Source organism: Rhinoderma darwinii, chromosome 9 (assembly GCF_050947455.1).
Source record: "Rhinoderma darwinii isolate aRhiDar2 chromosome 9, aRhiDar2.hap1, whole genome shotgun sequence".
NCBI lineage: Eukaryota > Metazoa > Chordata > Amphibia > Anura > Rhinodermatidae > Rhinoderma > Rhinoderma darwinii.
The window spans coordinates 90,593,122-91,493,530 of record NC_134695.1 but is presented as its reverse complement, the minus strand read 5'-3'; the positions used below and the strand labels follow the sequence as shown (position 1 = coordinate 91,493,530).

Below are 900,409 nucleotides of genomic sequence, written 5' to 3'. Positions count from 1 at the left end.
TCTTTTCAGGCGTAATTCGAGGCGTAAAACATCTTCATTACGCCTGAGAAGAGGTCGTGTGCAAACACCCTCAGGGTATGTTCAAACGGCCTATATTCAGAATTTTTCGGGCCGTAAACGCCCGAAAAACGGCCGAAAAATCGGAAGCAGAACGCCTCCAAACATCTGCCCATTGATTTCAATGGGAAAACGGCATTCTGTTCCGACAGAGCGTTTTTTGCGGCGTTTTTTTACGCGTAAAAAAACGGCAGCGAAAAAATGCAGGACACTTCTTGGGACGTTTTTGGAGCCGTTTTCCATAGACTCCAAGCTCCAAAAATGGCCGTAATAAATGCCGCGTAAAAACGCAGCGAAAATCGCGAGTGGCACAAAAAACAGCTCCGTATTTTGAGACGTTTTTGACTCTGCGTGTGAACATAACCTTATAGTACTGCATGTGCACAATTACATTGTAACTCCACAGAGCCTCTAGTGGCCAAACTGAAGATTGCATATTACTAGATTGGCTGTATCTTGGGATATCAGATGGATATTCTCCTGTTAAATTTAGCAAGAAGTAATATGTAAAAACACTTTTTTCTTCCCCAGTAACAACTTTAATTTGTTTCTTTAAAGTAATTTAAAACATAAGGAAACTATTCATTTATTTTAATATATTGGCTGGTGGAATCTTGCAGACATTTTCCTACTTTAATTAGTATTTCTGATTAAATAATATACACTTGGTAACATGAATGGACAAATTATTATATCTTGGTATATAGACCTATAGGTATGCTGACATTTTGGGATGCTGATACCCTGTGAAGCTCGGTCATTATCTCAACTCATCAAGTAACAGTAATGTTTCAAACGAAAACAATACCAAGTCTGACCACACGGAGTGCTGTTAAGAATAAATATTCGCATAAACAAAATGAAATGTAATGCATTATAATTCAAGCACATGTAGTACTATACTTTAGAGCTCCACCTAGTGGTCAGAATATTTATTACAGTCATTTAATTTTTTTGCTCTGCAAAACCAAATGATGCATTTAGCTCTTTCATGATAACACTGGATATTATATTATTATACTGTCCAATGTTAAATGACAATTTCTTACAATTCAACCTGTGCATTTGAGTTCACCAAAATATTCGAATATACTGTACAGCATTATGATCGTGGAATCTTAATGTGTTTAACTATGAAATTCATGCAGATGTAGCAGAGTTACTCATCACATGATAGTATGACAGCGAGTTGTACCACTTAACAGTAAGGTCTGCTGCATTGACAAACTAAGCTCTGCTGCAACTGCAGCTCTTCTGAATCTTGCCACCAGAGGATACTGCATTAACATAATGCAATACCATCTAGTAGACATCAAGAACAGCATGTGATGTCTACAGCGGCAAACTCCTATCTGTCTACTAATTCTTTAATTCTATGGCAATTCATATAAACAGAACAGATCTGTGAACCCCTAATAAAATATATTATAGAGTGATGAATAATAAAAAGATTGGTAGAAATATATGAACGTTTTCAGCCGAAGTTAAATGACAATCTAGTGTCTGCTATATCTGCACTGTAAGGTACTTTTTCCTCTTGTCTTTATGTTATTTTCCGTTACCTGGAAACAGTCAACAAGCTGCTATTGACGGATCTGTCATTTAAAAAAAAAAAAAAAAAAGTCTCTCTATTTAGTTCTCTAAGTCAATAAAGGTATTGTAAAGGATTTGCCAGACACAGCTTCTGTGTCGACGCCCGTGGGCAATCAGTCTGCACTTGCTCCTATGTCTGTGAGACTGACTCCATCTTCCACCACTCAGGATGGCAGGCTTAGGAGTGGGAGAGCCTATCACAGCCTGGCCAGACGGAGCTAGCTCCCGCCCACTGTCTATTTATACCGACCCGTCCTAGGCGACGGGGTACAACTGGGCGATGGTCCCTACGCTCAGTAAGTGCAAGACAGACAAACAGACAAGGGTACACAGAAGCTAGGGGAACGGGGCAGCTGCCCACGGGGACACTGTGAGCAACAAGAGTAGTGAACGAGCCAAGTCAAACCTGGAGTGAACGAGGTACAAAACGCTGAGCAGGAGAGTGGTCAGAAAGCCAAGGTCTATAACAAGCAGAGGATGAGTAGTACAAGCAGTAGCAGCAGAGCCAGGAAACAAGCAGAGAAGAATCACAGGCAAAGGAGGAACAGGAAAGGCAGGTATAAATAGACAGTGGGCGGGAGCTAGCTCCGTCTGGCCAGGCTGTGATAGGCTCTCCCACTCCTAAGCCTGCCATCCTGAGTGGTGGAAGATGGAGTCAGTCTCACAGACATAGGAGCAGGTGCAGACTGATTGCCCACGGGCGTTGACACAGAAGCTGTGTCTGGCAAATCCTTTACAGGTATCTTAGTGTAAATGGGTATTATTGGCTCATTAACAACTAAATACATTGTGCCATCTTTCTCATTACCAGTCAAATATGTGTTACAGTATCGGGTGTTCATATATTAGTTCTATTGTTTTATTAATCATAATATTTTGATCCTTATCTCTTTTGTTTATGTTTTACTAAGCTGAGCTGTCCTAGATTTTTGCCCAAGTCTATCAGACTAAAAAAAACAAACATAATGAGATCTGTCAACAGCAACTCATCTGCTTGTTGATGGTTTCCATAGAGCAATGGAAGATTTATTTTGAATGAAAATAGCAACAAATGTATTACAAATATTCTGGATTCTACTCAGTGACTATAGAACTCATGTTATTTAAGGGTGTAGGTTTTCCGGACTCCTTATTCTAATAATATTATTATGCATTGTATGTATAGCACGGATAGGCAGGAGAACATAAACCTAATATACAGCAAGAAAATATGCCATTAGAAAGGATCTTTTCCGCGAGAGGACAAATAATTTGGAGCCCATTATAAAGACTTGTCTGCTAGAGGTACAATGTAAACTAATGAGGATGGAGAAATGTGCGCAGTCAATGAATGGAATTCAGCGATTGCCTCGGAGAATATAAGTAACACGCCGTCCTATGGAATGCAGCAGCGGAGACGGCAGTGCGGTGGAAAACAATGAAGACAGACATTTCATGAAACCATAGATGGCATTGCTGTGGTATAAAATAGGAATGAGCGCGGAGGTCTATAAGGTTATTAATCCTGGCACTGAAGGCATTATATACACCCAAGGATTCTTGAAGGAAAACGGCCTTGGCTTCCATTTAATTTACTATTCAATTTAAAGGGTGTGTAGACTTTTGCAACTTTTTTTATTTTTATTGATCCAATGCTTGTAAATGTAACAGATAAAGCAATATGCAAATAGTTTTGTTTAGAAATATCCTAGGGTTTTGTGTAAACAGCCCTGTCTCCATGGTTCCAGACTACAAACAGACCCTTTGTGTAGTCTGAACCTGCAGTCATGTGTTATTTATTTCCTTCTGCCTCCTCTTCTACTGTCCATAGATAAGCAAGAAGAAGGGAGTGGAGTAACACATGGCTGAAGGAGGAGACTGGCCAAGGGGTTGCTTTGTAGTTTGTCAGTATGGAGACACATAGGTCTGCATAAGAGCTGTATACTCAAGACGGTAGGAGATTTTTTTAATAAGCCTTTTCGCAATGTTGGTTCATTTTTATTCTACATGCATTGGATCAACAACAAAAAATTGCTTAGAAAGAGGGTTGTATGCTAGAATTTCCACATTGGAGAGTTACTGGTGATTCTCCTTCTGTGATTAATATATTAGGGTTACATTTTGGATGCCTAAGGTGGAGTTCACACATTGCAGATTTGCTGTGGATTTTGTAGCCGATTTGATGCAGATCTCGCCCATTGGCAACAAAACCGCTGCGGCGCGTGACTGCAACCTTAAAGAGCAGGTCTTCCACACCATATTTTTTACTATAATCTAAATAAGTCCAAAATTCTGTGATGATTAATTTCTTGATATTTCTGTATAGCAGTCCCCGCTCCATTTTTCTGAAACACTGCTCCAAATCCCCTGCCTAGACATAGCGTTACATAACAAAATTCTGTCTGCCTGCAGCCACCACTAGAGGGAGCTCACGGTATACTGCGTTATCATTCATTTCAGTGAAATTTCCAAACACAACAGAGGTTCACACACCTAGACTTGTGCCAAACTAATGATAATGAAACAATATGGGGGGGAATTTATTACCTTTTCTACACTATCGAGCAGCTTAGGTTCATGCCCTATTGACGTTGGGAGGTGGAGACCACCCATTTTTCAATTTATTAATTAACAAGCATATCAGCCACCAAAACTGACGGGGACGATTGCAGTGTAGGGGGGGGGGTTGTAAAGAGATTAAAAGAAAGCAAGTCCGTAAGAAGGCAGACAGGAAACAAGATATGGCAGCGATTTAGCTTTTAAACTCCGTATTAACAACACAGTATACAGTAAGCTCCCCCTAGTGGTGACTGCAGGCAGACAGAATTGTCTATAGCGCTATGTCTATGCAGAGAATTTGGAACTCTGTTTTAAAAAAGTTGGGCTTTGTGTGCATTATGTCATTCTGCAGCAGCTGAGGTGTGTAATGTGATGTTCTGCAGAAGCTGAGGTGTGGATTATGATGTTCTGCAGCAGCTGAGGTGTGTATTCCGATGTTTTGCAGCAGCAGAGATGTGTACTATGATGTTCTGCAGCTGCTAAGGCATGTGTTATATAATTCTGCAGCAGCTGAGGTGTGTATTATGATGCACTGCAGCAGCGGAGGTATGTATTATGATGTTCTGCAGCAGCTGAGGTGTGTATTATGCTGTTCTGCAGCAGCTGGGGTGTGAATTATGATGTTGTGCAGCATCTGGGGTGTGTGTTTAGATGTTTTGCAGCAACTGATGTGTGTATTGTGATGTTCTGCAGCAGCTGAAGTGTGTAGTTTGTTATTCTGCAGAAGGTGATGTGATTATGGTCATGTTCTGCAGCAGCTGATGTGTGTAATGTGTTGTTCTGCAGCAGCTGTGTGTAATGTGATGTTCTTCAGTAGCTGAGCTGTGTATTGTGATGTTCTTCAGTAGCTGAGGTGTGTACTATGATGTTCTTCAGCAGCTGAGGTGTGTATTATTATGTTCTTCAGCAGCAGCTGAGGTGTTTACTCTGATGTTCTGCAGCTGAGGTGTTTACTATGATGTTCTGCAGCTGAGGTGTGTATTGTGATGTTCTTCAGTAGCTGAGCTGTGTATTATGATGTTCTGCAGCTGCTAAGGCATGTGTTATGTGATTCTGCAACAGCTGAGGTGTGTATCATGTTATTTTGCAGCAGCTGATGTGTGTAATTTGATGTTCTGCAGCAGCTGAGGTGTCTATGATGATGTTCTGCAGCAGCTGAGGTGTGTAGTTTGTTATTCTGTAGAAGATGAGGTGATTATTGTGATGTTCAGCCGCCTTTCAAGTTTTGTATTATGAAGTCCTGCAAAAACTGGCGCACAGAACAGTATAATACACACTGCAGCTGCTGAAGACCCTCACAGAGACCAGAGACACAACTGTACATGACAGTCAATTCAGTGATTAGCACAGGAGAATGTGTGACAGACATGGAGATAAGCAGTGAACTCGTAACGCTGCTCATTGCTGTATAATTGACGGGTCCTGACATCAGAATGTGATGTTTATACAAACATTATATTTACTGTATATAATAATAATAATAATAATAATAATAATAATAATAATAATAATAATAATAATAATAATAATAATAATAATATCAGACTTATCACATCCACATAGATTACAGCAGAGATCATACTTATTACATCCTATATAGTGGCAGATATTGAGCCGCGCATCAGTATAATGGATCATTGTAGTTGATGGCTATGAATGTGACCCCGTCCGCCCTCCGCTTTATGAATGCCCCCTCTTTCCTCTCATCCCTTCCCTCCACTATACATTGCGAGCAGCTGATGATCACACAGACCGGGCACTGAACGCCGAGGCAAACGTAAGATTTTTTTATACGAAGAAGGAGAATGAAACATTACACATCACCTCCCCCTCCTCCGAGGACTACTAATTATTCCTCTGAATACGATGTTTGCAAAGAAGATCAGTGAAATTTAAATGTAATCAAGTCTTGTCTCTGAGCTGCCGCTGCCTCCTCCTCGCTGAACCATCTGCTGCCAAGAGTGTGAAAACGCAGCACTAGGAGGCGTCGTAAAAAAAAAAATAATACGAAATCGGGCACTTGACTATAATGAAAGAAAACCTTACAACTTCACACTGCAGAATGTAAGGAGCAATAAACGCTTCCAATGATTCATGGCGTTCCTCTGTAGATCTGCTGAAATGTGTAAATGTCCAATTTCTTAAAGGGAACCTGTCACATTAAAAATGTAGTACCATCTGCGGGCAGCATGTTATAGAGCAGGTGGAGCAGAGCAGATTGATATATAGATTTGTGGGAAAAGATTCAGTATAACTAGTAATTTATTCCTAGAACCTTCTGCTCATTCTGGGCTAAGGAGTCCAGTGGGCGGTCCTACTCAGTGATTGACAGCTGTCTCTGTATTTACACTTATACAGGTATTTCTGCCAATCACGGAGTAGGACCGCCCACTGGACTCCTTAACTCCCAGAATGACCAGAGGTGTAAATGAATAAATTACAGGTTATGCTGAAATTTTGCCCACAAAAATTATATATCAATCTGCTCAGCTTCTCCTACTCTATGCTGGCCGCAGATTGAACTGCACTTATAACATGACCGGTTTCCTTTTATATATCAATATAGCAGTATGAGCTCCATTTCTTTTGATACAGAGCTCCAAATCCCCTGCCTAGACAGAGTTAAATAATAAAAATTGAGTCTACCTGCAGCCACCACTAGAGGGAGCTCACTACATACTGTGTGTGTTATTATTGAGGTCATTGTATAAATAGTATGCAGTGAGCTCCCCCTAATGGTGGCTGCAGGTAGACAGAATTTTATAATTTATCTCAATGTCTAAGCAGAAGATTTGGAGCACTGTTTTGGAAAAATGAAGGCCTGACGAATATAAAGATATATTATGAAATTTAACATGAACTTTTACTTTAAGATCACCACTACTTTATGAATATTAAGTTTTGCCCTTCTATACATTGTAACGACAGAGGATTGAAAGACCAGGGCTACATAATTACTCCAGATCTATGACTTCTGACTGTTTTAATATCTCTGCTTGCTGTCATTGAACGGGAACATCCCTATTTAGATGAGAGGCTATTACTCCTACAGACCTTATACTTCTCACAGCTGAGGATTATCCAGAATTGTATCCAGTCTAGACAATCCTCTATGAGCTAAGCAGCTTGGGCTTCAAATCTCTCTCCATCCATGGACTCCAGCCTGATTTTACCTACCTTTATACATTGTAACAAACTCTCAGCTGTGGGGACAGTATGAGCCTAGGAAGAGATTGAGCTCTGAATGTTAACGTGCAATGTTTCCACTCACTGACAGCAAGCAGAGATCTTGTAAATGGTGAGGAAATGAAACACAATGATGTATATTATAAAAATTGTCAATCTTTCCGTTACTCATTGATTAAAACGGGTGTCCTCTCTCTAAATGAGGATCTGCTGGGGATCAACTGTTATCACCGGAGAAAACTGTGGCATCGAGAGGAGAAATGCGCCATTATATGGCGGTCATTCATCTCGAATATGGAATACATGGTGGTGGTGAGCTCTCCAGTACAGGCTCTGTTCTCCGATCTGGTGGATAGAGGGGGGTCCTGAGCTGGGAACCCCTCTATGACGTCTGGGTACCCTCATAGGACTTAGAGAACGGAGTTGTGCTAATGGGAAAACCTGTTTGAACTTATTTTTTTTGCATACGAGACTGGACAACCTTCTACGTAGCGATCCTCATCATCTTCCCTCGCCCTTCACTTCTCTCACATTTCTTCAGTCTTTCCAGTATCCCCATCATTTCTCATCATCACATCCCTTATATCCGATCACATAACTGCTTAGACAGCTCGTCTTCTATTTTCCATTCCTCCTAAGACGTATCTAAGCTTTTATTTTATTCCGTCAGGGTTAGGGTATGTTCACACATAGTGACCAAAAACAGCTGAAAATACGGAGCTGTTTTCAGGTGAAAATAGCTCCTGATTTTCAGACTTTTTGTAGCAACTCGCGTTTTTCGCTGCGTATTTTACGGACGTTATTAGAGCTGTTTTTCAATGGAGTCAATGAAAAACGGCTCCAAAAACGTCCCAAGAAGTGACATGCACTTCTTTTTCGTGGGCGTCTTTTTACGCGCCGTATTTTAACAGCAACGCGTAAAATTACACCTCGTGGGAACAGAACATCGTAAAACCCATTGCAAGCAATGGGCGGATGTTTGTAGGCGTATTAGGGGCATTTTTTCAGGTGTAATTTGAGGCGTAAAACGCCCGAATTACGTCTGAAAACACTGCGTGTGAACATAACCTAAAACATCCCCCTCCCCGTCCCATGCATTGTCCGTCATTCACTTCCTTCCCATCCTCCTTCAGACTTTCGTCTCCGCATTGTTATCACCTGATGAGCTGTCCGTCATCCATCATCCTTCCCCATTATCATTTATCATCAATTATTATGACTATTCACATCAGCATTTGTATTTCTCCCAATCCCTCACCCATCTCATTATCCGTCCGCCTCTACACCCCTAGATATCCCCGTCCTCCCTCTTTTTCTTACCATAGTTTATTTTTCTTTCTATGGTGCCTGAAACTTCTGACCCCCATGCACAATTTTTTAACCTCTATCATCTATCTGTGCCCATATAAAATTATACTTCTCTCTGCTGAGATCTCTGCTTGCTGTCAGTGATTGGAAAAATTAATGTGTACATACAGAGGCTGAAAACTCACACAGACCTAATACTTGTCACATCTGAAGGTTTGTTACACTTGTATCCAGTCTAGACAATCCTCTGGGTGTTTAACAGTCTGGACATTTTTCCTGCACTGATACATTGTAGCAAACTATGAGGACAGATGTGCTGCTGATATATTTAGCTAACATAAGATCGTCTATACTGGATTCAATTGCATCAAACCCTTGAGGAACAAAACGTATATTAGAACGCTGCATGCCATTTCATGTGACGATAATTAAGCTTTCCAAGTTTAACCCCAAATGCATTGAAAAAAACATGAACACATTAAATAGTCTTCATTAAAAATATTCTTCCATTTTGAATCTACAGCTCCTATGCAGATCTATGTGTCTCCATGGTAACAGACTACAAACAAGCCCTGTGTAGTCTGATCCTTCAGTCATGCGTTACTCCACTCCCTCAACTCCACTTCTTGGTAGACTATAAGAGAGGGGCAGATGGAAGAGAGTAACAAAATTAAATATATGGCTAGTGCTGGCGATGACAATACATTTCTAAAATTATACTGCCCAGCCTGAATATTAGTGAATGGTCAGAGAAGCGAGAAAAGGGGCAATCACAGCTCTTCTACATCCCAAGCGTAATTATTACAGAGACAATGGGCAGATTTACTAATATTGTCCTAAAGATGACAGTAAAGAACTAAATAAGTCAGGCAAAAACTGCGCCAAATTTATCACAGTGGCGCAAACGTATATAATCCATTTGGCTTCTTTCTACACGATAGACAACTTTCTCCTCACTTTTTGGCTGCCGTACTTTGTAATTGAACTGCATTAATGACTATGAAGAGGTCTGTCTGGTTCCGAACTGCATGCTACTGCCCATCCCATATATTAGATCATGATTTATTTTTATTTGGTGCTAATAAATTTGCATATTGCATAAATTTTTGGTGATCTGTAAATGGACCATGGACATGCATCATAACAAACCATAAGTGTCCTCTAAGACCAGACTGTTGGGGCTCTACACAGGAAAAGGGGGTTAATCAAACCTGAAATCAAGACCTACTAATACTAGAAGGACACCCCACTGCAAGTATCATGGTCCCAGATTAATAAATATGCAAATCGCTTTTTAAAAAAAATATTAAAATGGCACCTAATATTATATTCACCCTTAAATTGGATCTGCCACCTCTAATGACACATCTATTTTGCTAAATACCTATATTCCCCATAAAATAACAACTCTGGAGCATTTTTCCTTAGAACTCTGTGTTGTGCCCTTCCTCTGTTATTCCTCCTACAATTTTATGGGTGTTACCAGTTGGGGGTGTGTCTGACATTGTCCTATCAGTGCTTACAGTCTGAGACCATATAGGGAAAACCCTTTGACAAGAGAAATAATAACACCCAGTTGTCAATTTATTCTTTAATTTCTAGGAGGAATAACAGAGGAACATCACAACGCAGAGTTCTTAGAACGGATGCTGAAGAATTATGATTTTATGGGGAATACAAGTATTTACTAAAACAGACATGTCAGGAGAGGTCAGCTTTTACCCATCAATGAAACAGATTTCAACAGCCCTAAATCCAGTTCTAATGGGTAATCCAATAATCTCCCTGCCAGACGTCTTCACCAATTTACCCAGAGATGGGCCAGTCACCCATCCACCCCTCTATACAGCGCAATACCTGCAGCTTAATGCCAAGTAGGTTTTATAAGCCAGTATAAACTAAAGACACAATTCATCCCTTGACAATGAGGATATGGAAACACTTTATGAACCACTGTGCAGCGTGTCCTTGCTACAATGTATCTATTTCTGTTTACATTGTATCAAAATAGAGTGATTTGTGTTTAGTTTATAGGATCAGGGAAGGAAATGCTCAGCACTGGCCATAGTGATTATAAAAGGGGGATTTAATACAATCTATAAAGGAGGTGATTGCTAGAGGCGTCTACCTAATGTAAAGCTTCACAATCTGGGGATATGCTGTGATGAAATGCACCTTGTAAAGCCATTGGCTCTGGTCACCAGCCTCTATCCAATGCTTTACTGATGATGCTGCTGATCTATTTGGGAAGTTGGTTGGCTCTGAACGAGAAGCCTATTCTCACAGTGCAAATATGCACAGAGCAGCCTTGGTGTATGTGTAATCCAAGCTCCAGTCTCTTCTAAACCTGGCAAAATGGATCACAAATCTCAAGTCACCCTGTCCCTGCTGCTGTCCCAGGTAAGAGCTGATCTTCCTTCACTGCCTCATACATTGTGCTGCTGTAGAAAATGTATTTTCATTGCTTTTCTTCTTCCCATTGATGCATTCACTGCCTATGTGGATGGCAAGTGAGGATAGTGAGCAAAGGCAAGCAGGACCTTACAGGGTGCTTAATGGGGTGCAGATTTTGCTGGATCCCCCCTCCCTCTTGGGAAAGGACTCTCCTTATTTTGAATCTCATGCCCTCTCCTTAAAGTTGATGGGATCTAAAGTGTGGGTGCTGTTTTTTTGGGGGTCATGTAACACCCCACCCTACTGTCTGGATCCCCTTTGGAGATGAATACCCTGTTCCCTGCTGAAAGCTGCATCTTATTAGTATGCCTAGGATACATTGCATTGGCATCCCCCAGAGTGGGGGGCACAGTCCGGTGTAGATTTCAAGTTGGCAGCATGCAGTGTGGTTATTTCTGGATTGCTGAGCCTGTGGATTGCAAGGACATCATTCCTACAGAAGTTTGCATTGGGAAGAATATCAGCATCACTCCCCTGGATCCCTGGAGATGCCAACATGCATTTTGCTATGGTCATGGTGTATTATGTTGCACCCCTCACAAAGTAGCTTGTTGCATAGTTATTAGCAGGGCTTTGTGTATTCTCCCTGCTCAGAATATTGTATATCCCCCCTTACTGCAGCAGTGAGAGAGACCCCCATACTCCAGTATAACAGCTGAGCCGCCTCCATTCACAGCACATCTCTCCCTTCCTTCCATGCTCAGCCCCCAGGTCCTCCTATTCCTGTGGAATAACATACACTTGTCATCTGAGCCTTTGTGCTGCTCAATCCTTATATTTTGGGTGGTTACAAAAATCCCATCACCCCCTCTTTGTAGATCACCCCGAAATGATCATGCAGATTGTATAGCTAATCAACCCTGCTGCATTTCGATTACATTTTACTTTACTGTGTAAGTTTGTGTCATCAAAATGTATAGAAAAAAATTGCAAGCTCCTGTGCCCAGTATATTGAATGTGTTCTACAATAGATTGCAAGCTCCTGTGCCCAGTGTAATTGTGTTCTACAATAGATTCCAAGCTCCTGTGCCCAGTGTAATAGCTGTGTTCTAGAATAGATTGCAAGCTCCTGTGCCCAGTGTAATTGTGTTCTACAATCGATTGCAAGCTCATTTGCCCAGTGTAATGATTGTGTTCTATAATAAATTGCAAGCTCCCCTGCATAGTGTAATAGCTGTGTTCTGCAATAGGTTGCAAGCTACTGTGCCTAGAGTAATGATTTTATTGTAAAAAAAAGTTTGCAAGCCCTGGTGCTCAGCGTAGTGACTGTGCTCTACAATAGATTGCAAGTTCCTGTGCTCAGTGTATTGATTTAATTGTAAAATAGATTGCAAGCTCCTTTGACCAGTATAAAGATTGTGTTGTAAAATGGACTGCAAGCTCCTGTGCCCAGTGTAATGACTGTGTTCCACAATAGATTGCAAGCACCTGTGCCCAGTGTAGTGACTATGTTCTATAATAGATTGCAAGCTCCTGTGCCCAGTTTAGTGACTATGTTCTATAATAGATTGCAAACTCATGTGACCAAGTATAAGGATTGTATTTGTAAAATGGACTGCCAGCTCTTGTGCCCAGTGTAATGGCTGTGTTCTAAAAGATTTCAAGCTCCTGTGCTCAGTGTATTATTTTTTATTGTTAAATAAATTGCAAGTTCCTCTGACCAGTGTAATGATTGTGATGTAAAATGGTCTGCAAGCTCCTGAGTCTAGTGTAATGATTTTATTGTAAAATAGATTGTAAGCTCCTGTGTCTAGTGTAGTTGTCAAACATAACTCCTGTGTAAAGTTTAATTATTTTTTTGCGTTATAAAATAGAATGTTAGCTCCTGTGTCTAGTGACTAGATCCATATAAGTAGTGTGACCTGCATTGGGGTCTGTGAATTGTATACTGTACATGTCTATGCATGCAGGTTGATATGGCATGGGTGGAGAAGGGTTAAGTGCAGCTCAGCACTGGAGATGGCATTGAAAATATGGGAAGATGTACAGATGAGTGGAATATGAAGCAGTCAGTCAGGTAACAGAGATTATTATTTATTGCTGGGAGCAGTAATGAAAACCATCAGAGGAGTCATAAGGAAAGCCAAGCGGTGCAGACATACAGGACGTGCTGGTACAGCCTATGGCACCCTGATTCTGGGGTCCTGCTGGGTAAGGAGGGTGCTGTCAGGAGGTACAGAGCAATTCTGAGAAACCGTCCTATGGACTCCCACCGGATCTGCACCTTTCTGTAGTATATTCACTACTAGCACGTGGCAATGAAAGGGTGAAATGGAATCATGTAGGAGGATACAATGTAGAGAAGATATGGAGTGTCAGATAACTTTCCCAGTCATATAGGGAATCTAGTGATAATCATATGCTATGTGGCTCTTAGGATGTGATATAGTCATATAATAGGTGGGTGTAATGGAGGGGAATGTAGGATGAACATTTACTGTAAATTTATTCCTAAGAGCTTCCATCTGGATGTAGGTAGCTGTCATGTTATAATCTACAAAAAGAACAACCGCCCATTGGGTTAAGTGTTCTGTAATATAGTAAAGAGCCCAATAGGTTGAGTGTTGGCAATCAAATACCCTGGCCAAGGTAGAGTGGTATGTTAATGCCACCCCCAGCACCCAGGTACATGCCCCACTAGCTTTGCCCCTGTCCTGGGTATAAATCTTTTGTGACATTGTGTCTTTGTCACTGGGAAGCGCTATCCTTAGGTGATCCCTAGTAAAGAACATAATACTGAATACAAGGGAGGGATAAATGGTCAAGATACGGGATATTGATGGAAGCTTAGTCATGGAAGGGTTAAATGTAACTTCTCATGGGACATGAAAATTCTAAGATCTTCCTCTATGTCTGAGCCCGATCCCAAAAGTATCCTAAAATATTTATGTAGCAGAGCTGAATTTGTCACTTTACTCGTTGGGGTTGCATTGTCCTTGCATCAGAAATCCTTGACGTAAAATATTGCAGCCGGTTTACCTCCAGTTATGTGCAAAGTGACACATTGTAATATCAAGCTAACTCAGCCCTGCTACACCTGACAACCTCAGCTCTGCTACGCCTGTGTATTGGCTTGCGTGCGTATTTACAGCAGTAACCCAGTTGTGAGCAGCTACAAAGTGGTGCATACGTTTCTTCCGTTTGGGAATTGTGAGGTCAGGCTTTGGGTTCGCCATCAATTGGGGGGGGGGGGGGTTCTGTAAGGAACCGAAGTGTTTATTCTGCGCAAATCTTCATGAGATTGCAGATCCCAGGAGCCAACCTGAGAGATTGTAAGCCCTGATGTGCAATTACGTGGATACGGAGAAGGTGCACCGATTATCTGTGAGTCGCCGTGCGTCTGAGTGTTCTGGCATCTTGGTTCTTCTGTAGTCACATAAAGCTTCTCATTACAGAGTTGGGTTGTGGCAGAGCGGCATATGCAGTGATATTATTAGTGTATGTACCCTTACTCGGCAGTTACACACATACTGGCACCTACCCATCACCCTCCTACAATATATATATCAGCGGAACATAAAACTAATCCATATACCTGTGGGTTGTACTTATATACTGCCCTAGGACGGTGCCAGGAATGCCAACATCTTACAACGTTTTATTTATTGATATTAAAGGACCAGTTTAGGCTACATGGGTTAAGTGTCCGGTAGCGGTTGTTGACTCTCTATAGGAACCTATAGCCCAGGAAAAACTGTCCAAGAGAGTATATACATGGTTCACAATGGCCAACTGATGGACATCCAGGGTGCCAACTCTCATGGTGGCTCCTGTGCTGTCCCATCAGTGAACTCACCCTTGACGTGGCTTCTGCCCCTTGACCAACAGTATAATGAAACAAGAATAGTGACAGCGCAGTGTGTACATGGCCTTATGGAAAGACTGTCACCCACAGAGGTCCTGGTGTTAAAGAGTAATAGGGAGGTTACTTGTATTGAAAGAATATAAAGTAGGACTAATAATACTAGACGATTGTTGGCCATAGACATACAACCATTGGCACCATAAACCTTGCCCTAGTCAAAGGATGGCCAAAAATATCTGTTGTCCGTCTTCTGTGCCGGATTTAGAATCAGTTCCTCATCAGTGCAATGATATATCTAGTTCAGTGGTAGGGAAATAGTCAACCTCTCCAGTCTACGGGCATGGGTCTACATTGGCTACGTAGAGTTGGTCATGGGGGCACTTTGAAACTGTCTTTGCAACCTTAAGTACGTCTACAATGGAACACGACTCATTGGTAATTGCACTTGGTTTGCTGGATTCCTCTTCACCTTCCAGATCCATTTCTCCTTGTATACAGACTTTGTGCCCATTGTATGTTGGCATTAGGCACAGCTGAAGGTTTGTCTCCATGAACCAGTGGTCTGCGATCGGTGGCTTTCTAGCTGTTGAGAAAATGCAACTCCCAGCATGCCCGGAGAGACGCAGCCATCCTAGTAAGTCTTAAAGTATAATGGTTCATTACAGATGTTGGAACAGGGCGTGGGAGCGTCAGTTCTTCTGCCCACCATTCTAGTAATGTACTGTAAACACAATTAGGATAATTTAATTGCTGGAAATCAAACCTTTCTGAATCAGAACATCCAGCGTGAGTCACTCCGCCGGTAAGGCATTCATGTGATCTGGATTTAACTCTGTATAACCTGGGATTAGTTATTACGCTCATACTTGTAATCAAGACTGGGACATGGATGTTTCACTGAAGCTGCATCCCCTTCCTCTCCCCTCTCCCTTGTTTTGTATTTATGGTTTTACACCACATGGATTTTTTGGGGGGACTGAGGAGGTTTACAGGGAGACTGCAGGAAGGGAAAGGTGAACTACGGGCTGCTGAAAACGGAGAAAGATGCAACTTTTTCCCTCTGTCTGTGCTTTTTGAGGAGACCAACAAAACATGATCTACTGATGAAGCCCAAGGGCGTGACTGAACTTTCCACCTATGGTTTATAATATTTGCCATGCAACTACTGTGGCATTGTGGGTGCTCTAGAGTATATATAATGAGTGATTTATGTGTTCTAATAAGAAGCACTGAATAGCGGAAACCAAGTGTATTACTGGAAGCTCAAATTACTACACCCAGTGTCTAAAATCCACTTTAATGCAACTTGGTAGAGGATAGTTTTACTATACAAGCCCCTCAGATGTGCACTCTCTCTATACACCTATTACCAATGCATTAGCGCTCCGGTAGCTATGAGACTTGAGGTTTTGCCTTCTTCTGATGTATCCCATTTCATATAAAGGATGATAATGGTGTATTAATATGACATATTCCATGTTCCGATAGGTAGGGTTGAGAAGGTAGAACTAGAAGTGAGCCAAATACTAAAAAATGATTCCAAAATAACCTCATGGAAGTAAAGGGCTATTAAGCTTTGGTGGGACTTTCTGACTCCTTGAGAACTTAACCCCAATATCAAGCAACCACTAAGAAAATGACTCCCAACCTCGTGGAATAGTCCTTCAATGGTGAGACTAATACAGGGGCAAATGTCGGACTGTAGTGTCATCAAAATGTATGTCCCCCGCTCAGCAAAATCTATTCTGTCCATTAATGATGTCATGGTTGATCTAATGGTGTATTGGCTGGTGTCTCTTAAGAAGTAGCAGAAAAGTGCTGGTCCTTAAGTAATTCCACTAGTCTCTGGTAAACTTTTGGACTGTATATTGATTGCTCTATAGATTATGGCTAGCCCATGGACCAGCGATGCCACCAGGACCTAATAACATTGCAGACACTTGTCTGAGGTCATTCGGTCGGCTGCTCGCCCAAGGGTTGAGGTTTAGTTGCGATGTCTTCGGTCAATGGTCAAACTTTGATAGCCCTTCCACCTATTACTTGTCCTAAACTTCTAGAATAATTACTATTGCCACTTTAGCTAATTGGCTGGTACAAAGTCTAGTCGGATTGTTGTGCCCTTTCTTAAAGACATTGGACCATCTATCTGCACTTTGCATTAATGAGATACTGGGCAATCTTCATAATTGGCGATGAGGTTGGACGCTCGTGGTAGAATCCTGTCCGCCCTCGTTTTGTTTGTTACTAGGGCAGTGCGAGTCAATTAAAACTTGGCAATATATGAACGGATCCGAGGGCTTTTGCTGATGTTCGGTAATTTACAGGCTGGCAACAAGCGTTTGGACTGTCCGCACATGTTCACAGCTCATCTTCATCCCACTTCTGAATTTCACTGTCACAAGGGAAGACATGGGACTCTCATCATCCAGAGTGCTACAGCTCATTCCTGACTGGACTGTTAATAGTTAAGCCAGTAAATGGCTTGAATATTCAGGAGGCGGATTATTCATCCCCATAAAGTCAATTGTTTATTAAGGGATTGTTGACAAAAAAGGGAACAGGGGCAAATCTCCCCCAGGGCCACTATTATTATGGATTGACAGGACTTCTTCCATGGCCCACATAGCATAGCGGGACTTTAATTTTCATTTTTACTGAGCTGGGACTATGCCCATAGAGCAGTGGTCTCCAACCTGTCGTTTTCCAGCTTTTGGGAGACTACAACTCTCAGCATGCTATGACAGAATTGCATTGCACCCATTGGTCTGACAGTAGCTATGAACAGACTGACTTGTGAGATCCTGAGCCTGAAGCAATGATGAATGAACCTGCCACCATGGCTGCCATGAATATTGTCTATCCTGTCATTATTTTTTGGGTGGAGTTACCCAAGACAAAGTCTCCGCCTTAAAGGAAAACTCCTTTTTTTGGAAACCATTTCCAGCATTCTAGAGTTAAAAATCGACAGAAAATATTAAGTATCTTTCCAAAATCCTTAAACGGACTTATCTTGTGGTCATTAAGAGATCCATATTTTCTTCTCCATTCACATCTAAAGAAAAATTTCAATTTCCGCATGTTCCAGTGAGCAATGCATTATGGGAGTGTAGATGACAGTTACGTAGTTAGACGTTATTAGGTCACATGTCTGACAGTGGGCGGAGCTAAACCGCTGTCAGTTTCAAGGGCAATAGCAGACAGCTCTGGATGTGAATGGAGGAAACTATGACAATTATGCATTAAATAGGGTACAGTCATTATTTGCCCAAAGCACGGGCACCTAATATTTTTAGTATTCTATTATTAGTCTGTCTTGACAGAGACAATCCTGAGACCCCACGGGACTAGATGTTATTGATTTGTGGTGTTGAAAATAAATGACCCCCACTAATAGTTTATGGGGATCCCCCGAGCCCATTTGGCCTTGGCATCTGCACCTGGTTCAGGGCAGACGGGACGCTTGGGTGGCCCCATGGGTGTCAGGCTCTGCTTACTACTGATTTTACCATCTATTATCTAACGTACATTGGTTGCAAATCTTAAAATTGCATTTGCTGCGGATGCAAATTCTCTTTAACTATAACTAGGGCACAAATGGGGGACATTTTTGCACATTGTTGTGGATAATGTTGGCGCAATATATAGAGAATGGACATGCTGAGAGTGGTAGTCATCAGAAGTTTATAAAAATGGACCTCAGATACATGAATTACACTGTTTGTTCCGTAATTGTCGCCTTATGGTAATTTACACCAGCGCGACGCTAATGTGAAATCTGGTATTTCTTTCGTGAAAGGCATCGGTGCCGCCAAGCACAGACCTTCATCCCATCAATCTCCCACAGAAAGCTTTCACAGCATTCGTGACTGTTTGTCCTGAGTAAAAGGTATATAATAAATTATGCAATTTCCTTATTTGAATATTTCACAGATCACTTGTCCCCTACAGCAGAAAGCTGCGCGCCTCCCATGTCAATGGCGGATAGCGCTCTATTATTTAATATCACCTGTACGGAAAATACATCAGCTGGAAAATTCCTCTCATCTCTTACATAATCAGACCCAGCGCTGCCATTATATCCAGTGCCCTATAGGAGAGGAGCGGGAAGATTTAATTGGTTGCTCTGGCTGCCCCCTCCTGTTTTATTTATTCAATAGTATTTTGTATATATTTTATCTTCTTGGATCTTATATGATCAAAAGCAGATAGAGGGAATGAGTAATGGGGTACAGATCACAGAGGGGTCCCCCGGTTGTCCTCATTCTCCTTGTCTGTAGGTGGCTGTGAACCTGTCTAGTCCTCCTCACCCGAGACACCAAGTACAGGAGAGAGGAACCAGCAAAGGATCACACCGCAATTCTCTACTAATCAGACCCAGTGGAAATATCTAATATCTATCAATCATTTCCACCTTCTAGCGATCCCACCATCTATCTATCTATCTATCTATCTATCTATCTATCTATCTATCTATCTATCTATCTATCTATCTATCTATCTATCTATCTATCTATCTATCTATCTATCTATCTATCTATCTATCTATCTATCTATCTATCTATCCTTCTATCCATCTATCTATCTATCTATCTATCTATCTATCTATCTATCTATCTATCTATCTATCTATCTATCTATCTATCTATCTATCTATCTATCTATCTATCTATCTATCTATCTATCTCTCTATCTCTCTCATATCTATCTATCTATCTATCTATCTATCTATCTATCTATCTATCTATCTATCTATCTATCTATCTATCCCATATCTATCCATCCATCCATCCATCCATCCATCTCCTATCTCTATATCTTTCTATACCTCACATCCACCCACCTATCTTTCGATCATAGTACACACATCCACTTTCTCTGGCTCTTACAATAATCAGCTCTCTATGGAGACATATCTGAGATACAAGTTTTATGGCCATCAAAAGCGGACACTCGGATTATCTTTTTCTTCCATCGCTTCATGATGTTATTTGGATACCAGTAAATTATAGTAAATATCTGCATCTCATAATGTAATGAAACGACTCCATTACTCACACTTTATTGACTTTATTAATCCCATTATGGGAGACACATTTACGGGTGAATTGAAAGAATCGCTGTAAATATTTTAGTAGACTCAAAACATTAAAAAAAATGGCGGCTTCAGACTCCAGTGAGGATCTGATACATGGTGACTCAGTGTCTCCTCATTCCCATTCAGTGTCCTCACCCCAAATTCCTTCCTTTGTACCGGACCCATCCCCTGAGGCCATGTATAAGATGCCGCCGTCTGTACTGATGTCTCATTGAATATCCGCACAGTTCACACTCAATAAGCCCTTGTGTCTTATTTATACGTCACCCACCCTTTTCTGGGCCCTAACAACTTTCACATCCAAGATGTCCGTGTCAAGTACAAAGAAATCAAGTGTTTCTCCTCGTGCCGACTTGTGAATTCCTACTTCCTCGCTTAATACGTACACCAGGTTACACGGCAAAGCTGCAAAAGGCAGAGCCGAAGGCTAAATTTCTCTGAAAAGCCAAATCTTTCTTCTTCGTCATCCTTTCGTTAAAAGACTGACTGCATGAGAATGAGCAGAGTCGGCTCTTCTGATGTGACATCTCAGGTTTTAAACACGCTCTGATGCCTGTGAGATGGATAGAATGTGCCATAGATGCAGCGTGAACCCCCACGATCATATATATCTGCCATACATGGGTTGTGTGACAATGAGGCCATTATGGGGAACATCCACTAACAGCCCTGACAAGGTTAGACAGTCACATGTAATGTAGTGGAATATTCCATTTCCTTACCGGAATAAATGGTTCACATGAATGACAGGCGCAGCAAGATCGGTCATGGTCACTTGGGTTTACACCTGGTTATCTGCACATCGTCAATAAAACTTTTGCTGTGCAGTGTTCCCATAGTGAAGCAAAGTCTTTGAAAGACACTGGAATACCTCCATACTGTGCCCAAATAGTATGCCATACTGATTTCAAACAATACCACCATACCGTGCTCAAATAATACCACCATACCGTGCCAAAATAATACCACCATACTGTGCCCAAATAGTATGCCATACTGATTTAAAATAATACCACCATACCGTGCTTAAATAATACTACTATACCGTGCTCAAATAATACCACCATACCATGCCAAACTAATACCACCATACCGTGCCAAAATAATACCACCAAACTGTGCCCAAATACCACCACCATACTGTGCCCAAATACCACCATCATACTGTGCCCAAATACTTTCATCATACTATGCCCAAATACCACCATCATACAGTGCTCAAATAATACCACCATACTGTGCTCAAATAATACCACCATACTGTGCTCAAATAATACCACCATACAGTGCTCAAATAACTCCACCATACAGTGCTCAAATAATACCCCCATACTGTGCTCAAATAATACCACCATACTGTGCTCAAATAACTCCACCATACTGTGCTCAAATAATACCACCATACTGTGCTCAAATAACTCCACCATACAGTGCTCAAATAATACCACCATACTGTGCTCAAATAACTCCACCATACTGTGCTCAAATAACTCCACCATACGGTGCTCAAATAATACCACCATACAGTGCTCAAATAATACCATCATACAGAGCTCAAATAATACCACCATACAGTGCTCAAATAATACCACCACACAGTGCTCAAATAATACCACCATACTGTGCTCAAATAATACCGCAATACTGTCCTCAAATAATACCACCATATAGTGCTCAAATAATACCACCATACTGTCCTCAAATAATACCACTGCACAGTGCTCATATAATACCACCATACTGTCCTCAAATAATACCACCATAATGTGCCCAAATAATACCAACACACAGTGCTCAAATAATACCATCATACTGTGCTTAAATAATACTGCCATACTGAGCTCAAATAATACCATCATACTGTGCTTAAATAATACTACTATACCGTGCTCAAATAATACCACCATACCATGCCAAACTAATACCACCATACCGTGCCAAAATAATACCACCAAACTGTGCCCAAATACCACCACCATACTGTGCCCAAATACCACCATCATACTGTGCCCAAATACTTTCATCATACTATGCCCAAATACCACCATCATACAGTGCTCAAATAATACCACCATACTGTGCTCAAATAATACCACCATACTGTGCTCAAATAATACCACCATACAGTGCTCAAATAACTCCACCATACAGTGCTCAAATAATACCCCCATACTGTGCTCAAATAATACCACCATACTGTGCTCAAATAACTCCACCATACTGTGCTCAAATAATACCACCATACTGTGCTCAAATAACTCCACCATACAGTGCTCAAATAATACCACCATACTGTGCTCAAATAACTCCACCATACTGTGCTCAAATAACTCCACCATACGGTGCTCAAATAATACCACCATACAGTGCTCAAATAATACCATCATACAGAGCTCAAATAATACCACCATACAGTGCTCAAATAATACCACCACACAGTGCTCAAATAATACCACCATACTGTGCTCAAATAATACCGCAATACTGTCCTCAAATAATACCACCATATAGTGCTCAAATAATACCACCATACTGTCCTCAAATAATACCACTGCACAGTGCTCATATAATACCACCATACTGTCCTCAAATAATACCACCATAATGTGCCCAAATAATACCAACACACAGTGCTCAAATAATACCATCATACTGTGCTTAAATAATACTGCCATACTGAGCTCAAATAATACCATCATACTGTGCTTAAATAATACTACTATACCGTGCTCAAATAATACCACCATACCATGCCAAACTAATACCACCATACCGTGCCAAAATAATACCACCAAACTGTGCCCAAATACCACCACCATACTGTGCCCAAATACCACCATCATACTGTGCCCAAATACTTTCATCATACTATGCCCAAATACCACCATCATACAGTGCTCAAATAATACCACCATACTGTGCTCAAATAATACCACCATACTGTGCTCAAATAATACCACCATACAGTGCTCAAATAACTCCACCATACAGTGCTCAAATAATACCCCCATACTGTGCTCAAATAATACCACCATACTGTGCTCAAATAACTCCACCATACTGTGCTCAAATAATACCACCATACTGTGCTCAAATAACTCCACCATACAGTGCTCAAATAATACCACCATACTGTGCTCAAATAACTCCACCATACTGTGCTCAAATAACTCCACCATACGGTGCTCAAATAATACCACCATACAGTGCTCAAATAATACCATCATACAGAGCTCAAATAATACCACCATACAGTGCTCAAATAATACCACCACACAGTGCTCAAATAATACCACCATACTGTGCTCAAATAATACCGCAATACTGTCCTCAAATAATACCACCATATAGTGCTCAAATAATACCACCATACTGTCCTCAAATAATACCACTGCACAGTGCTCATATAATACCACCATACTGTCCTCAAATAATACCACCATAATGTGCCCAAATAATACCAACACACAGTGCTCAAATAATACCATCATACTGTGCTTAAATAATACTGCCATACTGAGCTCAAATAATACCATCATACTGTGCTTAAATAATACTACTATACCGTGCTCAAATAATACCACCATACCATGCCAAACTAATACCACCATACCGTGCCAAAATAATACCACCAAACTGTGCCCAAATACCACCACCATACTGTGCCCAAATACCACCATCATACTGTGCCCAAATACTTTCATCATACTATGCCCAAATACCACCATCATACAGTGCTCAAATAATACCACCATACTGTGCTCAAATAATACCACCATACTGTGCTCAAATAATACCACCATACAGTGCTCAAATAACTCCACCATACAGTGCTCAAATAATACCCCCATACTGTGCTCAAATAATACCACCATACTGTGCTCAAATAACTCCACCATACTGTGCTCAAATAATACCACCATACTGTGCTCAAATAATACCACCATACAGTGCTCAAATAATACCACCACACAGTGCTCAAATAATACCACCATACTGTGCTCAAATAATACCGCAATACTGTCCTCAAATAATACCACCATATAGTGCTCAAATAATACCACCATACTGTCCTCAAATAATACCACTGCACAGTGCTCATATAATACCACCATACTGTCCTCAAATAATACCACCATAATGTGCCCAAATAATACCAACACACAGTGCTCAAATAATACCATCATACTGTGCTTAAATAATACTGCCATACTGAGCTCAAATAATACCACCATATAGTGCTCAAATAATACCACCACACAGTGCTCAAATAATACTGCCATACTGAGCTCAAATAACCGCCATACTGTTCCCAAATACTACCATATTGTACTCAAATACCACTATTCTGTGTTACATTTTATCCGCTGGAAACGCTTGCTTTAAGCTTCCCATTGACATCAATGGGAAAACGCATTGTAGTGCGTACGACGCGTTATTTTATGTCCGCGTGTTTAAAAAACGCAGCGTCAGGTCAATTCTTGCCGCTGAAAACGCGCCTAGTTCCCATAGCAAATGGGAGTCCTAATTACGCGCCCATAAACGCGTCAAAAACGCCTGTACTTTAAAAAGTGCTTAACAAAAACGCTAGCGTTTGACGCATTTACACGTCTTATTTTTTTAGCGCTGTGTGAACAAGGCCTTAGTGCTCCCATAATAAACCAGCAGGATCCAAAAAACACAGACTGACAAACAGCATTTCTGGCAGTGCCAACGAAGTGATTTGCTCCTCTCTATCCAAATGCTTCCTATTTGTTGTGATTATATCGTGATATCAGGGATTTGCTATAATGCCATTCAGGGTTGGTGCGGTCGCCACCTCTCCTGCTGAAGAGGGTGCCATAGAAGGTCTGACACCCAATGCCTATGACCACCACGAAACTTAAAGTGCAACTAAACTTTAAAAAAAACTTTTCACGTGTCATAGTGACACGTCAGAAGTTTTAATCGGTGGGGGCCCGAGCACGGAAACCCCCATCAATGGCTAAAACGAAGCGGCAGAAGTGCACGGGTGAGCGCTGTGCCACTTTGTGTCCGATTGGCTTTCCTCGGAGCGGTGTACGGGCTCAATAGAAAGTCTATGAGTCTGTACACTAATCGCTCGACTTTCCGAGGACAGCCGATCAGAAACTAAGCGGCACAGCGATCACCCGAGTGCTTCTGCCGCTTCGTTTTAGTGATCTGTGGAGGTCTCAGTGGTCGGACCCTCACCAATCAAAACTTCTAACATGTGAGAAGTTTTTTAAAAGTTTAGTTACCCTTTATTTTTAATTGTATAGCACAGTTGTTAGATTAGTGTTCGGAGCTGTGATTGGTCACTGTATGTCGGTATTATTTGAGCACTATATGGGGGTATTCTATACCACAGCTACTTAGGCATTGTATGGCACGACTACTTAGGCATCGTATGGCACGGCTACTTAGGCATCGTATGGCACGACAACTTAGGCATTGTATGGCACGGCTACTTAGGCATCGTATGGCACGGCTACTTAGGCACTGTATGGCACGACTACTTAGGCATTGTATGGCACGACTACTTAGGCACTGTATGGCACGGCTACTTAGGCATTGTATGGCACGACTACTTAGGCATTGTATGGCACGGCTACTTAGGCATTGTATGGCACGGCTACTTAGGCATTGTATGGCACGGCTACTTAGGCATTGTATGGCACGGCTACTTAGGCATTGTATGGCACGACTACTTAGGCATTGTATGGCACGACTACTTAGGCATCGTATGGCATGGCTACTTAGGCATTGTATGGCACGACTACTTAGGCATTGTATGGCACGGCTACTTAGGCATCGTATGGCACGACAACTTAGGCATCGTATGGCACGGCTACTTAGGCATCGTATGGCACGACTACTTAGGCATCGTATGGCACGGCTACTTAGGCATCGTATGGCACGACTACTTAGGCATCGTATGGCACGGCTACTTAGGCATCGTATGGCACGACTACTTAGGCATTGTATGGCACGGCTACTTAGGCATCGTATGGCACGACAACTTAGACATCGTATGGCACGGCTACTTAGGCACTGTATGGTAGAGTATTTTTGCAGTTTATGTTGGAACATCTCTCTATATCACTGTTTTATAGGACACTGGATGGAAGTTTTTTTTTGGCCAACGTACGGTACTGCAAGTCGGCGCTTACAATAAGACACTGTGACAGTTCACCATATGGGGGGTGCCAACAGCAGGTACTACACAGGCCATCATCCAATGTTCAGCTTCCCTTATGCTCATACTTTAGTGGTCACCAACCTGCGGCTCTCCAGCTGTTGCAACACTACAACTCCCAGCATGACCTGAGAGCAGGGAGTTGTAGTTTTGCGACAGCTGTTGAGCCACAGGTCGGAGATGACTGTAATATTGTATAATAGCATTCAAATGCTTGTGATATTTAACAAACCTCCAGAAGAGGGCGTCGTGCACAGCAGCAACATACAACAAAAAGGAAACATAAAAGTTCAGTATAACACACGACATCAATGCCGAAGCCTTGAAGAAAATCACAGGCGGCTTCGGATGTTAAAAAGGAAGGGTGACGCGGCCGGTATTCTGCTTGATCTCACAATCCATGCGGAGCGATCATTTTTAATGCATGTCAGAGTTTGTTTGATTTGGTTATTTGATGTCGGCAAAATGCAAAGATGATAACATTGCCAGCTCTGCTGAGTGCAGACGGCGGAGGAACAGTTCTTGTCGATCTTTACTGTAGGCCTTTTTATGTGGCGGGTTTGAAAGTAGTGGAGGTCACTGCAATTTGCTGCACTGTCATTTAATATGGGCGCTGATGCAGCAGAGCTGAACGTGTCATCGGACTGTTTCTGTGTGCACTGTGATAACTCACTGCAGTAGATTTAGCTGCAGTGCTTGAGAGGAACCACACGACACATTATGGTGATATCACCAGGAGTTGTGCCAAATGACAAACTCAGTTCTGCTATTCTGCAGGCATATAGAGATATTTTAAAGGAAAACGCCAGTCACATAATCGTAAAGTAATGACAATATTGATAGGGCTATTTTATTTTAATGTTATTAGGATACATCATTTCCAAGTTTGTTATACTCTGGGTGGAGTTTAGTCGTCACATGAATCCATATACCTGCCAACTGAATCCTGTATGAAAGAGTTAACTAAAGGGGCACATATTTATTTGATTTTTAATTTCTTATATAGCACCAACATATTCTGCAGTGCAGTACACACCTCCCTGTGCCATATCTTGACATTAAAACTGATTATGAGTTCTACAAAGGTGCTCTTCAAAGGGCATGAACACTTTTGCAACCATTTTTAATTGCTCTAATATATCTAAAATAAAATGACAACGCAACCTGACACAGTCTTGATTAAAAAAAAACTACTCCCGTTTTGTGTATACAGCTCCTAGGCAGCCTCATGTTTCCATGGTTACAGACTACAAACTCTACCTACTGTCTATATCTTAGTCATGTCTCACTGCCTTCTACTGTCAATAGATTTTCAAGAAGTGGGGATTCAGTGGTCTCCAATCTGTGGCTTTTCAGCTGTTGCAAAACTACAACTCCCAGTATGCTCTGATAGACTACAGGGCATGCTGGAAGTTGTAGTTTTGTACAGCTGGTGATGCACAGGTTGAATACCATTGCTCCAGTTGGTCAGTATGTTATTATAGCACTTTAAAAGTAACGAAACACCTCGAATCTGACAAGATCCGAGTATAATAAATGGTTAAAAGAACACTCTGGGCAAAACGGATACTGTGCTATGCCTAGTGCAAGGTCTAAAGAGGGAGGAGCATGACAAGTATTCTCTCGGTTGTATTTTGAATCCCTGTGTCATGCTCCTCCCCTTCAGGGCTGCACTAGGCATAGCACTGTAAAGGATCTGCCAGGCACTTCTGTGTATAAGCCCATAGGTAATCAGTCTGCACCTGGTTCTATGTCTGTGAGACTGACTCCATCTTCCACCACTCAGGCTGGCAGGCTTAGGAGTGGGAGAGCCTATCACAGCCTGGCCAGACGGAGCTAGCTCCCGCCCTCTGTCTATTTATACCTGCCTTTCCTGTTCCTCCTTTGCTTGTGATTCTTCTCGTGTGGCTTCCTGGCCCAGCTGCAGCTCTTAGTTATTTGATCCTGCTCCATACTGACCCTGGCTTACTGACTACTCTCCTGCTCTGTGTTTGGTACCTCGTACATTCCTGGTTTGACTCGGCTCGTTCACCTCTCTTGTTGCTCACGGTGTTGCCGTGGGCAACTGCCCCATTTCCCTTTGCTTGTGTGCCCTTGTCCGTTTGTCTGTCGTGCACCTACTGAGCGTAGGGACTGCCGCCCAGTTGTACCCCGTCGCCTAGGGCGGGTCGTTGCAAGTAGGCAGGGACCGAGTGGTGGGTAGATTAGGGCTCACTGTCTGTTTCCCTACCCCCCTGTCATTACAAGCACAGTCTATAAGTTTTGCACAGACTGTTCCTTTAATTACGGATTCCATATATTTTGTATATCTGCCCGCACTGGTGCTGTAAACCGTCATATTTTGTGCTGGTATAAGATATATCTCACCCACCCCGGGACATAACAGACAGCTGCGTGCCATCTTACTGAATATTTATGCACATGCCGATGCCGATTGTAATTCCTCTCTCGACAAAACTTTTACACAATCTGTTCCTTCCTCCCTCAATTCCAGATTTTTTCTGTTATTTACAAACCATTAACTTTTTTTTGGTTTTTATCGTTGACAAATAATGTTATATAAGACTTGTTTTATTAATTATGCCGCAGCTTAGAAAGCATTTGTTAACCATTTTCGCTCCTCAGCTGTTTCGCTCGCTCTATGTACGCTTTATACACCCACATCCTCTATTTCATAGCAGCCGACAGATTTTTTTTCCCAAATTTTTTTTCCCAAATTTTGTCATTTTTGGCAGTAAAATGGGCTGTTCAGAATTAGAAAAACACGGCGGCTTTCCACCAAATACACCAATCCACAAGTTCTATGTGGTACTGCAGCTCAGCCCTATTCACTTCAATGAAGTTGCAATACCACACACAACCCATGGACAGGTGTGGCACTGTTTCTGCAAGAAAACTGCAATGTTTTTCTAAACCTGTACAGCCCCTTTAAGTCAGCCATCTTGGGCAGATTATTTATAAATAATGAGATGAGAACAACCCACATCCCGGCACATGGATGCTCAATGTCTTCCCAATAAGACAACATGATATCATGGGGAAACCTAACACCTCAAAGGATTTATTTTTGGATTTATTTTTAGCAAGCACATGAGATTAACTTCACAGTATTAGCCCTTCAACTGACATGAGCATGCTCAATGATGATAAAGAGAAAAGTCATGTGACATTCTCATAGCTCAACCGGTGTACTGATATGAGCATGCTCAGTGATGATAAAGAGAAAAGTCATGTGACATTCTCATAGCTCAACCGGTGTACTGATATGAGCATGCTCAGTGATGATAAAGAGAAAAGTCATGTGACATTCTCATAGCTCAACCGGTGTACTGATATGAGCATGCTCAGTGATGATAAAGAGAAAAGTCATGTGACATTCTCATAGCTCAACCGGTGTACTGATATGAGCATGCTCAATGATGATAAAGAGAAAAGTCATGTGACATTCTGTGTTTAAAGAGACTCTGTCACCAGATTATAAGCGCCCTATCTCCTACATAATCTGATCGGCGCTGTAATGTAGAGAACAGCAGTGGTTTTTATTTTGAAAAACGATCATTTTTGAGCAAGTTATGAGCTAGTTTAGATTTATGCTAATTACTTTCTTAAAGACCAACTGGGTGTGTTTTTACTTTTTACCAACTGGGCGTTGTACAGAGGAGTGTATGAGGCTGACCAATCAGTGACCAATCAGTGACCAATCAGTGACCAATCAGTGTCCTGCACTTCTCATTGTTCCAGCCCAGATTCTTTCACTGCACAATCACATTAACAATGGGCTGGAACAATGAGAAGTGTATGACGCTGATTGGTCACTGATTGGTCACTGATTGTTCACTGATTGGTCAGCGTCAGACACTTCTCTTCACAACGCCCAGTTGGTAAAAAGTAAAAACACGCCCAGTTGTCTATTAAGAAACTAATTAGCATAAATCTAAAATTGCTCATAACTTGCTCAAAAATGATCGTTTTTCAAAATAAAAACCACTGTTGTTATCTACATTACAGCGCCGATCAGATTATGTAGGAGACCGGGCGCTTATAATCTGGTGACAGAGCCTCTATAACCTGTGTACTGCCCTGGGCATGCTTAGTGGTGATCGAGAGACAGAAGGGGGTCCCCTAATTAGCCCAACCTAGTGCAGAGATGCTGCCAAGATTGGGCTAACGCTCTGGAGGACCCAGTGCGTCCGTTGAAATCACAGGACTTTGTGTAACGCTTCTTCTACAGGGGGATGAACATTTAGTGCATGGACATCTGCTGATATTAGCGGATGATGATGATGGTGATGATGGTGGGGGGGGGGGGGTTTACCAGCAATGGGATGTCTCGTGGAGTTTTTGGATTAAAAAACGCACTTGAGGACAAGACGTATCCAAGACTAGACGGAGAAGAAGAAAAAAAAAAATAAAAAAAAATCTGCTCTCTTATCCCGACTATCAGACATTTTTTACGTTATTTGGCTAATCAAATTCACAGTAAAGATAATACAGTTACTAATTGATGCCCCCAGAAGTACGGCGCCATAGGCCGCTGCCAAATTAACCTCTCATGAAAAACTAGTCCCAAATGGGTTCAGCCGTTATAAAATCTTATAAAAAAAAAGTGTTCTTCTCGCTATAACCTTGGCTCGGTCACTTTGTAAGACTTTAGCGACTACTTGGTAATCATTACAACTCCAGGCATAGAGAATCCGCTGTAAATTGTGTTACGAGTGGCAATATAGAGTACATTGTCTTCGACCAGCGTGTAATTTCCCACCAGTCTCGGGAGTGCAGCAGGTGGAATCTGTCGCATCCTTATCAAATAACAAACACAAAGGGAAGGAAATCACATTAAAAAAAATGCTAAAATGAGAATTTCTCTCAGTCCGAATTTATTACGTTCATGTTGACAAATTGTGATTTCACAGATGGAAACTTCAGACGAGTAATAATCACAAACCTCATTGTTTCTGCGTCTTCTCGGGTCAATGTCATTATTATTTTCCATTAAGCGAAGTCACAGATAAACTTCTTACTCTCGCTTCAATCTCTTCCCGGGAAACTTTATAGCATTTTTTTTTATTTTATTTATTATTTTCCTGCACTCCAATTTACCCATAACCTGAATCACCATTTGCAGAGTGGAATATTTCTGTAAAGGATCTGCCAGGCACAGCTTCTGTGTATACGCCCATAGGTAATCAGTCTGCACCTGAGTCTATGTCTGTGAGACTGACTCCATCTTCCACCACCCAGGATGGCAGGCTTAGGAGTGGGAGAGCCTATCACAGCCTGGCCAGACGGAGCTAGCTCCCGCCCTCTGTCTATTTATACCTGCCTTTCCTGTTCCTCCTTTGCTTGTGATTCTTCTCGTGTGGTTTCCTGGCCCAGCTACAGCTTCTATCTATTTGATCCTGCTCCATACTGACCCTGGCTTTCTGACTACTCTTCTGCTCTGCGTTTGGTACCTCGTTCACTCCTGGTTTGACTCGGCTCGTTCACCACTCTTGTTGCTCACGGTGTTGCCGTGGGCAACTGCCCCATTTACCTTGGCTTTGTGTACCCTTGTCTGTTTGTCTCGTGCACTTACTGAGCGTAGGGACCGCCGCCCAGTTGTACCCCGTCGCCTAGGGCGGGTCATTGCAAGTAGGCAGGGACAGAGTGGCGGGTAGATTAGGGCTCACTTGTCCGTTTCCCTACCCCCATTATTACAATTTCAGAGAAAGTTCGAGCGCCTGACCTCATAGTAAATAAAAATAGTTTTATGTCGCTTTTCAACTGGTTTATTTTTTTTAGGCTGGGTTCACACTGAGTTTTTTGCAGGAAGAAAATCTGCCTCAAAAGTCTGTTTGGAATTTTGAGGCAGATTTTGCTCTGCCTTCACGCTTTCTCTGCTTTCTCTGCCTCCCATTGATGTCAATGGGAGGTCAGAGACGTAAACGCCCGAAGATAGGGCAGGTCACTTCTTTTTCCCGCAAGACGGTTTCTCCGCTCGTGGGAAAAAACTCCTCCGCCTCCCATTGAAATCAATGGGAAGCATTTCCGACTGTTTTTTGGTGCGTTTTCCGACGCGGTTTCCGCATAAAAAAAAAGTATAAAAAAAAACTCTGTGTGAACTGACCCTTAATCTCATCTATTTTTGTTTGTTTTTATTTAGTTATTTCTGTTTGTATTTTAGTTTATTTTTAGATTATTATTAGTAATATATTTGATTATTTTTATTATTGTATTATATATATAAATATTTGTTCATTATTTGTATATTTTATTATATGTAGATTTGATTAGTTTTATATTTCATGTTTATTATTTTATTATTATTTGTGTGTTTTATTTATATTTCATTTGTTTATTTGTAGTTTTTATTATTTTAGTATTTTTTCGATTTAAATTTTACAAATAATTGTTATTTTTTACGATTTTTTATTTTTTTTTTAATAAATATAAAGATATCTTTGTAATTTGGGCTTTGCCCCTTCAGTGGTGAAGAGCTGGGTCCAGAGTGAATTTTTTAATTTTTTAAATATTATTCTGAAGAATCTGAGCTTTTCGTTATAATTCTTCATCGGACCGTCTTGTGTGCTCTATAAAATAGGTGGTGATAAAAAACCCTGTAGCCAATAAGATCATGGGAAAAATAACAACAGCGGTGGTAGATGCTCAGCAGAGCAGAGTATTTCAGGACATTATTATGCGGAGACGGTGACGCGTAGATATGTCGGTGAAGACAGGAACAGTAGAATGGAGAAAAGTGGGAAGTTACATAATAATGGTGGAAGGTGGTGTGTCCCCAGCAGTGCAGAGTATTTCAGAAAAGAGTTGACCTGATCTTATAGGATGCAGTGACTTGTCTATTCTTATGTTAGTAAGGACAAGGACAGTGTAACAATGCGAGTAGTGGGATTAATACAAGTGAGAAGTTACAGAATAATGATAAAAAGAGGAGGCTCCCCCAGCAGCGCAGAGTATTTCAGCAGAGCGTTGACCTGATCTTATAGGATGCAGCGATTTATCTATTATTTTGTTAGTAAGGAGAAGGACAGTGTAATGATGTAAGTAGGGGGGTTGATATAAGTTAGAGGTCACAGAATAATGTTGGTAGGAGCAGGTTTCCCCGGCAGCGCAGAGTATTTCAGGAGAGGGTTGACCTGATCTTACAGGAGGCAGTGACTTGTGGTTTACTTATGTGTAATATTCTCGCTATAATTAGTGAACATCTTTAAAAATAATAATAACTTGGAGCAGCGGCTGCGGCTTGGGATTTAATGGGGCGTGAATAGTTTTAGCTTCATCCTGTGACTGCGTCCCAAAAGACTAGTACAACATTGATTTTTGTAAAGTTTCATTTAGTGGCACATTAAACCCAAGTACATACGGCAAAGCTCTGAAGAGGTTCCCGAGATGGGGAATATTTCATTTTTTTTTTCTTCCTTGCCTACTTAATAAAATCTATCATTGGCGGGTCCTGTCACGTTCTCTCCGTCTCCGGTACACACAGCGAGTAATAAATCTGTCAGCCCAACTCTAATGATCAAATGAACGAAATCTAATTATATACAAACTTTGCTGAAGCAATTGCGGTTTATATATCATTCCCAAAGTGTCAAGAGCCAAATCTACATCTCTAGTGTTTCCAGCTGCGAAGCGAGAACTTAGGTCAAGTAAAAAAAAAATATTTTCTATTTTTGGGAGCAGGGAATTGGCAAAAAGGGCTACAAGACCAGTTAGGAGCCTCCACTACCTAGCCCCCACCATGGTCTTCACATTTATCATGGTACTATCTAGAAATTGCATAGCATTTTTATTTAAGGCACCATTTTTATATATGGCACCATTATACCGCGCCCACCAAAAGTTCCGGAACACCCTCATAACTTTTGAACGGCTCGAGGTAGAGGGTTGAAATGTGGTGGGCTTTAATGGGGTCAAAAATATCTACCAGTTAACGCGGTACATTTTGGTTAATGCTAACACCGGCGGTAGCCAATAATGAAGATGATAACTTTAAAGTTAAAGGGAATGTGTCGCTTGAAATTATTTTTTTTTTTTTAGTTAAACAATTATTATTTGAGTGATTACAAATTGTTTTAATTTTTTTAATTTTTTCACAAGTCAGGAAATATAAATTAGATTCTAATTTATAACATTTCCATGTGCTGGGCACTAGAGGGAGCAGTTCCCAAAATTGCAGCATGGTCACTGTGGTAAAGCAACCTCATTGCTTTATGCTGCAAATTTGGGGTAGACACACTCTCTAGTGTCCTCACACAATCCCCCCTCCTTTATTCTGGCTAGTGCCAGGAGAAGGAGGGGTTTGAATCTTCAAACCTCCTACACTTTGTGCCACCATTTTCTGAGTGACTGCACAGTGTAGGAGGATTAGATACAGTGGTAATCAGACAGTATAACACGAACATAATACACACATCACATACACAAACCTGCTCCAAACCTCCGCTCCTATGCCTTGCGCCTTCGCTTCCTTGAACATATGGCCGGAAGTCGTCATCTTACTGTCCAGCAGCGGCTTCCGGTCCACATGAAAATGGCGCCGGATTTCGCTCTGTGAACGAGCTTCGTTTTGGCCTGTGTGGGAGCGTCGCATGCGCCGTTCCCACACAGACGGCGTGACCTGCAGAGAATGGAACGGCTCCCGTTCGCATTTCCTATGCGGTTGTATGTGCCATATTCCATCTCTGTATGTGTCGTTATTCGACACATGCAAAGATGAAAAAAAAAAATGGCAGCCCCCATAGAGAAGTAAAAGTAAGAACACAGTAAAAAGTAGAACACACGAACACAAATAAATAACATTTATTTTAATATCGTACTAAAAGCAATATGATAAAAAAAAAAAAATCATGACACCTTCCCTTTAAATATCTTAGTGAAAAAAAAAATAGATTGCGGCATTGTTTTTGTATTGAAAATAGCTGTGGCATTTAAGATTTTTCTGCCCCCGCCCACCACAAGGGGGTGGGTGTGCTTTTTTGGCGTTAACTGGTAGATTTTATGACCCCATTAAATCCCACCAAATGTCAACCCTCCACCTCGAGCCGTTCAAAAGTTATGAGGGTGTTCCGGAACTTTTGGTGGGCACTGTATAGGCTCTATATGGCTCCATTATATAGGCACTATATGGCACTATTACATTGGCACTATATGGCACTATTGCATTGGCACTATTGTATTGGCACTATATGGCACTATTACATTGCCACTATTATATATGCACTATATGGCACTATTGCATTGGCACTATTGTATTGGCACTATATGGCACTATTACATTGCCACTATTATATAGGCACTATATGGCACTATTGCATTGGCACTATTATATAGGCACTATATGGCACTATTGTATTGGCACTATTACATTGGCATTATTACATAGGCACTATATGGCACTTATGTGGGCAACGTATAGCACAGTTATTGGTGCTGTGTTATGCCAGTAATGTCTGGGGGCCACCACATATCTTAATCTGGCCCTGATACATTATATATGTATATCCATTATATGCTTTATTTTAATTAGGCTAAATTAAGAAGAAATACACTAAGGCTATGTTCACACAGGGTGAATACGCTGCATAAAAGCACACAGCATATCTGCCCTGGTCCCCGCAGGGAATTCCGGCCAAAAAAACGCACCAAATTGTGGTGCAGTTTTTCGGGCGGAATGTCTTCTGCGGAAAACGGCACCTTAAAAAAAGGTTTATACTTATCCGTAGCCATGGAGTCTGGGCTAGACACAGAAGCAGAGAGTTCTGGGTAAGTTTTGTTTTTTTCCCCCCGAGTAGCAAAATCGTAAAACATTTGCTATTTGTCACAGGTTTTACCTCCCCATAGGGAAAACCTGCAACAGAAAACCAGCGATTACACAGCAAAAATGGACGTGCTGCAAATTGAAAAAACGCACCGCAGGTCAATTTATGTTTTTTTTTCCGACAGGCTTTTTAACGCAGCGTGTGGTTGCGATTTGCTGCTACTTTAAATCCTTGCAGATATTCCGTAATTAAGTCAGTTTTGGAAAATCCGTAGTATTTACGCTACATGTGAACCTGGCCGTAGGGTCTCATGTATCAAGTGGTCAACCAATCAGAGTTTGGCTTTGATTTTCTAAACTGCGCTGCAAAAATGAATCGTGACCTCCGATTGGCTGCTGTGGACATCTAGGCCACTTTTTGCTCACAGCTTTGATACATGAGGCACAATGGGAACAAAGCAAAGCAGAGCCGAGAATCATCAAGAACATCTCACGCCACGTCATTAATTCTCTCTTTGCTTTGCTCATATCCTACAGGGAAAATAATCGTAGAACGTCGTCCTTTTCTTTCGCGCGCCGGCAGACGTTCCATGTATCATCCATATGTACCTTTATATTTTCAAAGATTGATTTCTCTGTCCGTTCTGCATCTGCCGCCCATTAATACAAGATTAAAGCTTACGTGACAACCAGGTTCCCGGCACAGATACTCATTCGATCTTATTAATATATCACGTGCCCGTCCTGTTAATTTAGGACAGCGCCGCCATCTGTACGTACATCCGGCCACTTATTACTAGAACGCGTCATACTGTGCAGCAATCTCATTATCTTTCACATGATTGAGGCATGTAGCATCTGCACAGACTTCTAGATTTCAAAGCGGAGGCTACACTTAAAGGGATTGTCCAGTTTAGAAAACCGATTTCCGTACATCCTATTAGGGAATTCTGAGTTAATAGGGGGGGGGGGGGGTCTTTTATTCAGGATCCTCATCTCTGGGGCAGAGGGGAGGGCGGTTACAAAGAGTCTCTCTCTTTGGAGGACCTGTCCTGTCCAGTATTACGCAGACATTCATTGTTACTGTGTAATACTTTATTTATCCTGTGGTGGCGCTGCAGGGAAATTGAACTCTTACTACCATGGTTCTCCACAGATTACAGCTGATCGCCGGGGGTCCCAGCACGGGGACACTGATCTCCTTATTGTTAAGGGATCTTCTAACAAGTAGGGATTGTCCAAAGCAGAGTTACTGTATGTTGGTAGTGTTTGAGCACTGTATGGCGTTATGTACCACCATCCAACATAAGGCCGGCTCTGCATATACCACCCATGCAACACAATCATGTATAGACCCCTTTTGTAACACAGCATAATGAGGGATGTAGTACCGTGTGGTTCTCTGAGACTAGACCACAACATCTCAGCAGACAGTATCACATGTGATCGGCTTAGATACAACAACTCCATGGATATTAGTTTAAGGGTCAGTTCACAGGTTGCGTAAACACTGTGGATTTTCCAAAATGGAATTTGTGGTGGAAAATCCATAGCAACAAAGTTGCTATGATAAAACAAATCTCATCCACACGCTGCGTAAATAAGGAGCGGAAAAAACGCTCAGAAATTGACCTGCGGTGCAGAATTTTATTCCGCAGCTTGTCAATTGTATTTGCGTAAACGCTGCTTATTTGTTGCGGGTTTTCCCCATTGTATTCAACGGGGAGGTAAAACCTGCAACAAATAGCAGTTGCAGCGAACACGAGCAAAAAAACGCAACGATTCCGCCGCAAAAAAACGCAACTCAGGAAAAGAGAAAATCCTATACTTATCCAGGAGTCTGTGTTTCTTCCTCCAGGCTGGGGTCCTGGGATGACGTTTCATCCCATGTGACCACTGCAGCCAACCACAGGTTGAAGCGGCGGTCACATGGTATGAAACGTCATCCCAAGAGGCCGGTCTGGATGACGTCAGGGGGCCGGTCTCCTGAGATGATGCTTCATCCCATGTGACCGCCGCTGCTGCCAATCACAGGCTGCAGCGGTCTCCTGGGATGAAACGTTATCCTAGCAGGCCGGCTAAGTGTTGGAGTTTTCTACAGCGGACATTCCTGGCGAAAAACTGCACCATAGTTGTACCCATTAACCCACATTTACTAGGACTGGTGTTTTTTACACCATTCTGAGTAAAGGGGCAATTGGAGTGATTTTTGGCAAACCTATTAAAATTTGATGCATTTTGAACTCTCGGCCATCCAAAATGTGCGCCATTTCATTTTATCCTTACAAATAAATCCAGCCTGGACTATATTAATGTGGGCTTTGACTTATTTATCGATGTAACTTTTTGTTCTATGGAATAGTCGGTGTCTCTCACTTTCTGGCGCTGCACATTTTGACACATTTTATTTGACAACTTTTATGTTGAAAATTGAGACGAGGATTGTCTAATGTGCAAAATACCCCAGAAGTCATCATTACCGGTAATTCTTCCAGAAAACAGTTAGAAATTACAGAACCATTTTAGCGGCATTGGCACATCAGTGTGATCGCAGCACATGGGCCCAGAGGATCTGTTATCCCACATTTACTGCGCTGGTTTTATTTGTCTGGGTGGTGACAGCTGTAAAATCCAGATGGCAGAAAGTGATACTGCAGAACGTACAACGTGCCGCTCAGTCTACTCTTCGTTATAGGTTGGCACCTCCATTCTACTCTCCGGTCTCCACAAGTCTTGTGCGCTGCGGTACTGCAGAACATCGCGGTTATATTGTAAGGGACCATATCCAGTGCGAAGTTGAAATATTATGGATGACACCATACTCTTCCATCTTATAAACTCCAGTAAAGAGGTTCACATGAGTTCTAACCATTGCTTGGTGCTATTTGTACCCCCGTTGTCTTCAGGTTTCTGGACAACCGCTGGACCTGCCCATGCCATGTCCATTCTACCTGACGAATGTTCTCTAGACCCTAAGTTCTCAACCTGTGGTACCAGGTTCTAATGGGCTGTCCAACACCCAGTATGTGTATTTAGATCCTATGCGGACTTACGTGTCTCCATGTGCCTCCTGAAGTCATGTCTTACTAGGGGCGGAAAAAGACAACTGAGAAACCCCGTGCAAAAAACAGCATGTGGGCACCTTCCGCCAAAATACCTAAAACTCACATCTTCGCAATGTTAAAATAAATAATGACGGTAAAATATATATTGTTTGCAGTTTTTCTATGGAAATTTAGGTTGTTTGACATTCCTGGTGGTCTAGGGCAGTGGAGGGATAACGGTAACATCCCTGGTGGTCTAGGGCAGTGGAGTGGTAACGGTAACATACCTGGTGGTCTAGGGCAATGGAGGGGTAACAGTAAAATTCCTGGTGGTCTAGGGCAGTGGAGGGGGTAATGGTAACATCCTTGGTGGTCTAGGGCAGTGGAGGGGTAATGGTAACATCCCTGGTGGTCTGGGGCAGTGGAGGGGTAATGGTAACATCCCTGGTGGTCTAGGGCAGTGGAAGGGTAATGGTAACATCCCTGGTGGTCTAGGGCAATGGAGGGGTAACGGTAAAATCCCTGGTGGTCTAGGGCAGTGGAGGGGGTAATGGTAACATACCTGGTGGTCTAGGGCAGTGGAGGGGTAAAGGTAACATCCCTGGTGGTCTAGGGCAGTGGAGGGGTAATGGTAACATCCCTGGTGGTCTAGGGCAGTGGAGGGGTATAGGTAACATCCCTGGTGGTCTAGGGCAGTGGAGGGAAGTGAGGGCTAATGGTAACACAAAATACTTGTTGATAAACCCCCCTGTGGCCAGACTTGCCCCCCCGAGCCCCTATGCAGCTGAACAGCCTGCGCAGGTTGTATATCCGCCCCGGCCCATAAGAAGATTATATATTTCATATGATACCCCAGCAGCCTGTATAAATATAAATACATCAATCGGGAAAATCTTCTCATCCGAACAAGCATCGTTCCAAAAATTCCTTTCCACAAACGAGGTTATTGTAAGTAGATGACACGTCGCACCTGATTCCCCGCAGTCCCCGCATTATCTCACACTTTAAGGCCTTATTTACACGAGCGTATTTAACGTCCGTGATACGCGCGTAAAAATCCTGCGCATCGCACGGACCTATGTTAGTCAATGGGGCCGTTCAGTCGGTGATTTTCACGCAGCGTGTTCGCTGCGTAAAACTCACGACATGTCCTATACTTGCCCGTTTTTCGCGCATCACGCACCCATTGAAGTCAATGAGTGCGTGAATATCACGCACAGCACATGGAAGCACTTCCGTGTGTCGCGCGTGATTCTCGCAACAGTAGATCAAGAAATTAAGGAAAAAATAAAACCACTTCCTTCATTTTTTTTTCTAAACATCAAAACCGCGTGTCATAAGGATGGCATATGCGTGAAAATCACGCAGCCACGCACCAAACACTGATGACACACGGAACTGCAACGCGCGCAAAACGCACCCGCTCGTGTGAATCCGGCCTAATTGTGATGTGGACCTTCAGTTCTCTATATTGCTGGCAATTCCCAGCTGGCAAATGGATGGCGTCCTACAGAGGGTAAAACTGGGGCAAACTGTATGGGCATGTATCAGAATAACAGGGACTGAGATGTTGTCCTAATACAGATCTGCACACCTCTGACAATTGAAGTGGTAACACCTAGTTGTCAATTTATTCATACATTTCTAGGAGGAATAACAGAGGAAAAGCACATTGTAACAAAAAATGCTCCTGAATTGTTGTTTCATGGGGAATACAAGTATTTACTAAAACAGACGTGTCCGGAGAGGGACTGCAGCTACGCACCATAAAAATGAACGGAGCCAGTCAAACATGCAGCTAAAAGGAGACTTCCCATCGGGTCAAATCCTTTCCATGTACCCCATTAGGGCATATGGACGACATAGAGGAGGGTCCCCAGATTGGATCCCCCTCTATGTGCCAAAACCATGAGCTGCTCTGGAAGATCCAGCGTGTCCTTTCATTACCCGAATGGCCAATCATTTGATGTAATTCTACATTTGTTCGGCGGCGGCTAAAGTCGGACCGGAGATAATCAGAAGATCGCCACACCGGCTTTTTTTTTTTTTAAAGGGTTTGTCTTCATGAGACAACCCCATAAAGACATCAATAAAGGTTTTGGAGACTTTTGCAACCAATATTTATTCACTGCTCCAAAGCATCTAAAAGAAAAACAATTAAGGCAACATTGCAAATAGATTTCTGCAGATCTATGTGTCCCCATGGTTACCTTGTGTGTAGTCTGATCTTACAGTCATCTGTAACCATGGAGACACATAGGTCTGTATAGGAGCTGTACGCACAAAACACTAGGAGATTTTTTTTTATCAAGACTATTTGCAAAGTTTTTTCTTTTTTCATTTTAGATGCATTGGAGAAATAAAAAAACAAACAAAAATAAAACTTGCAAAGTGTTTATAGCCTATTAAAGGGAATGTACAGGATTAGAAAAGCATGACTAGTTTCTTTCAAAAACAGTGCCATACTTGCCAGCAGGTTGTAACACTGTTTCTGGAACAAAGCAGTCATGTTTTTCTAATTCTGGACATCCCCTTTAATAGGTGTGGCTATGTGTGACTACTTAGGGCATGTTCACACGTGGCGGAATTGCTGTGGAATTCCGCTGCGGACAGTCTGTCCTTTGGTTTCCACACCTTTTTAGTTATCTTCGTGCAGACGTTGCGGACAACTCTGCTGCGGACCATAGGCTGCGGTGCGGAATTTGGTGTCCGCAGCATACACTGGCTGTTGCGGACTTGATGCGTACTTGTGGCGTAATTTCTCCATTGACTTCAATGGAGTTGCAAAATTACGCCATGAAATCCGCAGATGTTATGTGTGTTGCGTTGCGGATTGCTTTCGCAGACAGGATATTTCATCATTCTGGCTGGACCTATGTGTGTCGAGGTCTAGAGCCAGACTGAGATGGAATGTTTGAAAGAGAGCAGGGTGTGATCTGCACCTGAGGGCTTATTTCGATGAACGTGATATATGTCCGTGCAACACGCGTGATTTTCACGCGCCTCGCACGGACCTATGTTAGTCTATGGGGTCGTGCAGACTGTCCGTGAATTTCACGCAACGTGTGTCCGCTGCGTAAAACTCACGACATATCCGATATTTGTGTGTTGTTCGTGCATCACGCACCCATTGAAGTCAATGGGTGCGTGAAAATCACGTGCAGCACACGCAAGCACTTCCGTGGGACGCGCGTGATTCGCGCAACAGCAGTAAAAAGTATGAATGAAAACAGAAAAGCACCACGTGCTACAAACATCCAAACAGAGTGTCATAATGATGGAGGCTGCGAGAAAATCACGCAGCCACGCATCCTATGTGATGACACACGGAGCTGTTAAGTACCTTTCTCGCGCGCAAAACGCACATGCTTGTGTAAATCAGGCCTGAATCCGCAACGACTAATCCACAGCAATTTACTGCACATTTTAGGCAAAGGTGCAACGGAATCTGCAACGCAGGTTATGTGCGGCATTGATGTGGACAGTGTCTGCAGAATTCCGCCACGTCTGAACATGCCCTTATAGTGTCCTGTCTACATCAGCTATAACTGACTTATATTAGGCGCCAATAAACCTGCATTTCCTTCTCGTTTATACAGTTTATATCCGTTTCTGCAAAAGCTGGGTGACCCCCAATGCGGCCAGCATCACAACTCTGACATGGGGTAAAAGTTCCAAAAATCCTAAATGGAAAGTGTGCCTACATATAGTGACGTAGGAGTGGCAAATCTATATAGTTAAAGCTGCTATTCAGAAGTCTAGGAAAGCTGGGTGACGATATGACCATCCTATATATAATTGATACCACAGATTTTCAAGACTTCAAAAGCAGGTAAAGCCTAAAAATGCTTAGAAAAGTGAGCATCACATTCCAGATTTGTCATTCAGGAGCCTAAGAAAGCTGGATGCCAATATGGCCATGCTAGAATTGTTGGCGCTAATCTTTTCAAGCTTCCTGGGTAGCAAAAATGCTTAGTTGTAGGGAGCAAGGTCATAACGATACAGATTTGCCATTCAGGATTCTAAGAAAGCTGGGTGGAAATATGGCTATAATGCGTCCCCATAGTTACTATTTAGGAGTCTTGAAAAGTAATGACTAGACGTGCAGAAAAGGGTGGGATGTACTATAAAGATTTGCCATTCAGGAGCCAAGGAAAGCTGGGTGTAAATATGTAAATATGGCTATGATGCGGCCCCTTAGCTTTTCGAGTCTCCTAGATAGTAACTATGCCTAGATGTGCAGAAAAAGGTGATAAGTACTGTACATATTTGCCATTCAGGAGCCTAGGAAAGCTGCATGACTATTTCAATTTTTTGTGAAATAATCCATTAGTTTGGGCGGCGATTGTTTTATCCAAATTGAATTAGATTCCTTTATCCCAACGGTTTGCCAGAAAGTCAAATGAACACAAATGTAATAAAAATCACTACAAGACAAATTGCCGTTTTCAGTTCATGCGCCGCTCCCACACAGTCCAAGTTGAACTGTGCGACGTCCGGCGCCATTTTCCTGTGGACCGGAAGTCGCGGCCGGACAGTAAGATTACTACTTCCGGTCGCGGCTTCCGGACTTGTGCACTTGGAGCGGCGGCAGCAGACGGAGTGGACGGACCGGAGGGAGCGGCGGCGGCTGGAGCAGGTAAGTTATTTCTGTGTATGTAAGTGTTTTACTGTGTGTTTACTAGTGTATGTAAACCTAATACACTGTGTGTTAGCTCAAAAAATGGCGGCACACAGTGTAGGAGGTTTGACCGTTCAATCCCCTCGTTTCTCCCGGCACTAGCCAGGATAAAGGAGGGGGGATTCTGAGAGCTCACTAGAGCGAGTGAGTTTTCTCAAATTTTGCAGCATAAAGCAATGTGGTTGCTTTACCACATGCAATGCTGCAATTTTGGGAATTGCTCCATCTAGTGACCAGTGCTGGTAAATATTATAAATTAGAATCTAATTTATAATATTTCCTGACTCGTGAAAAAAATTAAAAAAATTAGAACAATGTTTAATCACCTACACACTAATTGTTTAACTAAAAAAAAAAAAAATATTTTTTCTAGCGACACTTTCCCTTTAAGAAGGACGTTCCACATTATTAAGCAGGCCACAGGTTTCAAGCAATATGGGAAAGAAAAAGGATCTCTCTGCTGCCGAAAAGCGTGAAATAGTGCAATACCTTGGAGAAGGTATGAAAACATTGGATATTTCAAGAAAACTTAAGCGTGATCATCGTACTGTGAAAAGATTTGTGGATGATTCAAAGCACAGACAGGTTTGTTCAGATAAAGGCATAATGAGGAAGGTTTCTGCCAGACAAATTAATAGGATTAGGAGAGCAGCAGCTAAAATGCCATTGCAAAGCAGCAAACACGTATTTGAAGCCGCTGGTGCCTCTGGAGTCCCGCGAACCTCAAGGTGTAGAATCCTCCAGAGGTTTGCAAGTGTGCATAAAGCTATTATTCGGCCACCCCTAAACAATGCTCACAAGCAGAAACGGTTGCAGTGGGCTCAGAAATACATGAAGACTAATTTTCAAACCGTGTTGTTTATTGATGAGTGCCGTGCAACCCTGGATGGTCCAGATGGATGGAGTAGTGGATGGTTGGTGAATGGCCACCATGTCCCAACAAGGCTGTGACGTCAGCAAGGAGGTGGCGGAGTCATGGTTTGGGCTGGAATCATGGGGAGAGAGCTGCTAGGCCCCTTTATGGTCCCTGATGGTGTGAAAATGACCTCTGCAAAGTACGTAGAGTTTATGATTTACCACTTTCTTCCGTGGTACAAAAAGCAGAACCGTGCCTTCCGTAGCAAAATTATCTTCATGCATGACAATGCACCATCTCATGCTGCAAAGAATACCTCTGTGTCATTGGCTGCTATGGGCATAAAAGGAGAGAAACTCATGGTGTGGTCCCCATGTTCCCCTGACCTCAACCCTATTGAGAACCTTTGGAGCATCCTCAAGCTAAATATCTATGAGGGTGGGAGGCAGTTCACATCAAAACAGAAGCTCTGGGAGGCTATTCTGACATCCTGCAAAGATATTCAAGCAGAAACTGTCCAAATACTCACAAATTCAATGGATGCAAGAACTGTGAAGGTGATATCAGAGAAGGGGTCCTATGTTACCATGTAACTTGGCCTGCTAAGTTTTTTTTGATTGAAAGAGCTTTTGATTTCTGTAAATATGACCTCCTGATGCTGCAAATTCAACAAATTACCATTTTAGTTTTCTTTACAACCTGTAAAATGTTCTGATCTCTGTTGTGCATAATAATGTGAAACAAAACAAATCTGTTCTCATTAGGAGATTTGTTCAATAAAATTTGCATTATACTCCAACGGTTGATGGCTTGAAGATTATACTGACTGTCATTTGCATCGACTATTTAGGAAAATCAGCGAAAAATCACATTTGCATAATAATTTGGAACGCTGTGTATAGCTGAGCATGCTCAGTTCACTTTTCAGAATCCCCTGGCAGAGCGCATGGCTGGTTTTTACACACGATCTCCAGCATTCCCTGTGTATAGTGAGTGATTGGCTGCCCCTCCTCCACCACAGATTTAGACTGTACAGGGAAAATAACCTCTTTGTGGTCAATACCCATGAAAAATAGACATTTGCCATCATTGTGTTACTGCACTGGATACATTGTATCATTATAATGATAGCAGCGCGCAGGTGTAGCAGAGGCGAGTGTGTTCAGTGAAGGCTCATGGCCATTGTCTTTCATATTTCAGCTCCAGATCTTTATCTTATGATAAACCCATATTTATTCCCTATTCTGCCACCGCTGAAGGCTTATCCTGCGGGATTATGTCCCCGAGTGCTGCTCATAATTCACCTCTGGTCTCTTTAGGGAAATGTTTTCAAACTTGTCTGTTTTATAAAAGGTGCCGATGCCGAAAGCAAAATCCCCACACAAAAGCTCAGTTTTAGCTAATAGTTCTGCTAAGCGTCGATGATAGTCGCTCCGCGCACCTGAAAAAGCGGATCCCGTTGTTAGTATACAAAGTGCCTCGAGCGGAGATGTGTAATGTATCCAAAGTGTCCAAAGCTCCATCCAAAAAAACAGAGTAAAGCCTTTCGTCGGAAGTCACGCTGGTTTTAAATATACTGCGGCAAAATAATAGGAAACAACACTATATGCACACCCGGCGTATTCACATGTATCCAGATGTAGCAGAGCTGAGTTGGTCAACGTTATAAGATTGCAGGGTTTTGATTAGGACTGTATGGAGTGTTATCCTGATTCACAAAAGAACCGAAGTGTTGAGCGTGTAAATAGACATCGCATTCTGGCTGGAGGCAATGTCTATTCACTCTGAAGACATTTTGGTAAAGTTAATGTGGGAGTATGTGACGGCACAGCATGATCTCGCGAGATCACGCTCTGCTGTGAGTACAGCTAAAAATGAATTAAGAGAGCAGTGTATGAGGCTGATTGAATACTGATTGGTCAGCGTCATACACTTCTCTTTACAACGCCCAGTTGGTAAAAAGGTAAGAAATGCCCAGATGTCTATTAAGAAACTAATTAGCATAAATCTAAAATTGTTCATAACTTGCTCAAAATTTATCGTTTTTCAAAATATAAATCACTGTTGTTATCTACATCACAGCGCCGATCAGATTATATAGGCGATAGTGCACTTATAATGTGGTGACAGAGTCTCTTTCAGTAAAGAGATTTTCGGGTACTTGCAATGTTGTGACCGTGTATATTTAAGACCTTTTGTAGTCTTGCCCAGGTCTAATTTATCCGATTTTGTTTATGCAGCCAATACCCGTTCCTTAAAGGGGTTCTCTGCTTCGGACAATCCCTACTTACTAGATGGTTCCCTTGACAATAAATTAATCACAAAATGTTGTGATCTACAGCGATCATCTGTAATCTGTGGTCTGTGGGGAAACCAAGCAGTAAATGATCAACTTCCCTGCAGCACCACCACAGGTGAAATTAAGTATTACACAGTGCCCATTCATATCTGTGTAATGCAGGACAGGATAGGTCCTCCAGGAAGAGACGCTCTATGTAACCACTTTCCACTCTGCCAAAGATATGTGGATCCTGAATAGAGGACCCCCTTCTATTAATTCAGGTAACATTTTAAAATGATAAATGACAATATTCAGAAGCAGAAATAAAATAGAAATTCCTCGAGAGGCAAAGCAGAATTTCCTCATTTTAATTCTGAGCTATTTTTAATACTCTCCCATATAAGATAACGCCTTAAGTCTTTCAAATCCGCTCGGCTGGAATATTTCAAGTGGCGCGTGGATCTGTCTCATTAAAAAAATCTTTGTAGATGTCTTAATTGGACAAAGCCTTCAACTCCACTGATGAAATTATGGAAGGAAGCACAGAAAGTTCTGTGGAAAGTGCAGAGATATTTCATAGAACGTTCTGCCTGGCAGCACCCAGCGTCTATAATTATGCCAGCACTCACATGGAAATTTAGGGACCCTTCAGGCAATTCAATATATTAGCCGAGATCTATAATAACTGAAATATTAACTCAATCCCGATGACATTTCTTTATATTATTCAAAGTGACATTAAAGACAATAAATACCGAAATTATTGCTCCCTCCCGTGTGGCAAAATAAAAGTGAACCCCTATATTTCCCACAATGCGAGACAATGAAATATTTTAGAAATACAAATATATTTTCTTCCCTGAAATAAGTCATTTCACTTCATCTTGTATCAGAATCCCAAGATCGTGTTAAATTTAAAGGAACAGCTACATGTTGTCATAGCCCCTCCCATTTGAAGCCGTTTTGGATGGGAATTGATGGAGCTGAATTTCTGTAAAGTGTCGTTAAAATTGGAAAATAAACACAGACATGTAAACAAAATCCAAATAGGCCCCCCTGCCGTACTGGAGAAACCCTTTCCTACCCCCCCTCCATGACGTAAAATGCCTTCAGACGGCTACTCACTCTCTCTTCTTAAAGGAATTCTCAACTTTATTTAAGTAGATGAAATTTTAAATAACTTTGTCACTACTTTGTCTTACAAATTGTGTTTTGCTTTTGTAAATATATTCTGTCTAAAAAAAAAAAGTTCATAATTCTGGTGTAATTCCTTTTCCTGGGGAGAAGTTAGCACTAAAGTGTTTGGTCACATGTCTGTCAGCAGGGTAGAGCTAAACTGCTGTCTGTTTCCAAGGGCAACCAAATGACACATGTCTGGTGAGGTTTAGCGCATTTTAAATTACACGTCCCTATCCCGCTGAGCCTTGACCGCTTTTTGGAAGCTTAAACAAAAAAGTGTCCGGTGAGGTGCAAACATTCAAATTGTGCCAATCTTCGACCAAATTTTGCGAATTTTAAAACGCTTTCTAGACCCAGACGCAGTAGTAAATCTGCCGGTGTGTCTGTGTAAAGCAGGAAAGGACAGGTCCTCCAGTGCGAGAGACAAGGATGTAGCCGCTCTCCACTTTGGCAAAGAGATGAGGATCCTAAACGGGGGACCCCGCTCTATTATCTTCCCTAATAGGGTGTATGGAATTGGGCTTCCTAAACAAGTCAACCCTTTCCGGCCTATAGTCTTTTACGTCGTCTGTTTGGGGTAGTCCTTCTAAACGCCGCCTTTTCATGTCGGCTCTTCAGAAGAACTTTTTCCACATTGTGCGAGGTGCTCCTGAAGGTCAACAATCGGAGACCAGTAGCAATAGCGAGTGCCGCATCTGAGTAGTTTTAGAGGGAGGGAGCTGCCTCTCTCACCCCACTGGCACCCTGCGTGCATCGCGGGGTGCAGATGGTTTGTATGGCAGCCTGGGGTCCTAACAAAGGCCCCCAGGTCTGCCTTTAGTGATTGCCTGTTAGACCTAACAGGTGCCTGTCAGTTTTACACTGACAGGCAATAATACACTGCAATACAGAAGTATTACAGTGTATTATAAAAGCAATCAAAAAATCGCACAGTAAAGTCCCCTAGTGGGACTAAAAATTTTTTTAAAAAAGTTTTCAATAAATAAAAGTCACAAGTAGAAGAAAATTAAGAACCCACTTTTTTCCCTTACAAAATACTTTATTATGAAAAAAGTAAAAAGTTACTCGTATTTGGTATCGCCGCGTCCGTAGCAAACTCAACTATAGAACAATTACATTATTTAACCCACACGGTGAACGCCTTAAAAAATAAAATAATAAACAATGCCAGAATTGCTGTTTTCTGTTCATCCCACCTTCAAAAAACATTAGATAAAAAGTGATCAAAAAAATCACATGTACTCCAAAATGGTACCAATAGAAAGTACAAGTCGTCCCGCAAAAAAAAAAGCCCTCGTACAGCTGCATCGGTCCAAAAATAAAAAAGTTATGGCTCTTAAAATATGGTGACATAAAAAAAAACCTATATAAAATCGCCGCAATCGTAACAACCCGCTGAATAAAGTTATGTTATTTCTACCACACGGTAAACGGCGTAAAATTAAGACGCAAAAAAGAATGGCGAAATTTCTTTTTTTTTTTTTTTCAGTACCTCACTAATAAAGTTAATAAACGTAATCCATAAATTCTATGTATCCCAAAATTGCGCTAATAAAAAATACCACTTGTCTCGCAAAAAAAAAGTAATGTTGACGGTAAAAGGAAAAAGTTATAGATTCTTGAATGCGACGATGGAAAAACGAAAAAAAATTGGTCGGTCATTCAGGTTTAAAATACCAATCGATATTAAGGGGTTAATATTGGAACTCATCAATCAGACCAAGAGTAATGTCCCCCCCCCCAAGCTGCATGTCTTATTGTAATCTCATCCCGGGATGTCGCCTTGTTCGAGCGTTCGTTCCTCCCTCCGTGCAGTTGTCCTCAGCAATCTCTCTCCTCGCCTGAGCACCTCCTGCAGCGCAAGGGGACAGGTTGTGACATTTCGGGAAAAAGATGATGACAGAGAAGCCGGCAACAGGTTTTTAATGTACTTCAAGCTTGTCTGATCATTTCTGAACCATAAACGGCGTTACAAATGAAATCTGCGGGGGACGGTATGTTATTGTGACACTTGGTTTAGAATGACGGTAACGATATAACGTTTTTGACAAGGAAAGAGAACAAAAAATTTAAATGATTAATGATGATGAATAAAATGATGAAGCTTCACCACTGTTTTTATCACAATTTCTCAAAGCCCTTCTACGGCCAAAAAGTTAATTTTTTGTTTGTCATCCAGTCACTCCGTATTCGTATAAGACGGCACAGACTCTTCTCTGCTCTCTCTCTCTACTCCCCATCGAAATTCTTTTGTATGCCCCTTCCATAGAATATTACATAAGGGGAAGGCACACCAATGTTGATGGAATGTCCACGTAACAGCCCACATGTCGAGGTAGCAATACAAATTGTTTCAAAGAAAAGCTGTGACAACCAATGTGACCACCATTATAGTTAATGTAGGACTTCTTACTCAGAAGGCCAGTCGTTACTAGATGTTTAATGAATAAACATTACTTTTTAGAAGATGGACTTAGGCCATAATATGTGTCGCTTACACCATGCCCATTCCCAATAAGGTCCATCATCATCAGCCAATAGCAATCTCCTATGCCTTTCAAGCCTGGCACTGTCCACTACCAGTTTGCTGGCGGCTCATACTGAAGAGGTGCCATCAGGACTTCTACCCTGCCAGGAATATGGCTAGTGGCTACTTAGAAGAGAGGAGCAAAGATCAATATGGCCCTTTGGCCAAACAGGACAGAAGCGGTCTGGTCTGGTGTTGGACTCTTGGGCCAATTCCCACCATCTTGTTTACTAACACTGCAGTTCCTCTGGGAGGGGAGCAGTGGAGTAACATGAAGCTCCAGGGCCCCAATGCACAATATGTAATGGCAAATCCCAACCATGGTGTCCTCTTATGGAGCAGTGATACAATTGGGCATCCTATGACACCAGGGCCGAGGTGTGACCGCAACCTCTGCACTTCCTATTGTAATGCCCTTGGAGGGGAGTTCTGCACAGGTTCTCGCCACTCTTTTTCAAACGGCATGAGATATACCTGGGCTGAACCCTCTCTCTGTCCAAGCACCCCATAGCAGCTGCATGGGCTTACTCTACAGTACGTAAGCCCAACTCCCATCTTTAATGGATTGTTATTTTTACATTTGGGAGTTAAGAAGAGGTACAAGTTTGGCCCAGTTGGAGTCATTTTGACACCGTGTCGAAATTGTTCTTCAAAACTACACCAGACAGGTGCAGAGGTTGCGGTCACACCTGGTGTCCCAATCTCTGCTCTATAGCAGGACACTAGGGTTGGAATGTCCCATTACATATTTTTTCATATTTTGCATTGGGGCCCTCGAGGTTCATGTTACGTCACTGCTCCCCTCCAAGAGGAACTGCATTGTTAGTAAACAAGGGGGTGGGAATTGGCCCGAGAGTCAAACAATACAGATGCATTAATTTCCAGACTGCCAACTTCTAAAAACATCCACCCCATAATAAATCATCAAGTCAAGAAGAGCCCCGTCTGATCAGATCATAATTTTGTAAAAAGTTGAAATTGAGCATAAGATTGAATATAATTTTAGAACATCTGTCTCCAGAACCTCGGAGCATCTGCTAAGTATCTGATGTATAAACAAAACATGAATCCCTTCCTCGCTGTCACGTTAATGCTTCTTTGTGAGGGTGCTGGAGTATTAAGAACCATGTGCTTGTTTTATGTCTGTCTTAGAGAAAACCTCTGCAGAACATAAACCAGGAATGAAAGGAGCCACTTCTGGGACAAAAAACACTCTACCGTGTAAACAACAACAGGCGACTGTATTTCTCTTCAAAACTCTGAACGCCTGTTGGAAATGTGGGCTGTCAGCGGAGGCATAAAGAAAGCGCTCTGGTCCACGGCACAAAATTGATGCAGTTCCAACATATATAACTCCAGAGATTTATTTTTTTTACCTCCTCGACAATCCTGACCCAACAGAGCTCGCAATTTTTTTTTACGGCAAAGGTGCAACTAAACTATGCTGAAAAAGTCTCCTATTGACCCAGAACAGAAGATGGGGACCCTCACAGCTAAAAAATAGTAGGGTAACTATATCATGGGGCGTTATCCCAACTGTATCATAAGAACATTGATGGTGACTCCATAGATTTTTTGGGGTCTGGTTCATGAGAATCTTTTTGGAAAAAGGACCATGATATTATTACTTCGGCTTTAGGTGCCTTCAAACTCATGGTCTACATTGAACAACTCTACATTCCTCATCCACCCAGTTCTGCCAGAGCCATAACATATGTTAATTATCATGCTAATTAAAGTGAACTAATACATATCTGAACCCGGTCACCAGCTTTACTTTAGTGTTTGGGTTGGTGTATTGCGTCTATAACCGTTAAAACATTGAATTCCGAAAAGTGTGTAGACAACCAAACATCACATCCATATGTACTTATTGAACAACGCAAGACCATGGGCATCAATATAGAGTTGGTTCCCTTTTTGCTCCACTCTTCTGGGAAGGGTTTCCTTTAGATTTTGGGGATTTTGTCGGGTTACGACGGCTGGCTTACTGTTGATGTTCCAGTTTATTTCAAAGGTGTTGAGGTCAACGTCTGTTTAGGTCAACCAAGTTCTTCTACACCACCCCAAACTATTTTCCAGAATGTCCTTTTATGTAGGGTCGTTCGTTTCTCCAAATGACCTATAGGGCATATGGATTTCATAGAGGGTTCTCCAACTCCAGCTGACCATGTATTACGGGGGGCTTACTGCCCACAACTTCCCCTGTTTGCTGGGGGTGCCGGGAACCGGACTCTGTTCTGAAAAGGGATTATCCAAAGAGATTAGAAAACCCTATTAAGGAGTCAAAGCTATGAAAACCAGCACTAGACCATGGTTCCACCTGTGGGGTGTGCAGGGGCGGATTAAGGGTACCATGGGCCCCGGGCACTTTCCAAAGTCCGCCCCCCCCCCACCCTGAAGTCACCTTATGTTATTTTTTCAGATTTCTCTTCAGGCGGCCGTAGATCTGGTACTGGCACGGCTGAAAAAACGGCCGCGTAAAAAATGCCCTGTGGGAACGGAACGCAATTTTTCCCATTGAAATCAATGGGCACATGTTTATAGGCGTTCAGTCCCCACAATTTTAGCCATTTTTCGGGGCGTTTACGGCCCGAAAAACAGCTGAAAATAGGCCGTGTGAACATACCCTTAGGGCTAAGGGTGCATTTACACGGTGCAGTTAAAACTGCATCAAAACAGTGTCGCATGCAGTTTTGATGTGGTTTTCACTGCCTTTGACAGAATTTACGGGTGAAACCTGTTACATAAACGTGTTTCACCTGTAAAATAAAAAAACTGCACCAAAAACTAAATCAAAACTGCATGCACTTTTACATGAGAGGCGGGGCGAGGCACTGAGAGGCGGGGCGAGGCACTGAGAGGCGGGGCGAGGCACTGAGAGTCGAGGCGAGGCACTGAGGGGCAGGAATCAGGATGGAAGACACAAATTGCTTCAGGCTTCAGCGTCATCACTTACTGCTGGAGGGGTGAGTGACCCAGAGCAGGAAAGAAGGGTGGGCGGGATTTGAAGCTCCTCTTAACTTCACATTGGATGCAGCAGAGATAGGGGATGGCGTTAGAATCAGGAGATGCTGCATAAAGCCACCCTATTGGCCAGCCTTAGTTTCCATCACTTACGCACCAATGATCATTGCTGTGTTCTGCCCGGGAATGAGCTGAAGGTAGTGATAGGAGGAGAATATCCACTGGAGAATTGCGGCCCCATTAATTTCTATGGGCCCATGCACACGACCGTTGTTTCCACGGTCCGTGCATTGTCCAAGAGCCTGGACCGCAGAAAGAATGGACATGTCTTATTACGGCCGTGTTCTGCGGTCCGGGCTCATAGAAAATAATGGATGCGGCCATGTGCACGGCCAGCGATTTGGGGGGCGGCTCGCGGGTGACACTCCACTGCTGGCCGACCCGAAAATCACTGCCGTGCACATGGCTACGGTCGTGTGCATGAGGCCTTGTTAACGTAGAGTAAATCCGTGTGGCGGCCCTTAAAACAACGGTCGTCACACGGACGCATGAATTTCAATGGGGCTGTTCACACGGCCGTTGTTTTAACAGACGGTGTGAAGGGTCCGTTGAAAAATAGAACATGTCCTATTTTGTTCCGTTTTCACGGATCCCTCCATGGACAAGTCTATGGGGATCTATGAAAACGGGGGCAGCTTGGATGTGAAAAACGTCACGTTTCTCACATCCGCGTTTTCCCACGTTCGTGTGGATCTGGCCTTAGGAGATGTCATTCCACTCAACTGATTGGCAACGTCTCCCGAATGGCAAATGAGAGCCGTGGAACGCACAACCGGGCATATATGCCATGTAGGAATCTGAAAAGAGATGTAATGGGGGCCATTTAGTTTTGTGGTTGCTCTTCCATAAGCGTAAGATAGAAATTTGTAACAGGGCCCTTTAAGGTCTTTCCCCATAAATAACGACTTAGATAAGTATTTTTATATTTGTTTGTACAGGGTAATAATACACAATTTAATTTATAGGAAGACGCAATAAAATTAAATGAATTTTATTCCGGATAACGTTGTTATTTGACACGTGGGTCTCTGGGGTCCAAGGTTTAATGTCACCACAATTCAGAAGAACCTCATTAATATTCAGAGCGGGGTTTTGTAGCTTCCCCGGGAACAGCTGCTGCATCCTAAACTATATAAACTTTCTCCACTGATGGCGGGTAATTTAGTAGCTCGTGTTTCCAGACTTTGCTCTGTTTGCAGTTCTCATAGTTGGTAATGAATAGTTTTCTCACTCACCTTATTACAGTCTATGATAACCTGGGAAAGAGGAGAATCGGAATCTACAAGCCGCTGGTCTCCGGCTATGACATTAATGTGGTGCAGACCTCATCATGTTTGACACCTGTGGCGTATGTTCACACAGGCCGAATAGGCTGCGTAAAGGTACACCGCGTATCAGCCCTGGTGGCCGCAAGGAATTCCGGCTGAAAAACAGCACCAAATTGCGGCACCGTTTTTCAGGCAGTATGTCCTCTGCGGAAAACAGTGCATACTTGCCCTCTGACGTTCTGTAGACCGCCCTCCTGGGATGACGTTTCATCCCATGTGACCGCTGCAGCCTGTGATTGGCTTGAGAAAGGTTCCTGTTGAACCGAAACGTTGCTGCTGTGTTTGAGGTGAATAAATCCACTTTGCTTTCATCTACCTTGAAGTCCTGGTGCCGTTACTGTGTTCTACGTTTTTCTCTATCTTAAAAAAAGGGGAATTGATTCATCCCCTGGTGACGTGCACATGGCCTGATCTCTTGTTATTGTGGAGTGCTGTGTTCATCTATTTCTGGACTGTGTGTGTGTGTGTGTGTGTGTGTGTGTGTGTGTGTGTGTGTGTGTGTGTGTGTGTGTGTGTGTGTGTGTGTGTGTGTGTGTGTGTAAAATGGGGAAAGGTCCCTTGATGTAAAGGTGTTGGGTCGGATTTGGCACCTTTCTCCAAGGCCACGCATCCATGTAAACAAATTGCTCGTGATTATCGCACTAACGCGTTTCGCAATGTGATAACTTATGTGATGTATCCTCATGGCGCAGCATAAAATCGTACTTATGTACATGCGATTCTTGTAACCACGATTATTGCAAATTGCATTTTGTTTCCCCTATAGTGTTCCATCGTGCGGTATTATGCAGTCACAATTTTAAGGCGCCCCTCTAAATCAGAAATTCATGGTTTTCTACCTGCGACTTTCTGCAATATCGCAAAGAATTGCAATGTACTTATCGAATTCGATCTTGCACTGCAAACTTGATAAGTCGTCGCGGAGCACAATAGTCTTAATTGACCCTATAAATGGATCATACTCCAGCAAATGAAAAACAACGCGTTTCTTACAAGCCAAAATAAACTGCAAATCTAAATATTTCCTTTGGAAAATCCCTACAGTGGGGACATCTGCCTTAATACATTGCACCATAATATTGTGCTGTGAACACAAAATGACTGCTGTTATAATTAGCATTTACATCATTTACTGAAACGTAAATTGACACATTTGCTTTAGATTTTTTTTCGCTCTCCATGTTGGCGTCTATAAAGCGAGACGATGAGGGCAGCATTAGCCGAGGAGCCTCCATGTCCCACGCCGTACCTGCCCGGGAGTCCACGCTGATCATTTGCGAGCCTTGATTCCCTGTCTCCCTGGTGACTACATGAAAATGACTATCAGCTGTGGCAGCGGCTCCTTACAGACCAGGAGAGAAGCCGTAATATGGTACAAATTGCAAAATATAATCCATATCAAAAATCAAATCGAGTTTACAGCACTGCCAGCTGTTTAAATTGTACATGCCGCAATTGGTTTTTATCTCCTTGGCTGTGAAGTGGCTAATACACTATTTTTTTATAATAGGCGTAGTGTGGAAACATGTTTCCTAACATGCCCATTACAAGGACTGCACACTTCACTGCTCCTTCTAATCTTTGCCCAGCAATTTTCACACCCTAGATACACACGCAGCAAGCAGAGGTCTGTGTAACAGAATTAAAGCGCACCTGTCTCCTATACGTCTTGTTATAATGTAGCTTGTTAAATAAACTCCAGTTGGCAGCCAGTATATTATAATAGGGAAGTGTATTAAAAGCAAATTTCTATTGTCATTTTAACATTGGAATTCAGAGGCGCACCCAAAGTCTCATGGGCCCTGGTGCAGAAATTCTGCTTGGCAATCCCCTGCCCGTGCAACTTCCCTTCGGGATCCCTGTCTGTCCATAACTTTGAGACCTCAAAGCCCCTCTCAGTGCCCCCTTCTCATTAATAGTACCTCTCCTTGTGCCCCACGCAATACTAGTGTCCCGTTGTGTGCCCCACAAAGTAACAGTGCCCCCACACAGTAGCAATACCCTCTTTGTGCCCCAGAAAATTATATCTGCCCCTTTGTGCTTCTACACCGTAATAATGGCCCCTTTGCTTCCTCCACAAAGTAATAGTGACCTTCTTTGTGCCCCGCATTAATAGTGAACTTCTTTGTGCCCCGCAGTAAGGCTATGTTCACATGCAGTGGTTTCAGACGTAATTCGGGCCGTTTACGCCTTTAATTATGCCTGAAAAAACTGAACCATTACGCCTCCAAACATCTGCCCACTGCTTGCAATGGGATTTACGGTGTTCTGTTCCCACGGGGCGTAATTTTAGGCGTCGTTTTCAAAATACGGCACGTAAAAAGATGCCGCGTCAAAAGAAGTGCAGGTCATTACTTGGGCCGTTTTTGGAGCCGTTTTTCATTGACTCCATTGAAAAACAGCTCCAAAAACGGCCGTAAAATACGCTGCGAAAAACGCGAGTTGCTACAAAAATGGCTGAAAATCAGGAGCTGTTTTCGCTTGTAATGGTGATCTTCTTTGTGCCCTGCAGTAATGGTGACCACCTTTGTGCCCTGCAGTATTGGTGACCTTCTTTTGCCCTGCAGTAATGGTGACCACTTTTGTGCCCTGCAGTAATGTGACCTTCTTTGTGCCCCGCAGTAATGGTGACCACCTTTGTGCCCCGCGGTTATAGTGACCTACTTTATGCCTCCACAAAGTAACAGTACCCACTTTGTGCCTCCCACAAGGTCATAGTGCTTATAAAGCATCACCGCCTTTCTTAATGAGACCCCAGATAAGACATGAGATAATAAAATGGAAACACACCGCCCCTGCATTCTCTTTGCAGGGCTGTTCTCCCTCTTCAGGTATTTCAGGGCTGGCACTCCCGGGATCACCACAGGCTGCCATATCGGGCTAAATCTGTGCTGTGGCGACGTTGTGTGCTACATCGTATAAAACGTCTTGACCTTGTCTGATGTGGCAGCATGTGGGAATCTGGGGCGGGTTCCCTTCCGGGATTGGTCGTACCCACTGCGACTGCAATGAGGCCCACTCAGTGGCCTTACAGTAACGCCACTGAGTGGGTGCCACCATGGAAGTGGGGACGGGGGTCACCTTCAACAGCTAGCTGCGTCTCTGTTAGAATGACTTCCATTATGAGCAGGAGTAATAACTATAATCCGCCAGCTGGGATACAGGGGTAAATCCAATGACCTGTTACATGCCTAGAGGTGACGCCTACAGAGTATAGATGCCGTTTATGGCAGCCAGGTTATATTCACATACAGCAGATTTGCTGCAGAAATTTCTGCAACTTTCCTTTTCATCTGAATCAGAGGTGCAAAAATCCATCCACATGTTGCAGAAACTACCCCATTCAGTTCTATGGAACACAATTTCTGCAGCATATCGGCCGCATGTGAACATACCCTTACAGCCTCCCTAAGCCATAGGCTTAACTACCAGGGGCATAGCTATATAGGGTGCAGAGATAGTAACCCTGGGTCTTGGTGTCTCAAGGGCCTCTGCCACATAAGTAGACACCAGTATTATATATGGCACATGGTAAGTGGGGACCCTGATGCAGATATTGCATTGGAACCCAGGGCTTTTAATCGTTGTCTTTGGTACCTACCATTGAGGCAGCCCATGCGGCTACAATGGGGCCCTGGAAAAAGGTGGCCCAGTCCAGGTTGTCCTCATTCTTCATTTTCATGGGTGGTGAGAACCTGTTCAGCAAATCCAACACATATTTAATGCAGGATCTGCTGCAGAAGACCAAGGCTTCTTACGAATTTCTGCCCCGGATGTGTAGTTGATGAATCCATGGGAATAAGTAACATGCTATTCTTGCGGATATTTCTTTTGTAAGCTCTGCGGACAAAAATCTACGCGGAAATTTTCTGCAGCATGTTGCGGAAACCCCATTCACATGCATTGGTTGCGGATTGGGTGGGGAATCAACTCAAGGACCATGGAAAAGAGATGGGGTAGACAAGCATCAAGTCCTCCTCTCTCAGCTCGTTCGGAGCGGGGTGGGGTTAAATCCTTTCTTCAATCCTTGCTATGGGGCCCCCTTTCTTTGATGTAGGCATGTGTCCCCTTCTTGCTAACATATATATGGTAGGTTAGCAAGAACCAGTGGACAGATCAAAGAGAGCATGACTGCAGGATCAGACTACACAAGGCTCGTTTGTAGTCTGTAACCATGGAGACATAGGTCTGTTTGGGAGCTGTAGGCACAAAACGGTAGGGGATTTTTAATGAAATCCATTTGCAAAGTTGTTCCTCATATTATTTTAGAGACATTGGAGTGGTGGACATACATTTAAAGATCAGCATTTTGACCATAATTGTTAGGCAATTGCTGATACTTCAGTGCCGTAATATAATATATAAGGTGGCTACAAACTGGAGCTTCACTTCAAGGCCTAAAATGCTCAGGATTGGTACTTACTTGGCACCCGCATTAAACCCAATAAATGTGAGTGTATTAATGACTTTTCTGTTGGTTTCCAAGTCTGTGTGCAACTGACTGCAACCATGAGACGTAATGAAAAGTTCTCCTGACCTTTGCAGTAATCCCGTTTTCTTTGCTACACGCTCAGATCCCCAGTGGCTGCTCTACATATTTGCTGCTCCGGTTACAAGCTGTCTCAAGCTGTTTTCAGACACTCTATACATCCCCAAACAGTCTGGCACCTGTCCAAATATTGGCAGTGTTGTCTATGCGCCCTTAACGCTAATTCATTATAAAAAAAATTCTCAATGGCCAAATCCTAAAACTATTCTGCCGATCCTTTTCAATAGGTTTATGGGGTATATAATTGTATTCCTAAAAAATGTATCACGGTATTTAACCCCAATATTCCTCCATATCCCATCGGCAGGGGTCCAGGAAGCTGAGATACGTGGAGCTGTTTGGGGTACCCAGTGGCGGACACAGACTGCAAAAGGCCCCTGTGCAGATAATGTGCCAGGGCCCCCCCGCCCCCCCCCCCAATACCGACAAAGTTACCTAAACATATATATGCATATAAAAATAAACCTTACTAATAAAAATTATGAAGGAAGATTTATATTGTACATTTTATTACCAGTTTAGAACACAAGTAACACATTTTTTTCCGGGTTAAATTCTTATCTAAACTAAGTCCCTAAATGTGGGCAAAGAAAATGAAAAACCTATACTCACCTCCTCCGGCGCCTCCGTTCCCCCTCCGCAGCCCCTATCCCTTTCTGTGTTTACAAAGCTGCTGTGGTGACGCGCGGTCGATGGCACATGACCGCTGCAGCCAATCAATGCCCTCAACAGCGATTTGCTGTGGAACTACTGTCCTCAGCAGCACACCAATGAGGAGTTATTGGCAGCAGCGGTCACGTGCCATCGGCAGCGCGTCACCAGTGCAGCCTTGTACACTTGTAACACAGACCGAGACAGGAGGATGGGGGCTGCGGCGGGTGAACGGAGGCGAGGGAGGAGGTGAGTATAGTTTTTTTATTTTCTTTGCCCACATTTTCTTTGCCCAGCTACTGTCCACGGGGGGCCCGCTGATGGGCTCGCAGCTACTGTCCACGGGCCTCTGTCTCAGTCCTCAGCATCGCGCAGCTGAGAACTGAGTCGGCCAGCAGAGGAACGGGCCCCCTTCCCACGCGGGGCCCTTGTGCAGCTGCACCGGCTGCACATGCGGTATGTCCGCCCCTGGGGGTACCCACATTGTAGAATTGATTGATTTGGGTAAATATGCCCAAAGCCGGCCCTAAGTGCAGTGCTCCCCCTGTTACAGGCACAGGGACAATGTGAAGACCCCAGCAAAAAGCTTCTCATATCTCAGCTTCCTTTGTGAGTGTGACATGGTGGTGGAGGAGGGATATTGGTGTTACCAGTTGTGGGAATCGACATTGAAACCAATTTTACCAAATTTTGAGAGGGGAAAGGGCCACAAAGCAATGCTGTCCTACAAGAAAAGGGGTTAGGAGGCAACAAGCTTGGTGCAAACCTGTTGAGGGATGACATGAACTGTCACCAGCAGGTGGCCCCGTTTTGGATTTTGCTTTTACCATAAAAAGTCACGCGTCGATCAGTGATCACAATGGCATCAGATCTATTCCTTGATCCGTTATCTCCGTCGTATAAAAAGATCACTTGTGCTTTATATGTTCTCTGTATTATAATATAATGTCTTCACTCAGACTGTAACGCAGATCTGAGGCTTCGGGAAATGTTTATTTTGCTGTAACTAACTCACGGTGATCTTTACATGATCAAACACCCGACAGCGCAGCAATTTATTGTGTACGGCCTGTCATCTGCGTTCTACGTCTCCTCACATTACTATGCTGATGCCGAGCTCAAACATTCCTATGAATCATTAAGTATGGGAACATTACAGAGCAGCATGGACCCTGCATTCTAGGATTTGTCGGAAGTTTACAGACCCCAAACCCCATATATACCAACATTCTTGTGGTTTGTTTTTTTGTAGGACTGAACAACAAACCCCCAAAAGGGTATGTCTTATGCAAATTTGCATACGATTTGCATAAGGCTGGATCCACACGAACGTGGCGTTTTTGCGGACGCAAAAACGCGGCGTTTTGCGCGCGCAAAAATCACTTGCCAGCTCCGTGTGTCATCCGTGTATGATGCGCGGCTGCGTGATTTTCGCGCAGCCGCCATCATAGAGATGATTCTAGCCGACGTCAGTCACTGTCCAGGGTGCTGAAAGAGTTAACTGATCGGCAGTAACTCTTTCAGCACCCTCGACAGTGAATTCCGCTCACCATATCTAGAAACCTGTTAAAAAAAAAAAGAGGTTCGTACTTACCAAGAACTTCCCGGCCGTTGCCTTGGTGACGCGTCCTTGGTGACGCGTCCTTGGTGACGCGCCCTTGGTGACGCGCCTCTCTTGACATCTGGCCCCACCTCCCTGGATGACGCGGCAGTCCATGTGACCGCTGCAGCCTGTGCTTGGCCTGTGATTGGCTGCAGCTGTCACTTGGACTGAATTGTCATCCCGGGAGGTCAGACTGGAGGAAGAAGCCGGGAGTTATCGGTAAGTTAGAACTTTTTTTTTTTTTTACACGTTCATGTATATTGGGATCGGAAGTCACTGTCCAGGGTGCTGAAACAGTTTAACTCTTTCAGCACCCTGGACAGTGACTATCTCCTGACGTCGCGTACCGGATATTTTTTTGCCGGGTTCGGCCAAAACGAGTTCGGCCGAACCCGGTGAAGTTCGGTTCGGTTGTCCGGGTTCGCTCTTCTCAAAGACACTCCGTTTGGATGTTTGTAAACAGAAAAGCACGTGGTGCTTTTCTGTTTACATTCATCCTTTTGACAGCTCTTGCGCGAATCACGCAGTTCGCACGGAAGTGCTTCCGTGCGGCATGCGTGGTTTTCACGCACCCATTGACTTCAATGGGTGCGTGATGCATGCAAAACGGCCAAAGAACGGACATGTCGTGACTTTTTTTCAGCGGACTCAGGGTATGTTCACACGAGGGCGTCCGTAACGGATGAAATTACGGGGATGTTTCAACCTGAAAACATCCCCCTAATTTCAGCCATAACGGCATGTGCAGGCGCTTGAACGCCGCGTCCATTACGGACGTAATTGGCGCTGCTATTCATTGGAGTCAATGAGTAACGGCTCCAGTTACGGCCAAAGAAGTGACAGGTCACTTCTTTGACGCGGGTGTCTATTTACGCGCCGTCATTTGACAGCGGCGCGTAAATTATGCCTCGTGTGAACAGACAAACGTCTGCCCATTGCTTTCAATGGGCAGATGTTTGTCAGCGCTATTGGGGCGCTATTTTCGGACGTAATTCGGGGCAAAAACGCCCGAATTACGTCCGTTAGGAGTCCCTGCCTCTCCGTGGAACTACTGTCCCGTACTGAAAACATGATTACAGTACGGGACAGTTGTCCGGCAGCGAGGCAGGGACTCCTAGCGTCGTACATAACTATGATGCTAGGAGCCCGGCTCCCTGCAGTGTGTTCGGTCCGGGACTGGTGGCCGAAATTCGTTCCGTCCTTTACAGACGTAACATGCTCGCGTGAACCCAGCCTTACTATGTTACATTCTAACATATCTCCATGACATATTAGCAGATAAATTTTGGTGGAATTAACACAGCTCTGCTGCACGTGACAAACTCATCTCTGCTAAATAGGACACATTATTCTCTACTACACCTGACAGACTCAGCTCTTCTACATGTGGTTAACGCAGCTACAGTTTTTTTTTTTTTTATTCCAAAAAGATTTGTAAATGTAAAAAAGTAAGAATAATCTGCAGTTTATCTAATTAACCTTCCAATAACGCGCCGTCTCCTTCCCTTCGCCAGAGACGTGTGAAAATTGCTGAGAAGTAAAGGAAGTTTTCAGGCCAGCGGAAAGTTCTCAGGGTTCGTACAATTAGGTCTGACATTTACAGAGCTGAATCCTTTCCAAATGGCTGCAGAAAATCATTGGCTGAGAAAACGTTCTTCACATTTCCAGGGATGGTAACAGATGCAGAACCAGCGTTACCTCTCTACATGTCCTGACTGTGAATGAACCGCAACGTCACCAAACAAAGAAATCCATCACTATGCAAAGAGCCTTGAATGACTTATTACTACAGAGGTAGCAGAGCTGAAATTGTCACTGAGCACAACTCACCCACCAGGGTTTTACATAGGACTGCGGATAAACCTACTACATAACCTGTGGCCTCTCCTGACATGTCTATTTTAGTAAATAAATGTATTCCCCGTGAAAAAAAAAATTATGGAGCATCTTTTCTTAGTATTCTGCGTTGTTGTTCCTCTGTTATTCCTCCTAGAAATTTATAAATAAATAAATTGACAACAGGGCATTACCAGTTGTGGGTGTGTCCCTACACTGTCTCAGGCATCATTTAGACGAGCGTAATAGACGCGCGTGCTTTTCACGCGTGTCGTACGCACCTATATTACTCTATGGGGCAGTGCAGACAGTCCGTGAGTTTTGCGCAGCGCGAGTCCGCTGCGTAAAACTCACGACATGTTCTATATTTCTGCGTTTTTTGCGCAACACGCACCCATTGAAGTCAATGGGTGCGTGAAAACCACGCAGGTCGCGCAGAAGCACTTCCGTGCGAACTGCGTGGTTCGCGCAACAGCTGTCATCCTCTGAATGTAAACAGAAAAGCACCACGTGCTTTTCTGTTTACAAACATCCAAACGGAGTGTCAAAATTATGGCGGCTGCGAGAAAATCTCGCAGCCGCGCATCATACACTGATGACACTCGCAGCTATTAAGTGCCTTTTGCGCACGCAAAACGCAGCGTTTTTTGCGTGCGCAAAACGCAAACGCTCGTGTAAATCAGGCCTCACTGTGAGCACTAATTGGACATCGTCAGTCTGTGTCGGGACACAACCCCCAACTGGTAATGCCCAGTTGTCAAATTATTTATACATTTCTAGGAGGAATAACAGCGGAATGGCACAACATAGAGTTCTAAGATCATTTTTATTTCATGGGGAATACAGTTATTTACAAAAACAGACATGTCCGGAATGGTGACCGTTCCCCTTTAATAAGTTAACATGCTGCGCACCGGAAAGTTACATGACAAAATCAGCTCTGCTGCATCTGTTCAGAGTAAAGTTTTTCATGTGATATCTATAGTGTTCTATAGGACTCTAGGTAATGTATATACAATATGACAGCCATAGCCTGACATCAGATCCAAGGTTAAACATCGACAATAAGGATCCCCTACAGACTGACCAGGAAGATATTGAGGAAGGAGTGTACTGTACCTTTAATCGACACGGGGCGACTACTGCTTATGGTCACAGCTTGGTTGGGGCGTCATGTATACAGTAGCTGATGTTGCTATACGATTCTTCCTTAGATATTATTAGATATATATTGACCTAATTCAAATTGGGGGTCTCCCTGACTGGCATTGAATGATTGGGGGGATGCTTGTCCCTGCAGTGCTGTTTTTATGGGCGCCTATACAGCTCTTGGTGTTGGCCAGTGGGGGTCCCAACTTTGGAGACCCCTCTATTAGTTCTTTAAAATCTGTGGCCCGTTTATACAAAGAGTGACCAAGGCTCTGGTGCATGATCAGTACCTGGGCCCCCGACGGGTGTAACCATGGGGCCCCCATCAAGACATGAAAGGCTTGCTGGGCATCATAGCGGCTTTAATGCCGGCTCATACAAATGCAAATGTTCCATGGTTGGAATAGAACCCATGGCTGCCATGCTGCAAGGTGGCAGTGCCAACCCCTGAGCTGCTGTGCCAACTTCATCTAGACAATCTAACATAGAACAACACTCACTGGAGGTGAGAATCCTGTATATGGAAATTGCAGTTATGTAACGTGTTCGTCTCGTAGCACCCGCTCGTTCTGCATGCAAATCAATTCACTCAAGACGGTTTGAGAAAACTTGAGACTCGGCGGCAGAGACTGTAATTTGGCGAGACTGTAACAAATCTGCTGCTCGGTATTATAAAGAATATCACATCTTATTTCAAAGGGATTATTGCAATCACCATTAAAACCCGGAGCCTGCAATTAGCCGCAAATATTTGTTTTACTAGTTTCACCCTAAAAAAAAAAAAAAAGAACTGTCAACGGAAATGAAGCATTCAATTCCAATCAGTGGATTAAGACGTAAACATCGGGGCATAAAGCGAGTGCCACCCTCAACCGTATCCATAATCAGGGCTTCCTGCTGCCGCCAATCAGCCTCAGCCCCGTGCATCACAGATGAATTAATTTGTATATTGACAAAACATGAAATGTCACAATACCACCAGGATCTACTCCTTTAACCCCTTACGCCATTTGGCGTACCTGTTATAGTCGGTAGGAGTGGAGTATGGAGCAGTCTCATGAGCCTAGTCCGTTCCATACGCCGTGGGCGTCAGCTGTACGTTATAGCCAACACCCAACTGTTATCTCCGATCCCAGTTATTTAACCACTTAGATGCTGTGTTCAATAGCCGCCACGGAATCTAAGCCATTAGAGAGACAGGACAGCCCTATGTGCTTCAGCTGTAAATACTACATAGCTAAAAAGCACATCACAAAATGTTGGCAAAATTTTTTACAAATCAAATCGTTTTTCACAGTAATTATGAGCACATGAAAATCGCAACAAAACTGCAATAGAAATGCAGTAAAACAGCCTTACAATATAACATTATTTATCCCAAATTTCTGGGGATTTTTTTTAAAGGGGTTGTCCACGATCGGACAACTCCTATTCACTTGAATAGGAGCAGAGCTGCAGTTCTGCAGGACGGCCGCCATGCAGTTCTCGGAGCCATCTTCTTCTGGCTACGAATACTGCATCCCTCGAACAGGGGCAAAACTGTAGAGCGTGCATCTGCCTTCAAGATTTGCTCTTAGGGACTGAAATAAGACTTAAGAAACACAGAAAGACCATATAGGTCTTGAGTAGCCAGGACTAATAGTCCCCACTGGGCTTCAGTAAATGTCACTATCAGGGCATGACCACACATGGCGGAATTCCTCCGCAACTGTCCGCATCAATGCCGCACAGAATCTGCGTTGCAGATTCTGCAGCGGATCTGCACAAAATGTGCAGAAAATTGATGCGGACTGGCCGCTGCGGACTGCAGGAAAAGTGCTTCTCTTCTCCCTATTCAGTGCAGGATAGAGAGAAGGGACAGCACTTTCCCTAGTGAAAGTCAAAGAAATTCATACTTACCGCCCGTTGTCTTGGTGACGCGTCTCTCTTTCGGCATCCGGCCCGACCTCCCTGGATGACGCTCCAGTCCATGTGACCGCTGCAGCCTGTGCTTGGCCTGTGATTGGCTGCAGCCGTCACTTACACTGAAACGTCATCCTGGGAGGCCGGACTGGAGACAGACGCAGGGAGTTCTCGGTAAGTATGAACTTATATGTTTTTTTACAGATACATGTATATTGAGATCGGTAGTCACTGTCCCGGGTGCAGAAACAGTTACTGCCGATCGCTTAACTCTTTCAGCACCCTGGACAGTGACTATTTACAGACGTCTCCTAGCAACGCTCCCGTCATTACGGGAGCCCCATTGACTTCCTCAGTCTGGCTGTAGACCTAGAAATACATAGGTCCAGCCAGAATGAAGAAATGTCATGGTAGTAAAAACAATACGCTCCGCAGCACACATAAGATCTGCGGACTTCATTGCGGAATTTTGACTCTCCATTGAAGTCAATGGAGAAATTCCGCCATGAGTCCGCAACCAGTCCGCCACTGCTCCGCAACAGACAGAGCATGCTGCGGACACCAAATTCCGCTCCGCAGCCTATGCTCCGCAGCGGAATTGTACGCATCGTGTAAACGAACACTGCTAAATTAAAGTGAAAGTCAATGGAGAAACGGCTCCGCTGCGGATTAACGCTGCGGAGTGTCCGCAGCGGAATTTAAGTGAAATTCCGCTATGTGTGAACCCGCCCTCACCTCCCATATACACAAATAACTTAATAAAATGAATGCAAATAAATTTAAACAAGACGGCGAATGAGAAGCTGATTGTGATTGATTGCAGGAATAGGGAGGAAAATTGAAAACTTGGTATCTGATTTCTCAGTTGTAGAACTATTTAATCACTTGACCTGCTAAGAGCATAAAAGCCACTGGCTTCACTTAATTCAGGATATTTTTATAGCATTGGTAGAAATTTGACAGAAACTGTTTCACAAGATGATTTACTTCATTATCCTCTAATATGACTAAGGCCGGATTCACACGAGCGTGTTCAGTCCGTGATATACGGTCCGCAGGCCGGCTGCATTTCCCGGACTGAGCACACTGCAGGGAACTGGGCTCCTAGCATCATCGTTATCTATGACGCTAGGAGTCACTGCCTCTCCGTGGAACATGTTTTCAGTACGGGACAGTTTTCCTGCAGAGAGGCAGTGTCTCCTAGCGTCATAGATAACGATGATGGTATATACTCCTCCTATATACAAGAATATAATTACTATAATACTGCCCCTTTATACAAGAATATAACTACTATTATACTGCCCCCTATGTACAAGAATATAACTACTATAATACTGCCCCCTATGTACAAGAATATAACTACTATAATACTGCCCCCTATGTACAAGAATATAACTACTATATTACTGCCCCCTATGTACAAGAATATAACTCCTATAATACTGCTCCTATATACAAGAATATAACTAGTATAATACTGCCCCCTATGTACAAGAATATATCTACTATAATACTGCCTCCTATATACAAGAATATATCTACTATAATACTGCCCCCTATATACAAGAATATAACTACTATAATACTGCCCCTATATACAGGAATATAACTCCTATAATACTGCTCCTATATACAAGAATATCACTAGTATAATACTGCCCCTTTATACAAGAATATAACTACTATTATACTGCCCCCTATGTACAAGAATATATCTACTATAATACTGCCCCCTATATACAAGAATATAACTACTATAATACTGCTCCCTATTTACAAGAATATAACTACTATAATACTGGCCCCTATATACAAGAATATAACTACTATAAGACTGCCCCTATACACAAGAATAGAACTACTATAATACTGCCCCTATATACAAGAATATAACTACTATAATACTGCCACATATATACAAGAATATAACTACTAATAATACTGCCCCCTATGTGCAAGAATATAACTACTATAATACTGCCCCTATATACAAGAATATACCTACTATAATACTGCTCCTATATACAAGAATATAACTACTATAATACTGCTCCTATATACAAGACTATAACTACTATAATACTGCCTCCTATATACAATAATATAACTACTATAATACTGCTCCTATATACAAGAATATAACTACTATAATACTGCCCCCTATATACAGGAATATAACTACTAGAATACTGCCCCCTATATACAGGAATATAACTACTATAATACTGCCCCCTATATACAAGAATATAACTACTATAATACTGCTCCTATATACAAGAATATAACTACTATAATACTGCTCATATATACAAGAATATAACTACTATAATACTGCCCCCTATATACAAGAATATAACTACTATAATACTGCCCTTATATACAAGAATATAACTACTATAATACTGCCCTTATATACAAGAATATAACTACTATAATACTGCTCCTATATACAAGAATATAACTACTATAATACTGCCCCCTGTGTACAAGAATATAACTACTATAATACTGCCCCCTATATACAAGAATATAACTACTATAATACTGCCTCCTATATACAAGACTATAACTACTATAATACTGCCTCCTATATACAAGAATATAACTACTATAATACTGCTCCTATGTACAAGAATATAACTACTATAATACTGCTCCTATATACAATATAACTACTATAATACTGCCCCCTATATACAAGAATATAACTGCTATAATACTGCCCCTATATACAAGAATATAACTACTATAATACTGCCCCCTATATACAAGAATATAACTACTATAATACTGCCCCCTATATACAAGAATATAACTACTATAATACTGCCCCTATATACAAGAATATAACTACTATAATACTGCCCCTATATACAAGAATATAACTACTATAATACTGCCCCCTAGATACAAGAATATAACTACTATAATACTGCCCCCATATACAAAAATATAACTACTATAATACTGCTCCTATATACAAGAATATAACTACTATAATGCTGCTCCTATATACAAGAATAGAACTACTATAATACTGCCACTATATACAAGAATATAACTACTATAATACTGCCCCCTATATACAAGAATTTAACTACTACAATACTGCCCCCTATATACAAGAATATAACTACTATAATACTGCCCCCTATATACAGGAATATAACTACTATAATACTGCCCCTATATACAAGAATATAATTACTATAATACTGCTTCTATATACAAGCATATAACTACTATAATACTGCCCCCTATATACAAGAATATAACTACTATAATATTGCCCCATATACAAGAATATAACTACTATAATACGGCCCCTATATACAAGAATATAACTACTATAATACTGCCCCCTTATACAAGAATATAACTACTATAATACTGCCTCCTATATACAAGAATATAACTACTATAATACTGCCCCCTATATACAAGAATATAACTACTATAATACTGCCCCCTATATACAAGAATATAACTACTATAATACTGCTCCTATATACAAGAATATAACTACTATAATACTGCCTCCTATATACAAGAATATAACTACTATAATACTGCCCCTATATACAAGAATATAACTACTATAATACTGCCCCCTATATACAAGAATATAACTACAATACTACTGCCCCTATATACAAGAATATAACTACTATAATACTGCCCCCTATATACAAGAATATAACTACTATAATACTTCCCCTATATACAAGAATATAACTACTATAATACTGCCCCCTATATACAAGAATATAACTACTATAATACTGCTCCTATATACAAGAATATAACTACTATAATACTGCCTCCTATGTACAAGAATATAACTACTATAATACTGCCCCCTATATACAAGAATATAACTACTATAATACTGCTCACTATATACAAGAATATAACTACTATAATACTGCTCCTATATACAAGAATATAACTACTGTAATACTGCTCCTATATACAAGAATATAACTACTATAATACTGCCCCTATATACAAGAATATAACTACTATAATACTGCCCCCTATATACAAGAATATAACTACAATACTACTGCCCCTATATACAAGAATATAACTACTATAATACTGCCCCCTATATACAAGAATATAACTACTATAATACTTCCCCTATATACAAGAATTTAACTACTATAATACTGCCCCCTATATACAAGAATATAACTACTATAATACTGCTCCTATATACAAGAATATAACTACTATAATACTGCCTCCTATGTACAAGAATATAACTACTATAATACTGCCCCCTATATACAAGAATATAACTACTATAATACTGCTCACTATATACAAGAATATAACTACTATAATACTGCCCCCTATATACAAGAATATAACTACTATAATACTGCCCCTTATATACAAGAATATAACTACTGTAATACCGCCCCCTATATACAAGAATATAACTACTATAATACTGATCCTATATACAAGAATATAACTACTATAATACTGCTCCTATATACAAGAATATAACTACTGTAATACTGCTCCTATATACAAGAATATAACTACTATAATACTGCCCCTATATACAAGAATATAACTACTATAATACTTCCCCTATATACAAGAATATAACTACTATAATACTGCCCCCTATATACAAGAATATAACTACTATAATACTGCTCCTATATACAAGAATATAACTACTATAATACTGCCTCCTATGTACAAGAATATAACTACTATAATACTGCCCCCTATATACAAGAATATAACTACTATAATACTGCTCACTATATACAAGAATATAACTACTATAATACTGCTCCTATATACAAGAATATAACTACTGTAATACTGCTCCTATATACAAGAATATAACTACTATAATACTGCCCCTATATACAAGAATATAACTACTATAATACTGCCCCCTATATACAAGAATATAACTACAATACTACTGCCCCTATATACAAGAATATAACTACTATAATACTGCCCCCTATATACAAGAATATAACTACTATAATACTTCCCCTATATACAAGAATTTAACTACTATAATACTGCCCCCTATATACAAGAATATAACTACTATAATACTGCTCCTATATACAAGAATATAACTACTATAATACTGCCTCCTATGTACAAGAATATAACTACTATAATACTGCCCCCTATATACAAGAATATAACTACTATAATACTGCTCACTATATACAAGAATATAACTACTATAATACTGCCCCCTATATACAAGAATATAACTACTATAATACTGCCCCTTATATACAAGAATATAACTACTGTAATACCGCCCCCTATATACAAGAATATAACTACTATAATACTGATCCTATATACAAGAATATAACTACTATAATACTGCTCCTATATACAAGAATATAACTACTGTAATACTGCTCCTATATACAAGAATATAACTACTATAATACTGCCCCCTGTAGCCATAATATAACTACCATATTACCAATGCATCATTATAGTCTCTGTTAACTTTCTACCTATTAATATTCCCTTTGTACTCAGTGATTTAATGGTATATAAAAGAAGTCTAGGCTGCAGAATGTATAAAGCATGACCCCAGAAAAGATATAACCTCTTTAGACAGCGGCATGCCATGGTGGCTCAGATCAATCGACACAATCTTATTGCCCTTCCTCCCCCGCCATCTGCACAGGAATGGACTGCAATACAATCCGCTGGTCTATTACTGACCTGGAACCTGAGATCTTGTCATGTCTTTTAATGTACAAAAATATCAGGACTACGGAACATCCCAGAGGCTGAGCTCCTCTCCGGCCAGTGACTTGTAGTGAAGTCAAGGCCATTATAATGTGAGAATTACGAGCATCGGTCTATTTCTATGATAATCACACCTAAAGTTTTGCAGCAAAAAAAAAAAGAAGTGTTGAGTTCCTTCTCGCTGGTGCTACATTTTTGTTAGTGGGAAAATCAAAGACTCCGTGTCGGCATGTGGCGTAAACTAAAATGTAGCTGTAACTAGTGCTGGATGTGGCGGGGAATCAAGGAGGGTAATAAAGCTAATGTTTTTGGAATTTAAAGGAACACTGAAATACTGTCAGGCTTAGTGCAGGGTCTGAGAGGGCGGAGCATGACACAGGAATTGTCTCTTTGGTATTCTTTGCATTTTTGTCATGCTCCGCCCCCTCAGACTCAGCAATAAAGGAGTTATCTCATGAAGAAAAGCCCTGTCCATATTCCTTATTCCTGCATATATATGTAAGTATCCATGTCGGAATCAGCCGTTATCGCCCCCCATTGAAATGGGAGGCAGAGGCATTCTTTTCCTGGGCAACTTTTGGCTACTCGCAGGGAAAAAAACCGGTATGTCCTTTCTTGCCACGGTTTCCGCCTCTGACTTCCCATTGAATCTATTGGAGGAAGAAAAAAACCTGCGGCGCTAGTTTCTGAGCGTTTTTCGCTGTTTTTTTTGCCTGCGGTCTTTACATTAGCTTCAATGGCCTCGGCCGAAAAACGCTGCGGAATAATACATGCAGGTAGTTCAAAATCTGCCTCAAAATTCCTGAAGGAATTCTGAGGCAAATTCTTTCTGCCAGAAAAAAACTGCGTGTGAACAGGACCTTAGTGAGGCACCTTCTTCTTCTAGAGAAGTGGTCTAGAACCTGTGGCTCCCCAGCTACAGCAAAACTACAACTCACAGCATGCCTTGACAGTTGTAGTTTAGGAGTTGTAGTTCTGCAACAGCTGGAGAGCCACTGTTCTCGGACATCCTATTCTTCTTCTCTAACACGGCATGCAATGAAGCAGGCCACCCTATTATTTTTTTTTCTTCCAGAGATTCATATGGAATCCGTAAGAAAAGTCCTTTGTGTTCCTATGTGCAAATCTGAGCCTTACGGAGGTTCAGTATAGAATTTTATGGGCACCAGTTTCTCGATCCATAACCCGTTCTTATGCATGAGTTCTTAGATTTACCCAGTTGTATATAGATTTTGTTGTGTTGATGGGATGACCTGAAATGCGGCTACTCGTCAATCCAGGGTCAACCCACCAAGACAACGTTACCCATATAATCCATACTCTAAAGAATTTTCTTGGCATTAGATAAACTGAGACACAAGGTGAATGTTAAGACTGAGTTGTGCCTCATTGTACACGTTCCCAACAAGCCGATCCTCTTTCCCTGGAGATTTCTTGTTTTCGAGACAGACACTTGAACTCCCAGTTGTGAATGTATTACGCGCTGCCTGGCGCACTACCGCTGCCTCTTCACAAATTCACAACTAATTGCAATGTCATTTGCATATCAAAGTAAATTACATCCTAATCAAACATTCGACTGCCAGACACTTCCTTCTTCTAATGAAAATAAGATTTCTCCTGGCGTCCTGAACAAAATACTGGTTTATCTTTTTGTTTTGGGGTCTTTTTAAGTCACATTCTATTTAACACTGGGGCAAATGTGATCGTAATTGGATTTTCTCTCTTCGGCTTCCAGGATAATATTCGGATTTAATGTTGTAGATATTTACAGCGCGGAGTAAAAGAAAAGAAATAGATAATGAGTGATTATTAATATTATTCAGTCTGTGATGTCGGGAGTTATGGCAACAACTAAATGGTGATCCTGGCATAAGTTTGGAATCTGGTTGGGGCTACATGGGCATTGCCAGCCAATATGCCAACTGTAGTGATCCTTGACATGTAGAATGGAGTAGGTGGCAGCATCATGACAGCCTATCAATGGCGGGGGGCAGAACGTAAATGACCCCTGGATATCAAAGTTTGAAGTACTAACATCTAGGGAATGGGAGAAAACCCAATAGACATCAAGGGGTATTAAGGCCAATGGGCAACAAAGTGTGGCATTATGTCTTTGGGAACCAGGAACTGGGCAATAAACCACAGGACGCTAGTGACAGGGGCGTTAAATAATTGAACCCCATAGAGTAGGGCTGTAAAACCACTAAGCTCCCTGCGACTGGGGTACTAAACTACTGACCCTAGGGGGCGCTAAACTACTGACCTTAGGGGGCGCTAGGCTGCTGACCCTGGGGGGCGCTAGGCTGCTGACCCTGGGGGGCGCTAGGCTGCTGACCCTGGGGGGCGCTAGGCTGCTGACCCTGGGGGGTGCTAGGCTGCTGACCCTGGGGGGTGCTAGGCTGCTGACCCTGGGGGGCGCTAGGCTGCTGACCATGAGAGGGGGCGCTAGGCTGCTGACCCTGAGGGGGGGGTGCTAGGCTGCTGACCCTGGGCGGACGCTAGGCTGCTTACCCTGGGGGGGGCGTAAGGCTGCTGACCCTTTGGGGAGGCTAGGCTCCTGACACTGGGGGGGGTGCTAAGCTGTCGACACTGGTGGGGGTACAAACCCATGAACATCATATTTAGTGATTTAATCTTATTAGGGACTAAGGCACTACACCATTGATCATCAGGGACTAGTTCACTAAACAAATGGAATCCAGGTACAATGCCTGGGGCAAATTAGAAGGACATTAGTGGCACTAAAGCATTGGACTGGTGCATGACAACCAGGGACTGCTCTAGTCCCCTAATCCTCTGGGCTTATGTGACTAAGACACTAAACCACTAGAAACCAGGCACTATGGCTCTACACGTCAAGGATTATGGTTCAAACCTTTATAAAACCAGATACAGGGGAACCTAATCACTGGACTCACAAGGCTGGGGCGCCAAACCGCTCAATGCTAAACCACTGGGCACAGATTAAGAAGGACTCGGCCATACACATTAGACCAAAGTCGGCCGAGTACATGTTTATGGCGAAAATACTGTCACTGACTGCCAAGTCCTATCTTATGTAGAGTATGACCACTTTAAGGCTCTGGATACCCACAAGGGAAAGTAAGATGGGGCGGTAGGGTGCTAGGGGGGCGTCTTGCCAGCTTTGTCTTGGCTGTCAGAGAACTTGCTTTGCTACGGACTACTCTACTCAATATCATTAGGGTGGAGGTAGTGATCTAAAATCCAGTGTGGAATATAGTATAAAGTTTGACGAGTATAAAATACTGTAATATGGGATTTCCTGATAGCGCCATCTAACAATATCCTCATACACCCCAGATTTTTCATGGTCCTTTCGGGAGCTAAAGCTGCAGAGAACAGTCCACTGCGCCGGCTCATCCGAATCCAAATATTTTTCTTCCTGTTTATTCATTGCGCTGTGTGAATTCGTTTATTCCTCTGTTTACGTAGCGGTAGATAAAGGCCGATTTATTGAATTTCATCTATTCCAGCAAATAAAGGGCATCCCATCCCCCAAAACCAATTGGTAAGTGAAATCTGCAGAGTAAAGGCTTTTCTTATGTTCACGGCCAGAGCAACTCAACGTCCTGGTGCTGAAGCTTGACTTGGATGAAATTATTTGTATAGTATTTCTGATATTGAATTCTGCACCTTCCTTGAAATCCCAGCAATATTATATTTACCAGAACCAGTTCCCTATATTATAGGGGTATCTATAGAATCAAAGCTAAAATAGTGGGCACAAATGGCCCCTGCGTGGCAAAATGACCAATGGAAGCAATGCCCGGACTACTTGACCATTCAGCTATACAGAAAAGGTGCATGTCCCCTTTAATTGCATTGTAAGATCCACTGGACCTCATGGGCCTTATGTCATGGCTTGGGCCCTCTGACAGATCTTCATGTCTTCTGGTGGGCTAGTCCAAACCTGAATGGAAGACGAGGAAGCTGCCATGGGCTCCTTAGCGAATGTAGTATACTATTATCCAGGCAGAAGGCATTTAGTGGATGTAAGTGCGCCCCCTATCTCAGTATTACTGGGGACAATTCTATTTTTTGAAGGGGCAGTGGGCTTGTGCTAAGACACAGCAGCCTGTCATAAAAAGCAGATCTGCAGTGCAAAGCAAGGAAAAAAAGACAGGAAGAAGCCGTAGGCTAAAAACCCATCAAAAATAAGGCCCCATGCACACTACCGTATTTTTTATCCGTAATTACGGACCCATTCATTTCTATGGGCTACAGGCACCTTTCCCTATTTTTACGGATGGGTGTCCATGCTGTAGAAATTATAGAACAGGTCCTTTTCTTTTTACCGTAATTACAGCACGGACTCTCCATAGAAATCTATGGGCGTTTCCGTAATTACGGATGTGCATCCGTAGCTGTCCGTAATTACGGAAAACGTTGCTATGCAACACCAGGGGATTACCCTAGATTCCTCCCTGTTTCTTAGTGGATCTCTAAATACGGATGCAATACGGACCGGACACCCTTCCATGTATGCGGGTGATTTACGGATGACTATAAATGACTACGGATCCGTATTTCCAGACATTATTTCCGGATGGATGAAAAATATGGTCGTGTCCCTAAAGTATGGGAGCACGGTCCGTAAAATAAAAAATTTTTGGGCAAGTTTCTAAGGCACGGACACCTTCCCGTAAATATACAGGAAGGTGGCCATCGGCCATAGAAAGGAATGGGCCCGTAATTGTGGACCGTAATGCATGGGGCCTAAGACAGGAGGTGAATTTATGACTCTCATAGACTACAAAAGACAATGTAGCGAGATGGTCTTCGCACGGCATGTTATGCCTCATTCGATAATGATTTCCTTTAATTATTGAGCTTGGAAAGTAATCAAAGTTTTCTGAAGTGCCGCTGCGAAGTCGTTCTTCTCCTGGCGTTATCTGGATGAAATGGCGGCTGCACTATAAAGAGATAAAATACAACATAATGTTCATTTTCGATGACAATTCTGAATAACGCGCCCCGTTAAGAAGGAGCGCTCATTTAAAAGACATTGTATCGCATGGCCTGTCTAAAACAGCGCCGATCCGTCACTCAATGGGAAAGAAATTTAATACAAACGCTGATGGATATAATTCCCTGACACATTGTAATAAGCGGCGGGGAAGCAGCATTTTCGTTTTTTTTAAACAATGCATTAAATTTTTTAATTGCGAGCTCGGGAAAATGCGCAGCTTGTAAGAAAAGCAAGTCGTACTCATCGACAATTGAATAATCTTTTATATAGATTGATTCCTGCTAAGCTTTGGCTGGAAATACGTAGACGGCACAGATCTGCCGGAGGTGGAAAAGGAGAAGTCTTAAAGGGCACCAGACATGTTATTAAAATATCAACCCAGTTTTCATGGTTTAGAAAGAATTGCTGGTAGGTTTTGCTTGTAGGGATTCCCAATGCGCCCAATATATAACCTTTTGATTGTACCAGATCAAGGTTTCTGGAGGTCCCTGGGCAAACATGGAGATGGCTACCAAATTTTTGGGGAAATAGAGAGTACCATGTGGTGCATAAATAATAGCGCCAGTTAGTGCCCATATATTGATTACATAATAGTGCCATACAGTGCAAATAATAGCACTATAGAACTCCTCAATGTTACTTTGTTGATATCAAGGTGGGTGAGTATATTGAAGACCCGAGGGCAATTGCCCCATTTGCCCAGGCTTTAAATCTAGTCCCACATTTCAAAAACCAGTTGAGTAGGATATGGATTTGTCTTGGGTCAGGGGGTAAACTTTACTAAGTTTTTGTTTTTTTAAAATTGGATTCCCCTCTTAGGCCCCATGCACACGACCGTATTTTTCTTCGGAGAACGTGATTGGTTTATGTGCAGGGTAATGAACATACAGACAAGCAGTAGAAGACTTCATTCAATGAAATGCTCAGCCCTTAGTCAGTCTTCTACTGCTTGTCTGTATGTTCATTACCCTGCACATAAACCAATCACGTTCTCCGAATATTCACAGCGCAACCAATCTGAAAGTTTACAGTGCTTGGGAATAAGTGACTGGGGCAGAAGAGGGTGGAGGCGCAGCCTTATATAGTGGATCGAGCGTGTTCCCCAGCAGCATTTAAAAAAAACAGGATCCTGACCTGTCCACAGAGTTTAAGGCAGCACAGAGTATTTCAGGAGCCGCGTTCTGCTACCGTAGGTAAACGGGGTAGCAGCACTGCGAAGACCGCACGGAGAATTCACCGGCGGTCAGGATAGAACGTAGCAGCTAGATGAGGGGAACACACCCAGCTGCTAAGTGAGACACAGCAGGGCGCGCTTCTATACAGCTGACGGCTGTCAGCCGTGCAGTAGGATCTTGTGCGGGGTGGTGACTTGCCAATCATGTGAAGGTGTTATTGAGGACAGGAGTGGAGGAGAGGTAACAGACTGAGAGCTACGTAATGGTAAGAGCAGAGTTCACAGCAGCACAGAATATTTCAATAGAGGAGCGTGCAGATGTTGAGGAGTGTATGACGTTGACTGGTCACTGATTGGTCAGCGTCATACACATAAACACGCCCAGTTAAAAACACAATACACGCCCAGTTGGACATAACGAAAAAAAAAACGCCCAGTTGTCCATTTCAAAGCTCATTTGCATAAATATAAAATAGCTCATAACTTGGCAAAAAATGAAAGGTTAAAAAAAACAAAAAACTTTACTGTTATCTACATTGCAGCGCCGATCACATGCAATAGGAGATAGGGGTTTGAGAATCTGGTGACAGAGCCTCTTTAAATAGAAGAGGTCCCCCATTATGACCTTCATTAACCAGAGCAGAAAACAACTAAAAAGAGCATCTCTCCCTCTGGAGGACCTGGAGTGTCCTTGCATTACACAGACAGCCCATTGGTTTCATTGGGATTTGTGTAATACTACAATTCCCCTGTGGTTGTGCTGTAGGGAATTTCAATACTTGATGGCAGGTTACCCCACAGATCACAGCTGATCTCTTGGGGTTCGGACCAGTGGGACACCCTGTGATCAGCTTTTCATCAGAAGACCTTTTTCAACAAAAAGTGGACCACCCCTTTAAATATCAGTGTATTTTCCACTGTCTGTTTAGTCACCCAAGGTCTCTGTGGGTCGTTTACATCAGCAAAATATTTAAAATGAGGATGAATAAATACAAATGACAACCATTGCAAATTCCTAATAGCGCTGAAATAACAAGTCCGCATCCAGATTTCAGCTCTTTGATGCCAAAGGCTGGATCACCCTGATGAATGGAGCCCATAGAGGTGAAGATTGTGCAGATAAGCCTCCATAGAGGAAGCCGTACAATGAAGCCTCCCTGAAATCCAGCTGACGCTGCGTGTTGTGTGTGACAATGAGCTAAACACAGAATTCGCTTTCCACGGCTCTGTCTTCCACGCCGGTGATTTACCGCGCCAAGTAATGGTTCCTGAGAATGGGCTGTGATTCTATTCTCATCAGCTCCAGGGAGGAAGAAAACCTACAAGTGTGTTCTGTTCTTATCATTCAAGGACGAAACCTCTCACGTTCTTGTAGACCAGAGCTGTCATACACCCCGTGAAACCATAAGGATTGTCACCCTACAGAACTCGCACGTTATTATTGATGGCCCCTCGGGACATGGAGCTCAGGCTTCATACACTGTAAACTCCACCAGCTACAACTAATGACAGAAGGTTTCTTTAACAAATGACTACAATATACTATAAATGACAGTACAATATGGATATGGCATCTGATAATCTACCAAAAGCCTTGTCCGGTCAGTCAGGGCTCGGGGAGGGCATCTCCGGTTGCCATTCATATTAACTTGTATGGCACAGTACACATTGCTAAGTGATATGGAATAGATATTTTGAAGATAGGGTTTTCTAAATACCATTTTTTTCTATTTTGAATACTACTCCCATCAGGCTTCAGGATTGAGTTCATATTCTTTTAACATTGGGAGGAGCTTTCTCCTGTGCTCACGGTCGCCCCCTCAAGTGGGCTGCTCTAAGCACATTTCTGGCTATTATTCATCAAGTCCCCTGAGCCAACTGTTTCATGGACCTGCTATGAAAAATCTCCTATGAAAATTGAAAAAACACTTTTTCTCTCCTTTTCTTTCTTTCTTTCTTTCTTTCTTTCTTTCTTTCTTTCTTTCTTTCTTTCTTTCTTTCTTTCTTTCTTTCTTTCTTTCTTTCTTTCTTTCTTTCTTTTTTTCTCTCTTTCTCTCCCTCTCTCTTTCTTTCTTTCTTTCTTTCTTTCTCTCTTTTCTCTCTTTCTCTCTCTCTTTCTCTCTCTCTCTCTTTCTCTCTTTCTCTCTCTCTCTCTTTCTCTCTTTCTCTCTCTCTCTTTCTCTCTTTCTCTCTCTCTTTCTCTTTCTCTCTCTCTTTCTTTCTCTTTCTCTCTCTCTTTCTCTTTCTTTCTCTCTCTTTCTCTCTCTCTCTCTTTCTCTTTCTCTCTTTCTCTCTCTCTCTCTTTCTCACTCTCTCTCTCTCTTTCTCTTTCTTTCTCTCTCTCTTTCTCTCTCTCTCTCTTTCTCTTTCTCTCTTTCTCTCTCTCTCTCTCTTTCTCTTTCTCTCTTTCTCTCTCTCTTTCTCTCTCTCTTTCTCTCTTTCTCTCTCTCTTTCTCTCTTTCTCTCTCTCTCTCTCTTTCTCTTTCTCTCTCTCTTTCTTTCTCTTTCTCTCTCTCTTTCTCTCTCTCTCTCTTTCTCTCTTTCTCTTTCTCTCTCTCTCTTTCTCACTCTCTCTCTCTTTCTCTTTCTTTCTCTTTCTCTCTCTTTCTTTCTTTCTCTCTTTCTTTTTCACTCTCTCTCTTTCTTTCTTTCTTTCTCTCTCTTTCTTTCTTTCTTTCTTTCTTTCTTTCTTTCTTTCTCTTTCTTTCTCTCTTTCTTTTTCTCTCACTCTTTCTTTCTTTCTTTCTTTCTTTCTTTCTTTCTTTCTTTCTTTCTTTCTTTCTTTCTCTCTATTTATTTATTTCTTTCTCTCTCTTTCTTTCTTTCTCTTTCTCTGTGTTGTGCCATTCCTCTGTTATTCCTCCTAGAAATATATGAATAAATTGACAACTGGGTGTTACCAATTGGGGGGGGGGGTGTCCCTGCTGTGTAAGGACATGCCCCTTTGACAAGGGGAATAGTAACACCCAGTTGTCAATTTAGTCAAAAATATTTTAGGATGAATATCAGAGGAATGACAGTGTAGAGTTTTTTTTCATGAGGAATAAGTATTTACTAAAATAGACTATATGGTGCCTAAATAATGCCAGCTTACAGTTCCAAACAACAGTACCATACACCGCCCTAACAATACTTCCATATAGTGTCTACATAATTGTGCCATACAGTGAACACATAACACTCCTATACATTGTCAATATAACAGGGCACTCAAATAATAACCATTCCTAAACAGCTGGTATCAAGGGCTAGAGGGCCATGGGCGACAGCCCTTTCTGCCCGTCCCATAGTCTGGCTATCTATCTATCTATCTATCTATCTATCTATCTATCTATCTATCTATCTATCTATCTATCTATCTATCTATCTATCTATCTATCTATCTCTCTTATAAAAGAGCATCAGTGGGGATCAGCCTTCTTAGGTCAGTAGTATTCGGTATCATATATGAAATTCCATAATTATGGAGATGAATCCATGTAAATGAAGACTTTAGACTCTTGTAAATAAGCAGTTTATCTGCACCCCCTGCCCCTGCGCTGCCGGTCTCCCGGATCATTACATGGCAGCCTCAACCTTGTTCCTGCTAAGTGAATGTTGCAAACACATTTAATGGTCATGCATAATGCAGTTCTCCCATGAATATTTACAATGAATGTGTGTGTGGCATTTGCTTCACTTAGACAAACACTTTTCATCTTTAACACCTTGCTAGCTTTTCTTTTCATTTTACTTGATGGCTTTTAAATGACCACAGCGTGATTCTCCAGACAGGACAACTGGTGATAGTAGGGTTTGGAAATATTAAGGTTTGACCAGTGTATGAGTCTATTGGCCTATTTTGAATGGGACTGAAACCATCCAGGATCAGTGGTGGTCTCAGGAGTTGGACCTCTACCAATGTTTTATGACCAAATCTGTCAATATTGTCATCAGTGATCTCCAACTTTTGGCTCTCCAGCTGTGGCAGTACTACAACTCTCAGTTGAGAGTTGTAGTTGTGCAAAAGCTGGAGAGCCATAGTTTAAAAACTACTGCTCTGGATTAAGGTCCATAAATAAGACATGGAAGAGTAATTTAAGATGTTTGCTTTTCACCAAGGAATTCTTACAGTAGTGTGTAAGGGGTATATGCTACACTGCAATTGAATAATTATGGCATGGTGCTTCACAAGTCTGTTGGTTTTTGTGATGGATGGTTCCATTATAACATACTCTGTATACATAGCAAAGGATTCAATAAGGGTCTAACCAAAAGAAAACTACAAATCCATGGTGAAATTTTAATGTCACCTCGAAGATATTTCTTGGTCTTTCTTGTTGGGTCAATATGTTCCTCTCCAATGAAAGGCCAAAATAAGGCAATTAACAAGTCGCTATATCTGGTTAGCCATGGTACCTAACTTGGTACATTGAATTATTTAAATTGGACTTTGGTTTCCCAACCCAAACAAGTTCTAAGATCTGATGATGGGGAGAAACAAGAGTTCTCGATACTACATGCTCAATGTTGTCTCCCCATGGCCACCACCATGGGCAGGTGGAGTAGTGTAAGGACTACACTGCCCTTATTCACTACAGAGGATGGATATAAATGGGGCAATACCATGGACCAGCAGTTTGAGGATGCCCTAGATTGGTTTTGCTGTGGAGCCCCCTCTCCTATGTGATTATCCTGACTTATGAACACCATTGGAAATAATTTGATCGACTTAGAGATGTTCTTTAACGTTCTTCAACATTCTTAACAAACTATTTGAACCCTCTCGAAACCCCGAATAGAATAGATATGAAAAATATCCACAACATATGGAGGGACGACTCTAAGACCGTTACTGATCCTATTTAGAATAACTTCCTTGCCTTTGTTTTCTGTGTTATTGTCAATCCTTCTTAATGGACTATAAAGATAAGTGGTCAGCCTCTTCCCGAGAAAATAATACATTTCATTACACACCACTTATCTGAAGATCAGTATGACTCCATTTTTGCCGCCACTTTATGAGAATGTATTTGTTTCTGAACGAAATGCACAGGATTGTTATTTCCAAGTGGATACTTATGTTAGAAATGCGTATTTCAAGAAAGAAATGCAACTTGACGAATATTCAAAGTGATAAAGGAATGGTGGGATAGCTCTCCAGAGGATATATACTTGTCATTAACCTAGCCATTGTCAAGGTCACCGCTCATGCAGAAAAATCTCCGGAGGCTGATATCTAGCAGAATATACCTACAGATTAAAGGCCAGACGGGCTTGTTGAGAAGATTCCTAGCATCTCTCTCTCTAATGAAAGGTCTGCCTCTGCCCTGTGTTGACATATTCAATCTTCAAGAAGGACGCTTTATGCGCAAAAGTCGGACAAATCATCAAACATATCATCAAACACTTTAAGAATAAATCATGTTCTTCGCTGTCTCATCGTCAAGGGCACAGTACACGGTAGTTGTTTTTTTTCTTCAGTCCAGATTTTGGATAAACAGAAATCTCTAGTGCTTGTCTATGTATTAAGGGTGGAGATTATAATGCAAAAAAATAGGAACTTATTATTTATAAAGTGTGGTTATCAAGGTTGTCCCGTTATGATAACCATTGTCCATATGCCGTATTCGAGTATATGGATGTCATGGGGGAGGTTAGCCCGCCCTAGACCTCGTCTATGAGCCAGAGTAAAAAGTCGCTAAGCAAACGTGTCTCCTGCTTTGGTGGATCCGGCTTGTCCACGTACTATACTATTGGCCATTCATATGAACAGCCAGCGTGTAAAACCACAATGGAAATGTATGGTCAGCCACATTTTTGCCGGGCTGGCTTCAATGTATATTCTATATCTTTAGTATTATATTAATTTGTGAGACAAGACCAAGGCAAGAACATCCAAATTCTTTGTAGCAACGCCTTGGTCAGGAAAACACTCCATAGACTCGGGTCTGCAGTCAGTATTTTTAGTCTATGAGCCACTATTGTGTAGCCAACACAATACAATTATAAGGTTATAATACCTTTTATTCCCCCACAAATAGTCCATTATATCCATATAGAGCACGAATGGTTATTTTTGGTTTTGGGCATTATTTTGGAGAACCTTGTTTTCTTTATAGATTCCTCAATATCTCCAGTATACTTGTGTCTACAATCCTCGAAGCTCAACCTTCAGTGGCTTCTTATTCCCCCCATAAGGACGTGGTATGCCCAGAGTTTCCATTTGGAAAGCCACTGCTTTTCACTATGACTCCCCAGGTACCGTATATTTTTTGGATTGCCACCAAGTAACATCCTGTTGCTGTCTTGACACTATACATAACATAATATATTTGTTCTTATACCTTGCTTAGATTGTTGATACATGGATTGATTGTTGATCCATGATCACTTAAAGGGATATCTGTCATTCCTTTGAGATTTGTTGAAAGATGACATGAGTGGAAAATACCAACCTCATTTGTGTAACTACCAGGGCCGCGGTCGTAGTAGCTGCTATGGGGCCCAGAAGCCAGGGAGTCTGCCACCATTGGTAAAGGAGCCTTAGAAGTGATGGACAGGAGAAGTAATGATGGTAGATAATGGAATGCAAAGAAGCCAAGGAATGGAGGACAAGGCACAGCGGAGAGAGAACGAGGACCCAGATAATCATGACCTTGGCATGTCCTAACAACTTTAGATAGCGATCATTGAGTAGTTTCAATTTTTGCTTTGGGTAACTTTTATTTTTTCCCCAAATTAGATAACACTCTATAACATGCCCCCAACCATTCAGGTTGTGTTGGAGATTTATGTAGTTGGAAAACCTCAAGTTTATGTTGTGACTAACCGGAATGGGGCTTAAGTGTACGGTCTGTAGGCTCTCCATGCTTAGTACAAGTATAGTGACAAAAACGTTTAGAAATCAATACGAAAATGAAGATGATATTATACATCACTAAAGAGGGTCCCGCACCCTCCTAACTGGTCAGGCAGATGTACGTCTTGTCTCTGTTTACATATTTTTAATGGCCACTTGATATAAGAGACTCTCCATTATATCTTGATTGGATCTGGTTTTGTTGGTGTAAACTGAAATATAAAGGGACATTGTAGACACTTTAATGGGGTTTTTCCATAATCAATATTAATCACCTATCCACAGGATATATGATAAATATTTGATCTGTGGGGGTCCGACCCCCACCGATCACGAGTACAGGCTTACTTTGCCATTCCTGGGAGCCTCATAGGAATGGAGTGGTAGTGTGAATGCTTGGCCACCGCTCCATTCATTTCTATGGGGCTGCCGAGCGCTCTCTTCGGCAGCCCCTTAGAAATGAATGGAGCAGTGGTCGAGCATTATGGGAAAACCCCTTTAACCCCTACTTTTTGCTAGAAATATTTATATACCATGTCTTTATTGTAGACAAATAGATTTTCTGCCAGAATATGCAAAGTAGAAAATGTTGTGCATTTTATAGCACTTTGTCTGTGTTAGACTCTGTTCACATCACATTTGAGCTCTACGTTCCACGGATTAGTCCTCCTGATGTAGATGTGTAATGCTGCAACCCCTTTAAGGTAATAGTCCAACAACTGATATTGTGACTCCGCTTGGAAGACAACCATTGTGTTTTTTTTTCTTGTTTTATATAGTAGACAATGATCACATGAATATAAATGGCCTCGGCACCTCGATGTGGAGTCAGTGGCGTAACTACCGCGGTAGCAGCAGTAGCGGCTGCTACGGGGCCCGGGGCTTGAGGGGGCCCGGTGGCGCCGCTAGCAGCCGTTATGGCTACTACAGCGGTAGCGTCGTTACTGTGGGGCCCGCGACGCCGAGCCTTACACAGGCCCTCTCATGCCTGTAGGTGTCGCTAGCACAGGAGGGGGCCCCAGTGCTAGCGGCAGCCAAATACATGTATTAGCACTGAATGTTCGGGCATGTTCCGTGCCTGACCATCCAGTGCCTTACAATGACACTGATTGGCTAGCGGCGCGATGACATCATCGCGCCGCTTCCATGCTTAGAAGGTGCTGATTGGCGGGGCAAGTCATTCTGCCCCGCCAATCAGCGTCATTGGAGGACGCTCGTTCAGCTCCTGCAGACATGCTCAGAAGAGAGCATGTCTGCATCGCCAGTGAACAGCGTGGGAACCGGAGAATGTGAGTATGTCAAGTTTTTGTTTTTTCCCCCTCATAAAAATGTGAATGGCATTATCTATAGTGGGGGGGGGGGGGTCATCTTTATGTGGGCTATTATATATAGGGTTCTACATGTGGGGCAGTAGCTACAGGGGGGTCTATATGTGGGGCAGTAGCTACAGGGGGGGTCTATATGTGGGGGTGTGGGCCACTATATACAGGGGGCTCTATATGTGGGCCATTATATACAGGGGGCTCTATATGTGGGCCACTATATACAGGGGGGGTCTATATGTTGGCCACTATATACAGGGGGCTCTATATGTGAGCCATTATATACAGGGGGCTCTATATGTGGGCCACTATATACAGGGGGGGTCTATATGTTGGCCACTATATACAGGGGGCTCTATATGTGAGCCATTATATACAGGGGGCTCTATATGTGGGCCACTATATACAGGGGGGGTCTATATGTGGGCCACTATATACAGGGGGGTCTATATGTGGGCCACTATATACAGGGGTGGGTTACCTGTGGGGCACTAGCAACAGGGTGGCTATATGTAGTGCACAGTCTACAGGGGTGGGCTATATGTGGGACACTATATACAGGGGGAGCTATATGTGAGACACTATGTACAGAGGTGGGCTATACGTGGAGCAAGAACTATAGGGGAAGCTATATGTAGGGCAGCACCGTGGCTCAGTGGTTAGCACTATTGCCTTGCAGCTCTGGAGTCCATATGTGGGCACTATCTATAGGGGCTTCTATGTAGGTCACTATCTACAGGGGGCACTGTGTGTGTGTCAGTTATATTTAGATGTGTTGAGAATTTTAACTTTGTTTACAGGTGCAGAAATGTTTTAAAAGTGAGAAGCTGAAGACATCTGAACGGAAAACTGCAGAAATGGGTCATGCCCGGGAGAAATCCATCATAGATGTCTGAACCGGAGGGAGAAGAAAAGAACTAGAATCTGAGACGTCACCGGTGAGTCACTTAATGTAAATGTTTATTCTGCCTCTAATCAGTAATGTAGTCACTGTATGATCTGCAGCGAGATGATGGTGATAGGATTTTTTTTGTGAAACCGCATCTCCCAGCATATCCTTATCATTGTTCAGGCCATGCTGGGAGCTGTAGTTTTACGCCGTACAAACCTATACGCAGTGGCGTAACTACCGCTATAGCAGCCGTAGCGACTTCTACAGGGCCTGCAGCATGAGGGGGCCCGTGCCACCCGCCGGCACGGCCCCCTCCCATGGCAGCAGGCTCCGCTAGCAGCCGCTATGGCTGCTACAGCACGACGCCACTGAAGGGGTTGTTCCTACATAAGACATGTATCCCCTAATCACAGGATAGGGGATACATGTGTGATCGCTGGCAGCGATGAGGAGAACGGGGGACCGAAAGTCCCCCCTAAGTTCTCCATGACAAACCTCGGACTTCCGGGGTCTGTGTCGGCAGCTCCGTAGAAATGAATGGAGCGCCGGTCGCGCTTGTGCGCATGCGTGACCAGCGCTCCTTTCATTTTTATTGAACTGCGCAGACGCCGGAAGTCCGAGGTTAGTCATGGAGAACTTCGGGGGACTTTCGGTCCCCCATTCTCCTTATCGCTGCCAGCGATCACACATGTATCCCCTATCCTGTGGATAGGGGATGCATGTCTTTTGTAGGACAAACTATAGGCCGTTTTTTTTGGGGGGGGGGGGGGGGGTACATTGCGTTATCTACAGAGGGGTTCTGTATGGCATTTTCTAAAGGGGGGGCTGTATGGCATTCTCTATAGGGGGGACTGTATGGCGTTATCTACAGGGGGGCTGTATGGCGTTATCTACAGAGGGGGTCTGTATGGCGTTATCTACAGGGGGGCTGTATGGCGTTATCTGCAGGGGGCTGTGTATGGTGCTATCTATAGGGGGGCGCTGTGTGGTGGAATCTATAGGGAGGCACTATCTACAAAGGGGGGGGGGGGGTTGCGTGATACCCAGCAGAGGGGGGGCCCTAGTCAAAAGTTTGCTATGGGGCCCAGTCTTTCCTAGTTACGCCCCTGTGTGGAGTCAACCTAGCTCAGACCTCATAGCGGCCATGTGGCCTTCATTGAAAATACTCTACTGCTAGAGAGAAGGCCATTTAAAATAATTTCCTCTGGTCGACTAAGGGTATGTGCACACGATAACGTCAATTACGGCTGAAATTACGGAGCTGTTTTCAGGAGAAAACAGCTCCTGAATTTCAGACGTAATTGCATGTACTCGCATTTTGTGAGGCGTCAATTACGGACGTAATTTGGAGCTGTTCTTCATTGGATTCAATAAAAAACGGCTCCAATTACGTCCCAAGAAGTGTCCTGCACTTCTTTTGACGAGGCTGTTATTTTACGCGGCGTCTTTTGACAGCGACGCGTAAAATGACAGGTCGTCGGCACAGTACATCGGCAAACCCATTGAAATGAATGGGCAGATGTTTGCCATCGTATTGGAGCCGTGTTTTCAGGCGTAATTCGAGGCGTAAAACGCCCCCATTACGCCTGAAAATAGGTTGTGTGAACCCAGCCTAAAGGTACGTTAGCCTGACACTGAAGGCACACTATTTTATTATTAAATGCTATGTAAACCTTTGAAAGGGATTTTTTTTTATTTTTTAAATAAATGTGTATCAGTGTGATTGGTGCAACTTTATCATTCGTTTTTATTAAAAGTTATTTTTACTTTCTGAGATACAGCTGCTCTGTCTGTATTCTGTATACATATCAGCTGTATCGTTCTCGAAGACCTGAATCCATCAGTCCCGAGGACCTGTCAGCGGGTCCTGCGTGATCCACCTGTAATCGATCACATCTAAGTTATGTGGATAACAGATGGATCCTGAGTGTCAGACACGCAGGACCCGCCAACACTAAACCTGTCAGGTCCACGGACCTGACAGGAACAGGATTTTGCGAAAGATACAGCTGCTTTGTATACAGAATACAGAGCAGCTGTATCTCAGAAAGTAAAAATTATTTTTAATAAAAACAAATTATAAGGTTGCACCAAACACACGGATGGACCTTTTTTTATTTGAAAAAATAAATAAAAATGCCTTTCAAATTTGTATATAGTCTTTAAAGGAGCAGACGTAACTTAAAGCTCCTATCGTGTGGCATGTATAATCCTGGTGTCTTATGCATCAGAAGGGCTTTTAGGTCTTTTTGGGGCTACTTCTGTACCCCCTACAGCTAAGTCTCTGTAAAGCAATACAAGACTAACATACTGTGTTTTGCCTAGTGCAGAGACTTAGTGGGTGGAGCATGACACAGGAATTGTCTCCCTGTGTCATGCTCCGCCCCCACAGAACCTGCAATAAGTATAACACAGTGTATCCGTTTTTCCAGTCCAGAGTGATGCTCTGAATCTAATTTGTAAGCTGCTTTAATGTTGCACAATAGGTGGCATCTGAGAAGATAGCCCATGGCTTTTCTCCAAAGTATAGTTTCCCTTTCAGTACCCAGTTCCCTTTTCCATACGCCACTTTATATTCCTGTTACGTGGCTAATAATATTCATCAATGGCTTGTAAGTCTCAATATCACATAAAACAAAAAGCTGGAGCGTCGTCTCTGTGTGAAGTGGAGAGATGTAGGAGCATTTGTCGGGTTTTATTCAACGCCTCAAAGCAACGTCTCCCAGGACCAGGATTCCTATGAAGGTGGCGGAGCTTGGCTGAGATGAGAGAGCCGGAGATGTGTGCAACACTGCCAAGTGTGAAGCTTCTAAAAGCAGCGACCTCATCCTAACAAGTGTATCCAACAATAGTACGAGTTCACCATTCACATCCCGCTCCTCAGTGCGTTTGATGTTCTTTGAAAGTTGTTTCAGCTGCTCAGGTGCCATGGGCAGAGGGCACGATTACACTGAGGTTCCCATTCATCTGAAATGACTGAAGTAAAATAATACCGCGTGTTGAGTGGTCAGTCTCGCCATACAGAAACTTTCATTACTGTTTGTAACGGAGAGCATAAGTCACAGGCCTCAAATGAACCCTTCACGCCTTCCCGGGCCAAAATAGTTCATATTTTTAGCATGATTTACTGGAAAATGTCCCTTCTGTACAGTACAACTACAGTGTAGACAATCCAGCAAGTAGAATAAAGAGGCTTCAAATCAGAAGTCAGAGCAAACACTCGCACAACTCGGCAATATTATAGTAGTTATATTCTTGTATATAGGGGGCAGTATTATAGTAGTTATATTCTTGTATATAAGAGCAGTATTATAGTAGTTATATTCTTGTATATAGGGGGCAGTATTATAGTAGTTATATTCTTGTATATAGGGGGAAGTATTATAGTAGTTATATTCTTGTATATAGGGGCAGTATTATAGTAGTTATATTCTTGTATATAAGAGCAGTATTATAGTAGTTATATTCTTGTATATAGGGGGCAGTATTATAGTAGTTATATTCTTGTATATAGGGGGCAGTATTATAGTAGTTATATTCTTGTATATAAGAGCATTATTATAGTAGTTATATTCTTGTATATAGGGGCAGTATTATAGTAGTTATATTCTTGTATATAAGAGCAGTATTATAGTAGTTATATTCTTGTATATAGGAGCAGTATTATAGTAGTTATATTCTTGTATATAGGGGCAGTATTATAGTAGTTATATTCTTGTATATAGGGACAGTATTATAGTAGTTATATTATTGTATATAGGGGCAGTATTATAGTAGTTATATTCTTGTATATAGGAGCAGTATTATTGTAGTTATAATCTTCTATATAGGGGGCAGTATTATAGTAGTTATATTCTTGTATATAGGAGCAGTATTATAGTAGTTATATTCTTGTATATAGGGGCAGTATTATAGTAGTTATATTCTTGTATATAGGAGCAGTATTATAGTAGTTATATTCTTGTATATAGGGGGCAGTATTATAGTAGTTATATTCTTGTATATAGGAGGCAGTATTATAGTAGTTATATTCTTGTATATAGGGGTCAGTGTTATAGTAGTTATATTCTTTTATATAGGGACAGTATTATAGTAGTTATATTGTTGTATATAGGGGCAGTATTATAGTAGTTATATTCTTGTATATAGGGGGCAGTATTATAGTAGTTATATTCTTGTATATAGGGGGCAGTATTATAGTAGTTATATTCTTGTAAATAGGAGCAGTATTATAGTAGTTATATTCTTGTATATAGGAGCAGTATTATAGTAGTTATATTCTTGTATATAGGGGACAGTATTATAGTAGTTATATTCTTGTAAATAGGGATAGTATTATAGTAGTTATATTCTTGTATATAGGGATAGTATTATAGTGGTTATATTCTTGTATATAGGAGCCATATTATAGTAGTTATATTCTTGTATATAGGAGCCGTATTATAGTAGTTATATTATTGTACATAGGGGCAGTATTATAGTAGTTATATACTTGTATATGGGAGGCAGTATTATAGTAGTTATATTCTGGTACATAGGGGCAGTATTATAGTAGTTATATTCTTGTATATAGGGGGCAGTATTATAGTAGTTATATTCTTGTATATAGGGGGCAGTATTATAGTAGTTATATTCTTGTATATAGGAGCAGTATTATAGTAGTTATATTCTTGTATATAGGGGCAGTATTATAGTAGTTATATTCTTGTACATAGGGGGCAGTATTATAGTAGTTATATTCTTGTACATAGAGGGCAGTATTATAGTAGTTATATTCTTGTATATAGGTGGCAGTATTATAGTAGTTATATTCTTGTATATAGGGGGCAGTATTATAGTAGTTATATTCTTGTATATAGGAGCAGTATTATAGTAGTTATATTCTTGCACATAGGAGCAGTATTATAGTAGTTATAGTCTTGTATATAGGGGGCAGTATTATAGTAGTTATATGCTTGTACATAGGGGGCAGTATTATAGTAGTTATATTCTTGTATGTAGGAGCAGTACTATAGTAGTTATATTCTTGTATAGAGGGGCAGTATTATAGTAGTCATATTCTTGTATATAGGGGCAGTATTATAGTAGTTATATTCTTGTATAGAGGGGCAGTATTATAGTAGTCATATTCTTGTACATAGAGGGCAGTATTATAGTAGTTACTGTATATTCTTGTATATAGGGAGCAGTATTATGGTAGTTATATTTTTGTACATAGGAGGCTGTATTATAGTAGTTATATTCTTGTATATAGGGGCAGTATTATAGTAGTTATATTTTTGTACATAGGGGGCAGTATTAGGCTATGTTCACACGGAGTATTTTGGGGGAGGAATATCTGCCTCAAAGCTCCAAACGGAATTTTGAGGCAGATATTCCTCCCCCAAAATACTCCGTGTGAATAGCAATTATCTCGCCGTTTTTCGCCCGCGGCCATTGAGCGCCGCGGGCATAAAACACGCTTTCTCCTGCCTCCCATTGAAGTCAATGGGAGGTCGGACGCGGAAGCGCCCGAAGATAGGGCATGTCGCTTCTTTTTCCCGCGAGGCAGTTTTACTGCTCGCGGGAAAAAGACGCCGACGCCTCCCATTGAAATCAATGGGAGGCGTTCTCGGGCCGTTTCTGCCGAGTTTTGCGACGCGGTTTCCGCGTCAAAAAACTCGGCAAAAGACCCCGTGTGAACATAGCCTTATAGTAGTTATATTCTTGTATATAGGAGCAGTATTATAGCAGTTATATTCTTGTATATAGGGGCAGTATTATAGTAGTTATATTCTTATATATAGGGGCAGTATTATAGTAGTTATATTCTTGTATATAGGGGGCAGTATTATAGTAGTTATATTCTTGTATATAGGAGCAGTATTATAGTAGTTATATTCTTGTATATAGGGGGCAGTATTATAGCAGTTATATTCTTGTATATAGGGGCAGTATTATAGTAGTTATATTCTTGTATATAGGGGCAGTATTATAGTAGTTATATTCTTGTATATAGGGGGCAGTATTATAGTAGTTATATTCTTGTACATAGGGGGCAGTATTATAGTAGTTATATTCTTGTATATAGGGGGCAGTATTATAGTAGTTATATTCTTGTATATAGGGGGTAGTATTATAGTAGTTATATTCTTGTATATAGGGGGCAGTATTATAGCAGTTATATTCTTGTATATAGGGGGCAGTATTATAGCAGTTATATTCTTGTATATAGGGGGTAGTATTATAGTAGTTATATTCTTGTATATAGGGGGCAGTATTATAGTAGTTATATTCTTGTATATAGGGGCAGTATTATAGTAGTTATATTCTTGTATATAGTGAGCAGTATTATAGTAGTTATATTCTTGTATATAGGAGCAGTATTATAGTAGTTATATTCTTGTATATAGGGGCAGTATTATAGTAGTTATTCTTGTATATAGGGGGCAGTATTATAGTAGTTCTATTCTTGTATATAGGGGCAGTATTATAGTAGTTATATTCTTGTATATAGGAGCAGTATTATAGTAGTTATATTCTTGTATATAGGGGGCAGTATTATAGTAATTATATTCTTGTACATAGGGGGCAGTATTATAGCAGTTATATTCTTGTATATAGGGGGCAGTATTATAGTAATTATATTCTTGTACATAGGGGGCTGTATTATAGTAGTTTTATTCTTGTCCATAAGGTTTTTTTTTGGGGGGGGGGGGGGGGTTTACATTCAAAAATTACATTTATTTTGAAAATTTCACTTTCTGATGATATATTCTCTTTAAGTTGCCATTTTTATACTCTATCAATACTCAGTTGTCTTCGCACATGATTTTAGGGAATATACTGTATATACCCTCAGTGTTGTATATTTAGTGCAGCACAATAAAAAACAACCCGCTATATTTACCATACTCCATTAAGAGCCTTACATGTTGAGATGAAGCTTTTACTATATAATTAGTAGGATTGCTGAAAGTTGCAAAACGTCCACCAGAATAATGTCTATGGATTATCACTCTGAGTTAATTGTATTGATGAAATGCCAGAGTCTTTGGTCACTGTGTCCATCGTACTTGGGCAATGTTTTATCTCATCAGATGCTATTTCTGGCCTGCAGAGGTAGCGAAACACAAATCACTTTTATATGCCAATTATTTTGTCCCTAGACATTTGCATTATCAAGAATTGTCCTGCTGGGACTCTTGTAGGTTTATGGGATTGGGACTTCACTTTAACCTTGCATAAAACAAATATTGCCATATTATATCATATAAAATACAACGCAAACATGGAAACCCATAAATGTATCCTGATCGGATGGTAAAAAAAAAAAAAGAAGTGCAAATTATTTTCCTAATAAAGTTCATGTAGCTAAAGGGAGTAAAATGTTTTTTTTAAGTTTCTGTAAATAAATTCAGTCATTGCATAAAGAAAAGGAAAGTCTGCAACTTTCTAATATATTTTGCATTTCAATTAGTCACCATTTTCAAGATCTCAGCTTGCTGACTGTGAATGGAAAAGTAAATTCATGTCGGGTTGACTTAAATACATGGTTTATTACAAGAGAGTTTTGATATACTGTCACAGGCTGTGCAGCTGTAGAGATTTTCAGACCCTGGATGTTAGCAATGAATATTTCTATTCACTGGCATCAAGCAGAGATCTTGCAAACCTTCCTAGAATCGATCCTCCAGCACTGGGGACTGACTACCTTCTTCCATGGTGCTTAGAGTACATACTTGGGCGCTGTGTAACAAGTTATTTTCTTGCTCAATACTTCCCTTTAAGGAATTCCTTTCTGCGTAGATTTTAATATATGAGATGATGTAACTTTGTACTGTAAATTCTAAGAAGGAGCCGAGTAATTATATAAATCCACAAGACTGCAGGACATTTTGAGGACTTCTAATATTCTCATAAAGTATAGTAGGATGGTACATTATCTTTCTATATAATACACACCTCAGCTGCTGCAGAATCTCTTAGCAGAGGAAGAGGTAGCTTCACGTCAGTCACTGATTCAATTTTATGAATCACCTATTTAAAAAAAATGTTCTGTACCAGCTGAGGTGTGAATGACCGTGCAAAAAAATAGTTCCCCCATGCCAGCCGCAATGCCCCTTATACATTGCCCCCAGAAATAGTATTAGCCACAGTGCCCCTCAGTGTCCTTTACAAATGACCCCATATAGTATGACACAATGCCCCCTTACATTCAGTCAGGGCCCCCAAAATAGGCAGTCACAGTACCCCCAATATACTGCCATCCACAATCGCCCTTATAGAGTGCCAGGCACAATGTCCCTCATGTAATTTTAAACAGTGCCCCTAAAAGTGCCAGCCCCTATGCCCCGTATACAGTTTCATCCACATTGTTCACCCACAGAAACAGTGCCACCTGCAACTGAGGCATAGCTCAGGGAAGGTTGGTGGGGCATGCACCCTGGGTATTTGATGTTGTGAGAGCGCCAACAAGTCGGGGTATATCAATACAAGGCTAGGGCAGCGATCTGAATCTTTGCTTCAGGTGAAGAAAAGCCTCTGAACGACAATGTGCCCTCAATATACAACAGTCGATGAATACTCATGTCCCCAATGTGCCCACTTTACTGCACTCCACTCACTTATTGATTGCTCTGGGAGAAGTTGGCACAGGAGGAGAACTTTCGCAACAGAACTCGATAACAGATCAATTCTATAGGGAGAGATAAGCGGCGCCTCAACTCTGCATTATCTAATTATAACTTATATGCACATCATAGATGTATATTATCCGTATATATGTAATACATCCTATAATACGTCCTGTATGGTACAGACCTGTTGGTTTCCAAGTTAATTCATCCCTAACAATGCAATTTCAAGGCTTTTTAACTTTTAGCTTTTCTTCAAAACTGACGTTTATGTAAGAACAGAAAGGAATCGGCATTTTATAATTAGATCTAACCATTGAGCAAAAAGCAACATTAACCCCCTCCGGACAAAATACATTTCAATGAAAAATAATGATATCTCTGAGTATACGAAGTGACAAATACAACCATTTGTGGAGCCGTATGTATCGGAGGTAATAATTAGCTCTTTCCGTACTATTAACCAGAAGGAACGCTTACGTTTTGTGCCATCTATAATCTGTGTTGCCCAGGGAACAAAGCGGAATATTTGCATGAAATAACCCCTAATTTCACAAGAGCCGTCTGCCGTATTTATGGCTCCTACTGGCCGTTGGTATCGAAAATTTTGGAATAAACGCGTGGATCTTGCTGCTTAATATGTTCTCCCCCTGCCAGGCAAAGTCGAGCAGGGAGCGGGCCAGAAGTGAATGCTAATGAGCAAAGCAAATCATTCAGATCTCAGATCGGCACCTGGGTGATGCCATTTGCATCAAATTAATAAAACAATTTGAGAGTGATTTGGCAACTTCTCACAATTTCCGTCTTCGCTGTGAAGGCTGCGGCTAATTAAAGGGCGCTTGACGCTTTTATTCACGGAATTTATAAAATGGATAAAGATCTATGTAATAACTTTTCAGATTGAAGTTATGAGATTATTGTCAACATCAAATTAATCAATTGAGATGAAATCGACGTGCACGTTTTTTTGTTTTTTTTGGGGGGAAAACTTACATTCAAAAAGTTACACATTTTTCAAGTGGTGTCAAAAAGCGCAATGATCTTTTTTTTTTTTTTAAATGGGAATGTGGCACCTTATAGGCCCCTTTAAATAAAGCTCCCAATAAAGCTAAACTAGTGGGTGCAACGGCAGCCACTAAATGGGTTCCCTATGCCCTAAATGAGTTCCTCATGTCCTAAATGAGTTCCTCATGTGTAAGCATTTCTCCAGGGCTGGCATCTGCACCCGGTATACCTGGGCGGATGCCATAACTCACTGGGCTTGGTCTACGCCTGTCAGGCCTTATTCACAGGAACGTGTCCGTTTTGCGCGCATAAAGAACGCAGCGTTTTTCCTGCGTTGCAGTTCCGTGTGACAGAGTATAATGCTTGTCAGCGGTTTTTATAGGGGACACACGCTGCGTGAAAAACACTGAATGTCTGAATGGCCCCATTGACTTGCGTAGGTCCGTGTGACGTTCGTTATTTTCACGGACGTGAAATACGCTCGTGTGAATAAGGCCTCAGGCCGAGAATTGGGTAGTCAAGGGGCCCACTGTGACTTTGATCGCCCAAGGGCCAACTTGAACCTAGAGTCAGTCTTTCTAAGACTCGTTCGTAGAAGAGTCTAAGGGTAAATTCGGACGTGGTGGAAAAAACCTTCATAATTTCCACGACCAAATTGACATGTTGCAGATTTTAAAAAGGATTACCATGCGGCGTGCACTTAATGTAAGCCTCTCTGATGGCACCTCGGTAAGGGGACGGTTATTAGGTGCAATTAATGATGTCCTTATTTAATCTGTGTTGACAACTTAAAAGTTAAAAAGAATATATTATCTACTAATATTTCATTGCGTTAACTTTACTTCTCACTTAGGTCACAGTTTCTACTTAATTAATGTATAAGAAAATAGTTTGTAACTCTCTTGTGCTTTATGTTTCCGTTTTTCACCATTTTCAATAACTATGCTTGCTGTCTTTGCATGGAAATTATATTTTTAACATTCAGAGGGTAAAAACTGATCCGTACCTAGTCCCACTTTAGATAGAGCAGTCCATGAGATAAATAACATAACTGGATTCTTCGTATTCCTGCCATTGTGTAATGCACTGACCATTTCCTGCCTACAGGTGGCAGACTAGAGTAACAGGGTATTGGGTAATATGAACAAGATACTGGTAACACAATAACAGAATGCTCTATATACTCCCTTGAGTACATTTTGATCTATACTTTGCTTGGCTGGATGCAATGATTTATTATGTGTTACTTCTTGATATTGGAGCCATAACCCTGCGCCTGATAAATGAAACATGTGTCTTACCTCTGCAAATACTCCAGAGATGGATCTCCCGTTGCCGGTCTGCAGGCAGCCGCAGAATCATTCATTACGTTCTTTCTGAAGGACATCACGCATCAACATCAACAGCTCTGCACATGACCGATTACATTTGTTTCATTCCTAAAAGATATTTACAGGGGAAACCATAATATCGTTCATAAGATTATGGGAAAATATCATCAAGAAATTTGTGTTTAGTGCTGGGCTTAAAGGCCCATAACCTTTGGCAGTCTTACCCCTGTCTCATCTATGGGCCATTCCTAAGTTCACAGGAAAAATCTTTCCTGCTGTCCATAGACCTAAACCACCTCTTAAAGAGGCTCTGTCACCAGATTATAAGTGCCCTATCTCCTACATAATGTGATCGGTGCTGTAATGTAGATAACAGCAGTGGTTTTTATTTTGAAAAACGATCATTTTTGACCAAGTTCTTAACAATTTTAGATTTATGCTAATTCGTTTCTTAATAGACAACTGGGCGTGTTTTTACTTTTTACCAACTGGGCATTGTACAGAGGAGTGTATGACGCTGACCAATCAGTGACCAATCAGTGACCAATCAGCGTCATACACTTCTCATTGTTCCAGCCCAGCTTCTTTCACTGCACAATCACACTGTAAGGGTATGTGCACACACACTAATTACGTCCGTAATTTACGGACGTATTTCGGCCGCAAGTTCCGGACCGAACTCAGTGCAGGGAGCCGGGCTCCTAGCGTCATAGTTATGTACGACGCTAGGAGTCCCTGCCTCGCTGCCGGACAACTGTCCCATACTGTAATCATGTTTTCAGTACGTGACAGTTGTCCTGCAGCGAGGCAGGGACTCCTAGCGTCGTACATAACTATGATGCTAGGAGCCCGGCTCCCTGCACTGTGGTCAGTCCGGTACTTGCAGCCGAAATACGTCCGTAAATTACGGACGTAATTAGTGTGTGTGCACATACCCTTACAATGGGCTGGAACAATGAGAAGTGTATGACGCTGATTGGTCACTGATTGGTCAGCGTCATACACTTCTCTCCACAACGCCCAGTTGGTAAACAGTAAAAACACACCCAGTTGTCTATTAAGAAACTAATTCGCATAAATCTAAAATTGTTTATAACTTGGTCAAATATGATAGTTTTTCAAAATAAAAACCACTGTTATCTACATTACAGCGCCGATCAGATTATGTAGGAGATAGGGCACTTAGAATCTGGTGACAGAGCCTCTTTAAGCTTTGTTGCCACATATACTTTGATATATCTGGCGTCAACGAATAAATTGTACCTGATAATTTTGTAAACTCTGGTAATCCATCATTGCGCAAGAGACGTTCCAATGCTGGACTGCCAAGAATTTGCCAGATGGTTTGGTATCAAGCCTTGGTGACTACCATCTTTCTCCTACATCCCAATCTGTAGTTAGGCAATAGAGGCCATCAAACTTGACATGCAACGCATTAAGACCTTCCAGAGAGGACTTTGGTATGTAAGTTTTGTCCACTCTGGTTTGTCGCCTGGCCCTGCATTCGAGAGCTGAAGCTTCCCTCAGCTAAATTGGCGGTGCATCGGGTCAATGTAATAGTTATTGCCAGTGGCGTAGCTATAGGGGTCGCAGCGGTCGCAATTGCGACCGGGCCCCGAAGCCTGGGGGGCCCACGGCCCCCCCACCACATTTTCGGGAGGTTACTTATGTAAAAACGCTGCATAAGCAGCATTAAAGCTGGACAGATGCCGTTTTCTAAAGGACCTTTAATGACGTCATGCCCATGTGACCTGATTCGCCTTTGAGGAACAGAACCCACGCCCACCGATCAGGTCCTTCTACCACAGTATAGCAGCAGCAGAGTCGGCAGAAGAGAAAGCACGTCCACCTCTCAGGTCCTGGTGAGCGCTTCCTTAACCCCCTCTCTCCCTGCATCCCCCATTGTCTCTTCTTTACTTGTCTCTCCTGACCCCAACTCCTGTAGGGTTTGTTAAGTTTTTTAATTCACCATGCGTTTTGCTGCGATTTTCGTAATTGCGGCAAAAATGGCGCGGTTTTGCCGCGATTTTCGTAATTGCGGCAAAAATGGCGCGGTTTTGCCGCGATTATGAAACTTGCAGCAAACCACACCATTCATATCACAAATTCGAAGATTGCTTAAAAGTAGTACAAGATGCATAAAAACATTAGGCTTAGGGCTTATTCAGACGAACGGGATATATTAGTCCGTGCAACGCGCGTGATTTTCATGCACGTCGCACGGACCTATGTTAGTCTATGGGGCCGTGCAGACAGGTGCGTGATTTTTACGCAGCGTCAATCCGCTGCGAAAAACTCACAACATGTCCGTTCTTTGTGCGTATTTCGCGCATCACGCACCCATTGAAGTCAATGGGTGCGTGAAAATCACGCGCACCACACGGAAGCACTTCCGTGGGACGCGCGTGATTCGCGCAACAGCAGTGAAAAGTATGAATGAAAACAGAAAAGCACCACGTGCTTTTCTGTTTACAAACATCCAAAAACGGAGTGTCATAATGATGGCCACTGGCCTAGCTATAGGGGTTGCAGCGGTCGCAATTGCGACCGGGCCCCGAAGCCAGGGGGGCCCACAGCCCTCCGCACCACATCAATAAAAAGTTACTATAGTAACTCGGGCCGCGGGCCCCTGTTACTATAGTAACAGACTTTACTTACCTTCCTGGTTCCGGATCGCAGCGGAGGTCCTGACGTCAGGCGCTGTGCGCAGCACATGACGTCACAGCGCTATGCCGCCGCGCACAACATCGAGAGGACAGAACTTCCGCCGCGGCTGAAGAGGAAGGTAAGATTAGTAGCCCTGACTGGCGGAGTCCGACTCCCGCGAACCGCCAATCAGCTGTTTTGAAGGGGCCGCAGCACTCGTACGAGAGCTGCTTCCCCTTCATTCCGTTCACACTGTGAATCGGTGTCGGCGATTCACAGTGTGAGCGAGTAGTGAAATGAAAGGGAAGCAGCTCTCGTACGAGTGCTGCGGCCCCTTCAAAACAGCTGATTGGCGGGTCCCGGGAGACGGACCCCGACACATCAGCTATTGATGGCCTATCCTGAGGATAGGCCATCAATGTTTAGGGACTGCACAACCCCTTTAAGCCTACGATGTAGCAGGCTTAGCGGGCCCATTAGACAGGATCACAGATTGTGTGATACTGTCTGCTGGGCCCTGTATCTAAGCCAATCACATGGTAGGCTTAGATAAATGGCCCATGCGTGATACTGTCTGCTGGGCCCTGTATATAAGCCTACCACACTGTAGGTTTAGATACAGGGCCCCAGCACACAGTAATCTTATACTGTATAAGATTACTGTCTGCTGGACCCTGTATCTAACCCTACCTTGTGGTAGGCTTAGATACAGGGTCCCACAGACAGTATCACACATGGGCCCTTTATCTAAGCCTAACACGTGTTGCTAATCGTTTTTTTTGTATGTTTTCTTACAGGTTCGGTCGTTGGACTACGCCGGATTCCAGGACTATTTCGATGACGGCTTTTTTTTTTTATTATCAATAAAATGGTTAATGAGGGTTGTGTGGGTTTTTTTTTTATTTCAATAAAATATTTTTTCTATGTCTTTGTGGTTTTTTTTAAAACTATATTACTGCCGCCTTAGTAATGGCCGCCGGCTGATTGACAGCATCCATTGCTAAGGCGGGGCTTAGTGTTAGCGGATGCAGAGGCTAACACTAACCCCCTTTATTACCCCGGTACCCACCACCACCAGGGGTGCTGGGAAGAGCCGGGTACCATCAGTACTTGACCATCTGTAGTGATGGTCGGCCACTGGGGTGGCCTCAGACTGGTATTATCAGGAGGGGAAAGGCCAAAAACAGTGGCCCTTCCCACCCTGGTAATGCTTTATTGTATCTGGCTGGTTATGAAAAATGGGGGGGACCCCATGTCATTTAAAAAAAATTAAAAAAAAAAATTGGAAAGAACGATGTCGGGTCCCCCCCCAATTTTCATAACCAGCCAGATACAACATAGCAGCAGCAGGCAGCATTACCAGGGTGGTAGGCGCCACTGTTTTTGGCCTTCCCCAGCCTAATACCAGCCTGCGGCCACCCCGGTGCCTGCCCGTCACTACAGATGGTCGGGTACTGGTTTGTACCCGGCTCTTCCCAGTACTCCTGGTGGCGGTGGGTACCGGGGTAATAATGGGGGTTAGTGTAGCCTTTGCACCGGCTAACATTAAGCCCCGCCTTAGTAATGGTGGTTGTCAATTAGCCAGCGGCCATTACTAAGGCGGTGATAATAAAGTTTAAAAAGATACAAGCACATAGAAAAAAATATTTTATTGAAATAAAAAAATACAACCCTCATTAAACATTTTATTGAGAATAAAAAACCGCCGTCATTGAAGTCCTCGAATGCGAAGTCCAACAACCGAACCTGTAAAAAAACACAAACACACAAAAATAATCAGTAACACATAAAGAAGCAAAATTATTATTCTTAGCTTTCCTGGGTCCAGCGCTGGAGACACAATGTCAGCGAGCTGAGTCCTGTATCTAATCCAATCATGTGTGATACTGTCTGCTAGGGCCTGTATCTAATCCTATCATGTGTGATACTGTCTGCTGGGCCCTATATCTAATCCAATCATGTGTGATACTGTCTGCTGAGCCACTGTATCTAATCCTATCATGTGTGATACTGTCTGCTGAGCCACTGTATCTAATCCTATCATGTGTGATACTGTCTGCTGAGCCACTGTATCTAATCCTATCATGTGTGATACTGTCTGCTGAGCCACTGTATCTAATCCTATCATGTGTGATACTGTCTGCTGAGCCACTGTATCTAATCCTATCATGTGTGATACTGTCTGCTGAGCCACTGTATCTAATCCTATCATGTGTGATACGGTCTGCTGAGCCACTGTATCTAATCCTATCATGTGTGATACGGTCTGCTGAGCCACTGTATCTAATCCTATCATGTGTGATACTGTCTGCTAGGCCCTATATCTAATCCTATCATGTGTGATACTGTCTGCGGAGCTGTGTATCTAATCCGATCATGTGTGATACTGTCTGCTGGGCCACTGCATCTAATCCTATCATGTGTGATACTGTCTGCTCAGCCACTGTATCTAATCCTATCGTGTGATACGGTCTGCTGAGCCACTGTATCTAATCCTATCATGTGTGATACTGTCTGCTCAGCCACTGTATCTAATCCTATCATGTGTGATACTGTCTGCTCAGCCACTGTATCTAATCCTATCATGTGTGATACTGTCTGCTGAGCCACTGTATCTAATCCTATCCATAGTTTATAGGGTCGTAGTGCTATAGATATGCTATGCTGTCTCCTATACACACATTTTTTTTGGGTGGACACATATGTATTGGGGCTATTTCCCCTGACATTTTAAGTCCTTAGTGACGCCCCGGCTGCTAGTGCTGCATTGTTGGGTCACTTAGGAGACCCAGCGATGCAACTGAAAGCTGCGGACCGTCGGCCATGAGAAGTTTGCAGGGGGGGGGGCCCAATAAGAACTTTTGCATCGGGGCCCATGAGCCTTTAGCTACGCCCCTGGTTATTGCTTATTTGATTTGTAGCTCATCCGATGCTGACAGATGGCATGGGGTGATATCAGGTGCCAGATGACAACTTGATGCCTGCTACATCAGTATAGTATAATAAACTAAAAATACAATCACTACAAAAAAACTATGATACTGTTATGTGTGCAGAAGCTCTCAAGTCTTCACCTGGGACAAGCCCAGAGCCTCACCAGTAATAGATGACTTTGCTTTCTTTAATATTATGATGACACCCCCACTAGGCTTTAGGAGAAGCCAAGCAAAATGGCCTTGAGACATAGCACCAAAAGACAATCTGTGTATGTAATTGGCACTTTTTGCATGTACCACCAACCATTGGTTGCAAAAAATTTTATTGAAGGATAATGAAGGTCGCCTTTCATATTTTACAAATCTGAAATGTCCCGTCCCCCCACCCACTCTTTCCGATTACTATCTTATGTCACCTGTTAACACCACAAATAGAAACATTGCCAAAAATACTTTTTTCTTTTTCGTCTTTCCTCAATCCCTATTTATTGATGCCATTGCCACCCAGATATCAACTACTGACCTACAAAGCACACCGTGGAAATTTTTCAGAGACTTCCCAAACTGCCCTATAACTACTGGACTCAAACTCACGACCCACATGACTTCAGTTTCTGGCCAGGAACAGTTATCTATTGATGGTTGGTTACTTTTCAGTTTCCTTATAGGTTTCTCCCAGGGTCAGCTCCAGGGGCATATGGGCCCTTAGATGACAGAGGTACAGTGGGCCCCCTATCTCCCATACCCTTAACTCAACAAGGACATAACATATTTACCTAGACCTCCATGGGTGGCCCAAGCCCAGTTAGCTCCTATATCTGCTCAGATTTTCCTTTTTGCTGATCATGACCTTGGTTTCTCCCACCCCATTTTACCCTACTATTGCCCTACCCACCTCCCTTCCAGGGGGGGCAGCTATAGGTGGTGCAAAGACCTTAAGGGTGCCTAAGAGGGCCTTAAGGCCTTACTCCAGTATTATAAATGGCACTTGGTTGGTTGGGGGCTCTGTTATAGATTTGCATTGGGGCCTAACAGCTACAAGTTACTCCTGGGCATTGTTCCCTCTCTGTCCCTTTAAGGCACAAATTGATGATATTCTACAAGTATATGAGAGTCAGTACATAAGTTCTGCCTGACGGGCCTTGGATACCTGACAAACCTTGGTTCTTTCGTTTTAGAAGTCCCCTAACTATTCAGCTCAGCTAACAAGTATTTGATTTAACAGGGCCATTAAGAAAAATTATTCTTAGGAACAGCGGTGTAGCAGTAGATTACTACAATTTACGATTCCATTTCAAAAACCCATATTAGGTACCTGTAAAGGAAGTGGGAGGAGGGGGGCACAATTATATTTTGTAAGATAAGCTTTTAAGAGTGCCCAGTTTTCTAGCCATTGTTACACTCAGTCCCAAAAGAAAACGCTTATTATACTTAAAGGGAAATGGGGCCTGAAGTCATCTAAAGGGTGATTTTTCAATTGTTGCTTTATACATATAATTTTATATTGAAGGTCAACCCTTTAAGTAAAATAGTCTGCAAAACATTAACTATTTCAGTCTGTGGTTTGATAAATAATTTTGTTTTTGCAATTTATCCAAACTAATTTCATAATCCGTCTACTTCCATTTTTGGGGTCCTGTAAAAACAGATATTGACTAAATGATGCAAACTACTAGGGAATTCTGCGTGAGAGGTGGTGGTGGGGGGGGGGGGGGGTGGTCTGCTGCTCTGGATCCTCATCTCTTGTCCAGAGTGGTTACATAGAGCGTCTCTCGCTCTGGAGGACCTGTCCTGTCCTGCATTACACAGTCAACCCATTGATATGAATGGGCACTGTGTAATACTTTGTCTCTCCTCCGGTGGCACTGTGGAGAAACTAAACACTTTCTGCCCGGTTTCAACACAGATTACAGGTGATCGCTGGGGGTCCCAGCAGAAGATCACTCAGTGATCAGCTTATTGTAAAGGGAGCCTTCTAACTAGTAGGGATTGACCAAAACAAAGAACCTCTTTAATTCACAACCCTCCCTTTCTGTACACCAATATAAACGATTTTTCTATATATTTTTTTTTTGATATATTTTTTTTTTTTGGGGGAACACAATTGATTTTGGCTTCTTTCCTTTTAAAATATAATTCTTTAAATAGAAGTCGCCAGAGTTGCAACTTTTGTTCAGCCCTTATTACACAGTGCCCACATTACTTCTCCACTACAGGTGGAAATAGTGATTGGTGGAGGCAGTTCCCATGGAAACAGTCTAGTCCTCTCTTTCCATCAAGAAAACTTCAATTCATCACATTAACGTCACCCTGTCACATCTTGTCGATCAGTACCTTCTGCAGGCCAGGACCTTGACGCTTTTAACATCGCCTCTATCTTTGCCTGGAAGACGCAGCCTGACGTCAGGATTTCTGTATTTTATTGTATTAGAGAGAAAGGAAAAAAAAATTGAAAATCTCATGGAAAAGTATACAAATGGGCCGAAATGCTTGCACCGTTCTCCTGCTCCCACTTTCCATTTTTCTTAATATAAGGAGCTGATAAGCCGACGTGTCCGCACAGAATATGGATGGGATGGTCACTCAGCTGTAAAGAATTGAAAGTGTTGAAATGCATGTGATCGAGAATCCTATATCTACGAGTGCAGACCCTATTGACTTTTAGATTTGTGCATTTACTCTCTCATTCCTTCTGTAAAGATCTTCAAGGTCCATACTTGGCCGCTTCCTGGGCATCTATAGATCATTACATGACAAGCAGCCGGCAAATTAACTATTGCATGACCTCGCTCAGGGCTAACGCTGCTTCATTTTTGGCCGCCCCCTTTTCATGTTTTTTTAATTCTTTAATGACCGGGCATGAAAAGGCCTTAATGACCAGCTAGGTTTTTCCGTTTTTGCCTCTCTGCCTTTCAGCAGCCATAACTTTTTTATTTTTTTATTGACGTGCCCGTATGAGGCCTTTTTATGTGGGAGAAAATATTTTTTTTTTTGCAGTTTGGAGGTAGAAAAATAATTATTTTTAAGGCGTGATTATAGGAAAAAGCGATTCTCTGCATAGTTTTTCTTGTTTATTTTTTAGTCCGTTCACATTTCACGCTAAATAACCTGTTCGATTAATTCTTCAGGTTATTACGGTCGTTTAGATTCCAAATAGGTGTTGGTTTTTTGTTTTCATTTAGTGTAGGGGCAATAAAAATATATTTTATGCAAAATATGACTTCTTTTGGGGACATTTTTATTTTATATATTTTTTCAACTTTTTTAATTTAATCCCATTAAGGGATAACTTTATTTACTACTCACTGTTTTACTTCTATTGTATTAGCATGCTCTTGTATGCTAATGCATTACACTGTGTTACTATGACATCACATAGTGTCCCCTAACAGCAGGCAAATTGAACAGACAGCCACTGGGTCCTTCCTAGGTCCCCATGGCTGACTGCAGAGGGATTCCCCGGTCTTTGATCACATCACCGGGTTCCCGATGACGCGATCAAACAGGGAAGTTCCCTTTGATCATGCCGTGGTCAAGGACAACAGCGATCAAAGGGTTAAACAGCTGGGGTCCGAAAGTTTTCCGACTCTAGCTGTATTCAGGAGGCTTCTCTAAGATCAGGAGCTGTTAGTTACAGCGCTCATCAGCCTCTTCTATATAGACGCCAAAAGACGTCGCTGTAGACTAAGCACCTGCACCGACTGCTGTCAAAAGACGGTGGGCGGTGGTTAATGAGTTACGGTATATTGTAGTCAAAAGCTCAAGGAGTACTGCACTTAAGACCCCCATCAATGATCACAAATTCATCTTCTGTAAACAATAGGTGGCATGGACTACCAGTCATGTCAGGGTTTCTTCAATGAGCTACCAAGTTTACAGTTGTCTATAGGTGTGGAGAGGAAGAGGAGCCACATATTGGGTCTCAATTACGTCAATTTGATGTCAAGTCAGTGTGACATTACCAATCCTCAACCACGAGTGAAGGAACCTAGTTTTTGGTTTTTGACAACTTCCTTCTCCAATATTCAATCTTTAATGAATATTGCGTAGTTGTTTATCGTGAATGACCTGGGATATGACAAACGAGAACTGTTGTTCTCTCCACTGAATATGAATGGGTTTGAAGGAACTTTTGTGCTCAATTCCAGGCAAAGAAAAAAGTCATACAAGACCCATACAACAAAAGTAATGCAAGCGTTACAGACCTGTATATTGGACCATCTGTGCCACAATTGCATGGGTGCAGGCCAGACCTTGTTGCACAAAATTTGGAGACTTTTGAATAGTCACAGATTGCTGACATGTACCAGGACATAGGAATACCAGGAATAATTCTGGTACATAAGCTGGATTTATTACCAGGAGACAGAGTGGTGGCAAACCCAAACCAGTAGATGAGAGAGGAGTCACCATATTGAAGCTGTAGTTATTGGCAGAAGACGAACCAGAGTTGACCAAGGGACCAACCAGAACCAAAGCACGGGACATAACCCAGTCATAACCCAAAGACAAAGTGATGTCAAAGAGCAGATAGAGTTAAGCTGGAGAACATGGAAGCTCAGGGATAGAATACACAAATGGAATGTGATTAAATAAACCATCACCTGATGATTAGATCAGTCCATGCTGGTTGTAACTATCTCTATATAGTGCGGAGGCACAGCGCCGAGCTAGGGGAGTTGAGGGATGCTCCACTCATTGACATCATGGGTTGGGAAGAATGTGTCTGTAGATGGCATTAGGTGGTAGAGATTAGAACATCGGAAGGTACGTAATAGAAATGTTTATGGTAAAAGTTGTACTATGCAAATTGATAAAGGTGTTAATGAGGTCACTTCTAAGAATCGAAAAAGTACCAATTTGTCAAATCTGTCAACATGATTAAAACCTTCCATCTTGTTGATTAATGAAGACAAATGAAGGCAATGAAGAGAAGAAATATTCATTCGAGTAAAATAAAAATGTGACAAATAATGATCACAGCCCAAAAAAAATAATTTCTCTTTTGAAGTAGAGTCCATGAGTAATTATCTATCCAAAGACTGTCCAAATCATCTGGTCACCTGTGGATTTACAATTACCAACGTACTCTGGGAGCCAGGTTCCTGTTAGGGCATGCTGGGGGTTGTAGTTTCCTAAGAACTGAAGAGCCATAGTTTCAGATCACTTGAGTAAAGTATTTCACACTTTGAAAATTTGCATTGTGCCGATGTTCTTTGCCGAGCTCAACATTTACCAAAATTAGAGCGCGCTACGAAATTTAAATTGTTATGTACAACAGAAAGTGGAAACAAATTACCCAACACTTCAAATTGTTCTGAAAGCTTTTAGATTTTTCGATCGTTCTTTTGTGGTTTGAGCAACAGACAGAAACTATTTTTTTTTCCTTTTCAGCTTTTAGGGCCTGGAATTAATTTTGGTTGCGAAAAGTTATTTCAAGTGAATAGAAAGAATAGAAAACATGTTTGGACTTGTGTTTCAGGTGCTTACAAAAGTAAAATTGCATTGTTAATAAGAATAGGCACGCTGTGCGAGTGAATGGCGCCGTCCCCATGACTCTCAGAATGAGGCCCACAAGGGAATAAAATATCTCGTCAGAGCCCCGTACATGATGGAATATTATTATTGTACTCATTCCATTGAGACCTGAAGATGTTTACATACTATAACAAAAAGGTTTGGTATTTCATTTTTTTTTTTTTTCAAAACAGGACTTTTCTAAGGAATATTTGAAGATTCTTAACTATGATCTTAAAATAAATTTTGGTTTGGCAAATTTTTATTTTTTTTACAGTGCGCCCCATCTGGTCCAGGCTGTGTGATGGATAGTTCTTCTCAGAATATTGCATGCTCTATCACATCATATTTGTCTTATTACTTTTGAATAATGACTGGTAAGCAGGGTTGGACTGAGAGGAATCAAGGCCATTGGGCATTAAAAGTCATAGGCTCTTAACCAACCACTATAATCGTCTTCCTCTGCTAGTAACCAGGTTGGGCGTGCAGATCTGGAACCATTGTGTCTACTGCGTTGAGGATCCCCAATGGGTTGACCATGTGGGCATGTAATGTGTTTGGAGTAGAACACAATCATTGGCCATAGACACAGAAGATGTATTGATGGATGTAGCCAACCTCCGCAATCCCTATTGCCCCTACCAGAGACCCAGTTTAAGCTGTCATCACGGTCATCCCTATAGTTCCTCTACAATAAAGATTTTCTTGGCAAAATATTTGCACCCCTCAAACACGTAACAACATGTACTACACATAACCAAAGTAATAACTGCTACCACGCAAAGCACAAATCTTTTCAACGTGTAACCAAACCTTTCATTTTATGGATCCATTAGAAGTCGGAGGTAGCATTATATACTGTGGCACAAACAATCCCTTCTCAGCATACATAGAAGTCAACTGCCTCCATATTGGAGCATGTGGCATTATACACACTCAAAAACTTCTGATCGGTTTTATTCTGAAAGTCAATGCTTCTCCATTAAGCGCTAATCATTGACTCAAACAAAAAGCTATTTTTTATATTGTGCTGGAAAATCACAGAGGCAACTGCTCAATCAAAATGTAATTGTCGACATGAGAAATCTCCCCTGGGGGCCCTTTAATGCATATGGGGTCAGGGCAAGTCAATACAATCTATTCTTGCTACATTAGGCATATTATATTCTAGAGGTTGTATTATAATAACTTTGCTTGTCTTACATATATTGCTTGCTAACATGTAAAGAATTCCATGAAGTCCCTTGCTTGTATTAGATGGTAGTATAGCTGTGATTTGGGCGATTTTGAGTCTTGATATATGCATAGGATAGTTGGTGCAAATCTACCAGGATCAAAAACATTTCTGTACATTCTTGTATATAGGGGGCAGTATTATAGTAGTTATATTCTTGTATATAGGGGGCAGTAATATAGCAGGTATATTCTTGTATATAGGAGCAGTATTATAGTAGTTATATTCTTGTATATAGGGGCAGTATTATAGTAGTTATATTCTTGTATATAGGGGCAGTATTATAATAGTTATATTCTTGTATATAGGTAGCAGTATTATAGTAGTTATATTCTTGTATATGGGGAGCAGTATTATAGTAGTTATATTCTTGTATATAGCAGCGGTATAATAGTAGTTATACTCTTGTACATTGGGGGCAGTATTATAGTAGTTATATTCTTGTACATAGGGGCAGTTTTATAATAATTATATTCTTGTACATAGGAGCAGTATTATAGTAGTTATATTCATGTATATAGGGGGCGGTATTACAGTAGTTATATTCTTGTATATAGGGGGCGGTATTATAGTAGTTATATTCTTGTATATAGGGGGCAGTATTATAGTAGATATATTCTTGTATATAGGGGCAGTATTATAGTAGTTATATTCTTGTATATAGGGGGCGGTATTATAGTAGTTATATTCTTGTATATAGGGGGCGGTATTATAGTAGTTATATTCTTGTATATAGGGGGCGGTATTACAGTAGTTATATTCTTGTATATAGGGGCAGTATTATAGTAGTTATATTCTTGTATATAGGGGGCAGTATTATAGTAGATATATTCTTGTATATAGGGGCAGTATTCTAGTAGTTATATTCTTGTATATAGGGGGCAGTATTATAGTAGTTACATTCATGTACATAGGGAGCAGTATTATAGTAGTTATATTCTTGTATATAGGGGGCAGTATTACAGTAGTTATATTCTTGTATATAAGGGGCAGTATTCTAGTAGTTATATTCTTGTATATAGGGGGCAGTATTATAGTAGTTACATTCATGTATATAGGGAGCAGTATTATAGTAGTTATATTCTTGTATATAGGGGGCAGTATTACAGTAGTTATATTCTTGTATATAAGGGGCAGTATTATAGTAGTTATATTCTTGTATATAGGGGCAGTATTATAGTAGTTATATTCTTGTATATAGGGGGCAGTATTATGGTAGGTATATTCTTGTATATGGGAGCAGTATTATAGTAGTTATATTCTTGTATATAGGGGCAGTATTATAGTAGTTATATTCTTGTACATAGGGGGCAGTATTATAGTAGTTATATTGTATATAGGGGCAGTATTATAGTAGTTATATTCTTGTATATAGGGGGCAGTATTATAGTAGTTATATTCTTGTATATACGGGCAGTATTATAGTAGTTATATTTTTGTATATAGGATCAGTAGTATAGTAGTTATATTCTTGTATATAGGGGCAGTATTATAGCAGTTATATTCTTGTACATAGGGGGCAGTATTATAGTAGTTATATTCTTGTATATAGAAGCAGTATTATAGTAGTTATATTCTTGTACATAGGGAGCAGTATTATAGTAGTTATATTCTTGTATATAGGGGCAGTATTATAGCAGTTATATTCTTGTACATAGGGGGCAGTATTATAGTAGTTATATTCTTGTATATAGAAGCAGTATTATAGTAGTTATATTCTTGTACATAGGGAGCAGTATTATAGTAGTTATATTCTTGTATATAGGGGCAGTATTATAGTAGTTATATTCTTGTATATAGGGGCAGTATTATAGTAGTTATATTCTTGTATATAGGGGGCAGTATTATAGTAGTTATATTCTTGTATATAGGAGCAGTATTATAGTAGTTATATTCTTGTATATAGGGGGCAGTATTATGGTAGGTATATTCTTGTATATGGGAGCAGTATTATAGTAGTTATATTCTTGTATATAGGGGCAGTATTATAGTAGTTATATTCTTGTACATAGGAGCAGTATTATAGTAGTTATATTCTTGTATATAGGGGGCAGTATTATAGTAGTTATATTCTTGTATATAGGAGCAGTATTATAGTATTTATATTATTGTGCATAGGGGGCAGTATTATGGTAGTTATATTCTTGTATATAGGGAGCAGTAATATAGTATTTATATTATTGTGCATAGGGGACAGTAAGTTATATTCTTATAGGCGGCAGAATTGCAGTAGTTATATCCTACTTTATGTGGAAAATTGTTTTAGATATTTCTTTAGCATGCAACTTGTGAATGTTTACAGCATTACTGATGGTAATATCCACTGTGACTGAACCTGCCTTTTAATTGTTATGGTGACAATGTTCCCTCCAATCTCTGATTGTCCTCATTACGGTTGACAAGCTCATTCTTATAGGCCTGTGTTAGTATATCATTACTTTACATTATCATAGCCTTGTCTTGGGGATAATTGCACTCCTGACGTTTTAATTAGTTTTGGTGACCTACCGTTACCGGTATCTGCGGACGGTTTTGCAGTTCAGCTTCTGTCGTTTGACTGCTGCAATCAATCTAGAGTCATGTCCTCATTTCTTACTTTACAAGGTCAGTTTCGGATATGAGCACAAAGTAGTCCTTTTTTCTTCTACATATATCTTTCCACAAATATAAACCCTAATAGATGGTAATTCTGTATCAAACAGAGATACGTGCGTACATTGCTTACCTCCAAGTGCGCTGTGTACTGCGACCTTTACTTTGTACAATTCCCTGTCTCCGCACATAGCCAGATATTGCTCATCCTATGAAATTTCTTACAGCTAATAAAATAATGTTTCCAAGGACAATGGGTCCCAGCCTCGTCTAGCAGTGGTGTGGAGCCGTACGTCTGACCTTTCCCTACAGTTTTATTTTATATTCAGGTTTAATAAACACAGAATCCTCCGACTGCCGATTGCTCTGATGTTGCCTATAAACTAATTTGGAAGTTTAGAATTGGAGAGAGACTGATAGAAAGACTTAATATTCACAGACGGTGATTACATCTGAAGGAAGGGGGGGATTAAATTGGTTTATCAGGTTGGTGCGACTCGTTTTCTGCATATTACTCACCTTTCCAAGGACATAATCAAGAACAAAGACCGTTTTGAACAACAATAGTTGAATTAAACATTTTTTCCTTCTCTCGTGAGGTCTTTTAATTCTATGCTTAGCCAATTAGAGTTACAGCTGTTTCTTGGAAACTTGGATGACAACAAGTATGGCTACCGAAATGTCTTCCATAGGGGTTGTCAGCCGGACCCCTGAATGGCAAATCTATGTGGCTATGCAATGAAATGCGTGCTGGGGATGGAAGTGGAAAACCAACTAAGGTTTTCCTGCTGAATATAAAATTAAAATGATCTTAGATGAGACAACTTAAAGGGACATTCGAGCCGATGACGTTAATCACTTCTCCAGAGGAATGTTAGATTGGTGGTGGTCCAATGTTAGGACCGACACAATTGCAGTCGAGCGCAAACGCTGCCACTCTAGACAACTCTATGGGAGCTACAGAAACAGCTAAGTGACAGGTCTCTGCTTTTTCCGAAACCCTTATAGAGTTGCCCCACCATCGCTATGTACAGTCTTCTCGCTATGGTCTTGCTGGTTAAGAGATTGGTCAGGTCCTGGACGTCAACTTAACATTTACCACCTATCCAGTAGTGATAGGTGATGATAAATATCTTTAGCTTTAATTCTAAGGGTAAATTCCCTTTTTAAAGTTGTTCAGATGTGGGCATAGATTTTTATAGGGATGCCAGTTGGGATAGACATACATAGAAACGGCAAATTGTATGATGCCATATTATGTAGTTAACATGCTAGAGCAGAACATATGAAGAATAGTTTCATACTTCTTATCATCAATGATATATAGGATTTGCATACATTTCGCAGTAATTTTTCAGGATCATTGAGGCATTGAAGATGGAAAGTCTATATCTGAATTCCTATTACCTTTATTTGCAAAGGTAAATGGATAAGTAGAAGCTTATGTCCTATGTTATTGGTATTTCCAATAGCAAAAATTCCTTCTATGCTATACAATCTCGATACGGTTAATAGGTCAACTCAATGGGGCTCTGTATTGATGGCCTTCATTGACCTCCTGCTGGGAGTTTTCTTAGAAAGTTAAATTTTTCACATCATTATTTTGCACATAAATATCCTTCGGTTTCTTCTTGAGTACTCTCTGCACTGTGTTAATGCCTAGCATAAAGCGTATGGGTCACCAGGATCGATCCAGCATATCAGAAGACCAGAGGATCTTCAAGTAGGACCAGGGTTTGACACAATGATAAGGCACTTGCTGCTGAGGTTTTTTGACTTTTTGGTTCTTTCACAAATACAACCACAATACTTGATATTATGATCCATGTGTATTGTATGTTTTTTGCTGGTGGGCCCATTATGCCCCAGAGTAACATTGGGTACTGTGATGACCATTGATGGTAGGTTGTGAGCTTGTATGGACCTACTTGTAAGGAGGATGGGCATCTAATTTGTGGTCAGGACCTGGTCATTTGCGGAACATTGAGGCCATTCTTATACTGGACTATAAGAGGAATTTTTGGATTGCGCAGGCTCTAACATCATCACGGGACCTGCCACAACATGGCCTATGGAGTCGAGCAGTTGACATCCCAATCTGATGCTGACAGTAAAGTAGAAAGCTTGCTGCTGTCCTGTGAGTGTAAGGATAACGACAGAGTTTACAAAGAAATTAAAGAGGGACTTGCCCTTACTCCGTAGACGGAGGATTAATGGCCCAATACTGAACCAGGTGTCCACCTAGGGTCAGTGCTGGATGAAATGTTGGTGGACAGTTGGTTTTTAATCTGTCAAATTTGAGTTACTTTGCAGCTTGATTAACATAAGTTTAGACTAAGTTCCTCGCTGATTCAGTGTAACAATTGGTAGAGCTCGTGTCAATCATTGGTTGCTCAACCAATCAATGCTTCCCTTCCCTTAGTATGGGCGAGAAGAGCATTGGCTGCCGAGCAGAGGCGCACTTGAAGGTGGGCAGGCCCTACTATTTATAGATGAAGGATGGGTCCTTCGAATAATTTCCTTTAGAGGACCCAATACTATCTACCTGCTGTCAATGTTCTTTGGTATGTTGGTATATGGGCCTAAATTATGTTAAATTGGAGGTGCCCGGAGGCTGGATTAGACTAATGTCAAACCCCTTTCCTTTCATTCACATGGATGAGAGCAATGATTGGCAAAGTATTTGTCAATCGTTGATAACTCCAGGGGCGTAGCTAGGGGGTTAGGTAGGGATCTTGCCACAGGGTCTCTGGAGGTCGTTCCCCCCTCTTCTGCCTATGTTGCTTTAAGTTACAGCAGCTACATGTTATGTTCTAACTTGATCCAGGCAGCAGCTCTGACGGATGGACAGGAGAGGGAGGAGGACGAAATCTGCAAAGAGGCTCTGTTCTCTGCTCCGCACGGCCTCCTCTCCACTCCTGGTATATGAGAGCTGTGCAGGAGATGTAAGAATGTGTCATGTGTACGACTATATGTGTGTGTAATGTGTGTGTGTAATCTGTATTTATGTGTAATGTATATGTATAGGGAAGAGGGTAAGGCATAGGGCATAAAAGCAACTTTCCCCTACCCCCATTAGCCATTATTGGAAACCTTTTTTGTTCTTTTCCATGCCAACTTTTTTGCATGATTTCTGATGCGTTTTATTTAGTACATTTTGTTTTGTACGGTGTTTTATCTCTTCCTGACAATCGCCAGCCGCTTAGCCGAATAGAACATTAGCCTCCATCCCAAAAATAGCACTGAGAAAAATGCAATTCTCGCTTCTAAAGCAGAAGGAGAAATCCCATCCCCATAGATCTTAAGCATAGCAATTCTTTGATATCTTCTTATATTAAAACAAATGCCCGACGACTGATATCTGAAACCTGTGGTGTCACTTTATTGTAGCATTTGATGAAACGGAGAGGGATTTTTGGCAGATTCCTGGAAAGCTGAAAATTTTACTGTGTACAATTTCCATCAGATTCCTGAAGAGATGGACGCTATAACTTTTGCCTCTTTCCTGCAGGTCCTGGTTTTTGCCATTGCTAGAGACTTTGACTGCATCCCAGGATTTCAAGAGAAGATTTACTATATTGAGCAGCAAGGAGAATTTTTGAAGGACCAGCTTCTTCTGAATGGTAAGAACGTGCCTCTTTCGTGGCACTATATAGATGTAGTACTTTAAAGGGGAATTCCATCTTTAGTCATTATGTATAGTACAGCTCCTTTACCAACAATAATGCTTCCACAGAAGGGGTACATCAGATATTTGAGGTTATGGAGGTCTCCTACCAGTGTCAATGATCTTTCTATTGAAGGCTGTAGACTCATGTACCTTTAGGAATCTTATCAGAGGATAAAGAATTGTGGAGTTCCCCTTTAATACTGTTATGATTGTTACTGTAAATCATGAGGCAACAGCTCTATACCTGCACAGATCGTATGTGTAGAATATTTAGTTCATTAAAGGGAATGTCCATAGATATTAGATTACTAGATAATGACAATCTGACGTCTCATATTTATGGGAACATCTTAACTGCATGATAAAAATGATGTGGTATAAATATAATTGCCGTGGAATGAAAGTAGCAATAATAATGTGGTTTGACTGGTCCCCTTAAAATAAGATGATCATAGAGTGATCATATTAAGCGATCAGTTGCAATCTATGGGAAAACCTGTCGGCAAATGTTTAATTCTCCTACAGCGCCACCAGAGGGGAAAATAAACATTACACAGTGCCCATTGACATCAATGGGCCAATCGTGCAATGGATGGACCTCAAACAAAACAATTGACCCTTCTCTCCCCCGAATCTTAGTCGGTACACCTCCATACACATTAGACGGTCTGCGGGCCCGCTGAGATCGCCCGGTTTGGGTGACATGCATCTGATTTGTTTGGTCACCTTATGTGTATCATGCTTCTAGTGGTTGGCCCAGGGGCTTATGACCTTTAGCGCCTGTGGGCTTAGACCACTCTCTACCCGGGTGGAAGGTAGTAAGTAGTTTACTTTGAAAACAGTAGCAATATTGAATATTTTTAGCTTATCAGAAGGATGTATTTCCCATCTAGTGATTCCAGACCTACTGTATTCTTCACCGTGACGCTGTCTCCACAGTACATGACACTTAAATGGTCTTTAGTCTTCTAGTAATTGGCCACCGAAGACCTAACGATCGTCTTCTGTGTGTTTGTTTGCAAAGTAACAATGTTACAAGTCGTGATTGACAACCCAAGTGCTGTAAAATACCCGGTTGTTTAGTGCCCAGCTATGGCATACATCTGTGGTCTTTCCAGTTGTTGTGCAACTACAACTCCCAGCATACCGCATACTGGGAGTTGTATTTCCACAGCAATCTGGAGGCCTCAGATTGAGGACCACCCGCGTAAATGAATACAAGTACAATAGTTTTACAGGAGGATTGTCAGTGAATGAATGGAAAAATCCTATGCTATGGATTTTAATCTATTACGGAGGCCCAGAATGCAGTTCGGGTAAAATATTTCTTATTAAATAAAATGTATGTAGATTTCTGAGAAATGTCTCTTTGAGGATCTGTGTCATGCACTGAAAGTAAATTACATTACCCAGAAGTCATCTTCCATAGATAAAACAGCTTGATTTACATACGTAAGGGTGGAAATTCACTGTAACTTAATAACTCCAGATATAAGCTATATATGATGAAGTTAAGTCACTCCACAAATTCTTAGTTTATGTTATACTGAATTTCAATTTCATTGTCTTGTACTCCAGTCACAGCCAGAGCTGCATTCAAAATTCTAATTCCTAGTAGATCCCAGGATGCAATAGTTCACATTCTGATTCTTTTCCAGAATCTGTATTTTTAATGGAATTTGTAAGAAATCCATATGTATAATAAATGAAAGGCACACAGAGGTACAGTATAGACCAATATCAGGCTGTGAATGCCATATTACAGTCCATACAACACGATTCCAGCGCCTCGTGCATGAGCCCTAAAACAAACAATAGGGAGATGCCATTCTGAGTAGTCAGGTGGGAATTCCGTCATCTTATCAAACAAAAGGAAATAAGGACGTACGCGGATAAGGGGGAAAATACTTCATTAGTATTGAAGATCAATCATAGATAACGCTACAAGAGAAGAACATCCAGAAACCTGTCCCCAGGTGTTATATATATATATATATATATATATATATATATACATATATATATATATATATATATATATATATATATATATAAAAAAATGATATAAAAAATTAAAAAGTTAAATATTAATAATATTAATAAGAACAACAATAATAATAACCAACAATTTGACGCTGGCCATTTGCTTGAGTAAAATTTAAATATTTGTATTTGTTTTTTATTTTTGCACAAGTGTAATTCAGTAGCCTAACAAATGTAGCGTTGCTGTGCAAATACAATTTTATGTTTTTAATAAGCGTCTATATCGCCTCTGTCCTCCGACATAATAAACTCTTCAGCCTAAAAAAAAACAACAAAAACATCCCCATGGGTCTGAAGGGCTTTACAGTTTTATATCTATGTGAAAAAGAAATGTAAAATGCTCAGACAGTGGTTTACATTGTATTGTCAGCAGAGGATACAGACATAATATATGCTCAAATAAAAATCCAATCAGCAGGCTTCGTGATATTAACCCAGCTTTACAATTTAATACAAAAATGACCGCCACTTACCCCAGAGGAACTAGAGTAAAATCAATGAAAATTGGGCACATATAAAATGATATAAATCCAAATTTTTACTATTTGGATGAGGGTATAAAGGAAAAATCGTCTCACTTTTTGAATTGTCCTAAGGGGCTAAACAACGAATGAAATCGGGAGCAAATGAATAGTGGAACCCCCAGCTGAAGGAAGAAGGTATTAAACCCACACAACACCCTTAAAGGGACTGTCTCGGCATGACAACCCCTTTTTACATTGAAGCCATCCTGTTGGTCATCGCAGCTTTGGCTCCAAAAATTGCAGGGTTGATGTAGCATTACATAGCGGCTATGCAAATGAATGGCCAACTATATAAAACAAGGACAGGTTAGAGCTACCAAAGTAAGAGCAGCTCTTAGTTGGCAGCTCCTCTCTCTGGCTCATATTGGGGATCCTGACTATGAGACCACCCTCTATGACATACATATGCTGTAATAGGCATATGAAATGGGTTAGTCTTTGTAAAAATATTCACATAAACCTCAGCGCGTAGCACTGTAATGGTGGAATGTCAATAGGGGTATGTTCCCGCACCGCGCTGTAATTTTAAGCTGTTGGGGCACTGAGGCTGTACCTATGAGATCAGGAGAAGGCATGCGATTGCCAATCATAGCCACACTTCCGATCCAAGGAAAGATTTAACCTCGGATCTCCGCTAGGTTGCCCCTTCTATACTGCAGTCAACGGTGACCAAGGCGCAGAGGAGAAGACATGAAGTGGGGTGCCCCATTGTAAACACCACAGGGATTCCCTGTGACACGATCTCTGCCCATATCTTGTATGCCCATATAAACAAATTCTGTGTGTAGTCTGATCTGACTGCAGGATCAGACTACACAGGGTTTGTTTGTAGTCTGAAACCATGGAGACAACTAATGGTAGGAGATTTTTTTAATCAAGATTAATTAATTGCAAAGTTGCTTATTATTATTATTATTTTTTTTACATTGGAGCAATAAAAAAAAATTGTTTGCAAAAGAATACATACCCAGATGTCACATAAATGTCAAAGTTTAGGCTACTAAACCGCACCCCAATTGGGTTTGGGGGGACACATGGTGCAATGCCTATCTTTCTAGATGTATCTCTGTTGTATTTCAGTCACATTCAGATTTCCTAGAAATTTAATAAATGACGATCTAATGCGCACTTGCATATGTCTTGCTGATGCACGTGATTTGAAGCTGGAAATATAACATATTTCGTTTGGTAAAGAGTGGCCTCTCAACATGTCATGCTCCAGCTAGAAAACAGTGTGGGACACTAATGGTGCTATTAGTATGTCACGGGAAACATCATCTCTGGTATCCGGGCTAATAAGGCCGTTCTCAGTACAACAACACAATTTTTAGAAGGTGCCATTAGCTTGCTGAGCTTCACATTATAAATATCTGCCATCTGTGGTTAATGTACGTATTTAGCTTTGGTTTCTGCCATCGCAAGTCACAACATATTTTGGTCCTGTCATGGTGTTACATGCCCCAAACACATTGTTACTGTACATATAATTCTTGTAGAGCGTATAGTTTTTGATAAAAAGTGATCAGGTTGGTTCCTATGCGTAGGATCAAGGTGTGTGAGGTGGGGAGATCTTAGGCCACATGAGCCCCAAGGTGGTTTGGTCAATCTCCGCTTCATTTTCAGCAGGGGGTGGAAGACCTGATGATACAATGGACTGAACTTTTTTGTTCGTCTTCTTTCCATTGATGGAAAAAGGGAAGGTGGAGCAGATAATTCTTATGTGTATGCAGCCTTAAAACATTGATGGTGGTCATGGGGTAGAGGTTGCAGAGCAGATAATATCCACAAGCCTTCGAGTTGCCTAAATGCTCCACTAATCATACCCATTGGCCATTTTGTCATTAAAGAAACATGTTACTACGAAATCTCAAGCAAGGGTGTATATATAATAGTGGCAGATCATGCAGGTGCAATAGGGGCCTTGGAGAGTCCCATCCCCTTTGCTACGAGATGGAGAAAACGTGTAGGACCACCCTTTCTAGAGGAACCGCGCTGGTAGCAAGTACGTTTTGGGGAATTAGCCCAAGGGTCATGAAGGGACGAGAAGGGGAAAGAAACACCTGGCCATTGTGTCTTGGGTTAGATAATCCAGCACCTTGATGGGGTAACAATTTCGATTTTTTTTCTTCTTTGTATGTCACTGATCTCAAGTCGAAGTATTCTGCTATCAAAAACAGTCTTTATTTGGACCTTGAATCTTTTATATAGGAGGTTTATCAACGAATCTGAACAATATTCAGTCTAGTCATTGTTAAAGCTAGTACCGTACTGTAACAGGATACAAACCCTTCTATCTAGTTGTTATGTACATAGTCAATGACCAGTCAATAAGCAAAAATCATTGACTATAGATCATGGTTCTTACCACTAAGGGGTTGATCTTTTGACTGGTGGTTGGGCACAGCTCCATTCCTGCCATTTAATTTTAGAGATGAGTGTTATGTGGAGAAGTGTTTCTTAACATGGTCCTCCGTTACCCCCAGAAGGTCGGGATCTCCCACCTGTGGCAATTATGGATGTAATGACAAAAAGTACATCACTAATAAAGGGTCCCTCGAAGCATGGCCTGCTCTGGTTCTTGAGAACTGGATGTAGAGTACAGCATCTCCAGACCAATTTGCAGAGTAAGTATCTCCTTAAAGCCCTTGAACATCATGTTCAGGAGATCTACTCTCCCATAAACAACTCCCTCTTCCTTGTGCTGAGATCCGGTCCTCTTTATGGTAAAAAAAAATACATAAGGGAGAAACACGTCAATACGACAATGGATGAGCTCCATCTTTTGTTGATGTGTTTCATCGTTATGACTTTCGAAGGAACAAGGTGAGTTGGCTGCTTGAAGATCTAGCAGATTGTCCGTCTTATAGAAAGGGTGGAGGTCATCAGTCTTATGGGAGGTAATTGAAATTTGATTATATATATACACACACACATGTCCTATCCAGGAAAAAAATAATTTTTCTACTCTAGACTAGGAAACACCTGTGTGGGGTGGGTCAAATTCCATATTAAATGTTGGCATTTTGCTTGCCATTCTACTTTCAATCATAAGCAATTGTATCTTCAATGCAGCTTAAAGGGGTTGTCTAGTTTAGAAAGACAATTTTCATACACCCCATTAGTGAATTCTGTGTTAACAGAAGGGGTCCTCTGTTCAGGACCCTCATCTCTTGGCGAGAGTGGTTAAAAAGAGCGTCTCTCGCTCTGGAGGACTTGTCCTGTCCTGTATTACACAGACAACACATATATGGATATGTCTATTCATATCAATGTATGAATAGACACTGTAATGCGTAATTTCTCCTGTGGAGGCACTGCAGGGAAACTTAACACTCAATGCAGTAAGAAACGGATCACTGGGGGTCCCAGCAGGGGGACAATTTGTGATCTTATTGTCAAGAAGCCCTTCTAAAGGCCCTTTTACACTGGCCAATTTTCGGGAAAACGAGTGTTCAAAGAACGCTCGTTCCTGATAATTGCCCTGTGTAAACAGGGCAGTGATCAGCAGATGAAGTAGCAAACGCTTAAAAAAACCGAAATATTATCATTGTCGGCAGCACATCTTGGTGTGTAAACAGGGAGATTCGCTGCCGACATGATAATAATGTAGGGGGACGAGCGATCGGAGTAACGAGCGGTCGTCTCCATCCATAGCTTCTTGTGAAAGGAGCAAACGAGCACCGATCAACGAGCTGTCTCGTTGATCGGCGCTCGTTTACATGGCCCAGGAGGGCCATGTAAGATGACTTTAACACACAGGGATTGTCCAATGCGGACACCCCCTTTAAATTCTACTTCCTGCTCATAACAGTGAACTTCCTCAGGCTTTCACATAACGGATCTTAAAAAATATAAGTCATGTATGTATCTTATCCAGCCAATCATATATTAGATTCCCTCTATCAATGGACTTGTATGATGTATATCAACTATTTGTGTACATTTGAAAGTCATAGCCTAGGTGGAGCCCCAGTCATGTCTCTCCATTCCCGACAGTCCTCCATCTAACTACAGTACACTGCGATGCTAGTACCTGCGTGCCACATGCGGAGGAGACCTTCCAAAACATTAATCTTGTTTATTCGTAACATGATTTTGTGGCTTTTCGGGGGATTTTTAATTGACTATAAATCAAACGGCACACGTGAAAAATGAAGGCAATTAACAGAAAAGCATTTTGCCATACATCCTGCATACCGGAGTGGAAAGTGCCCGAGCAGTGATTTAAATGTCAGAATGAAGGGTGCTTTGACCCTCACTGAAAGGCTTTAATTCAGAGTCTAATTAATGACTGACCCTTTGTTCTGCTCCTTGATGGATTATAGGTTAGATCAGAATACAGAATATCTCCAATGCTCCCGTATTTTGTATGCAGCATTGTCGCGTTTAGCACTATTGTAATTTAATGTAAATTGTTGTACCTGCACTTTCACCCATCTTCACCACTTCACATTGATTGTATGTAGACCACATAGGGTTAAACGGATGATCTATCGGTCGTCTGCCGTATCCCCAAGATGAGCACTAATTTATTTAAAGGCCAGCAACATTAATATAAATTGCATAGCTATGTCTGAAACCTAGGATATTAATATTATCTTTCAATATCTCTAATGGGAAAATAAGAGGCTCAAGGTTTCCTAAAGATAACCATTTTAATGGATTAGAAGTAAAACAATTAGTCTAAAGGGTGAATAAGACCTTTGTTATAAATTGAATCTTAAAGGGTTTGTAAAGGATTAGAAAAAGGAGGCTATTTTATTTCAGAAACAGCGCCACACCTGTGAAGTGAAAACATAACATTTTTATATATTCTAATCCATGGTAACAGACTACAAATGAACCCTGTGTAGTCAGATCCTGCAGTCATTCTCTCTTCTATTTCCCTTCCATCTGGTAAATTAGCAAGACGTAGCGGACAGAGTTTAGGGAATGTGACTGCAAGATCAGACTACATAAAGGATTTGGTTGTAGTCTGTAACCACGGAGACACATTGGTCTGCATAGGAGCTGTATATACTAAATGGTAAAATATATATATATTTTTTTCATTTAAAACTATTTGCTCTTTAGCTGATGGCATAACCCGACAGACGCAGGTCCGGCACCGCTGTTCTACTGTAATAAGACTACAATTAAAACAGGTAGATTTCCCTTAGTAAAGACCCATAATAACCCCTCGCAGGTGTCATATATAGATATAAAATTTATTTTGAAATAATCAAGTATTGTTTGTGGAAGTCTGTCGCCTTTTCTAAACAGTTGTTCCTCTCCGGTTACCTCTGTCTAAATTGGATGCAATACAGAAGTCAATTTAAGGCTTCCCTAATTTTTGGATAGGCGCCAGGCACATTATAGTTAAATATGCTACTGACTCCAATGTGTCACATTGTGGTTGGCTGAAGTAGGCCAGCTGTTTTTTTAATTGGCTAAATCAACGGGCAACTGTTCAGTAAAAAGCTAATAAGTCATTCTTCCTTGAGCTGGGAGCTTTGTATTACCTACAAGATGTGCCGAAAATCTTCAAAAAGATTTAAAGGGGACAAGTCATTAAGAGGGAAAGAAAGTGACAGCCCTTATAATGAAGCCCTCTACTAACTGGAAATGAGTCCATTATTGCCCTTGGTTGATAGGAATGTTATACATTACTTATAAAAAAATATTTTTACTAACTTTGGTTTAGTCACTAGTATTTTAGATTTTCTTTAGTACAGAGCATTTATTCTTCTTTCCGAAAAATTTAAAGGGCCAGTGGCTGTGTCCTCTACTCAATATATAACTGTATAAGGGTCGTATTGACTTGAATAGAAGCCATATACAACTTTATAAAATTTGAGCCCCCGATGGAAGCCCACCAGTGGAAGTGGTAGCCGTCATTTTTGGATAGGAAAGGAAAAACTTCAATTGCCATTGGAAATTTTGCAATTATTCACTTTAAATTGACAGTGACTAAGCCTGTAAATACTTCACTTGACTTAAAGGGTAACTAAACATTTGACAGACTTCTGACCTGTCAGAATTTTTGATTGGTGAGGTGTCCGTGCACTGAGACCCCCACCAATCGCTAAAACAAAGCGGCAGAAGTGCTCGTGTGAGCGTTCAACCGCTTCGTTTCTGTTCGACTTTCTCTGGAAAGCCAATGTATCGGAGTACGGCTCATAGACTTTCTATTGAGTCCGTACTCCGATACATTGATTTCCGGAAGAACTAGAACAGACACGAAGCAGCTGAGCGCTCATACGAGCGCTTCTGCCGCTTTGTTTTAGTGATTGGTGGGGATTTCAGTGCTCGGACCCCCACCAATCAAATCTTCTGACGTCACTATGACATGTGAGAAGTTTGTCAAAGGTTTAGTTACCCTTTAAGTTGTATCATTTTTTTAATTAACATCCAAAACTTAATTTAGGATTTCCTGATACCAGAGCACAGTGCATTGTGGGAGCTAAGGTGGCAATTGCTCAGAGTTAAAAAAAAATAAATAAAAAAAAATACACTTCTGTCAAAACTGATTCACTATGTTATGCTTAATGTGGGGACTTGAGGGGAGGATGCATGACACATGGATTCTCTCTTTGGTTTGCTTTGAATCCCTGTGTAATACTCCGCTCCCTCAAGCCCCTGTACTAAGTTTAGCACAGTGGATCCGTTTTGCCTGGTGTCTTCCTTTTTAAATTGTTAGGTCACATGTCTGACAGCAGAGTGAAGATACATTGCTGTCTGTTTCCCAGGGCGACCAGCAGAATGTAAAATTTCTCTTCGGGGGTGACTAAAGTTTGCGTGCCAGATTTAGGCATCCATGCTAATGTTTTTGGGAATAAATTATGCTGTACCATCATTGACAAGTTACATTCGGCTAAGAGCATATTTCGTTGTATTTTTTCTTTAAAGCACAGAATTACAGGATATAAAACGAGCTTTTATAGTTCCTATTCTTTTGGAAAACAAGTCCAACGTCTTCAAACTGAAGAACTAATTTGCGTTTGGTCATAGGATTTGGCCATATGAAAAATACTCAAGAATTGCTAGAATAGAAATCTTATATGAAGATCTCTCGGGAATGATTGACCCATAAGCTAGTGGTGAAGATCAAGGGCGCTTATGTATGTAAAGTATTTTCTTGCAGTCATCTTATGTTCCCTGTAGCATTTAGTGCAAACGCCTCTTTTATTGTTACGTTAGAATTTTATTTTCCAATCCAAGTCTTTCTTCTAGAAGAGTTCCTCAAGGAAGTACAAAGATGGATGCGATGATCTAGGGGCATACGATAAACAAAGAGACAAAAAGAGACATCCTTCTTACAGAACTTCTGACTATTTTTGGCAAATTTTACTATATTTGATTGTATTTGGAAATTATTTTAGTATTTCGGTCCTTTACTCAAGATGATTCAAAGACACCCACAAATGAGAATGATGTAGGGATGAATTAAAAGATGACGGCCTATTGTCTTTATAAAGATAGTATTTGCTGCCTTGAGACTTCCCATTGAAGGAACAGGTGCTTTTGGAGAGCACAGTTTCCAACATTTTTCCATCCACCACTATAGTTATCATTGGTAATACATACTCTAGTATGACATTAGAGTTTTATGAACTACAAAAACTATAAACCACAATTAAGGACCTGGCCTTGCTCCTACAATCCCATCATGAACAGGTCACTGCCTCCCACAGGATCAGCACACTCCTCTCCTGCTGTCGTGATCAGTCCCATGAACTAAAGGCGTTTATACACATTAGACGAACATTGGCCGAACATCTACTGGGTGTCCCGTCTCTACCTCGAAGGCAGATGAAGGGAGAAAGAAGGATTGGGCATGTTTGATATTAACATGCCCGATACTTTGTTCTCATGGTAGATAGGAGAGGTCTCTTGCAGCGGCTTATTCCCTTCTCCCATGGAGAACACATGCATGCTTGACCGAGCTGAGTATGCATTTGCATTGGGTCAGAAGGACTAGCTGTCAGCTGACAGCTATCTAAGATGTATAGCCACCTTAAGTTATAGGATGTTCTGTCCCAGCCAACTTAATAAGAGACCATACAAGAGAGGAGATAAAGGATGTCAGGATAGGATACTTTGAATTAAGGCCCTTTTACACGGGCCAATGATCGGGCGAATGAGCTTTCATATGAACTCTCGTTCCAGATCATTGCCCTGTGCAATCACGGCGACGATTAGCCGATGTACGAGCAAACACTCGTTCATTGCCTGATCTGTTCTATTATGCAGCAGTAAATATTGTCGTTGTCGGCAGCACTTTTACCGGTGTAAACCGGGGGATGTGTTGCCGACATGATGGAAATGTATGGGGACGAACGATCGTAATAACAATCGCTCGTCCCCATACATAAAGCATTGCTCCTTGTGAAAGGAGAAAACGAGCGACTATCAACGAGCTGCCTCGGCGCTCGTTTTCACAGCCCATATCGGGCCATGTAATGGGACCTTTAGACACTGTCCGACTAAAGTTTCTTGCGCCCACCAGAGAATATTGTTTTGAGGGTCCTGACATATCATCAATAAGGTCTTCTAGGTTATTTTATGAATCATCCCATAAGAAATAGACCCTAGTGACAAGTAATTGGTTCCATAGTTGGCTCCAAATGCAGTTGTTGTCTGCTGGTCCTTTGGGGCCTATTATTGTATCCGAGCCGGAGCCCACCTGAGAATGCTCTGGTACTCTGGTGGGCCAATATGACCCTGTAATTAAGGCACAAGGAGATCGTGGTGCGTGGTTCAACCACTTGGGATCCCCCTGGATGAGCCAGAACGGAGAGACAGGATCATGTATTAGATGGTATCCAATTGTTTGGCACCATGTGTTACCACAATTCCGGGGCAACGGCCGTTCCAGGAGCAAGTTGATTGCTGGGTGACTGTTTTTAGAGAAGGGCTTGTCTTATCCAGTGATGATTCATCTTGTGCCAGTATAATACCCCGGGCACCTGTAAATCAGTGAATGTTTTTGTATTTCCCAAGTCTCCTCTGTATAATTAGATATTGTATAAATCCCATGTATCCGTGCATACATTTCACACGAATATCTTATCTCCTAAAGCTGTCAATCATAAGGACAATTACCATTATATGTGTTGGAAATCCAGTGCAGCATTTCATATGATCAGTTACAGACACTTCTGAAATAAGCAGATAGCATTTCTTATAAATGAGGCCCATCTTTCTCCACATTATTACTTGATAATGCCAGGGAATCATTCTAATGTCTTCTGATGATAATGGAACTACTGAGAACACCGGTTTAATGCATCTCCAAGATTACATTTTCTTCTCATAGCTGAACTCCGATGCCATGTGCAGCGACCAGATAGAGTCATGAAAGAAATAGTAAAAGTTTAAGATCAATTTGTAACTTATAGCCACAATTGTTTTTTTTGTTTTTTTTTTACTTTAAGACCCCATATCTCTGTAACAAATCTAGACTACGATGTAGATTTTTTTTTTTTGCACTGTAAGTGAATGGGGTTTATTAAATCCCTATTCGCTTACATTGTACTGTATTTCAGTGCCTATTCTGCAATTGAAATTCCCTAAAAAGTAGTCAATGTGTAAATTCACCCTTAGGGATTGTCATCAACACAATTCTTTTACAGATTGAAGACAACCCAATGATCAACTGTTACCACCAGAGGATGATGTGGCTAGTCTTAGGGTCCTATTACACGGCCCCACGTGGGCCGTATAAACGAGCGTCGATCAACGACACAGCTCGTTGATCGGCACTCTTTTGCTCCTTTAAGAAGGAGTAATGATTGTTTATGTATAGGGAGGAGCAATCGTTATCCCGATCGCTCGTCCACATACGTTTTCATCACGTCGGCAGCACATCTCCCTGTTTACACAAGGGGATGTCCCGCCAACAACGATTGTTTTTAATTTTGCAAAAAAGAGCAGATCAGCCGATGAACGAGCTGATTACGATGCAATTAGAAGGGTATCCTCAAAATAATATCTTCTGGTGGGCCCAAGAATCTTTAGTCCGACAGTGTCTAAAGGTCCTATTAAAGGTCCTATTAAACGGTTCGATATGTGCCGTGAAAACTAGCGCTGAGGCAGCTCGTTGATCGGCGCTCATTTGCTCCTTTCACAATGAGCAATGATTGGTTATGTATGGGGATGAGCGCTAGTTACTACGATCACTCGTCCCCATACATTTCTATCATGTCGGCAGAGCTTCTCCCTGTTTACACCGGGAGATGTGCTGCCCACAGCGATATTTACTGCTGCATAAACAAGCCGATTAGCTGATGAATTGTAATAAAGTGATGGGCTGGGGCCCCCACTTTATAAGCCAGAGATCTGCCAGCAAATGTACAGGTACATTGGTCACGCTGTCCTTCTCCCCTCCAAGGGTAGTTAAGTATTGAATGAAATTTAAAAAACGTGGCTGCCTGAGGATGTTTTTTTTTTTTATATATATATCTAACGCAAGCATTTTACGGAGGATCCTCCATAAAATATTAATTCTGGAGCATCTTTTCCTTGAACTCTATGTTGTACCGTTCCTCTGTTATTCCTCCTAGAATTAAATTAATTGACAATTAGGTGTTACCTGATTGGGGGGGGGGGGTGTCTCTACTGAGTCTTACAAAAAAGGGGACATAGATATACTCAAAAAACCCCACAAAAGGCCATAATTACTAAATGGGCTTCCCAGCAGAAACTACAAAGTCTGACACTGTCCAATCAGTGCTGACAGTCTCAAACTGCATGGACACACCCCTTTGACCATGGCAACTCCCAGATGTCAATTTATTTGTACATTTCCAGGAGGAATAACAGAGGATTTTTAACAAAAATGCCCCAAAATTCAGATTTTACAGAGAATACAATTCTTTTTTTTACAAAATACATTTCAGGAGAGGTAACAGATCGTCTTTACTGCACCTTACAAGAAAGCTGACAGGTTTCTATTAAGGAATGGGATGAATAAGCATGTAGGGGCATGATTTGTCTGAAGATATACCAGGATGGGGGCGCTTTTTAGATGGCCATGGCCTTAGCCATTATGTGACTCCTTTATGATAGTAGAAGACTAACAATTGTTGGGACCCACCGTACATGGGATAGGAGTTTGATCCTGGAGGCTCCCCAATTTTGGTTGCTACTATCGGGGCCCTTCTGTATGTACAGAACCTCTCTGCAGCCAATGTGTGGTCTTAATGTAGAAACAGTAGAAAGTTCCCAGAATATTGCAAAGTTTCTGTTTTCCGTGTCGGCTATAATAGATATTATGGTCTAATTCGTCTAGTAAACCGGTTTAGTACAGGACAACATCTGAATACTTATAACTCCATCATAATCCCTACAATTGTGCCTGCCATAAATCTGAGCAATTTCTAAATACCGTATGAGATCCGTTTTATTTCCTTATATAAAATAAAGTCTCGAATGTTCTCTGTAATGTGTTGGGTTTATCAGACGGGACGTTGTCAAGTGGCGGTATGAGCCGTGGATGGGGTTACAAGAGATCCTTAATCAAAGATTACCAGATCCGGATCCTGTTCCATTCATCTCCATCTACATCACTTTGTACCCGACAGATGGAAATGCCATCAATCTAAATGTATGAGTGCACGGTAGAAACATCTAAGACATGCACATTCTTCCTGAATACTCATGTAACATAGAGGACTGTTATCTTCTAGCAGCGGAAATGTCATTACTAGGCTCTGAAGTGTTTGCATATTTGTATCCTCGCAGCGTATGGATCATTTATTGTCTTCGTTTTTAACACTTTATCCTTCTCTCAGAAACGTAACACCGGCAACCAGACGCTTGAATACAAACTAGTGAAATTGATCATTTATAAGGGGGGCATTTGGGGCCTCCACCACCTTGGGGACCTAGAGGGCCTTTACCTATCTATCTACCTACCATTTAAGTGCTTAGTGTACGCAACCTTCCCTGGAGAGTGCCACGGACATACGTGACTACCTCTCCTTTTTGTGGCTGCTATAAGGGGTCAGGTGGTCTTGGTTACAGATGGGGTCCCCACCAAATATTTTGTCCCCGGGCCTCCACCAATCTTGATTCAGCCCTGTCTGGATGTGCTCCTTACTATAGAGGCTCCTGTATTCACTGTTTCAGTATAGTTTCTACAATGTGGCAGCTTGTGGCTGGCAGCCCCATGATATGTTTCTCCACTCTAGTTAAACGCTTTGGATCATGAACAACCACTTTCCATATACCGGATTAGGGCATATGAAGAACATAGAGGGGGTCCCCTTCTTAGGACTCACAAAGAGCTGCTCCTTATCTAGCCGATAGATAGATAGATAGATAGATAGATAGATAGATAGATAGATAGATAGATAGATAGATAGATAGATAGATAGATAGATAGATAGATAGATAGATAGATGGATAGATGGATAGATAGATAGATAGATGGATGGATGGATTAATGGATGGATAGATAGATAGATAGATGGATGGATGGATTAATGGATGGATAGATAGATAGATAGATAGATAGATAGATAGATAGATAGATAGATAGATAGATAGATAGATAGATAGATAGATAGATAGATAGATAGATAGATAGATAGATAGATAGATAGATAGATAGATGGATGGCTGGATGGATTAATGGATGGATAGATAGATAGATAGATAGGAGTCTATCTATCTATGATAGATAGATTATCTATCTATCTATCTATCTATCTATCTATCTATCTATCTATCTATCTATCTATCTATCTATCTATCTATCTATCCATCTCATCTCATCTCTCTTTCTCTCTCGTAGGTCTCCTTTAAAGAGGTTGTCTGTTTTGTATTAGCTCTCCTTAGAAGGGTCCACTGGCAATAAGCTGATCACAGGCTGTCCTACTTCTGATACCCCCAGTGATCAGCTGCAATCTGTGGGGAACATGTCAGCAAGTGTTTCATTTCCCTACAGCACCACCACAGGGTAAATGGAGCATTACACCGTTTCTATTGTAATCAATGGGCTGTAATGGACATGCTGGGTCCTCCAGAGCAAAAGACGCTCTCCCTATAGCTGGATAAATAAGTGTCTATAGACTTTCACCGATTTATTAGCTTAGAATTCCTTAATAGTGTTTTTGGAATCTGCTCTTCGAAACCAGACAACCCCTTTAAGTATACAAGATATGAGTCCAGGCCATCCTAATAATAATTATTTTGGCGTTTGGACCTGTTTTTTCATGCCTCTCTCATCCTTAGCTCTCAAGCCGACATTGTTTCGAATCATTCATGGAATTCCGACTTGTTCATTAAGAAAACATCAGAAACGTGGAAATTTCCTTTAACAGCCTATAACGTGATTTTGTTTGGGTTGAGAATATAGTAACAGCATGAAGACGTTAGCATTCACAACAAGCCTTAGGTTCATCTGCCGGAGTCTCCTCGCGTCTGATGGAATAACATTAACGGCTATGCATTTATTTGCATCGAGCCGTTCCAAATAGTGAATACTACAAAAATTATGCTAATCTACGAGGTGTTAAATGTGTCTCGAAGGTGTAAGTGCAAAGGCCATTAAATCTCATCATGCCTCCAGCTTCAGATGATCTGCGAAATACCAATCAGGTCACATCACCCGTACTGTTGGCGAGCCCGGCAGCCTTGTCCTCCTGTGTACTGCAGTCAATGGAAAACCTGACATTATTTTGCTAGTAAGTTAATGCATAGAATTATCTATTTATGAATAGAAGCTTGTGACCTGGTGTAGAATAGTAATAGAGGTCACAGAAGTCCGAATACTGACCATTGCTGAGAGATCATGATGGCTGCTAACAAATTTGTATCCCTTTTGTCAATCATTTACTCTTATTTCTATCATCAGTGATTCAGAGCCTGGAAAATATAAATTCTTGACTTGTCCTCTTCTGTCATGTTGCTAAGAATTCTATTTTGCTGTTCCTTAGTTATATCTGTTCCTGGGAAAGCTGGGTGGCAACCAATAGGACCGCCTTGCCATGTCTTGATCATTTGCTTCTGACACAGGTTTACGGTTCGTTACAAGAGAATGCTCGGATACATTGTAACGAGCTGTGCACCTTCATGAGCAGGATTGGATCCAAGCAGATTTTTATCCTCTGGATGTTAGGAGTATTCACTGGCAGAAAGCAGAGATCTTGAAAAATGTGGAGACATTAAGATACAACATATGATAAAGAATTGTAGAACTTTACATTATGCAAATATTGAGCTTTATTAACATGAGACCCCTTTAAACCCTTTTGGTACTGCTCAGAGATTTCTACTGTTATTGATATGAATGATTCTTTGCTTAGAAGTTAGAGTCAGAGTCTCTGAGCAGTGCCAAAGGGGTAAAATCTTTCTATAGAGTCCTAATGTTCTGGAAATCAGCGACTTCACCCATTTCTTCTTCTTCTTCTTCTTATTCTGTATCTATGACATACCAGAATTTCTATACGACTGGATTTGCCCTTTTAAAGGGATTGTCCATATATATATAAAAACTTTCCTAGTTACCTGTTCCTTGATGATGAGCTCACCACCAAAGTATATACCTATTAGTTTTTCATTAACACTATAGCCAGGGCCGGCCATAGGGGTGTGTGACCTGTGTAGCTGCCCTGGACACTTCAGCCATCCCTGCTTAAGAAGATCTTGGCACTCAAAGGCTTGTGACCACCCCAATTCTTAAAGGGGTTTTCCGCTTTGGACAATCCCTTCTAGTTAGAAGGATCGCTTGACAATAAGCTGATCACAAAGGGACCCCCAGCGATCACCTGTAACCTGCGAGGAAACCTGGAGTACGTGTTTAATTTCCCTGCAGCGACACCACTGGCAAAACTAAGCATTACACAGTGTCCATTCATATCAATGGGTTGTCTGCGTAACACAGGACAGGTCCTTCAGAGCGAGAGGCGCTCTTTATCTCTTGGGCAGAGTGGAGAGCGGTTATAAAGAGCCTGAACAGAGAACCCCCCCCCTATATTAACTTGTAATTCCCTAAAAGGGTGTTTAAAATTGGGTTTTCTAAACTGGACAACCCCATTAATATTGTATGGCACTATTATTTATATATAGTATAGCACTTCTATGAGGTTAGTGTGGCTGTTATTTGGACACCGCATGTTGGTAATATTTGAGCACTATATGGTGGCATCGCCTGGCACTGCTATACTTTACATTATATTTATTTTATGTTTTATAGCATTGGTATTTGGCCAACGTAAAGTGTTATGATCATTAGGCACTATATCGGATTAGTTATTTGTATATTACGTGATAGTAAATAATTTGGGGGGGGGGGGCACCAACAGAAGATAGCGAAGAGGGCACATATGGCTGGCCCTACTAATAGTAATCATTTCACCAATGCACAGTAGTCTCCCCGATTTTCCATTGCGTCCTTATAAACATCATACAAGCCTCGCCACAATAGGACGCATAGCGGAACTTCATCCTGCTTATTATAGTCTGAGGCATAGCTGTAAATAATATTAGCTGCTAGGAATGATGTGACCCAGCAGGCAGGGAACGCCACCTCTCCATCTGTGCTCCATTACGGCGAATCTCAGCCGAAGATCTTATTATGAAAATGGATGGGATCAGATTAACCAGGCAGTCACAATAATTTTCTGCTCCAGGCAGCTTACCATTCAACAAATATGGGGAACACTTCCAAGACGCTTCTCTCCTCATACATTTTGTGTCGGAGAATACGGCGGCCGCGCTATTATGTTTCGTGAGCCTCTCCCGGTAAACAGTAAACTGCAGTTTTCTTTCCCTCTGTAGTTGGATTTCATTGCAGCTGCGGGAAATGAAGGGAACAGGTGATTTGTAGCCTGAACTTTGCTGAGACGTTCCCAAAATTCTAATTGACTACGGTGGAGAATATAAAGGAGACGAGGAGATACACAAAACCTGCAAAACTTGGCTGTTCTTTATTTCAGGTTTTAGTGTAAAACGATAAAAAAAAATATTTTTTTACATTTGCATTTTTGGAAGCATTTAACCATGTTTTTAAAGCTAAACGGCAAAATCTGATCACACTTGAGTTGTGGTAAAATCGCAAGATTAATATCATCTCAATGTTATTGGATGGGAAACAAGGTCGCTCAATGTCACAAAAAGTCCATCTGTTGTAATTCTGGGGGTGATTTTTATATCGCCACATGACAGTTCCTACAGTGGTTGGCGTTCCCAGAGTTCTGAATAGAAAACCTGCTCTGATACATCCCTTATTTCTATATTGTTGCATCACCAGTAAGATGGGCCGTTGACGATCCTTTGGGACCTGTCATGGAAACCACTTTCTTGTGACCAGTTTTACCAAAAAAAGGTATTGCAACAAAAATAGGTGGTTCTTATAAAAATAAAAAAAACATGCTGGGTGCCGGACCACATATATCTGGATTGTGTTTTTGCTGGTAGTGCCCTTTGAGAAGTTAGCGCAAGTAAAATAGAATTCTCGACATGGTGATTTAACATGGTGGGTTTCTTGATTGTCAAACTTTAGATCTCAGATCCATCTTTTGAAGGCATTTTGTTATTGAAGAATGCCAAAAATACAAAAAATTTTGTAAGGGAAAGGGGCACACCTCAATGTAACGGTATGATAATGCTTCAATGGTAGATCGACACATTTGCAGTATGGATGGACGATGTGGAAAGATGATCGAGAGGTTAGGGCATGGACCTTGAGTTGAGGTTGGCGGTCATCATTGTAATTTCATTGATCGGTGAAGAGCTGGCTGTAGTCACGGTTAGCTCTGGGCTCCATGCCATTATTCTATGTGATTTATGGATTTTGGCCCCAAGTGCTGTAACACCCAAAAGCAGCGTCTGTAAAGGATCTGCCAGACAAAGCTTCTGTGTCGACGCCCGTGGTTAATCAGTCTGCATCTGCTCCTAGGTCTGATAGAGTGACTCCATCTGCTACCACTCAGGTTGGTAGGCTGAGGAGTGGGAGAACCTATCACAGCCTGGCCAGACGGTTCTAGCTCCCGCCCTCGGTATATGTATACCTTCATTTGCTTCTTGTCTTTGCCTGTGATTCTCTCTTGTTTCCTGGCTCTGCTGTTCCAGCTATTACTATTGACCTCTGCTTCATATTGACCCTGGCTTTACTGACTACGCTCCTGCTCTGCGTTTGGTACCTGGTACACTCCTGGTTTGACTCGGATCGTTCACTACTCTTGTTGCTCACGGTGTTGCCGTGGGCAACTGCCCCATTTCCCTTTGCTTCTGTGTACCCTTGTCTGTTTGTCTGTGGGGCACATACTGAGCGTAGGGACCGTCGCCCAGTTGTACGCCGTCGCCTAGGATGGGTCGTGCAAGTAGGCAGGGACTGAGTGGCGGGTAGATTAGGGCTCACCTGTCTGTCTCCCTACCCCGTCATTACAGCGTCAGACTGGGGTCCCTTAGGCCCACCAGTGGGTATGATTCTGAGTGCCCACCCATCATCTCTACAGAATATCTGAACATCCACCTTTTAAAACGCATTATTGGGTCAAAATCTGGGCCGACCTCTGGTGCTCTGGTGGACCAGCCCAAGATCCCTAACTTTGAGCCAGGAGTATAGTCTCCAGAATCGAGTGTACATTCATTGCCATCACTAGAATTTACTGCAATGAGTAAGACACAATTAGATATATTTTTTTGTAGCATTTGCTACGTGCTCCTGGGAAATGTTCTCCTCCAAATTAAAAGCTAAGGCAACGTAAATGCAAAATGCAACGTTGCCATCTTTGATCTTAAGACAAATTAACAAGCCGCAGAAGTTTACTAATTATAACCATCGCTTCTTTACTGACATCTGCTCAGCGTTGGCCTATGTGCTATGAGCAAGACCTATTCAGTGGCATTACCCATGGACCTACTTGTATCATTCAACAAAACCATTGAATCCCATCTGCATAAAATTATTCTCATTTCATAAATGGTTATAAAGTTTAACATTAGTAAAATCAGCAATGAATCCTATGCCCCTTGGGACACAAAAGTCGGAGTTGAGGACTTACCAACCAGCCCATTCAGCACCTTTAATCCCAAGTGGAATCAAACAATGGGTTGGTCTCATCTTCATTACCTATGGACTGTGTGATCCTACACCACAATCACTGCAAAAATGCAAAAAGTTAGCAAACAAGTGAGGGGTAAATGACCAGACGGGCATGACATCCTTCTCTCCTGCAAAAGATGGGAGAGCGTATCAAACACCGGGCTATGCTGTCTTAAGGTGGTAGGATGTGATGGAAAAAATATTTCACCAGCAGGGGGCTTCATTTTTTGGGAGGGTATTGTGTCCTCTCTGCATATGTCCCACTACAGCAATATTACCCGATTGCGTTTTTTAGTAAATCCTGTGTATGAACTTTATTTAAACAGGACCTGTCAGCTCTCCTGACATGCCAGTTTTAGTAAATACTTGTGTTCCTCATGAAATAACAAATCCAGAGCGTCTTGCATTCCTCCTGGAAATTTGTGAAAATTTTTTTATTCCTCCATCTTTATTCTTCCTGGAAATTTATGAATAAATTGACAATTGGATCTTACCATTCCCCTTGTAAAAGAGGCGTTTTCCTACAGTCTCACTCTGTCAACACGTATTGGACGGCGTCAGACTTTGTATGGACACCCCCCCAATGGTAACGCCCAGCTGTCAATTTATTCATAAATTTGTAGGAAGAATAACAGAGGAATGCATAATGCAGAGTTCTAAGAAAAGATGTACCAGAATTGTTCTATTATGGGGAATAGAAGAATCTACTAATACTGGCATGTATGGAGAACTACAGGTGAACAGACACAACCTCTTAGATCAGGAGCTCCTCGTAATACAACACACTGAAGAGAAGTTGGGGAAAACTACTTTACACAATGTTTTGTTTTTTAGTGCATTTTATGTGTGAATATAATTGTATATTATGCAGTGAAATTATTCTTCCCGGCCGGAAGCCTTTCCAATTTTTAGACTCACCTAGTTTTCTAGTATCTACTCGAAAATTACATTTCAATTGTAGTGGGAATAAGTGTTGACACTTCTCATTCGGCAGCAGCAAAAATTGTGGTAAAAAGGCAAAGAGCTCTATAGAGAAACGTTTGATGTCTAAGAAAAATGGGAAATTATTAAATCGATGTTCCTTTTCATCCAATTTCCAAAAAGCTGTATCATTTACGGGTGTTCATATCCGTGTCGCTGGTGTATTTTAGACATTGGATTGCATGGATATGTTGTGCTGTAGAGAAACTTCAAAAAGTTGCGGCTCTGAACTAGAATACACAAAACGATGTTATTTAGAGATTAAGAACTATTTACAAGAGATATGGTAAACTACCAAGCCGAGGTAACTGAGACCTCGTGAGCCCCTTGTTTGGAAGTAATGACTACTCCTTTCGGCAAAGTACCACTGGTTACATGTAAAACACTTGAACATCAAAAAAAGGTGGAGCAAGTTCTGGAATATTTCCACCTCTGGTTGGAGGAGAAAAGTAACTCTCTGGGAACCCTGACCCCCACAACTCATTGCAAGAGTTCTCAGTTATCCTGTGCTACCAAACATTAAAGAGGCTCTGTCACCAGATTTTCAAACCCCTATCTCCTATTGCAGCTGATCGGCGCTGCAATGTAGATAACAGTAACGTTTTTCTTTTTCAAAAACGAGCATTTTTGGCCAAGTTATGAGCATTTTTATATTTATGCAAATTAGCCTTTCTTATGTACAACTGGGCGTGTTTAAAGTTATGTCCAACCCAACTGGGCGTGTATTGTGTTCGTTACATCTGGGTGTGTTTACTTGTTTTACTAGTTGGGCGTTGTGAATAGAAGTGTATGATGCTGACAAATCAGCATCATCCACTTCTCTTCGTTACCACCCAGCTTCTGGCAGTTCACAGACACACAGCGTGTTCTCGCTCATCCGACGCGATGAAGTTCCTGTGGGAGGAAGTGAGTGACGTCACAGCGTGATCTCGCAAGGACACGCTGTGTGTCTGTGCACTGCCAGAAGCTGGGTGGTAACGAAGAGAAGTGGATGATGCTGATTCGTCAGCATCATACACTTCCATTCACAACGCCCAGTTAGTAAAACAAGTAAACACACCCAGATGTAACGAACACAATACACGCCCAGTTGGACATAACTTTAAACACGCCCAGTTGTACATAAATAGAGAAGCAAAAAGCACGGCGCCACATGGTGCAGGTCAACAGGGCTAGAAAAGAGTAGAGAACGTAGTTCGTTATGCACACCACGTAGAGAATCGATACAGGCAATAAGTAAATCCACTGGTGCTGCTGCCAGGATCCAAAACCGGTAAACCGAGTGGTCACCGCTAATTGAAACACATGAAGGTAGTGAAAAAAGGGAGGATCCTATAGGGCGCTGCTGCGTGGCTGTAGTAGAAAGTCAATGATGGTAAGAAATGTATGAATAGATATTTATTGAAACATGAATGGCTACGCGTTTCAACGGCCTGAGGAAGACGCTGGTACAGCGTTGAAACACGTAGCCATTCATGTTTCAATAAATATCTATTCATACATTTCTTACCATCATTGACTTTCTACTACAGCCACGCAGCAGCGCCCTATAGGATCCTCCCTTTTTTCACTACCTTCATGTGTTTCAGTTGTACATAAGAAAGGCTCATTTGCATAAATATTAAAATGCTCATAACTTGGCCAAAAATGCTCGTTTTTGAAAAAGAAAAACGTTACTGTTATCTACATTGCAGCGCCGATCTGCTGCAATAGGAGATAGGGGTTTGAAAATCTGGTGACAGAGCCTCTTTAACATAAAAGGCATGTCCTCTTCACAAATTAAAACACACCATTCACTAGACTACATGTGGGCTAGAAGTTTGCGACATCATTAAGAACCTTGGGCCTTTCCATACGTTGAGGGACGATATCCATTAATTCTTTGCATCAATTGTTTTAGGTATTTGTTAAATGATGCCTACCAACCAACAGGGTCATCAAAGCTAGCCCTTTGATAGGGCAGGGTTCTTTAGTTGAGGGTTTCTTTCAGATATCTTTAAAGTTTGATGGTGCTAATTGTCCCTTCTTAAAGGTCTATCATGCCAAGGTGCAATGAAGGGTTTGCCATTTCTGCTTACCAGCCATGCTTCCAATCAAATGGTTGTGTAATAGCCCACTAATTGTACAATATGAAGAACATCTAAAGACCTCTTCTCTGTTAGTAGCCCCTTAACCATGCAGATCATGGTTATGATCTCAGCTGTAGAAGAAGAGGGTGTTAATCTTGTAGAAGACCGTGATCAACCCACTTATGTCATTGACCAGGGGACCAGTAGCATCAACATATCAGATGGGGAAAGTGGTCATGTAGTGACTCAAGGGTCGAGAAAAAGATAATGGGTAAGTCTCGACCATATCTTGGGACACTCTAGGATCTGTTGTTGACTGCTCATTGATTGAAGTTGACAACTTAGAATTTATTTTCTCAATACAACAGAGAGTGCAAGTATTCAGGTGTATGGATAATCTCTATTTGGACTTCTTTCATGGTCCAAAAATTTTGGAACATGCTTCTTTATGGTGAATAATGCTAAATTCAGTCTTCTTGTCTAGATCTTTCTTTTTCCCATCTTCTGTAGGGACTCACTTGTATCTTCCTTATCTATGTAAATAACCCTATAGGGGGTAATCCTTTTTAGACCACCCCTACTCACAATGCATGATTGTCCCTCAGAACTGCTGATTACAGGTGGTCTTTATGCCGGAAACCCTTTGGATCAACTATTATCTGTAGGAAAACTTACATACTAGATGAAGTATTATAGAGCTACATTGAAATCATCAAACATTATCTATTAGCAGTCCATTATCTAAAGATGTTCTAATAGGACATGGGTTGTCTATAGCAGAAGACCATAGTAAGTCATGGAATATCTGTAAGACGTGCCCTTATTTACTGAGCAGGCCAGCCTTACTGTAGGGACTCCCACCGACCCCTGACTTGTGGTTCCTCCACATTGGAAATGTTGCCGTGCAGAGAAAAAACTAAAGGAACCTCCTTGTTCTTGGGATTAGTGAGGGTCCTAGAGGTCGAACAGTGATGTCATATCCTAGCTTAATGCCAGGACTGTGAAGACCTCTATAAATGTAGGCTCTTGTCTTGACTTTTTGGAGAAAAAAACTCATCAAAAGAACTTCACAGCTCTTCAAAAATATTTTGAGCACAATTAATCCATAGCAAGTCACATTTACCGCTTCGGTACACGCAGATCTCAGGGATTACTGTAGTTTTCCAAACTATTGCCTTCTCCTAAAATAGTCACCTGGGAAGTATTGTTTTGAAAAATACATCTCTGAAATGAGACGATGCAGTGCGCCAGCCGCTGCGTCAAGCCTTAGCACAAATCTATACGGTTTGTCAACCACATCAGTAACATATCTCCTGCCAGCTGTCAGGACCCCAGAATCACACACATCCCCAGATCTGAATTCCTTATTCTACCTCTCAGTTAAGGTACATGATCCATGCTGGATAAAATCAAGGCACCGTTATATGCTCTGTTACAATATACCAGTATCTCCATCTAGTACTACATTGTTCTAAGGATATATTACCTGCATATGTGGGTTTGTACAGTATATATATATATATATATATATATATATATAATTTATTTTTTTTGTAAATTCTTTATTTTAAGACACAGTTTTTCAAGATTTAGTGATAACAAAAAACAATATATAAGCAGTGCATAATACACAGTCACTTCCGTAATACAAAATTGCAATAAGGCAAATCCAGCATAACACAATTCCAGTAGTATAAGTACGCACGAAAGTGACCACTGCCAAATAACTAGTCATATGAACAGACAATCAGACAATAAATCATAAATGAGAACATAAAATAAGAAAAAAGAAAAACATAATAGGCCATATCTCTATCACATAAACTTGGAGATATATGGTATGATTACCAAGGCAAAAGAATAACACAAAGAAAATATATACATCTCCAAGACAAACGCAATCTCTCAGATGTGGTCAACAACTAGATCAGGTCAGTAAAGACAATTATAAGTACCGTTTAAAGGTACTGTGTAGAGGAATCATAAGTACATGAACACCACCCAAATGGATATCTCAGAAGGATACCTCCCCCGAGCCCGTCAATCAGACAAGTATATCAGGTACCAAGACACCACGATCCAAGTCACATCCCAGTTCCTGCTCCCCTATGAAAATCCCTCCATGGCTTCCAAACTTTCAGGAACAAGTCCCTTGAGAAGGTATGCCATCCCAAGAGTTCTTCCAATGAATGGAGCTGGCGAACCTTAGACCACCACATGTCCATCCAAGGAGGGTCCTCACTGCGCCTCTTCAATGGTATCAACAGTTTAGCCGCCGAGATCATTAAGGTGGTCAAGTCCCTTCGTACAGGGGTAAAGTCTCCCAATGGAAGCCATAAAAGGATCAGTTCAGATTTCAATGTTAAAGAGCAACCTACAATATCATTAATGGCTCTTTCCACCTGAACCCAAAAAGGTCTGATTTTGGGACAAAACCACCAGATATGTGACAAGGATCCAGGAGGCAGTATATATATATATATATATATATATATATATATATATATATATATATATATATTTTATAATCTTCTTTCTGTCTATGATCTACGATATTAGATACCTACGCAAAGTCGATGAGATTTACTGTACATTTATAGGATAAATATAAGCTCCGTTTTCCATCTAAAACATAGTGTGGCTCCACCTTCGAGACATTTTGCAGAATATATTACAGAATTGGCTATGTTTCTTCTGTCACTGTTCTGTCTACAATGGAGACCAAGCAAGACTAAAGGGATTGTCCAGGATTGAAAGACAAGGTGTTCTTTTCTTCTAGGAACAGCGCCACACATGTCCATGGGCTGTGTCTGGTATTGCAGCTCATCATCACGGCTTTAATACCAGACATGGCCCATGGACAACTTTGGTGTTCCTAGAAAAAACAAGTAAACTTTTTTTTTTTTCCATATCCTGGAAAACTTTTTACATCTGATCTGGATAGCCAATTCCGAACTTTTGGGGGTATTCCAAGAGATGGACACATGTATTTATTTATTTTTCTCCCCTTCTTGGTTTTACAATTTATTTACTGATTCTTTGTCACTTTAAGAGATAACACCATGTAAATGACAGTGGGCCACATGGTACACAACACAATGCCCTAACCAACTGTCCGTGGCATAAACCCAGTATACTGCATGTAGGACCTGCTTCCAGGTTGACCTTGCCACTTTACATAGCGAGGGTATGGCATGCGCCACAGGTGTTGGCTTCCAGGGGGCACCAAAAATCCTCTCTGTTCTACCCAGGGTATTTACATGCAGGGCCAGGGCAACAAAATTATTTTTTTTGCCCGGCTGAGGGAAATCCGAGCTGCAAAATTTGCCACTTCGTTACTAAGCATTTACTTGTTCTATTTATTATAAATTGATAGCCTGACATGAATGGAGACAGATGATCTTCCAGTCACATCACTCCCCCCAGTCTTCGGTTTCTCAGATAAGAAGACTTTTTGAAGCCCGCCAGATTGGTTACATTATTAAACAACCGATTGAAGTTGTTTTCTGCAACTTAAAGCTTTGCCCATAGGAATAAACTCTTCTTGGCTTGTATCATCTACTCAGAGTATAGTTTCAGGTAACTCTTACTTCAGTTTATCTTCCCTGCTGTTTTTCCTCTGCCTCCAGATGCTCTCAAATATTCATTTTATTCTCTTTTTTTCTCTAAATCGGCAGATTAAAGAAGACCAGCTGTTCTGCTCCTTCACACCACTGACTGGTCTACTGTATGTCGAGCAATTATCTGTCTTTTGTTTCTGGTGTTTTTGTCTAATACATTACTGGCAAAGCTGTCATAGTTATCTCTTACTCCCAAGTAGCCAGAGAATAAGTAGATGTATTCATAGGAGGGCTGTTCACCAAGATGCTCACAACAGCAGGAGAGGATTGTGCTGATTTTGTGGGAGACAGTGACCGTTGGTTAGTGAGGCCAGGGCAGGATATGATGGGCAGTGTCATAAACTAGGTGCGACTACTGTGAAACCAACCAGATAAGTTGAATGTAGACAGCAGAAGAGGAGTTTTGACATGGGTAAGGACAGAATACCCATCAGGTCACAAATGATGAAAGCAGCAGTTGAGGAGTGTGCTGAACCTGTTGGAGGCCATGACCTGTCCATTCATGCGATTATTCAAGTGAAAAGGAGAATAGATACAAGCTGGACATCATAAACTTATGCTTGTAGGAAAATGGTATCAGCTTCATAGAGTTTTTTGGGAGATGAATATACTGACCTTGTAGGAGGCAGTGACCTTTCCTCTTGTGATTAGTGAGGACCGGGCTGCATGTGTCAATGGCAGGGGGATGAAGTAAGTGGGCATAGATTACTGGGTAACCAACTTCATATTTTGAATGATGGCTGAAGCAGAAGTAGAGTTTTGATGTGGGTGGTGATAGGACACCATGTAGCCAATCAGATCACAGCAAATTATGAGAGCAGCAGGAGAAGAATGTACTGATCTTGTGTTAGGCACTGACTTGTGCACTCATGTGATGATATTAATGAGATGGAGAATAGTGGAGACAAGTGGGAGGTCCTGGATAAATGGGGTAGGAACAGGAGATCAACAGAACAGTATTTCAGGAGAGGAGCATGTTGATCTTGCAGGAGACAGTGACCTGTGAATATATTAATGACTACAAGGACTGCAAGTAGAATTAATTAATTCATTATATCAACTCATAGGGTTAATACAGTATACAAACGGTTCAGCGTCACAGCATTTAATTACAAACCCAGCTCTGCACAAGACAATTTATGATTTTTTTTAGACTTGGAAGATTTGACTTATTATTATTTTCCATTCTACATTTTAAATGGTCTGGTTTCTTTTAAGTAAAGTTGTAAATTTCAACTTGCGGATTGGTTGGATACAATAAAGACGGGTGTTTCAAAAAGTTTCCTATATTCCAAAAACAGCAAACTTCCATTTTGTCCAGAGTTACTTGAATATCGGCAGATGAAGTGCATATGCTGAGACAGATGGCTTTCTCTGGCAAAGCTATTGACATCTTGTATTATATTATGTAATATCATTGTCGATGTCTTGTATTCCTACACAACCTCTCTGGTTGAATCCCAGAGTCACATTTGTCGTTAGTGAAGAGATCGATGTCACTTTATACTGGCAGGCCTACTTCTGAAATCTAGCCAAGAAGTACTGGTATTGAAGATATAAATATAAATTTATGGCTACAATCCACCCGTCTGTTTTCTCTTACACGTAGCCATGCCGAATTACATTGGGAACCCCTAGTATGTGCCCATGAGAGCTCCGGGACAGATGCAATGTATTCCTATCTGAAAGAGCATTTCCTCACATCATATGCCTGGGATGAAATCCACATCTATGTTGAGGAACAATTTTTAAATGCTGGCAAACTTTTTTTTTTTTCGTGGTCCCAAGGGTTTGTATGAGATTTTTTTTATTTTTAAGAAAAAAAACGCACCTCCATGGTCTATGGCACTTTCTGGTATTGCAGCTTAGTCCTATTCAAGTAAATGGGAGCTGAGCGGCAATATCCTACACAGTCCATGTCAAGAGCCGTGCTTTTTTGGGACAAAAAAAAAAACAAAAAAATTTTTTTCCCCCAATCTCATGCAACCTCTTTAAGGGATCAAGAGCTACATCTATACTTTTTTCTATTTTGGATGGGTGTTTGGAGATCTCCATCTTCTCTCAGCACCGGCATCTACTGCTCTAAACGAAAAAGAGTGCCACTGTTTTTAACCTATCCCTTTGCCCAGTATGAGTTAGTGAGAAAATACCTATTAAAATATTTACTTGTTGGATATATTCTTCATCATATTGTCACATTTGTGCCCATTGAGACATAGCCTATTAAAATAGTATGTATGGACCAAAGAGCCCCATGGGTCAAACTCAGTCCCTCAAAAAGAGCTACAAGAAGGGAATCCATTCCATAGAGGCAGATTGTTAAGTCTTCTATGGGGTTTTAGTGGGAGGGCTAAGTTCAGGTTGACCTAATACCCTCTCCTCATGGGTGGTGTGAATGTGCATATGGATTCTACTTCCAAAAACATCATCGAATAATGAAAGGGAAAACGAGTCCATAAGGCACATTGCCTCTCTCTTCAATGAGGGATGTGAAGGGGAAAGGGTGAACAGACAGCCCCCTTATTCTAGGATGTAGCAGTCTTGTAACCATCTGGATGGCCCCACATCAAGGTTGGGTTAAGGATTCTATCTGATGGATATATTTTTGTAAAAGAAGAGCGGAAAATGGGCGGAGTTTCTTTTCAATGCCAATGAAATGCGCTGCGGATATTTTTTTGCCCTCACTACCAGAACGCTGCTCATTAATCTGCCATTTCATTGAGTCAAAAGCCATAATTACTGATAAATCTAGCATTAAGTTTTTAATTAACCGTCGGGTTTGTCAAGCCGGGATAAATTGTGATGTTCAGCTGCAACTAATTAAGCCTGAAGTCCTGACAAGCAAAATATACAGTATCAGATCTGACATTTCAACATCCTTCTAACTTTGTCTCCTTATATCCTTAATTACCAAACTCATTTGTAACTAATGCAGTCATTATTAGGGCCGGATCTTGCAAAATGTTTAATATCTATGTAAATATTGAGGAACAGCCATTGCGGAGTACGGTCAACTGTCTTACCGCTGCCATTTAGGACCTCCTTCATCAAGAGCCAGGGGTCTAGTGTTTCAAAAAATGTATAAGTCAGCCGGCTGCTCCATGCTCTTCAATAATTAGATTAGCACTCAGATATAAATGAAATTCATTGGCCGTTTTGTGTTCCCAATACATAAACCAAAAATATCTGTGATGTCCTCGGAAAACATTGCTACAATCTTGGCAGCTAAACTTTAGCTAATTTACAATTCTGGGCTGGCTTGGTAATTCAATTCCTTCCAGAAATAATCCTCTTGAAGGGGTTTTCCACCTTCAACTATTTCCGGTCATATCTTTATAAACATTGGTGAAGGTTTGTGGGCTGGGACCTCTTTATCGATTTCCAAAATGATGGACTTATGGCCAGAGTAGAGCACACAAAACTATTCTGTAACTTTGATATCAAAGACTAAAAAGCCACTGAAATGAATGGTGTTTCTGAAGAAGAACATTGTTTTTTGAATGGGTTTTCCAACATTGTCCATGGGTTGCTTCACCATATGCCATAGGATCGGGGGCAGGAGCAGCCTGATCGCCAACAATTAATAGCATACATAGAAAAGCAGAGGCCCCATGATAAAGATAAAAATGGGACCAACATTGTGTTGCCAGTATTTACCACCAAGTACAGAAGCATCTGGTGTTAGTTTTCCCCTTGGCACCTTTTCCATGTCCCTTGGGCCAAGTGCCCCCTCACATGTTTGTTCCTCTGGAGAGGGGAGTCCTGCCCAGGCTCTTGCCACCCTGTAGCAAAGGCGATAGGACCAATAAAAGGCTAGTACACCCTCACTGCAAGTGCCCTGTAGCAGCTGCATATAGTAGCTCTATGGTATAGACGGCCTTATCACCAATGTTATCTACAGCCATGACTCTGTGATGATTGACATATATAGAGGAGAATTCAATGTTTAACCCCATTAAATATTTTATTTCTGTTCAATAATTATTTTTTTTTACTTGTCTCCCTTTCCTAAATCTATTTTGGCCCCTTTATTTTGGGTTAACTGTCTCATTAATAGAAAACAGAGGGTGGTTATTAATGGTACATCCTCGGAGTGGGACACAGTTACACGTGGGGTACCACAGGGGTTAGAATTGGACCCTCTTCTTTTTATTGTGTGTATTAATAACCTTATAGAGGGTTTACATAGTATAATTTCAGCATTTGCAGATACTAAGATTTGTAAAGTAATCAACACAGAGGAGGATAATGTAATACTACAGAGGGATTTGGGGAAGCTGGAGATTTGGGCAGAGAAATTAAGTTTAATGTGGATAAATGTAAGGTTATGCACTTGGGCCGAGATGTTGCAATTATGCATTATATGGTAAAACACTAGGTAAAAATACCACAGAAAAAGATTTGGGGATATTGGTGGACAGTACATTTACCTTTAGTAACCAGCGCCAGGCAGCTGCTGCCAAGGCAAATAAAATCATGGGATGCATGAAAAGAGGCTTAGAGGCTCATGACAAGAATATAATTTTGCCTCTATACAAATCACTAGTCAGACCACACTTGGAATATTTTGTACAATTTTGGGCACCTGTGTATAAGAAGGACATGGCTGAACTAGAGCGGGTGCAAAGATGGGCGACCAAGGTAATTAAGGCAATGGGTGCATTGCAGTACCAAGAAAGGGGATCAAACTTGCCGCTATTCAGTTTAGAAAAAAAGTCGGCTTAGGGGCGATCTAATTACATTGTACAAATATATAACTCAACAGTACAGAGATCTTTCTAATGATCTTTTTACACCTAGAGGAGAAAAGGGTTCACCATCATCACAGACTGGGATTCTTTACTGTCAGAGCAGAGAGACTATGGAACTCTCTGCCACAGGATGTTGTGAAGGTGGATTCTTTGAACAAGTTCAGGAAGGGCCTTGATGCCTTTCTTGAAAAATACAATATTACAGGTTATGAGTACTAGATTCTAGTAATTTGTTCTCATTTCCATATTTGGAGTCGGGAGAATTTTTCTCCTATTGAGGCAATTGGCATCAGCCTCATGGGGGTTTTGCCTTCCTCTGGATTAACTCGGTAGGATTATAGGTTGGACTTGATGGACCTTTGCCTTTTTTTCAACCTTATCAACTATGTAACATGTTGATGGTTATACTCCTTACCAGGACAAACTGCTTATGTCCTCATTCAGATGGCCGTGTTCGGTCCGTGATATACGGACCGTGTGTCAGCTTCATTTCCCGGACTATAATGCTAGGAGCCTTGCTTCCTAAACTGTGATCGATCCGGGAAATACTGCTGACATACAGTACGGTCCGTCTATCACGGACTGGACACGGCCATCTGAATGAGGCCTAAGGCAGTAAGAGAAGAAAGGTAGTGAGCGTTGGCCAATGGCACCTGAATGCTTATGGCACTGAAGATCCAAGTGAATTTTTCTTGTGAAGGTGTTAAAATGGCGGCAAAAGAAATATGCGATAGATGGAGACTTTTTTATTTGATTTTTTGATTTTTCCAAATGTAAAATCACATTTGTAAAACATACGAGTTGCCTCCTTGGTAGACCTTGTCATTTCTCGAAGTCCATTTTCATGACGTTGATCAACATCTCCCACCACCTGCCTTATGTCCTGGACATTTTCACAGAACGAATCTGTATTTATGTGGAAAAATCTATAACAATCTTCCCACACACATCTCCAGCCTTCCTGCAATGGTTGTTCATCATTACCAGTGTTACATAATGGATTAATGATTACCGCTATGTGTTCGAAGCACTCAACGGGCCAAAAAAAAGAAGTGGTCCATCCTTGGTGTAGATTGATTTCTGCTCAAAATTGCTTTAAAACATCCCTAATGGAAGTGTTATTGTGTGATCTATAGCATCTTTTCTTACAATGTGTATTCATTATCATAGGATGAGGCTTTATGGAGAATCTAATGGTTCGCAATATCTAAAAAAAAAGATAACTTTTTCACCATGTAAGTTTTTTTTTCTTCGTTTTTCTTGTATTCTCGTATAATCTCCAGTTTACATACTGTGAAAAAGCTTCAAATGTATAATAAAGTGTAATGTAATACTAAGTATGGAGGTGCTTCAGTAAATTGCTGCTTGTGCCCGCCACTTTCTCCAGCTGTTAAGTATCTTTTAAGTGCCCTTTTAAGATGCTTAGGAGAATGGGCAGAGTACAATGGTATCAGAAGTATCTTGTACTGATATAGTACTTTAATGGGAATCTGTCACTAGATTTTCGGTCACTAATCCACCAGCTTTTCGTTATACTACTGGGGTTTAATATCCTAAAGATGTTCCTCTCAAAACTTGTCCTTTTAGCATTTAAGTTCTAATACAGCATACACTGTCTGTAAATGACCAGAGAAGAGTCCGGAGAAGAGTCCAACGGCATCCTGCACATGCTCAGTGCTCAGATGAAGCGGAGGCCTGTACACCCAGATTCGTCTCAGGACTCTTCTCTGGAAACACCTTCAGCTCAGACTATATTTTATCTTATTTTTAGAAAAAAAGGCTCAGACCGTGTTAATAGGGTGATGTTTATGACGCTAAACCCCAGTAATATAACGAAATGCTGGTGGTTTAGTGCCCGAAATTCTAGTGAGCAGTTCCTTTTAACTCGTAAACCTTGACACTGATTAGACTTATTCATAATAAGGTACTTTCTATTGACTTTTCTGTTTCTATTGCAAGCGGTTTAGTGCTGCAGTCCTTGGCGTCTAGTTGCAGTCCTTGGTGTCTAGTTGCAGTCCTTGGTGTCCAGTTACAGTCCCTGGTGTCTAGTTGTAGTCCCTGGTGTCCAGTTGTATTTGACCAGTCCCTAAAATCCAGTCACTGGGTGCACCAGTTCAGTCTGCAGTAATTTGGTGCCCAACTCCTTGACTTGAAGTGGTGTGTTGCTTTAGTCCCTGGTGTCAAGCTGTTTGGCTATTCCGTCCAATGAATAATCCCCCTGTCCTCAATGTTTAGCAATTCGATGCCCAATCTCTTCTATCGTGTAGTTGATGCCCTAATCTCTTGTGTCCAATTGTTGGGTTCCTCTGTCCGTAGTGCTACGTCATTTTTTCGTTTCGGTCTTTGGCCAGCTACTATTTTAGCTGCTGCTTCTAATGTCCAATGGTGAAAAACCTCAGTCTAGAGTTGGGGACGTGAAGACAATGGAATATTTTGGTGGAGCCATGAACTCACAGAATAATAAAACCCAGTAACAACGGGACCCATAAAGTTAAACGTAGACAACCCAAAGGGCAAATCACTCGCTGATCGAGTCTATAACTTTCTTGTGTTATTTTATAAATAAGAAGGTGATGGTTGGGACATAAGAATACTTTAGTTTGGCGGGCTCCATGTACACCCAGACTGATACTGCCTCAATACCTGGTGTCTAATCGTTCGGGGCCCCTCTCTATATCATTGAGTGGTTCAGTGGCCCTTACCATGGTGCCCATTGGTTTGTTGTCTGTCACTTGTGCCTCCTGGTTTAAAGACCCAGTCTATGGTTCCCAGTGACTTAATGCCCAAGTTCTGGGTACCCGGTAGTTCGGTGATGAAATGTTTTAGACGTAATGATTCTCTAATGAAGTCAAGTTTGTCTTATCATATGGATCATTTTAGTCGGGGTCTTTTAGACCCGTTGTTACAGCTGTTTTCATTCTGTATGATGTGGTGATGACCGGACCCCACAGCAGACACTCTTCATTACCGGATCATGATCATGTCCTGAACGCTACAAGTGTTTTATAGTCAATTGCTGTAATCTATGCATACGTCAATTCTCCCTCTTTGCTCCATCTCTCCCAGCTGTCACTTTCTGCATCTCAATGAAACATGGCTGTTATATTTAATATTTTCTTTCATCCTATTTGCCTTGGCACTGCATGAATTGAAAGCTCTCATCTTTCATTTATGGAAAGGAGTTACGGGAAAGTGAACGAAATGATAAAAAATGGGAAAAAAAATCTATTTGTGTGCAATCGGAGGTGCTGTCTGGTCATGTTCAAGTAATCCCCCCATCGCTTTACTATTATCTCACAACACTTATATGGCTTGCGACAATCCGAACTGTGATACGTGCGTACGTTGTGTTGCCTTTCAAGTATATGTATTTATTTTTGTCTGTTTTATTAAATACTTTGCGTTTTCTATTGCGATTCCGAACACGAGTCTTACGTGGCACGGCTAATATGAAATCTACTTTGTTACTTCCCTTGTCTTATATGAAGGTATGGTGCCAAATTGGCAATATAACTTTTCATCTGATGCTTCATGGCTTCCAAGGCAGTCCCACATCAGCCAATCAGAATGCTTATGTTATATTCAAAGGGTACGCTGAAAAATGACAGCTGAAATCTGACTGGTTGCTTTGGGCAACTGCCCCTATTTTCCTTTGCACCAGTTTTATTAAATCTCCCCCAATAAGTTGCATCCAATGTGTTGCTTAATGCACTGCTATGGGATATGGTTTTGTAGTCACTTAGTGATAGCCTTGGATGTATTTTTTTGCTATGATATGTTAACATGATTTACAGTTTCTGGGTCAGTTCACACATAGCGTAAATACTGCAGATTTTCCGCAACAGATTTTGTTGCGGAAAATCCGCAGCATAATAACAGTAGCAGCAAAGTGGATCCGCAGCATGTCAATTGTATTTATGTAATCGCTGGTTTTGGATTGTAGGTTTTCCCATTGAATTCAATGGGAGATAAAACCCGCAATAAATAGCAGATGTTGCCTTTTTGTGCACCGGAAAAGTAGCGGTTCCGCCGAAAAAATCGCAACTCAAAAAAATGTATAAACCTTATACCCACAATTCAGCGTTTCCTCGTCTAGGCCGGCCTCCTGGGATTACATGAGATTAAACGTCATCCCAGGAGGTCGGGCTGCAGGGCGTCAGAGGGTGTTTTTTTTTTTTTTTCTATGTGCAGTTTTCCGCAGTGGACATTCCAGCCAAAAAACTGCACCACAATTTTTGGTGCGGTTTTCCACCGGAATTCCCAGGCAGATACGCTGTGTCCTTTTACGCAGCGTAACTGCCCTGTGTGAACTTACCCTTCGGGTATGTTCACACTGCAAATAGCAGATTTGTTGCAGAATTTCCTGGGACTGTCTCATTTATCTTAATGGGATTTGCAGAAATACATACACATGCTGCCCAAAAAAATAACCTTAAAATATATGGAACATATTTTCTGTAAAAGAAATGTCTGCAATTAATCTGCGGCATAGACAAGGAATTCTCCGCGTTGGACAATCTCTACTTGTTATAAGGGTACCTTAATAATAAGCTTATCACAAAGTTTCCCCCTCCTGGGATCCCAGCGATCAGCAGTAATCTGGCAGTAAGTGTTCAATTTCTCTGCAGCACCTCCGAAGGGAAAAGTAAGCATTACGCCTATTCATATCAATGGGTTTTCTGTGCAGGACAAGACAGGTTCTCCAGAGCAAGGGACACTGTTTGTAACCGCTCTCCATTCTGGTCAAGAAATTAGGATACTGAACAGAGGATCCCCCATCTCTTAACTCAGAATTCTCTAATAGGACACATGGAAATGGGTTTTCTTACCTGGACATACCCTTTAAAGATAGTAAATCCTTAATAACATTATTTTCAAGGGTCCAAGGGATCATTATTTTGCTGGTGGCCTTCAGTGATCATGTTTGACACTAGGAAGATTGGGTGTAAAACTTCAATTCTTAATAGGGATCTACAAAGCTTATTGATAAAAGTATATGTGTGTGGGTGCATATTTATATTGAAGATCTAGACAAAGTCCTCTTTATCAAGGGGCATCCTCGACATCTCCAGGAAACAAGGTTTGCCTGTTACTGTAGTAAAGGTTTATTTTACTGTAAGAGCTGTATTGAACTCTCCGTCACCGATGTGGTTATCGGATAAGTGGTTAGTGCTGTCATTTTGCATCACTGGGGTCTTAAACCGGTCATACACACGAATGGGATCCACCAAATTACAATCTATGACCTCATGTTTGGAGAATTGGTGGGGTTCCCTATATATATATATATATATATATATAATTTAAAATCACTGAACAGGCCGATAATTACTCATGAAGGCAGGTACACAGACAACCTCCCCTGGTGGGGTTCCCGACTCATAGACCCCAATGATGTTGTCTTATGAGACATGCCAGTATGACATATCCCTTTAAATAGTATTTCTCCGTACAGACATTGATGGCAGATCTCTAAGAACACGTCATGGCTCCTGTTGGCTCTGATTGACTGTACCATATCCTCCGAAAAAGTTGAGTTCAGCTACCAGGATCTAAGGTGGCACTTTTCTAGCACTGCTGGACTTTAATTATAGTGATCGGCATGGGTAACAACAGTCAGACCAGGAACAAAGGATCGGGCATAGTAAAATTCAACTTGTCTGATCCTTACTTTCCCGTCATCTGCCATTTGGGGGACACTCGTCCTGCTCCCATTCAAATTAGATCATTAGCCTATTCTGCCAATTTTATGTAATGTGTATGGACGGCTTTAGGTTTGAATCTGGCCGGGGGTGAGTTTCCTCCATACTGATAATTAATTGGCTTCCTATGGAATGGAAAAACGATAGATATTATATTCCTACGATATGTGCTAGAGATTGAGAGACTTACTTTAATATAGAATGCTATTTGGGTTCGGGAGAGATTGTGCCCAGCTTGATGTGAATACATGAATTTTAATTTGCTTATTCTGGATCAACACAATATGACAATAATAGGCTGGACTTCTCAGACTTTTGTGTTTTTCCTTTCTTACTTTGTGGCTCTATAAAATAAGTCTCTTTGAAGCTGTTCTGAGCCCACGAGAGCCTGCGGGTCACTTTTATCAGCACCGGTCATGTGTAACACTTGAATTGCGTTGCATTAGATGAGGTTATGCTTTCCTTTTTCCACCAATTACCGGATCGTCTGCAGATAAGAGGACCAGGTCTGCGCTGTCACAGAGACTATTTGTATTTTATTTGGCTTCCCAAGGAATGATTAAAGTCCAGACAAGATGTTCCTTACTTTCTAATCTAAGATTAAAATCGGCAGCAGTCCTTCCTTTTATCCAGTTACCGGCTAAGTAAAGATTCGCACTGAAGTGACTGTCCAGGACGAGTAGGTCTAGGATGGGAATTTAATAGCTGAAGAATTATCTCTTCTTGTTTATCTTACCTGTTCCCACAAATTTCTTCATGAGAAACATTTGAGTCCTTTATGGAATGAAATTGGTGTAACTCCGAAAAATGTGAAACGCCTAAATCCGTTATGTAGATTTTGGATCAAATTAGTCATTTACATTTTTGACGTTTGTTGATAACGATTTTTAAAGGCAAAGTGGCACCTTAATTTATCTAAAAGGGATTATCACAGATATCACAGAAACCCCCTATCACGTGTGAGCCGGCTTCTAACACAATCAAACAGCTGATTTTTTTGACAGAATAAGCTGTGGCCGGCCATTTTACATGAATGGCCATTCATTTGAATGGCAGCCATGTAATACTATGTTTTCCCTGCAGTGGCCACTGCAGGGGAAATGTAGTATTGCATGTCTGCCTTTCAAACGCGCGGCCATCCTTGTAATACATGGACAGCTCGAGTCCACCAGAACGGGACCCGATCTTTTAGTTCAGCTTATAGAGGGAGGTGCCAAATGAGACCCCCTAAATGACGTACATATACCCTAATGGGGCATACGGACATGGGCCGTCTTCATAAGATAACCCCTTTTATTGTCATACAGATCTGTAGGTTTCGTTAGGTGGCATAAATCGTTATGTATCATTAGATGTGTTGGGATTCTACTTGATGGAAATCTCTGAGCTGTGCCAAAAGGGGTCAGATCATTTTTAAGTTTGACCTCATGTTTTGGGAATTGGTGGGGTCCTTAACTCAAAGACCCCAAAGATGTTGTCCTATGAGACATATCAATATCCCTTTAGAGTGGTTGTCCCACTTCAGACATTAATGGCGTATATGTATGGAGAACGTTGTAATCGACGTCCAAACAGTGAGACCCGACTGCTTGAGAATAAAGTGCCAATGGTACTAGGAAATGATTTAACTACCACCGCTCCTGTCCTATGCGCTCAGCTTTTTCCGAGGCAGCATAGTCAACCTATCATAATCAATGGTTGACCATGCAGCTTCCCAAAAAACAACAATCGGAGCCGTCAAGCCATAGTGGTACGACGTTTTCCATACAGATATGCCATCAATGACCGTAGTGGGGCAACTACTTTAAAGGGATAGTGTAGGTCATGTTTACATGTCTAATAGGACAAAATCATTGGGGTCTCTGAGCTGGAAACCCCACCAGTTCCCAAAACATAAGGTCACTTCTTAATGACTTATCCAAGGAAGGTGCCATCAAGGTCTGACGTGAGACTGCCCCTTTAAAGTTCTATAGCTATGACCATTAAATATATCCCCCATCCATACAGATGTATATTTACTGAATAGAACACTGTAGGACTGTATTGTATCTGCAGTCCTATGTAACAGATAACACGTCGTGCTATCACAATGGGTAGGGCAAAATGACAAGTTTAGCTCTGCTACATTTGTGTATGATCACACATGAATTGGACTTGGTTGTTATACATCTGAGGTAATAATTGTAAGTGTAAGTTCCTGAATTAAGGGCCCACGTGGCCCCTAGGGCTTCTGGGTCCCGTCGCTACATTTCACATTTTCTGTCCCCCTTCCCCGAGCTTCTTCTGACAATAATTTATTCTGCTTTTCGACAAATCCTGAGCTGCAGAATAGAAAATAATTATTGACGTGAAAATAAATCACTTTGATGATAAACTCTCAGCTCCGGTAATTTAAATTAAAATTCAATTTTATTTTCTCTTGCAAAACACGGCAAAATTAATTTTAATGTAAATCTTAATTTCAGGATACAAGAGTGGTAAATGTAAAACAGCAGTGACTGGAAGAGTGAGCATTGTCCTACTGGAATCACAGGACCCGCTTAAAGGACTTTTTTGGAGAATTGTTTGGGATGCTATAAAATTGTATCTAGATGTAGCAGAGACAAATAAGCCATCTAACTCTTGGGGGTGTTAAGATAATGTAGTAGAATTATGCGCGGTCCTATGTAAAACTACAGAGAACATGCCATGATATCCCATTGGGATGTGCAAAATGACAAACTCGGCTCTGCTACAGCTGTGGGCTTGAAACTACAATAGTGCAGAAAATACAACATTATATCCGAAGACAAGAACGAGTCTAGTATAGAATTTTGTACCAAACCTGCCACTTAATGCTTAGATCTACTGTCTCGATTAAAGGGTAATTCCCACATTGAAATTTATGGCATATCCAAAGGAATTGCCATAAATAATCTGATAGACCCGAGCTCTGGGACCCCTTATCTATCACTAGAATGGGGGTCACCTAAACCCTGCCATGCAGAAGTAGAATGAATGGAGATGTGGCCGCACACGCACGCGGGACTCTCTATTGATTCCTGTGGCAGTTACAGAAACAGCTGAGCCCGATCCCCGTTTTGGAGATAGCTGGGACCCACATCTATCTGACGTTTATGGCAATTTCCATGGATATGCCATAAATGTTTAAGGTGGGAACTACCCTTTAAGGTCAGGATCACACACAGAGTTATTGGTGCAGTTTTTGGCTCCGTATTTAGAGCCAAACACAGAAGTGGACACAAAAGAAAGTAGATGCATCAGTCTTTTCTTCATACCTTTCCTTCTTTTTGGATCCATTTCTGACTAATTGAACTGAGCCAAAAATTTTACCGAAAAACAGCACCCAAACTGCATGTGTGATCTGGACCTCAGGCTGAATTTTAGGACAATTGTTAGTTATCCTATTAAAATCCTGCTCTCACTCACTAGTTTGTGTCCTCCGTTAACCTCCAATGATGCCACATATAATATTTGATATAATTTCCTTGTAAATCTGAAATAAAATTGGGTATTTTTGGGAATTTGTGAATACAAAAAGTTGATATTTCACGCCGTAAATGAATCAATGGCTCCGCACCGCAGACCGGATTATACCACATGCAAAGGTCAAGCACAGAATGAAACATTATTGGTATTTTTTATCCAAAATATTTGGAGTCTCTTCTGCCTCTTAAACTATTGCGGCTACTTTGTATAGCGTTGTCTGCTTTATTGTCCTATTTTACAATGTCCTCTTATCCAATTCACATGACATTCAGAGCCTCCATTAAAGAAGCAAATCTTTGTGCCTCTTCCGTGACATTTGATTTGAATCCCCAAGGATATCGTAAAACGCTACAGCACAAAACTCATTCTGCCTATGGGAATTCAACTAAAGTTTAGTCGAGATTGCAGACTGACCTTATTGATGGACTCTCCATGTAGTGAGTCGATCAGGGTTAACCAATCACCTATCACTTGAACAGTTGCTATCATTTTTTAATGATGTGATTATGAGGATACATCTCCTATTTTATGATAAACTTTATTATGGAATATATACCGCACTCTGTATAAAGGAAACGGTAGCAAAAAAATCTGCCTGCTAAAGTGTTTCAAGTTGTTGCCTAGCAACAGATGCCACCGGAGGAGGGTGACCACGCTGGATCTCCATGCTCGTGTGAAGATTCATCTGTATCACCAGCTTTACTTGTGCAGGTTTGGCACATGGATGTGCCACCCATCGTTTCTGAGTTCTGGCAAGCCATATAGTTAGATGGACACCTGTACTGAACACTGGGGCGTTGACTGCTAGGTGAGTCGATATTTTTTTTAACTTAGTAATATTTAAATATACCTGGAAGGGGGACATGGTTCCCGTCCTGATGGTTTCTTTCCATTCATAAATATCTCCACTCCAACTAAGCTGTCAAAAAGTTTCTCAGGATTTTATGGGGCAAATCTGACTAGTTATGGTTGAGGTGGGTGTAAGCGTGTAGAGTGGCCCCTCTCCAGTGAAGACAATACTGTCACTTTAAGAGCATAGATTTATGTTGTTTGACTTGCTTTCCTCCAGAGATCCAGCACCTCGAGAAGGATCATTTCTATATTATACCCGTAAATATTCTATTAAATTTTGATGCGTTCTTTATTACAGGCGTTGGTGGCTCTCTTGATGCTTTTGTGGTGCGGGGCCCGGGAGAAACGGCCTACATCCACAACAGTGTGGGGACGCAACAAGCGGGCATGAGCGTGCCTCACACTGGGCGTAACTTATAGAAGATGGCTATTCCCAAGTATCAGAGCTCAATGCGCAGGCTATGGCTCTAAGATCAGTAGGGTGTTGTCGCGCTGGCAATGTAGTGACGATGAAGACCCTAGAGATAGTGGGTTCAGTAATGGCGGTTCGTGTTGCCAGGGAGCCTCCCTTCAAGCAGCAAAATGGATACGGCGGGTGGGGCTGTCAGAGCCTCTGCGCAAGAGTGAATGCTATATGGTGGGTGGAATTACCAGGGACCTCCTGCAAGAGAGGAATAATCGAGCCTGGAGATAAAGAGGACGCTACCTCTTATCAGGGAGGAGTTGCCTGCATTACCGCCATTGTAAGAGACCATAGGTTGTTTACACCCCTTGCCGACATTTCCGTAATACCTGGCTGGGAGTAAAATGGAATTTTTGTTTGCGTCATATCTGCGCTTCTGTCATTATTGTGACTAAACCTCCCTGCCTTATCGATACTAGGCCGGTCATCTGTCTGTAAACTTCACCTCATGATTTTATGGAGTAGGCCAATGACCTACAACCAAAGTCTACACCTCCATTGACTTACGAGAAGCAAAGTTTGGAATTGGCCTTGTCTTGACCCCAAATACTGTGACCTGTCCTGACATGGGCAGTCCAAACAAGAAAAGCTATCGATATGTAAGCATTCAAGTAGTTCAGCAAAGAAGAACGAGATAAAACTCCTCACCAGTTTCTTAAATAAATGCAGTAGTAATGATTAATTTTATATGCGTGGTGGTATTTATGGCCTTGGATCTCTGAATAGAAGCAAGAAATACCATTTCCATCTACTTAAATGTTCTTCTTTCTCCAGTATGAACCCCCAGCCTCCCAGAGGTGATTTGTTGACATACTCTGAATGATATATCATAGGATATTAATGCAGGAGCTTGAATCAACATGGTCAGGCCTTCTATCTGCAACTCGTTGTGTAAGTAAATAAATAATGATAGTGCTAAGGATCTGTGAAATGTGGCAGCGACGGCATCTGTAATGTGAAGTTGTTCTCGGTGCATTATGTGTTGCCGAGCCTGTTGTCTTGACCAAGGTGTATCGACAGCACTGGTAATCCCATTTCACCCTCTGCTCAGAGTCTGATACTGTAGGTGTTTCTTTAAGAAGTTCTCCACCCAAATGTTATTGAAAAATCTGATTAATATGGCAGTGAAATAGAGAGAAAGGTGTAGTGTCAGTTTTTCCCAGCCCCCTGGCCCCTCTTCTGTCCTCGGACCAGTGCAATATCAGCCTTAAGGGGGTTCTCCACTTTGGATAATCCCTACATGTTAGAAAGATCCCTTGATAATAAGCAGGTCACAGTGATCAGCTGTAAACTGTGTGTTCAATTTCCCTGCAGCACCGCCACAGGCGATATTAAGCATTACACAATGTCCATTCAAATCAATGGGTTGTCTGTGCAGGTCCTGCAGAGCGAGAGATGCTCTGGCCAAGAGATGAAAATCCTGAACAGAGGACCCCCCTGTATTAACTCAGAATTCCTTAATAGGGTGTATGAAAATGGGTTTTCTAAACTGGACAACCCCTATATAGATATTGGCTTTATCCATGTGATCAGGTATCTTCTCCTCTTTCAATAACTCATTAAACTCTGACAATTAGGCAAACTTAGACCAATGGAAGTTACCATGCAACAATATTTCTACCACTAATTGCAATTCAGAGTGTGAGATATGGACGGCGACTAGTCATTGTTACCTAAACTAGAGCTCAAATCCAGGCCCATATACAACCTATATAACAAAGCCAGATAGTGACTATATGATTATACCTTAGAGTGCTGAAATAACATTGTTTTACAGTACCCACATAATACCACTATACAGTGCCTACGTAATACCACTGCTACAGTCACTAGGTTCGTTTACAAAGAGTCACCATGGAGGAAGAGCTTGGTGGGGATGTGGTGGTGGCGGTAGACCATAAATGGTGAAGGCCCTAGTGCAATGACCCCTTTTTCCTGTGATACAATGGTGGGTTCTAAATGAAAAATTTCCTTACTTGCATGACATGTCAAAATATTGGCGCCATTGGCTGTATAATATATCATTATTGTGTCCTTGACATTCCTTAGTGTTTTCCTGTTCTTACTGAACATCCTCTTCAAAATGGTTGAGTTCTTTAGGCTCTGTTCATACTTGCGTCATAAGTTTAATTTACAACAGAGAGCTCGACCCAGCTGGATCCATCATACCATTGACTTACAATGGGTTCTGTTGAGGTGTTCTTTATTTTGGTGGGAAAATAGCGATACAACCAGCACTATTCTTACCTTAAAACCTGACGTTACTCCTTCTGATGGCAGTGTGAACATAGTCTTAGATATACTCCATGAGGACATGCTGAATTTAATTCTTAAAGCCCTTCTTTATTAGCTAAAGCGATCAACCTCTTCAAGGCTTCTCACAGCTCAAGATAACTACAAGAGTCAAGGACGCCCAGTGATGTCGCTCACCTGGTAATACCAGATAATCATTGGATTTACAGTACGAGAAACCGCATTCAATTAACTATTCTCTGGAGGACCCACAAGCTTAGAAAGGGTTGTCCAAATAGTACAGCTCCGCACATTAGTCAAGCCTCTTCTCATTTGTATTGGAAAACCGGACCTTCCTGTCTTTAGAGTCTATGGCTGACAGTAGGCTTGTGGCTTCGAACCTGGTGGTTCATACCACCACATCCCGATCCATGGTCCAGAAAGCTTCTTAGCCCCAACCTCCTAATACTTTGTAGACCCTAAGGATCATATTGCCCTCTAGGTGGTTCCCTTTTGTTCATTGCTAACATGATGGGAAGCCCTACACATGTTCCCACCTCTATTTAGGAACATGACTAACCTGAGCTGGCTACCACTCCACGCGTTATAGTAGCTACCAGGACTATCCAATCCGTATTCTCTAAATTCTCTTCTATTTTATGTATAACTAAGGTAAAAATCACTTAAAAAAATTTGTTTCTACTCACTTAGGCCTAAAGCGATCATCTTAAATCAAAATTTCCCTCCTGCCTTAACAAAGTGTTCATTGTTTATGGCCCCAATTTATGACCCGTGTGCACTGATCTTCTAGTGTAACACCGAATTTAACATTTTTAACCCCTGGTGTTTTGCCTTCATGCGCTTTAATTATCATTTTATTTTGCTCAAGCCCCGTTCTCCAAGAACGGTAAATGAAGCAACAGCAGGAACGGGGAACATGGAAGTTAATTAACATAAAAACGATTTCATTGCTTATTCCTTAGGCACACGAACACACACTACAGCCTTATTAATATGCGGAGAGAGAAAATAAAAACTTTATTGATCTGACGGGCTTCCTCCCGCATCTGAAAACCAAACTCAACTTCCCATAAATGCTCGTGACTGACACTGCTTACTGGCCCCTGCGGCAATGTCTTTGTAGATGATGCCAGAGCCCGTCTTTATGTGAAGTTTTGATAGAACTGCGTTTGATGTGGAAGCAATGACTTGAGGAGTGCCTGTATATGGCTTAGATTACATCACGCACTTTTAATGATATTGTTCTCTGCCGCGTTTCAAGTCAGGTCTCGGTGTGCGAGTCAAAATTCTAATGGAGATCATTCAATTTTGAAACCATTAGTCAACTTCTGATCATTCGAAAACAAGATAAGAGGGGTACATAAAACAAATAATCTCAAGTCCCAAATGAGATTGTGTCATAAATACAATGATGAGTTGTGATATACTGCAGTTACTTCACTTTTATCTTGAAGTTCATCTAGGGATTTGAGGACAATCATCGTCTCCTATGGAGCTGCAAATGGTTATTGACGGTCATTACTGAGAGACCACCAACAGCCGTTCTGCTGCCGATCAATAAGCATTAGCTCGTAAATAAAGTCAGCATTAAGTTATTTAAGAGGAAAGCTGAGGATTTTATTGTTGGATTTACTGTACATGAGTCATTAATTTCTGGAACATTTTGAATTAAGAACATCTGATTCGAGATATAAGGTTTTATGACTTGTGGTGAAGATGTCGGTAAGGTAGTTGTATCTACAAAATACGGTTCATCCAGGTAGATGGTCACAATGTAGTTTACCTTCGTGGCATTTAACGTGGGTGAGAAACAATAAAGGTGTCCTAAAGGTCAAGGACATTTGAATGATCTTCAATGTGGCCACCATCTTGGTGGTACATACCTCCACATCCCAATCAATGGGCAAGAAGACTACTTAGCCCCCAACCTCCTAATCCCTTTTTAGAAAGAAGGATCACGATGCCTTCGGCCTTGTTGTTTTCGTTTTTTTACTAAGATGAGATGGGGAGCCCTGCACATGTTCCCACCATGAAGTGGAGCATGACTAACCTGAGCTGGCCACCCCTACAGTCAATATGACACCAGGCCTGCCAGCAGAAGTTTCCTGGTCCCATAAAGACCAATGGTCAGGGTCCCTAGGGCTTCTTTCTTTCTTTATCTTTAATCCTGAATTTTGGACCCCATGTACTTTTGATTGGCACCTGGGGGAATAACCGTATACTGTTCCTGCATTATATCTGATCATAATGTCCTCCTATATATAGCATAGTGGCTCATGGATTTTGTGATCTGTGGGACCAATACCACTAGCTAAGGCCTGTGCAGTTTTAATTTAAAGTAAGTGGGCTCAATTTTGCTTATTAAATATTACCGGTTACCTCTCCTGACATGCCTGTTTTATTAAATAATTGTATTCCCCAGGAAATAACTGTTAAGGAACATCTTTTATTAGAACTCGATGTTAGTCCCATTGGATGATGACTAGGCGACAGGTGGGAGTTGACCAGTGATGGCTTTGGACTCATTTGCCTGGGCTACCGACAGCAATACCGTCTTACTGCCCTGATGGTGAGCCTCTATGGGCTCCCCTTTTGTACTAATGCCCATTTCGACCCAAACTGTTATGGGTGGACCAGATGGGTAAATTATTAATCCTGGCAGTGGTCAACATTTTTTGCTTGACTGCAGCTTATTCTAAGCTACGGGCCTCTTCTCTTTTGTATATATGTTTCTAAATTTCTTTATTCCCATTATTCCCTTTAGAGGGTGACGACTTTGTTGTAATATTATAAAGAGAATGCGCTCATGAGAAGCAATGAAGATTGCATGAGAACTGACAGATTACACTTAGTAAAACAGACCTCAAAGACAAATTGTTTTAATTGTGAGCTTGTTAAAAAAAACAGTGACCCACAGCTAATTGGTTAAATGAAAGTCGATCTTCAATTAATTTGTTACTCCACTCTCTCATTCAGAAGAGGCGCTGACAATTTCAATTTTTCTCATATGAAAGCGCGAGTCATTTCTTGACAGCAATTGTTTTCTGCTGATTTTGACACTTACAGATGACAGTTTATTTACTCGTGAGGTCCCGTAGGACGATGTTTGTTTACCGATAGCTGTTTTACGATAATTTTTATATTTTCTGGAATTCTTCTTCATACATCTGAATGATAGGAGTATATTATAATGTTTGCCATCTCTATAGATTTACTAGGTGGTATTGTGACTGGGAGTTGAATACTTTCCTTCTAAAACCTAATGGTATATGTTGTACCTACTTCCTGAACGGCGGAGTTGGCCATCTAAGAAGACCAATCTACAGTGTCGGACTGGGATTCCTTAGGCCCACCAGAGGAGATGATCGTGAGGGCCCCTTCCATCTATACAGAACATTATTTTAATTGCCTTATAATTTTTGTTGCTATCATTGCGCACACACTACTACTGTACTGTACTGTATAATTAATACTGTATAATTAATAAGGTGTAGTAGATTATTTGTGATCATCCCATAAGAAACAGACCCTAGTGGTAAGTGATTGGCTCCAAAGTCATCTCCACATGGGGTTGTCTTCTGCTGGACCTTTAGGGCCCATTATTGTGTCAATGCCAGAGCCCACTGTTACCCTGATGGGCCAGCCTGACCCTGCCAACCTATATCCCTCATAGATCTATCATTACATCAGATTGTGATTAGCACTAAGCTCAGCACAAGAAATAGGAAATTTGCTCCTCTTAATTCGAGAATGTTCTGTGATCACCTTAGGTGAGAAAAATGAGAGCAAAGCAGGAACGGACATACTTATGCCACCTGGGGCATAAGAAGGTAAGGGGCCCGCTGCCACCTTAAACAAACCTCTATACTGTCTTTTAGATTGTATGTCAGGGACTGAGGTCATGAATTTCATAGCTCACAATTACTGTTCGAGAGATATGAACGCTCTACGCTGAGCCTTTTGAGAGCAAGCGGCCCAAATTCTGTTGTAGCACATTTGCCCTTTGCGGTTTGTGATTGCCCAAGGGCTAAGGGTGCACATACCATAAAGACAGACCAGCCAGCTACTATGGAGTTTATAGAGAATAGAGGACTCCAATTGAAGATGATCACCTCCTGGTTCCTCATGGGTGGTTAGAATTTAAGCAAGGACCACCTCCTAAGGGCACTGCAATGTTATTAATGGGAGAAGAACCTGTCAGAAGGTTGTGCTACCCTATTCTCCTGGAAGGTATGGGGAGGGGGCAAACAAGCACGCCTGCCTTAGATGGGGGGTGTGGTGGTATGAGCCAGCTGCAAAGTGATGCCATGTTAGAATACTTGCTATGAGGTCCTCTCTATTCTTGTTTGCTTTCGAAAGTGAGAATGACCTGTGGTGACTCCATGTCATTGATGGTTACATCTTTAATATGGCACAAGTGGACATACACTGGGATATATATTGTCGAAATGTGCGTTTCTATTTGACAAGGTGACCCAACTAATATTGCTGAAAAAACGTTTTTATGCATAAGTATTCACACGGACGTCTTAATTGTATTCGCTCCTCTGCTGAGTGCACTGTCAGCGGTCGCAAAAAACAAAGATATAATTAGTATTACAAATTACCTGTCCGAGACCAAGCGAATACGCTACATTCATCTCCGCGCTGTACTCATACGTGGACACGGTTGTACGCTATATGGCTGATTGAACACTGTAATGACGCTGATTTGACGGTCAGGAGGTAAACAGAAATTGGCTGCACATTCGATAAGGTAGGAGAAGGAGCAGATTATGTCCTCTATAACCGTCCTCTCTACTCATTGAGCTCTAATACAACACTTCATAGGTGGAGTTTCCTCTTAATTATATACATATAGCAGAGCTGAATTTGTCTCTCGGAGTTTAGATAACGCGGTAGGTTTATCAGAACTGGAGTGCATCCATGAAAATATTTGCTTCACAGCGTCTTACCGATGGGTGACTTTTCTATCACAGAGCTGAATTTTCCACGTGTAAGACCTATAATGTGCCATTTATAATACTGATGTATTCTCAGTGGCGGATTAAGTGTACCATGGGCCCTGGGCTGTTGACACAACTTGGGCCCCCTCACACGCAATCCAACCCCCCCAACCTGCTGACACTGTACCCGTCAGTGTCACTGACCTGACGGATACAGGTTTTTGCACTAGATACAGCTGCTCTGTATTCAGGATATAAAGCAGCTGTATCTCAAAAAGTAAAAATAATTTTTAATAAAAAGTATTTAGAAAGTTGCACCAGACACTCATACACCGTTTTATTAAAGAAAAAGTAATACATAATAACAATAATAATTAAAAAAAATTAACACCTCTCTTTAAAGTGTAACTAAACGGTTAAAATTTTTTGGACATGTCATACTGATATGTCAGAATTTTTAATCGGATGGTGGTCCGAGCACTGAGAACCCCACCGATCGCTAAAGTGAAGCGGCAGAAGCGCACGATTGAATGCTGCGCCACTGATCGGCATTCCTAGGAGTGGTGTACGTCCATACACCGCTTGCTCGGCTTTCCGAGAAAAGCAGATCAGAAAAGAAGCGGCTCAACAGTCATCTGAGCGCTTCTGCGACTTTGTTTTAGCGAACCATGGGGGTCTCAGTGCTCGGACCCCCCACCGAGCAAAACTTCTGACATTTCACTATGACCTGTCAGAAGTTTTTTTAGAAGTTTAGTTTCACTTTAAAGGTGTTTTCCCATGAGGGAAATTTATGACATATCCTGTGGATCCTGTCAGATAGAAGTGAGTGCCACCTCTGGGACCCGCACCTATCTCCAGAACCGGGTCCCCTAAACCCTGTTCTACCTCTTTCTGCTATCGCTGCCTCCCGGCCACTTCCTGACTTCATGGACTTTCCATAACTTTCATTCAGTTCTTTGGGACTTACGGAAACAGCGTAGCTCAGCAAGCTACGCTGTTTCCGTAACTCCCGACCATGTAATCAGGATGGGGCCGGGAGGCAGCGAGAGCAGAAACACGTAGTAAGGGGATTAGGGGGCCCCGTTCTAGAGATAGGTGCGGAACCCAGAGGTGGGGCCTACATCTAGCTGACATGTATGACAAATTATGTGGTCCTGTGGATATGTCATAAATTTCTCTCATGGGAAAACTGGAGGCTGTATGGGGGGATTATATTGCAAGGGGAAGTGAAGTTGTCTGACTGACTGCTGGGGGCTCTAAGTGTCTGATTCTGACATCTATGTGGGGGGGGGGTAGCCCCCCCCCCCATAGAGCCCGTCGCTCAGACCCCCCTATACAGCCCCCAGAAGTTAGTCGCTCAGACAATCTGACTTACCCTTGTAATATATTAGTAACTAGTGAGGGCTCTATGGGAAGGGGGGATTATACTAAATGGGGGGGGTCTAACCATCTAAGTGACTCCAGAGGACTCCATGAAGGGGGGAATAATCCCCCATCCCATCCCCCATAGAGCCCTCAGTATTTCAGTATTTATTATACTGCAGGGGGGGGGGTTGAGCGTGTAACTGACTGCTGAGTGTCTATGGGGGGAAATTATTGTCCCCCCATAGAGTCCTCTGCGGTGAGTTACACACTCAACCCTCCCTGCTGTATAATAAATACTGAAATACTGAGGGCTCTATGGGGGATGGGATGGGGGATTATTCCCCCCTTCATGGAGTCCTCTGGAGTCATTAGATGTAAATGAAGATGGAGACGAACATGAACACTAACCTCCTCGTCGCTCGACCGCCCTTCTCGTCTGTTCCTCACTGGCGGTACGTGATGCGTCAGAGGGGCGTGTTCTACCACGACTAGCAGACGCACGTCTGCTAGTCCTATCCAGCAATTGATATCCATCCCCCTCCTCCTCATCAGCACTAAGCTGGCGGCTGCATTCTGTTGCAGTCCGCCCACCCCTCCCTCTCAACGGCCATTAACGGCGCTACTTTTCAACGTCCATTAGCGGCACTTCCTCTGAAACGGCCATTAATGAGTCCTTAATAAAAATGATGTGCGGTTCGGGCTACGATGGGCCCCCTGGGAGCCTTGGGCCCCGGGCGGCCGCCCGAAACGCCCATATGATAATCCGCCACTGTGTCTTATTTGTCAGATGGGTATTTGTGCCTCCTCAGGCATTAGAGCCCAGTTGCAGCTTCTACTACTGTACGCCCTATAGCTACACCCCTGATTTCTGCACCCTCCCTATCCCCACACACTCATACTCAAGGGTGGGGCTGTGACAACATACACAGTTGCCCCTCCCCCTTAAAGTGCAATAAAAAATTTCTGTATTGCAAATGAATGAGACCAAATTCAACGAATGAGTGCAAACTCGGACATGAAAAACGGCTGTTTTTCACGACCGAGTTGCCTCCATGCGGGTCCCGTTATCATGGATCCCCATAGACTTGAGTCTATTGAGGGATCCCTGAAAACGGAAGAAAATAGGACATGTTTTTTTTTTCATCGGACCCTTCACACAGTCCGTTAAAACAACGACCGTGTGAATGTCACCATTGAAATACATAATGACAGAAGTTGTCTCCACCCTCTAGATGTTGCAGAACTACCACTCCCAACATGCTCTGACAACTGCAAGATGTTGAGAACCAACGTAAATGTAAACCAATGTAAAAAAAAGTACAAGATTAAATAATTTTTTTTTTTTTTATAGTAATCCAAAATATGCAAATTGCCGGCGCCTGGATAACGGTCCTCGTGGTTGGGCACAGTTGTAATCCGTATGGCTGATTAAGCACAATCTCCATGTTCATTTGCAGGTCACTAATGAATAAATTCTTAATTCAATCATGCAGCAAATTCCCACTTGTGAATGCGATGACATCATTGTCCTGTCTGTGCCTCAGTGACAGAATGTCCTGGATCTCTGTGACTGCCTCTGATTCTCCAGCCTCCAATACATTAACACTTAAGGCCCTTTTACATGGACCGATGATCGGGAAATCGTGTGTTCATATGATCGCTCGTTCCCGATCATTGCCCTGTATAAACAGGGCAACGATCAGAAGATCACGAGCAAACGCTTGTTCATTGGCTAATCGTATTGTGTATGCAGCATAAAATATTATTGTTGTCGGCCGCACATCTCCCTGTGTAAACAGGGAGACGTGCTTCCGACATGATGGAAATGTATAGGGCTGAGTGATCGTAGTAATGAGCGCTCGTTCCCATACTAGCTCCTTGTGAAAGGAGCAAACGAGCGCCGATCAACGATCTATCTCGTTTTTACGGCCAAAATTGGTCGGTGTAAAAGGACCCTAAGGCCAAAGGCACATGATGAGGGTTAGGTGCGGATTTACTACTCTGAGTTTTCTGCAGTGTAATACAGTACCAAAAAAGTAAATGAGACACCAAGAAATCTTATCCACACGTTTCAGAATTTTTCCGCATGGAACTTGACCTGCGGGGCATATTTTAAAATACGCAGCATGCCAATTTACCTTTCGAATTGTATCTGACAATTTTTATTTAAAAAAACGCACCAAAATTCGCATCATAAAACCGCATCTATTTCTGCATCAAAATAAAAAAAATGCAACTCAAACTAAAAGTTTGCAGATTTTACCAAATTGCATATGCATGTAGCCTGTGTGCCAAAAACACATTGGCATGGGCCACACCTCATCCAAGAATCCGGTAAATTAGAAAATCCTGCATGTGTTCTTCCAAACACACCACTTCATTGGGTGTGTGTTGTATTCATATGAATGCGACTTAGCTGCATTACCAGGCACATCCCATGGACAAGTGTGGCGCTGTTTCTCAAAATAAAAACAGACCCTTTTTTTCTAACCTGATTCATCTTGTTTTGTTCATAAAGGAACCCAATAGATGGTGAATTCTAAAAATATGACACATTATCCATAAATTATGGTGGGTAACTTTTAAAGATCCAAAAGGAAAACCTACATTTCCTGAAATTTTCCGCATAAGTGCACATTGGTCATGGATTGTGGCCAATTTTTACATCTCCTTTGTTTAATTTTTGCTACCTGCTTTCTCTGACGTACATGAATGTGGAGCTGCAAGTTCAGAGCTCAGGGGTCTGATGATTCTCATCGCTCCAGTCTGTATCTTCTGCCGAGTTCACACTGACAGGGCTGTGATTTCTGTGAGAAAATGCAGCTCAGAAGTCTCTTCAGGGATATCTAACATGTGCAAATAATACTAACTTGATCTGATCACAGATATAGCACTCAGTAGTAGGTAAGTAAGGGTCTATTACACAGCCCCATGTGGGCTGTGTAAATGAGCGCCGATCAACGAGACAGCTCGTTGATCGGCGCTCGTTTGCTCCTTTCAAAATGAGCAATAATTGCTTATGTATGGGGATGATCGTTCATTGCTCCGATCGCTCGTCCCCATGTATTTCAATCATGTTGCCAGCACGTCTCCCTGTTTACACACGAGATGCACTGCCGACATTGATGAATTTTAATGCTGCATAAAAGAGCAGATCGGCCAATGAACGAGGGTTTGATCTTTGCCCTGATTACACAGCGCAATGATCGGGAACGAGCGATCATATAAACGCTAGTTTGCCCGCTTATTGGTCTGTGTAATAAAGCCTTAAGAAGCAGAATATTAGTAGATGACCTGCATAAAGGAACAGACGACATACAGGGGTTGCTTGTACTCTGTAAGCATAGCGACACATAGGTCTTCATAGGAGCTGTATACACAAAACAGTAGATTTTTAATCAAGACAATTTTTTATAATTTGCTTTATTTTTATTTTAGATTCATTGGAGTATAAACAAAGTTTATATGCCCTTTTTTGTACATATTCACACATAAAAAGAATGAGGTTTGTTAGTGTGGCTTCTATAACTTTTTTTTTTTTCTGGACCAGAAGGTAGTAGTGCCAGGTTGACGACTTGGCACATTTTCCCCCGCCAGGGCACTGTTTAAAGGGTAGAGTGGCCAAATACAGTGAGATGTCTCGTTGACATTTTAGCGTGTGACACATCTCCCGTTTCCTGACTCCCACCCCGTTTTCCCAGCTGTACTAGCAGCCTACAGACACAGCAGGGGTGAGATCTTATCCATGTTATTACTGCAAGAACACTGAGACATTTTAGAAAGATTTCATCGTGTGATTATTGAGAGTTTCAGATCTCTAGAAACACTGAAAAGCGGATCATATGCAGAGCTCTTATCTGTCTGATCACTGTATCCATTCACCGTGGTCAGTTTTAAATATCTATCCTATCTATCTATCTATCTATCTATCTATCTATCTATCTATCTATCTATCTCATATCTATCTATCTATCTATCTATCTATCTATCTATCTATCTATCTATCTCATATCTATCTATCTATCTATCTATCTATCTATCTATCTATCTATCTATCTATCTATCTATCTATCTATCTATCTATCTATCTATCTATCTATCCATCCATCCATCCATCCATCCATCCATCCATCCATCCATCCATCCATCCATCCATCCATCTATCTATCTATCTATCTATCTATCTATCTATCTATCTATCTATCTATCTATCTATCTATCTATCTATCTATCTATCTCATATCTATCTATCTATCTATCTATTTATCTATCATCTATCTATCTATCTATCTATCTATCTATCTATCTATCTATCTATCTATCTATCTATCTATCTATCTATCTATCTATCTCATATCTATCTATCTATCTATCTATCTATTTATCTATCATCTATCTATCTATCTATCTATCTATCTATCTATCTATCTATCTATCTATCTATCTATCTATCATCTATCTATCTATCATCTATCTATCTATCTATCTATCTATCTATCTATCTATCTATCTATCTATCTATCTATCTATCTATCTATCTATCTATCTATCTATCTATCCCATATCTATCTATCTATCTATCTATCTATCTATCTATCTATCTATCTATCTATCTATCTATCTATCTATCTATCTATCTATCTATCTATCTCATATCTATCTATCTATCTATCTATCTATCTATCTATCTATCTATCTATCTATCTATCTATCTATCTATCTATCTATCTATCTATCTATCTATCTATCTCATATCTATCTATCTATCTATCTATCTATCTATCTATCTATCTATCTATCTATCTATCTATCTATCTATCTATCTATCTATCTATCTATCTATCTATCTATCTATCTATCTATCATGTCCACCATCCAGCAGCACCAGTCAGGAATATAGGTGGGTGCACGTCCCAGGAGCCCGATCACTGCTCCCAAATACTCAATATTCGTCCAATAAGAGACAGCACTCCAATTTGTGATAGAAAAACGGCTTTTTATTAGCCCCTGTGCGACGTTTCGGCTCTTTACATGGAGCCTTTCTCAAGCATGAGAAAGGGCCATGTGGGCTGAAACGTTGCACTGACGTATGGATGAATAAACCTTTTTTTCACTGAATTGGAGTCCTGTGTAGTGCTGCCTATTAGTTTGGAAAGATCTATCTAAATAGATCGATCGATCGATCTATCGTTCTATTGATCTACCTATTTTTTCTTTCTATCCTTTCTTTCTTTCTCTTTTTTCTTTCTTTCTTTCTTTTTTTTTTTTTTCAAATGTTTGCTTCTATTTGCCAATACTCTCAAATTAACTATATAAGAAATTTAGAAAATTGTTATGCGCATATTTCTATTGCCACACCATCATTAAATGAAAACTCCAATCAAAAAACAAAAAAATTGGCTACTAAATAGTATATGTTTGTGCTCCCTCTATTTGATGTTACAGTATGGTTTCTACACAGAAGCAACTTATGGCTGTTTATCTCCATGACACATTTTTTTCCTTGCACCAGGTCAGGACAATGTTAATTACATTTCCATTCACATTTCTTACGATTTGGATGTGGTGGTTTATAGCAAAAAAATAAAGCACATAATCAGCTCCGAAATATAGACCTATTTAGATTAAAGAGAGAAAACATTTGATTTAAAGGAGTTCAGGTTTTAAAAAAAACCAGTAGTAACAGCGCCACAACTGTCCACAGGTTGTGTGTGGTATTGCAGGTCCGCTCCATTGAAGTGAACGTGACTGAACTGCAATACCACACACAATCTGTGTACAGGTGTGGCGCTGTTTTTTTGAAGTGGCGCTGTCTTTTAAATCTTGTACAACCAATTTAAGTAGTGGTTTTCCAAATCCTTGCCAATACACAGTATAGAGACAAGGATGACAAGACGCCAGCCGCCATAGCTACATAATATATAACGTCTGTCACAATTGTTTTCAGGTTGTGTCCGTCTCATACTCTGTATAATTGGGGAGCCTAGCGAGATCCACATGTGAAGGTATATTGCGGCTATAGAGAACCTATTGTGTATATCTCAGTGGGTCTTTTCTATGTACTTGCCTGCTGCAAGTCAGTGAAATGCTTTTTTAGATCGATGTTCTTTGCCGCTGGCCATGATATTTAACTTATTTGTCAAAGCACCATCTGCTAGACAACATGTGCTATATATTATTAATTTACCAACTGTTACTGGCATCTTAACTTTTTGTGTTTTACAGATTTATAATGCTATTCATGCCGAAGGGGAGAAAGTTAGAGGGATCACTAGGCACATAGATGTATCATTTAAATTTTTTTAATAATGATATTTGTAGGAAGTTATCACCTGTGGATTGGAACTATAATCTCCTCTTCATATTTAATCTTTCTATTATATATAACGACATAGATAGGGTTAAACTGTTTGAGACCACCAGAAGAGATTAGTCCGCACCCACCATCCAGCTATATAGAACAGGTGCATATCCCAGGTGAATATCCCCTTTAATTGCATTGTAAACTGTGCTTTACTCCCTGGGCTCTGTTGTGACTGGTGTCCATTATCATGTCAGGGCCTGGGCCCACTGGCGGATCCTTCTGTCTTCTAGTGGACCAGTCCGAACCTGGGGGTAAAATGACTTTTAGAAATATATTTGTTTACCTGGGTTAGAAGCTTCATTGACATCATTTCCCAAAGTGGTAACTTACTAGAAAACAGCATGGGCGGGGCTAGAGCCTCCTAAGCCAATCATTGAATTGTAATGAATTTAGATAATTCCTGCACACCCATGAGAAAATAACAATGACCTTAGAGTGGTGAGGCTTTCATGTATCCCATTAGATCATCAAAATTCTATTAGAATGGAATATATTTTCTTGGAAGCATTCACTGCTTTAGTTGTAAGTCAGGTTTGTTAACTGATCAATTCTTTTTTTTTTTTTTTTTTTTTTTTATGCTGTGTTTATGAATTTGTGATTTCATCAAGTAAAATGATCAGGAAGGGATTCATACCTATATATATTCTAGAGCGATGCCAGTTTGTACTATAGATTTTTATTCTTGAGAAAAATAGATATTATTTAATAGAAGTGCTAGTAAATAATTCGTAAAAAGAAATAAAAAAGATATATAAATATATATATATAATATATATATATATATATATATATATATTCATTCACCTTTTTGGGGGTCTCCAGGTTTGTGTGTTCTGATAACTCACTGATTTAAGATAATATAGTCTTCTTTGGTGATGATACGGTTCTGCTCCTGCTTGTACATCGAGTCCAGCGGGGTCGGTCACATGATGAAGAGTCGTATCGTCATCAAAGAAGACTGTGCAACTAGACTTCCGGTCCCCCAGCAGTGCTATGAAAATCTCAGAATCAGCGTGACGGGGGACCGTAATGTATATTAGCGAGTGTATCACTCTAATGCTAATAATTTTAGGTCCCCACATAACCCCTTTTTAATGTATTTTAACAGGTAGGGATGTCCTAAATTACACTCCAGGTTTTATCTCCCATGAATTGTATATATGATGTCATCTTACTAGGACTGTTAGAGATAATTTATAATAATACTGTAGGTTGCTGAGTTGGTGGTGGGACCTTTTCAACCAATGTAACCTGTTGTTTCTGGAGAAGCCAATGACATAATTGAACCAGTATTACTAAGAAGGTCCAATCACTTTTAATGCAGAGTTGTCAATATTAGTTAAACCAATAAAACCGCTTAACATTAATATAAGCGTAAATTTTTTTTAAAAAGTCCTTGTCTACATTATTATGGGCTTTTCCCTTCTGTGGTGCTTGAAGACCCGTGGTTATGGCTACTAAAGTAAATTTCTACATTGGCCTCAAAATGGTCTAAACTTCCCGTAGAGTCTAATTGCCTCGTCATTATGAGCCTAATGGTTTGATTATTAGATATTGTCTGGTTTAATTAGTGCCGGCACAATCCTTACGAGGAGCAGAAGGGATCAGATATGGATAAGTAAGTCTGGTAATTGGCACCATATAAATGCAATGTATTAGAAGAGCTCAGTTTACAAAGTCTGCCTTCGAAGGACAAATTAAGAAGCCAGAATACAAAAAAACAACGGAAATAGATGTCATCACCATAAAAAATACCCATAGTAGATGGTAATAGTGATTGGATCTTATTAAAACCAACATGTACAATGGCTGGACTGTAAACTAGACTGTTGTGTGGGGTGCAAGTTCTGGCTGTGGCCTATAATATAGGTACAATAAATAAGACTCTAGGTATGGTCTCATGGTCTCCACCAGGGCTGGTAGCAAACCTGGGCAGATGCCAAGGCCAACTGGGCTTTAAAGGGTCATGGTGATCTGGAGGAACATGCTCTAGGTTTGTTAAGCCAAATGGTGTAGACAAGGGACACACTTTGGCTCTGTTAGCCAAAGGCCTAGCAGCGGCTTTGGGGGCCAAGCAGCCGGGAAGGCCCACCTCTACTGATGGATAAAGTATAGTTAGTGATATCTATGGATAATGGAAGGGGAGAGGGAAGGAGGAAAGACATGGGGAACTAAGAGGGCACCAAAAAAATGTCAGGGTTTTGTGAAAGTGATCATGACAGAGTGGGGCCCCATTACAAGTTTTGCTACGGGGCCCCATGGATCCTTATTAAACCTCTGACCCAACTATACAATACAGCCCTATATTTTGATTCTTCCACTTCCATTTTAGATTTTTAACACAACTTTGTGCTCTTTTCATGATTGACATCTATTGTTTGAGCTTTTACGTTTGCTTTTAATGTTTGTTTATATGTCATTGATATGTATTGCATCAATATGTAAAATAAAGAGTAGCTATGTGTTTAGAATTAGCTCCAAGCTCCCTGCTTCCTTACATACTGCCATAGAGTTAAAGAGGAGCGGTCACCTCTCCTGACATGTCTTTTTCAGTAAATACTTTTATTCCCAATGATATAACAATTCTGAAGCATCTTTTCTTAGAACTCTACGTTGTGCCGTTCCTCTGTTATTCCACCTAGAAACTTATAAGTAAATTCACAACCGGGTGTTACAATTGCCCTTGTCAAATGGGCCTGTCCTTACACAGTCCACATTGATTGGACATTGTCAGTATGTGTAGAGAGACACCCGCAACTGGTAACACCCAGTTGTCAATTTATTCATAAGATACTAGGAGGAATAACAGAGGAACGCCACAACTTAGAGTTAAAAGAAAAGATGCTCCAGAATTGTTATTTCAAGGGGAATACAAGTATTTAGTAAAACAGAGGTGTCAGGAGCCTTTCTAAATGATACAGTTCTGGTTACCGGCAGCTGCCCCTAGAGGTTACCAAACATAGATATTTAGAGTTCAATGGAAACTTTTCAGTAAGTTCCCCCTAGTCTTGACTCGTGTGAGCACTGAGCCGCTTTGTTTCTGTTCGGCCTTTTCCATAAATCGATGTATCGGTGTACGGGCTCAATAGAAAGTCTATGTGCCCGTACACCGCTACATTGGCTTTCCTGAAAAAGCTGAACAGAAACGAAGCGGCTCAGTGCTCACACGACGGCTCGCATCGGTCGCTCGGACCCCCACCAATCAAAACTTCTGTCATGTCACTATGACATGTCAGAAGTTTGTTGAATGCCCTCTGTTGAATTGCCCCTTTAACTATGGCTGTGTGAAGAGAAGCGTGGGATTTGGAGATCTGTACAGAAAAACAGAGCTCTGACCCCTATAAAGATATAATATGAAATGAACAGCACAGTCATTTGGACCTATGTAGATATTAAAAGAGAAAATCATAGATGTACTTTAATGTTTTATCCAGTTGGAGACCATTCGACGTGTGCAACATTTGTATGTTTGCTGTTTGTTTGCTTTACCGCACAGCATTGACTGATTGTTGACATGGCCATGTCAGGCCCGTTGATAACATCTTATTAATTTTTTCCTTACAGTGCAGTTTGATGACTGTCAAGGTAATGAAGAAGTTCAATATGACGTCTCCAACCCAGATTTCAAAGTGGAACCTGATGGATCATTAATTGCTTTGAGAAATGTGACAGAGAACATCCGGGTTTTGTTCATCAATGCTCGCTCCCTTCACTCTGATGATATGGCAGAAGTAAAGATTCTGGGGAAGAAGGACAGACACAACTCAATAAAGGTAAAACATATTGTAGATACCTGTCTGAACCTCACTAGTCAACGTTTGTATGAAGTCCTGGTGCCAAGTTTGAGGGTGCCATTAGATGTTTCCGGACAGGATCTTATATAAGCTCGGGAGATGTTTCCTCAATGCAAAGTCGTCTTCTGGTTTCTATGACCAAAATATCATCTTGTTGTACAGTCTAATAATTTACCGAAGAAGCTTAAAAAGATCTTGACTTGGTGGAACTTCATGTATCAGTGACGTCCTATCTTTTGCGGAGGCTTTCTACGGCCCGGACACCTTCCCGCAAATATACGTGAAGGTGTCCTTGGTCAATATAAGTGAATTTGTCCGTAATTGCGGAAAAATTATGCAGTCATGTACATGGGGCCTTATAGAGTGGAGGAAAAGAAGAATACAACTGATATAAGTGTAGATCAGTAGCAGACGGCATTGTGCCAGTTGGCTCCTACTCTCTACCCTGTATCCCAGTGATTCCTAACCACATTACTATGGAGGAACCCATTAAAGGGACTTGTCAGAGCTTTCTTTATATATCTCTTTTAGTCAACACTGGTGTCCCCCATAAAATAACAATTCTTAAGCATCTTTTCTTTCACGTCTGCGTTGGGCTCTGTTATTGCTCCTACAAATGTATGAACAAATTGATAACTGGGGGTGTGTCCCTAAACATTCTGAAGTTATAAAATTGGTGTTTAGTCTCAGGCTGTGAAAGGACACGCCCATTTCACAAGGGTAATGGTAACACCCAATTGTTAATTTATTCAGACATTTCTAGGAGGAATAACAGAGGAATGGCACAACGTAGAGTTCTAAGAAAACATGATCAAGAATTTTTATTTCATGAGGAGTAGAATTATTTACTAAACTAGAGATGTCAGGAGGGATGACAGGTCCTCTTTAAAATGTTTCCACTTTAAGGGTACCCCTACCTTGATTCTTATGTTTATTGAGGTGCAGGGGCATGTGCAGCGTCCTATAATTATTGTCCATCACTATATTCGGGTTGCGATTTGCTGCCTGCTTTGCCAACCATCCCTTATGTGAAAGTGACCTGGTTTTGTTACTGATGTATTTAGGGGAACCCCTGAACGGTTTTCGAGCCCCAGAGGTTTAGGCAACACTGAGTAATTATATTTTAAGGGTCACAGTTGTTCACCCTAAAGCTTGGACTCCAGGCCTTGGGCTTTGGTTGTCTGTAAGTTGCAGTAAAGTTACGGAATTACCACGACTTGGTTTTAATTCCTGTGATTGACACAAGTTACCCGCATAGGGGAACATTGAGGTCGGGCATGAGTCGTGTTAATTCTGCAATTTTACCGAAAGTCACCATAGAACCATAGCCTTAAATGTTGTTACATTTGTCCTCACACATTCACCTTTTTTCGATTCATGATCAGATTTAATTAGATTTATTAGTATTTCAGATACATTCCTCTGTGACGGCTAATTCACTCGCTATGGTCTCTGGGAGTTGTAAATTTATGTGCGGTGAAATTCCAGAGCTTCCCTTTGACATTTTAATCTCTAAAATACTAATTTTTCCTCGAGTCGAGTTCTCTCCTCTGTATCATTTTATCATTTTATCTGCAGCAGCTTAAAACAATCCACAGAGCCAGTATTTAAATCATTTTCTAAGAGATTATGTCCTGCCGAGTGTAGAGACGACAGTAACCTGTACTTGTAAGAAGAAGGAATGAAATCGTCGTCTTCCACCAACTGTGCGACGTGAACCATAGCGCCGTGGTGGCCGCAGACAGCAGAGGGCCCGTCCCAAAAACAGTATATGAGCCTTTTCTCTCCAATAGCTCATCATATATCACCTCCTTATGTCTTTCTAACAATCCACCAATAACTGTGAGCAATGTAATTCATTAGCCCAGTCCCTTACATACAATCTAATAGACAGTAAGACTGGGTTCACACGAGCATGTTACGTCCGTAATGGACGGAACGTATTTGGGCCGCAAGTCCCGGACCGAACACACTGCAGGGAGCCGGGCTCCTCGCATCATAGTTATGTACAATGCTGGGAGTCCCTGCCTCTCCGTGGAACTACTGTCCTGTACTGAAAACATGATTACAGTACGGGACAGTTGTCCTGCAGCGAGGCAGGGACTCCTAGCATCGTACATAACTATGATGCTAGGAGTCCGGCTCCCTGCAGTGTGTTCAGTTCCGGGACTTGCGGCCGAAATACGTTCCGTCCATTACGGACCGAACATGCTCGTGTGAACCCAGCCTAAGAAGCTGCTTCTAAAAGGGCTGCTCAGGATTAGAAAAACATGACTTGTTTCCAAAAACAGTGCCACACCTGTCCACAGGTCGTGTGTGGTATTGCAGCTAAGCCCCAGTCACTGCAATAGAGCTGAGCTGCAATACCAGACACAACCCATGTGTTGCGCTGTTTTTGGATGAAAGCAGACATATTTTTCTAATCCTGGACATCCCGTCTAAGGTAGCATTGAGACCACTTTATCTGCTAGGCTCCTGTGCCACTGCACAGGTTGCACATATTGTATACCTGCCCCTGCCATGGAGGATGTCAGGCAGCCTTTCAACTCTGACCTGGCCAGGGTATTTAGATACAGGGCTAGGACAGCAATATGAATCTTTGACCTAGGTGAATCAGAGGCATCGCTAAAGGGGTGCACAGGTAACAGTTGCACATGGACCCTGATGCCTAGGGGACCCCTCTACCACATAAGACACTAGACTTATAAAAGGTTCATAATAGTTGGGGGCCCTGTTATACATTTTTCCATGGGGCCCATCAGCTTTAAAGGGGTTGTCCACGAACGGACAACTGATGACCTATCCACAGGATAGGTCACCCGTGTATGATCGGTGGGGGTCCGACACCCACACCCCGCACCGATCAGCTGCCTCGAGGCGCTGGATATTATTCAGGGTATGCAGTAGTGGGAGCCGGAAGCAGGTGGCTTTGACTACTACATAGTGGTCATGCTGCAGAACTGCGGCTCTGCTCCTATTCACTTGAACACAGTACTGCAGCTCTGTCGCTATTCTGTGACCGGAGCCATCTGCTTCCGGCATGGACATCCGATGCCTGGAGGCAGCCGGATTAACTGATCAGTGTGGGTCCGGGTGTCGGACCCCCACCAATCATAATCCTGTGGATAGATCATCAGTTGTCCATGCGTGGACAACCTCTTTGACCAAGAAGTCTACGAATATTGATCAACAAGTCTGTAGGAGGTTTGGTGGCGGCCATATTGGTTGTCAGATAGGAAGAACAGTTGGATAAAACTTTTATAAACTTGATAGAAGAAAACTGAAGGACTTATTTTTACAGATGATTTTCTTGGTTTTCATTTTATTTCAGCGGGTTACAAGCCACAGAGGAATACTAAGACATGAGATAATGTGATTTAGAGGCTCATCAGTGCAGATGCCACAGGGCACAGATATGTTATTGGCACCAAAGCCGAGACAGGACACGTCATGCCAGTTTGTTATCATTGAGCGATAAGTCCTTGAAGAACCCAGTGAGACACAAGACAATAAAACAAGATAATTCTGTAAACTTCTCTACTACAGGATATATTGTATGTACCACGCACAATGCGAGCAGAAATAAATCAATGGCTTCTACCAGGCCCCTGGAGGCACTTGTGGGATCCAGATGGCGGTGGCGAGGCTGAGATTATAAGGATAGGGAGCACCTCGAGGTGGCATGGCATGTGCTTGCGGAATTGTTTGCATAGACAAAATCCAGCGATTTACAGGTGGCATGCTGGGAGAGATGGAGGGCATCAACTTCTGAGCAGAAAAGTATTTTATTTCACGCCATGCTGGAATTCTCTTCTACTGCTGTGTTGGTTTAGTGTCTCTCCATAAAGGGATTAAAATTCATAGGGCCCCATAGCAAACTGAGGAATGAGCCCCCACCTTGTCAGTAAACTATAGAAATCTAGAATGAGTACTAGTGTTATATCAGATCTTGTCAACCTACGTAATAGAGCTGGACTAAAGAAAGTCACTCAATTGCTCCCCCTTCTCTTCCAAAAAAGAAAAACTTTACTGACCCCTCAGCCACTGGTTCCCATAGTTATAGCAGGCCCTCCAAGTGTATCTAAAGTATTTATGGGGTCACTATTATGGGGACTCTGGTGCTGTCAATGTTATGGGGGCACTGTGGCTGCTGCTCATATGGGGACACTCTAAATGTCACTTTTATGGGAGCAGTGTTGCTGTTACGGTTATGGTCACTGTGGTGGAACATAACTGGCGCTTATGGGGACAGTGACTGACATAAAAAAAAAGAATAGGAACTCTTCGGCTGGGGAGCTGTGATTGGCACAATGGGGCATTCACTGTCTAATGGTGGCACAACAACTGTCTTTATTATGGGGGCATATAACTGATATGTCAACACTGTGGCTTTCTCTCTCATTGAGACTAGTGGGGGTGCTCAAAATGGGAATTTGTGTATGTCATGGGTTGGGGGCTCTCTGTAATTTTGACTGCTGCAGATTCCGCTATAGATATACCCATTCATGTCAGTCATGCAATTCTCAGGTTTACCGAATGCCCTACATTTGTCATTTTTGCTGTCAGGATGTGATTACAGTTCTATGTATTTCTTTATGGAGCTGTTCCTATTGAAATCAGATGTGTTTATTCCAACATTATCTATTTTTCCCATTGAAGTCAAAGCCACATGATGTATAAAGAACGCTGCAGTACTATTCAGAAGTTGAAGTCGTCTATAATGTAACGTGTAAATTAGAATTCATGCGTTCCCATTCACTATTATTGCACTTGAAACACTCAGTGTCAATAGGGTGGCGTAAAGTGACTTCTCTCTAGGAACTTTCTGCAGTTGTCAGGAGCAATAATGAACTTGTCAGTAACAGATGAGTCTGTAGTGTAACAAGCCTGCGGGAGAAGTACTTGCTCGGTTTGTGCTCGTCTTTCTTTTTTTATCCTCATAATACATTGCTATTATTTGAGATCCATACGTTTGTATCTTGCGATGTGCCGCATTGTCCAGCTGTGTGGTGCTATCACTTGTGTGCTGTAAATAGCGAGTTCTCTCCAGGTTTCCTTTTCATCCTTCTAGAAGATGTAAACATTTAGCTCAGCAGCATTTCCCAGCTGGGTTTTCAGATCTGTAAATGGACCCTGCGTAGTGAGCAGATAAAAACGAAAAATATATCCATTGCAAATTCGAATAGAGCGCAGTCACATTGGTTTCACGTGTTTCTTGTTTCACTGCTTTGTGCAGCTGGAGAATTTGTTTTGTCCACATTTGTGTAATGATAATAGTCCCCATATCCCTTGACAGTTCATGACAATGCCTGAAGCAAGATCACACTCTTCTCCTAAAATACTCTGTACTACTGGAATAACCATGTCCTTTCCACAATCAGTCTGTGAGCTCTAACTTGTCTCCACCCCCTTCTCATATCATGCCACTGCCCCTGTCCTCACTGACATAATCACATGGAAAGGTCACTGCCTCGCTCAAGGTCAACACATTCTTCTCCTGAAATGCTCTGTACTACTGGGGTAACCACATCCTTTCCACAATAAGTCTGTGAGCTCTAACTTGTCTCCTCCACCTTCTCATATCATGTCACTGCCCCTGTCCTCAATAAGATAATCACATAGGAATGGTCACTACCTCCCTCAAGGTCAACACACTCTTCTTCTGAAATAATCTGTACTACTAGGGTAACACCTCTCATCCACTATCAGCCTGTGAGCTCCTACTCTTAGTAATTCCCTTCCTCCTATTATTCCACTGCCCCTGTGACACACAAACTTGTCCTCACTAACCTCATCATGAGTGGACAAGTCACTACCTACTACAAGGTCAGCACACTCTTGTCCTGAAGTACAGTAACCTGTACTGCTGGGAAGAACCCTGTTCAGAATTGTAGCTCCTTTCTTTACCCAGGACAAAGGCTCAGTTCGCTGGCAAAACACTGTCTACACAAAACATTTCCACTGGCACCCCCCCCCCCCCCATGATACGCCCTTGGGCCTGCTACTTCCAATATCAATCTGTATCTCCCACTTCTCTCCACTAACATCATCATGAGTGGAAAGGTCACTGCTCCCCACAAGATTAGCACACTCTTCTCCTGCTGCTGTCATTTTGAAGAACTTAAGTACACAGTTTTCTACCTCTAATTAGTTCACAACCCATCCCCTGCGGTTGCTATAACCATTTTCATGATCTGATGGATATGGGATATTCTAACCCAACCAGCTTAACATAAGTGTTCAGCATGCACCCACATTGGTGCCTTTGCCCTCATCAGATTTAATTCCAAGGCGGCAGGCCACAGTGCTGCAAGTCACCTTTCCATATCCATATAGATTGTTCCTGAAGTTCATCAGTAAAGATTGTAACCTCATTTGTGTATACTCTACAATGAATGCCCTGTACATATTATATTTAATTCAATTACTCAGACACCCGCTAGTGCCAGAGCTTTAATCCTATATATCAATCAGTTGTTTTATGGAGCAGCATCCAAAGCGTTGATGAAAATCCAAATAAATTCTAATAATTGCTTTGCCAAGATCTCATTTATTACTTAATATTCTCATAAAAATGGATCAGATTAGTTTGGCACGGTCGCTGTCTCATAAAACCATGCTGACTCTATTGCCAGTTTACTTTATATCATTTATTTTTATATTATATCACTAAATCTCAGCAACATTTTTACCCATTGCTTTTCATTCTTTTTGTTTATTCTTGGCTTGCTGGTTAGAGAATATAGAAATAGAAGAAATAAAATTACTAAACTTAACTCCCTGTGGGCCCATGGGTGGATGACATTGGAAGAAGGTTTTTCATCACTCTTTATTATAGTCTATTATAATTATACATCTCCATCTTTTGATTTCTTTGGATTATTTCCTAATACTATTTTTAATTTGGAAACAATTCAAAGTAACAGATGGGGCGATCATTTTCTAAAGCACTTTAGTTGATTATTTTAGTGATAGCGCTGCGGTGTAGTAAAGGGGGCCTATGATTTTAAATCTGGTCAGGGTAAGATCTCCATTAAAGGGATTGTCCACTACTGAACAACTGATGACCTATCCACCGGATAGGTCATCAGTATATCAACGGTGCTGGTCCGACACATGGACCCCGCACCGTTAAGCTGCTCTGGCTGCCTCCGAACACTGGATGTTATGGCCCATTATACTTTGACGGAGCTGGAAGCAGTTGGCTTCATACATATCATGCCGGCCGTGCTGCCGAACTGCAGCTCTGCTCCTATTCACTTGAATAGGAGCAGAGTTGCAATACGGCGGCTCACCGCTATTCAGTGGCCGGAGCATCTGCTTCTGGCATGTTTGTCCGGTACTCGGAGGAAACGGGAGCTGCTTAACTGTGCGGGGCCTGGGTGTCGGACTCCCACTGATCATGTACTTATCCGGTGGATAGGTCATCAGTTGTCCAGTAGTGGACAACCCTTTTAAGTCTTCTTGTGTCCCCTGTGGGCACACTTGGGGTTTGCTCCAAAAACTCACCTTTTATAGTTCGATACCAATGAAACTCATCTTTATTTCATTATTTTCTTAGAATTCTGTCTTTTCCTGTCCCTCCTGTTATTCCTCCTAGAAATGTATGAATAAATTGACAACTGGGTGAGGCCATTCCCCTTGTCAAAGGGGTGGGTCCATACAGTCTCACTGTCAGCACTGATTGGCAGTGTCATTCTGCATAAGGACACACCCCCAACTAGTAACACCCAGTTGTCAATTTATTTAGAATTTCTAGGAGGAATAAAGAATGGCACAATGTAAAGTTCTAAAAAAAAAAAAAAGAAGATCCAGAATTTCAATTCACTCCCACACCCCAAAAAACATACTGGCAGGTTAATTTGCTCCCTATGATAGGGAAATTAGACTGTTAGCCCCATTGGGGGACAGGGACTAATGTTAAAGGGTAACTAAACATTCGACAAACTTCTAACATGTCATAGTTACATGTCAGAAGTTTTGATTGGTGGGGGTCAGAGCACTGAGACACCCACCAATCGCTAAAATTAAGCGTCAGAAGTGCTCGTGTGAGCACTCAGCCGCTTCTTTTCTGTGTCTGATTACGGGCTCGTAGACTTTGTATTGAGCCCGTACTCCAATACATTGATTTCCGGGAAAAAGCCGAACAGACAGGAAGCGGTTGAGCGATCACACGTGCGATTCTGCAGCTTCGTTTTAGTGATTGGTGGGGATCTGAGTGCTCGGACCCCCACTAATCAAAACTTCTGACATGTAACTATGACATGTCAGAAGTTTGTCAGACGTTTAGTCACCCTTTAAATATAACAATGCCTTACAACAATATGGAATATGTTGGTGCTATATAAGCAACATTAAATAAATTAAATCTGCTCTGATTTGCAAAAAAAAAACAAAAACAAGGCAATGTTCTTCTTTTGAAAGCACAACCCTCATCATAAGCATTGCATTGACTGTTGGCATCTGGCTTGGCCCCAGCTATACATCTACACACCTTAAAGTGTATAGATGTATAAATTAAATATTACATTTCTGTTAGATCAAACATAAAAATGTAATAAAAAATTTTCGCAATCATTTTCAAAAATTGCTCCTGTGTGTAGATATTGCTATTACATACTTGTTGTGGCGCCCCCTGGTGCTCTTATGGTTCTCTCCTAGAACATCCATCTATAATTCCAAATAAAAAATTGTTCTATTTTGCCGGATCAAAAAGAGAAATGCAATATTTAATCGTAGGACAATTTATTATACAGTAGCATTTTCTTTATAGAGAATAATAAAAAAAAATTCTAACCATAGTCCTTTTTAACTGGAGATGATAAAGGGATTCAATAGGAATCGGGATAATTTGCGTCATTGAGAATCAATTGAGAAATAGATTTTTAAGCATCGACCCATCTGTCTTTCTTCCAGACCTTGTAGCTGTGCAGGTCTCCAAGATGTACAATCCCCCCCACTCATGTCCGCTGCTTCTGGAGACAATAGCCTGCCCTGTACACTATTAGATATGACACGGGTCTGCATAGCTTCTAATTCAGAGAGAACATTAAGACGTAGAAACACTGCAGGAACGCAGACGTTGAGGCATATGTGTGTGGGTTTGCTGCCTTCGCGTTTTCCGCTTCCAAAATGTAATTTTTTAATAAGCTGATTTATTTCCTTTCATTCTATTGAGCCGGGGAAAATGCAAAAGCAACATACAATCCGAGAGCCGCTCTGAAGTGCTGTGGATATACACAATGAACTCTTTTCAAAAGACCACCCCTTTAAGAAGACCCCTTCTGATCGACACCAGATTTTTTTCATTGATTTTCATTTCTTTCATTCATAACTCTCAACATTTAAATACTATATCAGAGGATATTTTAGACCTCCCCTTTCTGCCTGGGAACGTCTCAAAACTGCCTAGAAATGTCCCTTTTATTCAAATTTGCATAAGCCCGTCTCTTTACATTTCAAAAAGACACACCCTATGTATATTGGTCCTCTTCTTTAGGAGGACCGCCTCTTTAGAGGACAATTTTTACATGTTTTTTTTTGGTGGTCAGCTCAAAAATAGTCGCAAATATCAAAGAGAATGAAATTTTGGCAAAATTGGCAACAATTTTATACAATGGAAAAGATCTTTTTGTGTAAATACCCCTCCCGACTATTTTTTGGAAAAAAAAAAATATTATTAGAATCTCCTCTTTGTTTTATAGCAATGTCTGACACATTTGTCCATAAGGGTCGGTTGTGATCAAGACAAAAAATATAAACAGTGATCTTTTACATTTCCCAGAACATAATATGGCTGCAGTTGGCCCCTTGGTTTGACTCCTTAATTGGCAGGTGTTTTTGATTTATTTATATTCCGCTGTAATAAAAAAGAATGAAGCCGCGGACCAAATGACCATTAGGCTCCTGTTATGGTTACAAGGAAAGCAATCAGTCTTCTGCACCTAGATAATTTTCCTGTTATATACGTAATTGCTGTATCCAAGAATCGTACAACAGCCCTCGGTGTTCAGACGGCCCTTTCCCTCTTCCCATTACATTTCCAATCACAGAACTTAATGCTTAATTTTATAGAGACAAATGCATTTTAAATAACTGCACTAAAGACACTGGATAACCATAAATATTTCATAAGAAGACATTTTCACTGATGAGACTTTTAATACAGGGTTGCAATTGATGGAGTATATTTGCCGGTCCTCTGGAATACGGCACATAGGCCGCAGCCAGGTGAGATGGGAGTCTGTTCCCGTTTCATAATAAGATTGCCTGTTTTTATTCTCTTTGCCCTCATGCCCCTACGTTCTCGGATTGCTGTCCATCGGGGCTGGTATATTCAGATCAAAGGGTAAAGTTCATGAATGGTTCTATATGTGGAATCGGTGACTATTTTTTTTAACTTCATGGGAAAAGAAGTGTTGAGATGATTGGAATTCCTGCTGAAGTTTTACGTTGGCCCAAGAGAGCAGTTGGGGGCGGGGGGGGGGGGTTAAAAAATTTTTAATAAAATTTGTTTTTTTTCTTGTGCGAAATAACTTTTGTACTTTTTTGTCAAACAAAAATAAATAATCTGATGTAATTATTAATAAGGGGAATATGATGAGGAGGCACCCAAATATGCTTGGGCAGTCACCTCACAACTGAACAGATCCAGTGCTAGAGTCTGAAATATTAGATGAGAATTTGAGGCATTATTTTACGGCTAAAAGTCTTCGTTAATTAATAATGATTTTTTTATTATTAATTATTTTTACAATTTAAATGTAATTTTAATTTTGCATAATTTCTTTGACTTCAGAGAAGACAATAATAATAATATTAATTATAATGATTACTATTCTTATAATTATTAGTAGTAGTTATATTTATTTTATTTATGCATAATATAAAATGTATATTTTCAAAAATATTAAATTATGTATTATTTATTATTATTATTATTATTTTTACTACTATTTTTATTATTATTATTACTACTATTATAATTAGTAGTAGTAGTACTAGTTATACCATAATATAAAATTTCTAATTATAAAAATATTAAATTATTTATTTATTTCGTTTTTATTATTATTACTACAGGTTGTTTGTTTTCACCAACCACAAATAAATTGTATAAAAATTTAAATTACATTTAAGTTAAAACTACATTTAAATTTTTCATTTCTCCCCTTGCACCACAATGTTTTAATTGGTGCTTGCATAAACTAAACAGTTACTTAAATATGGTTAAAAATAAAAAACCGTGTGCTATGTGTGTGATAACCAGCAAGCTGCCTGAGGAAATGTTTTAATTGAAAAACCATTAAAGTTGTCCTTAACATAAAAAAGACTTTTAATTAATCCCCTGGCTGCCAGAGCGACTGTGAAATGCACGACTTGTCCTTTTTTGGAAGTTAATGAGTTAAACAGACTTTTTGAGCCAGTATAGGTCTTGGCAGAGGATTCTTCTGGGTTGGTATAATGCAGTGGTATATTAAATGTGAATCCAAATATTGTAAATTATAGTGTACCTACACTTTTTTTTAAATCAATTTGCATAATTACAAGATAACTATGTAAATAGATATGCAAATGGAAATTGGTGCTAGATGGATAGATATGTGATGGATGGATATGTGATGGATGGATATGTGATGGATGGATATGAGATGGATGGATATGAGATGGATGGATATGAGATGGATGGATATGAGATGGATGGATATGAGATGGATGGATGAATATGAGATGGATGGATATGAGATGAATGGATGGATATGAGCTGAATGGATGGATATGAGATGGATATGAGATGGATGGATGGATATGTGATGGATGGATATGTGATGGATGGATATGTGATGGATGGATGGATATGAGATGGATGCATATGAGATGGATGGATATGAGATGGATGGATGAATGGATGGATATGGGATGGATGAATAGATGGATATGGGATGAATGAATGGATGGATACGAGATGGATGGATGGATATGAGATGGATGGATATGACATGGATGGATGGATTAAGAGATGGATGGATATGAGATGGATGGATATGAGATGGATGGATACGGGATAGATGGCTATGTGGTGTTAGATGGATAGATATGTGATGGATGGATGTGCTAGTTGGATGGATATGTGATGGATGGATATGTGATTTATGGATATCTGATGGATGCATATGTGATGGATGGATATGAGATGGATGGATATGAGATGGATGGATATGAGATGGATGAATATGAGATGGATGGATGAATGGATGGATATGAGATGGATGGATGAATGGATGGATACGAAATGGATGGATATGAGATGGATGGATGGATGTGAGATGGATGGATTGATATGAGATGAATGGATTGATATGAGATGGATAGATGGATATGAGATGGATGGATATGTGATGGATGGATATGTGGTGCTAGATGGATAGATATGTAATGGATGTGCTAGATGGATGGATATGTGATGGATGGATATGAGATGGATGGATATGAGATGGATGGATATGAGATGGATGGATATGAGATGGATATGAGATGGATTGATGAATGGATGGATGGATACGAGATGGATGGATGGATGGATGGATGGATATGAGATGGATGGATATGAGATGGATGGATACAAGATGGATGGATATGTGGTGGATGGATGTGCTAGATGGATGGATATGTGATGGATGGATATGTGATGGATGGATAATTGTACCCCCCTGTCCCTGATACTGAATGCTGCCCAAACATACAGATGTGCCCACCTTTACACTAGCTTGAACTTTAATAAGGACTCCAATTTCTCAGGTTAAGAAATGTAATACATTCTCGCGCCATCCAGTTAAAAAATGTTAACCACACGGTATACTTTTTTTTTAAAAAATGGGGGATTATGGGCGACAGGTGGTCAACGGATGGCATCCGTAAATGCATCCGTTAGAGGTTTACATTTGTTCAATCCAGTAAAAAAAAAATTACAGTTCGCTATATACTTTTTTTGTAACATGGAAGCCTATTGGTGATGGATGGCATTTGTTGGGGCATTGGTTGGAGGTATACATTTGTTTTTGTTTTTTTTCTAAAAACAGCCGATCTCATTTCGAGCCATCCATGTTGGGATATGTCAATCTAAGAGAAAAGTTAAGGGATGACATATACTGTATGTGTAATGATGGGGGTAGGGAAACGGACAAGTGAGCCCTAATCTACCCGCCACTCTGTCCCTGCCTACTTGCAACGACCCGCCCTAGGCAACGGGGTACAACTGGGCGGCGGTCCCTACGCTCAGTAAGTGCACGAGACAAACAGACAAGGGAACACAAAGCAAACGGAAAGGGGCAGTTGCCCACGGCAACACCGTGAGCAACAGGAGTGGTGAACGAGCCGAGTCAAACCAGGAGTGCACAAGGTACCAAACGCAGAGCAGGAGAGTAGTCAGAAAGCCAGGGTCAGTATGGAGCAGGATCAAATAGATAGAAGCTGTAGCTGGGCCAGGAAACCACACGAGAAGAATCACAAGCAAAGGAGGAACAGGAAAGGCAGGTATAAATAGACAGAGGGCGGGAGCTAGCTCCGTCTGGCCAGGCTGCGATAGGCTCTCCCACTCCTAAGCCTGCCATCCTGAGTGGTGGAAGATGGAGTCAGTCTCAGAGACATAGACTCAGGTGCAGACTGATTACCTATGGGAGTATCCACAGAAGTTGTGCCTGGCAGATCCTTTACAGTATGTACATATATCTCATGCTTCTTTTGGAATATCATCCTCTATAGATATGAGTCAAACTCTAAAAATATGTTTCTTCTATGTTACATCTAAAAGTCCTACAACAGAATTGTGTTTGACTTTTATCAGACAATGGAGGCTGAAATATGGATCCACATTCCAACTTTTTTTTACCATAATTGTTTAGAATGCGGCATATACAACTTTATAATAAGATATTTACCAAGGGTCCTAGCTAGGTTTTTCTTCACTCGGGGCAAAGATTCAGTTCACTGTCCTAGCCCTGAATCTAAATACCCTGGCCAAAGCAAAATGTCTGCTTGTTGCCCCCTTCCTGGCACCCAGCACCAGGGACACACATCCTGGCAGCCCCATCACCAATCTACGACCCCAACTTTGTCGGCAAAACACCATGGAAGCTGGTTTTTAGGGTCTCGCTTGTCTCTACTCCCATTGAACTGTATGTGTAATGAAAGGACAGGCAAAGTTATTTAAGTGCAACATTTAGCCAGCCTTTGCTGTCAGACAGAACCTGCAATCATAGTTACTTTTACTTCAATAAGCCGTTCTGGAAATGTTCTCTTCGCCCTCTTATTGGATCTCTTCATTATGATCAATCTATGTATGACAGGCAAGGACATAAGTATGCTTTCCCAACTGATAAGTCTTTTTTGGTTGATTGACATTAAGTGGCACATTTTAACATCTGTCTGTTACACCAAGTGAACAATAAATACATACAATAAAATAAAATTACAGTTTCCAAACATCATTCAACTCAACTGTGTGTAAATTATACGTGTTTTTTTTTTTTTATGATAAGTAAACTTTTTGAAAGATAAATCAATGTTTTACCAAGGTTGACCACCATTATAGTTCCCATCTAAACATAACACTTTTATTACACTCCATGTCATTATATCGTGGTTAAGAAGACCTGTAAAGTGTTATGGACTTGTTAGCCTCCATGACCTGGGTAAGAGATCTTCCCCTTGAAACCTATATGAAGGTTTGCATCATTCAAGATAACAAAGGCAGTAAGTCATAGCCTTGAATGACCCAGAAGAACATCTAGGGGACTTAGGCTAGGAGACACTGAAGAGGAGACAGTAACTCATAAGTTGTTGGGAAGCACATACATTTAAAAGGGTATTCATCTAAAATAGAATATGAAGCAACTTTGCAAATAATTTTTATTCAAAATCTCCTACTGTTATGTGTATACAGCCCATACACAGACCTATGTGTCTCCGCGGTAACAGACTACTAAAAAAAACCCTTGTGTAGTCTGATCCAGCAGTCATGTGTTACACTCCTTCTTCTGCCCACTTTTTACTGTCCGTAGATCAGCAAGAAGAAAGGGCAGATGGAGTGGAGTAACATATGATTGCAAGGTCAGACTACACAGAGTTTGTTTGTAGTCTGTATCCATGGTGATACATAGGCTTAGAAACTCTATGCACAAAACAGTAGCAGATTTTTAACAGAGACGATTTACAAAGTTGCTTCCTTTTTTTATTTTTGATGAATTGAAAGAAATAAAAGAAAATTGCAAAGCTATACATAGTCTTTAAGTAGCTAGACTGTAGAATTTTAGGGCATCTGTAGAGCATATGGTGGGTTACACTGATACCTGTATGAACATGTCTGGAAATTTGAGGTGTCTAAAAATTATATAACTGTTAATTTGAGGTGTTTATTGCAACAAAAAAACTAAAATGTTGTCCTCCGCAACCAATCAGATTTCAGATATAACATTACTACTGCAGCTACAGGCTGTCAGGGCATTCTGGGAGTTGTAGTTTTCTTTCGTGTAGCCTTTTTCTACTAAATATATATTGAACGTTATGCAGAAAAGCAAACAATGTAAGCTTATACTGTATGCTTAGACCTAAACCATTCCATACCTCAGACTTCATTGTACAAGGGACAGTCATGGCTCCATTTCCCACCAGCTTTTGTTTTTACTTGTTGCCAGCTGGATTTTCGCCAGTCAAATCTAGGCAGCGTGGCATGAACCTGCGCATGAGGACTCATTAATTCATTGTGTATTTATTCAAAGTAACCTAGGCAGCACAACATCTAAATGAAAGCTTGACACTGTGTACAGGCGGATTATCATAAAAACACTAAAATTATGTTGTTAAGTGTCATTTAGACTCATGTAAGGGTAATTTTGTCTTTTCAGCTTGCCTGAGGCCATGCAGTGTCCAATTTAGAGGTGTGAGATGGACTTTGCCCAATAATGCCAGTATTCGGGGAAACAAGTAGAGATAATATATTAGTTGATTACATTTTATTCTGTGTATCACGTGCTTTTTCTATATGACTTTGACACATTAGATGGAGTACAATGTGACTTAATAGTAAGAGGGCAATATATATATTGTTTGTATTATACCCAGTTGGTGGCGCTGTTTATTTAAAGGGAAACTCTGGCTAAACACCTGTAATCATGACGTCTAATGTCACTGCAGTCACCTGTGGGTTTCTGTGTCACAAAATAACAAAATGTGGGCAGGAGGGTGGTAGGTAAGATTTAATTTACACTATATGGACAAAAGTATTGCGACACCTACACATTACACCTACAGGAGCTTTTATGACATCCCATTCTAAATCCATAGTCAATATGGTGTTGGTCAATAAAACATCGTCCACTCTTCTGAGGGCTTTCTACATATTTTGGAGTGCCTGTGGGAATTTTAGCCCATTCATCCAGATGATCATTTGTGAGGTCAGAAACTGATGTTGGTGGAAAGGGCCTGGCTCACAATCTCCATTCTAGTTTGTTCCAAAAATGTTGGAGGGGGTTGAGGTCAGGGCTCTGTGCAAGGTCTTCCACACCAAACTCCCCTGACCATGTCTTTATGAATTGTGCTTTGTGCACTAGGGCAAACCCAAAACTGTTCCCACAAAGTTGGAAGATACAATTGTCCAAAATGTCTTGGAATGCTGATGCATTAAGATTTCCCTTCACTGGAACTGAGGGACCTAGGGCAACCACTCAAAAACAACCCAATAGCATTATCCCTCCTCCACCAAATGTTACAGTTGGCACAATGCAGTCAGGCAGGTAACGTGCTCCTGGTATTCACCAAACCTAGACTCATCCATCAGACTGCCAGATAGAGAAGCGTGATTCATCGCTCCACACGTTTCCTCTGCTTCATAGACTAGTGGTGGCGTGCTTTACACCTCTCCTTCCGATGCTTGTTTCATCAGTGGCATATTGTTACAGGACCACACTAGAATTCAGTGAGCTCTTTACAATGACCCATTGTTTCACAAATGTTTGTAAAGGCGACTGCATGGCGAGGTGCTGGATTTTTACACCCCTGTGGCAATGGGACTGAATGAAACACCTGAATTCAATGATTCAACGAAGAGGTGTGTCCCAATACTTTTGTCCATTTAGTGTATCTGCTGGAATTTCTCTTTAGCTTATTTAAAAGCAATCTTTGTTTTCTGTGTTGTTGATGCTCCCATTTTTAATTTGAAGCCAACTTAATAAAAAGTCTATTACAAGGGTGTAGCTAGGTAGGGGCTTACTAACTCTACTTGACTCCCCAGCTCTCCTATTCACTACAAGAAAACCCTCCTGTATTAAAGATATCAATAGCAATCAGAGCAGTAAGACGTATACTTTTATAAGATCAGCTGTTATTTTCCGGGGAACTTTTGTCCGGCCACACATTTTCCCACTAGAGGCCATTCAAATGAATGGGTGACTATGTAATGCATGGTTTGGCCACTTACTCCAGAGTGGGAGTTGCCCTTAACTTAGCGGCTGGTAGAGGCTATCCTGAATGGAAATTCCATCTATGATGTCCATATGTCATTATAGCGCATATAGACAAGGGTTGTCTTGACCAGACAAGCCCTTTAATGCAACTGAAGATAACTGTATAATATAAAGCATGTAATAATAATCTAATATGAAGCAAACTTTAACTTATGTGGTAAATAAAACTGTTTTACTTTGAAGTTTTTACGTTTGTAAAAAAATAATTCCATTAAGTATAGAAAAACTTGTATGTTCGCTTAATCTGAGATTTTAACTTTGGCGAGCCAGCCAGGATGATTATATCTATTATTACAAAAGTTCTAACGTCTGATTAATACACATCACAATTATACATTGTTTGCCTTATCTCTGCTGGTTCAAAGAAGAAGAAAAAACAACATCATGCCCCATTGGTTGTTTGTAACATCGTTATCTCCTAATTATAATTGTGGTAAAATATTTATAAAGGAATTATCCTGTTATTCAGATTCTTTATTTTTCGGTTCATGTATCAATATCAGCCCGTAAAGATGATTACCAGGGATACCGACTCTTGCTAAGATGAAATCGCCTCAAAGGACCCTGCCTAGATCACAAAAACGACTTGTTCTACATGCTTTTGTGGGCAAGTCATTATTTTTATCACACTGCGGGGTTACAGCATTGGTAAAATAAAACAAGAGACATTCTGCCCTAAATCCCCAAAGTGACTAAAATCAATTTTCAAATGCAAATGAAGATGGCATAGGTGAGGTTGTTTTATACGCCATAAATTGCTTGTCTACGGTTTGATCTAATAATCGTATAAACAAGAAGGATTGGTATCAGAGAACGGCATTATAGTCACAAAAAAGTTTTATGAAGCTTATAACAATAAGTCCAAAGTAAAATAAAAATATTCCAGTTCTTTACTGAACAAAGATTTATTAGAATATATGGGAAAACTCACTCAGAACAAGATGAGAAATTTCAGGGATGAAACACAAAAAGTGGAAGTCTGCCTGTTTGTGAAATTAAAGGGGTGCTTCAGTTTCAGCGAATTAATGTTATTTTTTTTGTATAATTAAAGAGTAACTAAATGTTCAACAAACTTCTGACATGTCATAGTGACATGTCAGAAGTTTTGATTGCTAGGGGTCCGAGCACTGAGACCCCCACCGATCACTAGAACAAGGCGGCAGAAGCTCTCGTGTGAGCGCTGAGCCGCTTAGTTTCTGTTTGGCTTTTTCCGAAAAGCCGATGTAGCAGTGTACGAGCCCATCGACTTTCTATTGAGCCCGTACGCTGCTACATCGATTTCCGGAAAAAGCTGAACAGAAACTAAAGGAAACAATGAATGTTCCTACTAAAAACAGCAAGCAGTGATCTTGAAAATTGTGAGGAAGTAAAACAGAGAGTATATTGGGAAATTGTATAACTTTTAATTATACAAAAAAATAATATGAATTTGCTCAAATTGGACAACTCCTTTTAACTTAACTAGGAATGCTGGTTTTATCACCAAGTTTTTCTCCACTACACAGTAAGTCCTATAAGGGTTGTCATCGAGCTTGTGGGAAGTGTATTGCTACAAATCTCGTGAGATTCAGGAATCTAGGAAATGTAGATGACAAACCAGGTAGGAACCATTACGACAGCCATATTTGCAAAAGCTGAAAATCCTGATTTTACCCACCCCTAAAACTAAAGTCTTAACTACATAGTCTCTATTGATCGGGATTGCCATTACCCACCTGGGAACCCATTCCTTTCACCATATTTCCAGTAGTAGTAGTAGTAGGCATAATTACAGTAGTAGTAGTAGTCATAATTACAGTAGTAGTCATTCCAGTAGTAGTAGTAGTAGTAGTAGCAGTAGTAGTAGTAGTAGTTATAATTCCAGTAGTAGTAGTAGTAGTAGTAGTAGTAGTAGTAGTTATAATTCCAGAAGTAGTTATAATTCCAATAGTAGTAGTAGTAGTAGTAGTAGTAGTAGTAGTAGTAGTAGTAGAATAAGTAGTAGTAGTAGTAGTAGAAGAAGTAGTAGTAGTAGTAGTGGTAGTAGTATTAGTAGTAGTAGTAGTAGTAGTAGTAGTAGTAGTAGTAGTAGTAGTAGTAGTAGTAGTAGTAGTAGTAGTAGTAGTAGTAGTAGTAGAAGTAGTAGTAGCAGTAGTAGTAGTAGTTATAATTCCAGTAGTATTAGTAGTAGTAGTAGTAGTTATAATTCCAGAAGTAGTTATAATTCCAATAGTAGTAGTAGTTATAATTCCAGTAGTAGTAGTAGTTGTTATTATTACAGCAGTAGTAGTAGTTATAATTCCAATAGTAGTAGTAGTTATAATTCCAGTAGTAGTAGTTATTATTACAGCAGTAGTAGTAGTTATTATTCCAGTAGTAGATATAAATCCAGTTGTTGTTGTTATTATTCCAGTTGTAGAAGTTATAATTCCAGTAGTATTAGTTATAATTCCAGTAGTAGTGGTTATACAGCAGTAGTAGTAGATATTATTCCAGTAGTAGTAGTAGTTTAAGTTCTACTAGTTATAATTCCAGTTGTAGTAGTCATAATTCCAGTAGTAGTAGTTATTCCAGTAGTAGTTGTTATTATTACAGTAGTAGTAGTAGTAGTTATTATTCTAGTAGTAATAGTTATAATTCCAGTAGTAGTAGTAGTAGTAGTAGTAGTAGTAGTAGTAGTAGTAGTAGTAGTAGTAGTTTATTCCAGTTGTAGTAGTAGTAGTTATAATTCTAGTAGTAGTTATAATTCCAGTAGTAGTAGTAGTAGTAGTAGTAGTAGTAGTAGTAGTAGTAGTAGTAGTAGTAGTAGTTTATTCCAGTTGTAGTAGTAGTAGTTATAATTCTAGTAGTAGTTATAATTCCAGTAGTAGTAGTAGTAGTTATAATTCCAGTTGTGGTAGTTATAACTCCAGTTGTAGTTGTAGTTAGAATTCCAGTAGTAGTTGTCATAATTCCAGTTTTAGTATTCGTCATAATTCCAATACTAGTAGTCGTCATAATTCCAGTTGTAGTAGTAGTAGTCATAATTCCAGTAGTAGTTATAATTCCAGTAGTAGTAGTCATAAATCCAGTAGTAGTAGTAGTTCTAATTCCAGTAGTAGCCATAATTCCAGTTGTGTTAGTAGTCATAATTCCAGTAGTAGTAGTTATATTTCCAGTAGTAGTAGTAGTAATAGTAGTAGTAGTAGTTATAATTCCAGTTGTAGTAGTCATAATCCCAGTTGTAGTAGTAGTAGTAGTAGTAGAAGTAGTTATAATTCCAGTAGTCACGGTGGTCGTTATAATTCCAGTAGTAGTAGTAGTAGTAGTTATATTTCCAGTAGTAGTAGTTATAATTCCAGTAGTAGTGGTTATAATTCCAGTAGTAGTAGTTATAATTCTAGTAGTAGTAGTAGTAGTTACAATTCCAGTTGTAGTAATAGTCATAATTCCAGAAGTAGTAGTTCTAATTTCAGTAGTAGTTCTAATTCCAGTAGTAGCAGTAGTAGTAGTAGTAGTAGTAGTAGTAGCAGCTGTAGTAGTAGTAGTAGTAGTAGTTGTAATTCCAGTAGTAGTAGTTATAATTCCAGTAGTAGTGGTGGTCGTTATAATTCCAGAAGTAGTAGTCATAATTCCAGTAGTAGTGGTTATAATTCCAGTAGTAGTAGTAGTTATAATTCTAGTAGTAGTAGTTATAAATCCAGTTGTAGTAGTAGTTATAATACCAATAGTAGTAGTTCTAATTTCAGTAGTAGTTCTAATTTCAGTAGTAGTTCTAATTTAAGTAGTAGTGGTAGTTATAATTCCAGTAGTAGTAGTAGAAGTCATAATTCCAGTAGTAGAAGTCATAATTCCAGTTGTAGTAGTAGTAGTTATAATTCCAGTTGTAGTAGTCATAATCCCAGTAGTAGTAGTAGTAGTAGTAGTAGTAGTAGTCATAATTCCAGTTGTAGTAGTCATAATTCCAGTTGAAGTAGTCATAATCCCAGTAGTAGTAGTAGTAGTAGTCATAATTCTAGTTGTAGTAGTCATAATTCCAGTTGAAGTAGTCATAATCCCAGTAGTAGTAGTAGTAGTAGTAGTAGTAGTAGTAGTAGTAGTAGTAGTTATAATTCCAGTAGTAGTAGTTATAATTCCAGTAGTAGTGGTGGTCGTTATAATTCCAGTAGTATTAGTTATAATTCCAGTAGTAGTAGTTATATTTCCAGTAGTAGTAGTAGTAGTTATAATTCCAGCAGTAGTGGTTATAATTCACGTAGTAGTGGTTATAATTCCAGTAGTAATGGTGGACGTTATAATTCCAGTATTGGTAGTAGTAGTTATAATTCCAGTAAAAGTAGTTATAATTCCAGTAGTTGTTGTTATAATTCCAGTAGTAGTTGTAGTAGTAGTAGTACTATTCATTATAATTCCAGTAGTAGTGGTGGTCGTTATAATTCCACTAGTAGTAGTTATAATTCCAGTAGTATTAGTTATAATTCTAGTAGTAGTAGTATTAGTTATAATTCCAGTAGTAGTGGTTATTATTCCAATAGTAGTAGTTATAATTCTAGTAGTAGTAGTAGTAGTAGTAGTAGTAGTAGTAGTTATAATTCTAGTAGTAGTAGTAGTAGTAGTAGTAGTAGTAGTAGTTATAATTCCAGTAGTAGTAGTTATAATTCCAGTAGTAGTGGTGGTCGTTATAATTCCAGTAGTAGTAGAAGTTATAATTCTAGTAGTGGTAGTTATAATTCCAGTAGTAGTAGAAGTCATAATTCCAGTAGTAGAAGTCATAATTCCAGTAGTAGTAGTAGTAGTAGTAGTAGTAGTAGTAGTAGTAGTAGTAGTAGTAGTAGTAGTTATAATTCCAGTTGTAGTAGTCATAATCCCAGTAGTAGTAGTAGTAGTAGTAGTAGTTATAATTCCAGTAGTAGAAGTCATAATTCCAGTTGTAGTAGTAATGGTCATAATTCCAGTAGTAGTAGTAGTAGTAGTAGTAGTAGTAGTAGTAGTAATTCCAGTAGTAGTAGTAGTAGTAGTAGCAGTAGTATTAGTTATAATTCCACTAGTAGTAGTTATTATTCCAGTAGTAGTAGTTATAATTTCAGCAGTAGTGGTGGTGGTCGTTATAATTCCAGTATTATTAGTAGTAGTAGTTATAATTCCAGTAGTATTAGTTATAATTCCAGTAGTAGTGATATTAATTCCAGTAGTAGTGATATTAATTCCAGTAGTAGTGGTTATAATTCCAGTAGTAGTAGTTGTTGTAGTAGTAGTAGTTATAATTCCATTAGTATTAGTTATAATTCCAGTAGTAGCATTTATTACTCCAGTAGTAGTTTTTTTAATTCCAGTAGTAGTAGTAGTTATAATTCCAGTAGAAGTAGTTATAATTCCAGTAGTATTAGTTATAATTCCAGTAGTATTAGTTATAATTCCAGTAGTAGTAGTTATAATTCCAGTAGTATTAGTTATAATTCCAGTAGTAGTATTTATAATTCCAGTAGTAGTTTTTTTAATTCCAGTAGTATTAGTTATAATTCCAGTAGTATTAGTTATAATTCCAGTAGTATTAGTTATAATTCCAGTAGTAGTATTTATAATTCCAGTAGTAGTATTTATAATTCCAGTAGTAGTTTTTTTAATTCCAGTAGTATTAGTTATAATTCCAGTAGTATTAGTTATAATTCCAGTAGTATTAGTTATAATTCCAGTAGTAGTAGTTATAATTCCAGTAGTAGTATTTATAATTCCAGTAGTAGTTTTTTTAATTCCAGTAGTATTAGTTATAATTCCAGTAGTAGTAGTTATAATTCCAGTAGTATTAGTTATAATTCCAGTAGTAGTATTTATAATTCCAGTAGTAGTTTTTTTAATTCCAGTAGTATTAGTTATAATTCCAGTAGTATTAGTTATAATTCCAGTAGTATTAGTTATAATTCCAGTAGTAGTATTTATAATTCCAGTAGTAGTATTTATAATTCCAGTAGTATTAGTTATAATTCCAGTAGTATTAGTTATAATTCCAGTAGTATTAGTTATAATTCCAGTAGTAGTAGTTATAATTCCAGTAGTAGTAGTTATAATTCCAGTAGTAGTAGTTATAATTCCAGTAGTAGTAGTTATAATTCCAGTAGTATTAGTTATAATTCCAGTAGTATTAGTTATAATTCCAGTAGTAGTAGTTATAATTCCAGTAGTAGTAGTTATAATTCCAGTAGTAGTATTTATTACTCCAGTAGTAGTAGTTATAATTCCAGTAGTATTAGTTATAATTCCAGTAGTAGTAGTTATAATTCCAGTAGTATTAGTTATAATTCCAGTAGTAGTATTTATAATTCCAGTAGTAGTTTTTTTAATTCCAGTAGTATTAGTTATAATTCCAGTAGTATTAGTTATAATTCCAGTAGTATTAGTTATAATTCCAGTAGTAGTAGTTATAATTCCAGTAGTAGTATTTATAATTCCAGTAGTAGTTTTTTTAATTCCAGTAGTATTAGTTATAATTCCAGTAGTATTAGTTATAATTCCAGTAGTATTAGTTATAATTCCAGTAGTAGTAGTTATAATTCCAGTAGTAGTAGTTATAATTCCAGTAGTATTAGTTATAATTCCAGTAGTATTAGTTATAATTCCAGTAGTAGTAGTTATAATTCCAGTAGTAGTAGTTATAATTCCAGTAGTAGTAGTTATAATTCCAGTAGTAGTAGTTATAATTCCAGTAGTATTAGTTATAATTCCAGTAGTAGTATTTATTACTCCAGTAGTAGTAGTCACAATGATATTCCCATAGTCAGTCGTAGTCAGGGGCATATATAGGTTTTACTTCAAATGGGGCAGAGATTTAGTTTACTGTCCTAGTCTCGTATGTAACTACCCTGACTAAGGCAGAGAGGCTTGTTGGTGCCCCCCTGGCACCCAGCACCTTGGTGAATATGTTCCATTAGCCCTCCACCGTCCCTGGTAGTAGTAGTATTCTGATAAATATTTATTTTTGAACATATTTCACTGTATTGAGGTGACAGGACTGTACGTTGCAGTTTTATTCTAGATCCTATTGTTTCTTGTCGGCTTTGCTTCCACTCCAGATCCTTCTTTTCAATTAGTTCCAGTCACATCTTTTGGTTGAAGCAATTTTGCGTGACACCATGTCTGTCCACTGGGGAATCTACATGACAACCTACCCTTCTGTTGGCCAAATACTTGGGAAGTTCTGCCCTCATAATACCCAGCTTGAGATGACAAGTGCTAACCTGCTTACAGGCATGGCATCCCCAGAGTGGGTTTTTATGATCTATGGCGAGAACTCGTCTCCTGCTTACACCATTGAGCATGGCTTTTCATTATTAATATGCAGAGATTTTAGACTAAGTGTCACAGCTGCAACCTGGAAATACTCTGCAGTAATGTGGCGGATATTATATGCCTGTCGCAGGTGTGCGCGCTGCATATTAGCCTCAGCTGGAAATCCAGGACTGATGGAGTGTGATGCTACTAACTTGGAAGGGAAATCTGATGCTGAGAACACATATCTTTGAAACAGTTGAGGCTCAGTTTTTCAATACAGAGCTTTAGGTTCCCAACTTAGATAAATTATACATTTCTAGTTGCCTTTAGTCACCACTAGGGGGAGCTTAAGAACTTCCTGCATACATATGCTCCTAAGCGCCCTCTAGTGAAGCCTGCAGACAGACAGAATTTTCAAAGCTGTGGGTAACATTTCAAGAAGAACCATGACTTCAACATGGATCCCAATTTCGCCCAATGCTCTGTCGAATTTTTAGACATAATATATTGACACTTTCACATAGACGCGAACTGTAACTTTAAAAGCAAGTACAGTCAAACTTCTTTAATCTGGCATCTGATAATTCAGAAAGTCTGAGAATCTGGTGCTTGTTTCCAATACAAAATGCCACTATAATGGGCACATTCCGCAAAAAATTTCTTATTGCATTATTTCTACTTATAAGTGAATTTTATATTATTTTCTAGGACTATCCAATAATTCGGAATATTAGAGAATCTGGCACACATCAGATTCCATAGATGCCGGATTAAAGGAATTTTACTGTATCTGTAGAAGTGGTCTATTGTAACTTTGCGGCACTAAAAAAAAAAAATAACAACTGTAATCTCATTGGCTGGTTTAGATGGCAACTTTCTGTACCAGTTTTCGGGCATTTTCACTATATACAATGTATAATATAATCTACATAATATTCAATTTACAGAGTGACCCCTACAAAGGGTGCTTGTCCAAAAGGCTCCCATTCCATAATCCAGAATAACCTGCCTGTCATGTAGTGTGTGGGTTAAGGACGGCACGTTGCTTCGATGGTCTTTCTGGTATGACATGTACTTGTTGGTGACAGCGTGTCTACAAGAGGTCCTTGCACCTATCACTCATGTCCGACGGTGGTTGCCCGGTGCATTTTAATGTCTGTCTTCTGAAAGAGCTGATCCTTGCAAAGCGAATACATTTATTCACTGGCAATCTGTGACACCACCGTCATCTTCAGAGTCCTCTTAACCCTCCGCTGTGCTGAGCAGATCATTCTTCAGCGCCTGGTGACCTTCATGTAACGCTTTTACTGGAAAGTACACTCCGGTAATTACATTAGTTTCAGGACTTGTAGAATTTTCAAGGGTGAGCGAGTAATAGAAGATAAGGCCTCGCAGACTAGTCGTGAACTGTAGAAGAATTTTGTCATTTTGTTCCCTGTCGTTCTCTAAATTAGAACTTGTATGATAGACTGGATGGATAGTAGGGTCATATATCAGATCTTCAGCATAAAGGGGAACCTATATAGTAGAGCCAGCATTACAGGTAAAACATGGCTGGGGCTACTATGGCAGCAGCTGTTACAGGCACTTTATGGGCATATGTGGCACGTACTTTATGGGGGTATCTATGGCAGACACTATATAGGGGTATGTCGGACAGGCACTTATAGTGCCAGCTGTGGCCGGTACGCTCTTAAGCCTGATTCACATGAGCGTTGAATACGTCCGTGTGACGGCCGTCGAAACAACGGCCGTCACGCGGACACATGTTTTTCAATGGGGCCGTTCAAACTGCCATTGTTTCAACAGACCGTGAATGGTCTGTTGAAAAATAGAACCTGTCGTATTTTGTTCCGTTTTCACGGCTCCCTCCATAGGTTCAAGTCTATGGGGATCCGTGAAAATGGGACCCGCATGGAGGTAACCTCGGATGTAAAAAACGTCACGTTTTTCACAACCATATTTCCCCACGCTTGTATCAATCTAGCCTTATGGGTTATACTCTTAAACGATTTAAAGAAGTCCTGTCATCTCTCCTTGAATGTCTGTTTTACTAAATACTTGTATTCCCCATAAAATAACTATTCTGGGGAACCTTTTCTTCGAACTCTATGTGGTGCCGTTCTTCTGTTATTCCTCCTAGAAATTTATGTATAAATTGATAACTGGGTGTTACCAGTTGGGGGTGTGTTTCTACACAGACTGACATTGTCCAATCAGTGCTGACAGAGTGAGACTGTGTAGGGGCACGCCCCTTTGACAAGGTAAATTGTTACACCCAGTTGTCAATTTATTCTTCTATAACAGAGGAACGGCACGATGCAGAGTTTTAAGAAAAGATGATCCAGAATTGTTATTTCATGGGGAATACAATTAATCACTAAAATAGACCTGTCAGGAGAGGTGACAGATCCTATTTAACATATTCTTATGCCTCTGTCTCTTACTCTCGAGATCTTCGGGAGTAGTAAAAAAGGTTTAAATGAACATGTTACAAGTCTCACTTTATATATCTTTTATATATGTTGCAAAACCGGATGTTTAAAATTGTTGTAAGGTCTGCGTGCACCTAAAGGTATTAAAGTGGTTCAGAAAGGGTTACTATTATTTCATGTAGATGGTTGGAGACGTGCCGAAATTGTCAATTAACCGTATGATGCCCCAAATCTCTCGGGCGCCGCTTTCATTAAAGTGTAATTCCCTAGGATATGCAATCACTTACTAATGAGTGGGTGACCGACTGCCGGGACGCCCACCGATCCTGAGAATGAAGGGGCTGCAGCTCTGATTTTGTGTTTTGCCCTGCACAGCAGTACTCTTGACCAACCACTGTGCACGGACCTGCCGCACAATTGCAATCAAGTGAATGGTGCCATGCTGCAATTCCTTGCACAGTCGGGTTGGTAGCCGGGAGCACCAATGTGCGAGGAAAACTCTGAAGATGACATGGCACTCAATCAGCGCTCCAGTCATTTCATTCTCAGGATCGGTGGGTGGATTGCTCAGATCCAAGAGATAGGTCTTCACTGGAATAACCCTACAATTAGAATAGGTGCTACACAGAAGAGGCTTTGGCTATAGTAGGTTTGCCTTGGCAACTGTACCACCCAACATGGCAGCCACATCTATCTCCGTCACTTAAAACTTTGGGTGGGAGACGAAGAAAACATGAACGGATAGTGACCCTTTAGGCATATCTCCCCCATAAGCCCAGTATTCTCAATTAGATTGTTTAGTGGGTACTCCGACATATGTTACTATATTTTTTCTTGCTTATGTTGTTGCCTCTGGGAACATAATATATCTTCACACTTGCTCTTGCGTGATCCTCTGTGTATTTCAATAAGACTGTTGACTCACTCGGCATGTTTGTTGCTTCGCACCATTTGTAGAGACTAATCAAGGTGATCTCCTTTGCCGCAAAGTCTCCGATTTACTTATTCATTAATGACTGCCACCAGTTAGTGAGAGCACAATATTTACCTGTGAATGTGAAATGTGCCTAAAGCAGACTGATTACCGCCAGACAGATGTTAGGGACGTCTCGAAGCTTATCTCGCGGTTTCTGCTCGGAGTCATTATCTTGTCAGTCCTAATATCTCTCTTTTTTTTTGTTGCATCCAAAATGAGGAAATTGCATGCAAATCAATATAGGCGCCTGAGCGGCATTGCCAGGCTGTGGCAGGAGATATCAAGTTGGGATAAGGAAGATTAGAAAAGGGGATTTCTTCAAAGTGCAGAATGTATTTTGCCTGTGTTGTCTTTCCTTGGATAACTCCTTAATAAAATCCTTGGCATGGTGGTTTTTGGACAATGAGAATCACCGGTCATTGTTTCAAATCTCGCCATTTGGCAGACTTGTATAATTCATTCCGTTTATTTTGGCTGTGTTTAAAAAATGTGTCGTAGAGAGATAAAATTCTCGCTTTCTACGTGGGCTGAAGCCGGCTCTTATAAATAAAATATTCTAGAGGTACGGGTTCCTGCCGTTTCTTTATTTCAGTCAGACAGAATTTACATAATGTTAGGAAATTTAAAAATGTTCTTCCGTTTTCTGGAGCTGTCAGGCTTATTTACCTCTGGGGTCTGGGCCTAATTCGTGCCTTGGGAAACACTATTTGCACACAACTTCATCTTCTACAGGGCTATATTTTTATTCCTCAGTTTAACCCATCAGGTTTTATTTCACCCTATACAGGACAGATTTGACTTTCTTTTAATACCATGATAAAGGCTGTTATTTCCAGTTGCTAGGTGCCCAAATTTTAAGGTGTACCCAACCCTTCCATTTACTTTTCATCATAAGTGGTTCTATTTGTGTACAAGATTAACCCTATTTCTGGCCATTATATGACTTGTCTATGGTATTTTTCACCTGTATTCCCCTCTGTATGCCCTCACTCTACTTGTTAATTTTCCCTGCGCTACGCTTCAAAGGGGGCAGAGACTAGCTGCTATGATGTCTCCCATACACAGCACAAAGAAAAGCGAAGATCCTGCTCCCCTATTGCTTTGTAGCACACATTCAAAAGCATCAGCAGCGGCATGGAGGACATTATACAGCAGTAATGAGCAGTGTTGCTGTGACTCTAGCACTGGGGTGAGAATGAACACTTACTAGAAGCTGCAGCAGCGTCTCTGTTTGTCCCTGCCTCGGTCTCCCTCCAGAAGTTCCCTCCTCCCTCAACTCTCCATAGACTTCTATGGGCAGCTGTAGTCTGATTCCTCAGTGAGCTGATATTTCATCTCGTCTCTCAAGACGGATTTTAGTCGTGAATTGAGAGTAAATGATCAGTGCATAATGCAGGGGGGAGGGGATAAGTGGAGAAAGGTGCAGTTTTTAGATATTTTTCAAAATTTCTTATATTCACTTGTACTTTTGATTTATGCAAAGTTTGTTGAAACGATAGTCACGATTTAAAGTGAATATCTTGGCACAGGCTAAAGATTTAGTCCACTCGCAATTATAGTTCTAGCACAGCTTACCTGTATGCTCAGATTCCTGGCAGTGGTTGTTATGACCCACCCTGAGGGCTGCCATATTGGGGACACACATCCTTCCTGCATTGTCTATATAGAGTGCAGTAATTTGTGTGTGCTTTATGGCAGCTGCAATACATAGAAAATAATGGACAGAAAAGCGTCCACAGACTTCTACAGTCTCCAGTACGAGATAAAGTACTACCTCTCCCACAGAGACTAATGGCAGAACTGGCTGCTATTTTATCAAGCAGAACTGAGGAGGGCTCGGAGTTCTGCGCATGGAGATATGAAAGTTTGTGATAAGAGCATCCATGGTATATATGGTAGGCATATGGTAGAAAAATCTAAATATAGCATAGCAACAACTGGATGTATCTTAGAGAACAAGAAAGAAACAAATACGCTGATATCTAAAATGTACTATAATAATATTTTGCCTCCTTACATTTTATCTTCCAGCTAAAGAGCCCCCCACTGGCATTGTGCATACAGCAACTTCATGACTCATCAGTACATAGACTTGATTAATGCGTCCTGGACATTACACCTGCTCCCACCTCCCACACTCTTCCTGTTCTCTTTCCACTTTTTTGTAGCCTTCACCTTCCTCAGTCTTGTAACTGTAAGGCTTTTCTAGTTCCTTAGGGAAAGTATATGCTGAACAAGTAGAGCTAAATTTATATATTATTAATAATTGCTTCTATAAAAGAAGCAAAATTTCTGATCTCGTCGTAAATGTTTACGCTGCAAAATATAATATTTGGAGACTTATTATTAAAAAAGGATGGTGTGTTCAAGAGAATGGACTTAACTACAGCACAGGGAACTTTTCTTCTTTACAAGTTTACTTTCCAAGCTTTAGACCATGATCAAGCAGTGGGACTACAATTCCCATCTTACTATGCTTGAAAGATGGATTGTATAGACTCCGCCGTACTCCGTAAAATCCGATGGAGCATGCCACAATTTGTTTTCTGTTGGATTTGTCTGGAATCTGACAGATAAAACATCCGTATGCCTCTGTATGAAACCGGAGGCACAGTGAAGACCCTACGTACATCTATGGAAGCCCTTTTGCGGCTCCGAACAAAACTAAGCCGTAATACGGCCGTGTGAATGAACCTTTTGCCCCAATTTACCTTTTGGACGAAGGTTGAGTCTGGCAAACACAGCGCCACGCAGCCGCGTGTGATCAATTTACTTATGTCAAGTCATTTAAACCTTTTAATAAACTAGTCCATCTCTCCAGGATCTTAGATTGAGGTCAGCCAACCGTCCCCTATAGAAACGCTCCCTCCATTTCCAAGAGTTTACAAACAACCGAAAGAAAGCTGCAAAAAGTTGTCTAAATTTCATAAACAGAATAATTGAATGTTTCGTAGATTTTTCTAGATAAGAAAAAATCCTAATTGAATATTTATTGCTGCAAGAAGATCCCTAAGCAGGATTGATCATTAGTGAGGAAACGTTCCTAAGGTTATTTTTAAGAGATCAGAAATTTGGATTTAACACCATGAGAAAATGGTCTTATATGGGTTTTATTTTTCTTTGTTTAAAGCATGGGAACTTTGGGATACATGGGTATTTAACACAAAGTTGTACATAGAATGGACCCCCTGAAAATAAAAGGACCTCCCTTGGTTATGGTTCATACCACTCCCTTCTAGTGTTGGTTCACACATCCACCTAATGGTGCTGGCTTCCCTGGGAAAGGAGAACCTGGTAATTGTTTTCCATCCTCTTGTAGAATATAAGGAACCACATCCCCCCTTTACTAATGTTGGAGTACTTATCAAATAGGGGGAGCCCCACACAGATTTACACTATTCATGCCGAAGCTACGTGATGCCAACATGAGATGTTGCCCCCTCCTCACTAGCCACATAGAAGCCACTTTGCTTCATTTGTCCTTGCACATTAATCTACAGAATGAGCAATGTTCCTCTATCAAAAATGTTTTCGTTCTACAGGTATTAAATTCTGGGTAGATTATTTGCGGCGGTGGATTACTATGCATGGGATGTTTGGCCAATTTGAAGAGGTTGCCTCATGAAGACAACCAATATGCCCTATTAGGGCAGATGGATGCCATTGGGGCGTCCCCTGCTTTTGCCCCTCTTCTATTAGCCAGAGAACGGCTAAAAATTAATTTCCCACTCTGCCAGTCTTGGCCATGTATTACGTGGGTGCACATTCTTTTGAAATAGTTTTTTGTAATATTACATTTCATCTGTAGTGGCCACTACAAGCGATAAATGTGGTCAGCCGTCAATATCTGCTGTTTATCGGGGGTTCAGAAATGAATATTTGATTGCTGGACCATTTTCAAATGAAACATGGTTGTTGTGAGAGAAAAAAATTTTAGTAGTAGAACTTTCGAGATGATTTCTTTTAAGTCTTATACAAAAAGATCCATTCGGTCCCATTGGGTTTCTGAGATAAAGGAAACTTTTTGAACCTCACAACCAGTCAATAATAAGTCCACATTTTGTCTTCCAGTAAATTTTAGAAAAGTTGCGTTGAATGAATGCTATGTGTACACCAAGGTAACGATCCCTAGGTCTTTGAGTTTGGTTAGTAGCAGTCAAAAGAAACATTACAATGTGCCGGGCATTGCATATTCAATTTGAAAATTTGAGATTGGATATTGTACCTTTACGTTTGACGCTTGAGGCTGTATACAAGATATTGAGATTGACCAATAGCATGGTAGGACCAATGTCTACTTATCGAGATAAGCCGAGCCTTAGCATTTTTTACTGTGTATTTTTAAAAGGTTTTCCATTGTACTACCAAAGCTTTCAAAGAAGTGATAAGAATCCTACTTGATCCTTGTTTACAATTTACAAGAAGAAGAAATAATGCAATCATCTGCGGCTCAAGCGGAAATTGAAAGGGTTGCTTGGCCTCAAGTAGCAATAATAAAAGAAAATTAAGACGGACCATGTCTGTAGGTATAAAGACACATTCCTGATATTTATATTATAAGCTTATACACGGTATACCGGCAAGCCGGCATTTTTTCTAAGTGTCATATTCGAGAAGAATCTTTTTTCCCAAAATTAGACAATTGGAAACTACCTTCTAGGGGATATTTTTGCCTTTGGGTCAATCTTGTAGGAGAATAGGTTAAACTTAATGGGCTTGTGTCTCTCTACAACCTTAGTAGGTTACCCTGTGTCAATATCTAGACTATAAATATTGTAAGACCTAGTGACATCATATAAATTTACAATACATTTACAAGGTGCCTACAAAATGGTTGTTATCATGGTAAGCAGCCAAGGAAGAATCATTCAGGGGTCATTGACACCTTCAATTATTGTCTTTGAAAATAGTATGAAGTGTGAAAGGTTAATTTGGTATATGATAAATCTTTCTTTTTGAAAAAATGTATGTTGAGCTAGAAGAAAAACCTTGATAGTCAGTTTTCATGAAGTGCCACCATCCAAGGACTTTCTCAGTGAAGTGAAATATTTCATTCAGCAAAATCATGGAAAGTCAGAAACAACTCATTCGGTGTTGTACCATTGTCCTTGATGTTGGTGATAATAGTCATCAATAAATTTCTATGGGTAATATGAGGGCTAGAACTTAGAAGTTTGGGATTTTATTTACTGCTAGAAATAGTTAAAGGTGTTGTCCATTTTGGACAATCTCTTTTTATTAAAAAGGTTCCCTGAGAATAGGCTGATCACAGGGTGTCTCGCTGTTGGGACCACCACAAATCTGCTGTGAACTGTCTGAGAACCCTACAACTTGTTCAATTTCCCGATAGCTTCACTACAAGGAGTAAAGAGACGCTCTTTGTAGTTGTTCTCTGCTCTGGCTAATAATTGAGGGTCTAAAAGAGTTGTCTCAGGGGTCCAGCTTCTCACACACCCGGGAATCAGCTGTTTTTGCTTGGAGAAACCATGTCACAATAGGCACGCAAATGAAGGGCCACCCATGTTATGCTAGGACGCACTGGGTCCGCTAGAGCGTCTCTCTAGACTTGCACATAGAGTGAGGTCCTGAGTCGGGACACCCCTTCTATGTGGGAGCCTAATTGGGTATATGGACAGAGGTTGTCATCCTGAGCAAAACCCATTAACCTAAATATTTGTAAATATTAATGATGAATTTTTTACATTTTCAAATCAGAATTTATATTGTAATGTAAACATCTGTGAAGTCAATGTTGGAATTGGAAAGTGGTCTTCAAATCTACCGGTTATATTCGAGTAATCTCGATCACATTAGGTTTAATCAAGTTGTCCTAATTTTTCAGTCAGGTCTTGTTTTTGGGACAGTCAATAAATTCTTGAAAATTCTTCCTCAAGCTCAATACAGACTTGGAAATAATTTGACTCCTATCCACCTCTAGACAGGTTGACACCATCAAGACTAATTTACTGAAGTCTCTAAATGACCAGGAAGGCAACATCTACTCTTGTAACTAATAATGAGCCCCGGACGGGCTTACCTTTCACATATCTTTAAATGTTTCTAGTGACAGATCAATATGTTTACAACATTCTCGCTTATTCCCATGACAAAAATTTAATGAAGTTTTCAAGCACAGAGTAATGTGTGAAGTCTTCACATACAGATTGGATCATTTGACTATTCGAAATGGACAAAATCCCCGAAGATCTCTATAAAAATGATTAAATATTGAGGTTGTAGACAAGATGAGGAAATTAAATTGCTCAAGAAAAAGTCATCTGGCTTGACTTTATTTCCACTATTGTAGATGGTACTGAATTCCATATTCGTTATGAAGTTGGTCAAAAACTTTTTGTGTTCAAAAACATTAAGTATTTAAGCTTTTAAAGGAACACTCCCGAAAAAATGATAAACTATATTATATGCCTAGTGCGGGGCCTGAGGGGGAGGTGCATGACATCAAAGAATACCAAATACATGTACCGACCCTGCAGGACTTGCAGCAGGCATAGTACAGTGTATGTTTTTCTTTAACTGTTCCTTTAGGTTGTTTTCTAGACATTTTATGGAAAAAAAAAAATCTAAATTTTCTTTAACTGTTACTTGTTTTTTTTCCCTTACAGAATATGGTCAAAGCACCAAGACATCTTGCACTATTGAGACATAGGAGATCAATTGTGGCGCCACCTATCTCCATTCCAGAGAGTCAGAGATTACCATTTCCAAAAATTGTTGGCAGGGTAAGTCGTCTTCATTTTTTTGTCTGCTCCTTACTTCCTACTACAGCATTTCTCTATCCAAAAATTGTCTGTATGTGGTATGAATTTTCCTCTTTTTTTGTTGGATTAGTATTCCACTTATAACAGCAGTTTGTACTCCACAGTGGCACACATAGAATAGAGGGGCCGTATAGCAAACATTTGACACCCACAAAAGAAGGGTCAGGTGTTTGTTTCCCCCTCTATGCCCATTTCATGACCCTTAAACCAATTCCCCCTCGTTTGCTAAAGATGCAATTCCTCTGTTGAGCGAAGTCCTACTCAGGTTCTCACCACTCAGTAAGCAGCTGACCCCCGATCTCCAAGGGCCTCATAGCAGCCACATCGGCTTCCTCTATGGTACGTATGCCCCTTGGCTCCACAGCTGTACATCCTACTCGGACTTTACACAGGAAGTTTATTCTTCAACTTTTTGAAAATTATGCAGAACTGCCTTTAGTCACCCAGTCACTGATTTGATACACAGACTCTGCCCTGCTTCCCTTTCCTTTCACCATGTTTTTGAATCTTGTGTATTTTACTCCTATACCAATCCCTCTCTGTCTGTTTGGGAGACACTCCAATATTAGGTAGAAACACTCACATGCACATAGGAGAGTAATGTAACCTCCTCTTAATATAATATGGCAAGTCATGCAATTTTACCAACACACAGTGCCTTACATATGGTTGTGGCTGTGCCTGGTACTATAGCTTAGTGCCATTCACTTTATAGGCTAGGAACTGCAGTGAGCTGCAGTACCTGGCACAGCCACAACCGGATATAAGGCGCTGTCCCCGGTTAAACAATGAAGGGGGAACATTGCTTGCTTCGTTCAGCCTCCTTACAATATCACATTTTAAAATGACGGAAAACCCTTTTGAAATGACAAATTAGGCACTGCTACATTTGTATACAAGGTATGTATAAAAGAATAGCAAGACCTCATTTAACCGGTCTATGGTTTGATTCTATATCAAGACTCACTTGCGGCTGCTTATTAACACATTAAGTTCCAATACACATCAAGCAGTATAACGTCACACTGGCGGCATAAACCCTTACACTGCCCAGACATGCCAATTCTCATCCGTAATTTGGATTTTTGCTTTTGCTAATGACGAGGTCCAATTTTGGCTTAGTAATTGCGGGGGATTCATTGTCGAACAGCCTTTCAATTAAACGCTGCTCGGTCGTACGGTTATCATCTAAGTCACTATAATTGACACGACGATCATGGGAATGAATTGACTCGCGAGGCAAAGCTGTGTTGAGCCACTTAACGGCTTGTCTATGGATTTCATTAAACAGCGATTGCTCGCGCTCCGCGGGCCTCTTGGAGGACGTACAGACCTGTTATTTGACAAATCACATAGGATATGCAATCTTAAGGGATGACAATGAAATTAAAATGTTTAATACACTCTTGGCAGCTTCCGGCTTTGTGTCCAGATGGCGCGGGTGACAAATGGCGGACGTTATTGATGTGCCTTTCTCTTACGTCTGGCTCGCCAACGCCAGCAAAGAGGATATTATATTCCATTTTTTTTGGTCCCAGTCCATATGCTTCTCTTCCGATATATTTGTCCACATCAAGTAGAAAGCAGCAGGGTATACGATTCGGCTTTAATTACAATGATGGGCTATTTGTCAGGGCTCCATTAACAATGATGGATATGTAGTGGCTTTCTGTGAGAAGGTAAAAGCTGTACAGAAATTTACTTACTGGTCGTTGCCCGTTGTCCTTCCATAATCGCGAGATTATTTTTTTTTCTATGTCAAGTTCAAGTGCCTTGACAGAAAACAAATATTCTATAAAAAAAAAAGGGAAAATTGAGGGTTTTGGGTAAATGTGTGTTATTACACCGGAGAGACGGTTTTTATGAAATCTGCGTTTAGAGGCTGCAGAAAATCGGTTATTGATGTTCCAAGACGTGTGGTGCTGGTGATGGGGGCTGGGGAGGAGGACTCGCTTTTACTGCTGTTGGTAAATCTGATGTTCTTGTCGTCTTCTTTATCTGTACATGTTCCTGCTATGGGCGATCTATCTCATATCTATCTATCTATCTATCTATCTATCTATCTATCTATCTATCTATCTATCTATCTATCTATCTATCTATCTATCTATCTATCTATCATCTATCTATCTATCTATCTATCTATCTATCTATCTATCTATCTATCTATCTATCTATCTATCTATCTATCTATCTATCTATCTATCTACAGTGAAGGAAATAAGTATTTGATCCCTTGCTGATTTTGTAAGTTTGCCCACTGTCAAAGGCTTTAACAGTCTAGAATTTTTAGGCTAGGTTAATTTTACCAGTGAAAGATAGATTATATAAAAAAAAACACATAGTCAAAATTATATATATTTATTTGCATTGTGCACAGAGAAATAAGTATTTGATCCCCTACCAACCATTAAGAGTTCAGCCTCCTCCAGACCAGTTACACGCTCCAAATCAACTTGGTGCCTGCAGTATAGACAGCTCTTACATGGTCACCTGTATAAAAGACTCCTGTCCACAGACTCAATGAATCAGTCTGACTCTAACCTCTACAACATGGGCAAGACCAAAGAGCTTTCTAAGGATGTCAGGGACAAGATCATAGACCTGCACAAGGCTGGAATGGGCTACAAAACCATAAGTAAGACGCTGGGTGAGAAGGAGACAACTGTTGGTGCAATAGTAAGAAAATGGAAGACATACAAAATGACTGTCAATCGACATCGATCTGGGGCTCCATGCAAAATCTCACCTCGTGGGGTATCCTTGATCCTGAGGAAGGTGAGAGCTCAGCCGAAAACTACACGGAGGGAACTTGTTAATGATCTCAAGGCAGCTGGGACCACAGTCACCAAGAAAACCATTGGTAACACATTACGCCGTAATGGATTAAAATCCTGCAGTGCCCGCAAGGTCCCCCTGCTCAAGAAGGCACATGTACAGGCCCGTCTGAAGTTTGCAAATGAACATCTGGATGATTCTGAGAGTGATTGGGAGAAGGTGCTGTGGTCAGATGAGACTAAAATTGAGCTCTTTGGCATTAACTCAACTCGCCGTGTTTGGAGGAAGAGAAATGCTGCCTATGACCCAAAGAACACCGTCCCCACTGTCAAGCATGGAGGTGGAAACATTATGTTTTGGGGGTGTTTCTCTGCTAAGGGCACAGGACTACTTCACCGCATCAATGGGAGAATGGATGGAGCCATGTACCGTCAAATCCTGAGTGACAACCTCCTTCCCTCCACCAGGACATTAAAAATGACTCGCGGCTGGGTCTTCCAGCACGACAATGACCCAAAACATACAGCCAAGGTAGCAAAGGAGTGGCTCAAAAAGAAGCACATTAAGGTCATGGAGTGGCCTAGCCTGTCTCCAGACCTTAATCCCATCAAAAACTTATGGAGGGAGCAGAAGATCCGAGTTGCCAAGCGACAGCCTCGAAATCTTAATAATTTACAGATGATCTGCAAAGAGGAGTGGGCCAAAATTCCATCTAACATGTGAGCAAACCTCATCATCAACTACAAAAAACGTCTGACTGCTGTGCTTGCCAACAAGGGTTTGCCACCAAGTATTAAGTCTTGTTTGCCAAAGGGATCAAATACTTATTTCTCTGTGCACAATGCAAATAAATATATATAATTTTGACAATGTGATTTTCTGTTTTGTTTTTTTATATAATCTATCTCTCACTGGTAAAATTAACCTAGCCTAAAAATTCTAGACTGTTCATGTCTTTGACAGTGGGCAAACTTACAAAATCAGCAAGGGATCAAATACTTATTTCCTTCACTCTATCTATCATCTATCTATCTATCTATCTATCTATCTATCTATCTATCTATCTATCTATCTATCTATCTATCTATCTATCTATCTATCTATCTATCTATCTATCTCTCATATCTATCTCTCATATCTATCTATCTATCTATCTATCTATCTATCTATCTATCTATCTATCTATCTATCTATCTATCTATCTATCTATCTATCTATCTATCTATCTATCTATCTATCTATCTATCTATCTATCTCTCTATCTCTCTATCTCTCTATCTATCTATCATATCTATCTATCTATCTATCTATCTATCTATCTATCTATCTATCTATCTATCTATCTATCTATCTATCTATCTATCTATCTATCTATCTATCTATCTATCTCATATCTATCTATCTATCTATCTATCTATCTATCTATCTATCTATCTATCTATCTATCTATCTATCTATCTATCTATCTATCTATCTATCTATCTATCTATCTATCATAAAGAGATATGATAAATTGAGATCAATATACAGTGCAAATATGAAGTTCTCTGCAGTTAAACTTTCATCCCACATCAAATAACCCAAAAAGACTGATAATCCGGCACCTGAACTGCAATAAAATGATTTAACAAGACTGAAAGCCGGAGACTGAGCAGAGAGAACCGAATAGGATATTCCTAACCTTTTATGCCCGGATTTTTTCATCAACAGCAAAGTTGTAGTTTTCAAACAGCTGGAGAGCCCCGGGTCAGAAACCGCAGCCATAGAGCTTTATAGTTGTTTTGTCTAATGGATCCAATTTTAGTCACATGAAGAAGACTTTGAGTGATTTTTTTCTATATTTTGTATAATTTTTATGATCCGATCATTTGCTTTTTTCTTAGGTAGTCCACTAGTTTTTTTTATTTATCCATGATAAAGAGAGCTTAGCTTAGGGCAACCACTGCTGTCAGATACCACAGAAGATCTCAGCATGGAAGATCTTCACATAGACCAGGATTTCTCTTCCATAACTTACAAACAAGCTCTCCTGGAACATCACCTTTTATTTCCCTTCACTTTTATGTGGACCGCTTGCAGCTTATACCTGCTGTATACCACCACTTTTAAGACCGCTTGATATAAATGTGCGGTCTACCACAAAGTAACACAGAAAACTGGAAAAGTCTGTAAGATATTGTTGTAGGATATTTCAACATCTGGTACGAAAATAATTAATGGTGGCAACAGGGGAAAACTTGATAGATAGACAGATAGATAGATAGATAGATAGATAGATAGATAGATAGATAGATAGATAGATAGATAGATAGATAGATAGATAGATCTAACTAACTATCTATCTATCTATCTATCTATCTATCTATCTATCTATCTATCTATCTATCTATCTATCTATCTATCTATCTATCTATCTATCTATCTATCTATCTATCTGTAATGTCCATGGTCGCTGACAACTAACTCCTCTCATCCTGCAGACGCCTTCCTCTCCAGAGATGCCAGCATATGTGGCCGTCCTGTTCTGCAGTGACCACTATGGTGCGCTCGCGAGCTCAGTCCAGCCTTAAAGAGTCAGTGTGCACACATATGTGAGATTGAGCGGATTGCATCCCAGATCACCCTGGACTATAAGAAGGGCCCTGCCCCTTCCTTCATTGCCTGAGCGTTGTTTGTACCTACCCGTGTCAGTCTTGGCAAATGGTCCCTTGAGTGTACTCCAGTTCCCAGTGTTCCCATTCCTGCTACCTGTATCCTGTATCCCGTGCTTCCGTGTTCCTGTGCTGTACAGAGTTGGAATCGTGTTGTGTCGCCTGCTACACCCGCTGTATTTCACCGCACCTGTTGTCTGCCTGCTACCAGAGTTCCATCTGAGCCTAAACCACCGCTACTGTCTGAATTGCCACAGGTACCTGATCCGAACTATAGGCATTGACTTTGTACCCTGTTTGGCCAGCTGCTATACTGCTACGGCGGTACGGCCCAGTGGGTCCACATGCCCACAGATCATGACACTATCTATCTATCTATCTATCTATCTATCTATCTATCTATCTATCTATCTATCTATCTATCTATCTCATATCAAAATTCAAATGAAGAGACAGCACTCCAGGGAAATAGGTGAAAAAGGTGATGTGTTTATTCATACCCACAGGCTGGCTACGTTTCGATCTGTCTCAATGGAATATTTGGCTTGACAAAGATCCCATTGAGACGGATTGAAACATTGCCTGCCTGTTGGTTGAATGTACAAGGGTTCTTAGCCTCAAACCAGGAGGCCTGCACCCACCGCTGTAGCTGTGCTGCTTTATTCTTTTTTTTCATTATCTATCTCAAATCTATCTATCTATCTATCTATCTACAGAAATGCAAAAAATAGGCAGCACACCATAGATAAAGTGAAAAAAAGAGGGTACTTTATTGGCCCCAAGTGCGACGTTTCAGCTCTATCCACTAGAGCCTTTCTCAAGCCAATCTATCTATCTATCTATCTATCTATCTATCTATCTATCTATCTATCTATCTATCTATCTATCTATCTATCTATCTATCTATCTATCTATCTATCTATCTATCTATCTATTTATCTATCTTCTATCTAACGTCTTAATAAGATCTTGCACCAGAAGCCAAAAAACTATGAATAAAGACATTTGGTGTCTGAAACGCGTCAGTAGTTTTTTGTTCAAAGTTCTATGTAATGTCATTTTTTATGGAAATAAGCACTTACTGTATCTTATAGCAATTCATCTAGGTGCTCGAATTGCTCCTCCTGATATCTATCAGTGTTAGATTCCTTATTGTTATTTTTCTTAGACCAGTAGTTGTATCTTTCCCATATGCTGACCTGCCTGAGGCTGCCCTCAAGGCCATCACCATGAATACACTTCAAAATTTTTGTCAAAATTGAAATAGAATTGGCTGACTGAAATGTGACCAGTGGCCATGTGACTTATTGAACAGGTTTTTTGAAGCTTGACTACAGACTCCTCTTGCGTGTTTCCTCCCCCGCTGACTATACTTGCTTTTGCAAACTATCAACAGATAAAAAATGTGACTGAAGCTGTTCCTGCTCACCGTTCTTGTAATCTACGGGCCCTACTAATTAAGAAAACTGGGCATCATCTCTGGGTGATGATTGCAGACTAAGAAAGTTGTTCTGCTGGGCATGAAATGAACTTGGCATTAGATCAGAGTAAACAAGTTGTTTACCAAAATGTACAGCTGCTGGTCGGATCATGACTGGTATGTGCCGTGAATCTGGGCATCCTCTAATCATTCTGCCTGTTTATGTCCCATCATTTTGATATATAGAAAAAAACACAATATATAAAGGAATTGGCTACCTCCGCTTATCAGAGGGTTGACCAACTGGTGTCTGGTGTTCAAGCAGACTGCATACCACCTTATTAAGTGGGATTATGCCCAGGGTACCAGTTTATTTAGAAGATCCCGGATTCTGGTGCTACAGTAATACGGGTTTTATGTCTAAGATTCGAAAAAAGTTTTTGATTTTGTACCAGAAACAGCGCCACTCTTTTCTATCATCGGTGTCTGTTCGCTCAGCCCAATTATCTCGAATGGGGCATAGCTGCAATATGAAACAGCCCTTGGACAGGAGTGATGCTTTTTCCAGAAAAATCCGACCCTCCTTACGTATCTCAGACTTCACCTTTATACTTTTCTTCAACTTTTTCATGCTTGGATTTGCAGCTGCTTTTCTCAGCCTCTGGGAGGGTCAGCTTGCTTTCTTGCCTGTGTCTAACCCTGTACAAACCGTGATATAACATAAGCGAGATCTCTTCACTCACATTCTGTCACTGTGCTTTCTATTTCATACACTCTAATGAGTGAATCAAGTTCTGTCTGAGTGGAGCAGGATACATGACCTGCAGGACCTGTAACAGACACATCACCCATGCTACTTCATGATTGGCTCAAAGAACATGAGTGACGAGAAGGGGTCTGTGCAGGAAGTAAAGAATAATCTGTACATTGCTTTGGTTACAAGGGGTGGATTATGACTGATATACAAGGAACACCACTTTGGGAATAATCCAGTCATTGACATGTTACACGTAGTTCTGACAAATTGTGAACTACGAACTTTCCCGGTGCATATGCTGAATATATCTGTAGGGTCCTATTCACCTGGTGTAAACCAAAAGAGCGTCCATAAGGCATACTTTTTTGTTTTGTTGTATAGAATAGCAGAGTAGACTACGCTTTTCTATACAGGGGCATACAGTAAAAAAAAAAGTATGCCGTGAGGAGTTTTTTCTTTACATTGGGAGTCTATTGGCGATGTATGCATATGTTACAACCTTCCGTTGCAAGTTTACATTGGGAAATTCTCCAGTCCTATACCTCCTACAAAAGCCTCAATCGTATTGTGAACAGAGCCTTACCCATGAAAACAAAAATACGGAGAGAAAGTTAGGTAGGTTCTGTGGGTACTGCTTAAAGTTTTTTAGGTTTCCCGCAAATCCCATTTAAGAAAGAAGAGAAAAAGATCTTACATTTTGTGTAGACTATTTATTGACCACGTAAGAAAGGAAATAGCGCGGGGGCATAACGTCAGCGGGAAGTGTTAAAATGTGTTTTAACTCTCGAGTCAACCTGGGTATTATGTAAAAGCATTTGGTTAGTAGAAAACCCAATGATCCCGTAACTCTCTCGTCCGGAGCGTGCTGAATTATCAGACACATAATGTAAAATGGGAAGTGGTTCATCACGAGGATCAAATCCCCAGTAAATATTCTTAATTAGTCAATTCAATCCATTTGCATGTCCCTCTCTCCCTCCGCATATCTTTGCTCAGTCATTCCGCATAATTAGATGGCAGAGGATTGTCAGATCTGCAGCTGACCATAAGATTCAATATCTGCAGAACTCAATTGGATTTCCAGACTCTCCGTGCCCTGCGGACATTGATCCGGAGAGGAATGGTACATAGCAATCAATACATCTGAAAGGTACATGACATTTGATAGAGCTGCAGACCGTTCTCTTTCAAATCTAAAAACGTACATGTAATTTGTCGAATCAAGAATGGCAAAGTTCAGATTTTTACATAAGAAAATTAGAAGTGACTGGAAGTCAAGTGTTTTTTTCACAGTTAAAACATCTTTGGAAGTTCTCAAATTGCTTTTTCTCTGGTAGATTTTGTACATTGATGCCTCTGCCTGTCATGTGAAATAGAAATAGACACCAGGGCAATTGCTGGGATGAGGTTAGTTATCGGACATGCTCATCATGGCAGTACAGGTGGTACTGCTGTTGTGGGCACAGCTAAATTAGGGCTCCAACTCACCCATGCCACCTACCCGCTAACCATCAGTCAATGCATGGATCTATGAAATTTCTGTTATAAAATTAAGGGGCCCCATTTGATAGGCATCATGTGCAAACCTGGTGTCCAATAAAGTGGCCACTAATAAATGTAAATGCACACACACCAGCTAGTATTCTGTTCCCCCTTCCCTAAGGACCCACTAAATACATGTGAGGCTGCATAAGAACATATTATTTCACTTTTTTTCAAAATCAATGGGACACTGAGCTTGAGATGAAGTATAATATTCTTCCTCATAAGCCCACAAAATATATGCACTAGGTTACAAGGTAGAGGTTGATAGACATAATAATAGGGTGTTCAGCGGCCCTGGCCATTTGCCTCTATGGGGCCCAGGTCATTTTGATGGTAGCCCTGCAGATAGCAACCTTTTATATAGAACAATCATTTTGTGCAATCACAAAGCGAGGTGAGGCTGTAAAATTATGGTGCCACCATCCTCCCAGTCTTACACCCGCCCCCACCAAATTTTCACCAATCTTTCACCATATTGCCGGGACCAGCGCAGAAAGAGAACGTTACATGCAATATTAATCAAAAAACCCCTACACTATCAGGAATATTATTACCATCAGGAATATTATTATTAACACCTAGACCACTAGCTGTATTACAGTTAATCTATAGACCACCAGAGATATTGCTAAAGTCTAAACCCCTAGAACTTCAGTGATAATAACTCCTAGGCAATGGTAGATATTACTTTTAACCCATAGGCCATTAAAGACTTTACTAAAAGTTAGACCACTAGCCCACCAGAAATATCACCATTTGCTCTTAGCCTACCAGCTATATTACTTTTAAAGGGGATATCTGGGATTAGAAATTGTGTTTTTCCATAGACAGCACCACTCTTGTCCATTGGTTACGCCTGGTACTGCAGCTCAATCCCATTCACTTGAATATGTTTGAGTGCAATACCAGATACAGCCATAGACCATTAAAGATCTTAAGCGGGAGACCAACAGGGATATTATTAAAAATAGACCTCTATATCACCAGGGCTATTACTATCAACCACTAGACCTTAACCAAGGATATTAAAGGCTATGGAAACCTTTTAAAGACGTTTTTTTTTTTTTGTTTTTTTTACTGAAACATTGTATTATAGTGTTTAGTGCAACTTTGTCATTTGTTTTTATAAAAAAAAAGAATAACTTTTGAGATACAGCTTTTATGTATTCTGGATACATAGGAGAAGTATCTTGCGCTGAAACCCAAACCAGTCAGGTCAGCGGGACTGACGGCTTCAGCGTGTTTCTGACATGCAGGATCTAACTTATCGGTCACATCTAAGTTATGAACTTCAATGTGATTGATAACAACTGGATCGGACCCACTGTCACCGAAGCCGTCAGTCCCGCTGACCTGACAGATTCGGTTTCAGCGCAAGATACAGCTGCTCTGTATCCAGGATATATAGAAGCTGTATCTCAAAAAGTAAAAAATTTCTTTAATAAAAACAAATTACAAATTGCACTAAACAATATAATATATTGTTCTAGGTGCACTAAAAAGGTCCTAGATTCCTTCCACTAATAAGCCTCCTGCCCCATGATGAACATTATATTTCATCCAATATAATAAGATAATACTAGAGGCCTAAATTAGGATTAGTGCAAAGAAGTAGTGGAGGGTAAGGTCAGATAAAATACGCCTCCCAACATCTCCAAGGGTCCCTCTGTTTAGCATCTAAATCTTCATTAAAAAATGTTACCAAGTCTGAAAATGTCCCTAAAGTATCTCGTCTTGAAAGTCAATTACTCTGATGAGCCTACAATTAAATTAGAGGTTTTGATAAACTGACATAACAAGCAGAAATAACTAAGAAAAAACTTTTTTTGACCTTTTTATCTTTCAGTAAAATTGTGCACAGTACATCAATCGCGGCGCGCTCTCAGTAGGCTCTACAAGACAAAAATTTATTATCTCGGTAAATTTTTTTTTGTACTGCGTTCAATGTCAGCATTTCCATGCAGGCTGGGCACGAGATAATGTGACAGAAATGCAAACAAGAGATGAGATTAAATCTTATTTGCTTTATCTGCGAATCTGGTGGAAAAATGGTGACACTATCTGATGACTAATCGAATCAGCAAAAGGAAAAAAACATAACAAATTTATAGAGGCTTGGAGTAGCAACAAGAGGTACAAAATTTGCTACCTGGCCCTTTTACTTAGGGTTTATTTTGGCCTCTGCTTCCACCATAAGTGTTATCAAAGAAGGTGTCATGACATCAGACAATTATATGATGATGTAATAAGACAGAGTTGGCCAACAACATAAGTGAATACTTCATTTTTATAGTGTATATTGAGCCTTTATAACATGATGACATCACATACAACAGCTCTGAGGTCATCAGAAAATAAGTAATGGGTACAAGTACAGCTTTTACACTAGGGCTTAGAGCTTTAAACTATATATCTGATCTAGAGCTAAGGAGGTAGGCAGGGGTATACAGTGAAACCTTTCCAACAGACTATCTGTTCGAGAAGGCGATCACTGATCTAGACCAGTTTTGTTTCTTTGTTACAGGCTTTCTAGTTCCTCCATATGTATATTGGCCTTCGCTTTGAGAGGACAACACCCATAGAAGACCATTTTCCACTGCAATTTTTGGCAGTTGCGATAAACAGGTTTCACTATATACGGCGAAACCTCTCGAAAAGACCAACTCTTCGAGAAGTCCACCCCTGTTCTAGGCCATATTTTTCTGTGATGATTTTTTTCTCTCACTTACACCCTATGTACCTATTTGAGGGGACAACCCCTTTAGAAGACCATTTTCTTCTCCAGTTTTTGGTGGTCATCTTCCTGGGGATTCATGGTATCTTTGGTACGTTAAAAGATTTGTGGCTTTTAATAAATATATTAAATTGAATTACCACTAAGTTTCTCCAACAGTCGCTTGTCTAGTTCGGCTTTGTAAACTGGCTATAGTATTTTCCAGGATTCAAACACTGTCTTTTCCAAGTCAACTAAAGATTGTTGACAAGCCATAATAGGTTACATTTTCTTGTATGCCTACAGTAAACCGACTATGTTCAGCCACTACATGTTTTGGGCATCAAGGTAGATGCCACTGGTGCCTCATCCAGGATATAAACTGATGAATAAATTTTTTTCCTACCTTGGTCCACTCCACCAAGTACCATCCGATTATTTTTGTGTAATCTGTCTTTAAAGGGAACCTGATAACATGTGCCCTGAATACCTAAAATTATGTTTTAATCAGAAGCACTGCAGCAGGGGAGAGGTGTCTGCTGGGCAGATCTCGGCTTCTCCCCTCTCGGGTTAGTTTGATTGACAGGTCTCTCTTTATTTGTGCATAGGAAGATAGTAGTCAATCAAGCAGACCCAGGACAGTAGAGGCCTGAGTGGGGCCGCCCAGTGGACACTTTTTCCCTGAGCCCGACACTTATTCAAACTGAAACACTGCGGTACTTCAGAGTAAAACATAGTTCAGTGTAGTCAGGGCACTTGTTGCAATTTTCCGCTGTCCATGGCTAGGGCAGCTTGAACCCGCTGACGGGTTGGATTTAAAGGAGTTGTACGAGATTAGAAAAAAGGGTCTGCGATTTATACTCCTGTCTAGAGGTGACCAAATAGATTTTACTATAGTCTAATTTTGGTGCAAATTTCCAAAAATTTTAGGATTCAATAAAATCTTAAACTTTTGATGTTCGCAGTGCATAAATTGCTTCCCCGTAATTCCTTGCATGCAGCTTTCCCAAGATGCACTGGGGTTATGCCTTCCTCTAGCACAGCCAGCCAATCATAAGGATAATAGTTTAAGACATTACTAATGCTGGCTTGACGTTAAACAGTATGAAAGGGGTTACATACAGTCCTAGAAGACCTCAGAGTCAGACATGAATTTTCAGGGAAATCAAGGCACTTACGATTCGTGAACAATTTATTTGGATCGAATCAGATGGTAAATTCGATCAAATTAAACCTGAAACTAATTTCGAGAGAATCGCTCATCTCTAATTACTGTACATGAACGGTGTCTGGTATTACAACGTCACCCCATTCTCTTGAATACCAGACACCGCCAATGGACAAGAGTGGAGATAATTCTAGAAAAAATGCAGACCCTTTATCTAATCTCATACAAACAACATGTATTATAGACAGTCAGTGGCTTCTCTAACTCCAACTCTTCATTAATTCATATTTCCCGATGTGAAAATCCCCCCCCCCCTCCAAATTGTTTTCAGAGTAGATTTATCCTGCATTATTAGATCAAAGCTGGAAAATATCGATGATATTTGGAGAATGACTTCATTATGTCCATACTTAACTCCATTCCAAACATACACAGCGATAATTATTAGAACAAGGTTACTTCTAATTACTTCCAATCCAGTGATAACACTTCAACAACTCTTAAATGAACACTTGTACTAATTAACAGCGCTGACGCCAAATACCCGTGCCAAGAAATATTGAACGCTTGATACAATTCGTCTGTAGCTTTGCCAGTGACAGGCACAAATTTAGCCAAAATACTGTGGTATCTTAACACCTGTCAGGACCGCTAAATGCTGGCGTTTGTATTGCATTTTTGCGGTCACGCTCATGTCCACGTTTAAGCATCATTTTAGAGTTAACGTACTGTAGATAGAGATAATCTACATAAGAGTCACTGTGCACATACATGACATTCTTATTCTTGTACTGGTCATCAGTTACAACCTGTATTATACTCCAGAGCGGCGCTCCCTATTCTGCTATTGGAGTCACTGTGTACATACATTACATTATTTGTCCTGTACTAATCCGGAGTTACATCCTGTATTATACTCCAGAGCGGCACTCCCTATTCTGCTGGTGGAGTCACTGTGTACATACATTACATTACTTATCCTGTACTTATCCTGTGTTACATCCGGTATTATACTCCAGAGCTGCACTCACTATTCTGCTGGTGGAGTCACTGTGTACATATATTACTTATCCTGTACTGATCCTGAGTTACATCCTGTATTATACTCCAGAGCTGCACTCCCTATTCTGCTGGTGGAGTCACTGTGTACATACATTACATTACTTATTCTGTACTGATCCTAAATTACATCCTGTATTATACTCCCGAGCTGCACTCACTATTCTGCTGGTGGAGTTACTGTGTACATACATTACATTACTTATCCTGTACCAGTCCTGAGTTACATCTTGTATCATACTCCAGAGCTGCACTCCCTAATCTGCTGGTGGAGTCACTGTGTACATATATGACATTCTTTATCTTGTACTGGTCCTGAGTTACAGCCTGCATTATACAATGGAGCTGTAATGATACTTCTGCTGCTTATTATTGGAAACGGTCAACAAATTTGTCATCAGACACACCCCTAACATCTTAGCTGATCTCCTACAAGTCAGGGGGACAGTTAGTACCTAGCATACAGATGAGACTTTCCAGAAGGCACATCAGCAGAGAAAGCGTGATGCTTGGATATTTCTACCCTAAAACATGAAGAATTGTGAATACAGCTCTGGAGCATAATATAGGCTGTAAATAAGGATCAGTAAATGCAATATATTTACAAAGTGACTCTTTATACAGATTAATTCTATGTATAAAATGGTGATCAAAGGTGGGCAGTCACTTTAAAATATAAGGCCTTCCTTTAAGAGTCCGTTTTTATGGATTTGCAGGGAAAATATAAACTTGAGCTGATCTTGTACTGACCCTTCTTTCCTGGTCAAGTTACGTAGTTACATGTCTGCTTTACATAGTAACAAATACATCGGGAATGGGAATGTTGCATCTTTAACTGGACCCTTAAGCCTGATGGGCCCACAGGTCTCCTTGCCACATAAGTAAACAGTAGCGGTATTGACCTAACATAGGTGCATTGACATTGTTAATAGACTGCGCTGACTTATTATACTAAGGAATAGTCATTGATACATTGTAACACATGGCAGGACATATCATTATTGGCAATGAAGTCGTGGGCTAGGATGAAACAATTGCATGGGGGCCAAATGGCCTCCGCTAAACCTCTCACTTCCCATCAAGAAGGTAACCAAATGCCAGATACATTGTCCTCTTTGAATTTTTTTCTTTGTTTCGGGGAGAGGGTATACGGGACATATAGCAATACAATATATGTATTTTAACAGGATGGGACATTTTCTGTCACATCTTAACTTCTATAGATATGTGACAAAAGGTTGGGTCAAGGAGAATTCCATGAATGGACCAAATACCAACCCAGAGAAATATTTGAGTTCTACTTAATGTATTTCTATCATTCAGTCTTGGGGCAATCTCATTGGCAAAGGGCATCTAGTTGGTTTGTAGCCAATAGTGGACATTGCAATAAATGGGACTAGGGATTTAATGTATATTTTATAATAGGAATGAAATATACACCTTATATATGAATGTTTACTAATCCATACAACCAGGCATAAATATTATATCTGTTTAAAGACGAGGATTCATATACAGTAGCTCAATCATCTGGGACCAGATTATCCTACAACATGATGTGTTCTGTATTATAGAGATTGAAATAGAAATATCCTATAGAGATTTCCCCTACAAGCTATTGTAGAGTGGGTTTTGCTAAACAGTCATATTGCTTTTTCGAAAACAAAATCAATAAAGTGTAAAGGTTGTGGTAGACTGCGCAGCAAATCCCATGGATGGATCCCAAACCTAATAATACAACATACATCATGTAATCTGCTGAGGACGCATACTAGTGGAATCGTTAGTAGAGACCGGGCTTACATGGGGTGTTCAGATTTGGAAACACTGGGTGGCTTGTCTAACTAGTTCATGGTAGCGTGGTGTTGCTTTCTCTGGGATGGTCCCCTCATGAGCTGAAGGTTGAAATTGATGGACGTGTGTCTTTTTTCCAACTAACTATGGAATTGCCATGGGTTCATGTGTTGACCATGGTAGTAAAGCTATAATACTGCTCAACCGGATAGAACAGTTGAATGTTACTTATTGACTCAATGGAGGTTTCTAGGGCAGGGGACCATGTCCCTAAGCTTTAGCTATAGGAGGAAGGCCCTTGGCAAAGGACGTTTTCTTCCAAGTTTGTTATAAATACATCTAAAACCAACTTCAATAAGGGTTTTGGTGGGATCGAGGTCGGGATGGTGATGGCACATTGTGATTTGTACTATCGTTACTTCTGTAATGCTGTGTATCAAACTATAAGCCCAAGAGCATACCTAGATGCCAGTCCCCAACTAGCGTGGTCAGAACTTGGATGACGTCTCGAAATCAGAAGCAGAGTTGCACAGTGCAGCAGGACGTCTCGGGGACGGTGAAGCAGAGTGGCACAGCGCAGGAGATATTTGGCAGCCGGAAAGAACAATTAATGAATGACTGAGACCATTATTTAGATTGGTGCAGGCTAACTTAGGGTACGGAGTCTAAGAAATCTTCCGCTCTTCACCATTCAACCCTGCGAGTAGGAATGGACTTTGCCGGAAACATTCCCATGTCGCGGTCCCCAGCATAGTCCCCACCCTGAATGATCATTTTTATTACCAGAAGAACAGGAATCCTCTGGCCATAATCTTTGATAACCAAATGGAGCAAAATCTAGCCAATTAGGTCACTGGGATCATTGCCGGGTTTGTTGCTGGAACCATTGTTGCCTCTAAACATTTAAAAGTGTACACAACCTAAATTATGGTTCATTACATAACTTATTAAAGAAGACCTCTCATGGTGGAATGGCATAATTTTTTTTATGAAATGTGCTTCACCATGACCTAGGAGCTCCTACTCTCACCGGCGAAGGCATTGGTTTAGGGCAGTGGTCTCCAACCTGTGGCTCTCTAGCTGTTAGTATACCGGTATAAATCCACCAGATAGGTCATCGGTATATGATCAGTGGAGGTCCGACACCTAGACCCCACACCGATCTGCTGCCTCCGGGTGGCAGATGTTTTGTACAGTATGCAGTAGTTGGAGCCAGAAGCAGATCGCTCCAGTCACGGAATAGTAGCATCTACATTACTGCAGCTCTGCTTGTTCAAGTGAATAGGAGCAGAGCTGCAGTTTTGCAGAACGGCCGATATGCAGTGGTCGGAGCCATCTGCTTTCTGACTTCAACTACTGCATACCGTTCAAAACATCTAGCAGCCGGGGAAGCTCATTGGTGCGGGGTCGCACCAATCATATACTGATGACCTATCTTGTGGATAGGTCATCAGTTGTCCGGTCGTGAAAACCCCTTTAAGGGGACAAGTGCAACTAATCATATATACGATCATTTATGTTATGGTCATCAGATAGACTGGGTTCAGCCTATACGATTGATGGGAGGCCGTGCAACATAAAGGGGGGGCGGCATGGTTTAGTCTGTAAACACTCTGGGTCCTGGCTACTGCATACGGCTCTAATCGTGGCCGACTGAGTATACAAGGCTGACTCCGGTGACTTAATCTCTATTGTCTCCTGCTGTGCCCGTAGACTACACTATGGGCGAAATGCGTTGAGATACGAATTGCATTTGTCTGCATTTAGCAGAGAGAGATAAGTACAGATATACAATGGCGCCAGTTGTGGCCAGTACGGCAGGTGATTACTGACCGGTAGCGTGTTCCCAATACGGCCACTTTACCATTGGAGTTAATTTTCATCTCCATGTAACAGGACTATTAGGGCTAGACAGAACCGTTCACCTATAACATTGTAAAGTATCACATACCTTTTTACAGTGTGTGGTTTTTGATGTTCTTATTTTAATTGTATTAATAAAATGTAGTTTTATATTTTATCCACCAATCTCTGTGATGTCTACTTTGCAGTGGAAACCATACTTAGTTGAGAGCAGTGATAATCGCTTCCCTTGTTCACCCTCATTGGCGCGATTCAAAATGTCGTACTGCTCAATAGACTTTCCCCTATTCCCGGTGAAGTGAGCCTCTGATTCATGAGCGCCGTTTTCCCGTTACTTCATGCAATGCCTCAGATCCTATTTTAAGGCTAATCCTTTCCCTCTCATAATATTGTTTGTGTAAATTATTACTGCCCACAGGCTGCAGACCGGCCGCTGGTGTGAGCGGAAACGCACTGAGCTGATTCACATCAATTTCCAGTTCAGTGACCTGGAGCTAACTGAGTTTGATCCTTTCCTAGGTAGAAACACTAATGGATAGGTTTGATTTTGAATCATGAGCGGAGCGCTGTATGCCTGAAAACCCGTTCCGGCCCTTTACTGATAAATCTCTGAAATCCAGGCACGTCGTTTAAGAACACGTATTTTACAGCCAGGATGATGTAGAGACAATGTAGCATTTCATGAACATAGAAAAACACTCAATAGGAGCTGGAACTCCATGAAGAAAAGTTGTTGTTGTTTTTTTACAAAAATTTATTTTAAAAAAATTCTTAAAAAATTGGCAAACATTAGTAATAATCCAGATATACAAACCAACAGAGGCAATGATGTACATGTTGAGGTGCTGGTCATGACCCATGAAGAAGAAGGGTATAAACCTCTTTGAATTAACCCTTAATAAACTTTAGGCTAGCAGAAGTAAAAGTTCCCGGTGAAGGTCCCCTTAAACTCCAAATGAGGGGATGGATTGAGGATCCTGTGTGTAAAGAAGTACATCCCTCTAAGCTTATTGGCTAAGAGGAATCAGCTGACCAGTCATTCAGGAACTTTATTGAAAGTTGAGAGCCAGCCTGGATATCCCTCTCAGCTATACAACCAATAATAAGTGTTATTTTATATACAGTGTGTTCTTTCTGTTAAATGGGTGGTCGGCTTAGTAGGTTCTATTTCACAAGCTTTTAGAAAACAAGTTTGAAAATAGTCTTCATTAAAATCTCTTAGCATTGAGTATATGGCTCCTATGCAGACCTGTGCGTATCCACGGTAACAGACTACAAACGAACCCTTTGTGTAGTCTGATCCTGCAGTCAGGTCTTCCATCTGCCCCTTATCTTCTGTCTGTATATGGCAAGAAAAGGAGGCAAATGAAAGAGAGTAACACATGACTGCAGGATCAGACTACACAGGGCTTTTTTTTTTTTTATAATCGGTCAGCATGGACATACGTCTGCATAGGAGCTGTGGACCCAAAACGGTACGAGATTTTTGCTTGAGAGTTTTTGCAAATGCCTTCATTTTTATTTAAAATGCATTGAAGCAATAAAAACAATGCTTGCAAAAGTATACGTACCCTTATTTGCTATAAGAAGCCCTTATTTAACGTGGCCTGTCTACTTACATATTCCATTTCTAAGCCTTGTTCCTAAACCAGGATCAGCAGCGCTATGGGGGCTCATCACACAGTACCCATTCTTGGGGGTCTCAATGGCATGAACTTACTCCGGGTAGGGGCTCTCTCATTAATGTGAGTTGGAGTGCAGGTATTCTTGGCAAAACTGAATTTTTCCACACATTTTATTATCCTATTGAGTTGGGCCATATAACGAACTTAGCTCTGCTACATCTTTATGTAGTGTTGGGCTCTAGGGTACCTCACATTGTAGATCTCTGGTTCAGACTATAGTCTATGCTATGAAAATTGTGCAAAAAGGCCATAAAAGAGATTGGCACAACCTCTCACGTAAGAGATGGCACTCTATAAAGCCCAAAGCCCGGTTTAATAATTCCCAGAAGATGTGGAGCCGGTCGATTTTAACACAGTCCTCGCTTATTGTTCTTGAGATACCACTTCTAAGGCATTTATTGTACCTTTCATATGATCCAACATCTTATAAGTTCTTTGCCAAGTTTAGACATTTTACGGGAATGTTTAAAAAGACCCAAAGTCAGAGAAAGGTGGGGGAGGGGAGTGGCGGGGGGTTGAGGCTCGGGAGTTTTCTTTTTGCTTCTTTGTGTGAAAGCGAAATGTTGTAGAGACTGTTGTTAATTTGAGATATTCCCAGCGGTGCTCGTACTGAACATGAGGAGACGGTGCACCTGATCATTGTGCTGCTCACAGCCGGCAACACAAATACAACTTTTTGAAGCGAAAGAGAAAAAGAAATCAGTTTATTGGTTTTGTAAAGTTCCCCGCGAGAATGAAGAGAAGTCATCGTGAGCCGCCGGTGTCTATTATAGATGTCACCGGGAACACCAGCCTTTCTTCTTATTTTTAGACTTTCAGCCGCAATCTGCCGTCACCTCCGTCCTTCTGCTCAGCCACTCAGGTTCTAATATAAAATAGTATTTTTTATTTTTTTTAGGATATATTTCTGAAAATGTTTTATTAAAGGGGGAGCCAAGTCAGTAAATAAAACGTAATCATTGTGTAATGAAGTTGGGCCACTTTCTAATATACTTTGTGTTTCAACTCATCACCATTTTTAAGGTACCTGCTTGCTGTCAGTGAATTGAAGCATATTTTTTGTTTACATTTAAACGGATTACAAGCCCGTCCTTACCGAGTGCAGCTTAGTTTGAGGTGTAACTTCTGGGCCCTGATGCACAATCTGTACTAGGATCCATCAACCATCACGTATTATTTATAGTACTGGTCTCACGCTCCTCATATAGGGCAATGGGGTCTTTTGGGCCTTCTCAGACTGTAGGGCCCAGGTGAAACCACAACCACTGCATATCCTCTAGTAACACTCCTGGTTACAATGTATCAATTTAGACAATCATCAGTGAACTAAGTCTTTATCTATCTTATCTATCTATCTATCTATCTATCTATCTATCTATCTATCTATCTATCTATCTATCTATCTATCTATCTATCTATCTATCTATCTATCTATCTATCTCATATCTATCTATCTCTATCTATCTATCTATCTATCTATCTATCTATCTATCTATCTATCTATCTATCTATCTATCTATCTATCTATCTATCTATCTATCTATCTATCTATCTATCCATGCCTTCCAACCATCCCGGATCCAGCGGAACAGGCCTGCTCTATTTCAATTCTATCCATCCATTTATACTAACCTCCATAAGGCCTTGTTCACACAGTGCAGCTTTGCATGCATTTTTTAAGCCAAAACCAGAATTGGATCCAGAAGAGCAGACCTGTAAGGCCTTCATTTATATATTTTATTTCTTTAGGTTTCGTTCCTTGTTTTGGCTTAAAGGGGTTGTCTAGGCACGGGTTGGTATTTCATGCTGATGACCTATGCACAGGACCCCGCACCGATCAGCTGTTCTGGCTGCCTCCGAGCTCCGGATGTTATGCAGCGGACGGTGATGGAAGCAGAAGGCTCCGTACACTGCATAGCGGCCGTGCTGGGTTACTGCAGCTTTGCTCCTATTTACTTGAATAGGAGCAGAGCTGCAGTACTACGGCATGGCCACTATACAGTGTACGGAGCCTTCTGTTTCTGGTGCACCGACCCTTGCATATCTTCCGGTGCCCAGAGGCAGCCGGCACAGCTGATTGGTGCGGGATCCGGTTGTCGGACCCCCACCAATCATATACTGATGACCTATTCCTTTTAGTCCGACATCTATCAAAAATTAGTCCTGCGTTGATTTGGGGAAGCAGGGGGCATTGAAGACAAAATTGAGCCTCTTTATTCCTAATTTGAATATTCTTCTATGTGAAGATGCAGGTATTGGTCTTCACATTAAGAAGTCCTGATCACACAGCGCTCATCTTCAGTTTAAACACTTGTGTTACCCCAAATGGCCATAAAACCGGATTTCTATGCACCCGATATCCAATTATCTATTATAGATGATCCGGCCCGTGCAGTGGAAGAAGAGCTGCTGTTTATATATCTTTGCTTCATCACTCTCCCATCTTTCCCATTAAACTACTAGCGAGCACATTTTTACATAGCTGCCTGTTCCTTCACCAAGTCTTATTTAATTTCCACATGACAAGTACAGATGGCCCAAACCTCCATTTTGATAGATGGCAGCCTGGATGAATAGAAAAACAAGATAAAGTGATGGCTCGGAACTTGCAGTGTCTGACACAGGCCATAAATAATAGATATGATGACATCTCCACATATTCACTTTGCTTATTATTTTCTCATTTTTTTTCTTTCCACTCGGTTTATTTATTCCCAAAAATATTCAACTTTTTCCTTCTCAAATCATTGTCAAGATTTAAATTGGATGAATTCTAAGAAGGTCGTCTTAGGATTGGAGAGAAGTCTTCCAGGACAGACACTACTGAGGCCGCCCCTTCCACTTCTGGGCCTGAAAGAGGGGCCGGGTGCAGATATTCCCCATCCAACTTCTATATGGGCTGTGTTCCCCTCTCTCCACCCTAATGTTCAAAAAACATGGAGGACCTGCGAACCAGTCAAGGGCCATATAACCCTTGTGACCTACAAGACCTATCAAATACCCTTCTGCCGTAAGATGAAGGGTGTGATGGTATAAATTGGGACCAAGAGAGAACCCCCTTTTTTTGATTTTTCATATATTGCCTGCACATGTCCAAGGTAACCAAAACGTTTCATTCGACCTATGGAAATCGGTAAGAATATTTATTGGACATGCTTTAAAGTTGTTGATATTTCTACTGGGGCTATGTCAGCGCAAATGTTCTAATAGTTTCCCGTGTAAGGTAGAGCCAACATTAAATAGGTGACTTTGGCACGGTATACTGTAAGGCTCATAATTTGACAGTCTATATAATGTTCTTAAAGGTATAAACTTTATTTATTCAAATCATGTCCCCTTATTATTTCTACAAGCCGTGAGACATCATAGCATGCAGGAATAAGGGAAAAGAGATGGCAATAATAGGAACCTTGTTAAAATAAAAAGTTTCGAGCAAGGTCTTAGGGCAATGAAAAAAATTGGAAATTCCTAGGTGTGTAAAATTGGACCTCTACATTTCCCTTTACGTGTTTTACAGTATGAAATCATGACTATTATAATGATTGTCATACTGTTCTTCCCCATGACTACTTAAAGGGTTATTCCAATCTTGGCGTTTTTTGTTTTTTTTTGGCTAGCTCCATCGCATAATTAAAAAGGATTTTACGGGTGTTGTCAATTCAATTTTCTTACATTTTTGTTTTTATAGTGTTTCTTGGCCGCTTTACGTTCCCACGATCAGGTCCATTTGTGGGCAGTAAAATTCCCCTATCACTCACTCCACCATGCGTGCTCCCGATGCTTCTGTATGCTTTGGGAAATGCTGCTTACATGTGACAACCAGCATGGTTGGCGTGGTTGCCACGATCCCTATCTTTTCCCCGATCCACTTCGCACAGTGGCTTCCTTCATCCGGGCTCGTTAGCTATGTGCCGTATGCAGCACTACAGAACGGCTCCCGGGCTACTGTGCATGCTCGGGAGCCGTCTTATAGATTTGAATAGAGTTGCAGTCAGGTGGCCGGGCAGGAAGCTGCTCCAGCATGCGCGCACCCGAGTTCCCGGCCATCGTCTATGTAAAAAGATGTTAGAACAGCGCAAGTGCAGCCACCGCTGCTAGACTGCTGGTCGTAACCATAGACAATGGCTGCCAAACAAAGAGGAGACTGGGTGGAGAGGAATCTTCATCTGGATAACCGTACATTTTTTTTAAAATAAATGTATTTGATAAAAGTAAATATATTTACATTATCTATCAGATTAAATAGGATTGGCGAGATGGGAATACCCCCTTAAGATCGTAAAGGAAGCATTATTCGGGAGATATTTCAGAGATGCTGGGAGATCCAGGGGGAAAGGGAACCACCACCTCTACTCTACTGGTTTATCTTTGCCCTCATCTTGAGGGGCAATTTCCATGACTTGTACCTTTTCAAGGGTCCTTTATGAGTCTTGGACACAGAGTAATTTTTATCTAGAACATTCTTGTTATTTTTTGACTTCTTCTACCACTGAGTTTAAACAAAGTAACCGTGATATTCTACCGTGATACTTTCAGGAGAGATACTTTAAAAGGTTATTATGAGGAAGTTGGAAAAGATCTGTGTAAGTACAAAGAACCAAGTGACCAAAAGGAAAATAACGAGCAGGATGACAGCAGGTTTGTTGTGAGCACTGAATATTTTTTCTATATGATGGAAGATCAATGCTCTTACTGGAATTCTTTCAATTGAAAGACATTGTAGAAAATTGTGTTGTGATAACGACCTGTTGTGGTAATTGGTGGAGCTGTAAGACCAAAGAGTTCAGTGCCGTGAACTGACCGGGATGAAGTCGCCAGATACAATGAGACAAATAGGACACTTGTTAACTTGAGAGGAAGGAGGTTCTGTTTTTTTTCTCCACCAGCTCTTCACGGGAATATTGAGTTGGACACCAGATAATTGTTTGCTCTGCTTTGGAAGCCATGTTGTCTTTTGATAGTTGAGTGATTTGTCTTAAGCCTTGAAAAGAGAAAATAACAAGAAAGGTGTAAGAACAATGCTTGAGAATTGTTCCTTTGTAGCCATAATATCAATCGTTTGGATCTAGTAGATAGTTGTATAGCTACGGGCATGTAATTGGAGTTAGGGTAGATATTGACAGATGGTCTTTGATATTGACATTAGTTTAGAGATGGATTTTTGATGCTAATAAAGCACAACTCTTCCAAATGCTCCATTAGCTGATAACTCCATATAGTTTTACATCCATCTGCTATGGAGGGGGCTGGTAAGGCATGTTCCCCAGGTGCCTGGGTGCCGGGGTGGGGCCGCAAACATAATCTTCACCCCAAGTAAAGGACAAAAATATTTGGAGTGTCCTTCTAACTGTCAAATTCATACTGTGTGACCTAAGAAAACAAGGTTCTTCTGATCATGTAGTTTAGATTACACCTACTCTCATTTTTTTTTAATTCGGTTGAAATCATACAATGACATGTGTAGAAAATTGGATTGTTGGTGGACATCCCACCAGTGATATAATCTGGAATATAATCTTGTTTGACGATTTTTTTTTAGAGGAGGTTGTCCATGCAGGACAACCTCTTGTCCATATGCTGTAAAGGATCTGCCAGACAAAGCTTCTGTGTCGACGCCCGTGGTTAATCAGTCTGCACCTGCTCCTAGGTCTGATAGAGTGACTCGATCTGCTACCACTCAGGCTGGTAGGCTGAGGAGTGGGAGAACCTATCACAGCCTGGCCAGACGGTTCTAGCTCCCGCCCTCGGTCTATGTATACCTTCATTTCCTGCTTGTCTTTGCCTGTGATTGTTTCCTGTTTCCTGGCTCTGCTGCTCCTGCTATCATTATTGACCTTGCTTCATTTTGACCCTGGCTTTACTGACTATTCTCCTGCTCTGCGTTTGGTACCTCGTACACTCCTGGTTTGACTCGGCTCGTTCACTACTCCTGTTGCTCACGGTGTTGCCGTGGGCAACTGCCCCATTGCCCTTAGCTTCTGTGTACCCTTGTCTGTTTGTCATACACATATTGAGCGTAGGGACCGTCGCCCAGTTGTACGCCGTCGCCTAGGACGGGCTGTGCAAGTAGGCAGGGACTGAGTGGTGGGTAGATTAGGGTTCACCTGTCTGTCTCCCTACCCCGTCAGTACATATGCCTTATTATATTTGGGCTACATAGAAGGGGGTTCACCTGCCAGAGCAGAGAGTTCCTTCAACGATCGGTAATCTCTTTCGAGGACTCATTGGGACCATATGTTACATGGTCGCTGTTTGACTTCAGTGAATTTTGTGTAATACCACATTGACGATGCCGTGGTAGCTTTCCTCGGTGATAGCAGCTGGTCATCGGGGGTTGAATAAGTTGTGGCCCTGCCAATCGGCTCACTGGATGGAGAGCTGTCTCATGAAAGAGGGTTGTTCTGCCTCAACAACCTCTCTCTTGATGATATTTGAAGTCTTAAGCCTGACGTCATTCAATTACCCCTTAGAAGAGTGCCCACATAAAGTTCTGGTAGCACAACAGTCATGGAAGATCAAGAGACAATATATACCCTGAATAAAGATATCTTTAGTTTCTTTGATTGCTTTTCACCATATGTAATGGGGCCAGCAAGAGGACACAGTAATGACCATCTGTCTCTTAGTGTTCTTGGCTCCGAATTACTACTTAAGAAAAAATATCAGTTGCTCAATTGAGTGGAATACGACAAGTGGTCGGCTTTCTAGAGGGTATTATAGGTTCAGCCTGGAGAGTCATAGGGTCATAGGCATGAAGACTAATGTAATGGAAGCATTTATTGGTTTTCATTAATAGAAGTAGGACGCACTCATCACTATCCCCTTCCGAGCTGCCCCGGTCATTCAGTTGAAAATAGTAATTCAGTCTTGGGATTAAATGTGCTCTGTTGCCAAATTGTTTCTTTTCAGTGACTTGTATAGGAAGAATTAACAAAGAGATGAAAATTCTGGAATGTCAAGGCAAAAATGTTCAAATCTTTGGCTTCCTTTCCAGTCCAAAAAGGTTTAGAAGTAGTAAAAATATTGCACAAGTTCACTGAATGAGCAGGGGGCGTGCTAAGTAGGGAAGAGATGTAAGTTAAGGGTTCTTGAAACTTAAACAGGTTGTCCCATCAGGACAACCCCTTCTCAAATTAAAGCCCCTCCATCTGCCGGTCCATCTGCTGAACACCCAGGTTGTCTCTCCATGCTACATAGACCAATTTTAGGTTCCTCCTACTCGGTCAAATGGAAGATTTATAAGTGGATAACCCCATGAATGAGACATAACAAAACATATAAGAACTATTGACCAAAGACAAATTTTTAGGGCACAGTCACACGTGCTATATTTGCCTTGTATTTCCGCAACGTAAAAATACAATCCAATGGGAAAAATATTCTGAAACTCAGATTTCTCAATTTCTTGTGTTGTGAAATATTTTCACGTGGGATTACATTGTGAAGCTTTTGTGACCTATTTTTTACATTGCAGAAATACAAGGCCAATACACCAGGTGTGACTGCACCTTTAGGCTCCATAAATCTTTACAGTGTTCATATATAGCAAGCATCAAAGCATTATTGAACATTGGGCGTCACCAGTTATTTTATACAATCTGACACCGCAAGGACATTCACTGGGTTTAGATAAGCAGGAAATGCACTATCACTACCACCAGGTGTCACTATAAAATATTTGCTCAAATGAAAGCACTCTGTGTTTTGCTTGCCTATGGGCATGTTTTGCCATAACAGCACACCACAAGGTCAAGAAAGGTATTACAAGAAAAATGTATAAATCGTCTTCTACTTCGTATTGCACCCCCACACCTGTTTACTCATTAAGTGGCATCATGGGGTTTCACTTGTGCCTTACAACCCTGGGAAATGACACAACATTTAATCATTACAATATTATATACAAAGCTTTAATGAGAGCAGTTATACTATTTTACTGTAGAGAATGTTTCCTTAAATGTTTACGTCCCCTCTCTACTGACATTTTTTTCCATTTAATTATTGCTAGCATATTTTGCTAACGCGAAACCTGCGATTTTAAATCAAGCGACGGCACAAAAATGATGAACGACCCAATAATACGTTCATCAACAAACCGAAATCACTCTCCATAAAGTCTAATTAAACTGATTTTTCTTCCACCAAGCAAATAAAATCAATCTGAGAACTGCCAAAGACCCAGGATAGCAGAAATCTTTAAAACTCCTTACAAAAAAAAAAAAGAAGGAATGAACAAGAAGCTCGATGCAGCCCGGCTTGATCCAGCATGAAATCAACTAACTGCTCCTTAATTCCTCCACTGCCAGCGGGACCTGGATATGTCGCACAATGGAAATTTGGGATTAAAATATAACTGCTATGCTTCCAGAACCCGAGGTGTTAATAGTCCTGTCCCCCATTCATTGGCTACAATAAATTGGATAGGCTTCAGGCTCTAACTTTGCATGTCATTTCCCAATCATGCTGCAACTTTATAAATCCCAGTCCCAATCCGAAGCAGTGAAAGGCATCAACCTCACGTCAGTCAAAAGTCAGGTGAAAGAAGAGAACGGAATGATTGTGCATTTACTCCATCTGCCACTAGTTATTCTTCATTTCAGGATCTTTAAGGCTGTCCTATGTATTTATCAGCCCTGCAAAACTTGTCACATATCCTGCGCAATAAAAGCTGCCAAGTATTGATGTAACTGACAAAATGTACGAGTGGTGAGAATTTACCAAAAACCAACATAGCATGAAAGAGTTTCAGGATTAAAAGAATCTAAGAGAATGTATCTACAGGTAGAAGTGGACAACCTATAGGAATATTCTCCTACAGTACCTAAAGTAGTTATATTCTTGTACATAGGGGGCAGTATTATAGTAGTTATATTCTTGTATATAGGAGGCAGTGTTATAGTAGTTATATTCTTGTACATAGAGGGCTGAATTATAGTAGTTATATTCTTGTACATAGAGGGCAGTATTATAGTCGTTATATTCTTGTATATAGGGGCAGTATTATAGTAGTTATATTCTTGTATATAGGGGCAGTATTATAGGAGTTATATTCTTGTATATAGGGGGCAATATTATAGTAGTTATATTCTTGTATAAAGGAGCAGTATTATAGTAGTTATATTCTTGTATATAGAAGGCAGTATTATAGTAGTTATATTCTTGTACATAGGAGCAGTATTATAGTAGTTATATTCTTGTATATAGGGGCAGTATTATAGTAGTTATATTCTTGTATATAGGGGCAGTATTATAGTAGTTATATTCTTGTATATAGGGGGCAGTATTATAGTAGTTATATTCTTGTATATAGGGGGCAGTATTATAGTAGTTATATTCTTGTATATAGGGACAGTGTTATAGTAGATACATTCTTGTATATAGGAGGCAGTATTATAGTAGTTATATTCTTGTGTATAGGGGGCAGTATTATAGTAGTTATATTTTTGTATGTAGGGAGCAGTATTATAGTAGTTACATTCTTGTATATAGAGGGCAGTATTATAGTAGTTATATTCTTGTATGTAGGGAGCAGTATTATAGTAGTTATATTCTTGTATATAGGGGCAGTATTATAGTAGTTATATTCTTGTATATAGGAGGCAGTATTATAGTAGTTATATTCTTGTATATAGGGGGCAGTATTATAGTAGTTATATTCTTGTATTTAGGAGGCAGTATTATATTAGTTATATTCTTGTATATAGGAGGCAGTATTATAGTAGTTATATTCTTGTATATAGGGGAGCAGTATTATAGTAGTTATATTCTTGTATATAGGAGTCAGTATTATAGTAGTTATATTCTTGTATATAGGGGGCAGTATTATAGTAGTTATATTCTTGTATATAGGAGGCAGTATTATAGTAGTTATATTCTTGTATATAGGGAGCAGTATTATAGTAGTTATATTCTTGTATATAGGAGGCAGTATTATAGTAGTTATATTCTTGTATATAGGGGGCAGTAGTATAGTAGTTATATTCTTGCATATAGGAGCAGTATTATAGTAGTTATATTCTTGTATATAGGGGGCAGTATTATAGTAGTTATATTCTTGTACATAGGGGGCAGTATTATAGTAGTTACATTATTTTATATAGGGGGCAGTATTATAGTAGTTATATTCTTGTATATAGGGACAGTGTTATAGTAGATACATTCTTGTATATAGGAGGCAGTATTCTAGTAGTTATATTCTTGTATATAGGGGGCAGTATTATAGTAGTTATATTCTTGTATATAGGAGCAGTATTATAGTAGTTATATTCTTGTATATAGGCAGTATTATAGTAGTTATATTCTTGTATATAGGGGCAGTATTATAGTAGTTATATTCCTGTATATAGGAGCAGTATTATAGTAGTTATATTCTTGTATATAGGGGCAGTATTATAGTAGTTATATTCCTGTATATAGGAGCAGTATTATAGTAGTTATATTCTTGTATATAGAGGCAGTATTATAGTAGTTATATTCTTGTATATAGGGGCAGTATTATAGTAGTTATATTCTTGTATATAGGAGCAGTATTATAGTAGTTATATTCTTGTATATAGGGGCAGTATTATAGTAGTTATATTCTTGTATATAGGGACAGTGTTATAGTAGATACATTCTTGTATATAGGAGGCAGTATTCTAGTAGTTATATTCTTGTATATAGGGGGCAGTATTATAGTAGTTATATTCTTGTATATAGGAGCAGTATTATAATAGTTATATTCTTGTATATAGGCAGTATTATAGTAGTTATATTCTTGTATATAGGGGCAGTATTATAGTAGTTATATTCCTGTATATAGGAGCAGTATTATAGTAGTTATATTCTTGTATATAGGGGCAGTATTATAGTAGTTATATTCCTGTATATAGGAGCAGTATTATAGTAGTTATATTCTTGTATATAGATGCAGTATTATAGTAGTTATATTCTTGTATATAGGGGCAGTATTATAGTAATTATATTCTTGTATATAGAAGCAGTATTATAGTAGTTATATTCTTGTATATAGGAGCAGTATTATAGTAGTTATATTCTTGTATATAGGGGGCAGTATTATAGTAGTTATATTCTTGTATATAGGGGCAGTATTATAGTAGTTATATTCTTGTATATAGGAGCAGTATTATAGTAGTTATATTCTTGTATATAGGAGGCAGTATTATAGTAGTTATATTCTTGTACATAGGGGTAGTATAGTAGTTATATTCTTGTATATAGGGGCAGTATTATAGTAGTTATATTCTTGTACATAGGGGTAGTATTATAGTAGTTATATTCTTGTATATAGGGGGCAGTATTATAGAAGTTATATTCTTGTATATAGGGGCAGTATTATAGTAGTTATATTCTTGTATATAGGGGCAGTATTATAGTAGTTATATTCTTGTATATAGGGGCAGCATTATAGTAGTTATATTCTTGTATATAGGAGGCAGTATTATAGTAGTTATATTCTTGTATATAGGGGGCAGTATTATAGTAATTATATTATTGTACATAGGAGTCAGTATTATAGTATTTATTATTATGGTAGTTATTTAGGTGTCTTAGATTTAATTTTTTTTCCTCTAATTATCACCCTTTCTGTCTATTACCAGAGTTTTATGCAGGGGTAGACCCTTGATATGTTTTCCCATCTGCACTATGGTGGGAACTTGTTAAGACTCACATTTCTAAGGAGCGCAGGAGTAAGATGCGCCTAGTTTATTAAGAAGCGCATGCCTCTTAATAAGTTATATGCTTCTCTGGCTGTCTGTGCGTCAGATGTGCAGTATAATAAATGGCAGTTTCTGGTGTCATTTATAGTCAAGTTGTTGGGCTCTATCCCTTTTGCTAAGCACTTTTGTAAGGTGGCGTGAGCGGGTCAAGTGCCTCAATTTTTTGCACAAATTGCGACTTTTGCAGCTTTTCTACGCCAGAAAACTGGTTAAAGACTGAATGATAAATTCCCCTCAATGTTTTCACTTCGTAGTGGACATTTAGCTAATCAACCAACGTCCAGCTTAATCAGTGGAGTGGAAGCTAGCGGCGGGTCTACCTCTGGACCCAGTTGCTTTTGAAGGGTGCGGTGGGCTTTATGGGTTTTACTCCAGTCGCTACTTTAGTCCACCTGCTTCCATCCTTTAGATGTTTTTTTACAATTATTATTACGTTTCTCCCTGGCGTCAAATGTGTTATAAACTGTTTTGATAAACCTGAGATCTAGCAGAAGAAATCAGTTAGCCAGGAATAGACTTGGATTCCTCTAGTAAGGATCTGGTGGGAATCAGAGCTGTCACCTTCAGATAAATGTCTCCACAGTCAAGAGAAATGTTTATCTCTGTCCCCTGACCTTCCATGCACAGCGCTCCAGCCGGAGTTTGTTTCCAATGGGACCAATGGCTGAGAAAAATCTATAATTAGATCTCAGCAATATACACTGTGTTTGGAAAAGGGTGTAAAGCGGATTATGAAAATGTTGCAAGCTTTCAAGTGGTGCGCTTAACTCTGCCGGCACCGCCGGGACCCGCTCCTGTGACATCAACCCTTTGGAGATTCGGAAGATGTTGTTTTTCACATTCAAAATTAGCTTCCTGGGGACCCTGTGATGGGCAGGAAAAGGAGATTTGGAGGTGAGAAGTGACAGAGACACAAAGCTGGTGATAAATGTCCCCATTCTTTGACCGCTCCGCCTGTTACTGCACAATAGACCAGGTTGTCTCGTTCTTTTCCCATCCACAAGGGACAATATTTGTGCCATTGGGGTTTTTGTGGGTACCATAAATCATGTTGGCATCTTCTTAAAGTCGTGTTCTTCTTTTTACTTGCTACGGACTACAGATGAGCAAAACTTTTAAAATTTGCTCCACTGGATACCATTTTTTATATGTGCTGAAATTTTAACCAGTGGAATTTTTGTAACTTTTTTGTGCTTAATTTCCTCTGATGGTTTGTATTTTAGTACCTGGAAGAAGTTAGGCTCCGTTCAGACACTAACCTTGCAGGAACCCCAACGGACATAATTAAAAGTCAATTGGTTTTTACAGGCACCATTTGGATCTGTTGTACAAAGAATCCCGCACAGCAGATTCTTTGTACGCAGATGTGAACAGAGCCTTAAAGGAGTTTCCTACCTTTGATTTGTTACTGTGTGGATTTTTTTTCCAAGTCTCTACATTTAGAAAAACTCTGGACAACTGTAATATTTGGGGAAGGGAGGAGTCTACATTTTTGGGAAAGCCATGGGCACCCAGGGATAAATAGTGCAGAAAAATGCTTAAACTTATGTAGTTGGATGGGAGTTGGATGGGAGTTGGATGGGAGTTGGATGAGAATTGGATGGGAGTTGGATGGGAGTTGGATGGGAGTTGGATGGGAGTTGGATGGGAGTTGGATGGGAGTTGGATGAGAATTGGATGGGAGTTGGATGGGAGTTGGATGGGAGTTGGATGGGAGTTGGATGAGAATTGGATGGGAGTTGGATGGGAGTTGGATGCCACCATTAGTGAGTTGGATGCCACCATTAGTGAGTTGGATGCCACCATTAGTGAGTTGGATGCCACCATTAGTGAGTTGGATAGATAGATAAATATGAGATTGATGAAAAATATATTATATCTATCACTTTTACAGACTAACGTTATTCTCTTGCTCATTTTCACAACATCACATACCCATATCAAGGCTGTTTGCCCAATAACATTTTCCCATTTTATTAAAGCCCAGGGAGAGCATGACCCTCTGTTTACTTACATTGCAGTTCCTTTCTATAGGTTTCTACCATCCACTGGCAACTACAATGAAACAACCTGAGCCCTTCCCCTTGCTACGTGGGCCCCATAGCAGTTACATGGTCCGTCTCTATGGTTCATTCAACCTTGTGAACTGGGGTGTCCTTGAGGGTCTGCTCATGGAACAAAGCAGCCACCTCTCGAGATTACATTGCTTCAGATAAGAGGCTCTCCCAATGTTTAAACACATATCATAAATATTAATTGAATCCATTTATCAGCAAACAGCGTAACATTAGAAGAGTGGATGGTGAGAGATCTCACCAAAAACTTGAAAGCTCAGGAATAAAAATGCTCCTGTCATTCTATAGTGTTACTAGGAGAGGATACATATATAATGTAGGTAATAATCTGTTTCAGCTGCTTCATTTTACATAGGATTGTCCTTTAGGGTATATTTACATGCAGCAGATTTGATGCAGAATTTTCTGCCACTGTTCTATTCATCTAAATTGGCCTTAGAGAAACCCTTGCACCTGCTGCAAAAACAACCACATTAACATCTATACAACAAGTTTTAGGTGCAGAAATTTCTGCAACAAATTTGCCATTTATGTTTTTTTCATAATACACCCTGATGCACTACAACCCCCAGCTGCTGTGGATCTGCAGCAGATTTCATCACATATGGTCAAATCCATGGCAAATGTTCAACATGAAAGATGGATAAATGTGAGATGGATAGATATGAGATAAATAGATTTTAACAGTCATTACTATACTGGATGCAGATGTTGTCACACCTGGGCCCTGACACCTCCAAGAGCCCAATTGCCCCTCTACCCCATAAGAGGACACCAGTACTGGCACGGACATGTCATAGTTTGGGAGCCCCGTTAAAGGTTTTGCATTAGGTCCCTAGAGCTTCAAGTTACGCAGATGGATGGATAGATAGATAGATAGATAGATAGATAGATAGATTAGATAGATAGATAGATAGATAGATAGATAGATAGATAGATAGATAGATAGATAGATAGATAGATAGATAGATAGATAGATAGATAGATAAATAGATAGATATGAGATAGATAGATGGATGGATAGATAGATAGATAGATAGATAGATAGATAGATAGATAGATAGATAGATAGATAGATAGATAGATAGATAGATAGATAGATAGATAGATAGATAGATAGATAGATAGATAGATAGATAGATATGAGATAGATGGATAGATAGATAGATAGATAGATAGATAGATAGATAGATAGATAGATAGATAGATAGATAGATAGATAGATAGATAGATAGATAGATAGATATGAGATAGATAGATATGAGATAGATAGATAGATAGATAGATAGATAGATAGATAGATAGATAGATAGATAGATAGATAGATAGATAGATAGATAGATAGATATGAGATAGATAGATAGATAGATAGATAGATAGATAGATAGATAGATAGATAGATAGATAGATAGATAGATAGATAGATAGATAGATAGATAGATAGATAGATAGATAGATAGATAGATAGATAGATAGATATGACATAGAATAGCCTGAGACTGTGATATAATAAATGCATGCTATTCTATGGAGCCTGTGACAAATAAAGCTTAGTCACCTCATTTGTTCTCAACATAATCTTGAATTTAAATTTCTTTTCTACCCTCGGCCCATTCAGCAGGCTAATGAGCAAATGTACGGAGTCGTTTCTACCCGTGTCCCTGGAATACTGCTCAGTAGCTTATGTAAAAAAAAATCACCATTTTCTCTTCTAGAAGGAAGACAGGGGCTGCTATAGTCCATTGTACACAGTCCGCAGTCCTAATTGACCTTATGAGATGAAAGAAGTTGGGTTGTCTTTTGTCTCAGTTTCGCCGAATGCATTTCTCACCCCCTCCCGCTCTGCACCCTTTGCCTCTTAGTTATCACTTATTCCACCAACCTTCCCGCAGCTTTGTATCTATGAATGTGATAAAAGTAACATTAAAGTTTCCTGACACTGCGTATTTAATGCATTAAGGGCATGACCACACGTGGCGGATTTCCTCCGCAACTGTCCGCATCAATGCCGCACCTAATCCGGGTTGCGGATTACGGCTGCGGATCTGCCCAAAATGTGCAGAAAATTGATGCGGACTAGCTGCTGCGGACTGCGGGAAAAGTGCTTCCCTTCTCCCTATCAGTGCAGGATAGAGAGAAGGGACAGCACTTTCCCTAGTGAAAGTAAACGAATTTCATACTTACCGGCCGTTGTCTTGGTGATGCGTCCCTCTTTCGGCATCCAGCCCGACCTCCCTGGATGACGCGCCAGTCCATGTGACCGCTCCAGCCTGTGCTTGGCCTGTGATTGGCTGCAGCCGTCACTTAGACTGAAACGTCATCCTGGGAGGCCGGACTGGAGACAGAAGCAGGGAGTTCTCGGTAAGTATGAACTTATATTTTTTTGACAGGTTGCTGTATATTGGGATCGGTAGTCACTGTCCCGGGTGCAGAAACAGTTACTGCCGATCGCTTAACTCTTTCAGCACCCTGGACAGTGACTATTTACAGACGTCTCCTAGCAACGCTCCCGTCATTACGGGAGCCCCATTGACTTCCTCAGTCTGGCTGTAGACCTAGAAATACATAGGTCCAGCCAGAATGAAGAAATGTCAAGTTAAAAAAGCAAGACGCATCCGCAGCACACATAACATGTGCATGACAGCTGCGGACTTCATTGCGGAAATTAGAATCTCCATTGAAGTCAATGGAGAAATTCCGCCATGAGTCCGCCACTGCTCCGCAACAGACAGAGCATGCTGCGGACACCAAATTCCGCTCTGCAGCCTATGCTCCGCAGCGGAATTTTACGCATCGTCTAAACGAACACTTCTAAATTAAAGTGGAAGTCAATGGAGAAATTCCGCCATGAGTCCGCAACCAGTCCGCCACTGCTCCGCAACAGACAGAGCATGCTGCGGACACCAAATTCCGCACCGCAGCCTATGCTCCGCAGCGGAATTTTACGCATCGTCTAAACGAACACTTCTAAATTAAAGTGGAAGTCAATGGAGAAACGGCTCCGCTGCGGATTAACGCTGCGGAGTGTCCGCAGCGGAATTTAAGTGAAATTCCGCCACGTGTGAACCCAGCCTAAAAGTCAAGATAAAGATGGCTACATCTGTATCAGTCTGGGAAACATCAGCCATTCTTGGATATATAGAAACATTAACTATTTCCTGGGATAGAGAGGATGCCAGACTGCACGAGGGCACCGTGTTTATAATAAATACCCAAAAATGCCCCCCTGTGCTGAATACTTTACCCAAAAGAAAAAAGAAAATACATTATTTAACCAATTATCCAATTATCCGAGTTTTTCTCTAATTATTAATGATTCTTGGAATACATCGTTTGCCAGCGTCAAGGCTTTTCTTACATTTAATAAGGACTCCCACCAATTTTCCAATAACCTCACATTAAGTGTTTTGTTTTCTGTCATAGAATATTGCGCCGCGTGGATATTTCTTGCATCTGAGTGGCCGGATGGCGGTGAACACGTTTTGTCATTTTGTATCTTAGAGCTTTATCGATCTGCAGACCCCTAAACGCCTTCCTTCAGCTTTGTTCCTCGGCGTATTGACTGATTAAATCCATGGTTTAATGATTGGAAACATTGGGTGAAGAATCTCTTTCATGACCAGCCGGGGCTTCTAGCCTCATTGCTCTTGAGAGATGAATGCTACCTTTAAAGCTTAAAATATTTATGAAGTGAGCAGATAAAAGCGGCAGGGAAGAGAATATAACTCTGTGTTTAAAAGTAATGACAATTTTCTACCCATTAAACATTAGATAAATAGCGAGCTGGAAACCTAAAAGCTCACCTTAAGTAGTATCAAATGTGAGACTGTAATTCTTCATTTCAATGTGCTGATTCTTCACTGACCGATAAAGAAATCAGCGTCCTCCTTCCACTTTGTTTTCATTTGGAATTTGTGTCTTTCTAGAATACAAAGTTTCTTCTTCTTTTATGTATATTTATTGTTAGGATATTGTTACATTGTTGCTGGCTATTATAACTCATGCTTAGGAACAATGGACAGACTAACCATTCAGTCATTAGGATAGCAACACCAGGCACCAGCAAGGGGCGCCATCTTGGTTTTCACATTGGGGCTTGCTTTTACAGGCTCTGCGGAGTCCAGGAGAATGTGGGGTTGTCCAGTCTTAGACAAAAGGAAACGTTTTTTATTCTGGCCACTTTTGCCCATGGGTTGTGTCTGGGATTGCAGCTCAGCCGCTTTCATGTGAATACCAGCCCATAGACAAGTGGTGAGTGGACCGTTTTCTAACCCTGGACAACCCTTTTTAAATGGTACATTGGGTGGACTGAGACTATTCTGGACCACTGGGCTGGGTCTAGTGATGTTCACGGCCCCTTAATCAGTTACTACACTCCTTAAAGGGGTTGTCCACTACTGGACAACCGATGACCTATCCACCGGATAGGTCATCAGTACATGATCTGTGGGGGTTTGACACCCGGACCCTGCACCGTTAAGCCACTCAGGCTGCCTCCGAGCACCGGATGTTCAAGCCGGAAGCAGTTGGCTTCGGCCACTAAATAGCGGATGAGCTGCAGTACTAATAATGGGCCATAACATCCAGTGCCCGGGCGGCTGAACAGTGTGGGGTCCAAGTGTCGGACCCGCACCAATGATATACTGATGACCTATCCGGTAGGTAGGTAGGTAGGTAATCAGTTGTTCAGCAGTGGACAACCCCTTTAATGTTTAGTGATAAGTGCTCCTCAAATGCAATTTATTACCCCGAACCAAGTGTATTATGGCTATAGTGGTTGGTAAAGGGGACATGACCTCAAATTGCGCAAGGACTCAGGCAATTCTTAGTGCACCCAGCTAGGCATAGCTTGAGCAATATACATTATGGTTCAAGAGCTGATGTCATACTCAGACTTATAGTGTGATGTCATGCTGCATAGGATGTATATACTGTACACTATGATGTATCTATGCATAAGTCAGATAGTTCAGGCTACATAAATGACATTATCATGCTGTCAAGTGTATAAGTACCAAAAAAGATACCAATGTATGGAACCCATGAGAAGGAGGGTATTTTCTGCCTAACGCTATACACCTTTTCTATGGGCTGAGTGGACCTGCACAGTGCAAACAAGAAAGGCTGGGGGGACATCCAGGGAGTCAGTTTTACTCTTGGGAAGTGGGTGGGAAGGCAGCAAGCTCTGTCCTCCTGTCCTTGGACAAGTGGGTATGATAGCAACACCAGGCACCAGCTAGGGGCGCCATCTTGGTTTTCACATTGGGGCTTGCTTTTACAGGCTCTGCGGAGTCCAGGAGAATGTATTTAAGTGGGGTTGTCCAGTCTTAGACAAAAGGAAACGTTTTTTATTCTGGCCACTTTTGCCCATGGGTTGTGTCTGGGATTGCAGCTCAGCCGCTTTCATGTGAATACCAGCCCATAGACAAGTGGTGAGTGGACCGTTTTCTAACCCTGGACAACCCTTTTTAAATGCTACAGTGGGTGGACTGAGACTATTCTGGACCACTGGGCTGGGTCTAGTGATGTCACTAAGGTTTTTGCCATGATATCACTAATCAAATAAGTGTCAATGAAATGGAAACTAATCAGCTTTAGGCGTCAACCAGGCGTCTTACCATTGTGTAGATGGTCCAAGTGCCAGTGAGTCTTCTTGAGATTTTTGTTTCTCGCAGTAGAAAGTCTTCTAGTTTCCATGTCCTGACAAGCTGTGTAGAATTCAATACAACAAGTAAAGTTTTTATAAATTCTGCATGTTAATATTTTAAGCCACTTGCGTCTAAATATTTAGTCAAATCTAGAAACAGCTCTCCCATTAGGGTGATGTAGACAGCGGCAACTCTGCACCCTCCACAGGAATGAATAACTTGGCAGCCATCGCGCTGCTTCTCAGAGGTGATCCAAATGGATGATTTTGCCTGGTGGCTTTAAATACAAACAGCTGGGAAGAAAAGTCCATGATTCAGGGACGAAGTTTCCACTTGGATAGTGATGTAGCTGCAGAGGACAAGGTCTTAACGCTCATTCCCCAGAAGCCACGCAGCCGGGCCAGCTACAGAACAAACAGCACTGGAGCCGAACCAAACTGTAAAAATAGCCGTGTATTTCATATTGAAGGCGGCACCGTGTTTCCCAACATTCATACTAAAGCATATACTGGGCGCTGCCAATTGTGGTGACTGGGATTCAAACACTGTACACAAAATTACTCTATGTAAAGAATGGCGACAGCACATTGAGAACAGCAATGCCACCTAAGCCACTAAATATCTATCTATCTATCTATCTATCTATCTATCTATCTATCTATCTATCTATCTATCTATCTATCTATCTATCTATCTATCTATCTATCTATCTCATCGCTCTCATATCTATCTATGTATCTATCTATCTATCTATCTATCTATCTATCTATCTATCTATCTATCTATCTATCTATCTATCTATCTATCTATCTATCTATCTATCTATCTATCTATCTATCTATCTCATCGCTCTCATATCTATCTATCTATCTATCTATCTATCTATCTATCTATCTATCTATCTATCTATCTATCTATCTATCTATCTATCTATCTATCTATCTATCTATCTATCTATCTATCTATCTATCTATCTATCTATCTCATCGCTCTCATATCTATCTATCTATCTATCTATCTATCTATCTATCTATCTATCTATCTATCTATCTATCTATCTATCTATCTATCTATCTATCTATCTATCTATCTATCTATCTATCTATCTATCTATCTCATTTCTATCTATTTATATATCTCACTTCTGTCTATTTGTCTATTTAAAACCTGCATTAATACATTTCTCGGATTATTTTTTTTTTTATCTAAAGTTTTATAGATATTTTATAGATGTACCCCCCACTAAAACGTTAAACTAGATATACTGTAGGATTAATCAGAATAGTGAGTGCAGCTCTGGAGTATAATACAGGATGTAACTCAGGATCAGTACAGGATAAGTAATGTAATGTATGTACACAGTGACTCCACCAGCAGAATAGTGAGTGCAGCTCTGGAGTATAATACAGGATGTAACTCAGGATCAGTACAGGATAAGTAATGTATGTACACAGTGACTCCACCAGCAGAATAGTGAGTGCCGCTCTGGAGTATAATACAGGATGTAACTCAGGATCAGTACAGGATAAGTAATGTAATGTATGTACACAGTGACTCCTCCAGCAGAATAGTGGGTGCAGCTCTGGAGTATAATACAGGATGTAACTCAGGATCAGTACAGGATAAGTAATATAATGTATGTACACAGTGACTCCACCAGCAGAATAGTGAGTGCAGCTCTGGAGTATAATACAGGATGTAACTCAGGATCAGTACAGGATAAGTAATGTAATGTATGTACACAGTGACTCCACCAGCAGAATAGTGAGTGGAAGCTCTGGAGTATAATATAGGATGTAACTCAGGATCAGTACAGGATAAGTAATGTAATGTATGTACACAGTGACTCCACCAGCAGAATAGTGAGTGAAGCTCTGGAGTATAATATAGGATGTAACTCAGGATCAGTACAGGATAAGTAATGTAATGTATGTACACAGTGTCTCCACCAGCAGAATAGTGGGTGCAGCTCTGGAGTATAATACAGGCTGTAACTCAGGATCAGTACAGGATAAGTAATGTATGTACTCAGTGACCGCTCCAGCAGGATAGTGAGTGCAGCTCTGGAGTATAACGCATGCTGTAACTCATAAGTGATATAGAGAGAATTTTCCTTAGAAGAGGAAGGATGACTGATGTCAGGGTAAATTCTTAGGGACATGGGCACTTAGTCCCAGCTCTTGTAATCAGTCCTTTGTTATACTTTCTGGTATGTTATAAATAAGACGCAGTATGCTGCTGATGAATAGGCTGAGTCTGAATAAACATGTGTAGGCTTCACAGAGGCCGTCATAAATAGTCTTTTTCTTCCTAGACCGCTCCTTCTGCAGTTCTTTGCCCGTTCTGTTCTGTAAATGTATTTTGTTGTGTCCCACAAACAAGAGACTGAATCAGAACTATACAGTAACTTGTCCTCTATGTGTGGAATGAATGGCTCTATTATCTCCATCCTCCGTCTATGATGCTGCTGCGCATTATCACACATTTTCCTTACTGGTCCTTGAAAACTTGTTTTGTAGTGAAATTTGATTGACATGTTGTAGATTTACCAAATTCAATTTGTTTCTTGTATAGTGCACCATTCAGCGCTTCAATCTATAGACTACAATGCTAATCATCCTCCAGGAGATCAAGTCACTGATGGTTCCTGAAAAACTTGTACTAATATTGGCGTATATAAATGTCAATAATTAAAGGATAACTCCACTCAAAATATCTATTACATTGCAGGAGAATAGACTGAACTGGATGAACTTATGGAGTCATTATCTACTTTGTTATACTATACGTGTGTGTGTGTGTGTGTGTGTGTGTGTGTGTGTGTGTGTGAGTGTGTGTGTGTGTGTGTGTGTGTGTGTATATGTATGTATGGATATATATATATATATATATATATATATGTGTGTGTGTATATATGTGTATGTGTGTGTATACATGTGTGTGTGTGTGTATATATGTGTATGTGTGTGTATATATATGTGCGTGTGTATATATATGTGTGTGTGTATTTATGTGTGTGTATGTGTGTGTGTGTGTGTGTGTGTGTGTGTGTATATATATATATGTGTGTGTGTGTGTGTGTGTGTGTGTGTGTGTGTGTGTGTGTGTGCATATATATATGTGTGTGTGTGTGTATATATATATATATATATATATATGTTACATTTTTAGAAGGTGTTTGAGATCCATCAATTGTATTTTTTCACCTTGTCTCGTCAAGTGATGAAGTCACATAGACATCATATAGGGTATGGTCACCAAGTAAGATCAGCTCCTGCTCAACCCAACCATGTATGACACAGTCACTCAGTCATTTGGATGGGCACCATGTACACCTACATGAATGACAACACCAAACTTCCCCCGACTATAGCAAGTGATCGTCGGATCAGCTGGTTTTAGACAAGGGGTTATCTTAACGAGACAACCCCCTTTAAGTAAACAACCTCTATCATCTTCATGTAAATGAATAAGAAGTTGTCACAGCCCAGCCCATATGACATCATTGCATGTAATAGTAATATGATCCATCAGGGAATTAGTCTTACAGTAGGGACTGATAAATTTAAACTCATCATCCTGAAGCTACAAAGCAGCTGGGTTGCCCATTGAGCTACCATGATGAATGTTGGTAATATTCCCGTTGTGATGTGTTGAGATTTTATGTATTATATTAATGTGCTGTTTTTAAAACTGGCCACTAAATTTTCCCTTCCAGGTTGTGGTGAGTGACAGGATACAGGGATCCAAGTTCCGTCTGTATGGAAAAGGTGTTGATGAGGAACCCAAAGATACATTCAACATAAATGAAAATACAGGAGAAGTGCGCGTTACCAAAGCTCTTGACAGAGAGGCCATTGCTTCCTACCAGGTATGTATATATGAGTGGACAGTCAGTGAAGTATGGCTTGTATCGCTTTATAGTTAACGACACGCTTGAGAGAGAACATTCCCTATATCATTATAATTCCGTCATTGACGTCATGGTTTTAAAGGGTAACTAAACGTTTGGCAAACTTCTGACATGTCAGACGTTTTGAATGGTGGTTGTCCGAGAACTGAGACCCCCACCAATCCCTAAAACGAAGCGGCAGAAGTGCTCGTGTGAGCGCTCAGCCGCTTTGTTTCTGTTTGGCTTTTTCCAGAAAGCTGATGCTATCGGAGTACGGGTTTGTAGACTTTCAATCGAGCCCGTATTCCGATATATTGACTTCTGGAAAAAGCCGAACAGACACAAAGCGGCTGAGCGCTCACATGAGCACTTCTGCCGCTTTGTTTTAGCGATTGGTGGATTGGTGGGGGTCTCAGTGCTTGGACCTCCACCAATCAAAACTTCTGACATGTCACTATGACATTTCAGAAGTTTTTCAAACGTTTAGTTACCCTTTAAGTATTTTGTGATATAAATGATGTAACATATAATATTAAGACATTGCCATAGTATATTGTTTGTGGTTCCTATGGGTTTCCCAGCACTTCCAAGGCCTTAGGCCCCATTCACACGACTGTAGATTTTCGTAATTACGGTCCGCAATTATGGACCCTTTCATTTCTATTGACCACGGACACCTTCCTGTATATTTTCGGGAAGGTGTCCAGGCCTTAGAAGGCCTCCGCAAAAGATAGGACATGTCCTATCTTTTGCTTTTATATGGACCGTGCTCCCATACTTTATATGAGAGCACGGGCCGATAATGCGGGTGGCTGTCCGCAGCCGGCCATGACCGTAATCGCGGACCGTGATTACGGGCATTGGCATGAGGCCTTACACAAGTTTTTGGTCTAAGTAGATGGAGTAGTGAGAAGAAGAACCTTCTTGGCTGTAATTGAGACTACTTTGAGCCCACTGAGGTCTTCTTATTTGTTTAGAAGAAGCTTCTCCCTCAACTGCTCCACCAGCTTTAACAAACACTTGAGTAGGACATGTTGAGTATGATGAATAAGTCTTCTTACCCCACACATTGGGATGCAATGTCTGCACATAGAGATATTTCATCCTGAGGTAGCAGTCTGCATTGAGGCTCCGACCTTCTATTGCGTCAAGGACAACCCCAAACAATTGGTAGATTGTCCTTTGCCTTCTACCTTTGGCTGCCATTGAGGTTGCAGATGACTATTGTGTAGTCCTAGTCTATTGGTTACTCATGTTTAAAGAGGCTCTGTCACCAGATTTTGCAACCCCTATCTGCTATTGCAGCAGATAGGCGCTGCAATGTAGATTACAGTAACGTTTTTATTTTTAAAAAACGAGCATTTTTGGCCAAGTTATGACCATTTTTGTAGTTATGCAAATGAGGCTTGCAAAAGTCCAAGTGGGTGTGTTTAAAAGTAAAAGTCCAAGTGGGCGTGTATTATGTGCGTATCATCCACTTCTCTTCAGAACGCACAGCTTCTGCCAGATCACGCTGTGACGTCACTCACAGGTCCTGCATCGTGTCAGACGAGCGAGGACACATCGGCACCAGAGGCTACAGTTGATTCTGCAGCAGCATCGGCGTTAGCAGGTAAGTCGATGTAGCTACTTACCTGCAAACGCTGATGCTGCTGCAGAATCAACTGTAGCCTCTGGTGCCGATGTGTCCGACACGATGTAGGACCTGTGAGTGATGTCACAGCGTGATCTGGCAGAAGCTGGGCGTTGTGAAGAGAAGTGGATGACACTTCTCTTCAGAACGCCCAGCTAGTAAAAGTAGTAAACACGCCCCGATGTACGCACATAATACACGCCCAGTTGTACTTTTACTTTAAACACACCCACTTGGACTTTTGCAAGCCTCATTTGCATAACTACAAAAATGGTCATAACTTGGCCAAAAATGCTCGTTTTTTAAAAATAAAAACGTTACTGTAATCTACATTGCAGCGCCGATCTGCTGCAATAGCAGATAGGGGTTGCAAAATCTGGTGACAGAGCCTCTTTAAATGGTGATAACACCACACTTTGTACAGAGTGGTATCCACTGCTGCATTGTTGACTTGGGATCTGGGTTGAGCCCAACCCAAGGTGTGGAACTATTTTTGAAAGAAAGCAGCCACTTCTTATCTATATCTAATCCTAGTTAACGACCTTCATTCAGCAGCGATTTACTTTGAGTTGAAGATCTGAGTAATCCGTCTGTCTCCAAAAACCTCAGTTGCCCAGCTCAAACCTTATGCTGACAGCAGAGAAGGGGTGTTTGGCAATAATCCTGGAATTTTATTCATTCTGCATTATTAATCAGATTTTTCTACAAGCATATTTACTATAGATGGAGAATCCCTTTACAACTCCATTCCATTTCTGAAATATATCTTGCCGCCCCATATTAGGACCTACCCTGCATAGTCTATTATATTTGGAAGCTATTTGGCGGCTGTCTGTCTGGGTACTGACCTTTTTTTTTTGGCATATAACACTGCTGAATAACATAGTATGAAAATCAAGAAAACGCTCATGCTTCGCCAATTGTCCCATTGTCCGTATAGTTGTATTGCTGTTTTATTTTCCAGGAGTTATAATTTAGCTGTGGGAGTACTTCAGAATATGTATAGGTTGTTATGCTTTTTTTATTTTTTTTATTTCAAGCACAATGAATTGTAACATATAATTATATTTTCATGACAACAATGAGAGAGGCATTGGCTGCAATTACCACAATGTTCCCTGGAACTTCTCTGTTTAAGTGCAGTTTACTTGTTACAAAAGTTCTATTGTTAAATGCAAACAGTGTGTGAATATTAAGAGTTGATGGATTTTACAGCCCTATATAAAATGTGGAGAAAGTCTCTAAATGTAGATCTACAGCTCCACTTAAGACATATCCGAAGAAGTTGGTGATAGGAAAACTCTGATTTGTATACCACAGTTGACGTTCTTCCATGTGGTTGACATGTTTTCCTTCCATGGGGTTGACGTATTTTTTTTCTGTGGGGTTGACGTGGTTTTTTTTCCGTGGGGTTGCCGTGTTTTTTTTCCATGGGGTTGGTTGACGTGTTTTTTTTCTGTGGTGTTTACGTTTTTTTTCTGTGTGGTTGATGTGTTTTTTTTCCGTGGGGTTGACATATTTTTTTTCCGCGGGGTTGACGTGTCTTTTTTCAGTGGGGTTGACGTGTTGTTTTTCCGTGGGGTTGACGTGTTGTTTTTCCGTGGGGTTGACGTGTTTTTTTTCCACGTGGTTGACGTGTTGTTCTGCCTCGGGGTTGACGTGTTGTTCTGCCTCGGGGTTGAGGTTCTGTTCTGCCTCGGGGTTGACGTGCTGTTCTGCTTCGGGGGTTGGCGTGCTGTTCTGCTTCGGGGGTTGGCGTGCTGTTCTGCTTCGGGGGTTGGCGTGCTGTTCTGCTTCAGGGGTTGACGTGCTGTTCTGCCTCGGGGTTGACGTGCTGTTCTGCCTCGGGGTAGGCGTGCTTTTCTGCTTTGGGGGTTGACGTGCTGTTCTGCCTCGGGGTTGACGTGCTGTTCTGCCTCGGGGGTTGACGTGCTGTTCTGCCTCGGGGGTTGACGTGCTGTTCTGCCTCGGGGTTGACGTGCTGTTCTGCCTCGGGGTTGACGTGCTGTTCTGCCTCGGGGTTGACGTGCTGTACTGCCTCGGGGTTGACGTGCTGTACTGCCTCGGGGTTGACGTGCTGTTCTGCCTCGGGGTTGACACGTTCTTCTATGTCAACAGGACTTGATCAAGATCTGTGGAGGTACCTAGGTAAAATATGTATAAAGATCCATTCCCATTTCATTCCAAAAACGCCAATGCAAAATTATAGCGCCATATGGTGCCTACATAAAATACATAGTGTACCCACATACTGCCATACTAATAGTCATATAATACTATAGAGTCCATGACAAAGGTTTGAAATGCCGCACCAGGGAGGAAGCTTTGGGTAGGTCTTTCCTTTTGAAGACTGGGTAGTGGAGACCCTAAATGATGGATGCTATTTTTCGCCTATGCATGGCAGAGTCCTGTCTTTATACTGGCCCTTGTCTGTAGAAAAAACTCCTGAACTTTGTTGGATCTAGATATGCAGATGGTCCTCTCATGATATTAGTTATTTGAGGTGTCACTCTTTTAAAGTTTTACGATTTTTTGCTCCTGTACACATTACTACTCTCATCTATATTCACGATCAGCCCAATAGTTGGGTACTAATAGGGTAACCTATAGGTTCTTTTTAATTGTGGAGCTACAAGCTATCATTAGGCACCAATAGTTGGCCTCATATGATGGTGTGTAAGACTATATTTTCCTCTGGTCACCCATATAAGTCACCACCGTTGGCTGGTTAGACAATCTTGGACTCTTCTTTTGTCATCCATATGAAGGATGGGTAAACCATCATGGGAGAGCATTGGGTTGCCCTATGTCATTATATTAGACCTCTAATTTTTTAACGTAAAGCGGAGATAATATAACGGAGCTACAAGTTATTCTGAAATGTCGCTCTTGTAGTTACTCCACAAAAGTTTTTAAAGTTGAACTGGAAAACAATTCTTCGAAATGGTTTTCCTAGGGCCATCGAGTTGCGGTTAATGTCAACTATGTTTAACCGTGTCCCTGACTCTATGCCACATGGAAAGTTCTTTACTGATTTGTGATGTTAAATTGTATTCACAAGTGCAATATCCAGTCTGGTGCTGGCACATAATGAGTTGTTAAACCATAAATACCTAGAGATACAGAATCCATTTAGTCTTGTAGACATACATTAGATCACCCGAATGAGTCATGGCAGACAAGTCAGCATGGTTATGTACATTAAAAGATACAGTATAATGACATTGTCTCTGGGTTTTATGGAGAACACATTAACTTCTCCTGAGTCTGTTCCATTAGATACATTGCCGTACGATATGTCGTGCAGTTTATTAACATTGAAGGTCATATGGACAAAGCAGGTCCCCTGTAGTGTGAATGAAACGAAATTGTCCTCTAACGCTGGGGGGCATCATTTATCTTTCTATATTCTGACGCCTGAAGGAAGCACATCAAATACCATCATGTTGTATAAGAGTTAATATTTCTAATGGTTTAATATGTCTTCCTGTGTCCCATTAACAGCACACCATGTGGTCAGGTGTGGTACTGCAAGTTGTTAGGTTTGAAACTTATAACTCTAATATATTTTATGTTATCAGTAAAGAGGTTGTCTGCATTAATCAATACCCAGTTAGGAAATCCTGAGTTAATAGGGAGCAGGGTCCCCTGTATATGATCTTTATTTATTAGCTAGAGCAAATACAAAGAACATTTCTTGCTCTGGAGGACCCAGAACATCCGTTCACTCCACAGATAGCCTATTGCTTTTGAGAGGAACTATGTAATTCTTTATTTCTCCTGTGGTGGCGCTGCAGAGACATTAACATTTGCTTCCAGGCTTCCCCACGGATTATAGCTGATGGTAGAGGTTTGAGGAAAACTCTGTCATCAGCATCTTTCTAATAAAGATCATCCAAAGCAGACAACTCTGTGGTTAAAATGTTTCCCATTAACAGCAAACCCTATGGTCAGGCATGGTATTGCAGGTGAAACCCATCGAGTACAGGTGTTTCCAATATGTTACACTTACCCTCTGACCACAGAGAAAGAGAGTGTCTATATATTAATATTACACTAGTGGATGCTGCAAATCCCTACCAGTTGTATATTTGGCAGGGTCTCAAACCTTGGCAATTGCTTGGCATAAAGGACAACTGGATCCAGGCTTAGTTTCCATCTTGTTGCTTTCAATGCCGAATACAGTTGTAGCCATCTTTATCTTGACTCTTAACGCATTAAATTCACAGAGGCCAGAAACTTTAACTTGACTTTTTAATCACTTTTGTTGTGTGATCTCACGCTGCAGCAAGTTATCAGAGTCAAGATAAAGATGGCTACATCTGTGCAAGCACCATGAATTTGTTTTGAAGCCTATGCTAATTTATATATAATCGCATGCTGTATACTACTATGTTGTATTACAGCAAACTTTAGTGTATTGAATGTCTACCACTGTCTTGTTTTTCACTATAAAAGGAAGATAATAAGCAAGTGACACTGTCCCTTGCTAAATATCACATATATATCACATTACTTATTATCTATTTTATGTTGCTTATATATTGCCAACATATTCCATAGAGAGGTTGTCGCCATTTACAATAATCCCTCTACCTAAATTTCTCAATCTTCTCTTTTAAACACACATAAGGGCAGTATGTTTTTGGAGCATAGCGTATTGAAAAGCGTAGTCACCTACATGCGGTATATAAATATTTTTTTAATATGGAAGTCAATGGGGGATATATGCCATGCAGTGGCATCTATCGGAGGCTTTCGTCGGAGGTACACTATTCGTCTAGGATATTTCCCCATGTAAACATCCAACGTACACTGCGAATGCAGTGTGAATAAAGTCTTGGGAAGATATATTCTGACACTACTCTACACCTTTTCTTCTATAAAGTGGTATTGAGGGTTTATTCATAGGGTTATGTAAGAGAGAGCAGTTCTCAGGTTACATAAGGAAACCTTTATGGGGTCAAAAAAGAAAGGATAAGATGTCTATATGACCAGGAGGAGAAGTATAGTATCTTAGTCGGTGCTATATGGCTTTTCAATACTGTGCATTGATTATTAAAGTAGCCTGAAGGTTCTGTATTGATCCTCCCATACATTAATACATCACTGGTATAAGTAGCCTGCAGTTCCTGCTGTCATCCCTGACCTTCAGCTCCGTAATATTTTACCAATAGGTATATGAATGGTTACATGGTGTGTTAGCTGCGTGCATGAAATGGAGGCGGTTATTCTATTGTGCACGATATTCATAAAAATCTTTACTATTGAGCAGAGACAAGTCATAACTTAACTCTTTCCTCATCTTTATATCATAATAATCACATTTATGACCATTTGCTTGTCCACTTTTTAGCAATATGTCATTTTTAGATTCATAATTCTGTGCTGATTAATTTCTTAATATATCTTTATAGAAGTTGGAATTTAATTATACTGGCTGCCTATAGCCACCACTAGGGGGAGCTTTGGAGCTTACTACATACGCTTTTACTGTTGAGTTTAATGTATAAATTGTATACACTTAGCTCCCTCTAGTGGTGGCTGCTGGCAGACAGAAGTTTTTTTTTATTCATTTGTATGTGTTTGGCATTCTAAACATTTTTCTAATAGTCTTATTAAAAATGTTGTTTCATTTTAGCGTGCAATGTAACTACGATACATAAAAGCTGCAGAACAGCAGTCCTTTGTGCCTCTGACACACAATCTAACCCTAATACCAATTAACTTATGGGGTGAAGGTCATAAAACTCCTCTGGCATTGGCTTATCTCCTGAAAGAACAAAGGATCGGGCATGTTGAAGTTCAACTTGCCCAATCCTTCTTTCCCTCAACATCTACTGTCGTGGGAGAGTTGGGAGGCACTCATACACATTAGAACGTTGGCCGATCCTTCAAAAATCGTTGGGTACAACCGAACTTTGTCTAATGTGTAGGAGCACATTTTAATGGTCACTAACTATTGAACAAACTTTGCATAAATCACTAGTACAAGCGAATATAAGAAACTTTGTAATATATCTTATTAGAAAAAAATGCCCTATTCTCAACTTATCAGGCTCACCTCATCCTCTCCCCCTCCCTCCTAACTCCCCACTAATTCTGAATTCAGTGCTAAATCCGTCTTCTCAAGAAAAAACTGATTATCAGCTCACTTAGAAGTCAATGGAGAGGGGAGGGAGAGTATGGAGTAGGAGAAGTGTGAGAGGCAGAAAGACAAACAGAGACGCTGCTGCAGCTGCTTCCAGTAAGTGTTATTTCTCACCCCAAAGCTGGATCCACAGTTACACTGCTCATTACTGCTTTATGATGTCCTTCATGTTGCTGCTGCTTCTGAGGGGTTGCTATAAAGAGATTGGGGAGCAGGATGTTCTCTTCCCTATGCATGCAGTGTATACAAGACATGATAGCAGTTAAGTTTCGCTCACTAGCTCAGGAGAAACTGATAATTAGATATAGAGACTGCAGAGGGGAAAGCTGACAGTATATTTTTCAGAAATAGTGTTGTTCCTCATGTACACCCATATGACCGCTTATTCTGAAAAATCACCTGAAAAGTTCTAAGCCTTCCCTCTGACTATACATATGTACAGCAAGTGGATGAAGACACAATGTGCAGGAGACTATAGAAATCACACAGGAGAGGATTAAAGAAAGTTGCCAGTGGATTGCAGATCAATGGCGCCTCTTATCCCAGCTTAACAGATTTCCTTTAATTCTAACAATTGTTCACTTTCTCCTTTTAAATCCCAGAATATAATCTGTCTCAATTAAGACGTAACCGATCACAATAAGAATTTTCTAGTTTCCAGTGGAGCCAGTATATCTAATATATCATCATCCTTTAAATCATAGCTTATTATTGCTCATGAGCTCTGTATATTGCTTATTATTTTTTCTTAGGAGGGGCTTCACATTTTGTATTTTTTTTTTTGCACAAATATTTGATTCTACGACCTGCGTCTGCAGGGAAGAGGGGGCAGTGTTGATTCACATGCAGGTTGTCCTAATAGACTCATTTCTATAGTGGACTACACTTATACAGAACAATGAACATATCCCATATATATGTATGTAGATATACAATTCTCCAATCAGGACCTAACTGATGCCCGTGCTATTGATCCTTTAGGGGTCCCAAAAGCCTGTCTGCCATATAAGAAGACCAATACCATATATGACACATGGTGCCATTTCTAAACTAAATCTATTATGAATACAGTTTGTAGCAAAATTGCAACATCTAGTAAACATGGCAGTGCAGCATCAAAGAGCAGGGGTGTACATATTTATAATTTTATACAGACGTCTCATTTAAATATTAGATTAATCGGCCGTACGGCAGGAATAATAAATCCATATGTCAGGGAGAGGACTGGGCAGCCACACAATGTATATATGTGATGGAGCTTGCACTCAGCAGCCCCTTCCATTAATCTTCCCTCTCCAGCTAAGCTGCCTCCACTTTGGAATTTAATTACTTAGATAATATCAGGAGATTTTTAATCTCGGCTCCAGGTTGATGAGATATTTTTTTTCCCCGAGATGATGGAAACACTTATTTTCCTGCACCTTGCGTCAGACGAGACCATCATAATTAATAACGATAATGGCCGATGCTTTCATGTGATAAACAGAAGCTGCCTACTGCATAGTATTCCCCTTAAAGGAATTATATATAGAGTCTGATAAAGCCTATGGAGCTGAAATCTATTCCTAGACCCCTGTCTACCTATGACATGCCTGTATTGGACTTTTGCAAACCTTTTTTGGATTGTTGCAACACATCTAAAATCCAAAATATAGGAACTTTGCAATTAGTTTTGATTTAAAAAAGAAACTGCTTCCGTTTTGTGTAGACGGCTCCTATGCAGACCTATGTGTTTCCATGGTAACCGACTACAAACAATCGTGTTACTCCACTCCCTCTGCCCTATTTTCTTGCTAACATACATACAATAGAAGAGAGGGCAGATAGAAAGGAGTAAAACATGACTACAGGATCAGACTACACAAGGTTTGTTTGTAGTCTGTAACCATGGCAACATTTAGGTTTGCATAGGAGCTGTAAACACAAAATTGTAGGAAGCCAAGATTATTTACAAATTTGATATACTTTTTTTTTTCATTTAGATGCCTTAGAACAGGGGTCTCCGAGTGACCTTTTTGAATGGAGCAGCACTGCACATGTTCGGCTACCGCTCCATTCACTTTCAATGGGACTGCTGGAGATGGCGCTCCTGTGGATAGTTCTTAAATGATGATAATGGGAAAACCCCTTTAAGGTCTTATAAGGTTTGATAAGTAGGGGAACAGTGCTTGACCCTCTTGTCCCTGAGTTGGAAAGATGGTGGCATGAACCTGAACCAGTTGGCGTATATTTCGATTTTAGCTATAAGTTCACCTCTATGTATACCCAAGCCTCCTATGTTATCTTAAAGGGGTTATTCTAAACTCTATACGCGACCGTATGTTTCGAACCGTAATTACGGACCCGTTCATTTCTATTGGCCACAGACACCTTTCAGTATTTTTACTGATGGGTGTCCGTGCTGAAAAAAATTATAGCACTTGTCCTATTCTTGTCCGTAATTACGGCACGGACTCTCCCATAGAAGCCTATGGGCGCTTCCGTAAATACAGACGGCTACGTATGTGCATTCATGAACCGTCCGTATTTATGGAAGCGTCGCTATGCAACATGTTGGTGACATCATTTGCAGCCTCCCTCTTTTTTTACGGATCCGTATATATGGATCAAATACAGACCGTATTTACGGACACCCTTCCTTATATACAGATAAGCTACGGATGACTACGGACAGTATTTACAGATAGATGACAATACGGTCGTGTGCATGGGGCCTACTGACATCACTGTTTGATTGTGAGGGTCCAACCTCTGGGACCACCTCCGATAAGGACGGTGTAGGTGATGATTTGCTGTACCATGCAGAGCCACCCATATGCACAGCCGCTGTGACTATACAAACAATAAAGGGGACGTTGTGTTCATGCGGGCGCTGCGGCCCCTGCACTGTGCTGATCAGCTAGGGTCCCAGAGGTGGGATCGATCCCCACTGATCAAACATTGGTGGCCTATCCTAAGGATAAGCCATCAGTATTAATGTCCTGGAAAATTCCTTTAACTCGGAGAGTTATCACTATGCACGAAAGAAAAATAGAATGACATGTAGAGCTCTGCTACATCCGTAGAACAGCGACATTGCCCATAGCAAATCTATAGCAATGATGACAGTTCCTGCACATTAATAGTCAAATATGTCAATCTGCCTAATCTTAAAATGACTAAATAATGGAAGTACGCGGAGGTTTATCATTTTGTACATGTCACCTGCTGCATTGTAATGTGATCCATCTGATCAAAGGGTTTATCCCACCGACTGAAGGCGTTTGTAGAACAGACACACAGAGGTTTTCCTGCAAGCGTTGATTGTACCGTCTCTCGACCTCTAATTCCATATAATCATCTGCTCGTACCTGGAGTGATTGAGGAGTGTCTGACCGATTAGTAATCATTGTCTTCTCAGATCTGCGCCCGTTTGATGTGTGTGTATAGTGGTTGCTGCTTTTCTTCCGCCATCTGAACACATATTTTATGTGGTCTATGCAGAAACAGTTGGGTACAGCAGAGTTGAGTTTGTGATTTGCCACAACCCAACATGAAGTGTTTTATTACACAAAAATGATGCAGTCTTTAAAAAGTGAATGGAGAAATTCAGCTCTGCTACATCTGTATGTGATGCCGGTGAATTGAGTTGGTCCTTCCATCGTTGGCTTAGTGGCTAGATATTTCCGTGGTTTAGCACTATACTGGAGCTCTGCTGTTTTTGCATATTCACAGTACACCTCTAAGGATCTATCAGACATTTTCATCACCATCAACAGAACTTTGGAGATATAGGAATCTCCAAACTCAAAGATGAAGAGATACAGGGCTCCACCATACGATCGGTGGAAGTTCCTGCTCATGGATTCCTAATAATTCTACATACTGAGGTCTCCATGAGCTTTCAGAAGATGGTTGAAAACAGAGTAGAACGTATAAATCCAATGGGTCACAATTTTGCAATTTTTCAGACCCCAGGCCCCTGTGAAATTAGTTGATCATGGTGGTCCTCAAGTCGGGAGCCTCATGATCATAGGGAAATCATAGTGTCAACACTTTACAAGGCAATTATTGAAATCATTGAGTGTCCAACGAGTCCCGACAAAATCACTGATTTCAATCAGTCACATGCTGGATGAGGTTCTCTTCCGGATGCTGGATCTGAGACCCTTGGCGGACCCATCTTTATTAGTTACTTGTGATGAATTCGATTTAGGAAAGCTGCGTGGTTTCGAAGACAAGTGTATCTCAAACGTGAACTTTTATCAAAGTTTCACAACTAGTCGAAAAACAACCAATACGGGTATATTGCTGAAAAAGCCCCACTTGGCCAATACATTTTTTCCTAGATATGATATTGTCCTTGTTAATGGCCATTTTTACAAGATTGTTAATCACCTTATCCCGATTTAGCATCCGCTCCCTGCTCACAGCAGTCGGTCATATCAGGTGTCCATGACAACCAGCCCACTCTGATGACGTCACACCCGGCGGTAGATTTAAAGGGACCATCTGTAAAGAACCACTGCCGGTGTATTGAAGTACATTCCTTAACACTAGCTGGTTTGTCCTATGTCTTGACCCTGACCTGACTCTGTTGCATTAGGAGGACCTACATGGACTTACCTTCATCTATGTAAGTCATCTCCATCCCTATGTGTGTTCCACACCGGAACATGGTCATGAAATCGCTTCTTTTTATGCCTATTTCTAACACAATGTCCTGCATGATTAAAGGGTTGATACAACCCAACAACCTAGGTTTGGAGTTGGGCTACTGGACATCATGGATTCTGGCGGTACTGGTCTACGTTTTGTGTTAGAACCTGTCATTTACTAGTGGAACCTCTGGTCCTCTCATGGCCCAAGGGAAGGGGGCTGGTGGGGTATGGGGCCCAAGTGATGGATGTCGGGGAGGGGGACCAAAAGCCACTGCACCCTTGGCCAGGGTATTTCAGAAACAGGGCTAGGGTAGTACAGTGAATCTTTTTGTGGACTATCTACGACTCTGTTGTTCCCCAGTCAACACCTGAATTTGGTACAACTCTAGCTTTGAACTGGACTTGGAGAGGAATGTATAGGTACTATTCAGCTCAAGTTTTCATTGTTCCATTTTGCATATATATATATATATATATATATATATATATATATATATATACATATATATATATATATATATATATATATATATATATATATATATATGTGTATATATATATATGCAAAATGGAACAATGAAAACTTGTGCACACACAGTATATCGTAAGTTAGGAAGGAAGAGAAGGGGAGAAAGTAGAAGAGAGCAAGTAATTTTCTGTGTTTACTGTATGTACGTAAGAGGGTAACCAGAAGGTTTAGCTGTTCCAACATGGATGTCTATGGTTGCAACTTCATTTCCCAGTAGGAATAACAGCTCTGGAGAAAAAAAACTGCTGCTTTAACAAGAGCATTCATGAGCACATGGAAGTTTTATTATTTGGGTTGAGATTTAAACAAGCACCTTGACTATTAAAGTGAGTTTCTCATAAAGATGGAGTGTTGGTGGGGATTGAAAGAAAGGTCCATGCTTATTATTAACCGCAAAATCCTCCACAGAGTAAACTGCAATATACTATATCCATTTGAACAATTCCCAGCAGAATTTAGAGAAACACGAAATCCGTTTCCAGAAAATGTAATATAAATGAAACTTGTCAGAATAGAGCGCAGCCAAAGTTGCTCCAGGACAAAGCAGAAGTTTTTACCGATGCCGGACATTAAAGTCTGTTATTTTCTTTATCATTTCCACTTGACTTCAGGATACAAGGACACTAAGACAGACTTATAGAAACGTTCTTACCCTTCAAGTCTCCTCTAGTGAATCTCAGTGGAAGTTGTGTTTCTTTATACAATTTATTCAGATTCTAAGCGCTAGCATTGCTCTCAAGTTGACTTCAAGAACGTCTTCAAGAAATCCATCCATGTAAAGCAAAGGGTTCCACAAAGAGCTCTTAAAGGGGTTGTGCATGACCGAACAACTGATGACCCATCCACAGGATAGGTCATCAGTATATGAACGGTGCGGGTCCAATACCCGGACCCAGCACCGATCAGCTGCTTTGGCTGCCTGTGGGCACCGGATGTTATTGCACAGTATGCAATGTACGGGAACAGGTGGCTCCATACACTACATAGTGGCTGTGCTGCAGAACTGCGGCTCTGCTCCTATTCACTTAAATACAGTACTGCAGCTCGGCCGCTATTCTGTCACCCGAGCCACCGGCTTGGACGTCCGGTTTGGTCAACATGTCCTGCCCCTTATATAAGTATAGGCTTAGCAACACTTCAGAATTTCTCAAGAAACAAGAAGGTTCAGTGTTGTCATCCATCGGCAACCGTGCCTCTTGCTAGGAAGCCACCTTTAAAGGGAACTCCACCTAAATGTATCTTCTGACAAGGAGCTCTATATTGGACTTTAAGAACGTACTCCAGAAATCCATCCATCTGAACAATAGATTTCACCTCTCTTGACATGTCTATTTTATTTGCATTTCCCATGAAATAACAATTCTGGAACATATTTTCTTAGAATTGTGCATTGTGCTGTTCATCTGTTATTCCACCTAGAAATTTATGAATAAATTGACGACTGGGTGTTACTATTCCCCTTGTCAAAGGGGTGTGTCCTTACACAGTCAGCACTGATTGGCCATTGTCAGTATGTGTAAAGTCACCCCCCCAACTGGTAACACCCAGTTATCATTTTATTCATAAGTTTCTAGGAGGAATAACAGAGGAGCGGAACAATGTAGAGCGCTAAGAAAAGACCCTCCAGAATTGTTATTTAATGGGGAATGCAATTATTTACTAAACCAGGAGGGGTAACAGAGCCTGTTTAAAGGGGTTGTCCCAGAATCAACAATTATCATCTATCCATAGAATAGGTGATAATTGTCTGATTGCTAGGGGCCCCACAACTGGGACCCCCAACGAACCCCCAAACCCTACTCAACTGCAGTAAGGATGAGCTTGAATGGAGCATTAGTTGAACATGTGCCCACAGCTCTATTCAATGTCTATGGGATTGACTGAAACAGCTGAGCGTTTCCATCATACTCATAGACTTTGAATGAAGAGGCAGCGCGCATGCTCGACCTCCGCTCCATTTAATGTCCATGCTCGACCTCCGCTCCATTCAATGTCCATGCTCGACCTCCACTCCATTCAACGTCCATGCTCGACCTCCGCTCCTTTCAATGTCCATGCTTGACCTCCTCTCCATTCAATGTCCATGCTCGACCTCCGCTCCATTCAATGTCCATGCTCCACCTCCGCTCCATTCAATGTCCATGCTCGACCTCCGCTCCATTCAATGTTCATGCTCGACCTCCGCTCCATTCAATGTCCATGCTCGACCTCCGCTCCATTCAATGTCTATTCTCGACCACCGCTCCATTCAATGTTCATGCTCGACCTCTGCTCCATTCAATGTCCATGCTCGACCTCCACTCCATTCAATGTCCATGCTCGACCTCCGCTCCATTCAATGTCCATGCTCGACCTCTGCTCCATTCAATGTCTATTCTCGACCACTGCTCCATTCAATGTTCATGCTCGACCTCTGCTCCATTCAATGTCCATGCTCGACCTCCACTCCATTCAATGTCCATGCTCGACCTCCGCTCCATTCAATGTCCATGCTCGACCTCTGCTCCATTCAATGTCCATGCTCGACCTCTGCTCCATTCAATGTCCATGCTCGATCTCCACTCCATTCAATGTCCATGCTCGACCTCCACTCCATTCAATGTCCATGCTCAACCTCCACTCCATTCAATGTCCTCCTCACTCTAGTAAAAAAGGGTGATCTGGAACCCCCGTTCTTGCGATCAGTGGGGTCCCAGTGGTGGGGCCCCCAGCAATTAGACAATTATCACCTATCCTGTGGAAAGGTGATAATTGTAGATTTTGGGATTACCCCTTAAGTGTGGTGAAAAATGTTCCTTCTTTGCTTAAATATTTAGTGTTGTCACACGTTGGTTGCTCTGTCTGTTTTAGGCATGTTCCTTTAAAGGGGAGTTCCACCTAAATGTTTCTTCTGATGTTGAACTTTCAGAGATTTCCCATGTCAACCCTACCGCAGTATAAGAAGCCGTATTAGACTATTGCGCTCAAGCTTTCTGTTTTTAGGCAGTCATCTCTAAAGGGGAATTCACTTAAATATATCTTAGAGTAAAATTGCCAATCATGAGCCTTTTGAGATTTCCTATGTCTTCCCTATCCCATTATCAGAAGCTCCATCTGGATAATGCTCTCCAGTTGATAGACGTAAAAAAAACAGCCCAAAAAGATCCTTCAATGAAAACAATATGCCTCTTCTTTAAGTGCGGTCCTATTGGTATTCTGCTTATACAATTATAGACTTCGCAACATTGTTGGATTTCTTAAGGAACAAGGAGATTCTGTCTTGTCACCTGCCGGCAGCTGTGTCTGTTGCTAGGTAACCGCCCAGACCTTTTTTATGATGCTGTAAAGCAAACAAAGCACATGCTGAAATCTTTCATTGGGGAGTATCCCTTAAAATTTTCTGTTATGAACATGAAGTTATATTATTAATTAGACAGATAACAGCAGTCGAAATGTGTGGGGGATGGGCAGGGAACCTTAAATGTGTTGATAAACAACTTCTATCTTATATTTCTTATTTGCTGGGATTCTCCTGTGCATGGTCTATACCTCAGCTCAGTGTATTGATGGTGATTGTGTAGTATAGTCAAGCTGAGATTTGTCATTCAGCCGGTGGCACACCACATTGTAAAATGAAACGGCAAAAAAAAAAGAAATCATTCAGAGAAGTCAGTAGAATTGATTCTGTTTCATGCCACAAAACAACACAATATCCAGTGACCACACCGTATAAATAATGATATCAGTGCCAAACTTCAGAGGTGGACTCCAAGGTGACGGAGAAGACTGGTCGTCTTTAAGATCGGCCTTGTGAGATGTCAAAGGTGTATTCATGGGTATCCACTCCATACTATTCTATTAGAATTAGTATGGATTTTTATCCTATGATGCAGTCTAGTTTTGGCTTGAAACGTCTTTGTTATGACAGGATGATACAGCAGAAAAATAGTCCATGAATCTACAGATCGAACCCATGCCCAATGGTCAGGGTGCCATTGTTCTGTGAATTTAAGCCTCAATGTGCCGGCATGCCGTTGCTCTAGAACCCTCAGTGTCAACATTTTTAATAACTACTTTGCTAATGTTTTAGAACCCTGATTGTCTTTGTTTTTGGAACCCCAATTCTCGGCCTGCCCTTGTTCTTGAACCCTAAATGTTTGCATTCAATGTTATGTGACACAGATTTTTTTTGTCTGATTTGTCCTTGTTTTTAGAGCGCCTGTAGTCATGGTTCTTCAAATCTCAATTGTCAGGGTTTCATTTTTCCTGACCTCTCTATTGTCAATGCATCATTGTTCTTGATATCACAATTCTGTCATTGACCTTGAAACCCTCATTTCCAAACCAGACCTCAATGTGCAGTTGTGTCAGTGTGTCAATGTTCTAGAACCTTAAGTGTTATCATATGATGTTCTTGGACCCTAAGTGTTTTTGTGCCATGGTTCTTGGAATGCCAACTATCAGTGGTCATTGTTCTTGAAATCTCAATTGTCAGTACCTCATTATTCTTCATATCGAAATACCCATATCCCAAACCCGGTCCCAATGTGCTGGTGTGCCAATGGTTTTAGAACTAGTATGTAATCATTCTAGAACTTGAGTTTTAGTTTGCTAATGTTTTGGAATGCGGATTATCATTACTTTTGGGAAATCCCAGTTCTCAGTATATCCTTAGGATCTCACGATCTACAAGGCCAAATATCAGTATTCCATTGGTTTAGGAACCCAACAGTCTATGTATCATTGTTCTGGGACATGAAATGTAGATCTGTGATTGCTCTTGAGATCCATGGTGTCAACAAATAATTTCTTTATATCTCAAGTCGCATGGTTCTAGGACTCACGTGTAATGTCAGGATAGGGAGACAGACAGGTGAGCCCTAATCCCTGCCTACTTGCACAGCCTGTCCTAGGCGACTGCGTACATCTGGGCGACAGTCCCTACGCTGAATATGTGCACGACAGACAAAACAAGACAGGGTACACAGAAGCAAGTAAAGTGGGGCAGTTGCCCACAGCAACACCGTGAGCAACAGAGTAGTGGATGAGCCGAGTCAAACCAGGAGTGTATGTGATAACAAATGCAGAGCAGGAGAATAGTCAGTCAAGCCAGGGTCCATATGAAGCAGAGGTCAATGGAAACAGCAGAAACAGCAGAGCCAGGAAACAGGAGAATCACAGGCAAAGGACAAGCAGCAAATGAAGGTATAAGTAGACCAAGGGTGGGAGCTAGAACCGTCTGGCCAGGCTGTGATAGGTTCTCCCACTCCTCAGCCTACCAGCCTTGAGTGGTAGCAGATCGAGTCACTCTATCAGACCTAGGAACAGATGCAGACCGATTAACCACGGGCGTCGACACAGAAGCTGTGTCAGGCAAATCCTTTACATCAGTCTGCGTAAAAGACCCAGCAGTCCCTGGTACTGATGGTATACTGTTAATATAACGTGATACTGGTTATATTTAGTAATTTTTTTTACATTTTAGTAGCCAGAATTGAGCAAAATGGCTGGGCTCCATGGAAGAAACCACTGTAGGCCATTGTGTACTGGTTTAATAAAGCTCCTATATAGGAACATCTGTTAGAATTGTAGTTTGAATATTTTTGTTTATTGAATTGTACTTTTCTCCAGGGGAAGATTCAATTATTTCACAATTTCCTTCTCTTCGTTTGTATTTTCCGTACGCTAGCCTGTGATTACCGGATCACTTAAACACAATTTGGTACGCTAATATATTGTCAGGACTATAAATTGTTTTGTGCCAGATACTAAATGCATTCTTTCTTTGTGCGCTATTGCTACATCAACACTGCGAGCAGACTATTTACACCATGTAAATAACCGAGATTCATATTTTTAGCCCGGCACACAATTAAGCCGGCTTCAGCACTTACAATAATGGAGCTTTGACTGTGTGACTTGTTTTGTTACATTACTATAAATTTGTGAAAAGCCCCCACTTGTAGCAATGGTAATGATATCTTTACAGATCTCTAATATTCTCTGTCTGGAGCCTCAATGTCCTAGGTTTTAATTTTATTTCCAACCATTAGCTTTTGCATACAATAAACATTACAGCACCGAGACCTAATCTTGTTTCTGCTTTATTAAATCACAAAATTAGAAAGTCCGGAATTATTTTGTGTTTAACTCATTCATGCCTGTTGGGTTTTGTCAAGTTGCTGGCGCTACAATGCCAGGGTTTGTATTCATGTGTTCACAGGGGTTTTGTTTTTGCCTTTTTCTGGATCAACAAGCTGGTAAAGACTAGGTTGACTTTAAAGCCGATATACAACTTCACAACAAATCAATTTTATTCGTCCCAATGTATCTAAAATTGAAGCAACTTTGCAAAACGTCTTGATTAAAAATTTCTTAACATTTTCTTTCTAAAGTTCCTAGGCAGATCTAGTAATATACATGGCAACAGACAACAAACAAAACCTGTGTAGTCAGATCCTGCAGATATGCTATATTTAATCTGTCCCTTACTTCTTGATACCCTGCCTGTAATGATGGGGGTAGGGAAACGGACAAGTGAGCCCTAATCTACCCGCCACTCTGTCCCTGCCTACTTGCAACGACCCGCCCTAGGCGACGGGGTACAACTGGGCGGCGGTCCCTATGCTCAGTAAGTGCACGAGACAAACAGACAAGGGTACACAAAGCTAAGGGAAATGGGGCAGTTGCCCACGGCAACACCGTGAGCAACAAGAGTGGTGAACGAGCCGAGTCAAACCAGGAGTGTACGAGGTACCAAACGCAGAGCAGGAGAGTAGTCAGTAAGCCAGGGTCAGTATGGAGCAGGATCAAATAGTTAGAAGCTGTAGCTGGGCCAGGAAACCACACGAGAAGAATCACAAGCAAAGGAGGAACAGGAAAGGCAGGTATAAATAGACAGAGGGCGGGAGCTAGCTCCGTCTGGCCAGGCTGTGATAGGCTCTCCCACTCCTAAGCCTGCCATCCTGAGTGGTGGAAGATGGAGTCAGTCTCAGAGACATTGACTCAGGTGCAGACTGATTACCTATGGGCGTATACACAGAAGTTGTCCCTGGCAGATCCTTTACACTGCCAAATGTAAGTGAGAAATTTTGACTGTAGGATCTGAGCACACAAGGTTTGCTGTCTGTAACCATGGAGACGCATAAGAGCTTTATGATCTATGTATCTCCATGGTAACAGACAACAACAGACAACAAACAAACCCTGTGTAGTCAGATCCTGCAGTCATAATATCTTACATCTGTCCCCTACTATTTGCTAATTTACCTTTTGGTAGGTTTGCAAATAGTAGGGGACAGATTGAAAAAAGTATGACTGCAGGATCTGACCTGACTACAAAAAGGGTTTGTTGTCTGTAACCATGGAGATGTATATATCTACATAGGATCTTTAGAATCAAAATAATAAGACATTTTAATCAAGAATGTTTGCAAAGTTGCTTTATCTATTTTTTATGCATTGGGGCAATAAAAAGTAGGAACTGTCACAAAGATGTTTTTTGTAAATTACGGTATGTATATTGTGCACTATGAAAGATCAGTCAGTTGAAAAATATGCTAAATGTTCCACCCTCCCCAAAGTGCCAGTCAGGGTGTCGGAAGAAATGGGCCAAATCCCTCTTTTAAAAGGGGTTGTCTCATAAAGACATAACTTTTTTGATTGATGCTGACCTTATGATCAGCTGATCACTTCAGGTCAAGATCTAGAAACTCCCGATCAGGTTTTATCAGCTGCGGCTCAACATTTATTTCCCCTGTAATCTTACATGGCATGGCCATTACTGCGATGGTGTCATAATGGAATCCTAGCCTTAAAGAGGCTCTGTCACCACATTATAAGTGGCCTATATTGTACATGATGTGATCGGCGCTGTAATGTCGATTACAGCAGTGTTTTTTTATTTAGAAAAACGATCATTTTTGACGGAGTTATGACCTATATTAGCTTTATGCTAATGAGTTTCTCAATGGACAACTGGGCGTGTTTTACTATATGACCAAGTGGGCGTTGTATAGAGGAGTGTATGACGCTGACCAATCAGTGACCAACCAGCTTCATACACTTCTCTCCATTCATTTACACAGCACATAGCGATATAGCTATATCGCTATGTGCAGCTGCATAAACACACTATAACGCTACTCATGTGTCATGACAATGAATATACATTGCTTTCAGCCAGGAAGTGATGTGTATTCATTCTCCTGACCACTTCTGTAGCATCTCTGTGAGTTACACTCCATAACACTTTTTTCCAATCTTCCTCTGTCCAATGTCTGTGTGCTTTTGTCCATATTAATCTTTTGCTTTTATTAGCCAGCCTCAGATATGGCTTTTTCTTTGCCACTTTGCCCTGAAGGCCAGCATCCCGGAGTCGCCTCTTCACTGTAGACGTTGACACTGGCGTTTTGCGGGTACTATTTAATGAAGCTGTGAGTTGAGGACCTGTGAGGCGTCTATTTCTCAAACTAGAGACTCTAATGTACTTGTCTTGTTGCTCAGTTGTGCAGCGGGGCCTCCCACTTCTCTTTCTACTCTGGTTAGAGCCTGTGTGAGGTGTCCTCTGAAGGGAGTAGTACACACCGTTGTAGGAAATCTTCAGTTTCTTGGCAATTTCTCGCATGGAATAGCCTTCATTTCTAAGAACAAGAATAGACTGTTATGTTTCACATGAAAGCTCTGTTTTTCTAGCCATTTGGAGAGTTTAATCAAACCCACAAATGTAATGCTCCAGATTCTCAACTAGCTCAAAGGAAGGTCAGTTTTATAGCTCCTCTAAACAGCAAAACTGTTTACAGCGGTGCTAACATAATTGCACAAGGGTTTTCAAGTGTTTTCTAATCATCCATTAGCCTTCTAACACAGTTAGCAAACACAATGTACCATTAGAACACTGGAGTGATGGTTGCTGGAAATGGGCCTCTATACACCTATGTAGATATTGCATTAAAAATCAGACGTTTACAGCTAGAATAGTCATTTACCACATTACCAATGTATAGAGTGTATTTCTGATTAATTTAATGTTATCTTCATTGAAAAAAACTGTGTTTTTCTTTCAAAAATAAGGACATTTCTAAGTGACCCTAAACTTTTGAACGGTAGTGTATATATGGTGCAGTATTATTGTATTTAAGACTGCGGCAATAAAAAGAAAAACAGCTTAGTCATTCGCCTGAAGATTAACAACAGTTTTTGTGACCAAGAAATGTGCCCAGAGCAGTTATCATTTATATTTTACTCTTGACAAGTTCTATATTATACGTTACTCAGCAGGGAGGGGGGGGGCCCAAAGATCCCAGGTGAAAGCTCCTCCCAGCATATAGAGAAACCTTTGTTCTGTTCTGGGATATACTGGGAAAGACATTTAGAGTGGAGAGAGATATATTCACTAGTACTTTTAATACTTCTTTATCATTCTACTTAGGGATGACCACTGCACCAATAGTGTTAATGTCCCTGGTGACTGGAACATCCCCATAAATAACTTATTCCTCTGCAGAGCCTCTGCTCTTTTACGTAGTACAATAACTAATGTTGTCTGTCACTAGTTTTTTTATTGTGCTTTTAGATTGGTCTGTAGAGAATTAATGAATATTCCATCTTCTTGTGACATGTCAGTGATTGTGCTTCCTATACTTATATAATAGAACATAATTAATCAACACAATGAGTAGACGCTTCATAGCTGATTCACTCTTTTTCTTTTTGTATTTTTCAAACATTACAAATTGCTTTATTGATATAAAGGGAATCACATCTAAAATTAATATAAGACCTAAATTATCATTACAAGAGGTCATCGACTACAGAAGTAGCTTGAGACAGCTCTGGATGACGGCTCTGAACCCATAATGGCCTTTGTCAAATTATGGAAATATAGGAAAATGAAAGCGCTGTCATACAAATGGCAGCCAAAAACACCTTCTAATTATGCACCGCAAAGTAAATTAGTTTCTGCAGTTGTTAAATGCAAAAACAGAATAATTTGCTGTTGCTTTTGCCTATATGCTGAGCTCACGTCTTCCTCCTATGTACGGGACGAGTCTTACGTGACTGTGTATTTCACTATTGATTTGCTGTTAACAAGTGAAAATCGTTCCATCAATAAAGCTTATAATTCAAATCCGAACAGCAAAACAAATTCTGGATTGTGCCTAAAATTGAAAAAAAAATCCCCAGCACATACACTGAAACCCCCGTAAAAAAAAATTTTTAATGTGGTCTTTTGGAGAGCTTTGTAAGTCCATTTTTTTCTGCAAACTAAGATTTATGGGTGTCTAACCGTGTAATACATGGACAAGCCAAGTTTGTCACATCCGAAGTTTCTCTCTGTAGTGGTTTCCACTCTAGCGTTCCTGAGCGGGAAACCTCCTATGATGTCCATATACCCTACTATGGCATATGGAAAGGGTCATCCTGATGAGACAACTTTAAAGGGAGTTACCCATTATCCCACTATTTCTCACAGTATAAAAAAAAAAATGTCGGAAATGTGAATTGGACCACTGGGACCTCTACCGATTCTTGAGATGCCCATCAAAAATTCTTGTTAATGAGGGGGCCATGACCATCACTCTACCTCAAACAAGGGACCAGACAATTCTCCATTCCCAAGATATTAGACTCCAACCGATAAAGCCTAAACGCTAAATCCAATAGATATGGACAGAAATGTCTGTAAATTGAAGGTCAGCTCAATGGTTTCTTCTGTAGGTCAAATCTATGATTTTGAAGACACATTGGGTCATGGGTTGCCAATATAAGTTTTCAGTGGAGAATCTAAATGGTCTATAATAAGTAGATTCTATATATAGAAAGACTTTACCATCTGCAAGACATGCGTAAGTACATGAGCCAACTTTTGAACTTTTCAGCCATATTGGTACAGATTATCTTGGTGGTTTTAAAAAAAATTAAAAAAAATTCTAGCCAGATACTTGTACTATTTTATGGATAATATAGTGTGGATACTTTGCCACATAAAAAACTGTTTTGTGCCGTGTGCTACAACACATCTCGCTTCATCTGGTCAACTCTAAAGGGGTGTCCTAACTATATGTGTATCTAGGGTATGTCATAAGGTAGGAAACCAACACAAAGCTTTTGTTGCTGTATCAGGTCAGAGAGGGATATTCACTTGACTCCAGTTAGTGAGCCATACACCCAGATATAAGACAGATGTGATGTTACGGTCCATGGGTATGGGGAACCACTAGACCGCACCGCCGTAGCGGGGAGCAGCTGGCCAAACAACAGTAGGCCCAATCAATTCATAATCCAGCACAAGGGTACCTGAATAGTCCAGACAGTGGCAGAGGCTTTAGCATGGATGGAGGTAGGTGCAGCAGGTTTTGATAGACATGGCGGATGACAGCAGGTGCAGCAGGTTGCGCCAGACGTGGCGGATGACAGCAGGTGTAGTAGGATGCGCCAGACGTGGCGGATAACAACAGGAGCAGCTGGACATGACTCCAATCCCTAACATCCTCAGGAACAATAACACAGCAAGGGATACAGGTAGCAGGGCACAGGGAAAACACTAAGGGACCATTTGCAAAGACTAACATGGGAATTACTAACAACGCTTAGACAAGAAGTGAAGGGGCAGGGCCCTTCTTGTAGTCCAGGGTGATCTGGGAGTAATAGTCAATGCTTAACATGTGTGCACGCTAGCCCTTTAATGCCGTGAATGAGCTCGTGCGCGCACCATAGTGGCCACTGCAGGAGAGGACGGCCGCATGTGCTGGCATCCTCGGGGATGAAGATGTCGGCAAGATGAAAGGGGTCTGCGACCGCAGCCGTTACATGTGATAAAGACTGGGATGCAGAGTGTCCAATTTGTGCTTTTAAGAGAGAACGTCTTGACTGGGAAGGAAGAGCTTTATTTGAGTTGTCGGCGGTGACAGGTTGATAAGAAACCCTATAATGTAGTTTCATTCACTAATCTGTTGCTGACGGCAGGGCAAAAGTTCAATGATCATCCCCTTATCGTCTTGACTTAGAAACATTATTTTCATTCAACTAGGTAGCATTTACTCTTAACCTGTCCTCTTCACATTGTTTGTTGGAACAAAATAGACATTAAAAATGATGTAAAGTTTCGTATGAACATTTAAGGTATTTGATGCCTTTGACTGGGATCAAAATGTGTATTGCATTTCCTTTCAAGCCGCATAGACATCAACAGCAGCTCAGTCAAATATTGTCCATGTAGATAATGATGAAATTTGAAGGGCAAAGTCAACATGGGGCCAATGAATAGATAGTACTACATAGCTAAGGCATCTCAACACTTAACAGTACCGGAGTTGGAGAGTTGAGGGCAGGGGCAAACTGACCATTTAGGCATTAAAGTAGTGCTTGACCCATGACCAGTGGGAGTGCTAGTGGTTGGAAGGGAGAGGTGAAGGCTTGATGAATGTTACAGGGCCCAAACCATGGTCCGTTTACCCCTAGGTAAAGGGAAGGGGCAGGGAGTACAAATTTCAAAATAAGACCGGAACCTTTTTTTGAGAGCAGTAGGAGGAACTGGGCTATGATGAAAGTTGCATGAAGAGGAGACTTCAATCAAAGAAGAGGAGTCAACTAGAACCATGAGTTCCATAGTGAAGTTTCTGATGAGCTATGCAACAGAGCCAACATCATATTCCTGACCATAAAGTATGACCTCATATGGAGCACGTGAAAATATATAACTGTTTTTTTGTCCCCATTTTTTCAGTAGATATATCTCTCCATCATAGATATTCCCCATGATTTCCATTAACCTTTATGAGGTTTGACTATTTCAGCAAGCCTTGAGTAGCATTAAACAACGATGCACCCAATGTATGGAGCAGCCTTAGCCTTTGAATTGCAACCTATGAGCATGGGTACACTTTGGCATTGCTCTGCTCAAACCAACTGGCCAGGTCATGCAGCAGAGTAGGCCAGATAAAGAAAACAGGTCTTGCTAAGATCTATTTAAGTAGGTAGTTCTATATAAAACCTATAAGAATCCGTATATGATAACTATGTTCTTTACAAGACAGACACCAAGGATTAGACTGATCACCAGTCTACTGAAGATCCCCTGCTGGGACCAAGCTTGGACACAAAAATAGGCCCCAATGGAACAGCAGAAGACAACCCCATTTAGAGCTGACATTGGAGTCAATCACTTACCACTAAATGTGTAATGTTCTTCATGGATGGAGGGTGGTCCTTAAAATATTTTCCTCTGATAGGTCCAAGGAACCCCAGCCTGATGCTGCAGACGCCCAAGTCATTTTCATCCGATCTCTTCTGGCCCGTAGCTGAAGTATGAATTGATCTGAGCTTGTTACCAAGAACTATTTAACCCAATCTGACAAAGTGATGAGACACAGAGCACTTCTCTTTCTCACATAATCTGTCACCCTTGAATAATGAACTGTGTGACGTCAATATTTGTCACCTTCCATGCAGGGAAGACTCTCGATGATTATCCTAGAGGGACATTATGTCAGCACTCTCGGCCACCACGTATCAAGTGTCTTTTTAAAGGGCTTGTTAATTAACAAACACTATTAAAATGATCAATATACCACAAGGCTAATTAACTTGCGTAAGATGCCAGCAAGAAGACAATTACTTTTTTTTCCCATCTCATCAGCAGTTTGTTGTTCTAAGATTTCAACCATAAACAATTTTTTCTTTAATTTGATGCTTAGACATGACGCATCAAAATATATGCATTATAGCGGGTAGTAAACATGCTATTGTATAATTTGGATGGAGTCTTTCAACAGAGCACTTACAAGACTATACTAGAGAACAGCTTGTGCCACTGTTGACTGTATACTAGACTATATGGTAGCGAGCAAAGTGAATCGGGCTAGGGTGAGACATAGGCAGGCGAGGCAGCAACATAAGGGGCACATGAAGGAAAATATGCTATGAAATATGATCAGGCAATAACCCTCAGAATATTGAGTGCTACTTCATAAATATAGAAAATGGAGAGGCTGTCATTTGACAGCCTCTTAAATTTCATTATTTTTTTTAAGACAAAGTAATATAAATCTCATCAACCAGGACAATAAAATTCAACAAGAATCATACCCTTACTGATAAAGTGGTGAAGCATAGAACCATTTAGTCAACAGAAACTGGACACAGAACCCCTGAGTCCTCAGAAGGTAAAAAGAGCAGAGTTAATTATTAGGAAGCTAAGTGAAAACCCTTGGGTCACCCGATTGGACATTGTAATTAGACCTACACCAGAGAATTGATACTAGTCATGCCCTTAGGTCACAAAGGAATAGGTATTTTTGAACAAGAGTCCCTTTTTGTAGTGACCCCTGAATAGTTTTAATTGCTCATTAAAGTTGCTAGGTAGAGGAGTGATATTTTACCAGCTATTATTTTTTTTATAATTAAACTGAGTATTGAGATAATAACGTTTGAAAGCATACAGAACATTGTTGACTTGGTTCATATGTGAGAACTGATCTTGTGAATTCCTCTTAAATTTGCACTGGAATATTGACTAGAACATTCTCTAATAGAAATGTAATATTTATAATATTTGACTCGGCTTGTAATATTTAGAGCAATCTTTATTTTAAGAATTCCTGTATCTCAGAATAGCTAGAGGGGGTTCGAATGAAGTTGGCCATGTGTATCTATGGCAGCTCCCTCCCCCTCAAGAAGCTTTCTTGACCATTCAATAGTCTCTAGATGGATCAAATAAGATGTTCTGGGACTCTTTTGACCCATGTTTTAAAGGTGTCTGAAATTGAGGCACATGATCGTTCTCATGCTCTTGACTGGTCATGGGGTCTTATTAAGTGTAGAGGAGCCACCATAGGCCTATTATTACACCTGGCCGGCTTCACTCCAGCCATCCCGTTGCCCATTACTGTACCATGATGCTACCAGAAAATAAATATTATTCTATTTTCTTCTTCCAACAGTTACGAGTAGAAACCATAGATGAGAATAGCAAAACCATTGAGGGACCTGTTGATCTGGAGGTCGTGGTTATTGATCAGAATGATAACCGTCCAATCTTCAAAGAAGGCCCATACGTTGGACATGTTCTAGAAGGTTCTCCAACGGGTGAGTGTACCCCTATTTATTGACGATTTTCTTGTAACTGATTTCAGTGGTTTGAACTGAAAAATGCCAATTTTGAAACAATTTTGGTACTTTTTGTAAATATTACAATTCCGGTTTGTAAATATCTGTATCCAGACAGAAATTTACATTGACACATCAGCGGCGGATGTCAATTAATACTATAATTTGCAGTGGATTATTTACTCCTTAGGTGCTTTCAAAAAGATATCAAAGAATGTTTCCTAATTTGTATACACGCAACCTCACACGGAGTGGGAAATTATCTGGAGGTGACGAGAGCCGTGGCAGACTTTAAATTATATGCGTTTGACTATAAAACGCCCACAAGCCATAGACAGATATTTATGGCATCTTATAGCCTTCAAGTGGGACTGAGTACATCGCCAGTTAAAAGGGGTTTCCATACTAGACAGATTTTTGTTGAACACGTTCTTTGATCAGCTGATCGTGCAACCTCTTGGGGGATCTTGATCAAAAATAATCTACCTCCATTAACTCCTTATCTCATAATTGGGAATATGGGAAGGGAAGTTCCAAGTACATTATTTAAAGGACCTCATAAATGAAGGTACAATCGCAATCCAGAGGAAAAGAGGCAACACTCCAATATTATAAAGATCCAAAATTTTTATTCACCCAACATAGAGGCTAGATGGAAGGTAGATGTTCTGTTTAGAATAAGGTAAGTGGGTTGGAACACTTTACATAAAATGTTATCTCCTACACAAGATAATCTTCTTATAGTATTTTAAGGCTACATTCACACGAGCGTAACAGATTTATGCACGTAAAATCTGTCTGTGTGCGATGCATTTTATTTTTGCGTCAGTGTGCTTTGCTTGTGGCATCTGTTTTACACGCACTTGCAAGCACTCCTTTTTTTCAATGTAATTTATACGTAAAATGCATCAGTGTGCTGTCCGTGGTTTTCACGCACCCATAGACTTCATTGAGCGACTAGGTACGTGAAAATGCTTCAATATAGGACATGCAGTGAGTTTCTCGGCCTTTTGGCTAAAATCAAGTGTAGTACCTGCTCAAGCTGAGGTTAGTAATCATCCCTGCCGGTGGAATTACGGGCCATCGTAGAGGGATGACGGAACGCCGAGGTGAGGGCAGGGAACCACAATGGTCATCGCTCTGGTGTATGCATTTGGTTTAAAGGTACCATTTGTAGGTGACCGCCGGATCGAGGTCAGGAAGTCGGGTAGTTTGGAAGCCTGAGTTGCTATGTGCCCCAGGGCTGGTGACCCTGGGGTGCCCTAACTCACTGGGGGTGGGATCCCACTGAGTGAAGGCACATTTGCACGCACTCCTCTTTCACACTTCTTAGCACACACCTTTATTCTCCCGGCCTTCTGGCTGGGAGATGAGGAATTTTTATACCTGGCGGATGTCCAGGCTGTATCACAGCGCACATCCACTTCTTTAATTTTGTTTTTTTCACTGTGTGTTTGTCATATTTGTCACAAGGATTTTGGGATGCAGTGCCCTTTTGGGACCCTCCTGAGGTCTGGGGGAAAATGTGTGGCCATCTGGTTCCGTTTTCCCCTGCAACCCGGCCTACCTTCTTCGGAGGGGAGGTGCGACCTTGATGCAGGTTCCTAGGTGGACACTGGGGTGGCAGCCCAGGTAGAAGCCCAGGAGTGTGTTTGGGTCTCCCTAAGCTTTGGCGAGGGGGGATCATCGATCCTCGATCCTCTAGGCCTATGGTTTGGTGGGTCGGGGAATGGTTATGTGGGGCCTCTCTCTTTTAAAGGGAATGTGTTGCCAGCAAAACATGTTTTTTTTTTTTTTAGTTAAACAATTAGTGTGTAGGTGATTAAACATTGTTCTAATTTTTTTTATTTTTTTCATGAGTCAGGAAATATTATAAATTGGATTCAATTTATAATATTTCCCAGCACTGGTCACTAGATGGAGAAATTCCCAAAATTGCAGCATTGCATGTGGTAAAGCAACCACATTGCTTTATGCTGCAAAATTCCTCGCTCTAGTGAGCTCTCAGAATCCCCCCCTCCTTTATCCTGGCTAGTGCCGGGAGAAACGAGGGGTTTGAACAGTCTAACCTCCTACACTGTGTGTCGCCATTTTTTGAGCTAACACACAGTGTAGAAGGTTTACATACACTAGTAAACACACACTGAAACACGCACATACATAGATATCACTTACCTGCTCCAGTCGCCGCCGCTCCCTTCGGTCCGTCCGCTCCGTCTGCTGCCGCTGCTCCATGTGCACAAGTCCGGAAGCCGCGACCGGAAGTAGTAATCTTACTGTCCGGCCACGACTTCCGGTCCACAGGAAAATGGCGCCGGACGGCTCGCATTTCAAATTGGACTGTGTGGTAGCGGCGCATGCGCCGTTCCCACACAGCGGCGTAAACCATAGTGGATGGAACGGGCCCCGTTCGCATTCCCTATGGGACTGGGGCTGCCGTATTCCATGTCTGTATGTGTCGTTAATCAACACATACAGAAATGGAAAAAAAAAATGGCAGCCCCCATAGGGAAGAAAAAGTGTAAAAATAGAAAAAAGTAACACACAAACACACAAATAAATATAAACGTTTTTAATAAAACCCTAACATAAAACTGATATAAAAAAAAAATATTTGGTGACACTGTTCCTTTAAGAGAAGGGCTTCGATAGACCGCATCCTTGTGCACTTTTTGTGTGGCACCTCTGCACTTTTTATGCACTTGGGTGATAAAAAGCACGGCTTGGGCTTTAAAAAAAAAAAAAAAAAAAATATAGGACATGCAGTGAGTTTCACGCAACAAACACTCGCTGCGTGAACACTCACGCATGTGTGAATAGCTCCGTTGAAACCAATGGGGCTATATGTTGTGCGTTGTTTCAACGCACAGCACACGGACGAGATTCACGCTCGTGTGAATGAACCCTAAGAGTTCGAAACAGAGTAGCAGGTCCACTTTAAATTGAACCATTTAAACATTTTATAAAAAATAAAATAAAAAAATATATAAAAAATAAGTTCTATCCGCCTTTCAAAGTGAAGTAGAACAAGCACTTAGAAACCATTAAGAAACCTACTCTTGTACTTATTGCAGTTCTATAGAAAGATCTGTTGTAGTAATGATCTGACAATGTGCTGGAGTCCTCGTCTGAATTGCCTTTATGAACAATTGTAGAGAGTATTGATAAAAAACAGTCTCACTGGGGTTTCCATTTCCTTGACAAGTAAAAAAGGATTTGTGAATTTTGGGCAATCAGCCAGAGTTTCTAAGAGATGTCTGTTCAGTGTTGTTACACATGATCCCTCTTATCTCTTGGCTTGTACCCATAGAAGGAGCCTCCATGGCTACTATGCGGTCGATGAAAGTCGAAGGGACAGCTCTTGGCCCATATACCTACCCCATGAGTTGTATGAACTTAGGGCTTTCCCTCTCCACAATCATCGCACTATTCAATAATATGGTAATGGGTAACTGACCCAATTGTCACACTGCCCTTATCTCCTAAAAATTAAGAGGTTAAAAGGTAGGAGATAAGTGCTAGGTCTTCCTGAACCCAGTACTAATAGTGTGTAATGGCATGGACTGTCTACAGGAGACCCCGGTCATGGGAGATCTGGATCTGATTAGGCAAGAACTACATGGTGACATAACATCACCGGTGAGTCGTGGAAAATCTTGAATACGAAATAACTTCAATAGTTCACTACAGAGGAAAAAAGTTGCAGTCCGATTTTTCGTGATGCTCCCAAAATCGATTATCAATTTCTTTGCTTACGGGGAGAGTTAAAATTGTCGTTTGATCCCGATTTTTCCGGCATTCGTTGTGTCACCTTGAAGCCTGAGTCCTATCATAAAACTATTATAAAATAAAATATGTCCTCCTGAAAAAACAATATATCACTGGTTAATGCTTGTGTTATCATCTACTGTCAAATTGTTAAAAATTGGAATGAGGTAATTCTTAGTAAATCATCTCCGGCGTGGCTCGTCACATGGCTTTTACAGTCTCTGGAACTGCAGATATGAGAGGTTGGGGGCAAGTTTCCGATACAGGACCCTAGAAAAGCTGGCAGATAACCCTTGTGGCATATGTCATGGGAGCCATTATTAGCACCATTCATTTAAATGAGATGTAATATTAGACACATTGTATATAAATATAATATAGTTTTATAAAAGAAGGATTTTAAGAAAATAAACCTAAGTGGATAAAAGCAGTTTCCAATAGTAGAATTGCCGGAAAGCGTTCATAATAACTAGAGAGTAGCTTTTATGGTATAAATGTCTTCAGAATTATTGAGTACAGAGAAAAAAATTACTTGTAAAGAATACGTTTCATGGAATTTGGTGCAATAATTTGACCTTTTTAGATAAATACATCATCACAGGTAAGTGTCACAGCCCATGAAGGAAGATGGCGGCCGAGATGCCCACACAAAAGCTATCGATAACCGTTCACGACACATAATTATATATTGTTTTAATTCCCAGTCAGATGAATGGGCAGTGGATTGAGTTGCGTTTTTTTCTGTGTGCAAACACTTAATTAGTGACCGTATGTTGGATCTACATTTCTGCTATAGGCGCACAAGCTAAATAATAGCTCCATCCATTAAAGCAGCAATCGCCAATGTGGCTCTCAGCTGGTGCAAAACGACAACTCTCAACATCTCCTTTCACCTTCCAGACTATTCAGCCATCTCTTGTTTCTAGTGGCTGCTATTCCTGTACCCCCAGGAGTTGTCACTAAGCTTGCCAAGATATACCTAGATGCATCCCCCTGCTCCATAATGCTTCATAAATAGGATGATTTGTCATATAGCAATCTTGCAAAGCTGGGATACAAATACTACAGAAGATGTGATGGTGGTTGACACTTCTGGAAAAAAAAAAGTGAGGAAATAAAAAACTAGCAATAAAGGTTGACATAGACATGAGGTATTTTTGTAGATCCAGCCAGAGGGTGCGAAGTGGGGACATACCTCTTGTCCTGTCGCACCAAAATTGTCTGGATGTGCCAAATAAAGGGGGTTTTACTCTGGGAGATTATCGTGCAGACGAGTGTTCATGTAACGATCGTTGCTGATAATTGCCATGCGTAAACAGGGCAGCGATCAGCAGATGAGCGAGAAAATGCTCGATCATATGCTGATTGTATAGTTTAAAAAAAGTTAAATATTATCGTTGTCGGCAGCACATCTCCGTGTGTAAACAGGGAGACGTTTTGCCGACATGATAATGTATGGGGACAAGCGATCAGAGTAAAGACCACTCGTCCCCATCCATAGCTCCGTGTAACAGGAACAAATGAGCGCCGATCAATGATGTCTCGTTGAATGTCGGCCGGTGTATAAGACCCTAACTCAAATCTAGGACCAGTGTAAAGGGCCTTTTACACCTACCGATATTCGGTCGGTGCAGTGGGCGACGATCAATGAGACATCGTTGATCGGTGCTCGTTTGCTCCTGTCACAAGGAGCTATGTATGGGGATGAGCTCTCGTTACTCCGATCGCTCGTCCCCGTACATTATCAGATCGGCAGTGCGTGTCACTGTTTACACCGAGATGTGCTGCCGACAACGATAATATTTAACTTTTTTAAAACGATATGACCAGCAGATGATCGAGTGTTTGATCGTTCGTCTGCTGATCGCTGCCCTGTTTACGCAATTATCATGAACGAGCGTTATATGAACGCTTGTCTGCCCGATAATCGCCCAGTGTAAAAGGGCCTTAAGAAATAGATGAACAAATCTTTTATCAAGTTGGGAAGAGAAAAGTGAATTACTTAGCAGAATTATGGGTTTAAGATAAGGAACATGCCACTCCTCGACGATGATGCCACAAGAGAGCAGTGCCAACCACAAAACCAGTGAAATCCAAAGTAATGGCACTTACTGTACATGGCTACCGTGTTAGTCATCACCTTTTTTTCTAGTGGTTTCCAATTTGCTGGCACAGAATATTTACCAGTGGACCTATCCATTTTGGCCTATTTGGACTTATAATACAGTGCAGCTTGCTAGGCGTAGCATCCAACATGGAGACATGGTAGAGTTTACTATGGCTAGATTGTGAAATGCTCATCTCGCTCCATCTTCATGTATTAGCTCTGTCTGGAATCACCCAAAAAAATTATTCTCTGGTCTGTATCTGACCAAACCTTTAAAGTACAGGACTTCACACAACCAGAACTGAACTACAACTCTGGCACCATGGACAATTTGAAGTGACCGCATCCTTGAAAAGGGCTTTGAATATCCAGGGCTTTATATTGTATCCATAGGAGCTACTTACCATATAATGTCTTCAGGCACCACAAAAGTGGAGGTTCACTTTAATAAGATTCTCAAGCATAGCGTTAACTTTGTGAATTTGGTTACCAGATGTCCTCTTCATTTTTGAAGGATATTCCCAGGTATGGAGTTAGAGCCTCTGGCATGATTATTCTTCTTCAGATTCTCCATGTGTCTTCTAATAAGCTGATGATTGTCGTTCTCAGTACTAGAACATGGCAGATGTTATCTTTTACAATCTGTTCTTTTTCTACCACGCGTGGTATAATTCTTGATGTCTTTGCGCTAACTATAGCTCAATACTTGGAATATTTTCTTACATTGAGTTTTTGCTTCTCGTTGTTTGTAACATGATATTAAGCATTGAGTCTAAAGTATTAACTATTGAAGCCAAAACATATTGGACTAAAGTTATGGGTTCCAATATAACCACAGCAACATCTGTATGGGGTTCCTGTCTTCCGGTGGGATTCTCTTTGGATGCTCTGGTTTCCACCAATGGGTTTCCTACATTGGTTGAAATTTAGCATTGCTAATATTGTGTATGTAGGACATTACTTTATAGCAATTCTTTGTGTTATTGCTATAGCCCCTTTTATGCCTTATTCTGGTCTATGGTTATGGGAGTCCTATCACCACATAGAGCAATGAAGCTTCCATGAATTAGAGATCCACCATATGGTGCTGCCTATCTCTTTAACCGACATGTGGTATATATGTAGATATCAAGCTGCTCTTCAAGCCATAAGGATAGTAATTGGCCACTATAAAGACTCCATAAAGTATTGGATGACCTGAGAATTCCTTTCGAATCTGTTTCAATACTTTGACAGTTTCATTATATACCACTGGCATGATACTCACCAAACCATGGATAAATGCCAGCGGCCAGGGCAGGAAATTGATGAGCCTTAGTGGGGGCATAGCTGGGGGAGGGCTTCTGGAGCATGTGCCCCGGGTTCTGGGTGCCATCAAGCCACAAGCCATCTTGCCTTAGCCAAGATATTTAGGTACAGGGATGGGGCACCAAATTGAACCTTTGACCCGGGTGAAGATAGGCCTGGATACAGCTCTGAGCCTTAGTATGATCTCCATCGTATATCTCATGCAAATATATTGATATTCATTAGCTGAACTCCGGTTACAAGAAACTTTCTCAGAAGACAGGACACTTCCAATCAGAAGGTTTCTATGTCCATAATTGCAGGTTTTTCTGACTTCTATGGTCACATGCTCACCAGAAGACCATCACAGGTCTTCTCCAGCACCTTCAAAGAAATTTTAAACTTCTCTCTGATGCATCCTTCCACCGAGTCTATACCTACATTGCTTTAATTCCCATATTTGGACCCTGAAGGTTCCAGACCTTCTAGATCATAATGTCCTTTTAAAATATTTTAATGACTCAGAAGTGTTTTTGGACCACCAGGTACTGGAATAATGGAGAGGTGCTTCAGGGAGACCAGCGCTGTACATCATATCCTAGTTTGATCCAGCTCAGTGCTTTACGGGGGTTGTGACCTTACAATACAATATAATTGTCCCAGACAGGCTTTATAGATGCTTTTCTCACAGGGCTCCATTATTTCTGCCCTTCCGTTTGGCTGAGTGTAAATTCAACCACAATCTGAGCAGATATTAGAACTCTAAAACATTTCCCTCTTTGACAGGAATTTTATTGAAGACCGTAAAGCAGACGTTAATTGCACAATGACCTAGTATAGGTGAAGTGGTTATTTCCTTTGGCTCCACGCTTAATCTTTAAAAGTCATTTACCCAGCCTAAGCACGAATATTTGTTTTATGGCTAGAAGTTCCCATGATGCTCTATGAGCCCACTCAGAAAATACCTCCAAAGTACTATAATAGTATAATAGATAAATTGAGGCCACTAGATTGAAGGGCTTGTCAGACTATAGACATTAATACTGGAAAATACTAGTTTCATCATTACAATTTAATGCTAATTTTATTTTATAAAACTCATAAAATGGCTAAAAAGAAATCCAGTAATGGATGATGAGTGGTCACATGTATCGAGGTTGGAGGCAGCAACGTTGTTCAATTCATGTTGTATTGCATGCCGTTTACGTGATAATTGCTGGTGGGTTTATATAAAAGGGGTTGTCCAAGATTAGAAAAATGGATCTGCTTCTTAACCAGAAACAGCGCCTCTCCTGTCCACGTGCTGTATCTGGGATAGCAGCTCATTAGCTGGAATGGGTTTGAGAAGCAAAAACCGGGACTACACTAGTGGTGTAAAAATGGGACTACACTAGTGGTGTAATCAAGGGACTACACTGGTGGTGTAAAAAAAGGGACTGCACTGGTGGTGTAAAAAAAAGGGACTACACTGGTGGTGTAAAAAAGGGACTACACTGGTGGCGTAAAAAAGGGACAACACTGGTGGTATAAAAAAGGGACTACTGCTGGTGTAAAAAAGGGACTACACTGCTGGTGTAAAAAAGGGACTACACTGGTGGTATAAAAAAGGGACTACTGCTGGTGTAAAAAAGGGACTACACTGCTGGTGTAAAAAAGGGACTACACTGGTGGTATAAAAAGGGGACTACACTAGTGCTGTCAAAAAAGGGACTACACTAGTACTGTAAAAAAAAAGGGACTACACTGGTGGAAAATACTAAACTAGTAGTGAAAAAATTGACTATACTAGTGGTGAAAAGAGACTATGCTGGTGCTGTAAAAAGAGACTTCACTAGTGGTGTAAAAAAGGGACTACACTGGTGCTTCAAAAAGAAACTACACTGGTGCTGTTAAGAAGGGGCTACACTAGTGGTGTAAAAAAAAAAGTGAAAACACTTGTGGAAAATACTAAACTAGTGGTGTAAAAAAGGGACTACACTGTTGTCCACAGATGCAAAGATGTCCAGCATGGTCATCTCTGACTAGGGACGTAGCTATAGGGGTGTAGAGGTTAGAATTCCAACCGGGCCCTGGTGCCTAAGGAGGCCAATTGGCAACATAAGCAGACACCAGCATTATAAATAGCACATGAAAGGTGGGGGGGGGCGGCCTGTTATAGGTTTTTTTGTGGTACTCAAGGGCTTTAAAGGGTAACTAAACATTCAACAAACCTCTGACGTGTCATAGTGGCTTTTTTCGGAAATCAATGTAGGGATGTACTGACTCAATAAATAGTCTATGAGCCCGTACACCGCTACATCTGCTTTCCGTAAAAAGCCGAACAGAAATGTAGCGGCTCAGCGCTCATGCCACTTCGTTTTAGCGATCGGTGGCGGTCTCAGCGCTCGGACCCCCACCAATCAAAACTTCTGACATGTCACTATGACATGCCAGAAGTTTGTTGAACGTTTAGTTACCCTTTATGTTTCGCCTCTGTCTCTGGCCAGACTCATACACACTCTACTTAACAAGTTCCGGACCTGCAGTGATTATTCTTTGAAGAGTCCATAATAAATAATTATAATGAGAAACTTCAAAAAGCCCTGGAGTTTTTCTTCAACCAACAATAGATAACAATTTCATCCGTTCCCTCCAGCTTCCATACAAATATTCAATATATGTCTTTTTAAATTACATTGTCCTCGCTTAATGATCCACGTATATTTGTATATACGCAGCACATTTTATTTTAATCATGTTTTAGTCGTAGTCATCCTTAGGACATTCATCTCCCTCCTCCTCTACCTTGTTGTGCCCGATAGGTGAGGACACACATCTGATTAGCTGCAGGCTTTCCCATGACAGAATCCGAGACATATTGCTGCTTTATTTTTCGTTGCAGAGTTTTCCTCAGGAAAAGGTAGAAGGGGCAGAACCGTCTGTTACACATTTCTTTTCCTGTACACTAATTTATAAATGTTTTCTTCACCAGCAGTAAATGAGTTTCTCAAAAGGTTTTCTAGATAAATGTTTACACCTGTAGCTAAATACTCTGCATGAAGAATTTCTTATTCTGAGCTCGTATAGATCCCTTGTCTTGTTATTGTAAGATTTTTTATAATGGGTTGTTTGCAAGAAAGAGGGTTGAATGGGCAGCGCATTGATCATCTAGTGTCATGTGCAAGAGAGAGCAATAATCCAGCGAGAGGGTTCTGAACAATTTCTAGTAGAAACATTAAAATATCCGAAAAGATACAACAGAAATCAACCAATCTGCCTCCTACAGACTAGAATATTACTACTATAATACTGCCCCCTATATGTGCAAGAATATAACTACTATAATACTGCCCTCTATATACAAGAATATAACTACTATAATACTGCCCCCTATATACAAGAATATAACTACTATAATACTGCTCCTATATACAAGAATATAACTACTATAATACTGCTCCTATATACAAGAATATAACTACTATAATACTGCCCCTATATACAAGAATATAACTACTATAATACTGCCCCCTATATACAAGAATATAACTACTATAATACTGCCCCTATATACCAGAATATAACTACTATAATACTGCCCCTATATATAAGAATATAACTACTATAATACTGCTCCCTATATACAAGAATATAACTACTATAATACTGCCCCCCTATGTACAAGAATATAACTACTATAATACTGCCCCTATATACAAGAATATAACTACTATAATACTGCTCCTATATACAAGAATATAACTACTATAATACTGCCCCTATATACAAGAATATAAATACTATAATACTGCCCCCTATATACAAGAATATAACTACTATAATACTGCTCCCTATATACAAGAATATAACTACTATAATACTGCTCCTATATACAAGAATATAACTTCTATAATAGTGCCCCTATATACAAGAATATAACTACTATAATACTGCCTTCTATATACAAGAATATAACTACTATAATACTGCCCCTATGTACAAGAATATACCTACTATAATACTGCCCCTATATACAAGAATATAACCACTATAATACTGCCCCTATATACCAGAATACAACTACTATAATACTGTCCCCTATATACAAGAATATAACTACTATAATACTGCCCCCTATATACAAGAATACAACTACTATAATACTGCTCCTATATACAAGAATATAACTACTATAATACTGCCCCTATATACAAGAATATAACTACTATAATACTGCCTCTCTATACAAGAATATAACTACTATATTACTGCTCCGTATGTACAAGAATATAACTACTATAATACTGCCCCCTATATACAAGAATATAACTACTATAATACTGCCCCCTATATACAAGAATATAACTACTATAATACTGCCCCCTATATACAAGAATATAACTACTATAATACTGCCTCCTAAATACAAGAATATAACTACTATAATACTGCTCCCATATACAAGAATATAAGTACTATAATACTGCTCCTATATACAAGAATATAACTACTATAATACTGCCCCCTATATACAAGAATATAACTACTATAATACTGCTCCTATGTACAAGATTATAACTACTATAATACTGCCCCCTATATACAAGAATATAACTACTATAATACCGCCCCTATATACAAGAATATAACTACTATAATACTGCCCCTATATACAAGAATATAACTACTATAATACTGCCTCCTATATACAAGAATATAACTACTATAATACTACTCCTATATACAAGAATATAACCACTATAATACCGCCCCTATGTATAAGAATATAACTACTTTATAAGACTGCCCCCTATCTACAAGAATATACCTACTATAATAGTGCCCCCTATATACAAGAATATAACTACTATAATACTGCCCACTATATACAAGACTATAACTACTATAATACTGCCCCCTATATACAAGAATATAACTACTATAATACTGCCCCTATATACCAGAATACAACTACTATAATACTGTCCCCTATATACAAGAATATAACTACTATAATACTGCCCCCTATATACAAGAATACAACTACTATAATACTGCTCCTATATACAAGAATATAACTACTATAATACTGCCCCTATATACAAGAATATAACTACTATAATACTGCCTCTCTATACAAGAATATAACCACTATAATACTGCCCCTATATACCAGAATACAACTACTATAATACTGTCCCCTATATACAAGAATATAACTACTATAATACTGCCCCCTATATACAAGAATACAACTACTATAATACTGCTCCTATATACAAGAATATAACTACTATAATACTGCCCCTATATACAAGAATATAACTACTATAATACTGCCTCTCTATACAAGAATATAACTACTATATTACTGCTCCGTATGTACAAGAATATAACTACTATAATACTGCCCCCTATATACAAGAATATAACTACTATAATACTGCCCCCTATATACAAGAATATAACTACTATAATACTGCCCCCTATATACAAGAATATAAGTACTATAATACTGCCGCTATGCACAGGAATATAACTACTATAATACTGCCCCTATATACAAGAATATAACTACTATAATACTGCCTCCTATATACAAGAATATAACTACTATAATACTACTCCTATATACAAGAATATAACCACTATAATACCGCCCCTATGTATAAGAATATAACTACTTTATAAGACTGCCCCCTATCTACAAGAATATACCTACTATAATAGTGCCCCCTATATACAAGAATATAACTACTATAATACTGCCCACTATATACAAGACTATAACTACTATAATACTGCCCCCTATATACAAGAATATAACTACTATAATACTGCTCCTATATACAAGAATATATCTACTATAATACTGCCCCCTATATACAAGAATATAACTACTATAATACTGCCCCTATATACAAGAATATAACTACTATAATACTGCCCACTATATACAAGACTATAACTACTATAATACTGCCCCCTATGTACAATAATATAACTACTATAATAATGATATGTAGAAGACCTCACCTTTCATACCCAGTAAATCATAGAATGCATTAAAAGTGTTATTTGAAATAGACCCGCAAAACAACCTTTTCCACAAACTATTATCCTGCCCTTATTCTATGTCAGATCTTCACAGTCCTCCTCTACATAGTGTGGAATAATCATTTCTGTCAATTATCTATTCTCTGTGACTATGTGAGGAATGCTTTTATCTTTTCTTTGCTGAGCCCTGGAACTTTGTACTTTCTGCTGTGATATTCTCAGATTGTCATTTTTTTGCCAAAAATTGTAAAGATGTCTGTCAGTGACAGGTCCCACAGGAAGCATTAGGTGAGGAGATGTTTAGAGTGTGATGGCGAGGTCGCTTCACATGTACTTCAGGACACCTTATTTCTGTAAGAGACACTCATGTCTGTCAGGTAATGAACATCTCGGCAACTTTAGTGACTTCTGCTGCATTTACAAAGCCATATATGAATTTGTCCATTGGAGATTTTGTCACTTAATAAGGCTCCTTATATATGTCTCCGTCTGCTAGCCGTGTGGGGGTGATGCTATCACCGGTAGGCTTTCAGAACTTTTGGTGGAGTTATGACCACACATGTGAAACCACTGCATTCATAAAAAATGACCTGTTCATTCTCCACACAACTGGGGGGCCAAGTACTCGCTGATGTGACTCCATCTCTAGCAAAGTTCAATTTTAAGCAAAAAGAAAACTTAAAGTTCTGGTATCACACCTTCTGGGCAAACTTATTTTTCTAGCCAATGGATTAAAGTAAACGTCTTGTCTAGTCCTCTGCAAGTCTTCCACCGGGCAATCTACAATCTAATGCTTGGTCAAGGTGACATTTGACTCTCCTTGGCAACGAAAACCAGTAATTTTGATGATGACTAGGAATAGGCACCACCCTTCTAGTGAATGTAGGGTGACATGTTCTTCTGCAGATTATGGTGTCACCCACCATCAATGACTGCCGTTGCTAAAGCACAACCTGAACCGATTTGGGCCACTGTATAGCAAACAATAACGCCAAGAAATTATTTATTAGGGAGTCAAAAAGTCTGTTTCTTGGATTTCCAACATTTCTTTTTGTATAAGTTGGCCCCAGATATTTAAAGGAACACTCCAAGCAAAAGTGATATGTTGTTTTATGAAGGGCACAGATGTATAACTTAAAGCGTCCTCTGGTCTCAGGACAACATTTCTAAATGTGATTGGGTATATGGACTAATATTACCTGGTGCCCTCTGTCATGGATCTGCTCTGTCAGGGTTCCCTCTGTGTTGTATCAAAATGGGCATAATGCTTTTCAGACTGAGCCTAAGACACGTGAGCAGCTCTGGCCAATCCGAGAACAGTGGGAGTGTCTCAGACTTGTAGTCTACGAAGTGCTGTGGCCATTTTGAGACAACAAAGAGGGTACCCTGAAACGACGGATCCAGGGCAGAGGGGCACTATGTAATATTACTCCATATACACCATCATATTTAAAATGTCCCGGGACCAAAGGTTAGATTTAAAGCTCCTGGGTCCCAATGTAAAATCTTTAATTGGGCCCCCACCTGCCATTTATAAAACCGGTGACTTCCTATTTATCAAAGCGGCCTTTAATCCTCCTCATGCACCATGGCTCAGGTCCGACTGCTACCTCTGACCCCCTATACATACACCCACGGTGGTGCATAATCAGAGATTCTCTCTTTGGTGGTCTTTAAACCCTTGGGTATTTGCTGAGCCACCATCAGGCCCTGCTCTAGGTATAACAAAGTGTATAATTTTACCCCCAGAGTGTTCCTTTAATACTGTTTTATGGAGTCTAAACAAACTCAAAAACTTCAGTCATATGATGAATGCCCCTTAGATAATGGAAGACATCTCCGCAGTTAAAACCATAGAGAAGTCGTCTACCGTAAGTGACATTAATGTAAATGGTGCGTTTCACCTTGTGTGTACGGTAACAGATGTGCATTGCGGACTCTGCTGCATGTTGAGGATGAGGAGGTTCATCTGACATAGACTTCTGGGGATATTATTTGAGCTTATGGAGACATAAATTACCGGCAGATACAGATATTACGGCCTTCTAATCTCTTAAGGGTTTACAAAGCGGCATCAGCGGTAAATCACGGGAAGTCGCAGGGCATTACACCGACTTATTCTTTTTTACAGTAGGAAGATTAGCTGACAGGATCATTTCATCTTTATAGATGAATGTAATAGGGCATGTTGGACACTTTGGCGTTGTTGACTCATTTTCTAGGGAGCTTAGTGGTATTTAAGGAACTCTGTTGTATAATGTACTGACAGTGTCGCTTGTATGTCGATATTCTAGAAAATGGTGCAGTCTATAAATGTGGCAAAGTATTGAAGGCAGTTTCAGAAAAAACTTAAGTGGGTACAGAGGTGTCACAGGGGCTGTAGCACCAGGACCCAGGTAGGGCTGCTATCTCTGCACCCCTATAGCTATGACCCAGAATGGCTAAGGAGTGAAGAAAGCCAAATGTAGGTCTGGTATATAGGTGACAAGACTTCTGCTGGACCCTTGGAGCCCGTTATTGTGGCCCACTGGAGGATTCTTTGCTACTCTAATGGGCCAATCCAACCCTACCGCTATTCATAATATTAGAAATCACTGCAAGCCCTAGCTCTCCCCTTTAAGGTCAGCCATACATGGCAAAGATCTCACCAGAATTGACAGGAGATTTAATATTTTTGGAAAGCAGATTATCATGACATCTAAGCGAGATTTTCCAGAAGGTTGCACATCAAGCTCTTATGAGAATGACCCAATCAGATTATTGGACAAGACCAAAAATTAGACTGTGTTTAGGAAACATGATTGTATGGAAGGATATATCTTTTGAAAATGAAAATAAATTAAAGAATCTTCTGACTTTGAGTCTATGGAGGAGTTTTTATTTTGCAGCTTAGATGTGATCTGATTGGTTGCCAACAATATTCCTAATTTATACTTTTGCAAATTCTTTCAGTATAACCATTCTGGATCTTTAGGATTGCTGTAGTAAAAATACAGATGTATAAACCTTTCTTCGAGCTCAAATATTTAGTTTAGGCGATCTGGAGTTTTGGTCATTCCAGTTGCCTTTTTGCATGGTTTTACCAAAGGTCATTCTGTTTGGCCAAAAAGTCTGCTCTATATGCGATGTTTGAGCATTAATTAAAAAAAACTATGATTGTTCCTTATATCTCTAGTGAATTGCTATGTTCTGTGATTCTATATTCAATATATAAGTAACCCTATTTCTCATTTAGAGAGAATGTTTTAGTTTTTTTAAATCTATATATTAGAGATGAGCAAATTTTCTGAAATTTGAAATTTCAGGTCCAAGCAGTCGTTTCGATTCAGTCAGAATAAATTCCTGTGATTCGCTAGTGCCCCGTTTGCGCTGCAAACTCGTGTCTAACCCTCTGATGACTTCTAGGACAGTATCCAACCAGTAGAATTTCCTGGTTGGGCTTTTTATAGTGGATATGAGTCATTCACCTATACCCCTCATGATTGGCTGTGGGAAAGGGATAACCGCTGTGCATTTTAAGAAGACTTTCTGCAAGGCATTATGGGGAAGCCCGTCCTAGATCATGTGATCCTTTTTCTAATCTGTAAAATGGCGGTCGGGGCTTTGGCATGATTTCTGTGCCGTGAACCCTGGAAGTTTTGGATTTTGCCAAATCTGAAACTTTTGAGAAATTCAGACTGAATTTGATTTGATTATTGTAGAATCGATTCGCTCATCACTAGTAGCTATTTATTTCTCATTTTTAAAAAATGTCCTGGCAGTCACCACATTCTCTTACTTTATTGTCTGTATAGAATGAGAGGTAACAGCAAAACAAGCGTCCGTAGATTAATACAGTCTTCAGAAAACAGTGGACAACCGCCCCTAACACAGAGATCATGGAGTAGTAGGGCCAAGGCAGGGAACTGAACCTTTGCACCTGATGACGGAAAGCTTAGCTTCCACTTTGCTGCCTTATTGAGGCCTTCACTAGTACTAAAGAATAGTTATTTAGCATTAAATCCACTGCCCTCTAATGATAATGACATGATTCTACGGAGCCAGCCCTCTAATGATAATGACATGACTCTACCGACCTTGTCCCAGTCTATACAGCAAAGCTGGAAAAAAAAGCTGCAGAAAACAGGAAATGTCATTCTATACTGTGCGCTCTAGTGGCCAATGGGAAAACTGGACTTTTTCTAAATTTTTATATTGATATTCACATAAAAAAATAAAAGCAAATGTCTTATTTTTTTTGTTTTTGTTTTTTAAACGAATGGCTGAATATAATTTTTTAACAGCACGAAAGCAAAGCTCAAAGATTTATATTTATTTATATATATATATATATATATATATATATATATATATATATATATATATATATATATATATATATAAAATTTTAGAAGAAAGTGCTCTTTAATATTAATTACAGGTGTCTCAACCTAAATGATCACTGCTGTAACGTTATAATATAACTAGACAGAATCCAACGCTATTTCATGTTTTTTAAAAGCTACTTTGAATCTAAATGAACTGTGAAGAAAAAAAAATATAAAAAAACTAAAAGCTTGAAATTAATCTTGGGAAAAAAACGTGCCTGCAAATATTTCCACTGGCACAATTAAATATGTTTAGGGGAAGCCAATTATACAGCTAATCCTTTTTTAAGCATATGCCTGTTTTATGACCGGCTACGTGGGATTATTCCTTTAAAGTAAGCATATTTCTTTTTTCTAGACGTCTACCCATTTGTCTTATTTTCATATAAGAAGTCATGCAGATACAAATAAATTGAGCCAGTCAAGTTTCGCACATTAGGGAGTATATTCTCTTTTTTTAATTCTAACGGTGGGATAAAAATCCTATTCATTTTGTTGAATTACATTTCTTTCATTAGTCAGGACAATAAACTAATCCAATGAGTATTAAATTGTTCCATTTTAAATACATTACCTGGAAGCTGCGGTCTGACTTGGTGAGGATTTGAAGTTTCCTTTGTAAGATGTTCCTATGAGCGGACAAATGGCCAACTTCTACTTTTTTCTTTATTTTTTTATTACAAATCTGGTTACCACTCTGACATTCGGCTAGACAAGGCCGTATAGCAAAAATTAACATGGAGTCTTTGGATATGTTACAAATGTCTAAGACGGAAAAACAAATTTGTGTCATGTCATCTGTTACTCCCTTTCTCTGCCCCCTCTTCTGTTTTCTGTAGGTTAGCAAGGAGATGGGGCAAAGAAAGTCATGACTGCAGGATCTGACTACACAGGTTTTATGTGTAGTCTGTAACCATGGAGACACTTCCTTCAAAGCCTGAAGAGTACTGCCACATGCCACATTTACATCCCTTTAAGGATCTAACAGTTGCATGATCATTGGGCCAGTTGCCCCATCTCATTCTACCTATCCTTTACATGATTATGATGAAGGGGAGAAGGTTAACACAAACCTTGATGAAGGTGAATGAGTACAACTTAAGTTGCCCTCTTCATTACTTACCCCAAAGGAACAACGAGGGGTCCCTTGCATATTGTCCCTCCACTTTTTTTAAACCAGGACGACTCCCATACCTAGACCATGATTATACAGCCCTGATGCACCCACATTCAAGGGTATAGCTATAGCGGGTGCACAGGTAGTAAAAGCACCCAGGCTTGACCACGCTGATGCAATTTTAAGTTCCCTTATATCCCATGTACACTAACCTACTTCATGGAGAGGCCCACCCCTCTTGAAGACCAGCGGGTCTTACTACTAAAAGAGAATGGCAGAAAAGTATTTTTTTCGGGATGCCTCCACTCTACGTGACCAATGCAGGGCACTCAAAGAATGAAAAGGTGCCCATTAATATTGACAGACCACCATTGGTCAAATATCAGAATCCGTTTTGGCTGGAGTGTTCCTTTAAATGAAAGGCTCCGTGTATATGTCTTTGAAAATGTTCCTTATTATAGGTTATTACCAGTTGACAAATCTTAAAATGTATGTGCTTGTCTCTTGTTTGAGAAAAGAACAAATCTAATGTTTCTTATTGGATTGTAATATGATATTTGAGGACTAACAACTTGATAAATTTAGAGTAACTTGGCAACTAGAGATTGCATCTAGAGCTAAACCATTTATCCTGCCTAAAGTCTCACAAGTCATGATCTGGCCCTTGAACATCTGCACCTGAGTGCTACTTGGCCCAAATATCACCTATTGCCAATCATAGATCAATGTAAGGTATAACTGAGTCACATTACTTTCAGGCTCATAATAATCATCCAAAGTATATAATTTGCAGTTAACTTGTTAGTTTTTGCTTCTCTGGTCAGTGGTAAACCGTAACTTGGTTCACAGCAAGTACTGATTTGTAAGTATAAAAATACAAGCTTGTTCGGCTGTTTTCGTAGCTCCCATAGACTTGAATGGAGAGAGCCACAAACAGTCAACTCTCCATTCAGAATGTGCCTGGATGTAGCCATACCAAGTAGATCCCAATTTTCTGGCTTTGCGGTGGTCCCAGAGGTTGAACCCCCCATCTTTCAGACATATATGGCGTAGCCTGTGGCTATGCTATAAATGTCTAAGATGGGAACAGCAATATATATATACTTACGCAATGCATCTAAAATAAAAAAACAAAACTCAAAGACTTGTCTCCATAGATACAGACTACAATCAAACCCTTTGTAGTCAGATCCTGCAGTCAGGTGTTACTCCTTTTCTCTTCCCCCTCTTCTTTTATCAGTAGGTTATCAAGAAGATGGGGCAGAGGAAGTGAAGTTCTACATGACTGCAGGATCAGACTACACAAGGTTTATTTGTAGTCTGTAACCATGGAGACACAGGTCTGCATAGGAGCTGTACACACAAAACCGTACATTGTTTTTGGTAAAGATTATTTGCGTTATTTTTTTATTTTAGATAAAATAGAACAATAAAATGGTTGCAATGGTTTATAGAGACCCTTTCAGTGTCTCTATAAATTGATTGCTGTTTGACAAGAGCACTATCTCCGTGCTTATATTGGATCTTACCTGCCATTCAATTTCTCATTTTTCCAGCCTGCTTTGTCTCAGTTGACACATTAGTATTCCTGTTGTATAAGCGTTTTAAATAGCCACAATATGTTTTCCACAAACACTGAGACTTTGTGGGATTTTTGCATATTTATGCCTATTTTGCATTCCCATTCCAAAAAAAAAAAAGTGAAGGCGCCTTTCTTATCTGGAAATACATTTCGAAGAAGAAAACTAATTGTCTTTTCATTAACCTGCACAAACAAATATATGAGATCAAAGACAACAAATTAGCTTTGTGTTCTCCTAAACAAATACATCCGCATATGCTGAAGAATGATTTTCTTTCTTCTTTCGAGCCAACCATGGGGTTTCTTTCTTGACACCAGCACCGAGATCTAAATTTTTTTTTTTCCTGCCACTTCAAGGAATGCAAATGGTTATCTACGGCTTACCATACCTCTGGCAAACCTACTTTACTTGCAAATAGGAGGCAGTTTTAAAGAAAATAGATGCCGCAGAGAGTGTACTTAACAGACATTGCAAGAGATAATGAGGTCTAGTTTGCAAAACAGATGTATAGTGCATCCTATATCAGACAGAGTCTATCAGCAGGAAAATAAACTGGAGGCTTTCTGTGCAGCATCGTACCTCATTGTAGAAGGGAACACTGGAGCCCCTCATTCAAATGCATGTCCCGTTTGTGGTATTGGGGACAAAGACAGTGGGACAAATGAGACCTTTTTATTACTGTTTGGCCGGTCCTGCCTTGCCCAAAGCACAAACTAATCTTGCCGTGCTAATGTTTTACTTTGCTGCTTGTCTTCTCTACTGACAAAGTTCGAGGAGCTGAGGAAACATTAAAGAGTCACAAATCTTTGATCCATCATTTAAGTGAAGCCAATTAAAAGGGACAGCGGACCTTAAAGTGAATGTCCGCCCAGGAACAGCATTTTGTTATCTTTTTTTAATCCCAACAGGTTTAGAATTTTTAACCTAAAATGACAATGATAAAAGGTGGAGATTTGCTTTGACTCTCTTTTCCGTGCCCCTATCGCCACTATTATAACTCGTAGAACCTCCAGTAAAATGTTACGCTTTTTTTAAGGTTTGCCCGTTAGGTTAAGAGCTCCTTTAAAGAATATAGTAGAGTACTGCATATCATGGACAGATTTATTTATTCTGCATGTGTTGCCATTTTCTTGTAGGTTTATCTTATAGCTGGATGATTTACCGTGCAATCTACTCATATGTGTCCTCGGCGGCAGCTCTTCTCATTGAGGGACGGTGATGCTAGACATCCCCAATGCTTAAACTATTGTCTAGGTTTTCTTGATTCTTGCCTCTTGAGATTTCTTGCCTTGATTATCTGATTAGTCTCACCCTTTTGGCTTCCTATATTAGCCTGGACCTTGCACTCTCTCCTTTCCAGAATAGTCTATTTTATTGCTGCCTTACTCTACAAACTATTGCCGCCTATATGTGTACTAAACTTGGATTGTTTCCTGACCACGTCTCTACCTTACTCTACAAACTTTTGCTGCTTATCTGTGTATCGAACTTGGGTTGTTTTCGGACAACGTCGCTGCCTCACACTACAAACTGTTGCCGCTTATCTGTGTACTGAACTGGACTATTTCCTCACCACATCTCTGACTTACGCTACAAGCTATTGCGCTTGTCTGTGTGCCAAACCTGGACATTTACTTGACTACTTTTGCTATTCTCACTCACCTTCCAAATTGTTTTAGCCACTTGGCTGTCAAATTAGCTTCCAGATTTTGACAATTACCTTATAATGGAATTTGATTTCGGTCATGGTGCCGTTTTTTATGGTGTCAAGAATAGCGCTGCAGACTGCCCGTTCTTTCACCAGAAATATCAGAAAGCCGGATGGAAGCCTTAAAACAGTAGTGTAAACAAAACCTAAACCAAGTCTGTATAGCATGGGGAAGCAATCTCTTGTACAGCGGTTAAAGTTACCCGTTATTTCAATAAACCTTTCCTCAGAGAGGCAGGGTTAACTATAGATGCTGATCGAAAAATCTAAAAAGAGTCAAGGAAGAAATATTGCTCAGCCAATCATTTATTCCCTTTTGATTGCCGTGATTGGTGGGGTCCCAGTGCCCATAACTCCACTGATATAAACTTCTGACATGTCTCTGTGACATCTGTAAAGTGTATTGAAATGCTAGTGACCCTTTTAAACTCACTGTGACCACTCGAGTAGCTGTCTGGTGGTCACCTAGACAGGAAGTGAAGTCGTTGCTATGCAACCTGAACTTATACATTATGAATACTACACTAAAGATGAGGAGAAATAAAAAAAAATGTTGCAAACATCTGTAATGAATTAAACGATGTGCAGTAGAAGCAAAAACCTTTTCGAGGAGTTGGTGGAATTCTGCTCATCACTCTGTCGTATTCTGCAGCAAACACTGAGCACTTTGCTGCTCTTCCCCTCAGTATGAGTTCAAGTAGAACAGGGATTATTCTGCTGTGTGACTGGAGGCTTTATTTTACCAGTGGATATTCTACATTGCATTAACTGTGCTTAACATGCACTAAAGCACTCACTGCACTTGGTGAGAGGCTCCTCGTTCAGTGTTTCATTGTCAAGAGGAAGACATTAACTTGATATATTCCCATCAACTTCAGAAGCTGTTTTGTTTAACGGCAGAGTAAACGTGGTTCTTAAAGTGACACCGCTGCTCGTATACAGCCGAAACGGGTACCTTTAATTCATTAATATTCATGATCATGCTGCCACTAGAAGCCAGTGACATTATCATAGAGGTATATGGCCTGTACACAGCAATGGTATTATGGGCTTGGGTGTTTGTGTGATATTTGATTGGCGCTGTGATTTACATATAGATCTAAAACCGTAATACATTATTCATTTCTAGTCGCACAGGGCAGTTGTGCTCTGTCTGTGATTTTGAGCTTTTTTCAAACATTGACGCAAATGCAAAAGGGCCAGCCCCCCGCCCCAAAAAAAACAGCGCCACCCTTGTTCTTGGACCATTTTCATTCAAATTGTTCAACAAATGTGTTTTAGATGAATAGACCATGTAGGGTTTATCAAGGTTTCCAAGTAGCCCTATCTCAAATTATACTAATGTACCCCCAAGACTATGATCATACACTGTTTTGCACCTTTAAAGGTACGGTATAATGATAGAGCAAGTACCCGCTGCGGAACACATACCGAAGGTTGACACATTTGTCACTAGAGCATTTACAATTATAATCCAGCCAAACGTGATGGTCCAGATTGTTCAATGTCTACGTAAGGAAGTAGCAGCACTAGAGATATTGAAGGGGTTCTCTGGGTATTTTATATTAATAGCGTATCCTTGGGATAGGTCATCAATATCAGATCGGTGAGCGTCTGACTCTTCGCACCGATCAGCTGACTATCCATGTTTATCAGGCACAGCGCCGTACACAGCCATAGTGGCTGTGCCTGGGATTGCAGTTCACTTGAATGGGACCGGTAAGCTATGAAGAGTCTGTGGCATTCGTTACTGTGGCCCCTTCAGTTAGCTGATCAGCAGGGTCGCCTGTAGTCAAACTCCCACCGATCTGATATTGATGACCTACCATAAGGATAGTCCATCAAAATAAATTATTCAGATAACTCCGTTAAGGTATTCGAAGTGGGAGCTGCAACATTGGGAAAAAAACATCTATGGAGGGATGGGGATGATCTGTGGAGTTCTTTTTTTCTGGAAGACACAATTTCCTCCCCTCAAGTCCTCAAAGTCAGCTAGTCCAGTATCCCTTAAGCCTTTAGCACATGAACCAAGGCAACGTATCAATGACTGTATGAGGTAATGACTCTATCTACCCTCCGTTGGTGGAACCAACCAACTCAAGAAATGTTCCACATGATTTAGTGGTGTGGAGCAACTCAACTTAGGAACTTCAGACAACTTCCATGGAGTTTGTTCAAAATGAACAACTCATCTCAAGATACATTGCATTGGGTTTAGTGGATAGTGAACACATGAACTGGCTCCTCAAGCCATGCAAGATGTCCTTCTCTTGTGAAACATAACACCTCTAGACATCCAAAGGTTCTCAAAGTCATATTGACAATGGAAGAAGTTAGTCACCTCCAGGTTTACAGCAATAAGAATCTCCACAGGAATAAGTTATCAATAGAGATGAGCTAATCGATTCTACACTAATCAAATACAGTCAGAATTTTCCCAAAATTTTGAATTCTGTGAATTCCGAAACTTTTGGGGTTTGTGACGTATGGATCTTTGCTAAAAGGCGACCATTTTACAGATTAGAAAAAGGATCACATGACCTCAGTGTTATGCCCACGGTCGCTGACCGCCGGCATATCCCACCTAACGGCAGCCGCGACCGCAGGCCTCTGGATCCTGGCCGGCGTCTCCTCCCACTGAGACACTGCTCTCCTCCTGCTGTTGCCTGTAGGGTGCGCGCACGCTCGTTCCCGGTCTTAAAGGGCCAGCGCACACTAGGAAGTTCACCCCAAGCCAATCCCAGCATACCCGGGACTTTAAAAGGAACCCTGCCCGCTTCCACTTTGCCTGAGCAATGTTGTGTTTTCCCAGTGTTTGTCATGCAAATGGTTCCTTAGCTGTATCCTGTATGCCGTCACACGTATCCAGTATCTGTGTCCATTGTCCAAAACGACTTCTGTGCTTTAAGTTCGTTGATCCGAGACGACTTCACCTTCTGTGTCCAGTGTGCTTGCCAAGTCCATTGTCCGAGACGACTTCTGTGTTCAAGTCGCGTATCCGAGACAACTTCCGATAGTCAGTCCGGCACCAGCCTGCTTCTGATTATCCAGCACAAGCCGGCAACCCAGGTACTTTCTCCCTAATGACTGTCGTTGACATTTTGTTTAATCAGCCGCTACTCCACTACGGTGGAGCAGGCCCAGTGGATCCACATACCCCATAGCCGTGACACTTCAGAAGTGCTTTCCCATAATGCCTTTCAGGCAGCCTTCCCAAAATGTGCTGCCTCTTCCCATATAAGTTGGTGTCACTTTCATATTGCATGTTACCTTGGCTTGAAAGGAGTTGGATTTAACTTGGATACAGTCATAGAAGACATCGGAGAGTCAGATACGAGTTTTCAGGGCAATCTTGGCACTTTAGATTAATGGCAAATTTATTCAACATGAATTGGACATCTGATTTGACAGAATCAGACCCAAAATGTGTTGTTGTTTTTTTTTTATCAACAATCCTCCTATAATTCCTCCTTTTGCTTATACGTGAAGTTATGTATCGGCCCTTGTAGGCATTAAAATTACACAATTTGTGAACAAGCTTCTTATATTAATATCATTGAAAAATAATTTGCTGCCAAAAATACTTGAAAGCTTTGTTTTAAAAATAAAAACTTAAAATAATGTTATTTTCCCAAAGGAAAGCGAGTGTAGCCAACTCCATGCCATAAATGAAAATAAACCTTTAATCTTGCCCAGAACTAATGTACAGATCCTGCCGGATAATTCTACTGCTCTGCCCATAATTGGTTGTGCACTACGTAATTAAGTACCATGTTAAAGAAGCAGCAAATTGTAATGCCCGTGTAAGTCATTTATAATTGAGTCCTTAATGTCACTTGAAGGGCCAGCATTACCGCACAGGGAGCGCCATCTGCTCACTACTGCCCCTAGTGTCTTATGATTGTAATTGCAGTGCTTGTGTGTAACAAATCACATGCATACAAGCTATAGGGTAGATTACTTTCTAACTTACCAATACTATCTAATATTCAGTCAGTGGGTTCCTGCGCTTAGTCATATAGTGTAATGCTGCTCACATTTTCTAGAACAATGACACACTTACACTTGGGGTACAGGACAATAAAACACTGACACTTGCGGTACAGGAAAATGACACTTGGGGTACAGGATAATGATACACTGACACTTGGGGTGCAGAATAATGACACTGACACTTGGGGTACAGGACAATGATACACTGACACTTGGGGTACAGGATAATGATACTGACACTTGGGGTACAAGATAATGATACACTGACACTTGGGGTACAGGATAAGGATACAATGACACTTGGGGTACAGGATAATGATACACTGACACTTGGGGTACAGGATAATGATACACTGACACTTGGGGTACAGGACAATGATACACTGACACTTGGGATACAGGATAATGATACTGACACTTGGGGTACAAGATAATGATACACTGACACTTGGGGGACAGGATAATGATACACTGACACTTGAGGGACAGAATAATGATACACTGACACTTGGGGTACAGGATAATGATACAATGACACTTGGGGTACAGGATAATAATACACTGGCACTTGGGGTACGGGATAATGATACAATGACACTTGGGGTACAGGATAATGACAAGCTGACACTTGGGGTACAGGATAATGATACTGACACTTGGGGTACAAGATAATGATACACTCATACTTGGGGTACAGGATAATGATACACTGACGCTTGAGGTACAGGATATTGATACACTGACACTTGGGGTACAGGATAATGACACACTGACACTTGGGGTACATATAGCCTAATATTCAGGGTCTCAGAGCAATTTCTTTTTTCTTATCCTTGGGGTTCTGGACTCTGGTTTGCTAGCAATGAATGGAACTTACAAACACGTAGTCCAAAAAACAGCACTGTAAACTCTGGGGTCTCGGCTGTCCACACACTAGAGCTTCCTAATAGACAATATAATTAGGCACCGTCCATCTCTGCATAGTGTAGACTTTATTACATACATTACAAGCTTTAGATAGAGGAGACTTATTAAGGTTGTATTTTCTGTTTCATTCAGTGCATCTCTACAGAACAGCCCCCCCCCCCCCGTCCCCTTTCCCCCCATGTTCTCTATAAATATGTATGAAATCAGGGAAATATCACGACCTACCTCTATTCAGTTAATATGAAAAGCGTGATATATGGCAGCTGACCCCGGAGGGCTCTGCACCAACCACTAACATAGTGCACAGAAAGTATCATTTTCTATCAATTTATTTCTATATATCACTGAGAATATTGTAGGTAATAGAATTTACAAGCCACGTACCCCGACCCTGGGAATTCATAGAATACAATTTCCTGCCTGAGACATTGGCAGGAGCCGCATCTTCCCCGCACATCCCCTGACATTTAAAATATGTGTTGTGATTTTGACTCTGGCCAGACACTTTCTCCATCCCCCAACACACATTTTATACCACTGGCTTTTTAAAATGTCGGATGCGATTGATTCTGAATATATGATCAGGAATGCAGATGAAGCAGAGTGGAGTTTATCAGATGTAGTCAGATAGAGAAGAACTGGATTTCTTTTTTGGCACTAGCCATTATGAAATTACTTCCAGAACCAATGATCTGTCTCTCTGGTGTCACCTACAGGTGGCACCAGAGAGACAATTTTCTTGCTTCTGAAGGAAAGCTGCTTTGCATAATTCTTCCCAGGGGGCATTGCACTAAAGACTTCCTGGCTCTCCACAAGGATAATCAGTAGCTTTAGGTAGGCCCCACACTGACATGGCAGCCAATCAGCAACCTACCCTACGCTGACTAGGAGCAACAAGTTGGAAACAGTGCTGTCTACAGATAGGAGCCAGTGGTTTGGCTGATGAGCCTCCTGTAACGTGAGCTCATTTTAGCATCCATATTACGTACACAATTCCCGGACCGCCTCTCTTCTTGTAAGCCAAGCTCAGGTCATTATAGAACACTATGTGAACTTAGTTTGGTTCACTTTAACCACAGGGAGTCCATCTAAACGAGCCCATGATCCAAGTCATGTTTAATGTGTTGGGTATTCCTTTACATGGTAACCACCTATAGGTGCACTAGAGACAGTTTTCTTCCGGATAAGAGATATTTTGCATTTTTTTTTCCCAGGAAGCATTTCCCCAAAGAATCCCTATTACCCTGGTCTCCACAAGGGGAATCAGTACCTTCCATTAGACAGTTTGTAGTTTTATATAAGACTGAAGCTCAATTTTTGTCATTATTATATAATCACGTCGTGCATCCCCAAAGAGTTTAGACACATTCAGCTTTGCTTCATCTGTATATCAGTCTTTTATATAACAACTTCTTTTCATCTCACCCGTTTTTAAATGTTTTTGGTCTTTTTCTTTTTCTGTCACCGTGAAATCCAAAATGAGTAGCGGTTATTAAAATAATTGCCAGCATTTTCCTGAACCTTGTATTTAGATGGCGTACAATATGTGCAATGCTTCTGCCGATCTTTGACAAATTGAGCTTAAATCTTGAGAAGTGTTTAGAAGACGTCTTTCACAGTTCTTCCAGAGAGCAATGCGTTTGATTCATTCGTTCTTTGAGCAACATCTACTGTTCTATATATTTGGAGTTTAACAATTTCTCTTCTTACTTATGATTCCCTGGATTACAATGTACAGTATACAAGATATGGGTAGGGTCGAAGGCCAAAAATGACTAGCCTGAATATGCAAAAATGCAGTCACCCTGATTGAGGTATCCGCCTCATCCCTTTATCTAAATACATTGTCCAGGACAGCGGGGCATTTGATGCCCCTCCAGCACCCAGGGCAAGTACTTTGCCAGCCCTACTATCTATGCCCCGGGTACAGGTTCCGATGTGATGCGTTTTTTTTACTTACATCTCATCCATAAATACATACACACAAACACATATAAATGAATTCACACAAATACATACACATAAATAAATAAGTGTAAAAAAAAAAAAAGTGTTGTATACACAAAAATATACTCATCAATGCAAAATCATTTAAATACAAACACACACACACACACACACACACACACAGATATGCAAATACACATGTACACACAAGCACATATACATATACAAACCATAAATTCATAACACTCACATATACAATAGACAAACCGTTAAATAGACAAATACACATTCATTCATACAAATTCAATTACACACCCACATACAGATGTAGCCATCTTTTAACACAATAAATACAGTGTCAGGAAACTTTAACTTTTCTTTTTCAATGGCTTTTGTTGTGTGATATCAGGCTGCAGCAATTTTAGTCAATGTAAACTTGGCTACATCTGTACACACAAACTCACGAATACATGCATACTCATACAAATACAGTACATACCCATAAATACACACATATATATATATATATATATATATATATTAATACACACACATTTCATACACACATACCCAAAAACACAAATAATTATACTCACGCACACACCCCACCCGTAAGCACATAGGTAATTATACGCACAAATACAAACATATACTCCCATATACACACAGATAAATACACAGACATTCATACATACAAGTTCAATTACACACACAAATAAATACACCAAGGTACATACATACACACAATTGCATAGTTGAACACATGCATACTCAAACACACACATATACATATCCATAAATGCATACTTATCTATACTCACAAATATTAGGATACGCGCGCACACGCAACCCACACACCAGTAAATACATAGATAATTATACACACAAATACAAACATAAACTCACATATATCTACACACACGGACATGCATACATACAAGTCTAATTATACACACCTATATACATACACAAATAAATACACACAAGTACATACTGCACATTTCACCTTGAGAGCCATGGGGTCTTGTTTGGCCACCAATTACCCTACTTTTCATCCTCCATATACAGAATGCAAACATCACAGGTAGCGGTGACAATCCCACCTGGTGCTACCTGCATTTGGTGCTGGTTATATTGATATCAGTCACAAGAGTGTTGTTTCCCTGACTGCTCTCCTGAAATGTGGCACACACTATAATCTCGGTGAAAAGCCTTCGTACTTAGGTTGGAAGGTAGAACCCGTAATTCTCATTGAAGTTTAATGGTATTTGCATGCCATTTTGGTGTTGTACTTATGTGGCACGTCTCATTTATGTAGACAACATTCAAGAGTGTCGCAAACTATAGAAGGCGCAGAGGTTACAGTCACACACTAGCCCTGGTCAACGATTGGCCCCAAATGCCCACCTACCACATAGGACTTTGCATTGGGCACCAGGAGCTACAAGTTTCGCCTCTCTGTACAGCTGTATGATAAATGTGGCGCCTGTGCCAGTATTTACCTCACACGAAATTGAATCTGCCCACAGAACAACCGTTAGAAACCGCTTTATTCCGAGTGCCGTTTCCTTTTATTCCATCTCTTACAGTTTTCTTTTTTCACTGTACTTAAAATATCAGACAATGAAAGCCCCAAATGAAATCTAAGAGGCAGATGAACAGCTGCAAGTCTCGCCCAACCCGTTATGAGCCGCCAAATAAAATCAATCCTTCAAATATTACACATAGATCGGAAAATGGGAACACAGCGCTTATTAAAATATAGTCAATATGTTTCCGCCTGATATCCTAATTGTAAAAAGCGTCTCTGCTTCCAGTCCCAGAGCGAGAAGAAATTTGGTTAGACGCTGTAAAAGAATTAGGCGGCAGGATTCATGTAGAATAGGAGATACATGTCAGGCTCTCCCACGTGCTGCACGTGTGTTCTCTCAAGCAGTCTCATGTATATATAAGGAGGTCTGTGTACTAGGTCAGATGTATTCTGTCAATAGTCACTTCTTGATTTCCAAAGCGACGCTAACGTGAACAAATATCTAATAAATAATGAACAAAAATGCTATCTCATAGCCGATGCTCCATACTGAGTCTTAATCTCTTCAATCCATGTATAGATGTTACCTGATAATCTTCTTTTTCTCTCTGGTTTCGTTTCTTGTAGTTTTTTACCAATTTGTTTTTGCTGTAATGGAAATGAAATGGTGGGCTCGTGCTTAAACACAGCAGCCAATCTGAACAAACAGAGCTGGATTTTTTTTGTATACAAAAAAGTTAATTAACAAATTCAACTCCACTATATTCCCCCCGTTCAAGACCCTCGTATATTAATCAGAACGGAGAGCTGTTATGAAGAGTGTCTCTTGTGCTGGAAGACCCAGTACATCCGTGAATTACATGGTTAGCTCTTAGATTTCAATGGGCATTGTGTAATGCTTCATTTCCCCTGTGGTGGTGCTGCAGGAAAATTGAACAATTACCCAAATTACAGTTTATCATTAAGAGTTCCAGCAGGAAAACACACTGTGATCGACTCCAAAGTGGACAGGAAAAAGCTGGTAGCCGCTGCTCCGTCCTGTTTTAATGGAATGTTTTTTCTAAATGTATAACTATAGCTGATATTTCCTAATGCGCTACCATGAGGTTTCTCTCCGTAATTTTCCCCTGTAGGAGTTTAACATCAATAGTGACCCTGGAAGCGTTTCGTCATCTGTTATTGCAGCACCACCATGTGTCGCTCACTTTTGCTTTGTGAGTTCCCATAATTTTTATGCCACAAATAAAAGTTTTACTGTGCTCTAGATAACTAGCGAAATGTTGTAAAATGTTCATGAAGGGCTGTTCCATTATAAGCTGTCGGGGACATTGATTTCCATATTGTTTGTTGTGGTAATTATAATATCATATTCTGTTGTATCCCGCTGTCATGTTACCCGCTCATTACAGAACAGAAACCATTTTACGCATTTGTTGTAAATTCCAAGTAGCAAATTGGGCACATGAACTGAATAAATTTTCTGCAAATTGTTTAGAAATTACCCATGTTAAGTGATGTAGTAACAGTGACTCCTACAGGCAGCATTAGGATAGTACAGACATGTAAATTAGTGCATAAGTTTTGATTCTATCTAAAATAACCAGAAACATAAAGTAAATATATCCTTGACTTGTCCTCTTTTGTCAAGTTAAGATGTTTCTTAGTTATATATGTTTTTGGGCAACTGGTGTGATAATTAATATGTCCGCCATTACAGCAGTGGCAAAGACATAGGCCTCCACAAGAGATGGGGGGACGGACAAGCCATGGTCTTCCTTTTGTCCAAGTATGGTAGGGTATGAACCAATACCAGTAGGACCCTCTGTGCTCTTTCTATACGCCTTTTCCTTAAACATAAATACCCTGGAGTCCTGTTTACGCTTCCACCAGTTCTACCATCTTCCTCAGCCGTGCCCCACAGATTCAGGGGTTCAACCCATTGATGTTGCCGTAAACCATTATTGAGACCAAAATCTACTGCTGGCTGCATTGACATATTTCCTCACAATAACCACCAAATTCATAGCAGGACACTGGAAATCCTTCAGCGGAGGGGACACCTTTTTACACAGACATCCCCTGCGGACCCGCGCATCTACCAATCAAATAAGACCCTTACTAGGTTTCCTAACTCCTCACTCAGTCCATAACATAATGTCCTAATTAACTTGCATCCTACTTATCTCTGTACAAAGGTGTCACTATAGGAGGTGGCAGTTCTACCTCGACCCTGGTGTCCACATAAGAAGACACCCATATTATGAATGGCACATGGTAGTGGTGCGCTATGTTACAGATTTTGCATTGGGGTCCAGGAGTTTCAAGTTACACCACTGTTTCTGTAGGGAATAGATCAGAGACAATTATACAAAGTAAAGCTTATCATCATGTGACCTATGGCCAGTAGATTAAAAAATAAAATTCCCACAAAACTTATAAAAAATATCCCCAAGTAGATGTGAGTCCTTGTGTCGTCCTCTTAATCAGATTCTTCAAAGTTCTACTCAATCATTTCTCAGTTATATCTGTTCCTGAAAAAACTGAGCGACAACCAATAGGGCCACCAATACAGGAGTTGTAACCCAGCTTTCCCAGACTTCTGAACTGGAAATCGGTCAAACTATGCAGTAATCTGTCTGAGCAATCTAAATGTACTGCAGGCCTGAGAGTAATTCACTTTCCACCCAGCTTTTCCCCCTGTTCATCAACAGAATATATTCTGATTTATCCCCCACCCAACCCCAATACCTGTTTGCAGACTATTTTCAGTTGTCCATTGTACAAAAGCTGCAGATCTGTTTTTAGGATAGCTGGCCTTACATTGGATGGTGCCTTGCACAGTACCTTCTATTGACGCCTCCCCAACCCCATAATGAGCACTGTTGTTCAATGTGCAAATAACCATACCACACACACTATAAGTGTTATACAGTATGCTGCCTAAATAAAAGCACCATACATTGGCTACATAACACTTCCATATAGTTAACTAAATAATACTGCAGTATATTGCTGCTGCTGCTGCTGCTGCCACCACCACCATACACTGTACAGTGCCCAAGTAGCAGTGCCATACAATCCCTAAGTAAATGCTCAAATAATACCACCATACAGTGCTCAAATAATACCACCATACAGTGCTCAAATAATACTAACATATAGTGCTCAAATAATACCGCCATACAGTTTTCAAATAATACCACCATACAGTGCTCAAATAATACCACAATACTGTGCTCAAATAATACCACAATACTGTGCTCAAATAATACCACCATAATGTGCTCAAATAATACCACCATACAGTGCTCAAATAATACCATCATACAGAGCTCAAATAATACCATCATACAGAGCTCAAATAATACCAAAATATTGTGCTCAAATAATAGCACCATAATGTGCTCAAATAATACCACCATACAGAGCTCAAATAATACCACCATACAGTGCTCAAATAATACCATCATACAGAGCTCAAATAATACCAAAATATTGTGCCCAAATAATACTATGATACAGTGCTCAAATAATACCACCATACAGTGCTCAAAAAATATTATACAGTGCTCAAATAATACTACCATACAGTGCTCAAATAATACCTCCATACAGTGCTCAAATAATGCCTCCATACAGTGCTCAAATAATACCTCCATACAGTGCTCAAATAATACCACCATACAGTGCTCAAATATTACCTCCATACTGTGCTCAAATAATACCACCATACAGTGCTCAAATAATATTATTATACAGTACTCAAATAATAACACCATACAGTGCTCAAATAATATTATTATACAGTGCTCAAATAATACTACCATACAGTGCTCAAATACCTCCATACAGTGCTCAAATAATACCACCATACAGTGCTCAAAAATACTAACATATAGTGCTCAAATACTACCACCATACAGCGCTCCAATACTATCGCCATACAGTGCTCAAATAATACCGCCATACAGTGCTCAAATAATGCCACCATACAGTGCTCAAATACTACCAACATGCCGTGCTCAAATAATACCACCATACTGTGCCAAAATATTATGCCATACTGTGCCCAAATAATACCACCATACTGTGCTCAAATAATACCACCATACAGTGCTCAAATAATACCACCATACAGTGCTCAAATAATACCACAATACTGTGCTCAAATAATACCACAATACTGTGCTCAAATAATACCACCATAATGTGCTCAAATAATACCACCATACAGTGCTCAAATAATACCATCATACAGAGCTCAAATAATACGATCATACAGAGCTCAAATAATACCAAAATATTGTGCTCAAATAATAGCACCATAATGTGCTCAAATAATACCACCATACAGAGCTCAAATAATACCATCATACAGAGCTCAAATAATACCAAAATATTGTGCCCAAATAATACTATGATACAGTGCTCAAATAATACCACCATACAGTGCTCAAAAAATATTATACAGTGCTCAAATAATACTACCATACAGTGCTCAAATAATACCTCCATACAGTGCTCAAATAATGCCTCCATACAGTGCTCAAATAATACCTCCATACAGTGCTCAAATAATACCACCATACAGTGCTCAAATAATACCACCATACAGTGCTCAAATATTACCTCCATACTGTGCTCAAATAATACCACCATACAGTGCTCAAATAATATTATTATACAGTACTCAAATAATAACACCATACAGTGCTCAAATAATATTATTATACAGTGCTCAAATAATACTACCATACAGTGCTCAAATACCTCCATACAGTGCTCAAATAATACCACCATACAGTGCTCAAAAATACTAACATATAGTGCTCAAATACTACCACCATACAGCGCTCCAATACTATCGCCATACAGTGCTCAAATAATACCGCCATACAGTGCTCAAATAATGCCACCATACAGTGCTCAAATACTACCAACATGCCGTGCTCAAATAATACCACCATACTGTGCCAAAATATTATGCCATACTGTGCCCAAATAATACCACCATACTGTGCTCAAATAATACAACCATACAGTGCTCAAATAATACCACCATACAGTGCTCAAATAATATTATACAATGCTAAAATAATACCACCATACTGTGCTCAAATAATACCATCATACAGTGCTCAAATAATATTATACAATGCTAAAATAATACCACCATACTGTGCTCAAATAACTCCACCATACAGTGCTCAAATAATATTAAACAATGCTAAAATAATACCACCATACGTGAAGAACCTAATAACAGTGCTTTACAATTAATAGTAAAATGATTGGTGGTTGCAAGTCTTGGGTGCCAGGCCATCAGTGGCGCCCACATCAGCAGATCTAACATTCCTGTTAACCCTGTGGGAACCATATTAGATGCCCCCCAGTCCCTGTGATAGTTGTAATGGCAGCCATATTAGTTGTCACCTTGCTTTCCCAGGATTAGATACAACTAAGAAATGTCAGAATATAACTTTTTATAGAAAAAGTAAGAAAAACAAATAAAATATGCGTAAAAAAACTAAAATTTGCAACCACATTACACAAGAGGACGACTCAAGGACTTGGTGAGGTTCTGATTTTAAGGGGAATCGGGGTTCCTATAACATCCTGCAAAGTAACTCCAAACAGTTAATTGCTTATAGTCAATCGCTCCTGGACAATCCCTGCATGAGCAACTAGTATGTAAACGGCCGTATGTCGGAGAAGCTTCCAATGAATGGGGGAGGAGCGGAGAATCATCCGTGATTAGCGGATATTATAAAACTGAGCATCTTCTGCATCTGTCGTGTGCGGGTAATTGAAATCTGTGTGTTTTCCTCTTGACGCTGGTGACTCGCGTTTTACATGTTCGCTTTTTTCCATACATACATTAAAAAGTAAAGTATTATCTATCACTTATTTATTCCTTGTTTTATTTGGCTGGAAATGTGCTGACTTTTTAACATAACAGATGTCAGTATAAAGAGGACATCTGCTGCCTTCTAGAGACTGCGATTATTAATACGCCGCGCTCACCTTTTAAAGGCGACATCACGTGCACGACGCAGCGAGGACCGCCATTCTTTCTAGCGTCTTTTTAATCAGTTTTCTTGTTGTGAAGGAATATATTCCCGTCTCATTCATAAGAGCAGATCGGCCCCAGGAATAGGGAGGGAAGGGATTACCAAGGAACTCAAGATTTTTGACAAAGTTGAACCCAATCATAACCTTCTATTCATTTGTGGCCTGCTTGGGATTTATAGGGAATGACCTATTTGTCTAGTTTAAAAAAATAAATAAAAAAGGACAAATACCCTCTTAAGGAATTCTGACTTTAAGGGGTGTTCTCATGACGACAACCCCTTTTTAAAAAGAAGCCGGTACGGCAATTGGCTCTTATGGGCGGGGGGAGCCTGCCGGCCATTCAAATTTATAGCAAAAGCGTCTCTCCGCTCTGACATATAGAGGAGCGGTCCTGAGTGGAGGTTCCCACGCAGATTATTAGGGGCCCCAGCAGCAGGAGATCCTGTGATCAGCTTAATTTCAATGGACCCTTGAAACAGGGATTGTCCAAAGTAGATAACACCTTTGAGGGTATGTTCACACACACTAATTGCGGACGTAATTCGGGCGTAACTAGACGCCCGCGTCAAAGAAGTGACCTGTCACTTCTTGGGGCGTAATTGGAGCCATTATTCATGGACTCCAATGAAAAGCAGCGCCAATTACGTCCGTAATGGACGCGGCGTTCAAGCGCCTGCACATGCCGTTCCAGCTGAAATTACGGGGATGTTTTCTCCTGAAAACATCCCCGTAATTTCAGCCGTTACGGACGCTGTCGTGTGAACATACCCTTAGGCTTCATGCCCACTTCAGTCTTTTCCTTCAGGGTGCTATCCGTTTTTGTCACTAATAGCACCCTGATCCCATTCATTTCAATGGGCCCATGCACACTTCAGTTATTTAAACGGATCCGTTGTTCCGTTCCGTCAAAAGTAGAGCATGTCCTACTTTGGTCTGTGATTCAGTGACCGTGTGGCCCATAGAAGTCAATGGGTCAGTCAAAAAAACGTATGGCACACGGACGGCTTCCGTGTGCCGTTCGTTTTTGACGGATCCGTTGCCATAGCAATGGCAAGGTGTGCCAAAGTTCACAGACTACAGTACACATTCATTCCTGAAGATGGATGTGGAGAGACTCATAGCATTGGTTCATGATCACCCAGAACTGTGGGATACGCGGGCAGAATGCTACCACGCTATAAAAAGGACGCCGCGTGGGAGGAACTTGCCAAGGAGTTTTTGACGCACAGATGATAGCAGGGAACTAGTGCCCAGCGTCACAATATAAGTAAGTAAATGCACACATTTCACTCCAAAAATCCCAAAAAAAACAAAGCCAGCCAAGCAGAGTAACATCAAACTGTTCTCTATGCTCCGAAAGCTGCAGAAAACCACCAAAAACTTCTTGTAACCTTTCTATGGGTGTTTCCTGGGACATGTGACAAGTTCAAATGAAGTTTACCTTCCGTTTTTTAAATGGAAAAACAGAAGCCAAACGGAAGCACAACGTCCGTGTAAAACGGAAACACGGAACGGAAACGGAGTGCACACGGAAACAAAAACGGACACACGGATCCGTCAAAAACGGCCGATAAAACGGTGATGGAAGTGTGTATGAGGCCTTAGCCTGGGTTCCCACGGGTTCGATACGCTGTGTAAAAGTGCAGCGTATCCGACCTAGATACCACAAGGAATTTCGCCCGAAAAAAATCGCACCAAATCTCTGCTGCGGAAAACAGTGCAGGCAAAAATGTTTAAAAAAATAACTTTTCACTGGGTGTTGTCATAGCGACGCGTTCCTCTGTTGTGAGTGCAGCCCGACCTCCTGGGATAACACTGCAGCCCATGTGACCGCTGCAGGCTTTGATTGGCTGCAGCGGTCACGTGGGATGAAACGTTATCCCAGGAGGTCGGGCTGCACGGAGAATGGAAGAATACGTCGCTATGACAACACCTGGGTTAAGTATTGGCTTTTTTTAATTAATTGTTAAACAAAAATTTTAACAAAATCTCGGGTTGCGACGGTCACATGGCTTTTTTTCAAGCACTCTTCTCCGCAGTGGAGATTCCGCATGAAAATCTGCATCACTACATGTGTTGTTTCGGCCGGAATTCCCTGTGTGTAATAGGACTGACTAGCAGCGTATCCGCCCTGTGTGAACACACCCTTAAAATGACTGAAAGTTCCATGTTTTTAACCTATTGGATGCTGGAGAACTACGAGTACCATTTGCCTATGTCGTGTTTAAGTGCAAGCTCACCAATTCATTCTTATTACAGTAGACTGGTAAGAAAGTACAAAAAAACGAAACCACCAGAGATTATCAAGTGACGGCCCCACGTAGACTGCGGCCGGTGCACGCTGATATTTTATTAACCGTAATCTGACAATATAAATAAAAAGGAAGAGATTTCAGCCCACTGTCAGCCCCCATCCTATCTGTTGTATGAAAATACAAGACCCTCTCTATAGTGTAAAATAACTCACACATAGGAAGGTAAATGTTGCCGTGTAACATATGGGATGGGTTTACTTCAATGACCCTCAGGCCTGGTGAAACAAAAAAAAAGTGGGGGAGGACGGGATGAGGGAGAAAAAGTCTCTTTTCTAATCAATTTATATGAAAAAAATAAACTTCAATTGTGATAATTTAGCAGTGGTATTGTTTAAAATATCATAAGAATTATTACTACTACAAGTACCATATAAAAAATAGTAGAGGTAATAATAATATAATAATACTACACAGGCAATGCAAAAATCATATTAAAGGGGTTGGGCAGCAACTGGAAGCAGCACCGCACTAGATTGTGTGTTCATTTATTGATGGTTAGATTGTGTGTGACCCCATTGATGGTTAGATTGTGTGTGACCCCATTGATGGTGAGATTGTGTGTGACCCCATTGATGGTTAGATTGTGTGTGACCCCATTGATGTTTAGATTGTGTGTAACCCCCATTGATGGTGAGATTGTGTGTGACTCCATTGATGGTTAGATTGTGTGTGACCCCATTGATGGTGAGATTGTGTGTGACCCCATTGATGGTGAGATTGTGTGTGACCCATTCATGGTGAGATTGTGTGTGACTTCATTGATGGTGAGATTGTGTGTGACCCCATTGATGTTGAGCTTGTGTGTGACCCCATTGATGGTGAGATTGTGTGTGACCCCATTGATGGTGAGATTGTGTGTGACCCCATTGAGGGTGAGATTGTGTGTGACCCCATTGATGGTGAGATTGTGTGTGACCCCATTGATGGTTAGATTGTGTGTAACTCCCATTGATGGTGAGATTGTGTGTGACCCCATTGATGGTTAGATTGTGTGTGACCCCATTGATGGTGAGATTGTGTGTGACCCCATTGATGGTTAGATTGTGTGTGACCCCATTGATGGTGAGATTGTGTGTGTGACCCCATTGATGGTGAGATTGTGTGTGACCCCATTGATGGTGAGATTGTGTGTGACCCCATTGAGGGTGAGATTGTGTGTGACCCCATTGAGGGTGAGATTGTGTGTGACCCCATTGAGGGTGAGATTGTGTGTGACCCCATTGATGGAGAGATTGTGTGTGACCCCATTGATGGTTAGATTGTGTGTAACTCCCATTGATGGTGAGATTGTGTGTGACCCCATTGATGGTTAGATTGTGTGTGACCCCATTGATGGTGAGATTGTGTGTGACCCCATTGATGGTTAGATTGTGTGTGACCCCATTGATGGTGAGATTGTGTGTGACCCCATTGATGGTGAGATTGTGTGTGACCCCATTGATGGTGAGATTGTGTGTGACCCCATTGAGGGTGAGATTGTGTGTGACCCCATTGATGGTTAGATTGTGTGTAACCCCCATTGACGGTGAGATTGTGTGTGAACCCATTGATGGTTAGATTGTGTGTGACCCCATTGATGGTGGGATTGTGTGTGACCCCATTGATGGTGAGATTGTGTGTGACCCATTCATGGTGAGATTGTGTGTGACTTCATTGATGGCGAGATTGTGTGTGACCCCATTGATGGCGAGATTGTGTGTGACCCCATTGATGGCGAGATTGTGTGTGACCCCAAGATTGTGTATGAACCTATTGATGTGAGATTGTGTGTGCCACATTGATGGTGAGATTGTGTGTGACCCCATTAATGGTGAGATTGTGTGTGACTTCATTGATGGCGAGATTGTGTGTGTGACTTCATTGATGGTGAGATTGTCTGTGACCCCATTAATGGTGAGATTGTGTGTGACTTCATTGATGGCGAGATTGTGTGTGACCCATTTATGGTGAGATTGTGTGTGACCCCATTTATGGTGAGATTGTGTGTGACCCCATTGATGGTGAGATTGTGTGTGACCCCATTGATGGTGAGATTGTGTGTGACCCATTCATGGTGAGATTGTGTGTGACTTGATTGATGGTGAGATTGTGTGTGACCCCATTGATGGTGAGCTTGTGTGTGACCCCATTGATGATGAGATTGTGTGTGACCCCATTGAGGGCGAGATTGTGTGTGACCCCATTGATGGTGAGATTGTGTGTGACCCCATTGATGGTTAGATTGTGTGTAACCCCCATTGATGGTGAGATTGTGTGTGACCCCATTGATGGTTAGATTGTGTGTGTGACCCCATTGATGGTGAGATTGTGTGTGACCCCATTGATGGCGAGATTGTGTGTGACCCCTAGATTGTGTATGAACCCATTGATGTGAGATTGTGTGTGCCACATTGATGGTGAGCTTGTGTGTGACCCCATTAATGGTGAGATTGTGTGTGACTTCATTGATGGCGAGATTGTGTGTGACTTCATTGATGGTGAGATTGTCTGTGACCCCATTAATGGTGAGATTGTGTGTGACTTCATTGATGGCGAGATTGTGTGTGACCCATTTATGGTGAGATTGTGTGTGACTTCATTGATGGCGAGATTGTGTGTGAATTCATTGATGGCGAGATTGTGTGTGACTTCATTGATGGCGAGATTGTGTGTGACTTCATTGATGGTGAGATTGTGTGTGACTTCATTGATGGCGAGATTGTGTGTGACCCATTTATGGTGAGATTGTGTGTGACTTCATTGATGGCGAGATTGTGTGTGACTTCATTGATGGCGAGATTGTGTGTGACTTCATTGATGGCGAGATTGTGTGTGACTTCATTGATGGTGAGATTATGTGTGACCCCATTGATGGTGAGATTGTGTGTGACCACATTAATGGCTAGGTGGAGGTCAAGGGACATTGGCAGGGACATTGGCAGGGACATTGACATTCTCATGCTCTGCTTAGGATCTATAGGACTATGGAGCAGTAGAGTAATGAGTTAGAGAATGCCCAGAGGTGTGTAGGACTGGTGCCAGCCCATAGGGAATCATTATTTCCCAGGGCACGATGAAAGGTCACATGTCAGAATCACTCAATCACGTAATGTGAAGAGTAGAAAGTTCTGGATGTAATTATTTCTAAGGTGTCTTGTTAAGAATCCTTGGGTTGTTACGAAACCCTTATAATGTAGGTCACTGTATTTTTCATGATAATCTTTTGCAATGGATCATTGTTAAATAAATGTATCGGAATTAATGGCCATCCCTCACCTTACCCTCTTTTATGACCATAATCGTAATTCCTATACATTACCAAGTCAATATAAATTTTTTACATATTTTATTTTTATCTATCTATTTCTATCTATCTCATGTCTGTCTGTCTATCCATCCTTTGAAAATGGTCTCACTCGTCTCCTTATTGATAATTATTGGTGATGGAGCCACATGTCCGCGATATAATGGGACTATTTGGATTAAAGTTGTTGAATTACATAAATCTGTGAACCTCTTAAATAAGATATGAAATAATCCCCTTCTCCATCCCAGATCTGCGGTTTATTTCCATTACTGTGCATTACTATAACTTGTATATAATATACAATCAGCCTTACAGATGTGACATTATATCATACAAGTGTCAAGGTGTTTATCAGGGTGTCACTTTTATGTCCGGCCAGTCCTATGTGTGGTCTCAACGCCGGTGACATCAGAGTCCAGGAGTAATTCTCCATGGATCACAAGGGGTCACCGGCAGCACAGCGACTCCATCCATTTCTAACGAAACACAAAATGAGTCAAAGCAGCAAACAACAGGAGCCTTATTCCGAACCCTACATGAGGCTAATGTGATACTTTGTGTAAATGTACGTTTGCATATTAATCAGCCTTGTTAAATAAATGTGCTGTATCTGTGTATACCGCTACACACTGCGCCGCTGTCCTGTAATCCTTCTGAAAATAAACTTATAATTAACAAACCTCTTTATGGTCAAATAACCTTAATAAAAGGCCATTATCCAGCAGGAAGGAGCGGAGGAGAATGCCAGCGCTAATCATACTTCTCCTAGCCTGTGTTCTTGGAGCTGTAGGATCTTGGAGATGCCATTGTGTATCCCAGCTAAGTGGTTTCCTGTAAAAGTCATAAATTCTGAGTCAAAGACGGGCAACATGGGGCTTTTCAACTGGCGTAGAACAGTCAACTTCTTACAAGGAGTCTTGAGGTTACATTATTTTATAAGCTGGAGATTTCTGAAGAAAGTCAATTACGTAAAGGACAGGAATTAGCAGGGTTGAACTGGCCCATCAGAGTACCAGAAGACCCCCCGATGGGCACAGCTTCGAAAACAATGGAGGTCCAGCAGAAGACAAACCCATTTGGAGCTAATTTTTGAGCCAATCACTTGCCACTAGGGTCTATTTCTTATGGGATGTTTCACAAATAACCTATTAGATCTTAATGATATGTCCTGTGGGTTCATCTCCTCTGGTGGTCCCAAAGAACCCAAGTCCAACACCGGGAGTCAGTTTTATAGCTTGGAGTGATCCGGTGCAACACTGCTTTGAAGTTCTTTGTACTAAATAAAATCCTTTTATACTTACCTTGTCTACATGACTGGGATGAACAAACAATTCTAACTGTGGATCATCCACAAACCGGCTGCGCCAGAGAAGTATCTGCTTGTTTCTTCATTACTCCGACATACCTTATATTGTCCCGCAAGTTCAAGCCCAAAAGCTCATTTGAAATCAATTGACCATGGCCTCCATTGTTCTCAACAGATGCACTGTGGTCCTCCAGAGATGACTCTCAACTTAAAGGTGCTGTCTAGGATTAGAAAAATATGGCTGCTTTCTTACAAAGACAGTGCCACCTCTATCCACAGGTTGTGTGTGGAACTGCAGCTCAGCCCTGGACTCTTCAATAGAGCTGAGTTACTATATCATACACCACCCATGGACAGGTTTGGCGCTGCTTCTGGAAGAGAGAAGCCATGTTTTTGTCTAATACTAGACAACTTTTTTGAACTAATGGTGTTGGTGGGTCATGTTGAACCGCCACATGTAGATAATAGAGAATATCAAGTGTAAAGTCTGCAATTGGCTATATACCACTTCTTCATACGGGTGTATGGGTGATGTGACCCTTTTTCCTATGGCTCCCCATCTCCAATGATACATCTCCAATGATACATAATGTAAGCAAAAAAAAACATGGGGAGACCGGCCCAGGGGCCTCAAAGTCTTCTCGTCTAAGAATAGGAAAGGGGAAGTGAAAAGGGGGACATGTCCCAAGATGGCCTAGGTATGGTGGCATGAACCTAGAGTTGGAGGAGGCCACATTTTTATTTGAGGTCTTCTATGTCTTCCTTTGGTCTATGGGGTTAGCAATAAGTTTTTATATATTGTTTTTGTTTCTTTTTGAAAATTAACAAACAAAAAAACTTACCTGATGATAATGCAAATTTTTGCAATTTTTTTCCTAATTTTAGGAACCATCGTAATGAACATGTTGGCATTTGATGCTGATGACCCCACAACAGATAACGCCGTTCTACGCTACAATATTCTCAAGCAGACGCCCGATAAACCATCCCCAAACATGTTCTACATAGACCCGGAAAAAGGTGACATTGTCACGGTGGTGTCTCCAACTCTGCTAGATCGTGAAGTGAGTAACATATTTATTGATTTCTCACAAGAGCTATTGTCTAGAATTTGCCTTACAAATGAGAGACGTGAAAAGATGGCATTACTATCATAATTTATTCAGTGCGAGAGATTGATGGTGTAATTGCATTAATTAAGATTTCCATTAAGATGAATTTGTGAATCAGCACCTACCGGCATCTGCAAATGAAATCAGTCAAATGGCAAAATGTGTTTGATTTACTTCAACTTGATATCGTAAATCACTCTCAGGCGTGAGGACAATCCCATCGTTACGAAGTTGTATGGTTGAAAAATGTTTTCTTCCTAAACCTTTCATGGCGACAGATTATCCCTTTTCAAGAGCCAGTGAAGTAAGGAGCACAATGCTTGAATACATTGTCCAAGATTAGAAACAGAAACAGCGCCACACCTGTCCATGGACAGTGTATGGTATTGCAGCTCAGCCTCATTCCCTTCAATGGAGCTTAACTGCCAATACAAGACACAGCCCATAGATAAGACCCTGTTTCTGGAAAGAAAGGAGATTTTTTTTTTAATAATCTTGGACAATCTTACAGTTAAGTTGCTCTGCTCCACTAAACCGAAACATGTCCTAAGTGGTCTGTTCCACCAAAGGAGGATAGGTAGAGTCATTCCATCATCCAGTTATTGAAACGTTGCCTTGGTTTATTTGCTATAGACTAAAACCCAATGAAGTGATACTGGACTAACAAAATTTGCCTACTTGAGGGAAGAAAATTGCATCTTCCCAACGTTCCCAACGAAGAGACTTTCGTTCTGAATATCATTGGCAGCCTGAGATCATAGAAGTCACCAATGTGATCATCTCACATGTATCTAGGACCTATCCGAAGATTACTTGAACTGGACTTCCCCTTTAAATATGCACATATTTCACATGTCCAGTGTCAATGTTACTTTAAAACAGCTATGCTATGTGCTTGACTGATAAATCCGCAAATTACCCCTCAGTTATAATTATATCACCAAGCCACGTACAGTGTAAAATCGTCTATGAATGCAGAATAATGCCGACCCGCCTAGCAGCCTATCCTAGGGAGCCAAGGGCTGATAACCATCTAATGGAAGTAAATTAACATTTATGCAAATAGCAGGCTCTCCGCCGGCTCTGTGAAGTTGTCCTGAAGGGGGCGACCTGTTGTCCTTACTAATTAGACCCCGCAGTAGGTTTGCATGTTAAACATCAACTTACCTACGTTTTGTGCTAAAACAAAGCTTCGGGGCTTTCCCAGAAGAACTTGCAGCTGAATTTCACTTTCTACCTCAGAAGTATATTGTTCTTTGTAGATAAAACTTTTTCCATCCCAGCGGGCGACCGTAATGAAGTATAAACAGCCGGATTGTTTGAGTTCTCCGCCCTGACGGATGGACAGAATAAGAACTCCGGTTCTGTTTCATTTTTCTTTTTTTGTGTGTTGTAATAAGCATCTTTAAGCAGTCAATACACTTATTACTTGACTCCATCTATATGCAAATGTTAAACCCGCCGCGCCTTCTCTTTTTTTAATGAAAAGATATTAATCTTTACAGTGAGCGATCTCGCATTTTATACGTGCATTTTAACTTTGAAATATTCATATTTACAGGGATGGCAGAGAATGCAAGCAGCGCATTGACTCATTTCTTTGCATGCGGGTTTTTATTATTAGGACCCCTGTTGAAATCCATAGAATTATTCTGACTATTGGCGTCTGGCGTCTCCAAGTACCTAGAACTTCTTAAAGTATTTCATGTAAAATGTGATGGAAGGCTTTTAGTCTTAATGCACTATATTAAACACCAGGTAGGCATTTGTCCTAGGCCAGTTTGGGGCTCAATTTTGGGCTACATTGGTCTGTTTCTATTTTCTTGCCTTCCGTTTTCATCTGTTATTGGATCCATTAAAATCCAATTATTAGTTTATCGTTTCATGACATCATATGGTTTCCTGTGGAAGAGGGTGATTCTGAGAGTGCTTTGAATATGTAATCCATCTTGCCATTACATTACTGTCTGACTGTGCAGGGAAGACAGAGATTGTCTTCCTTGCATCCCTGTCTTCACAGTAAAGGGAAGGGGATACTAAATTAAGACCTCCATTATAGGGTGTCATAGTTAGACACAGGGTTGAACTGTGCCACCAGAGTACCAGAGAATCTTCTGTTGGCCCCAGGCTCTGACACAATAATGGGCCCCAAGCCCCAGCAGAATACAACCTCAACTGGAATTGACTTTGAAGCCGCTCACTTGCTACTAGAGTCTATTTCTTCTAGGATGATTCACAAATACCCTATTGATAACAGTAAAAACGTTATGATCCAATTAGAAGTGGGCATGCACATGTTCTGTATAACTGGAGGGAAGCCATAAGAATCATTTGCTCTAGTTAACCCAAGGACCCCTATTCCGATACTGGTTACACAGCTATAGGTGCTCCATACACAGGAGAAGTCAAGTTTCAGTTTTCTCTCGAGCAAGAGCATAGAGCCACATCAAGCTCATCTCACGGCTCTGGAGTATTGGGAGGTATGGTGGCTCAGGGGCTATCCATGTTGCCTTCCAGCACAGAGGTCCAGATTTTTAATCCCACCAGCACAAAATCTGCATGGAGTTAGCATGTTCTCCACGTGTTTGCAAGTTCCACCAGGTTCACTTGTTTCCTTCCATAATCCAAAAATATATTGGTAGACAACTTACCTCCTAGCTAGTCACTGGAAGGCTAACAGTTTGTAAAGGGGTAGTCCAAATTGATCAGTCCCTTTAAAAAGAGCAATTCCACTTTGCATCTCTTCTCTTACTGCATTATGAAACTTCATCATGAGTATCACTCCGGCTGTGGGCACTACAGAAGGTTTGATACTATGGGGACTAATACTCTGAGGTTGAAACTCTAAGGACTATGCTGAGATTGCTTAATACAGTTTATATTCTTGCAGATGACACCAAGCTGTGTAGTATAGTTCAGTCTATGGAAAATATTCATAAATTACAAGTCGACATTGAGACAGTGTTTGGACATGAGTTTTAATGTGGATAAATGTAAAGTTATGCAATTGAAAACGAATAATCTGCAGGCATCATATGTCCTAAGGGGAGTTAAACTGGGTGAGTCACTTGTTTTGAAGGATCTGGGTGTACTCGTAGATCATACACTTAATAACAGCATGCAGTGTCAATCAGCTGCTTCTAAGGCCAGCAAGATATTGTCGTGTATTAAAAGCCATTAACTCGTGGGTAAGAGGGCATAATATTACCACTTTACTAAGCATTAGTGTGGCCTCATTTAGAATATGAAGTTCAATTCTGGGCTCCAGTTTATAGAAAGGATGTCCTGGAGGTGGAAAAAATACAAAGAAGAGCAACGAAGCTAATAAGGGGCATGAAGAAACTAAGTTATGAGGAAAAGTTAAAATAATTAAACCTATTTAGCATTTAAAAGAGACGACTAAGGGGGGACATGATTAACTTATATGAATGGCCCATACAAGAAATATGGTGAAATCCTGTTCCATGTAAAACCCCCTTAAAAAACAAGGGGGCACTCCCTCTGTCTGGAGAAAAAAAGGTTCAATCTCCAGAGGAGACAAGTTTTCTTTACTGTGAAAACGGTGAATCTATGGAATAGCCTACCGCAGGAGCCGTCACAGCAGGGACAGTAGATGAGTTTAAAAACTGGGGTATACGGGCACGTCATCGCTGCATCTATGTCAATAAACAACGGTGGGGAGGAACGGAGTGGCGCCACTGGGTCAATGGGAAACTGAGGTGAGTAATGGCTTCCTTTTTTTTTTGCATCCCGCCTACCTTGGCCAATTTTTGAAATAACTCGGCAAACCCCATTAACTATGAGGCACTATGGGCACATTTCTGAGTTAAATGATTAATGTCTTGTGGGAATGACCATAGATTTTGCATTGGGGTCCAGGAGCTTCAAGTAAAGTCTCTGGAGAGGGAAGTCCTGCCCAGGTTTTCGCCACCCAAAGAGATGAGAGGAACCCGGACTGGGCCTTCTATATCCATGGGCTCTATAGCAGCCACGTTGTCTGCCTCTATGGTACGTAGTCCCTCTAGTCCCTCTTTCCCATCTCCACTTTGCCGTCTCAGGCCCTGAGTGCTCGCCTACTCTGAATGCAGCTCACATTATCAGAATGTTTTACACAATATTCTCAGTTCCCTACAGTAAGTTTCTCTCATCCCGATCATAGAGCATTATCTTTTTGTGTCCTATATCTATTTGATGTCAGCCATCAGAATGCAAATAGTCTTCCCATTCCAGCGACATTATCATTTTGAAATGGACTGCGGGTTGATTCTTCGCAGACATCATTCTGAGCTTTATCACTGTTTGCATGTAAACCAATTAATTATTTTACAGCCGGCCTATTATAGCTGGAGACTGACCATAATAGCAGACATATTCTTATTCAATTAATGAGTAGTTGATGGCTGGAGTAATGCATGATGACTGTAATGACTTGTTGTACAGAGAAGCTCGCGGCTTCTTCCTGTTGATGGACAAAGAATAATTCAAGAAACCGTATAGAATCAAACCCTAAAATCCGCCGTAGCTCTGGGGTAAGTGGGATTCTTAGGCCCTGTTCACACTGAGTTTTTTTTGACGAGTTTTTTGGCGCGGAAACCGCTCCGCATAACTCGTCAAAAACTGCCCGAAAATGCCTCCCATTGATTTCAATGGGAGGCGGACAAGTTTTTTTTACCGTGAGCGGAAAAGCCGTGTCGCGGTAAAAAGAAGCGACATGACCTATCATGAGGCGGGTTCCGCCTCCGAAACCCCATTTCAATCAGTCAGAAATGGGAAAAAATGCCTTGACGAGTGTTTTGACGAGTTTTTTGTCAAACCACTGTGCAAAAAACCTCTGGAGCAGTTTTTGCAGGAGGAATTTTCATCCTGCAAAAAAACTCTGTGTGAACACAGCCTTAGAAATATTGAGTTTTCCCAAATTATATACAGTCTAGGTGGCCCGACCCAATATGGATCAAAATCCGGATCAAGTGAAGATTATAGCTCCCCCTAGGACATAAACTTCACTTGACACAAATGTTGTTAACACAAATGGAGTACATGTCCCCTGTCAATATTTTTAGTGATAACTATTTATTTATAAGGAGAAAGCTCTTCTTCAAGAACAATTTCCATATACCCAATAGCTGGCGTTGTTGCCGTGTCTACAATCCCAAAGACCCATATTTTGCGATCCGGGGTACGACCATGATGGTATTTTATGACTAAAACAAGACTCATCAACTCGAACGTAATGACCGGGGCATCGAGCAAAACTGGGTTAGTATGAAAATAGACACGACATCCGTCATGGTACAAGTTAAAAACGTCAACTGTGGCGCGTTCCGATATTCCAGTCAGTTGTGCAGCTTGTTTTCCAGAGGTTTCCATACACCAGAGGTAAGGGATGTGTCGCCACTTCTTCAGGGAGATGTGAGACTTTTCAAAGAAAGTGACGCAGTTCCTGTAAATACATTTCCAAGAATATCGATCCGAACATTGGCGACGAGCGAATCCAACCCAGTTTTCACAGTCCAGATTGTTTGCAAGCAAATAGCGCCGTTTCATGAATTCGATGACATCGGTTTTCGTCGTACCAGTTATAATAGGCCGCAGCGTCTTCTCAAAGAAATGTCCATCCATTTTAATTTAAGGGCAACAAAAAATTGCAATTAATGGCGGAGATTTATGAAGCGGTCTTATAGTAAGAATGTCATTGGTTGCCCATAGCAACCAATCAGAGCTCAGCTTTCATTTTACCTCAGCTCTTTAATATATGAAAGCTGGGGGGTTGCTACGGGCAACATAGGACATTTTTTTCTATAAGACAGCTTGATAAATCTCCCCCAATGTCACTGAGGCAGAAGGGGGACATAATCTTCACTTGATCCCAAAATCCTTAGTGATGAGTATTTCCTCTAAAATAAAAAAATAAAAAAATGATGGTACATTTTTAAAAACTGTTTTAGACTTCGTTCACATCTACGTCAGGGCTCCATTCAGGGGTTCCGTCGAAACTTTCTGTCGGGGGAACCCATGAACGGAACCCTGACTGAAACAAATGGAGACCATAGGTTTCCGTTTGTCACCATTGTGTAAGGGTTCCGTTGTTTTGACGGAATAGCGTAGTCGACTATGGTATTGATTCCATCATAACGACAGAACTCCCACACAAGGGTGAGTGCCTGTTTACAACACCGTTCATTTCCGTTCCGGGGTTCCGTCGTGTTAACCCCGCAACGGAAAGTGAAACTGACAGCACAGCTTCCGTTTCAGTCACCATTGATCTCAATGGTGCCGGAAACATCGCTAATGCTTTCCGTTCGTCACCATTCCGGCTGGTTTCCAGTTTTCCGACGGAATCAATAGCGTAGTCGACTAGGTGACAACCAATATAGCTGTATTAATAGCACCACAAAGGGTTGTAACTCACTTCTCTCACACTCTTGAGTGGCGACGGTATATTGCTACATCGATGTGCCATCTGTGATACCAGAAAAGGTGGGTGACAACTAACATGGTGGCCAATACAGCACCCAGAAGAGCTGTTACCTCTCCTTCCTCACACTCCGGAGTGGCAATGATCTATAACTACATGTATATGCCATCTGAGAATCTAGACAAGGTCGGTGACAACTAATATGGCGGCCATACCTGCACCCACAGTTGTTACCCACCTTTCTCACACATATTTGCTCACTGAGAGACTAGGAACGGTGGGTGACAACCCTCCTGGCAGCCATATTGTTTGTCAACCCGTTTTAACAGAGCTGATTATGAAGATACATGATGAACTCGGACATGTGTACAACATTGGATCTACCATCATGAATGGACTGATATAGTTTAGAGCGCAGAATGTCTTTAGGTTGCACCCTACCGTGCGTCATCCTATTTTTAGTCTCACAGAAATCTGCCATTGACCATGTTCTCCTCTTAATCACCACCTAGTTTTGTACGGTTGGAATTGAAATAATTGGATGTTAGCGGCAGAATATAACATAATCATTACAGTCTGGATAATTATCATTGTTAAGAAGTGAGACATTTGCACCTGTTCCACAGACGGAAAACAATTCATTTCCATTTCTATAAAAAGGTAAATGAAGCAGAACAACCCTGGTATCTATTGTAGGAGCCATCAATGATTCACAATCTATGAGTCTGGAGGCACTTTTTGTTACTTTGTGGCACTTTTTAGGTCCTCATTTTCCTAACTTTCAAGGTGCTTTCAAAAGACAAACTCCTCTAAAGCCTGTCTCTATAAGCTACACAATATTTATTGTAAGGCCCCATACACATGACCGTCATTTCGATCCGCAATTACGGATCCGTAATTGCGGATCAAAGTACGGATCCATTAATTTCTAATGCTCACGGATACCTTCCCGTATATTTACAGGAAGGTGTACGAGCCGTAGAAAGGATCCGCAAAAAATAGGATATGTCCTAGCTTTTGAATTTACGGACCGTGCTCCTATATTTTATAATGGGAGCACTGTTCGCAAATCTGGATGACTGTCCGCGGCCGTCTGTGCCCTTAATCACGGTCCGTAATTACGGCTACGACCGTGTGCAGGGGACCTAAAGCAGTGATTCTCAAACTGGTGAGGTGCCCCACAGTTTTTGATGAAGCCCACTAGGCATCCTAATTTCCCCCGATTCTGCAGGACAGTCTGGCTGTCCCAGGGCATGACACTTCTATCCCAGCTCCTTGCTTCATCTAGGAAGACATTTTCCTGTACATATCAGCAGAGGAACAAGATTTTATAGGTATAGCGCACTTGTAATTTCCTTCTTGCGCTAGAAGAGGTAGAAACATGGAAAAGTAAGTGTTGTGCTGACTGGAGGCACAATGGATTTTACTGGGGGCACAGTAGCAGTTATATGGGGGCTGTAGCCAGCACATTGGTCACTCCGGCTAACTCTTGGGTACCATGGCTCACATCGTTCCTAGTACTGTGGGATCTAGAGAACTTGCTGCAGCCCATTACCCATACTGCATTTACATATTCCTCTTTTGGCATGTGCTGTATATCGACTGCTGCGGAGACCCAAATGTCATCAATGTTTGGCTGGTGATGCCAAAAAATGTATAAAGCCTTGCATCCTTCTCAGCACTGATCTTGTTTTTGCTCCTTTTTCCCCTTTCCTTTATTGTGTTTCAAATCCTGAAACACAAGTCTGTGGCGCACAGAGGCAGTCCACAGTATGGCAATGACCAGTTCCATTTCAGTACATGAAGCTATGGGTATTGAAGTCACACAGACTATAAATAAACTAAGAAACTTCAATGAAAAGTGCCTGCGGGTAATCATAAGGGGGAAATAAAAGCAGTTTCTGAAAATATATTTAAAACTAATATTACATGTATGTGTATGTACGTACTTGTATGAATGTATTCGGAGAATTGTGTTAGGCTTTAAAGGCTATGTACACCTTTGAAATCATAAGGGCGATGGGCACTGCTGCGTGCAACCTGGGAGGGGGGGGGGTGGATGAAGGAGCTCAGAATGGACAAAATACTTCTCGAAGGTCAAAATGGTTGTTTATAACTCAAAAAGTTGGTCAACACAACCTAACTCTGACATAAATGTGCTGGTGTATGTAAACTATGGCTACCTAACCTAAAAATACACCACTCTCCTGGGCCTAAGGCCCCATGCACACGACTATAGATTTCTTCCGTAATTAGGACCCATTCATTTCGATGGCCGACAGACACCTTCCGGTATATTTACCGGAAGGTGTCTGGGCCGTAGAAATGACGACTATGTCATTGAGTTAGGTTGTGTGGACCAACTTTTTGTGTTTTTGTGTTCTACATAACCATTTTGACCTTCGAGAAGTATTTTGTCCATTCTGAGCTCCTTTATCCACGCCCCAGGTTGCATGTAGAAGTGCCCATCGCCCTCACATCTGCAGCTGTTTCTTAAAGGGGCCTTCCAGGATTAGAGAAAAGTCGACTTTCATGTTTTTTCAGATAAAGCTCCACTCTTGTTTTTTTTTTTTTGCTTTTTTTTACTATATCTATCACTTAAGTACGGTTGATGTGCAATATCAGAGAGAGCCTATGGACGGGAGTGGCGCTGTTTCTGGGATAAAAAGCAGATCCATTTACTAATCTTGGACAATCCCTTTAAAGGAAACAACTCGTCATGATAACCTCTTATTAAATTGAAATAGCCTGGCGATCAGATGATTTCCACAGGTCTGGCTTCAGGAACCCCCCCCCAGCGATCAGATGACATCACAAGAGGAAACTACTGCAGGGCAATGTGAATGATCCTGGGAAGGGAACCTCCTTCAATGACGTCTTTATACCCTGAAACAGCATATGGAAAGGGGATGTCTTCATGAGTTAACCCTTTAAGAATTATCCAAGTGCTTTCCGCTAATTTTCCCCCCACGAGAAGTTGTTTTTTTATGATTACTTTTGGACTTTAGAAAATAATTCCTTATATTACATTCCCAGTCTTTTGCAGCTCTAAATACACAGAGAGAAGGTTAATTGTAACGTTCCATAATTTGCAATCATTATTGCTTTTTCTGCAATCATAGCGGTTTTATAGTGTCTGTATGTGGTCAGTAAGGGCCGTATTTCCATCTGAGCCACGCGGTGGGATCCCTACTTTTGTAATTCTACTTCCCACTCATAGTACTTAAAATGTATCTCATTAGGATTGCATTCAGTATTTTACATTCCTAGTCTAACTAGATTAAATTACCTTTTAAATGTGTTTGTTCAAGGTATACAGTTTAGATTGTTACCAAGGAGTTTTTGCTTGTTAAGAAAAAAATGACTGCTGCATAATATAATATTAAGAGAGCACATCTGAGAAACAAAACAATTGATATCTTATGAGATAGTGGAGTGTGTGGTGTTTCCAAAAACTTCAGACCCATGAGCTACGGACAGCTTTAAACTGTAACCTCAAAATAAATTCAGACTCCAAATCAGACCCCTAAATACAGACCCACGAGACTAGACCCAAAAATAAATTCAGAGTCCAGACCAGACCTCTAAATTAATTCAGACCCCTAAAGTAATTCAGACCCCAGACCAAATCCTTAAATTAAGATACCAGACCTCTAGATTAATTGATCGGCGTTCACTTGCTCATTTCACAAGGAGCTAGTATGGGGACGAGCGCTTATTACCCCGATTGCTCGTCGCTATACATCTCTATCATGTGGGTGTCAGGGTAGCTTCCTTCTCCCTGTTATTTCACACCGAATAACCACCTCCGTAAATTGGAATCTGAGTGCATGCATGGAAAAAATATACCAGGAGACAAGTTGGCACAGATCCTCCCTCAGTGAAATAGGAAGTAACAACTGAACTTTTTATTAAACAAAGAAACACAAAAGTTTTCCTCCCTAGAGATGTGGGACGTGCTTAAGCCCCATTGGCTCTATTCAGCTGTAAGTTCATCTGTACACTCCTCTTGCATTCCAGGGGCGGTGTCTCCATAGGCGTGTCCCTCATGCAGGATCCTTTGTGTTCCATAGATCCAATCTCTTTGTGAAATATACTGATATATATATATGTATGTAAGGATAATATTTTTGCAAACAATATACATGGTAATGATCCCTGACATGGGCAGCACGTCTTTCTGTTTACACTGGGAGATGAGCTGTCGCCAACGATATGTTCAGCTGCATAAACTACACAATCAGCCGATGATGCCGGGCTGATTGTTGCCCTTGATCGGAGACAAGCGTTCCGTGAACGTTTGTTTGCCCGATAATTGGCCTGTGTAAAGGGGCCTTAAGTTAATCAGATCCCAAACCAGACCCCAAAATTAAACAGACCCCAAACTAGAACCATAAATTTATTCAGACCCCAGAGTGAAAACCCTGAACTAATCAGACCCCAGACCAGACAAAAGAAAACAAATTCAGACCACAGACAAGATAAAAATAAACAACTATTTCAGACCCAAGACCAAATGAAAAAAAGAATAGACCCCAGACCCCAAGGTCTTTTTGCCCCTTCACTGTCGGGCGCCGCCTCGCTCAACCTCCTGATACAGGCAAGTATCAGGACATTGTATGTGCCACTATACACTGTCTGTTTGCTGGAGTCCGGACTGTGTGTTGGCTCCCTTTAGTCCATGCCCAGTAACATTTAGAAGATGTGAGATAAGTGGGTGCCAGACACAAATGGTATCACTTATCTAGCATAGAAACAAAAAATCAATCCAACCCATCTCACCCTTGCTTCTCATAAAGTTAGATATAAAAAAATAAAATCTGTGCTTCTATCCTCATACACATTTGATAGTACTGAGTCTTTAAAAATTCTCTTCTCCTTTGACTGACCAAAGTGTAGATCACCTTGATTGGTTGTGAATATTAAATTTGGCAAATTGACTATACCATCTCTATAGAGTAACAAATCTTAAAGAAATCCTTTGATTTTCCACTGATTGTCCAAAATATGTCAATTTCTCTGATTCGCTGTGAATCAATTTTACCATCTCTAATAATAGTAAAAAGTCACTTAAATAAAAATGTATATTATTTACTAGCAGTACCATGCCTGACCACCTGGTGTGCTGTAACCAGCAGACATATCCATGAGCAGCAAGAAGCAGAGAGCTCTTTCTTTCAACCACATACTCAAGCGCCACCTAGTGGGAAAATGATTTAGTCAAGCTTTTTGGGCGCTTTTAGTTTTGCATAACCTGAATTGACACTTTGTGATGTTTCCTTTTCAGAACACAGAAGATAAATGATATCACTCGGTTAGATGACAATTTGATTTATGCCACATCTGCACCTAGTTCTTCATGTGTGATAGATACCTTGTTATTCACGTGTAATAGATTATTCTTTGCATGTCATTAGTTATATACATAATCACTGAAGAACAGCTTTGTGTACAGAGTTAAAATAATACAAAACATAGAAAAGCAAAGTATTCATGAACTCCTACAAACAATATGGCAAGCACAGAAGTATTTGTAGAAAAATATTGATTATTTTTACAATTAACTAAACACTAGACCCAAACTTGACAATTCATAAGCAAAGAATGTTAGAGCCTTGATATCTAATGCCATACGTCTTGTGCTTCGCTTTGCCTGGTCGGTGTAGCATATAGAGGCAGTCTACTGTATAGCAATGACCAAACATGCATCTCTATGTACTGAAATGATAACCCCCTTTCCATATGCCCTATAAAGCATTTGGACGGAAAAGAGTTGATCCCTTGCTTGGTACACCCTTTTATTACCTAGAGCCGCTGCAAAGAGCTCCCTCTGGAGGAACCAGCATGTGGGTGCATTACACGAACTGTCTATTGATTTCAATGGGAGGTGTGTATTTATTCATTGCTCCTGCAGAAGATCAGATCATCGTCAGGGACTATTAATGAGACAAGAGGTAGTCAAAAAAAAGAGCATTTGCAGCTGCCGTTTTTGCAAAATTGTCAATATAATAGGCTGCATTCACACTGTGCAGTTTGGGATTCTTTTTTTCCTGGGCTGATCCTAAAAAGGGGAAAGGTGTATATCCTTATTTCTTCTTTTGCACTTTTTTGGGATCCACTTCTGGAATAAAAACTGCACGGAAACTGCATTGTGTGAATGAGATCCAGAAATGGCACAATACAGTCTATGGCTATCGAAGGTTTGCCATAGCTTACGATTAGCTGTTATGAGGTCATCATTAGATACACTTGGGTTTACTTGGTTTCCCATTCAGTGCGGAGTAGACAGAAGACTCATCAGGGCTGGATACAAAGATTCAATAAACATCTGTCATGTATATTTAAAAATGCCATTACAGTGTTTTAATTATATTATCTGCGCGCCAGTCCTTTCCACCAGAGAATTAAAGTGGCACTTCAAGGGCTGGAAGAAATAAAACATGACATTGCTCATCTTTCTCCCATCCCTCCGCTAACATTTAAATTAATTTTCTTTTATCACAACAAAGTATTTTAATTGGAAATTAGTTCTGATTGCGCACACATTTTTGTTACAAGGATCTTTGATACAGCAGCAAGAGATGTGGTGGGGAAGAAGAGCGGCTTGTTTATTTCTTCCTTGAAGACATTGTAACAAAACAGACACAGGCCATTGTCCCTGTTGACTTGGACCTGGACCTACACTTGACTAGTGCTGGCCATAGACGCGAAGATTAGTGCCCCTATTCTGTTACAGTATCAGAATATTAATTCATCAGAGGGTCTACTTTTTTTTCCCAGAAATAGCGCCACCCGTGTCTGTTGGCTAACTCTGGTATTGCAGCTCAGCTCCATTCACTTGAATAGGAATCAGCTGCAGTACCAGACACAATCCATAGGCCAGATTGGCGCTCTTTTGAAAAAACAATATCTCATAAAAGTCTATGAGTACCTGATATTAATGATGGCAGCTAATAGTTTGGATATAGTCATATATTTTAAAAAAAAAGTGAATTTGTTCCGGGTCCGATTTGGTTGAATGTGCCATTCGATTCGGTGCAAAGAAATTTGTTGTGTATTAAAGTGGCCCAATTGCCCTGAAAACTCGTGTCTGACTTTCTCACCTCTTCTAGGACAATATCCAAGTAAAATGCAACCATTTTCAAGCTCTTTAACGCCAGGCCAGCACGTAATATGAAAGTGACTGAAACATATATGGGTAGAGGGACAGATAACCGCAGTCCATTTTGGGAAGGCTACCTGCAAGGAATTATGGGGAAGCTCTCCTGAGGTCATGTGCTCCTTTTTTCTAATCTGTAAAATGACGGCCGGCTCTGAAATCGGTTTCGCTCATCTCTAGTCATCTACATCAAGGCTGTGTCAGGACCATGTAGGGGTAAGGATCAAGCCCAGGTTATCTCCATAATAACACAGTATGCAGTAAGCTCCTCAGCTCCCCCTAGTGGTGACTGCAGGCAGGCAGAATATCATCATTTAGCTCTTTGTCTATGCAGGGGATTTGGAGCTCTGTATCAGAAAATTGGATCTCAAACTGCTATAATAATATTTGAAGAAATTATTATTTAAACAATGTTAAATCTAAAAACGACAATGATAAAAGGAGAACATTTATTTGAAGCTCCACCTTTCTCTCTCTTATGTGTAGTAATTATATCTTGGTAAAACATTTTATTTCTTTTAACCCTTTGGAACTAGTGAGCTGTAAGAATGTATTCTCTTCCATTATAATGTGTTGTATATAGAATATTTTACAGGTCGGTTTGTGAACTATTATATAGTGTAAGCACGGCGCCGCAGATCTCTCATATTTGCAGTATATTTTACTAATTTTTTTTTACCCCTTTTGCAATGTCCAGAACATGGAGCTTTCTACTTGGAAGCATAAAAACTTAGGCAGGTCACAGCCTTCCTGATAATGACATTGAGATGGCTCAATCTCTTAAATGTGGAGCGTGATTGATCTGTGTTTTGCTCCCAGCGCTTTGCTTGGGGGCCGCCCTAGTTCTCCCTCTTCTTCCCTTTCATCTTGACCTTTTCCGTTTGCAATCGATACTTTTGTTTGTTCAATGATAATCGTATCCAGTCTTTGTGCGCTTCGCCCATGATTGCTCCTCTTTTACTTTTTGCTTCCACAAGGTGACTGACGGCACTTTAAATATTTACAATGAATGCAAAAGAGGTTTTAATGTCACCTCCGAAATGTTAGAATAAACCCAAACAACGACTTTTGACACTACAAAGCAAGACAAAGAAGCGCACCAGCCAGAAAAAGTTTTTAGTGGTGTGGGTGTCATAAGTAACAGTACAAAAATATATCCAGTGGCAAACACAGAAGAGAGGGTGGCCCATATAGTCACAGTAAAGCTGGACCCCCGTTATGTGCCCAAGCCAGTTGTATCAGAATGTGCCCGAACACCCTCAGTCCCTCAAGTTCAGCATGATATCTGTCGGATGGACAATAATTTAATTTTTAATTCAGGATTTGCACTCATCCCCTTAAAGGGGCTTACCAGCCCCAAAAAATGTATGGCCTATCCTCGGGATAGGCCATCAATAGCTGATCAGGTCGAGGTCTGTCTCCCAGGACCCCCACCGATCAGCTGTTTTGAAGATGTGCAGTGCTTGTACGAGCGCTGCTTCCACTTCATTTCTTCTCGCTCACTGTGACTCGTCGACACATGTAGCAGCGATTCACAGGTATTGCAGCCTTCTTCTCCCATTGAAGTGAATGGGCTGATGAAGGCTACAATACCTGTGAATCGCCACTACATCCGTGTTGCTGATTCACATTGAGCAAGAAGAAATTAAGGGGAATTATTGCTCGTACGGGCGCTGCACCCCTTCAAAACAGCTGATCGGTGGCGGTCCCGGGAGTCAGACCCCAACTGATCAGCTATTGATAGCCTATCCCTGCTTGAGAAAGGTCCTGTTGGACTGAAACGTTGCACCTATGGGTGAATAAAATTCCAGTTTTCTTGGATGTGCTCCCTTGCTGCTTTTTTCTTGTATCCTGAGGATAGGCCATACATTTTTAGGGGCTGGAAAACCCCTTTAATGGTGCCCTAGGCAGCCGCCCACTGTGCCTACCCCTTGTCCCAATCCTTTGTTTATGCCTTCAACCACTTACTATGACCTTTGGGCCAATTCCCTACACCCTTTGTTTACAAGTCCCGTCCCTTTGGAGAGTGGAATCCTGCAAAACGTATTCCCCTCTCCTCATGGGCCCCATAGCAGCCACATGGGCTGCCTTTATCATAAACATGTTCTTGTTTAAACTTTTATTTTTATTTTTGAGATGATAACCGTGAGATACATTCATTGCGTTCATTGGCATTCATTATGTAATGTTCTTTTCATGGGACTTGACTGCTTGAAAAGCTCAAAGAAAATGTTTATTTTGTTGGACTTTAGCCAGGACTCCAGCATATAATCCTCTTAAACTTCTGTAATGAAGGAAGATACATTTCACGCAAAATAAATGTGACTTTTAACAGCCCCAGGCAGTTTTCACATCTTTTTAACTTCTTAATAATATTCTACTTCATGAGCATTGGTTAAGCACTCAATATTAACTACAGATCAGCCAATTACATTGAAACCTGTTCATATACTTTTCAGCTGTGTCCAAGTCTCAATGGAGTTAGTAATAGGATTCTTCTCCTTTATTCTGTCATTTTCATGTGTTTTTTAGAGTCCATGGTGGACATTTCCTTCACTGGGAGTAAAATCAGTCACATAAATAGACATTCAACGCAACTTTCTCACAGATGCCACCTATAGGTTGATACTCTTTGAGTCAACCCCACTGTAATGATGGGGGTAGGGAAACAGACAAGTGAGCCCTAATCTACCCGCCACTCAAACCCTGCCTACTTGCAACGACCCGCCCTAGGCGACGGGGTACAACTGGGCGACGGTCCCTACACTCAATATGTGCACGACAGACAAACAGACAAGGGAACACAGAACCTAAGGGAAACGGGGCAGTTGCCCACGGCAACACCGTGAGCAACAAGAGTAGTAAACGAGCCGAGTCAAAGCAGGAGAGTACGAGGTGCCAAACGCAGAGCAGGAGAGTAGTCAGCAAGCCAGGGTCAATACGAAGCAGGGACAAATAGTACAAGAAGCTGCAGCAGGGCCAGGAAACCAAACGAAAAGAATCACAAGCAAAGGAGGCACAGGAAAGGCAGGTATAAATAGACAGAGGGCGGGAGCTAGCTCCGTCTGGCCAGGCTGCGATAGGCTCTCCCACTCCTAAGCCTGCCATCCTGAGTGGTGGAAGATGGAGTCAGTCTCACAGACCTAGAAGCAGATGCAGACTGATTACCTATGGGCGTTGATAAAGAAGCTGTGCCTGGCAGATCCTTTACACCCACGTTTCCCTACATTTATGCTTTATCTCTACAAGGAGATTAAAAATCCATGTGAGATTCATTTCTCATTGTTCCTCTAGATCCATCCATATTAAGATATGGGTTAAGTGAATTATTGAAAATAATAACGGACCTTCATACCACCCCACCATCGTCTAGACGTTCTTAGCTCTCACATGCTGAAATGCTTTATATTTTCTAAAGACATCCCAAGTATGTCAACTTTCCAACCTGGGTCAAGCATTAATAATTGTACTTTCCTTGGATTTGCTCCCGATGTCTTTGCTACTCACCTCTACATAGTCCATGGCTTTCCTCTTGCTCCCCATGGAATCTGGTATTGCTCTGCTGCCTTGATGTCCTCTGTAGTGCACCCGTTGTCTTATGGCAACTCAACCAGGGGCTGGGACCTGGGGACCCAACTGGAAAGTCCATGGTAAGGGTGGGGGGGGGTTAAGGATGAAAAACAAGAGGGTTCCTTAGACTCCATGCCTTGATTCAGCCAGTTCCATAAAGGCTCCACTATCTTGGTTTCTGTAGACCATAACAGTCTTTGTCTTCTGTCCATGGATGGACAAGGTCAATAAAAATTACTTTAGATAAAGGCAAGCAAAGTTCGGTCAATCATCTTCTATTCTTCTATATCTAGATGTAAAGTGTCATAATACCAGTCATATATGTTATAAATCTGGCCTGAGTATATAATAAGTAGATATTCATCCTCCCTTTATATTTACGAGACTCATTAGTTATGAGGAATTTACTGATCTGACCCAACAGTCCCTCATTTTTTTTGTAGATTGTTTCTCTGAGGCTTTTTATAGCTTTGGGAGCCCAAGATAAATGGGATTTGAAATTGCATCTAAGACATCAGTTACAAATGGATGTTATTAAGGATCCTTGTCTTGCGTATGACTGAAATAAGTGCTTGGAAAAATGCAAGTATTAGTATGCGGCAGAGTTAATTTATCTATAACATCAGTGACGCTCCAGTTTTAATACAATTAGCTCAATAACTTTGTAGATCAATATTTACATACATAATTCTTGCATTCATACACATAGACAATATGTCCATTGCACATTTTGTAGGCATTGCTTAATTATGGCTGCTTAGTGAGAAGAATTTAGGAAGACAGATGTGCAAATGTGCTACCCTCCCCGGAAAAATCCTGAATTTAATGAGTAATTGTGCGCTCGCCGCCGTGTATAGGAGCTGTCTGTTTTCATGGATTGCTGCTGAATTAGCCTGGCAGAGTAGACTGTATCAGCTTAGTCTATTTTCCCTGTCTATCATTTGATTATGGAAAACAAACAAGAACCGAGCCTGAGAGACAGGAGTCAAAAGATTGCCTTGACCCCCGATTCTGAACAATCAATGGAATCCAGGCTGTGTGTGGATTGTTTCTCGCTTCCAATGTACGGAAAAGGCGTTTTTATCTATTTATTTTCTAGGGAACTTTTACCCCGCTGTGTCCTATAAGTACATCTGTGCCGTTTCCCTGAAGATCCCGGACAATTTCATTGTAAATTCCCTAAAGCTTCTACTGTCATATCACTGCTATTTTTCCAATTATTCCCTCGGTAGACGAGGAGTCATGATATGGACAATGGACATTCACAGCTTCATAATGAATTCCTTACCAAATGTTTATGGCCCAACAAAGAGGAAATTTCATACCTATATCCTACAAGAGGCGCCACTGTAAAGAGATAATAAAATACTTGTGTAAAGTGACGCTACACTTTTTATAACTTAAAGGTGTTGTCCAGTTTAGGAAACCATTTCCATAGACCCTATTAGGGGATTAATAGAGGGGGAGTTCTCTGTTCAGGACCCTCATCTCTTCGCCATAGTGGAAAGCGGCTACAAGGAGTTTCTCCCGCTCTGGATGACCTGTCCTGACACAGACATCACACTGATATGAATGGACACTGTGTAATACTTAATTTCTCCTGTGGTGGTGCTGCTACAAGGAAACTGAACACTTACTGCCGTGTGTCCCAAACAAATTACTGATCGCTGGAGGTCCCATCGGGGGACACTTTGTGATCATCTCATTGTCAATGGACCCTTCTCCCAAGAATTGATTGCCCAAAGCGAAGAATCTCTTAAAATATTTTATTGCAGTTGCTACCCAGAAACTTTCAACAAGTTGCTGTTGATGGATCTGTTTTTCTTATTATGTGGATATAGTAGACAGTACTAAGAGTTCGTAATTGACTGTTAAACTGAGCAAGTGGTATGAGCTGTATTGCATTGTATATGACAATAAATTGATCATAATTCGATTAAAGCTAAATCCATTATAAGATCTATGTACAACAACTGGTCTATAAGCAAATACAGGAGATTTTTCTACACTGCACATAAGTTAAATTAAATCATTGTGTTTTATATCTGTTGATTATACAGGCAACATTTATAAAAAGTACAGCTTTACTACCTAGCTCAGCTCTCCTGTGTGGTGTATTATAGAGAATTTGTCAGTTCTTCTGTGTGGTGTAGTATAGAGGATCTGTCAGTTCTCCTGTGTGGTGTAGTATAGAGGAGCTGTCAGCTCTCCTGTGTGGTGTAGTATAGAGGATCTGTCAGTTCTCCTGTGTGGTGAAGTATAGAGGATATGTCAGCTCTCCTGTGTGGTGTAGTATAGAGGATCTGTCAGCTCTCCTGTGTGGTGTAGTATAGAGGATCTGTCAGTTCTCATGTGAGGTGTAGTATAGAGGAGAGGTCAGGTCTTCTGTGTGGTGTAGTATAGAGGAGATGTCAATTCTCCTGTGTGGTGTAATATAGAGGATCTGTCGGCTCTCCTGTGTGGTGTAGTATAGAGGAGCTGTCAGTTCTCCTATGTGGTGTAGTATAGAGGAGATGTCAATTCTCCTGTGTGGTGTAATATAGAGGATCTGTCGGCTCTCCTGTGTGGTGTAGTATAGAGGAGCTGTCAGTTCTCCTATGTGGTGTAGTATAGAGGAGCTGTCAGCTCTCATGTGTGGTGTAGTATAGAGGAGCTGTCAGTTCTCCTGTGTGGTGTAGTATAGAGGATCAGTCAGCTCTCCTGTGTGGTGTAGTATAGAGTAGCTGTCAGTTCTCCTGTGTGGTGTAGTATAGAGGAGCTGTCAGTTCTCCTATGTGGTGTAGTATAGAGGATCAGTCAGCTCTCCTGTGTGGTGTAGTATAGAGGATCTGTCAGCTCTCCTGTGTGGTGTAGTATAGAGGATCTGTCAGTTCTCCTGTGTGGTGTAATATAGAGGATCTGTCGGCTCTCCTGTGTGGTGTAGTATAGAGGAGCTGTCAGTTCTCCTATGTGGTGTAGTATAGAGGATCAGTCAGCTCTCCTGTGTGGTGTAGTATAGAGTAGCTGTCAGCTCTCCTGTGTGGTGTAGTATAGAGTAGCTGTCAGCTCTCCAGTGTGGTGTAGTATAGAGTAGCTGTCAGCTCTCCTGTGTGGTGTAGTATAGAGGATCAGTCAGCTCTCCTGTGTGGTGTAGTATAGAGGATCTGTCAGCTCTCCTGTGTGGTGTAGTATAGAGGAGCTGTCAGTTCTCCTGTGTGGTGTAGTATAGAGGAGCTGTCAGCTCTCCTGTGTGGTGTAGTATAGAGGATCTGTCAGCTCTCCTGTGTGATGTAGTATAGAGGATCTGTCAGTTCTCCTGTGTGGTGTAGTATAGAGGATCTGTCAGTTCTCCTGTGTGGTGTAGTATAGAGAAGAGGTCAGCCCTTCTGTGTGGTGTAGTATAGAGGAGCTGTCAGCTCTCCTGAGTGGTGTAGTATAGAGGATCTGTCAGTTCTCCTTTGTGGTGTAGTATAGAGGATCTGTCAGTTCTCCTGTGTGGTGTAGTATAGAGGATCTGTCAGCTTTCCTGTGTGATGTAGTATAGAGGATCTGTCAGTTCTCCTGTGTGATGTAGTATAGAGGATCTGTCAGTTCTCCTGTGTGGTGTAGTATAGAGGAGCTGTCAGTTCTCCTGTGTGGTGTAGTATAGAGGAGAGGTCAGCCCTTCTGTGTGGTGTAGTATAGAGGATCTGTCAGTTCTCCTTTGTGGTGTAGTATAGAGGATCTGTCAGTTCTCCTGTGTGGTGTAGTATAGAGGTTCTGTCAGCTTTCCTGTGTGGTTTAGTATAGAGGAGCTGTCAGCTCTCCTGTGTGGTGTAGTATAGAGGAGCTGTCAGCTCTCCTGTGTGGTGTAGTATAGAGGAGAGGTCAGCTCTCCTGTGTGGTGTAGTATAGAGTAGCTGTCAGCTCTCCTGTGTGGTGTAGTATAGAGGATCTGTCAGTTCTCCTGTGTGGTGTAGTATAGAGGATCTTTCAGTTCTCCTGTGTGGTGTAGTATAGAGGATCTGTCAGCTCTCCTGTGTGGTGTAGTATAGAGGATCTGTCAGCTCTCCTGTGTGGTGTAGTATAGAGGATCTGTCAGCTCTCCTGTGTGATGTAGTATAGAGGATCTGTCAGCTCTCCTGTGTGGTGTAGTATAGAGGATCTGTCAGCTCTCCTGTGTGGTGTAGTATAGAGGATCTGTCAGTTCTCCTGTGTGGTGTAGTATAGAGGAGCTGTCAGTTCTCCTGTGTGGTGTAGTATAGAGGATCTGTCAGCTCTCCTGTGTGGTGTAGTATAGAGGATCTGTCAGTTCTCCTGTGTGGTGTAGTATAGAGGAGCTGTCAGTTCTCCTGTGTGGTGTAGTATAGAGGAGCTGTCAGCTCTCCTGTGTGGTGTAGTATAGAGGATCTGTCAGCTCTCCTGTGTGGTGTAGTATAGAGGACCTGTCAGTTCTCCTGTGTGGTGTAGTATAGAGGAGCTGTCAGCTATCCTGTGTGGTGTAGTATAGAGGATCTGTCAGCTCTCCTGTGTGGTGTAGTATAGAGGATCTGTCCGCTCTCCTGTGTGGTGTAGTATAAAGGATCTGTCAGCTCTCCTGTGTGGTGTAGTATAGAGGAGCTGTCAGCTCTCCTGTGTGATGTAGTATAGAGGATCTGTCAGTTCTCCTGTGTGGTGTAGTATAGAGGATCTGTCAGCTCTCCTGTGTTGTGTGGTGTAGTATAGAGGATCTGTCAGTTCTCCTGTGTGGTGTAGTATAGAGGAGCTGTCAGTTCTCCTGTGTGGTGTAGTATAGAGGATCTGCCAGTTCTCCTGTGTGGTGTAGTATAGAGGATCCTTCAGCTCTCCTGTGTGGTGTAGTATAGAGGATCCGTCAGTTCTCCTGTGTGGTGTACTATAGAGGATCTGTCAGCTCTCCTGTGTGGTGTAGTATAGAGGATCTGTCAGTTCTCCTGTGTGGTGTAGTATAGAGGATCTGTCAGCTCTCCTGTGTGGTGCAGTATAGAGGATCTGTCAGCTCTCCTGTGTGGTGTAGTATAGAGGATCTGTCAGCTCTCCTGTGTGGTGTAGTATAGAGGATCTGTCAGTTCTCCTGTGTGGTGTAGTATAGAGGAGCTGTCAGTTCTCCTGTGTGGTGTAGTATAGAGGATCTGTCAGCTCTCCTGTGTGGTGTAGTATAGAGGATCTGTCAGTTCTCCTGTGTGGTGTAGTATAGAGGAGCTGTCAGTTCTCCTGTGTGGTGTAGTATAGAGGAGCTGTCAGCTCTCCTGTGTGGTGTAGTATAGAGGATCTGTCAGCTCTCCTGTGTGGTGTAGTATAGAGGACCTGTCAGTTCTCCTGTGTGGTGTAGTATAGAGGAGCTGTCAGCTATCCTGTGTGGTGTAGTATAGAGGATCTGTCAGCTCTCCTGTGTGGTGTAGTATAGAGGATCTGTCCGCTCTCCTGTGTGGTGTAGTATAAAGGATCTGTCAGCTCTCCTGTGTGGTGTAGTATAGAGGAGCTGTCAGCTCTCCTGTGTGATGTAGTATAGAGGATCTGTCAGTTCTCCTGTGTGGTGTAGTATAGAGGATCTGTCAGCTCTCCTGTGTTGTGTGGTGTAGTATAGAGGATCTGTCAGTTCTCCTGTGTGGTGTAGTATAGAGGAGCTGTCAGTTCTCCTGTGTGGTGTAGTATAGAGGATCTGCCAGTTCTCCTGTGTGGTGTAGTATAGAGGATCCTTCAGCTCTCCTGTGTGGTGTAGTATAGAGGATCCGTCAGTTCTCCTGTGTGGTGTACTATAGAGGATCTGTCAGCTCTCCTGTGTGGTGTAGTATAGAGGATCTGTCAGTTCTCCTGTGTGGTGTAGTATAGAGGATCTGTCAGCTCTCCTGTGTGGTGCAGTATAGAGGATCTGTCAGCTTTACTGTGGGGGGCATTACAGATTTCCCATGAAATAATACTGGAGCGTCCCTTCTTTCTGCCATTCCTCTGTTATTCATCCTGAAAATGTTTTAATAAATTGTCAGTTGTTTGTGACCATTTTCTTATCAATAGGTTGTGACCCTACACAGTATTACACTGTCATGGCTGATTGAACAGTGCCAGACTGTGTAGGAACACACCCCATTGACAAGGGAAATGGTAACCGTTGTCAATTCAATTATACATTTCCAGGTGGAATAACTGAGGAAAGGCACGATATAGAGTTCTTAATAAAAGATGCTCCAGAATTGTTATTTTATCGGAAGTGCAAGCATTTACTAAAACAGACCTGTCAGGAGAGTCAACATATCCTTTAACTAATGCAATAGGTTTGCCAAGAGTCTTATGGAAAACCACAGATAACACATGGTGATAATAAACTGCTCAGCTCTGCTACATCAGTCCATTACTCAGTCCTTTTAATCCTACTTACTAAATCACAGTGCAGTTTAATGGTTTGCCCCCTTGTATTGTTGAGTGCTATGTATTTTATATTTCTGGAAGAGACGCATTGAGTTACTTTCTGTCTTGAATCCCAGTACATATGGAGATCTCACTGTCTACAAACAAATGTCAGTTCAACTTTATCTTGGAAGACGAGGAAGCGAGTGTTCAGGAATCATTCCGATTGAATGGAAGGCGGTGGATGTTATACAGTATCGGCGTTCCTTATTAGCCATGCAATGATAAGCATTCAGTGTATTTTGTCGAAAAGATTGCAGCCTTCTCATTTCAATCCCGGGAGGCGACCCATAAAGTATTTTTGCCTCTGGTTATAAATATCTGTATGCAACACAGCTGTTCGGCTGAACAATACGTAAGATCCCCTTTCATGAGATTTCTACACTGGGATTTTAGCCGCAGCAAATTTTGGCAGAAACCGGCACATCAAAACAAGTGAGATCTTTGTATGGTCTGTTCACATTCACTCTGTTCTCCTGTCATTCCTGGAGTCAAGCAGGAGCTCTGGAGACTTTACATCCGAGAGTTCTAATCCAATTTAAAGACAGTTGTTTAACAAGCAAATCCTGGAAGAAGCGACGCATATTCAAAAAAAAAATAATAATAATAATGAAGCAAGTCCCCTTGGCAACTATTGTCAGAAGCAATCTAGCGAGGAGAAATAAAATTACATTGTAGGCGCTGACTGTTCAGATTGTTCTGCACGGAGTGGTAGAAATTGTCTGTAAGACTTACAAGTTCCTAATGTTAAAAATGTGCAGGCTCCACTTATTGAAATGTCCTGTAGATGGCGCCACTTCTGCTCTATTCCATCGGCCAGGGTGGGCAACTATTTATCAGGACGTGCTAGCAGAAATCTGGTTTACAGGTCATTAGACTGTCATATTAGACCAAGAGAAGGCACCATGGATATGACTGTACCTTACACCTCTGCTCTCCATATAGGTCTATGACATCCTGGATTCTAGTGTTCTTGACCCAAAAATTTAACAAAATAGAGTTTCCAGCCCGTTCTGCAAACTACTGCCCATCCGTTCCATGTGCACAGAAAAGAGCCATTGATACTACAGATGTAGCCATCTTTATCTTGACTTTTAACGCATTAAATACACAGTGTCAGGTAACTTTAACTTGAGTTTTTTGAGGTTTGTATCTCTTACAGCTGAAGGTGACAACTGAAATAATAGAAGACATTTGAGGTACAGTAGCAGAGTTTTATAAGAGCATCTCTATTAGCACGCTCGTCTCCGTTCTGGATGTTCTGAGCATCATTTACCGCCAGCGCGTGTTCAGGTGAAGCACAATGTAGTCTTAGCTGAAATAAAACAAAAAGAGGAGAAAGGCAGCAACGTTACACCCAGCATAACGGAAAAGAAAACTACTGCTTCATATGGAGCTCTCCCCTGCCAAGACTGCTCCAGTGCAGCAAAGAACAGCAAATTATTATATCTGCAGAAATAAGAGAGCGAGATATGAGAGAGAGAGATATGAGAGAGAGATAGATATGAGAGCGAGATATGAGAGAGAGATAGATAGATATGAGAGCGAGATATGAGAGAGAGATAGATATGAGAGCGAGATATGAGAGAGAGATAGATAGATATGAGAGCGAGATATGAGAGAGAGAGATAGATATGAGAGCGAGATATGAGAGAGAGAGATAGATATGAGAGCGAGATAGATATGAGAGAGAGCGAGATATGAGAGAGAGCGAGAGATATGAGAGAGCGAGAGAGATATGAGAGAGCGAGAGAGATATGAGAGAGCGAGAGAGATATGAGAGAGCGAGAGAGATATGAGAGAGCGAGATATGAGAGAGAGCGAGATATGAGAGAGCGAGAGATATGAGAGCGAGAGAGATATGAGCGATCGAGAGAGATATGAGAGAGCGAGAGAGATATGAGAGAGCGAGATATGAGAGAGAGCGAGATATGAGAGAGCGAGAGATATGAGAGCGAGAGAGATATGAGCGATCGAGAGAGATATGAGAGAGCGAGATATGAGAGAGAGCGAGATATGAGAGAGAGCGAGATATGAGAGAGCGAGAGATATGAGAGAGTGAGAGAGATATGAGAGAGCGAGAGAGATATGAGAGAGCGAGAGAGATATGAGAGAGCGAGATATGAGAGAGAGCGAGAGAGATATGAGAGAGCGAGAGATATGAGAGAGCGAGATATGAGAGCGAGATATGAGAGAGAGTGAGGGAGATATGAGAGAGCGAGAGAGATATGAGAGAGCGAGATATGAGAGCGAGATATGAGACAGAGCGAGATATGAGAGAGCGAGATGTGACAGAGATAGAGAGATGTGACAGAGAGATGTGACAGAGGGAGATGTGACAGAGAGAGATGTGACAGAGAGAGATGTGACAGAGGGAGAGATATGAGAGATAGATATGAGATAGGGATATATGAGATAGAGAGATATGAGTTAGATAGATAGACAGACAGACAGACAGACAGACAGACAGATAGATAGATAGATAGATAGATAGATAGATAGATAGATAGATAGATAGATAGATAGATAGATAGATAGATAGATAGATAGATGATAGATAGATGTGAGATAGATAGATAGATAGATAGATAGATAGATAGATAGATAGATAGATAGATAGATAGATAGATAGATAGATAGATAGATAGATAGATAGATAGATAGATAGATAGATGATAGATAGATATAGGGATAGATATGAGAGATAGCATTACATGAGATCAGATCCTCTCTATTATTACACATGATTACTATATATCAGCAGCTTCCTCCCCTAATACACTATAAATCCCGCACTATGTAAATCCTGAGTTAGTAATGAGCCGCTCAGCAGATTTACCGACCATCTTCAGATACATTATAATTATTATTACTTTTATGTCTTTATTTGTCAGCTCTCCTGCCCGCAGAACATTCACACAATATCTGACCCAGGGCACCAATTCAGAATTACCTGTCCGCACAAGTGGTGTGTGGCTGATAGAAGACAGGAGATGCCAAGTGAACGACGAGAAAAACACAATAATAGTACAAGTGTAAAGCATTCTGCTTATAAATGGCGCAGTCAGCGATGCCCAGAGAAGGCCGTTAATAAAAGGCTGTGTGGGTGGGCATAATACATCTGCAGAGCTCCAGACACCCCGGACATTTTCTATTATCTCCTCTCCTGTAAGGGCTTTGACCAGTCATTCCGGCAGCGTGATATGACGGATACAACAGATTCTTTAGATCTTGTGTTCCTGTATGCGGTAATATGTGCCCGGTGTCATTCCTTGGGCATTGTGCTCGCTGCCAGGTACCTGTCTGTTGAAAAGCAAGCCTTAAAGCCCCGCGTTCATACCGTTTCAAGCCGCCACCTGGATTCTGATACTATGTTATTATTTTTCCTATTTATGTGGCTTAAACTTAAGCAAAGCAATAAACAAATTGATTCTACACTAATCAAATTTGTTACAAATTTCCCAAAAGCTTTGGATTTGACTGTATCCGAAACTTTTTGGATTTGGTTCGCATGAATCGCTCAAAATGGCAGCCGCTGTTTTGCATAGAAGAAAAGAAAACATAAAATAAGGATCACATGACTTCGGATGGCAACCCAGCGGGCTTCCTAATAATGCCTTGCAGGCAGGCCTTACTCTAGCACAGCCAATCATGGGCGGTAAAGGTGTGAGTGACTAGTGACTCAGTGGATGACAGTCATATGATTCATAGCCACTATAAACAGCCCAAGCAGGAAATGCTGCTGCATTGTGGGGATGCAGATAGGAGAGAGAGGACGTCAGAGAGAGAGTGAAAGATCGTAAAACACAGAATACAGATAGATATAGTGGACTAGTGTCAGTAAATGTGAGTTTCATAGTGAGGAGAAGAGAATAGATAGTTAGATTTGCAATAAACACATTTAAATAAGAAATATCCTTAGAAATTACAAATACAGTCAGAGATGCAGGGATGGGCAGATGGCGGCAGGGCACCACATGGGGGGTTATGGCGATCTGGTTAAACATGCCCTATGCTTGTCAAGCCAATGGTAGGGCAGACGGTGACTATGTTGCTTCAGGACCCACACACCTGGTAGCGAGCAAATCCCTTTCTTTTCTATGAGAAAATTGAGCAATATGGTGGGATCCCTCTGTATGGCTTTGTTATTGTCCGATCATGTGATTGGAGTAAAAGATCAGTTCATGTATGTTGCTGCCCACTTTTCATTATCTGTATTCTCTAACAAAATTATGAGTTGACAGGTTACTCTCATAAGGTTAAACTCTTTTCTGAAATACTCTGTGCTGCCAGGGAACCCTGCTACTACCACCATCAGTCTGTGGCCTCCCACTTGCCTCCATTGCCTTCCTTATATCAAGATATTGTCCCTGTCACATACAGCCCTGTCCTCACTGACATCATCCCATAAGTGGAGAGGTCACTGCCTCCCACCAGATCAGCTCACTCCTCTTCTGCTGCTGCTTCAACTGTGTAACTCAGAGACCTTTCACTTGTCTCCACCATGATGCTCCCTCTATCACATGCAGCATGTGACTAATATAAACTCATGAGTGGACAGGTAATTTGCTCTAACAAGATCAGCACACTCCTCCCCTGAAATACTCTGTGCAGCTGAGGGATCCTCATCCTACCACTATCATTCTGTGACCTCCCACTTGTTTCCATTTCCTCCTTCTATCATGACACTGCCCCTGTCTTATACAGCCCTGTTCTCTCTAATATGATCACATGAGTAGCCACAGATCAGCATACTGTGCTCCTGAAATACTATGTGCTGCTGAGAATTCCTCATCCCTCTACTATTTCTCATTCTGTGACCACTCACTTGTCTCTATTTCCTCCCCACTTCGTGAAACTGTTCCACTTGGTCTTGATGGTGCTTCTGTATTGCAATAACATGGATGACATGGCCTTGTAAAGATATGTATGTGGTTGCTCCACAGCCCTGGTGGCAGTATACGACAGTGGCGCCAGCAACAAATTACATTTTAATAGATATGTCGCAGTCCTCACCTTTCTGACATCTTAAAGACCATGCTGAGACAATAAATCCCCGCTATTATGTAAGGAAAGTCCTGAGAACAAAGCAAAACTAGTAGATTTCAGCTCTATTAATCTCCTGCAAAGTTATGGAAACCTCGAGAGAGAAGCCTTCTCCGGTGATTTGCTTTATTTTCCCTTCATCCATCATGCGGAATGGTTTTATTTTTGGGAGGGAGGTGTTAATTGACGGGATAATAATTCAGCCGCTACCTCTATGGGTTTTTGTATCTGGGTTACAGCGCAGGAATTACAGACGATACACTGATATTATATTAGGGGATTATAGGCTCTGCTTTTTTTTTTCTTTTCAATTTTTTGCACTTTATTATTCTCCCTAACTTTCGGTCATTTAAAATAAATCACTGGGTTCATTTTGTGCGGCCTCATGATACAGGGGGCCAATTATTTCCCAACTGACCTAAGCAAACCGATATCAGAAGAGCAGAGGGAAAAATATTAATAAAGACGAGGCATAGAGTTGGAGCCATTCATTTGTTAAGTGGCGTAAAACAGTGTTCCCCGACCTATCGCTCTCCAGCTGTTACAAATTTAGTATCTCCCTGCTCCACCATTTACTAGGCTACAGGCAGGACAGGACCCCTGCGCAGGCCAGTGCGATGACGTCAATGGATCACGCCGGCCTACACAAGGATCCGGTCGGCGTTGTGGTGCAGCTCTGTTCGTGGTGGGAACGGTGCCTAGGTGAGTATAATTTCTTGGTTTTATTTGTTTGGGGGCACGGTCTACGAGGGAGTGGTGGGAGGCTGTATGGCACTATCTACAAGGGGGAGGTGGGAGGCTGTATGGCACTATCTACAAGGGGGAGGTGGGAGGCTGTATGCCACTATCTACAAGGGGGAGGTGGGAGGCTGTATGGCACTATCTACAAAGGGGAGGTGGGAGGCTGTATGGCACTATCTACAAGGGGGAGGTGGGAGGCTATATGGCACTATCTACAAGGGGGAGGTGGGAGGCTGTATGCCACTATCTACAAGGGGGAGGTGGGAGGCTGTATGCCACTATCTACAAGGGGGAGGTGGGAGGCTGTATGGCACTGTCTACAAGGGGAGGTGGGATGCTGTAGGGCACTATCTACAAGGGGGAGGTGGGAGGCTGTATGGCACTATACAAGGGGGTGGTGGGAGGCTGTATGGCACTATCTACAAGGGGAGGTGGGGGCACTGTCTACAAGGGGAGGTGGGATATTCAGCACTATCTACAAGGGGGAGGTGGGGGCACTATCTACAGGGGGCTGTATGGCACTATCTACAAGGGGGTGGCTGTGTGACACTATCTACAGGGGGGCTGTATGGTACTAGCTACAGGGGGCGCCGTGTAGCACCGAGGGGAGGGGGCCCAGTCAAAAGGTTGCTATGGGGCCCATTCTTTCCTAGTTACTGCCCTCACTGTCACGTAACTATTTTGTATGCTCACCATGTCTCCTAATACTCAGCCATTGTGTCAGTGTTCATCTTATTTCTGGAATTCTATTCATGAACCTGGATGCTCAGGATGAACCATACTATAGGTCCTACAGAGATAGGAGAGTGGTCTTCTGCTTTTGAAACAACTCCATCATAAGTGGTACATTTAATCTAGTTGTCTACTATGGACAGGTCCCGACTCCCTAGGGAATATCACATTATTAGGAGTCCTGTTGCTGGGACCCCTGCGATCCGCAACTATATCCAGGAGAACCGGTTGGTAAATGCTCCATTCCCCTTTAGTCACCACGCATAGACACCAGTGTTCCTGCAAAGCAAGAAGCCACAACTTATTGAAAGGGATTCCTGAAAGGTAGCGTATCTATTATTTCCATGTGCCCCATAAGGCATGGAAAGGAATTGCCCAAAGTGTATAACCCCTTTAATTTATAGAAGATGATCCTTCTCTGGACCCCAACATTGCTCGCTGGGGGACCACAAGGCAATTCTCTGTCCATGGGGTACAATAAGCTTCCTATTATGGATTGGTACAAGCATACCCCTGCCTCCCCCCAGTGTGGTCACCTACATGGAGAAAAACCCGCAGAAGCTGTTGACACAAATAAACAAGTAAAAAACTAAACAAGTAGTTAACTAAAAAACACAGGTCAGTCATAGTAAGAATTCCCAATAGAAGAAATAATCTCCTAGGTTGCTGTTACCAAGATAAAGTTAACAATCTTCCATAAACGCTCCAAGGTTTTCCACACTACCGATAACAAAGAAAGTTCTGTACAAACCAACGCCGTCTTACAATCGATGCCCCGTTACTATAGCAGTGTCCTCCATTGTTGGCCCTTTGTCCAGCTATTCAACTAAGTCCATCACATACTGAACACAGGGCACAAACAAAGTAAATGCTGGAGATAAGATGCTTTCTTCCCTTACGAATTGTTCCTGACCTTTTCCTCATGTGAACGACGGCTTTGGTAGCTGATATCTTTTTAAAATGTGCGGAAATAGTCATTGGTCTGTAAGCAAGAACCTAACCGTTTGGATTTTTTACTATCTCCAAGCACTATTCATATTTGCTCGGCCCATATGCTTAGTTCAACATCATTGACTGACGTCTGAGTTTTACTGATTTTTTTGCCACTTTACAAATACCTTTAAACCAAGGAGAGCTTGATTCCGAGGGCACCAGAACCGTGGAAAGAAATCTCAACATGCCAGGAGCATTGATGTCACTTATTGTTAGATGTTCAAAGAATGAACTTGGGTGACCTTCAAGAGCTTCAAGCGGAGGTCCACCTCTAGGTCTCATTCAGACTCCTTGGTTCGATGGGTTTTCCTGTAGGGCTAACAGAATTTCGTAACCATTCATTTAGGGGAAGGGAAGTGACAATCACTCTGGGAACATTTGGTCACAGTGGTTGTCTCTTTGACTTACATGTACCCAATTTTTTTGTCGGTGTTAAAGATCATAGAGTATGAATTACAATTTTCTGATGAAATGTTTTAGTGTGATGTCATCAAACGTACTTGACATCATTGTTTGCCAGGTTATGGCATACATGATGAAATGATGAGGATCGGTAGATGGGCTGGGTGCAAGAGCAATGGCAGAGGAGATCATTTGACGTATTTTTCTGGTCATGTAAGGCTTGCGGAGCTAAATGCAACTCTTCTTGAGGCATGAATAAGGTATGAATGTATAACAGGCTTGGAGATGAGCTCTTCTTGGCAGTTGACTGTGATCAAAAATGTGAAACCTAAATTTTTGGCAACTTTCCACCAAAACGTGAACAAGTGGAAATGGAGATATGGACTTATGGACTGGTGGCAGAGACTGCTAGAATCGAGGTGCTCCAGTAATCCTCTCGATGCCTTGACCACTAGCTGACCATTCTCATATCCCAGCCATTTTTAGTTTGGCAGTGTGGCATTTGCTAGATGCTGTAGTGCCATGCTACCACCACTAGTCTGTAGAGCTGGTGTCATGCGCAATTCAATCTGACCTTCTCCTTGGTGGTGAGCTTCAATCCTTCTAGTGCAAAGAAGAAAGAATGACTGCACTAGAGCTCCATAATAGAGCTCCATGTAGTCACTTCTACCATGCTGTAAATTGCTCATAGGACTGGGAGCGCCTTAAAAGTGAAAATTTACTGTACATTTTTGTTGTCTGTGAAGTTACATAGTCCTAGCACAATGACATAGAAAATGTTGCTTCCGAAACAGTACATTGGGTACAATATAATAGTTGACAGAATGGTAAAGATTTCATAAAGCAACGTCTTGAATCTACCGTACATTCAGTTGAAGGAAGTCGGCGCTGGAGCATTATTTTACCCATTTCCTTTTATCACGGAATATTCTTGCTGCACCATTATCACATTCTCCTTGTTTGAAATACCTTTCTTTCATTTCCAAGGGAGCAATAGGACAATTGAAATTCTTTTTACTTGATTTCCCTCTGATGATTTAAAATTAGCTCAATTTATATTCAAGAATGATATCTCAATAACAACAAAGCCCCAGTCTTGTGATTTCCTTTGCTTGTCCGCGGGAAGAGTCAGTATCATTTGCCGATTCATTTCAGACACAACAGGAAGTCTTATTTCTAAAACTACCTGGATTTAACTATGGTGAGAAAGCCTGATACCAAAAATAATCTCTAGTAAAAATCCAAAGGCACAAAAGCGATGGAGCTCTATGTTTAACCTCTTCTAAATGGGTCAGACTGGCCCATGAGGGGAACCCCTGGTGAGTCCAGGTACTGAAGCAATCCAAAGGCAGGCCACCAAGGTCCATTAGGTTCAGCAGATCACAATCCCACTCGAAGATCACTTAATGCTGAGGTTGATGACTTTTGGGTTGTTTCAGAGACTCGTGTACAAAGAGCCTTATTCCCCATAACCCATAAATGCCTATAGTGTAGCTACATGGGGTGCAGAGTCCCCTTAACCACATAAGAAGACACCAGTGATATAAATTCCACATGGTAGTTGAAGGACCTTTTACAGATTTTGCCATGGGGCTTAGGAGCTTCAAATTACGCCTTTGACCCTACGTATAATGTAGGAATTCACTCCGTACATCTATAGGGACTGAATCCCTACATCTTACACATTATACCATGCAAGCATATGTCATGTCCAATGGAGGAAACCTGCTTGTCTTAAAGAACCCCTTTATCATCATCCAACAATAAATCTATCTCAAAGACAATAGTAAACTATTATTGGTAATTGGTTCTTTTTTTCCTCTTTTGTGTCCTGTGAACATCTATTTTTCAGCCTTATTTTCAGCTTTTTGACATTTGTTGAAGTTAAATTATGAGACTCAGCTGTCATATTGATTTCTTCAACAGGGTACAATGAAATATTATCTGATAAAGCTCAGATGAGGAAATAAGAAAATACTTGAATGGCATTGTAGAGGGAAAATGTCATTAAAAAAAATACTCCGATTCCAGTTTACAAAAAGTTTCAGAAAATGTATTAATTTCTACAATCAAATATAGTGTCCATATAATAGAATTTTATATGGGTCACCCATTAGTAATGGGGAGGGGACCAACCTCTTTCCAAGAGTCCCATAACATCCGCCTCCATGGTATGTATGCCCTTGAGGTTCAAATAGTTGCATGCAATGCACCATATAATAGTTCTAAATTTTCAAAAAGTTTACTATTTCCGGCAGGAGCATCGGCCAACAATAACAGCGACTTTCTAAACAGTGTCGCATTTCGCATTACCGATACACAATTCACGACTCCCAATGCATTCGCTTTGAGTGATTATTTACAATCTACTTTGCTCTTCTATTTACAGACATTTAATATTAACTTTTTTTCAACTTCGTTGTCACCTTGCGTCTTACCCAAGTTTACTGTAATTGCCTATTTATGGGCTCAGCGATTTTTATTTTCTCCTGTTACAATTGTATCCCACTGACTTTGCCCGTAATCTGGCTCAGTACCTGGAGATGAGCCGTGGATAACACCCCCTTTCCAAACATTTTGTACATTTGCAACAGTAGAACCCCAGCAGGGGGCAAAGGTAGGATGATGAATTTGATGCAGGGTGGGGGGTGGTATTTCTAGTCATCTCTTGAGCATTTCATGTGTGGTAAAAGGAAAGCATAGGTGTTATGTCTGCCTCACGCTGTCTCATTTTCTGCACTTTGAAGGATTATATTTTATGTGTCTGCATTCCGCAGAAATACGTGCACTAGATGGTATATGTGGTTTTAACTACTATGATTAACATTTATATACCTTAGCGCTGTGAATAACAATCTTTTTAGCTCTGCATTATGCCAAAGGAATTACAGCATACAAGACAGTATTTCTGGACAATACTCTAGAGCACATTGCCTCTGGGGAGCAAAAGTTAGAATATCTTGTGTATCATGGGAATATGGCAGGGAAGGCAATTACCTCTCGGGGATTTGGAACATACTAATGCCATAGGTCATAGAGTTAGCTGTTGAACCTTACAGTTATCAAGCCTACCCTACAGGAAAGTGAAGTTGATGGAACTGTTCCAATGGCGTAACTATTGATAGCACCCCCCATGGGCTACTAAAGAGCCCAAGGTAAAGGGGATACCAAAGCTTTGCCCATCTTCTTCCATACCTCATTCATCATTAAAGGTTGGCAGAACGCAGGATGGAATGAGTGGAGATCTCAAACTCCCGAAACTCATGGGTCTCCATTTTATTTGCACTATGGGGCCCCATGACTAAGAGTTACACCCTTGTACCTGGATATCTTTAGAGTCCCTTACATAGCAGCACATCAGTCTATCAATGCATCCTATTCTACAATATATGGCTATTTTCTTCTGCTTCCATTCCAAGCAACAATGACTGGACAGTATACTGTTTAGGAAAGTTCTAGTTTAAAGGATCTATTAAACTCTTGCTAAAAATCCTTTAGCATCTTATGAGAGTCAATGTTGTGTAAGACTGACCACTGTCCATATCTAGACAACCCATTCCATTTTAAGCCATCTCTTTTTGCGTACATACAAAAATAAATTAACCCACAGTCCATAGCCCAAAAACATTTATTTTATAGTATACTATAGCTACTAAGCCGGAAAATAAATATGTTCATACATAGGTAGATCAGACAGTATCCTTTTCAGTAGTTGGTGTTCCTGCAAAATATTTGGTTCTTCTTTAATGTGATAGATATGGAAGGATGGTCCTTGTCCAGGTAGGTGCTCTCATCCACAAGCTGAGTTTGAGGACCCTAAGCAGTCTGTGCTCATACTCTTCATTTATACGCCCAGCCTAAGCATTTTTAAAACCCAACCAATGCCCATCCCCCTCCCAATGTCCTCTACTCTCCCAATTTCCTCCTTATCAATGTCCCTACAATAGAAATAATTCTTCCATTCTTATCCAATTGAGAGGACTTGTCACATTTGCGTTGCACCATAGAGCCGAAAGTCTGACTTCTCCATTTTTGGCTATCTTAAAATAAGGAAGGCAGTAATGTCACTCCATTATATTAAAGAGGCTCTGTCACCAGATTTTGCAACCCCTATCTCCTATTGCAGCAGCAGCATCGGCATTTGCAGGTAAGTCGATGTAGCTACTTACCTGCAAACGCTGATGCTGCTGCAGAATCAACTGTAGCCTCTGGTGCCGATGTGTCCTCGCTCGTCTGACACGATGCAGGACCTGGGGCAGGAAGTGTCGTCACAGCGTGATCTCTCGAGAACACGCTGTGTCTGAACTGCCAGAAGCTGGGTGGTAACGAAGAGAAGTGGATGATGCTGATTCGTCCGCATCATACACTTCTATTCACAACGCCCAGCTAGTAAAAGAAGTAAAAACGCCCAGATGTAACACACATAATACACGCCCAGTTGTACTTTAACTTTAAACACGCCCAGTTGTACTTTAACTTTAAACACGCCCACTTGTACTTTAGAAAGTCTCATTTGCATAAATATAAAAATGGTCATAACTTGGCCAAAAATGCTCGTTTTAAAAAAAACAAAAAAAACGCTACTCTTATCTCCATTGCAGCGCCGATCTGCTGCAATAGCAGATAGGGGTTGCAAAATCTGGTGACAGAGCCTCTTTAATTACACATCCTATTAAGCTGCAAGGCATCTAAAGATTTGTATAAGGAAAGTCTGAAGAATGGCGTTGTGGTGCTTTATTCACTTCTGGAAAATCCAGCTTGTTCACTCTCCAGGTCTTCTAGTGAATGCGAACGGTCCAAGCTCAAATATTCCGCCCACGAGGATCTTTAATCTATATGTGGTCCTGTCTACAAAAAAAATTGAGTGTCCCTAAAGGTTTTATTTACAAGTATCATAGGAAGGATGGCAGGGAAGGCAATTACCACTCAGGGATTTGGAAAATACCAATTTCAGGGTTCACAGAGAGAAAGCTGTTGAAACTTATGGTTATCATGCCTACACTACAGGAAAGTGAAGTTGATGGAACTGTTCCAATGGCGTAACTATTGATAGGACCCCCCCATGGGCTACTAAAGAGCCCAAGGTAAAGGGGATACCAAAGCTTTTCCCATCTCCTTCCGTACCTCCCTCATCATTAAAGATTGGCAGAACGCAAGATGGAATGAGTGGAGATCTCAAACTCCCAAAACTCATGGGTCTCCATTGTATTTGCACATGACTAAGAGTTACACACTTGTACCTGGATATCTTGTACACCCTTGTACCTGGACGTATACGTATATACGTATACATATATGTCCAGCTTAGGCTCACTTTCCAGGTCTTATAGTGATTAGTAACGGTCCAAACTCAAATGTTGCACCCACGAGGATCTTTAATCTATATTTGGTCCTGCCTACAATAAAAATTGAGGCCCCCTAAAGGTTTTCTACTTTCAGAAATCATTCACATCTACAAGGTGTTAATCTGCAAATCTATCATTTTCTATTTAAGATGCTTGGCAGGTCTCTTGGTAATATATGCAAAATAGAAATAATTAATTTCCGAAAATAAGTATCCATGAATGACAGAACAGTAGTTATGATTCTTTTTTATGTAAAACCTTAGAGATGATCTTTTTAGTAAATTTGTTATTAATTTACAATTTTTCGATTCGAATCGCTAAAAAATAAATAATAGAAACAACAAAGTAAAATAAAAAAGATTAACAGTACCCCCCCCCCCCTCCCATAAGACACGGCCTATGTCTAAGCTTCCTTTCTAATTTTCATGCAAAAAGTCACACAAGATACTATAAAGATGTAAAAAAAAAATCATAACAGACTGTTATGTGAAATTCTGGGCAGTGCTGATAAATACAACGCCTTTACCCAATCCTTTTTATGTAAGGGGGAAATATTTAGCTGCTGCTTTGGAGGATCATGAACCAGTAGAGGCATTATCTTGATGTCCTCCTAAGTCTTAAGGGGGTATTCTCATCCCAGAAATTATTGCATATTCACCTTATATGCCATAAATGTCTGATAGGTGGGAGTCCCTCCTCTGAGACCCTCACTTATTAGGAACGTGGGTCCCCTGACCCCTGTTCAGATGAGATCACTGGCAGAACGCAAGCCAGCTTGTTGTAACTCCCATACACTTGAAGGAAAGAGCTGTGCACGTGGGTGGCCACCTTCCCGTTCAGTCTGCCGTTGCTTCGTCTGGTGGAGTGATAGACACGGGACCCGTTTCTCATAAAGACTAATAGACAACTGTTTGTTCATACCTCAGATAGGACAACCTACCTCACCATCATTAAGTTAGACAGCATTATTTGGTGAAGATAATTGATGATGCTATAGATTTCTAAGTAAATATCAGAACGTTTGGGCAATATATATAAGCTCCACCAATTTTAATTGAGTATACCCGTTTTACTGATCGGTAGTCTTTGATAGGCTGGAAACTCCATGAACATTATTCAAGTCAAAGTCAAAAATATCCAACATATCCAGTCCAGCTGTTCTGCAGTTTTTGATGACTAGGTTCAACACAAATGGTCACAACTTCTAACAATTTTTCATAGACATTTGGAATCTCCAGTGGTAGACAACAGTCCGAGAATAGGACAAGAACACCATGGAAGCACCAAAAGAAAACCCAATTATTAAAACTCATCTATTCTAAGTGAACTCTCCAGTAAACCCTCACATGACCCGTCCAACCAACATCTTTTATTTGGAGCCCATTTAATTATTATCTTCTGTTGAGTGCTGGCTTATATTTTGACTTTTAAGATCACAGTCATAGTTCATTGCTTAGTTACTCTTTGTTCTTTTTAAAGACACTATTATTACTCAACACGGCTTCTTGTTAATGAGAATTATTCGTTAACCGGTCAGAATCATTACTTGGAATAAATATGAACTGGTCCATAGCAGAATGACAGTATAACCTTTTAGCTGTTGTTTCATGTTAATCAGCCACTTGTAGCCCCTTCCTTTTATGTCTCGACTTTATCAGTTTGTCTGTTGTAATTGTGGCTTTTGTAGCTCTGTCCAAGGTCCTGAAATGCAAAACTGACTTGGATTTGAAAAAAACAGGATTTATTGGAAAGATCTCTAATGAGATGTTAGTAATTGGTCAATGTGGAGTTGTATGAGCTTAGAAAAATGTCTACAGGGTATTTTTTGTGTTGTTTTTTTTTTTCATAAACAGCATGAGTCTTATCCATGGGCTTTGTCTAGTGTTGCAGCTCAGCTCTACTTACTTACTAGAAAACTGGTAATACTTGGATTTGCACACTAAACTCTTTTACCAGATAAATAAGCACTGGATGTTACCATAATCTCCAGAATATAACTACTATAATACTGCCCCCTATGTACAAGAATATAACTACTATAATACTGCCCCTATGTACAAGAATATAACTACTATATAACTACTATAATACTGCCCCCTATGTACAAGAATATAACTACTATAATACTGCCCCCTATATACAAGAATATAACTACTATAATACTGCCCCCTATATACAAGACTATAACTACTATAATACTGCCCCTATATACAAGAATATAACTACTATAATACAGCTCCCTATATACAAGAATATAACTACTATAATACTGCCCCTATATACAAGAATATAACTACTATAATACTGCCTCCTATATACAAGAATATAACAACTATAATACTGCCTCCTATATACAAGAATATAACTACTATAATACTGCCCCCTATGTACAAGAATATAACTACTATAATACTGCCCCCTATGTACAAGAAAATAACTACTATAATACTGCCTCCTATGTACAAGAATATAACTACTATAATACTGCTCCCTATGTACAAGAAAATAACTACTATAATACTGCCCCCTATGTACAAGAATATAACTACTATAATACTGCCCCCTATATACAAGAATATAACTACTATAATACTGCCCCTATATACAAGAATATAACTACTATAATACTGCCCCTATATACAAGAATATAACTACTATAATACTGCCTCCTATATACAAGAATATAACTACTATAATACTGCCTCCTATATACAAGAATATAACTACTATAATACTGCCCCCTATATACAAGAATATAACTACTATAATACTGCCACCTATGTACAAGAAAATAACTACTATAATACTGCCACCTATGTACAAGAATATAACTACTATAATACTGCTCCCTATGTACAAGAAAATAACCACTATAATACTGCCCCTATATACAGGAATATAACTACTATAATACTGCCTCCTATGTACAAGAATATAACTACTATAATACTGCCCCTATATACAAGAATATAACTACTATAATACTGACCCAATTGTGCAAAAAAATATAACTACTATAATACTGACCCCTATGTGCAAGAATATAACTACTATAATACTCCCCTTATATTCAAGAATATAACTACTATAATACTACCCCCTATATACAAGAATATAACTACTATAATACTCTCCCTATGTACAAGAATATAACTAATATAATACTGCCTCCTATGTACAAGAATATAACTACGGTACTATAATACTACCTACTATGTACAAGAAAATAACCACTATAATACTGCCCCTATATACAAGAAAATAACTACTATAATACTGCTGCTATATACAAGAATATAACTACTATAATCCTGCCTCCTATATACAAGAATATAACTACTTTAATACTGCCCCCCTGTATACAAGAATATAACTACTATAATACTGCTCCTATATACTAGAAATAACTACTATAATACTGCCCCTATACACAAGAATATAACTACTATAATACTGCCCCCTATGTACAAGAATATAACTACTATAATACTGCTCCTATATACAAGACTATAACTACTATAATACTGCCCCCTATATACAAGAATATAACTACTATAATACTGCCCCCTATGTACAAGAATATACCTACTATAATACTGTCCCCTATATACAAGAATATAACTACTATAATACTGCCTCCTATATACAAGAATATAACTACTATAATACTGCCCCTATATACAAGAATATAACTACTATAATACTGCCCCCTATATACAAGAATATAACTACTATAATACTGCCCCTATATACAAGAATATAACTACTATAATACTGGCTCTATATACAAGAATATAATTACTATAATACTGCTCCTATATACAAGAATATAACTACTATAATACTGCTCCTATATACAAGAATATAACTACTATAATACTGTCTCCTATATACAAGAATATAACTACTATAATACTGCCTCCTATGTACAAGATATAACTACTATAATACTGCCCCTATATATAAGAATATAACTACTATAATACTGCTCCTATATACAAGAATATATCTACTATAATACTGCCCCCTATATACAAGAATATAACTACTATAATACTGCCCCCTATATACAAAAATATAACTACTATAATACTGCCCCTATATACAAGAATATAACTACTATAATACTTCCCCTATATACAAGAATATAACTACTATAATACTGCCCCTATATACAAGAATATAACTACTATAATACTGTCCCCTATATACAAGAATATAACTACTATAATACTGCCTCCTATATACAAGAATATAACTACTATAATACTGTCCCCTATGTACAAGAATATAACTACTATAATACTGCCCCCTATATACAAGAATATAATTACTATAATACTGCCTCTATATACAAGAATATAATTACTATAATACTGCCACTATATACAAGAATATAACTACTATAATACTGCCTCCTATATACAAGAATATAACTACTATAATACTGTCTCCTATATACAAGAATATAACTACTATAATACTGCTCCCTATATACAAGAATATAACTACTATAATACTGGCCCTATATACAAGAATATAACTACTATAATACTGTCCCCTATGTACAAGAATATAACTACTATAATACTGCCCCCTATATACAAGAATATAATTACTATAATACTGCCTCTATATACAAGAATATAATTACTATAATACTGCCACTATATACAAGAATATAACTACTATAATACTGCCTCCTATATACAAGAATATAACTACTATAATACTGCTCCTATATACAAGAATTTAACTACTATAATACTGCTCCCTATATACAAGAATATAACTACTAGAATACTGGCCCTATATACAAGAATATAACTACTATAATACTGCTCCTATATACAAGAATATAACTACTATAATACTGCCCACTATATACAAGAATATAACTACTATAATACTGCTCCTATATACAAGAATATAACTACTATAATACTGCTCCTATATACAGGAATATAATACTATAATACTGCTCCCTATATACAAGAATATAACTACTATAATACTGTCTCCTATATACAAGAATATAACAACTATAATACTGCTCCTATATACAAGAATTTAACTACTATAATACTGCTCCCTATATACAAGAATATAACTACTATAATACTGCCCCTATATACAAGAATATAACTACTATAATACTGCTCCTATATACAAGAATATAACTACTATAATACTGCTCCTATATACAAGAATATAACTACTATAATACTGCCCACTATATACAAGAATATAACTACTATAATACTGCTCCTATATACAAGAATATAACTACTATAATACTGCCCACTATATACAAGAATATAACTACTATAATACTACCCCCTATATACAAGAATATAACTACTATAATACTGCCACTATATACAAGAATATAACTACTATAATACTGCTCCCCTATGTACAAGAATATAACTACTATAATACTCCCCCTATATACAAGAATATAACTACTATAATACTGCTCCTATATACAAGAATTTAACTACTATAAGGGCGGGTTCACACATAGCGGAATTTCACTTAAATTCCGCTGCGGACACTCCGCAGCGTTAATCCGCAGCGGAGCCGTTTCTCCATTGACTTTCACTTTAATTTAGCAGTGTTCGTTTACACGATGCGTACAATTCCGCTGCGGAGCATAGGCTGCGGAGCGGAATTTGGTGTCCGCAGCATGCTCTGTCTGTTGCGGAGCAGTGGCGGACTGGTTGCGGACTCATGGCGGAATTTCTCCATTGACTTCAATGGAGAGTCAAAATTCCGCAATGAAGTCCGCAGATCTTATGTGTGCTGCGGAGCGTATTGTTTTTACTACCATGACATTTCTTCATTCTGGCTGGACCTATGTATTTCTAGGTCTACAGCCAGACTGAGGAAGTCAATGGGGCTCCCGTAATGACGGGAGCGTTGCTAGGAGACGTCTGTAAATAGTCACTGTCCAGGGTGCTGAAAGAGTTAAGCGATCGGCAGTAACTGTTTCTGCACCCGGGACAGTGACTACCGATCACAATATACATGTATCTGTAAAAAAATATAAGTTCATACTTACCGAGAACTCCCTGCGTCTGTCTCCAGTCCGGCCTCCCAGGATGACGTTTCAGTGTAAGTGACGGCTGCAGCCAATCACAGGCCAAGCACAGGCTGCAGCGGTCACATGGACTGGAGCGTCATCCAGGGAGGTCGGGCCGGATGCCGAAAGAGGGACGCGTCACCAAGACAACGGGCGGTAAGTATGAATTTCTTTGACTTTCACTAGGGAAAGTGCTGTCCCTTCTCTCTATCCTGCACTGAATAGGGAGAAGAGAAGCACTTTTCCTGCAGTCCGCAGCGGCCAGTCCGCATCAATTTTCTGCACATTTTGTGCAGATCCGCTGCAGAATCTGCAACGCAGATTCTGTGCGGCATTGATGCGGACAGTTGCGGAGGAATTCCGCCATGTGTGGTCATGCCCTAAGAATGCTCCGTATGTACAAGAATATAACTTTCAAACAATTGCCTTCTATGGATTAGAAAATAAATACACTAATACTGCCCCCTATAAACTAAAATATAAGTACTATAAGGGCATGACCACACATGGCAGAATTCCTCCGCAACTGTCCGCATCAATGCCGCACAGAATCTGCGTTGCAGATTCTGCAGCGGATCTGCACAAAATGTGCAGAAAATTGATGCGGACTGGCCGCTGCGGACTGCAGGAAAAGTGCTTCTCTTCTCCCTATTCAGTGCAGGATAGAGAGAAGGGACAGCACTTTCCCTAGTGAAAGTCAAAGAAATTCATACTTACCGCCCGTTGTCTTGGTGACGCGTCCCTCTTTCGGCATCCAGCCCGACCTCCCTGGATGACGCTCCAGTCCATGTGACCGCTGCAGCCTGTGCTTGGCCTGTGATTGGCTGCAGCCGTCACTTACACTGAAACGTCATCCTGGGAGGCCGGACTGGAGACAGACGCAGGGAGTTCTCGGTAAGTATGAACTTATATTTTTTTTTACAGATACATGTATATTGAGATCGGTAGTCACTGTCCCGGGTGCAGAAACAGTTACTGCCGATCGCGTAACTCTTTCAGCACCCTGGACAGTGACTATTTACAGACGTCTGCTAGCAACGCTCCCGTCATTACGGGAGCCCCATTGACTTCCTCAGTCTGGCTGTAGACCTAGAAATACATAGGTCCAGCCAGAATGAAGAAATGTCATGGTAGTAAAAACAATACGCTCCGCAGCACACATAAGATCTGCGGACTTCATTGCGGAATTTTGACTCTCCATTGAAGTCAATGGAGAAATTCCGCCATGAGTCCGCAACCAGTCCGCCACTGCTCCGCAACAGACAGAGCATTCTGCGGACACCAAATTCCGCTCCGCAGCCTATGCTCCGCAGCGGAATTGTACGCATCGTGTAAACGAACACTGCTAAATTAAAGTGAAAGTCAATGGAGAAACGGCTCCGCTGCGGATTAACGCTGCGGAGTGTCCGCAGCGGAATTTAAGTGAAATTCCGCCATGTGTGAACCCGCCCTAAGGGTATGTTCACACGCAGTGTTTTCAGGCGTATTTACGACTCGAAAAATGCCTGAAAAAACGGAAGCTGAACGCCTACAAACATCTGCCCATTGAAATCAATGGGAAAAACAGCATTTAGTTCATATGGGGCGTCTTTTTACGCCTCTGTTTTAAAAAACGGAGCGTAAAAAGACGCTCCGTAAGGTTTTCAGGTGAAAACAGCTCCTGAATTTCAGATGTAATTGCTCGTACTCGCGTTTTTCGCGGCGTATTTTACGGACGTAATTGGAGCTGTTTTTCATTGGAGTCAATGAAAAACGGCTCCAATTACGTCCCAAGAAGTGCCATGCACTTCTTTGAGGCGGGCGTAATTTTACGTGCCGTCTTTTGACAGTGGCGCGTAAAAATACACCTCGTCTGCACAGTACATCGTAAGAACCATTGAATTCAATGGGAAGATACTTGCAGACGGTTTGGAGCCGTCTTTTTCAGGCGTAATTCGAGGCGTAAAACGCCTGAATTACGTCTGAAAATAGGTCGTGTGCACATACCTTAAGGGTATGTGCACACTCCCTATTTATGGACGTAATTCGCGCATTTTACGCCTCGAATTACGCCTGAAAAAATGGGCAGATGTTTGGAGGCGTTCTGCTTCCGATTTTTCGGCCGTTTTTTGGCCGTTTACGTGTGAACATACCTCCCTATGCCTAAGAACATAACTGCGTTTAAATTCTGAGTTAAATTCATCTTAAAATGAAAACCTCTTATTATATTTTCTTAATTTTTTTTTTTTAAATAAATCCCATAGAATTAAATCTATCTTTACAGAATTTGCACTTTTTTAAAGTCTTTATCTTGGAATTCTTCGTGCACCTGCAAAGAAACCATCAGAGCGTCTATGTTCAGCCACTTATGGAACTGTTCTGCGTAAAACAACATTAGCTGGTAAATTGGCACAGAAATCATCATATTGAAAACCACCCTTCTATGAAGAAAGCAGCAATCTATTAAATACAAAAGACGGTGAAAACAGCCAGTGAGGGGGCACTTTTATTCTGCTATAGTTGGTATTTTCTGGCTGTAGAATTTTCTTTTCTTGAAGAAATAACCATGTCTACTCTGCGGGTTTACACATCCCCTGCTGGGGAATAGGACTAATGTTGCCTTGATGTTTCCATTGTAATTTGAAAACTAATGTTTTGGAATAGCTGAGATAGCAGATTTTTTTATGGTTACTGAGCGTGAACTGTTTCCATATAACTTTATTTTTCTCCCCAAATTATACCTGTTTCTCAAATAACTTTGAAGACAGAATTACTGTGAGAGCCCTGTGACTACAAATAACCTCAGGCGGCAGCAGCAGCTATGGCTATCCGTGGTAGAGGGTGTAGAAGTGCCAGCTTGCAGTCTCTGGCTCCCCAATGGACTCCATTCTTCTCTTTACATTATGATCATGGAGCTGTCACACAGTTCTGTCATTTTAAAATGCCATGCCTCTCACATGAACAGCACACTCCTCTCCTGAAATGCTCAGTGCTGCTAGAAACATTACTGCACCTTCTACTAGCAGTTGGTGCCCTCCCACATGTCTCTATTTAACCTCTTGACACCATAACTTTGCCCCTGTCAGATGCAGGTGTCACTAATATGAGCAGAGAGGTCACTAACTCCCACAAAATCAACACACTCTTCTCCTGCTGGAGATCCACTCTCCAATTTCTGTCACCTTGCGTCCTCTGCTATTTGTCTCTATTTTTCATTGAGTGCTGCTGGGGGTCCCCTCTTTTTTTCACTCTATATGACCTGCCAAATGTCCCTTCCATTTCTCACATCATGACACTGCCACTGTCACGTGTAGGCCTGTCATTTCTAATATAATCAAATGAGTAGCCAGGTCACTACCCCCCACAAGATAAGCACAATCTTCCATTGAAATACTCTGTGATGCTGGGCACCCTGATACTCCCACTATCAGTCTGTGATCTCCAACTTCACCACACCATCCTGGTCTCCTCACATCATTGCACTGCCCATGTAACATACATCCCTGTCCTAACTAATCTAATTGCACAAATGGATGGTCACTTCCTCCCCCAAAATCAACACATGATCCAATTGGCTACAGGGTGTTACATGCTTACCATAAAGAGACAAGATGCTGCAATGTATCAGCTCAGCCATGGAGAAGATGCTAAATGTCAATGAAATTCAATATATCTCTACTGTATAGGGGAAAAATCGGGGGCAGCTTGCCATGCTCATAATAATTTCAACCATTTATCTCCCATAAGGTAAAATTAAGATACTACAGTGACAGTCACTCAACCAAAAGTCACCATTGAGCCCTAGTCGAAGTTGCATTAGCAATTCTGCTCACTTCAGAGCTGAAATCTCCCAGCAATCCATGTCTCCTCAGTGCTGCAGTTATTTATTAAATGAAGAATCCTCTTTACAGAAAGTGCTTAACATTAAAAGAAAATAAGTACTAACTCTTCCATTGCATTATAGGTGATCATCTAAGCTGTTGGGGGCGTGTTTGTCAAATAGTTTGTTGACTGTTTCCTATAACAATCTGTAGGAATTTATTATCCTGGATAGTAAAATTATGACTTAACACTAAATGGTTTGACCGTTGCTAAATACTCTCGAAATTCAAAGATAGTGTCTTTTCAGATATTTATTTATAAAATTATGGGTAGATGTGTTTAATTTTCCTAAAATGAAAGCAACCTACAAGGGTATAGTAATGGCCCCCATCTCTGGCAAACAATAGGCATCATATACAGTCAATTCTACTATATTATGTACCAGGCAGCAATATATCCTCTATGTTACATCATCATGTATAATAATAATAGTAATTACTGATATGTTTTCCGTCACAGACATTGATAGCCCCCCAGTATGAGTTGGTCGTGGAAGCTAAGGACATGGCGGGCATGGATGTGGGATTAACTGGTACAGCTACAGCCACCATTGTCATTGATGATAAAAATGACCACCCACCTGAATTTACTAAGAAAGAGGTAAGTGCTTGTTTAACACCTGTTTTTTTTTACATATGTTTGAATTTTTCAGTGTATACATTTTGATATATTTTAGAACATTATTCTTATTAACCCCTTTTTGCAAATGGAAGTGTATGTATATGTCCTAGATGTGGACTATCCCCCACAATAGGGGATAGATAGATAGATAGATAGATAGATAGATAGATAGATAGATAGATAGATAGATAGATAGATAGATAGATAGATAGATAGATAGATAGATAGATATTAGATAGATAGATAGATAGATAGATAGATAGATATGCGATAGATAGATAGATATGCGATAGATAGATAGATAGATATGCGATAGATAGATAGATAGATAGATAGATAGATAGATAGATAGATAGATAGATAGATAGATAGATAGATATGAGATAGATAGATAGATAGATATGAGATAGATAGATAGATAGATATGAGATAGATAGATAGATAGATAGATATGAGATAGATATTAGATAGATATTAGATAGATAGATAGATAGATAGATAGTGTAAAGGATTTGCCAGACACAGGTTCTGTGTCGACGCCCGTGGGCAATCAGTCTGCACCTGCTCCTATGTCTGTGAGACTGACTCCGTCTTCCATCACTCAGGATGGCAGGCTTAGGAGTGGGAGAGCCTATCACAACCTGGCCAGAAAGAGCTAGTTCCCGCCCACTATTTATACCTGCCTTTCCTGTTCCTCCTTTGCCTGTGATTCTTCTATGCTTGTTTCCTGGCTCTGCTGCTGCTGCTTGTACTACTGATCCTCTGCTTGTTATTGACCTTGGCTTTCTGACCACTCTCCTGCTCAGCGTTTTGTACCTCGCTCTCTCCTGGTTTGACTCGGCTCGTTCACCACTCTTGTTGCTCACGGTGTCTCCGTGGGCAGCTGCCCCGTTTCCCTAGCTTCTGTGTACCCTTGTCTGTTTTGTCTGTCTTGCACTTACTGAGCGTAGGGACCGTCGCCCAGTTGTACCCCGTCGCTTAGGACGGGTCGTTGCAAGTAGGCAGGGACTGAGTGGCGGGTAGATTAGGGCTCACCTGTCTGTCTCCCTACCCTGTCATTACTGATAGATAGATAGATAGATAGATAGATAGATAGATAGATAGATAGATAGATAGATAGATAGATAGATAGATAGATAGATAGATAGATAGATAGATAGATAGACAGATGGATCCAGGAGCACCGATATAATGCGGGTGCAAGCCCAAGAGATTAGACCAAAATCCCAATCATATATAGAACAAAAATAGGCAGCACTCCGTTTGTAAAGGTGAAAAAAGAGGGGAAGGGCAAGCCTCCAGGGGAAGGAGCTGAAACGTTGCTTATAGGACATTAAAGTACCCTCTTTTTTCACCTTTACAAACGGAGTGCTGCCTATTTTTGTTCTATCGATAGATAGATAGATGATAGATAGATAGATAGATAGATAGATAGATAGATAGATAGATAGATAAATATGAGATAGATAGATAGATAGATAGATAGATAGATAGATAGATAGATAGATAGATAGATAGATAGATAGATAGATAGATAGATAGATAGATAGATATGAGAGATAGATAGATAGATAGATAGATAGATAGATAGATAGATAGATAGATAGATAGATAGATAGATAGATAGATAGATAGATAGATAGATAGATACAGTGGCGTAACTACCACAGTAGCAGCCGTAGCAGCTGCTACGGGGCCCGTGTCGCCCTGACAGGCACATTACATTATGTGCCAGGCCTGGAGGCACGGGCCCCCTCATGCCTAGTAGCATCATCACTAACGTGACACTAGGCATCCGGGGGGAGCGGGCCGGGGGCCCGGTGATAGCCGCAGGGGGGGTGTCCGGGAGCCCGGTGATAGCCGCTGCACTGCACACTGTGCAGTTAAATAGGACGGCGGTAGGTGGTAGGAGGAGTGCTCAGGCAGGGGAGAGGACAGGGGGCGAACGACGCGAGACTTCGGGCGGAGGACAGTACAGTCAGGACTGCCGCTAGTCTATGTCTTCTATGAGGGACGGACCAGAGCTCCCTCAGCCATTACACACAGCGCTGACACTAAGCTCCTCCCATCAGCCTCTGTGTAACTCGGATCCAGGAAGTGTCCGGACTGACTGTGTCTTCAGCTACAGTGGTGGAGGGGGAGCCCGCTGCTCCGTGAGGGCGGTAAAGTACCAACACAACCAGCTCTGTGCCAGTGCATCCTGCCGCCGCCGCCGCCATGTTATAGGTGCGCTTACTGCTGTGTGTAATAAATGCACTAGTTGCCTGTGTAACGCTTACAGGGGGTGTTTGTGTTTAGCTTGGCATAGAGGACGATATTATACAGGGCAGACCAGAAGTTGGTGCAGGCTTTGCAGTGCCTGATGTTTCTATCCAGGTCAGGGCCTGCGTTATGTGGATATTCTATCTTATCCACAGTGTGTATGGTGATGCCGCTGTGTCTGGGTTATAGAGGGTTAATAATCACCTGCTGCATGAAGTCCAGTGCGAATGTTCCTTTGCTGGACCTGTTACTGGAATGATTGCAGGGGTCATGCATGACTATGTAACTAAGGGCTGATTCAGACGACCGTGGCGTTTTTGCGCACGCAAAACACGCGGCGTTTTGCCTGCGCAAAAGCACTTACCTGCTCCGTGTGGCAGCATCATATGATGCGCGGCTGTGTGCTTTTCGCGCAGCCGCCATCATTATGACACGCAATTCGGATGTTTGTAAACAGAAAAGCACGTGGTGCTTTTCTGTTTACATTCATCCTTTTGACAGCTGGTGCGCGAAAGAGGCAGTTCGCACGGAGGTGCTTCCGTGCGACCTGCGTGGTTTTCACGCACCCATTGACTTCATGTACGTGAATCCCAGTCATGAGGTGGTGTAAGAATGACAAATGTGTCTAGCAAGTTGGGGAATATATCTAATTCTATGTTTGCTATTTTGGTTAGGCCCCATGCACACGACTGTAAAAAACACTCCGTAATTGCGGACCGCAATACAGTCCGCAATTACAAACCCTCCAGGTTCTAGCGCTCCGAAAATGTGTCAGTGCCGTATAACCGCGCTGGGAATTGTGGAGTATGTCCTACTTTTCTAATTTTGCGGGCCGTGCTCTCTAAAAAGTGGCCCGCGGGTGTCGGCGGCCGGCCGTGTGCATGAGGCCTAAATTTGTGCACCCTACAGAACTATTTTCAAATCTCCCTTATTTGTCTCCTAATGTACATGATAAACTATATTAATATTTCCAGGGGGGTAGCTAAAGGCTCATGGTGGTCAGAGCTGTAGCACTTGAGTTAAATGATGAGCATGTTAAGTCTGCTCCGCCGGCCCACAAGCTGCTGTTTGACACATTTTTCCCTATTAGGTCGTTCTCCCATAGGTCGAATAAGTTGCGTAAAAATCATGCAGCGTATCCGACCTGGAACCCGCAGTACATTACGTGCGAAAAATCTCACCTTTTTTGCTCTTTTTTCCGAACGTAATTTGCGCTGTGAAAAATAACGCTAATACTTACCCCCTCCGTCTTCTCTGCGCGTAGTCCGGCCTCCTGCGATGATGTTACAGGCTATGTGACAGGCTGCAGCGGTCATATGGGACGAAACGTCATCCCAGGAGGCCGGACTGCAGGAAGGAGAGCATTCTGGGTAAGTATGTTTTTTGGGGTTTTTTTTACATTTTTTTCCTGAGTTGTGATTTTTTTTTTTTGCCGCGTAGTTGCTGCGATTACGTCGCAAAGGTCGCAACACTTGGCCTTCTGTTGCGAGGTATCTCCCCGCTCTGCCATTAAACGGGTTGTTCCTACATAAGACATGTATCCCCTATGGATAGGGGATACATGTGTGATCGCTGGCATTGATAGGGAGAACGGGGGACCGAAAGTCCCCTGAAGTTCTCCATCACAAACCTCGGACTTCCGGGGTCTGTGTCGGCAGCTCCGTAGAAATGAATGGAGCGATTGTGCGCATGCGTGACCAGCGCTCCTTTCATTTATATTGAGCTGCACAGACGCCGGAAGTCAGAGGTTAGTCATGGAGAACTCGGGGGGACTTTCAGTCCCCCGTTCTCCCTATCGCTGCCAGCGATCACACATGTGGATAGGGGATACATGTCTTTTGTAGGACACTATAGGTCGGATTTTTTTTGGGGGTTGGGGCTGCATGACGTTACCTACAGGGGGGGGCTGTATGGCGTTACCTACAGGGGGGGCTGTATGGCGTTACCTACAGGGGGGGCTGTATGGCGTTACCTACAGGGGGGGCTGTATGGCGTTACCTACAGGGGGGGCTGTATGGCGTTATCTACAGGGGGGCTGTATGGCGTTATCCACAGAGGGGGCTGGCTGTAAAAAAAGCACTATCTACAAGGGGGGGGGGGTTGTGTGACACCCAGGGGAGGGGGGGCCCCAGTCAAAAGTTTGCTATGGGGCCCAGCCTTTCCTAGTTACGCCCCTGGATAGATAGATAGATAGATAGATAGATAGATAGATAGATAGATAGATAGATAGATAGATATGAGATAGATAGATAGATAGATAGATAGATAGATAGATAGATAGATAGATAGATAGATAGATAGATAGATGATAGATAGATATGAGAGAGATATGAGAGATAGATAGATAGATAGATAGATAGATAGATAGATATGAGATAGATATGAGATAGATAGATAGATAGATAGATAGATAGATAGATAGATAGATAGATAGATATGAGATAGATAGATATGAGATAGATAGATATGAGATAGATAGATAGATAGATAGATAGATAGATAGATAGATAGATAGATAGATAGATAGATATGAGATAGATAGATATGGGATAGATAGATAGATATATGAGATGGATAGATAGATAGATAGATAGATAGATAGATAGATAGATAGATATGAGATAGATAGATAGATAGATATGAGATAGATAGATATGAGATAGATAGATATGACATAGATAGATATGAGATAGATAGATATGGGATAGATAGATAGATATGAGATAGATAGATATGAGATAGATAGATAGATATGGGATAGATAGATAGATATGAGATAGATAGATAGATAGATAGATAGATAGATAGATAGATAGATAGATAGATAGATAGATAGATAGATAGATAGATAGATAGATAGATATGGGATAGATAGATATATGAGATAGATAGATAGATAGATAGATAGATAGATAGATAGATAGATAGATAGATAGATAGATAGATAGATAGATAGATATGAGATAGATAGATATGAGATAGATAGATATGAGATAGATAGATATGAGATAGATATGAGATAGATAGATATGAGATAGATAGATATGAGATAGATAGATATGAGATAGATAGATATGAGATAGATAGATATGAGATAGATAGATATGAGATAGATAGATATGAGATAGATAGATATGAGATAGATAGATAGATAGATAGATAGATAGATAGATAGATATTAGATAGATAGATAGATATTAGATAGATAGATAGATCGATAGATATTAGATAGATAGATAGATAGATAGATAGATAGATATGAGATAGATAGATAGATAGATAGATAGATAGATAGATAGATAGATAGATAGATAGATAGATAGATAGATATGAGATAGATAGATATGAGATAGATAGATAGATAGATAGATAGATATGAGATAGATAGATAGATATGAGATAGATAGATACATACATACATACATACATACATACATACATACATACATACATACATAGATATGAGATAGATAGATAGATAGATAGATAGATAGATAGATAGATAGATAGATATGAGATAGATAGATAGATAGATAGATAGATAGATAGATAGATAGATAGATAGATCGATAGATATGAGATAGATAGATATTAGATAGATAGATATTAGATAGATAGATAGATAGATAGATAGATAGATAGATAGATAGATAGATAGATAGATAGATAGATAGATAGATAGATAGATATGAGATATACTCCAAAACTGTCTAATATTCTACAGGCTGCAATGACGGTGATAAATGTGAATTAGAGAATGTTTCTATCTTAATACTCACAAGTAAACTGTGTGTCCAGGGCAGTACACAAGTAATAATAATACGCCTTTATTAGTATCCTCGTGTCTCAGATAACTGCACGCTCTTTTCATGAATACAACGTGACAGCAGCCACACAGGTCCATAAAACTTTCAATAAAAAATAAAATAAAAAAAAACATAACACGGTATAGCTCGAATGTGAGCAGTGTCTTATTTTTCTTGCCTGAAAGCAACACTGAAAGACTTTACTTTGCCGTGCGAGGTTATGAACTACATAAAGCAATATTCAATTGCAGAAGACAACCACTTTTCACCGGAGACAAAATGGTACAAGGCCTTAATAAAGAAATCTGGGCTGGGGAGCTGCCCCGGAGCTATGGCACTACAGATATGAATCACTGCTCCTGCCGCGTGTTTGACTCAGTATTAATCACCGGGCTTTGATTTGTGTAATCTGCTTCGTGTGAAGTCTTTGTCTACTGTACTATTGTTATATTTGTTCTTGTGAAGATGGAAAACTTCTCCTCATTGCTCCCGTTTCCATGTGCTGAAATTAAGTATTTTAAGCCTCTCTAGACATCTCACCCAGATTTTCCCCCTAAAATAAAAAATAAATCTATTTTACATATATATTTATATATGTCACTTGGTTAAAGGGATATATCGCCTAATGTGTTATGTATGATAAAGGGGGGTCCCTCACCTTCCAGGAGAACAAGTCTCCTGTGACCCCGTTGTGTCAAGCAAAATGGCCAACGATGGTCAAGAATGAGAGAAGCAGAAGACAGCCGTCCAACCATGTGCATTGCTCTCTATGGTAGTTAAAGGAATAGTCGAGCTAGAGGACCCCCACCTATCAGCCGCACATGTCTTATTTTACTGATACGCCATAAATGTCAATGGTCGGAATATAACTTTTTTAGTTATTCAAAAATCTATTCCAGTTCTTTTCTTAGTTTAAAGGGGTTCTCTGCTTTAGGCAACCTCTACTTGTTAGAAGGGTTTCCTTGACAATGAGCTCATCGCAAATTGTCCCACTGATGGTGCCCGCAGCGATCCGCTGTAATCTGTAGGGAATCCTGGAATAAGTGTTCAATTTCTCTGCAGCGCCACCACAGGGGAAATTAAGCATTACACAGTATCCATTCATATCAATGTGTTGTCTGTTTAATGCTGGACAGGACTGGTCCTCCAGAGCGAGAGACGCTCTTTGTAACCGCTCTACACTAGGGCCAAGAGGATCCTGAACAGAGGACTCCCCTGTATTAACTCCGGATTGCCTAATAGGGTGTTTGATAACAGGTTTTCTAAACTGGACAACCCCTTTAATCTGAAAAAGCTGGGTCATTGTCAATATTGTCAGTATTACAGCCCCCACAGGTGTTGTCACTCACCTTTTCTATTGTCCTGAATGACAAATCTGCCTGGTGACATAGTGATAGCCATGCTCCTTACTGCAGTGTATACAGATAGAATTGCCATTCAGACTGTGAGCAGGTTTATAACCCCTATGGGAGCTGTGATGGCCACCAAGTCCTCATCCTAAATAATACATATTTTTTTTTCTGCTTTTTAGCTGTTTTTTTTTTTATTTCTAGTTTTTGCAACATGGCAGAGATAGGATTAGACCGGGGACCTGCTCAGAGGTTCTCTTGGGAATCAAATGTTATTGCCATGTTCTATTTCAAGGAGGAAAATTCCAGTTCCATTCGGTGTCATGTGTCGGAGTCGGACATTAATCTTCATACTGAATGACACCTGAATATGTTCCTCATTGGACCTCATTTGTCAAAACTGTCCAACGGAAAAACTGGCCTTATAGCCCGTAGCAACCAATCAGAAATCAGCTTCAATTTCTGGACAAATGAAAACCTGCACTGTAATTGGTTGCTATGGGCAACAAGGCTAGGGTTTTTGCTGGACAGTTTTGATAAATGAGGTCCATTATGTTTACTACCCAACAATCCGAGACAGGAACATAGGAGATCGAGAGTCTTCCAAGAAGTATACATTTGGTGTTGATACTCTGTTAGTCCTAGTGATACTATACACATCCACTACAGTTTACAGGACTTGTAATATTTTTTTAATCGGGTTTCTCGTGGAAACCAAATAGTTCAGCGGATCCGGGCAGACAGCTCGTGCATCAATCTGTGCAATGATGAACAAGCATAGGAGGATAATAAAGTTATAAAGTAGGGATGCGAATGGAGAGGAACTCAAGAACTCGGAAACAAAACAATTCCCGACTCGTTTCCTCACAGTCCTCATTACTCAAAAATTCTTAAAACATAGATCAGGGCAGGGACACAAACCGAGAATGTACGAGTTGATGTTTTATGAATCCATGTTCTGCCTCCTATTTATAGAAATGCATGCATTGCTTTTTATATGAATTTAATGCTATAAAAGTGAGGAAATAGAGAGTCAGCAGAATTTTGGTGGAAGACTATAATGTGATTGCACCTGCTCTCCACATGCGGTTATGTCCCTGAATTGTATTGCTGGATAACTCTTTTTTTCAGTTTTGAATTTAGATCCTACTCAGGATAAAAGCTGTGCAAATCAGAAATGAATTGGGGTATATTTGACTTGTAAAGCATTAGTAAATACAAAGCTATCTGCCCCCCCCCCCCCTCAAAAATATATATTGATACACGTAATATGTATGGGCAAAGTTCCCAGTACTGTGCCAAAACATAAGGATTTTCTGTTACTAACAAGTATTTAGCATTTACTAAAGTAGCTCTCTCTGCCCCTCTCCCAGTGGGAAGTCACAGCACAATTTTTAGCAACAATCTAAATCAGAATTACATCCAATCCGCTGCTGTTTGTTTAGGTCTTTAAAGCTGAGCAATTACTAGGGAATACTTACCACCTAACCCTTTAAACAAGCTTGAATGCACCAAATAATTAGTTACTGAGATAGGAAGTTTAAAATCACTGCTCATGAGGGAGGTACAACACCTCCTGGCAGGACGCAGACAAACCACAATGCTACATAGAGGGATATCACTCAGGTGCAACATACTGATGAACAGGCACTCTGAGGCTGGGTTCACACGACCATGTTACGTCCGTAATGGACGGAACGTATTTCGGCCGGAAGACCCGGACCGAACACACTGCAGGGGGCCGGGCTCCTAGCATCATAGTTATGTAAGATGCTAGGAGTCCCTGCCTCTCTCCGTGGAACTACTGTCCCGTACTGAAAACATGATTACAGTACGGGACAGTTGTCCTGCAGCGAGGCAGGGACTCCTAGCATCGATACTAGGAGCCCGGCTCCCTGCAGTGTGTTCCGTCCGGGTCTTCCGGCCGAAATACGTTCCGTCCATTACGGATGTAAAATGGTCGTGTGAACCCAGCCTCATGCCTACTATTCATGAAGCGGGTGGCTGCTGGGTTTCAAACCTTTGACCAACAATAAAGTAATTTTTTTTTGCACAAAAAGTTAGTTTAGTAAATCTTGGCAGACTGCTAATAATCCATCATATTCCATTTTAGCAGATTTTTAGACCCAGCAGCAGCTACATGACCTTAAAGGAACACTCCTGGCACAACTGATACTCTGTGTTATGCCTAGTACAGGTCTTGGAGGGGCGGAGCATGACACAGAGATTTAATGAACACCAAAGAAAGAGAGAATCCCTGCCTCATGTATCTCTCCCTCAGGCCCTGCACTGGATATAACACAGTTTATCAGGTTTGCCAGGAGTGTTCTTTTAAGGCCTTATTCACACGAACGTGTCCGTTTTACATTTGCAAAAAACTGACACGTTTGTCGTGCGTTGCAGTTCCGTGTGTCATTAGTTGTTGTTTGTTTATGAACACATTTCTTTATTTTGAATTTTTTGTCACTTCATTTCTTATGAACTTGTGATTTTCACACACCCATTGATTTCAATGGGTGCGTGATGTGCAAAAAACGCACAAGAATAGGACATGCAGTGAGTTTCACGCAACAGAAACACGCTGCACAAAAAACAACCATGTCTGAATTGCATAGATCAGTGTGAATAAAGCCTAAGTCTTGGTAATTATTTGTTTTAAAATATGTATTTTTATAATACACTAATAATAAAAGTAAATCAAGTAAGTTAAAAAAAAAAGTAAATCCTGAAGGAATTTTGAGGCAGATTTTGACCTGCCTGCACTTTTTTTCAACGTTTTTCGCTGCGTCTTTCGCCTGCAGCCGTTGAGGCACGCGGGCAAAAAACGTAGCGAAAAAAGCTTTTTCTGCCTCCCATTGATTCCAATGGGAGGTCAGAGGCGGAACTGCGGCAAGAAAGGACATGCCGTTTTTTGTTTTTTTCTGCGAGAGGCTAAGAGCCGCCCGGGAATAAAAACGCCTCTGCCTCCCATTGAAATCAATGGGATGTGATATCGGACGTTATTTGGAGCTGATTCCGACACGGTTTCCACGTCAAAATCGGCGCCAGGAAACTCTGTGTGAGCTGGCCCTAATTCTTATGCCCTGCCAAGTAAGCAAGGTGCCCCTAGAGCCATGGTCCCATCCTGTATACGAAAACCTGTGCAGGACTCCTCTATTGGCCCATTGGTCATGAAAAGGCTGTGGAGGGGGAAACAAACACCAAGCCCTTCTGTCCTGAGCGGTAAAATCTATCACTATATTGGGAAGCCCATTTTGATCCTTGTTATGGGGGCACTCCTCTCTTATTTATATGCCACTGCAAGCAACATAAAGTTTTGAAGGAGCTGGTGAAACTTAATTGCGCTCCAGACTGTCTGCAGAAACTTTACTATGGATCTTAGCAGTAAACAGACAAAGCTAGTTCAAGGGATTATTCCGTCTGACACGTCCTTACCTTCTACAAGCAGAAATATACAGAGTGCACCTTATTTTAAGTATCCTCATGATTTCATTGGTGTTTGTTCTGCATATGATGACTTGTATCTCCTACTAAATAAGAATGGAGATCAGTGGAACATGTAGCAGAACAGCGGTATGTAAAGTGTTATTGATGGGGCAGACAGCATGAGATGATGTAGCAGCAAACACATCTAAAGAAACTCGGAGTCGAAAATCTGACCCCGTCGGAGAGTGAAAAGTCTTCTGTACATCAAACGCTTTAGTATTCCCTGCAGGGATTGCACAGCCCTGTATGAAAACAGAATTTTGTTGAGATCATATTAACAAAGGGCAACTTGTGACTTTTTGGGGGAGGTCAATGTGACATTGACAAGCATTTTGTCTCCAATGCTGTCCTACGTCCCGGTGGCCGGTAAAAAGAACATTGGACGAGATGTGGACAATGGTATAAGACAGTGATCTTCAACCTGTGGCTCTCCACCTTTTGCCTAGTGCCAGAGGCGAAGCTTAGAGCTCTTGGACCCCAATACAAGATCTGTAAGAAGGTCCACACCTGCCAGGTACCATTTATAATACTGGTGTCTTCTCATGGGGCAAAGCGGTCATTAAGTCCTCCATAGGCACCAGGGCTCAGGTACAACTGCTACCTCTGCACCCTCTTTAGCTAAACCCAGTCTAGTGCAAGGCCTGAGGGGACGGTGCAGGACTTGGGGATACAAAGAACACTAAAGATATTAGTCATTCACTATCCCCTGAGGACCTATAGATCTGAGGCCCAGTATATCAGTTTTGCATGGGGTGCTGGTATGCCATATGCCTTGATAGGGCAACTGAACATGATAAGGGCAGTCCCTTGATCAGGACTCCTCTCTATGAACCAGAACTCAGGGCCGCTTTATGAATGTGGAAGATTTGAGCCATGGTCGGCCATTCATCTAAATAGCTGCCGTGTAATATTACAATGTAGTATTTTCAATATACTGACCCCCGAATGCATTCCCTCTTGGTAGAGCTTTTGGACTAACACCTAACCAAAGCATGAAAGGTCATCTGGAATGGACCAAGAAAAGCATGGAAAATCTGACCATTTATTTGTCCCTACCTTGAGAACACATAGAAGTATCGGTTCAATGAAAAGACTGGACTTGGACAAAAGAACATTTTACACCGTTGTGCTGATAAATTTGGGAATATTAAATTTTCTCCTTAAAATCTCAGAATTATATTAGACTTTATTGTAAATTCTTCCGCTGCCTCACTGGTTGGCCTCACTTGGAGTAGAAGATGGCAACATGTGAAGAACCTCTTGGGACAGCATTGCAGCGATTGTCTCTTCTGCCTGATGAAGCGCGGCATTCAGTCGCTCTGCAGCAGAGGATAGAAAATGTTGTTAAAGAATAACTCCATTATAATATATGTCAGCCTAGCTGGAGTGCAGAATGGGGGTCAAATGTCTGTGAAACGCAGCCAAGTGCTCAGCGCCCCTGGTAGAAGTCTATAACCACATGGCCTTACAACCCTGCCATTGGCGAAAGACCTGAAATCTAAAGTCATTGTACTAATTGCCTGAACAAATAGTTTTTTTAATGTTTATGGCAAAGATCAGAGCACTGAGATATCTAATACATGCAAAAAATGGAAAGTTCACGCTCTCATATCAGTAGTTATATGTGACGCTTGTTGTCCTCAACTTCTGATTTTTGTATCGTTACTCTTCATACCCAAATTAAGTGTGAAATGTTTTAGATGTCAAAAAGTCAATTCTTATTATCTGGTTTAACAGGCATTTGAAATATACATATATGGATTTTCATAAGAATATAACAAAGGGTAAGCTCACCTCTGAGCTCCATGCAGTATTTATATATAGATTATATATATATATATATATATATATATATATATATATATATCAGCACGAAGTTGAATAACTTTGAAAATTCATTACATTATCTTGTATTGATCCTAAGTTACAGCCTATATTATTTTCTAGAGTTGCATTCACAATTTTGTTGGTTGTCATTGTCAACAGTCAACAAGCTTGTTGTCAGACACACCCCTGACAACTTATCTATAGATCCTAAAACATTTTTCTCTATTAGCTTGTAAAGAATACACTCGAAAAAAAATCACCAGAGCAAGCTTTGTGCGGAAACTTAGACACCAAGGTATCCCGGATCATTTCAGCTCTAAAACCTGCAGAATTGGGAATTCAGCTCTGGATTATAATACAAGCAGTTAGAAATAAGTGTATTTCCCAAAATTTGCTTCGATATTCAAATTGAAAGAGCTCCAATTGCCCTTAAAACTCGTGTCTGACTCTCAGATGTCTTCTAGGGCTTTATCCATGTAAGACCAAACCCTTTAAAGCTCTCAAACGCCAAGCCAGCCTAGTTCACGTCACATTAAATGGCCTACGTTCAACGTATATGCTGGGAAAAGCTTCCGACATATATGTTAAACGTAGGTTTTGATGGATGACCTAACATGGGTATCCTTTACCATAGTTTGTAATATCGTCTGCTAATTGGATACGTCATGAACCCATTTCATTACTTATCCGTTAAATGGATATCATTAGTGTCTGCAGGTATCTACGGGCAAGTAGATCTGCCATGTTGGATTTTTTGGTTGTTCTTGGGTGCAGTCTTAACAATACTTAGAACATCATTTGTGCCATACCATAGATATGCACCCTATCAATGGCCCAGCCAGGTCATAGGTCAAGGCAGAGACTTATCGGCAAATTGTCTCTAACTTATGGCAATGTCATGCAGAATAGCGAACTTCACAGACTATCCATGAACGTCACATTTTTCAGGAAATGGCCATCTGAAGTCTCTAGCTTATGGCTAGCTTATAACTATGGCTCCATGTTGACTTTTCCTAGTGCAATGGTTGCAGATAAAATTGTTGATTACGGCAACCATCGCACAACCTCAATCTTTTATGGTCAGAATTCTTGCGATCTTGAAGTTGTGGTTGCGTTGCATTCATTTTACCCTGACTTACAGGTGACCAGATATTGCTATATATCCTAGCCTAAAACCTAAAAGTGGAAGAAGACTGCAAAGCAGAGCTTTCGAGAACCCACATAATACTCCAAGGCAAAATGGAAAAAATAAATATTAGGCTCTGACCGGAGCAAAGTATTTCCATTCAACTTGTGTCAGCAACACGGTGTCAGACACGGAGACGTAGCACGAGTCTACAGTGCCTGAAGGACCTGCTCCTTACATACAATTCATTTCCCTGACTATTAATTTCTTTACACACGTTTACTGAGAAATTTTGTTCTGAAGCCGTAATTGATTTCCTGTAGAACTGCGGTAACGCAATATAACATTTCCATATTGCGCGCTGGTGAAGCACCTGACCAAATGAAGATAATTGTTTTCTTTAGATAATGATTAGAAGGAAATAAATGAGAATGTTGATGTAATATCACTGGTGTTTTCCGAGACAATGATGAGTAACAATGGGCTTTTAAATAGGAAAGTCATTACGTAGTTAATTTACTCTTCAGAGCGTAATGTTAGCTATAAATATAGATTTTATATGACTAAATGCAAATGGCATTATAAAGTTGGCTGGCATGTAGCATGAAAGGAGTAGGTCCTGACCAGTTTTGGCACACAGTTAATGGAAAGTGGCTTGGCCGGTGTGATTAAGGGCATTTTTGGTCTAACTTGGCGAGGCAGACCAGATCTTTCGGAGTCTTGTGTTCCCATTGAACGTAAAATATAGTGTATCATTGATGGGATAGGGATCAATGATCCGAAAGTGTTTGATAATTTAGCATTGATGGTTATGTAGTTAGAATACTCTACAAAGGTGCATTTGTGTTTATATCAATATCACGATCGGTGTTACATACTTTTGTGGACAACCCATTCTATGTTCTGATGGACAATAGTGATTGGACAAAATGAATTCAATTATAATGCAATACGGCTGTATCGGTAATAGAGCACAGAAAGACAACCCATGCTACTACTATTGGTTCTTTTGGGTCAGAAAACGGGAAGGGTAGTGCCAAGGTCTGGTTAAGACCACTTATGTCTTTATGGGTGATATGAACATATGTAGGGTATTCTCATCTGTCCGGCTCTACAATGTCAAACAAAAAATGGATCAAGAGTCAAGCCACCATTACCTTCTGCATGGGATTTTAAGGGGTCTACAAAACAGGACTAGGTCTTCGGCTAGGAGAGAATGGTGGCATTTACTGGCTTTTATTTTTTAAACTTTTACTGGTCTGTCCTTTATCCTCTATACTCTTAATTATAGGGACATGAATGAAACTATTACTGTATCGTCAGATGAATTTTCCGTATGTATCCGCTCATGACAATGAAGGATCCTACTATCACCCTAGCAACATCTGAAGCTGCCATTGTTGAAAGCAATGCTAATTTCCATCAAAGACCACCATAAAGCTCAATGATATTTACAAGGAATTTAAGTTGCGGATCTTGCCATGTTGAAATGACATGTAAATACTTTCCTCAACCATTTTTAATTCCCAAGGTCAAAAACAGCCATCAAAGGTTGAGGGATATGTTCTTACATGGAGTGTGGTCAATGGTTAGCACTGAGGATCGGAGTTCAAATCTGACCAAGATGACATCTCCATGATGCCCATATAACTTCTCTACGTGTTTGTGTGGATTAACTCCAGAAGATCCTCTCCCCCCTCACTCCAAAAACATAACAGACACCTTTTTTTTCTATATTGGTGTGCCGGATACTCTTTTATATAACAGAAGGTCTACTTGTTTCTAATGTATAAAAATCAATGGCTACAACTCCTAACATGCTGGGAGTTGGAGATTTGCAACACCGTAAGAGCCAAAGGTTGAATACCATTGATATACGTGGATGTTTTTGTGTGTGTGAAGGAGGGAAATGAACTTCTGGACATATCTGCTTAGGGCCGAGTACTGATGTGAACTGTGGAATATGTCGGCTCTAGATAAATATCAGGAATGAAATAAATCAATATATAAAATATCAGCGGAGACATCGCCAGACCCAAAATGTCTCCGGAAAGGACACGACCCGAAAATCTCTCAGTAGATGTCCTTTCATTGACCAGTTTTCTCTAGTTTCATAATAATAAGCAAACTTAAATACACTGAATCGTTGCATTCGCCATGGGGGCAGGTCTATTTATTTAATTTCCACTTTCCAAATTTGCTCTTAGAGATCCAATTATATAAAAAAAATTCTAGTTCACTTTTGGGAAAAACATTCATTCGAAGGTTTTTCTGTGTCCTTTTTGTTTTGTTGCACGACACAAAAAAAGATATTAACGGAGTTGAGGGCGAGAACAAGGCTTTCAGTACAGCTACAGGTGGTCCACGTATCGATACAGCGGGAATTCATTCTCTTACTTGGCCCATTAACCCTTATACTTCTGAACTTGATGTGAAAGTAGAATCCCCAACATATATTTTCCCTGACTTGATATTCTAATTTGCAGAAGGTAAATCATAAATGGCTTCACTTGACTGCTACATCCCACCAGTGGGCCGTAATTATTCTCCAGTACATTACTCTTCCACTGTTCTCGGCTTCTATAAAGGTCTTCTGATCATACTAGGCGGGGGATTGTTATGTAATGCTCCATTTAAATATTCCTTTCAATAAAGGAGCTCTTTGTGTTTATACTCTTTGTATTCTAGACAATTCTAGTCTTCGTAAATCGTAGGTTTTACCATGGAGGTAATAAAAATAGACTTTTTTTTTTTTACTGCAAAAGAAAGATTGGTGGGAATCATCAGATTTTAATTATTGCTTTTTTTTATCAAATAATTCCAATTAGAGTTGAGTGAGTGAATCTGCCCAATTTCAGTTTGATCAATCGCCAAATCTATTCACAGTCCAGGACATATTTGGTTAATCAATATACTGTAAAGAATGTATTCTCCTTGCAATACTCTTTTACAGTTCACATATAGATATAATTTGCAGAGAGCTGTATTCACAATTCTTAATGGTTTCTGTTGGAAACAGACAGCAAACCTGTTGTCAGACACGCCCTTATAGAATGACTGCGCTCCTATAATGCAGGGAGTGGTTGGTTTTTCTCATTAGATTACTTTATAGTGCCTGTTGTAAAAATGAGTCTTTCCAGAATGCAAATCATTAGATCAAGCTCTGTACAGACACTGAGTCAGCAGGGAATGCTGGGAGATTTCAGCTCTGAAGCCTGCAGTATAGTGAATACAGCTCTTGAGATATAATAGAGGCTGTAACTCAGGATCAGTTCAGGATAAGTAATGTTATATCACAAAGTGACTCAACTTTCTATATTGATTAAAGGGGGTTGTCAAAGAATACAAAAAATTGACTGCTTTTTATCCAGAAACAGGACCACGTCTGTCTATGGTATTGCATTTTAGCCCAAGTGAAGTGAATATCAGATGCATCCCATGGGCAAACATACCACTGTTTCTGGAAACAAAAGCAGTCACTTTTTTGTATCCTGGACAACACCTTTAAGTCTGTATTTAAACTTGGAAGAGTTTTTCCATCATAATTTATGTTTATAATGAAAAGCATGTAATGTACATCAGTTCTAAATGGGATGTAGGGTGGTCAGGTCCATGGTTATAGGTTTAGGTTCACACTCTTAAGCTGGATATAAATTACATAACTAAAGGCTGAAAGTTTTTTGTGGTCGTCAACTTAGATCCCTCAGGTCAATTTACTCAGCAGGCCATGGATGTTATTTTTTGGAAGGGAGGAGGCACAGCTGCAGAACATAACTGGTTGCTGCTAGTCTTGGGTTAGGCCCCATGCACACGACTGTGAAAAACTCCATCATTATGGACTGCAATACGGTCCACAATTACAGACCTGCCCGGTTCTATTGGCTGTGGATACCTTTCCGTAGCGCTACGGAAAGGTGTCCGTGCCGTAGAACCGTACCGGGAAATATGGAGCATGTCCTACTTTTCCCATTTTACGAGCCGTGTTCCCAGACTTCGTATGGGAGCATGGTACAAAAATGCGTCGCACGGCCCACGGGCGTCGGCGGCCGGCCGTGCCCACAATCACGGGCTGTGATTACGGGCACGGCCGTGTCCATGAAGCCTTAGGGTGCAATTTGAAAAAAATAATCCAATAAATCCAACATTAGTAACACTTTTATGAGTAGGGAGTGGCAGTCCCAATACACATACGATCTGCAATGGATCGACTCCCCAGATCAGCCATCGTCAATCACGTGTATCAGTAGATGGAGCAAAAAATCTTTTGACTAAAATGTTACATTTTAATATTAATTTTGAAGTAGATTCTCCAAAGCATTTGACAAGCTACATCTAGAGCCGTTTGTTTTGTAAGTAAATCTCAGAATTTTTTCTTTTTTTTCTTGTTAAATAACTATCCACTTGGGGTTTGTGTCGGTACGAAAATCAATTAATTCCGAGACACGTTTAATTAGTTATTTTAAACCCTGATGGATCTTTTCAGTCTTCATGTCTCTTCTGTGTGCAAAGTGCAAATTAAACTTTCTCAGGGCTGACAGATAATAATCCAAAAAGTTTCCATTATTGTAAATATTTGAACGTAAGTAATAAAGTTGGCCAAAGCTGAATGATTTAGTTCATTTATTAACATTGTACAAGCCAATAATGGAACTGACCCAGTCCTGCATCAAGAAGGTCCACAATGCTCACAGGATTGCCATATAGTTACTGAAATCTGATTAATAGCAAAATTGGCACTTGTCAGATGCCTGTGGGCAATAGATGAAGGTGCCTGTGGGCAATCAGAATTAATGGGTCCATACTTTGATCCGCAATTACGAATCAAAATTACGGCCATGTGCATGGGGCCATATTTAGCACTATTAATCAGATTTTTCGAACAATACACTTGGAGCTATCTAATGTGTATGAGTGGCCTTACTCCAATATCTTAAAGCCAATGAACTTTCCCAATGCACAAAATAAACAATTATATAACAAATATAGCTCTGCCAGATCCTTAGATTGCATCCAAGGGTTTATAATAATACCATAGCAGATGTTAGAGGGACTTTTTACCGCCTTACATGGAGACAATGGTCAACATCCTCATAGGGGTTTGTTGTTGACTTCCTTTGGGTCAGCCCTGCCTCGTAATAGGTTGGCTAAATGGACTTGCATCTTTTTTTGAATCCTACTGACTATATATCTATATGATTTAGGAACTATGATATGGCTAATGCACATTTCCCATAACACAATGTAACAATCTTTCTCGAACAGGTCGGCTTGGCTGACCGTATGTATTTATTTCACCATGGAGAGGAGACTCTCCTATGGGAAAAAAGCTTTAGGCAAGTTGAAATCCAACATAACCGATCATTATTTTCCTCAACATCCGTCGTCGCGTTGAGTCTGGTGGCCCCTATACACGTTAGATCGTCAGCCCACATAAATTAGCGGGTTCGGATGAGCTTTTTTTAATGTGTGTGGGCACTTTTATACATGTTCTCTGTCTAGATCAGATCACACGTACAGTAGTAAACAATAGAGATATATTTCAGTTTGCTTTACGCCATGCTGACAAACAAAAATTGCAGTAGACCACATGAAAGAGCAATTTATTACCGGGAGCCGAAAGCAAACAGAGTTTAGATAAAGACACCATATAGTAACATGAAACAAGAATGGCATCACCGGAGACATTGACGGATTACCCAATATGTTACTGAATTTACTTTCATAGGCCTTTTTCCAGCTGGCCAAAGCAGATTGTGTATCATTACCTGTCTTTTTCCAGCATAGTAAAGGGTGCGATACTCTGCAGATACATCCTGTTCTAATGAGATGCCAATGAGATATTCCTGGAAACACGACTGAAACTGTTTCATATTCATTTCACTGTTGGAAGCATCTGTAAATTATCAGAATGACTACCTCTCATGCACATAATTATATTCAACACAAAAAGAGGAGTATAATTTAAAAGCCATCTATTCCAAACGTCCCACAGCCTCAAACTTCTGTGTTCGAAAATCCCTTTTAAGTACTTTGCAATAAATCTTATTGTTATCCATAAAAAAAAAATTATTTCCCATTTAGATCGCTGCCCAAACCCGTATGTTGAAGTTTAACTAAAAGTATCTGGGTGTAGAAATGAAAGGTGTAATTAACGTTTACCACTGAATCAAATCCATCTCCGAATTAAAGGAAGCGCCCATGGCCTGCGTACCACGGAGCCCGTCATTCTGCCACTAGAACAAATGCGCATTTGTTTACTATCAATTATATAGAGCCAATTTTGGTCATGTCAATTTAATCTCCCGAGGGCAAACACACTCTAGGGTTAATTTCTGAGAAAGCCAATTGGCCCCATTAGGATGTTTTTGGATTGAGGTAACCTGAGTGCCAAGGTGAAGCCCAGGAAGATCATTAAAAATGTATGTAGATATTTACCTGCTGTGATCACTGAGGACAGTATGCATGAGTGGAAACCCATGGAGAACATAGAATATATATGTAGATGTTAATCTGGATTGAAAATCCATGTAGATCCTGGTTGTATTCGTAACCAGATCTAAAGATGCTAATCACTGAGCACGATATTCACGAGAGGAAACCCATGGAGACCATAGAATGTCTATGTAAATGTTGACATGGATTGAAATTCTATGTAGATGTTTCCCTGGTTGTATTCGAACACAGATCCAATGGTGCCAATCACTAAGCACAGTCTGCATGAGAGGAAAACTATGGAGAGCATAGATTGTCCACGTAGATGTTGACCTTGGTTAAAAATCCATGTAGATGTTTACCTGGTTGTATTCGAACCCAGATCCAATGCTACTAATCACTAAGCACAGTATGCATGAGAGGAAACCTATGGAGAGCATAGAAAGTCCATGCAGATGTTTACGTTGTTGGATTCAAACCCAGGTCCAATGCTGCTGATCACTGAGTACAATATTCATGAGCGGAGAACCATGAAGAACATAAAAAGTCTTTGCAGATGTTTAACTGGTTGAATTCAAACCCAGACCCAACGGTGGTAAACATGGAGCACAGTATTAATGAGAGTATGCATGAGAACATAGAAAGTCCATGAAGATGTTTAACTTGTTGGATTCAAACCTGGATCCAATGGTGCTAAACATGGAGCTCAATATTCATGAGAGGAATCCCATGAAGAGCATAGCAAGTCTATTGAACAAGATTGAAAATTCATGTAGCTGTTTACCTGGTTGGATTGGAACCCAGATCCAATGGTGCTATCACTGAGACCAATATTCACGAGAGGAAAACTATGGTGAAGATAGAAACTCTATGCACATGTTGACCTGGATTTTCAATCCATGTAGATGTTTACCTGGTTGGATTCAAACAGAGATTCAATGGTGTTATCACTGAGCACAATGTGCATGAGAGGAGAACATGCAAACTGGAGACAGCGTTTATGACAGCGATCACTTTTAGGAACAAGTGATCTTGCTGATCAATCTAATAAGGTCACCACTGTGTAGGACTTTCCTGATCTGACCACTAAATAAAAATGGGAAGTCTATTAGTGGAATTTAAGATGGTAAAGATTATTATAGCTATTTTAGTATTCTTGGGCCAACAGAGGTTTATTCCATTCTATGGCAGAACATACAAAGTCCACTGAGTTATTGATTAGGTCTTTTGCAGCAGAAGTGTCGCTATGAGGGGTTGGTGGGCATGTGCCCCATGCGTAGGTACAGGTTGCCAGAACAAGCCACTATTCCTGAGGTAGATATGATCGATAGATAGAGAGATAGATAGATAGATAGATAGATAGATAGATAGATAGATAGATATGAGATAGATAGATATGAGATAGATAGATAGATAGATAGATAGATAGATATTAGATAGATAGATATTCGATAGATAGATAGATAGATAGATATTCGATAGATAGATAGATAGATAGATAGATAGATAGATAGATAGATAGATAGATAGATAGATATGAGATAGATAGATAGATAGATAGATATGAGATAGATAGATAGATAGATAGATAGATAGATAGATATGAGATAGATAGATAGATAGATAGATAGATAGATAGATAGATAGATAGATAGATAGATATGAGATAGATAGATAGATAGATAGATAGATAGATAGATATGAGATAGATAGATAGATAGATAGATAGATATGAGATAGATATGAGATAGATAGATAGATAGATAGATAGATAGATAGATAGATAGATAGATAGATTGATACATTTATCTGAATTTGGACTAATCTGTTTGTTTTTTTCTTTATAAATTTGAATTGAAAGTGTTGTCTTTAAATAATCCTGATAAAAGAGAGAATATCTGTGTTATTTTGGACTGACTACTTTTATGTGTTTCCTATAGGTGATTTTTCACTGCACTTGAGAGATTTACTGTTTCTGAATACTATTTCTCAGCGTAGTCATTCCTGCAATCTATCAAGAGTGGCTGTTGTTCAGGAGTAATATCTCAGCTATTTTCTCTAAACAAATCCATTGTTTTAGGCGCAGGCAATGAGCTCCCTGTCAAGAAGCAAATATGTTCTTTTGGTTGTTTTAGGTGTTTTGTATAATGTATGCAGATTTTATTTACTTTGTTGAATTGTGAAAAAGAAAATGTAATGTCTTGTGATTTCCTTAGTTTCAAGCCACAGTAAAAGAAGGAGTGACCGGCGTGATGGTTAACCTGACTGTGAATGATAAGGATGATCCCAACACGGGAGCATGGAAAGCCGTCTACACCATCATCAATGGAAACCCCGGGCAGAGCTTCGAAATTCACACAAATCCCAACACAAATGAGGGAATGCTTTCTGTGGTTAAGGTAAGCGTCCATACACACCAGATAGGTATCGGTCCAAACACTATTATTCAACTAGAAGCTACCCGCACCTCCCCATTACTGTGCCCATTTGGCCCAGCTGAATATATATATATATATATATATATATATATATATATATATATATATATATATATATATATATATATATATATATATATATACAATTATGTTAAAGACATTTTTGGGGATTTGTCAATCATTAGGATAGGCCAACAATGTGTGATTGGTTGAAGTCAGACCCCACCAGTCATTAGAACTTGACTCAGTGATGGTCTTGTCCGAGTGGCTGTGTCTACTACTACAACTTATCCATAGGATATGGACAGGAGTGTGTTGGGTACTTCCATGAAGTTGCCCTTTATTTATGATGATTAGTTGTGGTTCCTGGGTCAGATTTTCATTTATCACACGTTGATGGTGTAGATGGCATAAACCATCAATAAAGAATCCTAGAAAACCCTTTGAAAAGGATCTGTCAGCTCTTCTATTAAGACTGTTTTAATAAATAATTATATTCCCCATAAAATAACAAGTCTGGAGCATCTTTTCTTAGAACTCTACGTTGTGCCCTTCCTCTGTTATTCCTCCTAGAAATTTATGAATAAATTGACAACTGGGTCTTACCAGTTGGGGGTGTGTCCCTACACAGACTGACACTGTCCAATCAGTGTTGACAGAGTGAGACTGTAGGGACACACCCCTTTGACAAGGGGAATGGTAACACCTAGTAGTCAATTTATTAATCGATTTCTAGGAGGAATAACAGAGGAACAACACAATGTAGAGTTCTAAGAAAATATGTTCCAGAATTGTTATTTCATGGGGAACACAAGTATTTACTAATATAGACATGTCAGGGGAGGTGATGGGTCCTCTTTAAATAGAGGAAGGGAGACTGTTTTGATGCACTTACTCTATGATGAGGGGACAAATGTCAGAACGTTAAAATCTGAAAAAAAACATATTTCCTGATGGGGAAGAGGGGGTAGTCAAGCTATTTCCATACACATTAGATTGAGCCAACTGAGCAATAACCCCAAATATACTAGTGATCCTCGTGACTAATAAATCAAACCAAAAAAGAAGAAGCAGTCACGACCATATACTTCAAAAAATACAAAAAATCTTTATTGTAGTCAATTAGACACATACAAACAAACAACATAAAACACAACAAAAAACATATAACCAATATTTATATGTTTTTTATTGTGTTTTATGTTGTTTGTTTGTATGTGTCTAATTGACTACAATAAAGATTTTTTTGTATTTTTTCCAGTATATGGTCGTTACCGCTTCTTCTTTTTTGGTTTGACACATTAGATTGGTGGATTCTATGAAAGTCAGTGAGATCTATTAGTAAATATCTAATGTAATGTGTATGGCCAGTTCTTGCCTACACAGATATATTATTTTGCACAGATATTTGTGATTTTCTACCTAAAACTGCTTGTTAAAAACCCAGATTCGTACTCTTTTTGCTCTAGGTCAAGACTGTGAATAATTGACATCTCTGTGAAGTCCACGCAGTGTTTCTAGCTATTAAATTAGGTTAGATATTGACTTGTCCAAGGGCAGCGGTGGCAGTGTGTTTCATCGTTTTTAGTCGGTCATTTTAGGCACTTGATAGTTCAAGTATTAGAAATCTAGTATTGCGTAGCTTACAGGATACATGATCTACAAAGTTGTGATGGGGGTCTTGGCCCAGAGACTTGGACCTCCAGAACTTTTGTGAATGAGGGCTTAAACCCAGTGGTCAAAAGGTCCAGCGTATATACATATCCCTTAATGAATCCTGAACTGTCAATCTAAAATTACATTGCCAATTGCAGCAGCCAAATATCCGGTTCTTATATTTTAAGAAATGCAGATTTTACGTTCCTAAAAAGACAACTATTTAAGATAATTCACCCAAAAAGTTATTTGGAGCTGCTACCGAATGATTTGCAGTAATTTCTGAGTTTTGTTTTTCCTTTCATGGGAACCTGGCAATTATTTTGTTAAGGCCGTTATTTGCTGTGTCAAAAATAGAACCTGCTCGAAAATGCAAATTATTGTGCCGGGAACGCTCTACGCTCTAAGGTGAAATGTACAAAGTGACAATTCTGCTGAACGGCATTAGATAACCTTTACTAGTCTTGTACGTCATCCAGAAATAAAAAATATTGTCCCTAATAATTGATTTTTTATATATATATAGTTCTCCATTGGTTAGGCAGTCGCTTCCTCTGTAGGAACTGCAGTGAAGAGGTTTCCTGGCATTGAGCATAAAGGCCCTATTACACCGGCCAATAATCGTCCGGTGCAGCGAGCTCCGATCAACGAGACATCGTTGATCGGTGCTCGTTTGCTCCTGTCACACGGAGCTATGGATGGAGACGACCGCTCGTTACTCCAATCGTTCCACCTCATACATTATTATCATGTCGGCAGCGCGTCTTCCTGTTTACACCGAGATGTGCTGTCGACATCGATAATATTTAACTTTTTTAAAACTATACGATCAGCAGATGATTGGGCGTTTGCTCGTTCATCTGCTGATCGTTCCCCTGTTTACACAGGGCAATTATCGGGAACAAGCGTATTATGAACGCTCGTCTGCCCGATAATCGCCTGTGTAAAACCCCCTTAACTCTACTGGATGCTCAACCAAGGGTTCAACTCAAGAGCAGAAGTCTTGTTTTGGGCAAAACTTAAGCACTTGTCACTTCAGTGTTAGACTGCGGTTCCTTGGGCCTACCAGGGATAATGATTTTAAAGGGTCCACACTATTATTGGTATCATTGCACATGGAGGACAGACTATGTCGGCACCAAATGGAGTGTTTTCTGCTGGATCTTTGGGGTCCTGTTGTATTAGGGGCCCATTATTGTTCCGTAGGATGTCCTGGTACTCGAGTCAATTGAACCCTTCTCATGATCCTAGCTGCATGATTTCGCAGTAGTAGTTTCTGTGGTGCCCAGAAGACATCTTGCCCTCCATCTAGAATAATGGGATTCCATAGAATGCCTCATGTGTTTGCTATGCATCCCGGGCATTATACCCCATATAAAAAGCAATTTACATATAGTGGGAGAGATCAGTTCGCCGGTTCCATTTAACTTCTTTTAAGAAATGGAATCCTATATAGACACTGATATTCTCATAAATTGTTTCAACTGAAGACAATAGAGAAAAATGAATTGTAACACTACAGTAGGAACTCACAGAAGTTATAAGGGGTGTGACTGATGGTAAACTTGCCGACTGTTTCCAATGACAACCAGCAGAATTTTGAATTCAGCTCTGGGGTATAATACAGGCTACAACTCAGGATCAGTACAATATAAGTCATGTTATATATTTACTAACAATACAACTTTATATGTAGATATATATGATAAAGTGGTGCTCAAATGTGGACATATCCTTTAAGAACTTCTCAAACTTGTCTTTATGACAAGTTTCCTGGCATAATATCCTTTAAATGCAAGAGTGTTCTCTTAAAATGACAGCGCAGGGTTAGTGATGGATGAGTTAGATGTCGCGAGTTATGAATGCATGAATACTTGTCATTTATATTCATCTTTCCAAATTAAATAGAATTTTGTATTTAGTCTAAACTGCATGCTACAAGAATTTCGCTCTGCTGATCGAGAGCAGTAGGATCAGGCCGCATACAGCCCCCTCTGCTATGACACTGACAAACGGCAGTGAATTAAGAATGGGACTTCTTCATGTGACAGATTATACAAAATATATGAAAAATCCCGGCTTTCATCTGGAGGCTCATTCATTTTTAATAAAGTTTTGTTTGTGTTTGCCCTGCTGAGCCGGGATAAAAATGATCATGTATAATGCAGCTCATGCACAGTCCCGTGTTATAATCAGTGCAATGCCGAGATGGGTTTTCATAAACTTGAAGAAGGAACACAAATCAGACATACGATACAATCTTCGAAGTGCGGCTCGTAGACCTAATAGCATCGATCAGCCATTTGATTTTTCACACGAAAAATAGATAATTTATTGCGAAGAACAACTTTGTACGGCGTGATAGGCGCAATATTACTATAAAAAGCAGGGGCACAATACTATAAAAGAGCACAGACAATTGTTATAGACCCCTACATGCAGGGACCTTGCTATAGGGAGTGCAGGGTTGCAGTCGTACCTAGGCCCTGGAGCCTGAGGGGGCCCAAAATCTCCCTATGCCCCAATAACATAGGATAGTTGGGGGCCATGTAACAGATTTTGCATTGGGGCATAGAAACCTCAAGTGACACTTCAGCTTACATGCATTTCTTATATATTTAGGATGGCAGGCACCAACACATATAATAGGGCCAAAATGACCTATAGTGAACATTTACGCCGATGGACTGTGCATCCATGGTGGTAAAAATGGATTCCAACCAATCGAAATTTGACTTTGGAAAATGTTTTTGAAAATGTCTTCACTATAGTTTTCTTAAATATAGTCATCAGAGACCCTTAAAGTATTTAAACCCCAGTGGTGATAGTCAGAGGACACGGAATGATGCACCATACATTGCCATTGGAATCTATGACCCTTCTAAAGATCAGTGCCAAAAAAATTTGTTCATTATAGTGAGTGCCTTGGCCCCTTCATTCTGGAGCTCTTGATCTCCTGCTAATATAATATTCTGACATGGCTCTGAGACATGTAGGAAGATAATCCTAATGCCGGTTTTTGGAAGAAGGCCGCCATGTTTTTCTAATTCTGTACAACCCCTTAAAGTCACATGTTGTTTTCACCAACCTTAAGCTTTAAAGAGTAACTGCACTTTCAAAAAGCTTTTGATATGTCATAGAGACAGAATAGAAGTTTTGATCGGTGGTGGTCCGGTGCTGTGACCCCCACCAACGCTGAAACAAAGGTGCGGAAGGGCTCAGCTGAGCGCACTGCATCTTTGGCTGTGGTCGGCACCCCCTTTAAGGCCTCATGCACACGACCGTAGCTATGTGCACGGCCCGTGATTGCTACACTGACGGCCACAGAGTGTCATCCGCGGACCGTCCGCAAATCACGGTCCGTGCACACATTGATTTCAATGCAAACCCGGACCATATAATGACTTGTCCTATCTTTCTTCGATCCAGGTTTCCGGCCAATGCATGGACCGTGAAAATTACAGGTGAATTGCGGCCGCAAAAACACGTTCGTGTGCATGGGGCCTTAGGCTGAAGACGACTCACATAGAAGGTCTATGAACCCGTCTTCAGCCTAACCAGGAGAATCTGATCACAGCTAAAGGTGCAGGGTGCTCAGCTGATACAACACCGGACCACCACCGATCTAAACTTCTGATATGTTTTTTTGAAACGTTTTTTGAAATTATAGTTACTCTTTAAGGTGGAATTCCCATTGTTATAGGTAAATGTTAGTTGGCCAAAAATATTCTAAACAGAAAATGTGAGAGTTGTGTAATAGAAGTGATAGATTGGGAAACAAAAATGTCCTTTAACAGCAAAAATATGTATATGGTAATAAAAAAAAAAAATGGAATCCTTAGTTGGAACTGAATAAAATCATACGTAATAACCTCCCATGTAAATATAGTTACACGTGTCTATTTTCTGATTTGCAGCCACTGGACTGTGAGATTTTGGCGTTCCACACCCTGCTGATCAAAGTTGAGAATGAAGATCCTCTTATTCCAGACGTTGGATATGGGGCAAGCTCTACAGCCACAGTTCAGATCAATGTAATAGATGTGAATGAGGGTCCAGTTTTTCAGCCTGATCCGATGAAAGTGTCGACGCAAGAAAACATTCCGATCGGATCTATGTTGTTTACCGTGAGCGCTACAGATCCAGACACTCTCCAGCACCAAACTATACGGTAAGTTCACTGCTAAGCATCTGTATCAGCTTTGTGCTATTTTTGGTATTTTTTGCTTTTATGTTACATATGAATGAGCAGTAGGTTAATGGAGAGAAAAATGGATCTATCTCGGCGCTGCTTGGTGGTGCAAGACGGTGGAGAAACAAGTAGTCTCTTGTAATATTGATGAAACGAGTAGTCTCTTGTAATATTGATGAAAGTTTTATTGCAGTAGCAACGCGTTTCGACACCGAACTGGCGTCTTCATCAGGCATCTTTTATTTCTCCATCAGTTTACCATACTGAATTACGCTATGTGGCGCCGTGGTCTTTTTTCTATACCCCGCACATATGAATGAGCGAAACTGTTTAAGATCTTATATGTGTGTGTGGTCAAGGATGGACCAAACCATTTTGCTGTATGAGGGATGTCCAAAATGGCATCCACATTTTTCTTATGATAGAATTGGCTTTAAGGAGTTTATTATTATTATTATTATTATTATTATTATTTATGCTATTAATGTGATTTGATCTTCTGACAACTATGGTGTTTCTGTTAACTGTAGGCAATTGGGAAACCTGAAGACCCAAATAGAAAGTTCCTACTTGGGTCTTCAGGCTTCTCAATGGCTTATTCCTTATATTTGTGATTGCCTCCATCCAACTTGATGTTGCTCCTTCATCTCTCGAGCATAATTTTCTTTTCGGAAGAGTTAGGATTTAAAATAATAAACCAAAGATGAGATAACGCTTCAGTCTAGTCCTTTGTTTCAGCTAAGAGATTGAGCTCAATTTGGCCAGTGAGGCACTTGTTAGATTTTCTTGCCACCCATGATCTTTGCCATTTCACGTCTTTACCAAAACCACATTGAACAGTACAATATTCACCTAGTTGTATGTCTGGATGACTTGGTTATGGCCATCTCTCAATGAATGGTCAAATGATCATAGAACAGTTGAGTTGCTCTGTGGCTCCATGTTACTCATGTACATTTGGTTCTAGATACTGGTGTCTTCTTGCTGTATTTCTAGTTTGACCTGAATCATGGAGGTCATGCATGTACATATATTGACATGGGTATTGTTGGTGTATATTTAAGTGGTTCGTGAAATGCATTAAGAGTAGATTAACTGTGGTGTGAGTTTGGATCAGACTACACTTACGAAAAGACCAGCAATACACAAGTACGGAATGCTGAGATTCTTGATGGTTGGTCTTCTTGACTTTCAAACGTTCTTGAAATGTTCTTCTTACAGTCAATCAGTCAAATAACCAAAAAATATTTCGGTGGTAGCAACGTTGAGTTTTTGGTTGGCTTTCATGGGCTGTCTGGCCTGCTGTAATTCATATACACAATATACTGTGTGTGTCCTATGTCAATGCCAAGGCTGAGAACCATCAGGAAACCTCATAAACCTCTGCAATGAAGGTGAAATGCTCAACTACATCCATAACTAACAGATTGTGCTGTTCAATTGTCTACATTTTCTTAAAACTGTAATCTGAAGAACAAACATAAAGGGAGAAATTAATATTCTTAACTAGGTGGCAATTCCAGGGAAGGCATTATGACTTGAAGTCTTCTCTTTACACTGAGGCGGTATATCCAATGAGGAGAACCTCCAATAAGAAGGGGAACGGGCTGTAGTATTTTAGCCTCTGCTTAAAGCCACAGTATGTCTAGGCACTATGCTTGTTATTGCATCCCAGCCCCATTAATTTTGCAGCACACAATGCAGCATTATGTTGTCTTGTGCAGTCATTTCTCATTGTTTTCTATGGAAAAAAAAAATGCTTCATTAGTTCTATGGGGGAAGCCTCAAAGATTATTCTAATGGATGTGTCATTGTTCCTAGAATAAGTAGATGAAATTAGTTTAACCCCAATGGAGATATTGACTTTCTAGTCTGTGTATGCCCATTAATTTCATTTGACACCCTGTCAATGGGAACCCTGACGACCGTCACAGGAATCAACACAGTTGACCCACAATATATGATAAATTTGTCCAGCCCCGTTTCAATTCAGAATGACTCAGTTAAACATACTGTAATCATAAATAAATATTGAATAGTTGCTCTTACTCCAACATGGCTGCCTTCATTCTCATCCGTAGCAGACAAGTATATTTTAAGGGGTTGTCCGCTGGTTATAAGGATCTGTGGATAATAAGCAGTTTACAAGCTGTCCAGCTGATGGGACCCCTAGCGATCAGTTGTAGTCTGTAGGGAAGCCTAAGTGTTTAATTTTCCTGCAGTGCCACCACAGGGGAAAATAAGTATTACACAGTCCTCAATCAAACTAATGTGTTTTTTGGGTAATACAGGACAGGTCCCCCAGAGCGAGAGACGCTCTTTCTCACCTCTGTCCACTCTGTATAAGAGATGAAAATCCTAAACAGAGGATCCCCCTCTAATAGGGTGAATAAAAATAGGTTTTCTAAACCAGACTACGTTTTTACGTATAGCGTATACAAATTATAAGTTTCTAGAATGAAATCTATTTTTTATTTTTTTTTAAAAGCATTATGTAGATAATTCACAAGTTTTTGCCTTATAAAATAGATTTCAAACACAATCTACTGTCAGAGAGTCCGGGTATTTAGATTGAATTTTCCGTGTTACTTTGGGGAAGCGTGTGAGCTATTAAGCGCCACTGTATACATATATTTAAGAATACAAAATCAATTAAAAAGCTCATTTAGTGACTTACAATTAATATTCCCTAATCTAAGACTCTGGGGGACGATTGTCATATTCATTATTATAATTTGTTAATCCCCCTGCATTAACATTTCTGTCACACAGAATTTTATATGAAACTGCAGCTCTGTAAAAAACCCTTATGAAGAATGGCTCAAGAAAAACCCTTTTTATACTCATTTGTGATGCCTTACAAAGAGACGCCGTCTTTCTCTTCAATAAGGAAATCGAAGATACTCTAAGAACATGTTTACATTATTAAAGGGCGTATATCATTGAGGGCAAATAAGACCGTGCCCCGCATATATTGATATCAACCATTAGTATTACTTTGCTAAATACTGTAACATATATGAAGTGCTGGAGATTTGATATTGCAATACTGTAAATTATAGAGATCACTATGATCGCTGTTACTTTTGGGCGTAAACTGAGGAGGAAGGGCCCATAATCAGAATTAAAATGGGGGTGGATCGTCCCCTGGTACACACATTACTACTCATGCCCCCCTGCATTAAGTTAGAAAGCCGCTCTTTGCTAGCCTTTCTTCACTAAAAGAGCCCCCCATTATATCCCCAATGTTTTAATGAGACAACCACTTTAAATAGTTTAGTAGTTATAGTTTGTTTCCTTTCATGTTTAATATTTATAGTTTGTTACTTTTAATTGAAAACTAAAGTGAATTAAGGCAACCGTCTGGTCCCCGGGACAACATTTTAAATATGATGGTGTATATGGAGTAATATTACCTGGTGCCCTCCAGTTGTGCCCCTCTGCCCTGGATCCGTCGTTTTATGGTCCCCTCTGTGCTGTTTCAAAATGGCCACACGCTTCTTAGACTACAATTTTGAGGGACTCCCACTTTTCTTGGATTAGCCAGGGCTTCTCACATGAGCAGTTCTGTCCAATCCGTAAACAGAGGGAGTGTCTTAGACTCGGAATGTGAATGTGTTTAGTTACCCTTTAATTAATTTTTTTATTTTAGAAGGCAGTAATGTAATATTACAATAGTAACTATAGTACTGCAGAGGTCTCAAATATCTGAGGGGACCCTCAGAATCACTAAGATTGCTCACATGATTCCCATTGACTTTGTCATGTCAGTCGTCTCTCCTATAAAGGATGGGAAGGAGGAATTGAAATGGGTAAACAAGTGTCAGGCCCTCCTGTGCTATAACTTGTACCAGCAGGGGGCATCATTTAGCTATGGGGTCGCCTTTGCTCTATCTATACCAATAGTGCAATGTCCTCATATACAATGGACTTGCTTTTGCAACAGAGCAGTGATGTGGCTATACAGAGCAGTGATGTGGCTATACAGAGCAGTGATGTGGCTATACAGAGCAGTGATGTGGCTATACAGAGCAGTGATGTGGCTATACAGAGCAGTGATGTGGCTATACAGAGCAGTCACAGAAGGGGCCAAAAAGAGAGTCTAGTACTATAAATAATGTCTGATAGTTGGGGACCTTGTTGAATTTTCTCTATTCGGGCCCAAGAGCCTCTCGTAACACCTCCACATTAGAGCTTTAAGTTAAGCCCATTGAATGGAGTTCGCCTACTTGCTGAGAAAGGTCCCATCACAAACTGACAGATGAAACCGGTCTTCACTATGAAAACCAATGTGACAGCTTCCTTGCGGAGTGACACTAATATTCCCTGTCATGCGGGTCACAGTCTGTCCTGAGCAATAAGTCTGCAGGAATTCACTATAAGAGCAGTTCTGAAATGTTCCATTTTAATAACTTGTATCATAGCGGCAGATTTAATTCTCAGCTTGTCTGTTCCAGGTTTTTTTCTTCCTACTTTAACCCCTTCCCGCTCCTTGACGTACTATTACGTCATGGCAGCTCTATCGTTCGCGCTCCATGCCGTAATAGTACGTCTTGCAGTTAGAACAGCGGTGCGCGCGCCCGGCGCGTTCATGCGCTGTGATAGCTGCTGTTTCTGACAGCAGGCTATCACGGCATAATGGGACGGGACCATTTACTATGGTCCCGCCTCGCCGATCGCCGCTATTGGCTAGTCAGTGAGTAACTAGCCAATAGCAGCGATCGGTCTCATTCAGCACAGCAGTGCTCGAGCCCGGCGTTCCTGAGCTGTGATAGCTGCTGTTTCTGACAGCATGCTATCACAGCATAATGGGCCGGGACCATTTACTATGGTCCCGCCTCGCCGATCGCCGCTATTGGCTAGTCAGTGAGTAACTAGCCAATAGCAGCGATCATTCTCGTCACTTCCTCTCTCTGACCTCACATCCTGCTGCAACCGCCCTGAACGCCCTGTTGGAGTTAGCGAGGCGTTGAGATCGGTTGTGAGCAGAGAGTCAGAGAGAAAAGAAGTGAAAAAAAGTGAAAAAAAGTTTCTAAAACAACGTTTTTTTTGCTTCCCACCACCCCATCCACTACCCACTCCTGTTCCCTTCCTCTTTGAGTTCTACCCACGTTTTTTGGTCAGTGATCTCCTATCACTGACCACTTTTCAGTCTTCAGGACCACATTTCTTGGTCCCTGGGGATTTTTTTTTCATTTTTTTCTATATAAAACATAAAACAAAAAAAAAAATATAAAAAGAAAAAAAAGAAACAAAAAAAAATAGTTAGTTTAGCCAATTTTGAAAATTTAACTGGTTAGTTTAGTATTAGCCCCTTCCCGCTCCTTGACGTACTATTACGTCATGGCAGCTCTATCGTTCGCGCTCCATGCCGTAATAGTACGTCTTGCAGTTAGAACAGCGGTGCGCGCGCCCGGCGCGTTCATGCGCTGTGATAGCTGCTGTTTCTGACAGCAGGCTATCACGGCATAATGGGACGGGACCATTTACTATGGTCCCGCCTCGCCGATCGCCGCTATTGGCTAGTCAGTGAGTAACTAGCCAATAGCAGCGATCGGTCTCATTCAGCACAGCAGTGCTCGAGCCCGGCGTTCCTGAGCTGTGATAGCTGCTGTTTCTGACAGCATGCTATCACAGCATAATGGGCCGGGACCATTTACTATGGTCCCGCCTCGCCGATCGCCGCTATTGGCTAGTCAGTGAGTAACTAGCCAATAGCAGCGATCGGTCTCATTCAGCACAGCAGTGCTCGAGCCCGGCGTTCCTGAGCTGTGATAGCTGCTGTTTCTGACAGCATGCTATCACAGCATAATGGGCCGGGACCATTTACTATGGTCCCGCCTCGCCGATCGCCGCTATTGGCTAGTCAGTGAGTAACTAGCCAATAGCAGCGATCATTCTCGTCACTTCCTCTCTCTGACCTCACATCCTGCTGCAACCGCCCTGAACGCCCTGTTGGAGTTAGCGAGGCGTTGAGATCGGTTGTGAGCAGAGAGTCAGAGAGAAAAGAAGTGAAAAAAAGTGAAAAAAAGTTTCTAAAACAACGTTTTTTTTGCTTCCCACCACCCCATCCACTACCCACTCCTGTTCCCTTCCTCTTTGAGTTCTACCCACGTTTTTTGGTCAGTGATCTCCTATCACTGACCACTTTTCAGTCTTCAGGACCACATTTCTTGGTCCCTGGGGATTTTTTTTTCATTTTTTTCTATATAAAACATAAAACAAAAAAAAAAATATAAAAAGAAAAAAAAGAAACAAAAAAAAATAGTTAGTTTAGCCAATTTTGAAAATTTAACTGGTTAGTTTAGTATTAGGGTTAGTTAGTGTCAGGGAACCGTCAAAAAGCGTAGTTAGGTATAGTGTCAGGGAATTTAGCGTCAGGAATCGGTCACCGTAGATAGGCTTAGCGTTAGGGATCCATCACCGTAGTTAGGTTTAGCGTCAGGGAAGCTCGGAATAATTAGATAGGTTTAGTGTCAGGCACCCGTCACCGTAGTTAGGTTTAGTGTCAGGGAAGCTTGAAATAATCTAGATAGGTTTAGTGTCAGGGAATCGTCGCCGTAGTTAGGTTTAGCGTTAGGGAAGTCCACATAAAATTTAGTTAGGTTTAGTGTTAGGAACCCTCGCCCTAGTTAGCTTTAGTGTCAGGGAAGTCCACTTGCTCTCTAAAAACAAAACACACATTTGTGCTAGTTGTGCTATCCTATTGCTCCCAGTTAGGGATTTATTTTTTTGCAGTATATAAATTTTGTCTTCGCACAACAAGCATGTCCCAACGGACATTTACTGCTGAAGAGGCGTATGCATTTCTGGCCTCCGACACAGACTCGTCGGATGGCGATACAGTATTTTATTTGTCTACCTCCTCATCCAGCGATGAAGAGGAGGGACCCCCTAGGAGACGCCCCAGGACCACCACCATAGTAGAAATCCCTGAGAGAAGTGACCCCACAACAAGTGATACCCCTGAGCGAAGTGACCCCATTTGGACACCCACACCAGACCATTATGAACCCCAAATCCCTGAGTACACGGGCAGCCCAGGCATCAAATTTAACACGGCAGGGTTCAGTGAGATGGACTTTTTCAAGTTCTTCTTCACTGATAACTTTATAGAGCTAATGGTCACCCAGACTAATTTATATGCCCAACAGTATATCACCAAGAACCCCAACTCATTTTATGCCCAATCCCAGAGGTGGACTCCTGTAAACGCAGCAGAGTTGGGCAAGTTCTGGGGACTGCTCTTGAACATGGGGCTTCTAAAAAAGCCATCCATTAGGACCTACTGGAGCACGGACATCCTATACCACACCCCGATGTACCGTATGGCCATGTCCAGGATGCGTTATGAGGCAATACTTCGCTTCCTACATTATGCCGATAATGAGCAGTGCCCACCCCGAGATGACCCCAGTTTTGACCGTTTATATAAACTGAGACCCCTATTAGACCATTTCAGTGCCCGGTTTGCCCAAGCATACACCCCCGAGAAGTGTATTTCCATTGATGAGTCCCTGGTACATTTTAAAGGGAGGCTTCAATTCCGCCAATACCTGCCAAGTAAGAGGGCAAGGTATGGCGTGAAGTTGTATAAGCTGTGCGAGAGTGCATCAGGGTATACATATAAATTCAGGATATATGAAGGGAAGGACAGCAGTATTCAGCCCCCAGAATGCCCCCCCTTACTGGGAATTAACGCAAAAATTGTGTGGGATTTGGTGCACCCACTGCTGGACCAGGGTTACCACCTCTACCTGGATAATTTTTATACCAGCGTCCCGCTCTTCAAGTGCCTCGCTTCCAGAAGGACTGCGGCATGCGGCACTGCTAGAAAAAATCTTAGAGGCCTCCCTAAAACACTGCTTGGGCAAACACTCAGAAGGGGTGAGAGCAGGGCACATTCTAGTAGCAACATATTGTGTGTCAAGTACAAGGACAAGAGAGATGTCCTTGTATTGACAACAATACATGGCCACACCAGTACCCATGTACCTGTACGAGGTACCAGTACAGAGACCCCCAAACCAGATTGCATCCTGGACTACAATAGGTACATGGGAGGGGTGGACTTGTCAGATCAAGTCCTGAAGCCCTACAGCGCTACGCGGAAATCGAGGGTGTGGTATAAGAAGCTGGCCGTGCACATCATACAGATGGCATTGTACAATGCGTACGTGCTACGTCGATGTGCAGGCCAGAGGGGAACTTTCCTGGAATTTCAAGAGGTGGTTATAAAGAACCTAATTTTTGGCGACCAGGAAGGAGGGGCACCCAGTACTTCTGGAAGCGAGGCCACACGCATCGTACCAGGGCAACACTTTCCAGGAGAAGTTCCCCAAACTGGCAAGAAGGGAAAAAGTCAAAAGAGGTGCAAAGTGTGCTATAAGAGGGGGATAAGGAAGGACACAACATACCAATGCGACACGTGTCCCGAAAAACCAGGGCTCTGTATGAAAGATTGTTTTAAAATTTACCATACATCCCTTGATTTTTAATTTACCCTGATGCACTCCGCACAGCTTATCCCCCTCATCTTTCCCTTTTGAGCCCTGCCATGTGCCCAAGCAGCAAATAACAGCCACATGTAGGGTATTGCCGTACCCGGGAGAACCCACATTACAATTTATGGGGTGTATGTCTCCGGTGGCACATGCTGGGCACAATATATCGGACACTGAAATGGCATATATGTATAGGAAATTGCAAATCTCACTTTGCACCATCTACTGCGCATTACCTTTTACACAATAACTGTTGGGTCAAAATGCTCACTACACTCTAGATGAATGTCTTAAGGGGTGTAGTTTTTAAAATGGGGTCACTTCTCGGGGGTTTCAACTGTACTGGTACCTCAGGGGTTCTGCCTACATGACTTAGCACCAGAAAAGCTCCAGTAGGCTAAATGGTGGTCCTTCCCTTCTGAGCCCTGTCGTGTGCCCAGGCAGCTAATAACAGCCACATGTAGGGTATTGCCGTACCCGGGAGAACCCACATTACAATTTATGGGGTGTATGTCTCCAGTGGCACATGCTGGGCACAATATATCAGACACTGAAATGGCATATATGCATAGGAAATTGCAAATCTCACTTTGCACCATCTGCTGCGCATTACCTTTTACACAATAACTGTGGGGTCAAAATGCTCACTACACCACTAGATGAATGTCTTAAGGGGTGTAGTTTTTAAAATGGGGTCACTTCTCGGGGGTTTCAACTGTACTGGTACCTCAGGGGTTCTGCCTACATGACTTAGCACCAGAAAAGCTCCAGTAGGCTAAATGGTGGTCCTTCCCTTCTGAGCCCTGTCGTGTGCCCAGGCAGCTAATAACAGCCACATGTAGGGTATTGCCGTACCCGGGAGAACCCACATTACAATTTATGGGGTGTATGTCTCCAGTGGCACATGCTGGGCACAATATATCAGACACTGAAATGGCATATATGCATAGGAAATTGCAAATCTCACTTTGCACCATCTGCTGCGCATTACCTTTTACACAATAACTGTGGGGTCAAAATGCTCACTACACCACTAGATGAATGTCTTAAGGGGTGTAGTTTTTAAAATGGGGTCACTTCTCGGGGGTTTTAACTGTACTGGTACCTCAGGGGCTTCTGCATACATGACTTAGCACAAGAAAAGCTCCAGTAGGCCAAATGGTGGTCCTTTCCTTCTGAGTCCTGCCATGGGCCCAAACATCAGTTTATCACCACAAATGGGGTATTGCCGCACTCAGGACAAATTGGGCAACAAAATGGGGTGTTTTTTTCCTTGTGAAAATAAGAAATTTTGAACAAAAATTACATCTTAATGGAAAAAAATATCATTTTTTTAATTCACAGCCCAATTCAAATAGGTGCTGTGAAAAAACGGTGTGGTCAAAATGATAACAACAACCATAAATGAATTCCTTGAGGGGTCTAGTTTCCAAAATGGGGTCACTTCTGGTGGGTTTCCATTGCTTTCATACCTCAACACCTCTTCAAACCTGGCATGCTGCCTAAAATATATTCTAATAAAAAAGAGGCCTCAAAATGCACTAGGTGCTCCTTTGTTTCTGAGGCTTGTGTTTTATTCCACGAGCGCACTAGAGCCACATGTGGGACATTTCTAAAAACTGCAGAATCTGGACAATACATATTTAGTAGTATTTCTCTGGTAAAATCTTCTGTGTTACAGAAAAAAATGGAATAATATTGAAATTCAGCAAGAAAAATGAAATTTGCAAATTTCACCTCCACATTGCTTTAATTCCTGTGAAATGCCTGAAGGGTTAAAAAACTTTCTAAATGCTGTTTTGAATACTTTGAGGGGTCTAGTTTTTAAAATGGGGTGTTTTATGGGGGTTTCTAATACATAGGCCCCTCAAAGCCACTTCAGAACTCAAGAGGTACCTTAAAAAAAAGGCTTTTGAAATTTTCTTAAAAATATGAGAAATTGCTGTTTATGTTCTAAGCCTTGCAACGTCCAAGAAAAATAAAAGAATGTTAAAAAAACGATGCCAATCTAAAGTAGACATATGGGAAATGTGAACTAGTAACTATTTTGGGTGGTATAACCGTCTGTTTTACAAGCAGATGCATTTAAATTCTGAAAAATGCAATTTTTTCAAAATTTTCTCTAAATTTTGCAATTTTTCACCAATAAACACTGAATATATCGACCAAATTTTACCACGAACATGAAGCCCAAAGTGTCACGAGAAAACAATCTCAGAATCGCTTGGATAGGTTTAAGCATTCCGACGTTATTACCACATAAAGTGAAATATGTCAGATTTGAAAAATGGGCTCTGAGCCTTAAGGCCCAAACTAGGCTGCGTCCTTAAGGGGTTAATCCGTAGAGAGGGCTGGGAAGAAGCAGCGGCTTCGGGCTATAGTTTTCTTATCAAACAATCTGCTTTCTTCTTTACTATTCCGTTGGCCCTCATTCTGCGCTCTTCCTCTACCCTGCATACAGGATGCTGCATTAGAAAACATTTATGCTGTACCTTGAAAAAGTATATTTTGCTCTACAATTTCTGATGTTTTAAAGGGAAATTCCAGTGACCATTCACAATCAATGATACAGTAAATATGCAGAACATAACTACTGTTTAACTGCCTCCTATCTACAAGAATATTACTACTATAATACTGCTCCTATATACAAGAATATAACTACTATAATACTGCTCCTATATACAAGAATATAACTACTATAATACTGCCCCTATATACAAGAATATAACTACTATAATACTGCCCCCTATATACAAGAATATAACTACTATAATACTGCCCCCTATGTACAAGAACATAACTACTATAATACTGCCCCCTATATACAAGAATATAACTACTATAATACTGCCGCTATATACAAGAATATAACTACTATAATACTGCCCCCTATATACAAGAATATAACTAGTATAATACTGCCTCCTATATACAAGAATATAACTACTATAATACTGCCCCTATATACAAGAATATAACTACTATAATACTGCCCCCTATATACAAGAATATAACTACTATAATACTGCCCCTATATACAAGAATATAACTACTATAATACTGCCCCCTATATACAAGAATATAACTACTATAATACTGCTCCCTATATACAAGAATATAACTACTATAATACTGCTCCTAAATACAAGAATATAACTACTATAATACTGCCCCTATATACAAGAATATAACTACTAGAATACTGCCTCCTATCTACAAGAATATTACTACTATAATACTGCCCCCTATATACAAGAATATAACTACTATAATACTGCCCCCTATGTACAAGAACATAACTACTATAATACTGCCCCCTATATACAAGAATATAACTACTATAATACTGCCCCCTATATACAAGAATATAAGTACTATAATACTGCCCCCTATATACAAGAATATAACTACTATAATACTGCCCCTTATATACAAGAATATAACTACTATAATACTGCCCCCTATATACAAGAATATAACTACTATAATACTGCCCCCTATGTACAAGAACATAACTACTATAATACTGCCCTATGTACAAGAATATAACTACTATAATACTGCCCCCTATATACAAGAATATAACTACTATAATACTGCCCCTATATACAAGAATATAACTACTATAATACTGCTCCTATATACAAGAATATAACCACTATAATACTGCTCCTATATACAAGAATATAACTACTATAGTACTGCTCCCTATATAAAAGAATATAACTACTATAATACTGCCCCTATATACAAGAATATAACTACTATAATACTGCCCCCTATGTACAAGAATATAACTACTATAATACTGCCCCTATATACAAGAATATAACTACTATAATACTGCCCCTATATACAAGAATATAACTACTATAATACTGCCCCCTATGTACAAGAATATAATTACTATAATACTGCTCCTATATACAAGAATATAACTACTATAATACTGCCCCTATATACAAGAATATAACTACTATAATACTGCCCCTATATACAAGAATATAACTACTATAATACTGCCCCCTATGTACAAGAATATAATTACTATAATACTGCTCCTATATACAAGAATATAACTACTATAATACTGACCCCTATGTAAAATAATATAACTACTATAATACTGCCCTCTATATACAAGAATATAACTACTATAATACTGCCCCTATGTACAAGAATATAACTACTATAAGGGCATGACCACACGTGGCGGATTTCCTCCGCAACTGTCCGCATCAATGCCGCACAGAATCTGCGTTGCAGATTCTGCTGCGGATCTGCACAAAATGTGCAGTACATTGATGCGGACTAGCTGCTGCGGACTGCGGGAAAAGTGCTTCCCTTCTCCCTATCAGTGCAGGATAGAGAGAAGGGACAGCACTTTCCCTAGTGAAAGTAAACGATTTTCATACTTACCGGCCGTTGTCTTGGTGACGCGTCCCTCTTTCGGCATCCAGCCCGACCTCCCTGGATGACGCGCCAGTCCATGTGACCGCTGCAGCCTGTGCTTGGCCTGTGATTGGCTGCAGCCGTCACTTAGACTGAAACGTCATCCTGGGAGGCCGGACTGGAGACAGACGCAGGGAGTTCTCGGTAAGTATGAACTTATATATTTTTTAACAGATACATGTATATTGAGATCGGTAGTCACTGTCCCGGGTGCAGAAACAGTTACTGCCGATCGCTTAACTCTTTCAGCACCCTGGACAGTGACTATTTACAGACGTCTCCTAGCAACGCTCCCGTCATTACGGGAGCCCAATTGACTTCCTCAGTCTGGCTGTAGACCTAGAAATACATAGGTCCAGCCAGAATGAAGAAATGTCATGGTAGTAAAACCAATACGCTCCGCAGCACACATAAGATCTGCGGACTTCATTGCGGAATTTTGACTCTCCATTGAAGTCAATGGAGAAATTCCGCCATGAGTCCGCCACTGCTCCGCAACAGACAGAGCATGCTGCGGACACCAAATTCCGCTCCGCAGCCTATGCTCCCCAGCGGAATTTTACGCCTCGTCTAAACGAACACTGCTAAATTAAAGTGTAAGTCAATGGACAAACGGCTCCGCTGCGGATTAACGCTGTGGAGTGTCCGCAGCGGAATTTAAGTGAAATTCCGCCACGTGTGAACCCAGCCTTATACTGCCCACTATATACAAGAATATAATTACTATAATACTGCCCCTATATACAAGAATATAACTACTATAATACTGCCCACTATATACAAGAATATAACTACTATAATACTGCCCCTATATACAAGAATATAACTACTATAATACTGCCCCTATGTACAAGAATATAATTACTATAATACTGCTCCTATATACAAGAATATAACTACTATAATACTGCTCCTATATACAAGAATATAACCACTATAATACTGCTCCTATATACAAGAATATAACTACTATAATACTGCCCCTATATACAAGAATATAACTACTATAATACTGCCCCTATATACAAGAATATAACTACTATAATACTGCCCCTATATACAGGAATATAACTACTATAATACTGCCCCTATATACAAGAATATAACTACTATATAATACTGCCCCCTATATACAAGAATATAACTACTATAATACTGCCCCCTATGTACAAGAATATAACTACTATAATACTGCCCCCTATGTACAAGAATATAACTACTATAATACTGTCCCTATATACAAGAATATAACTACTATAATACTGCCCCTATATACAAGAATATAACTACTATAATACTGCCCCCTATGTACAAGAATATAACTACTATAATACTGCCCCTATATACAAGAATATAACTACTATAATACTGCCCCCTATGTACAAGAATATAACTACTATAATACTGTCCCTATATACAAGAATATAACTACTATAATACTGCCCCTATATACAAGAATATAACTACTATAATACTGCCCCCTATGTACAAGAATATAACTACTATAATACTGCCCCTATATACAAGAATATAACTACTAGAATACTGCCCCCTATATACAAGAATATAACTACTAGAATACTGCCTCCTATATACAAGAATATAACTACTAGAATACTGTCTCCTATATACAAGAATATAACTACTATAATACTGCTCCTATATACAAGAATATAACTACTATAATACTGCCCCCTATATACAAGAATATAACTACTATAATACTGCCCCTATATACAAGAATATATCTACTATGATACTGCCTCCTATATACAGGAATATAACTACTATAATACTGCTCCTATGTACAAGAATATAACTACTATAATACTGCCCCCTATGTACAAGAATATAACTACTATAATACTGCCCCCTATATACAAGAATATAACTACTAGAATACTGCCCCCTATATACAAGAATATAACTACTAGAATACTGCCTCCTATGTACAAGAATATAACTACTAGAATACTGCCTCCTATATACAAGAATATAACTACTATAATACTGCCCCCTATATACAAGAATATAACTACTATAATACTGCCCCCTATGTACAATAATATAACTACTATAATACTGCTCCTATATACAAGAATATATCTACTATAATACTGCCTCCTATGTACAAGAATATAACTACTATAATACTGCCCCTATATACAAGAATATAACTACTAGAATACTGCCCCCTATATACAAGAATATAACTACTAGAATACTGCCTCCTATATACAAGAATATAACTACTAGAATACTGTCTCCTATATACAAGAATATAACTACTATAATACTGCTCCTATATACAAGAATATAACTACTATAATACTGCCCCCTATATACAAGAATATAACTACTATAATACTGCCCCTATATACAAGAATATATCTACTATGATACTGCCTCCTATATACAGGAATATAACTACTATAATACTGCTCCTATGTACAAGAATATAACTACTATAATACTGCCCCCTATGTACAAGAATATAACTACTATAATACTGCCCCCTATATACAAGAATATAACTACTAGAATACTGCCCCCTATATACAAGAATATAACTACTAGAATACTGCCTCCTATGTACAAGAATATAACTACTAGAATACTGCCTCCTATATACAAGAATATAACTACTATAATACTGCCCCCTATATACAAGAATATAACTACTATAATACTGCCCCCTATGTACAATAATATAACTACTATAATACTGCTCCTATATACAAGAATATATCTACTATAATACTGCCTCCTATATACAGGAATATAACTACTATAATACTGCTCCTATGTACAAGAATATAACTACTATAATACTGCCCCCTATATACAAGAATATAACTACTATAATACTGCTCCTATATACAAGAATATAACTACTATAATACTGCCCCTATATACAAGAATATAACTACTACAATACTGCCCCTATATACAAGAATATAACTACTATAATACTGCTCCTATATACAAGAATATATCTACTCTAATACTGCCTCCTATATACAGGAATATAACTACTATAATACTGCTCCTATGTACAAGAATATAACTACTATAATACTGCCCCCTATATACAAGAATATAACTACTATAATAATGCCTCCTATATACAAGAATATAACTACTATAATACTCCCCCTATATACAAGAATATAACTACTATAATACTGCTCCTATATACAAGAATATAACTACTATAATACTCCCCCTATATACAAGAATATAACTACTATAATACTGCTCCTATATACAAGAATATAACTACTATAATACTGCTCCCTATATACAAGAATATAACTACTATAATACTGCTCCTATATTCAAGAATATAACTACTATAATACTGCCCCTATATACAAGAATATAACTACTATAATACTGCCCCCTATATACAAGAATATAACTACTATAATACTGCCCCTATATACAAGAATATAACTACTATAATACTGCCCCTATATACAAGAATATAACTACTATAATACTGCCCCTATATACAAGAATATAACTACTACAATACTGCCCCTATATACAAGAATATAACTACTATAATACTGCTCCTATATACAAGAATATATTTACTATAATACTGCCTCCTATATACAGGAATATAACTACTATAATACTGCTCCTATGTACAAGAATATAACTACTATAATACTGCCCCCTATATACAAGAATATAACTACTATAATAATGCCTCCTATATACAAGAATATAACTACTATAATACTCCCCCTATATACAAGAATATAACTACTATAATACTGCTCCTATATACAAGAATATAACTACTATAATACTCCCCCTATATACAAGAATATAACTACTATAATACTGCTCCTATATACAAGAATATAACTACTATAATACTGCTCCCTATATACAAGAATATAACTACTATAATACTGCTCCTATATACAAGAATATAACTACTATAATACTGCTCCTATGTACAAGAATATAACTACTATAATACTGCTCCTATATACAATATAACTACTATAATACTGCCCCCTATATACAAGAATATAACTACTATAATACTGCCCCCTATATACAAGAATATAACTACTATAATACTGCCCCTATATACAAGAATATAACTACTATAATACTGCCCCTATATGCAAAAATATAACTACTATAATACTGCCCCCTATATACAAGAATATAACTACTACAATACTGCCCCTATATACAAGAATATAACTACTATAATACTGCCCCTATATACAAGAATATACTGCCCCCTATGTACACGAATACAATTGTTATAATACTATCCCCTGTGTATAAGAATACAGTTGCTATATGCTCTTCTTAAAAGCCTCAGTGACCCTGTATTGAAATGTTTATGAAACTCTACATCTTCATGTAACTGCTGCTGCGCCTCTTTTCATGGCATGGGCTCCATCTCCTATTGTTACAAAGACTGAGATGGGGTGGGCACTGGACACATTCACCTGACCCAAGTATTGTGAAAGAAACTTCTGGGTCGACTATACAAAGGATCTCATGCCAGCTCCACAACTAGGCTACTGGGAACACTATGAAGAACGTGGTGGGGGAGGGAAGTTCACTTCGAGCCAAACTCCGTTTTTGCATTCATTTTAAAGCCTCCCTGTATTTTTTTTTTTACCACCCAGTGGCATTTTATGCAAATGAGGACATATTTTCCTAATATAATCCAGCAGCTTAAAAATGGATATGTCCCCTGGTCTATCTGGTATTATATTTTTAGAAAGAAAAAATCCCCCCCACTCATTATCACTTTGTATAATATATTAATAGACTCATGACTCTGTTTTCCTCACATATTAATACACATTTGCGCCCACATAGAGGGGCAGATTTAAGAGTTTAATACTTGGAGCGTTCTGAAATTTTAATTAGCAGCTTTAAGTCTGGATGTCAGCCGCAGCCGATAGGACGATGTTTAATAAAATCCTGCACTCTGGGAAATTAAGAGAGGCCGAGTATGGCAAACTATATGAATAACTGTAGATCTTAATTAAACATGAGCATCATTATTGGTGCTAAAATCTCGCCCTGTCTCATCGTTCCCTCTTTTATACCAACGGGCTAATTATAGCTAAGCTAATATTTTTAACAGTGTATATCCATATTGTGGACAGCTGAAAAATGGCTTACATTACCAATCCCTGGCGCCTGCAATACATTTTACGGCGAACGTTTCTACAAGAGCGCGGCATGAACAGATTACAGGGAGGAGAGATTGCCCATTGTGTATAATGGGGCTTATATAAATTACAGATGAGCAATCGTAATAATTACAATTTTGGCATTTTACAAATATAGTCACAGCTACGAAAAATATCTTTAATTGTTCCTACAGAGTTGCTTTTTGGGATACAAATTCCTGGTAAATTCTGTCATAACCAGGCACAAGGACAGCCAAAGCCCTTCTATAGTATGAAGACCCTGCAAACAGTTCCTCGTATCTCAGCTTCCTGGATTCCCAAAGGTGTTATATGGGGTCAAGATGGTCACATGGGTTTTTTAAGTTTTTAGATCATTTGGGCTCTCTTTTTTTTATTTTTTATTAATCGATCTGTGATTTAGGTTTTTTTTCTGGGACCTAACCACTGATAGTCTATTCTTAGGATAGGCCATACATTTTTCATTAGTGGGATCCGACCCTTGGGACTTTGGTCTGTGGCCAGTTCATTGTTCTGAATAGTTGGGTCCCGGTGGTTAGTTTGCCACTTCTCAAACATTTTATGAACAGCATAGATAAGTGTCCGCTGCTTGTGACCCCCACATATTAACAAGACCAGAAAGAATATCCAAGAGCAGCTCTAGTTTTAGAGAACTCAATCTATCCATATATTACATGGTCACCCATTCATTTAAATGGGCACCAAGTCATACCATCAAACGCTAGTGGCCAAATGTGTGGCCGCTTGTAGTTTACGACGGCGATATCAGCTGATTGTAAAAACGATATGTAAACTATATGTATATGAAAGTCAGTTTGTTTGGGTACTGCTTACATGCTTTTCCTTTTCTTTATTGTTAGCTGCAGTTTTACAGGGCTGGCCTTTGGTTGGATGATGCCCTGTGAAATACCTTCCATTGGCACTAAGATATAGTGCCCAATAATACCACCATACAGTGCTCAAATAATACTAACATAGCGTCCAATTATACCACCAAACAGTGCTCAAATAATACCGACATATAGTGGCCAAATAATACTACCATATAGTGCTTAAATATTACTAATATATAGTGCCCAAATAATACCACAATACAGTTTTCAAGTAATACTAACATATAGTGCCCAAATAGCAACACCATACAGTGTTCAAATACTGACATATAGTGCCCAAATAATACTACCATATAGTACTTAAATAATACTAATATACAGTGTCCAAATAATACCGCCATATAGTGCTCAAATAATACTGACATATAGTGCCCAAATAATACCGCCATATAGTGCTTAAATAATACCAACATACAGTGCCCAAATAATACCACCATACAGTGCTCAAATACTGACATATAGTGCCAAAATAACAGCACCAAATAATGCTTACATAATACCAACATACAGTGCCCAAATAATAGCTCCATACACATCAACAGTAATCTTATAATAGTGCTCTATAATTTATAAATAAAACTACTTTACAATTAATATTAACAATAGTTGTGATCGGAAGTCATTAAGTCAGGTAATCAGTGGTGCCACCTTCAGCAATTGGGGACACCTCCTTCAGGTATGATCAGTGACTCCAGTTTTATCGCATAGTTTATTGGGAATCTCAAATCCACTTCCTGTCTTATCACTAGCTTCACCATGCTTTAAACTGCAGCACACCAGGATGTCAGTTCATTTTGAGATTATTTCTACTACAACAAGGATAGAGTGATTATAAACTGCAAGCATCTCAGCCTCAAGTACAAAACCTGTCCTATATACACACTAAGCCTGCGGGTGCGAAAAAATAATGTACGTACATATTAAAAACACATACGTATCTTAAAGGCAGCTCATAAAGCAAATTGGGTCTTTAAGCGACTGCGCTAATTTAATTAATTAGTGTTGTATGTTGTTGAGGCAGGCTTGTTGTGTTTTATTAATGGGTGTTATATGTTGCCGAGGCAGCGTCGCTGAGTTTTAGATCTGCTGCAGCTTGGATTGCTGTTTATTCCAAGAAGTAATTGTAGATCAACCATAACTCATTGACGCCGCGCCAAATGTGGTTAAATGACATTGAGTTCTTTCAAGGGGAGTTTTCTCCATGATATAAAATGCAGATGAGTTATGTGTGGTCAGATCTTTAGAGTCAGGAACACATTGACATTCACAGGAGGCGCTTGAGGACCATAATGTCTCGTTATGTAAACTTTACTGGAGTATAGGTCGGGATGTAAAGGACAGAATTTATTCTCTTATAATATATTTACTTAATCATTCAGAGGGGAGACGATAACTTAAACCAACAATATTCCAATCTTATAATGTTATAGCATATTATTAGGATATCTGTGGATGAACAAATCCTGGGACCCCCAATGATCCCGGGAATGAAATGACTGAGCTGCAGAGCAGCGCTCCCATCCATCCACTGGGCAAGGACCCACAACACAGCTCCATTCAAGTGATTAAGTTCGGTAGGGGTCTGATAGGAATCTAGTAATGCAACTTTACATAAGTTTAAAATCTATCAAATAAAAGCAAAAAAACGTAGGTGTAGAAAGAATCGGTAGGGGTCTGATATACCGTCACTTCTAATGGTCGGAAAGCACCATTAAAGATTCCTAGTTCTGTCTATTGATGATGGACGGGCAATACTTTTTGTTACCTGTCACGATGATAGACCAAAAAAGATCAAAGGGTAGGTTCATTACTACCTTAAAAGCTACAATCTCAACCTGTGATATATGCCAGGTTTCTAAGGAATACTTACATAGTCCACAAGCTTCGACCTAGGTGGTACTTTGATAAGCTATTTCATTTGGGGGTACTTGGCATGGAAACACAAAAAAAAAACACTGCTCTAAATTATGGAAATCAGAGCCTCAGCAGATGAATTGGGAAGTAGCCAATCAGATCACAGGATAATGAGAGCAGCAGAAGAGGAGTGTGCTGATATTGAGGGAGGCAGTGACCTGTCCACACATGATGATGCTAGTGAGGACAAGGCTTCATGTGACAGGGGCAGTGTCTTGATAAGGACAGAAATAGACAGGAGAAAGAGGCCAAGATTTATAGCGGATTAGTCAGGATCCTCAACAGCAAGCAGAATTTCAGGAGTGTGCTGATCTTGTGGGAGGCAGTGACCTACCCATTCATGGGATTATGTTAGGACAAAGGCGATATCATGATGTGAGGAGAATGGAGAGATCGTAGACTAATAGTGGGAGGAGCAGGGTACCCATTAGTCCTAAAACTCTGTGAGGACTAATGTACTGATGGTCGTTGTTGTCACATGTGAGGAGATACTTCATAAGCTGACACATATAGGGGAGTGGATGTGTGACACAAGGGGTTTATTGTAATTTTATCCTTTGTCAAGTCTTACTTAGGTTATTCTTTCAATGGTCCTAGAGGAATTGATCAGCGCTGACCTTAGCTTGTAGTCCTATCATGAATTTCCGATGAGATAAGTGTCAGGTCTTGCGTTACGTCTTTACTTGGTCGTTCCATTTTGATAGCCGTTTGACGACAGCGACGTTGTCATATTTCTGAGATGGATCGTCTGGCATTTTTATCAGTGCAGATAATTCATGAATACTAATGACCAGTCTGGATAAGTGGCATTCATTGTGAAAAGAGAAGCTTCTATCTCATCCAGTTCTTTTCTTCTATCAAGTCAAAATAGACGGAATTATTCGGAAGATTATCAGTAAAATTTAATACATCTTTATCTTTGCCGAGAGGAACCTTTAATTCCTCTATTGTAATATAGAATGGATTTTATGTCATTATAAGGAAATGTCGCGCCCATGGAATAGATATTGCAGAGCCATCTCAATCGGGTTTAATTTTAGCCCTGTGTGTGTCCTGTCCATCACAAAGGTGAACGGAGCTTCTGCTGTTTATTAAAAGGTTATCCAACCAATCTCTACAATTAATATCCACAGTTAAACTTGTCTTATTTCATCTGTAGTCACCAGGTAACTATGTTGTTCTAAAACATTGATACATTTTGTTGGACTGGACTTTAAGGGGTTGTCCCCTGTCAACTAGACTGATCATATGATCGGTGAGGGCCCGACCTTTGGTATTCCAACTGAGAACTAGCAGGTCCAAGTCCTGGCTCTTATCTATAGAAGTGGCCATGCATGACTATCCACTCTCCATAAAAGTGAATGGGACAGTCGGAAACACTCACATTTGTAGACAACTCTCCAGTCAAGAATGAGGACCTCATCATCCTTGGTAACAGTTGGGTCCCCTCCTAATTGACAGGTCCTAAAAGTAAAAAAGAAATTAAAAAAAGCCAATATTTGAAGTATCTAATCATATCTATGAGTAATAAAAGTCTTAATTTTTTTTGTCAGGTACTTCATTGAATGAGAGGTTGTCACACCACCTTCCTACACTCAGATTTCTGGACAACTCTCCAGTCAAGTACAAGGACTTAGGGCACCTCATTCTCTGTAACGGTGGAAATCCCAGCAGTTGGGTCCCCTCGTAATTGACAGGTCATATAAAAGTGGAAAAAAGGTCACGGGACAGGCAGTATCTAAAGTATCCAGTCATGAGTGATAAAAGTCTGAATTTATTTGGGATTCTTCATTGATCGAGAGGTTGTCACCACCGCTCTCTACTATCATCAATAAAAAGGAAATTCCTAAATGTTTCCTCAGGCCTCATGCACACGTCAGTATTCTGGTCAGTATTTTGCTTCAGTATTTGGTAGCCAAAAGCAGTAGTGGAACATAAACAGAAAAAACCTGTTTTCTCTTCCGTATTTTGGACCCGCTCCTGGTTTTGGCTTCCAAATACTAAAGCAAAATACTGACCAGAATACTGACGTGTGCAGGAGGCCTTAAACGTTCTCAAAGTCCATTGACGAGGCGTTCACCAGAATATTATAAAAGATACAGTATATAGGAAAGTGGGCCTGGGGCAAGGGTACGTTGGGTTCCACCAGAGAAGATTGTATCTAAGAACCCACCTTCCAGCCAAAAAGTCTACATTAAATTGTAACCCCTGCAGTTATTATTGTAAACACACACCATTTCATTTCATTTTTTATTAACCCCAAATAGTCGGAAACCCCTGCAGTGAGTGATCTACAAGTAGGGTTGTCCTTTGCTAAATCTCCTGAGCCCTGCTGTGGTTGGACCTTGGGTTCTTTGGTGGTTTTCCTAGTTTTGTGGTGGGTCAAATAAGCCCCAACCTCTGTTCTAGTTCTGTCTTGCCCTGAAAAGTAAAAAATTCCATTCCTCCTGGATTGTAAGCTCTTATGGGGAGGCATTTCAGTCCTAATGTATCTAGTTTTAACTTGCTTTACCTTTAAATGTTTTACATTGTGCAGCACCATGAAAGATGATGGTGAATATAGCAAATATGTTGAGAGAAGTCCCATTTTGAAAAAAGTATTTCGCTTGGTAATGACATTTGTAGGTGGCCACACGGGGCTGTAGTGATTGACAGCTGTGGCTTCAACATCATTGCATGACCTCTAAGAGAAAATATGTTTTCGCACCTTGGCTATACATGTACTGCAAGTGTGAGGAGCACTGACAATTGGGGACCAAAACCTGTTAAAACACAGCCGTCCCCTGTGAGACACCAATAAGCCTTTACCTGCAGCCGGTGCAATGAGTTCAAATGTATGTGAGATCAGGAGACACCAGAACCCCAGTAACATAATTGATTTCTGGGACTTGAATGAACCTCAGTGTTATAGCTGCTTCTACATTGTGACACAGTGTGAATGATCGTACAGATAAGTATTACCTGGAGATGGCAAGTATCGTGACCTGCAATGTGTCATTAGATAGAAAATAAAGGGAAAACGTTCTCTTTAGTTGCAATTTCTAATGCATATTAATTATCAGATAATACAGTGCACAATGTTTAAAATGCAGTTAATTAGTAGTTCTATTCTTGTACATAGGGGGCAGAATTATAGTAGTTATATTCTTGTATATAGTGGGCAGTATTATAGTAGTTATATTCTTGTATATAGGGAGCAGTATTATAGTAGTTATATTCTTGTATATAGGGAGCAGTATTATAGTAGTTATATTCTTGTACATAGGAGCAGTATTATAGTAGTTATATTCTTGTATATATGAGGCAGTATTATAGTAATTATACTCTTGTATATATAGGAGCAGTATTATAGTAGTTATATTCTTGTATATAGGGAGCAGTATTATAGTAGTTATATTCTTGTATATAGGGAGCAGTATTATAGTAGTTATATTCTTGTACATAGGAGCAGTATTATAGTAGTTATATTCTTGTATATATGAGGCAGTATTATAGTAGTTATATTCTTGTATATAGGGAGCAGTATTATAGTAGTTATATTCTTGTATATAGGGGGCAGTATTATAGTAGTTATATTCTTGTATAAAGGAGCAGTATTATAGTAGTTATATTCTTGTATATAGGGGGCAGTATTATAGTAGTTATATTCTTGTATATAGGGGGCAGTATTATAGTAGTTAAATTCTTGTATAAAGGAGCAGTATTATAGTAGTTATATTCTTGTATATAGGAGCAGTATTATAGTAGTTATATTCTTGTATATAGGGGGCAGTATTATAGTAGTTAAATTCTTGTATATAGGAGCAGTATTATAGTAGTTATATTCTTGTACATAGGGGGCAGTATTATAGTAGTTATATTCTTGTATATAGGGGGCAGTATTATAGTAGTTATATTCTTGTATACAGGGGGCAGTATTATAGTAGTTATATTCCTGTATATAGGGAGCAGTAGTATAGTAGTTATATTCTTGTATATAGTGGCAGTATTATAGTAGTTATATTCTTGTATATATCGGGTAGTATTATAGTAGTTATATTCTTGTATATAGGAGGCAAAATTATAGTAGTTATATTCTTGTACATAGTGGCAGTATTATAGTAGTTATATTCTTGTATATAGGGGCAGTATTATAGTAGTTATATTCTTGTATATAGGACAGTATTATAGTAGTTATATTCTTGTATATAGGAGCAGTATTATAGTAGTTATATTCTTGTATATAGGAGCAGTATTATAGTAGTTATATTCTTGTATATAGGAGCAGTATTATAGTAGTTATATTCTTGTATATAGGGGCAGTATTATAGTAGTTATATTCTTGTATATAGGGGGCAGTATTATAGTAGTTATATTCTTGTATATAGGAGCAGTATTATAGTAGTTATATTCTTGTACATAGTGGCAGTATTATAGTAGTTCAATTCTTATATATAGGGGCAGTATTATAGTAGTTATATTCTTGTATATAGGAGCAGTATTATAGTAGTTATATTCTTGTACATAGGGGGCAGTATTATAGTGGTTATATTCTAGTACATAGGGGGCAGTATTATAGTAGTTATATTCTTGTATATAGGGGGCAGTATTGTAGTAGTTATATTCTTGTATATAGGGGCAGTATTATAGTAGTTATATTCTTGTATATAAGGGGCAGTATTATAGTAGTTATATTCTTGTATATAGGGGGCAGTATTATAGTAGTTATATTCTTGTATATAGGGGGCAGTATTATAGTAGTTATATTCTTGTATATAGGAGGCAGAATTATAGTAGTTATATTCTTGTACATAAGGGGCAGTATTATAGTGGTTATATTCTAGTATATAGGGGGCAGTATTATAGTACTTATATTCTTGTGTATATAGGGGCAGTATTATAGTTGTTATATTCTTGTACATAGGAGGCAGAATTATAGTAGTTATATTCTTGTACATAAGGGGCAGTATTATAGTGGTTATATTCTAGTATATAGGGGGCAGTATTATAGTACTTATATTCTTGTATATAGGGGCAGTATTATAGTTGTTATATTCTTGTACATAGGGGGCAGTATTATAGTAGTTATATTCTTGTATATATCGGGTAGTATTATAGTAGTTATATTCTTGTACATAAGGGGCAGTATTATAGTGGTTATATTCTAGTATATAGGGGGCAGTATTATAGTAGTTATATTCTTGTATATAGGGGCAGTATTATAGTAGTTATATTCTTGTACATAGGGGGCAGTATTATAGTAGTTATATTCTTGTATATATCGGGTAGTATTATAGTAGTTATATTCTTGTATATAGGAGGCAGAATTATAGTAGTTATATTCTTGTATATAGGAGCAGTATTATAGTAGTTATATTCTTGTATATATCGGGTAGTATTATAGTAGTTATATTCTTGTATATAGGGGCAGTATTATAGTAGTTATATTGTTGTATATAGGGGGCAGTATTATAGTAGTTATATTCTTGAATATAGGAGCAGTATTATAGTAGTTATATTCTTGTACATAGTGGCAGTATTATAGTAGTTATATTCTTATATATAGGGGCAGTATTATAGTAGTTATATTCTTGTATATAGGAGCAGTATTATAGTAGTTATAGTCTTGTACATAGGGGGCTCTATTATAGTGGTTATATTCTAGTACATAGGGGGCAGTATTATAGTAGTTATATTCTTGAACATAGGGGGCAGTATTATAGTAGTTATATTCTTGTATATAGGGGCAGTATTATAGTAGTTATATTCTTGTATATAAGGGGCAGTATTATAGTAGTTATATTCTTGTATATAGGAGGCAGAATTATAGTAGTTATATTCTTGTACATAGGGGGCAGTATTATAGTAGTTATATTCTTGTATATAGGGGCAGGATTATAGTAGTTATATTCTTGTATATAGGGGGCAGTATTATAGTAGTTATATTCTTGTATATAAGGGGCAGTATTATAGTAGTTATATTCTTGTACATAAGGGGCAGTATTATAGTGGTTATATTCTAGTATATAGGGGCAGTATTATAGTAGTTATATTCTTGTATATAGGGGCAGTATTATAGTAGTTATATTCTTGTACATAGGGGGCAGTATTATAGTAGTTATATTCTTGTATATAGCGGCAGTATTATAGTAGTTATATTCTTGTATATAGGGGGCAGTATTATAGTGGTTATATTCTTGTACATAGGGGGCAGTATTATAGTAGTTATATTCTTGTGCATAGGGGGGGGCAGTATTATAGTAGTTATATTCATGTATATAGGGGGCAGTATTATAGTAGTTATATTCTTGTATATAATAGCAGTATTATAGTAGTTATATTCTTGTATATAGGAGCAGTATTATAGTAGTTATATTCTTGTATATAGGGGCAGTATTATAGTAGTTATATTCTGGTACATAGGGGGCAGTATTATAGTAGTTATATTCTTGTATATAGGAGCAGTATTATAGTAGTTATATTCTTGTATATAGGAGCAGTATTATAGTAGTTATATTCTTGTATATAGGGAGCAGTATTATAGTAGTTATATTCTTGTACATAGGGGGCAGTATTATAGTAGTTATATTCTTGTATATAGGGAGCAGTATTATAGTAGTTATATTCTTGTATATAGGGGCAGTATTATAGTACTTATATTTTTGTATATAGGGGCAGTATTATAGTAGTTATAGTCTTGTATATAGGGGGCAGTATTATAGTAGTTATATTCTTGTATATAGGAGGCAGTATTAGGGCATGGCCCCACGTGGCGGTTTTCCTCCGCAGCTGTCCGCATCAATGCCGCACAGAATCTGCGTTGCAGATTCTGCGGCGGATGTGCCCAAAATGTGCAGTAAATTGATGCGGACTAGCTGCTGCGTACTGCGGTAAAAGTGCTTCCCTTCTCTCTATCAGTGCAGGATAGAGAGAAGGGACAGCACTTTCCCTAGTGAAAGTCAAAGAATTTCATACTTACCGGCCGTTGTCTTGGTGACGCGTCCCTCTTTCGGCATCCAGCCCGACCTCCCTGGATGACGCGGCAGTCCATGTGACCGCTGCAGCCTGTGATTGGCTGCAGCCGTCACATAGACTGAAACGTCATCCTGGGAAGCAGGACTGGAGACAGAAGCAGGGAGTTCTCGGTAAGTATGAACTTCTATTTTTTTGACAGGTTGCTGTATATTGGGATCGGTAGTCACTGTCCAGGGTGCAGAAACAGTTACTGCCGATCGCTTAACTCTTTCAGCACCCTGGACAGTGACTATTTACTGACGTCTCCTAGCAACGCTCCCGTAATTACGGGAGCCCCATTGACTTCCTCAGTCTGGCTGTAGACCTAGAAATACATAGGTCCAGCCAGAATGAAGAAATGTCATGTCCAAAAAGCAAGACGCATCCGCAGCACACATAACATGTGCATGACAGCTGCGGACTTCATTGCGGAATTTAGAATCTCCATTGAAGTCAATGGAGAACTTCTGCAATGAGTCCGCAACCAGTCCGCCACTGGTCCGCAACATCCATTGTATGCTGCGGACACCAAATTCCGCACAGCAGCCTATGCTCCGCAGCGGAATTTTCAGCCTCGTCTAAACGAAGCCTACTAAAAAGAAGTGGAAGGCAATGGAGAAACGGCTCCGCTGCGGATTAACGCTGCGGAGTGTCCGCAGCGGAATTCAAGAGCAATTCCGCCACGTGGGGCTTTGCCCTTATAGTTGTTATATTGTACATGTGGGACAGTTTTATTTTAACTATATTCTTGTACATAGTTTGCAGTATTGCTGCGGTTATAATCTTGTCCATAGGGGGCAGTATTATAGTAGTTAGAGCCATGAGGCATGATGTGAGTGGCATTCAGACTTAATAGGTAATAAATATCAGTTTGAAGATGTATACTATGGTGCATCTTGTTATTTACAAGACAAAGAAGTGAAATCCTCTTTTTTTGGCCTGTATGCCAAGATGTAATATTCTGTAAATCGTCTGGCATCTTGTTGTTTACACCAGTCACTCACGTCAGCATTTGGTATTAAGGTGAAATAATACAATTTAATTTACAGCCTTTAAAAACCATGAATACATTCACCTCCCCTTCATCAGAGGCTGCTGCTTACATGGGATGCTGCGTTACAGCGCTGCTAAGCTCAGGTTCTCGCTTGTCTAATTTAGGGGGGTGTGGGGGCGTATTGTCGGTTTCTCACAGCGCGTTTAATTAACCAGTTCCTGGGGATAGACGGTTGGAGTTTCTTTCCCTTTGATGAGGTCTCCCACCAGGTAGTGTTCAGTAAATCAAAGTAAGAGATTTATGATGAGCAAAGTTGTCCTACTTGTAAAGTGTCGCAGTCTCCTCCACTTTCTCGCACACATTAGTAGACCATGCAACCTTCTATCGGCCCCTGGATAAAGGGGGCCCGGACTAGATTGGCAGCATCCCTTATCTTAATGGGTAGCGAGATGATGATCTCCACGTATCCTACAAACAGTGGTGCGATGAACTAATCGAAGGATCATGGAAAGAAATGGGAGAAAACAGGCACCAAATTCTTCTGTCACAAGTGATTAGGGGTGTGGTGGTGTTAACCAGCACCAGAAGAGGGCGCCATTTTAATTTTTGCTATGGGGTCCCCTCACTTTTCTATTCCAACGCTCCTAATTGCATTTGTACAATAAACTTTATTTGAGTTAATTCCATTGTATGTGGTTTACTATTAACAAAATAGTAACATAGCACAAAAAAAATCCCATTTGTCTCATATTACAATTAAAATTGAGAAATCTATAAATAAATCTTCTCTGTGTGTTTTATTAGAGCAGCCGTGTCTATCCTCCTCCTCCTTCTTCCCTGCACAACCATGTGTTTTTCTGTAAGACAACTGGCTGCAGCAGGAGCCTTCCACTGTCTGCAGTAAACAAAAAAATCTGCTAAGCCTCACCCCTTTACAGTTCCCCAGCTAAAAATGGAACAGATCCAGCAGAAATTAACCCCTGTTCTGTGCAGGATTGCTACAAGACTGTTTCAGGAACATGCAGACAATCCTGCAGACTGACAAACAATGGGGGAAATATGTCTCCTGTCTACTTTTATTATTCTAGGTGTAGTGTTCCTTTAAATGGGTATTTCAATAGTTTTCTTATGGCTGCCATACATCAAACTTATATATTCTCTTTGTTCTCACACTTCTGTCTTCTAGTTCCCCACCACTATCTGGTGTGATTATTTTCCCTCTTTAGTGAGTGCACGTCATGTGATCACGGCAGTCAATTTGTCCACTGTAGTCATGTGTGCTGTTGTCCCTATGGACAAGTCATTAAGCCAGAGTTGGGACCGTCCACAGCAGACAATAACTGTCTTTTTGTCACTTTTTATTTCCAAAATCTGTACTTGCTGTCAATGAATGGAAACATTCTTGTTTACACCCAGAGGATGAACTCCCGTACAGATCTACTACTTCTCACAGCTGAGAGTTTTCTACAATTCTATCCAGTCTCAAACCCCAGTGAGATAAATACAGTAGCAGCACAAATCTCTCACTTGACCTGATAGTTTGCTACAATGTATCAGTGCAGGATAAATGTATCAGCCTGGAGTCCAGGCTGTTTATCTCATAGAGGATTGTCTACACTTGATACAATTTTATCAAACCTCAGCTGTAAGAATGTATAAGGTCTGTATGGGTTTTCAGCCTTTGAATGTAAATAAGAATGTTTTTCTTCATTGACAGCAAGCAGGCGTCTTGATCATGATAAGAATGTAGAACGCAAAGCATATGAGAAACGTTTCATTATACATCAATTTAAGCTTTTCTGACAATGAAAATGTTATCACTGACGAAGTCACAAAGTGGAGGCCTTAAAGGGCCAGTACCGGTAATATCCATTTTTGGAGTCCAGACTGTTCATCTCAGTGAGGATTGTCTAGACTTGATGCAATTTTAGCAAACCTCGGCTGTGAGAAAGTATAATGTTTGCATGTGTTTTCAGCCTCTGAATCTAAGCAAGAATGTTTCTGTTCATTGATAGCAAGCAGGTGTCTTGATAATAATAAGAATGTAGAACACAAAGCAGATGAGAAACGTTTCACGTCGATTAAGCTTTACTGACCATCAAAATGTCCAATCAAAAAATTAGCACTGGCAAACTCACAAAGTGGGGGCCTTAAAGGGCCAGTACCAGTACAGTCCATTTTTTTTCTACTAGACATGAAAGATAAACCTTCATTTATTTATTTTTTCACTTTTAATTTTATATTTTTGACTGATTTCAACAACATCTAAATTGTCATCAAGAAAACAAGAGTCGCCGCCGTGCTCTGAATACAAAGCCTCCGTGCATGTCAGGGTCTAATATATTCAGCATTTCATCTGTCATGTTCATAAGAAGCCACTTTTGTGATCAAAATGAACACGCTGCAGGTAAATCAGGCTGATTTTTCCCGTACGGTTTCTGCCAGGCTAATTTTCAAGTGTATAAGTGTCGCCTCTGCTTACGAGTCCTTTGTATTACTGTATATCATTACAGAATAATCTTGCTAACATGCAGAATAACATGTTTTATCAATTACAACGCTCACCGCATTCATATAGACTTGTAGAAATTCTACCACAACACAAACTTGAAAGTAGTCTGACATCCTGCTGGAGTGTTGGGAGGCCCCAGCATGCACAAGGATGCGCGTGCTGTGCGCTGTGTCAGCTCTCTTGCTGGGGGTGCTAACTAAAGGTTTGTTGTATCACTTTAGCAATCTGCTCTCTTGCTGCTGTTGTCAAAGAAGACAAAAGTGCAATATTATAGAGAAACCCTGATGGTAGGGGGAAAAAAACCCTGAATATGAACAGAAGACGAGGTGGAAAACTAGTTTATAAAGTAACCGAGTTCTTGTATAAATAGATTTTCTGTAGATGCAGAGTAGATCAATAATGCTTTTCATCAATGCCCTGGACCATGATCTATGTCATATCAAATACACTGTCACAGCAGTGACCAGCAGTCACCACTAGGGGGATCTCCCTGCATCCAACTTTATATAGCTCCCATTGACCATATGCAATTTGCTCCCCCTAGTGATAGCCGCCGATAATCAGAATTATATAATTTATCAAGTGTAAGAAAACTTTGCCAAGTGCCTTCTACCAGTGCCCGATGCCCTCAACTCCTGCACAGGTTCTTCTCTCCCTGGCCTCATCTTTCAGCCATTTTCAGCGCCAGAGCTCCCTCCAGTGGTCGGTGTGTAGTATGCTGAGAAAGCGGTCAAAATGCAGTACTACACCCAAGAACTCCCTCCTGGTCCAAATGCAGTACTACACCCCAGAACTCCCTCTAATGGTCCAAATGCAGTACTACACCTCAGAACTCTCTCTAATGGTCCAATAGCAGTACTACACGCCGAAACTTCCACTAGTGGTCAAAATGCAGTAGTACACACTGGAGCTCTCCCTAGTTGTCATCCTGTGGAACTACTTTCAAATTAAAATACCGCCCTCTGTATCACATTCTTCACTTGAGCTGCCTTTATAGGCCTCTTTCTGAGCACCCAAAGGTGCCAGAGTATTAGGTCCCATTCTTGTTCCAGTAACTGTGATTGACTATTTGTCGACCTGACCTTGGCTAGTGACTCTTTTTCTGCACCATTGCTCATGACCCTGATCTCGGCTTTGCTTGACTAATCTCCTGGTTGTCGCTTTAGCGCTGTCACCTGTATACTGTATCTTTAACTAGCCACATTTCGGGGGCACTTAGAGGGTGTGACCTTCAGTTCCCCGGCAGCTAAGTCCATACCACCTTGCAGTGGTCCCTGGTGAAAACCGCAGGGCCTGTTAGTCTCTGCGCCTCAACACTTCCAGCGCTAACCCTAAACCGGCATAAGGAATCCTATATGTCCTGTCAGGTTCATAACATCAAATCAGTAAACAGAGCTCCCCTATACAGGTATATCCTGAAAGTGAGAATTTTAGAGTTAAAAACGCAATGGTGGACATTAACATTAATAATGGTGTAGTATATTTGTAGGAGTCTAAGATTGAATTCAATGTATAAACCGTATACAGTAAGCGCCCCCTAGTGGTGGCTGCATGCAGACAGAATTTTATTGCTTAACTCGTTGAGTAATATCCTCCCTTATGTATATTGAGCTTCAATGGGCACAGCAAACCACATTTTTTAATTCTAGCAAATGCAGAGGAGCTTTGTAAGGTCATCATATTATAATATATTCATATCAGTAGGTTTTAACACATGGAGTGTAAAGAAGTCATTTTCCATAGTGCAGGCGTAACAGAAAGCCCAATAAGATTTCAATTGTTAGAGCTTTTAGAGGGTCTATACAGCTCCTATAATGTTCCATACCTGTGAATAGGCATATCATAGTCATTTCAGCCTTCACAGCGGCGCTATCGTTATACGGACATTGCCGATTACACGTGCCGCTTGCCTTAGGGCCATAACCTGATTTAAACTTCATTAATTCAGCAACCAAGTCATTTTTTTTTTCTCCCTTTGAAGAACTCTCCAGCCGCCCAGATTTCTTTAGCTAGCACCGACTCGATTTCGTTTATATTCGTTTAACAGGTCATGAAGAAAATGAACCGGTCATAGGCGCGGAGCCTGGTTGGACATCAGGAATGGCTCGTGTGGCACTTCTGATATAGACTTTACCCTTGATAATAATAATAATAATCTATCAGCAGATAATAATTCGTTGTCTTCTATTATTACTCACATGTTTATATTGTTTTTTATTCATCTGCAACAACCACCAGTTCCCATCTTTCCTAACTAGATTGCGATATAGCAGAGATGTAATAGTAAATGAATGAATTAATTTATAATTATAATATTAGATTGCTGCATATGCTTTTATTATTCAGTCAAATGTATATTTAGTATTCACTTAACCCCTGAGCTCCCCCTAGTGGTGACTGTAGGCAGCTCAAACTTTATCTTTTAACTCTGTCTGTGCAGAGGATTTGGATCTCCCTATCATAAAAAAGGAGCAACGACCACAATAAAGATTTATGAAGACATTAATCTTCACAAATTAAGTTTGTGCGTGGAAATTCCCTTTAAATAAGATGACACATTGCACTGCTCGTCCGCCTGCATGTTCATATATCCCTGTGCTTTCCTGCAGTACATTAACCTCATACATCACAGCTGTACATCCTGACTGCTCTGCTCATACTATTCATTTCTAGCAGTGATTATTGAAGGTTATCATATCTTAGTATTCATTTCCTACCTTGGCCTCTTCTGTCCTTCTAATAGTCCCTAATGTTCTCCCTACATGGGGAACTATGGTTAGCCCATTTTTCCTCCCTATAAAGAGACAACCGCTGAATGTATCTGCTTGCAGCTGCTTTGGTAAGTGCTTTCCTGCTGCTTTCATCCTGATTTTTGGACGTACAACTGGCCATCATTCTGAATTTTGTATTGATGCAACTGGCAAATGTAATTCGTGTTTTCTAGTTCCTATTTATTTCCTTCCTCTGTGATCTGCAACTCCTGGATATCATATTCGGGAACTATGAGTACAATTGAGTATTATGCTTCAGGGAAAGAAATATATTTTGTGTGACTGATATAACAGTATGGAGGGACGCAAGGGTTAATGGGTTCCTTCCGTTGTCTTTTTTCCCAAAAGTTATGACCACCATTGCATGAACAGCGCTCGTCTCCATGTTGAGTGCTGGCCAAAAATAATGATCTCCAGTCTGGACCAGCAAAGTGTTTGGCACTTTACCCGTACAGGTTTGTTTAAAGTCACGTGATGTTGGCTCTACCAATGTGTCCTTCCTTACCTTTCCTCTTATCTCAACATATCCTAATGTGTGGCGCAAGATGACCACCAGCTTTAAAAAGAAAAAATATATATTTTGTGATATTCTGTCACGTGATGTTTATGCTGTATGTGTCTAATTGTGGCCACCCAATGGTTGTGATATGAATTGCAACCTGTAAAGGGTTTTGCTAGTATGTCGCGATATTGTATTGAAATGGTTTCATGATAAATTTGAGTTACTAACCAAATTTAAGCAAAGGTAAGGGTGGACACATCTGTAATTACTGTGTACCATTCCTTGAGGACAGCTGTGAAAATAGATGGAGAAGACCATTTCCTGTTCCATCGTGACCATGCTCTCACACTTTAGTCAGGGCCATTAAAAAAAAAAAGTGGTTTGGCATAGAAGATCTGCTCCGAACTTGGACTTGAATTCTATCAAATACTTTTTTAACGAACTTGAACATTGACTGTAGGTCAGGAAAAATATCAGTGACTGAGCCGTGTAGTGGGAAACCTTTGCAGAAAAGTGGAGACTACTAAAACAACAAAGACGTAGCCAACTCAATAATAATCGTTTTGGAATAAGGTATTCAACAACTGAGTATGGATGTGATGTTTTGGTGCCTCCTTACACCTGTTAAAACACCTGCATTGCCAGTAAATAGGTTAAAGTGGCCGTCCTGGTAAAGACTTAAAACCCTAGAGCCCATTAGGAAGGCGCCCACCCTACCGATGTACAGAGAGTTATTTCCTGTACAGGTCCTGACAACCACTGCCCATGACCTGAACATACAGCCATGTCACTAGTTTAGTCATGGCCTATCTCCAAGATAATCTAATAGGCGCTGTCACACTGATAATTATAGTGAAAATTGTGTCCCAAAATTTTTATTATTTTAAAGGTTATGAGCATTTTTCTATATATGCAAATGAGCCTATACTTTGACAAATGGGCGTCAACCAGCGATTCTCCTGAGGTGGAGCCTCCTCCCAGCTTCCTGTCCTATCAGCATGAAGCTGCTTCAGACAGTGTGAGAGACTAAGGCTGGAGGGAAGGGGGGGATACTTCAAATAGCCATATATCGGGCTGTGGACCACCTAGAACAGCGGTTCTGGTGTTAAATGAATGGTGAGATTCTAATCTCGCAGTTCTAGCTGTGAAACAAGCGGAGATGATATGAGTTGAAAACATAGTCGAGAATGGAAGCTGTATACTATAAGTTCACGCTGTGTTGCCGGGCAGGGAAGGGGGAGAAGCTGTATGACGATTGGACAGCATCATACAGAAAACATTACACCGCCCAGAGAGAAAAGAGTCACCTCATATTTGCAAATTATCATATATAGATAAATGCTCATAACATTGCAAATAATAAACGTTTTTGAAAATGAATGCAACTGTAGTTATCAGCATCACAGCGCCTATTAGATTAGTTAGGAGATAGGGAATTAATAAACTAGTGACAGATCCTCTGTAAACGAGTGATTGGGGACCAGTTAAGTATTACTGGGCACCTCTGATTTGGGGCATAAGTGGGATTTTCACGGGTGTCACCAGTGGCGGATTAAGAAGACCATGGGCCCTGGGCTGTTACCCAAACTTGGGCCCCCCTTCTCCACCACCACCCTGCCGCGCCGTAACTATTGCTAACACTACCTAAACACTAGTACACAAAGTAGGCACATTATGCACAAAGTACGCACATTATGCACAAAGTACGCACATTATGCACAAAGTACGCACAGTACACAAAGTAGGCACATTATGCACAAAGTAGGCACATTATGCACAAAGTAGGCACATTATGCACAAAGTACACAAAGTAGGCACATTATGCACAAAGTACGCACATTATGCACAAAGTACACACAGTACACAAAGTAGGCACATTATGCACAAAGTACGCACAGTACACAAAGTACCACATTATGCACAAAGTACGCACATTATGCACAAAGTACGCACATTATGCACAAAGTACACAAAGTAGGCACATTATGCACAAAGTACGCACATTATGCACAAAGTACGCACATTATGCACAAAGTACGCACATTATGCACAAAGTACACAAAGTAGGCACATTATGCACAAAGTACGCACATTATGCACAAAGTACACAAAGTAGGCACATTATGCACAAAGTACGCACATTATGCACAAAGTACCCACATTATGCACAAAGTACACAAAGTAGGCACATTATGCACAAAGTACGCACATTATGCACAAAGTACGCACATTATGCACAAAGTACACAAAGTAGGCACATTATGCACAAAGTACGCACATTATGCACAAAGTACGCACAGTACACAAAGTACCACATTATGCACAAAGTACGCACAGTACACACATTATGCACAAAGTACGCACAGTACAAAGTATGCACATTATGCACAAAGTACGCACAGTACACAAAGTACACACATTATGCACAAAGTACACAAAGTAGGCACATTATACACAAAGTATGCATAGTACACAAAGTACACACGAGTATGCACATTATACACTAAGTAGGCACATTATACACGAGTATGCACATTATACACAAAGTACACCTTGTAAACACATGAATATGGACATTAAACATACATGAATATGGACATTAAACATACATTAATATGGATATTAAACACACATGCACTTACCTTTTATGTCTTCACTGCAGCTCTTCTGCTCACAGCACAGAGCCCGCCGACAGTCTCCCCTCCCCCATGTCCCGACAGCTAGCAGCAGAGATGTTTAGAGCAGGGAAGGGGGGCTGGAGGGGGAGCTTCTAAAGCAGCACAGACCACGGCTGCTAAGTAGAAGCAAAGCTCCCCTCGCCTGACAGGTGCGGTCCTGGCACCGGGGCTCCCTCCGGTGCTAGCGACGCCACTGGGCATGAGGGGGTTCGGGCGGTCATAGGCTCCCTGGGAGCCTTGGGCCCCCTGGCAGTCTTGGGCCCCGGGCGACCGCCCGAAACGCCCTAATGATAATCCGCCACTGGGTGTCACTTAAATGCAAATCATGCTCATCTGTTACCAAAAATACCAAAGACTATAAATTCCAGAACAATAAGACCTGACTTCTTTTTTACAATTGAGAAGGATTTCCAATCTGTTGTTTCCATTTCAGTCAGGCTGCAAATAATAGCGGCTATCAGCCCTGATCTGCCTTTGGTCTTAGCCGATAAGGAGAACCAGTTATTTTATCACGTATTGTCTCACGTTCCGAGCTGACATATTTCTACTTTATTTTGTAAGAAAACACTAAATCTTTTTAGTTGCATTAAGTTAAAATGGCCGAGCGTTGTGTTTTATACCTTTTTTTTCCTTTGTCTGCTTTTACTTAGATCGGCCCAGGAACAAGTGCCTTTAATCAACCCAGTCAGCCGAATATGTTATCTGTGGGCATTGTGTAAAGATCTGCTCATAGAAAATGACAATATCTTTCTTGTGCTACCAATTAAAACCACAACAAATGGGAATTTTTTTCTTTTAATTCATTCCTGGCATGTGGATAGTAAAGAAATAAAATATTTTAATAATTATCACTTAAATTTTTTTATACAGGAAATTATCCTCAGTCTGTAAGGACCCTGATGTACCTTTCTCAGCGTTACTTTGCCTCTTTTATCCCCCTTCCTTGGCGTATGGACTTCTCTGTTCGATGTAAACATTTTCTAGCATGATCCTTGACGTCATAGGGGGGAGTGGTCCTGTAACTGAAAAAGTGCATTAACAGTTTACCGATCTTACCAAATACAACCTACTTGTCTATTGATCTCCATAATCCATTCATGACCTGACTTGTTCTATGAGACCATGAGATTGTCTTAGAACTCAGCTCGCACTGGCCCACCAGGGTACCAGAGACCCACCAGGGTACCACATAATTGGCCCAAAAGGTCAAGCAGAAAATAACCCCATTTTAAGTTGCATTTGGAGCTAATCACTGGCCTCTAGGGTCTATTATTTAAGGGTTAAATAACATATCATTAATAAGATCCTATGTGTTTAATAATAACAAAGTTTACGATGCAATTAAAATTGGACGGGTACATATTCTGTAAAAATAGTGGATGAACCCTAACAATCATCTCCTCTCTGAGCCCAAGGAACCCCAATCTGCCTATGCTTAGGGCTGGGTGCCCACCTAAGACGTGGGCCTTCTTAGCAGCAGTTTCCAATGGGGTCTACTCTGGGAGTAACAACTAGTATCTTCCTTGGGATTCGAGGAATAAGGGTGAAGAATGGGACTCCACACCCTTATAAAACCAATGCTAATCCTATTTAGACACAAGGAGTCCACATTCTGGTACCTGACAATATCCTTCTAAAGACAGGCAGATAGAAATACATACAACCTGGACATTAGGGGTTAATTGGAAAATAACCCCCACTTAAAAAAAAAAATTTCACCAGGGATTACATTTTGGAAGATTGGACTCCGGAATAATGTATTGATGATAAAAGTGGACGTGAGGGAACAAAAACCAATCGCAGATTTGTTTATATAGTAGTAAAATATCTGGGGAGCTTATAAAACATGAAATAATAGACAGGGACGCTTATTGGGAACCGCTGGAGTTTATATTACAACCTCTACCACTAGAACAATATATCCTGCAGATGATATAAGAATTATTTTACAAGAAAAAATGTAATTTGCGTCACGGTTATAAACACACTGTTTTATTGTTATTTAGTCAATAAGATCGGATACAAATCCGAAATTATAGTTTTAGGCTATGTTCACACGGAGTATTTTGGGGGAGGAATATCTGCCTCAAAGCTCCAAACGGAATTTTGAGGCAGATATTCCTCCCCCAAAATACTCCGTGTGAATAGCAATGATCGCGCCGTTTTTCGCCCGCGGCCATTGAGCGCCGCGGGCAGAAAACACGCTTTCTCCTGCCTCCCATTGAAGTCAATGGGAGGTCGGAGGCGGAAGCGCCCGAAGATAGGGCATGTCGCTTCTTTTTCCCGCGAGGCAGTTTTACTGCTCGCGGGAAAAAGACGCCGACGCCTCCCATTGAAATCAATGGGAGGCGTTCTCGGGCCGTTTCTGCCGAGTTTTGCGACGCGGTTTCCGCGTCAATAAACTCGGCAAAAGACCCCGTGTGAACATAGCCTTATAGCTACTAACAGTCCATAAAGGAAAAATAGGCTGTGTTTATTGGATATAAACGTGTCTATCCATTATGCCAAAGCTACTATATATATATACAGAACAATTATTTAAAAAAAAAAGCAAAAATTATTTGTAGAAGAAATTATTTAATCCAATTTTAATCCGACCCTAGTCTTGTATCAGTTATATATGTAATTGGTATAGATTGGTGTCATGTGCTGAAGATTACTCCAACCAATAGTCCTGTAAACCTGATAATCCATGTGCCAAATTATTGGAATACGTGCATGGGGAAAAAAATATAAAAAATTTAACAGGTCCTCAAAACCAAATTCTTCAATAAAATTGAATAGGAAATTTCTATTCACTCACTGGTAACATCTTGCCATAGGGGCAAACACTATATATTTTCCCAGTGTTCACCCTGCCCAAAGAACTATAGGTCCAGTAGATAACATTTTTTAACTTCATAAACTGATCCTTATGCCTCATGCACACAACCGTTGTGCCACTCGGACCGTTTTTGATGGCATCTGTGTGCCACCCGATAGTCTCCACGGACCCATTCACTTTAGCGGGTGAATCGGGTCAGTGAAAAATGGTCCGTGTCTCCAATCCGAGGAAAGATAGAATATGTCCTATCTTTCCTCGGATCACTGATGGGATTCGGATGGCACACACGGTCGTGTGCATGAGGCATAAGAAAAAAAATTTCCTCCTCTAGGGGAACTGGAGAATAATAAACTACGGAATATCTCAGCTTCCGTGTACAATATAATAAAGAGGGTCTTTATAGAGTGATGATACACCATGACATCAATGAACATTCTGTGTGTTACTGTTATAGGGACCCCAGGGCAACCATGAACATATAACAAGTGAAGCTGCACAGGGCACCTAAAGCAGTGGGGCCACGGACATCTTAAAAGGAACTGTGATAATAATTCCCATAACCAGAGGTGTAACTTAAATCTCCTGGACCCCAAAGAAACATCTGTTACAAGGCCCTACCTACAATGTGCAATTTATAATACTGGTGTTTCCTTATGGGGCAAATGGGCCTTTGAATCCCCTCTGGAACCAGGACCTGTGTGCGACTTCTACTTCATACCACCAAAAGGGGATCACTCAAGTACAAGGACCTGGATGTGACTTCTACCCCATACAGTCATGAGGGGAACGCTCAAGTACAAGGACCTCACTTTTATCAAATTGGTTGGATAGCAGGGGGCCTACCATTTTGTTCCTAAACAGGGGCCCCCTGTTGTCCATGTCCACTGCTGCCTTTGCGCCCCATAGAAGCATATTGAGTTAACCCAAGCCTTTAAAATTTTTGACCTTAGGAAATTTTTGGAAAAGAACAGTGTAAATACTTTAAAAATAAAAAATTCCCAATTATTTTGTACATTCCAGTGAAAATACCCAGCACACATCCCTCATTATTTGCAATGGACTGTGGTAATAGGGGATTGACATAGATGAACAACTCCAACGAATTGTAAAATGGTAGAAGAATGCAGTTGTCTTCTGGTATAAACCTCACGCGTTCCAGAAACCACCGTGTCACAGTGACAATGACTTTGTAACGAGTGGGATTTTGGCAAACAAGTCTGCAGTTTTTGCATTTCTCGGTGATGGCGGATGAGCATGACAGGGGGAAGTTTACCGTTGTTATGATTTCATTAGCCGTGTGTCTTTTCTCTCAAGGACAGGATTTGAGTGAATAATTGAGCATTGTTTTAGGATTCTTTGAAGACAAACTTGTTGCAAAATATATGATAATCTCCTTGTTTAAATCACAGAGAAAGACAATGAATAATTATTGTCTTCTTACGATTCAACAGTTAAATGTCAGCTGCCAAAAGGGTGAAAAACGGAAAACAGATCATAATACGGTTGACAAAAGATGTTTACACGACGTGCTGCGTACAAAGATGACAGCCATTTTGTAAACCATTCACCATTTATAAGAATAAAGTTCACTGATGACATCACTGGTAACAAGATAACAGCCAATTGCTTTGCGTCCCAGTTTTCTCCCTGCTCTTATGAATTCTTCCTTCTAAGCTAGGACATACATAACATAGAGACTGACCAAGCCGCGGTTATAGGGTCCATGGAGAAAAGAGGGCCCAGCTATGGTTGGTCTTATCCCCTTTCCTATTGGGTAGGAAGAGCTTGTGCAGGCCTCCAAAGGCTGAATTGTTAGCAAACATGGGGTAGGGGAATTGGCCCAAGGGTCATGCTATGGATGGAAAAATAATGAGGTCCTTCTGTCCTGGATAGAAAAACTGATCACCATAACTAAGGGCCCATTTTATTCTTTGCTATGGGGATCCCTCTCTTGTCCCTATTTATGCCACTGCTTCTAGAACCTAAAAGATCATGGTCCCGACTGCAAATATCCAGCACAATCCTGTGATGATATCATCAGGGTCTCCTCATATTTTGTTGTCCATATATGAACATTGAATATCTGTTTCCTGTTGACCTGGTCTGAATCCGACATTTTTGTACAATATCCACTTTTTGGACTTATGACAAAAAATGTTCTTCATAGTGTGAACTGAATGCAATTATTGAGTCCACTTTATGCCGGCAGTGATAGCCTTTTTATTATCTTATCATAATGTAAAATTCTGAACCCCTAATCCACTCTTAAAGTCTTGACCCATAATGCACAAAAATGAACTGCACTTTTTTTTTTTGTCAAACTGAGCAACTAAGGATAAAAGGCAATGCCAGGAATTAAATACCCCCTTTCTTCCAGAAACCGCTCCACACCTTTCCATGGGTTGTGTCTGGTATTGCAGCTCAGTTCTATTCACGTGAATAGGACTGTGATTCAATACCACACACACAACCCATGGACAGATGTCAAGCTGTTTTTGGAAAAAAAAAGCAGCCATGTTTTTCTAATCCTGTACAACTTCTCTGAATAAATCGTTATGTTTTTGAGTGATCATAAACTCAATCTTTTTCTCGCAATATGAAAAAAATCCCCAAAACTCAGGATCAATTTCTCTGGATCAGCAGCCCACAAGCTGCAGAATATTACTAATTAAATTGGCAAATGCCCGCAATTCAAGAATAATTTGGCGGCCATTCTTGCCGCTGACGATGAATTCATTATGTTCAATATGTTTTGCTTTGCTGTGTTTTGTCCCCCCTTCTTTTTCTACTGTATTGGCCAAGTCTGATGGTTTCAAGCAGGATGTGCCTGGCAGTTTCCCCTCTCTAAAATGTAAATCTCTGATTCTTTTGGTCTCATGCCTGGCTGTTTGGAGTTTTCCCTCTGACCTTCCGGCTGAAGCGTAGCCACCAGCTTTCCGATCTAATACACACCGTCCTTATATCAGTCCAGCACTACTTACAAGGCTGGTTATCCTCATCTTGTATCCCATTTTGTTGAGCTTCTTTATGTCGCTAACTAACATATCTGGCAACAAATTCAGTATTAGTATTTTTACTTGTTTTTCCACAGCCAAAAAAATTGCACTGATCCTACACCTCCTAGGTAGAGACTAATAATGTTCTCTAACCCATCTTAACACATAGTATTAGGTCTTAACGATAGGAGGTGCCGAAGTGGCAGTTGCATCTGGGGCCTGAGGAGGTCCTAATGCCCTTCTGCCCCATATGTGGACACCAGTAATTTCACAGACATGTTATAGTTGGGCTGTCCCATTACAGATTTTGCATTGCGGCCCTGGAGCTTCAAGTTACTCCTCTGCATAGTATAGTAAGAAGTTAAAGCACTTCCAAAAATTTATTATTCGACCATTTGAAGTAGCACCTAAGATAGACTTTATTAAATATTTTTGAATTTGCCCATTTTATTTCATACACGAAATGCATAGTTATATATGATCGATGAGATGGCTGTTGTATACACTGTACATGCCGCTTTACCTCAGCTTGCGGCAATGATCTCTTTTTAGCCCTCTTAAGTATTTTAAAAGATCTTGCAGATTTATTGAAGACGATTAATGACACATCTGACACGAGCCTCCAAGAAATTTTCCTTTTACTTACAGTGAAGGAAATAAGTATTTGATCCCTTGCTGATTTTGTACGTTTGCCCACTGTCAAAGACATGATCAGTCTAGAATTTTTAGGCTAGGTTAATTTTACCAGTGAGAGATAGATTATATTAAAAAAACAAACAGAAAATCACATAGTCAAAATGATATATATTTATTTGAATTGTGCACAGAGAAATGCACGCACCCTATGGGAAACAGCAGAGCGGAGCGGTAGTGAGTGCTGGCGTCTCTTGGGGAAGAAATGCGGGCCAGCGCTCACAAGTCCATGGCTGTGGCCGTCGAGGGTGAAGTAACCCCGACGGTCCGCGGCCGTGTATGCTACACACTGTCTCCCTTTGCCTTCATCTAGCAACATAAAATGTTTGTTGTGGATCCCAGTTTTCCTATGAATTTATTTTGTCCACTTTTTGCCAAAGGGGCCAAAGATCCATCAGCTTTGGGCAAGTGCTTGGATTCATCTATAGTCATGTAAATTTCTCATTGTTGTTTGTCTACATGAGACATCGAGAGCTCAGCAGATAAATATTTGGTTGGTTGGTTGGTTGGTTGGTTGGTTGGTTGGTTGGTTGGTTGGTTGGTTGGTTGGATACATCGATAAATCGTTTTTATCTTGCACAGCTAACTCTTTATAAAGTGTGGTATGAAAGTTGTTTTATCTTTATGGCAACCTTTTCTTACTCTAGGTAATTGTGGTTCCTACAGTGGGGTAAGATTTATGGAGTCTGATTGCCGACATTGCATATAATATATTCAGTCATAAGGTTACTTTGTAATATTGTGCAGCCCTGTGATAAACGGCTTGTGGTTTTATATTGCAATCATTACCTCTAGTGTCTTGTTTTTACTACATAATAATCCAGTCTGGTTTTATGGAAGTCAGTGCATTTGCAGGATTACATTTCCCATTTACAACCCACATTCGGGGCTCAGTGCCACGTGAAAATGTGAGGTGAGGACAGAGCTATCGAGGGTGCCAAACGCGGATAAGAGAGTATGTGGTGACCTATGGAATTAACTAATGTTCCTGATTGGTTGGTGACTTCATTTATTGCATATTTGCTGAACTATACTCTTCGGTGTATAGCATTGTCCATATCTAACCATCATCCATTAGAGTTTTTGAAACTATAAGGGTACTCTAATGAAGAGGACATTGGGTCCCATACCCTTTTTATAGGATTGACCCTAAGGTCGCTATTCAAATTTTCCAGACCCCATACAGTCAAATGGCCAGGGCTCAATCCCATATCTGTTATCCTTCATCTTGTACTCCATTAAGGGTGTTTTGGGAAAACAACACTATCATAAAGCAGCACAAAGGTCATGATATACCTCTACTTAAACACACCGTGGCCCACAGATTTTGTGATCGGAGCATCCCTGTGAGGGACATGGACAAGAAGGAATAATATAATATTTATGCACCCTTTCAGGCCCATATCATGTGGGTGGCTCCCTTTAGGAAAGGAGGCTAAGTGGGGCCTGGTAGTTATACATTATTGCCTATTCAATGGAGTCCATGGGGCAGCACGTGGCAGCCAACCAAAAAATATTTTATTGATATATTAGCCTGGGCCCCTGACTACCGTCCTGCCTGAACTGCCCTGGTGGCTGCCCTGGTTGTTTTCAGGATACCATATAACTTCTGTGTGAGCTTGGTCGACTGGTACCATCTTCTGACTTCTGCTTTGCAATTTACTACTCTATGGATGGACTATTTTCCTGCTTTTTCCTAAAATACTTGATCTGCAAAAATAATTTATTGCATGAGTAGAGATGTAAAAATGTGTCTGGTCTGTTGTTACAGGTTCTCCATGTTAAAGGATGATGCAGGCTGGCTCTCCATTAACCCAGTGAATGGAACGGTCAACACAACGGCCCCACTCGATCGGGAATCCTCATTTGTACATAACAACACTTACACTTCCCTGATCCTAGCAATAGACAATGGTGAGTACTGAGTGTCCTGGTTTTCTTTTAAAAGTTGGTCAGAGTTTGAAACATTGTTCATGTATGCGCCTAGCTAAGCTTGCTACCTTAAAGGTTGTCTCAGGTTAAAGCCTGTGAGAAAAGGGTAAAAAAAACTACTAAAAACAGTTACTAATCGTTGACCGAGAGGTCAATCTAGTCTTCCTTTTACATGTTTGATTTTGTGGTTTTAATCTGGGACAATTGTTCAGTCCAATTAAGAAGCAAATTCAGATATCTCCTAGTCTAAGGGGCTTTGGGAAATTTGGTACAAGCTTGAAATTGGCCATTCTCTTTGGTTTCTGTGTGGAAGAAGTTAAGTGAACATCTCAAAATTGAGCCCAAAGAGTACTTTTTCCTTCTCCAATTTTATGTTAGAACTGGGTAGAATATCTGTTCAAAGTAAGTCAGGGCTCTGGTAGCGTATGACGTGAAGCCTTGAGATATTATTAGTTGAGAGACCAAGAAATATATCAACTAATGTTCTTATTCTGTCTTGGTGCCCCAATTCAGCACTTGGGTATAGGTTCTTCGAACCCATTGCCAAGTTTCAACCTTTAAAGGTCCCCTTCCAACCAATGCAGATGGTAGACCCAGTGATGGACCTTTTCTTGAAGTTCTCCATACATCGTATTATTTTACACCAGTGACATCAATGTGCCTGGCTCTGTGATGTCATTAGCCCTGTGCTCAAGGTCCAGGAAGTTTTCAGTCCATTGGCCTCCCATAGAGTAGCCACTCTTAGACGGAGCATGCATTAGGATGGTGCGTGTTACCAGTCTTCCCACAGCACACATCTCCTTGCTGTTCACGTTCTTGCTCCTTCTACTCTATAATTCGTCAATTTGATTCTGTACAATTGTTCACATTATGACCCTGCCCCTGAATTTGTAGGACTATGAGTCCCAGTATGTCCATATTGTACTCTGCACTGGTTTGCCACCAGTTGCCCCAGCTTGATTTAACTAGTGCAGATTCAGCTTTCCCGAAACAGAAGCCAAGCAGTGAGATTGAGGTCAGAATGCCGTAGCAGCACATTATAGAAAGTATTGATGAATATCACTGCAGCTTACAGCAACTTGCTACATCATGCAGATTTACCAACACGGCAAAGACATTTGTATGCAAATAATACAAAGCTGCGCATCTGCAAAACTCAGACAAGCCCCCGGAGACCAAGCGTGACCCTAGTGAAATTACTTGACTCAACTTTCATTAATGATGCTGCAGATATGCGAGCCAAAATACAATATGAGCAAAGTATTAACTGCATAATAAACAAAACATCAAGTGCAGAATATACATTTTGTACGCAAAAAAATAAATCACAAATTGTTAAAGGGACCTGTCACCAGGCTGACCCCACTCCAAGTCCAAAGAAGCTGATACATGAGCATTCTCTGCACTTCTGATTGGGTGACATGTGCACTTCCATATCTTTTAACATTCCCAAATCACAAAGAGGAGGGGCTTGTGTGGATTTTCATAATACAGGGTAGTGCTTATACGTTTTAGAGGTGTTTCTTGGATAAGCGGGGGTGGAGCTTAAATGCTTTCCAATTGGAATTCAAATTTTTTTGAGGTCTCCTACCATTCAGTGGTTACAGATGCACCCAGACAGCCTCTGCCCAGACTGAAGTGGCTGATAACAGGGAATAATAAACGGGATCTAACTGGACAGAAAATGGAGAGAAGATATATTTTAGTTTTAGCGTTCCTCTATAACCGTGAGATTATAGAACATATTCAGCCTTCTGCACTGTAACCCAGAGCCTCTATCTTTTTATGTAATGCGATTGAGAATCACAGCTGTGCACGGGCACTCCAAACTGTTTCAGAAGCAAGAGGTTTAAAATGTGAAACCCTTCATTAAAATGTATAAAATTCTTTATTAAATTTGTTTTTATGCACAAGTGGCACTCCAGTAAAGGTCACCTGTGTCACTTATACAGAATATGAGTAAGGATATTCCAAGCAGGCGCAGGTATGGATCATACAGGGTCATTATTAGAACTAGTTTAGAATTGAAGACTTCTGTTTCTAGAATTGATTGGAGAGTGTGCAGATAAAGGAAGGCGAAGGTTACAGCTTAAAGGGGTTTTCCAGTGAGAAGAAATGGATGGCCTATCCTCTTATCGGTGGGGGTCCGACTCTCGCCACCCCTGCCGATCAGCTATCTTGAAAGAGCCATAGCGTTCATGCGAGCGCTGCTTCCCCTTAATTCCTGTCGCTGCTTCATATTGTGAATCGCCGACACCCTTGTAGGGGCAGTTCACAATATTATAGTTTTCTCCAATTAAAGCGAATGGGAGTAGGCTGTAATACTGTGAACGGCCGCTACAGGTGTGTCCGCGATTCATAGTGCGGAACAGTGACAGGAATAAAGGGGAAGCAGCATTCAGATGAGCGCCGTCGCCCCTTCAAGACAGTTGATCGTGGGGGGTGCTAAGTGTCGGATCCCCGCCGATCAGATATTGATGGCCTATCCAGAGGATAAGCAATAATTTTTTTCTCACTGGAAAACCCCTTTAAGGACTCATGCATATGGCCTTATTGATTTCATACATAGGCTTTTTCTGTTGAATTCCATATGAATCCAACAGAAAAAAAAATTGTAGCATGCCCCATCGGATTTAGCACGTATGAAGGTATAAAGAAGCATTGCATTTAGGGAAGAATATCTCTGTACATATAGCATCTGACCGGGCTGCTAAAGATCCATGCATCTTCTGTGCACTAAAGATCAGACTCCATGCACATGGCTCTTCCCTAGGGGCCCATGAACATGGCAGGGCCGTATGCATGAAGCCTGTACGTCGGTCCTTATGGGTCCTTATTAGGTTCTTTAGGCTGCTTTTTGTAGCCTCTAGGAGACACCATATTCTCCACTAGATGGTATAGAAAAATAATACACTTTCCACAATATAATGTATCTGCATTATAGGATGGCAGCTAAGCTTTTAAGGGGAGTGTCTGTCAGCACAGTTGTGACAAATTCTAAGTGGAAACCAGCAGAATTTTGCATGTAGCTTTGGATGTGTTTGATGTACAAAACAGGATGTAACTAAATTTTAGCACAAGTTAGATAAAGCAAAATATGTGCCAAGTTACTCAATATTATATGTAGATATAAACTGTAAACTCAGGCTAAAAATGGAGCAATGCTCTAAGGGCAATGTGATATTTCCTCTTTACAATGTAACATCAATAAAAAAGGAAGCAGAAAGCTACAATATGCATTGGAGCGTTTGACAATCGAATATACAATGTGAAAAAACATCTATAGAGCATTAAAAAAAGAAGATATCATTAACAGAAAGGTTTTCCATTTAAAAGAACACTCCAGGTAATGCTGATACACTGTTTGCGGTCTAGTGCAGGTCCCGAGGGGGCGGAGCATGACACAGGAACTCAAAGAACAACCAACAAAGAATCCACCCCTGCGGACCCTGCACTAGGAATAACACAGTGTATCAGTTTTGCTCTGGAGTAATCCTTGCATAAATAGACTCTACAGCAAATTTTTGGTAAGAAAAAAACAAAACTGTGTTTGACATTCACTTTAAGGGAATCAGGACATACTCATTTCTAAATGCAGACACCCTAACGATCATCTGATATCACTGGGGGAAGTTACAAATGGGAGACATTTCACCTACAGTGGCCAAATGAATGGGTGACCATGGTCAGCCGGAGTCTTCCAGTGCAAGAGTTACTCTTTGCGGTGGGTCTCCACCCTGGCTTATAGATGGGTCCATAACATCCAGATGCCCTAATTGAACGTATGTACAGGGGTCGTCCTGATGGGACAAGCCTTTTAATATACACCACCACAGCATCGCCTCACATTTCTGATCAGTTCCTTGAACTTTATTGTAAAATAACTTTTTGTATTTTTAATATTTCAGAACTACATACAATGTAATTGCCGTTTTTAGCTGGGGTTAGAAGCAGCGCCAACGTCACAGCGGCTGATTTATTCCAGCAAGTCCAACATTTTTAGTGCTCGAAATGTAGATTAATTGGCACATTCTGCTTCTACCTGTTTTGGTAGAAAACAGACAATTAGTTTTGATGGCAGCACAATTATGTCCTTATCTTGTACTCGCCACTGCCATAATTAACAATCCTGCTCCAGATGCAGCTCATTTTGCTATTTAAATCTCATAAATTGCCGGCAAAATATTGCTTTAATATGTCATCGCGCCGTCTTGATTAAAAATTAAAGTGATGAAATCAGTGTTTAATACAGCGGCTGTGCTCCGGTGCTTAATACCAGATCTGAAGGAGATTTCCTATCTAAAGTCCAACGTACGAGTATATGATTACAATACTAGCAACATATACTATATTTACTTACGTGCAGAATTTTAATAGTATGGGACCAGAAATGTCATTAGCAGGTGTTACGCTAACCCTTCATCTGCCAGGAGGGAGCTCAGGATCTCTTTAAATTAGGGCACCAATAAGATGCCCTTATAAACTAGTGGGTGAAATTGCACCCACTTCCCCAGAGATGCTGAACTGGGGACAGAATATAAAAATACCCCAAAGGTTGTACAAGTTGAACAGGATCAGAAAAACATGGCTACTTTCTGCCAAAAACAGCGCCACACCTGCTTGTGGGTTGTGTCTGGTATTGCAAATCAGCTCTATTGAAGTAAATAGGGCTGAGCTGCAATACCACGCACAACCTGCGGACACTGTTTTTGGGGAAAAAAAAGTAGCCATGTTTTTTTCCTAATCCCGTGCAACTTCTTTAATTTAGTTTTCACCTTAATGGCTTCAATGAAACAAAAAGACTACCTTAGTGCTTCCTGTTTCTAATTAAAATAAGTCCTTTAACACATAGAAAAATGCACCAAGTCTGTACAGCGTTATATGGAGTCCTTACAGCTCCATACTACAGAGACAAGGGTACTCTGTGTGCCACTGTATGGTGCATCTGTATGCGGCCATGTTTCGGAGATGTTCCCTCCTCAATGCTCAGAGGTTAGAGGAGCCATTATATGCCCACGTGCATGAGCCCTAAATAAGGTGCCAGAACTGGCACAGGAGTCTTTTTAGGGTTGCTAATTGACCAAGACGGATCATTCACAAAGATTCAGCTGCACCAGAATATGGGGATTCATTTCGGCACTTTAGGGATCATCCAGTAATTGCAATTTGCAAAACTATAAGGGGGCTTTCTGGTCATAAATCCTACCATAAAAGGATTATTTCTTTAAAAATATTTGTGGGAATGTTCTCATGAATACTGAATTTAAAGGGATTTCCCTACTAAGAAATTTGGTCAGCAGGGGGACTGACTGCTGGGAACCCCATTGAGAATGGGGGTAGGTGGGTGCTAGCTTCTTGTTCTCCATGAAGAAGCGTCCCGTATGTGTGGCCATGGTCCTTCTAAAGTCAATTGACGATACAGATAGGGTCCAGCCTGCTCTCTAGCCTGTTTCAATATCTCTCATTGACTTTAACAGACTTAGCATGAAAGGAAAAGGCCAACAATGAGTGGCATCAACAACTGCTTGAATCAAGCCCCGATGGACTCTAGCTGTGGTCTCCAACCTAGGCCTCTCGAATTGGTGGAAAACCAGTAGTAGAGTAGTAGACCTGGAGAGTCACAGATTGGACCTGACTGGACTAAAGGTTCAATAGAAAGATCTGATCCCCCATGACTTACGATGTGCATGCATACATATCATGGAGGTAGCTAACACAGATGCTATACAGCCTATGTAGCTTAGAATAGTCCTATCTTCATTGGACTGTGTTAACCGGCAAAGAGCTCCCCATCCAAAATCGCTGCAAAACTAGCAGACAATTGAGGGGTAAAAGGCCAAAAGATCATGTTGCCTTCCACTCCTACAATGTAGGTGAATTCTATGTTCGGGACAAAACTTTGATGCCTACTGTCCTGGGATGAAAGGAGAAGATGGTGTGGCCCAGCACCAGCAGGGGCCCCATTTTGCTCCATGTAGACCTCTAGCTATGAGTATTGCTAAATAGGGCATTTATCCAGTTGGTTGACCCCCAGGTAGAGTGGTAGACTCCCGCTGCGTACAGACATCTTCAATAGAGAGAAAATAATGGTTAAAAGTAGAAGCCATTAATTGACTTTTTCATTATGTTTCTATTAGATTACTGGTCCCTGAATAATACAGAGATACATTTACATGGCAGGGCAAATAATACATTATCAACAGTGGGGAAAAAAAAATCAGGTCCTACGGTTGGCAGATTCTTAATTCGAATATATATATATTTTTTTCCATTTTAATATCACTGACTAGAAGGAACAGGAAGATAAAGACACTTTCAGACACTATCAGTCCGGCCTGGAAATAATGCATTCAGCATTAAAGACAGCAATTTAATTAAATGCATGAAAGGCCGACTTTTGTGATCATATTTCAAATACGCCATTGTGTTTTCAACCATTCCGTCTCATGGCTTTTCTTAATAATACATCAAGATCCAAGAATGTGTTGGATATGTATTACAAATTCAATTAGTCCAATCAAAATTGAAAAATAATTTATTTTTCATTAAAGAGACTCGGGAGCGGAGTTGGTCGGGAAGTTTCAGACACAATAGGAAGCCGTCTGTGTTCTCTGCTCGGCTGGTTAAAATGGATGGCGTGTCACTTGTCATATCAAGTTGTTTTTACGTGCGCTCGCTTAATGGCATCGAAATCTGGTGTTCATATATTGTAGTTAAGAATGCAATTTCTTCTAGATGCTATCTCTTCCCAGCCAAAATTATTATGGAGAGAAGGCTTGTTCTAATCCTCTATGAGTAATTACAGGATGGCAGATACAGATAACGGACTGAGACCCTCACTATTTATTTATACTGTGCTTGGCTGATGGTGTGGTGCATAGGAGAGCTTGCAAAAAAAATGTTGTTCCTGTCGTAGCAAAAATACAATGCTTCTTTTGCCCTCTTGGGAAACTCTGGGCCGACTACCATTAAATTTGGAATTCCACCATTTTATCTTAGCTGGAGAAATGTCTTACGATAACGTCTGTGGAGGCCAGTAAGGCCCTTTTACATGTGCCAATGATCGGGCAAACGATCGTTCATATGAACGATCGTTCCCGATCATTGCCCTGTGTAAACAAGGCAAGGATCAGCCGATGAACGAGCAAACGCTTATTGTTGTCCGCAGTACATCGCCCTGTGTAAATGAGAGGACGATCGATCGTAGTAACGTTTGCTCGTCCCCATACATGACTGATCATATCTCCTTTTGAAAGGCGCAAACGAGCGCCGATCAACGAGCTGCTTTGTTGATCAGCACTAGTTTTCACGGCCCATATCGGAGACCACGTTCATTCCAAAAATGAACAGTTTATGGTGTCGTAGAAAAAAGTATAAACATTTGATCATTACAGGGTTGGACTGGCCAAACAGAGTACCAGAGGATTCTCTGGTCGGTCCAGGCTCTTTCACAATAAAGGGGTCCTAATACAACAGAGCTCGAAAGATCCAGCAGAAAACAACTCCATTTGGAGGTGACCTTGTAGCCAATCACTTGCCACTGGGTTTATTTCTTATGGGATGATTCACAAATAACCTATTGACCTTATTGATGTGACCTATGATGCAATTATAAGTGGACGTGCACATGTTCTGTATGGATGGTGGGTGACCTTCAAAGTCATTTCCTCTGGTGGACTCAAAAAACACCAGTCATAATATAGACTTTCTGAGAAATGGATATATGAAATAGACACCATCTACATAAATGCCACTTCCAAATAAGTTCTGTGTCAAAGAACCTATAACAGCATTCAAGGGTTTCAGGGCCTTGACCATATCGTGTAACCCCTTCTTTTTAGGAGACCGTGAAGGTCCCAACTCTAAAACCCCAATAATGTTGTGTTCTAGCATGTGTCTACGAGTTATGGTGGAATTAAGAGTGTCCTGAATATTTTTATAACAAATAGTCCAAAATGATCATTTTGATATCCTAGATTCACAGATTATTGGCAGAAATTGTCCTATTTATGGTTCAAATATCTTGCGTATATTGCCAGTCTAAAGGGTTTGTATGCGATTAGAAGTTAAAAAAAATTCTTGCAGAAACAGCGCCACGCCACACTTCTCCATGGGTTAACTCTGGTATTGCAGCTCTGCATCATCAAAATAAAGCTGTAATACCAGAAACAACCAATAAACAAAAGTGGCGCTGTTTCTGGAATCTCGTACAACCCTTGTGATATTTTAGTTAGTCAGATAATCAGAACAACATATACCAATGGAGTAGTCCCAGTGTTATTTACTAAACTCATACAGACTGCGTATGTAGCATATAGCATATGAGAAATAATGCAATGACTGCTTAGGAATCAATTCAATTCCACCATTTTTGCTTCTCCAGGCACCCCTCCAGCAACGGGCACAGGAACACTACAAATAACATTAGAAGATGTTAATGACAACGCACCGTTCATCTACCCAACCTCAGCAAAAATGTGCGAAGACTCAAAAGACCTCAATGTTATCACTCTCGGAGCATGGGATCGAGATCTTCATCCGAACTCCGACCCATTTAGATTCGAATTGGGGAAACAATCCGTGTCCGATAAATCCTGGAAAATGATACAACTGAATAGTGAGTATAATGACTGCACGTCCTACCATGTCAATAACCTCCTGTCCTGCGGAGAGACCAAGAAAAATTGTGAATGCAATGTTTTGCTCTCTGTTCTCAAACTTTGGAACTTAAAGGGGGCACCGATTTAATTATTTTTTTTACGTAGATGCTAGTTGCATCCATGTGTCAATCTCTTTTGAGTGAAACTGCGCTATAAGGGTATATTCACACTGTGCGGTCATATCTTGTTCATTGCCGCAATTTTGAGAAAATTGCTACCAAAACAGACCGCACCATGTAACTATACCCTATTGAGTGTCTGACAAGATTTTTGAATCTCCTACCCTCATGTCTTAAAGCATAAATATTGCTACAAAAAATATCCCTACCCCTCCTTAGACAGCTGTAGATGTGGTGCAGCCTGAAATGTTGAGTCTAATTTTTAGCCTTTTTCCTTCCACCTGATTGTCTCTGTAAACGATCATTTCCTCGCTCCATGCTTCCTCAGGGGCGGGGCTCTTAATTGTTTGATATCATATCTGTACTGTCTGCTTTGAGCCAATCAGATATCTTACCCCCTCCCCTCTCTCTCTTATGCGGCTTTAATGAAGCATTGAGTAAGAAGCTGCAGCTGCATCCCCCTCTTCCCTTCTATCTATTCATTGTATTACACTAGAAGGATTTTTTGGGTAACTCAGGTGGTTTACAGAGGGGGAAACTACAGGCTGCTAGATAAGGAAAATGCCTCTTTCCCCTGATAAGATATATTAAAAAGCTAATTTTGGCTTGGCACAAGAGTTTGGAAGGGGTTAGATACAGTCCCAGAAGACGCCAGAGAGTTAAATCCGAGTTTTCAGGGCACTTTCAAATTGTGGTGAAATATTCGGACCGACTCCAACCCAAAAGGAATTTCATTAAATTCGCTTATCTCTAGCTGTGTACTTTGGACAATCCTGTTTAATCAAAATGACGCCCTGATAATAAGCTGATGATAAGTTGTCCTGCTACTGCAATCATGATCTAACCCTGCAACAATTCCCTGCAGCGCCACCACAGGGAAAATGAAGTATTGCACAATTTTCATGAATGGCCGGTCTCTGTAATGCAGAGAAGAAGATTTTCCTTGTAGCAAGTCTCCTTTCTGGCTAAGAGATAAAGTTCGTAAGCGTAACAAAAAAAAAACTAAGAAAATACTTGCAAATGGAAATGGATTTTCTAAACCAAACAAAAGCTGGAACACAACCCTCTAGTGAGATCATTTCCATCACAACGTCAATACCCCCGAAAATAAGAATACCACCTTATAATATAGAGGGGACATACATGAATGTGATCTGCATTCAGAATATACTCTGGATTATTGGAGGTGTCATCGTCCACTGCAGCTGGTAAAGGAAAGTTCTTTTTTCACATCTTCTCCAGTAAAGCACGGCGAGATTCTCATTTGGCCAGTGTAGTATAATATATTACAGGTAAAATGAGCCATGGCATGATTTACAATGTTAAATAGAATTCAATATCTGCTATGGTCTGAGCTCCACAATATTAGTCATTTCTAATCCATCTGCAAGAACTTTTGTCAGAGAATTTTTATATCTTGGGAATTGCCACCTCGTTACATAAAGCAGTTCGTTTTTAGTCTATTTTTGGATTGCCTTTTTTTTAAGAAGTCTTGTTCTTACTTGGGTTTTAAAATAAGTCACAGAAACTCACGTCAATTAAAAATCCTCCATGAAGAAGACAAAAAGAAGAGATAGACTAAGCTGAACTCTTGTTTTTGTACTTGGTGTCATCTCCCGGAAGAGGTGAAAGTATACTTGGCAGAATAGAGGCCCGGGCTCTAGACGTTTTGTGATCAGTCTTGGAGATTCATTGTGCACTTCTGTCAATTTAATTCTTCCTTTGTATCCTTTAAAATATGACAGAGAACAGGAGAGGAAAGATAAGAGATACAAACGGTTTTCAGTAATAAAAAGTTGCACCATAAGGAATAAGGAATCTTATGTGAAGTCTTTCAGAACTTCCAGTTGGATTGCTGAACATGTAGGACATAGATAGTGTCAGAGTCTATACGGAGATTTACAGGAATGGAGGGAAATGATTTTGACATGGTCATGTGTGGTGATTGGTGAAGAGTTCAATGGAGAAGGACTCGTGGAGACACAAAAAGTTGATCTCATTGAATTATAATGATCAGGAGTATGAAGAGGTAGGAGCAGAGTTTTGCCTAATGCCAGACAAAGACTATTACTACTAATATTATAGTAAAAAATGTATTCATAGAAGGCAGTATTATATTAGTTATATTCTTGTACATAGGGGGCAGTATTTTAGTAGTTATATTCTTGTATATAGGGACAGTATTATAGTAGTTATATTCTTGTATATAGGAGCAGTATTATAGTAGTTATATTGTTGTATATAGGGGGCAGTATTATAGTAGTTATATTCTTGTATATAGGAGGCAGTATTATAGTAGTTATATTCTTGTATATAGGAGACAGTATTATAGTAGTTATATTCTTGTATATAGGAGACAGTATTATAGTAGTTATATTCTTTTGTATAGGGGGCAGTATTATAGTAGCAATATTCTTGTATATAGGGGGCAGTATTATGGTAGTTATATTTTTGTATATAGGGGCAGTGTTATAGTAGTTATATTCTTGTATATAGGGGGCAGTATTATAGTAGTTATATTCTTGTATATGGGCAGTATTATAGTAGTTATATTCTTGTACATAGAGGGCAGTATTATAGTAGTTATATTCTTGTATATAGGGGCAGTATTATAGTAGTTATATTCTTGTATATAGGGGGCAGTATTATAGTAGTTATATTCTTGTATATAGGAGCAGTATTATAGTAGTTATATTCTTGTATATAGGGGCAGTATTATAGTAGTTATATTCTTGTACATAGGGGGCAGTATTATAGTAGTTATATTCTTGTACATAGGGGGCAGTATTATAGTAGTTATATTCTTGTATATAGGGAGCAGTATTATAGTAGTTATATTCTTGTATATAGGAGCAGTATTATAGTCGTTATATTCTTGTATATAGGGGGCAGTATTATAGTAGTTATATTCTTGTATATAGGAGGCAGTATTATAGTAGTTATATTCTTGTATATAGGGGGCAGTATTATAGTAGTTATATTCTTGTACATACGGGCAGTATTATAGTACTTATATTCTTGTATATAGGGGCAGTATTATAGTAGTTATATTCTTGTATATAGGGGGCAGTATTATAGTAGTTATATTCTTGTATATAGGGGGCAGTATTATAGTAGTTATATTCTTGTATATAGGGGGCAGTATTATAGTAGTTATATTCTTGTATATAGGGGGCAGTATTATAGTAGTTATATTCTTGTATATAGGAGCAGTATTATAGTAGTTATATTCTTGTATATAGGAGGTAGTATTATAGTAGTTATATTCTTGTATATAGGGAGCAGTATTATAGTAGTTATATTCTTGTATATAGGAGCAGTATTATAGTAGTTATATTCTTGTATATAGGAGCAGTATTATAGTAGTTATATTCTTGTATATAGGAGGCAGTATTATAGTAGTTATATTCTTGTATATAGGAGCAGTATTATAGTAGTTATATTCTTGTACATAGGGGGCAGTATTATAGTAGTTATATTCTTGTATATAGGGAGCAGTATTATAGTAGTTATATTCTTGTATATAGGGGCAGTATTATAGTAGTTATATTCTTGTACATAGGGGGCAGTATTATAGTAGTTATATTCTTGTATATAGGGGCAGTATTATAGTAGTTATATTCTTGTATATAGGGAGCAGTATTATAGTAGTTATATTCTTGTATATAGGGGCAGTATTATAGTAGTTATATTCTTGTATATAGGGGCAGTATTATAGTAGTTATATTCTTGTATATAGAAGCAGTATTATAGTAGTTATATTCTTGTATATAGGGGCAGTATTATAGTAGTTATATTCTTGTATATAGGGGAAGTATTATAGTGGTTATATTCTTGTATATAGGGGGCAGTATTAGGGCATGACCACACATGGCGGAATTCCTCCGCAACTGTCCGCATCAATGCCGCACAGAATCTGCGTTGCAGATTCTGCAGCGGATCTGCACAAAATGTGCAGAAAATTGATGCGGACTGGCCGCTGCGGACTGCAGGAAAAGTGCTTCTCTTCTCCCTATTCAGTGCAGGATAGAGAGAAGGGACAGCACTTTCCCTAGTGAAAGTCAAAGAAATTCATACTTACCGCCCGTTGTCTTGGTGACGCGTCCCTCTTTCGGCATCCGGCCCGACCTCCCTGGATGACGCTCCAGTCCATGTGACCGCTGCAGCCTGTGCTTGGCCTGTGATTGGCTGCAGCCGTCACTTACACTGAAACGTCATCCTGGGAGGCCGGACTGTAGACAGACGCAGGGAGTTCTCGGTAAGTATGAACTTATATTTTTTTTTACAGATACATGTATATTGAGATCGGTAGTCACTGTCCCGGGTGCAGAAACAGTTACTGCCGATCGCGTAACTCTTTCAGCACCCTGGACAGTGACTATTTACAGACGTCTCCTAGCAACGCTCCCGTCATTACGGGAGCCCCATTGACTTCCTCAGTCTGGCTGTAGACCTAGAAATACATGGGTCCAGCCAGAATGAAGAAATGTCATGGTAGTAAAAACAATACGCTCCGCAGCACACATAAGATCTGCGGACTTCATTGCGGAATTTTGACTCTCCATTGAAGTCAATGGAGAAATTCCGCCATGAGTCCGCAACCAGTCCGCCACTGCTCCGCAACAGACAGAGCATGCTGCGGACACCAAATTCCGCTCCGCAGCCTATGCTCCGCAGCGGAATTGTACGCATCGTGTAAACGAACACTGCTAAATTAAAGTGAAAGTCAATGGAGAAACGGCTCCGCTGCGGATTAACGCTGCGGAGTGTCCGCAGCGGAATTTAAGTGAAATTCCGCCATGTGTGAACCCGCCCTTATAGTACTTATATTCTTGTATATAGGGGCAGTATTATAGTAGTTATATTCTTGTATATAGAAGCAGTATTATAGTAGTTATATTCTTGTATATAGGGGCAGTATTATAGTAGTTATATTCCTGTGCATAGCGGCAGTATTATAGTACTTATATTCTTGTATATAGGGGGCAGTATTATAGTACTTATATTCTTGTATATAGGGGGCAGTATTATAGTAGTTATATTCTTGTATATAGAAGCAGTATTATAGTACTTATATTCTTGTGTATATAGGGGCAGTATTATAGTAGTTATATTCTTGTATATAGGAGCAGTATTATAGTAGTTATATTCTTGTATATAGGGGCAGTATTATAGTAGTTATATTCTTGTATATAGGGGCAGTATTATAGTTATATTCTTGTATATAGGGGCAGTATTATAGTAGTTATATTCTTGTATATAGGGGGCAGTATTATAGTAGTTATTTTCTTGTATATAGGAGCAGTATTATAGTAGTTATATTCTTGTATATAGGGGGCAGTATTATAGTAGTTATTTTCTTGTATATAGGAGCAGTATTATAGTAGTTATATTCTTGTATATAGAGGCAGTATTATAGTAGTTATATTCTTGTATATAGGGGGCAGTATTACAGTAGTTATATTCTTGTATATAGGGGCAGTATTATAGTAGTTATATTCTTGTATATAGGGGGCAGTATTATAGTAGTTATATTCTTGTACATAGGAGCAGTATTATAGTCGTTATATTCTTGTATATAGGGGGCAGTATTGTAGTAGTTATATTCTTGTATATAGGGGGCAGTATTATAGTAGTTATATTCTTGTATATAGAGACAGTATTATAGTAATTATATTCTTGTATATAGAGGCAGTATTATAGTAGTTATATTCTTGTATATAGGGAGCAGTATTATAGTAGTTATATTCTTGTACATAGGGGCAGAATTATAGTAGTTATATTCTTGTATATAGAGGCAGTATTATAGTAGTTATATTCTTGTACATAGGGGCAGAATTATAGTAGTTATATTTGTGTACATAGGGGTCAATATTATCATAATTAGGGCTACTATTTAGTTAACCTAATCCTTGTGATTTTTTTCCAGGTACTCACGCACAAGTCAGTCTTCTTCACAACTTGAAGAAAGCCAACTACAATCTCCCGGTGGTAGTGACAGACTCGGGGAAACCTCCATTGTCATATAGTGCAGATGTCACGATTCAAGTGTGTTCCTGCAAGAAAGGAAAAATAGACTGCAGTTCAGCAGATGCCCCACACATCAGCATGGCCGTCGTCCTCATGTTTACACTCTACAGCCTGTTCTGTAAGTTTTTGGTTTAGTTCTACATTTCTGTGACAGACTCCTGCAAGTGTTTAGTGCTTGGTGACCACCTATATAGTAGACGGCTGTCACCCAGCTTTTCTAGACGTCTAAATGGCAAATTTGCCTATTTATGCGCTTTTACCCCTACTCGCAGATTGCTACATAACTAAGGTTTTTCCATTCAGGACTCTAGGAAAGCTAGGTGACAATCCTTGTTGTAGTTTAATGAAAGACATATGGGTCATCACCCAGCTTCACCAGACACAGCTAAATAGAATCTATAATAATTTGGAAGCAGAGAAGGGAAAATGCTTTTCAACGTTTGACACGATCAGTTCTTGTGTTTAGTACCAGGTATTGTTTCTGCCCCTTTGCGATATTGCATGTAAAAAGTTTTTTATATGTGTATTGGACCAAATATATTTCTTAATTCTTCTCCTAAATAGAGAAAAACTATAGCGGTGGGCTTGAGATACCTCTAATCATTTTCTGTACGTGAACAAAAATGTTCCCATTCATTGGCAGCAATTAGAGATTTTGAAAATGGTAACAAGAATTGATAAACAAAATAAATTAGAAAGTTGTATTTCTCACCTGAAACGTACAGCAGCAAATAAGTGGTTAACAGAACAGGCAATAACAGGAGATGGCTCATTTCATTTATCTGTGCCAACCAGATTTCAATTCAAAACGGAAAAAAAGAAGATTAAAAAGTATTTTCCTGCGGGAACCATGTCCTGCTCCCCATTAGAAAGACCAGTGTCTGCTTTAATCTATTTTCCAATATGAGACTCGCTTGAGTGGCACTCGTGGACCTTATTTACAAATTTGAACTCGGACACCGGGAGAGCTACCGAAGGTGCAAATCACAGGGCAGCAACGTGGTGCGGCACCAGGGACCTGATTCTCCAGGATGTTTTTGACTATTCAAGAGAGGAGAGATAAGCAAAGGACGAATGTTAGTTCCTTCAAGGTCCTTCTCCTGTAAGGAAAGACATACAAGTGACAGTGTATTTTTTTTTTCATGCTTAAAGGGTAACTCCACCCATGACACATAATTCTCCCATTACCTTGATAGTTTATTCCTGGTGTACCCTGAAAGCCAGTGAACATTTTCATCAGAATTCACATATTTCATTTGTTCGAAAATTTTATTTTGTTTTTAATGGTAACAACCAAGAGGTTGTCACAGCCCCGCCCTTGTTACAATGGTCACTGAAATGTGATACTGACCTTAAATAAATGATAACTCCAACAAAAACATGTCTCAAATCACCTTGCTTAGAGTAGAAGGGTTGTTCCCAAGAGGTTTTGTGTAGTCAAGATATTAGGTGTAATTCCTTAAAGAGGTTATTCCTGGACAACCCTTTTCCATATGTCCTAATAGGGCACATGGATGTCTTAAAAGGGGATCCCCCATTCTGCACCCCCTATCTGAGCCCGAACAGAGTGCAACTAATAAAGAGCAGCTCCCACACTGGCAGATTCATCCTGACCATGGCCAGAGGAATGCTGGGGCTGCTTTGTTCCATATGGACAATCCCTTTAGGAACAGGAAAGGTCAATGAATCAGCTATAGCATTATGGGACTTCTTGTTACTGCTGTATGGCTATAAATTTGAGGGCAGGTTGTTCTCCTAGCTCCCTGATTAACTTTAAAGGGGCAATGTTGCAGTTATTTATTCAATATTTTATTTTTAAAACCTTCCTTTGGGCAGTTATATAGGAGATACACACTTCCTTCCTGAATTGTCTATACAGACAGAGGGGGGTGCTTTATGGCAGCTAAAATTGATCGGAGCAAATTGTCAGAGAATTGTCATAGATTAATACGGTCTCCAAGAAGTGATGGAGTACAGCCCCTTCCCCAGGCACCAGGGAGTGGGAAGGGAGCTGCATACAGAGTCTTATCTTTGTGTAGAGTGTTACTATGCTGCCTTATCTAGGCCTCCATCAATACAACAGAAATGTAATTAATTACCCTGTACTCTAATGATAATGAGATGACTCTGCTCATTATGCCCCAGTCTATACAGCAAAGCTGACAAGGGAGCTGCAGAAAACATGAATCAGAAGTATATTGTTACTGCTCTAGTGACCAGTGTGAAAACTGCAATATTGCAAGATTTTTTTTATGTGGAAAATCACATTAAAAAAAAAGGTAATATAAAAATCTGATTTAAATAATAATGTAATTTTCTGCTAATACATTCGCTTTAAAGGGATCCTACCTTGGTGACTGGTTCCGTTTTCTGTCTGATCCATGACACCGATAGTATTTATAGTATATATGCGACGGTCGCATGAGAGTACAAGCTGTTAATTAAAAGCCATCAAACGTCCACCACTAATTTCCCTTTTAACAAACACCTCTGTCTCCGGAGGTTATTCAACAAGAACAAATATCTAATAATATAAAAAAAGAGCAAATGAATTCCTCCCCATCCAAACCACTAAACACCGGCTGAAACCAAGGAAAATATAATGACTGCATAGGGAAAAGCAAAGCGCAATAAAACACTCCGCAATGTAACCACAATTATACTCTGTACTTGTTTAACAAGCATTAACTCCGCTGATAAGAGGTAAGATTATTACATATAGCTTCATTTCACAGCAGGAGACTCCGACACACACAATACACAATAAACTCAAATACTAGATCACTATTAATAGGCCAGACTTTCCGGATACTTCTATAATTGGGCTACAACCATATCTGGTGGAGAAAAGAATACAATTCAGATTTTATTCTTCCTTATAACGTAGTGTCTTAAAGGGGTTGTCTGTCTTGAGAAAAAAAATTTTTGAATACCCCATTAGGAAATTGTGAGTTAAATGATAGGGTTGGCTATTTAGGACCCTTGGCCTGGGTGGAAAGCAGCACAAAGAGCATCTCTTGCTCGAGAGGACCCAACACATTCATGTATTACACAGACAGACCATTAATTTCCATGGAAACTGTGTCATTCTTAATTTACCCTGTGGTGGCGCTGTATGGGAATTAAATACTTGCTGCTGGGTTTTCCAAAAGATTACAGCTCATTAGTGGGGAGTACATGGATATGAGACAGATGGATGGGTAGGAGACAGATGGATGGGTAGGAGACAGATGGATGGGTAGGAGATAGATGGATGGGTAGGAGACAGATGGATGGGTAGGAGACAGATGGATGGGTAGGAGACAGATGGATGGGTAGGAGACAGATGGATGGGTTGGAGACGGATGGATGGGTAGGAGACAGATGGATGGGTAGGAGACAGATGGATGGGTAGGAGACAGATGGATGGGTAGGAGACAGATGGATGGGTAGGAGAGAGATGGATGGTTAGGAGACAGATGGATGGTTAGGAGACAGGTGGATGGGTATGACACAGATGGATGGGTATGAGACATATGGATGGGTAGGAGACAGGTGGATGGGTAGGAGACAGATGGATGGGTAGGAGACAGATGGATGGGTAGGAGAGAGATGGATGGTTAGGAGACAGATGGATGGGTAGGAGACAGATGGATGGGTAGGAGACAGATGGATGGGTAGGAGACAGATGGATGGGTAGGAGACAGATGGATGGGTTGGAGACGGATGGATGGGTAGGAGACAGATGGATGGGTAGGAGACAGATGGATGGGTAGGAGACAGATGGATGGTTAGGAGACAGATGGATGGTTAGGAGACAGGTGGATGGGTATGACACAGATGGATGGGTATGAGACATATGGATGGGTAGGAGACAGGTGGATGGGTAGGAGACAGGTGGATGGGTAGGAGACAGATGGATGGGTAGGAGACAGATGGATGGGTAGGAGAGAGATGGATGGTTAGGAGACAGATGGATGGGTAGGAGACAGATGGATGGGTCTGAGACAGATGGATGGGTATGAGACAGATGGATGGGTATGAGACAGATGGATGGGTAGGAGACAGATGGATGGGTAGGAGACAGATGGATGGGTAGGAGACAGATGGATGGTTAGGAGACAGATGGATGGGTAGGAGACGGATGGATGGGTAGGAGACAGATGGATGGGTAGGAGAGAGATGGATGGTTAGGAGAGGGATGGATGGGTAGGCGACAGATGGATGGGTAGGAGACAGGTGGATGGGTAGCAGACGGATGGATGGGTAGGAGACAAGTGGATGGGTAGGAGACAGGTGGATGGGTAGAAGACAGGTGGATGGGTAGAAGACAGGTGGATGGGTAGGAGACAGATGGATGGATATGAGACAGGTGGATGGATATGAGACAGATGGATAGATAGAGAGATAGAGATGAGATATGAGATAGATGGAGATGGTTCCTTCCTTGATTTATGTCAACCTGATGTATCTCGAGATGTTTGGTGCAAAATGTTAAACAAACATATAATAGAAAACACCTACTTTTGACGGATGCAATTTATCAGATGTCTGTCGTCTACAGACCCTTACGTTAAAAAAATGTATATGTTTAACAAATACGTTTTATTACTGGATGGCATAAGATTGAATTCAATTGGTTGTGTTCTCACGCTATAGCGACTGCATGCAGCTAAAATCATGCCCACATGTGGTAGCCAATGGCCGCACAATTTTGCCGGTAACACCACAGTGTTAAATCATATATTTTCATCCTAAGGCTTATTAGGTACATATATATAATGATAAATAATGTAGACCTATCTTATAGCTGTCAGGATCTATGTCAAGCCCACCCTCCGCGTGACAAACATAGAACATATTTACTCAGATCACTATGTGACCCCCTCCCCAACCTAGTTGAAATAAGCCTTTACATTAAGGAATTAGAATTTAAAAATTTTGCATATCATAGCTGTAATTTTTATGCTACCCACACCGCTGTATGTAATTTGTCACAATGAAACTCAAGATGATTAAAGGAAATAATTTCCATTTAGTCCCAAGTATAATATAATCATTAAAAAAAATTAATCTCTCTTTAAGGCAAAATTATGCTTTATAATCTAAGACACTGAATAAAATGAAGAAAAATGGGACCCGTGTAACACAAAACAAATTATTTCTTTCCATTTATCCGTATTCCTAAATTAATAATATAATATGTGAGTCTCAATACCTGTTATTACCCCGCAGCTTTACTGTACAACATTAGGCTACAACATTTTCTTAAAGGGATTGTCCATTTTTGGCCCCCTGCTCTGGGATGGGTTTGAATTAAGTTACTATGCTGAAAAAGCCATGCAACCTGCAGAACCAACACTACATCCTTAAAGGTGTTGTCTAAGTTACGATAATGTTTAGTAGGATGGATCTAATTCTTGAACACTGAAAGGGGTGGAGCTTTCCTTTAAAGGGGCAGCTCCTCCATAATATGGTTGTGTGTTATTTATATAAAATGAAATGATGGGAGTTATAGTATCTAATAGTATTTTTCATGTGTTGTCCTGACTCGCACTAGAAGTTATGAATCTTATAAATCCATTTTACTGTACTGAACTACAGTTTGTGTTGCACCACAGATTCTTTAGTCTTTGCTGACTAATTTAAGTCATTATACCTCTTTAGGGTTTACATAATCCGGTTATGCAGAAAAAAATCTTAGAGACATAGAAACCTTAAAGAGGTTGCGCTGGATTAGAAAACATAGCTGCTTTCTGACAGAAACAGCGCCACACCTACACTCAGGTCGTGTCTGGTATTGCAGCTCAGCTTTATTAAAAGGAATGGAGCTGAGCTGCAGTACCACACACAACCTGAGGAAAGCTGTGGCGCTGTTTTTGGAAGAAAGCAGCCATGTTTTTCTAATAATCTAATCTAATAACTCCTTTAATGCAGACCTTAGGACTTTTAGTCCAAATATTTCATAGACATTGGCGATGTTCCATCCTCGCCAGCCCATATGTCAATATCCCTTTAAAAAACGGATTATTAGACTGGTGTCTCAATGCGATTAGTATTCATGACCCTATAAGATCAGCATACAAACCGTTTACAGCCCCTTCATTATTTGATATGGTATTGTCTTTCTTGTAACCTCCAGACGTGTTCGGTAACAAGTAACGTTGCGTTTGTGTGCGGAGTGTAATATCCTGAACAGGGAACCAGGCACATACTGTATATTTCTAGGTAGGAAATAAAACTATTCAGTGACACCATGGAGGGTGCCATCTGTGGAAGCATGTTGGCAGATAGCAACTAGCTCATCAGTGGCAGAGGCAAGGGTGGTCATAGACTTAAAATGAGTGTCCACCTTTTAATACTATTTAATATATTCTGCGCTAATTAATTTTTTTAATATATCTTTATATCTGTCGGAGCAAAGTTTTTCTGATACAGAGCTCCAACTGCCCTGCATAGACATAGAATTGAGAGAGAAATTCTGGCTGCCTGTAGCCACCACTAGGGGGTGCTTTGGAGTATACTTTGTTATTATCGATCTCAATGTATAAACATGCAGCAACCAGAATTTTATAATTTAAAGGGGTTGTCCAGTTTAGAAAACCTATTTCCATACACCCTATTAGGGAATTATGATTTAATAGAGATGGGGGGGGGGTCCTTTTTTCAGGATCATCATCTCTGGGCCAGAGTGGAGAGTAGTTACAAAGAGCGTCTCTCACTCTGGAGGACCGGTCCTGTACTGTGTTACACAGACAACACATTGATATAAATAAGCACTGTGTAATATCTCCTTTCTCCTATGGTGGTGCTGCAGGGAAATAAAACACTCACTGCCAGATTGCCAACAGATTTCAGATAATCGCTGGGAATCCCTGTAAGAGGACACTATGTGATCAGTTTATGGTCTAGGGACCATTTAAAAAAATAGTCATTGTCTAAAGTGCAGAACTCATTTCTGTGCAGGAGATTTAGAGCTCTGTCTTAGGCCTCACGCACACTTCCGTTGGCTGTCGTACGGCCTCTAATGCTGGATCCGTGAAACACGGACCGCACACGGACCAAATGAATGAAAAGGCCGAGACTGTTCCATCAAAAACGGACATGAGTAGGAACTGTCCTATTTTCAGCGGAACGACCACACGGTTCCGTTAAAACAACGCAAGTGTGCATGTCCCATTGAAATGAATGTGTCAGTGTGCTATTAAAAAAACAGATCGCACCCGGAAGAAAATAACTGAAGTGGGCATGAGGCCTAAAGCTGGTATTGCACGGCCCGTCCTGAGCCGTGTAAACGGGCGCCAATCAACGAGACAGCTCTTTGATCGGCGCTCGTTTGCTCCTGTCACAAGGCGCTATGTATGGGGATGAGCGCTCGTTACTCCGATCGCTTTTAAAATGATATGATCAGCAGATGATCGAGCGTTGGCTCATTCATTGGCTGATCGGTGCCCTATTTACACAGGGCAATTATCGGAAGCAAGCGTTCTGTGAACGCTCGTTTGCCCGATAATTAATTGGCCCGTGTAAAGGGAACGAACCTCTGACAGATGAAATGATATATTAAGAAATAAATAGGCATAAGATTTTTTTCTTTATTGGGATTAAATAAGCAAAATGGGTGGACAAGTATTGGGAATATTCGGGGTCAAGGCTCCATGATGTAATGCTTAGTAAATTAGTGTGACCTCTGAACTTCAGCACTGAAAACCACTAATTAGAGAAAAACGTAACCTCTTCTATTATATGCTGTTAAAAAAAAATTATGTTTAATACCTCGGAATAATTAGTTATATCTGAAGGAGAAAAAGGAACATAGGGCGCCACATAGTGCGGTATATTAAGTCGGATGAGACATGGGGGAGCGTCTGAAGTATAAGCGCACATCTTGTTAGGACTGATCCAGACGAACGAGTGTAAACTCGGATGTGGAAAACTGCAGTTTTTCACGTTCGAGTCGCACCCTTACGGGACCCGTTTTCGCGGATCCCTCATAGACTTGAGTCTACTGAGGGATCTGTGAAAACGGATGAAAATAGGACATGTCCTCCTATTTTTTCACAGGTCCTTCCCACAATCCATTAAAACAACGGCCGTGTGAACAGCCCCATTGATTTGCATGGGTCCATGTGCTGTCCGTTTTTTTAACGGACAGCACACGGACGTATAATACGCTTGTCTGAATAAGTCCTTAGGTTGTACAATCCAATTAATTGACTCAGGTCTGTGCGGGTCGACAGTTTGATGTCAGCTGCTGCTGTCCCCGACCGGTGAGTGAATTCTGACCCCGCTATGATATGCACATGATTTCCAGGCAAGGAAAAATGGTGATTCCAAAGAAGCGCTGCTGACATTGTCAGGGCCACTACCGCTTTTTTTTACCCATGCATTGCTAATATATTTATATTTTTAAGACCAGGTCGTTCTAGCTGCTGTTTCTATTGGTTATCTCAACGGTCAGTCAGAGGTTTTTGTCTTTTTCCTGACGCACATGATGCCATTTTAAGTGATTTGGGGTTTTTGTTTTTTTTCAATGAACTCTGTATTTAATTGCACCCTGTTTTTTACTGTTGTAAGTGGCCTGAGGAAGATGCTCGACCGGCATTGAAACGTGTAATCACGATAACTATTTAAGGGGTTTTCCACTTTAAAAAAAACTATTTACTGACACATAATAAATATCTACTATTAAACAAACTTTGTAATATACGTACCTTTTCAAAGATCTTAATTTCTTCTAATCGAAGTCTTCGTCTGGTCTGCACCCTGAACGGCGCGTCATCAGTGACGTTCGTGGTCCCAGTGGGTTGTCCCTGTCGATGAGGCATCAAGCTTGCGCATGTGCGTCTCATATAATCTCTATTTGAACCACGCATGCTCTGTACAATGATCATCCATTCTGCGCAGCCCTTCCACTGGCTTTTAAAGCTAATGAAAGGTATTATCCATGCCTAGTGGGACCGAAAGACGGCTCTGAAGAAACGGAGGGATGTAAACAAACAGCAAGAGGACAACAGACACGTTTTAACGATCGTAAATACGAAGAAAAATAAAAAAAGGGATTCAGGGGGGGGGGTTATTTATGGGCAAAAAAAGCGTCAGGAAAAAAAACTTAGATCTCGGAGAACTCCTTTAATAAATGACCTTTTAACACAATTTCTGGATGTTAGCAGCGCTACTCTGGAATCCTCATTTTTTCTTTTTCCTTGCCTGGAAATCATAGGAGTAATTAGTGTCCCGGATTGCCTCCCTATACTCCGTGCACCAGCTCTAATATTACATGTGTCTGGGGTATGTAGCCTCCAGGTACAGGTTAGAGGCCACTTTAATTGATTGTGTCGTTTGCCCTGCGTTCTGGAATCCTCCATGTAAGGCCGTTAAAAATTACCACACTGATGAAGGCGCCCCTAAACTGGAACTTTTTCCTAGTAGCATCCATAGAACAATTTCATCATTGATTAGTAGAACTTAGGCTGAAATATAGTGAACAAACGCACCACAAGTTGGAGGCGACAAAAAAATTCCGCCGTGCATATTCGTTCAATTGGGTAAAGGAAATAAGTGGCTGTCAGATACCTCTGGTACCACTTATCTCCAGGAGGAACAAAAACTCATAAATGTTAAGGGGTTGTCCAGTCCCTAAAAATTGATGGCCTATCCTCAGGATAGTACATCATTAGCTGATAGGTTGGGGTCCTGGGCGATTCACAGGTATTGCAGCCTTCTTCTCCCATTGAAGTGAATGGGAGAAGAAGGCTGCAATATCTGTGAATCGCCGCTTCATCCATGTCAACGATTCACAGTGAGCAAGAAGAAATGAATGGGAAGCAGCACTCACATAAGCGCTGCACCCCTTTCAAAACAGCTGATCAGCGGGGTTCCCGGGATTCGGACCTCGACCCATCAGCTATTGATGGCCTATCCTGAGGATAGGCCAGCAAATTTTAGGGACTGGACAACCCCTTTAAAATCCAACCTATCCACCCCTTGTGTCCTTCAATATCTCAGTCTGGCTCTCCTGTCCTCATACTCATTAGATTGCTGGTGGATCCCATCAAATTTGATCAATATCTTATCTGCATGTCTATCGTTCGACTATACATGTTTATCTTCTAAGGCACGATACCAATGGATTGCAGTCATTGCTGATTGATGATATTGGCTAGCTGACAACAATTATGTGTACAAATGGATAACCTGCCAATCTGTAGCCACCCATAGTCTATGTTCCCCTAAGAGCTGCTCTAAGAACTACACAAGGTTTTTCCCTCATCCATATGAATTAATGCTTCCCCGTTCCTAATAAAAAGTTAGTTGGAAGAGGGGGTACCTGTAAAGGATTTGCCTGACACAGCTTCTGTGTCGACGCCCGTGGTTAATCAGCCTGCATCTGTTCCTAGGTCTGCTAGAGTGACTCGATCTGCTACCACTCAGGCTGGTAGGCTGAGGAGTGGGAGAGCCTATCGCAGCCTGGCCAGACGGTTCTAGCTCCCGTCCTTGGTCTACTTATACCTTCATTTGCTGCTTGTCCTTTGCCTGTGATTCTCTTGTTTCCTGGCTCTGCTGTTCCTGCTGTTACCATTGACCTCTGCTTCATATTGACCCTGGCTTGACTGACTATTCTCCTGCTCTGCATTTGTTACCACGTACACTCCAGGTTTGACTCGGCTCATGCACTACTCTGTTGCTCACGGTGTTGCCGTGGACAACTGCCCCACTTCCCTTTGCTTTTGTGTACCCTTGTCTTTTTTGTCTGTCGTGCACATATTGAGCGTAGGGACCGTCGCCCAGTTGTACGCCGTCGCCTAGGATGGGCTGTGCAAGTAGGCAGGGACTGAGTGGTGGGTAGATTAGGGCTCACCTGTCTGTCTCCCTATCCTGACATTACGGTACCTATATGACCCCAAGTTAACGTATTTGAAGGCCAGGCTGGGAACCGCACCATGTATACCCAGCTGAAGGATACTTCTGGTTTCCAAAGTGCTCAATATTGGACAATCTGATTCTCCAACTCAAGGAACATCATTTTGTATTCTTGCAGGAAAAGGATCAAGCCTATACTTTGCCATTAATGGTCAACCTCAAGGCTGTATTGTTAACCTATGAGACAATCCTGTGCATGTGACTGTCATGGCAAGAACGCGGGGGGGTTGACTTTTCTGAAGACTTGATAGAGTTAACTACAGGATTCAGATATCCATGGTGTATATATAAGAGCTTCAAGTCTCCAGGCACCCAGGAGGATCTACTTATTTTGCTGAAAACCAAGATTCCTGCATTTATTTAGAAGCCTTTTGAAGGCCTTTTAGTGCTGATCTGTATTCTTTTGATGTTTGAACCGTGGAGTAAATTTCAGAAGTTCTGACATCAAAAGAAGCACAAGACAACTGGTGAGAGTGTAAGTGGCTCTTGTGCAGATTCATTAATATAAATTGAATTTTTACTGTATAGCTGTACAGGAGAGATGCCACAGACATTAGCCGAGTACTTTCCATCAAAGTTATTCCGCTCCAGTCTCCGGTAAAATACATTTATCTTCCTGCCAGGCTTTCTTCAAAAGCCGTTGCCGTCAGTCAGTCTGAGCACTTGTGTTCGACAACATATTATGTAAATAGGGTTATACATTACCAGACAATATACTGCAATACTCCAGCATGCACAGTAACTCTATTCTCTCTGATCTATCAAGTGAATTGGGTTCAGATAATTCTGCAGTCTAAGATGACCGCAGAGCAAATCCATGTTAGCGCTTCCCTCCCTTCTCCTTATTGCCAAGGGATATGCAATACTGTAGCATATACAGTGGATATAAAAAGTCTACACACCCCTGTTAAAATGCTAGGTTTTTGTCATGTTACAAAATCAGTCCAAGATGAATAATTTCAGAACGATTTCCACCTTTAATGTCACCTATAATCTGTATAATTCCATTGAAAAACAAACGGAAATATTTTAGGGTGAAAAAATTAAAATAAAGAACAAAAATATTGGGATTGCATAAATCTGCAGATCCCCAAACTAATATTTGCTTGAATTACCCTTTGAATTTATGACAGCGTTCAGTCTTTTTGGGTAGAAGTCTATCAGCATGGCACATCTTGGACTTGGCAATTGTTGCCCACTCTTCCTTGCAAAAGTGCTCTAATGCTGTCAGATTGCGAGAGCATCTCCTGTGTACAGCCCTCTTCAGGTCGCCCCAGAGATTTTCAATTGGATTCAGGTCTGGGCTCTGGCTTGGCCATTCCAAAACTTTGATCTTCTTATGGTGAAGCCATTATTTTGTTGATTTGGAGGTTCTGCTTTGGGTTGTTGTCGTGCTGAAAGGTGAAATTCCTCTTCATTTTCAGCTTTTTAGCAGAGGCTGCAGGTTTTGTGCCAATATTGCAAATCTTTGGGGTTTGCCACGCACGTATCTACAAAATCGTGGCCGTAGACTCATCTAATCTCTCCCCTCCTGAGATGACGTTGTTTTGTCCCATGTGACCGCTGCTGCTACGCGTCCCTGGCAGGCCTCCTAAAATGAGGTTGTTTTTCCCATGTGACAGCTACAGCCATCACATGAGCCAAAACGACATCATGTCAGGAAGCCGCTAGGGACACATTACCACAGGAGACCAGGGAATGGGAGGTGAGCATGGTATTTTATTTTTTTGGGGGTGGAATCTCAAGTGCCCCGATTGCCGTATTTGAGACTGATGTCTTCTAGAACTGTATCCAACTTAGATCCAGTCCTAGAAGACATCAGTGAATCAGAAAGTCTCTGTATGCACTCCAATTACACTGGACACTCTGACCATGAGTTTAGCTCCAGCCTTGCACTGTTCTCATGCGGCGCCACGCTACTACGTTGTCACTCCTGACTAGAGAGCTCGCAGCCCTCCATGCCCGCATGTAAACAAAGTAAACATCATAAAATATCTTAAAGGCATCCCCTTAAAGGTCCAGGACTTGACACATGAACAAGGTTCAGCCACAACATGGGCCATATGGTTCAGCATAGATAACCCTACAAAACATTATTGATGATATGCTTCATGTGCAAAAAAAGACCCAATGGGCTTGCACTTTTTACTGTATAGCTGGAGGGTGGATCTTATAAAAGATTTCCTCTGGTGGTCCAAAACTGGGTACCTGCCTCCTACAAAATCAGCACTACTGCTGCAATATATCCTGTTCCTTCCTGAACTTATCTGTGACCTTCTACTCTCCTCACATCATGACACTACTCTGTTACAACCATTACTGTCCTCAACAAAATGAGTGGACAGGTCACTGCCTCCCACAAGATCAGTTCACTCCTCTCCTGCTGCTATAGTCATTCTTTTGGTATGTACTATCTCCGCCCCCGAAAACAACTCATCTTCTGGTGTTGTCATCATTCCCATGATCTGATTGGTTACACAGTGTTCTATTTCCACCCCTGCTCAACTTATCTTGTTCTGCTGTCGTCATTTCTATGATCTTGTTGGCTACACAGTGTTCTATCTCCACCCCTGCACAACTCATCTGCTTCTGTTATCATTCCTATGATCTGATACATCTCTGTGACTGGAATATTAGATACAACTAAAGATCAATACAAGACTCAAAAAAAAAAAAAAAGCCATGTTACTCGACATTATACATTGTAAGAAATTTAAATTACAAAAGTCCAAAATCATAGCTTTGCTTTAAGGCAAACTTCACGTTTTCTTAGATTGCTACCCACTGGTTGAGAAGTCTTATTCTTTCGTCAAAAATAATAATTCATTAGTCATTATTCTGCAACTAATCCAACAATGCCAGCATCTTACAGTAAAGGCTTTTAGGCAGATAGCTCAAACATGAATTACCACTCTTTGGAGAGAAAGTAATATTTTTCCTAAATTTGTTGCGCACTTTGCCACTTAGCAATTATTTTCAAGTACTAACACATCTATGCATGATGTAGAGCACACTTCACTGGCTCTTAATGTGCTTGTTGATGACTAAAAAACAAGGAAAAAAATACAATAAATAAGTGTCATTGTTCCAAAGTACTATTATACCATACTATGTGAGCACATAGTAATCTATATAAGTAGCTGATCGCTCAGACTCGTGTAAATGGCCACAGTGAGTGATGTTTGTACAGATGTAATATGCCGTCCTTTTATAGATTCGGGTTCCAAAATGTCAGTCTTTTATTGGTACCATGTATGTACCAGGTTGCAAGATTGGACTGGGGCTAAATACAGTCCTGGCTATCACAAAACTGCTGCTATGAGGTAGTGGTGCGTTACCATTGGACCTCCCTGTAGCCCCTTATTCACACACTTCCATCTATATACTGTACAGTATGTACAATACAAAGAGTAGTAGGGCAGAAAAGCTCTCGCCCGGGCCTGTGTACACAACGCTCATTCAGCCGACAGCTGTTCCTCCCGATCTCCCCATACACATGCACACTTGGTATGGTCCATTGTGCATGTGATCTCAATGAAGATAGGGCAATAAGCCAGACACCACGGCTCTTCTTCCTTGAGGAAAAAGGACCGGGAATGTTGAAATTCAAGATGCCCGTTTTTTTCCCCCCGTCATCTGCCGAACGAACGTTGGTCGAATATCTAATACACATTAGATGGTCGGCCGTTAGAAATCTAATGTAAATGACCTCTAGTTCAAAGAGTGGTGGCCACACATGCAAATTCAACCTTCGTTATAGATATGGAAACAGATGAGCATGCTTACTGTGTTGTTTTCTTATCTCCCATTGACTATAATGGAAAATGATTACATAATTGCACCCAACTCTCCACTGCAAACTGGGGAAGCAGGAGAGTAAATGTAATGTAAGGCCCCCGGAGAGGTCAGTGGCCCCATATGAGATGCAATACTGTACTAGGTTTTGGGGTCAAGAACATCGATCACTGCAATAAAGAGCAACAGTAAACATGGAAGCTAGAAAATAAATGTTGTAGAACATATGTGAGGCTATCTACTGGACCATTGTCCGTTTCCACTACTCCATATTCCATCTGTGAATTATTACCTGAAAAAGGACAAATAAAACTCCAATTATTCTTTTTTTCCTTTTAATCCCATCATCCATCTCTCATGAGTGACACAAGTTACGCTACATTTAATAAGATGTCCCCAAGAGAAGCTGTTGTGTTCTGAACAAGGATTGTGCTGTCATACAATGACCTTAATTTTAAATGCTTTATTGAATTAATTACTGTTAATTATGTTCCCCGGCAGCAGGAGATACGGGGAATTGGAGATACATTGTTCTGCATTTTGGAAACTAACAGATTTTTTAATTGTAATTTTGTTGTACTGTTTATTGTTTCTAAGATGTTCCGTATACTACAAGGTCAGGAAACAAACACCAATGGACCCCCGTGCACAATAAGTCAGAAGGACCCTCTTAGTGTAATAGTTTTGCCCAGTTTTCCTTTGTGTTTTGCCTGTTGCAGGGCCTGAGGAGGTGGTGAAACATGACCAAGGAATTCCCCCTTTGGTGTTTTGTGAACTTCTGTGGTGTCGTTTTTGCTCAACTCTACTATTCGCTACCCAATAGCTTGGCGATCACTTTGTAGAGTTGGCAGCTTCATAGTTCTTAGGGGGATTAATTTGCTTCCTTTCTTCATATGAGGATTTACCCTCACCCTACCCCATTCCGCTTCATCAACCATTACAATATCTCGGTTATGGCCTTTGACAGTGGGTTCCACTACCAAACAATCCCTTCGTCTCCACTATATAAGTTTTTCTCCTCTTCTTCTTCCTCTTCTCCAATCCTAATTCTTCTTTCCTCCTCTTCTTCTTTTCTCTTCTTCTATATTTCTTCTTTTTTTCTTCATCTTCACTATGTACAGTATGTTACTATTCTCTCTCCTCCTTTTTCTCTCTTCTTTTATCCTTCTCTCTTCCTTCTTTTCTCCGCTCCACCTTCTTCTCTTCCTCTTATATTCTCTGCTCCTCCTTCTTCTCCTTCCTCTTCTTTTTTCCGCTCCTCCTCCTTCCTCTTCTTTTCTCTGCTCCTACTTCTTCTTCCTCTTCTTTTCTCAGCTCCTCCTTCTTCTCCTTCCTCTTCTTTTCTCCGCTCCTCCTTCTCCCTCCTCTTCTCCTTCCTCTTCTTTTTCCTCTTCTTTTCTCTCCTCTTCCACCTCTCCTTCCTCATATTTTCTCCGCTCCTCCTTCTTCTCCCTCCTCTTCTCATTCCTCTTCTTTTCTCTGCTCTTCCTCCTCTCCTTCCTCTTCTTTTCTCCGCTCCTCCTTATTCTACTTCCTCTACTTTTCTCTGCTCCTCCTTCTTCCTCTTCTTTTCTCAGCTCCTCCTTCTTCTCCTTCCTCTTCTTTTCTCTGCTCCTCCTTCTTCTCTCTCTTCTTCTCATTCCTCTTCTTTTCTCTGCTCTTCCTCCTCTCCTTCCTCTTCTTTTCTCCGCTCCTCATTCTACTTCCTCTTCTTTTCTCTGCTCCTCCTTTTTCCTCTTCTTTTATTTTTCTCCCTCTTTTTTTTTCTCCACTCCTCCTTTTTCTCATTCCTCTTCTTTTCTCTGCTTCTCCTTTTATTCTTTCCTCTTCTTTTCCCTGCTCCTCCTTTTTCTCCGTCCTCTTCTTTTATCCTCTTCTTGCCTTACTGTTTTCTTCTCTTCTTCAAGTCTCAATCCTCCTCTTCAGCATGGTTTAAGTAGCACCTCAAGCAGTCTGCTACCGTAAGCACTGCTATGCCAGCTCTTCACCACTACCTTACATTCCGAAATCGCTAAGACACATCATGCCAAAGAAAGCAAGTACAGCAAATCCTAGCTCATGTCCTATCGCCATGGTGGGTCCAATCTGCCCACCGAGCCCCTGGTTAGCTTCACCTCTGGTGCTGCACGAGTTGTAAAGAATTACTTGAACAATAACTACTTTGCCCTTTCTCTCATCACATCTCCACAGTAGCTGACACAATGGCTTATCAGGTTTTACGTAAGGGATTTATTTAATGGTGGATTTATTTTTACCTAATGCGCTTCAAGAAGAGGCCCCTGACTGTGCGCACTTGAGTCATGATATTCACCAGCCATGGTGTTAAGAGAAAATGTGTCATTGATTTATATACACATTAAGATTTCCAACCTGTAAGACTGCATCCACATCTTTTCACACCATAATAGAACGTGTGAATATTAGCATTAAATCCTTAATAAAGTATTCGTTATAATTTAAAAAGGTCAAAACATTTGGGAACAGATTTCTATATTGCACTTAGAGAAGTGCTTTCTTATTACTGATCAGTATAAATACATGAATGAATGGGAGTTGTTGTCACTGTGGACCTTTACTCATGCAAATAACCAAACCCTTGTAAGAAGTCGATCATGTGCTTCATATCCTTATAACTATCACATTAGAAGACGGACGTTAATAATTTCTCTATCCAAAGGGTAGAGGCTTGGAAGACCAAATCCATGGACTTTGGTTTTTACCCAACGCAGAAGCTCCAAAGTCAAGACATGACTTACTTTGTTCTTAAATAAGGTTGTCCCTTCACATACTATCTGGACCTGCTCCAGTCAAATACCTATGAGTTGTTCAAAATACGCCCCAAACTGTAAAGGTTAAAAGCGGCACACTCCTCAGCAAACTTGTAGCTAGGCTTTCCTGAGCGTTACATGGATTACCGACCCAGATTTTTAACTTAATGGAATAAAGATTTATATTTTACATGAGAATGTGCTGGATTTCACCTTTCGCTCTGCACTACTTCTTCACCTGGCACAAAGATTACATTCCCAGCTCTAGTCCTGTATCTGAATTCTAAGGCAAAGTGGCTTGTTAGGGCCACCCCCCATCTGGCACTCCGCAACCAGACCAAATGCCCAAGCCACCCTCAATCTAGCTACACCCTTGCCCTTCTTTCTTCAGGGTATGTTACAGGGAGAGGAGAAAACAGTATGTGCCAACTTTTGATTCCCACAGCAGTTATAGAACTTTCCTTCCCCTACACAGAAGTGGAAAAGACTAAAGATCTCCCAGCCAGAGCAGAATACCTGTCCTACTGACAGGGTTGAACTGTGCCATGGTCTTTATTGAAGAATCTAGCCAAAAATCAGGACAATGAAGAAAAAGCATTTTGGGATGGTCTCTGTACAAATCTCCTAAAATTCTGTATTTGTACTTGGATACTGATTGTATATATGTACATATACTGTTATGGGGGGGGGGGACTACTCTTTACATGACCAGATCAGAGACCTGTTATGAAGTTGTAAACCTTATACCCAGCTTTATGTGGTAGAAATATGAAATCAATTTACAAATATAAACAGTATCAGATCAGATGGTGCCCTTCTTTATGATGTACTATAGAGTGCCCAAATGATGCAATCATACTGTGCCCAACTACCACTGCCTAACCAATAAACTAGGGAATGTAGATGCCTTTCCATAGGTTTGGGCACCGTGTGTCGGATGGAGACCGCAAGTGCTGGAGGTCTACTGGTGCCCCTTTGAGTAGTGACCGGTGATGAGTAGGGTTTTACACCCCTAAGAACATCCATGATCTGAACCAGTGGGGTCCCAACTGGATTTGAACCAGTAAAGATTAAAAATGAACACAAAGAAATAATTTGTTGTCACGGCCAACACTATTTTTTTAATTTTCGCCTCTAGACTTTCATTGTAGCTTTTCGGAAACAGAATGAGTTCCATCATGCATGGCATTGAGGGGTTCACACCTTCTCTCTATTGAAAAGATATTCGTCTTATGACAAGAATGTAACCTCATACCCCTCACGAACGCTTAGCATGAATGCAGTCTGGATTCAATTCACACGCGCCCGACGCTGATAAACGACTCTATTGACATTGTTACATAAGAAATTTTCACTTACATTCGAGGCTTTTCATCTTTAATAACAAGTCATTATTTTATTTTTTTGGTATCACATAGGTCTGTGAGCACCGGGAACTTTCTACACTGGCTATCACATCGCCATGGAAACAAGAAGAGGGGAAAGTAAAAAATGTTTATCTAAAGATTGCAGTATACAGTTCCTTCAAGATCAGGCCTCAACTTCTCCAGACTCTTTAATTTGCAACCTCAATTAGTCTATAAAATGGTGCACCAGTCCTTGACAGCCTCAGATTCTGCATTCTTCGTATTAATGGATCCTTGCTGAAGATACCAGCGCTTACAAGATTTTTTTGTCGGAAAGACAATGAGAACATTGTTTGGACTCTTCCTGCTCAAGGCTGAACACACTGATCATATATACACACATACACACCGTTTGTTTTTACTTTGTTGTACTGATTACCGAACCTAAAACAGTTTGTCTGTCAGATTTGTGTGTACGTGTGCTTAATTTGAATACAGATCCGAGACCACCGCCCCCTAGACCAGACGCGTTTCGAGGCAGCATGTTGTGTGCATTGAACCGAAACACTTTTAGAGAAAAACAGCGAAGGATTCCTTAATGGGTTCATGTTAATAAGATTACCAATCAGTATTTGACAAGAAGGCAGCAATGCAAAGCTGGGATGGCGAAATAACACATTAAGGATACATCCACATTGCAAATAAAATGTAATAAGTTGCCACTTAAACACATTGTAAGCCTGTCAGAAGTAATTAGAGGATATTAACCCCTTCCTTTGCAGAGGACGATTGTATCAATTACTCAGCAAACCAGTTATTAATGACGGAAGGGACTGTTCTTAAAGGTATATGCGCCACATTGTTGCGAAACTTGCATCGAAGCATTTCATGCATCATAGTCATGCGTTTTTTTTTTTCTCTGCAAGGGTATCCATGTCTGCAAAAAAATGCGGCCTGGCTTTGGAAATGTTAACGCTCATTTTGGTGCTTTAGGGTCTATAAAATATTACTTCTTAGTGGTCTGTGCACTTTTGTGAGATAGAAGGTGTAATAAGAATATGCAAAGTTTCTTTGAAAAAAAAATTGTTTAAAAAGCGCTGTTTACTAAATGAATATATATAATATAGACGATAATATATACAGTTTATATAGAATACAGCAAATTGAATATTTTATAAGGAAAAGCTTAAAACGAGTCTGTCATCTGAATCTACTTCAGCTTTTAGTTTACTACATAGGTGCCTCCGGCCTTTCTTCCCCTATCGGAGAACTTATAATTGCAAAGTTTTTTTTTTTCTTCCTGGGACCGTGCCACAAATTGTGCTGGAAAAGGGGTGGAGTTTGTGGTAATTTGCATTAAAATGGGAGTTACTGTAAGTTCTTAGGGCGTTCCCAGCGGAAAAGGCGGGGCTTAAAGCTTCATGGGATAATGGATTCAAATTATATATATATTTGTAGCAATTTATTATTTTATAGCTGACTCGAGACAGACCACTGCCATTCCAGGGGCATGGTGTATACACAGAGCCCTGTATGCCTGCTCTCTTCAGTAGAAGCTGGGGAAAGTACCTGGTGATGGCTTCTCTTTATTGTTCTTTTTATTATCTTTATGTTATTTTAATCAGAAACAGTCTCTGCAAGAAACAAATTAAAGCTTAACTCCAAAAAGGGTCGTAGCTAGGCTTTCCTTCACCTGTGGTAAAAGCTTCAGTACATTAGCCTAGCTCTGTATTGCATACTATAGCCAAGGCAAACTGGTTTGATGCCCCCCCCGCCCCCCTTGGCATCAAGCAAGCGGGATACAAGCACCACCCCCTTATCTACACCCCTGGGTAGGACAACTGTTGCTCTTCATGCCATACTCCAGGAAGCTGAGCTATGAGGAGCTATTTGGTGGGTTTATTGTCCCTGCCTTCACGTGTGAATGTTGTTTTCTTTCCTTGATAAATAAAACAATTACACAATGTCAAGAAGTTACAATTAGATTTATTTGACCCTCACGAGCCACTGTTTTTGTATTTCGGTCCAAGAAAAAAAAGATCGCTAAACAAGTTCTACAATATGAGGACCCCCAAAAACAGCTTCCCATATCCCAGTTTCCTGGAAATCTTTGTTGCATGGGGGTAGGATATTAAGGTCAACAATAGAATTTTTATATTTTTGTTGGAGTTAGGCTTTAGGATGGGAGGTTCCATAACGGAGGATTTAGCTGTACGTTAAGGATGGGCATAAACTGATGTTTGGTAAAAAAAATAAAAATGACTGTCTCTTGACTTCCCATGCACTAGAGGCATGGAGGGGTTTGAGCCTTCCTTTTTTGTATGTCAAATGGAAGGTTTGGGCCATCGCACAAAATGTCTGATAATAAGTGCCAGCCATTACCAGAAGCATTTCATATTTCTCCATTATGAGGCTTAATAAAAAACTGCAAATAAATTGGGAGTTTACGGTTTCCGTATAGTTTCTACATTGCAGCAGCTAGTGGCTGTTATCTCCATGACACATTTTTATCCACTCCGGTAGATTAATTGTCAATTTTCATCTTTTCTATTGTTACTTTCTTTTCTCTATACAGGCGTCGGTTGGCGCCAGTTGGCAGGTGGTATAGTCACATGAAACTTAGGTCTGCACACAGTAGGAAAGGGTCTAAAAAATTGCTGATGGTAACGATGCATCATGGGGCAAAATATGTTTTTAAATCCATTCTACAATGCCCTATCTTTACTTCTTCTGCCAATGTTGGAGGACATACTGGAGCTTGAGTTCCTGGCGTCATTTGGCTACATGCACTACCAGACTCTAAAAATCTTGATGTCCAGAGTGTCCTTCTTGGCAGCTGGTTCTCTAATGGCCCTGAATAAAGTATAGTTGAAGTCAATGAAGCACAATTTTTTCATGCTATATCATTTTGTCTGTCAAAAAGTACAACTCAAAAAGTTGAGTGCAATCCTTCTCGATCGGCACCTACATACATTTGACCTTCTAATATGCCCTCTATTGTGTTTTTGATGTCATATATCGTCAATGGTATTATACAGGGTGGTCTTCCATCTAAAAATATCTAATGTTTGACGTTTTTCTTTCAGCTCTTTATTACCCGCTGTGGTGTGAGGTCTGTCTTTGCCTTAGGTTTCATTTCCAAATCAATCCACCATGTTAGAAATTTCCAGCTATGCAAATGATACAATTTCATTTCTTCACAAACTGCAGAGTGTTTAGATCATTCTTGTCACCACAGAAGTGCTCGGAACGTTCTTTTATTAACTTACATTTTTTTTATTATTTTTTTTGTCTTCCGAAATTGTGCTTAGTTGTGAAAAGAAAAGCACTTGAGTCCTAAGTGTATAACTCTAGAAATATATACACAGATGAAAAAAGAAAAAAATGATTTTTTTTTATCAGTCTTTAGGAAGTGAAATTTAATTTTTTAAGTGTCAGATAAAAAAAATAGAGGTGAATTTTTTTTATCATTTCATGATCTGTAAAAGAAACCATTAAAGCTCCAATTTTTTTATAAAATATTCTACTTGCGATGGACAGTGTGATTGCTTTAAAAATGACTAGTAACTAGTAACAACCAATCGCCTGCCAGCTTTTATTCATCTAGAATAGTGAGATTAATTCAAGCTGATCCCTGATTGGTTATTATAGGATCCCACCAAATGTTCTATGTTGTTTTATTAAGGAGATTCATAGAGTCCTGTGGGGCAAGTAAAAACAGTGGTGTCCATGACCACCAAGAAAATGGAAGAACTAATTTTTGCAACATTAGAAAAACCATTGGTTTCAATGGAAAATTCCTTCAAATTCCTGTGATACTTTTTATCAATATTCTCCAGTATTGTCTTTTAACTTATTTCGACCTAATCTGCACCTTTCAAAGAAATTTTTTTGGGAAACTTTAGGTAAAATCGTATTATGCAGCCTTTAATAAGCAATGTGCAACTTTAATAAGCATTTCTACTGTGTTTTTTTTTTTTTGTATGGTTATATCGTTTTTTTCTTCTAGCAAAATACATAGAGCCTGATGTATCAAAATTGACTAGCCCTTGTGGTCAAAAGCAACCAATCAGAGTTCAGCTTTCATATTTTGAATGGCACTAAAAAATTGAAGTGTGGACTCTGGCTGTTATTGGCAATAAAACCCAGTTTTCTCTTAGCCCAGTTCACACTGAGTTTTATTGATGCTAACTTTGACGCGCAAACCACATCAGCGGCAAAAAACGGACAAAACTGCCTCCCATTGATTCCAATGGGAGGCAGAGGTTTTCTTTTCTATAGCGGTTTTTAGCCGATCGCGGTAAAAAAAAAAGCGGCATGTTCTTTCTGAAATCAATGGGAGGCAGAGAAAGCTTTTTTTCCTATTGCAAAAAAAACTTAGTGTGAACAGGGCCTTAGACAGTTTTGATGCAAGTGGGTAAATTAGCCCAAAATAGTTTTTCTGTAGTGGCCTAAATAGAAATACTTATATTTAACGGAGGCATACAATTATATATATATTTAAAAAAAACATGTATTTTGGTGTCTTAAAACAAACTGTACAGTAGCCAAGTCTTATTTGAAATGTTCCAAAATTTAGATTAAAAAAATTAAATATTAAGCAAATAAATTATAGATTTTTTTATATTATTATAATATTAATGATATTAGCAAGATCCTCTGGATACACGGTAAAACATTGTTTATCTAGACCATTGGGCTGGGTAGGTTAAGTGGCAGGCAAAACCTAAAATAAGTTTTTTATGTCCTTAAATTTGTGATCTTGAAATATAATTGTATCGAGTTATTAAATATTAGGCCATAGAACTAAAAATACTAATTTAAGGAGGAAAGAAGATAAAGTTTTGAGAGTCACATTGATCATTTGATCCCAAAGTCCTCTAAAATGCTAATATATATATATATATATATATATATATATATATATATATTCGGTTCTTTTTTTTCTTCTTTTGGCCGTAAACAACCAAATTCTACAGCCATATCTGATGGAAAATAACAAAGTCCAGTGATTGGTATTGGGATTATCCAACATGTAAGAACATGATCCTTCCCTTTTCTCAGAGAAAAATGAAGGGTAATCCAGTTGCCTCTGCTATTACACATCTCATAGAATTCTGTAATTAATATATTTAGAAAGTGCAAGGATCCTAAATAATATTAGTTCCATGATATTAGCTAATGATAGGGAACCAGAACACATTGAGCTTAAAGTGATATATCATATGCCATGCACCATGAAAAAACTAAAGAAATAAAAAAGACCCTTTACCTAAGAGGTCTTGAAAACGACAAAAGCATCTGGTATGCTTAATATGGCATTAAGACACAGAGAGGAAAGGTCACACAGCCTGGCACAGTGCCCGTGGAAACAATATTCTAGGTTGCTTCCTAAGGCTTAAAATAAAGTGATAAGAAGTTGCTGTAATAAATGGTTAACCACCCAGAAGAAGAAATGTCTGTAAGGATATCCTGGAAAATTCTGGTTATAATGTCTTCATCCAGCATGTAAGGTCTTCAAAACACAGTCCAATCTGGTATATTACATGAGAAGCTAAATAGGAAATGCTCTTCCAACAGTCGAAATAACTCAACGCTTTCCATTACGTTGCAAAATCTTTCTGCAATGAGCCAATCCATCTATTTTAAAAGAATAATATTGGCTCAGGACATGTCAATGATTGATTCTGACTAGGGTCTGATGATCGGCATGATTCATCTGAGGACTTGATGACCATTGGGATGGTGACCATTGAGTTAAATTCACACCATCCCAATTATTGCCAACCTAATGGTCCCCAACCCAGTAGTCTTGATGACCATTGGGTTGGTAAGAACTTAACTAATTACTGTTAACACAAAGAATATAATAAACCACATGTCTCCTCCATTTCCTAAAATCTGATATAGCTAAGCTTCATGTAGATCCTCCCAAATAACATCCGAATCCACTCAATCTCATTTACATGAGACCATGCATCTTTCTTAGCAACCGCTAGCCCTTTTTATATCCAAGGAACAAGACCATTCAATGGGTGATTGGGAGAGGCGGTACATGAACCACATCTGTGTAAGAATTCCTAGCTAAAAGTTACAGCTTTCCTTAAGGTTTATTGACCCACTTGTGTGCTCCAATGGAGGTCATTATAAGTGTTGAACATATGCCTGTCCTTGTTTTATGTAGAGTAGAGGAAAGAAATACAAATTACTTTTTTGGGGTTTATTTTGTAGATATGTAATGCATAGTATTGGAGCCATAACTGTAAACGGAGGACATTGGCAAAGGGACAGTTGTTCCTGGATGTATTTCGGAGAAACTGGAAACACCATTTTTAGATCTTACAGAATTACGTTCATTTAACAGTATAGAATTTTATTCCTTTTTTTTTCAAAAACAAAAAACTGGTAAATAGTCCTCCAGTGCTACGGGTTCCAGGCACTATGCATCTGCTTTAAAGAATTACACTTTGGTCTACAGTGTGTAAATGTTCTAATGACAATAACAATTATGCATGTGGGAATTTTAGGAATTGTTCGGATGTTTTTGGGAAAGTTGTGATTGGTTATTTTTTCAACATTTCCTAGAAGAACTTGAAACGTATTAAGTTCTAAGTCATGGAAAATTTATGTTTGTGAATGCTAGTAGTAGCTGTCTGATCCAACCATCCAACATTATCAATCTTCATGTTTCAGGGGGGTCATCTAGATTCTTGGATGTTGAAATAAGCTCAAAGTACAGGAATGTTGTTGAGGTTTGAAATTTGGTGACAACTTGTTCACCGAGAGTCTATGAGAACCAATAGTATTCACCCAAGTTATTTCTTGAGAACATTCACAGGTAAGACCATGAAACCTCTCTAAAAGTTCACCTCTTTAGGAAGACCACTCCTGATGTAGACCACATTTTTTTGGTGATCGATTTTCTCAAAGAGGTTTCGATATTTTTGAATGCAGTTATATGCTTAGTTGTGACATGAAAAACATCTGGTTCTACTGTAAGGTTGCTGCTTCATTATCATGCAAGTAATAACTGAGACATCTCTTCCTCACCTTATCAGCTAAAGGACATCATCATTTTATTCTTAACCTAAAAATAGTGCAATTATTATTTCCATCTGCCTGAAAAAAGTAGATCCTATGAGAAATTGAGGCATCTAATTCTTGACATATGGTATTGTTGACCATTAATTGATCTTCTCACACTAATGTGGATGCACCCTTTCAGTGAATTGAATAAGTATTGAATACATTCAGTAGTCACTAAGATACAGCTGAGGCATTAGGTGGTTTATTTAAAGGGGAAATCCTACAAAATTATCTTCTGACATGTCGTGGATATACGTTAGTGAAGTTCAGACTGTCACCAGTTTCAATAACGAAAGGCTGCGAAGTTCTAAAAAGTGCCAAGACCAAATCAGCAAGGCTATGGTCTTCAGAAATTTTCGATACAACATTTGAATCAAATCTTCATTCACTTAGATGGCCATTTCTTAAGAAGGTCAATGTATCAGAGATTTCTGATGATGGAAACTTTTCGTGCTACCAAAAGGGTTTGGTTGCTCAATAGTTGTAAAAATCCATGGAGGTCCAAGCTAATAGACTTGACCTATGTGATCCTCTATCCTATGTCTATGACCTGTTAGAAGAGCATTTTTGGGTGGATTCACTCTTTAAAGGATCCCTCATAGTACTAATAATCCATGGGTTACATTCTCTTATAGGATAAACCCAAAATACGGCTGCCTCTATGGTAAAAAGGCAAACTGAAGAGATCTGTAAATTCTGAGAAACTTTTTTACGTTTTCTTTTTCAATTGTTGTTTTCTGATATTGTTTACAATAAAACAGTCAATATATTTTCCAAGCACATGTGGTTTTGACATCGGTTCCAGGCCCTAGTTGCTGAACTGCTTGCTGTTCCTGAGGTGTAAATAAGCATTTTTTTGATTTATGATGTGGTTGCAAAGAAACTTGTAATTTATTTGTGAAATGCTAAAAATAAAGGAAATCTGGACTTTTGCCTACTTGGTTTTAGCAGATGTTTTTTCTTTTTCTCTACTGCTTTAATTTAAAATAACAGGTTGCAGGCAAAGCTAAGTCACAAGACGCTGCCGGCATTTTGGATTACTACATGTCAGTTCTCGCAATCAAAACATCACAGTGTTTTTATAGTTTCAACAAAAGTATCAAGTGCCATCGATGTGGTTTGTTTAAGTGACTGTCCGGTAGCCAGCTTAAAAATTATATTAAGTTAGTTCCTACTTGTGATTATTAACTGCTATTTTCTTCCTCAGCTTTTGCTGCTTTGCTGCTTTTTTAGCTCTGCTCCATTAGGGCAGAACTGTGATCTGTGACTTTAGTTTAGCTGCAGGGCCAACAGGAAGTCAGAAGTAGTCTGAGACACACCTCCTGTCTCATCATTGGTTCAGGCTGCTGCTGGGCTCCTCCCACTGCAGCTCTGCCTCTTCAGATTGGCTGCTGTGTATGATTACAAGTCCAGTACAGGTTCACCAGGAAGTCAGTGCATGGAGAGCTGATTTCTTTTACAGCAGCGGTAGACAGATTATCAAGTAGAGACTATGAAACCACCAGTGAGGCAAAGATGATTACCAGAAAACTACCACACATACACTGTGCCAAATAAATCTTTATAGGGGGGAAACTTGGAGAGTCACTTTAAAAGCGTTACCATAGATTTTAAAATTAAATGCCTATCATTAGGCTATCATACTAGTACCGCTGCCGCTTCAAACAGCTGACCGTCGGGGGTGCCAAGAGTTGGACCCCATCCATTTAATATTGATGGCCGAAGTATAGGCCATGATAACCCCTTTAATTAAAATAGTTGCATAATCAGATAGTGATATGTCGGGTCTCATATCCATGTGTATAGACCCCGTATGACGACACACACATCCCTACAGATCCATATTATAGACCCATAGCAAATCCATGTGCCCCTTGCTGGTGACTTCCATGGTGGATTCCATGTAAAAATTGAAGAACAGGTCCATAGCAGACTATTGGTGCCCCATTCAGGATCCATGTAATACAGATCACAAATTTGACCATGTGCATGATGAGGCCCTCGTTGGTCGATTATTCCTGGTAATAGCATGTATCATTCATATGCCTACATTTATTGTCTATTTAGCTAGGGCATATGGTGGCCCGGCAATAAGCCAGTGACAAACAAGCCAGTCTATCAGGGTTTCGTCCTTTGCAGCTTCATCGTCCTTACCTGTAATCCAGTATACATAAGATGTACTTTTTTTTTATTCTTTGAAGGGGTCGTCGTTTTAGATGATAAATGTCTGATCACTGGAGGCCCCACCGCTAGGATCCCTACGATCACTAGAATGAGAGATGGTCTTTGTGGTTGTCCTTGTTAATAGGTGAAGGTCCTGAATGGGGGACCCCTCTAAAAATTCTAGTAGGGTATTTGAAAATGGGTTCAAAATAAGATGGAAAGGAGGTGCGTTTCCAGACTTTTGAGCTGAGATAGTCTTTTACTAGGCGTTTACTGGACCGATCAGCCCATGTGCAGAATACTATATGACCTAAAGATGAAAAGTCTCAGCGAGAAGAATCCGTTTACTATTGTTTATGGCAAACTCCAGCTATTTAACACATTGCAGCCTCATTATAATGAACTGCTTAGCAATTCAGCACTTTATGACCCTGACAGAACGGAGATAAATCCTTCCTGCGATTTCCCTGACTGTGGATACAGTGCTCCAGGTTCTGCTCACTCCGCTCAATGCTTTGGTTTAATTGGTATGGCTTTCACGCATTATTCCCTGGAAAAAGGGGGTCAATTATCGTAAATCCTCAAGTTATCACACAGCCCGAGTCATATTTTCTATTAATGTGGCCGAATTAAATCCGTTTAGTGACTTAATTACTGCTGGTGGAGGATTTTCATTATTCACCGGCATAAATACTCTAAATAAGGTTTATTATCCACAGATAAAGTCATTTTTTTCCAATCGGCTCAGTCATTTGTACTTCATTGCAAAACATGTACATCATCTAGTTTTATAGAGGTAAATACTGTGCTAGAGAAAGGCAACACATCTATAATAAATGTCGGTAGAGTCAATTAATTGGGCTAATTCATAGACATTGTATTTATTTTCTCATTGCCTAGAAGTCTATAGCCTAATGCACACAGTCATATTACAGATTAGTAAAATGGCGCCCGTAGAGTACCTTCACGGAGCATGGGTCTAACTCTCCATCCTATGACACTGGCCCTTTTGATGCTGGGTCAGTCAATGACCAACATCTTCCATTAGTCCCAAAAAAGTGCCCTCGTCTTTATGCCCAAAGCTGTATATAAACATTGTGGATATTGGTCCGCAGGTAGCTAGCAAGCCCTTACATTGTGGAAAGGTCTGTCCAATGCATTACAAGGTCTTGTGACCACATCCTCCGATGGATCTATGTAAGAGAGGGGCATAGTAGGGGCACTTAGGTTACTAGGGCTTTACAGTCCCATAAATTGCATGTCTCCTCGTAGACCACTAGCCGCTGCCCTAGTGGCATCAGTGAGTAGTGCATAAGCAAGATGGAATCTTGTTGTTTGGATTATTCTGCCCAAAATATTCTAGACGATTTGCAGCCAGCAGCAATGGCATAGGACCAACACATCATGGCTACATTGCACTGCACTCCAGGGTGGGTGCAACACAAAATAAGGTTACTATTCAGAGGTAATGCCGTGTTGGGCCAGTCATGTATTCCAAATGACCATTTTTATTATATTTAAGTTTAAGGAGTTAACCGTTTGTATTTGCTCTTTAAAATTGCTTTCTATTAAAATCCATGACCACAGGTGCACTTGTCAGGCAAGGTGAGTACAACACAAAATAAGGTTAAAGTCACTATCCAGATGCCGTGTTGTGCCAGTCATGTATTCCAAATGACAATTTTTTAAATATTTAAATCAATAAGTTTGCTCCTTAACATTGCTTCTGTTAAGTCCCATGACCACGGGTGCACTTGTCAAGCTCCCATATCTGAGTTTGCAAAAAATATTGTCATGAGAAGTGCACAGGAATTGCGCTAATTATTTGAAATGGGGCATCAAAGGCAGCATTGTTACAGCGGCTAGGTACATGGCAATTTGATAATACAGAATCTAATTCTTTTGTAGGATTTTAGTCCATATGGATCTTTTATAAGGTAGATATGAGAACAGGGACTGTAAGAGATGAATGTGCTTTTCCATTCCCTATATCTTATATGTTATTCCTTAGGCTAAGGGGACTGCACTAGTATCTCTCTGCATATACAGCCTCTATGGGGATTATTGACTTAAGATGTTGGTCTTATTCTAACATATTTTGACATATACAATAACCTTTAAAATAATGCACAGTAAGTGAAATCTATTCCAGACAAACACAATGGGTTTATATAAATAAAAAGAAATGAGTACGTTTATAAATAAAGTTCATAATACTCATGTTAAAGAAAAAATCCTGGAAGAAATTATACACTGTTATGCCTGGAGTTGGATCTGAGGGGGTGGAGCATGATAAAAGTATTCAAAGAACACTAAAGAAAAAATCGGTGTCATGCCCCGCCCCCTCCATCCCGGTGCTGTTACTCATTTCCTGCTGTGTCTGCTATAGGTAACTGCCTAAAAAATGTTCTATCAAAAGTGCAAAAAATGTTTTACATAAATATTAACTTTGTAAATACATTACTGATCCAGAGTTACAGCTTGCATTATAATCCAGACCTGCAATCCCAATTCTACTGGTGGAGTCACTGTGTACATACATTACATTACTTATCCTGTACTGATACTGAGTTACATCCTGTATTAAACTCCAGAGCTGCACTCACTATTCTGCTGGTGGAGTCACTGTGTACATACATTACATTACTTTTCCTGTACTGATCCCGAGTTACATCCTGTATTCTACTCCAGAGCTGCACTCACTATTGTGCTGGTGGAGTCACTGTGTACATACATTACATTACTGATCCTGAGTTACATCCTGTATTATACTCTAGAGCTGCACTCACTATTCTGCTGGTGGAGTCACTGTGCACTGTACATACATTACATTACTAATCCTGTACTGATCCTGAGTTATATTCTGTATTATACTCCAGAGCTGCACTCACTATTCTGCTGGGGGAGTCACTGTGTACATACATTACATTACTTTTCCTGTACTGATCCTGAGTTACATAATGTATTATACTCCAGAGCTGCACTCACTATTCTGCTGGTGGAGGCACTGTGTACATACATTACTTATCCTGTACTGATCCTGAGTTACATCCTGTATTATAATCCAGAGCTGTACTCACTATTCTACTGGTGGAGTCACTGTGGAAATACATTACTTATCCTGTACTGATCCTGAGTTACATCCTGTATTATACTCCAGAGCTGCACTCACTATTCTGCTGGTGTTGTCACTGTGTACATACATTACATTACTTATCCTGTACTGATCCTGAGTTACATCCTGTATTATACTTCAGAGTTGCACTCACTATTCAGCTGGTGGAGTTACTATGTACATACATTACACTACATTACTTATCCTGTAATGATCCTGAGCTAGATCCTGTATTATACTCCAGAGCTGCACTCACTATTCTGCTGGTGGAGTCACTGTGTACATACATTACTTATCCTGTACTGATCCTGAGTTATATCCTGTATCTCTTTATTTTATATAAATTTACAAAACATAAACTGAAAAACAAATACATAACTAATTCCATATAACCAAAAAGTCACAACCCAATTCTTATAAACAAATTTTCTTATATACATCTCTGTATATGAGAAGAGAAAACTATACCAGACCCGGCCACATACACCCCACTCTTATATGCTTACATCTACACTTCATCCGAAACTAAACAATAACTAGAATATATACAAACATCATATAAACGTAATCAAAAGTACCAACAAAAAATCCCCCGACCCGCGTCAACCAAGGGCCTAAAGAAACAACATAACATAATAATGATAATAATGATAAAACAACAATAAAATAATAATAATAATAACCCAAAAAATCCAAAATATAATAATACTAATCCCAATTTTTTTTATTTTTTTTTCTAATTTTTTATTTTTATAATATTTTTTTATTTTATTTTTTTTTTATTTTTTTAAACACACTATACACATCCTGACTTTCCCTAACCTTACCCTTCTTACCTAAACTCCACCACCCCAGCCAGCATCTCGCCTCATGTCCTCTCACGTCCGCATAGTCCAGATGCTGGCCCCAACCACCACACCCAACACCCCAGCCCAGCCCCCCGCCCCATGTCCTCCCATGTCCGCATAGTCCGGGGCTGGGTCAGGCAATCCCCCCCCCCCCCGACCCCCTCCCAACCTATCTATTAACCCCCTTAAGTCTATCCCTATTCTAACAACATTTCTACAATATAATACAATACACGTCACCAACTTGTCCAAATACCAAACCATATACAAAATACACCGTACCCGAAAGCACCAAGTTCGGTCGCTTGTAAACCTTTTTCCTGCCATTTCAATCCTAAACAAAACAAAAATCTTCCAGTGCTTACCTAGCCCATCACCAGATAGAGAGAAGGGAAAGCCCCCCCCAGCACCCCCCCCAGAGGCCAAGGTACCACGTCCACCGCTGCACCCTCCCTATCGCTTGCCCTATCTCCTTACCCTATTACTAGCCCTTTCTTGACCCTATTGAAAGCTGACCCTATGCTGAACCTCACCTTTCCCTTATTCCGAGCCCTATCGCTATATTTTTTATTTTATTTTTTTGGTGCCTCAGCGGAACGCAGACCCCCACCTCCAGTTGAGCACCGGTGACGACCCCCCCCCTCCCTCATGAAGGCAGACACATTAAGGCACCCTAAAGGAAAAGCCCCTCCAAAGACGAGAGGCTTTGGATGCTCCCAATCTGCCAACCTCCAAAGAATGCACCTTCACCAGGTCACCCATGATATTGCTAACAACCTCATCCACTAGGAGGATTTTCTTCTGGGTAGAAACTAGACATCGTGCATTCCACATAAAGTGCCTGACCACTATACTGACTAGAAACAAGGTGCAATGGTCCCTACCACCGAGGTCTCCGAACACTCCATAGGCCCACCCAGCATAGGAGAGGCTGGTTAGGCCTGGCCAACCAATGGAGGCTCCCACCCTTTTGTATACCTCTGTATTGAAAGGGCAATGAAGCAGGAAATGCTCCATGCTTTCCAGCACTCCGCCGCACTCCTCCCGGGGGCAATCCCGATCATCGGAGCTTCTGCACTTTAGATTGTCCCTCACATACAGTCTCCCATGGAAGCAACGCCAAGCCAGATCCCAAAACTTCTGGGGAATACTCGCTGAATTTAAAAGTTTTAATCCCACCCCGAGGTCACTACTTGGGCAGTCTTTGAGCGCCAGGGGCTTCTGGAAGTGGGTCATCAGGACCCTCTTGTCAAGAAATTTTCTCGACATGGTCCTGATCTCCCACACCTCCAGACCCCACCGGCGAACAATCTTCAGCGCCAGGGTGGCATAAGCCGGGAGATGTCCGTGAGGTGTACGCAGGTCTTTCACTTGCCCTCCTCTCTCCCATTCCTGGAAGAAAGGCCGAAACCACCCCCTGCAGGAGGATATCCACCAAGGAGCCCTCTCTTGCCAGAGGTTTGCCAGGTTGATCTTAACAAAGGTGTTCACTAGGAACACCACCGGGTTAACCATACCTAACCCGCCTAGTGTCCTTGGTAGGTAAGTAACCTCCCTCTTGATTAGGTTGAGCCTGTTCCCCCATAACAGCTGGAAGAACAGGCTATAGACCCGAGTCCAGAGAGGTTCTGGCAAGATGCACACACTGCCCAGGTAAAGCAACATGGGCACCAGGTAGGCCTTGGCCAAGTGAACCCTTTCCCTCAGGGTTAAGGACCAACCCTTCCATTGGTCGACCTTCTGGGCAACTAGATTCAGCCTATCCTCCCAGTTCTTCTTGGGGTAATCACCCGGGCCAAATTCGACTCCTAAGATCTTAGCAGACCCCTGAGGCTCTGGAAGGGTGTCCGGGAGATCAAAACCAGGATCTCCTCCTCCCAGCCAGATACTTTTGCACTTATCCCGGTTGATCTTGGACCCAGATGCCAATGAGTAACGCTCTACTTCCGACATCACCCACTCTGCCTCCCCTCTCGAGGAGACAAAAATGGAGACGTCGTCTGCGTACGCAAGCACCCTCTGAGTGGCCTCCGGCCCCTCCAGGCCGGCCCTGACTCCCGCCAATGGCCCACGATCGATCCTTTTAAGAAAAGGATCAATTGCGAACGCATATAGCAAAGGGCTCAAGGGACAACCCTGGCGGACACCAGACCCAACCTCAAAGGGGGTTCCAACCCAACCGTTCACCAGCGCAAAAGTCTCAGCCCCAGTGTATAAGGTCTGTAGCCAATTGACAAACCCCCCCGGTAGGCAGTACCTCAGAAGGACCGACCAGAGGTACTCGTGGTCCACCCGGTCAAAAGCCTTGGCCTGGTCCAAGGACAGGATGTACCCCTCCCACCGACCAGAATTTCCCTGCTCCACTGCCTCTCTGACACTGAGGACAGCACTAAATGTGCTGCGGCCTGGAACAGAGCAATGCTGGACCGGCGAAAGGAGCCGGGATGCAAACTTCACCAGCCGATTAAACAGCACCTTTGCGAGAACCTTTCTGTCCGTATTGAGCAGCGCTATGGGATGCCAATTCTCAATACGGGTCGAGTCTTTACCCTTCGACAAAACGATCAAGGCCGACCTCCTCATTGACATTGGCAAAGTACCCGAGGAAAGGCACTCATTAAACACCTCAGTCAAGAGGGGAACTAGGGTTCCTTTAAAAGTCTTATAAAACTCGGATGTTAAGCCATCCGGCCCTGGCGATTTTTTGAGGGCAAGCCCATCAATCGCCAATCCCACTTCCTCTTCCTTGATCGAGTCTATCAAAACACCGAGAGAGGGGTCTACCCCTGGCTCAGGGATGGTTTCAGCCAGGAAAGCCGACATCTCGTCTCGGTTTGGATCTTGCTTCCCCAAGAGGTGCGAGTAGAAGGATCTGACGACCTCCAAGATCCCTGATTTGGATCTCTTCAGAGATCCTGTACTATCAATCAGTCCTGTCACAACCTTACGACTCACTGACATCTTACAGTTCCTGTAGGGGTCGGGCGAGCGGTACCTCCCGAAATCCCTTTCAAGAACTAAAGATGTGTGCCTATCATACTGACACCTCCTGAGCAAAGCTTTCACCACGGAGATCTCCTCCCCACTACCCCCGGTTGAGACCAGATGTTCGAGTTTCCTCCTCAGTTCCTGATATAGGCGGTACCTACTCATGGACCTGAGGCTCGAGAGCCTGCGGAAAAATCCTGCCACCCGGACTTTAAACAACTCCCACCACTCAGACTTAGTACCACTGAGATCCAACAAAGGTACCTGGCTCTGAAGAAAATCCTCAAAGGCCTGTCTTATCTCCGCTTCTTCCAAGAGAGTAGAATTCAGCCTCCATATACCTCTTCCCATCTGGAGGGACTCTGCAATGTTCAAAGAGAAAATAATCATACAGTGATCGGAGAACTCCACCTCAACAACGGACACTGGTGAAGAGATGGCTTCCTCCTTCAAAAAAAACCTGTCTATCCTAGACCTACAACTACCTCTACGATAGGTGAAACCCGAGTGGCCTGGGGTATGCCTGATGTGGATATCCACCAGGCGAGCATCGCTAACTATATTTTTTAATGCTACACTATCATAGGTCAATTTTTTATCTCCGGAACCTCCTCTATCTCGGGGCCTCACGACAGTATTGAAGTCCCCTCCAAAGATAACTTGTCGACCTGAAAAAAGGAAAGGCTTAATCCTCATGAAGAGACTTTTACGGTCCCATTTGCTCTGGGGTCCGTATATATTGATTAGTCTTAATTCCTGTCCCCTCATGAGGACATCTAAGATCAAGCACCTCCCCATTTCTAACTCAATCATCCGTCGGCATGTTACCGGTGCGGTGAAAAGGACCGCCACTCCGCTATAGGGCTCAGCCGCAAGAGACCAGTAGGAGGGCCCGCGTCGCCACTCCCTCCTAGATTTAACGACGTCTGCCAAAAGTGACAGCCTGGTCTCCTGCAAAAACAAAATGTCGGCTTCAACTCGGCCAAGAAAATCAAAGGCTGCAAATCTCGCCCTATCTGACTTAATGCTGGCAACGTTAATTGATGCCAGCGTCAACGGAGTGGGTGCCGCCATCATGGATGTTTGAGTTAGACGGCTTTCTTCTTCCCACCCCCCCTCTATCTGATGAGGACCCCCCTTCTTTGCCTCGCTTCTTGCAAACTGAGGAGTCCATACTCACCACCCTATTCCCATCTTCATCCCCAAGTACCGGGTCAACCTCCCCCTCTGGGGGCAACGGCCCCTGCAGCAGGGGAGGCTCAACGACTCTAGGGTGCCCTACCATGCCCTCCCTCTTAGTATGAGAGGCTGGAACGTCCACGAGAGCATGGTATCGATTAGTAGAGCGCACCAGGGGGGTACAGGATTTACCTTCCTGGGCCAGGGCGGGGCCAGATGTATTTGGCCCTTGGGTTTTGCCCGGTGTCCCTTTTGCTGTAGGCTGAGTCCTCTCTTCCTCTCCCACACTTTCATAGTGGGAGGACTGAGAGTCCTCAGCCCTCTGCTCCCTTTGGATCCTCCTCATCTCCTCGTTCAATTCGACCTCCCCAGGGGCATCAGCTTCAAGGGGGGCATCCAGATCCGAATCAGAGGTCGTCCCAGTTTCCTGGAGCGCCCTCCGAATCCTCTCCTTCCTTCGCTTCTCCGCCCTTCTCTGGCGAGAAGGGGGACCCTTCTTTGCATTCTTCCCTTGCCCCTGTGCCCCATCATCCCTGCCCGCACCCTCACCCACGGAGGCCTCCCTCCTCTCATCCTCTGCAGGTTTGGAACAAGCATTGACAACAGAGCGAGGACACCGACTGAACGGGTGACCTAAGTCACCACACAGGTTGCAGCGAATACGGTCACACGATGCGGCTAGATGACCAATCCCCCCACAATGAGCACACTTCTGCACCTTGCAGCCTGCACTCAAATGTGAGGGGTCGCCACACCGGTGACACAACTTCGGCTGCCCCTGGTAGAAGACAAGGATCCGATCTCTTCCCAGGAAAGCAGACGATGGTATGTGGGACACCGTCTGTCCCAGACGCTTTAGTTTAACCATGAACGTCCAGGCCCCTGACCAGATGCCAAACTCATCCATGTTCTTCCGTGGCATCTCTACTACCTCTCCGTACCTTCCCAACCAGGTCATGATATCAATACAAGAGAGTGACTCGTTACGGGTAAGAACGGTCACTCTCTTGGGACCACTTTGGCGAGATATTGCTTGTGCAGCAAAGTCTCGCCAGCCAGGCTCGTCCTTCATCAGCTCGTAGTTCCCCCAGAAGACCTCAAGGCCCCCTAGGTGAACAAAGCTGATGTCAAACTCGACCGAGCCATGAGGATGTATCAAGGCAAAGATGTCACTCGCCTTGAAGCCCATCCCCAGCAGCAGCTCCACCACCCTCTTTCTGGGAGGGCACGCATCATTGCCACGCCACCGGAGACGGACCACATTCCTCCTGGCTACAGCCTGCCCGGCTGTTGGGAGCGACCACTGATCTCCTCGTTGCTCTCGGAAGGCATTTAGACCATATCTGTCTATCCAGAAAGACAGGTCCTTCTGCACTCCCCCTATGGTTAGGGTTTGCTTTCCCTCTCTTAAAGCGTCCAAGAGACGTTGTTGCAAGTTACCGTCCCCGGACCTTGAGGATGAAGATGGGTGGGCCCGCTGTCCCCCCGCTGCGACACCAGCATAAGACCTGCCGGATGTCACAGCAAGAGGAGCGCCAGGCCCATTGCCCCTGGTTGATACCCCATCCCCACCACCCACCACCTCACCACCTACAGACACAGCACTCAACACCCCATTACCAGCAGACACTCCAGCATCTTTATTTACAGACACCTGCATACCCCCAGCAGTTCCCACATCCACAGCCGCAACTTTTTTATTTAACCCACCAGGTCCCCCTGCAGTCATCCTTCTGGCCAGGCCTGGTCCTATGTTATGTATTTTTTCTGTACATTTTGTGTGGGTAGACACTGCTTCAGTCTCCGCATCATCAGGCACCTTTGCAGGGACGCCACCAGATGTTATAAGCGGTGTCCCCGCTGTGCCCTCCGCCTCATTAACCTCCATCTTTTCTATGTGCGGAACATTTTTGGGAAAGGGGCCACCGCCGCCCCCGACGCCAGCAGCCCCCTTCTCGCCTACACCACTTTTCAGTGATGCGGACGAAGGAGCCACTGACGTCACTGGAGCCGCCTCCGGCGCCGGACCACTCCCCCCTCCCACAGAGGAGTGGCCAACAGAGCCGGAGCCCCCTCTGTGACCGCCCTTGTCCGGAACGTCTGACGGCTTGACACCGACAGACTTCCGGCTTTCAGACACCACATCCGGTTTCTGGTTTACCCGTTCTCCAGACCGCTGACTCGCATCAGAGACCAGTTTCCCGGGCTCGCCATTAACCGGACACGGGGACACACCCCCTGGCATCACCAGGCCACCAGTACCGCCCCCTTTGCAGGGGTTGGCGTCAGGCGCCATTTTGACCACCACGTGTTCTAATGCCGGACCCGTAACACTCTCCCCGCATTCCCGCTCCAGCCCCACTGCAGAGGCTTGAGCTGGGGGTCTTGCGGGACCTGCGCCCTGATCCTGACTTGCATCAGGCTCAGAGCACAGGAAGGATCTTGCTGTGTACACCATTTTAAATGAACCTTCAGCAGATTTTTTTTCCTTTGTCTTTTTTTTCTTCTTAAATTTTTTTTTCTTTTGCTTTTCCTCCTCTGCGGGTAACTCTGCACCGAAACAAAATCCCTGGAAGGATACCGGCGACTCCACGTTACGGATCTGTGTAAGTAATCCTGGAGGCCGCTCACTGTCTGTATCAAAACTCTCCTGATTTCTCCCAGCTGTGTGTCCACCCTCCTCCTCCTCACTGCTCCTGGGTGCCTCAGAATCTGAGCCTTCTCTGGACTTGGCATTCTCATGCTCCATTTTCTCCCCCACAATTTCCTTTGCTGTGTCTGGGGCTCTGCTGTCTTCCTCCACACATTCTATTTTTATAGGTTCTGCCATCTCGGCAAACCTCTCTTCATTTTTTAATTTTTCACCAAACACCCCTCCGCCTGCCAAAATCTCCTCACGTCTCTCTTCCACTTCTTTTATTTCCTCCAACAAGGATTTCACATTTAAAAGGTATCGGGACCTCTTACCTCCTGAGGCTTTTGCAGCTCTTCCTCTGGCGACCGCCAAGTCCCCACGGAGCCGTTGCAGCGACTTCCTGAGGTCCCGATACTCCTCCAACCGCATAGCCAGACGGGAGCTGAAGTTCTCCACCGTCTCTCCGGTCCTCAGCTGTCCCCATTCCTCCACACGACCGTCATCCAAATGTCCGGACGGCGCTGGTCCTTCTCCAGATGACAACACCTCGATCACCCTGCCGGACCGCGTCTCCATACCCTTATCCAGGGTTCCAGCCTCAGGGGGAGCCAGGACAGCCTTGCCCCGAGATGATCTCCTCACCCCCGCGACTGTTTGCATATTCCCAGCCAGCTGGGATGACCCTCTACCCCCCGCTGGCATGCTCCGGGAGGTAGAGGTCTGAGGCTCCATCCTAGGATGGAACCCCCCTCAGGGTACTTTCCAAGCCCAGGCAGATGGTATGAGGCCTGGGCAGATAGAATAAGGAAAGTCCCTGGATCCAAGGCCTGCACGGTAGTCTCAGCAGCTCTCTCCACACGTCCTACTCCACCCACTCCAGAGCTGCACTGACTATTCTGCTGGTGGAGTCACTGTGTACATACATTACATTACTTATCCTGTACTTGTTCCTGAGTTACATCCTGTATTATACTTCAGAGCCACACTCACAATTTAACAGGATCAGAGGTGAAATCTCCCAGCATTCTCTGCGGTCTCCCAGCATTATCTACAGTACATTTCAACAGAGGACTGGAGAAATGATACTAGTGTGTTTTGAAGACCCACTTACTGTGCGTGAGGCCATTGTTGGGTCTAATGTGTCATTGGACATGAATACACGGGAACCTTAAAATATCCCCAGAGATAGTAGCAGGCACCCCTCCCCCCTATATGCCAGAATGGAGAGATTCTCAGTAACTGCAGTTCCCGCTTTGGCAGACCTAGCGTGTTCATTACATTACATGTGTATGGCCTGCATGTAATGCTACAGGAAAAATGTTTTTCTATATGCGGCTTCCCCAGCAATAACAACTGATCATTTGGGTGTTAGGGTATGTTCACACGCTGAGCCAAAAACGGGAAAACAGCACCTGATTTTCAGATGTTTTTTGAGCAACTCGCGTTTTTCGCGCCGCTTTCGCTGCGTTTTTTCGGCCGATTTTGGAGCTGTTTTCAATAGAGTCTATGAGAAAACGGCTCCAAAAACGTCCCAAGAAGTGTCCTGCACTTCTTTTGATGAGGCTGTAATTTTACGCGTCGTCTTTTGACAGCGACACGTAAAATGACAGGTCGTCGGCACAGTACATCGGCAAACCCATTGAAAGCAATGGGCAGATGTGTGCCGACTTATTGGAGTCGTCTTTTCAGGCGTAATTCGAGGCGTAAAACGCCTCCATTATGCCTGAGAATAGTTTGCGTGAACCCAGCCTTAGGGAACCTGTTTGCCATGTCGGCTTCTTTTTAACAAGGCTTTGTCTACATACACAACCCCTTAAAGGGGTTTATTAATTTTGACAACCCCCTTTAGACTTGAGTCCACCATGGTTAAGCTATTTTCATGGGTCCCCCTGCTGGGACCACTCATAAGGAATTGATATTTCTGGGAAAGCCGTTGATTTACCAATGCATATCAGGGTACCCATAAACTTAAATGGGTGTCCATAGATTCTGGAGCCCCCCACTACCACCACCTTCTCAAAAAGCTGTAATATACACATAAAAAAAGGGTTTGTCTATAGCAGATAAGTCCTATAATGGACACCACATAATTATACCGCCATTAAGGTAAATTAAAACATTTAGCATTGATACTCTGTAATTTATGACTTTCCTTTTGATCCCGGAGTATTCAGACAGCGCAAGGCCAAAGAACAGATTATTCAATGACATGACAAGGACACAAAGCTCCACCACCCACCAGCACTAGGCTCGGGTTTGATCACACAGTACAAGGGTGTGGGTCACTAATGACTTTATTTTTTTTTTATTCTACGTATTTCACTTCTACAAATTATTCTCTCATTTGATAAGCATTATCATTAAATAGATAAGTATTGTCATTAAAAGTACAAAGTGAATTTAAGGAATAATCACAGAAAGTAATTATAAAGAGGTCGATGAATACTAAAACATACACCACAATTAATATGCAAATGGCTGAGACAAATTAACACTTATGTATATGTCAGATGGAGGTATTACCAGAATCCATAATTGGGCATTTGGGGAATATTGTATATGGGGGTTCAGGCCGAGCAGGAACACGCTGTGACCTTTACAGCACCAGTTAATCGGTTGTGATGGCTGAATTTAGTTTCTTTATGTACGGTACATGGAGAAAAATTTCCTTATGGTCAAAAACAAAGATTTAACTGTGGTTGGAATTATTCATTTTTACCAAGGGTTAATTAAACAAAAAGCAGAGAGAAAATGAAAACATGTGCCTTATAGGTGCAATTCCACTTCAACTGTATTTATACATGGAATAGGAATAGAACATGTATTGCCTGTTTGTTTTATAACACCAACATATCCCGCAGCGCGGTACAGATATTGTCTTCACATCAGTCCCTGTCCACAATGGAGCTTACAATCTAAATTCCCTCTCTTAGACGCACTTTGGCTAAATATCCTAGTAGTATGTTTTTGGAAACCGAAGTCCCCGGAGGAAGCCTATGCAAACACCCGGAGAACATACCAACTTCCTGCAGATGTTGATCGTGGTTTACATGTAATTTTAGCAATGTCATTGAGCAAAAGTGTCAAATAAATTATAAAGTCATGTGGCAATTGGTAGACATTTAAGCTGATCTTTTTTGGTTTGAATTGGGCAGGACTGTCGGTGGGCATTTGAGTGTTTTTGGGCATTAGAGTTAAGCTGTCGGGTTGAGTGTTCTTAAGCATTTGAATTGAGTTAGCAAGTTGAGTAGACCCTGGTGTTGGGGCATTAAGTTCAGCTGAAGCTGGTTGGGTAGTTAAGATGTGTTGAACATTGTTGGGCAGCTCTTTTGAGTGTTGTTGGGCAGTTGCATCGAATGTTGTTGGACAATTGAGTTGAACTGAAGATTGTTGGGCAGTTCTGTCGAGCGTTGTTGGACAGTTGAGTGTTTTTGGGCCATTGAGTTGAACTGAAGGTTGTTGGCCTGTTGTGTTGAGTGCTGTTGGACGGTTGAGTGTTGGTGGACAATTGTGTTGAGTGCTATTGGACAGTTAAGTGGTTTTGGACAGTTGAGTTGAGCTGAAGATTGTCATGGCAGTCCTGTCGAGTGTTGTTGGACAGTTGAGTTGAACTTAAGGTTGTTGGCCTGTTGTGTCGAATGTTGTTGGACAGTGGAGTGTTGTTGGACAGTTGAGTTGAGCTGAAGATTGTCCGGGCAGTTCTGTCGAGTGTTGTTGGACATTTGAGTTGAGCTGAAGATTGTCCGGGCAGTTCTGTCAAGTGTTGTTGGACAGTTGAGATAAGCTGAAGATAGTCCGGGCAGTTCTGTCTTGTGTTGTTGGACAGTTGAGTTGAGATAAGGATTGGCTGGGCCGTTCGGTCAAAAATGTTGTTGGACAATTGAGTGTTGTTGAGTTGAAAAGAAGGTTGTTGGCCAGTTTTGTTGAGTGCTGTTAGACAGTTAAATGCTTTTGGACAGTTGGGTGCAATTGGGCAGTTGAGTTGAGCTGAAGATTGTTGGGCATATTGTTGGGCAGATGTTGGAAGATTGTTTGTATCGAGTGTTGTTGGAAAGTTGGGGGATGTTAAACAGTTGAGTTGAACTTAAGTTTGTTGGCCAGTTGAGTTGAGTGCTGTTGGACAGTTAAGTATTGTTGAATAATTTGGTTACGTGTTGTTGGACAGTTGAGTGTTTTTTACAGTTGAGTTTAGGGTTTTTGCGTAGGTTTGAGTAGTTTGTGGTTGGACAGAATTCAATATAAATTTGCTATATTGTTGCTACAATACTCTTTAACAAGCAGTGACAGTTTATGGGTCCATCACTTGAGTCTGATAACTACTACAGGACAATTATTGATACATCTGTTCCTTACAAACACTGTACACAGTCTTCAGGGGAAACTTTTAATTGGCCAAGACACTCGGCTAGCAGGACATGCGTCTGCTGCTCCATGAAATGATTAGTGCAATCACATTACATGCTTTGTCACTGACTAATTAATTTTGCAGCTGACATGACTGACCCGGTGAAGCCTGCAGATCAGATGTAGTGTCTGTTCCTGTCTTCTGCTTGTACAATGTGCAGATTATATCTTCTTAAGTGATATCACATCCCTTCCAAATGGTGGAGCTGGATAATAATAGGATCATCTCATTAGCTCTAGAAACAACCATTTTCAACTTAGTCACTAACGAACTCCGTTTCCACATCTCTGCCGATTTTTATGCATATACAGGAGGAGGAAGATAGACCGGAATGTACAGTATAATGGCCCTTTTACAACGGCCAATTATCGGCTAAACGTGTGTTTACAGAGGGCAATGATCAGCCGATGAACGAGCAAACGCTTGATGAATGAACAAACGCTCGTTCATCGGCTCATTGTATAATTTTAAATGCCGAAAATATTATCATTGTCGACCGCACATCTCCCTGTGTAAAAATTGTGGTGCCGACATGATAGAAATGTATGCGGACGAGAGATCGGAGTAATGAGCGCTCGTCCCCCATACATAGCTCCTTGTGAAAGGAGCAAACGAGCGCCGATCAACGAGCTGTCTCGGCAATCGGTGCTCGTTTACACGTCGGAATCAGTGCCAAAAAACGGCCGAAATCGCCTCCCTTTGATTTCAATGGGTGGCAGAGGCGGTTTTTTTTTTACCCCGGGCTGCTTTTAGCCACTCGCGGGGAAAAAGGCAGCATGTCCTTTCTTGCCGCGGTTCCGCCTCTGAGCTCCCATTCAATGGGAAATCAATGGCAGGCAGAAAAAGCATCTTTCACATCGTTTTTTTGCCCGCTGTCCTCAATGGCCCCAGGCGAAAAACGGTGTGGGAAAAAAAAGCCCTGGCAGGTCAAAATCTGTCTTAAAATTCCTAAAGGAATTTTGAGGCAGATTTTTTTTTTTTTATTTTTTTTTTTTTTTTTTTTTGTGTGAACTAGACCATAGGTTTGTATGGGGTTGTCAGCCTCTGGAAGTAAACAAGAATATTCCCATTCACTAACAGCAAGCAGTGATCTTAAATATGGTGAGGAACTGGAACACAACCTATATTAGAAAGTTGCAGAACCTTTTAATAAACAGTGATTATGCAGAAAATTCACGTAAAACCTTTCCAAAATATAAAAAAGGTACAATTTAATATCCCTCCATTTTCCAGTGTGCTGAATCATTGGGCTGTAAATAGTTAAATGTTGGTAACTCCTATCTATATGCCGCACTATTATGGAGGATGCCCCTCTATTAACCCTCTGGAGTATCTAGCTTGTCTTTACATGACATGGACAGCCCCTTGATTTAATTTCCTAGAGATAAGATGAGCACGGGGGGAGCCCATTATTGGGGGGCACATGTATGAGGTTGTCCAAATGAATTATTTCCACTTAAACAATATTGAAACTTGTGATACAACAATCCGTTTTAATGGTTCTGAAGCTCAAGACCATGATGCTTTGTTAGTGGCCCCACATTTAAAGAAGACCTGTCACTAGGTCATATAAATTTAACTGTTATACTGACCTGAATAACGCTGTCTCCCTGATTCCAGCTCTGTTTTTCTTTTTTTTCCTGGACCTCCCCGTTCCAGAAATATGGCCCACTGTTGGGTTGGCTCCCTCTATGATAATTTGCTGTAGTTAACTAACAGGGCGTAAACTACCCTCAAGCTGCCTCGTGCTGATTGGTCAGCATCAGAGGCAGAGAAGCTAGCTCCACCTCATTGGCTAACTACAACAAATTAGCATATAGGGAGCCAACATAACAGTGGGCCATATCACTGGAACGAGGAGGTCCAGAAAAAAAAGTAAAACGGAGCTGGAATCAGGGAGACAGCGCTATTCAGGTGAGTAAACCATTTCAACTTATGTGACCGAGTGACAGGTCCTCTTTACGCATGTTGTTCATTTTGCCCATTTCGTGTCCACAGCTTGTCACTAGTATATCCTCTCCCTCCACTACCAGGGGGTCCTTGCTCCAAATTCAGACAGTGTAGTATAAGAGTATGTGTCACTTTAATGAACCTTCTGTTCGCTTTCACTCAGATACAGACAAGGACCGCGGATACAGGAGATGGAATACGTTTCCAATATATCACCAAGGGATCGTGAATACTCATGTATCACTATCGGCATATATTTTAATGATAGTGATTAGCACATATCATGCACAGTGTGTATCCCAGTTCACACATTATTACAGTCCACTGAGCGTTCATCCAACCAGAGCTGAAATAGACCGGAATAATTCAAGGTATATTTAAAGAAATATTAATATCATATAATACCGACTTTAATCAAATTAGAGGAAATTAAGACTCTGTCCATCAAACATGTATCCACCGCTTCCAATCAGGCAGACAGGCTATAATTATTACCTAGTACTTTATAATCCCCGAGCCCTTATTTATAACGTGATAATGTACGCGTCACTTTTCGGTAGTCTTAAAGGAAAAGCTCATTTTGAAGACCATTTATTGAGTAATATTGCAAATATGTTCCTTTATTTATCATGTATTGGCTTTGAGCTGCAGGAGCTAAATTCAAAACTCTGCTGGTTTCCGGTTACAAGAATGCAATGTATTGTGGGAGATCAGGTGACAGGAAGTAGGCTAAGCCGTTAAGTCACATGACCTTAGACAAAGGGAGGATGAACAACAGGTGCATTCCAAGAAGTTCCCGTTTTATTTTTGCTTGGCATGTGTCTGCAGAAATCTCATGCAACTTTTATAAAATGCAAAAAAAAAATTTCAATTGCAAACACTTCTATCATGAAGATAACTGACAATGTAGCTATATATTAATAATTGTAGTATAAAAACCGTGCTGTACGTGTGAATGCAAAAAGTGTGAGTTTTAAACGGCCTCTCTGAGTGAAGTTGTTCTTTAACCCTTTCAGGACCCAGACGATTTTTGAATTTTCATTTTCATGTTTTCCTCCCCATCCTCCAGAAGCCATAACTTTTTTATTTTTCCATCAATATAGCCATATGAGGGCTTGCTTTTTTGCAGGACGATTTGTAGATTTTAGTTGTACCGTATAATGTATTGGGAAACTGTGAAAAAAAATATTTGTGGGGTGGAATAGGAAAAATACAGCGATTCCTCACTATTTTGAGGGGTTTCGTTTTTATGGCTTTCACCATACGATAAAAATGGCATTTTAACTTGATTCTACCAGTTAATACGATTACGGCGATACCAAATTTATAAAGTTTTTTTAAATGTTTTCCTACTTTTACAAGGAAAAAACGGGTTGTTAAAAATAAAATTTGAGTTTTGTTGCCACATTCTGAGCCATAACTTTTTTATTTTTCCATCGATTGAGAGGTGTTAGGGCTTATTTTTTTTCGGGGCGAGCTGTAGTTTCTATTGGTACCATTTTGGGCTACATGAGACTTTTTGATCACTTTTTATTAATTTTTTTGTGAGATATGAAGTGACCAGAAAACAGCGATTCTGGCGTTTTATATTTTTTTTATTTTTACGGCATTTACCGTATGCATGAAATAATGCTATAGTGTAATAGTTCAGACTTATTGTATTTTGTTGTTTTTTTTCTTTTTTACATCAGAAGAAAAATGGGAAAGGGGGAGTGTTTTTGAACTTTTTTATTTTTTTTTTATTTTTTTTTACACTACTAAAAACTTTATTTAACTTTTTATTTACACATTTCATTAGTCCCCCTAGGGGACTTGAACCAGCGATCATTAGATGTATTGCAGTATATTGTCATTTTTACAGGCTCCTGTTAAGCCGTGCCAGAGACACGGCTTAACAGGAGTTGAAGAAAGTCAGTCCTGGGGGCCTTCATTAGGCCCCTGGGCTACCATGACAACCATTGGCAACCACCGATCGCTTTGCGGGGGGGGGCAATGAGCTGTCATAGGTGGGCGCCCCCCTGTTTGTAACATCTTAGATGCTGCCATCGTGCTTGATCGCAGCAGCTAAGGGGTTAAACAGCCAGAGGTTAAACTTAGACATTGGAGCAGATTTACTAATACTATCCTAAATTCAGATAGTTTAGACTTAGACTAGATCCGCCAAATTTATCACAGTGGCTCACGCTGGCTGATGAATTTTGCCCATCTTTAGACACTACTTTCTAACATTGTACCACCTATTGGTTGACTTACTTTAGATCACCTTTTTGCACAATCCGGTGCATCTTAAGCCACACCCTCTTACCAATTAAGCCACCCCCTGCTTGTCGAATAAGTCGCAAAAAGTGTTGAATAAGTCACATCAGAATTCTGGTGTATTTAGAATTGTAAATCTGCCGCACAGTGTATATATATTGTGCAGGGACTGAGGGGCGGAGCATGACACAGTGAGAAAAACCCCAAAGAGAGAATCTCTGTGTCATGCACCTCCCTCTCAGGCCGATCAGTTTTGCTTGGAGTTAGGCCTCATTTACACGAGCGTAAAGTACGCGTGTGTGACGCGCGTGCTTTTCACGCGTTTCGTACGCACCTATATTACTCTATGGGGCAGTGCAGACGATGCGTGAATTTTGCGCAGCGCGAGTGCGTTGCGTAAAACTCACGACATGTTCTATAATCGTGCGTTTTTCGCGCATCACGCACCCAATGAAGTCAATGGGTGCGTGAAAACCACGAAGGTCGCACAGAAGCACTTCCGTGCGAACTGCGTGATTCGCGCAAGAGCTGTCAAACTGAATGTAAACAGAAAAGCACCACGTGCTTTTCTGTTTACAAACATCCGTTTTGACCGAACCCGGCAGGAGACAGTCACTGTGCAGGGTGCTGAAAGAGTTAAACTGGTTCAGCACCCTGGACAGTGACTTCCGATTCCAATATACGTGAACGTGTAAAAAAAAAAAAAGTTCTGACTTACCGATAACTCCCGGCTTCTTCCTCCAGTCTGACCTCCCGGGATGACAATTCAGTCCAAGTGACAGCTGCAGCCAATCACAAGCCAAGCACAGGCTGCAGCGGTCACATGGACTGCCGCGTCATCCAGGGAGGTGGGGCCAGATGTCAAGAGAGGCGCGTCACCAAGGACGCGTCACCAAGGACGCGTCACCAAGGCAACGGCCGGGAAGGTCTCGGTAAGTACGAACCTCTTTTTTTTAAAACAGGTTGCTCGATATGGTGATCGGAATGCACTGTCGAGGGTGCTGAAAGAGTTACTGCCGATCAGTTAACTCTTTCAGCACCATGGACAGTGACTGACGTCGACTAGCCTCATCTCTATGATGGCGGCTGCGCGAAAATCACGCAGCCGCGCATCATACACGGATGACACACGGAGCTGTCAAGTGCCTTTTGCGCACGCAAAACGCTGCCTTTTTTGCGCGCGCAAAACGCACACGCTCGTGTAAATGAGGCCTTAGTGTTGAACTGACTAGAGGACATGATTCTGGGGGCCTCTCCTCTATCTATACAGAACATGTGCACATCCACTTTTAATTGCTTTGTTGTTATCATTGTACACACAAGACCTGTCATCAATAAGGTCTAATATATTATTTTGTGAATCAAACCATAAGAAATAGAACCTAGTGTCAAGTAATTAGTCCCAGAGAGCTCCAATTGGGGTTATCTTCTCCATGAAAATGAATGCCAATTAATGAGGCAGCTCATTGATCGGCGCTCGTTTGCTCCTTTCACAAGGAGCAATGATCGGTTATGTATGGAGACGAGCGCTAGTTACTACGATCGCTCGTCCCCATACATTTATATCATGTTGGCAGTGCATCTCCCTGTTTACACCGGGAGATGTGTTGCCGACAATGATAATATTTATTGCTGCATAAACGACACGATCAGCCGATAAACTAGTGTTTTCTCATACATTGGCTGATCGTTGTCCTGTTTACAAAGGGCAATGATCGGGAACAAGCATTCATGTGAACGCTAGTTTGCCCAGTAATTGGCCCGTGTAAAGGAGACTTATAAGCCTGGGTCCACCGGAAGATGGTTCAGTCTGATCCAACGCTCAGCAAAAAGATCTCGTATCCTTAGACGTTGTAACATAGGGTGAAATACTAGAGAAAGAGCAATTGGAAAATAGTTAATACGGGATGTTGGCTTTCAAATGTCTCTTTAAACTCTATCAGATAAAAGTAGAACCTCGGCTTTTACTGCTCAGATTTCATAAGCCAGACAGGCAGCTAGACATAGTCGGAAAAGAACAGTAGGAAAAAGGGCACATTCATTCGGCAGCCAGGAGTCTTTTTCTTCTACTTCAATCATTGTCATTTTTCTCTGAATGTGGGTTCTTAAATTGCTTCATTTTAACCTTATATTGTGAGTTTTAAATGGCCTCTCTAAGACTGTTCCCAGACAAAACAATGAACGGCTCCCACTTGTTAAGTCTGGAGCTCGTGACGGTCACAAGTCTTGTTTTAGTAAGAATTTGTGTTCGGCAGTCCTATCCTCCCTTTATTTATTTTTGATACTCCCGTAGCTAATAAAATAATTGCATGACATTTAATGCTTGATTTAAGTTGTAATTAAAAATCAACTGTCCGGATATCAAGGTCTTCAAGCCAGGCCCGTTGTAATTCCTTATCTTGTTTACCGAACCTGACAATTGGGGGTGACAGAAGAAGACACCAGTCTAAGTTCTTGGTTATAAGAACAATGCGGGTTGTACACTGACGGATGCCTTCTGTATTAGCGCCAGTTATAAACCCATTTCATGTCACTTTATCATACTGTCTTTCACTCACAAACCTGCATTTCAATGAGCAGATGGAAAGTGTAAATTAATTGAGGGCTTGCTGTGCACAGCTTGTGGTGAGGAGAACATGGAAGGGAAGCCATGTATATCAATTTGCTACAACGATGTGCTATGTTATGAGTCCGTAATAGCCAGGAAGCCATGGGGCTTATTTAAAGACCAACATACAAAGTGCAAACTCTTTACTTCTTACTAGGCAATCAGCACATTGCAGATAACATATAGATAAAAATCTTAATACTTCTTCACAAAATGGATGATGGCAATAAACATCCAGGCACACAGGGAATTACAGTATCTTCCTAATGCAATGCATGGTCATTGGAACTGGAAGTCAAGTTCTTCGTCGTCTTCTTTTTCTACTTCTCCTTCTGCTTCATCATCATCATCATCATCTTATTCTTCTTCTTCTTCTTCTGCATCCTCTTCTAATTCTTCATCTCCTTCTTCTGCTTCATCATCATCATCTTCTTCATCTCCGACTTCTGCATCATCATCTCCTTCTTCTTCTCCTACTTCTGCTTCTTTATCTCCTTCTTCTTCTTCTTCTCCTACTTCTTCTTCTTCTCCTCCTACTCCTGCTTCTTTATCTCCTTCTTCTTCTCCTACTTCTTCTTCCTCTTCTTCTTCTTCTTCTTCTTCTCCTATTTCTTCTTCTTCTTCTTCTTCTTCTTCTTCTTCTCCTACTTCTTCTTCTCCTCCTACTTCTGCTTCTCCTTCATCTCCTTCTTTGATCTTTTCTTCTTCTTCATCTCCTTCTTTTGTCTTTTCCTCTTCTTCATCTCCTTCTTTTGTATTTTCCTCTTCTTCATCTCCTTCTTCGGTTTTTTCTTCTTCATCATCTCCATCTTTTGTCTTTTCCTCTTCATCTCCTTTTGTCTTTTCTTCTTCTTCATCTCCTTCTTTTATCTTTTCCTCTTCTTCATCTCCTTCTTTTGTCTTTTCTTCTTCTTCATCTCCTTCTTCGGTTTTTTCTTCTTCATCATCTCCATCTTTTGTCTTTTCCTCTTCTTCATCTCCTTTTGTCTTTTCTTCTTCTTCATCTCCTTCTTTTGTCTTTTCCTCTTCTTCATCTCCTTCTTCTGCTGCTTCTTCATCTACTTTTTTGTATCTTCCTCTTCTTGATCTACTTCTTCTGCTTTGTCTTCTTTTACTTCATCATCATCTGCTTCTTCTTTTTCATAGCATTGGAGGAATGACCATTTACAAAACGTTTTGCGTGATGTCCTGTGGTGTGGATGAGTAAGGACTTATTTCATACACATACATAATGAAAAAGTGGACAAGAGAAGTCCACAACTATTACATGGAAAATGTTGGTCAGACAAGACTAGAGTGTAGAAAGGAATAAGAGCTGGATGAAGTCTTGAAGAGAGAAAGAACCACCGCATAGATAGATGAGAGAATGTACGATGGTAGAACACAACATATGGAGAGCAAGAGAATGACTAAAGAGGATACAGATAGGAGGCTTGACAGACAAAGCAACAGGGTTGGGGTTGAGGGGCTACAAATAAGATATGAGCAGGAGGAGTGATAAAAATAAAAGTAAGATAGTGGACAGAAGAGAAAGTTAAGGGGTACAGACATTGTAAGAAAGGGTTACAAGTAGTGTTAGGGGGCACAAAATAGTGAAAAAGGAAGAGAAGCTAACAGAGAAACAGGAGAATAATACATAGACCTAAAGGGGTGACATAGGAGAAGCAGGGATAACAGACCATTAGAAGGATGTACAGAGAGTTAAACAGAAAAAAGTAGAATAAAAGAGATGAGGATGAGAAATAGAGTTATGGGTAAAGCCGAGGAAGACTTTCAAACCTATGGAGGATGTAACATGAGATCAAGATGGTTCCAAAGGCAGCTAAGTCTTAGGATGAAGGGAAGAGATTTTGTGAATAGAAAAGAAATGTATGGACGAGATGAACTGTAGAGAGACTAACACAAGTAAGTTATTGAGCATATAGTCACAAGAAGCAAAAGACTCGAGATTCGAGAATACAAAGGACGCACGAAGTAAAAGATGTAAATGCAATTGATTGGCTTGATTTCAATTTTGGACTGCCGTGCCTTGGGCCCACCAGAGGACACAAATCTGAAGGCGCAATATCAATTTATGCTGAATAAATGTCTGTCTACTTTTAATCTCTTCCTAAATAATGCTGTGATCATTGTCAAGTCATAAAATTCATAAACTATTCCTAGCAGCACGTGATGGGCTTCAAATTGGGTTGTCTTCTGCTGGACCTCTGTGCCTATTTGTGTCAGAATCGAGGACCAAGGGACCAAGGGAGGAACCTCTGGTGCGCCAGTCCGACCCTCAATGATAGTTTGATTAACAGATTTTTCTAATTTCGTAAGAAATCCCTTCATTGTTTTATAAAGAAAAGCATAACCACAGGAACACTTAAATTTAGTAGTCCCTGATCTAATTGTATTTTTATCAAAGCACTTGTCTATTTCCATCTCCAACCATCCAGCTCTCTAAAACACATCATAAATAATGAACGAAACGCATTAACCTCAATATAAAACAACAAAAGACTTGTCTACCTTCTTTGAGCTCAATGTCAATAATTGCAAACTCTTAAGACATCAACAAGGAGTCTTGATATCTTTCAAGCCCCTTTTAAGAAAGCCACCCGTGATTGTCTTTTATGTGCCGTATTTGTATGTATGACACGGCTTCATCTCTCCTGTTCACATCTAGTTTAATGCTGTATTTAGGAATTCCTGTCGACATTTTTTATGGGAGACCCAAAGTCCTTTCTCGAGACATTTTAGATCACTGTATTTTACGGCTAGCTTCCAGGACATTCAGCTCACCTTGAGGTTAAACTATCGTTAATTACAACTATCTCCTAACATAAGAAGGTTTATTATATTTGTGTTATTAAGGTACCAGCCTGAAGCTTGTGGAAAATGACATAGAATTGAACACTTATGGCTAATAGAATGTACCAGAAAACAGCTCTATTCATTACAATGGCATGTTTGCGTGTTGATTTATTAATTTTAGAAAAAAAAAAAAAAGTTGATGGTTTGTAGAAAAAAAATTAAGAGAAAATGTTCTAAAACATTAGAAGAAAGGTAATATCATTCTCCTGGGGTATGTGGACCCGTTAGGCCGCTCTGCCGTTGCGGAGTGGCAGCTGACCAAGTCACAGTCTATGCAAAGTCCATACTAAAGTTTCTAGCACAAGGGTACCTGAGAAAGTCCAGACAGTAGCAGAGTTTTTGACACTGATGGGACTTGACATGGCGGGTGATGCCAGACGTGGCGGATACCAGGAGTGGCAGATGACACCAGACGTGGTGTAACAGCAGGCATGGCTGGTGACACCAGATGTGGTGTATAACAGCACGATTCCAACACTAGAAAGGGACAAACCTGCACAGGATACAGGATACAGGTAGCAGGGTATGGGAACACTGGGAGCAGGATACAACTAAGGGACCATTGGCAATACAAACATGGGTAGACAACAACAATGCTCAGGCAAGGAGTAAAAGGGCAAGGACCTTTTTATAGTCCAGTGTGATCTGGGAAATAATTAATTACATATGCGCACGCTAGCCCTTTAAGGCTGGGAACAAGCGCACGTGCCCCCTTCTGAACATTATAGGACAGAGCGGCCGGATTCTCTGACATCTCCAGGGAACGAGACGCCGGCCTGACGAGGAAGGTTTGTGGTCGCGGCTGTCAGCAGGTAAGGGGAGGCGGAGGTCAGCGACTGCGGCCATTACAGGTAGAAACCTTGATAAATTGGGTACATCACCCAGCGACAACTTATTTTCTTAAATGCATTCCCCACTGTTGCCCTTTCCAGCCTTGCGGGCAAAGGAAACTGGATCTCCATTTACACCCTATATATAGATACAGCAGAGGAAGCATAGCAGCATTTTCTTATTCCCACACTCTCCCCCAGGGGGTTCTATAGAAATATTTACTATGGGACCCTTTCTGTTGGGTCAAACGTTCCCAATTACTTGCTCACACGCTATGGTATTACAATTTCGTCAAAACGACAGAACCCTTGCACAACTGACACAAACGGAAACCATTGGCACCGGATCCGTCACCATTGAAATCAATTGTGATGGTAATGGAAACCTATGGGTTCCGTTTGCGTCATTCAGGGCTCCGTTCCAACGGAAAGCTCCGACTAAACGTCGAAACGGAGCCCTGACGCAGATGTGAACATAGTCTAACAAAAATAAACCGAAAATTTACAAAAATAAGGTCAAATAATCATTAAACACATTATCCTAGAACTGTGAGACGAACCAACTTCCAATCCCATTATCTTTCTGTTCTACTCTCCGCCGAATACAATCAACTTTTAATGGTATGCAAATCGCATTTTCCAAAACACGTAACATTTGTTTAATAAAATCAAATTAATCTGAAACCGTCAATTTTTAATGCTAAGCAGCCACTCTTGTCATTTTTTTCTGTTGTGCCTATGGGGAAAAGACGGTAAAAACAGCAACATACCGGAGATGCTCAATGCTGTACAGGAGAGCCGATTGCGTAGGCAATTTTTCATATTTGTAACAGATTAATATGTTAATTATGGTGAATATTTTTCAAAAAGATTAAGTCAAAGCAAAGTACAATAATTTATTTATTTCGAGGCCTTTTTTTTTTTCCTATCTCGCCCGTTACAGTCCGTAAATTAGCCAGTGGAATACATAATGAGAATAGAGACAGGAAGATTGCTAGAGCATTATACAAACTCTTGCGGCATATGAGAGATAATGTCTTTTATTTCAACTAAGCACATTATTAAATAGAGCCCTGGTTTTTCCTGTAACACCTGTTATTTTCTTACAAATTGTCTGCCAGGAAAAAAAAAGGAATGAAATGTGAAGCTATAAATGTATTATCATAACTCAAGTGTCCCTGAATTCAGCAATTATTGTCAAATTGAATGCCCTTCTATCTGTAAAATCCAGGGAACAAATGGCAATTTTCTTTAATATTCTCTTTCTTATTTTTTACATTTTTATGTTTATTGTTCATCATCATTGTTTATGTATTTGTATTAAGTGTTTAAGAGGCATTTTATTGTGTAATGAAGTTTTTGCTTTTTTATTAGTTTATTTCATATATAAAGGGATTACGGATTAGCAGGATATGACTTATCTATACAAGATAACACAGAGGTCAGATGTCAAACCAAAAAGAAAATTTAAGATGATATAATAGGACCAAAGGCAAGACAGTAAAGGGAAAAGAGGAAGAACAAGAAAGAAACTAAGGCAGGACAGTCACTGAAAGGAAGAAGAACAAGGAAGGAACAGAGATGAGACAAAGAACAGAGACGTAAAAAGTAAACAACAAATATAGGGCAGGGAAGGAACACAGACAGGTCAAAGAAAGGAAGGGACCTGCCAAACAAGGAAGAAATGGAGGAGGGCGGGCAGTGAAGGAAGTTGGTGCCAGAAAAAAAACAAAAACCGGAGTTAAGACATAGTGTCACGATCTGTGGGTATGTGGACAGCCGTACAGCCATAGCGGGATAGCAGCTGGCCAAACAGTGTACCAAGTCAATGTATATATAGTCCAAGCACAAAGGTACCTGTAGTAGTTCAGACAGTAGCAACAGCTAGGCTCAGATGGGACCTTGGCAGCAGACACCAGGCGTGGTGTAACACAGGTGGCACAACACAACTCTAACTTTCTAAGGCACAGGAACAAGATAGCATGGGATACAGGATACAGGTAGCAGGTACGGAAACACTGGGAACAGGATAACACTAAGGGACCATTTGCAAGACTAACACGGGTAAACACAACAACGCTCAGGCAATGGGTAAAAGGGCAGAGCCCCTTTTATAGTCCAGGGTGATCATGGGCTAATTAGAGATTATTTTCATGTTTGCACACTGGCCCTTTAAGGCCGGGCGCGAGAGCGCGCACGCACCCTATGGGACCCAGTGAAGCATACCGGTTAGCACTCACAGAGTCATGGCCGTGGCCATCGAGGGGTGAGTAGGAACGACGGTCTGCGGCCATGGCCGTTACACATAGTAGGAACAAAGACAGGACAGAGAAGGAAAGGAGGCAGAACAGAAAGGAACAGGGAGGAACAGATCAGAACAGAGACAAGACAGAAACTGAAGAATGACAGAGGCAGGGCAAGGAAGGAACAGAGATAAGACAAGGGAGGAACAAATGCAGGACAATAATTGGAAGTAAATACGGAAGGAAGATACAGTAGTTAGGACAAGAAAGGAACAGAGACAGGACAGCTATAAGCAAGAGTTGGAGAGAGTGTTTTTTCCAGTAGTCCTTTAAATGGGTTATCTTTTTTTGAAAAATAATTAAAAAGTACCCTTTTAGGGCATTCTGAGATTATAGAGGGGGATTACTCATGCAGGACCTCCCTTAATTAGCCAGAGAGTGAATACAAAGAACATCTCTCTCTCTCTCTCTCTCTCCCTGGAGGATCCGACATGTCCCTGCATTAAACATACAACCCATTGATTTTTAATGAGCACCATGTAATGCTTAATTTCTCCTGTGGTGGCACTGCAGGATAATTGAACCCTTGCTGCTGGGTTCCACTGCCGATCACAGCTGATCAATGCAGTGGCAAATACTGTGTTTATCTTATTTTTAGAGGATTCTTAGTACAGGAAAAGAAATTAGCTGAGCACTTGACTCTCACACACATCACTGGACAAACATATAATGCCATTGTCATTGAAAATCACAATGTTTTCATACCAACTAGACATGATATAAGTGAAAGACGTATATTATTTAAGAAGTATCATAGCAACTCATTTCTTTGGAGCCTGATCCCATTATTGGCGGATAGATCTCTGTTATTATCAGATGGCTACTGGGTATGCTAAATCAGCCATGAGGATATTTTGTCTATTGCGCAAAGAAAAAAGAAATAGCACAAAAGGTATAGCATTAAGGAACAGAGGGATTATCAGATCCATAATAAATTACGCAGGATGAGAAAGGACATAAAATAGAATGCTTGATCATCTGAGCAGCATGAATGATTCAAATATTATTTTAAGCAGAGTTTTAGATATGCTGGGGAGTAGATTATATTTATAAAAGAGATTAAGGGAAATGGAGCAGTTCTATCAGAAATGGTAAAAAATAGAAGCTGTAGGATGGAGTCTCGTTGGGGTTATGATCTTGAACAGAGATCTCCAACCTGGGGTTCTACAGCTGCTGCAAAACTACAACTCCCAGCATGACAGGCTAGCAGGGTATGCTGGGAGATATAGTTTTGCAACATTTGCTGAGCCATTGTTTGGAAACCGCTGATATTGACATTGATTCATGTCAGATTTGGACCAAAATCCATCAGAGTCTACTCATCATACTTCACTTCTTCGTGTCACGACTTTGTTTGGCAACTTGGGTTCTCAGTGGTCACTTACTTTTCAAAGCCTTCTTATTTAACCTCCTATAGGGATTGTCTGGATAAGATATTTGTATTTATATTTTTTAGTACCCTACTAGGGTCCTCTAAGTTCATGGATGTCAGTCCTTAATTAAGGACCTCCATCAATTAGGCAGAGTAGAAAGTGGCTACAAAGAGCATCTTTGGAGGACGCGGCCAGGCAATGAATTACACAGACGGCCAATTGATTTTAATGGGTACCATGTAATACTTGATTTGTCCTGTGGTGATGCTGCAGAGAAAGTGAGCACCTGCTACCAGATTCCCCCACAGATTACATCTGATCGCCGGAGGTCTACAGTGATCAATTAATTTTTGAGGACCTTTCTAATAAAAGGGAACTGCCCAATGTGGATAACCCATTTAAGTGAAGGCAGAAGGCCTTGCGGGGCTTGTGTAACCCGGCAGTTCACCATCCTGAGAATGTGTCAGACATTATATGTCAATGATAAATATAACAAAAATGCTTGGATCTAGACATTATATCGCTGCAGCTAAAAAATATGGATCCTCTATTTCACTATACCACTTTTATCGACCAAAATGGGGAGAGAAGTCTGAGAATATCTTTTGTTTTTACTCTAGACTCATACAACGTATTTCCCTTCGCGTATTTCCAGGTTGTGCACCACAGAGTAGTCGCTACTACTGTCTATAGATAATAGAATACTTGTAAGAAGAACAATGAAGACCAAGCAAAGGCACTGTCAAAGAATCAATAGAAAGATGGCTGGGACTTTTAGAGTCCAGGCAAAGTCGGCACTGACTATGGACAGGCCAGGCAGGAAACAGGATGCATTTAGGAGACTAGCCATACAAGTCATACTTAAAGGAACCACGGAAGAAGTCAACAAAGCATTATAAGGACCACAAGCCCAATACCCAGGCACTACCAGAATATCCTAAACTGGATTTAAGACTAGAGTTCTCCGATAAGCTAAAAGAGACTGTCTTATTTAGAATACTATGGGGCACAGACTAGGCAGGAAACATCATCTAAATACTGTAGGTGACCAACCATACAAGTCATACTTAAAGAACCCACAGAAGAAATCAACAAAGCATTATAAGGACCACAACCCCAGTACTCAGGCACTACCACAACATCCTAAACTAGATTTAAGAGTAGAGCTCTTCGAGACGCTAGAAGAGACTGGCTTATTTAGATTACTATGGGGCACACCTCCCAAATCCTATATCTGGTTACCAGGAGAAGGAGTTAGACACCAGGGAACTATTGGAGAGCTTCCGACCACCACCAAGGGGTACAACATCTATTTCGGATGCTCCTTAGGTGCCACCATCTTCATTCCACATCTTCTCTGGTCAGACAAAGGACTTCAGTGTCCACTTTAAGAAGTGTAATAATAGTCGCCTTGAGTATGGTGAGATTATTGTCTTCAGTACAACACTACCCTTATAGACCAAAAACATTTCCTTCCCTAGTGGGCAGTTATGGAAGCCAAAAACCAATCACAGCGACTCCTCAGCCCATTATAATTTCAGATTCTTGCCTATAAAGCTTTTAACCCTTCACATTAACATCCATTACAATACAGGTGGTGTTGTGCCCTGTGTTGAGCTCTATAAGTAAACTTAATAGGTATACAAAATCTGCCGAACTTCAAAACTTTAATCACATATGTTAACAAAGTGCTACCACAGATCAATTTCGACATGAGTTTTCTTTGCTTGAAAAAATCGACAGAAATTCATTTTTTTTTTTCCATTGTAAAGCAAAATTGTAAGAAAACCAGTGTGTGCCAGCCTTAATTATGCAGGTTTGAGCGCTCCCCTATCTCAGTAGAGTATTGCTGTTGAATGCTTTCAAAGTACATCTATGAATATACAAAAGATGTGTAATTAAAAGAGAAAAAAAATCCTTATTGCTCCCAACTTCGGGGACATGCGATTCTACTGCTATCTCATTTCAAAGTCATTCTTCCAGGCGTCGGTAAGAAAATTGAATGAAGTCTGTATTCCTCTGATATCTTTACACTTCAGCTACTGTCTCGTACATCCAATAAAGTTATATCGTTGAGACAGCAGAAGGAAAATCAAGCAATATCCATTACTGGAGCTTCATTTGCCAACCTGAAATAGACAGATGCTAACCTCCTATTTTGTCTTATTTTGTCTAATTTTCATCACTGCCAGTTCTTTACATTACAGAGGGTGTCGGATAGAAGGCAGGAGATTCTTTAAGAACATTTGAAGACTCAATAAAGATGTGTAATTCAAAAAGCCCGTCAGTAGGAGTTGGCGGCCTCCGGTGCCAGTTAACCCCATATCATTTTGGGCTTAAGCATTTTTCAATTTTTCTTTAACATTATACTGTTTAAATCTACATGAACAGATGAGTAACTTTGTAAATACTTTGCTTTACTGTTTTTTTTTACTGATTTTGAGTTATTCTACATACACTACCGTTCAAAAGTTTAGGGTCACTTAGAAATTTCCTTATTTTTGAAAGAAAAGCACAGTTTTTTTCATTGAAGATAACATTAATCAGAAATACACTCTATACATTGTTAATGTGGTAAATGACTATTCTAGCTGCAAACGTCTGGTTTTTAATGCAATATCTACATAGGTGTATAGAGGCCCATTTCCAGCAACCATCACTCCAGTGTTCTAATGGTACATTGTGTTTGCTAACTGTGTTAGAAGGCTAATGGATGATTAGAAAACACTTGAAAACCCTTGTGCAATTATGTTAGCACCGCTGTAAACAGTTTTGCTGTTTAGAGGAGCTATAAAACTGACCTTCCTTTGAGCTAGTTGAGAATCTGGAGCATTACATTTGTGGGTTCGATTAAACTCTCCAAATGGCTAGAAAAAGATAGCTTTCATGTGAAACTCGACAGTCGATTCTTGTTCTTAGAAATGAAGGCTATTCCATGCGGGAAATTTGCCAAGAAACTGAAGATTTCCTACAACGGTGTGTATTACTCCCTTCTGAAGACAGCACAAACAGGCTCTAACCAGAGTAGAAAGAGAAGTGGGAGGCCCCGCTGCACAACTGAGCAACAAGACAAGTACATTAGAGTCTCTAGTTTGAGAAATAGACGCCTCACAGGTCCTCAACTGGCAGCTTCATTAAATAGTACCCGCAAAACGCCAGTGTCAACGTCTACAGTGAAGAGGCGACTCCGGGATGCTGGCCTTCAGGGCAGAGTGGCAAAGAAATAGCCATATCTGAGACTGGCTAGTAAAAGGAAAAGATTAATATGGGCAAAAGCACAGAGACATTGGACAGAGGAAAAAAGTGTTATGGACAGACGAATCGAAGTTTGAGGTGTTTGGATCACACAGAAGAACATTTGTGAGACGCAGAACAACTAAAAAGATGCTGGAAGAGTGCCTGACGCCATCTGTCAAGCATGGTGGAGGTCATGTGATGGTCTGGGGTTGCTTTGGTGCTGGTAAAGTGGGAGATTTGTACAAGGTAAAAGGGATTTTGAATAAGGAAGGCTATCACTCCATTTTGCAATGCCATGCCATACCCTGTGGACAGCGCTTGATTGGAGCCAATTTCATCCTACAACAGGACAATGACCCAAAGCACACCTCCAAATGATGCAAGAACTATTTAGGGAAGAAGCAGGCAGCTGGTATTCTATCTGTAATGGAGTGGCCAGCGCAGTCACCAGATCTCAACCCCATAGAGCTGTTGTGGGAGCAGCTTGACCGTATGGTACGCAAGAAGTGCCCATCAAGCCAATCCAACTTGTGGGAGGGCCTTCTGGGAGCATGGGGTGAAATTTCTCCCGATTACCTCAGCAAATTAACAGCTAGAATGCCAAAGGTCTGCAATGCTGGAATTTCTGCAAATGGAGCATTCTTTGACGAAAGCAGAGTTTGAAGGAGAAAATTATTATTTCAAATAAAAATCATTATTTCTAACCTTATCAATGTCTTGACTATATTTTCTAGTCATTTTGCAACTCATTTGATAAATATAAGTGTGAGTTTTCATGGAAAACACAAAATTGTCTGGGTGACCCCAAACTTTTGAACGGTAGTGTGTTTTTCTTCATTCAATACAGAGCTGGGTTCTGAAATGTTACTGGTTACCCTTGGAAACTGACAGAGCCTTAGCTCCACCCTGCTGTCAGACATGTGACCTAACAGCTGAGCTCTGTGTTATTGTGATGTGTGTAGCGCTGGCGGCCGCCATTCGTCGCTATCCAGTATCCTACAGTGGCTACTGGTATAATTTACCTTTGTGCCGACGTCGTCCTCCTCCTCCCCGGGGACGCCGGCTTGTACTGCTCCCGCATGTGGCTCGCTCCCATAGGGTATGTGCTCTGGTAACCTCTTAAAGGGCCAGCGCACACCACTATAACCTTCCCGATTCCTATCCCTATCCACCCTGCCCTACTTAAATCCATCCTGCCCTCCTTCCTGTGCCTGAGCGTTGTTGTGTCTACCCATGTTCACTGTTGGAAATGGTCCCCCAGTTGTATCCTGTAACCTGTGGTTCCTGTATTCTGTATCCTGTATCCAGTAACTGTGTTTGTTCCTGAGCGAAGTCTAGTGTTGGAGTCGAGTTCATCCTTTGTACCAAGTGTCATCTGCCACGCCAAGTGTCATCACGTCTAGTCACTGCCACACTTCCTAACCAGGTACTCTTATCCTAGAGACTTCTATTGACTATTGTTTGGCCAGCTGCTACTACGCTACGGCGGATCGGCCTAGTGGGTCCACATACCCCATAGCCGTGACAATGTGAGCTTCCACAATGTACTGTTCTCTGGTAACAGCAGATATCTGATTGCAACTTTGGACGTGAATGGAAAAAACGCCACTCAAAGCACAAGATCAGTAAAGTATTTATAACGTTTTTTTAGCTATTGGCAAACAGAATGAAACAAAAAAATTTCCTTGGATGAATTTTTAAAAAACTGGGAATTATATTATAGCACGGATGGTGTGATCAACCGCGTAAGAATTGTTCCCAGGAGCAAATGAGAGGCTCTGAATGTGTTTTAAAGGGGTTGACTTCTGTTGGACCACCAAAACCTGGGCCCACCCAAGGATCCTCCTAGTGGGACAGTCCACGCTAAGCACAAAAATGAATTCATGTTGTGGGGAATTAAAAATCTTGTCTCTGTCCGTGGAAAATGCCCATCCCATTGCTCCAGGACAATCTAGCAAATGTTTTTTATTAGGGTCTTTATACATGTTGTAGTGTTTTTTTCCACCAATTTTTGTAAATGAGACTGCAACGTATGACACCCTAAGGAGCTGTAATATAAAATATGATACATCTGTCTCTTGTCAGTGAGATTAACGCTGACAATTTTGGGCCAGGTGGGTTAAACTAATAGTTAATAAGATTTTGCAGAAAGCAATAAACGAAAAATAGAATTCTGCCGGATTTGAGACGCATCACTGGCGCCAATCTTTTTTATTTATTTTTTTCTCTTGCTCCTTTTTATAAATGCAAAGCATTATTCCTTAGTGCCATGCAAAGTAGCTTAGTGATAAATGGAGAAAAACGATGCTAAACTGCTTTCAACTCTCCAGAGACCTGTCAGTCTAAAAGGCGGAAGCCTATCGAGATAGGAAAAAAATGGCAAAAACTGTAATCGGAGAAATTGGGCAGTGTGATAAATTCTCAGAATTACATTTGGTCTTCAGTGATGGGTCAAACATTACATAAAGGAGAGGGGGTCCCATAGTAAACATGAAAATGGACCCTTTGATATGGTGCCAGGTCTTCCAGACCAGACAGAAGTCTAGTGCCCCCCCCCCCTACTCTCCATGACTCTTCAGCCAATTATTTGCTGACAAGTTCTCAACACTCAGTAGTAGAGCGGATGGGACACATACGGCTGGGCCCCCTCTTCCCAAGGGCCCCATAGCAGCATGTTATGTACGACATTGTACAGGTTTTTCCTGCATTATATCACCTTGCCTTGAATGTTGTTATTCTGAAGCAGCGTGATTAATTGTGCAATCATGATGAGAGGGAACGACCTAACAAGTCTGTGGAGGCAGTGTACTGTATAGCAAACAGAACTCCTTTTGACTTCAGTACATATAGATACATGTGCTGAGAAACTCTAGCTTTTACTATGCAACCTGAATTGACACAATGCACTAAAATGATGGGGGGTACAATTTGAGAATTAAATTTAGAGACTGCAATAATATATTATATGTATGCAGTTTTCACAGTGGTGTTCGGCATCAATGCAATTTAATATACATGGACCACAAAGTCGGGGGTGCTTAAATGAACCAAAAAAAGTCAACCCTACAACTTGATTACTGAAAGTGTACATTTTCACAAATGCTGTAAAAAACAAGGAAAAAAAATGTGGGCCAAAAGGGAGGGTGCTTACTGGAACTAATCCTGCAAAGGTGGCATACGGCATATATACCATGGACTGCACTACCAGATTAGCAGCCATTAAATCTGCTACAGGAACCAAGGAATCCTCTAAGAATTGAAAGCATTATTTATTTGAGTTACTTCGACAATATTTACACATAGGTGGCGCTATACAAGAAAATATATGTATATGTATCCGTGTGTGTATGAATGACTGCGCATGTATGTTGGGCTATGAACCTACTTTCTGCTGATGTTGGCATGGCTGTGGGGGCCCCATTTAAAAGCATACTATGTGGCCTCATGACTATTTATTATACCCCAAATCTACTTTAATAAAAACATGAACACTTCTGTGAGGTTTTTTAATCTAGGAAATTCAAAAATTCCCATATCACTTCATTCTAGGCAGCAATTTTATAAAGAAATTCAGCCCTTGACGGACCTTACCAATTTATTTATAAGACGGTATAAGAGAAATAGAAGAAACATATAAAAAAACTACTTATATTATTATGTTTCAATCCCACGGCTGTTCTAAAGCTATTTGAAACGGCATCTGTTGACAGCCCCTGGGGAAAAGTCATTTTCATTTGTGATGCTCACAGCGAGGGGTGCAAAGGAAAATCAATTCCCCAACAGGGGTTGCAAACAACTCTTGTGATTTAAATTAATTTCATACAATGACAGTCGGCCTGAAAAATAAAGAGACTTCTGTGTTGGTCGAGACCCTTTCTTGGCCCCAGAATAAAATATCCCATAGAACCCCTTTCATTTATGCCATGTCCGTATGGAGTCATATAATAGTATATAATGGTAGTCCAGCATAATGCAACATATGCTATCAGAGCAAACACATATGCTAAATTGCAATACCAGACACAGCCCAAGGCCAAGGGTGGCGCTGTTTTTAATTTTAGACAACTCCTTAAAGTACCCTTATTTCACCTATAAATTCGCGTATATGTGGTGTGCCCTGTGCTTTATCTAGAATAGGTTTATATAGGGTGACAAGGGTGGTGTGGGAGGATATATAAATTCTTTGCAAATGTTGCCCATTGACCAATGTAGAATTTACCAGGGGCTTGATCCAGAAGGGTCAGACAGGTGTCGAAGTAACTACACCTAGGAGGGAAGGTATAGATAGCCATGTCTGTTTCCAAGTAGAGCTGGATATAAATTACAATTTATCCTTAGAACCAGTTGGGTTTTGCTTGTTGACCTTGGCACCAGGTATTGCTCTATTTATTTTACCCGAGAATCAGATAAGGCTATACATATTAAACTTTACTCGGAATATGAAAGAATTTGAACTGAGTCAGATGTGGATCTGCTTAATAAAAATTGGCACCAGGTATAGTTATGAAACACGACATGTGTCTATGTATTACCCTAGTCACCAGCTATAGATGGGCACAGTACCAATAATAAAATTGACACAAAATATAATTTAGCAAACTGAGATTATTTCCATTCTTAGAGTAAAACTTTGCACCTTCTATATATTACCCTGGTTACCAGATAAAAATGTGTTTCTTACTCCTGCCACCATATATAGCTCAGCAGATTGAACTTGAATATTTGTAATATTCCGGTTACATGTACCATAGAGTTAGACTTTTTACATATTGTCTCATTGCTATTTACTAGGTAGTGTGGACTGCATTTCACTATATGGTGGTAGCAAAGTATTGAGGACTATATGGTGGTAGCAAAGTATTGAGGACATGCTCCAAGAGGTGACATCCCCCCATTTAGACAGACATCTTTAATACCCAATGACCTTGTATAACATTGAGTTCAAGAAAAAAATAACACTTAACAAGGGAAAAAAATGAACAGTACTCAGGCGTCTACCACTGCGGACAGGACCTGATGAGGAGACGTGTTCAGCTCTCGATGTTTGCTGATGTCTTCATTTTTGTGATTGGGCCAGATGATTTCAATGTTCCAATCCATTTCCCAACAATTAGGGGACATTTTGCTGCCAATCCATCATCCTGACTGCAGCATAAATATCATATTCATCACAAGTACACACTCTTCATAAGGACAAAAAAGATGACAATAAAAAGACTGCGGAATAAACACCATATACTTAGCCACAAGCCCCACCCAATTTATTCTTAGCCCCGCCTACTTTATAAGTAATTTGCACTTTTTTTTGTAACTTTGACTTTAATTTACAGTAATATTAGTAACTATGCTGTGCACAATACATGAAAGCATATAAATGTAGCAGAGTTTAGTTTATCATCTGGCACAGTGCATGGATTTTTCATGGTTATATGCACACGTCTGGCTCTTTGCTGGAGCATTCATAAGCAGACCGCAAGCAGGATAATAAGTGTTGGTAGAGTAAAGAAACAACCAGTAGATTCATGGTATTGCCATGAATGATCAGCAAGAAAGGAGGTGAGGGTGAGTGCACATTTAGCCCCTTTGCTCCCCTTCCCCATTCTATAGGTCTAACCACAATTGTCATTGCCCAATTTGGCTGACATCACTGACATGAGGCTGTTGATTCTGCACCAATTGAAGGAACAAGTTGGGCGGTGGGGTGTGTTCTCCAGACCCGCCCCGAGTTCATCCTTTCACGATGTTACTATCAGTAGCAGGACTGCTGATAATCAATGATTTCTGTAATCTCTGTGTTTGGGTATTGCAAGGCAATGTCTTTGGATTTATTCACCATTTAGCTTTACCTGGTTAATTAGGGTGGAGTACTTTTCTTGGGCTTATATATTTCAGGCCTGGATTACTCAGGTGCTGGTTATACTGTTTCTGGCATGTGCTAACTCATTTCAGATTCTAGTTGGTGACTTTGTTCTTGTCTCTGTGTTTCTCTGTACAGTGGGACCTATTGGTCCTCTGAGAGATCTAGATTTTGTGTAGTGGTTTTATATGTATCCTGGGATCAGTAGTTCCACTGGTTTGTTAGCCTTTCCTTTGCGTTTGGTCTGCTGCCAATCTGTTGTCTTACCCTGCTGTGGGATAATTTCCAGATAGAGTCTTTAAATGCTGCTTATTCTTGTCCAGTGTCTATTCATCTGTTAACTGCTTGCATGTTATTCATCTGCCATCCACTCCATTTATGCATAGTCTCCATCTTCTACTACCCTCAGTATTCGGTTCTGCTAATCCACTGGTGAGTTACTTGTGCCCTTTGCTTTCTGTCAGCATTGATGCATGCTTTACCCATGTGATAGCAATTGTCTGGTATTGCAGTCTTGAGCACCACCAGTAGCGTAACACACAATGGTCATGACTCAGTATGAAGTTCTCTAGCCTCTATTCTTCTTCCTTGGTTGCATAGAGAACCTCTATAGGCAGAACAGAGATATCCTGCCCTACTATACCCTCCCACCACCATCAGGAGTCAGCCGCTAAGCCACAGCCCTCCCAATGCTAAACTTTCCACCCAAACCCACCGTTCCATAATTCCCAAGGCCCATGTTACAGAAAATGTGGGAAATATTAGTAGGTCACTGACTTTTAGCACAACTATAGCAGTCAGTCTCTTTTCCAGTCTAAGGGTAGCCACTGGGGGATGACGAACCTGGAAATTGATGACGATAACCTATAAAACTGAATAAATATTATTAGTTATTATCAAGGAGATGTCTGTTTTTATATGCACCGTCTGAACTATGCCCACCCCAATGTACGGAGGTCCATGCTTGATAGCTACCTCTACAACCCCTCTAGCTATAACACTATGGTAAACTTAAGTCTTCGAGTGACTTTTATTTGCTTAAATTCTAAAATAAAAATAATTAAAGTCACCTACTTTGACATGAAGCAGCCATCTCCTCCCAGTCTCTCTATACGCTGTGACAAGGGCATGTTCTCTGATTTTACAGATGGGTATAGTTTTATTTCAGTACGTCTAAATAGAAACCCTGGTTAGATCAGCATTCTGTATCATGCACACAACTGTCAAATAGAGGACTCGGTGGCACATCTTTGATCATTATCCTGCTGCGGCATCAAGCGAGAGGGTTGAGATTTTATTCCAAGGTCATAAAGGCACATAAATAAAAACATGCTGATTTAGTATAATTATGGTTATTGGGGACAGGCTGCTCTCTGTGTTGTCAAACTGTGAAATTTATGGTTTTCACACTTGAAATTCCTCTCATCTTTTCAATATTTACAACCTCTATATTTGAAGGCAATGGTCTAAAATTATCTATGTCAATACATTAGATGTGGCATTGATTGGTACAGAGTTGTTTACATGTGGTTGAACTTTTAGAAAACTTTTGCTCAAAATGTGGAGCATAAAAACACAGGAGAATATAATAATTTATATTTCACTAAATGGCTTTGTCAGCTCTTTTTGACCTGTTAGACCAGGAGCTGTCAACACAAAAAGCCTAGTATCTAAGTAGACACATTCCTTAGTGCTTCTTCTAAGTATGTGCAAAACTTGACCCCCCCCCCCCCCAAGCAAATAAAGCAATCTAGTTTGTCTTTCCAGCCATGAGTATTTTCCCTAGTGCCAGAAATCTTTAAAGAGGCTCTGTCACCAGATTTTGCAACCCCTATCTGCTATTGCAGCAGATCGGCGCTGCAATGTAGATTACAGTAACGTTTTTATTTTTAAAAACGAGCATTTTTGGCCAAGTTATGACCATTTTTGTAGTTATGCAAATGAGGCTTGCAAAAGTCCAAGTGGGTGTGTTTAAAAGTAAAAGTCCAAGTGGGCGTGTATTATGTGCGTACATCGGGGCGTGTATTATGTGCGTACATCGGGGCGTTTTTAATACTTTTACTAGCTGGCCGTTCTGATGAGAAGTATCATCCACTTCTCTTCAGAACGCCCAGCTTCTGGCAGTGCAGACATAGCCGTGTTCTCGAGAGATCACGCTGTGACGTCACTCACAGTTCCTGCATCGTGTCAGACGAGCGAGGACACATCGGCACCAGAGGCTACAGTTGATTCTGCAGCAGCATCAGCGTTTGCAGGTAAGTAGCTACATGGACTTACCTGCAAACGCCGATGCTGCTGCAGAATCAACTGAAGCCTCTGGTGCCGGTGTCCTCGCTCGTCTGACACGATGCAGGAACTGTGAGTGACGTCACAGCGTGATCTCTCGAGAACACGGCTATGTCTGCACTGCCAGAAGCTGGGCGTTCTGAAGAGAAGTGGATGATACTTCTCATCAGAACGGCCAGCTAGTAAAAGTATTAAAAACGCCCCGATGTACGCACATAATACACGCCCCGATGTACGCACATAATACACGCCCACTTGGACTTTTACTTTTAAACACACCCACTTGGACTTTTGCAAGCCTCATTTGCATAACTACAAAAATGGTCATAACTTGGCCAAAAATGCTCGTTTTTTAAAAATAAAAACGTTACTGTAATCTACATTGCAGCGCCGATCTGCTGCAATAGCAGATAGGGGCTGCAAAATCTGGTGACAGAGCCTCTTTAAGTAGTATGTTTGAGGTTACCACAAATACAGAGCGCTCTATGGAAAACAGTAGCCAAATATAACCATGGAAAGGTCTCCGTAGAGAACAGAGGTGAAATATAACCATAGAGAGGTCTCCATAGAGAACACAAGACAAATATAACACTTGGGAGGTCTCCATGGAGAACGGAAGTGAAATAGAACTATAGTGAGATCTCCATGGAAAACAGAAGACAAATATAAAAATGGAGAGGTCTCGATGGTGAAAACAGAAGCCAAATATAACCATAGAGAGGTCCCCATGGGGGACAGAAGCCAAATATAACCATGGAGAACAGAAGCCAAATATAACAATGGAAAGTTCATCATGGAGAATGGAAGCCAACCACAACCATGGAAGAGAAACAAAGACTGAAGAGGGGTCTATTGAGACCAGAAGCTGAATATAACCATGGGAAAATCTCCATGGAAAACAGAAGTCAAACATAACCATGCAGAGGTCTTCATGGAAAACAGGAGCCAAACATAACCATGCAGAGGTCTTCATGGAAAACAGAAGCCAAACATAACCATGCAGAGGTCTTCATGGAAAACAGAAGTCAAACATAACCATGTAGAGGTCTTTATATGGAAAACAGAAGCCAAACATAACCATGCAGAGGTCTTCATGGAAAACAGAAGCCAAACATAACCATGCAGAGGTCTTCATGGAAAACAGAAGCCAAACATAACCATGCAGAGGTCTTCATGGAAAACAGAAGCCAAACATAACCATGCAGAGGTCTTCATGGAAAACTGAAGCCAAACATTACCATGCAGAGGTCTTCATGTAAAACAGAAGCCAAACATAACCATGCAGAGGTCTTCATGGAAAACAGAAGCAAAATATAATGGAGAATTGAAGTCAACCACAACCATGGAAGAAGAAACAATCAGAGGCAGGACAGTGCAACACTGCCTCCTATAATATATTTGTACATACCCCATTGCAGTGCTATCCTGAATTGTTTTGTTTTTTTTCTGACTAGCCATTTGATGCCTGTTCCTCTGGATTGTCTTTGTAGAACATTCAAAAAGAATCCCACTTTGAACTATGACATTTCCACACCAAGGAGGAAAAAAATGGGAACTCAAGTCTAGAGATTATGTCCTGGTCAGATATGAATCCATGGCATCAGTGTGGCAATATAAATGAACTATGGTGGTGACTGGTGGCAAGACTATGGCTCAAAAATTGGATTTTTTTTTTCACATTCAAAAAATCATCAAAAACTGTGGACGTAAAATGTTTTATGACCTATCAAAATGGACTTGTGGTAAGGATACCAGATGATTGCCACGCTACTGTTAGGACATTTTACATGAGTGTGTTTTCATATAGAGAAACAATACATTCACCCATTGTGCGCACATTTTGTAGTCATGTTATTCATGCAGATACCGTGAATGTCTTTTTTTCTTCTGTAATGTCCCTATTGTCACAGTCCTCCAGACTATTTACAACTCTAAGCTCTGTGGAAATGCGCTTTGAAAATAAAAGTGAGTTCTGCAGCAAAGGCAAAAATGATGTAACACTAAATAATGAAATTTAACTTGCAAAAAATCCAAAGGGAACAGATGAAAAGAGAAAGTGGGTAATAAGGAGATTTAAGCTTGTAGGACATGTCCCGGCTGATTCTTCTCAATAAGACGAGAGCCTGTCAGGGTAGCCGGTGCCTTAATCCTCTTTCTAGTTTTCAAAATACACAGCACATATTTATAGGTATTTGCTGTCATGCCGGTATTACCCAGAAAAAGTTTTATTATTGGTAATTTTTGAATGTTTTTGTGCAAATTTTTTATATTAACCGATATGGCACCTTTGATTTTTCAAATCTTTAGACCAGTCTATGTCTATTTCCATTGTGCTCTCTACAAAGAAGTGTTTTCCAAACACCAAGATTGTCGTCTGTGTTGGGTACCATGAATGTCTCAACAACTGGAATGCCAAACGGGCAGTTGTCCCCTTTGCAGATCCTCTCTGTTTGAAAAAGATTTTTGAAAGAGATAGTATACGTTTCTGTGGGCAATTCCTACATTATTCCACCTCGTTTCTCTGCTCTCGACTCCTGACCGCACCCCGTTGCTCGCTGGCCCTCCAGACCCTGTCCTAACCTCGGGTTAGTGTTTTTGACTGCTGTTCCTATTTGTATTGTATTTCCTGATTTCTGGTTAGGAACTTTAGCTACTGTATATCCTGCCCTTCATTCCCTGCTCACTTCTATGGATTCCTTCCTGGTGCCTTGCTGGACTCCCTGATATGAACCTTGGCTTTTTCTGTTTTGTATTGGATTTTCCCTTTTACCACCTTTCTGGCATTAACCCTTGGCAAGGTGACTAGTGTGAGGGCCACGATTTGACCACTCTCCATGAGCAGATTACGGATGAAGAACAGGGGGTCCCTCAGGCTCCACACTCGAGGAGGCAAAACTTGGAGCTTCTGAGTCCTGATGCAAAATCTGTAGCAGGTCCTTCCACCTACCATGTGCCTTTTATAATACTGGTGTCTTCTTATAGGGCGGGTGGGCTTTTGGTCCTCCTCAGTCGCCAGGACCTGGATGCGACTGTTACCTTTGCACCCCCTATAGCTACTCCTCTGGTCACACTTTCGATGAGTTTTGTAATAGCATTGCCTTTTTTCAAGGGCCAACGCTTCAAAACGTAAAAATGATCATATATTAGTAAATCAGACGTAAAAGCAGTGGCCACATTTTTGTAATTATGTTTTATGGGTTTTTTTTTTAAATTATATTTATCAGTCTGATACAATACTTGAAGGTGAGATTGGAAGTTTTTCATGTTTTTTTCAAGCAAGTAGCCATCGAAATGCACATTTCAACATTGAACTAAGTGCCTACATTAGAATTCGCCATATATCGGAGCCGCATCCATCAGACAACAAGGTGCGTCACTCAGCATCCATGGGAATTTATTATTTTATAACCCTCACAGACCATGTGCTCTTAATGTTCTTGAAAGGGAATTGTAAAAGGAACATGAAGGATTTATGATTGCTGTCTTTCTAGATTTTATGTGACTGAAAATAAATCAATACAGTTAGAAAGTGACTTATTGAATGCTCGCTGTAGCCCAAAATCCGATTTTGACTATATTGAAACCTATGATGGGAGCGTAACAGACAATTCCATTTCTAGACAGAGACAGAATCGTCTCCGGGGTATGGAGTATCTAGATAAAAGGGACGTTTCCTTTCATATTTTGTACAGGAAATATTGACGAAAATAATTTCATTTCTTAAAAGACATTTGCACATAATTGGGTTATATGGACAGTTTGTGTCTACACACAGGAGAGGAACTACTCCCCCAGCAGCCATAGAGAAGAGCTATGCAGCACGCCATTGGCGGTACATCAGTGCGTTGGAAAGTCAAACAAGAGTCATGTGATCCTTTAGCATTTCAGTTAAATACAATTCTCCTCTAAAAAATTAGATTAGGAAAAAAAAGTGGTTTTATTTCTTGTTGTTGTTTTATTTCAAGAAACAGCTCCACTCTTTTCTATAGACTGTAACTAGCATTTCAGCACAGTCCCATTCATTTGAATGAGGCTGAGCTGCAATACCAGACACAGCCTCTAGACAATAGTGGCGCTGTTTCTAGAAAAAATAAATCAGACCTCTTTTTTTTACCAATTTAAAAAAAAACATTGTGGTTGACTTACTGTGTGAATTAAGTTGATTCCTTAATATATCTGGAAATATGTATCTGTAAAAGTTGGGGGGGACCAATATGGCCACTACTGCATTTATTATAGGCATTTTAATCTGCTTTCTGAGACGCCTAAATGTCAAAACTGCCTATTTATAGCTACTATGATATCTGTACTGGTGGTCCTATTGGTTGTCACACAACTTTTTTTAGAAACTGATATAGCTATGAGATGTCCGAATTGAAGCAACTCAACAGAATATGGCATGGTCTTCCCAATTTTAATGGGCTTTGGTACTATCAATTGATTATGGGCCCCTAACCATAATGATCCCACTCTAGGAGGGTCAACTATAGTATAAGAAGTTGTTAAAATGTGACTACTCCTTAAGATGTAGTGAACAGTCCTCTCCAGGTAATTCAGAACTTAGTATAAAATTCCTTTGGCAGTCTAATGATTCATAACAAGTGAATACAAATTTCCTGAGTTTATTAAATAGCGTTCTATTCCCATCATGCTCTGATTTTTTAGATCTCCACTCTGTTTTTATAGGCTGTAATTAGAATTGCAGCTCAGCCCCATTCGTTTGAATGGGACTGAGCTGCAATACCAGGCACAGCCTCTACACATTAGTGGCACTATTTAAAGAAAAATAAATCTGGCTCCTTGATTTCTAATTCCAGGAAACCGCTTGAAGTTGACTTACTTTGTGAATTAAGCTGATTCCCAGTTATATCTGGGAATATGTATGTTTAAAAGTTGGGGGAAAACCAATATGGCCACCACTGCAGTTTGTATAGTTATTTTAATCTGCTTTCCGAGACCCCTAAATGTCAAAACTGCCTATTGTATGTCTAACTAATATGATATCCCCTATGAGGGATCTACTGGTGGTCCTATTGGTTGTCACCCGGCATTCTCAGAAACTGATATATCTTTGAATGTCTAATTTGAAGCAACTCAACAGAAGATGGCCTGGTCTTTCCAGTTTTAATGGGCTTTGGTGCCACCCATCGATTGTGGGCTCCTAAAAAAAAATCTGCCTCTAAGAGGGTCAACTATAATATGAGAAGTTGTTAAAATTTGACTACTTCTTAAAATGTATTGAACAGTCCAAACATCCTCTCCAGGTAATTCAGAACTTCGTATAAAATTCCTTTGGAAGTCTAATGATCCATAACAAATGAATACAAACTAGATTTTTTCCTGAGTTTATTAAATAGCGTTCTATTCCCATCATGCTCTGCTTTTCTAGATCTCCCCTGTGATCTCTCGTCTCTGTGCAGGAAATAGCGGATAATTAAACTGTAGGCAAAAACAAAGGCGCTCATCAGGGGTTGCTGATATTAACCTTCCGTGCCCCCGGCCGGCTCTCTCGCCCATGAGTCACCCCCCAAAGGGGAATCAGTCTGCATAGGGTGAGGACTGAGGTTCCTTCTCAGAAAATAGACACAAACATCCATATTTAAGGACTATTCATTTCATACACAGCGGCATTAATTGTCTGCACATCACTCCTGTAGGCAGACGTGTCTATTGTTTGCCGAGTGACATATGGTAATGTGGCTATTGGGGATGACAGTCTCTATGGAGCAGATTTGTTTACATTAACGGGTCATTAGAAGTCAACTATTTAATTCTCCCCTTGAAATCAATTGTCCCCACGTCAAATTTCCTTATGAATTTCTCAATCCTGTCAAGAAGGTTTGCCATGCCAAGGCAACGTGTTTCTAGACCTGCCCTCACTTTATAAAGTAGGGTGAGACTCTACAAAACTGACCGGACTAATGCCGAGGAAATGCTGAAGAGAATATAAAAGTTTTGTACGGTTCACTAAGCAAAATTATAACTTTAACTCGGTCTTATATATTTAGTTTTTTTGGGGGGGAATGGATAAATTTCTCCAAATGTTGGTTTCTTGAGCAGCGTTCATAAGTACCATACAGGGGCTCCCAATCTCCCGTCTTATTTACTAGTCAAGGAGATGTGTTTATACCAGTATGGTTGAAGAACTTGTCCCCTTTGGACGATTCCTTTTTTGTTAGAAGGACTCCCTGAAAATAAGCTGATCCCGCGGCATAGATAGAGGGGGTGCAGAGGTAGCAGTTATACCTGGGCCCTAGTGTGTGAGGAGTCCAAAGGGTCCTCTGCCACACATAAGAAGACACCAGTATTATAACTGGTAGGTGGGGGCCCTGCTACAGATTTTGCATTAGGTCTCGGGAGCTTCAAGCTACGCATCTGAACTGATTATAGGGTGTCCTGTTGTTGGGAACCCTAGTAGTCTGTGTGGGAACCTGGCAAGTGTTCAATTCCCATGCAGTGTCACAACAGGGAAAATTAAGAATGCTATGCGCCCCATTGAGATCATTGGGCTATCATGGACATGCCGGGTCCTCTAGAGGGAGAAAGATGCTTTTTTAAGGCCACAGAATATGCATTAAATGTCTGATAGATGCGGGTCCTAGCTTTGGAACCTGTATCTATCCCTAGAATTGGGGTCAACTGATAAGGCAACCGATTGCCGCAGCATCCAGCCAGAAAAGTAACGGAGTGGGGGCCGCTTGGCTGTTTCTGTAACTCCCATAGAAATCCATGTAGAGAGCCATGCACACCTCTACATTTACTCCCTGCCTGGTTATGGTGGGTAGCGACCATCTCACCAGGCGAATGGAGGTCGTGTGAGCCCGTTCTCGAGATAGATGTGGGTCTAAGAGCTGGGACCTGCATTTATCAGACATTTATGGCATATGTCATAGTGGTATTTTTGGGGGTTTTCAAAAGATAGGGGCCCAGACATTTCCCTAGTGAGTGGTTCACTTTGGACAACTTCTGTTCACGTAGCAGTTCCTCTATGTACCACGGAGATGTTAACTTACTTGAACCCTTACAATCAGCTGTTTTTAGTGGAGAACCAGCCACTGGGTACAAACAGCAATGTTGCGGGGGCATTAAGCATTTTATGCGTCCATTGGAATCAGCGGTCATCCATGTAATGCATGGATGCAATGGGGTCCCCCAGACAAAAAGCCACTATTCCAAGTGACTCTGAATTTTGGCTATATTATTTTCCATATGCCCTAAAAAGACATATGGGAATGGGGTTATCCAAAGAGGTCAACCCCTTTATTCAAGCCTATGGTTGAAAAAATTATCACAATATTTCTGTAAAAAAAATTATACAATTCTTTGAGCACTACTGTATATTATCTGAAACACCCACCTATGTAATTACCAATAAGAATAATAATGCAATCCTTGCATATGATGCATATAAGTGTTTGACTTTAAAAGTCAACATGGAGATTGCCGTATTAGCTCTGAGGCTTATGTTGTCAAACACATCCGTAACCTATTATTCCTCACCCAGCTCAATGGTATTTTTGTCACTTCTTGATAGGATCCACATCAGCTGCGGAATGGTTTTTCTCTTTGCAGAGTGACATCCTGGATAATGAGATTGGGGCACTGCATAAACCGAGTGAGACTGGAGACCCCATGTCAATGATATATTCAGAATGGAAAGTCTTGCCAATATTTTATGGGAGGTGAGAACCGGCGTGTCAATACCAATAACAATCAGAAGGTCACAGACCCGGTAAAATAATTCCATCATCTTGCTCGCCGGATGGTGTCAAGAGAACAAGGGTCTTGATGTAAAACATCACTGTTGGGTCACTGACTATATAATGCATTGGATGATATAGGGCAATTCATAATAGGATCCTACTGCAGTAAATGTATTTGTATCATTGGAGCCTGTATGATAAGAAACATATCCTGGTTACTTTTAGAGTTAATACTTACAAGATCTGGTGACCATGTAGAAGGATTATCATAATTTATTTTATATATATATATATATATATATATATATATATATATATATATATATATATATATATATATAGTACTAAAGGATCCTGTGGTGGGCTATTGACACAAAAATGGGCCCCAAATGTCCAGTAGAAGACAATCTCAAATGACCTTGGAGCTAATCACTTGCCGCTAGGGTCTATTTCTTATGGGATGATTCAGTAATAACCTATTAGAATTTAGGAATGATATGTGCAATGATAACAACAAAGATTACAATGCAATTAAAAGTGGACGTATGTTATATGATAAGGATTTTTAAAAACTTGACGGAGGAAAAAGACAACATAAATACTGATATCTACATTCGATTTTTCTGATTATATAGAAGTATTTGTATGAATTTATAAATCCTCTTTAACCGGTTTGGAGATTCGGTGTGGCCGTGTTCTTCATTCCTCTCTCTGTATAATTTAAATCATTTCTGGGTAATTCTAGGTGTGGCAGGCAGGACATCTGCACCAGGCGCTGGGTGTGGGGCAACACTAGCACCAGCAGCAAGACTTGATATTAGAGTTGTAATCTTATTGGGTACACATACAATTTTTCCAGCAGACCATTGGTGGAGTAGAACAGTGTTGCTATGTCGCTGAAAATTGGGCTTCTGAACTGAAAATCTACAGCAGCATATAAGGATTTATATATATATCACTTAGTGAGGGAGGAGCACCAGAATACACTTTTGCCCCAGGTGAAGGAAAGAGTATGTTACACCGACTGTATCGGACCCAAAATAAAATGTTGAAATTTTGCTCATCTCTAGTTATTACTATAAAGCAGACAGTATTTGTATCAATTAGAGAAATTTCACTTTCCAAGTCTCAGCACCATGGAGAGCGTTCTGCCGCACATTTCTCTACTCCGGCTGCACACGCAGTGGGGGGTCATAAGGCAGAAAGTGAGAAGTGTCAATCATTATTATGTGTAAAGAGTCTGTTACATGATCATGATACAAAGTAAGGGTCCTCTTACACCATCCGATGTGGGCCGTGTAAACGAGCGCCGATCAACGAGACAGCTCGTTGATGGGCTCCTCGTTTGCTCCTTTCACAAGGAGTTATGTATGGGGGAGTGCTCATTAATACGACCGCTCATTCCCATACATTTGTATCATGTCGCAGCGCGTCTCCGTGTTTACACACGGCAATGATCGGGACACACGGCAATGATCGGGACACACGGCAATGATCGGGACACACGGCAATGATCGGGACACACGGCAATGATTGACCGATAATTGGCCCGTGGAAAAGGGCCCTAACGCAGAAGACATAGAGACCTCCAGAGCAGCTGCTGTATCCTCGGCCCACTGTCTATTCCCAGCCTATGCGAGAGACCACTGATCGCTGCCATGCAATGATGAATATATTTGGCCATGACGCTTGTTTCTCTGCAACATAAAATACAACTTAAAAAAATGCTTCACGGATTTGCAGTAATTAAGCAATGTTTTCTCAAAATTTCTTCTCTCTGCTTGAAAGTCGATGCCAGAATTTCAATAAAATTAAAGCCTGTGTAACTTCAAGGATGATTTGCCGTACACAGAAAGTTGCCTGCTGCAGTCAATTTGAAGTATTAAAATTTGATAACTCTTTAATCACTTTATTTAATGAGATAGAAACAGCAGGAGAAGGGGAAATTCATCATGTCAGTTCGAGTACCTGGCTGTCTTCCTGCTGTGAATATTTAACATGACACCAACTCCTGAGCCCTCCTTTAGCCGCTGCTGTTGAAAGAGACAATTCTTTATCTACGAGAATTTTATGATTTCCCTCCAGAATCCACGTCAAGTCGGATCCTAGATCAAAAAGTCCCTCTGGTGCCTTAAAGGAAAAATCATCATAGACACTGAGACTGAACGGAGTGTTTAATCCTCAAAGTATTCCAAAATGGGAGCAAATTAAAGAAAAATCAAGGTATGTGGAGTGTTGTTTTTTTTTGGGGGGGGGGGTAATTTTTTACTTTGATAGTTCGAGAGAGCGTTGTTTAAGTTTTGACTTTGGATAGATACAACATAGGCCATGGTGTTCTCAGGAATATTAGGAGATCTGGTGCAGAATGTAATATCGGGGTGATGGGCAACCTGCCCATGTCAACAGACTAGATAACGGTCTAAATTTTTGAAGGATTGGACAACAAAAGCCGTGACCTGATTGGCCGATGTTGAAAAATTCCCCACATTTCCTTTGCGTTAGGTCTTATGCTATGATCATGTATGGTGGGGCCTGGGTGGTGAACGGCCCAGCAGAGGTGTGTAGCGGCAAAGATGATAGGAGACAGGAGATTTTTAGCAAACTCAACCTTTCTAGGCCGGTGTTCAACCGGCCACTACAGGAAAAACAAGTAATTCTTCTCAATATGAGAGGCAAAGTCGTACTCACAGCTCGGACAAGCAGAGAATGGCCGCGTGGCTCACAATTTTGTCAAGAGCATTTTTTGCTGATACAGGGGTTGGGTAAAAAAATTTAGGCCTAGTAGGCCGCCACAGGCTTACTCCTATGCTTACACACACCACAGTTCGCATGACTCTTTCACACCACAGGGAGACTCTTGGCCGTCACCCACAATCTGACCCTCAGACTCAGGCCCAACGAAAGTGCCGTCGCTCCTCCAGCAGCTTTCCACTACTTTCTTTCACAGCTCTTGGCTTAGCATGAAATTGAGCAAATATGGCGTCCAGACCGTATATTCTGGCGCCACCCAATGCACACCAAGCCAGGAAGCCAAACATAATTTGCCTGTACAACTGCCTGTTTGACTGTTTGGACACGAGTCGACGTTACAATTCTGGAAACATGAGCAGCGCAACATAATAACACAGGCCGGACTGGCCACATTAGTAGGACAGGAGTGCAACAGGACGGGCAGGTCTCTCAACCTGTAGAACGCCACCTAGGGGTAAAAACAGCATAAAACAAGCAACTCATCAGCACAGTGCATAACAAAAAGACCATATATTGCATATGCATATGTACAAAATATTCAAGAAAATAACGCAAAGTCCCCTTTAAGAGTTGAGGAATTCCCCCCTCACTCTAAAATTCACAACTACGTTAATCATTTCTTTTGTTTTTCTCTGTCATCCATCAAATTGCGGACATCAACAGCGCCTGGCACCTTGAATAGGTATCTGGTGGACTTTTGTCATGGTTTCCATATATTTTACTAGAAAAAATCATGCTGCATGCTGGATTTTTTTAATGAAATTTGCGACGACAGTTGTGAACACAGTCCTACAAATCTTCTTCCATTGGGTGTTGCCACAAGTAAAACTCTGACCAAATCTGGTCTATTAGATCACCCAACTCAAGCCTTAGGCCTCATTTACACGAACGTGATATACGTCCGTGCGACTCGCGTGCTTTTCACGCGGGTCGCACGGACCTATACAAGTCTATGGGGGCATGCAGACAGTCCGTGAGTTTTGCTCAGCGTGAGTGCGCTGAAAAAAACTCACGACATGTTCTATAATCGTGCGTTTTTCGCGCATCACGCACCTATTGAAGTCAATGGGTGCGTTAAAACCACGAAGGTCGCACGGAAGCACTTCCGTGCGAACTGCGTGATTCGCGCAAGAGCTGTCAAACTGAATGTAAACAGAAAAGCACCACGTGCTTTTCTGTTTACAAACATCCGAACGGAGTGTCTTAGAGATGAGCGGACCGAACTTCACCGGGTTCGGCCGAACTCGTTTTGACCGAACCCGGCAGGAGACAGTCACTGTCCAGGGTGCTGAAAGAGTTAAACTGGTTCAGCACCCTGGACAGTGACTTCCGATCCCAATATACGTGAACGTGTAAAAAAAAAGTTCTGACTTACCGATAACTCCCGGCTTCTTCCTCCAGTCTGACCTCCCGGGATGACAATTCAGTCCAAGTGACAGCTGCAGCCAATCACAAGCCAAGCACAGGCTGCAGCGGTCACATGTACTGCCGCGTCATCCAGGGAGGTGGGGCCAGATGTCAAGAGAGGCGCGTCACCAAGGACGCGTCACCAAGGACACGTCACCAAGGCAACGGCCGGGAAGTTCTCGGTAAGTACGAACCTCTTTTTTTTTTAAACCGGTTACTCGATATGGTGATCGGAATTCACTGTCGAGGGTGCTGAAAGAGTTACTGCCGATCAGTTAACTCTTTCAGCACCCTGGACAGTGACTGACGTCGACTAGCCTCATCTCTATGATGGCGGCTGCGCGAAAATCACACAGCCGCGCTTCATACACTGATGACACACGGAGCTGTCAAGTGCCTTTTGCGCACGCCAAACGCTGCGTTTTTTTGCGTGCGCAAAACGCACACGCTCGTGTGAATGAGGCCTTATTTTGGACATATAATGGGAAAACACAGACATTTATTCCGATTTGACTAAGCCTGCCAGACCTTTAGGGGATTCTGATCCTTTCATACGATAACCCCTTGGGGAACAACTAAAAGGTGTAAACAAAGAGAGAGGTTCCTTTATTTCACCACCATTAAGGGCGTGGCAGTCGCTAGTGCTGATGCTTTATACTGACAACCTGGACTGTCCAATGATATTGACTGCTAAAAAGAATGGCATGGTCCTTAAAGAGAATCTGTCACCTCTCCTGACATGTCTGTTTTTGTAGATCATTGTGTTTCCCATGAAATACGAATGCTGGAGAATGCTGGAGCACCTTTTGTTAGAACTTCACGTTGTGCCGTTTCTCTGTTATTCCTCCTAAAAAAGTATAAATAAATTGACAACTAGGTGTTACCAGTTGGGGGTGTGTCCCTACATAGCCGGACAATGTCCAATCAGTGCTGACATTTTGAGCCTCTGTAGAGACACACCCATTTGACAAGGGGAATAGTAACGCCCAGTTGTCAACTTATTCATAAATTTCTAGGCAGAACAACAGAGGAACGACAACGTAAAATTCTTTGAAAATATGTTCTAGAATTGTTATTTAATGGGGAATACTATTATTTATTAAAGTAGGCATGTCAGGAGAGGTGCTAGATCCTCTGGTTCGTAATATTTCTTGCTGTTGAATAGACACTAATACACTTTATACAGTAACAGTAGGGCTTGGCCAAAAGTGATTTCATGCCAAGATAAAAGGGTGGCCAAAAATATTTTCACATGCAATTTTTGGTGGGATTTGCAAACAATCGAATGTCTATGGACACCATCAGATACCAACAGCCACGGCAAGATTGTCTTTTTTTTCACCCAATGTTCTATTGTTAATAATGGGTTTGGTGGTCTCTAGAAACCGCACCCACCGTAGAAGGAACATTAATATTCCACCACACTGAACAAGCTTCTTAATGGCTGATCAGGAACGGAAACATTTACTTTGTGTCTATGGCCTAAGGAATACCATTGTAAAGAGCTTTACCCGGCACCAGACTACTAATCATGTGTTTATAGAACTGGCACAAGAGACAGTGGCATGACTTAGCTCTGTATTTTTCCTACAGAACGTCAGCGTGGGCCCTGGCGATCCCACAGTACTGCAATTATACTACATCATCACCGGTAACATATGCTCCTCTTGAATTGTACATTAGAGTTCTTAAATCAGAAGACGCAGGAAGGAGTCAAGCTTCCAAATAATCCCCTTTCTGCAATAGTTGGAAAGATCTATGTGTATTAGAAGGAGCTTTTCTGCCAGATGAATTCATTAGATTTTACCCTGCAGCTTGCTCCTACTGTGGATTTTGCATGAAATCAGCTAGGAGTCAAAATCAAATGCACAGACATCTGGCGACGAAAAATGAATACAAAATATTGGACATTAGCAAAACCGGCAACGGCGACTATTGACACACTAGAGAGCGGATCATACAGAGAGATGAATATCTTACTCTACAGACACGTGTCTGATCTTCAGAGCAATAACAGGATCAGACGTCTTTACAAATATACATTATAGAGACAAGTAAAATCTGCCTTCTTCTCTTCAGCGGGAAATACGTATATTGAATATCATGAATATTAACCTGCCCGCCATTGCTGTCACTTTTATATAATGACAGACTTGTGGTGGTTTAGTTGCTTGTAGTTTCTAATCATTAAAAGGATTACGATATCCTTAGGAAAGGTCATCAATATCAGATCGGTGGGGGTTTATTTCCCGTCACCACCACTGATCAGCTGATTGAAGGATCAGCGGCGCTCCGTGAGTGGCTGTGCCTGGTACTGCAACTCAGCTTCATTTACTTGAATAGGACTGAGCTACAAAGAGCTGCAATACCAGGCACAGCCACTACGGTATGTATAGAGCTGTGTCCATGAATACTGCAGCCTCTTCAATCAGCTGATCGGTGGAGGTGCCAGTACTCAGTCCCCCATCGATTTGATATTGATGGCCTATCCTAAGAATAGGTCATCAATGTCTAGGAAAACCCCTTTAAGACTTTGTGAGCTTGTTGTGGGCTTGTGCTTACAAAGCAGCAAATCTGAGTAGGCAGAGCTGAAATGTAAAGCATGGGGGAGGGACAAATCAGCAACCTAGGCTTCTGATGAGACAGAAGGTATATTTCTGATTACCTCAGATTCCCAGTAGACAATACAGCCAAGCAACAGTCTAATCATAATTCTTCTCTAATGGAAAAGAGTAAAAGCATCGAAGTACTCAGCACTGAATAGCAGGCAAGCAATAGCCTATGTCTAAATGATAAGCCCACAACTGGACATGTATGATCATGAAATTATTATTAGAATTTATCATTTACTATTCGTGTTGACCTTTATTGAGAATAATCAAATCGCAATGAGCGAATCTGTGAAAATTCACAGAGTAGGAGATTCACAAACCAGCAAGTTTTTATTATAGAACTGTATCCCCCCCCCCCCCCCAAATATATACCAATGGAGATACAATACACAGGTGTTAACTTGAAGCTCCTGGACCACAGTGCAAAATATCTTAAAGGGTTCCCCACTCACCAAGTGCCATTTATAATACTGGCATCTTCTTACGAGGTAAAGGAACCTTTGGGCCATGTCCGGCACCAGGAAGGGCCAGGGTGCTGATACCTCTACACCCCCTATAGCTACACCCCTGCTACAATATAGATCCATGTTGTAGCCTCCATTGTCTTGAATGTGGAGAATATGGTTACAAACTAGGAAATTCACCAGTCGGAAATTTGCTGATGAGACAAATTTTCACCGTCTCACTCATGTCTAGAATCAGACTACACTAGCAGCACATAACAATAGAAAGTAATGAAGACAATTCTAAAGTATCTTCCAACTCATAAGTAAATTAAAAAGGAAAATGAACTAAACAAATTTTGATAAAACACATAAAACTAGACTTATCGAGGTCAAGAATCTTTCGACTTACAGATCTGAAGATGTCTCACCCACCATAGGTCTTAAGGAGACATCTCACCATGTACGATTGAATGTAGACATCTCCTCATACTACATCTACTTACCGCAAGAAATTGTTCGTAAACCACCAAAAGAGATGGAAATTGGAGTAAACATGTAGCGGTATGTCAGCATTATCCAGCACATATGAGCATGGTGGGGCATCCTGTTAACTATAGACTCAATAACATACATATTGTCATGAACTGTGGGTATGTGGACCCACTGGGCCGTACCGCCATAGCAGGATAGCAGCTGGCCAACAGAGTACCAAGTCAGAATATAAATAGTCCAAGCACAAGGGTACCTGTAGTGGTTCAGACAGTAGCAATGGCTAGGCACAGATGGGACCTTGACAGCAGACACCAGTCGTGGTGTAACACAGCAGGCGGAACCGGTGGCACAACACGACTCCAACACAGGGGCGTAACTAGGAAAGACTGGGCCCCATAGCAAACTTTTGACTGGGGGCCCCCCCTCTGCTGGGTATCACACAACCCCCCCCCCCCCACTGTAAAATAGTGCCTCCCTATAGATTCCACCACACAGCGCCCCACTATAGATAGCACCATACACAGCCCCCTGTAGATAACGCCATACAGACCCCCTGTAGATAACACCATACAGCCCCCTCTGTAGAGAACGCCATACAGACCCCCTCTGTAGATAACACCATATAAGCCCCCCCCAAAAAAACAAAAACGGCCTATAGTTTGTCCTACAAAAAACATGCATCCCCTATCCACAGGATAGGGGATACATGTGCGATCGCTGGCATTGATAAGGAGAACGGGGGACCGAAAGTCCCCCGAAGTTCTCCATGACTAACCTCGGACTTCTGGCGTCTGCGCAGTTCAATAAAAATGAAAGGAGCGCTGGTCACGCATGCGCACAAGCGCGACCGGCGCTCCATTCATTTCTACGGAGCTGCCGACACAGACCCCGGAAGTCCGAGGTTTGTCATGGAGAATTTAGGGGGGACTTTCGGTCCCCCGTTCTCCTCATCGCTGGGCGTCCCAGCGATCACACATGTATCCCCTATCCTGTGGTTAGGGGATGCATGTCTTTTGTAGGAACAACCCCTTCAGTGGCGTCGGGCTGTAGCAGCCATAGCGGCTGCTAGCGGAGCCTGCGGCCATGGGAGGGGGCCGTGCCGGCGGGTGCCACGGGCCCCCTCATGCTGCAGGCCCCGTAGAAGTCGCTACGGCTGCTATAGCGGTAGTTACGCCACTGCGTATAGGTTTGTACTGTGTAAAACTACAGCTCCCAGCATGGCCGGAACAATGATAAGGATATGCTGGGAGATGCGGTTTCACAAAAAAAAATCATACCACCCATCATCTCGCTGCAGATCATACAGTGACTACAATACTGATTAGAGGCAGATTAATTTACATTAAGTGACTCACCGGTGACATCTCAGATTCTAGTTCTTTTCTTCTCCCTCCGGTTCAGACATCTATGATGAATTCTCCCGGCCATGACCCATTTCTGCAGTTTTCCGTTTAGATGTCTTCAGCTTCTCAGTTTTAAAACTTCTGCACCTATAAACAAAGTTAAAATTCTCAACACATCTAAATATAACTGTCTCACACACACACACACACACACACACACGCACACACCGTGCCCCCTGTAGATAGTGCCCACATATGGACTCCAGAGCTGCAAGGCAATAGCGCTAACCACTGAGCCACCGTGCTGCCCTACATATAGCTTCCCCTATAGTTAGTGCTCCACGTATAGCCCACCTCTGTAGATAGTGTCTCACATATAGCTCCCCCCTGTAGACTGTGCACTACATATAGCCACCCTGTTGCTAGTGCCCCACAGGTATCCCACCCCTGTATATAGTGTCCCACACATAGCCCACCCCTATAGAAAGTACCCTAAAAAATAGCTCCCCTATAGATAGTGCTCTACATATAGCCCACCCTTGTATAGTATCTCACATATACTGCCCCACATATAGACCCCCCTGTAGATAGTGGCCCACATCCCCACATACAGACCTCCCCTGTAGCTAGTGCCCCACATATAGACCCCCCGCCTGTATATAGTGGCCCACATATAGACCCCCCTGTATATAATGGCCCACATCTAGAGCCCCCTGTATATAATGGCCCACATATAGAGCCCCCTGTATATAGTGGCCCACACCCCCACATATAGACGCCCCTGTAGCTACTGCCCCACATATAGACCCCCCTATATATGATATGCCCCACATAAAGACGACCAACCCCCCCCATTATAGATAATGCCATTCACATTTTTGAAGAAAAAAATTAATAAATTGCCATACTCACATGATCCCGTTCCCACGCTGTTCACTGGCGATGCAGACATACTCTCTTCTGAGCATGTCTGCAGGAGCTGAACGAGCGTCCTCCAATGACGCTGATTGGCGGGGCAGAATGACTTGCCCCGCCAATCAGCACCTTCCAAGCATGGAAGCGGCGCGATGATGTCATCGCGCCGCTAGCCAATCAGTGTCATTGTAAGGCACTGGATGGTCAGGCACGGAACATGCCCGGCCATTCAGTGCTGACACATGTATTTGGCTGCCGCTAGCACTGGGGCCCCCTCCGGTGCTAGCGACACCTACAGGCATGATGAGAGGGCCTGTGTAAGGCCCCACAGTAGCGGCGCTACCGCTGTAGCAGCCATAACGGCTGCTAGCGGCGCCACCGGGCATTTGGGTGGGCGTGTCGGCTGGCGGCACGGGCCCCCTCAAGCCCCGGGCCCCGTAGCAGCCGCTACTGCTGCTACCGCGGTAGTTACGCCACTGCTCCAACAGGTTTAAGGCACAGGAACAAATAACACGGGATACAGGACACGAGAAACAACGTGAACAGGATAACACTGAGGAACCATTTGCAAGGCTAACACGGGTAAACACAACAATGCTCAGGCAATGAGCAAAGGGGCAGGGCCCTTCTTATAGTCCAGGGTGATCATGGGCTAATTAACGATATTTTACATGTGCACGCACTAGCCCTTTAAGCCCGTGCACCCTACGGGACAGCAGAGAGGAGTGGAAGTGAGCGCTGGCGTCTCCTGGGAAGGAGATGCAGGCCTGTGCTCACCAGACAATGGCTGCGGTCATCGAGGGGTGCGTAATCCCAACGGTCCGCGACCATGGACGTTACACATATACAATGGAGATATTTCCTTGCAGACCCTAATCTGTAAGCCGGGCTATACTGCTACTTGTAGCCCCCTGTTGGCTGATGTGACCTCCATAGCTTTATATTGTGTAAAACTCGACATATAGTGAATGTAATTACTTGTGACTGCCATTACGTAATATTATGCTCCCATCGGGCAGTCCACAAATACAATTCTTGGATAAAGGACTTCAATCAAATTTATTTACATGGCATTGTCCACTTTAATTAGCGCTTGTAAATGGTGCCTGTGGACTAGACTGGCAGGCTGCATTGGCAGGGGTATAATGCACAGAATGACCCAAGTGACCAGGAATGATCCCATGCCCATTACAGGAGATACAGCATAATTAGACTCATTTACCTTCTCTCGAGTTTATGTAATGAGGCTGTAACGTCAGTACAAGAACATTGGAGTGGAGATCTGTCCTGAGTATTAATCTAAATTCTGTTCTAGCAATAAAATCAGTATTAGTCATAAATCAGTAGTATATATATATGAGTAAATAAAACTTTGCAATATATCATATAAGGGCCTGTTCACATCAGTGTCGGGCTTACGATCATGGGTTGCGTCAGACCTTTCCGTCTGAGGGACCGATGAATGGAAAGCCAAACCGAAACCATAGCTTCCATTTGCCTTGCCATTGATTTCAATGTTATTGCTTCTATTTCAACTGATTTCCGATTTTTTCCGTTCAGTAAGGTTTCGTTTTTTAGCAAGAACAATAGAGCAGTTGACTGCGCTATTTTTTCCGCAAAAAAACGAAACAAACGGACAACAATTGCAACGGAAGCATTACCATTGAAATCAATGGTAAGGCAAATGGAAGCTATGGTTTTTGTTTGGCTTTCCGCTCATCGGTTCCTCCTCCGGAAAGATCGAACAGAACCCATGAACGGAAGGCCGACGCTGATGTGAACAGGCCCTAGGGGGGAAGTGACATCTTCCTCACCTTCCAGTAGCATGAAGTTCCCCTTTCTCTGCCTATAGACTCTCTATAAATGTTGAAAAACCTCCTGAATACTTTTTGAGAAATACGGTAAATAGAAGACAGGAAGAGGGGAGAGGAGGGGGATGCAGCTGCAGTCTTTTTCTCCATTTGTTCTATGAAACCACATGCTTTAAGAGCGGGGATGCATGAGGAGATATCTGACTTGAGTGCTAAGAATTACACCAGGAAGGGCCAGATGGTCATAGAGAGAGAAAATATGCATTTTCAAAAGTTAAGGGGGGGGGGGTGGAAAATGGCCCCAAAGAACAGATTGGACAATAATATACATCTACTACATCTGCCAAAGGAGTGAGGTTGAACATTATAGTGTTTCCTGATACTTATATAATATATAATACAGTTACATGTGATTTTCACAGACTCGAGACACATATTGGGCTTCAAGGATAGCAACATGAGAAGACAATGGCATTGCCCATAGCAATCCAATAGCCAAAATCTATTGTTTTCCAAAGTTACCCTCATTAATTCTATTTGCATTGCATTTAATATATGACCCCCCCCCCCCGTGTCTGACCGATCCACATGCTTGTGCTTGCAATAAAGACTCCTCCCACTTGCATGACATCACACGCTTTTGCAATATTGCATTTTGCCATGTATAACCAAGCAGCCGGCTACAACGCAATGAGGATTTCTCTGACTATTGAAAATGAATGATGCCCCATAATAGCTCTAGTTTATTCATGAAGCCAAACAGATTGCTTAAGTCAGGGAATTGATATTTCTTTTTAATCCCGTGCAGAATGAAATACACAACACCATATTGACTCGGTCTATGGCAGATGTTACTACAGGTAGTAAATTCACCGCCGCAGACCTTAATATGCCATTTCAGCATAAAAACTTCTCATTGGGTTATAGTATTCGCGAATGATGAAATATTTAAAAGCTCCTGCCAGCACATTGTTATTTAAAGTATCAAGACAGAGACGTACATCCAATTCAGCATAATGACTGATCTTATCAGACATGTACTTTCAATCAATAGCTATTAGAGGTAATGTATACACTTCATTATTTTCCTTGTTCCCGATTCTGCTCACCAGCCTATCAGTCAGATCAGTATGTCATATACTATGTAAGTACAGCACAATTAAAGGGGTATTCCGGCTTTAAATAAGGGCATCCCACCATTTGCTCTACAGCCACCACTGTCTACTAATGTTACGCCGTGATTGTGGAAAACCTTATAGTGCTGGAGGTTTCATGGAAATCCTTCCACCTAGTCAAGGGTGTAGCTATAGGAGGTGGAGAGGTAGCAGTTTTACCTGTGACCACTTGCCTGAAGGTGACCAAAAGCCACATAAGTAGACATCAGTGTTATTAATGGTATATGATAGATGGGGGCCCCATTATGGATTTTAGATTAAGACCCAGGAGCTTCAAGTTGCTTCTCTGTACATGAAAAAAATCAACATGGGACCTCCTCCAGGAGGTCCAATGTTCCTCCTGGAGGTCCTATGTGCCACACCACATCTCCTTTCTGGAAGAAGATGGACCCAGCACTTGTTCAGTCTACCCTCCCTGTCGCTTGTATGAGAAAAGGATAGATTGACAATTAGACCAAACCCACCTTTCGTTGTCTAACATGATAGTGACTTTCTTAGTGGTGGCCTTGTGTAAGTTCAGGGGCCAACTTGAGTTTGGCCCCCCATCTTGCCCATACCTCCTCTAAAGTTACTTCTCTATACATGAAAAACATCAACATGGGACCTCTTCCAGGAAGTCCAATTTTCCTCCAGGAGGTCCTATGCTCCACACCATATTTCCTTTCTGGAAGAGGATGGACCCAGCAGTTGTTCAGTCTACCCTTCCCGTCGCTTGTATGAGAAAAGGGTAAAATGAACATTAGACCAAACCCACCCTTCGTTTGCTAACATGATAGTGACTTTCTTAGTGGCGGCTCTGTGTAGGTTGAAGGACCCCCCATCTTGCCCGTACCTCTACCAAAGTAAAGGCCAATCCGTTAATACCCACTCTGATAGGTCTGAGTTGTCATCCAAGATGCCCCGTCTTGCTAACATAGTAGAAGTAGAGCAAGGGAGTGAAGTAACCCATGACAACAGAAAACAGAGGGGGTTTGTTTGTAGTCTGTAATCATGAAACCACATAGGTTCATATAGGAGATGTATACTGAAAACGATGGAGTTATAATCAAGACTATTTGCAAAATTTCTTTATTCTTATTTTAGACACTGAAGAGCAATAAAAAAATGTCATTGAAATCCGCTTTACATGATATATTTTAGGGATTGAGCTCTACCTCACTTGGATAGACTCCTCTTTAGGACCCACGTAACTGATAGGCTGACGTTGTCAGTGAAGAAGTTTATGATCTACTCTGCTGACAGCTTATATCAGCAGATCGTCTCACAATAAGTGATGTCATCGCCCAAGTGTGATGATGTCACCAGTCCCAGATTGGGGCCTCCAGTTGCTCTGAGTCGTCCCACTCCCATGTATTTAATTAACTAACATTTTGCTGAATATACGATAAACTGGTAACAGGGAATGATGAGGATAGGGATTACAATCTGTGTACAGTGCAGCAGAATGTTAGAGCTATATCAGCCGCAATACATAAATAAATATTTGCAACCACCAAAATAAATGTTTTTGCAACTATTTGGTATAGGTTTTTAGAGTAAAAAAAATTCTAGATTTTTTTTCGCTGTTTTTTTTTTCTATTTCACAACCCCTCACGCAAATCATGAAGTATCAAACTCAGGAAGGGGATGGGGGTGTCACGGGAAGCAAATCAGGAGCAGAGCGTTGTGTTTCTACAATCACTTATCATATAATAATAGCTGCTTAGGACAAGTTTAATGACCGACTAAAAATGTAATTATCCATTAAAATGAATTATCTTTAAATGAACGAATAAATAGATGAGTCATTAATGCACAAACATGGAAATCAGCTGATGAACCGTCTATTCCGATGGCTTCTACTGCAGTGGCGTTGGATGACTTTTAGGTATTTTTGTGCCCCAACAATTGAATTTTGTCCTTCACTTAAAGCTTCCATTTTACTGGTATCACCAAGTTCTGTATTGCTTGTTTTGTAGAGCAGATATATTGTTTTTAAATGTGACTTTTTGCCACTGAGAAAAATATTTTATGATGAACTTCAATGACTATTTTATTGAAGGTACTGCGAAATATAGCAACATGACTGAATAATACTTGGTATGGGATCGTTCAACACAGAATCGCCATATACAGTAGATATACTCAGTGTGTTACAATAAGATCACACCTGGAGCACTTCATCACAAGGCTACAGCCTGGCAATGTTTCAAGAATGGCAAGAAGTAATGGTAAAGACTTCTGTATTCAAGTCTGGGCATACATTATAGGGTGCATTGTGGTAGCAGTTTGTTGCCCCCCCCCCTTTTTTTGTTTGTAGGCACCCGGGCGATCAGCTGATCACGGTGGACCCGTATTCAGAAACCACTGGCGAGCAGCTATTTTTGCCAGGGGAAGCTGCGCCTTGCCATATAGCGACCACTGCAGGGGAAATGTAGTATTACATGCTAACTATTGGAATGAATAGTTGTCTATATAATACGGGGACGGGCCAGGTCCATAAGAGCTTTTTGTCAGCAGTTTTCTGGTCGTTCTCAAGAGCTCACTGAATTCGAGCGTGGTCCTGTAATAGAGGTTAGTCTGTGAAATCTCTTCCCTCCTAGATATTCCACGATCTACTGTGGGTGATATTATTGTAAAGTGGAAGCTTTTAAAAACCAAAGCAACTCAAGTCACGAAGTGGAGAACACGTAAATTTACAGGGCGGGGTCACTAAGTGCCGAGGCGCATAGTGCATAAAAGTCGCCAAAGCTCTGCTGACTCAATAACTGCAGAGTCCAAACCTCCTCGGTCATTAACATCAGCACAAGAAACTCTGCCCCCGTAGCTTCATGGCATGAGTTTCCATGGCTGATCAGCTGCATGCCAGCCTTACATCACCAAGCACAATGCCAAGCGTCGGATGGAGTGGTGTAAAGCCGCCGCCACTGGACTCTGGAGCAGTAGAAACGTGTTCTGGGGAGTGATGAATCACGCTCTATCTGGCAGTCTGATGGATGAGTTTGGGTTTGGCGAATGCCAGGAGAAGGTTCCATGTATATTTTGGTGGAGAAGGGATAATGCTATGGGGTCGGCCTAGGCCCTTTAGTTTCATCGATGGGAAGCGAAATCTTAATGCGTCAGCATACCAAGACATTTTGGACAATTGTAGCTTCCAACTTTGTGGGAACAGTTTGGGTTTCATCCCTTCTCTGTTCCAGCATGACTGAGCCCCAGTGCACATGGTCCATAAAGACATGGTTGGTTGGTTGGTTGGCTGGTTGGTCAGGGGAGTTTGGTGTGAAAGAAATTCACTGGCCGCACAGAGTCCTGACCTCAACTCCATCCAATACATTTGCATGAACTAGACGGAAGATTGTGAGTCAGGCTTTCTCCTCCAACATCAGTGTCTGACCTCACAAATGCTCTTCTGGATCAATGGGCAAAAATTCCCACAGACACCCCAAAAGCTTGTAGAAAGTCTCCCCATGAGAGTGGAAGATGTTTATCTGCAAAGGTGGACCAACTCCATATTAATGCCTATGGATTAAGAATGGGATATCATAAAATCTCCTGTAGGTGTAATGTGTAGGTGTCCCAATAATGTGCAGTTGTCCCAATAGACACAGAACACCCATATAGTGTATGTTCTTGTTTACCCCTTTCATATGAGTGACCGTTGGGACATTCGCCTCTCCTTTGCATATTAATGTTACATGGGGGGGTTCAGAAACTCATCGGTGAAGGGTGATAGGCCTAACAAGAGCCCGACAACCCTTCCCCTTCGACCCCATGTAGTGGAGGCCTCTACGATATGTAGACCGTTACTTGTTGAAAATAAGAACTCCGTTATCATACGCCTCAATCTGCTAGGAAGCACTCACATAAATGTATAATTTTCTTACTGCAAAACGCATTTCAGGTTTTTTAATACCTAATTCTCTCCTGAAAACCTCACGCGCTTCTTTTCAGATTCATTAACCATCTACTTTATATGAGATCGTTATGATGTGCCTTTTATTGAAAGCAAAACAAGCCACTCTCTGACACGAGCAATGCGCCTCTGGCTGTGTACGAAACGGGTTTGTAGGAAATATCTTTATTTTTTTAGATACTTGCTAAACTTTGTCAGCTTACTTTCAAGATGCGCTATAAATTATATTGTTCACTTATACCTGTGATAAGCCTAGCGCTCCAGACAGGAATAAGCCTTTGGCATAAAGAAGAGAAATATTGAGGCTTAGATGAAATTAAATACATGTGCCACAATTGATATAACTGTCCTTCCTGCTGTCACCAAGAATTATATCTTACAGAATAAGCCGTCTTCTGACACCTCAAGTAAAGATCATCCATGGTTTAACAGAATGTGTTTTATGGGACGGGGCTGGAGATACAACTATTGAGACATTTGGTCTTATAAATAAGGGCTACGCTTCAAAATAAGTTTCTGGCCCTGTCATCACTAGAATGTTACCCACGAGGTGAGCTGAGGATGATGTCATTCATTCTCGATACAAAGGGCCAGAACATAGAGAGGGAAAAAGGGGCAATTGCGTCCACCACATAAGCAAGTTTCCTCAAGTGCTCCCCAAATATTACAAGGATCGGGCATGTTAAAATACCATATGCCGTACTTTTTACCCAATGGCAAACATTGGTGACAGTCGTACATATTAGATTGCCGGCAGATCCTGACATCATCGTCATCTAGTGTGTATGGTCAGCTGAAAGTGGATCTGCCACCTCTCCTGACATGTCTGTTTTAGTAAATACTTATATTAGCCCAAGAAATAACAATTCTGGAACATATTTTCTAGGTTATTCCTCCTGGAAATATATGAATAAATTGACAACTGGGTGTTACCATTCCCCTCGTCAAAGGGGCGTGACCTTACACAGTCTCACTCTGTCAGCACTGATTGGACATTGTCAGTCTGTGCACAGACACACCCCTAACTGGTAACATCCCGTTGTCAATTTATTCATATATTTTTAGGAGGAATAACAGAGGAATAGCACAACACAGAGTTTTAAGAAAAGCTGCTCCAGAATTATTATTTCATGGGGAATACAATTATTTACTAAAACAGACATGCCGGAGAGGTGATCGGTCCCCTTTAAGTGATGCACAGTGACCTTTTTGGTTTACTCTTACATTGTGTCACTTGACATTGGCAGAATTCAATTGAATTGGGCTGTGTTACATTTCGCAACATGGTTCCTTGTTGGGATTGGCAGTGTAGGACAGTAGCCAAAGGGGCACTTCCTTTTGGCATCAATATGGGTCCCAGCAGTCTGATCCCTACCAATCAGAAATTGATGGCACATCCTAGTGATATGTGTTACCACTACAGATGAGTGAATTTCCCAAAAATTTATTTGAGGACTTATACTGTCTAATCGGCCATCCAATTAAACTCCAAAAGTTTTGGAATTTGCGGAATCAGAATTTTTGGGGAAATTTGGACTAAATTTAATTCATGTAGAATCAACTTGCTTATCTCTAGCTACCACATGAATCACAAAAAAATACAAAAAGCGTAATACTGCAGAAAATCTGCAGAATAATTTGAACAAATCTCATCCACACGCTGCGTGAAAAACGTTTTTTTAATCTGCAGCTTGTCAATTTATGATTCGGAATCACTGGTTTTCTGTTGTGGGTTTTCCCCATTGAATATTGCGAATTTTGCGACGGAATCTAATCACAACTCAGAAAAAATGAAGTTATACTTCCCCAGATCTCTCTGCATCTGCATCCAGTCCGGCCTCAGGGATGACTTTTCATCCCATGTGACTGCTGCAGCCAATAACAGGGTTCAGAGGGACACGTCGCCATGGCTAGGAGTAAGGCCGAATTCAGACAAACTTAGGATACGTCCGTGTGACGGCCGTTAAAACAACAGCCATCACATGGACGCATGTATTTCAATGGGGCCGTTCACACGGCCGTTGTTTCAACAGACCTGTGAAGGGTCCGTTGAAGAATGGAACCTGTCCTATTTTGTTCTGTATTCACGGATCCCTCCATAGACTCAAGTCTATGGGGATCCGTGAAAACAGAACCCGCACGGGGGCGCTTCGTACTTGAAAAAAACTTCACGTTTTTCACGTCCGAGTTTCCCCACATTCGTGTGAATCTGGACCTAACTATTGGCTTCTTTTTTTACCTGCTGTTTTTCGCAGCGGACATTCCGGCCAAAAAACTGCACCACAATTTGGTGCGGTTTTGCGGCCGGAATGCCTTGCAGGCTCCAGGGTGGATACATTGCGTACCTTTACGCAGCGCATCCGCCTGGTCTGAACTTACCCTAAAAGTGGAAAAGCCTGATCATCGGCACGATCATTGTGCCTGCTGCAGTCAATAAGGGGTTAAATAATCCTGTACTGATATTAATAGGAGTAAATTATCTATGGAATCACCGGATCACCCCACATAATCTGGTTTCATGTTTGCATTGAGCGTCTTCTTCTATCTCCGAGTTCTTTCTACTTCTCCGTTCTTTTTTGCTTTCCACCGGCTGAGGGAAAACTTTGCCCATTATTGTCTGAGGATCGTACTGACACGTGTGACAGCTCGCTGGAGCGTGGCATTGTGGGACAGTTGTAGGATCCTCGCAGAGACAAATCATAAATCATCCTATCATAAAGTTTGTCAGGGCCCGGGATTTATGCTGCAAACATTGGCAGTGAAACAAACATGGAGCCGTATTTTAGAGACTCGGAAAACACTGACCTTGAGAAGGGCTGACCTGAAGAAAAGTGATATCTCAGACTCCCTGACATCTCAGCACTTTATATCTCAAGGAAAGCAGCGTTTTATATATATATTTATTTATAAGACACGAGGCAAGGGATTAGTTCTATCTGGATTTAGTTTTATATTTATATATTCTTGAAAAAAAGATCAAGACCAGTCGTATATTCCATTAGGAGATATATCAGATATTTTGGTCTGGGTGACAACCACTAATAGGTGCGGTTCAGGATCCGTGGAAAGTTGGGTGACAACGCTATTGGCACTTTAATGTCTGTAGGTAAGAAAAACAAGATAAAATAAATGGAGATAGATAGATAGATAGATAGATAGATAGATAGATAGATAGATAGATAGATAGATAGATAGATAGATAGATAGATAGATGAATAGATATGAGATAGATATGAGATAGATAGATAGATAGATAGATAGATAGATAGATAGATAGATAGATAGATAGATAGATAGATAGATAGATAGATAGATAGATAGATGGATAGATATGAGATAGATAGATAGATAGATAGATAGATAGATAGATAGATAGATAGATAGATAGATAGATAGATAGATAGATAGATAGATAGATAGATAGATAGATAGATAGATAGATATGAGATAGATAGATGATAGATAGATAGATAGATAGATAGATAGATAGATAGATAGATAGATAGATAGATAGATAGATAGATAGATAGATAGATAGATAGATAGATAGATAGATAGATATGAGAGATAGATATGAGATAGATAGATAGATAGATAGATAGATAGATAGATAGATAGATAGATAGATAGATAGATAGATAGATAGATAGATAGATAGATAGATAGATAGATAGATAGATAGATAGATAGATAGATATGAGATAGATAGATGATAGATAGATACATAGATAGATAGATAGATAGATAGATAGATAGATAGATAGATAGATAGATAGATAGATAGATAGATAGATAGATAGATAGATAGATAGATATGAGAGATAGATAATAGATAGATAGATAGATAGATAGATAGATAGATAGATAGATAGATAGATAGATAGATAGATAGATAGATAGATAGATAGATAGATAGATAGATAGATAGATAGAAGTTTCCAGATGGATTATTAGAAGCTCTTGATTTTTTTTTGTCTTTAATTTAATTTTAAAGCTAAATATTTATGAAGCCGTTGCCGTTACTTAGTGAATTTTAATAAAACCTGTTGAACTTCAGCGCTGACAGAAAAGACAAGTTCATGACATCAGGCAAATATACAAGAATTCTGTTTCAGGTACAAAGCAAACAAGTACGTTGGGCGGTAAAGGGCACGTCCCGGCGGCAAACTCAATGTGAATGTGATTCGTGGCATTTAAAATCATTTTGAAGCCTTGTTGAGAATAAATCAGAGGAGTGCGATCTGATCGACTGCTGGACTCTTCTCATCACAGACCTTTACTACCTAGGAGGACATTAACCTTCAACCCTACATGGATAAATAGAGAGGTACCTAAAACACAGTTCCTGAGGAAGCTACGGGGTCCATAGAGGGGTCACAGCTCTGGTGGCACCCATCCAACTTACCAGGAGTAGTGTAAACCTTCATAGGGTTCTCAAAAGTTGGGGGGGGGGGGCCTTATGGTCATCCGATCATCCCCTTTAAGAGATGGGAGCCAAACATTAATCTCTCTTGTCCTGAGGGAACCAAATTTTGATGTTAACTATGTGATCCCATTTGACTATTTTAGCAGCCATATTGTGATCTGACCAATGATATAGAAGCCCCATCGAAAGGGTCCCCAAAGTGCTGATCTGAATCCTATATAGTATTAGAACTCCTTACTCCTTATTGAGCTCTTTTGCCCAGTCAACTGCACTATTTTGGCAAATTTTGGAGTTTCTTCAGGCATTTCTGTCTCTGACCTCCCATTGACTTCAATAGGAAACAGAGAAAGCGGATTTCGCTGCGTTTTTTTGCCCACGGTGCTCAATGGCCTCGGCTGAAAAACACGGCGAGTTTTCTTCCGGCAGGTCAAAATCTGCCTCAAAATTCCTAAAACTCTGTGTGAACTAGGCCTTGAATGGGTTTTCTTGGAGTGATTCCCTTTAATGGCTCTCGAGGGGTCATATTCCATGTGTAAAGGATCTGCCAGACACAGCTTCTGTGTCGACACCCGTTGGTAATCAGTCTGCACCTGCTCCTAAGTCTGAGAGATTGACTCCATCTTCGACCAGTCAGGCTGGGAGGCTTAGAAGTGGGAGAGCCTATCACAGCCTGGCCAGGCGGAGCTAGCTCCCGCCCTCTGCCTATGTATACTTGCATTTCCTGCTCCTCCTTTGCCTGTGATTTTGCCTGTTTCCTGGCTCTGCTGCTGCTGCTTGAACTATTTGTCCTCTGCTTCATTTTGACCCTGGCTTTACTGACAACTCTCCTGCTCTGCATTTGGTATCTCGTACGCTCCTGGTTTGACTCGGCTCATTCACTACTCTCCTGCTCTGTGTTTGGTACCTCGTACACTCCTGGTTTGACTCGGCTCGTTCACTACTCTCATTGCTCACGGTGCTGCCGTGGGCAACTGCCCCATTTCCCTTAGCTTCTGTGTACCCTTGTCTGTTTGTCTGTCGTGCACTTATTGAGCTTAGGGACCGTCGCCCAATTGTACGCCGTCGCCTAGGACGGGCCGTTGCAAGTAGGCAGGGACTGAGTGGCGGGTAGATTAGGGCTCACCTGTCTGTCTCCCTACCCCGTCATTGCACCATGATACATGATATATACAGAGTATATTTTTACCTCTAGGTTTGTAGCCTAGAGGTAAAACAGTCTACAAAGTGTGACAGCGGGCGCCATGTGTTCTTAACTGATTGAAGTAAACACAGTCTTAGGGTCAGTTCACATGTAGTGTAAATACTGCGGATTTGACGCAACAGATTTTGATTTGGAAAATCCGCAGCATAATACAGTAGCAGCAGAATGGATGGGATTTGAACAAATCTCATCCACACGCTGCGTGAACCATAAGCAAGAAAAACGCTCAGAAATGTCAATTGTATTTGCGTAATCGCTGCATTTTTGTTGCGGATTTTCCTCACTGAGTTCAATGGGCAGGTAAAACCTGCAACAAATTGCAGAAGTTGCGATTTTTGCGATGAAAACTGCGATTCCGCAAAAATCGCAACTCAGGGAAGAATTTTTTTTTTATACTTACCCAGAATTCTGTTCAAATCACAGGCTGCAGTGGTCACATGGGATGAAACGTCATCCCGGGATGCTGGGCTGCAGGACGGAAGAGGGATGCCTTGCCGAGGCTACGTAATTATGAAACTTAAGAAAAAAAAAATTACGTGCAGTTTTCCGAAGTGGACATTCCCTGCGGCGACCAGGGCAGATACGATGTGTGCTTTTACGCAGCGTACACGCCCTGTGTGAACATGCCCTAAAAGTTACAAACATCTGATAAATAATCAGAACAAGAAATAAAATCCTGGCTTCCTTGAATCAATAAGAAGGGGAGGATTTACAACACAGATTGCCAGACTAAAAGACTAAAAAAGGAAAATTCAAAAATTCTACATACGTGTTAATCAGATCTAATAGACTGATGGACCTACGTAGATGTAATAACCCCATGATAAGCTGTGGATCTATATACGGAAGGTATCACACCGGGCCAACGTCAAAGGATTAATCAAGGTAGATGTGATTGGTATGGCTGGCAGACGCAGCCGCTGCTGCCAAGGCTACCCCTCCTGCGCCAGTCATCCCCTTGTATGCGCCTGTTAATATCGGCACAGACAGGATTGAAGCACTTCCAGGTGCAGGCAGGCTGCTCACGGCAGGACATCACAGGGAAGTTACAAGTGCCGTTTAGTGTTCGGCAGGCAGGGCACAATGATGGGTGCCGTTTCCTGCTCAATCTTTGTATACTGCTAGGATTTAACCTCTTACTTATCCAAAATCTCACAAACAAATATAAAGCAAGACAGGGACTTTTAAAATAAAACGCTTCAAATGCTTTCTAGAAATTGTTAGAATTTTTAGAATATTTGGGAAAATAGAGCGTTATGTCTATATACAATTGCACATGTTGTGAGAGCGCAGTCCCCGAGCTTGTATACATCAGTATCTATTGACGTGCTGTGTACAAAAAACATCCACTAAAGCTGCTGTTATACCTATAAAAGGGTTCTGCTGGGTAGCAGGGTGGTCCGATCAGGGCAGCCCCATTCAAACCCCTTTCTATTTGCCATCGTGGGGAGTAGCTGAAAAGAGCAGCTCTGGAGGACTAGGCGCAATGTAATTCCACATATGGTCAAGTTCTGTCATGATTGTAGTAATAGTCTATCTCCATTTTGGGGGTCCATTGGTAAAACTATTGGGGGACTGGATTATATTTAATACCCTAAGAGTTTGTGAAGTTCCACTTTATACATTGTATTCCCACTATAACTGCAGTGATTTTGTATATATATATATATATATATATATATATATATATATATACACACACACTAGTCCTTCTCAATGAATTAGAATATCATCAAAAAGTTAATTTACTTCAGTAATTCAAAAAGTGTCTCTCATATATTCTATAGATTCATTACACACAGAGGGATCTATTTCCAGCATTTTCTTCTTTTAATGTTGATGATTATGGTAACAATTAATGAAAACCCAAAATTTAGTCTCTCAGAAAATTAGAATATTATATAAGCCCAATTTCAAAAATGATTTTTAATACCGAAATGTTGTCCTACTGAAAAGTCTGTCCAGTAACCGCCCTCAATACTTGGCCGGGGCTCCGACTCTGCATGAATTACTGCATCAATGCAGCGTGGCATGGAGGAGATAATCCTGTGGCACTGCTGAGGTGTTATGAATGCGGCATGGCATGGAGGCGATCAGCCTGTGGCACAGTTGAGGGGTTATCAATGTAGTGTGGCATGGAGGCGATCAGCCTGTGGCACTGCTGAGGTGTTATCAATGCGGCATGGCATGGAGGCGATCAGCCTGTGGCACTGCTGAGGTGTTACCAATGCGGCGTGGCATAGAGGCGATCAGCATGTGGCAATGCTGAGGTGTTATCAATGTGGGGCGGCATGGAGGCGATCAGCATGTGGCACTGCTGAGGTGTTATCAATGTGGCGTGGCATGGAGGCGATCAGCATGTGGCACTGCTGAGGTGTTATCAATGTGGCGCGGCATGGAGGCGATCAGCCTGTGGCACTGCTGAGGTGTTATCAATGTGGCGTGGCATGGAGGCGATCAGCATGTGGCACTGCTGAGGTGTTATCAATGTGGCGTAGCATGGAGGCGATCAACCTGTGGCACTGCTGAGGTGTTATGGATGCGGCGTGGCATGGTGGTAATCAGCCTGTGGCACTGCTGAGGTGTTATGGAAGCCCAGGTTGCTTTGATATCGGCCTTCAGCTCGTCTGCATTGTTGTTCTGGTGTCTCATCTTCCTCTTGACATTACCCTATAGATTCTCTATGGGGTTTAGGTCACGTGAGTTTGCTAGCCAATCAGTCGCAGTGATACTGTGGTTATTACACCAGGTATTGGTACTCTTGGCAGTGTGGGCAGGTGCCAAGTCCTGCTGGAAAATGAAATCTGCATCTCCATAAAGCTTGTCAGCAGAGGGAAGAATGAAGTGCTCTAAAATTTCCTGATAGACGGCTGCGCTGACTCTGGAGTTGATATAATACAGGGGACCAACACGAGCAGATGACATGGCCCCCAAACCATCGCTGACTGTGGAAACTTCACACTGGACCGCAAGCCACTTGGATTGATGCCCCTCCACTTTTCCTCCAGACTCTGGGACCGAGATTTCCAAATGAAATGCAAAATTTACTTAATCTGAAAACAGGACTGTGGACACTGAGCAGCAGACCCGTCCTTGTGAAGGCTTAGGAAACCTTTGCAGGTGTTTTGTGTTGATTTATCTGATTAGAGTGTCACACCACGAGTCTACAATCTTCAACTTTTACCCAATATTTAAATTTACTGAGAGACTAAATGTTGGGTTTTCATTAACTGATAGCCATAATCATCAGCATTAAAATGTAAAAAAAAAATGCTGGAAATAGATCATTCTGTGTGTAATTAAGTTATATAATATAGGAGTTTCAATTTTTTAATTGAATTACTGAAATAAATTGACTTTTTGATGATATTCTAATTTATTGAGAAGGACTAGTATATATATATATATAAATGTATCCGTAGCTGTATGTTGTGTATAACTCGCGGGGCGATCACTGCTTGACTTGCATTTTTGTTCTTTATTAGAAATGACAAGGGTAAATGAGATACTCAAGAATCCAGCTCAGGTAAAGTGATCTGCCTGCGGCTAAGAAAGAGGCAGCTGCCAAGGCAAAGACTCAACCTACAGCCACGAAACAGACAGCTGTCCATGGTCCTGAAATGTCTCAGCTATAGAAACGCTTTACACTCTGTATTATCCTAACTCTACTTATTCCTATATATAAGTATATCCTAATGAGACGTCTTTCTGAAGATAGACTACTTATTAGGAGACACTAATATATAGGATTATGTAGAGATAGGATAAGGCAGAGACGGGGTCTTGGGGTCTTTGTAATCTACTTCCATATTAAGTTTTTTTTACACTGAATTCTGAGACAATATCTTGGGTAAGTGACATTCCAAATGAGATTTCCATCAACAATCATTGAGAAAATTTGTGCATAAGGGCATTTTCCTATTGGCTCATAATACGATACACAAAACGGGACCGCATGGCATTTGCATATTTCTCACGATTAATTTTTCTTCTAAAAGCACTTCATTTCGTGCTTTATAGGAGAACTTGGTCTGATATACGGCATGCAATATAGCATGCTGACACTTTTCTTTTTACACGTTCCATGGAGGTACGCAACGCCCCATTGAAATGCACTGTGATATGTGATACGCATCCCAAATACGCTCATGTGCATAAGGCCTATGGTCAAGGACACCTATGAGGTGGATTCTACAAAAGTGGTAAGGGTCTTAGAATACTATAAATGGGTGACATGTAATCTGTGTGAGACATCCCAGAGGATCCCAACCTAAACAGATAATAGATCACTGATATACTCTCAAATTAGGGAGACTGCAGAAGTATAAGAGGATCGCAATGTTAGGACTTTAACTCTCAATATATTTATAATATCACTCGAAAATGATTGTGCCAGCATTTTGATAGTCTTTAATATAGCCTCGAGATGATGTAATGACCAATACTCTATTTGCATAGCCACACCCATCCGTTGCATAGCCACACCCATAAGCTAATATCATTTCTATATTGTACACTACAATAAGGCAAAAGTTCTTCCAGATCATGAGTCCACTTTAAGACCTTCACAGCTACAGAGAGGACTCCAACAATACTATATTGACTTCCAACGTACCGCCGGTTCGGAGAGGACAGCTATCAGCAGCATGTTAGCATTAGTAACGAGGATCCCGGCACCGACAATTACACGTGCACGATTCTGCAGCTCTTCAAGGGAACATTCATTCTGAGCCTGTCACTGATTTGCAGAACTTGTAAATAAAATTGTTATTTTGCTCGTCTTCTACAAACGGCCACTTTATCAATTTCTAACACATTTTGAATATGCTTCACTACATCAACCACCTGCCAAGACATTAGCTGAATCCGAAGGTTCCAGGCCATTGGCATCTTAATCATCGTGGGCTCTAGAGGCCCTCGAAATTGCAGAAAATTGTGCATTGATTGTTGGCAAGCACACACTGGGCAGGAGACCTGGGCTTGGTTGAGTAAATCTAGGTTCTGTTAATTTATTTTTCCATTTTCTGTTTCAGCAATTAAAATAGTCACAGTAAAATGTGTGCCGTTTTTTTACCACCAAACCTCAATGTGACTCTAAAATAATCCCGTCTGGGCATTTTAATTCCAAGACCTCGCATTATGAGACGTTTTAATTTTGCTCTTTCAAGGCTGCAGCTCATCTTTACACTAAATTATGCTTGCAAAAGGAGTTCAGATTCTGTGGTCATTTGTCTATTTAACTGTATAGGCATGAAATGTCCATTAGGCACGCTGCTACTATGGAATTAGTTATGTAGAAATGAAGGTGACTAAACTCATCCAAGGTCATTCTTTGAGGTTTCGGAACCATGGTTCTGTTATGTATACTGCAAAATGACTATAGGGGCTGTTTTCTCCTCCACCCAATATCCATAAATCAACATTAATGAGATTAGAATGGGACTGAGCTGCAGTACCAGACACAGCCCATAGACAAGAGTGGCGCAGTTTCTGAGAATTTTTTTTTCCTCATCTTATACATCCCTTTTATCTGCTTTTAACTTTTGGATAGATAATGGGTTTCAGCTTTTTGTTTTCGGAAGAACTATGTTTTTCAGTGCTATGGGTTAATAGTTCCATTAAATCCTTCTCTGGACAATCCTTTTGTCTTAAAAGGGTCCTCCAAAAAAGGGATCAAAGGGTGTACTGCTGCTGGCACCTCCATCCATCACCTATAATTTTTGGGGAAACTTGTGTCAGCAAGTGCTCAATTTCCCTTCAGCACCTCCAAAGGGGAAATGAAGCATTACATGGTTCCTATTGACATCAAAGGCCTGTTTATCTAATGCATCGACATGCCTGGTCCTTCAGAGATAGAGAGAAGCTCTTTGCAGCCACTCCCCACTCTAGTTATTTCATGATGTTCCAGAATAAGGGACCCCCACTTCCAGACTATCCAGTAACGACATTCCCAAGCCCAACTGCACAGAGCCATACCTTTCATATATTACACTAATATGACCTAAGAAACTTGAATCAGCCGGCTTTATATTTATACATCTTATATTCCAGAAGATTATTCAAACCCCAACCTCTACAAGCCGGTACCCCATCATATTGCTTCCCATTTCCTTGCAATGCCCATTTTTATGACTACCATCTATTCCTATTACCTGCTCAGAAACCAATGGTAGTAGTATTAAAGGTCCCTCTCTGTAATCATAGTCCCCAAAATCAGCAATTTATTACAAAGTTAGAGCACTACACATACTATTTTATTCATGGGTAACAGAAAAAAAGGAAAGGGGAAAGTGTAAAATGAAAAAACAGGGGCTCCTCTAATAACGTAATGTTATGGCTGTGGTCACGAACCGCTGCCGCTCACCCTCGGCGATCGGCCACGACCACAACATCCTGGCCACCTGCCGACGTCCTCCTCCCCGGAGACCACGGCTGGCACGGCCTTCCCTTCCTGTAGTATTTGATGGAGTGCACACAACTTGGATTGATGCCTCTCCACTCTCCCTCCAGACTCTGGGACCGAGATTTCCCAATGAAATGCAAAATTTATTTTCATCTGAAAACAGGACTTTTGGACGACTGAGCAGCAGACCCGTCCTTGTGAAGGCTTAGGAAACCTTTGCGGGTGTTTTGTGTTGATTCACTGATTAGTGTGTCACATCATGAGTCTACAATCTTCAACTTTTACACAATATTAAAATTTTCTGAGAGACTAAATTTTGGGTTTTCATTAACTGTTACCATAATCATCAACATTAAAAGAAAAAAATGCTGGAAATAGATCACTCTGTGTGTGATGGATCTATAGAATATATGAGCTTCACTTTTTGAATTGAATTACTGAAATAAATTAACTTTTTGATGATATTCTAATTCATTGAGAAGGACTAGTACTTGCCTATGGTTAATGACGCTAGGGTCAAATAGTGCAGGTCGGGGTTGAAAAAGGGAGGTGGTTAACTCCCGTCATGTGAACATACATTCGTTTGTATACTTAAAATATATATAAAAAGGAAAGGAGAAAGAACATTTAGTTGACACTTCATAACATATATGTACACAGTTGAGTCCCATTATTCTGACCAGCAGCTAATATCCAGAGTAACCACCGTGTGCAGCACGGACAACAGCTAGACGGGCGGGGAGTGACTCAATAAGGTGCTGGTCGGTGGTCTTAGGTATCTGGAGCCATGATGACTGCGGATCATCCCACATTTGCTGAAGGGTGCGTGGGGGAGGATCCATAGAGCAGGTAAGACAATCGAGGTGGTCCCACAGATGCTCAATTGGCTTCAGGTCTGGTGAATTAGGGGGCTAGGGAAGTACTTGGAAGTCTTGGTCGTGCTCTTCCAACCACTGTTGGATGTTTCTAGATGTGTGACGTGTAGCATTGTCTTGCTGGAAGATTCCATCTGCCCCAGGGAAGACAAATAGCATGTATGGGGGGGACGTGATCTGCAACAATGGATTCATATCCAACTCGGTTCAGAGCCTTCCACACGGATGAGTGGCCCAGAGAATGACATGAAAAAAATCCCCCAGACCATAACGCTGCCGCCACCGGCTTGTTTTCTTCCAGCAATGGTTGCGAGGTGTTTGTTCTCTGATATTTCTCGCCTGACACGCCAACATCCATCTGTTCCATGAAGAAGAAAACGTGACTCATCGGAGAAGGCAACCAATCATCGGTGGTCCAATTCCGATACTGCCGTGCAAATTGAAGCCTTTTTTTCCGATGCACCTTTGTTAGAATAGGAGCAGTGACCATCCGTCTTCTTCGGAGCCCCATACGCAGTTGGGTTCACTGAACTGTTGTATTAGACACACGTCTGGTAGCCTCCTGGTTGATTTTCACGGTGAGCTGCTCCACTGTAGCGTGTTGTTCGGCCCTCGCGCGCGTTCCTAGCTGACGTTCACCTCTCACATCAATGGCACGTGGTGCTCCACAGTTTCCACGTCGGTTATTCCCAATGGTGCCATTTCTCCACTCACGATACACTGTCACCACAGCAGCCAGCATGTTCACAAACTGCGCTGTGTGAGAAATACCGCCACCCTGGGCCAGAAAGCCAATAATCAGCCCTGTTTGCAACTCTGATAAATCGCCCCTTTTACCCATGGCAAGGAGTGATATGTGCTCAGACAGCCTATCACACACCTTATATACCCACCAAGCCCCCGACACATCACTTAATTCATGGGCTACGCGCTGTCGATATTGAAAGTAGGAGGTGGTCATAATAATGGGACTCGACTGTGTAAGTCTACACAAGAGATCAAGATTTAAAAAAATTTGGACTGGTGCTCTTCTTTAGCTCTGTGGTGGTTTCTATCAGTGTATTCTAGGTTGTCACAGTATCTCCAGAGCATCCGCATTGCTAGGAGATGGGTAGCTAGGAGCTCATTGATGGTGTTATTCATATAATGCTATAGAGCCCCCTTGGGCCGGGTTCCCACGTAGCGTAAACGCTGGGGAATTTCTGCATCGGAATTATGTGTGGAAACTCTGCAGCATTTACAGTAGCAGCGAAGTGGATGAGAATTAGGAAATCTCATGCCCAAGCTGCAGAAAAAACCGCACAAAAGTCGTGCGGAAAGTGTTCTGCGGTGCGTTTTTCAATTCCGCAGCATGCCAATTTATTCTCCGTGTTCTATGCGGAGATGCTGCGTGTTTGGCCCATAGACTTCAACGGGGAGCAGAAATTCCGCAACAGATTTATGTTGTTGCGGTTTTTACAGCGTTTACACAGCGGAAACACAGTAAAAACCGCTGAAAATCCGCAGGTGCACATATACTTTGCTATAACCAATGTTTAACACTAAATCCGCAGTTAAAACCGCTGCGGAAAAAATAGCATTTCTGCAGCAATATGTGCAGGAAAAATGCACTATTTGGTGCGGATTTCCGTGACAGATTTACCAGCGTTTTTCTAGAGATACTGTTGCAGAAAATCTGCAGCGTATCCTGTGTGTGGGAACAGAGCCTTAGGCGTATCCGACCTGCGATTTTTCGGGCCGAAATTCCGTTGCGGAGCAAAGCCGTTCATACTTACCCCCTCCCTCCTCTGACGTCCGCTCCTGCCTCCCTGGATGACGTTTGAGGCCATGTGACGCTGCAGCCTGTGATTGTCTGCAGCAGTCACATGGGACGCAACATCATCCCAAGGAGGCTGGACTTCATGAAGAAGGAGGGCGTTCTGGGTAAGTATGTTAATTTTTTTCTTCAAGCGTTGCGATTTTTGCGGCGTAAACGCTGTGATTACGCCGCAAAAAAACGCAAGCTTGGCTTTCTGTTCCGGGTTCTGCATCCCCATTGAATTCAGGGGGGAAAACCCGCAGCAGAAAATGAACAAAAACACAGCATAAATTGACATGCTGCGACATGCCTTAACATTTACGCTAAGGTTTTTTTTCCGCAGCGTGGGCATGAGATTTTCTAAATCTCATCCACTTTGCTGCTACTGTAAACGCTGCAGAATTTCCGCACACAATTCCTTTGCGGAAATTCCACAGCGTTTACGCTACGTGGGAACCCGGCCTTAAAGTTCTCACCAAGCTTTTTTAAGAACATTTTCCCATAAAAATGTAAATAAAAAATTCTCAAAGAGTACAAAACAAGATTTTAAATAAATCACCTGCTTATCTGTAGGCATTTGGCATGAATTGAGAAACCGACCACGTCCAATATGTTCATGTGGGTGACTTGTATAGCAATGACAATAAGTGTATGTCAGTAGGACAAGTGAACATGAGCCCCAATAGGGTCACCTTGATGTAGAGATTGTCTGTGAAGAAGAGGCAGATGATGCCCATTACACTAGGTTATAAAAAATACTTTAATGCCGGTTCCTACAATCCCCAAGTATATGTAGGGTTAGTCCCAGTTGTGGGTGTACGTGCAGCGTAGGTCCCCACCTCATAGAGGTCGCCTTGTCGTGGCAGGTGGGCTCACACAATTTGATCAAAATGTACGCTAAGAACCTCCCTATTGTAAGTAGATTTAGCAGTAATGCATATTTATCTATATTTAGTGGCTTAGGTGACATTAGGGTTCGCAGTGTGAGGTCGCCATTTTCTTGTGTGCTATGTTATAAATATATCAGTCGCTCATTTAGCAGAGCCGTGTTACGACCGCTCTGGGCACTTGGAACAAGAAGTCGAGATTTCCAGTTGTGATCAGCTGGTGCACAGGGTAAGCCAGTTTTTCGTGGTAATTCTGCTTGAAGCCTGGTGTACAGCGCAGTATATACAGAGAAAATTGCATATTCGAGTTGCAGATGCCGAGAAGTGATTTGCTGGGAATTGATAGAGGATCTTTTAGTGGAGGAAAAAGTTGGATTGATTTATTATCCAGCATCAGAACAAGAATAGCAAAGATGAGGCCCAGCATCAAGGAAGCGACAATAGATATCTGAGAGGGCCATGGCCTCCATGTTTGCTCTGTGCCCAGAGGGATGTAGGGTACTATTGGTAGTTTATGGGTAATATAGCAGATGGAGGACATCAATCTCCCCCCAGCAAGACGGAGAGGCAGCTGGTAGTGACAAGACTGAACACACAGCCGGTGAAAACAGACATCTGTCCGTGGTGCTTTAAGATACCAGCGCCCAACTATAACCAGCAATCAGTGGTCTCCAACCTGTGGCTCTTTAGCTGCAACTCCCAGCATTGAGGTTGCCAGGGCATGCTGGGTGTTGTAGTTTTGCAACAGGTAGAGGGCCACAGGTTGGAGATCACTGATGTGTTCGCTGCATTTCCTATCTAACATACGTTTTGATCCATTATTTATTCCATATCTATTAACATGATTCTCTGCTCAACATGGGATTTTCTTTTTAGCATAGTTAATATTTAATAATTTCTACAAGACTTTCCTATGTCTAGCGCACGTTTTACAAGGGAATGCACCTAAGTGCAGGAGCCTCTCGTTTCTGACCTGATCTTGTCATTTAACCCCTTATGGCTGCTCAGATAGTTAAAACCACGCAGAAGGTCGTCCTTCAGCGCTATGTAAAGCCAAAGCTAACTCAGCTCTGCTACATTTGTGACAACCAGATACAATTTTATATAGACAAATTGGTTAGCAGATTTCCGCTTAGACTGTGTACTTTTTGCAAACATTTCCTGGCTTTGATGGGGGACCTGGTAAGAACGTGACCAGCCCCTCCCAGTGGACACTTATTGACTTTTCTGCATCTTCCCCAGCGACTGTCTTCCAGAAAATTAAATTATCCTTTTTAAATCCGCAGTTAAATATTAAAAGTCACAATTCATGTCAGCGGTCTAATAAACCTTGTTTCTCTATAGAAGCGATGGAACTAATTCAGCCTCCTGTGCCCCACCCCCACCCCATGTAACCGTAATCTCCAGATATAGCGGACATAACAAGGCATCATAACTTATTATGGACATCAGTACATTCATTTGCTTTTATTGAGGTCACCTTCATGGAAATTATCATTCAGATGCTGCCTTGATCACATGCACCGTTTTATTGGCGCTCCATCAATCTTTACATCCCAATTCTACTAATAAAAGTCGTGATGAGCAGCGAAATAACAGATTTATGTTCACACAGATTATTTTGGCGCTATTCTTGATGTGGAAACCATGTCGGAATTAGCGCCAAAAATTGAATTGCCTCCTATTGATTTCATGGGAGGCGTTTTTTTTCCCACAAGCGGTAAAAACCGCTCGCGGGAAAGAGAAGCGACATGCCTTATCTTCGGGAGTTTCCGTCTCTGACCTCCCATTGGCATAAATGGGAGGCAGAGAAAGATGTTTTCGCTGCTTTTATTGCCCGCGACGCTCAAAGGCTGCGGACAAAAAAAGCAGTGAAAAACGCTACCGCAAACAGCGTGCAGGCAGATCAAAATCTGCCTCAATATTCCTGAAGATATTTTGAGGCAGATTTTTCCGCCTGCAAAAAACTCAGTGTGAAAAGGGCCTTAGGTTTCAGATGCACAAACTGTGGATGCAGATCCCCAATAGGGACCTAAAATTAGCTTTTTGGGGTTCTATGATTGTTAAGGTTTTTTTTTGAGGAACACTTCTTTTGGGGGTCAAAAAGTAGTTGTGAAAGTTTACTGGTTATGTGTGTACAGGTATTGACTTTAGCAATGCACCTGTACTATATTATCAGGTAACTAGACCCTATAGGAAGGTGACGCCACCTGCTGGCTGCTCGGCTACTATTGTATTATCGAGCCCTGGATATCACTGAGAAGATGCTAAATAGATAGGAGCAGGTGCCAAGGGTTAAGTTGTCACCTGCTACGACATTTCCCTTCATTACTGAATCCTACGAGACAGGAAGAGTCTTGCGAGTCAAGGGGATGATCTCACTTCTGGTCCCCGGGTTGGCACGTCAAGGGTCATTTTATAAGGGGTTAATTTGTGAGTACCAATAAGGTCCCAACTCCACTCAAATCCTTGAGAATTCATATCTTCATACATCACATTCACAGGGATCAAGGAGGTTGAGCTATGGAAAGTTCTTTAAGATGGACCTCACCTTGAAGAGCTGGAGGTGGAGGTCACATGGATTCGTTATTTTCTTCAGAGGCTAATTTAAGGGTCAATGAATCAATTGTCTTTTCACTGTCAAGAGCTGGCACTTTGTTAGAGAAATATCCAGATATTGCAAGTGACGACTGCTGTCCAGTATAAGGAGCACTACGCCAAATAGCCCTCCATAGCTCAGCTTCCAGGACCCCTGTGAATGTGACAGTGATAATGTAATAAACTGCAGCTAGGTACCTGCCTTGTTTCTAGAAATAGCGCCACTCTTGTCCATGGGCTGGGTCTGGTATTGCATTTCAGTTACCTTTACTTGAGTAGTTGCAATACCAGACCCGACCTATGGACAAGAGGGGTGCTGTTGCTGAAAAAAGCAGATATCATTTTCTAATCTCCTACAACCCTTTTAAGTTTGATTGGACGTCATACAGATACCGTAAACTAGTGACAGGTTTTATGTAAATCAAAGGTATATTTTTAGATGATTGAAAGCTATTACAATTATGCAGTTATCATCTCGGCTGCATTCCTGATTTAGAAATCTCCAAGAACTTTGCTGCATAATTTCTCTAATATTGCCAATAAACTTTTCATTCCAAGACTAGAGATTTGAAAATCAGAATAATTTATAACTTTCCTAATGGGCAAGGAAGAGGTCAAAAGTAACATCTCAATTTTATATATAACTAATAAAGACCTTTCCAAGTGTTCAAGGCTGGAAGAAGTTCCTCTTGTGCCTGTATTTATTACTGCAGAAATTGAACTGTCTGCCATCGTCTCAGTACCTCGGAAAAGCTCCGCTAATTAACCCCAAGATCCGGTTCCTTAGGAGACTGGCTGGTAAGAGGATGGTAAGGGGCACATACGATACCAGCAAAGCTTGAAATGCTCTTTCCCCTGTAATAAATGTGATACTGTATACTGGGATTCTGCTTTACAGAGTTTGTTTTCTAGACAACCCTTTAAAGGGATTTTCCCATCAGAGACATTTATGACATATCCACCGGATATGTCATATATGTCAGATAGATGCGGGTCCCATTTAGGGGGAACCCGTTCTAGAGATAGGTGCAGGTCCCAGAGGTGGGTCCCACATTTATTTGACATTGATGGCATATCCTGTGGATATTTCATAAATGTCTCTGATGGCAAAACCCCTTTAAGGACATATTGAGGTAATACAGGGGCGCCAACTCTATTAGCTAGAGCAGAGAGCCAATGCAAAGAGTAGTTTACGATCTGGATCATAGGTCCATTCATCACACAGGCATCATTTACCCTGCAGCAAGTTAACAACGTCCAAACGGTTCTGCTAGGAATAAAAAATGATTGGGTGTCAGGATTCTAACCCAGAAATTCCTATATCTAAGGCCCCATGCGTACGACCGTTAAAATCCTCCGTAATTGCGGACCGTAATATGGTCTGCAATTACGGACTAATTCTCTTCTATTGGCCGCGGACACCTTGTCATATAATGCTACGGATAGGTGTTCGTGCCGTAGAAGTGTACCGCAAAAAGCAGGACATGTCCTATCTTTTGCTTTTTACAGGGCATGCTCCCATACTTTGTATGGGAGAACGGCCCGAAAATGCGGGTGACGGCCGGCCGTGCCCGCAGTCGTGGGACCTGATTACGGGCACGGCTGTGTGCATGAGGCCTAAGGCAGCAGCTCTTCTCATTGAGGGACGATGATGCTGGACAGCTCCAATGCTGAAACTATTGTTTAGGTTCTCTTGGTCCTTGCCTTCTTCCTCCTTGTCAGACTATTGAGCTTCCTGTTTCTAGTCTAGTTTTTGCTGCCTCCCTACAAAATGTTGTTGCTTATCTGTGTACCCAGCTTGGATTCTTTCCTGACCACATCTCTGCCTCATGCTACAAACTTTTGCTGCTTATCTGTGTACCGAACTTGGATTATTTCCTGACCATGTCTCTGCCTCAGACTACAAACTGTTGCTGCATATCTGTGTACTGAGCTTGGATTGTTTCCTGACCATGTCTCTGCCTCACACTACACACTATTGATGCTTATCTGTGTGCAGAACATGGATTGTTTACTGACCAGGCCTCTACTTTATGCTACAAACAACTGCTGCATATCTGTGTACAAAACCTTGACTGTTATTCTTGCTATTATGAGCCCCCTGATTGTTTCAGCCACTGGATCCAAATCTGCTACAGATCATGACATAGGGATTCCCCTCACAACCAGCTTTTCGTCAACTGAAAAGGGATTGTCAAAAGTGACAACCCCTTTACCTAGCTTTGTACATGAAGAGTCGGACCAGTCAGTTCACAAGGTCAATGTCTGTCCCACACATGCTATGACATAAAAAAAAATCTATAAATCTACTGATACACTATGTTATACCTAGGGGGTGGTGCATGACAGATTAAAAGATTCCCAAAGACAGCAGTCATGCACCTCTCCCTCAGGCCCTGCACTAGGTATAATATATTATCTGTTTTTCCTGGAGTGTTCCTTTAAAATAAGATGTTACTGATATAGGTAGAATTTCTTGACACAATGATTAATGGAACATTGTCCATGGAGATATCATAACAATTGTCCCCATTTTCAGAGATAGACCTGAAAGGTTCGCTAAGCTCTTCTTCAAAGCACCTGTCATACACGACCCGCTCCAAAAAATTCCAACTCTCAGCGAATCGCTAAAACAACTGTTGCCCTTCACCCCCTTGTAATGAAGTTATGCTATCCGCTGGTCTCTTGCAGTCCCGACTGGGAATTATTTGAAATCAAGGTAACATTTTCAAACTTCCAAAGCTTTGAAACGCAAAGGCAGCAGGGAGCCGAATGTTTAAGCCTCAGTGCGCCATGAGATTGCTTTTGTCTGGGCACAACATCTTATTATCTGTACTGTGACTGGATGTGTTACCTGCCTTGACCTTTCTTTGTTTCACTGTGGATAAAACGTGTCTTCACAAGCTGAGTATGTTTGGATTGCTGTCTTTATATTCATGCCCGGCTTTAAAAGATATAATCCTGGAACCCGAGCCAGAGACGATCTCCACATTTGTGTAGGATCCTTATCATAATTCACATCATATTCGTCCATTGCTATTTTTGTAACAATTTTTGGAATATAAGTAGACAAAGAAGATTAATACTAAGATAAAGAAATAGGCACATCCTCAGAGATGTATTTGGTAGGCAGAAATATATGTCCAGAAGTGGCCTGACCCACCAGAGTACCAGAAGATCCTCTAAGAAGTCAGGTTCTGACACAATATTAGGCTACAAAGGTCCAGCAGAAGACAACCCCATTTGGAGTTGACTGGAGTCAACCACTTTCACTAGGGTGGATTTTTTTATGGGTTTGATTCAAATAACCTATTAGACCTTATTCATGATATGTCCTGTGCGTACAATAATAACAAAGACTATGATAGAATTACTGTAAGGATGGAGGATGAACCCTCAGAATAATTTCCTCTAGTGGACCCAAGGAATCCCAGACTGACACTAACTATGTCTACACTATTTCATGTACATATGGAGTTTAGAAGATGGGAGTTTTTCTCAGTTTGCCCCTAAGAATTTCATGGACCAATACAATGATCAGCCCGAGAAGAACTTCCAAGAACTTAAGTTCTTTCAACATGTTGGACAATCCTTTGCAATAAGATCATCTCTCTCTCTCTGGAGGACCTGTCTTGTCCTGCATTACACAGACACTGTGTAATGCTTAATTTCTCCTGTGGTGGCGCTGCAGGGAAATTGAACACTTACTGCCAGGTTTCCACACAGATTACAGCTGATTGCTGGGGGTCCCAGTAGGGGGACACTTTGTGATCAGCTTATTGTCAATGGACCCTGTTAACAAGTAAGGATTGTATGAAAGCGGAGAACCCCATTGGAGGACTCAAGCATGTTTTGTATTGAGTTGTCATTGGGCTACTATAGTGGTCCATGATGTCCCTACAGTACAAATAAATACAATGTTTTTTTTGGGGAGATTCTTTATGAGTCTCACCCAAAAATTTTAGTGTCATGTGCATACCCCATTGGGCTTCATATATTTGGAGGTATGCTCCCATAAAAGCATTGCTTCTAGCAGAGAATATCTCTGCATATCCAACGAAGACTGTACGCCACTGCATGAGGGCCATGTAGTGCAATCCTAAGGAAGCCATACAGCCTCCATGCATTTCACTTTTTAGTTCTTCACCATTTCAACGCCTTTGCTTGTTGGCAGTGAATGATAACATTCTTGTTTACATTCAGGGGCTAAAATCCCATCCTGGTTCTATCCTGCTAATACTGGTACACAGCTTCTTACAAGAGAAAACTGGATACTAATTAGATTGCTCTTATTCACTGACAGCAAGCAGAGTTTTTTAAAAGGGTTTAAGCATTTAGGGACACACTGAGAAAAACTGATACACTGTGTTATTGTCAATGAAGGGTCTGAGGGGGCGGCGCATAACACAGGGATTGAAAGACCACAGAAGAGAGAATCCTTGTGTCATACTCCGCCCCTTTATACCTGCACTAGGCAAACCTCCCAACATATTTTTATAGGCTCCACCCATTTTGGGATCCATTTCGGGGGAGAATCACTGGAAAAAGGGGACCGTTGGGACGTATGACTAGGTGCAAAACAGTGTTTCAGTTTGGCACTGAGTGTTCCTTTAAGAACTGTGGGCTTCCATGCGGTTGCTAAAAACTTTATTTGTAACCGTTTCCCTTTAATAACAGTGACATGTTTATCCGTCGCAGCGGAGTCCAAATACCATCGGGAGACATCACTCATGTCGCTGGCGTCTCATCACTAGAACGACTTCCACGCATTTTCCATTTATCATTTCTCGCCCGCAAATTACCATAGTGGAGTTTAAATAAACCTCAATATCAATGCAAATAACAAGCGAGTACAAATGGGGTAAAGATTTTCTCCTTCTTCTTCCTTCATTATTAGTACATGGTTATTGATAGCAGCTGCATCCATGTAATGGCCACGGGATTTATGATTAGAGGGTATAAAAGAATAATGATCTTCTGGGGACACATCTGGATCTCGCCTGAAATATTGATGGAACAATTACTGGTGATCATCCCGACGCTGGAGATGATGGGATTTATGCTGTTTTATTTATATGTTGTTGTTGTTGTTTTATGTATTAGTCAAAGCAGCACAGACAGATCCACATCAGCTCATCCTCTTCTGCGAGAACTCTACTTAGTCGTCTCATAGTTAGATCTTTTCTTCTGGGTGATGATCCAGCTGGTACAAGAGTTGTCACACAGCTTTCCAAGCACCCTGACTGGCAACTCCGCCTTCTCATAATGCAATATAGAAGTAGGCTTTTGTATCAAAGCAGATTTGTCATTCAGGAGCCAAGAAGAGTTGGGTAGCGATCAATATATTCATCATTAAAGTGTCCACAGGTTGCTCACCTAGCTTTTCAGAGCGCCTGAAAGGCAAATGGTCGACTCACAATACAATACAGAAGCACGGGTTGTATCGTTGCGTTACCAGGCAGATGTGTCATTTAGGGGCCTAGCCAAGGTGGGTAACAACCAGGTTCGGTTTTATAAAAGAAAAATTACATTTTTGACAGTTTTTCCTCAATATTTACAAGTAGTGAAAGGGTTAAATGTAAATTCCCTGCTGGTCCTGGGCACTGAAGGGGTCAATGTTACATTCCCTGGTAGTCTAGGTCAGTGACGGGTTCAATGGTAAATTCATGTTGCTGCCAAGAGTAATATACTTTGGGGATACCCAAGAAAATGGGGGCCCTGGGCAACTGCCCATTTTGCCACCATGTAAAACCAGCCCTGATAATAACAGATAGTCAACATTACAGCTCGAACAGGGGTTGTCACCAAGAAAAGATGGAAAAGGGACAAAATATTACGTCCTTAAACAGCGCTATATAACTTTAGGCATCACGCAGGCGGCATAGCTGTATGTATGGAGCCTGTACGGCGGCACGTGGAGTCTCTGCCGTTACTACATAGCTAATCCAGAGTAATCATGTGACATGCCGCCTTTTGTAGCCTCCATATGGCACCAAATCACAATAATATCTCCATGGCAGCAGCTCATACTGTTCCCTTGCAGCGCTGGGGCCCTGGGTTCAAATCCAACCACGGTTTCCTCCCATACTCCGAAAACATAGGGAATTAAGATTTTGAACCCCAATGGGTACAGTTAGTGACGCCAGGTTCCGTACAGTGCCGTGGAATATGTTGGCGCTATATAAATAAATCTTCATGTGACATCTCCTTTAGTGGCATCAAAAGTTCTCCATGTGGCCATGGAACTATTTGTTTCTTTGTGGGGACGAGTCATTTTTACTTTACCGCGTCCATGATGGTGACAACTTAATCTAGGGCTCAACCATAAATTTTGGTTGCGATAAAATCACAGATGACAACGGCCGTCATACAACCTTAGGCCCTGTTCACACAGAGTTTTTCTGAGCTGATTTTGACGTGGAAACCCCGCATCGGAACCAGCACCAAAAAACTTCCAAAATCAACCCCATTGATTTCAATAGGAGGCAGATGGGTTTCTTTTCCCGGGCGGTTTTTAGCCGCTTGCGGGAAAAAAGCAACATGTCCTTACTTGCCGGGCTTTCCGCCTCTCACCTCCCATTGAAATCAACGGAAAGCAGAAAAAACCTGCGTTTCTTGCCTGCGGTTCTTGCATTCGTTTCAATGGCCGCGGACGAAAAACGCAGCGAAAAGCGTGACAAAAAAGTGCAGGCAGGTCAAAATCTGCCTCAAAATTACTATAGGAATTTTGAGGCAGATTTTTTCTGCCTGCAAAAAACTCAGTGTGAGCAGAGCCTTAATGTTCCCATATGCGAGAAAAAGTCACGAGCGGCCTGCAACGGTTGCAAAAATTCAAACATGATGAATTTTTGCAACTTTTTTCCCATAGAGTAACATTATAAGTGCTGATGTTTCATTCCTAATGAGAGATGTGATCAATTCCTGCAGCAGCCGCTCCACGTTTTCGCTATAACTTGGGGCACAATCCACACCACATTTTTGTTACAACCCGGGAATAACCTTTTCCCCAAAATAAGGAAGTGATTGTGTCATTCTCACATGGCGACTGGGGCAGGAGGTGGAATCTCCAGCTGACACAATGGCGCAGGCGCCATGAAGATGTACCACTTGATATATACTTTTACTGTACGATATGTATACGCTGAGAACTGCCCCCATTTTCATGTGGCAGCAGTGAGTGAACTTTTACTGGCAGCAGATCCGGAGTTTTGCTGTGGCGCCCCCCTGGTGGCGGAGCAGGAGATGACAAGCCGGTCTGTCATATTATCTGTATATCGGGACTACGCATAATATATCTGGTTCCAGGATGGGAGGACGTCTATAGATCCGGGAGTAGTTCCACAAACTGTAAGTAGCAGTATAACCCTCAGCAGGATATATGTGGATAACTATAATTTCTGATATCTGCGTCCTGTATTATATCGTGTGCTGCTAGTTTAGCAGTTGTCCCCATTGCGCTCTTTTTGCAATTGCTAATTTATCGCTTTACTTTATGTGGTGTCTCTTCATTATCGATTTGGCTCAGCCTAAGGCCTCATGCACACAACCGTGTTTTTGCGTATACAATTTATCCGCGTTTTTGCAAATTAATTTTGGACCCATTCATTTCTATGACCCCGTGCACACGACCGTGGTTTTCATGGATAAGTTCTGGGACCACAAAAACTCAGGACGAGTCATTCTGCGATCCGGATTTGGGAGTTTACAAACTGGTGAAATCATTTTTATTTGTTGTGGAACCGTGAATCCTAAAGACCCACGGATGCACAACACCGTTTTTTTGTGGCCCGCAATGGATCCGTAGTTCTGAGGCCCGCGAGACCACTACGGTTGTGTGCACGGGGCCTAAGGCCGGTCAAACACAGCCGTATAGAATTTGCACTTTTTTGTCCATGTAATGGTTAAAAAATTAGGAAAAATCTGACGTGGATTTAGCTTAGAATCTGTATTCGAAGGGTTTGATCTGCATGTGACCACCAAACGTGGTTTTCGTGTCTAATCCGCGTCACTTCTACTTTTTTTTTTTGTGATGGGCACAAAGAAAATTCTGTATGGGGCGGTTTCCCAATAAAATAAATAAGGAGCTGTTTGTCATTGGCTAAGGCTTCGTTCACATCTGCGTTGGGGTCCCGTTCTGACATTACGTCTGAGCTTTCCGTCAGAGCGGGACCCTGAACAGACACAAACTGACACGTTCCGTTTCCATCATCATTGACTTCAATGATGTGGGTTCCGGTGCCCATGGTTTCCGTTTCTCTGTTGTGTATCGGATCCGTAGTTTTGCCGGAAGCAATAGCGTAGTCGACTACGCTATTGCTTCCGGCAAAACAACGGGTCCGGTGCACAACAGAGACAAACGCAAACCATGGGCACCGGATCCGTCACCATTGAATTCAATGGTGATGGAAACGGAAACCTCTGGTTTCCGTTTGTGTCGGTTCAGGGTCCCGTTCTGACGGAAAGCTCCGATGGAACGTCAGAACAGGACCCCAACGCAGATGTGAACGAAGCCTGATACTGGTGCCGCTTATTTCTTCTATTTCTATTAACTTTTTGAATTCACATAACGAGATACATTTGGTATTCAGTAGACTGGTAAAGCTGGATCACAACCTGTGTAGGATCTGTAGCCAGTGCCAGACCGGGACCACACAAGGGCTTTCATGTTCCCTTTTTTTTTTTACATTTTTTTTTTTTGGGTCTTTTTGCAACTTTTGCTCTCATCGTACACACAGGACATATCACCAATATATGAAAAAAAGGTTATTTGGGAATCGACCCATAAGAAATAGACCTTAATGGCAAGTGGATCGAGATAGGGCTCTCTTCTGCTGGCCAATTGGACCCTGTTTTATTAGGGGCTCAATATTGTATGTCTAAGGCCAGTTTCACACGTAATATGGGCACAATTCGATGACCGTATTACAGCTAAAAATTTAAGAACTAACCGCAGAACAGGTCCCTATGATGCCGCTAGTTCAGGTTATTAGACACACGATCGTGCCGGCATTTATGGCCGATATGACCCCCCCGTATTATCCTTGTGTGGAACTGGCCTAATATTTTCATTATTATATTTATTTTATGTCTTTTGATTTTAATATGGTTTTTGTAATTGTTGTTGTTTGCGAATGTGTCACTTAGCCCCAGAGGATGATGCCAATAAACGGACGAGCGCCGCGCTAATATATGATGATTTATTTCCATTCCCTGTTCAGACTGCGCCAGGAGGAAGCCTCCATATCTTTGCTGACATCAATCCTTCGATTCTATTCATTAGTTGTCTCCTTTGAATAATAAATAATGACAAGACGTCTCCTTATTATCATCCCCGAGACCATGTGATGGGCGATAGACGCTCCGTGAGTGATACCTGTCATCTGGTGAGGAGCCAATGGAGAGCCTGGAATATGTAAATCATGTCATCTCCGTTATTGTTTATTCAAATGATATGTAAATAAAAGAGAAGAATGGTCTTATGGGTAGGCTGACCGTTTCCTAAAAAGTTCTCAAGATTGGTTAAGTTCCACTCAATAAGCTATAAGAGTCAATGGTGAGTTCTTTACCTCTAAAGAAATATGCTGTGCATAACTCGAAAACTTAGATCTTCTGCATAAGATGACCATACGCTACCTCTGCCCGCCCCTGTGTGACCATATAGAGCGGTGTTCTTCTACATGTGGGCTGGCATGGAAGCTTTTTCTAGGGTGCTCAGAGCATTCTGAAGGTGATCGTGTCATGCTCCACCCCCTCTAACGCCTAGTGCTAGAGTGCTGCTTTCTTCCAGAAATAGCGCCACCCCTGTCCATAGGTTATGTCTGGTATTGCAGTTCCACTGAAGTGATTGTGGCTCAGCTGCAATACTACACACAATCTGTGAACCAGGGAATGGCACAATTTTTTTTTTTCATAAAGCAGCCATGTCTTTCTAATCCTGTATAAACCTTGACTCCATTTTCCAGCCTTAAAAAATACAAGTTCTGCGAATCCCCACAGCTGGACAACTTAAAGCATAAAATGTTCCAGCAGCTGACGGCAGAGCGAGGAAATGCCAGACTTGTAGCGCATTTTGATGTTCCATTTAAGAGTCCCTTCTGTTTATTAAATTACTCCACGCCGGAGCAGGGCGCCGAATGGTAAATGTGTACGAGACAAAGTGTGATAAACACAGATCTCACTTACACAGAAGGACTATTGCCCTTATTCACTGATTAATGAACGCTATTCTCACTGGAAGTGATGCCACAAAAAGTATCCCCGGCAAAAACAGATGTACGGGCGAACTTAGCTCAAAGGGCAGAGTATTAATAACACAGCGAAGGCATTAACACTGACAGGGAGATATCCGCATAATCGCTCCATGTATATGTGCAGGGAAAAGCTCTGCGCAAAAGTGCAGGATGTTAAAGGGGAAGTGTCATCTCTTATGGGAACTTCTAGGCATCCTATTCCTTATGCAGATTAAGAGGGATCAACCATGTGTAGGGGTGTTCTCCAAGTTGGAACAGTCCACCAGTGCTCCTGTCCCTATTGTTTACCATCCCCTGGCCTTTCTCCATAGCTAAGCGAATAAAAACATAGCACAGGCCCGTGAAAGCAGCAGCATAGAAGTCCTATTCTTAATGTAGGTGCATTTTCTGAGGCTTACAATACAGTGACAACATTCCTGTTTCTGACCATCTACTGAATTGACTTTGCCTTCCCTGATTTTTTTTTTCTCCAGAAAAACGATCTGACTCTTTCCGTAGAAGAAAGTCGTTGTATTCCTGTATACAGGGTGCAATATTATGGTAGTTATATTTTTGTATATAGGGGGCAGTATTATATTAATTATATTCTTGTATATAGAAGCAGTATTATAGTAGTTATATTCTTGTATATAGGGGCAGTATTACAGTAGTTATATTCTTGTATATAGCGAGCAGTATTACAGTAGTTATATTCTTGTATATAGGAGCTGTATTATAGTAGTTATATTCTTGTATATAGGGGGCAGTATTATAGTAGTTATATTCTTGTATATAGTGGCAGTATTATAGTAGTTAGATTCTTGTATATAGGGAGCAGTATTATAGTAGTTATATTCTTGTATATAGGGGGCAGTATTATAGTAGTTATATTCTTGTATATAGGGGGCAGTATTATAGTAGTTATATTCTTGTATATAGGGAGCAGTATTATAGTAGTTATATTCTTGTATATAGGAGCAGTATTATATTAGTTATATTCTTGTATAGAGGGGCAGTATTATAGTAGTTATATTCTTGTATATAGGGGGCAGTATTATAGTAGTTATATTCTTGTATATAGGGGGCAGTATTATAGTAGTTATATTCTTGTATATAGGGGCAGTATTATAGTAGTTATATTCTTGTATATAGGGGGCAGTATTATAGTGGTTATATTCTTGTATATAGGAGCAGTATTATAGTAGTTATATTCTTGTATATAGGAGCAGTATTATAGTAGTTATATTCTTGTATATAGGGGCAGTATTATAGTAGTTATATTCTTGAATATAGGAGCAGTATTATAGTAGTTATATTCTTGTATATAGGGGCAGTATTATAGTAGTTATATTCTTGTACATAGGGAGCAGTATTATAGTAGTTATATTCTTGTATATAGGGGGCAGTATTATAGTAGTTATATTCTTGTATATAGGAGCAGTATTATAGTAGTTATATTCTTGTATATAGGAGGCAGTATTATAGTAGTTATATTCTTGTATATAGGAGCAGTATTATAGTAGTTATATTCTTGTATATAGGAGCAGTATTATAGTAGTTATATTCTTGTACATAGGAGGCAGTATAATAGTAATTATATTCTTGTATATAGGGGCAGTATTATAGTACTTATATTCTTGTACATAGGGGGAAGTATTATAGTAGTTGTATTCTTGTATATAGGGGGCAGTATTATAATAGTTGTATTCTTGTATATAGGAGCAGTATTATAGTAGTTATATTCTTGTACATAGCGGCAGTATTAGTTGTATTCTTGTATATAGGAGCAGTATTATAGTAGTTATATTCTTGTACATAGGGGGCAGTATTATAGTAGTTATATTCTTGTATATAGGAGCAGTATTATAGTAGTTATATTCTTGTATATAGGAGCAGTATTATAGTAGTTATATTCTTGTATACAGGGGGCAGTATTATAGTAGTTGTATTCTTGTACATAGGAGCAGTATTATAGTAGTTATATTCTTGTATATAGGAGCAGTATTATAGTAGTTATATTCTTGTATATAGGAGCAGTATTATAGTAGTTATATTCTTGTATACAGGGGGCAGTATTACAGTAGTTATATTCTTGTATATAGGGGGCAGTATTATAGTAGTTATATTCTTGTACATAGGGGGCAGTATTATAGTAGTTTTATTCTTGTACATAGGGGGACGTAATGAGAACAATAGAAATCACATTTCAGACTCAGGGAATGTACACACCGTTTTGAGGCGTATTTCGGGGCGTTCACGCCTCGAAAAATGCCTGAAAACACTAAGCAGAACACCTACAAACATCTGCCCATAGATTGCAATGGGAAATACAGCGTTCTGTTCCGACAGGACGTTTTTTTACGCCTCATTTTCATTGACTCTATAGAAAAAAACGCTTCAAAAACTATGGTAAAAAATGTTGCGAAAAACATGAGTGGCTTAAAAAACTTCTGAAAATCAGGAGCTGTTTTCCCTTGAAAATAGCTCCGTTATTTTTAGATGTTTTTGTGTGTGCACATACCCTAAAGGATTTGAGAAGCCACCAATTTTCTTTAGTCCTCCAACGCTTGCTGCCTCGTCTCTGCCAAACGTTAATAGGTAACATCTTTTGTGACTTGCTTGTATTGAGAGATATATATATATTACACTGTATCGCTCTCCCCAAGAATAGTGCCATTTTTCAAGAGCTTTCCATTATGAAGGAATAACAGAAGTTTAACACCTCACACTTTAGATTGTTTTATGATTCTGTAAAAAGTTAAATGATGCCATCTAGCGATGTAATAATATCTCCCCAAAAGCAACAGATTTCTCATCTAAACCTAAAACTGTGTGCTTGTTTTGTGAACCCCATAAACCATACAGTGTCTTATATTAGTCTTGCTTAAAATGGAGCTTGTTATAAGCCGGGCTATAGATCATGATGTATCGCGAGGAGGCCGCGTCCATGAATTCCGTATAAGAGAAACCGTTTGTCATATCTATATAGTCCAAGCCATTTCTTGTCATTGCTCATAAAATGTTAGGACTTAATGGCTGTTGTACTTGATGTTGAAAAAAAACGCATAAAACAGCAGCACATTATCTGTAGTAGAACTGACGTTCTGGTTGATGGATATTTGCTATCCTCGTATCTTTCTAGACCTCCAGAATTTATCATTTCTATCAAGTCTTACAATGCCGTTTCTTTCTTTTTTTTCATCAGGATGTGTACTTATAAGGATATGTTCACACAGGGCATGTGCCGCAGGGAATTCCGGCCAAAAAAATGCACTGCGGAAAACTGCACCTGTAAAAAAAAAAAGCCTCATACTTACATATCCATAGCGACGCGTCCCTCTGCCGTCCTGCATCTCGGCCTCCTGGGTTGACGTTTTATCCCATGTGACCTCTGCAGCCTGTGATTGGCTGCAGCGGTCACATGGGCTGAAGCGTCATCCCAGGAGGCCGGCCCTGAGGAAGAAACACAGAATTCTTGGTGGTAAGTATAAGATTTTTTTTTTTCTTTTACGTTTTGTTGCAGGTTTTACCGCCCCATTGAATTCAATAGGGAAAACCCGCAACAAAAAAAAGCAGCGTTTACGCAAATACAATTGACATGCTGCGGATTTAAAAAAAGCGCACCACATGTCAATTTCTGAAAGTTTATTTTTTGCTCATCATTTATGCAGCGTGTGGAAGAGAATTGTTCTATCTCATTCACTTTGCTGCTACAGTAGTATGCTGCGGATTTTCCGCAATGAAGTCTGTTGCGCAGTTCCGATCCTCTGATGGTTTGTTTCTACCATCATGGCAAGCAGTTTCCTCCATTTAGTGATTGATCAGAATTCTTATGGTATGTTCACACGTCTTAACAAATTACGTCTGAAATTACGGAGCTGTTTTCAGACTAAAACAGCTCCTGAATTTCAGACGTTTTTGCAAGTACTCGCGTTTTTCGTGGTGTCCATTATGGACGTAATTGGAGCTGTTTTTCAATGGAGTCAATGAAAAACGGCTCCAAAAACGTCCAAAGCAGTGACATGGGCGTCTTTTTTTAGCGGCGTCTTTAGACAGTGACGCGTAAAATTACACCACGTCTGAACAGAACATCGTAAAACCCATTACAAGCAATGGGCAGATGTTTGCAGGCGTAGTGGAGCCGTCTTTACAGGCGTAATTCGAGGCGTAAAACGCCCGAATTACGTCTGAAAATAGGCCGTGTGAACACACCCTTAAGTATCTCAATAGGAGCCATGGACGAGTGTTTATGAATTGGACACCAAAGTCGTGAATCTTCACCCTTAAACCCTATACTTTGTTTTTTATAATCTAAATTGGTCTGAAGTTCTGTGCTAATTTAATTTCCTAACATATTTTTATAGCAATCGGAGCACAGTTTTCCCGATACAGGGTTCCTAATCCTCTGCATAGACCTATAGGTAAATTATAAAATTCTGTTTTCCTGCAGCTGCCACTAGGGGGAGCTTACTAGATGCTGTTTTATTGAGTTCGCTGTATATGCAGTAAGCTCCCCCTTGTGGTCGCTGCAAGCAGTCGGAATTTTATAATTTAACGCTCTGTCTATGCAGGGAATTTGGATCTCTATATCAGAAAAATTGATTTCTGACCATTATAAAATTATATTCAGAATTTAATCCGCACAGATTTCTGAACCTAAAAATGATGTGATGATAAAAGGTGGACATTCACTATAATAAAATCAGCGATGAAGACTGAAGGAGGATATTGAGAGAAGGCTTCTATTTTTTATATCCTGTAGTTTTCTTTCTGGTGGGGGTGTACTTATTAAAGCCTGTGTACATGAAATGATGATCATTCGGACAGGTACAGATTACAAGCACTCGTAATGATAATTGTCCTTAGTAAATGCGCTTGCTTTCTTAAAGAGAACCTGTCTCTATAACCGGCCAATGGAAAAATAGATTTAACAGTTATGCTAATTGGTACCATTACTCCCACTATAATGCTTCCACCCTAAAGTGCCAAGTTGGGGCACTAACAAAATAAAAAAAAAGCTCTTTCTGCTTCTGAGGGGTCACATGTTCCCTCTAAGCCAGTCAAAAGCTCTAAAATGGATCACGTTTTTATTTTTGTTATCTCCCATAATGCATTATTTTTAGCTTTATTTTTTTAATTGGTTCATCACTGTGTGTAACATAAGCATACTTGACAACCGTCTCAAATTTCAGGGGACAGTATTGTAAACCGAGCCACCAGGGGGTGGGGATTCTATAAATTTTTATTAAAAACTGGCATTTTGGGGGCGTTCCGCATGGGACTTAAAATTTCCTGCAATTTGGGATTCAAACGTTGGTACGTATGAATAAATGGGTGGAGTCTTCTATCTCCTGTTTAATATGTATAGAAATAACAGCCACAAACTGCTACATTGTAGAAACCATACTGTTACAGGAAACACAAAGCCTTTACATGGTCAGATAACCAATGCATTAAAGGATTACTTTGGCAAGTTTTTGAACAAAATTGATGTTTGACGATGGCTGCTTTTAATATAAAAAAACAACCTAAGCATATAAACGCGCCAAACAGTACCAGGAGCAGACCTTTTGTCATACGTTCTCCTCCTGCACATTGGATCATAAATGTCCCGTATTTTGGAATAAACTGCTTACAAACTACGCGGCAGTCCTTTTTCAAGCACTTTTAATTAGCATTGGTGACAAATTGTATTTCTTCCACAGATGAATCGCAAACTTTACACTTTTTAATTCAGGTGTTTAAATTATCGCGACCGTTTTGTAATTTTCCTTGTTGCTTTATTGCAGGTCCAGAAACACAAATTGTAAAGGAAAACGAAGCAAATTTTAGAATTGTGTTTTCTCATTTTTTTTTTTTTTATTTTTTTTTCCGGTTATTTGTAACTTGTTTGTACTTAGGTGTTTTTGTCAGTGAGAATGAACAATTATTCCAATAATCGAGCGGAACATGATCTTATGGAAACCTGACGTCCTCGCTTCAAAATTAATATCGTGTGTATTATTACTATCATTAATATGTTCAATGCAAGGATGTTGTTTTGTATAGAGGTGAGGTCCGTATCATCATCATCTTCTTCTTCTTCCATTATCTGTCTGTGACCTTCTCCCCTCTCACATCATCACGGCCATGAACATTTAAAATAAGTGGTTGAAAAGCTCAATGTTACTATATATGTGTCCTGGTAATGGAACTTTCATGTATTTGCTCATCCACTTGCCCTCTAACATAACGTAATCTAAACAATAGCCTACCATGAACTGATATCCGACGTATCTTCCACAGTGTAGCTTCTATGGGTCCATCTGTGAAAAGGATTCTGAGGGCCCATCCTCTATCTATGCAGAAAATGGGCACATTCACTTATAATTGTAGTGTAATCCTTATCATGGCACATACTGAACCTATTAGGAAGTCATTGGCTCCAAAGTCCACTCCAAATGGGGTTGCCTTCGGGTCTTCTACTTTGGTGGGCCATTCCAACCCTGGGTCCAACTTTACAAGACAATATCAATGTGGTCATCTCTCTGTCTCTAGTATGTCACCTTCTTATGCCCATCTGATGGCATAAGTACACCATGAAGAGTATCTAAGATAATGACAATATTAACGGTTCCGAGGAGATGATGAGGATCGGGTTGGACTGTCCTAACAAGAGCCGAAAGGATCTATGATTCCAGAGTCCTACTGAATAACAAGGCACCTCAGGGTTCTTCAGGTTCAGTAGAGGACAGTCCATTACCCACTGGTGGAAAAACTTGCTGCTGGGGTTCGCAGGTCCGGTTCTTGAAAGCATATAAATATGACAAAGAAATTGGACAAGCTGGGTGGTGGGTCCTTAGAGTCCTCTACTTCAGTGGACCCTACGGACCCCCAATCCAGCTCTGTCTATGTTGAGCTGTTGTTAAAAAATTTCATGTATGTTCTTTTTGAAAAATAATAATAATATTATTTTAAAGTATTTTTTACTGGTAGGCTTGATACCAACCAATTAATTCTGTCCTGCTGTGTAACATATATCTGCCAGGGAGGTTGGTTATCCAGTAATTTGTGGGGTTTAGCTTCTCATGGACCCAGCCAGACGAAAATACATAGAATTGAGAAAAACCCAAAATAATCTGTGGTCCATTCAGGTCGCCACTGTGTGTCAATTCCTATTTAAAGTGAATAATTCCTGACCTTACATGCTGATAACCCTGTTATGATGTTGATTCTTGCAGGGAAAAGTCTTCGGGAGAAAGCTGCTAATAGAAGTTGTCACTAATCCTTCTATTACCTCCGCTCCACCATCTCGAGTGTTAAACCATTCCCCGAAATGTGACTTTACAAATGGGAAAATCTGCCATTTGCCACGTTAATCTGATCAGCTGTCTGGGGGATATATCTCTTGTCGGTGACTGTCGTAAATGATTTATGCTTGTAGCAAGATACAGAGAAGTAGGGGAGGTCGTCTTCCCATAGGGCCGCACAAGAGTCCTAAAGGTACGGAAGCAATATTTAATTTTAAATATGGATATTTTTTTTATTTTTTTTAAATGAATGTGTTTCCACTACATTTTATTTTATTGGCACAATAACTAGAGCAGACTTTCAACATTTTGTTTTTGAATTACAGTTTGAGGCCCCATGCACACGACTGTGCCCGTAATTACGGCCGCGGACAGCCATCCCTTCTTACGGGCCCTGCTCCCATTATAAATTATGAGAGTACGGTCTGTAAAATAAAAAAATAGGACATGTCCTATTCGGCAAGTTCCTACGGCACGGACACCTTCCCGTAAAATACGGGAAGGTGTCCGTCGGCCGTGGGAAAACGAATGGACCCGTAATTACAGGCGATTTTACAGTCGTACGGGGCCTAAAGCAGTTGTCTAGAAGTATCATATACTTGAATCGTAGTCTGTCACATAATAGTAAAAAAAAACAAAACAGCAGTGCGGTTAAAGTACAAAGTAATCGTTACTTTGTTGCCCCAATGTTTATACTGATGAGCAGCTCATTATGGGTGGGACTGCAAGGGTATGTTCACACGAGGTCATTATGTCTGTAATTGACGGACGTATTTCGGCCGCAAGTACCGGACCGAACACACTGCTAGGAGCCCGGCTCCCTGTAGTGTGTTCGGTCCAATACTTGCGGCCGAAATACGTCCGTCAATTACGGACGTAATGACCTCGTGTGAACATACCCTAACTCTGGAAATGTGTGTTTGGATATGACTGAGTTGTAATACCAGATACAGCCAATGAACAATAGTGGCGCGGTTTCAGAAAACAAATATCTTTTGTTTTTATAATCTGGTACATTTCCATTTAATGATGATGCTATGTTTGGCTGTGGCGCTATGTTGAGGAGAAGACTTGCCTATAAAACATCTTCTGTCGTGTCACTGAGACCTGTTAGAAGACGTCATTAGTGGGGGACCTATCCTTTTTGTCTTCAGACACTGAAAACTTTGGATTTCTCAGGCTGTAGTTGGAAATTTTCCACTCACTAGAATAAGACTTTTTAAAGGGGTTGTACAAGATTACAAGAAAACAAGAAAAGATTGTACAAGAAAATATGACTGCTTTCTTCCAGAAACAGCACCACACCTGTCCATTGGCCTGTATTATGTATTGCAGCTCCACCCTATTGAAATAAATAGGGCTGAGTTGCAAGACCACACACAACCTGTGGTCAGGTGTGGCATTCTTTTTGGAAAAAGCAGCCATGTTTTTCTAATCCTATACAACTCTAGTGTGTATGTGCCTTGTGACCGCCACCTATGGGAATTTCTGTCTCCGTGACACGTCAGAAGATATTTAAAGGTGGACCTTCCCTTTAAGAGTGATCCTAAGAGATGGAAAATCATGGGGGTCTTTGAAATGGGTACAAAAGTTTAGAAAAGTAACAAAACCATAGTCAAGTTCTAATGGTCCACCAACTATAAAAAAAAATAAAAAACAATTTTAATAAAATACCCTTGTGTCTTGAATTTTGACAGTGCAGGGGAAGAAATATACAGTAACACAGGGGGGGGGGGGGGTGAACCACATTGGCAGCTAAAGGTTGACCTGTTCCAGACTTCTGGAAGAATGAATGTGGTCTTGGCTGTAGTTGGCTAAAAACTATTTTACTATTCTGCTGGTTTCACATCGATCTGTTCCAGGGGTGGGCAAAGCCAGCAGAAGACCCCTGTGCAAGAACATCATATGGACCCCTTGATTTCTAACTGCTATTTAATGAGAACAGGGAACTAGTCCTAGAGCAACTCCAATGTAAGTCTTCAGAAAATCCCTCACCAGTGATGGACCGCATTGAGGAGGACCTCGAATGGATCGGTGGTCGAGCATGCGCCCGTCGCTCCATTCAATGTCTATGGGACTGACGGAAATATCCAAGCAATGTACTTGGCTGTTTTCGAAATTCCCGTAGAATTCGAACGAAGCAGCAGTTCTCATGCGTGGCCGCCACTCCATTCAATGTCCCGCTCACTGCAGTCGAGCAGAGAGGAGGAAAAGAAGGATCGGGACTCCATTCTTGCAATCTGTTGGGGTCATCGATCAGACCATTATCGCTTTTACTGTGCATAGATGATTATTTTTTAATCTGGGAATACCCCTTTTAGGGTCTAGTGCCACATGGCAGATTTTTCAGCACCCTTGAGATGATAGTGGGGCCCCCTAACCTACAGGGCCCCTTTGCAGTTGCATCATTTGCTCATATGGTGTGTTTGCCCCTGATGGTGTCAAGATATTCAGGGTTTTTTTTTCTGTTCAATACTTTTACAGCCAAAAACTAGTCTGTGACTGCTGCTACAAAAATTTCCAACATTTTTTTTTTTTTTTTGTTGCAATCACCAGTATGGGGAACAAGCTGGATCCTACTGCCCTGGTTCTATCTCCGATAAGAATGGGAAGTATTGGTGTACTTCGCGTGCCTTTTTTATCAGAAGGAAGAACAAGCGTCAGTTCACACGTAACATAAATACTGCAGATTTTCCACAATGTATTTAGTTGCGGAACATCCGCAGCATAATACAGTAGCAGCAAAGTGGATGAGATTTGAACAAATCTCAGCCACACGCTGTATAAATGCTGTGCGGAAAAAAAGCTCAGAAATTGACCTGCGTTGCGGTTTTTTAAATCCGCAGCTTAACATTTGTAATTGCGTAAACACATCTTATTAGTTGCAGGTTTTAATTCAATGTGGCGGTAAAACCCACAAGAAATTGCAGATGTTTCCATCGCAAAAAACGCAACTCAGAAAAAAACAAAAACGTATACTTACCCAGAATTCTGTGTTTGTTTGTCCGATTCGGTTTTCTGGGATGACGTTTCATCACATGTGACCGCTGCAGCCAATCACAGGCTGCAGCGGTCACATGGGATGAAAAATCATCCCAGGAGGCCTGTCTGCAGGACGGCAGAAGGACGCGTCGCCAATGTAGCATGAATACAGTATGAAGCTTTGTTTTTTATGTGCAATTTTCCGCAGCAGACATTCCAGCCGAAAAACTGCACCAGAATTTGGTGCGGTTCTTCGGCCGGAATTCCCTGCGGCGCCCAAGTCTAATGCGCTGTGTGCTTTTACGCAGCGTATCTGCCGTGTGTGAACATAGCATAAGACTGGAAAATAAATCAGCAAATGCATCTGAAACTGGGGGTGCAGAAACGTAATAAATTTTCAATTTAAAGTGAAACTCCGGGCAGAAAATACAATTCTATCAAATTAACCCAACTCCGGTTAAAAAACAAACGAGTAGTCTTGTTGTAGAGAGGATTGCGGTGGTTACTAAAACCTACCCCAAGTCAATGCTGTGGAGGGCACTAATTGCTGGTTGTACACATTGTATGTCCTTAAAGAGCGGGAGGTTTCTTGCTACAGCAATCGGCATGCTTGCTACTACATTTTTCTGTTCCTTCAATTTGCTGGCTGATCTTTAGAAGGAAAGACGAGATAAGGGGTAGGCATAGTAGGCAGCTGCTTAAGGCACCATTAGGAGGGGAGGGCACCATTAAATACTGTTTTGGATGACTGTGAGTGACATAGGTGCCGAGGTCTTAGGAGCAATTCCCTTTATTCCATTTGTGAGGGGTTGACATCGGTCACGCATGAGTAGAATTTTACTGTGTGACACCTGTAGCAGGATGTAGCCGATTGAAGACAGCGAGCATCAGATAATGGTGTGTATATAAATGACCTCACATGTAAATTAACGATTTTCCCTCCTCCGGTTGCATTGCTGAATCTAAAAGGGTTCTCTGCTTTGGACAATAAAAGTCCCTTGACAATGAGTTGATCACAAAGTATCCCCCTGCTTGGACCCCCAGCGATCAGCTATAATCTGTGGGAAAGCCTGGATAAGTGTTCAATTTCTCTGCAGCGCCACCACAGGAGAAATAAAGCATTACACAGCGTCCATTCATATCAATGGGTTGTCTGTGAAACACAGGACAGGTTCTCCAGAGAGAGACACTCTTTGTCACCGCTCTCCATTATGTCCAAGATATGAGGATCCTGAACACATGACCCCCCTCTATTAACACAGAAATCTCCAATAGGTTGCAAGAAACTGTGTTTTCTAAACTGGACAACCCCTTTAAGGGACTGAGGGTGGTGGAAAAAGGGGCTCATTCTGAAACCCATGCCTTACACACCAAGAAAGAGTCCTGCTCCTCTTAGGAAGATTTCTGGCCTCCCATTCAAGTGAATGACTGTCATGTAATACCAGACACAACCCACAGACTAGACTGGCGCTGTTTTATTTTATTATTTTTTTTTGTCGGAAATAATCTTTTCATTTTATCTAATCCTTCACAACCCTTTTTAAATGTGTTGTCCAGGATTAGGGAAACGTGGCTCCTTTCTTCTAAAAACAGAACCACGCCTGTCCACAGGTTGTGTCAGGTATTACATCTCAGCCTTATCAGGGTAGGTACACACGCAGAGTATTCAGGGCGGATACACTGCGTCAAGCTAATCGCAGCTCTGCCATTGAATTCAATGTGGTGCTTAAACCCGCAACAAAGTGGTGTGTGTTGCGACATTTGCGGCGGAATCACAGTGATTCCGCTGCAAAAATAGCAAGTAGGAAAAAAAATTGTTATACTTACCCAGCGTTCCCTGCTTCTTCTCCAGTTCGGCCTTCCAGTTTGACACAGCAGGCCAATCACAGGCTGCAGCGGTCACATGGCCTGCAACGTCATCCAGAGAGGCCAGAGCAGACGTCAGAGGAGGGAGGGGATAAGTATGTGCGATAATACGCAGTGGAATTTACACCCGAAAATACGCACCGCACTGGCAAAACCCGCAATGGTAGAGCTGCAATTCCGCAACATTAATTGACAAACTGCGGTTTAAATACTTAAAGTGAATGCAATACCAGACACAACCCATGGACCGGTGTGGCACTGTTTCCCCCAAAAAAATAATCAGCCATGTTATTCTAATCCTGGACAACCCCTTTGTATCAATGTGATGCACTACTCTCCGTTTTACAACTTATATATTTTTTGCGGTCTTTATGTAATTATACAAAATATTTCCAAAAATCCAATAAGACCTTCATTTGTTCCTTATTGTATCCAGAAAATGTTAAATGTCCTAATATTCCACAAGAGGTAAAGCAGATTACCTATTACATTCAAAACAGAATATATTTTATTTTGGATTACGATAATTCGGAGGATAAATGTTACGCTGCATGAAGGTCATCGTCTGCTTTAAATCGAATTGCAGAATGATGTTTGAATTCCATTTAACATTCATTAGCTGTAAAGTTCACGTTCAGATCTGCACATAAGCCAGGTAAATGTGTTTTTGGATTTAATGAATGGGGCCATCTGTGACCTACATTTCTGGAGAGACGCACTGTCCCTAGACATAAAGATTGGAAATGGGACCACAGCGTTCTTCTACAAGGTCTTGTTTGTTTAATACAACAGAATCCAACCCAAAACTGCAGAGCAATATACAGGAGGCTCGTCATACCATAGAGGCAGACCATGTGACCATTATGGGGGGCCCTAAAAGCCCTGGTTAGATCCAAGCCCTGTGCTATTTGATGACGGGAACCTGTGCAGGACCCCTCTACATCATTATGGGTGTGGGGAATTTGCCCAAGAGTTATGGGAACCATTATGATTGTCGTCTCCAAGCTATTGTTCTTTAACTGTTGTACAACTACAACTCCCAGCATACCTCAACAGCCTAGTATAGTCTGGTAGCACCATTCATCTCATGAAGGCTGGCCTACCCAAACATTGTTAAAGAGTTCCGTGCAGCCACATCTAGTTTCTGATGTCCCCAATACTGTGCCTATTGTTCTTTGCCAATTACCGGCCCTGCTCCCCCTTCAATGCTGCACTGCCCGGTGCTCTCCAGTGCTATGTCTGCTATGCTATTTAAGCGCTGAAGTCTGCAGAGTTGTGAATGCAGCTCTGGAGTATAATACAGGATGTAACTCCGGATCAGTACAGGATAAGTAATGCATGTACACAGTGACTCCACCAGCAGAATAGTGAGTGCAGCTCTGGAGTATAATACAGGATGTAACTCGGGATCAGTACAGGATAAGTAATGTAATGTATGTACACAGTGACTCCACCAGCAGAATAGTGAGTGCAGCTCTGGAGTATAATACAGGATGTAACTCAGGATCAGTACAGGATAAGTAATGTAATGTATGTACACCGTGACTCCACCAGCAGAATAGTGAGTGCAGCTCTGGAGTATAATACAGGATGTAACTCGGGATCAGTACAGGATAAGTAATGTAATGTATGTACACAGTGACTCCACCAGCAGAATAGTGAGTGCAGCTCTGGAGTATAATACAGGATGTAACTCGGGATCAGTACAGGAAAAGTAATGTAATGTATGTACACAGTGACTCCACCAGCAGAATAGTGAGTACAGCTCTGGAGTATAATACAGGATGTAACTCGGGATCAGTACAGGATAAGTAATGTAATGTATGTACACAGTGACTCCATCAGCAGAATAGTGAGTACAGCTCTGGAGTATAATACAGGATGTGACTCAGGATTTGTGCAACTTCTATTGTAGATTAATTTTATATATATATAATGGGTATGTTCACACAGTGTATTTTGGTGGGGTAAAACGCTTGTATTATGCTCCAAAATTTACTTGAAATGCTCCTGCGAACCGTTTCCCATTAAAACACTGTGTAGTTCATATGAGGTGTGTTTTTATGCTGCTGAATTTTTAAAAAAAACTCCTTGGGGCTGATATTCCATTGACCCTACAAATAAACCCTCCAAAATATGCTTAGAAACACCAACACTGAAAATTAGCTACAAACAGACGCCTGGAATTGAAGGCAGTTTTCTCTTGAAATCAGCGTTATATTTTTCCGCCTCATACATATGCTGTGTGAACATAGCCTGAAATGGTGCTGAAAGGTGAACAGGAAGTGTGGCCCCTCTGTTACTGGACAGCGCTCCGCTTTGTAATACAGTCTCTGATACACAATCCATTAATGTCACTTTAATAATTTAATTTTATGTCTTGAAGGAGTAAAAAAAAAAAAAAAAGGAGCTAACATGCGATACAACACATGAATGATGTAAGAGAATGTATTACTAAAAGGAGATAACGTATAGCCTGGAGGCAAACCAGGGAGGGTGGGGGAGGGGCACACGCTGCAATGCCGGCTAATCCAATAAATAAAATGCACTGGGTTTATCAAATGGAGAATGTAAATTAGGAATGATATTTTATTCATGACATTGAGGGGCATGTCTCCATGAATTTATATTTTCTGTTACAGAAGAAAAAAAAAATCATTTGTACAGAGCTCCGATACAGAACTCACAGCAGTCTATGAGCCCGACTCTACCTCTGTGTCTTATATGATTTGCAATAATAAACAATCGTGCCGTGCTCCATCACATACCGTATTATGGAGCGTTAGGAACTCGATGGGCCTTCATACTTGCTCGCCTGCGTGTTTGCAGTCTAACTTTTAATGGGATCAATTAATCGATTAAAGGAGATGAACACTTTTGCAAATCATTTCCTTGCTCTACTGCATCTAAAATAAAAAATGAAGCAACTTATCATATGGTCTTGATTAAAAAAAATGTACCGTTTTGTGTTTACAGCTCCTATGCAGACCTATGTGCTTTCATGGTAACAGACTACAAATAAATCCTGTGTAGTCTGATCCTACAATTATTTAAGGGGGTTTTACACTGGGCAATTATCGGACAGACAAGTGTTCATATAACGCTCATTGATGATGATTGCTGTGTGTAAACAGGGAAGCGATCAGTAGATCGAGCAAACGCTGGATCATCTGCTGATCGTATCATTTTAAAAAAGTTAAATATTATCGTTGTCAGCAGCGCATCTCCCTGTGTAAACACGGAGACGCGCTGCCAACGTGATGATAATGTATGGTGATGAGCGATCGGAGTAACGACCGCTTATCCCCATCCATAGCTCCTTCTGACAGGAGCAAACGAGCGCCGATCAACGATGACTCGTTGATGGACGCTCGGTGCAACGGCTGATTATAGGCTGGTATAATAGGGCCTTTACTCTACTCATTCTGCCCCCTTTTCTTGATAACCTAAAGACTGTAGTAAAGGTAGCCAATGGAAGAGAAACCTGTCACTGAAGGATCAGTTTACATACAGGATAGTCTGGACACATAGGTCTGCATAGGAGCTGTAGACACAAAACGGTAGGAGATTTTTAAACAATGTTGGTTATTTTTTTATTTTCGTTGCATCTGAACAATACCATAAAAATTTAATGTATCAGCGTGTGTGCCTATAAATGGGAGAAATTCGCCCAGAACAAACCTATAAATACAGACATATCTCTATGTAAATACGTTGTATGCAAATAATTCACCTCTTGAGGCTGAAAAACAAAACCTCCATAATGAGCTCCTGGATTAGTCCCCTCTTTAATGCAAACGTGATGTTGAGTATTGTAGTCCTTGATATATGCACAAAAAGAAATGCAGATAATCCCCGGGAAGAATATTATCGAATAATGTGCAAATAGTCGGGAGGTAAAAGTGTGACTGAGCAATTCTTTCCAGCTCTTTTCTACATTCAATCAATTCCATTTCTTAGAAATCCATAAAACCTGCATTGGATATGTTACGTAGGTGTAGAGTTTGTCATTCAACAATTTTTAAGTGCTGTAGAATAATTTCAGGTATACGGTGTTCAATCCCTTCTAACCACGCCATTTTCCTTTTATCTCCAGGCCTTATTCATATTTATGGAGGACCTGTCAATAGGTCATAAAAGTTGAACTGGTTAGCTAACCTGAATAGTGCCGTCTACCTGATTCCAGCACTGATTTTTATTTTTTTTCTGGACCCATCTGTTCTAGAGTTATGGCCCACTGTTGTGTTGGCTCCCTATATGCTAATTTGCTGTAGTTTGCCAACAGGGTGGAGCAAACTTCCTTGCCTCTGACACTGACCAATAAGCACGAGGCAGTTTGAGGGCAGTTCATGCCCTGTTGGCTAACTACAGCGAATTAGCATATACGGAGCCAACACAACAGTGGGCCATAGCTCTGGAACGGGGGGTCCAGGAAAAAAAACAAACGGTGCTGGAATAGAGGAGACAGCGCTATTCAGGTCAGTAAACCAGTTCAGCCTAATATGACCTAGTGACCGGTCCACTTTAACTGTCCATATTCCAGATGTAACACGTGGACCCACCCGCAGTTCTACTAAGCTGAACCTACAGAACATTTGTTGCTGTCAGTTCGGTTCAGCAAAACCACAGGGCTGTGGCGTCTGGGTGTTAAGTTCGGGTACAACATGGTTACAATAAACCTGTCTAAGGCCCCTTTCACACTGCGTTTTAGCCCTATGTCTGGAAAGCTTTTTGTTAAATTAGGGGCTTATGGGGGACTGTTGCCATTATTTACAGGACTCGGTTAATCGTCTGCGTTGGGAAGTTCCAGTGACTTATAGAGGCTCTGTCACCAGATTTTGCAACCCCTATCTGCTATTGCAGCAGATCGGCGCTGCAATGTAGATTACAGTAACGTTTTTATTTTTAAAAAACGAGCATTTTTGGCCAAGTTATGACCATTTTTGTAGTTATGCAAATGAGGCTTGCAAAAGTACAACTGGGCGTGTTTAAAGTAAAAGTCCAAGTGGGCGTGTATTATGTGCGTACATCGGGGCGTTTTTACTTCTTTTACTAGCTGGGCGTTCTGAAGAGAAGTATCATCCACTTCTCTTCAGAACGCCCAGCTTCTGCCAGATCACGCTGTGACGTCACTCACAGGTCCTGCATCGTGTCAGACGAGCGAGGACACATCGGCACCAGAGGCTACAGTTGATTCTGCAGCAGCATCGGCGTTTGCAGGTAAATCGATGTAGCTACTTACCTGCAAACGCTGATGCTGCTGCAGAATCAACTGTAGCCTCTGGTGCCGATGTGTCCTCGCTCGTCCGACACGATGCAGGACCTGGGGCAGGAAGTGAGTGACGTCACAGCGTGATCTCTCGAGAACACGCTGTGTGTCTGCACTGCCAGAAGCTGGGCGTTCTGAAGAGAAGTGGATGATACTTCTCGTCAGAACGCCCAGCTAGTAAAAGTAGTAAAAACGCCCCGATGTACGCACATAATACACGCCCAGTTGGACTTTTACTTTAAACACGCCCACTTGGACTTTTGCAAGCCTCATTTGCATAAATACAAAAATGGTCATAACTTGGCCAAAAATGCTCGTTTTTTAAAAATAAAAACGTTACTGTAATCTACATTGCAGCGCCGATCTGCTGCAATAGCAGATAGGGGTTGCAAAATCTGGTGACAGAGCCTCTTTAAGTGTCCATATATGGACCGTAATGGCTGGGGCTTCCCAATGCAGCAGAGGCTGCCTGCGCACAAAGCAGCCCTATATCCACCGCGACGTCAAGCACTTTAAAGCAGCTGGAGTTCCAGGTTACTAACTCTGCCCGGGGAAGCTACATCACTGGAGCTTTTCTGGTTTAGGCCCAGTAACGTAACTGGCCCGCTACATAACTGAAGCTTTCCTGGTTTAGGCCCAGTGACGTAACTGGCCCGCTACATCACTGGATCTTTCCTGGTTTAGGCCCAGTGACGTAACTGGCCCGCTACATCACTGGGGCTACTACCAGTGTAGTTTATGCTTTACTGTTGCTAGTGGGAACGTTCTTACAAATAATCCCACAGACGAACATTGTCTTATGTGTATAGTATGACTGCAGGATCAGACTACACACAGGGAAGGTTAATGTGTAGACCTATAAACCGTTCAACCATGACGTTAAAACCACCTGCCTAATATTGTGTAGTTTAACGCATGTCCCCAAAACAACTCTGACCCACAGATTCATAGATCGAAGATTGGACTCGTTTTTCCAGTACATCTTATAAATTCTCGATCGGATTAAGATCTGAGGAATTTGGAGACAAGTCAACATCTTGAACTCTTTGTCCTGTTCCTTAGACCATTCCTGAAAAATGTTTGTAGGGTGACAGAGGAATACCGCTGCCATGTAGGGGGTACATGTCTGCAGCAATGTTTAGGTCGGTGGTACGTGCCACATCCACGTGAATGCCAGGACCCAAGCAGAACATTGCTCAGAGTATCGCGCTGCCTCTGCCGGCTTGTCTTCTTCCCATAGTGAATCCTGGTGCCATCTCTTCCCCAGGTAAGCGACGCACACGCACCCGGCCATCCACATGATGTAAAAGGAAATGTGACTCATCAGACCAGTCGCCACCTTCCATTGCTCCATGCTCCAGTTCTGATGCTCACATGCCCATTATAGGCGCTTTTGGCGGTGGACAGGGGTCAGCCTGGGCAGTCTGACCGGTCTGCGGCTACACAAACTCAGCAAGCTGTGATGCCCTGCGTGTTCTGACACCTTTCTATCATAGCGAGTAATCATTTTTTCAGACACTCTTCTGTGGGATCGGACCAGAAGGGCTAGCCTTCGCTCCCCACGCGCATCAATGATCGTTGGCCACCCATGACCATGTTACCTGTCCACTGGTTGTCCTCCCTTGGACCCTTTTAGGTAGCTAATAACCACTGCATACCAGGAATATCCCACAAGAAAGGACATCTTTGAGATGCTCTGACCCGGTTGTCTAGCCATTAAAATTTAGTCCTCAGTCGCTCAGATTATTACACTTGCCCATCTTTCCTGCTTCCAACCTATCAACTTCAAAAACTAACTGTACGCCTACTGACTAATATATCCCCCACCCCATCAGGCGCCAATGTAACCAGATAATCAATGTGTATATATTTTTCATTTGTTGACATGTTTTAGATATCATGTACCACCACTATTACTGCTCTTCTAGTAGGTGTCAATGCCCGCCTGGCCTTGAGGATAATGCACACGGCCGTATTGCTAAGTCACTGATGCCCATTTTTCCCATACAAACACCTGTCTTATAATAAATGTAATCTCGATGTGGAACATTTAGTAGCTAAACAAAAATAGCACCGTGATATTAATATTAGTTTGCATAAAAATCTCATAAAATTCTTTACATCTTTTTCCGTAAGAAAAGAAAATAAACAAAGAGCAAACATGAGAAGGATCAGGAACAGAACATATGTTTCCATAGAAAAGATACAAATCCCTAATCCCAAAAACTGCTAACGCTACATTTATGCATCATTGCATTAAAGATTTTTGAGACCTTTTAATAATGTCTCCCCGGGATCATTAAACGTTGACTCAACTCACCAGGGACCATGTTCTGTAGACTTAGACGGTAGACACAGCAACTACGTTTCCTGCAAACGACAAGCCAAGGTTCTGCTGAGTTTCTCAGATCTCAAGGCTTTATATGGAAACACGGCTTCTCCATGTAGCAGAGATCCCCTAGGGGAATGAAGACTGCCGAAGATCCAGATCTAACACGATTAGACTTCCTGGCAATGGTGGTCCAGTGTAGACTGCTGGAAGCAACTCTTCGGTTTGGGAAGGTTGTGATCCAGCCATTAAATAGTCCATATATGAGAAAACTGCCAATGGAAGTCCATGTTACCATCGTAAAAGGTCTTAAAGGTGACAGGTCATATATGGGGGTGAATAAATGGCATCTGAACTCTTGTGGTTCAAAGTCCGGCAAAGTTCCTGTGCAGGAGATGCTTTTAGTGTTGTACGGTTGCTTAGGCTGCTCTTCGCTCTCCCGTCTGCGTCTCCCACCATCACTTCTAAAATTCTGGCAGGGAAAGTGGTCAGCTGCATGACCAGAGGTAGCCTTCAGGACCAGGCACAGTTTACTCTTTTGTAGCATGCATTCGTTAAACCACTGTAACTATTTATTTATTTTTATTTGTTGCGCTAGCGATGTTATTTGTGGGATGTTTTTTTCAAAATCAATGAAGGTCTCATCATTTTTTATACAATTAATTTTTGCTTTGTTTTAGGTTATAGTGAAAACAAAGTTTTTTCTTTTTTTTTTCTTTACATGTCTTTTTACATGCCCTTTTACACCGGCCGATGCAGCGAGCGCTGATCAATGAGACATTGTTGGTCGGTGCTTGTTTTCTCCTGTCACACGGAGCTATGGATGGGGACGTGGGGTCGTGACTCTGATCGCTCGTCCCCATCCATTGTTATCATGTTAGTGCGTCTCCATTTTTACCCAGGAAAATGCGCTGCCGACAACGATAATCTTTTACTTTTTTAAACAGATACGACCAGCAGATGAACGAGCGTTTGCTCGTTCATCTGCTGATCGTTCCCCTCTATGGCAATTATCGGCAACGAGCGTTATATTAACGCTGGTCTGCCCGATAATCGTCCTGTGTAAAACCCCCTTTAGGGTAAATGGTCAGGAATAGTCATAGTGTTACAACAATGATTGGTGGGGGGAGCGTTTTTTTTTTTTTTTTTGATGGGGTATTTTAGGAGTCCTTTTTTATTTTTATCTATTTTTTTCTTTTAGTTTTTTTTTTTACTTTTTTGTTTTTATTAGTAGGACCTGTCCCTCAAACTTCAGAAAAGAAAAAACCCTGTGCTGGGTCTAGTTAGATTAAGCAACAGCCTCCTATTATCGGCGATCATGTGACTAGTCACATGATCACCGGAACCAATAGCTGTCGCTGCCTCTATTCTATGCACAGAGCGGTATGTGAGTACAGAGAAGACAAAAGCGTTAAAAATCACTTCTGTCTTCTCTCCAGGGTCCCTGGTGACTGCCAGGTACCTGACATTCAGCTGCCCAATTGCGCGGGCAGCAAGTTTAAACCCACGCCGTACATATACAGTGGGCGGTCCTCAATCAGTTAATTACATAAAACTGGAAAACCCCTTTAGAAGTCTAATAAAATCAAACCCTGTCAACGTGCCCCACTTAGGGATGAGAGTAGCCAGACTGCAGAACCTCCAAAAGCAGCTATCTCTAGTGGACTCCACTCTGCCTTGTATAACATGGCATTTATTTGATAGCGTGCTATGTAATACCACACTCCACCTACAGGGGCTGCTCGGCAATCAGCTGATCTCCAGGGCGGCTTTTTATTAGACAAGGGGTTATTTGGTAAGACAATTCCTTTTTAGAAAAAAAAAAAAGTGCATTTCCTTGGGGGGGGGGGGACATGAAGGTGATAATTATACCTACGGTGGTTGATTTATTTTTTATTGTGTTTTTTATATTTTTATTATTAGTTTTTATTATTATTTTATTATTTATATATATATATATATATATATATATATATATATATATATATATATATTTTTTTTTTATTTTTTTTTTAATAGCCATTTTCTGACCTTACAATAAACCATTAAAGTGTGATCAGTGGGCAATCGAATCAAAGTAAAGAGCGATGGCACTCACGTTTGTTCATGTGGCATTGCTTGGTACTGCAGCTCTTCTTCATTCACTAAGGCAAAGTTCACGCTAGCTTTAGTACACTTTTCCTCTCTTCCATCAGAGTAAGAGAGGATCTAAAGATTAAACGGAAAGCAACGGTTACGTTAGAATTGCCATTGATTTCAATGGCAATTCTTTTGTTTCAGTTGCTTTCCGTTTGTCTCCGTTCGCTAGGTTTCTGTTTCTTTTCACAGAAACAAATTATGCAGCCTGTTCTACTGCCGTCAAAAAAACGGAAACCTAATGAACGGAAACGGAAAGTAACCGAAACAAAAAAATTACCATTGAAATCAATGGTAATTCTAACGGAACCGTTGCTTTCTGTTCAATCTTTCGATCCTCCCTTACTCTGACGGAAGAGAGGTAAACTTATAATAACGCTAGTGTGAACTTAGCCTTCGTCCTGCATATCACCATCAATGTATATTCCTGGAAAACTCTGTAAATTGCTTTCTCTACTAAATACGTAGTCGATATATTGCCAGCTGTCATCCACTATCCAATCATATCGGAGTATTGAGCTGCTATCCTCAATCAGTAGGATAATGGAGCTATTGACAATCGCTGTATAGCTTTCCTCCTCCGTAATGTGTACTGATAGGCAATTGACCAAGGGTGCTTTTCGTAGCATGTACTTTAGGCCTCCGATTTCACCCGCGTTTCGAAATAGACTCATTTAAAAAAAACTGCACAAAGAAAGGTCAGCGCCATTTTCCGAGAGCTTATAAGTATATATCCTTCAATACTGGGATGAAACTGCGGATCTCCTGATTATTGAGATGAAGTGGAGGAGTAAAGTCCCGAGCCGCCATCTAAACACTCGAATAATACACTGCATGCTAAGCACATCATACAGTTCAATGGAAAGGTTAATGTTAAATATTTTCATTGCCATACACCTAAGAATGAATTCACAATATTAATCAAATGCAAACCCGGCACTTTGCTTCTGCTTTACTTGCTGCAGTAATTTCACCGCTGTATCACATTCGCCACAAAAGGTCTTGGCATTTAAGAAACCGATAAAGTTTAATTTGTCTGTTTGATAAACAATCTTGGTTCCTCCAGGGGGAAAAGGGAGAAAGGACAATTTAAAGGGAAACCATTAATATATTTGTATTTCTTACTGTGTTTGTATGTAGTTGAATGTTGTAACAAGAGATATATATATATATATATATATATATATATATATATCTCCTAGGCAAGGTTAAAGCATATGTTCACCATTAGACACCATGTTACAGTGTTCATATGGATATATTCTGTATGAAAAGGTGAATCACTGTGTACATACATTATTTATTCTGTGATGATCCTAAATTACATCCTGTATTATACTCCAGAGCTGCACTCCCTATTCTGCTGGTGGAGTCACTGTATACATACATTACTTATCCTGTACTGAGCCTGAGTTACATCCAGTATTATACTCCAGAGCTGCACTCACTATTCTGCTGGTGGAGTCATTGTGTACATACATTACTTATCCTGTACTGATCCTGAGTTATATCCTGTATTATACTCCAGAGCTGCACTCATTATTCTGCTGGTGGAGTCATTGTGTACATACATTACATTACTTATCCTGTACTGATCCTGAGTTATATCCTGTATTATACTCCAGAGCTGCACTCACTATTCTGTGGTGGAGTCACTGTGTACATACATTACATTACTTATCCTGTACTGATCCGGAGTTACATCCTGTAATATAACATGACACTGCTTATCATTAGTGATCCTGAGTTATAGTCTGTATTATGCTCCAAGAGCTGCACTCACTATCTGGATGCAGCTGCCTCACAGGGGGGAGGGGGACAGGGCTGGGAGACCTCCGCTCTTGAAATCGGTGCAGGTATCAGAGCTATCATACATTTATAGGATAGCCTGTGGACATGCTATAAAATTTCTGAAATTGGGTATCCCCCTTTTAAATTCAAAAAGGTAGTTTATTTGGCAGAGCTCTCAGTTGGGCCCGTTCTGAGTGACCCAAACAGAACAAGTGAACAAAAAATGGAGCAATACTGTGGCCCCTGAGGTCTTTTATAAATCCTTAATCCGAGGGGACTTGCAATATCAAGAAAATGCAGAACACAGCACATTTTTCCCCTTTTGTCCTTTTTCTCAGAAGACCCGGTCTGGCAGACTTCCAGTGCAGATCTATACAAAACTATTTTACTTTGAAACAGCCATACATTAAATCTTTATCTATCTAATGAATCTTGGAAACAACCACGGAACTTAATTTTCTGGTAATGAAACCCTTTGTAATAATAAGACACCCCCCCCCCCCACACACACACACACACACACACACACACACACGCACACGGAACTACTCCGATATTTATTGTGCTTGTTGCTCTAAAAGTTATTACCCAGATAAAGAAAGATGATTCCACTTGAATTAACTTAGTCACTTTACGTCTGCCTTGATATTGGAAATTTTGTACAGTGTAAAGTGTATCTATTGTGTGTGTACAATGAAGGCGGACAGTGCGCAGACAGAACCAATATTCGTCCTATCCTTTCACGTTGACTTTAAGTCAAAAGGCCAAATGATGCACTAAAATCTAGTGTCCACTTATTATATGAAGAAAAAGGGATATACATACCCAAAAAACTTAAAATGGACAAAAGTTATATTACACTAGTTTCTCATACCTCTATACTGTTTCTACAAAGCCAGATGACTATGAACCATTTATCTTAAGGTGGATCTGTCAGCTCTCCTGTGTGATGTAGTATAGAGGATGTGTCCGCTCTCCTGTGTGGTGTAGTATATAGAGGAGCTGTCAGCTCTCCTGTGTGGTGTAGTATAGAGGAGCTGTCAGCAATCCTGTGTGGTGTAGTATAGAGGAGCTGTCAGCTCTCCTGTGTGGTGTAGTATAGAGGATCTGTCAGCTCCCCTGTGTGGTGTAGTATAGAGGATCTGTCAGCTCTCCTGTGTGGTGTAGTATAGAGGATCTGTCAGCTCTCCTGTGTGGTGTAGTATAGAGGATCTGTCGGCTCTCCTGTGTGGTGTAGTATAGAGGAGCTGTCGGCTCTCCTGTGTGGTGTAGTATAGAGGATCTGTCAGCTCTCCTGTGTGGTCTAGTATAGAGGATCTGTCAGCTCTCCTGTGTGGTGTAGTATAGAGGAGCTGTCAGTTCTCCTGGTGTGGTGTAGTATAGAGGATCTCTCAGCTCTCCTGTGTGGTGTAGTATAGAGGAGCTGTCAGTTCTCCTGTGTGGTGTAGTACAGAGGATCTGTCGGCTCTCCTGTGTGGTCTAGTATAGAGGATCTGTCAGCTCTCCTGTGTGGTGTGGTATAGAGGATCTGTCAGCTCTCCTGTGTGGTGTAGTATAAAGGATCTTTCGGCTCTCCTGTGTGGTGTAGTATTGAGGATCTGTCAGCTCTCCTGTGTGGTGTAGTATAGAGGAGCTGTCCGCTCTCCTGTGTGGTGTAGTATAAAGGATCTGTCAGCTCTCCTGTGTGGTGTAGTATAGAGGATCTGTCAGCTCTCCTGTGTGGTGTAGTATAGTGGAGCTGTCAGCCCTCCTGTATGATGTAGTATAAAGGATCTGTCAGCTCTCCAGTGGGGTGTAGTATAGGGGATCTGTCAGCTCTCCTGTGGGGTGTAGTATAGAGGATCTGTCAGCTGTCCTGTGTGATGTAGTATAGAAGATGTGTCCGCTCTCCTGTGTAGTGTAGTATAGAAAAGCAGTCAGCTCTCCTGTGTGGTGTAGTATAGAGGATCTGTCAGCTCTCCTGTGTGGTGTAGTAAAAGTAGAGGTCTGTTACTCCCCCTGGAAATGTATGAATAAATTGACAACTGAGCATTACCATTCTCCTTGTAGGACCCAGTTGTCGATTTGTATTCCTATAATTCCAGGAGGACAGCTTTTGTATGGGTGAATACAGATAGTATCGGAGAAGGATGCCTGCTCTGCCGGTCAAGGGCATAAGAAGGTCGGAACAGAAGTTTCATTGGAATAGCACCCTAAGTATTATATTTTGAGTGTCCTTTCGCAGTTTGAAGGTCTGTGATCCCGGTAGTTACGGTATTTATGTACTCGGCGCCATCTGTTTTTATTCATATAGCACTGATATTGTGTTTCCAGCCCTTGACAAGTAAATTATCTTGGCAAATGATGTAATGATGATTAACACTTGGTACAATGATACCTAGGTGGCAGCAGGTGCCACATAAGATTTTGGCGTTGGCGCATGCTATATCTGTATGTGAGAGAAGGCATCCGTGGCCCGTTATAGGAGGTTAGGACTATATCTGAGGACAATGTAGAGCATATTCCTGCCACCAATGGTCTAGGCCACTTTTTTCTGCAATATCTTCTTTACTTTAACCCTTTCTAAGGAGAACTATATTTACCAAGGTTGATTATTTTGCTCTGTTTGAGGGAAATACAGATATAAATCCTGTGCGCAGTTTAGTATCTGAAAGGGCAGCGCTGCATTCTTTATGCTGTCACTCACCCAAGAGCTTCATAAACAAAAATATTTCGGGTCTGGACTTGCAGATTTTATTTTTTTTTATAATTTTTAAGGAAAAATAAAAAGTATGGACTTGGGAGCATCTGTCACTGTCAGGAATGGCGCGAGGAGTCCTGTAATAGAGATGACTTGGATAAGGATGATTTATTGGGGGTAAGCGGCTCTATCCAAGCAACATTATCATGCAATGATGGCTGCCGTGCAAGATCATTAGAAAATCTCAGCTGAAGACATCAGTCCGTTAAATGGACAACTATTGGCAGCTCGACAAGAAACACAAACAAACAAAAACCAGAGCGAGGAAAAAAGGCTGAAAATTGTAATTAACCAAATCTTTCCAATTCATTAATCCGTCCTTTGTCACTCTGTATAATCCAATGCCAAGGAGACTCCACAGTACGGATCACTCGCAATGGAAAAAAATACTAATAGTGACACGAAACACAAAGGGCAGCAGGATCATCTCCTGAAATGCTCTGTGCTGCTGTAGCGCTCTGCTACTAATACTAAACTGCCATTTGCTTGTCGTCCCTTCCTTTTATTATGACGCTGCTGATGTCCCGCGCTGTCCAGTCCTCACAAATAGAATCTCATGGGGGACAGGTCACGGTTTTTCACAAGATCTGCACATTCTCCTAAAAATACTCTGTGCTGCTGGTCAGTGGCGGATTAAGTAGACCATGGGCCCTGGGCTGTTACCCAAACTTGGGCCCCCCTTCCTCACCGCCGCCCTGCCGCGCCGTAACTATTTTTAACACTACCTTTTTGGGCAAGCATTAACAGTGTTACGATTTCCCTTGTCACAGCGCGGTGTCCCTACATACTGACAGTATCACACTGTGCAGGGACACAACCTCCTGACAAGGGGAATTGTCTATCAGTCCTGGACTGCAGAAAGACTTTTTGTGAAATACAAGGATTCCTATAATAAAAATGTCAGGAGAGGTGACAGATTCTCTATAAATCTAGTGACTCACAGGTGACGACGTCTCAGATTCTAGTAGTTTTTTTCCTCTTTTCTTCTCCATCCGGTCCAGCGCTCATGACGACTTCTCCCGGCCATGACTCATTTCTGCAGAATTTGCCACTCAGACGTCTCCTCACTTTTCCAACATTTCCACACCTATAAACGAAAATAAAGTTATCATGGTGCCACATACTGTACCCCTAAATATAATAGCACCAAACACTGCGCCTGAATATAATAATACCACACACTGTAAAACACCACATACACACAGCCCCCTGTACATAGTGCCACACACAGCCCCTGTAGATATTACACACCCCCATAGATATCGCCATACACAGCCCCCTCTATATATATCACACATCCCCCCCCATAGAGAGCGTTACACACAGCCCCCTATAGATAGTGCCAAACAGCCCCCCTGTAGAGAGCGCCACACAGCCCTCCCCCTTGTAAATAGCACCAAAAAGCCCCCCCTATAAAGAGCGCCACACACATACCACTGTGGATAGCACTACACAGCCCCCCCCCCTTGTATATAGTGGCACACAGCGCTCCCCCTTGTATATAGTGGCACACAGCGCTCCCCCTTGTATATAGTGGCACACAGCGCTCCCCCTTGTATATAGTGGCACACAGCGCTCCCCCTTGTATATAGTGGCACACAGCGCTCCCCCTTGTATATAGTGGCACACAGCGCTCCCCCTTGTATATAGTGGCACACAGCGCTCCCCCTTGTATATAGTGGCACACAGCGCTCCCCCTTGTATAGTGGCACACAGCGCTCCCCCTTGTATATAGTGGCACACAGCGCTCCCCCTTGTATATAGTGGCACACAGCGCTCCCCCTTGTATATAGTGGCACACAGCGCTCCCCCTTGTATATAGTGCCACAAGGTTATGTACACATTTAAAAACTTTATATTATAATTATATATATATATATATAAGTATGTGTGTGATTGATTGATTTCATTAAAAAATATTTTCACTTTTTGAGATACAGCTGCTTTGTATCCTGTATCCGTCAGGTCAGCAGGACTGACAGGATCAGTGACACGCAGGATCCACCTCAAATCTATCACATCTAAGATTATAATTTAGCGCAGGGCCCGTTTCACTGATCCCGTCAGTCCTGCTGACCTGACGGATACAGGATACAAAGCAGCTGTATCTCAAAAAGTGAAAATATTTTTTAATAAAACGGAATTACAGGTTGCACCAAACACACATTTTTATAAAAAAAATAAAAAAAAACGACGTGATTTTTGCGACGTTTTTTCCGTAGACAATTGCTATTTTAGAATTTTTATTCATAAAGTTTGAAAATAATAGTAAAAAAATAAGCTTTTTTACGTTTCAGCTATTTTTTTGGGTAATAACAGTTTTACCCTAAAATAGACCTTTTATTTGTAATCGTCATTGTTTACCGTAAATTTTAATATATTACATGTCTATATTAGGGTAATTGGGTCAGCGCTAGCGTTACAACAATGTTTGGCGGGGGGGGGAACGTTTTTATTTTGGGGTGGGTATTTTATGTGTATTTATTATTTCTTTTTTTTTTGCACTTTACTTTACTATTTTTTTATTACTATGGTCTGTCCCCCAAAGGTCAAAGAAGACCTTTGGGGAACTTTATATATATTTTTTCTTTATTTTACACCAGGTTTTTCCACTGTAACTGGTGCTGCACAGCAGCCCCAGTTACAGGGGAAATCAGCCCTCTCATAGTGACGATTGTCACTAATAGGGCTGTGCTGGGTCTAGTTAGACCCAGCAACAGTCTGTCACTAACGGCACCCGGTGATCATGTGACCAGTCACATGATCACCGGGAGGAATAGAGACAGCGCCGCTGCTGCTGTCTCTATTCCTATACACAGCGTTCATTGAACGCTGTGTAAGAAGACATCGGAGAAGACAGAAGCAGCGAAAGCTGCTTCTATCCTCTCCTCAGGGTCCCCGGCAGTCACTGACAGCCGGAGACCCGACATTCAGCTGCCCGATCGCGCGGGCAGCAAGTTAAAACCCGAGCCGTAGAAAGTCTATGGCTCGGGTTTTAAGGACCCATCCCTGACCGCTGGCCGTAAAAATACAGCCAGCGGTCGGGAACCAGTTGGGTAGGAGGATAACTAACCTCAGCGCCGGTGACCGCCCGGCTCTTCTCTTCTCTTGCAGCTTTGGAGTAACAGAACAGCCGTCCGTCGCTGTTCTGTTACTCAATGGCGCACTTGTCAGGGAGGCGTGTCCTACCCCTTTCCCGGCCAATTCCCTGCTCCTCCCCTCCTCATCTTCGGAAGTTAGCAGCGCTAGCGCGCTGAATAGGTTTGGAAGATGTGCGGTTCGGGCTGCCATGGGCCCCCTGGGAGCCTCGGGCCCCGGGCGGCCGCCCGAATCGCCCATATGATAATCCGCCACTGCTGCTGGTGGATTCTGCTAAGAATGCTGTGAGCTTCTACTTGCTTGTCATTCCCTTCTCTCATCACACTGCCGCAGTCCTGAACGCACAAATAAAATCTTATGAGTTAGATAGATAGGTTAGTGCCTAGGAATAGTCAGTTGTCTAGGGCGCCATTGAGGGGGGGGGGCACAATTTGATGAATTTAAAAAAAGTGCTTTTACATTTTTACCAATCTATTCTCCTGTATTAAGAACACCCAGGGATTGGTTGGAAAAGGGGCAACAGGGGACAATTAAATTAATGATTGTCCATGAGATAACCATCATGCTGAACTTCATGGCACTGAGGGTGGTGGTGGGCTGCTTTCTGAAACCACCGCCTTGGACAATACCAGAATTTGTCCCTCCCTGATGCCTCCCACAAGAACCGCATGTCATAGGCGGTGAGCAAACTCTAGCCCACTGAGATCATTGGCCTGGAATAGCTTTACATCATCTAGGAAACCGGAGGAGATTCAGTGACAACAGCTGAGCACAGATGGCTAAGAGGGTTTGTGGTAGTCACCCACTGCATTCCTGGATTGTTGCTATGCAACGGCCCATCACATTCTGCCAGTCATATTATAATTCAGAAGACATCAGGATTACAGGTGACAATTCACATAGGAAACTGTTATTCCCTGAAGTTCCACCTGATAGGGTTGCTCTCACGGGTAGATCCATTTCCAAATAAATATATATATATATATATATATATATATATATATATATATATATATATATATAATTTTTTAATATAATATTATACGGCCAGAGAATAACCCACACACACACACACACACACAGATTCTGCAAAACCATGGGTTTTATTAATGATCATTATTTTGATACATTAATTTAAAAAAAACTATACGCGTAATAACATTTTGATCTCAATTACTCTTACACTCCCTTTTAAAGGGCTTGTCCAGAATTAAAAAAAGATGTCTGCTTTCTTCCAAAAACTGCACCACAGCTGTCCATGAGTTGTCTGCTATTGCAGCTTGGCTCCATTGAAGTGAATGAAGATGAGCTACAATGCCACATACCTGTGGACAGGTGTGGTGCTGTTTTTGTGTAACTACTTTGTTCTAATCCTGGACAACTCCTTTAACATATTTGCAGATTTTGCATTGATCTCAGTAAAGACATCTTTTCATGCTGTCTGGGTAATCTTCTTCTTTCTTCTGGTGTCTTTTCTACCTAATATCCACTAATTAATATCCTGATTATATTATAAATGCCTGTCTGAGGAAAGGACTTAATTATACGATATTCATATACACGGATCATGGCGAGGGGGATTGTACACACTGTTCTGGTAGAAACAATGAATTATGTATCAGATGTATTATTGAAATCATATTTTATCCATTATTAACAAGTTACAGGCAGCAAATGCGACTTGAAATCCCTGTCGAAGGTCACAGCCGGGGCGACCTTATCTCAAACGCGCTGCGGTGCCGGTATTAAGACTGGATTTTCTCTTAATTCTCAAGTCAAAGAGCACAAATTGAATATTCGCCTCTTTCATTAGGGTTCCTATTCGGGATGGGCATGAAATATGTCTTTGCTAGTAAAAATGTTAACTGAAAAGGGATTAAAGTGCTGGATCTGCCTCGTAATTGGCACAGATCTGGCGTCTTAATTCTGAAATTCTTCTGACATTACATCTGCTCTGGTGAAGAATAGATAAGAGGTGCAGCTTCCAGACCTGACACACGTGATATGGTGAATGCTGATGATATATAAAGGCCGAGTAACACTTGTCCTGTCACCTCTGGTCAGACCGGCAGCAAGTACATAGTGGGGGAGGGGACATATGGATATTTTAATATACATACAATAATCCCCTCCCCCACTTTCCAGCTGAGGAAGATCCGAATGCTGGCCGGGACTGGCAGGATCACCTATACTCATACTTAAAGGGTAACTAAACGTTCAACAAACTTCAAATCCAACCAAGGTTTCCTCCCATACTCCAAAAACATAGGAAATTTCGATTTTGAACCCCAATGGGCACAGTTAGTGACGCCAGCTTCTGTACAGTGCCGTGGAATATGTTGGCGCTATATAAATAAATCTTCATGTGACATCTCCTTTAGTGGCATCAAAAGGTCTACCTGTGGCCATGGAACTATTTTGTTTCTTTGTGAGGACGAGTAATTTTTACTTTACCGCGTCCATGATGGTGACAACTTAAAGTGTATCTAAACGTTTGACAAACTTCGGACATGTAATAGTGACATGTCAGAAGTTTTGATTGGTGGGGGTCCGAGCACTGAGACCCCCACCAATCGCTAAAACTAAGTGCTCAGAAGTGCTTGTATGAGTGCTGAGCCGCTTTGTTTCTGTTCAGCTTTTTCCGGAAAGCCGGTGTATCGAAGTACGGGCTCATAGACTTTCTATTGAGCCCGTACTCCAATACGGAAAAAGCCGAACAGAAACAAAGTGGTTGAGCGCTCACACGAACATTTCTGCGGCTTCGTTTTAGCGATTGGTGGGGGTCTCAGTGCTCGGGCCCCCACCAATCAAAACTTCTGACATGTCACTATGACCTGTCAGAAGTTTGTTGAACGTTTAGTTACCCTTTAATAAGAAATATGAATGCCACCCATCCACACCCTATCTGGCGCCATATTCATCAAAGTCTGTTGTCTAGCCCTAGAATATTACATTGAAGTCAATTATAATCTACATCAGTGGTCTCTAAGCTGTGGGTCTCTGCAATGTTGGGAAACTATTACTCCCTACATGCACTGAATTCTAGCAAAAAGAGATAGTCCAAAGCAGACCATTCCTTTACCAAGCACTTTTGGTCTCTGCTCAACTCAAAGGATATACCGGACGGGTCTATGCTTCCCCCAATGTCTGAGGGACCCATAGACATTACAAAGTTGGAGGTTCCCATAAAAATTGTTGTTATCCAGAGTGGAGAGAAGTTACATAGAGCGTCTCTCTCTCTGGAGGACCTGGCCTGCATTACACAGATATCCCATTGATATAAATGGACACTGTGTAATGCTTCATTTCTCCTGTGGTGGCACTGCAGGGAAATTGAACAGGTTTCCCCACAGATCACAGCTGATTGCTGGAGGTCCCAGCAAGGGGAAACTTTGTGATCAGCTTATTGTTAAGGTACTCTCCTAACATGTAGGGATTGTTCAAAGTGGTGTCTGGCAGGAGATAAGGTTATCTAATTCCTTCAGTACTAGATGCGGGGAGAGAAAAAAAAAATATCCATTTATTTGTTCATAGCCCTTTAAACGAGTTGTCCACAATGATCTAAGAAGGTTTAATTTTTCTTTTCCCTAAATAATCGGCAATACACTTGTCCATGGGCCGTGTCAGATTTTGCGGCTCAACCTCATTCAAGAAAATACTGTAATACCAGTCACTGCCTATAGACAAAAGTGGCGCTGTTTCTATGAAAAAATCTTATTTTTTTTTTTCCTTTCCTAGACAACCCATTTAAGGGCAACAGAGTCTGATATTTACAGATGTCTTAATTTACATGAACCGAGGGATATGATTTTACCAGCGTGATATGGTTTCCTATATCGTAAAATAAAAGCAGATAAAAGAGCCCAGTTCCATTTTCCTTTTTGGAAAGTTTTTGAAAATTTCTGTTCGGCTTCTTGCCTGTATTCGTTTTGAAGCATTGGAAATGTAATTAAACTATAGATCACTGGTTATTCTTTAGCAGAAAGAAAAAGTAAATGAAGCGTTCACAATGTGGCCTGATCCGGAGCATTTAACTTCAATGAGAGGAGTAAGCATGTTCCTTAATGAACAGAACTGTGGGAACAAAAGACGTTTTCTAGAGGGATTCTTGCAGAATGCAGAATAGTTGGATTTCCTGCCAAACAAACGCTCCGTCCCATCTTCATCAGTCCCTATGTACCCAGAGCGTCTGTTGCATCTATTCCAAAAAGTAGTAATGTGACTGGTTGCCTACACAAGTGCCCACTCTCCAAGAACTTTTTTATGGAAATTGCCATGAAGACACCTTCCAGGAGAGGATGAACAAAAAATCGTCCACGGAAGTAAATCATTGCTCTTCATTTGTTATCTATATCTCACAAGAGAAATGTTTAGTCCACAATGCAGCAGCGATACAACCAATAAGACCCCGTTATGCTATTGATTTGATCCTTGTCCCCCCTACAATATTGCAGTCCCCTGACATTGAATTATACCTCCTGTATCCAACATGTCCTACACAATGCAGTGGCAATGGATCAGAATACTGCATGGAGGAAAGCTTACAAACCATACAATACTATGGGGGCAAGTGGAGAATGGGATCAGGTGAAGTTGACCCTATACCGCTTTTTCATAGTTAGTTTGAATCCTCCTCTGCACAGACACTATGTTAAAATGAAGAGGAGAACCAACCCAAAGTTTTACATAAACATTTCCCCCTACAAGGGATGGGATGAGCAAGAAAGGGAATGGGTGTTGTGGCAAGAAGCTGTATGAGAATTTTGCTCTGTACAGGTAAAGTAACCTTAAAATGAATAGGAGAACCAACCTAAAGTTAACACGACCCCTCTATTTTACAAAAGATGGGGGGGGGGGAGACAATGAAGGTGGTGTGGTGGCAGGAACCTGTAAGAGAATCCTCATCTGTAAAAGAACCGCAAAATTACTAGGACGAGTCAAACCAACCTAAGGTTTACACCAAACTTCTCTCAAAATATAGAATGTTGTGATGGCAATCCTTGAAGGACACATCCCAGGTTCACGCCAACCATCTCTCCTACAAGGTATGGGGTGAACAAGATAAAGAATAGGTGTGGTGACAGGAAGAAGGATAAACTAAGGTTCACGCCAACCTTTTCTTCTACAAGGAACAATGGTGGACAAGAGAAGAAAGACGGTGGGGTAGACGGAACCAGTTTGCGAATTCTGTGCACAGGCACCAAAATATTACAACAATGAAGAGAACCAACCTAAGGTTTACACCGATCTTCTCTCCTACAAGGAATGGGGATGAACAAGACAAGGAATGAGATGGCAAGAACCTGTAGGAGAATCCTTTAAAAGTACTACCAACCCAAGGGTAACACCAACCTTTTTACTCTACAATGGAGGGTGGTGGACAAGATAAGGAGTAGGGTATTGTAGCAAAAACCTGTTTTAAGAATCCTTCTCTACACAGGAACCACAAAACTAAAATAAGGAGCAGGACCAACCCATTACAATGAAGTAGAGAACCAACCTCAAGTTCACACCAACCTTGTCTTCTACAAGTAATGGGGTGAACAAGACAAGGAAAGTGTTTTTGTGATGACAAGAAGTATACACAACCCAACCCAAGGTTCACACCAACTTTTTCCTCTACAAGGGATGCTGGTGGACAACAAAAGGAATAGGATGTGGTAGCAAGAACCTGTTTAAAAATCTTTCTCTGCACGGGCACTAACACATTATGATCAAGAGCAGGACCAACCCACAATTACAATGAAGAAGAAAACCAACCTAAAGTTCACACCAACTTTCTCTTTTACAAGGAATGGAGTGAACAAGACAAGGAATAAGATGACGCGGTGGCAAGAACCTATAAGCATTCTTGAAAAGTACACCCGACCCAAGGATCACACAAACTTTTTCCTCTACAAGAGAAGGTAGTGGAAAAGAAAAGGAACCGGGTGTAGTGGGAAGAACCTGTTTTAAGAATCTTTCTCTGCACAGATACTACAACCCTAAAATCAAGAGAAGGACCAACCCATTACAATGTAGAGAACAACCTAAAGTTCACACCAACCTTCTCTTCTACAAGTAATGGGGTGAACAAGACAAGGAATGAGATGATGTGGTGGCAAGAACCTGTGTGAGAATCCTTAAAAAGTACACCCAACTCAAGGTTCACAACAATTTTTTCCTCTACAAGGGATGGTGGTGGACAAGACCAGGAACAGGATGTGGTAGCAAGAACCTGTCCTTCCCTGCACAGGCACCACAACATTAAAATCAAGAGTGAGACCAACCCAAAGTGCATACCACCTCTTTTTATCCTACAAGGCATGGGGTATGGTGGCATGAATCTGTGCCAGGGATGTTGGTCCTTTTTAAGCATATGTAAGCCAAACCTTATGTGTGTGTATATATACAGTTAGGTTCAGAATTATTGGGACAGTGACACAATCTTCATGATTTGGGCTCTGCTGCCACCACATTGGATTTGAAATGAAACAACTGAGATGCAATTGAAGTGTAGACTTTCAGGTTTAATTCAAGGGGTTGAACAAAAATATCCTGTGAAACGTTTAGGAATTGCAACCATTTTTCTACACAGCCTCCTCATTTCAGGGGCTCAAAAGTAATTGGAGACATTTACATTACCATACGTAAAATGTTTTTTTTTTTAATACTTTGTAGAGAATCCTTTGCCGGCAATGACTGCCTGAAGTCTGGAACCCATGGACATCACCAAACGCTGTGTTTCCTCCTTTGTGATGCCTTTATTTCAGTTGTTGCTTGTTTGTGGGTCTTTCTGCCTTAAGTTTTGTCTTATGCAAGTGAAATGCTCGATCGAGTTAAGATCTGGTGATTGACTTGGCCATTGCAAAATATTTCACTTCTTTGCCTTAAACTCCTGGGTTGCTTTTGCAGTAGGATTTGGGTAATTGGACGTTGCTTCACAGTACAGATGGACAATCAACCTTGCTGCATTTGGTTGAATCTGAGCAGAAAGTATATCCCTGAAAACTTCAGAATTCATCCGGCTGCTTCTGTCTACAGTCACATCATCAATAAACACTAGTGACCCAGTGCCTTTGGCAGCCATTCATGCCCATGCCATCACACTGCCTCCACCAAGGTTTATGGAGGATGTGGTGTGCTTTGGATCATGAGCCGTTCCAAGCCTTCTCCATACTTCCCCCCCCCCCCCCCCAATCATTCTGGTCCAGGCTAATCTTAGTTTCATGCTGTTCCAGAACTGGGCTGGCTCCTATAGATGTTGTTTTGGCAAAGTCTAATCGGGCCTTTCTATTTTTGAGGTGAACCTTCTGTATTTGCTCTCATGAAGTCTTCTCTTTATGGTAGACTTCGATATTGATGCACCTACTTCCAGGAGAGTGTTCACTTGGGTAGATGTTGTGAAGGGGTTTTTCTTCACCATGGAAAGGATTGTGCGATCATCCACCACTGTTGTCTTCCCTGGACGACCAGGCCTTTTTGGAGTTCACGAGATCACCAGTGCGCACTTTTTTTTTTTTTCAAGAATGTACCAAACTGTTGATTTGGCCACTTTGTGCATCTGATGGATTTCTTCATTTTTTTTTCAGCCTAACGCTGGTCTATTTCACTTGCATTGAGAGCTCTTTTGACCTCATGTTGTGGGTTCACAACAACAGCTTCCAAATGCAAATGCCACACCTGGAATCCACTCCAGACATTTTACCTGCTGAATTGATGATGGATTAACGAGAGAATAGCCCATGAAGCCCATTAAATAGCAATTAACATAATTGTCCAATTTCCTTTGGTCCCTCAAAAAAGCGGCAGCTACATATTTAATAGCTGTAATTCCTAAACCCTTCCTCAAATTAGGATGTGAATACCCTCAAATTAAAGCGGAGTCTGCACTTCAAGCCCATATTGATTATATAACTGTATATTCAATATGTTTTGGTAAATCGCTAAAAAGCCAAAACTTGTGTTACTGTCCAAATAGTTCTGGACCTAACTGTACATTCACCAAAAGTAAAATCTGGATTATCGTAGGTCTCCGCTAATTTCAGTAGATACACAAGCTCTGCGTGACCGTCCCCTTTAAATTAGGCCATAAAGATTTTAAAAAAATTGCACATAAACCTAGAACTAAAAATATTTCCATAAACTTTTTAACGCCCGACGTTGTAGCTGCCATTCGAAACCTCAAACTGTTACCCAGATGTTAATACGGCTAAGCGGAATTTTTTTATTGCTACGATGTTTGCACATGAAAACTTAGAAACAAATATATACCATATAATCCACGCGGCTCTGAATATACCGACAACCCTCTCCGCCCCCAGGGACCAAGCACAACGTGCAACTGCTGAGTGAATAATTAGTTGCAATTAGTCCTAGAAACTGATGCCTTCAGAGATACTCTGCCAAGTTTTTAAGCACTTTCATACTAATGGATTTTTTCACTAGTATAAATCTTTACAGAGGAAGCAAGTGCAAATTGATTTTTAAAGAGCCTGTCCAATGTGGAATTTATCTTTCGAAAAACATTACATTCGAAAACAATTACATATATCTTCTAACCGTTTTATGCATCCTGGTAATTTTCATACATTTTATTATCATAAGGTTGTTATCCATAAGAAGGTAACACCAAGAGTTACAATGTATGGCAAAGATCGTGGGGAGATACTACGTCATGAAGACAAGTCAACCAGTCCTCCAAAGTTCCAACAAACTTTTCAAGTGCAGATCCATTTCTATAATTGCATTTTCGGCCTAATACCTGAGAGTATTTCATTCCAAACTCCTTCTGGGAGCAGCTGGCAGGAGTCTTGATGCATCTTCTTGACGTGACATATCCAGTAATTAGTCAGTTAATAGCGTGGCATTTACAGACACGCGCCATTATTAATGAGCGCTCTCCGTGGTATTGTTTCTGGTGGGTTTATTCCAAATTGGAAGTGGATGTTGTCTCCTCTGCCAAAACAATGTTTTATGTTATGTTATTGCATGATCAATGAAGTAACGAATGTTCTATAAACTTTTTGGGTGGTTTGTTTGGCTGCAGATCTTATAGAGGTTGACACTGCTTTCTTCCAAAAATAGCGCCATCTCTGTCCATGGCTTGTGTCTGGATTTTATACTCGGCTTCATTGAAGTGAATACCAGACGCAACCTGTGATCAGCGGTGTTGCTGTTTTTGGAAGCAAGAATCCATATTTTCTAATTCTGTACAACCCCTTCAACAGTCTGGCAGTGGTCAAAAAGTTGTTGGACCTAATGTAGTCGCTTCACGTGACCAGTAGACTGTTCCTGGATGATGCACAAACTCGATACAATTAAACTACGGCTTGTGTGTATAGGGCAGAGGTCTCCATCCTCTGGCTCTCCAGCTGCTGCAAAACTAGAACTAATAACTATGATTGGAACACTTTTTTTTTTTTTTTTTTTTTTTTCTAGGGAATAATTCCAGTTACAGCCAAAAGAAAACCTACATTGGTCCAGTAGGAAATGGGTTACTGGTCAAACACAAGGAATTCATCCACAATTACCATCTGTAGAGAAGGCCTTTGCAAAATGGACAATTGTGGGAAGGCTTTCCACTTGGTATTCGGACATGGCTGGGGGGAATCACATCCATTTAGCCAAAAAAAAAAAAACATTGATCAGGTCGGGTAATGGTGTTGGGTTAAAGGCTTGGCTTTCAATCAGTATTTCAATAGAGTTGAGGTCAAGGTTCTGTGTTGTTCAGTCATGGCCTACTAAAGCTGACCATAGAGAGATACCTCACCAACTGCCCTGAGATCTACTGGCCACACCAGCGCCAATCCTTCAACACCTCAAACAGCTTCTCAGTCAATGGAGTTATGGTCAAGACTCTGTACAGGACAGTCAAGTTCTTCCACACAAAACTCTACAAACTCTTATGTGCAGTTTGTCACTCAAGCTGACTATAGATGGGTAGATGTCTCACCAACACCAATTATCCCCAGACCTTTTGGTCCACTGGCAGCACCAGGTCCAATCCTCTTATCGGAAGTGCTCGATATACCAACCTTCAAGGTCAAATCATTGCCAATCATTGGATCAGGCTGAGATCAGTATATTTCTTTTGAGACTTTCCCATTCATTTGGATGGTCCTTGCATAATTCAATGCACCTGCTGAAGAAACAACCCAATTTAACATATACGGGACAGATTTTCAGTTGCAGAAATTTCTGCAACAAATCTGCCTTGTGTGACTATACCCTAAGTGCTCTTGCACACGATCGAGAGCGGGCTGTGAAAAACTGTCCGAGTGTCGGCTGGATTTCTTGGCCCGACCGTGGTACAGGTGAACGGGACTCCTGGCATCATAGGCATTTTATGATGATAGGAATCTCTGCCTCCCCGCGGAACTGCTGTTCTGTACTGAACAAAATTATACAGTATGAAACAGCAGTTCCGTGGTTAGGCAGAGACTCCTATCGTCATAAAATGTGCATGATGCCAGGAGTCCCATTCACCTGTACCGCGGTCGGGCCAGGAAATCCGGCCGACACACGAACCGTTTTTCACGACCCGAACTTGGTCGTGTGCAAGAGGTGTAAGCAACTCTTCTGTGGGTGGTCTCTGTACTTTTTGTTTATTTCATGAGGCAGGTGCACTTTAAGTGGTGAGTTTTGGTATTCGGTGAGGAGTCCAGGTATATACAGTGACTCTTTGATCCTAGGACAATGTTCACATGACGTAATGGATTCTGAAAAAAAGTGACGGACACTGCACATCAAAAACACACTTTTTTAAGCTATTTTTTTTAATGAATGCGTGTGGTTTGATGTGTTTTTGACAGGTTTGTTTTATTTTATTTTTTTCACTACCAGTGAAATTCATTGGAATACACCACGCATAAAATGTGGAAAAAATGTACGTTTTTTTTTTTTTTTTTTCACAACACGTAATTCAGTTACGTACACATACAAAAAATCGGCAAATTTTTCTATCAAAGTCAACAGGAAGCTTTAAACAGGAATATTGTGGTGCGTAGAACACGTCAAAGAAACGGCGTGTGAACAGGGCTTCACTTTGGCTTCTGACTCCTAATTCCAGGAGTACACAGTGGGTTAACTGTCCCGCATTAATTATCTTGGTGATGAAAAAAAAAAATTCCTGTTCTGTTTTTTTCTGCCGCAGCTAAATGAGAAGTGACTGGTGTTTAGAGATCAGAGCGGAGGTCTTGCTTGATTTTTGCTTCCAAAATAGGAGTCTGGGCTGTTAGACATGTCCAGAGTGGCACCGACGAAATTAGAATTGGTAATTGCAAAATGGAATATGTGTAGCATAGTGAATCCCAATTATCAAAAAGCCTAATAACTGTATCCAAAGCCCTAATCTACTGTACTGGAAGACTTGGTCAGCAGCTGGGTCACTGCTCCGCCATAAACATCCGCACCTAAGAAAGATGAAATCGCTTCTGGTCTCCATCGGAGATTTACGAACCTGAGACTCCGAGCACCATATGGAAATCGCTCTGTAATTTTCCTTTCCTCCTTAATAGACACAAAGATGTGTCAGGGAGTTGGAAACTAATTACTTTATGTTGTAACCTGATGGAAACAAGAAGCCCTCTGGATCTATTCCGCTTCAAAAGTAAAAAGTATTATGAGGTGGGTCGACTTACAAAATTATCCCGGCCCTTCAGAGCAAAAAAAAAAAAAAAAGATTTAATTAAAAGCTATTGTATGTGTTTTGGCATTATGGGAAATCTGAGTGGAAGATTAGGCATTAATATAGTATAGATCTTTTGGGAACCGATGGTGCCGCGTTTAAAGGGGCGCTGTCAGCAATGTAAGGAGGACACACAAGTTTTTTTAATCAATTTATGGCTTATCTGGGATTAAACACTCTTCTGTGTAGGGGGAATTTATAGCACTGTACATCCAGGTCTACCTAGTACATGAATATAAAGCCAAAATTACAGTGAAGACTGACATTATACACAGCCAGAGCGGAAGAAGGGGATGGGGGTGAAGATATGTTGGGTAAATGCTATTTTGGATCTATGGAAAGTCGGGTGGCATGAAATGGACAGTCATCTGGGAACAAAGTTTGGTTCTGGTCCTACGGTATCTGCTATTTCTAGATGTTAGTAAATATTACTGCGCGATGACTTAGGAAAAATTTTCTTTTGAGAGACCATTTACATTACATATTTTGTACGGATTTTGAGTTGCATGACATATTTTTCTCTTACCCCATTCAAAGCTAAATTCAGATTTCTGCTGGTTTCAAAAAGACCCATTTTCTTTAAGGAATAATAAACCTACAAAATTCACACAAAAAAAAAAAATGCCATGCTTCCCCAATAAGACAGCTCGTTGATGAGCGCTCATTTTCTCCTTTCTGATCGCTCGTCCCCATGCATTTCTATCATGTCGGCAGCGCACCTCCCTGTTTACACAAAGAGATGCGCTGACAATGACGTTTCTTGCTGCATAGACTAAACCAATCATATGAATGCTCATTTGTGGATCATTGGCCCGTGTATAAGGACCTTTAAGACAACTGGCTGCAGCAAGAGCCTCCCCCTATGCCCTGTCTGCAGTAGAATAGGACAAAAATATGAAGCCTGCCTTTTTGGATAAACCGCACCCTTATCCATTCCCCATTTTAAAATGGAACCGCTCAGCAGGACACTAAGGCTATGTTCACACGGAGTATTTTGGGGGAGGAATATCTGCCTCAAAATTCCGTTTGGAACTTTGAGGCAGATATTCCTCTCCCTGCACGCCGATTTTCGCGGCAATTATCGCGCCGTTTTTCGCCCGCGGCCATTGAGCGCCGCGGCCATAAAACAGCGAGAAATACGCTTTCTCCTGCCTCCCATTGAAGTCAATGGGAGGTCGGAGGCGGAAGCGCCCGAAGATAGGGCATGTCGCTTCTTTTTCCCGCGAGGCAGTTTTACTGCTCGCGGGAAAAAGACGCCGACGCCTGCCATTGAAATCAATGGGAGGCGTTCTCGGGCCGTTTCTGCCGAGTTTTGCGACGCGGTTTCCGCGTCAAAAAACTCGGCAAAATACCCTGTGTGAACATAGCCTAAAGGTCCTATTACACAGGCAGATTTTCTGCCTGTAATTACAGCCGATCAACGACATAGCAAGTCGATCGGTGCTCGTTTAGCTCCTTTTACATGAAGCATTAATCGGTACTGTGTCTGACGGGGAGATGTGCTGCCAACCGATGATTATTGTGCCCGCATAAAAGATGCAATCGGCTGACAAACGAGTGTTGTGCTTATTTGTTGGCTAGTCGCTGGGCATGTTTACACAGGGTAATGAGTGGCCACGAGCGGTCGAAATCGCGATCATTTACCTGATCATCGGCCCGTGTGAAAGGGCCTTTACCTCTGTTCTCTGCAGGATTTCTACAAGTCGGTTTATTTCAGAAACAGGTATAAAATCCTGCAGACTGACCAACGGGGGGACAAATACATCTTCTGTTTTATGTTTATAAATAATTACTGATGTTTTTAGTGTTCCTTTAAGGACTGTTCCTTGAATGGGACTATAAAAACTGGCAATTTGGGGCATTCCTTGTCAAAACAGTTGAAGATTAAATGCTCTACAATTACTGATTCAAATTTTTTTTGGGGCGAGGTATACTGATTTCTTGTTACCAGAGAGCAATGCATTGTGGGAACTCAGATAACCGTTACACCGTAAGAGCTCAGCTGTTAGATCACATGTCTGACAGTGGGGTAGAACTACACTGCTGACTGTTTCCAACGGCAACCAGCAGAATTTTGAAAGCCTTTCTGTGTGTGAATGGAAAAATTACATGTATTAACTGAAAAGTGAAGTATTAATAAGGTTTCTTGTCTTTTTAGGTAGATTTAACCCTTGAAATGTAAAAGCCGGAATGAAGTCTTAATAAATCTTTATAGTGGTCGGAGCTTTAAATTAAGAGTTAAATGATAACATTTTGCTGCCTGCTGTCACCACTAGGGGGACCTTACTGCATTATACATTGAACTCCTAATAACACAGTATGCAGTAAGCTCCCCCTAGTGGTGACTACAGGCAGCCACATTTTTTTTTGAATTTGGAGCTATGTATCAGAAAAACTTGATGTCCAGTTTATAATGGTTAGAACTTAAAGTATCTGTGAAGTTTTCCTCCATGATTCTGTTCAAATCTGAAAAAGCACGAATAGAACTCGCATCATTCCAGCAGAGAAGTGCTAATGTCCACTACGAGGAGCGATTAGAGAAGATGACAGAACTGTACGAACCTTCCGATTTAAAGTTTTCTTTCCCGCAATTCAAAGTTATCTCCTTTCCACTGCCGTAATAGATTTCACCATGAAAAGAGACTAAAATGTTGAAATTGCAGACACCGAGTCAAAGATGAGACAATTCAACTGAGATTTATTACATGTCCTTAAAAATGAAAATGGAAGCGGTATTCAGGGGGAGGGGCGACAGAGGAGATCCGGGAGGATGTGTATGCAGCTCCTCACACATACAAGGCTCTGGAAATCGAAATGTAATTCCACTTCTATAGCCATAACTCTTAAGGATGCTGTCGCTGGCAGCTTCCCAGAGAATATATTTACATGATAACTGAGATGGAAGGTAGGAAAAAACAAACGGCGTTCTCCATTATAATTCCCGGCATTGACTTTATAAAATCCCACAATGGTCTAAGGCAAAGAGAGAGTTTATTATTTATGGTTAAGACAAAGTGACTCAAATCCATCTGGTGCGGAAGCAGACCGCTGAGGTGTTCTTCTAACAAAGGGGAAGGGAACACCTGCAGAACTTCAGCTCCTGAGGATTACTATAGAGACGCAACAAACGATCCAGACAGTAACGACGATCTTTTAATTTAATCCCCAATTTGAAAATAACAGGACATTTCTTAAAGGTGTTGTCCAGTTTAGAAAAAGTATTTTCATACATCCTATTAAGGAATTCTGAGTTAATAGAGGGGTGGGAGGTCCTCCATTCAGGATGGTCATCATTTGGAAAAAGTGGAGGGCGGTTATAAAGAGCGTGTCTCTCTCTTTACTGCCAGGTTTCCCCACAGATTACAGCTGATCACTGGCGGTCACAGCAAGAGGACACTTTGATCAGCTAGTTGTAAAGGGAGCCTTCTAACAAGTAGGGATTGTACAAAGCAGAGAACCACTTTAAGTAACAATTCCCTAATGTAAAGTCATCGGAGTAATCAAAATATACTGAAGGGACATTTCCAATCTGAAGGGAAGGTGCATTGGATTTACTTTCTCTCCAGTCCTATAGTACATGTTGTTGACTCCTGCAGCTGATAAAACCATTGTATTTTGGAATTGTCCAAAAAGGTATAGGATCTTGAGTTTTCCTATTTTATTTTGAGAGATCCTCTATACTACACCACCCAGGAGCGCTGAGAGATCCCCTACACTACACCACACGGGAGATCCGACAGATCCTCTATACTACACCACACAGGAGAGCCGACAGCTCCTCTATACTAGACCACACAGGAGAACTGACAGATCCTCTATACTACACCACACAGGAGAGCTGACAGCTCCTCTATACTACACCACACAGGAGAACTGACAGCTCCTCTATACTACACCACACAGGAGAACTGACAGATCCTCTATACTACACCACACAGGAGAGCTGACCGCTCCTCTATACTACACCACACAGGAGAGCTGACAGCTCCTCTATACTACACCACACAGGAGAGCTGACAGATCCTCTATACTACACCACACAGGAGAGCTGACCGCTCCTCTATACTACACCACACAGGAGAGCTGACAGATCCTCTATACTACACCACACAGGCGAGCTGACAGCTCCTCTATACTACACCACACAGGAGAGCTGACAGCTCCTCTATACTACACCACACAGGAGAGCTGACAGCTCCTCTATACTACACCACACAGGAGAGCTGACAGCTCCTCTATACTACACCACACAGGAGAGCTGACAGCTCCTCTATACTACACCACACAGGAGAGCTGACAGCTCCTCTATACTACACCACACAGGAGAGCTGACCGCTCCTCTATACTACACCACACAGGAGAGCTGACCGCTCCTCTATACTACACCACACAGGAGAGCTGACAGCTCCTCTATACTACACCACACAGGAGAGCTGACAGATCCTCTATACTACACCACACAGGAGAACTGACAGCTCCTCTATACTACACCACACAGGAGAACTGACAGCTCCTCTATACTACACCACACAGGAGAACTGACAGATCCTCTATACTACACCACACAGGAGAGCTGACCGCTCCTCTATACTACACCACACAGGAGATCTGACAGATCCTCCTTACTACACCACACAGGAGAGCTGACAGATCCTCTATACTACACCACACAGGAGAGCTGACAGATCCTCTATACTACACCACACAGGAGAGCTGACATATCCTCTATACTACACCACACAGGAGAGCTGACAGCTCCTCTATACTACACCACACAGGAGAGCTGACAGATCCTCTATACTACACCACACAGGAGAGCTGACCGCTCCTCTATACTACACCACACAGGAGAGCTGACAGATCCTCTATACTACACCACACAGGCGAGCTGACAGCTCCTCTATACTACACCACACAGGAGAGCTGACAGCTCCTCTATACTACACCACACAGGAGAGCTGACAGCTCCTCTATACTACACCACACAGGAGAGCTGACAGCTCCTCTATACTACACCACACAGGAGAGCTGACAGCTCCTCTATACTACACCACACAGGAGAGCTGACAGCTCCTCTATACTACACCACACAGGAGAGCTGACCGCTCCTCTATACTACACCACACAGGAGAGCTGACCGCTCCTCTATACTACACCACACAGGAGAGCTGACAGCTCCTCTATACTACACCACACAGGAGAGCTGACAGATCCTCTATACTACACCACACAGGAGAGCTGACAGATCCTCTATACTACACCACACAGGAGAACTGACAGCTCCTCTATACTACACCACACAGGAGAACTGACAGCTCCTCTATACTACACCACACAGGAGAACTGACAGATCCTCTATACTACACCACACAGGAGATCTGACAGATCCTCCTTACTACACCACACAGGAGAGCTGACAGATCCTCTATACTACACCACACAGGAGAGCTGACAGATCCTCTATACTACACCACACAGGAGAGCTGACATATCCTCTATACTACACCACACAGGAGAGCTGACAGATCCTCCTTACTACACCACACCTTTTAGCACTGACAGATGATCTTTAAGTATAGCTTTTAGTCAGTACTACAGATTAATCTTTTTCAAAATTATATTTTCCACAACTTTAATCTTTTTGATGGATTGTGATTCTTGGAGCTGGTGAGTTTAATATTTTTGACTATAGAGATGGCAAAATCTTCACAAACCTAACTTCTACCCTCCCTGTTCTAAACTTTGGGAAAGCTGGGGGGCTATGGTGGCCATTTTACTAAAGAGGTTGACCGTGACTTTGCCACAGCTGTCTTTAGGTTGTGTGTGGCATCTCAGTTCTGCCTCATTAGCTTTAATGGACCGGAGCTGCAATACGAGTCACAACCCACAAACAGGCGTGGGGCTGTTCCTTAAAAAAAAAAAAAAAGCAGTCCTGTTTTCCTACCCCTGTCCCACCCACCCCTGTATACACTGCCTTTACATTCTTGTCCATTACTGATATTTTGCTACTTTTCTGAATGTAACTTGCACCATGTTTACTGCAGAAGAGTCGGATAATTAGGTTTCACTAACAAGGTGAACAATAGGTCTCTAACAGAAAACAAAAGCAGCCTTATCAGATTCAAGGGCTTCTTAGAAAACAAAATCAATTAGCTTTGCAATGCAAATTAACAAGAGAAGACACTGGTCTATTACAAGTTTGTTAGTGAACCTCGCAATCTCTGCCAGACAGTCGGAGAAAATGGGAGTTCAGATAGTACAGGCTGAAATACAAGATAATAGCTGTCCGCACATCTGCCGCACACACACAAATGTTTTACAGATAAATGATTGCCTCGTTACAAGTTGTGTTAATTACATAATGCAGGGGAGAGGACTAGGATCTGTGATGGCTCTTTTGCTGCATACACTTGGTTTATACTAAGGAAAATTATGTGGCTTTCCAGCTGTTGCAAAACTCAGGCTGCCGGGGCATTCTGGGAGTTGTATTCACTGCGCGCGGTGAACGCTGTAAAGAAAAACAAAAACATTTAATCTGCCAAAATTGATGTTTGGTTAACTTGGCTCTTAAAAAAAAAAAAAAAAAAACCCGTAATAAAAAGTGATCCAAAAGTTGTGTGTACCAAAAAAAATACCAATAAAAACTGCAGCTCGTCCCGCAAAAATTTAGGCCCCACACCGCTCAACGTACGGAATAATAAAAAAAGTTATGGAATTAAAACACACATTTTTTTTTATTTTTTTTTTAAAGGCGTAAAATATAAAAAAAACTATATAAAGTTGTTCTCACCGTAATTGTATTGAGCCACAGAATAAAGTTAAGTTGTCTTTTTTTTTAACACACACAGCCGTAAAAAGAAAACCCAAAAAACAATGGAGACATTTACGTTTTTTCCAACTTCAGCCCGTAAATAATTTTTTTTTTCAGTTTCCCAGTACATTATATGGTACTTTTAAATGCTACTAATAGAAACTACAACTCCTCCCGCAAAAAAATATGTCCTCACACCAAGTTCTGGCTCTCGGAAGGCGGGGAGTGTAAAACAAAAATCAAAAATGGTCTCAGTCCTGAAGGGGTTAAAGGGAATGTGTCGGTAGATTTTTTTTTTATTATTTTTTTTTCAGTTAAACTGTTAGTATATAAATGATTACACATTGTTTTAATGTTTTTAATTTTTACACAAGTCAGGAAATATTATAAATTAGATTCTAATTTATAAAATTTCCATGTGCTGGTTACTAGGGGGAGCAATTCCCAAAATTGTAGCATTGGCAATGTGGTAAAGCAACCTCATTGCTTTATGTTGCAAATTTGGAGTAGACATACTCGCTCTAGTGTCCTCACACAATCCCCCTTCCATTATCCTGGCTAGTGCCAGGAGAAAGGAGGGGGTTGAATGTTCAAACCTCCTACACTGTGTGCCGCCATTTTCTGAGCGAATGCACAGTGTAGGCTTAGATACAGTGGTAAGCAGACAGTATAACACTAACATGCACAAACATAACTTACCTGCTCCTGCCGCCGCTGCCGCCTCCGCTCCTAGTCTTTGCGTCTGCGCTGCCTTGAACATATGGCCGGAAGCCGCGACCGGAAGTCGTCCTCTTACTGTCCGGCCGCGGCTTCTGGTCCACATGAAAATGGCGCCGGATGTCGCTCTACCAAAGACCTTCCTTTTGGTCTGTGTGGAAGCGGTGCACAGACGGCGTACGCTATAGTGAATGGAACGGCCCCCGTTCGCATTCTCTATGGGGATGTATGTGCCGTATTCCATCTCTGTATGTGTCGTTAATCGACACATACAGAGATGAAAAAAAAAATGGCAGCCCCCATAGAACAGTAAAAGAAAGTAAAAAGTACAACACAAATAAATACAATTTATTTTAATGACATACTAAAAGCAATATTATATAAAAAATTGTGACACCTTCCCTCTAAGATGCATCTGATGCTACACTCCTACACCTGTATCTGGAAAGGCAAGAGCCCTTAAAGAGATTCTTAACTCGACAACTCCTTTCCATATGCCCTGTATGGATGTCCCACTTGGGACCCCCTCTAATAGTCAGAGCACCTTTTCAGAAATTAAACTTCACAGAACCAAGTGCTGTCCACATACAGAATATATAAGCACCAGTGTTGTCAACACAGCATGATTTCTTGTGCTCTGGCCCTTTTACATTTTCAAAAATTGAGGCCACAAAAAGGAAATAAATTAAGGATCTGGAGACCTAATCCAACAGGTTACAGTTCAGTTTTGAACAGAAGAGAGAACAGTTTCATTAGAGAATAAAGAAGACCATCTCAACTAGGATAGCCGCCACAAAACAAATAGGGGTGGGTTATCGACCAGACATGCACATGAAGCATAATTTTACCTCTATTCCTAAAATCAACAACGAACACCTTGATGGCAGAATTATGTTGAGCAAAGTTGTTGACACCTATCGGTTAAAAAGTTTATAGATGGTGGTTTGCATTTCAGGACCTCTATCAATTATCCAGCGTGAAGAGTAACTACAAAGAGCATCTCTCTCTGTGGAGGACCGAGTTCATCCATGCATTACACACAGCACATTTATTCCTATGGTCAATGTGTAATACGTAATTTCCCCTGTGGTGGTGCTGCAGGAAAACTGAACACCTGCTGCGGGCTCCTCCCACAGATTACAGATGATCGCTGGGATACTCTGTGATCAGCTAAAACAAGATTTATTAGAAAATACTACACACTAGAAAGTCCTTTTGAAATAATTAGTTTCAAGATCATTTGGTCATCAATAATGTGTGTGTGTGTGTGTGTGTGTGTGTGTGTGTGTGTGTGTGTGTATAGATAGATATAGTGTAATATAAAGATCTCTCACTGGGCCTCATTACTGTTATGTGAATAGTTGCAATCTATTATTAATGTGTAGGATTTATACATTAATATCTATTTAGCGGTGATCTTTCCCGTATTATAATATAGAATAATCATATTTATATTTCAATATAAGAAATCCTTCTGTGCGCCAAATTTATTATGTGTTTTAAAAAACTTTTTTTACACCTTCAGTTTTGAAAAAGTCTAGAAAAAGGTGTGTGGTCATGAGAAGTCGTAAAATGTACCAGATTTATTAATAATGTGTGACCAAATATTGGCGTAAGGTAGCCAGCCAAAGAAGAGAAAAGTGTATAACACGTCTAGCAAGATGCGCCAAATTTCTTATACAGCATGCACCGTTGTGATAAATTTGGCGCAGTTAACGAATTGCTAATCGGCACTCGATATAGCAATTTTAGCTTTCCATATAAAAGAAACTTTACTAGATATGAGGATCAGAACTGCAGTAAGGTTGGGTGCTCAGTGACCCTTCAATCCAGTTCCATATAAGGGATTGATCTACGGCACGTAATCGGTTATTTTTGCAATTCATGTTTTTGTTTTATTTTGCGTCAATGTATCGTCATAGCGGCGGTTACTAAAGGCCCTATTACATCGGCTGATTTTTGCCAGTGCAGCGAGTGCCAATCACTGAGACAGCTCGTTGATCGGCACTCGTTCGCTCTTGTCACACAGAGCTATGGATGGAGATGAGTGCTCGTTACTCTGATCGCTCGCCCCCATACGCAATGAGTGTTTGCCCGATAATTGCTCAGTGTAAAACCCTCTTTACTGAATACATCTCTTGAACTCCTCCAATACCTTTGCTAAGGTCCGAATAGGACGAAAACATAATTTCTGGGCTAAGTATCTGATCTAATTGTTGGTTAAAAGAACCTTAAGGCTGGGTTCACACGACCATGTTACGTCCGTAATGTACGGAACGTATTTCGGCCGGAAGACCCGGACCGAACACACTGCAGGGAGCCGGGCTCCTAGCATCATAGTTATGTACGACGCTAGGAGTCCCTGCCTCTGCGTGGAACTACTGTCCCGTACTGTAATCATGTTTTCAGTACGGGACAGTTGTCCTGCAGCGAGGCAGGGACTCCTAGCATCGTACATCACTATGATGCTAGGAGCCCGGCTCCCTGCAGTGTGTTCGGTCCTGGTCTTCCGGCTGAAATACGTTCCGTACATTACGGACGTAATGTGCTCGTGTGAACCCAGCCTAAATCTTAAGGTTAAAACAAAACACAGAACAGCAAAAATGACCAATGTTGTGCCGTAGATTCGTCTCTTCTTTTATAGTGGACGTGTAGTTTCCATATATCCGGTGCCCGCTGACATCACCTTTTACATCCCGAAACCTGTTGATCATTTTCATCCTTATTTTAATTTCTAATCTACGTAATTTCAATTCTGCCACGAAAACTTCATTTTTGGATTGTACGGAGGGTCCCCAGAGTTTAGATATCAATTTCAATTCAATTTCAGCTCTTATGTGGAGTCTCCCTCCTCTGAGTTCTGAATAACACTGACATTACCAGTCCCACAAGTGATTAATCAAGACAAACTTTAATTAGATAATCTGAAAAAGTCACATTTGCCTGATTGTATTTTTTTTTTCTTTTAATTTTCAAATCTCTGGCCTCATTATTCTCAGGTTGAAATAGAGTAAAAATATCAGAATTTTACCTGTTCACGCCAGGAGAGTGCATTCATTCACTTACTTTATTTCATAGACTGAACTGTTATTAAAGGGGAACTCCGCATTTAAAGCAAATCTTAAGGACCCATAATCCTTTAATAGCTTTCAGCTCTCAATGCAATGACTTTGGCTGCAGTTTATAAACGCATCATAATCTGGGAAAGTTGAACTGCAGTGTAAAGCATGGGGTTGGGTTGCATAGCAGAATCCTGAGGTTTACGGACCTTTTTACAGGGCGAGCGATCGGAAATCCCTGCCCCCCCATGATCGTTACTTTCTCCGGAGCTGAGAACCTCCAGATAAATTATATTAATATTGGTGTCTCCTTCTATATGCAGCAACTAAACAATGAGGAGACTTCATGTTTAATTATGCTTCAAAACATATGTGCGTTTTATTTCAACCAATTATTTTTATTGCTACATCTAAAATAAAAAAATGAACCAACTTTTCAAATAGTCTTCAATACAAATCTTCTACCGTTTTGTGTATACAGCTCCTATGCAGACTTCTGTCTCCATGACCGATAACCTTTATGTAGTCTGATCGTGTAGTCATGAGCTACTCAACTCCCTCTGCCCCTCCTTCCACTGTCTGTAGGTCACCAAAAATAGGGAGTCGAGTAACGCAGGACTGCAGGATCTGACTACACAAACTGTTGGTTTGAAGTCTGTTACCTTGGAGACACATAGGTCTGTATAGGAGCTGTATACACAAAACCGTAGGAGATTTGAAAGACTTTTTGCAAAGTTGCCTCTTCTTTTTGAGTTGGAGCAATAAAATAAATTGGTTGCTAAAGTCCACATATCCTTTAAGGGTAAGTCCAAACAGAGTGGCACTGACCTGGCTGTGACGCGGCCAACAACCGCGCCGGCACCATGTTCGGTGCAGCTGTCAAATAGCCTGTTGTTGGCCACGCGTTATTACGGGTAAAACGGACCGTTTACCTTCAAAATCGTGCAGCCATAAATGGTGTATTTATTAAAGGCCGCACGATTTTGCAGGTAAAGTGCCGTTTTACCCACAATAACACGTGGCCATTAAAAGGCTATTTGAAAGCCGCGCCGAACATGGTGCCAGTGCGGTTGTTGGCCATGTGGTGGCTGGGTCAGGACCGCTCCATTTGGACTTACCCTTATTCATGTAATCTTAGGGGGAGATGCCCCTTAAAGGGTCCAATGCCTCTAAGCTTGAAAGAAAAACGACCTCAGACCGCTACTCCTACGTAAAAAAAGAAAGTTATGGCTATGAATGTGGTAAGACAAAAATAAAACCAAATCTTCTGGCTATCTGAACACGGTCCACATCCACATTTTCCGACAGTAAAAGGTTTAAATTCCAATGCTGCAACGTACCTTTAAACTCAATTATGTAATTTTTAGTGTAAAAAAAAAAAAAACTGCTTCAAAAACTTTGCAAAAAAAATCACCATTATTGTCTTAGGGTTACATTAGGTCTCTTTATGCCTTTTTATCCACTCGGTATACTATCGCCCGACGGCAAATATATACCTGGAGCCGGCCCTGGTTCAGTATGTGTGTAATCTTTTCTATTCTGTTGAAAAGTTATTGTACTAAATAAGATTATTAAAGTTTCGGTACGATAAATGAGTCTAAATGTAATTCTATAAAATCTCCATCACCGGGGAAATCGCAGGTAATGCAGCTTCTGTGTTCAGATTTCCACTGGTAATGTCTAGTTAAGGGTGTTAAGTGACGGGTGATGAACGCCGCTGCGAGCCGGTCCTCGTCTCAGGGAGGAGATTAATTCCTCTGCTCGTTCCTTTAAGATTATTTGCTGTATCAATTTCCTCTTCAATTTAATAATGCAGACGGCAAATTTAGCGATTCCTCCTCCACTAATACTGGTTTAATATTCTCCCTCTAATTTTAACTTTAGTCGTTAATATTAATGTCCCCTATTACTCTACTGATTTTCACCTTTGGCGCATGTCACATTTTAGAAGGATCTCCCTTTCTGTTGCTTAGTTTTGCCCTCTAATGGCCAAGACGGCGACTTCATACCAGATCCGAAACTGTTTCTTGACGCGGAGAGGCTTCCAATCTTTCCCACACTGCGTTGCCTGCCTCAAGAATTAGTAAGCTGCTTCTTGGTGGAGTTCTCCTTATGACACCATACTATGTGACTGGCTTAAAGGATAACTCCACCTTTGCTGACGCTTTCTGTTTGACCCACAAATCCATATAGTGCCAAACTAGTGTTCAGCTTGGTGCGGGGGCCGCAATTCCGGACCACAAAAACTCACGACTTGTCATTTTACGGTCCGGATTTGCGGATTCACCAATACTGGTGAATTTGTTGTGGATCCGTTAGTCTTGATGACACAAGGACGCACAACTAGGGTTTTTTGCAGACCGCATCGGATCCGTGGTTTTGCGCACCGCCTTAGGCTTCCTTCACCCGCTGTTTTTGTGCTTAAAAACACATCGAAACTATTTTTCTGGCTTTTTTGTGCCATTTTTTTTGCAAATAGTGTGTTCTCCTACCAGCGTGTTTTTTTTTAATGTGGCAGATCATGTAATGTAAAGATTTCACATACACGATGACATTTGCAATTTTTTGAAGAGGGATGAAAAACCTATGGGAGAAAAATGCCACATAATGCTGCAATTTTGTAAAAACGACACTGATCCAAAAAAACGTAAGACAGATCACCTAAAGAGAACACCATAAATGTCCAAGTTGGACATTAGGTGGACAACCACATCCCCATAGAGAATGCGAACGGGAGCCTTTCCATTCTCTGCAGCGTACGGCGTCTGTGTGGGAACGGCGCATGTGCCGCTCCCACACAGACCAAAACGAAGGTCATTCGCAGAGCGAAATCCGGTGCCATTTTCATGTGGACCGGAAGCCGCTGCCGGACAGTAAGATGACGACTTCAGGCTGCAGCTTCTGGCCATATGTATCAGTCGGAGTTAGCTCCGCCCCCTGTCCATTTATACCTGCCATTTTCTCTTCCTCATTGCTTGTTATTCTTCTTGGATTCCTGGCCCCACTGCTGCCTTGCTCCAGCCTGCTTCTGCCGTGCTTCTGCCTTGCTTCAGTTCCCGCTTATCCTGCTTCGCTCTGCCCCTGGCTTGCTTCCTGCTCCGTGCTCTGCGTTTGTATACTCCACTACATTCCGATCCTGACTGGCTCGTTCACCACTCCGTTTCCTCACGGTGTTCCGTGGGCTACTGCCCCTTCTCTTGCTTGTTCCCTGTTTGTATCCCCTTGCACTTAGTCAGCGTAGGGGCCGCCGCCAAGTTGTACCCCGTCGCCTAGGGTGGGTCGTTGCAAGTAGGCAGGGACAGGGCGGTGGGTAGATTAGGGCTCACTTGTTCCCTTCACCTCCTTCCTGCCATAACACCATGTTTGAGACAACTTCTCCACTGTCCTTTTCATGTGAGGGTCTACCAACCTAAAGACCCTTGTGTATTTAAGGTAGAAGAAGGCTCAGGTATAGGCCTGAGGCAACTTCTTGGTTCTCCCCTGGAACATTCCTTGGAAGTTACCTAAAAAGTTGTAGAGACTTCCTGACCAAAACTTACTTTCGAAGCCCAAGTATCTCTGTAGACATGCAGCATTTTGTCAGAAGGTGTCTTAGCCCACTAGAGCTTATAATTTGAGCTGCGAGTGAATTAATACAATAGTCCCACACTTATTAGATTCTTAGAAGCATTACAAGCCTGCCGTCTCACAAATGACCCCTTTTTCTCCTTCCCGTTATAACCAAATGTTATTTCCGACAGTAATAACGTTTTGCATTTGTACAAATTAATGATGCATTAAACGAGCTTACAGAAGTGGCAAAAAAAATAAAAACACTAAATGTTCTAAAGTGGGCACATTTCAGAGAAGAATGAAAGGGAGGAATCCGGGGAAAAAAATCAAGGTCGTGACATTAAATGCAACATATTCTGTTATTATTAAGTGGGAAAACTTCATCCTTTCTGCAGAATTTCACCCGTGGGACTCGTGATACACAGATTACATTAGAGAGACCTCGAATATGATACAATATTTATCTTCTTAACGGCATTACACCAGCATCTCCAAACACCTCTTCATTTCAGCTAGATGGAGAAGTACAAGTAGTCGGAGTCTGTAGCATGGAATTGAGAATCTCTGATATATATGTGCACAAAGATAATTCCACCAGCAGATTCCCAGGGCACGGACTGTTGAATGGAGGACTACTCATGAAGGGATTTTCCACCAAAGCAGCAATGTCATCTGAGGAGGTCCACCAGATGAGCCCCCTACCAACCTCCAGAGTGAAGGGTTGCCATTCTTTGTTTTTAATGTAGAGGTGGCTACCCTCGGACTGGCACTGACCACAGAAGACCCCTGTGCAATAACCGTACATGTGCTCCTTGTTTTCCAACTGCCAATTAAATGACATCAGGCTGCCATCTCACTCCTGGCTCTCCAGAAAATCCCACACTGTTGTGCCAATCCAGGAGTAATGGGGCATGGAAGAGGATGAGTGTAGTCCCTTATATGTGATCTAATAGACACTAGGGATGACTATTATTGTTTTTAGGTAGCAGTGGGCCCCATTGCCAACATGGCCCTTGTAAGTGGTGGGTAAACTTGCTGCGAGGCTCCCAATCATGTGATGTCATTGAAGTATTTTGGTGGAAAAATCTTATTGTTCATCTATAAAAATCCGGTTCCAGAGATCAGAAACTAATTTTCCTTCTGAAGATCCACCTAATGGCCTAGTTTTTACACAGTTGAGTCCCATTATTCTGAGCAGCAGCAGCTAATATCCAGAGTAACCGTCGTGTGCAGCACGGACAGCAGCTAGACGGGCGGGGAGTGACTCAATAAGGTGATGGTCGGTTGTCTCCAGTATCTAGTGCCTTGGTGACTGTAGTACATCCAACATTTGCTGGAGGGTGCGTGGGGGAGGATCCATGGAGCGAACAAGACGATCGAGGTGGTCCCACAGATTGTCAATTGGGTTAAAGTCTGACAAATTAGGGGTCCAGGAAAGTACTTGGAAGTCACTGTCGGATATTTCTAGTTGCGTGACGTGTCACATTGAATCTTCCAGAAAGACCATCTGCCCCAGGGAAGACAATCCACATCTATGGGTGGATGTGATCTGCAATGATGGATTCATACCCAAATCGGTTCAGAGCCTTCCACATGGATGGGCCAGAATTCCATGAAAAAATTCCCCAGATCATAACGCTGCCACCACCAGCTTGTGTTCTTCCAGCAATGGTTGCGGGGTGTTTGTTCTCTGATGTTTCTCACCTGACACGCCCAACATCCATCTGTTCCATGACGCAGAAAACGTGACTCATCAGAGAAGGCAACCAATCATCTAGGTCCAATTCCGATACTGCTCTGCAAGTTTAAAGGGAAGGTGTCATGATTTTTTTTTTTTATTATATTGCTTTTAATATGATATGAACATAAATTTTATTTTTGTGTTCTCGTGTTCTACTTTTTACTTTGTTCTTACTTTTACTTCTCTATGGGGGCTGCCATCTTTTTTTCATCTCTGTATGTGTCGATTAACGACCAATACAGAGATGGAATACGGCACATACATCCCCATAGAGAATGCGAACGGGAGCCTTTCCATTCTCTGCAGCGTACGCCGTCTGTGTGGGAACGGCGCATGTGCCGCTCCCACACAGACCAAAACGAAGGTCATTCGCAGAGCGAAATCCGGTGCCATTTTCATGTGGACCGGAAGCCGCTGCCGGACAGTAAGATGACGACTTCAGGCTGCAGCTTCTGGCCATGTGTTCAAGGAAGCGAAGGCGCAAGGAATAATAGCGGAGGCGGCAGCGACAGGAGCAAGTAATTTATGTTCGTATATGTGATGTGTGTATTATGTTTGCGTATGTTCGTGTTATACTGTCTGCTGAGCACTGTATCTAATCCTCCTACACTGTGCAGTCACTCAGAAAATGGCGGCACTCAGTGTAGGAGGTTTGAAGATTCAACCCCCTCCTTCTCCTGGCACTAGCCAGAATAAGGGAGGGGGGATTGTGGGAGGACACTAGAGAGAGTGTGTGTCTACCCCAAATTTGCAGCATAAAGCAATGAGGTTGCTTTACCACAGTGACCATGCTGCAATTTTGGGAACTGCTCCCTCTAGTGACCAGCACATGGAAATGTTATCAATTAGAATCTAATTTATATTTCCTGACTTGTGAAAAAATTAAAAAGATTAAAACAATGTGTAATCACTTAAATAATAATTGTTTAACTAAAAAAAAAAAAATTCTAGCGACACATTCCCTTTAAGCCTTTCTTTCCGAAGCACCTTTGTTACATAGGAGCAGTGACCATCCGACTGCTTCGGAGCCCCATAAGCAGCAGGGTTCACTGAACTGTTGTTTTGGACACTCGTCTGGTAGCCCCCCGGTTGATTTTCGCTGTGAGCTGCTCCACTGTAGCGTGTCGTTTGGCCCTCACGCACCTTCGTAGCCGACTTTCACCTCTCACATCAATGGCACGTGGTGCTCCGCAGTTTCCACGTCGGTTATTCGCAACGGTGCCATTTGTTCGATACAAATTATACACTTTCATCACAGCAGCACGCGAACCGTTCACAAACTGCGCTGTATGAGAAATACTGCCACCCATGGCCCGAAAGCCAATAATCAACCCTTTTTGTAACTCTGATAAATCGCCCCTTTTACCCATGACAACAAGGAGTGATATGTGCTCAGACAGCCTATCGCACACCCTATATACCCACCAAGCCCCCGACACATCACTTCATTCATTGGCTACGTGCTGCCGACGTTGAAAGTAGAAGGTGGTCATAATAATGGGACACGACTGTGTAGTTTAGTTTAAACTTCCAGGAATGTCAAATCACCATATAAATACAACAAGAAAACACATTTATTCACATTCACTCCCTCACACTCTCTCTTGCTAACTCACTCCTTCACCCACGATCACATTTACTCACTCATTCCGAACGCATTCTCAAACTTATTCCGGCACTTCCTGACCCATTCTCACCTTCACGCTTGCTCCCTCACACACACTCACATTCACCCACACACCCTGCTACAATTCTTCACCCACTCTTACATTCACTCTCTCACTCACCCACTCACATTCATTCCTACACTCACTCCCACACTCTTACATTCACTCCATTGCCCACTATCACACTCACGTCTAAACTCTCACTCTCTCCTACACTCTCACTCATTCTTGCACTCACTCACCCACTCTTACATTCACTCAAACTCCCTTGCTCACATTCACTCACCTATTTTTACATTAACTCACACGTTCCCTCACCCACTCACTCACTCCTACACTTCCTTACTCTCTCTTTCTCTCTCACTAAAAAAACACTTCCTCACTCCAACACTTCCTCACTCCAACACTTCCTCACTCCAACACTTCCTCACTCCAACACTTCCTCACTTCATCACTCACATAATTCCTTTATATTAATTTCCTTCTATAATCTTGGGAACCTTTTGGTAAGTGTCTTTTATTTGAGCCACTTCTGCCGATACCAATATTGAAAGGTTAATAAATCACCAACGACTTATGTAACGCACGGCTATTCACGTGAAATCTACAAAGAGAACAAAAATAAATTCTGTGTAGGGAAGGTAATATGTGTTTGCCACAGCAACCTACGCGGCGTCTCTTTATAGTGCGCTGACAGACTGCACTTATACATGATGTCCTAAATACAGCGGACGACACTGCAGCGGGGCCCTATTCTTCCTCTTCTAATAGATCCCATTAAAGGTTTAGGACTTGCACGTTGACTGCGCAGATGTTTTACTTAATAACCCATTGCCATGCCACTTTGTAGCTCGGAGTTGTTTTTTTTGTTGTTTTTTTCCTGCATCTGTCCTCCATAGGAACACAGTGGTGGCTTACCCACTACAATTACCACTACGCTCCTTCTTTGACTCGGTTTAATGGAGAACCTTTCCACAGTCATTTTATTTTTGATTGAAAGCTTCAGTTACACAACTGCAAAGTGCTTTTCATTTGTCAAGTTATTTTTTATTTTATTTTATGTTTTGAACCTATAAATCTGGACACTTTAACTTAATGGTGGATTTTTATTGATTTTGTATCATTAATGGAACATGGAAAATAATAAAGACAAGACTTTTTTAATAAAGGAATCACAGTGAAATGTGTAATGCAGCCTCTTAGCAGAAGAGGATTGTGTGCTGGTAATAATATTATGGGGTAAATCGTTGTTTGTCACGAGATGAGGAAGTGCTTCATTAATTACTGGTAGTTTTTAAAAAAAAATTCTAGATTTTATTTTTTTCTTCAATAAGCAATATAAAAATATTTTATATTGTATATTATGTTGGGGACATTTACTAAAGTGATTTCTCCAGTTTTCAGCTGTAAGTGTGTTTTAAACAAAATGGTTCTTGGGATGTTTATTTTGGTGTTTTTCTGAAAACTTTTGCCAATTTTACACCAACTAACCTGCCCCCCCCCCCCACCCCCAAACAGCAGATCTGAGGGAAAGAGGAGGGAGAATAGGTGCACTGTCTCATCAAGCGTTTAAAAAATAAATAAATATTTAAAATTGTATTTTTATTTTGTTAAAAGCAGACTTTTATCTAATTCATGTAATCTGATTCTTACCTAGCACTGCTCACAGCTGAGTGTTTGTTGCAATGTATTCACAGTCCGTTATTCTGATACAGGGCTCCAAATCCACTGCATAGACCTAGAGTTGAAAGATGTCATGCTGTCTGCCTGCAGTTGCCACTAGGGGGAGCTTACTACTTACTGTGTTGTTAGTATGCAGTAAGCTCATCGGCTCCCTCTAGTGGAGGCTGCAGGTAACCAAAATAGTTTTTGTATTTTTTTTAATTTTATGTCTATGCAGGATATCTGGGGCTGTGTATCCGACCGCAAGAAAGATATATTAAGAATTCAATTAGTAAACATTTGGACATTCCCTTTAAGCTTTATTTATATAAAATCTTAAAATCCCTTTCTTATGGGTCTTTTGCAATGTCCCTGTTTTTAAAGTGCACCTGTGCCATAACAGGTGGTGCACTATAAAGTTATAAAGTGTAAAGATCAACTGTACAGGACAGAGACGGTTAATCTTTCCATGGTCTGTAGGTTTTTTTTAAACGACGCCATGATATTTTTGTATTCTGCTCACATAGACAAACAGTGCAAGCAGCAGTTTGAATATATTACAATCCACAAGAGCCTACTTCCTTACCATAATATACTTGCTCTTCGCTCTAATCTCGACTACATGTTTAAGGCAATTAATTTATTATTTCAATTTATTTATACAATGCTTACTTCATCCAAAATCAAACCGCTCATTAATGTTAATGAAAGGTGCAATTCATAAGTTCTAATTATTTTCAGCAGAAACATCGGGGAAACATTACGTTCATGTCAGAGAGGATTTTGCTCGTCTGCAAAATTCTAAATATCAAAGTAAATTAAAGCAATGGAAGCAAAGGATTCCTCTATCCAAACGACCTAACCAGTGGCGTAACTACCGCCGTAGCAGCAGTAGCGGCTGCTACGGGGCCCGCTGCATGAGGGGGCCCGTGTCGCCCGCCGGCACGGGCCCCCCCCATGCCTGGAGGCTCCGCTAGCAGCCGCTATGGCTGCTACAGCGGGACGCCACTGAACAGTACGGCAGAGCAGGGAGGTATCTCCCCGCTCTGCCATTAAACAAAAGACATGTATCCCCTATCCACAGGACATGTATCCCCTCTCCACAGGACATGTATCCCCTCTCCACAGGATATCCACAGGATAGGGGATACATGTGTGATCTCTGGCATTGATAGGGAGAACGGGGGACTGAAAGTCCCCTGAAGTTCTCCATCACAAACCTCGGACTTCCAAGGTCTGTGTCGGCAGCTCCGTAGAAATTAATGGAGCGCCGGTCGCGCTTGTGCGCATGCGTGACCAGCGCTCCTTTCATTTTTAGTGAGCTGCGCAGACGCCGGAAGTCAGAGGTTAGTCATGGAGAACTTCAGGGGGACTTTCGGTCCCCCGTTCTCCTTATCGCTGCTAGCGATCACACATGTATCCCCTATCCGGTGGATAGGGGATACATGTCTTTTGTGGGACACACTGTAGGTCGCATTTTTTTGGGAGGGGGGACGCTGTATGGCGTTCCCTACAGGGGGGGCTGTATGGCGTTCCCTACAGGGGGGGCTGTATGGCGTTCCCTACAGACCCCCACTGTAGGGAACGCCATACAGACTCCCTGTAGGTAACGCCATACAGTCACCCCTGTAGATAACGCCAGACATCCCCCTCTGTAGATAGCGCCATACAGTCCCCCTGTAGATAACGCCAGACATCCCCCTGTAGATAACGCCATACAGCCCCCCTGTAGATAGCGCCATACAGCCCCCCTGTAGATAGTGCCATAAAGCCCCCCCTGTAGGGAACGCCATACAGTCCCCCCCTGTAGGGAACACCATACAGTCCCCCCTGTAGGGAACACCATACAGTCCCCCCCTGTAGGGAACGCCATACAGTCCTCCCCTGTAGTGAACGCCATACAGTCCCCCCGTAGATAACGCCATACAGCCCCCTCTGTAGATATCTACAAAGGGGGCTGTATGGCGTTATCAAAAGGGGGGTTTGTAAAAAAGGCACTATCTACAAGGGGGGGGGGGGTTGTGTGACACCCGGGGGAGGGGGGGCCCCAGTCAAAAGTTTGCTATGGGGCCCAGTCTTTCCTAGTTACGCCCCTGGACCTAACGCATATCATAGGGATGGTGAGCTGTGGATTAAAAGATCAGAAGCCCAAAATGATGAGTTACTGTCTAATGGGGAGAAAAGTTGCATTGCTATAGATTGTATTTGTCTCTAAATTATCCATAATTCTGCTAAATGCACAGGGAGACGCGCTGCCGACATAATGGAAATTCATGGGGACGAGCGATCGTATTAACAAGTGCTCGTCCTTATATGCAACCAATCATTGCTCCTTGTGAATGGAGCAAAAGAGCGCTGATCACGAACTGTCTTGTTGATTGGCGCTCGTCTTCACAGCCCATATCGGGCCATGTAACGGGACCTTAAAGGGAACCTGTCACCAGCATTTCACCTATCAAACTCTCCTCACCCCTCGCTGGCCGCTGCTGTCAAAAGTTAATTGCCGTTATCCGTTCTCCTAAACTCCTCCGACTGTAAATAACGGTCTGCAAACATTTTGCGCCTTTTATGCTAATAATCCGTCTGTCTCGTTTGTTCCTCCTTCTTATGCCGCTATGGTGTCACGTTGCGCGCACGCACGCACCAGGACACGACATCGATGCGCAAGCGCAGGATTTCATGTGTGCTGGGGGAGGCGAGGAGCCGTCAATCAAAAGTAAGGAGACGGGGTTAACTCGGAAAGGCTTGAGGAATGAAGATATATCTATGTTTGAAAAGTGTCATGACTCATTAGCATACGACGCGGGGACACTAAAAAAACAAAATACTAAAGGTACAGAGCCGACTTAGAAGATAATTATGGGTTACCTAAAAATGAGTTTTTGTTCACCAACTTCCACCAAGTATTGCTGGTCTAATAGGTGAAATGCTGGTGACAGGTTCCCTTTTAAGAGGGACTGGTTGTTTGGGACTTGCTATCCAAGTTATTAGAGCATCAGACAGTAGTTGATCTTAAAGTAAATGAGCAAAATTCTGTGCTTAATAATTAATATATCTTAATAGCGGTCAGAGATCTTTTCTGAAACAGAGCTCCAAATCTCTTGCATTGACCTAGAGATAAATTATAAAAAAATCTAGCTTCCTGCTGCCACCACTAGAGGGTGCTTATGAGCAATAATGATGTATGCACTAAGCTCCCCCTAGTGGTGGCTGCATTAAGCTAGAATTTTCTCAATTATCTTTATGTCCATGCAGGGGATTAGACAGTATAAAAAGATATTATGAAATGTATCCGTATAGAATATTGATGTTAAAAGGTGGACATTCACTCCAAAGCCTCATTGTGCTCACCGCAGAGATGAGGGAGAGTAGCTTGGCAGCAGTCAGGCCACGTCACTCTCCAGCTCCAATATTACATACAAGTCCCCTTTTAAAGTGTAACCCCACATGATTCCTGTAGCATTATAACATGTAAATATAATCAATGTGCGAACAGCTCAGCACATGGTGTGAAACCAAACCTCATCCGGCCATGTTATCTGAAGGGGAAAAAGAGCGCTTTGCAATTTTCGAGCTATGATTTACTTTTCCATTTGCTGTGAAATGAACATTGCATTTTGCACAACAGGTCGTCCTTCAGGAGAAATCCACTTGAGAGTCAGTCAGACGCTGCGTAGAGAAAAAACCCTTAAAACAATTAGTCGCTTGTGCATTTAGCTTTGTGCATTAATTATTCAGCGCTGGCGCGGGGGCTGCAGTTATTACATAGGAGGCTGTTAAATATTAATCCTGACAACCGCTTTCTAAAGTATTTATGACGCAGGTGATTCTGTAATTCCTGCCTGGAAATCCCTCGCAGGCCATACAAGTAAATCTATCTGCGAGTGCTTTGCCTTGTATCTCCCAAGTGCCAACTTTTTGTAAACTTCTGAATTTGTTCCCTTTTAATGCAAAAAAAATTATTTCTTTTTTTTTCCGTCTTTTTAATGATGCTGTGAGAGTAAAATGTATGTGGCGATGAGGCTCGCTGGTTTATTAGAAATCTGGGGCCGTCTGGTTACTGTCTGGTCTTTTATAGTAGTCTCCGTACAGACATTAACATGTCGCCAGGATGTGCCATCAATATCTTATCGGTGGGCGGCCGACAGCTGCGAGTTCCTCCGATTTACTAGAATTAAGTGGCAGCGGTGGTAAAAAAAAGCTTTGTGCCATATCATCACCTGTTTCTCTGGAGACCACATGGGTGTTATATTTGATGGTCTACCATGCCGACAGGAGATGAAGTGACCATTCACATTCTATGCGCCACTTTGTTCTACCACCGATTTGGATATTGAGGACGTGTTATTCCTTACATTTTCTCCTATCTCACATATTCTGAGATATTTGGCGCAAAATGATCAACTTTGGAAAAAAAAAATGATTTTACGGTACTCTGTCACGAGATGTCTAAGCTGTAGGTGTCTACGTGGCCACCCAGTGGTTGTACTGTGGGTTGCAGCCTGTCAAGAGTTTTGCTAGCGTGTCGCGATATTGAATTGGTTTCATCAGAAAGTGGAGTACTTGATCAGATTCAAGCAACGGTAAGGGTGAAAACATCTGTATCCTATAGGTGGAAACCCCTGAGGAAGCTGTGATGGTGGCCCTATAGGTTGTTGACTAGCATTGACTTACCTGTTCTTCCTCTATAGGGATCAATATGAATATTTCACCAAGCTAAACACAATTTGAGGATAAGTAGTTTTCAAGAGGATTAGAAAAACATGGGCAGGGAGGCACTGTTTCTGGAAAAAAAAGACCAAAATATATTTTTTTCTAATCTCAGACTACCCTTTCAACTCTCACTACTCAATTACTATTAAAGGCTTGTACAGGATTAGAATAACATGGCTGCTTTCTTTCAAAAACAGCGCCACACCTGTTCACAGACTATATGTGGTATTACTGTACGGCCACATTCACTTCAATAGAGCTAAGCGGCAAAACCAGACACAGCCCATGGACAGCTGTGGTGTTGTGTCTGGAAGAAAGCAGCCATGTTTTTCTAATCTCGGATAACCCCGTTAAAACCATCTTTGATTGAAAACCCATAACTACAATGTGTTGCCCAATGATCTAGCGATAACCAAGTCCATAGGACAACCCACCGTGCTTTCTAATCATCCCGGATGGTGGCACCAGTTCTTCATCTAAGGAGCATTGGCTTCTAGTTCATGACCGCCACATCGCGAGTTAATAGACTTTACTGCGATGTTACGTTGTTTCATTTCTTTTGTCATAATGGAAACAGACTGTCATCCAGACTTTATTAGTCTCTTTTACTCACATTTCAAAAATAGACCTAGAAAATGCAAACTCAGCAGCTGAATTCCAGACAAATGGACCTAAAACCCGGGCGGTGCACAGAATCCACAAAGCTATAAAGAGCTGATAGATTATAGATATTTATGATGAATGCGGGAGCCGGATACTTATAGGGTCAAGGAAAGCGTCGTATTCAGACAGTTCAGTCCTGCATTTTGTAGGTCGTTGTATTACAAAAGTATCCTGAAATATTATAAGTGCTGGACGAGGCAAGTGACTGAGGTTGTTTTTTTGTTGTTTTTTCAAGCGTTATTGTAACCCCCTCCCACAGTGCAATGGTTTGGTCCAAGAATACATTTAGAGGAACCACTTATATCTGCAATAAGGCCCCTGTAGAGAGGATTTGTGAACTTGTTGACCCCATCCCCTGTTCTTGATGGATAATATGAAGGTGTTCTCTACCAGCATTGCAATAGCAGCAAACACAGGGTCAATTGACATGAAGGTTGTCCTCTTCTCCAGGGAAGGAAGGGGTGCGCACATGCCCCGCTTGCTCTGGAAATGGGGAGGTGTTATCAAGTAGAACCAGGAATGTTTTCTCGATTTCGGGACCCGTTGCCCTTTTGTAAACCTCTGCTTGGGTCCACTTTTATGTTGTTTGTGGGGGGAAATAAAAACACTCTGAGGGGCATTGTGTGTGGCACGAAGAGCATTTTCTTCTCCGCTTCCTCCGTATAGAAATACCAGAAAGCACAGTAGTTTTTTTTTTTTGAGTTGCTCATTTGCATTATGATCCCACATTTCTGTATTTGTTTCCATGTAACATACCAAGCGGGTTGCATTGCTCTTTGAGGAGGGTATCTACCCAAATATTTTTCTTCCTATTGACAATAGATAATATTGCTACAAGATTGAAGAGAGTGTATATCTACGGTCATTTACTTATTTCACCAGTGATACTAAATCTTAGGACCAGAGCCAGTATTCACGATGGGGGTAGTAGTTTCTAGGTCACAGGGGTCAGATAATGAATGAGTTATATCAGGGGCATTACCTGGTAGAAATTCCTAAGGTTAAGCCTTTGGACTCCATATACAATATTATAAAACCTTGTGATGTATGACAAGAATCCAAAATTTCAATCACATTTTTGAGTGTAACATACGGCATTTCCTCACACGGCCTCGGGTCTTTCAATGTTCTTTATTCATTCTTCAGCCACCGCTTCCAATGTCTCCGGTTTTCATCCTCAGTCATATTATTGTCTTGCGGGAGGAAAAGAACAACAGATAAAGCTATGAAGAGAGTTGCCCGTCCTGACCGCGGATGCCCCCAGAGCGCAGTATCTTTGATATATTCTGACACCGAATTGTACACTGTCTTCCTGACGGATGTCACAATACGAGGGGTGAAAACAAAGTCTACTACTTCTCTAGGTCGTTGCTGAATAAAAAACAAGTTCTTTATCATTTGACACTTCCTCAGAATATAATGTTTCCATTAAAAATAAATCCGAACACAAAATTTAATATCTAAGTTGTTAGGCCTGGGTCGGTTTTCATCAAATGTTACAGTTGGTTGACATTAAAGGAACACCGTGTTATGCTTAGTGCGGGGCCTTGAGGGCGGGGCATGACACAGATTCAAAGAACACCCAATAGAGGATCCCTGTGTCATGCTCCGCCCCCTCTGGCCCTGCTCTAGTCAAAACCTAGTGTATCCGTTTTGCTTAGCGTGTTCCTTTAAGATGCAAGCCTGTTTCTTTTAATGCAGAATACTCAGAACTGAGTAACAACTAGTATGGCCACATTCTAGCTCCCTTAGGGGTGCTACCCATCTGCCCAGAAAGAAATAACTGTGAAAAATCATTTTTATCCTTGACGAGACTGTGTGCAATTCAAGGAATGGATTCACAGGATTATTTTTTTTTATTGCAGGGAAAGTGCTTTTTACTTATCTGAAACATATTACAGGGGTGCAATTTCTATATTAAAGAGTCTCTGTCACCAGATTATAAGTGCCCTGTCTCCTACATAATCTGATCGGCGCTGTAATATAGATAACAGCAGTGGTTTTTATTTTGAAAAACGATCGTTTTTGAGCAAGTTATGAGCAATTTTAGATTTAAGCTAATTACTTTCTTAATAGACAACTGGGCGTGTTTTTACTTTTTACCAACTGGGCGATGTACGGAGGAGTGTATGACGCTGACCAATCAGTGACCAATCAGTGACCAATCAGCGTCATACACTTCTCATTGTTCCAGCCCAGCTTCTTTCACTGCACAATCACACTGTAACAATGGGCTGGAACAATGAGAAGTGTATGACGCTGATTGGTCACTGATTGGTCAGCCTCATACACTCCTCTGTACAATGCCCAGTTGGTAAAAAGTAAAAACACGCCCAGTTGTCTATTAAGAAAGTAATTAGCATAAATCTAAAATTGCTCATAACTTGCTAAAAAATGATTGTTTTTCAAAATAAAAACCACTGCTGTTCTCTACATTACAGCGCCGATCAGATTATGTACAAGATAGGTCACTTATAATGTGGTGACAGAGCCTCTTTAAGTATCCCTTTAATATCTCCCTAAATATTCTCCTCTCATTTTGATCCAATTCTGTCTTAAATCTGAGCGAAATATGTGTCTCAGGAGATCATCCATTTTTTTCCACAACTTTCTCACAAACTTCAGATCAAAGTGGTTTCTGTAAGGCAACTGGCTGCAGTAAGAGCTCTCCCCATTGTTCTGTCTGTTATAGCAGACCAGGACCACTAACCCCAGACCTACTCCCTACTTTTACCAGACTAATTGTTTCAAGAGTATGCAGAAAATCTTAGACTGACAAACACTTTTTTAATGTGTCTGTGATATAGTAGAATATAAACCAATAAAACACACGGCCCGTACGGCCAATTTACCATCAAGAAAATTTGGTAATGACGTCACTTGGCATAAAAAAAGCGAGGCCATCAAGATGTACAACTTGAATGTTAAACTTGTCTAAAGTCTTCGCCCGCAGCCTCTATGGCAGGAACAAAGGGCTGCAACTAAACAGAGGAACATTGGGTAATGGTTCCTGATTTTGACGGATCGCTTTCCATTTGTTGAAGATTCCTTAGCCGGGGGCTATGACACTTGCAGTTTTTCAAGTCAAATCATTTTTCATTCTAAGGAGAAATGCCCTGGATGTTTATCCATGGGTAAATAGAAGATGCGTCTCAATTAATTTGCTTGACTAGAGCTGAATTCATTTCAGATACTTTACAATTAAATACGTCCAGATTGTGCTTTTCGTAAGACAATTTGCCTGCGAGACACATGATTCATATGACTGGGCTAAATACATGGCTGGTGCGTCTTAAGTAATAGTTTCCGGCGGTTCTATCCTCTTATTGTGGCTATGAGACAAATGATTGCTCCTTGTTTCACACAATAGGCTAGCTGGCTTAGATAATAGGATAACTCACTCGATCATAGACCAGAGGGATATAAGAAGAAACAATATATTAACATAGGTAGTTCAGTGACCAGTGGGGTCGTTTTAGGGGATGTAGATGTTTCAAATCGGGCCCACGTATCTGAATGGCCCCAAAAACCTATATAAAAAAAATGGAACATTCCAAATAAAAGTCTTCTACATGGCTCCTTAACGTTCTCCCCTCTTGATTTTTGAGCATAAGAGTAACTCCATGACTGGGTCTACGCCTTTAAGGGAATGTCCACCCTAATCCATCTAAATAGGTCCAACTTTCTTTACTAATTAATTTCTTAATATATTTTTGGTTAGTCAGGCTTTATGGTTTTTTTTGTACCATACAGAGCTGCAAATCCCCTGCATGGACATCGAACTGCCTGACTACAATTCTGACTGCCTGTAGTCACCACTAGAGGGAGCATACTACATATTGTGTATACATTGATCTCAACAGTAAGCTCCCCCTAGTGGTGACTGCAGGCAGTCAGAATTCTATCATAAAGCTCTGTCTATGCAGAGGATTTGGAGCTTTTTTTTTTTTCAGAGAAACCGAGATCCAACTGCTATAAAGAGATATTATCGGCACAGGATGTTGTTCCTAAAAATGACATGTTAAAATGTGGAGATTCACGTCTAGGGCCTCATCAGCACGAGGCACAATATGAATGACCTTTATATGCGGTCCTGATTGGTAATAAGACTTAAAGGGGTATCATGACTACAGGTATTTATTGCAGATTCTGCGGTCTGAGCTAGGAATACCTCTTTTTGAATCCCTACTGTCATGAGACTGGTGCCCTTTAAAGAGGGATAAGTACGAGGCCCCAATAAAGAGTAAACCTAGTAGACCATGAAGATTGTTTTGCGCATTATAATTCTTTATTCTAGATATATATCTTATATTTGTATATATATATGTGTGTGTGTGTGTGTGTGTGTGTGTGTGTGTGTGTGTGTGTGTGTGTGTGTGTGTGTGTATGTGTGTGTGTATATATATATATTTTTTTTTTATTATTTTTTTTTTTGTATACATTTTTGGGGGATTTATTTATTTCATTACTTAATTTACTATCTTGTCGTAGTTGTTTCTCGTTCTTTTTGGTTTCATAATGCTCCTTGAAATAAAATCTGATTTAAAGCTGGATGTCAAAGCTTCCTAATGTTCCAGTTCATTTAGATATAATTGCCTGTGTAAATATGTACAACATTTAAATACAACGATAATGATGAAGATACATAATTATACTGTGGAGGGAAATGCATCACTGCTACGCTGGGTATAATAAAAGAGGAAACAAAATATATCTTGTAACCAATCAATTTTACATGATATAAAAGCTTACAGCATCCATTACACTGGAGCGTTCACTGTATGGCAAGAACTTGAAGAAATTGAAGTTCTATGTGTTTTGGATTGGTCATGATTCTACGGGTCCTCTTACACGACCCGACGTGGGGTGTGTAAACTAGCGCCAATCAACAGACAGGTCGTTGATCGGCACTCGTTTGCTCCTTTCACAAGGCGCTATGTATGGGGATGAGTGCTTGTTCCTACGATCGCTCGTCCCCATACATTTCTATCATACCGGCAGCGCGTCTCCCTGTTTACACCGGGAGATGTGCTGCCGACAACGATAATATTTTTGGCTGCAGAAACTATCCAATCGGCCCAGGAACGAGCATTTGCTCATTTATCGGCTGATTATTGCCCTGATGATCGGGAACGAGCGGTCTGTGCGCGCTCATTTGCCCGATAATTGGCCTGTGTAAAAGGGCCTTTACAGGTACAGGGATTGGTTTTCATGGTGACAACTTTGTTCTCATGACCCAGGTAGAGGTCAATGATGGCTGTGGTTACATGCACCATCCATGAGGCAAGGTGAGAACTTGGCTTTAGGCAGCACCCTTCCCTGGCGGAGCAGCATTTTGGCAGAGAAAGCTGAATACGGGGTGACACTTTATTTTTTGCTTCAGGCTGCAAAAAGTGTAGATGCGCCCCCTGTGTAGTACACCTCAATGTAGCAATGATGACCACCATTGGAAAGTTGCAGTTCACCAGTCTCTGACTTTGAGCATCTCCTGCTATAAAGGTTGTGGACAGTTTTTTGTTTGACATGGTAAGGCCTCATGCACACGGCCATGCCCGTCGACAAAGTATGGGAGCACGGCCCACAAAATCCAATAAGTAGGACATGCTCCATATTTCCGAGCACGGTTGAACCTTTCCATAGTGTCCGCAGCCAATAGAACCGGACAGGTCCGTAATTGCAGACCGTATTTCGGTCGTAGAACCGTGGCAGGAAATATGGAGCATGTCCTACTTTTCGTGTTTTGCGGGCCGTGCTCCCGTACATTGTCGGCGGATGGCCGTGCCCACGATCACGGGCAGTGATTACGGACACGGCTATGTGCATGAGGCCTTAATCTGTTAAACTCAATTTGCTGGCCAATGGGTAGCCAGAGACAAGAGGCGCAGGTGAAACGAGGGGAGAGGTAGATTGACCTGGCAGCAGAGTGGAGGGTGGATTGGTGGGGTGCAAGAACGTTAGATGAGAGGCCACAGTGAAGATTGTTGCAGCAGTCTAGGCGGGAGATGATTAGGGCATGTCGGTCATTTTTGTTGACTCGAGGTTGAGAAAAGAGCAGATTCGAGAAATGTTTTTGAGGTGGAGGCAGCAGGAGGTGCTAAGGGTTTGGACGTGCAGTTTGATAGGGTGGAATTAAGGGCAGATACAGACGGACGTTGCGTTTTTGCGCGCGCAAACAACGCTGCGTTTTGCGCGCGCAAAAACCATTTGACAGCTGCGTGTGTCATCCGTGTCTGATGCGCGGCTGCGTGATTTTCGGACAGCCGCCATCATAGAGATGAGGCTAGTCGACGGCCGTCACTGTCCAAGGTGCTGAAAGAGCTAACTCTTTCAGCACCCTCGACAGTGAATACCAAACACATCCTATCGAAAAACCTGTTGAAAAAAAAGAAAAAGTTCGTACTTACCGAGAACTTCCCAGCCGTTGCCTTGGTGACGCGTCCTTGGTGTGTCCTCTCGACATCGGGCCCCACCTCCCTGGATGACGCGCCAGTCCATGTGACCCCTGCAGCCTGTGCTTGGCCTGTGATTGGCTGGAGCTGTCACTTGGACTGAATTGTCATCCCGGGAGGTCAGACTGGAGGAAGAAGCCGGGAGTTAGCGGTAAGTCAGAACTTCGGTTTTTTTTCTACAGGTTCATGTATATTGGGATCGGAAGTCGCTGTCCATGGTGCTGAAACAGTTTAACTCTTTCAGCACCATGGACAGTGACTATCTCCTGACGTCGCGTACCGATAATTTTTTTGCCGGGTTCGGCCAAAACGAGTTCGGCCGAACCCGGTGAAGTTCGGTTCGCTTGTCCAGCTTCGCTCATCGCAAAGACACTCCGTTTGGATGGTCGGAAACAGAAAAGCACGTGGTGCTTTTCTGTTTACATTCATCCTTTTGACAGCTGGTGCGCTGTTTCAGTCGGTTCGCACGGAAGTGCTTCCGTGCAACCTGCGTGGTTTTCACGCACCCATTGACTTCAATGGGTGCGTGATGCGCGAAATACGCAGAGTTATTGAACCATGTCGCGCTTGTTGCGCAGCAGGCAAACGCTGCGCAAAAAGCACGGACTGTCTGTACTGCCCCATAGACTTGTATTGGTCCATGCGTGCCGCGTGAAAACCACGCGGCCCGCACGGACCGAATACACGCTCGTGTGAATCCCCCCTAAAGGTGATCCAGAGGGAGCAGACTTTGTGGAGCCATTAACTAAGTGATCCTTCTGGTAAGGGGGAGCGGGACCATTATATACAATACTCTTGCTGTTTATAAGGTATCCGACCTGCAGAAAAGGTTTTTTTAGATCACCCTTTTCTATTCTGCTGAAGGAATTGGCGGGATCGCGTCTATTTCCATTCACCAAAGTGGCACTTTTGGAATCTTATTTGTGCCAGTGTGTAAAATGCCTTAATGTAAAAAAAACCTAAAAATTAGAGCAGGTCCCCTTAACCTCCCCAAACGACTGTGAAACAGTTAACAATTTAACAAATACATTTCCTTGAATTTTAATTTCCTCCATACCGAGCACAGCACGACCAAAGTTAAATAATGAAAAAACAGGGAAATTAAAGAAGAAAAAAAACAGGTGACATCTGTAGGAAAGGATTATGGAATATTTGTAAAACATCAGCACAATGCCCCGAGGCCCAAATTATTTTATTTTATTATTTTTCTCTAAATTGCGGAGTTACTTTTGGTTATTTGGTGTTTTTGCAGCGATCGGTTTACATTATGAGAACAGGGCAGTGTAATTATGGAAATTAAGTCGAGATTTCAGTTCAATGAACTCATCAGATAAAATCACCGCCTTTTCTAGATCGGTCGTCTGGCTTCATGTCAGCTCATTTACATAAAGCATTTAGCTTAATGAAGAGTAAACAATAACGCAATGCGGGATGTATTAACGCAAGGGGGTCTGCTTGTCATAGAAGAAATATTAGACTTCTGCTGTCAGCATTGCCTTTTCTGTTCCTCCTAATAAATACACCAGGCAGAATGAGGCACGTCCCCGGCTAGAAGTCTTTCTGAAGAGGATATTTCATCACCTGTGGAACAGAGTCATTTTTCAGGTTTTATTTACTTTCAGTCCCCTGTAAGCAAAATGTGACATAATCTAGTTACCCAACTTGATGGGCTGTGCGGCTGCAAAACACGCTGAGAAAAATCTTCCAGGTCGGCTGCAACAAGAGTGTTCTCTTTGGGTTCAAGCACAATAATAGTTGGCAGTAACATCATAACTTTAGGATTATTACTACTATTATTACTATTGTTGATATTATTATTATTATTATTATTATTACTATTATTATTATTATTATTATTATTATTATTACTATTGTTGTTATTATTATTATTACTATTATTATTACTATTATTATTACTATTGTTGTTTTTACGCTTGTTATTATTATTACTACTGTTACTATTATTATTATTATTATTATTATTATTATTAATTTTAATTGTTTATTGTATTCTATATTCATTATTTATATATAGATCATGCTATATTATATGTAATCATTTATATAATGTAATTCTTCAAATAAAATATTATTTTATTAAGTATTATTATTATAATTTTATCATTACATATAATCTATATATCATGTTATATGTAATAATTTTTTACAATATTATTATTATTACTTTTTTAAAGAAAATGGAAAGAAATATAATATAAATACAATTTTAAAAAAATAGGACGTAAGCGCACAGCATACGGAGACATAGCCTTTTTCTGCCATCTGGTGACTCCATGGTACACCATATAACGGAGACATTCTCCCCTAGAAGCAATGCTACCCTCCATGATTTGGCGTTCAATGGAACGTTGCACAAAATCAGAGGCCCGCATGGCTACGCTATGGCTCCAGGGTACTCAGGACTTGTATGGTGCTATGATGGCCCTGGTGCATCACCATTCGAAAAAGCCTTCATTAGATTGCCCCGGAGCTTAAAGGAACAGTGTCGCCACAATTTTTTTTTTTATATCAGTTTGATGTTAGGGTTTTATTAAAAACGTTTGTATTTATTTATTTGTGTGTTTGTGTGTTACTTTTTTTTATTTTTACACTTTTTCTTGTCTATGGGGGCTGCCATTTTTTTTCCATTTCTGTATGTGTCGATTAACGACACATACAGACATGGAACACGGCAGCTACAGTCCCATAGGGACCCGTTCCATCCACTATGGTGTACGCCGTCTGTGTGGGAGCGGCGCATGCGCCGCTCCCACACAGTCCAATTTGAAATGCGCGCCGTCCGGCACCATTTTCCTGTGGACCGGAAGTCGCGGCCGGACAGTAAGATTACTACTTCCGGCCACGGCTTCCGGACTTGTGCACTTGGAGCAGCAGCAGCAGACGGAGCGGACGGTCCGGAGGGAGCGGCGGCGACTGGAGCAGGTAAGTGATTTCTATGTATGTTCGTGTTTTACTGTGTGTTTACTAGCGTATGTTAACCTACTACACTGTGTGTTAGCTGAAAAAATGGCGACACACAGTGTAGGAGGTTAGACCGTTCAATCCCCTCGTTTCTCCCGGCACTAGCCAGGATAAAGGAGGGGGGGATTCTGAGAGCTCACTAGAGCGAGGGCTTTTTTCCCAATTTTGCAGCATAAAGCAATGTGGTTGCTTTACCACATGCAATGCTGCAATTTTGGGAATTGCTCCATCTAGTGACCAGCAATGGGAAATATTATAAATTGAATCCAATTTATAATATTTCCTGATTCGTGAAAAAAATAAAAAACATTAGAACAATGTTTAATCACCTATACACTAATTGTTTAACTAAAAAAAACAAAACATTTTTTGCTAGCAACACATTCCCTTTAAAGGAGCAGATAGTTTGTAGGTCTAAAACCAATGACTTTTGGAGGTGTCACTGGAATATATCCAATAGATAATGTTTTGGGTGTGTGACTATAAATTAAATGAGGTTTTGCCCAATAGAACAAATAATGAGACCTTGATTTGATACTTATTGTTGATCGGCGCTCGCTGCACCGGCTTTTTGTCAGCCGTCTCCAACCTGCGGCTCTCCAGTTGTTGGAAAAATGCAAGTCCCAACATGCCCTGACAACCTGTGACTGTGAGGGTATGCTGGGAGTTGTAGTTTTGGAACAGGTTGGATGGTTACCGAGGGTTGTGTGGGGGAGTTTTTATTTCAATAAAAAAGTATTTTCTTGGAGTGTATTCACACAGTGTAGTTTTGCCCTTTTTTTTTGCCGCACGGCCGAAAACCGCATTGAAAAATTGTGGTAAAAACGCATTAGTTTTTCGATCATGCTGGAAAAACCGCACTGTGTGACTACAACCTTGGCCCCTGTTCACACTGAGTTTCTTGCAGGCAGAAAAAAAATGTGCCTCAGAATTCCTTCAGGAAATTTGAAGCAGATTTTGACCTGCCTGCACTTTTTTGCCGGAAGTTTTCAGCTGTGGACATTGAAGCTAATTCAAGAACAGTGGGCAAGAACGCCACGAAAATTTCTCGGAAGCGAGCGGCGCAGGTTTGTTCTGCTTCCCATTAACTTCAACGGGAGGTCAGAGGCAGAAGCTGCGGCAATGATGGACACATCGCTTTTTTTCCCCCGCGAGCAGCCAAAGCCACCTGGGGAAAAAACGCCTCTGCCTCCCATTGAAATCAATGCGGGGCGATTTCGGGTGTTTTATGGCGCTGATTCTGACACGGTTTCCACGTGAAAGTCAGCGGCAAAAAACTCTGTGTGAACAGGGAGTTATATTTCTGTGTTTTAATACTTTATTAGTGCCTTGGTATTGGCAGTTGTCTATTTGATGATGATCATTACTAAGGCGGGGCTTAGAGTTAGCCAGTAAAAAGGCTGCAACTAACCCCCATTATTACCCACCAGGGGCATCGGGAAGAGCCAGGTACAATCCAGTACCCGACCATCAGTAGTGATGGTCGGCCACTGGGGCGGCTCTACCCAGCTCTTCCCGATACCCTTGGTGGCGGTGGGTAATGGGGTTAGTTGCAGCCTTTTTACTGGCTAACTCTAAGCCCCGCCTTAGTAATGAACGTCATCAAACAGACAACTGCCAATACTAAGGCGCTAATAAAGTATTAAAAAACACAGAGACATAAGAAAAAGTTTTTTTCATTGAAATAAAAACTCCCCCACAAGACTCTTTGACCGTTTGTACTTAAAATAATAATTAAAAAAACAACGTAGATCATCGAAGTAGTCCAACGAATCGACGACATAGTCCAAACGGTCCAGCGGAAACTGCAAAACAAAAAAAATAAAGTTAGTAATATGCCGCTGCTCCTACATTCCTTGCTCCTACTGTGAATCGCAGTGTAACTACACGCGTTTCCCCGTAGAAGCGGGGAGTGAAGGTGAAGCGGCGGCGTACTAGAGATGCTGATCCATGAATGCCACCGATCAGCTGTTTTGAAGGATCAGCGGCGCTCGTATGCTGCTGCTCCTTCATTTCTTGCTCCTACTATGAATCACTCTCTAGCGGCAGTTCAGGGTACTACAGCCTTCTCCCATTCACTTGAATGGGAGAAGGCTGTAATACTGTGAATTGCCGCTACACGGCGATTCACAGTAGGAGCGGGGACTGAAGGGTACACTGGCATGTTAGCGCCGCTTTTCCTTCAAAACCTGAATTGCCGGGCAGTCCTGCATTCACAGCAGGTGGGGCCCGACAATTTTAATTCGCAGCAGCTCCTGCAATGACTGCAGAGGCTGCCACTCTTAAAATGGCGCCCTTCCCTCTTGAATATGAAGGTCGCTGTATACTGCATATGCCACAGAGCATGCACAGTTCACAGTAAGAAGGGCACCAGCATAGGAGATAGGGTCGGCTCCCTTCCCTAGTCTCCTATGCTCTGGGTATGCCGTATAGCTATGAGTAATAACCAACAGGTTCAAAACGCGTAAGCTTTCTTCACCCCGGGATTTTAGTCCTTCGTTTTTAAATGTGTTACCAATAAAGCAGCATTGAATTTTCATACATAGTGTGCCAGACCCACTTTCATTCTTATGTGCTGTATCGCACCTGTGTATGTGTCGTGAAGAGACACCGATGCCAATAAAGATGGCTGCCATCACAAAAGTAAAACACATTAGGGAACACATTAAAATAATTTAAAAAAAATAGGCCCATAACATAAAACACTTCAAATAAATAAGAAAATTTGACACCTTTCCTTCAACCACAAGTAATAATTGCCCCCGTTGCTATTTGCCGATCCTGATTAATATAGCAATAAAATATTTGTTTCCACTTTATTTTTTGATATTGGGAACACTGGGAGCAATCGACAAACAAAGTATCTGAAGACTATCGACTCATCTCCCGTATGAAATCCAGACTCGCCACCGCCATATCAGACAGACCGCGCATTACTTTGATTTGGGTTTTTCTACCTCCCGAGCAGAACATTGTTGCTGGCACTTCGCTTATCACAGTTGTGCAGATGAGAGATGTGAAGGAATACAAGAAACCTCCTTGTGTCGATCAGATTGATTTTTTTTATTTTAGCATGATAATTATTCCCGTCCATATTCTCCTTCGCCGCAATTTATGTTTATGCTTCAGAATTCAACGACGACCGCCCGGCCGTAAATATCAGAAAATGTTTATTCCATAGATGTTTCCAGACTCTTTGTATATTGTTCTCTGCATTATTTTGTCAGTTTGTTTTCTCCGCTGAGCCCCACAGGGACCAACAGACTTCAGCCGGTCACCGGATACTGTGCGGATAATGAATCAGAAACGTCAAAACAATCTCCAGCGCCTGCCGCCCACCATGCCTATTAGAATTTAAATAATAGAGAGTGGCCCGGCTGTGGGCACGCAGGGCACCGCACTAAATGACTTGTTATTTAAAGTAAAACACAGAGGAATTAACTGAGCGTGTCAGGAAGAAATACAGTTATTTCTAGTGCTAGAGCCCGGCGTACTGAGGCAGAAGATGCAATACTCGCTTCCTATAGGACGCAGGGCAGATATTCTGAAATCACAGCTTAATAAATGCCCTGCAGAAGGTGGATTGATGTATCCGTCACCCATATATAATCCTTTTACCAATGAAAACCATGAAATGTATAGGTTAGATGGATAGATCGTACAGAACGACTGCCGCCATGGAAGCTGCACCGCTTCTCGTTGCACCTTAGGCGCCCTCTTTCCACTTTTGCTGTCACTGCAATATAAAAATGTTAAAAAAATTGGCCGCTTCCGGTCAAACAGCGCCACACATGTACACAGGTTGTGTCGGGTATTGCAGCTCCGCTCCATTGCAATATGTTTTTTTTTTCTAAACCTATACAAACGCTTTAATGTTTAGATTGTCGTGACTGCAAAGTGGAAAGAAGGCGTCTAGAGAGCAATGATGAGTGGCACAGGGACTGGTGGCAGTCGTTCTGTATACAGCGCCGCATCCGGGCAATACTATAGAACCCTGGTTGACGTTTATACAAAGTGTGGTCCTTTTAGCAGTTTTCGATGTGCCCAAATAGAGCAAATTTTATCTGCCATTTGCCCTATTCCTGAAAATCGTACATGGATCTAGGGTCAGGACAACAAGGGGCCCCCTTGTTTTTTAATAACTAGTTTAAGGATGGTGGGGGTGCTGGTAATAGACCACCTCATTCACGACTCTCTAGAAAACCCCTCATAGGTTTGCCAATCCACCAATAATTGTGAAACATAAATGGCAATGTAGGGGGCGCTATTTTTTATTTTATTTTTTAGGGTAGCAGTGTGCCGCTTGCAGAGCTGTCCATAAAATGTTTCAGTAGGTGGGAAAGATGTGTAAATGTTTCCTTCAAACGGACTAGAAAGAACACAATCTACTTATTTGGCGCATTACAAAGAAATGAGTGGGCGGAGCATGACACAGGGATTCTCTCTGATGATGTTTGCATCCCTGTGTCATTCTCCACCCTTTTAGACCTTTCACTAAGCATAACAAACTATATATTTGGCCCAGCACTTCCTTTAAATGTATACATACTGTATACACTGTATTACATGAAAATGTTATCTTTTATTATAAATAAAACTAAACAACCATTGCATACTTGCCAACCCAACCCCAAAAGGGGTGGGATTTATGCAAATTTGTGTTTAAAGGGGATGTCCAGGATTGCTTTCTTAAAAAAAATAGTGTCACACCTGTCCACAGGTTGTGTGTGATATTGCAGCTCAGACCCATTCATTTCAATGGAGCTAAGCTGCAATACCAGTCGCAACCCATAGACAGGTGTGGCGCTGTTTCTAGAAGAAGGCAGCCATGTTTCTCTAATTCAGTACAACGTTTAAAAATGTGTTTCTGGCAGCTTTTGGGTGCGTTACCAGGTGAAAAAGGAGTAAACTGGTGCAAAATAGTAAAAAAATTCATGACTATAGAGAGATTTACACCTTTAACTGGGACGGGTGCATAAAATGTGAACTAAAAAACATCATGAAAATGTGGCGCAGTTATTGATCACTGGCGTTACGTGAGCCCAGTACCCAGGTCTATATCCCAGGATGCACTGCTTCTGGTTTCCAGTCATTTGTTCTATTCAGGATTCACATATGGCATAGTGTCACCAGAGAGGAAAATGATCACAACCTTCAGCGGATCAGGGAGGTCTGAACGTCCCCACAATTCCCACAGTGAGACCTTTCCCTGATTAAATTAATCGCAGATCGATGAGCCCACAGGTGTCTGCGCACGTTCCAGTCCGTACGTGACATTCTTTATAATACATTTTACATATATTTGTGCAGGATTTGTCTGAGCCTTGGTGACAAGGAAGTGGATTACTATAGTATTAGAATTTATTTACAATGTAATTGCATAGTGTATCCACGAAAGAGGGAATATTAAATCCTGGATAGGAAAGTCTGCTTTATATTGATGTAATTACATCTGCAATCATAATGAATTACTTTCTATCTAATAATTATATGAAGATGCACGAGTCTCACGCAGAAGAAAATGTCAGCAAATCATGCAATGGGGTAGAGTTAAAATTTAAAGGGGTTGTCCACCCTTGGATACCCTTTTGTTTTTTTTAATCTAAATCGCTCCAAAGTTCTGTGCTGAATAATTTCATATAATATTTTTATTGGGGTCGGAGCTCCCAATCCTTTACATAGATCTATAGTTCAATGATACTGTAAAGGATCTGCCAGACACAGGTTCTGTGTCGACGCCTGTGGGTAATCAGTCTGCACCTGCTCCTAAGTCTGAGAGAGTGACACGATCTTCTACCAGTCAGGCTGGGAGGCTGAGGAGTGGGAGAGCCTATCACAGCCTGGCCAGACGGAGCTAGCTCCTGCCCTCTGTCTATTTATACCTGCATTTCCTGCTCCTCCTTTGCCTGTGATTCTTTTCTGTTTCCTGGCTCTGCTGCTCCTGCTATGATTTTTGACCTTGCTTCATTTTTGACCCTGGCTTTACTGACTACGCTCCTGCTCTGCGATTTGTACCTCGTACACTCCTGGTTTGACTCGACTCGTTCACTACTCTTGTTGCTCACTGTGTTGCCGTCGGCAACTGCCCTATTTCCCTTAGCTTCTGTGTACCCTTGTCTGTTTGTCTGTGATGCACTTATTGAGCGTAGGGACCGTCGCCCAGTTGTACGCCATCGCCTAGGACGGGCCGTTGAAAGTAGGCAGGGACTGAGTGGCGGGTAGATTAGGGCTCACCTGTCTGTCTCCCTACCCCGTCATTACAGATACAATTCTGATTAGCTGCAGTCACCACTAGAGGGAGCTGCATACTGTTTATACATTGACCTCAAGATTAACACAGTATGCAGTAAGTTCCTAAGCTCCCCCTAGTGGTGGCTGCAGACAGATGGAATTTTATCATTTATCTCTGTGTCTCTGCAGGGGGTTTGGAGCTCACAGATGTCACAAAATAATGCCGTAAAGTAAGGTCCATACAGTTTCCACGAATGAGCATTGTATTCTAGTGTCCATATATTAGGGCTGCATAGATCCTATAGCAACATAAAACATTTTTATGTGGTACTACTGTATATAGTGTCCATACCACAGTGTCATGCAGGGTCCACACAGCATTGCTTCATAGCTCACACAGTCATATCATGGTGTATATACAACATTACTATGTGGCACTACTGTATACTAGTGTCCATACAATAGTGTCACACTGGGGCCACATACTCTTACAGTAGTGCTGCATAGTTTACTGTCATATTGTGTTGCTTATACAATAGAGTTGCATAGCTGACAAAGTTGTATTGTGGTATTTATACAGTAGTGACAATAGTGTACAAACTATAATATACAATATTACGGTGTGGCACTACTGTATAAATACCACAATACAACTGTGTGAGCTATCGATCACTATTGTGTGACACTATTGTATGGACACTATAAATTGTATTGCCACATAGTGATGCTGTATACCAGTGTCCATACAATAGTGCCAGTGTCTGCATACTCATGCAGTATTGCTTCATATCCCAGTCATATTGTGGTGTTTATACAGTAGTTCCACACAGTCATGTTGGATATTATTGACCTATACTAGTGTGGCTCTACTGTATAAATACCACAATACAACTTTGTCATCTGTGTAGCACTATTGTATGTACACTAATACACAACAATACTGTATGGTACTACTGTATAAGCACCACAATATGACTATGTGAGATATGCGACATTACTGTGTGGACCACACATACTATGGACACTATATACAGTAGTGCCAAATCGTAATGGTGTATCCTAGTGCTGCACAGCTGACGAAGTTGTAGTGTGGTATTTATACATTGGTGCCATAATGTACAACATTATGGTGTGGCTCTACTGTAGTATATAGTGTCTATACAATAGTGTCCTGCAGTGTCCACACAGTAGTGCCGCATAGCACACAGTTATTTATACAGTAGTGCCACGCTGTAATGTTGTATACTAATGTCCATACAATAGTGTCACACAGTAATGTTGTATACTAGTGGCCGTACACTAGAGTCAGTGTGGTACTACTGTATAAATACCACAATACAGCTGTGTGAGCTACGCGGCACTACTGTGTGGCACTATTGTATAGATACTATAAACAGTAGTGCCACATAGTGATGTTGTATACTAGTGTCCATACAATAGTGCCACACAGCATCCACACTCATGCAGTATTGCTGCATAGCACACATCATATCGTAATGTTGTATCCTAATGTGCATACAATAGTGCCACACACAGTGTCAGTAGTGCATGGACAATAATAAACAACATTACTATATGGCACTACTGTATAAACTTTCCGATATTACTGAGCTATGCAGCAATACTGTATGAGTATGTGGAAGCTGCGTGGCACTATTGTATGGACACGAGTATACATCACTATGTGGCACTACTTTCTTTTTTTTATAGTATCTATACAATAGTGTCACGCAGGGGCCACACAGTAGTGCCGCGTAGCTCAGAGTTGTATTGTGAAATTTATGCAGTAGTACCACACAGTGACACTGGTGTACAGTCACTAGTATACAACATTACTGTGTGGCACTACTGTGGTATATAGTGTCTATACAACAGTGCCTTGCAGTCTGCACACAGTAGTGTCGCATAGCTCACACAGTAGTTTTGAGATGTTTATGCAGCAGTGCCACACCGTAACCCCAGTATGTAGTCCTAATAATAGGGGATGGTGACTCCACTTTATCAAAGGGCTCCATCTCTCCAGTAAGTTGCATTTTGTTCTTTTAGCTGTTGGCAAATGTTTCTAGTATTTGAATTTGTCTCATTTTCCTGGATTACTATTCAGGGGCTGCAGCACAGTCTGCGTCCTCACAGCAAGAAGTTGCTAATATGTGACAGCTCGGTATCCACTTGTATTACACGTGCTTAAAATCTACAAGACCTCATTGTGAGCGCTCAATAAAAGAACTTATCAATGGCCCTTTTCATATGATACTTCATAGGGGGCAAATGACACATGAATTGAGAAGACTTTATTTCAATCTGTACCTCTCGGCTTCTGTATAATGAAGATATCTCGTTATATAAAATTTGGGAAAATAGGAAAAAGCTTGAGAAATATTCTGATATAAAGGAGAAAATCATTAAAAAGACTGTAGAAAAGTTTTAAAAAAGTTTTACAAAGTTTAACACTCTATCTGCCAGATGATTATTGACCCTTTAGGCTACATTCACATGAGCGTAGCTAACCTCGGGCGTGAAAAACTGCAGTTTTTCAGGTCCAAGATGCACCCATGGGTGGCGCTTTGTTACGGATCCCCCATAAACTATGTCCTATAGTTTCACGGACATGTCCTATTGGACCCTCCACACGCTCTGTTGAAACAACGGTCGTGTGAACGGCTCCATTGAAGTACATGAGTCCGTGTGACGGCCGTCGTTTTAACGACCGTCACACGGACCTGATATACGCTCGTCTGAATGAGCCCTTAAAGAGGCAGGAGACCCCAGTCTGTATTTTAATTGAAGTGGACGATTATAGTAGACTAGTTGCATCTTATACGAAAATACATGTGACCTGATAAGGGTAGGCACAGTGGGATCAGTAAGTGGCACAGTGTCCGTTTTACCAACTACTATTACATCACTTATAATGTCATCATGAATAGGACATTTTGGGATCTACATCATTCTCCTACATCACACAATGTCTGGCAGAAGCGTATGTGGAGCACAAGGTCATGCTATGTGGTGGCAGTAGGACATGTGGTGCCCTACATTGTGCTGTGCATTTGCAGTTGGGCATATGGGTGTTAGGAATACACCTGCTCCCTTAAGGTTACTATGACGACTTCTCTAGGTTCTGGGCGGTTCTTCCTTTGCCTTGAGCCGATCTCTTTTTCCCTGTCCGTCTGTCAATCAGCTGTGGAGTCGTATTTATGCCTGTCTTTTCCACCTGTCCTTTGCTTGTGAATTTCCTTCTTTGGTTTCTGATCAAGCTTCTGATATCACCTGCACTTCTGATTCTGGACCTCGTGTATATTAACCTCCCATTTACTCTCTGCTTACTGATTTTTATTATCCGCTACTGGTGGGTTTTGACCTTTTGCTATTTCTGATATCCGCTTGCCTTCTGTTTTGAACTTTCGGCTGCCCTCTGGCTGTCTGGTTTCCAGCTCAAGTTTGCCTGCATTGCTCCTCTCGTCCCAGACTGCTGCTCCGAACCCAGGTTGTTTAGCAGAGTGCAAAGTCCATCCCATGTTGCAGTCGGCTCTGGCGAACACCTCAGAGTAGCCTTAGAAGCTGTCGATCAGAGTGGTTGCGGATTTGGGGTTGCGGTTTACGTGCACGCGCTCTCCCAGCAGCCTTGAGGTAATCACTAACATTACAATGGGGACATACAACATGCTGTGTGTTGACATTAAGGTATGTAGGGATCCACAACATGCCATGTGTTGGCATTAAGGAATGTGTTGGCAATAGGATATGCTGGGATCTACATCTGGCTAGGCGTTGGCAGTATTTAAATATTGGGACCTACAAGATGCCAATGCCATGTGTTAGCATGATGTAGGGCCATACATAGAATACTGCTGCTAACACATGGCATTGGCATGTTGTAGGTCCAAATGTTTTCTACTGCCAATGCCAAGCAAGGTTTAGATCCCAACATGTCCTATTGCTAACACGTGGCATTTTGGCATGTAAGGATTTACAACATGCCAACACACAGTATGATGTAGGTCCCCACATCCCACTGCCAACACATAGCACGATGTAGGTCCACACAAATATTACTGCTATGTGTTGGCAGTAGGACATGTTAGGACCTACATCTTGCTGGGTGTTGGCAAGACGATGCGTTGGGACCTACATCATTCTACGTGTTGGCAGTAGGGCATATAGTTGGCATTGAGGCGAACTGTATATTTACAGCGTGGGCGGTACAGGTACTAAAAGCCTGCGCCATAGTTGCTCAATGGCGCAAGCTTAAGCTGGCTGCCCAAGAGATTGGGCAGCTGAATCTGGGGTGCCCAGCAGTCTGAGACTACCGGGGACCCTGGAGATAAGTAAAATTCATGTAATATATGACACTTTACAGTAGATCATGGCGATCAAACAAAGTATATTTTATGGCAATACTATATTATTACAAGAAAAAAATTAGCTAAAAAGTTTAAGCCTAAAAATTCTGAAAAAGCAAAAATTATGTGTATAAAAATAAGAAAAGAAACCTGCATTGTTCACGGAAAAAACGTAGCAACATTCATGTCACTAGCCCAACACCTAAAAGAGGTATTACCGTTTAACTAGCACATGCTAAAAATAGCTAAACGATATCTGGTCCTGAAGGCTCAAATTGGCCTGTACCTGTCATGTAAGGACCTACATGTGGCTATAGCACGTGTTGTGTCATTCTATGTGTTGGCTATAGCATGTGTTGTGTTCTACATCATTGTATGTGTTGGCTATAGCACGTGTTGTGTCATTCTATGTGTTGGCTATAGCATGTGTTGTGTTCTACATCATTGTATGTGTTGGCTATAGCACGTGTTGTGTTCTACATCATTGTATGTGTTGGCTATAGCACGTGTTGTCTTCTACATCATTCTATGTGTTGGCTATAGCACATGTTGTGTTCTACATCTTTCTATGTGTTGGCTATAGCACGTGTTGTGTTCTACATCTTTCTATGTGTTGGCTATAGCACGTGTTGTGTTCTACATCTTTCTATGTGTTGGCTATAGTATGTGTTGTGTTCTACATCATTCTATGTGTTGGCTATAGCACGTGTTGTGTCATTCTATGTGTTGGCTATAGCACGTGTTGTGTTCTACATCTTTCTATGTGTTGGCTATAGCACATGTTGTGTTCTACATCTTCCTATGTGTTGGCTATAGCACGTGTTGTGTTCTACATCATTCTATGTGTTGGCTATAGCACATGTTGTGTTCTACATCTTTCTATGTGTTGGCTATAGCACGTGTTGTGTTCTACATCTTTCTATGTGTTGGCTATAGCACGTGTTGTGTTCTACATCTTTCTATGTGTTGGCTATAGTATGTGTTGTGTTCTACATCATTCTATGTGTTGGCTATAGCACGTGTTGTGTTCTACATCTTTCTATGTGTTGGCTATAGCACATGTTGTGTTCTACATCTTCCTATGTGTTGGCTATAGCACGTGTTGTGTTCTACATCTTTCTATGTGTTGGCTATAGCACATGTTGTGTTCTACATCTTTCTATGTGTTGGCTATAGCACGTGTTGTGTCATTCTATGTGTTGGCTATAGCACGTGTTGTCTTCTACATCATTCTATGTGTTGGCTATAGCACGTGTTGTGTTCTACATCTTTCTATGTGTTGGCTATAGCACGTGTTGTGTCATTCTATGTGTTGGCTATAGCACGTGTTGTGTTCTACACCATTCTATGTGTTGGCTATAGCACCTGTTGTGTTCTACATCTTTCTATGTGTTGGCTATAGCACGTGTTGTGTTCTACACCATTCTATGTGTTGGCTATAGCACGTGTTGTGTTCTACATCTTTCTATGTGTTGGCTATAGCACGTGTTGTGTTCTAAATCTTTCTATGTGTTGGCTATAGCACGTGTTGTGTCATTCTATGTGTTGGCTATAGTATGTGTTGTGTTCTACATCTTTCTATGTGTTGGCTATAGCACGTGTTGTGTTCTACACCATTCTATGTGTTGGCTATAGCACGTTTTGTGTTCTACATCATTCTATGTGTTGGCTATAGCATGTGTTGTGTCATTCTATGTGTTGGCTATAGCACGTTTTGTGTTCTACATCTTTCTATGTGTTGGCTATAGCACGTGTTGTGTTCTACATCTTTCTATGTGTTGGCTATAGCACGTGTTGTGTTCTACATCTTTCTATGTGTTGGCTATAGCACGTGTTGTGTTCTACATCTTTCTATGTGTTGGCTATAGCACGTGTTGTGTTCTACATCATTCTATGTGTTGGCTATAGTATGTGTTGTGTTCTACATCATTCTATGTGTTGGCTATAGCACGTGTTGTGTCATTCTATGTGTTGGCTATAGCACGTGTTGTGTTCTACATCTTTCTATGTGTTGGCTATAGCACGTGTTGTGTTCTACATCTTTCTATGTGTTGGCTATAGCATGTGTTCTGTGCTACATTATTCTATGTGTTGGCTATAGCACGTGTTGTGTTCTACATCTTTCTATGTGTTGGCTATAGCACGTGTTGTGTTCTATATCATTGTATGTGTTGGCTATAGCATGTGTTCTGTGCTACATTATTCTATGTGTTGGCTATAGCACATGTTGTGTTCTACATCTTTCTATGTGTTGGCTATAGCACGTGTTGTGTTCTACATCTTTCTATGTGTTGGCTATAGCACGTGTTGTGTTCTACATCTTTCTATGTGTTGGCTATAGCATGTGTTGTGTTCTACATCATTCTATGTGTTGGCTATAGCACGTGTTGTGTTCTACATCTTTCTATGTGTTGGCTATAGCACGTGTTGTGTTCTACATCTTTCTATGTGTTGGCTATAGCACGTGTTGTGTTCTACATCATTCTATGTGTTGACTATAGCACGTGTTGTGTTCTACATCTTTCTATGTGTTGGCTATAGCACGTGTTGTGTTCTACATCTTTCTATGTGTTGGCTATAGCACGTGTTGTGTTCTACATCTTTCTATGTGTTGGCTATAGCACGTGCTGTCTTCTACATCTTTCTATGTGTTGGCTATAGCACGTGTTGTGTTCTACATCTTTCTATGTGTTGGCTATAGCACGTGTTGTGTTCTACATCATTCTATGTGTTGGCTATAGCACGTGTTGTGTTCTACATCTTTCTATGTGTTGGCTATAGTATGTGTTGTGTTCTACATCTTTCTATGTGTTGGCTATAGCACGTGTTGTTGTGTTCTACACCATTCTATGTGTTGGCTATAGCACGTGTTGTCTTCTACATCATTCTATGTGTTGGCTATAGCACATGTTGTGTTCTACATCTTTCTATGTGTTGGCTATAGCACGTGTTGTGTTCTACATCTTTCTATGTGTTGGCTATAGCACGTGTTGTGTTCTACATCTTTCTATGTGTTGGCTATAGTATGTGTTGTGTTCTACATCATTCTATGTGTTGGCTATAGCACGTGTTGTGTCATTCTATGTGTTGGCTATAGCACGTGTTGTGTTCTACATCTTTCTATGTGTTGGCTATAGCACATGTTGTGTTCTACATCTTCCTATGTGTTGGCTATAGCACGTGTTGTGTTCTACATCTTTCTTTGTGTTGGCTATAGCACATGTTGTGTTCTACATCTTTCTATGTGTTGGCTATAGCACGTGTTGTGTCATTCTATGTGTTGGCTATAGCACGTGTTGTCTTCTACATCATTCTATGTGTTGGCTATAGCACGTGTTGTGTTCTACATCTTTCTATGTGTTGGCTATAGCACGTGTTGTGTCATTCTATGTGTTGGCTATAGCACGTGTTGTGTTCTACACCATTCTATGTGTTGGCTATAGCACCTGTTGTGTTCTACATCTTTCTATGTGTTGGCTATAGCACGTGTTGTGTTCTACACCATTCTATGTGTTGGCTATAGCACGTGTTGTGTTCTACATCTTTCTATGTGTTGGCTATAGCACGTGTTGTGTTCTAAATCTTTCTATGTGTTGGCTATAGCACATGTTGTGTTCTACATCTTTCTATGTGTTGGCTATAGCACGTGTTCTGTCATTCTATGTGTTGGCTATAGCACGTGTTGTCTTCTACATCATTCTATGTGTTGGCTATAGCACGTGTTGTGTTCTACATCTTTCTATGTGTTGGCTATAGCACGTGTTGTGTCATTCTATGTGTTGGCTATAGCACGTGTTGTGTTCTACACCATTCTATGTGTTGGCTATAGCACGTGTTGTGTTCTACATCTTTCTATGTGTTGGCTATAGCACGTGTTGTGTTCTACATCTTTCTATGTGTTGGCTATAGCACGTGTTGTGTTCTACATCATTCTATGTGTTGGCTATAGTATGTGTTGTGTTCTACATCATTCTATGTGTTGGCTATAGCACGTGTTGTGTCATTCTATGTGTTGGCTATAGCACGTGTTGTGTTCTACATCTTTCTATGTGTTGGCTATAGCACGTGTTGTGTTCTACATCTTTCTATGTGTTGGCTATAGCATGTGTTCTGTGCTACATTATTCTATGTGTTGGCTATAGCACGTGTTGTGTTCTACATCTTTCTATGTGTTGGCTATAGCACGTGTTGTGTTCTATATCATTGTATGTGTTGGCTATAGCATGTGTTCTGTGCTACATTATTCTATGTGTTGGCTATAGCACATGTTGTGTTCTACATCTTTCTATGTGTTGGCTATAGCACGTGTTGTGTTCTACATCTTTCTATGTGTTGGCTATAGCACGTGTTGTGTTCTACATCTTTCTATGTGTTGGCTATAGCATGTGTTGTGTTCTACATCATTCTATGTGTTGGCTATAGCACGTGTTGTGTTCTACATCTTTCTATGTGTTGGCTATAGCACGTGTTGTGTTCTACATCTTTCTATGTGTTGGCTATAGCACGTGTTGTGTTCTACATCATTCTATGTGTTGGCTATAGCACGTGTTGTGTTCTACATCTTTCTATGTGTTGGCTATAGCACGTGTTGTGTTCTACATCTTTCTATGTGTTGGCTATAGCACGTGTTGTGTTCTACATCTTTCTATGTGTTGGCTATAGCACGTGCTGTCTTCTACATCTTTCTATGTGTTGGCTATAGCACGTGTTGTGTTCTACATCTTTCTATGTGTTGGCTATAGCACGTGTTGTGTTCTACATCATTCTATGTGTTGGCTATAGCACGTTTTGTGTTCTACATCTTTCTATGTGTTGGCTATAGTATGTGTTGTGTTCTACATCTTTCTATGTGTTGGCTATAGCACGTGTTGTTGTGTTCTACACCATTCTATGTGTTGGCTATAGCACGTGTTGTCTTCTACATCATTCTATGTGTTGGCTATAGCACATGTTGTGTTCTACATCTTTCTATGTGTTGGCTATAGCACGTGTTGTGTTCTACATCTTTCTATGTGTTGGCTATAGCACGTGTTGTGTTCTACATCTTTCTATGTGTTGGCTATAGTATGTGTTGTGTTCTACATCATTCTATGTGTTGGCTATAGCACGTGTTGTGTCATTCTATGTGTTGGCTATAGCACGTGTTGTGTTCTACATCTTTCTATGTGTTGGCTATAGCACATGTTGTGTTCTACATCTTCCTATGTGTTGGCTATAGCACGTGTTGTGTTCTACATCTTTCTTTGTGTTGGCTATAGCACATGTTGTGTTCTACATCTTTCTATGTGTTGGCTATAGCACGTGTTGTGTCATTCTATGTGTTGGCTATAGCACGTGTTGTCTTCTACATCATTCTATGTGTTGGCTATAGCACGTGTTGTGTTCTACATCTTTCTATGTGTTGGCTATAGCACGTGTTGTGTTCTACACCATTCTATGTGTTGGCTATAGCACGTGTTGTGTTCTACATCTTTCTATGTGTTGGCTATAGCACGTGTTGTGTTCTAAATCTTTCTATGTGTTGGCTATAGCACATGTTGTGTTCTACATCTTTCTATGTGTTGGCTATAGCACGTGTTCTGTCATTCTATGTGTTGGCTATAGCACGTGTTGTCTTCTACATCATTCTATGTGTTGGCTATAGCACGTGTTGTGTTCTACATCTTTCTATGTGTTGGCTATAGCACGTGTTGTGTCATTCTATGTGTTGGCTATAGCACGTGTTGTGTTCTACACCATTCTATGTGTTGGCTATAGCACGTGTTGTGTTCTACATCTTTCTATGTGTTGGCTATAGCACGTGTTGTGTTCTACACCATTCTATGTGTTGGCTATAGCACGTGTTGTGTTCTACATCTTTCTATGTGTTGGCTATAGCACGTGTTGTGTCATTCTATGTGTTGGCTATAGCACGTGTTGTGTTCTACATCATTCTATGTGTTGGCTATAGCACATGTTGTGTTCTACATCATTCTATGTGTTGGCTATAGAACGTGTTGTGTTCTACATCTTTCTATGTGTTGGCTATAGCACGTGTTGTGTTCTACATCTTTCTATGTGTTGGCTATAGCACGTGCTGTCTTCTACATCATTCTATGTGTTGGCTATAGCACATGTTGTGTTCTACATCTTTCTATGTGTTGGCTATAGCACGTGTTGTGTTCTACATCTTTCTATGTGTTGGCTATAGCACGTGTTGTGTTCTAAATCTTTCTATGTGTTGGCTATAGCACGTGTTGTGTTCTACATCTTTCTATGTGTTGGCTATAGCACGTGTTGTGTTCTACACCATTCTATGTGTTGGCTATAGCACGTGTTGTGTGCTACATCATTCTATGTGTTGGCTATAGCACGTGTTGTGTTCTACACCATTCTATGTGTTGGCTATAGCACGTGTTGTGTGCTACATCTTTCTATGTGTTGGCTATAGCATGTGTTGTGTTCTACATCATTCTATGTGTTGGCTATAGCACGTGTTGTGTTCTACATCCTTCTATGTGTTGGCTATAGCACATGTTGTGTTCTACATCATTCTATGTGTTGGCTATAGCACGTGTTGTGTCATTCTATGTGTTGGCTATAGCACGTTTTGTGTTCTACATCATTCTATGTGTTGGCTATAGCATGTGTTGTGTCATTCTATGTGTTGGCTATAGCACGTGCTGTGTTCTACATCATTCTATGTGTTGGCTATAGCACGTTTTGTGTTCTACATCTTTCTATGCGTTGGCTATAGCACGTGTTGTGTCATTCTATGTGTTGGCTATAGCACGTGTTGTCTTCTACATCATTCTATGTGTTGGCTATAGCACATGTTGTGTTCTACATCTTTCTATGTGTTGGCTATAGCACGTGTTGTGTCATTCTATGTGTTGGCTATAGCACGTATTGTGTTCTACACCATTCTATGTGTTGGCTATAGCACGTGTTGTGTTCTACATCTTTCTATGTGTTGGCTATAGCACGTGTTGTGTCATTCTATGTGTTGGCTATAGCACGTGTTGTGTTCTACATCTTTCTATGTGTTGGCTATAGCACGTGTTGTGTCATTCTATGTGTTGGCTATAGTATGTGTTGTGTTCTACATCTTTCTATGTGTTGGCTATAGCACGTGTTGTGTTCTACATCTTTCTATGTGTTGGCTATAGCACGTGTTGTGTCATTCTATGTGTTGGCTATAGCACGTGTTGTGTTCTAGATCATTCTATGTGTTGGCTATAGCACATGTTGTGTTCTACATCTTTCTATGTGTTAGCTATAGCACGTGTTGTGTTATTCTATGTGTTGGCTATAGCACGTGTTGTGTTCTACATCTTTCTATGTGTTGGCTATAGCACGTGTTGTGTTCTACATCTTTCTATGTGTTGGCTATAGCATGTGTTGTGTTCTACATCATTGTATGTGTTGGCAGCAGGACATGTTTCCTACATCACACTATATAATAGTAGTAGGGCATGCTTGCATCATTTTTTATATCCGATTGAATCGATAGCCCCTCTGATACCTAATATGATGCCCAGTATTATACCCCATAAATGCCAGTTGTCTTTTTAACCCTTTATTGCAATATCTCCAATCATGACAAATTTCAGAAATTTTACAGAGATGATGTAAAGACGATGAGCGCTACATCTGCGCTGTACAACTATTTACACATTTTACAGGAGTTGCCTAAAATAACGTAAAATACACTGTCCTGGTCACCGAAGCAGGAAAATCATACAGGTTTTCTAAGCAAATGACATTCTATTATGCAGGGGATAAGACAGGAGTAATAGAGGGGGTTGGTGGACCGACTGCCGGGGAAAGCTATAATTAAATAATAAATAGGAGGTTTTCTATCACCATCAGTTCATGAGGTAAACATCAGTGCTGAGTACATTTCACGGCACAGGAGACAAAACTGCGCATTACTAATTCAGTCTCCGAGAAGCAAACGGCAAACTTCGAGTCCTTTATCTGATTACATAAAAGAGGGCTGAAAACGACAGAAGCCTCCGGGCCAGAATGTGTCTTGCGCTCCTCTAAGTTACCGGCCGTGTAATGAGGACATCACATTCCTTTTCAGAAACCCCACTCTTCACCTCGAATAAGCATATTGATTCTAAGAATTCTCCTGACTGGTTATGTACCTAACGGTCTCAGGTCTTGGAAGTTTTTATGGATTTTTTCAGATCTTTCAGGCTCTTCGGTGACCATTACCGATGGGGGATGAGGGAGCTTTTATCGGCTTCATAAGATTTAAAAAAAAAATTATGGAGGATGAGGATGTAGTTGTTTGTTACTTTGAGCAGTGAAATTTTGTTTCTAAATATATTCCAACCTTGGCAATAACGTCTCCAATCATAAAAAAAATTAGGGCTAATGGGGAAACCCCATATATCCCAGGGTGAAGGAGCCATGGCGTTATGCGTAGAGGTTTTCATTATTGATGATCTCCAACATTCCATCCTATGACAACACTAAAGTGGAAATGTACTGCTCCCCAATAGAGCCCCATATATTCCGGCACTGGAAATCTCTACAAATCAATGCAGCCCCTTTTTATTTTGTTGGTGGTCGCCGCTCTCGGACCTTCATCAGACTCCTCTTCTGACTTTTTTCTAAATGTTGTATCTGCAGACATATCAATGCTCCCAGTTTTACTGGGAGTCGCCCTATTTTTACCCTCCAAAAAACGTGATGTGTAGTTTGCACTTGGTTGTGAGGCAGGGGGCGCAGCCTCTCACAAGAAATAAAGAATCGCCTTTTAGCTATTGTATCAATCTGATCGTGACCTGTATACCGACTCTCCTCACTTATGGCTCTTCCTAAGCTCTGGGCACCACGGCACTGGGTCGTGACGACACCCAGCGTTAGGACGTAGTGTGCGGCGGCACACACAACATCCTGACAATGGACGGCTTCAGGACCCAGTGTAGAAATTTTTTATTATTTTTTGTTTCGTCTGATCTGGGGTCTGAACTAAAACTGCACAAATAAACTCAATATGCTATTGTTATTAAATAATAACGCCTATTCCCTGTTTCCAGCATTAGTTGCCCTAACTGTTTTCTGAATTTTTCTGTTCGGCGGCCATCTTTCATTGCTCCTATTTGCATTTCCGTGGCGTCAAGGCAGAGATGGGGGCGTTCAGCGCGGCGGGATGTGTTCAGTGACTAACGCTTACAGGCAGTTTTAGGTGGGTCATGCCCAGGAGATGGTGACCCTTCCTACTACTACATAGACTAAAGGTACTGCCAGGGGGTCACCAATAGACCATGTAACCCAACGGACAGGATGAAAACATGGAATTTACAGGTGCAAAGATGAGATATTGGCACAATAACTTTCCTTAACAGAAATGAGCTGGAGTCGGGTTGTCCCTTTTCAATGCTTCACACTCCTTCCCTTCTGGGTTGACCGCAATACGTTGGAGCCAGGCTTATTTGTAGCTTATCTAAACGCAAACAAGCGATGGCATGCAGACCTGTGCCAACTGAACCCCGAAGGGCTCGAAAACCCCACCCAGTTAATGCTTTGGCATAAGTACAAAGCTTGTGCATTCTACGTCATTACTGGGCTACTGCGTTTGACCTCCAGGATCATGACGCCCAGGGAAGACTCCCTGCCGCCATGTTGCAGCCAACACTGGAAGCCATTACCATTTTCAGGTAGTAACCGCCACCACCCAGACCATAATGCATTGGGGTCATGCTAAAGAACATGACGTACAATGTTATATTTACAGCGCCGGGGAGAAGTATGTGATATTTTCTACTTGATTTGGAGGTGAAGACTTTTTTTTTTGTTTTTTGCTTTTCAAGCCCCAGGAGATAAACAAAAAACAAAATGTGAAATTCGATTTATTGTTTGTCTAGTCTTAAGTAATTTTGGAAATAAAACACCGACTTGGCTCAGCGAGACATTTTACTGACCTGTAAATGAAAAACTGGCTTCATTGCGATAAATGCTCCCAGACATTAACCATTTCAGTACCGCAGGCAGAACATTACTGCAGTTGGGAGCCACAACATTCCTTCATTGCGGAGGGAATTAAAGAACATTATGATATAAATGCAGCATATGGTAAATGGGGCTTAGGAGACACATTCTGAAATGTTATCAGGCGGTTTATCTTCTTCGAGCAAATAGCTTTCTTAACACTGAATAAAAGGCCTGTGTTGAATGTATCTGCAGCGTAAAAATAGGACACGTGGACCCGCAGTTCTCTCTCCACAATCCACACTATAAGGGGCAGTACATGACACCAGAGAGAGAATTCCTGTGTCATGCTCCACCCCCTCAGGCTTTGCACGAGGTATAACACCGTGTATAAGTTTTGCCTGGAGTGTTCCTTTAACCTCCATGTTTGAATCCTAGTTAATAAAAAAAAAAAATTGGTCTCAGAAACACATTTTAAAGGGAACCTGTCAGCCCAATTATGCTGCCCTGGCGGAGTCACTGTGTACATACATTACTGATCCAGAGTTACATCCTGTATTATACTCCAGAGCTGCACTCACTATTCTGTTGGTGGAGTCACGGTGTACATACATTACATTACTTATCCTGTACTGATCCTGAGTTACATCCTGTATTATGCTCCAGAGCTGCACTCACTATTCTGCTGGTGCAGTCACTGTGTACATACATTACATTACTTATCCTGTACTGATCCTGAGTTACATCCTGTATTATACTCCAGAGCTGAACTCACTATTCTGCTGGTGCAGTCACTGTGTACATACATTACATTACTTATCCTGTACTGATCCTGAGTTACATCCTGTATTATACTCCAGAGCTGCACTCACTATTCTGTTGGTGGAGTCACGGTGTACATACATGACATTATTTATCCTGTACTGATCCTGAGTTACATCCTGTATTATACTCCAGAGCTGCACTCACTATTCTGCTGGTGCAGTCACTGTGTACATACATTACATTACTTATCCTGTACTGATCCTGAGTTACATCCTGTATTATACTCCAGAGCTGAACTCACTATTCTGCTGGTGCAGTCACTGTGTACATACATTACATTACTTATCATGTACTGATCTTGAGTTACATCCTGTATTATACTCCAGAGCTGCACTCATTATTCTGCTGGTGGAGTCACTGTGTACATACATTACATTACTTATCCTGTACTGATCCTGAGTTACATCCTGTATTATACTCCAGAGCTGCACTCACTATTCTGCTGGTGGAGTCACTGTGTACATACATTACATTACTTACCCTATACTGATCCTGAGTTACATCCTGTATTATACTCTAGAGCTGCACTCACTATTCTTCTGAAATAGTCAATGTGTACATACATTACATATCCTTTAATGATACATAGATATTGATCATCCCTCAGCAGTAAGGGTTCTTTCACACGTGCCATTTTGATGCAGTTTTTTTAAGCCAATGCCAGGAAGGGATTTGTAAAGGGAAGGGAAGATTTTCGGACAGATTCTATTTTCTCTTTTTTTTTTTTTTTTTTAATCCACTCCTGGTTGTGGCTTCAAAAACTGCATCAAAACGCCTCGTGTAAAAGCACCCTCGATGATTTCCTACTGTAAACACTACAATTTAAGTTAAAAGCCTCAGAGCTGGTGATGTACCTGAGGACATGTCCTTGGCTTTCGGTCAGGTGAACTGGTCTGAGTGTAGAAATTATCAGTCACTTTCTTTTGTAAATGAGTAAAATCGGCTTATTGAGGACTAGAACTCCTGTGAACCTAGACGCACGATGTCATATAATACTTTATATAGGACCAATGAGTGCCCTGGAGGTGACTGACACTTTCATTATCTGACAGCGTTTTGCATACATTTACTTTTACCGCCATCTCCATGGTAACCTGTATTTTCTGTATTTGCTGCCTTCAATTTTGGATTTTGACATTAAGCGTACCACTTGCGGGTCATTTCTGCAGCAGAGGTCCTGACTTCCTGCCTTCTGAAGATATTACACAAACTGGAATAATAATGTACGTAGGAGAATATTCCTATATAATTCTCATTTTTACATTTACACTGCTCAGTCCATGCAGTCCGTTCCTTTCTACAAGGTACAATAAGTAACTTTCCAAAAATGAAATTTTTCTAACCCTGCAAAGCAAAAATTCAGGGAGAGGTGTATTTTCTCACATTGGATGGCATTGCAAGAGGCACTGTAGCTAGCACGGTTCGGTGGCCCAGGTGTCAGTATGCGGAGCACTGTGCTAGCTACTGTACCCACAATAATGCCAGCCAATGTTGAGGCGGTGTGGCTGGCACTCTAGGGGGTCAGGTGGCAGAAATTGTCTGGGGCAATAAAAGTTGTATTGTCAGGTGGGCACTGTATGTAACATTTTCAGAGGATTCTGTAATTGGCACTGTTTAAGGGCACTGAGGCTAGAATTAGCAGAAGGTACTGTAGCTAGCACGGTGACTGGCACTATAAGGGGCATTGTGGCTGGCACTGTCAGAGGGCACTCTGCCAGTTTTAGGACCACTTTTGCAGTACTGTAGTAGATGTGGGCTAAATGTAGATGAAGTGGTAGAGTGGCGAGGCTCTACAAGGGTGAGGTAGATGGGGAACCCGCATTAATTGTCACCCAAAGGCCCACATAAACCATGAGCTGGCCTTGACCAGGGGTCTACACTGTGGCGGCAAGGCTACTTAGAAAGATAAACATAGGACCCCATCTTCCTGGTAATCCCACAAACTCCAAAACCTATGCACAGAGGGAAGTGTGTTGGGTGGCAAAATAAAAAAATGGGTTGTAAACAAATGGTTACTTGGCACCAATATAATTTTTCAAATTATATAATACAAGCCTGGGTGGCGAATGAGCATGACCCGTTCTCCATGTCCTTTGCCTTTATTTAATAGAGACTTGAGGGTTGTATCAGAATTGTGTTTGGGGTTATGATGCACCCAAATTGCCAAATTTTACCAACCAAGAATTGGCATGGAGCCGCCATTCAAGATAATTATCAGACTCAAAGAACAAAGACCTTAACGACTAAATAATTAAGAATAGCAATTAATCCTAATGGGATGTACGCGCAATAGTAACCAGGATCAGAGCGACGACTCCTTTGTTTGTCAATAAGCGTATTTGCCTTCCATAATTTCCCTGTTAGTAATCTTCCTTCTGCATTGTCTGCATACTGGTTACGTCGAGGCCGGGCGTCCCACGAGATGAAAACCAACACACATCTGTCCCCCTGCACTAATTACTGCGCAGTCTGCAGCGATATTTAGTTCTAATGACACAGATGTATCGGAACACAAGGAGCATGATAACTCTAAGGTGTATCTATTGATTATGTAGTACACAAACATCAGCAAGCGCCTCTGATCCCAGGCAGCTGTTACAGCCGCTATCAGATGCTTTCCGACATTATCAGTCCTTTCATGTTCAAAACACGTGAAGGATCAAAACACATTATAAAGACATCCAGCAGGAGAGACACCACGGAACGTGACTGACTCGACTCCTTTGATGCCAAATGTAACATTAGCTGCTTTGCACATCAGAGAGAGAACGTAATTCTGGGGTGGTGGATGATTCACAACATTGTCCTCCTACGTCAAAGACGCCCGGTCAACGATGGCAACCTCGTGTCATAGCCTAAGTTTTCCAAATCTTCATAATATCCATCTTCAATCGAACCATCTGTATCCCCATAGAGTTGACCTTTTCCCGTAGAGGGACAATTGCCTTCCAGTCTATGGTGACCTTTCAAATCAAATTATCCGCACAGTACTAGGTAGGCTAATTAACGTCTATTAAGTACATTTTGTCTCAATCCGAGCTCTTTCGTGGTACAGAAAGTATAAGTCTGATCGTGAGATACTCAAGCTGGTGACCTGTGATTCGTTGGCATAAAGTTTTCGGCATTGAGAATCTCCAAGGCCTGCTATGAAATCTCTGAATTAATTCGTTTTTTAGAGACGGCCGTGAGGTCAACAGAGAAGCAGCTGCCGAAGAAGTGAATATAATAATTGCTTTCTTGATATTAAGACATCGGCAGGTAAACGTTGGCTTCAGACTGATGTTCGCACTACGTTGACGTCGATGATTAGATTCATCAAATCCATTGGATGTTCAAGACGGAAGTCTAGACTGTTGCTCATTCATTGAGGTCTAGCAGGAATTTGTTGGCTCGGAAACACCTTACTGCATTAAGCTCCATAAAACAAATGTATTATATATACTATTGTATGTAAAATTTGTGTAATTTACACAAATTCCTATTCTACTGTAAAAAGTCTAACCAGCTTTGGCCGCAATAGTTGATCATTGGTCTTTTCTCTTGACTGAACTGCTTAGAGCACAATCTGTTTCACAGAAAACCATGGTCCAGTCTACACCAGTAGAGTTGACGGCTACCCATAATCCTTTGTTTCTTGATGTTTGTGGGGTATCATAATATTTAATGTAGCTAAGCCTAATGTGTACATTTCTGGCTCTTTTGAGGTGTGAGAACGTTGGGCAAAGAGCGAGCAATCCTAAGGTATTTATTAGGTGGCTCTTGGGTTGGGTACATGAGGTTCAAAGGCATAGAAAAGTACATAGATGCAGCCCATGTGACTGCCATAGGGCTGATGGAACGAGGAAGTCCATTCTAGGTGGTCTTGTTCACATCTTAAAGGATAGTAACAACTTGCACAGGGATGTGGTCTCCAAATGATAGCAGAGAAGGACATTAAAAATGCACTTGCATCATGATAATGGGATGGGGCCACCAGGACCTCCTTGAAGGGGCTCTCAGTCTTGTATGTATGCAACTGATAGGATAGTAGACTGAAGCAATCTACTATCCTTTTTCATAGCTGCGTGTCTTAGATGCAACGTCTTACTCCATTAATGCATCCTGCCCTTCTACCAGTTAGCATAGCCTTTTTTTGTTCAGTAATACGTGAGTTGATTTTGATCCCACTTTCAGTAATCTATGATGGTTAGCAGGATTCAGGGCTCACTAAAGGCCCTTTAACACAAGTTAATGATCGGGCAAGCGATCGTTCCTATGATCCCTCGTTCCTCATCATTGCCCTGTAAATAGGGCAACGATCAGCTGATAAACAGGGAAACGTTCATTCATCGGCTGATCGTATCTTTCATGCAACACAAAATATTATCTTTGTCGGCACCACATTTCCCTGTGTAAACAGGGAGATGTGCTACCGACATGATGGAAATGCATGGGACGATCGATCGTTACAATTATCACTCGTCCCCATACATATCTAAGCATTGCTCATTGTAAAAGGAGCAAACGATCGGCATTTAAGAAGTTGTCTCGTTGATCGGCACTCTTAAGTCTGTAGATGGTGTTCTTATTCTGGATCTATGCAGTCAACAACAATGTAGGTTGAAGGTTATCTAATTTTATCATTTAGGCTCATCCTATAGGCGGAGGGGCTTGTATAAGCTGGCCATACACACGAGACCGCTATTGGCAAAACGTTTGTTTGGCCACCAGCCATGTTTCCCGATTCCGTCATACACATGCCCGTTCGTCTTGGCTAAACATGCATATTTATTTCAATATGGAGAGGGAAATAAGCTGTTGCCAGACACCTCTGTCAATGGCATATCTACTGCGGGAACTAAGGATAGAGTCTGTTTAAATTCAATATGCCGATCCTTCTTTCCTCTGACAACAGAAGGCCCCCATATTTGTTTGTTATGTTAAATCGGTGGGTTTGGCGGCCTCCGATCTAATGAGATGACCAACTTAAGAATGTGATCTATCACTGTGCTCTGCCATACCACTGACTTTCCATTCCAGCCGCCAATTTTTTATATTTATATTTTTTTTTTTTCTCCATTATTTGTTATTGTACAAAAATAAACTTTTAAGTGTAGATTTGTGAGGAAAAATAAAAGTATTTTCCAATTAAAACTTTTTCTTAATAAGACGCAACCTCGAGCCAGAAGGAAAACTTCGGCGGATGACCTTAGAACGCAGGACATTAAGACGAGTCTCAGAGCCCTGTCATGTTTTGTGCCTGTCTGGACTCTGACCTCTCGACAGGAGATCCTAACCGCTAACAGAGGAGCGAGGAAAAGATACCTTCATATATTAACTGAATTCCCTGCGTGATGGAAACTGGACAGCGTGATGTCTGCAAAGAAGTAAGAACCTGCGAATACTAAAATAAAGCTAATTATTTGACTCTGAATCCTGAGCACGGAGAACAGTCGGCCTCGCCAGTATCATCTTTTTTTACATTCGCTTTAATTATTTGGGCTTTGAATAATTATGACAAGTACGATTTTGCTTTTCAGTGTTAAATAGAATAGGAAGTTTCCAAATACTGTGCACATCCCAGATGACTGATGGCTGTGATTCCAGATGCTTTTTTCATCTTGACAACTTTAAAAATGAAAAAACGCACAGGCAGTCAATCCAGAAAAAGGGCGTCTGCGTGGGCTTTCCACGATGTTGCTCAAAAATATTGACTGGATTTCCAAAAAAAGGATAAAGACTTGTACTGCAGTATTGCACTTTGGACAACCCTGTTTTGAATGCCGTTTTAAGACCTCTGTACCTAATGGGAGGAATGCCACTCTACCCACCTAACCCGTTAAATAGTGCAAAACGTTGGTGCACCAAAAGTAATGGTGGTAGTCAATAGATCGCCATTAATTACATCCGTTAACTATGTCACAAAAAATGTACCTTTGTTTTTTAAGCTTATCGGAAGAGAAACCACAGTCTGACAAACAAATCCAGCTGGCATTGAAAATTGGATTTGTTGGCAATATGTTCGTGGCTGGCTTCATGTGACCCGTACCTGGCCAAATTTTAGGTCCACAGGTGTAAGAACAGGACTCTCTGCTGTTCTACTGAATCCAACATAGATCACCATAGGGTACTAAGGTGATCCAAGTACAGTTCAGTAGAACCACAGGGGGAGGGGGATGTCTGGGCCGTAATATATATCTGAGCGAAACCGGTCTTAGACAACCAACATATTATAAAACAAAAATACAATAAATATAATATAATATTCATGAGTGATATAATAATATTTGATGAATTATTAATAATTGTTACAGCTAGAATGAAGGAAATTGAGAAATGTGATTTTATTATAAAAAAAAAACAAGAATATTTTATTAATCAGAAAATCACGTTTCGCAATTCCATCATTGCTTCAATATTTATTATCATAGTATAGAATATTCTAATATTGTATTATATTATATTTTTTAATAATGATAATTCTATTTTTAATTCATATATGAACATGGGGTACAAAACAATTTGATGATGAAGTATTATTTTTTTCAGCCTTTCCTCATTTCCATTTGTTTATCCCTCCCATAAAAAATATTTAATATTAACGGCACTGCAACAAAATAATAAAGGAGATCAGGCAGACTGAGTTGGCAACCCAATAGTCTAAAGTTGGCCGATTTTTTTTTTTTTTTTTTTTTTTTTTTTTTTTTTTAATGGGATCGGCCAATTATCTAATAGGTATGGGGGTTCCCCAACTCTTCCCTGATGGTAAGCGTCAGGGATAAGAAGGATTAAGCATGTTGGATTTCAGCATGGCGATCCTTTGTTCCCGCAGGAGGAGTCTGGCATCAGCCCCCTCCCTTGAAAAAAAAAACATGCACGCTAAGCCAAGCGTGAATGTTTATAAGGAAGATAGGAGAAGTAACTATCGACTGAAATGTCATCAATTCCACCTGTAATTTTTTGGATCCTTTCCTTGGTAATGCCACAGTCCCTCTGCCGGAGGTTTATGGCCCCCTTCCAGTGGTCTTTAACTTGTCGATTTTCAGCAGCTGTCTGGGCATGCTGGGAGTTGTAGTTTTGCAACGGATGGAAGTCCTAGATTGGAGACCACCAGTTGTATGAGTGTTGAAACGATCCTTCATTAATTTTTTTTCTAATGGAAAAAAATCCCATTTTGAAAGTACACGATTGTGTGTGGGGTGAGGAGTCATTATAAATATGCATTCATAGATCTACAATTAATGAACCAGAAAGTGGATTTTCCATTCTTACATTTATATGTAGATCAACTGTCAAAAGTGCATTTTTAACATTTTATTTTTTCATTCCATCAAGAAAACAAAGGCCCTTTAAGGAGCTTCTTAACTCTGACTCCAACAGGGAATGAATCGGTTCCTCGAACACATGTATATACACACCTAGAAGGGATACCATTATTCACGAGACTGAATGGAACAACTACTGCTTACCAATGTTATTATTCAGGTATTCAATGGCTGGGAAAGGGCTATATAAAAATACACCGGGTAAATTAACATTGAGACAATGCTACGAAGAACAAAGGCTGCAAAGAATTAATTTGCACATTCGATTTATATTCAAATGAAACGACATATTCATCAACAGTATAAAAAAAAATCAAGCTACTCGGTGTCAAAGTGAATTGTGATTACGTCAATCAGAGAACAAATGTGGCGGACTCCTAACTTCTTGTGAGTGATCTAAGGTCAAATAGAAAAGATTCCTACCAAAATATTTGCAGCACAAGACGATAAAACTTCTTGGCGAATAGGGAGTTTATGGTCAAATAAAGATAAACATTAAAATATAGGTTACAATGAGCTAAGGTAGGACTCGATCATGGCCAAATGTTGGCCTTAGTCCAAAAAGTTAAAAAAAATTCTCCCTATTATTCCCCAATAAGCCCAAGATTGTTGCGGCCTGTATCATGTTGAGCGGTCTTAAAAACCCATAGATGTTGGCCTTTGACTCTTTGATTTCACTGTTCCTCTCCAATATCTCTGATCAATCCCAAATGTTGGCCTTTGACCAAAAAGTTTTAAAAAAAATTCCCTATTAATCTCCAAATATTAGGGAATGTCTCCCCTACTGTGTGCCTAGATCTGATACGGGTGAATGGATCTCCCGAACATGATGTGCAGAGGACCTTACAGTGTTTAGCCAACAGTTTGTTTCATTTATGATCGTATTGAATCCGCTATTATCAAATAACACCCAATTTTTTTTCCACCATTATTAATAAACCATTGGTGGCCACATTCGAATAACTTTAGTCAAAATTGATGCATTAAATGTAATTTTATACCAAAATTTATTGGGGCTCAACACTCCAAATGAGTCCAATTGCTGAAACCCCGCAGATCCGCTATGATCTGCGGAGGATCCTGGTAAAAAGTGTTCAATTTCCCTACGGCGCCACCACAGGGGAAATAAAGCATTACATATAAACCAGTCAAATCAATATGTTATTCATGTAATAAACAGATGAGTTGGTTTTGCAAGAGAGATGCTCATTATTCTCCCCTCTGGCTAACGGTTGTAGGTCCCATGAGGCAATTCCCTGTATTAACTCAAAGTAAAAACTGAAAAAATTGAAGGCCCCTTAAAGGACTGAAATGAAGAACCACTAATATAGCCTACATATAGTCTCTTATAAGCATCAGATGTCCCTTTTTTTTGCCCCTATCCGTGAGGGCCGCACAAGGTTAAGTTTACATACAACACCCTACCACTAATGATTCCAAATATATTTAGGGTAGAAGAGGGTGGTGACCTTGTTTCTACTAACATGTGGGAGTTGGTACCAGGAGATGTTCAGGACCTTGGTGGCTTTGGCTTGTTCTCTTCATGTTCTGAGTGTCCCTTTTCCCTATATTGCCATCTCCTTCAAATTTTAAATAACTTGGAATAGTACTACTAGACAATTTTTGAAGTACATTTACCACCATCTACTTGGCCAAAAGGCAAAACCAAAGGTTGGTTACTAGAAAAAAATTCCAGTTCTGAAGTACGACATCAATCATTGAAGGAAACCGTTTTAAAAATGGGCCAAGCAATCTAGCAAACCTATTTCCCCTCTTCCACAACAGAGAGGCTCGGCAAAGCGAAAGGCTAACCTTTTAAACTCAACATTGATGGACATATATCCAGCCTCGAAGCCGGCAGTAATTCAAAGGAATCCACTAACAACAGAGGAAGATGATAAAAAGAGAGAGGTCGCTACATACAGATCTATATAGGTAACTGCATAGAAGTAAAAGAAAAAAGTTGAAACCTGGAAATTAAATAATTTTACAGAACTCTTAAGTTCTAATCCATTTCTACAAATAGCCGGTAATTAATTAGAAAGACCCAACACTTTCACTACACTTATCGTCTTTTTAAGTGATCTGAAGATGTCAAGCTTGGAAATTATATCAAGAGCAAACCGTAGAATATTCGTCTCCGTGCCGCCAAGATCACATACGAGCTCCTTGCACAGTGTTAAGCTTTTATTCACCTTTTTCAGGTTTTGAAGGACTTGTTAAGGTTCACGAGAAATGTTTTTTGAAAGGATGCAATTACTTTCTGCCTAGAAAGATCATTCTTAGGTGGATTTGCTGAGCCTTGTATGTGATATCCCGAAACAAATGGGGGTCCATAAAAAAAAAAGAGGAGAAAGTGGTGCAAACATTGTATGGCAAACATTTTTTTTTAATGTTTTACCCAAGAGTTTTTCCTTTGTTGGCTGAATATGGTGCAGACACAGAGACCAAATCCTGAGACCCCATACAAAATCTGTAACCGTGCCCCCCCACCCACTATGGGCCATTTATATTACTGCTGTTTTCTGTTTGAGCGCCCTCAGGCCCCAGGGCCTGCTGCTTGTCATCTCTGCATCCCCAATATTTACGCCCTTGCAATAAACTTGACCAAAAATTTGCTGGCCAGCCCTAGACATTTGTACTTTGTAAAGAAGGATTCTAAAGACTGAAGCGGTAACATCATGGATGCCGTGGCTTCATGCAACTTTGGACTTTTTTTTTTTCTTTTTTATGTTTCCAATACTTTGCTTATTTGTGCTGTCCACAATGGAAAAATGATTGAGCGCATTGTTAACATCTGTCGGAAACAATCACATGTCAAACTGATTTTCCAACGTGTTGTCGACAGACATCTGCTGCTTTCACGCATGAAATTGTATGATTAACATTTGTGTTTGTGAAAACTTTCTCGGATATTAAATTGTACCATGTATGGTCGGCTTTAAAGGGTTTTTCTGACAACAGGAAAGCCTACTAAAATAAATACTTTCTAATATACTTGGCTTTAAAATTCTTCTCCGGTTCCCTGCCAACAGGTATACAGTATAATTTCATTATGACATCACATGACTACAACAACCAATTGCTTCCTTGGGAAGTTACAGGTTGCATCAGCGTTTCCAAAATGTCACTTCGGTTGGCAATGATTAGCCAATTTTGTCATGTGATGCGATTATTGGCTGTCACTGTTATGGAGGCACTGCGGCTGTCGCGCAGGCCCTGTCGAGTGGGCCCTGTTGCCCGGTCTCTGTCACGGGGGCCCGGTCGCTCGCACGGGGGCCTGGTGACTGTCGCGGGGGCCCTGTGGCTGTCGCGGAGGCGCTGTCGCGGAGGCGCTGTCGCTATCGCAGAGGCGCTGTCGCGGAGGCCCTGTCGCTGTCGCGGAGGCGCTGTCGCAGAGGCGCTGTCGCGGAGGCCCTGTCGCTGTCGCGGAGGCCCCCGGTGGCTGTCGCTGTCACTGTCACGGAGGCCCTGTGGTTGTCACTGCCATTTCCTATTACAGATATTTACATACCAGAGAAAAATTTCTGCAGGAATGTTTTTCAAAATGAAGTCACCAAACTAAAAATATACTTTCAACCAATGTAAAAATAAACAGTGTTCTGGACTTGGTGCTGGTCAAAATGTTCGTCATTTAGAATATCGGACAACTTCGTTGTACTAATAAGATTTCTGAAGAAGTTACAAGTTAGAAAAGTCCAACGAGCGTCCAAGAAGGTTTGGGAACATCACGAAGTTCTGTTCTTTATCCTTTGTTCTGGATCGGTACGGTTCCCGGCTTCATGATCTTCTAACTTGAAGCTCCTTGGCCCCAATATAAAATCTATAACCGGGTCCCCCTCCTACCATGCGACTAAGACTATAATACTAGTCTATGTGGCTGAGCGGCGGTATAAATACAGAAACCTTGTGAAGGTCAAGATTACAAACAAAATGCATTGAGCCCTCAACCTACTTAAAGTGACAGATACAAAATTTAGATTTGAGCGTAGTAACTTTGTCTTCATCATTGCTTATAACCTGTCATCTCCGTCCCATCTGAAACCTTCAGCCGTCCCTCTTCTACATTCCCAGCAGCTGATTAGATTTGGTTCCTCTCTTTTTTTCATCGTACGCCACATATTTTGTTGTTGTCTGCGGTTTCTTTGCTGCCGGAGCATAGTTTTGAAGTTTATTATGTTTATTCGCTTGTAACCGATCCAAATTGGATCCTATTCCCCATGTAAAAGTCTTGGAGAGAGGCCTGACAAATTGTCAGTTGTGTAACGTACCTGTGAATACGCCGCGCACTGTGCAGAGGAATAATCTTTGAATTAATGCGATTTCTAACTCAAGCGAAACAGATCTGGGTCTGTGGTGTAGAACTGAATTGCTTCAATTGGCAGGAGCTGGGAAAGTCAGCATTTAAAGGAAGAATATCAAAACAAGTCTATTACGCTGGTGTGTTTGAGCTCCGCAATTATTTCGCTTACCGAGGGTTGTTCTCTGTAACCTATGTCGAGTGCAAATCTGCTTCTACGTTCAGCCGGGTCTATTCAATTACTGCCATGGGGGGGCTGGTGGGTCTTGATGGGCACATTAGTAGCATGTACATCTCATGAAAAGGCCTCTGTACAGCAGCGTTATTGCAAATCGCAAGACCCACAGTCCTCCTGCCTCATTTTCTGTGGAAACTGGATGAACTCCGGTTATGTCATTACCTCTTTATATACAAAGACATTCCAGGAATAGGGTTGGAGCTAGACTTTCCTTCATTCAGGGCAGGGATTTAGTTATTTGCCCTAACTCTGTATTCAAACACCCTAGTTCAAGCAGAGTGTCTTGTTGGCTCTCCCCTGGCAGCCAGCACATGCCCCGCCCCTTAGTTATGCCCCTGAATAGAGGGGAGGGGCTTACCAGCTATTCAGGGGTGGAACTACAGGGTGGAGAATGTGCTGGGTGCCAGGGGAGAGCCAACAAGACTCTCTGAATACTTTTGCAAGGCACTGAGCCAACTCTAAGTTTTGGGGTTAAGAAGTGCATCATTGCAAATCCCTTGCTGCAAAGCTAGTCTTGAGGTAAGCCGTTACAGCCGATCAAAGTCTCACGCCACGTGCGGACACCATTTTGATTTCCTCTACAGTGAGATGACTTGTACACCTCTGCTATGAATTACTGCCCTTAAAGTGATTGACCTCTCTGTTAGGGTACACAGACATCATAGAGGAGGGGGGGTCTCCTGCTCAGAACGCTCTCTTTGAGCCAGTGCAGAAAGTTCTGGTGGACGTGATACAGCCATATATTACATTGTCACCCATTCATTTGCATGGTTGCCCAGAGGTTCCACTGGCAGAATAGCTAATCCACTAGGATTACATTAACCGGACCCATGGTGATCAGCTGATTGCTGGAGCCAGGAACTAGCGGGGAATGTTCCCAAGGTGCTGGGTTCCAGGGTGGGTGCCAACATGTTACTCTGTAATGACCAAGTTATTTAGATACGGGGGTAGGGCAACAAACTAAATATTTGCTCTGGGTGAAGGAAAGCCTAACAACTTAAGGCCTCATGCACACTTCCGTCGGCCGTTGTACGGCCGCTAATGACAGTTCCGTGAAATACGGACCGCACACGGATGGCTTCCGTGTTCAGTCTGTTGTTTCACGGACCAAATCATTGAAAAGGCCGAGACTGTTCCATCAAAAATGGGCAGGACTAAGACCTGTCCTGTTTTAACGGAACCGAGCAGCCGTTCCGTCAAAAATAGAAGTGTGCATGCCCCATTGAAATTAATGTCAGGGTGCTATCCGTTAAAAAAACGGATAGCACCCGGACAAAAAAACCTGAAGTGGGCATGAGGCCTTAATCTAAGAAGGGATTAGGTATTTAAAGTACAGAGCGGAGACTGCTAACATCTGCATCAAGTTTATATATTCCTTCTCTTTCCATATGGGTTTTCTCCAACACCCCAAAAGTATACTTGTGAATTTGTCCTTAAAATATATATGAGAAAGAAAAATCGGATTGTCCTATAGGGGTCATGGCCCGATATCCGTATATACATTGTCTAGAGTGCTGCCAGATATGAAGGAGTTAATGTATACAGATAACTGGTATTAAAGGAACACTGGACAAAACTGATCCTGTGTTATGCCTAGTGCATGGCCTTAGAGGGCGGAGCATGAGACGGATTGAAATCGAGAATCCCTGTGTCATGCTCCACCCCCTCAGGCCCTGCACTAGGCATAAGACCGTGTATCCGCTTTACCTCGAGTGTTCCTTTGAATATATAAAGGGCATGAATATAATGAACTCTAAACTGAACCTGGTTAAAGCTTAAGAAAACAAAGACCATGAAAGGCTAGTCCTGCAAAAGTTACAGCAGTCTGTGGTTTTCAACCCATTCACAGACTACAGACTTCCATAATCGCTATTTAGTCCCAGCCTAATACTGATTTACAAAAAATTTCAAAAATTCTCATTGTTTCCCCTTCCTTCACAACCCCTGATATGTTTTTTGGGCCAAGAGAAGTGACAATGCTTATTGTCTCTCTAGATATATTGGTCAGCGAGACAGGAAGTCATTGACAATTGGGAGAAGGAGGTGGCAGGAGATGGAGAAGAGCGGGACTGAGGGGAAATCTCAAAATGTCCTATTAATGCCAGTTTTAATGTCAATTTGCATAAGCCCCACCCCTTTCTTGGCTGGTATGCAAATTATCTCTGTTAAGAGCAATTTTACATGAAATTGCCTGCAACACACCGGTAACCGCAGTATAAAGGAGTGACAACTGCTCTGGGTGCAATCCTATGATGTCCATTGGGTTGTCACTGCAAGAATAGAAGGAACCTCTCCCAGCCCAGGATTCGCAAGGCCAATTTTGTCAAATTGCACCACAAATTGTAATATTTTATTAAAAATTGTTCACCCACATTTTTGCTTGAATCTGTAAAACGAGGTCTGCACCCTACAGATCGCCAGCACAAGCGCATAGGTCTATCCCCTACCATGATGCTTCGTAGCTGCGACTCTGTATATTGGGAGTTAGTCAGTGAGCAGATAAGTGATAAATATGTTGCGTTACTAAAAGTATATTATTCTTGGCACATCATATTTCTAAAAAAAAAATGAAATATCGAATTCCCCAATGACTACAGTAGCGAGCGCAATCCTGGAATATTCCATTAACAGCGATATGTGATTTGCCTCTCAATCACCTTGTTTTTAGCAGGAACCTGTGGATTATGAAATATTAATACTACACCTCTAGCCTAAAGATAGATTCACAAAGCAAGAGCGTAACAAGTTCCAGAATAATTCTACGCTTTATTCCAGCAGCTTCTGTGTAAGGAACGGAGCCGTGTTCTCAGTTTTACACATTTGCTGCTCTATTTAATTATGTGCAATTCTAAGGTTGTAGTGGTGATGGGGGGGGGGGGGGGAGTAGTGTTGGTCTCTTATTGTTATATGAAAACAAGTATATAGAATTATTATTTTTTTTGTTCTGTTAAAACTACTTTCCGATACTGATGTCAAAATTCACAAAACTTTCCTACCTACAGCAAAAAAACACACACCGTGCAATAAAACTGCGGCAAAACCGCCTAGAAGAATGGGATTTCCTTTTACTAATATCCTACATCCGGCCAATGCAAAAAAGATAAATAAGAAAAGTGACATCTCTGCCTTTTCTACTTTGCTCTGCTGGGATCTATGTCTTTGGCAAGAAATATCGGGGGTATATACCATAAAGGTTGACCATGTGGCTGCTATGGGGCACGCAAAAAGAGGACCCGGCCCTGGTTGAAGTTATTACCCCATTGGGTGGTAAGAATGTGTGCAGTATTCCCCTCCCCAGAGGAACTGCCTTGTTGGCAAACAAGGGGGTGGGTAATTGGCCCAAGGGTATGGTGGGAGAAGCAGACACCCAGCCCTTTTATCCTGGGTGGCAAAATCCCGCGGCACAAGGATCTTTGTTTTGCGGCCCCATCTGTATAACATGTATGAACAAGCGTGTGTGTGTGTGTGTGTGTGTATGTGTATGTATATATATATATATATGTGTGTGTGTGTGTGTGTGTGTGTGTGTGTGTGTGTGTATATATATATATATATATATATATATATACACACTCAGAACATATTGAGGTTAGTTATCCTGTAGTTAGTGTATTCATGTGCTGCATTAGGGTTGATGATGGAATAGGAGTGTCCTAACATTTCAACCTGGGTGCTCAGGGCCAGGACAAGGAATAGGCCGTTTACTAGTCCACCATTGGGAGGGTCAGGTGTAACATGGAGATATATATATATATATACTAAAGCAATGTTCTGCCTATAAGTGAATGATTTGTTTATCTGACCACTATCATTCATGCTAAACATCAGGGGAAGCGCATTCCGGATAAAACAAAACCTTTGGTACCAACAGAGCTTGTCCCGCCCCCGAGGATTTTCATCTTCAAATCAAGGACACTAAGCTGCTTAAAGAGGCTCTGTCACCAGATTTTGCAACCCCTATCTCCTATTGCAGCAGATCGGCGCTGCAATGTAGATAAGAGTAACGTTGTTTTTTTTTAAAAAAACAAGCATTTTTGGCCAAGTTATGACCATTTTTATATTTATGCAAATGAGGCTTTCTAAAGCCCTGGGCGTGTTTAAAGTAAAAGTACAACTGGGCGTGTATTATGTGCGTACATCGGGGCGTTTTTACTTCTTTTACTAGCTGGGCGTTGTGAATTGGTGTGTATGATGCTGACGAATCAGCATCATCCACTTCTCTTCGTTAACACCCAGCTACTGGCAGTGCAGACACACAGCGTGTTCTCGAGAGATCACGCTGTGACATCACTCACTTCCTGCCCCAGGTCCTGCATCGTGTCGGACGAGCGAGGACACATCGGCACCAGAGGCTACAGTTGATTCTGCAGCAGCATCAGCGTTTGCAGGTAAGTAGCTACATCGACTTACCTGCAAACGCCGATGCTGCTGCAGAATCAACTGTAGCCTCTGGTGCCGATGTGTCCTCGCTCGTCAGACACGATGCAGGACATGGGGCATAAAGTGACGTCACAGCGTGATCTCTCGAGAACATGCTGTGTGTCTGTGCACTGCCAGAAGCTGGGCGTTGTGAAGAGAAGTGGATGATGCTGATTCGTCAGCATCATACACTTCCATTCACAACGCCCAGCTAGTAAAAGAAGTAAAAACGCCCCGATGTACATACACAATACACGCCCAGTTGCACATAACTTTAAACACGCCCAGGGCCGCCATCAGGGGGGTATTAGGGGTACTACTGTAGGGGGCCCGGCCAAACTTAATTGAAAGGGGGGCCCGGCAACTGCCGCGACTTGCCTTTGGTAGAAAAAAACAGGCCCCTGCAATGGGGCCTGTTCTTTTCACCAAAACAATGTCGTGAGCTGCGGGCCCCCCTCTCGTAAAACACCGCCGTGAGCTGCGGGCCCCCCTCTCGTAAAACACTGCCGTGAAACACCGCCCGCTTGCGTGCGCTCGACCGTGATTTTTGCAGCAGAACCGCAGCATTTCCGCAACAGAGGAGCAGCGATTCCACAGAATAAATTGACATGCTGCGTCTTAAAAAGCCACACTGCAGGTAATTTTTTTTTGCAGCGTGTGGATGAGATTTGTTCAAATCTCATCCACTCTGCTGCGACTGTAATACGCTGTGGATTTTCCACAATAAAATGTGTTGCATAAAATCCGCAGTGTTCATGCCTAGTGTGTTCCTACCCTAAGGCCGGATTTACACAAGCGTGTGCTTTTTGCGCGCGCAAAAACGTGACGTTTTGCGCATGCAAAAGGTCCATAACAGCTCCGTGTGTCAGCAGCGTATGATGCGTGGCTGCGTGATTTTCGCGCAGCCGCCATCATTATGACACTCTGTTTGTAGCACGTGGTGCTTTTCTGTTTTCATTCATAGTTTATGCTGCTGCGGAAGTGCTGGGCGTGATTTTCACGCACCCATTGACTTCAATGGGTGCGTGATGCGCGAACAATGCACAAATATAGGACATGTCGTGAGTTTTACGCAGCGGACACATGCTGCGTGAAAATCACTGACAGTCTGAACGGCCCCATAGAGTAACATAGGTCCGTGCGAGGCGCGTGAAAATCACGCACGTTGCACGGATGTATTACACATTCGTCTGAATAAGCCCTAACAATAAGGCCCAGTTCACAGAGTTTTTGGGCCTTGATATTTTGATTCGGACACTGCGTCAGAATCAGCACCAAAAAACTTCCAAAACCGCCTGCCATTGATTTAATCTGAAATCAATGGGAGCCAGTCGCGGAAAAAAGAAAAAGCAGCATGTCCTTTCTTGCCGTTGTTCTGCCTCTGACCTTTTTCGCTGCGTTTTCTGTCTGCTGTCATCAATCGGCGCGGGCAAAAAACACGGCAAGATAGTGTGGGCAGGTCAAAATCTGCCTCAAAATTCGGTGCGCGGTTCCAGGCGGTCGCGGGTGCGCATGCGTGGGAGTTTGCGGGTGCGCGCGATCGGTCGCACGGGCGGTGGTGTTTGACGGCCCCCATGACGACCCCCATGCTACCCAGGGCCGCCATTAGGGGGGGTATTAGGGGTACTGATGTGAGAGGCCCGGCCAAACCTAATTGAAAGGGGGGCCCGCAGCTCACGACATTCTTTTGGTGAAAAAAACGGGCCCCATTGCAGGGGCCTGTTTTTTTTCTACCAAAGGCAAGTTGCGGCAGTTGCCGGGCCCCCCTTTCAATTAGGTTTGGCTGGGCCTCTCACATCAGTACCCCTAATACCCCCCCTGATGGCGGCCCTGGGTACCATGATATAGTGCTGGACGGAGTACCGTTAACAGGCGGTGCCACGGTAGGGGGGCCCAGAAAATTTAGCTGTAGGGGGCCCAGAAATTCCTGATGGCGGGCCTGAACACGCCCAGTTGTACTTAAGAAAGCCTCATTTGCATAAATATAAAAATGGTCATAACTTGGCCAAAAATGCTCGTTTTTTTTAAAAAAAAACACGTTACTGTAATCTACATTGCAGCGCCGATCTGCTGCAATAGCAGATAGGGGTTCCAAAATCTGGTGACAGAGCCTCTTTAACTCAGGTGCCCGTATATATATACACAGTAGAGCGATTTTTTTTTTTTCCATGTTCTATTTGATACAAAATGTGAACAAATATTCACTGAACACTGAGCAACCGTCTGTAGGAGCCCATGGTATTTACCGATGGACAAACCATGGACTTTGACACCTGAGACTCACTACAGATATTTAGAGTAATCCACTATCCTACAAGTCTTGCTTTACATAAAGTCTCCCATATTTCCCTACAAAACATATAGCGACACTGACCATGATCTCCAGCTCCCACACTCATGCTAATTTGCCCCATTCTATGTGTGCCACCTCCCTGATAATCTTCCCCCTTCTCACTGGTCGTTTAGTTGCTTATCATTTATAATCATTCTGTCTCTACTGCAATACTCAGCTATGGTGGTTGTGTGCTTATATACAACAGCCAATGTGCACTAACAAAGCTGCAGTGTAAAGTATGGGGGAGGCACAAGGCAGCCTGGTCATCTGACTAGGCAGGAGATAGTTTTCTGACTACCTTTGACTGCAATAGAAAATGCAGCTGTTTGTTGTGGGCATTCTGCGCCTGTCAGGACGGTTGTAGGGGAGTGGAACACAGTCCATCATGTAGGCTATTGAGCTTATAAGGACTAAGCCGCAGTCCCTCCATCACCACTTGTTATGTTTAGTGTAGCACCTGAGGGGAGGTGCATGACACAAGGATTGTAAGGACATGTCATGCGCCGCCCACTTTGGCCTAGTTATACCTGGAGTGTTCCTTTAAGGTTCAATGATCAGTATTTGTATAATGCACGGCGTTGCGGCAACCCATGCAATTAGCCAATTTTGGCCAATATTGTTGGAATGAAAGGGGCTACAACCCAGAATACAACAGCCATGATTAAGGACGTGCCTAACGTCTGAAACGCGTAGGCTTCAGGACTGGATCGTTATTCACTCCCGTATGCACACCAGGACTCCAACCTATTGGACCTTTTTAATCGAATATTTAGTAAACTTGGAACTAGTTTCCGTTTTATCCTCTTCAGCGCTGGACTCAACCCTCTTGCCTCTGCCTGTCTAAACCCAGAATACACTTAGAGGAGGGGGGTGAGTTTAGATATGTTACCCCAGAGTTAACCCTTGCGGTTTAGTGCAGAGCGGCTAGAATTCTAAAATCGACTCTTCGAAATTCTTTGTTAATTTTTATTTTGCATTGTTATCGATTCCTCCTCCCTTTTTTTTTTATCTTCTATTTTGTAAGTCCCTTGGGTCCTCTCTAATACAAATAGTATCAGGCTCATTACATAATTGTGCATTTTAGAGTACATTCTTACAGAACAAAGGCTGGCCTTAATCAACCCACATTGGGGGCTGAAAATAGACGAAAAAGATAAGTAAAATCTGGAAACGGAGGATTGCAAAAATATAACATTCAGTCTGCGGAAAAAAGAAAGCGTTGAGATTGTTTTCCTGCGCCTGCAGATCCAAGTCTATTATTAAAGAGCAGTTCTACAGTAACCAAGCTAGAAGCTGCCCCCTAGTGGTGAAAACACTTTTTTTTTTTTTCTGGCAAAAAAATAATTGACCTACTTTGGGTGACACTTGGAAAGTTCATTTTATTCATAAGTTATGCACACACCTATGTGGTTCTCATGTTTTCATGCAGTTGCCACGCTCGGATTCCTCTTCATGGCAATAAATAACAATCCCGGACCGGATGCATCAAACGAACGCCGTCCCAACCAATAGTTTGTGTTTTATTTTAATATGCATCCCTATGTAGTCTGCAGTATGTCTTACAGCACTGGTGATCTCCAGCTGTTGCCAAACTACAACTCCCAGCATGCCCGGACAGCCGCAGGCTCAGCAATATATAAACGGGAAGGTGCAAAATGATGAATGAGCGGTTGCCAACCAGGTTAGCAGGTATAATAGGTTATGGGCCCAAACAGCTGAAGGGAAGGGCAATCTCTACTGTTAAAGGAGCCTCAGAGGGGTTTTCCCATAATCATTAAATATCCAACCGCTAAGTCCCCCACCGATCATGAGAATGGGTTTATCTTGCCGTTCCTGGGAGGCCTATAGTAATTCATTTCTATGGGGCTGCCGAAGATAGCCCTTGACAGCCCCATAGAAATAAATGGAGCGGTGGTCGAGCATGTGCTCACGTTGCGTAAATACTGTGGTTTTTCCGCAACAGAATTTGTCGCGGAAAATCCACATCAAATACAGTAGCAGCAAAGTAGAGGAAATGTAACAAATCTCATCCACACGCTGCGTAAATACAGAGTTAAAAACCTGCTCAGAAATTGACATGCGGTGCAGAATTTTATTCTTCAGAATGTCAATTGTATTTGCGTAAACGCTCCGTATTTGTTGCGAGTTTTCACCCATCGAATTCAATGGGGAGGTAAAACCCGCAACAAATAGCAGTTGTATTTTTTGACGTCGTAGGCCGGCTAAATGCTGCATTTTTTCGCAGCGGACATTCCGGAGAAAAAAACTGCACCACACTTTGGTGCGGTTTTTCGCCAGGAATTCCCTGTGGCGCACAGGGTGGATACGCTGCCCTCTTTTACGCTGCATATCCGCCCCGTGTATACTCCGCCTACCGCTCCATTCCTATTGGGCTCCCAGGAATGGCATGGTAAGCCAGTTGCCTCATGAGTCCACCAATGGAATAGAATACAGGCTGGTGTATCGGACTGTATTCTGTCAATGCAGCACCAAAGGCAGGCTGTCGTAAAACAGCGTGTGTCTGCGGACACCCTGCAGGGGAGACGCAGGAGATGTGAACTGACATGGAAGCGAATGCGGAACCTAAACTTTAGACTTGGGCTCCCCAGCACCGCCTGCGAGTCACAGTAAAATGGCCGACTTACCGCAACTAGAGCCCTAAACTTAAATCTCATGGGCCCCAATGCAGAATGTGTACCAGGGCCCCTCACCGATCATGTGCCATTAATAATACTGGAGTCGTCTTATATGACAGTGTATCCATTTTGCCCTTCTGCCCCTTTGACACAGTCAAAACAAATGCTAAAAGACCAGGACAATCTGCCCAAATTGTTCGATCGACCTGGTTTGATTCTTTTGGATGTTGATCTGGAGACCCATGAATGTGCCACCACCGTCAATGTGCCCCCAGAACATTGACCGCCACAGTCATTGACACCATCACATTGCCAGAGGACCAGAGTCCTCTGCATTCTCTTTAGCCATGCCCCTGACCGTGACCTACGCCATGTTGATATGGACCTCCATTAATATATGATCAAGTGAATAGATTCAGGGTGGCGCCACCAAAGGCATCGATAGTCCATTGGGGTTCACCTTCCCGCTACTAGGGTGAAATCTTCCCCACGTCCATGTAGTCCTTGTTAGATAAGTGGAGGTTTTCGGGGACCCCGCCAAATTGGTATGACCCAAAAGTTTTCTACGCAATCACGAAACTCTTGGTTCGATCCTATTAAAGATTAAGATTTTCCTTATAAGAAAGAAGCAGAAACTTGCGGCGGTGCGGAGCTTTTCATTTTCTATACCGTTAATTTGCAGAATATGAATGTGCCCGTCTGTCCGGGTAACGGCGAGGATTGCGCTGCTTCAGCCGTCCCTTGTCAAGAACATATTGAAGGATTCTGCACAATATCTCCTGAAATGAAAAGGTTTCAAATACATTCCGATATTACACAGGTCTCAGCAGTACGTAAAAAAATTATCTCTTTCCAACAGCGGCTCCTTCTAAAGTTGTTCCACTCCATTTCTAACTGGCTTAATTACATTGATAAGGAAGGCAGACCCGGCAGACAGGCTCCGCACTGAGGAACAATGGCGCCAGCTGATCAGCACTTACACTGGCAATACGGTGCCCATTGTGTGTATTCATAGACATCTAGTACAAGTTGGTGGTGACACAGTCAAAGCAGACGCCAAAAGACCAGGAAAATCTGCCCGAGTTGATCGATCGACCTTGTTTGACTTTTTTGGATGTTGACCTAGAGCCCCATAACCGTGCCAGCCACAGCAATGTGCCCCCAGAACATTGCCAGTCACGGTCATTGAAACCATAACCTTGCCAGCTATAGTCAGTGCCTCCCTAACATTCTCCGATACAGTCAGTGCCTCCATAATATTGCCAACCACAGTCATTGACACCATAACATTGCCAGCCACAGTAATGGCCCCCATAACACTGTCATCCATGTCAGTGCCCCAGAACATTGCCAGCCAGAGTCATTAAAATTGTAATCCATGTCAGTACCCCAGAACGTTGTCAGACACTGACAGGCTGGCAATGCTATAGTTGCTGTGTCTTCTTAACTTTGCCCACCACAGACACTGCCACCATAACATCATCATCCTTGTCAGCACCCCAGAACATTGCCAGCCACCGTCAGGGTCTCTATAATGTCATCCTTTAGTCAGTGCCTCCATAACATGGCCTATGACAACAAGCAATCTCATAGCATTGCCAACCACAGCCAATGACATCACATCAATGCCAGCCTTGGGCAGTGACACCATAACATAGCCACCTATTAAAGAAAAAAATATGACTCCTAGAAGGTGTTACAACTACTTCTGTCAACACAGTACTAAATGCAGCTTTGGCTGTGAGTGGAGTAGAAGACCTAATGTAACTCCAGATTAGTATCTGTAAAGTTATTCAATATGTGCGTCCACTCACATGTTTATTTGTCTGTTTGACCTTTTATATTATGTGAAATTCTGCAGTGAAATCCTTTTTTTTGGGAGATGGTGGCACGTCTTCATGACCGCACAGGGTCTCGTCATGTCACCTGCCTGACAGCAGCAAGCTGGGGTCGGTGTCCTCCAGACATGACATGGTATTCTCTGCTCCATTCACTGCGGCATGTTGTTATTTTCAGTTTTGTTGACTGGCGCTGCCGAGCCTGAAATGCATCGTACCTAGAGGCTATTTCATTTTTTTTCTGCGCTGAGTTAATTTGCCATCACGACTATTTGTTTCTGTAATTACAACCCAGGTGACGCGTTTCCCACATAAAATAGACAGTTTCGTATGGAAATTAAAAGAAGATGATCTTGCTTGTTTGATACCGTTATGCACAATCCTGATATATTCTTATTATTCACATGAATGATTCATGGGTTTCCGACAGAAACCTATTCTATCCTCGCACGGGCCCAATGGTTTACTAAATACTTAAAGGGATTGTCCAGAATTAGAAATAAAGTCTGTTTTTCCAGAAACAGCGCCACTCCTGTGCATAGGCTGGGTCTGGTATTGCAGCTGATCCCTGTTCAAGTGAATAGGCTGAACTGCAATATCAAATCCAGCCTATGGACAAGAGTGGTGCTGTTTCTGGGGAAAAAAAGTAGACCTTTTTTTTTTTTTCCATCCCTTTAAAAATATTAAAGAGCTATTACAGTGGGCGCCCATAGATTTTACTCTTGGGTACAAGATTTCATTATTGCTGATTAAAACATCTGCCCTCAAAAAACTGGCGGTGACCTTTAGCACAGCTTTTCATGGTATATGAAGAGAATGCAAAATTTACAGTGAAGACTGACACGCAACCTTGTAAGGGAATGTTCACACGCAGTGAGCAAAAACGTCTCCAAATACGGAGCTGTTTTCAAGGGAAAACCGCTCCTGATTTTCATACTTTTTTAAGCCGCTTGCGATTTTCGCGGCGTTTTTGGAGCTTTTTTCGCTAGAGTCAATGAAAAATGACTCCAAAAAATGTCCCAAGAAGTGACCTGCACTTCTTCTTTTTCACGGCCGTTTTTTTACGCGTGAAAAACGCTCCGTCGAAACAGAACGTCGTTTTCCCATTTAAATCAATGGGCAGATGTTTGGAGGCGTTCTGCTTCCGATTTTTCGGCCGGAAAACGGCCAAAAATAGGCCGTGTGAACATACCCTAAAGCTGTGTTCACACAGAGCTTTTGCAGGAGGATTTGGGATTCCGTTTGGGATTTTGAGGCAGATTTTGAACTTCCTGCACGCCGTTTGCCGTGTTATTCACAGTGTTTTTCGCTCGCGCCCATTGAGTGCTACGGGCAAAAAACTCGGCGAAATACGCTTTCTCTGCCTCCCATTGATGTCAATGGGAGGTCAGAGGCATAACCGTGCGAAGATAGGGAATGTCCCTTCTTTCTCCCACGAGGCGGTTTTACCGCTCGCGGGAGAAAACCGCCTCCGCCTCCCATTGAAATCAATGGGAGGCATTTTCGGACGGTTTTTGACGAGTTTTGCAAAGCGGTTTCCGCGCCAAAAAACTTGTCAAAATACTCCGTGTGAACAGGGCCTAATAACTGTACATAGCAAGCTCAGAATGATCCACATCCCATTAGATGCCATATAGGTATGATGTAGGTGTTGGCCATTTTTGTTCTCTAGTTATACCTGCCTGAATGTTTTGTCTGTAAAATAATTACATTGTATCTAGAAATGCGCAGGAAAGGGTTAATCATGCTGTTTTATATAGTAAGCTGTCCTTGGGAGATAACAAAGACCCTATTCCCATCACCTTATCTACACCCAGTTCTCTATCTAGTTTTAACACTTTCTTGATATTTCAAGAATTAATCTATCCCTTTGGTTGCCCCTAAGGACCTTTATAAAAATGAGATTTTTCATCTGAAGGGCTCGTCCATATCTGGTTGCAGCCTTTTCAGCTAATCTATACATCCCGAACATGCGATACATGAACACGAGCGTGGAGGAAAGTGTGACTGGCCGTAGGAGTCACCTGTATATAGATAACAGAACTGCGATATACAGTATCACGAAGACGTTTTATTTATAACTGCCAGCAGGATGCCAGGGGAATCGGCTAATCCTCTTTGATGCCAGGAGGAACTGTAGTGTTAGATATTACAAACCTTAATGGCAGTTAAAGGGGTAGTCTTACGACCATAACCTCTTTATAAGTTCCCTATTAGAGAGAGTAGAGCTCCATCAGCCAACAAAGCGCAGCTCCGGCAGACCTGGCCCGTCTATGTATTACCTGGTTGGCCATTCATCTGAATGGTCGACATGTAATCCTCCAATTTATGGTCAGCTGATGCTTCCCCCGGGGTTCACAATTGATATCCCCAATTTACCTTAAATATGAAGTCACTAGTGTAGTCCAGTATGATGTTCTACGTTTTAATTGCATTTTCTGAGATTTGTGTAAAAATACTGATCAGGTAACTGGATGACAAAAAAAAGCAGCCCCATGAGAGCTAACATGGCTGACACTGGTATAGGTCAGTTAGCTACTTCCTGTCCCAGAATCTAAAAGCAGAAAAGGTTGGAAGCACAAACCGCTGAACTTACAAGATTGCATATAAACATTCAGTGATGTCTCCACACAGCCGTGTGTACAGCCCCAATTTTTCCCTACCCCCCCCCCCCCCCCCCCAATGACCAGCTCATCCTACCAATCTACAATCTTCCTCCTAGAGATAGCATGATGGATGCTCCGAGGCCCCAATACACAATCTCTAACCTGGTCCCCCACCTATCATGTGCCATTTATAATACTGGTGTCCAATGTGGCAGAGGTGCCCCGTCCGGCACTAGGGCCGGGTGTGGCTGATACCACTGCATTCTCTATAGCTACACCACTGCCCGCAATGGCTGTCCATCCATACCAGCTTAACACCAACGTCAAGAACCCCTCTGAACTATGCTTCTATTCCAACAACCTCGCCCAGCTCTCCGCAAAAATCAAGCATAGGTCGATGGGCAAGTTCTTCCTTCCACTCGCTGTTGGCACTGATACTGCACACCTCGTGATATCTGGCACGCTGTCCACAAATACGGTTCGTAGTGCATCTGTAGTCTAAAGTCCGATGCACACGACCCATTGTTTTTATCCGTAATTATGGATAATCTGTGGATCTATTCATTTCTATTGGCGACGGACACCTTTCCGTATATTTACGGATGTGTGTCCGGGCCATACAAATGATCTGCAAAATATAGAGCATGTCCTATTCTTGTCCACAATTGCGGCACAGATTCACCCATAGAAGCCTATGGGCACGTGCAAAATTGCGGACGGCTACGTATGTGTAGTCGTCCGTAAAAATTTCACCTATCACGGAGGCCATTGTCCTCGAAGGGTAAGGGTCGATTACTGTACCAGCGATGGAAATCCATGTGGTGTTTTGTATCAGCACGGAAATAGAGCAGGAGCCTTCAGCATTGACGCCATAAAAGAAGAAATGGTGGACGTCCAGCATACGTGTCAATGGCCGCCTTGGTGGGAACATTTCTTACCCTAATGTTATCCACCCCCAACATGGAAAATAGGATGATGGACAGAGCGCAACTATGTCCATGTCCACACCGTGTAATTTTTAGGCATAACATTCTGTGTTGATTTCGTTTCTTAATATATGTTTATAGGGGTCGGAGCTCCGTTTTTCTAATACAGAGCTCCAAATCCTCTGCATTGACATAGCTAAACGATAAAATGCTGACTGCATTACGCCACCACTAGGGGGAGCTCAGGAGCTTACAAAATGCTGTGTTATTGTTGAGTTTTATGTATAATAGTATGCAGTAAGCGTCTAAGCTCCCCCTAGTGGTGGCTGCAGGCAGACAGAATTTTATCTTTTTACTCTATGACTATGCAGAGAATTTTGAGCTGTATTTTAGAAAAACTGAAATAATGATATATTATGAAATTAATCCGAAATTTTTTTTTAGATCTATTTAGACTTTTAAAAAATGGTGCTTAAAGGTGGACATTTAGTTTAATGGAAACAAAACCCAGTGCCGTAGCTTGACATGATCTGCTGGAGAATATTAAGTAGATATATAAGGTATATAAAGTAGGGACAACAATCATGATGTAGAGTAAATCTATAGAAAAGCCATTTGTGAATAAAAACTTTACATTACAGGTTAATATAATTATCAAAGTCCAGGCTTAGGCTAGTTAGAAAGCTATGTTTCTATCGAGCACATCTGCCATAATTTCTTAATGGAGTTTAGCCTCATCCTTGGCTCCATTTAGACCTTGATTCTCTAATCAAGAGTCAAAAAGCAGGCAAATAAATAAATAAATAATAAAAAAAATATATATTATTATTTTTTTATACAGGTTCATGTGATGAATAAGTATCCAATGTTTGAGAATCTATGCGTAAACAGAATTGTACTTCTGATTTTGAGAGAGCTCTTAAAGGGAACCTGTCAGTATTTACAAGCGTCTCTAACCGTGAGCAGCATGATAAAGCGACGGGATCCCCGATTACACTAAACTATGTTTTACTCTAAAGCGACGCAGTGTTTTTAGAGAAGTCTTTGTTTTAATAAGTGGGGAGAAGTGTCCACTGGGGGGGCTGCCCTTTTTCCCCCGCCTTAGTGGACTTGAATGACAGGTCTCTCCCTAAACACAAACTCTGCAGCGCTTTACAGTAAAACATAGTTTCGGCAATCAGGGCAACGGCCACTATATCATGCTGCTCATGGTTGGGACACATGATGTCCATTAAAGGTGCCAGACAATGTGCCTTCATAATAGTAGCAAAAAACTTGTGCTCATAACTGTTCCAGACACATTTCCCCCATGTCGGGAACATTGCAGATATATTAGCCCCCTGGTATTAAATATCTGAACAGGGATATGATCTGGTGTATAGCCATTGGCTGTATTAGTATAGAAATCATGTTTTTAACACAAGACATGAAAGAATGAGAACATCCCTGGTGGTCTAGGGCAGTGTGTGTGTGTGTGTGTGGGGGGGGGGGTAATTGTAACATCCATGGTGGTGTAGGGCAGTGGGGGGGTAATTGTAACAGCCCTGGTGGTCTAGGGCAGCGGGGGGGGTGGGGCGGAGTAATGGTAACATCCCTGGTGGTCTAGGGCAGTGTGGGGGGGGGTAATGGTAACATCCCTGGTGGTCTAGGGCAGTGGAGGGTAATGGTAACATCCCTGGTGGTCTAGAGTAGTGGAGGGGTAACTGTAACCTCCCTGATGGTCTAAGGCAGTGGAGGGGTAACAGTGACCATCCTGGTGGTCTAGGGCAGTGGAGGGGTAACGGTAACAACCCTGGTGGTCTAGGGCAGTGGAGGGGTAACGGTAACAACCCTGGTGGTCTAGGGCAGTGGCGGGGTAATGGTAACATCCCTGGTGGTCTAGGGCAGTGGAAGGATAATGATAACATCCCTGGTGGTCTAGGGCAGTGGAGGGATAATGGTAACATCCCTGGTGGTCTAGGGCAGTGGAGGGATAATGGTAACATCCCTGGTGGTCTAGGACTGTGGAGGGGTAACAGTAACATCCCTGTGGACTGGAGCAGTTAATGGTTAATGAGAACATCCCTAGTGGGCCAGTGTAGTGAAGGGATTGTCTCTCTCTGAAGGTGTTATTTACCTGTTCTGAAGGCTTCTCCTTGCTCCTCCAACTGATCTGCTCTATCAGCTATCAGCCAATCACAAAGCAGCTCGGACAATAATAGAGGCTCTGTGATTTGCTGACTGAGATTATGCAGTGCCTATGTAATCTATAAGAGACCCATAGAGAATGTAACCAGGGGTAGTAAAGTCAAAGAAGCAGGGTACTTGTTTTAAAACCCCTTTTTCTCAGACTGGCCCCCCCCCCCACCCTTCTGATTAGGCTGCATGGGCTATATGTCCGCCCCTGCATCCAACCCATTACCACCTATGTCTTCTACTACATGACAGATTCATGGTATAAACATTCTTATTCTGCCTCTGATTGTAACCTGCATAGATCAACATACTCCAGACTGGTGGGGTCGTTAAAGTACCAGTAGCACATTGCGCCTACCACCTTTTTTCCAGTCTAATTCTATAATAATATATTTACACCATTGTCCTTTTTGCCAAAGTGCCCGGCATCCATTATTAGTGGACTCGTTATACTGATGATCTCTTCTGAACCTTCCACAATTAATACAAACTCGCAGGATGCATTGTAACGCACAGTCACTGCCGCACCACCTACTCCTTTTCGCTGCTACTTTTTATTTTTTTTTCCCAATCCTATAATTACCTGTCCGCTCTAACATTTCTGCCTTTAATTTTTTTCGTCTTTCTATTTTTACTTAACATGTTAATTACAAATCTGCTAAGTACGCTGACATTCTTTAAAATGTCAAATAGCAGACTTCTGTTATTTTCAACCAGCAAAAAATGTCTTCAAGCCGAAAAATGCCAAGTGACCAAAACGCGCCTGCATTTACCGTCTGAGATCATTTCTGAGAAGATACAAAGTAATAGACAGAGACCTCAGATATTCAACTTTCCCGAAAATTTAAAAGGCTAAATTGTTTCATTTACAAATTGAATGCGCTTTCCTCTGAAGCCGTCTTAACATTTTGATACAATGTCTTACTGACGTTGCGTTTTCCTTTATCAAAAAAAACGGAGCCACAGACCGGCGAGGGAGTAGTACAAAAAGTTTAACGTTGCTTCTCATTTAATTTAAAATGCAATTCCGAAAGGGGCTTTCCCGCAACCGCTTTTTTACTTTTATAACCTGTCCCCTAACGGGCAAAAATTTTGCTTAAGTTTCCCTCCTGACATGTCTGTTAAAGAGGCTCTGTTACCAGATTTTGCAACCCCTATCTGCTATTGCAGCAGATCGGCGCTGCAATGTAGATTACAGTAACGTTTTTATTTTTAAAAAACGAGCATTTTTGGCCAAGTTATGACCATTTTTGTAGTTATGCAAATGAGGCTTGCAAAAGTCCAAGTGGGAGTGTTTAAAGTAAAAGTCCAAGTGGGCGTGTATTAGGTGCGTACATCGGGGCGTTTTTAATACTTTTACTAGCTGGGCGTTCTGAAGAGAAGTAACATCCTCTTCTCTTCAGAACGCCCAGCTTCTGGCAGATCACGCTGTGACGTCACTCACAGGTCCTGCATCGTGTCAGACGAGCGAGGACACATCGGCACCAGAGGCTTCAGTTGATTCTGCAGCAGCATCGGCGTTAGCAGGTAAGTCCATGATGCTGCTGCAGAATCAACTGTAGCCTCTGGTGCCGATGTGTCCTCGCTCGTCTGACACGATGCAGGACCTGTGAGTGACGTCACAGCGTGATCTGGCAGAAGCTGGGCGTTCTGAAGAGAAGTGGATGATACTTCTCATCAGAGCGCCCAGCTAGTAAAAGTATTAAAAATGCCCCGATGTACGCACATAATACACGCCCACTTGGACTTTTACTTTTAAACACACCCACTTGGACTTTTGCAAGCCTCATTTGCATAACTACAAAAATGGTCATAACTTGGCCAAAAATGCTTGTTTTTTAAAAATAAAAACGTTACTGTAATCTACATTGCAGCGCCGATCTGCTGCAATAGCAGATAGGGGCTGCAAAATCTGGTGACAGAGCCTCTTTAAGACGAGTTCACACAGGCCGGATACGCTGCGTAATCACCCTGTGCACCGCAGGGATTCCGGGCGATAAACAGGACCAAACTTTGTGCAGTTTTTCGCCCAGAATGTCCTCTGCAGAAAACTGCAGCGCTTCATGGCGTTTCATCCCAGGAGCCAATCACAGGCTGTAGCGGTCACATGGGATGAAGCGTCATCCCAGGAGGCTGGCCTCGAGGAAGAAACCCAGACTCCTGGGTAAGGCCTTATTCACACGAACGTGTATTACGTCCGTGATACGCTCATGAAAATCACACACGTCGCACGGACCTATGTTAGTGAATGGAGCCGTTCAGACAGTCCGTGATTTTCACGCAGCGTGTGTCCGCTGCGTAAAACTCACGACATGTCCTATACTTGGCCGTATTTCGCGCATAGCGCACCCATTGAACTCAATGGGTGCGTGAAAATCGCGCCCGGCACACGGAAGCACTTCCGTGTGACACGCGTGATTCGCGCAACAGTACATAAAGAAATGAAGGAAAAAATAAAACCACCTCCTTCATTTCTGTTTATAAACATAAAAAGAGAATGTCAGGATGGCAAATGCGCGAAAATCACGCAGCCACGCACTAAACACTGATGACACACGCAACTGCAAAACGCACACGTTCGTGTAAATAAGGCCGAAGTATAAGATTTTATTTATTTTTTTCAGAGTTGTTTTTTTTTGTGGCGGAATTGCTGCGGAACCGCCGCAAAAAAACGCAACAACTGCTATTTGTTTTCAATTCGAATTCAATAGGGAAAACCCGCAACAAATAAGCAGCGTTTACGCAAATACAATTGACAAGCTGTGGAATAAAATTCCGCACTGCAGGTCAATATCTGAGCGTTTTTCCTGCTCAGTATTTACGCAGCGTGTGGATGAGATTTGTTTGATCTCCTCCACTTTGCTGCTACTGTATTTACAGCGGATTTCCACAACGAAAATTCCGCAGCATTTACGCAACGTGTGAACTGACCCGTATAATTGTATTCCTCATGAAATAACATTTCCGGAGCATCTTTTCTTGAAACCCTATGTGGTGCCGTTCATCTGTTATTTCACCAAGATTTATGAATAATTAGACAACTGGGTGTGTTACCAGTTGGGGGTGTGTCCTTACTCAGGCCGACACTGTCCAATCAGTCACTGTCTCAGACTATGTAGGGACACGCCCCTTTGACAAGGGGAATTGTAAAACCCAGTTGTCAATTTATTCATACATTTCCAGGAGAATTAACAGAGGAACGGCACAACATAGAGTTTTAAGAAAAGATGTTTCAGAATTATTTCATGGGGAATGCAAGTATTTACTAAAATAGACATGTCGGGAGAGGTGACCGATCCTGTTTAAATGCATCTATTTATTGTCCATATGATATTTTCATATAGGAAACTTAGTGCAGGCATTAACTACATGATAGATTTCATTTTTGATATATTGTTTTCAATGCCTATTATAACCGCAAAATGCGTCTTTGACCGCCTTGATTTCTGATCTCATGAACTTGATAATGGCGCCGATGTGGATGAGCTGTTTCTTCGGGGGTTAAGGGGTTGACAACTTAATCCTCTGCCATTTTAATCCGTTTAATTTGATTATTCTCCTATTTATTTATTTTATTCGCATTCAACATAATGGCCGTGCCATCAAAATCACCTCCCCCCTCAGATGTATTTTGCTGAATTTGTGTTTGATACAGATTGAAATAGATGATTCGCTTTGTAGTATTGAGTTTTCATTGAGGCAGATTTCCTGATGGGCACTTGTCATGGGCAGTGATAAGCTGGGGGGCTCCATCGTGCTTTTTATCCCAACCTGTTACATGAATAACTTTTGTTCTATTCCAATTCAATTTGCTTGGAAATTTTTGAAGGATCATTAAACCCAAAAATTCCATCTTATTAAGGGGAAACATTATAAGTCCCCCAATGCAAAGTCTATAACGGGGCCCAACACCTACTAAGTGCCATTTTATAATACTGGTGTCTTTGTATGTGGCAAGGCGACCTCTGGTGCCCCTTCTTAGGCACCAGGTGTGATTACTACTTCGGCACCCCTATAGCTACGCCCCTGGAGATACTAATATAATTCACATCTGTATGTTCATATTTCTGGAGGTTCTCAGAACTAGAAATATTAGAAAAGAAGAAGTGATCACGGTGGAAAGGGATTTTTTTTGGACTTCCAATCAGTCATTCTATCGAAAAATACTAAAGTCCGCCTTTCCCCAGCTTCAGATGGATAAGAATATGGAACAATAGATTGTCTTCCACCACAAGGCAAATGTAGATGAGGGAAGACTTCAGGTAGTGACCCTTTAATATGTCCTTTTTTTTATAGCCACATGGCTTTAGTTAATGGTCTTACTGCTTCTAGGGGGTCCGACAGGGTTGTGTGATTGGTATTGAGGCGGCACTCATGGGAAAGGAGCATGCATAGTGCCTCTTATTTTAGCCCTCTTATGGGCACTCTGATGGGGGGCTATTTAATAGGGTTTACACTGGGTAATACTTGTGTGGTAAAGAACCACAGCATTATTGCCCCGAAAACCAACATAAAAATTATTTAAAAAGATTCTAGGAAATGTTTCTATTGAGAACCATATGGGATGTACCTCATGTAATAACCCCACATGCAATTTGCAATATTTCCAATTGGAGTTTTTTACCCCACCATTGAAATTAATGGGAAAAACATACCTGGGATCAAAAACATTGCAATTAAAAAAAAAAAATTGCAGGGAAATAAAAACGTGCTTCTTCACAAATGTCCAATATTTCACAAGGAACATCTTCCTTCTGCTGTAAAATAGAAGACAAGATATAATGCGTCTGACCGCAAATTGTGAACAGTGCCTCAAGGTCACCAGGGAAGGCATGGTTGCCAACCCGTAGGGAAGGCATGGTTGCCAACCCGCGGGGAAGGCATGGTTGCCGACCTGTAGGGTCTACATGGAGTGGACACTATCCCACAGTGTCAGCAGAGCGTGCATATTTACAGCATAAATCAGAATGGCATTGGGGAAATGTTTAGGGCATTTTAAAATTGTGATCATAGAAAAAAAATTAAAGGGTAACTGAACTTTTTAAAAACTTTTGACATGCCGGTCAGAGCACTGAGACCCTCACCAGTCGCTAAAATTAAGCGGCAGAAACAGGCGAGCTATGTGTCGCTTCATTTCTGGTCCGCTTTCCTCGAAAAGCCGAGTGAGCGGCTTATGGATTCATAGACTTTCTATTGAGCCCGTACACCGCACTCACACGAGAGATTCTACCGCTTCGTTTTCACGATCGATAAGGGTCTCCGTGCTCAGACCACCACTGATCAAAACTTCTGACATGTCACTATGATGTGTCAAGTTTTGTAAAAGTTTAGACACCCTTTAAATTGCCTATATGTTAGTGAACGGGGGGTGAACTTTTTGAATTTTCAGAGTGCTGTAAACTATATCATAATGCCTAATACCAACTATCTGTCTTTCATATATTGTTGAACTTTGTGCCAGGTCAGTAGCCACGCTGGCAGCCATTATAGTATTTACCGTCATAGAGCTGTCATCTCCTACGATTAATCAATAGTATTGACTGAACATCATCTTCATAAATCTGCTTATTTCATTGTTAGACCGTTATAGAAAGGCCGTCGTCTTCATCTTCGGCCAATTTCCATAAGCCATCTATTTCCAGCTGTCAAATCTTACGACTTATAACTCCCTTCATGCCGGGCAGAAAGTGCTGACGTATTAAGAATTTGAGGCTCATCCATTTCCTACGGCCGGGCAGGACTTGTAATTATAGGTGTAATTTTTCCTTGTGGATGAACTATTTTATGTTGTGTACGAGGCCTCTCATCTTTATCTTCATGATCAAAAGCACAGGAAACATCTGCTCAATAAGCGCAGAGATTGATTCTCCATGAGGTCTATTGACTTAACGGGAGAAGGAGCTTTGAACAATGCGTCCTATCCTCTCTATTACTTTATCTCCGCAGCCACAGTCCTGGGGCATCAGGTATTTTATGTAATCTTTCTGCTGGCTGTGTTATATTGTTTGAGTTAAAAATAGGATACACTGCAACTACCTACGAGCATGGAGGAATATTAAGGTGCGCAATATGCTGTAACAAGTGTTTTCACATGCAGGCTCTATTAAATACTCTGGTTACTCTCTCAAGATATTAATTAAAACAATCATAGTCCTTGTGTGAGACTTGTAGTGGTCCCCTTAGTGGTAGCTTGGTGGAGTCCTTATAATGACAGCTTTATAGTAAGAGCATTATAGTAGTCTCTATAATGTTGGCCTCCTAGTGGACTCCATACTGCTGGCCTCATAGTGGACTCCATAGTGCTGGCCTCATAGTGGACTCCATACTGCTGGCCTCATAGTGGACTCCATAGTGCTGGCCTCATAGCGGACCCCATATTGATGGCCTCATTGTGCACTGAACACATATGCCCTCATAGTTCACTGCATACTGATGGACTCCGTGCACTCCATACTGATGGCCTCATAGTGCCCTCCATATTTATAAAATATAGTGGACATTATAATGATGGCCTCATAGTGTACTCCATATTGATGACCTTATAGTGGACTCCATAGTGCTGGCCTCATAGGGTGGGCTTCATAGTGCCCTACATACTGATGGCCTCATAGTGCCCTACATACTGACGGCCTCATAGTGCACTGCATAACGATGGGCTCATAGTGCACTCCATAGTGCTGGCCTCATAGTGGACTCCATAGGGCTGGCCTCATAGTGGACTCCATACTGCTGGCCTCATAGTGGACTCCATACTGCTGGCCTCATAGTGGACTCCATACTGCTGGCCTCATAGTGGACTCCATACTGCTGGCCTCATAGTGGACTCCATACTGCTGGCCTCATAGTGGACTCCATACTGCTGGCCTCATAGTGGACTCCATACTGCTGGCCTCATAGTGGACTCCATACTGCTGGCCTCATAGTGGACTCCATACTGCTGGCCTCATAGTGGACTCCATACTGCTGGCCTCATAGTGGACTCCATACTGCTGGCCTCATAGTGGACTCCATACTGCTGGCCTCATAGTGGACTCCATACTGCTGGCCTCATAGTGGACTCCATACTGCTGGCCTCATAGTGGACTCCATACTGCTGGCCTCATAGTGGACTCCATACTGCTGGCCTCATAGTGGACTCCATACTGCTGGCCTCATAGTGGACTCCATACTGCTGGCCTCATAGTGGACCCCATACTGCTGGCCTCATAGTGGACCCCATATTGACGGCCTCATAGTGCGCCGCATACTGATGGCCTCATAGTGCGCCGCATACTGACGGCCTCCTAGTGCGCCGCATACTGACGGCCTCCTAGTGCGCCGCATACTGACGGCCTCCTAGTGCGCCGCATACTGACGGCCTCCTAGTGCGCCGCATACTGACGGCCTCCTAGTGCGCCGCATACTGACGGCCTCCTAGTGCGCCGCATACTGACGGCCTCCTAGTGCGCCGCATACTGACGGCCTCCTAGTGCGCCGCATACTGACGGCCTCCTAGTGCGCCGCATACTGACGGCCTCCTAGTGCGCCGCATACTGACGGCCTCCTAGTGCGCTGCATACTGACGGCCTCATAGTGCGCTGCATACTGATGGCCTCAGTGCACTCCATATTTATAATATATAGTGGACATCATAATGATGACCTCATAGTGGACTGTATAGTGTTTGCCTATTAGTGCTCTCCATACTGATGGCCTCATAGTGGACTCCATACTGCTGGCCTCATAGTGCCCTCCATACTGCTGGCCTCATAGTGCCCTCCATACTGCTGGCCTCATAGTGCCCTCCATACTGCTGGCCTCATAGTGCCCTCCATACTGCTGGCCTCATAGTGCCCTCCATACTGCTGGCCTCATAGTGCCCTCCATACTGCTGGCCTCATAGTTGACTCCATAGTGCTGGCCTCATAGTTGACTCTGTGATCGCAATTTGAGTCACGTTACGCCTTGATCTCCATGCAGGTTCAAATCAGGTGGGGGGGGGGCGAGCTCGGAGAAGCAACAGATACACTGAGACGTTTCTCAAAGTAAAAATCCTTCTAATTTATTGAACTACAAACGTTCCTACTTATAGCATCAGACGAACAAAGAACATTCCATAACATATGAGTCATCTGTATATTCAATCCTTACATCCTTTTTTTCCCATAAAGCCCATTGGTGGAACTCAAGGTATTCCCTTAGGCTTCCTTTATGCTTAGGGGGGGGGGTTGGTCAATTGATTGTCCACCATCTGTTTGCAATTTCAATGGACATCAAAGCAGCCGTAAACCACTTCCTCTCTTAACCTCTCTAAAATACCCATTCTATTGTAACACATGTTCTCCTCTACAACATTTCACTCCTTGGGGCCCCAGATACATTATACATATATTTATTCCATAACAATCCCTCCTTTTGTGATTTTACCAACACCTAAATTCCAATGCTACTTCTATCTCCTGATAGCAAGGCTTCGATCCATTTCTTCACTTGATTCACACAGGTATGTAGGTGGGGTAATCTCACAACACTCTTTCATCATAATGTATAGGCCTCTGATTGAATGCTTCCCTTATTTTGCAAAATGTATAACAATTAAAACATGTAAGCAATATAAACAATATTATGAAACATATCAAGGGTTGGAATAACACATGCAGTATCTTAGTGGCAGTGGGGGAAAATCCTGTAAATATGTCATACCAATGATGGGCACTAGCATCTTTTATTGCTGACAATAAATTTATTACTTCCCTAGCTGCTATTGTAGCCAATACTTTCACTTTACTTAGAGTTACATTATGGGCTGCTATCAATTTCTTTACGTCTTTAGACTTTTGTAACACTTGTTTTAACTCTTCCAGTGGCAAACTAAAATTTCCATAGGGCAAAGGTTCAGGTACCCATACAGTGGACATTATTTCTTCTAAAGTAGGCAAGAACACTATAGTTTGGTTCCCCCAAGTCAAATGCGTCACATTGTATAGACATCCTGAAAATGGTCCTGTGAGATTAAACTGGCTAAGGGTCTGCTTGTCGTTAGTTATTAAGCATACATGCTGTGGACCTACTTCAATATAAACCTGTAGGTTAGCTTCTGGGATTATAGTGAGTGCGCATACATTATCCTGGTGCTGCATTAGACAGGGTTCATATATCCCTGACTGCTGATTACATACATATCCTTGCTCTGTTAATTGGCACAAATCTATATTCCTCGTCTTATTTTGAGAGTCTATGTGTGTTCCTTTTATTTCTGGCATCCAATATTGTCCTAATAATGTCACCGGATCAATCATTACCATTGGCATAACAATAAATTTGCATAATAGAGTAGGATTTTTCACATGAAATGCTATTAGTCTTCCTGCACACCATCTAGGTGTACACTCAGTATACTCAGGCTGTAACAATAACCACGTATCATTTCTCTCTCCTATGGGCAGAATGTCTGTCCATTGCCTAACATGACTACTAAACAATTTATTCTTAAAATTATTCATCTGTTCTTGATGCCACATCGTTTTAAGCGTACATACTGTCCAATTTACTAAAGTTGATACATTCTGTAATGTTCTATATTCGGTTAGCATACTTTCATTAAAAACATTTAGGAACCGTTCATCTATAGCTAACCCTTTTTGCTGTAAGTGAAAGGTAGTAGGTAACCATGAGGCACCTCTCCTTAATGCAGTACATGTGTCATCTCCCACTGAGTTTAATTTGTTCATAACTGTTTCTAACTGTATCCCATTCAATACTCCTAATCCCGTTCCTACCCCTCCTAATAGCGGGTCATACCATTCTCTTTTTTGTCTATGACAGCTGGGGGATTCAGGGAAGGAAATATTGAAGTGTACATTCTCTTTCTGCTGTTGGGTTACAGCGCTCTTACAAATGTGTGCGATTCTTTCCAGACTTTGTTCTGTTATATGTGGCTTAAAACTATCTCTTAAAATTGTTATCAAGAATACAAAATATCTTCTATTTCTTATTTGGCTATTATTCATGCATAATATCATCCCATCAGTTTCTTTTATTACAATCATAGAGTTGAGCCTCTCCTTGTTGCATCTTTCATAAATCTTATTTATCATTTCATTTCTATTTTTACTGGTTGTATATTTCTGTAGATACTGTAAATCTGGTTCATAACAACAAAACAACAGCCGTCTCTTCTTGTATGCTAATGTTGGCTGTTTTGTCTATGTGAAGGTACACAGTCCCTCCATGTGGTCCTTTTCTCCAAGTCCCTTCGGTTGTAGTCACATTTGTAGTATAACACGGGTCATTGGCCTTACAGGTGTAGTTACCCTGCTTTCTATCCACTGTGGCATTCGCCCACACTGTCCTGAACTGTTCCAGTGATTCTGTACTGATTACGTGTACAGGAGTAGCAGTTCTGCCTTTTTGTATAAGAGCACACGCAACAACCGCCGCAACAACCGCAAAGATCTTCATTCTTCTGGCTGAAGAACCTTTTTACAATGACTGGCGTGAATCCAGCTTGTCTTTCCTTCTAGCTTCACTGAGGTGCTTGTAACGAGTAGGACTTGAAAAGGACCATCAAATCTTGGGTCTAGACTTTTCCTCACGTGTCTTTTGACAACGACCCAATCTGCTGGTTCTAGCTTATGCGTCCCTTCAACTGAATCAGGACCTGGAATGGAAGCAAATACTTGTGCATGCACCTTAGTCACTTGTTTGTTCAGCGTTTATACATAATCTGTTAGTCTACCATACTGCATTTGGAGCACCTGTGGAAAATAACATCCTAATCTGGGAGCCGACCCAAATAAGATCTCATATGGGCTGAGACCTGTTCTTTTTGTGGGCGTGTATCTTACTGAGAACAAGGCTAATGGTAGATACTCGGTCCATGGTTTCCCGGTTTCTACCATTACTTTTTGGATTTTCAATTTGAGAGTCCCATTTAGTCTCTCAACCTTCCCACTGCTTTGTGGATGGTATGGTGTATGTAGGGCTTGACTTATGCCTAGAGCTGACAACACATAGTTCATGATTTCACCCGTAAAATGAGTTCCTCTGTCGCTCTCGATCACCTCTGGAACTCCATATCTGCACACCACCTCGTTGATCAGTTTCTTTGCTGTGGCTACGGCTGTAGCTTTGGTTACTGGAAAAGCTTCTGGCCATCCTGAAAAGAGATCAATACAAACAAGCACATACTCATAGGTACCAACTTTGGGTAATTGAATATAGTCTATCTGTAGTCTCTGGAACGGATATATAGGTCTGGGTGTGTGCTTCTGTGGTACTTTTACAGTTCTTCCAATATTATGTGTTGCACAGATCATGCATCCTTGTGTAAAACTGCTGGCCATCACACTAAACCCTGGAGCATACCAGGTTTTGTTAACCAAGTCCATCATTGCCGTTTTTGATTGGTGAGTCGCTCCATGTGTTATCTGGGCCATCATTGGGAACATTGTCTTAGGCAGGCACAGTTTATTCTGGCACTGCCAGAGGCCATCTTTTCGTAGCGTTGCTCCTTGGGCCGTCCACTTGTCTTTTTCTTCTTCTGTTGCTTGTCCTTGAAGTTTTTGCAGTAGTTCCGGGCTTACAGCTGGTCTTGTTTCCTCTGGATCTTTTATCTGACATACGGCTGCTAACACGGGTAGCTTCTGTGCTGCTTGCTTTGCCGCTTCGTCTGCCGGGGCATTTCCCCTTTTGTCTCTGGTGAACTCACCTTAGTGTGAGCTTTAATTTTTACTACTGCTACTTCTGTGGGTAACATCAGGGTCTCCATCAAGTATTTTACAAAGTCTGCATTCTTTACAGGTGTACCTGCAGAGGTCAAAAATTGTCTAGCCTTCCATATGGGGCCATAATCGTGTGCAATCCCAAAAGCATATCGAGAGTCAGTGTATATATTTGCTGTCTTTCCTTCTGCATGTTGGCATGCTGCTGCCAGGGCCTTAAGCTCCGCTTCTTGTGCTGAGCGGGACGCTGGTAAGGAGGCTGCTTCTAGGACTACATCTTCGGTGGTTACTGCATATCCTGTAAGAAAAGATCCTTCTACACAATACCTTGAACCATCCACAAAGAGTATTAGGTCTGGGTTTTGGAGTGGGGTATCTCTTACATGTGCAAACCCCACTGTTTCCTGGGCCATAAGGGCCATACAATCATGTTCATCAGTTTCAGGCAAAAATTGTGACCATACTTTACCTACGTCTTCTCCCCCTTGCTCCAAAGGCAGTAAGGTAGCTGGGTTCAATGTAGTACAGCGGTGTAAAGTAACCTGCTCAGGAAGAAGAAGAGCACAGGTTAATCTCAAATGTCTTGCAGTGGACAAATGCTTCGGTTGTACTTGAGTAAAAATAACAATAATATCATGTGGTGCAAAACTTGGACTGGAAATGCCAGGACCAAATCTGAGGCCTTGTTTAACATTGAATTTACAGCAATGATAGCTCTCACACATGATGGGGAACCTCGGGCCACAGGGTCTAGTCTAGCTGAATAATATGCTACCGGGCGCTGCTGTGGTCCATGACTTTGTGTGAGAACTGCAGTGGCATGTCCATTTTGTTCAGTCCAGTACAAAGTATATGCTTGCGTAGAGGTACTCCATGGATTGGTGTCACAAGCCGCTACCAAACACAACTCCTCCTCATTCAGCTGATAATCCAAAATACTTTGAGAATCTCACTTCTATCAGGTTCTGCAAATACTTGATTAATACAAAAACAAATAAAAATAAAACATTCCCAAAAACTTTACATCAAATTAACAATGTCCAGACAAGTTTTGTTTTGCCTTCTCCCTCATCTAAATCCATAAAAACTCGTGTGAGTGACGTCACATCCTCCTGTGTAACTTTGCTGGAGGGGGATGGTCTCTTACACATAAACCACAATTGTACCTGATCAGTTCCTTCACCCTTCCCCCCTTTGTGGACTCTGCGAGAGTGATGTAGCAGAGTTCAAAACTACATCTCAACATAACACTAATTTAACCCCTTGTAATATGCAACAGCCTGAAACAAAAATGACTTTTTCCTGACAAACATGTTATCTTTACAATGACATAACTCATGTGTAAAATCAAAAACAAAACAATTGTAGTTAGTTATTCAATAAAACAGAAAATATTATCTCTGATAACATTAATTACTGCAAACCAATAAACAGTATAACGGTGGGGGGCACATACATTTTCAAACCCCCGTGTCTCACAGTATCTGTAGTTTAATACATCTGAATTAACATCAAAACACATGAAATCTGATCACATCATAACACATAAATATCGTAACTTTTATAACCAACAGCGCTTGCGCAAAAGAGAAGAAATGTATTTCGGTTTGTAGACATTACTGACATATATATATATATATATATATCTCAGTAGTGCATATTGAGATCCCTTTGTCTCATCAGCCCTGCAGACTGCACCCAGTCAGCCCCCCTCCTCCTCCTCCCAAACACAGCACACTTTAGAGGGGAGGGAGGGGGGTCACAAACTCAAAGCTTCTCACAACTTCTCACAACTTAACACTTTCAATGCCGGCAAAACAACATACGTATCTGCAATCATTTATCACACCATTGTATAGAAATTATCTACGTTAATGTTTAACCGTACAGTCTGACGGCCACCATCTCTATCTTATAATTACGTGTTGTTTCATCAGTGAACTAGACTGGAACTTCTGTAAATAGAAAAAAACACTACAAATAACAAAATTAACAAAGTGATTATTTCATACTGATTTGGATGGGCCGGGCGTGGCCACATCAGGGGCAGGGGGATGGACGTGTGGAGTGTGTGGTCAGCAGAATCAAGCATGGAGGGATACTTGTTTTGCATGTGGGGCAGCAAGAACAGGAGGGCAAAATCCCCTAGGGATATATCCAGTGGTACCAAGAATGAGTAGCACAAACCCCTTTGCCCCCTCACCTCAACAAGTACCAGAACCATATAAACAAACAATAGGGTTGGCCCCTGTAGTGTTGGCAGGAATAACCCCAGTAACAGGAGGAGCCGAGGGCTCAACGGATGAAAGAGTAGAAACTAGAGCGTATAAAGAGGAAAGGGAAAGACATCAGCGTAATATGAATCAGGCAGAAGCAGCAAGGAAGCTTCCCGAGTCAAAAGATACGACGCAAGCATTAGAAAACGTGGGAAAAAGGTTACAAGTATTGACAGACCTATTTGCGACTGAAGCTGACAAAAATTTCAATAAAGGTAGAGAACATAAATATAAGCCATGGAACCCTAGGGATGCGTTGACTTTAGTTCAGAAAGCCCCTGACCCGGAGACAGAGCCTGTCCCTTTTTGGAGATATATAGAAGTAGTAGCTGTTTTAATGTTGCAAATGACCTTATAGTAAATTCCCATATGGTATAATTTAGAATCAACTTGTGTGATAAGAGAAGGGGGAGGTGAAGAACAGCTGCTGGTGATATAAGAAATGTAATCTTGTTCTTGAAATGAATGGACACAACATTAAATGCTGATATAGATATTTTGTATGACTGTGTCATTTTGTATGTATTAGAAAACAGGACCAGCCGACGCCCGGTAATGGCGTCCGTACCTCATGTTGAGTGTGTCCTCATTGTGGGTGGGAAACCCCCTGCGCACTGTTTCCAATGGGAGAGGCTGCCCCCCCCCCACCTGATTTGAACCTGCATGGAGATCAAGGCGTAACGTGACTCAAATTGCGATCACAGAAATTGGCGCCCGAACCAGGGACTTGACCAGAAGGACGGCACCCCACCTAGGGGATCTCCCGGGACTTGAATGGCGACCACCCGGACGAAGGAACGTGCAGACCACTGCTGCAGCAAGGTAAGAAGACTTAATTCTTACAAACTCTGCTCTGCACCTTCCTGTCTGGTAGGTCACCTTCCCGGTAGTACTCCTGAGGGATAGAGGGGCCACATGAGGGTATTTTTAGTGTAAAAATCTGGTCAAGTCTATATGTAATCCTACCCTCAGGATAAAGTGCCTGATCTCCATGACAGTATTTGTATGAATGTTGTTGAAACCCAGTTTTGTGTCACAAATGCATTTTAGAATAAGGAAATTGTTTTTTTGGAAAAAACTTCCGATAATCCGGCAAAATACCGAAAATGTGTGTACAGCATTGAGGTACTTGCGGGGATTATCATGCACTGATTTTCAGCTCAAAATTCCAGAATTTTCTGCAATCCGATAATCCGGCATGTCAAATGAACAGCTTGATTTTACGTTTGTATTATTATTTGGATCAGGAATATTTGTCATATTACTGTTATGGTGTGGAGGATATCTCCTTGAGTGGTGTTTAAAGTGAATAAGAAGAAAGTAAGCTAGTTATAAAAGGAATTTAATTCTCTGGCCAGAGTAGAAGAAGGTTTAAAAGGGTTTTGAGGGGATAAGTAACTGTATAAAATAGGTGAGAAAGGTAGTGTGGGACTTTCCCTAACAGCCAATAGCCATAGTGTTTGTTAGTGAAGATAAAAACTGAGAGAGAAGGGTAAGAGTCCCCTCCATCATAGCAGGGCTATGGGAAACAGTCACGGCAAACGAGAGTTTGAGGTATGGCATATGGGTGAGCAAGCACCTGTTAAAAGGGTGTAAGCTTACTAGGGGATCGTAAATCCAGAAATTCACCTATCAGGAAAACTACCCCCTACATAACTTAGGGTCTGCCTATAGGCGACCACTTATAACTAGACAATGGGGAACTGGTGTCCCTATTAAGTACGGAGACTAGAAACTGTAAAACAGATGAGAATGGAATTCGTCTGTCAGCTAGAATCTGTAATAAGAGTAAGTACGGAAGCTAGAAACTGTCTAAAATAGATGAGAATGGAATTCATCTATCAGTAGCTAAAATCTGTAACAGGAGTAAGTACGGAAACTAGAAACTGTATAAAACAGATGAGAATGGAATTCATCTGTCAGTAGCTAGAATCTGTAACAAGAGTATGAGATGAGCACCCCAAAGGACAAACCGCCAAACAGGTAGTAGCAGAAAGAGAAGGTAAAAAGGCAACGCAGGGAACAAATAAATAAATAAATAAAAATAAAAAAAATTTAATGAAAGCATGGGGTCTAGAATCCCATGGACGGTTAGACGCAGAAAAATGGAATGAATGTTGTGACACAAAACGTGGATGGCTGAAAGATGAAAAGTGTCAGAAGAAGTAGTACGAGGAGGTTTCAGGGAAACAGAATGTAAAGATAAGTTTTACTACACTTGTTATAATGAAGGTGGTAAACAAGGAAACGGAATAGCAAGTAGCCCACCGGGGTATGGGGTAGTCACGATGCAGGGACCAGGGGGATGGACGTGTGGAGTGTGTGGTCAGCAGAATCAAGCATGGAGGGATACTTGTTTTGCATGTGGGGCAGCAAGAACAGGAGGGCAAAATCCCCTAGGGATATATCCAGTGGTACCAAGAATGAGTAGCACAAACCCCTTTGCCCCCTCACCTCAACAAGTACCAGAACCATATAAACAAACAATAGGGTTGGCCCCTGTAGTGTTGGCAGGAATAACCCCAGTAACAGGAGGAGCCGAGGGCTCAACGGATGAAAGAGTAGAAACTAGAGCGTATAAAGAGGAAAGGGAAAGACATCAGCGTAATATGAATCAGGCAGAAGCAGCAAGGAAGCTTCCCGAGTCAAAAGATACGACGCAAGCATTAGAAAACGTGGGAAAAAGGTTACAAGTATTGACAGACCTATTTGCGACTGAAGCTGACAAAAATTTCAATAAAGGTAGAGAACATAAATATAAGCCATGGAACCCTAGGGATGCGTTGACTTTAGTTCAGAAAGCCCCTGACCCGGAGACAGAGCCTGTCCCTTTTTGGAGATATATAGAAGTAGTAGCTGTTTTAATGTTGCAAATGACCTTATAGTAAATTCCCATATGGTATAATTTAGAATCAACTTGTGTGATAAGAGAAGGGGGAGGTGAAGAACAGCTGCTGGTGATATAAGAAATGTAATCTTGTTCTTGAAATGAATGGACACAACATTAAATGCTGATATAGATATTTTGTATGACTGTGTCATTTTGTATGTATTAGAAAACAGGACCAGCCGACGCCCGGTAATGGCGTCCGTACCTCATGTTGAGTGTGTCCTCATTGTGGGTGGGAAACCCCCTGCGCACTGTTTCCAATGGGAGAGGCTGCCCCCCCCCACCTGATTTGAACCTGCATGGAGATCAAGGCGTAACGTGACTCAAATTGCGATCACAACTCCATAGTGATGGCCTCATAGTGGACTCCATACTGCTGGCCTCATAGTGGACTCCATACTGCTGGCCTCATAGTGGACTCCATACTGCTGGCCTCATAGTTGACTCCATAGTGCTGGCCTCATAGTTGACTCCATAGTGCTGGCCTCATAGTGGACTCCATAGTGCTGGCCTCATAGTGGACTCCATAGTGCTGGCCTCATAGTGGACTCCATAGTGCTGGCCTCATAGTGGACTCCATAGTGCTGGCCTCATAGTGGACTCCATAGTGCTGGCCTCATAGTGGACTCCATAGTGCTGGCCTCATAGTGGACTCCATAGTGCTGGCCTCATAGTGGACTCCATAGTGCTGGCCTCATAGTGGACTCCATAGTGCTGGCCTCATAGTGGACTCCATAGTGCTGGCCTCATAGTGGACTCCATAGTGCTGGCCTCATAGTGGACTCCATACGGCTGGCCTCATAGTGGACTCCATACGGCTGGCCTCATAGTGGACTCCATACGGCTGGCCTCATAGTGGACTCCATACGGCTGGCCTCATAGTGGACTCCATACGGCTGGCCTCATAGTGGACTCCATACGGCTGGCCTCATAGTGGACTCCATAGGGCTGGCCTCATAGTGGACTCCATAGGGCTGGCCTCATAGTGGACTCCATAGGGCTGGCCTCATAGTGGACTCCATAGGGCTGGCCTCATAGTGGACTCCATAGTGCTGGCCTCATAGTGGACTCCATAGTGCTGGCCTCATAGTTGACTCCATAGTGCTGGCCTCATAGTGGACTCCATAGTGCTGGCCTCATAGTTGACTCCATAGTGCTGGCCTCATAGTGGACTCCATAGTGCTGGCCTCATAGTGGACTCCATAGTGCTGGCCTCATAGTGGACTCCATACGGCTGGCCTCATAGTGGACTCCATAGGGCTGGCCTCATAGTGGACTCCATAGGGCTGGCCTCATAGTGGACTCCATAGGGCTGGCCTCATAGTGGACTCCATAGGGCTGGCCTCATAGTGCACTGCATATTCATAATATATAGTGGACATCATAATGATGACCTCATAGTGGACTGTATAGTGTTTGCCTATTAGTGCCCTCCATACTGCTGGCCTCATAGTGGACTCCATAGGGCTGGCCTCATAGTACCCTCCATACTGCTGGCCTCATAGTGCCCTCCATACTGCCTTACATACTAAGTCTTGGCAGCTCCTGGGCAAGAGGTAGACGTGTGTGCGTGCGTGCCCCCAAGAAAGATGTCAGCCACACAGCCCCCAATAGTATGTGGGTGCAAGCCTGCCTGGGTCAAACATAGGACCCAAATCTAGTAGATCCAAACAATCAGGCAGCACTCCAAGGTATGGACAAAAAAGTGGTGGTGTTGTATTGGTCCATCAGTAAATGCAACGTTTCAGCTCAACAGAAGAGCCTTTGTCAAGCTTGAGACCACTTTTTTGCCCATACCTTGGAGTGCTGCCGGATTCTTTGGATCTATAGATGGACAGAGATAGATTCATACACAATATTTCTTTCTCTCTCTCTACATTCTCTTTCCTCCTGCTAGACGTTTATTATCATAAGTAAATTCACGCAGTCATTCCGATGAACACTTTTCTATTTTTTTTCTAAATAATTAAGATCTTACAGGTTCTGAAGGAAACATTACTTTGGCCATAAGACAATGCCAAATCAAATCGAGGCATCCTTTCATCTTTTCTATAAAGATATCCGCCATTGGAAAAGTACAGTGCCCCCCTTAATGTAACTTCAAATATCAAATCCCCTTTCATATTTAACCTTGGCGCAGCATTTTCTCATAATTTAATTATTCAGGGATTCATCTGTTATTTTAAGAGACATTATTAGCATGAAAGTCTGCCTCGGCTTTCATCTATATAGATTGTCTGGTATCAGCACATTATTTTCGAGTTGAAGTTGCTGGAGGCTTTGGGTAAGGACAGGGGCTGGGACGCTCCTCAGCCTGGCTCTGTTTTCGAGCAAATTTTTGCCCTTTTCCGGATTAAAAATTGACTTCTACATTTGAACGTTTCTGACAGATCTGGTCTTTCCAACCCATTAATGTCCAATGGATTGATTGTGCGGGTCGAGTGGAGACACCACTGGAGGCTAAGACTATTTAATTTATGGAGTGATGATTCTCGAGAAGTATGTTCATGACCAAGAAGTTGTGACATCAGGAGAAATATAGAATGCATTTCGCTACATTTTCTATTTTTATAATTGCAATAGACATATATGACCAATTGTCATAGAAGATTGTGTGAATGGTCTGTTTGGTTTTTGCAATTTTTTGCCCCATCCCTGTCCCCTGTGGCTGATTCACATCACATACCCCATTCTACAGCAGGAGGGTTTGTTTGTCTCAGCCTCATCCATTCCATTGCTCTTTCTTTCCGATCCTTTACAGGCGTGAAAGACAGTGTGAGCCTCCGTTTTGTTCCAAACCCTTCCCCATGTTTGGTAATGTTGTTGAGGGGGCTGTATGTAAGGGTCTTTGCAGGATCACACAGACACCTGGTGTCTGAGGAAGTCAAATGGCTTCTCTACGACATAAGAATAATTGTACTACAAATGGCATATGATAGTTGGGGTTTCCTGATACAGATTTTGCATCTGAGTCCAGGAACCTTAAGTTACAACTTATTAGATCATAAATGATGACAGCAGGAGAAGAGTGTGTTGATCTTGTAGGAGGCAGTTACTTGTCCCCTCATATATATTATGGTGATGTCAGGACTGCGGATGATAGGTTCAGTGTCATGAAGAGAAACTCAGGATTCTCCATATCCAATAAGATACAGACAGCAGCAGAAGAGGACTGTACTGAACTTGTGAGGGGGCAGTGACCTGTCCAATCATGATTGTATGTGAGTATAGGCTACGTGTGACAGGAACAGTTTCATAAAGTGTGGAGCGTTTTAGGCCTAAACTCTACAATGAGGTTCATTAGCAGTAAGTTTGTTCGAGAAATCGAAAGGTGATCATTTTCATGGTCATTGTTCTGCTCCCTATAATTTTTTATTTATTTTTTGCTCATACAATCTCTATTCCATTGCTTGTAAACTCTCCCATCTCCGTTACATCCATGCGGAAGACTTTGTATCCAATTCTATTATGGGAATGACAGCAGCAGAAGAGGAGTGTGCTGAACTTGCTGGGATCAGTGACCGGTCCACTCATGGGACATTAGTGAGAATTGGGTTGAAGGTGACAATACCAGTGTTAAGTGGGAGGAACCAGAAATGTAACCACTCAGATCATGGGATTTATGACCACAGCGGGAGAAGAGTATGTTGATCTTGTAAGAGCCAGTAACCAATAGACTCAAAGAATTCTATTAGGGCTTATTCAGACGAACGTAAACTACGCGCGTACAACGCGCGTGATTTTCACGTGCGTTGCCCGTAGCTATATTAGTCAATGGGGCCGTGCAGACATGGCAGCGTTTTTTGCGCAGCGTTGCTCCGTTGCAAAAAACTCACGACATGTCCGTTGATTCAGCGTTTTCAACGCATCACGCACCCATTGAAGTCAATGGGTGCGTGAAAACCACACATGTTGCACGGAAGCACTTCCGTGCGAACTGCGTGTTTGCGCAACAGCTGTCAAAAGGATGAATGTAAACAGAAAAGCACCGCGTGCTTTTCTGTTTCCGAACATCCAAACGGAGTGTTTTTGCGATTAGCGAACCCCGACAACCGAAGCTAACTTCACCGGGTTCGGCCAAACTCGTTTTGGCCGAACCCGGCAAAAAAAATTCCGGTCCGCGACGTCCGGAGACATTCACTGTGCATGGTGCTGAAAGAGTTAAACTGTTTCAGCACCATGGACAGTGACTTGCGATCCCAAAATACATGAACCTGTAAAAAAAAACGAAGTTCTAACTTACCGATAACTCCTGTCTCCTTCCTGCAGTCCGACCTCCCGGGATGACACTTCAGTTCAAGTGACAGCTCCAGCCAATCACAGGCCAAGCACAGGCTTCAGCCAATCACAGGCTGCAGCGGTCACTTGGACTGCCGCGTCATCCAGGGAGGTGGGGCCCGATGTCAAGAGAGGCGCGTCACCAAGGACGCGTCACCAAGGCAACGGCCAGGAAGTTCTCGGTAAGTAGGAACTTTATCTTTTTTTTTACAGGTTTTTCGCTGTTGTGTTCGGCATTCACTGTCGAGGGTGCTGAAAGATTTAGCTCTTTCAGCACCTTGGACAGTGACGGGCGTCGACAAGCCTCATCTCTATGATGCCGGCTGCGCGAAAATCACGCAGCCGCGCATCAGACACGGATGACACACGCAGCTGTCAAATGGTTTTTGCGTGCGCAAAACGCCGCGTTGTTTGCGCGCGCAAAAACGCAACGCTCGTGTGAATCCAGCCTTAATGCGTGTAGGTCTGTACATGATGGAATTAGTGCCATGATGTGAGGCAAGTGGGAGGTCATATACTGAGCATCAATAAGTGGCATAATAATACTCATCTATCACCAAATAACACAGTACACTACATAGAATGTCGTTTTCTTTAATAACCGATTTAGTGTCAATATAAAGCACAAACTGGGTTGGTGGTCCGCTGTAGGCCCCACTCTCTATAATACAGTCATGTTCAGATACTACTCTTATTTCTGTATATTTGCTTGCACTTGCTGTGGTTAAGAGGCATTGATTTAAGATCGAGCTTAACATTGCCAGAAAAATCCTCAAACAACCTCTTACCCGAGTAACGGGGGTCTCCAGTCAGCAGGTTTTGCAGTTCCCATTCTGTCTGTAGTGAAGAAGCGGCATTAATCTTACAAATGTTCTATTCTACATTGTATTGAAGTTTCCCTTCTGAAGAATGTTTTAAATAAGGTATATATGATTTTAAAAATAGCTCCATCTATTTATCGGGGGATGAGACCCCAAAGTTATCCCTTGGCTCAGTTGTAACATCCTTGCTCCAGGTTCTGCCATTATCCACAATGATGTGCATGCACAAAGGGAAATTAATCAAAGAAATGTTGGAACAAAACTAGGGCACCGATAATAGGTTACATTAAAATGATGAGGTTACGTTTCTGTCATACTGCGCTAGGCTTGTTAGTTTGCAATTTCGGGCATCATTACAGCAAGGTAGAAAAAAAACTTTTAAATAAAATAATTTTTTTTCCCTTGTTGCTCTTACCTATAAATACGGCAGATCTAAGACCATTTAAACTTGCACGGACGACTGTTATATAGGGGGGGCCGATGATAAAAAGTTGCACGTCACTTTATTTAAAAGCGTTACTGGCAGAGAAGCGAAGAAAAGGAAATGGTAAAACTGAAAAAAAATAAAATGTATTAGATCACAGCTGTTCTACAATACTGAATACAGAATGTGTGCAATGAATACTGTAATACGTGTGCCCTTCATAGACCGATGCAGGATATCCAATATACACAGGAATAAAGCAGACTAATGAATAGGTAGCATTGCAACTTGAAAATACAAGAAAAAAATGATCTGCTGTTACTATAATACTGTAATGTGAATTTGAATTACATTTTTGTACATAGGAGCAGTATTATAGTAGTTATATTCTTGTATATAGGGGGCAGTATTATAGTAGTTATATTCTTGTATATAGGGGGCAGTATTATAGTAGTTATATTCTTGTATATAGGGGGCAGTATTATAGTAGTTATATTCTTGTATATAGGAGCAGTATTATAGTAGTTATATTCTTGTATATAGGGGGCAGTATTATAGTAGTTATATTCTTGTATATAGGGGGCAGTATTATAGTAGTTATATTCTTGTATATAGGGGCAGTATTATAGTAGTTATATTCTTGTATATAGGGGCAGTATTATAGTAGTTATATTCTTGTATATAGGGGCAGTATTATGGTAGTTATATTCTTGTATATAGGGGGCAGTATTATAGTACTTATATTCTTGTATATAGGGGCAGTATTATAGTAGTTATATTCTTGTATATAGGAGCAGTATTATAGTAGTTATATTCTTGTATATAGGGGGCAGTATTATAGTAGTTATAGTTTTGTATATATGGGCAATATTATAGTAGTTATATTCTTGTATATAGGGGCAGTATTATGGTAGTTATATTCTTGTATATAGGGGGCAGTATTATAGTAGTTATATTCTTGTATATAGGAGCAGTATTATAGTAGTTATATTCTTGTATTGAGGGGCAGTATTATAGTAGTTATATTCTTGTATATAGAGAGCAGTATTATAGTAGTTATAGTCTTGTATATAGGAGCAGTATTATAGTAGTTATATTCTTGTATATTGGGGGCAGTAGTATAGTAGTTATATTCTTGTATATAGGGACAGTATTATAGTAGTTATATTCTTGTATATAGGGGCAGTATTATAGTAGTTATATTCTTGTATATAGGAGCAGTATTATAGTAGTTATATTCTTGTATATAGGGGCAGTATTATAGTAGTTATATTCTTGTATATAGAGAGCAGTATTATAGTAGTTATAGTCTTGTATATAGGAGCAGTATTATAGTAGTTATATTCTTGTATATAGGGGCAGTATTATAGTAGTTATATTCTTGTATATAGGAGCAGTATTATAGTAGTTATATTCTTGTATATAGGGACCAGTATTATAGTAGTTATATCAGGCCAGTGACCTTGTAGTTTTTGCGTTCTTCACTCACTTTGTCATTCATGGTGTAATACTCAGCAGGGGCTGGCACGGAGCAAAGGAAAAAATTCACAGGGTAAATGGTAAATGAAATCTGTGCACCATGATCTATGATATGAGGGACATGGAGTAGAAAGGGTTATTTGGAAAAATGTAGATGATCGTTCCAAGAATTGCCCCTTACAGTGCGGATTATCAAAAGTGTACAACGTATCTGTGGCTTGTGCTTTCTTTTTCAGCAATTTTGAAGTAACTAGTTAGCAGTCCGAGGTATTATATCTCTATAGAAAGCCACAAGCAGCATTTATAATTAATACATAGTCATTAATACAGAATGATTGCACTAATAACAGCATATTACAATAACCTTTTGCTTTACAGCTCTCCTAATTTGTTGAGGTTCATGTAATGCATATAAAGTGTTCTTTGATGGAGGTGGATTTTAATTAGGAGTCACCCTAATGACTAGCAGCAAAATGTAATGTCACTCTAAAAAGTCACATTCTGCTAGTCTACAAGAGGAAAGACAATGGTGAAAGACAGGACGACCACTGATAGTAAATTTCATTAAAGCAGGGGTCAACCTACCTGTATGGCCACCATAACAGCTCTGTGTTTGTCACCCAGCTTTCCAAGAGCCCAGAATGGCAAAGACGACTAGTTTTACAGCAAAAGGAAACAGTAGTAAAGCTGGAGGGATGTAATGCTGGTCATATTGATTGTCACCCAGACACAATTCCAGAATTGTCGTGGCAAATACTTGTGTTCATGTTGGTGGCCACTGGTAATAATATCATGTGCCCCGTGGGATAATGTAAATGACGACAATATACAGGGTCACCAATGAGTTCTGTGACCATATTAAAAGCACGAGGCTGGACTCAGAGGACACTAATATTCCTATCATTTATAGTAGTGGGACAGTGTTCCTTATAATACAGACTGCAGCTGCTGAAGAACCTCTTTAAATAGAGAGGGAGTAATATATGTATCAGTCATTCTGCACTAGTTTGAGTGTCTTATGAGGTTCTGCAGCAGATGTATAACACACTGGGAGCTCTACATGTCATTCAACCAGTGGTTGTCCGAACTTCCTTTAAGAAATTCCTATAATAGTGATCTCTGACAGACTGGAAGAGATAAGTGGTGTCTATGCAGCGCTGCTTATCTCCATATTTAACAGGTTCTCCAATCAGATTGTTACGTTCTACAATTATTATTTGCTTTACTTGCATTGACGAATAGTAATATTATATTTTACCCGGCAGACTACTGACACGTAACTTCCTACTGTAAGCAGTGCAGGAGAACGATACAGGAGAGAAGGGTTGTCCTGGATTAGGAAAAACACGGCTGATTCTTCCCAAAACAGCAACACATCTGTCCACAGATTGTCTGGTATTGCAGCTCAGTTGCATTGAAGGGAATTGGGCTAAACTGTAATACTACACACAACCTGTGGACAGGTGTGGCACTGTTTTTTAAAGAAAGAAGCCATGTTTTTATAATCTTGGACAGCCCCTTTAAGCTGTGCATATACATAAGATAGCGGCCACCTGAATACTCGATTGGCAGAGAGAGAGACCGATGTGTCTGGCGGTAGCTCATCTCCTGGTACAACGAAGGAGTGGGCATGATAAAACCCAACATCTCTATCCTCAGAGGCGTAACTTGAAGCTCCTGGGCCCAAATTCCAAATCTGTAAACCCCCCCCCCCCCTTATAATAATAGTATCTTCCTATTTGGCAGAAGGATCGCCGGGCCCTGTAAGATGCCAGGATCTGGGTGAAATTGCTCACTTTATGGCTTCCTGCCGATCTTGGTTTGCCCTTATATCTGCCGTCATGAGATAAAGAGAAGCCTCCGTACACCCTAGACTGTCAATGGATTCTTCCAACATTAGATTAATGTGTATGAACTGGCTCTATTATTGAGCTACTGCGTCAGGGGTGGACGGTGAGTGATCCGAGACCCCGGGCATTAAAGAGTATCTGTCCCCTCTCCTGACATGTCAGTTTTAGAAGATACTTGTATTCCCCATAAAATAACAATGCTGGAACATTTATTTCTTAGAACACTGGGTTACGCCGTTCCTCCGTTATTCCGCCTAGGAATTTATAAATTCATTGTCAACTGGGTATTACCAGTGGGAGGTGTGTCCCTACCCTGTATGACATTGTCAGCAATGATTGGATAATACCAAACAAACAGTGTAGGGACACACCCCTTTGACATTGGGAATGGTAACACCCAGTTGTCAATTTTTTTAAAAATTTCTAGGAGGAATAAAAGAGGAACGGCTCAACGTAGATGCTCCAGAATAGTTATTTCAAGGGGAATACAAGTATTTACTAAAACAGACCTGTCAGGAGAGGCGACTGATCCTATTTAAAATTCATGGCCACTCATTTTAGCCACGATTCAGTCATTACCTCAAATCAAGTTTACGTATCTAATGAACAATTATTGCTTTTTTTTTTTCTTCTGCAGGCCCTGAACTTCAACTTTAAGAAATGCTCTAGCTGCCAATGGGCTGTGGGCACTCTGACTATTTGGGCATTGCCAGTCTGGCCCTGTACTGAATAATTATTCCTACCACTTTTTCCAAACATTGGCAGGTATGTACCTACCCCCCCCCCCCTACCTGTCCAGTGCGGACAAGCGGTCTGAAGAAGTCACTTTCTGACACCCCAGACATATACGTGTAATATGTTGTCAGCTGCGCAATTTTGTACAAAACATGACTCCTCATAACCTTGTGCTTTTAAAAAGGGGAGCTAAAATAAAATAGCTACATATGCCCGTACTGCTAGGCCTGTGTGGAAAACACTGCTTAACCTATTAGTGACCGAAAAATACGCCTTTTCACAGCCCTGCTCGAACGGGCGCGTTCAATATCCGTATTGATCTCATCCGTTTGACCCCTCAGATGTGCTATAGAGCGAGTGCTGCCTCTGAGTGGTTTTGGAGGGAGGGAGGGAGGGAGATCCCTCTCTAACCCCACCGGCACCCAATATATGAAAAACCCACTTTTTCCCCTTACAAAATGCTTTATTATTAAAAATCAAAAAATAAAAAGTTACACATATTTGGCATCGCTGCGTCTGTAACAACCCCAACGATGAAGCTCTTACGTTATTTAACCCACTCGGCGAACGCCGAAAAAAATAAAAAACAATCAAAAATAAAAAACAATGCAAGAATTGCTCTTTTCTGTGAATCCTGCGTTTAAAAAATGAAAAAAAAAAAGTGATCAAGAAATCATCCCGCAAAAAAAAGCCCTCGTACAGCTGCATCGACAGAGAAAGAATAAAGTTATAGCTCTTCAAATATGGAGACATAAAAACAAATAATCTTAAACGTGTTTTTACTGTGAAAAAGTAGTAAAACATAAAAAATGTATATAAATTTAGTATCGTTACAATCGTAACGACCCTCTGAATAAAATCAGTGTTATTTATACCACATGGTAAACGGTGTAAATTTAGGACGCAAAAAGAGAGTTGTGAAATTGCTGGTTTTTTTTCTATCCATCCCCCCCAAAAAAAGTTTATTAAAGTTAATCAATAAAATTATATGTACCCAAAACTGGTGCTATTAAAAAATACAACTTGTCCCGCAAAAAACAAGACCTTCTACTGTCGAGGCAAACATAAAAAAATAAAAAGTTGTAGCTTTTTGAATGAGACGATGGAAAACAAAAAAAATTGCTTGCTCATTAAAGGGAATGTCGCAAGAAACATTTCTTTGTTTTCAGTTAAACAATTAGTATTTGAGTGATTACACATTGTCAGGAAATATTATAAATTAGATTCTAATTGATAACATTTCCATGTGCTGGTCACTAGAGGGAGCAGTTCCCAAAATTGCAGCATGGTCAATGTGGTAAAGTAACCGCATTGATTTATGCTGCAAATTTGGGGTGGACACACTCTCTCTAGTGTCCTCAAACAATCCCCCCTCCCTTATTCTGGCTAGTGTCAGGAGAAGGAGGGGGTTGAATCTTCAAACCTCCTACACTGTGTGCCGCCATTTTCTGAGTGACTGCACAGTGTAGGAGGATTAGATACAGTGCTCAGCAGGCAGTATAACATGAACATAATGCACACATAATAACACATGAACATAATACACACATCATACTCCCATTCCTTGCGCCTTCGCTTCGTTGAACATATGGCCGGAAGCCGCGGCCGGAAGTCGTCATCTGACTGTCCGGCAGCGGCTTCCAGTCCACATGAAAATGGCGCCGGATTTCACTCTACAAACTAGCTTCGATTTAATCTGTGTGGGAGCGGCGGCGTACGCTTCTGAGAATGGAATGACTCCCGTTCGCATTCTCTGTGGGGTTGTATGTGCCGTATTCCATCTCTGTATGTGTCGTTAAATCGACACAGAGATTGAAAAAAAATGGCAGCCCCCATAGATAAGTAAAAGTAAGAACACCGTAAAAAGTTTAAAGTCACAACACTAATAAATAAAACTTTTGTTTATATTTTATTAAAAGCAATATAATTTAAAAAAAAATAAAAAAAAATTCATGACCCCTTCCCTTCAAGACCTAAAATAGGCTGGTCACTAAGGGGTTAATAAGGGTTGGAGGGATAGAATAATTTTCTTCCAAAAAGAGCATCACATCTGCCCACAGGTTGTGTGTGGTATTGCAGATTAGCTTCTTTCACTTTAACGGGGCTGAGCTGCAATACCATACACAACCCCTGGACAGGTGTGGCGCTGTTTCTGGAAGCAGCCATGTTTTTAAATCCCATACAGCCCCTTTTAAAGTACGTGTGCTGTACAAAGAATAATAGGGAACATTTCTTGCACTATACACCATGGCTGGAGGGAAATTACTGAATCGTTATTCTCTACTTACATGGGAAGGGATGTCCGAACCTACTGTAAGAGAATCCCCTGGAGGCCTAAGATACAGGAAAACACTGTATTCATCAGCAGATGCACCGGATTACAACTCATTAATCATAGTTATAGTAGGGATCCGGTGACAGCTCATAGTCTGAAAATAGGAGACATCTGGCGCCTCATTAAAGACTCTCCCAGCGCCGCCTCGTTACGATAATAAACACTTATCAGCAGCCCCACCATAGTCCAGTCCTATTCATCAGGCGCTAGATGCCTACACGTCCGTTATGGTGCAATTCTTCTCAAATCTTATTGATAATGGGACTTCAAGATCCCCAAAACTGGTGCTAATCCAGTGGATTATTAAAATATGTATTATGTTAATGGTCAAAATAGTTAATTTTTCTAGTTTCAGTAACAGATCTAAGGCCAGATGATGCAAATATAGACGCCATATGGGCCGGCTGGCTGTGGGATTCCCCCATCGTCTCGATCTTCCATCTGTATTAATTTAAAGAGGTTGTAGAGGATTAGAAAAACATGGCAGCTCTCTTACAAAAACAGCGCCACACCGGTCCATGGGTTGTGTGATATTGCACCTCAACTCGATTGAAATGAATAGGACTGAGCTGCAATACCACTCAAAACCTGTGACCGATGTGGCGCTGTTTTTGGAAAGAAAAAAAAATGGCCGTCATGTTTTACTAATCCTGTACAGCTCATTTAAAAGGGAATATACACCTTTAATTACCTTTTATTATAAAAAAAAAAAAAAACATTTTCAATCAGTGTGATTGGTGAAACTTTAATTACATTTTATTAAAAAAAATATTGTATACTGGTCTGCGCAGTAGAAGACGAAAGATGGGTAGATAGATGATTTATATAATATAGGATCTTCTAAAATACATAAACAGCGCAAGCTTAAAGGCTATGTACACTTCTTGAAAACATGTTTGTTTTTATATATATATATATATAGATATATATATCTATATATACATATACACACACACATACACTGTATCAGTGTGATTGGTGCAACTTTGTAATTATATTTTATTAAAAAATTTTACTTTTTGAAGTACAGCTGCTTTTGTATACTGTATATAGAGCAGCTGTATCTTGCGCTGAGACCTGAATCCATCAGGTCAGCGGCACTGACGGGTTCAATGTCAGATGGTCCTGCGTGTCTCGGACACAGAATCCACCTGTTATCGATCACATCTAAGTTATGAACTTAGAAGTGATCGGTAACCGCTTGTTCGCACAGAACCCGCTGACCCTGAACTCGTCATTACCGTGGACCTGACGGATACAGGATTCAGCGCTAGACACAGCTGCTTTGTGTCCTGTATACAGAGCAGCTGTATCTCAAAAAACTAAAATAATTTTTAATAAAATGTAATTAAAGTTGCACCAATCACACTGATTATATATATAATCAATCTCAAAAACCTGTTTTGCATGTATTTTAGATGGGTAGATGTTTTATATAATATGATCTTATATCATCGTCTACAGCACAGACCGGTATGATATCAAATAAACCTTGTGAGATCCAGCAGCTTGTACAGGAGCAGTTGGGGATAAACATTGTGATGGGAGAGTCGCTGTTCTACTACTTAGCTGTGTCTGCAGATCTCATTGTGCCGTCTGACAACGTGTCAGCGATCAGCGCGCGGTCGTCACTTTATGGTACAGATGTAGCAGAGAACTAGAAAATAAATCTACAATCACACAGGGAAAAAAAAAAACTCTTGCGCCGTTCTTCAGGAGCAGAGATGTCGTTTCCTAACCGGCCGCCGGCATGAGGCCAAATGCCCTTCTCCGCCATCCGTTACTGCTACAAGGGTACAGACACACGTAGCGCCCGCGATGTCTTCCAAAAACGTGCCAATGTGTGGTTTTACCAGCACGGTTTCAAATGATAGTTAACGTCTGTATGCTGTTTACCAGCAAAATTGCGCGGATATTATTTGAAAGCCGCGTGCAGGCGCTGTATTTGGCCGGACACACGGCGCTGCATGTGTCTGTACCCCGAGCCCCTGATAAACTTGTCAGCAGTCATCCCATTCCCATATCTCATTATTTTCCCTGTTGTCAGCACAGTGCTTATCCAGCTGTCAGCTGAGACAGTTTGGTTGCTATGGACACCCTGCTTAACACACATGCATAGCAACCAGTCTCTCTCAGATACTCCGGGCAGGAATAATCACAAAACTGAAGGGCAGAGGAAGGACGAGGAGGCTTGGTAGGATTTCTGTCCTTAGTGCTGAAGATCACTTAGAAAACAGATTGCTCGGCTCTATGTAGCATGGTTTGATGTCATTATTACAGGGGAATTTTCAGAATAGACATTTATCATGTGTCCACGGGATAGGTGATAATTGTCTGATGGCTGGGACCCCCATGATCACTAGAACAGGAATCCTGAGCCCCCTATTACTCCTTACCCCCCCCCCACCCCCTGCAGAAAGCAGAACTTGGAGTGGAGCGTAGGATGACCATTCGCGGTGCCGCTCCATTCAATATCTATGGGGCTGACCGAAACAGCCAAGCACTGTCTCTGCCAGTCCCATATACGGAGTGGAGCGGAGGATGAGCATGCTACATTCAAAGTCTATGGGACTGGCGGAGACCGTGCTCGGCTGTTTCGGTCAGCCCCATAAATATTGAATGGAGCGGCACTGCGAATGCTCATCCTCCGCTCCACTACAAGTTCTGCTTTCCGCAGGAGGACTCCGGATCTTGTGGATAGGTCATAAAGGTCTATTCTGGAAATTACTTCAACATAATAAATATCTTCATTAAAAATAAAAGTGATGAGATGCATTCGTTTCGGCAGGAACTATTAAGCGACATTTAGCAGCACGCGCGTCTCTCTGTAAAACTGCAGGATTAGCTGAACGCAGCCTCTATTTCTGGATGTGAAACAAGGTCATGGGTGATTTCCGACAGCCGATAAAAATACAACCATCTAAGATTTTTTTTTTGCGACCGTCATAAAATCGCCCGCGGTCTCGTCTCCCATCGTGAATCATGGAGGTCGCTGTAATCCAGAGATTTCACCACGACGCTCGCGTACTTAAATATCTCTGTGTAGCTTCTGCCGTAATGTAAAAACCATCATCTGTTGTGCATTCAAAGTCAAATTCCTATAATCCGGCACCCATGGGAGCTGCAGGGTGCCGGTCAGATTATCAAATATTCTGGATTATCAGACAGTCGAGGCAGAATATAGAAGACTCACTTGTAAGGGTAGAGAACCTTCAGGACGACAGGCTAAAATAACCGGTTACCGCACAATCTGCTGCAATAATGTTTTTCATTACAGGAACTTCCGAATCGCTTCTTTCAATCTTCGGCTTCAGTGACCGCGGGTCCAATAATCCGAACGAACCGCATCATAGATCGGGTCAAATATCGGTCCTGGAAACCAAGAGCTGGATTATCAATCTGTACAGATTATCAAATGCCGGATTAATGGAATTTCACAATTGTGATATTTACAAAAGGTTCACATAAATAAAGTGTCTTCCGGACGGATGTTTTTTTTATTGTCTATGACAATGTTGCAGATTTAATTCACAAAATACAAGTCCTGGGAACGGTCACGTGTGATTTATGCATTTACTGCGCCATTTTATACCACGCCCACAAAACTGGAAAGGTTAGAAAAAGTTTTAAACAAACTTCATATAGACCCTGAGCAACATTTTCGAATACATCCACTGTTTATACATAAAGGAGTTGTAGCAGATTAGAAACCAGGGTCTACTTTTTTTTTTCCAGCAACAGCGCCACCCTTGTCCATGGGTTGTGTCTGGTATTGCAACCCCGCCCTATTCATGTGAGCTGCAATACCAGGCGCAGCCTATGGACAAGGGTGGCGCTCTTTCTGAAAAAAACTCATAACCTTTTTACCAGAGAATACATTCAATGTCGGAACTGGATTCGCTTGAATTTTTCAGCAATAAAAGACAAATAAAAAGTTTTTGCAACACAAGAGTTTGGATTTAACTGGCCAGGCAGCGCGCACAGATCAGCAGCCGTCTTTCATCTTTGAGAACTTTATCTGCTTGTCGGTGGATCAGACAACGAACGTCCTTTTGATCAGCTCCTCATAAAGGGCCATATTGATCAGCAGATAATGCAGACCCGCTGATGTCAGCTCTTACGCTCGTCCTTAGTATTTGAGCCTCAAGAATGTGCAGCGCTGGCAGGAAGCACTTAAAACCGGACACGTTATCGACACCAGAGGGAAAAACAAAAATCAATATGAAGATTAGACGGCAAAGATGAACTTTAAAGGGTTATTCCCATCTCTGACATGTCCGCATTGGTGGGACCCGCACCTATTTCTAGACCGGGTCCCCCTGACCTGTAACTCTGTTTCCGGATTACCCGGCCACTGTCAATCGCGATTTGTTACGCCGTTTCCGGCGCTCCCATAGGAATGAAAAGTTACGTAAAAAGTGTAGCAAAACGCGCTTGGCTGTTTCCGGAAAGCTCGGCCACCTTGTAATTCAGTGTCCGGAGTCCATCGGCAGCACATGGGAGGGGGTTATGGGGCACAGTTATAGAGATCGGTGCGGATCTCCCCATTCATGGCATATCCTGTAAATATGCTATCAATGTCCGAGATGGGAATAACTTTTTAAGAAATGCTTTTTTTTGGCACTTTTACGACACCTTTTACTGAGCACCCGGTGTCTAAAACAGCAATTTTATAGAAGCCGGAGTTAACTCCTGTTCATACGCCCTAAGGGCAGATGGATATATAGTAGTAGGGCGGTTCCCCCACTTGTGAGACTCCCATCTACTAGCCGGAGCAGAGCACTGCTGCTCCCACTTTGGAGGACCTAGTACGTTACACTGAATGGACGGCATGCAATGCTCCATTTCACCTGCGGAGGTGCTATAGAGGAGCTGTTTACATCCGAATATCACACAGACCCCTTGCTATATTTAGCTTGTATTGCATCATGTCTTGATCTCCAGTCACATCCACAGCTGCATTTAAAATGGTTGCCAATCGCTCAGCACTTTACTGCCAGAGACGCAGTAGCGCTAAACTCTTATAATGCAATCAGCTCCAGATTGCATCTACAGTCGCTGTCTTTACAGAAGGCTACACATCCCACAATGCACTACTGCGCTGTACAAGCAAAAGTCTGCAAAAACATGTGAGGTCAGGTAACCTGAGAGCTAATTGCGTACCAGCAACATTTTCAATGCATTTCTGGATAAGCTATGATGTAAGACAAGTGTCTGCAAATGTAGTCAACATTCTAAAGAAAGTTCTTAAATAAGGCATGCTAAACCGCAACGTTTGATTAACATTGGTTTTATATTCCGCAAAATCCCGCATCCAGAAACCATCAACAAGCTGCTGTTGACAGATCAGTATTTATTACGCGATTCTTTGAAGTACGTTGCAACCTTAGATTCCAAGACCACTCCACCATGCGCTAAAAAATGGCTGCCTGATTTATGGCGAAATCGTGCAGCCATTCGCCACATGTAGGCGTGGTTTCGGTCGCACGCGGCATCCACTAGATGTGTTCTCACCCTAATAATCCCTGTAACCCCGCTCATTAAAGGGTAACTAAAGGTTCAACAAACTACTGACATGTCATAGTGACATGTCAGAAGTTTTGATTGGTGGGTTTCTGAGCACTGAGACACCCCCCCCCCCCCGATCGCTAAAACGAAGCGGAAGAAGCGCTGGGGTGAGCGTGGAGTGGCTTTGTTTCTCTTGGGCTTTTCTTGGAAAGCGAATGTAACGGTGTATGGGCCCACAGACTTCCTATTTAGTCCGTACACCGTTACATCAGGGAGGGTCTCAGTGCTCGGACCGCCACCAATCAAAACTTCTGACATGTCACTATGACACGTCAGAAGTTTGTTGAATGTTTAGTTACTTTTTAACACCTTAATAACCGATGCAAGTATATTGTGATAATAGGTTCATCAGAATTTTGGGATTCTCCTGTGTATAAGGGATAATAAAAACATGGCTGCTTTCAACCACAGACCACACCAATTTGACCATAGACTGTGTGGGGTGTTGTAGCAGGCCCGTCCATACACTGGAATAGGGCTGAGATGCAATACCACACACAACCCATGGACAAGAGTGGAGCTGTTTCTAGAATAAGGCAGCCATGTTTTTCTAATTTCATACCATCCCTTATGAAGACGAGCTGCAGAGGTATTAGGGTACATAAACAAAGATTGGATACAAAAAATTCTAGATATGGCAGCTGTCCTGCTTGTTGATGGTTTCCATGTAGCAGACTTTTTCAACACTGCATTTAGTAAAAAAGAGAAGTGCTATTACACGGATGATTGATTTTGCATGTACGGATTACGGAGCCAATGTTCATCAAAACTTGTGTTTCCCTTTAGGGACGCAGGCTAACACTTTACAATACAACAGTAGGAAAATCTTATATTAGCTAAAGGACACATAGTTACAGGTACAAGACTAATTTAATTTCAACCCCTTTAGCATCAACTAAGAAGCTAAAAGAGCTGTACAAAATTAGCAAAACATGGCTGCTTTCTTCCAAAAACAGCGCCACACCTGTGCCCAGGTTGTGCGTGGTATTGCAGCTGAGCTACAATACCAGATCCAACATGAGGACAAGTATGGCACGGTTTCTGGAATAAAGCAGCCATGTTTTTCTAACCCTGGACAAACCCTTTACAGATTGCAATAATTTACATAAAATACATTGAAAGTGCCACTAGATTATTGAATATTGAAGAGCGGAAACAATTGGAAGTGAAATCAAATCCATAAATCTCTCTGGCCCGTCAGTCATAAGCCGAAGCCCAATGTTATCATTTGGCAATAGTCACCGACTATGTGGCGAGTACCACAGATCTACAATGTAGGCAGCAGAGGTGAGGAGTCAGGACCACGGCCGGTTCATTACCGTTCACAGTTTGCTGTTCTTTCTGAATTGGGAAACCAAATTGAGCACTTGTTCAGAGGCCTCGATGTGCTTCACGCGGAGGTACCGGGCGCTGTTGACAGATGTGTCCTCCAGGAAGTAGCGATAGTTGACCATCATGCCACAGGAGGCAGCAGCTCCCCGTGGACTCGTATCGGCCATCCAATTCAGTCGCCACATGACAGCCCCGTTTTGTAAGTGGAAGTTTGCTACAGGGTTTAAGGCGAAGCCACGGTGCTTCTCTCCATACAAGTACCAGGCGCAAAGCCTCATCAATGGGGCCTCCAGAACCTTGACAAGACTTTCAGATTTCATCCACTCGTTGCTGGTGAAGAGACGTTTCAGGGTCTCCACAGCTGGGGACCCCGTGATGTCAGATATCTCCTTACACTCCGATTCCAAAAAGAGCTCCGACCTTCCCAATTCTTTTGTTTGTGAGTTGAAGGCACCGAGAAGCCACTTAGTAAATCCAGGGATTGGGGACAAACTGGAGAACTCCGAGATTTGGGAGAACTCACCCTGCAAAATATAATCAAGAAGTATAATCATATTATAGCGGTTACACAAATGTGCAGAAAAATAAAAATTAAAATTTTTTAAAAATAAATACACAAAAGCCTTAAAATGAGACATTGTAACTTTCTATTTACAGAATCCGAAATATCACTTTAAAAGGGGTTATCGGCTTTGGAAAATCCATATTTGTTAGAAGAGTCCTTCAATGTTAAAACTGAATGTCCTGCTTCTGAAACCTCCAGTGATCAGTGGGGAACTCGGGAACTTAGAAGTGTTACATTTCCCTGCAGCACCACCACAGGAGAAATTAATAAAATGTGGATGCAAAACCCCCAACATAAAGCTCAGTGTTGCGATTTTTGCAGCATAATTGCTGCGACTACTCCGCAAAAGTCGAAACTACGGGGAAAAAAAATAAAAAAAAATAAAATTATACTTACCTAGAACGCCCTCCTCCTTCCTGCAGTCCGGCCTGCTGGGAGGACGTTGAATCCCATGTGACCGCTGCAGCCAATCACAGGCTGCAGCGGTAGTAATCACATGGGATGAGAAGTCATCCCAGGAGGCCGGCCTGGAAGAGGTCAGAGGGCCACCTTCCTGGGATGACGTTGCATTCCATGTGACCGCCACTGTAGCCAATCACAGGCTGCATCAGTCACATGGGCTGCAGCGTCATCCAGGGAGGCCAGACGGGACTGCGATGGCGGGACGTGTTGCCATAACAACGACCTACGTAAGTATGATCGTTTTTTAACGCTGCATTCCACAGCGGAAATGCCATAAAAAAAAAAAAGCTGTTTCCGGACGGAATAGACTACGGGTTCCAGGACGGATACGCTGCGTGGATTTTACTCAGTGTATCCGTCCCGTGGGAACCTGTTCTTAAAGTGTTTTGAGTCAATGGAAGGGGTTCCCAATTCTGGACCCTGCTTTTTAAAAAAATGAAGACTTGAAGCCGTCCTTCCATATGTAGTAATGGGTCATCAGACGAGTTTTTGGCGACAGACGTGCGAATTGTCGAAATGTCAGAAATCAACGTGTCAAACATCACAGAGGGTATAAAAAAAAAATGCAGCTATTCTGGGACTAAAGCTGGGGCGGTCTCCATAGAGCCTGTAATTTTTCCGCCGCGCTCCAGCCAAGAACGTATTTATTTTGATTCTGCATATTTTATTAGGCTGCGCATAAATGTTGCATATTTGTTGGTATGGGGAATAATTCAAGGTCCGGATACATTTATAAAGGGACGTTCTACGCATGTGGCCGGCCCTCTCCGCGGTCTAACTTGTTTTCATTAAATCGCTAATAACCGCCAGTGAGGAGAAAACATGTTTCCATCAGATCCTTCATTAATCAGAGCCGAGGCAGGGACTAATAGGACTGGCACATTGCACTTAACTTTTTATTTCAGCCTAATGGTCGCCATGGAAACCACTTACCTTTAAAAAGTTTCCGCCCAGTTCGCCGTGGACTTTTCAATTAGCCAAAACTTTTACAAGACGGCTGCTGACATTTGAATCATTAGGCCTCTGTTTATAAAAGTTCAGTCATGTCGGAGATGCTGAGCTACGTGCCACAAATCTTATATTCAGCATTTATAATCTAAGAGCTCCGACGTCTGTTATAAACCATCATTCACAACGCTCAATAATACAAAGCGACAAAGGTAAAATCCTACTAGAGAAATGGTCGGGATTTATTTTCTGCTACATAAAGGGGTCCTCCGCTTCAGACAATGTCTACTAGCGGGAAGGGCCTCTTAACAAGAAGATGATCACAAAATGACCCGCAGCTGCGACCACCAGCGATCATCTGTAATCTGTGGGGAAACCTGGCAGTAAGTATTCACTTTCCCTGCAGCGCCACCACAGGAGAAATTAAACATTACACAGTGTCCATTTATATCAATGAGTTGTCTGTGTAATGCAGGACAGGCCAGGTCCTCCAGAGCGAGAGACGCTATGTAACTGCTCTTCATTCTGGTCAAGAGATGAGGATCCTGAGCAGAGGACCCCCCAACTAAATGCAGTAGAGCAGTGAGGAGGATCTGGGTGTTTGGGACCTTTTTCTCACAATCAGTGGGTGTACCAATGTAGGGCCACCAACAATCAGAAAATTATCCTGTGGATAGGTAATCATTTAGGATTCTGGAAAAAAATATTTTTTAAAAAAGTTTGTCTGTGATGCTGCCCCTTCACTACAGTAACCAACACAGTCACGTCCACGAGCGTGCGGCTGTGTCGAAGTTTGAATATTTGACACAGAAACACTTAAAAGCAGTTGTACATGATTAGAAAAAAAAAAAAAATATGCTTTCTTCCAAAAACAAGGTTGTATTGACTTTAATAGAGCGAAGCTGCAATACCAGACACAACCCATTGACAGATGTGGCGCTGTTTCTGAAAAACAGAAACAATATTTTTCTAATCCCGTACAATCCCTGGGGGGGCTCACAAATTGCTTGATTCAGACAGCTAAAAGAAACACTATTTATATTACAACGCATATAAAAGAGTATCCGGCACACCAATTTTGAAACAAAGGTATTTTTAATTTGTTTTTAATGCCAGTGGCAGAGTGCGACGTTTCGGTCTAAGCGACCTTCATCAGGCACTTAGCCGTGCTGGAAAACTGCATATACTAGCGCTAGTGGTGCGGATAGCGGCTGGCCGCTGTGTCATGACGCCAGCCGCTATCAGCACCGCTAGCGCTCGTCTATGCATGGAGCAGATTCACACGCGTTGATCTGATAGGCTCGTGTGAATGTAGCCTTATATCTGTGCTTTTAGGATCTGTGGGGTATAGAAAAGCCTAATAATAATGAGGATGATGATAATAGTAATAATAAGAATAATACAGAGTAAGGCCTCATGCACACGACCGTAAAAACACCCGTTATTGCGGGTCGTTATTACGACCCGCAATAACGGGCTCATAGGCTTCTGTTAGCCACGGGTACCTTCCCGTTTGCTCACGGGAAGGTACCCGTGCCGTTAAAAAAGATAGAACATGCCCTATTTCATGCCGTAATAACGGCACGGGCATCCCATAGAAGTCTATGGGGCTCCCGTAATCATGGGTGGCTGCGTGTGTTCACCCGTGATTACGGGAGCGTTGCGAGGTGAGGCGAGGTCAGGGGACTACCCGGTCTGCAGGCCACAGCCCAGTGGCGTAACTACCGCCGGGACTACAATGAAAACTATGGCAGAGCGGGGAGGTATCTCCCCGCTCTGCCATAAACAAAAGACATGTATCCCCTATCCTGTAAAAAATAAAAATAAAAGACGTTCATACTTACCGACAACTTCCTGCTTCCTCCAGTCCGGTCTCCCGCCCGTTGCCTTGGTGACGCGTCCCTCTCGACATCCGGGCCGACGTCCTGGATGACGTTTCAGGCCATGTGACCGCTGCAGCCAATCACAGGTCAATCACAGGCTGCAGCGGTCACATGGACTGCCGCGTCATCCAGGGATGTCGGGCTGGATGTGAAGAGAGGGACGCGTCACCAAGACAACGGCCGGGTAAGTATGAATTTCTTTAACTTTTATTACAGAAAAGGCTGTCCCTTCTCTCTATCCTGCACTGATAAAGAGAAGGGGCTGCCGATTAGTGCAGTGCTATTTTGCTGCCAAAAACGTGCTCGTAAATACGGGTGGAATACGTGTGACACCGGACCCATATTTACGGGCACGGGTTCGTAAATACTGGTGCAAAACGGGTGGAATACGTGTGACACCGGACCCGTATTTACGCCAGTATTTACGGGTGTGAAAAAATACGGTCGTGTGCATGAGGCCTAATGGTGCTGCTCTGAGCAGGGACAGTCACCAGTGAGAGGAATAAGTAGCTGAAGCGTGCAGAGGAGAGGAGGAGAACATGTAACTCGTGTGCAGAGATGACCAGTTATCAGTCCGTCATCTGCTGAACCATCACTAGAAAATCAGAACTTCTCAGTCGGGTTTATAGAAGTTTCTAGTGTACTCGAAAAGTACAGACTTAAAACAATGCACCCAGCAGTAAAAGGATTCTGTCTGTGGGGGCAACCCAATACTGTATGTCCTGATTACCTACTAGAGGAGCGCCCGAAACATGCCCCATTCCCTTTATCTAGATCCAAGACCTGTGTCCTCTGTCTCTGGAGCACCCCCTCCATCCTCCCAGTCAGCGGACGCCCATAGGCAGAGCAGCAACAAACCTGCTATATTCTTGTACATAGGGGGCAGTGTTATAGTAGTTATATTGTACATAGGAGCAGTATTATAGTAGTTATATTCTTGTATATAGGAGGCAGTATTATACTAGTTATATTCTTGTATATAGGAGCAGTATTATAGTAGTTATATTCTTGTATATAGGGGCAGTATTATAGTAGTTATATTCTTGTATATAGGGGGCAGTATTATAGTAGTTATATTCTTGTATATAGGGGCAGTATTATAGTAGTTATATTCTTGTATATAGTGGCAGTATTATAGTAGTTATATTCTTGTATATAGGGGGCAGTATTATAGTAGTTATATTAATGTATATAGGGCCAGTATTATAGTAGTTATATTCTTGTATATAGGGGGCAGTATTATAGTAGTTATATTCTTGTATATAGGGGGCAGTATTATAGTAGTTATATTCTTGTAAATAGGGGCAGTATTATAGTAGTTATATTCTTGTATATAGTGGCAGTATTATAGTAGTTATATTCTTGTATATAGGGGGCAGTATTATAGTAGTTATATTAATGTATATAGGGCCAGTATTATAGTAGTTATATTCTTGTATATAGGGGGCAGTATTATAGTAGTTATATTCTTGTATATAGGAGCAGTATTATAGTAGTTATATTCTTGTATATATGGGCAGTATTATAGTAGTTATATTCTTGTATATAGTGGCAGTATTATAGTAGTTATATTCTTGTATATAGGGGGCAGTATTATAGTAGTTATATTCTTGTATATAGGAGGCAGTATTATAGTAGTTATATTCTTGTATATAGGGGGTAGTATTATAGTAGTTATATTCTTGTATATAGGGGCAGTATTATAGTAGTTATATTCTTGTATATAGGGGCAGTATTATAGTAGTTATATTCTTGTATATAGGGGGCAGTATTATAGTAGTTATATTCTTGTATATAGGGGGCAGCATTATGGTAGTTATATTCTTGTACATAGGGAGCAGTATTATAGTAGTTATATTCTTGTATATAGGGGGCAGCATTATGGTAGTTATATTCTTGTACATAGGGAGCAGTATTATAGTAGTTATATTCTTGTATATAGGGGGCAGCATTATGGTAGTTATATTCTTGTACATAGGGAGCAGTATTATAGGCATACCGATGACATTGAGAGAGGGGGGGGGGGGGGGAAAGTCTCCTAAGAATACACGTCTCCCACTCTGGTGGACTCGGCCCGGCATCGTATTACACAGTTATCCATTCATTTGACTGGAGAACACGCAATAGCACAATACCCTGTATTTGCTGTTGAGGGGAAATCCTGGTTAACTCAGCCGATTGCCGTGGTTTGCAGAAGCCGGACCTTTGGCGATCAGGAGGATTGCTGATTGTTGTCTTTTTGATACAACTAGATTTTACCACCATGTCTATTATGATTGAAAGGGTGTCACTGCTGGGGGCTGCCATCGACTGTTAAAGGGGTTTTCCACCTTCTGGCAACTGATGACCTGTGTGAGGATATATGAGGGTCCGACACCGAACCTCGCACAGATCAGCTGGTCCTGTGCCTCTGTGCACCGGACGTACAAGCCGGAAGCACTTCACTCTGGCCACGGAATAGCGGCCGAGCTGCAATACTGTAGTATCCAAGTGAACCTGCAGTTCTGACGCTTTGCTATGTACGGAGCCAACTGCTTCTGGGCTCCGTACATAGGATTACGTGCCATAACATCCGGTGCCCACAGGCCACCAGAGCGGCTTGACAGCACAGAGTACGGGTGTCAGACCCATACCGATGATATGCTGATGACCTATCCAGTGGATAGGTCATCAGTTGTCACAAGGTGGAAAACCCCTTTAAAACTAAAGGACTACAGGCCTCCTTTGAGTACTGCGCCCCTTTAATTTACATGAGATAGCACTTGGTTGGCCTATTATATCCTATGGGCCAGCCCTGTTTTTTCCGGAGAATAGCAGAACACCAATTCATGAGTCCCACTGGCCGGACCCTCACCAATCATACATGTATGGCATAACCTAGCAATGTGTCATCAAGGCATATGGTGTGAAGAAAATCAGGGACTTTACAGTCAATTTTAACGGGATCCCCTACTAATCTAACAACTACGGCCACCTTCAGTATGTAACCATTTCCCTAAAATTATGGAATTATCCTATCAACTGAGCACCGATTTAGGAACGAAGACACGCGATCACCATTCATTCGTCGTGACGGTAAGCCCCATTAGGATCCAATCCACATCCCAATTTGCATAATTGCTCACTCCGACAATACGGTGTAAAAACAAATCTCTTTTCATGTGAGTCTTCTCGCTTCTCCCTCAACAGTCTCTGCCACGAAATCAATCAAAAAAACAGCCGATGCATTTCTCACCTGGAAACTTATCAACTTCAAAGGGTGGTGTGGAGCCTGTCACATCTGCTAATGTTACACAGCTGTTAGCCGGAGATAGAAGAGAGTCCCTTTAAATAGCGCTGAACAATGTCTTAGACTTGCTACGGTGCGAGTCTCCTCGTGACATCCCTCCGTCCTCCCTGCTCAAAAAGCTTTCAGAGAGCCAGCGCCGGGCACAAAAGCCTATTGCAGATCCGAGGCAGTAACTAAGCAAGACAGAAAGGCAGATCACAGACACTAAATAACTTATCGAGCCCACAAAGGGATGACAGCGGAAGCCGGCCTTTGATGTTCTAGTGGTACTGACAACTGCAAATGTCAGCGCGAGATTACTTTATACTGCCGAAAAATACCGGGGAATATGCAATAACCCTTTCACTGACAAATCATATACTCCCACAGAGCAAAGATCCGACAGTCCGGCATCAGTGGGGCTCCATGTAGGCAAAGAATTGGATCAGACTACATGGCGGACAGCACAAAATGTCTCTACTTGTTAGAAGGAGGCTTTGTAAATAAGTGGATCACAAGGAGTTCCCCTGCTGGGAGCCCCAGTGATCAGCTGTAATCTGCAGGGAAATCTAAAAGTGAAGGTTCAATTTTCCTGCAGCACCTCCACAGGGGAAATTAAGCATTACACAGTGTGTTTGTGCAATACAGGACAGGTCCTCCAGATCAAGAGACGCTCTTTGTAACTGCTCTCCACTCTGACCAGGGGATGAGGATCCTGAATAGAGGACCCACCTCTATTAAAGCAGTTTTCCCCAAATACCTATCCACAGGATAGGTGATTATTTGCTGATCGCTGGGTGCCCCGCTGCTGGGATCCCGAACCCCCAGATCCTCCTCACTGCACCCCCGCAGTGAGGAGGAGCTTGAATGGAGCGGAGGTGGAGCATGCGCCCGCCGCTCCACTCACTGTCTATGAGAATGACTGAAACAGCTGAGTGCCGTACTTGGCTATTTCCGTAATTCTCATAGACTTTGAATGAAGCGGCAGCGCGCACGCTCGACCTCCGCTCCACAATGTTCTCCTCACTGTGGTCGAGCAGAGAGGAGGATCGGGGGGGGGGGGGGGATCAGGACACCTGTTCTCACGATCGGTGAGAACCTATCACTTATCCTGCGAATAGCTGGATATGAATGCACCTTTAACTCAGAATTCCCTAATAGGATATATGGAAATGGGTTTTCTAGACCGGACAACTCCTTTAACATAGGTTGACTAGGAGCAACTTTGCAGTGCGGGGCCTCAAGTTTCCAAAAAGTTTCTATGGGACAAGCTTTACAGGGTCCGTCACAATAGCGTATAAGGGAAGAGGTCACCCCCTAGAACGAGCATGAACTGCTGCTCTGCTGGGCATTATGCCCAAGGGAAACCTTTTCTTTTTTTAGAGGTACCGAGAAAAAATTGATTTATTGAAAAAAAATTTTGTCATTTATACTGTAGTACTTCGTTTCATATCTGATGTGATGAACTAATTTAGCATGTAGGTAGATAAGGGACATGTTCCTGATAACTGCATGGACTGTTTCAGCACCTCGGACAGATACTACAGTATATAACATAGTATCACTCATGATGTAAGGGCTCTTTTTCTCATATCGCCTTTTTTATTATATTTTAGTGGCAAAAACTGGATTTGCTTCCCAAATCTTGACTCAAAAGCCCCTCCTGAGCCATGACGGGTCATATACCCACTTCTCTGCAACCCCAACCGCTTAGAAAAAGAATTAGACCCATCTCTAAGGAGGAGATCAACGGTTTAGGGCCACAATAGATGCTCACGTATGAGATAGCATGGCCATTTGTCACTGACTATACTGTGAAAAGAGAATTATTCTTTGGAGGTGGTAATGATTGAAAACTGGATGGATTACTTGTTTGAAGGATCCCTTGACAATAAGCAGATCACAAAGTGTCTCTCTGCTGGGGCTCGCAGCCATCAGCTGTAATCTGTGGGGAAACCTGGAAGCGAGTGTTCAATTTCCCTGCAGCGCCACCACAGGAGAAATTAGGCATTACACAGCATCCATAAAAATGTTGGTAACCGCTCTCCAATCTGGCCAAGAAATGAGGATCCAGACTATCGAACCCTCATCTGTTAACTCCGAATTTTCTAATAGGTATATGAAAATGGGTTTTTCTAAACTACACAACCACTTTAACCCTGTATAAGATCATATTAAAAATAATGGAAAAAAAAAAAAAAAAAATGATAAAATTGTAACAAAAAAAAAACACTTAAAAGCACAAACGCATTGTGAAAATTGGATTAAAAATAAAAAAATAAAGTAATAACTTGTTATTGTGGTGACATAAAAGCCATTCATAAAGCATCTTGATTTGGAAGTCCTTGTATCCTGTGCGGAGAAGATAAGCGTCGGGAATAATGAAACAGATTGTCCGTGGCTGGTTGAAAATCTCTTAACAATTACATTCATATTTTGGGGGAGGGGGATGGGATCATTCATCCGATAACTGACCGAAGGACGTCGCATCTTGTCCTGTGTGTGAGCGGAGAGCGAAATCCTCTTACGTGAAAGGTTATATGGTTTCTGAAAATGATATTTCCTGCCTTAGATAGTCCCTGACCTCGCTTTTTATCCCCACACCGCACTTTAATTTCACCGGCTGTATAGAATAAAAGAAGAATATGCCTGACGTGTGTCAAATCCACGAGATCGTACATGTAAGGGAAGCAAAAAATGCCATAGTTGGTAGTTTTACAGGGGTGCCGACAGCCACACACAAAAATACTGAAGGGGCAAATAAAAAAAGTCCACACATTACCTGGGGGGGGGTCCTAAGTAGCTCCAGGAAAGCCAGACAGCAGAGGGCTCCATGCAAGAACAGTGTATGGGCCCCTTGTTCTCCAATGGGTCATCATAACACCCCCTTAGGTCCCCCTAACAATCCACCAATTCTCAAGACCCTTATATGCATACGCAATCTGACAGTAGGAATCGGCTAGCTGTTTTTGTGTTTGCAGTGCGCCCCCCTCACCTACTGGTCACATATGGTATGTCCGCCCCGGTCACCTACATAATCAGATACCAACCAATTACAAAGACTTTTGCTCCTACATCTCACATTCCGGATATGGGTTTTCATCCTCCTGTCACCCTAATCATTTGAACTCTGTTATTTCGTCATAGCCCGTCCTTCCGCCTGGTCTCCCTGCTGTGCAGATCATCACTGCATCCTCTCGGACTCCTCAGTTAACATATTCGTTGTGATCTCTCCACCTTTTATAGTCAACTGGATCCATAAGTCAAAAAGTGAACGACAACCAAGTAGGCAGAGAGGACACTCCGTGAGGATTAACACGGACTGCAGCAGGCGGACCGGGGAGAATCGCCGACTAGAAGTAAACCATGGGGAACAGAAGGATAAATGGATGGCAAATTTACTGTTGTAAGATCGGCCGGCTTGTAAACAGGCAGTGAAGAGCATTTACCCCCAAGTTGGTCTCCTCTGATCTTTTAACATCCAAATCAGGAGTCGAAGCCGGGAATAGACGAGATAGGACAGACTATTCAGACGGCTATCTAATATGTATGGGGGCAGCCCACAGCAGGCGACACATCTCAGCATACCCAGTCCTATTCATAAGTACATAAGCGTTGCCAGAGATGCCAGGCAGCATCTCATCTACTCTCTATGGAAATAAAAATGTACGCTTAGCCGATCCGAGCATGCGTCTTCACGAGGGGATATAGATGTCCGGCCGACAGCTATTCGAACATGTTGATATATAAAAATCGGTATAACCCCGCACACAGATAGTTTGCCAGTCTTAACTAAATCTGCAGGTTCGGTCGACTTTCCTCTAACATGTATGGGCATCCTTAGGCTGGATTCACACGAGCACGTTACGTCCGTAAAGGACGAAACGTATTTCGGCAGCAAGTCCCGGACCGAACACAGTGCAGGGAGCCGGGCTCCTAGCATCATAGTTATGTACGACGCTAGGAGTCCCTGCCTCGCTGCAGGACAACTGTCCAGTACTGTAATCATGTTTTCAGTACGGGACAGTAGTTCCACGGAGAGGCAGGGACTCCTAGCGTCGTACATAACTATGATGCTAGGAGCCCGGCTCCCTGCACTCTGTTCGGCCCGGAACTTGCGGCCGAAATACGTTCCGTCCATTACGGACGTAATGACCTCGTGTGAACCCAGCCTAAGTTGTATTCCTGGGAAAGCAGGGAGGTAAGCAATTGTCATTCAGCTTTTCTATAAATCTGCCCGGCAATGCGGCAGTGGGGCTAACGCATCAGGTTTCTGAAAAGGAATAGTATATCCCCTGCGGTAGGAGTAACGGCAGCGATATTTGTGCTCACACAGCTTTCCCAGAAACAGATACGCCTGAAGTCAATCAGAAACAAACATATACTTGCAGCCATTTTTATTTACAGTCGGGGTAATGCCCTCTCGATATATATTATCCCAGGTACCCCGGTTAGTCAAGCACTGTGGGGTGCAACGAGGGTTACCATCTAGCGCTCTTGAAAAATCCCATAAAAATGCAATACATTTGCATGAAGTTTTTTTTTGTAAGGAACCAAATATTGAATAATGAAAATCTATTCTAAGCCTACGATATTAAACAAGTGAGAAAACCACTCTTAGCCGGAAGTTTTCAGACGCGGATGCCCCGGTCGTATATTATTGTAATATCTAATGAGCTGTTAATGCGCCGAGATCCATCAGGAGAAACATTATTACAAATACAAGCCTCCCGCAAAACCCGCCGTTAAGAGCGAACCACAAATGCACTGGGAGAGAAACAAATAAAGGCACTTCGCTAAATAATGGCGAGGAGATTACGTGTGCACTTACGGAGTCCGGTAATTGTGCAAAACGGCCATGGAAAAAAAATGACCATTAGTCTCTGCAAAATCCCGTAATCTAATTCAAAGTCCTGCGTGTAGTTCAGTGATGGCTGCGGATCAGCCGGAGCGTCGGGTATTGTGTGTATATACAAGAGCCGACATAAAGCGCGGATATGAGCTCTACGCAAAAGGTTAACGCATCAGGGTCTTTGTAATTATGGAAAAATGGACTGAGGATTGCGGAAAGGCAAGTGAACGAACCTCCGAGTCTGTTAAGAGGCAATTTCAGCAAATGGTTATTGCGTAATCGAAAACATTCGGCGCTTTTCACCCTTTGGTCAACAACGCAACGTAATTACCTAAAGCTGCAAAATATCTGCCTAAAATCTAGGAGGCTAAATAGGAGTCCTGAGGGTTTATAATGGGCTACGCTGCAAGGAGGGGGGAGGAGGAGCATTGCCATAGTAATAATAAAGGGATCAGATGCGATCACATTGGGACTCTGAAGCCGGACCCATGGCGATCGGCTTCAATTTTAAAAACTGGTTGTATTCAGGAGACAAACCCTTTATCCCGTACACAATGAAAAAGTTCAGCAGTGTTTTACTTTTTTTTTTTTTAAATCGAACATAATTTTTAAGATCACTACTTGCGGTCTGTGAATGAAAACTTGTTTACATTTAGAGGTCGATCATGGGTCCTATTCACAGCTGAGGGTTGTTACAATGTATCAGTGTAGGTTAGATCTATCACCGTGGAGTCCAGAATAGGAGAGCGGTTCATACTGCTGATGTGTTTAGTTCTGATGTACTGTGAGCAATTAGGCCTCATGCACACGACCGTAGCCGTGTGCACGGCCGTGATTTTCGGGTCGGCCGGCTGCGGACTGTCAGCGGACTGTCAGCCGCAGGCCGCCTGCACATGCACATGGCCGCGGCCATTGTTTTCAATGAGCCCGGACCGCGCACGGACCGCAAAAACTACGGTCGTGTGCACGGCCCCATAGAAAAGAATGGGGTCGCAATTCTCCCGTGGATTGTCGTGTGCATGAGGCCTAAATGTTCCCCATTCACTGACTGCAACAAAAATCTTACCGCAACCCTGTAGTCAAAAGTAACAATTTGACTATAAATTGCAAATGTAAAGTCATCATATATGGTGCCCTCCTACTGAACGATCCTGCCGCCGTTTAGGGGTTCCAGTCCCACGTTGTTATCTTTCCAAAATCTCAGTCTCAGACTGTTTTATGAAGAGCAATCTCAGGAAGTCTGAGACACGACCACCCCCATATTTGCCCTCCGATGGACCAGCGCCAATGACCCAGAGCGCCAATGACCCAGAGCGCCAATGACTCAGAGCGCCAATGACTCAGAGCGCCAATGACTTAATCGGCGCTAGTCAATCGGAGGGTAGTGGAGAGGGGGGGGCTGGGTCTCAATATATTGTTCTGTCGGAGGCCCCGAGAAGTAAAGAGTCAAATTTTAGCGCAACTACGGCGTACACATAAAACATCAGGTAGCCGGTCTGATCGGGGGTAAATTATGTCTATTGCCAGCCACAAAGGGCAAATTCATCAGAGATTTTGTTTAGCGCCAAAAATACACGAGGACCAGCGATGCCACACAGCAGCCATTCTGTGCCTCTTGTACCAAATCCACTTATGGGTAATAAATAAGATAACCGCTTTACCAACCTGCAATTCCTTGACTACTTTCTTGATGAGATAATTGCCCAGCTCCACGCCCTGAAGACCTTGCTGCGTCAAGCTGATCGAGTAGAATATGGCGGACTTCACCTTATTTCCATCTTCCACCTCGGACGGGGGAAACTCTTTCACGATTCCCTAAGAAGCAAAGACCAAAAAGAGTTTATATTACAACATGCCCAGAATACAACCTCCATCCTCAGATAATGCAGTCACCACATCCCTTCCTCCTGACCGCTCATACAATGGGCATTGGTCAGTAGGTGGTGACAGCGGGCATCAGTCAAAGCTCCGCCCAGAATAAAGGGAACATCTGTGCCCCATCCTGAGGCATGATGGGAGCGACATTTACAACTATTACAAAGAAAAAAACTACTTGTTAAAGGAATTAATTGTTTTGTGTTGCCGTAATCGGAGACCCAGAATTTTTTTGCTTTTCCGTGGATGGAGCGGTGGGAGGACTTTTTGCTTGGCGAGCTGTAGTTTTTATTGGAAACATTGTTATCACTTAAATAATTTTTTCATTCAATTTTATTTGAGGAGTGAAGGTGACCAAAAAACAGCAATTCTGGCCTTTTTTTTTGTACGCCGCTCATCCTGCAGGCAAATGTTTTATTGTAATACTTCGGACTTTAGCGGACACGGCGATAACATTTATGTTTATTTTTTACATTACTTAAGTGTTTTTAATTTCCTCCCTTTTTGTACCTTTGTAAAAACTTTAAATGTTTTTACCTTCTTTTTTTTTTTTTAATTTTCGTCCCAATAAGGGACTTGAACAAGTGGTCGCTGTTACAATACTCCTATCAAGTCCTGCCTCTGGCCTGAAGACGATCGGCACCCTGGGGGGGGGGGGGTGCGATGGGATGACAGGGGGCTCCTTTATGTCTAACGGTCGTTATTGACTGCGGCATCCAAGCGGATAAACAGCCTGGATAGAAGTTCTGTACAATCCCGGCCGTTACGGTAAAGTGTCGGCCGCGACATACAGCCGACATCCATTGGGTATAAAGCCGGCTCAGCCCATGAGCCCGCTACGTACTCCCCCCTACCGACTAGGGCATACAGTTACGTCAAATGAGGGGTAAGGGGTTAATCTAGTCATATATGCCAAATATTCCTATGTATAAGAGAGTCAAACTTGTGATGCAAACGCGCTCATTATCCTATTTTAAGGCACCTACTGTACATGTGCAATCCTCAAACGTTTCATTATTTGGTCAATTTATCCCCAGTCAATAATTGGTTCGTACTGTTCACATTTAATGGACTCCGTCTCACGGTACCGTTGCTATGGCTATTTTTTGGGAATTAAAGACATTAATGGAAGGAGTCACCGCCGTGTTTTTCCCCCTCCTGATGTCTCCCTCCGTGAAGGTCCGTGACCTCTATTATAATAAACACTTGTACTCGGCAGTAATTCCCCAGGTCCCGTCATCACAGCAGGGACCACACAGTCGTCTCACACCTGACTCAATCTAACTTCTAGGGGTGAAGTCAACAGATCGGCGAATTAGCGACACTTTCATTATTTTCAAAGGTTTCTTATTAAATCAGAGATTTGAGTAGCCTTCGCTATCCACGGGCGTCCTGCTGGTATAATTGCGCAGTTTGATGCGGTTCTATTTTAGACAGTGTAATCATGTTTTCAGTACGGGACAGTAGTTCCACGGAGAGGCTGGGACTCCTAGCGTGGTACATAACTATGATGCTAGGAGCCCGGCTCCCTGCACTGAGTTCGGTCCGGGACTTGCGGCCGAAATACGTTCCATCCTTTACGGACCGAACATGCTCATGCGAATCCAGCCTTAGCGCGTAAATTAACTTTATACATGACATAATGACGTCAGAAGATTTGATCGGTGGGGGTTCGTGTACTGAGACCCCCACCGATCACAAAAACAAAGCAGCAGAAGCGCTCTGACGAGCACTGTGCCCCTTTGGTTTTGATCGGCTTTCTATTTTTCGATAGACTTTCTATTGAGCTCGTACACCGCTTCGGGGAAAGCCGATCGGAAACAAAGGGGCACAGCGCTCACCCGAACGCTTCTGCCGCTTTGTTTTAGCGATCGGTGAGTGGCTCGTAACCCCACCGATTAAAACTTACGACGGGTCACAAGTTTTCAAAAAAAGTTACACTTTAAATGGGTATTCCGAGGATCGACAATCCTCACCGATCTATAAGACAGGGGTAAATTTTTCAAACCCTTGGCACAAGAACGAAGGTCCCGAACCCCCCAATTCCTTTTCACTGTTTCTGTCAGTTCCTTAGATATTGAATGGAGCGGTCGGCACGTGCTCTACCGCCGATCCTTTCAAGCTCCTCCTCACTGCGGTCGACCACCTGACCGGCACACCGGCTGTACTGAAGAAGGTGTCAGTGAACAAGTCAGGTGATCCCTCATGGCAAATCAGAAGGATAGACTCACATACAGTGCACACTTGCCATTAACCCCCAAATCATGAGTTTGGGGGGCAATTCAGAGAGGTAGCACAGCGCATTTATGGCATTTTATAGATGTCCAAATACAACAGAAGTCTGTCCAGTCACCTTCATAGGAGAGAAATATAAAAACTCACCAGAATATTACCCAAAATGTTCTGCATCAGTGCAACATGTAAGACGATAAGGGGTTCCCCCGGCATCGCGTTATGGGTGAAGGTAAAGCACCTCCGGTAAGGGCCGACTCTGCGCTTCATGTCTGTCCAGTTCCTGACAGGATGCACAGCCTCGTACCTGCAGATATATAGCCACGTTGTATCATCATCATTTCAAATGTCTTTCTATCAGTAGAAATATACATTCCCTTCAACAGGTTAATCCCAAAAACAGAGGAGACGGGCCAACAAATTATCTGTGGCTGCTACTTAGCGGTCCCATGAACAGACGGTTTCGACATTCCCACCACATAGTCAACCCCGTGGATATCGTTTAGTTAAGGCAACGGACGTAATTTATTATTTACATTTTTTTACCCAAAAACAGCGCCACTCTCGTTCATGGGCTGTATCTGGAATTGCAGCTCATCCCTATTCAAGTGAATTGAGCTGCGCTGCATTACCAGACAAACCCCGAAAAGTATAAATTCTCTTTTTCATAGTATATCTAGTACAGGGAAAGCTGGGTAGTAACCAATACGTCCGCCATTATGTCTACCACATGGGCGATCATCCAGCACTCCCGATTGGGGTTTTACAAGATTAGATAACACGGCTGCTTTCTTCCAAAGACAGCGCCATACCGGTCTATAGGCTGTGTGCGGTACTGCAGTTCAGCAACCCCAGAAACCGATATAAACTCAAAAACATCTGAAAATTATTTTATAACAACTTGTCATTACGACTAAAAGACGTCAATTTACTGGCGATTTTTTTTATTTTTTATTCTAGAGTGGAATTCTGCTTAGCACTTTCCCAGAGGGATTAATGTTTCAACTTAAAAAAAAAAAAATTGTCCAGATGTTCTGCGTGGCCATCTTCACATCGCGTTTCGGCCTTCCATTGGAGGTATACATCGGGAGGACTCCTGACATATACGTCCGACGGAAGGCTGCAATGTATCTCACTGTATGGCAAACGTCGCCCGGGGACTCCTGCCCTGGGAAATCTACCTAGGGCTGGAGACCCCGAGTAAAGAAAACACCAAGAAACACTCTGGGGAAGCGCCTGATACATGGACAGTGACGGCAGGAGCGTCCCCCGAGCAGAGCGGCTGTGCAGGAAGCTCTAGCGACATATATTTACAGTTATGACACTGGAGCTTCCCGACGTATATGTTTAACATATACGTGTGACTGAGGACTAAGGCTTCGTTCACATCTGCGTCAGGGCTCCATTCTGGCGTTCCATCTGAGCTTCCCGTAAGAACGGAACCCTGACTGAAAACATAGGTTTCCGCTTGCATCACTATTGATTTTAATGGTCACGGATGTCTCCGTTGCGCAAGGGTTCCGTCGTTTTGATGGAATCAATACCGTAGTCGACTGCGCTATTCATTCCGTCAAAACATCAGAAACACTTGCACAATGGAGACAAATGGAAACCATTTGCACCGGCTCCGTCAGTATTGAAATCAATATGGTTTCCGTTTGTTTCAGTCAGGGTTACGTTCTAACGGAAAGCTCCGACGAAACCAACACAGATGTGAACGAAGCCTTACAGTGGCATTCATCACCCAGCGGCTCCTATATTGCGCGGTATAAGTTTTTTTGCAGGGTCACTCAGGATGGAGTAGTCTAGTCTCCTACGCTATTTCATCCTTCAGAAAAAAGGTACGCAGACATTTACCAGCTGTATGGAGGCACGAGGACACTCTGTTAGCCTCCGTTGGGCTAATGGAGCCCTATGGACAGGTTTACACCTCAGTGTGGCCAAGATAAAAAACGAAATTCTGCGCACTTACTCGCTAATCTTCTGCAGGATCTCACAGGGTGACTGCCAGGTTATCCTCTCCAGGTTCAGGAAGCCTATGGAAAACCACTCCGACAACATGCTTTTCAGGATCCCATTCATCTCCTAGAAGAATATGAGGGGGGGGGGGGACGACACCTTTATTACTCTTGATCAGAAGCAAATCTACGTTACTGCAATATATCAGCATTTATCTCCAGTGTCAGTAATGTATTTCTGCAGAAAACATCACTTCATAACAGAGGGAGCCCACGCAGGCACCTGAGGGTCCAAACTATCACTATAAGGCCGGATTCACAAGAGCGTGTTCGGTCCCGGATATACGGTCCGTAGGTCGGCCGCATGTCCCGGACTGAACACAGTGCAGGGAGCCGGGCTACTAGCATCATAGTTATGTATGACGCTAGGAGTCCCTGCCTCGCTGCGGGAAAACTGTCCCGAACTTAAAACATGTTTTCAGTACAGGTCAGTAGTTCCGCGGGGAGGCAGGGACTCCTAGCGTTATAGATAACTATGATGCTAGGAGCCCGGCTCCCTGCAGGGTGTTCGGTCCGGGAAATGCGGCCGACCTACGGACTGAGCACGCTCGTGTGAATCCGGCTTAAAATCCAGCCATGCAGCTTATTCATCTACTTCTTAAAGGGGCTCTCCACCTTTCCAAGAAAAACAATTCGATAAAATCCTTCTTGTGCCCTTATTGATCAGGGGCACAAGAAGGATTTTATCGAATTGGGGTTGTCCCATCAGGTCATATGGATGTCATAGAGGGAGGACCCCTGTCCAGGTTCCCGTATATGAGCCAGAGAGGGCAGTGGCTCCTGGAGAATCCAGCCGTCCATGTGGGCGGCCATTCATCTGAATGCCATGTAATATTACATTTCACAATGAATTGGGAGCGGCGCCGTGCAGAGAGAAAGGTGAAGATGTTGAGGTCCCTTTGCGTCAGGGGTCCCACCACTTGGACCCCCACAGATTAGATAATTGCATATATCATATCAGTAAACTTATTTACACCTATAGTCGAAAATCACCAACGGGGAGGAATAGAAAAAAAATAAATAATTCTACTCAACCATTATCTAGGATTCTAGGAACACAACCAATGTGGCCGCCGTTACAGTTGTCAATGGTCACCCAGCTATTCTAGAATCCTGAAAGGCAAATCAGGCAGCAATGCCATTCAGGACACTAGAAAAGCAGGACGAGATGTAATGGAGGTCATAATATTGGTCGACCAGCTTTCTGGAAACCAGATACAGGTAAGAAAAGTCTGAAAAGATAGAAGAGGACTCGGAGACTGACATTTACTGCCGAGGGAGTCATTCTTCCGATCGCATTAGTGCGTCATTGCGGCTATTCACATTGCTGCCTCCTTACCAGCAGCCATTGTCCTAGAACCGTAACCCCCTCCCCCGTCCTGACGGTAAATCTTACAAGTGCGCGCTCTACTCCAATTATAAAATCAGCTGGAATTTCTGCAGCCGACGATGCAAATGTCATCTCAACGTATTTGTCGGATTTTTGGAGCTATAACATTTTCCCGGGAACCGCGCGCAAAGTAGAATGAGGAGAGGTCAACGACGTCAACCAGGGCACAACGGGCAGTGAAAGATGTCATTTACTGCGGCTTCTTTTATGGAAATGTTTGATTTGCAAAGGGAAATAAAATGAAAATTTAAAAAAAAAGTAGAAAAAAAAAAAGAAGCTCTTTTTACATCTATACAGCGATCGTAAAAGCACCAGCCTAATATTGTGTATTCGCCCTCGTGCCACCGGACCCACGCTGACCAGTCAGGGCATGGACTCCACTAGTCCTCTGAAGGTTCCTGTGATATCTGGCACCGAGACGTTACCAACAGATCCTTTATGTCCTGTAAATTACGCGGTGCGGCCTCCGTGGATCAGACTTGTTTTTCCAGCAGATCTCACAGATGATCGAACGAATTGAGATCTGGGGAATTTGGAGACAAGTCAACGCCTTGAACTCGGTCAAGTTCCTCAAAAGTTTCAATAACAGTTTGCAGTGTGGCATTATGCTGCCGACAGGGGGCACTGGCCATTAGGGAACACCGCGGCCATTAAGGGGGAACTTGTCTGCAGCAATGTTTAGGTCGGTGGTACGTGTCACATCTACATGAATGCCAGGACCCAAGGTTCCCCAGTAGTACATTGTCCAGAATATCACGCTGCCTCTGCTGACTTGTCTTCTTCCCCATAATGCATCCTGGTGCCATCTCTTCCTCAGGTACGTGACACACACGCACCCGGCCGTCCACATGATGTCATTGAAAATCCAATTTATCAGACCAGGCGCTCCATGTTCCAGTTCTGAAGCTCACAAGCCCATTGTAGTTTCTTATCGCAGTGGACAGGGGTCAGCACGGGCGCTCTGACCGTTCTGCGGCTACACAGCGAGCTGCGATGCTCTGCGCGATCTGCCATCTTTCTATCATAGCGAGCAGTAACATCTTCAGCAATTTGCGCTACAGTAGCTCTTCTGTGGGATCGGACCAGACAGCCTAGACTTCACTCAACACGCGCATCAATAAGCCTTGGGCGCCCATGACTGTCGCCGCTTGTCCTTTCCAGGATCACTTTTGGTAGGTACTAATCACTGCATACCGGGAACACCGCACGTTTTGGAGATGCTCTGACCCAGTCATCTAGGGGTTGTCAAAAACAGCACCACTCCGGTCCATTGGTTGTGTCTGGTATTGCATCTGTGCTTCATTGAAATTAATCGGAGCCGCGCTGCAATACCACACACAACCAATACACAGGGGTGGCGCTGTATTTGGAAGAAAGAAGCCATGTTTTTGTACTCCTGGACACCCCCTTTAATTTGTATCCCCCTCAAGTTACGGAGCACCCATGTTATACAAGCCTTTATACACGGAGTACAAACCACCTAGTGAATATTAATTAGGTCTCATGAATATTAATGTGGCGACTTGTTAATTGAGTCAGAAACAGAAACTTTAAAAAGCTGCAACCGAAAATATAATTTTCCATTAATATCTCCCAAAATACTGCAGATACTTCAGCCTGTTTATCAGCCTTTTTGGAGGAGTTTAGATCTCAACACCGAGCCGAGAAAAAATGTTTTCCATTTCATGTGTGCCCGGCCTCAATTAAATCTGAAAAGATTTAATTGTATGTACCTTGGGGTGCTTTCAAATCAAGAGGCTGTGTTCTGAAAAGAGATAAGGGAATGTAAAAAGCCATTTTCCGAATGCAAATGGACAGGGAACAATATAGGAAGGAGATTAGGAGAGTTCAGTAGCGTAAATAGAAAAAAAAAATTACCCATATGCCTATTGCATTCTTACATTGTGCGAAGAATTGAATCAAAATAAAGTACACATAAAACAAGCCGGCAGTCTGCCCGTGTTTTCAATGCATTCACATTTCCTATTAGCTTTACGTGCACCACATTGACCTTGGCAACATTGTATCTTGCTGGGAATAAACACGCTACAGTAAGAACTTCGTTATTCCTAAATATTTAGGATGATGTTGGGTTTGTTTTGTTCCATAGGAAATAAATTCTGCCTACAGATAGAAGAATTTATTCTGTTTTTAGAGGATTTATTAAATTTGTGGAGGGTGCAGGGAGAAAAGAATTGAAATTTTGCACAAAATCTTTTTAAAGTCTGAGTTAGGCTTCGTTCACGTCAGGGTCCCTTTCTGACGTTCAGTCGGAGCTTCCCGTCAGAACGGAACCCTGAATGAAACAAACGGAAACCATAGGTTTCCGTTTGCATCACCATTAATTTCAATGGGGACGGATCAGGTGCAAATGGTTTTCGTTTATCTCAGTTCTGTTGTTTTGACGGAATGAATAGCGCAGTCGACTACGGTATTGATTCCGTCAAAACGACAGAAACCTTGCACAACTGAAACAAAGGAGAAACCATTTGAACCATAATCGTCCCCATTGAAATCAATGGTGATGATAACGGAAAACTATGGTTTACGTTAATTTCAGTCAGGGTCCCGTTCTGACGGGAAGCTCTGACGGAACGCCAGAACGGAACCAACGACATAACCATCGAGAATAGAAGCCCCTACATACCAGAAATCAATGGTGTACCAAGTTTTAAGGACCCCCCACCAAATCCATCTCCTGTCTTATACGGATGAATGTTCTCCTTCCCCTCACCCAAGCTTTATTATGTAAGCACACATACAGCGATTCTGTAAGGCCCCATGCACACGACAGTAGTTTTTATCCGTAATTACGGATGAAATTGCAGACCCATTCATTTCTATAGGCCATGGGCACCTCTTCGTATATTTACGGATGTGTGTCCGGGCTGTAGAAATGATCCGCAAAATATAGAACATGTCCTAATCTTGTCCGCAATTGCCCATAGAAGTCTATGGGCGCTCCCTAAATTGCGGACGGCTACAGATGCCTATCCGTAGTCACCGGATCTGTATTTTTGGACAGTAAAAACCCTTACGGTCATGTGCATGAGGCCTTATATGCTTCTATTATCAGAATTGCCCTATTATGGGAGAGAAGTCCCGACTATTACCTGTAGGGATTGTCACTTCCAGTAACCCATATTATGCCTATAAAGTATAAGATATAGACAGGGGTAAAACAGAAGCATGCTATGCCTGGTATCCCGCTGAAAATGACATTTGGGGGGAGCGTGCTCACTTGGCGGTTTATTATTGACTTTCAAAATATCCTATCAGGGCATGTGGACGACATAAAGAGGGGTCCCCTGCTCCAGATGGGGAGCCGCTCAAAAAGAGCGGCTCCGACAGACCCACCTCGTCCATATACAACATGCTTGACCACTCATTTGGAACGTATGGTTGGCCGCAGCTTCAGCCGGTAAAAACAGCTGATCTCGGAGGGTTTCTGATCTCCGACCTGGGCTTAAAACTAAAAAAGGTGTTTGTCTTCATCGAACCGCCCACTTTTACATGAGGAATGTGCGCTCCCATTTTTAGGATCAGTCGAGATTAGAGAAAGATGGCAACCAGATTCCTGCACTTCCTTTAACCCCTTCCCGACCACCCAGTCTTGACACCAGCCAGTGCAGGTCCGACTGCAGCGACATCTTTTGGCGTCGCTGTAGAATAAGCCGAGAGCTCATTCTCTAAGCAGGAGCGGTTACTAACAGCTCCTGTACTTAGTAGCAGGGGGAGGAACCCTCCAGCTCACCAGTCCCACGTCTGACACTCCAACTTCGCCCGGATCTCCACGACGGTCCACGGTAGGTAACAATGGAAAACAAAGGAAGTTGATCCAGCGCTGTTGTTATGTTTAAAAAGGAATCATGTTCCTAATTTTATTTGATATGAAAAATTTAAGTAGAACGAACAAACAGACGTGGTAACAAGGCAGTTTCAGGTAGGTATTCGGAGCCTACGCGTTTCGAACACTTGTGTTGTTTTTAGTCATGGCTATTATTCCGAATTTCAAATAGCCATGACTAAGGCCCCATGCACACGACAGCAAAAAACCTCAGTCCTCATAAACGGAGCCATTCACTTTCATTGAACACGGACACCTTTCCGTAGCACTACGGAAGAGTGTCAGTGCCATGGAAATGTTCCGGGAATTATGGAACATGTCCGTTCTTTCGCATTTTGCGGGCCGTGCTCCCATACTTTGTATGGGAGCACGGCCCGAAAATGCGGCTGTCAGTCAGCGGGCGGCCGTGCCCGCAATCGCGGGCCGTGATTGCGGGCACGGTCGTGTGCATGGGGCCTAAGAACACAGCAAGAGTTCGAAACGCGTAGGCTTCGAAAACCTACCTGAAACTGCCTTGTTACCACGTCGGTTTGTTTGTTCTATTTTAAAAACACGCTGTAATGACTTGGTAGGGAGACAGACAGGTGAGCCCTAATCTACCCGCCACTCAGTCCCTGCCTACTTGCAACGACCCGTCCTAGGCGACGGGGTACAACTGGGCGACGGTCCCTACGCTCAGTAAGTACACGACAGACAAAATAGGCAAGGGTACACAGAAGCTAGGGAAACGGGGCAGCTGCCCACGGAGACACCGTGAGCAACGAGAGTAGTGAACGAGCCGAGTCAAACCAGGAGTTCACGAGGTACAAAACGCTGAGCAGGAGAGTGGTCAGTAAGCCAAGGATCAGTAGTTCAAGCAGCAGCAGAGCCAGGAAACAAGCAGAGCAGAATCACAGGCAAAGGAGGAACAGGAAAGGCAGGTATAAATAGACAGTGGGTGGGAGCTCGCTCCGTCTGGCCAGGCTGTGATAGGCTTTCCCATTCCTAAGCCTGCCATCCTGAGTGGTGGAAGATGGAGTCAGTCTCACAGACATAGGAGAAGGTGCAGACTGATTACCCACGGGCGTCGACACAGAAGCTGTGTCTGGCAAATCCTTTACACATGCCAAGTTGACTATTAAGAAAGTAATTAGCATATATCTAAAATTGATTGTTTTTCTAAATAAAAACCACTGTTAAAGAGGCTCTGTCACCAGATTTTGCAGCAGATCGGCGCTGCAATGTAGATTAGAGTAACGTGTTGTTTTTTGTTTTTTTTTAAACGAGCATTTTTGGCCAAGTTATGACCATTTTTATATTTATGCAAATGAGGCTTTCTAAAGTACAACTGGGCGTGTTTAAAGTTAAAGTACAACTGGGCGTGTATTATGTGCGTACATCGGGGCGTTTTTACTTCTTTTACTAGCTGGGCATTGTGACTAGAAGTGTATGATGCTGACGAATCAGCATCATCCACTTCTGTTCGTTAACACCCAGCTTCTGGCAGTGCAGACACACAGCGTGTTCTCGAGAGATCACGCTGTGACGTCACTCACAGGTCCTGAATCGTGTCAGACGAGCGAGGACACATCGGCACCAGAGGCTACAGTTGATTCTGCAGCAGCATCGGCGTTTGCAGGTAAGTAGCTACATCGACTTACCTGCAAACGCTGATGCTGCTGCAGAATCAACTATAGCCTCTGGTGCCGATGTGGCCGACACGATGCAGGACCTGGGGCAGGAAGTGAGTGACGTCACAGCGTGATCTCTCGAGAACACGCTGTGTCTGCACTGCCAGAAGCTGGGCGTTCTGAAGAGAAGTGGATGATACTTCTCGTCAGAACGCCCAGCTAGTAAAAGAAGTAAAAACGCCCCGATGTACGCACATAATACACGCCCAGTTGTACTTTTGCAAGCCTCATTTGCATAAATATAAAAATGGTCATAACTTGGCCAAAAATGCTCGTTTAAAAAAAAACAAAAAACGTTCCTCTTATCTACATTGCAGCGCCGATCTGCTGCAAAACGAGATAGGGGTTGCAAAATCTGGTGACAGAGCCTCTTTAACTACATTACACTTATAATCTAGTGACAGAGCCTCTTTAAAGATTTATGGAATTTACATGTATTACAACGCAACGTACCTAATACATAAGATTCTGTATGTTTGGATTCATGTGAAAAATGTTACAAAAGTTCAATAAAAATGGATTAAAAAAAGACAAAAAAACCTTCACATATTAGTTATCTACATGATCGTAATAACCTGATGAATTCATTTAACAGGTTATTTAGTGAGAATTGTGAAAAGCATAAAAAATAAAAACAGTGCCGGAAATCACTTTTTCCCTATATTCGCGCCGCAAAAATAAACTATAGAACTCACACAGTCATTTCCTCGTACCCTTAAACTCCACAGGAAAAAAAATACAGTTTCTCCCATTTAAAACCAGGTCTCATCAACGAAAAAATAAAAAAGTTATGGCCGCTGAAAGGCAAAAACTAAAATGTAGCTGGTTAGGCCTCATGCATATGAGCATATTATTTTCCACCCGTAAATACGGGTCCTCGGTCACACGTATTCGACCCGCATTGCACCAGTATTTATGGACCCGTTTTCACTGCAAAATTGCACTGCAGTAATCGGCAGCCCCTTCTCTCTGTCATTGCAGGATAGAGAGAAGAGAAAGCCCTTTCCGCAGTAAAAGTAACAGAAATTCATACTTACCCGGCCGTTGTCTTGGTGACCTTCTTTCTACATCCAGCCCGACCTCCCTGGATGACGCGGCAGTCCATGTGACCGCTGCAGCCTGTGATTGGCTGCAGCCGTCACATGGACTGAAACGTCATCCCGGGAGGCCGGACTGGAGGAAGAAGCAGGGAGTTCTGGGTAAGTAGGAACTTATATTTTTTTTTTACAGGTTGCTGTATATTGTGATCGGTAGTCACTGTCCAGGGTGCAGAAACAGTTACTGCCGATCGTTTAACTCTCTCAGCACCCTGGACAGTGACTATCTCCTGACGTCGCCTAGCAACGCTCCCGTAATTACGGGAACCCCATTGACTTCTATGGGCTGCCGGTGCCATAATTACGGCCTGAAATAGGACATGTTCTATATTTTTCAACGGAACGGGCATCTTCCCGTAAGCATACAGGGAGGTACCCGTGGCCAATAGAAGTCTATGGGCCCGTAATTACAGGCGTTTTTACGTCCATGTGCATGAGGCCTTATTAAGGGGTTAATAAAAAAAAAAAAAAAGTACTACTGGAGGATGTGGATTATAAAACATACAGAACATATAAATAACAGGATATAAAACACCAGTGAACGGCTTCTCCCCCCGTTCTGCAAAGTCGGAAACATTTCATAGGTGGAGCTTTTCTAATTGCCGTCAAGATAATTGCTGGTAACGAGTCGTCCGTTACAAGAGCGACTTCCGTAACTTTGTCTTGTGCGCAGTTTTGCAGAAGTTGCGCTTAGAAGAAAATAGAAAGAAATGTCTCAAATTCGACGTATGCGATGATTAATTTTTTACGATTTTCTTCGTGGTTTCTGCCAGATCCTTTCCTCGAAAAATTATTACAAAAATAAAAATACAAGTCCTTGAGTCGACCTCTACTGTCATGTGCTAAAAAAAGTTAATTTGCCTAGTAGTAGATGGTAATGTTTCAGTTTTGTAAAGTTTCCGTTTCTTTTCACGGAAACAAAAAGGTACTGTCGACTGCACTAATGTATACGTGAAAAAACGGAAACTTTACGGAATGGAAACAAACTGAATGGAAGCATTACCATTACATTCAATGGTAATGAAAACGGAAGAAATATTTTCCGTTCATCGGTTCCTTTGACGGAAAGGTTGAACAGAACCCACGAACCGAACTCGAACGCTGATGTGAACCGGCCCTTAACGGACGCCTGCGAAATGACATCAGCCAATAATAGTAACTGGCACTGCACTGTAAGGTTTTTTTTGTGAGGGAACAGCAGAGTTGACTATGATATTCCATTCCTCAAAAGAAAAAGGGTATACCGACGTATACCAACCAGCCCAACGGAGGCCAAAAGTAGTCTTCTGGCCTCCGTCAGTCTAAAGGAGCCCTATGAACATGTTTCGCGTGTACGAAAGGCGTACACACAGACGTACATCACAAGTGCGGTGTGAATAGGGCCTAAGGCTTCCTTTCTGCAGGTGAAATGATCAGTTGCCAAGATAGCGGATTATTGGGTTCCAGCGGTGGACCTGCCGGAAGTGGGTAACTATAGGGGGCTCTCTGCTGTCATGTAAATTATGCCGGTTTCACACAGCAGAAAGACTCGGTACTCCCCCCCCCCCCCCCCTCTCATACGAACTTTAGGCTATGTTCACACGGGGTATTTTGCCGAGTTTTTTGAAGCGGAAACCGCGTCGCAAAACTCGGCAAAAACGGCCCGAGAACGCCTCCCATTGATTTCAATGGGAGGCGTCGGCGTCTTTTTCCCGCGAGCAGTAAAACTGCCTCGCGGGAAAAAGAAGCGACATGCCCTATCTTCGGGCGCTTCCGCCTCTGACCTCCCATTGACTTCAATGGGAGGCAGGAGAAAGCGTATTTCTCGCTGTTTTATGCCCGCGGCGCTCAATGGCCGCGGGCGAAAAACGGCGCGATAATCGCTGCGAAAATCGGCGTGCAGGGAGAGGAATATCTGCCTCAAAGTTCCAAACGGAATTTTGAGGCAGATATTCCTCCCCCAAAATACTCCGTGTGAACATAGCCTTACATTACAGGTTTACATTAGTCCTGTTCCCAATTGAAAGTTCGCTACAATTGTATTGAGTCAAGACAATCCTGTCAGCCAAATACATCACGAGAACAAAACTCTTTGATCGTTTGCTACAATGTATCAGTCTAGAGTCCAAACTGTTTTGTCTAGACTGGATACAATTGTAACAAAACCTCTGCTTTGGGAAGTATTAGGGCCTGTTCACACTGAGGTTTTTTTTGCAGGCAGAAAAATTCTTTCAGTGGTTTTTGTGGCGTTTTTCGGCCTCGGCCATTGAGCGCCGCGGGAAAAAAAAACACGCAATGAAACACACTGCCTCCCAGTGATTTCAATAGGTCAGAGATGGAACCGCGGGAAGAAAGAGCGTGTCGCTTTCTTTTCCCACGAGCGGGAAAAAAAAAAAAAAAAACACCTCCACCTCCTATTGGAGTCAATGAGATGCGGTTTCTAGCGTTTTTTTGGGCGCCGATTCCAATACGGGCTTCACGTCAAAATCAGCGCCCAAAAAAAAAAAACTCAGTGTGAACTGACCCTTGGGTTTGTATAGAGTTTTCAGCACCTGGATGTAAGGCCTCATTTACACGAGCGTAATATACGCGCGTGCGACGCGCGTGCTTTTCACGCGTGTCGTACGCACCTATATTACTCTATGGGGCAGTGCAGACAATGCGTGAATTTTGCGCAGCGCGAGTGCGTTGCGTAAAACTCACGACATGTTCTATAATCGTGCGTTTTTCGCGAATCAAGCACCTATTGAAGTCAATGGGTGCGTGAAAACGACGCATGCCGCACGGAAGCACTTCCGTGCGAACTGCGTGATTCGCGCAAGAGCTGTCAAACTGAATGTAAACAGAAAAGCACCACGTGCTTTTCTCTTTACAAACATCCAAACGGAGTGTCAAATTAGAGATGAGCGCACCGAACTTCACCGGGTTCGACCGAACTCGTTTCGTCCGACCCCGGCAAAAAATTTTCCGGTACGCGACGTCAGGAGACAGTCACTGTCCACGGTGCTGAAAGAGTTAAACTGGTTCCGTACCATGGACAGTGACTTCCGATCACAATATACATGAACGTGTAAAAAAAAAAAAAAGAAGTTCTGACTTACCGATAACTCCCGGCTTCTTCCTCCAGTCTGACCTCCCGGGATGACAATTCAGTCCAAGTGACAGCTGCAGCCAATCACAGGCCAAGCACAGGCTGCAGCCAATCACAGGCTGCAGCGGTCACATGGACTGCCGCGTCATCCAGGGAGGTGGGGCCGGATGACGAGAGGGACGCGTCACCAAGGCAACGGCCGGGAGACCGGACTGGAGGAAGCAGGAAGTTCTTGGTAAGTATGAACGTCTTTTTTTTATTCACAGGTTGGTGTATATTGTGATCGGAATTCACTGTCGAGGGTGCTGAAAGAGTTACTGCCGATCAGTTAACTCTTTCAGCACCCTGGACAGTGACTGACGTCGACTAGCCTCATCTCTATGATGGCGGCTGTGCGAAAATCACGCAGCCGCGCATCATACACTGATGACACACGGAGCTGTCAAGTGACTTTTGCGCACGCAAAACGCTGCGTTTTTTGGCGTGCGCAAAACGCACACGCTCGTGTAAATGAGGCCTAAGGCGGTGGTCACACATTTATGTTTCTGCACCTAAATCCTCATCCAATGCAAGTGAATGGGGTACTTTATACCCCATTCACACACAGCGGAAAACTAAGAGTGGATTTTCGTTTGCGTTGCGGAAAAAAATAAAAGATGACATGCTCATTACTTCCATGGATTCCGCACGGAAATGCCACGGATCAGCCCCATTGACTAACCATGGAGCTAATCCACGTGCGGATCCACTGGCAAATGTGCGAGCCTCGAATTTCTGCTGCGGATTCTTAAAATCTTGAACGTGTGTTCACATTCGCTGACAGCAAGCAGACATCTCGAGCAAATAAAACACAAGGTATATTAGAAAGTTGCAGGACGTTTCATTATACCATGATCGGGCATTAACCCCTTAATCGTGGCCCGCTCCAGGCTGCCGCTACACAGGTATATAACACGGACTCCTGTATATGCAGAATAACCCTAATTTTTAAAACTTTTTTTTTTTTCCCATTCCAGAACGTTCTATATTTATGGAAAGCAAGAACACGAATTTCACGGAAACTCTTGCTCGGAGTATTTTGCCATTATCAGGATTAAATGGCTCTTTAGAAGTCGCCTGCTGTGTTATAAAGTGCAGCTCATGTGAAGGTGAATATTAGACGGAGCGCCGAACTGCGACCAACAGGTCACAATGACCTTTAATGCTCCATTTACTGCAACATCCAACTCACAAAAACTGTTTAAAATGATCATTAAATACGAAGCCGCCGGAACGCACAACGCAACGTGTAAGAAGCGAAATAACGAAGGACTTCTATATACACAACCTGCCGCTAAGAAATCTAATTCACAGCACGAGCATTACCATCCTGGACCTCCGGGGGTGCCATCTAACAGGGGGCACTACATATAAAGGGGAGCTCCGCTATTATAGCACATGGAAATCAGAGGGGTAAACGTCCCTCTATAATCCACCGCCAAGAGCGCCACTTGCTCTGAAGGACTAAATATATATATATATATACACACATGGACGTCCATTGACTTCAATAGATGACAAGTAATGCTACAAGGGGTTGTTCTAGTTGGAGTACTGGGGGGGGTTGGGGGGTCTAAAAGAAAAACAAAACTTTTTCCTGTTTAAATTTCAGAAGTGCCCGTGTGAGCCGCTTCGTTTCTGTTCGGCTTTTTCCGGAAAGCCGATACAGCGGTGTATGGGCTCATAGACTTTCTATTGAGCCTGTACTCCGATACATTGATTTCCGGGAAAAAGTCGAACAGAAACGAAGCGGCTCACACGGGCACTTCTGCCGCTTCGTTTTAGCGATTGGTGGGGGTCTCAGGGCTAGGACCCCCACCAATCAAACGCTCTGACATGTCACTATGACATGCCAGAAATTTGTCAAGGCTGTTCTCCGTGCTGCTGGCCTCCTGGGATGACGTGTTATCCCATGTGACTGCTGTAGCCAATCACGGACCTTAGCGGTCACAGCGTCATCACAGCAGGGATGCGTCGCTATGGCAATGCCAGTGAGGTTAGTATTTACTTTTTGTCTTTTTCTGCTCTGCTTTCCGCAGTGTTGATTCCGGACGAAAATTGACACCACAATTAGGTGCGGCCTTTTGGACGGAATTCCCTGCGGGTTCTCGGTCGGATACGCTGCATATTTTGCCCGCCGCATATCGGACCTGTGTACACGGGATGTATAAGTCTGGAAATCAGGTTCATGTTTACGGATTACAGCTGATCACGGAGGGTCCCGGCAGCGTCATCATTGCAGGACCCTTCTTATGAAACCGGATTGGCCCAAGGGTCACCCCTTTGAGGTTTAGGCTGTGTTCACATTTGCATCAGAGCCGCCGTCGCAGATTCCGCGGAATCTGACGGACCCTCAACGTGGCCAGTTGGATGCGGCTGGTGTCACAGAACCGTTAATAAGACGTGAACGCGCCTGCGCCAATTCAACCAAATAGAAAGGAAAAAAGCCTCTTACCCTAAGATGCGGAGCGTCTGCCACCTTAGCGGTCACCCCCTCTACTATGTCAGATCTAAGGTCCACCAGAAACTTCATGCCCCCCTCCATCCTACTAATATGGCTGAAGAGCACCTTGTACTGGGGGGTGAGGTGGTACCTGAGCCGGTCCTCCACCTGCAGCACCGTGCCCAGGTCCCTCTTCTGCTGCGCCTGCACCAACTTGCTGCTGAGCTCTGCCACCTGGGCATGATCCACCCCATAGTCCGCAGCCAGCTGCCCCAGCAGTGCCACCCTCTCCCCCTTCTCCAGGGACCTGTAGTAATGCATGAAGTGCAAGCTCTGCGGCTCAGGGTGTGGGGGGCTCTTCTCTTTGGTCTCATAGGGTGGCAGAGGGGGCACAGACTTGCTCAGGACGTCTTCCATGGTTGCAGGCATTGAGCTGAGCTGTCTGGAGGAGGTTACTATGGGGTATAAGGGGTAGTGCTGGCACAGTGCTCCTCCTGTAATCAGACAGCGGGCAACACACGCCACACGCTGCAGCCGCCGGGGCCTCAGGAAGGGCGCCAATCGCATGATCCGAGGGCGCACAGGGATCGTCCCCACGTAAGATAGTACAGTCTAGTGGACTGAAGGACCTGCGATGATGTCACGATCAGGTGATTAGTCACATGAGTGGGAGGAGTCAGAATGTGCGGCCAAGAGCTTCATGTAGTAAATGTCAGCATGAGCCCGTAATAGATACAGAAAAACACATCTACGCACACAGCTCTGCTATATATATATATACTTTATACACACTCAGCTCTGCTATATACTTTATCTACTTTATACACACTGAGCTTTGCTATGTATACTTTATATACACTCAGCTCTACTTTATACACTCAGCTCTGCTATATATATATACTTTATACACACTCAGCTCTGCTATGTACACTTTATACACACTCAGCTCTGCTATGTACACTTTATCCACACTCAGCTCTACTTTATACACACTCAGCTCTACTTTATACACACTCAGCTCTGCTATACACACCTTATACACACTCAGCTCTACTTTATACACACTCAGCTCTGCTATGTACACTTTATACACACTCAGCTCTGCTATGTACACTTTATCCACACTCAGCTCTACTTTATACACACTCAGCTCTGCTATACACACCTTATACACACTCAGCTCTACTTTATACACACTCAGCTCTGCTATGTACACTTTATACACACTCAGCTCTAATTTATACACACAGCTCTGCTATATATATATACTTTATACACACTCAGCTCTACTTTATACACACTCAGCTCTGCTATATATATATATATATGTATGTATATATATATATATATACACTCAGCTCTGCTATGTATACTTTATACACACTCAGCTCTACTTTATACACACTCAGCTCTGCTATGTACACTTTATACACACTCAGCTCTAATTTATACACACAGTTCTGCTATATATATATATATACTTTATACACACTCAGCTCTACTATGTATACTTTATACACACTCAGCTCTACTTTATACACACTCAGCTCTACTTTATACACACTCAGCTCTGCTATGTACACTTTATACACACTCAGCTCTAATTTATACACACAGCTCTGCTATATATATATATATACTTTATACACACTCAGCTCTACTATGTATACTTTATACACACTCAGCTCTACTTTATACACACTCGGCTCTGCTATATATATATACTTTATACACACTCAGCTCTACTTTATACACACTCAGCTCTGCTATGTACACTTTATACACACTCAGCTCTAATTTATACACACAGCTCTGCTATATATATATATATATACTTTATACACACTCAGCTCTACTATGTATACTTTATACACACTCAGCTCTACTTTATACACACTCGGCTCTGCTATATATATATACTTTATACACACTCAGCTATACTTTATACACACACAGCTCTGCTATATATATATATATATACTTTATACACACTCAGCTCTACTTTATACACACACAGCTCTGCTATATATATATATATACTTTATACACACTCAGCTCTACTTTATACACACACAGCTCTGCTATATATATACTTTATACACACACAGCTCTGCTATATATATATATATATACTTTATACACACTCAGCTCTACTTTATACACACACAGCTCTGCTATATATATATATATATACTTTATACACACTCAGCTCTACTTTATACACACACAGCTCTGCTATATATATACTTTATACACACACAGCTCTGCTATATATATACTTTACAAACACTCAGCTCTGCACTATAGGCTTTACACACACAGCCCTGAGATATATATATATATATTGACTCCATTGAAAAACAGCTCCAATAACGTCCGTAAAATACGCTTCGAAAAACACGAGTTGCTATAAAAACGTCTGAAAATCAGGAGCTGTTTTCGCCTGAAAACAGCTCCGTATTTTCAGACGTATTTTGCTAAGTCTGTGAACATACCCTAAGAAAAACCCCTTAGATACAAATTCCGATAATCCAGTACAGATCTGCATGACTGAACCAATTATAAGCCAAAATGATAGCGGCATATTTTGTATTAGCATTTTCTCTGCCTTCCTTGGGGCTGTGCAAGTAAATTTTTGGATACTCTTCTACAGCCGTCCAATAATCCAGAATATTTAAAGTGTAGCTAAACGTTCGACAAACTTCTGACATGTCATAGTGACATGTCAGAAGTTTGGATTGATGGGGGTCCGAGCACTGAGACCCCACCAATCGCTAGAACGAAGCAGCTGAAGGGCTTGTGTGAGCGCTCAGCTGCTTTGTTTCTTTCGGCTTTTTCCGGAAAGCCGATGTACCGGAGTACGGACTCATAGACTTTCTATTGAGTCCGTACACCGATACGTTTAGCTACACTTTAATAATGTAGCACACACCAGGTCCCATTAATGCCAGATTAAAGGAATTTCATTGTGTATCTATTGTAGGGCCAGTATAGGATATGGAGCGGCTGTTTATATCCTATGGAGTGTGACTACACGAGCGCGGCCAGTTCTCCAGCAAGAATGAGGATCGGGAACCCCTTATTCTCAGGATCTGTGGTATTCTGACTTCAGGTTTTATAGCAGAAAATCCCTTTAAGAATAGTGTCGCCCTTTAAATGCCTCTAATATGGAGCATCGAGATCATCACTTTTTCTTATAGGTTTATGGTATATGTTTTTATTTTATGTATTTTTTTTTGTCCTTCTGTAGATCAGTATTAGCCATTGCCTTTCGCCTACTTGGCAGATCGTACCGCTAGGGCAAAGGTGACAATAATGTGACTTGATTACGAACAGTGAGATATTTTAGGCAGATGACTTGTTGGCGTCAGCACGGTAAGCCTGGACGGAGGTAATACGTAAATGTCATTAAAGGGGTAGCCCCAGTTATTACAATATTGGAATATGAATCCTTTATAAAACAAAAATCATGAAATGCCGGAATTCTGACTGCAGTACGTACCTCACCATTTTGAAAATGAGGACCTTACAATCACCCGAATTATGTGTGTGATCATCTTGTAGTACGGCACAGCCATCAGCTCGTTCAAGTGCAGGGGTGCAGCAAGAATCCATGGGACCCAATAGCGAAATTTAAGCTGTCGGCAGAACACTCCTTCGGCCGTCAACTATTTTTCCTGACTTCCCCATAAACATCAGCCGAGCGTCCATTTTTCAATGAGGACAGGGGAATAAGCCACTGCAGGACACCTCTGACAGTGGCTTATCAACCGAGGGAACAAGCAAATTCCAGGGCCGTGTTCCGGGAAATGTCCTCCGCAGTTCATCCGTATGTAATCCGCAAAATGCGGATAAAAAAAAAAAGCCTAGGTAAAACAGGATGACGACAGAACTCATTCCCGGTCGTCGCCTAGCAACACTTCCGCAAATCCGCAAACTGCGGTTGACACACGGAGGTGTACCCGCATTTTCCACGGGCCCATTGACTTCTATGGGCATGTCCGCATCGAATTTGCGGGCCGTAATAAGACATGTCCTGAGTTTGTGCGGCACGGATTTGCGGACATGCGGGGACCCGTGAAAACACGGATAGTGTGTATGGGCCCATAGAAATGAATGGGTCCGCAATTCTGGCGTGGATTTGCGGGGGAATTGCGGACGCAAAAACACGTTCGTGTGCATGGGGCCTTAGGCCTTGTGCACACAGTGCGGATTTTGCATGTATTTTTTAAAGGATAACTAAACGTTCAACAAACTTCTTACATGTCAGAAGTTTTGATTGATGGGGAACCGAGCACTGAGACCCCCACCGATCGCTAAAACGAAGAGGCAGAAGCGCTCGTGTGAGCTGCTTAATTTCTGTTTTACTTTTTTCGGAAAGCCGATGTAGCGCTGCATGGCAGACTTTCTATTGAGTCCGTACACCGCTACATCGATTTCCGAAAACAGCCGAACAGAAACTAAGCGGCTCTCAACACCACTACTGCCGCATTTTTTTAGCGATTGGTAGGGGGCTCAGTGCTCGGACCCCCACCGATCAAAACTTCTGACATGTCTCAATAACATGTCATTAGTTTGTTGTGTGTTTAGTTACCCTTTAAGCCAAAACCAGGAACGGAACCTACACAGAAGAAACATATAAAGGAAGGATAGAACTGCTCTCCTGGACCCAATTCTGGTTTTGACTTGCATTCAAAATCTGCAGCAAATCTGAACTGTGTGAACAAGGCCTTAGAATGGGACTCTGCTCCATTGAAAGGCTTATGATTATTATTATTATTATTGTCTCCATTCTATGCCTTGTGTCTTTTATGCCTATGGTCAAGTGTCATTTTTGCAGACACAAATATTTTTTGGAGATAGAACTACAGCATAACTGTAGTTTCAGGACAGAATTCGGCATTTTGTTGTTCTGCCTCTTCAGAAAACCGGGAGCCACGGTTCCCTTGCACCACGGACACCACCGGCGGCTGACGGAACCCATTGACTTTAATGTGTTCCGTCGAGGTGTCCATGCTTTTACCGGAAACAATAGCGCAGCCTTCAATGTGAACGAGGTTTAAGTTAAAGTCATATCGCTACAATGTTTCCTGCTACTTATATGTCGTGTCCTGGAATATGTCACCATTTAAGAGAAGATAAATCGATGTAGACAGTAAGGGTATGTTCACACGACAGCGCAAAATACGTCTGAAATTACGGCGCTGTTTTCAGGCGAAAAGAGCTCCTGAATTTCAGACATAATTGCTCGTACTCGCGTTTTTCGCAGCGTCCATTACGGACGTAATTGGAGCTGTTTTTCAATGGAGTCAATGAAAAACGGCTCCAATTACGTCCCAAGAAGTGACAGGCACTTCTTTGAGGCGGGCGTCTTATTACGCACCGTATTTTGACAGCGGCGCGTAAAATAAAAGCCCGTCACAGAAGAGTCGTAAGACCCATTGAATTCAATGGGCAGATGTTTGCAGACGGTTTGGAGCCACATTTCCGGGCGTAATTCGAGGAGTAAAACGCCTAAATAGGGCGTGTGAACATAACCTAAGGCCTCATGCACACGACCGTAGCCGTGTGCACGGCCGTGATTTTCGGGTCGGCCGGCTGCGGACTGTCAGCCGCGGGCCGCCCGCAAATCGTAGGACATGCACATGGCCGCCGTCATTGTTTTCAATGAGCCCGGACCGCAGAAGATGTCCGTAATAGGACATGCCCGTTCTTTCTGCGGTGCGGGTTCCCGGGCCATGCACGGACCGTAAAAACTACGGTCGTGTGCATGGCCCCACAGAAAAGAATGGGGCCGCAATTCTCCCGTGGATTTTCGGGGGAATTGCGGCCGCAAAAACACGTTCGTGTGCATGGGGCCTAACAGTCCATTATGGAAACCTGTAAAGTGAAGGAAAGTGGAGATATAAATAATAGGATTTTTTTCCAACGTTTGTCAGTATCCGGCGTCTACTTTCCCCGTTGTTCTTTTCATGCTGGAACAACTTGTTTACTATCATTTTTCTTTAATTTCCACTAACTCTGCCGCCCGTGTCCTTTGTTTTGATCATCCTGACATTTGTTAGGAACAAAATTGTCAACAGGATCCAATAACCGGGGCAATTTAGCAGAGCGTTGTTCCCCGCACACTCCTCAAACAACTGTCATTTTCTAAAATAGTCTTATTATAAGTCGCTTTGCAATAAACTGCCTGTCTTCATATCTCCCGGAGAATGCCGCCCGGTCTGCGCTGACGTTCTTTGTTCCTTCTGTTGAATCTCTCCTGGCAGAACGTTCAGTCCGTATTATGGCAAAATGCACCATAAAAGCCCCTGACTCAGTTTGTAGCCCATAAATACTTTCTACTTTGCACAAATGTTCAATTTTTACGACGTTTCAAATATAAATTCATTCTTGAGCTTCCAACTGAGCAAATGACATCCACCAGATCCGCAGCCAAAATCATACTGGCGGCAGTTTTTCAGCGTTTTGGGTTGTCTGCCCTATGCTAGTTTATAAATAGAGCTTATAAATGTAATAGAGGGGGGGTCCTCTGCTCAGGATACCTCCTTATTAGCCCGAGCAGGGACCCGCAGCTCTCATTCACGCATCACTAAGATGGACCATGTAATTCTTTATGCGCCCTGTAGTGTCGCTAGTGAGCTGATTGCAGGAGAAGTCGGCAGTGGGACCCCCACAAGATCAGCTCGTTGTATTGTGATAAAGGGTTTTCCATACTGGACCCCATGAAATAAAAATGACAAACTAAGTTTTCCCACTTTTAAGGACTGCATTATTACAAAAATTGGGTTTTGCTACTGAGCCGTATGTTCCAGAGAAACATAGTAAAGGGGTCAAATTAATCCCAAAAAGTTCTGATTAAGATTGCATTTACATGAGAATTTTTTGGCCATGTGGTAAAAAATGCATAAAAAATCACAGCAAAAATGCAAGTGGTTATAGCGCCAATTGCCGCATTTTTTGCATGTGCCGTTTTTCACAGGTGAATCACATTTATTTTACAAGTTTCGTATGTGGAAACTGCACAGAAGAAAACCGCGTGGCAAACTGCAGCAACTCACGATAAAACCGCATGGCAAACTGCAGCAACTCATGAAAACCGCATGGCAAACTGCAGCAACTCATGAAAAACCTGCATGGCAAACTGCAGCAACTCACGGTAAAACCACATGGCAAACTGCAGCAACTCATGAAAACCGCATGGCAAACTGCAGCAACTCATGGTAAAACCGCATGCCAAACTGCAGCAACTCATGAAAACCGCATGGCAAACTGCAGCAACTCATGAAAAACCTGCATGGCAAACTGCAGCAACTCACGGTAAAACCGCATGGCAAACTGCAGCAACTCATGAAAACCGCATGGCAAACTGCAGCAACTCACGATAAAACCGCATGGCAAACTGCAGCAACTCATGAAAACCGCATGGCAAACTGCAGCAACTCATGAAAAACCTGCATGGCAAACTGCAGCAACTCACTGTAAAACCGCATGGCAAACTGCAGCAACTCATGAAAAACCTGCATGGCAAACTGCAGCAACTCACGGTAAAACCGCATGGCAAACTGCAGCAACTCATGAAAACCGCATGGCAAACTGCAGCAACTCACGGTAAAACCGCATGCCAAACTGCAGCAACTCATGAAAACCGCATGGCAAACTGCAGCAACTCATGAAAAACCTGCATGGCAAACTGCAGCAACTCACGGTAAAACCGCATGGCAAACTGCAGCAACTCATGAAAACCGCATGGCAAACTGCAGCAACTCACGATAAAACCGCATGGCAAACTGCAGCAACTCATGAAAACCGCATGGCAAACTGCAGCAACTCATGAAAAACCTGCATGGCAAACTGCAGCAACTCACGGTAAAACCGCATGGCAAACTGCAGCAACTCATGAAAACCGCATGGCAAACTGCAGCAACTCATGGTAAAACCGCATGCCAAACTGCAGCAACTCATGAAAACCGCATGGCAAACTGCAGCAACTCACGGTAAAACCGCATGGCAAACTGCAGCAACTCATGAAAACGGCATGGCAAACTGCAGCAACTCATGGTAAAACCGCATGCCAAACTGCAGCAACTCATGAAAACCGCATGGCAAACTGCAGCAACTCACGGTAAAACCGCATGCCAAACTGCAGCAACTCATGAAAACCGCATGGCAAACTGCAGCAACTCATGAAAAACCTGCATGGCAAACTGCAGCAACTCACGGTAAAACCGCATGGCAAACTGCAGCAACTCATGAAAACCGCATGGCAAACTGCAGCAACTCACGATAAAACCGCATGGCAAACTGCAGCAACTCATGAAAACCGCATGGCAAACTGCAGCAACTCATGAAAAACCTGCATGGCAAACTGCAGCAACTCACGGTAAAACTGCATGGCAAACTGCAGCAACTCATGAAAACCGCATGGCAAACTGCAGCAACTCATGGTAAAACCGCATGCCAAACTGCAGCAACTCATGAAAAACCTGCATGGCAAACTGCAGCAACTCACGGTAAAACCGCATGGCAAACTGCAGCAACTCATGAAAACCGCATGGCAAACTGCAGCAACTCACGATAAAACCGCATGGCAAACTGCAGCAACTCATGAAAACCGCATGGCAAACTGCAGCAACTCATGAAAAACCTGCATGGCAAACTGCAGCAAATCACGAAAAACTGCATGGCAAACTGCAGCTCATGGAAAACCTGCATGGCAAACTGCAGCAACTCACGGTAAAACCGCATGGCAAACTGCATCAACTCACGGTAAAACCGCATGGCAAACTGCAGCAACTCATGAAAACCGCATGGCAAACTGCAGCCACTCACGGTAAAACCGCATGCCAAACTGCAGCAACTCATGAAAACGGCATGGCAAACTGCAGCAACTCATGAAAAACCTGCATGGCAAACTGCAGCAACTCACGGTAAAACCGCATGGCAAACTGCAGCAACTCATGAAAACCGCATGGCAAACTGCAGCAACTCACGATAAAACCGCATGGCAAACTGCAGCAACTCATGAAAACCGCATGGCAAACTGCAGCAACTCATGAAAAACCTGCATGGCAAACTGCAGCAACTCACGGTAAAACCACATGGCAAACTGCAGCAACTCATGAAAAACCTGCATGGCAAACTGCAGCAACTCACGGTAAAACCGCATGGCAAACTGCAGCAACTCATGAAAACCGCATGGCAAACTGCAGCAACTCACGATAAAACCGCATGGCAAACTGCAGCAACTCATGAAAACCGCATGGCAAACTGCAGCAACTCATGAAAAACCTGCATGGCAAACTGCAGCAACTCACGGTAAAACTGCATGGCAAACTGCAGCAACTCATGAAAACCGCATGGCAAACTGCAGCAACTCATGGTAAAACCGCATGCCAAACTGCAGCAACTCATGAAAAACCTGCATGGCAAACTGCAGCAACTCACGGTAAAACCGCATGGCAAACTGCAGCAACTCATGAAAACCGCATGGCAAACTGCAGCAACTCACGATAAAACCGCATGGCAAACTGCAGCAACTCATGAAAACCGCATGGCAAACTGCAGCAACTCATGAAAAACCTGCATGGCAAACTGCAGCAAATCACGAAAAACTGCATGGCAAACTGCAGCTCATGGAAAACCTGCATGGCAAACTGCAGCAACTCACGGTAAAACCGCATGGCAAACTGCATCAACTCACGGTAAAACCGCATGGCAAACTGCAGCAACTCATGAAAACCGCATGGCAAACTGCAGCCACTCACGGTAAAACCGCATGCCAAACTGCAGCAACTCATGAAAACGGCATGGCAAACTGCAGCAACTCATGAAAAACCTGCATGGCAAACTGCAGCAACTCACGGTAAAACCGCATGGCAAACTGCAGCAACTCATGAAAACCGCATGGCAAACTGCAGCAACTCACGATAAAACCGCATGGCAAACTGCAGCAACTCATGAAAACCGCATGGCAAACTGCAGCAACTCACGAAAAAAACCACATGCGATTTTTGCTGAGGTTATTATCACGCGGTCAATAACGTCTCATGTAAATACACCCTTTGACTGCCTGACCTTGTAGAGCCCTAGGGTATGTGCACACTGGTCTGATAGGCTGAATAAAAGTACGCAGCACATCCAACCTAGAACTGACAGGGAATTGTCGTGCCGATTTTCGTCCAGAATCGTTACGGAAAACAGTTTTTCTGCCGCAAAAATCACAACATTTGCTATTTGTTGCAGCTTTTACCTCCCATTGAATTGAATTAGAAAAACTGCAACAAAAGTGCAACGATTCCGCAGCATAATTGACATGACGCCGTTAAGTTATGAACGGTTTCTCAGTGGATCTCGATCTCTCTCTTCTCCCCCCCCCCCCCCCCATTGAAGTCTATGGGTCGAGTTTCACGCAACAGACACATGCTCGGTGAACAAACACGGACGTGTGAACAGCGCCTTTGATTTGCATTGGTCAGCGTGCTGTCAGTAATTTCAACAGACGCCACACGGACGTGAAATCGGTGGGAACAAGGCCTTATGGGGTTTAACGGAGAACAGGAAGCGTCTGACCACATTCTTCCTGTCAAGAAATGAACATGCAGTCGGTTTGGGAGAAAAGTCGCTTAATCACAAATTATAACTATTATTGGAAAGGTTGGAGCCGGCGATCATTAGCGCAGTGGAATATCTTCATTCTATTAATCTGACTAATTTGCAGGAGATTAGTTTTTCACATCATTTAAATTACAATGTGTGTTCCAATCATCCTTAACGACTATAAAACGCCATTATATTTCACCCTATTCATGAAATGGAGGGCGGCGGATTATTACAGACACTGAAAAGGAACTATCGTATGCCGCAAAGTCATAAATACATATAGCAAAATATATAAAGTTCAAATCAAAACCTGCCTGTGCTGAGAACGCTTCGTGTCGATCACCGGGTGTTGTGTCACGCCCTCAGATTGTATTATTAGAAGGCCAGATTCAGACGGGCGTGGCGCATCTCGAACGTGAAAAACGGGCGTTTTTCACGTCCGAGTTGCATCCGTTCTCTGCGCTGCGTGACGCGTTATCCTGCATCCCCCATAAACTAGAGTCTGGAGGGGTGCGTGAAGCTTATTTTCGGCCGTTTTTCGGGCCATAAACGGCCGAAAAATCGGAAGCAGAACGGGCCGTTTTTTTACACGGCCGTTTTGAAAAACATAAAAAAAACACGCTCGCGAAAAAGAAGTGCCTGTCACTTCTTGAGACTTTTTGGAGCTGTTTTTCTTTCACTCTATAGAAAAACAGCTCCAAAAACGGACGTAAAAAAACGCCACGAAAAACGTCTCCGTATTTTCAGACGTCTTTTGCTAAGCGTGTGAACATACCCTTAGGCTTTATTCAGACGAACGGGAAAAACATCCGTGCAACGCGCTTGATTTGCACGCGCGTTGCACGGACCTATATTAGTCTATGGGGCCGTGCGGACATGTGCGGGATTTTTACTCAGTGTGAGGCCGCTGAAAAAAAGTCACGACATGTCCATTCTTTCGGCGTTTTGCGCAAATCACACACCCATTGAAGTCAATGGGTGCGTGAAAACCACGCATGCCGCACGGAACCACTTCCGTGCGAACTGCGTGATTCGCGCAACAGCAATCAAAAGGATGAATGAAAACAGAAAAGCACCACGTGCTTTTCTGTTTACAAACATCCAAATGGAGTGTCATAATGATGGCGGCTGCGCGAAAAGCACGCAGCCGTGCATCATATGCTGATGCCACACGGAGCTGTTAAGTGGTTTTTGCGCACGCAAAACGCCGCGTTTTTGCGTGCGCAAAAACGCCACGCTCGTGTGAATGAGGCCTTATACAGGACCAGCAAAGTAAATTGGCTTCCAAGTAATCTCATCTACACGTTGCAAAAAAAAATTCCGCACTCAAATTGACCTGCAGTGCGGATTTTAAAATTAGCCTGTCAATTTAAATCGCGTTTCCGTCTCAGAATTGTATCTGACAAGTCTATAAAAAAAAAAGGCACCAAAATTTGCACCATAAAATCTGCACCTGTTTCTGCGTCAAAATTTAAAAACCGCATCTAAAAACACAAAAATAATAAGTGTAGGAATTTTTACGCATCTGCCCATTGAAATTAATGGGCAGATGTTTGGAGGCGTTCTGGTTCCGAAAAACGGCCGAAAATAAGCCGTGTGAACATACCCTTAGGCCTTGTTGACAAGGCGCAAAATTCACGGCCGAAAAGCACATTGCAAAACTGTGGTCATTTGCGGTAAAAACGCCAATTTTCTTTTTTGCGTTTTTACAGCGCAGCCAAAAACGTCTCTTACGTTACTTCTTATGTATTTTTTTGTTCAATGTTGCGGACATTCGATTCGAGTCTCTGTATATACTATGTAAGGAAACAAATGGTTCAATGAAACGGTTAACCTGGAAGTAAACGACCTGATGTCAGCAGTAAATCAGAACAGGAGGTTATAATAGGAGACCCTCCCGTCATCACCGCCCGTCAGTGGATCCTGGAGGGTCTGTGTGTGAGCAGGTCAGTGAGAACTCGGATTTACATGGTTGTTCTGGTGTTTATTGCTTCAACTACTTCTCCATCATCCTGTGTCTAACAGCAATGTAGAGTAGTCCTGTCCGATGGATTCAAGATTTAGGTTTTGTTGAAAAACCCATATGGAATGCTCGACCCCAAGAGGTAGTGATGGCAGATACTGTGTCAAACAAGGAGAGGTGATTACTTACTGATGAATGGCATTGAGGGTTATAATTCCGGCCGCGGACAGCCGTCCCTGTTTACAGGCTGTGCTCCCGTTATAAAGTATGGGAGCACCGTCCGTAAAATAAAAAAATGGGACGTGACCTATTTTTTTCAGCAAGTTTCTGCGGTACAGACCCCTTCCCGTAAATATAGGGCAAGTTGTCCGTTGGCCATAGAAACGAATGGGCCTGTAATTACGGGTGATTTTACGGTCGTGTGCATGGGGCCTAATCTAGCAATGAATGACGGGTAAATTATTGAGAGAGGTTGGACTTGTCTTTTTCAACCTATGTAACTGGTTTATGTGAATGGGGCATGTGTGAATCTATATACGTATGTGAATTCCTCCCCATTGAAAGATCTCTGCTTGCTGCTATTAAATGGAAATCTTCTAATTTTATAGACCTACTGAGGGTTTGTTACAATGACATCCATTCTAGACAATCCGCAAATATATTCGGCTCTGATGACATCTGCGTCGGGTCTTTCCGCCAGAAAAGCAGAACGAGGGAAAATCTGGAGTTTCCGTTCAGCACCGGACTGGGATCCTTTGGGCCCACCAGAGGGGATGATTCTGAGGCCCACCCACCATCTCTACAGAATACGTGCACAGGCGCTTGTTCTCATTGAACACATAGAACATCTCGTCTCATACTGCCACGTTCCTTCCAAATAAAGTTCTTCTGCTAGACCTTTTGTAACGCCTGATTGGGTCAGTCTGGACCCACCGGAGGATCCTCTGGTACTCTGGTGGGCCAGTCCGACCCTGGTTCCGTTGCACCATGGGCACCACCGGCAGCTGACGGAACCATTGACTTTAATGGGTTACATTGGGGTGCTCGTGGTTTTACCGGAAACCATATTGTTTCCAGTAATCGCTGCTGGATCTGCAATGGATGCTAGTAATGGAGCCTCCAACGCAGGTGTGAACAGCGCCTTAGCAGCATAAATCCATCCCCTGACTTACTAGTTTGCTACAATGTATCAGTGCAAGTGGAATGTATCGGCTATGTAGCTCTGAGTATTCTCTAGACAATTGCAGTTTTGTGATATTGTGCGTGTGTGATGGTTTTCAGTCCCTAAGGCCTGATTCACACGAACGCTGTATACGTCCGTGTGCTGTCCGTAAAAAAAAAACTAGATCGCACAAGGACCTATGCACACGGAACTGCAGTGCATGAAAAACTGTTTTTTGCGAATGGAAAACTGACACGTTTGTGTGAATCTGGCTTAAGGCTGGGTTCACACGAGCATGTTACGTCCATAATGGACGGAACTTATTTCGGCCGCAAGTCCCGGACTGAACTCAGTGCAGGGAGCCGGGCTCCTAGCATCATAGTTATGTACGACGCTAGGAGTCCCTGCCTTGCTGCAGGACAACTGTCCCGTACTGTAATCATGTTTTCAGTACGGGACAGTAGTTCCACGCAGAGGCAGGGACTCCTAGCGTCGTACATCACTATGATGCTAGGAGCCCGGCTCCCTGCACTGTGTTCGGTCCGGGACTTGCGGCCGAAATACGTTCCGTCCATTACGGACGTAACATGCTCGTGTGAATCCAGCCTAACTGTTCATGAAATGCTCTCGTTCACTGACAGCAAGTTGAGATCTTGAAAATGGTGAGGAATTACAATGTTTGGAATGCCATGAAGTATATAATTGCAGTAATATACTTGAATTACTACTTTATCCGCGGTGTTTTAATTTTAGATTTTGTGCTCCGCCTTAGAAGGCTGTAGATTATTTTAACGGGCTATACAAATTCCTAAACTATTGGATGCCGGATTAAAGGAATGGCAGAAAACAAAAATATTCTTACAGCTAAACTTCTCTCTTCTGGAGTACCTTGATTTTGTAGACTGAAACGGTTGAGTGCATAATACTACAGTCTGGTCATTTCAGCCGCGTCTGATCAAAAAAAGTGAATCCACTAACCTTTCCGACCGAATATGGATTTAATGAGAATAGATTTTCCCGTCGCTTTCAGGATATTACCTGTAATCAGGCGGCAGGGACTGTGTTCTTAAGATGATTGCTCTAAAGTTAGACCGGTTTTCTAATGTTGTTTGCAGTATTGCGGGTAGATTTGGGGTCAATGCTTTGAAAGGTTTGGGATTGGGGCTGAAAAAAATAACATTTATATGAAAGGTTTATTTCCTAGTTTTTTCTATTAAAGTTTCTTTATTTCTTCTGAAAAATCCCAGTTATGAGTGAAATGCGTGGTGAGGACTATTTGTTTGCATTCATTGGTCATTTGGGTCTGGATCACTGCCAGGCTTGTGCCCAGTTAGATTAGAACATTTACTCTTTAAAGGGTTGGTCCAGGCTGGGGGCTTTTTTTTTGGTATACTGATGACCTGTACACTGGATAGGTCATCCGTATATGATTGGTGGAGGTCTGACAACCGGACCCTGCACCAATCAGGCACCAGATGTTATGCGGAGCTGGAAGCAGAAGGCTCTGTATACTGTATAGTGGCCGTGCTGGGTTACTGCAGCTCTGCTCCTATTCAGTTGAATGGGAGCCTTCTTCTTCCGGCACCGACCCTGCGTTGCTTCTGGAGGCGGTTGGAACGGCTGATCAGTGCCGGTCTGGTCATCGGACCCGCACCAATTATGTACTGATGACCTATCCTGTGTGTAGGTCATCCGTATAAAAAACAGCTCCCAGCCTGGACAACCCCTTTAAAAAGTAAATGCTTCACTAAACTTTTGACGTGCCAGAAGTTTTGATTGGTGGAGGTCCGAGTGTCGTGACTCCCACCGATCACTAAAACGGGCAGAAGCGCTCACCCCTATGCATCTTCGACTATGATCGGCAATCTTAGTATGCCTGAAGACGCGCTCACTTAGAGCGCCTCTTTAGCCTGCTGACGCGCTTATAGACTTTCACTTGTTCCTGAAGACAGGAAGTTCAGATGGCTGTTGATTTAATTGGGAACTGTGTAATGTTTCATTTGTTCTGTGGTGGCGCTGTAGGGAATTTGCTAGTTTCTCCCACCGATTACAGCTGATTGCTGTGATCAACTTCTTGTCAGGGCACCTTTCCAAATGCTAGGTTTACATCCGGTATGGATGTTCTGCTCCATCGAGCGTGTGCCCCAGACTTGTGCAACTATAGGCCCATACAGTTACATATGTCTGCCATTGATGCGCATAAAAAATATACCACCGTGTTTTTGTTTTGCATACAGTTGTGTGGAGAAGTCTTGTCAATTGCGCTTTTCAATATACCTACCAAAGGTATGCCAAAAAGGACGCTCTGAAAGTCTGGACAATGATCTATGGGCGCTTTAGATGTATACATCAGAATTTACTGGCATATTCGCCAAACATAGAGACAGAATGTGACACAAACCTAGCAAAAAAAGATGGTCCACATCAGACAATTCCTTTAAGTACTCTCAAACACAGAGGACTTGGGTGCAAGTAGTAACTTCGGATTAGTGGCTCCTAAAAACTGATCAGTTACAGAAATTCTTTACGTAATTGTCGTCTATCCGTCAAACTAGTTTATGCTGGAGAGAGTGGGCGGGTCTGTGACAACCTTCCATATCACGTCAAGAAGGGAGGAAAGGCCACCATTAAAATTAGGATAGTTGTTACTGCAGTACGGGGTGTTGCTCTTTTCAGTCTGAAATCTGTCGTTCGTGTGGAGTTATCTTAAAGGGAACCTGTCATGTTCAAAATGCAGTACCATCTCCAGGCAGCAAGTGTTCGAGCAGGTGAAGCAGACTAGATTGATATAGTTTTGTGGGAATACATTCAGGATAACTAGTTATTTATTCTTTTAATCCTCTTCTCATTCTGGGCTTAGGAGTCCAGTGGGCGGTCCTACTCAGTGATTGACAGTTATCTTTGTATATTCATACAGAAAAGTCTGTCAATCACAGAGTAGGACCGCCCACTGGACACCTAAGCCCAGAATGAGAAGTTTAAATGAATAAATTACAAGTTATATAGTTTTGTGGGAAAAGATTCAGTGTATCAATGTAGTCTGCTCCACCTGCTCTATAAAGTGCCGCTTGCAGATTGTACTGTATTTTTAACGTGACCGGTTCCCTTTTAAGGATACAGTGTATGTAGATGGAAGCCGTTTTAGCTTCCTGCCCCCCCCCCCCCACATATTCTCCTTGACTACCTTGGATTATTAAAGCATGACCAGTAATGATGCCCGGTCAAGCTGCACATCTCCAGATGTTTGATGCCTTAAACCATTGAATTATGACGTGTGGAGTTTATCAAGAATCCGCCCTTCTCTCGTGTATATAGCACTGGTTGTATTTACATTGGAGAAATTGTGTATATGTGTGTGTGTATGTATATAATATATATATATATATATATATATATATATATATATATATATATATAGTAATTATAACTCCCCAATATAAAATACATCAAGGCGCCCGCTAACCAGTTCCCTTTATAGCTAGATTTGCCTCCAATTTTTTATGGAGGTAGTTTTTTTTAATCTTATGCATTCATATGGTATGTTCTACGCATGCCGCCTTACGGAGGGATTCTCCTTTTAGGGGAGAATATGGTGCCTCGTGGTGGCACCAGTACCGGCAGTACACAGAGTGCCCAGTTTACGTGGGTCATACCACTTCTTGCAGACAGAGCAGTTCTACCGGTGCTGTGGAGAATATAAACTCGTGATTTTGTAAATGCGTTTTCTCTAGTTTATACGGAGCCTTGCGTGTTCTGATAAAGGGCTTTTCCCATCAGAGACATTTATCACATGTCCACAGGATATGTCATAAGTGTCAGATAGATGCGGGTCCCACCTCTAGGACCTGCAGCTATCTCTAGAATGGGGCCCCCTAAACCTCTGTGCTCCGGCTGACTCGTGTGATTTCCGACCATGAAGAAGGAAACGGTGTAACTCGCTGAGCTGTTTCCGGAACCATCATTCAGTTCTATGGGATTACGTAAAGAGCTCAGCGAGCTACGCCGTTTCCTTCTTCATGGTCGGAAATCACACGAGTCACCCGGAGCACAGAGGTTTAGGGGGCCCCATTCTAGAGATAGGTGCTAGAGGTGGGACCCGCATCTATCTGACATTTGACATATCCTGGATATTTAATAAATATCTCTGATGTAAAAACCCCTTTTAAGAACTCTGCCTGGTGCATAGCGGGAATTTACACTGTAATGACACTGCTTGCTTTGTGATGTGGCATCTTACTAAATGACAAGTCTGTATGCCAGAGCTGGGCCCGGTGCCAGTTCTAGGTGACCTGAATAGCCCTGGTATTTAAGTCCCATCTAGTAGATACAGTGAATAACAAATTTTGCTCCAGCTATTTAACCCTTTAATAGGAGACTCTGTTTTTCATACATTTTTGGTTCAGGGCACAAAGTGGGAAGCTTCCTGTGCCCAGCGGTCTCCCCTTTCTGACCCATGGCAACTGCTACATGATTGTAGGGGCACTGCTACAGCAGGCATTATTGCAGTACTCTTCGGGCATTACTGTGTGGGTGGCACTGCTGATTGGCCTGCACTACGGAGTAGTTTCTACAAGGTGGTATTAGTGTAGGCACTCTGTACCCATAGTGGGAGATCAGTCTGTTAGCAACATCACTGGGCCAGTGAGCCTAGCCCCAATGCTGTACTTTGAGGATATGTTCAAAAATAATTGGCATTGGCAGGGTATTCAGTGGGGAGGCTTGAACAAGAAAAAAAAAATACTATGGCAGGTCTAAAATGAGCTGGGTAAAACTGATATTGCGTTATGCCTAGTTCAGGGCCTGAGGGGGCGGAGCATGACACAAGGATTCATAGAACACCAGAGAGTACTTGCACCGCCCCCTATCGGTGTATCAATTTAAAGGGTTTGTCCAAGACTAGAAAAACATGGCTGCTTTCTTTCAGAAATAGTGCCACACCTGTCCATGGGTTGTCTGGTACAGCAGCTCACCTCCATCGAAGTGAATGGGGCTGAGCTGCAATACCACACGCAACCAGTGGACATGTATGGTGCTTTTTATTTTAAAAAAAATCTTAGACAAGCCCTTTAAGCTGGCAGCATCTATGTGTAAATATGCTACAAGGGGGCCATATTATAGCAGAGTTTAACTGGCATAAAGCTGTATGTCCTATGGCCGCAACATCCAGATACCCCTGTGGTTGTACACAACTGGTCTCCATAGCACATTGGTGATCCACGTGTCTATTACCACTGTACAGGGGTTGTCTGAAATTAGAAACAGCGCCCCTTTCAGGCCTATTTTTGGTATTGCAGCTCAGCGCATTCTAGTCTACGGGGCTGAGCTGCGGATCTTTCTAAAAGGGTTTGTAGGAGATTGGACAGATAAAACCTTCTTTACAGTCCAGTCGGCTGCAAATGTTTCTGCAGAGCCCAATAATGTTTTATATTCCAAGACTCTCTTACGTGACCTGAACGTAACATCAACCGCAGGCAGTGCTGGGAAGTCTCGTACACGCGGTGATCCAGGGATCTGTGGGTGACGGCTATTGACTTGTAAAGGCTTTTAATGTATTGTCAATCTATAAATATGGAGAATGGATTTCCTTTTAGCATCCACTTTAATGTCTAAAAAAGGACATTGGAAGCTTTTAATAATGGACTCCAGTTCATTTATATTGTCACATGTTCCCATTATCGTTATATTATGCTCTTCATTCTATCCCCGCTAATTTATTATTTCATGTTTTCTAATGTGCGGTGAGGGGCGCTCCCCCAGAAGGCCAGAAAGCAAACAAACATACCATGCCTTACCCGGATGATTCGATTATAATGCTGCTCTATGCTTTGTCATTATACTCTGGATTTCAGTGCAGTAGCTTAAAGAGGTTGTACGAGAATCGACTATTTTCATCTATCCACAGGATATAAGAGAAGTGTGTGATTGCTGGAGCCCCCACCGATCACGAGAACAGAGGTCCTGAGCCCCTTGTAGCTCTGCAGCATGCACCCGCCACTCCATTCAATGTGTATGGGACTAAAGGAAACAGCCAAGCACTGTACTTGGCTGTTTGTCATTCCCTTAGGGTTCCCACAAAGATTTTGGTGTGGAAACCGCATCTGAATCCGCGCCAAAAAGCTTCCCAAATCACCCCCATTTCCTTACCCGGGATGGCTTTGGGCCTGCTCTTGCTTTCAATGGTTTACACCTCTGACCTCCCATTGAAATCAATGGGAGGGGAAAAAAATGGTGCTCATTTGGAGTATTTTTGGGGGTCTTTTTTGCCCATGGTTTTCACATTAGATTCAACAGCTTTGTGCATAAAGACAAAAAAAAAGCGCACAAACAATACTGCCATTTCCTGAAGGAATTTTGAGTGAGGAGGAACAGGGGATTTGGGACCTCCATTTTGATGATCGGTGGGGTTCCCACCAGTGAGGGCCCTCAGCGATCAGACAATAATCACCTGTCTTGTAGATAGGTAAAAAATTGCAGTTTCTGGAAATACCCCTTTAAGGCTTTGTTCACATCTGCGTCAAGGCTCCGTTCAGAGGTTCCGTTGGACCTTTACGTCAGGGGAACCCATGAACGGAACCCTGACTGAAACAAACGGAAACCATAGGTTTATTTCAATGGTGACTGATCCGGTGCAAATGGTTTACATTTGTCACATTTGTGCAAGGGTTCTGTCATTTTCACGGAATGAACAGCGCAGTCGACTACGGTATTGATACCGTCAAAACTATGGAACTCTTAAACAACGGTGACAAATGGAAACCATTTGCACCGGATCAGTCACCATTGAAATCAATGGTGGTGCAAACGGATACCTATGGTTTCCGTTTTTGTCAGGGTTCCATTAATGAATTCCCCTGACGGAAAGGTCCGATGGAACGGAGTCCTGGCGCAGATGTGAACGAAGCTTAACCTGTACGGGTGCTGGGTCACTGGTAATGGTGATAACAAATTGTAAAAAGGAGAATTAACTGTAAGGCTGGGTTCACATACCCTATTTACGGACGTAATTTGGGCGTTTTAGCCTCGAATTGCGTCCGAAAATACGGCTCCAAAGTTCTGTGCCGACGGTCATTTTTTTTTACGCGCCGCTGTCAAAAGACGGGGTGTAAAAAGACGCCCGCGTCGAAGTGTATGTCACTTCTTGAGACTTAATTGGAGCCGTTTTCCATTGACTCCATGGAAAAACCGCTCCAATTACGTCCGTAATGAACGCTGCGAAAAACGCCTGCACATGCCATTACATCTGAAATGCTGGAGCGGTTTTCTCCTGAAAACAGCTCCGTAATTTCAGCCGTAACGGACGCGCACGTGTGAACCCTAGCATCATAGTTATGTACGACGCTAGGAGTCCCTGCCTCGCTGCCGGACAACTGTCCCGTACTGTAATCATGTTCTCAGTACAGGACAGTAGTTCCACGGAGAGGCAGGGACTCCTAGCGTCGTACATAAGTATGATGCTAGGAGCCCGGCTCCCTGCACTGTGTTCGGTCCGGGACTTGCGGCCGAAATACGTTCCGTCCTTTAGGGACGTTAATGTGGTCGTGTGAACCCAGCCTAAGCCTTCTACTTGCAGATCTCCCCTTTCCAGTTATGTGGGTTGTACACGGTTTAGAGTCTTTAGACATACAGTGAAACATCTTTGAGACGACCACCCCAGATTTCAATAAAAATTTGTCTTTATTTTTTTTTTCACCGACTTTTGGACACTCGCAGAAAAAAAAAGCGCCACGCCCTTTCTTGCTGCGGTTTCCGCCCCCGACCTCCCATTGAAATCAATAGAAGGCAGAAAAAAAACTTGTGGAGCTCGTTTCTTTGCGTTCCTTGCATTAGCTTCAATGGCCGTGGGCGAAAAACGCGGCAAAATAACATGTAAAAATACGTAGAGGCAGTTAAAATCTGCCTCAAAATTCCTGAAGGAATTCTGAGACAGATTTTTGCTGCCTGCAAAAAACTCAGTGTGAACAGGGCCTAGGCTAGGCATACAAGGAAACCAACCCATCTCTGCAGGATGTAAGGTCAACACATTATAGCTTATATGCCCTTAGTCTTGCCACTGCGTCAGACCTGGAAACGTATATTACAGCATGTGAGACAACCTGACACCCCTGCTCTGTGGATGCAGCAGCATCGCCCGGTGCAGGAATGGGGTTGTTGCCCAACTGCAAAATGTCGCTAATTTAATGTTCGGAAATCCGGCACTGCTGCTTCACCGCACCACAGTAATGGACTGCAAATGGCACTTTGCATGGTATGTTTGTGTTCATCTTCAATTCATCCCCCATTTGAAAAGCTTCTTCTGTGAAGTCTGCAGGGATTGAAGTGATCTGATTCTGGCAGATTAAGATCAAACACAGTACGGTTTGTCTAATGACTTAATAATTGAGGCCAAATGGAAATCTTATGTACAAATAAAATGTGATAAAATCTCATAATCGCACTAACACAACTTTCTATTCATCATGAAGGGTTTCCAGTGATATGCTATTAAATACGCGCGCGCCCACCGAAAAAAAAAAAAAAAGTGAAGAATCGTTGAGCTTTGATCTGAGAAATGCCATAAGGACACGATCTGGGAACAAAGCCACAATCGGGAGTCTAAAATAATAAAAGCGAGAGTTTAACGAGGATATGACAGAGGAGCTGCGTGCGGATAGGAAGCCTTGAAAAGCCTGACAATTTAATTCAAGTGCTTATAGAAATGGGACAATTATGTAAATTAATTTTTATGGTTGCGTTTTTGCAAAACAAGCTTTGTAATCACTCTAGAAAGTACGGAGTCCTGAGAATGGGAAAAAAACTTTATAAGGCATTTACATTGGGTCTATAGGATTGTATCTCTGTTCTTGATACGTTAATACGTACACTTTGGGCCTCTCGCACATGCCTAAATTACATCTTCATATAAGCTTCGAGTTGTATGGAGACGTTACAGTACCTATAGAAGTCTATGGACTCATACTGTACCGTCATCTACCTCCGTTTCAGTTTTTCTTTTTTGTTGGACTTCTACGGAGTATAGCGTCTCCCTTTTTTTCCAAATTACATAAAGGTTTTCTACCATATTTGGCTATACAATGAAATCTGAGATGACCACCCCAAATTGCAATGAAAATGGGTCTTCTAGAGGGATGGTCCTGTCACAGAAGAGGGTCAATACACAGGATATAAGGGAATTGAGGCTACACGGTTTCTTAAGTGTATCTCTGTTTTTTGGGGTTTGTTTTCGACATGTCATAGAGACACATCCTTCTCAAGGTCCATGATCTGAGATCAGGAGAATGGAGAGACCGTGGTGTGATGTCCCTGGTGTAAAGCGGGAAAGATACAGGAAAGACACAGGACGCTCCTCTAAGGTGATAACGTAAGTTAAAAAACAAATGGCACAAACATAAGTGAAAGAGGGGATGTTTGATGATACTCACCACCTTTGGTTGTGCAAGATGGTCTGCACAACACTAACTTTAAGCATGTGGAGACCATAGATTGGTAGTCTGCTGGCCTTCGGAGTGGGCACCGGTAGCTGAAGGGTCAGCATGGTCTGATGTGAGAGGCAATTAAAAGACGTGTACTTAAATACAGCATGTATCTCTATAGGAAGTTATAGAAGCTACGCGTTTCGACCTAGTACTTAGGTCTTCACCAGGATTTTTTCGACTATATTTGGCCTGGTGTAAAGAAATGTTCAATCCCATAGACTTGGGCATGACTCTAACGTTTCTGTCTATGGTTGTATTCTCACGTGCCGAGAGGCACCAATAGTGTGCCACGCATAAAAAAAAACTGGGCATTTTATCATGGTTTTGCAAAGCATTTTTTGGGTTGCGCAACTTGTACAGGTGAAACAAGTTAAAATGACGAAGTCATTGGCTCCATGACTAGTGAATAGCTAGTGACTCCATGACTACACAAATAGCACACTCTGGGGCTATCCGGAGGGCAACTATTTCCATGCAGTTTGACACACTTGTTTTTTGGGTTTTTCTTGAGCCAATCCAGTAGTGGATATAGAAGGAAGGAAATGTATAGCAAGGAGATGCATCAGTATTTTCTTTATAGTGTCCACTTCTGTGTTTAGCTCAAAAAACGGAGCCAAAAACTGCATCAAAGCTGTGTGTGTGATCCTGACCTAAGGCAAAAAATCTAATTGCCAATCTCCCATTGTTTCCAACTAGAAATGGCAAAGGGAAGATGCTTCGCAGCGACCTGAGCAGGGTATCCGCATCTATTGCTTGTAATTTACTGTGTGGCACTAGAGATTCACTCTATTACTGAACGTAATACTTCATAATGTGGTATATGTATAAGTAGTATGGGGGCACCATATGAATGCCTACGGCTCCAGTGTACATAGCAATAGAGATTTTGTGTGTCATTATAAAGGCTCTACTTGTATACAAAATATTCACAGCAAGTTTGCCTTTTTTCCCAAAAACTTTGCTTTATTTATCTGCTTCTTCCTTGGCGTTCCATGATGGACCCCATGACTAGGGGACCCCTCTGCAGATAATAACTTTGCATTCCCTGTAGTTACACCACAGATGGCATATAGGTTTTACCTCCACAATAGATTTGCTCTAGTCTGTGCACAGATAGAAGAAAATGTTTCTTTAACCGCAATCCTCAATGGTTTCAGGGCTTTGGACCAAAAACGTAATAATACGTTACGGGTCAAGTATTTTAAAAGGATTAGAAAGAATGAAGTGAATATTCTACAAGATGAAAAGCGACTCTCCCGGCATTGCTTGGCATCCACCTGGCTGGCTACTTAACCGTATCAAGCGTCATCAACCTCGGGGACCGGATTCATTTTATTCCATCTAATAGAATGTAATTGGATTACGGAAACCCTATTGGTGTATAATGTGTGACTGGACCAGTGAAGCTTGATAATATGGTCATCCTTCTGCTGAAATGACCATTCAATTAAATGGATAGAAAATTAAAACATTACGTTAGCAGTTAAAGGTGTGCAAACAAAGCATTATGGGAAGTCCGAACAGGACAGCCTCAGTGATTGGCACTTATTATATAAAATTTGCATTGGTGCTGTGATGGATATTAACCTACAAATGCACTGAACCTCTCGCGGGTCACCCCTATGAAACTGTATTATAGTCTGGATAGTTTGCAATTTGTGATTTCCACCAACATCAGCGTTGTCCATCCATAGAGGTGGCCTCTATAGCACCGGCCCGTTTTGTAATTGTCCAGCCTAAATAGGTGTGAGGCCAAGATAGGGCTATGGCCTGCGTATTGCCAAAATGGGTGTACATCTACGGTTCAGTTTATCCTGTCCACGGTGTATTTTTGTTGGTAATTATGCAAAATCCTCGAGTTTTTAAAAATGTGAAGTAATTTGGATTCTTGGAGCACTGCGAGACAAAGGAGCGGCTGTCAAATGGAGCCGCTCCTTTTAATATGAGGGAATGGAACAACCGTCAGGTGATAACTTCCCTTTCCCATCACAGGGAACAAACAGGGCGACTATCAGGCGGCAACAGTGGAATATCACACCAACCACAGTCCGCTATGTGAAATCCGCTCCTCATCACAAGAAATGGAGCAGCTGTCAGGTGGCAGCCACTGGCAGCAGTCAGCACCACTTAGTAAGCTATGTAGTTCCCTCCCATACAAAGTTGGGAAACTAGAATTACATCGAAATAAAATACAGTAGATCCTTTGCATAGTAGTGACATTTCAGGTTTCCTAATGTAGCAATGGTTTGTAACATGTAAGATATAGAAAGCTACAGAGTACGGCCTCATTCAGGTGGACATATTGTACGTGTATTTAAATGTCCGTATTGCGGTTGTAATACCTGGACCGCCATAGATCTACTGCACTTACAGCACCATAGATCCCTACTGGTTGCTAGGGATAAATTGCCTAACAACCATAGCCTTTTAGATGAGGTTTTCAGGCAGCGCATCCCTAGCAACCAGTCGGTCTCTGTTTACTCAGGTCTTCATATCAATGTTAATTGGCACAGAGTTGAGGGCAGGAAAATGGCAAGGGGCTTGGCAGTTCTGTAATCATGTGGTGTTTTTTGTTTTCTTTTTTTTTTTCCTTTTGTAAAGATAACATTTTTAGTTGAGTGTCTTTTGTTGTTGCATGCAGCCTTTGGCTCTGTTCACATGGCACAAGTTGGACGTGTTTTTCAGCGTGTTTTAAATTCCCATAGTGAGTGGGAGTCCTAATTATGCGTCAAAAACGCCTGTATTTTAAAAAGCGCTTTACAAAAACACTAGCGTTTTTCACCCATTTACATGTCCTAGTTTTTGAGCGCCGTATGAACGAGGCCTTATAGTAAAGCATGTAACCTTATACCACTGTGTTCCCAGGACAATGACACAAGACATGACCGCTGACGATCTGGATTCTTTTAAGGAAGTTTCTAAGAATACCGAAGACAGGAAGAAAAAGAAACCTGCGCAAGAGTCAGAGGGGAAGGTGTCCAAAAAGAAAGCGGATGAAGAGCGAAAGGAAAAGAAACAAAAAAATGGGAACGGTGAAACCAAGAAGGACACGGGCAGCAAAGAGGAGAACAAGAAAGGCAAGGAAAGAAAAAGCCAGGTAGGTAGACTCCCAATTCTTAGAGGATCCAGACGTTAAATCGTATTCTGGGAAACCAGAAAAAATGGCGAATGGTTCCAACAAACGCAATGGGCCCTTCTGCCCTGTGTGGCAAATGGGGCCCCCTCTATCTATGCCACTGAGGATACATCTCTACCGCCATGTAGATTTGCAATGCTCCGTTACAGTTTTATCAATAAAACATTGATCGCCATCACACGATGCTTTCTTCGTCACTGATCTCTGTGTTTATTCTTAACTCATAATTTCTGGTTTCTAGACCAAGAAGAAATCTGAATCCCAAAAGGAAGACCGTCTCTCCAGGTAATGTGATATCCACGTCTAGCTGCTCCGAGACTCTGATGTCAAATCTGCGCCAGCCCCGGCCATCACGTAGTTTATAGTACTGCTTATGTGGCCGTGGGGGCTACAAGGTCTGCATCCCCAATGCTAGCTCACTGTCATAAAGGGGTTGCAGTTGATAAGAGAAATATGGCTGCTTTCCTCAGAAACTGATATACGGACCTGACAACTGCACCACACCTGTCTATATGTTGTCCTATTACAGCTTATCCCCATTCACTTTAAAGGAGTATTCCAGACCCTAAAAATTGATGGCCTATAATAGCGGAAAGGTCCGGGTCGGACTCCCGGGACCCCCGCCGATCAGCTGTTTTGAAGGGGGTGCAGCGCTCGTACGAAAGCTGCTTCCCCTTCATTTCTTCTTGCGCACTGTAAATCGGCGACATACATTTAGCGGCAATTACCAGTATTGCAGCCCTCTCCTATTCACTTCAATGGGAGAAAAGGCTGCAATACCTGTGAATCGCCGCTAAATATGTGTTGACTATTCAGTGAGCAAGTTGAAATGATGGTGAAGCAGCACTCATACAAGCGCTGCACCCCCTTCAAAACAGCTGATCGTCAGAGGTCCCGGGAGTCAGACCCTAACCGATCAGCTATTGATGGCCTATCCTGAAGATAGGCCATCAATTTTTAGGGACTGGAAAACCCCTTTAATGGCGCTAAGCTGCAATACCACACAACCTGTGGCACGGTGTGGCGCTGTTTTTGGAAGAAAGCAGCCATGTTTTTCTAATCCACTACAACCCTTTTAATTTTTTTTTTTTTTTTGCCCCTATAGAGAATTTTTATATAAGGTTGTAGAAAAAGTGAAACTGTCAATCTGGCCAACAGTGTGTTGGAGCTAGTGAATTGCATATGAAGGCTACTGGCAATTTTTTAGTTATCTATAAAATACAATACACACAGAATAGCCAGTATGTATTTTTAAGGAAGGACATGTCTTTTTCGCATTATCTTAAAGGGATTGTCCAGTTTCCCCAAAGCAATTGGCTGATTGCAGGAGCTCTGATAGGGGTGAAAATGAGAACTTCCCCATTGCACGGTGGGTGCCCATTGCAAATGAATGGGCAACCATTTAATACATGGTCATGCCAAGTCTACCAGTGGCTGACAATGGGGTTGACTCTTAAAAGGGTACCCCCTCTATGATGCATACAGGCCCTATTAAATCAGATTCCTGGTGCCCACTGTTACCTCCCCAGTGGCTCCATTCAGAAGATGCACCACCAGTTTCCATTTCCTCTAAACTAATGCCTGTCGGGGCAGCCCTCCATGATGGCTTTGTCATAATCCACCGCGTCCCGCATACACACAATGCAGAGCATTTATAATGGAAGCAATGATGCCATGCCAAGTCCGTTGTACAGTTGATACAACTGGCACCCAACCGGTTATGGTCATGGTGTCCCTCGCTTTGATGGACTTCCTCTTGGCAAATCTGTCAGAATTTACAAGCCTCTGACGCAACAGTCAGTGACCTGATCCTATACATTAAATACACATTAACATGACAGACATTGTGCTATAATTTGTATTGTATTTTAGTTCCTTTGCTGTGAAAACGGAGCCGGAAGACTTTGTGTCTGTAAAGAAGCCAGAAAAACGGGGGACGAAAAGAGCAAGACTGGAAGAGGATAACGAAGACGCTGCAATAAAGTACGTTTTTAATCTAACATTTCATCCATGCAGAAGATAAATTTCCTGTCTTTATATAAATGTGGCATTTTTCCAAATCACTGCTTGCTGACAGTGAATGGTAACCACTTTGTTTACACCCAGAGGCTAGAAATCAATATCAATTTGTGGGTGAAGTGTTTCCTCGATGATATAGGCAAACCCTCTACGATGTGAGAACCCCATTAAACAGCCCCCTATATCTCCGCTTCGTAGATCCAGGAAACACCAGTAGTAAAAAAAATAAAAAATTAATAAATCCAAAAACTTGACTAAAAAACCTCGACTAGTCTCAATGTATTTTGAAACATTTAATATTCTGCCATTGTAATAACCTGGATAAATGAAAAATTATAACGACCGTGCCTATAATCAGTCCTTCATTACGGGCATTGCCAGCCTCGGACAGCCACCCGCATTTGCGGGCCGTTCTCCCATATAAAGTAGGGGATCACGGTCTGCAAAAAGCAAAAAATTGGACACGTCCTGTCTAAAGCGGTTCCTTTCTACGGCACGGACACCTTCCCATAAATATACGAGGAGGTGTCCATGGGCCATAGAAATGAATAGGTCCGTAATTACGGATGAGTTCTATGGTCGTCTGCATGGGGCCTTAGATGTAGTATTCCAGTATGTGCGTTAAAATAAAATCTGAGGTTCATCTGCAACCAGGAGTGCTGATCTGGAAGAGAACAGACAATTACTTGCTGAACTGTCGTCCTGAAGGAAACTGCACAAAATGTTTTCCTTAGAATAGACAAGGGATGGGGTTTATAGGATAATAAAGTGCTATATGCAAATTATAATTGCACCTAATTGCCGGGTGTTAGTATTTTAGTATTACATACTGTTACATTTCTTACCAGAGAAGTGGACCCTCTAGGCCGCAATCGGTTTGGTACTTCCTAGACTGTGGGGGCAGTGTGAGGAATCTCCCCATTCTTTACCCTTACCCCCACAAGGCAGGATGGACTTTCTGCGTCAGATTCCCAGGTCCCGGTCTCCAGAATAATGGCTGATTGGTGGTGGTCGCACTGTAGCAGAGTCAGAACGTAGCCAGGCGTCAGCAGATTAGCAGTCCGTAAGTAACAAGCCGGAGGAGCAGACAGAACCGGTGATCGAGTAGAAGCAAGAGACCAATCCAAAGGGGTAAGACAGAAGCCTAATATAGAAACAAACCCGAGGTCCGGATCAGGAACAATTGCCAAACAATGGATGTAGCTTGATCCGCAGACGAGGAGTAAAAGACTGAGTCCCTTGTTTGTTTGTTTTTTAATCGGATCAAGTTTATTGAGAAGTTTCTCAATACATTGTTCAGCAAAGAATAACAGTAGCAATCTGTGAAATAACAAATATGGAACATATCAATAATCAAAACATATCAAACACCCCCCCCCCCCTCCCAGCAGTCTCATACAAATAACCTTATACCCTCCGCTAGTATCAGAAAATCGTAAAGGACACGGAAGTAGCCGTAACATATTGGATCTCCCAGCAATCCATAGTCATCCCTATAGCATGTCCCGGAATATGTTTCCAATCTCTCGGCCTATAGCGTATTCCAAATAATAATGACCCAGAGCATCTTATTACACAAACGGCCTCGTACTCAGAAATATTTATGAACTCCAGCACCTCCAGGCCTTCACATATACCAAGCACTCCCAAACGCCCCTTATACTAACATTCGGAGCCTGAGCACTTCTGTAGACCCCAGCCCTGGGCACTCAAACCACTTTGTCAAATTTTTAAAATTCCCTCTCTTGGAATATATTCTGTGTTCCATTAAAATGGTGCGATTTATTGCCCTGGTGATTTCCCTCTGTGTCGGTGGATCAGCATCCAACCAATTTTTAGCTATAGTTTTCCTAACCTGGTATAAAATCTTCGCAATTGCCAAACGTTCCATCCTATCCCCTTCCATATCACCTACATAGCCCAGAAGCATCACTAGCGGGTCTGCCGGGAGAGTCACGTCATACACCTTTCAAACCAAAGCAGCTTTCTCCCCCATAATGTTCCCAGAGCCCCACAAGTCCAGAACACGTGCAGGATAGCAGCCCTTTCCTCCTTACCCCTGGGACACCTAGCATCCCCTCTCACCCCCATTCTTTGCAGGACCCACGGGGCCCTATACACCCTATGTATCAGGAAAAGCTGTGACCGCTGTTGCGCAATATTTATGGACAGGGTACTAGATTATTCCAGAATATCTCCCCACTGTTCTTTCGATATAGGGCCCACATCTTGCTCCCGTTTCACCCTAACTGGTTACATGAGTTCCGGTTCCCCTGCGGTAGTGATGCCACTGAGTGAAGAAGCGCCTGGGCTGAAAGGCAGCTGCTAAGTCGCCGGGCCCGGACACTTCTGAAACCAGCAGGGGAAGGGAGCCAGCGCAGCGCCCCCTTCCACCTGATGGAGTGATGCGCCCTGTGCAATAGCACATGTCGCACACCCCTTAGGCTGGCCCTGGTTCCAATTGAAACTCATCTTTCAGTTGTTGAAAGGAATTCAGTGTGTACTCCTCATATAGGTGGCTGTACAATTCCCACAAAACAGAGTTGTTCCATAAAGGAGTATAGTTAGTGCATTTTCCTACCCCTAGCAGCTGTTTGCTCCTGATACATAAAGTGTAGCAGCAATGCAAAGTCTGCCTATATCTAGCCACTCTCCTATAAGTATGAGCCTCCAGCCCCTCTAGCGGGTTTCCCCCACCTCCCATATATTCCAAGATTGGAGTACCGGACCCCCAATTATCAGTCATGCCATCTCTTAAAATGTTGACCTTGCGGAGACAGAAAATAAACCCACGCATTCGGCAGGGCAAGACCTCCCTTGTGTTTTGGAAGCTGAAGTTTCTCCAACTTAATCCTAGGAATCCCACGTTTCCACACCAAGTCTCTAAAAAGGTTATGCACTTGCCTGAACCAATGTTTTCGGAATCCACACCAGGGAATTCCGAATAACATACAACAGCTGTGGCATGATGATCATCTTAATTAGATTGGTGCGTCCCAGCGCCGAAAGAGGTAACTTGCTCCACGCCTCCACCTTCTCCTTTACTCTGGCTAATAGCCGCATTACATTAAGGGCCATATAGTCCGAAACCGTAGTAGTTACTTTAACTCCTAAATATGTCAACTTCAACACTACAGGTGAACAGATCCCATCAGCCGGAATATCTAGCGGCCCTATAGGCATAATAGCTGATTTTGTCTAATTTATGGAGAACGTGCCGAAAAGTTTTTTAACCGCCATGAGTTCGGGAAGAGTACGTTCAGCCTTAGACAGAAATCACAATATGTCATCTGCATACAGAGCTATTCTCTCCTCTACCATTCTGTCCTGTTTGACATTGCTGAGCACAATAAGGTAAGCGGTCCAATGATCCTTGCTATGGTGCCCCTATATGTGCGTTAAAAGGTTTGTATTCTTGCAGCCATTTTTCTATTGCTTCAATGCATCTAAAATAAAATATAAAGTCGTTTTGTGTATACAGCTACTATGCAGACCAATATGTCTTCATGGTTTAAGTAAAAATAAGCCCGGTGTTTAGTCTGATCCTGCATTCTTATGTTATTCCACTCCCTCTGTCTCCTCCTCTTCTTGATAACCTTCTGACCGCAGAAAGAAGTAACACATGACTGCAGGATCAGACTACACAGGGTTTAATTGTAGTCTGTAACCATGGTTACCCATAGGAATTATTCTATTACGCCAAGACTATTTGCAAAGTCGCTTCATTTTTTTTTATTTTGTAAAGGTTTTACCTTTTAAATATTGATTCACTTTTTGGTGAACTAATCAGAATATATTTTAGGGGATTATTTCTATAGGAATTCCATAATAGTGGAATTGATCTTGTTAGGGATGGTTTGATAAAACTCGGCTAAACTTCAAATTTACAGCCTCTGTCCTGCAGATCTAATAGCAGCCGGTCATCTGCCAATCGACAAGCTCTAAACCAGCCTATGTCCGCAGTCTTTGATCATGTCATACCCTTAGTACTATACAGTAGATGGCTCTCGCTGCAATAATTAGAAGATTGCAGTTCAAAAAAGCAGAACCTACATCAGTGATGTGTGATGGGTGCCAACAAGGAAATTTGTATTGGCCAGAATATTTCGACACATGGGTGGGGGCAGCGAACGGAACTTTTTGCCATGTGCTGGAAAAAAACCTAGTTAGAGCTCTGCCTAAACTCTTGGTTCATGCACACTACATTGCTGTTGCCTATGATGCAAACCCAGGGTAACTCCGCTTGATGCCATACAGGATCCGTGTACATTGCAAAGCTTCTAGAGGAGACTAACCCTGTAATATGGCATGTGATGGGTCCTGCCACATTTTTTTTGTTGCGGATTCTCATGGAGGAAAAAAAACGATACATCAGGGCTTTGATATAGGTTTATAGCCGGGTATTTGCCCCTAATAACAGATCCATACAACTTAGGCCCCATGCGCACGACCGTAGTTTTCATCCATAATTACAGGATTCATAATTACGGATGATATCGCGGACCCTTTCATTTCTATTCGCATCAGACACCTTCCTGAATACTTACGGATGTGTCCGGGTCATAGAAATTATATGCAAAGTATAGAACGTGTCCTATTCTTGTCCGCAATTGCGGCAGGGACTCATAGAAGTCCATAGACGCTTACGCACTTGCGGACAGCTGCGGTTCTGTATCCATAGCAGTCAAATGTGTTTGCGGACAGTAAAAACCCTCACGGTCGTGTGCATGAGGCCTTAGATCTGTAATACAGCCATGAGAATGAGGCCGAGCCGCAGGCGAAAGTTGGGTTAATGCATTTTGCCTACATGGGTCAAAACTGAAAGTTTTATTGTCGGTCTTGTAAATCCGCAGTCTTATTGAAAAAAAGACAATTGTTGTGATTGATTGCAATAACTTGATATAAAAACGGACTGCATTACCAGTCGAATAGCAAAAATATAATAATGCGAGATTGAAAAAGAAAGGAAACAAGTGTCAATGTACAATATACAGCAAATCAATTCTAATTTAACTTGGAAGTTCTGTTTTAGAGAAATTATGTCGTCAAACATAGGAAAATGGTTGGATGCAATTGAACATAACTCTCTAATTCCAAATCACCCAATACATTCATCTTTTTAATTTAACAATATTACGGCGCAGGCTTTAATCCATTCCATATGCTCGGTTAAGACGATATTGAACATGAGAAAATATGACAAATTACCGGCACAAAGAAATAACACATATTAAATTTTCTCTGCAGGTCGAAGAAGAAAAAAATAAAGATTGAGAAAGATAAAGAGCAACCGGCAACGGAGAAGGTAGGAGGCCGCTTATTGCTGCAGTACGTTCGGTTCTATTAAAGCTCTTCGAATTTGACTTGAACAGAGTGAAGGTCACTCAACCTTTTATCTGGAGGTTCACTGTCACAGGGAGCATTGATTTTAGCACTTCTAAAGCTGTTCCAGTCGATGGTAAGTGTTGTTGTGAAGCGGTAACATCTAGGAGAAACCGGTCAACCACCTAGTTGGGGGCCAAACATGGTCATAGAACAGGACCACCAAGGGCTGAAGCGTGGAGCTTCTAAGCATCATTGGTCACTGGTGGCAACATTAGCTCATGAAGTGTTCATCGGAAGCTCCATTAATTCTATGGCCAATCCCTGCAAACAAGCTGGGAGTTCCTATTCTCAATGCCAAGAAGTCACCCAGAGTGGTGGTAAAGCATGTCGTTCTTCGCAGTAGGAGCATGTTCTCTGGAGGGATGTAATGCTTCACCAGCTGTCAGTCCGATGGATGAATCTTCTGTAGTCTCACGTGATATTGGATTGGTTTTATATACTGGTTTTAAAAAGAACCGGTCACCAAGACAAGTCTATTTTTATTACATATGTGGATGCCTGAAGAAAGCGGCCTGTAAATTGATAGAGGAATATATAGTAGTTCTGGTGCAGTTTTTCTAGTGTAGGATACACCATGCAGTGACCTTCTAGGGAAAGGTTTACCTCTCGCAATGTGATCAGTCCGGGCAATCCTCTGAAGACTAAACGCTGCATCGGCACAAACCACTTTCCTATCTATAGTGATACATTATAACAAGCAAATCAACTGTATGTGGATGACCAAGGCTCTGTTCACATCTGCATTTCTAGGTTCCGAAACTGACGGAGTGCTAGATCAGTTACACAACAGACACCAACAGCACCCGACAGACCCTTGACTCAAAATGGAATCTATAGCGGTGTGCTTTGTTTTACCGGGGGAAAAAAGGCAATGCATGCTGCCCTATTTTTACTATCACTTGCATGGGGAGGCTCCAACTCAGATGTGAACACAACCTAATCCAGCAGGAGCCTTAAGAGTGTGAATGTAAACTCTGTAACCAGAGATTTTAAAAATTAAGGAATTGATGCAAAAGTATTTTGGAAAGTTGTATAACTTTTACACTTTTTAAAGGGGTTGTCCCACAAAACACACGTATCCCCTGTCCGCAGGATAGGGGATACATGTGTGATCGCTGGGGGTCAGACCGCTGGGACTCCCAGCGATAAAGAGAACGGGGAACCGAAAGTCCCCCCGAAGTGCTCCATGAGAAGCATGGGATATCCAGCACTCTATTACTTTCTATGGAGCTGCCAGACACAGACCCCGGATGTCGCATGTTTCTAATGGAGTACTTCGGGGGACTTTCAGTCACCCATTTTCCTTATGGCTGGGGGTCCCAGCGGTCAGACCCCCAGTGATCATACATGTATCCCCTATCCTGTGGATAGGGGATAAAATGTGTTTTGTGGAACAACCCCTTTAATTATAATTTTTTTTGTAGTGTGTGTTAGGGACATTTCAATAGTATTGGTGCCCATTTCAGGGACCTTTCCCAGCTTAATTCCTTTAGGTTTTTGTACTACTTGGGTCCTTTTTTATTTTTTTTAGATATAATTTTTATGGGAGCTATTCACAGCATTTGTTTTTATATTAGATGTGTATTCTTAGGACCACCTTCAGTGATTTTGTTTCTACATACAGCGATTTAAAGGGTTCATCTGTGTTAGTTTTGTTAAAAGGGTCCATTCAAAATAAGCTGATCATATATTTTCCTACGGCTTGGCTGCCTGTAGACAGCTGTATTCTGTGCTGGAACGTGGCAGCAAGTTTTTAACTCCCCTGCAGTGCCCCCACAGCGCTTTCCCCGGCAATGAACCACTTCGGTGCTATGGAAGAATACATTGAGGTATTTTTTTATATATAGTCTTACCTGGCGCTGTGACTGTTCATTGCATCCTACATAAATACCTTTTGGGTAGGAAAGCTCTTTAAATTTGTCGTGCCATGTAGGAGATTGTCAATCTAACCCTATATCTCAGCCCTCCCCTCTTTTTTTAAAGCGGCGTTCTAATTGTGCCCTGCTAGAATAATGCACATTTCTCTGCAGAACGCTCCGTTGAATAGCGCGTAAAAACATATTATGTAAAGAAAAGTAAATGGTAAACTGCTGCAGGTTAATGAAACTGAACAATAGGCAAACCACCGGCGTTTAGATACAATTGCTTAGTGCCATCATGTGGAACAAAGGAGATCCATGAAGAAAAAATTGGAATTTGAAAGTGCGTTGACAATTTGCAAACTCTTCATGAGATGGATATATGTATTTGTGTGGATGGAGGGACACGTGTCTGTTCAGGTTGCAACGATCACAAAAGCTTTCCATTTTATTGGCCTGGATTAATCGCGGCTACATTAACGCACAAAAGCCACAAGTAACATATTAGAAGGGCTGCCCCTCCCGGCTTCCACCATAACGGACGGTCATTGCTGTTCAATTCACATACCCCGCATATATACACAGATGGATTTTTTCTTTCTACGTGGTTTGTGCGGAATTATTTTTTTTTTTTAACCTTTTTAAGCAGACGGCAATACAATTCTCCCTCCAGCGGTCAACCCTTTTGACTAATTTTATGTTTGCGGGCATTCATGAATAACTGCAGTAGGTAAACAATGAAGGGAAAAAAAACTTCACCATTTAGATACCATGATGGAAAGAAGCGTTCTTAATGCAGTAGACTTGTTCTTATTCTTTTCTTCCTTATAATGCACTTTAATATGGAGCCCTCCAACTGCTCCTGTTGAGAATCACTTAAGGTACAAGCTCTTAGAAACAGAAATAAGGGTGAAAAGTTTACTGGCCGCAAACTATTCGGAATATGTAAGAAGTCGTGTTGTGTGTTCGAGATTATTTTTGGACTTTTTGTGAATGTTACTTAAGGAATTCATGCTAGAAATGGTTTCCTGGTGCATTTTAAGTATGACGCAAGTGCAGAAGCGTTACTGGGCGGAAATGCAAAATCTGTAACTGGGCACCCCACCTAAAGTTGGCCATTTTATAATACTGGTGTTTTTCTTTTATCCGCATGGATCTTAAAGGGGTTGTCCAGGCATGGGGCGGTTTTTCACAGGATAGGTCATCAGTATATGATTGGTGGGGGTCCGACATCTGGACCCCACATCGATCAGCTTTTCCGGCTGCCTTCGAGCATCAGATGTTATGCAGTGGAAGGTGCCGCAAGCAGGGGGCACCGTACACAGTATATCGGCCGTGCTGAGTTACTGCAACTCTGCTCCTATTCACTTGAATAGGGGCAGAGCTGCTGCACGACCGCTATACTGTGACTGGAGCCTAGATCTACCGACCACTGCATAACTTCTGGTGCTCGGAAGCAGCTGAAAAAGATGATCGGTGCGGGGTTGGATGGGTAATCAGTGTGAAAATCCACCCGATACCGAGACAACCCCTTTTAAAGGCGTTCCATTACATCTCCCGACACTCGCAAAACAGCTGATTTTGTTAGCGGAGTGTCTGGCTGGCCGAGGCTTCTCCCGCCGTTGCCACTGCAGTAATACATGGCGGCCATGAATGGCCATCCATATAATACATGGACAGCTTGTGGCTCATAGAGGGGGGTTCCTCTATGCATTATTAGGCATTTGGTCAGGGGTTATCTTCATGAGACCACCCCTTTAAGTATGGGACCAAGATGGTATGCTGTCATTTTTTGCCTTAGCGAGTTCTCCACCTGGGCTAAAAAAAAGGCTTCTCCCTTATTTTCTTAGTAATGATGTTGCCGCGAGACACTCGCTTTCCATGATCCTTCGCTACCCCCTTAAGAATTTGTGTGAGCAAGTTGTAAAAATAACTATATTCATCCAGGATGTTCACAGCAGCACAGAGTCTTACAGAAGATAAATGCCCTGTACTAGATGGATGCAAAATGTTCAAAAATTGTAAATCGTTGTGTGCGATTTCAGCAGTACTAGTAGTATTGTGCCATTCTGTTACACATCCTCGAATGGGGAGAAGTAAATATTAACCCCCGCACAGTCTGCTCATGTAATTGCTCGTCGCTCCTTCGCCTCTCGTGTTCTTGGGCTGTCAGTCTTCTTTCCGTATCGTGAAGTTGCTTTTTCCTCGTGAATAGAGATTGATGCCTGTAGTCTCCAGAGGCCGTAGAGTAGCTGAGATCCAGAGATCCCTCGCTTTAACTAGTCACCTTCAATTTTCCTCTCTTCATAGATAAGGCGACCTGTGGGTTTTCCATTCCTAGCTCTATAAAGTATTTATAGGGGGGGGGGGGGGGGGGCTGCGAGTGACCAGATAACTGAACCATTAAGATTGATCAGCCCATAAAGTCTACCTGCTCCATTTATTACACTCCTTATTCTTTTAGATAACTGATTTTTATTTTATCTTGTTTTCTAAATAGAAAAAGATAAAGAAAGAAGTGAAGAACGAGGGGGAGAAAAAGCCAAAGAATACCAAAGAAGAAAAAGAAGCGGCCATTGCTCTTAAGGTGAAGAAAAAAGAAGAGGAGGAGCAGGCGCGCTGGAGATGGTAAGGATCGCACTACTTGGGGTCCTCTTACACGATCCAACGTAGGCCGAGTAAACGAGCGCCGATAAACAAGACAGCACGTTGATCGGCGCTCGTTTGCTCCTTTCACAAGGAGCTATGTATGGGGAAGAGCGCTCGTTACGACAATGGCTCGTCCCCATACATTTCTATCATGTCGGCAGCCTGTCCCCCTGTTTACACAGATGTGCTGCCAACGATTATGATAATTTAGGCTGCATAAACGATGAAATCAGCCGATGAACGAGCGTTTGCACAGGGCAACGGTTGGGAATGAGCGTTCTGTGAACGCTCGTTTGCCTGATAACTGGCCGGTCTAAAAGGGCCTTTAATCCTTCTGAAATGGATATGAAATCGCATGTGATTCACAAAAAATAACATTTCAGATCTCTTAAAGTTACCGTGTAGCCCTACGATTATGGTGTAATCACACTTGGTGGTTTTGCAGCTGCAGTAAATCACAGCCGCCATATAATACACTGTAATCCAGGACATAGCAATACGTGGTGCAGGGGAAACAGTCACACCCAGGTCTTGGTGCCTGAAAAAGCCCAACGGCCCCTCTGCCGAATAAGACACCAGTATTTTAAATGGCACATGGTAGGTGAGGGGACCCGATTACCGATTCTGCTTTGGGGCCCAGGAGCTTCGAGTCTCGCTCCTGACTGTTCTGATCTGGATTTTATGAAACTCATTTACATTGGGTCCTTTAAAACTGTGCGCCTTCTCGGCTGTGGTTTTGCTACAGTTTTCACCATTGATTTCTCACCGCAGCATTATAAACATGTATCATGAAAGCACACTTGCCAACTTTTGAGATGGGACATCAGGTGGATTCCAAAGATGGGAGCAAAAAGCAGCAACAGTTATTTTCCTTGTGCCCCATTTACATAGGACATGCACTTAACCTACAGCATTAGAAACACAAATAGTACATATGACCCACTTTAGCACACAACAAAATTAACACAGACCACACACCAAACCCCCTACAGAAATATATAGACCCTAAACTAGACACCCACTTTATTTAGACCCCCTGTATACAAGAACCCGGAGCAGACCCTCTTACCGTTCTCAGACCAGAAGTTCAGCAACTAATCTCTCCGCGTTCCAGCGCTTTCCTCCACTCCTGGGTGCCACCACAAACAACGTGGCACCTGGGAGCAGAGGAAAGCACAGGAACAGGGGGGGGGGTGAGTAATTGGGGCACCCTGGAGGTTTGCTTTCTAATCGGGGAGTCTTGGATATCTTCCCTTTTTCCGGGGGTCTCTGGGTTCCAGGAGAGTTTGCACTTATTCGGGATAGTTAAGTTGCAAATCCAGAGGCATAACTTTAAAGATTTTACATTGGGGCCCAAGAATTTGAAGGGTCTCAAACTATCACATGCCATTTATAGTCTGCGTGAAAGGTTTTCCAGTTATCTCTAATCTCCTCCTTTCTGGAGCGGTTTATAAAATGAAAGGATAACCCCCAGCATTGTCCACAGGACATGTACACTCCTCTGTTTATTTCATAGGAGATCAGAGCGGTGACCGATCCTACTTTAAGGGAACTTGCAGTTAGTAGTTATTTGTATGTGCTCAGTAAAATAGTCACCTAAACCTTGCAAAGCCAGGCAGGGAAATAACCACAATTGTTCAATTTCCTCCCATGGCGCTTCCCCTTTAACCGTTATAATGTGGTGATCCCCCTGCGTAGTGTCTGATATATAAGCAGCTGCCAGGTTTCCAGCATTAAAAATTGAACTGGCATTACCTGGCAAGAGAACGGCACACACATCCAGATACAGAGATTTGTTTGGCACAATATCGCTTTTATCTCCACAGCGGAGTAAATCTCGGCCAAGCAGTGACTGGGGCTCAAGGATGTCTCCATGGTTGTTAAGGGATTAGTTTCCCAATTTTTTTTTTTATGTATCATCTGGGAAGTGTTTCGATCAAGCTTTGCATTTTGCATACCTGTTGGCATGTGGACATCTAACTCTTATCTTTGCTCCTTAGATGGGCTCCTCGCTGATTACCCGACGATAGGATTAGACTCCCTTTTTCTGTTAGAGCTTTAGATCCCCTGCTTCTCTTAAAGAAGTACTCAGGTTTTTATTTTTTACAAATTTGCAAATGGCATTTAGCGCACAGTAGTCGTGTGCGTTGGATTACCTGATGCTTTATTTCATGGGTCGCTGCTCCGTTCCGGGCCGCCGTTGGGTCACGTGATCTCCATTCTGACTCTTTGAATCCTACAGCGTTTCATATAAGCCTCAGACCTGCATTGAGAGATTGATTGCTGGTCCATACAGCAGTCAGTATAGGATTCAGTCTCTCAATGCAAATCTGAGACTTCTATGAAACGCTGTAGGATTCAGGGAGTCAGAATGGAGATAACCTAAACCAACGGCGGGCCGGAACGAAGCGGCTACCTGTGAAATACAGTTCCAGGTAAGCCAATAAACGTGACTACCATGCATTACATCACACTTGCAAGCGGGAGGGGTGTGGAAAAAAAAGCCAGCGTGCTCTTTTAATAGCCATATAAATTATAAAATTCTGCCACCACTAGGGGGAGCTTAGGAGTTTATTGCACACATTTAAATGAGAAGATGTATAAATCTATATGTTGTGAGCTTTACCTAGTGGTGGCCGCAGGCATCCAGAATTATCATATTTAACTCTGAAGGTAAGCAGGGGATTTGGAGCTCTAATTGGGAATCACATACAATGGTAGAGCGTCACCTTTTTACTTAACGTGATAACCCTTTTCTGTGGTAGGGAGCTATTCATTGCGATGGATAGTAAATACTTATATATTGATGGCCATGACCAAAACTAGACAGCGAAGGGGCCCAGTGACAATGAGGTATCATAGAAGTCTAGTTTGGGAATTCACATTTATAGGGCTGGTTCACTCACGGACAACTGACGACCTATCCACAGGATCAGTATATGATTGGTGGGAGTCTGACACCCGGCACCCACAACGATCAGCTGCTCCGGCTGCCTTTTGGAACCGGATGTCCATGCCGGAAGCAGACAGCTCCTGTCACAGAATAGAGGTTGAGTTGTGGTACTACATTTCTGCTCCTATTCAAGTGAATAGGAGCAGAGATGCAGTTCGGTGGCTATGCAGTGTACGGAGCCATTTGCTTCCAACTACTGCATGCACTTCATAACATCCGGCATCTGATCGATGCTGGGTCAGGGTGTCAGACCCGCACCAATCATATACTGATGACCTATCCTGTGGGGTTAAAGGGGTTGTCCGTGCGTAGACAACCCCTTTAATATCCCTGGCTAAAGAGTAGGTAAATACTAAATGGGTTGCTCATGAAGACAAACCCTTATTAAATGGAGGTCGGCTTATCTAATCCCCGATCAGCTGTAATCTTTGGGGGAACCCGCATCTGGCCAAACACTTCTGCTGCAGGGGAAATGTAGTATTAAATGACGGGCAGGCTGGGTCTTTGGGTTCATAGAGGAGGGTTCGAACGGAGGACCCATCTTATATAAAGTCCTAATAGGGCATATGGACAGGGTTCAGAGGTGTAACTTGATGCTACTATGCCCCAGTATAAAAACAGGGCCTCCCACCTACCAAATGCGATTGATAATACTGGTCTCTTATGTGGCACAGGTTTTTTTTTGGGCCCCCTCAGGCACTTGGGTCTGGGTATGACTGATAATTCATGATCGCCCTCTCTGCACAGGGTAAAAAAATAACCAAAATATACCGCTGTTGGAGTTTGATCAGGAAAGAGTTAATTTGTTAGCGCGCCAGAAATGATTTGTTGCTGTGACAGGGCTGCACAATTTGACAATTACTACTTTGAAGCATCTGTCCATTGTTTCTGGATTATAAAGCAAATGCATTATCTCAGCTGTTTTATACCGTGGCAAAGAGATAAAAAGAATCTCTTCCGACAGAACTAATATCAAGTCTGACGAGAGAGAATCAGATGGACATCACACAGATTGGGGAGGATGTTTTACGGTTAAATAGATTCTCTAATAGGGACGAAAGACCGATTCACCAGCGGAAACATACGATTTCCAGCTAGAAGGAAATAGAAGGGAGGCCGAAAATGTGGTGAAAAAAAACAGGACGAGGGGAACATTTATACTTGCAGCTTGATTGCATTTGTTTACAGAATCCAATTATACTGATGTGGATTATAAAAAAAAAAAAATGTAAGCAGGACTGTGCGTTTAATAAGGAACTTGAATGCAGCACAAACAGCTTTTCTGTGAAGTGGAATGAAACTTAAAGAAAAATATTTCTAATGTCCGAAGCATCTCATCCTACACCCCATATTGATAAACAAGTATTCTACGCTGGCACAAAGGGTAATCCTAAATGGACGCCCCGACAATCAGCAGATTGCTGCAGGGTCAGCTACTATAACCCCCCGCAAGCAGCTGCAATTGCCTGGGTAAGCTGCATGCAGCAACTCGCTTCATTACATGGTGGCCATTCAAAAGAATGTGGACAGTGTAATTCATGGTCTGGCCATGGGGGGGAGCCACTCTTTGCCACAACTCTATATTGTTGTTCTGCCATAATAAGGTATAGAGAAGGGGGTTATCCTCGTGGGTCGACCTCTTTAAATATAACTGTAGCACCCCTTTAACTTACGAAAAGTTTATGTAGTCTGAGCGGGGCTGCGGCTGTGTAATACAACAATTGCCTAATGAGTTGTGTTATACTAATGAGCGCCGGCAGTGAAGACAAAACATGGCGGGCGCACTGCAAAATACCCCATGTTCTGTCTTCAGTGCCTGCACTGCCGCTCACCAGTGCAGCATCGGCTGCATCACTTCATGCTGACCGCGCTTACACACTTGTCAGGAGCAGGGCGATGGCTGTATTACACATCCGCAGCCTCGCTCTAACGGCGGAAATCAGAGAAACCTCATCTCTGTCGCTATTCCCTTGAATGCTGTGATCAAAGGTGACCGCAGCATTCAAGGGGAAAATGGGAAGGGGGAATCCCTTGGATCACGTCGAGACACATACCATATATGGGCAGACAGCCCAGGATCCATTGATGGACCCCACGGCTGTTCATATTTCCTGTTATGGCATACTTAGGTCTGTCCTAACTACTGCCTGTGTACAATCAGTATATAGATATATGCCAGTACATTAAAGTTTAAAAATAAAGTGAAAAAAAAATAAAGTAATGTTAAATAATGAAATAAAAAAAACTAATAAAAAATTTTTTTTTTTTTTTACAATAAACATTAAAATAAAAGCCTTGATACATAAAATATACACATTCAGGATCATCCCGACCGTAACAGCCCGCACAATATATTTAAGCGCCATTTATGATGTATGCACTGTAAAAAGTAAAATAAAAACTGCTTTTTCACTTAATGTGAGTCACGAGGTGTTATGAATTTTAAACCTCCGATGCCTGACATTAATAGTGATTAACCCCATCATGTACCTCGCACTAACTCAATGTTGTCCATTATGACTGAGGAACATGATGGGGTTAATTACTATTAATGTTAGGCACACGGAGGTTCCAAATTCATCACCCCACGCGCCTCACATCAGGAAATGGAAAAAACGTGTTTTTTTTAAATTGTTGGCAAAGTATCGTTTTGGTATCGAGAATCGCAATACTACACGAAGTATCGGTATCGAAGTCCAAATTCTGGTATCGGGGCAACCCTAATCTGAATAGGTCAAAAGGACAGGGGTTTTCCTGATGGGACATAACCTTTAATTTATATCGTAGAATAATGCTTTCTACCATTACTAATTAACTTTAAAATCCTAATGACGGCAATGCTGTTCCTATTATTCCTCCTGGAAATGTATGACTAAATTGACAACTGGGTGTTACCTACTGGACAGTATCAAAGTGTCTAGGGACGTTCTTTACCGTTAATGGGGTTGGGTTAGCTGATACTTCTCTTCTGCTTATCTGGTGGGCCAAGTGGAGGTGTAGGAGATGGCGTTGTGGCTGGATAGGTGGAGAGGGAGTGTGTGGCCTATTGACGTGCATGGTGCTCTCCATTGGGGCTGGGGAATCCGGGTGCGGTGGTGGTGGGGGGGGGATTGTTGTGCTTGTTACATGTTTATTTGCTATAAAAACTTGTTAGTAACTTTGACATGTGGAGATAGTACCTAGTTGTCAATTTATTCATACATTCCCAGGAGGAATAACAGAGGAACAGCTCAACATAGATTTCTAAGGAAAGATGCTCCAGTGATTTTATTGTGTATATAATACAATTGGGAATTTACTAAAAAAGACATTCGGAGAGCTGACAGGTTCTCTTTAAGTCTGTCATTGGGGAGCCTGTAGTGTAATTGGGGGCTGGAACGTTATAAAGAGGTTTTTTTCAAATTTTGCAGATAAAGATAAATGCCTGTCAAAACGGAGGCGATATTTCTGTGTTGTCCCCCATCTGCTGCCAGTAAAAAAAAGAACCATGTTGGCGAATGTTCAGAACAAAAAAATCCTCCTATGACTGGCACCAGAGCCCTGGGTGACGCAATTGTTAATTGACCGCCTCCTAGATGAATTCGGCTTCGAGTAACCTTTGGGAATTTTAAAGAATAAATAAAGATGATATGTACATGCAGTCTGCAGGAAAGAAAAAGCCTGCCACTAGCCGCCACAAAACCTGCCAACGATGTGCTCGGGAGTTGTAAAAATATCCTGCGGATGTGCCGAATGAAGGCTTTAGCACCGTCCAAATCTATCTGGTCTCTTTGTGAGAGGTTGTTTGTCTTCTAGATGTGTCCCAGCAGGTGTCTGGAAAAAGCAATAATGCTTTCCCCATATTATTCATTGCAGGTGGGAGGAGGAGAAGTATGAAGACGGTATCAAATGGAAATTTCTGGAACATAAGGGCCCCGTGTTCGCTCCACCGTATGATCCGCTGCCAAAAGATGTGAAGTTTTACTATGACGGTACAAGTTAAAATTCCTTCCTTTCCACAGTCATCAGGGGATTTCATGCTCAGAGTAAAAGGTTTCACGGGTTCTTAGTTTAAGATATAGATTTGGTCCAGGCTCGAGTAACCCGTCAGACCATTTATATAACGGAGCCTTCTTTTAAAGGAGAAAAGCGGATTTTCACCAGGGAACACTTTTTTCTGGGAACGGGTAATGCTTGCGTTGATTTTAGTTCTATTCCGTCTATCAGGGGATGTTAGAGACGTGCGGGTATCTCAGTGGTGGGTAAAATACCTTGGATTGCGCAGTGAATATTATACTGCCCACCTTTGGTATAAAAAGAGTAGTCGTTTCATTGTGCAAAAATCTCGCGACTTGTCGGAAAATCATCTTCTGCAAGAGGATGTATATGGCAGGAAATCAACATTCGCTTGGCATGTGACACATTCTACCGCACTGAACATGTGGTGGTACCTGGCGTGTGCCGCCATTTTTTTACTTTTCCGACATGTTTTTCTAGGCCCCATTCACAAGTCCGTCGTTTTTTTCCGCAATTACGGATCTGTAATTGCAGATAAAATACTGACACATTCATTTCTATCGGCCACGGACACCTTCCCGTATAGCTACGGATGTGTCCGGACTGCAGAAATGAGCCTCAAAAAAGAAAATAATGAATTGCTCCAATTCATCTAAAACAATGAAACCATTAAATAAATTTAAACCACTTCGCAGATTGTCTTGATTAAAAATATCCTACCGTTTTGTGTCTGCAGCTCCAAAGCAGACACTCCATGGCGTCTTGATGGGTACAGACTACAAACAAACGCTGCGTAGTATAAACCTGCGACCGCGTCGCTCCCTTCAATCAGACCCCTACTCAAAGGCAGACATACCATATGTACAACCTATGCAGCTGCACAGGGGCCCAGTAGGTATGGGGGCCCAATGCCACTTTAAAACCAGCTTCCTACTATCTAATTGCATATATGGGAGGGACTGAAGTAATGACAATGGCTCACAGTTATTGCTGGATTGCTAGAGCAACATAAGGGGGTGCTCTATGATGAGCTTTGCGGAAGGGGCCCATATACTGTTCAGGCACAAGGGCCCTCTGCTGTCTGTCTGTCATTGCCCCTACTTCTTGAAAACCTATAGACAGTAGAAGAGGGAGCAAATGGAAGGGATTAAAATACAACTGCAGGATCGGACTAGAAGGGGTTTGTTACCATGGAGACACAAATGTCTGCATAGGAGCTGTAGAACAAATTGTAAGATATTTTCTATCAAGACTATTTGCAAAATGTTGACGCAATCTAGATTTGTGACTCTATATTAATAATTCCAAGTGGGTTACATATAGGTTCATTATATAAAATAGGCCGTTTCACTATATGCAACGCATTCAGACATGTACAGGTTAATTCAGCTGGTAAGGTAAGGTTATTGATGGAATCCAAGCTTCCTTGAAAAAGACCCCCAGAGTAAACGGAGCCTGAGGCCTGAGCTTCAGCAAGGAGGGACAGAAAAAAAATCTTGCCGATTTTTGTTTTCCTTTCTGCGTAATTACTAGCCAGTGATCAGCGCAATTTAGAGCCTCATTAAACAGATTAATATAAATTGACGTCTTTAGGGAGGATTGCGGCACCTTCATCATTTATAAGGCAGATTTATGCATTCAGCACGGAGATTGGAGCGACTGTAATTTCCAAAGCCTGAGAAAGATATAGCTGGAAGTAACATATGTAACACCCCATCCCACTCCAACCATTCTTTTTATACCACTTCTAGTAGTGCTGTGTTATGGGCCAGATCGGACTTGGGGGGCCCTCAAACGCCAAGCTCCAGAGCTACTGCACCCCCTATAGCGATGTCACTGAATTTCCTTATACTTGACATCACTGTCTCAAGCATTCTGCGACCGCCTCGAAGCAGAAAGTATATGTATAGTCATCAGTCGTCCGTTCGTGGACAACCCCTTTAAACTTGACATACACAGCGGGATTAGCAGGTATTTAACGTATATGGAGGCCTCCCGATAGAAGATGGTAGGCGGATTGGGCATGTTGCAATCCATTTGCCCCCTTACCCATTAAAATAAACTGAGTGTGTATGTTTTTTAGGGTAGTCAGGAGAGAGCGCTCTTAACACCTCAAAATCGGTGGTGAAAATCTGTGGCTTTTTCGCAACAAAATGGGCATGCTGCGCTAATTTCCGTGCATTTTTTTTCTTTAATTACACGTGAACGAGATTTTTAAAAAAAGAAACTCATCTACATCGATTCTGTAATTTGTCGTAGATATTGTGTGGGATACACAATGCAGATCTGCAACGTCTGAACATGGCTTTAAAGATCCCAGCATGCCCGAAGTGCTTCTGTAATTTAGCTGCAAAGTGGAAAAAATGAAAAACCTTTTACATGCTGCAGCTTTTATTTTGCTATGTCTTGGCTTTTGTGTTTTTTTGTTTTTTTTGCGTTTTTTTTAACCCGGCCTAATGCTTCTATATAACATGATATACATTTTTAATTTATTATAGGGAAGCTTTTCCAGCTTGGCGTTAAGGCAGAAGAAGTGGCCAGTTTTTTCGGCACCATGTTGGACCATGAATACACCACCATAGACATCTTCCGGAACAACTTCTTTATCGATTGGAGAAAGGTATTAAAAAGGCATTTAGTCCCCAAGGGTAGTAGGATTTGTATGGGACAACTAAAGCCACCAATCCTAATCCACAGATGGTCTCATGTCTGAAGGAAACCGGGATTGGCCGGTATTCCTGCCAACAATCCCCGTTTTTTTGCAGGACGACCCAGTGAACTGGACCTCAAATGGGTGGGGCTTAGGTTTGCATAAAGAAGCATTTCCAGACTGGTTTTGAGGATATTTCGGGGCTGACGTTAAAATGTCCTTCAACTTGGTAGTCACTTGTTGGGCAGGTTGGATTTTTACCCTTATTTCATCTGAGATAAGTGGGGGGTTAAGTCTACATCTGTTTTATGTCTGACCAGCTAAAGGGGCCTTTTAAACATTTCACCAGGCTCTCCATGATATTTTTGCTGCACTATACGTGCAAAAGAAAATCTGGTTTCTGGTAAATGAAAAGTTGTCTAAAATTCTGAATACCTTTTATAAATACCAGCGTAAAAAAATTTCTGCGCTCCATATGTGAAGCCTCATCGTACATTGGAGAGACCTTCGCTGGTGAAGCAGCTGCGTGATTAATAATGAAATGGTAATTAGCTCAGGATGGCAGGCGCAAGCTGTTGTCTGTTTTGTGGTATATAGTAGTTCTATGCCCTTAAAGGCCCAGTGAATTCATCATAACGTGTGGCGTAGTTCAGCTGTTTGTGATGGATAGAAAGGAGCGATAATTGGCTTAGGCTGGTCAGGTTCTTAGACTTTTGTGTCTCGTGTACGGTTGCAGTTGACCACAAGGTTTGTAAAATCCAACGCCATTGCAGGAACAAGAAACCGACCAACGTTTCCATTGCCTTCTAAAGTTGGACATAGACGTTAAGCCAACGGCTATGTTCCCTGACTTCCCCTTTAAATGGGTTGTCAATTTTAGAATACCTATTATCACATACTGTTTAGGGAATTCTTTTCAGTTACAAAGAGCATCTGTCGCTCTGGAGGACCTGTCCTGCAATACTTAATTTCCCCCTCTGGAGGCGCTGCAGGAAAATTGAACACCGACAGGAGGACCCCATACATATTAGATTGAAATCGTCAGGTTTGTCTAACTTTTATCTGCGTGTGGCCAGCTTAGGGGTTTATTCAGACAACATGGTTGAGGTGTAGTTCTTACCACGTGACCGAGAACAGCATGGTTTTTCAGTTTTAGGCCAGGATCACACACCGTTTTTGGCTCGGTTTTATGAGCCAAAGTTAGCAGTGGATCCAAAAGAAAGAAAAGGTATAAATAAGACTAATGCATCTCCTTTCTTTTGTGTCCACTCCTGTGTTTAGCTAAACAAACGGAGCAAAAAAACTGCATCAAAGCTTCGTGTGATTCTGGCCTTAAAGGGGGAGAAAAGGAAGCAGTCATCTGGGCAGCACAGGGAACGCTTGTTCGGCTGCCTGCGATTTCTCCCGACTCAACTATTAAAATGTATTCATGGCCAAATGTGTATGTTTCAATGGGGAGAGGGGAATAAGCTGCTGACCGACGTCTCTGGAAGCTGCTTATCTCCTGTAGGAACAATGGATCGGGCATGTTCAAATCAAACATGCCCGATCCTTCTTTTCCCCCGGCATCTGCCGACTGTAGACTTCCATACGCATGAGAGAGCCGGCTGATTTTCAGGTAACATGTTAGGGCGTCCTACAACAAGATAATAGTTGGCAGATAGTCATTATTTGAGGAATCTACAGGCAATTTGAGGGCACATGCGATATATTGATGGCAGATCTCATGAAAACTGGTTGGGTCAACCAATATCTTATGTCTATGGGCTAGCTTCAGATATCCTGTGGTAGTTAGACTTGCATCCCATGTATAGGGTCATATTTCTGGAATACCAAAGGGCATATATTTACTTCATGCAGAAAACATGGTTTGCTATGGTCTGTTCCATAAAGAAGTTTTTCAAAAAGTTTCCCGAGCTCTGAATGTAAAATATCTGTAAGTTCCACAAACCCTTTTATAATAGACTTTCATCCACTTCAATAATTGCTATCCATATATATATATTGTGCTTCATGTGAAATCTCAGCCTGGGCAATTTACAATGTTAAAAAAAAGGCCGTAGAATAGTAAAACCATTATTATTCCAGTCCATTTGTCAAGATCACTCGGAAACGGAGGGATAACTGTTGAATTGGAAAATTTTTCTTATTTCTGAGTAGGAAGGAGGCTTTGATCTGTGGATGAGGGACGTCTGGAATTAGCGAGTCCTCTCTCAGCTGAGCTCTGATGAATGTCAAGATGCCATTTTTTTTCTTACAGCCCCGTAACGTGTCGGCCTTAGTATCCTGACCTATTCGAGGGTCCCTGTCTTTGCCGTTCCAGTATAGCTGATGCTTCTGTCAGTGCCAGGGCTGAATTTCACAGCACGCCCCTGGCCAGACATCTGCTTTGTTAAATCTTGTTCATGAAAAATGCATGTGCAGCGTTTCCTTGCTGCCTCTCCACTTCTGTACTCATATATTTTTTACATCTCCCCTTACATCTTAAAGGACGTAACACTTGCCAATTAGCACCACCGTCAGCCAAGCAGAAGAGAGATGTATAATGCAGAGCTTTTGAAGTTTCTGAAAAGTCTTGCTGTAACAGCTACTCGGCGGTGGGGGAACTTGGGCAGCTTGCTATTCCCATGTAATGAACATAGGATGAAGTTAGATGTTCAAAGGAGATTATTGTGATTACAAATCTGTGTTAGGGCTTTCCCTGGTAAATAGGAAAATAAGACTTCACTAGAGCGTGTCAGACAATTCAATCTTTGCACCAGCTTCATAGGAAGCACAATGTCGGTTTAAGTCTGAGTATCTTCCTATCAGTTCAGGTCTTGACTAAGGGGTGGTGGCAGTATAGTAGTTATATACTTATACATAGGGGGCAGTATTATAGTAGTTATATACTTATACATAGGGGGCAGTATTATAGTAGATATATTCTTGTATATTGGGGGCAGTATTATAATAGTTATATTCTTGTATATAGGAGCAGTATTATAGTAGTTATATTCTTGTATATAGGGGGCAGTATTATAGTAGTTATATTCTTGTATATAGGAGCAGTATTATAGTAGTTATATTCTTGTATATAGGGGGCAGTATTATAGTAGTTATATTCTTGTATATAGAGGGCAGTATTATAGTAGTTATATTCTTGTATATAGCGGCAGTATTATAGTAGTTATATTCTTGTATATAGGGGCAGTATTATAGTAGTTATATTCTTGTATATAGGGGGCAGTATTATAGTAGTTATATTCTTGTATATAGGGGCAGTATTATAGTAGTTATATTCTTGTATATAGGAGCAGTATTATAGTAGTTATATTCTTGTATATAGCGGCAGTATTATAGTAGTTATATTCTTGTATATAGGGGCAGTATTATAGTAGTTATATTCTTGTATATAGGGGGCAGTATTATAGTAGATATATTCTTGTATATAGGGGGCAGTATTATAGTAGTTATATTCTTGTATATAGGGGGCAGTATATTATAGTAGTTATATTCTTGTATATAGGAGCAGTATTATAGTAGTTATATTGTATATAGGAGCAGTATTATAGTAGTTATATACTTATACATAGGGGGCAGTATTATAGTAGTTATATTCTTGTACATAGGGGGCAGTATTATAGTAGTTATAGTCTTGTATATAGGGGGCAGTATTATAGTAGTTATATTCTTGTATATAGGAGCAGTATTATAGTAGTTATATTGTATATAGGAGCAGTATTATAGTAGTTATATACTTATACATAGGGGGCAGTATTATAGTAGTTATATTCTTGTATATAGGGACAGTATTATAGTAGTTATATTCTTGTATATAGGGGCAGTATTATAGTAGTTATATTCTTGTATATAGGGGGCAGTATTATAGTAATATACTTATACATAGGGGGCAGTATTATAGTAGTTATATTCTTGTATATAGGAGCAGTATAATAGTAGTTATATTCTTGTATATAGGAGCAGTATTATAGTAGTTATATTCCTGTATATAGGGGGCAGTATTATAGTAGTTATATTCTTGTATATAGGAGCAGTATAATAGTAGTTATATTCTTGTATATAGGAGGCAGTATTATAGTAGTTATATTCTTGTATATAGGAGCAGTATTATAATAGTTCTATTCTTGTATATAGGAGCAGTATTATAGTAGTTATATTCTTGTATATAGGGGGCAGTATTATAGTAGTTATATTCTTGTATATAGGAGCTGTATTATAGTAGTTATATTCTTGTATATAGGAGGCAGTATTATAGTAGTTATATTCTTGTATATAGAGGCAGTATTGTAGTAGTTATATTCTTGTATATAGGGGGCAGTATTATAGTAGTTATATTCCTGTATATAAGGGGCAGTATTATAGTAGTTATATTCTTGTATATTGGAGGCAGTATTCTAGTAGATATGTTGTATATAGGAGCAGTATTATAGTAGTTATAATCTTGTACATAGGGGGCAGTATTATAGTAGTTATATTCTTGTATATAGGTAGCAGTATTATAGTAGTTATATTCTTGTATATAGAAGCAGTATTATAGTAATTATATTCTTGCATATAGGGGACAGCATTATAGTAGTTATATTCTTGTATATAGGGGCCTGTATTCTAGTAGTTATATTCTTGTATATAGGGAGCAGTATTATAGTAGTAGTTATATTCTTGTACATTGGAGGCAGTATTATAGTAGTTATATTCTTGTATATAGGGGCAGTATTATAGTAGTTATATTCTTGTATCTAGGGGCAGTATTATAGTAGGTATATTCTTGTATATAGGGGCAGTGTTATAGTAGTTATATTCTTGTATATAGGAGCAGTATTATAGTAATATTCTTGTATATAGGGGGCAGTATTATAGTAGTTATATTCTTGTATATAGGAGCAGTATTATAGTAGTTATATTCTTGTATATAGGGGCAGTGTTATAGTAGTTATATTCTTGTATATAGGAGCAGTATTATAGTAATATTCTTGTATATAGGGGGCAGTATTATAGTAGTTATATTCTTGTATATAGGAGCAGTATTATAGTAGTTATATTCTTGTATATAGGGGGCAGTATTATAGTAGTTATATTCTTGTATATAGGGGGCAGTATTATAGTAGTTATATTCTTGTATATAGGGGCAGTATTATAGTAGTTACATTCTTGTATATAGGAGCAGTATTATAGTAGTTACATTCTTGTATATAGGAGCAGTATTATAGTAGTTATATTCTTGTATATAGGGGCAGTATTATAGTAGTTATATTCTTGTATATAGGAGCAGTATTATAGTAGTTATATTCTTGTATATAGGGGCAGTATTATAGTAGTTATATTCTTGTACAGAGGGGGCAGTATTGTACTAGTAACAGCTGGTGTTTTTAAAATCCTAGTGCTTGCTCAGCAGTGGGTGACAGTGAGCACAGTATCTCTCTATCTCTCTCTATATCTAGCTATATCTATTCTATCCGATAATGAATTTGATAATGTGGCCGCGAAACTGTACAATATATTTTAGTGGGATATTTACACAATGTGTGGAGAATGGAAACCAGCAGCTTTTAATTCTTTCTATTGAGCTACTTTCAATTTATGAACTATTTTGGCAAATGTGGACAAAATGATGCATCTAATTGCATCCTGGCAGTGTGGTGTATTCATGTAACAGATGCGTGCTGCTCCTGGCCATGTGTTCCTGTGTATCAGGATACAGACACATGTACAGATTGTCGACCCAAAGGACAAGAGGAGTTCACTGCTGAATACTGAAGTGTTGATGAGACTGCAGAGTCGTCTCTAACGCGTGGAGTTAGTGCGATACTGTCCAGCTGTTGCAAAACTACAACTCCCAGCATGCTCGGATAGCCTCCAGCTATTGGGGCATATTAGGAATTGGTTTTGCAACAGATGGTGAGCCACAGGCCTGAGACTACCGATAACATGGGGAGTTATCGAGCTGCACAAAATCAAGTAGACTAGGATATATGGATGTCATAGGGGGTCCCTCTATAGTGGAGCTTCACTCCCTGGCTTTAATCTTCAGGCCAAGGGGTGCAGAGGTAGCAGTTGCACCCAGAGTTTGAAGCGCTCTAAAGGTCCTTCTGCCACAACAGTATTATAAAGGGCACATGTTATAGGGGAGGGCCTGTTAAAAAAAAAAAAAAAATTTAGCATTTTTGCCCCGGAGCTTCCAGTACACCACCGTTACGCTCACACTTGCGCTGGCTATTTTTTGTATAGGGGTTATTCTGGGTGGATGACCCCTATTATTGTTGCATTCACTACTGCCATTTGTACATTAAAAGGGTTGTCCACTCCGTATATGATCGGTGGCCGTCCGACACCCGGACCCCACACCGATCAGCCTCCCAGTTTGCTTCCGGCACCGGATGTCCATGCCAGAAGCAAATGGCTCCATTCACAGAATAGAGGCTGAGCTGCAGTACTGTATTCAATAGGAGCAGAGCTGCAGTTCTGCAGCACGGCCGCTATGCAGTAGTAGGAGCCATCTGCTTCCGTCTCAAACTACTGCTTACACTTCATAGCAGCCGATCGCTGCTGGGTCCGGGTGCCGGACCCGCACTGATCATATACTGATGGCCTGGACAACCCCTTTAAGTGGACAGCTCCACCTGATTTTTATAATCCTACAGAATGATTTGGCACGTATTATTTTACAGCACCATGGGTCACTCAAAGGTTAGATAAAAAAAAAGTGACGACCACTCTGGGCACCTTTTCTCCACACAGAGGATGGGAGTTCTCCTAGCTGAGCATCATAACTTGTAATGGTGTGGAATTATGCCCAAATATAACTTGTTTATGCCTCCTTCACACACACATTTTATTTTCTCGCAATTCAACCTGCATCAAAAAACGCTGGTGTTATTAAAATGGTACATGCATTTGTATAAGGTTTTTTTTTGGGGTTTTTTTTTCTGCCATCTTTGAAGTCCTATAGAGAAGCCCAAGGGAAACCCCCTGAAATAACGCCATAGGCAGAGCATGCTGCATTTGGTCAAACGCCGCTGACTGCAAAATTGCCCCAAAAACGTCACAAACCAAAACGCAGTTGTATGTAGTGACTTTTTTTATATTTTACTATAGACTTTAATGTAGCGTTTGGCTACAATAAAAAAAAAAAAAATGACCGCCGCAAAAAAAACTAATAAACACTACCAAAAACACCGCAAAACGCTGTGCGAATCCTGCCCTAATCCAGCATTTGATAGTCCAGAAAGTCTATAGTCTGGCACTTGTTCCTAGCACAGAACTACTGTTTATTCCGGACTCTAGAAATATCAAACTAAGCAAAGGTGACCTATTATAAGCCCAGTCCGCGTTGGAATTGGCGCCAAAAAACTGCCGAAATCGCCCCACATTGATTTTGTGCTGGCAATTTATTTCTTTATTTTTACAAGAACATTTTCTATACTTATTATCATTTATAATCTAGAACATTTGATCATCTGGCACTGAATCGGACTATATAAAATGAACCTAGGATCATGAGAAAACCCCTTTAATACTGCGTTCATACTATACATGGAAGCAGACTCCATTTCTGTCTGCATTTTAGGTGGAGTTGCTCTTTAAACCTGAAATACTAAATAAAGGCAGCGGTGAGGATATGGGACTAGAATTAATGATTCGTGGGATATGTTACCCTTTGTTTGGGTGCGCAGGTACAGATCACTTATTGAAGCTTGCAGATGGAGTTGTCAGGGTCAATGCCGCTTCTGGCTGTTTGCCACGTGCTGAGACTTTGGGACGGTTGACCTGTCAGCGTACAGCAGATGTCTTTGGTATATTAATGCAGAGGTCGTTACAAATGGCGATAACAATAAAACATTGTCAGCGGTTTAAGACAGTAGCTGCAAATAACAAAATATGGTGTTTATAGTCAATGAAGTGGTCACTGTGGGGTTTCCCAGGGCCAGACCGGAATAAACTGCTCCCGTTTCAATTGTGAGGGATCAGTGTTATGTGCAACCCAGTGATCTAGTACATGTATAATATCGTGCACTATTGTCTGTAGGTCTGTATTTTTTCCTGGTGTTTGGGAACCTACATAAAGGAATTGGCGCAATCTGGAAGGTTCTCCAGAAACGCGGCTGTTCATGTAGCATTCAATAAGACACAGCTGGGATCAGTGAGTAGACCGAAAAGAACAGTATACTTGTTTCATGCTTGGTGACCAGGTGACCACATAGACTTGTCCATAGCCTCCAAAATGGCTGACTATATCTGCATCTTCTTGATTAGTTAGCAAGAGAGGTATACGCTAACAAATAAAATACCATACTTGATAAATCTGCCCCATTAGGCCTTGCAATCAAAATAGTCTAACAGGCAAACTAGCCTGATTGTGCATAGCAACCAGAGCTCCGTTTCAGTTCTTAAACTGCTGTATGTCACGTTGCGGGGTGTGGACCCACTGGGTTGTGCCGCGTAGCGGGATAGGCCAACTAGGTACAAAACAATGTCTATAGCCCAGAACGGGTACCTGAGGCAATGTAGACAGTAGCGGTGACACAACTTGACTTTCACTGTAGATGGCACGGGATACAGGGTACAGGCAGCAGGAACAGTTAACACTGGGAACTGGAAACACTAGGAGACCATTTGCAAGACAAACTTTAGGTATACAACAATGCTCAGGCAAGGACCAAGGGGGCAGAGCCCTTTTTATAGTCCAGCAGCATTCTGGGCTAATTACTGATAAATGACAGCTGGACGCGTACTGGCCCTATAAGGCCTTGCACGCGCGGGCGGGCGCGCCCTGCGGGAAACAGACCCGGAAGTGAGTGCCGAGAACACAGATGGCCAGGGCTGTCAGAGGGTAAGTCTGAACGACGGCCCTCGGCCATAGACGTTACACTGTAATTGGTTGCCAACCAGTTTTACGGTTGGACAGTTTTGATATGAGGCTACGTCGTGTATCTTGGGTCCTGACACGCAGCAAGGCCCAACTGCAACAAAGTCAATGAGGTTCAACATGGACAACCTTACTGCAGATCACTTGCCGCTTATCACTTTTTTTCAGAAACGTTGATGGTTTGTGCAACAAAACAGCAAATTTAAACATGCAAAATAACACAAAAAACTTGTTCTGTGTAGCTGGAGGGTGAGGGGATAAGTTACCCCAGTCCCTCTCCGTGACCATAGAAGAATGTCCTGCTGTATTACATTGAGTTTATTTCAGCTGTGATGTTCTCCTCTGCAGCGTTTGTCGGGTGTTTTGCTGCCACAGTCATTCTCATTGTGGCGTAAATTTAAATTTTTGTTCAGGTATTGGCAAAACATTGATGACCTGTGGTCCTGCCGTCCAGCAGCCATCACTCTGGTGGGTACTGTGGGCAGCTGCGTTCAGGAGAGTGTGATTGAGTTCAGGTCTGCAGAGACCTGGAGATGGACCTTCAGATGAGGCTCCGGATCACCTCTGGCACAAAACCACTGTTCAACACAAATACGCAAACGTTCGTTTTTTGTTTTTGTTTTTTTTCCTTCCTCTGTCAGCCGCAGGAATGTTTAGTACAAAGTGAAAGATTTGTAATTGCAGACTTAGCTGCGCGGCTTTCCTTGGGAAATCATAAAATGGTGAGCACGAGACGATTGATGCTGCTCATCTCAGCCAGGCCACCAGAGTCTCCATGCTCCTGCCTCTGCAAACATATCTTGCTGCTTTGCCTTTTAAGTAATTATGAAGTTTCTTAACGCTGCAAGCAATCATTATAAAGGATGTAGTGAACAGGTTGCATTATCGCTGCTTTTATGGGAAAACATATGTCTGAATGTATTTCAGTGCATCAGGATGGGAAAATTAGAGAGCATGACATAAAATTTGTCTCTTGCGCCTACCTGCTTGCTCTTGCCTTTTTTACGCCTCCCCCGCTCGCCCTTGCCTGTCTCTTGCGCTGCCTCCCCCTTCTCGCCCTTGCCTGTCTCTTGCGCTGCCTCCCCCCCTCGCCCTTGCCTGTCTCTTGCGCTGCCTCCCCCGCTCGCCCTTGCCGGTCTCTTGCGCTGCCTCCCCCGCTCGCCCTTGCCTGTCTCTTGGGCTGCCTCCCCCGCTCGCCCTTGCCGGTCTCTTGGGCTGCCTCCCCCGCTCGCCCTTGCCGGTCTCTTGCGCTGCCTCCCCCGCTCGCCCTTGCCGGTCTCTTGCGCTGCCTCCCCCGCTCGCCCTTGCCGGTCTCTTGCGCTGCCTCCCCCGCTCGCCCTTGCCGGTCTCTTGCGCTGCCTCCCCCGCTCGCCCTTGCCGGTCTCTTGCGCTGCCTCCCCCGCTCGCCCTTGCCGGTCTCTTGCGCTGCCTCCCCCGCTCGCCCTTGCCGGTCTCTTGCGCTGCCTCCCCCGCTCGCCCTTGCCGGTCTCTTGCGCTGCCTCCCCCGCTCGCCCTTGCCGGTCTCTTGCGCTGCCTCCCCCGCTCGCCCTTGCCGGTCTCTTGCGCTGCCTCCCTCGCTCGCCCTTGCCGGGGTCTCTTGCGCTGCCTCCCTCGCTCGCCCTTGCCGGGGTCTCTTGCGCTGCCTCCCCCGCTCGCCCTTGCCGGGGTCTCTTGCGCTGCCTCCCCCGCTCGCCCTTGCCGGGGTCTCTTGTGCTGCCTGCCATCTGGAGGCGGTTCAAAACCTGGAAGATGTGCAGGTCTTTCCATCATAGTTTTTTTTTTGCTTGACGCCTCATTTTGGCTTTCAAATACCAATGCAAAATACCGACCTAAATGTTTGAATGAGACCCTAAATGGTGGGAGGGATCGTACATAGAATTATCACTAGGAAATGCTACAACCATCGTTGAGATCAATGGTGCCCCTCTGGAAAAGGATGCATTCTGCTCTTAAAAGGAAACAGTCAAGTTGAACAGTGTCCTATCTCTAGGCAGCATCTCATAGAGCAGGAGGAACTGAGCAGATGTGTATAGATTTCTATTCTTATGTGGGAAAAGATTCAGTATAACTTGTAATTTGTTCATTAAAATCCTTGCTCGCTCTGGGCTTGAGTCCAGTGGGCGGTCCTACTTAGTGATTGACAGCTGATGTTGTAGGCACACTGATGCAGGGAATGCAGTCACTCGTTAAATTACTCCACCCACTGGACTCAGCAGGCATTTAAATGACAAAAAAATGGATACGGTTTTGTTTTTTTTTCCCCACAAAACGATATTTCATTCTCTCAGCTTCTCCTGCTCTATAACATGCTGCCCGCAGATAAATCACCATGTTCAACGTGTCAAGTTCCCTTTTAGTGGTACAACTTTCATCACATCTAAAGGTCCTTTGTTGCTCGTGTTTTAGGGTTATTTTTTCATGTCCTGTATGTGCTCACAGGTTTACAAGATTTACCCTATGGAGTAAAGTGGTGTCTCCAGTTACTGTCAGGGCTCCGTCCTATCGCTTAATCCTCAACTAAACCCTATTTACAGCACAGCGTGTGCACCGGCGAAACCGCTCCACATATTTATATATCGCTATGTTTTAAAGACTGAAGAGCAATTGCTTAAACAGCGGGATATCTTTAAAAAAATAAATTAAAAAAATGCAAAGATTAAAGGAAGCCAAGTCATAAGAGACGGACATGGCGGAAAAAAGTGCAACCTGGACTTGGTGCGATCCTCTTATCACAGCTTGTTGCCCTCGGTAAAGCTTTCCGGAATAAATTTAGAATCCACTTGTCACAAGGCAAAACATATTATCCCCCCCATGGATTCCCTGCTGTTTGGGGTCTTAATTTTGCTTTTGTCAGGGATCATTACCACGTATATTGTTTGAAAAATATTATCCTCACACATATGTATATACATTTCAGTTCTTTGTGTAATATACTGATATATAATAAGTTCTTTGTTCATGTCGGACACACCTATGGAAGACACCGCCCCCTGGAATGCAAGAAGAGTGAGTCTGAGAACTTGCAGCTGAGAAGCCGGTGGGGGCTTGGGCACTCCCACATCTCTAGGGAGGGGGCATGTGTCTTTTTCTGTGTTTCTTTGTTCTGAATAAAGTTTCAGTTCTCCTTGTCTGATCGAGGGAAAGCTGTGTACCAAACATCTCTGGCTGGTTTACTTCTTTCCAGGCATGCCTTCAGCTTTCAATTTACAGAGGTGGTTATTCGGTGTGAAATAACAGGGGAAAGGAAGATACCCTGAAATACGGACCTGACACTTTTATCTGCTTTGTTATATTCCAGGCCACTGGTTGCAGTAAGGGGGAGGATGCCAATTACAATGATGGCATAAATTGGGCACAGAGAGATGTCTTATTGAGGCTTGTGACTGGTAAGGTATTGCTGCCAGTATATCAGGGTCTGATTGATCCTTTTTCTGTGGGTAAATCGAGGGAGATTTGCTAACATGTTGGAAAATCTCCTATGTGCTAAATCTACCGTTTCTGTGCCAAATCCTTGCAACGGATTAAAATGAGAAGTATATGGACGTTATAACAGGACAACAGCGCGGAGAGGACCTGCGCACCGCGTACATAAACCCAGATCAGGCAAATACAGGGTTTCAATTTAAGGAGACTCCAACCAATACAGCAAACGGAGAGGAGATCGAGTGCAGGTTTAATGCCCTCACTTAGCCTCTCTTCAGCCTGAATGGCTGACAACAGAGAATGACAGTAGTGTTCTTGAGTGGCAATTTGGGAAGTTTGGTTACTACAATATCATGCATTTTTCTAAATACATTCTACACGGGTGAACATTAGCAGCACCTCTTATATGTTGCACTTTTATAAACTGCTGATTTTGTACGTTTTTGGGTGTTTTTTTGTTACGTTTTTAAATCTCTCCATAGTTAAGAGGCATATATACAGCAAAGGGGACCCCATGTCAGGGATCAAAATTGGGAACCTCACTTGTGATGCTGGGTACTGCCAAACAAAATATAAGGTCCTGGTGCTTGTTTTGACCGCCCCATCCCCTCTCCATGGCTCTTGTGCCTATTCCCAACACCCGCTAATGTTTCACAGCCTGCGGAGAAGGAAGTCACATATTATTCTGTGCCTATAGAGAAGGGTCCTTTACAGGTTCTTTATTATTTGTTATTTATTCTTTTTATTTTCATATTTATTTATTTTTTTATATATATATATTTTTTTAAATATAGCGTTGGACATGTAGGGCTTGGGTCAGAATTTACTACCCAACATCACTCATTGTGCAATCATTGTAGATCGGATACCATTACTCTAAAGAACATCACACATTAAAGGGTTATTCCAATCTTTATCAATCTATTTATTTTGCTCAACCTTGTAATATTAGTTTCTGTAATTGCCTTTTATTTTTCCAAATGATGTACTTTTCCTGGGATTTCCTCTGAAAGTCTTGTTCATTGCCTCTTTGTTGCTCGTTGTCTAGGATTCCGACCACTGCTGCTTTCTCCAACGATGACCGCGCTTGCGCAATGATTTCCTCTCCTTCCTTAGGAGAGGATGTCCATGTTATCGTGAACGCGCTTTTGCACGCATGCACATTAGATGCCCGTCCGGCTACCTCTCGGGTGGATGCATCAGTGGTCGGCTCCTGGTGAAGTGGCTTTCCTCGAGTTGGGGCAGGTGTTCACACAAGGGGGGGGGAGGGTTGCCGCTAGGGGGGTGGCTGTAGCTTCTAGTGAGTGGGGTGCTAGTGTTGCGAGGGGGGAAAGGGGGTTACCATGAAAGGTGTTGGATTTGGGGGGCCGGGGGGCCGTGAAATACAAAGTGCCACATATAAAACAAATCGGTTAATTGGGGCTCCCTCTAGTAGTGGAATCCATAGCATTGCCAAAGCATCTCCACTCATAGAGGGAGCCCCAATGGAGATAAAACGATATAAAAGGGATTAGGGGGGTCATCTCAACCACGCTTGCCATGCCCGGTTGAGACTATCGTTCTAATGCGTCTATTCCCGATGCTGCTAGAACTAGATTAGTAAGAAACGTCAGGTGTGCGCACCAACAGAGCAAAAGGGGGTGACATCGAGCCACTCATCACCCCCTTTTAGAAAAGATAACCAGCGCTAGCTGCATTATCTAATTGGGAAAAAAGGAGTTGGGGAAGGAATTTTTTTAATTTTTTTTTTTTACACCACTAGATTTATAATTTTAATCAGGTTTAGGACGCATTTAAAAAAGTAAATAAAAAAATTACTGCACTTGGAGTTTGTCGACTTGTCTGGGAAGTTACCGTTCTCTCCAAAATGTCACTGATGGATTATTTGGCACTGACTATGAAGTCCTGTGTATGTCAGCCTGAGAAAAATAAATACCGTGTAAAATGCTCCATTAATTCTTCTTGCGCTCCTTTCCATTTCTTAATCAATTGGCCCTAGCGATAGTCATTGGCTCCGAATTATAATCTCATTTGCTCCTAGCCAAGAGGAATAATGTGAAATAAATGTAATTGTGCACCCTTTACAGCCTTTATAGAGGACAAGACCTTTGGCTGTGAGAGTCTGATCTCGGTTTATCATTTTTAATTGTTCGGGTTTTCTTAGGCTCTTAAATTTTAGCAGATTTTGCTTTCTTACCAGTCGTTGGTTAATTTCCTTTGTCAATACCAGTTAATGCTGACTTATCACATCCAAGCGCTTTGCATGGTTATAATTAAGCATAACTAGGGAGACGTGGGCATATATTAAGCCATAACTGCTCATACATAGGTGGTCACTCTGTTTCCACACACTTTAATCCCAGATCTGCCTAGTTATAGAGGGATAGGTTCTCGCCACCGTACTATTGGGTATATTTGCCATTTAGGACTTTAGTAAAGAGGGTGGGTGATGTACTGGTAGACATAGGGGGATGTCCGAGATTAGAAAACGGGGCTTGTTCTTAGTATTTTATATTTTTTTTAGAAACCGCACCACTCCTGTCCATGCTCTGTATGGTATTGCAGTTTGGCCCCATTCAAGTGATTGGGGTTGAACTGCAATACCAGACAAATCCAGTGGAAAGGAGTGGCGCTGTTTCTAAAAAAAAAATACTTTTTCTGATCTTGGACAACTCGGCAGTTTCCATATTCTCATTTATTTTAGCGGCTTGTTTAAAAAGTTTTGTGTGTTCTGTCTTGTAGGAAATGACCCTTGAGGAGCGGATGGTGATTACAGATCTGGCAAAGTGCGACTTCACAGAAATAAATACTTATCACAAAGGGAAAACGGAGGAAAGGAAAAACCGCACCAAAGAAGAAAAACTGGTAAAATACTTTTACAGTATATACAGCTACTGCGAAAATGATATAAAATGTCCCGATAGGTTAGTGGTGTTTTACAATAGAAAGTTCTGCAATTACCTAATATAATTAGTTTGTTATGCACCATTTTCAAGATCTCTGCTTGCTGTCAAATGCTCATTTACAATAAGGCTGTAAACCTGCCCCCTCAACTCTTAATCAGCCCCCCACCTGTGACAGGTGGACTTGATCATGACCGGTTTAAAATCACTTAAAGCAAGCAGAGATCTTAAACATAGAGGAAGTGAATTATAAAATGAACTTTTTTTTAACATGAAATTGGAGAGCCCCCTTTAAATGGTATAATTGGCAGCAAAGTTGGGCCATATTCAGACAACCGGGATAATCGTCCAGGTGACAGCAGTTTTCTTAACAGCAGTCACACGGGTGCATTAAAATCAATGCTTCTCTATGGGACTATTCATACAGCCGTTTTTGTCGGGCAGGGTATAAAATGATCGATGACCTCTCAATTGTACTTCCAAAAGCCTAGATAGGACAGAATAGCAATACTAGAAGCACAGATAAGGCTCTGTAAGAAGCTGGTCCATAGGGGAAGGATTGTACTACATCTTTTCCTGTAAACTGTTTGTCTATGGACACTTTTCTGTCCACTGACTCCTATTCACTGCAGTTGTCGTACACACCCTGCTGCACTTTGTATACAGACTATGCCGGAAGGAAGTGCTTAAAGTATGGCCGCCCCCCAGGGATTGGCTGCAGCGTGACCACTGAACGGCACCACTGCAGGGACTTCCGGGACCGGAGCGGCTGCACTGTAGTGTAGGGGGCATTTCAGGGATGAGTGCTGGGTAGTTTATTATTTTACAGCATTCCCTGCCCTAGAAAAGCTTCTTATAATTCCTGGATAAGCCCTTTCAAGTTCTCCAATCTCTGTTAAAGGGGGTGTCCCGTTTAGAAAACCCATTTTCATACAGTATATCCTATCAGGGAATTCGGAGTTGGAGGGGAGGTCCCCTGTTCAGGATCCTCGTCTCTTGGCCGAAGTTGGAGCGGTTACAAAAAGTCTCTCGCTCTGGAGGACTTGTCCTGTATTACACAGGCCACCCAATAATTTGAATGGAAACTCTGGTAGTTCAACTTCTAAAATTATGACATATCGCTAGGCTATGCCATAATTTTGATTGAGGGTCCAACCTCTGGGATCCCCAACGATCCTTAGAATAAAGGGGCTGCAGTAATGATTTAGCTGCGACTCCTTTACTGTTTCACCTACACAGTAGCACCCTTGCCACCCAATGTGCAGGGAGCTGCAGCACCGCCCCATTCAGGTGAATAGGCTGGCAGAAGTTCCCTGCACAGCAGGGGGCGCTGCGGTGCAGGGAAAACTTAAAATGGGAATGAAAGGTCAGACACCCACCAATCTAAAGGGATGGCATATCCTAGGCATATGCCAATCACTTTAGAAGATGGTAACGCTTTAGTGTCCCCTGTGGTAGTGCTGCAAGGAAATTGAACACTTACTGCCAGGTTTCACCATAGATTACAGCTGATCGTTCGGGATCCCAGCAGGGGGACACTTTGATCAGCTGTTTGTCAAGGGACTCTTATAACAAGTAGGGACTGTCCAATGTCGAGAACCCTTCCAAAAGAAATGGGCACTAAAGGTAGGAGAATAACGCTCAAAAACTAAGCAAAACATGATCTGTCACTGTGGTGCCATCTACCCATAGTCCGATTTATAAAAGATTCTAAATGTCTGGCACAAATGGACAGCAAAAAGTTGTGATTTATTTTTCTTTCCCTTCCTGAAGATGGATGAGGCCCGGTTGTAAAGCTCCTGGATTTCGTGAACTTCAGTTGTGGTGATTAATTGCTTAGATCTCGGGCAGAGCAGATACCGGCAGCCTCTGTACACTTTCCTGCCAGCGTTGCTAAAACTTGATGAACAGTAACACCTGTCACTTCATTCCTCTGTACGCGGCCATGAGTCTCCGATAGGGACAAATGTCTGCAGAAGACCACTTCCAACCAAGCCAGGGTATTAAAGAGCAACGCCGCCAATTTTTCTATAACCGTGCACTGTATGTACAATGAGGGAGAGCATATTGTCCAGTTTGAATATATAATAGCCTGACGTCAGGGTTAATGAGGCGTCAACTACTCAGGGAGCCACCTTGTGGAACATTGAGGAGTTGCGCTCTAATATGAGAGAATGTGCCGTCGACTGCGCTATTGATTCCGTAAAAAAAACGGAAACCTTACGGATCGGAGACCAACGGAAACCATTAGCAATAGAAGCATTACCATTGAAATCAATAGTAATGCAAACGGAAGCTATGGTTTCTGTTGATGGGTTCCTCCGACGGAAAGGTCTGACGGAAACAATCAACCGAAACCAACGCTGATGTGAACAGGTCCCAAATAGCAATTCCATAATGTAAAGAATCGAGAAGCAACAATCCGATAATACAGGAGACTTGGACTAGCCGGTACCTTCCCTCCTCCGATCTGTATCCTGCCAGTGAAGGAAGAGATTACGATAATACATATATATTCGGGGCTGATGTCTATGCGGTTCTATGATCTATTAGTGGAGTTCTGCTGCGGAGTGCTCGATTTGGTTTTTATCTTTCGATATTAAAGTTACAAATCTTTTCTTATCTGATTTCTTTCATCACTTGGCAGAAATTGAAGGAAGAGAATGCGAAGCTTGTGGAGGAATTTGGCTTTTGTATCATGGATCATCACAGGGAACGGATTGGGAACTTTAAAATTGAGCCCCCAGGGTTGTTCCGTGGGAGAGGCGATCACCCCAAGCAGGGTATGTTGAAGAAGCGAATTCTCCCAGAAGATGTCATCATCAACTGCAGCGAGTGAGTAGATTCTGATGGGATTATATTCGTTTGTCTTGACTTGGATTTCGTATTTTCATGTTTTACCCGGGTCCAAAGGTTCAGATCGGCGCCCAGGTCCTCCAGAGCGGAAGCTGCGGTTTCCTGCGTCGCCCTGCTCTTATAACTAATACTGGGGTCCTGAGCGGGACTCCCCTTTATAATGTCCGTATGCCTTGGGGTTGTCCAAGTGGGACATTAATGTTACACGTACAATATCATTATGAGAATTTTATTTTTTATCAAAAGTTGGAGATTTAATCCCATTTTTGCCTCACATTTTGCACCTTTTCCCTCCATTTACGCCAGGTATGGGGAACCTTTTTTCTGCCATTTGTATATTTATAACGTCATTCACGGGCCAGTGACGTGAGGTCAGGTGACTGGACTGGTCCACTCCCGGGCTGGCACGCACCGACCTCACACAGACCGCCGCCGCCTCATTCACTAGTAGTGAATGACGCTACTTGGCTCTGTCCGCCCTCCTGCTCCTAAATATAAGTGACATCCCCACATTTAGGAGCAGGAGGACGACGGACAGAGCCAAGTAGTGAATGATGCGGCGGGCTGAGTGAGGTCAGACTAAACAATTTTGTGGGTCTTATACAGCCAGAGCATTCATCTAGATGCAAGTATCGCTGACTTACATATTGAAGGAGTCAACACTTGTATTTGCCCGGAAAACCCCTTTAAGGGTCAATATCTGACTATTAATAAAAATTAAGCAAAATGGGAAGGTGGCGTTCCCTATACCAATGGATGAGGTTACAACTCAACGAGTAAGAATTATAAAACCTGCAGTTAAATAGCGTTTCACTGTGTGCCACTCCACTGATTTTATTTGCGCTGTGAATGTCCCCCAATGGTTAATTTCTCCTATTGGGCTTGGTTCATATCTGGGTCATGACTTCCAATCTGTGCCCGACAGACCCCATTGACTTGTAATGGGGTCTGTCCTGGTTCAACGGAGTGAGTTTTTTTTGTTTTTTTTTCATCTGATTCAAACCGTGCCCGATGGATCCCATAGACTTATAATAGGGTCTATCAAAACTGACGGAACTACCGACGGACTTAAACCAAAGCAGTGGATAAGAATTAATAGCACATTGGCCGGAGAAAAATGACCAAAAAGCTTTTTCGTTCACTCGGATCTGTCGGGTGTTGCCATTAATCTTGATTTTACTCTGACGAAGCCCCACTAGATAGTCATTACATTAGTAGTTGATGTGCAGCCATAGTTTCCAGGCTGTAAATGTGATTTTCCGAGCCCTCTGAATCACTCCTGAGGGTGAAATCTGACCTTTTAGGGGCCGGGCTGCTCAGAAATCAGTCACTTCAAGCAAATAGCCATTTATCGCCTATCTCTAAAAAAAAAAAAAAAAAAAAAGACTGCAATGAACCAGAAATGACCATCTTTAATGTTTTGTGTTTTTTTGTGTTTTTTTGTTTTTTGTCTTGTTTTTTTTTTTATATACTTTTAAACCGCGTTTAGGAGAATTACACCGGGTAAGGGCAAAGTAAAATAGGTTGTATGAGATTAGAAAACAGATCTGTGCAACTCTTATCCTCAGGTTTTATGGCATTGCAGATCCGCCCCATTCTCTAAATTTTTTCCTTTTTAAGATCTCCACTTGCTGTCAATAAATGGAAACCTTTTTTACAACCAGAGGCTGAAAACTCCTACGGACCTAGTCCTGCTCTCAGCTGAGTAGACACGTTTTGTAACCTCAACAGCCTGGTACATTTGGATACATTTAGTGAATATTGTACACGGAGACATTGTAGTAAACTTAGATTTGGGCTGCTGGTGTATTTAGCTCACGTAAGATTGTCTAGACTGGATATAATTGTAGCAAACCCTCAGCTGAGAGCAGAACTCGGTCTGTGTGGTTTGCAATTTCTGGATATTAAAATAATGTTTCCATCCACTGACAGCAAGCAGACCTTGAAAAATGAGGAGAAAATATAAAAAATATAGTTGTAGAACTTTTTTATTATGTGATTAAGCTTTTAGATAAAAACATAAACCCCCTTTTATACTACAGCATCAGATGGGAAGTGTCAGGGCTTGACTGCTGGTAAACTGTCCGCATAGTGTCAGCCCAGCTTTCAACTAATCAGACTAGTTGACAGTCTGGTTGCTAGGGTTACACTGCCTAACAACCACTCTTTTTTTAATTAGGTTGATACACAGGCACCCATACCAACCAGTTTCTGTGATTAAGGGTCCTCTTACACCGCCCGATGGGAGTTGTGCTGCTGGAGACGATAATTTTGGCTTCGTAAACAATACAATCAGCCGATGAATGAGCGTTTGCTCGTTAATCGGCTGATCGTTGCTGGACATTCGTACTGTAGGTTTCTCGCTAACTTTATAACTGTAACAGACGTTAACTCTATTTCACCAAAGCTTCCACTTGGTTCCCCTCCTCCGCACAGCATCGCATACTAATTCCTATATGCTGTCATGCATACAGGGATTTTTAGTTCAGCGGCCCAATCATCCCCCCTGTCCTGCTCAGGCGCTGCTCTTCTCCACCACGCAATGTGAATCTGTGATTAGTAATTAAATATTAACCCTTATGGAATATAATTCCTCTTATGTATATTTTTATTATGACTTTCTAACCATCGATGGTTGATATCCGTATTGCCCCTTAATTTATGGTACCTGTGGCGCCATCACCCCATCCAGCAGCTCGGTACATTCCCTGCCCCCCCCCCCCCCAGATATGCTGAATGATTTGCAGCCTATCTAGTCCCAACATGATGCCCGCAAGCCTGATCAGTATGCAAACACAATTATTCAGTTGTTTACAGAACAGCTTGTAATCCTAATACAATTAGAAGGTGTATTCTGTATTGAGAAGAATATTGACAAGACCGCGCTTGGAATAATAGCCCCCGAGGACTGCCGCATGTACTTCTTCTCCGGTGCCTTCCAATGATACTTGCCTTTTACTGACCAACTTTGCTCAACGTCAATTATTTTTGGTTGGTTTGTCACTAACTTTTAAACAAACTTTGCATAAATCAATAGTACAAGTGAATATAAAAAAAACTTTGTAACATATCTTTATTAGAGAAAAATGCCTCTTTCTCCACTTATCAGGCTCCTTTTTTTCCCCCTTCCTCCTAATTGTTCACTCACTCTGAATTTACTGCTAAATCTGTCTCCTCAAGACCAGACGGATTATCAGCTCACTTAGTGATCAGGTCACAGATGCCCATAGAAGTCTATGGAGAGGGGAGGAAGGGGGAGCAGAGAGGGGCAGGGGGGACGCAGAAGTGCTGCTGCTTCTAGTAAGTGTTTTATCTCACCCCAGAGCTGGATTCACAGCTACACTGCTCATTACTGCTGTATAATCTACTCCATGCAGCTACAGATTCTATAAATGTGTGTGTTCGAGATAGGGTAGCGATGAGTGCAGAGTGAAGTAAAATTAGGATCTATGTTGGCGCTGCTGCATGAATTTTGGATTTGCTTTTAAATTTTTACTTCAAGGGAAAAAAAGGGGGAGAGTCAGAAATCAGTGGCGCAGCTCATATGTCATCTACCTCCTAGAGTGCCCATGCAAATTACAGTACATCGGTAGAACCACCCAATGCCTAAGAACCAGAGTTAATAATCACCGGTTCAATATCAACACTGGATATCTCAAACACAGTGTATCCCGTCACTTCTCTCAGGCACATGAGTGCGATTTCAATAAAATCACAATCACACCCATTGAATACATCCATCCCGACGTCCCGAACAGATTCAACAAACTTAAACAAAGGGAAAACTACTGGATTTTTAAAATGAACACATTATACCCATTGGGTCTAAACGACATCACAGTCATCCCTAGACTAAACATTGAACCAATCCCAAACATTGAAATAACCTCTAGATCCTACCAGTAAACATGAATATACCTAAACTTAATATCTATACATCTCAATGAAACAGCCCCTACACGGAAGTATGAGACCTCTTTGACATTTATACTCCCGCATCTCCCTCTAAATTTTATAACAACCAGCTAGTACTCTAACAACACCCAGACAACCACCCGTTCTGCATTTGTGGTTTTGTGCCAATGCGCCACTGATTTCTGACTCTCCCCCTTTTTTTCCCTTGAAGTAAAAATTTAAAAGCAAATCCAAAATTCATGCAAAACCCCCCCCCCCCCTTTTTCAAGCCATTAAAACCTTTCACTTTCACTTCAAAGAATTCGATTACTGCTTCATCAAAACCCATCCATACCACTCTTATCCTCTAGAACTATTCTGATCGTTCAAGTGATCCCTCAAATCAACTAATTATAAAACCAAAATAAAAATAACCACTACACATAACACTGCCATTTCAATAAAAACATTACTTCATTACTTGCACTCCATCTATACTTACCTCAACCTCCCCCTTCTCTTCGCTAATCCCTTCTCTCCATCATTTTTTTCCATGCAGCACAGCCCGGCGACCTTTGGCGTTTTGCGGGTCACCGTGCGTTCCATCCTGCTCTGGACCACGTCGGCCACCGTAATACAGGCGGTCTCCTTGGCAACAGACAACAAGTTTTACTTATACACGCAAACACGTATATTTCAGTCACACAACTCCTTACGTTCAAAACAAATAAACAAACAAGCAAATATCAATCCAGTTACTACCTGCTCACCACCTATTCCTTCCCGATGTCTTTTGATAACTATTTAATAATAAAATATTGCCGTCCCCCGAATACAAATCTTTTCAGCCATCCTTCTACACCGACACACAACAAAGAGAATTCCTTATCGTGACAGCTCGTCTTTTACTATTATTTTAATTGTTTTACTGTGTATATACGTTTTAATGATTAAACATCACTAAATGTCATTACAATAGACTGTACCTTTGAACTTTGAACCCACTCCCCTGCCCCCCTCCCCCCTGATGTTTTGGCGGTTTTTTACCTAATTGCCCAGTCTGAACTGGCCCAAATCAGATGACTTATTTTCTGTATAAATACATGTTCTTTCTTTTGTGCTCCCCATGCCTGATAAACGCCAGTTCGGCGTTGAAACGCGTTGCATAGCAATAAATCATTTTACGTTTATCTGGCTCTTGGATCTTCATCCTGTCTACACCACGCAGCAGCGCCAACATAGATCCTAATTTTACTTCACTCTGCACTCATCATAAACAAGCGGTTACCTCGGCAACCGGCAACCGGATCTGGCAGCAGCTAACTCGTGGATTTCTCCATTCAACTTCTCTAACCTCACGGTGAGCATTTATTATTTTTATTTCTCACCTACACCTTCTTTGATCCACACCAAGTGGCGCCGTGGCTTCTTGCCCTTTCTCTCCTCTCCTTGAGATAGGGTAGCAGGATTCTCATTTTCTTTGGGTGCTGTGTGTAGAAGAGATGATGGCAGTTATACTCCAGCCACTACCTCAGAGACAACAGAGAATTAGAGAGAGCCTGCTGAGAGGAGTATTGCCACATACAAGTCATATAATGGCCAGAAATAGTCATTCCTCATTTACACTTATGACCGCTTATTCTGAAGTCACCGGAAAAGTTATGTACGCTCACATGTCTAAATAATTTTCTACAGCGGATGAAAAGCCAAAGCAGTTGTTTTGAAATGTACTATTGAAAATAGGGGGAATTCAGTCGTTTATCAGAGCGCGAAGATAGCGCAATTAAATGCATGTAAAATATCAGACGACAAAGAAACTTGAGTATGTGAGCGCAGGCAACTACTGCTGAGGAGTCTGGCAAGACCTCTGAATGCTAAATCACAGCTGGATACTTTTGAAATCCTGAAATTCACTTAAGTGGTTCAGTAATTATTGCCGATACGGCTACAATAGTCAGAAAATTAGTCTCTACCCCCATAGACCCTCAGAGCAGCACAGTGACAACCTGTTCAGCGCCTGTATAATCCTCCAATAACCATGGCGTGCCAAGGGAGAAGGGCCGGCCACTTCAGAACCAAGGACAGCTCCTTCTCTACCAGAAGATCTGTCAAATTTTTTAGCACAGGTAATAGCTCTGACTGTGTCATACTGTCCTTATGATAATGCTATGCTTCCAGATTGCAGGGACAGGCATAGCTGTCATGGGGACCGTCTCGGAAGCTCTTACAACAAGAGGCGAGTAATGTCAAGCTTGGTACAGAAATACTATATAATTGGAGGGGTAAAAGTGTCACCTACTGGCTGTAGGTATCATTGATCAGCAACATCCCACAGACATTTGGGCCGCTGAATGACAAAGCGGGTTAAAATTCCTAAATCCAGTTTCACATGTCCGTCGTTCGGCTGCATTTTAGGGTCTATATTATGGCCATTGCAATTGGACCCTTCTACTGACTGTTCTATGGTGGTCTGTCCAGTGTTAACACAGTTCAATTTAAGGCTCTGTTCACACTTAGGCTTAAAATCCGACATATTTCCGTGGCAGAAATCCCAGCCTGACCCTCAGATTTCTGCCTGGGTTTGCTGCAGATGTGCTGCTGTTTGTGCAGCAGTTCCGCCTAGAGGATTATCCCCATTGTCCCTTAATGGGGCTAATCTTCAGCGTTTCCGGCTGAAATGAGTCGCTTTGCAAATTCCGGTGCAGATTTTTTTTACTGTTGCGAAGGCAGTGTAGAAATTTTACTTTGCATGTGAACGGCGTTGCAGAGCACAGTGCAGTATTTGCATGTATTTTTTTTAAGCCAATATCCGGTAGGGAACCTAAACAGAAGAAATATATAAAAGAAGGATTTAAAGGGGTTTTCCAGCCACTAAAAACTGATGGCCTAACCTCAGGATAGACTATTATGGGTTGGAGTCCGACTTTCGGGACCCCCGCTGATCATCTTATTTGAAGGAGCCGCAGCGCTCATACGAGCACTGCTTCCTCTTCATTTCTTATGGCGCATTGTGAATCATCGACACGCATTTAACGGCGATTCACAGGTAGTGCCGCCTTCTCCCTTTCACTGCAAAACAGCTGATTGGCGGGGATCCTGAAAGTCAGACCCCGACCCATCAGCTATTAATGGCCTATCCTGAGGATAGGCAATCCGTTTTTAGCGGCTGAAAACCCCTTTAAAGTGTCTCCTCCTGGATCAAATTCTGGTTTTGGCTTAAAAAATGCGTGTAAAATCTGCATTGTGTGAACAAGGCCTAACTGGCATTGCATGCGGCTTGTCAGTGTTTAATCCACGCCATAATCCATGTCAAATCCGACGTCTGTGAACAGGTTCTATGGAAAATTCTATTCTACTTCCCACATTAGTAATTACAGTAAAGCCCTGATTTTTTCTCTGATTCTGCATCTAGTCTTTGCTGCAAACCTGCTTCTTCTTAGAAGACGGTGAGGGGTGTTGTAGTGATGTGGCATCCAGTAACTCACAAGAACAGAGTGTGTGTGATTGCGGCTTTTCTGCTCGCTGCATGCTGTGCTCTGCCTGCTGAGTACGGTCTTAAATAGGATTTAGCGCACCGCTTGTCTCTCTGACCCGTGATGTCCGAACATCTCACATTGAAGACAGGACAGTTAGGCAAATTAGAAAGATTGTTACTTGCAGAAACTGCAGACAAGGGGATTAACAGAGACGGCTCCGCTCCAAGTATCCTCCGCAGGAATATAATCCAATCCAACACCCCCACCAGGTTTAGAACGTTTGTAGTTTGAACGATTTTAAAAGGCGACTGACTCCACAGTATGACACGAATATCTTCTCATAGGCTGCCTGTTACCGAGTTCTACTCCATATCCTCCATTCTTCTTATGCTGGATGTGATTCCTTCAAGAAAAGTCTAGACACCACCTATGCGTATACCTTAAAGGGTAACTAAACTTTCACAAAACTTCTGACATGCCATAGTGTCATGTCAGAAGTTTTGATCGGTGGGAGTCCGAGCACTGAGACACCCGCCGAAGGCTAAACTGAAGCGGGAGAAGCGCTCTGTTGAGCGCTGAGCCGCTTTGTTTCTGATCTGCCTTTTTCGGAAAGGCGAGCAATTGTTGTGTGGACCCGTAGACTTTCTATTTAGTCCGTACACCGTTACCTCGGCTTTCCGAAAGTTGATCAGAAACCAAGCAGCTGAGCGCTCACACAAGCACTTCTGCCCCTTCGTTTTAGCGATGGCTGAGGATCTCCACTGATCAAAACTTCTGACGTGTCACTATGAAATGTCAAAAGGTTTTTAAATGTTTAGTTGCCCTTTAAGATATGTTCAGACATGTCATTTATAGCTGCGGAACCTAATGAAAAATCTTAAACAAGGCCCCCAGTGGGCGGACATACTATCGGTGCAACATTTGCAGCTGCAGAGGGGCCCAGTAGGTAAGGGGAACCGCTGTCACCTTAATGCAGCCGCCTTCTATTAGATTGCATGTAAATGCCTGAGCTTAATAATTATATGGATAACAATTACTGATGGATTGTTCAAGTCACATACAGGGGTGATATATGATGAAGTATTGGACAGCAAGGGACCCATATACTGCTTTTGCACAGGGATCCTCCGCTGTCTGTGTCCACCCCTGATGTGCCATGTATAATACTGGTGTCTTATATGGCAGAGGGTCCGGGTACAACCGATACCTCTGCTCTCCCTGTAGCTATGCCCATTGTATGTTGAGTAATAGAAGTCGATCTCTCAATCAGGAGCGCTCGTCTCGTCGTCCCCACCCCACCCCCCCCCCCCTCCCCATTGGATGCACATTGATCTCGATGGATGCCATGCTATATTCTTTGCTGTTTCCCCATAGTTAGAACAGCAAATTTAGATTGCCCCCTACGATCAGGTCTCTTCTCTTTTTTTTTTTTATTTTTTTTTTAATATTCTTCCTTACTTTAAAGCATTTTGATCCCCAATTTTGGGGCTTTAGGCGAGGCATTGTGTGGGGTAGACTTGTAATAGCACCTCCTGCTGGAAACTTTTAAACATTGCATTGCTTTTAAGGGATAACGCTGCAGTAATCGCCCCATGATTCAGGTGTAGGGTCTTTTCACCCTCCAGGTAAAAATGCGGCGGCATTGCAGTCGTGATGATTTGATTCTGGAGATGAGCGGAGTAACTGTAGGAAAGTATTGATGGCCGAGATTAACCAAACTGATGCATCTGAAAGCTTTCCTTGCAGGTTTAATCTCTCCGCAGCTTGTGTGTGAACTGTAATATTAATCAGGGAGTGGGGGGATGGGGAGGATGGGTCTGGGAGGCCTGCTTACGTTTTAATTTAGGTTTTGTTCTTCAGTGCAATGGTCAAAAATGGAATCTGTCAATAAATAAAGGAGAGAACCTGTACAAGAATCACACAAACTAAGAATTATCAAAAATAACAATGCTTTGTAAGAGATACACAAATATAAAATACACATTTAATAAAAAGTCCTCGTTTCCCACGCAAATGGATTTCTACGTGGACCGGGTCCAACCTCTAAAGGTATAAGTGGCAAAAGAGAACTGGTATGCAATGTCAAAGTAAGCGTGAGCAAAACCGCACGTGGTGGTTTTAGTCTATAGTCTCTTTACGAAGTCAAAATAAAGTGAGGCATAAAGACCCCAACACACTTCTGGGGTCTAACAGCCTATAGTCTCTTCCCGTTCGTGGGTTCCCCTGACTGACCCAGTGAACGGAGCCCCAACGCAGATGTGAACAAAGCCTTACACATAGTACCCTAACATTAAGCCTTTGTTACTCTAAGCTTTTTCTATTTTTTTATTTTATTTTTTTATGAACATTTTTTCAGCCTGAAACGGGAACCATCAGAATTGTAGAATCTTCCATATAATACACCAAGGAATCGATCGCTGAGCTATTTTATATACAACAGCGCCACCTACTGTAAATGTATTTAAAATAAAATTGCTATCAAGTCTAATACAATAGACCAAACTGTTTTTTTTATTTTTTTATTTTTTCCTTCTATTGCTCATTTCTTTCTTCTTAAACCAGATTGTGAACTTGTGACCTGCCAGGTAATTCCCAATTCACTTGCTTCTTGGTTTGAACTTGCGACACGTTGCTCTGAGCTGCGAGGTTGAATTTGTTTGAAATTGCGGCTCTTGTGTTCGGTGGAGATTTAATAACCTGTGATACGATTGAAAGATTACATTATGGACTGTGAAGCATCGGTCCTGTTTCATTTAGATAAAGGGAATGTTTATCTTTACAGTTAAGGTGAACATTGGGCAAATTCTTTCTGCTCCCGGTGTATATTACATTTCCTGTGCGCTCAATAAGAGCGATTTATGGGGAGATGTTTCCAAAACAGTATATCCGCCGCCAAGCAACTTTGGGTGTAGAACTAGAACTCCCAGCATGGATTAAAATCAACTGGCGTTGGCAGAGCATGCTGGGACTTCTAGTTCCACCACAACTTATGCCTACCTCCCTGCTAAAATCACCCAGTAACGTATAGAATGGTAAAATCAAAGCTCCTTTAAGGGTTCAAGTACATGGTGGTGCAGCTTGTGTCGCCATATGGTACATCCTATGTAATCTCTTTCAGAAGCACTACTTCCATAATCTTCTATAGGTGCTGGATTACTACGACTCGCAGGCTGCTATACGGATGATAGTATGTAACCCTTATGGACTGGATATATTCATAAATCACATCATGACCCCCTCAATATGTTACAAATTTCAAGGAAATGTGTTGAGGAAGTCAATGGCTCAAAATATATTAGACTGAAATTTTAGGCGCGTGTTCCAACAGACAGACACTCCAGGAATTTATCCAGATCATAGGTTATATCGAAGTAAGAGACCAACATTACTAGTATAATTCTCTGAGGTTATTGCCAAAAACAATTACAATAATATCTTTCAAAAGGGGAATAGGCTTGATTTCAGCCAATCCTTTAGAAATTAAAAATGACTCTGATTCAGCCAATAGCCTACAATGAGAATATTTCATATTGAGACAATCGCAGACATAGAATACATTTTAAAATTTAATATTATAATTCTTAAGTAACGCAAGCATCTAATAAACATCTGCAAATTCTCTTGGCAAGAATACAATAGCTTGTTGGCCTCTAAAATGGAGGAGGTGTGGGAGATTATTTGCGAATTTATATGTGAATAATGAAATGGAGACAAATTAATAAGGAATGTGATCATTTCATGTCTGGGCCTTTAGCCAGACTGCTAGAAGGTTACAGAAGAAACATTCAAAGATAATGTTTCTAAAATAGGAGGGAAGAAAGTCATTGCAGGTGGAATAGAAATTACATCTCTGCATAATCCGGCATCCTGCTTGATAATTCATAATCTAATTTAATACAGAGAATACAAGCAAATGGACCATCCATCACAGTATGAACCTTGAAAATTCAAGTATAGTAATTCCGGTTTACTGACCTCCATGTGCGTAATAACACTCATCAATGAATTGTCTGATCATTGTTTTCTTCTTCGATTCAGAGATTCAAAAATTCCTGTGCCCCCTAGTGGTCATAAATGGAAAGAAGTTCGTCATGACCACTCGGTAACCTGGTTGGCTTCGTGGACTGAAAACGTACAGGGAACAGTGAAATATGTGATGCTGAATGCAAATTCCAAGTTAAAGGTACGAAATAATGTAAAGTCTGGAAAACCATTCCACTGTACTATGCAGTAATGTAGAGTGTGCGCATATTCCAGGTGACCCCTCCCACTGGATACTAAACGCTGACTTCTGAATATGCTGCTTATGCTGATCTGTGCTCAATAATTCATATCCGCCAGTCCAGACTCGGGAACTATAAGGGTTCGTTCTTACAGGCAGGATACGTTGTGGAATTTACACAATGCAATTCTGTGCAGGAATTCTGCAGCATTTACAGTAGCGGCAAAGTGGAAGAGATTTTGCAAAATCTCTGCTAAAGAAGTCCTGCGGAAAGTGTTCTGCGGAGCGGCTTTTAAATCCACAGCATGTCAATTTATGCTGTGTATTCTGAGCGGTGATGCTGCGGGTTTGGGCCATAAACTTCAACGGGGAGCAGAAATTCCGTACTCAAATACGCAAGTTGAGTTTTGTTGCGTTACGCAGTAAAAATGCTGGCAATCTGCCGATGCACATAGTTTACTGTATTCAATGTTACCACTAAATCCGCAGGTAAAACCGCTGCAGAAATTCTGCCGTTTCTGCAGTAATATGCGCAGCAAAGACGCACTATTTACTGCAGATTTCTGTGACTGATTTTAATTACGTTTTTTTTGAGAATTCTGCAGCATTTACAGTAGCAGCAAAGTGAATGAGATTTAGAAAACGCAGCGTAAATGTTACAAATTGAAGCGTGGAATTTAAATCCGGTGTGTCAATTTATGCTGCGTTTTTTTCATTGCTCTCATGTTGCGGTTTCTCCCTATTTTTTTTTTTTTTTTTTTTTAAATTCAATGGAGATGCAAAACCCGCAACAGAAAGCCGAGTGCAACTTTTGCGGCAGAATCCAAGCGATTTCGCTGCAAAAATCGCAACTCAGGAAAAAAAAAAAAAAACTTACCCAGAACTCCCTGCAGTCCGGCCTCCTGTGCTGACGTTTCATCCTATGTGACCGCTGCTGCATAACATGGTCTGCAATGTCATCTTAGGAGGCCGGACTATGTGCAGAAGAGAGGGAGGGGGCGGGGGTAAGTATAAACGTGGTTTGTTTTTTTTCTCAGCGGAAATTCTGGACAAAAGAAACTGGCCACGATGTGCTTCCAGGGCGGATACACTGCTTAGTTTTTACGCAGCGTATCCGACCCGTGGGAACCCGGCCTTGGCCTTTCTGCACATGTATTGGATTTTCTGTCTGGATTTGCAATTGAAAAATAGTCAGTGGCTGACCTTTGCAGGGAAGTGGATGAGATTTTAAAAATTGAAAACCTAAAGAAAAGTGCATTGCGAGGAGGTTTGTTACATACGTTTCTTAAAAATGTAGAAAGAGACCAACTGTCAAAGGGATTTTTAATTGATGGCCAATCTTTGGCTTAGGCTATTAAAATAATCGATGGGGGATCTGACCTCCAGCAGAATAGCGTGGCGGTGGCACCGCGACATACATATGATTGTGCTTGGTATTGTAGCTCAGCCCTACCAGCCATTCCCCTATGTATGGCGCTGTGCCAGCATAAACAATGAGGAGGCCATGGCGCTCCAGCAAGCACTGCACCACTGCAAGTCCCAGCGATTTTTATTTATTTTTTTTAACATTTTTAAATTTTTATTTTTATTTTTTTTTTAAGCTGCGCTAGCTATTAACCCTTACAGTGCAATGTATTATCACAGGTGAAATTCTCCCATCTCCTTTTTATATCCTAGAAATTAGATTTTACTACCCAGGGCTTTGCCGTGCCCCGCTACACACATGGACGCTTCCTATGCTCAGCTGAGCACATTCTGTTCATTTCCAGGCCCGTTGGGATCTATAGAATGAAAATGAAGTCATATTTTCAATCTGCAGCCAAACACTAACATTTGCTGAGAAAGGATCAAATATTCCCTGGTCAAATAACTGCAAATAAAGTCTCTTTTACCAGGAGAGCAGGAGCGCTCACACTTGTGGGGCCTCATCGGCCGCTATTTAAGGGGTGAAGGTAGAAGAATATGGTTTGGTGGGTCTCCGCAGGTTCAATTCAGCACCATAGCAAGAGAGGTTGGTGTCAAAACTGGGCCCTTATTCCTCGGGGCCCGTCTGCCACAGCTCTAGCTATCTTTTTCTTGATAATGGTTTTAGTTTTATATAATGTTTTGCTTATAAGGACACAAAATCTAATCTTTACCCTCATTTGGATGCAGTTTATTGTTCCCTGTTATCAGCCATTTTGGACTGGGTATTATTACAATCTTGAAAGTCACACATCCTGCTGCCCGTGCACAGTGATTCTTGTGTCCAGCCTCATCTGTAGGGTTCATGTGTATTGGCACGCTGTGGCTCTAGGCCCGTTCTCCTCTGAATATTTGATTGGCTTCCCCCGCTGTATGTGGGTGCAGGTGCCATACATCTGACACTCTACAGTAGTGGTGCAGCAGCAGATTAGACCATGCCATGGCTGCAGCTGCTGGATATTGTGAGCAGTACCAATCTCAGGTGCAATGTGTCACCGTTTTATTACCGCTCATGAATGCCCATTGCTCATAATTAAGGTAAATCTCGGCAGGAGAAGAAGCAGTGAATGGAGTCGGGAAATGAGCGGAGCTGGCTTCAGTCACTGGCAGCCTTCAACAAGCTTTGATTTTGCTTTGCCACAGGTAATAACAATATTTTTGTCATCCGGATGATCTTCACAATGCACAAAATAAAAAAAATTCTAAGTCAAGTGCAAAGGGCTTTCCGGACAACCTGGATCCTAGCTCTGGGCTTGGGTCATCATTTTAGAATTTCTCAACATACAAACTAGGTAGACTACAAATCTTTTGATTCTGGATGCTATAGAAAATTGTAGCGTGCATAGCATCTACCATGGGCCCTATGAGACGAGAGGGCCCACCACCATCCTTAAAGGAGAGCCAGAGGTGAGAGGCAATGATCCGATCCTGGAAGATGGCAGGCACTTCTAGAAGAGTCAGAAGAACAGACAGGGGACTGTGGGGGCACAGAGACAATCCTGGCCAAAAGTTTTGAGACTGACACAAATTTTGGTTGTCAGAGTTTGCTGCTTCAGTTCTTAATGGCAATTTGCATGAACTCTAGATTGTTATGAAGAGTGATCAGATGAATTGCAATTAATTGTGAAGTCATTCCTTGCCATGAAAATTAACTTGATCACAAAAAAAAAATTTCCACTGCATTTCAGCCATGCCACAAAATGACACGAACATCATTTCAGTTATCATCTTGTTAGCCGAGGAGAAAAGTGTTAACGAGGATGAGGCAGCTGATATCACCCTGTCATGCTGATTGAATTATAAGAACAGACTGGTTGCTTTAAAAGGAGGATGGTGCTTGAAATCATTGTCGTCTTCTGTTAACCATGTTTACCTCCAAGGAAACACGTGCAGTCATCATGGCTTTGCATCAAAAGTGCTTTACAGGCAAGGACATTGCTGCTTGTAATATTTCCCCTAAATCAACCATTTATCGGATCGAGAACTTTAAGGAGGGAGGTTAAATTGCTGTGAAGGCTTCAGGGCGACCAAAAAAGTCCAGAAAGTGCCAGGACCGTCTCCTAAAGGGGATTCCGCTACAGGATCGGTTCAACTCCGGCACAGAGCTTGCTCAGGAATGGCAGCAGGCAGGTGTCGGTGCATCAGCACGCACAGAAAGGTGAAGGCTTTTGGAGGCTGGCCTGGTGTCAAGAAGGGCAGCAAAGCAAAAAAAAGCCGCCTCTCTCCAAGAAAAACATCGACAGACTGACGTTCTGCAGGAAGTACAGGGATTGGACTGCAGAGGACTGGGATAAAGTGATTTTTCTCTGAAGCCCCATTCAGACTGTTCGGGACATCTGGAAGAATGATTGTGCGGAGAAGAAAAGTTGAGCGCTACCATGAGTCCTGTGTCATGCCAACCGTAACGCATCCTGAGATCATTCATGTGTGGGGTTGCTTTTCATCCAAGTCTGCTTTCCAGGATATTTCCATGGAGCCCTGTACTTATTCTGTCTGAGGGCAGATCGGTGTCAACTGATCCTTCAATGCGCATCTCCCCCTCTCCACCCCTTCCCCCCCCCCCATTGCATATAAACCTGCTTAGAAACCTAAGAAAATTTGAAAAATGGAAATTGTACTTCCAACATGTTTATCTCCCTTTCAGGTTGGAGTTGAGGTCCGCGTGTTTTGTAACATTTTTATACGTTTCTTCTCTTATTTTTAAGGGTGAAAAAGATTGGGAAAAATATGAAGTTGCCAGAAAGCTGAAGAACCATGTTGACGCTATTAGGGGAACGTATCGGGAGAACTTGAAGTCGAAAGAGATGAGTATACGACAGAGGGCGGTAGCGCTATATTTTATTGACAAGGTACAGACTTCTTCCACGTTCTACATAGACACTGAACTGTTGGCAGTGGTAGCGAAACTCTAGGGCTGTGCTACATAACATAGACTTCTTATCTGATCTTCTCCTGATATACTGCCCTCAGTTATGTAGTGTCCGGGCACATTCATGTTCCCTTTCTTTATTATAGCTGGTTATCTGTGCTGCATAGAATAGATGTGGTCACCAGTAGTTATTCTATTACATGTGTAGACCGTGTGGTCACCAATATAGGACCTTTAATGACCGCTAGGGAACAGGAGGCATCAGAACAAGAAGACGCAGGGACTAGACTGAAATGGCACTGCAATGTATTTTATTAAATAGCAAAACTTTTGCTAATCGTCTTGGATTAAAGTAACATTTGGTAGTCACCGGTCACACAATGGCGTCCTCCTTTAAATGTATGTTGATGGGTTTGCGTTCTTCAGCTAGCTCTGAGAGCAGGTAATGAGAAGGAAGAAGGGGAGACGGCAGACACTGTGGGTTGTTGCTCATTGAGAGTCGAGCATATTAAACTTTACCCAGAACTTGATGGAGAAAAACATGTGGTCGAGTTCGACTTCCTGGGTAAAGACTCCATCCGGTATTACAACAAGGTTCCAGTGGAGAAAAAGGTAAATTATTCTATATGACTAATCCTAATATTTGTGTCAAATCTGGAACATTTATCAAATATTCAACTTCTCACACCTCGGACCAAACCACATACCAGCCCGGTCACCCCTGCAATTTAAGCAAAGCTGTTTTTAGTGGGTGACAAATGGGGCAATGACCCAGGAACCCCACATATCTTCGGGCTGGATCCTCCGCCATGTAAACCTTCACTGCCTGGACCACCGGGGACTCCATCGCTAACCCCTGTGCTGTCCTAGAACAAGAACCTTTACTATTTAGGCATTGTATGGTGGTATTTGAAAACTGAATGGCAATATTGTGGGCGGACCATATGGCAGTGTTCTGTAAGCACCATATCGGAGTATTTGGGCACTGAATAGCGGTATTGTGTTGGGCATTGTATGGAAGCATCAATGGCAATATTGTGTGGGTACTGAATGGTTGTATGGGCATTGTAAGGAAGTATTTGGCACTGGATGGCAGTAATCTGGTATAAATATTTGGGTAAAAGTGTATAAAATTGTGAAATGGGAACGGTCTAAAAATGGTGAGCTATGGGGGGCTCAATTTTTATTGCGTCTGGCCCCATTTTCTATAAGGCCGCATGCACACTACCGTAATGGTTTTTACTGTCCGCAAATATGGATCCGGATATACAGCACGCTGTCTGCAAATACGGTCTGTCGTGCATCTGTCTTTACGGATCCGCAAAAAAACACTAGGGAGGAATCCTTGGTAATCCCCTAGCGCCGCATGGCAACGCTTCTGCAATTACGGACGGCCACGGATCCACCTCCGTAGCCGTCCGCAAAAATAGGACATGTTCTATCATTTGTGGATCATTTCTAGGGCACAGACACACATCCGTAAATATACTGAAAGGTGTCCGTGACCTATAGAATGGATCCGCAATTACGGATGAAACCTATGGTCTTGTGCATGGGGCCTAAGACCGGCCCTGGGTATCGTCCACCTCGGGAGTTTGTTGAATGATGATCTGCCTTAGTTTTTATTTTGGTTTTTTTCAGGTGTTTAAAAACCTTCAGCTGTTTATGGAGAATAAGCAGGAAGGAGATGATCTATTTGACAGACTGAACGTGAGTGTATTAACCCTTGTAGAGCCCTCACAGAGGCTCCTGATTACCAGAGATCTATTAAAGCTGGCAGCTCTTGGCCGCTCTGTCATCAGCTGGTGGAAGAATTCCCATAGAGAGGGAGTCGTGCCATTGTCTCTCCTCCTGAAAGACTCAGTGGGCAACATGGGGCACAGCAGCCTTGCCATGCCGAAGGTAAAACCTAGAGGGACTGCAAAATGGCAGTCGCTGCGTGTTTATGCCTCGGAGCTAGAATAACCATGATACAGGGGGCAAGGAGCAATGTTATCGCTGTTCATAGATAATCGCACATGGCCGTCGTCCAAATCCAGGGAAATATGTTTTGTTCTGCAAATTAATTTAGTTGTCCTCCTGGTGTGCGAGAAATATACAATTGGCATGCAGATTGGAGGCACGAAAAACTTGGTGTGTGATGCGCAGAATGGACCTTTTTATCACGTCCTTACACTGTGCTTCAATAAGGGTATGTTCACACGGCCAAATTACGGACGTAATTCGGGTGTTTTACGCCTGGAATTACGTCTGAAATTACGGCTTGAATGCATTGACAAACATCTGCCCATTGAAAGCAATGGGCTGACGTTTGTCTGTTCACACGAGGCGTATATTTACGCGCCGCTGTCAAAAGACGGCGCGTAAATAGACGCCCGCGCCAAAGAAGTGTCCTGTCACTTCTTGGGACGTAATTGGAGCCGTTATTCATTGACTCCAATGAAAAGCAGCGCCAATTACGTCCGTAATGGACGCGGCGTTCAAGCGCCTGCACATGCCGTTACAGCCTTTAATGACGGGGCTGTTTTCTCCTGAAAACAGCCCCGTAATTTCGGCCGTAACGGACGTGCACGTGTGAACATACCCTAACTGTCGGGCTTCCCTGTGCGACCAATTTTCTTTTTCAATTCTTGGAAGCCAGAAATCCTTGTATGTTCCCGCACCAAGGAGGCAATAAGAAAATAAGGAAAAATAAAGGCATCAGACCATTGTCCCCAACATATGGCTCTGTAGCTGCTGCAAAACTAGAAGTTTCAGCATGGCTGCAGGCTGCCAAAGAATGCTGGGAGTTGTAGTTTTGCAACAGGCTGCAGTTTTAGAGTAGGGGTACGCAACTATTTTCAGTGAAGGTTCACTTACCTGGGTCTGTCATCAGGTGAAGGTGGGAGCTGAGCACCAAGAGTAAGGCTATATTTATACGGATTGGATTTGCCATAGCCAATTCTGACCCGTGGATCAGCGGCAGAAAACTGAGGCTTATCTTCCCCCTGGAGAGGGTGTCGCCCATGAAACGTCGAGACGGGACCCTTGCGTAGGCCGGCGCAATGCATAGACTTCATCGCACTGGCCTGCGCAGGGATCCTGTCCTGGCGTCTTATGGGCTGCAGGCCTAACATTGCCTGTAACCTGGTGGAGCCAGGAGCTGATAGCTCCCTGCTCTGCCAGTTTAGGACCCCTGGTTTAGAGTATATTAGTGGCAATTTTTTTTTTACAAGAATGCATTTAGAACCTGGAAAGTTCCTAGGGTCTACTGGGATTGGGCGGCCCATGGCAATGAGTAAGCATTGTGCCAAGATTCTCAAGCCGGCCCTGGTTGCCATCCTCATCTAAATGTCCACAACGGGTCTTCTCTTTGCTCTTGCTGGACAAATGCGGATGGGAAGGGGGCGAGCAAGTAACAACCACTCTCCCACAAGACGGTATCCATAGTTGCCATCTCCACCGGAATGTCTGGGAGACTTTTTTTTTAAAGAAAATGGGGAGATCTCCCGGACTCAGAAGGAGTAAGCATATCTCCTGGATGCGCTACTTCCTCTCAACATACTCACCACGTTCCTGCAGTCCTCTTCAGTCTGATGCCACTGCAGACAACCTGGTGGTCTGCCTGGTCTGGGGTTTGGTTTGGGGTCTCTTTGTTTAGAGGGTATGTATTTATTTAGGGGATCTGTATTCATGTTTAGGTATGGTGAAGGGAGTCGTGTGCACCATTTGTGATTTTTAAATTCTATTGTTTGGGGACGGGTCCTATATAAAGGATGGGGCACAAGGAAAAAAAAACATGTTTTTTTTTTTTTTATATTTTTTGCAGACACCAATACTGAATAAACACTTGCAATCCCTGATGGAAGGACTGACCGCAAAGGTTTTCAGGACATACAACGCCTCGATCACTCTGCAACAGCAGCTGCAGGAACTGACTGATTGTAAGACTTCACCACTTGATCCGTAGCCCTGTGTGCGCTGCGCGGTTATGTTATACAACCTGCACCAGACTTTGTATTAAAACTTTCTTTTTTTGCTAATGGCTAGTTGTTAAATAAAGTGTTACTGTTTATAGATTTACATAAATTCCCCAGATCGGGCAGTTCGTTATATGCATCCGTATTAAAACCGTGCATTAGCTTTAATGAGCAGTTCTTTGCTTGTTTTGACACGAATGCTGTGAATTCCTCCGAGATGTAATAGATATTAAAGTTTAAACAAATATTCAAATAAAATGACCGAACTGCCTGAAGAATATATAATAAATTCGATTCTAACCAGCCGTTCTGGACACTGCTCCTAGTGCTGCAGGAAAGCCCCTTCCTGTTCTGCTGGGACTGAGGGTGGACATACCCGATGTGCAGCGCCAGGGGCCCTTTAGGAAGGGGCCACCACCACCACCTTTGGAGAAAAATATCACTCTCAGATTGAATACAAGGGATTGCGTCTAATGCTTCCATGGCTCCTATTAGTGGGTTGACACATTGGCGAGGGTCTCTCTGGAGAGCTGTGAAGAAGGTGCCGTATGACCGCCACCGGGTACAGTTGGAAAGCAAGAAGCCCAAATGTTCTTGCACAGGCTCTCCCTGTTTTCTGTGTCCGTCTATTCCTGGAACAAAAAAATCTTTTTTTTATAATTCTAAACCATCTCCTCCTCGTCGTCCTCCTTTGATCCTGTTCTCTCATGACTACCCAAATACAAAATACAAGAGAAAACGCATATATACTCGGAGGCATCTATTTTCTTAAACCTCTCAAAGTTCTGGAGCAGCCTAAGGCCCTGTTCACAATCACATTTATGGCCTCCTTTTAATATGTACACCGAACGTATACGTTAAACTGGTGCTATACAGTGGTATTGCCATCCAAAGGCTTAATTTGATACTTATTCAGTAGAATACACTTATACTGTACAGTATATGTAATGTCGTCTACTATGCCATGCTATTCCATGCTTTTTTTTTTCCCTCTTTTGCTGTATACTGAGGTATACTGGCCTGAGGTTAAAAGGATGTTATTTTGGCCTCCGTCGGGCGACTGTAACCCTATGGACACGTCTAGCCTGTACGTCTGGAGCTTTCGAGGTGTGCACACTAAATGTTAAACACCAGCGTGATGTGAACAGGAGCTAAGCTCAGTCTCTAGCTGGGGGCAGCTTGCTGCAGAATAAAGCTTCTCCGCACTGCTCTGTCTGCTCTGGAGATCAAGCCGGATAGGCAGCAATACATGTAACTTCTATCCGGCTCTGCACGAGGCATAATACAGTAAATCAGTCTTCCCCAGCGTGTTCCTTTAACTCCCCTCGGATCTAATGTTGCTCCTCCTCAACCTGTAGATCTGATTTCATTCGTGGGTAGGAAATCTCGTATAGGCAGGTGTCATCCGTGGCTGGACTGGGGAGGGGGAGAGTATGTAAATAATACACGTGTAATGGAATCCTATGTATATATTCTGTACGTGACTATATACACTTACCGCTTTATATATTCTATGCACCTATAAATGTTTGCTTTTGTTATTCCCGCAGCGGAGGACTCTCTCCCGGGGAAGATCCTGTCTTACAACAGAGCCAACAGAGCGGTTGCTATACTTTGCAACCATCAACGGGCACCACCAAAGACGTTTGATCAATCCATGTCTAATCTAAGATCCAAGGTGGGAAATGTGACGAGATATGATGTCATCCGTGGTAGCCAATCACAGGCTGGATCAGTTTCTGCAACATGTGGCGCTCCAACGGTTTTGAAACGTGATTGGAGTTCCATGTTGCAGACCACTTTATGGAGTGGTCGAACTAATTTAAAGGGGGTTTACAGTTTTATGTAAATACAGCTTCGTTATTTCCTGATGGAAAGTTCTGATTTTTTGTTTCGATGCCATAATTAATCCAAGACCTCTGCTTTCTGTCAGTGAATGGGAACAATCTTCTTTACGTCCAGAGGCTGAAAACCTGTACAGACCGAATATTTCCCACAGCTGAGGATACAATTGTATCCAGTCTACACTATCCTCTGTGGGCTAAATAAAACGGCAGCATTAATTCCTCTCCTGTCCTGATAGTTTGATACAATGCAGCAGTGTTGGGTACAAGGTATCATCGCAAACACTGATACATTGTAGCAAACTATCAGGACAGGAGAGAGATTCATTCTGCTGTTTTATTTAGCCCACAGAGGATAGTGTAGACTGGATACAATTGTAGCAAACCCTCAGCTGTGAGAAGTATTAGGTCTATACTGGTGTATAGGCTATGTAATCCTTTGAAGGGCAAAAAATTTGTTCAAATAAGGTATTTTGTGTAACTTTGTTAATACTTTTTATTAAAAATATATATATATGTCTGACATGCAATACTTCATTCTCTCTCTCCAGATTGAGGCCAAAAAAGAACAGATTTCATTGGCGAAGAAGGAGCTGAAAGAAGCCAAGAAAGAAGCTAAAGAAAACGACACTGAAAAGTTTAGGAAGTATGTAATGTGCCCGCATTGGCCCCCAAATGGTTTCTTAATAGGATTTGTATTTTACTCCTATCAGATGAGATTTTCATTGCTGCTATTAGTACGGGATGTTTTACTTGCGGATCTGCAGCTCCCCCTGTATATTAATCCATAGTCTTCCATATATCTGCAGCTCGTATAAATAGCGGAAGTCATGACTATACACGATGCGAAGTGGAAATTTGTTAAATCTGGTGAAAAAAGTTGAACCAATCAGATTTAATCTCTCCTTTTTATTCTAAGGGTATGTTCACACGCAGTGTTTTCAGATGTAATTCGGGCGTTTTACGCCTGAAAAAACGCCCCTAATACGCCTACAAACATCTGCTCATTGCTTTCAATGGGAATTACGATGTTCTGTTCCCACGAGCCTTTATTTTACGCGTCGCTGTCAAAATATGGCGCATAAAATGATGTGCAGGACACTTCTTGGGTCGTTTTTGGAGGCGTTTTTTAATTGACTCCATTGAAAAAACGCTCAAAAAAATGGCCGTAAAAAACACTGTGAAAAAAACGCGAGTTGCTACAAAAAGTCTCAAAATCAGGAGCTGTTTTTGCCTGAAAACAGTTCCGTATTTTCAGACGTTTTTGGTCACTGCGTGTGAACATACCCTAACCTGATTGCTTGGTATGGGCGACTCCTCCACTTGTCCCCTGCACCAGTTGTGATAGTCCGCCTGTGAGTCTGGGCTACCATCAGGGCCAGTGGTAATCTGAAATGCTCCAATAGATCCCTATGACATCTGAGTCTATTGAATGGAGCAGATTTACTTGGGACTGCCTGCTCCTTATCATTGCTGAAGACCTAGGGTTAGGGAGACAAACTAAAGACCAATTATCGGGCAAACAAGCGTTTACATGTGACCGCTCATTCCCAATCATTTCCCTGAGATGCTCGTCCATCGGCTGATCAGATCGTTTCTGCAGCACGAAGTATTGTCGGCTGCACATCACCCTGTGTAAACAGAAAGATGTGCTGCTGACGAGATGGAAATGTATGCTGACGATCCCTCGTCCCCAAACATAGCTCCTTGTGAAAGGACCAATCGAGCGGTCTCGTTAATTGGCGCCAGTTTACACGGCCCATGTTGGACCCTTAGTGCATTCATGAGTTAATGGGACTTTCCAGTTTTATGCAAAATGTATACTTTGAAAGAATTTTTTTTAGGAAGTTGTATAACCTGTGTATTCAATTTCCCACAATTTTTAAGATCATGGCTTGCTGTCGGTGAATAGAAAAGTCTTGATTGCATCTAGTGGCTGAAAGTGTCTTATTCATGTCCAACTGACAAAGATGCCTGGATCGTAGTTCCATTAGTGTAACAAACCTAAGGTGTACGTAATACAGATGATTTTCAGCCTCTGGAATGTTTCTATTCACTGACAACAAGATGAGATTTTGGAAATGTTGTGGAATTGTACAATAAACCAACTTTATTTTCAGAAAACTGGTCAACCCCTTTAGATAATTGTTGGTAATTTTTTGCATTAGATGAAGTTCTGCTATGGAGGCACTTTAGAGTTTTTGTGCCATCCTTATGGATAAGACACATTTCTTCCTGCCATCTCATAGGGTTGTGGAAAGCAAGAAGAAGGCCGTCAGTAGGGCGGAGGAGCAGATCATGAAATTGGAGGTGCAGGCGACTGATAAAGAAGAAAATAAACAGATTGCCTTGAGCACCTCCAAGCTAAACTATCTGGATCCCAGGATCTCGGTGGCCTGGTGAGTCATGTTCTCCTTGTGGACAGTCTATATGTTCTTCTATAGGAGAGCGATACCGGATGGTATATATGAAAAAATGCATATGAAGCAATTCAAAGCCACAATCCATCTCACAATGCAATTTAACACGGGGAAACCACTTATATTATAGGGGGGGGGGGGAATGACATTTTTGAGCGTAAAATCTTATTGACCGGTTCATGGGATCATTGAAAATTGGTTTTCTAAACGAAACAACCCTTTTAAATGCTCTTAGGCCACATGTGCAGGGCCCGTGATTGCGGCGCGGATGGCCACAGAGTGTCGTCCGCGGGCCGGCAGCAATTCACGGACTGTGCGCACATTGAAATCCATGAGCCCGTAACGTATAACGGCTTGTCCTATCTTTTTGTGGTCTGGGTTTCCGGCCCATGCATGGACCGTGGAAACCGTCGTGTGCATGACCCCATAGAAATGAATGGGTTTGCAATTCACCCGCAGATTTGGGGGTGAATTGCGGACTCAAAAACACGTTGGCGTGCATGAGGTCTTCGTAAATTCTGAGTTGATAGAGGACCCCCCCCCTCTAACCGGAGAAGAGTTGCTACAAAGAGCGTCTCTGGAGGACCTGGCGTCTGTGTTTTTACATGGACAGCACATTGATTCCAATAGGAGCTGTGTAATGCTTCATTTCCCCTGTGGTGGCGCTGTAGGGAAATTGAACATTTGTTACCAGGTTTCACTATAGATTACAGCTGATCGCTGACCGTCCCAGCAGCGGGATGATATGTGCATGTACATATTATATAATACATTTGCCTTTTTGCTTTGTTTTTTTACATTAGGTGTAAGAGATGGGAAGTGGGCCTGGAGAAAATCTACAATAAGACTCATCGGGACAAGTTTGCCTGGGCCGTTCATATGACGGACACTGACTTTTTCTTTTAACCATTGACTGTTCATAGACTTTTTTTTTTTTTATTCTGCACTTCTCAGACTGATTTTATGGCACTGAACACAACCACAAGACTTTTGTGTGACTTTTAGATCTTTGTTTTTATCTGCTTGTACGTTATTAATAATTGATCGGGTTGAATCTATTTAAAACCATGTTAAATAAATGTCTTATGCGCCATATCGAACACATTGCTTTATTATGTTGAAAATATGTGGCGTGACAATCTATTCTTCCCTGTTATCAGCCACTTCAGGCGTGGGAGAGCGTGTTTGCCACTGAGGTGTAACTTGAAGCTCTGGGGCCCCAATGCAAACAGGGCCCCTCACCTACCATTTATAATACTGGAGTTTTCTGATATAACAGGAGTTTATGGTGCCCCTCGTTCACCACAGCCCAGTTGTGATTACTACCTCAGCATGCCCCTCTAGCTACGCTCCTGGCTGAGACCCTCCAAGATGATGACGAATGTAGACGCCAGAACCTCACACGTTAAACTTCAGTCCAAAACCATGGCGGATAATATGGAGCTGGTGCCGACTGTTGCTGTAATGGCCGTTAAACAGCCTGAGTGGTACTCAGATGCCATGAAGCACACAACAGAGTGGCACCCAATATTTTTCATGGACCCATTCACTTCAGTGGGCGACTTTCCGATCCGTGGACAGATAGGACATGAATAATCTTTCCATGGATCATACACATCTGTGCCCCATTTCTAAACTATAATGGAAACCAGTACCAGATCCATTATATGATGGGAACCACTGGTGGCTGATGGACACCTTTTGAGTTAGAGCCTGGCAGAGCCCATTCTGATGCAGATGTGAATGGAGTCTTATACTAGACTTTGGAATTTGGTACAGGGGTTCTTATCCATTCAGGTGGAGGTCGGCTCACAGCCGATGCTCTGAGCTCTTAGGCCTGATTCACATGTAGCATAAATACTGCAGATTTTTCATGACTTATTTAATTGTGGAAAATCCGCAGCATAATACAGTAGCAGCAAAGTGAATGATATTTGAACGAATCTCATCCATACGCTGCGTTAAAAAAAAAAAAAAAACATCTGCCAGAAAAACGTTCATAAATTAGCTTTTTTTTTTTTTTTTTTTTTTGCACCTACAATGTCAATTTGTTTCGGATTTTCCCAATGCAGTTCAATGGGAGGTAGAAACTGCAAAAAGTAGCAGATGTTGCAATTTTTGTGGTGGAAAAGCTGCGATTCCGCTGCAAAAATCACAACTCACGTACTTACCCAGAACACTCTGCACCTGTGTCCAGCCATGATGTTTCATCCCATGTGATTGCTGCAGCCAATCACAGGCTGCAGTGGTTACATAGGATGAAAAGTCATCCCAGGCTGTGTGTTTTTTTTTTTGTGTTTTTATGTGCAGTTGGCAGTCCAGTCGAAAAACCACAACACAATTTTTCAACCAGAATTCCCTGTGGCATCCATGGTGTGCTTTTACACAGTGTATCTGCCTTGTGTGAACAGATCCTTACAATCTGATGCATTGTGCTTCTTTAGCAAAGGATGGGGGTCTATCTGCTCCATAGTTCTGGGGTGGAAGTGTTACATCAGGAGTCTGTGCCTGCCCATGGTGGTCTGTGCTGCAATTGTGACTAGGACAAGTTCTATATTTTAGATTTCTATGGTGTGGACACATCTGCAAATATCCAGAAAGGTGCAAGTGACCTAGAGCTGAATGGGTCTGCAGATATCTATAATTATAGATTCATTACTAGACATGTGCATGGGGCCTCAGTCAATGAGTTCTTCAGTGTAAACACCCATAAATGAATGGCTCTGAAGAGTGATGGAAAACAAACACCCCTATAATTGTGCGCTAAAGGTACAGCAGTGTTAGGGTATGTTCACACGGCAGCGTCCGTAACGGCTGAAATAACGGGGCTGTTTCTAGGAGAAACCAGCCCCATCATTTCAGCCAGAACGGCATGTGCAGGCGCTTGAAGGCCGCATCCATTACGGACGTAACGAGCTGGTTTTCCATGGAGTCCATGGAAAACGGCTCCATTTACGTCTGAAGAAGTGTCCTGCACTTCTTTGACGAGGGCGTCTAGTTACGCGCCGTCTTTTGACAGCGACTCGTAAATATACGCCTCGTGTGAACAGACAAACGTCAGCCCATTGCTTTCAATGGGCAGATGTTTGCCAATGCTATCGAGGCGCATTTTCGGATGTAAATCGAGGCGTAAAACGCCCGAATTAAGTCCGTAAATAAGCAGTGTGAGCATACCCTTATAGTAAAGATGTTCAGCAGCAGCATCCTCAGCTTTCTAGACTCATTTTTCCAGTACATCCCTCATGACGGCAGCACAGGAGGTTGCCCTATTGACCTCTGTAGGGACAGGAAGACAGAGGTTAAAAGGCCCCTCCCACCACCCACTTGTCGGCGTTCTTCCTGTCCCTACAGGGTCAGGAGCAGAGAGACGTCGCTCCTGTGTTACTGCAGGAAAAAACTCGGGCAGGGGGCAAGATCGGGGGGTCCGTACACTCCCCCTTCTCTTCCCCCTAAAGCCTAGGCTAACACCCCTCGAACGAGAGGTCCCTGAGGTCCCTTAGCTCCCAACCTAAGACACCTACCGGAGGAATCCTAGGCAGGGTTCCGGTAGTGTGTGGGGTTCGGGATTCCCAAGTAGGCTTCGGCCTGGCTGCGTGACCAGGCGGGGACCGGCAGCACCATAGGTTTGGACGCACCGGCAGGGATCCTCGCTGCACCGCATAGCAAGCCTCAGACGCCGGCTATGAGCGGCTGCACCTCAACGAATAGCCAACCGGAAATGACGTCGGGCTACTTCCGGTCCGTGGCCATCTTGGAAGGCAGGAAATTCTAAACACCCGCATTTAAAGAGACACGCACAGGTATGTAGTTAGAGCTGATACCTATAACTTGAATTGATTTTGTGGATTGCATGTTACCTGTCGCGGTATGGAACTTCCTCGTCCTGACAGAACTCCAAATATGTCCCAGGGTCACATGAGTCTCACCCTTGGGGTTAAGGTTATGACTCCTTATGTATGCACACCATACTTTACCTACCTTATCTTTTCTCTAGGATAAAGATTCCTCTGAGACAAACTGATAAAAAGATTAAAAAATGTGCGACTTGTGCAAAAAAATTGCCAGAGTCACATAGGAAACAGTTGTCAGGATTGTATTGCAAAAATACTAAAAGAGGAACAACCAACGTTTATGTCTGAACTTAGGGCTATGATTCGTGAAGAAGTGAGTCAGTCAGTAGCCTCCCTTGCCCCTCAAACTTCCTCTCACTCCTGGGCAAAAAGACTACGGATGGAAGTGGATCAAAAATATTGTCCTTCTCAGGGGTCTGACTCTGAGCAGGAGTGTTATTACCTATCGGAGGGTGAGTTAGAAGAAGGAGAGGAACTCTTGCCTTCAACTTCTTCCACTCCAGAGAAAAAAAAATTCTTCTCTTCCGAGATGTCTGATACCTTAATCCAGGCAATACAGGAAACCATGGATGTTCCCGAAAAAGACCAACCACATACCATCCAGGATGAGATGTTTGGAGGTCTAATGGAAAAGAAAACAAAGGTTTTTCCGGTAAATGAAAATCTCAAAAGAATGGTGACAACTGAATGGGAAGATTCAGAAAAAAGGCTCTTCATTGCAAGAGATTTTAAAAACAGACTTCTCTTTGATCCAGAAGACACTAAACCTTGGGATGAGATCCCAAAAGTAGATGTCCCAGTATCCAGGGTTGCTTAAAAAAAAAAAACCCGCAATCCCATTTGAAGATTCCTCTCAGTTGAAGGACGCCATGGACCGAAGGGCAGACGGGCTACTGAAAAGAGCGTGGGAATCTTCCTCTGCTTTGATATCGCGGCCACATCAGTAGCAAGAGCAATGTTTATATGGTTAAACCAGCTGGAGACCCATTTGATGATGAAGACATCATAACAAGAGCTACTAGAATCTCTACCGTTACTAAAAATGGCAACCGGATTCTTAGATTCCGCTGAGGCGTCTACCATTAGATTTGCTGCCAGGAATGGGGCTCTCTCAAATGCTGCTAGAAGAGCATTATGGCTCAAAATGTGGTCAGGAGATACGAAGTCCAAGAACAAATTATGTTCTATCCCGTTTACAGGGTCTCTGATGTTCGGTCCTCTCCTTGATAACATGCTGGATAATGCAGCAGATAGGAAAAAGGGGTTTCCTGAAGAGAAACCAAAAAAAAAAACCTCCGTTTGGGAGGTTTCGCCAACAGAGGGATCCTACCTTACAGAACTACAGCAGGAAAGGGAAGTCCGGTCGCTGGAGTTACCCCAAAGGAAGAAGGGGTCGAGGATATCTCCTTAACCCCAATAATTCATTTCAGACCTCAATGCAATGACGCCAAGAGCGTGGGAGGAAGACTCCTACAATTTTATCCCAAATGGTTGGGAATAACCCAGAACCCCTAGGTTCTAACGATCATAGAAGAAGGGTACAAAATAGAATTTTCCTCCAGAGAAATTTCTAATAACCCAGTACCAAGCAAAAGATCTTCATCAGATCCTTATCCGGGACGTTCAGAAACTACACAAATTGAGAGCCATTTCTCCAGTTCTCCACAACAAAAAATTCAAAGGCCACTATTCAAAAATCTTCTTAGTCAAAAAACCAAACTGTTCCTACAGGACAATAATCAACCTGAAGGTCCTAAACAAGTGGGTGAAATATCGAAAATTCAAGATGGAGTCTATCAGATCGCCTATTCCTCTAATAAGGGAAGAGGCATCAATGTGTACGATCTATTTAAAGGATGCGTATTATCACGTTCCTATCCACCCCGCGTACCAGAGATTCCTCAGATTCGCAATTCAGGACGGTCCTTCCATTCTCCACTTCCAGTTTGTCTGCCTCCCTTTCGGCATTTCCTCCGCCCCCAGAATTTTTACAAAAATTATGGCAGAGATCATGGCATTCGTAAGAAGTCAGGGCATAGTAATTATCCCATATCTAGACGACTTCTTGTTGACGGCAGATACGCCGTCTATCTTAGACAGTCATCGGTCACAGGTTTTTTCCCTACTACAGGAATTGGGATTGATGATCAACTTTCAGAAGTCGAGTCTTCCTCCCCAGAAACAGAAGGTCTTCTTAGGAGTACTGCTGGACTCCTCCCTTCAGCATTCCTTCCTCCCAAGAGAGAAACAAATATTCCTACTGGCAGAAGTAAGGAAATTTTGGGGGAAAGACGCCTGTTCCATAAGGGAATGTATGCGGATGTTGGGAATGATGACGTCTTGCATCCAATCTATTCCATGGAGTCAATTTCACTCCAGACCCTTACAGAATCTGATCTTGTCCCAGTGGGATTGAAAACAGAACTCCCTGAATTCAAGAATTCAAATTTCAGAGACTGTGACATCATCCCTCCTGTGGTGGCTCTGCACAAACAACATAGACAAGGGAGTCCCCTGGAGAACTTCTCCTTATGTAGTGATTACCACAGATGCCAGCAAACACAGCTGGGGGTCGGTAATCCAAGACCAACACTTTCAGGGCACAGTCTGTTCAAATGAAGATGATGTCCTCAAACTTCAGAGAACTAAAAGCCGTATGGGAAACACTTATAAGAGCTTCACCCATTATAAAAGGGAAGCATATAAGAATGTTATCGGACAACACAACAGCGGTGTCCTTTCTTCGCCATGAAGGGGGAACAAGACACACTCTTTTTCAGGCCTTCCCTACACAAATTTTCAGTTGGGCAGAAGAAAATTTCCTATCAGTCTCTGCAGTCCACCTAAAAGGCTCAGCAGATTTCCTGAGTCAGGAAAAAGTAGACCCTGGAGAATGGTCCCTAAACAGGGAAGTCTTTCTGTCCTTAACCCAAAGATGGGGTTATCCACAAATAGACCTGTTTGCCACAAGGAAAAACTCCCAAGTAGAGACATTCTTCTCCCTAAATCTCAGAGACAACCCATTGGGAGTAGATGCATTGTCCCAACCCTGGGGCATGGATCTAGCCTATACCTTTCCTCCGTTTCCTCTAATACCAATGGTATTAAGAAAAATCCAGGAAGATTTGACAGCTCATTATTCTTCCCTATTGGCCAAAAAGAAGTTGGTTTCCAATCGTAAAATACCTAGCGTTGGAAGACCCCATCATGCTCCCAGTCAGGGAGAATCTTCTCTCCCAGGGTCCCTTATTCTTTCAGGGAATAGAAACTGAAATTGTCAGCCTGGATCCTGAAAGGCAGATCTTGAGGAACCACGGTCTGTCAGACGAGGTAATTTCAACTATCTTATGAAGTCATAAAGAAGTTACCTCAAAAATCAAAAAATTTGGAAGAAATTCTGTTCCTGATATGGAGACCCAGGACCAGACCCCTTTTCTCCCAACTTCGAAAATCCTAGTTTTTTTTTTACAATCAGGATTCAAAAAAGGACTTAGCCCTAGTACCTTAAGTGCAGATTTCAGCCTTAGGTAAAAAAAATTAACACTCCCCTGGCTGAACATCAGTGGATCAGAAGATTCACTCAAGCGGTCTCTAAACTGAAACCTTCCCTAAAGAAATCAGTTCCTACCTGGGATTTGAATGTAGTGTTAACAACTCTATGAGCCCCCCTTTGAGCCACTCGATACAATTAGTATGCATTTTTTAACTCTAAAAGCTGCATTCTTAGTCGCTATTACTTCAGCAAGAAGGATAGGAGAAATCCAATCTGTCGGTCATAGAACTGTACCTAAAAGTACATGAGGATAAGATCATCCTAAAGCTGGACCCTTCCTTTATTCCAAAGGTATCTACCACTTTCCATAGAGAAGAAATAATTCTACCTTCCTTTTATCCAGAGCCAAAAAACCAACAAGAAGAAAAATCCATTGCCTGGATGTCAGGCGAACAATTCTTCAGTATCTGGATAGAACCTCCTCCTGGAGACAAGATAAAAATCTATTTGTCCTATTCGGGGGAAAGAATAGAGGAAAGAAAGCCTCAAAAGGCTCTCTAGCGAGATGGGTAAAAACTACCATACAAGAAGCCTACAAGTCCCAAGGTCTATGTGCCCCACAAGGCATCAGAGCCCATTCAACGAGGGCAGTTTCAGCATCCTGGGCAGAACGAAGAGAAGCCTCTATGGACCAAATCTGCAGAGCTGCCACTTGGTCAAGCCATCATACGTTTTGCAAACATAGGCTCGATGTTCTGTCCAATACGGATTTAAGTTTTGGACGGAAGGTCTTCCAACCCGTAGTCCCGCCCTGAGCATTATAATCTGGTATTGCTCCTGTAGTGCTGTCATGAGGGATGTACTGGAAAATAGCAATTAGACCTACCGGTAATTGTATTTCCAGGACTCCATCATGACAGCACCATTACATCCCTCCCTTATTGAATTCTGATTTGTGCATTTAACATGTCAGTTATTATCCCTAGACATAAAATAGGGTTGCATCCATCCTGGTGTAGTAATTGAAAAACACTGGCAAGTGGGTGGTGGGAGGGGCCTTTTAACCTCTGTCTTCCTGTCCCTACAGAGGTCAATAGGGCAACCTCCTGTAGTGCTGTCATGATGGATTCCTGGAAATACAATTACCGGTAGGTCTAATTCCTATTTTACCAAAAACCTAAACTGATGGGACTTATGGATTCTTGATCAGACAAGGAGTGAAAAACCTAAAACCAGAGCAAAAGGGCACGAGGAAATCCTGCCAAGCAACTGGGGAATGGAATGACGAATTAGTGAATTACTCACCAGAAACATTAGTTATCAGCTGCTCATTACATTACCAGAAGCTTCTTCCATCAGGATGCTGCTGCAGGGATATGGATTTAATGTGATCTATACAATGCTTTTCCATACACTGAACAGAATCAGAGTGAAAATAAGGCCACTGCTAAACTAATGTGGCAACCAGCTGCCCCAGATTAAGGTCAATTTAAGTGATACAGCAATTTTTTTTTTTCCTGGAAAATTGACCCTACAGGTGCCTGGGAAAGCTGGGTGTCACCATATTTGGGGAACTAGAAAAGCTGATTGACAGTTCAGTGTATCCGTTTCTTGAAAATGAAGGCTATCTGCAAAGTGCTATTAATCTGTGTAGTGTATATGACACAGGCGGCTATGTATGGTAGTGTCCAGCAGAGGGCAGTAAGCACAGGTGAAGAAAATTTCTTTTGACCAATGAAAACCCTGAAACCCATCTTATTGTTCTGGCAGTAGTAACACTAAATAGAACTCGTGTCTGCTCCATAATACTTAAGGGTAGCAGAGGAGGAAACTTTAATATACCGCTAATGCTAGATTGTGGGCATGCTGGGTGGTGGTTTGGCATGAAACTACAAACCCACTGCCAGCTAAGGCCTCATGCACACAGCCATAAATAAATCTACATAATTGCAGACCGTAATACAGTCCACAGTTAGACCCATCCAGTTCTATTGGCTGCGGACACCTTTCCATATCGCTACAGATGTGTCTGCCATAGACCAGTGCCAGGAATTAGAGCATGTCCTATTTTACAGGCCATCGTCCCATACTTTGTACAGGAGACTGGCATGAAAACCATGGGCTACGGCCCCACAATCGCAGGCCATGATTACAGGCACGGCCGTGTGCATGAGGTCTAACCGGTGGCTCTCCAGGGTCCTGGACTAGAACTGCACCACTATCCGGAGTCAGATCCCCCTCATTGCTGCTTTGTGCCAGAAACCATGTCCGCTGTCAATGACTGGTCTAGCATTACAACTCTGCTCCATTGAAGCGAATTGGGTTTAGCTGCAATACACAACCTGTGGGCAGATGTGGCATTCATTTTTTTTTCAGGTAAAAGCGCTACAAATAAGGGACTAGTCCTGCTGTACCATAGTTTTTAAATTGTCAGCTGATTGGGCTCCCTGATTTTCTAGAAATCTATAGAAAATAACCGTCTACTAGAGGAATAAAAAGAAAGGTTCTAATAGTGCATGAGAAACTGACCTGCTAATCTAGATTATCACCGAACCATGCAAGCCCTGGATTATAATTTACTTTATTATTCAAGCAAATGTGGCACTATTAAAAGCCCCCAAAAATGTCAGCAGCGACCCTGTAATCTCTATCAGCTACTTACCTGATGTAACCTGCTGCCATACACCTGCTACTGGTCATTACCCCCTCCAACCACAGCCAATGTGATGTGTTCTGGCTGCCTGCTAGCAATTTTAGTTTTGTTGCTCAATCTTCATGTACCACCTGCTTCTGCTCACCATCCCACCACCTACTCACCTCTAACCCTACATCATCCCCACCATAAATCTACTAGACCGCATTACTTACTGCCAGTGTAAAATAGCCACATCTACCAAGTTAAAAAGTTTTAGTTCTTGAAAGTTCTGCAAACTTCCTAATATGCTTTTTCCTATACCAAAATCTCTGCTCCTAAAATGGTAATATTCCCATTTACAAGTAGAGACCCCAAAAAAAAAAAAAAAAAAAGGAATAGAATCAAAAGTACATTGGAAAGTCACAGAACTTTCCACTATGCAGCGAGTGTTTACATTTGCTCAACCCTGAGAGAAGATGCTGCAGAACCTCCAAGACAACAGATCTGGTTTGTGGTTGTTTTTATTCTGTAAACCGTTATTTGGACACTACAGCGCAAAACAGAACAAAGACCTAAATGTTTGGGAGATGTCTGTTCACGAGCCGGGGCTTCTCCTTTACAGAGCGCCCCCACATGGGAGATTGGAACAGTGCAGTTACATCTATGCAAGTTGTGCTAGACAGGACGAATCCATATATTATCCCCTGGACTATTTCCCATACAAGACACGAGGACATGAAACACAAGGACAGACGACAGTCAGGAAAGTGCCTGTTGCTGGAAGCGGAGAACGAGCTGCAGCTTCATGCGCCGGCTGCAGGTTTAGCATCGGTGCTTCTTGAAGAAATTAATGAGACCGTTCGTAGAGGCGTCGTGGGAGGTGACGGGGGCGTCAGATTCCAGCTCAGGCTCAATCTTCTTAGCCAGTTGTTTCCCCAGTTCAACACTACAGAGAAACCAGAAAGCCACTGGATTAGGGGAGTGCAACACCCGGCAGTTTGAGAACAGTATTTATGGCAATTTGAGCCCAGGCCAAAAGTGGATTCAAAAGGAATGGGGGGGAAATTTCTACTTCTGCTGGGAATACTGCCTTTGGCTCAAAAAATATTCTGACTGAATCCAGCCATCCTGACTGGTCATGATCTTATGCCCTGGCTACAGCTTAGAGAACTGGTTGCTATTAAAGAGCATCTTATGGAGTCTCCTAGTCCAGCATTTGATGACATCGGTGAATGTGCAGTAGTGCCGATTACAATGGTGGACTTACTGTTTATACTGTGCATGCGCCAAATAACATGCGGGAATGCACGCGCCTCCATTACACTACGGGCCAGGTGTGAACTCGAGACAAGAAACATTTAAAATCGGGTGAGCATGAACTATATTCTCATACTGCTAAGTCATCGGTATGACTGGTAGGGGGGTCCAACAACCAGACCCCAAACCAATCAGCACTGAAGTATTCGGAGCTGGAAGGTGATGGCTCAGAGTAATGTATAGCGGCCGTGATGCAGGACAACTACTCCTATTCACTTGAATACAGCACCGCAAGTCATCCGCTATTCCGTGACCAGAGCCATCTGCTTCCAGCATAGACATCCAGTGCCTGGAGGCAGCTGATTGGTGCAGGGTCCATGAGTCAGATCCCCACCAATCATATATGGATGACCTAGCCTGTGGATAGGTGATCAGTGCGGGGACAGCCCCTAAGCTAAAATTACTTGGGACTGTTGCAGCATTAAACTGCAGGTCACTTTCATTACTGCGATGCAGGCGTGACAGGGATCTGGCCATGTGACCTGTGATTAGGCCAAAGTTGCCATATAACCCTAGCCTTAGGGAGTTTGAGATCAAAATCCACTTATGGTACTGGTTGAGACTCAAGTCCCTATAGCTGGCATCTCCAACCTGCAGCGGTCAGAGCATGCTGGGAGTTGTGGCTCTTTGGCTGTCCTCAAACCACAGCTATGGGATTCTCCAGAAAAGGTTAGCGATGGGCAAAACATGGAGAAGTTCCCCCGACTGCCATACAAAAGCCAGACGAAGAACTTACATTTACCGGTCCCAACGTAGGCAGCAAGCCCAGAATACAGAGTTTTTACATCAGTTTCAATGACAATCCATATTTGTGATACTCACCCCCACTGGTCGTAACTGTTGATATCCCACACGACCCCTTGAACGAAGATTTTGTGTTCATACATGGCTAGAAGAGAAGAATGAGGCAAAATGAGATCTGAACCCCATAGATGGAGAACAAATAATAAGTATAAGCACCAAGAAGGCTAATAATCCGGGTCCAGCCCTAACACCCGACTGCACGTGAAACTCCCCAACATTATAGTGAGAACTCACCAATTAAAGCTCCCAATATGAAGGGGCTGAGTTTGCTGAACACCATGGAATTGGTTGGTCGGTTTCCTTCAAATACCTAAATGAAATAGAAAAGTTATAAAGCTGTAGATTTTATTGTCCAGCATTTACCGGTCGCTGGAAGGAACACTGTCCAGCGATCTGTGAAATTAAAGTGTAGCTAAACGTTTGACAAACTTCTGACATGTCAGAAGTTTGTATTGGTGGGGGTCCGAGCACTGAGACCCCCACCCATCGCTAGAACGAAGCAGCTGAAGAGCTCGTGTGAGCGCTCAGCTGCTTCGTGTCTGTTTGGCTTTTTCTGGAAATAAATGTATCGGCGTACAGGCTCAGACTTTCTAGTGAGTCCGTACTCTATACATTTCCGGAAAAGCCGCAGACAAGAAGCGGCTGAGCGCTCACACGAGCTCTTCAGCCGCTTTGTTCTAGCTATTGGTTGGGGTCTCAGTGCTCGGACCCCCACCAATCCAAACTTCTAATATGTCATAGTGACATGTCAGAAGTTTGTCAAATGTTTAGCCACACTTTAAGATAATGGACCTTTGTCATTTCAATTTATTGTAGGTTTTATTTCCACTACAAAAAAAAGCTAAACATAACACGCAGGTTATATGCGGCCAATTACATTTGTCATGAGCTGGACGGCTTTGCACAAGCTTTAAGTGGACATACAAAAATAGTCCTTTAAGGCCATAGCCGCGTGCATAGTCAGTGATTACAGCACAGACGGCCATGGAGTGTTACCTGTGGGCCATCCGCAAGCAGACCGCGCATTTATTTCAATGGAGCCGGATCGCAACTGCAGACCGTAAAATGTCCTGAGCTTTTATGGTCCGCAATTGCAGCCCCCAATTGCAGTAAATCTGCATTTTTGCAGATGAATCGCTGATGCAAGAACACATTGGTGTGCATGAGGCTTTTGGGGTACTTTCAGACAGCATTTTTAGGGGGTGTGTGCATGCAGCCAGGTTTTAGCTGGAAGTCCATAGGAAAATACTGCACGTGCTACAGTTTATTTTTTGGTTGCTTCTTTCGGCTCAGTGGCATTTTTCAAATCACAGCAAGGGAGTGTACCTTTATTTTGGCATTTTTCCTATGGGCTTCTATATGAAAATAAACTGCATGTCAGAAGCGTGACTACAAAAGATGCCACCCAAAAAGTGGTGTGTGTACATATATAATAATCTGCAACATGTAAATAAACCCTTAGGCCTCCATGAACACGGGCATCTACGATTCACACGCATGACAAACGCACGTGAATCGGGTCCGTGTGTGGTGTCCTGCATCAGTGTGTCTGCGAGTGGCAGGAGTTATTCACGCACTCGCAAAGCACATTTTTTCTTATTTTCAACTGAATTGACGCGTACATCACGCACCGCACACGCATGTGCATTGCATGGTTTTCACACCCATTGACTTCAGGCGCGTAGGTGTGTGTGATAACGCACCAATATAGGCCATGCAGTATATTTCACGCAGCCGACTCTCGCTGCGTGAAAAGCCCCATTGAAATCAAAGGGTCCGAGTGCTGTGCGTGGTTTCAACGCACAGATGTGATTCACGCTCGTGTGTAGGGGGCCTTACTGGAAGCTCCAGTCTAATGTGTGCAGCGTAAGCAGACTGCAAATCCTTGCCACTAGTAGTTATATTGTGTTATACCAGTTGTGTTCGACACCCAGCAATATCCGTGCATTTAATAAAATTCCAGAAAACCTGCGTTCATGATCAAGAAACACACAAGTACCTGACTGGCATCTATACATCCGCTTTAAGAAATAACCAGGAACATAAGATGGATTTACCTTGTGTGGAAGCAGTTTCTCCAGGGCCTCTCCAGACAGTCCAGATGCCTGCAGTTCAGCCTTGGCCTCCTCTGTGGACTTCCCCTTCATGAGCGCCTCAGTCTGTGCCAGGAAGTTGGCCATGAGGATCTAGTACAGAATTAAAATAGATTAAAGCTCCTCTGACCAAATAAAACTTCCATTTTCTTGTGGTGTGGAGCAGCTGTAAAAAGAAATTTTAACCAGTCAGCCATTTTGGAAGCTATGGACAACTGTATTCAGTCACCCGGTCATAGAGCAAGTAAACATTTCCTGCTCTCACCACATCATTTGTTATTTCTGAAGTTACACCACTGCTTACTGTGGGAGCGCCTGTGTTAGTCATACGAGTCCATTATTCTAGGAGGGCCTGACCCATCCTACCTTCTCCCACTGTCGCTGGGCGCCGAGTTAGGAGATGGCGGTGTTTTCCGTAGACCGCCAATCACTTCTAGGCAGTTTGAGCCTCATTCACTTCTATGGGTGGTACAGTAACAGTGTAGCTCAGTAGCTTCTGTACTCCCAGCCACCCTATAACTCAGTGGCCGGGGAACAGAGAGTAGTATGGGGGTGGGGGGTCCTGCATTTATCAAACATTCACAGCGTATCTTGTGGAAATACTATAAAATGTCTGAGATTGGAATGGCGCGAAGGGGGTGCAGTTTTAATCCTGCTGTACAGCGATCTCTATATACAAGTGAATACTGTAATTTTATATAGGTCCTATATAGTCAGGAATTTGAATGTTAGAATAGAAGTTAAACCTGGGCCAAGAGATTTAAATTACTCTTCTGGTCAAGTGTTTCAGGGTTTTCCATCTGGACAATCCCTTCTCTATCATCTGATCGCCCACAGGCCTGATAGCCAAGATCCTCAAGTGCAGGAGACGTGGCATTACATCGCGCCCATTTAAATGAACGGGTGAAAAAGTAGTATAGTTGCTCTGAGTCCTCCAGCCCAGGACGTGTTTATTTCAGCAGCTCAGCCTAGTAGAAATACAGCCCTTATTGTACACTTCTGGATTTGCTTTTTTGCAGGGCAAACTGAAGCAAGATTAGAGTGCGGCATCCATCCACTAGGATACAGCGCATTACACACAAGGCATGAAACACTAAGAGGTCAGTGGTTCAAATGAATGATTGACATTCCCCTATATATTACACAGTCCTGTGTTACCTTGTGGTGAAGCCCGTTTCGGATAGGATTTTGGGACTTTGCTGGGATCAGGAAATCACAAGGGATCATGCGAGTGCCTGTAGTGGAAGTACAGGTCAATGTAAAGTACTCTTGTGAACCAAATAGCCAACTGCTTATTTAAGAATTCAGAAAGGTCTTACTCAAACCACGTAGTTTTTTTTTTTTTAGTTTTAGACATGGAGTGCAATGTTTGGTACATTAATATTTATACAAATGTCAATTCCCAGTTCTGCCACTAGATGGCAATAACACATTTTACATTAAAGGAGTTTTCCAGGGACAATTTTTAGACTAATATTCTATGTAATTATTTAATAAGTTCCCAATATACATTCACTATTAAATCCAAACGCATTTCTTCAGATTCACCCTAAGTCTGCCCGGCCGGAATTCTTTTCGACACAGGCTCGTGCATGTCTTAGTAAACGCAGTGAGGTATAGACAGATCAGTTCTTTACTAATTATTCCGCCCCCTTCTAGTTGTCTATTCATCCTCCCCACATGCTCTCCCTTCCCCTTTAGTTTATCCTGCCTGCCAACTTCCACATGTGGTCACAGAAACCTGCAACTGCAACTCAGCTAGCTAATGTAATCCTCATCATATACATATATATGTAATCCCCATCACTCCTATATATATGGAATCCCCATCACCCCTATATATGTAATCTGCATCACCCCTATATATGTAATCCCCATCCCTGTATTTTATAACCCATCATCCCTGACCATCGGGACCGGCAGTTCACGGATACTGAGGAATAACACGAAGGCGAAGAAAATGGTACTGCCATTGAAGCAGCAGCAAAAGAACAGGGCGGGCATTGAGGAGGCTGTCGACCAATAGGATGCAAACCCAGGTATAGATCAGAAGTCCTGAGTTTGAAGCATCCTATTGGTGCACAGCCTCAATGCCCGTTGCGTTCAATTCTTTGCTTACGCCTCAATGCCTGCCCCATTTTCTTTGCGCTCCTGCTATTCCTCAGTGCTAGTGAGCTGCCTGCCCTGAAAAAAAAAAATGTATTGTCCCTGGAAAACCTTTTCCCATAAAACCACAGGAGATTTCTCATTCAGACAATCAAGAATCCGCCATAAGGCCAGGCGCACACAAAGTATTGGAGCCAAAGCCAAAAGCGGATACAAAAAGATACGAAGACGGATTCATCTCGTGTCCACTCCTGCGTTTGGCTGAAACAACGTCACCATTATGACCCTAACCTTCAGCACCAGCTGTTTGTGCACAAGATTAAGCGCAGAATATATTGAAGCATTTCTACAGGAAATGTAAGAGCCGGCTGCATGACCCACCCTGGTGTATGAGCTGGTAGAAGGCATGCTGCCCATTAGTGCCAGGCTCGCCCCACACGACAGGCCCGGTGTTGTAGTTGACGCGGGCTCCAGTCTTCGTGATGTATTTCCCGTTGGATTCCATGTCTCCCTGCAAGGAAGAGAAGTTATAAATGGCGTCTACTAAGACGAGGAGCTCGATGTATGAGACAACGGTTTATATCCTACAGACCTGCTGGAAATAGGCTGCAAATCGGTGCATGTACTGGTCATAGGGCAGCAGGGCTTGGGTCTCACAGCCGTAGAAGTTGATGTACCAGACTCCCAGCATGGCCAGGATGACGGGGATGTTGTTCTCCAGAGGAGTCTTATAGAAATGATTGTCCTGGAACATAAATAAAGCTTCAATATAGCAGCAGAGCGGTCATCACTTAATACATAAAATTAATTTCCATGTTACCAAAAAGATCTTTGCCCCCCAGGGTTCTAAAAAGGATCAGGCAAAACTGATACTGTAATAGCCAGTGCAGGGCCTGAGGGGGCGGAGCATGACACAGGGATTCTCTTTGGAGTCTGACTCAATGTGTCATGCCCCACCCCCTCAGGCCCAGCACTATGTATAACAGTATAATTTTGCCTGCTGAAAACTGAAATCGAAACAAAAAGGACACGGCGCCAAAACTTGCGGAATCAATAAATAATGAGCGAAGATAACGCACATAAATGCTCACCTCCAAGGTTGTAAATTACCGGCATGTAATTTATAGTAGAAAAGCTGCTGCCAATCCCAATGCAAACTCCCACGGGGTTGCCAAGGTAGTAAAATTTACAAGGGGAAAAAAAACGGGATATACGGCGATGCTTAATGTAATTGATTTAATAACGGAGAATGCTACGCGTTTCGACATGATGCCTGATGAAGATGCCGGTCCGGCGTTGAAACGCGTAGCATTCTCAGTTATTAAATCAATTACATTAAGCAGCGCCGTATATCCCGTTTTTTCCCCCTTGTAAATTTTGCAATGTTTAAAGACCCCAGATAATACCTACAGGCAATGCTGCTGCTCCAAATCTGACTTTACTATTTATAAAACAGATGACCCCTCTTTAGTAAGAGCCAAGGTCAAGCCAGACCAGCCACATCCCATAAGAAAGTGTGTGCGACGCACTTTTTTTGAAAAAAAAAGTTGGCGAAATGCAAGTCCAAACAACGGCCTTACCATCCAATGAGCACCGGTGAGAAGCTTCTCAAAGTTGTCATAACCTGAAAAAAAACAAATAGGAAGTGACAATTATACAGCGGACACTTAAAAGGGTGTGGGGGGGATTAATATTGAGAAGATGGGGGAGGGGGGGGTGTCCGTAATGAAACGGACAATGAAAAGATTCTTACCAATATGGAGGGCGATGGAGAGACCAATGGCGGACCAGAGAGAATAACGGCCTCCGACCCACTACAGGAAGAGATCACAGCGCTATAATACTATATACTGCCCCCTACAGCTTACTTTTGTACACGTGACCAGAATTTGAACCAGGCACATTTTGACATTGAACCGGTGAATGACCTTTATGTGTACAGTGGAGCGCCCGCCTTATACACGACAAGAAAGGTCACATGAAAGGTCAGACCCCAAAATAACCAAGCCGGGCACTGATCAGGTTACCTGCCAGCTGTCTGCAGCCTGCGATATGTACAGTGCAGGGAACCGCAGAGGGCCACAGACAGAGGCATCGACATCACTTTATAGCAGCGGTGACAATCAGGCATCCAGACAACGTCATCTCCAAACTACAACTCCCAGCATGGCCTGACAGGTTGGGAGTTATTTTGTAACAGTTGGTATGCCAGAGGTTGGAGAGCACTGCTGTAGAACACCATGCTGAAGGGGTTAACTAACTATAACCACCCCCATCCCGATACAGATACACAGTAAGTGATCCTGTCGTAATATAAAAAAAAAAAAAAAAAAAAATCGCTGGCGTCCGATACTTACATCCCAGAATTCAAACATATTGGCCGTGTCGATTCCAAAATCTTTTACTTTTGGCTGTAAAAATAAAGTAGGTAAGTGCGGGGTTAAAGTAACACAGGGCTTTTAACTTGTGAAACTACAACTCCCAGCATGCTGGGAGTTGGTTTCAAGACAGCTGGGAGTGCGGATGTAAGGGATAAAGTAACGAGGACACTCACTGCATTGGTTGAGAGGGCAACAAAGTGCTTGGCCACGGTAGAGGGCTGAAAGAGCAAAGAGGAAAATTATTATTTCATATGTGAAATATTTGTATAGAATCAGAAACATGAATATCAAGGTCTGACCCAGCAAAGTGCCAGGACCCTTATAAAACCATCCAACCACCATTAAACTATTGGCAATGTCTGACTTACGTCCAGAAGGGGCTCATTATCCCATATAGATTCTCACCGATCGGCCAGATACGTATAAAGCGACAGATCAGCTCTCATGCCGCTGTCACCGCTATTAACAGGGATTTATATCATAAAGGAAACAGTCAGCATGGCTCAAGTTAAGCAATAATTTTGCCCTTACAGCAAGGAGGCATTAACTGGAATTTGGCCACATAGATCAAGATCCACCAAAAAGCAGCACTGGACAAATGTAAGGCTGGGGTCATATGGAGGACATGGCCAAGAACAATGGGTCGGTGATCATTGCAATGTGAAAGGTCATACTGAGTGGACAATTATTGGATATCCCCCCCCCCCCCACCCCTAAAAATGTCCACCTCATGTTAACCATCTATATAAAAGCAGAGCTCAAACCGGAGGTCCTAGTAGTCGGACGTCAGCAGGTCGCTGCATTCATACATCAGGTCGAGGCTTCCTCCAGAGATGCAGGTGAATGCCAAACTTGCCATACCCATCATATAGCCATAGACCAGTACCAGTCCACACATGCCATATGCTTAGAGGGAGGCATCACATTGGACAGCTTCCAAAAAGATGCATGCAATAAAACGTGTATATATAAAAAAAATCTTCTCACATCTTTGGCAGCCTTCAGGAACCACTCCTTGGCCGTTTCAGCATTGGTGATAGTTTCCTGGGTTGTAAAAGTCTAAAAAGAGAAAAAAAAAAAAAAGTATCATGACTGCAGCCCCAAAGGGAATAGTCTTAGGCCTCATGCACACGACCCTGTTCAGTCCATGATATACGGACCGCGTGTCTGCTGCATTTCTGGGACCGAACAGAGTTCAGGGACCCGAGTTCCAGCATTCTAGTTATCTACGATGTTGTGAGTCACTGCCTCCCTGCAGGACTACTGTCCCGTACTGCAAACATGTTTTTTCAGTATGGGACAGTATTCCTGCAGGGAGGTAGGGACACCTCACGTCATACATTACTATGATGATATGGGCCCGGCTCCCTTAACCATGTTCAGTCCAGGAAACGCGGCCCATATATCACAGACCGAACACTTGTGTGATTGAGGCCTTACGCTAATCCCCAAAATGTTTCCAGACATCTTTACTTGCATAAAAGGAATTATTGCAGTCAGTGGGAGTCTGCAATCAGGGGTGCGGCGGTAGCAGTCACACCCAGGCCCTGGTGACCCAAAGACTCCTGCCACATAAGCCATGTATCATACACATCACGAGTTAGGCGGGGACCCTGTCAGTTACAGATTTTGATTATTCGAGTTACGCTTCTGCCTGCAACACCGACAATTCCCAAGATCTTGTGGTAATTCGGTATACGAGTCAGTGGCCAGTGTGAGGAGTGCGGTCTCTGTACAGTACTGGGTAGTAGATGGTCACACCCTATATTATTTGTGTCCTCCCATCGGTAATGGCGATCAGTTCATGTACCCCCGGACTTATTCTGACATTCCCCTTTTCCCCATCCAAACACCGGCAGACAGTGTGACCCGTGCCCTGCATACTAGGAAGGTTATATAGACAGTATATAGCGCTGACCTAGTCAGGCAAAGCAAGATTACAGGAGGCCACAGAGGGGAGTGACAGCGAGGACACCAAAACAGTAAATCTGATTGATACAGGAGACCTGGCAAGTGTTATCAAAAACCAATACAACTTTTGGAAAAGTTCTTGTTCCCTCTTGTTTGAGAGTTTATGCCAAAAACTCCACCCTGCCCTTCACCTAACAAAATTTGCAAAGTCATTACAGATCCGGGGGAAAAAAATAAAATATGCTGCAAAACTAAACAGTATCTGCCAACAGGACTGACTGGCACCCCCTAAAAATTCTGATTGGTGGCCATTGATTTCACATACAAAGTCCAGACCCGGCTGCAGCCGAGACCCCCGGTGAAGTGTTGCTTAGAGCCATTACCTTGGATGCAACGATGAAGAGTGTGGTCTCCGGGTTGAGCTCCGCCAGGGTTTTGGCCATGTGGGTTCCATCAATGTTCGATACAAACCAGACGCGGGGGCCACCTTTGGAGTATGGCTTCAGTGCCTCCGTGACCATCAATGGCCCCTGGGATAAGACAGTCAGGTCATCTAAATGGTCAGTTTATTAAGAACGGAGACATAAATGTAGAGTTCTTACCAGATCGGAGCCACCAATCCCGACATTCACAACATCAGTGATGGCCTTCCCAGTGTAACCCTTCCACTCTCCGCCGCGCACTTTCTAGACAAACGCAAAGAGCACCGGTCACCCAGTTACAGGAGATGAGCAATGGCGGCAGACGGCAAAGATCACACTATACCTGGCAAAACGCCTTCATCTTCTCCAAGACGGCATTGACTTCTGGCATCACATCTTTGCCGTCCACTAGTATAGGAGTGTTTGAACGGTTGCGCAGAGCGACGTGCAGCACCGCGCGGTTCTGGAGACGCAAGGAAAGACAAGCCATTGAGAAATATGGAGGGGGGGGGGGGGGGGGAGTAGGCAATGGTAGAGCTGGTGGATCAGACCATCTAATGTGTACGAGGGTGTCACCGTCTCTCCCGATGGAAGTGGTCTCCAACAGAAGGATCGGGCATGTTGTATTTCTAAGCTCCTGATCCTTTGTTTTCACAGAAGATAACAGGTCTGGCACCGGCTTATCCCCCTCTACCCATTAAGTATACATGAACCCTTGGCATTGACTGAAAAACTAAACACGGCACACCTGGGGAGAGTCCGAGCCTGACCGCCTGGAGCAACGTATGGAGAACACAACCTGAGGTGAACTTACAATTCTCCTGCCAAACAAACCCTTCAGTCCACACCCTGTTAATTCTACAGACCTCAACGCACCACGACCAAGTACAATGAGGGGAGAGAATACAGAGTCATGCAAGTCGTAGCATTACAGAGTAAATATAAAAATAATCCACAACGGAATAGAACAGTTTGTATATTCGCAATCAGAAATGTATTGGGGAGTATATGGCAGTGAATGGGTTACAGACGGTACCTCGGTGAAGTTTATCTTTTCGGCAGAGAACATGCGCTTTCTGGCGGCCTCAACACCTCTAGACTGGGCCTGAAAGATGTAAAAATAGAGCGTTAGTCTGAGCCAGATGCCGGGGTCAAGTAGAAGCAGATTAACTCCACGCTGAAGAGAAACAAAAGGTCAAGTATGTGACGGCGCACAAGAGAATGCCAAATACAATGAAAACGTAGTACATGAGGGGCACGGGCCGGTGATTGTACCAGTCTAGAAATGGCTGCGCGCTAATTTTTCCAGGCATTTACACCCCGAAATACACCTGAGAACTGTGTGTGAACCCTAAAGACAATGTCTCCAAACTGGCTCATCAGTAGCGGTGAAACTACAACTCCCAGCATGTCCTGAGCACGCTGAGAATTGCCGTTTCACAACAGCTGGAGAGCCACAGGTAGGAGACCACCGTCCTAGAGGGACAAGATGCCAGATTATAGTGGACCATCTGTAACACTGGAGGGTCATCTTAACATCTTAGCTTTAAGTTTTTTGCTTCAGTGCAATAGGAATTTGTGGCTCTTTTGCAACGTTCCTCCTTTCCTCTTGCACCATTCATTAAAGTTAAGAAACTCGTTCTGCTTCTAGCCGCAGCGATTGAGTTACAACAGATAAGATGAGAGCTCGGCCATGAGGTACGTAAAGTCAGTAGACGCTCCAATATGGTCAGGGTATAGAGTTATCATAATCAAAGGGTCCTTTACATCACCTAAATAGCTGGGGCCCCAACTGCAGGTACCCCCACTGATGCTGAAAATTGACAAAAGTGCGATTTTATCCACCCCCCCCCCCCCCCGACCAACCCCACAACAGCTCCATTCACACTCTAGCGATATGCTGTCACTTTCAGTGCTGGATTAACTTTTTAAAGTCAGATCAAATTTTAACAGCAGCACAGAGCACTTCAGCTCACAACACAAGGACCACCCCAGGCAGGCAGAAGTCATGGAGTGGTGTTTTCTGGTTATCTATATATTGGTTAACGTCAGGAGGAGAGCTGGGGGGTCGGATACATTACCAGTTCTATGAGCAGCTTGAATAAGTCTTCAGTGATCAAGTTCTTGGAGTAATCCACCAAGACGTCTCCTTCTCCGGTGGCGAGGATTTTGCTGTGAAGGAGAAAGAAACATTAAGTGTATGACACGGCGTTCTATAGATCACCGGCGACAAGATTTATTTACAGGTATGACATCACTTCTCTGTGGATGATGTCACATCACAGGCCCATGGATGGGCTACAAGCAAACTGAGGGCGGCAGGTGCACATAACTCAGTATCTGCCAGGCTTAGAGCACAACATGCAGGGGGTTAATGGGATTTGCTGGACATTAAACTTTAATCGATGACTGCAACATGCCAGACAGGGCAGGTCCTCAATGTAACGGGCATTAGGTGGCAACCTGTACATGTATTGATGGCCTGTACCGCATGACTGCCCGGCACGATGAGATCCTTACATGTGGCTCCAGGTTTACAGATGGCAGTCGTTCATCTTTGAGCACCGGCATAAAAGATTCACATGTGAATCGCTGGTGCATGAACCTGCACGTCCATGTATCTCGCCAGGGTGCAGCCTGAGCCTTCTCCACAGAAGAGCTGGTGTGACTTAGGCTATGTTCACACTGAGATTTTTGATTCGGAAACCGCGCCAAAAAACTCAAACTGCCTGAAAATGCCTCCCATTGATTTCAATGGGAGGCGGAGGAGTCTTTTTCCCACGAGCGGTAAAACCGCCTGGCAGGAAAGAGCAGCGACATGCCCTATCTTCGGGCGTTTACGCCTCTGACCTGCCATTTACTTCAAGGGGAGGCAGAGAAAGCGTATTTCGCAGTGTTTTATACCCATGGCGCTCAATGGCCGCAGGCGAAAAACGCTGCAAAAAAGCGGTGTGCAGGGAGAGGAAAATCTGCCTCAAGCTTCCAAAAAGAATTTTGAGGCAGAAATTCTACCTGCAAAAAAAACGGTGTGATCATAGCCTTATTAGACTTCTGGATGCTGGAATGGTCCTATAATCTGCATAAGGTCCCGATGTACAAGCTGCATGGACCAGGGACATTTAGACAAGTAAACCAAGTAGGATAGTCGATGGGTGGCCATAATTTTCAAGGAGTGCCCTTCAGTCTTCCAGTGCCAACATCCATCCTGGACATATCCCTCAGGTTTGTCCTGGTTAGCTGCATTCAGGGAAGTGTATTTTAGGCTATATATCTACTGATTTAATGAGATCTGAAATCCCATCATTGGAGCTCAATTCGGATGTTTGGGGGTCTGATGACAAGCTTGTTAACAGTTTCCAATAACAAAGCAGAATAGTGAGTGCAGCTCTGGAGTATAATACAGGATGTAACGTAGGATCAGTAATGTCATGTATGTACAGTGATTCCACTAGCTGAATGGCGAGTGCCGCTCTGGAGTATAATACAGGATATAACTCAGGATCAGTATTCTTTAGGAACCTCTGGGGACCCCTTTCACATTAGGTAGTAGTGGTGCAGGAAAGTACTGACACAATAACGACAACACAACTAATAGGAATGTGACAGCGTCACTTGCCGCTCACCAACTTCTATTTAGTTGGTGCAGTAGCTCACAGGTGGAGGTACTCTGACACGTAGATGCTGCTGCACGCTGGATGTACGGTGTCCGGAGCGCATCATTCACGGGTCCAACTAATTATTCGCATCCTTGTGCGATACTCTAGGCCATGGAAAACGTACCGCCCAGCGGACAGAAGAGTCCATGTCAGGTCAGGAGATACTTTCTATACAGACAACAGATACAGCCAAAAATCTTCAATATGATAAACAGGAACCTGTGGTCACTGCACCTCATCTGTCAACATGCCCGGCTTGCCCCATCCCCAGACCAGAACTAGAAGTAGGAGGCTTCCTCCATAAGATATTGCAAAGTTACAGCAAGGCCTCAACCCATCTGCACAAACTAACAGGGAAAGGAGTTCTCCCCACAGCTTCACCCGCTGCCACGAGATCCCGTCCGCAGCGTCGAGGGCAACGAAGCCGCAATGGTGAAAGTTATGCTAAATATAACCAAAAAGAAAAATATAATTTGTATACCGTCAGTAAAATGCAAAGAATCGGTCATGAAATAAGGTCATCTAGGAGGTGGTCCGTAGAAACACGGACTGGAGGAGAGCGGCAGATGGACAGGTGGAACCCTCCAAGGATATCTTATGTGACCTTAGGTCTTACCGGATATCTTCTCATTCAGTTTTTTTTCCTAGGATAAGCCCTGCAATGAACTCTAAGATAGCAGGGACTATGCATTTTCCACGAAGCCTCGGTGACTGAAAGTGGCTCAGCGAAATGAACGGCTTATCGGCCACCTATGAGAGAGGAACTGGCTGACACAGGAAGAAAATAGCACTCCGGGACAAGGGATCATTTTTTTGAGCATAGATCTACTTTATTAAAAGAGGAGCGGTCAACTGAGGTGAGTCTTAGTAAATAATTGTATGAATCAACAAATACATCTTTTCATTGTGTTGCTCCTCTGTTATGCCTCCTAAAAATGTATGAATAAATTGACAACTGGATGGGGGAGGAGGTGTCCCTACACAAACTGACTATCCAACCAGGAACGAGAGAGAGACTGTAGGGCCACCTCTGACAAGGGGAAAAGTAACACCCAGGTGTCAATTTAATCACATTTCTAGGAGGAGTAAGAGGGGAACAGTACAACAGTTGTAAGAAAATATATGGTGCAGCACCGTTATGTCATTGAGAATAAGATTTACCAAAATACACAAGTCAGGAGGGGTGTCAGGTCTTCTTTAAAGCAGGTGTTCTTATTCATCAGACACTAAAACCTGTAACAGTAATATAGCTTACAAATGTTACAATCACAACTCGGGCCCTATTTTATCAGGGGCCACACACCGCATTATAGGTTAGCAGTGCTGTGACCAATCATTTAAGACTGAGCCAACTACAAAGAAGCGTATCAAGAATCCTACACAGCGTGATGTCATAAGGAGCACATGACATCAGGTGGCAGCATATATAGAGGCGTGTCTATAGCTTTAAGTTACACCACGTCTTACAAAAAGACCGTTTTCTATATAGAAGTGTTACGTAAATGAGCAGCTCAACCTCCGCACATGGGGAAAGAAACGGTGACACAAGAGCGGAAAGACAAACTCCTTCCCAGAATTAGTCAAGATGACTTGCAAGAACCTTTCATCAGCTCTGACACCTTGTAACAATATTTCAAAGCATCTGTTTCCAGTTCATCATATAGCATCAGTGCCTGTCCCCAGGAGCTCACAATCTAATCGCTCTAGAATATACACTGGGGCCAATGAGCTCAGAAGTCTGAATTTTCCATCAAAATCTAACGAATAGGGCACAGGAGACTAAGATGTAGACACCTCCTGCACCCTTAGAGCTTGCACTCTATAGAGCAGTGGCAAAACTACAACTCCCAGCAGGTCCTGGGCATGACAGATCCTCAAGCCTGAGCTCACAGCAGCCGAGATGTGTCTCCATACACGTACAAGGATGAATGAAGGGCACGCACAGGGTCAGGTCAAGGATGCCAATTCACCGCAGCGCAAGTGACTCATTCCTGAAGGGTCCTACCCCCTCCAGGGACCCCCGCTGCCAACCCTCTTCAATATCCAAGTCATACAGCAGCATACTTATTAACCCTTTCATTAGCAGTGGACGCTTGCCAGCACAGAAGAAGTTAAAATAACTAACATTGTATTCGACCACATTGTTACAGAGTCCTAAACTTAAGAGGACCACAGTGCTATGAATGGCATGTGAGGGTTAAAGGGCCCCTGGTATGGTTGGCACATCAGGGGGCCCAAAGCTTCAAGTATGGCCTGCTGCAAGAACAAGTCAAAGGAACTGGAGTAGATGCAATTACAATGTAACCAGAGGGCGGATGGGTGTTCATTGCTGCAGGCCATCTTCGTTACAATGTATCAGTTAACCCCTTCTGAATGGCGTATTAACCCTCCACCACATCAGGCAAGGGGGTTAATTTAAAGCTACAGTGCATCAAATTTGAACATTACCATACACCTTAACCCTTTTAGCTAGGGATAGACAGTCTTGTGCAACAGCAATCGTAAGGCAATACACCCATATGATTTTTATTGTTCTTCATTGGAGAACTTTACATAGAATCAATGGGGAAAATAACGCATGTCACCCTCTAGTAAAGAAAGGGTTAATAACCTCCAATGGCGCATAACCCTATGGTAGGAGTAACATCCCTGGCTGTCAGATGACGTCACAGACAGCGATGACCGGAGACGCCGCATTACCTGAACTTGTTGAATCTCTCCTTGTCACCATCAAAGAGCTTCCGGAGGTTGAGGCTGGCATGGTTGGCTTCGTAGAACTTGGCGATCTTCTGGTAGACGGGGTCACTGGTGAGAGACATGGCTGAGCGGTGCCCTGAGCTGGAGGAGAACGTCGGAGCCGGAGATGAGGGGTGACAAAAAGGGCCGGGGCCGACTACGCCTCTTATAGGGAATCACCGGCCTATGAAGAGGGAGGGGACACGCCCACCTGATGCGCCACACGTGTTCCTCGAACAGCCAATAAGACTTCTCCTAGAGCCAAGCCCACTCCTCGCTCTGTCGCCTGTCACTGCGTCACGTGATCACTTCTTCAGTAAAATGGAGATAGCGGCCATGTTTGGGTAGACCAAAGTCCACTGATGCTCATCATTGTCTACGCCAACATGGTTTCTTAAAGAGAGTAAATGCAGGTGATGAGGCATGGAGAAGGAGGGGAATATCAGCCATTTTATGGACTATGCTCTGTTAGAGATTATCCAAGCGCTGTAAATTAGTCTTTCTATGGGCAGCATTGGTAAAAGTGTCTTTTGCAGTAGCTTCTTATTGATTGGTGCTTTAATTATGATATTAATTTATTTACGACATATTGTACTACATGGTCATAAATAACATAAACCACGCCCCCAAGTTGTCATAACCACGCCCTCCATGTAGCGCTTAGCCAAATTCTCATTCATTCTCTGGTGTGTGACAGTCCCTGGAGACTCCTGCTGACCCTGAGAAGAAATGTCTGCTCTTTGTTGATTCCATGAGATACAGTCAAAACAATAGTAATCCATTAGGCGTGCAGGGTGCCCCCCTGTTATAGACTGTGGCATATCCAGGGCAGAAGTAGTAAGGAACCACTTTCCTTTTTCCCATACGTGCCAACTTTTAAGGAGGGAAATCATATCAAGGAGATTCTAAAAAATGGTGTATGAAGTGGCGAGCACAGCGCAAAATTGTTTCCCTAATGCCCCTCCCATTTAAATAGGCCATGCCCCCAACCTACATTTTAATCACATATAGTACATTTGACCAGGGGCGTAGCTAGAGGCTGATGGGCCCCGATGCAAAAATTCTTACTGGCCCCCCCCCCCCCCCCGCGCAAACTTCTCATGGCCGACGGTCCGTTTTCAGCTGCATCGCTGGGTCTCCTAAGTGACCCAACAATGCAGCACTAGCAGCCGGGGCGTCACTAAGGCTGGGTTCACACACACTATTTACGGACGTAATTCGGGCGTTTTAGCATTGAATTACGTCTGAAAATGCGGCTCAAAAGCGTCGGAAAACATCTGCCCATTCATTTGAATGGGTCTTACGATGTTCTGTGCCAACGGTCATTTTTTTTTACGCGCCGCTGTCAAAAGGCGGCGCGTAAAAAAGTGCCTGTCACTTCTTCAGACGTAAATGGATCCGTTTTCCATGGACTCCATGGAAAACCAGCTTCAATTACTTCCGTAATGGACAGCAAAAGACGCCTGCACATGCCATTACGGCTGAAATTACGGTGCTGTTTTCTCCTGAAAACAGCACAGTAATTTCAGCCGTAACGGACGCTGCCGTGTGAACATACCCTCAGGGCTTAACATGTCAGGGGAAATAGCCCCAATACATATGTGTCCGCCCAAAAAAAAGTGTGTATAGGAGACAGCATAGCATATCTATAGCACTACGACCCTATAAACTATGGATAGGATTAGATACAGTGGCTGAGCAGACAGTATCACACATGATAGGATTAGATACAGTGGCTCAGAAGGCAGTATCCCACATGATAGGATTAGATACACAGCTCAGCAGACAGTACCACACATGATAGGATTAGATACAGTGGTCCAGCAGACAGTATCACACATGATAGGATTAGATACAGTGGCTCAGCAGACAGTACCACACATGATAGGATTAGATACAGTGGCTCAGCAGACAGTACCACACATGATAGGATTAGATACAGTGGCTCAGCAGACAGTATCACACATGATAGGATTAGATACAGTGGCTCAGCAGACAGTACCACACATGATAGGATTAGATACAGTGGCTCAGCAGACAGTACCACACATGATAGGATTAGATACAGTGGCTCAGCAGACAGTATCACACATGATAGGATTAGATACAGTGGCTCAGCAGACAGTACCACACATGATAGGATTAGATACAGTGGCTCAGCAGACAGTATCACACATGATAGAATTAGATACAGTGGCTCAGCAGACAGTATCACACATGATCGGATTAGATATAGGGCCCAGCAGACAGTATCATACATGATTGGATTAGATACACAGCTCAGCAGACTGTATCACACATGATAGGATTAGATACAGGGCCCAGCTCGCTGACATTGCGGCTCCAGCGCTGGACCCAGGATAGGTAAGAATAATAATTTTGCTTCTTTATGTGTTACTGATTATTTTTGTGTGTTTGTTTTTTTTACAGGTTCGGTTGTTGGACTTCGGATACGAGGACTTCAATGACGGCGTTTTTTTTATTCTCAATAAAATGGTTAATGAGGGTTGTGTTTTTTTATTTCAATAAAATATTTTTTCTATGTGCTTGTATCTTTTTAAACTTTATTATCACCGCCTTAGTAATGGCCGCTGGCTGATTGACAATCTCCATTACTAAGGCGAGGCTTAATGTTAGCCGGTGCAGAGGCTACACTAACCCCCATTATTACCCCGGTACCCACCGCCACCAGGAGTACTGGGAAGAGCCGGGTACAAACCAGTACCCGACCATCTGTAGTGACGGGCAGGCACCGGGGTGGCCGCAGGCTGGTAGTATTAGGCTGGGGAAGGCCAAAAACAGTGGCCCTTCCCACCCTTGTAATGCTGCCTGCTGCTGCTGTGTTGTATCTGGCTGGTTATGAAAATTGGGGGGGACCCGACATCGTTCTTTCCAATAATTTTTTATTTTTTTTTAAATGACGTGGGGGTCCCCCCCATTTTCATAACCAGCCAGATACAATAAAGCAGCAGCAGGCAGCATTACCAGGATTGGAAGGGCCACTGTTTTTGGCCTTTCCCCTCCTGTTAATACCAGCCTGCGGCCACCCCAGTGGCCGACCATCAATACAGATGGTCAGGTACTGGATCGTACCCGGCTCTTCCCAGCACCCCTGGTGGCGGTGGGTACCGGGGTAATAAAGAGGGTTAGTGTTCGCCTCTGCATCCGCTAACACTAAGCCCCGCCTTAGCAATGGATGCTGTCAATCAGCCGGCGGCCATTACTAAGGCGGTAGTAATATAGTTTAAAAAAAAACACAGACATAGAAAAAATATTTTATTGAAATAAAAAAAAACCCACACAGCCCTCATTAACCATTTTATTAATTTAAAAAAAGCTGTCATCGAAGTAGTCCTGGAATCCACCGTAGTCCAACGACCGAACCTGCAAGA

General features: G+C 41.8%; 4 protein-coding genes and 2 long non-coding RNA genes across 8 annotated transcripts; 2 read left to right on the top strand and 4 right to left on the bottom strand.

Annotated features, from left to right (window-relative positions):
- Positions 1 to 10,880: 10,880 nt before the first annotated feature.
- Positions 10,881 to 486,756, top strand: CDH13 (cadherin 13). The gene is made up of 14 exons (XM_075838471.1): positions 10,881 to 11,082; positions 116,978 to 117,089; positions 178,157 to 178,365; positions 213,164 to 213,280; positions 255,914 to 256,066; positions 283,962 to 284,106; positions 328,363 to 328,541; positions 375,779 to 375,919; positions 398,445 to 398,627; positions 404,240 to 404,493; positions 450,216 to 450,358; positions 458,760 to 458,993; positions 465,085 to 465,303; positions 484,069 to 486,756. Exons 1-14 carry the CDS (start codon positions 11,038 to 11,040, stop codon positions 484,074 to 484,076), a joined length of 2,142 nt encoding a protein of 713 aa, XP_075694586.1. The 5' UTR covers positions 10,881 to 11,037; the 3' UTR covers positions 484,077 to 486,756.
- On the bottom strand, positions 90,061 to 100,750 carry LOC142661170 (uncharacterized). The gene is made up of 4 exons (XR_012850664.1): positions 99,805 to 100,750; positions 98,512 to 98,649; positions 94,502 to 94,683; positions 90,061 to 90,566 (listed from the first exon to the last, which is right to left on the bottom strand). It is a non-coding gene; the product is annotated as an uncharacterized LOC142661170 (long non-coding RNA).
- On the bottom strand, positions 250,358 to 264,093 carry LOC142661171 (uncharacterized). Its single transcript, XR_012850665.1, has 3 exons — positions 263,986 to 264,093; positions 252,166 to 252,255; positions 250,358 to 250,469 (listed from the first exon to the last, which is right to left on the bottom strand). It is a non-coding gene; the product is annotated as an uncharacterized LOC142661171 (long non-coding RNA).
- Positions 486,757 to 746,651: 259,895 nt separating the features above from the next.
- MLYCD (malonyl-CoA decarboxylase) lies at positions 746,652 to 780,200 on the bottom strand. Its single transcript, XM_075838470.1, has 5 exons — positions 779,582 to 780,200; positions 765,968 to 766,080; positions 764,146 to 764,302; positions 761,554 to 761,703; positions 746,652 to 748,434 (listed from the first exon to the last, which is right to left on the bottom strand). Exons 1-5 carry the CDS (start codon positions 780,134 to 780,136, stop codon positions 747,901 to 747,903), a joined length of 1,509 nt encoding a protein of 502 aa, XP_075694585.1. The 5' UTR covers positions 780,137 to 780,200; the 3' UTR covers positions 746,652 to 747,900.
- Positions 780,070 to 870,712, top strand: LOC142661166 (DNA topoisomerase 1-like). 3 transcript variants are annotated; one of them, XM_075838466.1, is made up of 20 exons: positions 782,557 to 782,666; positions 782,820 to 782,944; positions 805,635 to 805,866; positions 806,147 to 806,190; positions 807,778 to 807,888; positions 813,172 to 813,229; positions 817,669 to 817,796; positions 824,626 to 824,741; positions 827,265 to 827,386; positions 842,448 to 842,570; positions 845,256 to 845,443; positions 856,873 to 857,017; positions 861,226 to 861,369; positions 861,816 to 862,001; positions 863,031 to 863,099; positions 865,198 to 865,312; positions 866,899 to 867,026; positions 867,744 to 867,838; positions 869,442 to 869,591; positions 870,416 to 870,712. In XM_075838466.1, the coding sequence occupies exons 3-20, from the start codon at positions 805,639 to 805,641 to the stop codon at positions 870,516 to 870,518; spliced, it is 2,253 nt and encodes a 750-aa protein (XP_075694581.1). In that variant the 5' UTR covers positions 782,557 to 782,666; positions 782,820 to 782,944; positions 805,635 to 805,638; the 3' UTR covers positions 870,519 to 870,712. The 3 variants fall into 3 exon arrangements, with proteins under 3 accessions (XP_075694582.1, XP_075694581.1, XP_075694583.1); XM_075838467.1 differs by lacking the exons at positions 782,557 to 782,666; positions 782,820 to 782,944 and adding an exon at positions 780,070 to 780,219; XM_075838468.1 differs by lacking the exons at positions 782,557 to 782,666; positions 782,820 to 782,944; positions 805,635 to 805,866; positions 806,147 to 806,190 and adding an exon at positions 807,610 to 807,701.
- A 9,384-nt stretch (positions 870,713 to 880,096) lies between these two features.
- On the bottom strand, positions 880,097 to 897,235 carry GPI (glucose-6-phosphate isomerase). The gene is made up of 18 exons (XM_075838472.1): positions 896,982 to 897,235; positions 892,707 to 892,797; positions 891,662 to 891,730; positions 890,969 to 891,088; positions 890,806 to 890,889; positions 890,587 to 890,733; positions 889,280 to 889,351; positions 888,466 to 888,510; positions 888,269 to 888,322; positions 887,665 to 887,725; positions 887,492 to 887,535; positions 886,504 to 886,656; positions 886,293 to 886,422; positions 884,964 to 885,040; positions 883,770 to 883,898; positions 881,947 to 882,022; positions 881,731 to 881,797; positions 880,097 to 880,537 (listed from the first exon to the last, which is right to left on the bottom strand). Exons 1-18 carry the CDS (start codon positions 897,098 to 897,100, stop codon positions 880,414 to 880,416), a joined length of 1,662 nt encoding a protein of 553 aa, XP_075694587.1. The 5' UTR covers positions 897,101 to 897,235; the 3' UTR covers positions 880,097 to 880,413.
- Positions 897,236 to 900,409: the final 3,174 nt, after the last annotated feature.

Excerpts from the sequence above, each read along its gene's own strand:
- CDH13 (XM_075838471.1), top strand. The coding sequence starts at position 11,038 with ATGGATCACAAATCTCAAGTCACCCTGTCCCTGCTGCTGTCCCAG. Across the intron at positions 178,366-213,163 it reads ACAGACACAACTCAATAAAG|AATATGGTCAAAGCACCAAG; the intron begins GTAAAACATATT and ends TTTCCCTTACAG. Across the intron at positions 398,628-404,239 it reads GAATGCTTTCTGTGGTTAAG|CCACTGGACTGTGAGATTTT; the intron begins GTAAGCGTCCAT and ends TCTGATTTGCAG.
- MLYCD (XM_075838470.1), bottom strand. The coding sequence starts at position 780,136 with ATGCGATTGGCGCCCTTCCTGAGGCCCCGGCGGCTGCAGCGTGTGGCG. Across the intron at positions 766,081-779,581 it reads CAGACGCTCCGCATCTTAGG|GAGATGAATGGGATCCTGAA; the intron begins GTAAGAGGCTTT and ends ATATTCTTCTAG. Across the intron at positions 748,435-761,553 it reads AAGTAGTCAAGGAATTGCAG|GGTGAGTTCTCCCAAATCTC; the intron begins GTTGGTAAAGCG and ends TATATTTTGCAG.
- LOC142661166 (XM_075838467.1), top strand. The coding sequence starts at position 805,639 with ATGACACAAGACATGACCGCTGACGATCTGGATTCTTTTAAGGAAGTT. Across the intron at positions 862,002-863,030 it reads AGGTTCCAGTGGAGAAAAAG|GTGTTTAAAAACCTTCAGCT; the intron begins GTAAATTATTCT and ends GGTTTTTTTCAG. Across the intron at positions 865,313-866,898 it reads GCTGCAGGAACTGACTGATT|CGGAGGACTCTCTCCCGGGG; the intron begins GTAAGACTTCAC and ends TTATTCCCGCAG.
- GPI (XM_075838472.1), bottom strand. The coding sequence starts at position 897,100 with ATGTCTCTCACCAGTGACCCCGTCTACCAGAAGATCGCCAAGTTCTAC. Across the intron at positions 886,423-886,503 it reads TTGCAGCCTATTTCCAGCAG|GGAGACATGGAATCCAACGG; the intron begins GTCTGTAGGATA and ends TCTTCCTTGCAG. Across the intron at positions 883,899-884,963 it reads GAAACGGGCTTCACCACAAG|ATCCTCATGGCCAACTTCCT; the intron begins GTAACACAGGAC and ends ATTCTGTACTAG.